We start from the raw sequence: 1,076,040 nt of genomic DNA, 5'->3' as shown, positions 1-1,076,040 counted from the left end.
TGCTCGTCGGTGTCAGCGACTGCGCTGGTCCTGCTGCTGTTTTCTGCTCTGCTCGTCGGCGTCAGCGACTGCGCTGGTCCTGCTGCTGTTTTCTGCTCTGCTCATCAGCGCCTGCGCTGGTCCTGCTGCTGCTTTCTGCTCTGCTCATCAGCGACTGCGCTGGTCCTGCTGTGTTTTTCTGCTCTGCTCGTCTGCGTCAGCGACTGCACTGGTCCTGCCTTTGTTTTCTGCTCTGCTCGTCGGCGTCAGCGACTGCGCTGGTCCTGCCTTTGTTATCTGCTCTGCTCGTCGGAGTCAGCGACTGCACTGGTCCTGCTGCTGATTTCTGCTCTGCTCGTCGGCGTCAGCGACTGCGCTGGTCCTGCTGCTGTTTTCTGCTCTGCTCTTCGGCGTCAGCGACTGCACTGGTCCTGCCTTTGTTTTCTGCTCTGCTCGTCGGCGTCAGCGACTGCGCTGGTCCTGCCTTTGTTATCTGCTCTGCTCGTCGGAGTCAGCGACTGCACTGGTCCTGCTGCTGATTTCTGCTCTGCTCGTCGGCGTCAGCGACTGCACTGGTCCTGCTGCTGATTTCTGCTCTGCTCGTCGGCGTCAGCGACTGCGCTGGTCCTGCTGCTGTTTTCTGCTCTGCTCGTCGGCGTCAGCGACTGCGCTGGTCCTGCTGCTGTTTTCTGCTCTGCTCGTCGGCGTCTGCGACTGCGCTGGTCCTGCTGCTGTTTTCTGCTCTGCTCGTCGGCGTCTGCGACTGCGCTGGTCCTGCTGCTGCTTTCAGCTCTGCTCGTCAGCGACTGCGCTGGTCCTGCTGCTGTTTTCTGCTCTGCTCGTCGGCGTCAACGACTGCGATGGTTCTGCTGCTGCTTTCTGCTCTGCTCGTCAGCGACTGCGCTGGTCCTGCTGCTGTTTTCTGCTCTGCTCGTCTGCGTCAGCGACTGCGCTGGTCCTGCCTTTGTTTTCTGCTCTGCTCGTAGGCGTCAGCGACTCCGCTGGTCCTGCCTTTGTTATCTGCTCTGCTCGTCGGCGTCAGCGACTACACTGGTCCTGCTGCTGTTTTCTGCTCTGCTCGTCGGCGTCAGCGACTGCGATGGTCCTGATGCTGCTTTCTGCTCTGCTCGTCAGCGACTGCGCTGGTCTTGCTGCTGTTTTCTGCTCTGCTCGTCGATATCAGCGCCTGCGATGGTCCTGGTGCTGCTTTCTGCTCTGCTCGTCAGCGACTGCGCTGGTCCTGCTGCTGTTTTCTGCTCTGCTTGTCGGCGTCAGCGACTGCGCTGGTCCTGCTGCTGTTTTCTGCTCTGCTCGTCTGCGTCAGCGACTGCGCTGGTCCTGCCTTTGTTTTCTGCTCTGCTCGTCGGCGTCAGCTACTACACTGGTCCTGCTGCTGTTTTCTGCTCTGCTCATCGGCGTCAGCGACTGCGCTGGTCCTGCTGCTGTTTTCTGCTCTGCTCGTCGGCGTCAGTGACTGCGCTGGTCCTGCTGCTGTTTTCTGCTCTGCTCGTCGGTGTCTGCGACTGCGCTGGTCCTGCCTTTGTTATCTGCTCTGGTCGTCGGCGTCAGCGACTGCACTGGTCCTGCTGCTGTTTTCTGCTCTGCTCGTCGGCGTCAGCGACTGCGCTGGTCCTGCTGCTGTTTTCTGCTCTGCTCGTTGGCGTCAGCAACTGCGCTGGTCCTGCTGCTGCTTTCTGCTCTGCTCGTCAGCGACTGCGCTGGTCTTTCTGCTGTTTTCAGCTCTTCTCGTCGGCGTCAGCGACTGCGATGGTCCTGCTGCTGTTCTCTGCTCTGCTCGTCGGCGTCATCGACTGCACTGGTCCTGCTGCTGTTTTCTGCTCTGCTCTTCGGAGTCAGCGATTGCGATGGTCCTGCTGCTGTTTTCTGCTCTGCTCGTCGGCGTCAGCGACTGCGATGCTCCTGCTGCTGTTCTCTGCTCTGCTCGTCGGCATCAGCGACTGCGCTGGTCCTGCTGCTGTTTTCTGCTCTGCTCGTCGGAGTCAGCGACTGCGTTGGTCCTGCTGCTGTTTTCTGCTCTGCTCGTCTGCGTCAGCGACTGTGCTGGTCATGCTTCTGTTTTCTGCTCTGCTCATCAGCGCCTGCGCTGGTCCTGCTGCTGCTTTCTGCTCTGCTCATCAGCGACTGCGCTGGTCCTGCTGCTGTTTTCTGCTCTGCTCGTCGGCGTCAGCGACTGCGCTGGTCCTGCTGCTGTTGTCTGCTCTGCTCGTCGAAATCAGCGCCTGCGCTGGTCCTGCTGCTGTTTTCTGCTCTGCTTGTCGGCGTCAGCGACTGCGCTGGTCGTGCTAATGTTTTCTGCTCTGCTCGTCGGTATCAGCGCCTGTGCTGGTCCTGCTGCTGCTTTCTGCTCTGCTCGTCAGCGACTGCGCTGGTCCTGCTGCTGTTTTCTGCTCTGCTCGTCGGCGTCAGCGACTGCGCTGGTCCTGCTGCTGCTTTCTGCTTTGCTCGTCAGCGACTGCGCTGGTCTTGCTGCTGTTTTCAGCTCTTCTCGTTGGCGTCAGCGACTGCGATGGTCCTGCTGCTGTTCTCTGCTCTGCTCGTCGGCGTCAGTGACTGCACTGGTCCTGCTGCTGTTTTCTTCTCTGCTCGTCGGCGTCAGCGCCTGCGATGCTCCTGCTGCTGTTTTCTGCTCTGCTCGTTGGCGTCAGCGACTGCGCTGGTCCTGCTGTTGTTTTCTGCTCTGCTCGTCGGAGTCAGCGACTGCGCTGGTCCTGCTGCTGTTTTCTGCTCTGCTCGTCGGCGTCAGCGACTGCGCTGGTCCTGCTGCTGTTTTCTGCTCTGCTCATCAGCGCCTGCGCTGGTCCTGCTGCTGCTTTCTGCTCTGCTCATCAGCGACTGCGCTGGTCCTGCTGTGTTTTTCTGCTCTGCTCGTCTGCGTCAGCGACTGCACTGGTCCTGCCTTTGTTTTCTGCTCTGCTCGTCGGCGTCAGCGACTGCGCTGGTCCTGCCTTTGTTATCTGCTCTGCTCGTCGGAGTCAGCGACTGCACTGGTCCTGCTGCTGATTTCTGCTCTGCTCTTCGGCGTCAGCGACTGCGCTGGTCCTGCTGCTGTTTTCTGCTCTGCTCGTCGGAGTCAGCGACTGCGCTGGTCCTGCTGCTGTTTTCTGCTCTGCTCGTCGGCGTCAGCGACTGCGCTGGTCCTGCTGCTGTTTTCTGCTCTGCTCATCAGCGCCTGCGCTGGTCCTGCTGCTGCTTTCTGCTCTGCTCATCAGCGATTGCGCTGGTCCTGCTGTGTTTTTCTGCTCTGCTCGTCTGCGTCAGCGACTGCACTGGTCCTGCCTTTGTTTTCTGCTCTGCTCGTCGGCGTCAGCGACTGCGCTGGTCCTGCCTTTGTTATCTGCTCTGCTCGTCGGAGTCAGCGACTGCACTGGTCCTGCTGCTGATTTCTGCTCTGCTCGTCGGCGTCAGCGACTGCGCTGGTCCTGCTGCTGTTTTCTGCTCTGCTCTTCGGCGTCAGCGACTGCACTGGTCCTGCCTTTGTTTTCTGCTCTGCTCGTCGGCGTCAGCGACTGCGCTGGTCCTGCCTTTGTTATCTGCTCTGCTCGTCGGAGTCAGCGACTGCACTGGTCCTGCTGCTGATTTCTGCTCTGCTCGTCGGCGTCAGCGACTGCACTGGTCCTGCTAATGATTTCTGCTCTGCTCGTCGGCGTCAGCGACTGCGCTGGTCCTGCTGCTGTTTTCTGCTCTGCTCGTCGGCGTCAGCGACTGCGCTGGTCCTGCTGCTGTTTTCTGCTCTGCTCGTCGGCGTCTGCGACTGCGCTGGTCCTGCTGCTGCTTTCAGCTCTGCTCGTCAGTGACTGCGCTGGTCCTGCTGCTGTTTTCTGCTCTGCTCATCGGCGTCAACGACTGCGATGGTTCTGCTGCTGCTTTCGGCTCTGCTCGTCAGCGACTGCGCTGGTCCTGCTGATGTTTTCTGCTCTGCTCGTCTGCGTCAGCGACTGCGCTGGTCCTGCCTTTGTTTTCTGCTCTGCTCGTCAGCGTCAGCGACTCCGCTGGTCCTGCCTTTGTTATCTGCTCTGCTCGTCGGCGTCAGCGACTACACTGGTCCTGCTGCTGTTTTCTGCTCTGCTCGTCGGCGTCAGCGACTGCGATGGTCCTGATGCTGCTTTCTGCTCTGTTCGTCAGCGACTGCGCTGGTCTTGCTGCTGTTTTCTGCTCTGCTCGTCGATATCAGCGCCTGCGATGGTCCTGGTGCTGCTTTCTGCTCTGCTCGTCAGCGACTGCGCTGGTCCTGCTGCTGTTTTCTGCTCTGCTCGTCTGCGTCAGCGACTGCGCTGGTCCTGCCTTTGTTTTCTGCTCTGCTCGTCGGCGTCAGCTACTACACTGGTCCTGCTGCTGTTTTCTGCTCTGCTCAACGGCGTCAGCGACTGCGCTAGTCCTGCTGCTGTTTTCTGCTCTGCTCGTCGGCGTCAGTGACTGCGCTGGTCCTGCTGCTGTTTTCTGCTCTGCTCGTCGGTGTCTGCGACTGCGCTGGTCCTGCCTTTGTTATCTGCTCTGGTCGTCGGCGTCAGCGACTGCACTGGTCCTGCTGCTGTTTTCTGCTCTGCTCGTCGGCGTCAGCGACTGCGCTGGTCCTGCTGCTGTTTTCTGCTCTGCTCGTCGGCGTCAGCGACTGCGCTGGTCCTGCTGCTGCTTTCTGCTCTGCTCGTCAGCGACTGCGCTGGTCTTTCTGCTGTTTTCAGCTCTTCTCGTCGGCGTCAGCGACTGCGATGGTCCTGCTGCTGTTCTCTGCTCTGCTCGTCGGCGTCATCGACTGCACTGGTCCTGCTGCTGTTTTCTGCTCTGCTCTTCGGAGTCAGCGATTGCGATGGTCCTGCTGCTGTTTTCTGCTCTGCTCGTCGGCGTCAGCGACTGCGATGCTCCTGCTGCTGTTCTCTGCTCTGCTCGTCGGCATCAGCGACTGCGCTGGTCCTGCTGCTGTTTTCTGCTCTGCTCGTCGGAGTCAGCGACTGCGTTGGTCCTGCTGCTGTTTTCTGCTCTGCTCGTCTGCGTCAGCGACTGCGCTGGTCATGCTTCTGTTTTCTGCTCTGCTCATCAGCGCCTGCGCTGGTCCTGCTGCTGCTTTCTGCTCTGCTCATCAGCGACTGCGCTGGTCCTGCTGCTGTTTTCTGCTCTGCTCGTCGGCGTCAGCGACTGCGCTGGTCCTGCTGCTGTTGTCTGCTCTGCTCGTCGAAATCAGCGCCTGCGCTGGTCCTGCTGCTGTTTTCTGCTCTGCTTGTCGGCGTCAGCGACTGCGCTGGTCCTGCTAATGTTTTCTGCTCTGCTCGTCGGTATCAGCGCCTGTGCTGGTCCTGCTGCTGCTTTCTGCTCTGCTCGTCAGCGACTGCGCTGGTCCTGCTGCTGTTTTCTGCTCTGCTCGTCGGCGTCAGCGACTGCGCTGGTCCTGCTGCTGCTTTCTGCTTTGCTCGTCTGCGACTGCACTGGTCTTGCTGCTGTTTTCAGCTCTTCTCGTTGGCGTCAGCGACTGCGATGGTCCTGCTGCTGTTCTCTGCTCTGCTCGTCGGCGTCAGTGACTGCACTGGTCCTGCTGCTGTTTTCTTCTCTGCTCGTCGGCGTCAGCGCCTGCGATGCTCTTGCTGCTGTTTTCTGCTCTGCTCGTTGGCGTCAGCGACTGCGCTGGTCCTGCTGCTGTTTTCTGCTCTGCTCGTCGGAGTCAGCGACTGCGCTGGTCCTGCTGCTGTTTTCTGCTCTGCTCGTCGGCGTCAGCGACTGCGCTGGTCCTGCTGCTGTTTTCTGCTCTGCTCATCAGCGCCTGCGCTGGTCCTGCTGCTGCTTTCTGCTCTGCTCATCAGCGACTGCGCTGGTCCTGCTGTGTTTTTCTGCTCTGCTCGTCTGCGTCAGCGACTGCACTGGTCCTGCCTTTGTTTTCTGCTCTGCTCGTCGGCGTCAGCGACTGCGCTGGTCCTGCCTTTGTTATCTGCTCTGCTCGTCGGAGTCAGCGACTGCACTGGTCCTGCTGCTGATTTCTGCTCTGCTCTTCGGCGTCAGCGACTGCGCTGGTCCTGCTGCTGTTTTCTGCTCTGCTCTTCAACGTCAGCGACTGCACTGGTTCTGCCTTTGTTTTCTGCTCTGCTCGTCGGCGTCAGCGACTGCGCTGGTCCTGCCTTTGTTATCTGCTCTGCTCGTCGGAGTCAGCGACTGCACTGGTCCTGCTGCTGATTTCTGCTCTGCTCGTCGGCGTCAGCGACTGCACTGGTCCTGCAGCTGATTTCTGCTCTGCTCGTCGGCGTCAGCGACTGCGCTGGTCCTGCTGCTGTTTTCTGCTCTGCTCGTCGGCGTCAGCGACTGCGCTGGTCCTGCTGCTGTTTTCTGCTCTGCTCGTCGGCGTCAACGACTGCGATGGCCCTGCTGCTGCTTTCGGCTCTGCTCGTCAGCGACTGCACTGGTCCTGCTGCTGTTTTCTGCTCTGCTCGTCGGCGTCAACGACTGCGATGGTCCTGCTGCTGCTTTCGGCTCTGCTCGTCAGCGACTGCGCTGGTCCTGCTGCTGTTTTCTGCTCTGCTCGTTGGCGTCAGCGACTGCTCTGGTCCTGCTGCTGTTTTCTGCTCTGCTCGTCGGCGTCAGCGACTGCGCTGGTCCTGCCTTTGTTATCTGCTCTGCTCGTCGGCGTCAGCAACTACACTGTTTCCTGCTGCTGTTTTCTGCTCTGCTCGTCGGCGTCAGCGACTGCGCTGGTCCTGCTGCTGTTTTCTGCTCTGCTCGTCGGCGTCAGGGACTGCGCTGGTCCTGCTGCTGTTTTCTGCTTTGCTCGTCGGCGTCTGCGACTGCGCTGGTCCTGCCTTTGTTATCTGCTCTGCTCGTCGGCGTCAGCGACTGCACTGGTCCTGCTGCTGTTTTCTGCTCTGCTCGTCGGCGTCAGCGACTGCGCTGGTCCTGCTGCTTTTTTCTGCTCTGCTCGTCGGCGTCAGTGACTGCGCTGGTCCTGCTGCTGTTTTCTGCTCTGCTCATCTGCGTCTGCGACTGCGATGGTCCTGCTGCTGTTCTCTGCTCTGCTCGTCGGCGTCAACGACTGCGCTGGTCCTGCTTCTGCTTTCTGCTCTGCTCGTCAGCGACTGCGCTGGTCTTGCTGCTGTTTTCTGCTCTGCTCGTCGATATCAGCGCCTGCGATGGTCCTGCTGCTGCTTTCTGCTCTGCTCTTCAGCGACTGCGCTGGTCCTGCTGCTGTTTTCTGCTCTGCTTGTCGGCGTCAGCGACTGCGCTGGTCCTGCTGCTGTTTTCTGCTCTGCTCGTCTGCGTCAGCGACTGCGCTGGTCCTGCCTTTGTTTTCTGCTCTGCTCGTCAGCGTCAGCGACTACGCTGGTCCTGCTGCTGTTTTCTGCTCTGCTCGTCGGCGTCAGCGACTGCGCTGGTCCTGCTGCTGTTTTCTGCTCTGCTCGTCGGCGTCAGCGACTGCGCTGGTCCTGCTGCTGTTTACTGCTCTGCTCGTCGGTGTCTGCGACTGCGCTGGTCCTGCCTTTGTTATCTGCTCTGCTCGTCGGCGTCAGCGACTGCACTGGTCCTGCTGCTGTTTTCTGCTCTGCTCGTCGGCATCAGCGACTGCGCTGGTCCTGCTGCTGTTTTCTGCTCTGCTCGTCGGCGTCAGCGACTAGGCTGGTCCTGCTGCTGCTTTCTGCTCTGCTCGTCAGCGCCTGCGCTGGTCCTGCTGCTGTTTTCTGCTCTGCTCGTCGACGTCAACGACTGTGATGGTCCTGCTGCTGCTTTCGGCTCTGCTCGTCAGCGACTGCGCTGGTCCTGCTGCTGTTTTCTGCTCTGCTCGTCTGCGTCAGCGACTGCGCTGGTCCTGCCTTTGTTTTCTGCTCTGCTCGTCGGCGTCAGCGACTGCGCTGGTCCTGCCTTTGTTATCTGCTCTGCTCGTCGGCGTCAGCGACTACACTGGTCCTGCTGCTGTTTTCTGCTCTGCTCGTCGGCGTCAGCGACTGCGCAGGTCCTGCTGCTGTTTTCTGCTCTGCTCGTCGGCGTCAGTGACTGCGCTGGTCCTGCTACTGTTTTCTGCTCTGCTCGTCGGCGTCTGCGACTGCGCTGGTCCTGCCTTTGTTATCTGCTCTGCTCGTCGGCGACAGCGACTGCATTGGTCCTGCTGCTGTTTTCTGCTCTGCTCGTCGGCTTCAGCGACTGCGCTGGTCCTGCTGCTGTTTTCTGCTCTGCTCGTCGGCGTCAGTGACTGCGCTGGTCCTGCTGCTGTTTTCTGATCTGCTCGTCGGCGTCTGCGACTGCACTGGTCCTGCCTTTGTTATCTGCTCTGCTCGTCGGCGTCAGCGACTGCACTGGTCCTGCTGCTGATTTCCGCTCTGCTCGTCGGCGTCAGCGACTGTGCTGGTCCTGCTGCTGTTTTCTGCTCTGCTCGTCGGCGTCAGCGACTGCGCTGGTCCTGCTGCTGTTTTCTGCTCTGCTTGTCGGCGTCAGCGACTGCGCTGGTCCTGCTGATGTTTTCTGCTCTGCTCGTCTGCGTCAGCGACTGCGCTGGTCCTGCCTTTGTTTTCTGCTCTGCTCGTCGGCGTCAGCGACTACACTGGTCCTGCTGCTGTTTTCTGCTCTGCTCGTCGGCGTCAGCGACTGCGCTGGTCCTGCTGCTGTTTTCTGCTCTGCTCGTCAGCGTCAGCGACTGCGCTGGTCCTGCTGCAGTTTTCTGCTCTGCTCGTCGGTGTCAGCGACTGCGCTGGTCCTGCTGCTGCTTTCTGCTCTGCTCGTCAGCGACTGCGCTGGTCTTTCTGCTGTTTTCTGCTCTGCTCGTCGGCGTCAGCGACAGAGATGCTCCTGCTGCTGTTCTCTGCTCTGCTCGTCGGCACCAGCGACTGCGCTGGTCCTGCTGCTGTTTTCTGCTCTGCTCGTCTGCGTCAGCGACTGCGCTGGTCCTGCCTTTGTTTTCTGCTCTGCTCGTCGGCGTCAGCGACTACGCTGGTCCTGCTGCTGTTTTCTGCTCTGCTCGTCGGCGTCAGCGACTGCGCTGGTCCTGCTGCTGTTTTCTGCTCTGCTCGTCGGCGTCAGTGACTGCGCTGGTCCTGCTGCTGTTTTCTGCTCTGCTCGTCGGCGTCTGCGACTGCGCTGGTCCTGCTGCTGTTTTCTGCTCTGCTCGTCGGCGTCAACGACTGCGATGGTCCTGCTGCTGCTTTCGGCTCTGCTCGTCAGCCACTGCGCTGGTCCTGCTGCTGTTTTCTGCTCTGCTCGTCGGCGTCAACGACTGCGATGGTCCTGCTGCTGCTTTCGGCTCTGCTCGTCAGCGACTGCGCTGGTCCTGCTGCTGTTTTCTGCTCTGCTCGTCTGCGTCAGCGACTGCGCTGGTCCTGCCTTTGTTTTCTGCTCTGCTCGTCGGCGTCAGCGACTGCGCTGGTCCTGCCTTTGTTATCTGCTCTGCTCGTCGGCGTCAGCGACTACACTGGTCCTGCTGCTGTTTTCTGCTCTGCTCGTCGGCGTCAGCGACTGCGCTGGTCCTGCTGCTGTTTTCTGCTCTGCTCGTCGGCGTCAGTGACTGCGCTGGTCCTGCTACTGTTTTCTGCTCTGCTCGTCGGCGTCTGCGACTGCGCTGGTCCTGCCTTTGTTATCTGCTCTGCTCGTCGGCGTCAGCGACTGCGCTGGTCCTGCTGCTGTTTTCTGCTCTGCTCGTCGGCGTCAGTGACTGCGCTGGTCCTGCTGCTGTTTTCTGCTCTGCTCGTCAGCGACTGCGCTGGTCTTTCTGCTGTTTTCTGCTCTGCTCGTCGGCGTCAGCGACAGAGATGCTCCTGCTGCTGTTCTCTGCTCTGCTCGTCGGCACCAGCGACTGCGCTGGTCCTGCTGCTGTTTTCTGCTCTGCTCGTCTGCGTCAGCGACTGCGCTGGTCCTGCCTTTGTTTTCTGCTCTGCTCGTCGGCGTCAGCGACTACACTGGTCCTGCTGCTGTTTTCTGCTCTGCTCGTCGGCGTCAGCGACTGCGCTGGTCCTGCTGCTGTTTTCTGCTCTGCTCGACGGCGTCAGTGACTGCGCTGGTCCTGCTGCTGTTTTCTGCTCTGCTCGTCGGCGTCTGCGACTGCGCTGGTCCTGCCTTTGTTATCTGTTCTGCTCGTCGGCGACAGCGACTGCACTGGTCCTGCTGCTGATTTCTGCTCTGCTCGTCGCGTCAGCGACTGCGCTGGTCCTGCTGCTTTTTTCTGCTCTGCTCGTCGGCGTCAGCGACTGCGCTGGTCCTGCTGCTGTTTTCTGCTCTGCTTGTCGGCGTCTGCGACTGCGCTGGTCCTGCTGCTGTTTTCTGCTCTGCTCGTCGGCGTCAACGACTGCGATGGTCCTGCTGCTGCTTTCGGCTCTGCTCGTCAGCGACTGCGCTGGTCCTTCTGCTGTTTTCTGCTCTGCTCGTCGGCGTCAACAACTGCGATGGTCCTGCTGCTGTTTTCGGCTCTGCTCGTCAGCGACTGCACTGGTCCTGCTGCTGTTTTCTGCTCTGCTCGTCTGCGTCAGCGACTGCGCTGGTCCTGCCTTTGTTTTCTGCTCTGCTCGTCGGCGTCAGCGACTGCGCTGGTCCTGCCTTTGTTATCTGCTCTGCTCGTCGGCGTCAGCGACTACACTGGTCCTGCTGCTGTTTTCTGCTCTGCTCGTCGGCGTCAGCGACTGCGCTGGTCCTACTGCTGTTTTCTGCTCTGCTCGTCGGCGTCAGTGACTGCGCTGGTCCTGCTACTGTTTTCTGCTCTGCTCGTCGGCGTCTGCGACTGCGCTGGTCCTGCCTTTGTTATCTGCTCTGCTCGTCGGCGACAGCGACTGCACTGGTCCTGCTGCTGTTTTCTGCTCTGCTCGTCGGCTTCAGCGACTGCGCTGGTCCTGCTGCTGTTTTCTGCTCTGCTCGTCGGCGTCAGTGACTGCGCTGGTCCTGCTGCTGTTTTCTGATCTGCTCGTCGGCGTCTGCGACTGCACTGGTCCTGCCTTTGTTATCTGCTCTGCTCGTCGGCGTCAGCGACTGCACTGGTCCTGCTGCTGATTTCCGCTCTGCTCGTCGGCGTCAGCGACTGTGCTGGTCCTGCTGCTGTTTTCTGCTCTGCTCGTCGGCGTCAGTGACTGCGCTGGTCCTGCTGCTGTTTTCTGCTCTGCTCTTCGACGTCTGCGACTGCGCTGGTCCTGCTGCTGTTTTCTGCTCTGCTCGTCGGCGTCTGCGACTGCGATGGTCCTGCTCCTGTTCTCTGCTCTGCTCGTCGGCGTCAACGACTGCGCTGGTCCTGCCTCTGCTTTCTGCTCTGCTCGTCAGCGACTGCGCTGGTCTTGCTGCTGTTTTCTGCTCTGCTCGTCGATATCAGCGCCTGCGATGGTCCTGCTGCTGCTTTCTGCTCTGCTCGTCAGCGACTGCGCTGGTCCTGCTGCTGTTTTCTGCTCTGCTTGTCGGCGTCAGCGACTGCGCTGGTCCTGCTGATGTTTTCTGCTCTGCTCGTCTGCGTCAGCGACTGCGCTGGTCCTGCCTTTGTTTTCTGCTCTGCTCGTCGGCGTCAGCGACTACACTGGTCCTGCTGCTGTTTTCTGCTCTGCTCGTCGGCGTCAGCGACTGCGCTGGTCCTGCTGCTGTTTTCTGCTCTGCTCGTCGGCGTCAGCGACTGCGCTGGTCCTGCTGCAGTTTTCTGCTCTGCTCGTCTGTGTCAGCGACTGCGCTGGTCCTGCTGCTGCTTTCTGCTCTGCTCGTCAGCGACTGCGCTGGTCTTTCTGCTGTTTTCTGCTCTGCTCGTCGGCGTCAGCGACAGAGATGCTCCTGCTGCTGTTCTCTGCTCTGCTCGTCGGCACCAGCGACTGCGCTGGTCCTGCTGCTGTTTTCTGCTCTGCTCGTCGGAGTCAGTGACTGTGCTGGTCCTGCTGCTCTTTTCTGCTCTGCTCGTCTGCGTCAGCGACTGCGCTGGTCCTGTTTCTGTTTTCTGCTCTGCTCATCAGCGCCTGCGCTGGTCCTGCTGCTGCTTTCTGCTCTGCTCATCAGCGACTGCGCTGGTCCTGCTGCTGTTTTCTGGTCTGCTCGTCGGCGTCAGCGACTGCGCTGGTCCTGCTGCTGTTTTCAGCTCTGCTCGTCAGCGACTGCGCTGGTCCTGCTGCTGTTGTCTGCTCTGCTCATCGAAATCAGCGCCTGCGCTGGTCCTGCTGCTGTTTTCTGCTCTGCTTGTCGGCATCAGCGACTGCGCTGCTCCTGCTAATGTTTTCTGCTCTGCTCGTTGGCGTCAGCGACTGCGCTGGTCCTGCTGCTGCTTTCTGCTCTGCTCTTCAGCGACTGCGCTGGTCTTGCTGCTGTTTTCAGCTCTTCTCGTCGGCGTCAGCGACTGCGATGGTCCTGCTGCTGTTCTCTGCTCTGCTCGTCGGCGTCAGCGACTGCACTGGTCCTGCTGCTGTTTTCTGCTCTGCTCGTCGGCGTCAGCGCCTGCGATGCTCCTGCTGCTGTTTTCTGCTCTGCTCGTTGGCGCCAGCGACTGCGCTGGTCCTGCTGCTGTTTTCTGCTCTGCTCGTCGGAGTCAGCGACTGCGCTTGTCCTGCTGCTGTTTTCTGCTCTGCTCGTCGGCATCAGTGACTGCGCTGGTCCTGCTGCTGTTTTCTGCTCTGCTCATCAGCGCCTGCGCTGGTCCTGCTGCTGCTTTCTGCTCTGCTCATCAGCGACTGCGCTGGTCCTGCTGTGTTTTTCTGCTCTGCTCGTCTGCGTCAGCGACTGCGCTGGTCCTGCTGCTGTTTTCTGCTCTGCTCGTCGGCGTCAGCGACTGCGCTGGTCCTGCTGCTGTTTTCTGCTCTGCTCCTCAGCGACTGCGCTGGTCCTGCTGCTGTTTTCTGCTCTGCTCGTCGATATCAGCGCCTGCGCTGGTCCTGCTGCTGCTTTCTGCTCTGCTCGTCAGCGACTGCGCTGGTCCTGCTGCTGTTTTCTGCTCTGCTCGTCGGCGTCAGCGACTGCGCTAGTCCTGCTGCTGTTTTCTGCTCTGCTCGTCTGCGTCTGCGTCAGCGACTGCACTGGTCCTGCCTTTGTTTTCTGCTCTGCTTGTCGGCGTCAGCGACTGCACTGGTCCTGCCTTTGTTTTCTGCTCTGCTTGTCGGCGTCAGCGACTGCGCTGGTCCTGCCTTTGTTATCTGCTCTGCTCGTCGGAGTCAGCGACTGCACTGGTCCTGCTGCTGTTTTCTGCTCTGCTCATCTGCGTCAGCGACTGCGCTGGTCCTGCCTTTGTTTTCTGCTCTGCTTGTCGGCGTCAGCGACTGCGCTGGTCCTGCTGCTGTTTTCTGCTCTGCTCGTCAGCGTCAGCGACTGCGCTGGTCCTGCTGCTGTTTTCTGCTCTGCCCGTCGGCGTCAGCGACTGCGCTGGTCCTGCTGCTGTTTTCTGCTCTGCCCGTCGGCTTCTGCGACTGCGCTGGTCCTAATGCTGTTCTCTGCTCTGCTCGTCGGCGTCAACGACTGCGCTGGTCCTGCTTCTGCTTTCTGCTCTGCTCGTCAGCGACTGCGCTGGTCTTGCTGCTGTTTTCTGCTCTGCTCGTCGATATCAGCGCCTGCGATGGTCCTGCTGCTGCTTTCTGCTCTGCTCGTCAGCGACTGTGCTGGTCCTGCTGCTGTTTTCTGCTCTGCTCGTCGGCGTCAGCGACTGCGCTGGTCCTGCTGCTGTTTTTTGCTCTGCCCGTCGGCTTCTGCGACTGCGCTGGTCCTAATGCTGTTCTCTGCTCTGCTCGTCGGCGTCAACGACTGCGCTGGTCCTGCTTCTGCTTTCTGCTCTGCTCGTCAGCGACTGCGCTGGTCTTGCTGCTGTTTTCTGCTCTGCTCGTCGATATCAGCGCCTGCGATGGTCCTGCTGCTGCTTTCTGCTCTGCTCATCAGCGACTGCGCTGGTCCTGCTGCTGTTTTCTGCTCTGCTCGTCGGCGTCAACGACTGCGCTGGTCCTGCTTCTGCTTTCTGCTCTGCTTGTAAGTGACTGCGCTGGTCCTACTGCTGCTTTCTGCTCTGCTCGTCAGCGACTGCGCTGGTCCTGCTGCTGTTTTCTGCTCTGCTCGTCGGCGTCAGCGACTGCGCTGGTCCTGCTGCTGTTTTCTGCTCTGCTCGTCTGCGTCAGCGACTGCACTGGTCCTGCCTTTGTTTTCTGCTCTGCTCGTTGGCGTCAGCGACTGCGCTGGTCCTGCCTTTGTTATCTGCTCTGCTCGTCGGAGTCAGCGACTGCACTGGTCCTGCTGCTGATTTCTGCTCTGCTCGTCGGCGTCAGCGACTGCGCTGGTCCTGCTGCTGTTTTCTGCTCTAGTCGTCGGCGTCAGCGACTGTGCTGGTCCTGCTGCTGTTTTCTGCTCTGCTCGTCGGCGTCAACGACTGCGATGGTCCTGCTGCTGCTTTCAGCTCTGCTCGTCAGCGACTGCGCTGGTCCTGCTGCTGTTTTCTGCTCTGCTCGTCGGCGTCAACGACTGCGATGGTTCTGCTGCTGCTTTCGGCTCTGCTCGTCAGCGACTGCGCTGGTCCTGCTGCTGTTTTCTGCTCTGCTCGTCTGCGTCAGCGACTGCGCTGGTCCTGCCTTTGTTTTCTGCTCTGCTCGTCGGCGTCAGCGACTCCGCTGGTCCTGCCTTTGTTATCTGCTCTGCTCGTCGGCATCAGCGACTACAGTGGTCCTGCTGCTGTTTTCTGCTCTGCTCGTCGGCGTCAGCGACTGCGATGGTCCTGATGCTGCTTTCTGCTCTGCTCGTCAGCGACTGCGCTGGTCTTGCTGCTGTTTTCTGCTCTGCTCGTCGATATCAGCGCCTGCGATGGTCCTGCTGCTGCTTTCTGCTCTGCTCGTCAGCGACTGCGCTGGTCCTGCTGCTGTTTTCTGCTCTGCTTGTCGGCGTCAGCGACTGCGCTGGTCCTGCTGCTGTTTTCTGCTCTGCTCGTCTGCGTCAGCGACTGCGCTGGTCCTGCCTTTGTTTTCTGCTCTGCTCGTCGGCGTCAGCGACTACACTGGTCCTGCTGCTGTTTTCTGCTCTGCTCATTGGCGTCAGCGACTGCGCTGGTCCTGCTGCTGTTTTCTGCTCTGCTCGTCGGCGTCAGTGACTGCGCTGGTCCTGCTGCTGTTTTCTGCTCTGCTCGTCGGCGTCAGCGACTGCGCTGGTCCTGCTGCTGCTTTCTGCTCTGCTCGTCAGCGACTGCGCTGGTCTTTCTGCTGTTTTCAGCTCTTCTCGTCGGCGTCAGCGACTGCGATGGTCCTGCTGCTGTTCTCTGCTCTGCTCGTCGGCGTCATCGACTGCACTGGTCCTGCTGCTGTTTTCTGCTCTGCTCGTCGGAGTCAGCGATTGCGATGGTCCTGCTGCTGTTTTCTGCTCTGCTTGTCGGCGTCAGCGACTGCGATGCTCCTGCTGCTGTTCTCTGCTCTGCTCGTCGGCATCAGCGACTGCGCTGGTCCTGCTGCTGTTTTCTGCTCTGCTCGTCGGAGTTAACGACTGCGTTGGTCCTGCTGCTGTTTTCTGCTCTGCTCGTCTGCGTCAGCGACTGCGCTGGTCATGCTTCTGTTTTCTGCTCTGCTCATCAGCGCCTGCGCTGGTCCTGCTGCTGCTTTCTGCTCTGCTCATCAGCGACTGCGCTGGTCCTGCTGCTGTTTTCTGCTCTGCTCATCGGCGTCAGCGACTGCGCTGGTCCTGCTGCTGTTGTCTGCTCTGCTCGTCGAAATCAGCGCCTGCGCTGGTCCTGCTGCTGTTTTCTGCTCTGCTTGTCGGCGTCAGCGACTGCGCTGGTCCTGCTAATGTTTTCTGCTCTGCTCGTCGGTATCAGCGCCTGTGCTGGTCCTGCTGCTGCTTTCTGCTCTGCTCGTCAGCGACTGCGCTGGTCCTGCTGCTGTTTTCTGCTCTGCTCGTCGGCGTCAGCGACTGCGCTGGTCCTGCTGCTGCTTTCTGCTTTGCTCGTCAGCGACTGCGCTGGTCTTGCTGCTGTTTTCAGCTCTTCTCGTTGGCGTCAGCGACTGCGATGGTCCTGCTGCTGTTCTCTGCTCTGCTCGTCGGCGTCAGTGACTGCACTGGTCCTGCTGCTGTTTTCTTCTCTGCTCGTCGGCTTCAGTGCCTGCGATGCTCCTGCTGCTGTTTTCTGCTCTGCTCATTGGCGTCAGCGACTGCGCTGGTCCTGCTGCTGTTTTCTGCTCTGTTCGTCGGAGTCAGCGACTGCGCTGGTCCTGCTGCTGTTTTCTGCTCTGCTCGTCGGCGTCAGCGACTGCGCTGGTCCTGCTGCTGTTTTCTGCTCTGCTCATCAGCGCCTGCGCTGGTCCTGCTGCTGCTTTCTGCTCTGCTCATCAGCGACTGCGCTGGTCCTGCTGTGTTTTTCTGCTCTGCTCGTCTGCGTCAGCGACTGCACTGGTCCTCCCTTTGTTTTCTGCTCTGCTCGTCGGCGTCAGCGACTGCGCTGGTCCTGCCTTTGTTATCTGCTCTGCTCGTCGGAGTCAGCGACTGCACTGGTCCTGCTGCTGATTTCTGCTCTGCTCGTCGGCGTCAGCGACTGCGCTGTTCCTGCTGCTGTTTTCTGCTCTGCTCTTCAGCGTCAGCGACTGCACTGGTCCTGCCTTTGTTTTCTGCTCTGCTCGTCGGCGTCAGCGACTGCGCTGTTCCTGCCTTTGTTATCTGCTCTGCTCGTCGGAGTCAGCGACTGCACTGGTCCTGCTGCTGATTTCTGCTCTGCTCGTCGGCGTCAGCGACTGCACTGGTCCTGCTGCTGATTTCTGCTCTGCTCGTCGGCGTCAGCGACTGCGCTGGTCCTGCTGCTGTTTTCTGCTCTGCTCGTCGGCGTCAGCGACTGCGCTGGTCCTGCTGCTGTTTTCTGCTCTGCTCGTCGGCGTCTGCGACTGCGCTGGTCCTGCTGCTGTTTTCTGCTCTGCTCGTCGGCGTCTGCGACTGCGCTGGTCCTGCTGCTGCTTTCAGCTCTGCTCGTCAGCGACTGCGCTGGTCCTGCTGCTGTTTTCTGCTCTGCTCGTCGGCGTCAACGACTGCGATGGTTCTGCTGCTGGTTTCGGCTCTGCTCGTCAGCGACTGCGCTGGTCCTGCTGCTGTTTTCTGCTCTGCTCGTCTGCGTCAGCGACTGCGCTGGTCCTGCCTTTGTTTTCTGCTCTGCTCGTCGGCGTCAGCGACTCCGCTGGTCCTGCCTTTGTTATCTGCTCTGCTCGTCGGCGTCAGCGACTACACTAGTCCTGCTGCTGTTTTCTGCTCTGCTCGTCGGCGTCAGCGACTGCGATGGTCCTGATGCTGCTTTCTGCTCTGCTCGTCAGCGACTGCGCTGGTCTTGCTGCTGTTTTCTGCTCTGCTCGTCGATATCAGCGCCTGTGATGGTCCTGGTGCTGCTTTCTGCTCTGCTCGTCAGCGACTGCGCTGGTCCTGCTGCTGTTTTCTGCTCTGCTTGTCGGCGTCAGCGACTGCGCTGGTCCTGCTGCTGTTTTCTGCTCTGCTCGTCTGCGTCAGCGACTGCGCTGGTCCTGCCTTTGTTTTCTGCTCTGCTCGTCGGCGTCAGCTACTACACTGGTCCTGCTGCTGTTTTCTGCTCTGCTCATCGGCGTCAGCGACTGCGCTGGTCCTGCTGCTGTTTTCTGCTCTGCTCGTCGGCGTCAGTGACTGCGCTGGTCCTGCTGCTGTTTTCTGCTCTGCTCGTCGGTGTCTGCGACTGCGCTGGTCCTGCCTTTGTTATCTGCTCTGGTCGTCGGCGTCAGCGACTGCACTGGTCCTGCTGCTGTTTTCTGCTCTGCTCGTCGGCGTCAGCGACTGCGCTGGTCCTGCTGCTGTTTTCTGCTCTGCTCGTCGGCGTCAGCGACTGCGCTGGTCCTGCTGCTGCTTTCTGCTCTGCTCGTCAGCGACTGCGCTGGTCTTTCTGCTGTTTTCAGCTCTTCTCGTCGGCGTCAGCGACTGCGATGGTCCTGCTGCTGTTCTCTGCTCTGCTCGTCGGCGTCATCGACTGCACTGGTCCTGCTGCTGTTTTCTGCTCTGCTCTTCGGAGTCAGCGATTGCGATGGTCCTGCTGCTGTTTTCTGCTCTGCTCGTCGGCGTCAGCGACTGCGATGCTCCTGCTGCTGTTCTCTGCTCTGCTCGTCGGCATCAGCGACTGCGCTGGTCCTGCTGCTGTTTTCTGCTCTGCTCGTCGGAGTCAGCGACTGCGTTGGTCCTGCTGCTGTTTTCTGCTCTGCTCGTCTGCGTCAGCGACTGCGCTGGTCATGCTTCTGTTTTCTGCTCTGCTCATCAGCGCCTGCGCTGGTCCTGCTGCTGCTTTCTGCTCTGCTCATCAGCGACTGCGCTGGTCCTGCTGCTGTTTTCTGCTCTGCTCGTCGGCGTCAGCGACTGCGCTGGTCCTGCTGCTGTTGTCTGCTCTGCTCATCGAAATCAGCGCCTGCGCTGGTCCTGCTGCTGTTTTCTGCTCTGCTTGTCGGCGTCAGCGACTGCGCTGGTCCTGCTAATGTTTTCTGCTCTGCTCGTCGGTATCAGCGCCTGTGCTGGTCCTGCTGCTGCTTTCTGCTCTGCTCGTCAGCGACTGCGCTGGTCCTGCTGCTGTTTTCTGCTCTGCTCGTCGGCGTCAGCGACTGCGCTGGTCCTGCTGCTGCTTTCTGCTTTGCTCGTCAGCGACTGCGCTGGTCCTGCTGCTGTTTTCAGCTCTTCTCGTTGGCGTCAGCGACTGCGATGGTCCTGCTGCTGTTCTCTGCTCTGCTCGTCGGCGTCAGTGACTGCACTGGTCCTGCTGCTGTTTTCTTCTCTGCTCGTCGGCGTCAGCGCCTGCGATGCTCCTGCTGCTGTTTTCTGCTCTGCTCGTTGGCGTCAGCGACTGCGCTGGTCCTGCTGCTGTTTTCTGCTCTGCTCGTCGGAGTCAGCGACTGCGCTGGTCCTGCTGCTGTTTTCTGCTCTGCTCGTCGGCGTCAGCGACTGCGCTGGTCCTGCTGCTGTTTTCTGCTCTGCTCATCAGCGCCTGCGCTGGTCCTGCTGCTGCTTTCTGCTCTGCTCATCAGCGACTGCGCTGGTCCTGCTGTGTTTTTCTGCTCTGCTCGTCTGCGTCAGCGACTGCACTGGTCCTGCCTTTGTTTTCTGCTCTGCTCGTCGGCGTCAGCGACTGCGCTGGTCCTGCCTTTGTTATCTGCTCTGCTCGTCGGAGTCAGCGACTCCACTGGTCCTGCTGCTGATTTCTGCTCTGCTCTTCGGCGTCAGCGACTGCGCTGGTCCTGCTGCTGTTTTCTGCTCTGCTCTTCGGCGTCAGCGACTGCACTGGTCCTGCCTTTGTTTTCTGCTCTGCTCGTCGGCGTCAGCGACTGCACTGGTCCTGCCTTTGTTATCTGCTCTGCTCGTCGGAGTCAGCGACTGCACTGGTCCTGCTGCTGATTTCTGCTCTGCTCGTCGGCGTCAGCGACTGCCCTGATCCTGCTGCTGATTTCTGCTCTGCTCGTTGGCGTCAGCGACTGCGCTGGTCCTGCTGCTGTTTTCTGCTCTGCTCGTCGGCGTCAGCGACTGCGCTGGTCCTGCTGCTGTTTTCTGCTCTGCTCGTCGGCGTCTGCGACTGCGCTGGTCCTGCTGCTGTTTTCTGCTCTGCTCGTCGGCGTCAACGACTGCGATGGCCCTGCTGCTGCTTTCGGCTCTGCTCGTCAGCGACTGCACTGGTCCTGCTGCTGTTTTCTGCTCTGCTCGTCGGCGTCAACGACTGCGATGGTCCTGCTGCTGCTTTCGGCTCTGCTCGTCAGCGACTGCGCTGGTCCTGCTGCTGTTTTCTGCTCTGCTCGTTGGCGTCAGCGACTGCTCTGGTCCTGCTGCTGTTTTCTGCTCTGCTCGTCGGCGTCAGCGACTGCGCTGGTCCTGCCTTTGTTATCTGCTCTGCTCGTCGGCGTCAGCAACTACACTGTTTCCTGCTGCTGTTTTCTGCTCTGCTCGTCGGCGTCAGCGACTGCGCTGGTCCTGCTGCTGTTTTCTGCTCTGCTCGTCGGCGTCAGGGACTGCGCTGGTCCTGCTGCTGTTTTCTGCTTTGCTCGTCGGCGTCTGCGACTGCGCTGGTCCTGCCTTTGTTATCTGCTCTGCTCGTCGGCGTCAGCGACTGCACTGGTCCTGCTGCTGTTTTCTGCTCTGCTCGTCGGCGTCAGCGACTGCGCTGGTCCTGCTGCTGTTTTCTGCTCTGCTCGTCGGCGTCAGTGACTGCGCTGGTCCTGCTGCTGTTTTCTGCTCTGCTCGTCTGCGTCTGCGACTGCGATGGTCCTGCTGCTGTTCTCTGCTCTGCTCGTCGGCGTCAACGACTGCGCTGGTCCTGCTTCTGCTTTCTGCTCTGCTCGTCAGCGACTGCGCTGGTCTTGCTGCTGTTTTCTGCTCTGCTCGTCGATATCAGCGCCTGCGATGGTCCTGCTGCTGCTTTCTGCTCTGCTCTTCAGCGACTGCGCTGGTCCTGCTGCTGTTTTCTGCTCTGCTTGTCGGCGTCAGCGACTGCGCTGGTCCTGCTGCTGTTTTCTGCTCTGCTCGTCTGCGTCAGCGACTGCGCTGGTCCTGCCTTTTTTTTCTGCTCTGCTCGTCAGCGTCAGCGACTACGTGGTCCTGCTGCTGTTTTCTGCTCTGCTCGTCGGCGTCAGCGACTGCGCTGGTCCTGCTGCTGTTTTCTGCTCTGCTCGTCGGCGTCAGCGACTGCGCTGGTCCTGCTGCTGTTTTCTGCTCTGCTCGTCGGCGTCAGCGACTGCGCTGGTCCTGCTGCTGTTTTCTGCTCTGCTCGTCGGTGTCTGCGACTGCGCTTGTCCTGCCTTTGTTATCTGCTCTGCTCGTCGGCGTCAGCGACTGCACTGGTCCTGCTGCTGTTTTCTGCTCTGCTCGTCGGCATCAGCGACTGCGCTGGTCCTGCTGCTGTTTTCTGCTCTGCTCGTCGGCGTCAGCGACTAGGCTGGTCCTGCTGCTGCTTTCTGCTCTGCTCGTCAGCGACTGCGCTGGTCTTTCTGCTGTTTTCAGCTCTTCTCGTCGGCGTCAGCGACTGCGATGGTCCTGCTGCTGTTCTCTGCTCTGCTCGTCGGCGGCAGCGACTGCACTGGTCCTGCTGCTGTTTTCTGCTCTGCTCGTCTGCGTCAGCGACTGCGCTGGTCCTGCTTCTGTTATCTGCTCTGCTAATCAGCGCCTGCGCTGGTCCTGCTGCTGCTTTCGGCTCTGCTCGTCAGCGACTGCACTGGTCCTGCTGCTGTTTTCTGCTCTGCTCGTCGGCGTCAACGACTGCGATGGTCCTGCTGCTGCTTTCGGCTCTGCTCGTCAGCGACTGCGCTGGTCCTGCTGCTGTTTTCTGCTCTGCTCGTTGGCGTCAGCGACTGCTCTGGTCCTGCTGCTGTTTTCTGCTCTGCTCGTCGGCGTCAGCGACTGCGCTGGTCCTGCCTTTGTTATCTGCTCTGCTCGTCGGCGTCAGCGACTACACTGTTTCCTGCTGCTGTTTTCTGCTCTGCTCGTCGGCGTCAGCGACTGCGCTGGTCCTGCTGCTGTTTTCTGCTCTGCTCGTCGGCGTCAGGGACTGCGCTGGTCCTGCTGCTGTTTTCTGCTTTGCTCGTCAGCGTCTGCGACTGCGCTGGTCCTGCCTTTGTTATCTGCTCTGCTCGTCGGCGTCAGCGACTGCACTGGTCCTGCTGCTGTTTTCTGCTCTGCTCGTCGGCGTCAGCGACTGCGCTGGTCCTGCTGCTGTTTTCTGCTCTGCTCGTCGGCGTCAGTGACTGCGCTGGTCCTGCTGCTGTTTTCTGCTCTGCTCGTCGGCGTCTGCGACTGCGATGGTCCTGCTGCTGTTCTCTGCTCTGCTCGTCGGCGTCAACGACTGCGCTGGTCCTGCTTCTGCTTTCTGCTCTGCTCGTCAGCGACTGCGCTGGTCTTGCTGCTGTTTTCTGCTCTGCTCGTCGATATCAGCGCCTGCGATGGTCCTGCTGCTGCTTTCTACTCTGCTCGTCAGCGACTGCGCTGGTCCTGCTGCTGTTTTCTGCTCTGCTTGTCGGCGTCAGCGACTGCGCTGGTCCTGCTGCTGTTTTCTGCTCTGCTCGTCTGCGTCAGCGACTGCGCTGGTCCTGCCTTTGTTTTCTGCTCTGCTCGTCAGCGTCAGCGACTACGCTGGTCCTGCTGCTGTTTTCTGCTCTGCTCGTCGGCGTCAGCGACTGCGCTGGTCCTGCTGCGGTTTTCTGCTCTGCTCGTCGGCGTCAGTGACTGCGCTGGTCCTGCTGCTGTTTTCTGCTCTGCTCGTCGGTGTCTGCGACTGCGCTGGTCCTGCCTTTGTTATCTGCTCTGCTCGTCGGCGTCAGCGACTGCACTGGTCCTGCTGCTGTTTTCTGCTCTGCTCGTCGGCATCAGCGACTGCGCTGGTCCTGCTGCTGTTTTCTGCTCTGCTCGTCGGCGTCAGTGACTAGGCTGGTCCTGCTGCTGCTTTCTGCTCTGCTCGTCAGCGACTGCGCTGGTCTTTCTGCTGTTTTCAGCTCTTCTCGTCGGCATCAGCGACTGCGATGGTCCTGCTGCTGTTCTCTGCTCTGCTCGTCGGCGTCAGCGACTGCACTGGTCCTGCTGCTGTTTTCTGCTCTGCTCTTCGGAGTCAGCGATTGCGCTGGTCCTGCTGCTGTTTTCTGCTCTGCTCGTCGGCGTCAGCGACTGCGATGCTCCTGCTGCTGTTTTCTGCTCTGCTCGTCGGAGTCAGCGACTGCGCTGGTCCTGCTGCTGTTTTCTGCTCTGCTCGTCTGCGTCAGCGACTGCGCTGGTCCTGCATCTGTTTTCTGCTCTGCTAATCAGCGCCTGCGCTGGTCCTGCTGCTGCTTTCTGCTCTGCTCATCAGCGACTGCGCTGGTCCTGCTGCTGTTTTCTGCTCTGCTCGTCGGCGTCAGCGACTGCCCTGGTCCTGCTGCTGTTGTCTGCTCTGCTCATCAAAATCAGCGCCTGCGCTGGTCCTGCTAATGTTTTCTGCTCTGCTCGTCGGTATCAGCGCCTGTGCTGGTCCTGCTGCTGCTTTCTGCTCTGCTCGTCAGCGACTGCGCTGGTCCTGCTGCTGTTTTCTGCTCTGCTCGTCGGCGTCAGCGACTGCGCTGGTCCTGCTGCTGCTTTCTGCTCTGCTCGTCAGCGACTGCGCTGGTCTTGCTGCTGTTTTCAGCTGTTCTCGTCGACGTCAGCGACTGCGATGGTCCTGCTGCTGTTCTCTGCTCTGCTCGTCGGCGTCAGCGACTGCACTGGTCCTGCTGCTCTTTTCTGCTCTGCTCGTCGGCGACAGCGCCTGCGATGCTCCTGCTGCTGTTCTCTGCTCTGCTCGTTGGCGTCAGCGACTGCGCTGGTCCTGCTGCTGTTTTCTGCTCTGCTCGTCAGAGTCAGCGACTGCGCTGGTCCTGCTGCTGTTTTCTGCTCTGCTCATCAGCGCCTGCGCTGGTCCTGCTGCTGCTTTCTGCTCTGCTCATCAGTGACTGCGCTGGTCCTGCTGTGTTTTTCTGCTCTGCTCGTCTGCGTCTGCGATGGTCCTGCTGCTGTTCTCTGCTCTGCTCGTCGGCGTTAACGACTGCGCTGGTCCTGCTTCTGCTTTCTGCTCTGCTCGTCAGCGACTGCGCTGGTCTTGCTGCTGTTTTCTGCTCTGCTCGTCGATATCAGCGCCTGCGATGGTCCTGCTGCTGCTTTCTGCTCTGCTCGTCAGCGACTGCGCTGGTCCTGCTGCTGTTTTCTGCTCTGCTTGTCGGCGTCAGCGACTGCGCTGGTCCTGCTGCTGTTTTCTGCTCTGCTCTTCTGCGTCAGCGACTACGCTGGTCCTGCCTTTGTTTTCTGCTCTGCTCGTCAGCGTCAGCGACTACACTGGTCCTGCTGCTGTTTTCTGCTCTGCTCGTCGGCGTCAGCGACTGCGCTGGTCCTGCTGCTGTTTTCTGCTCTGCTCGTCGGCGTCAGTGACTGCGCTGGTCCTGCTGCTGTTTTCTGCTCTGCTCGTCGGTGTCTGCGACTGCGCTGGTCCTGCCTTTGTTATCTGCTCTTCTCGTCGGCGTCAGCGACTGCACTGGTCCTGCTGCTGTTTTCTGCTCTGCTCGTCGGCATCAGCGACTGCGCTGGTCCTGCTGCTGTTTTCTGCTCTGCTCGTCGGCGTCAGCGACTAGGCTGGTCCTGCTGCTGCTTTCTGCTCTGCTCGTCAGCGACTGCGCTGGTCTTTCTGCTGTTTTCAGCTCTTCTCGTCGGCGTCAGCGACTGCGATGGTCCTGCTGCTGTTCTCTGCTCTGCTCGTCGGCGTCAGCGACTGCACTGGTCCTGCTGCTGTTTTCTGCTCTGCTCTTCGGAGTCAGCGATTGCGCTGGTCCTGCTGCCGTTTTCTGCTCTGCTCGTCGGCGTCAGCGACTGCGATGCTCCTGCTGCTGTTTTCTGCTCTGCTCGTCGGAGTCAGCGACTGCGCTGGTCCTGCTGCTGTTTTCTGCTCTGCTCGTCTGCGTCAGCGACTGCGCTGGTCCTGCTTCTGTTTTCTGCTCTGCTAATCAGCGCCTGCGCTGGTCCTGCTGCTGCTTTCTGCTCTGCTCATCAGCGACTGCGCTGGTCCTGCTGCTGTTTTCTGCTCTGCTCGTCGGCGTCAGCGACTGCCCTGGTCCTGCTGCTGTTGTCTGCTCTGCTCATCGAAATCAGCGCCTGCGCTGGTCCTGCTGCTGTTCTCTGCTCTGCTCGTCGGCGTCAGCGACTGCACTGGTCCTGCTTCTGTTTTCTGCTCTGCTCGTCGGCGACAGCGCCTGCGATGCTCCTGCTGCTGTTCTCTGCTCTGCTCGTTGGCGTCAGCGACTGCGCTGGTCCTGCTGCTGTTTTCTGCTCTGCTCGTCAGAGTCAGCGACTGCGCTGGTCCTGCTGCTGTTTTCTGCTCTGCTCATCAGCGCCTGCGCTGGTCCTGCTGCTGCTTTCTGCTCTGCTCATCAGTGACTGCGCTGGTTCTGCTGTGTTTTTCTGCTCTGCTCGTCTGCGTCAACGACTGCGCTGGTCCTTCTTCTGCTTTCTGCTCTGCTCGTAAGCGACTGAGCTGGTCTTGCTGCTGTTTTCTGCTCTATTCGTCGATATCGGCACCTGCCCTGGTCCTGCTGCTGCTTTCTGCTCTGCTCGTCAGCGACTGCGCTGGTCCTGCTGCTGTTTTCTGCTCTGCTTGTCGGCGTCTGCGACTGCGCTGGTCCTGCAGCTGTCTTCTGCTCTGCTCGTCGATATCAGCACATGCCATGGTCCTGCTGCTGCTTTCTGCTCTGCTCATCAGCGACTGCGCTGGTCCTGCTGCTGTTTTCTGCTCTGCTCGTCGGCGTCAGCGACTGCGCTGGTCCTGCTGCTGTTTTCTGCTCTGCTCGTCTGCGTCAGCGACTGCGCTGGTCCTGCATTTGTTTTCTGCTCTGCTCGTCGGCGTCAGTGACTGCGCTGGTCCTGCCTTTGTTATCTGCTCTGCTCGTCGGCGTCAGTGACTGCACTGGTCCTGCTGCTGTTTTCTGCTCTGCTCGTCGGCGTAAGCGACTGCGCTGGTCCTGCTGCTGTTTTCTGCTCTGCTCGTCGGCGTCAGCGACTGCGCTGGTCTTGCTGCTGTTTTCTGCTCTGCTCGTCGAAATCAGCGCCTGCGCTGGTCCTGCTGCTGTTTTCTGCTCTGCTTGTCAGCGTCACCGACTGCGCTGGACCTGCTAATGTTTTCTATTCTGCTCGTCGGTATCAGCGCCTGCACTGGTGCTGCTGCTGCTTTCTGCTCTGCTCGTCAGCGACTGCACTGGTCCTGCTGCTGTTTTCTGCTCTGCTCGTGGCGTCAGCGACTGCGCTGGTCCTGCTGCTGCTTTCTGCTCTGCTCGTCAGCGACTGCGCTGGTCTTTCTGCTGTTTTCAGCTCTTCTCGTCGGCGTCAGCGACTGCGATGGTCCTGCTGCTGTTCTCTGCTCTGCTCGTCGGAGTCAGCGATTGCGCTGGTCCTGCTGCTGTTTTCTGCTCTGCTCGTCGGCGTCAGCGACTGCGATGCTCCTGCTGCTGTTCTCTGTTCTGCTCGTCGGCATCAGCGACTGCGATGGTCCTGCTGCTGTTTTCTGCTCTGCTCGTTGGAGTCAGCGACTTCGCTGGTCCTGCTGCTGTTTTCTGCTCTGCTCGTCGGTGTCAGCAACTGCGCTGGTCCTGCTTCTGTTTTCTGCTCTGCTCATCAGCGCCTGTGCTGGTCCTGCTGCTGCTTTCTGCTCTGCTCATCAGCGACTGCGCTGGTCCTGCTGCTGTTTTCTGCTCTGCTCGTCGGCGTCAGCGACTGCGCTGGTCCTGCTGCTGTTTTCTGCTCTGCTCGTCGGCGTCAGCGACTGCGCTGGTCCTGCTGCTGTTGTCTGCTCTGCTCGTCGAAATCAGCGCCTGCGCAAATCCTGCTGCTGTTTTCTGCTCTGCTTGTCGGCGTCAGCGACTACGCTGGTCCTGCTAATGTTTTCTGCTCTGCTCGTCGGTATCAGTGCCTGTGCTGGTCCTGCTGCAGCTTTCTGCTCTGCTCGTCAGCGACTGCGCTGGTCCTGCTGCTGTTTTCTGCTCTGCTCGTCGGCGTCAGCGACTGCGATGGTCCTGCTGCTGCTTTCTGCTCTGCTCGTCAGCCACTGCGCTGGTCTTGCTGCTGTTTTCAGCTCTTCTCGTCGGCGTCAGCGACTGCGATGGTCCTGCTGCTGTTCTCTGCTCTGCTCGTCGGCGTCAGCGACTGCACTGGTCCTGCTGCTGTTTTCTGCTCTGCTCATCGGCGTCAGCGCCTGCGATGCTCCTGCTGCTGTTCTCTGCTCTGCTCGTTGGCGTCAGCGACTGCACTGGTCCTGCTGCTGTTTTCTGCTCTGCTCGTCGGAGTCAGCGACTGCGCTGGTCCTGCTGCTGTTTTCTGCTCTGCTCGTCGGCGTCAGCGACTGCGCTGGTCCTGCTGCTGTTTTCTGCTCTGCTCATCAGCGCCTGTGCTGGTCCTGCTGCTGTTTTCTGCTCTGCTCATCAGCGCCTGCGCTGGTCCTGCTGCTGCTTTCTGCTCTGCTCATCAGTGACTGCGCTGGTCCTGCTGTGTTTTTCTGCTCTGCTCGTCTGCGTCAGCGACTGCGCTGGTCCTGCTGATGTTTTCTGCTCTGCTCGTCAATATCAGCGCCTGTGCTGGTCCTGCCTTTGTTTTCTGCTCTGCTCGTCGGCGTCAGCGACTGCGCTGGTCCTGCTGCTGTTTTCTGCTCTGCTCGTCGGCGTGAGCGACTGCGCTGGTCCTGCTGCTGTTTTCTGCTCTGCTCGTCAATATCAGCGCCTGCGCTGGTCCTGCCTTTGTTTTCTGCTCTGCTCGTCGGCGTCAGCGACTGCGCTGGTCCTGCCTTTGTTATCTGCTCTGCTCGTCGGCGTCAGCGACTACACTGGTCCTGCTGCTGTTTTCTGCTCTGCTCGTCGGCGTCAGCGACTTTGCTGGTCCTGCTGCTGTTTTGTGCTCTGCTCGTCGGCGTCAGCGACTGCGCTGGTCCTGCTGCTGTTTTCTGCTCTGCTCTTCGGCTTCAGCGACTGCGCTGGTCCTGCCTTTGTTATCTGCTCTGCTCGTCGGCATCAGCGACTGCGCTGGTCCTGCTGCTGTTTTCTGCTGTGCTCGTCGGCGTCAGCGACTGCGCTGGTCCTGCTGCTGTTTTCTGCTGTGCTCGTCGGCGTCAGCGACTGCGCTGGTCCTGCTGCTGTTTTCTGCTGTGCTCGTCGGCGTCAGCGACTGCGCTGGTCCTGCTGCTGTTTTCTGCTCTGCTCGTCGGCGTCAGCGACTGCGCTGGTCCTGCTGCTGTTTTCTGCTCTGCTCGTCGGCGTCTGCGACTGCGATGGTCCTGCTGCTGTTTTCTGCTCTGCTCGTCGGCGTCAGCGACTGCGCTGGTCCTGCTGCGGTTTTCTGCTCTGCTCGTCTGCGTCAGCGACTGCACTGGTCCTGCTGCTGTTTTCTGCTCTGCTCGTCGGCGTCAGCGACTGCGCTGGTCCTGCCTTTGTTATCTGCTCTGCTCGTCGGCGTCAGCGACTGTGCTGGTCCTGCTGCTGCTTTCTGCTCTGCTCGTCAGCGACTGCGCTGGTCCTGCTGCTGTTTTCTGCTCTGCTCGTCTGCGTCAGCGACTGCGCTTTTCCTGCTGCTGCTTTCTGCTCTGCTCGTCAGCGACTGCGCTGGTCTTGCTGCTGTTTTCAGCTCTTCTCGTCGGCGTAAGCGACTGCGATGGTCCTGCTGCTGTTCTCTGCTCTGCTCGGCGGCGTCAGCGACTGCACTGGTCCTGCTGCTGTTTACTGCTCTGCTCGTCGGAGTCAGCGTCTGCGCTGGTCCTGCTGCTGTTTTCTGCTCTGCTCGTCGGCGTCAGCGACTGCGATGCTCCTGCTGCTGTTCTCTGCTCTGCTCGTCGGCGTCAGCGACTGCGCTGGTCCTGCTGCTGTTTTCTGCTCTGCTCGTCGGAGTCAGCGACTGCGCTTGTCCTGCTGCTGTTTTCTGCACTGCTCGTCGGCGTCAGCGACTGCGCTGGTCCTGCTGCTGTTTTCTGCTCTGCTCGTCGGCGTCTGCGATGGTCCTGCTGCTGTTCTCTGCTCTGCTCGTTGGCGTCAATGACTGCGATGGTCCTGCTGCTGTTCTCTGCTCTGCTCGTCAACGACTGCGCTGGTCCTGCTGCTGTTTTCTGCTCTGCTCGTCAGCGACTGCGCTGGTCTTGCTGCTGTTTTCTGCTCTGCTCGTCGGCGTCAGCGACTGCGCTGGTCCTGCTGCTGTTTTCTGCTCTGCTCGTCTGCGTCAGCGACTGCACTGGTCCTGCTGCTGTTTTCTGCTCTGCTCATCAGCGACTGCGCTGGTCTTGCTGCTGTTTTCTGCTCTGCTCGTCGGCGTCAGCGACTGCGCTGGTCCTGCCTTTGTTTTCTGCTTTGCTCGTCGGCGTCAGCGACTGCGCTGGTCCTGCCTTTGTTATCTGCTCTGCTCGTCGGCGTCAGCGACTGTGCTGGTCCTGCTGCTGCTTTCTGCTCTGCTCGTCAGCGACTGCGCTGGTCCTGCTGCTGTTTTCTGCTCTGCTCGTCGGCGTCAGCGACTGCGCTGGTCCTGCTGCTGCTTTCTGCTCTGCTCGTCAGCGACTGCGCTGGTCTTGCTGCTGTTTTCAGCTCTTCTCGTCGGCGTAAGCGACTGCGATGGTCCTGCTGCTGTTCTCTGCTCTGCTCGGCGGTGTCAGCGACTGCACTGGTCCTGCTGCTGTTTTCTGCTCTGCTCGTCGGAGTCAGCGTCTGCGTTGGTCCTGCTGCTGTTTTCTGCTCTGCTCGTCGGCGTCAGTGACTGCGATGCTCCTGCTGCTGTTCTCTGCTCTGCTTGTCAGCGTCAGCGACTGCGCTGGTCCTGCTGCTGTTTTCTGCTCTGCTCGTCGGAGTCAGCGACTGCGCTTGTCCTGCTGCTGTTTTCTGCTCTGCCCGTCGGTGTCAGCGACTGCGCTGGTCCTGCTGCTATTTTCTGCTCTGCTCGTCGGCGTCAGCGACTGCGCTGGTCCTGCTGCTGTTTTCTGCTCTGCTCGTCGGCGTCTGCGACTGCGATGGTCCTGCTGCTGTTCTCTGCTCTGCTCGTCTGCGTCAACGACTGCGCTGGTCCTTCTTCTGCTTTCTGCTCTGCTCGTAAGCGACTGAGCTGGTCTTACTGCTGTTTTCTGCTCTGCTCGTCGATATCGGCACCTGCCCTGGTCCTGCTGCTGCTTTCTGCTCTGCTCGTCAGCGACTGCGCTGGTCCTGCTGCTGTTTTCTGCTCTGCTTGTCGGCGTCTGCGACTGCGCTGGTCCTGCAGCTGTTTTCTGCTCTGCTCGTCGGCGTCTGCGACTGCGATGGTCCTGCTGCTGTTCTCTGCTCTGCTCGTTGGCGTCAACGACTTTGCTGGTCCTGCTTCTGCTTTCTGCTCTGCTCGTCAGCGGCTGCGCTGGTCCTGCTGCTGTCTTCTGCTCTGCTCGTCGATATCAGCACATGCCATGGTCCTGCTGCTGCTTTCTGCTCTGCTCATCAGCGACTGCGCTGGTCCTGCTGCTGTTTTCTGCTCTGCTCGTCGGCGTCAGCGACTGCGCTGGTCCTGCTGCTGTTTTCTGCTCTGCTCGTCTGCGTCAGCGACTGCGCTGGTCCTGCATTTGTTTTCTGCTCTGCTCGTCGGCGTCAGTGACTGCGCTGGTCCTGCCTTTGTTATCTGCTCTGCTCGTCGGCGTCAGTGACTGCACTGGTCCTGCTGCTGTTTTCTGCTCTGCTCGTCGGCGTAAGCGACTGCGCTGGTCCTGCTGCTGTTTTCTGCTCTGCTCGTCGGCGTCAGCGACTGCGCTGGTCTTGCTGCTGTTTTCTGCTCTGCTCGTCGAAATCAGCGCCTGCGCTGGTCCTGCTGCTGTTTTCTGCTCTGCTTGTCAGCGTCAGCGACTGCGCTGGACCTGCTAATGTTTTCTATTCTGCTCGTCGGTATCAGCGCCTGCACTGGTCCTGCTGCTGCTTTCTGCTCTGCTCGTCAGCGACTGCACTGGTCCTGCTGCTGTTTTCTGCTCTGCTCGTGGCGTCAGCGATTGCGCTGGTCCTGCTGCTGCTTTCTGCTCTGCTCGTCAGCGACTGCGCTGGTCTTTCTGCTGTTTTCAGCTCTTCTCGTCGGCGTCAGCGACTGCGATGGTCCTGCTGCTGTTCTCTGCTCTGCTCGTCGGAGTCAGCGATTGCGCTGGTCCTGCTGCTGTTTTCTGCTCTGCTCGTCGGCGTCAGCGACTGCGATGCTCCAGCTGCTGTTCTCTGTTCTGCTCGTCGGCATCAGCGACTGCGATGGTCCTGCTGCTGTTTTCTGCTCTGCTCATCAGCGCCTGTGCTGGTCCTGCTGCTGCTTTCTGCTCTGCTCATCAGCGACTGCGCTGGTCCTGCTGCTGTTTTCTGCTCTGCTCGTCGGCGTCAGCGACTGCGCTGGTCCTGCTGCTGTTTTCTGCTCTGCTCGTCGGCGTCAGCGACTGCGCTGGTCCTGCTGCTGTTGTCTGCTCTGCTCGTCGAAATCAGCACCTGCGCAAATCCTGCTGCTGTTTTCTGCTCTGCTCGTCGAAATCAGCGCCTGCGCAAATCCTGCTGCTGTTTTCTGCTCTGCTCGTCGGTGTCAGCAACTGCGCTGGTCCTGCTTCTGTTTTCTGCTCTGCTCATCAGCGCCTGTGCTGGTCCTGCTGCTGCTTTCTGCTCTGCTCATCAGCGACTGCGCTGGTCCTGCTGCTGTTTTCTGCTCTGCTCGTCGGCGTCAGCGACTGCGCTGGTCCTGCTGCTGTTTTCTGCTCTGCTCGTCGGCGTCAGCGACTGCGCTGGTCCTGCTGCTGTTGTCTGCTCTGCTCGTCGAAATCAGCGCCTGCGCAAATCCTGCTGCTGTTTTCTGCTCTGCTCGTCGGTGTCAGCAACTGCGCTGGTCCTGCTTCTGTTTTCTGCTCTGCTCATCAGCGCCTGTGCTGGTCCTGCTGCTGCTTTCTGCTCTGCTCATCAGCGACTGCGCTGGTCCTGCTGCTGTTTTCTGCTCTGCTCGTCGGCGTCAGCGACTGCGCTGGTCCTGCTGCTGTTTTCTGCTCTGCTCGTCGGCGTCAGCGACTGCGCTGGTCCTGCTGCTGTTGTCTGCTCTGCTCGTCGAAATCAGCGCCTGCGCAAATCCTGCTGCTGTTTTCTGCTCTGCTTGTCGGCGTCAGCGACTACGCTGGTCCTGCTAATGTTTTCTGCTCTGCTCGTCGGTATCAGTGCCTGTGCTGGTCCTGCTGCAGCTTTCTGCTCTGCTCGTCAGCGACTGCGCTGGTCCTGCTGCTGTTTTCTGCTCTGCTCGTCGGCGTCAGCGACTGCGATGGTCCTGCTGCTGCTTTCTGCTCTGCTCGTCAGCCACTGCGCTGGTCTTGCTGCTGTTTTCAGCTCTTCTCGTCGGCGTCAGCGACTGCGATGGTCCTGCTGCTGTCCTCTGCTCTGCTCGTCGGCGTCAGCGACTGCACTGGTCCTGCTGCTGTTTTCTGCTCTGCTCGTCGGCGTCAGCGCCTGCGATGCTCCTGCTGCTGTTCTCTGCTCTGCTCGTTGGCGTCAGCGACTGCACTGGTCCTGCTGCTGTTTTCTGCTCTGCTCGTCGGAGTCAGCGACTGCGCTGGTCCTGCTGCTGTTTTCTGCTCTGCTCGTCGGCGTCAGCGACTGCGCTGGTCCTGCTGCTGTTTTCTGCTCTGCTCATCAGCGCCTGCGCTGGTCCTGCTGCTGTTTTCTGCTCTGCTCATCAGCGCCTGCGCTGGTCCTGCTGCTGCTTTCTGCTCTGCTCATCAGTGACTGCGCTGGTCCTGCTGTGTTTTTCTGCTCTGCCCGTCTGCGTCAGCGACTGCGCTGGTCCTGCTGCTGTTTTCTGCTCTGCTCGTCAATATCAGCGCCTGCGCTGGTCCTGCCTTTGTTTTCTGCTCTGCTCATCGGCGTCAGCGACTGCGCTGGTCCTGCTGCTGTTTTCTGCTCTGCTCGTCGGCGTGAGCGACTGCGCTGGTCCTGCTGCTGTTTTCTGCTCTGCTCGTCAATATCAGCGCCTGCGCTGGTCCTGCCTTTGTTTTCTGCTCTGCTCGTCGGCGTCAGCGACTGCGCTGGTCCTGCCTTTGTTATCTGCTCTGCTCGTCGGCGTCAGCGACTACACTGGTCCTGCTGCTGTTTTCTGCTCTGCTCGTCGGCGTCAGTGACTTTGCTGGTCCTGCTGCTGTTTTCTGCTCTGGTCGTCGGCGTCAGCGACTGCGCTGGTCCTGCTGCTGTTTTCTGCTCTGCTCTTCGGCTTCAGCGACTGCGCTGGTCCTGCCTTTGTTATCTGCTCTGCTCGTCGGCATCAGCTACTGCGCTGGTCCTGCTGCTGTTTTCTGCTGTGCTCGTCGGCGTCAGCGACTGCGCTGGTCCTGCTGCTGTTTTCTGCTGTGCTCGTCGGCGTCAGCGACTGCGCTGGTCCTGCTGCTGTTTTCTGCTCTGCTCGTCTGCGTCAGCGACTGCGCTGGTCCTGCCTTTGTTTTCTGCTCTGCTCGTCGGCGTCAGCGACTGCGCTGGTCCTGCCTTTGTTATCTGCTCTGCTCGTCGGCGTCAGCGACTGTGCTGGTCCTGCTGCTGCTTTCTGCTCCGCTCGTCAGCGACTGCGCTGGTCCTGCTGCTGTTTTCTGCTCTGCTCGTCGGCGTCAGCGACTGCGCTGGTCCTGCTGCTGCTTTCTGCTCTGCTCGTCAGCGACTGCGCTGGTCTTGCTGCTGTTTTCAGCTCTTCTCGTCGGCGTAAGCGACTGCGATGGTCCTGCTGCTGTTCTCTGCTCTGCTCGGCGGCGTCAGCGACTGCACTGGTCCTGCTGCTGTTTACTGCTCTGCTCGTCGGAGTCAGCGTCTGCGCTGGTCCTGCTGCTGTTTTCTGCTCTGCTCGGCGGCGTCAGCGACTGCGATGCTCCTGCTGCTGTTCTCTGCTCTGCTCGTCGGCGTCAGCGACTGCGCTGGTCCTGCTGCTGTTTTCTGCACTGCTCGTCGGAGTCAGCGACTGCGCTTGTCCTGCTGCTGTTTTCTGCTCTGCCCGTCGGCGTCAGCGACTGCGCTGGTCCTGCTGCTATTTTCTGCTCTGCTCGTCGGCGTCAGCGACTGCGCTGGTCCTGCTGCTGTTTTCTGCTCTGCTCGTCGGCGTCTGCGACTGCGATGGTCCTGCTGCTGTTCTCTGCTCTGCTCGTCTGAGTCAACGACTGCGCTGGTCCTTCTTCTGCTTTCTGCTCTGCTCGTAAGCGACTGAGCTGGTCTTGCTGCTGTTTTCTGCTCTGCTCGTCGATATCGGCACCTGCCCTGGTCCTGCTGCTGCTTTCTGCTCTGCTCGTCGGCGTCAGCGACTGCACTGGTCCTGCTGCTGTTTTCTGCTCTGCTCATCAGCGCCTGCGCTGGTCCTGCTGCTGCTTTCTGCTCTGCTCATCAGTGACTGCGCTGGTCCTGCTGTGTTTTTCTGCTCTGCTCGTCTGCGTCAGCGACTGCGCTGGTCCTGCTGCTGTTTTCTGCTCTGCTCATCAATATCAGCGCCTGCGCTGGTCCTGCCTTTGTTTTCTGCTCTGCTCGTCGGCGTCAGCGACTGCGCTGGTCCTGCTGCTATTTTCTGCTCTGCTCGTCGGCGTCAGCGACTGCGCTTGTCCTGCTGCGGTTTTCTGCTCTGCTCATCAGCGCCTGCGCTGGTCCTGCTGCTGCTTTCTGCTCTGCTCATCAGCGACTGCGCTGGTCCTGCTGCTGTTTTCTGCTCTGCTCGTCGGCGTCAGCGACTGCGCTGGTCCTGCTGCTGTTTTCTGCTCTGCTCGTCGGCGTCAGCGACTGCGCTGGTCCTGCTGCTGTTGTCTGCTCTGCTCGTCGAAATCAGGGCCTGCGCAAATCCTGCTGCTGTTTTCTGCTCTGCTTGTCGGCGTCAGCGACTACGCTGGTCCTGCTAATGTTTTCTGCTCTGCTCGTCGGTATCAGTGCCTGTGCTGGTCCTGCTGCAGCTTTCTGCTCTGCTCGTCAGCGACTGCGCTGGTCCTGCTGCTGTTTTCTGCTCTGCTCGTCGGCGTCAGCGACTGCGATGGTCCTGCTGCTGCTTTCTGCTCTGCTCGTCAGCCACTGCGCTGGTCTTGCTGCTGTTTTCAGCTCTTCTCGTCGGCGTCAGCGACTGCGATGGTCCTGCTGCTGTTCTCTGCTCTGCTCGTCGGCGTCAGCGACTGCACTGGTCCTGCTGCTGTTTTCTGCTCTGCTCGTCGGCGTCAGCGCCTGCGATGCTCCTGCTGCTGTTCTCTGCTCTGCTCGTTGGCGTCAGCGACTGCACTGGTCCTGCTGCTGTTTTCTGCTCTGCTCGTCGGAGTCAGCGACTGCGCTGGTCCTGCTGCTGTTTTCTGCTCTGCTCGTCGGCGTCAGCGACTGCGCTGGTCCTGCTGCTGTTTTCTGCTCTGCTCATCAGCGCCTGCGCTGGTCCTGCTGCTGTTTTCTGCTCTGCTCATCAGCGCCTGCGCTGGTCCTGCTGCTGCTTTCTGCTCTGCTCATCAGTGACTGCGCTGGTCCTGCTGTGTTTTTCTGCTCTGCCCGTCTGCGTCAGCGACTGCGCTGGTCCTGCTGCTGTTTTCTGCTCTGCTCGTCAATATCAGCGCCTGCGCTGGTCCTGCCTTTGTTTTCTGCTCTGCTCATCGGCGTCAGCGACTGCGCTGGTCCTGCTGCTGTTTTCTGCTCTGCTCGTCGGCGTGAGCGACTGCGCTGGTCCTGCTGCTGTTTTCTGCTCTGCTCGTCAATATCAGCGCCTGCGCTGGTCCTGCCTTTGTTTTCTGCTCTGCTCGTCGGCGTCAGCGACTGCGCTGGTCCTGCCTTTGTTATCTGCTCTGCTCGTCGGCGTCAGCGACTACACTGGTCCTGCTGCTGTTTTCTGCTCTGCTCGTCGGCGTCAGTGACTTTGCTGGTCCTGCTGCTGTTTTCTGCTCTGGTCGTCGGCGTCAGCGACTGCGCTGGTCCTGCTGCTGTTTTCTGCTCTGCTCTTCGGCTTCAGCGACTGCGCTGGTCCTGCCTTTGTTATCTGCTCTGCTCGTCGGCATCAGCTACTGCGCTGGTCCTGCTGCTGTTTTCTGCTGTGCTCGTCGGCGTCAGCGACTGCGCTGGTCCTGCTGCTGTTTCCTGCTGTGCTCGTCGGCGTCAGCGACTGCGCTGGTCCTGCTGCTGTTTTCTGCTCTGCTCGTCGGCGTCAGCGACTGCGCTGGTCCTGCTGCTGTTTTCTGCTCTGCTCGTCGGCGTCAGCGACTGCGCTGGCCCTGCTGCTGTTTTCTGCTCTGCTCGTCGGCGTCTGCGACTGCGATGGTCCTGCTGCTGTTTTCTGCTCTGCTCGTCGGCGTCAGCGACTGCGCTGGTCCTGCTGCTGTTTTCTGCTCTGCTCGTCTGCGTCAGCGACTGCAATGGTCCTGCTGCTGTTTTCTGCTCTGCTCGTCTGCGTCAGCGACTGCGCTGGTCCTGCCTTTGTTTTCTGCTCTGCTCGTCGGCGTCAGCGACTGCGCTGGTCCTGCCTTTGTTATCTGCTCTGCTCGTCGGCGTCAGCGACTGTGCTGGTCCTGCTGCTGCTTTCTGCTCCGCTCGTCAGCGACTGCGCTGGTCCTGCTGCTGTTTTCTGCTCTGCTCGTCGGCGTCAGCGACTGCGCTGGTCCTGCTGCTGCTTTCTGCTCTGCTCGTCAGCGACTGCGCTGGTCTTGCTGCTGTTTTCAGCTCTTCTCGTCGGCGTAAGCGACTGCGATGGTCCTGCTGCTGTTCTCTGCTCTGCTCGGCGGCGTCAGCGACTGCACTGGTCCTGCTGCTGTTTACTGCTCTGCTCGTCGGAGTCAGCGTCTGCGCTGGTCCTGCTGCTGTTTTCTGCTCTGCTCGGTGGCGTCAGCGACTGCGATGCTCCTGCTGCTGTTCTCTGCTCTGCTCGTCGGCGTCAGCGACTGCGCTGGTCCTGCTGCTGTTTTCTGCACTGCTCGTCGGAGTCAGCGACTGCGCTTGTCCTGCTGCTGTTTTCTGCTCTGCCCGTCGGCGTCAGCGACTGCGCTGGTCCTGCTGCTATTTTCTGCTCTGCTCGTCGGCGTCAGCGACTGCGCTGGTCCTGCTGCTGTTTTCTGCTCTGCTCGTCGGCGTCTGCGACTGCGATGGTCCTGCTGCTGTTCTCTGCTCTGCTCGTCTGAGTCAACGACTGCGCTGGTCCTTCTTCTGCTTTCTGCTCTGCTCGTAAGCGACTGAGCTGGTCTTGCTGCTGTTTTCTGCTCTGCTCGTCGATATCGGCACCTGCCCTGGTCCTGCTGCTGCTTTCTGCTCTGCTCGTCGGCGTCAGCGACTGCACTGGTCCTGCTGCTGTTTTCTGCTCTGCTCATCAGCGCCTGCGCTGGTCCTGCTGCTGCTTTCTGCTCTGCTCATCAGTGACTGCGCTGGTCCTGCTGTGTTTTTCTGCTCTGCTCGTCTGCGTCAGCGACTGCGCTGGTCCTGCTGCTGTTTTCTGCTCTGCTCATCAATATCAGCGCCTGCGCTGGTCCTGCCTTTGTTTTCTGCTCTGCTCGTCGGCGTCAGCGACTGCACTGGTCCTGCTGCTATTTTCTGCTCTGCTCGTCGGCGTCAGCGACTGCGCTTGTCCTGCTGCTGTTTTCTGCTCTGCTCATCAGCGCCTGCGCTGGTCCTGCTGCTGCTTTCTGCTCTGCTCATCAGCGACTGCGCTGGTCCTGCTGTGTTTTTCTGCTCTGCTCGTCTGCGTCAGCGACTGCGCTGGTCCTGCTGCTGTTTTCTGCTCTGCTCGTCAATATCAGCGCCTGCGCTGGTCCTGCTTTTGTTTTCTGCTCTGCCCGTCTGCGTCAGCGACTGCGCTGGTCCTGCTGCTGTTTTCTGCTCTGCTCGTCAATATCAGCGCCTGCGCTGGTCCTGCCTTTGTTTTCTGCTCTGCTCGTCGGCGTCAGCGACTGCGCTGGTCCTGCTGCTGTTTTCTGCTCTGCTCGTCGGCGTGAGCGACTGCGCTGGTCCTGCTGCTGTTTTCTGCTCTGCTCGTCAATATCAGCGCCTGCGCTGGTCCTGCCTTTGTTTTCTGCTCTGCTCGTCGGCGTCAGCGACTGCGCTGGTCGTGCCTTTGTTATCTGCTCTGCTCGTCGGCGTCAGCGACTACACTGGTCCTGCTGCTGTTTTCTGCTCTGCTCGTCGGCGTCAGCGACTTCGCTGGTCCTGCTGCTGTTTTCTGCTCTGCTCGTCGGCGTCAGCGACTGCGCTGGTCCTGCTGCTGTTTTCTGCTCTGCTCTTCGGCTTCAGCGACTGCGCTGGTCCTGCCTTTGTTATCTGCTCTGCTCGTCGGCATCAGCGACTGCGCTGGTCCTGCTGCTGTTTTCTGCTGTGCTCGTCGGCGTCAGCGACTGCGCTGGTCCTGCTGCTGTTTTCTGCTGTGCTCGTCGGCGTCAGCGACTGCGCTGGTCCTGCTGCTGTTTTCTGCTCTGCTCGTCGGCGTCAGCGAATGCGCTGGTCCTGCTGCTGTTTTCTGCTCTGCTCGTCGGTGTCTGCGACTGCGATGGTCCTGCTGCTGTTTTCTGCTCTGCTCGTCAGCGACTGCGCTGGTCTTGCTGCTGTTTTCTGCTCTGCTCGTCGGTGTCAGCGACTGCGCTGGTCCTGCTGCTGTTTTCTGCTCTGCTCGTCTGCGTCAGCGACTGCACTGGTCCTGCCGCTGTTTTCTGCTCTGCTCGTCTGCCTCAGCGACTGCGCTGGTCCTGCCTTTGTTTTCTGCTCTGCTCGTCGGCGTCAGCGACTGCGCTGGTCCTGCCTTTGTTATCTGCTCTGCTCGTCAGCGTCAGCGACTGTGCTGGTCCTGCTGCTGCTTTCTGCTCTGCTCGTCAGCGACTGCGCTGGTCCTGCTGCTGTTTTCTGCTCTGCTCGTCGGCGTCAGCGACTGCGCTGGTCCTGCTGCTGCTTTCTGCTCTGCTCGTCAGCGACTGCGCTGGTCTTGCTGCTGTTTTCAGCTCTTCTCGTCGGCGTAAGCGACTGCGATGGTCCTGCTGCTGTTCTCTGCTCTGCTCGGCGGCGTCAGCGACTGCACTGGTCCTGCTGCTGTTTTCTGCTCTGCTCGTCGGAGTCAGCGTCTGCGCTGGTCCTGCTGCTGTTTTCTGCTCTGCTCGTCGGCGTCAGCGACTGCGATGCTCCTGCTGCTGTTCTCTGCTCTGCTCGTCGGCGTCAGCGACTGCGCTGGTCCTGCTGCTGTTTTATGCTCTGCTCGTCGGAGTCAGCGACTGCGCTTGTCCTGCTGCTGTTTTCTGCTCTGCCCGTCGGCGTCAGCGACTGCGCTGGTCCTGCTGCTATTTTCTGCTCTGCTCGTCGGCGTCAGCGACTGCGCTGGTCCTGCTGCTGTTTTCTGCTCTGCTCGTCGGCGTCTGCGACTGCGATGGTCCTGCTGCTGTTCTCTGCTCTGCTCGTCTGCGTCAACGACTGCGCTGGTCCTGCTTCTGTTTTCTGCTCTGCTCATCAGCGCCTGTGCTGGTCCTGCTGCTGCTTTCTGCTCTGCTCATCAGCGACTGCGCGGGTCCTGCTGCTGTTTTCTGCTCTGCTCGTCGGCGTCAGCGACTGCGCTGGTCCTGCTGCTGTTTTCTGCTCTGCTCGTCGGCGTCAGCGACTGCGCTGGTCCTGCTGCTGTTGTCTGCTCTGCTCGTCGAAATCAGCGCCTGCGCAAATCCTGCTGCTGTTTTCTGCTCTGCTTGTCGGCGTCAGCGACTACGCTGGTCCTGCTAATGTTTTCTGCTCTGCTCGTCGGTATCAGTGCCTGTGCTGGTCCTGCTGCAGCTTTCTGCTCTGCTCGTCAGCGACTGCGCTGGTCCTGCTGCTGTTTTCTGCTCTGCTCGTCGGCGTCAGCGACTGTGATGGTCCTGCTGCTGCTTTCTGCTCTGCTCATCAGCCACTGCGCTGGTCTTGCTGCTGTTTTCAGCTCTTCTCGTCGGCGTCAGCGACTGCGATGGTCCTGCTGCTGTTCTCTGCTCTGCTCGTCGGCGTCAGCGACTGCACTGGTCCTGCTGCTGTTTTCTGCTCTGCTCGTCGGTGTCAGCGCCTGCGATGCTCCTGCTGCTGTTCTCTGCTCTGCTCGTTGGCGTCAGCGACTGCACTGGTCCTGCTGCTGTTTTCTGCTCTGCTCGTCGGAGTCAGCGACTGCGCTGGTCCTGCTGCTGTTTTCTGCTCTGCTCGTCGGCGTCAGCGACTGCGCTGGTCCTGCTGCTGTTTTCTGCTCTGCTCATCAGCGCCTGCGCTGGTCCTGCTGCTGTTTTCTGCTCTTCTCATCAGCGCCTGCGCTGGTCCTGCTGCTGCTTTCTGCTCTGCTCATCAGTGACTGCGCTGGTCCTGCTGTGTTTTTCTGCTCTGCCCGTCTGCGTCAGCGACTGCGCTGGTCCTGCTGCTGTTTTCTGCTCTGCTCGTCAATATCAGCGCCTGCGCTGGTCCTGCCTTTGTTTTCTGCTCTGCTCGTCGGCGTCAGCGACTGCGCTGGTCCTGCTGCTGTTTTCTGCTCTGCTCGTCGGCGTGAGCGACTGCGCTGGTCCTGCTGCTGTTTTCTGCTCTGCTCGTCAATATCAGCGCCTGCGCTGGTCCTGCCTTTGTTTTCTGCTCTGCTCGTCGGCGTCAGCGACTGCGCTGGTCCTGCCTTTGTTATCTGCTCTGCTCGTCGGCGTCAGCGACTACACTGGTCCTGCTGCTGTTTTCTGCTCTGCTCGTCGGCGTCAGCGACTTTGCTGGTCCTGCTGCTGTTTTCTGCTCTGCTCGTCGGCGTCAGCGACTGCGCTGGTCCTGCTGCTGTTTTCTGCTCTGCTCTTCGGCTTCAGCGACTGCGCTGGTCCTGCCTTTGTTATCTGCTCTGCTCGTCGGCATCAGCTACTGCGCTGGTCCTGCTGCTGTTTTCTGCTGTGCTCGTCGGCGTCAGCGACTGCGCTGGTCCTGCTGCTGTTTTCTGCTGTGCTCGTCGGCGTCAGCGACTGCGCTGGTCCTGCTGCTGTTTTCTGCTCTGCTCGTCGGCGTCAGCGACTGCGCTGGTCCTGCTGCTGTTTTCTGCTCTGCTCGTCGGCGTCAGCGACTGCGCTGGTCCTGCTGCTGTTTTCTGCTCTGCTCGTCGGCGTCTGCGACTGCGATGGTCCTGCTGCTGTTTTCTGCTCTGCTCGTCGGCGTCAGCGACTGCGCTGGTCCTGCTGCTGTTTTCTGCTCTGCTCGTCTGCGTCAGCGACTGCACTGGTCCTGCTGCTGTTTTCTGCTCTGCTCGTCTGCGTCAGCGACTGCGCTGGTCCTGCCTTTGTTTTCTGCTCTGCTCGTCGGCGTCAGCGACTGCGCTGGTCCTGCCTTTGTTATCTGCTCTGCTCGTCGGCGTCAGCGACTGTGCTGGTCCTGCTGCTGCTTTCTGCTCTGCTCGTCAGCGACTGCGCTGGTCCTGCTGCTGTTTTCTGCTCTGCTCGTCGGCGTCAGCGACTGCGCTGGTCCTGCTGCTGCTTTCTGCTCTGCTCGTAAGCGACTGCGATGGTCCTGCTGCTGTTTTCAGCTCTTCTCGTCGGCGTAAGCGACTGCGATGGTCCTGCTGCTGTTCTCTGCTCTGCTCGGCGGCGTCAGCGACTGCACTGGTCCTGCTGCTGTTTACTGCTCTGCTCGTCGGAGTCAGCGTCTGCGCTGGTCCTGCTGCTGTTTTCTGCTCTGCTCGTCGGCGTCAGCGACTGCGATGCTCCTGCTGCTGTTCTCTGCTCTGCTCGTCGGCGTCAGCGACTGCGCTGGTCCTGCTGCTGTTTTCTGCTCTGCTCGTCGGAGTCAGCGACTGCGCTTGTCCTGCTGCTGTTTTCTGCTCTGCCCGTCGGCGTCAGCGACTGCGCTGGTCCTGCTGCTATTTTCTGCTCTGCTCGTCGGCGTCAGCGACTGCGCTGGTCCTGCTGCTGTTTTCTCCTCTGCTCGTCGGCGTCTGCGACTGCGATGGTCCTGCTGCTGTTCTCTGCTCTGCTCGTCTGAGTCAACGACTGCGCTGGTCCTTCTTCTGCTTTCTGCTCTGCTCGTAAGCGACTGAGCTGGTCTTGCTGCTGTTTTCTGCTCTGCTCGTCGATATCGGCACCTGCCCTGGTCCTGCTGCTGCTTTCTGCTCTGCTCGTCAGCGACTGCGCTGGTCCTGCTGCTGTTCTCTGCTCTGCTTGTCGGAGTATGCGACTGCGCTGGTCCTGCAGCTGTTTTCTGCTCTGCTCGTCGGCGTCTGCGACTGCGATGGTCCTGCTGCTGTTCTCTGCTCTGCTCGTTGGCGTCAACGACTGCGCTGGTCCTGCTTCTGCTTTCTGCTCTGCTCGTCAGCGACTGCGCTGGTCCTGCTGCTGTCTTCTGCTCTGCTCGTCGATATCAGCACATGCCATGGTCCTGCTGCTGCTTTCTGCTCTGCTCATCCGCGACTGCGCTGGTCCTGCTGCTGTTTTCTGCTCTGCTCGTCGGCGTCAGCGACTGCGCTGGTCCTGCTGCTGTTTTCTGCTCTGCTCGTCTGCGTCAGCGACTGCGCTGGTCCTGCATTTGTTTTCTGCTCTGCTCGTCGGCGTCAGTGACTGCGCTGGTCCTGCCTTTGTTATCTGCTCTGCTCGTCGGCGTCAGTGAGTGCACTGGTCCTGCTGTTGTTTTCTGCTCTGCTCGTCGGCGTAAGCGACTGCGCTGGTCCTGCTGCTGTTTTCTGCTCTGCTCGTCGGCGTCAGCGACTGCGCTGGTCTTGCTGCTGTTTTCTGCTCTGCTCGTCGAAATCAGCGCCTGCGCTGGTCCTGCTGCTGTTTTCTGCTCTGCTTGTCAGCGTCAGCGACTGCGCTGGACCTGCTAATGTTTTCTGCTCTGCTCGTCGGTATCAGCGCCTGCACTGGTCCTGCTGCTGCTTTCTGCTCTGCTCGTCAGCGACTGCACTGGTCCTGCTGCTGTTTTCTGCTCTGCTCGTGGCATCAGCGACTGCGCTGGTCCTGCTGCTGCTTTCTGCTCTGCTCGTCAGCGACTGCGCTGGTCTTTCTGCTGTTTTCAGCTCTTCTCGTCGGCGTCAGCGACTGCGATGGTCCTGCTGCTGTTCTCTGCTCTGCTCGTCGGAGTCAGCGATTGCGCTGGTTCTGCTGCTGTTTTCTGCTCTGCTCGTCGGCGTCAGCGACTGCGATGCTCCTGCTGCTGTTCTCTGCTCTGCTCGTCGGCATCAGCGACTGCGATGGTCCTGCTGCTGTTTTCTGCTCTGCTCGTCGGAGTCACCGACTTCGCTGGTCCTGCTGCTGTTCTCTGCTCTGCTTGTCGGAGTATGCAACTGCGCTGGTCCTGCAGCTGTTTTCTGCTCTGCTCGTCGGCGTCTGCGACTGCGATGGTCCTGCTGCTGTTCTCTGCTCTGCTCGTTGGCGTCAACGACTGCGCTGGTCCTGCTTCTGCTTTCTGCTCTGCTCGTCAGCGACTGCGCTGGTCCTGCTGCTGTCTTCTGCTCTGCTCGTCGATATCAGCACATGCCATGGTCCTGCTGCTGCTTTCTGCTCTGCTCATCAGCGACTGCGCTGGTCCTGCTGCTGTTTTCTGCTCTGCTCGTCGGCGTCAGCGACTGCGCTGGTCCTGCTGCTGTTTTCTGCTCTGCTCGTCTGCGTCAGCGACTGCGCTGGTCCTGCATTTGTTTTCTGCTCTGCTCGTCGGCGTCAGTGACTGCGCTGGTCCTGCCTTTGTTATCTGCTCTGCTCGTCGGCGTCAGTGACTGCACTGGTCCTGCTGCTGTTTTCTGCTCTGCTCGTCGGCGTAAGCGACTGTGCTGGTCCTGCTGCTGTTTTCTGCTCTGCTCGTCGGCGTCAGCGACTGCGCTGGTCTTGCTGCTGTTTTCTGCTCTGCTCGTCGAAATCAGCGCCTGCGCTGGTCCTGCTGCTGTTTTCTGCTCTGCTTGTCAGCGTCAGCGACTGCGCTGGACCTGCTAATGTTTTCTGCTCTGCTCGTCGGTATCAGCGCCTGCACTGGTCCTGCTGCTGCTTTCTGCTCTGCTCGTCAGCGACTGCACTGGTCCTGCTGCTGTTTTCTGCTCTGCTCGTGGCGTCAGCGACTGCGCTGGTCCTGCTGCTGCTTTCTGCTCTGCTCGTCAGCGACTGAGCTGGTCTTTCTGCTGTTTTCAGCTCTTCTCGTCGGCGTCAGCGACTGCGATGGTCCTGCTGCTGTTCTCTGCTCTGCTCGTCGGAGTCAGCGATTGCGCTGGTCCTGCTGCTGTTTTCTGCTCTGCTCGTCGGAGTCAGCGACTTCGCTGGTCCTGCTGCTGTTTTCTGCTCTGCTCGTCGGTGTCAGCAACTGCGCTGGTCCTGCTTCTGTTTTCTAGTCTGCTCATCAGCGCCTGTGCTGGTCCTGCTGCTGCTTTCTGCTCTGCTCATCAGCGACTGCGCTGGTCCTGCTGCTGTTTTCTGCTCTGCTCGTCGGCGTCAGAGACTGCGCTGGTCCTGCTGCTGTTTTCTGCTCTGCTCGTCGAAATCAGCGCCTGCGCAAATCCTGCTGCTGTTTTCTGCTCTGCTTGTCGGTGTCAGCGACTACGCTGGTCCTGCTAATGTTTTCTGCTCTGCTCGTCGGTATCAGTGCCTGTGCTGGTCCTGCTGCAGCTTTCTGCTCTGCTCGTCAGCGACTGCGCTGGTCCTGCTGCTGTTTTCTGGTCTGCTCGTCGGCGTCAGCGACTGCGATGGTCCTGCTGCTGCTTTCTGCTCTGCTCGTCAGCCACTGCGCTGGTCTTGCTGCTGTTTTCAGCTCTTCTCGTCGGCGTCAGCGACTGCGATGGTCCTGCTGCTGTTCTCTGCTCTGCTCGTTGGCGTCAGCGACTGCGCTGGTCCTGCTGCTGTTTTCTGCTCTGCTCGTCGGAGTCAGCGACTGCGCTGGTCCTGCTGCTGTTTTCTGCTCTGCTCGTCGGCGTCAGCGACTGCGCTGGTCCTGCTGCTGTTTTCTGCTCTGCTCATCAGCGCCTGCGCTGGTCCTGCTGCTGCTTTCTGCTCTGCTCCTCAGCGACTGCGCTGGTCCTGCTGCTGTTTTCTGCTCTGCTCGTTGGCGTCAGCGACTGCGCTGGTCCTGCAGCTGTTTTCTGATCTGCTCGTCGGCGTCAGCGACTGCGCTGGTCCTGCCTTTGTTATCTGCTCTGCTCGTCGGCGTCAGCGACTGCACTGGTCCTGCTGCTGTTTTCTGCTCTGCTCATCAGCGCCTGCGCTGGTCCTGCTGCTGCTTTCTGCTCTGCTCATCAGTGACTGCGCTGGTCCTGCTGTGTTTTTCTGCTCTGCTCGTCTGCGTCAGCGACTGCGCTGGTCCTGCTGCTGCTTTCTGCTCTGCTCGTCAATATCAGCGCCTGCACTGGTCCTGCCTTTGTTTTCTGCTCTGCTCGTCGGCGTCAGCGACTGCGCTGGTCCTGCTGCTATTTTCTGCTCTGCTCGTCGGCGTCAGCGACTGCGCTGGTCCTGCTGCTGTTTTCTGCTCTGCTCATCAGCGCCTGCGCTGGTCCTGCTGCTGCTTTCTGCTCTGCTCATCAGCGACTGCGCTGGTCCTGCTGTGTTTTTCTGCTCTGCTCGTCTGCGTCAGCGACTGCGCTGGTCCTGTTGCTGTTTTCTGCTCTGCTCGTCAATATCAGCGCCTGCGCTGGTCCTGCTTTTGTTTTCTGCTCTGCCCGTCTGCGTCAGCAAGTGCGCTGGTCCTGCTGCTGTTTTCTGCTCTGCTCGTCAATATCAGCGCCTGCGCTGGTCCTGCCTTTGTTTTCTGCTCTGCTCGTCGGCGTCAGCGACTGCGCTGGTCCTGCTGCTGTTTTCTGCTCTGCTCGTCAATATCAGCGACTGCACTGGTCCTGCTGCTGTTTTCTGCTCTGCTCATCAGTGCCTGCGCTGGTCCTGCTGCTGCTTTCTGCTCTGCTCATCAGTGACTGCGCTGGTCCTGCTGTGTTTTTCTGCTCTGCTCGTCTGCGTCAGCGACTGCGCTGGTCCTGCTGCTGCTTTCTGCTCTGCTCGTCAATATCAGCGCCTGCACTGGTCCTGCCTTTGTTTTCTGCTCTGCTCGTCGGCGTCAGCGACTGCGCTGGTCCTGCTGCTATTTTCTGCTCTGCTCGTCGGCGTCAGCGACTGCGCTGGTCCTGCTGCTGTTTTCTGCTCTGCTCATCAGCGCCTGCGCTGGTCCTGCTGCTGCTTTCTGCTCTGCTCATCAGTGACTGCGCTGGTCCTGCTGTGTTTTTCTGCTCTGCTCGTCTGCGTCAGCGACTGCGCTGGTCCTGTTGCTGTTTTCTGCTCTGCTCGTCAATATCAGCGCCTGCGCTGGTCCTGCTTTTGTTTTCTGCTCTGCCCGTCTGCGTCAGCAACTGCGCTGGTCCTGCTGCTGTTTTCTGCTCTGCTCGTCAATATCAGCGCCTGCGCTGGTCCTGCCTTTGTTTTCTGCTCTGCTCGTCGGCGTCAGCGACTGCGCTGGTCCTGCTGCTGTTTTCTGCTCTGCTCGTCAATATCAGCGCCTGCGCTGGTCCTGCCTTTGTTTTCTGCTCTGCTCGTCGGCGTCAGCGACTGCGCTGGTCCTGCCTTTGTTATCTGCTCTGCTCGTCGGCGTCAGCGACTACACTGGTCCTGCTGCTGTTTTCTGCTCTGCTCGTCGGCGTCAGCGACTTTGCTGGTCCTGCTGCTGTTTTCTGCTCTGCTCGTCGGAATCAGCGACTGCGCTGGTCCTGCTGCTGTTTTCTGCTGTGCTCGTCGGCGTCAGCGACTGCGCTGGTCCTGCTGCTGTTTTCTGCTGTGCTCGTCGGCGTCAGCGACTGCGCTGGTCCTGCTGCTGTTTTCTGCTCTGCTCGTCGGCGTCAGCGAATGCGCTGGTCCTGCTGCTGTTTTCTGCTCTGCTCGTCGGTGTCTGCGACTGCGATGGTCCTGCTGCTGTTTTCTGCTCTGCTCATCAGCGACTGCGCTGGTCTTGCTGCTCTTTTCTGCTCTGCTCGTCGGCGTCAGCGACTGCGCTGGTCCTGCTGCTGTTTTCTGCTCTGCTCGTCTGCGTCAGCGACTGCACTGGTCCTGCTGCTGTTTTCTGCTCTGCTCGTCTGCGTCAGCGACTGCGCTGGTCCTGCCTTTGTTTTCTGCTCTGCTCGTCGGCGTCAGCGACTGCGCTGGTCCTGCCTTTGTTATCTGCTCTGCTCGTCGGCGTCAGCGACTGTGCTGGTCCTGCTGCTGTTTTCTGCTCTGCTCGTCAGCGACCGCGCTGGTCCTGCTGCTGTTTTCTGCTCTGCTCGTCGGCGTCAGCGACTGCGCTGGTCCTGCTGCTGCTTTCTGCTCTGCTCGTCAGCGACTGCGCTGGTCTTGCTGCTGTTTTCAGCTCTTCTCGTCGGCGTAAGCGACTGCGATGGTCCTGCTGCTGTTCTCTGCTCTGCTCGTCGGAGTCAGCGTCTGCGCTGGTCCTGCTGCTGTTTTCTGCTCTGCTCGTCGGCGTCAGCGACTGCGATGCTCCTGCTGCTGTTCTCTGCTCTGCTCGTCGGCGTCAGCGACTGCGCTGGTCCTGCTGCTGTTTTATGCTCTGCTCGTCGAAGTCAGCGACTGCGCTTGTCGTGCTGCTGTTTTCTGCTCTGCCCGTCGGCGTCAGCGACTGCGCTGGTCCTGCTGCTATTTTCTGCTCTGCTCGTCGGCGTCAGCGACTGCGCTGGTCCTGCTGCTGTTTTCTGCTCTGCTCGTCGGCGTCTGCGACTGCGATGGTCCTGCTGCTGTTCTCTGCTCTGCTCGTCTGCGTCAACGACTGCGCTGGTCCTTCTTCTGCTTTCTGCTCTGCTCGTAAGCGACTGAGCTGGTCTTGCTGCTGTTTTCTGCTCTGCTCGTCGATATCGGCACCGGCCCTGGTCCTGCTGCTGCTTTCTGCTCTGCTCGTCAGCGACTGCGCTGGTCCTGCTGCTGTTCTCTGCTCTGCTTGTCGGAGTATGCGACTGCGCTGGTCCTGCAGCTGTTTTCTGCTCTGCTCGTCGGCGTCTGCGACTGCGATGGTCCTGCTGCTGTTCTCTGCTCTGCTCGTTGGCGTCAACGACTCCGCTGGTCCTGCTTCTGCTTTCTGCTCTGCTCGTCAGCGACTGCGCTGGTCCTGCTGCTGTCTTCTGCTCTGCTCGTCGATATCAGCACATGCCATGGTCCTGCTGCTGCTTTCTGCTCTGCTCATCAGCGACTGCGCTGGTCCTGCTGCTGTTTTCTGCTCTGCTCGTCGGCGTCAGCGACTGCGCTGGTCCTGCTGCTGTTTTCTGCTCTGCTCGTCTGTGTCAGCGACTGCGCTGGTCCTGCATTTGTTTTCTGCTCTGCTCGTCGGCGTCAGTGACTGCGCTGGTCCTGCCTTTGTTATCTGCTCTGCTCGTCGGCGTCAGTGACTGCACTGGTCCTGCTGCTGTTTTCTGCTCTGCTCGTCGGCGTAAGCGACTGCGCTGGTCCTGCTGCTGTTTTCTGCTCTGCTCGTCGGCGTCAGCGACTGCGCTGGTCTTGCTGCTGTTTTCTGCTCTGCTCGTCGAAATCAGCGCCTGCGCTGGTCCTGCTGCTGTTTTCTGCTCTGCTTGTCAGCGTCAGCGACTGCGCTGGACCTGCTAATGTTTTCTGCTCTGCTCGTCGGTATCAGCGCCTGCACTGGTCCTGCTGCTGCTTTCTGCTCTGCTCGTCAGCAACTGCACTGGTCCTGCTGCTGTTTTCTGCTCTGCTCGTGGCGTCAGCGACTGCGCTGGTCCTGCTGCTATTTTCTGCTCTGCTCGTCGGCGTCAGCGACTGCGCTGGTCCTGCTGCTGTTTTCTGCTCTGCTCATCAGCGCCTGCGCTGGTCCTGCTGCTGCTTTCTGCTCTGCTCATCAGCGACTGCGCTGGTCCTGCTTTTGTTTTCTGCTCTGCCCGTCTGCGTCAGCAACTGCGCTGGTCCTGCTGCTGTTTTCTGCTCTGCTCGTCAATATCAGCGCCTGCGCTGGTCCTGCCTTTGTTTTCTGCTCTGCTCGTCGGCGTCAGTGACTGCGCTGGTCCTGCTGCTGTTTTCTGCTCTGCTCGTCGGCATCAGCGACTGCGATGGTCCTGCTGCTGTTTTCTGCTCTGCTCATCAGCGCCTGCGCTGGTCCTGCTGCTGCTTTCTGCTCTGCTCATCAGTGACTGCGCTGGTCCTGCTGTGTTTTTCTGCTCTGCTCGTCTGCGTCAGCGATTGCGCATGTCCTGCTGCTGTTTTCTGCTCTGCTCGTCAATATCAGCGCCTGCACTGGTCCTGCCTTTGTTTTCTGCTCTGCTCGTCGGCGTGAGCGACTGCGCTGGTCCTGCTGCTGTTTTCTGCTCTGCTCGTCAATATCAGCGCCTGCGCTGGTCCTGCCTTTGTTTTCTGCTCTGCTCGTTGGCGTCAGCGACTGCGCTGGTCCTGCCTTTGTTATCTGCTCTGCTCGTCGGCGTCAGCGACTACACTGGTCCTGCTGCTGTTTTCTGCTCTGCTCGTCGGCGTCAGCGACTTTACTGGTCCTGCTGCTGTTTTCTGCTCTGCTCGTCGGCGTCAGCGACTGCGCTGGTCCTGCTGCTGTTTTCTGCTCTGCTCTTCGGCTTCAGCGACTGCGCTGGTCCTGCCTTTGTTATCTGCTCTGCTCGTCGGCATCAGCGACTGCGCTGGTCCTGCTGCTGTTTTCTGCTGTGCTCAACGGCGTGAGCGACTGCGCTGGTCCTGCTGCTGTTTTCTGCTGTGCTCGTCGGCGTCAGCGACTGCGCTGGTCCTGCTGCTGTTTTCTGCTCTGCTCGTCGGCGTCAGCGAATGCGCTGGTCCTGCTGCTGTTTTCTGCTCTGCTCGTCGGTGTCTGCGACTGCGATGGTCCTGCTGCTGTTTTCTGCTCTGCTCGTCAGCGACTGCGCTGGTCTTGCTGCTGTTTTCTGCTTTGCTCGTCGGCGTCAGCGACTGCGCTGGTCCTGCTGCTGTTTTCTGCTCTGCTCGTCTGCGTCAGCGACTGCACTGGTCCTGCTGCTGTTTTCTGCTCTGCTCGTCTGCGTCAGCGACTGCGCTGGTCCTGCCTTTGTTTTCTGCTCTGCTCGTCGGCGTCAGCGACTGCGCTGGTCCTGCCTTTGTTATCTGCTCTGCTCGTCGGCGTCAGCGACTGTGCTGGTCCTGCTGCTGCTTTCTGCTCTGCTCGTCAGCGACTGCGCTGGTCCTGCTGCAGTTTTCTGCTCTGCTCGTCGGCGTCAGCGACTGCGCTGGTCCTGCTGCTGCTTTCTACTCTGCTCGTCAGCGACTGCGCTGGTCTTGCTGCTGTTTTCAGCTCTTCTCGTCGGCGTAAGCGACTGCGATGGTCCTGCTGCTGTTCTCTGCTCTGCTCGGCGGCGTCAGCGACTGCACTGGTCCTGCTGCTGTTTTCTGCTCTGCTCGTCGGAGTCAGCGTCTGCGCTGGTCCTGCTGCTGTTTTCTGCTCTGCTCGTCGGCGTCAGCGACTGCGATGCTCCTGCTGCTGTTCTCTGCTCTGCTCGTCGGCGTCAGCGACTGCGCTGGTCCTGCTGCTGTTTTATGCTCTGCTCGTCGGTGTCTGCGACTGCGATGGTCCTGCTGCTGTTTTCTGCTCTGCTCGTCAGCGACTGCGCTGGTCTTGCTGCTGTTTTCTGCTCTGCTCGTCGGCGTCAGCGACTGCGCTGGTCCTGCTGCTGTTTTCTGCTCTGCTCGTCTGCGTCAGCGACTGCACTGGTCCTGCTGCTGTTTTCTGCTCTGCTCGTCTGCGTCAGCGACTGCGCTGGTCCTGCCTTTGTTTTCTGCTCTGCTCGTCGGCGTCAGCGACTGCGCTGGTCCTGCCTTTGTTATCTGCTCTGCTCGTTGGCGTCAGCGACTGTGTTGGTCCTGCTGCTGCTTTCTGCTCTGCTCGTCAGCGACTGCGCTGGTCCTGCTGCTGTTTTCTGCTCTGCTCGTCGGCGTCAGCGACTGCGCTGGTCCTGCTGCTGCTTTCTGCTCTGCTCGTCAGCGACTGCACTGGTCTTGCTGCTGTTTTCAGCTCTTCTCGTCGGCGTAAGCGACTGCGATGGTCCTGCTGCTGTTCTCTGCTCTGCTCGTCGGCGTCAGCGACTGCGATGCTCCTGCTGCTGTTCTCTGCTCTGCTCGTCGGCGTCAGCGACTGCGCTGGTCCTGCTGCTGTTTTATGCTCTGCTCGTCGGAGTCAGCGACTGCGCTTGTCCTGCTGCTGTTTTCTGCTCTGCCAGTCGGCGTCAGCGACTGCGCTGGTCCTGCTGCTATTTTCTGCTCTGCTCGTCGGCGTCAGCGACTGCGCTCGTCCTGCTGCTGTTTTCTGCTCTGCTCGTCGGCGTCTGCGACTGCGATGGTCCTGCTGCTGTTCTCTGCTCTGCTCGTCTGCGTCAACGACTGCGCTGGTCCTTCTTCTGCTTTCTGCTCTGCTCGTAAGCAACTGAGCTGGTCTTGCTGCTGTTTTCTGCTCTGCTCGTCGATATCGGCACCTGCCCTGGTCCTGCTGCTGCTTTCTGCTCTGCTCGTCAGCGACTGCGCTGGTCCTGCTGCTGTTCTCTGCTCTGCTTGTCGGAGTATGCGACTGCGCTGGTCCTGCAGCTGTTTTCTGCTCTGCTCGTCGGCGTCTGCGACTGCGATGGTCCTGCTGCTGTTCTCTGCTCTGCTCGTTGGCGTCAACGACTGCGCTGGTCCTGCTTCTGCTTTCTGCTCTGCTCGTCAGCGACTGCGCTGGTCCTGCTAATGTTTTCTGCTCTGCTCGTCGGTATCAGCGCCTGCACTGGTCCTGCTGCTGCTTTCTGCTCTGCTCGTCAGCGACTGCACTGGTCCTGCTGCTGTTTTCTGCTCTGCTCGTCGGCGTCAGCGACTGCGCTGGTCCTGCTGCTGTTTTCTGCTCTGCTCGTCTGCGTCAGCGACTGCGCTGGTCCTGCATTTGTTTTCTGCTCTGCTCGTCGGAGTCAGTGACTGCGCTGGTCCTGCCTTTGTTATCTGCTCTGCTCGTCGGCGTCAGTGACTGCACTGGTCCTGCTGCTGTTTTCTGCTCTGCTCGTCGGCGTAAGCGACTGCGCTGGTCCTGCTGCTGTTTTCTGCTCTGCTCGTCGGCGTCAGCGACTGCGCTGGTCTTGCTGCTGTTTTCTGCTCTGCTCGTCGAAATCAGCGCCTGCGCTGGTCCTGCTGCTGTTTTCTGCTCTGCTTGTCAGCGTCAGCGACTGCGCTGGACCTGCTAATGTTTTCTGCTCTGCTCGTCGGTATCAGCGCCTGCACTGGTCCTGCTGCTGCTTTCTGCTCTGCTCGTCAGCGACTGCACTGGTCCTGCTGCTGTTTTCTGCTCTGCTCGTGGCGTCAGCGACTGCGCTGGTCCTGCTGCTGCTTTCTGCTCTGCTCGTCAGCGACTGCGCTGGTCTTTCTGCTGTTTTCAGCTCTTCTCGTCGGCGTCAGCGACTGCGATGGTCCTGCTGCTGTTCTCTGCTCTGCTCGTCGGAGTCAGCGATTGCGCTGGTCCTGCTGCTGTTTTCTGCTCTGCTCGTCGGCGTCAGCGACTGCAATGCTCCTGCTGCTGTTCTCTGCTCTGCTCGTCGGCATCAGCGACTGCGATGGTCCTGCTGCTGTTTTCTGCTCTGCTCATCAGCGCCTGCGCTGGTCCTGCTGCTGCTTTCTGCTCTGCTCATCAGTGACTGCGCTGGTCCTGCTGTGTTTTTCTGCTCTGCTCGTCTGCGTCAGCGACTGCGCATGTCCTGCTGCTGTTTTCTGCTCTGCTCGTCAATATCAGCGCCTGCACTGGTCCTGCCTTTGTTTTCTGCTCTGCTCGTCAGCGTCAGCGACTGCGCTGGTCCTGCTGCTGTTTTCTGCTCTGCTCGTCGGCGTCAGCGACTGCGCTGGTCCTGCTGCTGTTTTCTGCTCTGCTCATCAGCGCCTGCGCTGGTCCTGCTGCTGCTTTCTGCTCTGCTCATCAGTGACTGCGCTGGTCCTGCTGTGTTTTTCTGCTCTGCCCGTCTGCGTCAGCGACTGCGCTGGTCCTGCTGCTGTTTTCTGCTCTGCTCGTCAATATCAGCGCCTGCGCTGGTCCTGCCTTTGTTTTCTGCTCTGCTCGTCGGCGTCAGCGACTGCGCTGGTCCTGCTGCTGTTTTCTGCTCTGCTCGTCGGCGTGAGCGACTGCGCTGGTCCTGCTGCTGTTTTCTGCTCTGCTCGTCAATATCAGCGCCTGCGCTGGTCCTGCCTTTGTTTTCTGCTCTGCTCGTCGGCGTCAGCGACTGCGCTGGTCCTGCCTTTGTTATCTGCTCTGCTCGTCGGCGTCAGCGACTACACTGGTCCTGCTGCTGTTTTCTGCTCTGCTCATGGGCGTCAGCGACTGCGCTGGTCCTGCTGCTGTTTTCTGCTCTGCTCTTCGGCTTCAGCGACTGCGCTGGTCCTGCCTTTGTTATCTGCTCTGCTCGTCGGCATCAGCGACTGCGCTGGTCCTGCTGCTGTTTTCTGCTGTGCTCGTCGGCGTCAGCGACTGCGCTGTTCCTGCTGCTGTTTTCTGCTGTGCTTGTCGGCGTCAGCGACTGCGCTGGTCCTGCTGCTGTTTTCTGCTCTGCTCGTCGGCGTCAGCGAATGCGCTGGTCCTGCTGCTGTTTTCTGCTCTGCTCGTCGGTGTCTGCGACTGCGATGGTCCTGCTGCTGTTTTCTGCTCTGCTCGTCAGCGACTGCGCTGGTCTTGCTGCTGTTTTCTGCTCTGCTCGTCGGCGTCAGCGACTGCGCTGGTCCTGCTGCTGTTTTCTGCTCTGCTCGTCTGCGTCAGCGACTGCACTGGTCCTGCTGCTGTTTTCTGCTCTGCTCGTCTGCGTCAGCGACTGCGCTGGTCCTGCCTTTGTTTTCTGCTCTGCTCGTCGGCGTCAGCGACTGCGCTGGTCCTGCCTTTGTTATCTGCTCTGCTCGTTGGCGTCAGCGACTGTGCTGGTCCTGCTGCTGCTTTCTGCTCTGCTCGTCAGCGACTGCGCTGGTCCTGCTGCTGTTTTCTGCTCTGCTCGTCGGCGTCAGCGACTGCGCTGGTCCTGCTGCTGCTTTCTGCTCTGCTCGTCAGCGACTGCGCTGGTCTTGCTGCTGTTTTCAGCTCTTCTCGTCGGCGTAAGCGACTGCGATGATCCTGCTGCTGTTCTCTGCTCTGCTCGTCGGCGTCAGCGACTGCGATGCTCCTGCTGCTGTTCTCTGCTCTGCTCGTCGGCGTCAGCGACTGCGCTGGTCCTGCTGCTGTTTTATGCTCTGCTCGTCGGAGTCAGCGACTGCGCTTGTCCTGCTGCTGTTTTCTGCTCTGCCAGTCGGCGTCAGCGACTGCGCTGGTCCTGCTGCTAATTTCTGCTCTGCTCGTCGGCGTCAGCGACTGCGCTGGTCCTCCTGCTGTTTTCTGCTCTGCTCGTCGGCGTCTGCGACTGCGATGGTCCTGCTGCTGTTCTCTGCTCTGCTCGTCTGCGTCAACGACTGCGCTGGTCCTTCTTCTGCTTTCTGCTCTGCTCGTAAGCAACTGAGCTGGTCTTGCTGCTGTTTTCTGCTCTGCTCGTCGATATCGGCACCTGCCCTGGTCCTGCTGCTGCTTTCTGCTCTGCTCGTCAGCGACTGCGCTGGTCCTGCTGCTGTTCTCTGCTCTGCTTGTCGGAGTATGCGACTGCGCTGGTCCTGCAGCTGTTTTCTGCTCTGCTCGTCGGCGTCTGCGACTGCGATGGTCCTGCTGCTGTTCTCTGCTCTGCTCGTTGGCGTCAACGACTGCGCTGGTCCTGCTTCTGCTTTCTGCTCTGCTCGTCAGCGACTGCGCTGATCCTGCTGCTGTCTTCTGCTCTGCTCGTCGATATCAGCACATGCCATGGTCCTGCTGCTGCTTTCTGCTCTGCTCATCAGCGACTGCGCTGGTCCTGCTGCTGTTTTCTGCTCTGCTCGTCGGCGTCAGCGACTGCGCTGGTCCTGCTGCTGTTTTCTGCTCTGCTCGTCTGCGTCAGCGACTGCGCTGGTCCTGCATTTGTTTTCTGCTCTGCTCGTCGGCGTCAGTGACTGCGCTGGTCCTGCCTTTGTTATCTGCTCTGCTCGTCGGCGTCAGTGACTGCACTGGTCCTGCTGCTGTTTTCTGCTCTGCTCGTCAGCGTAAGCGACTGCGCTGGTCCTGCTGCTGTTTTCTGCTCTGCTCGTCGGCGTCAGCGACTGCGCTGGTCTTGCTGCTGTTTTCTGCTCTGCTCGTCGAAATCAGCGCCTGCGCTGGTCCTGCTGCTGTTTTCTGCTCTGCTTGTCAGCGTCAGCGACTGCGCTGGACCTGCTAATGTATTCTGCTCTGCTCGTCGGTATCAGCGCCTGCACTGGTCCTGCTGCTGCTTTCTGCTCTGCTCGTCAGCGACTGCACTGGTCCTGCTGCTGTTTTCTGCTCTGCTCGTGGCGTCAGCGACTGCGCTGGTCCTGCTGCTGCTTTCTGCTCTGCTCGTCAGCGACTGCGCTGGTCTTTCTGCTGTTTTCAGCTCTTCTCGTCGGCGTCAGCGACTGCGATGGTCCTGCTGCTGTTCTCTTCTCTGCTCGTCGGAGTCAGCGATTGCGCTGGTCCTGCTGCTGTTTTCTGCTCTGCTCGTCGGCGTCAGCGACTGCAATGCTCCTGCTGCTGTTCTCTGCTCTGCTCGTCGGCATCAGCGACTGCGATGGTCCTGCTGCTGTTTTCTGCTCTGCTCGTCGGAGTCAGCGACTTCGCTGGTCCTGCTGCTGTTTTCTGCTCTGCTCGTCGGAGTCAGCGACTGCGCTGGTCCTGCCTTTGTTTTCTGCTCTGCTCGTCGGCGTCAGCGACTGCGCTGGTCCTGCCTTTGTTATCTGCTCTGCTCGTTGGCGTCAGCGACTGTGCTGGTCCTGCTGCTGCTTTCTGCTCTGCTCGTCAGCGACTGCGCTGGTCCTGCTGCTGTTTTCTGCTCTGCTCGTCGGCGTCAGCGACTGCGCTGGTCCTGCTGCTGCTTTCTGCTCTGCTCGTCAGCGACTGCGCTGGTCTTGCTGCTGTTTTCAGCTCTTCTCGTCGGCGTAAGCGACTGCGATGATCCTGCTGCTGTTCTCTGCTCTGCTCGTCGGCGTCAGCGACTGCGATGCTCCTGCTGCTGTTCTCTGCTCTGCTCGTCGGCGTCAGCGACTGCGCTGGTCCTGCTGCTGTTTTATGCTCTGCTCGTCGGAGTCAGCGACTGCGCTTGTCCTGCTGCTGTTTTCTGCTCTGCCAGTCGGCGTCAGCGACTGCGCTGGTCCTGCTGCTAATTTCTGCTCTGCTCGTCGGCGTCAGCGACTGCGCTGGTCCTCCTGCTGTTTTCTGCTCTGCTCGTCGGCGTCTGCGACTGCGATGGTCCTGCTGCTGTTCTCTGCTCTGCTCGTCTGCGTCAACGACTGCGCTGGTCCTTCTTCTGCTTTCTGCTCTGCTCGTAAGCAACTGAGCTGGTCTTGCTGCTGTTTTCTGCTCTGCTCGTCGATATCGGCACCTGCCCTGGTCCTGCTGCTGCTTTCTGCTCTGCTCGTCAGCGACTGCGCTGGTCCTGCTGCTGTTCTCTGCTCTGCTTGTCGGAGTATGCGACTGCGCTGGTCCTGCAGCTGTTTTCTGCTCTGCTCGTCGGCGTCTGCGACTGCGATGGTCCTGCTGCTGTTCTCTGCTCTGCTCGTTGGCGTCAACGACTGCGCTGGTCCTGCTTCTGCTTTCTGCTCTGCTCGTCAGCGACTGCGCTGATCCTGCTGCTGTCTTCTGCTCTGCTCGTCGATATCAGCACATGCCATGGTCCTGCTGCTGCTTTCTGCTCTGCTCATCAGCGACTGCGCTGGTCCTGCTGCTGTTTTCTGCTCTGCTCGTCGGCGTCAGCGACTGCGCTGGTCCTGCTGCTGTTTTCTGCTCTGCTCGTCTGCGTCAGCGACTGCGCTGGTCCTGCATTTGTTTTCTGCTCTGCTCGTCGGCGTCAGTGACTGCGCTGGTCCTGCCTTTGTTATCTGCTCTGCTCGTCGGCGTCAGTGACTGCACTGGTCCTGCTGCTGTTTTCTGCTCTGCTCGTCAGCGTAAGCGACTGCGCTGGTCCTGCTGCTGTTTTCTGCTCTGCTCGTCGGCGTCAGCGACTGCGCTGGTCTTGCTGCTGTTTTCTGCTCTGCTCGTCGAAATCAGCGCCTGCGCTGGTCCTGCTGCTGTTTTCTGCTCTGCTTGTCAGCGTCAGCGACTGCGCTGGACCTGCTAATGTATTCTGCTCTGCTCGTCGGTATCAGCGCCTGCACTGGTCCTGCTGCTGCTTTCTGCTCTGCTCGTCAGCGACTGCACTGGTCCTGCTGCTGTTTTCTGCTCTGCTCGTGGCGTCAGCGACTGCGCTGGTCCTGCTGCTGCTTTCTGCTCTGCTCGTCAGCGACTGCGCTGGTCTTTCTGCTGTTTTCAGCTCTTCTCGTCGGCGTCAGCGACTGCGATGGTCCTGCTGCTGTTCTCTTCTCTGCTCGTCGGAGTCAGCGATTGCGCTGGTCCTGCTGCTGTTTTCTGCTCTGCTCGTCGGCGTCAGCGACTGCAATGCTCCTGCTGCTGTTCTCTGCTCTGCTCGTCGGCATCAGCGACTGCGATGGTCCTGCTGCTGTTTTCTGCTCTGCTCGTCGGAGTCAGCGACTTCGCTGGTCCTGCTGCTGTTCTCTGCTCTGCTTGTCGGAGTATGCGACTGCGCTGGTCCTGCAGCTGTTTTCTGCTCTGCTCGTCGGCGTCTGCGACTGCGATGGTCCTGCTGCTGTTCTCTGCTCTGCTCGTTGGCGTCAACGACTGCGCTGGTCCTGCTTCTGCTTTCTGCTCTGCTCGTCAGCGACTGCGCTGGTCCTGCTGCTGTCTTCTGCTCTGCTCGTCGATATCAGCACATGCCATGGTCCTGCTGCTGCTTTCTGCTCTGCTCATCAGCGACTGCGCTGGTCCTGCTGCTGTTTTCTGCTCTGCTCGTCGGCGTCAGCGACTGCGCTGGTCCTGCTGCTGTTTTCTGCTCTGCTCGTCTGCGTCAGCAACTGCGCTGGTCCTGCATTTGTTTTCTGCTCTGCTCGTCGGCGTCAGTGACTGCGCTGGTCCTGCCTTTGTTATCTGCTCTGCTCGTCGGCGTCAGTGACTGCACTGGTCCTGCCTTTGTTATCTGCTCTGCTCGTCGGCGTCAGTGACTGCACTGGTCCTGCTGCTGTTTTCTGCTCTGCTCGTCGGCGTAAGCGACTGCGCTGGTCCTGCTGCTATTTTCTGCTCTGCTCGTCGGCGTCAGCGACTGCGCTGGTCTTGCTGCTGTTTTCTGCTCTGCTCGTCGAAATCAGCGCCTGCGCTGGTCCTGCTGCTGTTTTCTGCTCTGCTTGTCAGCGTCAGCGACTGCGCTGGACCTGCTAATGTTTTCTGCTCTGCTCGTCGATATCAGCGCCTGCACTGGTCCTGCTGCTGCTTTCTGCTCTGCTCGTCAGCGACTGCACTGGTCCTGCTGCTGTTTTCTGCTCTGCTCGTGGCGTCAGCGACTGCGCTGGTCCTGCTGCTGCTTTCTGCTCTGCTCGTCAGCGACTGCGCTGGTCTTTCTGCTGTTTTCAGCTCTTCTCGTCGGCGTCAGCGACTGCGATGGTCCTGCTGCTGTTCTCTGCTCTGCTCGTCGGAGTCAGCGATTGCGCTGGTCCTGCTGCTGTTTTCTGCTCTGCTCGTCGGCGTCAGCGACTGCGATGCTCCTGCTGCTGTTCTCTGCTCTGCTCGTCGGCATCAGCGACTGCGATGGTCCTGCTGCTGTTTTCTGCTCTGCTCGTCGGAGTCAGCGACTTCGCTGGTCCTGCTGCTGTTTTCTGCTCTGCTCGTCGGTGTCAGCAACTGCGCTGGTCCTGCTTCTGTTTTCTGCTCTGCTCATCAGCGCCTGTGCTGGTCCTGCTGCTGCTTTCTGCTCTGCTCATCAGCGACTGCGCTGGTCCTGCTGCTGTTTTCTGCTCTGCTCGTCGGCGTCAGAGACTGCGCTGGTCCTGCTGCTGTTTTCTGCTCTGCTCGTCGGCGTCAGCGACTACACTGGTCCTGCTGCTGTTTTCTGCTCTGCTCGTCGGCGTCAGCGACTGCGCTGGTCCTGCTGCTGTTTTCTGCTCTGCTCGTCGGCGTCAGCGACTGCGCTGGTCCTGCTGCAGTTTTCTGCTCTGCTCGTCGGTGTCAGCGACTGCGCTGGTCCTGCTGCTGCTTTCTGCTCTGCTCGTCAGCGACTGCGCTGGTCTTTCTGCTGTTTTCTGCTCTGCTCGTCGGCGTCAGCGACAGAGATGCTCCTGCTGCTGTTCTCTGCTCTGCTCGTCGGCACCAGCGACTGCGCTGGTCCTGCTGCTGTTTTCTGCTCTGCTCGTCTGCGTCAGCGACTGCGCTGGTCCTGCCTTTGTTTTCTGCTCTGCTCGTCGGCGTCAGTGACTACACTGGTCCTGCTGCTGTTTTCTGCTCTGCTCGTCGGCGTCAGCGACTGCGCTGGTCCTGCTGCTGTTTTCTGCTCTGCTCGTCGGCGTCAGTGACTGCGCTGGTCCTGCTGCTGTTTTCTGCTCTGCTCGTCGGCGTCTGCGACTGCGCTGGTCCTGCCTTTGTTATCTGCTCTGCTCGTCGGCGACAGCGACTGCACTGGTCCTGCTGCTGATTTCTGCTCTGCTCGTCGCGTCAGCGACTGCGCTGGTCCTGCTGCTTTTTTCTGCTCTGCTCGTCGGCGTCAGCGACTGCGCTGGTCCTGCTGCTGTTTTCTGCTCTGCTTGTCGGCGTCTGCGACTGCGCTGGTCCTGCTGCTGTTTTCTGCTATGCTCGTCGGCGTCAACGACTGCGATGGTCCTGCTGCTGCTTTCGGCTCTGCTCGTCAGCCACTGCGCTGGTCCTGCTGCTGTTTTCTGCTCTGCTCGTCGGCGTCAACGACTGCGATGGTCCTGCTGCTGCTTTCGGCTCAGCTCGTCAGCGACTGCGCTGGTCCTGCTGCTGTTTTCTGCTCTGCTCGTCTGCGTCAGCGACTGCGCTGGTCCTGCCTTTGTTTTCTGCTCTGCTCGTCGGCGTCAGCGACTGCGCTGGTCCTGCCTTTGTTATCTGCTCTGCTCGTCGGCGTCAGCGACTACACTGGTCCTGCTGCTGTTTTCTGCTCTGCTCGTCGGCGTCAGCGACTGCGCTGGTCCTGCTGCTGTTTTCTGCTCTGCTCGTCGGCGTCAGTGACTGCGCTGGTCCTGCTACTGTTTTCTGCTCTGCTCGTCGGCGTCTGCGACTGCACTGGTCCTGCCTTTGTTATCTGCTCTGCTCGTCGGCGTCAGCGACTGCGCTGGTCCTGCTGCTGTTTTCTGCTCTGCTCGTCGGCGTCAGTGACTGCGCTGGTCCTGCTGCTGTTTTCTGCTCTGCTCGTCAGCGACTGCGCTGGTCTTTCTGCTGTTTTCTGCTCTGCTCGTCGGCGTCAGCGACAGAGATGCTCCTGCTGCTGTTCTCTGCTCTGCTCATCGGCACCAGCGACTGCGCTGGTCCTGCTGCTGTTTTCTGCTCTGCTCGTCTGCGTCAGCGACTGCGCTGGTCCTGCCTTTGTTTTCTGCTCTGCTCGTCGGCGTCAGCGACTACACTGGTCCTGCTGCTGTTTTCTGCTCTGCTCGTCGGCGTCAGCGACTGCGCTGGTCCTGCTGCTGTTTTCTGCTCTGCTCGACGGCGTCAGTGACTGCGCTGGTCCTGCTGCTGTTTTCTGCTCTGCTTGTCGGCGTCTGCGACTGCGCTGGTCCTGCCTTTGTTATCTGCTCTGCTCGTCGGCGACAGCGACTGCACTGGTCCTGCTGCTGATTTCTGCTCTGCTCGTCGCGTCAGCGACTGCGCTGGTCCTGCTGCTTTTTTCTGCTCTGCTCGTCGGCGTCAGCGACTGCGCTGGTCCTGCTGCTGTTTTCTGCTCTGCTTGTCGGCGTCTGCGACAGCGCTGGTCCTGCTGCTGTTTTCTGCTCTGCTCGTCGGCGTCAACGACTGCGATGGTCCTGCTGCTGCTTTCGGCTCTGCTCGTCAGCGACTGCGCTGGTCCTGCTGCTGTTTTCTGCTCTGCTCGTCGGCGTCAACGACTGCGATGGTCCTGCTGCTGCTTTCGGCTCTGCTCGTCAGCGACTGCGCTGGTCCTGCTGCTGTTTTCTGCTCTGCTCGTCTGCGTCAGCGACTGCGCTGGTCCTGCCTTTGTTTTCTGCTCTGCTCGTCGGCGTCAGCGACTGCGCTGGTCCTGCCTTTGTTATCTGCTCTGCTCGTCGGCGTCAGCGACTACACTGGTCCTGCTTCTGTTTTCTGCTCTGCTCGTCGGCGTCAGCGACTGCGCTGGTCCTGCTGCTGTTTTCTGCTCTGCTCGTCGGCGTCAGTGACTGCGCTGGTCCTGCTACTGTTTTCTGCTCTGCTCGTCGGCGTCTGCGACTGCGCTGGTCCTGCCTTTGTTATCTGCTCTGCTCGTCGGCGACAGCGACTGCACTGGTCCTGCTGCTGTTTTCTGCTCTGCTCGTCGGCTTCAGCGACTGCGCTGGTCCTGCTGCTGTTTTCTGCTCTGCTCGTCGGCGTCAGTGACTGCGCTGGTCCTGCTGCTGTTTTCTGATCTGCTCGTCGGCGTCTGCGACTGCACTGGTCCTGCCTTTGTTATCTGCTCTGCTCGTCGTCGTCAGCGACTGCACTGGTCCTGCTGCTGATTTCCGCTCTGCTCGTCGGCGTTAGCGACTGTGCTGGTCCTGCTGCTGTTTTCTGCTCTGCTCGTCGGCGTCAGCGACTGCGCTGGTCCTGCTGCTGTTTTCTGCTCTGCTCTTCGACGTCTGCGACTGCACTGGTCCTGCTGCTGTTTTCTGCTCTGCTCGTCGGCGTCTGCGACTGCGATGCTCCTGCTCCTGTTCTCTGCTCTGCTCGTCGGCGTCAACGACTGCGCTGGTCCTGCCTCTGCTTTCTGCTCTGCTCGTCAGCGACTGCGCTGGTCTTGCTGCTGTTTTCTGCTCTGCTCGTCGATATCAGCGCCTGCGATGGTCCTGCTGCTGCTTTCTGCTCTGCTCGTCAGCGACTGCGCTGGTCCTGCTGCTGTTTTCTGCTCTGCTTGTCGGCGTCAGCGACTGCGCTGGTCCTGCTGATGTTTTCTGCTCTGCTCGTCTGCGTCAGCGACTGCGCTGGTCCTGCCTTTGTTTTCTGCTCTGCTCGTCGGCGTCAGCGACTACACTGGTCCTGCTGCTGTTTTCTGCTCTGCTCGTCGGCGTCAGCGACTGCGCTGGTCCTGCTGCTGTTTTCTGCTCTGCTCGTCGGCGTCAGCGACTGCGCTGGTCCTGCTGCAGTTTTCTGCTCTGCTTGTCTGTGTCAGCGACTGCGCTGGTCCTGCTGCTGCTTTCTGCTCTGCTCGTCAGCGACTGCGCTGGTCTTTCTGCTGTTTTCTGCTCTGCTCGTCGGCGTCAGCGACAGAGATGCTCCTGCTGCTGTTCTCTGCTCTGCTCGTCGGCACCAGCGACTGCGCTGGTCCTGCTGCTGTTTTCTGCTCTGCTCGTCGGAGTCAGTGACTGTGCTGGTCCTGCTGCTCTTTTCTGCTCTGCTCGTCTGCGTCAGCGACTGCGCTGGTCCTGTTTCTGTTTTCTGCTCTGCTCATCAGCGCCTGCGCTGGTCCTGCTGCTGCTTTCTGCTCTGCTCATCAGCGACTGCGCTGGTCCTGCTGCTGTTTTCTGGTCTGCTCATCGGCGTCAGCGACTGCGCTGGTCCTGCTGCTGTTTTCAGCTCTGCTCGTCAGCGACTGCGCTGGTCCTGCTGCTGTTGTCTGCTCTGCTCATCGAAATCAGCGCCTGCGCTGGTCCTGCTGCTGTTTTCTGCTCTGCTTGTCGGCATCAGCGACTGCGCTGCTCCTGCTAATGTTTTCTGCTCTGCTCGTCGGTATCAGCGCCTGTGCTGGTCCTGCTTCTGCTTTCTGCTCTGCTCGTCAGCGACTGCGCTGATCCTGCTGCTGTTTTCTGCTCTGCTCGTTGGCGTCAGCGACTGCGCTGGTCCTGCTGCTGCTTTCTGCTCTGCTCTTCAGCGACTGCGCTAGTCTTGCTGCTGTTTTCAGCTCTTCTCGTCGGCGTCAGCGACTGCGATGGTCCTGCTGCTGTTCTCTGCTCTGCTCGTCGGCGTCAGCGACTGCACTGGTCCTGCTGCTGTTTTCTGCTCTGCTCGTCGGCGTCAGCGCCTGCGATGCTCCTGCTGCTGTTTTCTGCTCTGCTCGTTGGCGCCAGCGACTGCGCTGGTTCTGCTGCTGTTTTCTGCTCTGCTCGTCGGAGTCAGCGACTGCGCTTGTCCTGCTGCTGTTTTCTGCTCTGCTCGTCGGCATCAGTGACTGCGCTGGTCCTGCTGCTGTTTTCTGCTCTGCTCATCAGCGCCTGCGCTGGTCCTGCTGCTGCTTTCTGCTCTGCTCATCAGCGACTGCGCTGGTCCTGCTGTGTTTTTCTGCTCTGCTCGTCTGCGTCAGCGACTGCGCTGGTCCTGCTGCTGTTTTCTGCTCTGCTCGTCGGCGTCAGCGACTGCGCTGGTCCTGCTGCTGTTTTCTGCTCTGCTCCTCAGCGACTGCGCTGGTCCTGCTGCTGTTTTCTGCTCTGCTCGTCGATATCAGCGCCTGCGCTGGTCCTGCTGCTGCTTTCTGCTCTGCTCGTCAGCGACTGCGCTGGTCCTGCTGCTGTTTTCTGCTCTGCTCGTCGGCGTCAGCGACTGCGCTAGTCCTGCTGCTGTTTTCTGCTCTGCTCGTCTGCGTCAGCGACTGCACTGGTCCTGCCTTTGTTTTCTGCTCTGCTTGTCAGCGTCAGCGACTGCACTGGTCCTGCCTTTGTTTTCTGCTCTGCTTGTCGGCGTCAGCGACTGCGCTGGTCCTGCCTTTGTTATCTGCTCTGCTCGTCGGAGTCAGCGACTGCACTGGTCCTGCTGCTGTTTTCTGCTCTGCTCATCTGCGTCAGCGACTGCGCTGGTCCTGCCTTTGTTTTCTGCTCTGCTTGTCGGCGTCAGCGACTGCGCTGGTCCTGCTGCTGTTTTCTGCTCTGCTCGTCGGCGTCAGCGACTGCGCTGGTCCTGCTGCTGTTTTCTGCTCTGCTCGTCGGCGTCAGCGACTGCGCTGGTCCTGCTGCTGTTTTCTGCTCTGCCCGTCGGCTTCTGCGACTGCGCTGGTCCTAATGCTGTTCTCTGCTCTGCTCGTCGGCGTCAACGACTGCGCTGGTCCTGCTTCTGCTTTCTGCTCTGCTCGTCAGCGACTGCGCTGGTCTTGCTGCTGTTTTCTGCTCTGCTCGTCGATATCAGCGCCTGCGATGGTCCTGCTGCTGCTTTCTGCTCTGCTCGTCAGCGACTGCGCTGGTCCTGCTGCTGTTTTCTGCTCTGCTCGTCGGCGTCAGCGACTTCGCTGGTCCTGCTGCTGTTTTTTGCTCTGCCCGTCGGCTTCTGCGACTGCGCTGGTCCTAATGCTGTTCTCTGCTCTGCCCGTCGGCTTCTGCGACTGCGCTGGTCCTGCTTCTGCTTTCTGCTCTGCTCGTCAGCGACTGCGCTGGTCTTGCTGCTGTTTTCTGCTCTGCTCGTCGATATCAGCGCCTGCGATGGTCCTGCTGCAGCTTTCTGCTCTGCTCATCAGCGACTGCGCTGGTCCTGCTGCTGTTTTCTGCTCTGCTCGTCGGCGTCAACGACTGCGCTGGTCCTGCTTCTGCTTTCTGCTCTGCTTGTAAGTGACTGCGCTGGTCCTGCTGCTGCTTTCTGCTCTGCTCGTCAGCGACTGCGCTGGTCCTGCTGCTGTTTTCTGCTCTGCTCGTCGGCGTCAGCGACTGCGCTGGTCCTGCTGCTGTTTTCTGCTCTGCTCGTCTGCGTCAGCGACTGCACTGGTCCTGCCTTTGTTTTCTGCTCTGCTCGTTGGCGTCAGCGACTGCGCTGGTCCTGCCTTTGTTATCTGCTCTGCTCGTCGGAGTCAGCGACTGCACTGATCCTGCTGCTGATTTCTGCTCTGCTCGTCGGCGTCAGCGACTGCGCTGGTCCTGCTGCTGTTTTCTGCTCTAGTCGTCGGCGTCAGCGACTGCGCTGGTCCTGCTGCTGTTTTCTGCTCTGCTCGTCGGCGTCAACGACTGCGATGGTCCTGCTGCTGCTTTCAGCTCTGCTCGTCAGCGACTGCGCTGGTCCTGCTGCTGTTTTCTGCTCTGCTCGTCGGCGTCAACGACTGCGATGGTTCTGCTGCTGCTTTCGGCTCTGCTCGTCAGCGACTGCGCTGGTCCTGCTGCTGTTTTCTGCTCTGCTCGTCTGCGTCAGCGACTGCGCTGGTCCTGCCTTTGTTTTCTGCTCTGCTCGTCGGCGTCAGCGACTCCGCTGGTCCTGCCTTTGTTATCTGCTCTGCTCGTCGGCGTCAGCGACTACAGTGGTCCTGCTGCTGTTTTCTGCTCTGCTCGTCGGCGTCAGCGACTGCGATGGTCCTGATGCTGCTTTCTGCTCTGCTCGTCAGCGACTGCGCTGGTCTTGCTGCTGTTTTCTGCTCTGCTCTTCGATATCAGCGCCTGCGATGGTCCTGCTGCTGCTTTCTGCTCTGCTCGTCAGCGACTGCGCTGGTCCTGCTGCTGTTTTCTGCTCTGCTTGTCGGCGTCAGCGACTGCGCTGGTCCTGCTGCTGTTTTCTGCTCTGCTCGTCTGCGTCAGCGACTGCGCTGGTCCTGCCTTTGTTTTCTGCTCTGCTCGTCGGCGTCAGCGACTACACTGGTCCTGCTGCTGTTTTCTGCTCTGCTCATTGGCGTCAGCGACAGCGCTGGTCCTGCTGCTGTTTTCTGCTCTGCTCGTCGGCGTCAGTGACTGCGCTGGTCCTGCTGCTGTTTTCTGCTCTGCTCGTCGGCGTCAGCGACTGCGCTGGTCCTGCTGCTGCTTTCTGCTCTGCTCGTCAGCGACTGCGCTGGTCTTTCTGCTGTTTTCAGCTCTTCTCGTCGGCGTCAGCGACTGCGATGGTCCTGCTGCTGTTCTCTGCTCTGCTCGTCGGCGTCATCGACTGCACTGGTCCTGCTGCTGTTTTCTGCTCTGCTCGTCGGAGTCAGCGATTGCGATGGTCCTGCTGCTGTTTTCTGCTCTGCTCGTCGGCGTCAGCGACTGCGATGCTCCTGCTGCTGTTCTCTGCTCTGCTCGTCGGCATCAGCGACTGCGCTGGTCCTGCTGCTGTTTTCTGCTCTGCTCGTCGGAGTTAGCGACTGCGTTGGTCCTGCTGCTGTTTTCTGCTCTGCTCGTCTGCGTCAGCGACTGCGCTGGTCATGCTTCTGTTTTCTGCTCTGCTCATCAGCGCCTGCGCTGGTCCTGCTGCTGCTTTCTGCTCTGCTCATCAGCGACTGCGCTGGTCCTGCTGCTGTTTTCTGCTCTGCTCATCGGCGTCAGCGACTGCGCTGGTCCTGCTGCTGTTGTCTGCTCTGCTCGTCGAAATCAGCGCCTGCGCTGGTCCTGCTGCTGTTTTCTGCTCTGCTTGTCGGCGTCAGCGACTGCGCTGGTCCTGCTAATGTTTTCTGCTCTGCTCGTCGGTATCAGCGCCTGTGCTGGTCCTGCTGCTGCTTTCTGCTCTGCTCGTCAGCGACTGCGCTGGTCCTGCTGCTGTTTTCTGCTCTGCTCGTCGGCGTCAGCGACTGCGCTGGTCCTGCTGCTGCTTTCTGCTTTGCTCGTCAGCGACTGCGCTGGTCTTGCTGCTGTTTTCAGCTCTTCTCGTTGGCGTCAGCGACTGCGATGGTCCTGCTGCTGTTCTCTGCTCTGCTTGTCGGCGTCAGTGACTGCACTGGTCCTGCTGCTGTTTTCTTCTCTGCTCGTCGGCTTCAGTGCCTGCGATGCTCCTGCTGCTGTTTTCTGCTCTGCTCGTTGGCGTCAGCGACTGCGCTGGTCCTGCTGCTGTTTTCTGCTCTGTTCGTCGGAGTCAGCGACTGCGCTGGTCCTGCTGCTGTTTTCTGCTCTGCTCGTCGGCGTCAGCGACTGCGCTGGTCCTGCTGCTGTTTTCTGCTCTGCTCATCAGCGCCTGCGCTGGTCCTGCTGCTGCTTTCTGCTCTGCTCATCAGCGACTGCGCTGGTCCTGCTGTGTTTTTCTGCTCTGCTCGTCTGCGTCAGCGACTGCACTGGTCCTCCCTTTGTTTTCTGCTCTGCTTGTTGGCGTCAGCGACTGCGCTGGTCCTGCCTTTGTTATCTGCTCTGCTCGTCGGAGTCAGCGACTGCACTGGTCCTGCTGCTGATTTCTGCTCTGCTCGTCGGCGTCAGCGACTGCGCTGGTCCTGCTGCTGTTTTCTGCTCTGCTCTTCGGCGTCAGCGACTGCACTGGTCCTGCATTTGTTTTCTGCTCTGCTCGTCGGCGTCAGCGACTGCGCTGTTCCTGCCTTTGTTATCTGCTCTGCTCGTCGGAGTCAGCGACTGCACTGGTCCTGCTGCTGATTTCTGCTCTGCTCGTCGGCGTCAGCGACTGCACTGGTCCTGCTGCTGATTTCTGCTCTGCTCGTCGGCGTCAGCGACTGCGCTGGTCCTGCTGCTGTTTTCTGCTCTGCTCGTCGGCGTCAGCGACTGCGCTGGTCCTGCTGCTGTTTTCTGCTCTGCTCGTCGGCGTCTGCGACTGCGCTGGTCCTGCTGCTGTTTTCTGCTCTGCTCGTCGGCGTCTGCGACTGCGCTGGTCCTGCTGCTGCTTTCAGCTCTGCTCGTCAGCGACTGCGCTGGTCCTGCTGCTGTTTTCTGCTCTGCTCGTCGGCGTCAACGACTGCGATGGTTCTGCTGCTGGTTTCGGCTCTGCTCGTCAGCGACTGCGCTGGTCCTGCTGCTGTTTTCTGCTCTGCTCGTCTGCGTCAGCGACTGCGCTGGTCCTGCCTTTGTTTTCTGCTCTGCTCGTCGGCGTCAGCGACTCCGCTGGTCCTGCCTTTGTTATCTGCTCTGCTCGTCGGCGTCAGCGACTACACTAGTCCTGCTGCTGTTTTCTGCTCTGCTCGTCGGCGTCAGCGACTGCGATGGTCCTGATGCTGCTTTCTGCTCTGCTCGTCAGCGACTGCGCTGGTCTTGCTGCTGTTTTCTGCTCTGCTTGTCGATATCAGCGCCTGTGATGGTCCTGGTGCTGCTTTCTGCTCTGCTCGTCAGCGACTGCGCTGGTCCTGCTGCTGTTTTCTGCTCTGCTTGTCGGCGTCAGCGACTGCGCTGGTCCTGCTGCTGTTTTCTGCTCTGCTCGTCTGCGTCAGCGACTGCGCTGGTCCTGCCTTTGTTTTCTGCTCTGCTCGTCGGCGTCAGCTACTACACTGGTCCTGCTGCTGTTTTCTGCTCTGCTCATCGGCGTCAGCGACTGCGCTGGTCCTGCTGCTGTTTTCTGCTCTGCTCGTCGGCGTCAGTGACTGCGCTGGTCCTGCTGCTGTTTTCTGCTCTGCTCGTCGGTGTCTGCGACTGTGCTGGTCCTGCCTTTGTTATCTGCTCTGGTCGTCGGCGTCAGCGACTGCACTGGTCCTGCTGCTGTTTTCTGCTCTGCTCGTCGGCGTCAGCGACTGCGCTGGTCCTGCTGCTGTTTTCTGCTCTGCTCGTCGGCGTCAGCGACTGCGCTGGTCCTGCTGCTGCTTTCTGCTCTGCTCGTCAGCGACTGCGCTGGTCTTTCTGCTGTTTTCAGCTCTTCTCGTCGGCGTCAGCGACTGCGATGGTCCTGCTGCTGTTCTCTGCTCTGCTCGTCGGCGTCATCGACTGCACTGGTCCTGCTGCTGTTTTCTGCTCTGCTCTTCGGAGTCAGCGATTGCGATGGTCCTGCTGCTGTTTTCTGCTCTGCTCGTCGGCGTCAGCGACTGCGATGCTCCTGCTGCTGTTCTCTGCTCTGCTCGTCGGCATCAGCGACTGCGCTGGTCCTGCTGCTGTTTTCTGCTCTGCTCGTCGGAGTCAGCGACTGCGTTGGTCCTGCTGCTGTTTTCTGCTCTGCTCGTCTGCGTCAGCGACTGCGCTGGTCATGCTTCTGTTTTCTGCTCTGCTCATCAGCGCCTGCGCTGGTCCTGCTGCTGCTTTCTGCTCTGCTCATCAGCGACTGCGCTGGTCCTGCTGCTGTTTTCTGCTCTGCTCGTCGGCGTCAGCGACTGCGCTGGTCCTGCTGCTGTTGTCTGCTCTGCTCGTCGAAATCAGCGCCTGCGCTGGTCCTGCTGCTGTTTTCTGCTCTGCTTGTCGGCGTCAGCGACTGCGCTGGTCCTGCTAATGTTTTCTGCTCTGCTCGTCGGTATCAGCGCCTGTGCTGGTCCTGCTGCTGCTTTCTGCTCTGCTCGTCAGCGACTGCGCTGGTCCTGCTGCTGTTTTCTGCTCTGCTCGTCGGCGTCAGCGACTGCGCTGGTCCTGCTGCTGTTTTCTGCTCTGCTCGTCGGCGTCAGTGACTGCGCTGGTCCTGCTGCTGTTTTCTGCTCTGCTCGTCGGTGTCTGCGACTGCGCTGGTCCTGCCTTTGTTATCTGCTCTGGTCGTCGGCGTCAGCGACTGCACTGGTCCTGCTGCTGTTTTCTGCTCTGCTCGTCGGCGTCAGCGACTGCGCTGGTCCTGCTGCTGTTTTCTGCTCTGCTCGTCGGCGTCAGCGACTGCGCTGGTCCTGCTGCTGCTTTCTGCTCTGCTCGTCAGCGACTGCGCTGGTCTTTCTGCTGTTTTCAGCTCTTCTCGTCGGCGTCAGCGACTGCGATGGTCCTGCTGCTGTTTTCAGCTCTTCTCGTCGGCATCAGCGACTGCGCTGGTCCTGCTGCTGTTTTCTGCTCTGCTCGTCGGAGTCAGCGACTGCGTTGGTCCTGCTGCTGTTTTCTGCTCTGCTCGTCTGCGTCAGCGACTGCGCTGGTCATGCTTCTGTTTTCTGCTCTGCTCATCAGCGCCTGCGCTGGTCCTGCTGCTGCTTTCTGCTCTGCTCATCAGCGACTGCGCTGGTCCTGCTGCTGTTTTCTGCTCTGCTCGTCGGCGTCAGCGACTGCGCTGGTCCTGCTGCTGTTGTCTGCTCTGCTCGTCGAAATCAGCGCCTGCGCTGGTCCTGCTGCTGTTTTCTGCTCTGCTTGTCGGCGTCAGCGACTGCGCTGGTCCTGCTAATGTTTTCTGCTCTGCTCGTCGGTATCAGCGCCTGTGCTGGTCCTGCTGCTGCTTTCTGCTCTGCTCGTCAGCGACTGCGCTGGTCCTGCTGCTGTTTTCTGCTCTGCTCGTCGGCGTCAGCGACTGCGCTGGTCCTGCTGCTGTTTTCTGCTCTGCTCGTCGGCGTCAGTGACTGCGCTGGTCCTGCTGCTGTTTTCTGCTCTGCTCGTCGGTGTCTGCGACTGCGCTGGTCCTGCATTTGTTATCTGCTCTGGTCGTCGGCGTCAGCGACTGCACTGGTCCTGCTGCTGTTTTCTGCTCTGCTCGTCGGCGTCAGCGACTGCGCTGGTCCTGCTGCTGTTTTCTGCTCAGCTCGTCGGCGTCAGCGACTGCGCTGGTCCTGCTGCTGCTTTCTGCTCTGCTCGTCAGCGACTGCGCTGGTCTTTCTGCTGTTTTCAGCTCTTCTCGTCGGCGTCAGCGACTGCGATGGTCCTGCTGCTGTTCTCTGCTCTGCTCGTCGGCGTCATCGACTGCACTGGTCCTGCTGCTGTTTTCTGCTCTGCTCTTCGGAGTCAGCGATTGCGATGGTCCTGCTGCTGTTTTCTGCTCTGCTCGTCGGCGTCAGCGACTGCGATGCTCCTGCTGCTGTTCTCTGCTCTGCTCGTCGGCATCAGCGACTGCGCTGGTCCTGCTGCTGTTTTCTGCTCTGCTCGTCGGAGTCAGCGACTGCGTTGGTCCTGCTGCTGTTTTCTGCTCTGCTCGTCTGCGTCAGCGACTGCGCTGGTCATGCTTCTGTTTTCTGCTCTGCTCATCAGCGCCTGCGCTGGTCCTGCTGCTGCTTTCTGCTCTGCTCATCAGCGACTGCGCTGGTCCTGCTGCTGTTTTCTGCTCTGCTCGTCGGCGTCAGCGACTGCGCTGGTCCTGCTGCTGTTGTCTGCTCTGCTCGTCGAAATCAGCGCCTGCGCTGGTCCTGCTGCTGTTTTCTGCTCTGCTTGTCGGCGTCAGCGACTGCGCTGGTCCTGCTAATGTTTTCTGCTCTGCTCGTCGGTATCAGCGCCTGTGCTGGTCCTGCTGCTGCTTTCTGCTCTGCTCGTCAGCGACTGCGCTGGTCCTGCTGCTGTTTTCTGCTCTGCTCGTCGGCGTCAGCGACTGCGCTGGTCCTGCTGCTGCTTTCTGCTTTGCTCGTCAGCGACTGCGCTGGTCCTGCTGCTGTTTTCAGCTCTTCTCGTTGGCGTCAGCGACTGCGATGGTCCTGCTGCTGTTCTCTGCTCTGCTCGTCGGCGTCAGTGACTGCACTGGTCCTGCTGCTGTTTTCTTCTCTGCTCGTCGGCGTCAGCGCCTGCGATGCTCCTGCTGCTGTTTTCTGCTCTGCTCGTTGGGGTCAGCGACTGCGCTGGTCCTGCTGCTGTTTTCTGCTCTGCTTGTCGGAGTCAGCGACTGCGCTGGTCCTGCTGCTGTTTTCTGCTCTGCTCGTCGGCGTCAGCGACTGCGCTGGTCCTGCTGCTGTTTTCTGCTCTGCTCATCAGCGCCTGCGCTGGTCCTGCTGCTGCTTTCTGCTCTGCTCATCAGCGACTGCGCTGGTCCTGCTGTGTTTTTCTGCTCTGCTCGTCTGCGTCAGCGACTGCACTGGTCCTGCCTTTGTTTTCTGCTCTGCTCGTCGGCGTCAGCGACTGCGCTGGTCCTGCCTTTGTTATCTGCTCTGCTCGTCGGAGTCAGCGACTCCTCTGGTCCTGCAGCTGATTTCTGCTCTGCTCTTCGGCGTCAGCGACTGCGCTGGTCCTGCTGCTGTTTTCTGCTCTGCTCTTCGGCGTCAGCGACTGCACTGGTCCGGCCTTTGTTTTCTGCTCTGCTCGTCGGCGTCAGCGACTGCACTGGTCCTGCCTTTGTTATCTGCTCTGCTCGTCGGAGTCAGCGACTGCGCTGGTCCTGCTGCTGATTTCTGCTCTGCTCGTCGGCGTCAGCGACTGCACTGGTCCTGCTGCTGATTTCTGCTCTGCTCGTCGGCGTCAGTGACTGCGCTGGTCCTGCTGCTGTTTTCTGCTCTGCTCGTCGGCGTCAGCGACTGCGCTGGTCCTGCTGCTGTTTTCTGCTCTGCTCGTTGGCGTCTGCGACTGCGCTGGTCCTGCTGCTGTTTTCTGCTCTGCTCGTCGGCGTCAACGACTGCGATGGCCCTGCTGCTGCTTTCGGCTCTGCTCGTCAGCGACTGCACTGGTCCTGCTGCTGTTTTCTGCTCTGCTCATCGGCGTCAACGACTGCGATGGTCCTGCTGCTGCTTTCGGCTCTGCTCGTCAGCGACTGCGCTGGTCCTGCTGCTGTTTTCTGCTCTGCTCGTTGGCGTCAGCGACTGCTCTGGTCCTGCTGCATTTTTTCTGCTCTGCTCGTCGGCGTCAGCGACTGCGCTGGTCCTGCCTTTGTTATCTGCTCTACTCGTCGGCGTCAGCAACTACACTGTTTCCTGCTGCTGTTTTCTGCTCTGCTCGTCGGCGTCAGCGACTGCGCTGGTCCTGCTGCTGTTTTCTGATCTGCTCGTCGGCGTCAGGGACTGCGCTGGTCCTGCTGCTGTTTTCTGCTTTGCTCGTCGGCGTCTGCGACTGCGCTGGTCCTGCCTTTGTTATCTGCTCTGCTCGTCGGCGTCAGCGACTGCACTGGTCCTGCTGCTGTTTTCTGCTCTGCTCGTCGGCGTCAGCGACTGCGCTGGTCCTGCTGCTGTTTTCTGCTCTGCTCGTCGGCGTCAGTGACTGCGCTGGTCCTGCTGCTGTTTTCTGCTCTGCTCGTCTGCGTCTGCGACTGCGATGGTCCTGCTGCTGTTCTCTGCTCTGCTCGTCGGCGTCAACGACTGCGCTGGTCCTGCTTCTGCTTTCTGCTCTGCTCGTCAGCGACTGCGCTGGTCTTGCTGCTGTTTTCTGCTCTGCTCGTCGATATCAGCGCCTGCGATGGTCCTGCTGCTGCTTTCTGCTCTGCTCTTCAGCGACTGCGCTGGTCCTGCTGCTGTTTTCTGCTCTGCTTGTCGGCGTCAGCGACTGCGCTGGTCCTGCTGCTGTTTTCTGCTCTGCTCGTCTGCGTCAGCGACTGCGCTGGTCCTGCCTTTTTTTTCTGCTCTGCTCGTCAGCGTCAGCGACTACGTGGTCCTGCTGCTGTTTTCTGCTCTGCTCGTCGGCGTCAGCGACTGCGCTGGTCCTGCTGCTGTTTTCTGCTCTGCTCGTCGGCGTCAGCGACTACGTGGTCCTGCTGCTGTTTTCTGCTCTGCTCGTCGGCGTCAGCGACTGCACTGGTCCTGCTGCTGTTTTCTGCTCTGCTCGTCGGCATCAGCGACTGCGCTGGTCCTGCTGCTGTTTTCTGCTCTGCTCGTCGGCGTCAGCGACTAGGCTGGTCCTGCTGCTGCTTTCTGCTCTGCTCGTCAGCGACTGCGCTGGTCTTTCTGCTGTTTTCAGCTCTTCTCGTCGGCGTCAGCGACTGCGATGGTCCTGCTGCTGTTCTCTGCTCTGCTCGTCGGCGTCAGCGACTGCACTGGTCCTGCTGCTGTTTTCTGCTCTGCTCTTCGGAGTCAGCGATTGCGCTGGTCCTGCTGCTGTTTTCTGCTCTGCTCGTCAGCGTCAGCGACTGCGATGCTCCTGCTGCTGTTTTCTGCTCTGCTCTTCGGAGTCAGCGACTGCGCTGGTCCTGCTGCTGTTTTCTGCTCTGCTCGTCTGCGTCAGCGACTGCGCTGGTCCTGCTTCTGTTATCTGCTCTGCTAATCAGCGCCTGCGCTGGTCCTGCTGCTGCTTTCGGCTCTGCTCGTCAGCGACTGCACTGGTCCTGCTGCTGTTTTCTGCTCTGCTCATCGGCGTCAACGACTGCGATGGTCCTGCTGCTGCTTTCGGCTCTGCTCGTCAGCGACTGCGCTGGTCCTGCTGCTGTTTTCTGCTCTGCTCGTTGGCGCCAGCGACTGCTCTGGTCCTGCTGCTGTTTTCTGCTCTGCTCGTCGGCGTCAGCGACTGCGCTGGTCCTGCCTTTGTTATCTGCTCTGCTCGTCGGCGTCAGCGACTACACTGTTTCCTGCTGCTGTTTTCTGCTCTGCTCGTCGGCGTCAGCGACTGCGCTGGTCCTGCTGCTGTTTTCTGCTCTGCTCGTCGGCGTCAGGGACTGCGCTGGTCCTGCTGCTGTTTTCTGCTTTGCTCGTCAGCGTCTGCGACTGCGCTGGTCCTGCCTTTGTTATCTGCTCTGCTCGTCGGCGTCAGCGACTGCACTGGTCCTGCTGCTGTTTTCTGCTCTGCTCGTCGGCGTCAGCGACTGCGCTGGTCCTGCTGCTGTTTTCTGCTCTGCTCGTCGGCGTCAGTGACTGCGCTGGTCCTGCTGCTGTTTTCTTCTCTGCTCGTCGGCGTCTGCGACTGCGATGGTCCTGCTGCTGTTCTCTGCTCTGCTCGTCGGCGTCAACGACTGCGCTGGTCCTGCTTCTGCTTTCTGCTCTGCTCGTCAGCGACTGCGCTGGTCTTGCTGCTGTTTTCTGCTCTGCTCGTCGATATCAGCGCCTGCGATGGTCCTGCTGCTGCTTTCTACTCTGCTCGTCAGCGACTGCGCTGGTCCTGCTGCTGTTTTCTGCTCTGCTTGTCGGCGTCAGCGACTGCGCTGGTCCTGCTGCTGTTTTCTGCTCTGCTCGTCTGCGTCAGCGACTGCGCTGGTCCTGCCTTTGTTTTCTGCTCTGCTCGTCAGCGTCAGCGACTACGCTGGTCCTGCTGCTGTTTTCTGCTCTGCTCGTCGGCGTCAGCGACTGCGCTGGTCCTGCTGCGGTTTTCTGCTCTGCTCGTCGGCGTCAGTGACTGCGCTGGTCCTGCTGCTGTTTTCTGCTCTGCTCGTCGGTGTCTGCGACTGCGCTGGTCCTGCCTTTGTTATCTGCTCTGCTCGTCGGCGTCAGCGACTGCACTGGTCCTGCTGCTGTTTTCTGCTCTGCTCGTCGGCATCAGCGACTGCGCTGGTCCTGCTGCTGTTTTCTGCTCTGCTCGTCGGCGTCAGCGACTAGGCTGGTCCTGCTGCTGCTTTCTGCTCTGCTCGTCAGCGACTGCGCTGGTCTTTCTGCTGTTTTCAGCTCTTCTCGTCGGCGTCAGCGTCTGCGATGGTCCTGCTGCTGTTCTCTGCTCTGCTCGTCGGCGTCAGCGACTGCACTGGTCCTGCTGCTGTTTTCTGCTCTGCTCTTCGGAGTCAGCGATTGCGCTGGTCCTGCTGCTGTTTTCTGCTCTGCTCGTCGGCGTCAGCGACTGCGATGCTCCTGCTGCTGTTTTCTTCTCTGCTCGTTGGAGTCAGCGACTGCGCTGGTCCTGCTGCTGTTTTCTGCTCTGCTTGTCTGCGTCAGCGACTGCGCTGGTCCTGCTTCTGTTTTCTGCTCTGCTAATCAGCGCCTGCGCTGGTCCTGCTGCTGCTTTCTGCTCTGCTCATCAGCGACTGCGCTGGTCCTGCTGCTGTTTTCTGCTCTGCTCGTCGGCGTCAGCGACTGCCCTGGTCCTGCTGCTGTTGTCTGCTCTGCTCATCAAAATCAGCGCCTGCGCTGGTCCTGCTAATGTTTTCTGCTCTGCTCGTCGGTATCAGCGCCTGTGCTGGTCCTGCTGCTGCTTTCTGCTCTGCTCGTCAGCGACTGCGCTGGTCCTGCTGCTGTTTTCTGCTCTGCTCGTCGGCGTCAGCGACTGCGCTGGTCCTGCTGCTGCTTTCTGCTCTGCTCGTCAGCGACTGCGCTGGTCTTGCTGCTGTTTTCAGCTGTTCTCGTCAACGTCAGCGACTGCGATGGTCCTGCTGCTGTTCTCTGCTCTGCTCGTCGGCGTCAGCGACTGCACTGGTCCTGCTGCTCTTTTCTGCTCTGCTCGTCGGCGACAGCGCCTGCGATGCTCCTGCTGCTGTTCTCTGCTCTGCTCGTTGGCGTCAGCGACTGCGCTGGTCCTGCTGCTGTTTTCTGCTCTGCTCGTCAGAGTCAGCGACTGCGCTGGTCCTGCTGCTGTTTTCTGCTCTGCTCATCAGCGCCTGCGCTGGTCCTGCTGCTGCTTTCTGCTCTGCTCATCAGTGACTGCGCTGGTCCTGCTGTGTTTTTCTGCTCTGCTCGTCTGCGTCTGCGACTGCGATGGTCCTGCTGCTGTTCTCTGCTCTGTTCGTCGGCGTCAACGACTGCGCTGGTCCTGCTTCTGCTTTCTGCTCTGCTCGTCAGCGACTGCGCTGGTCTTGCTGCTGTTTTCTGCTCTGCTCGTCGATATCAGCGCCTGCGATGGTCCTGCTGCTGCTTTCTGCTCTGCTCGTCAGCGACTGCGCTGGTCCTGCTGCTGTTTTCTGCTCTGCTTGTCGGCGTCAGCGACTGCGCTGGTCCTGCTGCTGTTTTCTGCTCTGCTCTTCTGCGTCAGCGACTACGCTGGTCCTGCCTTTGTTTTCTGCTCTGCTCGTCAGCGTCAGCGACTACACTGGTCCTGCTGCTGTTTTCTGCTCTGCTCGTCGGCGTCAGCGACTGCGCTGGTCCTGCTGCTGTTTTCTGCTCTGCTCGTCGGCGTCAGTGACTGCGCTGGTCCTGCTGCTGTTTTCTGCTCTGCTCGTTGGTGTCTGCGACTGCGCTGGTCCTGCCTTTGTTATCTGCTCTGCTCGTCGGCGTCAGCGACTGCACTGGTCCTGTTGCTGTTTTCTGCTCTGCTCGTCGGCATCAGCGACTGCGCTGGTCCTGCTGCTGTTTTCTGCTCTGCTCGTCGGCGTCAGCGACTAGGCTGGTCCTGCTGCTGCTTTCTGCTCTGCTCGTCAGCGACTGCGCTGGTCTTTCTGCTGTTTTCAGCTCTTCTCGTCGGCGTCAGCGACTGCGATGGTCCTGCTGCTGTTCTCTGCTCTGCTCGTCGGCGTCAGCGACTGCACTGGTCCTGCTGCTGTTTTCTGCTCTGCTCTTCGGAGTCAGCGATTGCGCTGGTCCTGCTGCCGTTTTCTGCTCTGCTCGTCGGCGTCAGCGACTGCGCTGGTCCTGCTGCTGTTTTCTGCTCTGCTCGTCTGCGTCAGCGACTGCGCTGGTCCTGCTTCTGTTTTCTGCTCTGCTAATCAGCGCCTGCGCTGGTCCTGCTGCTGCTTTCTGCTCTGCTCATCAGCGACTGCGCTGGTCCTGCTGCTGTTTTCTGCTCTGCTCGTCGGCGTCAGCGACTGCCCTGGTCCTGCTGCTGTTGTCTGCTCTGCTCATCGAAATCAGCGCCTGCGCTGGCCCTGCTAATGTTTTCTGCTCTGCTCGTCGGTATCAGCGCCTGTGCTGGTCCTGCTGCTGCTTTCTGCTCTGCTCGTCAGCGACTGCGCTGGTCCTGCTGCTGTTTTCTGCTCTGCTCTGCTCGTCAGCGACTGCGCTGGTCTTGCTGCTGTTTTCAGCTCTTCTCGTCGGCGTCAGCGACTGCGATGGTCCTGCTGCTGTTCTCTGCTCTGCTCGTCGGCGTCAGCGACTGCACTGGTCCTGCTGCTGTTTTCTGCTCTGCTCGTCGGCGACAGCGCCTGCGATGCTCCTGCTGCTGTTCTCTGCTCTGCTCGTTGGCGTCAGCGACTGCGCTGGTCCTGCTGCTGTTTTCTGCTCTGCTCGTCAGAGTCAGCGACTGCGCTGGTCCTGCTGCTGTTTTCTGCTCTGCTCATCAGCGCCGGCGCTGGTCCTGCTGCTGCTTTCTGCTCTGCTCATCAGTGACTGCGCTGGTCCTGCTGTGTTTTTCTGCTCTGCTCGTCTGCGTCAGCGACTGCGCTGGTCCTGCTGCTGTTTTCTGCTCTGCTCGTCAATATCAGCGCCTGCGCTGGTCCTGCCTTTGTTTTCTGCTCTGCTCGTCGGCGTCAGCGACTGCGCTGGTCCTGCTGCTATTTTCTGCTCTGCTCGTCGGCGTCAGCGACTGCGATGGTCCTGCTGCTGTTTTCTGCTCTGCTCATCAGCGCCTGCGCTGGTCCTGCTGCTGCTTTCTGCTCTGCTCATCAGCGACTGCGCTGGTCCTGCTGTGTTTTTCTGCTCTGCTCGTCTGCGTCAGCGACTGCGCTGGTCCTGCTGCTGTTTTCTGCTCTGCTCGTCAATATCAGCGCCTGCGCTGGTCCTGCTTTTGTTTTCTGCTCTGCTCGTCGGCGTCAGCGACTGCGCTGGTCCTGCTGCTGTTTTCTGCTCTGCTCGTTGGCGTCAGTGACTGCGCTGGTCCTGCTGCTGTTTTCTGCTCTGCTCGTCAATATCAGCGCCTGCGCTGGTCCTGCCTTTGTTTTCTGCTCTTCTCGTCGGCGTCAGCGACTGCGCTGGTCCTGCTGCTGGTTTCTCCTCTGCTCGTCAGAGTCAGCGACTGTGCTGGTCCTGCTGCTGTTTTCTGCTCTGCTCATCAGCGCCTGCGCTGGTCCTGCTGCTGCTTTCTGCTCTGCTCATCAGTGACTGCGCTGGTCCTGCTGTGTTTTTCTGCTCTGCTCGTCTGCGTCAGCGACTGCGCTGGTCCTGCTGCTGTTTTCTGCTCTGCTCGTCAATATCAGCGCCTGCAGTGGTCCTGCCTTTGTTTTCTGCTCTGCTCGTCGGCGTCAGCGACTGCGCTGGTCCTGCTGCTGTTTTCTGCTCTGCTCTTCGGCGTCAGCAACTGCGCTGGTCCTGCTGCTGTTTTCTGCTCTGCTCATCAGCGCCTGCGCTGGTCCTGCTGCTGCTTTCTGCTCTGCTCATCAGTGACTGCGCTGGTCCTGCTGTGTTTTTCTGCTCTGCCCGTCTGCGTCAGCGACTGCGCTGGTCCTGCTGCTGTTTTCTGCTCTGCTCGTCAATATCAGCGCCTGCGCTGGTCCTGCCTTTGTTTTCTGCTCTGCTCGTCGGCTTCAGCGACTGCGCTGGTCCTGCTGCTGTTTTCTGCTCTGCTCGTCGGCGTGAGCGACTGCGCTGGTCCTGCTGCTGTTTTCTGCTCTGCTCGTCAATATCAGCAACTGCGCTGGTCCTGCCTTTGTTTTCTGCTCTGCTCGTTGGCGTCAGCGACTGCGCTGGTCCTGCCTTTGTTATCTGCTCTGCTCGTCGGCGTCAGCGACTACACTGGTCCTGCTGCTGTTTTCTGCTCTGCTCGTCGGCGTCAGCGACTGAGCTGGTCCTGCTGCTGTTTTCTGCTCTGCTCGTCGGCGTTAGCGACTGCGCTGGTCCTGCTGCTGTTTTCTGCTCTGCTCTTCGGCTTCAGCGACTGCGCTGGTCCTGCCTTTGTTATCTGCTCTGCTCGTCGGCATCAGCGACTGCGCTGGTCCTGCTGCTGTTTTCTGCTGTGCTCGTCGGCGTCAGCGACTGCGCTGGTCCTCCTGCTGTTTTCTGCTGTGCTCGTCGGCGTCAGCGACTGCGCTGGTCCTGCTGCTGTTTTCTGCACTGCTCGTCGGCGTCAGCGACTGCGCTGGTCCTGCTGCTGTTTTCTGCTCTGCTCGTCGGCGTCTGCGACTGCGATGGTCCTGCTGCTGTTCTCTGCTCTGCTCGTTGGCGTCAATGACTGCGATGGTCCTGCTGCTGTTCTCTGCTCTGCTCGTCAACGACTGCGCTGGTCCTGCTGCTGTTTTCTGCTCTGCTCGTCAGCGACTGCGCTGGTCTTGCTGCTGTTTTCTGCTCTGCTCGTCGGCGTCAGCGACTGCGCTGGTCCTGCTGCTGTTTTCTGCTCTGCTCGTCGGCGTCAGCGACTGCGCTGGTCCTGCTGCTGTTTTCTGCTCTGCTCGTCGGCGTCAGCGACTGCGCTGGTCCTGCTGCTGTTTTCTGCTCTGCTCGTCGGCGTCTGCGACTGCGCTGGTCCTGCTGCTGTTTTCTGCTCTGCTCGTCGGCGTCTGCGACTGCGCTGGTCCTGCTGCTGCTTTCAGCTCTGCTCGTCAGCGACTGCGCTGGTCCTGCTGCTGTTTTCTGCTCTGCTCGTCGGCGTCAACGACTGCGATGGTTCTGCTGCTGGTTTCGGCTCTGCTCGTCAGCGACTGCGCTGGTCCTGCTGCTGTTTTCTGCTCTGCTCGTCTGCGTCAGCGACTGCGCTGGTCCTGCCTTTGTTTTCTGCTCTGCTCGTCGGCGTCAGCGACTCCGCTGGTCCTGCCTTTGTTATCTGCTCTGCTCGTCGGCGTCAGCGACTACACTAGTCCTGCTGCTGTTTTCTGCTCTGCTCGTCGGTGTCAGCGACTGCGATGGTCCTGATGCTGCTTTCTGCTCTGCTCGTCAGCGACTGCGCTGGTCTTGCTGCTGTTTTCTGCTCTGCTCGTCGATATCAGCGCCTGTGATGGTCCTGGTGCTGCTTTCTGCTCTGCTCGTCAGCGACTGCGCTGGTCCTGCTGCTGTTTTCTGCTCTGCTTGTCGGCGTCAGCGACTGCGCTGGTCCTGCTGCTGTTTTCTGCTCTGCTCGTCTGCGTCAGCGACTGCGCTGGTCCTGCCTTTGTTTTCTGCTCTGCTCGTCGGCGTCAGCTACTACACTGGTCCTGCTGCTGTTTTCTGCTCTGCTCATCGGCGTCAGCGACTGCGCTGGTCCTGCTGCTGTTTTCTGCTCTGCTCGTCGGCGTCAGTGACTGCGCTGGTCCTGCTGCTGTTTTCTGCTCTGCTCGTCGGTGTCTGCGACTGCGCTGGTCCTGCCTTTGTCATCTGCTCTGGTCGTCGGCGTCAGCGACTGCACTGGTCCTGCTGCTGTTTTCTGCTCTGCTCGTCGGCGTCAGCGACTGCGCTGGTCCTGCTGCTGTTTTCTGCTCTGCTCGTCGGCGTCAGCGACTGCGCTGGTCCTGCTGCTGCTTTCTGCTCTGCTCGTCAGCGACTGCGCTGGTCTTTCTGCTGTTTTCAGCTCTTCTCGTCGGCGTCAGCGACTGCGATGGTCCTGCTGCTGTTCTCTGCTCTGCTCGTCGGCGACATCGACTGCACTGGTCCTGCTGCTGTTTTCTGCTCTGCTCTTCGGAGTCAGCGATTGCGATGGTCCTGCTGCTGTTTTCTGCTCTGCTCGTCGGCGTCAGCGACTGCGATGCTCCTGCTGCTGTTCTCTGCTCTGCTCGTCGGCATCAGCGACTGCGCTGGTCCTGCTGCTGTTTTCTGCTCTGCTCGTAGGAGTCAGCGACTGCGTTGGTCCTGCTGCTGTTTTCTGCTCTGCTCGTCTGCGTCAGCGACTGCGCTGGTCATGCTTCTGTTTTCTGCTCTGCTCATCAGCGCCTGCGCTGGTCCTGCTGCTGCTTTCTGCTCTGCTCATCAGCGACTGCGCTGGTCCTGCTGCTGTTTTCTGCTCTGCTCGTCGGCGTCATCGACTGCACTGGTCCTGCTGCTGTTTTCTGCTCTGCTCTTCGGAGTCAGCGATTGCGATGGTCCTGCTGCTGTTTTCTGCTCTGCTTGTCGGCGTCAGCGACTGCGCTGGTCCTGCTAATGTTTTCTGCTCTGCTCGTCGGTATCAGCGCCTGTGCTGGTCCTGCTGCTGCTTTCTGCTCTGCTCGTCAGCGACTGCGCTGGTCCTGCTGCTGTTTTCTGCTCTGCTCGTCGGCGTCAGCGACTGCGCTGGTCCTGCTGCTGTTTTCTGCTCTGCTCGTCGGCGTCAGTGACTGCGCTGGTCCTGCTGCTGTTTTCTGCTCTGCTCGTCGGTGTCTGCGACTGCGCTGGTCCTGCCTTTGTTATCTGCTCTGGTCGTCGGCGTCAGCGACTGCACTGGTCCTGCTGCTGTTTTCTGCTCTGCTCGTCGGCGTCAGCGACTGCGCTGGTCCTGCTGCTGTTTTCTGCTCTGCTCGTCGGCGTCAGCGACTGCGCTGGTCCTGCTGCTGCTTTCTGCTCTGCTCGTCAGCGACTGCGCTGGTCTTTCTGCTGTTTTCAGCTCTTCTCGTCGGCGTCAGCGACTGCGATGGTCCTGCTGCTGTTTTCAGCTCTTCTCGTCGGCATCAGCGACTGCGCTGGTCCTGCTGCTGTTTTCTGCTCTGCTCGTCGGAGTCAGCGACTGCGTTGGTCCTGCTGCTGTTTTCTGCTCTGCTCGTCTGCGTCAGCGACTGCGCTGGTCATGCTTCTGTTTTCTGCTCTGCTCATCAGCGCCTGCGCTGGTCCTGCTGCTGCTTTCTGCTCTGCTCATCAGCGACTGCGCTGGTCCTGCTGCTGTTTTCTGCTCTGCTCGTCGGCGTCAGCGACTGCGCTGGTCCTGCTGCTGTTGTCTGCTCTGCTCGTCGAAATCAGCGCCTGCGCTGGTCCTGCTGCTGTTTTCTGCTCTGCTTGTCGGCGTCAGCGACTGCGCTGGTCCTGCTAATGTTTTCTGCTCTGCTCGTCGGTATCAGCGCCTGTGCTGGTCCTGCTGCTGCTTTCTGCTCTGCTCGTCAGCGACTGCGCTGGTCCTGCTGCTGTTTTCTGCTCTGCTCGTCGGCGTCAGCGACTGCGCTGGTCCTGCTGCTGTTTTCTGCTCTGCTCGTCGGCGTCAGTGACTGCGCTGGTCCTGCTGCTGTTTTCTGCTCTGCTCGTCGGTGTCTGCGACTGCGCTGGTCCTGCCTTTGTTATCTGCTCTGGTCGTCGGCGTCAGCGACTGCACTGGTCCTGCTGCTGTTTTCTGCTCTGCTCGTCGGCGTCAGCGACTGCGCTGGTCCTGCTGCTGTTTTCTGCTCTGCTCGTCGGCGTCAGCGACTGCGCTGGTCCTGCTGCTGCTTTCTGCTCTGCTCGTCAGCGACTGCGCTGGTCTTTCTGCTGTTTTCAGCTCTTCTCGTCGGCGTCAGCGACTGCGATGGTCCTGCTGCTGTTCTCTGCTCTGCTCGTCGGCGTCATCGACTGCACTGGTCCTGCTGCTGTTTTCTGCTCTGCTCTTCGGAGTCAGCGATTGCGATGGTCCTGCTGCTGTTTTCTGCTCTGCTCGTCGGCGTCAGCGACTGCGATGCTCCTGCTGCTGTTCTCTGCTCTGCTCGTCGGCATCAGCGACTGCGCTGGTCCTGCTGCTGTTTTCTGCTCTGCTCGTCGGAGTCAGCGACTGCGTTGGTCCTGCTGCTGTTTTCTGCTCTGCTCGTCTGCGTCAGCGACTGCGCTGGTCATGCTTCTGTTTTCTGCTCTGCTCATCAGCGCCTGCGCTGGTCCTGCTGCTGCTTTCTGCTCTGCTCATCAGCGACTGCGCTGGTCCTGCTGCTGTTTTCTGCTCTGCTCGTCGGCGTCAGCGACTGCGCTGGTCCTGCTGCTGTTGTCTGCTCTGCTCGTCGAAATCAGCGCGTGCGCTGGTCCTGCTGCTGTTTTCTGCTCTGCTTGTCGGCGTCAGCGACTGCGCTGGTCCTGCTAATGTTTTCTGCTCTGCTCGTCGGTATCAGCGCCTGTGCTGGTCCTGCTGCTGCTTTCTGCTCTGCTCGTCAGCGACTGCGCTGGTCCTGCTGCTGTTTTCTGCTCTGCTCGTCGGCGTCAGCGACTGCGCTGGTCCTGCTGCTGCTTTCTGCTTTGCTCGTCAGCGACTTCGCTGGTCCTGCTGCTGTTTTCTGCTCTTCTCGTTGGCGTCAGCGACTGCGATGGTCCTGCTGCTGTTCTCTGCTCTGCTCGTCGGCGTCAGTGACTGCACTGGTCCTGCTGCTGTTTTCTTCTCTGCTCGTCGGCGTCAGCGCCTGCGATGCTCCTGCTGCTGTTTTCTGCTCTGCTCGTTGGGGTCAGCGACTGCGCTGGTCCTGCTGCTGTTTTCTGCTCTGCTCGTCGGAGTCAGCGACTGCGCTGGTCCTGCTGCTGTTTTCTGCTCTGCTCGTCGGCGTCAGCGACTGCGCTGGTCCTGCTGCTGTTTTCTGCTCTGCTCATCAGCGCCTGCGCTGGTCCTGCTGCTGCTTTCTGCTCTGCTCATCAGCGACTGCGCTGGTCCTGCTGTGTTTTTCTGCTCTGCTCGTCTGCGTCAGCGACTGCACTGGTCCTGCCTTTGTTTTCTGCTCTGCTCGTCGGCGTCAGCGACTGCGCTGGTCCTGCCTTTGTTATCTGCTCTGCTCGTCGGAGTCAGCGACTCCTCTGGTCCTGCAGCTGATTTCTGCTCTGCTCTTCGGCGTCAGCGACTGCGCTGGTCCTGCTGCTGTTTTCTGCTCTGCTCGTCGGCGTCAGGGACTGCGCTGGTCCTGCTGCTGTTTTCTGCTTTGCTCGTCGGCGTCTGCGACTGCGCTGGTCCTGCCTTTGTTATCTGCTCTGCTCGTCGGCGTCAGCGACTGCACTGGTCCTGCTGCTGTTTTCTGCTCTGCTCGTCGGCGTCAGCGGCTGCGCTGGTCCTGCTGCTGTTTCTGCTCTGCTCGTCGGCGTCAGTGACTGCGCTGGTCCTGCTGCTGTTTTCTGCTCTGCTCGTCTGCGACTGCGATGGTCCTGCTGCTGTTCTCTGCTCTGCTCGTCGGCGTCAACGACTGCGCTGGTCCTGCTTCTGCTTTCTGCTCTGCTCGTCAGCGACTGCGCTGGTCTTGCTGCTGTTTTCTGCTCTGCTCGTCGATATCAGCGCCTGCGATGGTCCTGCTGCTGCTTTCTGCTCTGCTCTTCAGCGACTGCGCTGGTCCTGCTGCTGTTTTCTGCTCTGCTTGTCGGCGTCAGCGACTGCGCTGGTCCTGCTGCTGTTTTCTGCTCTGCTCGTCTGCGTCAGCGACTGCGCTGGTCCTGCCTTTTTTTTCTGCTCTGCTCGTCAGCGTCAGCGACTACGTGGTCCTGCTGCTGTTTTCTGCTCTGCTCGTCGGCGTCAGCGACTGCGCTGGTCCTGCTGCTGTTTTCTGCTCTGCTCGTCGGCGTCAGCGACTGCGCTGGTCCTGCTGCTGTTTTCTGCTCTGCTCGTCGGTGTCTGCGACTGCGCTTGTCCTGCCTTTGTTATCTGCTCTGCTCGTCGGCGTCAGCGACTGCACTGGTCCTGCTGCTGTTTTCTGCTCTGCTCGTCGGCATCAGCGACTGCGCTGGTCCTGCTGCTGTTTTCTGCTCTGCTCGTCGGCGTCAGCGACTAGGCTGGTCCTGCTGCTGCTTTCTGCTCTGATCGTTAGCGACTGCGCTGGTCTTTCTGCTGTTTTCAGCTCTTCTCGTCGGCGTCAGCGACTGCGATGGTCCTTCTGCTGTTCTCTGCTCTGCTCGTCGGCGTCAGCGACTGCACTGGTCCTGCTGCTGTTTTCTGCTCTGCTCTTCGGAGTCAGCGATTGCGCTGGTCCTGCTGCTGTTTTCTGCTCTGCTCGTCGGCGTCAGCGACTGCGATGCTCCTGCTGCTGTTTTCTGCTCTGCTCTTCGGAGTCAGCGACTGCGCTGGTCCTGCTGCTGTTTTCTGCTCTGCTCGTCTGCGTCAGCGACTGCGCTGGTCCTGCTTCTGTTATCTGCTCTGCTAATCAGCGCCTGCGCTGGTCCTGCTGCTGCTTTCGGCTCTGCTCGTCAGCGACTGCACTGGTCCTGCTGCTGTTTTCTGCTCTGCTCGTCGGCGTCAACGACTGCGATGGTCCTGCTGCTGCTTTCGGCTCTGCTCGTCAGCGACTGCGCTGGTCCTGCTGCTGTTTTCTGCTCTGCTCGTTGGCGTCAGCGACTGCTCTGGTCCTGCTGCTGTTTTCTGCTCTGCTCGTCGGCGTCAGCGACTGCGCTGGTCCTGCCTTTGTTATCTGCTCTGCTCGTCGGCGTCAGCGACTACACTGTTTCCTGCTGCTGTTTTCTGCTCTGCTCGTCGGCGTCAGCGACTGCGCTGGTCCTGCTGCTGTTTTCTGCTCTGCTCGTCGGCGTCAGGGACTGCGCTGGTCCTGCTGCTGTTTTCTGCTTTGCTCGTCAGCGTCTGCGACTGCGCTGGTCCTGCCTTTGTTATCTGCTCTGCTCGTCGGCGTCAGCGACTGCACTGGTCCTGCTGCTGTTTTCTGCTCTGCTCGTCGGCGTCAGCGACTGCGCTGGTCCTGCTGCTGTTTTCTGCTCTGCTCGTCGGCGTCAGTGACTGCGCTGGTCCTGCTGCTGTTTTCTTCTCTGCTCGTCGGCGTCTGCGACTGCGATGGTCCTGCTGCTATTCTCTGCTCTGCTCGTCGGCGTCAACGACTGCGCTGGTCCTGCTTCTGCTTTCTGCTCTGCTCGTCAGCGACTGCGCTGGTCTTGCTGCTGTTTTCTGCTCTGCTCGTCGATATCAGCGCCTGCGATGGTCCTGCTGCTGCTTTCTACTCTGCTCGTCAGCGACTGCGCTGGTCCTGCTGCTGTTTTCTGCTCTGCTTGTCGGCGTCAGCGACTGCGCTGGTCCTGCTGCTGTTTTCTGCTCTGCTCGTCTGCGTCAGCGACTGCGCTGGTCCTGCCTTTGTTTTCTGCTCTGCTCGTCAGCGTCAGCGACTACGCTGGTCCTGCTGCTGTTTTCTGCTCTGCTCGTCGGCGTCAGCGACTGCGCTGGTCCTGCTGCGGTTTTCTGCTCTGCTCGTCGGCGTCAGTGACTGCGCTGGTCCTGCTGCTGTTTTCTGCTCTGCTCGTCGGTGTCTGCGACTGCGCTGGTCCTGCCTTTGTTATCTGCTCTGCTCGTCGGCGTCAGCGACTGCACTGGTCCTGCTGCTGTTTTCTGCTCTGCTCGTCGGCATCAGCGACTGCGCTGGTCCTGCTGCTGTTTTCTGCTCTGCTCGTCGGCGTCAGCGACTAGGCTGGTCCTGCTGCTGCTTTCTGCTCTGCTCGTCAGCGACTGCGCTGGTCTTTCTGCTGTTTTCAGCTCTTCTCGTCGGCGTCAGCGTCTGCGATGGTCCTGCTGCTGTTCTCTGCTCTGCTCGTCGGCGTCAGCGACTGCACTGGTCCTGCTGCTGTTTTCTGCTCTGCTCTTCGGAGTCAGCGATTGCGCTGGTCCTGCTGCTGTTTTCTGCTCTGCTCGTCGGCGTCAGCGACTGCGATGCTCCTGCTGCTGTTTTCTGCTCTGCTCGTTGGAGTCAGCGACTGCGCTGGTCCTGCTGCTGTTTTCTGCTCTGCTCGTCTGCGTCAGCGACTGCGCTGGTCCTGCTTCTGTTTTCTGCTCTGCTAATCAGCGCCTGCGCTGGTCCTGCTGCTGCTTTCTGCTCTGCTCATCAGCGACTGCGCTGGTCCTGCTGCTGTTTTCTGCTCTGCTCGTCGGCGTCAGCGACTGCCCTGGTCCTGCTGCTGTTGTCTGCTCTGCTCATCAAAATCAGCGCCTGCGCTGGTCCTGCTAATGTTTTCTGCTCTGCTCGTCGGTATCAGCGCCTGTGCTGGTCCTGCTGCTGCTTTCTGCTCTGCTCGTCAGCGACTGCGCTGGTCCTGCTGCTGTTTTCTGCTCTGCTCGTCGGCGTCAGCGACTGCGCTGGTCCTGCTGCTGCTTTCTGCTCTGCTCGTCAGCGACTGCGCTGGTCTTGCTGCTGTTTTCAGCTGTTCTCGTCGACGTCAGCGACTGCGATGGTCCTGCTGCTGTTCTCTGCTCTGCTCGTCGGCGTCAGCGACTGCACTGGTCCTGCTGCTCTTTTCTGCTCTGCTCGTCGGCGACAGCGCCTGCGATGCTCCTGCTGCTGTTCTCTGCTCTGCTCGTTGGCGTCAGCGACTGCGCTGGTCCTGCTGCTGTTTTCTGCTCTGCTCGTCAGAGTCAGCGACTGCGCTGGTCCTGCTGCTGTTTTCTGCTCTGCTCATCAGCGCCTGCGCTGGTCCTGCTGCTGCTTTCTGCTCTGCTCATCAGTGACTGCGCTGGTCCTGCTGTGTTTTTCTGCTCTGCTCGTCTGCGTCTGCGACTGCGATGGTCCTGCTGCTGTTCTCTGCTCTGTTCGTCGGCGTCAACGACTGCGCTGGTCCTGCTTCTGCTTTCTGCTCTGCTCGTCAGCGACTGCGCTGGTCTTGCTGCTGTTTTCTGCTCTGCTCGTCGATATCAGCGCCTGCGATGGTCCTGCTGCTGCTTTCTGCTCTGCTCGTCAGCGACTGCGCTGGTCCTGCTGCTGTTTTCTGCTCTGTTTGTCGGCGTCAGCGACTGCGCTGGTCCTGCTGCTGTTTTCTGCTCTGCTCTTCTGCGTCAGCGACTACGCTGGTCCTGCCTTTGTTTTCTGCTCTGCTCGTCAGCGTCAGCGACTACACTGGTCCTGCTGCTGTTTTCTGCTCTGCTCGTCGGCGTCAGCGACTGCGCTGGTCCTGCTGCTGTTTTCTGCTCTGCTCGTCGGCGTCAGTGACTGCGCTGGTCCTGCTGCTGTTTTCTGCTCTGCTCGTTGGTGTCTGCGACTGCGCTGGTCCTGCCTTTGTTATCTGCTCTGCTCGTCGGCGTCAGCGACTGCACTGGTCCTGCTGCTGTTTTCTGCTCTGCTCGTCGGCATCAGCGACTGCGCTGGTCCTGCTGCTGTTTTCTGCTCTGCTCGTCGGCGTCAGCGACTAGGCTGGTCCTGCTGCTGCTTTCTGCTCTGCTCGTCAGCGACTGCGCTGGTCTTTCTGCTGTTTTCAGCTCTTCTCGTCGGCGTCAGCGACTGCGATGGTCCTGCTGCTGTTCTCTGCTCTGCTCGTCGGCGTCAGCGACTGCACTGGTCCTGCTGCTGTTTTCTGCTCTGCTCTTCGGAGTCAGCGATTGCGCTGGTCCTGCTGCCGTTTTCTGCTCTGCTCGTCGGCGTCAGCGACTGCGCTGGTCCTGCTGCTGTTTTCTGCTCTGCTCGTCTGCGTCAGCGACTGCGCTGGTCCTGCTTCTGTTTTCTGCTCTGCTAATCAGCGCCTGCGCTGGTCCTGCTGCTGCTTTCTGCTCTGCTCATCAGCGACTGCGCTGGTCCTGCTGCTGTTTTCTGCTCTGCTCGTCGGCGTCAGCGACTGCCCTGGTCCTGCTGCTGTTGTCTGCTCTGCTCATCGAAATCAGCGCCTGCGCTGGTCCTGCTAATGTTTTCTGCTCTGCTCGTCGGTATCAGCGCCTGTGCTGGTCCTGCTGCTGCTTTCTGCTCTGCTCGTCAGCGACTGCGCTGGTCCTGCTGCTGTTTTCTGCTCTGCTCTGCTCGTCAGCGACTGCGCTGGTCTTGCTGCTGTTTTCAGCTCTTCTCGTCGGCGTCAGCGACTGCGATGGTCCTGCTGCTGTTCTCTGCTCTGCTCGTCGGCGTCAGCGACTGCACTGGTCCTGCTGCTGTTTTCTGCTCTGCTCGTCGGCGACAGCGCCTGCGATGCTCCTGCTGCTGTTCTCTGCTCTGCTCGTTGGCGTCAGCGACTGCGCTGGTCCTGCTGCTGTTTTCTGCTCTGCTCGTCAGAGTCAGCGACTGCGCTGGTCCTGCTGCTGTTTTCTGCTCTGCTCATCAGCGCCTGCGCTGGTCCTGCTGCTGCTTTCTGCTCTGCTCATCAGTGACTGCGCTGGTCCTGCTGTGTTTTTCTGCTCTGCTCGTCTGCGTCAGCGACTGCGCTGGTCCTGCTGCTGTTTTCTGCTCTGCTCGTCAATATCAGCGCCTGCGCTGGTCCTGCCTTTGTTTTCTGCTCTGCTCGTCGGCGTCAGCGACTGCGCTGGTCCTGCTGCTATTTTCTGCTCTGCTCGTCGGCGTCAGCGACTGCGATGGTCCTGCTGCTGTTTTCTGCTCTGCTCATCAGCGCCTGCGCTGGTCCTGCTGCTGCTTTCTGCTCTGCTCATCAGCGACTGCGCTGGTCCTGCTGTGTTTTTCTGCTCTGCTCGTCTGCGTCAGCGACTGCGCTGGTCCTGCTGCTGTTTTCTGCTCTGCTCGTCAATATCAGCGCCTGCGCTGGTCCTGCTTTTGTTTTCTGCTCTGCTCGTCGGCGTCAGCGACTGCGCTGGTCCTGCTGCTGTTTTCTGCTCTGCTCGTTGGCGTCAGTGACTGCGCTGGTCCTGCTGCTGTTTTCTGCTCTGCTCGTCAATATCAGCGCCTGCGCTGGTCCTGCCTTTGTTTTCTGCTCTTCTCGTCGGCGTCAGCGACTGCGCTGGTCCTGCTGCTGGTTTCTCCTCTGCTCGTCAGAGTCAGCGACTGTGCTGGTCCTGCTGCTGTTTTCTGCTCTGCTCATCAGCGCCTGCGCTGGTCCTGCTGCTGCTTTCTGCTCTGCTCATCAGTGACTGCGCTGGTCCTGCTGTGTTTTTCTGCTCTGCTCGTCTGCGTCAGCGACTGCGCTGGTCCTGCTGCTGTTTTCTGCTCTGCTCGTCAATATCAGCGCCTGCAGTGGTCCTGCCTTTGTTTTCTGCTCTGCTCGTCGGCGTCAGCGACTGCGCTGGTCCTGCTGCTGTTTTCTGCTCTGCTCTTCGGCGTCAGCGACTGCGCTGGTCCTGCTGCTGTTTTCTGCTCTGCTCATCAGCGCCTGCGCTGGTCCTGCTGCTGCTTTCTGCTCTGCTCATCAGTGACTGCGCTGGTCCTGCTGTGTTTTTCTGCTCTGCCCGTCTGCGTCAGCGACTGCGCTGGTCCTGCTGCTGTTTTCTGCTCTGCTCGTCAATATCAGCGCCTGCGCTGGTCCTGCCTTTGTTTTCTGCTCTGCTCGTCGGCTTCAGCGACTGCGCTGGTCCTGCTGCTGTTTTCTGCTCTGCTCGTCGGCTTGAGCGACTGCGCTGGTCCTGCTGCTGTTTTCTGCTCTGCTCGTCAATATCAGCACCTGCGCTGGTCCTGCCTTTGTTTTCTGCTCTGCTCGTTGGCGTCAGCGACTGCGCTGGTCCTGCCTTTGTTATCTGCTCTGCTCGTCGGCGTCAGCGACTACACTGGTCCTGCTGCTGTTTTCTGCTCTGCTCGTCTTCGTCAGCGACTGAGCTGGTCCTGCTGCTGTTTTCTGCTCTGCTCGTCGGCGTCAGCGACTGCGCTGGTCCTGCTGCTGTTTTCTGCTCTGCTCTTCGGCTTCAGCGACTGCGCTGGTCCTGCCTTTGTTATCTGCTCTGCTCGTCGGCATCAGCGACTGCGCTGGTCCTGCTGCTGTTTTCTGCTGTGCTCGTCGGCGTCAGCGACTGCGCTGGTCCTCCTGCTGTTTTCTGCTGTGCTCGTCGGCGTCAGCGACTGCGCTGGTCCTGCTGCTGTTTTCTGCACTGCTCGTCGGCGTCAGCGACTGCGCTGGTCCTGCTGCTGTTTTCTGCTCTGCTCGTCGGCGTCTGCGACTGCGATGGTCCTGCTGCTGTTCTCTGCTCTGCTCGTTGGCGTCAATGACTGCGATGGTCCTGCTGCTGTTCTCTGCTCTGCTTGTCAACGACTGCGCTGGTCCTGCTGCTGTTTTCTGCTCTGCTCGTCAGCGACTGCGCTGGTCTTGCTGCTGTTTTCTGCTCTGCTCGTCGGCGTCAGCGACTGCGCTGGTCCTGCTGCTGTTTTCTGCTCTGCTCGTCTGCGTCAGCGACTGCACTGGTCCTGCTGCTGTTTTCTGCTCTGCTCGTCTGCGTCAGCGACTGCGCTGGTCCTGCCTTTGTTTTCTGCTCTGCTCGTCGGCGTCAGCGACTGCGCTGGTCCTGCCTTTGTTATCTGCTCTGCTCGTCGGCGTCAGCGACTGTGCTGGTCCTGCTGCTGCTTTCTGCTCTGCTCGTCAGCGACTGCGCTGGTCCTGCTGCTGTTTTCTGCTCTGCTCGTCGGCGTCAGCGACTGCGCTGGTCCTGCTGCTGCTTTCTGCTCTGCTCGTCAGCGACTGCGCTGGTCTTGCTGCTGTTTTCAGCTCTTCTCGTCGGCGTAAGCGACTGCGATGGTCCTGCTGCTGTTCTCTGCTCTGCTCGGCGGCGTCAGCGACTGCACTGGTCCTGCTGCTGTTTTCTGCTCTGCTCGTCGGAGTCAGCGTCTGCGCTGGTCCTGCTGCTGTTTTCTGCTCTGCTCGTCGGCGTCAGCGACTGCGATGCTCCTGCTGCTGTTCTCTGCTCTGCTCGTCGGCGTCAGCGACTGCGCTGGTCCTGCTGCTGTTTTCTGCTCTGCTCGTCGGAGTCAGCGACTGCGCTTGTCCTGCTGCTGTTTTCTGCTCTGCCCGTCGGCGTCAGCGACTGCGCTGGTCCTGCTGCTATTTTCTGCTCTGCTCGTCGGCGTCAGCGACTGCGCTGGTCCTGCTGCTGTTTTCTGCTCTGCTCGTCGGCGTCTGCGACTGCGATGGTCCTGCTGCTGTTCTCTGCTCTGCTCGTCTGCGTCAACGACTGCGCTGGTCCTTCTTCTGCTTTCTGCTCTGCTCGTAAGCGACTGAGCTGGTCTTGCTGCTGTTTTCTGCTCTATTCGTCGATATCGGCACCTGCCCTGGTCCTGCTGCTGCTTTCTGCTCTGCTCGTCAGCGACTGCGCTGGTCCTGCTGCTGTTTTCTGCTCTGCTTGTCGGCGTCTGCGACTGCGCTGGTCCTGCAGCTGTTTTCTTCTCTGCTCGTCGGCGTCTGCGACTGCGATGGTCCTGCTGCTGTTCTCTGCTCTGCTCGTTGGCGTCAACGACTGCGCTGGTCCTGCTTCTGCTTTCTGCTCTGCTCGTCAGCGGCTGCGCTGGTCCTGCTGCTGTATTCTGCTCTGCTCGTCGATATCAGTACATGCCATGGTCCTGCTGCTGCTTTCTGCTCTGCTCATCAGCGACTGCGCTGGTCCTGCTGCTGTTTTCTGCTCTGCTCGTCGGCGTCAGCGACTGCGCTGGTCCTGCTGCTGTTTTCTGCTCTGCTCGTCTGCGTCAGCGACTGCGCTGGTCCTGCATTTGTTTTCTGCTCTGCTCGTCGGCGTCAGTGACTGCGCTGGTCCTGCCTTTGTTATCTGCTCTGCTCGTCGGCGTCAGTGACTGCACTGGTCCTGCTGCTGTTTTCTGCTCTGCTCGTCGGCGTAAGCGACTGCGCTGGTCCTGCTGCTGTTTTATGCTCTGCTCGTCGGCGTCAGCGACTGCGCTGGTCTTGCTGCTGTTTTCTGCTCTGCTCGTCGAAATCAGCGCCTGCGCTGGTCCTGCTGCTGTTTTCTGCTCTGCTCGTCAATATCAGCCCCTGCACTGGTCCTGCCTTTGTTTTCTGCTCTGCTTGTCAGCGTCAGCGACTGCGCTGGACCTGCTGCTGTTTTCTGCTCTGCTCGTCAATATCAGCGCCTGCACTGGTCCTGCCTTTGTTTTCTGCTCTGCTCGTCGGCGTCAGCGACTGCGCTGGTCCTGCTGCTGTTTTCTGCTCTGCTCTTCGGCGTCAGCGACTGCGCTGGTCCTGCTGCTGTTTTCTGCTCTGCTCATCAGCGCCTGCGCTGGTCCTGCTGCTGCTTTCTGCTCTGCTCATCAGTGACTGCGCTGGTCCTGCTGTGTTTTTCTGCTCTGCCCGTCTGCGTCAGCGACTGCGCTGGTCCTGCTGCTGTTTTCTGCTCTGCTCGTCAATATCAGCGCCTGCGCTGGTCCTGCCTTTGTTTTCTGCTCTGCTCGTCGTCTTCAGCGACTGCGCTGGTCCTGCTGCTGTTTTCTGCTCTGCTCGTCGGCGTGAGCGACTGCGCTGGTCCTGCTGCTGTTTTCTGCTCTGCTCGTCAATATCAGCGCCTGCGCTGGTCCTGCCTTTGTTTTCTGCTCTGCTCGTTGGCGTCAGCGACTGCGCTGGTCCTGCCTTTGTTATCTGCTCTGCTCGTCGGCGTCAGCGACTACACTGGTCCTGCTGCTGTTTTCTGCTCTGCTCGTCGGCGTCAGCGACTGAGCTGGTCCTGCTGCTGTTTTCTGCTCTGCTCGTCGGCGTCAGCGACAGCGCTGGTCCTGCTGCTGTTTTCTGCTCTGCTCTTCGGCTTCAGCGACTGCGCTGGTCCTGCCTTTGTTATCTGCTCTGCTCGTCGGCATCAGCGACTGCGCTGGTCCTGCTGCTGTTTTCTGCTGTGCTCGTCGGCGTCAGCGACTGCACTGGTCCTCCTGCTGTTTTCTGCTGTGCTCGTCGGCGTCAGCGATTGCGCTGGTCCTGCTGCTGTTTTCTGCACTGCTCGTCGGCGTCAGCGACTGCGCTGGTCCTGCTGCTGTTTTCTGCTCTGCTCGTCGGCGTCTGCGACTGCGATGGTCCTGCTGCTGTTCTCTGCTCTGCTCGTTGGCGTCAATGACTGCGATGGTCCTGCTGCTGTTCTCTGCTCTGCTCGTCAACGACTGCGCTGGTCCTGCTGCTGTTTTCTGCTCTGCTCGTCAGCGACTGCGCTGGTCTTGCTGCTGTTTTCTGCTCTGCTCGTCGGCGTCAGCGACTGCGCTGGTCCTGCTGCTGTTTTCTGCTCTGCTCGTCTGCGTCAGCGACTGCACTGGTCCTGCTGCTGTTTTCTGCTCTGCTCGTCTGCGTCAGCGACTGCGCTGGTCCTGCCTTTGTTTTCTGCTCTGCTCGTCGGCGTCAGCGACTGCGCTGGTCCTGCCTTTGTTATCTGCTCTGCTCGTCGGCGTCAGCGACTGTGCTGGTCCTGCTGCTGCTTTCTGCTCTGCTCGTCAGCGACTGCGCTGGTCCTGCTGCTGTTTTCTGCTCTGCTCGTCGGCGTCAGCGACTGCGCTGGTCCTGCTGCTGCTTTCTGCTCTGCTCGTCAGCGACTGCGCTGGTCTTGCTGCTGTTTTCAGCTCTTCTCGTCGGCGTAAGCGACTGCGATGGTCCTGCTGCTGTTCTCTGCTCTGCTCGGCGGCGTCAGCGACTGCACTGGTCCTGCTGCTGTTTTCTGCTCTGCTCGTCGCAGTCAGCGTCTGCGCTGGTCCTGCTGCTGTTTTCTGCTCTGCTCGTCGGCGTCAGCGACTGCGATGCTCCTGCTGCTGTTCTCTGCTCTGCTCGTCGGCGTCAGCGACTGCGCTGGTCCTGCTGCTGTTTTCTGCTCTGCTCGTCGGAGTCAGCGACTGCGCTTGTCCTGCTGCTGTTTTCTGCTCTGCTCGTCGGCGTCTGCGACTGCGATGGTCCTGCTGCTGTTCTCTGCTCTGCTCGTCTGCGTCAACGACTGCGCTGGTCCTTCTTCTGCTTTCTGCTCTGCTCGTAAGCGACTGAGCTGGTCTTGCTGCTGTTTTCTGCTCTATTCGTCGATATCGGCACCTGCCCTGGTCCTGCTGCTGCTTTCTGCTCTGCTCGTCAGCGACTGCGCTGGTCCTGCTGCTGTTTTCTGCTCTGCTTGTCGGCGTCTGCGACTGCGCTGGTCCTGCAGCTGTCTTCTGCTCTGCTCGTCGATATCAGCACATGCCATGGTCCTGCTGCTGCTTTCTGCTCTGCTCATCAGCGACTGCGCTGGTCCTGCTGCTGTTTTCTGCTCTGCTCGTCGGCGTCAGCGACTGCGCTGGTCCTGCTGCTGTTTTCTGCTCTGCTCGTCTGCGTCAGCGACTGCGCTGGTCCTGCATTTGTTTTCTGCTCTGCTCGTCGGCGTCAGTGACTGCGCTGGTCCTGCCTTTGTTATCTGCTCTGCTCGTCGGCGTCAGTGACTGCACTGGTCCTGCTGCTGTTTTCTGCTCTGCTCGTCGGCGTAAGCGACTGCGCTGGTCCTGCTGCTGTTTTCTGCTCTGCTCGTCGGCGTCAGCGACTGCGCTGGTCTTGCTGCTGTTTTCTGCTCTGCTCGTCGAAATCAGCGCCTGCGCTGGTCCTGCTGCTGTTTTCTGCTCTGCTTGTCAGCGTCAGCGACTGCGCTGGACCTGCTAATGTTTTCTATTCTGCTCGTCGGTATCAGCGCCTGCACTGGTCCTGCTGCTGCTTTCTGCTCTGCTCGTCAGCGACTGCACTGGTCCTGCTGCTGTTTTCTGCTCTGCTCGTGGCGTCAGCGACTGCGCTGGTCCTGCTGCTGCTTTCTGCTCTGCTCGTCAGCGACTGCGCTGGTCTTTCTGCTGTTTTCAGCTCTTCTCGTCGGCGTCAGCGACTGCGATGGTCCTGCTGCTGTTCTCTGCTCTGCTCGTCGGAGTCAGCGATTGCGCTGGTCCTGCTGCTGTTTTCTGCTCTGCTCGTCGGCGTCAGCGACTGCGATGCTCCTGCTGCTGTTCTCTGTTCTGCTCGTCGGCATCAGCGACTGCGATGGTCCTGCTGCTGTTTTCTGCTCTGCTCGTCGGAGTCAGCGACTTCGCTGGTCCTGCTGCTGTTTTCTGCTCTGCTCGTCGGTGTCAGCAACTGCGCTGGTCCTGCTTCTGTTTTCTGCTCTGCTCATCAGCGCCTGTGCTGGTCCTGCTGCTGCTTTCTGCTCTGCTCATCAGCGACTGCGCTGGTCCTGCTGCTGTTTTCTGCTCTGCTCGTCGGCGTCAGCGACTGCGCTGGTCCTGCTGCTGTTTTCTGCTCTGCTCGTCGGCGTCAGCGACTGCGCTGGTCCTGCTGCTGTTGTCTGCTCTGCTCGTCGAAATCAGCGCCTGCGCAAATCCTGCTGCTGTTTTCTGCTCTGCTTGTCGGCGTCAGCGACTACGCTTGTCCTGCTAATGTTTTCTGCTCTGCTCGTCGGTATCAGTGCCTGTGCTGGTCCTGCTGCAGCTTTCTGCTCTGCTCGTCAGCGACTGCGCTGGTCCTGCTGCTGTTTTCTGCTCTGCTCGTCGGCGTCAGCGACTGCGATGGTCCTGCTGCTGCTTTCTGCTCTGCTCGTCAGCCACTGCGCTGGTCTTGCTGCTGTTTTCAGCTCTTCTCGTCGGCGTCAGCGACTGCGATGGTCCTGCTGCTGTTCTCTGCTCTGCTCGTCGGCGTCAGCGACTGCACTGGTCCTGCTGCTGTTTTCTGCTCTGCTCATCGGCGTCAGCGCCTGCGATGCTCCTGCTGCTGTTCTCTGCTCTGCTCGTTGGCGTCAGCGACTGCACTGGTCCTGCTGCTGTTCTCTGCTCTGCTCGTTGGCGTCAGCGACTGCGCTGGTCCTGCTGCTGTTTTCTGCTCTGCTCATCAGCGCCTGTGCTGGTCCTGCTGCTGTTTTCTGCTCTGCTCATCAGCGCCTGCGCTGGTCCTGCTGCTGCTTTCTGCTCTGCTCATCAGTGACTGCGCTGGTCCTGCTGTGTTTTTCTGCTCTGCCCGTCTGCGTCAGCGACTGCGCTGGTCCTGCTGCTGTTTTCTGCTCTGCTCGTCAATATCAGCGCCTGTGCTGGTCCTGCCTTTGTTTTCTGCTCTGCTCGTCGGCGTCAGCGACTGCGCTGGTCCTGCTGCTGTTTTCTGCTCTGCTCGTCGGCGTGAGCGACTGCGCTGGTCCTGCTGCTGTTTTCTGCTCTGCTCGTCAATATCAGCGCCTGCGCTGGTCCTGCCTTTGTTTTCTGCTCTGCTCGTCGGCGTCAGCGACTGCGCTGGTCCTGCCTTTGTTATCTGCTCTGCTCGTCGGCGTCAGCGACTACACTGGTCCTGCTGCTGTTTTCTGCTCTGCTCGTCGGCGTCAGCGACTTTGCTGGTCCTGCTGCTGTTTTGTGCTCTGCTCGTCGGCGTCAGCGACTGCGCTGGTCCTGCTGCTGTTTTCTGCTCTGCTCTTCGGCTTCAGCGACTGCGCTGGTCCTGCCTTTGTTATCTGCTCTGCTCGTCGGCATCAGCGACTGCGCTGGTCCTGCTGCTGTTTTCTGCTGTGCTCGTCGGCGTCAGCGACAGCGCTGGTCCTGCTGCTGTTTTCTGCTGTGCTCGTCGGCGTCAGCGACTGCGCTGGTCCTGCTGCTGTTTTCTGCTCTGCTCGTCGGCGTCAGCGACTGCGCTGGTCCTGCTGCTGTTTTCTGCTCTGCTCGTCGGCGTCTGCGACTGCGATGGTCCTGCTGCTGTTTTCTGCTCTGCTCGTCGGCGTCAGCGACTGCGCTGGTCCTGCTGCTGTTTTCTGCTCTGCTCGTCTGCGTCAGCGACTGCACTGGTCCTGCTGCTGTTTTCTGCTCTGCTCGTCGGCGTCAGCGACTGCGCTGGTCCTGCCTTTGTTATCTGCTCTGCTCGTCGGCGTCAGCGACTGTGCTGGTCCTGCTGCTGCTTTCTGCTCTGCTCGTCAGCGACTGCGCTGGTCCTGCTGCTGTTTTCTGCTCTGCTCGTCGGCGTCAGCGACTGCGCTTTTCCTGCTGCTGCTTTCTGCTCTGCTCGTCAGCGACTGCGCTGGTCTTGCTGCTGTTTTCAGCTCTTCTCGTCGGCGTAAGCGACTGCGATGGTCCTGCTGCTGTTCTCTGCTCTGCTCGGCGGCGTCAGCGACTGCACTGGTCCTGCTGCTGTTTACTGCTCTGCTCGTCGGAGTCAGCGTCTGCGCTGGTCCTGCTGCTGTTTTCTGCTCTGCTCGTCGGCGTCATCGACTGCGATGCTCCTGCTGCTGTTCTCTGCTCTGCTCGTCGGCGTCAGCGACTGCGCTGGTCCTGCTGCTGTTTTCTGCTCTGCTCGTCGGAGTCAGCGACTGCGCTTGTCCTGCTGCTGTTTTCTGCACTGCTCGTCGGCGTCAGCGACTGCGCTGGTCCTGCTGCTGTTTTCTGCTCTGCTCGTCGGCGTCTGCGATGGTCCTGCTGCTGTTCTCTGCTCTGCTCGTTGGCGTCAATGACTGCGATGGTCCTGCTGCTGTTCTCTGCTCTGCTCGTTAACGACTGCGCTGGTCCTGCTGCTGTTTTCTGCTCTGCTCGTCAGCGACTGCGCTGGTCTTGCTGCTGTTTTCTGCTCTGCTCGTCGGCGTCAGCGACTGCGCTGGTCCTGCTGCTGTTTTCTGCTCTGCTCGTCTGCGTCAGCGACTGCACTGGTCCTGCTGCTGTTTTCTGCTCTGCTCGTCTGCGTCAGCGACTGCGCTGGTCCTGCCTTTGTTTTCTGCTCTGCTCGTCGGCGTCAGCGACTGCGCTGGTCCTGCCTTTGTTATCTGCTCTGCTCGTCGGCGTCAGCGACTGTGCTGGTCCTGCTGCTGCTTTCTGCTCTGCTCGTCAGCGACTGCGCTGGTCCTGCTGCTGTTTTCTGCTCTGCTCGTCGGCGTCAGCGACTGCGCTGGTCCTGCTGCTGCTTTCTGCTCTGCTCGTCAGCGACTGCGCTGGTCTTGCTGCTGTTTTCAGCTCTTCTCGTCGGCGTAAGCGACTGCGATGGTCCTGCTGCTGTTCTCTGCTCTGCTCGGCGGTGTCAGCGACTGCACTGGTCCTGCTGCTGTTTTCTGCTCTGCTCGTCGGAGTCAGCGTCTGCGCTGGTCCTGCTGCTGTTTTCTGCTCTGCTCGTCGGCGTCAGCGACTGCGATGCTCCTGCTGCTGTTCTCTGCTCTGCTCGTCAGCGTCAGCGACTGCGCTGGTCCTGCTGCTGTTTTCTGCTCTGCTCGTCGGAGTCAGCGACTGCGCTTGTCCTGCTGCTGTTTTCTGCTCTGCCCGTCGGCGTCAGCGACTGCGCTGGTCCTGCTGCTATTTTCTGCTCTGCTCGTCGGCGTCAGCGACTGCGCTGGTCCTGCTGCTGTTTTCTGCTCTGCTCGTCGGCGTCTGCGACTGCGATGGTCCTGCTGCTGTTCTCTGCTCTGCTCATCTGCGTCAACGACTGCGCTGGTCCTTCTTCTGCTTTCTGCTCTGCTCGTAAGCGACTGAGCTGGTCTTGCTGCTGTTTTCTGCTCTGCTCGTCGATATCGGCACCTGCCCTGGTCCTGCTGCTGCTTTCTGCTCTGCTCGTCAGCGACTGCGCTGGTCCTGCTGCTGTTGTCTGCTCTGCTTGTCGGCGTCTGCGACTGCGCTGGTCCTGCAGCTGTTTTCTGCTCTGCTCGTCGGCGTCTGCGACTGCGATGGTCCTGCTGCTGTTCTCTGCTCTGCTCGTTGGCGTCAACGACTGCGCTGGTCCTGCTTCTGCTTTCTGCTCTGCTCGTCAGCGGCTGCGCTGGTCCTGCTGCTGTCTTCTGCTCTGCTCGTCGATATCAGCACATGCCATGGTCCTGCTGCTGCTTTCTGCTCTGCTCATCAGCGACTGCGCTGGTCCTGCTGCTGTTTTCTGCTCTGCTCGTCGGCGTCAGCGACTGCGCTGGTCCTGCTGCTGTTTTCTGCTCTGCTCGTCTGCGTCAGCGACTGCGCTGGTCCTGCATTTGTTTTCTGCTCTGCTCGTCGGCGTCAGTGACTGCGCTGGTCCTGCCTTTGTTATCTGCTCTGCTCGTCGGCGTCAGTGACTGCACTGGTCCTGCTGCTGTTTTCTGCTCTGCTCGTCGGCGTAAGCGACTGCGCTGGTCCTGCTGCTGTTTTCTGCTCTGCTCGTCGGCGTCAGCGACTGCGCTGGTCTTGCTGCTGTTTTCTGCTCTGCTCGTCGAAATCAGCGCCTGCGCTGGTCCTGCTGCTGTTTTCTGCTCTGCTTGTCAGCGTCAGCGACTGCGCTGGACCTGCTAATGTTTTCTATTCTGCTCGTCGGTATCAGCGCCTGCATTGGTCCTGCTGCTGCTTTCTGCTCTGCTCGTCAGCGACTGCACTGGTCCTGCTGCTGTTTTCTGCTCTGCTCGTGGCGTCAGCGACTGCGCTGGTCCTGCAGCTGTTTTCTGCTCTGCTCGTCGGCGTCTGCGACTGCGATGGTCCTGCTGCTGTTCTCTGCTCTGCTCGTTGGCGTCAACGACTGCGCTGGTCCTGCTTCTGCTTTCTGCTCTGCTCGTCAGCGGCTGCGCTGGTCCTGCTGCTGTCTTCTGCTCTGCTCGTCGATATCAGCACATGCCATGGTCCTGCTGCTGCTTTCTGCTCTGCTCATCAGCGACTGCGCTGGTCCTGCTGCTGTTTTCTGCTCTGCTCGTCGGCGTCAGCGACTGCGCTGGTCCTGCTGCTGTTTTCTGCTCTGCTCGTCTGCGTCAGCGACTGCGCTGGTCCTGCATTTGTTTTCTGCTCTGCTCGTCGGCGTCAGTGACTGCGCTGGTCCTGCCTTTGTTATCTGCTCTGCTCGTCGGCGTCAGTGACTGCACTGGTCCTGCTGCTGTTTTCTGCTCTGCTCGTCGGCGTAAGCGACTGCGCTGGTCCTGCTGCTGTTTTCTGCGCTGCTCGTCGGCGTCAGCGACTGCGCTGGTCTTGCTGCTGTTTTCTGCTCTGCTCGTCGAAATCAGCGCCTGCGCTGGTCCTGCTGCTGTTTTCTGCTCTGCTTGTCAGCGTCAGCGACTGCGCTGGACCTGCTAATGTTTTCTATTCTGCTCGTCGGTATCAGCGCCTGCACTGGTCCTGCTGCTGCTTTCTGCTCTGCTCGTCAGCGACTGCACTGGTCCTGCTGCTGTTTTCTGCTCTGCTCGTGGCGTCAGCGACTGCGCTGGTCCTGCTGCTGCTTTCTGCTCTGCTCGTCAGCGACTGCGCTGGTCTTTCTGCTGTTTTCAGCTCTTCTCGTCGGCGTCAGCGACTGCGATGGTCCTGCTGCTGTTCTCTGCTCTGCTCGTCGGAGTCAGCGATTGCGCTGGTCCTGCTGCTGTTTTCTGCTCTGCTCGTCGGCGTCAGCGACTGCAATGCTCCTGCTGCTGTTCTCTGCTCTGCTCGTCGGCATCAGCGACTGCGATGGTCCTGCTGCTGTTTTCTGCTCTGCTCGTCGGAGTCAGCGACTTCGCTGGTCCTGCTGCTGTTTTCTGCTCTGCTCGTCGGTGTCAGCAACTGCGCTGGTCCTGCTTCTGTTTTCTGCTCTGCTCATCAGCGCCTGTGCTGGTCCTGCTGCTGCTTTCTGCTCTGCTCATCAGCGACTGCGCTGGTCCTGCTGCTGTTTTCTGCTCTGCTCGTCGGCGTCAGAGACTGCGCTGGTCCTGCTGCTGTTTTCTGCTCTGCTCGTCGGCGTCAGCGACTGCGCTGGTCCTGCTGCTGTTGTCTGCTCTGCTCGTCGAAATCAGCGCCTGCGCAAATCCTGCTGCTGTTTTCTGCTCTGCTTGTCGGCGTCAGCGACAATGCTGGTCCTGCTAATGTTTTCTGCTCTGCTCGTCGGTATCAGTGCCTGTGCTGGTCCTGCTGCAGCTTTCTGCTCTGCTCGTCAGCGACTGCGCTGGTCCTGCTGCTGTTTTCTGCTCTGCTCGTCGGCGTCAGCGACTGCGATGGTCCTGCTGCTGCTTTCTGCTCTGCTCGTCAGCCACTGCGCTGGTCTTGCTGCTGTTTTCAGCTCTTCTCGTCGGGGTCAGCGACTGCGATGGTCCTGCTGCTGTTCTCTGCTCTGCTCGTCCGCGTCAGCGACTGCACTGGTCCTGCTGCTGTTTTCTGCTCTGCTCGTCGGCGTCAGCGCCTGCGATGCTCCTGCTGCTGTTTTCTGCTCTGCTCGTTGGCGTCAGCGACTGCGCTGGTCCTGCTGCTGTTTTCTGCTCTGCTCGTCGGAGTCAGCGACTGCGCTGGTCCTGCTGCTGTTTTCTGCTCTGCTCGTCGGCGTCAGCGACTGCGCTGGTCCTGCTGCTGTTTTCTGCTCTGCTCATCAGCGCCTGCGCTGGTCCTGCTGCTGCTTTCTGCTCTGCTCATCAGCGACTGCACTGGTCCTGCTGCTGTTTTCTGCTCTGCTCGTCTGCGTCAGCGACTGCGCTGGTCCTGCTGCTGTTTTCTGCTCTGCTCGTCGGCGTCAGCGACTGCGCTGGTCCTGCTGCTGTTTTCTGCTCTGCTCGTCAATATCAGCGCCTGTGCTGGTCCTGCTGCTGCTTTCTGCTCTGCTCCTCAGCGACTGCGCTGGTCCTGCTGCTTTTTTCTGCTCTGCTCGTTGGCGTCAGCGACTGAGCTGGTCCTGCTGCTGTTTTCTGATCTGCTCGTCGGCGTCAGCGACTGCGCTGGTCCTGCCTTTGTTATCTGCTCTGCTCGTCGGCGTCAGCGACTGCACTGGTCCTGCTGCTGTTTTCTGGTCTGCTCGTCGGCGTCAGCAACTGCGCTGGTCCTGCTGCTGTTTTCTGCTCTGCTCGTCGGCGCCAGCGACTGCGCTGGTCCTGCTGCTGTTTTCTGCTCTGCTCTTCGGCGTCAGCGACTGCGCTGGTCCTGCTGCTGTTTTCTGCTCTGCCCGTTGGCTTCTGCGACTGCGCTGGTCCTAATGCTGTTCTTTGCTCTGCTCGTCGGCGTCAACGACTGCGCTGGTCCTGCTTCTGCTTTCTGCTCTTCTCGTAAGCGACTGCGCTGGTCTTGCTGCTGTTTTCTGCTCTGCTCGTCGATATTGCGCCTGCGCTGGTCCTGCTTCTGCTTTCTGCTCTGCTCGTAAGCGACTGCGCTGGTCTTGCTTCTGCTTCCTGCTCTGCTCGTCAGCGACTGCGCTGGTCGTCCTGCTGTTTTCTACTCTGCTCGTCGGCGTCAGCGACTGCGCTGGTCCTGCTGCTGTTTTTTGCTCTGCTTGTCTGCGTCAGCAACTGCGCTGGTCCTGCCTTTGTTTTCTGCTCTGCTCGTCTGCGTCAGCGACTGCGCTGGTCCTGCCTTTGTTATCTGCTCTGCTCGTCGGAGTCAGCGACTAAACTGGTCCTGCTGCTGATTTCTGCTCTGCTCGTCGCGTCAGCGACTGCGCTGGTCCTGCTGCTGTTTTCTGCTCTGCTCGTCGGCGTCAGCGACTGCGCTGGTCCTGCTGCTGATTTCTGCTCTGCTCGTCGGCGTCAACGACTGCGATGGTCCTGCTGCTGCTTTCGGCTCTGCTCGTCAGCGACTGCGCTGGTCCTGCTGCTGTTTTCTGCTCTGCTCATCAGCGCCTGTGCTGGTCCTGCTGCTGCTTTCTGCTCTGCTCATCAGCGACTGCGCTGGTCCTTCTGCTGTTTTCTGCTCTGCTCGTCGGCGTCAGAGACTGCGCTGGTCCTGCTGCTGTTTTCTGCTCTGCTCGTCGGCGTCAGCGACTGCGCTGGTCCTGCTGCTGTTGTCTGCTCTGCTCGTCGAAATCAGAGCCTGCGCAAATCCTGCTGCTGTTTTCTGCTCTGCTTGTCGGTGTCAGCGACTACGCTGGTCCTGCTAATGTTTTCTGCTCTGCTCGTCGGTATCAGTGCCTGTGCTGGTCCTGCTGCAGCTTTCTGCTCTGCTCGTCAGCGACTGCGCTGGTCCTGCTGCTGTTTTCTGCTCTGCTCGTCGGCGTCAGCGACTGCGATGGTCCTGCTGCTGCTTTCTGCTCTGCTCGTCAGCCACTGCGCTGGTCTTGATGCTGTTTTCAGCTCTTCTCGTCGGCGTCAGCGACTGCGATGGTCCTGCTGCTGTTCTCTGCTCTGCTCGTCGGCGTCAGCGACTGCACTGGTCCTGCTGCTGTTTTCTGCTCTGCTCGTCGGCGTCAGCGCCTGCAATGCTCCTGCTGCTGTTCTCTGCTCTGCTCGTTGGCGTCAGCGACTGCGCTGGTCCTGCTGCTGTTTTCTGCTCTGCTCGTCGGAGTCAGCGACTGCGCTGGTCCTGCTGCTGTTTTCTGCTCTGCTCGTCGGCGTCAGCGACTGCGCTGGTCCTGCTGCTGTTTTCTGCTCTGCTCATCAGCGCCTGCGCTGGTCCTGCTGCTGCTTTCTGCTCTGCTCATCAGCGACTGCACTGGTCCTGCTGCTGTTTTCTGCTCTGCTCGTCTGCGTCAGCGACTGCGCTGGTCCTGCTGCTGTTTTCTGCTCTGCTCATCAGCGCCTGCGCTGGTCCTGCTGCTGCTTTCTGCTCTGCTCATCAGCGACTGCGCTGGTCCTGCTGTGTTTTTCTGCTCTGCTCGTCTGCGTCAGCGACTGCGCTGGTCCTGCTGCTGTTTTCTGCTCTGCTCGTCAATATCAGCGCCTGCGCTGGTCCTGCTTTTGTTTTCTGCTCTGCTTGTCGGCGTCAGCGACTGCGCTGGTCCTGCTGCTGTTTTCTGCTCTGCTCGTCGGCGTCAGCGACTGCGCTGGTCCTGCTGCTGTTTTCTGCTCTGCCCGTTGGCTTCTGTGACTGCGCTGGTCCTAATGCTGTTCTCTGCTCTGCTCGTCGGCGTCAACGACTGCGCTGGTCCTGCTTCTGCTTTCTGCTCTTCTCGTAAGCGACTGCGCTGGTCTTGCTGCTGTTTTCTGCTCTGCTCGTCGATATCAGCGCCTGCGCTGGTCCTGCTTCTGCTTTCTGTTCTGCTCGTAAGCGACTGCGCTGGTCTTGCTTCTGCTTTCTGCTCTGCTCGTCAGCGACTGCGCTGGTCGTCCTGCTGTTTTCTACTCTGCTCGTCGCGTCAGCGACTGCGCTGGTCCTGCTGCTGTTTTTTGCTCTGCTTGTCTGCGTCAGCAACTGCGCTGGTCCTGCCTTTGTTTTCTGCTCTGCTCGTCGGTGTCAGCGACTGCGCTGGTCCTGCCTTTGTTATCTGCTCTGCTCGTCGGAGTCAGCGACTGCACTGGTCCTGCTGCTGATTTCTGCTCTGCTCGTCGCGTCAGCGACTGCGCTGGTCCTGCTGCTGTTTTCTGCTCTGCTCGTCGGCGTCAGCGACTGCGCTGGTCCTGCTGCTGTTTTCTGCTCTGCTCGTCGGCGTCTGCGACTGCGCTGGTCCTGCTGCTGTTTTCTGCTCTGCTCGTCGGCGTCAGCGACTGCGCTGGTCCTGCTGCTGTTTTCTGATCTGCTCGTCGGCGTCAGCGACTGCGCTGGTCCTGCCTTTGTTATCTGCTCTGCTCGTCGGCGTCAGCGACTGCACTGGTCCTGCTGCTGTTTTCTGCTCTGCTCATCAGCGCCTGCGCTGGTCCTGCTGCTGCTTTCTGCTCTGCTCATCAGTGACTGCGCTGGTCCTGCTGTGTTTTTCTGCTCTGCTCGTCTGCGTCAGCGACTGCGCTGGTCCTGCTGCTGTTTTCTGCTCTGCTCGTCAATATCAGCGCCTGCGCTGGTCCTGCCTTTGTTTTCTGCTCTGCTCGTCGGCGTCAGCGACTGCGCTGGTCCTGCTGCTATTTTCTGCTCTGCTCGTCGGCGTCAGCGACTGCGCTGGTCCTGCTGCTGTTTTCTGCTCTGCTCATCAGCGCCTGCGCTGGTCCTGCTGCTGCTTTCTGCTCTGCTCATCAGCGACTGCGCTGGTCCTGCTGTGTTTTTCTGCTCTGCTCGTCTGCGTCAGCGACTGCGCTGGTCCTGCTGCTGTTTTCTGCTCTGCTCGTCAATATCAGCGCCTGCGCTGGTCCTGCTTTTGTTTTCTGCTCTGCTTGTCGGCGTCAGCGACTGCGCTGGTCCTGCTGCTGTTTTCTGCTCTGCTCGTCGGCGTCAGCGACTGCGCTGGTCCTGCTGCTGTTTTCTGCTCTGCCCGTTGGCTTCTGTGACTGCGCTGGTCCTAATGCTGTTCTTTGCTCTGCTCGTCGGCGTCAACGACTGCGCTGGTCCTGCTTCTGCTTTCTGCTCTTCTCGTAAGCGACTGCGCTGGTCTTGCTGCTGTTTTCTGCTCTGCTCGTCGATATCAGCGCCTGCGCTGGTCCTGCTTCTGCTTTCTGTTCTGCTCGTAAGCGACTGCGCTGGTCTTGCTTCTGCTTTCTGCTCTGCTCGTCAGCGACTGCGCTGGTCGTCCTGCTGTTTTCTACTCTGCTCGTCGGCGTCAGCGACTGCGCTGGTCCTGCTGCTGTTTTTTGCTCTGCTTGTCTGCGTCAGCAACTGCGCTGGTCCTGCCTTTGTTTTCTGCTCTGCTCGTCGGCGTCAGCGACTGCGCTGGTCCTGCCTTTGTTATCTGCTCTGCTCGTCGGAGTCAGCGACTGCACTGGTCCTGCTGCTGATTTCTGCTCTGCTCGTCGCGTCAGCGACTGCGCTGGTCCTGCTGCTGTTTTCTGCTCTGCTCGTCGGCGTCAGCGACTGCGCTGGTCCTGCTGCTGTTTTCTGCTCTGCTCGTCGGCGTCTGCGACTGCCCTGGTCCTGCTGCTGTTTTCTGCTCTGCTCGTCGGCGTCAACGACTGCGATGGTCCTGCTGCTGCTTTCGGCTCTGCTCGTCAGCGACTGCGCTGGTCCTGCTGCTGTTTTCTGCTCTGCTCATCAGCGCCTGTGCTGGTCCTGCTGCTGCTTTCTGCTCTGCTCATCAGCGACTGCGCTGGTCCTGCTGCTGTTTTCTGCTCTGCTCGTCGGCGTCAGAGACTGCGCTGGTCCTGCTGCTGTTTTCTGCTCTGCTCGTCGGCGTCAGCGACTGCGCTGGTCCTGCTGCTGTTGTCTGCTCTGCTCGTCGAAATCAGCGCCTGCGCAAATCCTGCTGCTGTTTTCTGCTCTGCTTGTCGGTGTCAGTGCCTGTGCTGGTCCTGCTGCAGCTTTCTGCTCTGCTCGTCAGCGACTGCGCTGGTCCTGCTGCTGTTTTCTGCTCTGCTCGTCGGCGTCAGCGACTGCGATGGTCCTGCTGCTGCTTTCTGCTCTGCTCGTCAGCCACTGCGCTGGTCTTGATGCTGTTTTCAGCTCTTCTCGTCGGCGTCAGCGACTGCGATGGTCCTGCTGCTGTTCTCTGCTCTGCTCGTCGGCGTCAGCGACTGCACTGGTCCTGCTGCTGTTTTCTGCTCTGCTCGTCGGCGTCAGCGCCTGTGATGCTCCTGCTGCTGTTCTCTGCTCTGCTCGTTGGCGTCAGCGACTGCGCTGGTCCTGCTGCTGTTTTCTGCTCTGCTCGTCGGAGTCAGCGACTGCGCTGGTCCTGCTGCTGTTTTCTGCTCTGCTCGTCGGCGTCAGCGACTGCGCTGGTCCTGCTGCTGTTTTCTGCTCTGCTCATCAGCGTCTGCACTGGTCCTGCTGCTGCTTTCTGCTCTGCTCATCAGCGACTGCACTGGTCCTGCTGCTGTTTTCTGCTCTGCTCGTCTGCGTCAGCGACTGCGCTGGTCCTGCTGCTGTTTTCTGCTCTGCTCGTCGGCGTCAGCGACCGCGCTGGTCCTGCTGCTGTTTTCTGCTCTGCTCGTCAATATCAGCGCCTGTGCTGGTCCTGCTGCTGCTTTCTGCTCTGCTCCTCAGCGACTACGCTGGTCCTGCTGCTGTTTTCTGCTCTGCTCGTTGGCGTCAGCGACTGCGCTGGTCCTGCTGCTGTTTTCTGATCTGCTCGTCGGCGTCAGCGACTGCGCTGGTCCTGCCTTTGTTATCTGCTCTGCTCGTCGGCGTCAGCGACTGCACTGGTCCTGCTGCTGTTTTCTGCTCTGCTCATCAGCGCCTGCGCTGGTCCTGCTGCTGCTTTCTGCTCTGCTCATCAGTGACTGCGCTGGTCCTGCTGTGTTTTTCTGCTCTGCTCGTCTGCGTCAGCGACTGCGCTGGTCCTGCTGCTGTTTTCTGCTCTGCTCGTCAATATCAGCGCCTGCGCTGGTCCTGCCTTTGTTTTCTGCTCTGCTCGTCGGCGTCAGCGACTGCGCTGGTCCTGCTGCTATTTTCTGCTCTGCTCGTCGGCGTCAGCGACTGCGCTGGTCCTGCTGCTGTTTTCTGCTCTGCTCATCAGCACCTGCGCTGGTCCTGCTGCTGCTTTCTGCTCTGCTCATCAGCGACTGCGCTGGTCCTGCTGTGTTTTTCTGCTCTGCTCGTCTGCGTCAGCGACTGCGCTGGTCCTGCTGCTGTTTTCTGCTCTGCTCGTCAATATCAGCGCCTGCGCTGGTCCTGCCTTTGTTTTCTGCTCTGCTCGTCGGCGTCAGCGACTGCGCTGGTCCTGCTGCTATTTTCTGCTCTGCTCGTCGGCGTCAGCGACTGCGCTGGTCCTGCTGCTGTTTTCTGCTCTGCTCATCAGCGCCTGCGCTGGTCCTGCTGCTGCTTTCTGCTCTGCTCATCAGCGACTGCGCTGGTCCTGCTGTGTTTTTCTGCTCTGCTCGTCTGCGTCAGCGACTGCGCTGGTCCTGCTGCTGTTTTCTGCTCTGCTCGTCAATATCAGCGCCTGCGCTGGTCCTGCTTTTGTTTTCTGCTCTGCTTGTCGGCGTCAGCGACTGCGCTGGTCCTGCTGCTGTTTTCTGCTCTGCTCGTCGGCGTCAGCGACTGCGCTGGTCCTGCTGCTGTTTTCTGCTCTGCCCGTTGGCTTCTGTGACTGCGCTGGTCCTAATGCTGTTCTTTGCTCTGCTCGTCGGCGTCAACGACTGCGCTGGTCCTGCTTCTGCTTTCTGCTCTTCTCGTAAGCGACTGCGCTGGTCTTGCTGCTGTTTTCTGCTCTGCTCGTCGATATCAGCGCCTGCGCTGGTCCTGCTTCTGCTTTCTGTTCTGCTCGTAAGCGACTGCGCTGGTCTTGCTTCTGCTTTCTGCTCTGCTCGTCAGCGACTGCGCTGGTCGTCCTGCTGTTTTCTACTCTGCTCGTCGGCGTCAGCGACTGCGCTGGTCCTGCTGCTGTTTTTTGCTCTGCTTGTCTGCGTCAGCAACTGCGCTGGTCCTGCCTTTGTTTTCTGCTCTGCTCGTCGGCGTCAGCGACTGCGCTGGTCCTGCCTTTGTTATCTGCTCTGCTCGTCGGAGTCAGCGACTGCACTGGTCCTGCTGCTGATTTCTGCTCTGCTCATCAGCGCCTGTGCTGGTCCTGCTGCTGCTTTCTGCTCTGCTCATCAGCGACTGCGCTGGTCCTGCTGCTGTTTTCTGCTCTGCTCGTCGGCGTCAGAGACTGCGCTGGTCCTGCTGCTGTTCTCTGCTCTGCTCGTCGGCGTCAGCGACTGCACTGGTCCTGCTGCTGTTTTCTGCTCTGCTCGTCGGCGTCAGCGCCTGTGATGCTCCTGCTGCTGTTCTCTGCTCTGCTCGTTGGCGTCAGCGACTGCGCTGGTCCTGCTGCTGTTTTCTGCTCTGCTCGTCGGAGTCAGCGACTGCGCTGGTCCTGCTGCTGTTTTCTGCTCTGCTCGTCAATATCAGCGCCTGCGCTGGTCCTGCCTTTGTTTTCTGCTCTGCTCGTCGGCGTCAGCGACTGCGCTGGTCCTGCTGCTGTTGTCTGCTCTGCTCGTCGAAATCAGCGCCTGCGCAAATCCTGCTGCTGTTTTCTGCTCTGCTTGTCGGTGTCAGTGCCTGTGCTGGTCCTGCTGCAGCTTTCTGCTCTGCTCGTCAGCGACTGCGCTGGTCCTGCTGCTGTTTTCTGCTCTGCTCGTCGGCGTCAGCGACTGCGATGGTCCTGCTGCTGCTTTCTGCTCTGCTCGTCAGCCACTGCGCTGGTCTTGATGCTGTTTTCAGCTCTTCTCGTCGGCGTCAGCGACTGCGATGGTCCTGCTGCTGTTCTCTGCTCTGCTCGTCGGCGTCAGCGACTGCACTGGTCCTGCTGCTGTTTTCTGCTCTGCTCGTCGGCGTCAGCGCCTGTGATGCTCCTGCTGCTGTTCTCTGCTCTGCTCGTTGGCGTCAGCGACTGCGCTGGTCCTGCTGCTGTTTTCTGCTCTGCTCGTCGGAGTCAGCGACTGCGCTGGTCCTGCTGCTGTTTTCTGCTCTGCTCGTCGGCGTCAGCGACTGCGCTGGTCCTGCTGCTGTTTTCTGCTCTGCTCATCAGCGTCTGCACTGGTCCTGCTGCTGCTTTCTGCTCTGCTCATCAGCGACTGCACTGGTCCTGCTGCTGTTTTCTGCTCTGCTCGTCTGCGTCAGCGACTGCGCTGGTCCTGCTGCTGTTTTCTGCTCTGCTCGTCGGCGTCAGCGACCGCGCTGGTCCTGCTGCTGTTTTCTGCTCTGCTCGTCAATATCAGCGCCTGTGCTGGTCCTGCTGCTGCTTTCTGCTCTGCTCCTCAGCGACTACGCTGGTCCTGCTGCTGTTTTCTGCTCTGCTCGTTGGCGTCAGCGACTGCGCTGGTCCTGCTGCTGTTTTCTGATCTGCTCGTTGGCGTCAGCGACTGCGCTGGTCCTGCCTTTGTTATCTGCTCTGCTCGTCGGCGTCAGCGACTGCACTGGTCCTGCTGCTGTTTTCTGCTCTGCTCATCAGCGCCTGCGCTGGTCCTGCTGCTGCTTTCTGCTCTGCTCATCAGTGACTGCGCTGGTCCTGCTGTGTTTTTCTGCTCTGCTCGTCTGCGTCAGCGACTGCGCTGGTCCTGCTGCTGTTTTCTGCTCTGCTCGTCAATATCAGCGCCTGCGCTGGTCCTGCCTTTGTTTTCTGCTCTGCTCGTCGGCGTCAGCGACTGCGCTGGTCCTGCTGCTATTTTCTGCTCTGCTCGTCGGCGTCAGCGACTGCGCTGGTCCTGCTGCTGTTTTCTGCTCTGCTCATCAGCACCTGCGCTGGTCCTGCTGCTGCTTTCTGCTCTGCTCATCAGCGACTGCGCTGGTCCTGCTGTGTTTTTCTGCTCTGCTCGTCTGCGTCAGCGACTGCGCTGGTCCTGCTGCTGTTTTCTGCTCTGCTCGTCAATATCAGCGCCTGCGCTGGTCCTGCTTTTGTTTTCTGCTCTGCTTGTCGGCGTCAGCGACTGCGCTGGTCCTGCTGCTGTTTTCTGCTCTGCTCGTCGGCGTCAGCGACTGCGCTGGTCCTGCTGATGTTTTCTGCTCTGCTCGTTAATATCAGCGCCTGCGCTGGTCCTGCCTTTGTTTTCTGCTCTTCTCATCGGCGTAAGCGACTGCGCTGGTCCTGCTGCTGTTTTCTGCTCTGCTCGTCAGAGTCAGCAACTGCGCTGGTCCTGCTGCTGTTTTCTGCTCTGCTCATCAGCGCCTGCGCTGGTCCTGCTGCTGCTTTCTGCTCTGCTCATCAGTGACTGCGCTGATCCTGCTGTGTTTTTCTGCTCTGCTCGTCTGCGTCAGCGACTGCGCATGTCCTGCTGCTGTTTTCTGCTCTGCTCGTCAATATCAGCACCTGCACTGGTCCTGCCTTTGTTTTCTGCTCTGCTCGTCGGCGTCAGCGACTGCGCTGGTCCTGCTGCTGTTTTCTGCTCTGCTCGTCGGCGTCAGCGACTGCGCTGGTCCTGCTGCTGTTTTCTGCTCTGCTCATCAGCGCCTGCGCTGGTCCTGCTGCTGCTTTCTGCTCTGCTCATCAGTGACTGCGCTGGTCCTGCTGTGTTTTTCTGCTCTGCCCGTCTGCGTCAGCGACTGCGCTGGTCCTGCTGCTGTTTTCTGCTCTGCTCGTCAATATCAGCGCCTGCGCTGGTCCTGCCTTTGTTTTCTGCTCTGCTCGTCGGCGTCAGCGACTGCGCTGGTCCTGCTGCTGTTTTCTGCTCTGCTCGTCGGCGTGAGCGACTGCGCTGGTCCTGCTGCTGTTTTCTGCTCTGCTCGTCAATATCAGCGCCTGCGCTGGTCCTGCCTTTGTTTTCTGCTCTGCTCGTCGGCGTCAGCGACTGCGCTGGTCCTGCCTTTGTTATCTGCTCTGCTCGTCGGCGTCAGCGACTACACTGGTCCTGCTGCTGTTTTCTGCTCTGCTCGTCGGCGTCAGCGACTGCGCTGGTCCTGCTGCTGTTTTCTGCTCTGCTCTTCGGCTTCAGCAAATGCGCTGGTCCTGCCTTTGTTATCTGCTCTGCTCGTCGGCGTCAGCGACTGCGCTGGTCCTGCTAATGTTTTCTGCTCTGCTCGTCGATATCAGCGCCTGCGCTGGTCCTGCTTCTGCTTTCTGTTCTGCTCGTAAGCGACTGCGCTGGTCTTGCTTCTGCTTTCTGCTCTGCTCGTCAGCGACTGCGCTGGTCGTCCTGCTGTTTTCTACTCTGCTCGTCGGCGTCAGCGACTGCGCTGGTCCTGCTGCTGTTTTTTGCTCTGCTTGTCTGCGTCAGCAACTGCGCTGGTCCTGCCTTTGTTTTCTGCTCTGCTCGTCGGCGTCAGCGACTGCGCTGGTCCTGCCTTTGTTATCTGCTCTGCTCGTCGGAGTCAGCGACTGCACTGGTCCTGCTGCTGATTTCTGCTCTGCTCATCAGCGCCTGTGCTGGTCCTGCTGCTGCTTTCTGCTCTGCTCATCAGCGACTGCGCTGGTCCTGCTGCTGTTTTCTGCTCTGCTCGTCGGCGTCAGAGACTGCGCTGGTCCTGCTGCTGTTCTCTGCTCTGCTCGTCGGCGTCAGCGACTGCACTGGTCCTGCTGCTGTTTTCTGCTCTGCTCGTCGGCGTCAGCGCCTGTGATGCTCCTGCTGCTGTTCTCTGCTCTGCTCGTTGGCGTCAGCGACTGCGCTGGTCCTGCTGCTGTTTTCTGCTCTGCTCGTCGGAGTCAGCGACTGCGCTGGTCCTGCTGCTGTTTTCTGCTCTGCTCGTCAATATCAGCGCCTGCGCTGGTCCTGCCTTTGTTTTCTGCTCTGCTCGTCGGCGTCAGCGACTGCGCTGGTCCTGCTGCTGTTGTCTGCTCTGCTCGTCGAAATCAGCGCCTGCGCAAATCCTGCTGCTGTTTTCTGCTCTGCTTGTCGGTGTCAGTGCCTGTGCTGGTCCTGCTGCAGCTTTCTGCTCTGCTCGTCAGCGACTGCGCTGGTCCTGCTGCTGTTTTCTGCTCTGCTCGTCGGCGTCAGCGACTGCGATGGTCCTGCTGCTGCTTTCTGCTCTGCTCGTCAGCCACTGCGCTGGTCTTGATGCTGTTTTCAGCTCTTCTCGTCGGCGTCAGCGACTGCGATGGTCCTGCTGCTGTTCTCTGCTCTGCTCGTCGGCGTCAGCGACTGCACTGGTCCTGCTGCTGTTTTCTGCTCTGCTCGTCGGCGTCAGCGCCTGTGATGCTCCTGCTGCTGTTCTCTGCTCTGCTCGTTGGCGTCAGCGACTGCGCTGGTCCTGCTGCTGTTTTCTGCTCTGCTCGTCGGAGTCAGCGACTGCGCTGGTCCTGCTGCTGTTTTCTGCTCTGCTCGTCGGCGTCAGCGACTGCGCTGGTCCTGCTGCTGTTTTCTGCTCTGCTCATCAGCGTCTGCACTGGTCCTGCTGCTGCTTTCTGCTCTGCTCATCAGCGACTGCACTGGTCCTGCTGCTGTTTTCTGCTCTGCTCGTCTGCGTCAGCGACTGCGCTGGTCCTGCTGCTGTTTTCTGCTCTGCTCGTCGGCGTCAGCGACCGCGCTGGTCCTGCTGCTGTTTTCTGCTCTGCTCGTCAATATCAGCGCCTGTGCTGGTCCTGCTGCTGCTTTCTGCTCTGCTCCTCAGCGACTACGCTGGTCCTGCTGCTGTTTTCTGCTCTGCTCGTTGGCGTCAGCGACTGCGCTGGTCCTGCTGCTGTTTTCTGATCTGCTCGTCGGCGTCAGCGACTGCGCTGGTCCTGCCTTTGTTATCTGCTCTGCTCGTCGGCGTCAGCGACTGCACTGGTCCTGCTGCTGTTTTCTGCTCTGCTCATCAGCGCCTGCGCTGGTCCTGCTGCTGCTTTCTGCTCTGCTCATCAGTGACTGCGCTGGTCCTGCTGTGTTTTTCTGCTCTGCTCGTCTGCGTCAGCGACTGCGCTGGTCCTGCTGCTGTTTTCTGCTCTGCTCGTCAATATCAGCGCCTGCGCTGGTCCTGCCTTTGTTTTCTGCTCTGCTCGTCGGCGTCAGCGACTGCGCTGGTCCTGCTGCTATTTTCTGCTCTGCTCGTCGGCGTCAGCGACTGCGCTGGTCCTGCTGCTGTTTTCTGCTCTGCTCATCAGCACCTGCGCTGGTCCTGCTGCTGCTTTCTGCTCTGCTCATCAGCGACTGCGCTGGTCCTGCTGTGTTTTTCTGCTCTGCTCGTCTGCGTCAGCGACTGCGCTGGTCCTGCTGCTGTTTTCTGCTCTGCTCGTCAATATCAGCGCCTGCGCTGGTCCTGCTTTTGTTTTCTGCTCTGCTTGTCGGCGTCAGCGACTGCGCTGGTCCTGCTGCTGTTTTCTGCTCTGCTCGTCGGCGTCAGCGACTGCGCTGGTCCTGCTGATGTTTTCTGCTCTGCTCGTTAATATCAGCGCCTGCGCTGGTCCTGCCTTTGTTTTCTGCTCTTCTCATCGGCGTAAGCGACTGCGCTGGTCCTGCTGCTGTTTTCTGCTCTGCTCGTCAGAGTCAGCAACTGCGCTGGTCCTGCTGCTGTTTTCTGCTCTGCTCATCAGCGCCTGCGCTGGTCCTGCTGCTGCTTTCTGCTCTGCTCATCAGTGACTGCGCTGATCCTGCTGTGTTTTTCTGCTCTGCTCGTCTGCGTCAGCGACTGCGCATGTCCTGCTGCTGTTTTCTGCTCTGCTCGTCAATATCAGCGCCTGCACTGGTCCTGCCTTTGTTTTCTGCTCTGCTCGTCGGCGTCAGCGACTGCGCTGGTCCTGCTGCTGTTTTCTGCTCTGCTCGTCGGCGTCAGCGACTGCGCTGGTCCTGCTGCTGTTTTCTGCTCTGCTCATCAGCGCCTGCGCTGGTCCTGCTGCTGCTTTCTGCTCTGCTCATCAGTGACTGCGCTGGTCCTGCTGTGTTTTTCTGCTCTGCCCGTCTGCGTCAGCGACTGCGCTGGTCCTGCTGCTGTTTTCTGCTCTGCTCGTCAATATCAGCGCCTGCGCTGGTCCTGCCTTTGTTTTCTGCTCTGCTCGTCGGCGTCAGCGACTGCGCTGGTCCTGCTGCTGTTTTCTGCTCTGCTCGTCGGCGTGAGCGACTGCGCTGGTCCTGCTGCTGTTTTCTGCTCTGCTCGTCAATATCAGCGCCTGCGCTGGTCCTGCCTTTGTTTTCTGCTCTGCTCGTCGGCGTCAGCGACTGCGCTGGTCCTGCCTTTGTTATCTGCTCTGCTCGTCGGCGTCAGCGACTACACTGGTCCTGCTGCTGTTTTCTGCTCTGCTCGTCGGCGTCAGCGACTGCGCTGGTCCTGCTGCTGTTTTCTGCTCTGCTCTTCGGCTTCAGCAAATGCGCTGGTCCTGCCTTTGTTATCTGCTCTGCTCGTCGGCATCAGCGACTGCGCTGGTCCTGCTGCTGTTTTCTGCTGTGCTCGTCGGCGTCAGCGACTGCGCTGGTCCTGCTGCTGTTTTCTGCTGTGCTCGTCGGCGTCAGCGACTGCGCTGGTCCTGCTGCTGTTTTCTGCTCTGCTCGTCGGCGTCAGCGACTGCGCTGGTCCTGCTGCTGTTTTCTTCTCTGCTCGTCGGCGTCTGCCACTGCGATGGTCCTGCTGCTGTTTTCTGCTCTGCTCGTCAGCGACTGCGCTGGTCTTGCTGCTGTTTTCTGCTCTGCTCGTCGGCGTCAGCGACTGCGCTGGTCCTGCTGCTGTTTTCTGCTCTGCTCGTCTGCGTCAGCGACTGCACTGGTCCTGCTGCTGTTTTCTGCTCTGCTCGTCTGCGTCAGCGACTGCGCTGGTCCTGCCTTTGTTTTCTGCTGTGCTCGTCGGCGTCAGCGACTGCGCTGGTCCTGCCTTTGTTATCTGCTCTGCTCGTCGGCGTCAGCGACTGTGCTGGTCCTGCTGCTGCTTTCTGCTCTGCTCGTCAGCGACTGCGCTGGTCCTGCTGCTGTTTTCTGCTCTGCTCGTCGGCGTCAGCGACTGCGCTGGTCCTGCTGCTGCTTTCTGCTCTGCTCGTCAGCGACTGCGCTGGTCTTGCTGCTGTTTTCAGCTCTTCTCGTCGGCGTAAGCGACTGCGATGGTCCTGCTTCTGTTCTCTGCTCTGCTCGGCGGCGTCAGCGACAGCACTGGTCCTGCTGCTGTTTTCTGCTCTGCTCGTCGGAGTCAGCGTCTGCGCTGGTCCTGCTGCTGTTTTCTGCTCTGCTCGTCGGCGTCAGCGACTGCGATGCTCCTGCTGCTGTTCTCTGCTCTGCTCGTCGGCGTCAGCGACTGCGCTGGTCCTGCTGCTGTTTTCTGCTCTGCTCGTCGGAGTCAGCGACTGCGCTTGTCCTGCTGCTGTTTTCTGCTCTGCCCGTCGGCGTCAGCGACTACGCTGGTCCTGCTGCTATTTTCTGCTCTGCTCGTCGGCGTCAGCGACTGCGCTGGTCCTGCTGCTGTTTTCTGCTCTGCTCCTCGGCGTCTGCGACTGCGATGGTCCTGCTGCTGTTCTCTGCTCTGCTCGTCTGCGTCAACGACTGCGCTGGTCCTTCTTCTGCTTTCTGCTCTGCTCGTAAGCGACTGAGCTGGTCTTGCTGCTGTTTTCTGCTCTGCTCATCGATATCGGCACCTGCCCTGGTCCTGCTGCTGCTTTCTGCTCTGCTTGTCAGCGACTGCGCTGGTCCTGCTGCTGTTCTCTGCTCTGCTTGTCGGAGTATGCGACTGCGCTGGTCCTGCAGCTGTTTTCTGCTCTGCTCGTCGGCGTCTGCGACTGCGATGGTCCTGCTGCTGTTCTCTGCTCTGCTCGTTGGCGTCAACGACTGCGCTGGTCCTGCTTCTGCTTTCTGCTCTGCTCGTCAGCGACTGCGCTGGTCCTGCTGCTGTCTTCTGCTCTGCTCGTCGATATCAGCACATGCCATGGTCCTGCTGCTGCTTTCTGCTCTGCTCATCAGCGACTGCGCTGGTCCTGCTGCTGTTTTCTGCTCTGCTCGTCGGCGTCAGCGACTGCGCTGGTCCTGCTGCTGTTTTCTGCTCTGCTCGTCTGCGTCAGCGACTGCGCTGGTCCTGCATTTGTTTTCTGCTCTGCTCGTCGGCGTCAGTGACTGCACTGGTCCTGCTGCTGTTTTCTGCTCTGCTCGTCGGCGTAAGCGACTGCGCTGGTCCTGCTGCTGTTTTCTGCTCTGCTCGTCGGCATCAGCGACTGCGCTGGTCTTGCTGCTGTTTTCTGCTCTGCTCGTCGAAATCAGCGCCTGCGCTGGTCCTGCTGCTGTTTTCTGCTCTGCTTGTCAGCGTCAGCGACTGCGCTGGACCTGCTAATGTTTTCTGCTCTGCTCGTCTTTATCAGCGCCTGCACTGGTCCTGCTGCTGCTTTCTGCTCTGCTCGTGGCGTCAGCGACTGCGCTGGTCCTGCTGCTGCTTTCTGCTCTGCTCGTCAGCGACTGCGCTGGTCTTTCTGCTGTTTTCAGCTCTTCTCGTCGGCGTCAGCGACTGCGATGGTCCTGCTGCTGTTCTCTGCTCTGCTCGTCGGAGTCAGCGATTGCGCTGGTCCTGCTGCTGTTTTCTGCTCTGCTCGTCGCCGTCAGCGACTGCGATGCTCCTGCTGCTGTTCTCTGCTCTGCTCGTCGGCATCAGCGACTGCGATGGTCCTGCTGCTGTTTTCTGCTCTGCTCGTCGGAGTCAGCGACTTCGCTGGTCCTGCTGCTGTTCTCTGCTCTGCTTGTCGGAGTATGCGACTGCGCTGGTCCTGCAGCTGTTTTCTGCTCTGCTCGTCGGCGTCTGCGACTGCGATGGTCCTGCTGCTGTTCTCTGCTCTGCTCGTTGGCGTCAACGACTGCGCTGGTCCTGCTTCTGCTTTCTGCTCTGCTCGTCAGCGACTGCGCTGGTCCTGCTGCTGTCTTCTGCTCTGCTCGTCGATATCAGCACATGCCATGGTCCTGTTGCTGCTTTCTGCTCTGCTCATCAGCGACTGCACTGGTCCTGCTGCTGTTTTCTGCTCTGCTCGTGGCATCAGCGACTGCGCTGGTCCTGCTGCTGCTTTCTGCTCTGCTCGTCAGCGACTGCGCTGGTCTTTCTGCTGTTTTCAGCTCTTCTCGTCGGCGTCAGCGACTGCGATGGTCCTGCTGCTGTTCTCTGCTCTGCTCGTTGGAGTCAGCGATTGCGCTGGTCCTGCTGCTGTTCTCTGCTCTGCTCGTCGGCATCAGCGACTTCGCTGGTCCTGCTGCTGTTTTCTGCTCTGCTCGTCGGTGTCAGCAACTGCGCTGGTCCTGCTTCTGTTTTCTGCTCTGCTCATCAGCGCCTGTGCTGGTCCTGCTGCTGCTTTCTGCTCTGCTCATCAGCGACTGCGCTGGTCCTGCTGCTGTTTTCTGCTCTGCTCGTCGGCGTCAGAGACTGCGCTGGTCCTGCTGCTGTTTTCTGCTCTGCTCGTCGGCGTCAGCGACTGCGCTGGTCCTGCTGCTGTTGTCTGCTCTGCTCGTCGAAATCAGCGCCTGCGCAAATCCTGCTGCTGTTTTCTGCTCTGCTTGTCGGCGTCAGCGACTACGCTGGTCCTGCTAATGTTTTCTGCTCTGCTCGTCGGTATCAGTGCCTGTGCTAGTCCTGCTGCAGCTTTCTGCTCTGCTCGTCAGCGACTGCGCTGGTCCTGCTGCTGTTTTCTGCTCTGCTCGTCGGCGTCAGCGACTGCGATGGTCCTGCTGCTGCTTTCTGCTCTGCTCGTCAGCCACTGCGCTGGTCTTGCTGCTGTTTTCAGCTCTTCTCGTCGGCGTCAGCGACTGCGATGGTCCTGCTGCTGTTCTCTGCTCTGCTCGTCGGCGTCAGCGACTGCACTGGTCCTGCTGCTGTTTTCTGCTCTGCTCGTCGACGTCAGCGCCTGCGATGCTCCTGCTGCTGTTCTCTGCTCTGCTCGTTGGCGTCAGCGACTGCGCTGGTCCTGCTGCTGTTTTCTGCTCTGCTCGTCGGAGTCAGCGACTGCGCTTGTCCTGCTGCTGTTTTCTGCTCTGCCCGTCGGCGTCAGCGACTACGCTGGTCCTGCTGCTATTTTCTGCTCTGCTCGTCGGCGTCAGCGACTGCGCTGGTCCTGCTGCTGTTTTCTGCTCTGCTCCTCGGCGTCTGCGACTGCGATGGTCCTGCTGCTGTTCTCTGCTCTGCTCGTCTGCGTCAACGACTGCGCTGGTCCTTCTTCTGCTTTCTGCTCTGCTCGTAAGCGACTGAGCTGGTCTTGCTGCTGTTTTCTGCTCTGCTCGTCGATATCGGCACCTGCCCTGGTCCTGCTGCTGCTTTCTGCTCTGCTTGTCAGCGACTGCGCTGGTCCTGCTGCTGTTCTCTGCTCTGCTTGTCGGAGTATGCGACTGCGCTGGTCCTGCAGCTGTTTTCTGCTCTGCTCGTCGGCGTCTGCGACTGCGATGGTCCTGCTGCTGTTCTCTGCTCTGCTCGTTGGCGTCAACGACTGCGCTGGTCCTGCTTCTGCTTTCTGCTCTGCTCGTCAGCGACTGCGCTGGTCCTGCTGCTGTCTTCTGCTCTGCTCGTCGATATCAGCACATGCCATGGTCCTGCTGCTGCTTTCTGCTCTGCTCATCAGCGACTGCGCTGGTCCTGCTGCTGTTTTCTGCTCTGCTCGTCGGCGTCAGCGACTGCGCTGGTCCTGCTGCTGTTTTCTGCTCTGCTCGTCTGCGTCAGCGACTGCGCTGGTCCTGCATTTGTTTTCTGCTCTGCTCGTCGGCGTCAGTGACTGCACTGGTCCTGCTGCTGTTTTCTGCTCTGCTCGTCGGCGTAAGCGACTGCGCTGGTCCTGCTGCTGTTTTCTGCTCTGCTCGTCGGCATCAGGGACTGCGCTGGTCTTGCTGCTGTTTTCTGCTCTGCTCGTCGAAATCAGCGCCTGCGCTGGTCCTGCTGCTGTTTTCTGCTCTGCTTGTCAGCGTCAGCGACTGCGCTGGACCTGCTAATGTTTTCTGCTCTGCTCGTCTTTATCAGCGCCTGCACTGGTCCTGCTGCTGCTTTCTGCTCTGCTCGTCAGCGACTGCAGAGGTCCTGCTGCTGTTTTCTGCTCTGCTCGTGGCGTCAGCGACTGCGCTGGTCCTGCTGCTGCTATCTGCTCTGCTCGTCAGCGACTGCGCTGGTCTTTCTGCTGTTTTCAGCTCTTCTCGTCGGCGTCAGCGACTGCGATGGTCCTGCTGCTGTTCTCTGCTCTGCTCGTCGGAGTCAGCGATTGCGCTGGTCCTGCTGCTGTTTTCTGCTCTGCTCGTCGCCGTCAGCGACTGCGATGCTCCTGCTGCTGTTCTCTGCTCTGCTCGTCGGCATCAGCGACTGCGATGGTCCTGCTGCTGTTTTCTGCTCTGCTCGTCGGAGTCAGCGACTTCGCTGGTCCTGCTGCTGTTCTCTGCTCTGCTTGTCGGAGTATGCGACTGCGCTGGTCCTGCAGCTGTTTTCTGCTCTGCTCGTCGGCGTCTGCGACTGCGATGGTCCTGCTGCTGTTCTCTGCTCTGCTCGTTGGCGTCAACGACTGCGCTGGTCCTGCTTCTGCTTTCTGCTCTGCTCGTCAGCGACTGCGCTGGTCCTGCTGCTGTCTTCTGCTCTGCTCGTCGATATCAGCACATGCCATGGTCCTGTTGCTGCTTTCTGCTCTGCTCATCAGCGACTGCACTGGTCCTGCTGCTGTTTTCTGCTCTGCTCGTGGCATCAGCGACTGCGCTGGTCCTGCTGCTGCTTTCTGCTCTGCTCGTCAGCGACTGCGCTGGTCTTTCTGCTGTTTTCAGCTCTTCTCGTCGGCGTCAGCGACTGCGATGGTCCTGCTGCTGTTCTCTGCTCTGCTCGTTGGAGTCAGCGATTGCGCTGGTCCTGCTGCTGTTCTCTGCTCTGCTCGTCGGCATCAGCGACTTCGCTGGTCCTGCTGCTGTTTTCTGCTCTGCTCGTCGGTGTCAGCAACTGCGCTGGTCCTGCTTCTGTTTTCTGCTCTGCTCATCAGCGCCTGTGCTGGTCCTGCTGCTGCTTTCTGCTCTGCTCATCAGCGACTGCGCTGGTCCTGCTGCTGTTTTCTGCTCTGCTCGTCGGCGTCAGAGACTGCGCTGGTCCTGCTGCTGTTTTCTGCTCTGCTCGTCGGCGTCAGCGACTGCGCTGGTCCTGCTGCTGTTGTCTGCTCTGCTCGTCGAAATCAGCGCCTGCGCAAATCCTGCTGCTGTTTTCTGCTCTGCTTGTCGGCGTCAGCGACTACGCTGGTCCTGCTAATGTTTTCTGCTCTGCTCGTCGGTATCAGTGCCTGTGCTAGTCCTGCTGCAGCTTTCTGCTCTGCTCGTCAGCGACTGCGCTGGTCCTGCTGCTGTTTTCTGCTCTGCTCGTCGGCATCAGCGACTGCGATGGTCCTGCTGCTGCTTTCTGCTCTGCTCGTCAGCCACTGCGCTGGTCTTGCTGCTGTTTTCAGCTCTTCTCGTCGGCGTCAGCGACTGCGATGGTCCTGCTGCTGTTCTCTGCTCTGCTCGTCGGCGTCAGCGACTGCACTGGTCCTGCTGCTGTTTTCTGCTCTGCTCGTCGACGTCAGCGCCTGCGATGCTCCTGCTGCTGTTCTCTGCTCTGCTCGTTGGCGTCAGCGACTGCGCTGGTCCTGCTGCTGTTTTCTGCTCTGCTCGTCGGAGTCAGCGACTGCGCTGGTCCTGCTGCTGTTTGCTGCTCTGCTCGTCGGCGTCAGCGACTGCGCTGGTCCTGCTGCTGTTTTCTGCTCTGCTCATCAGCGCCTGCGCTGGTCCTGCTGCTGCTTCCTGCTCTGCTCATCAGCGACTGCACTGGTCCTGCTGCTGTTTTCTGCTCTGCTCGTCTGCGTCAGCGACTGCGCTGGTCCTGCTGCTGTTTTCTGCTCTGCTCGTCGGCGTCAGCGACTGCGCTGGTCCTGCTGCTGTTTTCTGCTCTGCTCGTCAATATCAGCGCCTGTGCTGGTCCTGCTGCTGCTTTCTGCTCTGCTCCTCAGCGACTGCGCTGGTCCTGCTGCTGTTTTCTGCTCTGCTCGTTGGCGTCAGCGACTGCGCTGGTCCTGCTGCTGTTTTCTGATCTGCTCGTCGGCGTCAGCGACTGCGCTGGTCCTGCCTTTGTTATCTGCTCTGCTCGTCGGCGTCAGCGACTGCACTGGTCCTGCTGCTGTTTTCTGGTCTGCTCGTCGGCGTCAGCAACTGCGCTGGTCCTGCTGCTGTTTTCTGCTCTGCTCGTCGGCGTCAGCGACTGCGCTGGTCCTGCTGCTGTTTTCTGCTCTGCTCCTCGGCGTCAGCGACTGCGCTGGTCCTGCTGCTGTTTTCTGCTCTGCCCGTTGGCTTCTGCGACTGCGCTGGTCCTAATGCTGTTCTTTGCTCTGCTCGTCGGCGTCAACGACTGCGCTGGTCCTGCTTCTGCTTTCTGCTCTGCTCGTAAGCGACTGCGCTGGTCTTGCTGCTGTTTTCTGCTCTGCTCGTCGATATCAGCGCCTGCGCTGGTCCTGCTTCTGCTTTCTGCTCTGCTCGTAAGCGACTGCGCTGGTCTTGCTTCTGCTTTCTGCTCTGCTCGTCAGCGACTGCGCTGGTTGTCCTGCTGTTTTCTACTCTGCTCGTCGGCGTCAGCGACTGCGCTGGTCCTGCTGCTGTTTTCTGCTCTGCTTGTCTGCGTCAGCGACTGCGCTGGTCCTGCCTTTGTTTTCTGCTCTGCTCGTCGGCGTCAGCGACTGCGCTGGTCCTGCCTTTGTTATCTGCTCTGCTCGTCGGAGTCAGCGACTGCACTGGTCCTGCTGCTGATTTCTGCTCTGCTCATCGCGTCAGCGACTGCGCTGGTCCTGCTGCTGTTTTCTGCTCTGCTCGTCGGCGTCAGCGACTGCGCTGGTCCTGCTGCTGTTTTCTGCTCTGCTCGTCGGCGTCTGCGACTGCGCTGGTCCTGCTGCTGTTTTCTGCTCTGCTCGTCGGCGTCAACGACTGCGATGGTCCTGCTGCTGCTTTCGGCTCTGCTCGTCAGCGACTGCGCTGGTCCTGCTGCTGTTTTCTGCTCTGCTCGTCGGCGTCAGTGACTGCGCTGGTCCTGCTGCTGTTTTCTGCTCTGCTCGTCGGCGTCTGCGACTGCGCTGGTCCTGCCTTTGTTATCTGCTCTGCTCGTCGGCGTCAGCGACTGCACTGGTCCTGCTACTGATTTCCGCTCTGCTCGTCGGCGTCAGCGACTGCGCTGGTCCTGCTGCTGTTTTCTGCTCTGCTCGTCGGCGTCTGCGACTGCGCTGGACCTGCTGCTGTTTTCTGCTCTGCTCGTCGGCGTCTGCGACTGCGATGGTCCTGCTGCTGTTCTCTGCTCTGCTTGTCGGTGTCAGCAACTGCGCTGGTCCTGCTTCTGTTTTCTGCTCTGCTCATCAGCGCCTGCGCTGGTCCTGCTGCTGCTTTCTGCTCTGCTCATCAGCGACTGCGCTGGTCCTGCTGCTGTTTTCTGCTCTGCTCGTCGGCGTCAGCGACTGCGCTGGTCCTGCTGCTGTTTTCTGCTCTGCTCATCGGCGTCAGCGACTGCGCTGGTCCTGCTGCTGTTGTCTGCTCTGCTCGTCGAAATCAGCGCCTGCGCTGGTCCTGCTGCTGTTTTCTGCTCTGCTTGTCGGCGTCAGCGACTACGCTGGTCCTGCTAATGTTTTCTGCTCTGCTCGTCGGTATCAGCGCCTGTGCTGGTCCTGCTGCTGCTTTCTGCTCTGCTCGTCAGCGACTGCGCTGGTCCTGCTGCTGTTTTCTGCTCTGCTCGTCGGCGTCAGCGACTGCGCTGGTCCTGCTGCTGCTTTCTGCTCTGCTCGTCAGCGACTGCGCTGGTCTTGCTGCTGTTTTCAGCTCTTCTCGTCGGCGTCAGCGACTGCGATGGTCCTGCTGCTGTTCTCTGCTCTGCTCGTCGGCGTCAGCGACTGCACTGGTCCTGCTGCTGTTTTCTGCTCTGCTCGTCGAAATCAGCGCCTGCGATGCTCCTGCTGCTGTTCTCTGCTCTGCTCGTCGGAGTCAGCGACTGCGCTGGTCCTGCTGCTGTTTTCTGCTCTGCTCGTCGGCGTCAGCGACTGCGCTGGTCCTGCTGCTGTTTTCTGCTCTGCTTGTCACTATCAGCGCCTGTGCTGGTCCTGCTGCTGCTTTCTGCTCTGCTCCTCAGCGACTGCGCTGGTCCTGCTGCTGTTTTCTGCTCTGCTCGTTGGCGTCAGCGACTGCGCTGGTCCTGCTGCTGTTTTCTGATCTGCTCGTCGGCGTCAGCGACTGCGCTGGTCCTGCCTTTGTTATCTGCTCTGCTCGTCGGCGTCAGCGACTGCACTGGTCCTGCTGCTGTTTTCTGGTCTCCTCGTCGGCGTCAGCAACTGCGCTGGTCCTGCTGCTGTTTTCTGCTCTGCTCGTCGGCGTCAGCGACTGCGCTGGTCCTGCTGCTGTTTTCTGCTCTGCTCGTCGGCGTCAGCGACTGCGCTGGTCCTGCTGCTGTTTTCTGCTCTGCCCGTCGGCTTCTGCGACTGCGCTGGTCCTGCTTCTGCTTTCTGCTCTGCTCGTCAGCGATTGCGCTGGTCTTGCTGCAGTTTTCTGCTCTGCTCGTCTGCGTCAGCGACTGCGCTGGTCCTGCTGCTGTTTTCTGCTCTGCTCGTCGGCGTCAGCGACTGCGCTGGTCCTGCCTTTGTTATCTGCTCTGCTCGTCGGCGTCAGCGACTACACTGGTCCTGCTGCTGTTTTCTGCTCCACTCGTCGGCGTCAGCGACTGCGCTGGTCCTGCTGCTGTTTTCTGCTCTGCTCGTCGGCGTCAGTGACTGCGCTGGTCCTGCTGCTGTTTTCTGCTCTGCTCGTCGGCGTCAGCGACTGCGCTGGTCCTGCTGCTGTTTTCTGCTCTGCTCGTCGGCGTCAGCGACTGCGCTGGTCCTGCTGCTGTTTTCTGCTCTGCTCGTCAATATCAGCGCCTGTGCTGGTCCTGCTGCTGCTTTCTGCTCTGCTCCTCAGCGACTGCGCTGGTCCTGCTGCTGTTTTCTGCTCTGCTCGTTGGCGTCAGCGACTGCGCTGGTCCTGCTGCTGTTTTCTGATCTGCTCGTCGGCGTCAGCGACTGCGCTGGTCCTGCCTTTGTTATCTGCTCTGCTCGTCGGCGTCAGCGACTGCACTGGTCCTGCTGCTGTTTTCTGGTCTGCTCGTCGGCGTCAGCAACTGCGCTGGTCCTGCTGCTGTTTTCTGCTCTGCTCGTCGGCGTCAGCGACTGCGCTGGTCCTGCTGCTGTTTTCTGCTCTGCTCCTCGGCGTCAGCGACTGCGCTGGTCCTGCTGCTGTTTTCTGCTCTGCCCGTTGGCTTCTGCGACTGCGCTGGTCCTAATGCTGTTCTTTGCTCTGCTCGTCGGCGTCAACGACTGCGCTGGTCCTGCTTCTGCTTTCTGCTCTGCTCGTAAGCGACTGCGCTGGTCTTGCTGCTGTTTTCTGCTCTGCTCGTCGATATCAGCGCCTGCGCTGGTCCTGCTTCTGCTTTCTGCTCTGCTCGTAAGCGACTGCGCTGGTCTTGCTTCTGCTTTCTGCTCTGCTCGTCAGCGACTGCGCTGGTCGTCCTGCTGTTTTCTACTCTGCTCGTCGGCGTCAGCGACTGCGCTGGTCCTGCTGCTGTTTTCTGCTCTGCTTGTCTGCGTCAGCGACTGCGCTGGTCCTGCCTTTGTTTTCTGCTCTGCTCGTCGGCGTCAGCGACTGCGCTGGTCCTGCCTTTGTTATCTGCTCTGCTCGTCGGAGTCAGCGACTGCACTGGTCCTGCTGCTGATTTCTGCTCTGCTCGTCGCGTCAGCGACTGCGCTGGTCCTGCTGCTGTTTTCTGCTCTGCTCGTCGGCGTCAGCGACTGCGCTGGTCCTGCTGCTGTTTTCTGCTCTGCTCGTCGGCGTCTGCGACTGCGCTGGTCCTGCTGCTGTTTTCTGCTCTGCTCGTCGGCGTCAACGACTGCGATGGTCCTGCTGCTGCTTTCGGTTCTGCTCGTCAGCGACTGCGCTGGTCCTGCTGCTGTTTTCTGCTCTGCTCGTCGGCGTCAGTGACTGCGCTGGTCCTGCTGCTGTTTTCTGCTCTGCTCGTCGGCGTCTGCGACTGCGCTGGTCCTGCCTTTGTTATCTGCTCTGCTCGTCGGCGTCAGCGACTGCACTGGTCCTGCTACTGATTTCCGCTCTGCTCGTCGGCGTCAGCGACTGCGCTGGTCCTGCTGCTGTTTTCTGCTATGCTCGTCGGCGTCTGCGACTGCGCTGGACCTGCTGCTGTTTTCTGCTCTGCTCGTCGGCGTCTGCGACTGCGATGGTCCTGCTGCTGTTCTCTGCTCTGCTTGTCGGTGTCAGCAACTGCGCTGGTCCTGCTTCTGTTTTCTGCTCTGCTCATCAGCGCCTGCGCTGGTCCTGCTGCTGCTTTCTGCTCTGCTCATCAGCGACTGCGCTGGTCCTGCTGCTGTTTTCTGCTCTGCTCGTCGGCGTCAGCGACTGCGCTGGTCCTGCTGCTGTTTTCTGCTCTGCTCATCGGCGTCAGCGACTGCGCTGGTCCTGCTGCTGTTGTCTGCTCTGCTCGTCGAAATCAGCGCCTGCGCTGGTCCTGCTGCTGTTTTCTGCTCTGCTTGTCGGCGTCAGCGACTACGCTGGTCCTGCTAATGTTTTCTGCTCTGCTCGTCGGTATCAGCGCCTTTGCTGGTCCTGCTGCTGCTTTCTGCTCTGCTCGTCAGCGACTGCGCTGGTCCTGCTGCTGTTTTCTGCTCTGCTCGTCGGCGTCAGCGACTGCGCTGGTCCTGCTGCTGCTTTCTGCTCTGCTCGTCAGCGACTGCGCTGGTCTTGCTGCTGTTTTCAGCTCTTCTCGTCGGCGTCAGCGACTGCGATGGTCCTGCTGCTGTTCTCTGCTCTGCTCGTCGGCGTCAGCGACTGCACTGGTCCTGCTGCTGTTTTCTGCTCTGCTCGTCGAAATCAGCGCCTGCGATGCTCCTGCTGCTGTTCTCTGCTCTGCTCGTTGGCGTCAGCGACTGCGCTGGTCCTGCTGCTGTTTTCTGCTCTGCTCGTCGGAGTCAGCGACTGCGCTGGTCCTGCTGCTGTTTTCTGCTCTGCTCGTCGGCATCAGCGACTGCGCTGGTCCTGCTGCTGTTTTCTGCTCTGCTTGTCACTATCAGCGCCTGTGCTGGTCCTGCTGCTGCTTTCTGCTCTGCTCCTCAGCGACTGCGCTGGTCCTGCTGCTGTTTTCTGCTCTGCTCGTTGGCGTCAGCGACTGCGCTGGTCCTGCTGCTGTTTTCTGATCTGCTCGTCGGCGTCAGCGACTGCGCTGGTCCTGCCTTTGTTATCTGCTCTGCTCGTCGGCGTCAGCGACTGCACTGGTCCTGCTGCTGTTTTCTGGTCTCCTCGTCGGCGTCAGCAACTGCGCTGGTCCTGCTGCTGTTTTCTGCTCTGCTCGTCGGCGTCAGCGACTGCGCTGGTCCTGCTGCTGTTTTCTGCTCTGCCCGTCGGCTTCTGCGACTGCGCTGGTCCTGCTTCTGCTTTCTGCTCTGCTCGTCAGCGATTGCGCTGGTCTTGCTGCAGTTTTCTGCTCTGCTCGTCTCCGTCAGCGACTGCGCTGGTCCTGCTGCTGTTTTCTGCTCTGCTCGTCGGCGTCAGCGACTGCGCTGGGCGTGCCTTTGTTATCTGCTCTGCTCGTCGGCGTCAGCGACTACACTGGTCCTGCTGCTGTTTTCTGCTCTGCTCGTCGGCGTCAGCGACTGCGCTGGTCCTGCTGCTGTTTTCTGCTCTGCTCGTCGGCGTCAGTGACTGCGCTGGTCCTGCTGCTGTTTTCTGCTCTGCTCGTCGGCGTCTGCGACTGCGCTGGACCTGCTGCTGTTTTCTGCTCTGCTCGTCGGCGTCTGCGACTGCGATGGTCCTGCTGCTGTTCTCTGCTCTGCTTGTCGGTGTCAGCAACTGCGCTGGTCCTGCTTCTGTTTTCTGCTCTGCTCATCAGCGCCTGCGCTGGTCCTGCTGCTGCTTTCTGCTCTGCTCATCAGCGACTGCGCTGGTCCTGCTGCTGTTTTCTGCTCTGCTCGTCGGCGTCAGCGACTGCGCTGGTCCTGCTGCTGTTTTCTGCTCTGCTCGTCGGCGTCAGCGACTGCGCTGGTCCTGCTGCTGTTGTCTGCTCTGCTCGTCGAAATCAGCGCCTGCGCTGGTCCTGCTGCTGTTTTCTGCTCTGCTTGTCGGCGTCAGCGACTACGCTGGTCCTGCTAATGTTTTCTGCTCTGCTCGTCGGTATCAGCGCCTGTGCTGGTCCTGCTGCTGCTTTCTGCTCTGCTCGTCAGCGACTGCGCTGGTCCTGCTGCTGTTTTCTGCTCTGCTCGTCGGCGTCAGCGACTGCGCTGGTCCTGATGCTGCTTTCTGCTCTGCTCGTCAGCGACTGCGCTGGTCTTGCTGCTGCTTTCTGCTCTGCTCCTCAGCGACTGCGCTGGTCCTGCTGCTGTTTTCTGCTCTGCTCGTTGGCGTCAGCGACTGCGCTGGTCCTGCTGCTGTTTTCTGATCTGCTCGTCGGCGTCAGCGACTGCGCTGGTCCTGCCTTTGTTATCTGCTCCGCTCGTCGGCGTCAGCGACTACACTGGTCCTGCTGCTGTTTTCTGCTCTGCTCGTCGGCGTCAGCGACTGCGCTGGTCCTGCTGCTGTTTTCTGCTCTGCTCGTCGGCGTCAGTGACTGCGCTGGTCCTGCTGCTGTTTTCTGCTCTGCTCGTCGGCCTCTGCGACTGCGCTGGTCCTGCCTTTGTTATCTGCTCTGCTCGTCGGCGTCAGCGACTGCACTGGTCCTGCTACTGATTTCCGCTCTGCTCGTCGGCGTCAGCGACTGCGCTGGTCCTGCTGCTGTTTTCTGCTCTGCTCGTCGGCGTCAGCGACTGTGCTGGTCCTGCTGCTGTTTTCTGCTCTGCTCGTCGGCGTCTGCGACTGCGCTGGACCTGCTGCTGTTTTCTGCTCTGCTCGTCGGCGTCTGCGACTGCGATGGTCCTGCTGCTGTTCTCTGCTCTGCTTGTCGGTGTCAGCAACTGCGCTGGTCCTGCTTCTGTTTTCTGCTCTGCTCATCAGCGCCTGCGCTGGTCCTGCTGCTGCTTTCTGCTCTGCTCATCAGCGACTGCGCTGGTCCTGCTGCTGTTTTCTGCTCTGCTCGTCGGCGTCAGCGACTGCGCTGGTCCAAGTGCTGTTTTCTGCTCTGCTCGTCGGCGTCAGCGACTGCGCTGGTCCTGCTGCTGTTGTCTGCTCTGCTCGTCGAAATCAGCGCCTGCGCTGGTCCTGCTGCTGTTTTCTGCTCTGCTTGTCGGCGTCAGCGACTACGCTGGTCCTGCTAATGTTTTCTGCTCTGCTCGTCGGTATCAGCGCCTGTGCTGGTCCTGCTGCTGCTTTCTGCTCTGCTCGTCAGCGACTGCGCTGGTCCTGCTGCTGTTTTCTGCTCTGCTTGTCGTCGTCAGCGACTGCGCTGGTCCTGCTGCTGCTTTCTGCTCTGCTCGTCAGCGACTGCGCTGGTCTTGCTGCTGCTTTCTGCTCTGCTCCTCAGCGACTGCGCTGGTCCTGCTGCTGTTTTCTGCTCTGCTCGTTGGCGTCAGCGACTGCGCTGGTCCTGCTGCTGTTTTCTGATCTGCTCGTCGGCGTCAGCGACTGCGCTGGTCCTGCCTTTGTTATCTGCTCTGCTCGTCGGCGTCAGCGACTGCACTGGTCCTGCTGCTGTTTTCTGGTCTGCTCGTCGGCGTCAGCAACTGCGCTGGTCCTGCTGCTGTTTTCTGCTCTGCTCGTCGGCGTCAGCGACTGTGCTGGTCCTGCTGCTGTTTTCTGCTCTGCTCCTCGGCGTCAGCGACTGCGCTGGTCCTGCTGCTGTTTTCTGCTCTGCCCGTTGGCTTCTGCGACTGCGCTGGTCCTAATGCTGTTCTTTGCTCTGCTCGTCGGCGTCAACGACTGCACTGGTCCTGCTGCTGTTTTCTTGTCTGCTCGTCGGCGTCAGCAACTGCGCTGGTCCTGCTGCTGTTTTCTGCTCTGCTCGTCGGCGTCAGCGACTGCGCTGGTCTTGCTGCTGTTTTCTGCTCTGCTCGTCGATATCAGCGCCTGCGCTGGTCCTGCTTCTGCTTTCTGCTCTGCTCGTAAGCGACTGCGCTGGTCTTGCTTCTGCTTTCTGCTCTGCTCGTCAGCGACTGCGCTGGTCGTCCTGCTGTTTTCTACTCTGCTCGTCGGCGTCAGCGACTGCGCTGGTCCTGCTGCTGTTTTCTGCTCTGCTTGTCTGCGTCAGCGACTGCGCTGGTCCTGCCTTTGTTTTCTGCTCTGCTCGTCGGCGTCAGCGACTGCGCTGGTCCTGCCTTTGTTATCTGCTCTGCTCGTCGGAGTCAGCGACTGCACTGGTCCTGCTGCTGATTTCTGCTCTGCTCGTCGCGTCAGCGACTGCGCTGGTCCTGCTGCTGTTTTCTGCTCTGCTCGTCGGCGTCAGCGACTGCGCTGGTCCTGCTGCTGTTTTCTGCTCTGCTCGTCGGCGTCTGCGACTGCGCTGGTCCTGCTGCTGTTTTCTGCTCTGCTCGTCGGCGTCAACGACTGCGATGGTCCTGCTGCTGCTTTCGGCTCTGCTCGTCAGCGACTGCGCTGGTCCTGCTGCTGTTTTCTGCTCTGCTCGTCGGCGTCAACGACTGCGATGGTCCTGCTGCTGCTTTCGGCTCTGCTCGTCAGCGACTGCGCTGGTCCTGCTGCTGTTTTCGGCTATGCTCGTCTGCGTCAGCGACTGCGCTGGTCCTGCTGCTGTTTTCTGCTCTGCTCGTCGGCGTCAGCGACTGCGCTGGTCCTGCTGCTGTTTTCTGCTCTGCTCGTTGGCGTCAGTGACTGCGCTGGTCCTGCTGCTGTTTTCTGCTCTGCTCGTCGGCGTCTGCGACTGCGCTGGTCCTGCCTTTGTTATCTGCTCTGCTCGTCGGCGTCAGCGTCTGCACTGGTCCTGCTGCTGTTTTCTGCTCTGCTCGTCGGCGTCAGCGACTGTGCTGGTCCTGCTGCGGTTTTCTGCTCTGGTCATCGGCGTCTGCGACTGCGCTGGACCTGCTGCTGTTTTCTGCTCTGCTTGTCGGCGTCTGCGACTGCGATGGTCCTGCTGCTGTTCTCTGCTCTGCTTGTCGGTGTCAGCAACTGCGCTGGTCCTGCTTCTGTTTTCTGCTCTGCTCATCAGCGCCTGCGCTGGTCCTGCTGCTGCTTTCTGCTCTGCTCATCAGCGACTGCGCTGGTCCTGCTGCTGTTTTCTGCTCTGCTCGTCGGCGTCAGCGACTGCGCTGGTCCTGCTGCTGTTTTCTGCTCTGCTCGTCGGCGTCAGCGACTGCGCTGGTCCTGCTGCTGTTGTCTGCTCTGCTCGTCGAAATCAGCGCCTGCGCTGGTCCTGCTGCTGTTTTCTGCTCTGCTTGTCGGCGTCAGCGACTACGCTGGTCCTGCTAATGTTTTCTGCTCTGCTCGTCGGTATCAGCGCCTGTGCTGGTCCTGCTGCTGCTTTCTGCTCTGCTCGTCAGCGACTGCGCTGGTCCTTCTGCTGTTTTCTGCTCTGCTCGTCGGCGTCAGCGACTGCGCTGGTCCTGCTGCTGCTTTCTGCTCTGCTCGTCAGCGACTGCGCTGGTCTTGCTGCTGTTTTCAGCTCTTCTCGTCGGCGTCAGCGACTGCGATGGTCCTGCTGCTGTTCTCTGCTCTGCTCGTCGGCGTCAGCGACTGCACTGGTCCTGCTGCTTTTTTCTGCTCTGCTCGTCGGCGTCAGCGCCTGCGATGCTCCTGCTGCTGTTCTCTGCTCTGCTCGTTGGCGTCAGCGACTGCGCTGGTCCTGCTGCTGTTTTCTGCTCTGCTCGTCGGAGTCAGCGACTGCGCTGGTCCTGCTGCTGTTTTCTGCTCTGCTCGTCGGCGTCAGCGACTGCGCTGGTCCTGCTGCTGTTTTCTGCTCTGCTCATCAGCGCCTGCGCTGGTCCTGCTGCTGCTTTCTGCTCTGCTCATCAGCGACTGCGCTGGTCCTGCTGCTGTTTTCTGCTCTGCTCGTCGGAGTCAGCGACTGCGCTGGTCCTGCTGCTGTTTTCTGCTCTGCTCGTCGGCGTCAGCGACTGTGCTGGTCCTGCTGCTGTTTTCTGCTCTGCTCATCAGCGCCTGCGCTGGTCCTGCGGCTGCTTTCTGCTCTGCTCATCAGCGACTGCGCTGGTCCTGCTGTGTTTTTCTGCTCTGCTCGTCTGTGTCAGCGACTGTGCTGGTCCTGCTGCTGTTTTCTGCTCTGCTCGTCGGCGTCAGCGACTGCGCTGGTCCTGCTGCTGTTTTCTGCTCTGCTCGTCAATATCAGCGCCTGCGCTGGTCCTGCTGCTGCTTTCTGCTCTGCTCCTCAGCGACTGCGCTGGTCCTGCTGCTGTTTTCTGCTCTGCTCGTTGGCGTCAGCGACTGCGCTGGTCCTGCTGCTGTTTTCTGATCTGCTCGTCGGCGTCAGCGACTGCGCTGGTCCTGCCTTTGTTATCTGCTCTGCTCGTCGGCGTCAGCGACTGCACTGGTCCTGCTGCTGTTTTCTGGTCTCCTCGTCGGCGTCAGCAACTGCGCTGGTCCTGCTGCTGTTTTCTGCTCTGCTCGTCGGCGTCAGCGACTGCGCTGGTCCTGCTGCTGTTTTCTGCTCTGCTCGTCGGCGTCAGCGACTGCGCTGGTCCTGCTGCTGTTTTCTGCTCTGCCCGTCGGCTTCTGCGACTGCGCTGGTCTTGCTGCTGTTTTCTGCTCTGCTCGTCGATATCAGCGCCTGCGCTGGTCCTGCTTCTGCTTTCTGCTCTGCTCGTAAGCGACTGCGCTGGTCTTGCTTCTGCTTTCTGCTCTGCTCGTCAGCGACTGCGCTGGTCGTCCTGCTGTTTTCTACTCTGCTCGTCGGCGTCAGCGACTGCGCTGGTCCTGCTGCTGTTTTCTGCTCTGCTTGTCTGCGTCAGCGACTGCGCTGGTCCTGCCTTTGTTTTCTGCTCTGCTCGTCGGCGTCAGCGACTGCGCTGGTCCTGCCTTTGTTATCTGCTCTGCTCGTCGGAGTCAGCGACTGCACTGGTCCTGCTGCTGATTTCTGCTCTGCTCGTCGCGTCAGCGACTGCGCTGGTCCTGCTGCTGTTTTCTGCTCTGCTCGTCGGCGTCAGCGACTGCGCTGGTCCTGCTGCTGTTTTCTGCTCTGCTCGTCGGCGTCTGCGACTGCGCTGGTCCTGCTGCTGTTTTCTGCTCTGCTCGTCGGCGTCAACGACTGCGATGGTCCGGCTGCTGCTTTCGGCTCTGCTCGTCAGCGACTGCGCTGGTCCTGCTGCTGTTTTCTGCTCTGCTCGTCGGCGTCAACGACTGCGATGGTCCTGCTGCTGCTTTCGGCTCTGCTCGTCAGCGACTGCGCTGGTCCTGCTGCTGTTTTCGGCTCTGCTCGTCTGCGTCAGCGACTGTGCTGGTCCTGCTGCTGTTTTCTGCTCTGCTCGTCGGCGTCAGCGACTGCGCTGGTCCTGCCTTTGTTATCTGCTCTGCTCGTCGGCGTCAGCGACTACACTGGTCCTGCTGCTGTTTTCTGCTCTGCTCGTCGGCGTCAGCGACTGCGCTGGTCCTGCTGCTGTTTTCTGCTCTGCTCGTTGGCGTCAGTGACTGCGCTGGTCCTGCTGCTGTTTTCTGCTCTGCTCGTCGGCGTCTGCGACTGCGCTGGTCCTGCCTTTGTTATCTGCTCTGCTCGTCGGCGTCAGCGACTGCACTGGTCCTGCTACTGATTTCCGCTCTGCTCGTCGGCGTCAGCGACTGCGCTGGTCCTGCTGCTGTTTTCTGCTCTGCTCGTCGGCGTCAGCGACTGTGCTGGTCCTGCTGCGGTTTTCTGCTCTGCTCGTCGGCGTCTGCGACTGCGCTGGACCTGCTGCTGTTTTCTGCTCTGCTCGTCGGCGTCTGCGACTGCGATGGTCCTGCTGCTGTTCTCTGCTCTGCTTGTCGGTGTCAGCAACTGCGCTGGTCCTGCTTCTGTTTTCTGCTCTGCTCATCAGCGCCTGCACTGGTCCTGCTGCTGCTTTCTGCTCTGCTCATCAGCGACTGCGCTGGTCCTGCTGCTGTTTTCTGCTCTGCTCGTCGGCGTCAGCGACTGCGCTGGTCCTGCTGCTGTTTTCTGCTCTGCTCGTCGGCGTCAGCGACTGCGCTGGTCCTGCTGCTGTTGTCTGCTCTGCTCGTCGAAATCAGCGCCTGCGCTGGTCCTGCTGCTGTTTTCTGCTCTGCTTGTCGGCGTCAGCGACTACGCTGGTCCTGCTAATGTTTTCTGCTCTGCTCGTCGGTATCAGCGCCTGTGCTGGTCCTGCTGCTGCTTTCTGCTCTGCTCGTCAGCGACTGCGCTGGTCCTGCTGCTGTTTTCTGCTCTGCTCGTCGGCGTCAGCGACTGCGCTGGTCCTGCTGCTGCTTTCTGCTCTGCTCGTCAGCGACTGCGCTGGTCTTGCTGCTGTTTTCAGCTCTTCTCGTCGGCGTCAGCGACTGCGATGGTCCTGCTGCTGTTCTCTGCTCTGCTCGTCGGCGTCAGCGACTGCACTGGTCCTGCTGCTGTTTTCTGCTCTGCTCGTCGGCGTCAGCGCCTGCGATGCTCCTGCTGCTGTTCTCTGCTCTGCTCGTTGGCGTCAGCGACTGCGCTGGTCCTGCTGCTGTTTTCTGCTCTGCTCGTCGGAGTCAGCGACTGCGCTGGTCCTGCTGCTGTTTTCTGCTCTGCTCGTCGGCGTCAGCGACTGCGCTGGTCCTGCTGCTGTTTTCTGCTCTGCTCATCAGCGCCTGCGCTGGTCCTGCTGCTGCTTTCTGCTCTGCTCATCAGCGACTGCGCTGGTCCTGCTGCTGTTTTCTGCTCTGCTCATCGGAGTCAGCGACTGCGCTGGTCCTGCTGCTGTTTTCTGCTCTGCTCGTCGGCGTCAGCGACTGTGCTGGTCCTGCTGCTGTTTTCTGCTCTGCTCATCAGCGCCTGCGCTGGTCCTGCGGCTGCTTTCTGCTCTGCTCATCGGCGACTGCGCTGGTCCTGCTGTGTTTTTCTGCTCTGCTCGTCTGCGTCAGCGACTGCGCTTGTCCTGCTGCTGTTTTCTGCTCTGCTCGTCGGCGTCAGCGACTGCGCTGGTCCTGCTGCTGTTTTCTGCTCTGCTCGTCAATATCAGCGCCTGCGCTGGTCCTGCTGCTGCTTTCTGCTCTGCTCCTCAGCGACTGCGCTGGTCCTGCTGCTGTTTTCTGCTCCTCTCGTTGGCGTCAGCGACTGCGCTGGTCCTGCTGCTGTTTTCTGATCTGCTCGTCGGCGTCAGCGACTGCGCTGGTCCTGCCTTTGTTATCTGCTCTGCTCGTCGGCGTCAGCGACTGCACTGGTCCTGCTGCTGTTTTCTGGTCTCCTCGTCGGCGTCAGCAACTGCGCTGGTCCTGCTGCTGTTTTCTGCTCTGCTCGTCGGCGTCAGCGACTGCGCTGGTCCTGCTGCTGTTTTCTGCTCTGCTCGTCGGCGTCAGCGACTGCGCTGGTCCTGCTGCTGTTTTCTGCTCTGCCCGTCGGCTTCTGCGACTGCGCTGGTCCTGCTTCTGCTTTCTGCTCTGCTCGTCAGCGATTGCGCTGGTCTTGCTGCAGTTTTCTGCTCTGCTCGTCTGCGTCAGCGACTGCGCTGGTCCTGCTGCTGTTTTCTGCTCTGCTCGTCGGCGTCAGCGACTGCGCTGGTCCTGCCTTTGTTATCTGCTCTGCTCGTCGGCGTCAGCGACTACACTGGTCCTGCTGCTGTTTTCTGCTCTGCTCGTCGGCGTCAGTGACTGCGCTGGTCCTGCTGCTGTTTTCTGCTCTGCTCGTCGGCGTCTGCGACTGCGCTGGTCCTGCCTTTTTTATCTGCTCTGCTCGTCGGCGTCAGCGACTGCACTGGTCCTGCTACTGATTTCCGCTCTGCTTGTCGGCGTCAGCGACTGCGCTGGTCCTGCTGCTGTTTTCTGCTCTGCTCGTCGGCGTCAGCGACTGTGCCGGTCCTGCTGCTGTTTTCTGCTCTGCTCGTCGGCGTCTGCGACTGCGCTGGACCTGCTGCTGTTTTCTGCTCTGCTCGTCGGCGTCTGCGACTGCGATGGTCCTGCTGCTTTTCTCTGCTCTGCTTGTCGGTGTCAGCAACTGCGCTGGTCCTGCTTCTGTTTTCTGCTCTGCTCATCAGCGCCTGCGCTGGTCCTGCTGCTGCTTTCTGCTCTGCTCATCAGCGACTGCGCTGGTCCTGCTGCTGTTTTCTGCTCTGCTCGTCGGCGTCAGCGACTGCGCTGGTCCTGCTGCTGTTTTCTGCTCTGCTCGTCGGCGTCAGCGACTGCGCTGGTCCTGCTGCTGTTGTCTGCTCTGCTCGTCGAAATCAGCGCCTGCGCTGGTCCTGCTGCTGTTTTCTGCTCTGCTTGTCGGCGTCAGCGACTACGCTGGTCCTGCTGCTGCTTTCTGCTCTGCTCGTCAGCGACTGCGCTGGTCCTGCTGCTGTTTTCTGCTCTGCTCGTCGGCGTCAGCGACTGCGCTGGTCCCGCTGCTGCTTTCTGCTCTGCTCGTCAGCGACTGCGCTGGTCTTGCTGCTGTTTTCAGCTTTTCTCGTCGGCGTCAGCGACTGAGATGGTCCTGCTGCTGTTCTCTGCTCTGCTCGTCGGCGTCAGCGACTGCACTGGTCCTGCTGCTGTTTTCTGCTCTGCTCGTCGGCGTCAGCGCCTGCGATGCTCCTGCTGCTGTTCTCTGCTCTGCTCGTTGGCGTCAGCGACTGCGCTGGTCCTGCTGCTGTTTTCTGCTCTGCTCGTCGGAGTCAGCGACTGCGCTGGTCCTGCTGCTGTTTTCTGCTCTGCTCATCGGCGTCAGCGACTGCGCTGGTCCTGCTGCTGTTTTCTGCTCTGCTCATCAGCACCTGCGCTGGTCCTGCTGCTGCTTTCTGCTCTGCTCATCAGCGACTGCGCTGGTCCTGCTGCTGTTTTCTGCTCTGCTCGTCGGAGTCAGCGACTGCGCTGGTCCTGCTGCTGTTTTCTGCTCTGCTCGTCGGCGTCAGCGACTGTGCTGGTCCTGCTGCTGTTTTCTGCTCTGCTCATCAGCGCCTGCGCTGGTCCTGCGGCTGCTTTCTGCTCTGCTCATCAGCGACTGCGCTGGTCCTGCTGTGTTTTTCTGCTCTGCTCGTCTGCGTCAGCGACTGCGCTGGTCCTGCTGCTGTTTTCTGCTCTGCTCGTCGGCGTCAGCGACTGCGCTGGTCCTGCTGCTGTTTTCTGCTCTGCTCGTCAATATCAGCGCCTGCGCTGGTCCTGCTGCTGCTTTCTGCTCTGCTCCTCTGCGACTGCGCTGGTCCTGCTGCTGTTTTCTGCTCTGCTCGTTGGCGTCAGCGACTGCGCTGGTCCTGCTGCTGTTTTCTGATCTGCTCGTCGGCGTCAGCGACTGCGCTGGTCCTGCCTTTGTTATCTGCTCTGCTCGTCGGCGTCAGCGACTGCACTGGTCCTGCTGCTGTTTTCTGGTCTCCTCGTCGGCGTCAGCGACTGCGCTGGTCCTGCTGCTGTTTTCTGCTCTGCTCGTCGGCGTCAGCGACTGCGCTGGTCCTGCTGCTGTTTTCTGCTCTGCTCGTCGGCGTCAGCGACTGCGCTGGTCCTGCTGCTGTTTTCTGCTCTGCCCGTCGGCTTCTGCGACTGCGCTGGTCCTGCTTCTGCTTTCTGCTCTGCTCGTCAGCGATTGCGCTGGTCTTGCTGCAGTTTTCTGCTCTGCTCGTCGATATCAGCGCCTGCGATGGTCCTGCTGCTTCTTTCTGCTCTGCTCGTCAGCGACTGCGCTGGTCCTGCTGCTGTTTTCTGCTCTGCTCGTCAGCGTCAACGACTGCGCTGGTCCTGCTTCTGCTTTCTGCTCTGCTCGTAAGCGACTGCGCTGGTCTTGCAGCTGTTTTCTGCTCTGCTCGTCGATATCAGCGCCTGCGCTGGTCCTGCTGCTGCTTTCTGCTCTGCTCGTCAGCGACTGCGCTGGTCCTGCTGCTGTTTTCTGCTATGCTCGTCGGCGTCAGCGACTGCGCTGGTCCTGCTGCTGTTTTCTGCTCTGCTCGTCTGCGTCAGCGACTGCACTGGTCCTGCCTTTGTTTTCTGCTCTGCTCATCGGCGTCAGCGACTGCGCTGGTCCTGCCTTTGTTATCTGCTCTGCTCGTCGGAGTCAGCGACTGCACTGGTCCTGCTGCTGATTTCTGCTCTGCTCGTCGCGTCAGCGACTGCGCTGGTCCTGCTGCTGTTTTCTGCTCTGCTCGTCGGCGTCAGCGACTGCGCTGGTCCTGCTGCTGTTTTCTGCTCTGCTCGTCGGCGTCTGCGACTGCGCTGGTCCTGCTGCTGTTTTCTGCTCTGCTCGTCGGCGTCAACGACTGCGATGGTCCTGCTGCTGCTTTCGGCTCTGCTTGTCAGCGACTGCGTTGGTCCTGCTGCTGTTTTCTGCTCTGCTCGTCTGCGTCAGCGACTGCGCTGGTCCTGCCTTTGTTTTCTGATCTGCTCGTCCGCGTCAGTGACTGCGCTGGTCCTGCCTTTGTTATCTGCTCTGCTCGTCGGCGTCAGCGACTACACTGGTCCTGCTGCTGTTTTCTGCTCTGCTCGTCGGCGTCAGCGACTGCGCTGGTCCTGCTGCTGTTTTCTGCTCTGCTCGTCGGCGTCAGTGACTGCGCTGGTCCTGCTGCTGTTTTCTGCTCTGCTCGTCGGCGTCTGCGACTGCGCTGGTCCTGCCTTTGTTATCTGCTCTGCTCGTCGGCGACAGCGACTGCACTGGTCCTGCTGCTGTTTTCTGCTCTGCTCGTCGGCGTCAGCGACTGCGCTGGTCCTGCTGCTGTTTTCTGCTCTGCTCTTCGGCGTCTGCGACTGCGCTGGTCCTGCTGCTGTTTTCTGCTCTGCTCGTCGGCGTCTGCGACTGCGATGGTCCTGCTGCTGTTCTCTGCTCTGCTCGTCGGTGTCAACGACTGCGCTGGTCCTGCTTCTGCTTTCTGCTCTGCTCGTCAGCGACTGCGCTGGTCTTGCTGCTGTTTTCTGCTCTGCTCGTCGATATCAGCGCCTGCGATGGTCCTGCTGCTGCTTTCTGCTCTGCTCGTCAGAGGCTGCGCTGGTCCTGCTGCTGTTTTCTGCTCTGCTTGTCGGCGTCAGCGACTGCGCTGGTCCTCCTGCTGTTTTCTGCTCTGCTCGTCTGTGTCAGCGATTGCGCTGGTCCTGCCTTTGTTTTCTGCTCTGCTAGTCGGCGTCAGCGACTACACTGGTCCTGCTGCTGTTTTCTGCTCTGCTCGTCGGCGTCAGCGACTGCGCTGGTCCTGCTGCTGTTTTCTGCTCTGCTCGTCGGCGTCAGTGACTGCACTGGTCCTGCTGCGGTTTTCTGCTCTGCTCGTCGGTGTCTGCGACTGCGCTGGTCCTGCGCTGGTCCTGCCTTTGTTATCTGCTCTGCTCGTCGGTGTCAGCGACTCTAGTGGTCCTGCTGCTGTTTTCTGCTCTGCTCGTCGGCGTCAGCAACTGCGCTGGTCCTGCTGCTGTTTTCTGCTCTGCTCGTCGGTGTCAGCGACTGCGCTGGTCCTGCTGCTGCTTTCTGCTCTGCTCGTCAGCGACTGCGCTGGTCTTGCTGCTGATTTCAGCTCTTCTCGTCGGCGTCAGCGACTGCGGTGCTCCTGCTGCTGTTCTCTGCTCTGCTCGTCGGCGTCAGCGACTGCACTGGTCCTGCTGCTGTTTTCTGCTCTGCTCGTCAGCGTCAGCGCCTGCGATGCTCCTGCTGATGTTCTCTGCTCTGCTCGTTGGCGTCAGCGACTGCGCTGGTCCTGCTGCTGTTTTCTGCTCTGCTCGTCGGAGTCAGCGACTGCGCTGGTCCTGCTGCTGTTTTCTGCTCTGCTCGTCGGCGTCAGCGACTGCGCTGGTCCTGCTGCTGTTTTCTGCTCTGCTCATCAGCGCCTGCGCTGGTCCTGCTGCTGCTTTCTGCTCTGCTCATCAGCGACTGCGCTGGTCCTGCTGCTGTTTTCTGCTCTGCTCATCGGCGTCAGCGACTGCGCTGGTCCTGCTGCTGTTTTCTGCTCTGCTCGTCAATATCAGCGCCTGCGCTGGTCCTGCTGCTGCTTTCTGCTCTGCTCCTCAGCGACTGCGCTGGTCCTGCTGCTGTTTTCTGCTCTGCTCGTTGATGTCAGCGACTGCGCTGGTCCTGCTGCTGTTTTCTGATCTGCTCGTCGGCGTCAGCGACTGCGCTGGTCCTGCCTTTGTTATCTGCTCTGCTCGTCGGCTTCAGCGACTGCACTGGTCCTGCTGCTGTTTTCTGGTCTGCTCGTCGGCGTCAGCAACTGCGCTGGTCCTGCTGCTGTTTTCTGCTCTGCTCGTCGGCGTCAGCGACTGCGCTGGTCCTGCTGCTGTTTTCTGCTCTGCTCGTTGGCGTCAGCGACTGCGCTGGTCCTGCTGCTGTTTTCTGCTCTGCCCGTCGGCTTCTGCGACTGCGCTGGTCCTCCTTCTGCTTTCTGCTCTGCTCGTCATTGACTGCGCTGGTCTTGATGCAGTTTTCTGCTCTGCTCGTCGATATCAGCGCCTGCGATGGTCCTGCTGCTTCTTTCTGCTCTGCTCGTCAGCGACTGCGCTGGTCATGCTGCTGTTTTCTGCTCTGCTCGTCGGCGTCAACGACTGCGCTGGTCCTGCTTCTGCTTTCTGCTCTGCTCGTAAGCGACTGCGCTGGTCTTGCTGCTGTTTTCTGCTCTGCTCGTCGATATCAGCGCCTGCGCTGGTCCTGCTGCTGCTTTCTGCTCTGCTCGTCAGCGACTGCGCTGGTCCTGCTGCTGTTTTCTGCTCTGCTCGTCGGCGTCAGCGACTGCGCTGGTCCTGCTGCTGTTTTCTGCTCTGCTCGTCTGCGTCAGCGACTGCACTGGTCCTGCCTTTGTTTTCTGCTCTGCTCGTCGGCGTCAGCGACTGCGCTGGTCCTGCCTCTGTTATCTGCTCTGCTCGTCGCGTCAGCGACTGCGCTGGTCCTGCTGCTGTTTTCTCCTCTGCTCGTCGGCGTCAGCGACTGCGCTGGTCCTGCTGCTGTTTTCTGCTCTGCTCGTCGGCGTCTGCGACTGCGCTGGTCCTGCTGCTGTTTTCTGCTCTGCTCGTCGGCGTCAACGACTGCGATGGTCCTGCTGCTGCTTTCGGCTCTGCTCGTCAGCGACTGCGCTGGTCCTGCTGCTGTTTTCTGCTCTGCTCGTCTGCGTCAGCGACTGCGCTGGTCCTGCCTTTGTTTTCTGCTCTGCTCGTCAGCGTCAGTGACTGCGCTGGTCCTGCCTTTGTTATCTGCTCTGCTCGTCGGCGTCAGCGACTACACTGGTCCTGCTGCTGTTTTCTGCTCTGCTCGTCGGCGTCAGCGACTGCGCTGGTCCTGCTGCTGTTTTCTGCTCTGCTCGTCGGCATCAGTGACTGCGCTGGTCCTGCTGCTGTTTTCTGCTCTGCTCGTCGGCGTCTGCGACTGCGCTGGTCCTGCCTTTGTTATCTGCTCTGCTCGTCGGCGACAGCGACTGCACTGGTCCTGCTGCTGTTTTCTGCTCTGCTCTTCGGCGTCAGCGACTGCGCTGGTCCTGCTGCTGTTTTCTGCTCTGCTCGTCGGCGTCAGTGACTGCGCTGGTCCTGCTGCTGTTTTCTGCTCTGCTCGTCTTCGTCTGCGACTGCGCTGGTCCTGCCTTAGTTATCTGCTCTGCTCGTCGGCGTCAGCGACTGCACTGGTCCTACTGCTGATTTCCGCTCTGCTCGTCGGCGTCAGCGACTGCGCTGGTCCTGCTGCTGTTTTCTGCTCTGCTCGTCGGCGTCAGCGACTGCGCTGGTCCTGCTGCTGTTTTCTGCTCTGCTCTTCGGCGTCTGCGACTGCGCTGGTCCTGCTGCTGTTTTCTGCTCTGCTCGTCGGCGTCTGCGACTGCGATGGTCCTGCTGCTGTTCTCTGCTCTGCTCGTCGGCGTCAGCGACTGCGCTGGTCCTGATGCTGTTTTCTGCTCTGCTCGTCGGCGTCTGCGACTGCGATGGTCCTGCTGCTGTTCTCTGCTCTGCTCGTCAGCGACTGCGCTGGTCTTGCTGCTGTTTTCTGCTCTGCTCGTCGATATCAGCGCCTGCGATGGTCCTGCTGCTGCTTTCTGCTCTGCTCGTCAGCGAATGCGCTGGTCCTGCTGCTGTTTTCTTCTCTGCTTGTCTGCGTCAGCGACTGCGCTGGTCCTGCTGCTGTTTTCTGCTCTGCTCGTCTGCGTCAGCGACTGCGCTGGTCCTGCCTTTGTTTTCTGCTCTGCTAGTCGGCGTCAGCGACTACACTGGTCCTGCTGCTGTTTTCTGCTCTGCTCGTCGGCGTCAGCGACTGCGCTGGTCCTGCTGCTTTTTCCTGCTCTGCTCGTCGGCGTCAGTGACTGCGCTGGTCCTGCTGCTGTTTTCTGCTCTGCTCGTCGGTGTCTGCGACTGCGCTGGTCCTGCGCTGGTCCTGCCTTTGTTATCTGCTCTGCTCGTCGGCGTCAGCGACTGTAGTGGTCCTGCTGCTGTTTTCTGCTCTGCATGTCGGCGTCAGCAACTGCGCTGGTCCTGCTGCTGTTTTCTGCTCTGCTCGTCGGTGTCAGCGACTGCGCTGGTCCTGCTGCTGCTTTCTGCTCTGCTCGTCAGCGACTGCGCTGGTCTTGCTGCTGTTTTCAGCTCTTCTCGTCGGCGTCAGCGACTGCGGTGCTCCTGCTGCTGTTCTCTGCTCTGCTCGTCGGCGTCAGCGACTGCACTGGTCCTGCTGCTGTTTTCTGCTCTGCTCGTCAGCGTCAGCGCCTGCGATGCTCCTGCTGCTGTTCTCTGCTCTGCTTGTTGGCGTCAGCGACTGCGCTGGTCCTGCTGCTGTTTTCTGCTCTGCTCGTCGGAGTCAGCGACTGCGCTGGTCCTGCTGCTGTTTTCTGCTCTGCTCGTCGGCGTCAGCGACTGCGCTGGTCCTGCTGCTGTTTTCTGCTCTGCTCATCAGCGGCTGCGCTGGTCCTGCTGCTGCTTTCTGCTCTGCTCATCAGCGACTGCGCTGGTCCTGCTGCTGTTTTCTGCTCTGCTCGTCTGCGTCAGCGACTGCGCTGGTCCTGCTGCTGTTTTCTGCTCTGCTCGTCGGCGTCAGCGACTGCGCTGGTCCTGCTGCTGTTTTCTGCTCTGCTCGTCAATATCAGCGCCTGTGCTGGTCCTGCTGCTGCTTTCTGCTCTGCTCCTCAGCGACTGCGCTGGTCCTGCTGCTGTTTTCTGCTCTGCTCGTTGGCGTCAGCGACTGCGCTGGTCCTGCTGCTGTTTTCTGATCTGCTCGTCGGCGTCAGCGACTGCGCTGGTCCTGCCTTTGTTATCTGCTCTGCTCGTCGGCGTCAGCGACTGCACTGGTCCTGCTGCTGTTTTCTGGTCTGCTCGTCGGCGTCAGCAACTGCGCTGGTCCTGCTGCTGTTTTCTGCTCTGCTCATCGGCGTCAGCGACTGCGCTGGTCCTGATGCTGTTTTCTGCTCTGCTCGTTGGCGTCAGCGACTGCGCTTGTTCTGCTGCTGTTTTCTGCTCTGCCCGTCGGCTTCTGCGCCTGCGCTGGTCCTGCTTCTGCTTTCTGCTCTGCTCGTCAGCGACTGCGCTGGTCTTGCTGCAGTTTTCTGCTCTGCTCGTCGATATCAGCGCCTGCGATGGTCCTGCTGCTTCTTTCTGCTCTGCTCGTCAGCGACTGCGCTGGTCCTGCTGCTGTTTTCTGCTCTGCTCGTCGGCGTCAACGACTGCGCTGGTCCTGCTTCTGCTTTCTGCTCTGCTCGTAAGCGACTGCGCTGGTCTTGCTGCTGTTTTCTGCTCTGCTCGTCGATATCAGCGCCTGCGCTGGACCTGCTGCTGCTTTCTGCTCTGCTCGTCAGCGACTGCGCTGGTCCTGCTGCTGTTTTCTGCTCTGCTCGTCTGCGTCAGCGACTGCACTGGTCCTGCCTTTGTTTTCTGCTCTGCTCGTCGGCGTCAGCGACAGCACTGGTCCTGCTGCTGATTTCTGCTCTGCTCGTCGCGTCAGCGACTGCGCTGGTCCTGCTGCTGTTTTCCGCTCTGCTCGTCGGCGTCAGCGACTGCGCTGGTCCTGCTGCTGTTTTCTGCTCTGCTCGTCGGCGTCTGCGACTGCGCTGGTCCTGCTGCTGTTTTCTGCTCTGCTCGTCGGCAACAACGACTGCGATGGTCCTGCTGCTGCTTTCGGCTCTGCTCGTCAGCGACTGCGCTGGTCCTGCTGCTGTTTTCTGCTCTGCTCGTCTGCGTCAGCGACTGCGCTGGTCCTGCCTTTGTTTTCTGCTCTGCTCGTCAGCGCCAGTGACTGCGCTGGTCCTGCCTTTGTTATCTGCTTTGCTCGTCGGCGTCAGCGACTACACTGGTCCTGCTGCTGTTTTCTGCTCTGCTCGTCGGCGTCAGCGACTGCGCTGGTCCTGCTGCTGTTTTCTGCTCTGCTCGTCGGCATCAGTGACTGCGCTGGTCCTGCTGCTGTTTTCTGCTCTGCTCGTCGGCGTCTGCGACTGCGCTGGTCCTGCCTTTGTTATCTGCTCTGCTCGTCGGCGACAGCGACTGCACTGGTCCTGCTGCTGTTTTCTGCTCTGCTCTTCGGCGTCAGCGACTGCGCTGGTCCTGCTGCTGTTTTCCGCTCTGCTCGTCGGCGTCAGTGACTGCGCTGGTCCTGCTGCTGTTTTCTGCTCTGCTCGTCGGCGTCTGCGACTGCGCTGGTCCTGCCTTTGTTATCTGCTCTGCTCGTCGGCGTCAGCGACTGCACTGGTCCTACTGCTGATTTCCGCTCTGCTCGTCGGCGTCAGCGACTGCACTGGTCCTGCTGCTGTTTTCTGGTCTGCTCGTCGGCGTCAGTGACTGCGCTGGTCCTGCTGCTGTTTTCTGCTCTGCTCGTCGGTGTCTGCGACTGCGCTGGTCCTGCGCTGGTCCTGCCTTTGTTATCTGCTCTGCTCGTCGGCGTCAGCGACTGTAGTGGTCCTGCTGCTGTTTTCTGCTCTGCATGTCGGCGTCAGCAACTGCGCTGGTCCTGCTGCTGTTTTCTGCTCTGCTCGTCGGTGTCAGCGACTGCGCTGGTCCTGCTGCTGCTTTCTGCTCTGCTCGTCAGCGACTGCGCTGGTCTTGCTGCTGTTTTCAGCTCTTCTCGTCGGCGTCAGCGACTGCGGTGCTCCTGCTGCTGTTCTCTGCTCTGCTCGTCGGCGTCAGCGACTGCACTGGTCCTGCTGCTGTTTTCTGCTCTGCTCGTCAGCGTCAGCGCCTGCGATGCTCCTGCTGCTGTTCTCTGCTCTGCTTGTTGGCGTCAGCGACTGCGCTGGTCCTGCTGCTGTTTTCTGCTCTGCTCGTCGGAGTCAGCGACTGCGCTGGTCCTGCTGCTGTTTTCTGCTCTGCTCGTCGGCGTCAGCGACTGCGCTGGTCCTGCTGCTGTTTTCTGCTCTGCTCATCAGCGGCTGCGCTGGTCCTGCTGCTGCTTTCTGCTCTGCTCATCAGCGACTGCGCTGGTCCTGCTGCTGTTTTCTGCTCTGCTCGTCTGCGTCAGCGACTGCGCTGGTCCTGCTGCTGTTTTCTGCTCTGCTCGTCGGCGTCAGCCACTGCGCTGGTCCTGCTGCTGTTTTCTGCTCTGCTCGTCAATATCAGCGCCTGTGCTGGTCCTGCTGCTGCTTTCTGCTCTGCTCCTCAGCGACTGCGCTGGTCCTGCTGCTGTTTTCTGCTCTGCTCGTTGGCGTCAGCGACTGCGCTGGTCCTGCTGCTGTTTTCTGATCTGCTCGTCGGCGTCAGCGACTGCGCTGGTCCTGCCTTTGTTATCTGCTCTGCTCGTCGGCGTCAGCGACTGCACTGGTCCTGCTGCTGTTTTCTGGTCTGCTCGTCGGCGTCAGCAACTGCGCTGGTCCTGCTGCTGTTTTCTGCTCTGCTCATCGGCGTCAGCGACTGCGCTGGTCCTGATGCTGTTTTCTGCTCTGCTCGTTGGCGTCAGCGACTGCGCTTGTTCTGCTGCTGTTTTCTGCTCTGCCCGTCGGCTTCTGCGCCTGCGCTGGTCCTCCTTCTGCTTTCTGCTCTGCTCGTCAGCGACTGCGCTGGTCTTGCTGCAGTTTTCTGCTCTGCTCGTCGATATCAGCGCCTGCGATGGTCCTGCTGCTTCTTTCTGCTCTGCTCGTCAGCGACTGCGCTGGTCCTGCTGCTGTTTTCTGCTCTGCTCGTCGGCGTCAACGACTGCGCTGGTCCTGCTTCTGCTTTCTGCTCTGCTCGTAAGCGACTGCGCTGGTCTTGCTGCTGTTTTCTGCTCTGCTCGTCGATATCAGCGCCTGCGCTGGACCTGCTGCTGCTTTCTGCTCTGCTCGTCAGCGACTGCGCTGGTCCTGCTGCTGTTTTCTGCTCTGCTCGTCTGCGTCAGCGACTGCACTGGTCCTGCCTTTGTTTTCTGCTCTGCTCGTCGGCGTCAGCGACAGCACTGGTCCTGCTGCTGATTTCTGCTCTGCTCGTCGCGTCAGCGACTGCGCTGGTCCTGCTGCTGTTTTCCGCTCTGCTCGTCGGCGTCAGCGACTGCGCTGGTCCTGCTGCTGTTTTCTGCTCTGCTCGTCGGCGTCTGCGACTGCGCTGGTCCTGCTGCTGTTTTCTGCTCTGCTCGTCGGCAACAACGACTGCGATGGTCCTGCTGCTGCTTTCGGCTCTGCTCGTCAGCGACTGCGCTGGTCCTGCTGCTGTTTTCTGCTCTGCTCGTCTGCGTCAGCGACTGCGCTGGTCCTGCCTTTGTTTTCTGCTCTGCTCGTCAGCGCCAGTGACTGCGCTGGTCCTGCCTTTGTTATCTGCTTTGCTCGTCGGCGTCAGCGACTACACTGGTCCTGCTGCTGTTTTCTGCTCTGCTCGTCGGCGTCAGCGACTGCGCTGGTCCTGCTGCTGTTTTCTGCTCTGCTCGTCGGCATCAGTGACTGCGCTGGTCCTGCTGCTGTTTTCTGCTCTGCTCGTCGGCGTCTGCGACTGCGCTGGTCCTGCCTTTGTTATCTGCTCTGCTCGTCGGCGACAGCGACTGCACTGGTCCTGCTGCTGTTTTCTGCTCTGCTCTTCGGCGTCAGCGACTGCGCTGGTCCTGCTGCTGTTTTCCGCTCTGCTCGTCGGCGTCAGTGACTGCGCTGGTCCTGCTGCTGTTTTCTGCTCTGCTCGTCGGCGTCTGCGACTGCGCTGGTCCTGCCTTTGTTATCTGCTCTGCTCGTCGGCGTCAGCGACTGCACTGGTCCTACTGCTGATTTCCGCTCTGCTCGTCGGCGTCAGCGACTGCACTGGTCCTGCTGCTGTTTTCTGGTCTGCTCGTCGGCGTCAGCAACTTCGCTGGTCCTGCTGCTGTTTTCTGCTCTGCTCATCGGCGTCAGCGACTGCGCTGGTCCTGATGCTGTTTTCTGCTCTGCTCGTTGGCGTCAGCGACTGCGCTTGTTCTGCTGCTGTTTTCTGCTCTGCCCGTCGGCTTCTGCGACTGCGCTGGTCCTGCTTCTGCTTTCTGCTCTGCTCGTCAGCGACTGCGCTGGTCTTGCTGCAGTTTTCTGCTCTGCTCGTCGATATCAGCGCCTGCGATGGTCCTGCTGCTTCTTTCTGCTCTGCTCGTCAGCGACTGCGCTGGTCCTGCTGCTGTTTTCTGCTCTGCTCGTCGGCGTCAACGACTGCGCTGGTCCTGCTTCTGCTTTCTGCTCTGCTCGTAAGCGACTGCGCTGGTCTTGCTGCTGTTTTCTGCTCTGCTCGTCGATATCAGCGCCTGCGCTGGACCTGCTGCTGCTTTCTGCTCTGCTCGTCAGCGACTGCGCTGGTCCTGCTGCTGTTTTCTGCTCTGCTCGTCGGCGTCAGCGACTGCGCTGGTCCTGCTGCTGTTTTCTGCTCTGCTCGTCTGCGTCAGCGACTGCACTGGTCCTGCCTTTGTTTTCTGCTCTGCTCGTCGGCGTCAGCGACTGCACTGGTCCTGCTGCTGATTTCTGCTCTGCTCGTCGCGTCAGCGACTGCGCTGGTCCTGCTGCTGTTTTCCGCTCTGCTCGTCGGCGTCAGCGACTGCGCTGGTCCTGCTGCTGTTTTCTGCTCTGCTTGTCGGCGTCTGCGACTGCGCTGGTCCTGCTGCTGTTTTCTGCTCTGCTCGTCGGCAACAACGACTGCGATGGTCCTGCTGCTGCTTTCGGCTCTGCTCGTCAGCGACTGCGCTGGTCCTGCTGCTGTTTTCTGCTCTGCTCGTCTGCGTCAGCGACTGCGCTGGTCCTGCATTTGTTTTCTGCTCTGCTCGTCAGCGCCAGTGACTGCGCTGGTCCTGCCTTTGTTATCTGCTTTGCTCGTCGGCGTCAGCGACTACACTGGTCCTGCTGCTGTTTTCTGCTCTGCTCGTCGGCGTCAGCGACTGCGCTGGTCCTGCTGCTGTTTTCTGCTCTGCTCGTCGGCATCAGTGACTGCGCTGGTCCTGCTGCTGTTTTCTGCTCTGCTCGTCGGCGTCTGCGACTGCGCTGGTCCTGCCTTTGTTATCTGCTCTGCTCGTCGGCGACAGCGACTGCACTGGTCCTGCTGCTGTTTTCTGCTCTGCTCTTCGGCGTCAGCGACTGCGCTGGTCCTGCTGCTGTTTTCCGCTCTGCTCGTCGGCGTCAGTGACTGCGCTGGTCCTGCTGCTGTTTTCTGCTCTGCTCGTCAGCGCCAGTGACTGCGCTGGTCCTGCCTTTGTTATCTGCTTTGCTCGTCGGCGTCAGCGACTACACTGGTCCTGCTGCTGTTTTCTGCTCTGCTCGTCGGCGTCAGCGACTGCGCTGGTCCTGCTGCTGTTTTCTGCTCTGCTCGTCGGCATCAGTGACTGCGCTGGTCCTGCTGCTGTTTTCTGCTCTGCTCGTCGGCGTCTGCGACTGCGCTGGTCCTGCCTTTGTTATCTGCTCTGCTCGTCGGCGACAGCGACCGCACTGGTCCTGCTGCTGTTTTCTGCTCTGCTCTTCGGCGTCAGCGACTGCGCTGGTCCTGCTGCTGTTTTCCGCTCTGCTCGTCGGCGTCAGTGACTGCGCTGGTCCTGCTGCTGTTTTCTGCTCTGCTCGTCGGCGTCTGCGACTGCGCTGGTCCTGCCTTTGTTATCTGCTCTGCTCGTCGGCGTCAGCGACTGCACTGGTCCTACTGCTGATTTCCGCTCTGCTCGTCGGCGTCAGCGACTGCACTGGTCCTGCTGCTGTTTTCTGGTCTGCTCGTCGGCATCAGCAACTGCGCTGGTCCTGCTGCTGTTTTCTGCTCTGCTCATCGGCGTCAGCGACTGCGCTGGTCCTGATGCTGTTTTCTGCTCTGCTCGTTGGCGTCAGCGACTGCGCTTGTTCTGCTGCTGTTTTCTGCTCTGCTCGTCGGCGTCAACGACTGCGCTGGTCCTGCTTCTGCTTTCTGCTCTGCTCGTAAGCGACTGCGCTGGTCTTGCTGCTGTTTTCTGCTCTGCTCGTCGATATCAGCGCCTGCGCTGGACCTGCTGCTGCTTTCTGCTCTGCTCGTCAGCGACTGCGCTGGTCCTGCTGCTGTTTTCTGCTCTGCTCGTCGGCGTCAGCGACTGCGCTGGTCCTGCTGCTGTTTTCTGCTCTGCTCGTCTGCGTCAGCGACTGCACTGGTCCTGCCTTTGTTTTCTGCTCTGCTCGTCGGCGTCAGCGACTGCACTGGTCCTGCTGCTGATTTCTGCTCTGCTCGTCGCGTCAGCGACTGCGCTGGTCCTGCTGCTGTTTTCCGCTCTGCTCGTCGGCGTCAGCGACTGCGCTGGTCCTGCTGTTGTTTTCTGCTCTGCTTGTCGGCGTCTGCGACTGCGCTGGTCCTGCTGCTGTTTTCTGCTCTGCTCGTCGGCAACAACGACTGCGATGGTCCTGCTGCTGCTTTCGGCTCTGCTCGTCAGCGACTGCGCTGGTCCTGCTGCTGTTTTCTGCTCTGCTCGTCTGCGTCAGCGACTGCACTGGTCCTGCATTTGTTTTCTGCTCTGCTCGTCAGCGCCAGTGACTGCGCTGGTCCTGCCTTTGTTATATGCTTTGCTCGTCGGCGTCAGCGACTACACTGGTCCTGCTGCTGTTTTCTGCTCTGCTCGTCGGCGTCAGCGACTGTGCTGGTCCTGCTGCTGTTTTCTGCTCTGCTCGTCGGCATCAGTGACTGCGCTGGTCCTGCTGCTGTTTTCTGCTCTGCTCGTCGGCGTCTGCGACTGCGCTGGTCCTGCCTTTGTTATCTGCTCTGCTCGTCGGCGACAGCGACTGCACTGGTCCTGCTGCTGTTTTCTGCTCTGCTCTTCGGCGTCAGCGACTGCGCTGGTCCTGCTGCTGTTTTCCGCTCTGCTCGTCGGCATCAGTGACTGCGCTGGTCCTGCTGCTGTTTTCTGCTCTGCTCGTCGGCGTCTGCGACTGCGCTGGTCCTGCCTTTGTTATCTGCTCTGCTCGTCGGCGTCAGCGACTGCACTGGTCCTACTGCTGATTTCCGCTCTGCTCGTCGGCGTCAGCGACTGCGCTGGTCCTGCTGCTGTTTTCTGCTCTGCTCGTCGGCGTCAGCGACTGCGCTGGTCCTGCTGCTGTTTTCTGCTCTGCTCTTCGGCGTCTGCGACTGCGCTGGTCCTGCTGCTGTTTTCTGCTCTGCTCGTCGGCGTCTGCGACTGCGATGGTCCTGCTGCTGTTCTCTGCTCTGCTCGTCGGTGTCAACGACTGCGCTGGTCCTGCTTCTGCTTTCTGCTCTGCTCGTCAGCGACTGCGCTGGTCTTGCTGCTGTTTTCTGCTCTGCTCGTCGATATCAGCGCCTGCGATGGTCCTGCTGCTGCTTTCTGCTCTGCTCGTCAGCGACTGCGCTGGTCCTGCTGCTGTTTTCTGCTCTGCTTGTCGGCGTCAGCGACTGCGCTGGTCCTGCCTTTGTTTTCTGCTCTGCTAGTCGGCGTCAGCGACTACACTGGTCCTGCTGCTGTTTTCTGCTCTGCTCGTCGGCGTCAGCGACTGCGCTGGTCCTGCTGCTGTTTCCTGCTCTGCTCGTCGGCGTCAGTGACTGCGCTGGTCCTGCTGCTGTTTTCTGCTCTGCTCGTCGGTGTCTGCGACTGCGCTGGTCCTGCCTTTGTTATCTGCTCTGCTCGTCGGCGTCAGCGACTGCAGTGGTCCTGCTGCTGTTTTCTGCTCTGCTCGTTGGCGTCAGCAACTGCGCTGGTCCTGCTGCTGTTTTCTGCTCTGCTCGTCGGTGTCAGCGACTGCGCTGGTCCTGCTGCTGCTTTCTGCTCTGCTCGTCAGCGACTGCGCTGGTCTTTCTGCTGTTTTCAGCTCTTCTCGTCGGCGTCAGCGAATGCGATGGTCCTGCTGCTGTTCTCTGCTCTGCTCGTCGGCGTCAGCGACTGCACTGGTCCTGCTGCTGTTTTCTGCTCTACTCTTCGGAGTCAGCGATTGCGCTGGTCCTGCTGCTGTTTTCTGCTCTGCTCGTCGGCGTCAGCGACAGAGATGCTCCTGCTGCTGTTCTCTGCTCTGCTCGTCGGCATCAGCAACTGCGCTGGTCCTGCTGCTGTTTTCTGCTCTGCTCGTCGGAGTCAGCGACTGCGCTGGTCCTGCTGCTGTTTTCTGCTCTGCTCGTCTGCGTCAGCGACTGCGCTGGTCCTGTTTCTGTTTTCTGCTCTGCTCATCAGCGCCTGCGATGGTCCTGCTGCTGCTTTCTGCTCTGCTCATCAGCGACTGCGCTGGTCCTGCTGCTGTTTTCTGCTCTGCTCGTCGGCGTCAGCGACTGCGCTGGTCCTCCTGCTGTTTTCTGCTCTGCTCGTCGGCAACAGCGACTGCGCTGGTCCTGCTGCTGTTGTCTGCTCTGCTCGTCGAAATCAGCGCTTGCGCTGGTCCTGCTGCTGTTTTCTGCTCTACTTGTCGGCGTCAGTGACTGCGCTGGTCCTGCTAATGTTTTCTGCTCTGCTCGTCTGCGTCAGCGACTGCACTGGTCCTGCCTTTGTTTTCTGCTCTGCTCGTCGGCGTCAGCGACTGCACTGGTCCTGCTGCTGATTTCTGCTCTGCTCGTCGCGTCAGCGACTGCGCTGGTCCTGCTGCTGTTTTCCGCTCTGCTCGTCGGCGTCAGCGACTGCGCTGGTCCTGCTGTTGTTTTCTGCTCTGCTTGTCGGCGTCTGCGACTGCGCTGGTCCTGCTGCTGTTTTCTGCTCTGCTCGTCGGCAACAACGACTGCGATGGTCCTGCTGCTGCTTTCGGCTCTGCTCGTCAGCGACTGCGCTGGTCCTGCTGCTGTTTTCTGCTCTGCTCGTCTGCGTCAGCGACTGCACTGGTCCTGCATTTGTTTTCTGCTCTGCTCGTCAGCGCCAGTGACTGCGCTGGTCCTGCCTTTGTTATATGCTTTGCTCGTCGGCGTCAGCGACTACACTGGTCCTGCTGCTGTTTTCTGCTCTGCTCGTCGGCGTCAGCGACTGCGCTGGTCCTGCTGCTGTTTTCTGCTCTGCTCGTCGGCATCAGTGACTGCGCTGGTCCTGCTGCTGTTTTCTGCTCTGCTCGTCGGCGTCTGCGACTGCGCTGGTCCTGCCTTTGTTATCTGCTCTGCTCGTCGGCGACAGCGACTGCACTGGTCCTGCTGCTGTTTTCTGCTCTGCTCTTCGGCGTCAGCGACTGCGCTGGTCCTGCTGCTGTTTTCCGCTCTGCTCGTCGGCATCAGTGACTGCGCTGGTCCTGCTGCTGTTTTCTGCTCTGCTCGTCGGCGTCTGCGACTGCGCTGGTCCTGCCTTTGTTATCTGCTCTGCTCGTCGGCGTCAGCGACTGCACTGGTCCTACTGCTGATTTCCGCTCTGCTCGTCGGCGTCAGCGACTGCGCTGGTCCTGCTGCTGTTTTCTGCTCTGCTCGTCGGCGTCAGCGACTGCGCTGGTCCTGCTGCTGTTTTCTGCTCTGCTCTTCGGCGTCTGCGACTGCGCTGGTCCTGCTGCTGTTTTCTGCTCTGCTCGTCGGCGTCTGCGACTGCGATGGTCCTGCTGCTGTTCTCTGCTCTGCTCGTCGGTGTCAACGACTGCGCTGGTCCTGCTTCTGCTTTCTGCTCTGCTCGTCAGCGACTGCGCTGGTCTTGCTGCTGTTTTCTGCTCTGCTCGTCGATATCAGCGCCTGCGATGGTCCTGCTGCTGCTTTCTGCTCTGCTCGTCAGCGACTGCGCTGGTCCTGCTGCTGTTTTCTGCTCTGCTTGTCGGCGTCAGCGACTGCGCTGGTCCTGCTGCTGTTTCCTGCTCTGCTCGTCGGCGTCAGTGACTGCGCTGGTCCTGCTGCTGTTTTCTGCTCTGCTCGTCGGTGTCTGCGACTGCGCTGGTCCTGCCTTTGTTATCTGCTCTGCTCGTCGGCGTCAGCGACTGCAGTGGTCCTGCTGCTGTTTTCTGCTCTGCTCGTCGGCGTCAGCAACTGCGCTGGTCCTGCTGCTGTTTTCTGCTCTGCTCGTCGGTGTCAGCGACTGCGCTGGTCCTGCTGCTGCTTTCTGCTCTGCTCGTCAGCGACTGCGCTGGTCTTTCTGCTGTTTTCAGCTCTTCTCGTCGGCGTCAGCGAATGCGATGGTCCTGCTGCTGTTCTCTGCTCTGCTCGTCGGCGTCAGCGACTGCACTGGTCCTGCTGCTGTTTTCTGCTCTACTCTTCGGAGTCAGCGATTGCGCTGGTCCTGCTGCTGTTTTCTGCTCTGCTCGTCGGCGTCAGCGACAGAGATGCTCCTGCTGCTGTTCTCTGCTCTGCTCGTCGGCATCAGCAACTGCGCTGGTCCTGCTGCTGTTTTCTGCTCTGCTCGTCGGAGTCAGCGACTGCGCTGGTCCTGCTGCTGTTTTCTGCTCTGCTCGTCTGCGTCAGCGACTGCGCTGGTCCTGTTTCTGTTTTCTGCTCTGCTCATCAGCGCCTGCGATGGTCCTGCTGCTGCTTTCTGCTCTGCTCATCAGCGACTGCGCTGGTCCTGCTGCTGTTTTCTGCTCTGCTCGTCGGCGTCAGCGACTGCGCTGGTCCTCCTGCTGTTTTCTGCTCTGCTCGTCGGCAACAGCGACTGCGCTGGTCCTGCTGCTGTTGTCTGCTCTGCTCGTCGAAATCAGCGCTTGCGCTGGTCCTGCTGCTGTTTTCTGCTCTACTTGTCGGCGTCAGTGACTGCGCTGGTCCTGCTAATGTTTTCTGCTCTTCTCGTCGGTATCAGCGCCTGTGCTGGTCCTGCTGCTGCTTTCTGCTCTGCTCGTCAGCGACTGCGCTGGTCCTGCTGCTGTTTTCTGCTCTGCTCGTCGGCGTCAGCGACTGCGCTGGTCCTGCTGCTGCTTTTTGCTCTGCTCGTCAGCGACTGCGCTGGTCTTGCTGCTGTTTTCAGCTCTTCTCGTCGGCGTCAGCGACTGCGATGGTCCTGCTGCTGTTCTCTGCTCTGCTCGTCGGCGTCTGCGACTGCCCTGGTCCTGCTGCTGTTTTCTGCTCTGCTCGTCGGCGTCAGCGCCTGCGATGCTCCTGCTGCTGTTTTCTGCTCTGCTTGTTGGCGTCAGCGACTGCGCTGGTCCTGCTGCTGTTTTCTGCTCTCCTCGTCGGAGTCAGCGACTGCGCTGGTCCAGCTGCTGTTTTCTGCTCTGCTCGTCGGCGTCAGCGACTGCGCTGGTCCTGCTGCTGTTTTCTGCTCTGCTCATCAGCGCCTGCGCTTGTCCTGCTGCTGCTTTCTGCTCTGCTCATCAGCGACTGCGCTGGTCCTGCTGTGTTTTTCTGCTCTGCTCGTCTGCGTCAGCGACTGCGCTGGTCCTGCTGCTGTTTTCTGCTCTGCTCGTCGGCGTCAGCGACTGCGCTTTTCCTGCTGCTGTTTTCTGCTCTGCTCGTCAATATCAGCGACTGCGCTGGTCCTGCTGCTGCTTTCTGCTCTGCTCGTCAGCGACTGCGCTGGTCCTGCTTCTGTTTTCTGCTCTGCTCGTCGATATCAACGCCTGCGCTGGTCCTGCTGCTGCTTTCTGCTCTGCTCGTCAGCGACTGCACTGGTCCTGCCTTTGTTTTCTGCTCTGCTCGTCGGCGTCAGCGACTGCGCTGGTCCTGCCTTTGTTATCTGCTCTGCTCATCGGAGTCAGCCACTGCACTGGTCCTGCTGCTGATTTCTGCTCTGCTTGTCGGCGTCAGCGACTGCGCTGGTCCTGCTGCTGTTTTCTGCTCTGCTCGTCGGCGTCAGTGACTGCGCTGGTCCTGCTGCTGTTTTCTGCTCTGCTCGTCGGCGTCTGCGACTGCGCTGGTCCTGCTGCTGTTTTCTGCTCTGCTCGTCGGCGTCAACGACTGCGATGGTCCTGCTGCTGCTTTCGGCTCTGCTCGTCAGCGACTGCGCTGGTCCTGCTGCTGTTTTCTGCTCTGCTCGTCGGCGTCAACGACTGCGATGGTCCTGCTGCTGCTTTCGGCTCTGCTCGTCAGCTACTGCGCAGGTCCTGCTGCTGTTTTCTGCTCTGCTTGTCTGCGTCAGCGACTGCGCTGGTCCTGCCTTTGTTTTCTGCTCTGCTCGTCGGCGTCAGCGACTGCGCTGGTCCTCCTGCTGTTTTCTGCTCTGCTCGTCGGCGTCAGCGACTGCGCTGGTCCTGCTGCTGTTTTCTGCTCTGCTCGTCGGCGTCAGTGACTGCGCTGGTCCTACTGCTGTTTTCTGCTCTGCCCGTCGGCTTCTGCGACTGCGCTGGTCCTAATGCTGTTCTCTGCTCTGCTCGTCAGCGTCAACGACTGCGCTGGTCCTGCTTCTGCTTTCTGCTGTGCTCGTCAGCGACTGCGCTGGTCTTGCTGCTGTTTTCTGCTCTGCTCGTCGATATCAGCGCCTGCGATGGTCCTGCTGCTTCTTTCTGCTCTGCTCGTCAGCTACTCCGCTGGTCCTGCTGCTGTTTTCTGCTCTGCTCGTCGGCGTCAGCGACTGCGCTGGTCCTGCTGCTCTTTTTTGCTCTGCCCGTCGGCTTCTGCGACGGCGCTGGTCCTAATGCTGTTCTCTGCTCGTCGGCGTCAACAACTGCGCTGGTCCTGCTTCTGCTTTCTGCTCTGCTCGTCAGCGACTGCGCTAGTCTTGATGCTGTTTTCTGCTCTGCTCGTCGATATCAGCGCCTGCGATGGTCCTGCTGCTGCTTTCTGCTCTGCTCATCAGCGACTGCGCTGGTCCTGCTGCTGTTTTCTGCTCTGCTTGTCGGCGTCAACGACTGCGCTGGTCCTGCTTCTGCTTTCTGCTCTGCTCGTAAGCGACTGCGCTGGTCCTGCTGCTGCTTTCTGCTCTGCTCGTCAGCGACTGCGCTGGTCCTGCTGCTGTTTTCTGCTCTGCTCGTCTCCGTCAGCAACTGCACTGGTCCTGCCTTTGTTTTCTGCTCTGCTCGTCGGCGTCAGCGACTGCGCTGGTCCTGCCTTTGTTATCTGCTCTGCTCGTCGGAGTCAGCGACTGCACTGGTCCTGCTGCTGATTTCTGCTCTGCTCGTCGGCGTCAGCGACTGGGCTGGTCCTGCTGCTGTTTTCTGCTCTGCTCGTCGGCGTCAGCGACTGCGCTGGTCCTGCTGCTGTTTTCTGCTCTGCTTGTCGGCGTCTGTGACTGCGCTGGTCCTGCTGCTGTTTTCTGCTCTGCTCGTCGGCGTCAACGACTGCGATTGTTCTGCTGCTGCTTTCGGCTCTGCTCGTCAGCGACTGCGCTGGTCCTGCTGCTGTTTTCTGCTCTGCTCGTCGGCGTCAGCGACTGCGCTGGTCCTGCCTTTGTTATCTGCTCTGCTCGTCGGCGTCAGCGACTACACTGGTCCTGCTGCTGTTTCCTGCTCTGCTCGTCGGCGTCAGCGACTGCGATGGTCCTGCTGCTGCTTTCTGCTCTGCTCGTCAGCGACTGCGCTGGTCTTGCTGCTGTTTCCTGCTCTGCTCGTCGATATCAGCGCCTGCGATGGTCCTGCTGCTGCTTTCTGCTCTGCTCGTCAGCGACTGCTCTGGTCCTGCTGCTGTTTTCTGCTCTGCTTGTCGGCGTCAGCGACTGCGCTGGTCCTGCTGCTGTTTTCTGCTCTGCTCGTCGGCGTCAGTGACTGCGCTGGTCCTGCTGCTGTTTTCTGCTCTGCTCGTCTGTGTCTGCGACTGCGCTGGTCCTGCCTTTGTTATCTGCTCTGCTCGTCGGCGTCAGCGACTGCACTGGTCCTGCTGCTGTTTTCTGCTCTGCTCGTCGGCGTCAGCGACTGCGCTGGTCCTGCTGCTGTTTTCTGCTCTGCTCGTCGGCGTCAGCGACTGCGCTGGTCCTGCTGCTGCTTTCTGCTCTGCTCGTCAGCGACTGCGCTGGTCTTTCTGCTGTTTTCAGCTCTTCACGTCTGCGTCAGCGACTGCGATGGTCCTGCTGCTGTTCTCTGCTCTGCTCGTCGGCGTCAGCGACTGCACTGGTCCTGCTGCTGTTTTCTGCTCTGCTCTTCGGAGTCAGTGACTGCGGTGGTCCTGCTGCTGTTTTCTGCTCTGCTCATCTGCGTCAGCGACTGCGCTGGTCCTGCTTCTGTTTTCTGCTCTGCTCATCAGCGCCTGCGCTGGTCCTGCTGCTGCTTTCTGCTCTGCTCATCAGCGACTGCGCTGGTCCTGCTGCTGTTTTCTGCTCTGCTCGTCGGCGTAGGCGACTGCGCTGGTCCTGCTGCTGTTGTCTGCTCTGCTTGTCGAAATCAGCGCCTGCGCTGGTCCTGCTGCTGTTTTCTGCTCTGCTTGTCGGCGTCAGCGACTGCGCTGGTCCTGCTAATGTTTTCTGCTCTGCTCGTCGGTATCAGCGCCTGTGCTGGTCCTGCTGCTGCTTTCTGCTCTGCTCGTCAGCGACTGCGCTGGTCCTGCTGCTGTTTTCTGCTCTGCTCGTCGGCGTCAGCGACTGCGCTGGTCCTTCTGCTGCTTTCTGCTCTGCTCGTCAGCGACTGCGCTGGTCTTGCTGCTTTTTTCAGCTCTTCTCGTTGGCGTCAGCGACTGCGATGGTCCTGCTGCTGTTCTCTGCTCTGCTCGTTGGCGTCAGCGACTGCGCTGGTCCTGCTGCTGTTTTCTGCTCTGCTCGTCCGCGTCAGCGCCTGCGATGCTCCTGCTGCTGTTTTCTGCTCTGCTCGTCGGAGTCAGCGACTGCGCTGGTCCTGCTGCTGTTTTCTGCTCTGCTCGTCGGCGTCAGCGACTGTGCTGGTCCTGCTAATGTTTTCTGCTCTGCTCATCAGCGCCTGCGCTGGTCCTGCTGCTGCTTTCTGCTCTGCTCATCAGCGACTGCGCTGGTCCTGCTGTGTTTTTCTGCTCTGCTCGTCTGCGTAAGCGACTGCGCTGGTCCTGCTGCTGTTTTCTGCTCTGCTCGTCGGCGTCAGCGACTGCGCTGGTCCTGCTGCTGTTTTCTGCTCTGCTCGTCAATATCAGCGCCTGCGCTGGTCCTGCTGCTGCTTTCTGCTCTGCTCGTCAGCGACTGCGCTGGTCCTGCTGCTGTTTTCTGCTCTGCTCGTCGATATAAGCGCCTGCGCTGGTCCTGCTGCTGCTTTCTGCTCTGCTCGTCAGCGACTGCGCTGGTCCTGCTGCTGTTTTCTGCTCTGCTCGTCGGCGTCAGCAACTGTGCTGGTCCTGCTGCTGTTTTCTGCTCTGCTCGTCTGCGTCAGCGACTGCACTGGTCCTGCCTTTGTTTTCTGCTCTGCTCGTCGACGTCAGCGACTGCGCTGGTCCTGCCTTTGTTATCTGCTCTGCTCGTCGGAGTCAGCGACTGCACTGGTCCTGCTGCTGATTTCTGCTCTGCTCGTCGGCGTCAGCGACTGCGCTGGTCCTGCTGCTGTTTTCTGCTCTGCTCGTCGGCGTCAGCGACTGCGCTGGTCCTGCTGCTGTTTTCTGCTCTGCTCGTCGGCGTCTGCGACTGCGCTGGTCCTGCTGCTGTTTTCTGCTCTGCTCGTCGGCGTCAACGACTGCGATGGTCCTGCTGCTGCTTTCGGCTCTGCTCGTCAGCGTCAACGACTGCGATGGTCCTGCTGCTGTTCTCTGCTCTGCTCGTCGGCGTCAGCGACTGCGCTGGTCCTGCTGCTGCTTTCTGCTCTGCTCGTCAGCGACTGCGTTGGTCCTGCTTCTGTTTTCTGCTCTGCTCGTCGATATCAGTGCCTGCGCTGGTCCTGCTGCTGCTTTCTGCTCTGCTCGTCAGCGACTGCACTGGTCCTGCCTTTGTTTTCTGCTCTGCTCGTCGGCGTCAGCGACTGCGCTGGTCCTGCCTTTGTTATCTGCTCTGCTCATCGGAGTCAGCGACTGCACTGGTCCTGCTTCTGATTTCTGCTCTGCTTGTCGGCGTTAGCGACTGCGCTGGTCCTGCTGCTGTTTTCTGCTCTGCTCGTCGGCGTCAGTGACTGCGCTGGTCCTGCTGCTGTTTTCTGCTCTGCTCGTCGGCGTCTGCGACTGCGCTGGTCCTGCTGCTGTTTTCTGCTCTGCTCGTCGGCATCAACGACTGCGATGGTCCTGCTGCTGCTTTCGGCTCTGCTCGTCAGCGACTGCGCTGGTCCTGCTGCTGTTTTCTGCTCTGCTCGTCGGCGTCAACGACTGCGATGGTCCTGCTGCTGCTTTCGGCTCTGCTCGTCAGCGACTGCGCTGGTCCTGCTGCTGTTTTCTGCTCTGCTCCTCTGCGTCAGCGACTGCGCTTGTCCTGCCTTTGTTTTCTGCTCTGCTCGTCGGCGTCAGCGACTGCGCTGGTCCTGCTGCTGTTTTCTGCTCTGCTCGTCGGCGTCAGTGACTGCGCTGGTCCTGCTGCTGTTTTCTGCTCTGCCCGTCGGCTTCTGCGACTGCGCTGGTCCTAATGCTGTTCTGTGCTCTGCTCGTCAGCGTCAACGACTGCGCTGGTCCTGCTTCTGCTTTCTGCTCTGCTCGTCGGCATCAGCGACTGCGATGGTCCTGCTGCTGTTTTCTGCTCTGCTCGTCGGAGTCACCGACTTCGCTGGTCCTGCTGCTGTTCTCTGCTCTGCTTGTCGGAGTATGCGACTGCGCTGGTCCTGCAGCTGTTTTCTGCTCTGCTCGTCGGCGTCTGCGACTGCGATGGTCCTGCTGCTGTTCTCTGCTCTGCTCGTTGGCGTCAACGACTGCGCTGGTCCTGCTTCTGCTTTCTGCTCTGCTCGTCAGCGACTGCGCTGGTCCTGCTGCTGTCTTCTGCTCTGCTCGTCGATATCAGCACATGCCATGGTCCTGCTGCTGCTTTCTGCTCTGCTCATCAGCGACTGCGCTGGTCCTGCTGCTTTTTTCTGCTCTGCTCGTCGGCGTCAGCGACTGCGCTGGTCCTGCTGCTGTTTTCTGCTCTGCTCGTCTGCGTCAGCGACTGCGCTGGTCCTGCATTTGTTTTCTGCTCTGCTCGTCGGCGTCAGTGACTGCGCTGGTCCTGCCTTTGTTATCTGCTCTGCTCGTCGGCGTCAGTGACTGCACTGGTCCTGCTGCTGTTTTCTGCTCTGCTCGTCGGCGTAAGCGACTGCGCTGGTCCTGCTGCTGTTTTCTGCTCTGCTCGTCGGCGTCAGCGACTGCGCTGGTCTTGCTGCTGTTTTCTGCTCTGCTCGTCGAAATCAGCGCCTGCGCTGGTCCTGCTGCTGTTTTCTGCTCTGCTTGTCAGCGTCAGCGACTGCGCTGGACCTGCTAATGTTTTCTGCTCTGCTCGTCGGTATCAGCGCCTGCACTGGTCCTGCTGCTGCTTTCTGCTCTGCTCGTCAGCGACTGCACTGGTCCTGCTGCTGTTTTCTGCTCTGCTCGTGGCGTCAGCGACTGCGCTGGTCCTGCTGCTGCTTTCTGCTCTGCTCGTCAGCGACTGAGCTGGTCTTTCTGCTGTTTTCAGCTCTTCTCGTCAGCGTCAGCGACTGCGATGGTCCTGCTGCTGTTCTCTGCTCTGCTCGTCGGAGTCAGCGATTGCGCTGGTCCTGCTGCTGTTTTCTGCTCTGCTCGTCGACATCAGCGACTGCGATGGTCCTGCTGCTGTTTTCTGCTCTGCTCGTCGGAGTCAGCGACTTCGCTGGTCCTGCTGCTGTTTTCTGCTCTGCTCGTCGGTGTCAGCAACTGCGCTGGTCCTGCTTCTGTTTTCTGCTCTGCTCATCAGCGCCTGTGCTGGTCCTGCTGCTGCTTTCTGCTCTGCTCATCAGCGACTGCGCTGGTCCTGCTGCTGTTTTCTGCTCTGCTCGTCGGCGTCAGAGACTGCGCTGGTCCTGCTGCTGTTTTCTGCTCTGCTCGTCGAAATCAGCGCCTGCGCAAATCCTGCTGCTGTTTTCTGCTCTGCTTGTCGGTGTCAGCGACTACGCTGGTCCTGCTAATGTTTTCTGCTCTGCTCGTCGGTATTAGTGCCTGTGCTGGTCCTGCTGCAGCTTTCTGCTCTGCTCGTCAGCGACTGCGCTGGTCCTGCTGCTGTTTTCTGGTCTGCTCGTCGGCGTCAGTGACTGCGATGGTCCTGCTGCTGCTTTCTGCTCTGCTCGTCAGCCACTGCGCTGGTCTTGCTGCTGTTTTCAGCTCTTCTCGTCGGCGTCAGCGACTGCGATGGTCCTGCTGCTGTTCTCTGCTCTGCTCGTCGGCGTCAGCGACTGCACTGGTCCTGCTGCTGTTTTCTGCTCTGCTCGTCGGCGTCAGTGCCTGCGATGCTCCTGCTGCTGTTCTCTGCTCTGCTCGTTGGCGTCAGCGACTGCGCTGGTCCTGCTGCTGTTTTCTGCTCTGCTCGTCGGCGTCAGCGACTGCGCTGGTCCTGCTGCTGTTTTCTGCTCTGCTCATCAGCGCCTGCGCTGGTCCTGCTGCTGCTTTCTGCTCTGCTCATCAGCGACTGCACTGGTCCTGCTGCTGTTTTCTGCTCTGCTCGTCTGCGTCAGCGACTGCGCTGGTCCTGCTGCTGTTTTCTGCTCTGCTCGTCGGCGTCAGCGACTGCGCTGGTCCTGCTGCTGTTTTCTGCTCTGCTCGTCAATATCAGCGCCTGTGCTGGTCCTGCTGCTGCTTTCTGCTCTGCTCCTCAGCGACTGCGCTGGTCCTGCTGCTGTTTTCTGCTCTGCTCATTGGCGTCAGCGACTGCGCTGGTCCTGCAGCTGTTTTCTGATCTGCTCGTCGGCGTCAGCGACTGCGCTGGTCCTGCCTTTGTTATCTGCTCTGCTCGTCGGCGTCAGCGACTGCACTGGTCCTGCTGCTGTTTTCTGCTCTGCTCATCAGCGCCTGCGCTGGTCCTGCTGCTGCTTTCTGCTCTGCTCATCAGTGACTGCGCTGGTCCTGCTGTGTTTTTCTGCTCTGCTCGTCTGCGTCAGCGACTGCGCTGGTCCTGCTGCTGTTTTCTGCTCTGCTCGTCAATATCAGCGCCTGCGCTGGTCCTGCCTTTGTTTTCTGCTCTGCTCGTCGGCGTCAGCGACTGCGCTGGTCCTGCTGCTATTTTCTGCTCTGCTCGTCGGCGTCAGCGACTGCGCTGGTCCTGCTGCTGTTTTCTGCTCTGCTCATCAGCGCCTGCGCTGGTCCTGCTGCTGCTTTCTGCTCTGCTCATCAGTGACTGCGCTGGTCCTGCTGTGTTTTTCTGCTCTGCTCGTCTGCGTCAGCGACTGCGCTGGTCCTGTTGCTGTTTTCTGCTCTGCTCGTCAATATCAGCGCCTGCGCTGGTCCTGCTTTTGTTTTCTGCTCTGCCCGTCTGCGTCAGCGACTGCGCTGGTCCTGCTGGTGTTTTCTGCTCTGCTCGTCAATATCAGCGCCTGCGCTGGTCCTGCCTTTGTTTTCTGCTCTGCTCGTCGGCGTCAGCGACTGCGCTGGTCCTGCTGCTGTTTTCTGCTCTGCTCGTCGGCGTGAGCGACTGCGCTGGTCCTGCTGCTGTTTTCTGCTCTGCTTGTCAATATCAGCGCCTGCGCTGGTCCTGCCTTTGTTTTCTGCTCTGCTCGTCGGCGTCAGCGACTGCGCTGGTCCTGCCTTTGTTATCTGCTCTGCTCGTCGGCGTCAGCGACTACACTGGTCCTGCTGCTGTTTTCTGCTCTGCTCGTCGGCGTCAGCGACTTTGCTGGTCCTGCTGCTGTTTTCTGCTCTGCTCGACGGCGTCAGCGACTGCGCTGGTCCTGCTGCTGTTTTCTGCTCTGCTCTTCGGCTTCAGCGACTGCGCTGGTCCTGCCTTTGTTATCTGCTCTGCTCGTCGGCATCAGCGACTGCGCTGGTCCTGCTGCTGTTTTCTGCTGTGCTCGTCGGCGTCAGCGACTGCGCTGGTCCTGCTGCTGTTTTCTGCTGTGCTCGTCGGCGTCAGCGACTGCGCTGGTCCTGCTGCTGTTTTCTGCTCTGCTCGTCGGCGTCAGCGAATGCGCTGGTCCTGCTGCTGTTTTCTGCTCTGCTCGTCGGTGTCTGCGACTGCGATGGTCCTGCTGCTGTTTTCTGCTCTGCTCGTCAGCGACTGCGCTGGTCTTGCTGCTGTTTTCTGCTCTGCTCGTCGGCGTCAGCGACTGCGCTGGTCCTGCTGCTGTTTTCTGCTCTGCTCGTCTGCGTCAGCGACTGCACTGGTCCTGCTGCTGTTTTCTGCTCTGCTCGTCTGCGTCAGCGACTGCGCTGGTCCTGCCTTTGTTTTCTGCTCTGCTCGTCGGCGTCAGCGACTGCGCTGGTCCTGCCTTTGTTATCTGCTCTGCTCGTCGGCGTCAGCGACTGTGCTGGTCCTGCTGCTGCTTTCTGCTCTGCTCGTCAGCGACTGCGCTGGTCCTGCTGCTGTTTTCTGCTCTGCTCGTCGGCGTCAGCGACTGCGCTGGTCCTGCTGCTGCTTTCTGCTCTGCTCGTCAGCGACTGCGCTGGTCTTGCTGCTGTTTTCAGCTCTTCTCGTCGGCGTAAGCGACTGCGATGGTCCTGCTGCTGTTCTCTGCTCTGCTCGGCGGCGTCAGCGACTGCACTGGTCCTGCTGCTGTTTTCTGCTCTGCTCGTCGGAGTCAGCGTCTGCGCTGGTCCTGCTGCTGTTTTCTGCTCTGCTCGTCGGCGTCAGCGACTGCGATGCTCCTGCTGCTGTTCTCTGCTCTGCTCGTCGGCGTCAGCGACTGCGCTGGTCCTGCTGCTGTTTTATGCTCTGCTCGTCGAAGTCAGCGACTGCGCTTGTCCTGCTGCTGTTTTCTGCTCTGCCCGTCGGCGTCAGCGACTGCGCTGGTCCTGCTGCTATTTTCTGCTCTGCTCGTCGGCGTCAGCGACTGCGCTGGTCCTGCTGCTGTTTTCTGCTCTGCTCGTCGGCGTCTGCGACTGCGATGGTCCTGCTGCTGTTCTCTGCTCTGCTCGTCTGCGTCAACGACTGCGCTGGTCCTTCTTCTGCTTTCTGCTCTGCTCGTAAGCGACTGAGCTGGTCTTGCTGCTATTTTCTGCTCTGCTCGTCGATATCGGCACCTGCCCTGGTCCTGCTGCTGCTTTCTGCTCTGCTCGTCAGCGACTGCGCTGGTCCTGCTGCTGTTCTCTGCTCTGCTTGTCGGAGTATGCGACTGCGCTGGTCCTGCAGCTGTTTTCTGCTCTGCTCGTCGGCGTCTGCGACTGCGATGGTCCTGCTGCTGTTCACTGCTCTGCTCGTTGGCGTCAACGACTCCGCTGGTCCTGCTTCTGCTTTCTGCTCTGCTCGTCAGCGACTGCGCTGGTCCTGCTGCTGTCTTCTGCTCTGCTCGTCGATATCAGCACATGCCATGGTCCTGCTGCTGCTTTCTGCTCTGCTCATCAGCGACTGCGCTGGTCCTGCTGCTGTTTTCTGCTCTGCTCGTCGGCGTCAGCGACTGCGCTGGTCCTGCTGCTGTTTTCTGCTCTGCTCGTCTGCGTCAGCGACTGCGCTGGTCCTGCATTTGTTTTCTGCTCTGCTCGTCGGCGTCAGTGACTGCGCTGGTCCTGCCTTTGTTATCTGCTCTGCTCGTCGGCGTCAGTGACTGCACTGGTCCTGCTGCTGTTTTCTGCTCTGCTCGTCGGCGTAAGCGACTGCGCTGGTCCTGCTGCTGTTTTCTGCTCTGCTCGTCGGCGTCAGCGACTGCGCTGGTCTTGCTGCTGTTTTCTGCTCTGCTCGTCGAAATCAGCGCCTGCGCTGGTCCTGCTGCTGTTTTCTGCTCTGCTTGTCAGCGTCAGCGACTGCGCTGGACCTGCTAATGTTTTCTGCTCTGCTCGTCGGTATCAGCGCCTGCACTGATCCTGCTGCTGCTTTCTGCTCTGCTCGTCAGCAACTGCACTGGTCCTGCTGCTGTTTTCTGCTCTGCTCGTGGCGTCAGCGACTGCGCTGGTCCTGCTGCTGCTTTCTGCTCTGCTCGTCAGCGACTGCGCTGGTCTTTCTGCTGTTTTCAGCTCTTCTCGTCGGCGTCAGCGACTGCGATGGTCCTGCTGCTGTTCTCTGCTCTGCTCGTCGGAGTCAGCGATTGCGCTGGTCCTGCTGCTGTTTTCTGCTCTGCTCGTCGGCGTCAGCGACTGCAATGCTCCTGCTGCTGTTCTCTGCTCTGCTCGTCGGCATCAGCGACTGCGATGGTCCTGCTGCTGTTTTCTGCTCTGCTCATCAGCGCCTGCGCTGGTCCTGCTGCTGCTTTCTGCTCTGCTCATCAGTGACTGCGCTGGTCCTGCTGTGTTTTTCTGCTCTGCTCGTCTGCGTCAGCGACTGCGCATGTCCTGCTGCTGTTTTCTGCTCTGCTCGTCAATATCAGCGCCTGCACTGGTCCTGCCTTTGTTTTCTGCTCTGCTCGTCGGCGTGAGCGACTGCGCTGGTCCTGCTGCTGTTTTCTGCTCTGCTCGTCAATATCAGCGCCTGCGCTGGTCCTGCCTTTGTTTTCTGCTCTGCTCGTCGGCGTCAGCGACTGCGCTGGTCCTGCCTTTGTTATCTGCTCTGCTCGTCGGCGTCAGCGACTACACTGGTCCTGCTGCTGTTTTCTGCTCTGCTCGTCGGCGTCAGCGACTTTGCTGGTCCTGCTGCTGTTTTCTGCTCTGCTCGTCGGCGTCAGCGACTGCGCTGGTCCTGCTGCTGTTTTCTGCTCTGCTCTTCGGCTTCAGCGACTGCGCTGGTCCTGCCTTTGTTATCTGCTCTGCTCGTCGGCATCAGCGACTGCGCTGGTCCTGCTGCTGTTTTCTGCTGTGCTCGTCGGCGTGAGCGACTGCGCTGGTCCTGCTGCTGTTTTCTGCTGTGCTCGTCGGCGTCAGCGACTGCGCTGGTCCTGCTGCTGTTTTCTGCTCTGCTCGTCGGCGTCAGCGAATGCGCTGGTCCTGCTGCTGTTTTCTGCTCTGCTCGTCGGTGTCTGCGACTGCGATGGTCCTGCTGCTGTTTTCTGCTCTGCTCGTCAGCGACTGCGCTGGTCTTGCTGCTGTTTTCTGCTCTGCTCGTCGGCGTCAGCGACTGCGCTGGTCCTGCTGCTGTTTTCTGCTCTGCTCGTCTGCGTCAGCGACTGCACTGGTCCTGCTGCTGTTTTCTGCTCTGCTCGTCCGCGTCAGCGACTGCGCTGGTCCTGCCTTTGTTTTCTGCTCTGCTCGTCGGCGTCAGCGACTGCGCTGGTCCTGCCTTTGTTATCTGCTCTGCTCGTTGGCGTCAGCGACTGTGCTGGTCCTGCTGCTGCTTTCTGCTCTGCTCGTCAGCGACTGCGCTGGTCCTGCTGCTGTTTTCTGCTCTGCTCGTCGGCGTCAGCGACTGCGCTGGTCCTGCTGCTGCTTTCTGCTCTGCTCGTCAGCGACTGCGCTGGTCTTGCTGCTGTTTTCAGCTCTTCTCGTCGGCGTAAGCGACTGCGATGGTCCTGCTGCTGTTCTCTGCTCTGCTCGGCGGCGTCAGCGACTGCACTGGTCCTGCTGCTGTTTTCTGCTCTGCTCGTCGGAGTCAGCGTCTGCGATGGTCCTGCTGCTGTTTTCTGCTCAGCTCGTCGGCGTCAGCGACTGCGATGCTCCTGCTGCTGTTCTCTGCTCTGCTCGTCGGCGTCAGCGACTGCGCTGGTCCTGCTGCTGTTTTATGCTCTGCTCGTCGGAGTCAGCGACTGCGCTTGTCCTGCTGCTGTTTTCTGCTCTGCCCGTCGGCGTCAGCGACTGCGCTGGTCCTGCTGCTATTTTCTGCTCTGCTCGTCGGCGTCAGCGACTGCGCTGGTCCTGCTGCTGTTTTCTGCTCTGCTCGTCGGCGCCTGCGCTGGTCCTGCTGCTGCTTTCTGCTCTGCTCATCAGTGACTGCGCTGGTCCTGCTGTGTTTTTCTGCTCTGCTCGTCTGCGTCAGCGACTGCGCATGTCCTGCTGCTGTTTTCTGCTCTGCTCGTCAATATCAGCGCCTGCACTGGTCCTGCCTTTGTTTTCTGCTCTGCTCGTCGGCGTGAGCGTGTGCGCTGGTCCTGCTGCTGTTTTCTGCTCTGCTCGTCAATATCAGCGCCTGCGCTGGTCCTGCCTTTGTTTTCTGCTCTGCTCGTCGGCGTCAGCGACTGCGCTGGTCCTGCCTTTGTTATCTGCTCTGCTCGTCGGCGTCAGCGACTACACTGGTCCTGCTGCTGTTTTCTGCTCTGCTCGTCGGCGTCAGCGACTTTGCTGGTCCTGCTGCTGTTTTCTGCTCTGCTCGTCGGCGTCAGCGACTGCGCTGGTCCTGCTGCTGTTTTCTGCTCTGCTCTTCGGCTTCAGCGACTGCGCTGGTCCTGCCTTTGTTATCTGCTCTGCTCGTCGGCATCAGCGACTGCGCTGGTCCTGCTGCTGTTTTCTGCTGTGCTCGTCGGCGTGAGCGACTGCGCTGGTCCTGCTGCTGTTTTCTGCTGTGGTCGTCGGCGTCAGCGACTGCGCTGGTCCTGCTGCTGTTTTCTGCTCTGCTCGTCGGCGTCAGCGAATGCGCTGGTCCTGCTGCTGTTTTCTGCTCTGCTCGTCGGTGTCTGCGACTGCGATGGTCCTGCTGCTGTTTTCTGCTCTGCTCGTCAATATCAGCGCCTGCGCTGGTCCTGCCTTTGTTTTCTGCTCTGCTCGTCGGCGTCAGCGACTGCGCTGGTCCTGCCTTTGTTATCTGCTCTGCTCGTCGGCGTCAGCGACTACACTGGTCCTGCTGCTGTTTTCTGCTCTGCTCGTCGGCGTCAGCGACTTTGCTGGTCCTGCTGCTGTTTTCTGCTCTGCTCGTCGGCGTCAGCGACTGCGCTGGTCCTGCTGCTGTTTTCTGCTCTGCTCTTCGGCTTCAGCGACTGCGCTGGTCCTGCCTTTGTTATCTGCTCTGCTCGTCGGCATCAGCGACTGCGCTGGTCCTGCTGCTGTTTTCTGCTGTGCTCGTCGGCGTGAGCGACTGCGCTGGTCCTGCTGCTGTTTTCTGCTGTGCTCGTCGGCGTCAGCGACTGCGCTGGTCCTGCTGCTGTTTTCTGCTCTGCTCGTCGGCGTCAGCGAATGCGCTGGTCCTGCTGCTGTTTTCTGCTCTGCTCGTCGGTGTCTGCGACTGCGATGGTCCTGCTGCTGTTTTCTGCTCTGCTCGTCAGCGACTGCGCTGGTCTTGCTGCTGTTTTCTGCTCTGCTCGTCGGCGTCAGCGACTGCGCTGGTCCTGCTGCTGTTTTCTGCTCTGCTCGTCTGCTTCAGCGACTGCACTGGTCCTGCTGCTGTTTTCTGCTCTGCTCGTCCGCGTCAGCGACTGCGCTGGTCCTGCCTTTGTTTTCTGCTCTGCTCGTCGGCGTCAGCGACTGCGCTGGTCCTGCCTTTGTTATCTGCTCTGCTCGTTGGCGTCAGCGACTGTGCTGGTCCTGCTGCTGCTTTCTGCTCTGCTCGTCAGCGACTGCGCTGGTCCTGCTGCTGTTTTCTGCTCTGCTCGTCGGCGTCAGCGACTGCGCTGGTCCTGCTGCTGCTTTCTGCTCTGCTCGTCAGCGACTGCGCTGGTCTTGCTGCTGTTTTCAGCTCTTCTCGTCGGCGTAAGCGACTGCGATGGTCCTGCTGCTGTTCTCTGCTCTGCTCGGCGGCGTCAGCGACTGCACTGGTCCTGCTGCTGTTTTCTGCTCTGCTCGTCGGAGTCAGCGTCTGCGATGGTCCTGCTGCTGTTTTCTGCTCAGCTCGTCGGCGTCAGCGACTGCGATGCTCCTGCTGCTGTTCTCTGCTCTGCTCGTCGGCGTCAGCGACTGCGCTGGTCCTGCTGCTGTTTTATGCTCTGCTCGTCGGAGTCAGCGACTGCGCTTGTCCTGCTGCTGTTTTCTGCTCTGCCCGTCGGCGTCAGCGACTGCGCTGGTCCTGCTGCTATTTTCTGCTCTGCTCGTCGGCGTCAGCGACTGCGCTGGTCCTGCTGCTGTTTTCTGCTCTGCTCGTCGGCGTCTGCGACTGCGATGGTCCTGCTGCTGTTCTCTGCTCTGCTCGTCTGCGTCAACGACTGCGCTGGTCCTTCTTCTGCTTTCTGCTCTGCTCGTAAGCGACTGAGCTGGTCTTGCTGCTGTTTTCTGCTCTGCTCGTCGATATCGGCACCTGCCCTGGTCCTGCTGCTGCTTTCTGCTCTGCTCGTCAGCGACTGCGCTGGTCCTGCTGCTGTTCTCTGCTCTGCTTGTCAGAGTATGCGACTGCGCTGGTCCTGCAGCTGTTTTCTGCTCTGCTCGTCGGCGTCTGCGACTGCGATGGTCCTGCTGCTGTTCTCTGCTCTGCTCGTTGGCGTCAACGACTGCGCTGGTCCTGCTTCTGCTTTCTGCTCTGCTCGTCAGCGACTGCGCTGGTCCTGCTGCTGTCTTCTGCTCTGCTCGTCGATATCAGCACATGCCATGGTCCTGCTGCTGCTTTCTGCTCTGCTCATCAGCGACTGCGCTGGTCCTGCTGCTGTTTTCTGCTCTGCTCGTCGGCGTCAGCGACTGCGCTGGTCCTGCTGCTGTTTTCTGCTCTGCTCGTCTGCGTCAGCGACTGCGCTGGTCCTGCATTTGTTTTCTGCTCTGCTCGTCGGCGTGAGTGACCGCGCTGGTCCTGCCTTTGTTATCTGCTCTGCTCGTCGGCGTCAGTGACTGCACTGGTCCTGCTGCTGTTTTCTGCTCTGCTCGTCGGCGTAAGCGACTGCGCTGGTCCTGCTGCTGTTTTCTGCTCTGCTCGTCGGCGTCAGCGACTGCGCTGGTCTTGCTGCTGTTTTCTGCTCTGCTCGTCGAAATCAGCGCCTGCGCTGGTCCTGCTGCTGTTTTCTGCTCTGCTTGTCAGCGTCAGCGACTGCGCTGGACCTGCTAATGTTTTCTGCTCTGCTCGTCGGTATCAGCGCCTGCACTGGTCCTGCTGCTGCTTTCTGCTCTGCTCGTCAGCGACTGCACTGGTCCTGCTGCTGTTTTCTGCTCTGCTCGTGGCGTCAGCGACTGCGCTGGTCCTGCTGCTGCTTTCTGCTCTGCTCGTCAGCGACTGCGCTGGTCTTTCTGCTGTTTTCAGCTCTTCTCGTTGGCGTCAGCGACTGCGATGGTCCTGCTGCTGTTCTCTGCTCTGCTCGTCGGAGTCAGCGATTGCGCTGGTCCTGCTGCTGTTTTCTGCTCTGCTCGTCGGCGTCAGCGACTGCAATGCTCCTGCTGCTGTTCTCTGCTCTGCTCGTCGGCATCAGCGACTGCGATGGTCCTGCTGCTGTTTTCTGCTCTGCTCATCAGCGCCTGCGCTGGTCCTGCTGCTGCTTTCTGCTCTGCTCATCAGTGACTGCGTTGGTCCTGCTGTGTTTTTCTGCTCTGCTCGTCTGCGTCAGCGACTGCGCATGTCCTGCTGCTGTTTTCTGCTCTGCTCGTCAATATCAGCGCCTGCACTGGTCCTGCCTTTGTTTTCTGCTCTGCTCGTCAGCGTCAGCGACTGCGCTGGTCCTGCTGCTGTTTTCTGCTCTGCTCGTCGGCGTCAGCGACTGCGCTGGTCCTGCTGCTGTTTTCTGCTCTGCTCATCAGCGCCTGCGCTGGTCCTGCTGCTGCTTTCTGCTCTGCTCATCAGTGACTGCGCTGGTCCTGCTGTGTTTTTCTGCTCTGCCCGTCTGCGTCAGCGACTGCGCTGGTCCTGCTGCTGTTTTCTGCTCTGCTCGTCAATATCAGCGCCTGCGCTGGTCCTGCCTTTGTTTTCTGCTCTGCTCGTCGGCGTCAGCGACTGCGCTGGTCCTGCTGCTGTTTTCTGCTCTGCTCGTCGGCGTGAGCGACTGCGCTGGTCCTGCTGCTGTTTTCTGCTCTGCTCGTCAATATCAGCGCCTGCGCTGGTCCTGCCTTTGTTTTCTGCTCTGCTCGTCGGCGTCAGCGACTGCGCTGGTCCTGCCTTTGTTATCTGCTCTGCTCGTCGGCGTCAGCGACTACACTGGTCCTGCTGCTGTTTTCTGCTCTGCTCGTCGGCGTCAGCGACTTTGCTGGTCCTGCTGCTGTTTTCTGCTCTGCTCGTCGGCGTCAGCGACTGCGCTGGTCCTGCTGCTGTTTTCTGCTCTGCTCTTCGGCTTCAGCGACTGCGCTGGTCCTGCCTTTGTTATCTGCTCTGCTCGTCGGCATCAGCGACTGCGCTGGTCCTGCTGCTGTTTTCTGCTGTGCTCGTCGGCGTCAGCGACTGCGCTGTTCCTGCTGCTGTTTTCTGCTGTGCTCGTCGGCGTCAACGACTGCGCTGGTCCTGCTTCTGCTTTCTGCTCTGCTCGTCAGCGACTGCGCTGGTCCTGCTGCTGTCTTCTGCTCTGCTCGTCGATATCAGCACATGCCATGGTCCTGCTGCTGCTTTCTGCTCTGCTCATCAGCGACTGCGATGGTCCTGCTGCTGTTCTCTGCTCTGCTCGTCGGCGTCAGCGACTGCACTGGTCCTGCTGCTGTTTTCTGCTCTGCTCGTCTGCGTCAGCGACTGCGCTGGTCCTGCATTTGTTTTCTGCTCTGCTCGTCGGCGTCAGTGACTGCGCTGGTCCTGCCTTTGTTATCTGCTCTGCTCGTCGGCGTCAGTGACTGCACTGGTCCTGCTGCTGTTTTCTGCTCTGCTCGTCGGCGTAAGCGACTGCGCTGGTCCTGCTGCTGTTTTCTGCTCTGCTCGTCGGCGTCAGCGACTGTGCTGGTCTTGCTGCTGTTTTCTGCTCTGCTCGTCGAAATCAGCGCCTGCGCTGGTCCTGCTGCTGTTTTCTGCTCTGCTTGTCAGCGTCAGCGACTGCGCTGGACCTGCTAATGTTTTCTGCTCTGCTCGTCGGTATCAGCGCCTGCACTGGTCCTGCTGCTGCTTTCTGCTCTGCTCGTCAGCGACTGCACTGGTCCTGCTGCTGTTTTCTGCTCTGCTCGTGGTGTCAGCGACTGCGCTGGTCCTGCTGCTGCTTTCTGCTCTGCTCGTCAGCGACTGAGCTGGTCTTTCTGCTGTTTTCAGCTCTTCTTGTCGGCGTCAGCGACTGCGATGGTCCTGCTGCTGTTCTCTGCTCTGCTCGTCGGAGTCAGCGATTGCGCTGGTCCTGCTGCTGTTTTCTGCTCTGCTCGTCGACATCAGCGACTGCGATGGTCCTGCTGCTGTTTTCTGCTCTGCTCGTCGGAGTCAGCGACTTCGCTGGTCCTGCTGCTGTTTTCTGCTCTGCTCGTCGGTGTCAGCAACTGCGCTGGTCCTGCTTCTGTTTTCTGCTCTGCTCATCAGCGCCTGTGCTGGTCCTGCTGCTGCTTTCTGCTCTGCTCATCAGCGACTGCGCTGGTCCTGCTGCTGTTTTCTGCTCTGCTCGTCGGCGTCAGAGACTGCGCTGGTCCTGCTGCTGTTTTCTGCTCTGCTCGTCGAAATCAGCGCCTGCGCAAATCCTGCTGCTGTTTTCTGCTCTGCTTGTCGGTGTCAGCGACTACGCTGGTCCTGCTAATGTTTTCTGCTCTGCTCGTCGGTATCAGTGCCTGTGCTGGTCCTGCTGCAGCTTTCTGCTCTGCTCGTCAGCGACTGCGCTGGTCCTGCTGCTGTTTTCTGGTCTGCTCGTCGGCGTCAGCGACTGCGATGGTCCTGCTGCTGCTTTCTGCTCTGCTCGTCAGCCACTGCGCTGGTCTTGCTGCTGTTTTCAGCTCTTCTCGTCGGCGTCAGCGACTGCGATGGTCCTGCTGCTGTTCTCTGCTCTGCTCGTCGGCGTCAGCGACTGCACTGGTCCTGCTGCTGTTTTCTGCTCTGCTCGTCGGCGTCAGTGCCTGCGATGCTCCTGCTGCTGTTCTCTGCTCTGCTCGTTGGCGTCAGCGACTGCGCTGGTCCTGCTGCTGTTTTCTGCTCTGCTCGTCGGAGTCAGCGACTGCGCTGGTCCTGCTGCTGTTTTCTGCTCTGCTCGTCGGCGTCAGCGACTGCGCTGGTCCTGCTGCTGTTTTCTGCTCTGCTCATCAGCGCCTGCGCTGGTCCTGCTGCTGCTTTCTGCTCTGCTCATCAGCGACTGCACTGGTCCTGCTGCTGTTTTCTGCTCTGCTCGTCTGCGTCAGCGACTGCGCTGGTCCTGCTGCTGTTTTCTGCTCTGCTCGTCGGCGTCAGCGACTGCGCTGGTCCTGCTGCTGTTTTCTGCTCTGCTCGTCAATATCAGCGCCTGTGCTGGTCCTGCTGCTGCTTTCTGCTCTGCTCCTCAGCGACTGCGCTGGTCCTGCTGCTGTTTTCTGCTCTGCTCGTTGGCGTCAGCGACTGCGCTGGTCCTGCAGCTGTTTTCTGATCTGCTCGTCGGCGTCAGCGACTGCGCTGGTCCTGCCTTTGTTATCTGCTCTGCTCGTCGGCGTCAGCGACTGCACTGGTCCTGCTGCTGTTTTCTGCTCTGCTCATCAGCGCCTGCGCTGGTCCTGCTGCTGCTTTCTGCTCTGCTCATCAGTGACTGCGCTGGTCCTGCTGTGTTTTTCTGCTCTGCTCGTCTGCGTCAGCGACTGCGCTGGTCCTGCTGCTGTTTTCTGCTCTGCTCGTCAATATTAGCGCCTGCGCTGGTCCTGCCTTTGTTTTCTGCTCTGCTCGTCGGCGTCAGCGACTGCGCTGGTCCTGCTGCTATTTTCTGCTCTGCTCGTCGGCGTCAGCGACTGCGCTGGTCCTGCTGCTGTTTTCTGCTCTGCTCATCAGCGCCTGCGCTGGTCCTGCTGCTGCTTTCTGCTCTGCTCATCAGCGACTGCGCTGGTCCTGCTGTGTTTTTCTGCTCTGCTCGTCTGCGTCAGCGACTGCGCTGGTCCTGTTGCTGTTTTCTGCTCTGCTCGTCAATATCAGCGCCTGCGCTGGTCCTGCTTTTGTTTTCTGCTCTGCCCGTCTGCGTCAGCGACTGCGCTGGTCCTGCTGCTGTTTTCTGCTCTGCTCGTCAATATCAGCGCCTGCGCTGGTCCTGCCTTTGTTTTCTGCTCTGCTCGTCGGCGTCAGCGACTGCGCTGGTCCTGCTGCTGTTTTCTGCTCTGCTCGTCGGCGTGAGCGACTGCGCTGGTCCTGCTGCTGTTTTCTGCTCTGCTCGTCAATATCAGCGCCTGCGCTGGTCCTGCCTTTGTTTTCTGCTCTGCTCGTCGGCGTCAGCGACTGCGCTGGTCCTGCCTTTGTTATCTGCTCTGCTCGTCGGCGTCAGCGACTACACTGGTCCTGCTGCTGTTTTCTGCTCTGCTCGTCGGCGTCAGCGACTTTGCTGGTCCTGCTGCTGTTTTCTGCTCTGCTCGACGGCGTCAGCGACTGCGCTGGTCCTGCTGCTGTTTTCTGCTCTGCTCTTCGGCTTCAGCGACTGCGCTGGTCCTGCCTTTGTTATCTGCTCTGCTCGTCGGCATCAGCGACTGCGCTGGTCCTGCTGCTGTTTTCTGCTGTGCTCGTCGGCGTCAGCGACTGCGCTGGTCCTGCTGCTGTTTTCTGCTGTGCTCGTCGGCGTCAGCGACTGCGCTGGTCCTGCTGCTGTTTTCTGCTCTGCTCGTCGGCGTCAGCGAATGCGCTGGTCCTGCTGCTGTTTTCTGCTCTGCTCGTCGGTGTCTGCGACTGCGATGGTCCTGCTGCTGTTTTCTGCTCTGCTCGTCTGCGTCAGCGACTGCACTGGTCCTGCTGCTGTTTTCTGCTCTGCTCGTCTGCGTCAGCGACTGCGCTGGTCCTGCTGCTGTTTTCTGCTCTGCTCGTCGGCGTCAGCGACTGCGCTGGTCTTGCTGCTGTTTTCTGCTCTGCTCGTCGGCGTCAGCGACTGCGCTGGTCCTGCTGCTGTTTTCTGCTCTGCTCGTCTGCGTCAGCGACTGCACTGGTCCTGCTGCTGTTTTCTGCTCTGCTCGTCTGCGTCAGCGACTGCGCTGGTCCTGCCTTTGTTTTCTGCTCTGCTCGTCGGCGTCAGCGACTGCGCTGGTCCTGCCTTTGTTATCTGCTCTGCTCGTCGGCGTCAGCGACTGTGCTGGTCCTGCTGCTGCTTTCTGCTCTGCTCGTCAGCGACTGCGCTGGTCCTGCTGCTGTTTTCTGCTCTGCTCGTCGGCGTCAGCGACTGCGCTGGTCCTGCTGCTGCTTTCTGCTCTGCTCGTCAGCCACTGCGCTGGTCTTGCTGCTGTTTTCAGCTCTTCTCGTCGGCGTAAGCGACTGCGATGGTCCTGCTGCTGTTCTCTGCTCTGCTCGGCGGCGTCAGCGACTGCACTGGTCCTGCTGCTGTTTTCTGCTCTGCTCGTCTGCGTCAGCGACTGCGCTGGTCCTGCATTTGTTTTCTGCTCTGCTCGTCGGCGTCAGTGACTGCGCTGGTCCTGCCTTTGTTATCTGCTCTGCTCGTCGGCGTCAGTGACTGCACTGGTCCTGCTGCTGTTTTCTGCTCTGCTCGTCGGCGTAAGCGACTGCGCTGGTCCTGCTGCTGTTTTCTGCTCTGCTCGTCGGCGTCAGCGACTGCGCTGGTCTTGCTGCTGTTTTCTGCTCTGCTCGTCGAAATCAGCGCCTGCGCTGGTCCTGCTGCTGTTTTCTGCTCTGCTTGTCAGCGTCAGCGACTGCGCTGGACCTGCTAATGTTTTCTGCTCTGCTCGTCGGTATCAGCGCCTGCACTGGTCCTGCTGCTGCTTTCTGCTCTGCTCGTCAGCGACTGCACTGGTCCTGCTGCTGTTTTCTGCTCTGCTCGTGGCGTCAGCGACTGCGCTGGTCCTGCTGCTGCTTTCTGCTCTGCTCGTCAGCGACTGAGCTGGTCTTTCTGCTGTTTTCAGCTCTTCTTGTCGGCGTCAGCGACTGCGATGGTCCTGCTGCTGTTCTCTGCTCTGCTCGTCGGAGTCAGCGATTGCGCTGGTCCTGCTGCTGTTTTCTGCTCTGCTCGTCGACATCAGCGACTGCGATGGTCCTGCTGCTGTTTTCTGCTCTGCTCGTCGGAGTCAGCGACTTCGCTGGTCCTGCTGCTGTTTTCTGCTCTGCTCGTCGGTGTCAGCAACTGCGCTGGTCCTGCTTCTGTTTTCTGCTCTGCTCATCAGCGCCTGTGCTGGTCCTGCTGCTGCTTTCTGCTCTGCTCATCAGCGACTGCGCTGGTCCTGCTGCTGTTTTCTGCTCTGCTCGTCGGCGTCAGAGACTGCGCTGGTCCTGCTGCTGTTTTCTGCTCTGCTCGTCGAAATCAGCGCCTGCGTAAATCCTGCTGCTGTTTTCTGCTCTGCTTGTCGGTGTCAGCGACTGCGCTGGTCCTGCTGCTGTTTTCTGCTCTGCTCGTCGGAGTCAGCGACTGCGCTGGTCCTGCTGCTGTTTTCTGCTCTGCTCGTCGGCGTGAGCGACTGCGCTGGTCCTGCTGCTGTTTTCTGCTCTGCTCGTCAATATCAGCGCCTGCGCTGGTCCTGCCTTTGTTTTCTGCTCTGCTCGTCGGCGTCAGCGACTGCGCTGGTCCTGCCTTTGTTATCTGCTCTGCTCGTCGGCGTCAGCGACTACACTGGTCCTGCTGCTGTTTTCTGCTCTGCTCGTCGGAGTCAGCGACTTCGCTGGTCCTGCTGCTGTTTTCTGCTCTGCTCGTCGGTGTCAGCAACTGCGCTGGTCCTGCTTCTGTTTTCTGCTCTGCTCATCAGCGCCTGTGCTGGTCCTGCTGCTGCTTTCTGCTCTGCTCATCAGCGACTGCGCTGGTCCTGCTGCTGTTTTCTGCTCTGCTCGTCGGCGTCAGAGACTGCGCTGGTCCTGCTGCTGTTTTCTGCTCTGCTCGTCGAAATCAGCGCCTGCGCAAATCCTGCTGCTGTTTTCTGCTCTGCTTGTCGGTGTCAGCGACTGCGCTGGTCCTGCTGCTGTTTTCTGCTCTGCTCGTCGGAGTCAGCGACTGCGCTGGTCCTGCTGCTGTTTTCTGCTCTGCTCGTCGGCGTGAGCGACTGCGCTGGTCCTGCTGCTGTTTTCTGCTCTGCTCGTCAATATCAGCGCCTGCGCTGGTCCTGCCTTTGTTTTCTGCTCTGCTCGTCGGCGTCAGCGACTGCGCTGGTCCTGCCTTTGTTATCTGCTCTGCTCGTCGGCGTCAGCGACTACACTGGTCCTGCTGCTGTTTTCTGCTCTGCTCGTCGGCGTCAGCGACTTTGCTGGTCCTGCTGCTGTTTTCTGCTCTGCTCGACGGCGTCAGCGACTGCGCTGGTCCTGCTGCTGTTTTCTGCTCTGCTCTTCGGCTTCAGCGACTGCGCTGGTCCTGCCTTTGTTATCTGCTCTGCTCGTCGGCATCAGCGACTGCGCTGGTCCTGCTGCTGTTTTCTGCTGTGCTCGTCGGCGTCAGCGACTGCGCTGGTCCTGCTGCTGTTTTCTGCTGTGCTCGTCGGCGTCAGCGACTGCGCTGGTCCTGCTGCTGTTTTCTGCTCTGCTCGTCGGCGTCAGCGAATGCGCTGGTCCTGCTGCTGTTTTCTGCTCTGCTCGTCGGTGTCTGCGACTGCGATGGTCCTGCTGCTGTTTTCTGCTCTGCTCGTCTGCGTCAGCGACTGCACTGGTCCTGCTGCTGTTTTCTGCTCTGCTCGTCTGCGTCAGCGACTGCACTGGTCCTGCTGCTGTTTTCTGCTCTGCTCGTCTGCGTCAGCGACTGCGCTGGTCCTGCCTTTGTTTTCTGCTCTGCTCGTCGGCGTCAGCGACTGCGCTGGTCCTGCCTTTGTTATCTGCTCTGCTCGTCGGCGTCAGCGACTATCCTGGTCCTGCTGCTGCTTTCTGCTCTGCTCGTCAGCGACTGCGCTGGTCCTGCTGCTGTTTTCTGCTCTGCTCGTCGGCGTCAGCGACTGCGCTGGTCCTGCTGCAGCTTTCTGCTCTGCTCGTCAGCCACTGCGCTGGTCTTGCTGCTGTTTTCAGCTCTTCTCGTCGGCGTAAGCGACTGCGATGGTCCTGCTGCTGTTCTCTGCTCTGCTCGGCGGCGTCAGCGACTGCACTGGTCCTGCTGCTGTTTTCTGCTCTGCTCGTCTGCGTCAGCGACTGCGCTGGTCCTGCATTTGTTTTCTGCTCTGCTCGTCGGCGTCAGTGACTGCGCTGGTCCTGCCTTTGTTATCTGCTCTGCTCGTCGGCGTCAGTGACTGCACTGGTCCTGCTGCTGTTTTCTGCTCTGCTCGTCGGCGTAAGCGACTGCGCTGGTCCTGCTGCTGTTTTCTGCTCTGCTCGTCGGCGTCAGCGACTGCGCTGGTCTTGCTGCTGTTTTCTGCTCTGCTCGTCGAAATCAGCGCCTGCGCTGGTCCTGCTGCTGTTTTCTGCTCTGCTTGTCAGCGTCAGCGACTGCGCTGGACCTGCTAATGTTTTCTGCTCTGCTCGTCGGTATCAGCGCCTGCACTGGTCCTGCTGCTGCTTTCTGCTCTGCTCGTCAGCGACTGCGCTGGTCCTGCTGCTGCTTTCTGCTCTGCTCGTCAGCGACTGAGCTGGTCTTTCTGCTGTTTTCAGCTCTTCTTGTCGGCGTCAGCGACTGCGATGGTCCTGCTGCTGTTCTCTGCTCTGCTCGTCGGAGTCAGCGATTGCGCTGGTCCTGCTGCTGTTTTCTGCTCTGCTCGTCGACATCAGCGACTGCGATGGTCCTGCTGCTGTTTTCTGCTCTGCTCGTCGGAGTCAGCGACTTCGCTGGTCCTGCTGCTGTTTTCTGCTCTGCTCGTCGGTGTCAGCAACTGCGCTGGTCCTGCTTCTGTTTTCTGCTCTGCTCATCAGCGCCTGTGCTGGTCCTGCTGCTGCTTTCTGCTCTGCTCATCAGCGACTGCGCTGGTCCTGCTGCTGTTTTCTGCTCTGCTCGTCGGCGTCAGAGACTGCGCTGGTCCTGCTGCTGTTTTCTGCTCTGCTCGTCGAAATCAGCGCCTGCGCAAATCCTGCTGCTGTTTTCTGCTCTGCTTGTCGGTGTCAGCGACTACGCTGGTCCTGCTAATGTTTTCTGCTCTGCTCGTCGGTATCAGTGCCTGTGCTGGTCCTGCTGCAGCTTTCTGCTCTGCTCGTCAGCGACTGCGCTGGTCCTGCTGCTGTTTTCTGGTCTGCTCGTCGGCGTCAGCGACTGCGATGGTCCTGCTGCTGCTTTCTGCTCTGCTCGTCAGCCACTGCGCTGGTCTTGCTGCTGTTTTCAGCTCTTCTCGTCGGCGTCAGCGACTGCGATGGTCCTGCTGCTGTTCTCTGCTCTGCTCGTCGGCGTCAGCGACTGCACTGGTCCTGCTGCTGTTTTCTGCTCTGCTCGTCGGCGTCAGTGCCTGCGATGCTCCTGCTGCTGTTCTCTGCTCTGCTCGTTGGCGTCAGCGACTGCGCTGGTCCTGCTGCTGTTTTCTGCTCTGCTCGTCGGAGTCAGCGACTGCGCTGGTCCTGCTGCTGTTTTCTGCTCTGCTCGTCGGCGTCAGCGACTGCGCTGGTCCTGCTGCTGTTTTCTGCTCTGCTCATCAGCGCCTGCGCTGGTCCTGCTGCTGCTTTCTGCTCTGCTCATCAGCGACTGCACTGGTCCTGCTGCTGTTTTCTGCTCTGCTCGTCTGCGTCAGCGACTGCGCTGGTCCTGCTGCTGTTTTCTGCTCTGCTCGTCGGCGTCAGCGACTGCGCTGGTCCTGCTGCTGTTTTCTGCTCTGCTCGTCAATATCAGCGCCTGTGCTGGTCCTGCTGCTGCTTTCTGCTCTGCTCCTCAGCGACTGCGCTGGTCCTGCTGCTGTTTTCTGCTCTGCTCGTTGGCGTCAGCGACTGCGCTGGTCCTGCAGCTGTTTTCTGATCTGCTCGTCGGCGTCAGCGACTGCGCTGGTCCTGCCTTTGTTATCTGCTCTGCTCGTCGGCGTCAGCGACTGCACTGGTCCTGCTGCTGTTTTCTGCTCTGCTCATCAGCGCCTGCGCTGGTCCTGCTGCTGCTTTCTGCTCTTCTCATCAGTGACTGCGCTGGTCCTGCTGTGTTTTTCTGCTCTGCTCGTCTGCGTCAGCGACTGCGCTGGTCCTGCTGCTGTTTTCTGCTCTGCTCGTCAATATCAGCGCCTGCGCTGGTCCTGCCTTTGTTTTCTGCTCTGCTCGTCGGCGTCAGCGACTGCGCTGGTCCTGCTGCTATTTTCTGCTCTGCTCGTCGGCGTCAGCGACTGCGCTGGTCCTGCTGCTGTTTTCTGCTCTGCTCATCAGCGCCTGCGCTGGTCCTGCTGCTGCTTTCTGCTCTGCTCATCAGCGACTGCGCTGGTCCTGCTGTGTTTTTCTGCTCTGCTCGTCTGCGTCAGCGACTGCGCTGGTCCTGTTGCTGTTTTCTGCTCTGCTCGTCAATATCAGCGCCTGCGCTGGTCCTGCTTTTGTTTTCTGCTCTGCCCGTCTGCGTCAGCGACTGCGCTGGTCCTGCTGCTGTTTTCTGCTCTGCTCGTCAATATCAGCGCCTGCGCTGGTCCTGCCTTTGTTTTCTGCTCTGCTCGTCGGCGTCAGCGACTGCGCTGGTCCTGCTGCTGTTTTCTGCTCTGCATGTCGGCGTGAGCGACTGCGCTGGTCCTGCTGCTGTTTTCTGCTCTGCTCGTCAATATCAGCGCCTGCGCTGGTCCTGCCTTTGTTTTCTGCTCTGCTCGTCGGCGTCAGCGACTGCGCTGGTCCTGCCTTTGTTATCTGCTCTGCTCGTCGGCGTCAGCGACTACACTGGTCCTGCTGCTGTTTTCTGCTCTGCTCGTCGGCGTCAGCGACTTTGCTGGTCCTGCTGCTGTTTTCTGCTCTGCTCGACGGCGTCAGCGACTGCGCTGGTCCTGCTGCTGTTTTCTGCTCTGCTCTTCGGCTTCAGCGACTGCGCTGGTCCTGCCTTTGTTATCTGCTCTGCTCGTCGGCATCAGCGACTGCGCTGGTCCTGCTGCTGTTTTCTGCTGTGCTCGTCGGCGTCAGCGACTGCGCTGGTCCTGCTGCTGTTTTCTGCTGTGCTCGTCGGCGTCAGCGACTGCGCTGGTCCTGCTGCTGTTTTCTGCTCTGCTCGTCGGCGTCAGCGAATGCGCTGGTCCTGCTGCTGTTTTCTGCTCTGCTCGTCGGTGTCTGCGACTGCGATGGTCCTGCTGCTGTTTTCTGCTCTGCTCGTCAGCGACTGCGCTGGTCTTGCTGCTGTTTTCTGCTCTGCTCGTCGGCGTCAGCGACTGCGCTGGTCCTGCTGCTGTTTTCTGCTCTGCTCGTCTGCGTCAGCGACTGCACTGGTCCTGCTGCTGTTTTCTGCTCTGCTCGTCTGCGTCAGCGACTGCGCTGGTCCTGCCTTTGTTTTCTGCTCTGCTCGTCGGCGTCAGCGACTGCGCTGGTCCTGCCTTTGTTATCTGCTCTGCTCGTCGGCGTCAGCGACTGTGCTGGTCCTGCTGCTGCTTTCTGCTCTGCTCGTCAGCGACTGCGCTGGTCCTGCTGCTGTTTTCTGCTCTGCTCGTCGGCGTCAGCGACTGCGCTGGTCCTGCTGCTGCTTTCTGCTCTGCTCGTCAGCGACTGCGCTGGTCTTGCTGCTGTTTTCAGCTCTTCTCGTCGGCGTAAGCGACTGCGATGGTCCTGCTGCTGTTCTCTGCTCTGCTCGGCGGCGTCAGCGACTGCACTGGTCCTGCTGCTGTTTTCTGCTCTGCTCGTCGGAGTCAGCGTCTGCGCTGGTCCTGCTGCTGTTTTCTGCTCTGCTCGTCGGCGTCAGCGACTGCGATGCTCCTGCTGCTGTTCTCTGCTCTGCTCGTCGGCGTCAGCGACTGCGCTGGTCCTGCTGCTGTTTTATGCTCTGCTCGTCGAAGTCAGCGACTGCGCTTGTCCTGCTGCTGTTTTCTGCTCTGCCCGTCGGCGTCAGCGACTGCGCTGGTCCTGCTGCTATTTTCTGCTCTGCTCGTCGGCGTCAGCGACTGCGCTGGTCCTGCTGCTGTTTTCTGCTCTGCTCGTCGGCGTCTGCGACTGCGATGGTCCTGCTGCTGTTCTCTGCTCTGCTCGTCTGCGTCAACGACTGCGCTGGTCCTTCTTCTGCTTTCTGCTCTGCTCGTAAGCGACTGAGCTGGTCTTGCTGCTGTTTTCTGCTCTGCTCGTCGATATCGGCACCTGCCCTGGTCCTGCTGCTGCTTTCTGCTCTGCTCGTCAGCGACTGCGCTGGTCCTGCTGCTGTTCTCTGCTCTGCTTGTCGGAGTATGCGACTGCGCTGGTCCTGCAGCTGTTTTCTGCTCTGCTCGTCGGCGTCTAAGACTGCGATGGTCCTGCTGCTGTTCACTGCTCTGCTCGTTGGCGTCAACGACTCCGCTGGTCCTGCTTCTGCTTTCTGCTCTGCTCGTCAGCGACTGCGCTGGTCCTGCTGCTGTCTTCTGCTCTGCTCGTCGATATCAGCACATGCCATGGTCCTGCTGCTGCTTTCTGCTCTGCTCATCAGCGACTGCACTGGTCCTGCTGCTGTTTTCTGCTCTGCTCGTCGGCGTCAGCGACTGCGCTGGTCCTGCTGCTGTTTTCTGCTCTGCTCGTCTGCGTCAGCGACTGCGCTGGTCCTGCATTTGTTTTCTGCTCTGCTCGTCGGCGTCAGTGACTGCGCTGGTCCTGCCTTTGTTATCTGCTCTGCTCGTCGGCGTCAGTGACTGCACTGGTCCTGCTGCTGTTTTCTGCTCTGCTCGTCGGCGTAAGCGACTGCGCTGGTCCTGCTGCTGTTTTCTGCTCTGCTCGTCGGCGTCAGCGACTGCGCTGGTCTTGCTGCTGTTTTCTGCTCTGCTCGTCGAAATCAGCGCCTGCGCTGGTCCTGCTGCTGTTTTCTGCTCTGCTTGTCAGCGTCAGCGACTGCGCTGGACCTGCTAATGTTTTCTGCTCTGCTCGTCGGTATAAGCGCCTGCACTGATCCTGCTGCTGCTTTCTGCTCTGCTCGTCAGCAACTGCACTGGTCCTGCTGCTGTTTTCTGCTCTGCTCGTGGCGTCAGCGACTGCGCTGGTCCTGCTGCTGCTTTCTGCTCTGCTCGTCAGCGACTGCGCTGGTCTTTCTGCTGTTTTCAGCTCTTCTCGTCGGCGTCAGCGACTGCGATGGTCCTGCTGCTGTTCTCTGCTCTGCTCGTCGGAGTCAGCGATTGCGCTGGTCCTGCTGCTGTTTTCTGCTCTGCTCGTCGGCGTCAGCGACTGCAATGCTCCTGCTGCTGTTCTCTGCTCTGCTCGTCGGCATCAGCGACTGCGATGGTCCTGCTGCTGTTTTCTGCTCTGCTCATCAGCGCCTGCGCTGGTCCTGCTGCTGCTTTCTGCTCTGCTCATCAGTGACTGCGCTGGTCCTGCTGTGTTTTTCTGCTCTGCTCGTCTGCGTCAGCGACTGCGCATGTCCTGCTGCTGTTTTCTGCTCTGCTCGTCAATATCAGCGCCTGCACTGGTCCTGCCTTTGTTTTCTGCTCTGCTCGTCGGCGTGAGCGACTGCGCTGGTCCTGCTGCTGTTTTCTGCTCTGCTCGTCAATATCAGCGCCTGCGCTGGTCCTGCCTTTGTTTTCTGCTCTGCTCGTCGGCGTCAGCGACTGCGCTGGTCCTGCCTTTGTTATCTGCTCTGCTCGTCGGCGTCAGCGACTACACTGGTCCTGCTGCTGTTTTCTGCTCTGCTCGTCGGCGTCAGCGACTTTGCTGGTCCTGCTGCTGTTTTCTGCTTGTCGGCGTCAGCGACTGCGCTGGTCCTGCTGCTGTTTTCTGCTCTGCTCTTCGGCTTCAGCGACTGCGCTGGTCCTGCCTTTGTTATCTGCTCTGCTCGTCGGCATCAGCGACTGCGCTGGTCCTGCTGCTGTTTTCTGCTGTGCTCGTCGGCGTGAGCGACTGCGCTGGTCCTGCTGCTGTTTTCTGCTGTGCTCGTCGGCGTCAGCGACTGCGCTGGTCCTGCTGCTGTTTTCTGCTCTGCTCGTCGGCGTCAGCGAATGCGCTGGTCCTGCTGCTGTTTTCTGCTCTGCTCGTCGGTGTCTGCGACTGCGATGGTCCTGCTGCTGTTTTCTGCTCTGCTCGTCAGCGACTGCGCTGGTCTTGCTGCTGTTTTCTGCTCTGCTCGTCGGCGTCAGCGACTGCGCTGGTCCTGCTGCTGTTTTCTGCTCTGCTAGTCTGCGTCAGCGACTGCACTGGTCCTGCTGCTGTTTTCTGCTCTGCTCGTCTGCGTCAGCGACTGCGCTTGTCCTGCCTTTGTTTTCTGCTCTGCTCGTCGGCGTCAGCGACTGCGCTGGTCCTGCCTTTGTTATCTGCTCTGCTCGTCGGCGTCAGCGACTGTGCTGGTCCTGCTGCTGCTTTCTGCTCTGCTCGTCAGCGACTGCGCTGGTCCTGCTGCTGTTTTCTGCTCTGCTCGTCGGCGTCAGCGACTGCGCTGGTCCTGCTGCTGCTTTCTGCTCTGCTCGTCAGCGACTGCGCTGGTCTTGCTGCTGTTTTCAGCTCTTCTCATCGGCGTAAGCGACTGCGATGGTCCTGCTGCTGTTCTCTGCTCTGCTCGGCGGCGTCAGCGACTGCACTGGTCCTGCTGCTGTTTTCTGCTCTGCTCGTCGGAGTCAGCGTCTGCGATGGTCCTGCTGCTGTTTTCTGCTCAGCTCGTCGGCGTCAGCGACTGCGATGCTCCTGCTGCTGTTCTCTGCTCTGCTCGTCGGCGTCAGCGACTGCGCTGGTCCTGCTGCTGTTTTATGCTCTGCTCGTCGGAGTCAGCGACTGCGCTTGTCCTGCTGCTGTTTTCTGCTCTGCCCGTCGGCGTCAGCGACTGCGCTGGTCCTGCTGCTATTTTCTGCTCTGCTCGTCGGCGTCAGCGACTGCGCTGGTCCTGCTGCTGTTTTCTGCTCTGCTCGTCGGCGTCTGCGACTGCGATGGTCCTGCTGCTGTTCTCTGCTCTGCTCGTCTGCGTCAACGACTGCGCTGGTCCTTCTTCTGCTTTCTGCTCTGCTCGTAAGCGACTGAGCTGGTCTTGCTGCTGTTTTCTGCTCTGCTCGTCGATATCGGCACCTGCCCTGGTCCTGCTGCTGCTTTCTGCTCTGCTCGTCAGCGACTGCGCTGGTCCTGCTGCTGTTCTCTGCTCTGCTTGTCGGAGTATGCGACTGCGCTGGTCCTGCAGCTGTTTTCTGCTCTGCTCGTCGGCGTCTGCGACTGCGATGGTCCTGCTGCTGTTCTCTGCTCTGCTCGTTGGCGTCAACGACTGCGCTGGTCCTGCTTCTGCTTTCTGCTCTGCTCGTCAGCGACTGCGCTGGTCCTGCTGCTGTCTTCTGCTCTGCTCGTCGATATCAGCACATGCCATGGTCCTGCTGCTGCTTTCTGCTCTGCTCATCAGCGACTGCGCTGGTCCTGCTGCTGTTTTCTGCTCTGCTCGTCGGCGTCAGCGACTGCGCTGGTCCTGCTGCTGTTTTCTGCTCTGCTCGTCTGCGTCAGCGACTGCGCTGGTCCTGCATTTGTTTTCTGCTCTGCTCGTCGGCGTCAGTGACTGCGCTGGTCCTGCCTTTGTTATCTGCTCTGCTCGTCGGCGTCAGTGACTGCACTGGTCCTGCTGCTGTTTTCTGCTCTGCTCGTCGGCGTAAGCGACTGCGCTGGTCTTGCTGCTGTTTTCTGCTCTGCTCGTCGAAATCAGCGCCTGCGCTGGTCCTGCTGCTGTTTTCTGCTCTGCTTGTCAGCGTCAGCGACTGCGCTGGACCTGCTAATGTTTTCTGCTCTGCTCGTCGGTATCAGCGCCTGCACTGGTCCTGCTGCTGCTTTCTGCTCTGCTCGTCAGCGACTGCACTGGTCCTGCTGCTGTTTTCTGCTCTGCTCGTGGCGTCAGCGACTGCGCTGGTCCTGCTGCTGCTTTCTGCTCTGCTCGTCAGCGACTGCGCTGGTCTTTCTGCTGTTTTCAGCTCTTCTCGTCGGCGTCAGCGACTGCGATGGTCCTGCTGCTGTTCTCTGCTCTGCTCGTCGGAGTCAGCGATTGCGCTGGTCCTGCTGCTGTTTTCTGCTCTGCTCGTCGGCGTCAGCGACTGCAATGCTCCTGCTGCTGTTCTCTGCTCTGCTCGTCGGCATCAGCGACTGCGATGGTCCTGCTGCTGTTTTCTGCTCTGCTCATCAGCGCCTGCGCTGGTCCTGCTGCTGCTTTCTGCTCTGCTCATCAGTGACTGCGTTGGTCCTGCTGTGTTTTTCTGCTCTGCTCGTCTGCGTCAGCGACTGCGCATGTCCTGCTGCTGTTTTCTGCTCTGCTCGTCAATATCAGCGCCTGCACTGGTCCTGCCTTTGTTTTCTGCTCTGCTCGTCAGCGTCAGCGACTGCGCTGGTCCTGCTGCTGTTTTCTGCTCTGCTCGTTGGCGTCAGCGACTGCGCTGGTCCTGCAGCTGTTTTCTGATCTGCTCGTCGGCGTCAGCGACTGCGCTGGTCCTGCCTTTGTTATCTGCTCTGCTCGTCGGCGTCAGCGACTGCACTGGTCCTGCTGCTGTTTTCTGCTCTGCTCATCAGCGCCTGCGCTGGTCCTGCTGCTGCTTTCTGCTCTTCTCATCAGTGACTGCGCTGGTCCTGCTGTGTTTTTCTGCTCTGCTCGTCTGCGTCAGCGACTGCGCTGGTCCTGCTGCTGTTTTCTGCTCTGCTCGTCAATATCAGCGCCTGCGCTGGTCCTGCCTTTGTTTTCTGCTCTGCTCGTCGGCGTCAGCGACTGCGCTGGTCCTGCTGCTATTTTCTGCTCTGCTCGTCGGCGTCAGCGACTGCGCTGGTCCTGCTGCTGTTTTCTGCTCTGCTCATCAGCGCCTGCGCTGGTCCTGCTGCTGCTTTCTGCTCTGCTCATCAGCGACTGCGCTGGTCCTGCTGTGTTTTTCTGCTCTGCTCGTCTGCGTCAGCGACTGCGCTGGTCCTGTTGCTGTTTTCTGCTCTGCTCGTCAATATCAGCGCCTGCGCTGGTCCTGCTTTTGTTTTCTGCTCTGCCCGTCTGCGTCAGCGACTGCGCTGGTCCTGCTGCTGTTTTCTGCTCTGCTCGTCAATATCAGCGCCTGCGCTGGTCCTGCCTTTGTTTTCTGCTCTGCTCGTCGGCGTCAGCGACTGCGCTGGTCCTGCTGCTGTTTTCTGCTCTGCATGTCGGCGTGAGCGACTGCGCTGGTCCTGCTGCTGTTTTCTGCTCTGCTCGTCAATATCAGCGCCTGCGCTGGTCCTGCCTTTGTTTTCTGCTCTGCTCGTCGGCGTCAGCGACTGCGCTGGTCCTGCCTTTGTTATCTGCTCTGCTCGTCGGCGTCAGCGACTACACTGGTCCTGCTGCTGTTTTCTGCTCTGCTCGTCGGCGTCAGCGACTTTGCTGGTCCTGCTGCTGTTTTCTGCTCTGCTCGACGGCGTCAGCGACTGCGCTGGTCCTGCTGCTGTTTTCTGCTCTGCTCTTCGGCTTCAGCGACTGCGCTGGTCCTGCCTTTGTTATCTGCTCTGCTCGTCGGCATCAGCGACTGCGCTGGTCCTGCTGCTGTTTTCTGCTGTGCTCGTCGGCGTCAGCGACTGCGCTGGTCCTGCTGCTGTTTTCTGCTGTGCTCGTCGGCGTCAGCGACTGCGCTGGTCCTGCTGCTGTTTTCTGCTCTGCTCGTCGGCGTCAGCGAATGCGCTGGTCCTGCTGCTGTTTTCTGCTCTGCTCGTCGGTGTCTGCGACTGCGATGGTCCTGCTGCTGTTTTCTGCTCTGCTCGTCAGCGACTGCGCTGGTCTTGCTGCTGTTTTCTGCTCTGCTCGTCGGCGTCAGCGACTGCGCTGGTCCTGCTGCTGTTTTCTGCTCTGCTCGTCTGCGTCAGCGACTGCACTGGTCCTGCTGCTGTTTTCTGCTCTGCTCGTCTGCGTCAGCGACTGCGCTGGTCCTGCCTTTGTTTTCTGCTCTGCTCGTCGGCGTCAGCGACTGCGCTGGTCCTGCCTTTGTTATCTGCTCTGCTCGTCGGCGTCAGCGACTGTGCTGGTCCTGCTGCTGCTTTCTGCTCTGCTCGTCAGCGACTGCGCTGGTCCTGCTGCTGTTTTCTGCTCTGCTCGTCGGCGTCAGCGACTGCGCTGGTCCTGCTGCTGCTTTCTGCTCTGCTCGTCAGCGACTGCGCTGGTCTTGCTGCTGTTTTCAGCTCTTCTCGTCGGCGTAAGCGACTGCGATGGTCCTGCTGCTGTTCTCTGCTCTGCTCGGCGGCGTCAGCGACTGCACTGGTCCTGCTGCTGTTTTCTGCTCTGCTCGTCGGAGTCAGCGTCTGCGCTGGTCCTGCTGCTGTTTTCTGCTCTGCTCGTCGGCGTCAGCGACTGCGATGCTCCTGCTGCTGTTCTCTGCTCTGCTCGTCGGCGTCAGCGACTGCGCTGGTCCTGCTGCTGTTTTATGCTCTGCTCGTCGAAGTCAGCGACTGCGCTTGTCCTGCTGCTGTTTTCTGCTCTGCCCGTCGGCGTCAGCGACTGCGCTGGTCCTGCTGCTATTTTCTGCTCTGCTCGTCGGCGTCAGCGACTGCGCTGGTCCTGCTGCTGTTTTCTGCTCTGCTCGTCGGCGTCTGCGACTGCGATGGTCCTGCTGCTGTTCTCTGCTCTGCTCGTCTGCGTCAACGACTGCGCTGGTCCTTCTTCTGCTTTCTGCTCTGCTCGTAAGCGACTGAGCTGGTCTTGCTGCTGTTTTCTGCTCTGCTCGTCGATATCGGCACCTGCCCTGGTCCTGCTGCTGCTTTCTGCTCTGCTCGTCAGCGACTGCGCTGGTCCTGCTGCTGTTCTCTGCTCTGCTTGTCGGAGTATGCGACTGCGCTGGTCCTGCAGCTGTTTTCTGCTCTGCTCGTCGGCGTCTAAGACTGCGATGGTCCTGCTGCTGTTCACTGCTCTGCTCGTTGGCGTCAACGACTCCGCTGGTCCTGCTTCTGCTTTCTGCTCTGCTCGTCAGCGACTGCGCTGGTCCTGCTGCTGTCTTCTGCTCTGCTCGTCGATATCAGCACATGCCATGGTCCTGCTGCTGCTTTCTGCTCTGCTCATCAGCGACTGCACTGGTCCTGCTGCTGTTTTCTGCTCTGCTCGTCGGCGTCAGCGACTGCGCTGGTCCTGCTGCTGTTTTCTGCTCTGCTCGTCTGCGTCAGCGACTGCGCTGGTCCTGCATTTGTTTTCTGCTCTGCTCGTCGGCGTCAGTGACTGCGCTGGTCCTGCCTTTGTTATCTGCTCTGCTCGTCGGCGTCAGTGACTGCACTGGTCCTGCTGCTGTTTTCTGCTCTGCTCGTCGGCGTAAGCGACTGCGCTGGTCCTGCTGCTGTTTTCTGCTCTGCTCGTCGGCGTCAGCGACTGCGCTGGTCTTGCTGCTGTTTTCTGCTCTGCTCGTCGAAATCAGCGCCTGCGCTGGTCCTGCTGCTGTTTTCTGCTCTGCTTGTCAGCGTCAGCGACTGCGCTGGACCTGCTAATGTTTTCTGCTCTGCTCGTCGGTATAAGCGCCTGCACTGATCCTGCTGCTGCTTTCTGCTCTGCTCGTCAGCAACTGCACTGGTCCTGCTGCTGTTTTCTGCTCTGCTCGTGGCGTCAGCGACTGCGCTGGTCCTGCTGCTGCTTTCTGCTCTGCTCGTCAGCGACTGCGCTGGTCTTTCTGCTGTTTTCAGCTCTTCTCGTCGGCGTCAGCGACTGCGATGGTCCTGCTGCTGTTCTCTGCTCTGCTCGTCGGAGTCAGCGATTGCGCTGGTCCTGCTGCTGTTTTCTGCTCTGCTCGTCGGCGTCAGCGACTGCAATGCTCCTGCTGCTGTTCTCTGCTCTGCTCGTCGGCATCAGCGACTGCGATGGTCCTGCTGCTGTTTTCTGCTCTGCTCATCAGCGCCTGCGCTGGTCCTGCTGCTGCTTTCTGCTCTGCTCATCAGTGACTGCGCTGGTCCTGCTGTGTTTTTCTGCTCTGCTCGTCTGCGTCAGCGACTGCGCATGTCCTGCTGCTGTTTTCTGCTCTGCTCGTCAATATCAGCGCCTGCACTGGTCCTGCCTTTGTTTTCTGCTCTGCTCGTCGGCGTGAGCGACTGCGCTGGTCCTGCTGCTGTTTTCTGCTCTGCTCGTCAATATCAGCGCCTGCGCTGGTCCTGCCTTTGTTTTCTGCTCTGCTCGTCGGCGTCAGCGACTGCGCTGGTCCTGCCTTTGTTATCTGCTCTGCTCGTCGGCGTCAGCGACTACACTGGTCCTGCTGCTGTTTTCTGCTCTGCTCGTCGGCGTCAGCGACTTTGCTGGTCCTGCTGCTGTTTTCTGCTTGTCGGCGTCAGCGACTGCGCTGGTCCTGCTGCTGTTTTCTGCTCTGCTCTTCGGCTTCAGCGACTGCGCTGGTCCTGCCTTTGTTATCTGCTCTGCTCGTCGGCATCAGCGACTGCGCTGGTCCTGCTGCTGTTTTCTGCTGTGCTCGTCGGCGTGAGCGACTGCGCTGGTCCTGCTGCTGTTTTCTGCTGTGCTCGTCGGCGTCAGCGACTGCGCTGGTCCTGCTGCTGTTTTCTGCTCTGCTCGTCGGCGTCAGCGAATGCGCTGGTCCTGCTGCTGTTTTCTGCTCTGCTCGTCGGTGTCTGCGACTGCGATGGTCCTGCTGCTGTTTTCTGCTCTGCTCGTCAGCGACTGCGCTGGTCTTGCTGCTGTTTTCTGCTCTGCTCGTCGGCGTCAGCGACTGCGCTGGTCCTGCTGCTGTTTTCTGCTCTGCTAGTCTGCGTCAGCGACTGCACTGGTCCTGCTGCTGTTTTCTGCTCTGCTCGTCTGCGTCAGCGACTGCGCTTGTCCTGCCTTTGTTTTCTGCTCTGCTCGTCGGCGTCAGCGACTGCGCTGGTCCTGCCTTTGTTATCTGCTCTGCTCGTCGGCGTCAGCGACTGTGCTGGTCCTGCTGCTGCTTTCTGCTCTGCTCGTCAGCGACTGCGCTGGTCCTGCTGCTGTTTTCTGCTCTGCTCGTCGGCGTCAGCGACTGCGCTGGTCCTGCTGCTGCTTTCTGCTCTGCTCGTCAGCGACTGCGCTGGTCTTGCTGCTGTTTTCAGCTCTTCTCATCGGCGTAAGCGACTGCGATGGTCCTGCTGCTGTTCTCTGCTCTGCTCGGCGGCGTCAGCGACTGCACTGGTCCTGCTGCTGTTTTCTGCTCTGCTCGTCGGAGTCAGCGTCTGCGATGGTCCTGCTGCTGTTTTCTGCTCAGCTCGTCGGCGTCAGCGACTGCGATGCTCCTGCTGCTGTTCTCTGCTCTGCTCGTCGGCGTCAGCGACTGCGCTGGTCCTGCTGCTGTTTTATGCTCTGCTCGTCGGAGTCAGCGACTGCGCTTGTCCTGCTGCTGTTTTCTGCTCTGCCCGTCGGCGTCAGCGACTGCGCTGGTCCTGCTGCTATTTTCTGCTCTGCTCGTCGGCGTCAGCGACTGCGCTGGTCCTGCTGCTGTTTTCTGCTCTGCTCGTCGGCGTCTGCGACTGCGATGGTCCTGCTGCTGTTCTCTGCTCTGCTCGTCTGCGTCAACGACTGCGCTGGTCCTTCTTCTGCTTTCTGCTCTGCTCGTAAGCGACTGAGCTGGTCTTGCTGCTGTTTTCTGCTCTGCTCGTCGATATCGGCACCTGCCCTGGTCCTGCTGCTGCTTTCTGCTCTGCTCGTCAGCGACTGCGCTGGTCCTGCTGCTGTTCTCTGCTCTGCTTGTCGGAGTATGCGACTGCGCTGGTCCTGCAGCTGTTTTCTGCTCTGCTCGTCGGCGTCTGCGACTGCGATGGTCCTGCTGCTGTTCTCTGCTCTGCTCGTTGGCGTCAACGACTGCGCTGGTCCTGCTTCTGCTTTCTGCTCTGCTCGTCAGCGACTGCGCTGGTCCTGCTGCTGTCTTCTGCTCTGCTCGTCGATATCAGCACATGCCATGGTCCTGCTGCTGCTTTCTGCTCTGCTCATCAGCGACTGCGCTGGTCCTGCTGCTGTTTTCTGCTCTGCTCGTCGGCGTCAGCGACTGCGCTGGTCCTGCTGCTGTTTTCTGCTCTGCTCGTCTGCGTCAGCGACTGCGCTGGTCCTGCATTTGTTTTCTGCTCTGCTCGTCGGCGTCAGTGACTGCGCTGGTCCTGCCTTTGTTATCTGCTCTGCTCGTCGGCGTCAGTGACTGCACTGGTCCTGCTGCTGTTTTCTGCTCTGCTCGTCGGCGTAAGCGACTGCGCTGGTCTTGCTGCTGTTTTCTGCTCTGCTCGTCGAAATCAGCGCCTGCGCTGGTCCTGCTGCTGTTTTCTGCTCTGCTTGTCAGCGTCAGCGACTGCGCTGGACCTGCTAATGTTTTCTGCTCTGCTCGTCGGTATCAGCGCCTGCACTGGTCCTGCTGCTGCTTTCTGCTCTGCTCGTCAGCGACTGCACTGGTCCTGCTGCTGTTTTCTGCTCTGCTCGTGGCGTCAGCGACTGCGCTGGTCCTGCTGCTGCTTTCTGCTCTGCTCGTCAGCGACTGCGCTGGTCTTTCTGCTGTTTTCAGCTCTTCTCGTCGGCGTCAGCGACTGCGATGGTCCTGCTGCTGTTCTCTGCTCTGCTCGTCGGAGTCAGCGATTGCGCTGGTCCTGCTGCTGTTTTCTGCTCTGCTCGTCGGCGTCAGCGACTGCAATGCTCCTGCTGCTGTTCTCTGCTCTGCTCGTCGGCATCAGCGACTGCGATGGTCCTGCTGCTGTTTTCTGCTCTGCTCATCAGCGCCTGCGCTGGTCCTGCTGCTGCTTTCTGCTCTGCTCATCAGTGACTGCGTTGGTCCTGCTGTGTTTTTCTGCTCTGCTCGTCTGCGTCAGCGACTGCGCATGTCCTGCTGCTGTTTTCTGCTCTGCTCGTCAATATCAGCGCCTGCACTGGTCCTGCCTTTGTTTTCTGCTCTGCTCGTCAGCGTCAGCGACTGCGCTGGTCCTGCTGCTGTTTTCTGCTCTGCTCGTCGGCGTCAGCGACTGCGCTGGTCCTGCTGCTGTTTTCTGCTCTGCTCATCAGCGCCTGCGTTGGTCCTGCTGCTGCTTTCTGCTCTGCTCATCAGTGACTGCGCTGGTCCTGCTGTGTTTTTCTGCTCTGCCCGTCTGCGTCAGCGACTGCGCTGGTCCTGCTGCTGTTTTCTGCTCTGCTCGTCAATATCAGCGCCTGCGCTGGTCCTGCCTTTGTTTTCTGCTCTGCTCGTCGGCGTCAGCGACTGCGCTGGTCCTGCTGCTGTTTTCTGCTCTGCTCGTCGGCGTGAGCGACTGCGCTGGTCCTGCTGCTGTTTTCTGCTCTGCTCGTCGATATCAGCACATGCCATGGTCCTGCTGCTGCTTTCTGCTCTGCTCATCAGCGACTGCACTGGTCCTGCTGCTGTTTTCTGCTCTGCTCGTCGGCGTCAGCGACTGCGCTGGTCCTGCTGCTGTTTTCTGCTCTGCTCGTCTGCGTCAGCGACTGCGCTGGTCCTGCATTTGTTTTCTGCTCTGCTCGTCGGCGTCAGTGACTGCGCTGGTCCTGCCTTTGTTATCTGCTCTGCTCGTCGGCGTCAGTGACTGCACTGGTCCTGCTGCTGTTTTCTGCTCTGCTCGTCGGCGTAAGCGACTGCGCTGGTCCTGCTGCTGTTTTCTGCTCTGCTCGTCGGCGTCAGCGACTGCGCTGGTCTTGCTGCTGTTTTCTGCTCTGCTCGTCGAAATCAGCGCCTGCGCTGGTCCTGCTGCTGTTTTCTGCTCTGCTTGTCAGCGTCAGCGACTGCGCTGGACCTGCTAATGTTTTCTGCTCTGCTCGTCGGTATAAGCGCCTGCACTGATCCTGCTGCTGCTTTCTGCTCTGCTCGTCAGCAACTGCACTGGTCCTGCTGCTGTTTTCTGCTCTGCTCGTGGCGTCAGCGACTGCGCTGGTCCTGCTGCTGCTTTCTGCTCTGCTCGTCAGCGACTGCGCTGGTCTTTCTGCTGTTTTCAGCTCTTCTCGTCGGCGTCAGCGACTGCGATGGTCCTGCTGCTGTTCTCTGCTCTGCTCGTCGGAGTCAGCGATTGCGCTGGTCCTGCTGCTGTTTTCTGCTCTGCTCGTCGGCGTCAGCGACTGCAATGCTCCTGCTGCTGTTCTCTGCTCTGCTCGTCGGCATCAGCGACTGCGATGGTCCTGCTGCTGTTTTCTGCTCTGCTCATCAGCGCCTGCGCTGGTCCTGCTGCTGCTTTCTGCTCTGCTCATCAGTGACTGCGCTGGTCCTGCTGTGTTTTTCTGCTCTGCTCGTCTGCGTCAGCGACTGCGCATGTCCTGCTGCTGTTTTCTGCTCTGCTCGTCAATATCAGCGCCTGCACTGGTCCTGCCTTTGTTTTCTGCTCTGCTCGTCGGCGTGAGCGACTGCGCTGGTCCTGCTGCTGTTTTCTGCTCTGCTCGTCAATATCAGCGCCTGCGCTGGTCCTGCCTTTGTTTTCTGCTCTGCTCGTCGGCGTCAGCGACTGCGCTGGTCCTGCCTTTGTTATCTGCTCTGCTCGTCGGCGTCAGCGACTACACTGGTCCTGCTGCTGTTTTCTGCTCTGCTCGTCGGCGTCAGCGACTTTGCTGGTCCTGCTGCTGTTTTCTGCTTGTCGGCGTCAGCGACTGCGCTGGTCCTGCTGCTGTTTTCTGCTCTGCTCTTCGGCTTCAGCGACTGCGCTGGTCCTGCCTTTGTTATCTGCTCTGCTCGTCGGCATCAGCGACTGCGCTGGTCCTGCTGCTGTTTTCTGCTGTGCTCGTCGGCGTGAGCGACTGCGCTGGTCCTGCTGCTGTTTTCTGCTGTGCTCGTCGGCGTCAGCGACTGCGCTGGTCCTGCTGCTGTTTTCTGCTCTGCTCGTCGGCGTCAGCGAATGCGCTGGTCCTGCTGCTGTTTTCTGCTCTGCTCGTCGGTGTCTGCGACTGCGATGGTCCTGCTGCTGTTTTCTGCTCTGCTCGTCAGCGACTGCGCTGGTCTTGCTGCTGTTTTCTGCTCTGCTCGTCGGCGTCAGCGACTGCGCTGGTCCTGCTGCTGTTTTCTGCTCTGCTAGTCTGCGTCAGCGACTGCACTGGTCCTGCTGCTGTTTTCTGCTCTGCTCGTCTGCGTCAGCGACTGCGCTTGTCCTGCCTTTGTTTTCTGCTCTGCTCGTCGGCGTCAGCGACTGCGCTGGTCCTGCCTTTGTTATCTGCTCTGCTCGTCGGCGTCAGCGACTGTGCTGGTCCTGCTGCTGCTTTCTGCTCTGCTCGTCAGCGACTGCGCTGGTCCTGCTGCTGTTTTCTGCTCTGCTCGTCGGCGTCAGCGACTGCGCTGGTCCTGCTGCTGCTTTCTGCTCTGCTCGTCAGCGACTGCGCTGGTCTTGCTGCTGTTTTCAGCTCTTCTCATCGGCGTAAGCGACTGCGATGGTCCTGCTGCTGTTCTCTGCTCTGCTCGGCGGCGTCAGCGACTGCACTGGTCCTGCTGCTGTTTTCTGCTCTGCTCGTCGGAGTCAGCGTCTGCGATGGTCCTGCTGCTGTTTTCTGCTCAGCTCGTCGGCGTCAGCGACTGCGATGCTCCTGCTGCTGTTCTCTGCTCTGCTCGTCGGCGTCAGCGACTGCGCTGGTCCTGCTGCTGTTTTATGCTCTGCTCGTCGGAGTCAGCGACTGCGCTTGTCCTGCTGCTGTTTTCTGCTCTGCCCGTCGGCGTCAGCGACTGCGCTGGTCCTGCTGCTATTTTCTGCTCTGCTCGTCGGCGTCAGCGACTGCGCTGGTCCTGCTGCTGTTTTCTGCTCTGCTCGTCGGCGTCTGCGACTGCGATGGTCCTGCTGCTGTTCTCTGCTCTGCTCGTCTGCGTCAACGACTGCGCTGGTCCTTCTTCTGCTTTCTGCTCTGCTCGTAAGCGACTGAGCTGGTCTTGCTGCTGTTTTCTGCTCTGCTCGTCGATATCGGCACCTGCCCTGGTCCTGCTGCTGCTTTCTGCTCTGCTCGTCAGCGACTGCGCTGGTCCTGCTGCTGTTCTCTGCTCTGCTTGTCGGAGTATGCGACTGCGCTGGTCCTGCAGCTGTTTTCTGCTCTGCTCGTCGGCGTCTGCGACTGCGATGGTCCTGCTGCTGTTCTCTGCTCTGCTCGTTGGCGTCAACGACTGCGCTGGTCCTGCTTCTGCTTTCTGCTCTGCTCGTCAGCGACTGCGCTGGTCCTGCTGCTGTCTTCTGCTCTGCTCGTCGATATCAGCACATGCCATGGTCCTGCTGCTGCTTTCTGCTCTGCTCATCAGCGACTGCGCTGGTCCTGCTGCTGTTTTCTGCTCTGCTCGTCGGCGTCAGCGACTGCGCTGGTCCTGCTGCTGTTTTCTGCTCTGCTCGTCTGCGTCAGCGACTGCGCTGGTCCTGCATTTGTTTTCTGCTCTGCTCGTCGGCGTCAGTGACTGCGCTGGTCCTGCCTTTGTTATCTGCTCTGCTCGTCGGCGTCAGTGACTGCACTGGTCCTGCTGCTGTTTTCTGCTCTGCTCGTCGGCGTAAGCGACTGCGCTGGTCTTGCTGCTGTTTTCTGCTCTGCTCGTCGAAATCAGCGCCTGCGCTGGTCCTGCTGCTGTTTTCTGCTCTGCTTGTCAGCGTCAGCGACTGCGCTGGACCTGCTAATGTTTTCTGCTCTGCTCGTCGGTATCAGCGCCTGCACTGGTCCTGCTGCTGCTTTCTGCTCTGCTCGTCAGCGACTGCACTGGTCCTGCTGCTGTTTTCTGCTCTGCTCGTGGCGTCAGCGACTGCGCTGGTCCTGCTGCTGCTTTCTGCTCTGCTCGTCAGCGACTGCGCTGGTCTTTCTGCTGTTTTCAGCTCTTCTCGTCGGCGTCAGCGACTGCGATGGTCCTGCTGCTGTTCTCTGCTCTGCTCGTCGGAGTCAGCGATTGCGCTGGTCCTGCTGCTGTTTTCTGCTCTGCTCGTCGGCGTCAGCGACTGCAATGCTCCTGCTGCTGTTCTCTGCTCTGCTCGTCGGCATCAGCGACTGCGATGGTCCTGCTGCTGTTTTCTGCTCTGCTCATCAGCGCCTGCGCTGGTCCTGCTGCTGCTTTCTGCTCTGCTCATCAGTGACTGCGTTGGTCCTGCTGTGTTTTTCTGCTCTGCTCGTCTGCGTCAGCGACTGCGCATGTCCTGCTGCTGTTTTCTGCTCTGCTCGTCAATATCAGCGCCTGCACTGGTCCTGCCTTTGTTTTCTGCTCTGCTCGTCAGCGTCAGCGACTGCGCTGGTCCTGCTGCTGTTTTCTGCTCTGCTCGTCGGCGTCAGCGACTGCGCTGGTCCTGCTGCTGTTTTCTGCTCTGCTCATCAGCGCCTGCGTTGGTCCTGCTGCTGCTTTCTGCTCTGCTCATCAGTGACTGCGCTGGTCCTGCTGTGTTTTTCTGCTCTGCCCGTCTGCGTCAGCGACTGCGCTGGTCCTGCTGCTGTTTTCTGCTCTGCTCGTCAATATCAGCGCCTGCGCTGGTCCTGCCTTTGTTTTCTGCTCTGCTCGTCGGCGTCAGCGACTGCGCTGGTCCTGCTGCTGTTTTCTGCTCTGCTCGTCGGCGTGAGCGACTGCGCTGGTCCTGCTGCTGTTTTCTGCTCTGCTCGTCAATATCAGCGCCTGCGCTGGTCCTGCCTTTGTTTTCTGCTCTGCTCGTCGGCGTCAGCGACTGCGCTGGTCCTGCCTTTGTTATCTGCTCTGCTCGTCGGCGTCAGCGACTACACTGGTCCTGCTGCTGTTTTCTGCTCTGCTCGTCGGCGTCAGCGACTTTGCTGGTCCTGCTGCTGTTTTCTGCTCTGCTCGTCGGCGTCAGCGACTGCGCTGGTCCTGCTGCTGTTTTCTGCTCTGCTCTTCGGCTTCAGCGACTGCGCTGGTCCTGCCTTTGTTATCTGCTCTGCTCGTCGGCATCAGCGACTGCGCTGGTCCTGCTGCTGTTTTCTGCTGTGCTCGTCGGCGTCAGTGACTGCGCTGTTCCTGCTGCTGTTTTCTGCTGTGCTCGTCGGCGTCAGCGACTGCGCTGGTCCTGCTGCTGTTTTCTGCTCTGCTCGTCGGCGTCAGCGAATGCGCTGGTCCTGCTGCTGTTTTCTGCTCTGCTCGTCGGTGTCTGCGACTGCGATGGTCCTGCTGCTGTTTTCTGCTCTGCTCGTCAGCGACTGCGCTGGTCTTGCTGCTGTTTTCTGCTCTGCTCGTCGGCGTCAGCGACTGCGCTGGTCCTGCTGCTGTTTTCTGCTCTGCTCGTCTGCGTCAGCGACTGCACTGGTCCTGCTGCTGTTTTCTGCTCTGCTCGTCTGCGTCAGCGACTGCGCTGGTCCTGCCTTTGTTTTCTGCTCTGCTCGTCGGCGTCAGCGACTGCGCTGGTCCTGCCTTTGTTATCTGCTCTGCTCGTTGGCGTCAGCGACTGTGCTGGTCCTGCTGCTGCTTTCTGCTCTGCTCGTCAGCGACTGCGCTGGTCCTGCTGCTGTTTTCTGCTCTGCTCGTCGGCGTCAGCGACTGCGCTGGTCCTGCTGCTGCTTTCTGCTCTGCTCGTCAGCGACTGCGCTGGTCTTGCTGCTGTTTTCAGCTCTTCTCGTCGGCGTAAGCGACTGCGATGGTCCTGCTGCTGTTCTCTGCTCTGCTCGTCGGCGTCAGCGACTGCGATGCTCCTGCTGCTGTTCTCTGCTCTGCTCGTCGGCGTCAGCGACTGCGCTGGTCCTGCTGCTGTTTTATGCTCTGCTCGTCGGAGTCAGCGACTGCGCTTGTCCTGCTGCTGTTTTCTGCTCTGCCCGTCGGCGTCAGCGACTGCGCTGGTCCTGCTGCTATTTTCTGCTCTGCTCGTCGGCGTCAGCGACTGCGCTGGTCCTGCTGCTGTTTTCTGCTCTGCTCGTTGGCGTCTGCGACTGCGATGGTCCTGCTGCTGTTCTCTGCTCTGCTCGTCTGCGTCAACGACTGCGCTGGTCCTTCTTCTGCTTTCTGCTCTGCTCGTAAGCGACTGAGCTGGTCTTGCTGCTGTTTTCTGCTCTGCTCGTCGATATCGGCACCTGCCCTGGTCCTGCTGCTGCTTTCTGCTCTGCTCGTCAGCGACTGCGCTGGTCCTGCTGCTGTTCTCTGCTCTGCTTGTCGGAGTATGCGACTGCGCTGCTCCTGCAGCTGTTTTCTGCTCTGCTCGTCGGCGTCTGCGACTGCGATGGTCCTGCTGCTGTTCTCTGCTCTGCTCGTTGGCGTCAACGGCTGCGCTGGTCCTGCTTCTGCTTTCTGCTCTGCTCGTCAGCGACTGCGCTGATCCTGCTGCTGTCTTCTGCTCTGCTCGTCGATATCAGCACATGCCATGGTCCTGCTGCTGCTTTCTGCTCTGCTCATCAGCGACTGCGCTGGTCCTGCTGCTGTTTTCTGCTCTGCTCGTCGGCGTCAGCGACTGCGCTGGTCCTGCTGCTGTTTTCTGCTCTGCTCGTCTGCGTCAGCGACTGCGCTGGTCCTGCATTTGTTTTCTGCTCTGCTCGTCGGCGTCAGTGACTGCGCTGGTCCTGCCTTTGTTATCTGCTCTGCTCGTCGGCGTCAGTGACTGCACTGGTCCTGCTGCTGTTTTCTGCTCTGCTCGTCGGCGTAAGCGACTGCGCTGGTCCTGCTGCTGTTTTCTGCTCTGCTCGTCGGCGTCAGCGACTGCGCTGGTCTTGCTGCTGTATTCTGCTCTGCTCATCGAAATCAGCGCCTGCGCTGGTCCTGCTGCTGTTTTCTGCTCTGCTTGTCAGCGTCAGCGACTGCGCTGGACCTGCTAATGTATTCTGCTCTGCTCGTCGGTATCAGCGCCTGCACTGGTCCTGCTGCTGCTTTCTGCTCTGCTCGTCAGCGACTGCACTGGTCCTGCTGCTGTTTTCTGCTCTGCTCGTGGCGTCAGCGACTGCGCTGGTCCTGCTGCTGCTTTCTGCTCTGCTCGTCAGCGACTGTGCTGGTCTTTCTGCTGTTTTCAGCTCTTCTCGTCGGCGTCAGCGACTGCGATGGTCCTGCTGCTGTTCTCTGCTCTGCTCGTCGGAGTCAGCGATTGCGCTGGTCCTGCTGCTGTTTTCTGCTCTGCTCGTCGGCATCAGCGACTGCAATGCTCCTGCTGCTGTTCTCTGCTCTGCTCGTCGGCATCAGCGACTGCGATGGTCCTGCTGCTGTTTTCTGCTCTGCTCGTCGGAGTCAGCGACTTCGCTGGTCCTGCTGCTGTTCTCTGCTCTGCTTGTCGGAGTATGCGACTGCGCTGGTCCTGCAGCTGTTTTCTGCTCTGCTCGTCGGCGTCTGCGACTGCGATGGTCCTGCTGCTGTTCTCTGCTCTGCTCGTTGGCGTCAACGACTGCGCTGGTCCTGCTTCTGCTTTCTGCTCTGCTCGTCAGCGACTGCGCTGGTCCTGCTGCTGTCTTCTGCTCTGCTCGTCGATATCAGCACATGCCATGGTCCTGCTGCTGCTTTCTGCTCTCCTCATCAGCGACTGCGCTGGTCCTGCTGCTGTTTTCTGCTCTGCTCGTCGGCGTCAGCGACTGCGCTGGTCCTGCTGCTGTTTTCTGCTCTGCTCGTCTGCGTCAGCGACTGCGCTGGTCCTGCATTTGTTTTCTGCTCTGCTCGTCGGCGTCAGTGACTGCGCTGGTCCTGCCTTTGTTATCTGCTCTGCTCGTCGGCGTCAGTGACTGCACTGGTCCTGCCTTTGTTATCTGCTCTGCTCGTCGGCGTCAGTGACTGCACTGGTCCTGCTGCTGTTTTCTGCTCTGCTCGTCGGCGTAAGCGACTGCGCTGGTTTTGCTGCTGTTTTCTGCTCTGCTCGTCGAAATCAGCGCCTGCGCTGGTCCTGCTGCTGTTTTCTGCTCTGCTTGTCAGCGTCAGCGACTGCGCTGGACCTGCTAATGTTTTCTGCTCTGCTCGTCGATATCAGCGCCTGCACTGGTCCTGCTGCTGCTTTCTGCTCTGCTCGTCAGCGACTGCACTGGTCCTGCTGCTGTTTTCTGCTCTGCTCGTGGCGTCAGCGACTGCGCTGGTCCTGCTGCTGCTTTCTGCTCTGCTCGTCAGCGACTGCGCTGGTCTTTCTGCTGTTTTCAGCTCTTCTCGTCGGCGTCAGCGACTGAGATGGTCCTGCTGCTGTTCTCTGCTGTGCTCGTCGGAGTCAGCGATTGCGCTGGTCCTGCTGCTGTTTTCTGCTCTGCTCGTCGGCGTCAGCGACTGCGATGCTCCTGCTGCTGTTCTCTGCTCTGCTCGTCGGCATCAGCGACTGCGATGGTCCTGCTGCTGTTTTCTGCTCTGCTCGTCGGAGTCAGCGACTTCGCTGGTCCTGCTGCTGTTTTCTGCTCTGCTCGTCGGTGTCAGCAACTGCGCTGGTCCTGCTTCTGTTTTCTGCTCTGCTCATCAGCGCCTGTGCTGGTCCTGCTGCTGCTTTCTGCTCTGCTCATCAGCGACTGCGCTGGTCCTGCTGCTGTTTTCTGCTCTGCTCGTCGGCGTCAGCGACTGCGATGGTCCTGCTGCTGCTTTCTGCTCTGCTCGTCAGCCACTGCGCTGGTCTTGCTGCTGTTTTCAGCTCTTCTCGTCGGCGTCAGCGACTGCGATGGTCCTGCTGCTGTTCTCTGCTCTGCTCGTCCGCGTCAGCGACTGCACTGGTCCTGCTGCTGTTTTCTGCTCTGCTCGTCGGCGTCAGCGCCTGCGATGCTCCTGCTGCTGTTCTCTGCTCTGCTCGTTGGCGTCAGCGACTGCGCTGGTCCTGCTGCTGTTTTCTGCTCTGCTCGTCGGAGTCAGCGACTGCGCTGGTCCTGCTGCTGTTTTCTGCTCTGCTCGTCGGCGTCAGCGACTGCGCTGGTCCTGCTGCTGTTTTCTGCTCTGCTCATCAGCGCCTGCGCTGGTCCTGCTGCTGCTTTCTGCTCTGCTCATCAGCGACTGCACTGGTCCTGCTGCTGTTTTCTGCTCTGCTCGTCTGCGTCAGCGACTGCGCTGGTCCTGCTGCTGTTTTCTGCTCTGCTCGTCGGCGTCAGCGACTGCGCTGGTCCTGCTGCTGTTTTCTGCTCTGCTCGTCAATATCAGCGCCTGTGCTGGTCCTGCTGCTGCTTTCTGCTCTGCTCCTCAGCGACTGGGCTGGTCCTGCTGCTTTTTTCTGCTCTGCTCGTTGGCGTCAGCGACTGCGCTGGTCCTGCCTTTGTTATCTGCTCTGCTCGTCGGCGTCAGCGACTGCACTGGTCCTGCTGCTGTTTTCTGGTCTGCTCGTCGGCGTCAGCAACTGCGCTGGTCCTGCAGCTGTTTTCTGCTCTGCTCGTCGGCGCCAGCGACTGCGCTGGTCCTGCTGCTGTTTTCTGCTCTGCTCTTCGGCGTCAGCGACTGCGCTGGTCCTGCTGCTGTTTTCTGCTCTGCCCGTTGGCTTCTGCGACTGCGCTGGTCCTAATGCTGTTCTTTGCTCTGCTCGTCGGCGTCAACGACTGCGCTGGTCCTGCTTCTGCTTTCTGCTCTTCTCGTAAGCGACTGCGCTGGTCTTGCTGCTGTTTTCTGCTCTGCTCGTCGATATCAGCGCCTGCGCTGGTCCTGCTTCTGCTTTCTGCTCTGCTCGTAAGCGACTGCGCTGGTCTTGCTTCTGCTTTCTGCTCTGCTCGTCAGCGACTGCGCTGGTCGTCCTGCTGTTTTCTACTCTGCTCGTCGGCGTCAGCGACTGCGCTGGTCCTGCTGCTGTTTTTTGCTCTGCTTGTCTGCGTCAGCAACTGCGCTGGTCCTGCCTTTGTTTTCTTCTCTGCTCGTCGGCGTCAGCGACTGCGCTGGTCCTGCCTTTGTTATCTGCTCTGCTCGTCGGAGTCAGCGACTGCACTGGTCCTGCTGCTGATTTCTGCTCTGCTCGTCGCGTCAGCGACTGCGCTGGTCCTGCTGCTGTTTTCTGCTCTGCTCGTCGGCGTCAGCGACTGCGCTGGTCCTGCTGCTGTTTTCTGCTCTGCTCGTCGGCGTCTGCGACTGCGCTGGTCCTGCTGCTGTTTTCTGCTCTGCTCGTCGGCGTCAACGACTGCGATGGTCCTGCTGCTGCTTTCGGCTCTGCTCGTCAGCGACTGCGCTGGTCCTGCTGCTGTTTTCTGCTCTGCTCATCAGCGCCTGTGCTGGTCCTGCTGCTGCTTTCTGCTCTGCTCATCAGCGACTGCGCTGGTCCTGCTGCTGTTTTCTGCTCTGCTCGTCGGCGTCAGAGACTGCGCTGGTCCTGCTGCTGTTTTCTGCTCTGCTCGTCGGCGTCAGCGACTGCGCTGGTCCTGCTGCTGTTGTCTGCTCTGCTCGTCGAAATCAGCGCCTGCGCAAATCCTGCTGCTGTTTTCTGCTCTGCTTGTCGGTGTCAGCGACTACGCTGGTCCTGCTAATTTTTCTGCTCTGCTCGTCGGTATCAGTGCCTGTACTGGTCCTGCTGCAGCTTTCTGCTCTGCTCGTCAGCGACTGCGCTGGTCCTGCTGCTGTTTTCTGCTCTGCTCGTCGGCGTCAGCGACTGCGATGGTCCTGCTGCTGCTTTCTGCTCTGCTCGTCAGCCACTGCGCTGGTCTTGATGCTGTTTTCAGCTCTTCTCGTCGGCGTCAGCGACTGCGATGGTCCTGCTGCTGTTCTCTGCTCTGCTCGTCGGCGTCAGCGACTGCACTGGTCCTGCTGCTGTTTTCTGCTCTGCTCGTCGGCGTCAGCGCCTGCGATGCTCCTGCTGCTGTTCTCTGCTCTGCTCGTTGGCGTCAGCGACTGCGCTGGTCCTGCTGCTGTTTTCTGCTCTGCTCGTCGGAGTCAGCGACTGCGCTGGTCCTGCTGCTGTTTTCTGCTCTGCTCGTCGGCGTCAGCGACTGCGCTGGTCCTGCTGCTGTTTTCTGCTCTGCTCATCAGCGCCTGCGCTGGTCCTGCTGCTGCTTTCTGCTCTGCTCATCAGCGACTGCACTGGTCCTGCTGCTGTTTTCTGCTCTGCTCGTCTGCGTCAGCGACTGCGCTGGTCCTGCTGCTGATTTCTGCTCTGCTCGTCGGCGTCAGCGACTGCGCTGGTCCTGCTGCTGTTTTCTGCTCTGCTCGTCAATATCAGCGCCTGTGCTGGTCCTGCTGCTGCTTTCTGCTCTGCTCCTCAGCGACTGCGCTGGTCCTGCTGCTGTTTTCTGCTCTGCTCGTTGGCGTCAGCGACTGCGCTGGTCCTGCTGCTGTTTTATGATCTGCTCGTCGGCGTCAGCGACTGCGCTGGTCCTGCCTTTGTTATCTGCTCTGCTCGTCGGCGTCAGCGACTGCACTGGTCCTGCTGCTGTTTTCTGCTCTGCTCATCAGCGCCTGCGCTGGTCCTGCTGCTGCTTTCTGCTCTGCTCATCAGTGACTGCGCTGGTCCTGCTGTGTTTTTCTGCTCTGCTCGTCTGCGTCAGCGACTGCGCTGGTCCTGCTGCTGTTTTCTGCTCTGCTCGTCAATATCAGCGCCTGCGCTGGTCCTGCCTTTGTTTTCTGCTCTGCTCGTCGGCGTCAGCGACTGCGCTGGTCCTGCTGCTATTTTCTGCTCTGCTCGTCGGCGTCAGCGACTGCGCTGGTCCTGCTGCTGTTTTCTGCTCTGCTCATCAGCGCCTGCGCTGGTCCTGCTGCTGCTTTCTGCTCTGCTCATCAGCGACTGCGCTGGTCCTGCTGTGTTTTTCTGCTCTGCTCGTCTGCGTCAGCGACTGCGCTGGTCCTGCTGCTGTTTTCTGCTCTGCTCGTCAATATCAGCGCCTGCGCTGGTCCTGCTTTTGTTTTCTGCTCTGCTTGTCGGCGTCAGCGACTGCGCTGGTCCTGCTGCTGTTTTCTGCTCTGCTCGTCGTCGTCAGCGACTGCGCTGGTCCTGCTGCTGTTTTCTGCTCTGCCCGTTGGCTTCTGCGACTGCGCTGGTCCTAATGCTGTTCTTTGCTCTGCTCGTCGGCGTCAACGACTGCGCTGGTCCTGCTTCTGCTTTCTGCTCTTCTCGTAAGCGACTGCGCTGGTCTTGCTGCTGTTTTCTGCTCTGCTCGTCGATATCAGCGCCTGCGCTGGTCCTGCTTCTGCTTTCTGTTCTGCTCGTAAGCGACTGTGCTGGTCTTGCTTCTGCTTTCTGCTCTGCTCGTCAGCGACTGCGCTGGTCGTCCTGCTGTTTTCTACTCTGCTCGTCGGCGTCAGCGACTGCGCTGGTCCTGCTGCTGTTTTTTGCTCTGCTTGTCTGCGTCAGCAACTGCGCTGGTCCTGCCTTTGTTTTCTGCTCTGCTCGTCGGCGTCAGCGACTGCGCTGGTCCTGCCTTTGTTATCTGCTCTGCTCGTCGGAGTCAGCGACTGCACTGGTCCTGCTGCTGATTTCTGCTCTGCTCGTCGCGTCAGCGACTGCGCTGGTCCTGCTGCTGTTTTCTGCTCTGCTCGTCGGCGTCAGCGACTGCGCTGGTCCTGCTGCTGTTTTCTGCTCTGCTCGTCGGCGTCTGCGACTGCGCTGGTCCTGCTGCTGTTTTCTGCTCTGCTCGTCGGCGTCAACAACTGCGATGGTCCTGCTGCTGCTTTCGGCTCTGCTCGTCAGCGACTGCGCTGGTCCTGCTGCTGTTTTCTGCTCTGCTCATCAGCGCCTGTTCTGGTCCTGCTGCTGCTTTCTGCTCTGCTCATCAGCGACTGCGCTGGTCCTGCTGCTGTTTTCTGCTCTGCTCGTCGGCGTCAGAGACTGCGCTGGTCCTGCTGCTGTTTTCTGCTCTGCTCTTCGGCGTCAGCGACTGCGCTGGTCCTGCTGCTGTTGTCTGCTCTGCTCGTCGAAATCAGCGCCTGCGCAAATCCTGCTGCTGTTTTCTGCTCTGCTTGTCGGTGTCAGCGACTACGCTGGTCCTGCTAATGTTTTCTGCTCTGCTCGTCGGTATCAGTGCCTGTGCTGGTCCTGCTGCAGCTTTCTGCTCTGCTCGTCAGCGACTGCGCTGGTCCTGCTGCTGTTTTCTGCTCTGCTCGTCGGCGTCAGCGACTGCGATGGTCCTGCTGCTGCTTTCTGCTCTGCTCGTCAGCCACTGCGCTGGTCTTGATGCTGTTTTCAGCTCTTCTCGTCGGCGTCAGCGACTGCGATGGTCCTGCTGCTGTTCTCTGCTCTGCTCGTCGGCGTCAGCGACTGCACTGGTCCTGCTGCTGTTTTCTGCTCTGCTCGTCGGCGTCAGCGCCTGCGATGCTCCTGCTGCTGTTCTCTGCTCTGCTCGTTGGCGTCAGCGACTGCGCTGGTCCTGCTGCTGTTTTCTGCTCTGCTCGTCGGAGTCAGCGACTGCGCTGGTCCTGCTGCTGTTTTCTGCTCTGCTCGTCGGCGTCAGCGACTGCGCTGGTCCTGCTGCTGTTTTCTGCTCTGCTCATCAGCGCCTGCGCTGGTCCTGCTGCTGCTTTCTGCTCTGCTCATCAGCGACTGCACTGGTCCTGCTGCTGTTTTCTGCTCTGCTCGTCTGCGTCAGCGACTGCGCTGGTCCTGCTGCTGTTTTCTGCTCTGCTCGTCGGCGTCAGCGACTGCGCTGGTCCTGCTGCTGTTTTCTGCTCTGCTCGTCAATATCAGCGCCTGTGCTGGTCCTGCTGCTGCTTTCTGCTCTGCTCCTCAGCGACTGCGCTGGTCCTGCTGCTGTTTTCTGCTCTGCTCGTTGGCGTCAGCGACTGCGCTGGTCCTGCTGCTGTTTTCTGATCTGCTCGTCGGCGTCAGCGACTGCGCTGGTCCAGCCTTTGTTATCTGCTCTGCTCGTCGGCGTCAGCGACTGCACTGGTCCTGCTGCTGTTTTCTGCTCTGCTCATCAGCGCCTGCGCTGGTCCTGCTGCTGCTTTCTGCTCTGCTCATCAGTGACTGCGCTGGTCCTGCTGTGTTTTTCTGCTCGGCTCGTCTGCGTCAGCGACTGCGCTGGTCCTGCTGCTGTTTTCTGCTCTGCTCGTCAATATCAGCGCCTGCGCTGGTCCTGCCTTTGTTTTCTGCTCTGCTCGTCGGCGTCAGCGACTGCGCTGGTCCTGCTGCTATTTTCTGCTCTGCTCGTCGGCGTCAGCGACTGCGCTGGTCCTGCTGCTGTTTTCTGCTCTGCTCATCAGCGCCTGCGCTGGTCCTGCTGCTGCTTTCTGCTCTGCTCATCAGCGACTGCGCTGGTCCTGCTGTGTTTTTCTGCTCTGCTCGTCTGCGTCAGCGACTGCGCTGGTCCTGCTGCTGTTTTCTGCTCTGCTCGTCAATATCAGCGCCTGCGCTGGTCCTGCTTTTGTTTTCTGCTCTGCTTGTCGGCGTCAGCGACTGCGCTGGTCCTGCTGCTGTTTTCTGCTCTGCTCGTCGGCGTCAGCGACTGCGCTGGTCCTGCTGCTGTTTTCTGCTCTGCTCGTTAATATCAGCGCCTGCGCTGGTCCTGCCTTTGTTTTCTGCTCTTCTCATCGGCGTCAGCGACTGCGCTGGTCCTGCTGCTGTTTTCTGCTCTGCTCGTCAGAGTCAGCGACTGCGCTGGTCCTGCTGCTGTTTTCTGCTCTGCTCATCAGCGCCTGCGCTGGTCCTGCTGCTGCTTTCTGCTCTGCTCATCAGTGACTGCGCTGATCCTGCTGTGTTTTTCTGCTCTGCTCGTCTGCGTCAGCGACTGCGCATGTCCTGCTGCTGTTTTCTGCTCTGCTCGTCGGCGTCAGCGACTGCGCTGGTCCTGCTGCTGTTTTCTGCTCTGCTCATCAGCGCCTGCGCTGGTCCTGCTGCTGCTTTCTGCTCTGCTCATCAGCGACTGCACTGGTCCTGCTGCTGTTTTCTGCTCTGCTCGTCTGCGTCAGCGACTGCGCTGGTCCTGCTGCTGTTTTCTGCTCTGCTCGTCGGCGTCAGCGACTGCGCTGGTCCTGCTGCTGTTTTCTGCTCTGCTCGTCAATATCAGCGCCTGTGCTGGTCCTGCTGCTGCTTTCTGCTCTGCTCCTCAGCGACTGCGCTGGTCCTGCTGCTGTTTTCTGCTCTGCTCGTTGGCGTCAGCGACTGCGCTGGTCCTGCTGCTGTTTTCTGATCTGCTCGTCGGCGTCAGCGACTGCGCTGGTCCAGCCTTTGTTATCTGCTCTGCTCGTCGGCGTCAGCGACTGCACTGGTCCTGCTGCTGTTTTCTGCTCTGCTCATCAGCGCCTGCGCTGGTCCTGCTGCTGCTTTCTGCTCTGCTCATCAGTGACTGCGCTGGTCCTGCTGTGTTTTTCTGCTCGGCTCGTCTGCGTCAGCGACTGCGCTGGTCCTGCTGCTGTTTTCTGCTCTGCTCGTCAATATCAGCGCCTGCGCTGGTCCTGCCTTTGTTTTCTGCTCTGCTCGTCGGCGTCAGCGACTGCGCTGGTCCTGCTGCTATTTTCTGCTCTGCTCGTCGGCGTCAGCGACTGCGCTGGTCCTGCTGCTGTTTTCTGCTCTGCTCATCAGCGCCTGCGCTGGTCCTGCTGCTGCTTTCTGCTCTGCTCATCAGCGACTGCGCTGGTCCTGCTGTGTTTTTCTGCTCTGCTCGTCTGCGTCAGCGACTGCGCTGGTCCTGCTGCTGTTTTCTGCTCTGCTCGTCAATATCAGCGCCTGCGCTGGTCCTGCTTTTGTTTTCTGCTCTGCTTGTCGGCGTCAGCGACTGCGCTGGTCCTGCTGCTGTTTTCTGCTCTGCTCGTCGGCGTCAGCGACTGCGCTGGTCCTGCTGCTGTTTTCTGCTCTGCTCGTTAATATCAGCGCCTGCGCTGGTCCTGCCTTTGTTTTCTGCTCTTCTCATCGGCGTCAGCGACTGCGCTGGTCCTGCTGCTGTTTTCTGCTCTGCTCGTCAGAGTCAGCGACTGCGCTGGTCCTGCTGCTGTTTTCTGCTCTGCTCATCAGCGCCTGCGCTGGTCCTGCTGCTGCTTTCTGCTCTGCTCATCAGTGACTGCGCTGATCCTGCTGTGTTTTTCTGCTCTGCTCGTCTGCGTCAGCGACTGCGCATGTCCTGCTGCTGTTTTCTGCTCTGCTCGTCAATATCAGCGCCTGCACTGGTCCTGCCTTTGTTTTCTGCTCTGCTCGTCGGCGTCAGCGACTGCGCTGGTCCTGCTGCTGTTTTCTGCTCTGCTCGTCGGCGTCAGCGACTGCGCTGGTCCTGCTGCTGTTTTCTGCTCTGCTCATCAGCGCCTGCGCTGGTCCTGCTGCTGCTTTCTGCTCTGCTCATCAGTGACTGCGCTGGTCCTGCTGTGTTTTTCTGCTCTGCCCGTCTGCGTCAGCGACTGCGCTGGTCCTGCTGCTGTTTTCTGCTCTGCTCGTCAATATCAGCGCCTGCGCTGGTCCTGCCTTTGTTTTCTGCTCTGCTCGTCGGCGTCAGCGACTGCGCTGGTCCTGCTGCTGTTTTCTGCTCTGCTCGTCGGCGTGAGCGACTGCGCTGGTCCTGCTGCTGTTTTCTGCTCTGCTCGTCAATATCAGCGCCTGCGCTGGTCCTGCCTTTGTTTTCTGCTCTGCTCGTCGGCGTCAGCGACTGCGCTGGTCCTGCCTTTGTTATCTGCTCTGCTCGTCGGCGTCAGCGACTACACTGGTCCTGCTGCTGTTTTCTGCTCTGCTCGTCTGCGTCAGCGACTTTGCTGGTCCTGCTGCTGTTTTCTGCTCTGCTCGTCGGCGTCAGCGACTGCGCTGGTCCTGCTGCTGTTTTCTGCTCTGCTCTTCGGCTTCAGCAAATGCGCTGGTCCTGCCTTTGTTATCTGCTCTGCTCGTCGGCATCAGTGACTGTGCTGGTCCTGCTGCTGTTTTCTGCTGTGCTCGTCGGCGTCAGCGACTGCGCTGGTCCTGCTGCTGTTTTCTGCTGTGCTCGTCGGCGTCAGCGACTGCGCTGATCCTGCTGCTGTTTTCTGCTCTGCTCGTCGGCGTCAGCGACTGCGCTGGTCCTGCTGCTGTTTTCTGCTCTGCTCGTCGGCGTCTGCGACTGCGATGGTCCTGCTGCTGTTTTCTGCTCTGCTCGTCAGCGACTGCGCTGGTCTTGCTGCTGTTTTCTGCTCTGCTCGTCGGCGTCAGCGACTGCGCTGGTCCTGCTGCTGTTTTCTGCTCTGCTCGTCTGCGTCAGCGACTGCACTGGTCCTGCTGCTGTTTTCTGCTCTGCTCGTCTGCGTCAGCGACTGCGCTGGTCCTGCCTTTGTTTTCTGCTCTACTCGTCGGCGTCAGCGACTGCGCTGGTCCTGCCTTTGTTATCTGCTCTGCTCGTCGGCGTCAGCGACTGTGCTGGTCCTGCTGCTGCTTTCTGCTCTGCTCGTCAGCGACTGCGCTGGTCCTGCTGCTGTTTTCTGCTCTGCTCGTCGGCGTCAGCGACTGCGCTGGTCCTGCTGCTGCTTTCTGCTCTGCTCGTCAGCGACTGCGCTGGTCTTGCTGCTGTTTTCAGCTCTTCTCGTCGGCGTAAGCGACTGCGATGGTCCTGCTGCTGTTCTCTGCTCTGCTCGGCGGCGTCAGCGACTGCGATGCTCCTGCTGCTGTTCTCTGCTCTGCTCGTCGGCGTCAGCGACTGCGCTGGTCCTGCTGCTGTTTTCTGCTCTGCTCGTCGGAGTCAGCGACTGCGCTTGTCCTGCTGCTGTTTTCTGTTCTGCCCGTCGGCGTCAGCGACTACGCTGGTCCTGCTGCTATTTTCTGCTCTGCTCGTCGGGGTCAGCGACTGCGCTGGTCCTGCTGCTGTTTTCTGCTCTGCTCGTCGGCGTCTGCGACTGCGATGGTCCTGCTGCTGTTCTCTGCTCTGCTCGTCTGCGTCAACGACTGCGCTGGTCCTTCTTCTGCTTTCTGCTCTGCTCGTAAGCGACTGAGCTGGTCTTGCTGCTGTTTTCTGCTCTGCTCGTCGATATCGGCACCTGCCCTGGTCCTGCTGCTGCTTTCTGCTCTGCTTGTCAGCGACTGCGCTGGTCCTGCTGCTGTTCTCTGCTCTGCTTGTCGGAGTATGCGACTGCGCTGGTCCTGCAGCTGTTTTCTGCTCTGCTCGTCGGCGTCTGCGACTGCGATGGTCCTGCTGCTGTTCTCTGCTCTGCTCGTTGGCGTCAACGACTGCGCTGGTCCTGCTTCTGCTTTCTGCTCTGCTCGTCAGCGACTGCGCTGGTCCTGCTGCTGTCTTCTGCTCTGCTCGTCGATAACAGCACATGCCATGGTCCTGCTGCTGCTTTCTGCTCTGCTCATCAGCGACTGCGCTGGTCCTGCTGCTGTTTTCTGCTCTGCTCGTCGGCGTCAGCGACTGCGCTGGTCCTGCTGCTGTTTTCTGCTCTGCTCGTCTGCGTCAGCGACTGCGCTGGTCCTGCATTTGTTTTCTGCTCTGCTCGTCGGCGTCAGTGACTGCGATGGTCCTGCCTTTGTTATCTGCTCTGCTCGTCGGCGTCAGTGACTGCACTGGTCCTGCTGCTGTTTTCTGCTCTGCTCGTCGGCGTAAGCGACTGCGCTGGTCCTGCTGCTGTTTTCTGCTCTGCTCGTCGGCGTCAGCGACTGCGCTGGTCTTGCTGCTGTTTTCTGCTCTGCTCGTCGAAATCAGCGCCTGCGCTGGTCCTGCTGCTGTTTTCTGCTCTGCTTGTCAGCGTCAGCGACTGCGCTGGACCTGCTAATGTTTTCTGCTCTGCTCGTCGGTATCAGCGCCTGCACTGGTCCTGCTGCTGCTTTCTGCTCTGCTCGTCAGCGACTGCACTGGTCCTGCTGCTGTTTTCTGCTCTGCTCGTGGCGTCAGCGACTGCGCTGGTCCTGCTGCTGCTTTCTGCTCTGCTCGTCAGCGACTGCGCTGGTCTTTCTGCTGTTTTCAGCTCTTCTCGTCGGCGTCAGCGACTGCGATGGTCCTGCTGCTGTTCTCTGCTCTGCTCGTCGGAGTCAGCGATTGCGCTGGTCCTGCTGCTGTTTTCTGCTCTGCTCGTCGCCGTCAGCGACTGCGATGCTCCTGCTGCTGTTCTCTGCTCTGCTCGTCGGCATCAGCGACTGCGATGGTCCTGCTGCTGTTTTCTGCTCTGCTCGTCGGAGTCAGCGACTTCGCTGGTCCTGCTGCTGTTCTCTGCTCTGCTTGTCGGAGTATGCGACTGCGCTGGTCCTGCAGCTGTTTTCTGCTCTGCTCGTCGGCGTCTGCGACTGCGATGGTCCTGCTGCTGTTCTCTGCTCTGCTCGTTGGCGTCAACGACTGCGCTGGTCCTGCTTCTGCTTTCTGCTCTGCTCGTCAGCGACTGCGCTGGTCCTGCTGCTGTCTTCTGCTCTGCTCGTCGATATCAGCACATGCCATGGTCCTGCTGCTGCTTTCTGCTCTGCTCATCAGCGACTGCGCTGGTCCTGCTGCTGTTTTCTGCTCTGCTCGTCTGCGTCAGCGACTGCGCTGGTCCTGCTGCTGTTTTCTGCTCTGCTCGTCTGCGTCAGCGACTGCGCTGGTCCTGCATTTGTTTTCTGCTCTGCTCGTCGGCGTCAGTGACTGCGCTGGTCCTGCCTTTGTTATCTGCTCTGCTCGTCGGCGTCAGTGACTGCACTGGTCCTGCTGCTGTTTTCTGCTCTGCTCGTCGACGTAAGCGACTGCGCTGGTCCTGCTGCTGTTTTCTGCTCTGCTCGTCGGCGTCAGCGACTGCGCTGGTCTTGCTGCTGTTTTCTGCTCTGCTCGTCGAAATCAGCGCCTGCGCTGGTCCTGCTGCTTTTTTCTGCTCTGCTTGTCAGCGTCAGCGACTGCGCTGGACCTGCTAATGTTTTCTGCTCTGCTCGTCGATATCAGCGCCTGCACTGGTCCTGCTGCTGCTTTCTGCTCTGCTCGTCAGCGACTGCACTGGTCCTGCTGCTGTTTTCTGCTCTGCTCGTGGCATCAGCGACTGCGCTGGTCCTGCTGCTGCTTTCTGCTCTGCTCGTCAGCGACTGCGCTGGTCTTTCTGCTGTTTTCAGCTCTTCTCGTCGGCGTCAGCGACTGCGATGGTCCTGCTGCTGTTCTCTGCTCTGCTCGTTGGAGTCAGCGATTGCGCTGGTCCTGCTGCTGTTTTCTGCTCTGCTCGTCGGCGTCAGCGACTGCGATGCTCCTGCTGCTGTTCTCTGCTCTGCTCGTCGGCATCAGCAACTGCGATGGTCCTGCTGCTGTTTTCTGCTCTGCTCGTCGGAGTCAGCGACTTCGCTGGTCCTGCTGCTGTTTTCTGCTCTGCTCATCAGCGCCTGTGCTGGTCCTGCTGCTGCTTTCTGCTCTGCTCGTCGGCATCAGCGACTGCGATGGTCCTGCTGCTGTTTTCTGCTCTGCTCGTCGGTGTCAGCAACTGCGCTGGTCCTGCTTCTGTTTTCTGCTCTGCTCATCAGCGCCTGTGCTGGTCCTGCTGCTGCTTTCTGCTCTGCTCATCAGCGACTGCGCTGGTCCTGCTGCTGTTTTCTGCTCTGCTCGTCGGCGTCAGAGACTGCGCTGGTCCTGCTGCTGTTTTCTGCTCTGCTCGTCGGCGTCAGCGACTGCGCTGGTCCTGCTGCTGTTGTCTGCTCTGCTCGTCGAAATCAGCGCCTGCGCAAATCCTGCTGCTGTTTTCTGCTCTGCTTGTCGGCGTCAGCGACTACGCTGGTCCTGCTAATGTTTTCTGCTCTGCTCGTCGGTATCAGTGCCTGTGCTGGTCCTGCTGCAGCTTTCTGCTCTGCTCGTCAGCGACTGCGCTGGTCCTGCTGCTGTTTTCTGCTCTGCTCGTCGGCGTCAGCGACTGCGATGGTCCTGCTGCTGCTTTCTGCTCTGCTCGTCAGCCACTGCGCTGGTCTTGCTGCTGTTTTCAGCTCTTCTCGTCGGCGTCAGCGACTGCGATGGTCCTGCTGCTGTTCTCTGCTCTGCTCGTCGGCGTCAGCGACTGCACTGGTCCTGCTGCTGTTTTCTGCTCTGCTCGTCGACGTCAGCGCCTGCGATGCTCCTGCTGCTGTTCTCTGCTCTGCTCGTTGGCGTCAGCGACTGCGCTGGTCCTGCTGCTGTTTTCTGCTCTGCTCGTCGGAGTCAGCGACTGCGCTGGTCCTGCTGCTGTTTTCTGCTCTGCTCGTCGGCGTCAGCGACTGCGCTGGTCCTGCTGCTGTTTTCTGCTCTGCTCATCAGCGCCTGCGCTGGTCCTGCTGCTGCTTCCTGCTCTGCTCATCAGCGACTGCACTGGTCCTGCTGCTGTTTTCTGCTCTGCTCGTCTGCGTCAGCGACTGCGCTGGTCCTGCTGCTGTTTTCTGCTCTGCTCGTCGGCGTCAGCGACTGCGCTGGTCCTGCTGCTGTTTTCTGCTCTGCTCGTCAATATCAGCGCCTGTGCTGGTCCTGCTGCTGCTTTCTGCTCTGCTCCTCAGCGACTGCGCTGGTCCTGCTGCTGTTTTCTGCTCTGCTCGTTGGCGTCAGCGACTGCGCTGGTCCTGCTGCTGTTTTCTGATCTGCTAGTCGGCGTCAGCGACTGCGCTGGTCCTGCCTTTGTTATCTGCTCTGCTCGTCGGCGTCAGCGACTGCACTGGTCCTGCTGCTGTTTTCTGGTCTGCTCGTCGGCGTCAGCAACTGCGCTGGTCCTGCTGCTGTTTTCTGCTCTGCTCGTCGGCGTCAGCGACTGCGCTGGTCCTGCTGCTGTTTTCTGCTCTGCTCCTCGGCGTCAGCGACTGCGCTGGTCCTGCTGCTGTTTTCTGCTCTGCCCGTTGGCTTCTGCGACTGCGCTGGTCCTAATGCTGTTCTTTGCTCTGCTCGTCGGCGTCAACGACTGCGCTGGTCCTGCTTCTGCTTTCTGCTCTGCTCGTAAGCGACTGCGCTGGTCTTGCTGCTGTTTTCTGCTCTGCTCGTCGATATCAGCGCCTGCGCTGGTCCTGCTTCTGCTTTCTGCTCTGCTCGTAAGCGACTGCGCTGGTCTTGCTTCTGCTTTCTGCTCTGCTCGTCAGCGACTGCGCTGGTCGTCCTGCTGTTTTCTACTCTGCTCGTCGGCGTCAGCGACTGCGCTGGTCCTGCTGCTGTTTTCTGCTCTGCTTGTCTGCGTCAGCGACTGCGCTGGTCCTGCCTTTGTTTTCTGCTCTGCTCGTCGGCGTCAGCGACTGCGCTGGTCCTGCCTTTGTTATCTGCTCTGCTCGTCGGAGTCAGCGACTGCACTGGTCCTGCTGCTGATTTCTGCTCTGCTCGTCGCGTCAGCGACTGCGCTGGTCCTGCTGCTGTTTTCTGCTCTGCTCGTCGGCGTCAGCGACTGCGCTGGTCCTGCTGCTGTTTTCTGCTCTGCTCGTCGGCGTCTGCGACTGGGCTGGTCCTGCTGCTGTTTCTGCTCTGCTCGTCGGCGTCAAAGACTGCGATGGTCCTGCTGCTGCTTTCGGCTCTGCTCGTCAGCGACTGCGCTGGTCCTGCTGCTGTTTTCGGCTCTGCTCGTCTGCGTCAGCGACTGCGCTGGTCCTGCTGCTGTTTTCTGCTCTGCTCGTCGGCGTCAGCGACTGCGCTGGTCCTGCCTTTGTTATCTGCTCTGCTCGTCGGCGTCAGCGACTACACTGGTCCTGCTGCTGTTTTCTGCTCTGCTCGTCGGCGTCAGCGACTGCGCTGGTCCTGCTGCTGTTTTCTGCTCTGCTCGTCGGCGTCAGTGACTGCGCTGGTCCTGCTGCTGTTTTCTGCTCTGCTCGTCGGCGTCTGCGACTGCGCTGGTCCTGCCTTTGTTATCTGCTCTGCTCGTCGGCGTCAGCGACTGCACTGGTCCTGCTACTGATTTCCGCTCTGCTCGTCGGCGTCAGCGACTGCGCTGGTCCTGCTGCTGTTTTCTGCTCTGCTCGTCGGCGTCAGCGAATGTGCTGGTCCTGCTGCGGTTTTCTGCTCTGCTCGTCGGCGTCTGCGACTGCGCTGGACCTGCTGCTGTTTTCTGCTCTGCTCGTCGGCGTCTGCGACTGCGATGGTCCTGCTGCTGTTCTCTGCTCTGCTTGTCGGTGTCAGCAACTGCGCTGGTCCTGCTTCTGTTTTCTGCTCTGCTCATCAGTGCCTGCGCTGGTCCTGCTGCTGCTTTCTGCTCTGCTCATCAGCGACTGCGCTGGTCCTGCTGCTGTTTTCTGCTCTGCTCGTCGGCGTCAGCGACTGCGCTGGTCCTGCTGCTGTTTTCTGCTCTGCTCATCGGCGTCAGCGACTGCGCTGGTCCTGCTGCTGTTGTCTGCTCTGCTCGTCGAAATCAGCGCCTGCGCTGGTCCTGCTGCTGTTTTCTGCTCTGCTTGTCGGCGTCAGCGACTACGCTGGTCCTGCTAATGTTTTCTGCTCTGCTCGTCGGTATCAGCGCCTGTGCTGGTCCTGCTGCTGCTTTCTGCTCTGCTCGTCAGCGACTGCGCTGGTCCTGCTGCTGTTTTCTGCTCTGCTCGTCGGCGTCAGCGACTGCGCTGGTCCTGCTGCTGCTTTCTGCTCTGCTCGTCAGCGACTGCGCTGGTTTTGCTGCTGTTTTCAGCTCTTCTCGTCGGCGTCAGCGACTGCGATGGTCCTGCTGCTGTTCTCTGCTGTGCTCGTCGGCGTCAGCGACTGCACTGGTCCTGCTGCTGTTTTCTGCTCTGCTCGTCGAAATCAGCGCCTGCGATGCTCCTGCTGCTGTTCTCTGCTCTGCTCGTTGGCGTCAGCGACTGCGCTGGTCCTGCTGCTGTTTTCTGCTCTGCTCGTCGGAGTCAGCGACTGCGCTGGTCCTGCTGCTGTTTTCTGCTCTGCTCGTCGGCGTCAGCGACTGCGCTGGTCCTGCTGCTGTTTTCTGCTCTGCTCATCAGCGCCTGCGCTGGTCCTGCTGCTGCTTTCTGCTCTGCTCATCAGCGACTGCGCTGGTCCTGCTGCTGTTTTCTGCTCTGCTCGTCGGAGTCAGCGACTGCGCTGGTCCTGCTGCTGTTTTCTGCTCTGCTCGTCGGCGTCAGCGACTGTGCTGGTCCTGCTGCTGTTTTCTGCTCTGCTCATCAGCGCCTGCGCTGGTCCTGCGGCTGCTTTCTGCTCTGCTCATCAGCGACTGCGCTGGTCCTGCTGTGTTTTTCTGCTCTGCTCGTCTGCGTCAGCGACTGCGCTGGTCCTGCTGCTGTTTTCTGCTCTGCTCGTCGGCGTCAGCGACTGCGCTGGTCCTGCTGCTGTTTTCTGCTCTGCTTGTCAATATCATCGCCTGCGCTGGTCCTGCTGCTGCTTTCTGCTCTGCTCCTCAGCGACTGCGCTGGTCCTGCTGCTGTTTTCTGATCTGCTCGTCGGCGTCAGCGACTGCGCTGGTCCTGCCTTTGTTATCTGCTCTGCTCGTCGGCGTCAGCGACTGCACTGGTCCTGCTGCTGTTTTCTGGTCTCCTCGTCGGCGTCAGCAACTGCGCTGGTCCTGCTGCTGTTTTCTGCTCTGCTCGTCGGCGTCAGCGACTGCGCTGGTCCTGCTGCTGTTTTCTGCTCTGCTCGTCGGCGTCAGCGACTGCGCTGGTCCTGCTGCTGTTTTCTGCTCTGCCCGTCGACTTCTGCGACTGCGCTGGTCCTGCTTCTGCTTTCTGCTCTGCTCGTCAGCGATTGCGCTGGTCTTGCTGCAGTTTTCTGCTCTGCTCGTCTGCGTCAGCGACTGCGCTGGTCCTGATGCTGTTTTCTGCTCTGCTCGTCGGCGTCAGCGACTGCGCTGGTCCTGCCTTTGTTATCTGCTCTGCTCGTCGGCGTCAGCGACTACACTGGTCCTGCTGCTGTTTTCTGCTCTGCTCGTCGGTGTCAGCGACTGTGCTGGTCCTGCTGCTGTTTTCTGCTCTGCTCGTCGGCGTCAGTGACTGCGCTGGTCCTGCTGCTGTTTTCTGCTCTGCTCGTCGGCGTCTGCGACTGCGCTGGACCTGCTGCTGTTTTCTGCTCTGCTCGTCGGCGTCTGCGACTGCGATGGTCCTGCTGCTGTTCTCTGCTCTGCTTGTCGGTGTCAGCAACTGCGCTGGTCCTGCTTCTGTTTTCTGCTCTGCTCATCAGCGCCTGCGCTGGTCCTGCTGCTGCTTTCTGCTCTGCTCATCAGCGACTGCGCTGGTCCTGCTGCTGTTTTCTGCTCTGCTCGTCGGCGTCAGCGACTGCGCTGGTCCTGCTGCTGTTTTCTGCTCTGCTCGTCGGCGTCAGCGACTGCGCTGGTCCTGCTGCTGTTGTCTGCTCTGCTCGTCGAAATCAGCGCCTGCGCTGGTCCTGCTGCTGTTTTCTGCTCTGCTTGTCGGCGTCAGCGACTACGCTGGTCCTGCTAATGTTTTCTGCTCTGCTCGTCGGTATCAGCGCCTGTGCTGGTCCTGCTGCTGCTTTCTGCTCTGCTCGTCAGCGACTGCGCTGGTCCTTCTGCTGTTTTCTGCTCTGCTCGTCGGCGTCAGCGACTGCGCTGGTCCTGCTGCTGCTTTCTGCTCTGCTCGTCAGCGACTGCGCTGGTCTTGCTGCTGCTTTCTGCTCTGCTCCTCAGCGACTGCGCTGGTCCTGCTGCTGTTTTCTGCTCTGCTCGTTGGCGTCAGCGACTGCGCTGGTCCTGCTGCTGTTTTCTGATCTGCTCGTCGGCGTCAGCGACTGCGCTGGTCCTGCCTTTGTTATCTGCTCCGCTCGTCGGCGTCAGCGACTACACTGGTCCTGCTGCTGTTTTCTGCTCTGCTCGTCGGCGTCAGCGACTGCGCTGGTCCTGCTGCTGTTTTCTGCTCTGCTCGTCGGCGTCAGTGACTGCGCTGGTCCTGCTGCTGTTTTCTGCTCTGCTCGTCGGCGTCTGCGACTGCGCTGGTCCTGCCTTTGTTATCTGCTCTGCTCGTCGGCGTCAGCGACTGCACTGGTCCTGCTACTGATTTCCGCTCTGCTCGTCGGCGTCAGCGACTGCGCTGGTCCTGCTGCTGTTTTCTGCTCTGCTCGTCGGCGTCAGCGACTGTGCTGGTCCTGCTGCTGTTTTCTGCTCTGCTCGTCGGCGTCTGCGACTGCGCTGGACCTGCTGCTGTTTTCTGCTCTGCTCGTCGGCGTCTGCGACTGCGATGGTCCTGCTGCTGTTCTCTGCTCTGCTTGTCGGTGTCAGCAACTGCGCTGGTCCTGCTTCTGTTTTCTGCTCTGCTCATCAGCGCCTGCGCTGGTCCTGCTGCTGCTTTCTGCTCTGCTCATCAGCGACTGCGCTGGTCCTGCTGCTGTTTTCTGCTCTGCTCGTCGGCGTCAGCGACTGCGCTGGTCCTGCTGCTGTTGTCTGCTCTGCTCGTCGAAATCAGCGCCTGCGCTGGTCCTGCTGCTGTTTTCTGCTCTGCTTGTCGGCGTCAGCGACTACGCTGGTCCTGCTAATGTTTTCTGCTCTGCTCGTCGGTATCAGCGCCTGTGCTGGTCCTGCTGCTGCTTTCTGCTCAGCTCGTCAGCGACTGCGCTGGTCCTGCTGCTGTTTTCTGCTCTGCTTGTCGGCGTCAGCGACTGCGCTGGTCCTGCTGCTGCTTTCTGCTCTGCTCGTCAGCGACTGCGCTGGTCTTGCTGCTGCTTTCTGCTCTGCTCCTCAGCGACTGCGCTGGTCCTGCTGCTGTTTTCTGCTCTGCTCGTTGGCGTCAGCGACTGCGCTGGTCCTGCTGCTGTTTTCTGATCTGCTCGTCGGCGTCAGCGACTGCGCTGGTCCTGCCTTTGTTATCTGCTCTGCTCGTCGGCGTCAGCGACTGCACTGGTCCTGCTGCTGTTTTCTGGTCTGCTCGTCGGCGTCAGCAACTGCGCTGGTCCTGCTGCTGTTTTCTGCTCTGCTCGTCGGCGTCAGCGACTGCGCTGGTCCTGCTGCTGTTTTCTGCTCTGCTCCTCGGCGTCAGCGACTGCGCTGGTCCTGCTGCTGTTTTCTGCTCTGCCCGTTGGCTTCTGCGACTGCGCTGGTCCTAATGCTGTTCTTTGCTCTGCTCGTCGGCGTCAACGACTGCACTGGATCTGCTGCTGTTTTCTGGTCTGCTCGTCGGCTTCAGCAACTGCGCTGGTCCTGCTGCTGTTTTCTGCTCTGCTCGTCGGCGTCAGCGACTGCGCTGGTCTTGCTGCTGTTTTCTGCTCTGCTCGTCGATATCAGCGCCTGCGCTGGTCCTGCTTCTGCTTTCTGCTCTGCTCGTAAGCGACTGCGCTGGTCTTGCTTCTGCTTTCTGCTCTGCTCGTCAGCGACTGCGCTGGTCGTCCTGCTGTTTTCTACTCTGCTCGTCGGCGTCAGCGACTGCGCTGGTCCTGCTGCTGTTTTCTGCTCTGCTTGTCTGCGTCAGCGACTGCGCTGGTCCTGCCTTTGTTTTCTGCTCTGCTCGTCGGCGTCAGCGACTGCGCTGGTCCTGCCTTTGTTATCTGCTCTGCTCATCGGAGTCAGCGACTGCACTGGTCCTGCTGCTGATTTCTGCTCTGCTCGTCGCGTCAGCGACTGCGCTGGTCCTGCTGCTGTTTTCTGCTCTGCTCGTCGGCGTCAGCAACTGCGCTGGTCCTGCTGCTGTTTTCTGCTCTGCTCGTCGGCGTCTGCGACTGCGCTGGTCCTGCTGCTGTTTTCTGCTCTGCTCGTCGGCGTCAACGACTGCGATGGTCCTGCTGCTGCTTTCGGCTCTGCTCGTCAGCGACTGCGCTGGTCCTGCTGCTGTTTTCTGCTCTGCTCGTCGGCGTCAACGACTGCGATGGTCCTGCTGCTGCTTTCGGCTCTGCTCGTCAGCGACTGCGCTGGTCCTGCTGCTGTTTTCGGCTCTGCTCGTCTGCGTCAGCGACTGCGCTGGTCCTGCTGCTGTTTTCTGCTCTGCTCGTCGGCGTCAGCGACTGCGCTGGTCCTGCCTATGTTATCTGCTCTGCTCGTCGGCGTCAGCGACTACACTGGTCCTGCTGCTGTTTTCTGCTCTGCTCGTCGGCGTCAGCGACTGCGCTGGTCCTGCTGCTGTTTTCTGCTCTGCTCGTTGGCGTCAGTGACTGCGCTGGTCCTGCTGCTGTTTTCTGCTCTGCTCGTCGGCGTCAGCGACTGTGCTGGTCCTGCTGCGGTTTTCTGCTCTGCTCGTTGGCGTCTGCGACTGCGCTGGTCCTGCCTTTGTTATCTGCTCTGCTCGTCGGCGTCAGCGACTGCACTGGTCCTGCTACTGATTTCCGCTCTGCTCGTCGGCGTCAGCGACTGCGCTGGTCCTGCTGCTGTTTTCTGCTCTGCTCGTCGGCGTCAGCGACTGTGCTGGTCCTGCTGCGGTTTTCTGCTCTGCTCGTCGGCGTCTGCGACTGCGCTGGACCTGCTGCTGTTTTCTGCTCTGCTCGTCGGCGTCTGCGACTGCGATGGTCCTGCTGCTGTTCTCTGCTCTGCTTGTCGGTGTCAGCAACTGCGCTGGTCCTGCTTCTGTTTTCTGCTCTGCTCATCAGCGCCTGCGCTGGTCCTGCTGCTGCTTTCTGCTCTGCTCATCAGCGACTGCGCTGGTCCTGCTGCTGTTTTCTGCTCTGCTCGTCGGCGTCAGCGACTGCGCTGGTCCTGCTGCTGTTTTCTGCTCTGCTCGTCGGCGTCAGCGACTGCGCTGGTCCTGCTTCTGTTGTCTGCTCTGCTCGTCGAAATCAGCGCCTGCGCTGGTCCTGCTGCTGTTTTCTGCTCTGCTTGTCGGCGTCAGCGACTACGCTGGTCCTGCTAATGTTTTCTGCTCTGCTCGTCGGTATCAGCGCCTGTGCTGGTCCTGCTGCTGCTTTCTGCTCTGCTCGTCAGCGACTGCGCTGGTCCTGCTGCTGTTTTCTGCTCTGCTCGTCGGCGTCAGCGACTGCACTGGTCCTGCTGCTGTTTTCTGCTCTGCTCGTCGGCGTCAGCGCCTGCGATGCTCCTGCTGCTGTTCTCTGCTCTGCTCGTTGGCGTCAGCGACTGCGCTGGTCCTGCTGCTGTTTTCTGCTCTGCTCGTCGGAGTCAGCGACTGCGCTGGTCCTGCTGCTGTTTTCTGCTCTGCTCGTCGGCGTCAGCGACTGCGCTGGTCCTGCTGCTGTTTTCTGCTCTGCTCATCAGCGCCTGCGCTGGTCCTGCTGCTGCTTTCTGCTCTGCTCATCAGCGACTGCGCTGGTCCTGCTGCTGTTTTCTGCTCTGCTCGTCGGAGTCAGCGACTGCGCTGGTCCTGCTGCTGTTTTCTGCTCTGCTCGTCGGCGTCAGCGACTGTGCTGGTCCTGCTGCTGTTTTCTGCTCTGCTCATCAGCGCCTGCACTGGTCCTGCGGCTGCTTTCTGCTCTGCTCATCAGCGACTGCGCTGGTCCTGCTGTGTTTTTCTGCTCTGCTCGTCTGCGTCAGCGACTGCGCTGGTCCTGCTGCTGTTTTCTGCTCTGCTCGTCGGCGTCAGCGACTGCGCTGGTCCTGCTGCTGTTTTCTGCTCTGCTCGTCAATATCAGCGCCTGCGCTGGTCCTGCTGCTGCTTTCTGCTCTGCTCCTCAGCGACTGCGCTGGTCCTGCTGCTGTTTTCTGCTCTGCTCGTTGGCGTCAGCGACTGCGCTGGTCCTGCTGCTGTTTTCTGATCTGCTCGTCGGCGTCAGCGACTGCGCTGGTCCTGCCTTTGTTATCTGCTCTGCTCGTCGGCTTCAGCGACTGCACTGGTCCTGCTGCTGTTTTCTGGTCTCCTCGTCGGCGTCAGCAACTGCGCTGGTCCTGCTGCTGTTTTCTGCTCTGCTCGTCGGAGTCAGCGACTGCGCTGGTCCTGCTGCTGTTTTCTGCTCTGCTCGTCGGCGTCAGCGACTGTGCTGGTCCTGCTGCTGTTTTCTGCTCTGCTCATCAGCGCCTGCGCTGGTCCTGCGGCTGCTTTCTGCTCTGCTCATCAGCGACTGCGCTGGTCCTGCTGTGTTTTTCTGCTCTGCTCGTCTGCGTCAGCGACTGCGCTGGTCCTGCTGCTGTTTTCTGCTCTGCTCGTCGGCGTCAGCGACTGCGCTGGTCCTGCTGCTGTTTTCTGCTCTGCTCGTCAATATCAGCGCCTGCGCTGGTCCTGCTGCTGCTTTCTGCTCTGCTCCTCAGCGACTGCGCTGGTCCTGCTGCTGTTTTCTGCTCTGCTCGTTGGCGTCAGCGACTGCGCTGGTCCTGCTGCTGTTTTCTGATCTGCTCGTCGGCGTCAGCGACTGCGCTGGTCCTGCCTTTGTTATCTGCTCTGCTCGTCGGCTTCAGCGACTGCACTGGTCCTGCTGCTGTTTTCTGCTCTGCTCGTCGGCGTCAGCGACTGCGCTGGTCCTGCTGCTGTTTTCTGCTCTGCTCGTCGGCGTCAGCGACTGCGCTGGTCCTGCTGCTGTTTTCTGCTCTGCCCGTCGGCTTCTGCGACTGCGCTGGTCTTGCTTCTGTTTTCTGCTCTGCTCGTCGATATCAGCGCCTGCGCTGGTCCTGCTTCTGCTTTCTGCTCTGCTCGTAAGCGACTGCGCTGGTCTTGCTTCTGCTTTCTGCTCTGCTCGTCAGCGACTGCGCTGGTCGTCCTGCTGTTTTCTACTCTGCTCGTCGGCGTCAGCGACTGCGCTGGTCCTGCTGCTGTTTTCTGCTCTGCTTGTCTGCGTCAGCGACTGCGCTGGTCCTGCCTTTGTTTTCTGCTCTGCTCGTCGGCGTCAGCGACTGCGCTGGTCCTGCCTTTGTTATCTGCTCTGCTCGTCGGAGTCAGCGACTGCACTGGTCCTGCTGCTGATTTCTGCTCTGCTCGTCGCGTCAGCGACTGCGCTGGTCCTGCTGCTGTTTTCTGCTCTGCTCGTCGGCGTCAGCGACTGCGCTGGTCCTGCTGCTATTTTCTGCTCTGCTCGTCGGCGTCTGCGACTGCGCTGGTCCTGCTGCTGTTTTCTGCTCTGCTCGTCGGCGTCAACGACTGCGATGGTCCTGCTGCTGCTTTCGGCTCTGCTCGTCAGCGACTGCGCTGGTCCTGCTGCTGTTTTCTGCTCTGCTCGTCGGCGTCAACGACTGCGATGGTCCTGCTGCTGCTTTCGGCTCTGCTCGTCAGCGACTGCGCTGGTCCTGCTGCTGTTTTCGGCTCTGCTCGTCTGCGTCAGCGACTGCGCTGGTCCTGCTGCCGTTTTCTGCTCTGCTCGTCGGCGTCAGCGACTACACTGGTCCTGCTGCTGTTTTCTGCTCTGCTCGTCGGCGTCAGCGACTGCGCTGGTCCTGCTGCTGTTTTCTGCTCTGCTCGTTGGCGTCAGTGACTGCGCTGGTCCTGCTGCTGTTTTCTGCTCTGCTCGTCGGCGTCTGCGACTGCGCTGGTCCTGCCTTTGTTATCTGCTCTGCTCGTCGGCGTCAGCGACTGCACTGGTCCTGCTACTGATTTCCGCTCTGCTCGTCGGCGTCAGCGACTGCGCTGGTCCTGCTGCTGTTTTCTGCTCTGCTCGTCGGCGTCAGCGACTGTGCTGGTCCTGCTGCGGTTTTCTGCTCTGCTCGTCGGCGTCTGCGACTGCGCTGGACCTGCTGCTGTTTTCTGCTCTGCTCGTCGGCGTCTGCGACTGCGATGGTCCTGCTGCTGTTCTCTGCTCTGCTTGTCGGTGTCAGCAACTGCGCTGGTCCTGCTTCTGTTTTCTGCTCTGCTCATCAGCGCCTGCGCTGGTCCTGCTGCTGCTTTCTGCTCTGCTCATCAGCGACTGCGCTGGTCCTGCTGCTGTTTTCTGCTCTGCTCGTCGGCGTCAGCGACTGCGCTGGTCCTGCTGCTGTTTTCTGCTCTGCTCGTCGGCGTCAGCGACTGCGCTGGTCCTGCTGCTGTTGTCTGCTCTGCTCGTCGAAATCAGCGCCTGCGCTGGTCCTGCTGCTGTTTTCTGCTCTGCTTGTCGGCGTCAGCGACTACGCTGGTCCTGCTAATGTTTTCTGCTCTGCTCGTCGGTATCAGCGCCTGTGCTGGTCCTGCTGCTGCTTTCTGCTCTGCTCGTCAGCGACTGCGCTGGTCCCGCTGCTGTTTTCTGCTCTGCTCGTCGGCGTCAGCGACTGCGCTGGTCCTGCTGCTGCTTTCTGCTCTGCTCGTCAGCGACTGCGCTGGTCTTGCTGCTGTTTTCAGCTCTTCTCGTCGGCGTCAGCGACTGCGATGGTCCTGCTGCTGTTCTCTGCTCTGCTCGTCGGCGTCAGCGACTGCACTGGTCCTGCTGCTGTTTTCTGCTCTGCTCGTCGGCGTTAGCGCCTGCGATGCTCCTGCTGCTGTTCTCTGCTCTGCTCGTTGGCGTCAGCGACTGCGCTGGTCCTGCTGCTGTTTTCTGCTCTGCTCGTCGGAGTCAGCGACTGCGCTGGTCCTGCTGCTGTTTTCTGCTCTGCTCGTCGGCGTCAGCAACTGCGCTGGTCCTGCTGCTGTTTTCTGCTCTGCTCATCAGCGCCTGCGCTGGTCCTGCTGCTGCTTTCTGCTCTGCTCATCAGCGACTGCGCTGGTCCTGCTGCTGTTTTCTGCTCTGCTCGTCGGCGTCAGCGACTGTGCTGGTCCTGCTGCTGTTTTCTGCTCTGCTCATCAGCGCCTGCGCTGGTCCTGCGGCTGCTTTCTGCTCTGCTCATCAGCGACTGCGCTGGTCCTGCTGTGTTTTTCTGCTCTGCTCGTCTGCGTCAGCGACTGCGCTGGTCCTGCTGCTGTTTTCTGCTCTGCCCGTCGGCGTCAGCGACTGCGCTGGTCCTGCTGCTGTTTTCTGCTCTGCTCGTCAATATCAGCGCCTGCGCTGGTCCTGCTGCTGCTTTCTGCTCTGCTCCTCAGCGACTGCGCTGGTCCTGCTGCTGTTTTCTGCTCTGCTCGTTGGCGTCAGCGACTGCGCTGGTCCTGCTAATGTTTTCTGATCTGCTCGTCGGCGTCAGCGACTGCGCTGGTCCTGCCTTTGTTATCTGCTCTGCTCGTCGGCGTCAGCGACTGCACTGGTCCTGCTGCTGTTTTCTGGTCTCCTCGTCGGCGTCAGCAACTGCGCTGGTCCTGCTGCTGTTTTCTGCTCTGCTCGTCGGCGTCAGCGACTGCGCTGGTCCTGCTGCTGTTTTCTGCTCTGCTCGTCGGCGTCAGCGACTGCGCTGGTCCTGCTGCTGTTTTCTGCTCTGCCCGTCGGCTTCTGCGACAGCGCTGGTCCTGCTTCTGCTTTCTGCTCTGCTCGTCAGCGATTGCGCTGGTCTTGCTGTAGTTTTCTGCTCTGCTCGTCTGCGTCAGCGACTGCGCTGGTCCTGCTGCTGTTTTCTGCTCTGCTCGTCGGCGTCAGCGACTGCGCTGGTCCTGTCTTTGTTATCTGCTCTGCTCGTCGGCGTCAGCGACTACACTGGTCCTGCTGCTGTTTTCTGCTCTGCCCGTCGGCGTCAGCGACTGCGCTGGTCCTGCTGCTGTTTTCTGCTCTGCTCGTCGGCGTCAGTGACTGCGCTGGTCCTGCTGCTGTTTTCTGCTCTGCTCGTCGGCGTCTGCGACTGCGCTGGTCCTGCCTTTTTTATCTGCTCTGCTCGTCGGCGTCAGCGACTGCACTGGTCCTGCTACTGATTTCCGCTCTGCTCGTCGGCGTCAGCGACTGCGCTGGTCCTGCTGCTGTTTTCTGCTCTGCTCGTCGGCGTCAGCGACTGTGCTGGTCCTGCTGCTGTTTTCTGCTCTGCTCGTCGGCGTCTGCGACTGCGCTGGACCTGCTGCTGTTTTCTGCTCTGCTCGTCGGCGTCTGCGACTGCGATGGTCCTGCTGCTGTTCTCTGCTCTGCTTGTCGGTGTCAGCAACTGCGCTGGTCCTGCTTCTGTTTTCTGCTCTGCTCATCAGCGCCTGCGCTGGTCCTGCTGCTGCTTTCTGCTCTGCTCATCAGCGACTGCGCTGGTCCTGCTGCTGTTTTCTGCTCTGCTCGTCGGCGTCAGCGACTGCGCTGGTCCTGCTGCTGTTTTCTGCTCTGCTCGTCGGCGTCAGCGACTGCGCTGGTCCTGCTGCTGTTGTCTGCTCTGCTCGTCGAAATCAGCGCCTGCGCTGGTCCTGCTGCTGTTTTCTGCTCTGCTTGTCGGCGTCAGCGACTACGCTGGTCCTGCTAATGTTTTCTGCTCTGCTCGTCGGTATCAGCGCCTGTGCTGGTCCTGCTGCTGCTTTCTGCTCTGCTCGTCAGCGACTGCGCTGGTCCTGCTGCTGTTTTCTGCTCTGCTCGTCGGCGTCAGCGACTGCGCTGGTCCTGCTGCTGCTTTCTGCTCTGCTCGTCTGCGACTGCGCTGGTCTTGCTGCTGTTTTCAGCTTTTCTCATCGGCGTCAGCGACTGCGATGGTCCTGCTGCTGTTCTCTGCTCTGCTCGTCGGCGTCAGCGACTGCACTGGTCCTGCTGCTGTTTTCTGCTCCGCTCGTCGGCGTCAGCGCCTGCGATGCTCCTGCTGCTGTTCTCTGCTCTGCTCGTTGGCGTCAGCGACTGCGCTGGTCCTGCTGCTGTTTTCTGCTCTGCTCGTCGGAGTCAGCGACTGCGCTGGTCCTGCTGCTGTTTTCTGCTCTGCTCATCGGCGTCAGCGACTGCGCTGGTCCTGCTGCTGTTTTCTGCTCTGCTCATCAGCACCTGCGCTGGTCCTGCTGCTGCTTTCTGCTCTGCTCATCAGCGACTGCGCTGGTCCTGCTGCTGTTTTCTGCTCTGCTCGTCGGCGTCAGCGACTGTGCTGGTCCTGCTGCTGTTTTCTGCTCTGCTCATCAGCACCTGCGCTGGTCCTGCTGCTGCTTTCTGCTCTGCTCATCAGCGACTGCGCTGGTCCTGCTGCTGTTTTCTGCTCTGCTCGTCGGAGTCAGCGACTGCGCTGGTCCTGCTGCTGTTTTCTGCTCTGCTCGTCGGCGTCAGCGACTGTGCTGGTCCTGCTGCTGTTTTCTGCTCTGCTCATCAGCGCCTGCGCTGGTCCTGCGGCTGCTTTCTGCTCTGCTCATCAGCGACTGCGCTGGTCCTGCTGTGTTTTTCTGCTCTGCTCGTCTGCGTCAGCGACTGCGCTGGTCCTGCTGCTGTTTTCTGCTCTGCTCGTCGGCGTCAGCGACTGCGCTGGTCCTGCTGCTGTTTTCTGCTCTGCTCGTCAATATCAGCGCCTGCGCTGGTCCTGCTGCTGCTTTCTGCTCTGCTCCTCAGCGACTGCGCTGGTCCTGCTGCTGTTTTCTGCTCTGCTCGTTTGCGTCAGCGACTGCGCTGGTCCTGCTGCTGTTTTCTGATCTGCTCGTCGGCGTCAGCGACTGCGCTGGTCCTGCCTTTGTTATCTGCTCTGCTCGTCGGCGTCAGCGACTGCACTGGTCCTGCTGCTGTTTTCTGGTCTCCTCGTCGGCGTCAGCGACTGCGCTGGTCCTGCTGCTGTTTTCTGCTCTGCTCGTCGGCGTCAGCGACTGCGCTGGTCCTGCTGCTGTTTTCTGCTCTGCCCGTCGGCTTCTGCGACTGCGCTGGTCCTGCTTCTGCTTTCTGCTCTGCTCGTCAGCGATTGCGCTGGTCTTGCTGCAGTTTTCTGCTCTGCTCGTCGATATCAGCGCCTGCGATGGTCCTGCTGCTTCTTTCTGCTCTGCTCGTCAGCGACTGCGCTGGTCCTGCTGCTGTTTTCTGCTCTGCTCGTCAGCGTCAACGACTGTGCTGGTCCTGCTTCTGCTTTCTGCTCTGCTCGTAAGCGACTGCGCTGGTCTTGCAGCTGTTTTCTGCTCTGCTCGTCGATATCAGCGCCTGCGCTGGTCCTGCTGCTGCTTTCTGCTCTGCTCGTCAGCGACTGCGCTGGTCCTGCTGCTGTTTTCTGCTATGCTCATCGGCGTCAGCGACTGCGCTGGTCCTGCTGCTGTTTTCTGCTCTGCTCGTCTGCGTCAGCGACTGCACTGGTCCTGCCTTTGTTTTCTGCTCTGCTCATCGGCGTCAGCGACTGCGCTGGTCCTGCCTTTGTTATCTGCTCTGCTCGTCGGAGTCAGCGACTGCACTGGTCCTGCTGCTGATTTCTGCTCTGCTCGTCGCGTCAGCGACTGCGCTGGTCCTGCTGCTGTTTTCTGCTCTGCTCGTCGGCGTCAGCGACTGCGCTGGTCCTGCTGCTGTTTTCTGCTCTGCTCGTCGGCGTCTGCGACTGCGCTGGTCCTGCTGCTGTTTTCTGCTCTGCTCGTCGGCGTCAACGACTTAGATGGTCCTGCTGCTGCTTTCGGCTCTGCTTGTCAGCGACTGCGCTGGTCCTGCTGCTGTTTTCTGCTCTGCTCGTCTGCGTCAGCGACTGCGCTGGTCCTGCCTTTGTTTTCTGCTCTGCTCGTCCGCGTCAGTGACTGCGCTGGTCCTGCCTTTGTTATCTGCTCTGCTCGTCGGCGTCAGCGACTACACTGGTCCTGCTGCTGTTTTCTGCTCTGCTCGTCGGCGTCAGCGACTGCGCTGGTCCTGCTGCTGTTTTCTGCTCTGCTCGTCGGCGTCAGTGACTGCGCTGGTCCTGCTGCTGTTTTCTGCTCTGCTCGTCGGCGTCTGCGACTGCGCTGGTCCTGCCTTTGTTATCTGCTCTGCTCGTCGGCGACAGCGACTGCACTGGTCCTGCTGCTGTTTTCTGCTCTGCTCGTCGGCGTCAGCGACTGCGCTGGTCCTGCTGCTGTTTTCTGCTCTGCTCGTCGGCGTCAGTGACTGAGCTGGTCCTGCTGCTGTTTTCTGCTCTGCTCGTCGGCGTCTGCGACTGCGCTGGTCCTGCCTTTGTTATCTGCTCTGCTCGTCGGCGTCAGCGACTGCACTGGTCCTAATGCTGATTTCCGCTCTGCTCGTCGGCGTCAGCGACTGCGCTGGTCCTGCTGCTGTTTTCTGCTCTGCTCGTCGGCGTCAGCGACTGCGCTGGTCCTGCTGCTGTTTTCTGCTCTGCTCTTCGGCGTCTGCGACTGCGCTGGTCCTGCTGCTATTTTCTGCTCTGCTCGTCGGCGTCTGCGACTGCGATGGTCCTGCTGCTGTTCTCTGCTCTGCTCGTCGGTGTCAACGACTGCGCTGGTCCTGCTTCTGCTTTCTGCTCTGCTCGTCAGCGACTGCGCTGGTCTTGCTGCTGTTTTCTGCTCTGCTCGTCGATATCAGCGCCTGCGATGGTCCTGCTGCTGCTTTCTGCTCTGCTCGTCAGCGACTGCGCTGGTCCTGCTGCTGTTTTCTGCTCTGCTTGTCGGCGTCAGCGACTGCGCTGGTCCTGCTGCTGTTTTCTGCTCTGCTCGTCGGCGTCAGCGACTGCGCTGGTCCTGCTGCTGTTTTCTGCTCTGCTCGTCGGCGTCAGTGACTGCGCTGGTCCTGCTGCGGTTTTCTGCTCTGCTCGTCGGTGTCTGCGACTGCGCTGGTCCTGCGCTGGTCCTGCCTTTGTTATCTGCACTGCTCGTCGGTGTCAGCGACTCTAGTGGTCCTGCTGCTGTTTTCCGCTCTGCTCGTCGGCGTCAGCAACTGCGCTGGTCCTGCTGCTGTTTTCTGCTCTGCTCGTCGGTGTCAGCGACTGCGCTGGTCCTGCTGCTGCTTTCTGCTCTGCTCGTCAGCGACTGCGCTGGTCTTGCTGCTGATTTCAGCTCTTCTCGTCGGCGTCAGCGACTGCAGTGCTCCTGCTGCTGTTCTCTGCTCTGCTCGTCGGCGTCAGCGACTGCACTGGTCCTGCTGCTGTTTTCTGCTCTGCTCGTCAGCGTCAGCGCCTGCGATGCTCCTGCTGCTGTTCTCTGCTCTGCTCGTTGGCGTCAGCGACTGTGCTGGTCCTGCAGCTGTTTTCTGCTCTGCTTGTCGGAGTCAGCGACTGCGCTGGTCCTGCTGCTGTTTTCTGCTCTGCTCGTCGGCGTCAGCGACTGCGCTGGTCCTGCTGCTGTTTTCTGCTCTGCTCATCAGCGCCTGCGCTGGTCCTGCTGCTGCTTTCTGCTCTGCTCATCAGCGACTGCGCTGGTCCTGCTGCTGTTTTCTGCTCTGCTCGTCTGTGTCAGCGACTGCGCTGGTTCTGCTGCTGTTTTCTGCTCTGCTCGTCGGCGTCAGCGACTGCGCTGGTCCTGCTGCTGTTTTCTGCTCTGCTCGTCAATATCAGCGCCTGCGCTGGTCCTGCTGCTGCTTTCTGCTCTGCTCCTCAGCGACTGCGCTGGTCCTGCTGCTGTTTTCTGCTCTGCTCGTTGATGTCAGCGACTGCGCTGGTCCTGCTGCTGTTTTCTGATCTGCTCGTCGGCGTCAGCGACTGCGCTGGTCCTGCCTTTGTTATCTGCTCTGCTCGTCGGCGTCAGCGACTGCGCTGGTCCTGCTGCTGTTTTCTGGTCTGCTCGTCGGCGTCAGCAACTGCGCTGGTCCTGCTGCTGTTTTCTGCTCTGCTCGTCGGCGTCAGCGACTGCGCTGGTCCTGCTGCTGTTTTCTGCTCTGCTCGTTGGCGTCAGCGACTGCGCTGGTCCTGCTGCTGTTTTCTGCTCTGCCCGTCGGCTTCTGCGACTGCGCTGGTCCTGCTTCTGCTTTCTGCTCTGCTCGTCATTGACTGCGCTGGTCTTGCTGCAGTTTTCTGCTCTGCTCGTCGATATCAGCGCCTGCGATGGTCCTGCTGCTTCTTTCTGCTCTGCTCGTCAGCGACTGCGCTGGTCATGCTGCTGTTTTCTGCTCTGCTCGTCGGCGTCAACGACTGCGCTGGTCCTGCTTCTGCTTTCTGCTCTGCTCGTAAGCGACTGCGCTGGTCTTGCTGCTGTTTTCTGCTCTGCTCGTCGATATCAGCGCCTGCGCTGGTCCTGCTGCTGCTTTCTGCTCTGCTCGTCAGCGACTGCGCTGGTCCTGCTGCTGTTTTCTGCTCTGCTCGTCGGCGTCAGCGACTGCGCTGGTCCTGCTGCTGTTTTCTGCTCTGCTCGTCTGCGTCAGCGACTGCACTGGTCCTGCCTTTGTTTTCTGCTCTGCTCGTCGGCGTCAGCGACTGCGCTGGTCCTGCCTTTGTTATCTGCTCTGCTCGTCGCGTCAGCGACTGCGCTGGTCCTGCTGCTGTTTTCTCCTCTGCTCGTCGGCGTCAGCGACTGCGCTGGTCCTACTGCTGTTTTCTGCTCTGCTCGTCGGCGTCAACGACTGCGATGGTCCTGCTGCTGCTTTCGGCTCTGCTCGTCAGCGACTGCGCTGGTCCTGCTGCTGTTTTCTGCTCTGCTCGTCGGCGTCAGCGACTGCGCTGGTCCTGCCTTTGTTTTCTGCTCTGCTCGTCAGCGTCAGTGACTGCGCTGGTCCTGCCTTTGTTATCTGCTCTGCTCGTCGGCGTCAGCGACTACACTGGTCCTGCTGCTGTTTTCTGCTCTGCTCGTCGGCGTCAGCGACTGCGCTGGTCCTGCTGCTGTTTTCTGCTCTGCTCGTCGGCATCAGTGACTGCGCTGGTCCTGCTGCTGTTTTCTGCTCTGCTCGTCGGCGTCTGCGACTGCGCTGGTCCTGCCTTTGTTATCTGCTCTGCTCGTCGGCGACAGCGACTGCACTGGTCCTGCTGCTGTTTTCTGCTCTGCTCTTCGGCGTCAGCGACTGCGCTGGTCCTGCTGCTGTTTTCTGCTCTGCTCGTCGGCGTCAGTGACTGCGCTGGTCCTGCTGCTGTTTTCTGCTCTGCTCGTCTTCGTCTGCGACTGCGCTGGTCCTGCCTTTGTTATCTGCTCTGCTCGTCGGCGTCAGCGACTGCACTGGTCCTACTGCTGTTTTCCGCTCTGCTCGTCGGCGTCAGCGACTGCGCTGGTCCTGCTGCTGTTTTCTGCTCTGCTCGTCGGCGTCAGCGACTGCGCTGGTCCTGCTGCTGTTTTCTGCTCTGCTCTTCGGCGTCTGCGACTGCGCTGGTCCTGCTGCTGTTTTCTGCTCTGCTCGTCGGCGTCTGCGACTGCGATGGTCCTGCTGCTGTTCTCTGCTCTGCTCGTCGGCGTCAGCGACTGCGCTGGTCCTGCTGCTGTTTTCTGCTCTGCTCGTCGGCGTCTGCGACTGCGATGGTCCTGCTGCTGTTCTCTGCTCTGCTCGTCAGCGACTGCGCTGGTCTTGCTGCTGTTTTCTGCTCTGCTCGTCGATATCAGCGCCTGCGATGGTCCTGCTGCTGCTTTCTGCTCTGCTCGTCAGCGAATGCGCTGGTCCTGCTGCTGTTTTCTTCTCTGCTTGTCTGCGTCAGCGACTGCGCTGGTCCTGCTGCTGTTTTCTGCTCTGCTCGTCTGCGTCAGCGACTGCGCTGGTCCTGCCTTTTTTTTCTGCTCTGCTAGTCGGCATCAGCGACTACACTGGTCCTGCTGCTGTTTTCTGCTCTGCTCGTCGGCGTCAGCGACTGCGCTGGTCCTGCTGCTGTTTCCTGCTCTGCTCGTCGGCGTCAGTGACTGCGCTGGTCCTGCTGCTGTTTTCTGCTCTGCTCGTCGGTGTCTGCGACTGCGCTGGTCCTGCGCTGGTCCTGCCTTTGTTATCTGCTCTGCTCGTCGGCGTCAGCGACTGTAGTGGTCCTGCTGCTGTTTTCTGCTCTGCATGTCGGCGTCAGCAACTGCGCTGGTCCTGCTGCTGTTTTCTGCTCTGCTCGTCGGTGTCAGCGACTGCGCTGGTCCTGCTGCTGCTTTCTGCTCTGCTCGTCAGCGACTGCGCTGCTCTTGCTGCTGTTTTCAGCTCTTCTCGTCGGCGTCAGCGACTGCGGTGCTCCTGCTGCTGTTCTCTGCTCTGCTCGTCGGCGTCAGCGACTGCACTGGTCCTGCTGCTGTTTTCTGCTCTGCTCGTCAGCGTCAGCGCCTGCGATGCTCCTGCTGCTGTTCTCTGCTCTGCTTGTTGGCGTCAGCGACTGCGCTGGTCCTGCTGCTGTTTTCTGCTCTGCTCGTCGGAGTCAGCGACTGCGCTGGTCCTGCTGCTGTTTTCTGCTCTGCTCGTCGGCGTCAGCGACTGCGCTGGTCCTGCTGCTGTTTTCTGCTCTGCTCATCAGCGGCTGCGCTGGTCCTGCTGCTGCTTTCTGCTCTGCTCATCAGCGACTGCGCTGGTCCTGCTGCTGTTTTCTGCTCTGCTCGTCTGCGTCAGCGACTGCGCTGGTCCTGCTGCTGTTTTCTGCTCTGCTCGTCGGCTTCAGCGACTGCGCTGGTCCTGCTGCTGTTTTCTGCTCTGCTCGTCAATATCAGCGCCTGTGCTGGTCCTGCTGCTGCTTTCTGCTCTGCTCCTCAGCGACTGCGCTGGTCCTGCTGCTGTTTTCTGCTCTGCTCGTTGGCGTCAGCGACTGCGCTGGTCCTGCTGCTGTTTTCTGATCTGCTCGTCGGCGTCAGCGACTGCGCTGGTCCTGCCTTTGTTATCTGCTCTGCTCGTCGGCGTCAGCGACTGCACTGGTCCTGCTGCTGTTTTCTGGTCTGCTCGTCGGCGTCAGCAACTGCGCTGGTCCTGCTGCTGTTTTCTGCTCTGCTCATCGGCGTCAGCGACTGCGCTGGTCCTGATGCTGTTTTCTGCTCTGCTCGTTGGCGTCAGCGACTGCGCTTGTTCTGCTGCTGTTTTCTGCTCTGCCCGTCGGCTTCTGCGACTGCGCTGGTCCTGCTTCTGCTTTCTGCTCTGCTCGTCAGCGACTGCGCTGGTCTTGCTGCAGTTTTCTGCTCTGCTCGTCGATATCAGCGCCTGCGATGGTCCTGCTGCTTCTTTCTGCTCTGCTCGTCAGCGACTGCGCTGGTCCTGCTGCTGTTTTCTGCTCTGCTCGTCGGCGTCAACGACTGCGCTGGTCCTGCTTCTGCTTTCTGCTCTGCTCGTAAGCGACTGCGCTGGTCTTGCTGCTGTTTTCTGCTCTGCTCGTCGATATCAGCGCCTGCGCTGGACCTGCTGCTGCTTTCTGCTCTGCTCGTCAGCGACTGCGCTGGTCCTGCTGCTGTTTTCTGCTCTGCTCGTCGGCGTCAGCCACTGCGCTGGTCCTGCTGCTGTTTTCTGCTCTGCTCGTCTGCGTCAGCGACTGCACTGGTCCTGCCTTTGTTTTCTGCTCTGCTCGTCGGCGTCAGCGACTGCACTGGTCCTGCTGCTGATTTCTGCTCTGCTCGTCGCGTCAGCGACTGCGCTGGTCCTGCTGCTGTTTTCCGCTCTGCTCGTCGGCGTCAGCGACTGCGCTGGTCCTGCTGCTGTTTTCTGCTCTGCTCGTCGGCGTCTGCGACTGCGCTGGTCCTGCTGCTGTTTACTGCTCTGCTCGTCGGCAACAACGACTGCGATGGTCCTGCTGCTGCTTTCGGCTCTGCTCGTCAGCGACTGCGCTGGTCCTGCTGCTGTTTTCTGCTCTGCTCGTCTGCGTCAGCGACTGCGCTGGTCCTGCCTTTGTTTTCTGCTCTGCTCGTCAGCGCCAGTGACTGCGCTGGTCCTGCCTTTGTTATCTGCTTTGCTCGTCGGCGTCAGCGACTACACTGGTCCTGCTGCTGTTTTCTGCTCTGCTCGTCGGCGTCAGCGACTGCGCTGGTCCTGCTGCTGTTTTCTGCTTTGCTCGTCGGCATCAGTGACTGCGCTGGTCCTGCTGCTGTTTTCTGCTCTGCTCGTCGGCGTCTGCGACTGCGCTGGTCCTGCCTTTGTTATCTGCTCTGCTCGTCGGCGACAGCGACTGCACTGGTCCTGCTGCTGTTTTCTGCTCTGCTCTTCGGCGTCAGCGACTGCGCTGGTCCTGCTGCTGTTTTCCGCTCTGCTCGTCGGCGTCAGTGACTGCGCTGGTCCTGCTGCTGTTTTCTGCTCTGCTTGTCGGCGTCTGCGACTGCGCTGGTCCTGCCTTTGTTATCTGCTCTGCTCGTCGGTGTCAGCGACTGCACTGGTCCTACTGCTGATTTCCGCTCTGCTCGTCGGCGTCAGCGACTGCACTGGTCCTGCTGCTGTTTTCTGGTCTGCTCGTCGGCGTCAGCAACTGCGCTGGTCCTGCTGCTGTTTTCTGCTCTGCTCATCGGTGTCAGCGACTGCGCTGGTCCTGATGCTGTTTTCTGCTCTGCTCGTTGGCGTCAGCGACTGCGCTTGTTCTGCTGCTGTTTTCTGCTCTGCCCGTCGGCTTCTGCGACTGCGCTGGTCCTGCTTCTGCTTTCTGCTCTGCTCGTCAGCGACTGCGCTGGTCTTGCTGCAGTTTTCTGCTCTGCTCGTCGATATCAGCGCCTGCGATGGTCCTGCTGCTTCTTTCTGCTCTGCTCGTCAGCGACTGCGCTGGTCCTGCTGCTGTTTTCTGCTCTGCTCGTCGGCGTCAACGACTGCGCTGGTCCTGCTTCTGCTTTCTGCTCTGCTCGTAAGCGACTGCGCTGGTCTTGCTGCTGTTTTCTGCTCTGCTCGTCGATATCAGCGCCTGCGCTGGACCTGCTGCTGCTTTCTGCTCTGCTCGTCAGCGACTGCGCTGGTCCTGCTGCTGTTTTCTGCTCTGCTCGTCGGCGTCAGCGACTGCGCTGGTCCTGCTGCTGTTTTCTGTTCTGCTCGTCTGCGTCAGCGACTGCACTGGTCCTGCCTTTGTTTTCTGCTCTGCTCGTCGGCGTCAGCGACTGCACTGGTCCTGCTGCTGATTTCTGCTCTGCTCGTCGCGTCAGCGACTGCGCTGGTCCTGCTGCTGTTTTCCGCTCTGCTCGTCGGCGTCAGCGACTGCGCTGGTCCTGCTGCTGTTTTCTGCTCTGCTTGTCGGCGTCTGCGACTGCGCTGGTCCTGCTGCTGTTTTCTGCTCTGCTCGTCGGCAACAACGACTGCGATGGTCCTGCTGCTGCTTTCGGCTCTGCTCGTCAGCGACTGTGCTGGTCCTGCTGCTGTTTTCTGCTCTGCTCGTCTGCGTCAGCGACTGCGCTGGTCCTGCCTTTGTTTTCTGCTCTGCTCGTCAGCGCCAGTGACTGCGCTGGTCCTGCCTTTGTTATATGCTTTGCTTGTCGGCGTCAGCGACTACGATGGTCCTGCTGCTGTTTTCTGCTCTGCTCGTCGGCGTCAGCGACTGCGCTGGTCCTGCTGCTGTTTTCTGCTCTGCTCGTCGGCATCAGTGACTGCGCTGGTCCTGCTGCTGTTTTCTGCTCTGCTCGTCGGCGTCTGCGACTGCGCTGGTCCTGCCTTTGTTATCTGCTCTGCTCGTCGGCGACAGCGACTGCACTGGTCCTGCTGCTGTTTTCTGCTCTGCTCTTCGGCGTCAGCGACTGCGCTGGTCCTGCTGCTGTTTTCCGCTCTGCTCGTCGGCGTCAGTGACTGCGCTGGTCCTGCTGCTGTTTTCTGCTCTGCTCGTCGGCGTCTGCGACTGCGCTGGTCCTGCCTTTGTTATCTGCTCTGCTCGTCGGCGTCAGCGACTGCACTGGTCCTACTGCTGATTTCCGCTCTGCTCGTCGGCGTCAGCGACTGCGCTGGTCCTGCTGCTGTTTTCTGCTCTGCTCGTCGGCGTCAGCGACTGCGCTGGTCCTGCTGCTGTTTTCTGCTCTGCTCGTCGGCGTCTGCGACTGCGATGGTCCTGCTGCTGTTCTCTGCTCTGCTCGTCGGTGTCAACGACTGCGCTGGTCCTGCTTCTGCTTTCTGCTCTGCTCGTCAGCGACTGCGCTGGTCTTGCTGCTGTTTTCTGCTCTGCTCGTCGATATCAGCGCCTGCGATGGTCCTGCTGCTGCTTTCTGCTCTGCTCGTCAGCGACTGCGCTGGTCCTGCTGCTGTTTTCTGCTCTGCTTGTCGGAGTCAGCGACTGCGCTGGTCCTGCCTTTGTTTTCTGCTCTGCTAGTCGGCGTCAGCGACTACACTGGTCCTGCTGCTGTTTTCTGCTCTGCTCGTCGGCGTCAGCGACTGCGCTGGTCCTGCTGCTGTTTCCTGCTCTGCTCGTCGGCGTCAGTGACTGCGCTGGTCCTGCTGCTGTTTTCTGCTCTGCTCGTCGGTGTCTGCGACTGCGCTGGTCCTACCTTTGTTATCTGCTCTGCTCGTCAGCGTCAGCGACTGCAGTGGTCCTGCTGCTGTTTTCTGCTCTGCTCGTCGGCGTCAGCAACTGCGCTGGTCCTGCTGCTGTTTTCTGCTCTGCTCGTCGGCGTCTGCGACTGCGCTGGTCCTGCCTTTGTTATCTGCTCTGCTCGTCGGCGACAGCGACTGCACTGGTCCTGCTGCTGTTTTCTGCTCTGCTCTTCGGCGTCAGCGACTGCGCTGGTCCTGCTGCTGTTTTCCGCTCTGCTCGTCGGCGTCAGTGACTGCGCTGGTCCTGCTGCTGTTTTCTGCTCTGCTCGTCGGCGTCTGCGACTGCGCTGGTCCTGCCTTTGTTATCTGCTCTGCTCGTCGGTGTCAGCGACTGCACTGGTCCTACTGCTGATTTCCGCTCTGCTCGTCGGCGTCAGCGACTGCACTGGTCCTGCTGCTGTTTTCTGGTCTGCTCGTCGGCGTCAGCAACTGCGCTGGTCCTGCTGCTGTTTTCTGCTCTGCTCATCGGCGTCAGCGACTGCGCTGGTCCTGATGCTGTTTTCTGCTCTGCTCGTTGGCGTCAGCGACTGCGCTTGTTCTGCTGCTGTTTTCTGCTCTGCCCGTCGGCTTCTGCGACTGCGCTGGTCCTGCTTCTGCTTTCTGCTCTGCTCGTCAGCGACTGCGCTGGTCTTGCTGCAGTTTTCTGCTCTGCTCGTCGATATCAGCGCCTGCGATGGTCCTGCTGCTTCTTTCTGCTCTGCTCGTCAGCGACTGCGCTGGTCCTGCTGCTGTTTTCTGCTCTGCTCGTCGGCGTCAACGACTGCGCTGGTCCTGCTTCTGCTTTCTGCTCTGCTCGTAAGCGACTGCGCTGGTCTTGCTGCTGTTTTCTGCTCTGCTCGTCGATATCAGCGCCTGCGCTGGACCTGCTGCTGCTTTCTGCTCTGCTCGTCAGCGACTGCGCTGGTCCTGCTGCTGTTTTCTGCTCTGCTCGTCGGCGTCAGCGACTGCGCTGGTCCTGCTGCTGTTTTCTGTTCTGCTCGTCTGCGTCAGCGACTGCACTGGTCCTGCCTTTGTTTTCTGCTCTGCTCGTCGGCGTCAGCGACTGCACTGGTCCTGCTGCTGATTTCTGCTCTGCTCGTCGCGTCAGCGACTGCGCTGGTCCTGCTGCTGTTTTCCGCTATGCTCGTCGGCGTCAGCGACTGCGCTGGTCCTGCTGCTGTTTTCTGCTCTGCTTGTCGGCGTCTGCGACTGCGCTGGTCCTGCTGCTGTTTTCTGCTCTGCTCGTCGGCAACAACGACTGCGATGGTCCTGCTGCTGCTTTCGGCTCTGCTCGTCAGCGACTGTGCTGGTCCTGCTGCTGTTTTCTGCTCTGCTCGTCTGCGTTAGCGACTGCGCTGGTCCTGCCTTTGTTTTCTGCTTTGCTCGTCAGCGCCAGTGACTGCGCTGGTCCTGCCTTTGTTATCTGCTTTGCTCGTCGGCGTCAGCGACTACACTGGTCCTGCTGCTGTTTTCTGCTCTGCTCGTCGGCGTCAGCGACTGCGCTGGTCCTGCTGCTGTTTTCTGCTCTGCTCGTCGGCATCAGTGACTGCGCTGGTCCTGCTGCTGTTTTCTGCTCTGCTCGTCGGCGTCTGCGACTGCGCTGGTCCTGCCTTTGTTATCTGCTCTGCTCATCGGCGACAGCGACTGCACTGGTCCTGCTGCTGTTTTCTGCTCTGCTCTTCGGCGTCAGCGACTGCGCTGGTCCTGCTGCTGTTTTCCGCTCTGCTCGTCGGCGTCAGTGACTGCGCTGGTCCTGCTGCTGTTTTCTGCTCTGCTCGTCGGCGTCTGCGACTGCGCTGGTCCTGCCTTTGTTATCTGCTCTGCTCGTCGGCGTCAGCGACTGCACTGGTCCTACTGCTGATTTCCGCTCTGCTCGTCGGCGTCAGCGACTGCGCTGGTCCTGCTGCTGTTTTCTGCTCTGCTCGTCGGCGTCAGCGACTGCGCTGGTCCTGCTGCTGTTTTCTGCTCTGCTCGTCGGCGTCTGCGACTGCGATGGTCCTGCTGCTGTTCTCTGCTCTGCTCGTCGGTGTCAACGACTGCGCTGGTCCTGCTTCTGCTTTCTGCTCTGCTCGTCAGCGACTGCGCTGGTCTTGCTGCTGTTTTCTGCTCTGCTCGTCGATATCAGCGCCTGCGATGGTCCTGCTGCTGCTTTCTGCTCTGCTCGTCAGCGACTGCGCTGGTCCTGCTGCTGTTTTCTGCTCTGCTTGTCGGAGTCAGCGACTGCGCTGGTCCTGCCTTTGTTTTCTGCTCTGCTAGTCGGCGTCAGCGACTACACTGGTCCTGCTGCTGTTTTCTGCTCTGCTCGTCGGCGTCAGCGACTGCGCTGGTCCTGCTGCTGTTTCCTGCTCTGCTCGTCGGCGTCAGTGACTGCGCTGGTCCTGCTGCTGTTTTCTGCTCTGCTCGTCGGTGTCTGCGACTGCGCTGGTCCTGCCTTTGTTATCTGCTCTGCTCGTCAGCGTCAGCGACTGCAGTGGTCCTGCTGCTGTTTTCTGCTCTGCTCGTCGGCGTCAGCAACTGCGCTGGTCCTGCTGCTGTTTTCTGCTCTGCTCGTCGGTGTCAGCGACTGCGCTGGTCCTGCTGCTGCTTTCTGCTCTGCTCGTCAGCGACTGCGCTGGTCTTTCTGCTGTTTTCAGCTCTTCTCGTCGGCGTCAGCGAATGCGATGGTCCTGCTGCTGCTCTCTGCTCTGCTCGTCGGCGTCAGCAACTGCACTGGTCCTGCTGCTGTTTTCTGCTCTACTCTTCGGAGTCAGCGATTGCGCTGGTCCTGCTGCTGTTTTCTGCTCTGCTCGTCGGCGTCAGCGACAGAGATGCTCCTGCTGCTGTTCTCTGCTCTGCTCGTCGGCATCAGCAACTGCGCTGGTCCTGCTGCTGTTTTCTGCTCTGCTCGTCGGAGTCAGCGACTGCGCTGGTCCTGCTGCTGTTTTCTGCTCTGCTCGTCTGCGTCAGCGACTGCGCTGGTCCTGTTTCTGTTTTCTGCTCTGCTCATCAGCATCTGCGATGGTCCTGCTGCTGCTTTCTGCTCTGCTCATCAGCGACTGCGCTTGTCCTGCTGCTGTTTTCTGCTCTGCTCGTCGGCGTCAGCGACTGCGCTGGTCCTCCTGCTGTTTTCTGCTCTGCTCGTCGGCAACAGCGACTGCGCTGGTCCTGCTGCTGTTGTCTGCTCTGCTCGTCGAAATCAGCGCTTGCGCTGGTCCTGCTGCTGTTTTCTGCTCTACTTGTCGGCGTCAGCGACTGCGCTGGTCCTGCTAATGTTTTCTGCTCTGCTCGTCGGTATCAGCGCCTGTGCTGGTCCTGCTGCTGCTTTCTGCTCTGCTCGTCAGCGACTGCGCTGGTCCTGCTGCTGTTTTCTGCTCTGCTCGTCGGCGTCAGCGACTGCGCTGGTCCTGCTGCTGCTTTTTGCTCTGCTCGTCAGCGACTGCGCTGGTCTTGCTGCTGTTTTCAGCTCTTCTCGTCGGCGTCAGCGACTGCGATGGTCCTGCTGCTGTTCTCTGCTCTGCTCGTCGGCGTCAGCGACTGCCCTGGTCCTGCTGCTGTTTTCTGCTCTGCTCGTCGGCGTCAGCGCCTGCGATGCTCCTGCTGCTGTTTTCTGCTCTGCTTGTTGGCGTCAGCGACTGCGCTGGTCCTGCTGCTGTTTTCTGCTCTCCTCGTCGGAGTCAGCGACTGCGCTGGTCCAGCTGCTGTTTTCTGCTCTGCTCGTCGGCGTCAGCGACTGCGCTGGTCCTGCTGCTGTTTTCTGCTCTGCTCATCAGCGCCTGCGCTGGTCCTGCTGCTGCTTTCTGCTCTGCTCATCAGCGACTGCGCTGGTCCTGCTGTGTTTTTCTGCTCTGCTCGTCTGCGTCAGCGACTGTGCTGGTCCTGCTGCTGTTTTCTGCTCTGCTCGTCGGCGTCAGCGACTGCGCTGGTCCTGCTGCTGTTTTCTGCTCTGCTCGTCAATATCAGCGACTGCGCTGGTCCTGCTGCTGCTTTCTGCTCTGCTCGTCAGCGACTGCGCTGGTCCTGCTTCTGTTTTCTGCTCTGCTCGTCGATATCAGCGCCTGCGCTGGTCCTGCTGCTGCTTTAATGCTCTGCTCGTCAGCGACTGCACTGGTCCTGCCTTTGTTTTCTGCTCTGCTCGTCGGCGTCAGCGACTGCGCTGGTCCTGCCTTTGTTATCTGCTCTGCTCATCGGAGTCAGCCACTGCACTGGTCCTGCTGCTGATTTCTGCTCTGCTCGTCGGCGTCAGCGACTGCGCTGGTCCTGCTGCTGTTTTCTGCTCTGCTCGTCGGCGTCAGTGACTGCGCTGGTCCTGCTGCTGTTTTCTGCTCTGCTCGTCGGCGTCTGCGACTGCGCTGGTCCTGCTGCTGTTTTCTGCTCTGCTCGTCGGCGTCAACGACTGCGATGGTCCTGCTGCTGCTTTCGGCTCTGCTCGTCAGCGACTGCGCTGGTCCTGCTGCTGTTTTCTGCTCTGCTCGTCGGCGTCAACGACTGCGATGGTCCTGCTGCTGCTTTCGGCTCTGCTCGTCAGCGACTGCGCTGGTCCTGCTGCTGTTTTCTGCTCTGCTTGTCTGCGTCAGCGACTGCGCTGGTCCTGCCTTTGTTTTCTGCTCTGCTCGTCGGCGTCAGCGACTGCGCTGGTCCTCCTGCTGTTTTCTGCTCTGCTCGTCGGCGTCAGCGACTGCGCTGGTCCTGCTGCTGTTTTCTGCTCTGCTCGTCGGCGTCAGTGACTGCGCTGGTCCTACTGCTGTTTTCTGCTCTGCCCGTCGGCTTCTGCGACTGCGCTGGTCCTAATGCTGTTCTCTGCTCTGCTCGTCAGCGTCAACGACTGCGCTGGTCCTGCTTCTGCTTTCTGCTCTGCTCGTCAGCGACTGCGCTGGTCTTGCTGCTGTTTTCTGCTCTGCTCGTCGATATCAGCGCCTGCGATGGTCCTGCTGCTTCTTTCTGCTCTGCTCGTCAGCTACTTCGCTGGTCCTGCTGCTGTTTTCTGCTCTGCTCGTCGGCGTCAGCGACTGCGCTGGTCCTGCTGCTCTTTTTTGCTTCGCCCGTCGGCTTCTGCGACGGCGCTGGTCCTAATGCTGTTCTCTGCTCGTCGGCGTCAACAACTGCGCTGGTCCTGCTTCTGCTTTCTGCTCTGCTCGTCAGCGACCGCGCTAGTCTTGATGCTGTTTTCTGCTCTGCTCGTCGATATCAGCGCCTGCGATGGTCCTGCTGCTGCTTTCTGCTCTGCTCATCAGCGACTGCGCTGGTCCTGCTGCTGTTTTCTGCTCTGCTCGTCGGCGTCAACGACTGCGCTGGTCCTGCTTCTGCTTTCTGCTCTGCTCGTAAGCGACTGCGCTGGTCCTGCTGCTGCTTTCTGCTCTGCTCGTCAGCGACTGCGCTGGTCCTGCTGCTGTTTTCTGCTCTGCTCGTCTCCGTCAGCAACTGCACTGGTCCTGCCTTTGTTTTCTGCTCTGCTCGTCGGCGTCAGCGACTGCGCTGGTCCTGCCTTTGTTATCTGCTCTGCTCGTCGGAGTCAGCGACTGCACTGGTCCTGCTGCTGATTTCTGCTCTGCTCGTCGGCGTCAGCGACTGCGCTGTTCCTGCTGCTGTTTTCTGCTCTGCTCGTCGGCGTCAGCGACTGCGCTGGTCCTGCTGCTGTTTTCTGCTCTGCTTGTCGGCATCTGCGACTGCGCTGGTCCTGCTGCTGTTTTCTGCTCTGCTCGTCGGCGTCAACGACTGCGATTGTTCTGCTGCTGCTTTCGGCTCTGCTCGTCAGCGACTGCGCTGGTCCTGCTGCTGTTTTCTGCTCTGCTCGTCGGCGTCAGCGACTGCGCTGGTCCTGCCTTTGTTATCTGCTCTGCTCGTCGGCGTCAGCGACTACACTGGTCCTGCTGCTGTTTCCTGCTCTGCTCGTCGGCGTCAGCGACTGCGATGGTCCTGCTGCTGCTTTCTGCTCTGCTCGTCAGCGACTGCGCTGGTCTTGCTGCTGTTTCCTGCTCTGCTCGTCGATATCAGCGCCTGCGATGGTCCTGCTGCTGCTTTCTGCTCTGCTCGTCAGCGACTGCGCTGGTCCTGCTGCTGTTTTCTGCTCTGCTTGTCGGCGTCAGCGACTGCGCTGGTCCTGCTGCTGTTTTCTGCTCTGCTCGTCGGCGTCAGTGACTGCGCTGGTCCTGCTGCTGTTTTCTGCTCTGCTCGTCTGTGTCTGCGACTGCGCTGGTCCTGCCTTTGTTATCTGCTCTGCTCGTCGGCGTCAGCGACTGCACTGGTCCTGCTGCTGTTTTCTGCTCTGCTCGTCGGCGTCAGCGACTGCGCTGGTCCTGCTGCTGTTTTCTGCTCTGCTCGTCGGCGTCAGCGACTGCGCTGGTCCTGCTGCTGCTTTCTGCTCTGCTCGTCAGCGACTGCGCTGGTCTTTCTGCTGTTTTCAGCTCTTCTCATCTGCGTCAGCGACTGCGATGGTCCTGCTGCTGTTCTCTGCTCTGCTCGTCGGCGTCAGCGACTGCACTGGTCCTGCTGCTGTTTTCTGCTCTGCTCTTCGGAGTCAGCGATTGCGATGGTCCTGCTGCTGTTTTCTGCTCTGCTCGTCGGCGTCAGCGACTGCGATGCTCCTGCTGCTGTTCTCTGCTCTGCTCGTCGGCATCAGCGACTGCGCTGGTCCTGCTGCTGTTTTCTGCTCTGCTCGTCGGAGTCAGCGACTGCGGTGGTCCTGCTGCTGTTTTCTGCTCTGCTCATCTGCGTCAGCGACTGCGCTGGTCCTGCTTCTGTTTTCTGCTCTGCTCATCAGCGCCTGCGCTGGTCCTGCTGCTGCTTTCTGCTCTGCTCATCAGCGACTGCGCTGGTCCTGCTGCTGTTTTCTGCTCTGCTCGTCGGCGTAGGCGACTGCGCTGGTCCTGCTGCTGTTGTCTGCTCTGCTTGTCGAAATCAGCGCCTGCGCTGGTCCTGCTGCTGTTTTCTGCTCTGCTTGTCGGCGTCAGCGACTGCGCTGGTCCTGCTAATGTTTTCTGCTCTGCTCGTCGGTATCAGCGCCTGTGCTGGTCCTGCTGCTGCTTTCTGCTCTGCTCGTCAGCGACTGCGCTGGTCCTGCTGCTGTTTTCTGCTCTGCTCGTCGGCGTCAGCGACTGCGCTGGTCCTGCTGCTGCTTTCTGCTCTGCTCGTCAGCGACTGCGCTGGTCTTGCTGCTTTTTTCAGCTCTTCTTGTTGGCATCAGCGACTGCGATGGTCCTGCTGCTGTTCTCTGCTCTGCTCGTTGGCGTCAGCGACTGCACTGGTCCTGCTGCTGTTTTCTGCTCTGGTCGTCCGCGTCAGCGCCTGCGATGCTCCTGCTGCTGTTTTCTGCTCTGCTCGTTGGCGTCAGCGACTGCGCTGGTCCTGCTGCTGTTTTCTGCTCTGCTCGTCCGCGTCAGCGCCTGCGATGCTCCTGCTGCTGTTTTCTGCTCTGCTCGTCGGAGTCAGCGACTGCGCTGGTCCTGCTGCTGTTTTCTGCTCTGCTCGTCGGCGTCAGCGACTGTGCTGGTCCTGCTAATGTTTTCTGCTCTGCTCATCAGCGCCTGTGCTGGTCCTGCTGCTGCTTTCTGCTCTGCTCGTCGGCGTCAGCGACTGCGCTGGTCCTGCTGCTGTTTTCTGCTCTGCTCGTCAATATCAGCGCCTGTGCTGGTCCTGCTGCTGCTTTCTGCTCTGCTCGTCAGCGACTGCGCTGGTCCTGCTGCTGTTTTCTGCTCTGCTCGTCGATATAAGCGCCTGCGCTGGTCCTGCTGCTGCTTTCTGCTCTGCTCGTCAGCGACTGCGCTGGTCCTGCTGCTGTTTTCTGCTCTGCTCGTCGGCGTCAGCAACTGTGCTGGTCCTGCTGCTGTTTTCTGCTCTGCTCGTCGGAGTCAGCGACTGCGGTGGTCCTGCTGCTGTTTTCTGCTCTGCTCATCTGCGTCAGCGACTGCGCTGGTCCTGCTTCTGTTTTCTGCTCTGCTCATCAGCGCCTGCGCTGGTCCTGCTGCTGCTTTCTGCTCTGCTCATCAGCGACTGCGCTGGTCCTGCTGCTGTTTTCTGCTCTGCTCGTCGGCGTAGGCGACTGCGCTGGTCCTGCTGCTGTTGTCTGCTCTGCTTGTCGAAATCAGCGCCTGCGCTGGTCCTGCTGCTGTTTTCTGCTCTGCTTGTCGGCGTCAGCGACTGCGCTGGTCCTGCTAATGTTTTCTGCTCTGCTCGTCGGTATCAGCGCCTGTGCTGGTCCTGCTGCTGCTTTCTGCTCTGCTCGTCAGCGACTGCGCTGGTCCTGCTGCTGTTTTCTGCTCTGCTCGTCGGCGTCAGCGACTGCGCTGGTCCTGCTGCTGCTTTCTGCTCTGCTCGTCAGCGACTGCGCTGGTCTTGCTGCTTTTTTCAGCTCTTCTTGTTGGCATCAGCGACTGCGATGGTCCTGCTGCTGTTCTCTGCTCTGCTCGTTGGCGTCAGCGACTGCACTGGTCCTGCTGCTGTTTTCTGCTCTGCTCGTCCGCGTCAGCGCCTGCGATGCTCCTGCTGCTGTTTTCTGCTCTGCTCGTTGGCGTCAGCGACTGCGCTGGTCCTGCTGCTGTTTTCTGCTCTGCTCGTCCGCGTCAGCGCCTGCGATGCTCCTGCTGCTGTTTTCTGCTCTGCTCGTCGGAGTCAGCGACTGCGCTGGTCCTGCTGCTGTTTTCTGCTCTGCTCGTCGGCGTCAGCGACTGTGCTGGTCCTGCTAATGTTTTCTGCTCTGCTCATCAGCGCCTGCGCTGGTCCTGCTGCTGCTTTCTGCTCTGCTCGTCGGCGTCAGCGACTGCGCTGGTCCTGCTGCTGTTTTCTGCTCTGCTCGTCAATATCAGCGCCTGTGCTGGTCCTGCTGCTGCTTTCTGCTCTGCTCGTCAGCGACTGCGCTGGTCCTGCTGCTGTTTTCTGCTCTGCTCGTCGATATAAGCGCCTGCGCTGGTCCTGCTGCTGCTTTCTGCTCTGCTCGTCAGCGACTGCGCTGGTCCTGCTGCTGTTTTCTGCTCTGCTCGTCGGCGTCAGCAACTGTGCTGGTCCTGCTGCTGTTTTCTGCTCTGCTCGTCTGCGTCAGCGACTGCACTGGTCCTGCCTTTGTTTTCTGCTCTGCTCGTCGACGTCAGCGACTGCGCTGGTCCTGCCTTTGTTATCTGCTCTGCTCGTCGGAGTCAGCGACTGCACTGGTCCTGCTGCTGATTTCTGCTCTGCTCGTCGGCGTCAGCGACTGCGCTGGTCCTGCTGCTGTTTTCTGCTCTGCTCGTCGGCGTCAGCGACTGCGCTGGTCCTGCTGCTGTTTTCTGCTCTGCTCGTCGGCGTCTGCGACTGCGCTGGTCCTGCTGCTGTTTTCTGCTCTGCTCGTCGGCGTCAACGACTGCGATGGTCCTGCTGCTGCTTTCGGCTCTGCTCGTCAGCGTCAACGACTGCGATGGTCCTGCTGCTGTTCTCTGCTCTGCTCGTCGGCGTCAGCGACTGCGCTGGTCCTGCTGCTGCTTTCTGCTCTGCTCGTCAGCGACTGCGTTGGTCCTGCTTCTGTTTTCTGCTCTGCTCGTCGATATCAGTGCCTGCGCTGGTCCTGCTGCTGCTTTCTGCTCTGCTCGTCAGCGACTGCACTGGTCCTGCCTTTGTTTTCTGCTCTGCTCGTCGGCGTCAGCGACTGCGCTGGTCCTGCCTTTGTTATCTGCTCTGCTCATCGGAGTCAGCGACTGCACTGGTCCTGCTGCTGATTTCTGCTCTGCTTGTCGGCGTCAGCGACTGCGCTGGTCCTGCTGCTGTTTTCTGCTCTGCTCGTCGGCGTCAGTGACTGCGCTGGTCCTGCTGCTGTTTTCTGCTCTGCTCGTCGGCGTCTGCGACTGCGCTGGTCCTGCTGCTGTTTTCTGCTCTGCTCGTCGGCACCAACGACTGCGATGGTCCTGCTGCTGCTTTCGGCTCTGCTCGTCAGCGACTGCGCTGGTCCTGCTGCTGTTTTCTGCTCTGCTCGTCGGCGTCAACGACTGCGATGGTCCTGCTGCTGCTTTCGGCTCTGCTCGTCAGCGACTGCGCTGGTCCTGCTGCTGTTTTCTGCTCTGCTCGTCTGCGTCAGCGACTGCGCTTGTCCTGCCTTTGTTTTCTGCTCTGCTCGTCGGCGTCAGCGACTGCGCTGGTCCTGCTGCTGTTTTCTGCTCTGCTCGTCGGCGTCAGTGACTGCGCTGGTCCTGCTGCTGTTTTCTGCTCTGCCCGTCGGCTTCTGCGACTGCGCTGGTCCTAATGCTGTTCTCTGCTCTGCTCGTCAGCGTCAACGACTGCGCTGGTCCTGCTTCTGCTTTCTGCTCTGCTCGTCAGCGACTGCGCTGGTCTTGCTGCTGTTTTCTGCTCTGCTCGTCGATATCAGCGCCTGCGATGGTCCTGCTGCTGCTTTCTGCTCTGCTCGTCAGCGACTGTGCTGGTCCTGCTGCTGTTTTCTGCTCTGCTCGTCGGCGTCAGCGACTGCGCTGGTCCTGCTGCTGTTTTTTGCTCTGCCCGTCGGCTTCTGCGACTGCGCTGGTCCTAATGCTGTTCTCTGCTCTGCTCGTCGGCGTCAACGACTGCGCTGGTCCTGCTTCTGCTTTCTGCTCTGCTCGTCAGCGACTGCGCTAGTCTTGATGCTGTTTTCTGCTCTGCTCGTCGATTTCAGCGCCTGCGATGGTCCTGCTGCTGCTTTCTGCTCTGCTCATCAGCGACTGCGCTGGTCCTGCTGCTGTTTTATGCTCTGCTCGTCGGCGTCAACGACTGCGCTGGTCCTGCTTCTGCTTTCTGCTCTGCTCGTAAGCGACTGCGCTGGTCCTGCTGCTGCTTTCTGCTCTGCTCGTCAGCGACTGCGCTGGTCCTGCTGCTGTTTTCTGCTCTGCTCGTCGGTGTCAGCCACTGCGCTGGTCCTGCTGCGGTTTTCTGCTCTGCTCGTCTGCGTCAGCGACTGCACTGGTCCTGCCTTTGTTTTCTGCTCTGCTCGTCGGCGTCAGCGACTGCGCTGGTCCTGCCTTTGTTATCTGCTCTGCTCGTCGGAGTCAGCGACTGCACTGGTCCTGCTGCTGTTTTCTGCTCTGCTCGTCGGCGTCAGCGACTGCGCTGGTCCTGCTGCTGTTTTCTGCTCTGCTTGTCGGCGTCTGCGACTGCGCTGGTCCTGCTGCTGTTTTCTGCTCTGCTCGTCGGCGTCAACGACTGCGATGGGCCTGCTGCTGCTTTCGGCTCTGCTCGTCAGCGACTGCGCTGGTCCTGCTGCTGTTTTCTTCTCTGCTCGTCGGCGTCAACGACTGCGATGGTTCTGCTGCTGCTTTCGGCTCTGCTCGTCAGCGACTGCGCTGGTCCTGCTGCTGTTTTCTGCTCTGCTCGTCTGCGTCAGCGACTTCGCTGGTCCTGCCTTTGTTTTCTGCTCTGCTCGTCGGCGTCAGCGACTGCGCTGGTCCTGCCTTTGATATCTGCTCTGCTCGTCGGCGTCAGCGACTACACTGGTCCTGCTGCTGTTTCCTGCTCTGCTCGTTGGCGTCAGCGACTGCGATGGTCCTGCTGCTGCTTTCTGCTCTGCTCGTCAGCGACTGCGCTGGTCTTGCTGCTGTTTTCTGCTCTGCTCGTCGATATCAGCGCCTGCGATGGTCCTGCTGCTGCTTTCTGCTCTGTTTGTCGGCGTCAGCGACTGCGCTGGTGCTGCTGTTTTCTGCTCTGCTCGTTGGCGTCAGTGACTGCGCTGGTCCTGCTGCTGTTTTCTGCTCTGCTCGTCGGTGTCTGCGACTGCGCTGGTCCTGCCTTTGTTATCTGCTCTGCTCGTCGGCGTCTGCGACTGCGCTGGTCCTGCTGCTGTTTTCTGCTCTGCTCGTCGGCATCAACGACTGCGATGGTCCTGCTGCTGCTTTCGGCTCTGCTCGTCAGCGACTGCGCTGGTCCTGCTGCTGTTTTCTGCTCTGCTCGTCGGCGTCAATGACTGCGATGGTCCTGCTGCTGCTTTCGGCTCTGCTCGTCAGCGACTGCGCTGGTCCTGCTGCTGTTTTCTGCTCTGCTCGTCTGCGTCAGCGACTGCGCTTGTCCTTCCTTTGTTTTCTGTTCTGCTCGTCGGCGTCAGCGACTGCGCTGGTCCTGCTGCTGTTTTCTGCTCTGCTCGTCGGCGTCAGTGACTGCGCTGGTCCTGCTGCTGTTTTCTGCTCTGCCCGTCGGCTTCTGCGACTGCGCTGGTCCTAATGCTGTTCTCTGCTCTGCTCGTCAGCGTCAACGACTGCGCTGGTCCTGCTTCTGCTTTCTGCTCTGCTCGTCAGAGACTGCGCTGGTCTTGCTGCTGTTTTCTGCTCTGCTCGTCGATATCAGCGCCTGCGATGGTCCTGCTGCTGCTTTCTGCTCTGCTCGTCAGCGACTGCGCTGGTCCTGCTGCTGTTTTCTGCTCTGCTCGTCGGCATCAGCGACTGCGCTGGTCCTGCTGCTGTTTTTTGCTCTGCCCGTCGGCTTCTGCGACTGCGCTGGTCCTAATGCTGTTCTCTGCTCTGCTCGTCGGCGTCAACGACTGCGCTGGTCCTGCTTCTGCTTTCTGCTCTGCTCGTCAGCGACTGCGCTAGTCTTGATGCTGTTTTCTGCTCTGCTCGTCGATATCAGCGCCTGCGATGGTCCTGCTGCTGCTTTCTGCTCTGCTCATCAGCGACTGCGCTGGTCCTGCTGCTGTTTTCTGCTCTGCTCGTCGGCGTCAACGACTGCGCTGGTCCTGCTTCTGCTTTCTGCTCTGCTCGTAAGCGACTGCGCTGGTCCTGCTGCTGCTTTCTGCTCTGCTCGTCAGCGACTGCGCTGGTCCTGCTGCTGTTTTCTGCTCTGCTCGTCGGTGTCAGCGACTGCGCTGGTCCTGCTGCTGTTTTCTGCTCTGCTCGTCTGCGTCAGCGACTGCACTGGTCCTGCCTTTGTTTTCTGCTCTGCTCGTCGGCGTCAGCGACTGCGCTGGTCCTGCCTTTGTTATCTGCTCTGCTCGTCGGAGTCAGCGACTGCACTGGTCCTGCTGCTGATTTCTGCTCTGCTCGTCGGCGTCAGCGACTGCGCTGGTCCTGCTGCTGTTTTCTGCTCTGCTCGTCGGCGTCAGCGACTGCGCTGGTCCTGCTGCTGTTTTCTGCTCTGCTTGTCGGCGTCTGCGACTGCGCTGGTCCTGCTGCTGTTTTCTGCTCTGCTCGTCGGCGTCAACGACTGCGATGGGCCTGCTGCTGCTTTCGGCTCTGCTCGTCAGCGACTGCACTGGTCCTGCTGCTGTTTTCTTCTCTGCTCGTCGGCGTCAACGACTGCGATGGTTCTGCTGCTGCTTTCGGCTCTGCTCGTCAGCGTCCGCGCTGGTCCTGCTGCTGTTTTCTGCTCTGCTTGTCTGCGTCAGCGACTTCGCTGGTCCTGCCTTTGTTTTCTGCTCTGCTCGTCGGCGTCAGCGACTGCGCTGGTCCTGCCTTTGATATCTGCTCTGCTCGTCGGCGTCAGCGACTACACTGGTCCTGCTGCTGTTTCCTGCTCTGCTCGTTGGCGTCAGCGACTGCGATGGTCCTGCTGCTGCTGTCTGCTCTGCTCGTCAGCGACTGCGCTGGTCTTGCTGCTGTTTTCTGCTCTGCTCGTCGATATCAGCGCCTGCGATGGTCCTGCTGCTGCTTTCTGCTCTGCTTGTCGGCGTCAGCGACTGCGCTGGTGCTGCTGTTTTCTGCTCTGCTCGTTGGCGTCGGTGACTGCGCTGGTCCTGCTGCTGTTTTCTGCTCTGCTCGTCGGTGTCTGCGACTGCGCTGGTCCTGCCTTTGTTATCTGCTCTGCTCGTCGGCGTCAGTGACTGCACTGGTCCTGCTGCTGTTTTCTGCTCTGCTCGTCGGCGTCAGCGACTGCGCTGGTCCTGCTGCTGTTTTCTGCTCTGCTCGTCGGCGTCAGCGACTCCGCTGGTCCTGCTGCTGCTTTCTGCTCTGCTCGTCAGCGACTGCGCTGGTCTTTCTGCTGTTTTCAGCTCTTCTCGTCGGCGTCAGCGATTGCGATGGTCCTGCTGCTGTTTTCTGCTCTGCTCGTCGGCGTCAACGACTGCGATGGGCCTGCTGCTGCTTTCGGCTCTGCTCGTCAGCGACTGCGCTGGTCCTGCTGCTGTTTTCTTCTCTGCTCGTCGGCGTCAACGACTGCGATGGTTCTGCTGCTGCTTTCGGCTCTGCTCGTCAGCGACTGCGCTGGTCCTGCTGCTGTTTTCTGCTCTGCTCGTCTGCGTCAGCGACTTCGCTGGTCCTGCCTTTGTTTTCTGCTCTGCTCGTCGGCATCAGCGACTGCGCTGGTCCTGCCTTTGATATCTGCTCTGCTCGTCGGCGTCAGCGACTACACTGGTCCTGCTGCTGTTTCCTGCTCTGCTCGTTGGCGTCAGCGACTGCGATGGTCCTGCTGCTGCTTTCTGCTCTGCTCGTCAGCGACTGCGCTGGTCTTGCTGCTGTTTTCTGCTCTGCTCGTCGATATCAGCGCCTGCGATGGTCCTGCTGCTGCTTTCTGCTCTGCTTGTCGGCGTCAGCGACTGCGCTGGTGCTGCTGTTTTCTGCTCTGCTCGTTGGCGTCAGTGACTGCGCTGGTCCTGCTGCTGTTTTCTGCTCTGCTCGTCGGTGTCTGCGACTGCGCTGGTCCTGCCTTTGTTATCTGCTCTGCTCGTCGGCGTCTGCAACTGCGCTGGTCCTGCTGCTGTTTTCTGCTCTGCTCGTCGGCATCAACGACTGCGATGGTCCTGCTGCTGCTTTCGGCTCTGCTCGTTAGCGACTGCGCTGGTCCTGCTGCTGTTTTCTGCTCTGCTCGTCGGCGTCAACGACTGCGATGGTCCTGCTGCTGCTTTCGGCTCTGCTCGTCAGCGACTGCGCTGGTCCTGCTGCTGTTTTCTGCTCTGCTCGTCTGCGTCAGCGACTGCGCTTGTCCTTCCTTTGTTTTCTGCTCTGCTCGTCGGCGTCAGCGACTGCGCTGGTCCTGCTGCTGTTTTCTGCTCTGCTCGTCGGCGTCAGTGACTGCGCTGGTCCTGCTGCTGTTTTCTGCTCTGCCCGTCGGCTTCTGCGACTGCGCTGGTCCTAATGCTGTTCTCTGCTCTGCTCGTCAGCGTCAACGACTGCGCTGGTCCTGCTTCTGCTTTCTGCTCTGCTCGTCAGAGACTGCGCTGGTCTTGCTGCTGTTTTCTGCTCTGCTCGTCGATATCAGCGCCTGCGATGGTCCTGCTGCTGCTTTCTGCTCTGCTCGTCAGCGACTGCGCTGGTCCTGCTGCTGTTTTCTGCTCTGCTCGTCGGCGTCAACGACTGCGCTGGTCCTGCTTCTGCTTTCTGCTCTGCTCGTCAGCGACTGCGCTAGTCTTGATGCTGTTTTCTGCTCTGCTCGTCGATATCAGCGCCTGCGCTGGTCCTGCTGCTGCTTTCTGCTCTGCTCGTCAGCGACTGCGCTGGTCCTGCTGCTGTTTTCTGCTCTGCTTGTCGGCGTCAGCGACTGCGCTGGTCCTGCTGCTGTTTTCTGCTCTGCTCGTCTCCGTCAGTGACTGCGCTGGTCCTGCCTTTGTTTTCTGCTCTGCTCGTCGGCGTCAGCGACTACACTGGTCCTGCTGCTGTTTTCTGCTCTGCTCGTCGGCGTCAGCGACTGCGCTGGTCCTGCTGCTGTTTTCTGCTCTGCTCGTCGGCGTCAGTGACTGCGCTGGTCCTGCTGCTGTTTTCTGCTCTGCTCGTCAGAGTCAGTGACTGCGCTGGTCCTGCTGCTGTTTTCTGCTCTGCTCATCAGCGCCTGCGCTGGTCTTGCTGCTGCTTTCTGCTCTGCTCATCAGTGACTGCGCTGGTGCTGCTGTGTTTTTCTGCTCTGCTCGTCTGCGTCAGCGACTGCGCTGGTCCTGCTGCTGTTTTCTGCTCTGCTCGTCGGTGTCTGCGACTGCACTGGTCCTGCCTTTGTTATCTGCTCTGCTCGTCGGCGTCAGCGACTGCACTGGTCCTGCTGCTGTTCTCTGCTCTGCTCGTTGGCGTCAGCGACTGCGCTGGTCCTGCTGCTGTTTTCTGCTCTGCTCGTCAGAGTCAGCGACTGCGCTGGTCCTGCTGCTGTTTTATGCTCTGCTCATCAGTGACTGCGCTGGTCCTGCTGTGTTTTTCTGCTCTGCTCGTCTGCGTCAGCGACTGCGCTGGTCCTGCTGCTGTTTTCTGCTCTGCTTGTCGGCGTCAGCGACTTCGCTGGTCCTGCTGCTGTTTTCTGCTCTGCTCGTCAATATCAGCGCCTGCGCTGGTCCTGCTGCTGCTTTCTGCTCTGCTCGTCAGCGACTGCGCTGGTCCTGCTGCTGTTTTCTGCTCTGCTCGTTGGTGTCAGCGACTTCTCTGGTCCTGCTGCTGTTTTCTGCTCTGCTCGTCGGCGTCAGCGACTGCGCTGGTCCTGCCTTTGTTATCTGCTCTGCTCGTTGGCGTCAGCAACTGCACTGGTCCTGCTGCTGTTTTCTGCTCTGCTAGTCGATATCAGTGCCTGCGATGGTCCTGCTGATGATTTCTGCTCTGCTCGTCAGCGACTGCGCTGGTCCTGCTGCTGTTTTCTGCTCTGCTCGTCGGCGTCAACGACTGCGCTGGTCCTGCTTCTGCTTTCTGCTCTGCTCGTAAGCGACTGCGCTGGTCTTGCTGCTGTTTTCTGCTCTGCTCGTGTGCGTCAACGACTGCACTGGTCCTGCCTTTGTTTTCTGCTCTGCTCGTCGGCGTCAGCGACTGCGCTGGTCCTGCCTTTGTTATCTGCTGTGCTCGTCGGCGTCAGCGACTGCACTGGTCCTGCTGCTGATTTCTGCTCTGCTCGTCGGCGTCAGCGACTGCGCTGGTCCTGCTGCTGTTTTCTGCTCTGCTCGTCGGCGTCTGCGACTGCGCTGGTCCTGCTGCTGTTTTCTGCTCTGCTCGTCGGCGTCTGCGACTGCGATGGTCCTGCTGCTGTTCTCTGCTCTGCTCGTCGGCGTCAACGACTGCACTGGTCCTGCTTCTGCTTTCTGCTCTGCTCGTCAGCGACTGCACTGGTCTTGCTGCTGTTTTCTGCTCTGCTCGTCGATATCAGCGCCTGCGATGGTCCTGCTCCTGCTTTCTGCTCTGCTCGTCAGCGACTGCGCTGGTCTTGCTGCTGTTTTCTGCTCTGCTTGTCGGCGTCAGAGACTGCACTGGTCCTGCTGCTGTTTTATGCTCTGCTCGTCTGCGTCAGCGACTGCGCTGGTCCTGCCTTTGTTTTCTGCTCTGCTCGTCGGCGTCAGCGACTGCGCTGGTCCTGCCTTTGTTATCTGCTCTGCTCGTCGTCGTCAGCGACTACACTGGTCCTGCTGCTGTTTTCTGTTCTGCTCGTCGGCGTCAGCGACTGCGCTGGTCCTGCTGCTGTTTTCTGCTCTGCTCGTCGGCGTCAGCGACTGCGCTGGTCCTGGTGCTGTTTTCTGCTCTGCTCGCCAATATCAGCGCCTGCGCTGGTCCTGCTGCTGCTTTCTGCTCTGCTCGTCAGCGACTGCGCTGGTCCTGCTGCTGTTTTCTGCTCTGCTCGTTGGCGTCAGCGACTGCTCTGGTCCTGCTGCTGTTTTCTGCTCTGCTCGTCGACGTCAGCGACTGCGCTGGTCCTGCCTTTGTTATCTCCTCTGCTCGTCGGCGTCAGCGATTGCACTGGTCCTGCTGCTGTTTTCTGCTCTGCTCGTCGGCGTCAGCGACTGCACTGGTCCTGCTGCTGATTTCTGCTCTGCTCGTCGGCGTCAGCGACTGCGCTGGTCCTGCTGCTGTTTTCTGCTCTGCTCGTCGGCGTCAGCGACTGCACTGGTCCTGCTGCTGTTTTCTGCTCTGCTCGTCGATATCAGCGCCTGCGATGGTCCTGCTGCTGCTTTCTGCTCTGCTCGTCAGCGACTGCGCTGGTCCTGCTGCTGTTTTCTGCTCTGCTCGTCGGCGTCAACGACTGCGCTGGTCCTGCTTCTGCTTTCTGCTCTGCTCGTAAGAGACTGCGCTGGTCTTGCTGCTGTTTTCATAGAGAAGTTTAATGAGAAATTAATGAGAAATTAAAATCAATAGTGCAATATAATATAACAAAGAAACATTTGCAGGTTTACAAGCAAACACACAACTTACACAATGCTAAGAATGGGCGCGGGCAGAAGCATAAGCTTATAAGCCCAGCCCCCCAAACCCTTTGAACTTAAACAAAATTTTAGAATAGCGTACCGATTCCATAATTTTTACATCATGTTTGAAATGTATGGGAATATATTCAAATCCCCATTCTAGCTTCATAAAAAAAAAAAAAGACCTTTAATGTTTTATGCATTTTTTCATTGACTTGATTCATAATATTTAATCACATTTGATTTAAACATACCCTTAAACTTTACCATTGTTGAACAATCTTTTTGCTCCTGGTCTAATTTATTCCACACATCAACCCCAACACAAGAAATACAAAGTTGTTTCATTTTAGTTCTTACTTTAGGCTTTCTAAACATTTTATACCCTCTGAGATCATAAACACTCTCTCTGATCTGGAACAGATCCTGAATTTGTTTTGGCATCAAATTATACATCACTTTATACATAAACTGTGCAGTTCTTAATGTAACTAATTCTCTTAGCTTTAATACTTTTAAATGAATAAAAAGTAAATGTGTATGCTCTCTACAAGCTGCTTTATTTACAAGTCGGATTGCTCTCTTTTGAATTATAAACAAAGGCTTTAAGTGGGTTTCGTAGGTATTTCCCCACACTTCAACACAATACATGAAATAAGGCAGAAATAAGGAACAATACAAAAGATATAAAGCTTTTTCATCTAAAAATTCTTTAACTTTATAGAGAACTGCTAATGATTTCGATAACTTTGCTTTAATTGAGTCAATATGCGGTTTCCAACTTAACTTTTTTTCTATGGTTACGCCAAGAAATTTTATTTCATTCGCTCTTTCAATTTCTGTATTATTTATTTTGAGATTTGTATCCACTGTAATTGCTCTATTAGTAAATATGATAAATTTTGTTTTATTTAAATTTAAAGTTAATTTATTTAAGTTAAACCAACACTTTAATGCATTTAATTCTTTCTCAACCTTGTCCATTAATGTTATTAAATCTTTCCCAAAACTTAGAACATTAGTATCATCTGCAAATAGTATGAAATGCAATGTTTTAGAAACTAAACATATGTCATTAATATAAAGAATAAACAACAAGGGACCCAACACTGACCCCTGTGGGATACCGGTGGTCACTGTCAGTAGCTGTGAATCAGTGTTGTTAATGTGGACATATTGGAGTCTGTTCTCTAAATAACTCTTAATCCAGTCATAGGCCACACCCCTGATGCCATATCTACACAATTTTTTTATTAATAAGTCATGATTAACAGTATCAAAAGCTTTGGTCAGGTCTAAGAAGACCCCAACAGCATATTGTTTGTTGTCAATTGCATCAGATATTTTCTCCACTAGATCAACAATTGCCAGAGAAGTTGTCCGATCACGTCTAAAACCATATTGCTGTTCAGAAAGAATATCATGATGCTCAATAAAGTCATACAATCTTTTATGAAATATTGTTTCTAGTATTTTGGAGAACTGAGATAAAATTGAAATTGGTCTATAATTAGAAAAGTCATGTTTGTCTCCAGCCTTATAGATAGGAATGACTTTTGCAACCTTCATCCTTTCAGGAAATCTTCCTGATTGGAGAGACTGGTTACAAATATGTGTAAGTGGTTTGGCTATAATCTCAATGATTTCTTTTACAACCGACATATCAAATCCATGTAAATCTGCTGACTTTTTACTTTTAAATGTTTTAACAACTGTTATAACTTCATTTTCATTTGTGCCTTGAATAAATATGGTTTTGTCTAAATTTGTTATTTTACTCACAGCATCAGCATCTAATTTAGTATTTGATATATCCTTTGCCAAATCTGGCCCAATTTCGGTAAAATACTTATTGAATTCATTTGCTATTTCTTTAGACTGATAAATTTCTTGATTGTCTTTTGTTAGAAAAATATTTGGAAGACTATTGGTTCCAGTACCCTTTTTTATTACATCATTTAATATGCGCCACGTATTTTTAATGTTAGATTTATTTCCTTCCAATAATTTGCTATAATAATTTCTTTTACTAGATCTCATAATACTTATTAATTTATTCTTGTATATCTTGTAATTCTGTTCTGCTTCCTCCGTTCTTTTCTTTAAAAAGTCTTTATACAGCTTATTTTTTTTTCCTGCAAGCCTTCTGAATCCCCTTAGTTATCCACGGCTTTTTAGCATATTTATTCTTATCCACCTTATAAAGCAAAGGGCAGTTTTTTTCATAAAGAGAAGTTATAATATTTAAAAATTTTCCATAAGCCATATTTACATCTTCTACATAAACCTCCTCCCAATTTTGTTCCATTAAGTCAGTTTTAAATGAATTTACTGCTTCTTGATTTTTTAGCCTTGTAACAACCACAGATTCACTTTGAGTAGTTACAGTTGTCCTTTGTACGACTGTGAAAACCGGTAAATGATCAGACATATCGGTAATTACAAGACCACTTAACACATCATATTCAAGAATATTTGTAAAAATATTGTCGATCAGTGTCGCACTAGTTTTTGTAATTCGAGTTGGCCGAGTTATTAGTGGATACAGTCCCAAACTAAACATGGAATTAATAAACTCTGTATTTGCATTTTGCATTTGAGGATTCAACAGGTCAATGTTAAAATCCCCACAGACAAAACACATTTTTCTGTTGATTATATCATCATACATATCAACTATTTTTTCTTTAAACATTTCAACACAAGATCCTGGTTTCCTATACATACAACTGACTAACACATTCTTAGACTTTTCTATTTGTATTTCCACAGATACACACTCCATAATGTTATCCATAACTAATGTCATATCACCCACCAATCTACTTTGAAAGTTTTTATCAATATACAAAGCCACACCCCCACCTTTTTTGCAATCTCTACTTGTGGAAAACATATTATATCCTTCAATTTGAAACATAGATATCCTCCCTTCCTGGAGCCATGTCTCAGAGATTGCTATTACAGTAAATTCAGTTTTCTGATCTGCTCGTCGATATCAGTGCCTGCGCTGGTCCTGCTGCTGTTTTCTGCTCTGCTCGTCGGCGTCAGCGACTGCGCTGGTCCTGCTGCTGTTTTCTGCTCTGCTCGTCTGCGTCAGCGACTGCACTGGTCCTGCCTTTGTTTTCTGCTCTGCTCGTCGGCGTCAGCGACTGCGCTGGTCCTGCCTTTGTTATCTGCTCTGCTCGTCGGCGTCAGCGACTGCACTGGTCCTGCTGCTGATTTCTGCTCTGCTCGTCGGCGTCAGCGACTGCACTGGTCCTGCTGCTGATTTCTGCTCTGCTCGTCGGCGTCAGCGACTGCGCTGGTCCTGCTGCTGTTTTCTGCTCTGCTCGTCGGCGTCAGCGACTGCGCTGGTCCTGCTGCTGTTTTCTGCTCTGCTCGTCGGCGTCAGCGACTGCGCTGGTCCTGCCTTTGTTTTCTGCTCTGCTCGTCGGCGTCAGCGACTGCGCTGGTCCAGGCTTTGTTTTCTGCTCTGCTCGTCGGCGTCAGCGACTGCGCTGGTCCTGCCTTTGTTATCTGCTCTGCTCGTTGGCGTCAGCTACTGCAGTGGTCCTGCTGCTGTTTTCTGCTCTGCTCGTCGGCGTCGGCGACTGCGCTGGTCCTGCTGCTGTTCTCTGCTGTGCTCATTGGCGTCAGCGACTGCGCTGGTCCTGCTGCTGTTTTCTGCTCTGCTCGTCAGAGTCAGCGACTGCGCTGGTCCTGCTGCTGTTTTCTGCTCTGCTCATCAGCGCCTGCGCTGGACCTGCTGCTGCTTTCTGCTCTGCTCATCAGTGACTGCGCTGGTCCTGCTGTGTTTTTCTGCTCTGCTCGTCTGCGTCTGCGACTGCGCTGGTCCTGCCTTTGTTATCTGCTCTGCTCGTCGGCGTCAGCGACTGCACTGGTCCTGCTGCTGATTTCTGCTCTGCTCGTCGGCGTCAGCGACTGCGCTGGTCCTGCTGCTGTTTTCTGCTCTGCTCGTCGGCGTCTGCGACTGCGCTGGTCCTGCTGCTGTTTTCTGCTCTGCTCGTCAGCGTCTGCGACTGCGATGGTCCTGCTGCTGTTCTCTGCGCTGCTCGTCGGCGTCAACGACTGCGCTGGTCCTGCTTCTGCTTTCTGCTCTGCTCGTCGGCGTCAGCGACTGCACTGGTCCTGCTGCTGTTTTCTGCTCTGCTCGTCGGCGTCAGTGACTGCGCTGGTCCTGCTGCGGTTTTCTGCTCTGCTCGTTGGCGTCTGCGACTGCGCTGGTCCTGCTGCTGTTTTCTGCTCTGCTCGTCGGCGTCTGCGACTGCGATGGTCCTGCTGCTGTTCTCTGCTCTGCTCGTCGGCGTCAACGACTGCGCTGGTCCTGCTTCTGCTTTCTGCTCTGCTCGTCAGCGACTGCGCTGGTCTTGCTGCTGTTTTCTGCTCTGCTCGTCGATATCAGCGCCTGCGATGGTCCTGCTGCTGCTTTCTGCTCTGCTCGTCAGCGACTGCGCTGGTCCTGCTGCTGTTTTCTGCTCTGCTTGTCGGCGTCAGCGACTGCGCTGGTCCTGCTGCTGTTTTCTGCTCTGCTCGTCTCCGTCAGTGACTGCGCTGGTCCTGCCTTTGTTTTCTGCTCTGCACGTCGGCGTCAGCGACTACACTGGTCCTGCTGCTGTTTTCTGCTCTGCTCGTCGGCGTCAGCGACTGCGCTGGTCCTGCTGCTGTTTTCTGCTCTGCTCGTCGGCGTCAGTGACTGCGCTGGTCCTGCTGCTGTTTTCTGCTCTGCTCGTCAGAGTCAGTGACTGCGCTGGTCCTGCTGCTGTTTTCTATTCTGCTCATCAGCGCCTGCGCTGGTCCTGCTGCTGCTTTCTGCTCTGCTCATCAGTGACTGCGCTGGTGCTGCTGTGTTTTTCTGCTCTGCTCGTCTGCGTCAGCGACTGCGCTGGTCCTGCTGCTGTTTTCTGCTCTGCTCGTCGGTGTCTGCGACTGCACTGGTCCTGCCTTTGTTATCTGCTCTGCTCGTCGGCGTCAGCGACTGCACTGGTCCTGCTGCTGTTCTCTGCTCTGCTCGTTGGCGTCAGCGACTGCGCTGGTCCTGCTGCTGTTTTCTGCTCTGCTCGTCAGAGTCAGCGACTGCGCTGGTCCTGCTGCTGTTTTATGCTCTGCTCATCAGCGCCTGCGTTGGTCCTGCTGCTGCTTTCTGCTCTGCTCATCAGTGACTGCGCTGGTCCTGCTGTGTTTTTCTGCTCTGCTCGTCTGCGTCAGCGACTGCGCTGGTCCTGCTGCTGTTTTCTGCTCTGCTTGTCGGCGTCAGCGACTTCGCTGGTCCTGCTGCTGTTTTCTGCTCTGCTCGTCAATATCAGCGCCTGCGCTGGTCCTGCTGCTGCTTTCTGCTCTGCTCGTCAGCGACTGCGCTGGTCCTGCTGCTGTTTTCTGCTCTGCTCGTTGGTGTCAGCGACTGCTCTGGTCCTGCTGCTGTTTTCTGCTCTGCTCGTCGGCGTCAGCGACTGCGCTGGTCCTGCCTTTGTTATCTGCTCTGCTCGTTGGCGTCAGCAACTGCACTGGTCCTGCTGCTGTTTTCTGCTCTGCTAGTCGATATCAGCGCCTGCGATGGTCCTGCTGATGATTTCTGCTCTGCTCGTCAGCGACTGCGCTGGTCCTGCTGCTGTTTTCTGCTCTGCTCGTCGGCGTCAACGACTGCGCTGGTCCTGCTTCTGCTTTCTGCTCTGCTCGTAAGCGACTGCGCTGGTCTTGCTGCTGTTTTCTGCTCTGCTCGTGTGCGTCAACGACTGCACTGGTCCTGCCTTTGTTTTCTGCTCTGCTCGTCGGCGTCAGCGACTGCGCTGGTCCTGCCTTTGTTATCTGCTGTGCTCGTCGGCGTCAGCGACTGCACTAGTCCTGCTGCTGATTTCTGCTCTGCTCGTCGGCGTCAGCGACTGCGCTGGTCCTGCTGCTGTTTTCTGCTCTGCTCGTCGGCGTCTGCGACTGCGCTGGTCCTGCTGCTGTTTTCTGCTCTGCTCGTCGGCGTCTGCGACTGCGATGGTCCTGCTGCTGTTCTCTGCTCTGCTCGTCGGCGTCAACGACTGCGCTGGTCCTGCTTCTGCTTTCTGCTCTGCTCGTCAGCGACTGCACTGGTCTTGCTGCTGTTTTCTGCTCTGCTCGTCGATATCAGCGCCTGCGATGGTCCTGCTCCTGCTTTCTGCTCTGCTCGTCAGCGACTGCGCTGGTCCTGCTGCTGTTTTCTGCTCTGCTTGTCGGCGTCAGAGACTGCGCTGGTCCTGCTGCTATTTTATGCTCTGCTCGTCTGCGTCAGCGACTGCGCTGGTCCTGCCTTTGTTTTCTGCTCTGCTCGTCGGCGTCAGCGACTGCGCTGGTCCTGCTGCTGTTTTCTGCTCTGCTCGTCAGCGTCTGCGACTGCGATGGTCCTGCTGCTGTTCTCTGCGCTGCTCGTCGGCGTCAACGACTGCGCTGGTCCTGCTTCTGCTTTCTGCTCTGCTCGTCGGCGTCAGCGACTGCACTGGTCCTGCTGCTGTTTTCTGCTCTGCTCGTCGGCGTCAGTGACTGCGCTGGTCCTGCTGCGGTTTTCTGCTCTGCTCGTTGGCGTCTGCGACTGCGCTGGTCCTGCTGCTGTTTTCTGCTCTGCTCGTCGGCGTCTGCGACTGCACTGGTCCTGCTGCTGTTTTCTGCTCTGCTCGTCGGCGTCAGTGACTGCGCTGGTCCTGCTGCGGTTTTCTGCTCTGCTCGTTGGCGTCTGCGACTGCGCTGGTCCTGCTGCTGTTTTCTGCTCTGCTCGTCGGCGTCTGCGACTGCGATGGTCCTGCTGCTGTTCTCTGCTCTGCTCGTCGGCGTCAACGACTGCGCTGGTCCTGCTTCTGCTTTCTGCTCTGCTCGTCAGCGACTGCGCTGGTCTTGCTGCTGTTTTCTGCTCTGCTCGTCGATATCAGCGCCTGCGATGGTCCTGCTGCTGCTTTCTGCTCTGCTCGTCAGCGACTGCGCTGGTCCTGCTGCTGTTTTCTGCTCTGCTTGTCGGCGTCAGCGACTGCGCTGGTCCTGCTGCTGTTTTCTGCTCTGCTCGTCTCCGTCAGTGACTGCGCTGGTCCTGCCTTTGTTTTCTGCTCTGCTCGTCGGCGTCAGCGACTACACTGGTCCTGCTGCTGTTTTCTGCTCTGCTCGTCGGCGTCAGCGACTGCGCTGGTCCTGCTGCTGTTTTCTGCTCTGCTCGTCGGCGTCAGTGACTGCGCTGGTCCTGCTGCTGTTTTCTGCTCTGCTCGTCAGAGTCAGTGACTGCGCTGGTCCTGCTGCTGTTTTCTATTCTGCTCATCAGCGCCTGCGCTGGTCCTGCTGCTGCTTTCTGCTCTGCTCATCAGTGACTGCGCTGGTGCTGCTGTGTTTTTCTGCTCTGCTCGTCTGCGTCAGCGACTGCGCTGGTCCTGCTGCTGTTTTCTGCTCTGCTCGTCGGTGTCTGCGACTGCACTGGTCCTGCCTTTGTTATCTGCTCTGCTCGTCGGCGTCAGCGACTGCACTGGTCCTGCTGCTGTTCTCTGCTCTGCTCGTTGGCGTCAGCGACTGCGCTGGTCCTGCTGCTGTTTTCTGCTCTGCTCGTCAGAGTCAGCGACTGCGCTGGTCCTGCTGCTGTTTTATGCTCTGCTCATCAGCGCCTGCGTTGGTCCTGCTGCTGCTTTCTGCTCTGCTCATCAGTGACTGCGCTGGTCCTGCTGTGTTTTTCTGCTCTGCTCGTCTGCGTCAGCGACTGCGCTGGTCCTGCTGCTGTTTTCTGCTCTGCTTGTCGGCGTCAGCGACTTCGCTGGTCCTGCTGCTGTTTTCTGCTCTGCTCGTCAATATCAGCGCCTGCGCTGGTCCTGCTGCTGCTTTCTGTTCTGCTCGTCAGCGACTGCGCTGGTCCTGCTGCTGTTTTCTGCTCTGCTCGTTGGTGTCAGCGACTGCTCTGGTCCTGCTGCTGTTTTCTGCTCTGCTCGTCGGCGTCAGCGACTGCGCTGGTCCTGCCTTTGTTATCTGCTCTGCTCGTTGGCGTCAGCAACTGCACTGGTCCTGCTGCTGTTTTCTGCTCTGCTAGTCGATATCAGCGCCTGCGATGGTCCTGCTGATGATTTCTGCTCTGCTCGTCAGCGACTGCGCTGGTCCTGCTGCTGTTTTCTGCTCTGCTCGTCGGCGTCAACGACTGCGCTGGTCCTGCTTCTGCTTTCTGCTCTGCTCGTAAGCGACTGCGCTGGTCTTGCTGCTGTTTTCTGCTCTGCTCGTGTGCGTCAACGACTGCACTGGTCCTGCCTTTGTTTTCTGCTCTGCTCGTCGGCGTCAGCGACTGCGCTGGTCCTGCCTTTGTTATCTGCTGTGCTCGTCGGCGTCAGCGACTGCACTAGTCCTGCTGCTGATTTCTGCTCTGCTCGTCGGCGTCAGCGACTGCGCTGGTCCTGCTGCTGTTTTCTGCTCTGCTCGTCGGCGTCTGCGACTGCGCTGGTCCTGCTGCTGTTTTCTGCTCTGCTCGTCGGCGTCTGCGACTGCGATGGTCCTGCTGCTGTTCTCTGCTCTGCTCGTCGGCGTCAACGACTGCGCTGGTCCTGCTTCTGCTTTCTGCTCTGCTCGTCAGCGACTGCACTGGTCTTGCTGCCGTTTTCTGCTCTGCTCGTCGATATCAGCGCCTGTGATGGTCCTGCTCCTGCTTTCTGCTCTGCTCGTCAGCGACTGCGCTGGTCCTGCTGCTGTTTTCTGCTCTGCTTGTCGGCGTCAGAGACTGCGCTGGTCCTGCTGCTGTTTTATGCTCTGCTCGTCTGCGTCAGCGACTGCGCTGGTCCTGCCTTTGTTTTCTGCTCTGCTCGTCGGCGTCAGCGACTGCGCTGGTCCTGCCTTTGTTTTCTGCTCTGCTCGTCGTCGTCAGCGACTACACTGGTCCTGCTGCTGTTTTCTGTTCTGCTCGTCGGCGTCAGCGACTGCGCTGGTCCTGCTGCTGTTTTCTGCTCTGCTCGTCGGCGTCAGCGACTGCGCTGGTCCTGGTGCTGTTTTCTGCTCTGCTCGTCAATATCAGCGCCTGCGCTGGTCCTGCTGCTGCTTTCTGCTCTGCTCGTCAGTGACTGCGCTGGTCCTGCTGCTGTTTTCTGCTCTGCTCGTTGGCGTCAGCGACTGCTCTGGTCCTGCTGCTGTTTTCTGCTCTGCTCGTCGGCGTCAGCGACTGCGCTGGTCCTGCCTTTGTTATCTCCTCTGCTCGTCGGCATCAGCGATTGCACTGGTCCTGCTGCTGATTTCTGCTCTGCTCGTCGGCGTCAGCGACTGCACTGGTCCTGCTGCTGATTTCTGCTCTGCTCGTCGGCGTCAGCGACTGCGCTGGTCCTGCTGCTGTTTTCTGCTCTGCTCGTCGGCGTCAGCGACTGCACTGGTCCTGCTGCTGTTTTCTGCTCTGCTCGTCGATATCAGCCCCTTCGATGGTCCTGCTGCTGCTTTCTGCTCTGCTCGTCAGCGACTGCGCTGGTCCTGCTGCTGTTTTCTGCTCTGCTCGTCGGCGTCAACGACTGCGCTGGTCCTGCTTCTGCTTTCTGCTCTGCTCGTAAGCGACTGCGCTGGTCTTGCTGCTGTTTTCTGATCTGCTCGTCGATATCAGTGCCTGCGCTGGTCCTGCTGCTGCTTTCTGCTCTGCTCGTCAGCGACTGCGCTGGTCCTGCTGCTGTTTTCTGCTCTGCTCGTCGGCGTCAGCGACTGCGCTGGTCCTGCTGCTGTTTTCTGCTCTGCTCGTCTGCGTCAGCGACTGCACTGGTCCTGCCTTTGTTTTCTGCTCTGCACGTTGGCGTCAGCGACTGCGCTGGTCCTGCCTTTGTTATCTGCTCTGCTCGTCGGCGTCAGCGCTGGTCCTGCCTTTGTTATCTGCTCTGCTCGTCGGCGTCAGCGACTGCACTGGTCCTGCTGCTGATTTCTGCTCTGCTCGTCGGCGTCAGCGACTGCACTGGTCCTGCTGCTGATTTCTGCTCTGCTCGTCGGCGTCAGCGACTGCGCTGGTCCTGCTGCTGTTTTCTGCTCTGCTCGTCGGTGTCAGCGACTGCGCTGGTCCTGCCTTTGTTTTCTGCTCTGCTCGTCGGCGTCATCGACTGCGCTGGTCCTGCCTTTGTTATCTGCTCTGTTCGTTGGCGTCAGCTACTGCAGTGGTCCTGCTGCTGTTTTCTGCTCTGCTCGTCGGCGTCGGCGACTGCGCTGGTCCTGCTGCTGTTTTCTGCTCTGCTCGTCGGCGTCAGCGACTGCACTGGTCCTGCTGCTGTTCTCTGCTGTGCTCGTTGGTGTCAGCGACTGCGCTGGTCCTGCTGCTGTTTTCTGCTCTGCTCGTCAGAGTCAGCGACTGCGCTGGTCCTGCTGCTGTTTTCTGCTCTGCTCATCAGCGCCTGCGCTGGACCTGCTGCTGCTTTCTGCTCTGCTCATCAGTGACTGCGCTGGTCCTGCTGTGTTTTTCTGCTCTGCTCGTCTGCGTCAGCGACTGCGCTGGTCCTGCTGCTGTTTTCTGCTCTGCTCGTCGGCGTCAGCGACTTCGCTGGTCCTGCTGCTGTTTTCTGCTCTGCTCGTTGGTGTCAGCGACTGCTCTGGTCCTGCTGCTGTTTTCTGCTCTGCTCGTCGGCGTCAGCGACTGCGCTGGTCCTGCCTTTGTTATCTGCTCTGCTCGTCGGCGTCAGCAACTGCACTGGTCCTGCTGCTGTTTTCTGCTCTGCTAGTCGATATCAGCGCCTACGCTGGTCCTGCTGCTGCTTTCTGCTCTGCTCGTCAGCGACTGCGCTGGTCCTGCTGCTGTTTTCTGCTCTGCTCGTTGGTGTCAGCGACTGCTCTGGTCCTGCTGCTGTTTTCTGCTCTGCTCGTCGGCGTCAGCGACTGCGCTGGTCCTGCCTTTGTTATCTGCTCTGCTCGTCGGCGTCAGCAACTGCACTGGTCCTGCTGCTGTTTTCTGCTCTGCTAGTCGATATCAGTACCTGCGATGGTCCTGCTGCTGCTTTCTGCTCTGCTCGTCAGCGACTGCGCTGGTCCTGCTGCTGTTTTCTGCTCTGCTCGTCGGCGTCAATGACTGCGCTGGTCCTGCTTCTGCTTTCTGCTCTGCTCGTAAGCGACTGCGCTGGTCTTGCTGCTGTTTTCTGCTCTGCTCGTCTGCGTCAGCGACTTCACTGGTCCTGCCTTTGTTTTCTGCTCTGCTCGTTGGCGTCAGCGACTGCACTGGTCCTGCCTTTGTTATCTGCTGTGCTCGTCGGCGTCAGCGACTGCACTGGTCCTGCTGCTGATTTCTGCTCTGCTCGTCGGCGTCAGCGACTGCACTGGTCCTGCTGCTGATTTCTGCTCAGCTCGACGGCGTCAGCGACTGCGCTGGTCCTGCTGCTGTTTTCTGCTCTGCTCGTCGGCGTCAGCGACTGCGCTGGTCCTGCTGCTGTTTTCTGCTCTGCTCATCGGCGTCTGTGACTACGCTGGTCCTGCTGCTGTTTTCTGCTCTGCTCGTCGGCGTCTGCGACTGCGATGGTCCTGCTGCTGTTCTCTGCTCTGCTCGTCGGCGTCAACGACTGCGCTGGTCCTGCTTCTGCTTTCTGCTCTGCTCGTCAGCGACTGCACTGGTCTTGCTGCTGTTTTCTGCTCTGCTCGTCGATATCAGCGCCTGCGATGGTCCTGCTCCTGCTTTCTGCTCTGCTCGTCAGCGACTGCGCTGGTCCTGCTGCTGTTTTCTGCTCTGCTTGTCGGCGTCAGAGAATGCGCTGGTCCTGCTGCTGTTTTATGCTCTGCTCGTCTGCGTCAGCGACTGCGCTGGTCCTGCCTTTGTTTTCTGCTCTGCTCGTCGGCGTCAGCGACTGCGCTGGTCCTGCCTTTGTTATCTGCTCTGCTCGTCGTCGTCAGCGACTACACTGGTCCTGCTGCTGTTTTCTGTTCTGCTCGTCGGCGTCAGCGACTGCGCTGGTCCTGCTGCTGTTTTCTGCTCTGCTCGTCGGCGTCAGCGACTGCGCTGGTCCTGCTGCTGTTTTCTGCTCTGCTCGTCAATATCAGCGCCTGCGCTGGTCCTGCTGCTGCTTTCTGCTCTGCTCGTCAGCGACTGCGCTGGTCCTGCTGCTGTTTTCTGCTCTGCTCGTTGGCGTCAGCGACTGCTCTGGTCCTGCTGCTGTTTTCTGCTCTGCTCGTCGGCGTCAGCGACTGCGCTGGTCCTGCCTTTGTTATCTGCTCTGCTCGTCGGCGTCAGCGACTGCACTGGTCCTGCTGCTGATTTCTGCTCTGCTCGTCGGCGTCAGCGACTGCACTGGTCCTGCTGCTGATTTCTGCTCTGCTCGTCGGCGTCAGCGACTGCGCTGGTCCTGCTGCTGTTTTCTGCTCTGCTCGTCGGCGTCAGCGACTGCACTGGTCCTGCTGCTGTTTTCTGCTCTGCTCGTCGATATCAGCGCCTGCGATGGTCCTGCTGCTGCTTTCTGCTCTGCTCGTCAGTGACTGCGCTGGTCCTGCTGCTGTTTTCTGCTCTGCTCGTCGGCGTCAACGACTGCGCTGGTCCTGCTTCTGCTTTCTGCTCTGCTCGTAAGCGACTGCGCTGGTCTTGCTGCTGTTTTCTTATCTGCTCGTCGATATCAGTGCCTGCGCTGGTCCTACTGCTGCTTTCTGCTCTGCTCGTCAGCGACTGCGCTGGTCCTTTTGCTGTTTTCCGCTCTGCTCGTCGGCGTCAGCGACTGCGCTGGTCCAGCTGCTGTTTTCTGCTCTGCTCGTCTGCGTCAGCGACTGCACTGGTCCTGCCTTTGTTTTCTGCTCTGCTCGTCGGCGTCAGCGACTGCGCTGGTCCTGCCTTTGTTATCTGCTCTGCTCGTCGGCGTCAGCGACTGCACTGGTCCTGCTGCTGATTTCTGCTCTGCTCGTCGGCGTCAGCGAATGCACTGGTCCTGCTGCTGATTTCTGCTCTGCTCGTCGGCGTCAGCGACTGCACTGGTCCTGCTGCTGTTTTCTGCTCTGCTCGTCGGCATCTGCGACTGCGATGGTCCTGCTGCTGTTCTCTGCTCTGCTCGTCGATATCAGCGCCTGTGATGGTCCTGCTCCTGCTTTCTGCTCTGCTCGTCAGCGACTGCGCTGGTCCTGCTGCTGTTTTCTGCTTTGCTCGTTGGCGTCAGCGACTGCTCTGGTCCTGCTGCTGTTTTCTGCTCTGCTCGTCGGCGTCAGCGACTGCGCTGGTCCTGCCTTTGTTATCTGCTCTGCTCGTCGGCATCAGCGACTGCACTGGTCCTGCTGCTGTTTTCTGCTCTGCTCGTCGATGTCAGCGCCTGCGATGGTCCTGCTGCTGCTTTCTGCTCTGCTCGTCAGCGACTGCGCTGGTCCTGCTGCTGTTTTCTGCTCTGCTCGTCGGCATCAACGACTGCGCTGGTCCTGCTTCTGCTTTCTGCTCTGCTCGTAAGCGACATCGCTGGTCTTGCTGCTGTTTTCTGCTCTGCTCGTCGATATCAGTGCCTGCGCTGGTCCTGCTGCTGCTTTCTGCTCTGCTCGTCAGTGACTGCGCTGGTCCTGCTGCTGTTTTCTGCTCTGCTCGTCGGTGTCAGCGACTGCGCTGGTCCTGCTGCTGTTTTCTGCTCTGCTCGTCTGCGTCAGCAACTGCACTGGTCCTGCCTTTGTTTTCTGCTCTGCTCGTCGGCGTCAGCGACTGCGCTGGTCCTGCCTTTGTTATCTGCTCTGCTCGTCGGCGTCAGCGACTGCACTGGTCCTGCTGCTGATTTCTGCTCTGCTCGTCGGCGTCAGCGACTGCACTGGTCCTGCTGCTGATTTCTGCTCTGCTCGTCGGCATCAGCGACTGCGCTGGTCCTGCTGCTGTTTTCTGCTCTGCTCGTCGGCGTCAGCGACTGCGCTGGTCCTGCTGCTGTTTTCTGCTCTGCTCGTCGGCGTCAGCGACTGCGCTGGTCCTGCTGCTGTTTTCTGCTCTGCTCGTCGGCGTCAGCGACTGCGCTGGTCCTGCTGCTGTTTTCTGCTCTGCTCGTCGGCGTCAGCGACTGCGCTGGTCCTGCTGCTGTTTTCTGCTCTGCTCGTCAGTGTCTGCGACTGCGATGGTCCTGCTGCTATTCTCTGCTCTGCTCGTCGGCGTCAACGACTGCGCTGGTCCTGCTTCTGCTTTCTGCTCTGCTCGTCAGCGACTGCGCTGGTCTTGCTGCTGTTTTATGCTCTGCTCGTCGATATCAGCGCCTGCGATGGTCCTGCTGCTGCTTTCTGCTCTGTTCGTCAGCGACTGCGCTGGTCCTGCTGCTGTTTTCTGCTCTGCTTGTCGGCGTCAGCGACTGCGCTGGTCCTGCTGCTGTTTTCTGCTCTGCTCGTCTGCGTCAGCGACTGCGCTGGTCCTGCCTTTGTTTTCTGCTCTGCTCGTCGGCGTCAGCGACTGCGCTGGTCCTGCTGCTGTTTTCTGCTCTGCTCGTCGGCGTCTGCGACTGCGCTGGTCCTGCCTTTGTTATCTGCTCTGCTCGTCGGCGTCAGCGACTGCGCTGGTCCTGCTGCTGTTTTCTGCTCTGCTCGTCGGCGTCAGCGACTGCGCTGGTCCTGCTGCTGTTTTCTGCTCTGCTCGTCGGCGTCAGCGACTGCGCTGGTCCTGCTGCTGTTTTCTGCTCTGCTCGTCGGCGTCAGCGACTGCGCTGGTCCTGCTGCTGTTTTCTGCTCTGCTCGTCTGCGTCACCGACTGCGCTGGTCCTGCCTTTGTTTTCTGCTCTGCTCGTCGGCGTCAGCGACTGCGCTGGTCCTGCCTTTGTTATCTGCTCTGCTCATCAGCGTCAGCGACTGCACTGGTCCTGCTGCTGTTTTCTGCTCTGCTCGTCGGCGTCAGCGACTGCGCTGGTCCTGCTGCTGTTTTCTGCTCTGCTCGTTGGCGTCAGCGACTGCGCTGGTCCTGCTGCTGTTTTCTGCTCTGCTCTTCGTCGTCAGCGACTGCGCTGGTCCTGCCTTTGTTATCTGCTCTGCTCGTCGGCGTCAGCGGCTGCGCTGGTCCTGCTGCTGTTTTCTGCTCTGCTCGTCGGCGTCAGCGACTGCGCTGGTCCTGCTGCTTTTTTCTGCTGTGCTCGTCGGCGTCAGCGACTGCGCTGGTCTTGCTGCTGTTTTCTGCTCTGCTCGTCGGCGTCAGCGACTGCGCTGGTCCTGCTGCTGTTTTCTGCTCTGCTCGTCGGCGTCTGTGACTGCGATGGTCCTGCTGCTGTTCTCTGCTCTGCTCGTCGGCGTCAACGACTGCGATGGTCCTGCTGCTGTTCTCTGCTCTGCTCATCAACGACTGTGCTGGTCTTGCTGCTGTTTTCTGCTCTGCTCGTCAGCGACTGCGCTGGTCCTGCTGCTGTTTTCTGCTCTGCTCGTCTGCGTCAGCGACTGCACTGGTCCTGCCTTTGTTTTCTGCTCTGCTCGTCGGCGTCAGCGACTGCGCTGGTCCTGCCTTTGTTATCTGCTCTGCTCGTCGGCGTCAGCGACTGTGCTGGTCCTGCTGCTGCTTTCTGCTCTGCTCGTCAGCGACTGCGCTGGTCCTGCTGCTGTTCTCTGCTCTGCTCGGCGGCGTCAGCGACTGCACTGGTCCTGCTGCTGTTTTCTGCTCTGCTCGTCGGAGTCAGCGACTGCGCTGGTCCTGCTTCTGCTTTCTGCTCTGCTCGTAAGCGACTGAGCTGGTCTTGCTGCTGTTTTCTGCTCTGCTCGTCGATATCAGCGCCTGCGCTGGTCCTGCTGCTGCTTTCTGCTCTGCTCGTCTGCGACTGCGCTGGTCCTGCTGCTGTTTTCTGCTCTGCTCGTCGGCGATAGTGACTGCGCTGGTCCTGCTGCTGTTTTCTGCTCTGCTCGTCGGTGTCAGCGACTGCGCTGGTCCTGCTTCTGCTTTCTGCTCTGCTCGTAAGCGACTGAGCTGGTCTTGCTGCTGTTTTCTGCTCTGCTCGTCGATATCAGCGCCTGCGCTGGTCCTGCTGCTGCTTTCTGCTCTGCTCGTCAGCGACTGCGCTGGTCCTGCTGCTGTTTTCTGCTCTGCTCGTCGGCGATAACGACTGCGCTGGTCCTGCTTCTGTTTTCTGCTCTGCTCGTCGGCGTCTGCGACTGCGCTGGTCCTGCTGCTGTTTTCTGCTCTAATCGTCGGCGTCTGCGACTGCGATGGTCCTGCTGCTGTTCTCTGCTCTGCTCGTCGGGGTCAACGACTGCGCAGGTCCTGCTTCTGCTTTCTGCTCTGCTCGTCAGCGACTGCGCTGGTCTTGCTGCTGTTTTCTGCTCTGCTCGTCGATATCAGCGCATGCGATGGTCCTGCTGCTGCTTTCTGCTCGGCTCATCAGTGACTGCGCTGGTCCTGCTGCTGTTTTCTGCTCTGCTCGTCGGCGTCAGTGACTGCGCTGGTCCTGCCTTTGTTATCTGCTCTGCTCGTCGGCGTCAGCGACTGCACTGGTCCTGCTGCTGTTTTCTGCTCTGCTCGTCGGCGTCAACGACTGCGCTGGTTCTGCTGCTGTTTTCTGCTCTGCTCGTCGGCGTCAGCGACTGCGCTGGTCCTGCTGCTGTTTTCTGCTCTGCTCGTCGGCGTCAGCGACTGCGCTGGTCCTGCTGCTGTTGTCTGCTCTGCTCGTCGAAATCAGTGCCTGCGCTGGTCCTGCTGCTGTTTTCTGCTCTGCTCGTTGGTGTCAGCGACTGCTCTGGTCCTGCTGCTGTTTTCTGCTCTGCTCGTCGGCGTCAGTGACTGCGCTGGTCCTGCCTTTGTTATCTGCTCTGCTCGTCGGCGTCAGCAACTGCACTGGTCCTGCTGCTGTTTTCTGCTCTGCTAGTCGATATCAGCGCCTGCGATGGTCCTGCTGCTGCTTTCTGCTCTGCTCGTCAGCGACTGCGCTGGTCATGCTGCTGTTTTCTGCTCTGCTCGTCGGTGTCAACGACTGCGCTGGTCCTGCTTCTGCTTTCTGCTCTGCTCGTAAGCGACTGCGCTGGTCTTGCTGCTGTTTTCTGCTCTGCTCGTCTGCGTCAGCGACTTCACTGGTCCTGCCTTTGTTTTCTGCTCTGCTCGTTGGCGTCAGCGACTGCGCTGGTCCTGCCTTTGTTATCTGCTGTGCTCGTCGGCGTCAGCGACTGCACTGGTCCTGCTGCTGATTTCTGCTCTGCTCGTCGGCGTCAGCGACTGCACTGGTCCTGCTGCTGAATTCTGCTCAGCTCGTCGGCGTCAGCGACTGCGCTGGTCCTGCTGCTGTTTTCTGCTCTGCTCGTCGGCGTCAGCGACTGCGCTGGTCCTGCTGCTGTTTTCTGCTCTGCTCGTCGGCGTCTGCGACTACGCTGGTCCTGCTGCTGTTTTCTGCTCTGCTCGTCGCCGTCTGCGACTGCGATGGTCCTGCTGCTGTTCTCTGCTCTGCTCGTCGGCGTCAACGACTGCGCTGGTCCTGCTTCTGCTTTCTGCTCTGCTCGTCAGCGACTGCACTGGTCTTGCTGCTGTTTTCTGCTCTGCTCGTCGATATCAGCGCCTGCGATGGTCCTGCTCCTGCTTTCTGCTCTGCTCGTCAGCGACTGCGCTGGTCCTGCTGCTGTTTTCTGCTCTGCTTGTCGGCGTCAGAGACTGCGCTGGTCCTGCTGCTGTTTTATGCTCTGCTCGTCTGCGTCAGCGACTGCGCTGGCCCTGCCTTTGTTTTCTGCTCTGCTCGTCGGCGTCAGCGACTGCGCTGGTCCTGCCTTTGTTATCTGCTCTGCTCGTCGTCGTCAGCGACTACACTGGTCCTGCTGCTGTTTTCTGTTCTGCTCGTCGGCGTCAGCGACTGCGCTGGTCCTGCTGCTGTTTTCTGCTCTGCTCGTCGGCGTCAGCAACTGCGCTGGTCCTGCTGCTGTTTTCTGCTCTGCTCGTCAATATCAGCGCCTGCGCTGGTCCTGCTGCTGCTTTCTGCTCTGCTCGTCAGCGACTGCGCTGGTCCTGCTGCTGTTTTCTGCTCTGCTCGTTGGCGTCAGCGACTGCTCTGGTCCTGCTGCTGTTTTCTGCTCTGCTCGTCGGCGTCAGCGATTTCGCTGGTCCTGCCTTTGTTATCTGCTCTGCTCGTCGGCGTCAGCGACTGCACTGGTCCTGCTGCTGATTTCTGCTCTGCTCGTCGGCGTCAGCGACTGCACTGGTCCTGCTGCTGATTTCTGCTCTGCTCGTCGGCGTCAGCGACTGCGCTGGTCCTGCTGCTGTTTTCTGCTCTGCTCGTCGGCGTCAGCGACTGCACTGGTCCTGCTGCTGTTTTCTGCTCTGCTCGTCGATATCAGCGCATGCGATGGTCCTGCTGCTGCTTTCTGCTCTGCTCGTCAGTGACAGCGCTGGTCCTGCTGCTGTTTTCTACTCTGCTCGTCGGCGTCAACGACTGCGCTGGTCCTGCTTCTGCTTTCTGCTCTGCTCGTAAGCGACTGTGCTGGTCTTGCTGCTGTTTTCTGATCTGCTCGTCGATATCAGTGCCTGCGCTGGTCCTGCTGCTGCTTTCTGCTCTGCTCGTCAGCGACTGCGCTGGTCCTGCTGCTGTTTTCTGCTCTGCTCGTTGGTGTCAGCGACTGCTCTGGTCCTGCTGCTGTTTTCTGCTCTGCTCGTCGGCGTCAGCGACTGCGCTGGTCCTGCCTTTGTTATCTGCTCTGCTCGTCGGCGTCAGCAACTGCACTGGTCCTGCTGCTGTTTTCTGCTCTGCTAGTCGATATCAGCACCTGCGATGGTCCTGCTGCTGCTTTCTGCTCTGCTCGTCAGCGACTGCGCTGGTCCTGCTGCTGTTTTCTGCTCTGCTCGTCGGCGTCAACGACTGCGCTGGTCCTGCTTCTGCTTTCTGCTCTGCTCCTAAGCGACTGCGCTGGTCTTGCTGCTGTTTTCTGCTCTGCTCGTCTGCGTCAGCGACTTCACTGGTCCTGCCTTTGTTTTCTGCTCTGCTCGTTGGCGTCAGCGACTGCGCTGGTCCTGCCTTTGTTATCTGCTGTGCTCGTCGGCGTCAGCGACTGCACTGGTCCTGCTGCTGATTTGTGCTCTGCTCGTCGGCGTCAGCGACTGCACTGGTCCTGCTGCTGATTTCTGCTCAGCTCGTCGGCGTCAGCGACTGCGCTGGTCCTGCTGCTGTTTTCTGCTCTGCTCGTCGGCGTCAGCGACTGCGCTGGTCCTGCTGCTGTTTTCTGCTCTGCTCGTCGGCGTCAGCGACTGCGCTGATCCTGCTGCTGTTTTCTGCTCTGCTCGTCGGCGTCTGCGACTGCGATGGTCCTGCTGCTGTTCTCTGCTCTGCTCGTCGGCGTCAACGACTGCGCAGGTCCTGCTTCTGCTTTCTGCTCTGCTCGTCAGCGACTGCGCTGGTCTTGCTGCTGTTTTCTGCTCTGCTCGTCGATATCAGCGCATGCGATGGTCCTGCTGCTGCTTTCTGCTCGGCTCATCAGTGACTGCGCTGGTCCTGCTGCTGTTTTCTGCTCTGCTCGTCGGCGTCAGTGACTGCGCTGGTCCTGCCTTTGTTATCTGCTCTGCTCGTCGGCGTCAGCGACTGCACTGGTCCTGCTGCTGTTTTCTGCTCTGCTCGTCGGCGTCAACGACTGCGCTGGTTCTGCTGCTGTTTTCTGCTCTGCTCGTCGGCGTCAGCGACTGCGCTGGTCCTGCTGCTGTTTTCTGCTCTGCTCGTCGACGTCAGCGACTGCGCTGGTCCTGCTGCTGTTGTCTGCTCTGCTCGTCGAAATCAGTGCCTGCGCTGGTCCTGCTGCTGTTTTCTGCTCTGCTCGTTGGTGTCAGCGACTGCTCTGGTCCTGCTGCTGTTTTCTGCTCTGCTCGTCGGCGTCAGTGACTGCGCTGGTCCTGCCTTTGTTATCTGCTCTGCTCGTCGGCGTCAGCAACTGCACTGGTCCTGCTGCTGTTTTCTGCTCTGCTAGTCGATATCAGCGCCTGCGATGGTCCTGCTGCTGCTTTCTGCTCTGCTCGTCAGCGACTGCGCTGGTCATGCTGCTGTTTTCTGCTCTGCTCGTCGGTGTCAACGACTGCGCTGGTCCTGCTTCTGCTTTCTGCTCTGCTCGTAAGCGACTGCGCTGGTCTTGCTGCTGTTTTCTGCTCTGCTCATCTGCGTCAGCGACTTCACTGGTCCTGCCTTTGTTTTCTGCTCTGCTCGTTGGCGTCAGCGACTGCGCTGGTCCTGCCTTTGTTATCTGCTGTGCTCGTCGGCGTCAGCGACTGCACTGGTCCTGCTGCTGATTTCTGCTCTGCTCGTCGGCGTCAGCGACTGCACTGGTCCTGCTGCTGAATTCTGCTCAGCTCGTCGGCGTCAGCGACTGCGCTGGTCCTGCTGCTGTTTTCTGCTCTGCTCGTCGGCGTCAGCGACTGCGCTGGTCCTGCTGCTGTTTTCTGCTCTGCTCGTCGGCGTCTGCGACTACGCTGGTCCTGCTGCTGTTTTCTGCTCTGCTCGTCGCCGTCTGCGACTGCGATGGTCCTGCTGCTGTTCTCTGCTCTGCTCGTCGGCGTCAACGACTGCGCTGGTCCTGCTTCTGCTTTCTGCTCTGCTCGTCAGCGACTGCACTGGTCTTGCTGCTGTTTTCTGCTCTGCTCGTCGATATCAGCGCCTGCGATGGTCCTGCTCCTGCTTTCTGCTCTGCTCGTCAGCGACTGCGCTGGTCCTGCTGCTGTTTTCTGCTCTGCTTGTCGGCGTCAGAGACTGCGCTGGTCCTGCTGCTGTTTTATGCTCTGCTCGTCTGCGTCAGCGACTGCGCTGGCCCTGCCTTTGTTTTCTGCTCTGCTCGTCGGCGTCAGCGACTGCGCTGGTCCTGCCTTTGTTATCTGCTCTGCTCGTCGTCGTCAGCGACTACACTGGTCCTGCTGCTGTTTTCTGTTCTGCTCGTCGGCGTCAGCGACTGCGCTGGTCCTGCTGCTGTTTTCTGCTCTGCTCGTCGGCGTCAGCAACTGCGCTGGTCCTGCTGCTGTTTTCTGCTCTGCTCGTCAATATCAGCGCCTGCGCTGGTCCTGCTGCTGCTTTCTGCTCTGCTCGTCTTCGACTGCGCTGGTCCTGCTGCTGTTTTCTGCTCTGCTCGTTGGCGTCAGCGACTGCTCTGGTCCTGCTGCTGTTTTCTGCTCTGCTCGTCGGCGTCAGCGATTTCGCTGGTCCTGCCTTTGTTATCTGCTCTGCTCGTCGGCGTCAGCGACTGCACTGGTCCTGCTGCTGATTTCTGCTCTGCTCGTCGGCGTCAGCGACTGCACTGGTCCTGCTGCTGATTTCTGCTCTGCTCGTCGGCGTCAGCGACTGCGCTGGTCCTGCTGCTGTTTTCTGCTCTGCTCGTCGGCGTCAGCGACTGCACTGGTCCTGCTGCTGTTTTCTGCTCTGCTCGTCGATATCAGCGCATGCGATGGTCCTGCTGCTGCTTTCTGCTCTGCTCGTCAGTGACAGCGCTGGTCCTGCTGCTGTTTTCTACTCTGCTCGTCGGCGTCAACGACTGCGCTGGTCCTGCTTCTGCTTTCTGCTCTGCTCGTAAGCGACTGTGCTGGTCTTGCTGCTGTTTTCTGATCTGCTCGTCGATATCAGTGCCTGCGCTGGTCCTGCTGCTGCTTTCTGCTCTGCTCGTCAGCGACTGCGCTGGTCCTGCTGCTGTTTTCTGCTCTGCTCGTTGGTGTCAGCGACTGCTCTGGTCCTGCTGCTGTTTTCTGCTCTGCTCGTCGGCGTCAGCGACTGCGCTGGTCCTGCCTTTGTTATCTGCTCTGCTCGTCGGCGTCAGCAACTGCACTGGTCCTGCTGCTGTTTTCTGCTCTGCTAGTCGATATCAGCACCTGCGATGGTCCTGCTGCTGCTTTCTGCTCTGCTCGTCAGCGACTGCGCTGGTCCTGCTGCTGTTTTCTGCTCTGCTCGTCGGCGTCAACGACTGCGCTGGTCCTGCTTCTGCTTTCTGCTCTGCTCCTAAGCGACTGTGCTGGTCTTGCTGCTGTTTTCTGCTCTGCTCGTCTGCGTCAGCGACTTCACTGGTCCTGCCTTTGTTTTCTGCTCTGCTCGTTGGCGTCAGCGACTGCGCTGGTCCTGCCTTTGTTATCTGCTGTGCTCGTCGGCGTCAGCGACTGCACTGGTCCTGCTGCTGATTTGTGCTCTGCTCGTCGGCGTCAGCGACTGCACTGGTCCTGCTGCTGATTTCTGCTCAGCTCGTCGGCGTCAGCGACTGCGCTGGTCCTGCTGCTGTTTTCTGCTCTGCTCGTCGGCGTCAGCGACTGCGCTGGTCCTGCTGCTGTTTTCTGCTCTGCTCGTCGGCGTCAGCGACTGCGCTGATCCTGCTGCTGTTTTCTGCTCTGCTCGTCGGCGTCTGCGACTGCGATGGTCCTGCTGCTGTTCTCTGCTCTGCTCGTCGGCGTCAACGACTGCGCTTGTCCTGCTTCTGCTTTCTCCTCTGCTCGTCAGCGACTGCACTGGTCTTGCTGCTGTTTTCTGCTCTGCTCGTCGATATCAGCGCCTGCGATGGTCCTGCTCCTGCTTTCTGCTCTGCTCGTCAGCGACTGCGCTGGTCCTGCTGCTGTTTTCTGCTCTGCTTGTCGGCGTCAGAGACTGCGCTGGTCCTGCTGCTGTTTTATGCTCTGCTCGTCTGCGTCAGCGACTGCGCTGGTCCTGCCTTTGTTTTCTGCTCTGCTCGTCGGCGTCAGCGACTGCGCTGGTCCTGCCTTTGTTATCTGCTCTGCTCGTCGTCGTCAGCGACTACACTGGTCCTGCTGCTGTTTTCTGTTCTGCTCGTCGGCGTCAGCGACTGCGATGGTCCTGCTGCTGTTCTCTGCTCTGCTCGTCGGCGTCAACGACTGCGCTGGTCCTGCTTCTGCTTTCTGCTCTGCTCGTCAGCGACTGCGCTGGTCTTGCTGCTGTTTTATGCTCTGCTCGTCGATATCAGCGCCTGCGATGGTCCTGCTGCTGCTTTCTGCTCTGTTCGTCAGCGACTGCGCTGGTCCTGCTGCTGTTTTCTGCTCTGCTTGTCGGCGTCAGCGAATGCGCTGGTCCTGCTGCTGTTTTCTGCTCTGCTTGTCTGCGTCAGCGACTGCGCTGGTCCTGCCTTTGTTTTCTGCTCTGCACGTCGGCGTCAGCGACTGCGCTGGTCCTGCTGCTGTTTTCTGCTCTGCTCGTCGGCGTCAGCGACTGCGCTGGTCCTGCTGCTGTTTTCTGCTCTGCTCGTCTGCGTCAGCGACTGCGCTGGTCCTGCCTTTGTTTTCTGCTCTGCTCGTCGGCGTCAGCGACTGTGCTGGTCCTGCTGCTGTTTTCTGCTCTGCTCGTCGGCGTCTGCGACTGCGCTGGTCCTGCCTTTGTTATCTGCTCTGCTCGTCGGCGTCAGCGACTGCGCTGGTCCTGCTGCTGTTTTCTGCTCTGCTCGTCGGCGTCAGCGACTGCGCTGGTCCTGCTGCTGTTTTCTGCTCTGCTCGTCGGCGTCAGCGACTGCGCTGGTCCTGCTGCTGTTTTCTGCTCTGCTCGTCGGCGTCAGCGACTGCGCTGTTCCTGCTGCTGTTTTCTGCTCTGCTCGTCTGCGTCACCGACTGCGCTGGTCCTGCCTTTGTTTTCTGCTCTGCTCGTCGGCGTCAGCGACTGCGCTGGTCCTGCCTTTGTTATCTGCTCTGCTCATCAGCGTCAGCGACTGCACTGGTCCTGCTGCTGTTTTCTGCTCTGCTCGTCGGCGTCAGCGACTGCGCTGGTCCTGCTGCTGTTTTCTGCTCTGCTCGTTGGCGTCAGCGACTGCGCTGGTCCTGCTGCTGTTTTCTGCTCTGCTCTTCGTCGTCAGCGACTGCGCTGGTCCTGCCTTTGTTATCTGCTCTGCTCGTCGGCGTCAGCGGCTGCGCTGGTCCTGCTGCTGTTTTCTGCTCTGCTCGTCGGCGTCAGCGACTGCGCTGGTCCTGCTGCTTTTTTCTGCTGTGCTCGTCGGCGTCAGCGACTGCGCTGGTCTTGCTGCTGTTTTCTGCTCTGCTCTTCGTCGTCAGCGACTGCGCTGGTCCTGCCTTTGTTATCTGCTCTGCTCGTCGGCGTCAACGACTGCGATGGTCCTGCTGCTGTTCTCTGCTCTGCTCGTAAACGACTGTGCTGGTCTTGCTGCTGTTTTCTGCTCTGCTCGTCAGCGACTGCGCTGGTCCTGCTGCTGTTTTCTGCTCTGCTCGTCTGCGTCACCGACTGCGCTGGTCCTGCCTTTGTTTTCTGCTCTGCTCGTCGGCGTCAGCGACTGCGCTGGTCCTGCCTTTGTTATCTGCTCTGCTCATCAGCGTCAGCGACTGCACTGGTCCTGCTGCTGTTTTCTGCTCTGCTCGTCGGCGTCAGCGACTGCGCTGGTCCTGCCTTTGTTATCTGCTCTGCTCGTCGGCGTCAGCGACTGTGCTGGTCCTGCTGCTGCTTTCTGCTCTGCTCGTCAGCGACTGCGCTGGTCCTGCTGCTGTTCTCTGCTCTGCTCGGCGGCGTCAGCGACTGCACTGGTCCTGCAGCTGTTTTCTGCTCTGCTCGTCGGAGTCAGCGACTGCGCTGGTCCTGCTTCTGCTTTCTGCTCTGCTCGTAAGCGACTGAGCTGGTCTTGCTGCTGTTTTCTGCTCTGCTCGTCGATATCAGCGCCTGCGCTGGTCCTGCTGCTGCTTTCTGCTCTGCTCGTCTGCGACTGCGCTGGTCCTGCTGCTGTTTTCTGCTCTGCTCGTCGGCGATAGTGACTGCGCTGGTCCTGCTGCTGTTTTCTGCTCTGCTCGTCGGTGTCAGCGACTGCGCTGGTCCTGCTTCTGCTTTCTGCTCTGCTCGTAAGCGACTGAGCTGGTCTTGCTGCTGTTTTCTGCTCTGCTCGTCGATATCAGCGCCTGCGCTGGTCCTGCTGCTGCTTTCTGCTCTAATCGTCGGCGTCTGCGACTGCGATGGTCCTGCTGCTGTTCTCTGCTCTGCTCGTCGGCGTCAACGACTGCGCAGGTCCTGCTTCTGCTTTCTGCTCTGCTCGTCAGCGACTGCGCTGGTCTTGCTGCTGTTTTCTGCTCTGCTCGTCGATATCAGCGCATGCGATGGTCCTGCTGCTGCTTTCTGCTCGGCTCATCAGTGACTGCGCTGGTCCTGCTGCTGTTTTCTGCTCTGCTCGTCGGCGTCAGTGACTGCGCTGGTCCTGCCTTTGTTATCTGCTCTGCTCGTCGGCGTCAGCGACTGCACTGGTCCTGCTGCTGTTTTCTGCTCTGCTCGTCGGCGTCAGCGACTGCGCTGGTCCTGCTGCTGTTTTCTGCTCTGCTCGTCGGCGTCAGCGACTGCGCTGGTCCTGCTGCTGTTTTCTGCTCTGCTCGTCGGCGTCAGCGACTGCGCTGGTCCTGCTGCTGTTGTCTGCTCTGCTCGTCGAAATCAGTGCCTGCGCTGGTCCTGCTGCTGTTTTCTGCTCTGCTCGTTGGTGTCAGCGACTGCTCTGGTCCTGCTGCTGTTTTCTGCTCTGCTCGTCGGCGTCAGCGACTGCGCTGGTCCTGCCTTTGTTATCTGCTCTGCTCGTCGGCGTCAGCAACTGCACTGGTCCTGCTGCTGTTTTCTGCTCTGCTAGTCGATATCAGCGCCTGCGATGGTCCTGCTGCTGCTTTCTGCTCTGCTCGTCAGCGACTGCGCTGGTCATGCTGCTGTTTTCTGCTCTGCTCGTCGGCGTCAACGACTGCGCTGGTCCTGCTTCTGCTTTCTGCTCTGCTCGTAAGCGACTGCGCTGGTCTTGCTGCTGTTTTCTGCTCTGCTCGTCTGCGTCAGCGTCTTCACTGGTCCTGCCTTTGTTATCTGCTCTGCTCGTTGGCGTCAGCGACTGCGCTGGTCCTGCCTTTGTTATCTGCTGTGCTCGTCGGCGTCAGCGACTGCACAGGTCCTGCTGCTGATTTCTGCTCTGCTCGTCGGCGTCAGCGACTGCACTGGTCCTGCTGCTGATTTCTGCTCAGCTCGTCGGCGTCAGCGACTGCGCTGGTCCTGCTGCTGTTTTCTGCTCTGCTTGTCGGCGTCAGCGACTGCGCTGGTCCTGCTGCTGTTTTCTGCTCTGCTCGTCGGCGTCTGCGACTACGCTGGTCCTGCTGCTGTTTTCTGCTCTGCTCGTCGCCGTCTGCGACTGCGATGGTCCTGCTGCTGTTCTCTGCTCTGCTCGTCGGCGTCAACGACTGCGCTGGTCCTGCTTCTGCTTTCTGCTCTGCTCGTCAGCGACTGCACTGGTCTTGCTGCTGTTTTCTGCTCTGCTCGTCGATATCAGCGCCTGCGATGGTCCTGCTCCTGCTTTCTGCTCTGCTCGTCGGCGACTGCGCTGGTCCTGCTGCTGTTTTCTGCTCTGCTTGTCGGCGTCAGAGACTGCGCTGGTCCTGCTGCTGTTTTATGCTCTGCTCGTCTGCGTCAGCGACTGCGCTGGCCCTGCCTTTGTTTTCTGCTCTGCTCGTCGGCGTCAGCGACTGCGCTGGTCCTGCCTTTGTTATCTGCTCTGCTCGTCGTCGTCAGCGACTACACTGGTCCTGCTGCTGTTTTCTGTTCTGCTCGTCGGCGTCAGCGACTGCGCTGGTCCTGCTGCTGTTTTCTGCTCTGCTCGTCGGCGTCAGCGACTGCGCTGGTCCTGCTGCTGTTTTCTGCTCTGCTCGTCAATATCAGCGCCTGCGCTGGTCCTGCTGCTGCTTTCTGCTCTGCTCGTCAGCGACTGCGCTGGTCCTGCTGCTGTTTTCTGCTCTGCTCGTTGGCGTCAGCGACTGCTCTGGTCCTGCTGCTGTTTTCTGCTCTGCTCGTCGGCGTCAGCGACTGCGCTGGTCCTGCCTTTGTTATCTGCTCTGCTCGTCGGCGTCAGCGACTGCACTGGTCCTGCTGCTGATTTCTGCTCTGCTCGTCGGCGTCAGCGACTGCACTGGTCCTGCTGCTGATTTCTGCTCTGCTCGTCGGCGTCAGCGACTGCGCTGGTCCTGCTGCTGTTTTCTGCTCTGCTCGTCGGCGTCAGCGACTGCACTGGTCCTGCTGCTGTTTTCTGCTCTGCTCGTCGATATCAGCGCCTGCGATGGTCCTGCTGCTGCTTTCTGCTCTGCTCGTCAGTGACTGCGCTGGTCCTGCTGCTGTTTTCTGCTCTGCTCGTCGGCGTCAACGACTGCGCTGGTCCTGCTTCTGCTTTCTGCTCTGCTCGTAAGCGACTGCGCTGGTCTTGCTGCTGTTTTCTGATCTGCTCGTCGATATCAGTGCCTGCGCTGGTCCTGCTGCTGCTTTCTGCTCTGCTCGTCAGCGACTGCGCTGGTCCTGCTGCTGTTTTCTGCTCTGCTCGTTGGTGTCAGCGACTGCACTGGTCCTGCTGCTGCTTTCTGCTCTGCTCGTCAGCGACTGCGCTGGTCCTGCTGCTGTTTTCTGCTCTGCTCGTCGGCGTCAACGACTGCGCTGGTCCTGCTTCCTGCTCTGCTCCTAAGCGACTGCGCTGGTCTTGCTGCTGTTTTCTGCTCTGCTCGTCTGCGTCAGCGACTTCACTGGTCCTGCCTTTGTTTTCTGCTCTGCTCGTTGGCGTCAGCGACTGCGCTGGTCCTGCCTTTGTTATCTGCTGTGCTCGTCGGCGTCAGCGACTGCACTGGTCCTGCTGCTGATTTGTGCTCTGCTCGTCGGCGTCAGCGACTGCGCTGGTCCTGCTGCTGTTTTCTGCTCTGCTCGTCGGCGTCAGCGACTGCGCTGGTCCTGCTGCTGTTTTCTGCTCTGTTCATCGGCGTCTGTGACTACGCTGGTCCTGCTGCTGTTTTCTGCTCTGCTCGTCGGCGTCTGCGACTGCGATGGTCCTGCTGCTGTTCTCTGCTCTGCTCGTCGGCGTCAACGACTGCGCTTGTCCTGCTTCTGCTTTCTCCTCTGCTCGTCAGCGACTGCACTGGTCTTGCTGCTGTTTTCTGCTCTGCTCGTCGATATCAGCGCTTGCGATGGTCCTGCTCCTGCTTTCTGCTCTGCTCGTCAGCGACTGCGCTGGTCCTGCTGCTGTTTTCTGCTCTGCTTGTCGGCGTCAGAGACTGCGCTGGTCCTGCTGCTGTTTTATGCTCTGCTCGTCTGCGTCAGCGACTGCGCTGGTCCTGCCTTTGTTTTCTGCTCTGCTCGTCGGCGACAGCGACTGCGCTGGTCCTGCCTTTGTTATCTGCTCTGCTCGTCGTCGTCAGCGACTACACTGGTCCTGCTGCTGTTTTCTGTTCTGCTCGTCGGCGTCAGCGACTGCGCTGGTCCTGCTGCTGTTTTCTGCTCTGCTCGTCGGCGTCAGCGACTGCGCTGGTCCTGCTGCTGTTTTCTGCTCTGCTCGTCAATATCAGCGCCTGCACTGGTCCTGCTGCTGCTTTCTGCTCTGCTCGTCAGCGACTGCGCTGGTCCTGCTGCTGTTTTCTGCTCTGCTCGTCGGCGTCAGCGACTACACTGGTCCTGCTGCTGTTTTCTGTTCTGCTCGTCGGCGTCAGCGACTGCGCTGGTCCTGCTGCTGTTTTCTGCTCTGCTCGTCTGCGTCAGCGACTGCACTGGTCCTGCCTTTGTTTTCTGCTCTGCTCGTCGGCAGCAGCGACTGCGCTGGTCCTGCCTTTGTTATCTGCTCTGCTCGTCGGCGTCAGCGACTGCACTGGTCCTGCTGCTGATTTCTGCTCTGCTCGTCGGCGTCAGCGAATGCACTGGTCCTGCTGCTGATTTCTGCTCTGCTCGTCGGCGTCAGCGACTGCGCTGGTCCTGCTGCTGTTTTCTGCTCTGCTCGTCGGCGTCAGCGACTGCGCTGGTCCTGCTGCTGTTTTCTGCTCTGCTCGTCGGCGTCTGCGACTGCGCTGGTCCTGCTGCTGCTTTCTGCTCTGCTCGTCGTCATCTGCGACTGCGATGGTCCTGCTGCTGTTCTCTGCTCTGCTCGTCGATATCAGCGCCTGTGATGGTGCTGCTCCTGCTTTCTGCTCTGCTCGTCAGCGACTGCGCTGGTCCTGCTGCTGTTTTCTGCTTTGCTCGTTGGCGTCAGCGACTGCTCTGGTCCTGCTGCTGTTTTCTGCTCTGCTCGTCGGCGTCAGCGACTGCGCTGGTCCTGCCTTTGTTATCTGCTCTGCTCGTCGGCGTCAGCGACTGCACTGGTCCTGCTGCTGTTTTCTGCTCTGCTCGTCGATGTCAGCGCCTGCGATGGTCCTGCTGCTGCTTTCTGCTCTGCTCGTCAGCGACTGCGCTGGTCCTGCTGCTGTTTTCTGCTCTGCTCGTCGGCGTCAACGACTGCGCTGGTCCTGCTTCTGCTTTCTGCTCTGCTCGTAAGCGACATCGCTGGTCTTGCTGCTGTTTTCTGCTCTGCTCGTCGATATCAGTGCCTGCGCTGGTCCTGCTGCTGCTTTCTGCTCTGCTCGTCAGCGACTGCGCTGGTCCTGCTGCTGTTTTCTGCTCTGCTCGTCGGCGTCAGCGACTGCACTGGTCCTGCCTTTGTTTTCTGCTCTGCTCGTCGGCGTCAGCGACTGCGCTGGTCCTGCCTTTGTTATCTGCTCTGCTCGTCGGCGTCAGCGACTGCACTGGTCCTGCTGCTGATTTCTGCTCTGCTCGTCGGCGTCAGCGACTGCACTGGTCCTGCTGCTGATTTCTGCTCTGCTCGTCGGCATCAGCGACTGCGCTGGTCCTGCTGCTGTTTTCTGCTCTGCTCGTCGGCGTCAGCGACTGCGCTGGTCCTGCTGCTGTTTTCTGCTCTGCTCGTCGGCGTCAGCGACTGCGCTGGTCCTGCTGCTGTTTTCTGCTCTGCTCGTCGGCGTCAGCGACTGCGCTGGTCCTGCTGCTGTTTTCTGTTCTGCTCGTCGGCGTCAGCGACTGCGCTGGTCCTGCTGCTGTTTTCTGCTCTGCTCGTCAGCGTCTGCGACTGCGATGGTCCTGCTGCTGTTTTCTGCTCTGCTCGTCGGCGTCAATGACTGCGCTGGTCCTGCTTCTGCTTTCTGCTCTGCTCGTCAGCGACTGCGCTGGTCTTGCTGCTGTTTTATGCTCTGCTCGTCGATATCAGCGCCTGCGATGGTCCTGCTGCTGCTTTCTGCTCTGTTCGTCAGCGACTGCGCTGGTCCTGCTGCTGTTTTCTGCTCTGCTTGTCGGCGTCAGCGACTGCGCTGGTCCTGCTGCTGTTTTCTGCTCTGCTCGTCTGCGTCAGCGACTGCGCTGGTCCTGCCTTTGTTTTCTGCTCTGCTCGTCGGCGTCAGCGACTGCGCTGGTCCTGCTGCTGTTTTCTGCTCTGCTCGTCGGCGTCAGCGACTGCGCTGGTCCTGCTGCTGTTTTCTGCTCTGCTCGTCGGCGTCTGCGACTGCGCTGGTCCTGCCTTTGTTATCTGCTCTGCTCGTCGGCGTCAGCGACTGCGCTGGTCCTGCTGCTGTTTTCTGCTCTGCTCGTCGGCGTCAGCGACTGCGCTGGTCCTGCTGCTGTTTTCTGCTCTGCTCGTCGGCGTCAGCGACTGCGCTGGTCCTGCTGCTGTTTTCTGCTCTGCTCGTCTGCGTCACCGACTGCGCTGGTCCTGCCTTTGTTTTCTGCTCTGCTCGTCGGCGTCAGCGACTGCGCTGGTCCTGCCTTTGTTATCTGCTCTGCTCATCAGCGTCAGCGACTGCACTGGTCCTGCTGCTGTTTTCTGCTCTGCTCGTCGGCGTCAGCGACTGCGCTGGTCCTGCTGCTGTTTTCTGCTCTGCTCGTTGGCGTCAGCGACTGCGCTGGTCCTGCTGCTGTTTTCTGCTCTGCTCTTCGTCGTCAGCGACTGCGCTGGTCCTGCCTTTGTTATCTGCTCTGCTCGTCGTCGTCAGAGGCTGCGCTGGTCCTGCTGCTGTTTTCTGCTCTGCTCGTCGGCGTCAGCGACTGCGCTGGTCCTGCTGCTTTTTTCTGCTGTGCTCGTCGGCGTCAGCGACTGCGCTGGTCTTGCTGCTGTTTTCTGCTCTGCTCGTCGGCGTCAGCGACTGCGCTGGTCCTGCTGCTGTTTTCTGCTCTACTCGTCGGCGTCTGTGACTGCGATGGTCCTGCTGCTGTTCTCTGCTCTGCTCGTCGGCGTCAACGACTGCGATGGTCCTGCTGCTGTTCTCTGCTCTGCTCGTCAACGACTGTGCTGGTCTTGCTGCTGTTTTCTGCTCTGCTCGTCAGCGACTGCGCTGGTCCTGCTGCTGTTTTCTGCTCTGCTCGTCTGCGTCAGCGACTGCACTGGTCCTGCCTTTGTTTTCTGCTCTGCTCGTCGGCGTCAGCGACTGCGCTGGTCCTGCCTTTGTTATCTGCTCTGCTCGTCGGCGTCAGCGACTGTGCTGGTCCTGCTGCTGCTTTCTGCTCTGCTCGTCAGCGACTGCGCTGGTCCTGCTGCTGTTCTCTGCTCTGCTCGGCGGCGTCAGCGACTGCACTGGTCCTGCTGCTGTTTTCTGCTCTGCTCGTCGGAGTCAGCGACTGCGCTGGTCCTGCTTCTGCTTTCTGCTCTGCTCGTAAGCGACTGAGCTGGTCTTGCTGCTGTTTTCTGCTCTGCTCGTCGATATCAGCGCCTGCGCTGGTCCTGCTGCTGCTTTCTGCTCTGCTCGTCTGCGACTGCGCTGGTCCTGCTGCTCTTTTCTGCTCTGCTCGTCGGCGATAGTGACTGCGCTGGTCCTGCTGCTGTTTTCTGCTCTGCTCGTCGGTGTCAGCGACTGCGCTGGTCCTGCTTCTGCTTTCTGCTCTGCTCGTAAGCGACTGAGCTGGTCTTGCTGCTGTTTTCTGCTCTGCTCGTCGATATCAGCGCCTGCGCTGGTCCTGCTGCTGCTTTCTGCTCTGCTCGTCAGCGACTGCGCTGGTCCTGCTGCTGTTTTCTGCTCTGCTCGTCGGCGATAACGACTGCGCTGGTCCTGCTTCTGTTTTCTGCTCTGCTCGTCGGCGTCTGCGACTGCGCTGGTCCTGCTGCTGTTTTCTGCTCTAATCGTCGGCGTCTGCGACTGCGATGGTCCTGCTGCTGTTCTCTGCTCTGCTCGTCGGCGTCAACGACTGCGCAGGTCCTGCTTCTGCTTTCTGCTCTGCTCGTCAGCGACTGCGCTGGTCTTGCTGCTGTTTTCTGCTCTGCTCGTCGATATCAGCGCATGCGATGGTCCTGCTGCTGCTTTCTGCTCGGCTCATCAGTGACTGCGCTGGTCCTGCTGCTGTTTTCTGCTCTGCTCGTCGGCGTCAGTGACTGCGCTGGTCCTGCCTTTGTTATCTGCTCTGCTCGTTGGCGTCAGCGACTGCACTGGTCCTGCTGCTGTTTTCTGCTCTGCTCGTCGGCGTCAGCGACTGCGCTGGTCCTGCTGCTGTTTTCTGCTCTGCTCGTCGGCGTCAGCGACTGCGCTGGTCCTGCTGCTGTTTTCTGCTCTGCTCGTCGGCGTCAGCGACTGCGCTGGTCCTGCTGCTGTTGTCTGCTCTGCTCGTCGAAATCAGTGCCTGCGCTGGTCCTGCTGCTGTTTTCTGCTCTGCTCGTCGGCGTCAGCGACTGCGCTGGTCCTGCCATTGTTATTTGCTCTGCTCGTCGGCGTCAGCGACTGCGCTGGTCCTGCTGCTGCTTTCTGCTCTGCTCGTCGGCGTCAGCGACTGCGCTGGTCCTTCTGCTGCTTTCTGCTCTGCTCTTCAGCGACTGCGCTGGTCTTGCTGCTGTTTTCAGCTCTTCTCGTCGGCATCAGCGACTGCGATGTTCCTGCTGCTGTTCTCTGCTCTGCTCGGCGGCGTCAGCGTCTGCACTGGTCCTGCTGCTGTTATCTGCTCTGCTCGTTGGCGTCAGCGACTGCGCTGGTCCTGCTGCTGTTTTCTGCTCTGCTCGTCGGAGTCAGCGACTGCGCTGGTCCTGCTGCTGTTTTCTGCTCTGCTCGTCGGCCTCAGCGACTGCGCTGGTCCTGCTGCTGTTTTCTGCTCTGCTCGTCGGCGTCAGCGACTGCGCTGGTCCTGCTGCTGTTTTCTGCTCTGTTCGAAGGCGTCTGCGACTGCGATGGTCCTGCTGCTGTTCTCTGCTCTGCTCGTCTGCGTCAAGGACTGCGCTGGTCCTGCTTCTGCTTTCTGCTCTGCTCGTAAGCGACTGAGCTGGTCTTGCTGCTGTTTTCTGCTCTGCTCGTCGATATCAGCGCCTGCGCTGGTCCTGCTGCTGCTTTCTGCTCTGCTCGTCAGCGTCAGCAACTGCGCTGGTCCTGCTGCTGCTTTCTGCTCTGCTCTTCAGCGACTGCGCTGGTCTTGCTGCTGTTTTCAGCTCTTCTCGTCGGCGTCAGCGACTGCGATGTTCCTGCTGCTGTTCTCTGCTCTGCTCGGCGGCGTCAGCGACTGCACTGGTCCTGCTGCTGTTATCTGCTCTGCTCGGTGGCGTCAGCGACTGCGCTGGTCCTGCTGCTGTTTTCTGCTCTGCTCGTCGGAGTCAGCGACTGCGCTGGTCCTGCTGCTTTTTTCTGCTCTGCTCGTCGGCGTCAGCGACTGCGCTGGTCCTGCTGCTGTTTTCTGCTCTGCTCGTCGGCGTCAGCGACTGCGCTGGTCCTGCTGCTGTTTTCTGCTCTGCTCGTCGGCGTCTGCGACTGCACTGGTCCTGCTGCTGTTTTCTGCTCTGCTCATCTGCGTCAGCGACTGCGCTGGTCCTGCCTTTGTTTTCTGCTCTGCTCGTCGGCGTCAGCGACTGCGCTGGTCCTGCCATTGTTATTTGCTCTGCTCGTCGGCGTCAGCGACTGCGCTGGTCCTGCTGCTGCTTTCTGCTCTGCTCGTCGGCGTCAGCGACTGCGCTGGTCCTTCTGCTGCTTTCTGCTCTGCTCTTCAGCGACTGCGCTGGTCTTGCTGCTGTTTTCAGCTCTTCTCGTCGGCGTCAGCGACTGCGATGTTCCTGCTGCTGTTCTCTGCTCTGCTCGGCGGCGTCAGCGTCTGCACTGGTCCTGCTGCTGTTATCTGCTCTGCTCGTTGGCGTCAGCGACTGCGCTGGTCCTGCTGCTGTTTTCTGCTCTGCTCGTCGGAGTCAGCGACTGCGCTGGTCCTGCTGCTGTTTTCTGCTCTGCTCGTCGGCCTCAGCGACGGCGCTGGTCCTGCTGCTGTTTTCTGCTCTGCTCGTCGGCGTCAGCGACTGCGCTGGTCCTGCTGCTGTTTTCTGCTCTGTTCGAAGGCGTCTGCGACTGCGATGGTCCTGCTGCTGTTCTCTGCTCTGCTCGTCTGCGTCAAGGACTGCGCTGGTCCTGCTTCTGCTTTCTGCTCTGCTCGTAAGCGACTGAGCTGGTCTTGCTGCTGTTTTCTGCTCTGCTCGTCGATATCAGCGCCTGCGCTGGTCCTGCTGCTGCTTTCTGCTCTGCTCGTCGGCGATAGCGACTGCGCTGGTCCTGCTGCTGTTTTCTGCTCTGCTCGTCGGCGTCTGCGACTGCTCTGGTCCTGCTGCTGTTTTCTGCTCTGCTCATCGGCAATAGCGACTGAGCTGGTCCTGCTGCTGTTTTCTGCTCTGCTCGTCGGCGTCAGCGACTGCGCTGGTCCTGCTGCTGTTTTCTGCTCTGCTCGTCGGAGTCAGCGACTGCGCTGGTCCTGCTGCTGTTTTCTGCTCTGCTCGTCGGCCTCAGCGACGGCGCTGGTCCTGCTGCTGTTTTCTGCTCTGCTCGTCGGCGTCAGCGACTGCGCTGGTCCTGCTGCTGTTTTCTGCTCTGTTCGAAGGCGTCTGCGACTGCGATGGTCCTGCTGCTGTTCTCTGCTCTGCTCGTCTGCGTCAAGGACTGCGCTGGTCCTGCTTCTGCTTTCTGCTCTGCTCGTAAGCGACTGAGCTGGTCTTGCTGCTGTTTTCTGCTCTGCTCGTCGATATCAGCGCCTGCGCTGGTCCTGCTGCTGCTTTCTGCTCTGCTCGTCGGCGATAGCGACTGCGCTGGTCCTGCTGCTGTTTTCTGCTCTGCTCGTCGGCGTCTGCGACTGCTCTGGTCCTGCTGCTGTTTTCTGCTCTGCTCATCGGCAATAGCGACTGAGCTGGTCCTGCTGCTGTTTTCTGCTCTGCTCGTCGGCGTCTGCGACTGCGCTGGTCCGGCTGCTGTTTTCTGCTCTGCTCGTCGGCGTCTGCGACTGCGCTGGTCCTGCTGCTGTTTTCTGCTCTGCCCGTCGGTGTCTGCGACTGCGATGGTCCTGCTGCTGTTCTCTGCTCTGCTCGTCGGCGTCAACGACTGCGCTGGTCCTGCTTCTGCTTTCTGCTCTGCTCGTCAGCGACTGCGCTGGTCCTGCTGCTGTTTTCTGCTCTGCTCGTCGGCGTCAGCGACTGCACTGGTCCTGCTGCTGTTTTCTGCTCTGCTCGTCGGCGTCAGCGACTGCGCTGGTCCTGCTGCTGTTTTCTGCTCTGCTCTTCGGCGTCAGCGACTGCGCTGGTCCTGCCTTTGTTATCTGCTCTGCTTGTCGGCGTCAGCGACTGCGCTGGTCCTGCTGCTGTTTTCTGCTTTGCTCGTCGGCGTCAGCGACTGCTCTGGTCCTGCTGCTGTTTTCTGCTGTGCTCGTCGGCGTCAGCGACTGCGCTGGTCCTGCTGCTGTTTTCTGTTCTGCTCGTCGGCGTCAGCGACTGCGCTGGTCCTGCTGCAGTTTTCTGCTCTGCTCGTCGGCGTCTGCGACTGCGATGGTCCTGCTGCTGTTCTCTGCTCTGCTCGTCGGCGTCAACGACTGCGATGGTCCTGCTGCTGTTCTCTGCTCTGCTCGTCAACGACTGTGCTGGTCCTGCTGCTGTTTTCTGCTCTGCTCGTCAGCGACTGCGCTGGTCCGGCTAATGTTTTCTGCTCTGCTCGTCGGCGTCAGCGACTGCGACTGCGCTGGTCCTGCTGCTGCTTTCTGCTCTGCTCGTCAGCGACTGCGCTGGTCTTGCTGCTGTTTTCAGCTCTTCTCGTCGGCGTCAGCGACTGCGATGGTCCTGCTGCTGTTCTCTGCTCTGCTCGTCGGCGTCAGCGACTGCGCTGGTCCTGCTGCTGTTTTCTGCTCTGCTCGTCGGCGTCTGCGACTGCACTGGTCCTGCTGCTGTTTTCTGCTCTGCTCATCTGCGTCAGCGACTGCGCTGGTCCTGCCTTTGTTTTCTGCTCTGCTCGTCGGCGTCAGCGACTGCGCTGGTCCTGCCATTGTTATTTGCTCTGCTCGTCGGCGTCAGCGACTGCGCTGGTCCTGCTGCTGCTTTCTGCTCTGCTCGTCGGCGTCAGCGACTGCGCTGGTCCTTCTGCTGCTTTCTGCTCTGCTCTTCAGCGACTGCGCTGGTCTTGCTGCTGTTTTCAGCTCTTCTCGTCGGCGTCAGCGACTGCGATGTTCCTGCTGCTGTTCTCTGCTCTGCTCGGCGGCGTCAGCGTCTGCACTGGTCCTGCTGCTGTTATCTGCTCTGCTCGTTGGCGTCAGCGACTGCGCTGGTCCTGCTGCTGTTTTCTGCTCTGCTCGTCGGAGTCAGCGACTGCGCTGGTCCTGCTGCTGTTTTCTGCTCTGCTCGTCGGCCTCAGCGACGGCGCTGGTCCTGCTGCTGTTTTCTGCTCTGCTCGTCGGCGTCAGCGACTGCGCTGGTCCTGCTGCTGTTTTCTGCTCTGTTCGAAGGCGTCTGCGACTGCGATGGTCCTGCTGCTGTTCTCTGCTCTGCTCGTCTGCGTCAAGGACTGCGCTGGTCCTGCTTCTGCTTTCTGCTCTGCTCGTAAGCGACTGAGCTGGTCTTGCTGCTGTTTTCTGCTCTGCTCGTCGATATCAGCGCCTGCGCTGGTCCTGCTGCTGCTTTCTGCTCTGCTCGTCGGCGATAGCGACTGCGCTGGTCCTGCTGCTGTTTTCTGCTCTGCTCGTCGGCGTCTGCGACTGCTCTGGTCCTGCTGCTGTTTTCTGCTCTGCTCATCGGCAATAGCGACTGAGGTGGTCCTGCTGCTGTTTTCTGCTCTGCTCGTCGGCGTCTGCGACTGCGCTGGTCCGGCTGCTGTTTTCTGCTCTGCTCGTCGGCGTCTGCGACTGCGCTGGTCCTGCTGCTGTTTTCTGCTCTGCCCGTCGGTGTCTGCGACTGCGATGGTCCTGCTGCTGTTCTCTGCTCTGCTCGTCGGCGTCAACGACTGCGCTGGTCCTGCTTCTGCTTTCTGCTCTGCTCGTCAGCGACTGCGCTGGTCCTGCTGCTGTTTTCTGCTCTGCTCGTCGGCGTCAGCGACTGCACTGGTCCTGCTGATGTTTTCTGCTCTGCTCGTCGGCGTCAGCGACTGCGCTGGTCCTGCTGCTGTTTTCTGCTCTGCTCTTCGGCGTCAGCGACTGCGCTGGTCCTGCCTTTGTTATCTGCTCTGCTTGTCGGCGTCAGCGACTGCGCTGGTCCTGCTGCTGTTTTCTGCTTTGCTCGTCGGCGTCAGCGACTGCTCTGGTCCTGCTGCTGTTTTCTGCTGTGCTCGTCGGCGTCAGCGACTGCGCTGGTCCTGCTGCTGTTTTCTGTTCTGCTCGTCGGCGTCAGCGACTGCGCTGGTCCTGCTGCAGTTTTCTGCTCTGCTCGTCGGCGTCTGCGACTGCGATGGTCCTGCTGCTGTTCTCTGCTCTGCTCGTCGGCGTCAACGACTGCGATGGTCCTGCTGCTGTTCTCTGCTCTGCTCGTCAACGACTGTGCTGGTCCTGTTGCTGTTTTCTGCTCTGCTCGTCAGCGACTGCGCTGGTCCGGCTAATGTTTTCTGCTCTGCTCGTCGGCGTCAGCGACTGCGACTGCGCTGGTCCTGCTGCTGCTTTCTGCTCTGCTCGTCAGCGACTGCGCTGGTCTTGCTGCTGTTTTCAGCTCTTCTCGTCGGCGTCAGCGACTGCGATGGTCCTGCTGCTGTTCTCTGCTCTGCTCGGCGGCGTCAGCGACTGCACTGGTCCTGCTGCTGTTTTCTGCTCTGCTCGTCGGAGTCAGCGACTGCGCTGGTCCTGCTGCTGTTTTCTGCTCTGCTCGTCGGCGTCAGCGACTGCGCTGGTCCTGCTGCTTTTCTCTGCTCTGCTCGTTCGCGTCAGCGACTGCGCTGGTCCTGCTGCTGTTTTCTGCTCTGCTCGTCGGAGTCAGCGACTGCGCTGGTCCTGCTGCTGTTTTCTGCTCTGCTCGTCGGCGTCAGCGACTGCGCTGGTCCTGCTGCTGTTTTCTGCTCTGCTCGTCGGCGTCAGTGACTGCGCTGGTCCTGCTGCTGTTTTCTGCTCTGCTCGTCTGCGTCAGCGCCTGCGCTGGTCCTGCTGCTGTTTTCTGCTCTGCTCGTCTGCGTCAGCGACTGCGCTGGTCCTGCCTTTGTTTTCTGCTCTGCTCATTGGCGTCAGCGACTGCGCTGGTCCTGCCTTTGTTATCTGCTCTGCTCGTCGGCATCAGCAACTGCACTGGTCCTGCTGCTGTTTTCTGCTCTGCTCGTCGGCGTCAGCGACTGCGCTGGTCCTGCTGCTGTTTTCTGCTCTGCTTGTCGGCGTCAGCGACTGCGCTGGTCCTGCTGCTGTTTTCTGCTCTGCTCGTCGGCGTCAGCGACTGCGCTGGTCCTGCTGCTGTTGTCTGCTCTGCTCGTCGAAATCAGCGCCTGTGCTGGTCCTGCTGCTGTTTTCTGCTCTGCTTGTCGGCGTCAGCGACTGCGCTGGTCCTGCTAATGTTTTCTGCTCTGCTCGTCGGTATCAGCGCCTGCACCGGTCCTGTTGCTGTTTTCTGCTCTGCTCGTTGGCGTCAGCGACTGCGCTGGTCCTGCTGCTGCTTTCTGCTCTGCTCGTCAGCTACTGCGCTGGTCTTTCTGCTGTTTTCAGCTCTTCTCGTCGGCGTCAGCGACTGCGATGGTCCTGCTTCTGTTCTCTGCTCTGCTCGTCGGTGTCAGCGACTGCACTGGTCCTGCTGCTGTTTTCTGCTCTGCTCGTCTGCGTCAGCTACTGCGCTGGTCCTGCCTTTTTTTCTGCTCTGCTCGTCGGCGTCAGCGACTGCATTGGTCGTGCCTTTGTTATCTGCTCTGCTCGTCGGCGTCAGCGACTGTGCTGGTCCTGCTGCTGCTTTCTGCTCTGCTCGTCAGCGACTGCGCTGGTCCTGCTGCTGTTTTCTGCTCTGCTCGTCGGCGTCAGCGACTGCGCTGGTCCTGCTGCTGTTTTCTGCTCTGCTCGTCGGCGTCAGCGACTGCGCTGGTCCTGCTGCTGTTTTCTGCTCTGCTCGTCGGCGTCAGCGACTGCGCTGGTCCTGCTGCTGTTTTCTGCTCTGCTCGTCGGCGTCAGCGACTGCGCTGGTCCTGCTAATGTTTTCTGCTCTCCTCTTCGGCATTAGCGACTGCGCTGGTCCTGCCTTTGTTATCTGCTCTGCTCGTCGGCGTCAGCGACTGCGCTGGTCCTGCTGCTGTTTTCTGCTGTGCTCGTCTGCGTCAGCGACTGCGCTGGTCCTGCTGCTGTTTTCTGCTCTGCTTGTCGGCGTCAGCGACTGCGCTGGTCCTGCTGCTGTTTTCTGCTCTGCTCGTCAGCGACTGTGTTGGTCTTGCTGCTGTTTTCTGCTCTGCTCGTCGGCGTCAGCGACTGCGCTGGTCCTGCTGCTGTTTTCTGCTCTGCTCGTCGGCGTCAGCGACTGCGCTGGTCCTGCTAATGTTTTCTGCTCTCCTCTTCGGCATTAGCGACTGCGCTGGTCCTGCCTTTGTTATCTGCTCTGCTCGTCGGCGTCAGCGACTGCGCTGGTCCTGCTGCTGTTTTCTGCTGTGCTCGTCTGCGTCAGCGACTGCGCTGGTCCTGCTGCTGTTTTCTGCTCTGCTTGTCGGCGTCAGCGACTGCGCTGGTCCTGCTGCTGTTTTCTGCTCTGCTCGTCAGCGACTGTGCTGGTCTTGCTGCTGTTTTCTGCTCTGCTCGTCGGCGTCAGCGACTGCGCTGGTCCTGCTGCTGTTTTCTGCTCTGCTCGTCTGCGTCAGCGACTGCACTGGTCCTGCTGCTGTTTTCTGCTCTGCTCGTCTGCGTCAGCGACTGCGCTGGTCCTGCCTTTGTCTTCTGCTCTTCTCGTCGGCGTCAGCGACTGCGTTGGTCCTGCCTTTGTTATCTGCTCTGCTTGTCGGCGTCAGCGACTGTGCTGGTCCTGCTGCTGCTTTCTGCTCTGCTCGTCAGCAACTGCGCTGGTCCTGCTGCTGTTTTCTGCTCTGCTCGTCGGCGACAGCGACTGCGCTGGTCCTGCTGCTGCTTTCTGCTCTGCTCGTCGGAGTCAGCGACTGCGCTGGTCCTGCTGCTGTTTTCTGCTCTGCTCGTCGGCGTCAGTGACTGCGATGCTCCTGCTCTGTTCTCTGCTCTGCTCGTAGGCGTCAGCGACTGCGCTGGTCCTGCTGCTGTTTTCTGCTCTGCTCGTCGGCGTCAGCGATTGCGCTGGTCCTGCTGCTGTCTTCTGCTCTGCTCGTCTAAGTCAGCACCTGTGCTGGTCCTGCTGCTGTCTTCTGCTCTGCTCGTCGGCGTCAGCGACTGCGCTGGTCCTGCTGCTGTTTACTGCTCTGCTCGTCTGCGTCAGCGCCTGCGCTGGTCCTGCTGCTGTTTTCTGCTCTGCTCGTCCGCGTCAGCGACTGCGCTGGTCCTGCTGCTGTTGTCTGCTCTGCTCGTCGGCGTCAGCGACTGCACTGGTCCTGCCTTTGTTATCTGCTCTGCTCGTCGGCGTCAGCGACTGCACTGGTCCTGCTGCTGTTTTCTGCTCTGCTCGTCGGCGTCAGCGACTGCGCTGGTCCTGCTGCTGTTGTCTGCTCTGCTCTTCGGCGTCAGCGACTGTGCTGGTCTTGCCTTTGTTATCTGCTCTGCTCGTCGGCGTCAGCGACTGCGCTGGTCCTGCTGCTGTTTTCTGCTCTGCTCGTCGGCGTCAGCGACTACTCTGGTCCTGCTGCTGTTTTCTGCTCTGCTCGTCGGAGTCAGCGACTGCGCTTGTCCTGCTGCTGTTTTCTGCTCTGCTCGTCGGTGTCAGTGACTGCGCTGGTCCTGCTGTTGTTTTCTGCTCTGCTCGTCGGCGTCTGCGACTGCGCTGGTCCTGCCTTTGTTATCTGCTCTGCTCGTCGGCGTCAGCGACCGCGCTGATCCTGCTGCTGTTTTCTGCTCTGCTCGTCGGCGTCAGCGACTGCGCTGGTCCTGCTGCTGTTTTCTGCACTGCTCGTCGGCGTCTGCTCTGCTCGTTGGCGTCGGCGACTGCGCTGGTCCTGCTGCTGCTTTCTGCTCTGCTCGTCAGCGACTGCGCTGGTCTTTCTGCTGTTTTCAGCTCTTCTCGTCGGCGTCAGCGACTGCGATGGTCCTGCTGCTGTTCTCTGCTCTGCTTGTCGGCATCAGCGACTGCACTGGTCCTGCTGCTGTTTTCTGCTCTTCGGAGTCAGCGATTGCACTGGTCCTGCTGCTGTTTTCTGCTCTGCTCGTCGGCGTCAGCGACTGCGATGCTCCTGCTGCTGTTCTCTGCTCTGCTCGTCGGCATCAGCGACTGCGCTGGTCCTGCTGCTGTTTTCTGCTCTGCTCGTCGGAGTCAGCGACTGCGCTGGTCCTGCTGCTGTTTTCTGCTCTGCTCATCGGCGTCAGCGACTGCGCTGGTCCTGCTTCTGTTTTCTGCTCTGCTCATCGGCGCCTGCGCTGGTCCTGCTGCTGCTTTCTGCTCTGCTCGTCAGCGACTGCGCTGGTCTTTCTGCTGTTTTCAGCTCTTCTCGTCTGCGTCAGCGACTGCGATGGTCCTGCTGCTGTTCTCTGCTCTGCTCGTCGGCGTCAGCGACTGTACTGGTCCTGCTGCTGTTTTCTGCTCTGCTCTTCGGAGTCAGCGATTGCGCTGGTCCTGCTGCTGTTTTCTGCTCTGCTCGTCGGCGTCAGCGACTGCGATGCTCCTGCTGCTGTTCTCTGCTCTGCTCGCTGGCATCAGCGACTGCACTGGTCCTGCTGCTGTTTTCTGCTCTGCTCGTCGGTGTCAGCGACTGCGCTGGTCCTTCTGCTGTTTTCTGCTCTGCTCGTCGGCGTCAGCGACTGCGCTGGTCCTGCTTCTGTTTTCTGCTCTGCTCATCAGCGCCTGCGCTGGTCCTGCTGCTGCTTTCTGCTCTGCTCATCAGCGACTGCGTTGGTCCTGCTGCTGTTTTCTGCTCTGCTCGTCGGCGTCAGCGACTGGGCTGGTCCTGCTGCTGTTTTCTGCTCTGCTCGTCGGCGTCAGCGACTGCGCTGGTCCTGCTGCTGTTGTCTGCTCTGCTCGTCAATATCAGCGCCTGCGCTGGTCCTGCTGCTGTTTTCTGCTCTGCTTGTCAGCGTCAGCGACTGCGCTGGTCCTGCTAATGTTTTCTGCTCTGCTCGTCGGTATGAGCGCCTGTGCTGGTCCTGCTGCTGCTTTCTGCTCTGCTCGTCAGCGACTGCGCTGGTCCTGCTGCTGTTTTCTGCTCTGCTCGTCGGCGTCAGCGACTGCGCTGGTCCTTCTGCTGCTTTCTGCTCTGCTCGTCAGCGACTGCGCTGGTCTTGCTGCTGTTTTCAGCTCTTCTCGTCGGCGTCAGCGACTGCACTGGTCCTGCTGCTGTTTTCTGCTCTGCTCGTCGGCGTCAGCACCTGCAATGCTCCTGCTGCTGTTCTCTGCTCTGCTCGTTGGCGTCAGCGACTGCGCTGGTCCTGCTGCTGTTTTCTGCTCTGCTCGTCGGCGTCAGCGACTGCGCTGGTCCTGCTGCTGTTTTTTGCTCTGCTCATCAGCGCCTGCGCAGGTCCTGCTGCTGCTTTCTGCTCTGCTCATCAGCGACTGCGCTGGTCCTGCTGCTGTTTTCTGCTCTGCTCGTCTGCATCAGCGACTGCGCTGGTCCTGCTGCTGTTTTCTGCTCTGCTCGTCGGCGTCAGCGACTGCGCTGGTCCTGCTGCTGTTTTCTGCTCTGCTCGTCAATATCAGCGCCTGCGCTGGTCCTGCTGCTACTTTCTGCTCTGCTTGTCAGCGACTGCGCTGGTCCTGCTGCTGTTTTCTGCTCTGCTCGTTGGCGTCAGCGACTGCGCTGGTCTTGCTGCTGTTTTCTGCTCTGCTCGTGTGCGTCAGCGACTGCGCTGGTCCTGCCTTTGTTATCTGCTCTGCTCGTCGGCCTCAGCGACTGCACTGGTCCTGCTGCTGTTTTCTGCTCTGCTCGTCGGCGTCAGCGACTGCGCTGGTCCTGCTGCTGTTTTCTGTTCTGCTCGTCGGCGTCAGCGACTGCGCTGGTCCTGCTGCTGTTTTCTGCTCTGCTCGTCGAAATCAGCGCATGCGCTGGTCCTGCTGCTGTTTTCTGCTCTGCTTGTCGGCGTCAGCGACTGCGCTGGTCCTGCTAATGTTTTCTGCTCTGCTCGTCGGTATGAGCGCCTGTGCTGGTCCTGCTGCTGTTTTCTGCTCTGCTCGTCGGCGTCAGCGACTGCGCTGGTCCTGCTGCTGCTTTCTGCTCTGCTCGTCAGCGACTGCGCTGGTCCTGCTGCTGTTTTCTGCTCTGCTCGTCGGTATGAGCGCCTGTGCTGGTCCTGCTGCTGTTTTCTGCTCTGCTCGTCGGCGTCTGCGACTGCGCTGGTCCTGCTGCTGTTTTCTGCTCTGCTCGTCGGCAATAGCGACTGCGCTGGTCTTGCTGCTGTTTTCTGCTCTGCTCCTCGGCGTCAGCGACTGCGCTGGTCCTGCTGCTGTTTTCTGCTCTGCTCCTCTGCGTCAGCGACTGCACTGGTCCTGCTGCTGTTTTCTGCTCTGCTCATCTGCGTCAGCGACTGCGCTGGTCCTGCCTTTGTTTTCTGCTCTGCTCGTCGGCGTCAGCGTCTGCGCTGGTCCTGCCTTTTTTATCTGCTCTGCTCGTCGGCGTCAGCGACTGCGCTGGTCCTGCTGCTGCTTTCTGCTCTGCTCGTCAGCGAATACGCTGGTCCTGCTGCTGTTTTCTGCTCTGCTCGTCGGCGTCAGCGACTGCGCTGGTCCTGCTGCTGTTTTCTGCTCTGCTCGTCGGCGTCAGCGACTGCGCTGGTCCTGCTGCTGTTTTCTGCTCTGCTCATAAGCGCCTGCGCAGGTCCTGCTGCTGCTTTCTGCTCTGCTCATCAGCGACTGCGCTGGTCCTGCTGCTGTTTTCTGCTCTGCTCGTCTGCATCAGCGACTGCGCTGGTCCTGCTGCTGTTTTCTGCTCTGCTCGTCGGCGTCAGCGACTGTGCTGGTCCTGCTGCTGTTTTCTGCTCTGCTCGTCAATATCAGCGCCTGCGCTGGTCCTGCTGCTACTTTCTGCTCTGCTCGTCAGCGACTGCGCTGGTCCTGCTGCTGTTTTCTGCTCTGCTCGTTGGCGTCAGCGACTGCGCTGGTCCTGCTGCTGTTTTCTGCTCTGCTCGTCTGCGTCAGCGACTGCGCTGGTCCTGCCTTTGTTATCTGCTCTGCTCGTCGGCGTCAGCGACTGCACTGGTCCTGCTGCTGTTTTCTGCTCTGCTCGTCGGCGTCAGCGACTGCGCTGGTCCTGCTGCTGTTTTCTGTTCTGCTCGTCGGCGTCAGCGACTGCGCTGGTCCTGCTGCTGTTTTCTGCTCTGCTCGTCGAAATCAGCGCCTGCGCTGGTCCTGCTGCTGTTTTCTGCTCTGCTTGTCGGCGTCAGCGACTGCGCTGGTCCTGCTAATGTTTTCTGCTCTGCTCGTCGGTATAAGCGCCTGTGCTGGTCCTGCTGCTGTTTTCTGCTCTGCTCGTCGGCGTCAGCGACTGCGCTGGTCCTGCTGCTGCTTTCTGCTCTGCTCGTCAGCGACTGCGCTGGTCCTGCTGCTGTTTTCTGCTCTGCTCGTCGGTATGAGCGCCTGTGCTGGTCCTGCTGCTGTTTTCTGCTCTGCTCGTCGGCGTCAGCGACTGCGCTGGTCCTGCTGCTGTTTTCTGTTCTGCTCGTCGGCGTCAGCGACTGCGCTGGTCCTGCTGCTGTTTTCTGCTCTGCTCGTCGAAATCAGCGCATGCGCTGGTCCTGCTGCTGTTTTCTGCTCTGCTTGTCGGCGTCAGCGACTGCGCTGGTCCTGCTAATGTTTTCTGCTCTGCTCGTCGGTATGAGCGCCTGTGCTGGTCCTGCTGCTGTTTTCTGCTCTGCTCGTCGGCGTCAGCGACTGCGCTGGTCCTGCTGCTGCTTTCTGCTCTGCTCGTCAGCGACTGCGCTGGTCCTGCTGCTGTTTTCTGCTCTGCTCGTCGGTATGAGCGCCTGTGCTGGTCCTGCTGCTGTTTTCTGCTCTGCTCGTCGGCGTCTGCGACTGCGCTGGTCCTGCTGCTGTTTTCTGCTCTGCTCGTCGTCAATAGCGACTGCGCTGGTCTTGCTGCTGTTTTCTGCTCTGCTCCTCGGCGTCAGCGACTGCGCTGGTCCTGCTGCTGTTTTCTGCTCTGCTCCTCTGCGTCAGCGACTGCACTGGTCCTGCTGCTGTTTTCTGCTCTGCTCATCTGCGTCAGCGACTGCGCTGGTCCTGCCTTTGTTTTCTGCTCTGCTCGTCGGCGTCAGCGTCTGCGCTGGTCCTGCCTTTGTTATCTGCTCTGCTCGTCGGCGTCAGCGACTGCGCTGGTCCTGCTGCTGCTTTCTGCTCTGCTCGTCAGCGAATACGCTGGTCCTGCTGCTGTTTTCTGCTCTGCTCGTCGGCGTCAGCGACTGCGCTGGTCCTGCTGCTGTTTTCTGCTCTGCTCGTCGGCGTCAGCGACTGCGCTGGTCCTGCTGCTGTTTTCTGCTCTGCTCATAAGCGCCTGCGCAGGTCCTGCTGCTGCTTTCTGCTCTGCTCATCAGCGACTGCGCTGGTCCTGCTGCTGTTTTCTGCTCTGCTCGTCTGCATCAGCGACTGCGCTGGTCCTGCTGCTGTTTTCTGCTCTGCTCGTCGGCGTCAGCGACTGCGCTGGTCCTGCTGCTGTTTTCTGCTCTGCTCGTCAATATCAGCGCCTGCGCTGGTCCTGCTGCTACTTTCTGCTCTGCTCGTCAGCGACTGCGCTGGTCCTGCTGCTGTTTTCTGCTCTGCTCGTTGGCGTCAGCGACTGCGCTGGTCCTGCTGCTGTTTTCTGCTCTGCTCGTCTGCGTCAGCGACTGCGCTGGTCCTGCCTTTGTTATCTGCTCTGCTCGTCGGCGTCAGCGACTGCACTGGTCCTGCTGCTGTTTTCTGCTCTGCTCGTCGGCGTCAGCGACTGCGCTGGTCCTGCTGCTGTTTTCTGTTCTGCTCGTCGGCGTCAGCGACTGCGCTGGTCCTGCTGCTGTTTTCTGCTCTGCTCGTCGAAATCAGCGCCTGCGCTGGTCCTGCTGCTGTTTTCTGCTCTGCTTGTCGGCGTCAGCGACTGCGCTGGTCCTGCTAATGTTTTCTGCTCTGCTCGTCGGTATGAGCGCCTGTGCTGGTCCTGCTGCTGTTTTCTGCTCTGCTCGTCGGCGTCAGCGACTGCGCTGGTCCTGCTGCTGCTTTCTGCTCTGCTCGTCAGCGACTGCGCTGGTCCTGCTGCTGTTTTCTGCTCTGCTCGTCGGTATGAGCGCCTGTGCTGGTCCTGCTGCTGTTTTCTGCTCTGCTCGTCGGCGTCTGCGACTGCGCTGGTCCTGCTGCTGTTTTCTGCTCTGCTCGTCGGCAATAGCGACTGCGCTGGTCTTGCTGCTGTTTTCTGCTCTGCTCGTCGGCGTCTGCGACTGCGCTGGTCCTGCTGCTGTTTTCTGCTCTGCTCGTCTGTGTCAGCGACTGCACTGGTCCTGCTGCTGTTTTCTGCTCTGCTCATCTGCGTCAGCGACTGCGCTGGTCCTGCCGTTGTTTTCTGCTCTGCTCGTCGGCGTCAGCGACTGCGCTGGTCCTGCCTTTGTTATCTGCTCTGCTCGTCGGCGTCAGCGACTGCGCTGGTCCTGCTGCTGCTTTCTGCTCTGCTCGTCAGCGAATACGCTGGTCCTGCTGCTGTTTTCTGCTCTGCTCGTCAGCGTCAGCGACTGCGCTGGTCCTGCTGCTGCTTTCTGCTCTGCTCTTCAGCGACTGCGCTGGTCTTGCTGCTGTTTTCAGCTCTTCTCGTCGGCGTCAGCGACTGCGATGGTCCTGCTGCTGTTCTCTGCTCTGCTCGGCGGCGTCAGCGACTGCACTGGTCCTGCTGCTGTTCTCTGCTCTGCTCGTTGGCGTCAGCGACTGCGCTTGTCCTGCTGCTGTTTTCTGCTCTGCTCGTCGGAGTCAGCGACTGCGCTGGTCCTGCTGCTGTTTTCTGCTCTGCTCGTCGGCTTCTGCGACTGCGATGGTCCTGCTGCTGTTCTCTGCTCTGCTCGTCTGCGTCAAGGACTGCGCTGGTCCTGCTTCTGCTTTCTGCTCTGCTCGTAAGCGACTGAGCTGGACTTGCTGCTGTTTTCTGCTCTGCTCGTCGATATCAGCGCCTGCGCTGGTCCTGCTGCTGCTTTCTGCTCTGCTCGTCGGCGATAGCGACTGCGCTGGTCCTGCTGCTGTTTTCTGCTCTGCTCGTCGGCGTCTGCGACTGCGCTGGTCCTGCTGCTGTTTTCTGCTCTGCTCGTCGGCAATAGCGACTGCGCTGGTCCTGCTGCTGTTTTCTGCTCTGCTCGTCGGCGTCTGCGACTGCGCTGGTCCGGCTGCTGTTTTCTGCTCTGCTCGTCGGCGTCTGCGACTGCGCTGGTCCTGCTGCTGTTTTCTGCTCTGCTCGTCGGCGTCTGCGACTGCGATGGTCCTGCTGCTGTTCCCTGCTTCGCTCGTCGGCGTCAACGACTGCGCTGGTCCTGCTTCTGCTTTCTGCTCTGCTCGTCAGCGACTGCGCTGGTCCTGCTGCTGTTTTCTGCTCTGCTCGTCGGCGTCAGCGACTGCACTGGTCCTGCTGCTGTTTTCTGCTCTGCTCGTTGGCGTCAGCGACTGCGCTGGTCCTGCTGCTGTTTTCTGCTCTGCTCGTCGGCGTCAGCGACTGCGCTGGTCCTGCTGCTGATTTCTGCTCTGCTCTTCGGCGTCAGCGACTGCACTGGTCCTGTCTTTGTTATCTGCTCTGCTCGTCGGCGTCAGCGACTGCGCTGGTCCTGCTGCTGTTTTCTGCTCTTCTCGTCGGCGTCAGCGACTGCTCTGGTCCTGCTGCTGTTTTCTGCTGTGCTCGTCGGCGTCAGCGACTGCGCTGGTCCTGCTGCTTTTTTCTGTTCTGCTCGTCGGCGTCAGCGACTGCGCTGGTCCTGCTGCTGTTTTCTGCTCTGCTCGTCGGCGTCTGCGACTGCGATGGTCCTGCTGCTGTTCTCTGCTCTGCTCGTCGGCGTCAACGACTGCGATGGTCCTGCTGCTGTTCTCTGCTCTGCTCGTCAACGACTGCGCTGGTCCTGCTGCTGTTTTCTGCTCTGCTCGTCAGTGACTGCGCTGGTCTTGCTGCTGTTTTCTGTACTACTCCTCGGCGTCAGCGACTGCGCTGGTCCTGCTGCTGTTTTCTGCTCTGCTCGTCTGCGTCAGCGACTGCACTGGTCCTGCTGCTGTTTTCTGCTCTGCTCATCTGCGTCAGCGACTGCGCTGGTCCTGCCTTTGTTTTCTGCTCTGCTCGTCGGCGTCAGCGACTGCGCTGGTCCTGCCTTTGTTATCTGCTCTGCTCGTCGGCGTCAGCGACTGCGCTGGTCCTGCTGCTGCTTTCTGCTCTGCTCGTCAGCGAATACGCTGGTCCTGCTGCTGTTTTCTGCTCTGCTCGTCGGCGTCAGCGACTGCGCTGGTCCTGCTGCTGCTTTCTGCTCTGCTCTTCAGCGACTGCGCTGGTCTTGCTGCTGTTTTCAGCTCTTCTCGTCGGCGTCAGCGACTGCGATGGTCCTGCTGCTGTTCTCTGCTCTGCTCGTCGGCGTCAGCGACTGCGCTGGTCCTGCTGCTGCTTTCTGCTCTGCTCGTCAGCGACTGCGCTGGTCCTGCTGCTGTTTTCTGCTCTGCTCGTCGGTATGAGCGCCTGTGCTGGTCCTGCTGCTGTTTTCTGCTCTGCTCGTCGGCGTCTGCGACTGCGCTGGTCCTGCTGCTGTTTTCTGCTCTGCTCGTCGGCAATAGCGACTGCGCTGGTCTTGCTGCTGTTTTCTGCTCTGCTCGTCGGCGTCTGCGACTGCGCTGGTCCTGCTGCTGTTTTCTGCTCTGCTCGTTTGTGTCAGCGACTGCACTGGTCCTGCTGCTGTTTTCTGCTCTGCTCATCTGCGTCAGCGACTGCGCTGGTCCTGCCGTTGTTTTCTGCTCTGCTCGTCGGCGTCAGCGACTGCGCTGGTCCTGCCTTTGTTATCTGCTCTGCTCGTCGGCGTCAGCGACTGCGCTGGTCCTGCTGCTGCTTTCTGCTCTGCTCGTCAGCGAATACGCTGGTCCTGCTGCTGTTTTCTGCTCTGCTCGTCAGCGTCAGCGACTGCGCTGGTCCTGCTGCTGCTTTCTGCTCTGCTCTTCAGCGACTGCGCTGGTCTTGCTGCTGTTTTCAGCTCTTCTCGTCGGCGTCAGCGACTGCGATGGTCCTGCTGCTGTTCTCTGCTCTGCTCGGCGGCGTCAGCGACTGCACTGGTCCTGCTGCTGTTCTCTGCTCTGCTCGTTGGCGTCAGCGACTGCGCTTGTCCTGCTGCTGTTTTCTGCTCTGCTCGTCGGAGTCAGCGACTGCGCTGGTCCTGCTGCTGTTTTCTGCTCTGCTCGTCGGCTTCTGCGACTGCGATGGTCCTGCTGCTGTTCTCTGCTCTGCTCGTCTGCGTCAAGGACTGCGCTGGTCCTGCTTCTGCTTTCTGCTCTGCTCGTAAGCGACTGAGCTGGACTTGCTGCTGTTTTCTGCTCTGCTCGTCGATATCAGCGCCTGCGCTGGTCCTGCTGCTGCTTTCTGCTCTGCTCGTCGGCGATAGCGACTGCGCTGGTCCTGCTGCTGTTTTCTGCTCTGCTCGTCGGCGTCTGCGACTGCGCTGGTCCTGCTGCTGTTTTCTGCTCTGCTCGTCGGCAATAGCGACTGCGCTGGTCCTGCTGCTGTTTTCTGCTCTGCTCGTCGGCGTCTGCGACTGCGCTGGTCCGGCTGCTGTTTTCTGCTCTGCTCGTCGGCGTCTGCGACTGCGCTGGTCCTGCTGCTGTTTTCTGCTCTGCTCGTCGGCGTCTGCGACTGCGATGGTCCTGCTGCTGTTCCCTGCTTCGCTCGTCGGCGTCAACGACTGCGCTGGTCCTGCTTCTGCTTTCTGCTCTGCTCGTCAGCGACTGCGCTGGTCCTGCTGCTGTTTTCTGCTCTGCTCGTCGGCGTCAGCGACTGCACTGGTCCTGCTGCTGTTTTCTGCTCTGCTCGTTGGCGTCAGCGACTGCGCTGGTCCTGCTGCTGTTTTCTGCTCTGCTCGTCGGCGTCAGCGACTGCGCTGGTCCTGCTGCTGATTTCTGCTCTGCTCTTCGGCGTCAGCGACTGCACTGGTCCTGTCTTTGTTATCTGCTCTGCTCGTCGGCGTCAGCGACTGCGCTGGTCCTGCTGCTGTTTTCTGCTCTTCTCGTCGGCGTCAGCGACTGCTCTGGTCCTGCTGCTGTTTTCTGCTGTGCTCGTCGGCGTCAGCGACTGCGCTGGTCCTGCTGCTTTTTTCTGTTCTGCTCGTCGGCGTCAGCGACTGCGCTGGTCCTGCTGCTGTTTTCTGCTCTGCTCGTCGGCGTCTGCGACTGCGATGGTCCTGCTGCTGTTCTCTGCTCTGCTCGTCGGCGTCAACGACTGCGATGGTCCTGCTGCTGTTCTCTGCTCTGCTCGTCAACGACTGCGCTGGTCCTGCTGCTGTTTTCTGCTCTGCTCGTCAGTGACTGCGCTGGTCTTGCTGCTGTTTTCTGTACTACTCCTCGGCGTCAGCGACTGCGCTGGTCCTGCTGCTGTTTTCTGCTCTGCTCGTCTGCGTCAGCGACTGCACTGGTCCTGCTGCTGTTTTCTGCTCTGCTCATCTGCGTCAGCGACTGCGCTGGTCCTGCCTTTGTTTTCTGCTCTGCTCGTCGGCGTCAGCGACTGCGCTGGTCCTGCCTTTGTTATCTGCTCTGCTCGTCGGCGTCAGCGACTGCGCTGGTCCTGCTGCTGCTTTCTGCTCTGCTCGTCAGCGAATACGCTGGTCCTGCTGCTGTTTTCTGCTCTGCTCGTCGGCGTCAGCGACTGCGCTGGTCCTGCTGCTGCTTTCTGCTCTGCTCTTCAGCGACTGCGCTGGTCTTGCTGCTGTTTTCAGCTCTTCTCGTCGGCGTCAGCGACTGCGATGGTCCTGCTGCTGTTCTCTGCTCTGCTCGGCGGCGTCAGCGACTGCACTGGTCCTGCTGCTGTTCTCTGCTCTGCTCGTTGGCGTCAGTGACTGCGCTTGTCCTGCTGCTGTTTTCTTCTCTGCTCGTCTGAGTCAGCGACTGCGCTGGTCCTGCTGCTGTTTTCTGCTCTGCTCGTCAGCGTCAGCGACTGCGCTGGTCCTGCTGCTGATTTCTGCTCTGCTCGTCGGCGTCAGCGACTGCGCTGGTCCTGCTGCTGTTTTCTGCTCTGCTCGTCGGCTTCTGCGACTGCGATGGTCCTGCTGCTTTTCTCTGCTCTGCTCGTCTGCGTCAAGGACTGCGCTGGTCCTGCTTCTGCTTTCTGCTCTGCTCGTAAGCGACTGAGCTGGTCTTGCTGCTGTTTTCTGCTCTGCTCGTCGATATCAGCGCCTGCGCTGGTCCTGCTGCTGCTTTCTGCTCTGCTCGTCGGCGATAGCGACTGCGCTGGTCCTGCTGCTGTTTTCTGCTCTGCTCGTCGGCGTCTGCGACTGCGCTGGTCCTGCTGCTGTTTTCTGCTCTGCTCGTCGGCAATAGCGACTGCGCTGGTCCTGCTGCTGTTTTCTGCTCTGCTCGTCGGCGTCTGCGACTGCGCTGGTCCGGCTGCTGTTTTCTGCTCTGCTCGTCGGCATCTGCGACTGCGCTGGTCCTGCTGCTGTTTTCTGCTCTGCTCGTCGGCGTCTGCGACTGCGATGGTCCTGCTGCTGTTCTCTGCTCGTTGGCGTCAACGACTGCGCTGGTCCTGCTACTGCTTTCTGCTCTGCTCGTCAGCGACTGCGCTGGTCCTGCTGCTGTTTTCTGCTCTGCTCTTCGGCGTCAGCAACTGCACTGGTCCTGCTGCTGTTTTCTGCTCTGCTCGTCGGCGTCAGCGACTGCGCTGGTCCTGCTGCTGTTTTCTGCTCTGCTCGTCGGCGTCAGTGACTGCGCTGGTCCTGCTGCTGTTTTCTGCTCTGCCCGTCGGCGTCAGCGACTGCGCTGGTCCTGCTGCTGTTGTCTGCTCTGCTCGTCGAAATCAGCGCCTGCGCTGGTCCTGCTGCTGTTTTCTGCTCTGCTTGTCGGTGTCAGCGACTGCGCTGGTCCTGCTAATGTTTTCTGCTCTGCTCGTCGGTATCAGCGCCTGCACTGGTCCTGCTGCTGCTTTCTGCTCTGCTCCTCAGCGACTGCACTGGTCCTGCTGCTGTTTTCTGCTCTGCTCGTTGGCGTCAGCGTCTGCGCTGGTCCTGCTGCTGCTTTCTGCTCTGCTCGTCAGCGACTGCGCTGGTCTTTCTGCTGTTTTCAGCTCTTCTCGTCTGCGTCAGCGACTGTGATGGTCCTGCTGCTGTTCTCTGCTCTCCTCGTCGGCGTCAGCGACTGCACTGGTCCTGCTGCTGTTTTCTGCTCTGCTCTTCGGAGTCAGCGATTGCGCTGGTCCTGCTGCTGTTTTCTGCTCTGCTCGTCGGCGTCAGCGACTGCGATGCTCCTGCTGCTGTTCTCTGCTCTGCTCGTTGGCATCAGCGACTGCACTGGTCCTGCTGCTGTTTTCTGCTCTGCTCATCAGCGCCTGCGCTGGTCCTGCTGCTGCTTTCTGCTCTGCTCATCAGCGACTGCGTTGGTCCTGCTGCTGTTTTCTGCTCTGCTCGTCGGCGTCAGCGACTGCGCTGGTCCTGCTGCTGTTTTCTGCTCTGCTCGTCGGCGTCAGCGACTGCGCTGGTCCTGCTGCTGTTGTCTGCTCTGCTCGTCGAAATCAGCGCCTGCGCTGGTCCTGCTGCTGTTTTCTGCTCTGCTTGTCGGCGTCAGCGACTGCGCTGATCCTGCTAATGTTTTCTGCTCTGCTCGTCGGTATGAGCGCCTGTGCTGGTCCTGCTGCTGCTTTCTGCTCTGCTCGTCAGCGACTGCGCTAGTCCTGCTGCTGTTTTCTGCTCTGCTCGTTGGCGTCAGCGACTGCGCTGGTCCTGCTGCTGCTTTCTGCTCTGCTCGTCAGCGACTGCGCTGGTCTTGCTGCTGTTTTCAGCTCTTCTCGTCGGCGTCAGCGACTGCGCTGGTCCTGCCTTTGTTATCTGCTCTGCTCGTCGGCGTCAGCGACTGCGCTGGTCCTGCTGCTGCTTTCTGCTCTGCTCGTCAGCGAATACGCTGGTCCTGCTGCTGTTTTCTGCTCTGCTCGTCGGCGTCAGCGACTGCGCTGGTCCTGCTGCTGCTTTCTGCTCTGCTCTTCAGCGACTGCGCTGGTCTTGCTGCTGTTTTCAGCTCTTCTCGTCGGCGTCAGCGACTGCGATGGTCCTGCTGCTGTTCTCTGCTCTGCTCGGCGGCGTCAGCGACTGCACTGGTCCTGCTGCTGTTCTCTGCTCTGCTCGTTGGCGTCAGCGACTGCGCTTGTCCTGCTGCTGTTTTCTGCTCTGCTCGTCGGAGTCAGCGACTGCGCTGGTCCTGCTGCTGTTTTCTGCTCTGCTCGTCGGCTTCTGCGACTGCGATGGTCCTGCTGCTGTTCTCTGCTCTGCTCGTCTGCGTCAAGGACTGCGCTGGTCCTGCTTCTGCTTTCTGCTCTGCTCGTAAGCGACTGAGCTGGACTTGCTGCTGTTTTCTGCTCTGCTCGTCGATATCAGCGCCTGCGCTGGTCCTGCTGCTGCTTTCTGCTCTGCTCGTCGGCGATAGCGACTGCGCTGGTCCTGCTGCTGTTTTCTGCTCTGCTCGTCGGCGTCTGCGACTGCGCTGGTCCTGCTGCTGTTTTCTGCTCTGCTCGTCGGCAATAGCGACTGCGCTGGTCCTGCTGCTGTTTTCTGCTCTGCTCGTCGGCGTCTGCGACTGCGCTGGTCCGGCTGCTGTTTTCTGCTCTGCTCGTCGGCGTCTGCGACTGCGCTGGTCCTGCTGCTGTTTTCTGCTCTGCTCGTCGGCGTCTGCGACTGCGATGGTCCTGCTGCTGTTCCCTGCTCTGCTCGTCGGCGTCAACGACTGCGCTGGTCCTGCTTCTGCTTTCTGCTCTGCTCGTCAGCGACTGCGCTGGTCCTGCTGCTGTTTTCTGCTCTGCTCGTCGGCGTCAGCGACTGCACTGGTCCTGCTGCTGTTTTCTGCTCTGCTCGTTGGCGTCAGCGACTGTGCTGGTCCTGCTGCTGTTTTCTGCTCTGCTCGTCGGCGTCAGCGACTGCGCTGGTCCTGCTGCTGATTTCTGCTCTGCTCTTCGGCGTCAGCGACTGCACTGGTCCTGTCTTTGTTATCTGCTCTGCTCGTCGGCGTCAGCGACTGCGCTGGTCCTGCTGCTGTTTTCTGCTCTTCTCGTCGGCGTCAGCGACTGCTCTGGTCCTGCTGCTGTTTTCTGCTGTGCTCGTCGGCGTCAGCGACTGCGCTGGTCCTGCTGCTTTTTTCTGTTCTGCTCGTCGGCGTCAGCGACTGCGCTGGTCCTGCTGCTGTTTTCTGCTCTGCTCGTCGGCGTCTGCGACTGCGATGGTCCTGCTGCTGTTCTCTGCTCTGCTCGTCGGCGTCAACGACTGCGATGGTCCTGCTGCTGTTCTCTGCTCTGCTCGTCAACGACTGCGCTGGTCCTGCTGCTGTTTTCTGCTCTGCTCGTCAGTGACTGCGCTGGTCTTGCTGCTGTTTTCTGTACTGCTCCTCGGCGTCAGCGACTGCGCTGGTCCTGCTGCTGTTTTCTGCTCTGCTCGTCTGCGTCAGCGACTGCACTGGTCCTGCTGCTGTTTTCTGCTCTGCTCATCTGCGTCAGCGACTGCGCTGGTCCTGCCTTTGTTTTCTGCTCTGCTCGTCGGCGTCAGCGACTGCGCCGGTCCTGCCTTTGTTATCTGCTCTGCTCGTCGGCGTCAGCGACTGCGCTGGTCCTGCTGCTGCTTTCTGCTCTGCTCGTCAGCGAATACGCTGGTCCTGCTGCTGTTTTCTGCTCTGCTCGTCGGCGTCAGCGACTGCGCTGGTCCTGCTGCTGCTTTCTGCTCTGCTCTTCAGCGACTGCGCTGGTCTTGCTGCTGTTTTCAGCTCTTCTCGTCGGCGTCAGCGACTGCGATGGTCCTGCTGCTGTTCTCTGCTCTGCTCGGCGGCGTCAGCGACTGCACTGGTCCTGCTGCTGTTCTCTGCTCTGCTCGTTGGCGTCAGTGACTGCGCTTGTCCTGCTGCTGTTTTCTTCTCTGCTCGTCTGAGTCAGCGACTGCGCTGGTCCTGCTGCTGTTTTCTGCTCTGCTCGTCAGCGTCAGCGACTGCGCTGGTCCTGCTGCTGATTTCTGCTCTGCTCGTCGGCGTCAGCGACTGCGCTGGTCCTGCTGCTGTTTTCTGCTCTGCTCGTCGGCTTCTGCGACTGCGATGGTCCTGCTGCTTTTCTCTGCTCTGCTCGTCTGCGTCAAGGACTGCGCTGGTCCTGCTTCTGCTTTCTGCTCTGCTCGTAAGCGACTGAGCTGGTCTTGCTGCTGTTTTCTGCTCTGCTCGTCGATATCAGCGCCTGCGCTGGTCCTGCTGCTGCTTTCTGCTCTGCTCGTCGGCGATAGCGACTGCGCTGGTCCTGCTGCTGTTTTCTGCTCTGCTCGTCGGCGTCTGCGACTGCGCTGGTCCTGCTGCTGTTTTCTGCTCTGCTCGTCGGCAATAGCGACTGCGCTGGTCCTGCTGCTGTTTTCTGCTCTGCTCGTCGGCGTCTGCGACTGCGCTGGTCCGGCTGCTGTTTTCTGCTCTGCTCGTCGGCATCTGCGACTGCGCTGGTCCTGCTGCTGTTTTCTGCTCTGCTCGTCGGCGTCTGCGACTGCGATGGTCCTGCTGCTGTTCTCTGCTCGTTGGCGTCAACGACTGCGCTGGTCCTGCTTCTGCTTTCTGCTCTGCTCGTCAGCGACTGCGCTGGTCCTGCTGCTGTTTTCTGCTCTGCTCTTCAGCGTCAGCAACTGCACTGGTCCTGCTGCTGTTTTCTGCTCTGCTCGTCGGCGTCAGCGACTGCGCTGGTCCTGCTGCTGTTTTCTGCTCTGCTCGTCGGCGTCAGCGACTGCGCTGGTCCTGCTGCTGTTTTCTGCTCTGCCCGTCGGCGTCAGCGACTGCGCTGGTCCTGCTGCTGTTGTCTGCTCTGCTCGTCGAAATCAGCGCCTGCGCTGGTCCTGCTGCTGTTTTCTGCTCTGCTTGTCGGTGTCAGCGACTGCGCTGGTCCTGCTAATGTTTTCTGCTCTGCTCGTCGGTATCAGCGCCTGCACTGGTCCTGCTGCTGCTTTCTGCTCTGCTCCTCAGCGACTGCACTGGTCCTGCTGCTGTTTTCTGCTCTGCTCGTTGGCGTCAGCGTCTGCGCTGGTCCTGCTGCTGCTTTCTGCTCTGCTCGTCAGCGACTGCGCTGGTCTTTCTGCTGTTTTCAGCTCTTCTCGTCTGCGTCAGTGACTGTGATGGTCCTGCTGCTGTTCTCTGCTCTCCTCGTCGGCGTCAGCGACTGCACTGGTCCTGCTGCTGTTTTCTGCTCTGCTCTTCGGAGTCAGCGATTGCGCTGGTCCTGCTGCTGTTTTCTGCTCTGCTCGTCGGCGTCAGCGACTGCGATGCTCCTGCTGCTGTTCTCTGCTCTGCTCGTTGGCATCAGCGACTGCACTGGTCCTGCTGCTGTTTTCTGCTCTGCTCATCAGCGCCTGCGCTGGTCCTGCTGCTGCTTTCTGCTCTGCTCATCAGCGACTGCGTTGGTCCTGCTGCTGTTTTCTGCTCTGCTCGTCGGCGTCAGCGACTGCGCTGGTCCTGCTGCTGTTTTCTGCTCTGCTCGTCGGCGTCAGCGACTGCGCTGGTCCTGCTGCTGTTGTCTGCTCTGCTCGTCGAAATCAGCGCCTGCGCTGGTCCTGCTGCTGTTTTCTGCTCTGCTTGTCGGCGTCAGCGACTGCGCTGATCCTGCTAATGTTTTCTGCTCTGCTCGTCGGTATGAGCGCCTGTGCTGGTCCTGCTGCTGCTTTCTGCTCTGCTCGTCAGCGACTGCGCTGGTCCTGCTGCTGTTTTCTGCTCTGCTCGTTGGCGTCAGCGACTGCGCTGGTCCTGCTGCTGCTTTCTGCTCTGCTCGTCAGCGACTGCGCTGGTCTTGCTGCTGTTTTCAGCTCTTCTCGTCGGCGTCAGCGACTGCGATGGTCCTGCTGCTGTTCTCTGCTCTGCTCGTCGGCGTCAGAGACTGCACTGGTCCTGCTGCTGTTTTCTGCTCTGCTCGTCGGCGTCAGCGCCTGCGATGCTCCTGCTGCTGTTCTCTGCTCTGCTCGTTGGCGTCAGCGACTGCGCTGGTCCTGCTGCTGTTTTCTGCTCTGCTCGTCGGAGTCAGCGACTGCGCTGGTCCTGCTGCTGTTTTCTGCTCTGCTCTTCGGCGTCAGCGACTGCACTGGTCCTGCTGCTGTTTTCTGCTCTGCTCATCAGCGCCTGCGCTGGTCCTGCTGCTGCTTTCTGCTCTGCTCATCAGCGACTGCGCTGGTCCTGCTGCTGTTTTCTGCTCTGCTCGTCTGCGTCAGCGACTGCGCTGGTCCTGCTGCTGTTTTCTGCTCTGCTCGTCGGCGTCAGCGACTGCGCTGGTCCTGCTGCTGTTTTCTGCTCTGCTCGTCAATATCAGTGCCTGCGCTGGTCCTGCTGCTACTTTCTGCTCTGCTCGTCAGCGACTGCACTAGTCCTGCAGCTGTTTTCTGCCCTGCTCGTTGGCGTCAGCGACTGCGCTGGTCCTGCTGCTGTTTTCTGCTCTGCTCATCTGCGTCAGCGACTGCGCTGGTCCTGCCTTTGTTATCTGCTCTGCTCGTCGGCGTCAGCGACTGCACTGGTCCTGCTGCTGTTTTCTGCTCTGCTTGTCGGCGTCAGCGACTGCGCTGGTCCTGCTGCTGTTTTCTGTTCTGCTCGTCGGCGTCAGCGACTGCGCTGGTCCTGCTGCTGTTTTCTGCTCTGCCCGTCGGCTTCTGCGACTGCGCTGGTCCTGCTGCTGTTCTCTGCTCTGCTCGTCGGCGTCCACGACTGCGCTGGTCCTGCTTCTGCTTTCTGCTCTGCTCGTCAGCGACTGCACTGGTCTTGATGCTGTTTTCTGCTCTGCTCGTCGATATCAGCGCCTGCGATGGTCCTGCTGCTGCTTTCTGCTCTGCTCGTCAGCGACTGCGCTGGTCCTGCTGCTGTTTTCTGCTCTGCTCGTCGGCGTCAACGAATGCGCTGGTCCTGCTTCTGCTTTCTGCTCTGCTCGTAAGTGACTGTGCTGGTCTTGCTGCTGTTTTCTGCTCTGCTCGTCGATATCAGCGCCTGCGCTGGTCCTGCTGCTGCTTTCTTCTCTGCTTGTCGGCGTCAGCGACTGCGCTGGTCCTGCTGCTGTTTTCTGCTCTGCTCGTCGGCGTCAGCGACTGCGCTGGTCCTGCTGCTGTTCTCTGCTCTGCTCGTCGGCGTCTGCGACTGTGCTGGTCCTGCTGCTGCTTTCTGCTCTGCTCGTCAGCGACTGCGCTGGTCTTTCTGCTGTTTTCAGCTCTTCTCGTCGGCGTCAGGGACTGCGATGGTCCTGCTGCTGTTCTCTGCTCTGCTTGTCGGCGTCAGCGAGTGCGCTGGTCCTGCTGCTGATTTCTGCTCTGCTCGTCTGCGTCAGCGACTGCGCTGGTCCTGCCTTTGTTTTCTGCTCTGCTCGTCGGCGTCAGCGACTGCGCTGGTCCTGCCTTTGTTATCTGCTCTGCTCGTCGGCGTCAGTGACTAAACTGGTCCTGCTGCTGTTTTCTGCTCTGCTCGTCGGCGTCAGCGACTGCGCTGGTCCTCCTGCTGTTTTCTGCTCTGCTCTTTGGCGTCTGCGATTGCGCTGGTCCTGCTGCTGTTTTCTGCTCTGCTCGTCGGCGTCTGCGACTGCGATGGTCCTGCTGCTGTTCTCTGCTCTGCTCATCGGTGTCAACGACTGCGCTGGTCCTGCTTCTGCTTTCTGCTCTGCTCGTCAGTGACTGCGCTGGTCTTGCTGCTGTTTTCTGCTCTGCTCGTCGATATCAGCGCCTGCGATGGTCCTGCTGCTGCTTTCTGCCGTGCTCGTCAGCGACTGCGCTGGTCCTGCTGCTGTTTTCTGCTCTGCTTGTCGGCGTCAGCGACTGCGCTGGTCCTGCTGCTGTTTTCTGCTCTGCTCTTCTGCGTCAGCGACTGCGCTGGTCCTGCCTTTGTTTTCTGCACTGCTCGTCGGCGTCAGCGACTGCGCTGGTCCTGCCTTTGTTATCTGCTCTGCTCGTCGGCGTCAGCGACTACACTGGTCCTGCTGCAGTTTTCTGCTCTGCTCGTCGGCGTCAGCGACTGCGCTTGTCCTGCTGCTGTTTTCTGCTCTTCTCGTCGGCGTCAGTGACTGCGCTGGTCCTGATGCTGTTTTCTGCTCTGCTCGTCGGCGTCAGCGACCGCGCTGATCCTGCTGCTGTTTTCTGCTCTGCTCGTCGGCGTAAGCGACTGCGCTGGTCCTGCTGCTGTTTTCTGCTCTGCTCGTCGGCGTCTGCTCTGCTCGTTGGCATCGGCGACTGCGCTGGTCCTGCTGCTGATTTCTGCTCTGCTCGTCAGTGACTGCGCTGGTCTTTCTGCTGTTTTCAGCTCTTCTCGTCGGCGTCAGCGACTGCGATGGTCCTGCTGCTGTTCTCTGCTCTGCTTGTCGGCATCAGCGACTGCACTGGTCCTGCTGCTGTTTTCTGCTCTTCGGAGTCAGCGATTGCACTGGTCCTGCTGCTGTTTTCTGCTCTGCTCGTCGGCGTCAGCGACTGCGATGCTCCTGCTGCTGTTCTCTGCTCTGCTCGTCGGCATCAGCGACTGCGCTGGTCCTGCTGCTGTTTTCTGCTCTGCTCGTCGGAGTCAGCGGCTGCGCTGGTCCTGCTGCTGTTTTCTGCTCTGCTCATCGGCGTCAGCGACTGCGCTGGTCCTGCTTCTGTTTTCTGCTCTGCTCATCGGCGCCTGTGCTGGTCCTGCTGCTGCTTTCTGCTCTGCTCGTCAGCGACTGCGCTGGTCTTTCTGCTGTTTTCAGCTCTTCTCGTCTGCGTCAGCGACTGCGATGGTCCTGCTGCTGTTCTCTGCTCTGCTCGTCGGCGTCAGAGACTGTACTGGTCCTGCTGCTGTTTTCTGCTCTGCTCTTCGGAGTCAGCGATTGCGCTGGTCCTGCTGCTGTTTTCTGCTCTGCTCGTCGGCGTCAGCGACTGCGATGCTCCTGCTGCTGTTCTCTGCTCTGCTCGTTGGCATCAGCGACTGCACTGGTCCTGCTGCTGTTTTCTGCTCTGCTCGTCGGTGTCAGCGACTGCGCTGGTCCTGCTGCTGTTTTCTGCTCTGCTCGTCGGCGTCAGCGACTGCGCTGGTCCTGCTTCTGTTCTCTGCTCTGCTCATCAGCGCCTGCGCTGGTCCTGCTGCTGCTTTCTGCTCTGCTCATCAGCGACTGCGTTGGTCCTGCTGCTGTTTTCTGCTCTGCTCGTCGGCGTCAGCGACTGCGCTGGTCCTGCTGCTGTTTTCTGCTCTGCTCGTCGGCGTCAGCGACTGCGCTGGTCCTGCTGCTGTTGTCTGCTCTGCTCGTCGAAATCAGCGCCTGCGCTGGTCCTGCTGCTGTTTTCTGCTCTGCTTGTCGGCATCAGCGACTGCGCTGGTCCTGCTAATGTTTTCTGCTCTGCTCGTCGGTATGAGCGCCTGTGCTGGTCCTGCTGCTGCTTTCTGCTCTGCTTGTCAGCGACTGCGCTGGTCCTGCTGCTGTTTTCTGCTCTGCTCGTCGGCGTCAGCGACTGCGCTGGTCCTGCTGCTGCTTTCTGCTCTGCTAGTCAGCGACTGCGCTGGTCTTGCTGCTGTTTTCAGCTCTTCTCGTCGGCGTCAGCAACTGCACTGGTCCTGCTGCTGTTTTCTGCTCTGCTCGTCGGCGTCAGCGCCTGCGATGCTGCTGCTGCTGTTCTCTGCTCTGCTCGTTGGCGTCAGCGACTGCGCTGGTCCTGCTGCTGTTTTCTGCTCTGCTCGTCGGAGTCAGCGACTGCGCTGGTCCTGCTGCTGTTTTCTGCTCGGCTCGTCGGCGTCAGCGACTGCGCTGGTCCTGCTGCTGTTTTCTGCTCTGCTCATCAGCGCCTGCGCAGGTCCTGCTGCTGCTTTCTGCTCTGCTCATCAGCGACTGCGCTGGTCCTGCTGCTGTTTTCTGCTCTGCTCGTCTGCATCAGCGACTGCGCTGGTCCTGCTGCTGTTTTCTGCTCTGCTCATCGGCGTCAGCGACTGCGCTGGTCCTGCTGCTGTTTTCTGCTCTGCTCGTCAATATCAGCGCCTGCGCTGGTCCTGCTGCTACTTTCTGCTCTGCTCGTCAGCGACTGCGCTGGTCCTGCTGCTGTTTTCTGCTCTGCTCGTTGGCGTCAGCGACTGCGCTGGTCCTGCTGCTGTTTTCTGCTCTGCTCGTCTGCGTCAGCGACTGCGCTGGTCCTGCCTTTGTTATCTGCTCTGCTCGTCGGCGTCAGCGACTGCACTGGTCCTGCTGCTGTTTTCTGCTCTGCTCGTCGGCGTCAGCGACTGCGCTGGTCCTGCTGCTGTTTTCTGTTCTGCTCGTCGGCGTCAGCGACTGCGCTGGTCCTGCTGCTGTTTTCTGCTCTGCTCGTCGAAATCAGCGCCTGCGCTGGTCCTGCTGCTGTTTTCTGCTCTGCTTGTCGGCGTCAGCGACTGCGCTGGTCCTGCTAATGTTTTCTGCTCTGCTCGTCGGTATGAGCGCCTGTGCTGGTCCTGCTGCTGTTTTCTGCTCTGCTCGTCGGCGTCAGCGACTGCGCTGGTCCTGCTGCTGCTTTCTGCTCTGCTCGTCAGCGACTGCGCTGGTCCTGCTGCTGTTTTCTGATCTGCTCGTCGGTATGAGCGCCTGTGCTGGTCCTGCTGCTGTTTTCTGCTCTGCTCGTCGGCGTCAGCGACTGCGATGGCCCTGCTGCTGTTCTCTGCTCTGCTCGTCGGCGTCAGAGACTGCACTGGTCCTGCTGCTGTTTTCTGCTCTGCTCGTCGGCGTCAGCGCCTGCGATGCTCCTGCTGCTGTTCTCTGCTCTGCTCGTTGGCGTCAGCGACTGCGCTGGTCCTGCTGCTGTTTTCTGCTCTGCTCGTCGGAGTCAGCGACTGCGCTGGTCCTGCTGCTGTTTTCTGCTCTGGTCGTCGGCGTCAGCGACTGCGCTGGTCCTGCTGCTGTTGTCTGCTCTGCTCGTCGAAATCAGCACCTGCGCTGGTCCTGCTGCTGTTTTCTGCTCTGCTTGTCGGGGTCAGCGACTGCGCTGGTCCTGCTAATGTTTTCTGCTCTGCTCGTCGGCGTCAGCGACTGCGCTGGTCCTGCTGCTGTTTTCTGCTCTGCTCGTCGGCGTCAGCGACTGCGCTGGTCCTGCTGCTGTTTTCTGCTCTGCTCATCAGCGCCTGCGCAGGTCCTGCTGCTGCTTTCTGCTCTGCTCATCAGCGACTGCGCTGGTCCTGCTGCTGTTTTCTGCTCTGCTCGTCTGCGTCAGCGACTGCGCTGGTCCTGCCTTTGTTATCTGCTCTGCTCGTCGGCGTCAGCGACTGCACTGGACCTGCTGCTGTTTTCTGCTCTGCTCGTCGGCGTCAGCGACTGCGCTGGTCCTGCTGCTGTTTTCTGTTCTGCTCGTCGGCGTCAGCGACTGCGCTGGTCCTGCTGCTGTTTTCTGCTCTGCTCTTCGAAATCAGCGCCTGCGCTGGTCCTGCTGCTGTTTTCTGCTCTGCTTGTCGGCGTCAGCGACTGCGCTGGTCCTGCTAATGTTTTCTGCTCTGCTCGTCGGTATGAGCGCCTGTGCTGGTCCTGCTGCTGTTTTCTGCTCTGCTCGTCAGCGTCAGTGACTGCGCTGGTCCTGCTGCTGCTTTCTGCTCTGCTCGTCAGCGACTGCGCTGGTCCTGCTAATGTTTTCTGCTCTGCTCGTTGGTATGAGCGCCTGTGCTGGTCCTGCTGCTGTTTTCTGCTCTGCTCGTCGGCGTCAGCGACTGCGATGGCCCTGCTGCTGTTCTCTGCTCTGCTCGTCGGCGTCAGAGACTGCACTGGTCCTGCTGCTGTTTTCTGCTCTGCTCGTTGGCGTCAGCGCCTGCGATGCTCCTGCTGCTGTTCTCTGCTCTGCTCGTTGGCGTCAGGGACTGCGCTGGTCCTGCTGCTGTTTTCTGCTCTGCTCGTCGGAGTCAGTGACTGCGCTGGTCCTTCTGCTGTTTTCTGCTCTGCTCGTCGGCGTCAGCGACTGCGCTGGTCCTGCTGCTGTTTTCTGCTCTGCTCATCAGCGCCTGCGCTGGTTCTGCTGCTGCTTTCTGCTCTGCTCATCAGCGACTGCGCTGGTCCTGCTGCTGTTTTCTGCTCTGCTCGTCTGCGTCAGCGACTACGCTGGTCCTGCTGCTGTTTTCTGCTCTGCTCGTCGGCGTCAGCGACTGCGCTGGTCCTGCTGCTGTTTTCTGCTCTGCTCGTCAATATCAGCGCCTGCGCTGGTCCTGCTGCTACTTTCTGCTCTGCTCGTCAGCGACTGCGCTGGTCCTGCTGCTGTTTTCTAATCTGCTCGTTGGCGTCAGCGACTGCGCTGGTCCTGCTGCTGTTTTCTGCTCTGCTCGTCTGCGTCAGCGACTGCGCTGGTCCTGCCTTTGTTATCTGCTCTGCTCGTCGGCATCAGCGACTGCACTGGTCCTGCTGCTGTTCTCTGCTCTGCTCGTCAGCGTCAGCGACTGCGCTGGTCCTGCTGCTGTTTTCTGTTCTGCTCGTCGGCATCAGCGACTGCGCTGGTCCTGCTGCTGTTTTCTGCTCTGCCCGTCGGCTTCTGCGACTGCGCTGGTCCTGCTGCTGTTTTCTGCTCTGCTCGTCGGCGTCCACGACTGCGCTGGTCCTGCTTCTGCTTTCTGCTCTGCTCGTCAGCGACTGCACTGGTCTTGCTGCTGTTTTCTGCTCCGCTCGTCGATATCAGCGCCTGCGATGGTCCTGCTGCTGCTTTCTGCTCTGCTCGTCAGCGACTGCGCTGGTCCTGCTGCTGTTTTCTGCTCTGCTCGTCGGCGTCAACGAATGCGCTGGTCCTGCTTCTGCTTTCTGCTCTGCTCGTAAGCGACTGCGCTGGTCTTGCTGCTGTTTTCTGCTCTGCTCGTCGATATCAGCGCCTGCGCTGGTCCTGCTGCTGCTTACTGCTCTGCTCGTCAGCGACTCGCTGGTCCTGCTGCTGTTTTCTGATCTCCTTGTCCGCGTCAGCGACTGCGCTGGTCCTGCTGCTGTTTTCTGCTCTGCTCGTCTGCGTCAGCGACTGCGCTGGTCCTGCCTTTGTTTTCTGCTCTGCTCGTCGGCGTCAGCGACTGCGCTGGTCCTGCCTTTGTTATCTGCTCTGCTCGTCGTCGTCAGCGACTAAACTGGTCCTGCTGCTGTTTTCTTCTCTGCTCGTCGGCGTCAGCGACTGCGCTGGTCCTGCTGCTGTTTTCTGCTCTGCTCGTCGGCGTCAGCGACTGCGCTGGTCCTGCTGCTGTTCTCTGCTGCTGTTCTCTGCTCTGCTCGTCGGCGTCTGCGACTGCGCTGGTCCTGCTGCTGTTTTCTGCTCTGCTCGTCGGCGTCAGCGACTGCGCTGGTCCTGCTGCTGTTTTCTGCTCTGCTCGTCGGCGTCTGCGACTGCGATGGTCCTGCTGCTGTTCTCTGCTCTGCTCGTGGGTGTCAACGACTGGGCTGGTCCTGCTTCTGCTTTCTGCTCTGCTCGTCAGCGACTGCGCTGGTCTTGCCTCTGTTTTCTGCTCTGCTCGTCGATATCAGCGCCTGCGATGGTCCTGCCGCTGCTTTCTGCTCTGCTCGTCAGCGACTGCGCAGGTCCTGCTGCTGCTGTTTTTTGCTCTGCTTGTCAGCGTCAGCGACTGCGCTGGTCCTGCTGCTGTTTTCTGCTCTGCTCGTCTGCGTCAGCGACTGCGCTGGTCCTGCCTTTGTTTTCTGCTCTGCTCGTCGGCGTCAGCGACTGCGCTGGTCCTGCCTTTGTTATCTGCTCTGCTCGTCGGCGTCAGCGACTACACTGGTCCTGCTGCAGTTTTCTGCTCTGCTCGTCGGCGTCAGCGACTGCGCTTGTCCTGCTGCTGTTTTCTGCTCTGCTCGTCGGCGTCAGTGACTGCGCTGGTCCTGCTGCTGTTTTCTGCTCTGCTCGTCGGCATCTGCGACTGCGCTGGTTCTGCCTTTGTTATCTGCTCTGCTCGTCGGCGTCAGCGACTGCGCTGATCCTGCTGCTGTTTTCTGCTCTGCTCGTCTGCGTCAGCGACTGCGCTGGTCCTGCCTTTGTTTTCTGCTCTGCTCGTCGGCGTCAGCGACTGCGCTGGTCCTGCCTTTGTTATCTGCTCTGCTCGTCGGCGTCAGCGACTAAACTGGTCCTGCTGCTGTTTTCTTCTCTGCTCGTCGGCGTTAGCGACTGCGCTGGTCCTGCTGCTGTTTTCTGCTCTGCTCGTCGGCGTCAGCGACTGCGCTGGTCCTGCTGCTGTTCTCTGCTCTGCTCTTTGGCGTCTGCGACTGCGCTGGTCCTGCTGCTGTTTTCTGCTCTGCTCGTCGGCGTCTGCGACTGCGATGGTCCTGCTGCTGTTCTCTGCTCTGCTCGTAGGTGTCAACGACTGCGCTGTTCCTGCTTCTGCTTTCTGCTCTGCTCGTCAGCGACTGCGCTGGTCTTGCTGCTGTTTTCTGCTCTGCTCGTCGATATCAGCGCCTGCGATGGTCCTGCTGCTGCTTTCTGCTCTGCTCGTCAGCGACTGCGCTGGTCCTGCTGCTGTTTTCTGCTCTGCTCGTCGGCGTCAGCGACTGCGCTGGTCCTGCTGCTGTTGTCTGCTCTGCTCGTCGAAATCAGCGCCTGCGCTGGTCCTGCTGCTGTTTTCTGCTCTGCTTGTCGGCGTCAGCGACTGCGCTGGTCCTGCTAATGTTTTCTGCTCTGCTCGTCGGTATGAGCGCCTGTGCTGGTCCTGCTGCTGCTTTCTGCTCTGCTCGTCAGCGACTGCGCTGGTCCTGCTGCTGTTTTCTGCTCTGCTCGTCGGCGTCAGCGAATGCGCTGGTCCTGCTGCTGCTTTCTGCTCTGCTCGTCAGCGACTGCGCTGGTCTTGCTGCTGTTTTCAGCTCTTCTCGTCGGCGTCAGCGACTGCGATGGCCCTGCTGCTGTTCTCTGCTCTGCTCGTCGGCGTCAGAGACTGCACTGGTCCTGCTGCTTTTTTCTGCTCTGCTCGTCAGCGTCAGCGCCAGCGATGCTCCTGCTGCTGTTCTCTGCTCTGCTCGTGGGTGTCAACGACTGGGCTGGTCCTGCTTCTGCTTTCTGCTCTGCTCGTCAGCGACTGTGCTGGTCTTGCTGCTGTTTTCTGCTCTGCTCGTCGATATCAGCGCCTGCGATGGTCCTGCCGCTGCTTTCTGCTCTGCTCGTCAGCGACTGCGCAGGTCCTGCTGCTGCTGTTTTTTGCTCTGCTTGTCAGCGTCAGCGACTGCGCTGGTCCTGCTGCTGTTTTCTGCTCTGCTCGTCTGCGTCAGCGACTGCGCTGGTCCTGCCTTTGTTTTCTGCTCTGCTCGTCGGCGTCAGCGACTGCGCTGGTCCTGCCTTTGTTATCTGCTCTGCTCGTCGGCGTCAGCGACTACACTGGTCCTGCTGCAGTTTTCTGCTCTGCTCGTCGGCGTCAGCGACTGCGCTTGTCCTGCTGCTGTTTTCTGCTCTGCTCGTCGGCGTCAGTGACTGCGCTGGTCCTGCTGCTGTTTTCTGCTCTGCTCGTCGGCATCTGCGACTGCGCTGGTTCTGCCTTTGTTATCTGCTCTGCTCGTCGGCGTCAGCGACTGCGCTGATCCTGCTGCTGTTTTCTGCTCTGCTCGTCTGCGTCAGCGACTGCGCTGGTCCTGCCTTTGTTTTCTGCTCTGCTCGTCGGCGTCAGCGACTGCGCTGGTCCTGCCTTTGTTATCTGCTCTGCTCGTCGGCGTCAGCGACTAAACTGGTCCTGCTGCTGTTTTCTTCTCTGCTCGTCGGCGTTAGCGACTGCGCTGGTCCTGCTGCTGTTTTCTGCTCTGCTCGTCGGCGTCAGCGACTGCGCTGGTCCTGCTGCTGTTCTCTGCTCTGCTCTTTGGCGTCTGCGACTGCGCTGGTCCTGCTGCTGTTTTCTGCTCTGCTCGTCGGCGTCTGCGACTGCGATGGTCCTGCTGCTGTTCTCTGCTCTGCTCGTAGGTGTCAACGACTGCGCTGTTCCTGCTTCTGCTTTCTGCTCTGCTCGTCAGCGACTGCGCTGGTCTTGCTGCTGTTTTCTGCTCTGCTCGTCGATATCAGCGCCTGCGATGGTCCTGCTGCTGCTTTCTGCTCTGCTCGTCAGCGACTGCGCTGGTCCTGCTGCTGTTTTCTGCTCTGCTCGTCGGCGTCAGCGACTGCGCTGGTCCTGCTGCTGTTTTCTGCTCTGCTCGTCGGCGTCAGCGACTGCGCTGGTCCTGCTGCTGTTGTCTGCTCTGCTCGTCGAAATCAGCGCCTGCGCTGGTCCTGCTGCTGTTTTCTGCTCTGCTTGTCGGCGTCAGCGACTGCGCTGGTCCTGCTAATGTTTTCTGCTCTGCTCGTCGGTATGAGCGCCTGTGCTGGTCCTGCTGCTGCTTTCTGCTCTGCTCGTCAGCGACTGCGCTGGTCCTGCTGCTGTTTTCTGCTCTGCTCGTCGGCGTCAGCGAATGCGCTGGTCCTGCTGCTGCTTTCTGCTCTGCTCGTCAGCGACTGCGCTGGTCTTGCTGCTGTTTTCAGCTCTTCTCGTCGGCGTCAGCGACTGCGATGGCCCTGCTGCTGTTCTCTGCTCTGCTCGTCGGCGTCAGAGACTGCACTGGTCCTGCTGCTTTTTTCTGCTCTGCTCGTCAGCGTCAGCGCCAGCGATGCTCCTGCTGCTGTTCTCTGCTCTGCTCGTTGGCGTCAGCGACTGCGCTGGTCCTGCTGCTGTTTTCTGCTCTGCTCGTCGGAATCAGCGACTGCGCTGGTCCTGCTGCTGTTTTCTGCTCTGGTCGTCGGCGTCAGCGACTGCGCTGGTCCTGCTGCTGTTTTCTGCTCTGCTCATCAGCGCCTGTGCTGGTCCTGCTGCTGCTTTCTGCTCTGCTCATCAGCGACTGCGCTGGTCCTGCTGCTGTTTTCTGCTCTGCTCGTCGGCGTCAGCGACTGCGCTGGTCCTGCTGCTGTTTTCTGCTCTGCTCGTCAATGTCAGCGCCTGCGGTGGTCCTGCTGCTACTTTCTGCTCTGCTCGTCAGCGACTGCGCTGGTCCTGCTGCTGTTTTCTGCTCTGCTCGTTGGCGTCAGCGACTGCGCTGGTCCTGCTGCTGTATTCTGCTCTGCTCGTCTGCGTCAGCGACTGCGCTGGTCCTGCCTTTGTTATCTGCTCTGCTCGTCGGCGTCAGCGACTGCACTGGTCCTGCTTCTGTTTTCTGCTCTGCTCGTCGGCGTCAGCGACTGCGCTGGTCCTGCTGCTGTTTTCTGTTCTGGTCGTCGGCGTCAGCGACTGCGCTGGTCCTGCTGCTGTTTTCTGCTCTGCTCGTCGAAATCAGCGCCTGCGCTGGTCCTGCTGCTGTTTTCTGCTCTGCTTGTCGGCGTCAGCGACTGCGCTGGTCCTGCTAATGTTTTCTGCTCTGCTCGTCGGTATGAGCGCCTGTGCTGGTCCTGCTGCTGTTTTCTGCTCTGCTCGTCGGCGTCAGCGACTGCGCTGGTCCTGCTGCTGCTTTCTTTTCTGCTCGTCAGCGACTGTGCTGGTCTTGCTGCTGTTTTCAGCTCTTCTCGTCGGCGTCAGCGACTGCGATGACCCTGCTGCTGTTCTCTGCTCTGCTCGTCGGCGTCAGAGACTGCACTGGTCCTGCTGCTGTTTTCTGCTCTGCTCGTCGGCGTCAGCGCCTGTGATGCTCCTGCTGCTGTTCTCTGCTCTGCTCGTTGGCGTCAGCGACTGCGCTGGTCTTGCTGCTGTTTTCTGCTCTGCTCGTCGGAGTCAGCGACTGCGCTGGTCCTGCTGCTGTTTTCTGCTCTGCTCGTCGGCGTCAGCGACTGCGCTGGTCCTGCTGCTGTTTTCTGCTCTGCTCATCAGCGCCTGCGCTGGTCCTGCTGCTGCTTTCTGCTCTGCTCATCAGCGACTGCGCTGGTCCTGCTGCTGTTTTCTGCTCTGCTCGTCTGCGTCAGCGACTGCGCTGGTCCTGCTGCTGTTTTCTGCTCTGCTCGTCGGCGTCAGCGACTGCGCTGGTCCTGCTGCTGTTTTCTGCTCTGCTCGTCAATATCAGCGCCTGCGCTGGTCCTGCTGCTACTTTCTGCTCTGCTCGTCAGCGACTGCGCTGGTCCTACTGCTGTTTTCTGCTCTGCTCGTTGGCGTCAGCGACTGCGCTGGTCCTGCTGCTGTTTTCTGCTCTGCTCGTCTGCGTCAGCGACTGCGCTGGTCCTGCCTTTGTTATCTGCTCTGCTCGTCGGCGTCAGCGACTGCACTGTTCCTGCTCCTGTTTTCTGCTCTGCTCGTCGGCGTCAGCGACTGCGCTGGTCCTGCTGCTGTTTTCTGTTCTACTCGTCGGCGTCAGCGACTGCGCTGGTCCTGCTGCTGTTTTCTGCTCTGCCCGTCGGCTTCTGCGACTGCGCTGGTCCTGCTGCTGTTCTCTGCTCTGCTCGTCGGCGTCCACGACTGCGCTGGTCCTGCTTCTGCTTTCTGCTCTGCTCGTCAGCGACTGCACTGGTCTTGCTGCTGTTTTCTGCTCCGCTCGTCGAAATCAGCGCCTGCGATGGTCCTGCTGCTGCTTTCTGCTCTGCTCGTCAGCGACTGCGCTGGTCCTGCTGCTGTTTTCTGCTCTGCTCGTCGGCGTCAACGAATGCGCTGGTCCTGCTTCTGCTTTCTGCTCTGCTCGTCAGCGACTCGCTGGTCCTGCTGCTGTTTTCTGCTCTGCTTGTCGGCGTCAGCGACTGCGCTGGTCCTGCTGCTGTTTGCTGCTCTGCTCGTCTGCGTCAGCGACTGCGCTGGTCCTGCCTTTGTTTTCTGCTCTGCTCGTCGGCGTCAGCGACTGCGCTGGTCCTGCCTTTGTTATCTGCTCTGCTCGTATGCGTCAGCGACTAAACTGGTCCTGCTGCTGTTTTATTCTCTGCTCTTCGGCGTCAGCGACTGCGCTGGTCCTGCTGCTGTTTTCTGCTCTGCTCGTCGGCGTCAGCAACTGCGCTGGTCCTGCTGCTGTTTTCAGCTCTTCTCGTCGGCGTCAGCGACTGCGATGGCCCTGCTGCTGTTCTCTGCTCTGCTCGTCGGCGTCAGAGACTGCACTGGTCCTGCTGCTTTTTTCTGCTCTGCTCGTCAGCGTCAGCGCCAGCGATGCTCCTGCTGCTGTTCTCTGCTCTGCTCGTGGGTGTCAACGACTGGGCTGGTCCTGCTTCTGCTTTCTGCTCTGCTCGTCAGCGACTGCGCTGGTCTTGCTGCTGTTTTCTGCTCTGCTCGTCGATATCAGCGCCTGCGATGGTCCTGCCGCTGCTTTCTGCTCTGCTCGTCAGCGACTGCGCAGGTCCTGCTGCTGCTGTTTTTTGCTCTGCTTGTCAGCGTCAGCGACTGCGCTGGTCCTGCTGCTGTTTTCTGCTCTGCTCGTCTGCGTCAGCGACTGCGCTGGTCCTGCCTTTGTTTTCTGCTCTGCTCGTCGGCGTCAGCGACTGCGCTGGTCCTGCCTTTGTTATCTGCTCTGCTCGTCGGCGTCAGCGACTACACTGGTCCTGCTGCAGTTTTCTGCTCTGCTCGTCGGCGTCAGCGACTGCGCTTGTCCTGCTGCTGTTTTCTGCTCTGCTCGTCGGCGTCAGTGACTGCGCTGGTCCTGCTGCTGTTTTCTGCTCTGCTCGTCGGCATCTGCGACTGCGCTGGTTCTGCCTTTGTTATCTGCTCTGCTCGTCGGCGTCAGCGACTGCGCTGATCCTGCTGCTGTTTTCTGCTCTGCTCGTCTGCGTCAGCGACTGCGCTGGTCCTGCCTTTGTTTTCTGCTCTGCTCGTCGGCGTCAGCGACTGCGCTGGTCCTGCCTTTGTTATCTGCTCTGCTCGTCGGCGTCAGCGACTAAACTGGTCCTGCTGCTGTTTTCTTCTCTGCTCGTCGGCGTTAGCGACTGCGCTGGTCCTGCTGCTGTTTTCTGCTCTGCTCGTCGGCGTCAGCGACTGCGCTGGTCCTGCTGCTGTTCTCTGCTCTGCTCTTTGGCGTCTGCGACTGCGCTGGTCCTGCTGCTGTTTTCTGCTCTGCTCGTCGGCGTCTGCGACTGCGATGGTCCTGCTGCTGTTCTCTGCTCTGCTCGTAGGTGTCAACGACTGCGCTGTTCCTGCTTCTGCTTTCTGCTCTGCTCGTCAGCGACTGCGCTGGTCTTGCTGCTGTTTTCTGCTCTGCTCGTCGATATCAGCGCCTGCGATGGTCCTGCTGCTGCTTTCTGCTCTGCTCGTCAGCGACTGCGCTGGTCCTGCTGCTGTTTTCTGCTCTGCTCGTCGGCGTCAGCGCCTGCGCTGGTCCTGCTGCTGTTTTCTGCTCTGCTTGTCGGCGTCAGCGACTGCGCTGGTCCTGCTAATGTTTTCTGCTCTGCTCGTCGGTATGAGCGCCTGTGCTGGTCCTGCTGCTGCTTTCTGCTCTGCTCGTCAGCGACTGCGCTGGTCCTGCTGCTGTTTTCTGCTCTGCTCGTCGGCGTCAGCGAATGCGCTGGTCCTGCTGCTGCTTTCTGCTCTGCTCGTCAGCGACTGCGCTGGTCTTGCTGCTGTTTTCAGCTCTTCTCGTCGGCGTCAGCGACTGCGATGGCCCTGCTGCTGTTCTCTGCTCTGCTCGTCGGCGTCAGAGACTGCACTGGTCCTGCTGCTTTTTTCTGCTCTGCTCGTCAGCGTCAGCGCCAGCGATGCTCCTGCTGCTGTTCTCTGCTCTGCTCGTTGGCGTCAGCGACTGCGCTGGTCCTGCTGCTGTTTTCTGCTCTGCTCGTCGGAATCAGCGACTGCGCTGGTCCTGCTGCTGTTTTCTGCTCTGGTCGTCGGCGTCAGCGACTGCGCTGGTCCTGCTGCTGTTTTCTGCTCTGCTCATCAGCGCCTGTGCTGGTCCTGCTGCTGCTTTCTGCTCTGCTCATCAGCGACTGCGCTGGTCCTGCTGCTGTTTTCTGCTCTGCTCGTCGGCGTCAGCGACTGCGCTGGTCCTGCTGCTGTTTTCTGCTCTGCTCGTCAATGTCAGCGCCTGCGGTGGTCCTGCTGCTACTTTCTGCTCTGCTCGTCAGCGACTGCGCTGGTCCTGCTGCTGTTTTCTGCTCTGCTCGTTGGCGTCAGCGACTGCGCTGGTCCTGCTGCTGTATTCTGCTCTGCTCGTCTGCGTCAGCGACTGCGCTGGTCCTGCCTTTGTTATCTGCTCTGCTCGTCGGCGTCAGCGACTGCACTGGTCCTGCTTCTGTTTTCTGCTCTGCTCGTCGGCGTCAGCGACTGCGCTGGTCCTGCTGCTGTTTTCTGTTCTGGTCGTCGGCGTCAGCGACTGCGCTGGTCCTGCTGCTGTTTTCTGCTCTGCTCGTCGAAATCAGCGCCTGCGCTGGTCCTGCTGCTGTTTTCTGCTCTGCTTGTCGGCGTCAGCGACTGCGCTGGTCCTGCTAATGTTTTCTGCTCTGCTCGTCGGTATGAGCGCCTGTGCTGGTCCTGCTGCTGTTTTCTGCTCTGCTCGTCGGCGTCAGCGACTGCGCTGGTCCTGCTGCTGCTTTCTTTTCTGCTCGTCAGCGACTGTGCTGGTCTTGCTGCTGTTTTCAGCTCTTCTCGTCGGCGTCAGCGACTGCGATGACCCTGCTGCTGTTCTCTGCTCTGCTCGTCGGCGTCAGAGACTGCACTGGTCCTGCTGCTGTTTTCTGCTCTGCTCGTCGGCGTCAGCGCCTGTGATGCTCCTGCTGCTGTTCTCTGCTCTGCTCGTTGGCGTCAGCGACTGCGCTGGTCTTGCTGCTGTTTTCTGCTCTGCTCGTCGGAGTCCGCGACTGCGCTGGTCCTGCTGCTGTTTTCTGCTCTGCTCGTCGGCGTCAGCGACTGCGCTGGTCCTGCTGCTGTTTTCTGCTCTGCTCATCAGCGCCTGCGCTGGTCCTGCTGCTGCTTTCTGCTCTGCTCATCAGCGACTGCGCTGGTCCTGCTGCTGTTTTCTGCTCTGCTCGTCTGCGTCAGCGACTGCGCTGGTCCTGCTGCTGTTTTCTGCTCTGCTCGTCGGCGTCAGCGACTGCGCTGGTCCTGCTGCTGTTTTCTGCTCTGCTCGTCAATATCAGCGCCTGCGCTGGTCCTGCTGCTACTTTCTGCTCTGCTCGTCAGCGACTGCGCTGGTCCTACTGCTGTTTTCTGCTCTGCTCGTTGGCGTCAGCGACTGCGCTGGTCCTGCTGCTGTTTTCTGCTCTGCTCGTCTGCGTCAGCGACTGCGCTGGTCCTGCCTTTGTTATCTGCTCTGCTCGTCGGCGTCAGCGACTGCACTGTTCCTGCTCCTGTTTTCTGCTCTGCTCGTCGGCGTCAGCGACTGCGCTGGTCCTGCTGCTGTTTTCTGTTCTACTCGTCGGCGTCAGCGACTGCGCTGGTCCTGCTGCTGTTTTCTGCTCTGCCCGTCGGCTTCTGCGACTGCGCTGGTCCTGCTGCTGTTCTCTGCTCTGCTCGTCGGCGTCCACGACTGCGCTGGTCCTGCTTCTGCTTTCTGCTCTGCTCGTCAGCGACTGCACTGGTCTTGCTGCTGTTTTCTGCTCCGCTCGTCGAAATCAGCGCCTGCGATGGTCCTGCTGCTGCTTTCTGCTCTGCTCGTCAGCGACTGCGCTGGTCCTGCTGCTGTTTTCTGCTCTGCTCGTCGGCGTCAACGAATGCGCTGGTCCTGCTTCTGCTTTCTGCTCTGCTCGTCAGCGACTCGCTGGTCCTGCTGCTGTTTTCTGCTCTGCTTGTCGGCGTCAGCGACTGCGCTGGTCCTGCTGCTGTTTGCTGCTCTGCTCGTCTGCGTCAGCGACTGCGCTGGTCCTGCCTTTGTTTTCTGCTCTGCTCGTCGGCGTCAGCGACTGCGCTGGTCCTGCCTTTGTTATCTGCTCTGCTCGTATGCGTCAGCGACTAAACTGGTCCTGCTGCTGTTTTATTCTCTGCTCTTCGGCGTCAGCGACTGCGCTGGTCCTGCTGCTGTTTTCTGCTCTGCTCGTCGGCGTCAGCAACTGCGCTGGTCCTGCTGCTGTTCTCTGCTCTGCTCGTCGGCGTCTGCGACAGCGCTGGTCCTGCTGCTGTTTTCTGCTCTGCTCGTCGGCGTCTGCGACTGCGATGGTCCTGCTGCTGTTCTCTGCTCTGCTCGTCGGTGTCAACGACTGCGCTGGTCCTGCTTCTGCTTTCTGCTCTGCTCGTCAGCGACTGCGCTGGTCTTGCTGCTTTTTTCTGCTCTGCTCGTCAATATCAGCGCCTGCGATGGTCCTGCTGCTGCTTTCTGCTCTGCTCGTCAGCGACTGCGCAGGTCCTGCTGCTGTTTTCTGCTCTGCTTGTCAGCGTCAGCGACTGCACTGGTCCTGCTGCTGTTTTCTGCTCTGCTCGTCTGCGTCAGCGACTGCGCTGGTCCTACCTTTGTTTTCTGCTCTGCTCGTCGGCGTCAGCGACTGCGCTGGTCCTGCCTTTGTTTTCTGCTCTGTTCGTCGGCGTCAGCGACTGCGCTGGTCCTGCATTTGTTATCTGCTCTGCTCGTCGGCGTCAGCGACTACACTGGTCCTGCTGCAGTTTTCTGCTCTGCTCGTCGGCGTCAGCGACTGCGCTTGTCCTGCTGCTGTTTTCTGCTCTGCTCGTCGGCGTCAGCGACTGCGCTGGTCCTGCTGCTGTTTTCTGCTCTGCTCGTCAGCGTCTGCGACTGCGCTGGTCCTGCCTTTGTTAACTGCTCTGCTCGTCGGCGTCAGCGACCGCGCTGATCCTGCTGCTGTTTTATGCTCTGCTCGTCGGCGTCAGCGACTGCGCTGGTCCTGCTGCTGTTTTCTGCTCTGCTCGTCGGCGTCTGCTCTGCTCGTTGGCGTCGGCGACTGCGCTGGTCCTGCTGCTGCTTTCTGCTCTGCTCGTCAGCGACTGCGCTGGTCTTTCTGCTGTTTTCAGCTCTTCTCGTCTGCGTCAGCGACTGCGATGGTCCTGCTGCTGTTCTCTGCTCTGCTTGTCCGCATCAGCGACTGCACTGGTCCTGCTGCTGTTTTCTGCTCTGCTCTTCGGAGTCAGCGATTGCACTGGTCCTGCTGCTGTTTTCTGCTCTGCTCGTCGGCGTCAGCGACTGCGATGCTCCTGCTGCTGTCCTCTGCTCTGCTCGTCGGCATCAGCGACTGCGCTGGTCCTGCTGCTGTTTTCTGCTCTGCTCGTCGGAGTCAGCGACTGCGCTGGTCCTGCTGCTGTTTTCTGCTTTGCTCGTCGGCGTCAGCGACTGCGCTGGTCCTGCTTCTGTTTTCTGCTCTGCTCATCAGCGCCTGCGCTGGTCCTGCTGCTGCTTTCTGCTCTGCTCGTTAGCGACTGCGCTGGTCTTTCAGCTGTTTTCAGCTCTTCTCGTCTGCGTCAGCGACTGCGATGGTCCTGCTGCTGTTCTCTGCTCTGCTCGTCGGCGTCAGCGACTGCACTGGTCCTGCTGCTGTTTTCTTCTCTGCTCTTCGGAGTCAGCGATTGCGCTGGTCATGCTGCTGTTTTCTGCTCTGCTCGTCGGCGTCAGCGACTGCGATGCTCCTGCTGCTGTTCTCTGCTCTGCTCGTTGGCATCAGCGACTGCACTGGTCCAGCTGCTGTTTTCTGCTCTGCTCGTCGGTGTCAGCGACTGCGCTGGTCCTGCTGCTGTTTTCTGCTCTGCTCGTCGGCGTCAGCGACTGCGCTGGTCCTGCTTCTGTTTTCTGCTCTGCTCATCAGCGCCTGCGCTGGTCCTGCTGCTTCTTTCTGCTCTGCTCATCAGCGACTGCGTTGGTCCTGCTGCTGTTTTCTGCTCTGCTCGTCGGCGTCAGCGACTGCGCTGGTCCTGCTGCTGTTTTCTGCTCTGCTCGTCGGCGTCAGCGACTGCGCTGGTCCTGCTGCTGTTGTCTGCTCTGCTCGTCGAAATCAGCGCCTGCGCTGGTCCTGCTGCTGTTTTCTGCTCTGCTTGTCGGCGTCAGCGACTGCGCTAGTCCTGCTAATGTTTTCTGCTCTGCTCGTCGGTATGAGCGCCTGTGCTGGTCCTGCTGCTGCTTTCTGCTCTGCTCGTCAGCGACTGCGCTGGTCCTGCTGCTGTTTTCTGCTCTGCTCGTCGAAATCAGCGCCTGCGCTGGTCCTGCTGCTGTTTTCTGCTCTGCTTGTCGGCGTCAGCGACTGCGCTAGTCCTGCTAATGTTTTCTGCTCTGCTCGTCGGTATGAGCGCCTGTGCTGGTCCTGCTGCTGCTTTCTGCTCTGCTCGTCAGCGACTGCGCTGGTCCTGCTGCTGTTTTCTGCTCTGCTCGTCGGCGTCAGCGACTGCGCTGGTCCTGCTGCTGCTTTCTGCTCTGCTCGTCAGCGACTGCGCTGGTCTTGCTGCTGTTTTCAGCTCTTCTCGTCGGCGTCAGCGACTGCGATGGCCCTGCTGCTGTTCTCTGCTCTGCTCGTCGGCGTCAGAGACTGCACTGGTTCTGCTGCTTTTTTCTGCTCTGCTCGTCGGCGTCAGCGCCAGCGATGCTCCTGCTGCTGTTCTCTGCTCTGCTCGTTGGCGTCAGCGACTGCGCTGGTCCTGCTGCTGTTTTCTGCTCTGCTCGTCGGAGTCAGAGACTGCGCTGGTCCTGCTGCTGTTTTCTGCTCTGCTCATCGGCGTCAGCGACTGCGCTGGTCCTGCTGCTGTTTTCTGCTCTGCTCATCAGCGCCTGTGCTGGTCCTGCTGCTGCTTTCTGCTCTGCTCATCAGCGACTGCGCTGGTCCTGCTGCTGTTTTCTGCTCTGCTCGTCTGCGTCAGCGACTGCGCTGGTCCTGCTGCTGTTTTCTGCTCTGCTCGTCGGCGTCAGCGACTGCGCTGGTCCTGCTGCTGTTTTCTGCTCTGCTCGTCAATATCAGCGCCTGCGCTGGTCCTGCTGCTACTTTCTGCTCTGCTCGTCAGCGACTGCGCTGGTCCTGCTGCTGTTTTCTGCTCTGCTCGTTGGCGTCAGCGACTGCACTGGTCCTGCTGCTGTTTTCTGCTCTGCTCGTCTGCGTCAGCGACTGCGCTGGTCCTGCCTTTGTTATCTGCTCTGCTCGTCGGCGTCAGCGACTGCACTGGTCCTGCTGCTGTTTTCTGCTCTGCTCGTCGGCGTCAGCGACTGCGCTGGTCCTGCTGCTGTTTTCTGTTCTGCTCGTCGGCGTCAGCGACTGCGCTGGTCCTGCTGCTGTTTTCTGCTCTGCTCGTCGAAATCAGCGCCTGCGCTGGTCCTGCTGCTGTTTTCTGCTCTGCTTGTCGGCGTCAGCGACTGCGCTGGTCCTGCTAATGTTTTCTGCTCTGCTCGTCGGTATGAGCGCCTGTGCTGGTCCTGCTGCTGTTTTCTGCTCTGCTCGTCAGCGACTGTGCTGGTCTTGCTGCTGTTCTCTGCTCTGCTCGTCGGCGTCAGAGACTGCACTGGTCCTGCTGCTGTTTTCTGCTCTGCTCGTCGGCGTCAGCGCCTGCGATGCTCCTGCTGCTGTTCTCTGCTCTGCTCGTTGGCGTCAGCGACTGCGCTGGTCCTGCTGCTGTTTTCTGCTCTGCTCGTCGGAGTCAGCGACTGCGCTGGTCCTGCTGCTGTTTTCTGCTCTGCTCGTCGGCGTCAGCGACTGCGCTGGACCTGCTGCTGTTTTCTGCTCTGCTCATCAGAGCCTGCGCTGGTCCTGCTGCTGCTTTCTGCTCTGCTCATCAGCGACTGCGCTGGTCCTGCTGCTGTTTTCTGCTCTGCTCGTCTGCGTCAGCGACTGCGCTGGTCCTGCTGCTGTTTTCTGCTCTGCTCGTCGGCGTCAGCGACTGCGCTGGTCCTGCTGCTGTTTTCTGCTCTGCTCGTCAATATCAGTGCCTGCGCTGGTCCTGCTGCTACTTTCTGCTCTGCTCGTCAGCGACTGCGCTGGTCCTGCCTTTGTTATCTGCTCTGCTCGTCGGCGTCAGCGACTGCACTGGTCCTGCTCCTGTTTTCTGCTCTGCTCGTCGGCGTCAGCGACTGCGCTGGTCCTGCTGCTGTTTTCTGTTCTGCTCGTCGGCGTCAGCGACTGCGCTGGTCCTGCTGCTGTTTTCTGCTCTGCCCGTCGGCTTCTGCGACTGCGCTGGTCCTGCTGCTGTTCTCTGCTCTGCTCGTCGGCGTCCACGACTGCGCTGGTCCTGCTTCTGCTTTCTGCTCTGCTCGTCAGCGACTGCACTGGTCTTGCTGCTGTTTTCTGCTCCGCTCGTCGATATCAGCGCCTGCGATGGTCCTGCTGCTGCTTTCTGCTCTGCTCGTCAGCGACTGCGCTGGTCCTGCTGCTGTTTTCTGCTCTGCTCGTCGGCGTCAACGAATGCGCTGGTCCTGCTTCTGCTTTCTGCTCTGCTCGTAAGCGACTGCGCTGGTCTTGCTGCTGTTTTCTGCTCTGCTCGTCGATATCAGCGCCTGCGCTGGTCCTGCTGCTGCTTTCTGCTCTGCTCCTCAGCGACTCGCTGGTCCTGCTGCTGTTTTCTGCTCTGCTTGTCGGCGTCAGCGACTGCGCTGGTCTTGCCTTTGTTATCTGCTCTGCTCGTCGGCGTCAGCGACTAAACTGGTCCTGCTGCTGTTTTCTTCTCTGCTCATCGGCGTCAGCGACTGCGCTGGTCCTGCTGCTGTTTTCTGCTCTGCTCGTCGGCGTCAGCGACTGCGCTGGTCCTGCCTTTGTTATCTGCTCTGCTCGTCGGCGTCTGCGACTAAACTGGTCCTGCTGCTGTTTTCTTCTCTGCTCGTCGGCGTCAGCGACTGCGCTGGTCCTGCTGCTGTTTTCTGCTCTGCTCGTCGGCGTCAGTGACTGCGCTGGTCCTGCTGCTGTTCTCTGCTCTGCTCGTCGGCGTCTGCGACTGCGCTGGTCCTGCTGCTGTTTTCTGCTCTGCTCGTCGGCGTCTGCGACTGCGATGGTCCTGCTGCTGCTTTCTGCTCTGCTCGTCAGCGACTGCGCTGGTCTTGCTGCTGTTTTCAGCTCTTCTCGTCGGCGTCAGCGACTGCGATGGCCCTGCTGCTGTTCTCTGCTCTGCTCGTCGGCGTCAGAGACTGCACTGGTTCTGCTGCTTTTTTCTGCTCTGCTCGTCGGCGTCAGCGCCAGCGATGCTCCTGCTGCTGTTCTCTGCTCTGCTCGTTGGCGTCAGCGACTGCGCTGGTCCTGCTGCTGTTTTCTGCTCTGCTCGTCGGAGTCAGAGACTGCGCTGGTCCTGCTGCTGTTTTCTGCTCTGCTCATCGGCGTCAGCGACTGCGCTGGTCCTGCTGCTGTTTTCTGCTCTGCTCATCAGCGCCTGTGCTGGTCCTGCTGCTGCTTTCTGCTCTGCTCATCAGCGACTGCGCTGGTCCTGCTGCTGTTTTCTGCTCTGCTCGTCTGCGTCAGCGACTGCGCTGGTCCTGCTGCTGTTTTCTGCTCTGCTCGTCGGCGTCAGCGACTGCGCTGGTCCTGCTGCTGTTTTCTGCTCTGCTCGTCAATATCAGCGCCTGCGCTGGTCCTGCTGCTACTTTCTGCTCTGCTCGTCAGCGACTGCGCTGGTCCTGCTGCTGTTTTCTGCTCTGCTCGTTGGCGTCAGCGACTGCACTGGTCCTGCTGCTGTTTTCTGCTCTGCTCGTCTGCGTCAGCGACTGCGCTGGTCCTGCCTTTGTTATCTGCTCTGCTCGTCGGCGTCAGCGACTGCACTGGTCCTGCTGCTGTTTTCTGCTCTGCTCGTCGGCGTCAGCGACTGCGCTGGTCCTGCTGCTGTTTTCTGTTCTGCTCGTCGGCGTCAGCGACTGCGCTGGTCCTGCTGCTGTTTTCTGCTCTGCTCGTCGAAATCAGCGCCTGCGCTGGTCCTGCTGCTGTTTTCTGCTCTGCTTGTCGGCGTCAGCGACTGCGCTGGTCCTGCTAATGTTTTCTGCTCTGCTCGTCGGTATGAGCGCCTGTGCTGGTCCTGCTGCTGTTTTCTGCTCTGCTCGTCAGCGACTGTGCTGGTCTTTTTGCTGTTTTCAGCTCTTCTCGTCGGCGTCAGCGACTGCGATGACCCTGCTGCTGTTCTCTGCTCTGCTCGTCGGCGTCAGAGACTGCACTGGTCCTGCTGCTGTTTTCTGCTCTGCTCGTCGGCGTCAGCGCCTGCGATGCTCCTGCTGCTGTTCTCTGCTCTGCTCGTTGGCGTCAGCGACTGCGCTGGTCCTGCTGCTGTTTTCTGCTCTGCTCGTCGGAGTCAGCGACTGCGCTGGTCCTGCTGCTGTTTTCTGCTCTGCTCGTCGGCGTCAGCGACTGCGCTGGACCTGCTGCTGTTTTCTGCTCTGCTCATCAGCGCCTGCGCTGGTCCTGCTGCTGCTTTCTGCTCTGCTCATCAGCGACTGCGCTGGTCCTGCTGCTGTTTTCTGCTCTGCTCGTCTGCGTCAGCGACTGCGCTGGTCCTGCTGCTGTTTTCTGCTCTGCTCGTCGGCGTCAGCGACTGCGCTGGTCCTGCTGCTGTTTTCTGCTCTGCTCGTCAATATCAGTGCCTGCGCTGGTCCTGCTGCTACTTTCTGCTCTGCTCGTCAGCGACTGCGCTGGTCCTGCCTTTGTTATCTGCTCTGCTCGTCGGCGTCAGCGACTGCACTGGTCCTGCTCCTGTTTTCTGCTCTGCTCGTCGGCGTCAGCGACTGCGCTGGTCCTGCTGCTGTTTTCTGTTCTGCTCGTCGGCGTCAGCGACTGCGCTGGTCCTGCTGCTGTTTTCTGCTCTGCCCGTCGGCTTCTGCGACTGCGCTGGTCCTGCTGCTGTTCTCTGCTCTGCTCGTCGGCGTCCACGACTGCGCTGGTCCTGCTTCTGCTTTCTGCTCTGCTCGTCAGCGACTGCACTGGTCTTGCTGCTGTTTTCTGCTCCGCTCGTCGATATCAGCGCCTGCGATGGTCCTGCTGCTGCTTTCTGCTCTGCTCGTCAGCGACTGCGCTGGTCCTGCTGCTGTTTTCTGCTCTGCTCGTCGGCGTCAACGAATGCGCTGGTCCTGCTTCTGCTTTCTGCTCTGCTCGTAAGCGACTGCGCTGGTCTTGCTGCTGTTTTCTGCTCTGCTCGTCGATATCAGCGCCTGCGCTGGTCCTGCTGCTGCTTTCTGCTCTGCTCGTCAGCGACTCGCTGGTCCTGCTGCTGTTTTCTGCTCTGCTTGTCGGCGTCAGCGACTGCGCTGGTCTTGCCTTTGTTATCTGCTCTGCTCGTCGGCGTCAGCGACTAAACTGGTCCTGCTGCTGTTTTCTTCTCTGCTCATCGGCGTCAGCGACTGCGCTGGTCCTGCTGCTGTTTTCTGCTCTGCTCGTCGGCGTCAGCGACTGCGCTGGTCCTGCCTTTGTTATCTGCTCTGCTCGTCGGCGTCTGCGACTAAACTGGTCCTGCTGCTGTTTTCTTCTCTGCTCGTCGGCGTCAGCGACTGCGCTGGTCCTGCTGCTGTTTTCTGCTCTGCTCGTCGGCGTCAGCGACTGCGCTGGTCCTGCTGCTGTTCTCTGCTCTGCTCGTCGGCGTCTGCGACTGCGCTGGTCCTGCTGCTGTTTTCTGCTCTGCTCGTCGGCGTCTGCGACTGCGATGGTCCTGCTGCTGTTCTCTGCTCTGCTCGTCGGTGTCAACGACTGCGCTGGTCCTGCTTCTGCTTTCTGCTCTGCTCGTCAGCGACTGCGCTGGTCTTGCTGCTGTTTTCTGCTTTGCTCGTCAATATCAGCGCCTGCGATGGTCCTGCTGCTGCTTTCTGCTCTGCTCGTCAGCGACTGCGCAGGTCCTGCTGCTGTTTTCTGCTCTGCTTGTCAGCGTCAGCGACTGCGCTGGTCCTGCTGCTGTTTTCTGCTCTGCTCGTCGGCGTCAGTGACTGCGCTGGTCCTGCTGCTGTTTTCTGCTCTGCTCGTCGGCATCTGCGACTGCGCTGGTTCTGCCTTTGTTATCTGCTCTGCTCGTCGGCGTCAGCGACTGCGCTGATCCTGCTGCTGTTTTCTGCTCTGCTCGTCGGCGTCAGCGACTGCGCTGGTCCTGCTGCTGTTTTCTTCTCTGCTCGTCGGCGTCTGCTCTGCTCGTTGGCGTCGGCGACTGCGCTGGTCCTGCTGCTGCTTTCTGCTCTGCTCGTCAGCGACTGCGCTGGTCTTTCTGCTGTTTTCAGCTCTTCTCGTCGGCGTCAGGGACTGCGATGGTCCTGCTGCTGTTCTCTGCTCTGCTTGTCGGCATCAGCGACTGCACTGGTCCTGCTGCTGTTTTCTGCTCTGCTCTTCGGAGTCAGCGATTGCACTGGTCCTGCTGCTTTTTTCTGCTCTGCTCGTCGGCGTCTGCGACTGCGATGGTCCTGCTGCTGTTCTCTGCTCTGCTCGTCGGCGTCAACGATTGCGCTGGTCCTGCTTCTGCTTTCTGCTCTGCTCGTCGATATCAGCGCCTGCGCTGGTCCTGCTGCTGCTTTCTGCTCTGCTCGTCAGCGACTCGCTGGTCCTGCTGCTGTTTTCTGTTCTGCTTGTCGGCGTTAGCGACTGCGCTTGTCCTGCTGCTGTTTTCTGCTCTGCTCGTCTGCGTCAGCGACTGCGCTGGTCCTGCCTTTGTTTTCTGCTCTGCTCGTCGGCGTCAGCGACTGCGCTGGTCCTGCCTTTGTTATCTGCTCTGCTCGTCGGCGTCAGCGACTAAACTGGTCCTGCTGCTGTTTTCTTCTCTGCTCGTCCGCGTCAGCGACTGCGCTGGTCCTGCTGCTGTTCTCTGCTCTGCTCGTCGGCATCAGCGACTGCGCTGGTCCTGCTGCTGTTTTCTGCTCTGCTCGTCGGAGTCATCGACTGCGCTGGTCCTGCTGCTGTTTTCTGCTCTGCTCGTCGGCGTCAGCGACTGCGCTGGTCCTGCTTCTGTTTTCTGCTCTGCTCATCAGCGCCTGCGCTGGTCCTGCTGCTGCGTTCTGCTCTGCTCGTCAGCGACTGCGCTGGTCCTGCCTTTGTTATCTGCTCTGCTCGTCGGCGTCAGCGACTGCACTGGTCCTGCTCCTGTTTTCTGCTCTGCTCGTCGGCGTCAGCGACTGCGCTGGTCCTGCTGCTGTTTTCTGTTCTGCTCGTCGGCGTCAGCGACTGCGCTGGTCCTGCTGCTGTTTTCTGCTCTGCCCGTCGGCTTCTGCGACTGCGCTGGTCCTGCTGCTGTTCTCTGCTCTGCTCGTCGGCGTCCACGACTGCGCTGGTCCTGCTTCTGCTTTCTGCTCTGCTCGTCAGCGACTGCACTGGTCTTGCTGCTGTTTTCTGCTCCGCTCGTCGATATCAGCGCCTGCGATGGTCCTGCTGCTGCTTTCTGCTCTGCTCGTCAGCGACTGCGCTGGTCCTGCTGCTGTTTTCTGCTCTGCTCGTCGGCGTCAACGAATGCGCTGGTCCTGCTTCTGCTTTCTGCTCTGCTCGTAAGCGACTGCGCTGGTCTTGCTGCTGTTTTCTGCTCTGCTCGTCGATATCAGCGCCTGCGCTGGTCCTGCTGCTGCTTTCTGCTCTGCTCCTCAGCGACTCGCTGGTCCTGCTGCTGTTTTCTGCTCTGCTTGTCGGCGTCAGCGACTGCGCTGGTCTTGCCTTTGTTATCTGCTCTGCTCGTCGGCGTCAGCGACTAAACTGGTCCTGCTGCTGTTTTCTTCTCTGCTCATCGGCGTCAGCGACTGCGCTGGTCCTGCTGCTGTTTTCTGCTCTGCTCGTCGGCGTCAGCGACTGCGCTGGTCCTGCCTTTGTTATCTGCTCTGCTCGTCGGCGTCTGCGACTAAACTGGTCCTGCTGCTGTTTTCTTCTCTGCTCGTCGGCGTCAGCGACTGCGCTGGTCCTGCTGCTGTTTTCTGCTCTGCTCGTCGGCGTCAGTGACTGCGCTGGTCCTGCTGCTGTTCTCTGCTCTGCTCGTCGGCGTCTGCGACTGCGCTGGTCCTGCTGCTGTTTTCTGCTCTGCTCGTCGGCGTCTGCGACTGCGATGGTCCTGCTGCTGCTTTCTGCTCTGCTCGTCAGCGACTGCGCTGGTCTTGCTGCTGTTTTCTGCTTTGCTCGTCAATATCAGCGCCTGCGATGGTCCTGCTGCTGCTTTCTGCTCTGCTCGTCAGCGACTGCGCAGGTCCTGCTGCTGTTTTCTGCTCTGCTTGTCAGCGTCAGCGACTGCGCTGGTCCTGCTGCTGTTTTCTGCTCTGCTCGTCGGCGTCAGTGACTGCGCTGGTCCTGCTGCTGTTTTCTGCTCTGCTCGTCGGCATCTGCGACTGCGCTGGTTCTGCCTTTGTTATCTGCTCTGCTCGTCGGCGTCAGCGACTGCGCTGATCCTGCTGCTGTTTTCTGCTCTGCTCGTCGGCGTCAGCGACTGCGCTGGTCCTGCTGCTGTTTTCTTCTCTGCTCGTCGGCGTCTGCTCTGCTCGTTGGCGTCGGCGACTGCGCTGGTCCTGCTGCTGCTTTCTGCTCTGCTCGTCAGCGACTGCGCTGGTCTTTCTGCTGTTTTCAGCTCTTCTCGTCGGCGTCAGGGACTGCGATGGTCCTGCTGCTGTTCTCTGCTCTGCTTGTCGGCATCAGCGACTGCACTGGTCCTGCTGCTGTTTTCTGCTCTGCTCTTCGGAGTCAGCGATTGCACTGGTCCTGCTGCTTTTTTCTGCTCTGCTCGTCGGCGTCTGCGACTGCGATGGTCCTGCTGCTGTTCTCTGCTCTGCTCGTCGGCGTCAACGATTGCGCTGGTCCTGCTTCTGCTTTCTGCTCTGCTCGTCGATATCAGCGCCTGCGCTGGTCCTGCTGCTGCTTTCTGCTCTGCTCGTCAGCGACTCGCTGGTCCTGCTGCTGTTTTCTGTTCTGCTTGTCGGCGTTAGCGACTGCGCTTGTCCTGCTGCTGTTTTCTGCTCTGCTCGTCTGCGTCAGCGACTGCGCTGGTCCTGCCTTTGTTTTCTGCTCTGCTCGTCGGCGTCAGCGACTGCGCTGGTCCTGCCTTTGTTATCTGCTCTGCTCGTCGGCGTCAGCGACTAAACTGGTCCTGCTGCTGTTTTCTTCTCTGCTCGTCCGCGTCAGCGACTGCGCTGGTCCTGCTGCTGTTCTCTGCTCTGCTCGTCGGCATCAGCGACTGCGCTGGTCCTGCTGCTGTTTTCTGCTCTGCTCGTCGGAGTCATCGACTGCGCTGGTCCTGCTGCTGTTTTCTGCTCTGCTCGTCGGCGTCAGCGACTGCGCTGGTCCTGCTTCTGTTTTCTGCTCTGCTCATCAGCGCCTGCGCTGGTCCTGCTGCTGCGTTCTGCTCTGCTCATCAGCGACTGCGCTGGTCCTGCTGCTGTTTTCTGCTCTGCTCGTCGGCGTCAGCGACTGCGCTGGTCCTGCTGCTGTTTTCTGCTCTGCTCGTCGGCTTCAGCGACTGCGCTGGTCCTGCTGCTGTTGTCTGCTCTGCTCGTCGAAATCAGCGCCTGCGCTGGTCCTGCTGCTGTTTTCTTCTCTGCTTGTCGGCGTCAGCGACTGCGCTGGTCCTGCTAATGTTTTCTGCTCTGCTTGTCGGTATCAGCGCCTGTGCTGGTCCTGCTGCGTCTTTCTGCTCTGCTCGTTAGCGACTGCGCTGGTCCTGCTGCTATTTTCTGTTCTACTCGTCGGCGTCAGCGACTGCGATCGTCCTGCTACTGCTTTCTGCTCTGCTCGTCAAGACTGCGCTGGTCTTGCTGCAGTTTTCAGCTCTTCTCGTCGGCGTCAGCGACTGCGATGGTCCTGCTGCTGTTCTCTGCTCTGCTCGTCGGCGTCAGAGACTGCACAGGTCCTGCTGCTGTTTTCTGCTCTGCTTGTCGTCGTCAGCGCCAGCGCCTGCGATGCTCCTGCTGCTGTTTTCTGCTCTGCTCGTCGGAGTCAGCGACTGTGCTGGTCCTGCTGCTGTTTTCTGCTCTGCTCGTCGGCGTCAGCGACTGCGCTGGTCCTGCTGCTGTTTTCTGCTCTGCTCATCAGCGCCTGCGCTGGTCCTGCTGCTGTTTCTGCTCTGCTCATCAGCGACTGCGCTGGTCCTGCTGCTGTTTTCTGCTCTGCTCGTCGGCGTCAGCGACTGCGCTGGTCCTGCTGCTGTTTTCTGCTCTGCTCGTCAATATCAGCGCCTGCGCAGGTCCTGCTGCTGTTTTCTGCTCTGCTTGTCAGCGTCAGCGACTGCGCTGGTCCTGCTGCTGTTTTCTGCTCTGCTCGTCTGCGTCAGCGACTGCGCTGGTCCTGCTGCTGCTTTCTGCTCTGCTCGTAAGCGACTGTGCTGGTCTTGCTGCTGTTTTCAGCTTTTCTCGTCGGCGTCAGCGACTGCGATGGCCCTGCTGCTGTTCTCTGCTCTGCTCGTCGGCGTCAGAGACTGCACTGGTCCTGCTGCTGTTTTCAGCTCTTCTCGTCGGCGTCAGCGACTGCGATGGCCCTGCTGCTGTTCTCTGCTCTGCTCGTCGGCGTCAGAGACTGCACTGGTTCTGCTGCTTTTTTCTGCTCTGCTCGTCGGCGTCAGCGCCAGCGATGCTCCTGCTGCTGTTCTCTGCTCTGCTCGTTGGCGTCAGCGACTGCGCTGGTCCTGCTGCTGTTTTCTGCTCTGCTCGTCGGAGTCAGAGACTGCGCTGGTCCTGCTGCTGTTTTCTGCTCTGCTCATCGGCGTCAGCGACTGCGCTGGTCCTGCTGCTGTTTTCTGCTCTGCTCATCAGCGCCTGTGCTGGTCCTGCTGCTGCTTTCTGCTCTGCTCATCAGCGACTGCGCTGGTCCTGCTGCTGTTTTCTGCTCTGCTCGTCTGCGTCAGCGACTGCGCTGGTCCTGCTGCTGTTTTCTGCTCTGCTCGTCGGCGTCAGCGACTGCGCTGGTCCTGCTGCTGTTTTCTGCTCTGCTCGTCAATATCAGCGCCTGCGCTGGTCCTGCTGCTACTTTCTGCTCTGCTCGTCAGCGACTGCGCTGGTCCTGCTGCTGTTTTCTGCTCTGCTCGTTGGCGTCAGCGACTGCACTGGTCCTGCTGCTGTTTTCTGCTCTGCTCGTCTGCGTCAGCGACTGCGCTGGTCCTGCCTTTGTTATCTGCTCTGCTCGTCGGCGTCAGCGACTGCACTGGTCCTGCTGCTGTTTTCTGCTCTGCTCGTCGGCGTCAGCGACTGCGCTGGTCCTGCTGCTGTTTTCTGTTCTGCTCGTCGGCGTCAGCGACTGCGCTGGTCCTGCTGCTGTTTTCTGCTCTGCTCGTCGAAATCAGCGCCTGCGCTGGTCCTGCTGCTGTTTTCTGCTCTGCTTGTCGGCGTCAGCGACTGCGCTGGTCCTGCTAATGTTTTCTGCTCTGCTCGTCGGTATGAGCGCCTGTGCTGGTCCTGCTGCTGTTTTCTGCTCTGCTCGTCAGCGACTGTGCTGGTCTTGCTGCTGTTTTCAGCTCTTCTCGTCGGCGTCAGCGACTGCGATGACCCTGCTGCTGTTCTCTGCTCTGCTCGTCGGCGTCAGAGACTGCACTGGTCCTGCTGCTGTTTTCTGCTCTGCTCGTCGGCGTCAGCGCCTGCGATGCTCCTGCTGCTGTTCTCTGCTCTGCTCGTTGGCGTCAGCGACTGCGCTGGTCCTGCTGCTGTTTTCTGCTCTGCTCGTCGGAGTCAGCGACTGCGCTGGTCCTGCTGCTGTTTTCTGCTCTGCTCGTCGGCGTCAGCAACTGCGCTGGACCTGCTGCTGTTTTCTGCTCTGCTCATCAGCGCCTGCGCTGGTCCTGCTGCTGCTTTCTGCTCTGCTCATCAGCGACTGCGCTGGTCCTGCTGCTGTTTTCTGCTCTGCTCGTCTGCGTCAGCGACTGCGCTGGTCCTGCTGCTGTTTTCTGCTCTGCTCGTCGGCGTCAGCGACTGCGCTGGTCCTGCTGCTGTTTTCTGCTCTGCTCGTCAATATCAGTGCCTGCGCTGGTCCTGCTGCTACTTTCTGCTCTGCTCGTCAGCGACTGCGCTGGTCCTGCCTTTGTTATCTGCTCTGCTCGTCGGCGTCAGCGACTGCACTGGTCCTGCTCCTGTTTTCTGCTCTGCTCGTCGGCGTCAGCGACTGCGCTGGTCCTGCTGCTGTTTTCTGTTCTGCTCGTCGGCGTCAGCGACTGCGCTGGTCCTGCTGCTGTTTTCTGCTCTGCCCGTCGGCTTCTGCGACTGCGCTGGTCCTGCTGCTGTTCTCTGCTCTGCTCGTCGGCGTCCACGACTGCGCTGGTCCTGCTTCTGCTTTCTGCTCTGCTCGTCAGCGACTGCACTGGTCTTGCTGCTGTTTTCTGCTCCGCTCGTCGATATCAGCGCCTGCGATGGTCCTGCTGCTGCTTTCTGCTCTGCTCGTCAGCGACTGCGCTGGTCCTGCTGCTGTTTTCTGCTCTGCTCGTCGGCGTCAACGAATGCGCTGGTCCTGCTTCTGCTTTCTGCTCTGCTCGTAAGCGACTGCGCTGGTCTTGCTGCTGTTTTCTGCTCTGCTCGTCGATATCAGCGCCTGCGCTGGTCCTGCTGCTGCTTTCTGCTCTGCTCGTCAGCGACTCGCTGGTCCTGCTGCTGTTTTCTGCTCTGCTTGTCGGCGTCAGCGACTGCGCTGGTCTTGCCTTTGTTATCTGCTCTGCTCGTCGGCGTCAGCGACTAAACTGGTCCTGCTGCTGTTTTCTTCTCTGCTCATCGGCGTCAGCGACTGCGCTGGTCCTGCTAATGTTTTCTGCTCTGCTCGTCGGCGTCAGCGACTGCGCTGGTCCTGCCTTTGTTATCTGCTCTGCTCGTCGGCGTCTGCGACTAAACTGGTCCTGCTGCTGTTTTCTTCTCTGCTCGTCGGCGTCAGCGACTGCGCTGGTCCTGCTGCTGTTTTCTGCTCTGCTCGTCGGCGTCAGCGACTGCGCTGGTCCTGCTGCTGTTCTCTGCTCTGCTCGTCGGCGTCTGCGACTGCGCTGGTCCTGCTGCTGTTTTCTGCTCTGCTCGTCGGCGTCTGCGACTGCGATGGTCCTGCTGCTGTTCTCTGCTCTGCTCGTCGGTGTCAACGACTGCGCTGGTCCTGCTTCTGCTTTCTGCTCTGCTCGTCAGCGACTGCGCTGGTCTTGCTGCTGTTTTCTGCTTTGCTCGTCAATATCAGCGCCTGCGATGGTCCTGCTGCTGCTTTCTGCTCTGCTCGTCAGCGACTGCGCAGGTCCTGCTGCTGTTTTCTGCTCTGCTTGTCAGCGTCAGCGACTGCGCTGGTCCTGCTGCTGTTTTCTGCTCTGCTCGTCGGCGTCAGTGACTGCGCTGGTCCTGCTGCTGTTTTCTGCTCTGCTCGTCGGCATCTGCGACTGCGCTGGTTCTGCCTTTGTTATCTGCTCTGCTCGTCGGCGTCAGCGACTGCGCTGATCCTGCTGCTGTTTTCTGCTCTGCTCGTCGGCGTCAGCGCCTGCGCTGGTCCTGCTGCTGTTTTCTTCTCTGCTCGTCGGCGTCTGCTCTGCTCGTTGGCGTCGGCGACTGCGCTGGTCCTGCTGCTGCTTTCTGCTCTGCTCGTCAGCGACTGCGCTGGTCTTTCTGCTGTTTTCAGCTCTTCTCGTCGGCGTCAGGGACTGCGATGGTCCTGCTGCTGTTCTCTGCTCTGCTTGTCGGCATCAGCGACTGCACTGGTCCTGCTGCTGTTTTCTGCTCTGCTCTTCGGAGTCAGCGATTGCACTGGTCCTGCTGCTTTTTTCTGCTCTGCTCGTCGGCGTCTGCGACTGCGATGGTCCTGCTGCTGTTCTCTGCTCTGCTCGTCGGCGTCAACGATTGCGCTGGTCCTGCTTCTGCTTTCTGCTCTGCTCGTCGATATCAGCGCCTGCGCTGGTCCTGCTGCTGCTTTCTGCTCTGCTCGTCAGCGACTCGCTGGTCCTGCTGCTGTTTTCTGTTCTGCTTGTCGGCGTTAGCGACTGCGCTTGTCCTGCTGCTGTTTTCTGCTCTGCTCGTCTGCGTCAGCGACTGCGCTGGTCCTGCCTTTGTTTTCTGCTCTGCTCGTCGGCGTCAGCGACTGCGCTGGTCCTGCCTTTGTTATCTGCTCTGCTCGTCGGCGTCAGCGACTGCGCTGGTCCTGCTGCTGTTCTCTGCTCTGCTCGTCGGCATCAGCGACTGCGCTGGTCCTGCTGCTGTTTTCTGCTCTGCTCGTCGGAGTCATCGACTGCGCTGGTCCTGCTGCTGTTTTCTGCTCTGCTCGTCGGCGTCAGCGACTGCGCTGGTCCTGCTTCTGTTTTCTGCTCTGCTCATCAGCGCCTGCGCTGGTCCTGCTGCTGCGTTCTGCTCTGCTCATCAGCGACTGCGCTGGTCCTGCTGCTGTTTTCTGCTCTGCTCGTCGGCGTCAGCGACTGCGCTGGTCCTGCTGCTGTTTTCTGCTCTGCTCGTCGGCTTCAGCGACTGCGCTGGTCCTGCTGCTGTTGTCTGCTCTGCTCGTCGAAATCAGCGCCTGCGCTGGTCCTGCTGCTGTTTTCTTCTCTGCTTGTCGGCGTCAGCGACTGCGCTGGTCCTGCTAATGTTTTCTGCTCTGCTTGTCGGTATCAGCGCCTGTGCTGGTCCTGCTGCGTCTTTCTGCTCTGCTCGTTAGCGACTGCGCTGGTCCTGCTGCTATTTTCTGTTCTACTCGTCGGCGTCAGCGACTGCGATCGTCCTGCTACTGCTTTCTGCTCTGCTCGTCAAGACTGCGCTGGTCTTGCTGCAGTTTTCAGCTCTTCTCGTCGGCGTCAGCGACTGCGATGGTCCTGTTGCTGTTCTCTGCTCTGCTCGTCGGCGTCAGAGACTGCACAGGTCCTGCTGCTGTTTTCTGCTCTGCTTGTCGTCGTCAGCGCCAGCGCCTGCGATGCTCCTGCTGCTGTTTTCTGCTCTGCTCGTCGGAGTCAGCGACTGTGCTGGTCCTGCTGCTGTTTTCTGCTCTGCTCGTCGGCGTCAGCGACTGCGCTGGTCCTGCTGCTGTTTTCTGCTCTGCTCATCAGCGCCTGCGCTGGTCCTGCTGCTGTTTCTGCTCTGCTCATCAGCGACTGCGCTGGTCCTGCTGCTGTTTTCTGCTCTGCTCGTCGGCGTCAGCGACTGCGCTGGTCCTGCTGCTGTTTTCTGCTCTGCTCGTCAATATCAGCGCCTGCGCAGGTCCTGCTGCTGTTTTCTGCTCTGCTTGTCAGCGTCAGCGACTGCGCTGGTCCTGCTGCTGTTTTCTGCTCTGCTCGTCTGCGTCAGCGACTGCGCTGGTCCTGCTGCTGCTTTCTGCTCTGCTCGTAAGCGACTGTGCTGGTCTTGCTGCTGTTTTCAGCTTTTCTCGTCGGCGTCAGCGACTGCGATGGCCCTGCTGCTGTTCTCTGCTCTGCTCGTCGGCGTCAGCGACTGCGATGGCCCTGCTGCTGTTCTCTGCTCTGCTCGTCGGCGTCAGAGACTGCACTGGTCCTGCTGCTGTTTTCTGCTCTGCTCGTCGGCGTCAGTGCCTGCGATGCTCCTGCTGCTGTTCTCTGCTCTGCTCGTTGGCGTCAGCGACTGCGCTGGTCCTGCTGCTGTTTTCTGCTCTGCTCGTCGGAGTCAGCGACTGCGCTGGTCCTGCTGCTGTTTTCTGCTCTGCTCGTCGGCGTCAGCGACTGCGCTGGTCCTGCTGCTGTTTTCTGCTCTGCTCATCAGCGCCTGCGCTGGTCCTGCTGCTGCTTTCTGCTCTGCTCATCAGCGACTGCGCTGGTCCTGCTGCTGTTTTCAGCTCTGCTCGTCTGCGTCAGTGACTGCGCTGGTCCTGCTGCTGTTTTCTGCTCTGCTCGTCGGCGTCAGCGACTGCGCTGGTCCTGCTGCTGTTTTCTGCTCTGCTCGTCAATATCAGCGCCTGCGCTGGTCCTGCTGCTACTTTCTGCTCTGCTCGTCAGCGACTGCGCTGGTCCTGCTGCCGTTTTCTGCTCTGCTCGTTGGCGTCAGCGACTGCGCTGGTCCTGCTGCTGTTTTCTGCTGTGCTCGTCTGCGTCAGCGACTGCGCTTGTCCTGCCTTTGTTATCTGCTCTGCTCGTCGGCGTCAGCGACTGCACTGGTCCTGCTGCTGTTTTCTGCTCTGCTCGTTGGCGTCAGCGACTGCGCTGGTCCTGCTGCTGTTTTCTGTTCTGCTCGTCGGCGTCAGCAACTGCGCTGGTCCTGCTGCTGTTTTCTTCTCTGCTCGTCGGCGTCCACGACTGCGCTGGTCCTGCTTCTGCTTTCTGCTCTGCTCGTCAGCGACTGCACTGGTCTTGCTGCTGTTTTCTGCTCCGCTCGTCGATATCAGCGCCTGCGATGGTCCTGCTGCTGCTTTCTGCTCTGCTCATCAGCGGCTGCGCTGGTCCTGCTGCTGTTTTCTGCTCTGCTCGTCGGCATCAACGAATGCGCTGGTCCTGCTTCTGCTTTCTGCTCTGCTCGTAAGCGACTGCGCTGGTCTTGCTGCTGTTTTCTGCTCTGCTCGTCGATATCAGCGCCTGCGCTGGTCCTGCTGCTGCTTTCTGCTCTGCTCGTCAGCGACTCGCTGGTCCTGCTGCTGTTTTCTGCTCTGCTTGTCGGCGTCAGCGACTGCGCTGGTCCTGCTGCTGTTTTCTGCTCTGCTCGTCTGCGTCAGCGACTGCGCTGGTCCTGCCTTTGTTTTCTGCTCTGCTCGTCGGCGTCAGCGACTGCGCTGGTCCTGCCTTTGTTATCTGCTCTGCTCGTCGGCGTCAGCGACTGCGCTGGTCCTGCTGCTGTTTTCTTCTCTGCTCGTCGGCGTCAGCGACTGCGCTGGTCCTGCTGCTGTTTTCTGCTCTGCCCGTCGGCGTCAGCGACTGCGCTGGTCCTGCTGCTGTTCTCTGCTCTGCTCGTCGGCGTCTGCGACTGCGCTGGTCCTGCTGCTGTTTTCTGCTCTGCTCGTCGGCGTCTGCGACTGCGATGGTCCTGCTGCTGTTCTCTGCTCTGCTCGTCGGTGTCAACGACTGCGCTGGTCCTGCTTCTGCTTTCTGCTCTTCTCGTCAGCGACTGCGCTGGTCTTGCTGCTGTTTTCTGCTCTGCTCGTCGATATCAGCGCCTGCGATGGTCCTGCTGCTGCTTTCTGCTCTGCTCGTCAGCGACTGCGCAGGTCCTGCTGCTGCTGTTTTCTGCTCTGCTTGTCAGCGTCAGCGACAGCGCTGGTCCTGCTGCTGTTTTCTGCTCTGCTCGTCTGCGTCAGCGACTGCGCTGGTCCTGCCTTTGTTTTCTGCTCTGCTCGTCTGCGTCAGCGACTGCGCTGGTCCTGCCTTTGTTTTCTGCTCTGCTCGTCGGCATCAGCGACTGCGCTGGTCCTGCCTTTGTTATCTGCTCTGCTCGTCGGCGTCAGCGACTAAACTGGTCCTGCTGCTGTTTTCTTCTCTGCTCGTCGGCGTCAGCGACTGCGCTGGTCCTGCTGCTGTTTTCTGCTCTGCTCGTCGGCGTCAGCGACTGCGCTGTTCTCTGCTCTGCTCTTTGGCGTCTGCGACTGCGCTGGTCCTGCTGCTGTTTTCTGCTCTGCTCGTCGGCGTCTGCGACTGCGATGGTCCTGCTGCTGTTCTCTGCTCTGCTCGTCGGTGTGAACGACTGCGCTGGTCCTGCTTCTGCTTTCTGCTCTGCTCGTCAGCGACTGCGCTGGTCTTGCTGCTGTTTTCTGCTCTGCTCGTCGATATCAGCGCCTGCGATGGTCCTGCTGCTGCTTTCTGCTCTGCTCGTCAGCGACTGCGCTGGTCCTGCTGCTGTTTTCTGCTCTGCTTGTCGGAGTCAGCGACTGCGCTGGTCCTGCTGCTGTTTTCTGCTCTGCTCGTCGGCGTCAGCGACTGCGCTGGTCCTGCCTTTGTTATCTGCTCTGCTCGTCGGCGTCAGCGACTACACTGGTCCTGCTGCAGTTTTCTGCTCTGCTCGTCGGCGTTAGCGACTGCGCTTGTCCTGCTGCTGTTTTCTGCTCTGCTCGTCGGCGTCAGTGACTGCGCTGGTCCTGCTGCTGTTTTCTGCTCTGCTCGTCGGCATCTACGACTGCGTTGGTCCTGCCTTTGTTAACTGCTCTGCTCGTCGGCGTCAGCGACCGCGCTGATCCTGCTGCTGTTTTCTGCTCTGCTCGTCGGCGTCAGCGACTGCGCTGGTCCTGCTGCTGTTTTCTGCTCTGCTCGTCGGCGTCTGCTCTGCTCGTTGGCATCGGCGACTGCGCTGGTCCTGCTGCTGCTTTCTGCTCTGCTCGTCAGCGACTGCGCTGGTCTTTCTGCTGTTTTCAGCTCTTCTCGTCTGCGTCAGCGACTGCGATGGTCCTGCTGCTGTTCTCTGCTCTGCTTGTCCACATTAGCGACTGCACTGGTCCTGCTGCTGTTTTCTGCTCTGCTCGTCGGCATCAGCGACTGCGCTGGTCCTGCTGCTGTTTTCTGCTCTGCTCGTCGGAGTCAGCGACTGCGCTGGTCCTGCTGCTGTTTTCTGCTCTGCTCGTCGGCGTCAGTGACTGCGCTGGTCCTGCTTCTGTTTTCTGCTCTGCTCATCAGCGCCTGCGCTGGTCCTGCTGCTGCTTTCTGCTTTGCTCGTCAGCGACTGCGCTGGTCTTTCTGCTGTTTTCAGCTCTTCTCGTCTGCGTCAGCGACTGCGATGGTCCTGCTGCTGTTCTCTGCTCTGCTCGTCGGCGTCAGCGACTGCACTGGTCCTGCTGCTGTTTTCTGCTCTGCTCTTCGGAGTCAGCGATTGCGCTGGTCCTGCTGCTGTTTTCTGCTCTGCTCGTCGGCGTCAGCGACTGCGATGCTCCTGCTGCTGTTCTCTGCTCTGCTCGTTGGCATCAGCGACTGCACTGGTCCTGCTGCTGTTTTCTGCTCTGCTCGTCGGTGTGAGCGACTGCGCTGGTCCTGCTGCTGTTTTCTGCTCTGCTCGTCGGCGTCAGCGACTGCGCTGGTCCTGCTTCTGTTTTGTGCTCTGCTCATCAGCGCCTGCGCTGGTCCTGCTGCTGCTTTCTGCTCTATTAATCAGCGACTGCGTTGGTCCTGCTGCTGTTTTCTGCTCTGCTCGTCGGCGTCAGCGACTGCGCTGGTCCTGCTGCTGTTTTCTGCTCTGCTCGTCGGCGTCAGCGACTGCGCTGGTCCTGCTGCTGTTGTCTGCTCTGCTCGTCGAAATCAGCTCCTGCGCAGGTCCTGCTGCTGTTTTCTGCGCTGCTTGTCGGCGTCAGCGACTGCGCTGGTCCTGCTAATGTTTTCTGCTCTGCTCATCAGCACCTGTGCTGGTCCTGCTGCTGCTTTCTGCTCTGCTCATCAGCGACTGCGCTTGTCCTGCTGCTGTTTTCTGCTCTGCTTGTCTGCGTCAGCGACTGCGCTGGTCCTGCTGCTGTTTTCTGCTCTGCTCGTCGGCGTCAGCGACTGCGCTGGTCCTGCTGCTGTTTTCTGCTCTGCTCGTCAATATCAGCGCCTGCGCTGGTCCTGCTGCTACTTTCTGCTCTGCTCGTCAGCGACTGCGCTGGTCCTGCTGCTATTTTCTGCTCTGCTCGTTGGCGTCAGCGACTGCGCTGGTCCTGCTGCTGTTTTCTGCTCTGCTCATCAGCGCCTGTGCTGGTCCTGCTGCTGCTTTCTGCTCTGTTCATCAGCGCCTGTGCTGGTCCTGCTGCTGTTTTCTGCTCTGCTCATCAGCACCTGTGCTGGTCCTGCTGCTGCTTTCTGCTCTGCTCATCAGCGACTGCGCTTGTCCTGCTGCTGTTTTCTGCTCTGCTTGTCTGCGTCAGCGACTGCGCTGGTCCTGCTGCTGTTTTCTGCTCTGCTCGTCGGCGTCAGCGACTGCGCTGGTCCTGCTGCTGTTTTCTGCTCTGCTCGTCAATATCAGCGCCTGCGCTGGTCCTGCTGCTACTTTCTGCTCTGCTCGTCAGCGACTGCGCTGGTCCTGCTGCTATTTTCTGCTCTGCTCGTTGGCGTCAGCGACTGCGCTGGTCCTGCTGCTGTTTTCTGCTCTGCTCGTCTGCGTCAGCGACTGCGCTGGTCCTGCCTTTGTTATCTGCTCTGCTCGTCGGCGTCAGCGACTGCACTGGTACTGCTGCTGTTTTCTGCTCTGCTCGTCGGCGTCAGCGACTGCGCTGGTCCTGCTGCTGTTTTCTGTTCTGCTCGTCGGCGTCAGCGACTGCGCTGGTCCTGCTGCTGTTTTCTGCTCTGCTCGTCGAAATCAGCGCCTGCGCTGGTCCTGCTGCTGTTTTCTGCTCTGCTTGTCGGCGTCAGCGACTGCGCTGGTCCTGCTAATGTTTTCTGCTCTGCTCGTCGGTATGAGCACCTGTGCTGGTCCTGCTGCTGTTTTCTGCTCTGCTCGTCGGCGTCAGCAACTGCGCTGGTCCTGCTGCTGCTTTCTTCTCTGCTCGTCAGCGACTGTGCTGGTCTTGCTGCTGTTTTCAGCTCTTCTCGTCGGCGTCAGCGACTGCGATGCTCCTGCTGCTGTTCTCTGCTCTGCTCGTTGGCGTCAGCGACTGCGCTGGTCCTGCTGCTGTTTTCTGCTCTGCTCGTCGGAGTCAGCGACTGCGCTGGTCCTGCTGCTGTTTTCTGCTCTGCTCGTCGGCGTCAGCGACTGCGCTGGACCTGCTGCTGTTTTCTGCTCTGCTCATCAGCGCCTGCGCTGGTCCTGCTGCTGCTTTCTGCTCTGCTCATCAGCGACTGCGCTGGTCCTGCTGCTGTTTTCTGCTCTGCTCGTCTGCGTCAGCGACTGCGCTGGTCCTGCTGCTGTTTTCTGCTCTGCTCGTCGGCGTCAGCGACTGCGCTGGTCCTGCTGCTGTTTTCTGCTCTGCTCGTCTGCGTCAGCGACTGCGCTGGTCCTGCCTTTGTTTTCTGCTCTGCTCGTCAGCATCAGCGACTGCGCTGGTCCTGCCTTTGTTATCTGCTCTGCTCGTCGGCGTCAGCGACTACACTGGTCCTGCTGCAGTTTTCTGCTCTGCTCGTCGGCGTTAGCGACTGCACTTGTCCTGCTTCTGTTTTCTGCTCTGCTCGTCGGCGTCAGTGACTGCGCTGGTCCTGCTGCTGTTTTCTGCTCTGCTCGTCGGCGTCTGCGACTGCGCTGGTCCTGCCTTTGTTAACTGCTCTGCTCGTCGTCGTCAGCGACCGCGCTGATCCTGCTGCTGTTTTCTGCTCTGCTCGTCGGCGTCAGCGACTGCGCTGGTCCTGCTGCTGTTTTCTGCTCTGCTCGTCGGCGTCTGCTCTGCTCGTTGGCGTCGGCGACTGCGCTGGTCCTGCTGCTGCTTTCTGCTCTGCTCGTCAGCGACTGCGCTGGTCTTTCTGCTGTTTTCAGCTCTTCTCGTCTGCGTCAGCGACTGCGATGGTCCTGCTGCTGTTCTCTGCTCTGCTTGTCCACATCAGCGACTGCACTGGTCCTGCTGCTGTTTTCTGCTCTGCTCGTCGGCATCAGCGACTGCGCTGGTCCTGCTGCTGTTTTCTGCTCTGCTCGTCGGAGTCAGCGACTGCGCTGGTCCTGCTGCTGTTTTCTGCTCTGCTCGTCGGCGTCAGCGACTGCGCTGGTCCTGCTTCTGTTTTCTGCTCTGCTCATCAGCGCCTGCGCTGGTCCTGCTGCTGCTTTCTGCTTTGCTCGTCAGCGACTGCGCTGGTCTTTCTGCTGTTTTCAGCTCTTCTCGTCTGCGTCAGCGACTGCGATGGTCCTGCTGCTGTTCTCTGCTCTGCTCGTCGGCGTCAGCGACTGCACTGGTCCTGCTGCTGTTTTCTGCTCTGCTCTTCGGAGTCAGCGATTGCGCTGGTCCTGCTGCTGTTTTCTGCTCTGCTCGTCGGCGTCAGCGACTGCGATGCTCCTGCTGCTGTTCTCTGCTCTGCTCGTTGGCATCAGCGACTGCACTGGTCCTGCTGCTGTTTTCTGCTCTGCTCGTCGGTGTGAGCGACTGCGCTGGTCCTGCTGCTGTTTTCTGCTCTGCTCGTCGGCGTCAGCGACTGCACTGGTCCTGCTTCTGTTTTCTGCTCTGCTCATCAGCGCCTGCGCTGGTCCTGCTGCTGCTTTCTGCTCTATTAATCAGCGACTGCGTTGGTCCTGCTGCTGTTTTCTGCTCTGCTCGTCGGCGTCAGCGACTGCGCTGGTCCTGCTGCTGTTTTCTGCTCTGCTCGTCGGCGTCAGCGACTGCGCTGGTCCTGCTGCTGTTGTCTGCTCTGCTCGTCGAAATCAGCTCCTGCGCTGGTCCTGCTGCTGTTTTCTGCGCTGCTTGTCGGCGTCAGCGACTGCGCTGGTCCTGCTAATGTTTTCTGCTCTGCTCGTCGGTATGAGCGCCTGTGCTGGTCCTGCTGCTGCTTTCTGCTCTGCTCATCAGCGCCTGTGCTGGTCCTGCTGCTGCTTTCTGCTCTGTTCATCAGCGCCTGTGCTGGTCCTGCTGCTGTTTTCTGCTCTGCTCATCAGCACCTGTGCTGGTCCTGCTGCTGCTTTCTGCTCTGCTCATCAGCGACTGCGCTGGTCCTGCTGCTGTTTTCTGCTCTGCTCGTCTGCGTCAGCGACTGCGCTGGTCCTGCTGCTGTTTTCTGCTCTGCTCGTCGGCGTCAGCGACTGCGCTGGTCCTGCTGCTGTTTTCTGCTCTGCTCGTCAATATCAGCGCCTGCGCTGGTCCTGCTGCTACTTTCTGCTCTGCTCGTCAGCGACTGCGCTGGTCCTGCTGCTATTTTCTGCTCTGCTCGTTGGCGTCAGCGACTGCGCTGGTCCTGCCTTTGTTATCTGCTCTGCTCGTCGGCGTCAGCGACTGCACTGGTCCTGCTGCTGTTTTCTGCTCTGCTCGTCGGCGTCAGCGACTGCGCTGGTCCTGCTGCTGTTTTCTGTTCTGCTCGTCGGCGTCAGAGACTGCGCTGGTCCTGCTGCTGTTTTCTGCTCTGCTCGTCGAAATCAGCGCCTGCGCTGGTCCTGCTGCTGTTTTCTGCTCTGATTGTCGGCGTCAGCGACTGCGCTAGTCCTGCTAATGTTTTCTGCTCTGCTCGTCGGTATGAGCACCTGTGCTGGTCCTGCTGCTGTTTTCTGCTCTGCTCGTCGGCGTCAGCAACTGCGCTGGTCCTGCTGCTGCTTTCTTCTCTGCTCGTCAGCGACTGTGCTGGTCTTGCTGCTGTTTTCAGCTCTTCTCGTCGGCGCCAGCGACTGCGATGACCCTGCTGCTGTTCTCTGCTCTGCTGGTCGGCGTCAGAGACTGCACTGGTCCTGCTGCTGTTTTCTGCTCTGCTCGTCGGCGTCAGCGCCTGCGATGCGCCTGCTGCTGTTCTCTGCTCTGCTCGTTGGCGTCAGCGACTGCGCTGGTCCTGCTGCTGTTTTCTGCTCTGCTCGTCGGAGTCAGCGACTGCGCTGGTCCTGCTGCTGTTTTCTGCTCTGCTCGTCGGCGTCAGCGACTGCGCTGGACCTGCTGCTGTTTTCTGCTCTGCTCATCAGCGCCTGCGCTGGTCCTGCTGCTGCTTTCTGCTCTCCTCATCAGCGACTGCGCTGGTCCTGCTGCTGTTTTCTGCTCTGCTCGTCTGCGTCAGCGACTGCGCTGGTCCTGCTGCTGCTTTCTGCTCTGCTCGTCAATATCAGCGCCTGCGCTGGTCCTGCCTTTGTTATCTGCTCTGCTCGTCGGCGTCAGCGACTGCACTGGTCCTGCTCCTGTTCTCTGCTCTGCTCGTCGGCGTCAGCGACTGCGCTGGTCCTGCTGCTGTTTTCTGTTCTGCTCGTCGGCGTCAGTGACTGCGCTGGTCCTGCTGCTGTTTTCTGCTTTGCCCGTCGGCTTCTGCGACTGCGCTGGTCCTGCTGCTGTTTTCTGCTCTGCTCGTCGGCGTCAACGAATGCGCTGGTCCTGCTTCTGCTTTCTGCTCTGCTCGTAAGCGACTGCGCTGGTCTTGCTGCTGTTTTCTGCTCTGCTCGTCGATATCAGCGCCTGCGCTGGTCCTGCTGCTGCTTTCTGCTCTGCTCGTCAGCGACTCGCTGGTCCTGCTGCTGTTTTCTGCTCTGCTTGTCGGCTTCAGCGACTGCGCTGGTCCTGCCTTTGTTATCTGCTCTGCTCGTCGGCGTCAGCGACTAAACTGGTCCTGCTGCTGTTTTCTTCTCTGCTCGTCGGCGTCAGCGACTGCGCTGGTCCTGCTGCTGTTTTCTGCTCTGCTCGTCGGCGTCAGCGACTGCGCTGGTCCTGCCTTTGTTATCTGCTCTGCTCGTCGGCGTCTGCGACTAAACTGGTCCTGCTGCTGTTTTCTTCTCTGCTCGTCGGCGTCAGCGACTGCGCTGGTCCTGCTGCTGTTTTCTGCTCTGCTCGTCGACGTCAGCGACTGCGCTGGTCCTGCTGCTGTTCTCTGCTCTGCTCGTCGGCGTCTGCGACTGCGCTGGTCCTGCTGCTGTTTTCTGCTCTGCTCGTCGGCGTCTGCGACTGCGATGGTCCTGCTGCTGTTCTCTGCTCTGCTCGTCGGTGTCAACGACTGCGCTGGTCCTGCTTCTGCTTTCTACTCTGCTCGTCAGCGACTGCGCTGGTCTTGCTGCTGTTTTCTGCTCTGCTCGTCAATATCAGCGCCTGCGATGGTCCTGCTGCTGCTTTCTGCTCTGCTCGTCAGCGACTGCGCAGGTCCTGCTGCTGTTTTCTGCTCTGCTTGTCAGCGTCAGCGACTGCGCTGGCCCTGCTGCTGTTTTATGCTCTGCTCGTCTGCGTCAGCGACTGCGGTGGTCCTGCCTTTGTTTTCTGCTCTGCTCGTCGGCGTCAGCGACTGCGCTGGTCCTGCCTTTGTTATCTGCTCTGCTCGTCGGCGTCAGCGACTACACTGGACCTGCTGCAGTTTTCTGCTCTGCTCGTCGGCGTCAGCGACTGCGCTTGTCCTGCTGCTGTTTTCTGCTCTGCTCGTCGGCGTCAGTGACTGCGCTGGTCCTGCTGCTGTTTTCTGCTCTGCTCGTCGGCATCTGCGACTGCGCTGGTTCTGCCTTTGTTATCTGCTCTGCTCGTCGGCGTCAGCGACTGCGCTGATCCTGCTGCTGTTTTCTGCTCTGCTCGTCGGCGTCAGCGACTGCGCTGGTCCTGCTGCTGTTTTCTTCTCTGCTCGTCGGCGTCTGCTCTGCTCGTTGGCGTCGGCGACTGCGCTGGTCCTGCTGCTGCTTTCTGCTCTGCTCGTCAGCGACTGCGCTGGTCTTTCTGCTGTTTTCAGCTCTTCTCGTCGGCGTCAGGGACTGCGATGGTCCTGCTGCTGTTCTCTACTCTGCTTGTCGGCATCAGCGACTGCACTGGTCCTGCTGCTGTTTTCTGCTCTGCTCTTCGGAGTCAGCGATTGCACTGGTCCTGCTGCTGTTCTCTGCTCTGCTCGTCGGCGTCAACGATTGCGCTGGTCCTGCTTCTGCTTTCTTCTCTGCTCGTCGATATCAGCGCCTGCGCTGGTCCTGCTGCTGCTTTCTGCTCTGCTCGTCAGCGACTCGCTGGTCCTGCTGCTGTTTTCTGCTCTGCTTGTCGGCGACTGCGCTTGTCCTGCTGCTGTTTTCTGCTCTGCTCGTCTGCGTCAGCGGTTGAGCTGGTCCTGCCTTTGTTTTCTGCTCTGCTCGTCGGCGTCAGCGACTGCGCTGGTCCTGCCTTTGTTATCTGCTCTGCTCGTCGGCATCAGCGACTAAACTGGTCCTGCTGCTGTTTTCTTCTCTGCTCGTCGGCGTCAGCGACTGCGCTGGTCCTGCTGCTGTTCTCTGCTCTGCTCGTCGGCATCAGCGACTGCGCTGGTCCTGCTGCTGTTTTCTGCTCTGCTCGTCGGAGTCATCGACTGCGCTGGTCCTGCTGCTGTTTTCTGCTCTGCTCGTCGGCGTCAGCGACTGCGCTGGTCCTGCTTCTGTTTTCTGCTCTGCTCATCAGCGCCTGCGCTGGTCCTGCTGCTGCTTTCTGCTCTGGTCATCAGCGACTGCGCTGGTCCTGCTGCTGTTTTCTGCTCTGCTTGTCGGCGTCAGCGACTGCGCTGGTCCTGCTGCTGTTTTCTGCTCTGCTCATCGGCTTCAGCGACTGCGCTGGTCCTGCTGCTGTTGTCTGCTCTGCTCGTCGAAATCAGCGCCTGCGCTGGTCCTGCGGCTGTTTTCTTCTCTGCTTGTCGGCGTCAGCGACTGCGCTGGTCCTGCTAATGTTTTCTGCTCTGCTCATCGGTATCAGCGCCTGTGCTGGTCCTGCTGCGTCTTTCTGCTCTGCTCGTTAGCGACTGTGCTGGTCCTGCTGCTGTTTTCTGTTCTACTCGTCGGCGTCAGCGACTGCGATCGTCCTGCTGCTGCTTTCTGCTCTGCTCGTCAACGACTGCGCTGGTCTTGCTGCAGTTTTCAGCTCTTCTCGTCGGCGTCAGCGACTGCGATGGTCCTGCTGCTGTTCTCTGCTCTGCTCGTCGGCGTCAGAGAATGCACAGGTCCTGCTGCTGTTTTCTGCTCTGCTTGTCGTCGTCAGCGCCAGCGCCTGCGATGCTCCTGCTGCTGTTCTCTGCTCTGCTCGTTGGCGTCAGCGACTGCGCTGGTCCTGCTGCTGTTTTCTGCTCTGAGCGTCGGAGTCAGCGACTGTGCTGGTCCTGCTGCTGTTTTCTGCTCTGCTCGTCGGCGTCAGCGACTGCGCTGGTCCTGCTGCTGTTTTCTGCTCTGCTCATCAGCGCCTGCGCTGGTCCTGCTGCTGTTTCTGCTCTGCTCATCAGCGCCTGCGCTGGTCCTGCTGCTGTTTTCTGCTCTGCTCGTTGAAGTCAGCGACTGCGCTGGTCCTGCTGCTGTTTTCTGCTCTGCTCGTCAATATCAGCGCCTGCGCAGGTCCTGCTGCTGTTTTCTGCTCTGCTTGTCAGCGTCAGCGACTGCGCTGGTCCTGCTGCTGTTTTCTGCTCTGCTCGTCGGCGTCAGCGACTGCGCTTGTCCTGCTGCTGCTTTCTGCTCTGCTCGTAAGCGACTGTGCTGGTCTTGCTGCTGTTTTCAGCTCTTCTCGTCGGCGTCAGCGACTGCGATGGCCCTGCTGCTGTTCTCTGCTCTGCTCTTCGGCGTCAGAGACTGCACTGGTCCTGCTGCTGTTTTCTGCTCTGCTCGTCGGCGTCAGTGCCTGCGATGCTCCTGCTGCTGTTCTCTGCTCTGCTCGTTGGCGTCAGCGACTGCGCTGGTCCTGCTGCTGTTTTCTGCTCTGCTCGTCGGAGTCAGCGACTGCGCTGGTCCTGCTGCTGTTTTCTGCTCTGCTCGTCGGCGTCAGCGACTGCGCTGGTCCTGCTGCTGTTTTCTGCTCTGCTCGTCAATATCAGCGCCTGCGCTGGTCCTGCTGCTACTTTCTGCTCTGCTCGTCAGCGACTGCGCTGGTCCTGCTGCTGTTTTCTGCTCTGCTCGTTGGCGTCAGCGACTGCGCTGGTCCTGCTGCTGTTTTCTGCTCTGCTCGTCTGTGTCAGCGACTGCGCTTGTCCTGCCTTTGTTATCTGCTCTGCTCGTCGGCGTCAGCGACTGCACTGGTCCTGCTGCTGTTTTCTGCTCTGCTCGTCGGCGTCAGCGACTGCGCTGGTCCTGCTGCTGTTTTCTGTTCTGCTCGTCGGCGTCAGCAACTGCGCTGGTCCTGCTGCTGTTTTCTTCTCTGCTCGTCGGCGTCCACGACTGCGCTGGTCCTGCTTCTGCTTTCTGCTCTGCTCGTCAGCGACTGCACTGGTCTTGCTGCTGTTTTCTGCTCCGCTCGTCGATATCAGCGCCTGCGATGGTCCTGCTGCTGCTTTCTGCTCTGCTCATCAGCGGCTGCGCTGGTCCTGCTGCTGTTTTCTGCTCTGCTCGTCGGCATCAACGAATGCGCTGGTCCTGCTTCTGATTTCTGCTCTACTCGTAAGCGACTGTGCTGGTCTTGCTGCTGTTTTCTGCTCTGCTCGTCGATATCAGCGCCTGCGCTGGTCCTGCTGCTGCTTTCTGCTCTGCTCGTCAGCGACTCGCTGGTCCTGCTGCTGTTTTCTGCTCTGCTTGTCGGCGTCAGCGACTGCGCTGGTCCTGCTGCTGTTTTCTGCTCTGCTCGTCTGCGTCAGCGACTGCGCTGGTCCTGCCTTTGTTTTCTGCTCTGCTCGTCGGCGTCAGCGACTGCGCTGGTCCTGCCTTTGTTATCTGCTCTGCTCGTCGGCGTCAGCGACTGCGCTGGTCCTGCTGCTGTTTTCTTCTCTGCTCGTCGGCGTCAGCGACTGCGCTGGTCCTGCTGCTGTTTTCTTCTCTGCCCGTCGGCGTCAGCGACTGCACTGGTCCTGCTGCTGTTCTCTGCTCTGCTCGTCGGCGTCTGCGACTGCGATGGTCCTGCTGCTTTTCTCTACTCTGCTCGTCGGTGTCAACGACTGCGCTGGTCCTGCTTCTGCTTTCTGCTCTGCTCGTCAGCGACTGCGCTGGTCTTGCTGCTGTTTTCTGCTCTGCTCGTCGATATCAGCGCCTGCGATGGTCCTGCTGCTGCTTTCTGCTCTGCTCGTCAGCGACTGCGCAGGTCCTGCTGCTGCTGTTTTCTGCTCTGCTTGTCAGCGTCAGCGACAGCGCTGGTCCTGCTGCTGTTTTCTGCTTTGCTCGTCTGCGTCAGCGACTGCGCTGGTCCTGCCTTTGTTTTCTGCTCTGCTCGTCGGCGTCAGCGACTGCGCTGGTCCTCCCTTTGTTATCTGCTCTGCTCGTCGGCGTCAGCGACTACACTGGTCCTGCTGCAGTTTTCTGCTCTGCTCCTCGGCGTCAGCGACTGCGCTTGTCCTGCTGCTGTTTTCTGCTCTGCTCGTCGGCGTCAGTGACTGCGCTGGTCCTGCTGCTGTTTTCTGCTCTGCTCGTCGGCATCTGCGACTGCGCTGGTTCTGCCTTTGTTATCTGCTCTGCTCGTCGGCGTTAGCGACTGCGCTGATCCTGCTGCTGTTTTCTGCTCTGCTCGTCTGCGTCAGCGACTGCGCTGGTCCTGCCTTTGTTTTCTGCTCTGCTCGTCGGCGTCAGCGACTGCGCTGGTCCTGCCTTTGTTATCTGCTCTGCTCGTCGGCGTCAGCGACTAAACAGGTCCTGCTGCTGTTTTCTTCTCTGCTCGTCGGCGTCAGCGACTGCGCTGGTCCTGCTGCTGTTTTCTGCTCTGCTCGTCGGCGTCAGCGACTGCGCTGGTCCTGCTGCTGTTCTCTGCTCTGCTCTTTGGCGTCTGCGACTGCGCTGGTCCTGCTGCTGTTTTCTGCTCTGCTCGTCGGCGTCTGCGACTGCGATGGTCCTGCTGCTGTTCTCTGCTCTGCTCGTCGGTGTGAACGACTGCGCTGGTCCTGCTTCTGCTTTCTGCTCTGCTCGTCAGCGACTGCGCTGGTCTTGCTGCTGTTTTCTGCTCTGCTCGTCGATATCAGCGCCTGCGATGGTCCTGCTGCTGCTTTCTGCTCTGCTCATCAGCGACTGCGCTGGTCCTGCTGCTGTTTTCTGCTCTGCTTGTCGGAGTCAGCGACTGCGCTGGTCCTGCAGCTGTTTTCTGCTCTGCTCGTCTGCGTCAGCGACTGCGCTGGTCCTGCCTTTGTTTTCTGCTCTGCTCGTCGGCGTCAGCGACTGCGCTGGTCCTGCCTTTGTTATCTGCTCTGCTCGTCGGCGTCAGCGACTACACTGGTCCTGCTGCAGGTTTCTGCTCTGCTCGTCGGCGTCAGCGACTGCACTTGTCCTGCTGCTGTTTTCTGCTCTGCTCGTCGGCGTCAGTGACTGCGCTGGTCCTGCTGCTGTTTTCTGCTCTGCTCATCGGCGTCTGCGACTGCGCTGGTCCTGCCTTTGTTAACTGCTCTGCTCGTCGGCATCTGCGACTGCGCTGGTTCTGCCTTTGTTATCTGCTCTGCTCGTCGGCGTTAGCGACTGCGCTGATCCTGCTGCTGTTTTCTGCTCTGCTCGTCTGCGTCAGCGACTGCGCTTGTCCTGCCTTTGTTTTCTGCTCTGCTCGTCGGCGTCAGCGACTGCGCTGGTCCTGCCTTTGTTATCTGCTCTGCTCGTCGGCGTCAGCGACTAAACAGGTCCTGCTGCTGTTTTCTTCTCTGCTCGTCGGCGTCAGCGACTGCACTGGTCCTGCTGCTGTTTTCTGCTCTGCTCGTCGGCGTCAGCGACTGCGCTGGTCCTGCTGCTGTTCTCTGCTCTGCTCTTTGGCGTCAGCGACTGCGCTGGTCCTGCTGCTGTTTTCTGCTCTGCTCGTCGGAGTCAGCGACTGCGCTGGTCCTGCTGCTGTTTTCTGCTCTGCTCGTCGGCGTCAGCGACTGCGCTGGACCTGCTGCTGTTTTCTGCTCTGCTCATCAGCGCCTGCGCTGGTCCTGCTGCTGCTTTCTGCTCTGCTCATCAGCGACTGCGCTGGTCCTGCTGCTGTTTTCTGCTCTGCTCGTCTGCGTCAGCGACTGCGCTGGTCCTGCTGCTGTTTTCTGCTCTGCTCGTCGGCGTCAGCGACTGCGCTGGTCCTGCTGCTGTTTTCTGCTCTGCTCGTCTGCGTCAGCGACTGCGCTGGTCCTGCCTTTGTTTTCTGCTCTGCTCGTCGGCATCAGCGACTGCGCTGGTCCTGCCTTTGTTATCTGCTCTGCTCGTCGGCGTCAGCGACTACACTGGTCCTGCTGCAGTTTTCTGCTCTGCTCGTCGGCGTTAGCGACTGCACTTGTCCTGCTTCTGTTTTCTGCTCTGCTCGTCGGCGTCAGTGACTGCGCTGGTCCTGCTGCTGTTTTCTGCTCTGCTCGTCGGCGTCTGCGACTGCGCTGGTCCTGCCTTTGTTAACTGCTCTGCTCGTCGTCGTCAGCGACCGCGCTGATCCTGCTGCTGTTTTCTGCTCTGCTCGTCGGCGTCAGCGACTGCGCTGGTCCTGCTGCTGTTTTCTGCTCTGCTCGTCGGCGTCTGCTCTGCTCGTTGGCGTCGGCGACTGCGCTGGTCCTGCTGCTGCTTTCTGCTCTGCTCGTCAGCGACTGCGCTGGTCTTTCTGCTGTTTTCAGCTCTTCTCGTCTGCGTCAGCGACTGCGATGGTCCTGCTGCTGTTCTCTGCTCTGCTTGTCCACATCAGCGACTGCGCTGGTCCTGCTGCTGTTTTCTGCTCTGCTCGTCGGCATCAGCGACTGCGCTGGTCCTGCTGCTGTTTTCTGCTCTGCTCGTCGGAGTCAGCGACTGCGCTGGTCCTGCTGCTGTTTTCTGCTCTGCTCGTCGGCGTCAGCGACTGCGCTGGTCCTGCTTCTGTTTTCTGCTCTGCTCATCAGCGCCTGCGCTGGTCCTGCTGCTGCTTTCTGCTTTGCTCGTCAGCGACTGCGCTGGTCTTTCTGCTGTTTTCAGCTCTTCTCGTCTGCGTCAGCGACTGCGATGGTCCTGCTGCTGTTCTCTGCTCTGCTCGTCGGCGTCAGCGACTGCACTGGTCCTGCTGCTGTTTTCTGCTCTGCTCTTCGGAGTCAGCGATTGCGCTGGTCCTGCTGCTGTTTTCTGCTCTGCTCGTCGGCGTCAGCGACTGCGATGCTCCTGCTGCTGTTCTCTGCTCTGCTCGTTGGCATCAGCGACTGCACTGGTCCTGCTGCTGTTTTCTGCTCTGCTCGTCGGTGTGAGCGACTGCGCTGGTCCTGCTGCTGTTTTCTGCTCTGCTCGTCGGCGTCAGCGACTGCACTGGTCCTGCTTCTGTTTTCTGCTCTGCTCATCAGCGCCTGCGCTGGTCCTGCTGCTGCTTTCTGCTCTATTAATCAGCGACTGCGTTGGTCCTGCTGCTGTTTTCTGCTCTGCTCGTCGGCGTCAGCGACTGCGCTGGTCCTGCTGCTGTTTTCTGCTCTGCTCGTCGGTGTCAGCGACTGCGCTGGTCCTGCTGCTGTTGTCTGCTCTGCTCGTCGAAATCAGCTCCTGCGCTGGTCCTGCTGCTGTTTTCTGCTCTGCTCGTCTGCGTCAGTGACTGCGCTGGTCCTGCTGCTGTTTTCTGCTCTGCTCGTCGGCGTCAGCGACTGCGCTGGTCCTGCTGCTGTTTTCTGCTCTGCTCGTCAATATCAGCGCCTGCGCTGGTCCTGCTGCTACTTTCTGCTCTGCTCGTCAGCGACTGCGCTGGTCCTGCTGCTATTTTCTGCTCTGCTCGTTGGCGTCAGCGACTGCGCTGGTCCTTCTGCTGTTTTCTGCTCTGCTCGTCTGCGTCAGCGACTGCGCTGGTCCTGCCTTTGTTATCTGCTCTGCTCGTCGGCGTCAGCGACTGCACTGGTCCTGCTGCTGTTTTCTACTCTGCTCGTCGGCGTCAGCGACTGCGCTGGTCCTGCTGCTGTTTTCTGTTCTGCTCGTCGGCGTCAGAGACTGCGCTGGTCCTGCTGCTGTTTTCTGCTCTGCTCGTCGAAATCAGCGCCTGCGCTGGTCCTGCTGCTGTTTTCTGCTCTGATTGTCGGCGTCAGCGACTGCGCTGGTCCTGCTAATGTTTTCTGCTCTGCTCGTCGGTATGAGCACCTGTGCTGGTCCTGCTGCTGTTTTCTGCTCTGCTCGTCGGCGTCAGCAACTGCGCTGGTCCTGCTGCTGCTTTCTTCTCTGCTCGTCAGCGACTGTGCTGGTCTTGCTGCTGTTTTCAGCTCTTCTCGTCGGCGTCAGCGACTGCGATGACCCTGCTGCTGTTCTCTGCTCTGCTGGTCGGCGTCAGAGACTGCACTGGTCCTGCTGCTGTTTTCTGCTCTGCTCGTCGGCGTCAGCGCCTGCGATGCGCCTGCTGCTGTTCTCTGCTCTGCTCGTTGGCGTCAGCGACTGCGCTGGTCCTGCTGCTGTTTTCTGCTCTGCTCGTCGGAGTCAGCGACTGCGCTGGTCCTGCTGCTGTTTTCTGCTCTGCTCGTCGGCGTCAGCGACTGCGCTGGACCTGCTGCTGTTTTCTGCTCTGCTCATCAGCGCCTGCGCTGGTCCTGCTGCTGCTTTCTGCTCTCCTCATCAGCGACTGCGCTGGTCCTGCTGCTGTTTTCTGCTCTGCTCGTCTGCGTCAGTGACTGCGCTGGTCCTGCTGCTGTTTTCTGCTCTGCTCGTCAATATCAGCGCCTGCGCTGGTCCTGCTGCTACTTTCTGCTCTGCTCGTCAGCGACTGCGCTGGTCCTGCCTTTGTTATCTGCTCTGCTCGTCGGCGTCAGCGACTGCACTGGTCCTGCTCCTGTTCTCTGCTCTGCTCGTCGGCGTCAGCGACTGCGCTGGTCCTGCTGCTGTTTTCTGTTCTGCTCGTCGGCGTCAGTGACTGCGCTGGTCCTGCTGCTGTTTTCTGCTTTGCCCGTCGGCTTCTGCGACTGCGCTGGTCCTGCTGCTGTTTTCTGCTCTGCTCGTCGGCGTCAACGAATGCGCTGGTCCTGCTTCTGCTTTCTGCTCTGCTCGTAAGCGACTGCGCTGGTCTTGCTGCTGTTTTCTGCTCTGCTCGTCGATATCAGCGCCTGCGCTGGTCCTGCTGCTGCTTTCTGCTCTGCTCGTCAGCGACTCGCTGGTCCTGCTGCTGTTTTCTGCTCTGCTTGTCGGCTTCAGCGACTGCGCTGGTCCTGCCTTTGTTATCTGCTCTGCTCGTCGGCGTCAGCGACTAAACTGGTCCTGCTGCTGTTTTCTTCTCTGCTCGTCGGCGTCAGCGACTGCGCTGGTCCTGCTGCTGTTTTCTGCTCTGCTCGTCGGCGTCAGCGACTGCGCTGGTCCTGCCTTTGTTATCTGCTCTGCTCGTCGGCGTCTGCGACTAAACTGGTCCTGCTGCTGTTTTCTTCTCTGCTCGTCGGCGTCAGCGACTGCGCTGGTCCTGCTGCTGTTTTCTGCTCTGCTCGTCGACGTCAGCGACTGCGCTGGTCCTGCTGCTGTTCTCTGCTCTGCTCGTCGGCGTCTGCGACTGCGCTGGTCCTGCTGCTGTTTTCTGCTCTGCTCGTCGGCGTCTGCGACTGCGATGGTCCTGCTGCTGTTCTCTGCTCTGCTCGTCGGTGTCAACGACTGCGCTGGTCCTGCTTCTGCTTTCTGCTCTGCTCGTCAGCGACTGCGCTGGTCTTGCTGCTGTTTTCTGCTCTGCTCGTCAATATCAGCGCCTGCGATGGTCCTGCTGCTGCTTTCTGCTCTGCTCGTCAGCGACTGCGCAGGTCCTGCTGCTGTTTTCTGCTCTGCTTGTCAGCGTCAGCGACTGCGCTGGCCCTGCTGCTGTTTTCTGCTCTGCTCGTCTGCGTCAGCGACTGCGGTGGTCCTGCCTTTGTTTTCTGCTCTGCTCGTCGGCGTCAGCGACTGCGCTGGTCCTGCCTTTGTTATCTGCTCTGCTCGTCGGCGTCAGCGACTACACTGGACCTGCTGCAGTTTTCTGCTCTGCTCGTCGGCGTCAGCGACTGCGCTTGTCCTGCTGCTGTTTTCTGCTCTGCTCGTCGGCGTCAGTGACTGCGCTGGTCCTGCTGCTGTTTTCTGCTCTGCTCGTCGGCATCTGCGACTGCGCTGGTTCTGCCTTTGTTATCTGCTCTGCTCGTCGGCGTCAGCGACTGCGCTGATCCTGCTGCTGTTTTCTGCTCTGCTCGTCGGCGTCAGCGACTGCGCTGGTCCTGCTGCTGTTTTCTTCTCTGCTCGTCGGCGTCTGCTCTGCTCGTTGGCGTCGGCGACTGCGCTGGTCCTGCTGCTGCTTTCTGCTCTGCTCGTCAGCGACTGCGCTGGTCTTTCTGCTGTTTTCAGCTCTTCTCGTCGGCGTCAGGGACTGCGATGGTCCTGCTGCTGTTCTCTACTCTGCTTGTCGGCATCAGCGACTGCACTGGTCCTGCTGCTGTTTTCTGCTCTGCTCTTCGGAGTCAGCGATTGCACTGGTCCTGCTGCTGTTCTCTGCTCTGCTCGTCGGCGTCAACGATTGCGCTGGTCCTGCTTCTGCTTTCTTCTCTGCTCGTCGATATCAGCGCCTGCGCTGGTCCTGCTGCTGCTTTCTGCTCTGCTCGTCAGCGACTCGCTGGTCCTGCTGCTGTTTTCTGCTCTGCTTGTCGGCGACTGCGCTTGTCCTGCTGCTGTTTTCTGCTCTGCTCGTCTGCGTCAGCGGTTGAGCTGGTCCTGCCTTTGTTTTCTGCTCTGCTCGTCGGCGTCAGCGACTGCGCTGGTCCTGCCTTTGTTATCTGCTCTGCTCGTCGGCATCAGCGACTAAACTGGTCCTGCTGCTGTTTTCTTCTCTGCTCGTCGGCGTCAGCGACTGCGCTGGTCCTGCTGCTGTTCTCTGCTCTGCTCGTCGGCATCAGCGACTGCGCTGGTCCTGCGGCTGTTTTCTGCTCTGCTCGTCGGAGTCATCGACTGCGCTGGTCCTGCTGCTGTTTTCTGCTCTGCTCGTCGGCGTCAGCGACTGCGCTGGTCCTGCTTCTGTTTTCTGCTCTGCTCATCAGCGCCTGCGCTGGTCCTGCTGCTGCTTTCTGCTCTGGTCATCAGCGACTGCGCTGGTCCTGCTGCTGTTTTCTGCTCTGCTTGTCGGCGTCAGCGACTGCGCTGGTCCTGCTGCTGTTTTCTGCTCTGCTCATCGGCTTCAGCGACTGCGCTGGTCCTGCTGCTGTTGTCTGCTCTGCTCGTCGAAATCAGCGCCTGCGCTGGTCCTGCTGCTGTTTTCTTCTCTGCTTGTCGGCGTCAGCGACTGCGCTGGTCCTGCTAATGTTTTCTGCTCTGCTCATCGGTATCAGCGCCTGTGCTGGTCCTGCTGCGTCTTTCTGCTCTGCTCGTTAGCGACTGTGCTGGTCCTGCTGCTGTTTTCTGTTCTACTCGTCGGCGTCAGCGACTGCGATCGTCCTGCTGCTGCTTTCTGCTCTGCTCGTCAACGACTGCGCTGGTCTTGCTGCAGTTTTCAGCTCTTCTCGTCTGCGTCAGCGACTGCGATGGTCCTGCTGCTGTTCTCTGCTCTGCTCGTCGGCGTCAGAGAATGCACAGGTCCTGCTGCTGTTTTCTGCTCTGCTTGTCGTCGTCAGCGCCAGCGCCTGCGAAGCTCCTGCTGCTGTTCTCTGCTCTGCTCGTTGGCGTCAGCGACTGCGCTGGTCCTGCTGCTGTTTTCTGCTCTGAGCGTCGGAGTCAGCGACTGTGCTGGTCCTGCTGCTGTTTTCTGCTCTGCTCGTCGGCGTCAGCGACTGCGCTGGTCCTGCTGCTGTTTTCTGCTCTGCTCATCAGCGCCTGCGCTGGTCCTGCTGCTGTTTCTGCTCTGCTCATCAGCGCCTGCGCTGGTCCTGCTGCTGTTTTCTGCTCTGCTCGTTGAAGTCAGCGACTGCGCTGGTCCTGCTGCTGTTTTCTGCTCTGCTCGTCAATATCAGCGCCTGCGCAGGTCCTGCTGCTGTTTTCTGCTCTGCTTGTCAGCGTCAGCGACTGCGCTGGTCCTGCTGCTGTTTTCTGCTCTGCTCGTCGGCGTCAGCGACTGCGCTTGTCCTGCTGCTGCTTTCTGCTCTGCTCGTAAGCGACTGTGCTGGTCTTGCTGCTGTTTTCAGCTCTGCTCGTCGGCGTCAGCGACTGCGCTGGTCCTGCTGCTGTTCTCTGCTCTGCTCTTTGGCGTCTGCGACTGCGCTGGTCCTGCTGCTGTTTTCTGCTCTGCTCGTCGGCGTCTGCGACTGCGATGGTCCTGCTGCTGTTCTCTGCTCTGCTCGTCGGTGTGAACGACTGCGCTGGTCCTGCTTCTGCTTTCTGCTCTGCTCGTCAGCGACTGCGCTGGTCTTGCTGCTGTTTTCTGCTCTGCTCGTCGATATCAGCGCCTGCGATGGTCCTGCTGCTGCTTTCTGCTCTGCTCATCAGCGACTGCGCTGGTCCTGCTGCTGTTTTCTGCTCTGCTTGTCGGAGTCAGCGACTGCGCTGGTCCTGCAGCTGTTTTCTGCTCTGCTCGTCTGCGTCAGCGACTGCGCTGGTCCTGCCTTTGTTTTCTGCTCTGCTCGTCGGCGTCAGCGACTGCGCTGGTCCTGCCTTTGTTATCTGCTCTGCTCGTCGGCGTCAGCGACTACACTGGTCCTGCTGCAGGTTTCTGCTCTGCTCGTCGGCGTCAGCGACTGCACTTGTCCTGCTGCTGTTTTCTGCTCTGCTCGTCGGCGTCAGTGACTGCGCTGGTCCTGCTGCTGTTTTCTGCTCTGCTCATCGGCGTCTGCGACTGCGCTGGTCCTGCCTTTGTTAACTGCTCTGCTCGTCGGCATCTGCGACTGCGCTGGTTCTGCCTTTGTTATCTGCTCTGCTCGTCGGCGTTAGCGACTGCGCTGATCCTGCTGCTGTTTTCTGCTCTGCTCGTCTGCGTCAGCGACTGCGCTTGTCCTGCCTTTGTTTTCTGCTCTGCTCGTCGGCGTCAGCGACTGCGCTGGTCCTGCCTTTGTTATCTGCTCTGCTCGTCGGCGTCAGCGACTAAACAGGTCCTGCTGCTGTTTTCTTCTCTGCTCGTCGGCGTCAGCGACTGCACTGGTCCTGCTGCTGTTTTCTGCTCTGCTCGTCGGCGTCAGCGACTGCGCTGGTCCTGCTGCTGTTCTCTGCTCTGCTCTTTGGCGTCAGCGACTGCGCTGGTCCTGCTGCTGTTTTCTGCTCTGCTCGTCGGAGTCAGCGACTGCGCTGGTCCTGCTGCTGTTTTCTGCTCTGCTCGTCGGCGTCAGCGACTGCGCTGGACCTGCTGCTGTTTTCTGCTCTGCTCATCAGCGCCTGCGCTGGTCCTGCTGCTGCTTTCTGCTCTGCTCATCAGCGACTGCGCTGGTCCTGCTGCTGTTTTCTGCTCTGCTCGTCTGCGTCAGCGACTGCGCTGGTCCTGCTGCTGTTTTCTGCTCTGCTCGTCGGCGTCAGCGACTGCGCTGGTCCTGCTGCTGTTTTCTGCTCTGCTCGTCTGCGTCAGCGACTGCGCTGGTCCTGCCTTTGTTTTCTGCTCTGCTCGTCGGCATCAGCGACTGCGCTGGTCCTGCCTTTGTTATCTGCTCTGCTCGTCGGCGTCAGCGACTACACTGGTCCTGCTGCAGTTTTCTGCTCTGCTCGTCGGCGTTAGCGACTGCACTTGTCCTGCTTCTGTTTTCTGCTCTGCTCGTCGGCGTCAGTGACTGCGCTGGTCCTGCTGCTGTTTTCTGCTCTGCTCGTCGGCGTCTGCGACTGCGCTGGTCCTGCCTTTGTTAACTGCTCTGCTCGTCGTCGTCAGCGACCGCGCTGATCCTGCTGCTGTTTTCTGCTCTGCTCGTCGGCGTCAGCGACTGCGCTGGTCCTGCTGCTGTTTTCTGCTCTGCTCGTCGGCGTCTGCTCTGCTCGTTGGCGTCGGCGACTGCGCTGGTCCTGCTGCTGCTTTCTGCTCTGCTCGTCAGCGACTGCGCTGGTCTTTCTGCTGTTTTCAGCTCTTCTCGTCTGCGTCAGCGACTGCGATGGTCCTGCTGCTGTTCTCTGCTCTGCTTGTCCACATCAGCGACTGCGCTGGTCCTGCTGCTGTTTTCTGCTCTGCTCGTCGGCATCAGCGACTGCGCTGGTCCTGCTGCTGTTTTCTGCTCTGCTCGTCGGAGTCAGCGACTGCGCTGGTCCTGCTGCTGTTTTCTGCTCTGCTCGTCGGCGTCAGCGACTGCGCTGGTCCTGCTTCTGTTTTCTGCTCTGCTCATCAGCGCCTGCGCTGGTCCTGCTGCTGCTTTCTGCTTTGCTCGTCAGCGACTGCGCTGGTCTTTCTGCTGTTTTCAGCTCTTCTCGTCTGCGTCAGCGACTGCGATGGTCCTGCTGCTGTTCTCTGCTCTGCTCGTCGGCGTCAGCGACTGCACTGGTCCTGCTGCTGTTTTCTGCTCTGCTCTTCGGAGTCAGCGATTGCGCTGGTCCTGCTGCTGTTTTCTGCTCTGCTCGTCGGCGTCAGCGACTGCGATGCTCCTGCTGCTGTTCTCTGCTCTGCTCGTTGGCATCAGCGACTGCACTGGTCCTGCTGCTGTTTTCTGCTCTGCTCGTCGGTGTGAGCGACTGCGCTGGTCCTGCTGCTGTTTTCTGCTCTGCTCGTCGGCGTCAGCGACTGCACTGGTCCTGCTTCTGTTTTCTGCTCTGCTCATCAGCGCCTGCGCTGGTCCTGCTGCTGCTTTCTGCTCTATTAATCAGCGACTGCGTTGGTCCTGCTGCTGTTTTCTGCTCTGCTCGTCGGCGTCAGCGACTGCGCTGGTCCTGCTGCTGTTTTCTGCTCTGCTCGTCGGTGTCAGCGACTGCGCTGGTCCTGCTGCTGTTGTCTGCTCTGCTCGTCGAAATCAGCTCCTGCGCTGGTCCTGCTGCTGTTTTCTGCTCTGCTCGTCTGCGTCAGTGACTGCGCTGGTCCTGCTGCTGTTTTCTGCTCTGCTCGTCGGCGTCAGCGACTGCGCTGGTCCTGCTGCTGTTTTCTGCTCTGCTCGTCAATATCAGCGCCTGCGCTGGTCCTGCTGCTACTTTCTGCTCTGCTCGTCAGCGACTGCGCTGGTCCTGCTGCTATTTTCTGCTCTGCTCGTTGGCGTCAGCGACTGCGCTGGTCCTTCTGCTGTTTTCTGCTCTGCTCGTCTGCGTCAGCGACTGCGCTGGTCCTGCCTTTGTTATCTGCTCTGCTCGTCGGCGTCAGCGACTGCACTGGTCCTGCTGCTGTTTTCTACTCTGCTCGTCGGCGTCAGCGACTGCGCTGGTCCTGCTGCTGTTTTCTGTTCTGCTCGTCGGCGTCAGAGACTGCGCTGGTCCTGCTGCTGTTTTCTGCTCTGCTCGTCGAAATCAGCGCCTGCGCTGGTCCTGCTGCTGTTTTCTGCTCTGATTGTCGGCGTCAGCGACTGCGCTGGTCCTGCTAATGTTTTCTGCTCTGCTCGTCGGTATGAGCACCTGTGCTGGTCCTGCTGCTGTTTTCTGCTCTGCTCGTCGGCGTCAGCAACTGCGCTGGTCCTGCTGCTGCTTTCTTCTCTGCTCGTCAGCGACTGTGCTGGTCTTGCTGCTGTTTTCAGCTCTTCTCGTCGGCGTCAGCGACTGCGATGACCCTGCTGCTGTTCTCTGCTCTGCTGGTCGGCGTCAGAGACTGCACTGGTCCTGCTGCTGTTTTCTGCTCTGCTCGTCGGCGTCAGCGCCTGCGATGCGCCTGCTGCTGTTCTCTGCTCTGCTCGTTGGCGTCAGCGACTGCGCTGGTCCTGCTGCTGTTTTCTGCTCTGCTCGTCGGAGTCAGCGACTGCGCTGGTCCTGCTGCTGTTTTCTGCTCTGCTCGTCGGCGTCAGCGACTGCGCTGGACCTGCTGCTGTTTTCTGCTCTGCTCATCAGCGCCTGCGCTGGTCCTGCTGCTGCTTTCTGCTCTCCTCATCAGCGACTGCGCTGGTCCTGCTGCTGTTTTCTGCTCTGCTCGTCTGCGTCAGTGACTGCGCTGGTCCTGCTGCTGTTTTCTGCTCTGCTCGTCAATATCAGCGCCTGCGCTGGTCCTGCTGCTACTTTCTGCTCTGCTCGTCAGCGACTGCGCTGGTCCTGCCTTTGTTATCTGCTCTGCTCGTCGGCGTCAGCGACTGCACTGGTCCTGCTCCTGTTCTCTGCTCTGCTCGTCGGCGTCAGCGACTGCGCTGGTCCTGCTGCTGTTTTCTGTTCTGCTCGTCGGCGTCAGTGACTGCGCTGGTCCTGCTGCTGTTTTCTGCTTTGCCCGTCGGCTTCTGCGACTGCGCTGGTCCTGCTGCTGTTTTCTGCTCTGCTCGTCGGCGTCAACGAATGCGCTGGTCCTGCTTCTGCTTTCTGCTCTGCTCGTAAGCGACTGCGCTGGTCTTGCTGCTGTTTTCTGCTCTGCTCGTCGATATCAGCGCCTGCGCTGGTCCTGCTGCTGCTTTCTGCTCTGCTCGTCAGCGACTCGCTGGTCCTGCTGCTGTTTTCTGCTCTGCTTGTCGGCTTCAGCGACTGCGCTGGTCCTGCCTTTGTTATCTGCTCTGCTCGTCGGCGTCAGCGACTAAACTGGTCCTGCTGCTGTTTTCTTCTCTGCTCGTCGGCGTCAGCGACTGCGCTGGTCCTGCTGCTGTTTTCTGCTCTGCTCGTCGGCGTCAGCGACTGCGCTGGTCCTGCCTTTGTTATCTGCTCTGCTCGTCGGCGTCTGCGACTAAACTGGTCCTGCTGCTGTTTTCTTCTCTGCTCGTCGGCGTCAGCGACTGCGCTGGTCCTGCTGCTGTTTTCTGCTCTGCTCGTCGACGTCAGCGACTGCGCTGGTCCTGCTGCTGTTCTCTGCTCTGCTCGTCGGCGTCTGCGACTGCGCTGGTCCTGCTGCTGTTTTCTGCTCTGCTCGTCGGCGTCTGCGACTGCGATGGTCCTGCTGCTGTTCTCTGCTCTGCTCGTCGGTGTCAACGACTGCGCTGGTCCTGCTTCTGCTTTCTGCTCTGCTCGTCAGCGACTGCGCTGGTCTTGCTGCTGTTTTCTGCTCTGCTCGTCAATATCAGCGCCTGCGATGGTCCTGCTGCTGCTTTCTGCTCTGCTCGTCAGCGACTGCGCAGGTCCTGCTGCTGTTTTCTGCTCTGCTTGTCAGCGTCAGCGACTGCGCTGGCCCTGCTGCTGTTTTCTGCTCTGCTCGTCTGCGTCAGCGACTGCGGTGGTCCTGCCTTTGTTTTCTGCTCTGCTCGTCGGCGTCAGCGACTGCGCTGGTCCTGCCTTTGTTATCTGCTCTGCTCGTCGGCGTCAGCGACTACACTGGACCTGCTGCAGTTTTCTGCTCTGCTCGTCGGCGTCAGCGACTGCGCTTGTCCTGCTGCTGTTTTCTGCTCTGCTCGTCGGCGTCAGTGACTGCGCTGGTCCTGCTGCTGTTTTCTGCTCTGCTCGTCGGCATCTGCGACTGCGCTGGTTCTGCCTTTGTTATCTGCTCTGCTCGTCGGCGTCAGCGACTGCGCTGATCCTGCTGCTGTTTTCTGCTCTGCTCGTCGGCGTCAGCGACTGCGCTGGTCCTGCTGCTGTTTTCTTCTCTGCTCGTCGGCGTCTGCTCTGCTCGTTGGCGTCGGCGACTGCGCTGGTCCTGCTGCTGCTTTCTGCTCTGCTCGTCAGCGACTGCGCTGGTCTTTCTGCTGTTTTCAGCTCTTCTCGTCGGCGTCAGGGACTGCGATGGTCCTGCTGCTGTTCTCTACTCTGCTTGTCGGCATCAGCGACTGCACTGGTCCTGCTGCTGTTTTCTGCTCTGCTCTTCGGAGTCAGCGATTGCACTGGTCCTGCTGCTGTTCTCTGCTCTGCTCGTCGGCGTCAACGATTGCGCTGGTCCTGCTTCTGCTTTCTTCTCTGCTCGTCGATATCAGCGCCTGCGCTGGTCCTGCTGCTGCTTTCTGCTCTGCTCGTCAGCGACTCGCTGGTCCTGCTGCTGTTTTCTGCTCTGCTTGTCGGCGACTGCGCTTGTCCTGCTGCTGTTTTCTGCTCTGCTCGTCTGCGTCAGCGGTTGAGCTGGTCCTGCCTTTGTTTTCTGCTCTGCTCGTCGGCGTCAGCGACTGCGCTGGTCCTGCCTTTGTTATCTGCTCTGCTCGTCGGCATCAGCGACTAAACTGGTCCTGCTGCTGTTTTCTTCTCTGCTCGTCGGCGTCAGCGACTGCGCTGGTCCTGCTGCTGTTCTCTGCTCTGCTCGTCGGCATCAGCGACTGCGCTGGTCCTGCGGCTGTTTTCTGCTCTGCTCGTCGGAGTCATCGACTGCGCTGGTCCTGCTGCTGTTTTCTGCTCTGCTCGTCGGCGTCAGCGACTGCGCTGGTCCTGCTTCTGTTTTCTGCTCTGCTCATCAGCGCCTGCGCTGGTCCTGCTGCTGCTTTCTGCTCTGGTCATCAGCGACTGCGCTGGTCCTGCTGCTGTTTTCTGCTCTGCTTGTCGGCGTCAGCGACTGCGCTGGTCCTGCTGCTGTTTTCTGCTCTGCTCATCGGCTTCAGCGACTGCGCTGGTCCTGCTGCTGTTGTCTGCTCTGCTCGTCGAAATCAGCGCCTGCGCTGGTCCTGCTGCTGTTTTCTTCTCTGCTTGTCGGCGTCAGCGACTGCGCTGGTCCTGCTAATGTTTTCTGCTCTGCTCATCGGTATCAGCGCCTGTGCTGGTCCTGCTGCGTCTTTCTGCTCTGCTCGTTAGCGACTGTGCTGGTCCTGCTGCTGTTTTCTGTTCTACTCGTCGGCGTCAGCGACTGTGATCGTCCTGCTGCTGCTTTCTGCTCTGCTCGTCAACGACTGCGCTGGTCTTGCTGCAGTTTTCAGCTCTTCTCGTCTGCGTCAGCGACTGCGATGGTCCTGCTGCTGTTCTCTGCTCTGCTCGTCGGCGTCAGAGAATGCACAGGTCCTGCTGCTGTTTTCTGCTCTGCTTGTCGTCGTCAGCGCCAGCGCCTGCGAAGCTCCTGCTGCTGTTCTCTGCTCTGCTCGTTGGCGTCAGCGACTGCGCTGGTCCTGCTGCTGTTTTCTGCTCTGAGCGTCGGAGTCAGCGACTGTGCTGGTCCTGCTGCTGTTTTCTGCTCTGCTCGTCGGCGTCAGCGACTGCGCTGGTCCTGCTGCTGTTTTCTGCTCTGCTCATCAGCGCCTGCGCTGGTCCTGCTGCTGTTTCTGCTCTGCTCATCAGCGCCTGCGCTGGTCCTGCTGCTGTTTTCTGCTCTGCTCGTTGAAGTCAGCGACTGCGCTGGTCCTGCTGCTGTTTTCTGCTCTGCTTGTCAGCGTCAGCGACTGCGCTGGTCCTGCTGCTGTTTTCTGCTCTGCTCGTCGGCGTCAGCGACTGCGCTTGTCCTGCTGCTGCTTTCTGCTCTGCTCGTAAGCGACTGTGCTGGTCTTGCTGCTGTTTTCAGCTCTTCTCGTCGGCGTCAGCGACTGCGATGGCCCTGCTGCTGTTCTCTGCTCTGCTCTTCGGCGTCAGAGACTGCACTGGTCCTGCTGCTGTTTTCTGCTCTGCTCGTCGGCGTCAGTGCCTGCGATGCTCCTGCTGCTGTTCTCTGCTCTGCTCGTTGGCGTCAGCGACTGCGCTGGTCCTGCTGCTGTTTTCTGCTCTGCTCGTCGGAGTCAGCGACTGCGCTGGTCCTGCTGCTGTTTTCTGCTCTGCTCGTCGGCGTCAGCGACTGCGCTGGTCCTGCTGCTGTTTTCTGCTCTGCTCGTCAATATCAGCGCCTGCGCTGGTCCTGCTGCTACTTTCTGCTCTGCTCGTCAGCGACTGCGCTGGTCCTGCTGCTGTTTTCTGCTCTGCTCGTTGGCGTCAGCGACTGCGCTGGTCCTGCTGCTGTTTTCTGCTCTGCTCGTCTGTGTCAGCGACTGCGCTTGTCCTGCCTTTGTTATCTGCTCTGCTCGTCGGCGTCAGCGACTGCACTGGTCCTGCTGCTGTTTTCTGCTCTGCTCGTCGGCGTCAGCGACTGCGCTGGTCCTGCTGCTGTTTTCTGTTCTGCTCGTCGGCGTCAGCAACTGCGCTGGTTCTGCTGCTGTTTTCTTCTCTGCTCGTCGGCGTCCACGACTGCGCTGGTCCTGCTTCTGCTTTCTGCTCTGCTCGTCAGCGACTGCACTGGTCTTGCTGCTGTTTTCTGCTCCGCTCGTCGATATCAGCGCCTGCGATGGTCCTGCTGCTGCTTTCTGCTCTGCTCATCAGCGGCTGCGCTGGTCCTGCTGCTGTTTTCTGCTCTGCTCGTCGGCATCAACGAATGCGCTGGTCCTGCTTCTGCTTTCTGCTCTACTCGTAAGCGACTGTGCTGGTCTTGCTGCTGTTTTCTGCTCTGCTCGTCGATATCAGCGCCTGCGCTGGTCCTGCTGCTGCTTTCTGCTCTGCTCGTCAGCGACTCGCTGGTCCTGCTGCTGTTTTCTGCTCTGCTTGTCGGCGTCAGCGACTGCGCTGGTCCTGCTGCTGTTTTCTGCTCTGCTCGTCTGCGTCAGCGACTGCGCTGGTCCTGCCTTTGTTTTCTGCTCTGCTCGTCGGCGTCAGCGACTGCGCTGGTCCTGCCTTTGTTATCTGCTCTGCTCGTCGGCGTCAGCGACTGCGCTGGTCCTGCTGCTGTTTTCTTCTCTGCTCGTCGGCGTCAGCGACTGCGCTGGTCCTGCTGCTGTTTTCTGCTCTGCCCGTCGGCGTCAGCGACTGCACTGGTCCTGCTGCTGTTCTCTGCTCTGCTCGTCGGCGTCTGCGACTGCGCTGGTCCTGCTGCTGTTTTCTGCTCTGCTCGTCGGCGTCTGCGACTGCGATGGTCCTGCTGCTTTTCTCTGCTCTGCTCGTCGGTGTCAACGACTGCGCTGGTCCTGCTTCTGCTTTCTGCTCTGCTCGTCAGCGACTGCGCTGGTCTTGCTGCTGTTTTCTGCTCTGCTCGTCGATATCAGCGCCTGCGATGGTCCTGCTGCTGCTTTCTGCTCTGCTCGTCAGCGACTGCGCAGGTCCTGCTGCTGCTGTTTTCTGCTCTGCTTGTCAGCGTCAGCGACAGCGCTGGTCCTGCTGCTGTTTTCTGCTTTGCTCGTCTGCGTCAGCGACTGCGCTGGTCCTGCCTTTGTTTTCTGCTCTGCTCGTCGGCGTCAGCGACTGCGCTGGTCCTCCCTTTGTTATCTGCTCTGCTCGTCGGCGTCAGCGACTACACTGGTCCTGCTGCAGTTTTCTGCTCTGCTCCTCGGCGTCAGCGACTGCGCTTGTCCTGCTGCTGTTTTCTGCTCTGCTCGTCGGCGTCAGTGACTGCGCTGGTCCTGCTGCTGTTTTCTGCTCTGCTCGTCGGCATCTGCGACTGCGCTGGTTCTGCCTTTGTTATCTGCTCTGCTCGTCGGCGTTAGCGACTGCGCTGATCCTGCTGCTGTTTTCTGCTCTGCTCGTCTGCGTCAGCGACTGCGCTGGTCCTGCCTTTGTTTTCTGCTCTGCTCGTCGGCGTCAGCGACTGCGCTGGTCCTGCCTTTGTTATCTGCTCTGCTCGTCGGCGTCAGCGACTAAACAGGTCCTGCTGCTGTTTTCTTCTCTGCTCGTCGGCGTCAGCGACTGCGCTGGTCCTGCTGCTGTTTTCTGCTCTGCTCGTCGGCGTCAGCGACTGCGCTGGTCCTGCTGCTGTTCTCTGCTCTGCTCTTTGGCGTCTGCGACTGCGCTGGTCCTGCTGCTGTTTTCTGCTCTGCTCGTCGGCGTCTGCGACTGCGATGGTCCTGCTGCTGTTCTCTGCTCTGCTCGTCGGTGTGAACGACTGCGCTGGTCCTGCTTCTGCTTTCTGCTCTGCTCGTCAGCGACTGCGCTGGTCTTGCTGCTGTTTTCTGCTCTGCTCGTCGATATCAGCGCCTGCGATGGTCCTGCTGCTGCTTTCTGCTCTGCTCATCAGCGACTGCGCTGGTCCTGCTGCTGTTTTCTGCTCTGCTTGTCGGAGTCAGCGACTGCGCTGGTCCTGCAGCTGTTTTCTGCTCTGCTCGTCTGCGTCAGCGACTGCGCTGGTCCTGCCTTTGTTTTCTGCTCTGCTCGTCGGCGTCAGCGACTGCGCTGGTCCTGCCTTTGTTATCTGCTCTGCTCGTCGGCGTCAGCGACTACACTGGTCCTGCTGCAGGTTTCTGCTCTGCTCGTCGGCGTCAGCGACTGCACTTGTCCTGCTGCTGTTTTCTGCTCTGCTCGTCGGCGTCAGTGACTGCGCTGGTCCTGCTGCTGTTTTCTGCTCTGCTCGTCGGCGTCTGCGACTGCGCTGGTCCTGCCTTTGTTAACTGCTCTGCTCGTCGGCATCGACGACTGCGCTGGTTCTGCCTTTGTTATCTGCTCTGCTCGTCGGCGTTAGCGACTGCGCTGATCCTGCTGCTGTTTTCTGCTCTGCTCGTCTGCGTCAGCGACTGCGCTGGTCCTGCCTTTGTTTTCTGCTCTGCTCGTCGGCGTCAGCGACTGCGCTGGTCCTGCCTTTGTTATCTGCTCTGCTCGTCGGCGTCAGCGACTAAACAGGTCCTGCTGCTGTTTTCTTCTCTGCTCGTCGGCGTCAGCGACTGCGCTGGTCCTGCTGCTGTTTTCTGCTCTGCTCGTCGGCGTCAGCGACTGCGCTGGTCCTGCTGCTGTTCTCTGCTCTGCTCTTTGGCGTCTGCGACTGCGCTGGTCCTGCTGCTGTTTTCTGCTCTGCTCGTCGGCGTCTGCGACTGCGATGGTCCTGCTGCTGTTCTCTGCTCTGCTCGTCGGTGTGAACGACTGCGCTGGTCCTGCTTCTGCTTTCTGCTCTGCTCGTCAGCGACTGCGCTGGTCTTGCTGCTGTTTTCTGCTCTGCTCGTCGATATCAGCGCCTGCGATGGTCCTGCTGCTGCTTTCTGCTCTGCTCATCAGCGACTGCGCTGGTCCTGCTGCTGTTTTCTGCTCTGCTTGTCGGAGTCAGCGACTGCGCTGGTCCTGCAGCTGTTTTCTGCTCTGCTCGTCTGCGTCAGCGACTGCGCTGGTCCTGCCTTTGTTTTCTGCTCTGCTCGTCGGCGTCAGCGACTGCGCTGGTCCTGCCTTTGTTATCTGCTCTGCTCGTCGGCGTCAGCGACTACACTGGTCCTGCTGCAGTTTTCTGCTCTGCTCGTCGGCGTCAGCGACTGCGCTTGTCCTGCTGCTGTTTTCTGCTCTGCTCGTCGGCGTCAGTGACTGCGCTGGTCCTGCTGCTGTTTTCTGCTCTGCTCGTCGGCGTCTGCGACTGCGCTGGTCCTGCCTTTGTTAACTGCTCTGCTCGTCGGCGTCAGCGACCGCGCTGATCCTGATGCTGTTTTCTGCTCTGCTCGTCGGCGTCAGCGACTGCGCTGGTCCTGCTGCTGTTTTCTGCTCTGCTCGTCGGGGTCTGCTCTGCTCGTTGGCGTCGGCGACTGCGCTGGTCCTGCTGCTGCTTTCTGCTCTGCTCGTCAGCGACTGCGCTGGTCTTTCTGCTGTTTTCAGCTCTTCTCGTCTGCGTCAGCGACTGCGATGGTCCTGCTGCTGTTCTCTGCTCTGCTTGTCCGCATCAGCGACTGCACTGGTCCTGCTGCTGTTTTCTGCTCTGCTCTTCGGAGTCAGCGATTGCACTGGTCCTGCTGCTGTTTTCTGCTCTGCTGGTCGGCGTCAGCGACTGCGATGCTCCTGCTGCTGTTCTCTGCTCTGCTCGTCGGCATCAGCGACTGCGCTGGTCCTGCTGCTGTTTTCTGCTCTGCTCGTCGGAGTCAGCGACTGCGCTGGTTCTGCTGCTGTTTTCTGCTCTGCTCGTCGGCGTCAGCGACTGCGCTGGTCCTGCTTCTGTTTTCTGCTCTGCTCATCAGCGCCTGCGCTGGTCCTGCTGCTGCTTTCTGCTTTGCTCGTCAGCGACTGCGCTGGTCTTTCTGCTGTTTTCAGCTCTTCTCGTCTGCGTCAGCGACTGCGATGGTCCTGCTGCTGTTCTCTGCTCTGCTCGTCGGCGTCAGCGACTGCACTGGTCCTGCTGCTGTTTTCTGCTCTGCTCTTCGGAGTCAGTGATTGCGCTGGTCCTGCTGCTGTTTTCTGCTCTGCTCGTCGGCGTCAGCGACTGCGATGCTCCTGCTGCTGTTCTCTGCTCTGCTCGTTGGCATCAGCGACTGCACTGGTCCTGCTGCTGTTTTCTGCTCTGCTCTTCGGAGTCAGCGATTGCGCTGGTCCTGCTTCTGCTTTCTGCTCTGCTCGTCAGCGACTGCGCTGGTCTTGCTGCTGTTTTCTGCTCTGCTCGTCGATATCAGCGCCTGCGATGGTCCTGCTGCTGCTTTCTGCTCTGCTCATCAGCGACTGCGCTGGTCCTGCTGCTGTTTTCTGCTCTGCTTGTCGGAGTCAGCGACTGCGCTGGTCCTGCAGCTGTTTTCTGCTCTGCTCGTCTGCGTCAGCGACTGCGCTGGTCCTGCCTTTGTTTTCTGCTCTGCTCGTCGGCGTCAGCGACTGCGCTGGTCCTGCCTTTGTTATCTGCTCTGCTCGTCGGCGTCAGCGACTACACTGGTCCTGCTGCAGTTTTCTGCTCTGCTCGTCGGCGTCAGCGACTGCGCTTGTCCTGCTGCTGTTTTCTGCTCTGCTCGTCGGCGTCAGTGACTGCGCTGGTCCTGCTGCTGTTTTCTGCTCTGCTCGTCGGCGTCTGCGACTGCGCTGGTCCTGCCTTTGTTAACTGCTCTGCTCGTCGGCGTCAGCGACCGCGCTGATCCTGATGCTGTTTTCTGCTCTGCTCGTCGGCGTCAGCGACTGCGCTGGTCCTGCTGCTGTTTTCTGCTCTGCTCGTCGGGGTCTGCTCTGCTCGTTGGCGTCGGCGACTGCGCTGGTCCTGCTGCTGCTTTCTGCTCTGCTCGTCAGCGACTGCGCTGGTCTTTCTGCTGTTTTCAGCTCTTCTCGTCTGCGTCAGCGACTGCGATGGTCCTGCTGCTGTTCTCTGCTCTGCTTGTCCGCATCAGCGACTGCACTGGTCCTGCTGCTGTTTTCTGCTCTGCTCTTCGGAGTCAGCGATTGCACTGGTCCTGCTGCTGTTTTCTGCTCTGCTGGTCGGCGTCAGCGACTGCGATGCTCCTGCTGCTGTTCTCTGCTCTGCTCGTCGGCATCAGCGACTGCGCTGGTCCTGCTGCTGTTTTCTGCTCTGCTCGTCGGAGTCAGCGACTGCGCTGGTTCTGCTGCTGTTTTCTGCTCTGCTCGTCGGCGTCAGCGACTGCGCTGGTCCTGCTTCTGTTTTCTGCTCTGCTCATCAGCGCCTGCGCTGGTCCTGCTGCTGCTTTCTGATTTGCTCGTCAGCGACTGCGCTGGTCTTTCTGCTGTTTTCAGCTCTTCTCGTCTGCGTCAGCGACTGCGATGGTCCTGCTGCTGTTCTCTGCTCTGCTCGTCGGCGTCAGCGACTGCACTGGTCCTGCTGCTGTTTTCTGCTCTGCTCTTCGGAGTCAGCGATTGCGCTGGTCCTGCTGCTGTTTTCTGCTCTGCTCGTCGGCGTCAGCGACTGCGATGCTCCTGCTGCTGTTCTCTGCTCTGCTCGTTGGCATCAGCGACTGCACTGGTCCTGCTGCTGTTTTCTGCTCTGCTCGTCGGTGTGAGCGACTGCGCTGGTCCTGCTGCTGTTTTCTGCTCTGCTCGTCGGCGTCAGCGACTGCGCTGGTCCTGCTTCTGTTTTCTGCTCTGCTCATCAGCGCCTGCGCTGGTCCTGCTGCTGCTTTCTGCTCTATTAATCAGCGACTGCGTTGGTCCTGCTGCTGTTTTCTGCTCTGCTTGTCGACGTCAGCGACTGCGCTGGTCCTGCTGCTGTTTTCTGCTCTGCTCGTCGGCGTCAGCGACTGCGCTGGTCCTGCTGCTGTTGTCTGCTCTGCTCGTCGAAATCAGCGCCTGCGCTGGTCCTGCTGCTGTTTTCTGCGCTGCTTGTCGGCGTCAGCGACTGCGCTGGTCCTGCTAATGTTTTCTGCTCTGCTCGTCGGTATGAGCGCCTGTGCTGGTCCTGCTGCTGCTTTCTGCTCTGCTCGTCAGCGACTGCGCTGGTCCTGCTGCTGTTTTCTGCTCTGCTCGTCGGCGTCAGCGACTAAACTGGTCCTGCTGCTGTTTTCTTCTCTGCTCGTCGGCGTCAGCGACTGCGCTGGTCCTGCTGCTGTTTTCTGCTCTGCTCGTCGGCGTCAGCGACTGCGCTGGTCCTGCCTTTGTTATCTGCTCTGCCTGTCGGCGTCTGCGACTAAACTGGTCCTGCTGCTGTTTTCTTCTCTGCTCGTCGGCATCAGCGACTGCGCTGGTCCTGCTGCTGTTTTCTGCTCTGCTCGTCGGCGTCAGCGACTGCGCTGGTCCTGCTGCTGTTCTCTGCTCTGCTCGTCGGCGTCTGCGACTGCGCTTGTCCTGCTGCTGTTTTCTGCTCTGCTCGTCGGCGTCTGCGACTGCGATGGTCCTGCTGCTGTTCTCTGCTCTGCTCGTCGGTGTCAACGACTGCGCTGGTCCTGCTTTCTGCTCTGCTCGTCAGCGACTGCGCTGGTCTTGCTGCTGTTTTCTGCTCTGCTCGTCAATATCAGCGCCTGCGATGGTCCTGCTGCTGCTTTCTGCTCTGCTCGTCAGCGACTGCGCAGGTCCTGCTGCTGTTTTCTGCTCTGCTTGTCAGTGTCAGCGACTGCGCTGGTCCTGCTGCTGTTTTCTGCTCTGCTCGTCTGCGTCAGCGACTGCGCTGGTCCTGCCTTTGTTTTCTGGTCTGCTCGTCGGCGTCAGCGACTGCGCTGGTCCTGCCTTTGTTATCTGCTCTGCTCGTCGGCGTCAGCGACTACACTGGTCCTGCTGCAGTTTTCTGCTCTGCTCGTCGGCGTCAGCGACTGCGCTTGTCCTGCTGCTGTTTTCTGCTCTGCTCGTCGGCGTCAGTGACTGCGCTGGTCCTGCTGCTGTTTTCTGCTCTGCTCGTCGGCATCTGCGACTGCGCTGGTTCTGCCTTTGTTATCTGCTCTGCTCGTTGGCGTCAGCGACTACACTGGTCCTTCTGCAGTTTTCTGCTCTGCTCGTCGGCGTCAGCGACTGCGCTTGTCCTGCTGCTGTTTTCTGCTCTGCTCGTCGGCGTCAGCGACTGCGCTGGTCCTGCTGCTGTTCTCTGCTCTGCTCGTCGGCGTCTGCGACTGCGCTGGTCCTGCTGCTGTTTTCTGCTCTGCTCGTCGGCGTCTGCGACTGCGATGGTCCTGCTGCTGTTCTCTGCTCTGCTCGTCGGTGTCAACGACTGCGCTGGTCCTGCTTCTGCTTTCTGCTCTGCTCGTCAGCGACTGCGCTGGTCTTGCTGCTGTTTTCTGCTCTGCTCGTCAATATCAGCGCCTGCGATGGTCCTGCTGCTGCTTTCTGCTCTGCTCGTCAGCGACTGCGCAGGTCCTGCTGCTGTTTTCTGCTCTGCTTGTCAGTGTCAGCGACTGCGCTGGTCCTGCTGCTGTTTTCTGCTCTGCTCGTCTGCGTCAGCGACTGCGCTGGTCCTGCCTTTGTTTTCTGCTCTGCTCGTCGGCGTCAGCGACTGCGCTGGTCCTGCCTTTGTTATCTGCTCTGCTCGTCGGCGTCAGCGACTACACTGGTCCTGCTGCAGTTTTCTGCTCTGCTCGTCGGCGTCAGCGACTGCGCTTGTCCTGCTGCTGTTTTCTGCTCTGCTCGTCGGCGTCAGTGACTGCGCTGGTCCTGCTGCTGTTTTCTGCTCTGCTCGTCGGCATCTGCGACTGCGCTGGTTCTGCCTTTGTTATCTGCTCTGCTCGTCGGCGTCAGCGACTGCGCTGATCCTGCTGCTGTTTTCTTCTCTGCTCGTCGGCGTCTGCTCTGCTCGTTGGCGTCGGCGACTGCGCTGGTCCTGCTGCTGCTTTCTGCTCTGCTCGTCAGCGACTGTGCTGGTCTTTCTGCTGTTTTCAGCTCTTCTCGTCGGCGTCAGGGACTGCGATGGTCCTGCTGCTGTTCTCTGCTCTGCTTGTCGGCATCAGCGACTGCACTGGTCCTGCTGCTGTTTTCTGCTCTGCTCTTCGGAGTCAGCGATTGCACTGGTCCTGCTGCTGTTTTCTGCTCTGCTCGTCGGCGTCTCGACTGCGATGGTCCTGCTGCTGTTCTCTGCTCTGCTCGTCGGCGTCAACGATTGCGCTGGTCCTGCTTCTGCTTTCTGCTCTGCTCGTCGATATCAGCGCCTGCGCTGGTCCTGCTGCTGCTTTCTGCTCTGCTCGTCAGCGACTCGCTGGTCCTGCTGCTGTTTTCTGCTCTGCTTGTCGGCGTCAGCGACTGCGCTTGTCCTGCTGCTGTTTTCTGCTCTGCTCGTCTGCGTCAGCGACTGCGCTGGTCCTGCCTTTGTTTTCTGCTCTGCTCGTCGGCGTCAGCGACTGCGCTGGTCCTGCCTTTGTTATCTGCTCTGCTCGTCGGCGTCAGCGACTAAACTGGTCCTTCTGCTGTTTTCTTCTCTGCTCGTCGCCGTCAGCGACTGCGCTGGTCCTGCTGCTGTTCTCTGCTCTGCTCGTCGGCATCAGCGACTGCGCTGGTCCTGCTGCTGTTTTCTGCTCTGCTCGTCGGAGTCATCGACTGCGCTGGTCCTGCTGCTGTTTTCTGCTCTGCTCGTCGGCATCAGCGACTGCGCTGGTCCTGCTTCTGTTTTCTGCTCTGCTCATCAGCGCCTGCGCTGGTCCTGCTGCTGCTTTCTGCTCTGCTCATCAGCGACTGCGCTGGTCCTGCTGCTGTTTTCTGCTCTGCTCGTCGGCGTCAGCGACTGCGCTGGTCCTGCTCTGTTTTCTGCTCTGCTCGTCGGCTTCAGCGACTGCGCTGGTCCTGCTGCTGTTGTCAGCTCTGCTCGTCAATATCAGCGCCTGCGCTGGTCCTGCTGCTACTTTCTGCTATGCTCGTCAGCGACTGCGCTGGTCCTGCTGCTGTTTTATGCTCTGCTCGTTGGCGTCAGCGACTGCGCTGGTCCTGCTGCTGTTTTCTGCTCTGCTCGTCTGCGTCAGCGACTGCGCTTGTCCTGCCTTTGTTATCTGCTCTGCTCGTCGGCGTCAGCGACTGCACTGGTCCTGCTGCTGTTTTCTGCTCTGCTCGTCGGCGTCAGCGACTGCGCTGGTCCTGCTGCTGTTTTCTGTTCTGCTCGTCGGCGTCAGCAACTGCGCTGGTCCTGCTGCTGTTTTCTTCTCTGCTCGTCGGCGTCCACGACTGCGCTGGTCCTGCTTCTGCTTTCTGCTCTGCTCGTCAGCGACTGCACTGGTCTTGCTGCTGTTTTCTGCTCCGCTCGTCGATATCAGCGCCTGCGATGGTCCTGCTGCTGCTTTCTGCTCTGCTCATCAGCGGCTGCGCTGGTCCTGCTGCTGTTTTCTGCTCTGCTCGTCGGCATCAACGAATGCGCTGGTCCTGCTTCTGCTTTCTGCTCTGCTCGTAAGCGACTGCGCTGGTCTTGCTGCTGTTTTCTGCTCTGCTCGTCGATATCAGCGCCTGCGCTGGTCCTGCTGCTGCTTTCTGCTCTGCTCGTCAGCGACTCGCTGGTCCTGCTGTTGTTTTCTGCTCTGCTTGTCGGCGTCAGCGACTGCGCTGGTCCTGCTGCTGTTTTCTGCTCTGCTCGTCTGCGTCAGCGACTGCGCTGGTCCTGCCTTTGTTTTCTGCTCTGCTCGTCGGCGTCAGCGACTGCGCTGGTCCTGCCTTTGCTATCTGCTCTGCTCGTCGGCGTCAGCGACTGCGCTGGTCCTGCTGCTGTTTTCTTCTCTGCTCGTCGGCGTCAGCGACTGCGCTGGTCCTGCTGCTGTTTTCTGCTCTGCCCGTCGGCGTCAGCGACTGCGCTGGTCCTGCTGCTGTTCTCTGCTCTGCTCGTCGGCGTCTGCGACTGCGCTGGTCCTGCTGCTGTTTTCTGCTCTGCTCGTCGGCGTCTGCGACTGCGATGGTCCTGCTGCTGTTCTCTGCTCTGCTCGTCGGTGTCAACGACTGCGCTGGTCCTGCTTCTGCTTTCTGCTCTGCTCGTCAGCGACTGCGCTGGTCTTGCTGCTGTTTTCTGCTCTGCTCGTCGATATCAGCGCCTGCGATGGTCCTGCTGCTGCTTTCTGCTCTGCTCGTCAGCGACTGCGCAGGTCCTGCTGCTGCTGTTTTCTGCTCTGCTTGTCAGCGTCAGCGACAGCGCTGGTCCTGCTGCTGTTTTCTGCTCTGCTCGTCTGCGTCAGCGACTGCGCTGGTCCTGCCTTTGTTTTCTGCTCTGCTCGTCGGCGTCAGCGACTGCGCTGGTCCTGACTTTGTTATCTGCTCTGCTCGTCGGCGTCAGCGACTACACTGGTCCTGCTGCAGTTTTCTGCTCTGCTCGTCGGCGTCAGCGACTGCGCTTGTCCTGCTGCTGTTTTCTGCTCTGCTCGTCGGCATCAGTGACTGCGCTGGTCCTGCTGCTGTTTTCTGCTCTGCTCGTCGGCATCTGCGACTGCGCTGGTTCTGCCTTTGTTATCTGCTCTGCTCGTCGGCGTCAGCGACTGCGCTGATCCTGCTGCTGTTTTCTGCTCTGCTCGTCTGCGTCAGTGACTGCGCTGGTCCTGCCTTTGTTTTCTGCTCTGCTCGTCGGCGTCAGCGACTAAACTGGTCCTGCTGCTGTTTTCTTCTCTGCTCGTCGGCGTCAGCGACTGCGCTGGTCCTGCTGCTGTTTTCTGCTCTGCTCGTCGGCGTCAGCGACTGCGCTGGTCCTGCTGCTGTTCTCTGCTCTGCTCTTTGGCGTCTGCGACTGCGCTGGTCCTGCTGCTGTTTTCTGCTCTGCTCGTCGGCGTCTGCGACTGCGATGGTCCTGCTGCTGTTCTCTGCTCTGCTCGTCGGTGTGAACGACTGCGCTGGTCCTGCTTCTGCTTTCTGCTCTGCTCGTCAGCGACTGCGCTGGTCTTGCTGCTGTTTTCTGCTCTGCTCGTCGATATCAGCGCCTGCGATGGTCCTGCTGCTGCTTTCTGCTCTGCTCGTCGGCGTCAGCGACTGCGCTGGTCCTGCGGCTGTTTTCTTCTCTGCTCGTCGGCGTCTGCTCTGCTCGTTGGCGTCGGCGACTGCGCTGGTCCTGCTGCTGCTTTCTGCTCTGCTCGTCAGCGACTGCGCTGGTCTTTCTGCTGTTGTCAGCTCTTCTCGTCGGCGTCAGGGACTGCGATGGTCCTGCTGCTGTTCTCTGCTCTGCTTGTCGGCATCAGCGACTGCACTGGTCCTGCTGCTGTTTTCTGCTCTGCTCTTCGGAGTCAGCGATTGCACTGGTCCTGCTGCTGTTCTCTGCTCTGCTCGTCGGCGTCAACGATTGCGCTGGTCCTGCTTCTGCTTTCTTCTCTGCTCGTCGATATCAGCGCCTGCGCTGGTCCTGCTGCTGCTTTCTGCTCTGCTCGTCAGCGACTCGCTGGTCCTGCTGCTGTTTTCTGCTCTGCTTGTCGGCGTCAGCGACTGCGCTTGTCCTGCTGCTGCTTTCTGCTCTGCTCGTCGGCGTCAGCGACTGCGCTGGTCCTGCTGCTGTTTTCTTCTCTGCTCGTCGGCGTCTGCTCTGCTCGTTGGCGTCGGCGACTGCGCTGGTCCTGCTGCTGCTTTCTGCTCTGCTCGTCAGCGACTGCGCTGGTCTTTCTGCTGTTGTCAGCTCTTCTCGTCGGCGTCAGGGACTGCGATGGTCCTGCTGCTGTTCTCTGCTCTGCTTGTCGGCATCAGCGACTGCACTGGTCCTGCTGCTGTTTTCTGCTCTGCTCTTCGGAGTCAGCGATTGCACTGGTCCTGCTGCTGTTCTCTGCTCTGCTCGTCGGCGTCAACGATTGCGCTGGTCCTGCTTCTGCTTTCTTCTCTGCTCGTCGATATCAGCGCCTGCGCTGGTCCTGCTGCTGCTTTCTGCTCTGCTCGTCAGCGACTCGCTTGTCCTGCTGCTGTTTTCTGCTCTGCTCGTCTGCGTCAGCGGTTGCGCTGGTCCTGCCTTTGTTTTCTGCTCTGCTCGTCGGCGTCAGCGACTGCACTGGTCCTGCCTTTGTTATCTGCTCTGCTCGTCGGCGTCAGCGACTAAACTGGTCCTGCTGCTGTTTTCTTCTCTGCTCGTCGGCGTCAGCGAATGCGCTGGTCCTGCTGCTGTTCTCTGCTCTGCTATTCGGCATCAGCGACTGCGCTGGTCCAGCTGCTGTTTTCTGCTCTGCTCGTCGGAGTCATCGACTGCGCTGGTCCTGCTGCTGTTTTCTGCTCTGCTCGTCGGCATCAGCGACTGCGCTGGTCCTGCTTCTGTTTTCTGCTCTGCTCATCAGCGCCTGCGCTGGTCCTGCTGCTGCTTTCTGCTCTGCTCATCAGCGACTGCGCTGGTCCTGCTGCTGTTTTCTGCTCTGCTCGTCGGCGTCAGCGACTGCGCTGGTCCTGCTGCTGTTTTCTGCTCTGCTCGTCGGCTTCAGCGACTGCGCTGGTCCTGCTGCTGTTGTCTGCTCTGCTCGTCGAAATCAGCGACTGCGCTGGTCCTGCTAATGTTTTCTGCTCTGCTCGTCGGTATCAGCGCCTGTGCTGGTCCTGCTGCGTCTTTCTGCTCTGCTCGTTAGCGACTGTGCTGGTCCTGCTGCTGTTTTCTGTTCTACTCGTCGGCGTCAGCGACTGCGATGGTCCTGCTGCTGTTCTCTGCTCTGCTCGTCGGCGTCAGAGACTGCACAGATCCTGCTGCTGTTTTCTGCTCTGCTTGTCGTCGTCAGCGCCAGCGCCTGCGATGCTCCTGCTGCTGTTCTCTGCTCTGCTCGTTGGCGTCAGCGACTGCGCTGGTCCTGCTGCTGTTTTCTGCTCTGCTCGTCGGAGTCAGCGACTGTGCTGGTCCTGCTGCTGTTTTCTGCTCTGCTCGTCGGCGTCAGCGACTGCGCTGGTCCTGCTGCTGTTTTCTGCTCTGCTCATCAGCGCCTGCGCTGGTCCTGCTGCTGTTTCTGCTCTGCTCATCAGCGACTGCGCTGGTCCTGCTGCTGTTTTCTGCTCTGCTCTTCGGAGTCAGCGATTGCACTGGTCCTGCTGCTGTTTTCTGCTCTGCTCGTCGGCGTCTCGACTGCGATGGTCCTGCTGCTGTTCTCTGCTCTGCTCGTCGGCGTCAACGATTGCGCTGGTCCTGCTTCTGCTTTCTGCTCTGCTCGTCGATATCAGCGCCTGCGCTGGTCCTGCTGCTGCTTTCTGCTCTGCTCGTCAGCGACTCGCTGGTCCTGCTGCTGTTTTCTGCTCTGCTTGTCGGCGTCAGCGACTGCGCTTGTCCTGCTGCTGTTTTCTGCTCTGCTCGTCTGCGTCAGCGACTGCGCTGGTCCTGCCTTTGTTTTCTGCTCTGCTCGTCGGCGTCAGCGACTGCGCTGGTCCTGCCTTTGTTATCTGCTCTGCTCGTCGGCGTCAGCGACTAAACTGGTCCTTCTGCTGTTTTCTTCTCTGCTCGTCGCCGTCAGCGACTGCGCTGGTCCTGCTGCTGTTCTCTGCTCTGCTCGTCGGCATCAGCGACTGCGCTGGTCCTGCTGCTGTTTTCTGCTCTGCTCGTCGGAGTCATCGACTGCGCTGGTCCTGCTGCTGTTTTCTGCTCTGCTCGTCGGCATCAGCGACTGCGCTGGTCCTGCTTCTGTTTTCTGCTCTGCTCATCAGCGCCTGCGCTGGTCCTGCTGCTGCTTTCTGCTCTGCTCATCAGCGACTGCGCTGGTCCTGCTGCTGTTTTCTGCTCTGCTCGTCGGCGTCAGCGACTGCGCTGGTCCTGCTCTGTTTTCTGCTCTGCTCGTCGGCTTCAGCGACTGCGCTGGTCCTGCTGCTGTTGTCAGCTCTGCTCGTCAATATCAGCGCCTGCGCTGGTCCTGCTGCTACTTTCTGCTCTGCTCGTCAGCGACTGCGCTGGTCCTGCTGCTGTTTTATGCTCTGCTCGTTGGCGTCAGCGACTGCGCTGGTCCTGCTGCTGTTTTCTGCTCTGCTCGTCTGCGTCAGCGACTGCGCTTGTCCTGCCTTTGTTATCTGCTCTGCTCGTCGGCGTCAGCGACTGCACTGGTCCTGCTGCTGTTTTCTGCTCTGCTCGTCGGCGTCAGCGACTGCGCTGGTCCTGCTGCTGTTTTCTGTTCTGCTCGTCGGCGTCAGCAACTGCGCTGGTCCTGCTGCTGTTTTCTTCTCTGCTCGTCGGCGTCCACGACTGCGCTGGTCCTGCTTCTGCTTTCTGCTCTGCTCGTCAGCGACTGCACTGGTCTTGCTGCTGTTTTCTGCTCCGCTCGTCGATATCAGCGCCTGCGATGGTCCTGCTGCTGCTTTCTGCTCTGCTCATCAGCGGCTGCGCTGGTCCTGCTGCTGTTTTCTGCTCTGCTCGTCGGCATCAACGAATGCGCTGGTCCTGCTTCTGCTTTCTGCTCTGCTCGTAAGCGACTGCGCTGGTCTTGCTGCTGTTTTCTGCTCTGCTCGTCGATATCAGCGCCTGCGCTGGTCCTGCTGCTGCTTTCTGCTCTGCTCGTCAGCGACTCGCTGGTCCTGCTGTTGTTTTCTGCTCTGCTTGTCGGCGTCAGCGACTGCGCTGGTCCTGCTGCTGTTTTCTGCTCTGCTCGTCTGCGTCAGCGACTGCGCTGGTCCTGCCTTTGTTTTCTGCTCTGCTCGTCGGCGTCAGCGACTGCGCTGGTCCTGCCTTTGTTATCTGCTCTGCTCGTCGGCGTCAGCGACTGCGCTGGTCCTGCTGCTGTTTTCTTCTCTGCTCGTCGGCGTCAGCGACTGCGCTGGTCCTGCTGCTGTTTTCTGCTCTGCCCGTCGGCGTCAGCGACTGCGCTGGTCCTGCTGCTGTTCTCTGCTCTGCTCGTCGGCGTCTGCGACTGCGCTGGTCCTGCTGCTGTTTTCTGCTCTGCTCGTCGGCGTCTGCGACTGCGATGGTCCTGCTGCTGTTCTCTGCTCTGCTCGTCGGTGTCAACGACTGCGCTGGTCCTGCTTCTGCTTTCTGCTCTGCTCGTCAGCGACTGCGCTGGTCTTGCTGCTGTTTTCTGCTCTGCTCGTCGATATCAGCGCCTGCGATGGTCCTGCTGCTGCTTTCTGCTCTGCTCGTCAGCGACTGCGCAGGTCCTGCTGCTGCTGTTTTCTGCTCTGCTTGTCAGCGTCAGCGACAGCGCTGGTCCTGCTGCTGTTTTCTGCTCTGCTCGTCTGCGTCAGCGACTGCGCTGGTCCTGCCTTTGTTTTCTGCTCTGCTCGTCGGCGTCAGCGACTGCGCTGGTCCTGACTTTGTTATCTGCTCTGCTCGTCGGCGTCAGCGACTACACTGGTCCTGCTGCAGTTTTCTGCTCTGCTCGTCGGCGTCAGCGACTGCGCTTGTCCTGCTGCTGTTTTCTGCTCTGCTCGTCGGCATCAGTGACTGCGCTGGTCCTGCTGCTGTTTTCTGCTCTGCTCGTCGGCATCTGCGACTGCGCTGGTTCTGCCTTTGTTATCTGCTCTGCTCGTCGGCGTCAGCGACTGCGCTGATCCTGCTGCTGTTTTCTGCTCTGCTCGTCTGCGTCAGTGACTGCGCTGGTCCTGCCTTTGTTTTCTGCTCTGCTCGTCGGCGTCAGCGACTAAACTGGTCCTGCTGCTGTTTTCTTCTCTGCTCGTCGGCGTCAGCGACTGCGCTGGTCCTGCTGCTGTTTTCTGCTCTGCTCGTCGGCGTCAGCGACTGCGCTGGTCCTGCTGCTGTTCTCTGCTCTGCTCTTTGGCGTCTGCGACTGCGCTGGTCCTGCTGCTGTTTTCTGCTCTGCTCGTCGGCGTCTGCGACTGCGATGGTCCTGCTGCTGTTCTCTGCTCTGCTCGTCGGTGTGAACGACTGCGCTGGTCCTGCTTCTGCTTTCTGCTCTGCTCGTCAGCGACTGCGCTGGTCTTGCTGCTGTTTTCTGCTCTGCTCGTCGATATCAGCGCCTGCGATGGTCCTGCTGCTGCTTTCTGCTCTGCTCGTCGGCGTCAGCGACTGCGCTGGTCCTGCGGCTGTTTTCTTCTCTGCTCGTCGGCGTCTGCTCTGCTCGTTGGCGTCGGCGACTGCGCTGGTCCTGCTGCTGCTTTCTGCTCTGCTCGTCAGCGACTGCGCTGGTCTTTCTGCTGTTGTCAGCTCTTCTCGTCGGCGTCAGGGACTGCGATGGTCCTGCTGCTGTTCTCTGCTCTGCTTGTCGGCATCAGCGACTGCACTGGTCCTGCTGCTGTTTTCTGCTCTGCTCTTCGGAGTCAGCGATTGCACTGGTCCTGCTGCTGTTCTCTGCTCTGCTCGTCGGCGTCAACGATTGCGCTGGTCCTGCTTCTGCTTTCTTTTCTGCTCGTCGATATCAGCGCCTGCGCTGGTCCTGCTGCTGCTTTCTGCTCTGCTCGTCAGCGACTCGCTGGTCCTGCTGCTGTTTTCTGCTCTGCTTGTCGGCGTCAGCGACTGCGCTTGTCCTGCTGCTGCTTTCTGCTCTGCTCGTCGGCGTCAGCGACTGCGCTGGTCCTGCTGCTGTTTTCTTCTCTGCTCGTCGGCGTCTGCTCTGCTCGTTGGCGTCGGCGACTGCGCTGGTCCTGCTGCTGCTTTCTGCTCTGCTCGTCAGCGACTGCGCTGGTCTTTCTGCTGTTGTCAGCTCTTCTCGTCGGCGTCAGGGACTGCGATGGTCCTGCTGCTGTTCTCTGCTCTGCTTGTCGGCATCAGCGACTGCACTGGTCCTGCTGCTGTTTTCTGCTCTGCTCTTCGGAGTCAGCGATTGCACTGGTCCTGCTGCTGTTCTCTGCTCTGCTCGTCGGCGTCAACGATTGCGCTGGTCCTGCTTCTGCTTTCTTCTCTGCTCGTCGATATCAGCGCCTGCGCTGGTCCTGCTGCTGCTTTCTGCTCTGCTCGTCAGCGACTCGCTGGTCCTGCTGCTGTTTTCTGCTCTGCTTGTCGGCGTCAGCGACTGCGCTTGTCCTGCTGCTGTTTTCTGCTCTGCTCGTCTGCGTCAGCGGTTGCGCTGGTCCTGCCTTTGTTTTCTGCTCTGCTCGTCGGCGTCAGCGACTGCACTGGTCCTGCCTTTGTTATCTGCTCTGCTCGTCGGCGTCAGCGACTAAACTGGTCCTGCTGCTGTTTTCTTCTCTGCTCGTCGGCGTCAGCGAATGCGCTGGTCCTGCTGCTGTTCTCTGCTCTGCTATTCGGCATCAGCGACTGCGCTGGTCCAGCTGCTGTTTTCTGCTCTGCTCGTCGGAGTCATCGACTGCGCTGGTCCTGCTGCTGTTTTCTGCTCTGCTCGTCGGCATCAGCGACTGCGCTGGTCCTGCTTCTGTTTTCTGCTCTGCTCATCAGCGCCTGCGCTGGTCCTGCTGCTGCTTTCTGCTCTGCTCATCAGCGACTGCGCTGGTCCTGCTGCTGTTTTCTGCTCTGCTCGTCGGCGTCAGCGACTGCGCTGGTCCTGCTGCTGTTTTCTGCTCTGCTCGTCGGCTTCAGCGACTGCGCTGGTCCTGCTGCTGTTGTCTGCTCTGCTCGTCGAAATCAGCGACTGCGCTGGTCCTGCTAATGTTTTCTGCTCTGCTCGTCGGTATCAGCGCCTGTGCTGGTCCTGCTGCGTCTTTCTGCTCTGCTCGTTAGCGACTGTGCTGGTCCTGCTGCTGTTTTCTGTTCTACTCGTCGGCGTCAGCGACTGCGATGGTCCTGCTGCTGTTCTCTGCTCTGCTCGTCGGCGTCAGAGACTGCACAGATCCTGCTGCTGTTTTCTGCTCTGCTTGTCGTCGTCAGCGCCAGCGCCTGCGATGCTCCTGCTGCTGTTCTCTGCTCTGCTCGTTGGCGTCAGCGACTGCGCTGGTCCTGCTGCTGTTTTCTGCTCTGCTCGTCGGAGTCAGCGACTGTGCTGGTCCTGCTGCTGTTTTCTGCTCTGCTCGTCGGCGTCAGCGACTGCGCTGGTCCTGCTGCTGTTTTCTGCTCTGCTCATCAGCGCCTGCGCTGGTCCTGCTGCTGTTTCTGCTCTGCTCATCAGCGACTGCGCTGGTCCTGCTGCTGTTTTCTGCTCTGCTCGTTGGCGTCAGCGACTGCGCTGGTCCTGCTGCTGTTTTCTGCTCTGCTCGTCAATATCAGCGCCTGCGCAGGTCCTGCTGCTGTTTTCTGCTCTGCTTGTCAGCGTCAGCGACTGCGCTGGTCCTGCTGCTGTTTTCTGCTCTGCTCGTCGGCGTCAGCGACTGCGCTTGTCCTGCTGCTGCTTTCTGCTCTGCTCGTAAGCGACTGTGCTGGTCTTGCTGCTGTTTTCCGCTCTTCTCGTCGGCGTCAGCGACTGCGATGGCCCTGCTGCTGTTCTCTGCTCTGCTTGTCGGCGTCAGAGACTGCACTGGTCCTGCTGCTGTTTTCTGCTCTGCTCGTCGGCGTCAGTGCCTGCGATGCTCCTGCTGCTGTTCTCTGCTCTGCTCGTTGGCGTCAGCGACTGCGCTGGTCCTGCTGCTGTTTTCTGCTCTGCTCGTCGGAGTCAGCGGCTGCGCTGGTCCTGCTGCTGTTTTCTGCTCTGCTCGTCGGCGTCAGCGACTGCGCTGGTCCTGCTGCTGTTTTCTGCTCTGCTCATCAGCGCCTGCGCTGGTCCTGCTGCTGCTTTCTGCTCTGCTCATCAGCGACTGCGCTGGCCCTGCTGCTGTTTTCAGCTCTGCTCGTCTGCGTCAGCGACTGCGCTGGTCCTGCTGCTGTTTTCTGCTCTGCTCGTCGGCGTCAGCGACTGCGCTGGTCCTGCTGCTGTTTTCTGCTCTGCTCGTCAATATCAGCGCCTGCGCTGGTCCTGCTGCTACTTTCTGCTCTGCTCGTCAGCGACTGCGCTGATCCTGCTGCTGTTTTCTGCTCTGCTCGTTGGCGTCAGCGACTGCGCTGGTCCTGCTGCTGTTTTCTGCTCTGCTCGTCTGCGTCAGCGACTGCGCTTGTCCTGCCTTTGTTATCTGCTCTGCTCGTCGGCGTCAGCGACTGCACTGGTCCTGCTGCTGTTTTCTGCTCTGCTCGTCGGCGTCAGCGACTGCGCTGGTCCTGCTGCTGTTTTCTGTTCTGCTCGTCGGCGTCAGCAACTGCGCTGGTCCTGCTGCTGTTTTCTTCTCTGCTCGTCGGCGTCCACGACTGCGCTGGTCCTGCTTCTGCTTTCTGCTCTGCTCGTCAGCGACTGCACTGGTGTTGCTGCTGTTTTCTGCTCCGCTCGTCGATATCAGCGCCTGCGATGGTCCTGCTGCTGCTTTCTGCTCTGCTCATCAGCGGCTGCGCTGGTCCTGCTGCTGTTTTCTGCTCTGCTCGTCGGCATCAACGAATGCGCTGGTCCTGCTTCTGCTTTCTGCTCTGCTCGTAAGCGACTTCGCTGGTCTTGCTGCTGTTTTCTGCTCTGCTCGTCGATATCAGCGCCTGCGCTGGTCCTGCTGATGCTTTCTGCTCTGCTCGTCAGCGACTCGCTGGTCCTGCTGCTGTTTTCTGCTCTGCTTGTCGGCGTCAGCGACTGCGCTGGTCCTGCTGCTGTTTTCTGCTCTGCTCGTCTGCGTCAGCGACTGCGCTGGTCCTGCCTTTGTTTTCTGCTCTGCTCGTCGGCGTCAGCGACTGCGCTGGTCCTGCCTTTGTTATCTGCTCTGCTCGTCGGCGTCAGCGACTGCGCTGGTCCCACTGCTGTTTTCTTCTCTGCTCGTCAGCGTCAGCGACTGCGCTGGTCCTGCTGCTGTTTTCTGCTCTGCCCGTCGGCGTCAGCGACTGCGCTGGTCCTGCTGCTGTTCTCTGCTCTGCTCGTCGGCGTCTGCGACTGCGCTGGTCCTGCTGCTGTTTTCTGCTCTGCTTGTCGGCGTCTGCGACTGCGATGGTCCTGCTGCTGTTCTCTGCTCTGCTCGTGGGTGTCAACGACTGCGCTGGTCCTGCTTCTGCTTTCTGCTCTGCTCGTCAGCGACTGCGCTGGTCTTGCTGCTGTTTTCTGCTCTGCTCGTCGATATCAGCGCCTGCGATGGTCCTGCTGCTGCTTTCTGCTCTGCTCGTCAGCGACTGCGCAGGTCCTGCTGCTGCTGTTTTCTGCTCTGCTTGTCAGCGTCAGCGACAGCGCTGGTCCTGCTGCTGTTTTCTGCTGTGCTCGTCTGCGTCAGCGACTGCGCTGGTCCTGCCTTTGTTTTCTGCTCTGCTCGTCGGCGTCAGCGACTGCGCTGGTCCTGCCTTTGTTATCTGCTCTGCTCGTCGGCGTCAGCGACTACACTGGTCCTGCTGCAGTTTTCTGCTCTGCTCCTCGGCGTCAGCGACTGCGCTTGTCCTGCTGCTGTTTTCTGCTCTGCTCGTCGGCGTCAGTGACTGCGCTGGTCCTGCTGCTGTTTTCTGCTCTGCTCGTCGGCATCTGCGACTGCGCTGGTTCTACCTTTGTTATCTGCTCTGCTCGTCGGCGTCAGCGACTGCACTGGTCCTGCCTTTGTTATCTGCTCTGCTCGTCGGCGTCAGCGACTAAACTGGTCCTGCTGCTGTTTTCTTCTCTGCTCGTCGGCGTCAGCGAATGCGCTGGTCCTGCTGCTGTTCTCTGCTCTGCTATTCGGCATCAGCGACTGCGCTGGTCCAGCTGCTGTTTTCTGCTCTGCTCGTCGGAGTCATCGACTGCGCTGGTCCTGCTGCTGTTTTCTGCTCTGCTCGTCGGCATCAGCGACTGCGCTGGTCCTGCTTCTGTTTTCTGCTCTGCTCATCAGCGCCTGCGCTGGTCCTGCTGCTGCTTTCTGCTCTGCTCATCAGCGACTGCGCTGGTCCTGCTGCTGTTTTCTGCTCTGCTCGTCGGCGTCAGCGACTGCGCTGGTCCTGCTGCTGTTTTCTGCTCTGCTCGTCGGCTTCAGCGACCGCGCTGGTCCTGCTGCTGTTGTCTGCTCTGCTCGTCGAAATCAGCGACTGCGCTGGTCCTGCTAATGTTTTCTGCTCTGCTCGTCGGTATCAGCGCCTGTGCTGGTCCTGCTGCGTCTTTCTGCTCTGCTCGTTAGCGACTGTGCTGGTCCTGCTGCTGTTTTCTGTTCTACTCGTCGGCGTCAGCGACTGCGATGGTCCTGCTGCTGTTCTCTGCTCTGCTCGTCGGCGTCAGAGACTGCACAGATCCTGCTGCTGTTTTCTGCTCTGCTTGTCGTCGTCAGCGCCAGCGCCTGCGATGCTCCTGCTGCTGTTCTCTGCTCTGCTCGTTGGCGTCAGCGACTGTGCTGGTCCTGCTGCTGTTTTCTGCTCTGCTCGTCGGCGTCAGCGACTGCGCTGGTCCTGCTGCTGTTTTCTGCTCTGCTCATCAGCGCCTGCGCTGGTCCTGCTGCTGTTTCTGCTCTGCTCATCAGCGACTGCGCTGGTCCTGCTGCTGTTTTCTGCTCTGCTCGTTGGCGTCAGCGACTGCGCTGGTCCTGCTGCTGTTTTCTGCTCTGCTCGTCAATATCAGCGCCTGCGCAGGTCCTGCTGCTGTTTTCTGCTCTGCTTGTCAGCGTCAGCGACTGCGCTGGTCCTGCTGCTGTTTTCTGCTCTGCTCGTCGGCGTCAGCGACTGCGCTTGTCCTGCTGCTGCTTTCTGCTCTGCTCGTAAGCGACTGTGCTGGTCTTGCTGCTGTTTTCAGCTCTTCTCGTCGGCGTCAGCGACTGCGATGGCCCTGCTGCTGTTCTCTGCTCTGCTCGTCGGCGTCAGAGACTGCACTGGTCCTGCTGCTGTTTTCTGCTCTGCTCGTCGGCGTCAGTGCCTGCGATGCTCCTGCTGCTGTTCTCTGCTCTGCTCGTTGGCGTCAGCGACTGCGCTGGTCCTGCTGCTGTTTTCTGCTCTGCTCGTCGGAGTCAGCGGCTGCGCTGGTCCTGCTGCTGTTTTCTGCTCTGCTCGTCGGCGTCAGCGACTGCGCTGGTCCTGCTGCTGTTTTCTGCTCTGCTCATCAGCGCCTGCGCTGGTCCTGCTGCTGCTTTCTGCTCTGCTCATCAGCGACTGCGCTGGCCCTGCTGCTGTTTTCAGCTCTGCTCGTCTGCGTCAGCGACTGCGCTGGTCCTGCTTCTGCTTTCTGCTCTGCTCGTCAGCGACTGCACTGGTGTTGCTGCTGTTTTCTGCTCCGCTCGTCGATATCAGCGCCTGCGATGGTCCTGCTGCTGCTTTCTGCTCTGCTCATCAGCGGCTGCGCTGGTCCTGCTGCTGTTTTCTGCTCTACTCGTCGGCATCAACGAATGCGCTGGTCCTGCTTCTGCTTTCTGCTCTGCTCGTAAGCGACTTCGCTGGTCTTGCTGCTGTTTTCTGCTCTGCTCGTCGATATCAGCGCCTGCGCTGGTCCTGCTGATGCTTTCTGCTCTGCTCGTCAGCGACTCGCTGGTCCTGCTGCTGTTTTCTGCTCTGCTTGTCGGCGTCAGCGACTGCGCTGGTCCTGCTGCTGTTTTCTGCTCTGCTCGTCTGCGTCAGCGACTGCGCTGGTCCTGCCTTTGTTTTCTGCTCTGCTCGTCGGCGTCAGCGACTGCGCTGGTCCTGCCTTTGTTATCTGCTCTGCTCGTCGGCGTCAGCGACTGCGCTGGTCCCACTGCTGTTTTCTTCTCTGCTCGTCAGCGTCAGCGACTGCGCTGGTCCTGCTGCTGTTTTCTGCTCTGCCCGTCGGCGTCAGCGACTGCGCTGGTCCTGCTGCTGTTCTCTGCTCTGCTCGTCGGCGTCTGCGACTGCGCTGGTCCTGCTGCTGTTTTCTGCTCTGCTTGTCGGCGTCTGCGACTGCGATGGTCCTGCTGCTGTTCTCTGCTCTGCTCGTCGGTGTCAACGACTGCGCTGGTCCTGCTTCTGCTTTCTGCTCTGCTCGTCAGCGACTGCGCTGGTCTTGCTGCTGTTTTCTGCTCTGCTCGTCGATATCAGCGCCTGCGATGGTCCTGCTGCTGCTTTCTGCTCTGCTCGTCAGCGACTGCGCAGGTCCTGCTGCTGCTGTTTTCTGCTCTGCTTGTCAGCGTCAGCGACAGCGCTGGTCCTGCTGCTGTTTTCTGCTGTGCTCGTCTGCGTCAGCGACTGCGCTGGTCCTGCCTTTGTTTTCTGCTCTGCTCGTCGGCGTCAGCGACTGCGCTGGTCCTGCCTTTGTTATCTGCTCTGCTCGTCGGCGTCAGCGACTACACTGGTCCTGCTGCAGTTTTCTGCTCTGCTCCTCGGCGTCAGCGACTGCGCTTGTCCTGCTGCTGTTTTCTGCTCTGCTCGTCGGCGTCAGTGACTGCGCTGGTCCTGCTGCTGTTTTCTGCTCTGCTCGTCGGCATCTGCGACTGCGCTGGTTCTGCCTTTGTTATCTGCTCTGCTCGTCGGCGTTAGCGACTGCGCTGATCCTGCTGCTGTTTTCTGCTCTGCTCGTCTGCGTCAGCGACTGCGCTGGTCCTGCCTTTGTTTTCTGCTCTGCTCGTCGGCGTCAGCGACTGCGCTGGTCCTGCCTTTGTTATCTGCTCTGCTCGTCGGCGTCAGCGACTAAACAGGTCCTGCTGCTGTTTTCTTCTCTGCTCGTCGGCGTCAGCGACTGCGCTGGTCCTGCTGCTGTTTTCTGCTCTGCTCGTCGGCGTCAGCGACTGCGCTGGTCCTGCTGCTGTTCTCTGCTCTGCTCTTTGGCGTCTGCGACTGCGCTGGTCCTGCTGCTGTTTTCTGCTCTGCTCGTCGGCGTCTGCGACTGCGATGGTCCTGCTGCTGTTCTCTGCTCTGCTCGTCGGTGTGAACGACTGCGCTGGTCCTGCTTCTGCTTTCTGCTCTGCTCGTCAGCGACTGCGCTGGTCTTGCTGCTGTTTTCTGCTCTGCTCGTCGATATCAGCGCCTGCGATGGTCCTGCTGCTGCTTTCTGCTCTGCTCGTCAGCGACTGCGCTGGTCCTGCTGCTGTTTTCTGCTCTGCTTGTCGGAGTCAGCGACTGCGCTGGTCCTGCTGCTGTTTTCTGCTCTGCTCGTCTGCGTCAGCGACTGCGCTGGTCCTGCCTTTGTTTTCTGCTCTGCTCGTCGGCGTCAGCGACTGCGCTGGTCCTGCCTTTGTTATCTGCTCTGCTCGTCGGCGTCAGCGACTACACTGGTCCTGCTGCAGTTTTCTGCTCTGCTCGTCGGCGTCAGCGACTGCGCTTGTCCTGCTGCTGTTTTCTGGTCTGCTCGTCGGCGTCAGTGACTGCGCTGGTCCTGCTGCTGTTTTCTGCTCTGCTCGTCGGCGTCTGCGACTGCGCTGGTCCTGCCTTTGTTAACTGCTCTGCTCGTCGGCGTCAGCGACCGCGCTGGTCCTGCTGCTGTTTTCTGCTCTGCTCGTCGGCGTCAGCGACTGCGCTTGTCCTGCTGCTGCTTTCTGCTCTGCTCGTAAGCGACTGTGCTGGTCTTGCTGCTGTTTTCAGCTCTGCTCGTCGGCGTCAGCGACTGCGATGGCCCTGCTGCTGTTCTCTGCTCTGCTCGTCGGCGTCAGAGACTGCACTGGTCCTGCTGCTGTTTTCTGCTCTGCTCGTCGGCGTCAGTGCCTGCGATGCTCCTGCTGCTGTTCTCTGCTCTGCTCGTTGGCGTCAGCGACTGCGCTGGTCCTGCTGCTGTTTTCTGCTCTGCTCGTCGGAGTCAGCGGCTGCGCTGGTCCTGCTGCTGTTTTCTGCTCTGCTCGTCGGCGTCAGCGACTGCGCTGGTCCTGCTGCTGTTTTCTGCTCTGCTCATCAGCGCCTGCGCTGGTCCTGCTGCTGCTTTCTGCTCTGCTCATCAGCGACTGCGCTGGCCCTGCTGCTGTTTTCAGCTCTGCTCGTCTGCGTCAGCGACTGCGCTGGTCCTGCTGCTGTTTTCTGCTCTGCTCGTCGGCGTCAGCGACTGCGCTGGTCCTGCTGCTGTTTTCTGCTCTGCTCGTCAATATCAGCGCCTGCGCTGGTCCTGCTGCTACTTTCTGCTCTGCTCGTCAGCGACTGCGCTGATCCTGCTGCTGTTTTCTGCTCTGCTCGTTGGCGTCAGCGACTGCGCTGGTCCTGCTGCTGTTTTCTGCTCTGCTCGTCTGCGTCAGCGACTGCGCTTGTCCTGCCTTTGTTATCTGCTCTGCTCGTCGGCGTCAGCGACTGCACTGGTCCTGCTGCTGTTTTCTGCTCTGCTCGTCGGCGTCAGCGACTGCGCTGGTCCTGCTGCTGTTTTCTGTTCTGCTCGTCGGCGTCAGCAACTGCGCTGGTCCTGCTGCTGTTTTCTTCTCTGCTCGTCGGCGTCCACGACTGCGCTGGTCCTGCTTCTGCTTTCTGCTCTGCTCGTCAGCGACTGCACTGGTGTTGCTGCTGTTTTCTGCTCCGCTCGTCGATATCAGCGCCTGCGATGGTCCTGCTGCTGCTTTCTGCTCTGCTCATCAGCGGCTGCGCTGGTCCTGCTGCTGTTTTCTGCTCTGCTCGTCGGCATCAACGAATGCGCTGGTCCTGCTTCTGCTTTCTGCTCTGCTCGTAAGCGACTTCGCTGGTCTTGCTGCTGTTTTCTGCTCTGCTCGTCGATATCAGCGCCTGCGCTGGTCCTGCTGATGCTTTCTGCTCTGCTCGTCAGCGACTCGCTGGTCCTGCTGCTGTTTTCTGCTCTGCTTGTCGGCGTCAGCGACTGCGCTGGTCCTGCTGCTGTTTTCTGCTCTGCTCGTCTGCGTCAGCGACTGCGCTGGTCCTGCCTTTGTTTTCTGCTCTGCTCGTCGGCGTCAGCGACTGCGCTGGTCCTGCCTTTGTTATCTGCTCTGCTCGTCGGCGTCAGCGACTGCGCTGGTCCCACTGCTGTTTTCTTCTCTGCTCGTCAGCGTCAGCGACTGCGCTGGTCCTGCTGCTGTTTTCTGCTCTGCCCGTCGGCGTCAGCGACTGCGCTGGTCCTGCTGCTGTTCTCTGCTCTGCTCGTCGGCGTCTGCGACTGCGCTGGTCCTGCTGCTGTTTTCTGCTCTGCTTGTCGGCGTCTGCGACTGCGATGGTCCTGCTGCTGTTCTCTGCTCTGCTCGTGGGTGTCAACGACTGCGCTGGTCCTGCTTCTGCTTTCTGCTCTGCTCGTCAGCGACTGCGCTGGTCTTGCTGCTGTTTTCTGCTCTGCTCGTCGATATCAGCGCCTGCGATGGTCCTGCTGCTGCTTTCTGCTCTGCTCGTCAGCGACTGCGCAGGTCCTGCTGCTGCTGTTTTCTGCTCTGCTTGTCAGCGTCAGCGACAGCGCTGGTCCTGCTGCTGTTTTCTGCTGTGCTCGTCTGCGTCAGCGACTGCGCTGGTCCTGCCTTTGTTTTCTGCTCTGCTCGTCGGCGTCAGCGACTGCGCTGGTCCTGCCTTTGTTATCTGCTCTGCTCGTCGGCGTCAGCGACTACACTGGTCCTGCTGCAGTTTTCTGCTCTGCTCCTCGGCGTCAGCGACTGCGCTTGTCCTGCTGCTGTTTTCTGCTCTGCTCGTCGGCGTCAGTGACTGCGCTGGTCCTGCTGCTGTTTTCTGCTCTGCTCGTCGGCATCTGCGACTGCGCTGGTTCTACCTTTGTTATCTGCTCTGCTCGTCGGCGTCAGCGACTGCACTGGTCCTGCCTTTGTTATCTGCTCTGCTCGTCGGCGTCAGCGACTAAACTGGTCCTGCTGCTGTTTTCTTCTCTGCTCGTCGGCGTCAGCGAATGCGCTGGTCCTGCTGCTGTTCTCTGCTCTGCTATTCGGCATCAGCGACTGCGCTGGTCCAGCTGCTGCTTTCTGCTCTGCTCGTCGGAGTCATCGACTGCGCTGGTCCTGCTGCTGTTTTCTGCTCTGCTCGTCGGCATCAGCGACTGCGCTGGTCCTGCTTCTGTTTTCTGCTCTGCTCATCAGCGCCTGCGCTGGTCCTGCTGCTGCTTTCTGCTCTGCTCATCAGCGACTGCGCTGGTCCTGCTGCTGTTTTCTGCTCTGCTCGTCGGCGTCAGCGACTGCGCTGGTCCTGCTGCTGTTTTCTGCTCTGCTCGTCGGCTTCAGCGACTGCGCTGGTCCTGCTGCTGTTGTCTGCTCTGCTCGTCGAAATCAGCGACTGCGCTGGTCCTGCTAATGTTTTCTGCTCTGCTCGTCGGTATCAGCGCCTGTGCTGGTCCTGCTGCGTCTTTCTGCTCTGCTCGTTAGCGACTGTGCTGGTCCTGCTGCTGTTTTCTGTTCTACTCGTCGGCGTCAGCGACTGCGATGGTCCTGCTGCTGTTCTCTGCTCTGCTCGTCGGCGTCAGAGACTGCACAGATCCTGCTGCTGTTTTCTGCTCTGCTTGTCGTCGTCAGCGCCAGCACCTGCGATGCTCCTGCTGCTGTTCTCTGCTCTGCTCGTTGGCGTCAGCGACTGTGCTGGTCCTGCTGCTGTTTTCTGCTCTGCTCGTCGGCGTCAGCGACTGCGCTGGTCCTGCTGCTGTTTTCTGCTCTGCTCATCAGCGCATGCGCAGGTCCTGCTGCTGTTTCTGCTCTGCTCATCAGCGACTGCGCTGGTCCTGCTGCTGTTTTCTGCTCTGCTCGTTGGCGTCAGCGACTGCGCTGGTCCTGCTGCTGTTTTCTGCTCTGCTCGTCAATATCAGCGCCTGCGCAGGTCCTGCTGCTGTTTTCTGCTCTGCTTGTCAGCGTCAGCAACTGCGCTGGTCCTGCTGCTGTTTTCTGCTCTGCTCGTCGGCGTCAGCGACTGCGCTTGTCCTGCTGCTGCTTTCTGCTCTGCTCGTAAGCGACTGTGCTGGTCTTGCTGCTGTTTTCAGCTCTTCTCGTCGGCGTCAGCGACTGCGATGGCCCTGCTGCTGTTCTCTGCTCTGCTCGTCGGCGTCAGAGACTGCACTGGTCCTGCTGCTGTTTTCTGCTCTGCTCGTCGGCGTCAGTGCCTGCGATGCTCCTGCTGCTGTTCTCTGCTCTGCTCGTTGGCGTCAGCGACTGCGCTGGTCCTGCTGCTGTTTTCTGCTCTGCTCGTCGGAGTCAGCGGCTGCGCTGGTCCTGCTGCTGTTTTCTGCTCTGCTCGTCGGCGTCAGCGACTGCGCTGGTCCTGCTGCTGTTTTCTGCTCTGCTCATCAGCGCCTGCGCTGGTCCTGCTGCTGCTTTCTGCTCTGCTCATCAGCGACTGCGCTGGCCCTGCTGCTGTTTTCAGCTCTGCTCGTCTGCGTCAGCGACTGCGCTGGTCCTGCTTCTGCTTTCTGCTCTGCTCGTCAGCGACTGCACTGGTGTTGCTGCTGTTTTCTGCTCCGCTCGTCGATATCAGCGCCTGCGATGGTCCTGCTGCTGCTTTCTGCTCTGCTCATCAGCGGCTGCGCTGGTCCTGCTGCTGTTTTCTGCTCTACTCGTCGGCATCAACGAATGCGCTGGTCCTGCTTCTGCTTTCTGCTCTGCTCGTAAGCGACTTCGCTGGTCTTGCTGCTGTTTTCTGCTCTGCTCGTCGATATCAGCGCCTGCGCTGGTCCTGCTGATGCTTTCTGCTCTGCTCGTCAGCGACTCGCTGGTCCTGCTGCTGTTTTCTGCTCTGCTTGTCGGCGTCAGCGACTGCGCTGGTCCTGCTGCTGTTTTCTGCTCTGCTCGTCTGCGTCAGCGACTGCGCTGGTCCTGCCTTTGTTTTCTGCTCTGCTCGTCGGCGTCAGCGACTGCGCTGGTCCTGCCTTTGTTATCTGCTCTGCTCGTCGGCGTCAGCGACTGCGCTGGTCCCACTGCTGTTTTCTTCTCTGCTCGTCAGCGTCAGCGACTGCGCTGGTCCTGCTGCTGTTTTCTGCTCTGCCCGTCGGCGTCAGCGACTGCGCTGGTCCTGCTGCTGTTCTCTGCTCTGCTCGTCGGCGTCTGCGACTGCGCTGGTCCTGCTGCTGTTTTCTGCTCTGCTTGTCGGCGTCTGCGACTGCGATGGTCCTGCTGCTGTTCTCTGCTCTGCTCGTCGGTGTCAACGACTGCGCTGGTCCTGCTTCTGCTTTCTGCTCTGCTCGTCAGCGACTGCGCTGGTCTTGCTGCTGTTTTCTGCTCTGCTCGTCAATATCAGCGCCTGCGATGGTCCTGCTGCTGCTTTCTGCTCTGCTCGTCAGCGACTGCGCAGGTCCTGCTGCTGCTGTTTTCTGCTCTGCTTGTCAGCGTCAGCGACAGCGCTGGTCCTGCTGCTGTTTTCTGCTGTGCTCGTCTGCGTCAGCGACTGCGCTGGTCCTGCCTTTGTTTTCTGCTCTGCTCGTCGGCGTCAGCGACTGCGCTGGTCCTGCCTTTGTTATCTGCTCTGCTCGTCGGCGTCAGCGACTACACTGGTCCTGCTGCAGTTTTCTGCTCTGCTCCTCGGCGTCAGCGACTGCGCTTGTCCTGCTGCTGTTTTCTGCTCTGCTCGTCGGCGTCAGTGACTGCGCTGGTCCTGCTGCTGTTTTCTGCTCTGCTCGTCGGCATCTGCGACTGCGCTGGTTCTGCCTTTGTTATCTGCTCTGCTCGTCGGCGTTAGCGACTGCGCTGATCCTGCTGCTGTTTTCTGCTCTGCTCGTCTGCGTCAGCGACTGCGCTGGTCCTGCCTTTGTTTTCTGCTCTGCTCGTCGGCGTCAGCGACTGCGCTGGTCCTGCCTTTGTTATCTGCTCTGCTCGTCGGCGTCAGCGACTAAACAGGTCCTGCTGCTGTTTTCTTCTCTGCTCGTCGGCGTCAGCGACTGCGCTGGTCCTGCTGCTGTTTTCTGCTCTGCTCGTCGGCGTCAGCGACTGCGCTGGTCCTGCTGCTGTTTTCTGCTCTGCTCGTCGGCGTCTGCGACTGCGATGGTCCTGCTGCTGTTCTCTGCTCTGCTCGTCGGTGTGAACGACTGCGCTGGTCCTGCTTCTGCTTTCTGCTCTGCTCGTCAGCGACTGCGCTGGTCTTGCTGCTGTTTTCTGCTCTGCTCGTCGATATCAGCGCCTGCGATGGTCCTGCTGCTGCTTTCTGCTCTGCTCGTCAGCGACTGCGCTGGTCCTGCTGCTGTTTTCTGCTCTGCTTGTCGGAGTCAGCGACTGCGCTGGTCCTGCTGCTGTTTTCTGCTCTGCTCGTCTGCGTCAGCGACTGCGCTGGTCCTGCCTTTGTTTTCTGCTCTGCTCGTCGGCGTCAGCGACTGCGCTGGTCCTGCCTTTGTTATCTGCTCTGCTCGTCGGCGTCAGCGACTACACTGGTCCTGCTGCAGTTTTCTGCTCTGCTCGTCGGCGTCAGCGACTGCGCTTGTCCTGCTGCTGTTTTCTGGTCTGCTCGTCGGCGTCAGTGACTGCGCTGGTCCTGCTGCTGTTTTCTGCTCTGCTCGTCGGCGTCTGCGACTGCGCTGGTCCTGCCTTTGTTAACTGCTCTGCTCGTCGGCGTCAGCGACCGCGCTGATCCTGCTGCTGTTTTCTGCTCTGCTCGTCGGCGTCAGCGACTGCGCTGGTCCTGCTGCTGTTTTCTGCTCTGCTCGTCGGGGTCTGCTCTGCTCGTTGGCGTCGGCGACTGCGCTGGTCCTGCTGCTGCTTTCTGCTCTGCTCGTCAGCGACTGCGCTGGTCTTTCTGCTGTTTTCGGCTCTTCTCGTCTGCGTCAGCGACTGCGATGGTCCTGCTGCTGTTCTCTGCTCTGCTTGTCCGCATCAGCGACTGCACTGGTCCTGCTGCTGTTTTCTGCTCTGCTCTTCGGAGTCAGCGATTGCACTGGTCCTGCTGCTGTTTTCTGCTCTGCTGGTCGGCGTCAGCGACTGCGATGCTCCTGCTGCTGTTCTCTGCTCTGCTCGTCGGCATCAGCGACTGCGCTGGTCCTGCTGCTGTTTTCTGCTCTGCTCGTCGGAGTCAGCGACTGCGCTGGTCCTGCTGCTGTTTTCCGCTCTGCTCGTCGGCGTCAGCGACTGCGCTGGTCCTGCTTCTGTTTTCTGCTCTGCTCATCAGCGCCTGCGCTGGTCCTGCTGCTGCTTTCTGCTTTGCTCGTCAGCGACTGCGCTGGTCTTTCTGCTGTTTTCAGCTCTTCTCGTCTGCGTCAGAGACTGCGATGGTCCTGCTGCTGTTCTCTGCTCTGCTCGTCGGCGTCAGCGACTGCACTGGTCCTGCTGCTGTTTTCTGCTCTGCTCGTTGGTGTGAGCGACTGCGCTGGTCCTGCTGCTGTTTTCTGCTCTGCTCGTCGGCGTCAGCGACTGCGCTGGTCCTGCTTCTGTTTTCTGCTCTGCTCATCAGCGCCTGCGCTGGTCCTGCTGCTGCTTTCTGCTCTATTAATCAGCGACTGCGTTGGTCCTGCTGCTGTTTTCTGCTCTGCTCGTCGACGTCAGCGACTGCGCTGGTCCTGCTGCTGTTTTCTGCTCTGCTCGTCGGCGTCAGCGACTGCGCTGGTCCTGCTGCTGTTGTCTGCTCTGCTCGTCGAAATCAGCGCCTGCGCTGGTCCTGCTGCTGTTTTCTGCGCTGCTTGTCAGCGTCAGCGACTGCGCTGGTCCTGCTAATGTTTTCTGCTCTGCTCGTCGGTATGAGCGCCTGTGCTGGTCCTGCTGCTGCTTTCTGCTCTGCTCGTCAGCGACTGCGCTGGTCCTGCTGCTGTTTTCTGCTCGTCTCGTCGGCGTCAGCGACTAAACTGGTCCTGCTGCTGTTTTCTTCTCTGCTCGTCGGCGTCAGCGACTGCGCTGGTCCTGCTGCTGTTTTCTGCTCTGCTCGTCGGCGTCAGCGACTGCGCTGGTCCTGCCTTTGTTATCTGCTCTGCCTGTCGGCGTCTGCGACTAAACTGGTCCTGCTGCTGTTTTCTTCTCTGCTCGTCGGCGTCAGCGACTGCGCTGGTCCTGCTGCTGTTTTCTGCTCTGCTCGTCGGCGTCAGCGACTGCGCTGGTCCTGCTGCTGTTCTCTGCTCTGCTCGTCGGCGTCTGCGACTGCGCTGGTCCTGCTGCTGTTTTCTGCTCTGCTCGTCGGCGTCTGCGACTGCGATGGTCCTGCTGCTGTTCTCTGCTCTGCTCGTCGGTGTCAACGACTGCGCTGGTCCTGCTTCTGCTTTCTGCTCTGCTCGTCCGCGACTGCGCTGGTCTTGCTGCTGTTTTCTGCTCTGCTCGTCAATATCAGCGCCTGCGATGGTCCTGCTGCTGCTTTCTGCTCTGCTCGTCAGCGACTGTGCAGGTCCTGCTGCTGTTTTCTGCTCTGCTTGTCAGTGTCAGCGACTGCGCTGGTCCTGCTGCTGTTTTCTGCTCTGCTCGTCTGCGTCAGCGACTGCGCTGGTCCTGCCTTTGTTTTCTGCTCTGCTCGTCGGCGTCAGCGACTGCGCTGGTCCTGCCTTTGTTATCTGCTCTGCTCGTTGGCGTCAGCGACTACACTGGTCCTGCTGCAGTTTTCTGCTCTGCTCGTCGGCGTCAGCGACTGCGCTTGTCCTGCTGCTGTTTTCTGCTCTGCTCGTCGGCGTCAGTGACTGCGCTGGTCCTGCTGCTGTTTTCTGCTCTGCTCGTTGGCATCTGCGACTGCGCTGGTTCTGCCTTTGTTATCTGCTCTGCTTGTCGGCGTCAGCGACTGCGCTGATCCTGCTGCTGTTTTCTGCTCTGCTCGTCGGCGTCAGCGACTGCGCTGGTCCTGCTGCTGTTTTCTTCTCTGCTCGTCGGCGTCTGCTCTGCTCGTTGGCGTCGGCGACTGCGCTGGTCCTGCTGCTGCTTTCTGCTCTGCTCGTCAGCGACTGTGCTGGTCTTTCTGCTGTTTTCAGCTCTTCTCGTCGGCGTCAGGGACTGCGATGGTCCTGCTGCTGTTCTCTGCTCTTCTTGTCGGCATCAGCGACTGCACTGGTCCTGCTGCTGTTTTCTGCTCTGCTCTTCGGAGTCAGCGATTGCACTGGTCCTGCTGCTGTTTTCTGCTCTGCTCGTCGGCGTCTGCGATGGTCCTGCTGCTGTTCTCTGCTCAGCTCGTCGGCGTCAACGATTGCGCTGGTCCTGCTTCTGCTTTCTGCTCTGCTCGTCGATATCAGCGCCTGCGCTGGTCCTGCTGCTGCTTTCTGCTCTGCTCGTCAGCGACTCGCTGGTCCTGCTGCTGTTTTCTGCTCTGCTTGTCGGCGTCAGCGACTGCGCTTGTCCTGCTGCTGTTTTCTGCTCTGCTCGTCTGCGTCAGCGACTGCGCTGGTCCTGCCTTTGTTTTCTGCTCTGCTCGTCGGCGTCAGCGACTGCGCTGGTCCTGCCTTTGTTATCTGCTCTGCTCGTCGGCGTCAGCGACTAAACTGGTCCTGCTGCTGTTTTCTTCTCTGCTCGTCGGCGTCAGCGACTGCGCTGGTCCTGCTGCTGTTCTCTGCTCTGCTCGTCGGCATCAGCGACTGCGCTGGTCCTGCTGCTGTTTTCTGCTCTGCTCGTCGGAGTCATCGACTGCGCTGGTCCTGCTGCTGTTTTCTGCTCTGCTCGTCGGCGTCAGCGACTGCGCTGGTCCTGCTTCTGTTTTCTGCTCTGCTCATCAGCACCTGCGCTGGTCCTGCTGCTGCTTTCTGCTCTGCTCATCAGCGACTGCGCTGGTCCTGCTGCTGTTTTCTGCTCTGCTCGTTGGCGTCAGCGACTGCGCTGGTCCTGCTGCTGTTTTCTGCTCTGCTCGTCGGCTTCAGCAACTGCGCTGGTCCTGCTGCTGTTGTCAGCTCTGCTCGTCGAAATCAGCGCCTGCCCTGGTCCTGCTGCTGTTTTCTTCTCTGCTTGTCGGCGTCAGCGACTGCGCTGGTCCTGCTAATGTTTTCTGCTCTGCTCGTCGGTATCAGCGCCTGTGCTGGTCCTGCTGCGTCTTTCTGCTCTGCTCGTTAGCGACTGCGCTGGTCCTGCTGCTGTTTTCTGTTCTACTCGTCGGCGTCAGCGACTGCGATCGTCCTGCTGCTGCTTTCTGCTCTGCTCGTCAACGACTGCGCTGGTCTTGCTGCAGTTTTCAGCTCTTCTCGTCGGCGTCAGCGACTGCGATGGTCCTGCTGCTGTTCTCTGCTCTGCTCGTCGGCGTCAGAGACTGCACAGGTCCTGCTGCTGTTTTCTGCTCTGATTGTCGTCGTCAGCGCCAGCGCCTGCGATGCTCCTGCTGCTGTTCTCTGCTCTGCTCGTTGGCGTCAGCGACTGCGCTGGTCCTGCTGCTGTTTTCTGCTCTGCTCGTCGGAGTCAGCGACTGTGCTGGTCCTGCTGCTGTTTTCTACTCTGCTCGTCGGCGTCAGCGACTGCGCTGGTCCTGATGCTGTTTTCTGCTCTGCTCATCAGCGCCTGCGCTGGTCCTGCTGCTGTTTCTGCTCTGCTCATCAGCGACTGCGCTGGTCCTGCTGCTGTTTTCTGCTCTGCTCGTTGGCGTCAGCGACTGCGCTGGTCCTGCTGCTGTTTTCTGCTCTGCTCGTCAATATCAGCGCCTGCGCAGGTCCTGCTGCTGTTTTCTGCTCTGCTTGTCAGCGTCAGCGACTGCGCTGATCCTGCTGCTGTTTTCAGCTCTTCTCGTCGGCGTCAGCGACTGCGATGGCCCTGCTGCTGTTCTCTGCTCTGCTCGTCGGCGTCAGAGACTGCACTGGTCCTGCTGCTGTTTTCTGCTCTGCTCGTCGGCGTCAGTGCCTGCGATGCTCCTGCTGCTGTTCTCTGCTCTGCTCGTTGGCGTCAGCGACTGCGCTGGTCCTGCTGCTGTTTTCTGCTCTGCTCGTCGGAGTCAGCGACTGCGCTGGTCCTGCTGCTGTTTTCTGCTCTGCTCGTCGGCGTCAGCGACTGCGCTGGTCCTGCTGCTGTTTTCTGCTCTGCTCATCAGCGCCTGCGCTGGTCCTGCTGCTGCTTTCTGCTCTGCTCATCAGCGACTGCGCTGGTCCTGCTGCTGTTTTCAGCTCTGCTCGTCTGCGTCAGCGACTGCGCTGGTCCTGCTGCTGTTTTCTGCTCTGCTCCTCGGCGTCAGCGACTGCGCTGGTCCTGCTGCTGTTTTCTGCTCTGCTCGTCAATATCAGCGCCTGCGCTGGTCCTGCTGCTACTTTCTGCTCTGCTCGTCAGCGACTGCGCTGGTCCTGCCGCTGTTTTCTGCTCTGCTCGTTGGCGTCAGCGACTGCGCTGGTCCTGCTGCTGTTTTCTGCTCTGCTCGTCTGCGTCAGCGACTGCGCTTGTCCTGCCTTTGTTATCTGCTCTGCTCGTCGGCGTCAGCGACTGCACTGGTCCTGCTGCTGTTTTCTGCTCTGCTCGTCGGCGTCAGCGACTGCGCTGGTCCTGCTGCTGTTTTCTTCTCTGCTCGTCGGCGTCTGCTCTGCTCGTTGGCGTCGGCGACTGCGCTGGTCCTGCTGCTGCTTTCTGCTCTGCTCGTCAGCGACTGTGCTGGTCTTTCTGCTGTTTTCAGCTCTTCTCGTCGGCGTCAGGGACTGCGATGGTCCTGCTGCTGTTCTCTGCTCTTCTTGTCGGCATCAGCGACTGCACTGGTCCTGCTGCTGTTTTCTGCTCTGCTCTTCGGAGTCAGCGATTGCACTGGTCCTGCTGCTGTTTTCTGCTCTGCTCGTCGGCGTCTGCGATGGTCCTGCTGCTGTTCTCTGCTCAGCTCGTCGGCGTCAACGATTGCGCTGGTCCTGCTTCTGCTTTCTGCTCTGCTCGTCGATATCAGCGCCTGCGCTGGTCCTGCTGCTGCTTTCTGCTCTGCTCGTCAGCGACTCGCTGGTCCTGCTGCTGTTTTCTGCTCTGCTTGTCGGCGTCAGCGACTGCGCTTGTCCTGCTGCTGTTTTCTGCTCTGCTCGTCTGCGTCAGCGACTGCGCTGGTCCTGCCTTTGTTTTCTGCTCTGCTCGTCGGCGTCAGCGACTGCGCTGGTCCTGCCTTTGTTATCTGCTCTGCTCGTCGGCGTCAGCGACTAAACTGGTCCTGCTGCTGTTTTCTTCTCTGCTCGTCGGCGTCAGCGACTGCGCTGGTCCTGCTGCTGTTCTCTGCTCTGCTCGTCGGCATCAGCGACTGCGCTGGTCCTGCTGCTGTTTTCTGCTCTGCTCGTCGGAGTCATCGACTGCGCTGGTCCTGCTGCTGTTTTCTGCTCTGCTCGTCGGCGTCAGCGACTGCGCTGGTCCTGCTTCTGTTTTCTGCTCTGCTCATCAGCACCTGCGCTGGTCCTGCTGCTGCTTTCTGCTCTGCTCATCAGCGACTGCGCTGGTCCTGCTGCTGTTTTCTGCTCTGCTCGTTGGCGTCAGCGACTGCGCTGGTCCTGCTGCTGTTTTCTGCTCTGCTCGTCGGCTTCAGCAACTGCGCTGGTCCTGCTGCTGTTGTCAGCTCTGCTCGTCGAAATCAGCGCCTGCCCTGGTCCTGCTGCTGTTTTCTTCTCTGCTTGTCGGCGTCAGCGACTGCGCTGGTCCTGCTAATGTTTTCTGCTCTGCTCGTCGGTATCAGCGCCTGTGCTGGTCCTGCTGCGTCTTTCTGCTCTGCTCGTTAGCGACTGCGCTGGTCCTGCTGCTGTTTTCTGTTCTACTCGTCGGCGTCAGCGACTGCGATCGTCCTGCTGCTGCTTTCTGCTCTGCTCGTCAACGACTGCGCTGGTCTTGCTGCAGTTTTCAGCTCTTCTCGTCGGCGTCAGCGACTGCGATGGTCCTGCTGCTGTTCTCTGCTCTGCTCGTCGGCGTCAGAGACTGCACAGGTCCTGCTGCTGTTTTCTGCTCTGATTGTCGTCGTCAGCGCCAGCGCCTGCGATGCTCCTGCTGCTGTTCTCTGCTCTGCTCGTTGGCGTCAGCGACTGCGCTGGTCCTGCTGCTGTTTTCTGCTCTGCTCGTCGGAGTCAGCGACTGTGCTGGTCCTGCTGCTGTTTTCTACTCTGCTCGTCGGCGTCAGCGACTGCGCTGGTCCTGATGCTGTTTTCTGCTCTGCTCATCAGCGCCTGCGCTGGTCCTGCTGCTGTTTCTGCTCTGCTCATCAGCGACTGCGCTGGTCCTGCTGCTGTTTTCTGCTCTGCTCGTTGGCGTCAGCGACTGCGCTGGTCCTGCTGCTGTTTTCTGCTCTGCTCGTCAATATCAGCGCCTGCGCAGGTCCTGCTGCTGTTTTCTGCTCTGCTTGTCAGCGTCAGCGACTGCGCTGATCCTGCTGCTGTTTTCAGCTCTTCTCGTCGGCGTCAGCGACTGCGATGGCCCTGCTGCTGTTCTCTGCTCTGCTCGTCGGCGTCAGAGACTGCACTGGTCCTGCTGCTGTTTTCTGCTCTGCTCGTCGGCGTCAGTGCCTGCGATGCTCCTGCTGCTGTTCTCTGCTCTGCTCGTTGGCGTCAGCGACTGCGCTGGTCCTGCTGCTGTTTTCTGCTCTGCTCGTCGGAGTCAGCGACTGCGCTGGTCCTGCTGCTGTTTTCTGCTCTGCTCGTCGGCGTCAGCGACTGCGCTGGTCCTGCTGCTGTTTTCTGCTCTGCTCATCAGCGCCTGCGCTGGTCCTGCTGCTGCTTTCTGCTCTGCTCATCAGCGACTGCGCTGGTCCTGCTGCTGTTTTCAGCTCTGCTCGTCTGCGTCAGCGACTGCGCTGGTCCTGCTGCTGTTTTCTGCTCTGCTCCTCGGCGTCAGCGACTGCGCTGGTCCTGCTGCTGTTTTCTGCTCTGCTCGTCAATATCAGCGCCTGCGCTGGTCCTGCTGCTACTTTCTGCTCTGCTCGTCAGCGACTGCGCTGGTCCTGCCGCTGTTTTCTGCTCTGCTCGTTGGCGTCAGCGACTGCGCTGGTCCTGCTGCTGTTTTCTGCTCTGCTCGTCTGCGTCAGCGACTGCGCTTGTCCTGCCTTTGTTATCTGCTCTGCTCGTCGGCGTCAGCGACTGCACTGGTCCTGCTGCTGTTTTCTGCTCTGCTCGTCGGCGTCAGCGACTGCGCTGGTCCTGCTGCTGTTTTCTGTTCTGCTCGTCGGCGTCAGCAACTGCGCTGGTCCTGCTGCTGTTTTCTTCTCTGCTCGTCGGCGTCCACGACTGCGCTGGTCCTGCTTCTGCTTTCTGCTCTGCTCGTCAGCGACTGCACTGGTCTTGCTGCTGTTTTCTGCTCCGCTCGTCGATATCAGCGCCTGCGATGGTCCTGCTGCTGCTTTCTGCTCTGCTCATCAGCGGCTGCGCTGGTCCTGCTGCTGTTTTCTGCTCTGCTCGTCGGCATCAACGAATGCGCTGGTCCTGCTTCTGCTTTCTGCTCTGCTCGTAAGCGACTGCGCTGGTCTTGCTGCTGTTTTCTGCTCTGCTCGTCGTTATCAGCGCCTGCGCTGGTCCTGCTGCTGCTTTCTGCTCTGCTCGTCAGCGACTCGCTGGTCCTGCTGCTGTTTTCTGCTCTGCTTGTCGGCGTCAGCGACTGCGCTGGTCCTGCTGCTGTTTTCTGCTCTGCTCGTCTGCGTCAGCGACTGCGCTGGTCCTGCCTTTGTTTTCTGCTCTGCTCGTCGGCGTCAGCGACTGCGCTGGTCCTGCCTCTGTTATCTGCTCTGCTCGTCGGCGTCAGCGACTGCGCTGGTCCTGCTGCTGTTTTCTTCTCTGCTCGTCGGCGTCAGCGACTGCGCTGGTCCTGCTGCTGTTTTCTGCTCTGCCCGTCGGCGTCAGCGACTGCGCTGGTCCTGCTGCTGTTCTCTGCTCTGCTCTTCGGCGTCTGCGACTGCGCTGGTCCTGCTGCTGTTTTCTGCTCTGCTCGTCGGCGTCTGCGACTGCGATGGTCCTGCTGCTGTTCTCTGCTCTGCTCGTCGGTGTCAACGACTGCGCTGGTCCTGCTTCTGTTTTCTGCTCTGCTCGTCAATATCAGCGCCTGCGCTGGTCCTGCTGCTACTTTCTGCTCTGCTCGTCAGCGACTGCGCTGGTCCTGCCGCTGTTTTCTGCTCTGCTCGTTGGCGTCAGCGACTGCGCTGGTCCTGCTGCTGTTTTCTGCTCTGCTCGTCTGCGTCAGCGACTGCGCTTGTCCTGCCTTTGTTATCTGCTCTGCTCGTCGGCGTCAGCGACTGCACTGGTCCTGCTGCTGTTTTCTGCTCTGCTCGTCGGCGTCAGCGACTGCGCTGGTCCTGCTGCTGTTTTCTTCTCTGCTCGTCGGCGTCTGCTCTGCTCGTTGGCGTCGGCGACTGCGCTGGTCCTGCTGCTGCTTTCTGCTCTGCTCGTCAGCGACTGTGCTGGTCTTTCTGCTGTTTTCAGCTCTTCTCGTCGGCGTCAGGGACTGCGATGGTCCTGCTGCTGTTCTCTGCTCTTCTTGTCGGCATCAGCGACTGCACTGGTCCTGCTGCTGTTTTCTGCTCTGCTCTTCGGAGTCAGCGATTGCACTGGTCCTGCTGCTGTTTTCTGCTCTGCTCGTCGGCGTCTGCGATGGTCCTGCTGCTGTTCTCTGCTCAGCTCGTCGGCGTCAACGATTGCGCTGGTCCTGCTTCTGCTTTCTGCTCTGCTCGTCGATATCAGCGCCTGCGCTGGTCCTGCTGCTGCTTTCTGCTCTGCTCGTCAGCGACTCGCTGGTCCTGCTGCTGTTTTCTGCTCTGCTTGTCGGCGTCAGCGACTGCGCTTGTCCTGCTGCTGTTTTCTGCTCTGCTCGTCTGCGTCAGCGACTGCGCTGGTCCTGCCTTTGTTTTCTGCTCTGCTCGTCGGCGTCAGCGACTGCGCTGGTCCTGCCTTTGTTATCTGCTCTGCTCGTCGGCGTCAGCGACTAAACTGGTCCTGCTGCTGTTTTCTTCTCTGCTCGTCGGCGTCAGCGACTGCGCTGGTCCTGCTGCTGTTCTCTGCTCTGCTCGTCGGCATCAGCGACTGCGCTGGTCCTGCTGCTGTTTTCTGCTCTGCTCGTCGGAGTCATCGACTGCGCTGGTCCTGCTGCTGTTTTCTGCTCTGCTCGTCGGCGTCAGCGACTGCGCTGGTCCTGCTTCTGTTTTCTGCTCTGCTCATCAGCACCTGCGCTGGTCCTGCTGCTGCTTTCTGCTCTGCTCATCAGCGACTGCGCTGGTCCTGCTGCTGTTTTCTGCTCTGCTCGTTGGCGTCAGCGACTGCGCTGGTCCTGCTGCTGTTTTCTGCTCTGCTCGTCGGCTTCAGCAACTGCGCTGGTCCTGCTGCTGTTGTCAGCTCTGCTCGTCGAAATCAGCGCCTGCCCTGGTCCTGCTGCTGTTTTCTTCTCTGCTTGTCGGCGTCAGCGACTGCGCTGGTCCTGCTAATGTTTTCTGCTCTGCTCGTCGGTATCAGCGCCTGTGCTGGTCCTGCTGCGTCTTTCTGCTCTGCTCGTTAGCGACTGCGCTGGTCCTGCTGCTGTTTTCTGTTCTACTCGTCGGCGTCAGCGACTGCGATCGTCCTGCTGCTGCTTTCTGCTCTGCTCGTCAACGACTGCGCTGGTCTTGCTGCAGTTTTCAGCTCTTCTCGTCGGCGTCAGCGACTGCGATGGTCCTGCTGCTGTTCTCTGCTCTGCTCGTCGGCGTCAGAGACTGCACAGGTCCTGCTGCTGTTTTCTGCTCTGATTGTCGTCGTCAGCGCCAGCGCCTGCGATGCTCCTGCTGCTGTTCTCTGCTCTGCTCGTTGGCGTCAGCGACTGCGCTGGTCCTGCTGCTGTTTTCTGCTCTGCTCGTCGGAGTCAGCGACTGTGCTGGTCCTGCTGCTGTTTTCTACTCTGCTCGTCGGCGTCAGCGACTGCGCTGGTCCTGATGCTGTTTTCTGCTCTGCTCATCAGCGCCTGCGCTGGTCCTGCTGCTGTTTCTGCTCTGCTCATCAGCGACTGCGCTGGTCCTGCTGCTGTTTTCTGCTCTGCTCGTTGGCGTCAGCGACTGCGCTGGTCCTGCTGCTGTTTTCTGCTCTGCTCGTCAATATCAGCGCCTGCGCAGGTCCTGCTGCTGTTTTCTGCTCTGCTTGTCAGCGTCAGCGACTGCGCTGATCCTGCTGCTGTTTTCAGCTCTTCTCGTCGGCGTCAGCGACTGCGATGGCCCTGCTGCTGTTCTCTGCTCTGCTCGTCGGCGTCAGAGACTGCACTGGTCCTGCTGCTGTTTTCTGCTCTGCTCGTCGGCGTCAGTGCCTGCGATGCTCCTGCTGCTGTTCTCTGCTCTGCTCGTTGGCGTCAGCGACTGCGCTGGTCCTGCTGCTGTTTTCTGCTCTGCTCGTCGGAGTCAGCGACTGCGCTGGTCCTGCTGCTGTTTTCTGCTCTGCTCGTCGGCGTCAGCGACTGCGCTGGTCCTGCTGCTGTTTTCTGCTCTGCTCATCAGCGCCTGCGCTGGTCCTGCTGCTGCTTTCTGCTCTGCTCATCAGCGACTGCGCTGGTCCTGCTGCTGTTTTCAGCTCTGCTCGTCTGCGTCAGCGACTGCGCTGGTCCTGCTGCTGTTTTCTGCTCTGCTCCTCGGCGTCAGCGACTGCGCTGGTCCTGCTGCTGTTTTCTGCTCTGCTCGTCAATATCAGCGCCTGCGCTGGTCCTGCTGCTACTTTCTGCTCTGCTCGTCAGCGACTGCGCTGGTCCTGCCGCTGTTTTCTGCTCTGCTCGTTGGCGTCAGCGACTGCGCTGGTCCTGCTGCTGTTTTCTGCTCTGCTCGTCTGCGTCAGCGACTGCGCTTGTCCTGCCTTTGTTATCTGCTCTGCTCGTCGGCGTCAGCGACTGCACTGGTCCTGCTGCTGTTTTCTGCTCTGCTCGTCGGCGTCAGCGACTGCGCTGGTCCTGCTGCTGTTTTCTGTTCTGCTCGTCGGCGTCAGCAACTGCGCTGGTCCTGCTGCTGTTTTCTTCTCTGCTCGTCGGCGTCCACGACTGCGCTGGTCCTGCTTCTGCTTTCTGCTCTGCTCGTCAGCGACTGCACTGGTCTTGCTGCTGTTTTCTGCTCCGCTCGTCGATATCAGCGCCTGCGATGGTCCTGCTGCTGCTTTCTGCTCTGCTCATCAGCGGCTGCGCTGGTCCTGCTGCTGTTTTCTGCTCTGCTCGTCGGCATCAACGAATGCGCTGGTCCTGCTTCTGCTTTCTGCTCTGCTCGTAAGCGACTGCGCTGGTCTTGCTGCTGTTTTCTGCTCTGCTCGTCGTTATCAGCGCCTGCGCTGGTCCTGCTGCTGCTTTCTGCTCTGCTCGTCAGCGACTCGCTGGTCCTGCTGCTGTTTTCTGCTCTGCTTGTCGGCGTCAGCGACTGCGCTGGTCCTGCTGCTGTTTTCTGCTCTGCTCGTCTGCGTCAGCGACTGCGCTGGTCCTGCCTTTGTTTTCTGCTCTGCTCGTCGGCGTCAGCGACTGCGCTGGTCCTGCCTCTGTTATCTGCTCTGCTCGTCGGCGTCAGCGACTGCGCTGGTCCTGCTGCTGTTTTCTTCTCTGCTCGTCGGCGTCAGCGACTGCGCTGGTCCTGCTGCTGTTTTCTGCTCTGCCCGTCGGCGTCAGCGACTGCGCTGGTCCTGCTGCTGTTCTCTGCTCTGCTCTTCGGCGTCTGCGACTGCGCTGGTCCTGCTGCTGTTTTCTGCTCTGCTCGTCGGCGTCTGCGACTGCGATGGTCCTGCTGCTGTTCTCTGCTCTGCTCGTCGGTGTCAACGACTGCGCTGGTCCTGCTTCTGCTTTCTGCTCTGCTCGTCAGCGACTGCGCTGGTCTTGCTGCTGTTTTCTGCTCTGCTCGTTGATATCAGCGCCTGCGATGGTCCTGCTGCTGCTTTCTGCTCTGCTCGTCAGCGACTGCGCAGGTCCTGCTGCTGCTGTTTTCTGCTCTGCTTGTCAGCGTCAGCGACAGCGCTGTTCCTGCTGCTGTTTTCTGCTCTGCTCGTCTGCGTCAGCGACTGCGCTGGTCCTGCCTTTGTTTTCTGCTCTGCTCGTCGGCGTCAGCGACTGCGCTGGTCCTGCCTTTGTTATCTGCTCTGCTCGTCGGCGTCAGCGACTACACTGGTCCTGCTGCAGTTTTCTGCTCTGCTCGTCGGCGTCAGCGACTGCGCTTGTCCTGCTGCTGTTTTCTGCTCTGCTCGTCGGCATCAGTGACTGCGCTGGTCCTGCTGCTGTTTTCTGCTCTGCTCGTCGGCATCTGCGACTGCGCTGGTTCTGAATTTGTTATCTGCTCTGCTCGTCGGCGTCAGCGACTGCGCTGATCCTGCTGCTGTTTTCTGCTCTGCTCGTCTGCGTCAGCGACTGCGCTGGTCCTGCCTTTGTTTTCTGCTCTGCTCGTCGGCGTCAGCGACTAAACTGGTCCTGCTGCTGTTTTCTTCTCTGCTCGTCGGCGTCAGCGACTGCGCTGGTCCTGCTGCTGTTTTCTGCTCTGCTCTTCGGCGTCAGCGACTGCGCTGGTCCTGCTGCTGTTCTCTGCTCTGCTCTTTGGCATCTGCGACTGCGCTGGTCCTGCTGCTGTTTTCTGCTCTGCTCGTCGGCGTCTGCGACTGCGATGGTCCTGCTGCTGTTCTCTGCTCTGCTCGTCGGTGTGAACGACTGCGCTGGTCCTGCTTCTGCTTTCTGCTCTGCTCGTCAGAGACTGCGCTGGTCTTGCTGCTGTTTTCTGCTCTGCTCGTCGATATCAGCACCTGCGATGGTCCTGCTGCTGCTTTCTGCTCTGCTCGTCAGCGACTGCGCTGGTCCTGCTGCTGTTTTCTGCTCTGCTTGTCGGAGTCAGCGACTGCGCTGGTCCTGCCTTTGTTATCTGCTCTGCTCGTCGGCGTCAGCGACTACACTGGTCCTGCTGCAGTTTTCTGCTCTGCTCGTCGGCGTCAGCGACTGCGCTTGTCCTGCTGCTGTTTTCTGCTCTGCTCGTCGGCTTCAGTGACTGCGCTTGTCCTGCTGCTGTTTTCTGCTCTGCTCGTCGGCGTCTGCGACTGCGCTGGTCCTGCCTTTGTTAACTGCTCTGCTCGTCGGCGTCAGCGACCGCGCTGATCCTGCTGCTGTTTTCTGCTCTGCTCGTCGGCGTCAGCGACTGCGCTGGTCCTGCTGCTGTTTTCTGCTCTGCTCGTCGGCGTCTGCTCTGCTCGTTGGCGTCGGCGACTGCGCTGGTCCTGCTGCTGCTTTCTGCTCTGCTCGTCAGCGACTGCGCTGGTCTTTCTGCTGTTTTCAGCTCTTCTCGTCTGCGTCAGCGACTGCGATGGTCCTGCTGCTGTTCTCTGCTTTGCTTGTCCGCATCAGCGACTGCACTGGTCCTGCTGCTGTTTTCTGCTCTGCTCTTCGGAGTCAGCGATTGCACTGGTCCTGCTGCTGTTTTCTGCTCTGCTGGTCGGCGTCAGCGACTGCGATGCTCCTGCTGCTGTTCTCTGCTCTGCTCGTCGGCATCAGCGACTGCGCTGGTCCTGCTGCTGTTTTCTGCTCTGCTCGTCGGAGTCAGCGACTGCGCTGGTCCTGCTGCTGTTTTCGGCTCTGCTCGTCGGCGTCAGCGACTGCGCTGGTCCTGCTTCTGTTTTCTGCTCTGCTCATCAGCGCCTGCGCTGGTCCTGCTGCTGCTTTCTGCTTTGCTCGTCAGCGACTGCGCTGGTCTTTCTGCTGTTTTCAGCTCTTCTCGTCTGCGTCAGCGACTGCGATGGTCCTGCTGCTGTTCTCTGCTCTGCTCGTCGGCGTCAGCGACTGCACTGGTCCTGCTGCTGTTTTCTGCTCTGCTCTTCGGAGTCAGCGATTGCGCTGGTCCTGCTGCTGTTTTCTGCTCTGCTCGTCGGCGTCAGCGACTGCGATGCTCCTGCTGCTGTTCTCTGCTCTGCTCGTTGGCATCAGCGACTGCACTGGTCCTGCTGCTGTTTTCTGCTCTGCTCGTCGGTGTGAGCGACTGCGCTGGTCCTGCTGCTGTTTTCTGCTCTGCTCGTCGGCGTCAGCGACTGCGCTGGTCCTGCTTCTGTTTTCTGCTCTGCTCATCAGCGCCTGCGCTGGTCCTGCTGCTGCTTTCTGCTCTATTAATCAGCGACTGCGTTGGTCCTGCTGCTGTTTTCTGCTCTGCTCGTCGGCGTCAGCGACTGCGCTGGTCCTGCTGCTGTTTTCTGCTCTGCTCGTCGGCGTCAGCGACTGCGCTGGTCCTGCTGCTGTTGTCTGCTCTGCTCGTCGAAATCAGCGCCTGCGCTGGTCCTGCTGCTGTTTTCTGCGCTGCTTGTCGGCGTCAGCGACTGCGCTGGTCCTGCTAATGTTTTCTGCCCTGCTCGTCGGTATGAGCGCCTGTGCTGGTCCTGCTGCTGCTTTCTGCTCTGCTCGTCAGCGACTGCGCTGGTCCTGCTGCTGTTTTCTGCTCTGCTCGTCGGCGTCAGCGACTGCGCTGGTCCTGCTGCTTCTTTCTGCTCTGCTCGTCAGCGACTGCGCTGGTCTTGCTGCTGTTTTCAGCTCTTCTCGTCGGCGTCAGCGACTGCGATGGCCCTGCTGCTGTTCTCTGCTCTGCTCGTCGGTGTCAGCACCTGCGATGCTCCTGCTGCTGTTCTCTGCTCTACTCGTTGGCGTCAGCGACTGCGCTGGTCCTGCTGCTGTTTTCTGCTCTGCTCGTCGGAGTCAGCGACTGCGCTGGTCCTGCTGCTGTTTTCTGCTCTGCTCGTCGGCGTCAGCGACTGCGCTGGTCCTGCTGCTGTTTTCTGCTCTGCTCATCAGCGCCTGCGCTGGTCCTGCTGCTGCTTTCTGCTCTGCTCATCAGCGACTGCGCTGGTCCTGCTGCTGTTTTCTGCTCTGCTCGTCTGCGTCAGCGACTGCGCTGGTCCTGCTGCTGTTTTCTGCTCTGCTCGTCGGCGTCAGCGACTGCGCTGGTCCTGCTGCTGTTTTCTGCTCTGCTCGTCAATATCAGCGCCTGCGCTGGTCCTGCTGCTACTTTCTGCTCTGCTCGTCAGCAACTCCGCTGGTCCTGCTGCTGTTTTCTGCTCTGCTCGTTGGCGTCAGCGACTGCGCTGGTCCTGCTGCTGTTTTCTGCTCTGCTCGTCTGCGTCAGCGACTCCGCTGGTCCTGCCTTTGTTATCTGCTCTGCTCGTCGGCGTCAGCGACTGCACTGGTCCTGCTGCTGTTTTTTGCTCTGCTCGTCGGCGTCAGCGACTGCGCTGGTCCTGGTGCTGTTTTCTGTTCTGCTCGTCGGCGTCAGCGACTGCGCTGGTCCTGCTGCTGTTTTCTGCTCTGCTCGTCGAAATCAGCGCCTGCGCTGGTCCTGCTGCTGTTTTCTGCTCTGCTTGTCGGCGTCAGCGACTGCGCTGGTCCTGCTAATGTTTTCTGCTCTGCTCGTCGGTATGAGCGCCTGTGCTGGTCCTGCTGCTGTTTTCTGCTCTGCTCGTCGGCGTCAGCGACTGCGCTGGTCCTGCTGCTGCTTTCTGCTCTGCTCGTCAGCGACTGTGCTGGTCTTGCTGCTGTTCTCTGCTCTGCTCGTCGTCGTCAGAGACTGCACTGGTCCTGCTGCTGTTCTCTGCTCTGGTCGTCGGCGTCAGAGACTGCACTGGTCCTGCTGCTGTTTTCTGCTCTGCTCGTCGGCATCAGCGCCTGCGATGCTCCTGCTGCTGTTCTCTGCTCTGCTCGTTGGCGTCAGCGACTGCGCTGGTCCTGCTGCTGTTTTCTGCTCTGCTCGTCGGAGTCAGCGACTGCGCTGGTCCTGCTGCTTTTTTCTGCTCTGCTCGTCGGCGTCAGCGACTGCGCTGGTCCTGCTGCTGTTTTCTGCTCTGCTCATCAGCGCCTGCGCTGGTCCTGCTGCTGTTTTCTGCTCTGCTCGTCTGCGTCAGCGACTCCGCTGGTCCTGCCTTTGTTATCTGCTCTGCTCGTCGGCGTCAGCGACTGCACTGGTCCTGCTGCTGTTTTTTGCTCTGCTCGTCGGCGTCAGCGACTGCGCTGGTCCTTCTGCTGTTTTCTGTTCTGCTCGTTGGCGTCAGCGACTGCGCTGGTCCTGCTGCTGTTTTCTGCTCTGCTCGTCGAAATCAGCGCCTGCGCTGGTCCTGCTGCTGTTTTCTGCTCTGCTTGTCGGCGTCAGCGACTGCGCTGGTCCTGCTAATGTTTTCTGCTCTGCTCGTCGGTATGAGCGCCTGTGCTGGTCCTGCTGCTGTTTTCTGCTCTGCTCGTCGGCGTCAGCGACTGCGCTGGTCCTGCTGTTGCTTTCTGCTCTGCTCGTCAGCGACTGTGCTGGTCTTGCTGCTGTTCTCTGCTCTGCTCGTCGGCGTCAGAGACTGCACTGGTCCTGCTGCTGTTCTCTGCTCTGCTCGTCGGCGTCAGAGACTGCACTGGTCCTGCTGCTGTTTTCTATTCTGCTCGTCGGCATCAGCGCCTGCGATGCTCCTGCTGCTGTTCTCTGCTCTGCTCGTTGGCGTCAGCGACTGCGCTGGTCCTGCTGCTGTTTTCTGCTCTGCTCGTCGGAGTCAGCGACTGCGCTGGTCCTGCTGCTTTTTTCTGCTCTGCTCTTCGGCGTCAGCGACTGCGCTGGTCCTGCTGCTGTTTTCTGCTCTGCTCATCAGCGCCTGCGCTGGTCCTGCTCCTGCTTTCTGCTCTGCTCATCAGCGACTGCGCTGGACCTGCTGCTGTTTTCTGCTCTGCTCGTCTGCGTCAGCGACTGCGCTGGTCCTGCTGCTGTTTTCTGCTCTGCTCGTCGGCGTCAGCGACTGCGCTGGTCCTGCTGCTGTTTTCTGCTCTGCTCGTCAATATCAGCTCCTGCGCTGGTCCTGCTGCTACTTTCTGCTCTGCTCGTCAGCGACTGCGCTGGTCCTGCTGCTGTTTTCTGCTCTGCTCGTTGGCGTCAGCGACTGCGCTGGTCCTGCTGCTGTTTTCTGCTCTGCTCGTCTGCGTCAGCATCTGCGCTGGTCCTGCCTTTGTTATCTGCTCTGCTCGTCGGCGTCAGCGACTGCTCTGGTCCTGCTGTTGTTTTCTGCTCTGCTCGTCGGCGTCAGCGACTGCGCTGGTCCTGCTGCTGTTTTCTGTTCTGCTCGTCGGCGTCAGCGACTGCGCTGGTCCTGCTGCTGTTTTCTGCTCTGCTCGTCGGTGTCAACGAATGCGCTGGTCCTGCTTCTGCTTTCTGCTCTGCTCGTAAGCGACTGCGCTGGTCTTGCTGCAGTTTTCTGCTCTGCTCGTCGATATCAGCGCCTGCGCTGGTCCTGCTGCTGCTTTCTAATCTGCTCGTCAGCGACTCGCTGGTCCTGCTGCTGTTTTCTGCTCTGCTCGTCGGCGTCAGCGACTGCGCTGGTCCTGCTGCTGTTTTCTGCTCTGCTCGTCGGCGTCTGCTCTGCTCGTTGGCGTCGGCGACTGCGCTGGTCCTGCTGCTGCTTTCTGCTCTGCTCGTCAGCGACTGCGCTGGTCTTTCTGCTGTTTTCAGCTCTTCTCGTCTGCGTCAGCGACTGCGATGGTCCTGCTGCTGTTCTCTGCTCTGCTTGTCCGCATCAGCGACTGCACTGGTCCTGCTGCTGTTTTCTGCTCTGCTCTTCGGAGTCAGCGATTGCACTGGTCCTGCTGCTGTTTTCTGCTCTGCTGGTCGGCGTCAGCGACTGCGATGCTCCTGATGCTGTTCTCTGCTCTGCTCGTCGGCATCAGCGACTGCGCTGGTCCTGCTGCTGTTTTCTGCTCTGCTCGTCGGAGTCAGCGACTGCGCTGGTCCTGCTGCTGTTTTCTGCTCTGCTCGTCGGCGTCAGCGACTGCGCTGGTCCTGCTTCTGTTTTCTGCTCTGCTCATCAGCGCCTGCGCTGGTCCTGCTGCTGCTTTCTGCTTTGCTCGTCAGCGACTGCGCTGGTCTTTCTGCTGTTTTCAGCTCTTCTCGTCTGCGTCAGCGACTGCGATGGTCCTGCTGCTGTTCTCTGCTCTGCTCGTCGGCGTCAGCGACTGCACTGGTCCTGCTGCTGTTTTCTGCTCTGCTCTTCGGAGTCAGCGATTGCGCTGGTCCTGCTGCTGTTTTCTGCTCTGCTCGTCGGCGTCAGCGACTGCGATGCTCCTGCTGCTGTTCTCTGCTCTGCTCGTTGGCATCAGCGACTGCACTGGTCCTGCTGCTGTTTTCTGCTCAGCTCGTCGGTGTGAGCGACTGCGCTGGTCCTGCTGCTGTTTTCTGCTCTGCTCGTCGGCGTCAGTGACTGCGCTGGTCCTGCTTCTGTTTTCTGCTCTGCTCATCAGCGCCTGCGCTGGTCCTGCTGCTGCTTTCTGCTCTATTAATCAGCGACTGCGTTGGTCCTGCTGCTGTTTTCTGCTCTGCTCGTCGGCGTCAGCGACTGCGCTGGTCCTGCTGCTGTTTTCTGCTCTGCTCGTCGGCGTCAGCGACTGCGCTGGTCCTGCTGCTGTTGTCTGCTCTGCTCGTCGAAATCAGCGCCTGCGCTGGTCCTGCTGCTGTTTTCTGCGCTGCTTGTCGGCGTCAGCGACTGCGCTGGTCCTGCTAATGTTTTCTGCTCTGCTCGTCGGTATGAGCGCCTGTGCTGGTCCTGCTGCTGCTTTCTGCTCTGCTCGTCAGCGACTGCGCTGGTCCTGCTGCTGTTTTCTGCTCTGCTCGTCGGCGTCAGCGACTGCGCTGGTCCTGCTGCTGCTTTCTGCTCTGCTCGTCAGCGACTGCGCTGGTCTTGCTGCTGTTTTCAGCTCTTCTCGTCGGCGTCAGCGACTGCGATGGCCCTGCTGCTGTTCTCTGCTCTGCTCGTCGGTGTCAGCGCCTGCGATGCTCCTGCTGCTGTTCTCTGCTCTACTCGTTGGCGTCAGCGACTGCGCTGGTCCTGCTGCTGTTTTCTGCTCTGCTCGTCGGAGTCAGCGACTGCGCTGGTCCTGCTGCTGTTTTCTGCTCTGCTCGTCGGCGTCAGCGACTGCGCTGGTCCTGCTGCTGTTTTCTGCTCTGCTCATCAGCGCCTGCGCTGGTCCTGCTGCTGCTTTCTGCTCTGCTCATCAGCGACTGCGCTGGTCCTGCTGCTGTTTTCTGCTCTGCTCGTCTGCGTCAGCGACTGCGCTGGTCCTGCTGCTGTTTTCTGCTCTGCTCGTCGGCGTCAGCGACTGCGCTGGTCCTGCTGCTGTTTTCTGCTCTGCTCGTCAATATCAGCGCCTGCGCTGGTCCTGCTGCTACTTTCTGCTCTGCTCGTCAGCGACTCCGCTGGTCCTGCTGCTGTTTTCTGCTCTGCTCGTTGGCGTCAGCGACTGCGCTGGTCCTGCTGCTGTTTTCTGCTCTGCTCGTCTGCGTCAGCGACTCCGCTGGTCCTGCCTTTGTTATCTGCTCTGCTCGTCGGCGTCAGCGACTGCACTGGTCCTGCTGCTGTTTTTTGCTCTGCTCGTCGGCGTCAGTGACTGCGCTGGTCCTGCTGCTGTTTTCTGTTCTGCTCGTCGGCGTCAGCGACTGCGCTGGTCCTGCTGCTGTTTTCTGCTCTGCTCGTCGAAATCAGCGCCTGCGCTGGTCCTGCTGCTGTTTTCTGCTCTGCTTGTCGGCGTCAGCGACTGCGCTGGTCCTGCTAATGTTTTCTGCTCTGCTCGTCGGTATGAGCGCCTGTGCTGGTCCTGCTGCTGTTTTCTGCTCTGCTCGTCGGCGTCAGCGACTGCGCTGGTCCTGCTGCTGCTTTCTGCTCTGCTCGTCAGCGACTGTGCTGGTCTTGCTGCTGTTCTCTGCTCTGCTCGTCGGCGTCAGAGACTGCACTGTTCCTGCTGCTGTTCTCTGCTCTGCTCGTCGGCGTCAGAGACTGCACTGGTCCTGCTGCTGTTTTCTGCTCTGCTCGTCGGCATCAGCGCCTGCGATGCTCCTGCTGCTGTTCTCTGCTCTGCTCGTTGGCGTCAGCGACTGCGCTGGTCCTGCTGCTGTTTTCTGCTCTGCTCGTCGGAGTCAGCGACTGCGCTGGTCCTGCTGCTTTTTTCTGCTCTGCTCGTCGGCGTCAGCGACTGCGCTGGTCCTGCTGCTGTTTTCTGCTCTGCTCATCAGCGCCTGCGCTGGTCCTGCTGCTGTTTTCTGCTCTGCTCATCTGCGTCAGCGACTCCGCTGGTCCTGCCTTTATTATCTGCTCTGCTCGTCGGCGTCAGCGACTGCACTGGTCCTGCTGCTGTTTTTTGCTCTGCTCGTCGGCGTCAGCGACTGCGCTGGTCCTGCTGCTGTTTTCTGTTCTGCTCGTCGGCGTCAGCGACTGCGCTGGTCCTGCTGCTGTTTTCTGCTCTGCTCGTCGAAATCAGCGCCTGCGCTGGTCCTGCTGCTGTTTTCTGCTCTGCTTGTCGGCGTCTGCGACTGCGCTGGTCCTGCTAATGTTTTCTGCTCTGCTCGTCGGTATGAGCGCCTGTGCTGGTCCTGCTGCTGTTTTCTGCTCTGCTCGTCGGCGTCAGCGACTGCGCTGGTCCTGCTGCTGCTTTCTGCTCTGCTCGTCAGCGACTGTGCTGGTCTTGCTGCTGTTCTCTGCTCTGCTCGTCGGCGTCAGAGACTGCACTGGTCCTGCTGCTGTTCTCTGCTCTGCTCGTCGGCGTCAGAGACTGCACTGGTCCTGCTGCTGTTTTCTGCTCTGCTCGTCGGCATCAGCGCCTGCGATGCTCCTGCTGCTGTTCTCTGCTCTGCTCGTTGGCGTCAGCGACTGCGCTGGTCCTGCTGCTGTTTTCTGCTCTGCTCGTCGGAGTCAGCGACTGCGCTGGTCCTGCTGCTTTTTTCTGCTCTGCTCGTCGGCGTCAGCGACTGCGCTGGTCCTGCTGCTGTTTTCTGCTCTGCTCATCAGCGCCTGCGCTGGTCCTGCTGCTGCTTTCTGCTCTGCTCATCAGCGACTGCGCTGGTCCTGCTGCTGTTTTCTGCTCTGCTCGTCTGCGTCAGCGACTGCGCTGGTCCTGCTGCTGTTTTCTGCTCTGCTCGTCAATATCAGCGCCTGCGCTGGTCCTGCTGCTACTTTCTGCTCTGCTCGTCAGCGACTGCGCTGGTCCTGCTGCTGTTTTCTGCTCTGCTCGTTGGCGTCAGCGACTGCGCTGGTCCTGCTGCTGTTTTCTGCTCTGCTCGTCTGCGTCAGCATCTGCGCTTGTCCTGCCTTTGTTATCTGCTCTGCTCGTCGGCGTCAGCGACTGCTCTGGTCCTGCTGTTGTTTTCTGCTCTGCTCGTTGGCGTCAGCGACTGCGCTGGTCCTGCTGCTGTTTTCTGTTCTGCTCGTCGGCGTCAGCGACTGCGCTGGTCCTGCTGCTGTTTTCTGCTCTGCCCGTCGGCTTCTGCGACTGCGCTGGTCCTGCTGCTGTTCTCTGCTCTGCTCGTCGGCGTCCACGACTGCGCTGGTCCTGCTTCTGCTTTCTGCTCTGCTCGTCAGCGACTGCACTGGTCTTGCTGCTGTTTTCTGCTCCGCTCGTCGATATCAGCGCCTGCGATGGTCCTGCTGCTGCTTTCTGCTCTGCTCGTCAGCGACTGCGCTGGTCCTGCTGCTGTTTTCTGCTCTGCTCGTCGGTGTCAACGAATGCGCTGGTCCTGCTTCTGCTTTCTGCTCTGCTCGTAAGCGACTGCGCTGGTCTTGCTGCAGTTTTCTGCTCTGCTCGTCGATATCAACGCCTGCGCTGGTCCTGCTGCTGCTTTCTGCTCTGCTCGTCAGCGACTCGCTGGTCCTGCTGCTGTTTTCTGCTCTGCTTGTCGGCGTCAGCGACTGCGCTGGTTCTGCTGCTGTTTTCTGCTCTGCTCGTCTGCGTCAGCGACTGCGCTGGTCCTGCCTTTGTTTTCTGCTCTGCTCGTCGGCGTCAGCGACTGCGCTGGTCCTGCCTTTGTTATCTGCTCTGCTCGTCGGCGTCAGCGACTAAACTGGTCCTGCTGCTGTTTTCTTCTCTGCTAGTCGGCGTCAGCGACTGCGCTGGTCCTGCTGCTGTTCTCTGCTCTGCTCGTCGGCGTCTGCGACTGCGATGGTCCTGCTGCTGTTCTCTGCTCTGCTCGTCTGTGTCAACGACTGCGCTGGTCCTGCTTCTGCTTTCTGCTCTGCTCGTCAGCGACTGCGCTGGTCTTGCTGCTGTTTTCTGCTCTGCTCGTCAATATCAGCGCCTGCGATGGTCCTGCTGCTGCTTTCTGCTCTGCTCGTCAGCGACTGCGCAGGTCCTGCTGCTGTTTTCTGCTCTGCTTGTCAGCGTCAGCGACTGCGCTGGTCCTGCTGCTGTTTTGTGCTCTGCTCGTCTGCGTCAGCGACTGCGCTGGTCCTGCCTTTGTTTTCTGCTCTGCTCGTCGGCGTCAGCGACTGCTCTGGTCCTGCTGTTGTTTTCTGCTCTGCTCGTCGGCGTCAGCGACTGCGCTGGTCCTGCTGCTGTTTTCTGTTCTGCTCGTCGGCGTCAGCGACTGCGCTGGTCCTGCTGCTGTTTTCTGCTCTGCCCGTCGGCTTCTGTGACTGCGCTGGTCCTGCTGCTGTTCTCTGCTCTGCTCGTCGGCGTCCACGACTGCGCTGGTCCTGCTTCTGCTTTCTGCTCTGCTCGTCAGCGACTGCACTGGTCTTGCTGCTGTTTTCTGCTCCGCTCGTCGATATCAGCGCCTGCGATGGTCCTGCTGCTGCTTTCTGCTCTGCTCGTCAGCGACTGCGCTGGTCCTGCTGCTGTTTTCTGCTCTGCTCGTCGGCGTCCACGACTGCGCTGGTCCTGCTTCTGCTTTCTGCTCTGCTCGTCAGCGACTGCACTGGTCTTGCTGCTGTTTTCTGCTCCGCTCGTCGATATCAGCGCCTGCGATGGTCCTGCTGCTGCTTTCTGCTCTGCTCGTCAGCGACTGCGCTGGTCCTGCTGCTGTTTTCTGCTCTGCTCGTCGGTGTCAACGAATGTGCTGGTCCTGCTTCTGCTTTCTGCTCTGCTCGTAAGCGCCTGCGCTGGTCCTGCTGCTGCTTTCTGCTCTGCTCGTCAGCGACTCGCTGGTCCTGCTGCTGTTTTCTGCTCTGCTTGTCGGCGTCAGCGACTGCGCTGGTCCTGCTGCTGTTTTCTGCTCTGCTCATCTGCGTCAGCGACTGCGCTGGTCCTGCCTTTGTTTTCTGCTCTGCTCGTCGGTGTCAGCGACTGCGCTGGTCCTGCCTTTGTTATCTGCTCTGCTCGTCGGCGTCAGCGACTAAACTGGTCCTGCTGCTGTTTTCTTCTCTGCTCGTCGGCGTCAGCGACTGCGCTGGTCCTGCTGCTGTTCTCTGCTCTGCTCGTCGGCGTCTGCGACTGCGATGGTCCTGCTGCTGTTCTCTGCTCTGCTCGTCTGTGTCAACGACTGCGCTGGTCCTGCTTCTGCTTTCTGCTCTGCTCGTCAGCGACTGCGCTGGTCTTGCTGCTGTTTTCTGCTCTGCTCGTCAATATCAGCGCCTGCGATGGTCCTGCTGCTGCTTTCTGCTCTGCTCGTCAGCGACTGCGCAGGTCCTGCTGCTGTTTTCTGCTCTGCTTGTCAGCGTCAGCGACTGCGCTGGTCCTGCTGCTGTTTTGTGCTCTGCTCGTCTGCGTCAGCGACTGCGCTGGTCCTGCCTTTGTTTTCTGCTCTGCTCGTCGGCGTCAGCGACTGCGCTGGTCCTGCCTTTGTTATCTGCTCTGCTCGTCGGCGTCAGCGACTACACTGGTCCTGCTGCAGTTTTCTGCTCTGCTCGTCGGCGTCAGCGACTGCGCTTGTCCTGCTGCTGTTTTCTGCTCTGCTCGTCGGCGTCAGTGACTGCGCTGGTCCTGCTGCTGTTTTCTGCTCTGCTCATCGGCATCTGCGACTGCGCTGGTTCTGCCTTTGTTATCTGCTCTGCTCGTCGGCGTCAGCGACTGCGCTGATCCTGCTGCTGTTTTCTGCTCTGCTCGTCAGCGTCAGCGACTGCGCTGGTCCTGCTGCTGTTTTCTTCTCTGCTCGTCGGCGTCTGCTCTGCTCGTTGGCATCGGCGACTGCGCTGGTCCTGCTGCTGCTTTCTGCTCTGCTCGTCAGCGACTGCGCTGGTCTTTCTGCTGTTTTCAGCTCTTCTCGTCGGCATCAGGGACTGCGATGGTCCTGCTGCTGTTCTCTGCTCTGCTTGTCGGCATCAGCGACTGCACTGGTCCTGCTGCTGTTTTCTGCTCTGCTCTTCGGAGTCAGCGATTGCACTGGTCCTGCTGCTGTTTTCTGCTCTGCTCGTCGGCGTCTGCGACTGCGATGGTCCTGCTGCTGTTCTCTGCTCTGCTCGTCGGCGTCAACGACTGCGCTGGTCCTGCTTCTGCTTTCTGCTCTGCTCGTAAGCGACTACGCTGGTCTTGCTGCTGTTTTCTGCTCTGCTCGTCGATATCAGCGCTTGCGCTGGTCCTGCTGCTGCTTTCTGCTCTGCTCGTCAGCGACTCGCTGGTCCTGCTGCTGTTTTCTGCTCTGCTTGTCGGCGTCAGCGACTGCGCTGGTCCTGATGCTGTTTTCTGCTCTGCTCATCTGCGTCAGCGACTGCCCTGGTCCTGCCTTTGTTTTATGCTCTGCTCGTCGGCGTCAGCAACTGCGCTGGTCCTGCCTTTGTTATCTGCTCTGCTCGTCGGCGTCAGCGACTAAACTGGTCCTGCTGCTGTTTTCTTCTCTGCTCGTCGGCGTCAGCGACTGCGCTGGTCCTGCTGCTGTTATCTGCTCTGCTCGTCGGCATCAGCGACTGCGCTGGTCCTGCTGCTGTTTTCTGCTCTGCTCGTCGGAGTCATCGACTGAGCTGGTCCTGCTGCTGTTTTCTACTCTGCTCGTCGGCGTCAGCGACTGCGCTGGTCCTGCTTCTGTTTTCTGCTCTGCTCATCAGCGCCTGCGCTGGTCCTGCTTCTGCTTTCTGCTCTGCTCATCAGCGACTGCGCTGGTCCTGCTAGTGTTTTGTGCTCTGCTCGTCGGCGTCAGCGACTGCGCTGGTCCTGCTGCTGTTTTCTGCTCTGCTCGTCGGCGTCAGCGACTGCGCTGGTCCTGCTGCTGTTGTCTGCTCTGCTCGTCGAAATCAGCGCCTGCGCTGGTCCTGCTGCTGTTTTCTGCTCTGCTTGTCGGCGTCAGCGACTGCGCTGGTCCTGCTAATGTTTTCTGCTCTGCTCGTCGGTATCAGCGCCTGTGCTGGTCCTGCTGCGTCTTTCTGCTCTGCTCGTTAGCGACTGCGCTGGTCCTGCTGCTGTTTTCTGTTCTACTCGTCGGCATCAGCGACTGCGATGGTCCTGCTGCTGCTTTCTGCTCTGCTCGTCAACGACTGCGCTGGTCTTGCTGCAGTTTTCAGCTCTTCTCGTCGGCGTCAGCGACTGCAATGGTCCTGCTGCTGTTCTCTGCTCTGTTCGTCTGCGTCAGAGACTGCACTGGTCCTGCTGCTGTTTTCTGCTCTGCTTGTCGTCATCAGCGCCTGCGATGCTCCTGTTGCTGTTCTCTGCTCTGCTCGTTGGCGTCAGCGACTGCGCTGGTCCTGCTGCTGTTTTCTGCTCTGCTCGTCGGAGTCAGCGACTGCGCTGGTCCTGCTGCTGTTTTCTGCTCTGCTCATCAGCGCCTGCGCTGGTCCTGCTGCTGCTTTCTGCTCTGCTCATCAGCGACTGCGCTGGTCCTGCTGCTGTTTTCTGCTCTGCTCGTCTGCGTCAGCGACTGCGCTGGTCCTGCCTTTGTTTTCTGCTCTGCTCGTCGGCGTCAGCGACTGCGCTGGTCCAGCCTTTGTTATCTGCTCTGCTCGTCGGCGTCAGCGACTACACTGGTCCTGCTGCAGTTTTCTGCTCTGCTCGTAGGCGTCAGCGACTGCGCTTGTCCTGCTGCTGTTTTCTGCTCTGCTCGTCGGCGTCAGTGACTGCGCTGGTCCTGCTGCTGTTTTCTGCTCTGCTCGTCGGCATCTGCGACTGCGCTGGTTCTGCCTTTGTTATCTGCTCTGCTCGTCGGCGTCAGCGACTGCGCTGATCCTGCTGCTGTTTTCTGCTCTGCTCGTTGGCGTCAGCGACTGCGCTGGTCCTGCTGCTGTTTTCTGCTCTGCTCGTCGGCGTCTGCTCTGCTCGTTGGCGTCGGCGACTGCGCTGGTCCTGCTGCTGCTTTCTGCTCTGCTCGTCAGCAACTGCGCTGGTCTTTCTGCTGTTTTCAGCTCTTCTCGTCGGCGTCAGGGACTGCGATGGTCCTGCTGCTGTTTTCTGCTCTGCTCTTCGGAGTCAGCGATTGCACTGGTCCTGCTGCTGTTTTCTGCTCTGCTCGTCGGCGTCTGCGACTGTGATGGTCCTGCTGCTGTTCTCTTCTCTGCTCGTCGGCGTCAACGACTGCGCTGGTCCTGCTTCTGCTTTCTGCTCTGCTCGTAAGCGACTGCGCTGGTCTTGCTGCTGTTCTCTGCTCTGCTCGTCGATATCAGCGCCTGCGCTGGTCCTGCTGCTGCTTTCTGCTCTGCTCGTCAGCGACTCGCTGGTCCTGCTGCTGTTTTCTGCTCTGCTTGTCGGCGTCAGCGACTGCGCTGGTCCTGCTGCTGTTTTCTGCTCTGCTCGTCTGCATCAGCGACTGCGCTGGTCCTGCCTTTGTTTTCTGCTCTGCTCGTCGGCGTCAGCGACTGCACTGGTCCTGCCTTTGTTATCTGCTCTGCTCGTCGGCGTCAGCGACTAAACTGGTCCTGCTGCTGTTTTCTTCTCTGCTCCTCGGCGTCAGCGACTGCGCTGGCCCTGCTGCTGTTCTCTGCTCTGCTCGTCGGCATCAGCGACTGCGCTGGTCCTGCTGCTGTTTTCTGCTCTGCTCGTCGGAGTCAGCGACTGCGCTGGTCCTGCTGCTGTTTTCTGCTCTGCTCGTCGGCGTCAGCGACTGCGCTGGTCCTGCTTCTGTTTTCTGCTCTGCTCATCAGCGCCTGCGCTGGTCCTGCTGCTGCTTTCTTCTCTGCTCATCAGCGACTGCGCTGGACCTGCTGCTGTTTTCTGCTCTGCTCGTCGGCGTCAGCGACTGCGCTGGTCCTGCTGCTGTTTTCTGCTTTGCTCGTCGGCGTCAGCGACTGCGCTGGTCCTGCTGCTGTTGTCTGCTCTGCTCGTCGAAATCAGCGCCTGCGCTGGTCCTGATGCTGTTTTCTGCTCTGCTTGTCCGCGTCAGCGACTGCGCTGGTCCTGCTAATGTTTTCTGCTCTGCTCGTCGGTATCAGTGCCTGTGCTGGTCCTGCTGCGTCTTTCTGCTCTGCTCGTTAGCGGCTGCGCTGGTTCTGCTGCTGTTTTCTGTTCTACTCGTCGGTGTCAGCGACTGCGATGGTCCTGCTGCTGTTCTCTGCTCTGCTCGTCGGCGTCAGAGACTGCACTGGTCCTGCTGCTGTTTTCTGCTCTGCTCGTTGGCGTCAGCGCCTGCGATGCTCCTGCTGCTGTTCTCTGCTCTGCTCGTTGGCGTCAGCGACTGCGCTGGTCCTGCTGCTGTTTTATGCTCTGCTCGTCGGAGTCAGCGACTGTGCTGGTCCTGCTGCTGTTTTCTGCTCTGCTCGTCGGCGTCAGCGACTGCGCTGGTCCTGCTGCTGTTTTCTGCTCTGCTCATCAGCGCCTGCGCTGGTCCTGCTGCTGCTTTCTGCTCTGCTCATCAGCGACTGCGCTGGTCCTGCTGCTGTTTTCTGCTCTGCTCGTCTGCGTCAGCGACTGCGCTGGTCCTGCTGCTGTTTTCTGCTCTGCTCGTTGGCGTCAGCGACTGCGCTGTTCCTGCTGCTGTTTTCTGCTCTGCTCGTCAATATAAGCGCCTGCGCTGGTCCTGCTGCTGCTTTCTGCTCTGCTCGTCAGCGACTGCGCTGGTCCTGCTGCTGTTTTCTGCTCTGCTCGTCTGCGTCAGCGACTGCGCTGGTCCTGCCTTTGTTATCTGCTCTGCTCGTCGGCGTCAGCGACTGCACTGGTCCTGCTGCTGTTTTCTGCTCTGCTCGTCGGCGTCAGCGACTGCGCTGGTCCTGCCTTTGTTATCTGCTCTGCTCGTCGGCGTCAGCGACTGCGCTGATCCTGCTGCTGTTTTCTGCTCTGCCCGTCGGCGTCAGCGACTGCGCTGGTCCTGCTGCTGTTTTCTGCTCTGCTCGTCAGCGTCTGCTCTGCTCGTTGGCGTCGGCGACTGCGCTGGTCCTGCTGCTGCTTTCTGCTCTGCTCGTCAGCGACTGCGCTGGTCTTTCTGCTGTTTTCAGCTCTTCTCGTCGGCGTCAGCGACTGCGATGGTCCTGCTGCTGTTCTCTGCTCTGCTTGTCGGCATCAGCGACTGCACTGGTCCTGCTGCTGTTTTCTGCTCTGCTCTTCGGAGTCAGCGACTGCACTGGTCCTGCTGCTGTTTTCTGCTCTGCTCTTCGGAGTCAGCGATTGCACTGGTCCTGCTGCTGTTTTCTGCTCTGCTCGTCGGCATCAGCGACTGCACTGGTCCTGCTGCTGTTTTCTACTCTGCTCGTCGGAGTCAGCGACTGCGCTGGTCCTGCTGCTGTTTTCTGCTTTGCTCCTCGGCGTCAGCGACTGCACTGGTCCTGCTTCTGTTTTCTGCTCTGCTCATCAGCGCCTGCACTGGTCCTGCTGCTGCTTTCGGCTCTGCTCATCAGCGACTGCGCTGGTCCTGCTAAGGTTTTCTGCTCTGCTTGTCGGCGTCAGTGCCTGCGATGCTCCTGCTGCTGTTCTCTGCTCTGCTCATCGGCGTCAGCGACTGCGCTGGTCCTGCTGCTGTTGTCTGCTCTGCTCGTCGAAATCAGCGCCTGAACTGGTCCTGCTGCTGTTTTCTGCTCTTCTTTTCGGCGTCAGCGACTGCGCTGGTCCTGCTAATGTTTTCTGCTCTGCTCGTCGGTATCAGCGCCTGTTCTCGTCCTGCTGCGTCTTTCTGCTCTGCTCGTTAGCGACTGCGCTGGTCCTGCTGCTGTTTTCTGCTCTGCTCGTCGGCGTCAGCGACTGCGCTGGTCCTGCTGCTGCTTTCAGCTCTGCTCGTCAGTGACTGCGCTGGTCTTGCTGCTGTTTTCAGCTCTTCTCGTCGGCGTCAGCGACTGCGATGGTCCTGCTGCTGTTATCTGCTCTGCTCGTCGGCGTCAGAGACTGCACTGGTCCTGCTGCTGTTTTCTGCTCTGCTCGTCGGTGTCAGCGCCTGCGATGCTCCTGCTGCTGTTCTCTGCTCTGCTCATTGGCGTCAGCGACTGCGCTGGTCCTGCTGCTGTTTTCTGCTCTGCTCGTCGGAGTCAGCGACTGTGCTGGTCCTGCTGCTGTTTTCTGCTCTGCTCGTCGGCGTCAGCGACTGCGCTGGTCCTGCTGCTGTTTTCTGCTCTGCTCATCAGCGCCTGCGCTGGTCCTGCTGCTGCTTTCTGCTCTGCTCATCAGCGACTGCGCTGGTCCTGCTGCTGTTTTCTGCTCTGCTCGTCTGCGTCAGCGACTGCGCTGGTCCTGCTGCTGTTTTCAGCTCTTCTCGTCTGCGTCAGCGACTGCGATGGTCCTGCTGCTGTTCTCTGCTCTGCTCGTCGGCGTCAGCGAATGCACTGGTCCTTCTGCTGTTTTCTGCTCTGCTCTTCAGAGTCAGCGATTGCGCTGGTCCTGCTGCTGTTTTCTGCTCTGCTCGTCGGCGTCAGCGACTGCGATGCTCCTGCTGCTGTTCTCTGCTCTGCTCGTTGGCAGCAGCGACTGCACTGGTCCTGCTGCTGTTTTCTGCTCTGCTCGTCGGTGTCAGCAACTGCGCTGGTCCTGCTGCTGTTTTCTGCTCTGCTCGTTGGCGTCAGCGACTGCGCTGGTCCTGCTTCTGTTTTCTGCTCTGCTCATCAGCGCCTGCGCTGGTCCTGCTGCTGCTTTCTGCTCTGCTCATCAGCGACTGCGTTGGTCCTGCTGCTGTTTTCTGCTCTGATCGTCGGCGTCAGCGACTGCGCTGGTCCTGCTGCTGTTTTCTGCTCTGCTCGTCGGCGTCAGCGACTGCGCTGGTCCTGCTGCTGTTGTCTGCTCTGCTCGTCGAAATCAGCGCCTGCGCTGGTCCTGCTGCTGTTTTCTGCTCTGCTTGTCGGCGTCAGCGACTGCGCTGGTCCTGCTAATGTTTTCTGCTCTGCTCGTCGGTATGAGCGCCTGTGCTGGTCCTGCTGCTGCTTTCTGCTCTGCTCGTCAGCGACTGCGCTGGTCCTGCTGCTGTTTTCTGCTCTGCTCGTCGGCGTCAGCGACTGCGCTGGTCCTGCTGCTGTTTTCTGCTCTGCTCGTCAGCGACTGCGCTTGTGTTGCTGCTGTTTTCAGCTCTTCTCGTCGGCGTCAGCGACTGCGACGGCCCTGCTGCTGTTCTCTGCTCTGCTCGTCGGCGTCAGAGACTGCACTGGTCCTGCTGCTGTTTTCTGCTCTGCTCGTCGGCGTCAGCGCCTGCGATGCTCCTGCTGCTGTTCTCTGCTCTGCTCGTTTGCGTCAGCGACTGCGCTGGTCCTGCTGCTGTTTTCTGCTCTGCTCGTCGGAGTCAGCGACTGCGCTGGTCCTGCTGCTGTTTTCTGCTCTGCTCGTCGGCGTCAGCGACTGCGCTGGTCCTGCTGCTGTTTTCTGCTCTGCTCATCAGCGCCTGCGCTGGTCCTGCTGCTGCTTTCTGCTCTGCTCACCAGCGACTGCGCTGGTCCTGCTGCTGTTTTCTGCTCTGCTCGTCTGCGTCAGCGACTGCGCTGGTCCTGCTGCTGTTTTCTGCTTTGCTCCTCGGCGTCAGCGACTGCGCTGGTCCTGCTTCTGTTTTCTGCTCTGCTCATCAGCGCCTGCACTGGTCCTGCTGCTGCTTTCTGCTCTGCTCATCAGCGACTGCGCTGGTCCTGCTAAGGTTTTCAGCTCTGCTTGTCGGCGTCAGTGCCTGCGATGCTCCTGCTGCTGTTCTCTGCTCTGCTCATCGGCGTCAGCGACTGCGCTGGTCCTGCTGCTGTTGTCTGCTCTGCTCGTCGAAATCAGCGCCTGCGCTGGTCCTGCTGCTGTTTTCTGCTCTTCTTTTCGGCGTCAGCGACTGCGCTGGTCCTGCTAATGTTTTCTGCTCTGCTCGTCGGTATCAGCGCCTGTGCTCGTCCTGCTGCGTCTTTCTGCTCTGCTCGTTAGCGACTGCGCTGGTCCTGCTGCTGTTTTCTGCTCTGCTCGTCGGCGTCAGCGACTGCGCTGGTCCTGCTGCTGCTTTCAGCTCTGCTCGTCAGTGACTGCGCTGGTCTTGCTGCTGTTTTCAGCTCTTCTCGTCGGCGTCAGCGACTGCGATGGTCCTGCTGCTGTTCTCTGCTCTGCTCGTCGGCGTCAGAGACTGCACTGGTCCTGCTGCTGTTTTCTGCTCTGCTCGTCGGTGTCAGCGCCTGCGATGCTCCTGCTGCTGTTCTCTGCTCTGCTCATTGGCGTCAGCGACTGCGCTGGTCCTGCTGCTGTTTTCTGCTCTGCTCGTCGGAGTCAGCGACTGTGCTGGTCCTGCTGCTGTTTTCTGCTCTGCTCGTCGGCGTCAGCGACTGCGCTGGTCCTGCTGCTATTTTCTGCTCTGCTCATCAGCGCCTGCGCTGGTCCTGCTGCTGCTTTCTGCTCTGCTCATCAGCGACTGCGTTGGTCCTGCTGCTGTTTTCTGCTCTGATCGTCGGCGTCAGCGACTGCGCTGGTCCTGCTGCTGTTTTCTGCTCTGCTCGTCGGCGTCAGCGACTGCGCTGGTCCTGCTGCTGTTGTCTGCTCTGCTCGTCGAAATCAGCGCCTGCGCTGGTCCTGCTGCTGTTTTCTGCTCTGCTTGTCGGCGTCAGCGACTGCGCTGGTCCTGCTAATGTTTTCTGCTCTGCTCGTCGGTATGAGCGCCTGTGCTGGTCCTGCTGCTGCTTTCTGCTCTGCTCGTCAGCGACTGCGCTGGTCCTGCTGCTGTTTTCTGCTCTGCTCGTCGGCGTCAGCGACTGCGCTGGTCCTGCTGCTGTTTTCTGCTCTGCTCGTCAGCGACTGCGCTTGTGTTGCTGCTGTTTTCAGCTCTTCTCGTCGGCATCAGCGACTGCGACGGCCCTGCTGCTGTTCTCTGCTCTGCTCGTCGGCGTCAGAGACTGCACTGGTCCTGCTGCTGTTTTCTGCTCTGCTCGTCGGCGTCAGCGCCTGCGATGCTCCTGCTGCTGTTCTCTGCTCTGCTCGTTGGCGTCAGCGACTGCGCTGGTCCTGCTGCTGTTTTCTGCTCTGCTCGTCGGAGTCAGCGACTGCGCTGGTCCTGCTGCTGTTTTCTGCTCTGCTCGTCGGCGTCAGCGACTGCGCTGGTCCTGCTGCTGTTTTCTGCTCTGCTCATCAGCGCCTGCGCTGGTCCTGCTGCTGCTTTCTGCTCTGCTCACCAGCGACTGCGCTGGTCCTGCTGCTGTTTTCTGCTCTGCTCGTCTGCGTCAGCGACTGCGCTGGTCCTGCTGCTGTTTTCTGCTCTGCTCGTCGGCGTCAGCGACTGCGCTGGTCCTGCTGCTGTTTTCTGCTCTGCTCATCAATATCAGCGCCTGCGCTGTTCCTGCTGCTACTTTCTGCTCTGCTCGTCAGCGACTGCGCTGGTCCTGCTGCTGTTGTCTGCTCTGCTCGTTGGCGTCAGCGACTGCGCTGGTCCTGCTGCTGTTTTCTGCTCTGCTCGTCTGCGTCAGCGATTGCGCTGGTCCTGCCTTTGTTATCTGCTCTGCTCGTCGGCGTCAGCGACTGCACTGGTCCTGCTGCTGTTTTCTGCTCTGCTCGTTGGCATAAGCGACTGCGCTGGTCCTGCTGCTGTTTTCTGTTCTGCTCGTCGGCGTCAGCGACTGCGCTGGTCCTGCTGCTGTTTTCTGCTCTGCTCGTCGAATTCAGCGCCTGCGCTGGTCCTGCTGCTGTTTTCTGCTCTGCTTGTCGGCGTCAGCGACTGCGCTGGTCCTGCTGCTGTTTTCTGCTCTGCTCGTCGGAGTCAGCGACTGCGCTGGTCCTGCTTCTGTTTTCTGCTCTGCTCATCAGCGCCTGCGCTGGTCCTGCTGCTGCTTTCTTCTCTGCTCATCAGCGACTGCGCTGGACCTGCTGCTGTTTTCTGCTCTGCTCGTCGGCGTCAGCGACTGCGCTGGTCCTGCTGCTGTTTTCTGCTTTGCTCGTCGGCGTCAGCGACTGCGCTGGTCCTGCTGCTGTTGTCTGCTCTGCTCGTCGAAATCAGCGCCTGCGCTGGTCCTGATGCTGTTTTCTGCTCTGCTTGTCCGCGTCAGCGACTGCGCTGGTCCTGCTAATGTTTTCTGCTCTGCTCGTCGGTATCAGTGCCTGTGCTGGTCCTGCTGCGTCTTTCTGCTCTGCTCGTTAGCGGCTGCGCTGGTTCTGCTGCTGTTTTCTGTTCTACTCGTCGGCGTCAGCGACTGCGATGGTCCTGCTGCTGTTCTCTGCTCTGCTCGTCGGCGTCAGAGACTGCACTGGTCCTGCTGCTGTTTTCTGCTCTGCTCGTTGGCGTCAGCGCCTGCGATGCTCCTGCTGCTGTTCTCTGCTCTGCTCGTTGGCGTCAGCGACTGCGCTGGTCCTGCTGCTGTTTTCTGCTCTGCTCGTCGGAGTCAGCGACTGTGCTGGTCCTGCTGCTGTTTTCTGCTCTGCTCGTCGGCGTCAGCGACTGCGCTGGTCCTGCTGCTGTTTTCTGCTCTGCTCATCAGCGCCTGCGCTGGTCCTGCTGCTGCTTTCTGCTCTGCTCATCAGCGACTGCGCTGGTCCTGCTGCTGTTTTCTGCTCTGCTCGTCTGCGTCAGCGACTGCGCTGGTCCTGCTGCTGTTTTCTGCTCTGCTCGTTGGCGTCAGCGACTGCGCTGGTCCTGCTGCTGTTTTCTGCTCTGCTCGTCAATATAAGCGCCTGCGCTGGTCCTGCTGCTGCTTTCTGCTCTGCTCGTCAGCGACTGCGCTGGTCCTGCTGCTGTTTTCTGCTCTGCTCGTCTGCGTCAGCGACTGCGCTGGTCCTGCCTTTGTTATCTGCTCTGCTCGTCGGCGTCAGCGACTGCACTGGTCCTGCTGCTGTTTTCTGCTCTGCTCGTCGGCGTCAGCGACTGCGCTGGTCCTGCCTTTGTTATCTGCTCTGCTCGTCGGCGTCAGCGACTGCGCTGATCCTGCTGCTGTTTTCTGCTCTGCCCGTCGGCGTCAGCGACTGCGCTGGTCCTGCTGCTGTTTTCTGCTCTGCTCGTCAGCGTCTGCTCTGCTCGTTGGCGTCGGCGACTGCGCTGGTCCTGCTGCTGCTTTCTGCTCTGCTCGTCAGCGACTGCGCTGGTCTTTCTGCTGTTTTCAGCTCTTCTCGTCGGCGTCAGCGACTGCGATGGTCCTGCTGCTGTTCTCTGCTCTGCTTGTCGGCATCAGCGACTGCACTGGTCCTGCTGCTGTTTTCTGCTCTGCTCTTCGGAGTCAGCGACTGCACTGGTCCTGCTGCTGTTTTCTGCTCTGCTCTTCGGAGTCAGCGATTGCACTGGTCCTGCTGCTGTTTTCTGCTCTGCTCGTCGGCATCAGCGACTGCACTGGTCCTGCTGCTGTTTTCTACTCTGCTCGTCGGAGTCAGCGACTGCGCTGGTCCTGCTGCTGTTTTCTGCTTTGCTCCTCGGCGTCAGCGACTGCACTGGTCCTGCTTCTGTTTTCTGCTCTGCTCATCAGCGCCTGCACTGGTCCTGCTGCTGCTTTCGGCTCTGCTCATCAGCGACTGCGCTGGTCCTGCTAAGGTTTTCTGCTCTGCTTGTCGGCGTCAGTGCCTGCGATGCTCCTGCTGCTGTTCTCTGCTCTGCTCATCGGCGTCAGCGACTGCGCTGGTCCTGCTGCTGTTGTCTGCTCTGCTCGTCGAAATCAGCGCCTGAACTGGTCCTGCTGCTGTTTTCTGCTCTTCTTTTCGGCGTCAGCGACTGCGCTGGTCCTGCTAATGTTTTCTGCTCTGCTCGTCGGTATCAGCGCCTGTTCTCGTCCTGCTGCGTCTTTCTGCTCTGCTCGTTAGCGACTGCGCTGGTCCTGCTGCTGTTTTCTGCTCTGCTCGTCGGCGTCAGCGACTGCGCTGGTCCTGCTGCTGCTTTCAGCTCTGCTCGTCAGTGACTGCGCTGGTCTTGCTGCTGTTTTCAGCTCTTCTCGTCGGCGTCAGCGACTGCGATGGTCCTGCTGCTGTTATCTGCTCTGCTCGTCGGCGTCAGAGACTGCACTGGTCCTGCTGCTGTTTTCTGCTCTGCTCGTCGGTGTCAGCGCCTGTGATGCTCCTGCTGCTGTTCTCTGCTCTGCTCATTGGCGTCAGCGACTGCGCTGGTCCTGCTGCTGTTTTCTGCTCTGCTCGTCGGAGTCAGCGACTGTGCTGGTCCTGCTGCTGTTTTCTGCTCTGCTCGTCGGCGTCAGCGACTGCGCTGGTCCTGCTGCTGTTTTCTGCTCTGCTCATCAGCGCCTGCGCTGGTCCTGCTGCTGCTTTCTGCTCTGCTCATCAGCGACTGCGCTGGTCCTGCTGCTGTTTTCTGCTCTGCTCGTCTGCGTCAGCGACTGCGCTGGTCCTGCTGCTGTTTTCAGCTCTTCTCGTCTGCGTCAGCGACTGCGATGGTCCTGCTGCTGTTCTCTGCTCTGCTCGTCGGCGTCAGCGAATGCACTGGTCCTTCTGCTGTTTTCTGCTCTGCTCTTCAGAGTCAGCGATTGCGCTGGTCCTGCTGCTGTTTTCTGCTCTGCTCGTCGGCGTCAGCGACTGCGATGCTCCTGCTGCTGTTCTCTGCTCTGCTCGTTGGCAGCAGCGACTGCACTGGTCCTGCTGCTGTTTTCTGCTCTGCTCGTCGGTGTCAGCAACTGCGCTGGTCCTGCTGCTGTTTTCTGCTCTGCTCGTTGGCGTCAGCGACTGCGCTGGTCCTGCTTCTGTTTTCTGCTCTGCTCATCAGCGCCTGCGCTGGTCCTGCTGCTGCTTTCTGCTCTGCTCATCAGCGACTGCGTTGGTCCTGCTGCTGTTTTCTGCTCTGATCGTCGGCGTCAGCGACTGCGCTGGTCCTGCTGCTGTTTTCTGCTCTGCTCGTCGGCGTCAGCGACTGCGCTGGTCCTGCTGCTGTTGTCTGCTCTGCTCGTCGAAATCAGCGCCTGCGCTGGTCCTGCTGCTGTTTTCTGCTCTGCTTGTCGGCGTCAGCGACTGCGCTGGTCCTGCTAATGTTTTCTGCTCTGCTCGTCGGTATGAGCGCCTGTGCTGGTCCTGCTGCTGCTTTCTGCTCTGCTCGTCAGCGACTGCGCTGGTCCTGCTGCTGTTTTCTGCTCTGCTCGTCGGCGTCAGCGACTGCGCTGGTCCTGCTGCTGTTTTCTGCTCTGCTCGTCAGCGACTGCGCTTGTGTTGCTGCTGTTTTCAGCTCTTCTCGTCGGCGTCAGCGACTGCGACGGCCCTGCTGCTGTTCTCTGCTCTGCTCGTCGGCGTCAGAGACTGCACTGGTCCTGCTGCTGTTTTCTGCTCTGCTCGTCGGCGTCAGCGCCTGCGATGCTCCTGCTGCTGTTCTCTGCTCTGCTCGTTTGCGTCAGCGACTGCGCTGGTCCTGCTGCTGTTTTCTGCTCTGCTCGTCGGAGTCAGCGACTGCGCTGGTCCTGCTGCTGTTTTCTGCTCTGCTTGTCGGCGTCAGCGACTGCGCTGGTCCTGCTAATGTTTTCTGCTCTGCTCGTCGGTATGAGCGCCTGTGCTGGTCCTGCTGCTGCTTTCTGCTCTGCTCGTCAGCGACTGCGCTGGTCCTGCTGCTGTTTTCTGCTCTGCTCGTCGGCGTCAGCGACTGCGCTGGTCCTGCTGCTGCTTTCTGCTCTGCTCGTCAGCGACTGCGCTTGTCTTGCTGCTGTTTTCAGCTATTCTCGTCGGCGTCAGCGACTGCGATGGCCCTGCTGCTGTTCTCTGCTCTGCTCGTCGGCGTCAGAGACTGCACTGGTCCTGCTGCTGTTTTCTGCTCTGCTCGTCGGCGTCAGCGCCTGCGATGCTCCTGCTGCTGTTCTCTGCTCTGCTCGTTGGCGTCAGCGACTGCGCTGGTCCTGCTGCTGTTTTCTGCTCTGCTCGTCGGAGTCAGCGACTGCGCTGGTCCTGCTGCTGTTTTCTGCTCTGCTCGTCGGCGTCAGCGACTGCGCTGGTCCTGCTGCTGTTTTCTGCTCTGCTCATCAGCGCCTGCGCTGGTCCTGCTGCTGCTTTCTGCTCTGCTCATCAGCGACTGCGCTGGTCCTGCTGCTGTTTTCTGCTCTGCTAGTCTGCGTCAGCGACTGCGCTGGTCCTGCTGCTGTTTTCTGCTCTGCTCGTCGGCGTCAGTGACTGCGCTGGTCCTGCTGCTGTTTTCTGCTCTGCTCATCAATATCAGCGCCTGCGCTGGTCCTGCTGCTACTTTCTGCTCTGCTCGTCAGCGACTGCGCTGGTCCTGCTGCTGTTGTCTGCTCTGCTCGTTGGCGTCAGCGACTGCGCTGGTCCTGCTGCTGTTTTCTGCTCTGCTCGTCTGCGTCAGCGATTGCGCTGGTCCTGCCTTTGTTATCTGCTCTGCTCGTCGGCGTCAGCGACTGCACTGGTCCTGCTGCTGTTTTCTGCTCTGCTCGTCGGCATAAGCGACTGCGCTGGTCCTGCTGCTGTTTTCTGTTCTGCTCAGCGGCGTCAGCGACTGCGCTGGTCCTGCTGCTGTTTTCTGCTCTGCTCGTCGAAATCAGCGCCTGCGCTGGTCCTGCTGCTGTTTTCTGCTCTGCTTGTCGGCGTCAGCGACTGCGCTGGTCCTGCTAATGTTTTCTGCTCTGCTCGTCGGCGTCAGCAACTGCGCTGGTCCTGCTGCTGCTTTCTGCTCTGCTCGTCAGCGACTGCGCTGGTCTTGCTGCTGTTTTCAGCTCTTCTCGTCGGCGTCAGCGACTGCGATGGCCCTGCTGCTGTTCTCTGCTCTGCTCGTCGGCGTCAGAGACTGCACTGGTCATGCTGCTGTTTTCTGCTCTGTTCGTCTGCATCAGCGCCTGCAAAGCTCCTGCTGCTGTTCTCTGCTCTGCTCGTTGGCGTCAGCGACTGCGCTGGTCCTGCTGCTGTTTTCTGCTCTGCTCGTCGGAGTCAGCGACTGCGTTGGTCCTGCTGCTGTTTTCTGCTCTGCTCGTCGGCGTAAGCGACTGCGCTGGTCCTGCTGCTGTTTTCTGCTCTGCTCATCAGCACCTGCGCTGGTCCAGCTGCTGCTTTCTGCTCTGCTCCTCAGCGACTGCGCTGGTCCTGCTGCTGTTTTCTGCTCTGCTCGTCTGCGTCAGCGACTGCGCTGGTCCTGCTGCTGTTTTCTGCTCTGCTCGTCGGCGTCAGCGACTGCGCTGGTCCTGCTGCTGTTTTCTGCTCTGCTCATCAATATCAGCGCCTGCGCTGGTCCTGCTGCTACTTTCTGCTCTGCTCGTCAGCGACTGCGCTGGTCCTGCTGCTGTTTTCTGCTCTGCTCGTTGGCGTCAGCGACTGCGCTGGTCCTGCTGCTGTTTTCTGCTCTGCTCGTCTGCGTCAGCGACTGCGCTGGTCCTGCCTTTGTTATCTGCTCTGCTCGTTGGCGTCAGCGACTGCACTGGTCCTGCTGCTGTTTTCTGCTCTGCCCGTCGGCGTCAGCGACTGCGCTGGTCCTGCTGCTGTTTTCTGTTCTGCTCGTCGGCGTCAGCGACTGCGCTGGTCCTGCTGCTGTTTTCTGCTCTGCCCGTCGGCTTCTGCGACTGCGCTGGTCCTGCTGCTGTTCTCTGCTCTGCTCGTCGGCGTCCACGACTGCGCTGGTCCTGCTTCTGCTTTCTGCTCTGCTCGTCAGCGACTGCACTGGTCTTGCTGCTGTTTTCTGCTCTGCTCGTCGATATCGGCGCCTGCGATGGTCCTGCTGCTGCTTTCTGCTCTGCTCGTCAGCGACTGCGCTGGTCCTGCTGCTGTTTTCTGCTCTGCTCGTCGGCGTCAACGAATGCGCTGGTCCTGCTTCTGCTTTCTGCTCTGCTCGTAAGCGACTGCGCTGGTCTTGCTGCTGTTTTCTGCTCTGCTCGTCGATATCAGCGCCTGCGCTGGTCCTGCTGCTGCTTTCTGCTCTGCTCGTCAGCGACTCGCTGGTCCTGCTGCTGTTTTCTGCTCTGCTTGTCAGCGTCAGCGACTGCGCTGGTCCTGCTGCTGTTTTTCTGCTCTGCTCGTCTGCGTCAGCGACTGCGCTGGTCCTGCCTTTGTTTTCTGCTCTGCTCGTTGGAATCAGCGACTGCGCTGGTCCTGCCTTTGTTATCTGCTCTGCTCGTCGGCGTCAGCGACTAAACTGGTCCTGCTGCTGTTTTCTTCTCTGCTTGTCGGCGTCAGCGACTGCGCTGGTCCTGCTGCTGTTTTCTGCTCTGCTCGTCGGCGTCAGCGACTGCGCTGGTCCTGCTGCTGTTCTCTGCTCTGCTCGTCGGCGTCTGCGACTGCGCTGGTCCTGCTGCTGTTTTCTGCTCTGCCCGTCGGCTTCTGCGACTGCGCTGGTCCTGCTGCTGTTCTCTGCTCTGCTCGTCGGCGTCCACGACTGCGCTGGTCCTGCTTCTGCTTTCTGCTCTGCTCGTCGGTGTCAGCGCCTGCGATGCTCCTGCTGCTGTTCTCTGCTCTGCTCATTGGCGTCAGCGACTGCGCTGGTTCTGCTGCTGTTTTCTGCTCTGCTCGTCGGAGTCAGCGACTGTGCTGGTCCTGCTGCTGTTTTCTGCTCTGCTCGTCGGCGTCAGCGACTGCGCTGGTCCTGCTGCTGTTTTCTGCTCTGCTCATCAGCGCCTGCGCTGGTCCTGCTGCTGCTTTCTGCTCTGCTCATCAGCGACTGCGTTGGTCCTGCTGCTGTTTTCTGCTCTGATCGTCGGCGTCAGCGACTGCGCTGGTCCTGCTGCTGTTTTCTGCTCTGCTCGTCGGCGTCAGCGACTGCGCTGGTCCTGCTGCTGTTGTCTGCTCTGCTCGTCGAAATCAGCGCCTGCGCTGGTCCTGCTGCTGTTTTCTGCTCTGCTTGTCGGCGTCAGCGACTGCGCTGGTCCTGCTAATGTTTTCTGCTCTGCTCGTCGGTATGAGCGCCTGTGCTGGTCCTGCTGCTGCTTTCTGCTCTGCTCGTCAGCGACTGCGCTGGTCCTGCTGCTGTTTTAAGCTCTGCTCGTCGGCGTCAGCGACTGCGCTGGTCCTGCTGCTGTTTTCTGCTCTGCTCGTCAGCGACTGCGCTTGTGTTGCTGCTGTTTTCAGCTCTTCTCGTCGGCATCAGCGACTGCGACGGCCCTGCTGCTGTTCTCTGCTCTGCTCGTCGGCGTCAGAGACTGCACTGGTCCTGCTGCTGTTTTCTGCTCTGCTCGTTGGCGTCAGCGCCTGCGATGCTCCTGCTGCTGTTCTCTGCTCTGCTCGTTGGCGTCAGCGACTGCACTGGTCCTGCTGCTGTTTTCTGCTCTGCTCGTCGGAGTCAGCGACTGCGCTGGTCCTGCTGCTGTTTTCTGCTCTGCTCGTCGGCGTCAGCGACTGCGCTGGTCCTGCTGCTGTTTTCTGCTCTGCTCATCAGCGCCTGTGCTGGTCCTGCTGCTGCTTTCTGCTCTGCTCACCAGCGACTGCGCTGGTCCTGCTGCTGTTTTCTGCTCTGCTCGTCTGCGTCAGCGACTGCGCTGGTCCTGCTGCTGTTTTCTGCTCTGCTCGTCGGCGTCAGCGACTGCGCTGGTCCTGCTGCTGTTTTCTGCTCTGCTCATCAATATCAGCGCCTGCGCTGTTCCTGCTGCTACTTTCTGCTCTGCTCGTCAGCGACTGCGCTGGTCCTGCTGCTGTTGTCTGCTCTGCTCGTTGGCATCAGCGACTGCGCTGGTCCTGCTGCTGTTTTCTGCTCTGCTCGTCTGCGTCAGCGATTGCGCTGGTCCTGCCTTTGTTATCTGCTCTGCTCGTCGGCGTCAGCGACTGCACTGGTCCTGCTGCTGTTTTCTGCTCTGCTCGTTGGCATAAGCGACTGCGCTGGTCCTGCTGCTGTTTTCTGTTCTGCTCGTCGGCGTCAGCGACTGCGCTGGTCCTGCTGCTGTTTTCTGCTCTGCTCGTCGAATTCAGCGCCTGCGCTGGTCCTGCTGCTGTTTTCTGCTCTGCTTGTCGGCGTCAGCGACTGCGCTGGTCCTGCTGCTGTTTTCTGCTCTGCTCGTCGAAATCAGCGCCTGCGCTGGTCCTGCTGCTGTTTTCTGCTCTGCTTGTCGGCGTCAGCGACTGCGCTGGTCCTGCTAATGTTTTCTGCTCTGCTCGTCGTTATGAGCGCCTGTGCTGGTCCTGCTGCTGTTTTCTGCTCTGCTCGTCGGCATCAGCGACTGCGCTGGTCCTGCTGCTGCTTTCTGCTCTGCTCGTCAGCGACTGCGCTGGTCTTGCTGCTGTTTTCAGCTCTTCTCGTCGGCGTCAGCGACTGCGATGGCCCTGCTGCTGTTCTCTGCTCTGCTCGTCGGCGTCAGAGACTGCACTGGTCCTGCTGCTGTTTTCTGCTCTGCTCGTCGGCATCAGCGCCTGCAATGCTCCTGCTGCTGTTCTCTGCTCTGCTCGTTGGCGTCAGCGACTGCGCTGGTCCTGCTGCTGTTTTCTGCTCTGCTCGTCGGAGTCAGCGACTGCGCTGGTCCTGCTGCTGTTTTCTGCTCTGCTCGTCGGCGTCAGCGACTGCGCTGGTCCTGCTGCTGTTTTCTGCTCTGCTCATCAGCGCCTGCGCTGGTCCTGCTGCTGCTTTCTGCTCTGCTCATCAGCGACTGCGCTGGTCCTGCTGCTGTTTTCTGCTCTGCTCGTCGGAGTCAGCGACTGTGCTGGACCTGCTGCTGTTTTCTGCTCTGCTCGTCGGCGTCAGCGACTGCGCTGGTCCTGCTGCTGTTTTCTGCTCTGCTCATCAGCGCCTGCGCTGGTCCTGCTGCTGCTTTCTGCTCTGCTCATCAGCGACTGCGTTGGTCCTGCTGCTGTTTTCTGCTCTGATCGTCGGCGTCAGCGACTGCGCTGGTCCTGCTGCTGTTTTCTGCTCTGCTCGTCGGCGTCAGCGACTGCGCTGGTCCTGCTGCTGTTGTCTGCTCTGCTCGTCGAAATCAGCGCCTGCGCTGGTCCTGCTGCTGTTTTCTGCTCTGCTTGTCGGCGTCAGCGACTGCGCTGGTCCTGCTAATGTTTTCTGCTCTGCTCGTCGGTATGAGCGCCTGTGCTGGTCCTGCTGCTGCTTTCTGCTCTGCTCGTCAGCGACTGCGCTGGTCCTGCTGCTGTTTTCTGCTCTGCTCGTCGGCGTCAGCGACTGCGCTGGTCCTGCTGCTGTTTTCTGCTCTGCTCGTCAGCGACTGCGCTTGTGTTGCTGCTGTTTTCAGCTCTTCTCGTCGGCATCAGCGACTGCGACGGCCCTGCTGCTGTTCTCTGCTCTGCTCGTCGGCGTCAGAGACTGCACTGGTCCTGCTGCTGTTTTCTGCTCTGCTCGTCGGCGTCAGCGCCTGCGATGCTCCTGCTGCTGTTCTCTGCTCTGCTCGTTGGCGTCAGCGACTGCGCTGGTCCTGCTGCTGTTTTCTGCTATGCTCGTCGGAGTCAGCGACTGCGCTGGTCCTGCTGCTGTTTTCTGCTCTGCTCGTCGGCGTCAGCGACTGCGCTGGTCCTGCTGCTGTTTTCTGCTCTGCTCATCAGCGCCTGCGCTGGTTCTGCTGCTGCTTTCTGCTCTGCTCACCAGCGACTGCGCTGGTCCTGCTGCTGTTTTCTGCTCTGCTCGTCTGCGTCAGCGACTGCGCTGGTCCTGCTGCTGTTTTCTGCTCTGCTCGTCGGCGTCAGCGACTGCGCTGGTCCTGCTGCTGTTTTCTGCTCTGCTCATCAATATCAGCGCCTGCGCTGTTCCTGCTGCTACTTTCTGCTCTGCTCGTCAGCGACTGCGCTGGTCCTGCTGCTGTTGTCTGCTCTGCTCGTTGGCGTCAGCGACTGCGCTGGTCCTGCTGCTGTTTTCTGCTCTGCTCGTCTGCGTCAGCGATTGCGCTGGTCCTGCCTTTGTTATCTGCTCTGCTCGTCGGCGTCAGCGACTGCACTGGTCCTGCTGCTGTTTTCTGCTCTGCTCGTTGGCATAAGCGACTGCGCTGGTCCTGCTGCTGTTTTCTGTTCTGCTCGTCGGCGTCAGCGACTGCGCTGGTCCTGCTGCTGTTTTCTGCTCTGCTCGTCGAATTCAGCGCCTGCGCTGGTCCTGCTGCTGTTTTCTGCTCTGCTTGTCGGCGTCAGCGACTGCGCTGGTCCTGCTGCTGTTTTCTGCTCTGCTCGTCGAAATCAGCGCCTGCGCTGGTCCTGCTGCTGTTTTCTGCTCTGCTTGTCGGCGTCAGCGACTGCGCTGGTCCTTCTAATGTTTTCTGCTCTGCTCGTCGTTATGAGCGCCTGTGCTGGTCCTGCTGCTGTTTTCTGCTCTGCTCGTCGGCATCAGCGACTGCGCTGGTCCTGCTGCTGCTTTCTGCTCTGCTCGTCAGCGACTGCGCTGGTCTTGCTGCTGTTTTCAGCTCTTCTCGTCGGCGTCAGCGACTGCGATGGCCCTGCTGCTGTTCTCTGCTCTGCTCGTCGGCGTCAGAGACTGCACTGGTCCTGCTGCTGTTTTCTGCTCTGCTCGTCGGCATCAGCGCCTGCAATGCTCCTGCTGCTGTTCTCTGCTCTGCTCGTTGGCGTCAGCGACTGCGCTGGTCCTGCTGCTGTTTTCTGCTCTGCTCGTCGGAGTCAGCGACTGCGCTGGTCCTGCTGCTGTTTTCTGCTCTGCTCGTCGGCGTCAGCGACTGCGCTGGTCCTGCTGCTGTTTTCTGCTCTGCTCATCAGCGCCTGCGCTGGTCCTGCTGCTGCTTTCTGCTCTGCTCATCAGCGACTGCGCTGGTCCTGCTGCTGTTTTCTGCTCTGCTTGTCTGCGTCAGCGACTGCACTGGTCCTGCTGCTGTTTTCTGCTCTGCTCGTCGGCGTCAACGACTGCGCTGGTCCTGCTGCTGTTTTCTGCTCTGCTCGTCAATATCAGCGCCTGCGCTGGTACTGCTGCTACTTTCTGCTCTGCTCGTCAGCGACTGCGCTGGTCCTGCTGCTGTTTTCTGCTCTGCTCGTTGGCGTCAGCGACTGCGCTGGTCCTGCTGCTGTTTTCTGCTCTGCTCGTCTGCGTCAGCGACTGCGGTGGTCCTGCCTTTGTTATCTGCTCTGCTCGTCGGCGTCAGCGACTGCACTGGTCCTGCTGCTGTTTTCTGCTCTGCTCGTAGGCGTCAGCGACTGCGCTGGTCCTGCTGCTGTTTTCTGCTCTGCTTGTCGGCGTCAGCGACTGCGCTGGTCCTGCTAATGTTTTCTGCTCTGCTCGTCGGTATGAGCGCCTGTGCTGGTCCTGCTGCTGCTTTCTGCTCTGCTCGTCAGCGACTGCGCTGGTCCTGCTGCTGTTTTCTGCTCTGCTCGTCGGCGTCAGCGACTGCGCTGGTCCTGCTGCTGCTTTCTGCTCTGCTCGTCAGCGACTGCGCTTGTCTTGCTGCTGTTTTCAGCTATTCTCGTCGGCGTCAGCGACTGCGATGGCCCTGCTGCTGTTCTCTGCTCTGCTCGTCGGCGTCAGAGACTGCACTGGTCCTGCTGCTGTTTTCTGCTCTGCTCGTCGGCGTCAGCGCCTGCGATGCTCCTGCTGCTGTTCTCTGCTCTGCTCGTTGGCGTCAGCGACTGCGCTGGTCCTGCTGCTGTTTTCTGCTCTGCTCGTCGGAGTCAGCGACTGCGCTGGTCCTGCTGCTGTTTTCTGCTCTGCTCGTCGGCGTCAGCGACTGCGCTGGTCCTGCTGCTGTTTTCTGCTCTGCTCATCAGCGCCTGCGCTGGTCCTGCTGCTGCTTTCTGCTCTGCTCATCAGCGACTGCGCTGGTCCTGCTGCTGTTTTCTGCTCTGCTAGTCTGCGTCAGCGACTGCGCTGGTCCTGCTGCTGTTTTCTGCTCTGCTCGTCGGCGTCAGTGACTGCGCTGGTCCTGCTGCTGTTTTCTGCTCTGCTCATCAATATCAGCGCCTGCGCTGGTCCTGCTGCTACTTTCTGCTCTGCTCGTCAGCGACTGCGCTGGTCCTGCTGCTGTTGTCTGCTCTGCTCGTTGGCGTCAGCGACTGCGCTGGTCCTGCTGCTGTTTTCTGCTCTGCTCGTCTGCGTCAGCGATTGCGCTGGTCCTGCCTTTGTTATCTGCTCTGCTCGTCGGCGTCAGCGACTGCACTGGTCCTGCTGCTGTTTTCTGCTCTGCTCGTCGGCATAAGCGACTGCGCTGGTCCTGCTGCTGTTTTCAATTCTGCTCGTCGGCGTCAGCGACTGCGCTGGTCCTGCTGCTGTTTTCTGCTCTGCTCGTCGAAATCAGCGCCTGCGCTGGTCCTGCTGCTGTTTTCTGCTCTGCTTGTCGGCGTCAGCGACTGCGCTGGTCCTGCTAATGTTTTCTGCTCTGCTCGTCGGCGTCAGCAACTGCGCTGGTCCTGCTGCTGCTTTCTGCTCTGCTCGTCAGCGACTGCGCTGGTCTTGCTGCTGTTTTCAGCTCTTCTCGTCGGCGTCAGCGACTGCGATGGCCCTGCTGCTGTTCTCTGCTCTGCTCGTCGGCGTCAGAGACTGCACTGGTCATGCTGCTGTTTTCTGCTCTGTTCGTCGGCGTCAGCGACTGCGCTGGTCCTGCTGCTGTTTTCTGCTCTGCTCGTCGAAATCAGCGCCTGCGCTGGTCCTGCTGCTGTTCTCTGCTCTGCTCGTTGGCGTCAGCGACTGCGCTGGTCCTGCTGCTGTTTTCTGCTCTGCTCGTCGGAGTCAGCGACTGCGCTGGTCCTGCTGCTGTTTTCTGCTCTGCTCGTCGGCGTAAGCGACTGCGCTGGTCCTGCTGCTGTTTTCTGCTCTGCTCATCAGCGCCTGCGCTGGTCTAGCTGCTGCTTTCTGCTCTGCTCATCAGCGACTGCGCTGGTCCTGCTGCTGTTTTCTGCTCTGCTCGTCTGCGTCAGCGACTGCGCTGGTCCTGCTGCTGTTTTCTGCTCTGCTCGTCGGCGTCAGCGACTGCGCTGGTCCTGCTGCTGTTTTCTGCTCTGCTCATCAATATCAGCGCCTGCGCTGGTCCTGCTGCTACTTTCTGCTCTGCTCGTCAGCGACTGCGCTGGTCCTGCTGCTGTTTTCTGCTCTGCTCGTTGGCGTCAGCGACTGCGCTGGTCCTGCTGCTGTTTTCTGCTCTGCTCGTCTGCGTCAGCGACTGCGCTGGTCCTGCCTTTGTTATCTGCTCTGCTCGTTGGCGTCAGCGACTGCACTGGTCCTGCTGCTGTTTTCTGCTCTGCCCGTCGGCGTCAGCGACTGCGCTGGTCCTGCTGCTGTTTTCTGCTCTGCTTGTCGGCGTCAGCGACTGCGCTGGTCCTGCTAATGTTTTCTGCTCTGCTCGTCGGTATGAGCGCCTGTGCTGGTCCTGCTGCTGCTTTCTGCTCTGCTCGTCAGCGACTGCGCTGGTCCTGCTGCTGTTTTCTGCTCTGCTCGTCGGCGTCAGCGACTGCGCTGGTCCTGCTGCTGCTTTCTGCTCTGCTCGTCAGCGACTGCGCTTGTCTTGCTGCTGTTTTCAGCTATTCTCGTCGGCGTCAGCGACTGCGATGGCCCTGCTGCTGTTCTCTGCTCTGCTCGTCGGCGTCAGAGACTGCACTGGTCCTGCTGCTGTTTTCTGCTCTGCTCGTCGGCGTCAGCGCCTGCGATGCTCCTGCTGCTGTTCTCTGCTCTGCTCGTTGGCGTCAGCGACTGCGCTGGTCCTGCTGCTGTTTTCTGCTCTGCTCGTCGGAGTCAGCGACTGCGCTGGTCCTGCTGCTGTTTTCTGCTCTGCTCGTCGGCGTCAGCGACTGCGCTGGTCCTGCTGCTGTTTTCTGCTCTGCTCATCAGCGCCTGCGCTGGTCCTGCTGCTGCTTTCTGCTCTGCTCATCAGCGACTGCGCTGGTCCTGCTGCTGTTTTCTGCTCTGCTAGTCTGCGTCAGCGACTGCGCTGGTCCTGCTGCTGTTTTCTGCTCTGCTCGTCGGCGTCAGTGACTGCGCTGGTCCTGCTGCTGTTTTCTGCTCTGCTCATCAATATCAGCGCCTGCGCTGGTCCTGCTGCTACTTTCTGCTCTGCTCGTCAGCGACTGCGCTGGTCCTGCTGCTGTTGTCTGCTCTGCTCGTTGGTGTCAGCGACTGCGCTGGTCCTGCTGCTGTTTTCTGCTCTGCTCGTCTGCGTCAGCGATTGCGCTGGTCCTGCCTTTGTTATCTGCTCTGCTCGTCGGCGTCAGCGACTGCACTGGTCCTGCTGCTGTTTTCTGCTCTGCTCGTCGGCATAAGCGACTGCGCTGGTCCTGCTGCTGTTTTCTGTTCTGCTCGTCGGCGTCAGCGACTGCGCTGGTCCTGCTGCTGTTTTCTGCTCTGCTCGTCGAAATCAGCGCCTGCGCTGGTCCTGCTGCTGTTTTCTGCTCTGCTTGTCGGCGTCAGCGACTGCGCTGGTCCTGCTAATGTTTTCTGCTCTGCTCGTCAGCGTCAGCAACTGCGCTGGTCCTGCTGCTGCTTTCTGCTCTGCTCGTCAGCGACTGCGCTGGTCTTGCTGCTGTTTTCAGCTCTTCTCGTCGGCGTCAGCGACTGCGATGGCCCTGCTGCTGTTCTCTGCTCTGCTCGTCAGCGTCAGAGACTGCACTGGTCATGCTGCTGTTTTCTGCTCTGTTCGTCTGCGTCAGCGCCTGCAATGCTCCTGCTGCTGTTCTCTGCTCTGCTCGTTGGCGTCAGCGACTGCGCTGGTCCTGCTGCTGTTTTCTGCTCTGCTCGTCGGAGTCAGCGACTGCGCTGGTCCTGCTGCTGTTTTCTGCTCTGCTCGTCGGCGTAAGCGACTGCGCTGGTCCTGCTGCTGTTTTCTGCTCTGCTCATCAGCGCCTGCGCTGGTCCAGCTGCTGCTTTCTGCTCTGCTCATCAGCGACTGCGCTGGTCCTGCTGCTGTTTTCTGCTCTGCTCGTCTGCGTCAGCGACTGCGCTGGTCCTGCTGCTGTTTTCTGCTCTGCTCGTCGGCGTCAGCGACTGCGCTGGTCCTGCTGCTGTTTTCTGCTCTGCTCATCAATATCAGCGCCTGCGCTGGTCCTGCTGCTACTTTCTGCTCTGCTCGTCAGCGACTGCGCTGGTCCTGCTGCTGTTTTCTGCTCTGCTCGTTGGCGTCAGCGACTGCGCTGGTCCTGCTGCTGTTTTCTGCTCTGCTCGTCTGCGTCAGCGACTGCGCTGGTCCTGCCTTTGTTATCTGCTCTGCTCGTTGGCGTCAGCGACTGCACTGGTCCTGCTGCTGTTTTCTGCTCTGCCCGTCGGCGTCAGCGACTGCGCTGGTCCTGCTGCTGTTTTCTGTTCTGCTCGTCGGCGTCAGCGACTGCGCTGGTCCTGCTGCTGTTTTCTGCTCTGCCCGTCGGCTTCTGCGACTGCGCTGGTCCTGCTGCTGTTCTCTGCTCTGCTCGTCGGCGTCCACGACTGCGCTGGTCCTGCTTCTGCTTTCTGCTCTGCTCGTCAGCGACTGCACTGGTCTTGCTGCTGTTTTCTGCTCCGCTCGTCGATATCGGCGCCTGCGATGGTCCTGCTGCTGCTTTCTGCTCTGCTCGTCAGCGACTGCGCTGGTCCTGCTGCTGTTTTCTGCTCTGCTCGTCGGCGTCAACGAATGCGCTGGTCCTGCTTCTGCTTTCTGCTCTGCTCGTAAGCGACTGCGCTGGTCTTGCTGCTGTTTTCTGCTCTGCTCGTCGATATCAGCGCCTGCGCTGGTCCTGCTGCTGCTTTCTGCTCTGCTCGTCAGCGACTCGCTGGTCCTGCTGCTGTTTTCTGCTCTGCTTGTCAGCGTCAGCGACTGCGCTGGTCCTGCTGCTGTTTTTCTGCTCTTCTCGTCGGCGTCAGCGACTGCGATGGCCCTGCTGCTGTTCTCTGCTCTGCTCGTCGGCGTCAGAGACTGCACTGGTCATGCTGCTGTTTTCTGCTCTGTTCGTCTGCGTCAGCGCCTGCAATGCTCCTGCTGCTGTTCTCTGCTCTGCTCGTTGGCGTCAGCGACTGCGCTGGTCCTGCTGCTGTTTTCTGCTCTGCTCGTCGGAGTCAGCGACTGCGCTGGTCCTGCTGCTGTTTTCTGCTCTGCTCGTCGGCGTAAGCGACTGCGCTGGTCCTGCTGCTGTTTTCTGCTCTGCTCATCAGCGCCTGCGCTGGTCCAGCTGCTGCTTTCTGCTCTGCTCATCAGCGACTGCGCTGGTCCTGCTGCTGTTTTCTGCTCTGCTCGTCTGCGTCAGCGACTGCGCTGGTCCTGCTGCTGTTTTCTGCTCTGCTCGTCGGCGTCAGCGACTGCGCTGGTCCTGCTGCTGTTTTCTGCTCTGCTCATCAATATCAGCGCCTGCGCTGGTCCTGCTGCTACTTTCTGCTCTGCTCGTCAGCGACTGCGCTGGTCCTGCTGCTGTTTTCTGCTCTGCTCGTTGGCGTCAGCGACTGCGCTGGTCCTGCTGCTGTTTTCTGCTCTGCTCGTCTGCGTCAGCGACTGCGCTGGTCCTGCCTTTGTTATCTGCTCTGCTCGTTGGCGTCAGCGACTGCACTGGTCCTGCTGCTGTTTTCTGCTCTGCCCGTCGGCGTCAGCGACTGCGCTGGTCCTGCTGCTGTTTTCTGTTCTGCTCGTCGGCGTCAGCGACTGCGCTGGTCCTGCTGCTGTTTTCTGCTCTGCCCGTCGGCTTCTGCGACTGCGCTGGTCCTGCTGCTGTTCTCTGCTCTGCTCGTCGGCGTCCACGACTGCGCTGGTCCTGCTTCTGCTTTCTGCTCTGCTCGTCAGCGACTGCACTGGTCTTGCTGCTGTTTTCTGCTCCGCTCGTCGATATCGGCGCCTGCGATGGTCCTGCTGCTGCTTTCTGCTCTGCTCGTCAGCGACTGCGCTGGTCCTGCTGCTGTTTTCTGCTCTGCTCGTCGGCGTCAACGAATGCGCTGGTCCTGCTTCTGCTTTCTGCTCTGCTCGTAAGCGACTGCGCTGGTCTTGCTGCTGTTTTCTGCTCTGCTCGTCGATATCAGCGCCTGCGCTGGTCCTGCTGCTGCTTTCTGCTCTGCTCGTCAGCGACTCGCTGGTCCTGCTGCTGTTTTCTGCTCTGCTTGTCAGCGTCAGCGACTGCGCTGGTCCTGCTGCTGTTTTTCTGCTCTGCTCGTCTGCGTCAGCGACTGCGCTGGTCCTGCCTTTGTTTTCTGCTCTGCTCGTTGGAATCAGCGACTGCGCTGGTCCTGCCTTTGTTATCTGCTCTGCTCGTCGGCGTCAGCGACTAAACTGGTCCTGCTGCTGTTTTCTTCTCTGCTTGTCGGCGTCAGCGACTGCGCTGGTCCTGCTGCTGTTTTCTGCTCTGCTCGTCGGCGTCAGCGACTGCGCTGGTCCTGCTGCTGTTCTCTGCTCTGCTCGTCGGCGTCTGCGACTGCGCTGGTCCTGCTGCTGTTTTCTGCTCTGCTCGTCGGCGTCTGCGACTGCGATGGTCCTGCTGCTGTTCTCCGCTCTGCTCGTCAGCGACTGCGCTGGTCTTGCTGCTGTTTTCTGCTCTGCTCGTCGATATCAGCGTCTGCGATGGTCCTGCTGCTGCTTTCTGCTCTGCTCGTCAGCGACTGCGCAGGTCCTGCTGCTGTTTTCTGCTCTGCTTGTCAGCGTCAGTGACTGCGCTGGTCCTGCTGCTGTTTTCTGCTCTGCTCGTCTGCGTCAGCGACTGCGCTGGTCCTGCCTTTGTTTTCTGCTCTGCTCGTCGGCGTCAGCGACTGCGCTGGTCCTGCCTTTGTTATCTGCTCTGCTCGTCGGCGTCAGCGACTACACTGGTCCTGCTGCAGTTTTCTGCTCTGCTCGTCGGCGTCAGCGACTGCGCTTGTCCTGCTGCTGTTTTCTGCTCTGCTCGTCGGCATCTGCAACTGCGCTGGTCCTGTCTTTGTTATCTGCTCTGCTCGTCGGCGTCAGCGACTGCGCTGATCCTGCTGCTGTTTTCTGCTCTGCTCGTCGGCGTCAGCGACTGCGCTGGTCCTGCTGCTGTTTTCACCTCTGCTCGTCGGCGTCTGCTCTGCTTGTTGGCGTCGGCGACTGCGCTGGTCCTGCTGCTGCTGTCTGCTCTGCTCCTCAGCGACTGCGCTGGTCTTTCTGCTGTTTTCAGCTCTTCTCGTCGGCGTCAGGGACTGCGATGGTCCTGCTGCTGTTCTCTGCTCTGCTTGTCGGCATCAGCGACTGCACTGGTCCTGCTGCTGTTTTCTGCTCTGCTCTTCAGAGTCAGCGATTGCACTGGTCCTGCTGCTGTTTTCTGCTCTGCTCGTCGGCGTCTGTGACTGCGATGGTCCGGCTGCTGTTCTCTGCTCTGCTCGTCGGCGTCAACGACTGCGCTGGTCCTGCTTCTGCTTTCTGCTCTGCTCGTAAGCGACTGCGCTGGTCTTGCTGCTGTTTTCTGCTCTGCTCGTCGATATCAGCGCCTGCGCTGGTCCTGCTGCTGCTTTCTGCTCTGCTCGTCAGCGACTCGCTGGTCCTGCTGCTGTTTTCTGCTCTGCTTGTCGGCGTCAGCGACTGCGCTGGTCCTGCTGCTGTTTTCTGCTCTGTTCGTCTGCGTCAGCGACTGCGCTGGTCCTGCCTTTGTTTTCTGCTCTGCTCGTCGGCGTCAGCGACTGCGCTGGTCCTGCCTTTGTTATCTGCTCTGCTCGTCGGCGTCAGCGACTAAACTGGTCCTGCTGCTGTTTTCTTCTCTGCTCGTCGGCGTCAGCGACTGCGCTGGTCCTGCTGCTGTTTTCTGCTCTGCTCGTCGGCATCAGCGACTGCGCTGGTCCTGCTGCTGTTCTCTGCTCTGCTCTTTGGCGTCTGCGACTGCGCTGGTCCTGCTGCTGTTTTCTGCTCTGCTCGTCGGCGTCTGCGACTGCGATGGTCCTGCTGCTGTTCTCTGCTCTGCTCGTCGGTGTCAACGACTGCACTGGTCCTGCTTCAGCTTTCTGCTCTGCTCGTCAGCGACTGCGCTGGTCTTGCTGCTGTTTTCTGCTCTGCTCGTCGATATCAGCGCCTGCGATGGTCCTGCTGCTGCTTTCTGCTCTGCTCGTCAGCGACTGCGCTGGTCCTGCCTTTGTTTTCTGCTCTGCTCGTCGGCGTCAGCGACTGCGCTTGTCCTGCTGCTGTTTTCTGCTCTGCTCGACGGCGTCAGTGACTGCGCTGGTCCTGCTGCTGTTTTCTGCTCTGCTCGTCAGCGTCTGCGACTGCGCTGGTCCTGCCTTTGTTATCTGCTCTGCTCGTCGGCGTCAGCGACTGCGCTGATCCTGCTGCTGTTTTCTGCTCTGCTCGTCGGCGTCAGCGACTGCGCTGGTCCTGCTGCTGTTTTCTGCTCTGCTCGTCGGCGTCTGCTCTGCTCGTTGGCGTCGGCGACTGCGCTGGTCCTGCTGCTGCTTTCTGCTCTGCTCATCAGCGACTGCGCTGGTCTTTCTGCTGTTTTCAGCTCTACTCGTCGGTGTCAGCGACTGTGATGGTCCTGCTGCTGTTTTCTGCTCTGCTCTTCGGAGTCAGCGATTGCACTGGTCCTGCTGCTGTTTTCTGCTCTGCTCGTCGGCGTCAGCGACTGCGTTGCTCCTGCTGCTGTTCTCTGCTCTGCACGTCGGCATCAGCGACTGCGCTGGTCCTGCTGCTGTTTTCTGCTCTGCTCGTCGGAGTCAGCGACTGCGCTGGTCCTGCTGCTGTTTTCTGCTCTGCTCGTCGGCGTCAGCGACTGCGCTGGTCCTGCTTCTGTTTTCTGCTCTGCTCATCAGCGCCTGCGCTGGTCCTGCTGCTGCTTTCTGCTCTGCTCATCAGCGACTGCGCTGGTCCTGCTGCTGTTTTCTGCTCTGCTCGTCGGCGTCAGCGACTGCGCTGGTCCTGCTGCTGTTTTCTGCTCTGCTTGTCGGCGTCAGCGACTGCGCTGGTCCTGCTGCTGTTGTCTGCTCTGCTCGTCGAATTCAGCGCCTGCGCTGGTCCTGCTGCTGTTTTCTGCTCTGCTTGTCGGCGTCAGCGACTGCGCTGGTCCTGCTAATGTTTTCTGCTCTGCTCGTCGGTATCAGCGCCTGTGCTGGTCCTGCTGCGTCTTTCTGCTCTAATCGTTAGCGACTGCGCTGGTCCTGCTGCTGTTTTCTGCTCTACTCATCGGCGTCAGCGACTGCGATGGTCCTGCTGCTGCTTTCTGCTCTGCTCGTCAATGACTGCGCTGGTCTTGCTGCAGTTTTCAGCTATTCTCGTCGGCGTCAGCGACTGCGATGGTCCTGCTGCTGTTCTCTGCTCTGTTCGTCTGCGTCAGAGACTGCACTGGTCCTGCTGCTGTTTTCTGCTCTGCTTGTCGTCATCAACGCCTGCGATGCTCCTTCTGCTGTTCTCTGCTCTGCTCGTTGGCGTCAGCGACTGCGCTGGTCCTGCTGCTGTTTTCTGCTCTGCTCGTCGGAGTCAGCGACTGTGCTGGTCCTGCTGCTGTTTTCTGCTCTGCTCGTCGGCGTCAGCGACTGCGCTGGTCCTGCTGCTATTTTCTGCTCTGCTCATCAGCGCCTGCGCTGGTCCTGCTGCTGCTTTCTGCTCTGCTCATCAGCGACTGCGCTGGTCCTGCTGCTGTTTTCTGCTCTGCTCGTCTGCGTCAGCGACTGCGCTGGTCCTGCCTTTGTTTTCTGCTCTGCTCGTCGGCGTCAGCGACTGCGCTGGTCCAGCCTTTGTTATCTGCTCTGCTCGTCGGCGTCAGCGACTGCACTGGTCCTGCTGCAGTTTTCTGCTCTGCTCGTAGGCGTCAGCGACTGCGCTTGTCCTGCTGCTGTTTTCTGCTCTGCTCGTCGGCGTCAGTGACTGCGCTGGTCCTGCTGCTGTTTTCTGCTCTGCCCGTCGGCATCTGCGACTGCGCTGGTTCTGCCTTTGTTATCTGCTCTGCTCGTCGGCGTCAGCGACTGCGCTGATCCTGCTGCTGTTTTCTGCTCTGCTCGTTGGCGTCAGCGACTGCGCTGGTCCTGCTGCTGTTTTCTGCTCTGCTCGTCGGCGTCTGCTCTGCTCGTTGGCGTCGGCGACTGCGCTGGTCCTGCTGCTGCTTTCTGCTCTGCTCGTCAGCAACTGCGCTGGTCTTTCTGCTGTTTTCAGCTCTTCTCGTCGGCGTCAGGGACTGCGATGGTCCTGCTGCTGTTTTCTGCTCTGCTCTTCGGAGTCAGCGATTGCACTGGTCCTGCTGCTGTTTTCTGCTCTGCTCGTCGGCGTCTGCGACTGCGATGGTCCTGCTGCTGTTCTCTTCTCTGCTCGTCGGCGTCAACGACTGCGCTGGTCCTGCTTCTGCTTTCTGCTCTGCTCGTAAGCGACTGCGCTGGTCTTGCTGCTGTTCTCTGCTCTGCTCGTCGATATCAGCGCCTGCGCTGGTCCTGCTGCTGCTTTCTGCTCTGCTCGTCAGCGACTCGCTGGTCCTGCTGCTGTTTTCTGCTCTGCTTGTCGGCGTCAGCGACTGCGCTGGTCCTGCTGCTGTTTTCTGCTCTGCTCGTCTGCATCAGCGACTGCGCTGGTCCTGCCTTTGTTTTCTGCTCTGCTCGTCGGCGTCAGCGACTAAACTGGTCCTGCTGCTGTTTTCTTCTCTGCTCCTCGGCGTCAGCGACTGCGCTGTTCCTGCTGCTGTTCTCTGCTCTGCTCGTCGGCATCAGCGACTGCGCTGGTCCTGCTGCTGTTTTCTGCTCTGCTCGTCGGAGTCAGCGACTGCGCTGGTCCTGCTGCTGTTTTCTGCTCTGCTCGTCGGCGTCAGCGACTGCGCTGGTCCTGCTTCTGTTTTCTGCTCTGCTCATCAGCGCCTGCGCTGGTCCTGCTGCTGCTTTCTTCTCTGCTCATCAGCGACTGCGCTGGACCTGCTGCTGTTTTCTGCTCTGCTCGTCGGCGTCAGCGACTGCGCTGGTCCTGCTGCTGTTTTCTGCTTTGCTCGTCGGCGTCAGCGACTGCGCTGGACCTGCTGCTGTTTTCTGCTCTGCTCGTCGGCGTCAGCGACTGCGCTGGTCCTGCTGCTGTTTTCTGCTTTGCTCGTCGGCGTCAGCGCCTGCGCTGGTCCTGATGCTGTTTTCTGCTCTGCTTGTCCGCGTCAGCGACTGCGCTGGTCCTGCTAATGTTTTCTGCTCTGCTCGTCGGTATCAGCGCCTGTGCTGGTCCTGCTGCGTCTTTCTGCTCTGCTCGTTAGCGGCTGCGCTGGTTCTGCTGCTGTTTTCTGTTCTACTCGTCGGCGTCAGCGACTGCGATGGTCCTGCTGCTGTTCTCTGCTCTGCTCGTCGGCGTCAGAGACTGCACTGGTCCTGCTGCTGTTTTCTGCTCTGCTCGTCGGCGTCAGCGCCTGCGATGCTCCTGCTGCTGTTCTCTGCTCTGCTCGTTGGCGTCAGCGACTGCGCTGGTCCTGCTGCTGTTTTCTGCTCTGCTCGTCGGAGTCAGCGACTGTGCTGGTCCTGCTGCTGTTTTCTGCTCTGCTCGTCGGCGTCAGCGACTGCGCTGGTCCTGCTGCTGTTTTCTGCTCTGCTCATCAGCGCCTGCGCTGGTCCTGCTGCTGCTTTCTGCTCTGCTCATCAGCGACTGCGCTGGTCCTGCTGCTGTTTTCTGCTCTGCTCGTCTGCGTCAGCGACTGCGCTGGTCCTGCTGCTGTTTTCTGCTCTGCTCGTTGGCGTCAGCGACTGCGCTGGTCCTGCTGGTGTTTTCTGCTCTGCTCGTCAATATAAGCGCCTGCGCTGGTCCTGCTGCTGCTTTCTGCTCTGCTCGTCAGCGACTGCGCTGGTCCTGCTGCTGTTTTCTGCTCTGCTCGTCTGCGTCAGCGACTGCGCTGGTCCTGCCTTTGTTATCTGCTCTGCTCGTCGGCGTCAGCGACTGCACTGGTCCTGCTGCTGTTTTCTGCTCTGCTCGTCGGCGTCAGCGACTGCGCTGGTCCTGCCTTTGTTATCTGCTCTGCTCGTCGGCGTCAGCGACTGCGCTGATCCTGCTGCTGTTTTCTGCTCTGCCCGTCGGCGTCAGCGACTGCGCTGGTCCTGCTGCTGTTTTCTGCTCTGCTCGTCAGCGTCTGCTCTGCTCGTTGGCGTCGGCGACTGCGCTGGTCCTGCTGCTGCTTTCTGCTCTGCTCGTCAGCGACTGCGCTGGTCTTTCTGCTGTTTTCAGCTCTTCTCGTCGGCGTCAGCGACTGCGATGGTCCTGCTGCTGTTCTCTGCTCTGCTTGTCGGCATCAGCGACTGCACTGGTCCTGCTGCTGATTTCTGCTCTGCTCTTCGGAGTCAGCGACTGCACTGGTCCTGCTGCTGTTTTCTGCTCTGCTCTTCGGAGTCAGCGATTGCACTGGTCCTGCTGCTGTTTTCTGCTCTGCTCGTCGGCATCAGCGACTGCACTGGTCCTGCTGCTGTTTTCTACTCTGCTCGTCGGAGTCAGCGACTGCGCTGGTCCTGCTGCTGTTTTCTGCTTTGCTCCTCGGCGTCATCGACTGCGCTGGTCCTGCTTCTGTTTTCTGCTCTGCTCATCAGCGCCTGCACTGGTCCTGCTGCTGCTTTCTGCTCTGCTCATCAGCGACTGCGCTGGTCCTGCTAAGGTTTTCTGCTCTGCTTGTCGGCGTCAGTGCCTGCGATGCTCCTGCTGCTGTTCTCTGCTCTGCTCATCGGCGTCAGCGACTGCGCTGGTCCTGCTGCTGTTGTCTGCTCTGCTCGTCGAAATCAGCGCCTGCGCTGGTCCTGCTGCTGTTTTCTGCTCTTCTTTTCGGCGTCAGCGACTGCGCTGGTCCTGCTAATGTTTTCTGCTCTGCTCGTCGGTATCAGCGCCTGTGCTCGTCCTGCTGCGTCTTTCTGCTCTGCTCATTAGCGACTGCGCTGGTCCTGCTGCTGTTTTCTGCTCTGCTCGTCGGCGTCAGCGACTGCGCTGGTCCTGCTGCTGCTTTCAGCTCTGCTCGTCAGTGACTGCGCTGGTCTTGCTGCTGTTTTCAGCTCTTCTCGTCGGCGTCAGCGACTGCGATGGTCCTGCTGCTGTTCTCTGCTCTGCTCGTCGGCGTCAGAGACTGCACTGGTCCTGCTGCTGTTTTCTGCTCTGCTCGTCGGTGTCAGCGCCTGCGATGCTCCTGCTGCTGTTCTCTGCTCTGCTCATTGGCGTCAGCGACTGCGCTGGTCCTGCTGCTGTTTTCTGCTCTGCTCGTCGGAGTCAGCGACTGTGCTGGTCCTGCTGCTGTTTTCTGCTCTGCTCGTCGGCGTCAGCGACTGCGCTGGTCCTGCTGCTGTTTTCTGCTCTGCTCATCAGCGCCTGCGCTGGTCCTGCTGCTGCTTTCTGCTCTGCTCATCAGCGACTGCGCTGGTCCTGCTGCTGTTTTCTGCTCTGCTCGTCTGCGTCAGCGACTGCGCTGGTCCTGCTGCTGTTTTCAGCTCTTCTCGTCTGCGTCAGCGACTGCGATGGTCCTGCTGCTGTTCTCTGCTCTGCTCGTCGGCGTCAGCGAATGCACTGGTCCTTCTGCTGTTTTCTGCTCTGCTCTTCAGAGTCAGCGATTGCGCTGGTCCTGCTGCTGTTTTCTGCTCTGCTCGTTGGCGTCAGCGACTGCGCTGGTCCTGCTGCTGTTTTCTGCTCTGCTCGTCGGAGTCAGCGACTGTGCTGGTCCTGCTGCTGTTTTCTGCTCTGCTCGTCGGCGTCAGCGACTGCGCTGGTCCTGCTGCTGTTTTCTGCTCTGCTCATCAGCGCCTGCGCTGGTCCTGCTGCTGCTTTCTGCTCTGCTCATCAGCGACTGCGCTGGTCCTGCTGCTGTTTTCTGCTCTGCTCGTCTGCGTCAGCGACTGCGCTGGTCCTGCTGCTGTTTTCTGCTCTGCTCGTTGGCGTCAGCGACTGCGCTGGTCCTGCTGCTGTTTTCTGCTCTGCTCGTCAATATAAGCGCCTGCGCTGGTCCTGCTGCTGCCTTCTGCTCTGCTCGTCAGCGACTGCGCTGGTCCTGCTGCTGTTTTCTGCTCTGCTCGTCTGCGTCAGCGACTGCGCTGGTCCTGCCTTTGTTATCTGCTCTGCTCGTCGGCGTCAGCGACTGCACTGGTCCTGCTGCTGTTTTCTGCTCTGCTCGTCGGCGTCAGCGACTGCGCTGGTCCTGCCTTTGTTATCTGCTCTGCTCGTCGGCGTCAGCGACTGCGCTGATCCTGCTGCTGTTTTCTGCTCTGCCCGTCGGCGTCAGCGACTGCGCTGGTCCTGCTGCTGTTTTCTGCTCTGCTCGTCAGCGTCTGCTCTGCTCGTTGGCGTCGGCGACTGCGCTGGTCCTGCTGCTGCTTTCTGCTCTGCTCGTCAGCGACTGCGCTGGTCTTTCTGCTGTTTTCAGCTCTTCTCGTCGACGTCAGCGACTGCGATGGTCCTGATGCTGTTCTCTGCTCTGCTTGTCGGCATCAGCGACTGCACTGGTCCTGCTGCTGTTTTCTGCTCTGCTCTTCGGAGTCAGCGACTCCACTGGTCCTGCTGCTGTTTTCTGCTCTGCTCTTCGGAGTCAGCGATTGCACTGGTCCTGCTGCTGTTTTCTGCTCTGCTCGTCGGCATCAGCGACTGCACTGGTCCTGCTGCTGTTGTCTACTCTGCTCGTCGGAGTCAGCGACTGCGCTGGTCCTGCTGCTGTTTTCTGCTTTGCTCCTCGGCGTCAGCGACTGCGCTGGTCCTGCTTCTGTTTTCTGCTCTGCTCATCAGCGCCTGCACTGGTCCTGCTGCTGCTTTCTGCTCTGCTCATCAGCGACTGCGCTGGTCCTGCTAAGGTTTTCTGCTCTGCTTGTCGGCGTCAGTGCCTGCGATGCTCCTGCTGCTGTTCTCTGCTCTGCTCATCGGCGTCAGCGACTGCGCTGGTCCTGCTGCTGTTGTCTGCTCTGCTCGTCGAAATCAGCGCCTGCGCTGGTCCTGCTGCTGTTTTCTGCTCTTCTTTTCGGCGTCAGCGACTGCGCTGGTCCTGCTAATGTTTTCTGCTCTGCTCGTCGGTATCAGCGCCTGTGCTCGTCCTGCTGCTTCTTTCTGCTCTGCTCGTTAGCGACTGCGCTGGTCCTGCTGCTGTTTTCTGCTCTGCTCGTCGGCGTCAGCGACTGCGCTGGTCCTGCTGCTGCTTTCAGCTCTGCTCGTCAGTGACTGCGCTGGTCTTGCTGCTGTTTTCAGCTCTTCTCGTCGGCGTCAGCGACTGCGATGGTCCTGCTGCTGTTCTCTGCTCTGCTCGTCGGCGTCAGAGACTGCACTGGTCCTGCTGCTGTTTTCTGCTCTGCTCGTCGGTGTCAGCGCCTGCGATGCTCCTGCTGCTGTTCTCTGCTCTGCTAATTGGCGTCAGCGACTGCGCTGGTCCTGCTGCTGTTTTCTGCTCTGCTCGTCGGAGTCAGCGACTGTGCTGTTCCTGCTGCTGTTTTCTGCTCTGCTCGTCGGAGTCAGCGACTGCGCTGGTCCTGCTGCTGTTTTCTGCTCTGCTCATCAGCGCCTGCGCTGGTCCTGCTGCTGCTTTCTGCTCTGCTCATCAGCGACTGCGCTGGTCCTGCTGCTGTTTTCTGCTCTGCTCGTCTGCGTCAGCGACTGCGATGGTCCTGCTGCTGTTCTCTGCTCTGCTCGTCGGCATCAGCGAATGCACTGGTCCTTCTGCTGTTTTCTGCTCTGCTCTTCAGAGTCAGCGATTGCGCTGGTCCTGCTGCTGTTTTCTGCTCTGCTCGTCGGCGTCAGCGACTGCGATGCTCCTGCTGCTGTTCTCTGCTCTGCTCGTTGGCATCAGCGACTGCACTGGTCCTGCTGCTGTTTTCTGCTCTGCTCGTCGGTGTCAGCAACTGCGCTGGTCCTGCTGCTGTTTTCTGCTCTGCTCGTTGGCGTCAGCGACTGCGCTGGTCCTGCTTCTGTTTTCTGCTCTGCTCAACAGCGCCTGCGCTGGTCCTGCTGCTGCTTTCTGCTCTGCTCATCAGCGACTGCGTTGGTCCTGCTGCTGTTTTCTGCTCTGATCGTCGGCGTCAGCGACTGCGCTGGTCCTGCTGCTGTTTTCTGCTCTGCTCGTCGGCGTCAGCGACTGCGCTGGTCCTGCTGCTGTTGTCTGCTCTGCTCGTCGAAATCAGCGCCTGCGCTGGTCCTGCTGCTGTTTTCTGCTCTGCTTGTCGGCGTCAGCGACTGCGCTGGTCCTGCTAATGTTTTCTGCTCTGCTCGTCGGTATGAGCGCCTGTGCTGGTCCTGCTGCTGCTTTCTGCTCTGCTCGTCAGCGACTGCGCTGGTCCTGCTGCTGTTTTCTGCTCTGCTCGTCGGCGTCAGCGACTGCGCTGGTCCTGCTGCTGTTTTCTGCTCTGCTCGTCAGCGACTGCGCTTGTGTTGCTGCTGTTTTCAGCTCTTCTCGTCGGCGTCAGCGACTGCGACGGCCCTGCTGCTGTTCTCTGCTCTGCTCGTCGGCGTCAGAGACTGCACTGGTCCTGCTGCTGTTTTCTGCTCTGCTCGTCGGCGTCAGCGCCTGCGATGCTCCTGCTGCTGTTCTCTGCTCTGCTCGTTGGCGTCAGCGACTGCGCTGGTCCTGCTGCTGTTTTCTGCTCTGCTCGTCGGCGTCAGCGACTGCGCTGGTCCTGCTGCTGTTTTCTGCTCTGCTCATCAATATCAGCGCCTGCGCTGTTCCTGCTGCTACTTTCTGCTCTGCTCGTCAGCGACTGCGCTGGTCCTGCTGCTGTTGTCTGCTCTGCTCGTTGGCGTCAGCGACTGCGCTGGTCCTGCTGCTGTTTTCTGCTCTGCTCACCAGCGACTGCGCTGGTCCTGCTGCTGTTTTCTGCTCTGCTCGTCTGCGTCAGCGACTGCGCTGGTCCTGCTGCTGTTTTCTGCTCTGCTCGTCGGCGTCAGCGACTGCGCTGGTCCTGCTGCTGTTTTCTGCTCTGCTCATCAATATCAGCGCCTGCGCTGTTCCTGCTGCTACTTTCTGCTCTGCTCGTCAGCGACTGCGCTGGTCCTGCTGCTGTTGTCTGCTCTGCTCGTTGGCGTCAGCGACTGCGCTGGTCCTGCTGCTGTTTTCTGCTCTGCTCATCTGCGTCAGCGATTGCGCTGGTCCTGCCTTTGTTATCTGCTCTGCTCGTCGGCGTCAGCGACTGCACTGGTCCTGCTGCTGTTTTCTGCTCTGCTCGTTGGCATAAGCGACTGCACTGGTCCTGCTGCTGTTTTCTGTTCTGCTCGTCGGCGTCAGCGACTGCGTTGGTCCTGCTGCTGTTTTCTGCTCTGCTCGTCGAATTCAGCGCCTGCGCTGGTCCTGCTGCTGTTTTCTGCTCTGCTTGTCGGCGTCAGCGACTGCGCTGGTCCTGCTGCTGTTTTCTGCTCTGCTCGTCGAAATCAGCGCCTGCGCTGGTCCTGCTGCTGTTTTCTGCTCTGCTTGTCGGCGTCAGCGACTGCGCTGGTCCTGCTAATGTTTTCTGCTCTGCTCGTCGTTATGAGCGCCTGTGCTGGTCCTGCTGCTGTTTTCTGCTCTGCTCGTCGGCATCAGCGACTGCGCTGGTCCTGCTGCTGCTTTCTGCTCTGCTCGTCAGCGACTGCGCTGGTCTTGCTGCTGTTTTCAGCTCTTCTCGTCGGCGTCAGCGACTGCGATGGCCCTGCTGCTGTTCTCTGCTCTGCTCGTCGGCGTCAGAGACTGCACTGGTCCTGCTGCTGTTTTCTGCTCTGCTCGTCGGCATCAGCGCCTGCAATGCTCCTGCTGCTGTTCTCTGCTCTGCTCGTTGGCGTCAGCGACTGCGCTGGTCCTGCTGCTGTTTTCTGCTCTGCTCGTCGGAGTCAGCGACTGCCCTGGTACTGCTGCTGTTTTCTGCTCTGCTCGTCGGCGTCAGCGACTGCGCTGGTCCTGCTGCTGTTTTCTGCTCTTCTCATCAGCGACTGCGCTGGTCCTGCTGCTGTTTTCTGCTCTGCTCGTCTGCGTCAGCGACTGCACTGGTCCTGCTGCTGTTTTCTGCTCTGCTCGTCGGCGTCAGCGACTGCGCTGGTCCTGCTGCTGTTTTCTGCTCTGCTCGACAATATCAGCGCCTGCGCTGGTACTGCTGCTACTTTCTGCTCTGCTCGTCAGCGACTGCGCTGGTCCTGCTGCTGTTTTCTGCTCTGCTCGTTGGCGTCAGCGACTGCGCTGGTCCTGCTGCTGTTTTCTGCTCTGCTCGTCTGCGTCAGCGACTGCGCTGGTCCTGCCTTTGTTATCTGCTCTGCTCGTCGGCGTCAGCGACTGCACTGGTCCTGCTGCTGTTTTCTGCTCTGCTCGTAGGCGTCAGCGACTGCGCTGGTCCTGCTGCTGTTTTCTGCTCTGCTTGTCGGCGTCAGCAACTGCGCTGGTCCTGCTAATGTTTTCTGCTCTGCTCGTCGGTATGAGCGCCTGTGCTGGTCCTGCTGCTGCTTTCTGCTCTGCTCGTCAGCGACTGCGCTGGTCCTGCTGCTGTTTTCTGCTCTGCTCGTCGGCGTCAGCGACTGCGCTGGTCCTGCTGCTGCTTTCTGCTCTGCTCGTCAGCGACTGCGCTTGTCTTGCTGCTGTTTTCAGCTATTCTCGTCGGCGTCAGCGACTGCGATGGCCCTGCTGCTGTTCTCTGCTCTGCTCGTCGGCGTCAGAGACTGCACTGGTCCTGCTGCTGTTTTCTGCTCTGCTCGTCGGCGTCAGCGCCTGCGATGCTCCTGCTGCTGTTCTCTGCTCTTCTCATCAGCGACTGCGCTGGTCCTGCTGCTGTTTTCTGCTCTGCTCGTCTGCGTCAGCGACTGCACTGGTCCTGCTGCTGTTTTCTGCTCTGCTCGTCGGCGTCAGCGACTGCGCTGGTCCTGCTGCTGTTTTCTGCTCTGCTCGACAATATCAGCGCCTGCGCTGGTACTGCTGCTACTTTCTGCTCTGCTCGTCAGCGACTGCGCTGGTCCTGCTGCTGTTTTCTGCTCTGCTCGTTGGCGTCAGCGACTGCGCTGGTCCTGCTGCTGTTTTCTGCTCTGCTCGTCTGCGTCAGCGACTGCGCTGGTCCTGCCTTTGTTATCTGCTCTGCTCGTCGGCGTCAGCGACTGCACTGGTCCTGCTGCTGTTTTCTGCTCTGCTCGTAGGCGTCAGCGACTGCGCTGGTCCTGCTGCTGTTTTCTGCTCTGCTTGTCGGCGTCAGCAACTGCGCTGGTCCTGCTAATGTTTTCTGCTCTGCTCGTCGGTATGAGCGCCTGTGCTGGTCCTGCTGCTGCTTTCTGCTCTGCTCGTCAGCGACTGCGCTGGTCCTGCTGCTGTTTTCTGCTCTGCTCGTCGGCGTCAGCGACTGCGCTGGTCCTGCTGCTGCTTTCTGCTCTGCTCGTCAGCGACTGCGCTTGTCTTGCTGCTGTTTTCAGCTATTCTCGTCGGCGTCAGCGACTGCGATGGCCCTGCTGCTGTTCTCTGCTCTGCTCGTCGGCGTCAGAGACTGCACTGGTCCTGCTGCTGTTTTCTGCTCTGCTCGTCGGCGTCAGCGCCTGCGATGCTCCTGCTGCTGTTCTCTGCTCTGCTCGTTGGCGTCAGCGACTGCGCTGGTCCTGCTGCTGTTTTCTGCTCTGCTCGTCGGAGTCAGCGACTGCGCTGGTCCTGCTGCTGTTTTCTGCTCTGCTCGTCGGCGTCAGCGACTGCGCTGGTCCTGCTGCTGTTTTCTGCTCTGCTCATCAGCGCCTGCGCTGGTCCTGCTGCTGCTTTCTGCTCTGCTTATCAGCGACTGCGCTGGTCCTGCTGCTGTTTTCTGCTCTGCTAGTCTGCGTCAGCGACTGCGCTGGTCCTGCTGCTGTTTTCTGCTCTGCTCGTCGGCGTCAGTGACTGCGCTGGTCCTGCTGCTGTTTTCTGCTCTGCTCATCAATATCAGCGCCTGCGCTGGTCCTGCTGCTACTTTCTGCTCTGCTCGTCAGCGACTGCGCTGGTCCTGCTGCTGTTGTCTGCTCTGCTCGTTGGCGTCAGCGACTGCGCTGGTCCTGCTGCTGTTTTCTGCTCTGCTCGTCTGCGTCAGCGATTGCGCTGGTCCTGCCTTTGTTATCTGCTCTGCTCGTCGGCGTCAGCGACTGCACTGGTCCTGCTGCTGTTTTCTGCTCTGCTCGTCGGCATAAGCGACTGCGCTGGTCCTGCTGCTGTTTTCTGTTCTGCTCGTCGGCGTCAGCGACTGCGCTGGTCCTGCTGCTGTTTTCTGCTCTGCTCGTCGAAATCAGCGCCTGCGCTGGTCCTGCTGCTGTTTTCTGCTCTGCTTGTCGGCGTCAGCGACTGCGCTGGTCCTGCTAATGTTTTCTGCTCTGCTCGTCGTTATGAGCGCCTGTGCTGGTCCTGCTGCTGTTTTCTGCTCTGCTCGTCGGCGTCAGCAACTGCGCTGGTCCTGCTGCTGCTTTCTGCTCTGCTCGTCAGCGACTGCGCTGGTCCTGCTGCTGTTTTCTGCTCTGCTCGTCTGCGTCAGCGATTGCGCTGGTCCTGCCTTTGTTATCTGCTCTGCTCGTCGGCGTCAGCGACTGCACTGGTCCTGCTGCTGTTTTCTGCTCTGCTCGTCGGCATAAGCGACTGCGCTGGTCCTGCTGCTGTTTTCTGTTCTGCTCGTCGGCGTCAGCGACTGCGCTGGTCCTGCTGCTGTTTTCTGCTCTGCTCGTCGAAATCAGCGCCTGCGCTGGTCCTGCTGCTGTTTTCTGCTCTGCTTGTCGGCGTCAGCGACTGCGCTGGTCCTGCTAATGTTTTCTGCTCTGCTCGTCGTTATGAGCGCCTGTGCTGGTCCTGCTGCTGTTTTCTGCTCTGCTCGTCGGCGTCAGCAACTGCGCTGGTCCTGCTGCTGCTTTCTGCTCTGCTCGTCAGCGACTGCGCTGGTCTTGCTGCTGTTTTCTGCTCTGCTTGTCGGCGTCAGCAACTGCGCTGGTCCTGCTAATGTTTTCTGCTCTGCTCGTCGGTATGAGCGCCTGTGCTGGTCCTGCTGCTGCTTTCTGCTCTGCTCGTCAGCGACTGCGCTGGTCCTGCTGCTGTTTTCTGCTCTGCTCGTCGGCGTCAGCGACTGCGCTGGTCCTGCTGCTGCTTTCTGCTCTGCTCGTCAGCGACTGCGCTTGTCTTGCTGCTGTTTTCAGCTATTCTCGTCGGCGTCAGCGACTGCGATGGCCCTGCTGCTGTTCTCTGCTCTGCTCGTCGGCGTCAGAGACTGCACTGGTCCTGCTGCTGTTTTCTGCTCTGCTCGTCGGCGTCAGCGCCTGCGATGCTCCTGCTGCTGTTCTCTGCTCTGCTCGTTGGCGTCAGCGACTGCGCTGGTCCTGCTGCTGTTTTCTGCTCTGCTCGTCGGAGTCAGCGACTGTGCTGGTCCTGCTGCTGTTTTCTGCTCTGCTCGTCGGCGTCAGCGACTGCGCTGGTCCTGCTGCTGTTTTCTGCTCTGCTCATCAGCGCCTGCGCTGGTCCTGCTGCTGCTTTCTGCTCTGCTCATCAGCGACTGCGCTGGTCCTGCTGCTGTTTTCTGCTCTGCTAGTCTGCGTCAGCGACTGCGCTGGTCCTGCTGCTGTTTTCTGCTCTGCTCGTCGGCGTCAGTGACTGCGCTGGTCCTGCTGCTGTTTTCTGCTCTGCTCATCAATATCAGCGCCTGCGCTGGTCCTGCTGCTACTTTCTGCTCTGCTCGTCAGCGACTGCGCTGGTCCTGCTGCTGTTGTCTGCTCTGCTCGTTGGCGTCAGCGACTGCGCTGGTCCTGCTGCTGTTTTCTGCTCTGCTCGTCTGCGTCAGCGATTGCGCTGGTCCTGCCTTTGTTATCTGCTCTGCTCGTCGGCGTCAGCGACTGCACTGGTCCTGCTGCTGTTTTCTGCTCTGCTCGTCGGCATAAGCGACTGCGCTGGTCCTGCTGCTGTTTTCTGTTCTGCTCGTCGGCGTCAGCGACTGCGCTGGTCCTGCTGCTGTTTTCTGCTCTGCTCGTCGAAATCAGCGCCTGCGCTGGTCCTGCTGCTGTTTTCTGCTCTGCTTGTCGGCGTCAGCGACTGCGCTGGTCCTGCTAATGTTTTCTGCTCTGCTCGTCGTTATGAGCGCCTGTGCTGGTCCTGCTGCTGTTTTCTGCTCTGCTCGTCGGCGTCAGCAACTGCGCTGGTCCTGCTGCTGCTTTCTGCTCTGCTCGTCAGCGACTGCGCTGGTCTTGCTGCTGTTTTCAGCTCTTCTCGTCGGCGTCAACGACTGCGATGGCCCTGCTGCTGTTCTCTGCTCTGCTCGTCGGCGTCAGAGACTGCACTGGTCCTGCTGCTGTTTTCTGCTCTGTTCGTCTGCGTCAGCGCCTGCAATGCTCCTGCTGCTGTTCTCTGCTCTGCTCGTTGGCGTCAGCGACTGCGCTGGTCCTGCTGCTGTTTTCTGCTCTGCTCGTCGGAGTCAGCGACTGCGCTGGTCCTGCTGCTGTTTTCTGCTCTGCTCGTCGGCGTAAGCGACTGCGCTTGTCCTGCTGCTGTTTTCTGCTCTGCTCATCAGCGCCTGCGCTGGTCCAGCTGCTGCTTTCTGCTCTGCTCATCAGCGACTGCGCTGGTCCTGCTGCTGTTTTCTGCTCTGCTCGTCTGCGTCAGCGACTGCGCTGGTCCTGCTGCTGTTTTCTGCTCTGCTCGTCGGCGTCAGCGACTGCGCTGGTCCTGCTGCTGTTTTCTGCTCTGCTCATCAATATCAGCGCCTGCGCTGGTCCTGCTGCTACTTTCTGCTCTGCTCGTCAGCGACTGCGCTGGTCCTGCTGCTGTTTTCTGCTCTGCTCGTTGGCGTCAGCGACTGCGCTGGTCCTGCTGCTGTTTTCTGCTCTGCTCGTCTGTGTCAGCGACTGCGCTGGTCCTGCCTTTGTTATCTGCTCTGCTCGTCGGCGTCAGCGACTGCACTGGTCCTGCTGCTGTTTTCTGCTCTGCTCCTCGGCGTCAGCGACTGCGCTGGTCCTGCTGCTGTTTTCTGTTCTGCTCGTCGGCGTCAGCGACTGCGCTGGTCCTGCTGCTGTTTTCTGCTCTGCCCGTCGGCTTCTGCGACTGCGCTGGTCCTGCTGCAGTTCTCTGCTCTGCTCGTCGGCGTCCACAACTGCGCTGGTCCTGCTTCTGCTTTCTGCTCTGCTCGTCAGCGACTGCACTGGTCTTGCTGCTGTTTTCTGCTCCGCTCGTCGATATCGGCGCCTGCGATGGTCCTGCTGCTGCTTTCTGCTCTGCTCGTCAGCGACTGCGCTGGTCCTGCTGCTGTTTTCTGCTCTGCTCGTCGGCGTCAACGAATGCGCTGGTCCTGCTTCTGCTTTCTGCTCTGCTCGTAAGCGACTGCGCTGGTCTTGCTGCTGTTTTCTGCTCTGCTCGTCGATATCAGCGCCTGCGCTGGTCCTGCTGCTGCTTTCTGCTCTGCTCGTCAGCGACTCGCTGGTCCTGCTGCTGTTTTCTGCTCTGCTTGTCAGCGTCAGCGACTGCGCTGGTCCTGCTGCTGTTTTTCTGCTCTGCTCGTCTGCGTCAGCGACTGCGCTGGTCCTGCCTTTGTTTTCTGCTCTGCTCGTTGGAATCAGCGACTGCGCTGGTCCTGCCTTTGTTATCTGCTCTGCTCGTCGGCGTCAGCGACTAAACTGGTCCTGCTGCTGTTTTCTTCTCTGCTCGTCGGCGTCAGCGACTGCGCTGGTCCTGCTGCTGTTTTCTGCTCTGCTCGTCGGCGTCAGCGACTGCGCTGGTCCTGGTGCTGTTCTCTGCTCTGCTCGTCGGCGTCTGCGACTGCGCTGGTCCTGCTGCTGTTTTCTGCTCTGCTCGTCGGCGTCTGCGACTGCGATGGTCCTGCTGCTGTTTTCTGCTCTGCTCGTCTGCGTCAGCGACTGCGCTGGTCCTGCTGCTGTTTTCTGCTCTGCTCGTCTGCGTCAGCGACTGCGCTGGTCCTGCCTTTGTTATCTGCTCTGCTCGTCGGCGTCAGCGACTGCACTGGTCCTGCTGCTGTTTTCTGCTCTGCTCCTCGGCGTCAGCGACTGCGCTGGTCCTGCTGCTGTTTTCTGTTCTGCTCGTCGGCGTCAGCGACTGCGCTGGTCCTGCTGCTGTTTTCTGCTCTGCCCGTCGGCTTCTGCGACTGCGCTGGTCCTGCTGCAGTTCTCTGCTCTGCTCGTCGGCGTCCACGACTGCGCTGGTCCTGCTTCTGCTTTCTGCTCTGCTCGTCAGCGACTGCACTGGTCTTGCTGCTGTTTTCTGCTCCGCTCGTCGATATCGGCGCCTGCGATGGTCCTGCTGCTGCTTTCTGCTCTGCTCGTCAGCGACTGCGCTGGTCCTGCTGCTGTTTTCTGCTCTGCTCGTCGGCGTCAACGAATGCGCTGGTCCTGCTTCTGCTTTCTGCTCTGCTCGTAAGCGACTGCGCTGGTCTTGCTGCTGTTTTCTGCTCTGCTCGTCGATATCAGCGCCTGCGCTGGTCCTGCTGCTGCTTTCTGCTCTGCTCGTCAGCGACTCGCTGGTCCTGCTGCTGTTTTCTGCTCTGCTTGTCAGCGTCAGCGACTGCGCTGGTCCTGCTGCTGTTTTTCTGCTCTGCTCGTCTGCGTCAGCGACTGCGCTGGTCCTGCCTTTGTTTTCTGCTCTGCTCGTTGGAATCAGCGACTGCGCTGGTCCTGCCTTTGTTATCTGCTCTGCTCGTCGGCGTCAGCGACTAAACTGGTCCTGCTGCTGTTTTCTTCTCTGCTCGTCGGCGTCAGCGACTGCGCTGGTCCTGCTGCTGTTTTCTGCTCTGCTCGTCGGCGTCAGCGACTGCGCTGGTCCTGGTGCTGTTCTCTGCTCTGCTCGTCGGCGTCTGCGACTGCGCTGGTCCTGCTGCTGTTTTCTGCTCTGCTCGTCGGCGTCTGCGACTGCGATGGTCCTGCTGCTGTTTTCTGCTCTGCTCGTCTGCGTCAGCGACTGCGCTGGTCCTGCCTTTGTTTTCTGCTCTGCTCGTCGGCGTCAGCGACTGCGCTGGTCCTGCCTTTGTTATCTGCTCTGCTCGTCGGCGTCAGTGACTACACTGGTCCTGCTGCAGTTTTCTGCTCTGCTCGTCGGCGTCAGCGACTGCGCTTGTCCTGCTGCTTTTTTCTGCTCTGCTCGTCGGCATCTGCAACTGCGCTGGTCCTGCCTTTGTTATCTGCTCTGCTCGTCGGCGTCAGCGACTGCGCTGATCCTGCTGCTGTTTTCTGCTCTGCTCGTCGGCGTCAGCGACTGCGCTGGTCCTGCTGCTGTTTTCACCTCTGCTCGTCGGCGTCTGCTCTGCTTGTTGGCGTCGGCGACTGCGCTGGTCCTGCTGCTGCTCTCTGCTCTGCTCCTCAGCGACTGCGCTGGTCTTTCTGCTGTTTTCTGCTCTGCTCGTCTGCGTCAGCGACTGCGCTGGTCCTGCCTTTGTTATCTGCTCTGCTCGTCGGCGTCAGCGACTGCACTGGTCCTGCTGCTGTTTTCTGCTCTGCTCCTCGGCGTCAGCGACTGCGCTGGTCCTGCTGCTGTTTTCTGTTCTGCTCGTCGGCGTCAGCGACTGCGCTGGTCCTGCTGCTGTTTTCTGCTCTGCCCGTCGGCTTCTGCGACTGCGCTGGTCCTGCTGCAGTTCTCTGCTCTGCTCGTCGGCGTCCACGACTGCGCTGGTCCTGCTTCTGCTTTCTGCTCTGCTCGTCAGCGACTGCACTGGTCTTGCTGCTGTTTTCTGCTCCGCTCGTCGATATCGGCGCCTGCGATGGTCCTGCTGCTGCTTTCTGCTCTGCTCGTCAGCGACTGCGCTGGTCCTGCTGCTGTTTTCTGCTCTGCTCGTCGGCGTCAACGAATGCGCTGGTCCTGCTTCTGCTTTCTGCTCTGCTCGTAAGCGACTGCGCTGGTCTTGCTGCTGTTTTCTGCTCTGCTCGTCGATATCAGCGCCTGCGCTGGTCCTGCTGCTGCTTTCTGCTCTGCTCGTCAGCGACTCGCTGGTCCTGCTGCTGTTTTCTGCTCTGCTTGTCAGCGTCAGCGACTGCGCTGGTCCTGCTGCTGTTTTTCTGCTCTGCTCGTCTGCGTCAGCGACTGCGCTGGTCCTGCCTTTGTTTTCTGCTCTGCTCGTTGGAATCAGCGACTGCGCTGGTCCTGCCTTTGTTATCTGCTCTGCTCGTCGGCGTCAGCGACTAAACTGGTCCTGCTGCTGTTTTCTTCTCTGCTCGTCGGCGTCAGCGACTGCGCTGGTCCTGCTGCTGTTTTCTGCTCTGCTCGTCGGCGTCAGCGACTGCGCTGGTCCTGGTGCTGTTCTCTGCTCTGCTCGTCGGCGTCTGCGACTGCGCTGGTCCTGCTGCTGTTTTCTGCTCTGCTCGTCGGCGTCTGCGACTGCGATGGTCCTGCTGCTGTTTTCTGCTCTGCTCGTCGGCGTCAGCGACTGCGCTGGTCCTGCCTTTGTTATCTGCTCTGCTCGTCGGCGTCAGTGACTACACTGGTCCTGCTGCAGTTTTCTGCTCTGCTCGTCGGCGTCAGCGACTGCGCTTGTCCTGCTGCTTTTTTCTGCTCTGCTCGTCGGCATCTGCAACTGCGCTGGTCCTGCCTTTGTTATCTGCTCTGCTCGTCGGCGTCAGCGACTGCGCTGATCCTGCTGCTGTTTTCTGCTCTGCTCGTCGGCGTCAGCGACTGCGCTGGTCCTGCTGCTGTTTTCACCTCTGCTCGTCGGCGTCTGCTCTGCTTGTTGGCGTCGGCGACTGCGCTGGTCCTGCTGCTGCTCTCTGCTCTGCTCCTCAGCGACTGCGCTGGTCTTTCTGCTGTTTTCAGCTCTTCTCGTCGGCGTCAGGGACTGCGATGGTCCTGCTGCTGTTCTCTGCTCTGCTTGTCGGCATCAGCGACTGCACTGGTCCTGCTGCTGTTTTCTGCTCTGCTCTTCGGAGTCAGCGATTGCACTGGTCCTGCTGCTGTTTTCTGCTCTGCTCGTCGGCGTCTGCGACTGCGATGGTCCGGCTGCTGTTCTCTGCTCTGCTCGTCGGCGTCAACGACTGCGCTGGTCCTGCTTCTGCTTTCTGCTCTGCTCGTAAGCGACTGCGCTGGTCTTGCTGCTGTTTTCTGCTCTGCTCGTCGATATCAGCGCCTGCGCTGGTCCTGCTGCTGCTTTCTGCTCTGCTCGTCAGCGACTCGCTGGTCCTGCTGCTGTTTTCTGCTCTGCTTGTCGGCGTCAGCGACTGCGCTGGTCCTGCTGCTGTTTTCTGCTCTGCTCGTCTGCGTCAGCGACTGCGCTGGTCCTGCCTTTGTTTTCTGCTCTGCTCGTCGGCGTCAGCGACTGCGCTGGTCCTGCCTTTGTTATCTGCTCTGCTCGTCGGCGTCAGCGACTAAACTGGTCCTGCTGCTGTTTTCTTCTCTGCTCGTCGGCGTCAGCGACTGCGCTGGTCCTGCTGCTGTTTTCTGCTCTGCTCGTCGGCGTCAGCGACTGCGCTGGTCCTGCTGCTGTTCTCTGCTCTGCTCTTTGGCGTCTGCGACTGCGCTGGTCCTGCTGCTGTTTTCTGCTCTGCTCGTCGGCGTCTGCGACTGCAATGGTCCTGCTGCTGTTCTCTGCTCTGCTCGTCGGTGTCAACGACTGCACTGGTCCTGCTTCAGCTTTCTGCTCTGCTCGTCAGCGACTGCGCTGGTCTTGCTGCTGTTTTCTGCTCTGCTCGTCGATATCAGCGCCTGCGATGGTCCTGCTGCTGCTTTCTGCTCTGCTCGTCAGCGACTGCGCTGGTCCTGCCTTTGTTTTCTGCTCTGCTCGTCGGCGTCAGCGACTGCGCTTGTCCTGCTGCTGTTTTCTGCTCTGCTCGACGGCGTCAGTGACTGCGCTGGTCCTGCTGCTGTTTTCTGCTCTGCTCGTCAGCGTCTGCGACTGCGCTGGTCCTGCCTTTGTTATCTGCTCTGCTCGTCGGCGTCAGCGACTGCGCTGATCCTGCTGCTGTTTTCTGCTCTGCTCGTCGGCGTCAGCGACTGCGCTGGTCCTGCTGCTGTTTTCTGCTCTGCTCGTCGGCGTCTGCTCTGCTCGTTGGCGTCGGCGACTGCGCTGGTCCTGCTGCTGCTTTCTGCTCTGCTCATCAGCGACTGCGCTGGTCTTTCTGCTGTTTTCAGCTCTACTCGTCGGTGTCAGCGACTGTGATGGTCCTGCTGCTGTTTTCTGCTCTGCTCTTCGGACTCAGCGATTGCACTGGTCCTGCTGCTGTTTTCTGCTCTGCTCGTCGGCGTCAGCGACTGCGGTGCTCCTGCTGCTGTTCTCTGCTCTGCACGTCGGCATCAGCGACTGCGCTGGTCCTGCTGCTGTTTTCTGCTCTGCTCGTCGGAGTCAGCGACTGCGCTGGTCCTGCTGCTGTTTTCTGCTCTGCTCGTCGGCGTCAGCGACTGCGCTGGTCCTGCTTCTGTTTTCTGCTCTGCTCATCAGCGCCTGCGCTGGTCCTGCTGCTGCTTTCTGCTCTGCTCATCAGCGACTGCGCTGGTCCTGCTGCTGATTTCTGCTCTGCTCGTCGGCGTCAGCGACTGCGCTGGTCCTGCTGCTGTTTTCTGCTCTGCTTGTCGGCGTCAGCGACTGCGCTGGTCCTGCTGCTGTTGTCTGCTCTGCTCGTCGAATTCAGCGCCTGCGCTGGTCCTGCTGCTGTTTTCTGCTCTGCTTGTCGGCGTCAGCGACTGCGCTGGTCCTGCTAATGTTTTCTGCTCTGCTCGTCGGTATCAGCGCCTGTGCTGGTCCTGCTGCGTCTTTCTGCTCTAATCGTTAGCGACTGCGCTGGTCCTGCTGCTGTTTTCTGCTCTACTCGTCGGCGTCAGCGACTGCGATGGTCCTGCTGCTGCTTTCTGCTCTGCTCGTCAATGACTCCGCTGGTCTTGCTGCAGTTTTCAGCTATTCTCGTCGGCGTCAGCGACTGCGATGGTCCTGCTGCTGTTCTCTGCTCTGCTCGTTGGCGTCAGAGACTGCACTGGTCCTGCTGCTGTTTTCTGCTCTGCTCGTCGGCGTCAGCGCCTGCGATGCTCCTGCTGCTGTTCTCTGCTCTGCTCGTTGGCGTCAGCGACTGCGCTGGTCCTGCAGCTGTTTTCTGCTCTGCTCGTCGGAGTCAGCGACTGTGCTGGTCCTGCTGCTGTTTTCTGCTCTGCTCGTCGGCGTCAGCGACTGCGCTGGTCCTGCTGCTGTTTTCTGCTCTGCTCATCAGCGACTGCGCTGGTCCTGCTGCTGTTTTCTGCTCTGCTCGTCTGCGTCAGCGACTGCGCTGGTCCTGCTGCTGTTTTCTGCTCTGCTCGTTGGCGTCAGCGACTGCGCTGGTCCTGCTGCTGTTTTCTGCTCTGCTCGTCAATATCAGCGCCTGCGCTGGTCCTGCTGCTGCTTTCTGCTCTGCTCGTCAGCGACTGTGCTGGTCCTGCTGCTGTTTTCTGCTCTGCTCGTCGGCGTCAGTGCCTGCGATGCTCCTGCTGCTGTTCTCTGCTCTGCTCATCGGCGTCAGCGACTGCGCTGGTCCTGCTGCTGTTGTCTGCTCTGCTCGTCGAAATCAGCGCCTGCGCTGGTCCTACTGCTGTTTTCTGCTCTTCTTTTCGGCGTCAGCGACTGCGCTGGTCCTGCTAATGTTTTCTGCTCTGCTCGTCGGTATCAGCGCCTGTGCTGGTCCTGCTGCGTCTTTCTGCTCTGCTCGTTAGCGACTGCGCTGGTCCTGCTGCTGTTTTCTGCTCTGCTCGTCGGCGTCAGCGACTGCGCTGGTCCTGCTGCTGCTTTCTGCTCTGCTCGTCAGCGACTGCGCTGGTCTTGCTGCTGTTTTCAGCTCTTCTCGTCGGCGTCAGCGACTGCGATGGTCCTGCTGCTGTTCTCTGCTCTGCTCGTCGGCGTCAGAGACTGCACTGGTCCTGCTGCTGTTTTCTGCTCTGCTCGTCGGCGTCAGCGCCTGCGATGCTCCTGCTGCTGTTCTCTGCTCTGCTCATTGGCGTCAGCGACTGCGCTGGTCCTGCTGCTGTTCTCTGCTCTGCTCGTCGGAGTCAGCGACTGTGCTGGTCCTGCTGCTGTTTTCTGCTCTGCTCGTCGGCGTCAGCGACTGTGCTGGTCCTGCTGCTGTTTTCTGCTCTGCTCATCAGCGACTGCGCTGGTCCTGCTGCTGTTTTCTGCTCTGCTCGTCTGCGTCAGCGACTGCGCTGGTCCTGCTGCTGTTTTCAGCTCTTCTTGTCTGCGTCAGCGCCTGCGCTGGTCCTGCTGCTGTTTTCTGCTCTGCTTGTCGGCGTCAGCGACTGCGCTGGTCCTGCTAATGTTTTCTGCTCTGCTCGTCGGTATCAGCGCCTGTGCTGGTCCTGCTGCGTCTTTCTGCTCTAATCGTTAGCGACTGCGCTGGTCCTGCTGCTGTTTTCTGCTCTACTCGTCGGCGTCAGCGACTGCGATGGTCCTGCTGCTGCTTTCTGCTCTGCTCGTCAACGACTGCGCTGGTCTTGCTGCAGTTTTCAGCTATTCTCGTCGGCGTCAGCGACTGCGATGGTCCTGCTGCTGTTCTCTGCTCTGCTCGTCGGCGTCAGAGACTGCACTGGTCCTGCTGCTGTTTTCTGCTCTGCTCGTCGGCATCAGCGCCTGCGATGCTCCTGCTGCTGTTTTTTGCTCTGCTCATTGGCGTCAGCGACTGCGCTGGTCCTGCAGCTGTTTTCTGCTCTGCTCGTCGGAGTCAGCGACTGTGCTGGTCCTGCTGCTGTTTTCTGCTCTGCTCGTCGGCGTCAGCGACTGCGCTGGTCCTGCTGCTGTTTTCTGCTCTGCTAATCAGCGACTGCGCTGGTCCTGCTGCTGTTTTCTGCTCTGCTCGTCTGCGTCAGCGACTGCGCTGGTCCTGCTGCTGTTTTCTGCTCTGCTCGTTGGCGTCAGCGACTGCGCTGGTCCTGCTGCTGTTTTCTGCTCTGCTCGTCAATATCAGCGCCTGCGCTGGTCCTGCTGCTGCTTTCTGCTCTGCTCGTCAGCGACTGCGCTGGTCCTGCTGCTGTTTTCTGCTCTGCTCGTCGGCGTCAGTGCCTGCGATGCTCCTGCTGCTGTTCTCTGCTCTGCTCATCGGCGTCAGCGACTGCGCTGGTCCTGCTGCTGTTGTCTGCTCTGCTCGTCGAAATCAGCGCCTGCGCTGGTCCTGCTGCTGTTTTCTGCTCTTCTTTTCGGCGTCAGCGACTGCGCTGGTCCTGCTAATGTTTTCTGCTCTGCTCGTCGGTATCAGCGCCTGTGTTGGTCCTGCTGCGTCTTTCTGCTCTGCTCGTTAGCGACTGCGCTGGTCCTGCTGCTGTTTTCTGCTCTGCTCGTCGGCGTCAGCGACTGCGCTGGTCCTGCTGCTGCTTTCTGCTCTGCTCGTCAGCGACTGCGCTGGTCTTGCTGCTGTTTTCAGCTCTTCTCGTCGGCGTCAGCGACTGCGATGGTCCTGCTGCTGTTCTCTGCTCTCCCAATCGGCGTCAGAGACTGCACTGGTCCTGCTGCTGTTTTCTGCTCTGCTCGTCGGCGTCAGCGCCTGCGATGCTCCTGCTGCTGTTCTCTGCTCTGCTCATTGGCGTCAGCGACTGCGCTGGTCCTGCTGCTGTTTTCTGCTCTGCTCGTCGGAGTCAGCCACTGTGCTGGTCCTGCTGCTGTTTTCTGCTCTGCTCGTCGGCGTCAGCGACTGCGCTGGTCCTGCTGCTGTTTTCTGCTCTGCTCATCAGCGCCTGCGCTGGTCCTGCTGCTGCTTTCTGCTCTGCTCATCAGCGACTGCGCTGGTCCTGCTGCTGTTTTCTGCTCTGCTCGTCTGCGTCAGCGACTGCGCTGGTCCTGCTGCTGTTTTCAGCTCTTCTCGTCTGCGTCAGCGACTGCGATGGTCCTGCTGCTGTTCTCTGCTCTGCTCGTCGGCGTCAGCGAATGCACTGGTCCTGCTGCTGTTTTCTGCTCTGCTCTTCAGAGTCAGCGATTGCGCTGGTCCTGCTGCTGTTTTCTGCTCTGCTCGTCGGCGTCAGCGACTGCGATGCTCCTGCAGCTGTTCTCTGCTCTGCTCGTTGGCATCAGCGACTGCACTGGTCCTGCTGCTGTTTTCTGCTCTGCTCGTCGGTGTCAGCAACTGCGCTGGTCCTGCTGCTGTTTTCTGCTCTGCTCGTTGGCGTCAGCGACTGCGCTGGTCCTGCTTCTGTTTTCTGCTCTGCTCATCAGCGCCTGCGCTGGTCCTGCTGCTGCTTTCTGCTCTGCTCATCAGCGACTGCGTAGGTCCTGCTGCTGTTTTCTGCTCTGCTCGTCGGCATCAGCGACTGCGCTGGTCCTGCTGCTGTTTTCTGCTCTGCTCGTCGGCGTCAGCGACTGCGCTGGTCCTGCTGCTGTTGTCTGCTCTGCTCGTCGAAATCAGCGCCTGCGCTGGTCCTGCTGCTGTTTTCTGCTCTGCTTGTCGGCGTCAGCGACTGCGCTGGTCCTGCTAATGTTTTCTACTCTGCTCGTCGGTATGAGCGCCTGTGCTGGTCCTGCTGCTGCTTTCTGCTCTGCTCGTCAGCGACTGCGCTGGTCCTGCTGCTGTTTTCTGCTCTGCTCGTCGGCGTCAGCGACTGCGCTGGTCCTGCTGCTGCTTTCTGCTCTGCTCGTCAGCGACTGCGCTTGTCTTGCTGCTGTTTTCAGCTCTTCTCGTCGGCGTCAGCGACTGCGATGGCCATGCTGCTGTTCTCTGCTCTGCTCGTCGGCGTCAGAGACTGCACTGGTCCTGCTGCTGTTTTCTGCTCTGCTCGTCGGCGTCAGCGCCTGCGATGCTCCTGCTGCTGTTCTCTGCTCTGCTCGTTGGCGTCAGCGACTGCACTGGTCCTGCTGCTGTTTTCTGCTCTGCTCGTCGGAGTCAGCGACTGCGCTGGTCCTGCTGCTGTTTTCTGCTCTGCTCGTCGGCGTCAGCGACTGCGCTGGTCCTGCTGCTGTTTTCTGCTCTGCTCATCAGCGCCTGCGCTGGTCCTGCTGCTGCTTTCTTCTCTGCTCATAAGCGACTGCGCTGGTCCTGCTGCTGTTCTCTGCTCTGCTTGTCGGCATCAGCGACTGCACTGGTCCTGCTGCTGTTTTCTGCTCTGCTCTTCGGAGTCAGCGATTGCACTGGTCCTGCTGCTGTTTTCTGCTCTGCTCGTCGGCGTCTGCGACTGCGATGGTCCGGCTGCTGTTCTCTGCTCTGCTCGTCGGCGTCAACGACTGCGCTGGTCCTGCTTCTGCTTTCTGCTCTGCTCGTAAGCGACTGCGCTGGTCTTGCTGCTGTTTTCTGCTCTGCTCGTCGATATCAGCGCCTGCGCTGGTCCTGCTGCTTATTTCTGCTCTGCTCGTCAGCGACTCGCTGGTCCTGCTGCTGTTTTCTGCTCTGCTTGTCGGCGTCAGCGACTGCGCTGGTCCTGCTGCTGTTTTCTGCTCTGCTCGTCTGCGTCAGCGACTGCGCTGGTCCTGCCTTTGTTTTCTGCTCTGCTCATCGGCGTCAGCGACTGGCTGGTCCTGCCTTTGTTATCTGCTCTGCTCGTCGGCGTCAGCGACTAAACTGGTCCTGCTGCTGTTTTCTTCTCTGCTCGTCGGCGTCAGCGACTGCGCTGGTCCTGCTGCTGTTTTCTGCTCTGCTCGTCGGCGTCAGCGACTGCGCTGGTCCTGCTGCTGTTCTCTGCTCTGCTCTTTGGCGTCTGCGACTGCGCTGGTCCTGCTGCTGTTTTCTGCTCTGCTCGTCGGCGTCTGCGACTGCGATGGTCCTGCTGCTGTTCTCTGCTCTGCTCGTCGGTGTCAACGACTGCGCTGGTCCTGCTTCAGCTTTCTGCTCTGCTCGTCAGCGACTGCGCTGGTCTTGCTGCTGTTTTCTGCTCTGCTCGTCGATATCAGCGCCTGCGATGGTCCTGCTGCTGTTCTCTGCTCTGCTCGTCAGCGACTGCGCTGGTCCTGCTGCTGTTTTCTGCTCTGCTTGTCGGCGTCAGCGACTGCGCTGGTCCTGCTGCTGTTTTCTGCTCTGCTCGTCTGCGTCAGCGACTGCGCTGGTCCTGCCTTTGTTTTCTGCTCTGCTCGTCGGCGTCAGCGACTGCACTGGTCCTGCCTTTGTTATCTGCTCTGCTCGTCGGCGTCAGCGACTACACTGGTCCTGCTACAGTTTTCTGCTCTGCTCGTCGGCGTCAGCGACTGCGCTTGTCCTGCTGCTGTTTTCTGCTCTGCTCGACGGCGTCAGTGACTGCGCTGGTCCTGCTGCTGTTTTCTGCTCTGCTCGTCGGCGTCTGCGACTGCGCTGATCCTGCTGCTGTTTTCTGCTCTGCTCGTCGGCGTCAGCGACTGCGCTGGTCCTGCTGCTGTTTTCTGCTCTGCTCGTCGGCGTCTGCTCTGCTCGTTGGCGTCGGCGACTGCGCTGGTCCTGCTGCTGCTTTCTGCTCTGCTCATCAGCGACTGCGCTGGTCTTTCTGCTGTTTTCAGCTGTACTCGTCGGCGTCAGCGACTGCGATGGTCCTGCTGCTGTTTTCTGCTCTGCTCTTCGGAGTCAGCGATTGCACTGGTCCTGCTGCTGTTTTCTGCTCTGCTCGTCGGCGTCAGCGACTGTGGTGCTCCTGCTGCTGTTCTCTGCTCTGCTCGTTGGCATCAGCGACTGCGCTGGTCCTGCTGCTGTTTTCTGCTCTGCTCGTCAGAGTCAGCGACTGCGCTGGTCCTGCTGCTGTTTTCTGCTCTGCTCGTCGGCGTCAGCGACTGCGCTGGTCCTGCTTCTGTTTTCTGCTCTGCTCATCAGCGCCTGCGCTGGTCCTGCTGCTGCTTTCTGCTCTGCTCATCAGCGACTGCGCTGGTCCTGCTGCTGTTGTCTGCTCTGCTCGTCGAATTCAGCGCCTGCGCTGGTCCTGCTGCTGTTTTCTGCTCTGCTTGTCGGCGTCAGTGACTGCGCTGGTCCTGCTAATGGTTTCTGCTCTGCTCGTCGGTATCAGCGCCTGTGCTGGTCCTGCTGCATCTTTCTGCTCTAATCGTTAGCGACTGCGCTGGTCCTGCTGCTGTTTTCTGCTCTACTCGTCGGCGTCAGCGACTGCGATGGTCCTGCTGCTGCTTTCTGCTCTGCTCGTCAACGACTGCGCTGGTCTTGCTGCAGTTTTCAGCTATTCTCGTCGGCGTCAGCGACTGCGATGGTCCTGCTGCTGTTCTCTGCTCTGCTCGTCGGCGTCAGAGACTGCACTGGTCCTGCTGCTGTTTTCTGCTCTGCTCGTCGGCGTCAGCGCCTGCGATGCTCCTGCTGCTGTTCTCTGCTCTGCTCATTGGCGTCAGCGACTGCGCTGGTCCTGCAGCTGTTTTCTGCTCTGCTCGTCGGAGTCAGCGACTGTGCTGGTCCTGCTGCTGTTTTCTGCTCTGCTCGTCGGCGTCAGCGACTGCGCTGGTCCTGCTGCTGTTTTCTGCTCTGCTCATCAGCGACTGCGCTGGTCCTGCTGCTGTTTTCTGCTCTGCTCGTCTGCGTCAGCGACTGCGCTGGTACTGCTGCTGTTTTCTGCTCTGCTCGTTGGCGTCAGCGACTGCGCTGGTCCTGCTGCTGTTTTCTGCTCTGCTCGTCAATATCAGCGCCTGCGCTGGTCCTGCTGCTGCTTTCTGCTCTGCTCGTCAGCGACTGCGCTGGTCCTGCTGCTGTTTTCTGCTCTGCTCGTCGGCGTCAGTGCCTGCGATGCTCCTGCTGCTGTTCTCTGCTCTGCTCATCGGCGTCAGCGACTGCGCTGGTCCTGCTGCTGTTGTCTGCTCTGCTCATCGAAATCAGCGCCTGCGCTGGTCCTGCTGCTGTTTTCTGCTCTTCTTTTCGGCGTCAGCGACTGCGCTGGTCCTGCTAATGTCTTCTGCTCTGCTCGTCGGTATCAGCGCCTGTGCTGGTCCTGCTGCGTCTTTCTGCTCTGCTCGTTAGCGACTGCGCTGGTCCTGCTGCTGTTTTCTGCTCTGCTCGTCGGAGTCAGCGACTGTGCTGGTCCTGCTGCTGTTTTCTGCTCTGCTCGTCGGCGTCAGCGACTGCGCTGGTCCTGCTGCTGTTTTCTGCTCTGCTCATCAGCACCTGCGCTGGTCCTGCTGCTGCTTTCTGCTCTGCTCATCAGCGACTGCGCTGGTCCTGCTGCTGTTTTCTGCTCTGCTCGTCTGCGTCAGCGACTGCGCTGGTCCTGCTGCTGTTTTCAGCTCTTCTCGTCTGCGTCAGCGACTGCGATGGTCCTGCTGCTGTTCTCTGCTCTGCTCGTCGGCGTCAGTGAATGCACTGGTCCTGCTGCTGTTTTCTGCTCTGCTCTTCAGAGTCAGCGATTGCGCTGGTCCTGCTGCTGTTTTCTGCTCTGCTCGTCGGCGTCAGCGACTGCGATGCTCCTGCTGCTGTTCTCTGCTCTGCTCGTTGGCATCAGCGACTGCACTGGTCCTGCTGCTGTTTTCTGCTCTGCTCGTCGGTGTCAGCAACTGCGCTGGTCCTGCTGTTGTTTTCTGCTCTGCTCGTTGGCGTCAGCGACTGCGCTGGTCCTGCTTCTGTTTTCTGCTCTGCTCATCAGCGCCTGCGCTGGTCCTGCTGCTGCTTTCTGCTCTGCTCATCAGCGACTGCGTTGGTCCTGCTGCTGTTTTCTGCTCTGCTCGTCGGCGTCAGCGACTGAGCTGGTCCTGCTGCTGTTTTCTGCTCTGCTCATCGGCGTCAGCGACTGCGCTGGTCCTGCTGCTGTTGTCTGCTCTGCTCGTCGAAATCAGCGCCTGCGCTGGTCCTGCTGCTGTTTTCTGCTCTGCTTGTCGGTGTCAGCGACTGCGCTGGTCCTGCTAATGTTTTCTGCTCTGCTCGTCGGTATGAGCGCCTGTGCTGGTCCTGCTGCTGCTTTCTGCTCTGCTCGTCAGCGACTGCGCTGGTCCTGCTGCTGTTTTCTGCTCTGCTCGTCGGTGTCAGCGACTGCGCTGGTCCTGCTGCTGCTTTCTGCTCTGCTCGTCAGCGACTGCGCTTGTCTTGCTGCTGTTTTCAGCTCTTCTCGTCGGCGTCAGCGACTGCGATGGCCCTGCTGCTGTTCTCTGCTCTGCTCGTCGGCGTCAGAGACTGCACTGGTCCTGCTGCTGTTTTCTGCTCTGCTCGTCGGCGTCAGCGCCTGCGATGCTCCTGCTGCTGTTCTCTGCTCTGCTCGTTGGCGTCAGCGACTGCGCTGGTCCTGCTGCTGTTTTCTGCTATGCTCGTCGGAGTCAGCGACTGCGCTGGTCCTGCTGCTGTTTTCTGCTCTGCTCGTCGGCGTCAGCGACTGCGCTGGTCCTGCTGCTGTTTTCTGCTCTGCTCATCAGCGCCTGCGCTGGTCCTGCTGCTGCTTTCTTCTCTGCTCATCAGCGACTGCGCTGGTCCTGCTGCTGTTTTCTGCTCTGCTCGTCTCCGTCAGCGACTGCGCTGGTCCTGCTGCTGTTTTCTGCTCTGCTCGTCGGCGTCAGCGACTGCGCTGGTCCTGCTGCTGTTTTCTGCTCTGCTCATCAATATCAGTGCCTGCGGTGGTCCTGCTGCTACTTTCTGCTCTGCTCGTCAGCGACTGCGCTGGTCCTGCTGCTGTTGTCTGCTCTGCTCGTTGGCGTCAGCGACTGCGCTGGTCCTGCTGCTGTTTTCTGCTCTGCTCGTCTGCGTCAGCGATTGCGCTGGTCCTGCCTTTGTTATCTGCTCTGCTCGTCGGCTTCAGCGACTGCACTGGTCCTGCTGCTGTTTTCTGCTCTGCTCGTCGGCATAAGCGACTGCGCTGGTCCTGCTGCTGTTTTCTGTTCTGCTCGTCGGCGTCAGCGACTGCGCTGGTCCTGCTGCTGTTTTCTGCTCTGCTCGTCGAAATCAGCACCTGCGCTGGTCCTGCTGCTGTTTTCTGCTCTGCTTGTCGGCGTCAGCGACTGCGCTGTTCCTGCTAATGTTTTCTGCTCTGCTCGTCGTTATGAGCGCCTGTGCTGGTCCTGCTGCTGTTTTCTGCTCTGCTCGTCGGCGTCAGCGACGGCGCTGGTCCTGCTGCTGCTTTCTGCTCTGCTCGTCAGCGACTGCGCTGGTCTTGCTGCTGTTTTCAGCTCTTCTCGTCGGCGTCAGCGACTGCGATGGCCCTGCTGCTGTTCTCTGCTCTGCTCGTCGGCGTCAGAGACTGCACTGGTCCTGCTGCTGTTTCCTGCTCTCCTCGTCGGCGTCAGCGACTGCGCTGGTCCTGCTGCTGTTTTCTGCTCTGCTCATCAGCGCCTGCGCTGGTCCTGCTGCTGCTTTCTTCTCTGCTCATCAGCGACTGCGCTGGTCCTGCTGCTGTTTTCTGCTCTGCTCGTCTGCGTCAGCGACTGCGCTGGTCCTGCTGCTGTTTTCTGCTCTGCTCGTCGGCGTCAGCGACTGCGCTGGTCCTGCTGCTGTTTTCTGCTCTGCTCATCAATATCAGCGCCTGCGCTGGTCCTGCTGCTACTTTCTGCTCTGCTCGTCAGCGACTGCGCTGGTCCTGCTGCTGTTGTCTGCTCTGCTCGTTGGCGTCAGCGACTGCGCTGGTCCTGCTGCTGTTTTCTGCTCTGCTCGTCTGCGTCAGCGATTTCGCTGGTCCTGCCTTTGTTATCTGCTCTGCTCGTCGGCATCAGCGACTGCACTGGTCCTGCTGCTGTTTTCTGCTCTGCTCGTCGGCATAAGCGACTGCGCTGGTCCTGCTGCTGTTTTCTGTTCTGCTCGTCGGCGTCAGCGACTGCGCTGGTCCTGCTGCTGTTTTCTGCTCTGCTCGTCGAAATCAGCGCCTGCGCTGGTCCTGCTGCTGTTTTCTGCTCTGCTTGTCGGCATCAGCGACTGCGCTGTTCCTGCTAATGTTTTCTGCTCTGCTCGTCGTTATGAGCGCCTGTGCTGGTCCTGCTGCTGTTTTCTGCTCTGCTCGTCGGCGTCAGCGACGGCGCTGGTCCTGCTGCTGCTTTCTGCTCTGCTCGTCAGCGACTGCGCTGGTCTTGCTGCTGTTTTCAGCTCTTCTCGTCGGCGTCAGCGACTGCGATGGCCCTGCTGCTGTTCTCTGCTCTGCTCGTTGGCGTCAGAGACTGCAATGGTCCTGCTGCTGTTTTCTGCTCTGCTCGTCGGCGTCAGCGCCTGCAATGCTCCTGCTGCTGTTCTCTGCTCTGCTCGTTGGCGTCAGCGACTGCGCTGGTCCTGCTGCTGTTTCCTGCTCTGCTCGTCGGAGTCAGCGACTGCGCTGGTCCTGCTGCTGTTTTCTGCTCTGCTCGTCGGCGTCAGCGACTGCGCTGGTCCTGCTGCTGTTTTCTGCTCTGCTCATCAGCGCCTGCGCTGGTCCTGCTGCTGCTTTCTGCTCTGCTCATCAGCGACTGCGCTGGTCCTGCTGCTGTTTTCTGCTCTGCTCGTCTGCGTCAGCGACTGCGCTGGTCCTGCAGCTGTTTTCTGCTCTGCTCGTCGGCGTCAGCGACTGCGCTGGTCCTGCTGCTGTTTTCTGCTCTGCTCGTCAATATCAGCGCCTGCGCTGGTCCTGCTGCTACTTTCTGCTCTGCTCGTCAGCGACTGCGCTGGTCCTGCTGCTGTTTTCTGCTCTGCTCGTTGGCGTCAGCGACTGCGCTGGTCCTGCTGCTGTTTTCTGCTCTGCTCGTCAGCGACTGTGCTGGTCCTGCTGCTGTTTTCTGCTCTGCTCGTCGGCGTCAACGAATGCGCTGGTCCTGCTTCTGCTTTCTGCTCTGCTCGTAAGCGACTGCGCTGGTCTTGCTGCTGTTTTCTGCTCTGCTCGTCGATATCAGCGCCTGCGCTGGTCCTGCTGCTGCTTTCTGCTCTGCTCGTCAGCGACTCGCTGGTCCTGCTGCTGTTTTCTGCTCTGCTTGTCAGCGTCAGCGACTGCGCAGGTCCTGCTGCTGTTTTCTGCTCTGCTCGTCTGCGTCAGCGACTGCGCTGGTCCTGCCTTTGTTTTCTGCTCTGCTTGTCGGCATCAGCGACTGCGCTGGTCCTGCCTTTGTTATCTGCTCTGCTCGTCGGCGTCAGCGACTAAACTGGTCCTGCTGCTGTTTTCTTCTCTGCTCGTCGGCGTCAGCGACTGCGCTGGTCCTGCTGCTGTTTTCTGCTCTGCTCGTCGGCATCTGCAACTGCGCTGGTCCTGCCTTTGTTATCTGCTCTGCTCGTCGGCGTCAGCGACTGCGCTGATCCTGCTGCTGTTTTCTGCTCTGCTCGTCGGCGTCAGCGACTGCGCTGGTCCTGCTGCTGTTTTCACCTCTGCTCGTCGGCGTCTGCTCTGCTTGTTGGCGTCGGCGACTGCGCTGGTCCTGCTGCTGTTTTCTGCTCTGCTCGTCGGCGTCTGCGACTGCGATGGTCCGGCTGCTGTTCTCTGCTCTGCTCGTCGGCGTCAACGACTGCGCTGGTCCTGCTTCTGCTTTCTGCTCTATTCGTATCGACTGCGCTGGTCTTGCTGCTGTTTTCTGCTCTGCTCGTCGATATCAGCGCCTGCGCTGGTCCTGCTGCTGCTTTCTGCTCTGCTCGTCAGCGACTCGCTGGACCTGCTGCTGTTTTCACCTCTGCTCGTCGGCGTCTGCTCTGCTTGTTGGCGTCGGCGACTGCGCTGGTCCTGCTGCTGTTTTCTGCTCTGCTCGTCTGCGTCAGCGCATGCGCTGGTCCTGCCTTTGTTTTCTGCTCTGCTCGTCGGCGTCAGCGACTGCGCTGGTCCTGCCTTTGTTATCTGCTCTGCTCGTTTGCGTCAGCGACTAAACTGGTCCTGCTGCTGTTTTCTTCTCTGCTCGTCGGCGTCAGCGACTGCGCTGGTCCTGCTGCTGTTTTCTGCTCTGCTCGTCGGCGTCAGCGACTGTGCTGGTGCTGCTGCTGTTCTCTGCTCTGCTCTTTGGTGTCTACGACTGCGCTGGTCCTGCTGCTGTTTTCTGCTCTGCTCGTCGGCGTCTGCGACTGCGATTGTCCTGCTGCTGTTCTCTGCTCTGCTCGTCGGTGTCAACGACTGCGCTGGTCCTGCTTCAGCTTTCTGCTCTGCTCGTCAGCGACTGCGCTGGTCTTGCTGCTGTTTTCTGCTCTGCTCGTCGATATCAGCGCCTGCGATGGTCCTGCTGCTGCTTTCTGCTCTGCTCGTCAGCGACTGCGCTGGTCCTGTTGCTGCTTTCTGCTCTGCTTGTCGGCGTCAGCGACTGCGCTGGTCCTGCTGCTGTTTTCTGCTCTGCTCGTCTGCGTCAGCGACTGCGCTGGTCCTGCCTTTGTTTTCTGCTCTGCTCGTCGGCGTCAGCGACTGCGCTGGTCCTGCCTTTGTTATCTGCTCTGCTCGTCGTCGTCTGCGACTACACTGGTCCTGCTAAAGTTTTCTGCTCTGCTCGTCGGCGTCAGCGACTGCGCTTGTCCTGCTGCTGTTTTCTGCTCTGCTCGTCGGCGTCAGTGACTGCGCTGGTCCTGCTGCTGTTTTCTGCTCTGCTCGTCGGCGTCTGTGACTGCGCTGGTCCTGCCTTTGTTATCTGCTCTGCTCGTCGGCGTCAGCGACTGCGCTGATCCTGCTGCTGTTTTCTGCTCTGCTCGTCGGCGTCAGCGACTGCGCTGGTCCTGCTGCTGTTTTCACCTCTGCTCGTCGGCGTCTGCTCTGCTTGTTGGCGTCGGCGACTGCGCTGGTCCTGCTGCTGTTTTCTGCTCTGCTCGTCGGTGTCTGCGACTGCGATGGTCCGGCTGCTGTTCTCTGCTCTGCTCGTCGGCGTCAACGACTGCGCTGGTCCTGCTTCTGCTTTCTGCTCTGCTCGTATCGACTGCGCTGGTCTTGCTGCTGTTTTCTGCTCTGCTCGTCGATATAAGCGCCTGCGCTGGTCCTGCTGCTGCTTTCTGCTCTGCTCGTCAGCGACTCGCTGGACCTGCTGCTGTTTTCACCTCTGCTCGTCGGCGTCTGCTCTGCTTGTTGGCGTCGGCGACTGCGCTGGTCCTGCTGCTGTTTTCTGCTCTGCTCGTCTGCGTCAGCGACTGCGCTGGTCCTGCCTTTGTTTTCTGCTCTGCTCGTCGGCGTCAGCGACTGCGCTGGTCCTGCCTTTGTTATCTGCTCTGCTCGTTTGCGTCAGCGACTAAACTGGTCCTGCTGCTGTTTTCTTCTCTGCTCGTCGGCGTCAGCGACTGCGCTGGTCCTGCTGCTGTTTTCTGCTCTGCTCGTCGGCGTCAGCGACCGCGCTGGTGCTGCTGCTGTTCTCTGCTCTGCTCTTTGGCGTCTGCGACTGCGCTGGTCCTGCTGCTGTTTTCTGCTCTGCTCGTCGGCGTCTGCGACTGCGATGGTCCTGCTGCTGTTCTCTGCTCTGCTCGTCGGTGTCAACGACTGCGCTGGTCCTGCTTCAGCTTTCTGCTCTGCTCGTCAGCGACTGCGCTCGTCTTGCTGCTGTTTTCTGCTCTGCTCGTCGATATCAGCGCCTGCGATGGTCCTGCTGCTGCTTTCTGCTCTGCTCGTCAGCGACTGCGCTGGTCCTGCTGCTGCTTTCTGCTCTGCTTGTCGGCGTCAGCGACTGCGCTGGTCCTGCTGCTGTTTTCTGCTCTGCTCGTCTGCGTCAGCGACTGCGCTGGTCCTGCCTTTGTTTTCTGCTCTGCTCGTCGGCGTCAGCGACTGCGCTGGTCCTGCCTTTGTTATCTGCTCTGCTCGTCGGCGTCAGCGACTACACTGGTCCTGCTAAAGTTTTCTGCTCTGCTCGTCGGCGTCAGCGACTGCGCTTGTCCTGCTGCTGTTTTCTGCTCTGCTCGTCGGCGTCAGTGACTGCGCTGGTCCTGCTGCTGTTTTCTGCTCTGCTCGTCGGCGTCTGTGACTGCGATGGTCCTGCCTTTGTTATCTGCTCTGCTCGTCGGCGTCAGCGACTGCGCTGATCCTGCTGCTGTTTTCTGCTCTGCTCGTCGGCGTCAGCGACTGCGCTGGTCCTGCTGCTGTTTTCTGCTCTGCTCGTCGGCGTCTGCTCTGTTCGTTGGCGTCGGCGACTGCGCTGGTCCTGCTGCTGCTTTCTGCTCTGCTCATCAGCGACTGCTCTGGTCTTTCTGCTGTTTTCAGCTCTACTCGTCGGCGTCAGCGACTGCATTGGTCCTGCTGCTGTTTTCTGCTCTGCTCGTCGGCGTCATCGACTGCGGTGCTCCTGCTGCTGTTCTCTGCTCTGCTCGTCGGCATCAGCGACTGCGCTGGTCCTGCTGCTGTTTTCTGCTCTGCTCGTCGGCGTCATCGACTGCGGTGCTCCTGCTGCTGTTCTCTGCTCTGCTCGTCGGCATCAGCGACTGCGCTGGTCCTGCTGCTGTTTTCTGCTCTGCTCGTCGGAGTCAGCGACTGCGCTGGTCCTGCTGCTGTTTTCTGCTCTGCTCGCCGGCGTCAGCGACTGCGCTGGTCCTGCTGCTGCTTTCTGCTCTGCTCATCAGCGACTGCGCTTGTCCTGCTGCTGTTTTCTGCTCTGCTCGTCGGCGTCAGCGACTGCGCTGGTCCTGCTGCTGTTTTCTGCTCTGCTCGTCGGCGTCAGCGACTGCGCTGGTCCTGCTGCTGTTGTCTGCTCTGCTCGTCGAATTCACCGCCTGCGCTGGTCCTGCTGCTGTTTTCTGCTCTGCTTGTAGGCGTCAGCGACTGCACTGGTCCTGCTAATGTTTTCTGCTCTGCTCGTCGGTATCAGCGCCTGTGCTGGTCCTGCTTCGTCTTTCTGCTCTAATCGTTAGCGACTGCGCTGGTCCTGCTGCTGTTTTCTGCTCTACTCGTCGGCGTCAGCGACTGCGATGGTCCTGCTGCTGCTTTCTGCTCTGCTCGTCAACGACTGCGCTGGTCTTGCTGCAGTTTTCAGCTATTCTCGTCGGCGTCAGCGACTGCGATGGTCCTGCTGCTTTTCTCTGCTCTGCTCGTCGGCGTCAGAGACTGCACTGGTCCTGCTGCTGTTTTCTGCTCTGCTTGTCGGCGTCAGCGCCTGCGATGCTCCTGCTGCTGTTCTCTGCTCTGCTCGTTGGCGTCAGCGACTGCGCTGGTCCTGCTGCTGTTTTCTGCTCTGCTCGTCTGCGTCAGCGACTGCGCTGGTCCTGCTGCTGTTTTCTGCTCTGCTCGTCGGCGTCAGCGACTGCGCTGGTCCTGCTGCTGTTTTCTGCTCTGCTCGTCAATATCAGCGCCTGCGCTGGTCCTGCTGCTACTTTCTGCTCTGCTCGTCAGCGACTGCGCTGGTCCTGCTGCTGTTTTCTGCTCTGCTCGTTGGCGTCAGCGACTGCGCTGGTCCTGCTGCTGTTTTCTGCTCTGCTCGTCAACGACTGCGCTGGTCCTGCTGCTGTTTTCTGCTCTGCTCCTCGGCGTCAACGAATGCGCTGGTCCTGCTTCTGCTTTCTGCTCTGCTCGTCGGCGTCAGTGACTGCGCTGGTCCTGCTCCTGTTTTCTGCTCTGCTCGTCGGCATCTGCAACTGCGCTGGTCCTGCCTTTGTTATCTGCTCTGCTCGTCGGCGTCAGCGACTGCGCTGATCCTGCTGCTCTTTTCTGCTCTGCTCGTCGGCGTCAGCGACTGCGCTGGTCCTGCTGCTGTTTTCACCTCTGCTCGTCGGCGTCTGCTCTGCTTGTTGGCGTCGGCGACTGCGCTGGTCCTGCTGCTGTTTTCTGCTCTGCTCGTCGGCGTCTGCGACTGCGATGGTACGGCTGCTGTTCTCTGCTCTGCTCGTCGGCGTCAACGACTGCCCTGGTCCTGCTTCTGCTTTCTGCTCTGCTCGTTAGCGACTGCGCTGGTCTTGCTGCTGTTTTCTGCTCTGCTCGTCGATATCAGCGCCTGCGCTGGTCCTGCTGCTGCTTTCTGCTCTGCTCGTCAGCGACTCGCTGGACCTGCTGCTGTTTTCTGCTCTGCTTGTCGGCGTCAGCGACTGCGCTGGTCCTGCTGCTGTTTTCTGCTCTGCTCGTCTGCGTCAGCGACTGCGCTGGTCCTGCTGCTGCTTTCTGCTCTGCTCGTCAGCGACTCGCTGGACCTGCTGCTGTTTTCTGCTCTGCTTGTCGGCGTCAGCGACTGCGCTGGTCCTGCTGCTGTTTTCTGCTCTGCTCGTCGGCGTCAGCGACTGCGCTGGTCCTGCTGCTGTTTTCTGCTCTGCTCGTCGGCGTCAGCGACTGCGCTGGTGCTGCTGCTGTTCTCTGCTCTGCTCTTTGGCGTCTGCGACTGCGCTGGTCCTGCTGCTGTTCTCTGCTCTGCTCGTCGGCGTCTGCGACTGCGATGGTCCTGCTGCTGTTCTCTGCTCTGCTTGTCGGCGTCAGCGACTGCGCTGGTCCTGCTAATGTTTTCTGCTCTGCTCGTCGGTATCAGCGCCTGTGCTGGTCCTGCTGCGTCTTTCTGCTCTAATCGTTAGCGACTGCGCTGGTCCTGCTGCTGTTTTCTGCTCTACTCGTTGGCGTCAGCGACTGCAATGGTCCTGCTGCTGCTTTCTGCTCTGCTCGTCAACGACTGCGCTGGTCTTGCTGCAGTTTTCAGCTCTTCTCGTCGGCGTCAGCGACTGCGATGGTCCTGCTGCTGTTCTCTGCTCTGCTCGTCGGCGTCAGAGACTGCACTGGTCCTGCTGCTGTTTTCTGCTCTGCTCGTCTGCGTCAGCGCCTGCGATGCTCCTGCTGCTGTTCTCTGCTCTGCTCGTTGGCGTCAGCGACTGCGCTGGTCCTGCTGCTTTTTTCTGCTCTGCTCGTCGGAGATAGCGACTGTGCTGGTCCTGCTGCTGTTTTCTGCTCTGCTCGTCGGCGTCAGCGACTGCGCTGGTCCTGCTGCTGTTTTCTGCTCTGCTCATCAGCGCCTGCGCTGGTACTGCTGCTGTTTTCTGTTCTGCTCGTCTGCGTCAGCGACTGCGCTGGTCCTGCTGCTGTTTTCTACTCTGCCCGTTGGCGTCAGCCACTGCGCTGGTCCTGCTGCTGTTTTCTGCTCTGCTCGTCAATATCAGCGCCTGCGCTGGTCCTGCTGCTGCTTTCTGCTCTGCTCGTCAGCGACTGCGCTGGTCCTGCTGCTCTTTTCTGCTCTGCTCGTCGGCGTCAGCGACTGCGCTGGTCCTGCCTTTGTTATCTGCTCTGCTCGTCGGCGTCAGCGACTGCACTGGTCCTGCTGCTGTTTTCTGCTCTGCTCGTCGGCGTCAGCGACTGCGCTGATCCTGCTGCTGTTTTCTGCTCTGCTCGTCGGCGTCAGCGACTGCGCTGGTCCTGCTGCTGTTTTCTGCTCTGCTCATCGGCGTCTGCTCTGCTCGTTGGCGTCGGCGACTGCGCTGGTCCTGCTGCTGCTTTCTGCTCTGCTCGTCAGCGACTGCGCTGGTCCTTCTGCTGTTTTCAGCTCTTCTCGTCGGCGTCAGCGACTGCGATGGTCCTGCTGCTGTTCTCTGCTCTGCTTGTCGGCATCAGCGACTGCACTGGTCCTGCTGCTGTTTTCTGCTCTGCTCATCAGCGCCTGCACTGGTCCTGCTGCTGCTTTCTGCTCTGCTCATCAGCGACTACGCTGGTCCTGCTGCTGTTCTCTGCTCTGCTCATCGGCGTCAGCGACTGTGCTGGTCCTGCTGCTGTTGTCTGCTCTGCTCGTCGAAATCAGCACCTGCGCTGGTCCTGCTGCTGCTTTCTGCTCTGCTCGTCAGCGACTGCGCTGGTCCTTCTGCTGTTTTCAGCTCTTCTCGTCGGCATCAGCGACTGCACTGGTCCTGCTGCTGTTTTCTGCTCTGCTCATCAGCGCCTGCACTGGTCCTGCTGCTGCTTTCTGCTCTGCTCATCAGCGACTGCGCTGGTCCTGCTGCTGTTTTCTGCTCTGCTCGTCGGCGTCAGCGCCTGCGATGCTCCTGCTGCTGTTCTCTGCTCTGCTTGTCGGCGTCAGCGACTGCGCTGGTCCTGCTAATGTTTTCTGCTCTTCTCGTCGGTATCAGCGCCTGTGCTGGTCCTGCTGAGTCTTTCTGCTCTGCTCGTTAGCGACTGCGCTGGTCCTGCTGCTGTTTTCTGCTCTGCTCGTCGGCGTCAGCGACTGCGCTGGTCCTGCTGCTGCTTTCTGCTCTGCTCGTCAGCGACTGCGCTGGTCTTGCTGCTGTTTTCAGCTCTTCTCGTCGGCGTCAGCGACTGCGAAGGTCCTGCTGCTGTTCTCTGCTCTGCTCGTCGGCGCCAGAGACTGCGCTGGTCCTGCTGCTGCTTTCTGCTTTCCTCGTCCGCGACTGCGCTGGTCTTGCTGCTGTTTTCAGCTCCTCTCGTCGGCGTCAGCGACTGCGCTGGTCCTGCTGCTGTTTTCTGCTCTGCTCGTCAATATCAGCGCCTGCGCTGGTCCTGCTGCTGCTTTCTGCTCTGCTCGTCAGCGACTGCGCTGGTCCTGCTGCTCTTTTCTGCTCTGCTCGTCGGCGTCAGCGACTGCGCTGGTCCTGCCTTTGTTATCTGCTCTGCTCGTCGGCGTCAGCGACTGCACTGGTCCTGCTGCTGTTTTCTGCTCTGCTCGTCGGCGTCAGCGACTGCGCTGGTCCTGCCTTTGTTATCTGCTCTGCTCGTCGACGTCAGCGACTGCGCTGATCCTGCTGCTGTTTTTTGCTCTGCTCGTCGGCGTCAGCGACTGCGCTGTTCCTGCTGCTGTTTTCTGCTCTGTTCGTCGGCGTCTGCTCTGCTCGTTGGCGTCAGCGACTGCACTGGTCTTTCTGCTGTTTTCAGCTCTTCTCGTCGGCGTCAGCGACTGCGATGGTCCTGCTGCTGTTCTCTGCTCTGCTTGTCGGCATCAGCGACTGCACTGGTCCTGCTGCTGTTTTCTGCTCTGCTCTTCGGAGTCAGCGATTTAACTGGTCCTGCTGCTGTTTTCTGCTCTGCTCGTCGGCGTCAGCGACTGCGATGCTCCTGCTGCTGTTCTCTGCTCTGCTCGTCGGCATCAGCGACTGCGCTGGTCCTGCTGCTGTTTTCTACTCTGCTCGTCGGAGTCAGCGACTGCGCTGGTCCTGCTGCTGTTTTCTGCTCTGCTCGTCGGCGTCAGCGACTGCGCTGGTCCTGCTGCTGTTTTCTGCTCTGCTCGTCGGCGTCAGTGCCTGCGATGCTCCTGCTGCTGTTCTCTGCTCTGCTCATCGGCGTCAGCGACTGCGCTGGTCCTGCTGCTGTTGTCTGCTCTGCTCGTCGAAATCAGCGCCTGCGCTGGTCCTGCTGCTGTTCTCTGCTCTGCTTATCGGCGTCAGCGACTGCGCTGGTCCTGCTGCTGTTGTCTGCTCTGCTCGTCGTAATCAGCGTCTGCGCTTGTCCTGCTGCTGTTTTCTGCTCTGCTCTTCGGAGTCGGCGATTGCACTGGTCCTGCTGCTGTTTTCTGCTCTGCTCGTCGGTGTCAGCGACTGCGATGCTCCTGCTGCTGTTCTCTGCTCTGCTCGTCGGCATCAGCAACTGCGCTGGTCCTGCTGCTGTTTTCTACTCTGCTCGTCGGAGTCAGCGACTGCGCTGGTCCTGCTGCTGTTTTCTGCTCTGCTCGTCGGCGTCAGCGACTGCGCTGGTCCTGCTTCTGTTTTCTGCTCTGCTCATCAGCACCTGCACTGGTCCTGCTGCTGCTTTCTGCTCTGCTCATCAGCGACTGCGCTGGTCCTGCTGCTGTTTTCTGCTCTGCTCGTCGGCGTCAGCGACTAAACTGGTCCTGCTGCTGTTTTCTTCTCTGCTCGTCGGCGTCAGCGACTGCGCTGGTCCTGCTGCTGTTTTCTGCTCTGCTCGTCGGCGTCAGCGACTGCGCTGGTCCTGCTGCTGTTTTCTGCTCTGCTCGTCGGCGTCAGCGACTGCGCAGGTCCTGCTGCTGTTGTCTGCTCTGCTCGTCGAAATCAGCGCCTGCACTGGTCCTGCTGCTGTTTACTGCTCTGCTTGTCGGCGTCAGCGACTGCGCTGGTCCTGCTAATGTTTTCTGCTCTGCTCGTCGGTATCAGCGCCTGTGCTGGTCCTGCTGCGTCTTTCTGCTCTAATCGTTAGCGACTGCGCTGGTCCTGCTGCTGTTTTCTGCTCTACTCGTTGGCGTCAGCGACTGCAATGGTCCTGCTGCTGCTTTCTGCTCTGCTCGTCAACGACTGCGCTGGTCTTGCTGCAGTTTTCAGCTCTTCTCGTCGGCGTCAGCGACTGCGATGGTCCTGCTGCTGTTCTCTGCTCTGCTCGTCGGCGTCAGAGACTGCACTGGTCCTGCTGCTGTTTTCTGCTCTGCTCGTCTGCGTCAGCGCCTGCGATGCTCCTGCTGCTGTTCTCTGCTCTGCTCGTTGGCGTCAGCGACTGCGCTGGTCCTGCTGCTTTTTTCTGCTCTGCTCGTCGGAGATAGCGACTGTGCTGGTCCTGCTGCTGTTTTCTGCTCTGCTCGTCGGCGTCAGCGACTGCGCTGGTCCTGCTGCTGTTTTCTGCTCTGCTCATCAGCGCCTGCGCTGGTACTGCTGCTGTTTTCTGTTCTGCTCGTCTGCGTCAGCGACTGCGCTGGTCCTGCTGCTGTTTTCTACTCTGCCCGTTGGCGTCAGCCACTGCGCTGGTCCTGCTGCTGTTTTCTGCTCTGCTCGTCAATATCAGCGCCTGCGCTGGTCCTGCTGCTGCTTTCTGCTCTGCTCGTCAGCGACTGCGCTGGTCCTGCTGCTCTTTTCTGCTCTGCTCGTCGGCGTCAGCGACTGCGCTGGTCCTGCCTTTGTTATCTGCTCTGCTCGTCGGCGTCAGCGACTGCACTGGTCCTGCTGCTGTTTTCTGCTCTGCTCGTCGGCGTCAGCGACTGCGCTGATCCTGCTGCTGTTTTCTGCTCTGCTCGTCGGCGTCAGCGACTGCGCTGGTCCTGCTGCTGTTTTCTGCTCTGCTCATCGGCGTCTGCTCTGCTCGTTGGCGTCGGCGACTGCGCTGGTCCTGCTGCTGCTTTCTGCTCTGCTCGTCAGCGACTGCGCTGGTCCTTCTGCTGTTTTCAGCTCTTCTCGTCGGCGTCAGCGACTGCGATGGTCCTGCTGCTGTTCTCTGCTCTGCTTGTCGGCATCAGCGACTGCACTGGTCCTGCTGCTGTTTTCTGCTCTGCTCATCAGCGCCTGCACTGGTCCTGCTGCTGCTTTCTGCTCTGCTCATCAGCGACTACGCTGGTCCTGCTGCTGTTCTCTGCTCTGCTCATCGGCGTCAGCGACTGTGCTGGTCCTGCTGCTGTTGTCTGCTCTGCTCGTCGAAATCAGCACCTGCGCTGGTCCTGCTGCTGCTTTCTGCTCTGCTCGTCAGCGACTGCGCTGGTCCTTCTGCTGTTTTCAGCTCTTCTCGTCGGCATCAGCGACTGCACTGGTCCTGCTGCTGTTTTCTGCTCTGCTCATCAGCGCCTGCACTGGTCCTGCTGCTGCTTTCTGCTCTGCTCATCAGCGACTGCGCTGGTCCTGCTGCTGTTTTCTGCTCTGCTCGTCGGCGTCAGCGCCTGCGATGCTCCTGCTGCTGTTCTCTGCTCTGCTTGTCGGCGTCAGCGACTGCGCTGGTCCTGCTAATGTTTTCTGCTCTTCTCGTCGGTATCAGCGCCTGTGCTGGTCCTGCTGAGTCTTTCTGCTCTGCTCGTTAGCGACTGCGCTGGTCCTGCTGCTGTTTTCTGCTCTGCTCGTCGGCGTCAGCGACTGCGCTGGTCCTGCTGCTGCTTTCTGCTCTGCTCGTCAGCGACTGCGCTGGTCTTGCTGCTGTTTTCAGCTCTTCTCGTCGGCGTCAGCGACTGCGATGGTCCTGCTGCTGTTCTCTGCTCTGCTCGTCGGCGCCAGAGACTGCGCTGGTCCTGCTGCTGCTTTCTGCTTTCCTCGTCCGCGACTGCGCTGGTCTTGCTGCTGTTTTCAGCTCCTCTCGTCGGCGTCAGCGACTGCGCTGGTCCTGCTGCTGTTTTCTGCTCTGCTCGTCAATATCAGCGCCTGCGCTGGTCCTGCTGCTGCTTTCTGCTCTGCTCGTCAGCGACTGCGCTGGTCCTGCTGCTCTTTTCTGCTCTGCTCGTCGGCGTCAGCGACTGCGCTGGTCCTGCCTTTGTTATCTGCTCTGCTCGTCGGCGTCAGCGACTGCACTGGTCCTGCTGCTGTTTTCTGCTCTGCTCGTCGGCGTCAGCGACTGCGCTGGTCCTGCCTTTGTTATCTGCTCTGCTCGTCGACGTCAGCGACTGCGCTGATCCTGCTGCTGTTTTTTGCTCTGCTCGTCGGCGTCAGCGACTGCGCTGTTCCTGCTGCTGTTTTCTGCTCTGTTCGTCGGCGTCTGCTCTGCTCGTTGGCGTCAGCGACTGCACTGGTCTTTCTGCTGTTTTCAGCTCTTCTCGTCGGCGTCAGCGACTGCGATGGTCCTGCTGCTGTTCTCTGCTCTGCTTGTCGGCATCAGCGACTGCACTGGTCCTGCTGCTGTTTTCTGCTCTGCTCTTCGGAGTCAGCGATTTAACTGGTCCTGCTGCTGTTTTCTGCTCTGCTCGTCGGCGTCAGCGACTGCGATGCTCCTGCTGCTGTTCTCTGCTCTGCTCGTCGGCATCAGCGACTGCGCTGGTCCTGCTGCTGTTTTCTACTCTGCTCGTCGGAGTCAGCGACTGCGCTGGTCCTGCTGCTGTTTTCTGCTCTGCTCGTCGGCGTCAGCGACTGCGCTGGTCCTGCTGCTGTTTTCTGCTCTGCTCGTCGGCGTCAGTGCCTGCGATGCTCCTGCTGCTGTTCTCTGCTCTGCTCATCGGCGTCAGCGACTGCGCTGGTCCTGCTGCTGTTGTCTGCTCTGCTCGTCGAAATCAGCGCCTGCGCTGGTCCTGCTGCTGTTCTCTGCTCTGCTTATCGGCGTCAGCGACTGCGCTGGTCCTGCTGCTGTTGTCTGCTCTGCTCGTCGTAATCAGCGTCTGCGCTTGTCCTGCTGCTGTTTTCTGCTCTGCTCTTCGGAGTCGGCGATTGCACTGGTCCTGCTGCTGTTTTCTGCTCTGCTCGTCGGTGTCAGCGACTGCGATGCTCCTGCTGCTGTTCTCTGCTCTGCTCGTCGGCATCAGCAACTGCGCTGGTCCTGCTGCTGTTTTCTACTCTGCTCGTCGGAGTCAGCGACTGCGCTGGTCCTGCTGCTGTTTTCTGCTCTGCTCGTCGGCGTCAGCGACTGCGCTGGTCCTGCTTCTGTTTTCTGCTCTGCTCATCAGCACCTGCACTGGTCCTGCTGCTGCTTTCTGCTCTGCTCATCAGCGACTGCGCTGGTCCTGCTGCTGTTTTCTGCTCTGCTCGTCGGCGTCAGCGACTAAACTGGTCCTGCTGCTGTTTTCTTCTCTGCTCGTCGGCGTCAGCGACTGCGCTGGTCCTGCTGCTGTTTTCTGCTCTGCTCGTCGGCGTCAGCGACTGCGCTGGTCCTGCTGCTGTTCTCTGCTCTGCTCTTTGGCGTCTGCGACTGCGCTTGTCCTGCTGCTGTTCTCTGCTCTGCTCGTCGGTGTCAACGACTGCGCTGGTCCTGCTTCTGCTTTCTGCTCTGCTCGTCAGCGACTGCGCTGGTCTTGCTGCTGTTTTCTGCTCTGCTCGTCGATATCAGCGCCTGCGATGGTCCTGCTGCTGCTTTCTGCTCTGCTCGTCAGCGACTGCGCTGGTCCTGCTGCTGTTTTCTGCTCTGCTTGTCGGCGTCAGCGACTGCGCTGGTCCTGCTGCTGTTTTCTGCTCTGCTCGTCTGCGTCAGCGACTGCGCTGGTCCTGCCTTTGTTTTCTGCTCTGCTCGTCGGCGTCAGCGACTGCGCTGGTCCTGCCTTTGTTATCTGCTCTGCTCGTCGGCGTCAGCGACTACACTGGTCCTGCTGCAGTTTTCTGCTCTGCTCATCGGCTTCAGCGACTGCGCTTGTCCTGCTGCTGTTTTCTGCTCTGCTCGTCGGCGTCAGTGACTGCGCTGGTCCTGCTGCTGTTTTCTGGTCTGCTCGTCGGCGTCTGCGACTGTGCTGGTCCTGCCTTTGTTATCTGCTCTGCTCGTCGGCGTCAGCGACTGCGCTGATCCTGCTGCTGTTTTCTGGTCTGCTCGTCGGCGTCAGCGACTGCGCTGGTCCTGCTGCTGTTTTCTGCTCTGCTCGTCGGCGTCTGCTCTGCTCGTTGGCGTCGGGGACTGCGCTGGTCCTGCTGCTGCTTTCTGCTCTGCTCGTCAGCGACTGCGCTGGTCTTTCTGCTGTTTTAAGCTCTACTCGTCGGCGTCAGCGACTGCGATGGTCCTGCTGCTGTTCTCTGCTCTGCTAATCGGCATCAGCGACTGCACTGGTCCTGCTGCTGTTTTCTGCTCTGCTCTTCGGAGTCAGCGATTGCACTGGTCCTGCTGCTGTTTTCTGCTCTGCTCGTCGGCGTCAGCGACTGCGATGCTCCTTCTGCTATTCTCTGCTCTGCTCGTCGGCATCAGCGACTGCGCTGGTCCTGCTGCTGTTTTCTGCTATGCTCGTCGGCGTCAGCGACTGCGCTGGTCCTGCTTCTGTTTTCTGCTCTGCTCATCAGCGCCTGCGCTGGTCCTGCTGCTGCTTTCTGCTCTGCTCATCAGCGACTGCGCTGGTCCTGCTGCTGTTTTCTGCTCTGCTCGTCGGCGTCAGCGACTGCGCTGGTCCTGCTGCTGTTTTCTGCTCTGCTCGTCGGCGTCAGCGACTGCGCAGGTCCTGCTGCTGTTGTCTGCTCTGCTCGTCGAAATCAGCGCCTGCGCTGGTCCTGCTGCTGTTTTCTGCTCTGCATGTCGGCGTCAGCGACTGCGCTGGTCCTGCTAATGTTTTCTGCTCTGCTCGTCGGTATCAGCGCCTGTGCTGGTCCTGCTGCGTCTTTCTGCTCTAATCGTTAGCGACTGCGCTGGTCCTGCTGCTGTTTTCTGCTCTACTCGTTGGCGTCAGCGACTGCGATGGTCCTGCTGCTGCTTTCTGCTCTGCTCGTCAACGACTGCGCTGGTCTTGCTGCAGTTTTCAGCTCTTCTCGTCGGCGTCAGCGACTGCGATGGTCCTGCTGCTGTTCTCTGCTCTGCTCGTCGGCGTCAGAGACTGCACTGGTCCTGAGCTTTTTTCTGCTCTGCTCGTCGGAGTCAGCGACTGTGCTGGTCCTGCTGCTGTTCTCTGCTCTGCTCGTCGGCATCAGCGACTGCGCTGGTCCTGCTGCTGTTTTCTGCTCTGCTCGTCGGCGTCAGCGACTGCGCTGGTCCTGCTTCTGTTTTCTGCTCTGCTCATCAGCGCCTGCGCTGGTCCTGCTGCTGTTTTCTGCTCTGCTCGTCGGCGTCAGCGACTGCGCTGGTCCTGCTGCTGTTTTCTGCCCTGCTCGTCGGCGTCAGCGACTGCGCAGCTCCTGCTGCTGTTGTCTGCTCTGCTCGTCGAAATCAGCGCCTGCGCTGGTCCTGCTGCTGTTTTCTGCTCTGCTTGTCGGCGTCAGCGACTGCGCTGGTCCTGCTAATGTTTTCTGCTCTGCTCGTCGGTATCAGCGCCTGTGCTGGTCCTGCTGCGTCTTTCTGCTCTAATCGTTAGCGACTGCGCTGGTCCTGCTGCTGTTTTCTGCTCTACTCGTTGGCGTCAGCGACTGCGATGGTCCTGCTGCTGCTTTCTGCTCTGCTCGTCAACGACTGCGCTGGTCTTGCTGCAGTTTTCAGCTCTTCTCGTCGGCGTCAGCGACTGCGATGGTCCTGCTGCTGTTCTCTGCTCTGCTCGTCGGCGTCAGAGACTGCACTGGTCCTGCTGCTGTTTTCTGCTCTGCTCGTCTGCGTCAGCGCCTGCGATGCTCCTGCTGCTGTTCTCTGCTCTGCTCGTTGGCGTCAGCGACTGCGCTGGTCCTGCTGCTTTTTTCTGCTCTGCTCGTCGGAGTCAGCGACTGTGCTGGTCCCGCTGCTGTTTTCTGCTCTGCGGCGTCAGCGACTGCGCTGGTCCTGCTGCTGTTTTCTGCTCTGCTCATCAGCGCCTGCGCTGGTCCTGCTGCTGTTTTCTGCTCTGTTCGTCAATATCAGCGCCTGCGCTGGTCCTGCTGCTGCTTTCTGCTCTGCTCGTCAGCGACTGCGCTGGTCCTGCTGCTCTTTTATGCTCTGCTCGTCGGCGTCAGCGACTGCGCTGGTCCTGCCTTTGTTATCTGCTCTGCTCGTCGGTGTCAGCGACTGCACTGGTCCTGCTGCCGTTTTCTGCTCTGCTCGTCGGCGTCAGCGACTGCGCTGGTCCTGCCTTTGTTATCTGCTCTGCTCGTCGGAGTCAGCGACTGCGCTGATCCTGCTGCTGTTTTCTGCTCTGCTCGTCGGCGTCAGCGACTGCCCTGGTCCTGCTGCTGTTTTCTGCTCTGCTCGTCGGCGTCTGCTCTGCTCGTTGGCGTCGGCGACTGCGCTGGTCCTGCTGCTGCTTTCTGCTCTGCTTGTCAGCTACTGCGCTGGTCTTTCTGCTGTTTTCAGCTCTTCTCGTCGGCGTCAGCGACTGCGATGGTCCTGCTGCTGTTCTCTGCTCTGCTTGTCGGCATCAGCGACTGCACTGGTCCTGCTGCTGTTTTCTGCTCTGCTCGTCGGCGTCAGCGACTGCGATGCTCCTGCTGCTGTTCTCTGCTCTGCTCGTCGGCATCAGCGACTGCGCTGGTCCTGCTGCTGTTTTCTACTCTGCTCGTCGGAGTCAGCGACTGCGCTGGTCCTGCTGCTGTTTTCTGCTCTGCTCGTCGGCGTCAGCGACTGCGCTGGTCCTGCTTCTGTTTTCTGCTCTGCTCATCAGCGCCTGCACTGGTCCTGCTGCGGCTTTCTGCTCTGCTCATCAGCGACTGCGCTGGTCCTGCTGCTGTTTTCTGCTCTGCTCGTCGGCGTCAGCGCCTGCGATGCTCCTGCTGCTGTTCTCTGCTCTGCTCATCGGCGTCAGTGACTGCGCTGGTCCTGCTGCTGTTGTCTGCTCTGCTCGTCGAAATCAGCGACTGCGCTGGTCCTGCTAATGTTTTCTGCTCTGCTCGTCGGTATTAGCGCCTGTGCTGGTCCTGCTGCGTCTTTCTGCTCTGCTCGTTAGCGAATGCGCTGGTCCTGCTGCTGTTTTCTGCTCTGATCGTCGGCGTCAGCGACTGCGCTGGTCCTGCTGCTGCTTTCTGCTCTGCTCGTCAGCAACTGCGCTGGTCTTGCTGCTGTTTTCAGCTCTTCTCTTCGACGTCAGCGACTGCGATGGTCCTGCTGCTGTTCTCTGCTCTGCTCGTCGGCGTCAGAGACTGCACTGGTCCTGCTGCTCTTTTCTGCTCTGCTCGTCGGCGTCAGCGCCTGCGATGCTCCTGCTGCTGTTCTCTGCTCTGCTCGTTGGCGTCAGCGACTGCGCTGGTCCTGCTGCTGTTTTCTGCTCTGCTCGTCGGAGTCAGTGACTGTGCTGGTCCTGCTGCTGTTTTCTGCTCTGCTCGTCGGCGTCAGCGACTGCGCTAGTCCTGCTGCTGCTTTCTGCTCTGCTCATCAGCGACTGCGCTGGTCCTGCTGCTGTTTTCTGCTCTGCTCGTCTGCGTCAGCGACTGCGCTGGTCCTGCTGCTGTTTTCTGCTCTGCTCGTCGGCGTCAGCGACTGCGCTTGTCCTGCTGCTGTTTTCTGCTCTGCTCGTCAATATCAGCGCCTGCGCTGGTCCTGCTGCTGCTTTCTGTTCTGCTCGTCAGCGACTGCGCTGGTCCTGCTGCTGTTTTCTGCCTCACTCGTTGGCGTCAGCGACTGCGCTGGTCCTGCTGCTCTTTTCTGCTCTGCTCGTCGGCGTCAGCGACTGCGCTGGTCCTGCCTTTGTTATCTGCTCTGCTCGTCGGTGTCAGCGACTGCACTGGTCCTGCTGCTGTTTTCTGCTCTGCTCGTCGGCGTCAGCGACGGCGCTGGTCCTGCTGCTGTTTTCTGCTCTGCTCGTCGGCGTCAGCGACTGCGCTGGTCCTGCTGCTGTTTTCTGCTCTGCTCGCCGGCGTCAGCGACTGCGCAGGTCCTGCTGCTGTTTTCTGCTCTGCCCGTCGGCTTCTGCGACTGCGCTGGTCCTGCTGCTTTTCTCTGCTCTGCTCGTCGGCGTCGCTGGTCCTGCTTCTGCCTTCTGCTCTGCTCGTCAGCGACTGCGCTGGTCTTGCTGCTGTTTTCTGCTCTGCTCGTGGATATCAGCGCCTGCGATGGTCCTGCTGCTGCTGTCTGCTCTGCTCGTCAGCGACTGCGCTGGTCCTGCTGCTGTTTTCTGCTCTGCTCGTCGGCGTCAGCGACTGCGCTGGTCCTGCTGCTGTTTTCTGCTCTGCTCGTCTGCGTCAGCGACTGCACTGATCCTGCCTTTCTTTTCTGCTCTGCTCGTCAGCGTCAGCGACTGTGCAGGTCCTGCCTTTGTTATCTGCTCTGCTCGTTGGCGTCAGCGGCTGCACTGGTCCTACTGCTGATTTCTGCTCTGCTCGTCGGCGTCAGCGTCTGCGCTGGTCCTGCTGCTGTTTTCTGCTCTGCTCGTTGGCGTCAGCGACTGCGCTGGTCCTGCTGCTGTTTTCTGCTCTGCTCGTGGGCGTCTGCGTCTGCGCTGGTCCTGCTGCTGTTTTCTGCTCTGCTCGTCGGAGTCTGCGGCTGCGCTGGTCTTGCTGCTGTTTTCTGCTCTGCTCATCGATATCAGCGCCTGCACTGGTCCTGCTGCTGTTTTCTGCTCTGCTCGTCGGCGTCTGCTCTGCTCGCTGGCGTCGGCGACTGCGCTTTACCTGCTGCTGCTTTCTGCTCTGCTCGTCAGCGACTGCGCTGGTCTTTCTGTTGTTTTCAGCTCTTCTCGTCGGCGTCAGCGACTGCGATGGTCCTGCTGCTGTTTTCTGCTCTGGTCTTCGGAGTCAGCGATTGCACTGGTCCTGCTGCTGTTTTCTGCTCTGCTCGTCGGCGTCAGCGACTGCGATGCTCCTGCTGCTGTTCTCTGCTCTGCTCGTCGGCATCAGCGACTGCGCTGGTCCTGCTGCTGTTTTCTACTCTGCTGGTCGGCGTCAGCGACTGCGCTGGTCCTGCTTCTGTTTTCTGCTCTGCTCATCAGCGCCTCCACTGGTCCTGCTGCTGCTTTCTGCTCTGCTCATCAGCGACTGCGCTGGTCCTGCTGCTGTTTGCTGCTCTGCTCGTCGGCGTCAGCACCTGCGATGCTCCTGCTGCTGTTCTCTGCTCTGCTCATCGGCGTCAGCGACTGCGCTGGTCCTGCTGCTGTTGTCTGCTCTGCTCGTCGAAATCAGCGCCTGCGCTGGTCCTGCTGCTGTTTTCTGCTCTGCTTGTCGGCGTCAGCGACTGCGCTGGTCCTGCTAATGTTTTCTGCTCTGCTCGTCGGTATCAGTCCCTGTGCTGGTCCTGCTGCGTCTTTATGCTCTGCTCGTTAGCGACTGCGCTCGTCCTGCTGCTGTTTTCTGCTCTGCTCGTCGGCGTCAGCGACTGTGCTGGTCCTGCTGCTGCTTTCTGCTCTGCTCGTCAGCGATTGCGCTGGTCTTGCTGCTGTTTTCAGCTCTTCTCGTCGGCGTCAGCGACTGCGATGGTCCTGCTGCTGTTCTCTGCTCTGCTCGTCGGCATCAGAGACTGCACTGGTCCTGCTGCTGTTTTCTGCTCTGCTCGTCGGCGTCAGCGCCTGCGATGCTCCTGCTGCTGTTCTCTGCTCTGCTCGTTGGCGTCAGCGACTGCGCTGGTCCTGCTGCTGCTTTCTGCTCTGCTCATCAGCGACTGCGCTGGTCCTGCTGCTGTTTTCTGCTCTGCTCGTGGATATCAGTTCCTGCGATGGTCCTGCTGCTGCTGTCTGCTCTGCTCGTCAGCGACTGCGCTGGTCCTGCTGTTGTTTTCTGCTCTGCTCGTCGGCGTCAACGACTGCGCTGGTCCTGCTTCTGCTTTCTGCTCTGCTCGTAAGCGACTGCGCTGGTCTTGCTGCTGTTTTCTGCTCTGCTCGTCGATATCAGCGCCTGCGCTGGTCCTGCTGCTGCTTTCTGCTCTGCTCGTCAGCGACTGCGTTGGTCCTGCTGCTGTTTTCTACTCTGCTTGTCGGCGTCAGCGACTGCGCTGGTCCTGCTGCTGTTTTCTGCTCTGCTCGTCTGCGTCAGCGACTGCACTGGTCCTGCCTTTGTTTTCTGCTCTGCTCTTCTGCGTCAGCGACTGCGCTGGTCCTGCCTTTGTTATCTGCTCTGCTCGTCATCGTCAGCGACTACACTGGTCCTGCTGCTGTTTTCTGCTCTGCTCGTCGGCGTCAGCGACTGCGCTGGTCCTGCTGCTGTTTTCCGCTCTGTTCGTCGGCGTCAGCGACTGCGCTGGTCCTGCTGCTGTTTTCTGCTCTGCTCGTCGGCGTCTGCGACTGCGCTGGTCCTGCTGCTGTTTTCTGCTCTGCTCGTCGGCGTCAGTGACTGTGCTGGTCTTGCTGCTGTTTTCTGCTCTGCTCGTCGATATCAGCGCCTGCGATGGTCCTGCTGCTGCTTTCTGCTCTGCTCGTCAGCGACTGCGCTGGTCCTGCTGCTGTTTTCTGCTCTGCTTGTCGGCGTCAGCGACTGCGCTGGTCCTGCTGCTGTTTTCTGCTCTGCTCGTCTGCGTCAGCGACTGCGCTGGTCCTGCCTTTGTTTTCTGCTCTGCTCGTCGGCGTCAGCGACTGCGCTGGTCCTGCCTTTGTTATCTGCTCTGCTCGTCGGCGTCAGCGCCTACACTGGTCCTGCTGCAGTTTTCTGCTCTGCTCATCGGCGTCAGCGACTGCGCTTGTCCTGCTGCTGTTTTCTGCTCTGCTCGTCGGCGTCAGTGACTGCGCTGGTCCTGCTGCTGTTTTCTGCTCTGCTCGTCGGCGTCTGCGACTGTGCTGGTCCTGCCTTTGTTATCTGCTCTGCTCGTCGGCGTCAGCGACTGCGCTGATCCTGCTGCTGTTTTCTGGTCTGCTCGTCGGCGTCAGCGACTGCGCTGGTCCTGCTGCTGTTTTCTGCTCTGCTCGTCGGCGTCTGCTCTGCTCGTTGGCGTCGGCGACTGCGCTGGTCCTGCTGCTGCTTTCTGCTCTGCTCGTCAGCGACTGCGCTGGTCTTTCTGCTGTTTTAAGCTCTACTCGTCGGCGTCAGCGACTGCGATGGTCCTGCTGCTGTTCTCTGCTCTGCTAATCGGCATCAGCGACTGCACTGGTCCTGCTGCTGTTTTCTGCTCTGCTCTTCGGAGTCAGCGATTGCACTGGTCCTGCTGCTGTTTTCTGCTCTGCTCGTCGGCGTCAGCGACTGCGATGCTCCTGCTGCTATTCTCTGCTCTGCTCGTCGGCATCAGCGACTGCGCTGGTCCTGCTGCTGTTTTCTGCTCTGCTCGTCGGCGTCAGCGACTGCGCTGGTCCTGCTTCTGTTTTCTGCTCTGCTCATCAGCGCCTGCGCTGGTCCTGCTGCTGCTTTCTGCTCTGCTCATCAGCGACTGCGCTGGTCCTGCTGCTGTTTTCTGCTCTGCCTGTCGGCATCAGCGACTGCGCTGGTCCTGCTGCTGTTTTCTGCTCTGCTCGTCGGCGTCAGCGACTGCGCAGGTCCTGCTGCTGTTGTCTGCTCTGCTCGTCGAAATCAGCGCCTGCGCTGGTCCTGCTGCTGTTTTCTGCTCTGCTTGTCGGCTTCAGCGACTGCGCCGGTCCTGCTAATGTTTTCTGCTCTGCTCGTCGGTATCAGCGCCTGTGCTGGTCCTGCTGCGTCTTTCTGCTCTAATCGTTAGCGACTGCGCTGGTCCTGCTGCTGTTTTCTGCTCTACTCGTTGGCGTCAGCGACTGCGATGGTCCTGCTGCTGCTTTCTGCTCTGCTCGTCAACGACTGCGCTGGTCTTGCTGCAGTTTTCAGCTCTTCTCGTCGGCGTCAGCGACTGCGATGGTCCTGCTGCTGTTCTCTGCTCTGCTCGTCGGCGTCAGAGACTGCACTGGTCCTGAGCTTTTTTCTGCTCTGCTCGTCGGAGTCAGCGACTGCGCTGGTCCTGCTGCTGTTCTCTGCTCTGCTCGTCGGCATCAGCGACTGCGCTGGTCCTGCTGCTGTTTTCTGCTCTGCTCGTCGGCGTCAGCGACTGCGCTGGTCCTGCTTCTGTTTTCTGCTCTGCTCATCAGCGCCTAAGCTGGTCCTGCTGCTGCTTTCTGCTTTGCTCATCAGCGACTGCGCTGGTCCTGCTGCTGTTTTCTGCTCTGCTCGTCGGCGTCAGCGACTGCGCTGGTCCTGCCTTTGTTATCTGCTCTGCTCGTCGGCGTCAGCGCCTACACTGGTCCTGCTGCAGTTTTCTGCTCTGCTCATCGGCGTCAGCGACTGCGCTTGTCCTGCTGCTGTTTTCTGCTCTGCTCGTCGGCGTCAGTGACTGCGCTGGTCCTGCTGCTGTTTTCTGCTCTGCTCGTCGGCGTCTGCGACTGTGCTGGTCCTGCCTTTGTTATCTGCTCTGCTCGTCGGCGTCAGCGACTGCGCTGATCCTGCTGCTGTTTTCTGGTCTGCTCGTCGGCGTCAGCGACTGCGCTGGTCCTGCTGCTGTTTTCTGCTCTGCTCGTCGGCGTCTGCTCTGCTCGTTGGCGTCGGCGACTGCGCTGGTCCTGCTGCTGCTTTCTGCTCTGCTCGTCAGCGACTGCGCTGGTCTTTCTGCTGTTTTAAGCTCTACTCGTCGGCGTCAGCGACTGCGATGGTCCTGCTGCTGTTCTCTGCTCTGCTAATCGGCATCAGCGACTGCACTGGTCCTGCTGCTGTTTTCTGCTCTGCTCTTCGGAGTCAGCGATTGCACTGGTCCTGCTGCTGTTTTCTGCTCTGCTCGTCGGCGTCAGCGACTGCGATGCTCCTGCTGCTATTCTCTGCTCTGCTCGTCGGCATCAGCGACTGCGCTGGTCCTGCTGCTGTTTTCTGCTCTGCTCGTCGGCGTCAGCGACTGCGCTGGTCCTGCTTCTGTTTTCTGCTCTGCTCATCAGCGCCTGCGCTGGTCCTGCTGCTGCTTTCTGCTCTGCTCATCAGCGACTGCGCTGGTCCTGCTGCTGTTTTCTGCTCTGCCTGTCGGCATCAGCGACTGCGCTGGTCCTGCTGCTGTTTTCTGCTCTGCTCGTCGGCGTCAGCGACTGCGCAGGTCCTGCTGCTGTTGTCTGCTCTGCTCGTCGAAATCAGCGCCTGCGCTGGTCCTGCTGCTGTTTTCTGCTCTGCTTGTCGGCGTCAGCGACTGCGCCGGTCCTGCTAATGTTTTCTGCTCTGCTCGTCGGTATCAGCGCCTGTGCTGGTCCTGCTGCGTCTTTCTGCTCTAATCGTTAGCGACTGCGCTGGTCCTGCTGCTGTTTTCTGCTCTACTCGTTGGCGTCAGCGACTGCGATGGTCCTGCTGCTGCTTTCTGCTCTGCTCGTCAACGACTGCGCTGGTCTTGCTGCAGTTTTCAGCTCTTCTCGTCGGCGTCAGCGACTGCGATGGTCCTGCTGCTGTTCTCTGCTCTGCTCGTCGGCGTCAGAGACTGCACTGGTCCTGAGCTTTTTTCTGCTCTGCTCGTCGGAGTCAGCGACTGCGCTGGTCCTGCTGCTGTTCTCTGCTCTGCTCGTCGGCATCAGCGACTGCGCTGGTCCTGCTGCTGTTTTCTGCTCTGCTCGTCGGCGTCAGCGACTGCGCTGGTCCTGCTTCTGTTTTCTGCTCTGCTCATCAGCGCCTAAGCTGGTCCTGCTGCTGCTTTCTGCTTTGCTCATCAGCGACTGCGCTGGTCCTGCTGCTGTTTTCTGCTCTGCTCGTCGGCGTCAGCGACTGCGCTGGTCCTGCTGCTGTTTTCTGCTCTGCTCGTCGGCGTCAGCGACTGCGCAGGTCCTGCTGCTGTTGTCTGCTCTGCTCGTCGAAATCAGCGCCTGCGCTGGTCCTGCTGCTGTTTTCTGCTCTGCTTGTCGGCGTCAGCGACTGCGCTGGTCCTGCTAATGTTTTCTGCTCTGCTCGTCGGTATCAGCGCCTGTGCTGGTCCTGCTGCGTCTTTCTGCTCTAATCGTTAGCGACTGCGCTGGTCCTGCTGCTGTTTTCTGCTCTACTCGTTGGCGTCAGCGACTGCGATGGTCCTGCTGCTGCTTTCTGCTCTGCTCGTCAACGACTGCGCTGGTCTTGCTGCAGTTTTCAGCTCTTCTCGTCGGCGTCAGCGACTGCGATGGTCCTGCTGCTGTTCTCTGCTCTGCTCGTCGGCGTCAGAGACTGCACTGGTCCTGCTGCTGTTTTCTGCTCTGCTCGTCTGCGTCAGCCCCTGCGATGCTCCTGCTGCTGTTCTCTGCTCTGCTCGTTGGCGTCAGCGACTGCGCTGGTCCTGCTGCTTTTTTCTGCTCTGCTCATCGGAGTCAGCGACTGTGCTGGTCCCGCTGCTGTTTTCTGCTCTGCGGCGTCAGCGACTATGCTGGTCCTGCTGCTGTTTTCTGCTCTGCTCATCAGCGCCTGTGCTGGTCCTGCTGCTGTTTTCTGCTCTGTTCGTCAATATCAGCGCCTGCGCTGGTCCTGCTGCTGCTTTCTGCTCTGCTCGTCAGCGACTGCGCTGGTCCTGCTGCTCTTTTCTGCTCTGCTCGTCGGCGTCAGCGACTGCGCTGGTCCTGCCTTTGTTATCTGCTCTGCTCGTCGGCGTCAGCGACTGCACTGGTCCTGCTGCCGTTTTCTGCTCTGCTCGTCGGCGTCAGCGACTGCGCTGGTCCTGCTGCTGTTTTCTGCTCTGCTCGTCGGCGTCTGCTCTGCTCGTTGGCGTCGGCGACTGCGCTGGTCCTGCTGCTGCTTTCTGCTCTGCTTGTCAGCTACTGCGCTGGTCTTTCTGCTGTTTTCAGCTCTTCTCGTCGGCGTCGGCGACTGCGATGGTCCTGCTGCTGTTCTCTGCTCTGCTTGTCGGCATCAGCGACTGCACTGGTCCTGCTGCTGTTTTCTGCTCTGCTCGTCGGCGTCAGCGACTGCGATGCTCCTGCTGCTGTTCTCTGCTCTGCTCGTCGGCATCAGCGACTGCGCTGGTCCTGCTGCTGTTTTCTACTCTGCTCGTCGGAGTCAGCGACTGCGCTGGTCCTGCTGCTGTTTTCTGCTCTGCTCGTCGGCGTCAGCGACTGCGCTGGTCCTGCTTCTGTTTTCTGCTCTGCTCCTCAGCGCCTGCACTGGTCCTGCTGCTGCTTTCTGCTCTGCTCATCAGCGACTGCGCTGGTCCTGCTGCTGTTTTCTGCTCTGCTCGTCGGCGTCAGCGCCTGCGATGCTCCTGCTGCTGTTCTCTGCTCTGCTCATCGGCGTCAGCGACTGCGCTGGTCCTGCTGCTGTTGTCTGCTCTGCTCGTCAAAATCAGCGCCTGTGCTGGTCCTGCTGCGTCTTTCTGCTCTGCTCGTTAGCGACTGCGCTGGTCCTGCTGCTGTTTTCTGCTCTGCTCGTCGGCGTCAGCGACTGCGCTGGTCCTGCTGCTGCTTTCTGCTCTGCTCGTCAGCGACTGCGCTGGTCTTGCTGCTGTTTTCAGCTCTTCTCTTCGACGTCAGCGACTGCGATGGTCCTGCTGCTGTTCTCTGCTCTGCTCGTCGGCGTCAGAGACTGCACTGGTCCTGCTGCTCTTTTCTGCTCTGCTCGTCGGCGTCAGCGCCTGCGATGCTCCTGCTGCTGTTCTCTGCTCTGCTCGTTGGCGTCAGCGACTGCGCTGGTCCTGCTGCTGTTTTCTGCTCTGCTCGTCGGAGTCAGTGACTGTGCTGGTCCTGCTGCTGTTTTCTGCTCTGCTCGTCGGCGTCAGCGACTGCGCTAGTCCTGCTGCTGCTTTCTGCTCTGCTCATCAGCGACTGCGCTGGTCCTGCTGCTGTTTTCTGCTCTGCTCGTCTGCGTCAGCGACTGCGCTGGTCCTGCTGCTGTTTTCTGCTCTGCTCGTCGGCGTCAGCGACTGCGCTGGTCCTGCTGCTGTTTTATGCTCTGCTCGTCAATATCAGCGCCTGCGCTGGTCCTGCTGCTGCTTTCTGCTCTGCTCGTCAGCGACTGCGCTGGTCCTGCTGCTGTTTTCTGCTCTGCTCGTTGGCGTCAGCGACTGCGCTGGTCCTGCTGCTCTTTTCTGCTCTGCTCGTCGGCGTCAGCGACTGCGCTGGTCCTGCCTTTGTTATCTGCTCTGCTCGTCGGTGTCAGCGACTGCACTGGTCCTGCTGCTGTTTTCTGCTCTGCTCGTCGGCGTCAGCGACGGCGCTGGTCCTGCTGCTGTTTTCTGCTCTGCTCGTCGGCGTCAGCGACTGCGCTGGTCCTTCTGCTGTTTTCTGCTCTGCTCGCCGGCGTCAGCGACTGCGCTGGTCCTGCTGCTGTTTTCTGCTCTGCTCGTCGGCGTCGGCGACGGCGCTGATCCTGCTGCTGTTTTCTGCTCTGCTCGTCGGCGTCTGCTCTGCTCGTTGGCGTTTGCGACGGCGCTGATCCTGCTGCTGTTTTTTTCTCTGCTCGTCGGCGTCGGCAAATGCGCTGGTCCTGCTGCTGTTTTCTGTTCTGCTCGTCGATGACTGCACTGGTCCTGCTGCTGTTTTCTGCTCTGCTCGTCGGCGTCGGCGACTGCGCTGGTCCTGCTGCCGTTTTCTGCTCTGCTCGTCGGCATCAGCGACTGCGCTGATCCTGCTGCTGTTTTCTGCTCTGCTCGTCGGCGTCAGCAACTGCGCTGATCCTGCACCTGTTTTCTGCTCTGCTCGTCGGCGACGGCGCTGATCCTGCTGCTCTTTTCTGCTCTGCTCGTCGGCGTCTGCTCTGCTCGTTGGCGTTTGCGACGGCGCTGATCCTGCTGCTGTTTTTTTCTCTGCTCGTCGGCGTCTGCGTCTGCGCTGGTCCTGCTGCTGTTTTCTGCTCTGCTCGTCGGCGTCTGCGACTGCGATGGTCCTGCGGCTGTTCTCTGTTCTGCTCGTCGGTGTCAACGACTGCGCTGGTCCTGCTTCTGCTCTCTGCTCTGCTCGTAAGCGACTGCGCTGGTCTTGCTGCTGTTTTCTGCTCTGCTCGTCGATATCAGCGCCTGCGCTGGTCCTGCTGCTGCTTTCTGCTCTGCTCGTCAGCGACTGCGCTGATCCTGCTGCTGTTGTCTGCTCTGCTCGTCGGCGTCAGTGACTGCGCTGGTCCTGCTGCTTTTTTCTGCTCTGCTCGTCGGCGTCTGCTCTGCTCGTTGGCGTCGGCGTCTGCGCTGATCCTGCTGCTGTTTTCTGCTCTGCTCTTTGGGATCAGCGACTGCGCTGATCCTGCTGCTGTTTTCTGCTCTATTCGTCTGCGTCGGCGACTGCGCTGATCCTGCTGCTGTTTTCTGCTCTACTCGTCGGCGTCTGCTCTGCTCGTTGGCATCGGCGACTGCGCTGATCCTGCTGCTGTTTTCTCCTCTGCTCGTCGAAGTCGGCGACTGCGCTGGTCCTGCTGCTGTTTTCTGCTCGTCTAGTCGGCATCAGCGACTGCGCTGATCCTGCTGCTGTTTTCTGCTCTATTCGTCTGCGTCGGCGACCGCTCTGATCCTGCTGCTGTTTTCTGCTCTGCTCGTCGGCGTCGGCGACTGCGCTGGTCCTGCTGCTGTTTTCTAGTCTGCTCGTCGGCATCAGCGACTGCGCTGATCCTGCTGCTGTTTTCTGCTCTGCTCGTCGGCGTCAGCAACTGCGCTGATCCTGCACCTGTTTTCTGCTCTGCTCGTCGGCGTCGGGGACGGCGCTGATCCTGCTGCTGTTTTCTGCTCTGCTCGTCGGCGTCTGCTCTGCTCGTTGGCGTTTGCGACGGCGCTGATCCTGCTGCTGGTTTTTTCTCTGCTCGTTGGCGTCGGCAAATGCGCTGGTCCTGCTGCTGTTTTCTGTTCTGCTCGTCGATGACTGCACTGGTCCTGCTGATGTTTTCTGCTCTGCTCGTCGGCGTCAGCGACTGCGCTGGTCCTGCTGCTGCTTTCTGCTCTGCTCATCAGCAACTGCGCTGGTCCTGCTGCTGTTTTCTGCTCTGCTCGTCTGCGTCAGCGACTGCGCTGGTCCTGCTGCTGTTTTCTGCTCTGCTCGTTGGCGTCGGCGACTGCGCTGGTCCTGCTGCTGCTTTCTGCTCTGCTCGTTAGCGACTGCGCTGGTCTTTCTGCTGTTTTCAGCTCCTCTCGTCGGCGTCAGCGACTGCGATGGTCCTGCTGCTGTTCTCTGCTCTGCTTGTCGGCATCAGCGACTGCACTGGTCCTGCTGCTGTTTTCTTCTCTGCTCTTCGGCGTCAGTGACTGCGATGCTCCTGCTGCTGTTCTCTGCTCTGCTCGTCGGCATCAGCCACTGTGCTGGTCCTGCTGCTGTTTTCTGCTCTGCTCGTCGGAGTCAGCGACTGCGCTGGTCCTGCTGCTGTTTTCTGCTCTGCTCGTCGGCGTCAGTGACTGCGCTGGTCCTGCTTCTGTTTTCTGCTCTGCTCATCAGCGCCTGCGCTGGTCCTGCTGCTGCTTTCTGCTCTGCTCATCAGCAACTGCGCTGGTCCTGCTGCTGTTTTCTGCTCTGCTCGTCGGCGTCAGCGACTGCGCTGGTCCTGCTGCTGTTTTCTGCTCTGCTCATAGGCGTCAGCGACTGCGCTAGTCCTGCTGCTGTTGTCTGCTCTGCTCGTCGAAATCAGCGCCTGCGCTGGTCCTGCTGCTGTTTTCTGCTCTGCTTGTCGGCGTCAGCGACTGCGCTGGTCCTGCTAATGTTTTCTGCTCTGCTCGTCGGTATCAGCGCCTGTGCTGGTCCTGCTGCGTCTTTCTGCTCTGCTCGTTAGCGACTGCGCTGGTCCTGCTGCTGTTTTCTGCTCTGCTCGTCGGCGTCAGCGACTGCGCTGGTCCTGCTGCTGCTTTCTGCTCTGCTCGTCAGCGACTGCGCTGGTCTTGCTGCTGTTTTTAGCTCTTCTCGTCGGCGTCAGCGACTGCGATGGTCCTGCTGCTGTTCTCTGCTCTGCTCGTCGGCGTCAGAGACTGCACTGGTCCTGCTGCTGTTTTCTGCTCTGCTCGTCGGCGTCAGCGCCTGCGATGCTCCTGCTGCTGTTCTCTGCTCTGCTCGTTGGCGTCAGCAACTGCGCTGGTCCTGCTGCTGTTTTCTGCTCTGCTCGTCGGCGTCAGCGACTGCGCTGGTCCTGCCTTTGTTATCTGCTCTGCTCGTCGGCGTCAGCAACTACACTGGTCCTGCTGCTGTTTTCTGCTCGACTCGTCGGCGTCAGCGACTGCGCTGGTCCTGCTGCTGTTTTCTGCTCTGCTCGTCGGCGTCAGTGACTGCGCTGGTCCTGCTGCTGTTTTCTGCTCTGCTCATCGGCGTCTGCGACTGCGCTGGTCCTGCCTTTGTTATCTGCTCTGCTCGTCGGCGTCAGCGACTGCGCTGATCCTGCTGCTGTTGTCTGCTCTGCTCGTCGGCGTCAGCGACTGCGCTGGTCCTGCTGCTGTTTTCTGCTCTGCTCGTCGGCGTCTGCTCTGCTCGTTGGCGTCGGCGTCCGCGCTGATCCTGCTGCTGTTTTCTGCTCTATTCGTCTGCGTCGGCGACTGCGCTGATCCTGCTGCTGTTTTCTCCTCTGCTCGTTGGCGTCAACGACTGAGCTGGTCCTGCTTCTGCTTTCTGCTCTGCTCGTAAGCGACTGCGCTGGTCTTGCTGCTGTTTTCTGCTCTGCTCGTCGATATCAGCGCCTGCGCTGGTCCTGCTGCTGCTTTCTGCTCTGCTCGTCAGCGACTCGCTGGTCCTGCTGCTGTTTTCTGCTCTGCTTGTCGGCGTCAGCCACTGCGCTGGTCCTGCTGCTGTTTTCTGCTCTGCTCGTCTGCATCAGCGACTGCGCTGGTCCTGCCTTTGTTTTCTGCTCTGCTCGTCGGCGTCAGCGACTGCGCTGGTCCTGCCTTTGTTATCTGCTCTGCTCGTCATCGTCAGCAACTACACTGGTCCTGCTGATGTTTTCTGCTCTGCTCGTCGGCGTCAGCGACTGCGCTGGTCCTGCTGCTGTCTTCCGCTCTGCTCGTCGGCGTCAGCGACTGCGCTCGTCCTGCTGCTGTTTTCTGCTCTGCTCGTCGGCGTCAGCGACTGCGCTGGTCCTGCCTTTGTTATCTGCTCTGCTCGTCGGCGTCAGCGACTACACTGGTCCTGCTGCTGTTTTCTGCTCTACTCGTCGGCGTCAGCGACTGCGCTGGTCCTGCTGCTGTTTTCTGCTCTGCTCGTCGGCGTCAGTGACTGCGCTGGTCCTGCTGCTGTTTTCTGCTCTGCTCATCGGCGTCTGCGACTGCGCTGGTCCTGCCTTTGTTATCTGCTCTGCTCGTCGGCGTCAGTGACTGCGCTGATCCTGCTGCTGTTGTCTGCTCTGCTCGTCGGCGTCAGCGACTGCGCTGGTCCTGCTGCTGTTTTCTGCTCTGCTCGTTGGCGTCTGCTCTGCTCGTTGGCGTCGGCGTCTGCGCTGATCCTGCTGCTGTTTTCTGCTCTGCTCGTCGGCATCAGCGACTGCGCTGATCCTGCTGCTGTTTTCTGCTCTATTCGTCTGCGTCGGCGACTGCGCTGATCCTGCTGCTGTTTTCTGCTCTGCTCGTCGGCGTCTGCTCTGCTCATTGGCATCTGCGACTGCGCTGATCCTGCTGCTTTTTTCTCCTCTGCTCGTCGGCGTCGGTGACTGCGCTGGTCCTGCTGCTGTTTTCTGCTCGTCTCGTCGGCATCAGCGACTGCGCTGATCCTGCTGCTGTTTTCTGCTCTATTCGGCTGCGTCGGCGACCGCGCTGATCCTGCAGCTGTTTTCTGCTCTGCTCGTCGGCGTCGGCGACCGCGCTGGTCCTGCTGCTGTTTTCTGCTCTGCTCATCGGCATCAGCGACTGCGCTGATCCTGCTGCTGTTTTCTGCTCTGCTCGTCGGCGTCAGCAACTGCGCTGATCCTGCACCTGTTTTCTGCTCTGCTCGTCGGCGTCGGCGACGGCGCTGATCCTGCTGCTGTTTTCTGCTCTGCTCGTCGGCGTCTGCTCTGCTCGTTGGCGTTTGCGACGGCGCTGATCCTGCTGCTGTTTTTTTCTCTGCTCGTCGGCGTCGGCAAATGCGCTGGTCCTGCTGCTGTTTTCTGTTCTGCTCGTCGATGACTGCACTGGTCCTGCTGATGTTTTCTGCTCTGCTCGTCGGCGTCAGCGACTGCGCTGTTCCTGCTGCTGTTTTCTGCTCTGCTCATCAGCGCCTGCGCTGGTCCTGCTGCTGCTTTCTGCTCTGCTCATCAGCAACTGCGCTGGTCATGCTGCTGTTTTCTGCTCTGCTCGTCAATATCAGCGCCTGCGCTGGTCCTGCTGCTGTTTTCAGCTCTGCTCGTCAGCGACTGCGCTGTTCCTGCTGCTGTTTTATGCTCTGCTCGTTGGCGTCAGCGACTGCGCTGGTCCTGCTGCTCTTTTCTGCTCTGCTCGTCGGCGTCAGCGACTGCGCTGGTCCTGCCTTTGTTATCTGCTCTGCTCGTCGGCGTCAGCGACTGCACTGGTCCTGCTGCTGTTTTCTGCTCTGCTCGTCGGCGTCAGCGACTGCGCTGGTCCTGCCTTTGTTATCTGCTCTGCTCGTCGGCGTCAGCGACTGCGCTGGTCTTTCTGCTGTTTTCAGCTCTTCTCGTCAGCGTCAGCGACTGCGATGGTCCTGCTGCTGTTCTCTTCTCTGCTTGTCGGCATCAGCGACTGCACTGGTCCTGCTGCTGTTTTCTGCTCTGCTCTTCGGCGTCAGTGACTGCGATGCTCCTGCTGCTGTTCTCTGCTCTGCTCGTCGGCATCAGCGACTGCGCTGGTCCTGCTGCTGTTTTCTGCTCTGCTCGTCGGAGTCAGCGACTGCGCTGGTCCTGCTGCTGTTTTCTGCTCTGCTCTTCGGCGTCAGTGACTGCGATGCTCCTGCTGCTGTTCTCTGCTCTGCTCGTCGGCATCAGCCACTGTGCTGGTCCTGCTGCTGTTGTCTGCTCTGCTCGTCGGCGTCAGCGACTGCGCTGGTCCTGCTTCTGTTTTCTGCTCTGCTCGTCGGCGTCTGCTCTGCTCGTTGGCGTCGGCGTCTGCGCTGATCCTGCTGCTGTTTTCTGCTCTGCTCGTCGGCATCAGCGACTGAGCTGATCCTGCTGCTGTTTTCTGCTCTATTCGTCTGCGTCGGCGACTGCGCTGATCCTGCTGCTGTTTTCTCCTCTGCTCGTCGGCGTCAACGACTGAGCTGGTCCTGCTTCTGCTTTCTGCTCTGCTCGTAAGCGACTGCGCTGGTCTTGCTGCTGTTTTCTTCTTTGCTCGTCGATATCAGCGCCTGCGCTGGTCCTGCTGCTGCTTTCTGCTCTGCTCGTCAGCGAGTCGCTGGTCCTGCTGCTGTTTTCTGCTCTGCTTGTCGGCGTCAGCGACTGCGCTGGTCCTGCTGCTGTTTTCTGCTCTGCTCGTCTGCGTCAGCGACTGCGCTGGTCCTGCCTTTGTTTTCTGCTCTGCTCGTCGGCGTCAGCGACTGCGCTGGTCCTGCCTTTGTTATCTGCTCTGCTCATCATCGTCAGCGACTACACTGGTCCTGCTGCTGTTTTCTGCTCTGCTCGTCGGCGTCAGCGACTGCGCTGGTCCTGCTGCTGTTTTCCGCTCTGCTCGTCGGCGTCAGCGACTGCGCTGGTCCTGCTGCTGTTTTCTGCTCTGCTCGTCGGCGTCTGCGACTGCGCTGGTCCTGCTGCTGTTTTCTGCTCTGCTCGTCGGCGTCTGTGACTGCGATGGTCCTGCTGCTGTTCTCTGCTCTGCTCGTCGGCGTCAACGACTGCGCTGGTCCTGCTTATGCTTTCTGCTCTGCTCGTCAGCGACTGCGCTGGTCTTGCTGCTGTTTTCTGCGCTGCTCGTCGATATCAGCGCCTGCGATGGTCCTGCTGCTGCTTTCTGCTCTGCTCGTCAGCGACTGCGCTGGTCCTGCTGCTGTTTTCTGCTCTGCTTGTCGGCGTCAGCGACTGCGCTGGTCCTTTCTTTGTTTTCTGCTCTGCTCGTCGGCGTCAGCGACTGCGCTGGTCCTGCCTTTGTTATCTGCTCTGCTCGTCGGCGTCAGCGACTACACTGGTCCTGCTGCTGTTTTCTGCTCTACTCGTCGGCGTCAGCGACTGCGCTGGTCCTGCTGCAGTTTTCAACTCTGCTCGTCGGCGTCAGTGACTGCGCTGGTCCTGCTACTGTTTTCTGCTCTGCTCGTCGGCGTCTGCGACTGCGCTGGTCCTGCCTTTGTTATCTGCTCTGCTCGTCGGCGTCAGAGACTGCACTGGTCCTGCTGCTGTTTTCTGCTCTGCTCGTCGGCGTCAGCGACTGCGATGGTCCTTCTGCTGTTCTCTGCTCTGCTCGTCGGCGTCAGAGACTGCACTGGTCCTGCTGATGTTTTCTGCTCTGCTCGTCGGCGTCAGCGACTGCGCTGGTCCTGCTGCTGTTTTCTGCTCTGCTCATCAGCGCCTGCGCTGGTCCTGCTGCTGCTTTCTGCTCTGCTCATCAGCAACTGCGCTGGTCCTGCTGCTGTTTTCTGCTCTGCTCGTCTGCGTCAGCGACTGCGCTGGTCCTGCTGCTGTTTTCTGCTCTGCTTGTTGGCGTCAGCGACTGCGCTGGTCCTGCTGCTGTTTTCTGCTCTGCTCGTCAATATCAGCGCCTGCGCTGGTCCTGCTGCTGTTTTCAGCTCTGCTCGTCAGCGACTGCGCAGTTCCTGCTGCTGTTTTCTGCTCTGCTCGTTGGCGTCAGCGACTGCGCTGGTCCTGCTGCTCTTTTCTGCTCTGCTCGTTGGCGTCAGCGACTGCGCTGGTCCTGCCTTTGTTATCTGCTCTGCTCGTCGGCGTCAGCGACTGCACTGGTCCTGCTGCTGTTTTCTGCTCTGCTCGTCGGCGTCAGCGACTGCGCTGGTCCTGCCTTTGTTATCTGCTCTGCTCGTCGGCGTCAGCGACTGCGCTGGTCCTGCTGCTGTTTTCTGCTCTGCTCGTCGGCGTCTGCTCTGCTCGTTGGCGTCGGCGACTGCGCTGGTCCTGCTGCTGCTTTCTGCTCTGCTCGTTAGCGACTGCGCTGGTCTTTCTGCTGTTTTCAGCTCTTCTCGTCGGCGTCAGCGACTGCGATGGTCCTGCTGCTGTTCTCTTCTCTGCTTGTCGGCATCAGCAACTGCACTGGTCCTGCTGCTGTTTTCTGCTCTGCTCTTCGGCGTCAGTGACTGCGATGCTCCTGCTGCTGTTCTCTGCTCTGCTCGTCGGCATCAGCGACTTCGCTGGTCCTGCTGCTGTTTTCTGCTCTGCTCGTCAGAGTCAGCGACTGTGCTGGTCCTGCTGCTGTTTTCTGCTCTGCTCGTCGGCGTCAGCGACTGCGCTGGTCCTGCTTCTGTTTTCTGCTCTGCTCATCAGCGCCTGCGCTGGTCCTGCTGCTGCTTTCTGCTCTGCTCATCAGCGACTGCGCTGGTCCTGCTGCTGTTTTCTGCTCTGCTCGTCAGCGTCAGCGACTGCGCTGGTCCTGCTGCTTTTGTCTGCTCTGCTCGTCGAAATCAGCACCTGCGCTGGTCCTGCTGCTGTTTTCTGCTCTGCCTGTCGGCGTCAGCGACTGCGCTGGTCCTGCTAATGTTTTCTGCTCTGCTCGTCGGTATCAGCGCCTGTGCTGGTTCTGCTGCGTCTTTCTGCTCTGCTCGTTAGCGACTGCGCTGGTCCTGCTGCTGTTTTCTGCTCTGCTCGTCGGCGTCAGCGACTGCGCTGGTCCTGCTGCTGCTTTCTGCTCTGCTCGTCAGTGACTGCGCTGGTCTTGCTGCTGTTTTCAGCTCTTCTCGTCGGCGTCAGCGACTGCGATGGTCCTGCTGCTGTTCTCTGCTCTGCTCGTCGGCGTCAGAGACTGCACTGGTCCTGCTGCTGTTTTCTGCTCTGCTCGTCGGCGTCAGCGACTGCGATGGTCCTTCTGCTGTTCTCTGCTCTGCTCGTCGGCGTCAGAGACTGCACTGGTCCTGCTGCTGTTTTCTGCTCTGCTCGTCGGCGTCAGCGCCTGCGATGCTCCTGCTGCTGTTCTCTGCTCTGCTCGTTGGCGTCAGCGACTGCGCTGGTCCTGCTGCTGTTTTCTGCTCTGCTCGTCGCAGTCAGCGACTGTGCTGGTCCTGCTGCTGTTTTCTGCTCTGCTCGTCGGCGTCAGCGACTGCGCTGGTCCTGCTGCTGTTTTCTGCTCTGCTCATCAGCGGCTGCGCTGGTCCTGCTGCTGCTTTCTGCTCTGCTCATCAGCGACTGCGCTGGTCCTGCTGCTGTTTTCTGCTCTGCTCGTCGGCGTCAGCGACTGCGCTGGTCCTGCTTCTGTTTTCTGCTCTGCTCATCAGCGCCTGCGCTGGTCCTAGTGCTGCTTTCTGCTCTGCTCATCAGCGACTGCGCTGGTCCTGCTGCTGTTTTCTGCTCTGCTCGTCGGCGTCAGCGACTGCGCTGGTCCTGCTGCTTTTGTCTGCTCTACTCGTAGAAATCAGCGCCTGCGCTGGTCCTGCTGCTGTTTTCTGCTCTGCCTGTCGGCGTCAGCGACTGCGCTGGTCCTGCTAATGTTTTCTGCTCTGCTCGTCGGTATCAGCGCCTGTGCTGGTTCTGCTGCGTCTTTCTGCTCTGCTCGTTAGCGACTGCGCTGGTCCTGCTGCTGTTTTCTTCTCTGCTCGTCGGCGTCAGCGACTGCGCTGGTCCTGCTGCTGCTTTCTGCTCTGCTCGTCAGCGACTGCGCTGGTCTTGCTGCTGCTTTCTGCTCTGCTCATCAGCGACTGCGCTGGTCCTGCTGCTGTTTTCTGCTCTGCTTGTCGGCGTCAACGACTGCGCTGGTCCTGCTTCTGCTTTCTGCTCTGCTCGTCAGTGACTGCGCTGGTCTTGCTGCTGTTTTCTGCTCTGCTCGTCAATATCAGTGCCTGCGCTGGTCCTGCTGCTGCTTTCTGCTCTGCTCGTCAGCCACTGCGCTGGTCCTGCTGCTCTTTTCTGCTCTGCTCGTCTGCGTCAGCGACTGCGCTGGTCCTGCCTTTGTTATCTGCTCTGCTCGTCTGTGTCAGCGACTGCACTGGTCCTGCTGCTGTTTTCTGCTCTGCTCGTCGGCGTCAGCGACTGCGCTGGTCCTGCTGCTGTTTTCTGCTCTGCTCGTCGGCGTCAGCGACTGCGCTGGTCCTGCTGCTGTTTTCTGCTCTGCTCGTCTGCGTCAGCGACTGCGCTGGTCCTGCTGCTGTTTTCTTCTCTGCCCGTCGGCTTCTGCGACTGCGCTGGTCCTGCTGCTGTTCTCTGCTCTGCTTGTCTGCGTCAACGACTGCGCTGGTCCTGCTTCTGCTTTCTGCTCTGCTCGTCAGTGACTGCGCTGGTCTTGCTGCTGTTTTCTGCTCTGCTCGTGGATATCAGCGCCTGCGATGGTCCTGCTGCTGCTGTCTGCTCTGCTCGTCAGCGAATGCGCTGGTCCTGCTGCTGTTTTCTGCTCTAATCGTCTGCGTCAGCGACTGCGCTGGTCCTGCTGCTGTTTTCTTCTCTGCCCGTCGGCTTCTGCGACTGCGCTGGTCCTGCTGCTGTTCTCTGCTCTGCTTGTCTGCGTCAACGACTGCGCTGGTCCTGCTTCTGCTTTCTGCTCTGCTCGTCAGTGACTGCGCTGGTCTTGCTGCTGTTTTCTGCTCTGCTCGTGGATATCAGCGCCTGCGATGGTCCTGCTGCTGCTGTCTGCTCTGCTCGTCAGCGAATGCGCTGGTCCTGCTGCTGTTTTCTGCTCTGCTCGTCGGCGTCAGCGACTGCGCTGGTCCTGCTGCTGTTTTCTGCTCTGCTCGTCTGCGTCAGCGACTGCACTGGTCCTGCCTTTGTTTTCTGCTCTGCTCGTCAGCGTCAGCGACTGTGCTGGTCCTGCCATTGTTATCTGCTCTGCTCGTTGGCGTCAGCGGCTGCACTGGTCCTACTGCTGATTTCTGCTCTGCTCGTCGGCGTCAGCGACAGCGCTGGTCCTGCTGCTGTTTTCTGCTCTGCTCGTCGGCGTCAGCGACTGCGCTGGTCCTGCTGCTGTTTTCTGCTCTGCTCGTCGGCGTCTGCGTCTGCGCTGGTCCTGCTGCTGTTTTCTGCTCTGCTCGTCGGCGTCTGCGACTGCGCTGGTCCTGCTGCTGTTCTCTGTTCTGCTCGTCGGTGTCAACGACTGCGCTGGTCCTGCTTCTGCTCTCTGCTCTGCTCGTAAGCGACTGCACTGGTCCTGCTGCTGTTTTCTACTCTGCTTGTCGGCGTCAGCGACTGCGCTGGTCCTGCTGCTGTTTTCTGCTCTGCTCGTCTATGTGTCAGCGACTGCGCTGGTCCTGCCTTTGTTTTCTGCTCTGCTCGTCGGCGTCAGCGACTGCGCTGGTCCTGCTGCTGTTTTCTACTCTGCTCGTCGGCGTCAGCGACTGCGCTGGTCCTGCTGCTGTTTGCATCTCTGCTCGTCTGTGTCAGCGACTGCGCTGTTCCTGCCTTTGTTTTCTGCTCTGCTCGTCGGCATCAGCGACTGCGCTGGTCCTGCCTTTGTTATCTGCTCTGCTCGTCATCGTCAGCGACTACACTGGTCCTGCTGCTGTTTTCTGCTCTGCTCGTCGGCGTCAGCGACTGCGCTGGTCCTGCTGCTGTTTTCTGCTCTGCTCGTCTGCGTCAGCGACTGCACTGGTCCTGCCTTTGTTTTCTGCTCTGCTCTGCTCGTCAGCGACTGCGCTGGTCTTGCTGCCGTTTTCTGCGCTGCTCGTCGATATCAGCGCCTGCGATGGTCCTGCTTCTGCTTTCTGCTCTGCTCGTCAGCGACTGCGCTGGTCCTGCTGCTGTTTTCTGCTCTGCTCGTCGGCGTCAGCGACTGCGCTGGTCCTGCTGCTGTTTTCTGCTCTGCTCGTCGGCGTCTGCGTCTGCGCTGGTCCTGCTGCTGTTTTCTGCTCTGCTCGTTGGCGTCTGCGACTGCGATGGTCCTGCTGCTGTTCTCTGTTCTGCTCGTCGGTGTCAACGACTGCGCTGGTCCTGCTTCTGCTCTCTGCTCTGCTCGTAAGCGACTGCACTGGTCCTGCTGCTGTTTTCTACTCTGCTTGTCGGCGTCAGCGACTGCGCTGGTCCTGCTGCTGTTTTCTACTCTGCTTGTCGGCGTCAGCGACTGCGCTGGTCCTGCTGCTGTTTTCTGCTCTGCTCGTCTGTCTCAGCGACTGCGCTGGTCCTGCCTTTGTTTTCTGCTCTGCTCTGCTCGTCAGCGACTGCGCTGGTCTTGCTGCCGTTTTCTGCGCTGCTCGTCGATATCAGCGCCTGCGATGGTCCTGCTTCTGCTTTCTGCTCTGCTCGTCAGCGACTGCGCTGGTCCTGCTGCTGTTTTCTGCTCTGCTCGTCGGCGTCAGCGACTGCGCTGGTCCTGCTGCTGTTTTCTGCTCTGCTCGTCGGCGTCTGCGTCTGCGCTGGTCCTGCTGCTGTTTTCTGCTCTGCTCGTTGGCGTCTGCGACTGCGATGGTCCTGCTGCTGTTCTCTGTTCTGCTCGTCGGTGTCAACGACTGCGCTGGTCCTGCTTCTGCTCTCTGCTCTGCTCGTAAGCGACTGCACTGGTCCTGCTGCTGTTTTCTACTCTGCTTGTCGGCGTCAGCGACTGCGCTGGTCCTGCTGCTGTTTTCTACTCTGCTTGTCGGCGTCAGCGACTGCGCTGGTCCTGCTGCTGTTTTCTGCTCTGCTCGTCTGTCTCAGCGACTGCGCTGGTCCTGCCTTTGTTTTCTGCTCTGCTCGTCGGCGTCAGAGACTGCGCTGGTCCTGCTTATGCTTTCTGCTCTGCTCGTCAGCGACTGCGCTGGTCTTGCTGCTGTTTTCTGCTCTGCTCGTCGATATCAGCGCCTGCGATGGTCCTGCTGCTGCTTTCTGCTCTGCTCGTCAGCGACTGCGCTGGTCCTGCTGCTGTTTTGTACTCTGCTTGTCGGCGTCAGCGACTGCGCTGGTCCTGCTGCTGTTTTCTGCTCTGCTCGTCTGCGTCAGCAACTGCGCTGGTCCTGCCTTTGTTTTCTGCTCTGCTCGTCGGCGTCAGCGACTGCGCTGGTCCTGCCTTTGCTATCTGCTCTGCTCGTCGGCGTCAGCGACTACACTGGTGCTGCTGCTGTTTTCTGCTCTACTCGTCGGCGGCAGCGACTGCGCTGGTCCTGCTGCTGTTTTCTGCTCTGCTCGTCTGCGTCAGTGACTGCGCTGGTCCTGCTGCTGTTTTCTGCTCTGCTCGTCGGCGTCTGCAACTGCGCTGGTCCTGCCTTTGTTATCTGCTCTGCTCGTCGGCATCAGCGACTGCGCTGATCCTGCTGCTGTTGTCTGCTCTGCTCGTCGGCGTCAGCGACTGCGCTGGTCCTGCTGCTGTTTTCTGCTCTGCTCGTCGGCGTCTGCTCTGCTCGTTGGCGTCAGCGTCTGCGCTGAGCCTGCTGCTGTTTTCTGCTCTGCTCGTCGGCATCAGCGACTGTGCTGATCCTGCTGCTGTTTTCTGCTCTATTCGTCTGCGTCGGCGACTGCGCTGATCCTGCTGCTGTTTTCTGCTCTGCTCGTCGGCGTCTGCTCTGCTCGTTGGCATCGGCGACTGCGCTGATCCTGCTGCTGTTTTCTCCTCTGCTCGTCGGCGTCGGCGACTGCGCTGGTCCTGCTGCTGTTTTCTGCTCTGCTCGTTGGCATCAGCGACTGCGCTGATCCTGCTGCTGTTTTCTGCTCTATTCGTCTGCGTCGGCGACCGCGCTGATCCTGCTGCTGTTTTCTGCTCTGCTCGTCGGCGTCGGCGACTGCGCTGGTCCTGCTGCTGTTTTCTGCTCTGCTCGTCGGCATCAGCGACTGTGCTGATCCTGCTGCTGTTCTCTGCTCTGCTCGTCGGCGTCAGCAACTGCGCTGATCCTGCACCTGTTTTCTGCTCTGCTCGTCGGCGTCGGCGCCGGCGCTGATCCTGCTGCTGTTTTCTGCTCTGCTCGTTGGCGTTTGCGATGGTGCTGATCCTGCTGCTGTTTTCTGCTCTGCTCGTCGGCGTCGGCAAATGCGGTGTTCCTGCTAATGTTTTCTGCTCTGCTCGTCGGTGACTGCACTGGTCCTGCTGATGTTTTCTGCTCAGCTCGTCGGCGTCGGCGACTGCGCTGATCCTGCAGCTGTTTTCTGCTCTGCTCGTCGGCATCAGCGACTGCGCTGATCATGCTGTTGTTTTCTGCTGTGCTCGTCGGCGTCGGCGACTGTGCTGATCCTGCTTCTGTTTTCTGTTCTGCTCGTCGGCGTCGGCGACTGCGCTGATCCTCCTGCTGTTTTCTGCTCTACTTGTCGGCGTCGGCGACTGCTCTGGTCCTGCTGGTGTTTTCTGCTCCGCTCCTCGGCAACTGCGCTGGTCCTGCTGCTGTTTTCAGCTCTGCTCGTCGGCGTCTGCTCTGCTCGTCGGCGTCGGCGACTGCGCTGATCCTGCTGCAGTTTGCTGCTCTGCTCGTTGGCGTCAGCGACTGCGCTGGTCCTGCTGCTGTTTTCTGCTCTGCTCGTCGGCGTCTGCTCTGCTCGTTGGCGTCGGCGACTGCGCTGATCCTGCTGCTGTTTTCTGCTCTGCTCGTCGGCGTCGGCGACTGCGCTGATCCTGCTGCTGTTTTCTGCTCTGCTCGTCGGCATCAGCGACTGCGCTGATCATGCTGCTGTTTTCTGCTGTGCTCGTCGGCGTCGGCGACTGTGCTGATCCTGCTGCTGTTTTCTGTTCTGCTCATCGGCGTCGGCGACTGCGCTGATCCTCCTGCTGTTTTCTGCTCTGCTTGTCGGCGTCGGCGACTGCGCTGGTCCTGCTGCTGTTTTCTGCTCTGCTCGTCAGTGACTGCGCTGGTCCTGCTGCTTTTTTCTGCTCTGCTCGTCGGCGTCAGCGACTGCGCTGATCCTGCTGCTGTTGTCTGCTCTGCTCGTCGGCGTCAGCAAATGCGCTGGTCCTGCTGCTGTTTTCTGCCCTGCTCGTCGGCGTCTGCTCTGCTCGTTGGCGTCGGCGTCTGGGCTGGTCCTGCCTTTGCTACCTGCTCTGCTCGTCGGCGTCAGCGACTGCACTGGTCCTGCTGCTGTTTTCTGCTCTGCTCGTCGGCGTCAGCGACTGCGCTGGTCCTGCCTTTGTTATCTGCTCTGCTCGTCGGCGTCAGAGACTGCGCTGATCCTGCTGCTGTTTTCTGCTCTGCTCGTCGGCGTCAGCGACTGCGCTGGTACTGCTGCTGCTTTCTGCTCTGCTCGTCGGCGTCTGCTCTGCTCGTTGGCGTCGGCGACTGCGCTGGTCCTGCTGCTGCTTTCTGCTCTGCTCGTCAGCGACTGCGCTGGTTTTTCTGCTGTTTTCAGCTCTTCTCGTTGGCGTCAGCGACTGCGATGGTCCTGCTGCTGTCCTCTGCTCTGCTTGTCGGCATCAGCGACTGCACTTGTCCTGCTGCTGTTTTCTGCTCTGCTCTTCGGAGTCAGCGATTGCACTGGTCCTGCTGCTGTTTTCTGCTCTGCTCGTCGGCGTCAGCGACTGTGATGCTCCTGCTGCTGTTCTCTGCTCTGCTCGTCGGCGTCTGCTCTGCTCGTTGGCGTCGGCGACTGCGCTGATCCTGCTGCTGTTTTCTGCTCTGCTCGTCGGCGTCGGCAACTGCGCTGGTCCTGCTGCTGTTTTCTGCTCTGCTCGTCGGCATCAGCGACTGCGCTGATCCTGCTGCTGTTTTCTGCTCTGCTCGTTGGCATCAGCGACTGCGCTGATCATGCTGCTGTTTTCTGCTGTGCTCGTCGGCGTCGGCGACTGTGCTGATCCTGCTGCTGTTTTCTGTTCTGCTCATCGGCGTCGGCGACTGCGCTGATCCTCCTGCTGTTTTCTGCTCTGCTTGTCGGCGTCGGCGACTGCGCTGGTCCTGCTGCTGTTTTCTGCTCTGCTCGTCAGTGACTGCGCTGGTCCTGCTGCTTTTTTCTGCTCTGCTCGTCGGCGTCAGCGACTGCGCTGATCCTGCTGCTGTTGTCTGCTCTGCTCGTCGGCGTCAGCAAATGCGCTGGTCCTGCTGCTGTTTTCTGCTCTGCTCGTCGGCGTCTGCTCTGCTCGTTGGCGTCGGCGTCTGGGCTGGTCCTGCCTTTGCTACCTGCTCTGCTCGTCGGCGTCAGCGACTGCACTGGTCCTGCTGCTGTTTTCTGCTCTGCTCGTCGGCGTCAGCGACTGCGCTGGTCCTGCCTTTGTTATCTGCTCTGCTCGTCGGCGTCAGCGACTGCGCTGATCCTGCTGCTGTTTTCTGCTCTGCTCGTCGGCGTCAGCGACTGCGCTGGTACTGCTGCTGCTTTCTGCTCTGCTCGTCGGCGTCTGCTCTGCTCGTTGGCGTCGGCGACTGCGCTGGTCCTGCTGCTGCTTTCTGCTCTGCTCGTCAGCGACTGCGCTGGTTTTTCTGCTGTTTTCAGCTCTTCTCGTTGGCGTCAGCGACTGCGATGGTCCTGCTGCTGTCCTCTGCTCTGCTTGTCGGCATCAGCGACTGCACTGGTCCTGCTGCTGTTTTCTGCTCTGCTCTTCGGAGTCAGCGATTGCACTGGTCCTGCTGCTGTTTTCTGCTCTGCTCGTCGGCGTCAGCGACTGTGATGCTCCTGCTGCTGTTCTCTGCTCTGCTCGTCGGCATCAGCGACTGCGCTGGTCCTGCTGCTGTTTTCTGCTCTGCTCGTCGGAGTCAGCGACTGCGCTGGTCCTGCTGCTGTTTTCTGCTCTGCTCGTCGGCGTCAGCGACTGCGCTGGTCCTGCTTCTGTTTTCTGCTCTGCTCATCAGCGCCTGCGCTGGTCCTGCTGCTGCTTTCTGCTCTGCTCATCAGCGACTGCGCTGGTCCTGCTGCTGTTTTCTGCTCTGCTCGTCGGCGTCAGCGACTGCGCTGGTCCTGCTGCTGTTTTCTGCTCTGCTCATCGGCGTCAGCGACTGCGCTGGTCCTGCTGCTGTTGTCTGCTCTGCTCGTCGAAATCAGCACCTGCGCTGGTCCTGCTGCTGTTTTCTGCTCTGCTTGTTGGCGTCAGCGACTGCGCTGGTCCTGCTAATGTTTTCTGCTCTGCTCGTCGGTATCAGCGCCTGTGCTGGTCCTGCTGCGTCTTTCTGCTCTGCTCGTTAGCGACTGCGCTGGTCCTGCTGCTGTTTTCTGCTCTGCACGTCGGCGTCAGCGACTGCGCTGGTCCTGCTGCTGCTTTCTGCTCTGCTCATCAGCGACTGCGCTGATCCTGCTGCTGTTGTCTGCTCTGCTCGTCGGCGTCAGTGACTGCGCTGGTCCTGCTGCTGTTTTCTGCTCTGCTCGTCGGCGTCTGCTCTGCTCGTTGGCGTCGGCGTCTGCGCTGGTCCTGCCTTTGTTATCTGCTCTGCTCGTCGGCGTCAGCGACTGCACTGGTCCGGCTGCTGTTTTCTGCTCTGCTCGTCGGCGTCAGCGACTGCGCTGGTCCTGCCTTTGTTATCTGCTCTGCTCGTCGGCGTCAGCGACTGCGCTGATCCTGCTGCTGTTTTCTGCTCTGCTCGTCGGCGTCTGCTCTGCTCGTTGGCGTCGGCGACTGCGCTGGTCCTGCTGCTGCTTTCTGCTCTGCTCGTCAGCGACTGCGCTGGTCTTTCTGCTGTTTTCAGCTCTTCTCGTCGGGGTCAGCTACTGCGATGGTCCTGCTGCTGTTCTCTGCTCTGCTTGTCGGCATCAGCGACTGCACTGGTCCTGCTGCTGTTTTCTGCTCTGCTCTTCGGAGTCAGCGAATGCGCTGATCCTGCTGCTGTTTTCTGCTCTGATCGCCTGCAACTGCTTATCTCCTGCTGCTGTTTTTTGCTCTGCTCGTCGGCGTCAGCGACTGTGCTGATCTTGCTGCTGTTTTCTGCTCTGCTCGTCGGAGTCTGCGACTGCGCATCTCCTGCTGCTGTTTTTTGCTCTGCTCGTCGGCGACTGCGCTGGTCCTGCTGCTGTTTTCTGCTCTGCTCATCGGCGTCTGCTACTGCGCTGATCCTGCTGCTGTTTTCTGCTCTGCTTGTCTGCGTTAGCGAATGCGCTGATCCTGCTGCTGTTTCCAGCTCTGCTCGTCGCCGTCGGCGACTGCGCTGGTCCTGCTGTTGTTTTCAGCTCTGATCGTCGGCGTCGGCGACTGCGCTGGTCCTGCTGCTGTTTTCTTCTCTGCTCGTCGGCGTCTGCTCGTCGGCGTCTGCGACTGCGCTTGTCCTGCTGCTGTTTTCTGCTCTGCTCATCGGTGACTGCGCATCTCCTGCAGCTTTTTTCTGCTCTGCTCGTCGGCGTCAGCGACTGCGCTGATCCTGCAGCTGTTTTCTGCTTTGCTCGTCGCCGTCTGCGACTGTGCTGGTCCTGTTGCTGTTTTCTGCTCTGCTCGTCGGCGACTGCGCTGGTCCTGCTGCTGTTTTCTGCACTGCTCATTGGCGTCGGCGACTGCGTTGATCCTGCTGTTGTTTTCTGCTCTGCTCATTTGCGTCTGCGACTGCGCATCTCCTGCTGCTTTTTTCTGCTCTGCTCGTCAGCGTCAGCGACTGCGCTGACCCTGCTGCTGTTTTCTGCTCTGATCGTTTGCGACTGCGCATCTCCTGCTGCTGTTTTTTTCTCTGCTCGTCGGCGTCAGCGACTGCGCTGATCCTGCTGCTGTTTTCTGCGCTGCTCGTCGGAGTCTGCGACTGCGTATCTCCTGCTGCTGTTTTTTGCTCTGCTCGTCGGCGACTGCGCTGGTCCTGCTGCTGTTTTCTGCTCTGCTCATCGGCGTCGGCTACTGCGCTGATCCTGCTGCTGTTTTCTGCTCTGCTTGTCTGCGTTAGCGAATGCACTGATCCTGCTGCTGTTTCCTGCTCTGCTCGTCGGCGTCTGCGACTGCGCTGGTCCTGCTGCTGTATTTTGCTCTGCTCGTTGGCGACTGCGCTGGTTCTGCTGCTGATTTCTGCACTGCTCATTGGCGTCGGCGACTGTGCTGATCCTGCTGCTGTTTTCTGCTCTGCTCGTAGGCGTCGGCGACTGCGCTGATCCTGCTGCTGTTTTCTGCACTGCTCGTTGGCGTCAGCGACTGCGCTGACCCTGCTGCTGTTTTCTGCTCTGATCGTCTGCGACTGCGCATCTCCTGCTTCAGTTTTTTGCTCTGCTCGTCGGCGTCAGCGACTGCGCTGATCCTGCTGCTGTTTTCTGCTCTGCTCGTCGGCGACTGCGCTGGACCTGCTGCTGTTTTCTGCACTGCTCATCGGCGTCGGCGACTGCGTTGATCCTGCTGCTGTTTTCTGCTCTGCTGGTTGGCGTCTGCGACTGCGCATCTCCTGCCCCTTTTTTCTGCTCTGCTCGTTGGCGTCAGCGACTGCGCTGATCCTGCCGCTGTTTTCTGCTCTGCTCGTCGGCGTCTGCGCATCTCCTGCTGCTGTTTTTTGCTCTGCTCGTCGGCGTCGGCAACTGCGCTGATCCTGCTGCTGTTACTTGCTCTGCTCATCGGTGTCAGCGACTCTGCTGATCCTGCTGCTGTTTTCTGCTCTGCTCGTCAGCGTCAGCGAATGCGCTGATCCTGCTGCTGTTTCCTGCTCTGCTCGTCGCCGTCGGCGACTTCGCTGGTCCTGCTGTTGTTTTCTGCTCTGATCGCTGGCGTCGGCGACTGCGCTGGTCCTGCTGCTGTTTTCTTCTCTGCTCGTCGCCGTCTGCTCTGCTCGTCGGCGTCTGCGCTGGTCCTGCTGCTGTTTTCTGCTCTGCTCATCGGCGACTGCGCTGGTCCTGCTCTTGTTTTCGCCTCTGCTCGTCGGCGTCTGCTCTGCTCATTGGCGTCTGCGACTGCGCTGGTCCTGCGCTGTTTTCTGCTCTGCTCATTGGCATCTGCGACTGCGCATCTTCTGCTGCTTTTTTCTGATCTGCTCGTCGGCGTTAGCGACTCCGCTGACCCTGCTGCTGTTTTCTGCTCTGATCGTCTGCGACTGTGCATCTCCTGCTGCTGTTTTTTGCTCTGCTCGTCGGCGTCAGCGACTGCGCTGATCCTGCTGCTGTTTTCTGCTCTGCTCGTCGGCGTCTGTGACAGCTCATCTCCTGCTGCTGTTTTCTGCTCTGCTCATCGGCGTCTGCTACTGCGCTGATCTTGCTGCTGTTTTCTGCTCTGCTCGTTGGCGTCTGCGACTGCGCATCTCCTGCTGCTTTTTTCTGCTCTGCTCGTCACCGTCTGCGACTGCGCTGGTCCTGTTGCTGTTTTATGCTCTGCTCGTCGGCGACTTCGCTGGTCCTGCTGCTGTTTTCTGCAATGCTCATCAGCGTCGGCGACTGCGTTGATCCTGCTGCTTTTTTCTGCTCTGCTCGTCGGCGTCAGCGATTGCGCTGACCCTGCTGCTGTTTTCTGCTCTGATCGCCTGCGACTGCTCATCTCCTGCTGCTGTTTTTTGCTCTGCTCGTCGGCGTCAGCGACTGTGCTGATCCTGCTGCTGTTTTCTGCTCTTCTCGTCGGAGTCTGCGACTGCGCATCTCCTGCTGCTGTTTTTCGCTCTGCTCGTCGGCGACTGCGCTGGTCCTGCTGCTGTTTTCTGCTCTGCTCATCGGCGTCTGCTACTGCGCTGATCCTGCTGCTGTTTTCTGCTCTGCTTGTCTGCGTCAGCGAATGCGCTGATCCTGCTGCTGTTTCCTGCTCTGCTCGTCGCCGTCGGCGACTGCGCTGGTCCTGCTGCTGTTTTCTGCTCTGCTCGTCGGCGTCTGTGACTGCGCATCTCCTGCTGCTGGTTTTTGCTCTGCTCGTCGGCGACTGCGCTTGTCCTGCTGCTGTTTTCTGCTCTGCTCATCGGCGTCGGCTACTGCGCTGATCCTGCTGCTGTTTTCTGCTCTGCTCGTTGGCGTCTTCGACTGCGCATCTCCTGCTGCTTTTTTCTGCTCTGCTCGTCAGCGTCAGCGACTGCGCTGATCCTGCAGCTGTTTTCTGCTTTGCTCGTCGCCGTCTGCGACTGTGCTGGTCCTGTTGCTGTTTTCTGCTCTGCTCGTCGGCGTCTGTGACTGTGCATCTCCTGCTGCTGTTTTTTGCTCTGCTCGTCGGCGACTGCGCTTGTCCTGCTGCTGTTTTCTGCTCTGCTCATCGGCGTCGGCTACTGCGCTGATCCTGCTGCTGTTTTCTGCTCTGCTCGTTGGCGTCTGCGACTGCGCATCTCCTGCTGCTTTTTTCTGCTCTGCTCGTCGGCGTCAGCGACTGCACTGATCCTGCTGCTTTTTTCTGCTCTGCTCGTCGGCGTCAGCGACTGCGCTGACCCTGCTGCTGTTTTCTGCTCTGATCGCCTGCGACTGCTCATCTCCTGCTGCTGTTTTTTGCTCTGCTCGTCAGCGTCAGCGAATGCGCTGATCCTGCTGCTGTTTCCTGCTCTGCTCGTCGCCGTCGGCGACTTCGCTGGTCCTGCTGTTGTTTTCTGCTCTGATCGCTGGCGTCGGCGACTGCGCTGGTCCTGCTGCTGTTTTCTTCTCTGCTCGTCGCCGTCTGCTCTGTTCGTCGGCGTCTGCGCTGGTCCTGCTGCTGTTTTCTGCTCTGCTCGTCGGCGACTGCGCTGGTCCTGCTCTTGTTTTCGCCTCTGCTCGTCGGCGTCTGCTCTGCTCATTGGCGTCTGCGACTGCGCTGGCCCTGCGCTGTTTTCTGCTCTGCTCATTGGCATCTGCGACTGCGCATCTCCTGCTGCTTTTTTCTGATCTGCTCGTCGGCGTTAGCGACTGCGCTGATCCTGCTGCTTTCTGCTCTGATCGTCTGCGACTGTGCATCTCCTGCTGCTGTTTTTTGCTCTGCTCGTCGGCGTCAGCGACTGCGCTGATCCTGCTGCTGTTTTCTGCTCTGCTCGTCTGCGTCTGTGACAGCTCATCTCCTGCTGCTGTTATTTGCTCTGCTCGTCGGCGACTGCGCTTGTCCTGCTGCTGTTTTCTGCTCTGCTCATCGGCGTCGGCTACTGCGCTGATCTTGCTGCTGTTTTCTGCTCTGCTCGTTGGCGTCTGCGACTGCGCATCTCCTGCTGCTTTTTTCTGCTCTGCTCGTCGGCGTCAACGACTGCGCTGATCCTGCAGCTGTTTTCTGCTTTGCTCGTCGCCGTCTGCGACTGTGCTGGTCCTGTTGCTGTTTTCTGCTCTGCTCGTCGGCGTCTGTGACTGTGCATCTCCTGCTGCTGTTTTTTGCTCTGCTCGTCGGCGACTGCGCTTGTCCTCTTGCTGTTTTCTGCTCTGCTCATCGGCGTCGGCTACTGCGCTGATCCTGCTGCTGTTTTCTGCTCTGCTCGTTGGCGTCTGCGACTGCGAATCTCCTGCTGCTTTTTTCTGCTCTGCTCGTCGGCGTCAGCGACTGCACTGATCCTGCAGCTGTTTTCTGCTCTGCTCGTCACCGTCTGCGACTGCGCTGGTCCTGTTGCTGTTTTCTGCTCTGCTCGTCGGCGACTTCGCTGGTCCTGCTGCTGTTTTCTGCAATGCTCATCAGCGTCGGCGACTGCGTTGATCCTGCTGCTTTTTTCTGCTCTGCTCGTCGGCGTCAGCGATTGCGCTGACCCTGCTGCTGTTTTCTGCTCTGATCGCCTGCGACTGCTCATCTCCTGCTGCTGTTTTTTGCTCTGCTCGTCGGCGTCAGCGACTGTGCTGATCCTGCTGCTGTTTTCTGCTCTGCTCGTCGGAGTCTGCGACTGCGCATCTCCTGCTGCTGTTTTTTGCTCTGCTCGTCGGCGACTGCGCTGGTCCTGCTGCTGTTTTCTGCTCTGCTCATCGGCGTCTGCTACTGCGCTAATCCTGCTGCTGTTTTCTGCTCTGCTTGTCTGCGTCAGCGAATGCGCTGATCCTGCTGCTGTTTCCTGCTCTGCTCGTCGCCGTCGGCGACTGCGCTGGTCCTGCTGCTGTTTTCTTCTCTGATCGTCTGCGACTGTGCATCTCCTGCTGCTGTTTTTTGCTCTGCTCGTCGGCGTCAGCGACTGCGCTGATCCTGCTGCTGTTTTCTGCTCTGCTCGTCGGCGTCTGTGACTGCGCATCTCCTGCTGCTGGTTTTTATTCTGCTCGTCGGCAACTGCGCTTGTCCTGCTGCTGTTTTCTGCTCTGCTCATCGGCGTCGGCTACTGCGCTGATCCTGCTGCTGTTTTCTGCTCTGCTCGTTGGCGTCTGCGACTGCGCATCTCCTGCTGCTTTTTTCTGCTCTGCTCGTCGAGGTCAGCGACTGCGCTGATCCTGCAGCTGTTTTCTGCTTTGCTCGTCGCCGTCTGCGACTGTGCTGGTCCTGTTGCTGTTTTCTGCTCTGCTCGTCGGCGTCTGTGACTGTGCATCTCCTGCTGCTGTTTTTTGCTCTGCTCGTCGGCGATTGCGCTTGTCCTGCTGCTGTTTTCTGCTCTGCTCATCGGCGTCGGCTACTGCGCTGATCCTGCTGCTGTTTTCTGCTCTGCTCGTTGGCGTCTGCGACTGCGCATCTCCTGCTGCTTTTTTCTGCTCTGCTCGTCGGCGTCAGCGACTGCACTGATCCTGCAGCTGTTTTCTGCTCTGCTCGTCGCCGTCTGCGACTGCGCTGGTCCTGTTGCTGTTTTCTGCTCTGCTCGTCGGCGACTGCGCTGTTCCTGCTGCTGTTTTCTGCAATGCTCATCGGCGTCGGCGACTGCGTTGATCCTGCTGCTATTTTCTGCTCTGCTCGTCGGCGTCAGCGACTGCGCTGACCCTGCTGCTGTTTTCTGCTCTGATCGCCTGCGACTGCTCATCTCCTGCTGCTGTTTTTTGCTCTGCTCGTCGGCGTCAGCGACTGTGCTGATCCTGCTGCTGTTTTCTGCTCTGCTCGTCGGAGTCTGCGACTGTGCATCTCCTGCTGCTGTTTTTTGCTCTGCTCGTCGGCGACTGCGCTGGTCCTGCTGCTGTTTTCTGCTCTGCTCATCGGCGTCTGCTACTGCGCTGATCCTGCTGCTGTTTTCTGCTCTGCTTGTCTGCGTCAGCGAATGCGCTGATCCTGCTGCTGTTTCCTGCTCTGCTCGTCACCGTCGGAAACTGCGCTGGTCCTGCTGTTGTTTTCTGCTCTGATCGTCGGCGTCGGCGACTGCGCTGGTCCTGCTGCTGTTTTCTTCTCTGCTCGTCGGCGTCTGCTCTGCTCGTCGGCGTCTGCGACTGCGCTCGTCCTGCTGCTGTTTTCTGCTCTGCTCATCGGTGACTGCGCTGGTCCTGCTGGTGTTTTCTGCACTGCTCATCGGCGTCAGCGACTGCGCTGGTCCTGCTGTTGTTTTCGCCTCTGCTCGTCGGCGTCTGCAACTGCGCTGGTCCTGCTGCTGTTTTCTGCTCTGGTCGTCGGCGACTGCGCTGGTCCTGCTGCTGTTTTCTGCACTGCTCATTGGCGTCGGCGACTGTGCTGATCCTGCTGCTGTTTTCTGCTCTGCTCGTAGGCGTTGGTGACTGCGTTGGTCCTGCGGCTGTTTTCTGCACTGCTCATCGGCGTCTGCGACAGCGCTGGTCCTGCTGCTGTTTTCTGCTCTGCTCGTCGGCGACTGCGCAGGTCCTGCTGCTGTTTTCTGCACTGCTCATCGGCGTCGGCGACTGCGTTGATCCTGCTGCTGTTTTCTGCTCTGCTCATTGGCGTCTGCGACTGCGCATCTCCTGCTGCTTTTTTCTGCTCTGCTCGTCGGCGTCAGCGACTGAGCTGACCCTGCTGCTGTTTTCTGCTCTGATCGTCTGCGACTGCGCATCTCCTGCTTCTGTTTTTTGCTCTGCTCGTCGGCGTCGGCGACTGCGCTGGTCCTGCTGCTGTTTTCTGCTCTGCTCATCGGCGTCGGCTACTGCACTGATCCTGCTGTTGTTTCCTGCTCTGCTCGTCGCCGTCGGCGACTGCGCTCGTCCTGCTGTTGTTTTCTGCTCTGATCGTCGGCGCCGGCGACTGCGCTGGTCCTGCTGCTGTTTTCTTCTCTGCTCGTCGGCGTCTGCGACTGCGCAGATCCTGCTGCTGTTTTCTGCTCTGCTCGTCGGCGTCTGTGACTGCGCATCTCCTGCTGCTGTTTTCTACTCTGCTCGTTGGCGTCTGCAACTGCGCATCTCCTGCAGCTTTTTTCTGCTCTGCTCGTCGGCGTCAGCGACTGCGCTGATCCTGCTGCTGTTTTCTGCTCTGCTCGTCGGAGTCTGCGACTGCGCATCTCCTGCTGCTGTTTTTTGCTCTGCTCGTCGGCGACTGCGCTGGTCCTGCTGCTGTTTTCTGCTCTGCTCATCGGCGTCGGCTACTGCGCTGATCCTGCTGCTGTTTCCTGCTCTGCTCGTCGCCATCGGCGACTGCGCTGGTCCTGCTGTTGTTTTCTGCTCTGATCGTCAGCATCGGCGACTGCGCTGGTCCTGCTGCTGTTTTATTCTCTGCTCGTCGGCGTCTGCTCTGCTCGTCGGCGTCTGCGACTGCGCTGGTCCTGCTGCTGTTTTTTGCTCTGCTCGTCGGCGACTGTGCTGGTCCTGCTGCTGTTTTCTGCACTGCTCATTGGCGTCGGCGACTGTGCTGATCCTGCTGCTGTTTTCTGCTCTGCTCGTAGGCGTCGGCGACTGCGCTGATCCTGCTGCTGTTTTCTGCACTGCTCATCGGCGTCTGCGATTGCGCTGGTCCTGCTGATGTTTTCTGCTCTGCTCGTCGGCGACAGCGCATCTCCTGCTGCTTTTTTCTGCTCTGCTCGTTGGCGTCAGCGACTGCGCTGACCCTGCTGCTGTTTTCTGCTCTGATCGTCTGCAACTGCGCATCTCCTGCTTCTGTTTTTTGCTCTGGTCGTCGGCGTCAGCGACTGCGCTGATCCTGCTGCTGTTTTCTGCTCTGCTCGTCGGCGACTGCGCTGGTCCTGCTGCTGTTTTCTGCTCTGCTCATCGGTGTCGGCTACTGCGCTGGTCCTGCTGTTGTTTTCTGCTCTGATCGTCAGCGCCGGCGACTGCGATGGTCCTGCTGCTGTTCTCTGCTCTGCTCGTCGGCGTCAACGACCGCGCTGGTCCTGCTTATGCTTTCTGCTCTGCTCTTCAGCGACTGCGCTGGTCTTGCTGCTGTTTTCTGCTCTGCTCGTCGATATCAGCGCCTGCGATGGTCCTGCTGCTGCTTTCTGCTCTGCTCGTCAGCGACTGCGCTGGTCCTGCTGCTGTTTTCTGCTCTGCTTGTCGGCGTCAGCGACTGCGCTGGTCCTGCTGCTGTTTTCTGCTCTGCTCGTCTGTGTCAGCGACTGCGCTGGTCCTGCCTTTGTTTTCTGCTCTGCTCGTCATCGTCAGCGACTACACTGGTCCTGCTGCTGTTTTCTGCTCTGCTCGTCGGCGTCAGCGACTGCGCTGGTCCTGCTGCTGTTTTCCGCTCTGCTCGTCGGCGTCAGCGACTGCGCTGGTCCTGCTGCTGTTTTCTGCTCTACTCGTCGGCGTCTGCGACTGCGCTGGTCCTGCTGCTGTTTTCTGCTCTGCTCGTCGGCGTCAGCGACTGCGCTGGTCCTGCCTTTGTTATCTGCTCTGCTCGTCATCGTCAGCGACTACACTGGTCCCGCTGCTGTTTTCTGCTCTGCTCGTCGGCGTCAACGACCGAGCTGGTCCTGCTTATGCTTTCTGCTCTGCTCGTCAGCGACTGCGCTGGTCTTGCTGCTGTTTTCTGCTCTGCTCGTCGATATCAGCGCCTGCGATGGTCCTGCTGCTGTTTTCTGCTCTGCTCGTCGGCGTCAACGACCGCGCTGGTCCTGCTTATGCTTTCTGCTCTGCTCGTCAGCGACTGCGATGGTCCTGCTGCTGTTTTCTGCTCTGCTTGTCGGCGTCAGCGACTGCGCTGGTCCTGCTGCTGTTTTCTGCTCTGCCTGTCTGTGTCAGCGACTGCGCTGGTCCTGCCTTTGTTTTCTGCTCTGCTCGTCGGCGTCAGCGACTGCGCTGGTCCTGCTGCTGTTTCCTGCTCTGCTCGTCGCCATCGGCGACTGCGCTGGTCCTGCTGTTGTTTTCTGCTCTGATCGTCAGCGTCGGCGACTGCGCTGGTCCTGCTGCTGTTTTATTCTCTGCTCGTCGGCGTCTGCTCTGCTCGTCGGCGTCTGCGACTGCGCTGGTCCTGCTGCTGTTTTTTGCTCTGCTCGTCGGCGACTGCGCTGGTCCTGCTGCTGTTTTCTGCACTGCTCATTGGCGTCGGCGACTGTGCTGATCCTGCTGCTGTTTTCTGCTCTGCTCGTAGGCGTCGGCGACTGCGCTGATCCTGCTGCTGTTTTCTGCACTGCTCATCGGCGTCTGCGACTGCGCTGGTCCTGCTGCTGTTTTCTGCTCTGCTCGTCGGCGACAGCCCATCTCCTGCTGCTTTTTTCTGCTCTGCTCGTTGGCGTCAGCGACTGCGCTGACCCTGCTGCTGTTTTCTGCTCTGATCGTCTGCAACTGCGCATCTCCTGCTTCTGTTTTTTGCTCTGGTCGTCGGCGTCAGCGACTGCGCTGATCCTGCTGCTGTTTTCTGCTCTGCTCGTCGGCGACTGCGCTGGTCCTGCTGCTGTTTTCTGCTCTTCTCATCGGTGTCGGCTACTGCGCTGATCCTGCTGTTGTTTCCTGCTCTGCTCGTCGCCGTCGGCGACTGCGCTGGTCCTGCTGTTGTTTTCTGCTCTGATCGTCAGCGCCGGCGACTGCGCTGGTCCTGCTGCTGTTTTCTTCTCTGCTCGTCGGCGTCTGCTCTGCTCGTCGGCGTCTGTGACTGCGCTGGTCCTGCTGCTGTTTTCTGCTCTGCTCATCGGCGACTGCGCTGGTCCTGCTGGTGTTTTCTGCATTGCTCATCGACGTCGGCGACTGCGCTGGTCCTGCTGTTGTTTTCGCCTCTAATCGTCGGCGTCTGAGACTGCGCTGGTCCTGCTGCTGTTTTCTGGTCTGCTCGTCGGCGACTGCGCTTGTCTTGCTGTTGTTTTCTGCACTGCTCATCAGCGTCGGCGACTGTGCTGATCCTGCTGCTGTTTTCTGCTCTGCTAGTAGGCATCGGCGACTGCGCTGGTCCTGCTGCTGTTTTCTACACTGCTCATCGGTGTCGGCGACTGCGCTGGTCCTGCTGTTGTTTTCTGCTCTGATCGTCGGCGTCGGCGACTGCGCTGGTTCTGCTGCTGTTTTCTTCTCTGCTCGTCAGAGTCTGCTCTGCTCGTCGGCGTCTGCGACTGCGCTGGTCCTGCTGCTGTTTTCTGCTCTGCTCATCGGCGACTGCGCTGGTCCTGCTGGTGTTTTCTGCACTGCTCATCTGCTTCGGCGACTGCGCTGGTCCTGCTGTTGTTTTCACCTCTGCTCATCGGCGTCTGCGACTGCGCTGGTCCTGCTGCTGTTTTCTGCTCTTCTCGTCGGCGTCTGTGACTGGGCATCTCCTGCTGCTGTTTTTTGCTCTGCTCGTCGGCGACTGCACTTGTCCTGCTGCTGTTTTCTGCTCTGCTCATCGGCGTCGGGTACTGCGCTGATCCTGCTGCTGTTTTCTGCTCTGCTCGTTGGCGTCTGCGACTGCGCATCTCCTGCAGCTTTTTTCTGCTCTGCTCGTCGGCGTCAGCGACTGCGCTGATCCTGCAGCTTTTTTCTGCTCTGCTCGTTGCCGTCTGCGACTGGGCTGGTCCTGTTGCTGTTTTCTGCTCTGCTCGTCGGCGACTGCGCTGGTTCTGCTGTTGTTTTCTGCACTGCTCATTGGCGTAGGCGACTGCGTTGATCCTGCTGTTGTTTTCTGCTCTGCTCATTTGCGTCTGCGACTGCGCATCTCCTTTCTGCTTTTTTCTGCTCTGCTCCTCGGTGTCAGCGACTGCGCTGACCCTGCTGCTGTTTTCTGCTCTGATCGTCTGCGACTGCGCATCTCCTGCTGCTGTTTTTTGCTCTGCTCGTCGGCGTCAGCGACTGCGCTGATCCTGCTGCTGTTTTCTGCTCTGCTCGTCGGAGTCTGCGACTGCGCGTCTCCTGCTGCTGTTTTTTGCTCTGCTCGTCGGCGACTGCGCTGGTCCTGCTGCAGTTTTCTGCTCTGCTCATCGGCGTCGGCTACTGCGCTGATCCTGCTGCTGTTTTCTGCTCTGCTTGTCTGCATCAGCGAATGCACTGATCCTGCTGCTGTTTCCTGCTCTGCTCGTCGCCATCGGCGACTGCGCTGGTCCTGCTGTTGTTTTCTGCTCTGATCGTCAGCGTCGGTGACTGCGCTGGTCCTGCTGCTGTTTTATTCTCTGCTCGTCGGCGTCTGCTCTGCTCGTCGGCGTCTGCGACTGCGCTGGTCCTGCTGCTGTTTTTTGCTCTGCTCGTCGGCGACTGCGACTGAGCTGACCCTGCTGCTGTTTTCTGCTCTGATCGTCTGCGACTGCGCATCTCCTGCTTCTGTTTTTTGCTCTGCTCGTCGGCGTCGGCGACTGCGCTGGTCCTGCTGCTGTTTTCTGCTCTGCTCATCGGCGTCGGCTACTGCGCTGATCCTGCTGTTGTTTCCTGCTCTGCTCGTCGCCGTCGGCGACTGCGCTCGTCCTGCTGTTGTTTTCTGCTCTGATCGTCGGCGCCGGCGACTGCGCTGGTCCTGCTGCTGTTTTCTTCTCTGCTCGTCGGCGTCTGCGACTGCGCAGATCCTGCTGCTGTTTTCTGCTCTGCTCGTCGGCGTCTGTGACTGCGCATCTCCTGCTGCTGTTTTCTACTCTGCTCGTTGGCGTCTGCAACTGCGCATCTCCTGCAGCTTTTTTCTGCTCTGCTCGTCGGCGTCAGCGACTGCGCTGATCCTGCTGCTGTTTTCTGCTCTGCTCGTCGGAGTCTGCGACTGCGCATCTCCTGCTGCTGTTTTTTGCTCTGCTCGTCGGCGACTGCGCTGGTCCTGCTGCTGTTTTCTGCTCTGCTCATCGGCGTCGGCTACTGCGCTGATCCTGCTGCTGTTTCCTTCTCTGCTCGTCGCCATCGGCGACTGCGCTGGTCCTGCTGTTGTTTTCTGCTCTGATCGTCAGCGTCGGCGACTGCGCTGGTCCTGCTGCTGTTTTATTCTCTGCTCGTCGGCGTCTGCTCTGCTCGTCGGCGTCTGCGACTGCGCTGGTCCTGCTGCTGTTTTTTGCTCTGCTCGTCGGCGACTGCGCTGGTCCTGCTGCTGTTTTCTGCACTGCTCATTGGCATCGGCGACTGTGCTGATCCTGCTGCTGTTTTCTGCTCTGCTCGTAGGCATCGGCGACTGCGCTGATCCTGCTGCTGTTTTCTGCACTGCTCATCGGCGTCTGCGACTGCGCTGGTCCTGCTGCTGTTTTCTGCTCTGCTCGTCGGCGACAGCGCATCTCCTGCTGCTTTTTTCTGCTCTGCTCGTTGGCGTCAGCGACTGCGCTGACCCTGCTGCTGTTTTCTGCTCTGATCGTCTGCAACTGCGCATCTCCTGCTTCTGTTTTTTGCTCTGGTCGTCGGCGTCAGCGACTGCGCTGATCCTGCTGCTGTTTTCTGCTCTGCTCGTCGACGACTGCGCTGGTCCTGCTGCTGTTTTCTGCTCTGCTCATCGGTGTCGGCTACTGCGCTGATCCTGCTGTTGTTTCCTGCTCTGCTCGTCGCCGTCGGCGACTGCGCTGGTCCTGCTGTTGTTTTCTGCTCTGATCGTCAGCGCCGGCGACTGCGATGGTCCTGCTGCTGTTCTCTGCTCTGCTCGTCGGCGTCAACGACCGCGCTGGTCCTGCTTATGCTTTCTGCTCTGCTCTTCAGCGACTGCGCTGGTCTTGCTGCTGTTTTCTGCTCTGCTCGTCGATATCAGCGCCTGCGATGGTCCTGCTGCTGCTTTCTGCTCTGCTCGTCAGCGACTGCGCTGGTCCTGCTGCTGTTTTCTGCTCTGCTTGTCGGCGTCAGCGACTGCGCTGGTCCTGCTGCTGTTTTCTGCTCTGCTCGTCTGTGTCAGCGACTGCGCTGGTCCTGCCTTTGTTTTCTGCTCTGCTCGTCATCGTCAGCGACTACACTGGTCCTGCTGCTGTTTTCTGCTCTGCTCGTCGGCGTCAGCGACTGCGCTGGTCCTGCTGCTGTTTTCCGCTCTGCTCGTCGGCGTCAGCGACTGCGCTGGTCCTGCTGCTGTTTTCTGCTCTACTCGTCGGCGTCTGCGACTGCGCTGGTCCTGCTGCTGTTTTCTGCTCTGCTCGTCGGCGTCAGCGACTGCGCTGGTCCTGCCTTTGTTATCTGCTCTGCTCGTCATCGTCAGCGACTACACTGGTCCCGCTGCTGTTTTCTGCTCTGCTCGTCGGCGTCAACGACCACGCTGGTCCTGCTTATGCTTTCTGCTCTGCTCGTCAGCGACTGCGCTGGTCTTGCTGCTGTTTTCTGCTCTGCTCGTCGATATCAGCGCCTGCGATGGTCCTGCTGCTGTTTTCTGCTCTGCTCGTCGGCGTCAACGACCGCGCTGGTCCTGCTTATGCTTTCTGCTCTGCTCGTCAGCGACTGCGATGGTCCTGCTGCTGTTTTCTGCTCTGCTTGTCGGCGTCAGCGACTGCGCTGGTCCTGCTGCTGTTTTCTGCTCTGCCTGTCTGTGTCAGCGACTGCGCTGGTCCTGCCTTTGTTTTCTGCTCTGCTCGTCGGCGTCAGCGACTGCGCTGGTCCTGCCTTTGTTATCTGCTCTGCTCGTCGGCGTCAGCGACTACACTGGTCCTGCTGCTGTTTTCTGCTCTACTCGTCAGCGTCAGCGACTGCGCTGGTCCTGCTGCTGTTTTCTGCTCTGCTCGTCGGCGTCAGTGACTGCGCTGGTCCTGCTGCTGTTTTCTGCTCTGCTCGTCGGCGTCTGCGACTGCGCTGGTCCTGCCTTTGTTATCTGCTCTTCTCGTCGGCGTCAGCGACTGCGCTGATCCTGCTGCTGTTTCCTGCTCTGCTCGTCGCCATCGGCGACTGCGCTGGTCCTGCTGTTGTTTTCTGCTCTGATCGTCAGCGTCGGCGACTGCGCTGGTCCTGCTGCTGTTTTATTCTCTGCTCGTCGGCGTCTGCTCTGCTCGTCGGCGTCTGCGACTGCGCTGGTCCTGCTGCTGTTTTTTGCTCTGCTCGTCGGCGACTGCGCTGGTCCTGCTGCTGTTTTCTGCACTGCTCATTGGCGTCGGCGACTGTGCTGATCCTGCTGCTGTTTTCTGCTCTGCTCGTAGGCGTCGGCGACTGCGCTGATCCTGCTGCTGTTTTCTGCACTGCTCATCGGCGTCTGCGACTGCGCTGGTCCTGCTGCTGTTTTCTGCTCTGCTCGTCGGCGACAGCGCATCTCCTGCTGCTTTTTTCTGCTCTGCTCGTTGGCGTCAGCGACTGCGCTGACCCTGCTGCTGTTTTCTGCTCTGATCGTCTGCAACTGCGCATCTCCTGCTTCTGTTTTTTGCTCTGGTCGTCGGCGTCAGCGACTGCGCTGATCCTGCTGCTGTTTTCTGCTCTGCTCGTCGGCGACTGCGCTGGTCCTGCTGCTGTTTTCTGCTCTGCTCATCGGTGTCGGCTACTGCGCTGATCCTGCTGTTGTTTCCTGCTCTGCTCGTCGCCGTCGGCGACTGCGCTGGTCCTGCTGTTGTTTTCTGCTCTGATCGTCAGCGCCGGCGACTGCGCTGGTCCTGCTGCTGTTTTCTTCTCTGCTCGTCGGCGTCTGCTCTGCTCGTCGGCGTCTGTGACTGCGCTGGTCCTGCTGCTGTTTTCTGCTCTGCTCATCGGCGACTGCGCTGGTCCTGCTGGTGTTTTCTGCATTGCTCATCGACGTCGGCGACTGCGCTGGTCCTGCTGTTGTTTTCGCCTCTAATCGTCGGCGTCTGAGACTGCGCTGGTCCTGCTGCTGTTTTCTGGTCTGCTCGTCGGCGACTGCGCTTGTCTTGCTGCTGTTTTCTGCACTGCTCATCAGCGTCAGCGACTGTGCTGATCCTGCTGCTGTTTTCTGCTCTGCTAGTAGGCATCGGCGACTGCGCTGGTCCTGCTGCTGTTTTCTACACTGCTCATCGGTGTCGGCGACTGCGCTGGTCCTGCTGTTGTTTTCTGCTCTGATCGTTGGCGTCGGCGACTGCGCTGGTTCTGCTGCTGTTTTCTTCTCTGCTCGTCAGAGTCTGCTCTGCTCGTCGGCGTCTGCGACTGCGCTGGTCCTGCTGCTGTTTTCTGCTCTGCTCATCGGCGACTGCGCTGGTCCTGCTGGTGTTTTCTGCACTGCTCATCTGCTTCGGCGACTGCGCTGGTCCTGCTGTTGTTTTCACCTCTGCTCATCGGCGTCTGCGACTGCGCTGGTCCTGCTGCTGTTTTCTGCTCTTCTCGTCGGCGTCTGTGACTGCGCATCTCCTGCTGCTGTTTTTTGCTCTGCTCGTCGGCGACTGCACTTGTCCTGCTGCTGTTTTCTGCTCTGCTCATCGGCGTCGGCTACTGCGCTGATCCTGCTGCTGTTTTCTGCTCTGCTCGTTGGCGTCTGCGACTGCGCATCTCCTGCAGCTTTTTTCTGCTCTGCTCGTCGGCGTCAGCGACTGCGCTGATCCTGCAGCTTTTTTCTGCTCTGCTCGTTGCCGTCTGCGACTGGGCTGGTCCTGTTGCTGTTTTCTGCTCTGCTCGTCGGCGACTGCGCTGGTCCTGCTGTTGTTTTCTGCACTGCTCATTGGCGTCGGCGACTGCGTTGATCCTGCTGTTGTTTTCTGCTCTGCTCATTTGCGTCTGCGACTGCGCATCTCCTTTCTGCTTTTTTCTGCTCTGCTCCTCGGCGTCAGCGACTGCGCTGACCCTGCTGCTGTTTTCTGCTCTGATCGTCTGCGACTGCGCATCTCCTGCTGCTGTTTTTTGCTCTGCTCGTCGGCGTCAGCGACTGCGCTGATCCTGCTGCTGTTTTCTGCTCTGCTCGTCGGAGTCTGCGACTGCGCGTCTCCTGCTGCTGTTTTTTGCTCTGCTCGTCGGCGACTGCGCTGGTCCTGCTGCAGTTTTCTGCTCTGCTCATCGGCGTCGGCTACTGCGCTGATCCTGCTGCTGTTTTCTGCTCTGCTTGTCTGCATCAGCGAATGCACTGATCCTGCTGCTGTTTCCTGCTCTGCTCGTCGCCATCGGCGACTGCGCTGGTCCTGCTGTTGTTTTCTGCTCTGATCGTCAGCGTCGGTGACTGCGCTGGTCCTGCTGCTGTTTTATTCTCTGCTCGTCGGCGTCTGCTCTGCTCGTCGGCGTCTGCGACTGCGCTTGTCCTGCTGCTGTTTTTTGCTCTGCTCGTCGGCGACTGCGCTGGTCCTGCTGCTGTTTTCTGCACTGCTCATTGGCGTCGGCGACTGTGCTGATCCTGCTGCTGTTTTCTGCTCTGCTCGTAGGCGTCGGCGACTGCGCTGATCCTGCTGCTGTTTTCTACACTGCTCATCGGCGTCTGCGACTGCGCTGGTCCTGCTGCTGTTTTCTGCTCTGCTCGTCGGCGACTGCGCATCTCCTGCTGCTTTTTTCTGCTCTGCTCGTCGGCGTCAGCGACTGCGCTGACCCTGCTGCTGTTTTCTGCTCTGATCGTCTGAGACTGCGCATCTCCTGCTTCTGTTTTTAGCTCTGCTCGTCGGCGTCAGCGACTGCGCTGATCCTGCTGCTGTTTTCTGCTCTGCTCGTCGGCGTCTGCGACTGCGCATCTCCTGCTGCTGTTTTTTGCTCTGCTCTTCGGCGACTGCTCTGGTCCTGCTGCTGTTTTCTGCTCTGCTCATCGGTGTCGGCTACTGCGCTGATCCTGCTGTTGTTTCCTGCTCTGCTCGTCGCCGTCGGCGACTGCGCTGGTCCTGCTGTTGTTTTCTGCTCTGATCGTCGGCGCCGGCGACTGCGCTGGTCCTGCTGCTGTTTTCTTCTCTGCTCGTCGGCGTCTGCTCTGCTCGTCGGCGTCTGCGACTGCGCTGGTCCTGCTGCTGTTTTCTGCTCTGCTCATCGGTGACTGCGCTGGTCCTGCTTGTGTTTTCTGCACTGCTCATCTGCGTCGGCGACTGTGCTGGTCCTGCTGTTGTTTTCTGCTCTGATCGTCGGCGTCGGCGACTGCGCTGGTCCTGCTGCTGTTTTCTTCTCTGCTCGTCGGCGTCTGCTCTGCTCATCGACGTCGGCGACTGCGCTGGTCCTGCTTTTGTTTTCGCCTCTGCTCGTCGGCGTCTTAGACTGCGCTGGTCCTGCTGCTGTTTTCTGCTCTGCTCGTCGGCGACTGCGCTTGTCCTGCTGCTGTTTTCTGCACTGCTCATCATCGTCGGCGACTGTGCTGATCCTGCTGCTGTTTTCTGCTCTGCTCGTAGGCATCGGCGACTGCGCTGGTCCTGCTGCTGTTTTCTACACTGCTCATCGGCGTCGGCGACTGCGCTGGTCCTGCTGTTGTTTTCTGCTCTGATCGTCGGCTTCGGCGACTGCGCTGGTTCTGCTGCTGTTTTCTTCTCTGCTCGTCAGCGTCTGCTCTGCTCGTCGGCGTCTGCGACTGCGCTGGTCCTGCTGCTGTTTTCTGCTCCGCTCATTGGCGACTGCGCTGGTCCTGCTGGTGTTTTCTGAACTGCTCATCGGCTTCGTCGACTGCGCTGGTCCTGCTGTTGTTTTCACCTCTGCTCATCGGCGTCTGCGACTGCGCTGGTCCTGCTGCTGTTTTCTGCTCTGATCGTCGGCGTCGGCGACTGCGCTGGTTCTGCTGCTGTTTTCTTCTCTGCTCGTCAGCGTCTGCTCTGCTCGTCGGCGTCTGCGACTGCGCTGGTCCTGCTGCTGTTTTCTGCTCTACTCATCGGCGACTGCGCTGGTCCTGCTGGGGTTTTCTGCACTGCTCATCGGCTTCGGCGACTGCGCTGGTCCTGCTGTTGTTTTCACCTCTGCTCATCGGCGTCTGCGACTGCGCTTGTCCTGCTGCTGTTTTCTGCTCTGCTCGTAGGCGTCGGCGACTGCGCTGATCCTGCTGCTGTTTTCTGCACTGCTCATCGGCGTCTGCGACTGCGCTGGTCCTGCTGCTGTTTTCTGCTCTGCTCGTCGGCGACTGCGCATCTCCTGCTGCTTTTTTCTGCTCTGCTCGTCGGCGTCAGCGACTGCGCTGACCCTGCTGCTGTTTTCTGCTGTGATCGTCTGAGACTGCGCATCTCCTGCTTCTGTTTTTTGCTCTGCTCGTCGGCGTCAGCGACTGCGCTGATCCTGCTGCTGTTTTCTGCTCTGCTCGTCGGCGTCTGCGACTGCGCATCTCCTGCTGCTGTTTTTTGCTCTGCTCTTCGGCGACTGCTCTGGTCCTGCTGCTGTTTTCTGCTCTGCTCATCGGTGTCGGCTACTGCGCTGATCCTGCTGTTGTTTCCTGCTCTGCTCGTCGCCGTCGGCGACTGCGCTGGTCCTGCTGTTGTTTTCTGCTCTGATCGTCGGTGCCGGCGACTGCGCTGGTCCTGCTGCTGTTTTCTTCTCTGCTCGTCGGCGTCTGCTCTGCTCGTCGGCGTCTGCGACTGCGCTGGTCCTGCTGCTGTTTTCTGCTCTGCTCATCGGTGACTGCGCTGGTCCTGCTTGTGTTTTCTGCACTGCTCATCTGCGTCGGCGACTGCGCTGGTCCTGCTGTTGTTTTCTGCTCTGATCGTCGGCGTCGGCGACTGCGCTGGTCCTGCTGCTGTTTTCTTCTCTGCTCGTCGGCGTCTGCTCTGCTCTTCGACGTCGGCGACTGCGCTGGTCCTGCTTTTGTTTTCGCCTCTGCTCGTCGGCGTCTTAGACTGCGCTGGTCCTGCTGCTGGTTTCTGCTCTGCTCGTCGGCGACTGCGCTTGTCCTGCTGCTGTTTTCTGCTCTGCTCGTAGGCATCGGCGACTGCGCTGGTCCTGCTGCTGTTTTCTACACTGCTCATCGGCGTCGGCGACTGCGCTGGTCCTGCTGTTGTTTTCTGCTCTGATCGTCGGCTTCGGCGACTGCGCTGGTTCTGCTGCTGTTTTCTTCTCTGCTCGTCAGCGTCTGCTCTGCTCGTCGGCGTCTGCGACTGCGCTGGTCCTGCTGCTGTTTTCTGCTCCGCTCATTGGCGACTGCGCTGGTCCTGCTGGTGTTTTCTGAACTGCTCATCGGCTTCGTCGACTGCGCTGGTCCTGCTGTTGTTTTCACCTCTGCTCATCGGCGTCTGCGACTGCGCTGGTCCTGCTGCTGTTTTCTGCTCTGCTCGTCGGCGTCTGCGACTGCGCTGGTCCTGCTGCTGTTTTCTGCTCTGCTCATCGGCGACTGCGCTGGTCCTGCTGGTGTTTTCTGCACTGCTCATCGGCTTCGGCGACTGCGCTGGTCCTGCTGTTGTTTTCACCTCTGCTCATCGGCGTCTGCGACTGCGCTGGTCCTGCTGCTGTTTTCTGCTCTGCTCGTCGGCGTCTGTGACTGCGCATCTCCTGCTGCTGTCTTTTCCGCTGCTCGTCGGCGACTGCGCTTGTCCTGCTGCTGTTTTCTGCTCTGCTCATCGGCGTCGGCTACTGCGCTTACGTGCTGCTGTTTTCTGCTCTGCTCGTTGGCGTCTGCGACTGCGCATCTCCTGCAGCTTTTTTCTGCTCTGCTCGTCGGCGTCAGCGACTGCGCTGATCCTGCAGCTGTTTTCTGCTCTGCTCGTTGCCGTCTGCGACTGTGCTGGTCCTGTTGCTGTTTTCTGCTCTGCTCGTCGGCGACTGCGCTGGTCCTGCTGTTGTTTTCTGCACTGCTCATTGGCGTCGGCGACTGCGTTGATCCTGCTCTTGTTTTCTGCTCTGCTCATTTGCGTCTGCGACTGCGCATCTCCTTTCTGCTTTTTTCTGCTCTGCTCGTCGGCGTCAGCGACTGCGCTGACCCTGCTGCTGTTTTCTGCTCTGATCGTCTGCGACTGCGCATCTCCTGCTGCTGTTTTTTGCTCTGCTCGTCGGCGTCAGCGACTGTGCTGATCCTGCTGCTGTTTTCTGCTCTGCTCGTCGGAGTCTGCGACTGCGCATCTCCTGCTGCTGTTTTTTGCTCTGCTCGTCGGCGACTGCGCTGGTCCTGCTGCTGTTTTCTGCTCTGCTCATCGGCGTCGGCTACTGCGCTGATTCTGCTGCTGTTTTCTGCTCTGCTTGTCTGCATCAGCGAATGCACTGATCCTGCTTCTGTTTCCTGCTTCTGCTCGTCGCCATCGGCGACTGCGCTGGTCCTGCTGTTGTTTTCTGCTCTGATCGTCAGCGTCGGCGACTGCGCTGGTCCTGCTGCTGTTTTATTCTCTGCTCGTCGGCGTCTGCTCTGCTCGTCGGCGTCCGCGACTGCGCTGGTCCTGCTGCTGTTTTTTGCTCTGCTCGTCGGCGACTGCGCTGGTCCTGCTGCTGTTTTCTGCACTGCTCATTGGCGTCGGCTACTGTGCTGATCCTGCTGCTGTTTTCTGCTCTGCTCGTAGGCGTCGGCGACTGCGCTGATCCTGCTGCTGTTTTCTGCACTGCTCATCGGCGTCTGCGACTGCGCTGGTCCTGCTGCTGTTTTCTGCTCTGCTCGTCTGCGTCAGCGAATGCGCAGATCCTGCTGCTGTTTTCTGCTCTGCTCATCGGCGTCGGCTACTGCGCTTACGTGCTGCTGTTTTCTGCTCTGCTCGTTGGCGTCTGCGACTGCGCATCTCCTGCAGCTTTTTTCTGCTCTGCTCGTCGGCGTCAGCGACTGCGCTGATCCTGCAGCTGTTTTCTGCTCTGCTCGTTGCCGTCTGCGACTGTGCTGGTCCTGTTGCTGTTTTCTGCTCTGCTCGTCGGCGACTGCGCTGGTCCTGCTGTTGTTTTCTGCACTGCTCATTGGCGTCGGCGACTGCGTTGATCCTGCTGTTGTTTTCTGCTCTGCTCATTTGCGTCTGCGACTGCGCATCTCCTTTCTGCTTTTTTCTGCTCTGCTCGTCGGCGTCAGCGACTGCGCTGACCCTGCTGCTGTTTTCTGCTCTGATCGTCTGCGACTGCGCATCTCCTGCTGCTGTTTTTTGCTCTGCTCGTCGGCGTCAGCGACTGTGCTGATCCTGCTGCTGTTTTCTGCTCTGCTCGTCGGAGTCTGCGACTGCGCATCTCCTGCTGCTGTTTTTTGCTCTGCTCGTCGGCGACTGCGCTGGTCCTGCTGCTGTTTTCTGCTCTGCTCATCGGCGTCGGCTACTGCGCTGATTCTGCTGCTGTTTTCTGCTCTGCTTGTCTGCATCAGCGAATGCACTGATCCTGCTTCTGTTTCCTGCTTCTGCTCGTCGCCATCGGCGACTGCGCTGGTCCTGCTGTTGTTTTCTGCTCTGATCGTCAGCGTCGGTGACTGCGCTGGTCCTGCTGCTGTTTTATTCTCTGCTCGTCGGCGTCTGCTCTGCTCGTCGGCGTCCGCGACTGCGCTGGTCCTGCTGCTGTTTTTTGCTCTGCTCGTCGGCGACTGCGCTGGTCCTGCTGCTGTTTTCTGCACTGCTCATTGGCGTCGGCTACTGTGCTGATCCTGCTGCTGTTTTCTGCTCTGCTCGTAGGCGTCGGCGACTGCGCTGATCCTGCTGCTGTTTTCTGCACTGCTCATCGGCGTCTGCGACTGCGCTGGTCCTGCTGCTGTTTTCTGCTCTGCTCGTCGGCGACTGCGCATCTCCTGCTGCTTTTTTCTGCTCTGCTCGTCGGCGTCAGCGACTGCGCTGACCCTGCTGCTGTTTTCTGCTCTGATCGTCTGCGACTGCGCATCTCCTGCTTCTGTTTTTTGCTCTGCTCGTCGGCGTCAGCGACTGCGCTGATCCTGCTGCTGTTTTCTGCTCTGCTCGTCGGCGTCTGCGACTGCGCATCTCCTGCTGCTGTTTTTTGCTCTGCTCTTCGGCGACTGCGCTGGTCCTGCTGCTGTTTTCTGCTCTGCTCATCGGTGTCAGCTACTGCGCTGATCCTGCTGTTGTTTCCTGCTCTGCTCGTCGCCGTCGGCGACTGCGCTGGTCCTGCTGTTGTTTTCTGCTCTGATCGTCGGCGCCGGCGACTGCGCTGGTTCTGCTGCTGTTTTCTTCTCTGCTCGTCGGCGTCTGCTCTGCTCGTCGGCATCTGCGACTGCGCTGGTCCTGCTGCTGTTTTCTGCTCTGCTCATCGGTGACTGCGCTGGTCCTGCTTGTGTTTTCTGCACTGCTCATCTGCGTCGGCGACTGCGCTGGTCCTGCTGTTGTTTTCTGCTCTGATCGTCGGCGTCGGCAACTGCGCTGGTCCTGCTGCTGTTTTCTTCTCTGCTCGTCGGCGTCTGCTCTGCTCGTCGGCGTCTGTGACTGCGCTGGTCCTGCTGGTGTTTTCTGCTCTGCTCATCGGCGACTGCGCTGGTCCTGCTGGTGTTTTCTGCATTGCTCATCGACGTCGGCGACTGCGCTGGTCCTGCTGTTGTTTTCGCCTCTGCTCGTCGGCGTCTGAGACTGCGCTGGTCCTGCTGCTGTTTTCTGCTCTGCTCGTCGGCGACTGTGCTTGTCCTGCTGCTGTTTTCTGCACTGCTCATCAGCGTCGACGACTGTGCTGATCCTGCTGCTGTTTTCTGCTCTGCTCGTAGGCATCGGCGACTGCGCTGGTCCTGCTGCTGTTTTCTACACTGCTCATCGGCGTCGGCGACTGCGCTGGTCCTGCTGTTGTTTTCTGCTCTGATCGTCGGCGTCGGCGACTGCGCTGGTTCTGCTGCTGTTTTCTTCTCTGCTCGTCAGCGTCTGCTCTGCTCGTCGGCGTCTGCGACTGCGCTGGTCCTGCTGCTGTTTTCTGCTCTGCTCATCGGCGACTGCGCTGGTCCTGCTGGTGTTTTCTGCACTGCTCATCGGCTTCGGCGACTGCGCTGGTCCTGCTGTTGTTTTCACCTCTGCTCATCGGCGTCTGTGACTGCGCTGGTCCTGCTGCTGTTTTCTGCTCTGCTCGTCGGCGTCTGTGACTGCGCATCTCCTGCTGCTGTTTTTTGCTCTGCTCATCGGCGACTGCGCTTGTCCTGCTGCTGTTTTCTGCTCTGCTCATCGGCGTCGGCTACTGCGCTGATCCTGCTGCTGTTTTCTGCTCTGCTCGTTGGCGTCTGCGACTGCGCATCTCCTGCAGCTGTTTTCTGCTCTGATCATCGCCGTCTGCGACTGTGCTGGTCCTGTTGCTGTTTTCTGCTCTGCTCGTCGGCGACTGCGCTGGTCCTGCTGCTGTTTTCTGCACTGCTCATTGGCGTCGGCGACTGCGTTGATCCTGCTGTTGTTTTCTGCTCTGCTCATTTGCGTCTGCGACTGCGCATCTCCTATCTGCTTTTTTCTGCTCTGCTCGTCGGCGTCAGCGACTGCGCTGACCCTGCTGCTGTTTTCTGCTCTGATCGTCTGCAACTGCGCATCTCCTGCTGCTGTTTTTTGCTCTGCTCGTCGGCGTCAGCGACTGCGCTGTTCCTGCTGCTGTTTTCTGCTCTGCTCGTCGGAGTCTGCGACTGCGCACCTCCTGCTGCTGTTTTTTGCTCTGCTCGTCGGCGACTGTGCTGGTCCTGCTGCTGTTTTCTGCTCTGCTCATCGGCGTCGGCTACTGCGCTGATCCTGCTGCTGTTTTCTGCTCTGCTTGTCTGCATCAGCGAATGCACTGATCCTGCTGCTGTTTCCTGCTCTGCTCGTCGCCATCGGCGACTGCGCTGGTCCTGCTGTTGTTTTCTGATCTGATCGTCAGCGTCGGCGACTGCGCTGGTCCTGCTGCTGTTTTATTCTCTGCTCGTCGGTGTCTGCTCTGCTCGTCGGCGTCTGCGACTGCGCTGGTCCTGCTGCTGTTTTTTGCTCTGCTCGTCGGCGACTGCGCTGGTCCTGCTGCTGTTTTCTGCACTGCTCATTGGCGTCGGCGACTGTGCTGATCCTGCTGCTGTTATCTGCTCTGCTCGTAGGCGTCGGCGACTGCGCTGATCCTGCTGCTGTTTTCTGCACTGCTCATCGGCGTCTGCGACTGCGCTGGTCCTGCTGCTGTTTTCTGCTCTGCTCGTCGGCGACTGCGCATCTCCTGCTGCTTTTTTCTGCTCTGCTCGTCGGCGTCAGCGACTACGCTGACCCTGCTGCCGTTTTTTGCTCTGATCGTCTGCGACTGCGCATCTCCTGCTTCTGTTTTTTGCTCTGCTCGTCGGCGTCAGCGACTGCGCTGATCCTGCTGCTGTTTTCTGCTCTGCTCGTCGGCGTCTGCGACTGCGCATCTCCTGCTGCTGTTTTTTGCTCTGCTCTTCGGCGACTGCGCTGGTCCTGCTGCTGTTTTCTGCTCTGCTCATCGGTGTCGGCTACTGCGCTGATCCTGCTGTTGTTTCCTGCTCTGCTCGTCGCATTCGGCGACTGCGCTGGTCCTGTTGTTGTTTTCTGCTCTGATCGTCGGCGCCGGCGACTGCGCTGGTCCTGCTGCTGTTTTCTTCTCTGCTCGTCGGCGTCTGCTCTGCTCGTCGGCGTCTGCGACTGCGTTGGTACTGCTGCTGTTTTCTGCTCTGCTCATCGGTGACTGCGCTGGTCCTGCTTGTGTTTTCTGGACTGCTCATCTGCGTCGGCGACTGCGCTGGTCCTGCTGTTGTTTTCGCCTCTGCTCGTCGGCGTCTGAGACTGCGCTGGTCCTGCTGCTGTTTTCTGCTCTGCTCGTCGGCGACTGCGCTTGTCCTGCTGCTGTTTTCTGCACTGCTCATCAGCGTCGGCAACTGTGCTGATCCTGCTGCTGTTTTCTGCTCTGCTCGTAGGCATCGGCGACTGCGCTGGTCCTGCTGCTGTTTTCTACACTGCTCATCGGCGTCAGCGAATGCGCTGATCCTGCTGCTGTTTCCTGCTCTGCTCGTCGCCGTCGGCGACTGCGCTGGTCCTGCTGTTGTTTTCTGCTCTGATCGTCGACGACTGCGCTGGTTCTGCTGCTGTTTTCTTCTCTGCTCGTCGGCGTCTGCTCTGCTCGTCGGCGTCTGCGACTGCGCTGGTCCTGCTGCTGTTTTCTGCTCTGCTCATCGGCGACTGCGCTGGTCCTGCTGGTGTTTTCTGCACTGCTCATCAGCATCGGCGACTGCGCTGGTCCTGCTGTTGTTTTCGCCTCTGCTCATCGGCGTCTGCGACTGCGCTGGTCCTGCTGCTGTTTTCTGCTCTGCTCGTCGGCGACTGCGCTGGTCCTGCTGCTGTTTTCTGCACTGCTCATTGGAGTCGGCGACTGTGCTGATCCTGCTGCTGTTTTCTGCTCTGCTCGTAGGCGTTGGCGACTGCGCTGGTCCTGCTGCTGTTTTCTTCACTGCTCATCGGCGACTGCGCTGGTCCTGCTGCTGTTTTCTGCTCTGCTCGTCGGCGACTGCGCAGGTCCTGCTGCTGTTTTCTGCACTGCACATCGGCGTCGGCGACTGCGTTGATCCTGCTGCTGTTTTCTGCTCTGCTCATTGGCGTCTGCGACTGCACATCTCCTGCTGCTTTTTTCTGCTCTGCTCGTCGGCGTCAGCGACTGCACTGACCCTGCTGCTGTTTTCTGCTCTGATCGTCTGCGACTGCGCATCTCCTGCTTCTGTTTTTTGCTCTGCTCGTCGGCGTCAGCGACTGCGCTGATCCTGCTGTTGTTTTCTGCTCTGATCGTCGGCTTCGGCGACTGTGCTTGTCCTGCTGCTGTTTTCTGCTCTGCTCGTTGGCGTCTGCGACTGCGCATCTCCTGCTGCTTTTTTCTGCTCTGCTCGTCGGCGTCAGCGACTGCGCTGATCCTGCAGCTGTTTTCTGCTCTGCTCGTCGCCGTCTGTGACTGTGCTGGTCCTCTTGCTGTTTTCTGCTCTGCTCGTCGGCGACTGCGCTGGTCCTGCTGCTGTTTTCTGCACTGCTCATTGGAGTTGGCGACTGTGCTGATCCTGCTGCTGTTTTCTGCTCTGCTTGTAGGCGTCGGCGACTGCGCTGGTCCTGCTGCTGTTTTCTTCACTGCTCATCGGCGACTGCGCTGGTCCTGCTGCTGTTTTCTGCTCTGCTCGTCGGCGACTGCGCAGGTCCTGCTGCTGTTTTCTGCACTGCTCATCGGCGTCGGCGACTGCGTTGATCCTGCTGCTATTTTCTGCTCTGCTCATTGGCGTCTGCGACTGCACATCTCCTGCTGCTTTTTTCTGCTCTGCTCGTCGGCGTCAGCGACTGAACTGACACTGCTGCTGTTTTCTGCTCTGATCGTCTGCGACTGCGCATCTCCTGCTTCTGTTTTTTGCTCTGCTCGTCGGCGTCAGCGACTGCGCTGATCCTGCTGCTGTTTTCTGCTCTGCTCGTCGGCGTCTGCGACTGCGCATCTCCTCCTGCTGTTTTCTGCTCTGCTCATCGGAGTCGGCTACTGCGCGGATCCTGCTGCTGTTTTCTGCTCTGCTTGTCTGCGTCAGCGAATGCGCTGATCCTGCTGCTGTTTCCTGCTCTGCTCGTCGCCGTCGGCTACTGCGCTGGTCCTGCTGTTGTTTTCTGCTCTGATCGTCGGCTTCGGCGACTGTGCTTGTCCTGCTGCTGTTTTCTGCTCTGCTCGTTGGCGTCTGCGACTGCGCATCTCCTGCTGCTTTTTTCTGCTCTGCTCATCGGCGTCAGCGACTGCGCTGATCCTGCAGCTGTTTTCTGCTCTGCTCGTCGCCGTCTGTGACTGTGCTGGTCCTGTTGCTGTTTTCTGCTCTGCTCCTCGGGGACTGCGCTGGTCCTGCTGCTGTTTTCTGCACTGCTCATTGGAGTCGGCGACTGCGTTGATCCTGCTGCTGTTTTCTGCTCTGCTCATTTGCGTCTGCGACTGCGCATCTCCTGCTGCTTTTTTCTGCTCTGCTCGTCGGCGTCAGCGACTGCGCTGACCCTGCTGCTGTTTTCTGATCTGATCGTCTGCAACTGCGCATCTCCTGCTGCTGTTTTTTGCTCTGCTCGTCGGCGTCAGCGACTGCTCTGATCCTGCTGCTGTTTTCTGCTCTGCTCGTCGGCGTCGGCTACTGCGCTGATCCTGCTGCTGTTTTCTGCTCTGCTTGTCTGCATCAGCAAATGCGCTGATCCTGCTGCTGTTTCCTGCTCTGCTCGACGCCGTCGGCGCCTGCGCTGGTCCTGTTGTTGTTTTCTGCTCTGATCGTCGACCTTGGCGACTGCGCTGGTCGTGCTGCTGTTTTCTTCTCTGCTCGTCGGCGTCTGCTCTGCTCGTCGGCGTCTGCTCTGCTCGTCGGCGTCTGCGACTGCGATGGTCCTGCTGCTGTTTTCTGCTCTGCTCATCGGCGACTGCGCTGGTTCTGCTGGTGTTTTCTGCACTGCTCATCGGCGTCTGCGACTGCGCTGGTCCTGCTGCTGTTTTCTGCTCTGCTCATCGGCGACTGCGCTGGTCCTGCTGGTGTTTTCTGCACTGCTCATCGGCTTCGGTACCTGCGCTGGTCCTGCTGTTGTTTTCGCCTCTGCTCATCGGCGTCTGCGACTGCGCTGGTCCTGCTGCTGTTTTCTGCTCTGCTCGTCGGCGACTGCGCTGGTCCTGCTGCTGTTTTCTGCACTGCTCATTGGCGTCGGCGACTGTGCTGATCCTGCTGCTGTTTTCTGCTCTGCTCGTAGGCATCGGCGACTGCGCTGGTCCTGCTGCTGTTTTCTTCACTGCTCATCGGCGACTGCGACTGCGCATCTCCTGCTGCTTTTTTCTGCTCTGCTCGTCGGCGTCAGCGACTGCACTGACCCTGCTGCTGTTTTCTGCTCTGATCGTCTGCGACTGCGCATCTCCTGCTTCTGTTTTTTGCTCTGCTCGTCGGCGTCAGCGACTGCGCTGATCCTGCTGCTGTTTTCTGCTCTGCTCATCGGCGTCGGCTACTGCGCGGATCCTGCTGCTGTTTTCTGCTCTGCTTGTCTGCGTCAGCGAATGCGCTGATCCTGCTGCTGTTTCCTGCTCTGCTCGTCGCCGTCGGCTACTGCGCTAGTCCTGCTGTTGTTTTCTGCTCTGATCGTCGGCGTCGGCGACTGTGCTGGTCCTGCTGCTGTTTTCTGCTCTGCTCGTTGGCGTCTGCGACTGCGCATCTCCTGCTGCTTTTTTCTGCTCTGCTCGTCGGCGTCAGCGACTGCTCTGACCCTGCTGCTGTTTTCTGCTCTGATCGTCTGCGACTGCGCATCTCCTGCTGCTGTTTTTTGCTCTGCTCGTCGGCGTCAGCGACTGCTCTGATCCTGCTGCTGTTTTCTGCTCTGCTCGTCGGAGTCTGCGACTGCGCATCTCCTGCTGCTGTTTTTTGCTCTGCTCGTCGGCGACTGAGCTGGTCCTGCTGCTGTTTTCTGCTCTGCTCATCGGCGTCGGCTACTGCGCTGATCCTGCTGCTGTTTTCTGCTCTGCTTGTCTGCGTCAGCGAATGCGCTGATCCTGCTGCTGTTTCCTGCTCTGCTCGTCGCCGTCGGCGCCTGCGCTGGTCCTGCTGTTGTTTTCTGCTCTGATCGTCGGCGTTGGCGACTGCGCTGGTCCTGCTGCTGTTTAATTCTCTGCTCGTCGGCGTCTGCTCTGCTCGTCGGCGTCTGCGACTGCGCTGGTCCTGCTGGTGTTTTCTGCACTGCTCATCGGCGTCGGCGACTGCCCTGGTCCTGCTGTTGTTTTCGCCTCTGCTCGTCGGCGTCTGCGACTGCGCTGGTCCTGCTGCTGTTTTCTGCTCTGCTCGAAGGCTTCGGCGACTGCGCTGGTCCTGCTGCTGTTTTCTGCACTGCTCATCGGCGTCTGCGACTGCGCTGGTCCTGCTGCTGTTTTCTGCTCTGCTCGTCGGTGACTGCGCAGGTCCTGCTGCTGTTTTCTGCACTGATCATCGGCGTCGGCGACTGCGCTGATCCTGCTGCTGTTTTCTGCTCTGCTCATTGGCGTCTGCGACTGCGCATCTCCTGCTGCTTTTTTCTGCTTTGCTCGTCGGCGTCAGCGACTGCGCTGACCCTGCTGCTGTTTTCTGCTCTGATCGTCTGCGACTGCGCATCTCCTGCTTCAGTTTTTTGCTCTGCTCGTCGGCGTCAGCGACTGCGCTGATCCTGCCGCTGTTTTCTGCTCTGCTCGTCGGCGTCTGCGACTGCGCATCTCCTGCTGCTGTTTTTTGCTCTGCTCGTCGGCGTCGGCAACTGCGCTGATCCTGCTGCTGTTTCTTGCTCTGCTCATCGGCGTCAGCGACTCTGCTGATCCTGCTGCTGTTTTCTGCTCTGCTCGTCTGCGTCAGCGAATGCGCTGATCCTGCTGCTGTTTCCTGCTCTTCTCGTCGCCGTCGGCGACTTCGCTGGTCCTGCTGTTGTTTTCTGCTCTGATCGCTGGCGTCGGCGACTGCGCTGGTCCTGCTGCTGTTTTCTTCTCTGCTCGTCGGCGTCTGCGCTGGTCCTGTTGCTGTTTTCTGCTCTGCTCGTCGGCGACTGCGCTGGTCCTGCTCTTGTTTTCGCCTCTACTCGTCGGTGTCTGCTCTGTTCATTGGCGTCTGCGACTGCGCTGGTCCTGCGCTGTTTTCTGCTCTGCTCATTGGCATCTGCGACTGTGCATCTCCTGCTGCTTTTTTCTGCTCTGCTTGTCGGCGTCAGCGACTGCGCTGATCCTGCTGCTGTTTTCTGCTCTGATCGTCTGCGACTGTGCATCTCCTGCTGCTGTTTTTTGCTCTGCTCGTCGGCGTCAGCGACTGCGCTGATCCTGCTGCTGTTTTCTGCTCTGCTCGTCGGCGTCTGTGACTGCGCATCTCCTGCTGCTGTTTTTTGCTCTGCTCGTCGGCGACGATGCTTGTCCTGCTGCTGTTTTCTGCTCTGCTCATCGGCGTCGGCTACTGCGCTGATCCTGCTGCTGTTTTCTGCTCTGCTCGTTGGCGTCTGCGACTGCGCATCTCCTGCTGCTTTTTTCTGCTCTGCTCGTCGGCGTCAGCGACTGCGCTGATCCTGCAGCTGTTTTCCGCTTTGCTCGTCGCCGTCTGCGACTGTGCTGGTCCTGTTGCTGTTTTCTGCTCTGCTTGTCGGCGTCTGTGACTGTGCATCTCCTGCTGCTGTTTTTTGCTCTGCTCGTCGGCGACTGCGCTTGTCCTGCTGCTGTTTTCTGCTCTGCTCGTTGGCGTCTGCGACTGCGCATCTCCTGCTGCTTTTTTCTGCTCTGCTCGTCGGCGTCAGCGACTGCACTGATCCTGCAGCTGTTTTCTGCTCTGCTTGTCGCCGTCTGCGACTGCGCTGGTCCTGTTGCTGTTTTCTGCTCTGCTCGTCGGCGACTGCGCTGGTCCTGCTGCTGTTTTCTGCAATGCTCATCGGCGTCGGCGACTGCGTTGATCCTGCTGCTTTTTTCTGCTCTGCTCGTCGGCGTCAGCGACTGCGCTGATCCTGCTGCTGTTTTCTGCTCTGCTCATCGGCGTCTGCTACTGCGCTGATCCTGCTGCTGTTTTCTGCTCTGCTTGTCTGCGTCAGCGAATGCGCTGATCCTGCTGCTGTTTCCTGCTCTGCTCGTCGCCGTCGGCGACTGCGCTGGTCCTGCTGTTGTTTTATGCTCTGATCGTCGGCGTCGGCGAATGCGCTGATCCTGCTGCTGTTTCCTGCTCTGCTCGTTGCCGTCGGCGACTGCGCTGGTCCTGCTGTTGTTTTATGCTCTGATCGTCGGCGTCGGCGACTGCGCTGGTCCTGCTGCTGTTTTCTTCTCTGCTCGTCGGCGTCTGCTCTGCTCGTCGGCGTCTGCGACTGCGCTCGTCCTGCTGCTGTTTTCTGCTCTGCTCATCGGTGACTGCGCTGGTCCTGCTGGTGTTTTCTGCACTGCTCATCGGCGTCGGCGACTGCGCTGGTCCTGCTGTTGTTTTCGCCTCTGCTCGTCGGCGTCTGCAACTGCGCTGGTCCTGCTGCTGTTTTCTGCTCTGCTCGTCGGCGACTGCGCTGGTCCTGCTGGTGTTTTCTGCACTGCTCATTGGCGTCGGCGACTGTGCTGATCCTGCTGCTGTTTTCTGCTCTGCTCGTAGGCGTCGGTGACTGCGCTGGTCCTGCTGCTGTTTTCTGCACTGCTCATCGGCGTCTGCGACTGCGCTGGTCCTGCTGCTGTTTTCTGCTCTGCTCGTCGGCGACTGCGCAGGTCCTGCTGCTGTTTTCTGCACTGCTCATCGGCGTCGGCGACTGCGTTGATCCTGCTGCTGTTTTCTGCTCTGCTCATTGGCGTCTGCGCATCTCCTGCTGCTTTTTTCTGCTCTGCTCGTCGGCGTCAGCGACTGAGCTGACCCTGCTGCTGTTTTCTGCTCTGATCGTCTGCGACTGCGCATCTCCTGCTTCTGTTTTTTGCTCTGCTCGTCGGCGTCGGCGACTGCGCTGGTCCTGCTGCTGTTTTCTGCTCTGCTCATCGGCGTCGGCTACTGCGCTGATCCTGCTGTTGTTTCCTGCTCTGCTCGTCGCCGTCGGCGACTGCGCTCGTCCTGCTGTTGTTTTCTGCTCTGATCGTCGGCGCCGGCGACTGCGCTGGTCCTGCTGCTGTTTTAATCTCTGCTCGTCGGCGTCTGCGACTGCGCTGATCCTGCTGCTGTTTTCTGCTCTGCTCGTCGGCGTCTGCGACTGCACATCTCCTGCTGCTGTTTTTTGCTCTGCTCGTCGGCGTCGGCAACTGCGCTGATCCTGCTGCTGTTTCTTGCTCTGCTCATCGGCGTCAGCGACTCTGCTGATCCTGCTGCTGTTTTCTGCTCTGCTCGTCTGCGTCAGCGAATGCGCTGATCCTGCTGCTGTTTCCTGCTCTTCTCGTCGCCGTCGGCGACTTCGCTGGTCCTGCTGTTGTTTTCTGCTCTGATCGCTGGCGTCGGCGACTGCGCTGGTCCTGCTGCTGTTTTCTTCTCTGCTCGTCGGCGTCTGCGCTGGTCCTGTTGCTGTTTTCTGCTCTGCTCGTCGGCGACTGCGCTGGTCCTGCTCTTGTTTTCGCCTCTACTCGTCGGTGTCTGCTCTGTTCATTGGCGTCTGCGACTGCGCTGGTCCTGCGCTGTTTTCTGCTCTGCTCATTGGCATCTGCGACTGTGCATCTCCTGCTGCTTTTTTCTGCTCTGCTTGTCGGCGTCAGCGACTGCGCTGATCCTGCTGCTGTTTTCTGCTCTGATCGTCTGCGACTGTGCATCTCCTGCTGCTGTTTTTTGCTCTGCTCGTCGGCGTCAGCGACTGCGCTGATCCTGCTGCTGTTTTCTGCTCTGCTCGTCGGCGTCTGTGACTGCGCATCTCCTGCTGCTGTTTTTTGCTCTGCTCGTCGGCGACGATGCTTGTCCTGCTGCTGTTTTCTGCTCTGCTCATCGGCGTCGGCTACTGCGCTGATCCTGCTGCTGTTTTCTGCTCTGCTCGTTGGCGTCTGCGACTGCGCATCTCCTGCTGCTTTTTTCTGCTCTGCTCGTCGGCGTCAGCGACTGCGCTGATCCTGCAGCTGTTTTCCGCTTTGCTCGTCGCCGTCTGCGACTGTGCTGGTCCTGTTGCTGTTTTCTGCTCTGCTTGTCGGCGTCTGTGACTGTGCATCTCCTGCTGCTGTTTTTTGCTCTGCTCGTCGGCGACTGCGCTTGTCCTGCTGCTGTTTTCTGCTCTGCTCATCGGCGTCGGCTACTGCACTGATCCTGCTGCTGTTTTCTGCTCTGCTCGTTGGCGTCTGCGACTGCGCATCTCCTGCTGCTTTTTTCTGCTCTGCTCGTCGGCGTCAGCGACTGCACTGATCCTGCAGCTGTTTTCTGCTCTGCTTGTCGCCGTCTGCGACTGCGCTGGTCCTGTTGCTGTATTCTGCTCTGCTCGTCGGCGACTGCGCTGGTCCTGCTGCTGTTTTCTGCAATGCTCATCGGCGTCGGCGACTGCGTTGATCCTGCTGCTTTTTTCTGCTCTGCTCGTCGGCGTCAGCGACTGCGCTGATCCTGCTGCTGTTTTCTGCTCTGCTCATCGGCGTCTGCTACTGCGCTGATCCTGCTGCTGTTTTCTGCTCTGCTTGTCTGCGTCAGCGAATGCGCTGATCCTGCTGCTGTTTCCTGCTCTGCTCGTCGCCGTCGGCGACTGCGCTGGTCCTGCTGTTGTTTTATGCTCTGATCGTCGGCGTCGGCGAATGCGCTGATCCTGCTGCTGTTTCCTGCTCTGCTCGTTGCCGTCGGCGACTGCGCTGGTCCTGCTGTTGTTTTATGCTCTGATCGTCGGCGTCGGCGACTGCGCTGGTCCTGCTGCAGTTTTCTTCTCTGCTCGTCGGCGTCTGCTCTGCTCGTCGGCGTCTGCGACTGCGCTCGTCCTGCTGCTGTTTTCTGCTCTGCTCATCGGTGACTGCGCTGGTCCTGCTGGTGTTTTCTGCACTGCTCATCGGCGTCGGCGACTGCGCTGGTCCTGCTGTTGTTTTCGCCTCTGCTCGTCGGCGTCTGCAACTGCGCTGGTCCTGCTGCTGTTTTCTGCTCTGCTCGTCGGCGACTGCGCTGGTCCTGCTGGTGTTTTCTGCACTGCTCATTGGCGTCGGCGACTGTGCTGATCCTGCTGCTGTTTTCTGCTCTGCTCGTAGGCGTCGGTGACTGCGCTGGTCCTGCTGCTGTTTTCTGCACTGCTCATCGGCGTCTGCGACTGCGCTGGTCCTGCTGCTGTTTTCTGCTCTGCTCGTCGGCGACTGCGCAGGTCCTGCTGCTGTTTTCTGCACTGCTCATCGGCGTCGGCGACTGCGTTGATCCTGCTGCTGTTTTCTGCTCTGCTCATTGGCGTCTGCGCATCTCCTGCTGCTTTTTTCTGCTCTGCTCGTCGGCGTCAGCGACTGAGCTGACCCTGCTGCTGTTTTCTGCTCTGATCGTCTGCGACTGCGCATCTCCTGCTTCTGTTTTTTGCTCTGCTCGTCGGCGTCGGCGACTGCGCTGGTCCTGCTGCTGTTTTCTGCTCTGCTCATCGGCGTCGGCTACTGCGCTGATCCTGCTGTTGTTTCCTGCTCTGCTCGTCGCCGTCGGCGACTGCGCTCGTCCTGCTGTTGTTTTCTGCTCTGATCGTCGGCGCCGGCGACTGCGCTGGTCCTGCTGCTGTTTTAATCTCTGCTCGTCGGCGTCTGCGACTGCGCTGATCCTGCTGCTGTTTTCTGCTCTGCTCGTCGGCGTCTGTGACTGCACATCTCCTGCTGCTGTTTTTTGCTCTGCTCGTCGGCGACTGCGCTTGTCCTGCTGCTGTTTTCTGCTCTGCTCATCGGCGTCGGCTACTGCGCTGATCCTGCTGCTGTTTTCTGCTCTGCTCGTTGGCGTCTGCGACTGCGCATCTCCTGCTGCTGTTTTCTGCACTGCTCATTGGCGTCGGCGACTGCGTTGATCCTGCTGTTGTTTTCTGCTCTGCTCATTTGCGTCTGCGACTGCGCATCTCCTGCTGCTTTTTTCTGCTCTGCTCGTCGGCGTCAGTGACTGCGCTGACCCTGCTGCTGTTTTCTGCTCTGATCGTCTGCGACTGCGCATCTCCTGCTGCTGTTTTTTTGCTCTGCTCGTCGGCGTCAGCGACTGCGCTGATCCTGCTGCTGTTTTCTGCTCTACTCGTCGGAGTCTGCGACTGTGCATCTCCTGCTGCTGTTTTTTGCTCTGCTCGTCGGCGACTGCGCTGGTCCTGCTGCTGTTTTCTGCTCTGCACATCGGCATCGGCAACTGCGCTTATCCTGCTGCTGTTTCCTGCTCTGCTTGTCTGCGTCAGCGAATGCACTGATCCTGCTGCTGTCTCCTGCTCTGCTCGTCGCCATCGGCGACTGCGCTGGTCCTGCTGTTGTTTTCTGCTCTGATCGTCAGCGTTGGCGACTGCGCTGGTCCTGCTGCTGTTTTATTCTCTGCTCGTCGGCGTCTGCTCTGCTCGTCGGCGTCTGCGACTGCGCTGGTCCTGCTGCTGTTTTTTGCTCTGCTCGTCGGCGACTGCGCTGGTCCTGCTGCTGTTTTCTGCACTGCTCGTATGCGTCGGCGACTGCGCTGATCCTGCTGCTATTTTCTGCACTGCTCATCGGCGTCTGCGACTGCGCTGGTCCTGCTGCTGTTTTCTGCTCTGCTCGTCAGCGACTGCGCATCTCCTGCTGCTTTTTTCTGCTCTGCTCGTCGGCGTCTGCGACTGCGCATCTCCTGCTGCTGTTTTTTGCTCTGCTCTTCGGCGACTGCGCTGGTCCTGCTGCTGTTTTCTGCTCTGCTCATCGGTGTCGGCTACTGCGCTGATCCTGCTGTTGTTTCCTGCTCTGCTCGTCGCCGTCGGCGACTGCGCTGGTCCTGCTGTTGTTTTCTGCTCTGATCGTCGGCGCCGGCGACTGCGCTTGTCCTGCTGCTGTTTTCTTCTCTGCTCGTCGGCGTCTGCGACTGCGCTGGTCCTGCTGCTGTTTTCTGCTCTGCTCATCGGTGACTGCGCTGGTCCTGCTTGTGTTTTCTGCACTGCTCATCTGCGTCGGCGACTGCGCTAGTCCTGCTGTTGTTTTCTGCTCTGATCGTCGGCGTCGGCGACTGCGCTGGTCCTGCTGCTGTTTTCTGCTCTGCTCATCGGCGACTGCGCTGATCCTGCTGCTGTTTTCTGCTCTGCTCGTCGGCGTCTGCGACTGCGCATCTCCTTCTGCTGTTTTCTGCTCTGCTCATCGGAGTCGGCTACTGCGCGGATCCTGCTGCTGTTTTCTGCTCTGCTTGTCTGCGTCAGCGAATGCGCTGATCCTGCTGCTGTTTCCTGCTCTGCTCGTCGCCGTCGGCTACTGCTCTGGTCCTGCTGTTGTTTTCTGCTCTGATCGTCGGCTTCGGCGACTGTGTTTGTCCTGCTGCTGTTTTCTGCTCTGCTCGTTGGCGTCTGCGACTTCGCATCTCCTGCCTCTTTTTTCTTGTCTGCTCGTCGGCGTCAGCGACTGCGCTGATCCTGCAGCTGTTTTCTGCTCTGCTCGTCGCCGTCTGTGACTGTGCTGGTCCTGTTGCTGTTTTCTGCTCTGCTCGTCGGCGACTGCGCTGGTCCTGCTGCTGTTTTCTGCACTGCTCATTGGCGTCGGCGACTGCGTTGATCCTGCTGCTGTTTTCTGCTCTGCTCATTTGCGTCTGCGACTGCGCATCTCCTGCTGCTTTTTTCTGCTCTGCTCGTCGGCGTCAGCGACTTCGCTGAGCCTGCTGCTGTTTTCTGCTCTGATCGTCTGCGACTGCGCATCTCCTGCTGCTGTTTTTTGCTCTGCTCGTCGGGGTCAGCGACTGCTCTGATCCTGCTGCTGTTTTCTGCTCTGCTCGTCGGAGTCTGCGACTGCGCATCTCCTGCTTCTGTTTTTTACTCTGCTCGTCGGCGACTGCGCTGATCCTGCTGCTGTTTCCTGCTCTGCTCGTCGCCGTCGGCGCCTGCGCTGGTCCTGCTGTTGTTTTCTGCTCTGATCGTCGACCTTGGCGACTGCGCTGGTCCTGCTGCTGTTTTCTTCTCTGCTCGTCGGCGTCTGCTCTGCTTGTCGGCGTCTGCGACTGCGATGGTCCTCCTGCTGTTTTCCGCTCTGCTCATCGGTGACTGCGCTGGTCCTGCTGGTGTTTTCTGCACTGCTCATCGGCGTCTGCGACTGCGCTGGTCCTGCTGCTGTTTTCTGCTCTGCTCATCGGCGACTGCGCTGGTCCTGCTGGTGTTTTCTGCACTGCTCATCGGCATTGGCGACTGCGTTGATCCTGCTGCTGTTTTCTGCTCTGCTCATTGGCGTCTGCGACTGCGCATCTCCTGCTGCTGTTTCCTGCTCTGCTCGTCGCCGTCGGCTACTACGCTGGTCCTGCTGTTGTTTTCTGCTCTGATCGTCGGCTTCGGCGACTGTGCTTGTCCTGCTGCTGTTTTCTGCTCTGCTCGTTGGCGTCTGCGACTTCGCATCTCCTGCTGCTTTTTTCTGCTCTGCTCGTCGGCGTCAGCGACTGCGCTGATCCTGCAGCTGTTTTCTGCTCTGCTCGTCGCCGTCTGTGACTGTGCTGGTCCTGTTGCTGTTTTCTGCTCTGCTCGTCGGCGACTGCGCTGGTCCTGCTGCTGTTTTCTGCACTGCTCATTGGCGTCAGCGACTGCGTTGATCCTGCTGCTGTTTTCTGCTCTGCTCATTTGCGTCTGCGACTGCGCATCTACTGCTACTTTTTTCTGCTCTGCTCGTCGGCATCAGCGACTGCGCTGACCCTGCTGCTGTTTTCTGCTCTGATCGTCTGCTACTGCGCATCTCCTGCTGCTGTTTTTTGCTCTGCACATCGGCGTCGGCTACTGCGCTTATCCTGCTGCTGTTTCCTGCTCTGCTTGTCTGCGTCAGCGAATGCACTGATCCTGCTGCTGTCTCCTGCTCTGCTCGTCGCCATCGGCGACTGCGCTGGTCCTGCTGTTGTTTTCTGCTCTGATCGTCAGCGTCGGCGACTGCGCTGGTCCTGCTGCTGTTTTATTCTCTGCTCGTCGGCGTCTGCTCTGCTCGTCGGCGTCTGCGACTGCGCTGGTCCTGCTGCTGTTTTTTGCTCTGCTCGTCGGCGACTGCGCTGGTCCTGCTGCTGTTTTCTGCACTGCTCATTGGCGTCGGCGACTGTGCTGATCCTGCTGCTGTTTTCTGCTCTGCTCGTAGGCGTCGGCGACTGCGCTGATCCTGCTGCTGTTTTCTGCACTGCTCATCGGCGTCTGCGACTGCGCTGGTCCTGCTGCTGTTTTCTGCTCTGCTCGTCAGCGACTGCGCATCTCCTGCTGCTTTTTTCTGCTCTGCTCGTCGGCGTCAGCGACTGCACTGATCCTGCTGCTGTTTTCTGCTCTGCTCGTCGGCGTCTGCGACTGCGCATCTCCTGCTGCTGTTTTTTGCTCTGCTCTTCGGCGACTGCGCTGGTCCTGCTGCTTTTTTCTGCTCTGCTCATCGGTGTCGGCTACTGCGCTGATCCTGCTGTTGTTTCCTGCTCTGCTCGTCGCCGTCGGCGACTGCGCTGGTCCTGCTGTTGTTTTCTGCTCTGATCGTTGGCGCCGGCGACTGCGCTTGTCCTGCTGCTGTTTTCTTCTCTGCTCGTCGGCGTCTGCGACTGCGCTGGTCCTGCTTGTGTTTTCTGCACTGCTCATCTGCGTCGGCGACTGCGCTGGTCCTGCTGTTGTTTTCTGCTCTGATCGTCGGCGTCGGCGACTGCGCTGGTCCTGCTGCTGTTTTCTTCTCTGCTTGTCGGCTTCTGCTCTGCTCGTCGGCGTCTGCGACTGCGCTGGTCCTGCTGCTGTTTTCTGCTCTGCTCATTGGCGACTGCGCTGGTCCTGCTGTTGTTTTCGCCTCTGCTCGTCGGCGTCTGAGACTGCGCTGGTCCTGCTGCTGTTTTCTGCTCTGCTCGTCGGCGACTGCGCTTGTCCTGCTGCTGTTTTCTGCACTGCTCATCAGCGTCGGCGACTGTGCTGATCCTGCTGCTGTTTTCTGCTCTGCTCGTAGGCATCGGCGACTGCGCTGGTCCTGCTGCTGTTTTCTACACTGCTCATCGGCGTCAGCGAATGCGCTGATCCTGCTGCTGTTTCCTGCTCTGCTCGTCGCCGTAGGCGACTGCGCTGGTCCTGCTGTTGTTTTCTGCTCTGATCGTCGGCGTCGGCGACTGCGCTGGTTCTGCTGCTGTTTTCTTCTCTGCTCGTCGGCGTCTGCTCTGCTCGTCGGCGTCTGCGACTGCGCTGGTCCTGCTGCTGTTTTCTGCTCTGCTCATCGGCGACTGCGCTGGTCCTGCTGGTGTTTTCTGCACTGCTCATCGGCTTCGGCGACTGCGCTGGTCCTGCTGTTGTTTTCGCCTCTGCTCATCGGCGTCTGCGACTGCGCTGGTCCTGCTGCTGTTTTCTGCTCTGCTCGTCGGCGACTGCGCTGGTCCTGCTGCTGTTTTCTGCACTGCTCATTGGCGTCGGCGACTGTGCTGATCCTGCTGCTGTTTTCTGCTCTGCTCGTAGGCGTCGGCGACTGCGCTGGTCCTGCTGCTGTTTTCTTCACTGCTCATCGGCGACTGCGACTGCGCTGGTCCTGCTGCTGTTTTCTGCTCTGCTCGTCGGCGACTGCGCAGGTCCTGCTGCTGTTTTCTGCACTGCTCATCGGCGTCGGCGACTGCGTTGATCCTGCTGCTGTTTTCTGCTCTGCTCATTTGCGTCTGCAACTGCGCATCTCCTGCTTCTTTTTTCTGCTCTGCTCGTCGGCGTCAGCGACTGCACTGACCCTGCTGCTGTTTTCTGCTCTGATCGTCTGCGACTGCGCATCTCCTGCTTCTGTTTTTTGCTCTGCTCGTCGGCGTCAGCGACTGCGCTGATCCTGCTGCTGTTTTCTGCTCTGCTCGTCGGCGTCTGCGACTGCGCATCTCCTTCTGCTGTTTTCTGCTCTGCTCATCGGAGTCGGCTACTGCGCGGATCCTGCTGCTGTTTTCTGCTCTGCTTGTCTGCGTCAGCGAATGCGCTGATCCTGCTGCTGTTTCCTGCTCTGCTCGTCGCCGTCGGCTACTGCGCTGGTCCTGCTGTTGTTTTCTGCTCTGATCGTCGGCTTCGGCGACTGTGCTTGTCCTGCTGCTGTTTTCTGCTCTGCTCGTTGGCGTCTGCGACTTCGCATCTCCTGCTGCTTTTTTCTTGTCTGCTCGTCGGCGTCAGCGACTGCGCTGATCCTGCAGCTGTTTTCTGGTCTGCTCGTCGCCGTCTGTGACTGTGCTGGTCCTGTGGCTGTTTTCTGCTCTGCTCGTCGGCGACTGCGCTGGTCCTGCTGCTGTTTTCTGCACTGCTCATTGGCGTCGGCGACTGTGTTGATCCTGCTGCTGTTTTCTGAACTGCTCATTTGCGTCTGCGACTGCGCATCTCCTGCTGCTTTTTTCTGCTCTGCTCGTCGGCGTCAGCGACTTCGCTGACCCTGCTGCTGTTTTCTGCTTTGATCGTCTGCGACTGCGCATCTCTTGCTGCTGTTTTTTGCTCTGCTCGTCGGGGTCAGCGACTGCTCTGATCCTGCTGCTGTTTTCTGCTCTGCTCGTCGGAGTCTGCGACTGCGCATCTCCTGCTGCTGTTTTTTACTCTGCTCGTCGGCGACTGCGCTGATCCTGCTGCTGTTTCCTGCTCTGCTCGTCGCCGTCGGCGCCTGCGCTGGTCCTGCTGTTGTTTTCTGCTCTGATCGTCGACCTTGGCGACTGCGCTGGTCCTGCTGCTGTTTTCTTCTCTGCTCGTCGGCGTCTGCTCTGCTTGTCGGCGTCTGTGACTGCGATGTTCCTGCTGCTGTTTTCTGCTCTGCTCATCGGTGACTGCGCTGGTCCTGCTGGTGTTTTCTGCACTGCTCATCGGCGTCTGCGACTGCGCTGGTCCTGCTGCTGTTTTCTGCTCTGCTCATCGGCGACTGAGCTGGTCCTGCTGGTGTTTTCTGCACTGCTCATCGGCAGTGGCGACTGCGTTGATCCTGCTGCTGTTTCTGCTCTGCTCATTGGCGTCTGCGACTGCGTATCTCCTGCTGCTGTTTCCTGCTCTGCTCGTCGCCGTCGGCTACTGCGCTGGTCCTGCTGTTGTTTTCTGCTCTGATCGTCGGCTTCAGCGACTGTGCTTGTCCTGCTGCTGTTTTCTGCTCTGCTCGTTGGCGTCTGCGACTTCGCATCTCCTGCTGCTTTTTTCTGCTCTGCTCGTCGGCGTCAGCGACTGCGCTGATCCTGCAGCTGTTTTCTGCTCTGCTCGTCGCCGTCTGTGACTGTGCTGGTCCTGTTGCTGTTTTCTGCTCTGCTCGTCGGCGACTGCGCTGGTCCTGCTGCTGTTTTCTGCACTGCTCATTGGCGTCGGCGACTGCGTTGATCCTGCTGCTGTTTTCTGCTCTGCTCATTTGCGTCTGCGACTGCGCATCTCCTGCTGCTTTTTTCTGCTCTGCTCGTCGGCGTCAGCGACTGCGCTGACCCTGCTGCTGTTTTCTGCTCTGATCGTCTGCTACTGCGCATCTCCTGCTGCTGTTTTTTGCTCTGCTCGTCGGCGTCAGCGACTGCTCTGATCCTGCTGCTGTTTTCTGCTCTGCTCGTCGGAGTCTGCGACTGCACATCTCCTGCTGCTGTTTTTTACTCTGCTCGTCGGCGACTGCGCTGGTCCCGCTGCTGTTTTCTGCTCTGCTCATCGGCGTCGGCGACTGCGCTGATCCTGCTGCTGTTTTCTGCTCTGCTTGTCTGCGTCAGCAAATGCGCTGATCCTGCTGCTGTTTCCTGCTCTGCTCGTCGCCGTCGGCGCCTGCGCTGGCCCTGCTGTTGTTTTCTGCTCTGATCGTCGACCTTGGCGACTGCGCTGGTCCTGCTGCTGTTTTCTTCTCTGCTCGTCGGCGTCTGCTCTGCTTGTCGGCGTCTGCGACTGCGCTGGTCCTGCTGTTGTTTTCTGCTCTGATCGTCGGCGTCGGCGACTGCGCTGGTTCTGCTGCTGTTTTCTTCTCTGCTCGTCGGCGTCTGCTCTGCTCGTCGGCGTCTGCGACTGCGCTGGTCCTGCTGCTGTTTTCTGCTCTGCTCATCGGCGACTGCGCTGGTCCTGCTGGTGTTTTCTGCACTGCTCATTGGCTTCGGCGACTGCGCTGGTCCTGCTGTTGTTTTCGCCTCTGCTCATCGGCGTCTGCGACTGCGCTGGTCCTGCTGCTGTTTTCTGCTCTGCTCGTCGGCGACTGCGCTGGTCCTGCTGCTGTTTTCTGCACTGCTCATTGGTGTCGGCGACTGTGCTGATCCTGCTGCTGTTTTCTGCTCTGCTCGTAGGCGTCGGCGACTGCGCTGGTCCTGCTGCTGTTTTCTTCACTGCTCATCGGCGACTGCGACTGCGCTGGTCCTGCTGCTGTTTCTGCTCTGCTCGTCGGCGACTGCGCAGGTCCTGCTGCTGTTTTCTGCACTGCTCATCGGCGTCGGCGACTGCGTTGATCCTGCTGCTGTTTTCTGCTCCTCTCATTTGCGTCTGCAACTGCGCATCTCCTGCTTCTTTTTTCTGCTCTGCTCGTCGGCGTCAGCGACTGCACTGACCCTGCTGCTTTTTTCTGCTCTGATCGTCTGCGACTGCGCATCTCCTGCTTCTGTTTTTTGCTCTGCTCGTCGGCGTCAGCGACTGCGCTGATCCTGCTGCTGTTTTCTGCTCTGCTCGTCGGCGTCTGCGACTGCGCATCTCCTTCTGCTGTTTTCTGCTCTGCTCATCGGAGTCAGCTACTGCGCGGATCCTGCTGCTGTTTTCTGCTCTGCTTGTCTGCGTCAGCGAATGCGCTGATCCTGCTGCTGTTTCCTGCTCTGCTCGTCGCCGTCGGCTACTGCGCTGGTCCTGCTGTTGTTTTCTGCTCTGATCGTCGGCTTCGGCGACTGTGCTTGTCCTGCTGCTGTTTTCTGCTTTGCTCGTTGGCGTCTGCGACTTCGCATCTCCTGCTGCTTTTTTCTTGTCTGCTCGTCGGCGTCAGCGACTGCGTTGATCCTGCAGCTGTTTTCTGCTCTGCTCGTCGCCGTCTGTGACTGTGCTGGTCCTGTGGCTGTTTTCTGCTCTGCTCGTCGGCGACTGCGCTGGTCCTGCTGCTGTTTTCTGCACTGCTCATTGGCGTCGGCGACTGCGTTGATCCTGCTGCTGTTTTCTGCTCTGCTCATTTGCGTCTGCGACTGCGCATCTCCTGCTGCTTTTTTCTGCTCTGCTCGTCGGCGTCAGCGACTTCGCTGACCCTGCTGCTGTTTTCTGCTTTGATCGTCTGCGACTGCGCATCTCTTGCTGCTGTTTTTTGCTCTGCTCGTCGGGGTCAGCGACTGCTCTGATCCTGCTGCTGTTTTCTGCTCTGCTCGTCGGAGTCTGCGACTGCGCATCTCCTGCTGCTGTTTTTTACTCTGCTCGTCGGCGACTGCGCTGATCCTGCTGCTGTTTCCTGCTCTGCTCGTCGCCGTCGGCGCCTGCGCTGGTCCTGCTGTTGTTTTCTGCTCTGATCGTCGACCTTGGCGACTGCGCTGGTCCTGCTGCTGTTTTCTTCTCTGCTCGTCGGCGTCTGCTCTGCTTGTCGGCGTCTGTGACTGCGATGTTCCTGCTGCTGTTTTCTGCTCTGCTCATCGGTGACTGCGCTGGTCCTGCTGGTGTTTTCTGCACTGCTCATCTGCGTCTGCGACTGCGCTGGTCCTGCTGCTGTTTTCTGCTCTGCTCATCGGCGACTGCGCTGGTCCTGCTGGTGTTTTCTGCACTGCTCATCGGCATTGGCGACTGCGTTGATCCTGCTGCTGTTTTCTGCTCTGCTCATTGGCGTCTGCGACTGCGTATCTCCTGCTGCTGTTTCCTGCTCTGCTCGTCGCCGTCGGCTACTGCGCTGGTCCTGCTGTTGTTTTCTGCTCTGATCGTCGGCTTCGGCGACTGTGCTTGTCCTGCTGCTGTTTTCTGCTCTGCTCGTTGGCGTCTGCGACTTCGCATCTCCTGCTGCTTTTTTCTGCTCTGCTCGTCGGCGTCAGCGACTGCGCTGATCCTGCAGCTGTTTTCTGCTCTGCTCGTCGCCGTCTGTGACTGTGCTGGTCCTGTTGCTGTTTTCTGCTCTGCTCGTCGGCGACTGCGCTGGTCCTGCTGCTGTTTTCTGCACTGCTCATTGGCGTCGGCGACTGCGTTGATCCTGCTGCTGTTTTCTGCTCTGCTCATTTGCGTCTGCGACTGCGCATCTCCTGCTGCTTTTTTCTGCTCTGCTCGTCGGCGTCAGCGACTGCGCTGACCCTGCTGCTGTTTTCTGCTCTGATCGTCTGCTACTGCGCATCTCCTGCTGCTGTTTTTTGCTCTGCTCGTCGGCGTCAGCGACTGCTCTGATCCTGCTGCTGTTTTCTGCTCTGCTCATCGGAGTCTGCGACTGCACATCTCCTGCTGCTGTTTTTTACTCTGCTCATCGGCGACTGCGCTGGTCCTGCTGCTGTTTTCTGCTCTGCTCATCGGCGTCGGCGACTGCGCTGATCCTGCTGCTGTTTTCTGCTCTGCTTGTCTGCGTCAGCAAATGCGCTGATCCTGCTGCTGTTTCCTGCTCTGCTCGTCGCCGTCGGCGCCTGCGCTGGTCCTGCTGTTGTTTTCTGCTCTGATCGTCGACCTTGGCGACTGCGCTGGTCCTGCTGCTGTTTTCTTCTCTGCTCGTCGGCGTCTGCTCTGCTTGTCGGCGTCTGCGACTGCGATGGTCCTGCTGCTGTTTTCTGCTCTGCTCATCGGTGACTGCGCTGGTCCAGCTGGTGTTTTCTGCACTGCTCATCGGCGTCTGCGACTGCGCTGGTCCTGCTGCTGTTTTCTGCACTGCTCATTGGCGTCGGCGACTGCGTTGATCCTGCTGCTGTTTTCTGCTCTGCTCATTTGCGTCTGCGACTGCGCATCTCCTGCTGCTTTTTTCTGCTCTGCTCGTCGGCGTCAGCGACTTCGCTGACCCTGCTGCTGTTTTCTGCTTTGATCGTCTGCGACTGCGCATCTCTTGCTGCTGTTTTTTGCTCTGCTCGTCGGGGTCAGCGACTGCTCTGATCCTGCTGCTGTTTTCTGCTCTGCTCGTCGGAGTCTGCGACTGCGCATCTCCTGCTGCTGTTTTTTACTCTGCTCGTCGGCGACTGCGCTGATCCTGCTGCTGTTTCCTGCTCTGCTCGTCGCCGTCGGCGCCTGCGCTGGTCCTGCTGTTGTTTTCTGCTCTGATCGTCGACCTTGGCGACTGCGCTGGTCCTGCTGCTGTTTTCTTCTCTGCTCGTCGGCGTCTGCTCTGCTTGTCGGCGTCTGTGACTGCGATGTTCCTGCTGCTGTTTTCTGCTCTGCTCATCGGTGACTGCGCTGGTCCTGCTGGTGTTTTCTGCACTGCTCATCGGCGTCTGCGACTGCGCTGGTCCTGCTGCTGTTTTCTGCTCTGCTCATCGGCGACTGCGCTGGTCCTGCTGGTGTTTTCTGCACTGCTCATCGGCATTGGCGACTGCGTTGATCCTGCTGCTGTTTTCTGCTCTGCTCATTGGCGTCTGCGACTGCGTATCTCCTGCTGCTGTTTCCTGCTCTGCTCGTCGCCGTCGGCTACTGCGCTGGTCCTGCTGTTGTTTTCTGCTCTGATCGTCGGCTTCGGCGACTGTGCTTGTCCTGCTGCTGTTTTCTGCTCTGCTCGTTGGCGTCTGCGACTTCGCATCTCCTGCTGCTTTTTTCTGCTCTGCTCGTCGGCGTCAGCGACTGCGCTGATCCTGCAGCTGTTTTCTGCTCTGCTCGTCGCCGTCTGTGACTGTGCTGGTCCTGTTGATGTTTTCTGCTCTGCTCGTCGGCGACTGCGCTGGTCCTGCTGCTGTTTTCTGCACTGCTCATTGGCGTCGGCGACTGCGTTGATCCTGCTGCTGTTTTCTGCTCTGCTCATTTGCGTCTGCGACTGCGCATCTCCTGCTGCTTTTTTCTGCTCTGCTCGTCGGCGTCAGCGACTGCGCTGACCCTGCTGCTGTTTTCTGCTCTGATCGTCTGCTACTGCGCATCTCCTGCTGCTGTTTTTTGCTCTGCTCGTCGGCGTCAGCGACTGCTCTGATCCTGCTGCTGTTTTCTGCTCTGCTCGTCGGAGTCTGCGACTGCACATCTCCCGCTGCTGTTTTTTACTCTGCTCGTCGGCGACTGCGCTGGTCCTGCTGCTGTTTTCTGCTCTGCTCATCGGCGTCGGCGACTGCGCTGATCCTGCTGCTGTTTTCTGCTCTGCTTGTCTGCGTCAGCAAATGCGCTGATCCTGCTGCTGTTTCCTGCTCTGCTCGTCGCCGTCGGCGCCTGCGCTGGTCCTGCTGTTGTTTTCTGCTCTGATCGTCGACCTTGGCGACTGCGCTGGTCCTGCTGCTGTTTTCTTCTCTGCTCGTCGGCGTCTGCTCTGCTTGTCGGCGTCTGCGACTGCGCTGGTCCTGCTGTTGTTTTCTGCTCTGATCGTCGGCGTCGGCGACTGCGCTGGTTCTGCTGCTGTTTTCTTCTCTGCTCGTCGGCGTCTGCTCTGCTCGTCGGCGTCTGCGACTGCGCTGGTCCTGCTGCTGTTTTCTGCTCTGCTCATCGGCGACTGCGCTGGTCCTGCTGGTGTTTTCTGCACTGCTCATCGGCTTCGGCGACTGCGCTGGTCCTGCTGTTGTTTTCGCCTCTGCTCATCGGCGTCTGCGACTGCGCTGGTCCTGCTGCTGTTTTCTGCTCTGCTCGTCGGCGACTGCGCTGGTCCTGCTGCTGTTTTCTGCACTGCTCATTGGCGTCGGCGACTGTGCTGATCCTGCTGCTGTTTTCTGCTCTGCTCGTAGGCGTCGGCGACTGCGCTGGTCCTGCTGCTGTTTTCTTCACTGCTCATCGGCGACTGCGACTGCGCTGGTCCTGCTGCTGTTTTCTGCTCTGCTCGTCGGCGACTGCGCAGGTCCTGCTGCTGTTTTCTGCACTGCTCATCGGCGTCGGCGACTGCGTTGATCCTGCTGCTGTTTTCTACTCTGCTCATTTGCGTCTGCAACTGCGCATCTCCTGCTTCTTTTTTCTGCTCTGCTCGTCGGCGTCAGCGACTGCACTGACCCTGCTGCTTTTTTCTGCTCTGATCGTCTGCGACTGCGCATCTCCTGCTTCTGTTTTTTGCTCTGCTCGTCGGCGTCAGCGACTGCGCTGATCCTGCTGCTGTTTTCTGCTCTGCTCGTCGGCGTCTGCGACTGCGCATCTCCTTCTGCTGTTTTCTGCTCTGCTCATCGGAGTCAGCTACTGCGCGGATCCTGCTGCTGTTTTCTGCTCTGCTTGTCTGCGTCAGCGAATGCGCTGATCCTGCTGCTGTTTCCTGCTCTGCTCGTCGCCGTCGGCTACTGCGCTGGTCCTGCTGTTGTTTTCTGCTCTGATCGTCGGCTTCGGCGACTGTGCTTGTCCTGCTGCTGTTTTCTGCTCTACTCGTTGGCGTCTGCGACTTCGCATCTCCTGCTGCGTTTTTCTTGTCTGCTCGTCGGCGTCAGCGACTGCGCTGATCCTGCAGCTGTTTTCTGCTCTGCTCGTCGCCGTCTGTGACTGTGCTGGTCCTGTGGCTGTTTTCTGCTCTGCTCGTCGGCGACTGCGCTGGTCCTGCTGCTGTTTTCTGCACTGCTCATTGGCGTCGGCGACTGCGTTGATCCTGCTGCTGTTTTCTGCTCTGCTCATTTGCGTCTGCGACTGCGCATCTCCTGCTGCTTTTTTCTGCTCTGCTCGTCGGCGTCAGCGACTTCGCTGACCCTGCTGCTGTTTTCTGCTTTGATCGTCTGCGACTGCGCATCTCTTGCTGCTGTTTTTTGCTCTGCTCGTCGGGGTCAGCGACTGCTCTGATCCTGCTGCTGTTTTCTGCTCTGCTCGTCAGAGTCTGCGACTGCGCATCTCCTGCTGCTGTTTTTTACTCTGCTCGTCGGCGACTGCGCTGATCCTGCTGCTGTTTCCTGCTCTGCTCGTCGCCGTCGGCGCCTGCGCTGGTCCTGCTGTTGTTTTCTGCTCTGATCGTCGACCTTGGCGACTGCGCTGGTCCTGCTGCTGTTTTCTTCTCTGCTCGTCGGCGTCTGCTCTGCTTGTCGGCGTCTGTGACTGCGATGTTCCTGCTGCTGTTTTCTGCTCTGCTCATCGGTGACTGCGCTGGTCCTGCTGGTGTTTTCTGCACTGCTCATCGGCGTCTGCGACTGCGCTGGTCCTGCTACTGTTTTCTGCTCTGCTCATCGGCGACTGCGCTGGTCCTGCTGGTGTTTTCTGCACTGCTCATCGGCATTGGCGACTGCGTTGATCCTGCTGCTGTTTTCTGCTCTGCTCATTGGCGTCTGCGACTGCGTATCTCCTGCTGCTGTTTCCTGCTCTGCTCGTCGCCGTCTGCTACTGCGCTGGTCCTGCTGTTATTTTCTGCTCTGATCGTCGGCTTCGGCGACTGTGCTTGTCCTGCTGCTGTTTTCTGCTCTGCTCGTTGGCGTCTGCGACTTCGCATCTCCTGCTGCTTTTTTCTGCTCTGCTCGTCGGCGTCAGCGACTGCGCTGATCCTGCAGCTGTTTTCTGCTCTGCTCGTCGCCGTCTGTGAATGTGCTGGTCCTGTTGCTGTTTTCTGCTCTGCTCGTCGGCGACTGCGCTGGTCCTGCTGCTGTTTTCTGCACTGCTCATTGGCGTTGGCGACTGCGTTGATCCTGCTGCTGTTTTCTGCTCTGCTCATTTGCGTCTGCGACTGCATATCTCCTGCTGCTTTTTTCTGCTCTGCTCGTCGGCGTCAGCGACTGCGCTGACCCTGCTGCTGTTTTCTGCTCTGATCGTCTGCTACTGCGCATCTCCTGCTGCTGTTTTTTGCTCTGCTCGTCGGCGTCAGCGACTGCTCTGATCCTGCTGCTGTTTTCTGCTCTGCTCATCGGAGTCTGCGACTGCACATCTCCTGCTGCTGTTTTTTACTCTGCTCGTCGGCGACTGCGCTGGTCCTGCTGCTGTTTTCTGCTCTGCTCATCGGCGTCGGCGACTGCGCTGGTCCTGCTGTTGTTTTCTGCTCTGATCGTCGACCTTGGCGACTGCGCTGGTCCTGCTGCTGTTTTCTTCTCTGCTCGTCGGCGTCTGCTCTGCTTGTCGGCGTCTGCGACTGCGATGATCCTGCTGCTGTTTTCTGCTCTGCTCATCGGTGACTGCGCTGGTCCAGCTGGTGTTTTCTGCACTGCTCATCGGCGTCTACGACTGTGCTGGTCCTGCTGCTGTTTTCTGCACTGCTCATTGGCGTTGGCGACTGTGCTGATCCTGCTGCTTTTTTCTGCTCTGCTCGTAGGCGTCGGCGACTGCGCTGGTCCTGCTGCTGTTTTCTTCACTGCTCATCGGCGACTGCGACTGCGCTGGTCCTGCTGCTGTTTTCTGCTCTGCTCGTCGGCGACTGTGCAGGTCCTGCTGCTGTTTTCTGCACTGCTCATCGGCATCGGCGACTGCGTTGATCCTGCTGCTGTTTTCTGCTCTGCTCATTGGCGTCTGCGACTGCGCATCTCCTGCTGCTTTTTTCTTCTCTGCTCGTCGGCGTCAGCGACTGCACTGACCCTGCTGCTGTTTTCTGCTCTGATCGTCTGCGACTGCGCATCTCCTGCTGCTGTTTTCTGCTCTGCTCATCGGCGTTGGCTACTGCGCGGATCCTGCTGCTGTTTTCTGCTCTGCTTGTCTGCGTCAGCGAATGCGCTGATCCTGCTGCTGTTTCCTGCTCTGCTCGTCGCCGTCGGCTACTGCGCTGGTCCTGCTGTTGTTTTCTGCTCTGATCGTCGGCGTTGGCGACTGCGCTGGTCATGCTGCTGTTTAATTCTCTGCTCGTCGGCGTCTGCTCTGCTCGTCGGCGTCTGCGACTGCGCTGGTCCTGCTGCTGTTTTCTGCTCTGCTCATCGGTGACTGCGCTGGTCCTGCTGGTGTTTTCTGCACTGCTCATCGGCGTCGGCGACTGCGCTGGTCCTGCTGTTGTTTTCGCCTCTGCTCGTCGGCGTCTGCGACTGCGCTGGTCCTGCTGCTGTTTTCTGCTCTGCTCGTCGTCAACTGCGCATGTCCTGCTGCTGTTTTCTGCACTGCTCATTGGCATCGGCGACTGTGCTGATCCTGCTGCTGTTTTCTGCTCTGCTCGAAGGCGTCGGCGACTGCGCTGGTCCTGCTGCTGTTTTCTGCACTGCTCATCGGTGTCTGCGACTGCGCTGGTCCTGCTGCTGTTTTCTGCTCTGCTCGTCGGCGACTGCGCAGGTCCTGCTGCTGTTTTCTGCACTGCTCATCGGCGTCGGCGACTGCGCTGATCCTGCTGCTGTTTTCTGCTCTGCTCATTGGCGTCTGCTACTGCGCATCTCCTGCTGCTTTTTTCTGCTTTGCTCGTCGGCGTCAGCGACTGCGCTGGTCCTGCTGCTGTTTAATTCTCTGCTCGTTGGCGTCTGCTCTGCTCGTCGGCGTCTGCGACTGCGCTGGTCCTGCTGCTGTTTTCTGCTCTGCTCATCGGCGACTGCGCTGGTCCTGCTGGTGTTTTCTGCACTGCTCAACGGCGTCGGCGACTGCGCTGGTCCTGCTGTGGTTTTCGCCTCTGCTCGTCGGCGTCTGCGACTGCGCTGGTCCTGCTGCTGTTTTCTGCTCTGCTCGTCGTCAGCTGCGCTGGTCCTGCTGCTGTTTTCTGCACTGCTCATTGGCGTAGGCGACTGTGCTGATCCTGCTGCTGTTTTCTGCTCTGCTCGAAGGCGTCGGCGACTGCGCTGGTGCTGCTGCTGTTTTCTGCACTGCTCATCGGCGTCTGCGACTGCGCTGGTCCTGCTGCTGTTTTCTGCTCTGCTCGTCGGCGACTGCGCAGGTCCTGCTGCTGTTTTCTGCACTGCTCATCGGCGTCGGCGACTGCGCTGATCCTGCTGCTGTTTTCTGCTCTGCTCATTGGCGTCTGCGACTGCGCATCTCCTGCTGCTTTTTTCTGCTTTGCTCGTCGGCATCAGCGACTGCGCTGACCCTAATGCTGTTTTCTGCTCTGATCGTCTGCGACTGCGCATCTCCTGCTTCAGTTTTTTGCTCTGCTCGTCGGCGTCAGCTACTGCGCTGATCCTGCTGCTGTTTTCTGCTCTGCTCGTCGGCGTCTGCGACTGCACATCTCCTGCTGCTGTTTTTTGCTCTGCTCGTCGGCGACTGCGCTGGTCCTGCTGCTGTTTTCTGCTCTGCTCATCGGCGTCGGCTACTGCGCTGATCCTGCTGTTGTTTCCTGCTCTGCTCGTCGCCGTCGGCTACTGCGCTGGTCCTGCTGTTGTTTTCTGCTCTGATCGTCGGCGCCGGTGACTGCGCTGGTCCTGCTGCTGTTTTCTTCTCTGCTCGTCGGCGTCTGCTCTGCTCGTCGGCGTCTGCGACTGCGCTGGTCCTGCTGCTGTTTTCTGCTCTGCTCATCGGTGACTGCGCTTGTCCTGCTTGTGTTTCTGCACTGCTCATCTGCGTCGGCGACTGCGCTGGTCCTGCTGTTGTTTTCTGCTCTGATCGTCGGCGTCGGCGACTGCGCTGGTCCTGCTGCTGTTTTCTTCTCTGCTCGTCAGCGTCTGCTCTGCTCGTCGGCGTCTGCGCTGGTCCTGCTGGTGTTTTCTGCATTGCTCATCGGCGTCGGCGACTGCGCTGGTCCTGCTGTTGTTTTCGCCTCTGCTCGTCGGCGTCTGAGACTGCGCTGGTCCTGCTGCTGTTTTCTGCTCTGCTCGTCGGCGACTGCGCTGGTCCTGCTGCTGTTTTCTGCACTGCTCATCGGCGTCGGCGACTGTGCTGATCCTGCTGCTGTTTTCTGCTCTGCTCGTAGGCGTAGGCAACTGCGCTGGTCCTGCTGCTGTTTTCTGCACTGCTCATCGGCGTCGGCGACTGCGCTGCTCCTGCTGTTGTTTTCTGCTCTGATCGTCGGCGTCGGCGACTGCACTGGTTCTGCTGCTGTTTTCTTCTCTGCTCGTCGGCGTCTGCTCTGCTCGTCGGCGTCTGCGACTGCGCTGGTCCTGCTGCTGTTTTCTGCTCTGCTCATCGGCGACTGCACTGGTCCTGCTGTTGTTTTCTGCACTGCTCATCGGCGTCAGCGACTGCGCTGGTCCTGCTGGTGTTTTCTGCTCTGCTTGTAGGCGTCTGTGACTGCGCTGGTCCTGCTGCTTTTTTCTTCACTGCTCATCGGCGACTGCGACTGCGCTGGTCCTGCTGCTGTTTTCTGCTCTGCTCGTCCGCGACTGCGCAGGTCCTGCTGCTGTTTTCTGCACTGCTCATCGGCGACTGCGACTGCGCTGGTCCTGCTACTGTTTTCTGCTCTGCTCGTCGGCGACTGCGTTGATCCTGCTGCTGTTTTCTGCTCTGCTCATTGGCGTCTGTGACTGCGCATCTCCTGCTGCTGTTTTCTGCTCTGATCGTCTGCGACTGCGCATCTCCTGCTTATGTTTTTTGCTCAGCTCGTCGGCGTCAGCGACTGCGCTGATCCTGCTGCTGTTTTCTGCTCTGCTCGTCGGCGTCTGCGACTGCGCATCTCCTGCTGCTGTTTTTTGCTCTGCTCGTCGGCGACTGCGCTGGTCCTGCTGCTGTTTTCTGCTCTGCTCATCGGCGTCGACTACTACGCTGATCCTGCTGTTGTTTCCTGCTCTGCTCGTCGCCGTCGGCGACTGCGCTGGTCCTTCTGTTTTTTTCTGCTCTGATCGTCGGCGCCGGCGACTGCGCTGGTCCTGCAGCTGTTTCCTGCTCTGCTCATCGGCCACTGCGCTGGTCCTGCTGGTGTTTTCTGCACTGCTCATCGGCGTCGGCGACTGCGCTGGTCCTGCTGTTGTTTTCGCCTCTGCTCGTCGGCGTCTGCGACTGCGCTGGTCCTGCTGCTGTTTTCTGCACTGCTCATCGGCATTGGCGACTGCGTTGATCCTGCTGCTGTTTTCTGCTCTGCTCATTGGCGTCTGCGACTGCGTATCTCCTGCTGCTGTTTCCTGCTCTGCTCGTCGCCGTCGGCTACTGCGCTGGTCCTGCTGTTGTTTTCTGCTCTGATCGTCGGCTTCGGCAACTGTGCTTGTCCTGCTGCTGTTTTCTGCTCTGCTCGTTGGCGTCTGCGACTTCGCATCTCCTGCTGCTTTTTTCTGCTCTGCTCGTCGGCGTCAGCGACTGCGCTGATCCTGCAGCTGTTTTCTGCTCTGCTCTTCGCCGTCTGTGACTGTGCTGGTCCTGTTGCTGTTTTCTGCTCTGCTCGTCGGCGACTGCGCTGGTCCTGCTGCTGTTTTCTGCACTGCTCATTGGCGTCGGCGACTGCGTTGATCCTGCTGCTGTTTTCTGCTCTGCTCATTTGCGTCTGCGACTGCGCATCTCCTGCTGCTTTTTTCTGCTCTGCTCGTCGGCGTCAGCGACTGCGCTGACCCTGCTGCTGTTTTCTGCTCTGATCGTCTGCTACTGCGCATCTCCTGCTGCTGTTTTTTGCTCTGCTCGTCGGCGTCAGCGACTGCTCTGATCCTGCTGCTGTTTTCTGCTCTGCTCGTCGGAGTCTGCGACTGCACATCTCCTGCTGCTGTTTTTTACTCTGCTCGTCGGCGACTGCGCTGGTCCTGCTGCTGTTTTCTGCTCTGCTCATCGGCGTCGGCGACTGCGCTGATCCTGCTGCTGTTTTCTGCTCTGCTTGTCTGCGTCAGCAAATGCGCTGATCCTGCTGCTGTTTCCTGCTCTGCTCGTCGCCGTCGGCGCCTGCGCTGGTCCTGCTGTTGTTTTCTGCTCTGATCGTCGACCTTGGCGACTGCGCTGGTCCTGCTGCTGTTTTCTTCTCTGCTCGTCGGCGTCTGCTCTGCTTGTCGGCGTCTGCGACTGCGATGGTCCTGCTGCTGTTTTCTGCTCTGCTCATCGGTGACTGCGCTGGTCCAGCTGGTGTTTTCTGCACTGCTCATCGGCGTCTGCGACTGCGCTGGTCCTGCTGCTGTTTTCTGCACTGCTCATTGGCGTTGGCGACTGTGCTGATCCTGCTGCTTTTTTCTGCTCTGCTCGTAGGCGTCGGCGACTGCGCTGGTCCTGCTGCTGTTTTCTTCACTGCTCATCGGCGACTGCGACTGCGCTGGTCCTGCTGCTGTTTTCTGCTCTGCTCGTCGGCGACTGCGCAGGTCCTGCTGCTGTTTTCTGCACTGCTCATCGGCATCGGCGACTGCGTTGATCCTGCTGCTGTTTTCTGCTCTGCTCATTGGCGTCTGCGACTGCGCATCTCCTTCTGCTTTTTTCTTCTCTGCTCGTCGGCGTCAGCGACTGCACTGACCCTGCTGCTGTTTTCTGCTCTGATCGTCTGCGACTGCGCATCTCCTGCTGCTGTTTTCTGCTCTGCTCATCGGCGTCGGCTACTGCGCGGATCCTGCTGCTGTTTTCTGCTCTGCTTGTCTGCGTCAGCGAATGCGCTGATCCTGCTGCTGTTTCCTGCTCTGCTCGTCGCCGTCGGCTACTGCGCTGGTCCTGCTGTTGTTTTCTGCTCTGATCGTCGGCGTTGGCGACTGCGCTGGTCATCCTGCTGTTTAATTCTCTGCTCGTCGGCGTCTGCTCTGCTCGTCGGCGTCTGCGACTGCGCTGGTCCTGCTGCTGTTTTCTGCTCTGCTCATCGGTGACTGCGCTGGTCCTGCTGGTGTTTTCTGCACTGCTCATCGGCGTCGGCGACTGCGCTGGTCCTGCTGTTGTTTTCGCCTCTGCTCGTCGGCGTCTGCGACTGCGCTGGTCCTGCTGCTGTTTTCTGCTCTGCTCGTCGTCAACTGCGCATGTCCTGCTGCTGTTTTCTGCACTGCTCATTGGCATCGGCGACTGTGCTGATCCTGCTGCTGTTTTCTGCTCTGCTCGAAGGCGTCGGCGACTGCGCTGGTCCTGCTGCTGTTTTCTGCACTGCTCATCGGCATCGGCGACTGCGTTGATCCTGCTGCTGTTTTCTGCTCTGCTCATTGGCGTCTGCGACTGCGCATCTCCTTCTGCTTTTTTCTTCTCTGCTCGTCGGCGTCAGCGACTGCACTGACCCTGCTGCTGTTTTCTGCTCTGATCGTCTGCGACTGCGCATCTCCTGCTGCTGTTTTCTGCTCTGCTCATCGGCGTCGGCTACTGCGCGGATCCTGCTGCTGTTTTCTGCTCTGCTTGTCTGCGTCAGCGAATGCGCTGATCCTGCTGCTGTTTCCTGCTCTGCTCGTCGCCGTCGGCTACTGCGCTGGTCCTGCTGTTGTTTTCTGCTCTGATCGTCGGCGTTGGCGACTGCGCTGGTCATGCTGCTGTTTAATTCTCTGCTCGTCGGCGTCTGCTCTGCTCGTCGGCGTCTGCGACAGCGCTGGTCCTGCTGCTGTTTTCTGCTCTGCTCATCGGTGACTGCGCTGGTCCTGCTGGTGTTTTCTGCACTGCTCATCGGCGTCGGCGACTGCGCTGGTCCTGCTGTTGTTTTCGCCTCTGCTCGTCGTCAACTGCGCATGTCCTGCTGCTGTTTTCTGCACTGCTCATTGGCATCGGCGACTGTGCTGATCCTGCTGCTGTTTTCTGCTCTGCTCGAAGGCGTCGGCGACTGCGCTGGTCCTGCTGCTGTTTTCTGCACTGCTCATCGGCGTCTGCGACTGCGCTGGTCCTACTGCTGTTTTCTGCTCTGCTCGTCGTCAACTGCGCTGGTCCTGCTGCTGTTTTCTGCACTGCTCATTGGCATCGGCGACTGTGCTGATCCTGCTGCTGTTTTCTGCTCTGCTCGAAGGCGTCGGCGACTGCGCTGGTCCTGCTGCTGTTTTCTGCACTGCTCATCGGCGTCTGCGACTGCGCTGGTCCTGCTGCTGTTTTCTGCTCTGCTCGTCGGCGACTGCGCAGGTCCTGCTGCTGTTTTCTGCACTGCTCATCGGCGTCGGCGACTGCGCTTATCCTGCTGCTGTTTTCTGCTCTGCTCATTGGCGTCTGCGACTGCTCATCTCCTGCTGCTTTTTTCTGCTTTGCTCGTCGGCGTCAGCGACTGCGCTGGTCCTGCTGCTGTTTAATTCTCTGCTCGTCGGCGTCTGCTCTGCTCGTCGGCATCTGCGACTGCGCTGGTCCTGCTGCTGTTTTCTGCTCTGCTCATCGGCGACTGCGCTGGTCCTGCTGTTGTTTTCGCCTCTGCTCGTCGGCGTCTGCGACTGCGCTGGTCCTGCTGCTGTTTCCTGCTCTGCTCGTCGTCAGCTGCGCTGGTCCTGCTGCTGTTTTCTGCACTGCTCATCGGCGTCGGCGACTGCGCTGATCCTGCTGCTGTTTTCTGCTTTGCTCGTCGGCGTCAGCGACTGCGCTGACCCTGCTGCTGTTTTCTGCTCTGATCGTCTGCGACTGCGCATCTCCTGCTTCAGTTTTTTGCTCTGCTCGTCGGCGTCAGCGACTGCGCTGATCCTGCTGCTGTTTTCTGCTCTGCTCGTCGGCGTCTGCGACTGCACATCTCCTGCTGCTGTTTTTTGCTCTGCTCGTCGGCGACTGCGCTGGTCCTGCTGCTGTTTTCTGCTCTGCTCATCGGCGTCGGCTACTGCGCTGATCCTGCTGTTGTTTCCTGCTCTGCTCGTCGCCGTCGGTGACTGCGCTGGTCCTGCTGTTGTTTTCTGCTCTGATTGTCGGCGCCGGCGACTGCGCTGGTCCTGCTGCTGTTTTCTTCTCTGCTCGTCGGCGTCTGCTCTGCTCGTCGCTGTCGGCGACTGCGCTGGTCCTGCTGTTGTTTTCTGCTCTGATCGTCGGCGCCGGCGACTGCGCTGGTCCTGCTGCTGTTTTCTTCTCTGCTCGTCGGCGTCTGCTCAGCTCGTCGGCGTCTGCGACTGCGCTGGTCCTGCTGCTGTTTTCTGCTCTGCTCATCGGTGACTGCGCTGGTCCTGCTTGTGTTTCTGCACTGCTCATCTGCGTCGGCGACTGCACTGGTCCTGCTGTTGTTTTCTGCTCTGATCGTCGGCGTCGGCGACTGCGCTGGTCCTGCTGCTGTTTTCTTCTCTGCTCGTCGGCGTCTGCTCTGCTCGTCGGCGTCTGCGCTGGTCCTGCTGGTGTTTTCTGCATTGCTCATCGGCGTCGGCGACTGCGCTTGTCCTGCTGTTGTTTTCGCCTCTGCTCGTCGGCGTCTGAGACTGCGCTGGTCCTGCTGCTGTTTTCTGCTCTGCTCGTCGGCGACTGCGCTGGTCCTGCTGCTGTTTTCTGCACTGCTCATCGGCGTCGGCGACTGTGCTGATCCTGCTGCTGTTTTCTGCTCTGCTCGTAGGCGTAGGCGACTGCGCTGATCCTGCTGCTGTTTTCTGCACTGCTCATCGGCGTCGGCGACTGCGCTACTCCTGCTGTTGTTTTCTGCTCTGATCGTCGGCGTCGGCGTCTGCACTGGTTCTGCTGCTTTTTTCTTCTCTGCTCGTCGGCATCTGCTCTGCTAGTCGGCGTCTGCGACTGCGCTGGTCCTGCTGCTGTTTTCTGCTCTGCTCATCGGCGACTGCACTGGTCCTGCTGGTGTTTTCTGCACTGCTCATCGGCGTCGGCGACTGCGCTGGTCCTGCTGGTATTTTCTGCTCTGCTCGTAGGCGTCTGTGACTGCGCTGGTCCTGCTGCTTTTTTCTTCACTGCTCATCGGCGACTGCGACTGCGCTGGTCCTGCTGCTGTTTTCTGCTCTGCTCGTCGGCGACTGCGCAGGTCCTGCTGCTGTTTTCTGCACTGCTCATCGGCGTCGGCGACTGCGCTGGTCCTGCTGGTGTTTTCTGCTCTGCTCGTAGGCGTCTGTGACTGCGCTGGTCCTGCTGCTTTTTTCTTCACTGCTCATCGGCGACTGCGACTGCGACTGCGCTGGTCCTGCTGCTGTTTTCTGCTCTGCTCGTCGGCGACTGCGTTGATCCTGCTGCTGTTTTCTGCTCTGCTCATTGGCGTCTGCGACTGCGCATCTCCTGCTGCTGTTTTCTGCTCTGATCGTCTGCGACTGCGCATCTCCTGCTTATGTTTTTTGCTCAGCTCGTCGGCGTCAGCGACTGCGCTGATCCTGCTGCTGTTTTCTGCTCTGCTCGTCGGCATCTGCGACTGCGCATCTCCTGCTGCTGTTTTTTGCTCTGCTCGTCGGCGACTGCGCTGGTCATGCTGCTGTTTTCTGCTCTGCTCATCGGCGTCGGCTACTACGCTGATCCTGCTGTTGTTTCCTGCTCTGCTCGTCGCCGTCGGCGACTGCGCTGGTCCTTCTGTTTTTTTCTGCTCTGATCGTCGGCGCCGACGAATGCGCTGGTCCTGCTGCTGTTTCCTGCTCTGCTCGTCGGCTACTGCGCTGATCCTGCTGTTGTTTCCTGCTCTGCTCGTCGCCGTCGGCGACTGCGCTGGTCCTGCTGTTGTTTTCTGCTCTGCTCGTCGGCGTCTGCTCTGCTCGTCGGCGTCTGCGACTGCGCTGGTCCTGATGCTGTTTTCTGCTCTGCCCATTGGTGACTGCGCTGGTCCTGCTTGTGTTTTCTGCACTGCTCATCTGCGTCGGCAACTGCGCTGGTCCTGCTGTTGTTTTCTTCTCTGCTCGTCGGCGTCTGCTCTGCTCGTCGGCGTCTGCGACTGCGCTGGTCCTGCTGGTGTTTTCTGCATTGCTCATCGGCGTCGGCGACTGCGCTGGTCCTGCTGTTGTTTTAGCCTCTGCTCGTCGGCGTCTTAGACTGCGCTGGTCCTGCTGCTGTTTTCTGCTCTGCTCGTCGGCGACTGCGCTGGTCCTGCTGCTGTTTTCTGCACTGCTCATCGGCGTCGGCGACTGTGCTGATCCTGCTGCTGTTTTCTGCTCTGCTCGTCGGCGTCTGCGACTGCGCATCTCCTGCTGCTGTTTTCTGCTCTGCTCATCGGCGTCGGCTACTACGCTGATCCTGCTGTTGTTTCCTGCTCTGCTCGTCGCCGTCGGCGACTGCGCTGGTCCTTCTGTTTTTTTTCTGCTCTGATCGTCGGCGCCGACGAATGCGCTGGTCCTGCTGCTGTTTCCTGCTCTGCTCGTCGGCTACTGCGCTGATCCTGCTGTTGTTTCCTGCTCTGCTCGTCGCCGTCGGCGACTGCGCTGGTCCTGCTGTTGTTTTCTGCTCTGCTCGTCGGCGTCTGCTCTGCTCGTCGGCGTCTGCGACTGCGCTGGTCCTGATGCTGTTTTCTAATCTGCTCATCGGTGACTGCGCTGGTCCTGCTTGTGTTTTCTGCACTGCTCATCTGCGTCGGCAACTGCGCTGGTCCTGCTGTTGTTTTCTTCTCTGCTCGTCGGCGTCTGCTCTGCTCGTCGGCGTCTGCGACTGCGCTGGTCCTGCTGGTGTTTTCTGCATTGCTCATCGGCGTCGGCGACTGCGCTGGTCCTGCTGTTGTTTTAGCCTCTGCTCGTCGGCGTCTTAGACTGCGCTGGTCCTGCTGCTGTTTTCTGCTCTGCTCGTCAGCGACTGTGCTGGTCCTGCTGCTGTTTTCTGCACTGCTCATCGGCGTCGGCGACTGTGCTGACCCTGCTGCTGTTTTCTGCTCTGCTCGTAGGCGTCGGCGACTGCGCTGGTCCTGCTGCTGTTTTCTGCACTGCTCATCGGCGTCAGCGAATGCGCTGATCCTGCTGCTGTTTCCTGCTCTGCTCATCGCCGTCGGCGACTGCGCTGGTCCTGCTGTTGTTTTCTGCTCTGATCGTCGGCGTCTGCGACTTCGCTGGTTCTGCTGCTGTTTTCTTCTCTGCTCGTCGGCGTCTGCTCTGCTCGTCGGCGTCTGCGACTGCGCTGGTCCTGCTGCTGTTTTCTGCTCTGCTCGTAGGCGTCGGCGACTGCGCTGGTCCTGCTGTTGTTTTCGCCTCTGCTCATCGGCGTCGGCTACTACGCTGATCCTGCTGTTGTTTCCTGCTCTGCTCGTCGCCGTCGGCGACTGCGCTGGTCCTTCTGTTTTTTTCTGCTCTGATCGTCGGCGCCGACGAATGCGCTGGTCCTGCTGCTGTTTCCTGCTCTGCTCATCGGCCACTGCGCTGGTCCTGCTGCTGTTTTCTGCACTGCTCATCGGCGTCGGCGACTGCGCTGATCCTGCTGCTGTTTTCTGCTCTGCTCATTGGCGTCTGCGACTGCGCATCTCCTGCTGCTTTTTTCTGCTTTGCTCGTCGGCGTCAGCGAATGCGCTGAAACTGCTGCTGTTTTCTGCTCTGATCGTCTGCGACTGCGCATCTCCTGCTTCTGTTTTTTGCTCTGCTCGTCGGCGTCAGCGACTGCGCTGATCCTGCTGCTGTTTTCTGCTCTGCTCGTCGGCGTCTGCGACTGCACATCTCCTGCTGCTGTTTTTTGCTCTGCTCGTCGGCGACTGCGCTGGTCCTGCTGCTGTTTTCTGCTCTGCTCATTGGCGTCGGCTACTGCGCTGATCCTGCTGTTGTTTCCTGCTCTGCTCGTCGCCGTCGGCGACTGCGCTGGTCCTGCTGTTGTTTTCTGCTCTGCTCGTCGGCGTCTGCGACTGCGCTGGTCCTGCTGGTGTTTTCTGCATTGCTCATCGCCGTCGGCGCCTGCGCGGGTCCTGCTGTTGTTTTCTTCTCTGCTCGTCGTTGACTGCGCTGGTCCTGCTAGTGTTTTCTGCTCTGCTCGTTGTTGACTGCGCTGGTCCTGCTAGTGTTTTCTGCACTGCTCATCGGCGTCGGTGACTGTGCTGATCCTGCGGCTGTTTTCTGCCCTTCTCGTCGGCGACTGCGCAGGTCCTGCTGCTGTTTTCTGCTCTGCTCAATGGCGACTGCGCTGGTCCTGCTGCTGTTTTCTGCTCTGCTCGTCGGCGACTGCGCTGGTCCTGCTGCTGTTTTCTTCTCTGCTCGTCGGCGACTGCGCTGGTCCTGCTGCTGTTTTCTGCACTGCTCATCGGCGTCAGCGACTGCGCTGCTCCTGCTGTTGTTTTCGCCTCTGCTCGTCGGCGTCTGCTCTGCTCGTCGACGTCTGCGACTGCGCTGGTCCTGCTGCTGTTTTCTGCTCTGCTCGTTGGTGTCTGCGACTGCTCATCTCCTGCTGCTTTTTTCTGCTCTGCTCGTCGGCGTCAGCTACTGCGCTGATCCTGCTACTGTTTTCTGCTCTGCTCGTCGGTGTCAGCGACTACGCTGATCCTGCTGCTGTTTTTTGCTCTGCTCGTCGGCGACTGCGCTGGTCCTGTTGCTGTTTTCTGCACTGCTCATCGGCGTCGGCGACTGCGCTGATCGTGCTCCTGTTTTCTGCTCTGCTCGTAGGCGTCGGCGACTGCGCTGGTCCTGCTGCTGTTTTCTGCACTGCTCATCGGCGTCGGCGAGTGCGTTGGTCCTGCTGTTGTTTTCGCCTCTTCTCGTCAGCGTCTGCTCTGCTCGTCGGCGTCTGCGACTGCGCTGGTCCTGCTGTTGTTTTCGCCTCTGCTCGTCTGCGTCTGCTCTGCTCGTCGGCGTCTGCGACTGCGCTGGTCCTGCTGCTGTTTTCTGCTCTGCTCGTCGTGACTGCGCTGGTCCTGCTGCTGTTTTCTGCACTCCTCATTGGTTTCGGCGACTGCGTTGATCCTGCTGCTGTTTTCTGCTCTGCTCATTGGCGTCTGCGACTGCGCATCTCCTGCTGCTTTTTTCTGCTCTGCTCGTCTGCGTCAGCGACTGCGCTGACCCTGCTGCTGTTTTCTGCTCTGATCGTCTCCGACTGCGCATCTCCTGCTGCTGTTTTTTGCTCTGCTCGTCGTCGTCAGCGACGGCGCTTATCCTGCTGCTGTTTTCTGCTCTGCTCGTCGGTGTCTGCGACTGCGCATCTCCTGCTGCTGTTTTTTGCTCTGCTCGTCGGCGACTGCGCTGGTCCTGCTGCTGTTTTCTGCTATGCTCATCGGCGTCGGCTACTGCGCTTATCCTTCTGCTGTTTTCTGCTCTGCTTGTCTGCTTCAGCGAATGTGCTGATCCTGCTGCTGTTTCCTGCTCTGCTCGTCACCGTCGGTGACTGCGCTGGTCCTGCTGTTGTTTTCTGCTCTGATCGTCGGCGTCGGCGACTGCGCTGGTCCTGCTGCTGTTTTCTTCTCTGCTCGTCAGCGTCTGCTCTGCTCGTCGGCGTCTGCGACTGCGCTGGTCCTGCTGCTGTTTTCTGCTCTGCTCGTTGGCGTCTGTGACTGCACATCTCCTGCAGCTGTTTTTTGCTCTGCTCGTCGGCGACTGCGCTTGTCCTGCTGCTGTTTTCTGCTCTGCTCATCGGCATCGGCTACTGCGCTGATCCTGCTGCTGTTTTCTGCTCTGCTCGTTGGCGTCTGCGACTGCGCATCTCATGCTGCTTTTTTTCTGCTCTGCTCGTCGGCGTCAGCGACTGCGCTGATCCTGCAGCTGCTTTCTGCCTTGCTCGTCGCCGTCTGCGACTGTGCTGGTCCTGTTTCTGTTTTCTGCTCTGCTCGTCGGCGACTGCGCTGATCCTGCTGCTGTTTTCCTCTCTGCTCGTAGGCGTCGCCGACTGCGCTGGTCCTGCTGTTGTTTTCGCCTCTGCTCGTCTGCGTCTGCTCTGCTCGTCGGCGTCTGCGACTGCGCTGGTCCTGCTGTTGTTTTCGCCTCTGCTCGTCTGCGTCTGCTCTGCTCGTCGGCGTCTGCGACTGCGCTGGTCCTGCTGCTGTTTTCTGCTCTGCTCGTCGGCGACTGCGCTGGTCCTGCTGCTGTTTTCTGCTTTGCTCGTAGGCGTCACCGACGGTGCTGGTCCTGCTGCTGTTTTCTGCTCTGCTCGTCGGCGACTGCGCTGGTCCTGCTGCTGTTTTTTGCACTGCTCATCGGCGTCGGCGACTGCGTTGATCCTGCTGCTGTTTTCTGCTCTGCTCGTTGGCGTTTGCGACTGCGCATCTCCTGCTGCTTTTTTCTGCTCTGCTCATCGGCGTCAGCAACTGCGCTGATCCTGCTGCTGTTTTCTGCTCTGCTCGTCGGTGTCAGCAACTACGCTGATCCTGCTGCTGTTTTCTGCACTGCTAATTGGTGTCGGCGACTGCGTTGATCCTGCTGCTCTTTTCTGCTCTGCTCGTCGGCGTCTGCGCATCTCCTGCTGCTGTTTTTTGCTCTGCTCGTCGGCATCAGTGACTGCGCTGATCCTGCTGCTTTTTTCTGCTCTGCTCGTCGGTGTCTGCGACTGCGCATCTCCTGCTGCTCTGTTTTTGCTCTGCTCGTCGGCGACTGCGCTGGTCCTGCTGCTGTTTTCTGCTCTGCTCATCGGCGTCGGCTACTGCGCTAATCCTGCTGCTGTTTTCTGCTCTGCTTGTCTGCGTCAGCAAATGCGCTGATCCTGCTGCTGTTTCCTGCTCTGCTCGTCGCCGTCGGCGACTGCGCTGGTCCTGCTGTTGTTTTCTGCTCTGCTCGTCGGCGACTGCCATGGTCATGCTGCTGTTTTCTTCTCTGCTTGTCGGCGTCTGCTCTGCTCGTCGGAGTCTGCGACTGTGCTGGTCCTGCTGCTGTTTTATGCTTTGCTCATCGGCGACTGCGCTGGTCCTGCTGGTGTTTTCTGCACTGCTCATCGGCGTTGGCGACTGCGCTGGTCCTGCTGTTGTTTTCGCCTCTGCTCATCGGCGTCTGCGACTGCGCTGGTCCTGCTACTGTTTTCTGCTCGTCGCTGTCGGCGACTGCGCTGGTCCTGCTGCTGTTTTCTGCTCTGCTTGTCTGCGTCAGCGAATGCGCTGATCCTGCTGCTGTTTCCTGCTCTGCTCGTCGCCGTCCGCGACTGCGCTGGTCCTGCTGTTGTTTTCTGCTCTGATCATCGGCGACTGCGCTGGTCATGCTGCTGTTTTCTGCACTGCTCATCGGCGTATGCGACTGCCTTGATCCTGCTTCTGTTTTCTGCTCTGCTCGTTGGCGTCTGCGACTGCGCATATCCTGCCGCTTTTTTCTGCTCTGCTCGTCGGCGTCAGCGACTGCGCTGATCCTGCTGCTGTTTTCTGCTCTGCTAGTCGGCGTCAGCGAATGCGCTGATCCTGCTGCTGTTTCCTGCTCTGCTCGTCGCCGTCCACGACTGCGCTGATCCTGCTGCTGTTTTCTGCTCTGCTCGTCGGCGACTGCGCTGGACCTGCTGCTGTTTTCTGCACTGCTCATCGGCGTATGCGACTGCCTTGATCCTGCTTCTGTTTTCTGCTCTGCTCGTTGGCGTCTGCGACTGCGCATATCCTGCCGCTTTTTTCTGCTCTGCTCGTCGGCGTCAGCGACTGCGCTGATCCTGCTGCTGTTTTTTGCTCTGCTAGTCGGCGTCTGCGAATGTGCTGATCCTGCTGCTGTTTCCTGCTCTGCTCGTCGCTGTCAGCGACTGCGCTGGTCCTGCTGCTGTTTTCTGCTCTGCTTGTCTGCGTCAGCGAATGCGCTGATCCTGCTGCTGTTTCCTGCTCTGCTCGTCGCCGTCCGCGACTGCGCTGGTCCTGCTGTTGTTTTCTGCTCTGATCATCGGCGACTGCGCTGGTCATGCTGCTGTTTTCTTCTCTGCTTGTCGGCGTCTGCTCTGCTCGTCGGCCTCTGCGACTGCGCTTGTCCTGCTGCTGTTTTCTGCTCTGCTCGTCAGCGACTGCGCTGGTCCTGCTGCTTTTTTCTGCACTGCTCATCGGCGTCGGCGACTGTGCTGATCCTGCTGCTGTTTTCTGCTCTGCTTGTAGACGTCGGCGACTGCGCTGTTCCTGCTGCTGTTTTCTGCACTGCTCATCGCGTCGGCGACTGCGCTGATCCTGCTGCTGTTTTCTGCTCTGCTCGTCGGCGTCTGCGTTGATCCTGCTGCTGTTTTCTGCTCTGCTCGTTGTTATCTGCGACTGCGCATCTCATGCCGCTTTTTTCTGCTCTGCTCGTCGGCGTCAGCGACTGCGCTGATCCTGCTGCTGTTTTCTGCTCTGCTCGTCGACGTCTGCGACTGCACATCTCCTGCTGCTGTTTTTTGCTCTGCTCGTCGCGTCGGCGACTGCGCTGATCATGCTGCTGTTTTCTGCTCTGCTCATCGGCGTCAGCGACTGGGCTGATCCTGCTGCTGTTTTCTGCTCTGCTCGTCTGCATCAGCGAATGCGCTGATCCTGCTGCTGTTTCCTGCTCTGCTCGTCGCCGTCGGCGACTTCGCTTGTCCTGCTGTTGTTTTCTGCTTTGATCGCCGGCGTCGGCAACTGCGCTGGTCCTGCTGCTGTTTTCTTCTCTGCTCGTCGGCGTCTGCTCTGCTCATCGGCGTCCGCGCTGGTCCTGCTCCTGTTTTCTGCTCTGCTCGTCGGCGACTGCGCTGGTCCTCCTCTTGTTTTCGCCTCTGCTCGTCTGCGTCTGCTCTGCTCATTGGCGTCTGCGACTGCGCTGGTCCTGCTTCTGTTTTCTGCTCTGCTCATTGGCGTCTGCGACTGCGCATCTCCTGCTGCTTTTTTCTGCTCTGCTCGTCGGCGTCAGCGACTGCGCTGACCCTGCTGCTTTTTTCTGCTCTGATCGTCTGCGACTGTGCATCTCCTGCTGCTGTTTTTTGCTCTGCTCGTCGGCGTCAGCGACTGCGCTGATCCTGCTGCTGTTTTCTACTCTGCTCGTCGGCGTCTGTTACTGCGCATCTCCTGCTGCTGTTTTTTGCTCTGCTCGTCGGCGACTGCGCTGGTCCTGTAGCTGTTTTCTGCACTGCTCATTGGCGTCGGCGACTGCGCTGACCCTGCTGCTGTTTTCTGCTCTGCTTGTCGGCGACTGCGCTGGACCTGCTGTTGTTTTCTGCACTGCTCGTCGGCGTCAGCGACTGTGCTGATCCTGCTGCTGTTTTCTGCTCTGCTCGTCTGCATCAGCGAATGCGCTGATCCTGCTGCTGTTTCCTGCTCTGCTCGTCGCCGTCGGCGACTTCGCTTGTCCTGCTGTTGTTTTCTGCTTTTATCGCCGGCGTCGGCAACTGCGCTGGTCCTGCTGCTGTTTTCTTCTCTGCTCGTCGGCGTCTGCTCTGCTCATCGGCGTCCGCGCTGGTCCTGCTCCTGTTTTCTGCTCTGCTCGTCGGCGACTGCGCTGGTCCTGCTCTTGTTTTCGCCTCTGCTCGTCTGCGTCTGCTCTGCTCATTGGCGTCTGCGACTGCACTGGTCCTGCTTCTGTTTTCTGCTCTGCTCATTGGCGTCTGCGACTGCGCATCTCCTGCTGCTTTTTTCTGCTCTGCTCGTCGGCGTCAGCGACTGCGCTGACCCTGCTGCTTTTTTCTGCTCTGATCGTCTGCGACTGTGCATCTCCTGCTGCTGTTTTTTGCTCTGCTCGTCGGCGTCAGCGACTGCGCTGATCCTGCTGCTGTTTTCTACTCTGCTCGTCGGCGTCTGTGACTGCGCATCTCCTGCTGCTGTTTTTTGCTCTGCTCGTCGGCGACTGCGCTGGTCCTGTAGCTGTTTTCTTCACTGCTCATTGGCGTCGGCGACTGCGCTGATCCTGCTGCTGTTTTCTGCTCTGCTTGTCGGCGACTGCGCTGGACCTGCTGCTGTTTTCTGCACTGCTCGTCGGCGTCAGCGACTGTGCTGATCCTGCAGCTGTTTTCTGCTCTGCTCGTCGCCGTCTGCGACTGTGCTGGTCCTGTTGCTGTTTTCTGCTCTGCTCGTCAGCGTCTGTGACTGTGCATCTCCTGCTGCTGTTTTTTGCTCTGCTCGTCGGCGACTGCGCTTGTCCTGCTGCTGTTTTCTGCTCTGCTCATCGGTGTCGGCTACTGCGCTGATCCTGCTGCTGTTTTCTGCTCTGCTCGTTGGCATCTGCGACTGCGCATCTCCTGCTGCTTTTTTCTGCTCTGCTCATCGGCGTCAGCGACTGCGCAGATCCTGCAGCTGTTTTCTGCTCTGCTCGTCGCCGTCTGCTACTGTGCTGGTCCTGTTGCTGTTTTCTGCTCTACTCGTCGGCGACTGCGCTGGTCCTGCTGCTGTTTTCTGCACTGCTCATCGGCGTCGGCGACTGCGTTGATCCTGCTGCTTTTTTCTGCTCTGCTCGTCGGCGTCAGCGACTGTGCTGACCCTGCTGCTGTTTTCTGCTCTGATCGCCTGCGACTGCGACTGCGCTGATCCTGCTGCTGTTTTCTGCTCTGCTCGTCGGAGTCTGCGACTGCGCATCTCCTGCTGCTGTTTTTTGCTCTGCTCGTCGGCAACTGCGCTGATCCTGCTGCTGTTTTCTGCTCTGCTCGTTGGCATCTGCGACTGCGCATCTCCTGCTGCTTTTTTCTGCTCTGCTCATCGGCGTCAGCGACTGCGCAGATCCTGCAGCTGTTTTCTGCTCTGCTCGTCGCCGTCTGCTACTGTGCTGGTCCTGTTGCTGTTTTCTGCTCTACTCGTCGGCGACTGCGCTGGTCCTGCTGCTGTTTTCTGCACTGCTCATCGGCGTCGGCGACTGCGTTGATCCTGCTGCTTTTTTCTGCTCTGCTCGTCGGCGTCAGCGACTGTGCTGACCCTGCTGCTGTTTTCTGCTCTGATCGCCTGCAACTGCGCTGATCCTGCTGCTGTTTTCTGCTCTGCTCGTCGGAGTCTGCGACTGCGCATCTCCTGCTGCTGTTTTTTGCTCTGCTCGTCGGCAACTGCGCTGATCCTGCTGCTGTTTTCTGCTCTGCTTGTCTGCATCAGCGAATGCGCTGGTCCTGCTGCTGTTTTCTTCTCTGCTCGTCGGCGTCTGCTCTGCTCGTCGGCGTCTGCGACTGCGCTGGTCCTGCTGCTGTTTTCTGCTCTGCTCGTCGGCGTCTGCAACTGCGCTGGTCCTGCTGCTGTTTTCTGCTCTGCTCGTCGGCGACTGCGCTGGTTCTGCTGCTGTTTTCTGCACTGCTCATTGGCGTCGGCGACTGTGCTGATCCTGCTGCTGTTTTCTGCTCTGCTCGTAGGCATCGGTGACTGCGCTGGTCCTGCTGCTGTTTTCTGCAATGCTCATCGGCGTCTGCGACTGCGCTGGTCCTGCTGCTGTTTTCTGCTCTTCTCGTCGGCGACTGAGCAGGTCCTGCTGCTGTTTTCTGCACTGCTCATCGGCGTCGGCGACTGCGTTGATCCTGCTGCTTTTTTCTGCTCTGCTCATTGGCGTCTGCGACTGCGCATCTCCTGCTGTTTTTTTCTGCTCTGCTCGTCGGCGTCAGCTACTGCGCTGACCCTGCTGCTGTTTTCTGCTCTGATCGTCTGCGACTGCGCATCTCCTGCTTCTGTTTTTTGCTCTGCTCGTCGGCGTCGGCGACTGCGCTGGTCCTGCTGCTGTTTTCTGCTCTGCTCATGGGCGTCGGCTACTGCGCTGATCCTGCTGTTGTTTCCTGCTATGCCCGTCGCCGTCGGCGACTGCGCTGGTCCTGCTGTTGTTTTCTGCTCTGATCGTCGGCGCCGGCGACTGCGCTGATCCTGCTGCTGTTTTCTGCTCTGCTCGTCGGCGTCTGTGACTGCGCATCTCCTGCTGCTGTTTTCTGCTCTGCTCGTTGGCGTCTGCGACTGAACATCTCCTGCAGCTGTTTTCTGCTCTGCTCGTCGGCGTCTGTGACTGCGCATCTCCTGCTGCTGTTTTTTGCTCTGCTCGTCGGCGACTGCACTTGTCCTGCTGCTGTTTTCTGCTCTGCTCATCGGCGTCGGCTACTGCGCTGATCCTGCAGCTGTTTTCTGCTCTGCTCGTCGCCGTCTGCGACTGTGCTGGTCCTGTTGCTGTTTTCTGCTCTGCTCGTCGTCGACTGCTCTGGTCCTGCTGCTGTTTTCTGCACTGCTTATTGGCGTTGGCGACTGCGTTGATCCTGCAGCTGTTTACTGCTCTGCTCGTTGGCGTCTGCGACTGCGAATCTCCTGCTGCTTTTTTCTGCTCTGCTCGTCGGCGTCAGCAACTGCGCTGATCCTGCTGCTGTTTTCTGCTCTGCTCGTCGGTGTCAGCGACTACGCTGATCCTGCTGCTGTTTTCTGCACTGCTAATTGGTGTTGGCGACTGCGCATCACCTGCTGCTCTTTTTTGCTCTGCTCGTCGGCTACTGCGCTAATCCTGCTGCTGTTTTCTGCTCTGCTTGTCTGCATCAGCAAATGCGCTGATCCTGCTGCTGTTTCCTGCTCTGCTCGTCGCCGTCGGCGACTGCGCTGGTCCTGCTGTTGTTTTCTGCTCTGCTCATCAGCGTCGGCGACTGCGCATCACCTGCTGCTCTTTTTTGCTCTGCTCGTCGGCTACTGCGCTAATCCTGCTGCTGTTTTCTGCTCTGCTTGTCTGCGTCAGCAAATGCGCTGATCCTGCTGCTGTTTCCTGCTCTGCTCGTCGCCGTCGGCAACTGCGCTGGTCCTGCTGTTGTTTTCTGCTCTGCTCGTCGGCGACTGCCCTGGTCATGCTGCTGTTTTCTTCTCTGCTTGTCGGCGTCTGCTCTGCTCTTCGGAGTCTGCGACTGTGCTGGTCCTGCTGCTGTTTTATGCTCTGCTCATCGGCGACTGCGCTGGTCCTGCTGGTGTTTTCTGCACTGCTCATCGGCGTTGGCGACTGCGCTGGTCCTGCTGTTGTTTTCGCCTCTGCTCGTCGGCGTCTGCGACTGCGCTGGTCCTGCTACTGTTTTCTGCTCTGCTCGTCGGCGACTGCGCTGGTCCTACTGCTTTTTTCTGCACTGCTCATCGACGTCGGCGACTGTGCTAATCCTGCTGCTGTTTTCTGCTCTGCTCGTAGGCGTCGGCGACTGCGCTGGTCCTGCTGCTGTTTTCTGCACTGCTCATCGGCATCGGCGACTGCGCTGATCCTGCTGCTGTTTTCTGCTCTGCTCGTTGGCGTCTGCGACTGCGCATATCCTGCCGCTTTTTTCTGCTCTGCTCGTCGGCGTCAGCGACTGCGCTGATCCTGCTGCTGTTTTCTGCTCTGCTAGTCGGCGTCTGCGAATGTGCTGATCCTGCTGCTGTTTCCTACTCTGCTCGTCGCTGTCGGCGACTGCGCTGGTCCTGCTGCTGTTTTCTGCTCTGCTTGTCTGCGTCAGCGAATGCGCTGATCCTGCTGCTGTTTCCTGCTCTGCTCGTCCTCGTCGGCGACTGCGCTGGTCCTGCTGTTGTTTTCTGCTCTGATCATCGGCGACTGCGCTGGTCATGCTGCTTTTTTCTTCTCTGCTTGTCGGCGTCTGCTCTGCTCGTCGGCGTCTGCGACTGCGCTGGTCCTGCTGCTGTTTTCTGCTCTGCTCGTCGGCGACTGCGCTGGTCCTGCTGCTTTTTTCTGCACTGCTCATCGGCGTCGGCGACTGTGCTGATCCTGCTGCTGTTTTCTGCTCTGCTTGTAGGCGTTGGCGACTGCGCTGTTCCTGCTGCTGTTTTCTGCACTGCTCATCGCGTCGGCGACTGCGCTGATCCTGCTGCTGTTTTCTGCTCTGCTCGTCGGCGACTGCGCTGGACCTGCTGCTGTTTTCTGCACTGCTCATCGGCGTCGGCGACTGCGTTGATCCTGCTGCTGTTTTCTGCTCTGGTCGTTGGCATCTGCGACTGCGCATCTCCTGCCGCTTTTTTCTGCTCTGCTCGTCGGCGTCAGCGACTGCGCTGATCCTGCTGCTGTTTTCTGCTCTGCTCGTCGGAGTCTAAGACTGCGCATCTCATGCTGCTGTTTTTTGCTCTGCTCGTCGCGTCGGCGACTGCGCTGATCCTGCTGCTGTTTTCTGCTCTGCTCATCGGTGTCAGCGACTGGGCTGATCCTGCTGCTGTTTTCTGCTCTGCTCGTCTGCGTCAGCGAATGTGCTGATCCTGCTGCTGCTTCCTGCTCTGCTCGTCGTCGTCGGCGACTTCGCTTGTCCTGCTGTTGTTTTCTGATTTGATCGCCGGCGTCGGCAACTGCTCTGGTCCTGCTGCTGTTTTCTTCTCTGCTCGTCGGCGTCTGCTCTGCTCGTCGGCGTCTGCGCTGGTCCTGCTCCTGTTTTCTGCTCTGCTCGTCGGCGACTTCGCTGGTCCTGCTCTTGTTTTCGCCTCTGCTCGTCTGCGTCTGCTCTTCTCATTGGCGTCTGCGACTGCGCTGGTCCTGCTTCTGTTTTCTGCTCTGCTCATTGGCGTCTGCGACTGCGCATCTCCTGCTGCTTTTTTCTGCTCTGCTCGTCGGCGTCAGCGACTGCGCTGATCCTGCTGCTGTTTTCTGCTCTGCTCGTTGGCGTCTGTGACTGCGCATCTCCTGCTGCTGTTTTTTGCTCTGCTCGTCAGCGACTGCGCTGGTCCTGCTGCTGTTTTCTGCACTGCTCATTGGCATCGGGCGACTGCGCTGATCCTGCTGCTGTTTTCTGCTCTGCTTGTCGGCGACTGCGCTGGACCTGCTGCTGTTTTCTGCACTGCTCATCGGCGTCGGCGACTGCGTTGATCCTGCTGTTGTTTTCTGCTCTGCTCGTTGGCGTCTGCGATTCTCCTGCCGCTTTTGTCTGCTCTGCTCGTCGGCGTCAGCGACTGTGCTGATCCTGCAGCTGTTTTCTGCTCTGCTCGTCGCCGTCTGCGACTGTGCTGGTCCTGTTGCTGTTTTCTGCTCTGCTCGTCAGCGTCTGTGACTGCGCATCTCCTGCTGCTGTTTTTTGCTCTGCTCGTCAGCGACTGTGCTGATCCTGCAGCTGTTTTCTGCTCTGCTCGTCGCCGTCTGCGACTGTGCTGGTCCTGTTGCTGTTTTCTGCTCTGCTCGTCGGCGACTGCGCTGGTCCTGCTGCTGTTTTCTGCACTGCTCATCGGCGTCGGTGACTGCGTTGATCCTGCTGCTTTTTTCTGCTCTGCTCGTCGGCGTCAGCGACTGCGCATCTCCTGCTGCTGTTTTCTGCTCTGATCGCCTGCGACTGCTCATCTCCTGCTGCTGTTTTTTGCTCTGCTCGTCGGCGTCAGCGACTGCGCTGATCCTGCTGCTGTTTTCTGCTCTACTCGTCGGAGTCTGCGACTGCGCATCTCCTGCTGCTGTTTTTTGCTCTGCTCGTCGGCGACTGCGCTGGTCCTGCTGCTGTTTTCTGCTCTGCTCATCGGCGTCTGCTACTGCGCTGATCCTGCTGCTGTTTTCTGCTCTGCTTGTCTGCGTCTGCGACTGCGCTGGTCCTGCTGCTGTTTTCTGCACTGCGCATCGGTGACTGCGCTGGTCCTTCTGCTGTTTTCTGCACTGCTCATTGGCGTCGGCGACTGTGCTGATCCTGCTGCTGTTTTCTGCTCTGCTCGTAGGCATCGGTGACTGCGCTGGTCCTGCTGCTGTTTTCTGCAATGCTCATCGGCGTCTGCGACTGCGCTGGTCCTGCTGCTGTTTTCTGCTCTGCTCGTCTGCGACTGAGCAGGTCCTGCTGCTGTTTTCTGCACTGCTCATCGGCGTCGGCGACTGCGCATCTCCTGCTGTTTTTTTCTGCTCTGCTCGTCGGCGTCAGCGACTGCGCTGACCCTGCTGCTGTTTTCTGCTTTGATCGTCTGCGACTACGCATCTCCTGCTTCTGTTTTTTGCTCTGCTCGTCGGCATCGGCGACTGCGCTGGTCCTGCTGCTGTTTTCTGCTCTGCTCATGGGCGTCGGCTACTGCGCTGATCCTGCTGTTGTTTCCTGCTCTGCTCGTCGCCGTCGGCGACTGCACTGGTCCTGCAGTTGTTTTCTGCTCTGATCGTCGGCGCCGGCGACTGCGCTGGTCCTGCTGCTGTGTTCTTCTCTGCTCGTTGGCGTCTGCGACTGCGCTGATCCTGCTGCTGTTTTCTGCTCTGCTCGTCGGCGTCTGTGACTGCGCATCTCCTGCTGCTGTTTTTTGCTCTGCTCGTCGGCAACTGCACTTGTCCTGCTGCTGTTTTCTGCTCTGCTCATCGGCGTCGGCTACTGCGCTGATCCTGCTGCTGTTTTCTGCTCTGCTCGTCGGCGTCTGTGACTGCGCATCTCCTGCTGCTGTTTTTTGCTCTGCTCGTCTGCGACTGCACTTGTCCTGCTGCTGTTTTCTGCTCTGCTCGTCGCCGTCTGCGACTGTGCTGGTCCTGTTGCTGTTTTCTGCTCTGCTCGTCGTCGACTGCGCTGGTCCTGCTGCTGTTTTCTGCACTGCTCATTGGCGTCGGCGACTGCGTTGTTCCTGCTGTTGTTTTCTGCTCTGCTCATTTGCGTCTGCGACTGCGCATCTCCTGCTGCTTTTTTCTGCTCTGCTCGTCGGCGTCAGCGACTGCGCTGACCCTGCTGCTGTTTTCTGCTCTGATCTTCTGCGACTGCGCATCTCCTGCTGCTGTTTTTTGCTTTGCTCGTCGGCGACTGCGCTGTTCCTGCTGCTGTTTTCTGCTCTGCTCATCGGCGTCGGCTACTGCGCTGATCCTGCTGCTGTTTTCTGCTCTGCTTGTCTGCGTCAGCGAATGCACTGATCCTGCTGCTGTTTCCTGCTCTGCTCGTCGCCGTCGGCGACTGCGCTGGTCCTGCTGTTGTTTTCTGCTCTGATCGTCAGCGTTGGCGACTGCGCTGGTCCTGCTGCTGTTTTCTTCTCTGCTCGTCGGCTTCTGCTCTGCTCGTCGGCGTCTGCGACTGCGCTGGTCCTGCTGCTGTTTTTTGCTCTGCTCGTCGGCGACTGCGCTGGTCCTGCTGCTGTTTTCTGCACTGCTCATTGGCGTCAGCGACTGTGCTGATCCTGCTGCTGTTATTTGCTCTGCTCGTAGGCGTCGGCGACTGCGCTGGTGCTGCTGCTGTTTTCTGCACTGCTCATCGGCGTCTGCGACTGCGCTGGTCCTGCTGCTGTTTTCTGCTCGGCTCGTCGGCGACTGCGCATCTTCTGCTGCTTTTTTCTGCTCTGCTCGTCGGCGTCAGCGACTGCGCTGACCCTGCTGCTGTTTTCTGCTCTGATCGTCTGCGACTGCGCATCTCCTGCTTCTGTTTTTTGCTCTGCTCGTCGGCGTCAGCGACTGCGCTGATCCTGCTGCTGTTTTCTGCTCTGCTCGTCGGCGTCTGCGACTGCGCATCTCCTGCTGCTGTTTTTTGCTCTGCTCGTCGGCGACTGCGCGGGTCCTGCTGTTGTTTCCTGCTCTGCTCGTCGCCGTCGGCGACTGCGCTGGTCCTGCTGTTGTTTTCTGCTCTGATCGTCGGCGTCGGCGACTGCGCTGGTCCTGCTGCTGTTTTCTTCTCTGCTCGTCGGCGTCTCCTCTGCTCGTCGGCGTCTGCGACTGCGCTGGTCCTGCTGCAGTTTTCTGCTCTGCTCGTCGGCGACTGCGCTGGTCCTGCTGTTGTTTTCGCCTCTGCTCGTCTGCGTCTGCCCTGCTCGTCGGCGTTTGCGCCTGCGCTGGTCCTGCTGTTGTTTTCTTCTCTGCTCATCAGCGTCTGCTCTGCTCGTTGGCGTCTGCGACTGCGCTGGTCCTGCTGCTGTTTTCTGCACTGCTCGTCGGCGTCGGTGACTGCGCTGGTCCTGCTGTTGTTTTCGCCTCTGCTCGTCGGCGTCTGCTCTGCTCGTTGGCGTCTGCGACTGCTCATCTCCTGCTGCTTTTTTCTGCTCTGCTCGTCGGCGTCAGCGACTGCGCTGATCCTGCTGCTGTTTTCTGCTCTGCTCGTCGGTGTCAGCGACTACGATGATCCTGCTGCTGTTTTTTGCTCTGCTCGTCGGCGACTGCGCTGGTCCTGCTGCTGTTTTCTGCACTGCTCATTGGCGTCGGCGACTGCGCTGATCCTGCTGCTGTTTTCTGCTCTGCTCGTAGGCGTCGGCGACTGCGCTGGTCCTGCTGCTGTTTTCTGCACTGCTCATCGGCGTCGCCGACTGCGCTGATCCTGCTGCTGTTTTCTGCTCTGCTCGTAGGCGTCGCCGACTGCGCTGGTCCTGCTGTTGTTTTCGCCTCTGCCCGTCTGCATCTGCTCTGCTCGTCAGCGTATGCGACTGCGCTGGTCCTGCTGTTGTTTTCGCCTCTGCTTGTCTGCGTCTGCTCTGCTCGTCGGCGTCTGCGACTGCGCTGGTCCTGCTGCTGTTTTCTGCACTGCTCATCGGCGTCGCCGACTGCTCTGATCCTGCTGCTGTTTTCTGCTCTGCTCGTAGGCGTCGCCGACTGCGCTGGTCCTGCTGTTGTTTTCGCCTCTGCTCGTCTGCATCTGCTCTGCTCGTCAGCGTCTGCGACTGCGCTGGTCCTGCTGTTGTTTTCGCCTCTGCTTGTCTGCGTCTGCTCTGCTCGTCAGCGTCTGCGACTGCGCTGGTCCTGCTGCTGTTTTCTGCACTGCTCATCGGCGTCGGCGACTGCGTTGATCCTGCTGCTGTTTTCTGCTCTGCTCATTGGCGTCTGCGACTGCGCATCTCCTGCTGCTTTTTTCTGCTCTGCTCGTCGGCGTCAGCGACTGCGCTGACCCTGCTGCTGTTTTCCGCTCTGATCGTCTCCGACTGCGCATCTCCTGCTGCTGTTTTTTGCTCTGCTCGTCGGCGTCGGCGACTGCGCTGATCCTGCTGCTGTTTTCTTCTCTGCTCGTAGGCGTCGGCGACTGCGCTGGTCCTGCTGCTGTTTTCTGCACTGCTCATCTGCGTCGCCGACTGCGCTGATCCTGCTGCTGTTTTCTGCTCTGCTCGTAGGCGTCGCCGACTGCGCTGGTCCTGCTGTTGATTTCGCCTCTGCTCGTCTGCGTCTGCTCTGCTCGTCGGCGTCTGCGACTGCGCTGGTCCTGCTGTTGTTTTCGCCTCTGCTCGTCTGCGTCTGCTCGGCTCGTCGGCGTCTGCGACTGCGCTGGTCCTGCTGCTGTTTTCTGCTCTGCTCGTCGGCGACTGCGCTGGTCCTGCTGCTGTTTTCTGCACTGCTCATCGGCGTCGGCGACTGCGTTGATCCTGCTGCTGTTTTCTGCTCTGCTCATTGGCGTCTGCGACTGCACATCTCCTGCTGCTTTTTTCTGCTCTGCTCGTCGGCGTCAGCGACTGCGCTGACCCTGCTTCTGTTTTCTGCTCTGATCGTCTCCGACTGCGCATCTCCTGCTGCTGTTTTTTGCTCTGCTCGTGGGCGTCAGCGACTGCGCTTATCCTGCTGCTGTTTTCTGCTCTGCTCGTCGGCGTCTGCGACTGCGCATCTCCTGCTGCTGTTTTTTGCTCTGCTCGTCGGCGCTGCGCTGGTCCTTCTGCTGTTTTCTGCTCTGCTCATCGGCGTCGGCTACTGCGCTGATCCTTCTGCTGTTTTCTGCTCTGCTTGTCTGCGTCAGCGAATGCGCTGATCCTGCTGCTGTTTCCTGCTCTGCTCGTCGCCGTCGGCGACTGCGCTGGTCCTGCTGTTGTTTTCTGCTCTGATCGTCGGCGTCGGCGACTGTGCAGGTCCTGCTGCTGTTTTCTTGTCTGCTTGTCGGCGTCTGCTCTGCTCATCGGCGTCTGCGACTGCGCTGGTCCTGCTGCTGTTTTCTGCTCTGCTCATCGGCGTCGGCGACTGCGCTGATCCTGCTGTTTTTTCGCCTCTGCTGGTCGGCGTCTGCGACTGCGCTGGTCGCGCTGCTGTTTTCTGCTCTGCTCGTCGGCGACTGCGCTGGTCCTGCTGCTGTTTTCTGCACTGCTCATCGGCGTCGGCGACTGCGGTGATCCTGCTGCTGATTTCTGCTCTGCTCGTCTGCGTCAGCAAATGCGCTGATTCTGCTGTTGTTTTCTGCTCTGCTCATCGCCGTCGGCGCCTGCGCTGGTCCTGCTGTTGTTTTCTTCTCTGCTCGTCAGCGTCTGCTCTTCTCGTCGGCGTCTGCGACTGCGCTGGTCCTGCTGCTGTTTTCTGCTCTGCTCGTCGTTGACTGCGCTGGTCCTGCTAGTGTTTTCTGCACTGCTCATCGGCGTCGGTGACTGTGCTGATCCTGCGGCTGTTTTCTGCCCTTCTCGTCGGCGACTGCGCAGGTCCTGCTGCTGTTTTCTGCTCTGCTCAATGGCGACTGCGCTGGTCCTGCTGCTGTTTTCAGCTCTGCTCGTCGGCGACTGCGCTGGTCCTGCTGCTGTTTTCTTCTCTGCTCGTCGGCAACTGCGCTGGTCCTGCTGCTGTTTTCTGCACTGCTCATCGGCGTCAGCGACTGCGCTGGTCCTGCTGTTGTTTTCTTCTCTGCTCGTCGGCGTCTGCTCTGCTCGTCGACGTCTGCGACTGCGCTGGTCCTGCTGCTGTTTTCTGCTCTGCTCGTTGGTGTCTGCGACTGCTCATCTCCTGCTGCTTTTTTCTGCTCTGCTCGTCGGCGTCAGCTACTGCGCTGATCCTGCTGCTGTTTTCTGCTCTGCTCGTCGGTGTCAGCGACTACGCTGATCCTGCTGCTGTTTTTTGCTCTGCTCGTCGGCGACTGCGCTGGTCCTGTTGCTGTTTTCTGCACTGCTCATCGGCGTCGGCGACTGCGCTGATCGTGCTGCTGTTTTCTGCTCTGCTCGTAGGCGTCGGCGACTGGGCTGGTCCTGCTGCTGTTTTCTGCACTGCTCATCGGCGTCGGCGAGTGCGCTGGTCCTGCTGTTGTTTTCGCCTCTGCTCGTCAGCGTCTGCTCTGCTCGTCGGCGTCTGCGACTGCGCTGGTCCTGCTGTTGTTTTCGCCTCTGCTCGTCTGCGTCTGCTCTGCTCGTCGGCGTCTGCGACTGCGCTGGTCCTGCTGCTGTTTTCTGCTCTGCTCGTCGTGACTGCACTGGTCCTGCTGCTGTTTTCTGCACTCCTCATTGGTTTCGGCGACTGCGTTGATCCTGCTGCTGTTTTCTGCTCTGCTCATTGGCGTCTGCGACTGCGCATCTCCTGCTGCTTTTTTCTGCTCTGCTCGTCTGCGTCAGCGACTGCGCTGACCCTGCTGCTGTTTTCTGCTCTGATCGTCTCCGACTGCGCATCTCCTGCTGCTGTTTTTTGCTCTGCTCGTCGTCGTCAGCGACGGCGCTTATCCTGCTGCTGTTTTCTGCTCTGCTCGTCGGTGTCTGCGACTGCGCATCTCCTGCTGCTGTTTTCTGCTATGCTCATCGGCGTCGGCTACTGCGCTTATCCTTCTGCTGTTTTCTGCTCTGCTTGTCTGCTTCAGCGAATGTGCTGATCCTGCTGCTGTTTCCTGCTCTGCTCGTCACCGTCGGTGACTGCGCTGGTCCTGCTGTTGTTTTTCTGCTCTGATCGTCGGCGTCGGCGACTGCGCTGGTCCTGCTGCTGTTTTCTTCTCTGCTCGTCAGCGTCTGCTCTGCTCGTCGGTGTCAGCGACTACGCTGATCCTGCTGCTGTTTTTTGCTCTGCTCGTCGGCGACTGCGCTGGTCCTGTTGCTGTTTTCTGCACTGCTCATCGGCGTCGGCGACTGCGCTGATCGTGCTGCTGTTTTCTGCTCTGCTCGTAGGCGTCGGCGACTGGGCTGGTCCTGCTGCTGTTTTCTGCACTGCTCATCGGCGTCGGCGAGTGCGCTGGTCCTGCTGTTGTTTTCGCCTCTGCTCGTCAGCGTCTGCTCTGCTCGTCGGCGTCTGCGACTGCGCTGGTCCTGCTGTTGTTTTCGCCTCTGCTCGTCTGCGTCTGCTCTGCTCGTCGGCGTCTGCGACTGCGCTGGTCCTGCTGCTGTTTTCTGCTCTGCTCGTCGTGACTGCACTGGTCCTGCTGCTGTTTTCTGCACTCCTCATTGGTTTCGGCGACTGCGTTGATCCTGCTGCTGTTTTCTGCTCTGCTCATTGGCGTCTGCGACTGCGCATCTCCTGCTGCTTTTTTCTGCTCTGCTCGTCTGCGTCAGCGACTGCGCTGACCCTGCTGCTGTTTTCTGCTCTGATCGTCTCCGACTGCGCATCTCCTGCTGCTGTTTTTTGCTCTGCTCGTCGTCGTCAGCGACGGCGCTTATCCTGCTGCTGTTTTCTGCTCTGCTCGTCGGTGTCTGCGACTGCGCATCTCCTGCTGCTGTTTTCTGCTATGCTCATCGGCGTCGGCTACTGCGCTTATCCTTCTGCTGTTTTCTGCTCTGCTTGTCTGCTTCAGCGAATGTGCTGATCCTGCTGCTGTTTCCTGCTCTGCTCGTCACCGTCGGTGACTGCGCTGGTCCTGCTGTTGTTTTTCTGCTCTGATCGTCGGCGTCGGCGACTGCGCTGGTCCTGCTGCTGTTTTCTTCTCTGCTCGTCAGCGTCTGCTCTGCTCGTCGGCGTCAGCGACTGCGCATCTCATGCTGCTTTTTTTCTGCTCTGCTCGTCGGCGTCAGCGACTGCGCTGATTTTGCAGCTGCTTTCTGCCTTGCTCGTCGCCGTCTGCGACTGTGCTGGTCCTGTTTCTGTTTTCTGCTCTGCTCGTCGGCGACTGCGCTGATCCTGCTGCTGTTTTCCTCTCTGCTCGTAGGCGTCGCCGACTGCGCTGGTCCTGCTGTTATTTTCGCCTCTGCTCGTCTGCGTCTACTCTGCTCGTCGGCGTCTGCGACTGCGCTGGTCCTGCTGTTGTTTTCGCCTCTGCTCGTCTGCGTCTGCTCTGCTCGTCGGCGTCTGCGACTGCGCTGGTCCTGCTGCTGTTTTCTGCTCTGCTCGTCGGCGACTGCGCTGGTCCTGCTGCTGTTTTCTGCTTTGCTCGTAGGCGTCGCCGACTGCGCTGGTCCTGCTGCTGTTTTCTGCTCTGCTCGTCGGCGACTGCGCTGGTCCTGCTGCTGTTTTCTGCTCTGCTCATCGGCGACTGCGCTGGTCCTGCTGCTGTTTTCTGCTCTGCTCGTCGGCGACTGCGCTGGTCCTGCTGCTGTTTTCTGCACTGCTCATCGGCGTCGGCGACTGCGTTGATCCTGCTGCTGTTTTCTGCTCTGCTCGTTGACGTCTGCGACTGCGCATCTCCTGCTGCTTTTTTCTGCTCTGCTCGTCGGCGTCAGCAACTGCGCTGATCCTGCTGCTGTTTTCTGCTCTGCTCGTCGGTGTCAGCGACTACGCTGATCCTGCTGCTGTTTTCTGCACTGCTTATTGGTGTCGGCGACTGCGTTGATCCTGCTGCTGTTTTCTGCTCTGCTCGTCGGCGTCTGCGCATCTCCTGCTGCTGTTTTTTGCTCTGCTCGTCGGCATCAGTGACTGCGCTGATCCTGCTCCTGTTTTCTGCTCTGCTCGTCGGCGTCTGCGACTGCGCATCTCCTGCTGCTCTGTTTTTGCTCTGCTCGTCGGCGACTGCGCTGGTCCTGCTGCTGTTTTCTGCTCTGCTCATCGGTGTCGGCTACTGCGCTAATCCTGCTGCTGTTTTCTGCTCTGCTTGTCCGCGTCAGCAAATGCGCTGATCCTGCTGCTGTTTCCTGCTCTGCTCGTCGCCGTCGGCGACTGCGCATGTCCTGCTGTTGTTTTCTGCTCTGCTCGTCGGCGACTGCCCTGGTCATGCTGCTGTTTTCTTCTCTGCTTGTCGGCGTCTGCTCTGCTCGTCGGAGTCTGCGACTGTGCTGGTCCTGCTGCTGTTTTATGCTCTGCTCATCGGCGACTGCGCTGGTCCTGCTGGTGTTTTCTGCACTGCTCATCGGCGTTGGCGACTGCGCTGGTCCTGCTGTTGTTTTCGCCTCTGCTCATCGGCGTCTGCGACTGCGCTGGTCCTGCTACTGTTTTCTGCTCTGCTCGTCGGCGACTGCGCTGGTCCTGCTGCTTTTTTCTGCACTGCTCATCGGCGTCGGCGACTGTGCTAATCCTGCTGCTGTTTTCTGCTCTGCTCGTAGGCGTCGGCGACTGCGCTGGTCCTGCTGCTGTTTTCTGCACTGCTCATCGGCGTCGGCGACTGCGCTGATCCTGCTGCTGTTTTCTGCTCTGCTAGTCGGCGTCTGCGAATGTGCTGATCCTGCTGCTGTTTCCTACTCTGCTCGTCGCTGTCGGCGACTGCGCTGGTCCTGCTGCTGTTTTCTGCTCTGCTTGTCTGCGTCAGCGAATGCGCTGATCCTGCTGCTGTTTCCTGCTCTGCTCGTCCTCGTCGGCGACTGCGCTGGTCCTGCTGTTGTTTTCTGCTCTGATCATCGGCGACTGCGCTGGTCATGCTGCTTTTTTCTTCTCTGCTTGTCGGCGTCTGCTCTGCTCGTCGGCGTCTGCGACTGCGCTGGTCCTGCTGCTGTTTTCTGCTCTGCTCGTCGGCGACTGCGCTGGTCCTGCTGCTTTTTTCTGCACTGCTCATCGGCGTCGGCGACTGTGCTGATCCTGCTGCTGTTTTCTGCTCTGCTTGTAGGCGTTGGCGACTGCGCTGTTCCTGCTGCTGTTTTCTGCACTGCTCATCGCGTCGGCGACTGCGCTGATCCTGCTGCTGTTTTCTGCTCTGCTCGTCGGCGACTGCGCTGGACCTGCTGCTGTTTTCTGCACTGCTCATCGGCGTCGGCGACTGCGTTGATCCTGCTGCTGTTTTCTGCTCTGGTCGTTGGCATCTGCGACTGCGCATCTCCTGCCGCTTTTTTCTGCTCTGCTCGTCGGCGTCAGCGACTGCGCTGATCCTGCTGCTGTTTTCTGCTCTGCTCGTCGGAGTCTAAGACTGCGCATCTCATGCTGCTGTTTTTTGCTCTGCTCGTCGCGTCGGCGACTGCGCTGATCCTGCTGCTGTTTTCTGCTCTGCTCATCGGTGTCAGCGACTGGGCTGATCCTGCTGCTGTTTTCTGCTCTGCTCGTCTGCGTCAGCGAATGTGCTGATCCTGCTGCTGCTTCCTGCTCTGCTCGTCGTCGTCGGCGACTTCGCTTGTCCTGCTGTTGTTTTCTGATTTGATCGCCGGCGTCGGCAACTGCTCTGGTCCTGCTGCTGTTTTCTTCTCTGCTCGTCGGCGTCTGCTCTGCTCGTCGGCGTCTGCGCTGGTCCTGCTCCTGTTTTCTGCTCTGCTCGTCGGCGACTTCGCTGGTCCTGCTCTTGTTTTCGCCTCTGCTCGTCTGCGTCTGCTCTTCTCATTGGCGTCTGCGACTGCGCTGGTCCTGCTTCTGTTTTCTGCTCTGCTCATTGGCGTCTGCGACTGCGCATCTCCTGCTGCTTTTTTCTGCTCTGCTCGTCGGCGTCAGCGACTGCGCTGATCCTGCTGCTGTTTTCTGCTCTGCTCGTTGGCGTCTGTGACTGCGCATCTCCTGCTGCTGTTTTTTGCTCTGCTCGTCAGCGACTGCGCTGGTCCTGCTGCTGTTTTCTGCACTGCTCATTGGCGTCGGGCGACTGCGCTGATCCTGCTGCTGTTTTCTGCTCTGCTTGTCGGCGACTGCGCTGGACCTGCTGCTGTTTTCTGCACTGCTCATCGGCGTCGGCGACTGCGTTGATCCTGCTGTTGTTTTCTGCTCTGCTCGTTGGCGTCTGCGATTCTCCTGCCGCTTTTGTCTGCTCTGCTCGTCGGCGTCAGCGACTGTGCTGATCCTGCAGCTGTTTTCTGCTCTGCTCGTCGCCGTCTGCGACTGTGCTGGTCCTGTTGCTGTTTTCTGCTCTGCTCGTCAGCGTCTGTGACTGCGCATCTCCTGCTGCTGTTTTTTGCTCTGCTCGTCAGCGACTGTGCTGATCCTGCAGCTGTTTTCTGCTCTGCTCGTCGCCGTCTGCGACTGTGCTGGTCCTGTTGCTGTTTTCTGCTCTGCTCGTCGGCGACTGCGCTGGTCCTGCTGCTGTTTTCTGCACTGCTCATCGGCGTCGGTGACTGCGTTGATCCTGCTGCTTTTTTCTGCTCTGCTCGTCGGCGTCAGCGACTGCGCATCTCCTGCTGCTGTTTTCTGCTCTGATCGCCTGCGACTGCTCATCTCCTGCTGCTGTTTTTTGCTCTGCTCGTCGGCGTCAGCGACTGCGCTGATCCTGCTGCTGTTTTCTGCTCTACTCGTCGGAGTCTGCGACTGCGCATCTCCTGCTGCTGTTTTTTGCTCTGCTCGTCGGCGACTGCGCTGGTCCTGCTGCTGTTTTCTGCTCTGCTCATCGGCGTCTGCTACTGCGCTGATCCTGCTGCTGTTTTCTGCTCTGCTTGTCTGCGTCTGCGACTGCGCTGGTCCTGCTGCTGTTTTCTGCACTGCGCATCGGTGACTGCGCTGGTCCTTCTGCTGTTTTCTGCACTGCTCATTGGCGTCGGCGACTGTGCTGATCCTGCTGCTGTTTTCTGCTCTGCTCGTAGGCATCGGTGACTGCGCTGGTCCTGCTGCTGTTTTCTGCAATGCTCATCGGCGTCTGCGACTGCGCTGGTCCTGCTGCTGTTTTCTGCTCTGCTCGTCTGCGACTGAGCAGGTCCTGCTGCTGTTTTCTGCACTGCTCATCGGCGTCGGCGACTGCGCATCTCCTGCTGTTTTTTTCTGCTCTGCTCGTCGGCGTCAGCGACTGCGCTGACCCTGCTGCTGTTTTCTGCTTTGATCGTCTGCGACTACGCATCTCCTGCTTCTGTTTTTTGCTCTGCTCGTCGGCATCGGCGACTGCGCTGGTCCTGCTGCTGTTTTCTGCTCTGCTCATGGGCGTCGGCTACTGCGCTGATCCTGCTGTTGTTTCCTGCTCTGCTCGTCGCCGTCGGCGACTGCACTGGTCCTGCTGTTGTTTTCTGCTCTGATCGTCGGCGCCGGCGACTGCGCTGGTCCTGCTGCTGTGTTCTTCTCTGCTCGTTGGCGTCTGCGACTGCGCTGATCCTGCTGCTGTTTTCTGCTCTGCTCGTCGGCGTCTGTGACTGCGCATCTCCTGCTGCTGTTTTTTGCTCTGCTCGTCGGCAACTGCACTTGTCCTGCTGCTGTTTTCTGCTCTGCTCATCGACGTCGGCTACTGCGCTGATCCTGCTGCTGTTTTCTGCTCTGCTCGTCGGCGTCTGTGACTGCGCATCTCCTGCTGCTGTTTTTTGCTCTGCTCGTCTGCGACTGCACTTGTCCTGCTGCTGTTTTCTGCTCTGCTCGTCGCCGTCTGCGACTGTGCTGGTCCTGTTGCTGTTTTCTGCTCTGCTCGTCGTCGACTGCGCTGGTCCTGCTGCTGTTTTCTGCACTGCTCATTGGCGTCGGCGACTGCATTGTTCCTGCTGTTGTTTTCTGCTCTGCTCATTTGCGTCTGCGACTGCGCATCTCCTGCTGCTTTTTTCTGCTCTGCTCGTCGGCGTCAGCGACTGCGCTGACCCTGCTGCTGTTTTCTGCTCTGATCTTCTGCGACTGCGCATCTCCTGCTGCTGTTTTTTGCTTTGCTCGTCGGCGACTGCGCTGTTCCTGCTGCTGTTTTCTGCTCTGCTCATCGGCGTCGGCTACTGCGCTGATCCTGCTGCTGTTTTCTGCTCTGCTTGTCTGCGTCAGCGAATGCACTGATCCTGCTGCTGTTTCCTGCTCTGCTCGTCGCCGTCGGCGACTGCGCTGGTCCTGCTGTTGTTTTCTGCTCTGATCGTCAGCGTTGGCGACTGCGCTGGTCCTGCTGCTGTTTTCTTCTCTGCTCGTCGGCTTCTGCTCTGCTCGTCGGCGTCTGCGACTGCGCTGGTCCTGCTGCTGTTTTTTGCTCTGCTCGTCGGCGACTGCGCTGGTCCTGCTGCTGTTTTCTGCACTGCTCATTGGCGTCAGCGATTGTGCTGATCCTGCTGCTGTTATTTGCTCTGCTCGTAGGCGTCGGCGACTGCGCTGGTGCTGCTGCTGTTTTCTGCACTGCTCATCGGCGTCTGCGACTGCGCTGGTCCTGCTGCTGTTTTCTGCTCGGCTCGTCGGCGACTGCGCATCTTCTGCTGCTTTTTTCTGCTCTGCTCGTCGGCGTCAGCGACTGCGCTGACCCTGCTGCTGTTTTCTGCTCTGATCGTCTGCGACTGCGCATCTCCTGCTTCTGTTTTTTGCTCTGCTCGTCGGCGTCAGCGACTGCGCTGATCCTGCTGCTGTTTTCTGCTCTGCTCGTCGGCGTCTGCGACTGCGCATCTCCTGCTGCTGTTTTTTGCTCTGCTCGTCGGCGACTGCGCGGGTCCTGCTGTTGTTTCCTGCTCTGCTCGTCGCCGTCGGCGACTGCGCTGGTCCTGCTGTTGTTTTCTGCTCTAATCGTCGGCGCCGGCGACTGCGCTGGTCCTGCTGCTGTTTTCTTCTCTGCTCGTCGGCGTCTGCTCTGCTCGTCGGCGTCTGCGACTGCGCTGGTCCTGCGCTGGTCCTGCTGCTGTTTTCTGCTCTGCTCATCGGTGACTGCGCTGGTCCTGCTTGTGTTTTCTGCACTGCTCATCTGCGTCGGCGACTGCGCTGGTCCTGCTGTTGTTTTCTGCTCTGATCGTCGGCGTCGGCGACTGCGCTGGTCCTGCTGCTGTTTTCTTCTCTGCTCGTCGGCGTCTCCTCTGCTCGTCGGCGTCTGCGACTGCGCTGGTCCTGCTGCAGTTTTCTGCTCTGCTCGTCGGCGACTGCGCTGGTCCTGCTGTTGTTTTCGCCTCTGCTCGTCTGCGTCTGCCCTGCTCGTCGGCGTTTGCGCCTGCGCTGGTCCTGCTGTTGTTTTCTTCTCTGCTCATCAGCGTCTGCTCTGCTCGTTGGCGTCTGCGACTGCGCTGGTCCTGCTGCTGTTTTCTGCTCTGCTCGTCGGTGACAGCGCTGGTCCTGCTAGTGTTTTCTGCGCTGCTCATCGGCGTCCGTGACTGTGCTGATCCTGCGGCTGTTTTCTGCCCTTCTCTTCAGCGACTGCGCAGGTCCTGCTGCTGTTTTCTGCTCTGCTCGTTGGGGACTGTGCTGGTCCTGCTGCTGTTTTCTGCTCTGCTCGTCGGCGACTGCGCTGGTCCTGCTGCTGTTTTCTGCTCTGCTCGTCGGCGACTGCGCTGGTCCTGCTGCTGTTTTCTGCACTGCTCGTCGGCGTCGGTGACTGCGCTGGTCCTGCTGTTGTTTTCGCCTCTGCTCGTCGGCGTCTGCTCTGCTCGTTGGCGTCTGCGACTGCTCATCTCCTGCTGCTTTTTTCTGCTCTGCTCGTCGGCGTCAGCGACTGCGCTGATCCTGCTGCTGTTTTCTGCTCTGCTCGTCGGTGTCAGCGACTACGATGATCCTGCTGCTGTTTTTTGCTCTGCTCGTCGGCGACTGCGCTGGTCCTGCTGCTGTTTTCTGCACTGCTCATTGGCGTCGGCGACTGCGCTGATCCTGCTGCTGTTTTCTGCTCTGCTCGTAGGCGTCGGCGATTGCGCTGGTCCTGCTGCTGTTTTCTGCACTGCTCATCGGCGTCGCCGACTGCGCTGATCCTGCTGCTGTTTTCTGCTCTGCTCGTAGGCGTCGCCGACTGCGCTGGTCCTGCTGTTGTTTTCGCCTCTGCCCGTCTGCATCTGCTCTGCTCGTCAGCGTATGCGACTGCGCTGGTCCTGCTGTTGTTTTCGCCTCTGCTTGTCTGCGTCTGCTCTGCTCGTCGGCGTCTGCGACTGCGCTGGTCCTGCTGCTGTTTTCTGCACTGCTCATCGGCGTCGCCGACTGCTCTGATCCTGCTGCTGTTTTCTGCTCTGCTCGTAGGCGTCGCCGACTGCGCTGGTCCTGCTGTTGTTTTCGCCTCTGCTCGTCTGCATCTGCTCTGCTCATCAGCGTCTGCGACTGCGCTGGTCCTGCTGTTGTTTTCGCCTCTGCTTGTCTGCGTCTGCTCTGCTCGTCAGCGTCTGCGACTGCGCTGGTCCTGCTGCTGTTTTCTGCACTGCTCATCGGCGTCGGCGACTGCGTTGATCCTGCTGCTGTTTTCTGCTCTGCTCATTGGCGTCTGCGACTGCGCATCTCCTGCTGCTTTTTTCTGCTCTGCTCGTCGGCGTCAGCGACTGCGCTGACCCTGCTGCTGTTTTCCGCTCTGATCGTCTCCGACTGCGCATCTCCTGCTGCTGTTTTTTGCTCTGCTCGTCGGCGTCGGCGACTGCGCTGATCCTGCTGCTGTTTTCTTCTCTGCTCGTAGGCGTCGGCGACTGCGCTGGTCCTGCTGCTGTTTTCTGCACTGCTCATCTGCGTCGCCGACTGCGCTGATCCTGCTGCTGTTTTCTGCTCTGCTCGTAGGCGTCGCCGACTGCGCTGGTCCTGCTGTTGATTTCGCCTCTGCTCATCTGCGTCTGCTCTGCTCGTCGGCGTCTGCGACTGCGCTGGTCCTGCTGTTGTTTTCGCCTCTGCTCGTCTGCGTCTGCTCGGCTCGTCGGCGTCTGCGACTGCGCTGGTCCTGCTGCTGTTTTCTGCTCTGCTCGTCGGCGACTGCGCTGGTCCTGCTGCTGTTTTCTGCACTGCTCATCGGCGTCGGCGACTGCGTTGATCCTGCTGCTGTTTTCTGCTCTGCTCATTGGCGTCTGCGACTGCACATCTCCTGCTGCTTTTTTCTGCTCTGCTCGTCGGCGTCAGCGACTGCGCTGACCCTGCTTCTGTTTTCTGCTCTGATCGTCTCCGACTGCGCATCTCCTGCTGCTGTTTTTTGCTCTGCTCGTGGGCGTCAGCGACTGCGCTTATCCTGCTGCTGTTTTCTGCTCTGCTCGTCGGCGTCTGCGACTGCGCATCTCCTGCTGCTGTTTTTTGCTCTGCTCGTCGGCGACTGCGCTGGTCCTTCTGCTGTTTTCTGCTCTGCTCATCGGCGTCGGCTACTGCGCTGATCCTTCTGCTGTTTTCTGCTCTGCTTGTCTGCGTCAGCGAATGCGCTGATCCTGCTGCTGTTTCCTGCTCTGCTCGTCGCCGTCGGCGACTGCGCTGGTCCTGCTGTTGTTTTCTGCTCTGATCGTCGGCGTCGGCGACTGTGCAGGTCCTGCTGCTGTTTTCTTGTCTGCTTGTCGGCGTCTGCTCTGCTCATCGGCGTCTGCGACTGCGCTGGTCCTGCTGCTGTTTTCTGCTCTGCTCATCGGCGTCGGCGACTGCGCTGATCCTGCTGTTTTTTCGCCTCTGCTCGTCGGCGTCTGCGACTGCGCTGGTCTCGCTGCTGTTTTCTGCTCTGCTCGTCGGCGACTGCGCTGGTCCTGCTGCTGTTTTCTGCACTGCTCATCGGCGTCGGCGACTGCGGTGATCCTGCTGCTGATTTCTGCTCTGCTCGTCTGCGTCAGCAAATGCGCTGATTCTGCTGTTGTTTTCTGCTCTGCTCATCGCCGTCGGCGCCTGCGCTGGTCCTGCTGTTGTTTTCTTCTCTGCTCGTCAGCGTCTGCTCTTCTCGTCGGCGTCTGCGACTGCGCTGGTCCTGCTGCTGTTTTCTGCTCTGCTCGTCGTTGACTGCGCTGGTCCTGCTAGTGTTTTCTGCACTGCTCATCGGCGTCGGTGACTGTGCTGATCCTGCGGCTGTTTTCTGCCCTTCTCGTCGGCGACTGCGCAGGTCCTGCTGCTGTTTTCTGCTCTGCTCAATGGCGACTGCGCTGGTCCTGCTGCTGTTTTCAGCTCTGCTCGTCGGCGACTGCGCTGGTCCTGCTGCTGTTTTCTTCTCTGCTCGTCGGCAACTGCGCTGGTCCTGCTGCTGTTTTCTGCACTGCTCATCGGCGTCAGCGACTGCGCTGGTCCTGCTGTTGTTTTCTTCTCTGCTCGTCGGCGTCTGCTCTGCTCGTCGACGTCTGCGACTGCGCTGGTCCTGCTGCTGTTTTCTGCTCTGCTCGTTGGTGTCTGCGACTGCTCATCTCCTGCTGCTTTTTTCTGCTCTGCTCGTCGGCGTCAGCTACTGCGCTGATCCTGCTGCTGTTTTCTGCTCTGCTCGTCGGTGTCAGCGACTACGCTGATCCTGCTGCTGTTTTTTGCTCTGCTCGTCGGCGACTGCGCTGGTCCTGTTGCTGTTTTCTGCACTGCTCATCGGCGTCGGCGACTGCGCTGATCGTGCTGCTGTTTTCTGCTCTGCTCGTAGGCGTCGGCGACTGGGCTGGTCCTGCTGCTGTTTTCTGCACTGCTCATCGGCGTCGGCGAGTGCGCTGGTCCTGCTGTTGTTTTCGCCTCTGCTCGTCAGCGTCTGCTCTGCTCGTCGGCGTCTGCGACTGCGCTGGTCCTGCTGTTGTTTTCGCCTCTGCTCGTCTGCGTCTGCTCTGCTCGTCGGCGTCTGCGACTGCGCTGGTCCTGCTGCTGTTTTCTGCTCTGCTCGTCGTGACTGCACTGGTCCTGCTGCTGTTTTCTGCACTCCTCATTGGTTTCGGCGACTGCGTTGATCCTGCTGCTGTTTTCTGCTCTGCTCATTGGCGTCTGCGACTGCGCATCTCCTGCTGCTTTTTTCTGCTCTGCTCGTCTGCGTCAGCGACTGCGCTGACCCTGCTGCTGTTTTCTGCTCTGATCGTCTCCGACTGCGCATCTCCTGCTGCTGTTTTTTGCTCTGCTCGTCGTCGTCAGCGACGGCGCTTATCCTGCTGCTGTTTTCTGCTCTGCTCGTCGGTGTCTGCGACTGCGCATCTCCTGCTGCTGTTTTCTGCTATGCTCATCGGCGTCGGCTACTGCGCTTATCCTTCTGCTGTTTTCTGCTCTGCTTGTCTGCTTCAGCGAATGTGCTGATCCTGCTGCTGTTTCCTGCTCTGCTCGTCACCGTCGGTGACTGCGCTGGTCCTGCTGTTGTTTTTCTGCTCTGATCGTCGGCGTCGGCGACTGCGCTGGTCCTGCTGCTGTTTTCTTCTCTGCTCGTCAGCGTCTGCTCTGCTCGTCGGTGTCAGCGACTACGCTGATCCTGCTGCTGTTTTTTGCTCTGCTCGTCGGCGACTGCGCTGGTCCTGTTGCTGTTTTCTGCACTGCTCATCGGCGTCGGCGACTGCGCTGATCGTGCTGCTGTTTTCTGCTCTGCTCGTAGGCGTCGGCGACTGGGCTGGTCCTGCTGCTGTTTTCTGCACTGCTCATCGGCGTCGGCGAGTGCGCTGGTCCTGCTGTTGTTTTCGCCTCTGCTCGTCAGCGTCTGCTCTGCTCGTCGGCGTCTGCGACTGCGCTGGTCCTGCTGTTGTTTTCGCCTCTGCTCGTCTGCGTCTGCTCTGCTCGTCGGCGTCTGCGACTGCGCTGGTCCTGCTGCTGTTTTCTGCTCTGCTCGTCGTGACTGCACTGGTCCTGCTGCTGTTTTCTGCACTCCTCATTGGTTTCGGCGACTGCGTTGATCCTGCTGCTGTTTTCTGCTCTGCTCATTGGCGTCTGCGACTGCGCATCTCCTGCTGCTTTTTTCTGCTCTGCTCGTCTGCGTCAGCGACTGCGCTGACCCTGCTGCTGTTTTCTGCTCTGATCGTCTCCGACTGCGCATCTCCTGCTGCTGTTTTTTGCTCTGCTCGTCGTCGTCAGCGACGGCGCTTATCCTGCTGCTGTTTTCTGCTCTGCTCGTCGGTGTCTGCGACTGCGCATCTCCTGCTGCTGTTTTCTGCTATGCTCATCGGCGTCGGCTACTGCGCTTATCCTTCTGCTGTTTTCTGCTCTGCTTGTCTGCTTCAGCGAATGTGCTGATCCTGCTGCTGTTTCCTGCTCTGCTCGTCACCGTCGGTGACTGCGCTGGTCCTGCTGTTGTTTTTCTGCTCTGATCGTCGGCGTCGGCGACTGCGCTGGTCCTGCTGCTGTTTTCTTCTCTGCTCGTCAGCGTCTGCTCTGCTCGTCGGCGTCTGCGACTGCGCTGGTCCTGCTGCTGTTTTCTGCTCTGCTCGTTGGCGTCTGTGACTGCACATCTCCTGCTGCTGTTTTTTGCTCTGCTCATCGGCATCGGCTACTGCGCTGATCCTGCTGCTGTTTTCTGCTCTGCTCGTTGGCGTCTGCGACTGCGCATCTCATGCTGCTTTTTTTCTGCTCTGCTCGTCGGCGTCAGCGACTGCGCTGATCCTGCAGCTGCTTTCTGCCTTGCTCGTCGCCGTCTGCGACTGTGCTGGTCCTGTTTCTGTTTTCTGCTCTGCTCGTCGGCGACTGCGCTGATCCTGCTGCTGTTTTCCTCTCTGCTCGTAGGCGTCGCCGACTGCGCTGGTCCTGCTGTTATTTTCGCCTCTGCTCGTCTGCGTCTACTCTGCTCGTCGGCGTCTGCGACTGCGCTGGTCCTGCTGTTGTTTTCGCCTCTGCTCGTCTGCGTCTGCTCTGCTCGTCGGCGTCTGCGACTGCGCTGGTCCTGCTGCTGTTTTCTGCTCTGCTCGTCGGCGACTGCGCTGGTCCTGCTGCTGTTTTCTGCTTTGCTCGTAGGCGTCGCCGACTGCGCTGGTCCTGCTGCTGTTTTCTGCTCTGCTCGTCGGCGACTGCGCTGGTCCTGCTGCTGTTTTCTGCTCTGCTCATCGGCGACTGCGCTGGTCCTGCTGCTGTTTTCTGCTCTGCTCGTCGGCGACTGCGCTGGTCCTGCTGCTGTTTTCTGCACTGCTCATCGGCGTCGGCGACGGCGTTGATCCTGCTGCTGTTTTCTGCTCTGCTCGTTGACGTCTGCGACTGCGCATCTCCTGCTGCTTTTTTCTGCTCTGCTCGTCGGCGTCAGCAACTGCGCTGATCCTGCTGCTGTTTTCTGCTCTGCTCGTCGGTGTCAGCGACTACGCTGATCCTGCTGCTGTTTTCTGCACTGCTTATTGGTGTCGGCGACTGCGTTGATCCTGCTGCTGTTTTCTGCTCTGCTCGTCGGCGTCTGCGCATCTCCTGCTGCTGTTTTTTGCTCTGCTCGTCGGCATCAGTGACTGCGCTGATCCTGCTCCTGTTTTCTGCTCTGCTCGTCGGCGTCTGCGACTGCGCATCTCCTGCTGCTCTGTTTTTGCTCTGCTCGTCGGCGACTGCGCTGGTCCTGCTGCTGTTTTCTGCTCTGCTCATCGGTGTCGGCTACTGCGCTAATCCTGCTGCTGTTTTCTGCTCTGCTTGTCCGCGTCAGCAAATGCGCTGATCCTGCTGCTGTTTCCTGCTCTGCTCGTCGCCGTCGGCGACTGCGCATGTCCTGCTGTTGTTTTCTGCTCTGCTCGTCGGCGACTGCCCTGGTCATGCTGCTGTTTTCTTCTCTGCTTGTCGGCGTCTGCTCTGCTCGTCGGAGTCTGCGACTGTGCTGGTCCTGCTGCTGTTTTATGCTCTGCTCATCGGCGACTGCGCTGGTCCTGCTGGTGTTTTCTGCACTGCTCATCGGCGTTGGCGACTGCGCTGGTCCTGCTGTTGTTTTCGCCTCTGCTCATCGGCGTCTGCGACTGCGCTGGTCCTGCTACTGTTTTCTGCTCTGCTCGTCGGCGACTGCGCTGGTCCTGCTGCTTTTTTCTGCACTGCTCATCGGCGTCGGCGACTGTGCTAATCCTGCTGCTGTTTTCTGCTCTGCTCGTAGGCGTCGGCGACTGCGCTGGTCCTGCTGCTGTTTTCTGCACTGCTCATCGGCGTCGGCGACTGCGCTGATCCTGCTGCTGTTTTCTGCTCTGCTCGTCGGCGACTGCGCTGGACCTGCTGCTGTTTTCTGCTCTGCTCGTCGGCGTCAGCGACTGCGCTGATCCTGCTGCTGTTTTCTGCTCTGCTAGTCGGCGTCTGCGAATGTGCTGATCCTGCTGCTGTTTCCTGCTCTGCTCGTCGCTGTCGGCGACTGCGCTGGTCCTGCTGCTGTTTTCTGCTCTGCTTGTCTGCGTCAGCGAATGCGCTGATCCTGCTGCTGTTTCCTGCTCTGCTCGTCGCCGTCCGCGACTGCGCTTGTCCTGCTGTTGTTTTCTGCTCTGATCATCGGCGACTGCGCTGGTCATGCTGCTGTTTTCTTCTCTGCTTGTCGGCGTCTGCTCTGCTCGTCGGCGACTGCGCTGGTCCTGCTGCTTTTTTCTGCACTGCTCATCGGCGTCGGCGACTGTGCTGATCCTGCTGCTGTTTTCTGCTCTGCTTGTAGGCGTCGGCGACTGCGCTGATCCTGCTGCTGTTTTCTGCTCTGCTCGTCGGCGTCGGCGACTGCGTTGATCCTGCTGCTGTTTTCTGCTCTGCTCGTTGTTATCTGCGACTGCGCATCTCCTGCCGCTTTTTTCTGCTCTGCTCGTCGGCGTCAGCGACTGCGCTGATCCTGCTGCTGTTTTCTGCTCTGCTCGTCGACGTCTGTGACTGCGCATCTCCTGCTGCTGTTTTTTGCTCTGCTCGTCGCGTCGGCGACTGCGCTGATCCTGCTGCTGTTTTCTGCTCTGCTCATCGGCGTCAGCGACTGGGCTGATCCTGCTGCTGTTTTCTGCTCTGCTCGTCTGCATCAGCGAATGCGCTGATCCTGCTGCAGTTTCCTGCTCTGCTCGTCGCCATCGGCGACTTCGCTTGTCCTGCTGATGTTTTCTGCTTTGATCGCCGGCGTCGGCAACTGCGCTGGTCCTGCTGCTGTTTTCTTCTCTGCTCGTCGGCGTCTGCTCTGCTCCTCGGCGTCTGCGCTGGTCCTGCTCCTGTTTTCTGCTCTGCTCGTCGGCGACTGCGCTGGTCCTGCTCTTGTTTTCGCCTCTGCTCGTCTGCGTCTGCTCTGCTCATTGGCGTCTGCGACTGCACTGGTCCTGCTTATGTTTTCTGCTCTGCTCATTGGCGTCTGCGACTGCGCATCTCCTGCTGCTTTTTTCTGCTCTGCTCGTCGGCGTCAGCGACTGCGCTGACCCTGCTGCTTTTTTCTGCTCTGATCGTCTGCGACTGTGCATCTCCTGCTGCTGTTTTTTGCTCTGCTCGTCCGCGTCAGCGACTACGCTGATCCTGCTGCTGTTTTCTACTCTGCTCGTCGGCGTCTGTGACTGCGCATCTCCTGCTGCTGTTTTTTGCTCTGCTCGTCGGCGACTGCGCTGGTCCTGTAGCTGTTTTCTGCACTGCTCATTGGCGTCGGCGACTGCGCTGATCCTGCTGCTGTTTTCTGCTCTGCTTGTCGGCGACTGCGCTGGACCTGCTGCTGTTTTCTGCACTGCTCGTCGGCGTCAGCGACTGTGCTGATCCTGCAGCTGTTTTCTGCTCTGCTCGTCGCCGTCTGCGACTGTGCTGGTCCTGTTGCTGTTTTCTGCTCTGCTCGTCAGCGTCTGTGACTGCGCATCTCCTGCTGCTGTTTTTTGCTCTGCTCGTCGGTGACTGCGCTTGTCCTGCTGCTGTTTTCTGCTCTGCTCATCGGTGTCGGCTACTGCGCTGATCCTGCTGCTGTTTTCTGCTCTGCTCGTTGGCATCTGCGACTGCGCATCTCCTGCTGCTTTTTTCTGCTCTGCTCATCGGCGTCAGCGACTGCGCAGATCCTGCAGCTGTTTTCTGCTCTGCTCGTCGCCGTCTGCTACTGTGCTGGTCCTGTTGCTGTTTTCTGCTCTACTCGTCGGCGACTGCGCTGGTCCTGCTGCTGTTTTCTGCACTGCTCATCGGCGTCGGCGACTGCGTTGATCCTGCTGCTTTTTTCTGCTCTGCTCGTCGGCGTCAGCGACTGTGCTGACCCTGCTGCTGTTTTCTGCTCTGATCGCCTGCGACTGCGACTGCGCTGATCCTGCTGCTGTTTTCTGCTCTGCTCGTCGGAGTCTGCGACTGCGCATCTCCTGCTGCTGTTTTTTGCTCTGCTCGTCGGCGACTGCGCTGGTCCTGCTGCTGTTTTCTGCTCTGCTCATCGGCGTCTGCTACTGCGCTGATCCTGCTGCTGTTTTCTGCTCTGCTTGTCTGCGTCAGCGAATGCGCTGGTCCTGCTGCTGTTTTCTTCTCTGCTCGTCGGCGTCTGCGCTGCTCGTCGGCGTCTGCGACTGCGCTGGTCCTGCTGCTGTTTTCTGCTCTGCTCGTCGGCGTCTGCAACTGCGCTGGTCCTGCTGCTGTTTTCTGCTCTGCTCATCGGCGACTGCGCTGGTTCTGCTGCTGTTTTCTGCACTGCTCATTGGCGTCGGCGACTGTGCTGATCCTGCTGCTGTTTTCTGCTCTGCTCGTAGGCATCGGTGACTGCGCTGGTCCTGCTGCTGTTTTCTGCAATGCTCATCGGCGTCTGCGACTGCGCTGGTCCTGCTGCTGTTTTCTGCTCTGCTCGTCGGCGACTGAGCAGGTCCTGCTGCTGTTTTCTGCACTGCTCATCGGCGTGTGCAACTGCGCTGGTCCTGCTGCTGTTTTCTGCTCTGCTCATCGGCGACTGCGCTGGTTCTGCTGCTGTTTTCTGCACTGCTCATTGGCGTCGGCGACTGTGCTGATCCTGCTGCTGTTTTCTGCTCTGCTCGTAGGCATCGGTGACTGCGCTGGTCCTGCTGCTGTTTTCTGCAATGCTCATCGGCGTCGGCGACTGCGTTGATCCTGCTGCTGTTTTCTGCTCTGCTCATTGGCGTCTGCGACTGCGCATCTCCTGCTGTTTTTTTCTGCTCTGCTCGTCGGCGTCAGCTACTGCGCTGACCCTGCTGCTGTTTTCTGCTCTGATCGTCTGCAACTGCGCATCTCCTGCTTCTGTTTTTTGCTCTGCTCGTCTGCGTCGGCGACTGCGCTGGTCCTGCTGCTGTTTTCTGCTCTGCTCATGGGCGTCGGCTACTGCGCTGATCCTGCTGTTGTTTCCTGCTATGCTCGTCGCCGTCGGCGACTGCGCTGGTCCTGCTGTTGTTTTCTGCTCTGATCGTCGGCGCCGGCGACTGCGCTGGTCCTGCTCCTGTTTTCTTCTCAGCTCGTCGGCGTCTGCGACTGCGCTGATCCTGCTGCTGTTTTCTGCTCTGCTCGTCGGCGTCTGTGACTGCGCATCTCCTGCTGCTGTTTTTTGCTCTGCTCGTCGGCGACTGCACTTGTCCTGCTGCTGTTTTCTGCTCTGCTCATCGGCGTCGGCTACTGCGCTGATCCTGCTGCTGTTTTCTGCTCTGCTCGTTGGCGTCTGCGACTGAACATCTCCTGCAGCTGTTTTCTGCTCTGCTCGTCGGCGTCTGTGACTGCGCATCTCCTGCTGCTGTTTTTTGCTCTGCTCGTCGGCGACTGCACTTGTCCTGCTGCTTTTTTCTGCTCTGCTCGTCGGCGTCAGCAACTGCGCTGATCCTGCTGCTGTTTTCTGCTCTGCTCGTCGGTGTCAGCGACTACGCTGATCCTGCTGCTGTTTTCTGCACTGCTAATTGGTGTCGGCGACTGCGTTGATCCTGTTGCTGTTTTCTCCTCTGCTCGTCGGCGTCTGCGCATCTCCTGCTGCTGTTCTTTGCTCTGCTCGTCGGCGACTGCGCTGGTCCTGCTGCTGTTTTCTGCTCTGCTCATCAGCGTCGGCTACTGCGCTGATCCTGCTGTTGTTTCCTGCTCTGCTCGTCGCCGTCGGCGACTGCGCTGGTCCTGCTGCTGTTTTCTTCTCTGCTCGTCGGCGTCTGCGCTGCTCGTCGGCGTCTACGACTGCGCTGATCCTGCTGCTGTTTTCTGCTCTGCTCATCGGCGTCTGTGACTGCGCATCTCCTGCTGCTGTTTTTTGCTCTGATCGTCGGCGACTGCACTTGTCCTGCTGCTGTTTTCTGCTATGATCATCGGCGTCGGCTACTGCGCTGATCCTGCTGCTGTTTTCTGCTCTGCTCGTTGGCGTCTGCGACTGCGCATCTCCTGCTGTTTTTTTCTGCTCTGCTCGTCGGCGTCAGCGACTGCGCTGATCCTGGAGCTGTTTTCTGCTCTGCTCGTCGCCGTCTGCGACTGTGCTGGTCCTGTTGCTGTTTTCTGCTCTGCTCGTTGGCGACTGCGCTGATCCTGCTGCTGTTTTCTGCTCTGCTCCTAAGCGTCGCCGACTGTGCTGGTCCTGCTGTTGTTTTCGCCTCTGCTCGTCTGCGTCTGCTCTGCTCATTGGTGTCTGCGACTGCGCTGGTCCTGCTGTTGTGTTCGCCTCTGCTCGTCTGCTTCTACTCTGTTCGTCGGCGTCTGCGACTGCGCTGGTCCTGCTGCTGTTTTCTGCTCTGCCTCTCGGCGACTGAGCTGGTCCTGCTGCTGTTTTCTGCACTGCTCATCGGCGTTGGCGACTGTGCTGATCCTGCTGTTGTTTTCTGCTCTGCTCGTAGGCGTCGGCGACTGCGCTGGTCCTGCTGCTGTCTTCTGCACTGCTCATCGGCGTCTGCGACTGCGCTGGTCCTGCTGCTGTTTTCTGCACTGCTGATCGGCGTCGGCGACTGCGTTGATCCTGCTGCTGTTTTCTGCTCTGCTCATTGGCGTCTGCGACTGTGCATCTCCTGCTGCTTTTTTCTGCTCTGCTCGTCGGCGTCAGCGACTGCGCTGACCCTGCTGCTGTTTTCTACTCTGATCGTCTGCGACTGCGCATCTCCTGCTGCTGTTTTTTGCTCTGCTCGTCGGCGACTGCGCTGGTCCTGCTGCTGTTTTCTGCTTTGCTCATTGGCGTCGGCTACTGCGCTGATCCTGCAGCCTTTTTCTGCTCTGCTTGTCTGCGTCAGCGAATGCGCTGATCCTGCTGCTGTTTCCTGCTCTTCTCGTTGCCGTCGGCGACTGCACTGGTCCTGCTGTTGTTTTCTGCTCTGATCGTTGGCGACTGCGCTGGTCATGCTGCTGTTTTCTTCTTTGCTTGTCGGCGTCTGCTCTGCTCGTCGGAGTCTGCGACTGCGCTGGTCCTGCTGCTGTTTTCTGCTCTGCTCATTGGCGACTGCGCTGGTCCTGCTGGTGTTTTCTGCACTGCTCATCGGCGTAGGCGACTGCACTGGCCCTGCCGTTGTTTTCGCCTCTGCTCGTCGGCGTCTGCGACTGCGCTGGTCCTGCTGCTGTTTTCTGCTCTGCTCGTTGGCGACTGCACTGGTCCTGCTGCTTTTTTCTGCACTGCTCATCGGCGTCGGCGACTGTGCTGATCCTGCTGCTGTTTTCTGCTCTGCTCGTAGGCGTCGGCGACTGCGCTGGTCCTGCTGCTGTTTTCTGCACTGTTCATCGGCGTCGGCGACTGTGCTGATCCTGCTGCTGTTTTCTGCTCTGCTCGTTGGCGACTGCGCTGGACCTGCTGCTGTTTTCTGCACTGCTCATCGGCGTCGGCGACTGCGTTGATCCTGCTGCTGTTTTCTGCTCTGCTCGTTGTCGTCTGCGACTGCACATCTCCTGTCGCTTTTTTCTGCTCTGCTCGTCGGCGTCAGCGACTGCGCTGATCCTGCTGCTGTTTTCTGCTCTGCTCGTCGGCGTCTGCGAATGCGCTGATCCTGCTGCTGTTTCCTGCTTTGCTCGTCGCCGTCTGTGTCTGCGCTGGTCCTGCTGCTGTATTCTGCTCTGCTTGTCTGCGTCAGCGAATGCGCTGATCCTGCTGCTATTTCCTGCTCTGCTCTTCGCCGTCGGCGACTGCGCTGGTCCTGCTGCTGTTTTTTTCTCTGCTTGTCGGCGTCTGCTCTGCTCGTCGGCGTCTGCGACTATGCTGGTCCAGCTGCTGTTTTCTGCTCTGCTCATCGGCGACTGCGCTGGTCCTGCTGGTGTTTTCTGCACTGCTCATCGGCGTCGGCGACTGCGCTGGTCCTGCTGTTGTTTTCGCCTCTGCTCGTCTGCGTCTGCTCTGCTCGTCGGCGTCTGCAACTGCGCTGGTCCTGCTGTTGTTTTCGCCTCTGCTCGTCTGCGTCTGCTCTGCTCGTCGGCGTCTGCGACTGTGCTGGTCCTGCTGCTGTTTTCTGCTCTGCTCGTCGGCAAATGCGCTGGTCCTGCTGCTGTTTTCTGCACTGCTCATCGGCGTCAGCGACTGTGCTGATCCTGCTGCTGTTTTCTGCTCTGATCGCCTGCGACTGCGCATCTCCTGCTGCTGTTTTTTGCTCTGCTCGTCGGCATCAGTGACTGCGCTGATCCTGCTGCTGTTTTCTGCTCTGCTCGTCGCCGTCGGCGACTGCGCATCTCCTGCTGCTCTTTTTTGCTCTGCTCGTCGGCGACTGCGCTGGTCCTGCTGCTGTTTTCTGCTCTGCTCGTCGGCAAATGCGCTGGTCCTGCTGCTGTTTTCTGCACTGCTCATCGGCGTCAGCGACTGTGCTGATCCTGCTGCTGTTTTCTGCTCTGATCGCCTGCGACTGCGCATCTCCTGCTGCTGTTTTTTGCTCTGCTTGTCTGCGTCAGCAAATGCGCTGATCCTGCTGCTGTTTCCTGCTCTGCTCGTCGCCGTCGGCGACTGCGCTGGTCCTGCTGTTGTTTTCTGCTCTGCTCGTCGGCGACTGCCCTGGTCATGCTGCTGTTTTCTTCTCTGCTTGTCGGCGTCTGCTCTGTTCGTCGGAGTCTGCGACTGTGCTGGTCCTGCTGCTGTTTTATGCTCTGCTCATCGGCGACTGCGCTGGTCCTGCTGGTGTTTTCTGCACTGCTCATCGGCGTTGGCGACTGCGCTGGTCCTGCTGTTGTTTTCGCCTCTGCTCGTCGGCGTCTGCGACTGCGCTGGTCCTGCTACTGTTTTCTGCTCTGCTCGTCGGCGACTGCGCTGGTCCTACTGCTTTTTTCTGCACTGCTCATCGGCGTCGGCGACTGTGCTAATCCTGCTGCTGTTTTCTGCTCTGCTCGTAGGCGTCGGCGACTGCGCTGGTCCTGCTGCTGTTTTCTGCACTGCTCATCGGCATCGGCGACTGCGCTGATCCTGCTGCTGTTTTCTGCTCTGCTCGTTGGCGACTGCGCTGGACCTGCTGCTGTTTTCTGCACTGCTCATCGGCGTCGTCGACTGCGTTGATCCTGCTTCTGTTTTCTGCTCTGCTCGTTGGCGTCTGCGACTGCGCATATCCTGCCGCTTTTTTCTGCTCTGCTCGTCGGCGTCAGCGACTGCGCTGATCCTGCTGCTGTTTTCTGCTCTGCTAGTCGGCGTCTGCGAATGTGCTGATCCTGCTGCTGTTTCCTACTCTGCTCGTCGCTGTCGGCGACTGCGCTGGTCCTGCTGCTGTTTTCTGCTCTGCTTGTCTGCGTCAGCGAATGCGCTGATCCTGCTGCTGTTTCCTGCTCTGCTCGTCGCCGTCGGCGACTGCGCTGGTCCTGCTGTTGTTTTCTGCTCTGATCATCGGCGACTGCGCTGGTCATGCTGCTTTTTTCTTCTCTGCTTGTCGGCGTCTGCTCTTCTCGTCGGCGTCTGCGACTGCGCTGGTCCTGCTGCTGTTTTCTGCTCTGCTCATCGGCGACTGCGCTGGTCCTGCTGCTTTTTTCTGCACTGCTCATCGGCGTCGGCGACTGTGCTGATCCTGCTGCTGTTTTCTGCTCTGCTTGTAGGCGTTGGCGACTGCGCTGTTCCTGCTGCTGTTTTCTGCACTGCTCATCGCGTCGGCGACTGCGCTGATCCTGCTGCTATTTTCTGCTCTGCTCGTCGGCGACTGCGCTGGACCTGCTGCTGTTTTCTGCACTGCTCATCGGCGTCGGCGACTGCGTTGATCCTGCTGCTGTTTTCTGCTCTGGTCGTTGGCATCTGCGACTGCGCATCTCCTGCCGCTTTTTTCTGCTCTGCTCGTCGGCGTCAGCGACTGCGCTGATCCTGCTGCTGTTTTCTGCACTGCTCGTCGGAGTCTAAGACTGCGCATCTCATGCTGCTGTTTTTTGCTCTGCTCGTCGCGTCGGCGACTGCGCTGATCCTGCTGCTGTTTTCTGCTCTGCTCATCGGTGTCAGCGACTGGGCTGATCCTGCTGCTGTTTTCTGCTCTGCTCGTCTGCGTCAGCGAATGCGCTGATCCTGCTGCTGCTTCCTGCTCTGCTCGTCGGCGACTGCGCTGGTCCTGCTCTTGTTTTCACCTCTGCTCGTCTGCGTCTGCTCTTCTCATTGGCGTCTGCGACTGTGCTGGTCCTGCTTCTGTTTTCTGCTCTGCTCATTGGCGTCTGCGACTGCACATCTCCTGCTGCTTTTTTCTGCTCTGCTCGTCGGCGTCAGCGACTGCGCTGACCCTGCTGCTTTTTTCTGCTCTGCTCGTCGGTGTCAGCGACTACGCTGATCCTGCTGCTGTTTTCTGCACTGCTAATTGGTGTCGGCGACTGCGTTGATCCTGTTGCTGTTTTCTCCTCTGCTCGTCGGCGTCTGCGCATCTCCTGCTGCTGTTCTTTGCTCTGCTCGTCGGCGACTGCGCTGGTCCTGCTGCTGTTTTCTGCTCTGCTCATCAGCGTCGGCTACTGCGCTGATCCTGCTGTTGTTTCCTGCTCTGCTCGTCGCCGTCGGCGACTGCGCTGGTCCTGCTGCTGTTTTCTTCTCTGCTCGTCGGCGTCTGCGCTGCTCGTCGGCGTCTACGACTGCGCTGATCCTGCTGCTGTTTTCTGCTCTGCTCATCGGCGTCTGTGACTGCGCATCTCCTGCTGCTGTTTTTTGCTCTGATCGTCGGCGACTGCACTTGTCCTGCTGCTGTTTTCTGCTATGATCATCGGCGTCGGCTACTGCGCTGATCCTGCTGCTGTTTTCTGCTCTGCTCGTTGGCGTCTGCGACTGCGCATCTCCTGCTGTTTTTTTCTGCTCTGCTCGTCGGCGTCAGCGACTGCGCTGATCCTGCAGCTGTTTTCTGCTCTGCTCGTCGCCGTCTGCGACTGTGCTGGTCCTGTTGCTGTTTTCTGCTCTGCTCGTTGGCGACTGCGCTGATCCTGCTGCTGTTTTCTGCTCTGCTCCTAAGCGTCGCCGACTGTGCTGATCCTGCTGTTGTTTTCGCCTCTGCTCGTCTGCGTCTGCTCTGCTCATTGGTGTCTGCGACTGCGCTGGTCCTGCTGTTGTGTTCGCCTCTGCTCGTCTGCTTCTACTCTGTTCGTCGGCGTCTGCGACTGCGCTGGTCCTGCTGCTGTTTTCTGCTCTGCCTCTCGGCGACTGCGCTGGTCCTGCTGCTGTTTTCTGCACTGCTCATCGGCGTTGGCGACTGTGCTGATCCTGCTGTTGTCTTCTGCTCTGCTCGTAGGCGTCGGCGACTGCGCTGGTCCTGCTGCTGTCTTCTGCACTGCTCATCGGCGTCTGCGACTGCGCTGGTCCTGCTGCTGTTTTCTGCACTGCTCATCGGCGTCGGCGACTGCGTTGATCCTGCTGCTGTTTTCTGCTCTGCTCATTGGCGTCTGCGACTGTGCATCTCCTGCTGCTTTTTTCTGCTCTGCTCGTCGGCGTCAGCGACTGCGCTGACCCTGCTGCTGTTTTCTACTCTGATCGTCTGCGACTGCGCATCTCCTGCTGCTGTTTTTTGCTCTGCTCGTCGGCGACTGCGCTGGTCCTGCTGCTGTTTTCTGCTCTGCTCATTGGCGTCGGCTACTGCGCTGATCCTGCAGCCTTTTTCTGCTCTGCTTGTCTGCGTCAGCGAATGCGCTGATCCTGCTGCTGTTTCCTGCTCTTCTCGTTGCCGTCGGCGACTGCACTGGTCCTGCTGTTGTTTTCTGCTCTGATCGTTGGCGACTGCGCTGGTCATGCTGCTGTTTTCTTCTTTGCTTGTCGGCGTCTGCTCTGCTCGTCGGAGTCTGCGACTGCGCTGGTCCTGCTGCTGTTTTCTGCTCTGCTCATTGGCGACTGCGCTGGTCCTGCTGGTGTTTTCTGCACTGCTCATCGGCGTCGGCGACTGCACTGGCCCTGCCGTTGTTTTCGCCTCTGCTCGTCGGCGTCTGCGACTGCGCTGGTCCTGCTGCTGTTTTCTGCTCTGCTCGTTGGCGACTGCACTGGTCCTGCTGCTTTTTTCTGCACTGCTCATCGGCGTCGGCGACTGTGCTGATCCTGCTGCTGTTTTCTGCTCTGCTCGTAGGCGTCGGCGACTGCGCTGGTCCTGCTGCTGTTTTCTGCACTGTTCATCGGCGTCGGCGACTGTGCTGATCCTGCTGCTGTTTTCTGCTCTGCTCGTTGGCGACTGCGCTGGACCTGCTGCTGTTTTCTGCACTGCTCATCGGCGTCGGCGACTGCGTTGATCCTGCTGCTGTTTTCTGCTCTGCTCGTTGTCGTCTGCGACTGCACATCTCCTGTCGCTTTTTTCTGCTCTGCTCGTCGGCGTCAGCGACTGCGCTGATCCTGCTGCTGTTTTCTGCTCTGCTCGTCGGCGTCTGCGAATGCGCTGATCCTGCTGCTGTTTCCTGCTCTGCTCGTCGCCGTCTGTGTCTGCGCTGGTCCTGCTGCTGTATTCTGCTCTGCTTGTCTGCGTCAGCGAATGCGCTGATCCTGCTGCTATTTCCTGCTCTGCTCTTCGCCGTCGGCGACTGCGCTGGTCCTGCTGCTGTTTTTTTCTCTGCTTGTCGGCGTCTGCTCTGCTCGTCGGCGTCTGCGACTATGCTGGTCCAGCTGCTGTTTTCTGCTCTGCTCATCGGCGACTGCGCTGGTCCTGCTGGTGTTTTCTGCACTGCTCATCGGCGTCGGCGACTGCGCTGGTCCTGCTGTTGTTTTCGCCTCTGCTCGTCTGCGTCTGCTCTGCTCGTCGGCGTCTGCAACTGCGCTGGTCCTGCTGTTGTTTTCGCCTCTGCTCGTCTGCGTCTGCTCTGCTCGTCGGCGTCTGCGACTGTGCTGGTCCTGCTGCTGTTTTCTGCTCTGCTCGTCGGCAAATGCGCAGGTCCTGCTGCTGTTTTCTGCACTGCTCATCGGCGTCAGCGACTGTGCTGATCCTGCTGCTGTTTTCTGCTCTGATCGCCTGCGACTGCGCATCTCCTGCTGCTGTTTTTTGCTCTGCTCGTCGGCATCAGTGACTGCGCTGATCCTGCTGCTGTTTTCTGCTCTGCTCGTCGCCGTCGGCGACTGCGCATCTCCTGCTGCTCTTTTTTGCTCTGCTCGTCGGCGACTGCGCTGGTCCTGCTGCTGTTTTCTGCTCTGCTCGTCGGCAAATGCGCTGGTCCTGCTGCTGTTTTCTGCACTGCTCATCGGCGTCAGCGACTGTGCTGATCCTGCTGCTGTTTTCTGCTCTGATCGCCTGCGACTGCGCATCTCCTGCTGCTGTTTTTTGCTCTGCTTGTCTGCGTCAGCAAATGCGCTGATCCTGCTGCTGTTTCCTGCTCTGCTCGTCGCCGTCGGCGACTGCGCTGGTCCTGCTGTTGTTTTCTGCTCTGCTCGTCGGCGACTGCCCTGGTCATGCTGCTGTTTTCTTCTCTGCTTGTCGGCGTCTGCTCTGTTCGTCGGAGTCTGCGACTGTGCTGGTCCTGCTGCTGTTTTATGCTCTGCTCATCGGCGACTGCGCTGGTCCTGCTGGTGTTTTCTGCACTGCTCATCGGCGTTGGCGACTGCGCTGGTCCTGCTGTTGTTTTCGCCTCTGCTCGTCGGCGTCTGCGACTGCGCTGGTCCTGCTACTGTTTTCTGCTCTGCTCGTCGGCGACTGCGCTGGTCCTACTGCTTTTTTCTGCACTGCTCATCGGCGTCGGCGACTGTGCTAATCCTGCTGCTGTTTTCTGCTCTGCTCGTAGGCGTCGGCGACTGCGCTGGTCCTGCTGCTGTTTTCTGCACTGCTCATCGGCATCGGCGACTGCGCTGATCCTGCTGCTGTTTTCTGCTCTGCTCGTTGGCGACTGCGCTGGACCTGCTGCTGTTTTCTGCACTGCTCATCGGCGTCGTCGACTGCGTTGATCCTGCTTCTGTTTTCTGCTCTGCTCGTTGGCGTCTGCGACTGCGCATATCCTGCCGCTTTTTTCTGCTCTGCTCGTCTGCGTCAGCGACTGCGCTGATCCTGCTGCTGTTTTCTGCTCTGCTAGTCGGCGTCTGCGAATGTGCTGATCCTGCTGCTGTTTCCTACTCTGCTCGTCGCTGTCGGCGACTGCGCTGGTCCTGCTGCTGTTTTCTGCTCTGCTTGTCTGCGTCAGCGAATGCGCTGATCCTGCTGCTGTTTCCTGCTCTGCTCGTCGCCGTCGGCGACTGCGCTGGTCCTGCTGTTGTTTTCTGCTCTGATCATCGGCGACTGCGCTGGTCATGCTGCTTTTTTCTTCTCTGCTTGTCGGCGTCTGCTCTTCTCGTCGGCGTCTGCGACTGCGCTGGTCCTGCTGCTGTTTTCTGCTCTGCTCGTCGGCGACTGCGCTGGTCCTGCTGCTTTTTTCTGCACTGCTCATCGGCGTCGGCGACTGTGCTGATCCTGCTGCTGTTTTCTGCTCTGCTTGTAGGCGTTGGCGACTGCGCTGTTCCTGCTGCTGTTTTCTGCACTGCTCATCGCGTCGGCGACTGCGCTGATCCTGCTGCTATTTTCTGCTCTGCTCGTCGGCGACTGCGCTGGACCTGCTGCTGTTTTCTGCACTGCTCATCGGCGTCGGCGACTGCGTTGATCCTGCTGCTGTTTTCTGCTCTGGTCGTTGGCATCTGCGACTGCGCATCTCCTGCCGCTTTTTTCTGCTCTGCTCGTCGGCGTCAGCGACTGCGCTGATCCTGCTGCTGTTTTCTGCTCTGCTCGTCGGAGTCTAAGACTGCGCATCTCATGCTGCTGTTTTTTGCTCTGCTCGTCGCGTCGGCGACTGCGCTGATCCTGCTGCTGTTTTCTGCTCTGCTCATCGGTGTCAGCGACTGGGCTGATCCTGCTGCTGTTTTCTGCTCTGCTCGTCTGCGTCAGCGAATGCGCTGATCCTGCTGCTGCTTCCTGCTCTGCTCGTCGTCGTCGGCGACTTCGCTTGTCCTGCTGTTGTTTTCTGCTTTGATCGCCGGCGTCGGCAACTGCGCTGGTCCTGCTGCTGTTTTCTTCTCTGCTCGTCGGCGTCTGCTCTGCTCGTCGGCGTCTGCGCTGGTCCTGCTCCTGTTTTCTGCTCTGCTCGTCGGCGACTGCGCTGGTCCTGCTCTTGTTTTCACCTCTGCTCGTCTGCGTCTGCTCTTCTCATTGGCGTCTGCGACTGTGCTGGTCCTGCTTCTGTTTTCTGCTCTGCTCATTGGCGTCTGCGACTGCACATCTCCTGCTGCTTTTTTCTGCTCTGCTCGTCGGCGTCAGCGACTGCGCTGACCCTGCTGCTTTTTTCTGCTCTGATCGTCTGCGACTGTGCATCTCCTGCTGCTGTTTTTTGCTCTGCTCGTCGGCGTCAGCGACTGCGCTGATCCTGCTGCTGTTTTCTGCTCTGCTCGTTGGCGTCTGTGACTGCGCATCTCCTGCTGCTGTTTTTTGCTCTGCTCGTCAGCGACTGCGCTGGTCCTGCTGCTGTTTTCTGCACTGCTCATTGGCGTCGGCGACTGCGCTGATCCTGCTGCTGTTTTCTGCTCTGCTTGTCGGCGACTGCGCTGGACCTGCTGCTGTTTTCTGCACTGCTCATCGGCGTCGGCGACTGCGTTGATCCTGCTGCTGTTTTCTGCTCTGTTCGTTGGCGTCTGCGATTCTCCTGCCGCTTTTTTATGCTCTGCTCGTCGGCGTCAGCGACTGTGCTGATCCTGCAGCTGTTTTCTGCTCTGCTCGTCGCCGTCTGCGACTGTGCTGGTCCTGTTGCTGTTTTCTGCTCTGCTCGTCAGCGTCTGTGACTGCGCATCTCCTGCTGCTGTTTTTTGCTCTGCTCGTCAGCGACTGTGCTGATCCTGCTGCTGTTTTCTGCTCTGGTCGTTGGCATCTGCGACTGCGCATCTCCTGCCGCTTTTTTCTTTTTTTTTTTTTTTTTTTTTTTTTTTAACGTGTCCTGTCTGGCTGTGAAGCAAGCAGAATTGATGTCTGAATGCTGGTAACAAGCCTTACAGTTTTACTCTCAGGTGGAGCATCAGAGCATCTGCTTTTAATGTCTCAGGTGGAGCATCAAAGAGTCTGCTTTTAATGTTGCACCTGATATTTAAAACTTTATTGTTATTGTTTTTGAATGCTTTGTAATTTCGACCAGACACGGAGACAGAGGTGAAAGAGAAAGGAAAAGAGAAAAGGTGGGGAGAGAGGGGGTTAGGTGGGGGGGGGGGGGGGGGATTCAACAAAAATAAACAATAATGAACAAGAGTCTGCTTCTAGACCTGCAAAATGAGACGAGAAAAAAGCAAAACATAACAAAAAAATGGGACACAACACCAATATAACAAAATCAAGCTATCACTGCGTCAACTTGATGAAGAAATATATAATCAATCATTGTTTAACTAAACAGTCACACGATAATATACCACAGTGCATTGAGTGCCCACCATAGTCTTAAGACATGTGTTGAACGTGCCCAAGCCCATACTTATTAGAGCACCATGTGAGCACCTGTGTGTGTACACGCGCTTGTTTATGAAAGGTTTATCTATAGGAGCGTCCAATAGAGAGTGTGAGGGACCACAGATCTGCCCCCCAAAGACGCGTAGGAGACGGGGGGGAGCTCCAAGTCCCAGAGATCCAGGCGCTGCCCCAGAACACAGGAACCCCAAGGAGCCCGCAACCAGAAAGGCCCCCGCCCCCCTCGAGAGGCACAGAGGATCGCCCCGGGGGGCCACAACCAGCAGCCGGCAGAGCCCCGGGAGATATCAGCGGCAAGTCCTCAGGCCTGCCCGCAGCCTCCCACCCCCTAGCCGGCCGAGTCCGGGACCCAGCGACCCGGGACCCAGGGGCGACCACCCCCGCCGGGGACCCAGCAGAGCCCAGGGACCCAGACCCCCCCAGGCCGCCACCGGGATTGATCAGGCAGATGCCAAAAATCTTAAACTCCCTGACCCGGGAGCCACGAACACTCAGGCAGACCAAGGCATCACACCCCCACCAGGTGTGACAGGGGGGAGGGGAGACGAAGATCTATATCATCAAAGGAGGTCCCAGGAGAAGGGAGGAGTCAAAGGCCCCACCTGACATATACAGTCATACACAAACACAGTCACACACTCCCTCCCTCATGCTCACACATGCACATACAACCAAAGACTTACAAAAATACACGCCGGACACCCATTCATGCTCCCCATACACACCCTATTCACTCTGGTCCCGGTAATGCTGCACATGGGGTACAACCACCACCGGTTACCAGAGTTTGACCCTTTCTGCTGGGGTGCTGATGAGCAGGCTCCCCCGCCCACCGCCGAGCACAGCAACCCACCACCCCAGACCCCAACCAGACGGCCAGATCTCCCTCCTAGTCTCCAGCCCCAGGCAGCCAAGCAACAACAGAGGTGTGCTAAGACCCCCTGGTCTCCCTCCACCTGCTCCAACATAGTGTTGTGTGTTAATGAGGTGTATTCTATTGTGTGTGCCGCTTTTTTCTGCTCTGCTCGTCGGCGTCAGCGACTGCGCTGATCCTGCTGCTGTTTTCTGCTCTGCTCGTCGGAGTCTGAGACTGGGCTGATCCTGCTGCTGTTTTCTGCTCTGCTCGTCTGCGTCGGCAACTGCGCTGGTCCTGCTGCTGTTTTCTTCTCTGCTCGTCGGCGTCTGCTCTGCTCGTCGGCGTCTGCGCTGGTCCTGCTCCTGTTTTCTGCTCTGCTCGTCGGCGACTGCGCTGGTCCTGCTCTTGTTTTCACCTCTGCTCGTCTGCGTCTGCTCTTCTCATTGGCGTCTGCGACTGCGCTGGTCCTGCTTCTGTTTTCTGCTCTGCTCATTGGCGTCTGCGACTGCGCATCTCCTGCTGCTTTTTTCTGCTCTGCTCGTCGGCGTCAGCGACTGCGCTGACCCTGCTGCTTTTTTCTGCTCTGATCGTCTGCGACTGTGCATCTCCTGCTGCTGTTTTTTGCTCTGCTCGTCGGCATCAGCGACTGCGCTGATCCTGCTGCTGTTTTCTGCTCTGCTCGTTGGCGTCTGTGACTGCGCATCTCCTGCTGCTGTTTTTTGCTCTGCTCGTCAGCGACTGCGCTGGTCCTGCTGCTGTTTTCTGCACTGCTCATTGGCGTCGGCGACTGCGCTGATCCTGCTGCTGTTTTCTGCTCTGCTTGTCGGCGACTGCGCTGGACCTGCTGCTGTTTTCTGCACTGCTCATCGGCGTCGGCGACTGCGTTGATCCTGCTGCTGTTTTCTGCTCTGCTCGTTGGCGTCTGCGATTCTCCTGCCGCTTTTTTCTGCTCTGCTCGTCGGCGTCAGCGACTGTGCTGATCCTGCAGCTGTTTTCTGCTCTGCTCGTCGCCGTCTGCGACTGTGCTGGTCCTGTTGCTGTTTTCTGCTATGCTCGTCAGCGTCTGTGACTGCGCATCTCCTGCTGCTGTTTTTTGCTCTGCTCGTCAGCAACTGTGCTGATCCTGCAGCTGTTTTCTGCTCTGCTCGTCGCCGTCTGCGACTGTGCTGGTCCTGTTGCTGTTTTCTGCTATGCTCGTCAGCGTCTGTGACTGCGCATCTCCTGCTGCTGTTTTTTGCTCTGCTCGTCAGCAACTGTGCTGATCCTGCCGCTGTTTTCTGCTCTGCTCGTAGGCATCGGTGACTGCGCTGGTCCTGCTGCTGTTTTCTGCAATGCTCATCGGCGTCTGCGACTGCGCTGGTCCTACTGCTGTTTTCTGCTCTGCTCGTCGGCGACTGAGCAGGTCCTGCTGCTGTTTTCTGCACTGCTCATCGGCGTCGGCGACTGCGTTGATCCTTCTGCTGTTTTCTGCTCTGCTCATTGGCGTCTGTGACTGCGCACCTCCTGCTGTTTTTTTCTGCTCTGCTTGTCGGCGTCAGCGACTGCGCTGACCCTGCTGCTGTTTTCTGCTTTGATCGTCTGCGACTGCGCATCTCCTGCTTCTGTTTTTTGCTCTGCTCGTCGGCATCGGCGACTGCGCTGGTCCTGCTGCTGTTTTCTGCTCTGCTCATGGGCGTCGGCTACTGCGCTGATCCTGCTGTTGTTTCCTGCTCTGCTCGTCGCCGTCGGCGACTGCGCTGGTCCTGCTGTTGTTTTCTGCTCTGATCGTCGGCGCCGGCGACTGCGCTGGTCCTGCTGCTGTGTTCTTCTCTGCTCGTTGGCGTCTGCGACTGCGCTGATCCTGCTGCTGTTTTCTGCTCTGCTCGTTGGCGTCTGTGACTGCGCATCTCCTGCTGCTGTTTTTTGCTCTGCTCGTCGGCGACTGCACTTGTCCTGCTGCTGTTTTCTGCTCTGCTCATCGGCGTCGGCTACTGCGCTGATCCTGCTGCTGTTTTCTGCTCTGCTCGTCGGCGTCTGTGACTGCGCATCTCCTGCTGCTGTTTTTTGCTCTGCTCGTCGGCGACTGCACTTGTCCTGCTGCTGTTTTCTGCTCTGCTCGTCGCCTTCTGCGACTGTGCTGGTCCTGTTGCTGTTTTCTGCTCTGCTCGTCGTCGACTGCGCTGGTCCTGCTGCTGTTTTCTGCACTGCTCATTGGCGTCGGCGACTGCGTTGTTCCTGCTGTTGTTTTCTGCTCTGCTCATTTGCGTCTGCGACTGCGCATCTCCTGCTGCTTTTTTCTGCTCTGCTCGTCGGCGTCAGCGACTGCGCTGACCCTGCTGCTGTTTTCTGCTCTGATCTTCTGCGACTGCGCATCACCTGCTGCTGTTTTTTGCTCTGCTCGTCGGCGACTGTGCTGTTCCTTCTGCTGTTTTCTGCTCTGCTCATCGGCGTCGGCTACTGCGCTGATCCTGCTGCTGTTTTCTGCTCTGCTTTTCTGCGTCAGCGAATGCACTGATCCTGCTGCTGTTTCCTGCTCGGCTCGTCGCCGTCGGCGACTGCGCTGGTCCTGCTGTTGTTTTCTGCTCTGATCGTCAGCGTCGGCGACTGCGCTGGTCCTGCTGCTGTTTTCTTCTCTGCTCGTCGGCTTCTGCTCTGCTCGTCGGCGTCTGCGACTGCGCTGGTCCTGCTGCTGTTTTTTGCTCTGCTCGTCGGCGACTGCGCTGGTCCTGCTGCTGTTTTCTGCACTGCTCATTGGCGTCGGCGACTGTGCTGATCCTGCTGCTGTTATTTGCTCTGCTCGTAGGCGTCGGCGACTGCGCTGGTCCTGCTGCTGTTTTCTGCACTGCTCATCGGCGTCTGCGACTGCGCTGGTCCTGCTGCTGTTTTCTGCTCTGCTCGTCGGCGACTGCGCATCTCCTGCTGCTTTTTTCTGCTCTGCTCGTCGGCGTCAGCGACTGCGCTGACCCTGCTGCTGTTTTCTGCTCTGATCGTCTGCGACTGCGCATCTCCTGCTTCTGTTTTTTGCTCTGCTCGTCGGCGTCAGCGACTGCGCTGGTCCTGCTGCTGTTTTCTTCTCTGCTCGTCGGCGTCTGCTCTGCTCGTCGGCGTCTGCGACTGCGCTGGTCCTGCGCTGGTCCTGCTGCTGTTTTCTGCTCTGCTCATCGGTGACTGCGCTGGTCCTGCTTGTGTTTTCTGCACTGCTCATCTGCGTCGGCGACTGCGCTGGTCCTGCTGTTGTTTTCTGCTCTGATCGTCGGCGTCGGCGACTGCGCTGGTCCTGCTGCTGTTTTCTTCTCTGCTCGTCGGCGTCTCCTCTGCTCGTCGGCGTCTGCGACTGCGCTGGTCCTGCTGCAGTTTTCTGCTCTGCTCATCGGCGACAGCGCTGGTCCTGCTGGTGTTTTCTGCATTGCTCATCGACGTCGGCGACTGCGCTGGTCCTGCTGTTGTTTTCGCCTCTGCTTGTCGGCGTCTGAGACTGCGCTGGTCCTGCTGCTGTTTTCTGCTCTGCTCCTCGGCGACTGCGCTGGTCCTGCTGCTGTTTTCGAAACTGCTCATCGGCGTCGGCTACTGTGCTGATCCTGCTGCTGTTTTCTGCTCTGCTCGTAGGCGTCGGCAACTGCGCTGGTCCTGCTGCTGTTTTCTACACTGCTCATCGGCGTCAGCGAATGCATTGATCCTGCTGCTGTCTCCTGCTCTGCTCGTCGCCGTCGGCGACTGCGCTGGTCCTGCTGTTGCTTTCTGCTCTGATCGTCGGCGTCGGCGACTGCGCTGGTTCTGCTGCTGTTTTCTTCTCTGCTCGTCGGCGTCTGCTCTGCTCGTCGGCGTCTGCGACTGCGCTGGTCCTGCTGCTGTTTTCTGCTCTGCTCATCGGCGACTGCACTGGTCCTGCTGGTGTTTTCTGCACTGCTCATCGGCTTCGGCGACTGCGCTGGTCCTGCTGTTGTTTTCGCCTCTGCTCATCGGCGTCTGCGACTGCGCTGGTCCTGCTGCTGTTTTCTGCCCTGCTCGTCGGCGACTGCGCTGGTCCTGCTGCTGTTTTCTGCACTGCTCATTGGCGTCGCCGACTGTGCTGATCCTGCTGCTGTTTTCTGCTCTGCTCGTAGGCGTCGGCGACTGCGCTGGTCCTGCTGCTGTTTTCTTCACTGCTCATCGGCGACTGCGACTGCGCTGGTCCTGCTGCTGTTTTCTGCTCTGCTCGTTGGCGACTGCGCAGGTCCTGCTGCTGTTTTCTGCACTGCTCATCGGCGTCGGCGACTGCGTTGATCCTGCTGCTGTTTTCTGCTTTGCTCATTGGTGTCTGCGACTGCGCATCTACCTCTGCTTTTTTCTGCTCTGCTCGTCGGCGTCAGTGACTGCACTGACCCTGCTGCTGTTTTCTGCTCTGCTCGTCGGCGTCTGCGACTGCGCATCTCCTGCTGCTGTTTTCTGCTCTGCTCATCGGCGTCGGCTACTGCGCGGATCCTGTTGCTGTTTTCTGCTCTGCTTGTCTGCGTCAGCGAATGCGCTGATCCTGCTGCTGTTTCCTGCTCTGCTCGTCGCCGTCGGCTACTGCGCTGGTCCTGCTGTTGTTTTCTGCTCTGATCGTCGGCGACTTTGCTGGTCCTGCTGCTGTTTTCTGCACTGCTCATTGGCGTCGGCGACTGCGTTGATCCTGCTGCTGTTTTCTGCTCTGCTCATTTGCGTCTGCGACTGCGCATCTCCTGCTGCTTTTTTCTGCTCTGCTCGTCGGCGTCAGCGACTGCGCTGACCCTGCTGCTGTTTTCTGCTCTGCTCGTCGGCGTCAGCGACTGCGCTGATCCTGCTGCTGTTTTCTGCTCTGCTCGTCGGAGTCTGCGACTGCGCATCTCCTGCTGCTGTTTTTTGCTCTGCTCGTCGGCGACTGCGCTGGTCCTGCTGCTGTTTTCTGCTCTGCTCATCGGCGTCGGCTACTGCGCTGATCCTGCTGCTGTTTTCTGCTCTGTTTGTCTGCGTCAGCAAATGCGCTGATCCTGCTGCTGTTTCCTGCTCTGCTCGTCGCCGTCGGCGCCTGCGCTGGTCCTGCTGTTGTTTTCTGCTCTGATCGTCGGCGTTGGCGACTGCGCTGGTCCTGCTGCTGTTTTCTTCTCTGCTCGTCGGCGTCTGATCTTCTCTGCTCGTCGGCAACTGCGCTGGTCCTGCTGCTGTTTTCTGCACTGCTCATTGGCGTCGCAGACTGTGCTGTTCCTGCTGCTGTTTTCTGCTCTGCTCGAAGGCGTCGGCGACTGCGCTGGTCCTGCTGCTGTTTTCTGCACTGCTCATCGGCGTCTGCGACTGAGCTGGTCCTCCTGCTGTTTTCTGCTCTGCTCGTCGGCGACTGCGCAGGTCCTGCTGCTGTTTTCTGCACTGCTCATCGGCGTCGGCGACTGCGCTGATCCTGCTGCTATTTTCTGCTCTGCTCATTGGCGTCTGCGACTGCGCATCTCCTACAGCTTTTTTCTGCTTTGCTCGTCGGCGTCAGCGATTGCGCTGACCCTGCTGCTGTTTTCTGCTCTGATCGTCTGCGACTGCGCATCTCCTGCTTCTGTTTTTTGCTCTGCTCGTCGGCGTCAGCGACTGCGCTGATCCTGCTGCTGTTTTCTAATCTGCTCGTCGGCGTCTGCGACTGCACATCTCCTGCTGCTGTTTTTTGCTCTGCTCGTCGGCGACTGCGCTGGTCCTGCTGCTGTTTTCTGCTCTGCTCATCGGCGTCGGCTACTGCGCTGATCCAGCTGTTGTTTCCTGCTCTGCTTGTCGCCGTCGGCGACTGCGCTGGTCCTGCTGTTGTTTTCTGCTCTGATCGTCGGCGACTGCGCTGGTCCTGCTGCTGTTTTCTTCTCTGCTCGTCGGCGTCTGCTCTGCTCGTCGGCGTCTGCGACTGCGCTGGTCCTGCTGCTGTTTTCTGCTCTGCTCATCGGTGACTGCGCTGGTCCTGCTTGTGTTTTCTGCACTGCTCATCTGCGTCGGCGACTGCGCTGGTCCTGCTGTTGTTTTCTGCTCTGATCGTCGGCGTCTGCGACTGCGCTGGTCCTGCTGCTGTTTTCTTCTCTGCTCGTCGGCGTCTGCTCTGCTCGTCGGCGTCTGCGACTGCGCTGGTCCTGCTGGTGTTTTTTGCATTGCTCATCGGCGTCGGCGACTGCGCTGGTCCTGCTGTTGTTTTCGCCTCTGCTCGTCGGCGTCTGAGACTGCGCTGGTCCTGCTGCTGTTTTCTGCTCTGCTCGTCGGCGACTGCGCTGGTCCTGCTGCTGTTTTCTGCACTGCTCATCGGCGTCGGCGACTGTGCTGATCCTGCTGCTGTTTTCTGCTCTGCTCGTAGGCGTCGGCGACTGCGCTGGTCCTGCTGCTGTTTTCTGCACTGCTCATCGGCGTCAGCGAATGCGCTGATCCTGCTGCTGTTTCCTGTTCTGCTTATCGCCGTCGGCGACTGCGCCGGTCCTGCTGTTGTTTTCTGCTCTGATCGTCGGCGTCTGCGACTGCGCTGGTTCTGCTGCTGTTTTCTTATCTGCTCGTCGGCGTCTGATCTGCTCGTCGGCGTCTGCGACTGCGCTGGTCCTGCTGCTGTTTTCTGCTCTGCTAATTGGCGACTGCGCTGGTCCTGCTGGTGTTTTCTGCACTGCTCATCAGCGTCAGCGACTGCGCTGGTCCTGCTGTTGTTTTCGCCTCTACTCATCGGCGTCTGCGACTGCGCTGGTCCTGCTGCTGTTTTCTGCTCTGCTCGTCGGCAACTGCGCTGGTCCTGCTGCTGTTTTCTGCACTGCTCATTGGCGTCGGCGACTGTGCTGATCCTGCTGCTGTTTTCTGCTCTGCTCGTAGGCGTCTGTGACTGCGCTGGTCCTGCTGCTTTTTTCTTCACTGCTGATCGGCGACTGCGACTGCGCTGGTCCTGCTGCTGTTTTCTGCTCTGCTCGTCGGCGACTGCGCAGGTCCTGCTGCTGTTTTCTGCACTGCTCATCGGCGTCGGCGACTGCGTTGATCCTGCTGCTGTTTTCTGCTCTGCTCATTGGCGTCTGCGACTGCGCATCTCCTGCTGCTGTTTTCTGCTCTGATCGTCTGCGACTGCGCATATCCTGCTTATGTTTTTTGCTCTGCTCGTCGGCGTCAGCGACTGCGCTGATCCTGCTGCTGTTTTCTGCTCTGCTCGTCGGCGTCTGCGACTGCGCATCTCCTGCTGCTGTTTTTTGCTCTGCTCGTCGGCGACTGAGCTGGTCCGGCTGCTGTTTTCTGCTCTGCTCATCGGCGTCGGCTACTTCGCTGATCCTGCTGTTGTTTCCTGCTCTGCTCATCGCCGTCGGCGACTGCACTGGTCCTTCTGTTGTTTTCTGCTCTGATTGTCGGCGCCGGCGACTGCGCTGGTCCTGCTGCTGTTTTCTTCTCTGCTCGTCGGCGTCTGCTCTGCTCGACGGCGTCTGTGACTGCACTGGTCCTGCTGCTCTTTCCTGCTCTGCTCATCGGCCACTGCGCTGGTCCTGCTGGTGTTTTCTGCACTGCTCATCTGCGTCAGTTACTGTGCTGGTCCTGCTGTTGTTTTCTGCTCTCATCGTCGGCGTCGTCGACTGCGCTGGTCCTGCTGCTGTTTTCTTCTCTGCTCGTCGGCGTCTGCGACTGCGCTGGTCCTGCTGCTGTTTTCTGCTCTGCTCATCGACGTATGCGCTGGTCATGCTGGTGTTTTCTGCACTGTTCATCGGCGTCGGCGACTGCGCTGGTCCTGCTGCTGTTTTCTGCTCTGCTCGTCGGCGACTGCGCTGACCCTGCTGCTGTTTTCTGCTCTGATTGTCTGCAACTGCGCATCTCCTGCTGCTGTTTTTTGCTCTGCTCGTCGGTGTCAGCGACTGCTCTGATCCTGCTGCTGTTTTCTGCTCTGCTCGTAGGAGTCTGCGACTGCGCATCTCCTGCTGCTGTTTTTTGCTCTGCTCGTCGGCGACTGCGCTGGTCCTGCTGCTGTTTTCTGCTCTGCTCATCGGCGTCGGCTACTGCGCTGATCCTGCTGCTGTTTTCTGCTCTGCTTGTCTGCGTCAGCGAATGCGCTGATCCTGCTGCTGTTTCCTGCTCTGCTCGTCGCCGTCGGCGCCTGCGCTGGTCCTGCTGTTGTTTTCTGCTCTGATCGTCGGCGTCGGCAACTGCGCTGGTCCTGCTGCTGTTTTCTTCTCTGCTCGTCGGCGTCTGCTCTGCTTTTCAGCGTCTGCGACTGCACTGGTCCTGCTGCGATTTTCTGCTCTGCTCATCGGCGACTGCGCTGGTCCTGCTGGTGTTTTTTGCACTGCTCATCGGCGTCAGCGACTGCGCTGGTCCTGCTGTTGTTTTCTCCTCTGCTCATCGGCGTATGCGACTGCGCTGGTCCTGCTGCTGTTTTCTGCTCTGCTCGTCGGCAACTGTGCTGGTCCTGCTGCTGTTTTCTGCACTGCTCATTGGCGTCGGCGACTGTGCTGATCCTGCTGATGTTTTCTGCTCTGCTTGTAGGCGTCGGCGACTGCGCTGGTCCTGCTGCGGCTTTCTGCACTGCTCATCGGTGTCTGCGACTGCGCTGGTCCTGCTGCTGTTTTCTGCTCTGCTCGTCGGCGACTGCGCAGGTCCTGCTGCTGTTTTCTGCACTGCTCATCTGCGTCGGCGACTGCGCTGGTCCTGCTGTTGTTTTCGCCTCTGCTCGTCGGCGTCTGAGACTGCGCTGGTCCTGCTGGTGTTTTCTGCTCTGCTCGTCGGTGACTGCGCTGGTCCTGCTGCTGTTTTCTTCTCTGCTCATCGGCGTCTGCTCTGCTCGTCGGCGTCTGCGACTGCGCTGGTGCTGCTGGTGTTTTCTGCATTGCTCATCGGCGTCGGCGACTGCGCTGGTCCTGCTGTTGTTTTCGCCTCTGCTCGTCGGCGTCTGAGACTGCGCTGGTCCTGCTGGTGTTTTCTGCTCTGCTCGTCGGCGACTGCGCTGGTCCTGCTGCTGTTTTCTGCACTGCTCATCGGCGTCGGCGACTGTGCTGATCCTGCTATTGTTTTCTGCTCTGCTCGTCGGCGTCGGCGACTGCGCTGGTCCTGCTGCTGTTTTCTGCACTGCTCATCGGCGTCAGCGAATGCGCTGATCCTGCTGCTGTTTCTTGCTCTGCTCATCGCCGTCGGCGACTGCGCTGATCCTGCTGTTGTTTTCTGCTCTGATCGTCGGCGTCGGCGACTGCGCTGGTTCTGCTGCTGTTTTCTTCTCTGCTCGTCGGCGTCTGCTTTGCTCGTCGGCGTCTGCGACAGCGCTGGTCCTGCTGCTGTTTTCTGCTCTGCTCATCAGCGACTGCGCTGGTCCTGCTGGTGTTTTCTGCACTGCTCATCGGCGTCGTCGACTGCGCTGGTCCTACTGTTGTTTTCACCTCTGCTCATCGGCGTCTGCGACTGAGCTGGTCCTGCTGCTGTTTTCTGCACTGCTCATTGGCGTCGGCGACTGTGCTGATCCTGCTGCTGTTTTCTGCTCTGCTCGTAGGCGTCTGTGACTGTGCTGGTCCTGCTGCTTTTTTCTTCACTGCTCATCGGCGACTGCGACTGCGCTGGTCCTGCTGCTGTTTTCTGCTCTGCTCGTCGGCGACTGCGCAGGTCATGCTGCTGTTTTCTGCACTGCTCATCGGCGTCGGCGACTGTGTTGATCCTGCTGCTGTTTTCTGCTCTGCTCATTGTCGTCTGTGACTGCACTGGTCCTGCTGCTTTTTTCTTCACTGCTCATCGGCGACTGCGACTGTGCATCTCCTGCTGCTGTTTTCTGCTCTGATCGTCTGCGACTGCGCATCTCCTGCTTATGTTTTTTGCTCTGCTCGTCGGCGTCAGCGACTGCGCTGATCCTGCAGCTGTTTTCTGCTCTGTTCGTCGGCGTCTGCGACTGCGCATCTCCTGCTGCTGTTTTTTGCTCTGCTCGTCGGCGACTGCGCTGGTCCTGCTGCTGTTTTCTGCTCTGCTCATCGGCGTCGGCTACTACGCTGATCCTGCTGTTGTTTCCTGCTCTGCTCGTCGCCGTCGGCGACTGCGCTGGTCCTTCTGTTGTTTTCTGCTCTGATCGTCGGCGCCGGCGACTGCGCTGGTCCTGCTGCTGTTTTCTTCTCTGCTCGTCGGCGTCTGCTCTGCTCGACGGCGTCTGTGACTGCACTGGTCCTGCTGCTGTTTCCTTCTCTGCTCATCGGCCACTGCGCTGGTCCTGCTGGTGTTTTCTGCACTGCTCATCTGCGTCGGCGACTGTGCTGGTCCTGCTGTTGTTTTTTGCTCTGCTCGTCGACGTCTGCGACTGCGCTGGTCCTGCTGCTGTTTTCTGCTCTGCTCATCGACGTATGCGCTGGTCCTGCTGGTGTTTTCTGCACTGCTCATCGGCGTCGGCGACTGTGCTGATCCTGCTGCTGTTTTCTGCTCTGCTGGTAGGCGTCGGCGACTGCGCTGGTCCTGCTGCTGTTTTCTGCACTGCTCATCGGCGTCTGCGACTGCGCTGGTCCTGCTGCTGTTTTCTGCTCTGCTCGTCGGCGACTGCTCTGGTCCTGCTGCTGTTTTCTGCACTGCTCATCGGCGTCGGCGACTGCGTTGATCCTGCTGCTGTTTTCTGCTCTGCTCATTGGCGTCTGAGACTGCGCATCTCCTGCTGCTTTTTTCTGCTCTGCTCGTCGGCGTCAGCGACTGCGCTGACCCTGCTGCTGTTTTCTGCTCTGATCGTCTGCGACTGCACATTTCCTGCCGCTGTTTTCTGCTCTGCTCATCGGCGTAAGCGACTGCGCTGATCCTGCTGCTGTTTTCTGCTCTGCTCGTCGGCATCTGCGACTGCGCATCTCCTGCTAATGTTTTTTGCTCTGCTCGTCGGCGACTGCGCTGGTCCTGTTTCTGTTTTCTGCTCTGCTCATCGGCGTCGCCTACTGCGCGGATCCTGCTGCTGTTTTCTGCTCTGCTTGTCTGCGTCAGCGAATGCGCTGCTCCTGCTGCTGTTTCCTGCTCTGCTCGTCGCCGTCGGCTACTGCGCTGGTCCTGCTGTTGTTTTCTGCTCTGATCGTCGGCGTCGGCGACTGTGCTGGTCCTGCTGCTGTTTTCTTCTCTGCTCGTCGGCGTCTGCTCTGCTCGTCGGCGTCTGTGACTGCGCTGGTCCTGCTGCTGTTTTCTGCTCTGCTCATCGGCGACTGCGCTGGTCCTGCTGGTGTTTTCTGCACTGCTCATCGGCGTCGGCGACTGCGCTGGTCCTGCTGTTGTTTTCGCCTCTGCTCGTTGGCGTCTGCGACTCCGCTGGTCCTGCTGCATTTTTCTGTTCTGCTCGTCGGCGACTGCGCTGGTCCTGCTGCTGTTTTCTGCACTGCTCATCGGCGTCGGTGACTGTGCTGATCCTGCTGCTGTTTTCTGCTCTGCTCGTGGGCGTCGGCGACTGCGCTGGTCCTGCTGCTGTTTTCTGCAATGCTCATCAGCGTCGGCGACTACGTTGATCCTGCTGCTGTATTCTGCTCTGCTCATTGGCGTCTGCGACTGCGCATCTCCTGCTGCTTTTGTCTGCTCTGCTCGTCGGCGTCAGCAACTGCGCTGACCCTGCTGCTGTTTTCTGCTCTGATCGTAGGCGTAGACGACTGCGCTGGTCCTGCTGCTGTTTTCTGCACTGCTCATCGGCGTCGGCGACTGCGCTGATCCTGCTGCTGTTTTCTGCTCTGCTCGTCGGCGACTGCGCTGATCCTGCTGCTGTTTTCTGCTCTGCTCGTCGGCGACTGTGTTCATCCTGCTGCTGTTTTCTGCTCTGCTCGTTGGCTTCTGCGACTGCGCATCTCCTGCCGCTTTTTTCTGCTCTGCTCGTCGGCGTCAGCGACTGCGCTGATCCTGCTGCTGTTTTCTGCTCTGCTTGTCGGCGTCTGCGACTGCGCATCTCCTGCTGCTGTTTTTTGCTCTGCTCGTCGGCGTCAGCAACTGGGCTGATCCTGCTGCTGTTTTCTGCTCTGCTCGTCTGCGTCAGCGAATGCGCTGATCCTGCTGCTGTTTCCTGCTCTGCTCGTTGCCGTCGGCGACTTCGCTGGTCCTGCTGTTGTTTTCTGCTCTGATCGCCGGCGTCGGCGACTGCGCTGGTCCTGCTGCTGTTTTCTGCTCTGCTCGTCGGCGGCTGCGCTGGTCCTGCTGCTGTTTTCTGCTCTGCTCGTCGGCGACTGTGCTGGTCCTGCTGCTGTTTTCTGCTCTGCTCGTCGGCGACTGTGCTGGTCCTGCTGCTGTTTTCTGCTCTGCTCATTGGCGTCTGCGACTGCGCATCTCCTGCTGCTTTTGTCTGCTCTGCTCATCGGCGTCTGCGACTGCGCTGGTCCTGCTGCTGTTTTCTGCTCTGCTCATTGGCGTCTGCGACTGCACATCTCCTGCTGCTATTTCTGCTCTGCTCGTCGGCGTCAGCGACTGCGCTCACCCTGCTGCTGTTTTCTGCTCTGATCGTCTGCGACTGCGCATCTCCTGCTGCTGTTTTTTGCTCTGCTCGTCGGCGTCAGCGACTGCGCTGATCCTGCTGCTGTTTTCTGCTCCCCTCGTCGGCGTCTGTGACTGTGCATCTCCTGCTCTTGTTATTTGCTCTGCTCGTCGGCGATTGCGCTTGTCCTGCTGCTGTTTTCTGCTCTGCTCATCGGGGTCGGCTACTGCGCTGATCCTGCTGCTGTTTTCTGCTCTGCTCGTCTGCGTCAGCGAATGCGCTGATCCTGCTGCTATCTCCTGCTCTGCTAGTCGCCGTCGGCGACTTCGCTGGTCCTGCTGTTGTTTTCTGCTCTGATCGCCGGCATCGGCGAATGCGCTGGTCCTGCTGCTGTTTTCTGCTCTGCTCGTCTGCGACTGCGCTGATCCTGCTGCTGTTTTCTGCTCTGCTCTTCGGCGACTGCGCTGGTCCTGATGCAGTTTTCTGCTCTGCTCGTTGGCGACTGCACTGGTCCTGCTGTTGCTTTCGCCTCTTCTCGTCGGCGTCTGCTCTGCTCATCGGCGTCTGCGACTGCGCTGGTCCTACTGCTGTTTTCTGCTCTGCTCATTGGCATCTGCGACTGCGCATCTCCTGCTGCTTTTTTCTGCTCTGCTCGTCTGCGACTGCGCATCTCCTGCTGCTGTTTTTTGCTCTGCTCGTCGGCGTCAGCGACTGCGCTGATCCTGCTGCTGTTTTCTGCTCTCCTCGTCGGCGTCTGTGACTGCGCATCTCCTGCTGCTGTTTTTTGCTCTGCTCGTCGGCAATTGTGCTTGTCCTGCTGCTGTTTTCTGCTCTGCTCATCGGGGTCGGCTACTGCGCTGATCCTGCTGCTGTTTTCTGCTCTGCTCGTCTGCGTCAGCGAATGCGCTGATCCTGCTGCTGTTTCCTGCTCTGCTCGTCCCCGTCGGCGACTGCACTGTTCCTGCTGTTGTTTTCTGCTCTGATCGTCGGCGTCGGCGACTGCGCTGGTCCTGCTGCTGTTTTCTTCTCTGCTCGTCGGCGTCTGCTCTGCTCGTCGGCGTCTGCGACTGTGCTGGTCCTGCTGCTGTTTTCTACTCTGCTCATCGGCGACTGCGCTGGTCCTGCTGGTGTTTTCTGCACTGCACATCGGCCTCGGCGATTTCGCTGGTCCTGCTGTTGTTTTCGCCTCTGCTCGTCGGCGTCTGCGACTGCGCTGGTCCTGCTGCTGTTTTCTGCTCTGCTCGTCGGCGACTACGCTGGTCCTGCTGCTGTTTTCTTCACTGCTCATCGGCGTCGGCGACTGTGCTGATCCTGCTGCTTTTTTCTGCACTGCTCATCGGCGTCAGCGACTGTGCTGATCCTGCTGCTGTTTTCTGCCCTGCTCGTAGGCGTCGACGACTGCGCTGGTCCTTCTGCTGTTTTCTGCACTGCTCATCGGCGTCAGCGACTGCGCTGATCCTGCTGCTGTTTTCTGCTCTGCTCGTCGGCGACTGCGCTGATCCTGCTGCTGTTTTCTGCTCTGCTCGTCGGCGACTGCGTTGATCCTGCTGCTGTTTTCTGTTCTGCTCGTTGGCGTCTGCGACTGCGCATCTCCTGCAGCTTTTTTCTGCTCTGCTCGTCCGCGTCAGCGACTGCGCTGATCCTGCTGCTGTTTTCTGCTCTGCTCGTTGGCGTCTGCGACTGCACATCTCCTTCTGCAGTTTTTTGCTCTGCTTGTCGGCGTCGGCGACTGCGCTGATCCTGCTGCTGTTTTCTGCTCTCATCATCGGCGTCAGCGACTGGCCTTATCCTTCTGCTGTTTTCTGCTCTGCTCGTCTGCGTCAGCGAATGCGCTGATCCTGCTGCTGTTTCCTGCTCTGCTCGTCGCCGTCGGCGACTTCGCTGGTCCTGCTGTTGTTTTCTGCTCTGATCGCCGGCGTCGGCGACTGCGCTGATCCTGCTGCTGTTTTCTGCTCTGCTCGTCGGCGACTGCGCTGGTCCTGCTGCTGTTTTCTGCTCTGCTCGTCGGCGACTGCGCTGGTCCTGCTGTTGCTTTCGCCTCTGCTCGTCGGCGTCTGCTCTGCTCATCGGCGTCTGCGACTGCGCTGGTCCTGCTGCTGTTTTCTGCTCTGCTCATTGGCGTCTGCGACTGCGCATCTCCTGCTGCTTTTTTCTGCTCTGCTCGTCGGCGTCAGCGACTGCGCTGACCCTGCTGCTGTTTTCTGCTCTGATCGTCTGCGACTGCGCATCTCCTGCTGCTTTTTTCTGCTCTGCTCGTCTGCGACTGCGCATCTCCTGCTGCTGTTTTTTGCTCTGCTCGTCGGCGTCAGCGACTGCGCTGATCCTGCTGCTGTTTTCTGCTCTCCTCGTCGGCGTCTGTGACTGCGCATCTCCTGCTGCTGTTTTTTGCTCTGCTCGTCGGCAATTGTGCTTGTCCTGCTGCTGTTTTCTGCTCTGCTCATCGGGGTCGGCTACTGCGCTGATCCTGCTGCTGTTTTCTGCTCTGCTCGTCTGCGTCAGCGAATGCGCTGATCCTGCTGCTGTTTCCTGCTCTGCTCGTCCCCGTCGGCGACTGCACTGTTCCTGCTGTTGTTTTCTGCTCTGATCGTCGGCGTCGGCGACTGCGCTGGTCCTGCTGCTGTTTTCTTCTCTGCTCGTCGGCGTCTGCTCTGCTCGTCGGCGTCTGCGACTGTGCTGGTCCTGCTGCTGTTTTCTACTCTGCTCATCGGCGACTGCGCTGGTCCTGCTGGTGTTTTCTGCACTGCACATCGGCCTCGGCGATTTCGCTGGTCCTGCTGTTGTTTTCGCCTCTGCTCGTCGGCGTCTGCGACTGCGCTGGTCCTGCTGCTGTTTTCTGCTCTGCTCGTCGGCGACTACGCTGGTCCTGCTGCTGTTTTCTTCACTGCTCATCGGCGTCGGCGACTGTGCTGATCCTGCTGCTTTTTTCTGCACTGCTCATCGGCGTCAGCGACTGTGCTGATCCTGCTGCTGTTTTCTGCCCTGCTCGTAGGCGTCGACGACTGCGCTGGTCCTTCTGCTGTTTTCTGCACTGCTCATCGGCGTCAGCGACTGCGCTGATCCTGCTGCTGTTTTCTGCTCTGCTCGTCGGCGACTGCGCTGATCCTGCTGCTGTTTTCTGCTCTGCTCGTCGGCGACTGCGTTGATCCTGCTGCTGTTTTCTGTTCTGCTCGTTGGCGTCTGCGACTGCGCATCTCCTGCAGCTTTTTTCTGCTCTGCTCGTCCGCGTCAGCGACTGCGCTGATCCTGCTGCTGTTTTCTGCTCTGCTCGTTGGCGTCTGCGACTGCACATCTCCTTCTGCAGTTTTTTGCTCTGCTTGTCGGCGTCGGCGACTGCGCTGATCCTGCTGCTGTTTTCTGCTCTCATCATCGGCGTCAGCGACTGGCCTTATCCTTCTGCTGTTTTCTGCTCTGCTCGTCTGCGTCAGCGAATGCGCTGATCCTGCTGCTGTTTCCTGCTCTGCTCGTCGCCGTCGGCGACTTCGCTGGTCCTGCTGTTGTTTTCTGCTCTGATCGCCGGCGTCGGCGACTGCGCTGATCCTGCTGCTGTTTTCTGCTCTGCTCGTCGGCGACTGCGCTGGTCCTGCTGCTGTTTTCTGCTCTGCTCGTCGGCGACTGCGCTGGTCCTGCTGTTGCTTTCGCCTCTGCTCGTCGGCGTCTGCTCTGCTCATCGGCGTCTGCGACTGCGCTGGTCCTGCTGCTTTTTTCTGCTCTGCTCGTCGGCGTCAGCGACTGCGCTGACCCTGCTGCTGTTTTCTGCTCTGATCGTCTGCGACTGCGCAACTCCTGCTGCTGTTTTTTGCTCTGCTCGTCGGCGATTGCGCTTGTCCTGCTGCTGTTTTCTGCACTGCTCATCGGCGTCTGCGACTCCGCTGGTCCTGCTGCTGTTTTCTGTTCTGCTCGTCAGCGACTGCGCTGGTCCTGCTGCTGTTTTCTGCACTGCTCATCGGCGTCGGTGACTGTGCTGATCCTGCTGCTGTTTTCTGCTCTGCTCGTAGGCGTCGGCGACTGCGCTGGTCCTGCTGCTGTTTTCTGCAATGCTCATCGGTGTTGGCGACTACGTTGATCCTGCTGCTGTTTTCTGCTCTGCTCAATGGCGTCTGCGACTGCGCATCACCTGCTGCTTTTTTCTGCTCTGCTCGTCAGCATCAGCGACTGCGCTGACCCTGCTGCTGTTTTCTGCTCTGATCGTCTGCGACTGCGGATCTCCTGCTGCTGTTTTCTGCACTGCTCATCGGCGTCAGCGACTGTGCTGATCCTGCTGCTGTTTTCTGCCCTGCTCGTAGGCGTCGACGACTGCGCTGGTCCTGCTGCCATTTTCTGCACTGCTCATTGGCGTCGGCGACTGCGCTGATCCTGCTGCTGTTTTCTGCTCTGCTCGTCGGCGACTGCGCTGATCCTGCTGCTTTTTTCTGCTCTGCTCGTCGGCGTCAGCGACTGCGCTGATCCTGCTGCTGTTTTCTGCTCTGCTCGTAGGCGTCGGCGACTGCGCATCTCCTGCTGCTGTTTTTTGCTCTGCTCGTCGGCGTCTGCTCTGCTCGTCGGCATCTGCGACTGCGCTGGTCCTGCTGCTGTTTTCTGCTCTGCTCGTCGGCAACTGCGCTGGTCCTGCTGGTGTTTTCAGCACTGTACATCGGCGTCGGCGACTGCGCTGGTCCTGGTGTTGTTTTCGCCTCTGCTCGTCGGCGTCTGCGACTGCGCTGGTCCTGCTGCTGTTTTCTGCTCTGCTCGTCGGCGACTACGCTGGTCCTGCTGCTGTTTTCTGCACTGCTCATCGGCGTCGGCGACTGTGCTGATCCTGCTGCTGTTTTCTGCTCTGCTCGTAGGCGTCGGCGACTGCGCATCTCCTGCTGCTGTTTTTTGCTCTGCTCGTCGGCGTTGGCAACTGCGCTGATCCTGCTGCTGTTTTCTGCTCTGCTCATCGGCGTCAGCGACTGGGCTGATCCTGCTGCTGTTTTCTGGTCTGCTCGTCTGCGTCAGCGAATGCGCTGATCCTGCTGCTGTTTCCTGCTCTGCTCGTCGCCGTCGGCGACTTCGCTGGTCCTGCTGTTGTTTTCTGCTCCGATCGCCGGCGTCGGCGACTGCACTGGTCCTGCTGCTGTTTTCTGCTCTGCTCGTCGGCGACTGCGCTGGTCCTGCTGCTGTTTTCTGCTCTGCTCGTCGGCGACTGCGCTGGTCCTGCTGCTGTTTTCTGCTCTGCTCGTCGGCGACTGCGCTGGTCCTGCAGTTGCTTTCGCCTCTGCTCGTAGGCGTCTGCTTTGCTCATCGGCGTCTGCGACTGCGCTGGTCCTGCTGCTGTTTTCTGCTCTGCTCATTGGCGTCTGCGACTGCGCATCTCCTGCTGCTTTTTTCTGCTCTGCTCGTCGGCGTCAGCGACTGCGCTGACCCTGCTGCTGTTTTCTGCTCTGATCGTCTGCGACTGTGCATCTCCTGCTGCTGTTCTTTGCTCTGCTCGTCGGCGTCAGCGACTGCGCTGATCCTGCTGCTGTTTTCTGCTCTCCTCGTCGGCATCTGTGACTGCGCATCTCCTGCTGCTGTTTTTTTGCTCTGCTCGTAGGCGATTGCACTTGTCCTGCTGCTGTTTTCTGCTCTGCTCATCGGCGTCGGTTACTGCGCTGATCCTGCTGCTGTTTTCTGCTCTGCTCATCTGCGTCAGCGAATGCAATGATCCTGCTGCTGTTTCCTGCTCTGCTCGTCCCATTCGGCGACTGTGCTGGTCCTGCTGTTGTTTTCTGCTCTGATCATCGCCGTCGGCGACTGCGCTGGTCCTGCTGTTGTTTTCTGCTCTGATCGTCGGCAACTGCGCTGGTCATGCTGGTGTTTTTTTTCTCTGCTTGTCGGCGTCTGGGACTGTGCTGGTCCTACTGCTGTTTTCTGCTCTGCTCATCGGTAACTGCGCTGGTCCTGCTGGTGTTTTCTGCACTGCTCATCGGCGTCGGCGACTGCGCTGGTCCTGGTGTTGTTTTCGCCTCTGCTCGTCTGCGTCTGCTCTGCTAATCGGTGTCTGCGACTGCGCTGGTCCTGCTGTTGTTTTCGCCTCTGCTCGTCTGCGTCTGCTCTGCTCGTCGGCGTCTGCGACAGCGCTGGTTCTGCTTCTGTTTTCTGCTCTGCTCGTTGGCGAATGCGCTGGTCCTGCTGCTGTTTTCTGCACTGCTAATCGGCGTCAGCCACTGTGCTGATCCTGCTGCTGTTTTCTGCTCTGCTTGTAGGCGTCGGCGACTGAGCTGGTCCTGCTGCTGTTTTTTGGACTGCTCATCGGCGTCTGCGACTGCGCTGGTCCTGCTGCTGTTTTCTGCTCTGCTCGTCGGCGACTGCGCTGGTCCTGCTGCTGTTTTCTGCACTGCTCATCGGCGTCGGCGACTGTGTTGATTCTGCTGCTGTTTTCTGCTCTGCTCATCGGCGTCTGAGACTGCGCATCTCCTGCTGCTTTTTTTCTGCTCTGCTCGTCGGCGTCAGCGACTGCGCTGACCCTGCTGCTGTTTTCTACTCTGATCGTCTGCGACTGCGCATCTCCTGCTGCTGTTTTCTGCTCTGCTCGTCGGCGTCTGCGACTGCGCATCTCCTGCTGCTCTTTTTTGCTCTGCTCGTCGGCGACTGCGCTGGTCCTGCTGCTGTTTTCTGCTCTGCTCATCGGCGTCGGCTACTGCGCTAATCCTGCTGCTGTTTTCTGCTCTGCTTGTCTGCGTCAGCAAATGCGCTGATCCTGCTGCTGTTTCCTGCTCTGCTCTTCGCCGTCGGCGACTGCGCTGGTCCTTCTGTTGTTTTCTGCTCTGCTTGTCGGCGACTGCCCTGGTCATGCTGCTGTTTTCTTCTCTGCTTGTCGGCATCTGCTCTGCTCGTCGGAGTCTTCGACTGTGCTGGTCCTGCTGCTGTTTTATGCTCTGCTCATCGGCGACTGCGCTAGTCCTGCTGGTGTTTTCTGCACTGCTCATCGGCGTTGGCGACTGCGCTGGTCCTGCTGTTGTTTTCGCCTCTGCTCGTCGGCATCTGCGACTGCGCTGGTCCTGTTACTGTTTTCTGCTCTGCTCGTCGGCGACTGTGCTGGTCCTGCTGCTTTTTTCTGCACTGCTCATCGGCGTCAGCGACTGTGCTAATCCTACTGCTGTTTTCTGCTCTGCTCGTAGGCGTCGGCGACTGCGCTGGACCTGCTGCTGTTTTCTGCACTGCTCATCGGCGTCGGCAACTGCGTTGATCCTGCTTCTGTTTTCTGCTCTGCTCGTTGGCGTCTGCGACTGCGCATCTCCTGCCGCTTTTTTCTGCTCTGCTCGTCGGCGTCAGCGACTGCGCTGATCCTGCTGCTGTTTTCTGCTCTGCTAGACGGCGTCTGCGAATGTGCTGATCCTGCTGCTGTTTCCTGCTCTGCTCGTCGCTGTCGGCGACTGCCCTGGTCATGCTGCTGTTTTCTGCTCTGCTTGTCTGCGTCAGCGAATGCGCTGATCCTGCTGCTGTTTCCTGCTCTGCTCGTCGCCGTCGGCGACTGCGCTGGTCCTGCTATTGTTTTCTGCTCTGATCATCGGCGACTGCGCTGGTCATGCTGCTGTTTTCTTCTCTGCTTGTCGGCGTCTGCTCTGCTCGTCGGCGTCTGCGACTGCGCTGGTCCTGCTGCTGTTTTCTGCTCTGCTCGTAGGCGACTGCGCTGGTCCTGCTGCTTTTTTCTGCACTGCTCATCGGCGTCGGCGACTGTGCTGATCCTGCTGCTGTTTTCTGCTCTGCTTGTAGGCGTCGGCGACTGCGCTGTTCCTGCTGCTGTTTTCTGAACTGCTCATCGCGTCGGCGACTGCGCTGATCCTGCTGCTGTTTTCTGCTCTGCTCGTCGGCGACTGCGCTGGACCTGCTGCTGTTTTCTGCACTGCTCATCGGCGTCGGCGACTGCGTTGATCCTGCTGCTGTTTTCTGCTCTGCTCGTTGGCATCTGCGACTGCGCATCTCCTGCCGCTTTTTTCTGCTCTGCTCGTCGGCGTCAGCGACTGCGCTGATCCTGCTGCTGTTTTCTGCTCTGCTCGTCGGCGTCTGCGACTGCGCATCTCCTGCTGCTGTTTTCTGCTCTGCTCGTCGGCGTCAGAGACTGCGCTGACCCTGCTGCTGTTTTCTGCTCTGATCGTCTGCGACTGCGCATCTCCTGCTGCTGTTTTTTGCTCTGCTCGTCGGCGTCAGTGACTGCGCTGATCCTGCTGCTGTTTTCTGCTCTCCTCGTCGGCGTTTGTGACTGTGCATCTCCTGCTGCTGTTTTTTGCTCTGCTCGTCGGCAATTGTGCTTGTCCTGCTGCTGTTTTCTGCTCAGCTCATCGGGGTCGGCTACTGCGCTGATCCTGCTGCTGTTTTCTGCTCTGCTCGTCTGCGTCAGCGAATGCGCTGATCCTGCTGCTGTTTCCTGCTCTGCTCGTCCCGGTCCGCGACTGCACTGTTCCTGCTGTTGTTTTCTGCTCTGATCGTCGGCGTCGGCGACTGCGCTGGTCCTGCTGCTGTTTTCTTCTCTGCTCGTCGGCGTCTGCTCTGCTCGTCGGCGTCTGGGACTGTGCTGGTCCTGCTGCTGTTTTCTACTTTGCTCATCGGCGACTGCGCTGGTCCTGCTGGTGTTGTCTGCACTGCACATCGGCCTCGGTAACTGCGCTGGTCCTGCTGTTGTTTTCGCCTCTGCTCGTCGGCGTCTGCGACTGCGCTGGTCCTGCTGCTGTTTTCTGCTCTGCTCGTCGACGACTACGCTGGTCCTGCTGCTGTTTTCTGCACTGCTCATCGGCGTCTGCGACTCCACTGGTCCTGCTGCTGTTTTCTGTTCTGCTCGTCGGCGACTGCGCTGGTCCTGCTGCTGTTTTATGCACTGCTCATCGGCGTCGGTGACTGTGCTGATCCTGCTGCTGTTTTCTGCTCTGCTCGTAGGCGTCGGCGACTGCGCTGGTCCTGCTGCTGTTTTCTGCAATGCTCATCGGTGTTGGCGACTACGTTGATCCTGCTGCTGTTTTCTGCTCTGCTCATTGGCGTCTGCGACTGCGCATCACCTGCTGCTTTTTTCTGCTCTGCTCGTCAGCATCAGCGACTGCGCTGACCCTGCTGCTGTTTTCTGCTCTGATCGTCTGCGACTGCGGATCTCCTGCTGCTGTTTTCTGCACTGCTCATCGGCGTCAGCGACTGTGTTGATCCTGCTGCTGTTTTCTGCCCTGCTCGTAGACGTCGACGACTGCGCTGGTCCTGCTGCCATTTTCTGCACTGCTCATCGGCGTTGGCGACTGCGCTGATCCTGCTGCTGTTTTCTGCTCTGCTCGTCGGCGACTGCGCTGATCCTGCTGCTTTTTTCTGCTCTGCTCGTCGGCGTCAGCGACTGCGCTGATCCTGCTGCTGTTTTCTGCTCTGCTCGTAGGCGTCGGCGACTGCACATCTCCTGCTGCTGTTTTTTGCTCTGCTCGTCGGCGTCTGCTCTGCTCGTCGGCATCTGCGACTGCGCTGGTCCTGCTGCTGTTTTCTGCTCTGCTCGTCGGCAACTGCGCTGGTCCTGCTGGTGTTTTCAGCACTGTACATCGGCGTCGGCGACTGCGCTGGTCCTGGTGTTGTTTTCGCCTCTGTTCGTCGGCGTCTGCGACTGCGCTGGTCCTGCTGCTGTTTTCTGCTCTGCTCGTCGGCGACTACGCTGGTCCTGCTGCTGTTTTCTGCACTGCTCATCGGCGTCGGCGACTGTGCTGATCCTGCTGCTGTTTTCTGCTCTGCTCGTAGGCGTCGGCGACTGCGCATCTCCTGCTGCTGTTTTTTGCTCTGCTCGTCGGCGTTGGTGACTGCGCTGATCCTGCTGCTGTTTTCTGCTCTGCTCATCGGCGTCAGCGACTGGGCTGATCCTGCTGCTGTTTTCTGGTCTGCTCGTCTGCGTCAGCGAATGCGCTGATCCTGCTGCTGTTTCCTGCTCTGCTCGTCGCCGTCGGCGACTTCGCTGGTCCTGCTGTTGTTTTCTGCTCCGATCGCCGGCGTCGGCGACTGCGCTGGTCCTGCTGCTGTTGTCTGCTCTGCTCGTCGGCGACTGCGCTGGTCCTGCTGCTGTTTTCTGCTCTGCTCGTCAGCGACTGCGCTGGTCCTGCTGCTGTTTTCTGCTCTGCTCGTCGGCGACTGCGCTGGTCCTGCAGTTGCTTTCGCCTCTGCTCGTAGGCGTCTGCTTTGCTCATCGGCGTCTGCGACTGCGCTGGTCCTGCTGCTGTTTTCTGCTCTGCTCATTGGCGTCTGCGACTGTGCATCTCCTGCTGCTTTTTTCTGCTCTGCTCGTCGGCGTCAGCGACTGCGCTGACCCTGCTGCTGTTTTCTGCTCTGATCGTCTGCGACTGTGCATCTCCTGCTGCTGTTTTTTGCTCTGCTCGTCGGCGTCAGCGACTGCGCTGATCCTGCTGCTGTTTTCTGCTCTCCTCGTCGGCATCTGTGACTGCGCATCTCCTGCTGCTGTTTTTTTGCTCTGCTCGTAGGCGATTGCACTTGTCCTGCTGCTGTTTTCTGCTCTGCTCATCGGCGTCGGTTACTGCGCTGATCCTGCTGCTGTTTTCTGCTCTGCTCATCTGCATCAGCGAATGCAATGATCCTGCTGCTGTTTCCTGCTCTGCTCGTCCCAGTCGGCGACTGTGCTGGTCCTGCTGTTGTTTTCTGCTCTGATCATCGGCGTCGGCGACTGCGCTGGTCCTGCTGCTGTTTTCTTCTCTGCTCGTCGGCGTCTGCTCTGCTCGTCGGCGTCTGCGAATGTGCTGATCCTGCTGCTGTTTCCTGCTCTGCTCATCGCCGTCGGAGACTGCGCTGGTCCTGCTGCTGTATTCTGCTCTGCTTGTCTGCGTCAGCGAATGCGCTGATCCTGCTGCTGTTTCCTGCTCTGCTCTTCGCCGTCGGCGACTGCGCTGGTCCTGCTGTTGTTTTCTGCTCTGATCGTCGGCAACTGCGCTGGTCATGCTGCTGTTTTTCTCTCTGCTTGTCGGCGTCTGCTCTGCTCGTCGGCGTCTGCGACTATGCTGGTCCTGCTGCTGTTTTCTGCTCTGCTCATCGGTAACTGCGCTGGTCCTGCTGGTGTTTTCTGCACTGCTCATCGGCGTCGGCGACTGCGCTGGTCCTGGTGTTGTTTTCGCCTCTGCTCGTCTGCGTCTGCTCTGCTCATCGGTGTCTGCGACTGCGCTGGTCCTGCTGTTGTTTTCGCCTCTGCTCGTCTGCGTCTGCTCTGCTCGTCGGCGTCTGCGACTGCGCTGGTCCTGCTTCTGTTTTCTGCTCTGCTCGTCGGCGAATGCGCTGGTCCTGCTGCTGTTTTCTGCACTGCTCATCGGCGTCAGCGACTGTGCTGATCCTGCTGCTGTTTTCTGCTCTGCTTGTAGGCGTCGGCGACTGCGCTGGTCCTGCTGCTGTTTTCTGCACTGCTCATCGGCGTCTGCGACTGCGCTGGTCCTGCTGCTGTTTACTGCTCTGCTCGTCGGCGACTGCGCTGGTCCTGCTGCTGTTTTCTGCACTGCTCATCGGCGTCGGCGACTGTGTTGATTCTGCTGCTGTTTTCTGCTCTGCTCATCGGCGTCTGAGACTGCGCATCTCCTGCTGCTTTTTTTCTGCTCTGCTCGTCGGCGTCAGCGACTGCGCTGACCCTGCTGCTGTTTTCTACTCTGATCGTCTGCGACTGCGCATCTCCTGCTGCTGTTTTCTGCTCTGCTCGTCGGCGTCTGCGACTGCGCATCTCCTGCTGCTCTTTTTTGCTCTGCTCGTCGGCGACTGCGCTGGTCCTGCTGCTGTTTTCTGCTCTGCTCATCGGCGTCGGCTACTGTGCTAATCCTGCTGCTGTTTTCTGCTCTGCTTGTCTGCGTCAGCAAATGCGCTGATCCTGCTGCTGTTTCCTGCTCTGCTCTCCGCCGTCGGCGACTGCGCTGGTCCTTCTGTTGTTTTCTGCTCTGCTCGTCGGCGACTGCCCTGGTCATGCTGCTGTTTTCTTCTCTGCTTGTCGGCGTCTGCTCTGCTCGTCGGAGTCTTCGACTGTTCTGGTCCTGCTGCTGTTTTATGCTCTGCTCATCGGTGACTGCGCTGGTCCTGCTGGTGTTTTCTGCACTGCTCATCGGCGTTGGCGACTGCGCTGGTCCTGCTGTTGTTTTCGCCTCTGCTCGTCGGCATCTGCGACTGCGCTGGTCCTGTTACTGTTTTCTGCTCTGCTCGTCGGCGACTGTGCTGGTCCTGCTGCTTTTTTCTGCACTGCTCATCGGCGTCAGCGACTGTGCTAATCCTACTGCTGTTTTCTGCTCTGCTCGTAGGCGTCGGCGACTGCGCTGGACCTGCTGCTGTTTTCTGCACTGCTCATCGGCGTCGGCGACTGCGTTGATCCTGCTTCTGTTTTCTGCTCTGCTCGTTGGCGTCTGCGACTGCGCATCTCCTGCCGCTTTTTTCTGCTCTGCTCGTCGGCGTCAGCGACTGCGCTGATCCTGCTGCTGTTTTCTGCTCTGCTAGTCGGCGTCTGCGAATGTGCTGATCCTGCTGCTGTTTCCTGCTCTGCTCGTCGCTGTCGGCGACTGCCCTGGTCATGCTGCTGTTTTCTGCTCTGCTTGTCAGCGTCAGCGAATGCGCTGATCCTGCTGCTGTTTCCTGCTCTGCTCGTCGCCGTCGGCGACTGCGCTGGTCCTGCTGTTGTTTTCTGCTCTGATCATCGGCGACTGCGCTGGTCATGCTGCTGTTTTCTTGTCTGCTTGTCGGCGTCTGCTCTGCTCGTCGGCGTCTGCGACTGCGCTGGTCCTGCTGCTGTTTTCTGCTCTGCTCGTCGGCGACTGCGCTGGTCCTGCTGGTGTTTTCTGCATTGCTCATCGACGTCGGCGACTGCGCTGGTCCTGCTGCTGTTTTCTGCTCTGCTCGTCGGCGACTGCGCTGGTCATGCTGCTGTTTTCTGCACTGCTCATCGGCGTCGGCGACTGTGCTGATCCTGCTGCTGTTTTCTGCTCTGCTCGTAGGCGTCGGCGACTGCGCTGGTCCTGCTGCTGTTTCCTGCTCTGCTCGTCGCCGTCGGCGACTGCTCTGGTCCTGCTGTTGTTTTCTGCTCTGATCGTCGGCATCGGCGACTGCGCTGGTTCTGCTGCTGTTTTCTTCTCTGCTCGTCGGTGTCTGCTCTGCTCGTCGGCGTCTGCGACTGCGCTGGTCCTGCTGCTGTTTTCTGCTCTGCTCATCTTCGACTGCGCTGGTCCTGCTGGTGTTTTCTGCACTGCTCATCGGCTTCGGCGACTGCGCTGGTCCTGCTGCTGTTTTCTGCTCTGCTCGTCGGCGACTGCGCTGGTCCTGCTGCTGTTTTCTGCACTGCTCATTGGCGTCGGCGACTGTGCTGATCCTGCTGCTGTTTTCTGCTCTGCTCGTAGGCGTCGGCGACTGCGCTGGTCCTGCTGCTGTTTTCTTCACTGCTCATCGGCGACTGTGACTGCGCTGGTCCTGCTGCTGTTTTCTGCTCTGCTCGTCGGCGACTCTGCAAGTCCTGCTGCTGTTTTCTGCACTGCTCATCGGCGTCGGCGACTGCGTTGATCCTGCTGCTGTTTTCTGCTCTGCTCATTGGCGTCTGCAACTGCGCATCTCCTGCTGTTTTTTTCTGCTCTGCTCGTCGGCGTCAGCGACTGCGCTGACCCTGCTGCTGTTTTCTGATCTGATTGTCTGCGACTGCGCATCTCCTGCTGCTGTTTTTTGCTCTGCTCGTCGGCGTCAGCGACTGCTCTGATCCTGCTGCTGTTTTCTGCTCTGCTCGTCGGCGTTGGCTACTGCGCTGATCCTGCTGCTGTTTTCTGCTCTGCTTGTCTGCATCAGCAAATGCGCTGATCCTGCTGCTGTTTTCTGCTCTGATCGTCTGCGACTGCGCATCTCCTGCTGCTGTTTTCTGCTCTGCTCATCGGCGTCGGCTACTGCGCGGATCCTGCTGCTGTTTTCTGCTCTGCTTGTCTGCGTCAGCGAATGCGCTGATCCTGCTGCTGTTTCCTGCTCTGCTCGTCGCCGTCGGCTACTGCGCTGGTCCTGCTGTTGTTTTCTGCTCTGATCGTCGGTGTCGGCGACTGTGCTGGTCCTGCTGCTGTTTTCTGCTCTGCTCGTTGGTGTCTGCGACTGCGCATCTCCTGCTGCTTTTTTCTGCTCTGCTCATCGGCGTCAGCGACTGCGCTGATCCTGCAGCTGTTTTCTGCTCTGCTCGTCGGTGACTGCGCTGGTCCTGCTGGTGTTTTCTGCACTGCTCATTGGCGTCGGCGACTGCGCTGATCCTGCTGCTGTTTTCTGCTCTGCTCATTTGCGTCTGCGACTGCGCATCTCCTGCTGCTTTTTTCTGCTCTGCTCATTTGCGTCTGCGACTGCGCATCTCCTGCTGTTGTTTTTTGCTCTGCTCGTCGGCGACTGCGCTGGTCCTGCTGCTGTTTTCTGCTATGCTCATCGGCGTCGACTACTGCGCTGATCCTGCTGCTGTTTTCTGCTCTGCTTGTCTGCGTCAGCGAATGCGCTGATCCTGCTGCTGTTTCCTGCTCTGCTCGTCGCCGTCGGCGCCTGCGCTGGTCCTGCTGCTGTTTTCTGCTCTGCTCATCGGCGACTGCGCTGGTCCTGCTGGTGTTTTCTGCACTGCTCATCGGCGTCGGCGACTGCGCTGGTCCTGCTGTTGTTTTCGCCTCTGCTCGTCGGCGTCTGGGACTGCGCTGGTCCTGCTGCTGTTTTCTGCTCTGCTCGTCGGCAACTGCGCTGGTCCTGCTGCTGTTTTCTGCACTGCTCATTGGCGTCGGCGACTGTGCTGATCCTGCTGCTGTTTTCTGCTCTGATCGAAGGCGTCAGCGACTGCGCTGGTCCTGCTGCTGTTTTCTGCACTGCTCATCGTCGTCTGCGACTGCGCTGGTCCTGCTGCTGTTTTCTGCTCTGCTCGTCGGCGACTGCGCAGGTCTTGCTGCTGTTTTCTGCACTGCTCATCGGCGTCGGTGACTGCGCTGATCCTGCTGCTGTTTTCTGCTCTGCTCATTGGCGTCTGCGACTGCGCATCTCCTGCAGCTTTTTTCTGCTTTGCTCGTCGGCGTCAGCAACTGCGCTGACCCTGCTGCTGTTTTCTGCTCTGATCGTCTGCGACTGCGCATCTCCTGCTTCTGTTTTTTGCTCTGCTCGTCGGCGTCAGCGACTGCACTGATCCTGCTGCTGTTTTCTGCTCTGCTCGTCGGCGTCTGCGACTGCACATCTCCTGCTGCTGTTTTTTGCTCTGCTCGTCGGCGACTGCGCTGGTCCTGCTGCTGTTTTCTGCTCTGCTCATCGGCGTCGGCTACTGCGCTGATCCTGCTGTTGTTTCCTGCTCTGCTCGTCGCCGTCGGCGACTGCGCTGGTCCTGCTGTTGTTTTCTGCTCTGATCGTCGGCCCCGGCGACTGCGCTGGTCCTGCTGCTGTTTTCTGCTCTGCTCATCGGTGACTGCGCTGGTCCTGCTTGTGTTTTCTGCACTGCTCATCTGCGTCGGCGACTGCGCTGGTCCTGCTGTTGTTTTCTGCTCTGATTGTCGGCGTCGGCGACTGCGCTGGTCCTGCTGCTGTTTTCCTTTCTGCTCGTCGGCGTCTGCTCTGCTCGTCGGCGTCTGCGACTGCGCCATTCTTGCTGGTGTTTTCTGCATTGCTCCTTGGCTTCGGCGACTGCGCTGGTCCTGCTGTTGTTTTCGCCTCTGCTCGTCGGCGTCTGAGACTGCGCTGGTCCTGCTGCTGTTTTCTGCTCTGCTCGTCGGCGACTGCGCTGGTCCTGCTGCTGTTTTCTGCACTGCTCATCGGCGTCGGCGACTGTGCTGATCCTGCTTCTGTTTTCTGCTCTGCTCATAGGCGTCGGCGACTGCGCTGGTCCTGCTGCTGTTTTCTGCACTGCTCATCGGCGTCAGCGAATGCGCTGATCCTGCTGCTGTTTCCTGCTCTGCTCATCGCCGTCGGCAACTGCGCTGGTCCTGCTGTTGTTTTCTGCTCTGATCGTCGGCGTCTGCGACTGCGCTGGTCCTGCTGCTGTTTTCTTCTCTCCTCATCGGCGTCTGCTCTGCTCGTCGGCGTCTGCGACTGCGCTGGTCCTGCTGGTGTTTTCTGCTCTGCTCATCGGCGACTGCGCTGGTCCTGCTGGTGTTTTCTGCACTGCTCATCAGTGTCGGCGACTGCGCTGGTCCTGCTGTTGTTTTCGCCTCTGCTCATCGGCGTCTGCGACTGCGCTGGTCCTGCTGCTTTTTTCTGCTCTGCTCGTCGGCGACTGCGCTGGTCCTGCTGCTGTTTTCTGCACTGCTCATTGGCGTCGGCGACTGTGCTGATCCTGCTGCTGTTTTCTGCTCTGCTCGTAGGCGTCTGTGACTGCGCTGGTCCTGCTGCTTTTTTCTTCACTGCTCATCGGTGACTGCGACTGTGCTGGTCCTGCTGCTGTTTTCTGCTATGCTCGTCGGCGACTGCGCAGGTCCTGCTGCTGTTTTCTGCACTGCTCATCGGCGTCGGCGACTGCGTTGATCCTACTGCTGTTTTCTGCTCTGCTCATTGGCGTCTGCGACTGCGCATCTCCTGCTGCTGTTCTCTGCTCTGATCGTCTGCGACTGCGCATCTCCTGCTTATGTTTTTTGCTCTGCTCGTCGGCGTCAGAGACTGCGCTGATCCTGCTGCTGTTTTCTGCTCTGCTCATCGGCGTCTGCGACTGCGCATCTCCTGCTGCTGTTTTTTGCTCTGCTCGTCGGCGACTGCGCTGGTCCTGCTTCTGTTTTCTGCTCTGCTCATTGGCGTCGGCTACTACGCTGATCCTGCTGTTATTTCCTGCTCTGCTCGTCGCCGTCGGCGACTGCGCTGGTCCTTCTGTTGTTTTCTGCTCTGATCGTCGGCGCCGGCGACTGCGCTGGTCCTGCTGCTGTTTTCTTCTCTGCTCGTCGGCGTCTGCTCTGCTCGACGGCGTCTGTGACTGCACTGGTCCTGCTGCTGTTTCCTGCTCTGCTCATCGGCCACTGCGCTGGTCCTGCTGGTGTTTTCTGCACTGCTTATCTGCGTCAGCGACTGTGCTGGTCCTGCTGTTGTTTTCTGCTCTGATCGTCGGCGTCGGCGACTGCGCTGGTCCTCCTGCTGTTTTCTTCTCTGCTCGTCGGCGTCTGCTCTGCTCGTCGGCGTCTGCGACTGCGCTGGTCCTGCTGCTGTTTTCTGCTCTGCTCATCGACGTATGCGCTGGTCCTGCTGCTGTTTTCTGCACTGCTCATCGGCGTCGGCGACTGTGCTGATCCTGCTGCTGTTTTCTGCTCTGCTCGTAGGCGTCGGCGACTGCGCTGGTCCTGCTGCTGTTTTCTGCACTGCTCATCGGCGTCTGCGACTGCGCTGGTCCTGCTGCTGTTTTCTGCTCTGCTCGTCGGCGACTGCTCTGGTCCTGCTGCTGTTTTCTGCACTGCTCATCGGCTTTCGGCGACTGCGTTGATCCTGCTGCTGTTTTCTGCTCTGCTCATTGGCGTCTGAGACTGCGCTGACCCTGCTGCTGTTTTCTGCTCTGATCGTCTGTGACTGCACATTTCCTGCCGCTGTTTTTTGCTCTGCTCGTCGGCGTCAGCGACTGCGCTGATCCTGCTGCTGTTTTCTGCTCTGCTCGTCGGCGTCTGCGTCTGCGCATCTCCTGCTGCTGTTTTTTGCTCTGCTCGTCGGCGACTGCGCTGGTCCTGCTGCTGTTTTCTGCTCTGCTTGTCTGCGTCAGCGAATGCGCTGATCCTGCTGCTGTTTCCTGCTCTGCTCGTCGCCGTCGGCTACTGCGCTGGTCCTGCTGTTGTTTTCTGCTCTGATCGTCGGACTCGGCGACTGTGCTTGTCCTGCTGCTGTTTTCTTCTCTGCTCGTCGGCGTCTGCTCTGCTCGTCGGCGTCTGCGACTGTGCTGGTCCTGCTGCTGTTTTCTGCTCTGCTCATCGGCGACTGCGCTGGTCCTGCTGGTGTTTTCTGCACTGCTCATCGGCGTCGGCGACTGCGCTGGTCCTGCTGTTGTTTTCGCCTCTGCTCGTCGGCGTCTGCGACTCTGCTGGTCCTGCTGCTGTTTTCTGTTCTGCTCGTCGGCGACTGCGCTGGTCCTGCTGCTGTTTTCTGCACTGCTCATCGGCGTCGGTGACTGTGCTGATCCTGCTGCTGTTTTCTGCTCTGCTCGTAGGCGTCGGCGACTGCGCTGGTCCTGCTGCTGTGTTCTGCAATGCTCATCGGTGTCGGCGACTACGTTGATCCTGCTGCTGTTTTCTGCTCTGCTCATTGGCGTCTGCGACTGCGCATCTCCTGCTGCTTTTTTCTGCTCTGCTCGTCGGCGTCAGCGACTGCGCTGACCCTGCTGCTGTTTTCTGCTCTGATCGTAGGCGTCGACGACTGCGCTGGTCCTGCTGCTGTTTTCTGCACTGCTCATCGGCGTCGGCGACTGCGCTAATCCTGCTGCTGTTTTCTGCTCTGCTCCTCGGCGACTGCGCTGATCCTGCTGCTGTTTTCTGCTCTGCTCGTCGGCGACTGTGTTGATCCTGCTGCTGTTTTCTGCTCTGCTCGCTGGCTTCTGCGACTGCGCATCTCCTGCCGCTTTTTTCTGCTCTGCTCGTCGGCGTCAGCGACTGCGCTGATCCTGCTGCTGTTTTCTGCTCCCCTCGTCGGCGTCTGTGACTGCGCATCTCCTGCTCTTGTTATTTGCTCTGCTCGTCGGCGATTGCGTTTGTCCTGCTGCTGTTTTCTGCTCTGCTCATCGGGGTCGGCTACTGCGCTGATCCTGCTGCTGTTTTCTGCTCTGCTCATCTGCGTCAGCGAATGCGCTGATCCTGCTGCTGTTTTCTGCTCTGCTCGTCTGCGTCAGCGAATGCGCTGGTCCTGCTGCTGTTTTCTGCTCTGCTCGTCGGCGACTACGCTGGTCCTGCTGCTGTTTTCTGCACTGCTCATCGGCGTCGGCGACTGCGTTGATCCTGCTGCTGTTTTCTGCTCTGCTTGGAGGCGTCGGCGACTGCGCTGGTCCTGCTGCTGTTTTCTGCACTGCTCATCGGCGTCGGCGACTGCGCTGATCCTGCTGCTGTTTTCTGCTCTGCTCGTCGCCGACTGCGCTGGACCTCCTGCTGTTTTCTGCACTGCTCATCGGCGTCGGCGACTGCGTTGATCCTGCTGCTGTTTTCTGCTCTGCTCGTTGGCGTCTGCGACTGTGCATCTCCTGCTGCTTTTTTCTGCTCTGCTCGTCGGCGTCAGCGACTGCGCTGACCCTGCTGCTGTTTTCTGCTCTGATCGTCTGCGACTGCGCATCTCCTGCTGCTGTTTTCTGCACTGCTCATCGGCGTCAGCGACTGTGCTGATCCTGCAGCTGTTTTCTGCCCTGCTCGTAGGCGTCGACGACTGCGCTGGTCCTGCTGCTGTTATCTGCACTGCTCATCGGCGTCAGCGACTGCGCTGATCCTGCTGCTGTTTTCTGCTCTGCTCGTCGGCGACAGCGCTGATCCTGCTGCTGTTTTCTGTTCTGCTCGTCGGCGACTGCGTTGATCCTGCTGCTGTTTTCTGTTCTGCTCGTTGGCGTCTGCGACTGCGCATCTCCTGCCGCTTTTTTCTGCTCTGCTCGTCCGCGTCAGTGACTGCGCTGATCCTGCTGCTGTTTTCTGCTCTGCTCGTCGGCGTCTGCGACTGCACATCTCCTGCTGCAGTTTTTTGCTCTGCTCGTCGGCGTTGGCGCCTGCGCTGATCCTGCTGCTGTTTTCCGCTCTCATCATCGGCATCAGCGACTGGGCTTATCCTGCTGCTGTTTTCTGCTGTGCTCGTCTGCGTCAGCGAATGCGCTGATCCTGCTGCTGTTTCCTGCTCTGCTCGTCGCCGTCGGGGACTTCGCTGGTCCTGCTGTTGTTTTCTGCTCTGATCGCCGGCGTCGGCGACTCCGCTGGTCCTGCTGCTGTTTTCTGCTCTGCTCGTCGGCGACTGCGCTGGTCCTGCTGCTGTTTTCTGCTCTGCTCGTCGGCGCCTGTGCTGGTCCTGCTGCTGTTTTCTGCTCTGCTCGTCGGCGACTGCGCTGGTCCTGCTGTTGCTTTCGCCTCTGCTCGTCGGCGTCTGCTCTGCTCATCGGCGTCTGCGACTGCGCTGGTCCTGCTGCTGTTTTCTGCTCTGCTCATTGGCGTCTGCGACTGCGCATCTCCTGCTACTTTTTTCTGCTCTGCTCGTCGGCGTCAGCGACTGCGCTGACCCTGCTGCTGTTTTCTGCTCTGATCGTCTGCGACTGCGCATCTCCTGCTGCTGTTTTTTGCTCTGCTCGTCGGCGACTGCACTGGTCCTGCTGTTGTTTTCGCCTCTGCTCGTCGGCGTCTGCGACTCCGCTGGTCCTGCTGCTGTTTTCTGCACTGCTCATTGGCGTCGGTGACTGTGCTGATCCTGCTGCTTTTTTCTGCTCTGCTCGTAGGCGTCGGCGACTGCGCATCTCCTGCTGCTGTTTTTTGCTCTGCTCGTCGGCATCTGCTCTGCTCGTCGGCATCTGCGACTGCGCTGGTCCTGCTGCTGTTTTCTGCTCTGCTCGTCGGCAACTGCGCTGGTCCTGCTGGTGTTTTCTGCACTGCACATCGGCGTCGGCGACTGCGCTGGTCCTGGTGTTGTTTTCGCCTCTGCTCGTCGGCGTCTGCGACTGCGCTGGTCCTGCTGCTGTTTTCTGCTCTGCTCGTCGGCGACTACGCTGGTCCTGCTGCTGTTTTCTGCACTGCTCATCGGCGTCGGCGACTGTGCTGATCCTGCTGCTGTTTTCTGCTCTGCTCGTAGGCGTCGGCGACTGCGCATCTCCTGCTGCTGTTTTTTGCTCTGCTCGTCGGCGTTGGCGACTGCGCTGATCCTGCTGCTGTTTTCTGCTCTGCTCATCGGTGTCAGCGACTGGGCTGATCCTGCTGCTGTTTTCTGCTCTGCTCGTCTGCGTCAGCGAATGCGCTGATCCTGCTGCTGTTTCCTGCTCTGCTCGTCGCCGTCGGCGACTTCGCTGGTCCTGCTGTTGTTTTCTGCTCCGATCGCCGGCATCGGCGACTGCGCTAGTCCTGCTGCTGTTTTCTGCTCTGCACGTCGGCGACTGCGCTGAACCTGCTGCTGTTTTCTGCTCTGCACGTCGGCGACTGCGCTGAACCTGCTGCTGTTTTTTGCTCTGCTCGTCGGCGACAGCGACTGCGCTGATCCTGCTGCTGTTTTCTGCTCTGCTCGTCGGCGACTGCGCTGAACCTGCTGCTGTTTTCTGCTCTGATCGTCTGCGACTGTGCATCTACTGCTGCTGTTTTTTGCTCTGCTCGTCGGCGACAGCGACTGCGCTGATCCTGCTGCTGTTTTCTGCTCTCCTCGTCGGCATCTGTGACTGCGCATCTCCTGCTGCTGTTTTTTGCTCTGCTCGTCGGCGATTGCGCTTGTCCTGCTGCTGTTTTCTGCTCTGCTCATCGGCGTCGGCTACTGCGCTGATCCTGCTGCTGTTTTCTGCTCTGCTCAACTGCGTCAGCGAATGCAATGATCCTGCTGCTGTTTCCTGCTCTGCTCGTCCCCGTCGGCGACTGTGCTGGTCCTGCTGTTGTTTTCTGCTCTGATCATCGGCGTCGGCGACTGCGCTGGTCCTGCTCCTGTTTTCTTCTCTGCTCGTCGGCGTCTGCTCTGCTCGTCGGCGTCTGCTCTGCTCGTCGGCGTCTGCGACTGCGCTAGTCCTGCTGCTGTTTTCTGCTCTGCTCGTCGGCGACTGCGCTGGTCCTGCTGGTGTTTTCTGCACTGCACATAGGCGTCGGCAACTGCGCTGGTCCTGCTGTTGTTTTCGCCTCTGCTCGTCGGCGTCTGCGACTGCGCTGGTCCTGCTGCTGTTTTCTGCTCTGCTCGTCGGTGACTACGCTGGTCCTGCTGCTGTTTTCTGCACTGCTCATCGGCGTCGGCGACTGCGTTGATCCTGCTGCTGTTTTCTGCTCTGCTCGTTGGCGTCTACGACTGCGCATCTCCTGCTGTTTTTTTCTGCTCTGCTCGTCGGCGTCAACGAGGGCGCTGATCCTGCAGCTGTTTTCTGCTCTGCTCGTTGGCGTCTGCGACTGCGAATCTCCTGCTGCTGTTTTTTGCTCTGCTCGTTGGCGTCGGTGACTGCGCTGATGCTGCTGCTGTTTTCTGCTCTGCTCATCGGCGTCAGCGACTGGGCTGATCCTGCTGCTGTTTTCTGCTCTGCTCGTCTGTGTCAGCGAATGCGCTGATCCTGCTGCTGTTTCCTGCTCTGCTCGTCGCCGTCGGCGACTGCGCTGGTCCTGCTGCTGTTTTCTTCTCTGCTCGTCGGCGTCTGCTCTGCTCGTCGGCGTCTGCGCTGGTCCTGCTGCTGTTTTCTACTCTGCTCGTCGGCGACTGCGCTGGTCCTGCTGTTGTTTTCGCCTCTGCTTGTCGGCGTCTGCGACCGCGCTGGTCCTGCTAATGTTTTCTGCTCTGCTCGTCGGCGACTACGCTGGTCCTGCTGCTGTTTTCTGCTCTGCTCGTCGGCGACTGCGTTGATCCTGCTGCTGTTTTCTGCTCTGCTCGTCAGCGACTGCGCTGGTCCTGCTGCTGTTTTCTGTTCTGCTCGTCGGCGACTGCGCTGGTCCTGCTGCTGTTTTCTGCTCTGCTCGTCGGCGACTGCGCTGGTCCTGCTGCTGTTTTCTGCACTGCTCATAGGCGTTGGCGACTGCGTTGATCCTGCTGCTGTTTTCTGCTCTGCTCGTTGGCGTCTGCGACTGCGCATCTCCTGCTGCTTTTTTCTGCTCTGCTCGTCGGCGTCAGCGACGGCGCTGATCCTGCAGCTGTTTTCTGCTCTGCTCGTCTGCGTCTGTGACTGCGCATCTCCTGCTGCTGTTTTTTGCTCTGCTCGTTGGCGTCGGCGACTGCGCTGATGCTGCTGCTGTTTTCTGCTCTGTTCATCGGCGTCAGCGACTGGGCTGATCCTGCTGCTGTTTTCTGCTCTGCTCGTCTGTGTCAGCGAATGCGCTGATCCTGCTGCTGTTTCCTGCTCTGCTCGTCGCCGTCGGCGACTTCGCTGGTCCTGCTGTTGTTTTCTACTCTGATTGCCGGCGTCGGCGACTGCACTGGTCCTGCTGCTGTTTTCTTCTCTGCTCGTCGGCGTCTGCTCTGCTCGTCGGCGTCTGCGCTGGTCCTGCTGCTGTTTTCTGCTCTGCTCGTCGGCGACTGCGCTGGTCCTGCTGTTGTATTCGCATCTGCTCATCGGCGTCTGCTCTGCTCGTCGGCGTCTGCGCTGGTCCTGCTGCTGTTTTCTGCTCTGCTCTTTGGCGACTGCGCTGGTCCTGCTGCTGTTTTCTGCACTGCTCATCGGCGTCGGCGACTGCGCTGATCCTGCTGCTGTTTTCTGCGCTGCTCGTAGGCGTCGGCGACTGCGCTGGTCCTGCTGCTGTTTTCTGCTCTGCTCATTGGCGTCTGCGACTGCGCATCTCCTGCTGCTTTTTTCTGCTCTGCTCGTCGGCGTCAGCGACTGCGCTGACCCTGCTGCTGTTTTCTGCTCTGATCGTCTGCGACTGCGCATCTCCTGCTGCTGTTTTCTGCACTGCTCATCGGCGTCAGCGACTGTGCTGATCCTGCTGCTGTTTTCTGCTCTGCTCGTCTGCGTCAGCGAATGCGCAGATCCTGCTGCTGTTTTCTGCTCTGCTCGTCGCCGTCGGCGCCTGCGCTGTTCCTGTTGTTGTTTTCTTCTCTGCTCGTCAGCGTCTACTCTGCTCGTCGGCGTCTGCATTTGCAATGATCCTGCGGCTGTTTTCGGCACTGCTCAACTGTGTCAGCGAATGCAATGATCCTGCTGCTGTTTCCTGCTCTGCTTGTCCCCGTCGGCGACTGTGCTGGTCCTGCTGTTGTTTTCTGCTCTGATCATCGGCGTCGGCGACTGCGCTGGTCCTGCTCCTTTTTTCTTCTCTGCTCGTTGGCGTCTGCTCTGCTCGTCGGCGTCTGCGACTGCGCTGGTCCTGCTGCTGTTTTCTGCTCTGCTCGTCGGCAACTGCGCTGGTCCTGCTGGTGTTTTCTGCACTGCACATCGGCGTCGGCGACTACGCTGGTCCTGCTGCTGTTTTCTGCACTGCTCATCGGCGTCGGCGACTGCGTTGATCCTGCTGCTGTTTTCTGCTCTGCTCGTTGGCGTCTGCGACTGCGCATCTCCTGCTGTTTTTTTCTGCTCTGCTCGTCGGCATCAACGAGGGCGCTGATCCTGCAGCTGTTTTCTAATCTGCTCGTCGGCGTCTGCGACTGCGAATCTCCTGCTGCTGTTTTTTGCTCTGCTCGTTGGCGTCAGCGACTGCGCTGATGCTGCTGCTGTTTTCTGCTCTGCTCATCGGCGTCAGCGACTGGGCTGATCCTGCTGCTGTTTTCTGCTCTGCTCGTCTGTGTCAGCGAATGCGCTGATCCTGCTGTTGTTTCCTGCTCTGCTCGTCGCCGTCGGCGACTGCGCTCGTCCTGCTGCTGTTTTCTTCTCTGCTCGTCGGCGTCTGCTCTGCTCGTCGGCGTCTGCGCTGGTCCTGCTGCTGTTTTCTACTCTGCTTGTCGGCGACTGCGCTGGTCCTGCTGTTGTTTTCGCCTCTGCTCGTCGGTGTCTGCTCTGCTCATCGGCGTCTGCGACTGCGCTGGTCCTGCTGCTGTTTTCTGCTCTGCTCGTTGGCGACTGCGCTGGTCCTGCTGCTGTTTTCTGCACTGCTCATCGGCGTCGGCTTCTGCGCTGATCCTGCTGCTGTTTTCTGCTCTGCTCGTCTGCGTCAGCGAATGAGCTGATCCTGCTGCTGTTTCCTGCTCTGCTCGTCCCCGTCGGCGACTGCACTGGTCCTGCTGTTGTTTTCTGCTCTGATCGTCGGCGTCGGCGACTGCGCTGGTCCTGTTGCTGTTTTCTTCTCTGCTCGTTGGCGTCTGCTCTGCTCGTCGGCATCTGCGACTGCGCTGGTTCTGCTGCTGTTTTCTGCTCTGCTCGTCGGCGACTGCGCTGGTCCTGCTGGTGTTCTCTGCACTGCACATCGGCGTCGGCGACTGCGCTGGTCCTGCTGTTGTTTTCGCCTCTGCTCGTCGGTGTTTGCGACTGTGCTGGTCCTGCTGCTGTTTTCTGCTCTGCTCGTCGGCGACTACGCTGGTCCTGCTGCTGTTTTCTGCACTGCTCATCGGCGTCGGCGACTGTGCTGATCCTGCTGCTGTTTTCTGCTCTGCTCGTAGGCGTCGGCGACTGCGCTGGTCCTGCTGCTGTTTTCTTCACTGCTCATCGGCGTCGGCGACTGCGCTGATCCTGTTGCTGTTTTCTGCTCTGCTTGTCGGCGACTGCGCTGGACCTCCTGCTGTTTTCTGCACTGCTCATCGGCGTCGGCGACTGCGTTGACCCTGCTGCTGTTTTCTGCTCTGCTCGTCGGCGACTGCGCTGGTCCTGCTGCTGTTTTCTGTTCTGCTCGTCGGCGACTGCGCTGGTCCTGCTGCTGTTTTCTGCTCTGCTCGTCGGCGACTGCGCTGGTCCTGCTGCTGTTTTCTGCACTGCTCATCGGCGTCGGCGACTGCGTTGATCCTGCTGTTGTTTTCTGCTCTGCTCGTCGGCGACTGCGCTGGTCCTGCTGCTGTTTTCTGTTCTGCTCGTCGGCGACTGCGCTGGTCCTGCTGCTGTTTTCTGCACTGCTCATCGGCGTCGGCGACTGCGTTGATCCTGCTGCTGTTTTCTGCTCTGCTCGTTGGCGTCTGCGACTGCGCATCTCCTGCTGCTTTTTTCTGCTCTGCTCGTCGGCGTCAGCGACGGCGCTGATCCTGCAGCTGTTTTCTGCTCTGCTCGTCGGCGTCTGTGACTGCGCATCTCCTGCTGCTGTTTTTTGCTCTGCTCGTTGGCGTCGGCGACTGCGCTGATGCTGCTGCTGTTTTCTGCTCTGCTCATCGGCGTCAGCGACTGGGCTGATCCTGCTGCTGTTTTCTGCTCTGCTCGTCTGTGTCAGCGAATGCGCTGATCCTGCTGCTGTTTCCTGCTCTGCTCGTCGCCGTCGGCGACTTCGCTGGTCCTGCTGTTGTTTTTTGCTCTGATTGCCGGCGTCGGCGACTGCGCTGGTCCTGCTGCTGTTTTCTTCTCTGCTCGTCGGTGTCTGCTCTGCTCGTCGGCGTCTGCGCTGGTCCTGCTGCTGTTTTCTGCTCTGCTCGTCGGCGACTGCGCTGGTCCTGCTGTTGTTTTCGCATCTGCTCATCGGCGTCTGCTCTGCTCGTCGGCGTCTGCGCTGGTCCTGCTGCTGTTTTCTGCACTGCTCATCGGCGTCGGCGACTGCGCTGATCCTGCTGCTGTTTTCTGCTCTGCTCGTAGGCGTCGGCGACTGCGCTGGTCCTGCTGCTGTTTTCTGCTCTGCTCGTCGGCGTCAGCGACTGCGCTGACCCTGCTGCTGTTTTCTGCTCTGATCGTCTGCGACTTCGCATCTCCTGCTGCTTTTTTATGCTCTGCTCGTCGGCGTCAGCGACTGCGCTGACCCTGCTGCTGTTTTCTGCTCTGATCGTCTGCGACTGCGCATCTCCTGCTGCTGTTTTCTGCACTGCTCATCGGCGTCAGCGACTGTGCTGATCCTGCTGCTGTTTTCTGCTCTGCTCGTCTGCGTCAGCGAATGCGCTGATCCTGCTGCTGTTTTCTGCTCTGCTCGTCGCCGTCGGCGCCTGCGCTGTTCCTGCTGTTGTTTTCTTCTCTGCTCGTCAGCGTCTACTCTACTCGTCGGCGTCTGCATTTGCAATGGTCCTGCGGCTGTTTTCGGCACTGCTCGTCGGCGACTGCGCAGGTCCTGCTGCTGTTTTCTGCTCTGCTCGTCTGCGACTGCGCTGGTCCTGCTGCTGTTTTCTGCTCTGCTGGTCGGCGGCTGCGCTGGTCCTGCTGTTGTTTTCGCCTCTGCTCGTTGGCGTCTGCGACTGCGCTGGTCCTTTTGCTGTTTTCTGCTCTGCTCGTCGGCGTCGGCGACTGCGTTGATCCTGCTGCTGTTTTCTGCTCTGCTCGTTGGCGTCTGCGACTGCTCATCTCCTGCTGCTTTTTTCTGCTCTGCTCGTCGGCGTCAGCGATTGCGCTGATCCTGCTGCTGCTTACTGCTCTGCTCGTCAGTGTCAGCGACTACACTGATCCTGCTGCTGTTTTCTGCTCTGCTCGTCGGTGTCAACGACTGCGCTGGTCCTGCTGCTGTTTTCTGCACTGCTCATCGGCGTCGGCGACTGCGCTGATCCTGCTGTTGTTGTCTGCTCTGCTCGTAGGTGTCGCCGACTGCGCTGGTCCTGCTGTTGTTTTTGCCTCTGCTCGTCTGCGTCTGCTCTGCTCGTCGGCATCTGCGACTGCGCTGGTCCTGCTGTTGTTTTCGCCTCTGCTCGTCTGCGTCTGCTCTGCCCGTCGGCGTCTGCGACTGCGCTTGTCCTGCTGCGCTTTTCTGCTCTGCTCGTCGGTGACTGCGCTGGTCCTGCTGCTGTTTTCTGCACTGCTCATCGGCGTCGGCGACTGCGTTGATCCTGCTGCTGTTTTCTGCTCTTCTCATTGGTGCAGCAACTGCGCATATCCTGCTGCTTTTTTCTGCTCTGCTATTCGGCGTCAGCGACTGCGCTGACCCTGCTGCTGTTTTCTGCTCTGATCGTCTGCGACTGCGCATCTCCTGCTGCTATTTTTTGCTCTGCTCGTCGGCGTCGGCGACTGCGTTGATCCTGCTGATGTTTTCTGCTCTGCTCGTCGGCTTCAGCGACTGCGCTGACCCTGCTTCTGTTTTCTGCTCTGATCGTCTGAGACTGCGCATCACCTGCTGCTGTTTTTTGCTCTGCTCGTCGGCGTCAGCGACTGCGCTGATCCTGCTGCTGTTTTTTGCTCTGCTCGTCTGCGACTGCGCTGGTCCTGCTGCTGTTTTCTGCTCTGCTCATCGGCGTCGGCTACTGCGCTGATCCTGCTGCTGTTTTCTGCTCTGCTTGTCTGTGTCAGCTAATGCACTGATCCTGCTGCTGTTTCCTGCTCTGCTCGTCGCCGTCGGCGACTGCACTGGTCCTGCTGTTGTTTTCTGCTCTGATCGTCGGCGTTGGCGACTGCACTGCTCCTGCTGCTGTTTTCTTCTCTGCTCGTCGGCGTCTGCTCTGCTCGTCGGCGTCTGTGACTGCGCTGGTCCTGCTGCTCTTTTCTGCTCTGCTCATCGGCGACTGCGCTGGTCCCGCTGGTGTTTTCTGCAATGCTCATCGGCGTCGGCGACTGCGCTGGTCCTGCTGTTGTTTTCGCCTCTGCTCGTCGGCGTCTGCGACTTCGCTGGTCCTGCTGATGTTTTCTGCTCTGCTTGTCGGCGACTGCGCTGGTCCTGCTGCTTTTTTCTGCACTGCTCATCGGCGTCGGCGACTGTGCTGATCCTGCTGCTGTTTTCTGCTCTGCTCGTAGGTGTCGGCGACTGCGCTGGTCCTGCTGCGGTTTTCTGCACTGCTCATCGGCGTCTGCGACAGCGCTAGTCCTGCTGCTGTTTTCTGCTCTGCTCGTCGGCGACTGCGCTGGTCCTGCTGCTGTTTTCTGCACTGCTCATCGGCGTCGGCGACTGCGTTGATCTTGCTGCTGTTTTCTGCTCTGCTCATTGGCGTCTGCGACTGCGCATCTCCTGCTGCTTTTTTCTGCTCTGCTCGTCGGCGTCAGCGACTGCGCTGATCCTGCTGCTGTTTTCTGCTCTTATCGTCTTCGACTGCGCATCTACTGCTGCTGTTTTTTGCTCTGCTCGTCGGCGTCAGCGACTGCGATGATCCTGCTGCTGTTTTCTGCTCTGCTCGTCGGCGTCTGCGACTGCGCATCTCCTGCTGCTGTTTTTTGCTCTGCTCGTCGGCCACTGCGCTGGTCCTGCTGCTGTTTTCTGCTCTGCTCATCGGCGTCGGCTACTGCGCTGATCCTGCTGCTGTTTTGTGCTCTGCTCGTCGCTGTCGGCTACAGCGCTGGTCCTGCTGTTGTTTTCTGCTCTGATCGTCGGCGTCGGCGACTGGGCTGATCCTGCTGCTGTTTTCTGCTCTGCTCGTCTGTGTCAGCGAATGCGCTGATCCTGCTGCTGTTTCCTGCTCTGCTCGTCGCCGTCGGCGACTTCGCTGGTCCTGCTGTTGTTTTTTGCTCTGATTGCCGGCGTCGGCGACTGCGCTGGTCCTGCTGCTGTTTTCTTCTCTGCTCGTCGGTGTCTGCTCTGCTCGTCGGCGTCTGCGCTGGTCCTGCTGCTGTTTTCTGCTCTGCTCGTCGGCGACTGCGCTGGTCCTGCTGTTGTTTTCGCATCTGCTCATCGGCGTCTGCTCTGCTCGTCGGCGTCTGCGCTGGTCCTGCTGCTGTTTTCTGCACTGCTCATCGGCGTCGGCGACTGCGCTGATCCTGCTGCTGTTTTCTGCTCTGCTCGTAGGCGTCGGCGACTGCGCTGGTCCTGCTGCTGTTTTCTGCTCTGCTCGTCGGCGTCAGCGACTGCGCTGACCCTGCTGCTGTTTTCTGCTCTGATCGTCTGCGACTTCGCATCTCCTGCTGCTTTTTTATGCTCTGCTCGTCGGCGTCAGCGACTGCGCTGACCCTGCTGCTGTTTTCTGCTCTGATCGTCTGCGACTGCGCATCTCCTGCTGCTGTTTTCTGCACTGCTCATCGGCGTCAGCGACTGTGCTGATCCTGCTGCTGTTTTCTGCTCTGCTCGTCTGCGTCAGCGAATGCGCTGATCCTGCTGCTGTTTTCTGCTCTGCTCGTCGCCGTCGGCGCCTGCGCTGTTCCTGCTGTTGTTTTCTTCTCTGCTCGTCAGCGTCTACTCTACTCGTCGGCGTCTGCATTTGCAATGGTCCTGCGGCTGTTTTCGGCACTGCTCGTCGGCGACTGCGCAGGTCCTGCTGCTGTTTTCTGCTCTGCTCGTCTGCGACTGCGCTGGTCCTGCTGCTGTTTTCTGCTCTGCTGGTCGGCGGCTGCGCTGGTCCTGCTGTTGTTTTCGCCTCTGCTCGTTGGCGTCTGCGACTGCGCTGGTCCTTTTGCTGTTTTCTGCTCTGCTCGTCGGCGTCGGCGACTGCGTTGATCCTGCTGCTGTTTTCTGCTCTGCTCGTTGGCGTCTGCGACTGCTCATCTCCTGCTGCTTTTTTCTGCTCTGCTCGTCGGCGTCAGCGATTGCGCTGATCCTGCTGCTGCTTACTGCTCTGCTCGTCAGTGTCAGCGACTACACTGATCCTGCTGCTGTTTTCTGCTCTGCTCGTCGGTGTCAACGACTGCGCTGGTCCTGCTGCTGTTTTCTGCACTGCTCATCGGCGTCGGCGACTGCGCTGATCCTGCTGTTGTTGTCTGCTCTGCTCGTAGGTGTCGCCGACTGCGCTGGTCCTGCTGTTGTTTTTGCCTCTGCTCGTCTGCGTCTGCTCTGCTCGTCGGCATCTGCGACTGCGCTGGTCCTGCTGTTGTTTTCGCCTCTGCTCGTCTGCGTCTGCTCTGCCCGTCGGCGTCTGCGACTGCGCTTGTCCTGCTGCGCTTTTCTGCTCTGCTCGTCGGTGACTGCGCTGGTCCTGCTGCTGTTTTCTGCACTGCTCATCGGCGTCGGCGACTGCGTTGATCCTGCTGCTGTTTTCTGCTCTTCTCATTGGTGCAGCAACTGCGCATATCCTGCTGCTTTTTTCTGCTCTGCTATTCGGCGTCAGCGACTGCGCTGACCCTGCTGCTGTTTTCTGCTCTGATCGTCTGCGACTGCGCATCTCCTGCTGCTATTTTTTGCTCTGCTCGTCGGCGTCGGCGACTGCGTTGATCCTGCTGATGTTTTCTGCTCTGCTCGTCGGCTTCAGCGACTGCGCTGACCCTGCTTCTGTTTTCTGCTCTGATCGTCTGAGACTGCGCATCACCTGCTGCTGTTTTTTGCTCTGCTCGTCGGCGTCAGCGACTGCGCTGATCCTGCTGCTGTTTTTTGCTCTGCTCGTCTGCGACTGCGCTGGTCCTGCTGCTGTTTTCTGCTCTGCTCATCGGCGTCGGCTACTGCGCTGATCCTGCTGCTGTTTTCTGCTCTGCTTGTCTGTGTCAGCTAATGCACTGATCCTGCTGCTGTTTCCTGCTCTGCTCGTCGCCGTCGGCGACTGCACTGGTCCTGCTGTTGTTTTCTGCTCTGATCGTCGGCGTTGGCGACTGCACTGCTCCTGCTGCTGTTTTCTTCTCTGCTCGTCGGCGTCTGCTCTGCTCGTCGGCGTCTGTGACTGCGCTGGTCCTGCTGCTCTTTTCTGCTCTGCTCATCGGCGACTGCGCTGGTCCCGCTGGTGTTTTCTGCAATGCTCATCGGCGTCGGCGACTGCGCTGGTCCTGCTGTTGTTTTCGCCTCTGCTCGTCGGCGTCTGCGACTTCGCTGGTCCTGCTGATGTTTTCTGCTCTGCTTGTCGGCGACTGCGCTGGTCCTGCTGCTTTTTTCTGCACTGCTCATCGGCGTCGGCGACTGTGCTGATCCTGCTGCTGTTTTCTGCTCTGCTCGTAGGTGTCGGCGACTGCGCTGGTCCTGCTGCGGTTTTCTGCACTGCTCATCGGCGTCTGCGACAGCGCTAGTCCTGCTGCTGTTTTCTGCTCTGCTCGTCGGCGACTGCGCTGGTCCTGCTGCTGTTTTCTGCACTGCTCATCGGCGTCGGCGACTGCGTTGATCTTGCTGCTGTTTTCTGCTCTGCTCATTGGCGTCTGCGACTGCGCATCTCCTGCTGCTTTTTTCTGCTCTGCTCGTCGGCGTCAGCGACTGCGCTGATCCTGCTGCTGTTTTCTGCTCTTATCGTCTTCGACTGCGCATCTACTGCTGCTGTTTTTTGCTCTGCTCGTCGGCGTCAGCGACTGCGATGATCCTGCTGCTGTTTTCTGCTCTGCTCGTCGGCGTCTGCGACTGCGCATCTCCTGCTGCTGTTTTTTGCTCTGCTCGTCGGCCACTGCGCTGGTCCTGCTGCTGTTTTCTGCTCTGCTCATCGGCGTCGGCTACTGCGCTGATCCTGCTGCTGTTTTGTGCTCTGCTCGTCGCTGTCGGCTACAGCGCTGGTCCTGCTGTTGTTTTCTGCTCTGATCGTCGGCGTCGGCGACTGCGCTGGTCCTGCTGCTGTTTTCTTCTCTGCTCGTCGGCGTCTGCTCTGCTCGTCAGCGTCTGCGACTGCGCTGGTCCTGCTGCTGTTTTCTGCTCTGATCGTCGGCGTCGGCGACTGCGCTGTTCCTGCTGTTGTTTTCTTCTCTGCTCGTCAGCGTCTACTCTGCTCGTCGGCGTCTGCATTTGCAATGATCCTGCGGCTGTTTTCGGCACTGCTCTTCGGCGACTGCGCAGGTCCTGCTGCTGTTTTCTGCTCTGCTCGTCTGCAACTGCGCTGGTCCTGCAGCTGTTTTCTGCTCTGCTGGTCGGCGACTGCGCTGGTCCTGCTGCTGTTTTCTGCACTGCTCATCGGCAACGGCGCCTGCGCTGGTCCTGCTGTTGTTTTCGCCTCTGCTCGTTGGCGTCTGCGACTGCGCTGGTCCTGCTGCTGTTTTCTGCTCTGCTCGTCGGCGTCGGCGACTGCGTTGATCCTGCTGCTGTTTTCTGCTCTGCTCATTGGCGTCTGCGACTGCTCATGTCCTGCAGCTTTTTTCTGCTCTGCTCATCGGCGTCAGCGATTGCGCTGATCCTGCTGCTGCTTTCTGCTCTGCTCGTCGGTGTCAACGACTGCGCTGGTCCTGCTGCTGTTTTCTGCACTGCTCATCGGCGTCGGCGACTGCGCTGATCCTGCTGCTGTTTTCTGCTCTGCTCGTAGGTGTCGGCGACTGCGCTGGTCCTGCTGCGGTTTTCTGCACTGCTCATCGGCGTCTGCGACTGCGCTGGTCCTGCTGCTGTTTTCTGCTCTGCTCGTCGGCGACTGCACTGGTCCTGCTGCTGTTTTCTGCACTGCTCATCGGCGTCGGCGACTGCGTTGATCTTGCTGCTGTTTTCTGCTCTGCTCATTGGCGTCTGTGACTGCGCATCTCCTGCTGCTTTTTTCTGCTCTGCTCGTCGGCGTCAGCGACTGCGCTGATCCTGCTGCTGTTTTCTGCTCTTATCGTCTTCGACTGCGCATCTACTGCTGCTGTTTTTTGCTCTGCTCGTCGGCGTCAGCGACTGCGATGATCCTGCTGCTGTTTTCTGCTCTGCTCGTCGGCGTCTGCGACTGCGCATCTCCTGCTGCTGTTTTTTGCTCTGCTCGTCGGCGACTGCGCTGGTCCTGCTGCTGTTTTCTGCTCTGCTCATCGGCGTCGGCTACTGCGCTGATCCTGCTGCTGTTTTGTGCTCTGCTCGTCGCTGTCGGCTACAGCGCTGGTCCTGCTGTTGTTTTCTGCTCTGATCGTCGGCGTCGGCGACTGCGCTGGTCCTGCTGCTGTTTTCTTCTCTGCTCGTCGGCGTCTGCTCTGCTCGTCAGCGTCTGTGACTGCGCTGGTCCTGCTGTTGTTGTCTGCTCTGCTCGTAGGTGTCGCCGACTGCGCTGGTCCTGCTGTTGTTTTTGCCTCTGCTCGTCTGCGTCTGCTCTGCTCGTCGGCATCTGCGACTGCGCTGGTCCTGCTGTTGTTTTCGCCTCTGCTCGTCTGCGTCTGCTCTGCCCGTCGGCGTCTGCGACTGCGCTTGTCCTGCTGCGCTTTTCTGCTCTGCTCGTCGGCGACTGCGCTGGTCCTGCTGCTGTTTTCTGCACTGCTCGTCGGCGTCAGCGACTGCGTTGATCCTGCTTCTGTTTTCTGCTCTGATCGTCTGCGACTGCGCATCACCTGCTGCTGTTTTTTGCTCTGCTCGTCGGCGTCAGCGACTGCGCTGATCCTGCTGCTGTTTTTTGCTCTGCTCGTCGGCGACTGCGCTGGTCCTGCTGCTGTTTTCTGCTCTGCTCATCGGCGTCGGCTACTGCGCTGATCCTGCTGCTGTTTCTGCTCTGCTTGTCTGCGTCAGCTAATGCGCTGATCCTGCTGCTGTTTCCTGCTCTGCTCGTCGCCGTTGGCGACTGCACTGGTCCTGCTGTTGTTTTCTGCTCTGATCGTCGGCATTGGCGACTGCGCTGCTCCTGCTGCTGTTTTCTTCTCTGCTCGTCGGCGTCTGTGACTGCGCTGGTCCTGCTGCTGTTTTCTGCTCTGCTCATCGGCGACTGCGCTGGTCCTGCTGGTGTTTTCTGCACTGCTCATCGGCGTCGGCGACTGAGCTGGTCCTGCTGTTGTTTTCGCCTCTGCTCGTCGGTGTCTGCGACTTCACTGGTCCTGCTGATGTTTTCTGCTCTGCTCGTCGGCGACTGCGCTGGTCCTGCTGCTGTTTTCTGCTCTGCTCGTAGGTGTCGGCGACTGCGCTGGTCCTGCTGCGGTTTTCTGCACTGCTCATCGGCGTCTGCGACTGCGCTGGTCCTGCTGCTGTTTTCTGCTCTGCTCATCGGCGACTGCGCTGGTCCTGCTGCTGTTTTCTGCACTGCTCATCGGCGTCGGCGACTGCGTTGATCCTGCTGCTGTTTTCTGCTCTGCTCATTGGCGTCTGCGACTGCGCATCTCCTGCTGCTTTTTTCTGCTCTGCTCATCGGCGTCATTGACTGCACTGATCCTGCTGCTGTTTTCTGCTCTTATCGTCTGCGACTGCGCATCTACTGCTGCTGTTTTTTGCTCTGCTCGTCGGCGTCAGCGACTGCGATGATCCTGCTGCTGTTTTCTGCTCTGCTCGTCGGCGTCTGCGACTGCGCATCTCCTGCTGCTGTTTGTTGCTCTGCTCGTCGGCGACTGCGCTGGTCCTGCTGCTGTTTTCTGCTCTGCTCATCGGCCTCGGCTACTGCGCTGATCCTGCTGCTGTTTTCTGCTCTGCTTGTCTGCGTCAGTGAATGCGCTGATCCTGCTGCTGTTTCCTGCTCTGCTCGTCGCCGTCGGCTACTGCGCTGGTCCTGCTGTTGTTTTCTGCTCTGATCGTCGGCGTCGGCGACTGCGCTGGTCCTGCTGCTGTTTTCTTCTCTGCTCGTCGGCTTCTGCTCTGCTCGTCAGCGTCTGCGACTGCGCTGGTCCTGCTGCTGTTTTCTGCTCCGCTCATCGGCGACTGCGCTGGTCCTGCTGGTGTTTTCTGCACTGCTCATCGGCGTCGGCGACTGTGCTGGTCCTGCTGTTGTTTTCGCCTCTGCTCGTCGGCGTCTGCTACTGCGCTTGTCCTGCTGCTGTTTTCTGCTCTGCTTGTCGGCGACTGCGCTGGTCCTGCTGCTGTTTTCTGCACTGCTCATCGGCGTCGGCGACTGTGCTGATCCTGCTGCTGTTTTCTGCTCTGCTCGTAGACGTCGGCGACTGCGCTGGTCCTGCTGCTGTTTTCTGCACTGCTCATCGGCGTCGGCGACTGCGTTGATCCTGCTGCTGTTGTCTGCTCTGCTCATTGGCGTCTGCGACTGCGCTGGTCCTGCTGCTGTTTTCTTCTCTGCTCGTCGGCATCTGCTCTGCTCGTCGGCGTCTGTGACTGCACTGGTCCTGCTGCTGTTTTCTGCTCTGCTCATCGGCGACTGTGCCGGTCCTGCTGGTGTTTTCTGCTCTGCTCATTGGCATCTGCGACTGCGCATCTCCTGCTGCTTTTTTCTGCTCTGCTCGTCGGCGTCAGCGACTGCGCTGACCCTGCTGCTGTTTTCTGCTCTGATCGTCTGCGACTGCGCATCTCCTGCTGCTGTTTTTTGCTCTGCTCGTCGGTGTCAGCGACTGCGCTGATCCTGCTGCTGTTTTCTGCTCTGCTCGTCAGTGTCTGCGACTGCGCATCTCCTGCTGCTGTTTTTTGCTCTGCTCGTCGGCGACTGCGCTGGTCCTGCTGCTGTTTCCTGCTCTGCTCGTCGCCGTCTGTGACTGCGCTGGTCCTGCTGTTGTTTTCTGCTCTGATTGTCGGCATCGGCGACTGCTCTGGTCCTGCTGCTGTTTTCTGGTCTACTCGTCGGCGTCGGCAACTGCACTGACCCTGCTGCTGTTTTCTGCTCTGCTTGTCGGCGTCCGCTACTGCGCTGATCCTGCTGCTATTTTCTGCTCTGCTCATCGGCGTCAGCGACTGGGATGATCCTGCTGCTGTTTTCTGCTCTGCTCATCTGCGTCAGCGAGTGCGCTGATCCTGCTGCTGTTTTCTGCTCTGTTCATCGCCATCGGCGCCTGAGCTGGTCCTGCTGTTGTTTTCTTCTCTGCTCGTCAGCGTCTGCTCAGCTCGTCGGCGTCTGCAACTGCGCTGGTCCTGCTGCTGTTTTTTGCTATGCTCGTCGGTGACTGCGCTGGTCCTGCTAGTGTTTTCTGCACTGCTCATCGGCGTCGGTGACTGCACTGATCTTGCAGCTGTTTTCTGCACTGCTCGTCGGCGACTGCGCAGGTCCTGCTGCTGTTTTCTGCTCTGTTCGTCGGCGACTGCGCTGGTCCTGCTGCTGTTTTCTGCTCTGCTCGTCGGCGACTGCGCTGGTCCTGCCGCTGTTTTCTGCTCTGCTCGTCGGCGACTGCGCTGGTCCTGCTGCTGTTTTCTGCACTGCTCATCGGCGTCGGCGACTGCGCTGGTCCTGCTGTTGTTTTCGCCTCTGCTTGTCGGCGTCTGTGACTGCGCTGGTCCTGCTGCTGTTTTTTGCTCTGCTCGTCGGCGTCAGCGACTGCGATGATCCTGCTGCTGTTTTCTGCTCTGCTCGTCGGTGACTGCGCTGGTCCTGCTAGTGTTTTCTGCACTGCTCATCGGCGTCGGTGACTGCACTGATCTTGCAGCTGTTTTCTGCACTGCTCGTCGGCGACTGCGCAGGTCCTGCTGCTGTTTTCTGCTCTGTTCGTCGGCGACTGCGCTGGTCCTGCTGCTGTTTTCTGCTCTGCTCGTCGGCGACTGCGCTGGTCCTGCCGCTGTTTTCTGCTCTGCTCGTCGGCGACTGCGCTGGTCCTGCTGCTGTTTTCTGCACTGCTCATCGGCGTCGGCGACTGCGCTGGTCCTGCTGTTGTTTTCGCCTCTGCTTGTCGGCGTCTGTGACTGCGCTGGTCCTGCTGCTGTTTTTTGCTCTGCTCGTCGGCGTCAGCGACTGCGATGATCCTGCTGCTGTTTTCTGCTCTGCTCGTCGGCGTCTGCGACTGCGCATCTCCTGCTGCTGTTTTTTGCTCTGCTCGTCGGCGACTGCGCTGGTCCTGCTGCTGTTTTCTGCTCTGCTCATCGGCGTCGGCTACTGCGCTGATCCTGCTGCTGTTTTGTGCTCTGCTCGTCGCTGTCGGCTACAGCGCTGGTCCTGCTGTTGTTTTCTGCTCTGATCGTCGGCGTCGGCGACTGCGCTGGTCCTGCTGCTGTTTTCTTCTCTGCTCGTCGGCGTCTGCTCTGCTCGTCAGCGTCTGCGACTGCGCTGGTCCTGCTGTTGTTGTCTGCTCTGCTCGTAGGTGTCGCCGACTGCGCTGGTCCTGCTGTTGTTTTTGCCTCTGCTCGTCTGCGTCTGCTCTGCTCGTCGGCATCTGCGACTGCGCTGGTCCTGCTGTTGTTTTCGCCTCTGCTCGTCTGCGTCTGCTCTGCCCGTCGGCGTCTGCGACTGCGCTTGTCCTGCTGCGCTTTTCTGCTCTGCTCGTCGGCGACTGCGCTGGTCCTGCTGCTGTTTTCTGCACTGCTCGTCGGCGTCAGCGACTGCGTTGATCCTGCTTCTGTTTTCTGCTCTGATCGTCTGCGACTGCGCATCACCTGCTGCTGTTTTTTGCTCTGCTCGTCGGCGTCAGCGACTGCGCTGATCCTGCTGCTGTTTTTTGCTCTGCTCGTCGGCGAATGCGCTGGTCCTGCTGCTGTTTTCTGCTCTGCTCATCGGCGTCGGCTACTGCGCTGATCCTGCTGCTGTTTCTGCTCTGCTTGTCTGCGTCAGCTAATGCGCTGATCCTGCTGCTGTTTCCTGCTCTGCTCGTCGCCGTTGGCGACTGCACTGGTCCTGCTGTTGTTTTCTGCTCTGATCGTCGGCATTGGCGACTGCGCTGCTCCTGCTGCTGTTTTCTTCTCTGCTCGTCGGCGTCTGTGACTGCGCTGGTCCTGCTGCTGTTTTCTGCTCTGCTCATCGGCGACTGCGCTGGTCCTGCTGGTGTTTTCTGCACTGCTCATCGGCGTCGGCGACTGAGCTGGTCCTGCTGTTGTTTTCGCCTCTGCTCGTCGGCGTCTGCGACTTCGCTGGTCCTGCTGATGTTTTCTGCTCTGCTCGTCGGCGACTGCGCTGGTCCTGCTGCTGTTTTCTGCTCTGCTCGTAGGTGTCGGCGACTGCGCTGGTCCTGCTGCGGTTTTCTGCACTGCTCATCGGCGTCTGCGACTGCGCTGGTCCTGCTGCTATTTTCTGCTCTGCTCATCGGCGACTGCGCTGGTCCTGCTGCTGTTTTCTGCACTGCTCATCGGCGTCGGCGACTGCGTTGATCCTGCTGCTGTTTTCTGCTCTGCTCATTGGCGTCTGCGACTGCGCATCTCCTGCTGCTTTTTTCTGCTCTGCTCATCGGCGTCATTGACTGCACTGATCCTGCTGCTGTTTTCTGCTCTTATCGTCTGCAACTGCGCATCTACTGCTGCTGTTTTTTGCTCTGCTCGTCGGCGTCAGCGACTGCGATGATCCTGCTGCTGTTTTCTGCTCTGCTCGTCGGCGTCTGCGACTGCGCATCTCCTGCTGCTGTTTTTTGCTCTGCTCGTCGGCGACTGCGCTGGTCCTGCTGCTGTTTTCTGCTCTGCTCATCGGCCTCGGCTACTGCGCTGATCCTGCTGCTGTTTTCTGCTCTGCTTGTCTGCGTCAGCGAATGCGCTGATCCTGCTGCTGTTTCCTGCTCTGCTCGTCGCCGTCGGCTACTGCGCTGGTCCTGCTGTTGTTTTCTGCTCTGATCGTCGGCGTCGGCGACTGCGCTGGTCCTGCTGCTGTTTTCTTCTCTGCTCGTCGGCTTCTGCTCTGCTCGTCAGCGTCTGCGACTGCGCTGGTCCTGCTGCTGTTTTCTGCTCCGCTCATCGGCGACTGCGCTGGTCCTGCTGGTGTTTTCTGCACTGCTCATCGGCGTCGGCGACTGTGCTGGTCCTGCTGTTGTTTTCGCCTCTGCTCGTCGGCGTCTGCTACTGCGCTTGTCCTGCTGCTGTTTTCTGCTCTGCTTGTCGGCGACTGCGCTGGTCCTGCTGCTGTTTTCTGCACTGCTCATCGGCGTCGGCGACTGTGCTGATCCTGCTGCTGTTTTCTGCTCTGCTCGTAGGCGTCGGCGACTGCGCTGGTCCTGCTGCTGTTTTCTGCACTGCTCATCGGCGTCGGCGACTGCGTTGATCCTGCTGCTGTTGTCTGCTCTGCTCATTGGCGTCTGCGACTGCGCTGGTCCTGCTGCTGTTTTCTTCTCTGCTCGTCGGCATCTGCTCTGCTCGTCGGCGTCTGTGACTGCACTGGTCCTGCTGCTGTTTTCTGCTCTGCTCATCGGCGACTGTGCCGGTCCTGCTGGTGTTTTCTGCTCTGCTCATTGGCATCTGCGACTGCGCATCTCCTGCTGCTTTTTTCTGCTCTGCTCGTCGGCGTCAGCGACTGCGCTGACCCTGCTGCTGTTTTCTGCTCTGATCGTCTGCGACTGCGCATCTCCTGCTGCTGTTTTTTGCTCTGCTCGTCGGTGTCAGCGACTGCGCTGATCCTGCTGCTGTTTTCTGCTCTGCTCGTCAGTGTCTGCGACTGCGCATCTCCTGCTGCTGTTTTTTGCTCTGCTCGTCGGCGACTGCGCTGGTCCTGCTGCTGTTTCCTGCTCTGCTCGTCGCCGTCGGTGACTGCGCTGGTCCTGCTGTTGTTTTCTGCTCTGATTGTCGGCATCGGCGACTGCTCTGGTCCTGCTGCTGTTTTCTGGTCTACTCGTCGGCGTCGGCAACTGCACTGACCCTGCTGCTGTTTTCTGCTCTGCTTGTCGGCGTCCGCTACTGCGCTGATCCTGCTGCTATTTTCTGCTCTGCTCATCGGCGTCAGCGACTGGGATGATCCTGCTGCTGTTTTCTGCTCTGCTCATCTGCGTCAGCGAGTGCGCTGATCCTGCTGCTGTTTTCTGCTCTGTTCATCGCCGTCGGCGCCTGAGCTGGTCCTGCTGTTGTTTTCTTCTCTGCTCGTCAGCGTCTGCTCAGCTCGTCGGCGTCTGCAACTGCGCTGGTCCTGCTGCTGTTTTTTGCTATGCTCGTCGGTGACTGCGCTGGTCCTGCTAGTGTTTTCTGCACTGCTCATCGGCGTCGGTGACTGCACTGATCTTGCAGCTGTTTTCTGCACTGCTCGTCGGCGACTGCGCAGGTCCTGCTGCTGTTTTCTGCTCTGTTCGTCGGCGACTGCGCTGGTCCTGCTGCTGTTTTCTGCTCCACTCGTCGGCGACTGCGCTGGTCCTGCTGCTGTTTTCTGCTCTGCTCGTCGGCGACTGCGCTGGTCCTGCTGCTGTTTTCTGCACTGCTCATCGGCGTCGGCGACTGCGCTGGTCCTGCTGTTGTTTTCGCCTCTGCTTGTCGGCGTCTGTGACTGCGCTGGTCCTGCTGCTGTTTTCTGCTCTGCTCGTCGGCGTCGGTGACTGCGTTGATCCTGCTGCTGTTTTCTGCTCTGCTCGTTGGCGTCTTCGACTGCTCATCTCCTGCTGCTTTTTTCTGCTCTGCTCGTCGGCGTCAGCGACTGTGCTGATCCTGCTGCTGTTTTCTGCTGTGCTCGTCGGTGTCAGCGACTACGCTGATCCTGCTGCTGTTTTTTGCTCTGCTCGTTGACGACTGCGCTGGTCCTGCTGCTGTTTTCTGCACTGCTCATCGGCGTCGGCGACTGCGCTGATCCTTCTGCTTTTTTCTGCTCTGCTCGTAGGCGTCGGCGACTGTGCTGGTCCTGCTGCTGTTTTCTGCACTGCTAATCGGCGTCTGCGACTGCGCTGGTCCTACTGCTGTTTTCTGCCCTGCTCGTTGGCGACTGCGCTGGTCCTGCTGCTGTTTTCTGCACTGCTCATCGGCGTCGGCGACTGCGTTGATCCTGCTGCTGTTTTCTGCTCTGCTCATTGGCGTCTGCGACTGAGCATCTCCTGCTGCTTTTTTCTGCTCTGCTCGTCGGCGTCAGCGACTGCGCTGACCCTGCTGCTATTTTCTGCTCTGATCGTCTGCAACTGCGCATCTCCTGCTGCTGTTTTTTGCTCTGCTCGTCGGCATCAGCGACTGCGCTTATCCTGCTGCTGTTTTCTGCTCTGCTCGTCGGCGTCTGCGACTGCTCATCTCCTGCTGCTGTTTTTTGCTCTGCTCGTCGGCGACTGCGCTGGTCCTGCTGCTGTTTTCTGCTCTGCTCATCGGCGTCGGCTACTGCGCTGATCCTTCTGCTGTTTTCTGCTCTGCTTGTCTGCGTCAGCGAATGCGCTGATCCTGCTGCTGTTTCCTGCTCTGCTCGTCGCCGTCGGCGACTGCGCTGGTCCTGCTGTTGTTTTCTGCTCTGATCGTCGGCGTCGGCGACTGCGCTGGTCCTGCTGCTGCTTTCTTCTCTGCTCGTTCGGCGTCTGCTCTGATCGTCGGCGTCTGCGACTGCGCTGGTCCTGCTGCTGTTTTCTGCTCTGCTCATCGGCGACTGTGCTGGTCCTGCTGGTGTTTTCTGCACTGCTCATCGGCGTCGGCGACTGCGCTGGTCCTGCTGTTGTATTCGCCTCTGCTCGTCGGCGTCTGCGACTGCGCTTGTCCTGCTGCTGTTTTCTGCTCTGCTCGTCGGCGACTGCGCTGGTCCTGCTGCTGTTTTCTGCACTGCTCATCGGCGTCGGCGAATGTGCTGATCCTGCTGCTGTTTTCATCTCTGCTCGTAGACGTCGGCGACTGCGCTGGTCCTGCTGCTGTTTTCTGCACTGCTCATCGGCGTCTGCGACTGCACTGTGTCCTGCTGCTGTTTTCTGCTCTGCTCGTCGGCGACTGCGCTGGTCCTGCTGCTGTTTTCTGCACTGCTCATAGGCGACGGCAACTGCGTTGATCCTGCTGCTGTTTTCTGCTCTGCTCATTGGCGTCTGCGACCGCGCATCTCCTGCTGCTTTTTTCTGCTCTGCTCGTCGGCATCAGCGACTGCGCTGACCCTGCTGCTCTTTTCTGCTCTGATCGTCTGCGACTGCGCATCTCCTGCTGCTGTTTTTTGCTCTGCTCGTCGGCGTCAGCGACTGCGCTGATCCTGCTGCTGTTTTCTGCTCTGATCGTCGGCGTCGGCGACTGCGCTGGTCCTTCTGCTGTTTTCTTCTCTGCTCGTTCGGCGTCTGCTCTGCTCGTCGGCGTCTGCAACTGCGCTGGTCCTGCTGCTGTTTTCTGCTCTGCTCATCGGCGACTGTGCTGGTCCTGCTGCTGTTTTCTGCTCTGCTCGTCGGCGTCTGCGACTGCGCATCTCCTGCTGCTGTTTTTTGCTCTGCTCTTCGGCGACTGCCCTGGTCCTGCTGCTGTTTCCTGCTCTGCTCGTCGCCGTTGGTGACTGCACTGGTCCTGCTGTTGTTTTCTGCTCTGATTGTCGGCGTCGGCGACTGCGCTGGTCCTGCTGCTGTTTTCTGCTCTGCTCGTCGGCGTCGGCAACTAAACTGACCCTGCTGCTGTTTTCTGCTCTGCCTGTCCGCGTCGGCTACTGCGCTGATTCTGCTGCTATTTCCTGCTCTGCTCATCGGCGTCAGCGACTGGGATGATCCTGCTGCTGTTTTCTGCTCTGCTCATCTGCGTCAGCGAATGCGCTGATCCTGCTGCTGTTTTCCGCTCTGCTCATCGCCGTCGGCGCATGCACTGGTCCTGCTGTTGTTTTCTTCTCTGCTCGTCAGCGTCTGCTCTGCTCGTCGGCGTCTGCGACTGCGCTGGTCCTGCTGCTGTTTTCTGCTCTACTCGTCGGTGACTGCGCTGGTCCTGCTAGTGTTTTCTGCACTGCTCATCGGCATCGGTGACTGCGCTGATCCTGCGGCTGTTTTCTGCACTGCTCGTCGGCGACTGCGCAGGTCCTGCTGCTGTTTTCTGCTCTGCTCGTCAGCGACTGCGCTGGTCCTGCTGCTGTTTTCTGCTCTGCTCGTCGGCGACTGCGCTGGTCCTGCTGCTGTTTTCTGCTCTGCTCGTCGGCGACTGCGCTGGTCCTGTTGCTGTTTTCTGCACTGCTCATCGGCGTCGGCCGACTGCGCTGGTCCTGCTGTTGTTTTCGCCTCTGCTCGTCGGCAACTGCTCTGCTCGTCGGCGTCTGTGACTGCGCTGTTCCTGCTGCTGTTTTCTGATCTGCTCGTCGGCGTCGGAGACTGCGTTGATCCTGCTGCTGTTTTCTGCTCTGCTCGTTGGCGTCTGCGACTGCTCATCTCCTGCTGCTTTTTTCTGCTCTGCTCGTAGGCGTCAGCGACTGCGCTGATCCTGCTGCTGTTTTCTGCTCTGCTCGTCGGTGTCAGTGACTACGCTGATCCTGCTGCTGTTTTTTGCTCTGCTCGTCGGCGACTGCGCTGGTCCTGCTGCTGTTTTCTGCACTGCTCATTGGCGTCAGCGACTGCAATAATCCTGCAGCTGTTTTCTGCTCTGCTCGTAGGCGTCGGCGACTGCGCTGGTCCTGCTGCTGTTTCCTGCTCTGCTCGTCGCCGTTGATGACTGCGCTGGTCCTGCTGCTGTTTTCTGCTCTGCTCGTCGGCGACTGCGCTGGTCCTGCTGCTGTTTTCTGCTCTGCTCGTCGGCGACTGCGCTGGTCCTGCTGCTGTTTTCTGCACTGCTCATCGGCGTCGGCGACTGCGCTGGTCCTGCTGTTGTTTTCGCCTCTGCTCATCGGCAACTGCTCTGCTCGTCGGCGTCTGCGACTGCGCTGGTCCTGCTGCTGTTTTCTGATCTGCTCATCGGCGTCTGCGACTGCGCTGTGTCCTGCTGATGTTTTCTGTTCTGCTCGTCGGCGACTGCGCTGGTCCTGCTGCTGTTTTCTGCACTGCTCATAGGCGACGGCAACTGCGTTGATCCTGCTGCTGTTTTCTGCTCTGCTCATTGTCGTCTGCGACCGCGCATCTCCTGCTGCTTTTTTCTGCTCTGCTCGTCGGCGTCAGCGACTGCGCTGACCCTGCTGCTCTTTTCTGCTCTGATCGTCCACGACTGCGCATCTCCTGCTGCTGTTTTTTGCTCTGCTCGTCGGCGTCAGCGACTGCGCTGATCCTGCTGCTGTTTTCTGCTGTGATCGTCGGCGTCGGCGACTGCGCTGGTCCTTCTGCTGTTTTCTTCTCTGCTCGTTCGGCGTCTGCTCTGCTCGTCGGCGTCTGCAACTGCGCTGGTCCTGCTGCTGTTTTCTGCTCTGCTCATCGGCGACTGTGCTGGTCCTGCTGCTGTTTTCTGCTCTGCTCGTCGGCGTCTGCGACTGAGCATCTCCTGCTGCTGTTTTTTGCTCTGCTCGTCGGCGACTGCGCTGGTCCTGCTGCTGTTTCCTGCTCTGCTCGTCGCCGTTGGTGACTGCACTGGTCCTGCTGTTGTTTTCTGCTCTGATTGTCGGCGTCGGTGACTGTGCTGGTCCTGCTGCTGTTTTCTGCTCTGCTCGTCGGCGTCGGCAACTAAACTGACCCTGCTGCTGTTTTCTGCTCTGCCTGTCCGCGTCGGCTGCTGCGCTGATCCTGCTGCTATTTCCTGCTCTGCTCATCGGCGTCAGCGACTGGGATGATCCTGCTGCTGTTTTCTGCTCTGCTCATCTGCGTCAGCGAATGCGCTGATCCTGCTGCTGTTTTCCGCTCTGCTCATCGCCGTCGGCGCCTGCACTGGTCCTGCTGTTGTTTTCTTCTCTGCTCGTCAGCGTCTGCTCTGCTCGTCGGCGTCTGCGACTGCGCTGGTCCTGCTGCTGTTTTCTGCTCTGCTCGTCGGTGACTGCGCTGGTCCTGCTAGTGTTTTCTGCACTGCTCATCGGCATAGGTGACTGCGCTGATCCTGCGGCTGTTTTCTGCACTGCTAGTCGGCGACTGCGCAGGTTCTGCTGCTGTTTTCTGCTCTGCTCGTCGGCGACTGCGCTGGTCCTGCTGCTGTTTTCTGCTCTGCTCGTCGGCGACTGCGCTGGTCCTGCTGCTGTTTTCTGCTCTGCTCGTCGGCGACTGCGCTGGTCCTGCTGCTGTTTTCTACACTGCTCATCGGCGTCGGCCGACTGCGCTGGTCCTGCTGTTGTTTTCGCCTCTGCTCGTCGGCAACTGCTCTGCTCGTCGGCGTCTGCGACTGCGCTGGTCCTGCTGCTGTTTTCTGATCTGCTCGTCGGCGTCGGAGACTGCGTTGATCCTGCTGCTGTTTTCTGCTCTGCTCGTTGGCGTCTGCGACTGCTCATCTCCTGCTACTTTTTTCTGCTCTGCTCGTAGGCGTCAGCAACTGCGCTGATCCTGCTGCTGTTTTCTGCTCTGCTCGTCGGTGTCAGTGACTACGCTGATCCTGCTGCTGTTTTTTGCTCTGCTCGTCGGCGACTGCGCTGGTCCTGCTGCTGTTTTCTGCACTGCTCATCGGCGTCGGCGACTGCAATAATCCTGCAGCTGTTTTCTGCTCTGCTCGTAGGCGTCCACGACTGCGCTGGTCCTGCTGCTGTTTTCTGCACTGCTCATCGGCGTCGGTGACTGCGCTGATCCTGCTGCTGTTTTCTGCTCTGCTCGTCGGCGTCTGCGACTGCACATCTCTTGCTGCTGTTTTTTGCTCTGCTCGTCGGCGACTGCGCTGGTCCTGCTGCTGTTTCCTGCTCTGCTCGTCACCGTTGATGACTGCGCTGGTCCTGCTGCTGTTTTCTGCTCTGCTCGTGTTGCGACTGCGCTGGTCCTGCTGCTGTTTTTTGCTCTGCTCTTCGGCGACTGCCCTGGTCCTGCTGCTGTTTCCTGCTCTGCTCGTCGCCGTTGGTGACTGCACTGGTCCTGCTGTTGTTTTCTGCTCTGATTGTCGGCGTCGGCGACTGCGCTGGTCCTGCTGCTGTTTTCTGCTCTGCTCGTCGGCGTCGGCAACTAAACTGACCCTGCTGCTGTTTTCTGCTCTGCCTGTCCGCGTCGGCTACTGCGCTGATTCTGCTGCTATTTCCTGCTCTGCTCATCGGCGTCAGCGACTGGGATGATCCTGCTGCTGTTTTCTGCTCTGCTCATCTGCGTCAGCGAATGCGCTGATCCTGCTGCTGTTTTCCGCTCTGCTCATCGCCGTCGGCGCATGCACTGGTCCTGCTGTTTTTTTCTTCTCTGCTCGTCAGCGTCTGCTCTGCTCGTCGGCGTCTGCGACTGCGCTGGTCCTGCTGCTGTTTTCTGCTCTGCTCGTCGGTGACTGCGCTGGTCCTGCTAGTGTTTTCTGCACTGCTCATCGGCATCGGTGACTGCGCTGATCCTGCGGCTGTTTTCTGCACTGCTCGTCGGCGACTGCGCAGGTCCTGCTGCTGTTTTCTGCTCTGCTCGTCAGCGACTGCGCTGGTCCTGCTGCTGTTTTCTGCTCTGCTCGTCGGCGACTGCGCTGGTCCTGCTGCTGTTTTCTGCTCTGCTCGTCGGCGACTGCGCTGGTCCTGTTGCTGTTTTCTGCACTGCTCATCGGCGTCGGCCGACTGCGCTGGTCCTGCTGTTGTTTTCGCCTCTGCTCGTCGGCAACTGCTCTGCTCGTCGGCGTCTGTGACTGCGCTGTTCCTGCTGCTGTTTTCTGATCTGCTCGTCGGCGTCGGAGACTGCGTTGATCCTGCTGCTGTTTTCTGCTCTGCTCGTTGGCGTCTGCGACTGCTCATCTCCTGCTGCTTTTTTCTGCTCTGCTCGTAGGCGTCAGCGACTGCGCTGATCCTGCTGCTGTTTTCTGCTCTGCTCGTCGGTGTCAGTGACTACGCTGATCCTGCTGCTGTTTTTTGCTCTGCTCGTCGGCGACTGCGCTGGTCCTGCTGCTGTTTTCTGCACTGCTCATTGGCGTCAGCGACTGCAATAATCCTGCAGCTGTTTTCTGCTCTGCTCGTAGGCGTCGGCGACTGCGCTGGTCCTGCTGCTGTTTCCTGCTCTGCTCGTCGCCGTTGATGACTGCGCTGGTCCTGCTGCTGTTTTCTGCTCTGCTCGTCGGCGACTGCGCTGGTCCTGCTGCTGTTTTCTGCTCTGCTCGTCGGCGACTGCGCTGGTCCTGCTGCTGTTTTCTGCACTGCTCATCGGCGTCGGCGACTGCGCTGGTCCTGCTGTTGTTTTCGCCTCTGCTCATCGGCAACTGCTCTGCTCGTCGGCGTCTGCGACTGCGCTGGTCCTGCTGCTGTTTTCTGATCTGCTCATCGGCGTCTGCGACTGCGCTGTGTCCTGCTGATGTTTTCTGTTCTGCTCGTCGGCGACTGCGCTGGTCCTGCTGCTGTTTTCTGCACTGCTCATAGGCGACGGCAACTGCGTTGATCCTGCTGCTGTTTTCTGCTCTGCTAATTGTCGTCTGCGACCGCGCATCTCCTGCTGCTTTTTTCTGCTCTGCTCGTCGGCGTCAGCGACTGCGCTGACCCTGCTGCTCTTTTCTGCTCTGATCGTCCACGACTGCGCATCTCCTGCTGCTGTTTTTTGCTCTGCTCGTCGGCGTCAGCGACTGCGCTGATCCTGCTGCTGTTTTCTGCTGTGATCGTCGGCGTCGGCGACTGCGCTGGTCCTTCTGCTGTTTTCTTCTCTGCTCGTTCGGCGTCTGCTCTGCTCGTCGGCGTCTGCAACTGCGCTGGTCCTGCTGCTGTTTTCTGCTCTGCTCATCGGCGACTGTGCTGGTCCTGCTGCTGTTTTCTGCTCTGCTCGTCGGCGTCTGCGACTGAGCATCTCCTGCTGCTGTTTTTTGCTCTGCTCGTCGGCGACTGCGCTGGTCCTGCTGCTGTTTCCTGCATTGCTCGTCGCCGTTGGTGACTGCACTGGTCCTGCTGTTGTTTTCTGCTCTGATTGTCGGCGTCGGTGACTGTGCTGGTCCTGCTGCTGTTTTCTGCTCTGCTCGTCGGCGTCGGCAACTAAACTGACCCTGCTGCTGTTTTCTGCTCTGCCTGTCCGCGTCGGCTGCTGCGCTGATCCTGCTGCTATTTCCTGCTCTGCTCATCGGCGTCAGCGACTGGGATGATCCTGCTGCTGTTTTCTGCTCTGCTCATCTGCGTCAGCGAATGCGCTGATCCTGCTGCTGTTTTCCGCTCTGCTCATCGCCGTCGGCGCCTGCACTGGTCCTGCTGTTGTTTTCTTCTCTGCTCGTCAGCGTCTGCTCTGCTCGTCGGCGTCTGCGACTGCGCTGGTCCTGCTGCTGTTTTCTGCTCTGCTCGTCGGTGACTGCGCTGGTCCTGCTAGTGTTTTCTGCACTGCTCATCGGCATAGGTGACTGCGCTGATCCTGCGGCTGTTTTCTGCACTGCTAGTCGGCGACTGCGCAGGTTCTGCTGCTGTTTTCTGCTCTGCTCGTCGGCGACTGCGCTGGTCCTGCTGCTGTTTTCTGCTCTGCTCGTCGGCGACTGCGCTGGTCCTGCTGCTGTTTTCTGCTCTGCTCGTCGGCGACTGCGCTGGTCCTGCTGCTGTTTTCTACACTGCTCATCGGCGTCGGCCGACTGCGCTGGTCCTGCTGTTGTTTTCGCCTCTGCTCGTCGGCAACTGCTCTGCTCGTCGGCGTCTGCGACTGCGCTGGTCCTGCTGCTGTTTTCTGATCTGCTCGTCGGCGTCGGAGACTGCGTTGATCCTGCTGCTGTTTTCTGCTCTGCTCGTTGGCGTCTGCGACTGCTCATCTCCTGCTACTTTTTTCTGCTCTGCTCGTAGGCGTCAGCAACTGCGCTGATCCTGCTGCTGTTTTCTGCTCTGCTCGTCGGTGTCAGTGACTACGCTGATCCTGCTGCTGTTTTTTGCTCTGCTCGTCGGCGACTGCGCTGGTCCTGCTGCTGTTTTCTGCACTGCTCATCGGCGTCGGCGACTGCAATAATCCTGCAGCTGTTTTCTGCTCTGCTCGTAGGCGTCCACGACTGCGCTGGTCCTGCTGCTGTTTTCTGCACTGCTCATCGGCGTCGGTGACTGCGCTGATCCTGCTGCTGTTTTCTGCTCTGCTCGTCGGCGTCTGCGACTGCACATCTCTTGCTGCTGTTTTTTGCTCTGCTCGTCGGCGACTGCGCTGGTCCTGCTGCTGTTTCCTGCTCTGCTCGTCACCGTTGATGACTGCGCTGGTCCTGCTGCTGTTTTCTGCTCTGCTCTTGTTGCGACTGCGCTGGTCCTGCTGCTGTTTTCTGCTCTGCTCGTCGGCGACTGCGCTGGTCCTGCTGCTGTTTTCTGCACTGCTCATCGGCGTTGGCGACTGCGCTGGTCCTGCTGTTGTTTTCGCCTCTGCTCATCGGCAACTGCTCTGCTCGTCGGCGTCTGCGACTGCGCTGGTCCTGCTGCTGTTTTCTGCTCTGCTCGTTGGCGTCTGCGACTGCTCATCTCCTGCTGCTTTTTTCTGCTCTGCTCGTAGGCGTCAGCAACTGCGCTGATCCTGCTGCTGTTTTCTGCTCTGCTCGTCGGTGTCAGTGACTACGCTGATCCTGCTGCTGTTTTTTGCTCTGCTCGTCGGCGACTGCGCTGGTCCTGCTGCTGTTTTCTGCACTGCTCATCGGCGTCGGCGACTGCAATAATCCTGCAGCTGTTTTCTGCTCTGCTCGTAGGCGTCCACGACTGCGCTGGTCCTGCTGCTGTTTTCTGCACTGCTCATCGGCGTCGGTGACTGCGCTGATCCTGCTGCTGTTTTTTGCTCTGCTCGTCGGCGACTGCGCTGGTCCTGCTGCTGTTTCCTGCTCTGCTCGTCGCCGTTGGTGACTGCGCTGGTCCTGCTTTTGTTTTCTGCTCTGATTGTCGGCGTCGGCGACTGCGCGGGTCCTGCTGCTGTTTTCTGCTCTGCTTGTCGGCGTCGGCAACTGCACTGACCCTGCTGCTGTTTTCTGCTCTGCTCGTCGGTGACTGCACTGGTCCTGCTAGTGTTTTCTGCACTGCTCATCGGCATCGGTGACTGCGCTGATCCTGCGGCTGTTTTCTGCACTGCTCGTCGGCGACTGCACAGGTCCTGCTGCTGTTTTCTGCTCTGCTCGTCGGCAACTGCACTGGTCCTGCTGCTGTTTTCTGCTCTGCTCGTCGGCGACTGCGCTGGTCCTGCTGCTGTTTTCTGCTCTGCTCGTCGGCGACTGCGCTGGTCCTGCTGCTGTTTTCTGCACTGCTCATCGGCGTCGGCGACTGCGCTGGTCCTGCTGTTGTTTTCGCCTCTGCTTGTCGGCGTCTGCGACTGCGCTGGTCCTGCTGCTGTTTTCTGATCTGCTCGTCGGCATCGGTGACTGCGTTGATCCTGCTGCTGTTTTCTGCTCTTCTCGTTGGCGTCTGCGACTGCTCATCTCCTGCTGCTTTTTTCTGCTCTGCTCGTAGGCGTCAGCGACTGCGCTGATCCTGCTGCTGTTTTTTGCTCTGCTCGTCTGCGACTGCGCTGGTCCTGCTGCTGTTTTCTGCTCTGCTCATCGGCGTCGGCTACTGCGCTGATCCTGCTGCTGTTTTCTGCTCTGCTTGTCTGCATCAGCGAATGCGCTGATCCTGCTGCTGTTTCCTGCACTGCTCGTCGCCGTCGGCGACTGCGCTTGTCCTGCTGTTGTTTTCTGCTCTGATCGTCGGCGTCGGCGACTGCGCTGGTCCTGCTGCTGTTTTCTTCTCTGCTCGTCGTCGTCTGCTCTGCTCGTCGGCGTCTGCGACTGCGCTGGTCCTGCTGCTGTTTTCTGCTCTGCTCATCGGCGACTGTGCTGGTCCTGCTGGTGTTTTCTACACTGCTCATCGGCGTCGGCGACTGCGCTGGTCCTGCTGTTGTTTTCGCCTCTGCTCGTCGGCGTCTGCTACTGCCCTTGTCCTGCTGCTGTTTTCTGCTCTGCTCGTCGGTGACTGCGCTGGTCCTGCTGCTGTTTTCTGCACTGCTCATCGGCATCGGCGACTGTGCTGATCCTGCTGCTGTTTTCTGCTCTGCTCGTGGGCGTCGGCGACTGCGCTGGTCCTGCTGCTGTTTTCTGCACTGCTCATCGGCGTCTGCGACTACGCTGGTCCTACTTCTGTTTTCTGCTCTGCTCGTTGGCGACTGCGCTGGTCCTGCTGCTGTTTTCTTTACTGCTCATCGGCGTCTGCGTTGATCCTGCTGCTGTTTTCTGCTCTGCTCATTGGTGTCTGCGACGTCGCATCTCCTGCTGCTTTTTTCTGCTCTGCTCGTCGGCGTCAGCGAATGTGCTGACCCTGCTGCTGTTTTCTGCTCTGATCGTCTGCGACTGCGCATCTCCTGCTGCTGTTTTCTGCTCTGCTTGTCTGCATCAGCGAATGCGCTGATCCTGCTGCTTTTTCCTGCTCTGCTCGTCGCCGTCGGCAACTGCGCTGGTCCTGCTGTTGTTTTCTGCTCTGATCGTCGGCATCGGCGACTGCGCTGGTCCTGCTGCTGTTTTCTTCTCTGCTCGTCGGCGTCTGCTCTGCTCGTCGGCGTCTGCGACTGCGCTGGTCCTGCTGCTGTTTTCTGCTCTGCTCATCGGCGACTGCGCTGGTCCTGCTGGTGTTTTCTACACTGCTCATCGGCGTCGGCGACTGCGCTGGTCCTGCTGTTGTTTTCGCCTCTGCTCGTCGGCGCCTGCGACTGCGCTGGTCCTGCTGCTGTTTTCTGCTCTGCTCGTCGGCGACTGCGCTGGTCCTGCTGCTGTTTTCTGCACTGCTCATTGGCGTCGGCGACTGTGCTGATCCTGCTGCTGTTTTCTGCTCTGCTCAAAGGCGTCGGCGACTGCGCTCGAACTGCTGCTGTTTTCTGCACTGCTCATCGGCTTCGGCGACTGCGTTGATCCTGCTGCTGTTTTCTGCTCTGCTTGTTTGCGTATGCGACTGCGCATCTCCTGCCGATTTTTTCTGCTCTGCTCGTTGACGTCAGGGACTGCGCTGATCCTGCTGCTGTTTTCTGCTCTCTTCGTCGGCGTCTGCGACTGCGCATCTCCTGCTGCTGTTATTTGCTCTGCTCGTCGGTGTCGGCGACTGCGCTGATCCTGCTGCTGTTTTCTGCTCTGCTCATTGGCGTCAGCGACTGGGCTGATCCTGCTGCTGTTTTCTGCTCTGCTCATCTGCGTCAGCGAATGCGCTGATCCTGCTGCTGTTTCCTGCTCTGCTCATCGCCGTCGGCGACTTCGCTGGTCCTGCTGTGCTTTTCTGCTCTGATCGCTGGCGTCGGCAACTGCGCTGGTCCTGCTGCTGATTTCTTCTCTGCTCGTCGGCGTCTGCTCTGCTCGTCGGCGTCTGCGACTGCGCTGGTCCTGCTGCTGTTTTCTGCTCTGCTCATCGGCGACTGCGCTGGTCCTGCTGGTGTTTTCGCCTCTGCTCGTCGGCGCCTACGACTGCGCTGGTCCTGCTGCTGTTTTCTGCTCTGCTCAAAGGCGTCGGCGACTGCGCTGGACCTGCTGCTGTTTTCTTCACTGCTCATCGGCTTCGGCGACTGCGCTGATCCTGCTGCTGTTTTCTGCTCTGCTCATTGGCGTCAGCGACTGGGCTGATCCTGCTACTGTTTTCTGCTCTGCTCGTCTGCGTCAGCGAATGCGCTGATCCTGCTGCTGTTTCCTGCTTTGCTCATCGCCGTCGGCGACTTCGCTGGTCCTCCTGTTCTTTTCTGCTCTGATCGCCGGCGTCGGCAACTGCGCTGGTCCTGCTGCTGTTTTCTTCTCTGCTCGTCGGCGTCTGCTCTTCTCGTCGGCGTCTGCGACTGCGCTGGTCCTGCTGCTGTTTTCTGCTCTGCTCATCGGCGACTGCGCTGGTCCTGCTGGTGTTTTCGCCTCTGCTCGTCGGCGCCTACGACTGCGCTGGTCCTGCTGCTGTTTTCTGCTCTGCTCGTCGGCGACTGCGCTGGTCCTGCTGCTGTTTTCTGCACTGCTCATTGGCGTCGGCGACTGTGCTGATCCTGCTGCTGTTTTCTGCTCTGCTCAAAGGCGTCGGCGACTGCGCTGGACCTGCTGCTGTTTTCTGCACTGCTCATCGGCTTCGGCGACTGCGTTGATCCTGCTGCTGTTTTCTGCTCTGCTCGTTTGCGTCTGCGACTGCGCATCTCCTGCCGATTTATTCTGCTCTGCTCGTTGGCGTCAGGGACTGCGCTGATCCTGCCGCTGTTTTCTGCTCTCTTCGTCGGCGTCTGCGACTGCGCATCTCCTGCTGCTGTTATTTGCTCTGCTCGTCGGCGTCGGCGACTGCGCTGATCCTGCTGCTGTTTTCTGCTCTGCTCATTGGCGTCAGCGACTGGGCTGATCCTGCTGCTGTTTTCTGCTCTGCTCGTCTGCGTCAGCGAATGCGCTGATCCTGCTGCTGTTTCCTGCTCTGCTCATCGCCGTCGGCGACTTCGCTGGTCCTGCTGTTGTTTTCTGCTCTGATGGCCGGCGTCGGCGACTGCGCTGGTCCTGCTGCTGTTTTCTGCTCTGCTCGTCAGCGACTGCGCTGGTCCTGCAGTTGTTTTCGCCTCTGCTCGTCGACATCTGCTCTGCTCATCGGCGTCTGCGACTGCGCTGGTCATGCTGCTGTTTTCTTCTCTGCTCATTGGCGTCTGCGACTGCGCATCTCCTGCTGCTGTTTTTTGCTCTGCTCGTCGGCGACTGCGCTGGACCTGCTGCTGTTTTCTGCTCTGCTCATCAGCGTCGGCTACTGCGCTGATCCTGCTGCTGTTTTCTGCTCTGCTTGTCTGCGTCAGCGAATGCGCTGATCCTGCTGCTGTTTCCTGCTCTACTCGTCGCCGTCGGCGACTGTGCTGGTCCTGCTGTTGTTTTCTGCTCTGATCGTCGGCGTTGGCGACTGCGCTGGTCCTGCTGCTGTTTTCTTCTCTGCTCGTCGGCGTCTGCTCTGCTCGTCGGCGTCTGCGACTGCGCTGGTCCTGCTGCTATTTTGTGCTCTGCTTATCGGCGACTGCGCTGGTCCTGCTGGGGTTTTCTACACTGCTCATCGGCGTCGGCGACTGGGCTGGTCCTGCTGTTGTTTTCGCCTCTGCTCGTCGGCGTCTGCGACTGCGCTTGTCCTGCTGCTGTTTTCTGCTCTGCTCGTCGGCGACTGCGCTGGTCCTGCTGGTGTTTTCTGCACTGCTCATCGGCGTCGGCGACTGGGCTGGTCCTGCTGTTGTTTTCGCCTCTGCTCGTCGGCGTCTGCGACTGCGCTTGTCCTGCTGCTGTTTTCTGCTCTGCTCGTCGGCGACTTCGCTGGTCCTGCTGTTGTTTTCTGCTCTGATCGCCGGCGTTGGCGACTGCGCTGGTCCTGCTGCTGTTTTCTTCTCTGCTCGTCGGCGTCTGCTCTGCTCGTCGCCGTCTGCGCTGGTCCTGCTGCTGTTTTCTGCTCTGCTCGTCGGCGACTGCGCTGGTCCTGCAGTTGTTTTCGCCTCTGCTCGTCGACGTCTGCTCTGCTCATCGGCGTCAGCGACTGCGCTGGTCATGCTGCTGTTTTCTGCTCTGCTAATTGGCATCTGCGACTGCGCATCTCCTGCTGCCTTTTTCTGCTCTGCTTGTTGGCATCAGCGACTGCGCTGACCCTGCTGCTGTTTTCTGCTCTGATCGTCTACGACTGCGCATCTCCTGCTGCTGTTTTTCGCTCTGCTCGTCGGCGTCAGCGACTGCGCTGATCCTGCTGCTGTTTTCTGCTCTGCTCGTCGGCGTCTGCCACTGCGCATCTCCTGCTGCTGTTTTTTGCTCTGCTCGTCGGCGACTGCGCTGGTCCTGCTGCTGTTTTCTGCTCTGCTCATCGGCGTCGGCTACTGCGCTGATCCTGCTGCTGTTTTCTGCTCTGCTTGTCTGCGTCAGCGAATGCGCTGATCCTGCTGCTGTTTCCTGCTCTGCTCGTCGCGGTCGGCGACTGCGCTGGTCCTGCTGCTGTTTTCTTCTCTGCTCGTCGGCGTCTGCTCTGCTCGTCGGCGTCTTCGACTGCGCTGGTCCTGCTGCTGTTTTATGCTCTGCTCATCGGCGACTGGGCTGGTCCTGCTGTTGTTTTCGCCTCTGCTCGTCGGCGTCTGCGACTGCGCTTGTCCTGCTGCTGTTTTCTGCTCTGCTCGTCGGCGACTGCGCTGGTCCTGCTGCTGTTTTCTGCACTGCTCATCGGCGTCTGCAACTGCGCTGGTCCTGCTGCTGTTTTCTGCTCTGCTCGTCGGCGACTGCGCTGGTCCTGCTGCTGTTTTCTGCACTGCTCATCGGCGTCGGCGACTGTGTTGATCCTGCTACTGTTTTCTGCTCTACTCATTGGCGTCTGCAACTGCGCATCTCCTGCTGCTTTTTTCTGCTCTGCTCGTCGGCGTCAGCGACTGCGCTGACCCTGCTGCTGTTTTCTGCTCTGATCATCTGCGACTGCGCATCTCCTGCTGCTGTTTTTTGCTCTGCTCGTCGGCGTCAGCGACTGCGCTTATCCTGCTGCTGTTTTCTGCTCTGCTCGTCGGCGTCTGCGAATGCGCATCTCCTGCTGCTATTTTTTGCTCTGCTCGTCGGCGACTGCGCTGGTCCTGCTGGTGTTTTCTGCACTGCTCATCAGCGTCGGCGACTGCGCTGGTCCTGCTGTTGTTTTCGCCTCTGCTCGTCGGCGTCTGCTCTGCTCGACGGCGTCTGCGACTGCGCTGGTCCTGCTGCTTTTTTCTGCTCTGCTCGTCGGCGACTGCGTTGATCCTGCTGCTGTTTTCTGCTCTGCTCGTCGGCGTCGGCGACTGCGCTGGTCCTGCTGTTGTTTTCTGCTCTGATCATCGGCGTCGGCGACTGCGCTGGTCCTGCTGCTGTTTTCTTCTCTGCTCGTCGGCGTCTGCTCTGCTCGTCAGCGTCTGCGACTGCGCTGGTCCTGCTGCTGTTTTCTGCTCTGCTCTTTGGCGACTGCGCTGGTCCTGCTGGTGTTTTCTGCACTGCTCATCAGCGTCGGCGACTGCGCTGGTCCTGCTGTTGTTTTCGCCTCTGCTCGTCGGCGTCTGCGACTGCGCTGGTCCTGCTGCTGTTTTCTGCTCTGCTCGTAGGCGAAGGCGACTGCGCTGGTCCTGCTGCTGTTTTCTGCACTGCTCATCGGCGTCGGCTACTGCGCTGATCCTGCTGCTGTTTTCTGCTCTGCTCGTCGGCGACTGCGACTGCGCATCTGCTGCTGCTTTTTTCTGCTCTGCTCTTCGGCGTCAGCGACTGCGCTGATCCTGCGGCTGTTTTCTGCTCTTCTCGTCGGTGTCTGAGACTGCGCATCTCCTGCCGCTGTTTTTTGCTCTGTGCGTCGGCGACTGCACTTATCTTGATGCTGTTTTCTGCTCTGCTCGTCAGCGTCGGCGACTGCGCTGGTCCTGCTGCTGTTTTTTGCTATGCTCGTCGGCGTCGGCGCTGATCCTGTTGCTGTTTCCTACTCTGCTCGTCGCCGTCGGCGACTGCGCTGGTCCTGCTGTTGTTTTCTGCTCTATTGACGGCGTCGGCGACTGCGCTGGTCCTGCTGCTGTTTTCTGCTCTGCTCGTCGGCGTCGGCGACTGCACTGACCCTGCTGCTGTTTTCTGCTCTGCTTGTCGGCGTCGGCTACTGTGCTGTTCCTGCTTCTATTTTCTGCTCTGCTCATCGCCGTCAGCGACTGGGATGATCCTGCTGCTGTTTTCTGCTCTGCTCGTCTGCGTCAGCGCTTGCGCTGATCCTGCTGCTGATTTCTGCTCTGCTCGTCGCCGTCGGCGCCTGCGCTGGTCCTGCTGTTGTTTTCTTCTCTGCTCGTCAGTGTCTGCTCTGCTCGTTGGCGTTTGCGACTTCGCTGGTCCTCCTGCTGTTTTATGCTCTGCTCGTCGGTGACTGCACTGGTCCTGCTAGTGTTTTCTGCTCTGTTCGTCGCCGTCGGCGCCTGCGCTGGTCCTGCTGTTGTTTTCTTCTCTGCTCGTCAGCGTCTGCTCTGCTCGTTGGCGTTTGCGACTGCGCAGGTCCTGCTGCTGTTTTCTGCTCTGCTCATCGGCGACTGCGCAGGTCCTGCTGCTGTTTTCTGCTCTGCTCGTCGGCGACTGCGGTGGTCCTGCTGCTGTTTTCTGCTCTGCTTGTCGGCGACTGTGCTGGTCCTGCTGCTGTTTTCTGCAGTGCTCATCAGCGTCGGCGACTGCACTGGTCCTACTGTTGTTTTCGCCTCTGCTCGTCGGCGTCTGCTCTGCTCGTCGGCGTCTGCGACTGCGCTGGTCCTGCTGCTTTTTTCTGCTCTGCTCGTCGGCGTCGGTGACTGCGTTGATCCTGCTGCTGTTTTCTGCTCTGCTCGTCGGCGTCGGCGACTGCGCTGGTCCTGCTGTTGTTTTCTGCTCTGATCGTCGGCGTCGGCAACTGCGCTGGTCCTGCTGCTGTTTTCTTCTCTGCTCGTCGGCGTCTGCTCTGCTCGTCAGCGTCTGTGACTGCGCTGGTCCTGCTGCTGTTTTCTGCTCTGCTCATCGGCGACTGCGCTGGTCCTGCTGGTGTTTTCTGCACTGCTCATCAGCGTCGGCGACTGCGCTGGTCCTGCTGTTGTTTTCGCCTCTGCTCGTTGGCGTCTGCGACTGCGCTGGTCCTGCTGCTGTTTTCTGCTCTGCCCGTAGGCGTCGGTGACTGTGCTGGTCCTGCTGCTGTTTTCTGCACTGCTCATCGGCGTCGGCGACTGCGCTGATCCTGCTGCTGTTTTCTGCTCTGCTCGTTGGCGTCTGCGAGTGCGCATCTGCTGCTGCTTTTTTCTGCTCTGCTCTTCGGCGTCAGCGACTGCGCTGATCCTGCTGCTGTTTTCTGCTCTGCTCCTTGGCGTCTGCGACTGCGCATCTCCCGCCGATTTTTTCTGCTCTGCTCGTCGGCGTCTGCGACTGCGCTGATGCTGCTGCTGTTTTCTGCTCTGCTCGTCGGCGTCTGCGACTGAGCATCTCCTGCTGCTGTTTTTTGATCTGCTCGTCGGCGTCGGCGACTGCGCTGATCCTGCTGCTGTTTTCTGCTCTGCTCATTGGCGTCAGCGACTGGGCTGATCCTGCTGCTGTTTTCTGCTCTGCTCGTCTGCGTCAGCGAATGCGCTGATCCTGCTGCTGTTTCCTGCTCTGCTAGTCGCCGTCGGCGACTTCGCTGGTCCTGCTGTTGTTTTCTGCTCTGATCGCCGGCGTCAGCGAATGCGCTGGTCCTGCTACTGTTTTCTTCTCTGCTCGTCGGCGTCTGCTCTGGTCCTGCAGTTGTTTTCGCCTCTGCTCGTCGGCGTCTTCTCTGCTCATCGGCGTCTGCGACTGCGCTAGTCATGCTGCTGTTTTCTGCTCTGCTCATTGGCGTCTGGGACTGCGCATCTCCTGCTGCTTTTTTCTGCTCTGCTCGTCGTCGTCAGCGACTGCGCTGACCCTGCTGCTGTTTTCTGCTCTGATTGTCTGTGACTGCGCATCTCCTGCTGCTGTTTTTTGCTCTGCTCGTCGGCGTCAGCTACTGTGCTGATCCTGCTGCTGTTTTCTTCTCTGCTTGTCGGCGTCTGCGACTGCGCTGGTCCTGCTGCATTTTTCTGCTCTGCTCGTCGGCGACTGCGCTGATCCTGCTGCTGTTTTCTGCTCTGCTCGTAGGCGTCGGCGAGTGCGCTGGTCCTGCTGCTGTTTTCTGCACTGCTCATCGGCGTCGGCGACTGCACTGGTCCTGCTGTTGTTTTCTGCTCTGATCGTCGGCACCTGCGCTGGTCAGGCTGATGTTTTTTTCTCTGCTTGTCAGCGTCTGCTCTGCTCGTCGGCGTCTGCGACTGCGCTGGTCCTGCTGGTGTTTTCTGCACTGCTCATCGGAGTCGGCGACTGCGCTGGTCCTGCTGTTGTTTTCGCCTCTGCTCGTCTGCGTCTGCTCTGCTCGTCGGCGTCTGCTACTGCGCTGGTCCTGCTGTTGTTTTCACCTCTGCTCGTTTGCGTCTGCTCTGCTCGTCGGCGTCTGCGACTGCGCTGGTCCTTCTGCTGTTTTCTGCTCTGCTCGTCGGCGAATGCGCTGGTCCTGCTGCTTTTTTCTGCACTGCTCATCGGCGTCAGCGACTGTGCTGATCCTGCTGCTGTTTTCTGCTCTGCTCGTTGGCGTCGGCGACTGCGCTGGTCCTGCTGCAGTTTTCTGCACTGCTCATCGGCGTCTGCGACTGCGCTGGTCCTGCTGCTGTTTTCTGCTCTGCTCATTGGCGTCTTCGACTACGCATCTCCTGCTGCTTTTTTCTGCTCTGCTCGTCGGCGTCAGCGACTGCGCTGACCCTGCTGCTGTTTTCTGCTCTGATCGTCTGCGACTGTGCATCTCCTGCTGCTGTTTTTGGCTCTGCTCGTCGGCGTAAGCGACTGCGCTGATCCTGCTGCTGTTTTTTGCTCTGCTCGTCGGCATCTGTGACTGCGCATCTCCTGCTGCTGTTTTTTGCTCTGCTCGTCGGCGACTGCGCTTGTCCTGCTGCTGTTTTCTGCTCTGCTCATCGGCGTCGGCTACTGCGCTGATCCTGCTGCTGTTTTCTGCTCTGCTCGTCGGGGTCTGTGACTGCGCATCTCCTGCTGCTGTTTTTTGCTCTGCTCGTCGGCGACTGCGCTTGTCCTGCTGCTGTTTTCTGCTCTGCTCAGCGGCGTCGGCTACTGCGCTGGTCCTGCTGCTGTTTTCTGCTCTGCTCGTCGGCGACTGCGCTGGTCCTGCTGCTGTTTTCTGCACTGCTCATTGGCGTCGGCGACTGTGCTGATCCTGCTGCTGTTTTCTGCTCTGCTCAAAGGCGTCTGTGACTGCGCTGGACCTGCTGCTGTTTTCTGCACTGCTCATCGGCTTCGGCGACTGCGCTGATCCTGCTGCTGTTTTCTGCTCTGCTCATTGGCGTCAGCGACTGGGCTGATCCTGCTACTGTTTTCTGCTCTGCTCGTCTGCGTCAGCGAATGCGCTGATCCTGCTGCTGTTTCCTGCTCTGCTCATCGCCGTCGGCGACTTCGCTGGTCCTGCTGTTCTTTTCTGCTCTGATCGCCGGCGTCGGCAACTGCGCTGGTCCTGCTGCTGTTTTCTTCTCTGCTCGTCGGCGTCTGCTCTTCTCGTCGGCGTCTGCGACTGCGCTGGTCCTGCTGCTGTTTTCTGCTCTGCTCATCGGCGACTGCGCTGGTCCTGCTGGTGTTTTCGCCTCTGCTCGTCGGCGCCTACGACTGCGCTGGTCCTGCTGCTGTTTTCTGCTCTGCTCGTCGGCGACTGCGCTGGTCCTGCTGCTGTTTTCTGCACTGCTCATTGGCGTCGGCGACTGTGCTGATCCTGCTGCTGTTTTCTGCTCTGCTCAAAGGCGTCGGCGACTGCGCTGGACCTGCTGCTGTTTTCTGCACTGCTCATCGGCTTCGGCGACTGCGTTGATCCTGCTGCTGTTTTCTGCTCTGCTCGTTTGCGTCTGCGACTGCGCATCTCCTGCCGATTTATTCTGCTCTGCTCGTTGGCGTCAGGGACTGCGCTGATCCTGCCGCTGTTTTCTGCTCTCTTCGTCGGCGTCTGCGACTGCGCATCTCCTGCTGCTGTTATTTGCTCTGCTCGTCGGCGTCGGCGACTGCGCTGATCCTGCTGCTGTTTTCTGCTCTGCTCATTGGCGTCAGCGACTGGGCTGATCCTGCTGCTGTTTTCTGCTCTGCTCGTCTGCGTCAGCGAATGCGCTGATCCTGCTGCTGTTTCCTGCTCTGCTCATCGCCGTCGGCGACTTCGCTGGTCCTGCTGTTGTTTTCTGCTCTGATGGCCGGCGTCGGCGACTGCGCTGGTCCTGCTGCTGTTTTCTGCTCTGCTCGTCAGCGACTGCGCTGGTCCTGCAGTTGTTTTCGCCTCTGCTCGTCGACATCTGCTCTGCTCATCGGCGTCTGCGACTGCGCTGGTCATGCTGCTGTTTTCTGCTCTGCTCATTGGCGTCTGCGACTGCGCATCTCCTGCTGCTTTTTTCTGCTCTGCTCATCGGCGTCAGTGACTGCGCTGACCCTGCTGCTGTTTTCTGCTCTGATCGTCTGCGACTGCGCATCTCCTGCTGCTGTTTTTTGCTCTGCTCGTCGGCGTCAGCGACTGCGCTGATCCTGCTGCTGTTTTCTGCTCTGCTCGTCGGCGTCTGCGACTGCGCATCTCCTGCTGCTGTTTTTTGCTCTGCTCGTCGGCGACTGCGCTGGACCTGCTGCTGTTTTCTGCTCTGCTCATCAGCGTCGGCTACTGCGCTGATCCTGCTGCTGTTTTCTGCTCTGCTTGTCTGCGTCAGCAAATGCGCTGATCCTGCTGCTGTTTCCTGCTCTACTCGTCGCCGTCGGCGACTGTGCTGGTCCTGCTGTTGTTTTCTGCTCTGATCGTCGGCGTTGGCGACTGCGCTGGTCCTGCTGCTGTTTTCGCCTCTGCTCGTCGGCGTCTGCTCTGCTCGTCGGCGTCTGCGACTGCGCTGGTCCTGCTGCTTTTTTCTGCTCTGCTCGTCGGCGTCGGCGACTGCGTTGATCCTGCTGCTGTTTTCTGCTCTGCTCGTCGGCGTCGGCGACTGCGCTGGTCCTGCTGTTGTTTTCTGCTCTGATCGTCGGCGTCGGCAACTGCGCTGGTCCTGCTGCTGTTTTCTTCTCTGCTCGTCGGCGTCTGCTCTGCTCGTCAGCGTCTGTGACTGCGCTGGTCCTGCTGCTGTTTTCTGCTCTGCTCATCGGCGACTGCGCTGGTCCTGCTGGTGTTTTCTGCACTGCTCATCAGCGTCGGCGACTGCGCTGGTCCTGCTGTTGTTTTCGCCTCTGCTCGTTGGCGTCTGCGACTGCGCTGGTCCTGCTGCTGTTTTCTGCTCTGCCCGTAGGCGTCGGTGACTGTGCTGGTCCTGCTGCTGTTTTCTGCACTGCTCATCGGCGTCGGCGACTGCGCTGATCCTGCTGCTGTTTTCTGCTCTGCTCGTTGGCGTCTGCGAGTGCGCATCTGCTGCTGCTTTTTTCTGCTCTGCTCTTCGGCGTCAGCGACTGCGCTGATCCTGCTGCTGTTTTCTGCTCTGCTCCTTGGCTTCTGCGACTGCGCATCTCCCGCCGATTTTTTCTGCTCTGCTCGTCGGCGTCTGCGACTGCGCTGATGCTGCTGCTGTTTTCTGCTCTGCTCGTCGGCGTCTGCGACTGAGCATCTCCTGCTGCTGTTTTTTGATCTGCTCGTCGGCGTCGGCGACTGCGCTGATCCTGCTGCTGTTTTCTGCTCTGCTCGTCTGCGTCAGCGAATGCGCTGATCCTGCTGCTGTTTCCTGCTCTGCTAGTCGCCGTCGGCGACTTCGCTGGTCCTGCTGTTGTTTTCTGCTCTGATCGCCGGCGTCAGCGAATGCGCTGGTCCTGCTACTGTTTTCTTCTCTGCTCGTCGGCGTCTGCTATGGTCCTGCAGTTGTTTTCGCCTCTGCTCGTCGGCGTCTTCTCTGCTCATCGGCGTCTGCGACTGCGCTAGTCATGCTGCTGTTTTCTGCTCTGCTCATTGGCGTCTGGGACTGCGCATCTCCTGCTGCTTTTTTCTGCTCTGCTCGTCGTCGTCAGCGACTGCGCTGACCCTGCTGCTGTTTTCTGCTCTGATTGTCTGTGACTGCGCATCTCTTGCAGCTGTTTTTTGCTCTGCTCGTCGGCGTCAGCTACTGTGCTGATCCTGCTGCTGTTTTCTTCTCTGCTTGTCGGCGTCTGCGACTGCGCTGGTCCTGCTGCATTTTTCTGCTCTGCTCGTCGGCGACTGCGCTGATCCTGCTGCTGTTTTATGCTCTGCTCGTAGGCGTCGGCGAGTGCGCTGGTCCTGCTGCTGTTTTCTGCACTGCTCATCGGCGTCGGCGACTGCGCTGGTCCTGCTGTTGTTTTCTGCTCTGATCGTCGGCACCTGCGCTGGTCAGGCTGATGTTTTTTTCTCTGCTTGTCGGCGTCTGCTCTGCTCGTCGGCGTCTGCGACTGCGCTGGTCCTGCTGGTGTTTTCTGCACTGCTCATCGGAGTCGGCGACTGCGCTGGTCCTGCTGTTGTTTTCGCCTCTGCTCGTCTGCGTCTGCTCTGCTCGTCGGCGTCTGCTACTGCGCTGGTCCTGCTGTTGTTTTCACCTCTGCTCGTTTGCGTCTGCTCTGCTCGTCGGCGTCTGCGACTGCGCTGGTCCTTCTGCTGTTTTCTGCTCTGCTCGTCGGCGAATGCGCTGGTCCTGTACTTTTTTCTGCACTGCTCATCGGCGTCAGCGACTGTGCTGATCCTGCTGCTGTTTTCTGCTCTGCTCGTTGGCGTCGGCGACTGCGCTGGTCCTGCTGCAGTTTTCTGCACTGCTCATCGGCGTCTGCGACTGCGCAGGTCCTGCTGCTGTTTTCTGCTCTGCTCATTGGCGTCTGCGACTACGCATCTCCTGCTGCTTTTTTCTGCTCTGCTCGTCGGCGTCAGCGACTGCGCTGACCCTGCTGCTGTTTTCTGCTCTGATCGTCTGCGACTGTGCATCTCCTGCTGCTGTTTTTGGCTCTGCTCGTCGGCGTAAGCGACTGCGCTGATCCTGCTGCTGTTTTTTGCTCTGCTCGTCGGCATCTGTGACTGCGCATCTCCTGCTGCTGTTTTTTGCTCTGCTCGTCGGCGACTGCGCTTGTCCTGCTGCTGTTTTCTGCTCTGCTCATCGGCGTCGGCTACTGCGCTGATCCTGCTGCTGTTTTCTGCTCTGCTCGTCGGGGTCTGTGACTGCGCATCTCCTGCTGCTGTTTTTTGCTCTGCTCGTCGGCGACTGCGCTTGTCCTGCTGCTGTTTTCTGCTCTGCTCAGCGGCGTCGGCTACTGCGCTGGTCCTGCTGCTGTTTTCTGCTCTGCTCGTCGGCGACTGCGCTGGTCCTGCTGCTGTTTTCTGCACTGCTCATTGGCGTCGGCGACTGTGCTGATCCTGCTGCTGTTTTCTGCTCTGCTCAAAGGCGTCTGTGACTGCGCTGGACCTGCTGCTGTTTTCTGCACTGCTCATCGGCTTCGGCGACTGCGCTGATCCTGCTGCTGTTTTCTGCTCTGCTCATTGGCGTCAGCGACTGGGCTGATCCTGCTACTGTTTTCTGCTCTGCTCGTCTGCGTCAGCGAATGCGCTGATCCTGCTGCTGTTTCCTGCTCTGCTCATCGCCGTCGGCGACTTCGCTGGTCCTGCTGTTCTTTTCTGCTCTGATCGCCGGCGTCGGCAACTGCGCTGGTCCTGCTGCTGTTTTCTTCTCTGCTCGTCGGCGTCTGCTCTTCTCGTCGGCGTCTGCGACTGCGCTGGTCCTGCTGCTGTTTTCTGCTCTACTCATCGGCGACTGCGCTGGTCCTGCTGGTGTTTTCGCCTCTGCTCGTCGGCGCCTACGACTGCGCTGGTCCTGCTGCTGTTTTCTGCTCTGCTCGTCGGCGACTGCGCTGGTCCTGCTGCTGTTTTCTGCACTGCTCATTGGCGTCGGCGACTGTGCTGATCCTGCTGCTGTTTTCTGCTCTGCTCAAAGGCGTCGGCGACTGCGCTGGACCTGCTGCTGTTTTCTGCACTGCTCATCGGCTTCGGCGACTGCGTTGATCCTGCTGCTGTTTTCTGCTCTGCTCGTTTGCGTCTGCGACTGCGCATCTCCTGCCGATTTATTCTGCTCTGCTCGTTGGCGTCAGGGACTGCGCTGATCCTGCCGCTGTTTTCTGCTCTCTTCGTCGGCGTCTGCGACTGCGCATCTCCTGCTGCTGTTATTTGCTCTGCTCGTCGGCGTCGGCGACTGCGCTGATCCTGCTGCTGTTTTCTGCTCTGCTCATTGGCGTCAGCGACTGGGCTGATCCTGCTGCTGTTTTCTGCTCTGCTCGTCTGCGTCAGCGAATGCGCTGATCCTGCTGCTGTTTCCTGCTCTGCTCATCGCCGTCGGCGACTTCGCTGGTCCTGCTGTTGTTTTCTGCTCTGATGGCCGGCGTCGGCGACTGCGCTGGTCCTGCTGCTGTTTTCTGCTCTGCTCGTCAGCGACTGCGCTGGTCCTGCAGTTGTTTTCGCCTCTGCTCGTCGACATCTGCTCTGCTCATCGGCGTCTGCGACTGCGCTGGTCATGCTGCTGTTTTCTGCTCTGCTCATTGGCGTCTGCGACTGCGCATCTCCTGCTGCTTTTTTCTGCTCTGCTCATCGGCGTCAGTGACTGCGCTGACCCTGCTGCTGTTTTCTGCTCTGATCGTCTGCGACTGCGCATCTCCTGCTGCTGTTTTTTGCTCTGCTCGTCGGCGTCAGCGACTGCGCTGATCCTGCTGCTGTTTTCTGCTCTGCTCGTCGGCGTCTGCGACTGCGCATCTCCTGCTGCTGTTTTTTGCTCTGCTCGTCGGCGACTGCGCTGGACCTGCTGCTGTTTTCTGCTCTGCTCATCAGCGTCGGCTACTGCGCTGATCCTGCTGCTGTTTTCTGCTCTGCTTGTCTGCGTCAGCAAATGCGCTGATCCTGCTGCTGTTTCCTGCTCTACTCGTCGCCGTCGGCGACTGTGCTGGTCCTGCTGTTGTTTTCTGCTCTGATCGTCGGCGTTGGCGACTGCGCTGGTCCTGCTGCTGTTTTCTTCTCTGCTCGTCGGCGTCTGCTCTGCTCGTCGGCGTCTGCGACTGCGCTGGTCCTGCTGCTATTTTGTGCTCTGCTTATCGGCGACTGCGCTGGTCCTGCTGGGGTTTTCTGCACTGCTCATCGGCGTCGGCGACTGGGCTGGTCCTGCTGTTGTTTTCGCCTCTGCTCGTCGGCGTCTGCGACTGCGCTTGTCCTGCTGCTGTTTTCTGCTCTGCTCGTCGGCGACTGCGCTGGTCCTGCTGGTGTTTTCTGCACTGCTCATCGGCGTCGGCGACTGGGCTGGTCCTGCTGTTGTTTTCGCCTCTGCTCGTCGGCGTCTGCGACTGCGCTTGTCCTGCTGCTGTTTTCTGCTCTGCTCGTCGGCCACTTCGCTGGTCCTGCTGTTGTTTTCTGCTCTGATCGCCGGCGTTGGCGACTGCGCTGGTCCTGCTGCTGTTTTCTTCTCTGCTCGTCGGCGTCTGCTCTGCTCGTCGCCGTCTGCGCTGGTCCTGCTGCTGTTTTCTGCTCTGCTCGTCGGCGACTGCGCTGGTCCTGCAGTTGTTTTCGCCTCTGCTCGTCGACGTCTGCTCTGCTCATCGGCGTCAGCGACTGCGCTGGTCATGCTGCTGTTTTCTGCTCTGCTAATTGGCATCTGCGACTGCGCATCTCCTGCTGCCTTTTTCTGCTCTGCTTGTTGGCATCAGCGACTGCGCTGACCCTGCTGCTGTTTTCTGCTCTGATCGTCTGCGACTGCGCATCTCCTGCTGCTGTTTTTCGCTCTGCTCGTCGGCGTCAGCGACTGCGCTGATCCTGCTGCTGTTTTCTGCTCTGCTCGTCGGCGTCTGCCACTGCGCATCTCCTGCTGCTGTTTTTTGCTCTGCTCGTCGGCGACTGCGCTGGTCCTGCTGCTGTTTTCTGCTCTGCTCATCGGCGTCGGCTACTGCGCTGATCCTGCTGCTGTTTTCTGCTCTGCTTGTCTGCGTCAGCGAATGCGCTGATCCTGCTGCTGTTTCCTGCTCTGCTCGTCGCGGTCGGCGACTGCGCTGGTCCTGCTGCTGTTTTCTTCTCTGCTCGTCGGCGTCTGCTCTGCTCGTCGGCGTCTTCGACTGCGCTGGTCCTGCTGCTGTTTTATGCTCTGCTCATCGGCGACTGCGCTGGTCCTGCTGTTGTTTTCGCCTCTGCTCGTCGGCGTCTGCGACTGCGCTTGTCCTGCTGCTGTTTTCTGCTCTGCTCGTCGGCGACTGCGCTGGTCCTGCTGCTGTTTTCTGCACTGCTCATCGGCGTCTGCAACTGCGCTGGTCCTGCTGCTGTTTTCTGCTCTGCTCGTCGGCGACTGCGCTGGTCCTGCTGCTGTTTTCTGCACTGCTCATCGGCGTCGGCGACTGTGTTGATCCTGCTACTGTTTCTGCTCTACTCATTGGCGTCTGCAACTGCGCATCTCCTGCTGCTTTTTTCTGCTCTGCTCGTCGGCGTCAGCGACTGCACTGACCCTGCTGCTGTTTTCTGCTCTGATCATCTGCGACTGCGCATCTCCTGCTGCTGTTTTTTGCTCTGCTCGTCGGCGTCAGCGACTGCGCTTATCCTGCTGCTGTTTTCTGCTCTGCTCGTCGGCGTCTGCGAATGCGCATCTCCTGCTGCTATTTTTTGCTCTGCTCGTCGGCGACTGCGCTGGTCCTGCTGGTGTTTTCTGCACTGCTCATCAGCGTCGGCGACTGCGCTGGTCCTGCTGTTGTTTTCGCCTCTGCTCGTCGGCGTCTGCTCTGCTCGACGGCGTCTGCGACTGCGCTGGTCCTGCTGCTTTTTTCTGCTCTGCTCGTCGGCGACTGCGTTGATCCTGCTGCTGTTTTCTGCTCTGCTCGTCGGCGTCGGCGACTGCGCTGGTCCTGCTGTTGTTTTCTGCTCTGATCATCGGCGTCGGCGACTGCGCTGGTCCTGCTGCTGTTTTCTTCTCTGCTCGTCGGCGTCTGCTCTGCTCGTCAGCGTCTGCGACTGCGCTGGTCCTGCTGCTGTTTTCTGCTCTGCTCTTTGGCGACTGCGCTGGTCCTGCTGGTGTTTTCTGCACTGCTCATCAGCGTCGGCGACTGCGCTGGTCCTGCTGTTGTTTTCGCCTCTGCTCGTCGGTGTCTGCGACTGCACTGGTCCTGCTGCTGTTTTCTGCTCTGCTCGTCGGCGACTGCGACTGCGCATCTGCTGCTGCTTTTTTCTGCTCTGCTCTTCGGCGTCAGCGACTGCGCTGATCATGCGGCTGTTTTCTGCTCTTCTCGTCGGTGTCTGAGACTGCGCATCTCCTGCCGCTGTTTTTTGCTCTGTGCGTCGGCGACTGCGCTTATCTTGATGCTGTTTTCTGCTCTGCTCGTCAGCGTCGGCGACTGCGCTGGTCCTGCTGCTGTTTTTTGCTATGCTCGTCGGCGTCGGCGCTGATCCTAATGCTGTTTCCTACTCTGCTCGTCGCCGTCGGCGACTGCGCTGGTCCTGCTGTTGTTTTCTGCTCTGATCATCGGCGTCGGCGACTGCGCTGGTCCTGCTGCTGTTTTCTTCTCTGCTCGTCGGCGTCTGCTCTGCTCGTCAGCGTCTGCGACTGCGCTGGTCCTGCTGCTGTTTTCTGCTCTGCTCTTTGGCGACTGCGCTGGTCCTGCTGGTGTTTTCTGCACTGCTCATCAGCGTCGGCGACTGCGCTGGTCCTGCTGTTGTTTTCGCCTCTGCTCGTCGGCGTCTGCGACTGCGCTGGTCTCCGCTGCTGTTTTCTGCTCTGCTCGTCGGCGACTGCGACTGCGCATCTGCTGCTGCTTTTTTCTGCTCTGCTCTTCGGCGACAGCGACTGCGCTGATCATGCGGCTGTTTTCTGCTCTTCTCGTCGGTGTCTGAGACTGCGCATCTCCTGCCGCTGTTTTTTGCTCTGTGCGTCGGCGACTGCGCTTATCTTGATGCTGTTTTCTGCTCTGCTCGTCAGCGTCGGCGACTGCGCTGGTCCTGCTGCTGTTTTTTGCTATGCTCGTCGGCGTCGGCGCTGATCCTAATGCTGTTTCCTACTCTGCTCGTCGCCGTCGGCGACTGCGCTGGTCCTGCTGTTGTTTTCTGCTCTGATTGACGGCGTCGGCGACTGCGCTGGTCCTGCTGCTGTTTTCTGCTCTGCTCGTCGGCGTCGGCGACTGCACTGACCCTGCTGCTGTTTTCTGCTCTGCTTGTTGGCGTCGGCTACTGTGCTGTTCCTGCTTCTATTTTCTGCTCTGCTCATCGCCGTCAGCGACTGGGATGATCCTGCTGCTGTTTTCTGCTCTGCTCGTCTGCGTCAGCACTTGCGCTGATCCTGCTGCTTATTTCTGCTCTGCTCGTCGCCGTCGGCGCCTGCGCTGGTCCTGCTGTTGTTTTCTTCTCTGCTCGTCAGTGTCTGCTCTGCTCGTTGGCGTTTGCGACTTCGCTGGTCCTCCTGCTGTTTTATGCTCTGCTCGTCGGTGACTGCACTGGTCCTGCTAGTGTTTTCTGCTCTGCTCGTCGCCGTCGGTGCCTGCGCTGGTCCTGCTGTTGTTTTCTTCTCTGCTCGTCAGCGTCTGCTCTGCTCGTTGGCGTTTGCGACTGCGCAGGACCTGCTGCTGTTTTCTGCTCTGCTCATCGGCGACTGCGCTGGTCCTGCTGCTGTTTTCTGCTCTGCTCGTCGGCGACTGCGGTGGTCCTGCTGCTGTTTTCTGCTCTGCTTGTCGGCGACTGTGCTGGTCCTGATGCTGTTTTCTGCACTGCTCATCAGCGTCGGCGACTGCACTGGTCCTACTGTTGTTTTCGCCTCTGCTCGTCGGCGTCTGCTCTGCTCGTCGGCGTCTGCGACTGCGCTGGTCCTGCTGCTTTTTTCTGCTCTGCTCGTCGGCGTCGGCGACTGCGTTGATCCTGCTGCTGTTTTCTGCTCTGCTCGTCGGCGTCGGCGACTGCGCTGGTCCTGCTGTTGTTTTCTGCTCTGATCGTCGGCGTCGGCAACTGCGCTGGTCCTGCTGCTGTTTTCTTCTCTGCTCGTCGGCGTCTGCTCTGCTCGTCAGCGTCTGTGACTGCGCTGGTCCTGCTGCTGTTTTCTGCTCTGCTCATCGGCGACTGCGCTGGTCCTGCTGGTGTTTTCTGCACTGCTCATCAGCGTCGGCGACTGCGCTGGTCCTGCTGTTGTTTTCGCCTCTGCTCGTTGGCGTCTGCGACTGCGCTGGTCCTGCTGCTGTTTTCTGCTCTGCCCGTAGGCGTCGGTGACTGTGCTGGTCCTGCTGCTGTTTTCTGCACTGCTCATCGGCGTCGGCGACTGCGCTGATCCTGCTGCTGTTTTCTGCTCTGCTCGTTGGCGTCTGCGAGTGCGCATCTGCTGCTGCTTTTTTCTGCTCTGCTCTTCGGCGTCAGCGACTGCGCTGATCCTGCTGCTGTTTTCTGCTCTGCTCCTTGGCGTCTGCGACTGCGCATCTCCCGCCGATTTTTTCTGCTCTGCTCGTCGGCGTCTGCGACTGCGCTGATTCTGCTGCTGTTTTCTGCTCTGCTCGTCGGCGTCTGCGACTGAGCATCTCCTGCTGCTGTTTTTTGATCTGCTCGTCGGCGTCGGCGACTGCGCTGATCCTGCTGCTGTTTTCTGCTCTGCTCATTGGCGTCAGCGACTGGGCTGATCCTGCTGCTGTTTTCTGCTCTGCTCGTCTGCGTCAGCGAATGCGCTGATCCTGCTGCTGTTTCCTGCTCTGCTAGTCGCCGTCGGCGACTTCGCTGGTCCTGCTGTTGTTTTCTGCTCTGATCGCCGGCGTCAGCGAATGCGCTGGTCCTGCTACTGTTTTCTTCTCTGCTCGTCGGCGTCTGCTCTGGTCCTGCAGTTGTTTTCGCCTCTGCTCGTCGGCGTCTTCTCTGCTCATCGGCGTCTGCGACTGCGCTAGTCATGCTGCTGTTTTCTGCTCTGCTCATTGGCGTCTGGGACTGCGCATCTCCTGCTGCTTTTTTCTGCTCTGCTCGTCGTCGTCAGCGACTGCGCTGACCCTGCTGCTGTTTTCTGCTCTGATTGTCTGTGACTGCACATCTCCTGCTGCTGTTTTTTGCTCTGCTCGTCGGCGTCAGCTACTGTGCTGATCCTGCTGCTGTTTTCTTCTCTGCTTGTCGGCGTCTTCGACTGCGCTGGTCCTGCTGCATTTTTCTGCTCTGCTCGTCGGCGACTGCGCTGATCCTGCTGCTGTTTTCTGCTCTGCTCGTAGGCGTCGGCGAGTGCGCTGGTCCTGCTGCTGTTTTCTGCACTGCTCATCGGCGTCGGCGACTGCGCTGGTCCTGCTGTTGTTTTCTGCTCTGATCGTCGGCACCTGCGCTGGTCATGCTGATGTTTTTTTCTCTGCTTTTCGGCGTCTGCTCTGCTCGTCGGCGTCTGCGACTGCGCTGGTCCTGCTGGTGTTTTCTGCACTGCTCATCGGAGTCGGCGACTGCGCTGGTCCTGCTGTTGTTTTCGCCTCTGCTCGTCTGCGTCTGCTCTGCTCGTCGGCGTCTGCTACTGCGCTGGTCCTGCTGTTGTTTTCACCTCTGCTCGTTTGCGTCTGCTCTGCTCGTCGGCGTCTGCGACTGCGCTGGTCCTTCTGCTGTTTTCTGCTCTGCTCGTCGGCGAATGCGCTGGTCCTGCTGCTTTTTTCTGCACTGCTCATCGGCGTCAGCGACTGTGCTGATCCTGCTGCTGTTTTCTGCTCTGCTCGTTGGCGTCGGCGACTGCGCTGGTCCTGCTGCAGTTTTCTGCACTGCTCATCGGCGTCTGCGACTGCGCTGGTCCTGCTGCTGTTTTCTGCTCTGCTCATTGGCGTCTGCGACTACGCATCTCCTGCTGCTTTTTTCTGCTCTGCTCGTCGGCGTCAGCGACTGCGCTGACCCTGCTGCTGTTTTCTGCTCTGATCGTCTGCGACTGTGCATCTCCTGCTGCTGTTTTTGGCTCTGCTCGTCGGCGTAAGCGACTGCGCTGATCCTGCTGCTGTTTTTTGCTCTGCTCGTCGGCATCTGTGACTGCGCATCTCCTGCTGCTGTTTTTTGCTCTGCTCGTCGGCGACTGCGCTTGTCCTGCTGCTGTTTTCTGCTCTGCTCATCGGCGTCGGCTACTGCGCTGATCCTGCTGCTGTTTTCTGCTCTGCTCGTCGGGGTCTGTGACTGCGCATCTCCTGCTGCTGTTTTTTGCTCTGCTCGTCGGCGACTGCGCTTGTCCTGCTGCTGTTTTCTGCTCTGCTCAGCGGCGTCGGCTACTGCGCTGGTCCTGCTGCTGTTTTCTGCTCTGCTCGTCGGCGACTGCGCTGGTCCTGCTGCTGTTTTCTGCACTGCTCATTGGCGTCGGCGACTGTGCTGATCCTGCTGCTGTTTTCTGCTCATCTCAAAGGCGTCTGTGACTGCGCTGGACCTGCTGCTGTTTTCTGCACTGCTCATCGGCTTCGGCGACTGCGCTGATCCTGCTGCTGTTTTCTGCTCTGCTCATTGGCGTCAGCGACTGGGCTGATCCTGCTACTGTTTTCTGCTCTGCTCGTCTGCGTCAGCGAATGCGCTGATCCTGCTGCTGTTTCCTGCTCTGCTCATCGCCGTCGGCGACTTCGCTGGTCCTGCTGTTCTTTTCTGCTCTGATCGCCGGCGTCGGCAACTGCGCTGGTCCTGCTGCTGTTTTCTTCTCTGCTCGTCGGCGTCTGCTCTTCTCGTCGGCGTCTGCGACTGCGCTGGTCCTGCTGCTGTTTTCTGCTCTGCTCATCGGCGACTGCGCTGGTCCTGCTGGTGTTTTCGCCTCTGCTCGTCGGCGCCTACGACTGCGCTGGTCCTGCTGCTGTTTTCTGCTCTGCTCGTCGGCGACTGCGCTGGTCCTGCTGCTGTTTTCTGCACTGCTCATTGGCGTCGGCGACTGTGCTGATCCTGCTGCTGTTTTCTGCTCTGCTCAAAGGCGTCGGCGACTGCGCTGGACCTGCTGCTGTTTTCTGCACTGCTCATCGGCTTCGGCGACTGCGTTGATCCTGCTGCTGTTTTCTGCTCTGCTCGTTTGCGTCTGCGACTGCGCATCTCCTGCCGATTTATTCTGCTCTGCTCGTTGGCGTCAGGGACTGCGCTGATCCTGCCGCTGTTTTCTGCTCTCTTCGTCGGCGTCTGCGACTGCGCATCTCCTGCTGCTGTTATTTGCTCTGCTCGTCGGCGTCGGCGACTGCGCTGATCCTGCTGCTGTTTTCTGCTCTGCTCATTGGCGTCAGCGACTGGGCTGATCCTGCTGCTGTTTTCTGCTCTGCTCGTCTGCGTCAGCGAATGCGCTGATCCTGCTGCTGTTTCCTGCTCTGCTAGTCGCCGTCGGCGACTTCGCTGGTCCTGCTGTTGTTTTCTGCTCTGATCGCCGGCGTCAGCGAATGCGCTGGTCCTGCTACTGTTTTCTTCTCTGCTCGTCGGCGTCTGCTCTGGTCCTGCAGTTGTTTTCGCCTCTGCTCGTCGGCGTCTTCTCTGCTCATCGGCGTCTGCGACTGCGCTAGTCATGCTGCTGTTTTCTGCTCTGCTCATTGGCGTCTGGGACTGCGCATCTCCTGCTGCTTTTTTCTGCTCTGCTCGTCGTCGTCAGCGACTGCGCTGACCCTGCTGCTGTTTTCTGCTCTGATTGTCTGTGACTGCACATCTCCTGCTGCTGTTTTTTGCTCTGCTCGTCGGCGTCAGCTACTGTGCTGATCCTGCTGCTGTTTTCTTCTCTGCTTGTCGGCGTCTTCGACTGCGCTGGTCCTGCTGCATTTTTCTGCTCTGCTCGTCGGCGACTGCGCTGATCCTGCTGCTGTTTTCTGCTCTGCTCGTAGGCGTCGGCGAGTGCGCTGGTCCTGCTGCTGTTTTCTGCACTGCTCATCGGCGTCGGCGACTGCGCTGGTCCTGCTGTTGTTTTCTGCTCTGATCGTCGGCACCTGCGCTGGTCATGCTGATGTTTTTTTCTCTGCTTGTCGGCGTCTGCTCTGCTCGTCGGCGTCTGCGACTGCGCTGGTCCTGCTGGTGTTTTCTGCACTGCTCATCGGAGTCGGCGACTGCGCTGGTCCTGCTGTTGTTTTCGCCTCTGCTCGTCTGCGTCTGCTCTGCTCGTCGGCGTCTGCTACTGCGCTGGTCCTGCTGTTGTTTTCACCTCTGCTCGTTTGCGTCTGCTCTGCTCGTCGGCGTCTGCGACTGCGCTGGTCCTTCTGCTGTTTTCTGCTCTGCTCGTCGGCGAATGCGCTGGTCCTGCTGCTTTTTTCTGCACTGCTCATCGGCGTCAGCGACTGTGCTGATCCTGCTGCTGTTTTCTGCTCTGCTCGTTGGCGTCGGCGACTGCGCTGGTCCTGCTGCAGTTTTCTGCACTGCTCATCGGCGTCTGCGACTGCGCTGGTCCTGCTGCTGTTTTCTGCTCTGCTCATTGGCGTCTGCGACTACGCATCTCCTGCTGCTTTTTTCTGCTCTGCTCGTCGGCGTCAGCGACTGCGCTGACCCTGCTGCTGTTTTCTGCTCTGATCGTCTGCGACTGTGCATCTCCTGCTGCTGTTTTTGGCTCTGCTCGTCGGCGTAAGCGACTGCGCTGATCCTGCTGCTGTTTTTTGCTCTGCTCGTCGGCATCTGTGACTGCGCATCTCCTGCTGCTGTTTTTTGCTCTGCTCGTCGGCGACTGCGCTTGTCCTGCTGCTGTTTTCTGCTCTGCTCATCGGCGTCGGCTACTGCGCTGATCCTGCTGCTGTTTTCTGCTCTGCTCGTCGGGGTCTGTGACTGCGCATCTCCTGCTGCTGTTTTTTGCTCTGCTCGTCGGCGACTGCGCTTGTCCTGCTGCTGTTTTCTGCTCTGCTCAGCGGCGTCGGCTACTGCGCTGGTCCTGCTGCTGTTTTCTGCTCTGCTCGTCGGCGACTGCGCTGGTCCTGCTGCTGTTTTCTGCACTGCTCATTGGCGTCGGCGACTGTGCTGATCCTGCTGCTGTTTTCTGCTCATCTCAAAGGCGTCTGTGACTGCGCTGGACCTGCTGCTGTTTTCTGCACTGCTCATCGGCTTCGGCGACTGCGCTGATCCTGCTGCTGTTTTCTGCTCTGCTCATTGGCGTCAGCGACTGGGCTGATCCTGCTACTGTTTTCTGCTCTGCTCGTCTGCGTCAGCGAATGCGCTGATCCTGCTGCTGTTTCCTGCTCTGCTCATCGCCGTCGGCGACTTCGCTGGTCCTGCTGTTCTTTTCTGCTCTGATCGCCGGCGTCGGCAACTGCGCTGGTCCTGCTGCTGTTTTCTTCTCTGCTCGTCGGCGTCTGCTCTTCTCGTCGGCGTCTGCGACTGCGCTGGTCCTGCTGCTGTTTTCTGCTCTGCTCATCGGCGACTGCGCTGGTCCTGCTGGTGTTTTCGCCTCTGCTCGTCGGCGCCTACGACTGCGCTGGTCCTGCTGCTGTTTTCTGCTCTGCTCGTCGGCGACTGCGCTGGTCCTGCTGCTGTTTTCTGCACTGCTCATTGGCGTCGGCGACTGTGCTGATCCTGCTGCTGTTTTCTGCTCTGCTCAAAGGCGTCGGCGACTGCGCTGGACCTGCTGCTGTTTTCTGCACTGCTCATCGGCTTCGGCGACTGCGTTGATCCTGCTGCTGTTTTCTGCTCTGCTCGTTTGCGTCTGCGACTGCGCATCTCCTGCCGATTTATTCTGCTCTGCTCGTTGGCGTCAGGGACTGCGCTGATCCTGCCGCTGTTTTCTGCTCTCTTCGTCGGCGTCTGCGACTGCGCATCTCCTGCTGCTGTTATTTGCTCTGCTCGTCGGCGTCGGCGACTGCGCTGATCCTGCTGCTGTTTTCTGCTCTGCTCATTGGCGTCAGCGACTGGGCTGATCCTGCTGCTGTTTCCTGCTCTGCTCATCGCCGTCGGCGACTTCGCTGGTCCTGCTGTTGTTTTCTGCTCTGATGGCCGGCGTCGGCGACTGCGCTGGTCCTGCTGCTGTTTTCTGCTCTGCTCGTCAGCGACTGCGCTGGTCCTGCAGTTGTTTTCGCCTCTGCTCGTCGACATCTGCTCTGCTCATCGGCGTCTGCGACTGCGCTGGTCATGCTGCTGTTTTCTGCTCTGCTCATTGGCGTCTGCGACTGCGCATCTCCTGCTGCTTTTTTCTGCTCTGCTCATCGGCGTCAGTGACTGCGCTGACCCTGCTGCTGTTTTCTGCTCTGATCGTCTGCGACTGCGCATCTCCTGCTGCTGTTTTTTGCTCTGCTCGTCGGCGTCAGCGACTGCGCTGATCCTGCTGCTGTTTTCTGCTCTGCTCGTCGGCGTCTGCGACTGCGCATCTCCTGCTGCTGTTTTTTGCTCTGCTCGTCGGCGACTGCGCTGGACCTGCTGCTGTTTTCTGCTCTGCTCATCAGCGTCGGCTACTGCGCTGATCCTGCTGCTGTTTTCTGCTCTGCTTGTCTGCGTCAGCAAATGCGCTGATCCTGCTGCTGTTTCCTGCTCTACTCGTCGCTGTCGGCGACTGTGCTGGTCCTGCTGTTGTTTTCTGCTCTGATCGTCGGCGTTGGCGACTGCGCTGGTCCTGCTGCTGTTTTCTTCTCTGCTCGTCGGCGTCTGCTCTGCTCGTCGGCGTCTGCGACTGCGCTGGTCCTGCTGCTATTTTGTGCTCTGCTTATCGGCGACTGCGCTGGTCCTGCTGGGGTTTTCTGCACTGCTCATCGGCGTCGGCGACTGGGCTGGTCCTGCTGTTGTTTTCGCCTCTGCTCGTCGGCGTCTGCGACTGCGCTTGTCCTGCTGCTGTTTTCTGCTCTGCTCATCGGCGACTGCGCTGGTCCTGCTGGTGTTTTCTGCACTGCTCATCGGCGTCGGCGACTGGGCTGGTCCTGCTGTTGTTTTCGCCTCTGCTCGTCGGCGTCTGCGACTGCGCTTGTCCTGCTGCTGTTTTCTGCTCTGCTCGTCGGCGACTTCGCTGGTCCTGCTGTTGTTTTCTGCTCTGATCGCCGGCGTTGGCGACTGCGCTGGTCCTGCTGCTGTTTTCTTCTCTGCTCGTCGGCGTCTGCTCTGCTCGTCGCCGTCTGCGCTGGTCCTGCTGCTGTTTTCTGCTCTGCTCGTCGGCGACTGCGCTGGTCCTGCAGTTGTTTTCGCCTCTGCTCGTCGACGTCTGCTCTGCTCATCGGCGTCAGCGACTGCGCTGGTCATGCTGCTGTTTTCTGCTCTGCTAATTGGCATCTGCGACTGCGCATCTCCTGCTGCCTTTTTCTGCTCTGCTTGTTGGCATCAGCGACTGCGCTGACCCTGCTGCTGTTTTCTGCTCTGATCGTCTGCGACTGCGCATCTCCTGCTGCTGTTTTTCGCTCTGCTCGTCGGCGTCAGCGACTGCGCTGATCCTGCTGCTGTTTTCTGCTCTGCTCGTCGGCGTCTGCCACTGCGCATCTCCTGCTGCTGTTTTTTGCTCTGCTCGTCGGCGACTGCGCTGGTCCTGCTGCTGTTTTCTGCTCTGCTCATCGGCGTCGGCTACTGCGCTGATCCTGCTGCTGTTTTCTGCTCTGCTTGTCTGCGTCAGCGAATGCGCTGATCCTGCTGCTGTTTCCTGCTCTGCTCGTCGCGGTCGGCGACTGCGCTGGTCCTGCTGCTGTTTTCTTCTCTGCTCGTCGGCGTCTGCTCTGCTCGTCGGCGTCTTCGACTGCGCTGGTCCTGCTGCTGTTTTATGCTCTGCTCATCGGCGACTGCGCTGGTCCTGCTGTTGTTTTCGCCTCTGCTCGTCGGCGTCTGCGACTGCGCTTGTCCTGCTGCTGTTTTCTGCTCTGCTCGTCGGCGACTGCGCTGGTCCTGCTGCTGTTTTCTGCACTGCTCATCGGCGTCTGCAACTGCGCTGGTCCTGCTGTTGTTTTCTGCTCTGCTCGTCGGCGACTGCGCTGGTCCTGCTGCTGTTTTCTGCACTGCTCATCGGCGTCGGCGACTGTGTTGATCCTGCTACTGTTTTCTGCTCTACTCATTGGCGTCTGCAACTGCGCATCTCCTGCTGCTTTTTTCTGCTCTGCTCGTCGGCGTCAGCGACTGCGCTGACCCTGCTGCTGTTTTCTGCTCTGATCATCTGCGACTGCGCATCTCCTGCTGCTGTTTTTTGCTCTGCTCGTCGGCGTCAGCGACTGCGCTTATCCTGCTGCTGTTTTCTGCTCTGCTCGTCGGCGTCTGCGAATGCGCATCTCCTGCTGCTAATTTTTTGCTCTGCTCGTCGGCGACTGCGCTGGTCCTGCTGGTGTTTTCTGCACTGCTCATCAGCGTCGGCGACTGCGCTGGTCCTGCTGTTGTTTTCGCCTCTGCTCGTCGGCGTCTGCTCTGCTCGACGGCGTCTGCGACTGCGCTGGTCCTGCTGCTTTTTTCTGCTCTGCTCGTCGGCGACTGCGTTGATCCTGCTGCTGTTTTCTGCTCTGCTCGTCGGCGTCGGCGACTGCGCTGGTCCTGCTGTTGTTTTCTGCTCTGATCATCGGCGTCGGCGACTGCGCTGGTCCTGCTGCTGTTTTCTTCTCTGCTCGTCGGCGTCTGCTCTGCTCGTCAGCGTCTGCGACTGCGCTGGTCCTGCTGCTGTTTTCTGCTCTGCTCTTTGGCGACTGCGCTGGTCCTGCTGGTGTTTTCTGCACTGCTCATCAGCGTCGGCGACTGCGCTGGTCCTGCTGTTGTTTTCGCCTCTGCTCGTCGGCGTCTGCGACTGCGCTGGTCCTGCTGCTGTTTTCTGCTCTGCTCGTATGCGAAGGCGACTGCGCTGGTCCTGCTGCTGTTTTCTGCACTGCTCATCGGCGTCGGCTTCTGCGCTGATCCTGCTGCTTTTTTCTGCTCTGCTCGTCGGCGACTGCGACTGCGCATCTGCTGCTGCTTTTTTCTGCTCTGCTCTTCGGCGTCAGCGACTGCGCTGATCCTGCGGCTGTTTTCTGCTCTTCTCGTTGGTGTCTGAGACTGCGCATCTCCTGCCGCTGTTTTTTGCTCTGTGCCTCGGCGACTGCGCTTATCTTGATGCTGTTTTCTGCTCTGCTCGTCAGCGTCGGCGACTGCGCTGGTCCTGCTGCTGTTTTTTGCTATGCTCGTCGGCGTCGGCGCTGATCCTGTTGCTGTTTCCTACTCTGCTCGTCGCCGTCGGCGACTGCGCTGGTCCTGCTGTTGTTTTCTGCTCTGATTGACGGTGTCGGCGACTGCGCTGGTCCTGCTGCTGTTTTCTGCTCTGCTCGTCGGCGTCGGCGACTGCACTGACCCTGCTGCTGTTTTCTGCTCTGCTTGTCGGCGTCGGCTACTGTGCTGTTCCTGCTTCTATTTTCTGCTCTGCTCATCGCCGTCAGCGACTGGGATGATCCTGCTGCTGTCTTCTGCTCTGCTCGTCTGCGTCAGCGCTTGCGCTGATCCTGCTGCTGATTTCTGCTCTGCTCGTCGCCGTCGGCGCCTGCGCTGGTCCTGCTGTTGTTTTCTTCTCTGCTCGTCAGTGTCTGCTCTGCTCGTTGGCGTTTGCGACTTCGCTGGTCCTCCTGCTGTTTTATGCTCTGCTCGTCGGTGACTGCACTGGTCCTGCTAGTGTTTTCTGCTCTGCTCGTCGCCGTCGGCGCCTGCGCTGGTCCTGCTGCTGTTTTCTTCTCTGCTCGTCGGCGTCTGCTCTGCTCGTCAGCGTCTGCGACTGCGCTGGTCCTGCTGCTGTTTTCTGCTCTGCTCTTTGGCGACTGCGCTGGTCCTGCTGGTGTTTTCTGCACTGCTCATCAGCGTCGGCGACTGCGCTGGTCCTGCTGTTGTTTTCGCCTCTGCTCGTCGGCGTCTGCGACTGCGCTGGTCCTGCTGCTGTTTTCTGCTCTGCTCGTAGGCGAAGGCGACTGCGCTGGTCCTGCTGCTGTTTTCTGCACTGCTCATCGGCGTCGGCTACTGCGCTGATCCTGCTGCTGTTTTCTGCTCTGCTCGTCGGCGACTGCGACTGCGCATCTGCTGCTGCTTTTTTCTGCTCTGCTCTTCGGCGTCAGCGACTGCGCTGATCCTGCGGCTGTTTTCTGCTCTTCTCGTTGGTGTCTGAGACTGCGCATCTCCTGCCGCTGTTTTTTGCTCTGTGCCTCGGCGACTGCGCTTATCTTGATGCTGTTTTCTGCTCTGCTCGTCAGCGTCGGCGACTGCGCTGGTCCTGCTGCTGTTTTTTGCTATGCTCGTCGGCGTCGGCGCTGATCCTGTTGCTGTTTCCTACTCTGCTCGTCGCCGTCGGCGACTGCGCTGGTCCTGCTGTTGTTTTCTGCTCTGATTGACGGCGTCGGCGACTGCGCTGGTCCTGCTGCTGTTTTCTGCTCTGCTCGTCGGCGTCGGCGACTGCACTGACCCTGCTGCTGTTTTCTGCTCTGCTTGTCGGCGTCGGCTACTGTGCTGTTCCTGCTTCTATTTTCTGCTCTGCTCATCGCCGTCAGCGACTGGGATGATCCTGCTGCTGTCTTCTGCTCTGCTCGTCTGCGTCAGCGCTTGCGCTGATCCTGCTGCTGATTTCTGCTCTGCTCGTCGCCGTCGGCGCCTGCGCTGGTCCTGCTGTTGTTTTCTTCTCTGCTCGTCAGTGTCTGCTCTGCTCGTTGGCGTTTGCGACTTCGCTGGTCCTCCTGCTGTTTTATGCTCTGCTCGTCGGTGACTGCACTGGTCCTGCTAGTGTTTTCTGCTCTGCTCGTCGCCGTCGGCGCCTGCGCTGGTCCTGCTGTTGTTTTCTTCTCTGCTCGTCAGCGTCTGCTCTGCTCGTTGGCGTTTGCGACTGCGCAGGTCCTGCTGCTGTTTTCTGCTCTGCTCATCGGCGACTGCGCTGGTCCTGCTGCTGTTTTCTGCTCTGCTCGTCGGCGACTGCGGTGGTCCTGCTGCTGTTTTCTGCTCTGCTTGTCGGCGACTGTGCTGGTCCTGATGCTGTTTTCTGCACTGCTCATCAGCGTCGGCGACTGCACTGGTCCTACTGTTGTTTTCGCCTCTGCTCGTCGGCGTCTGCGACTGCGCTGGTCCTGCTGCTTTTTTCTGCTCTGCTCGTCGGCGTCGGCGACTGCGTTGATCCTGCTGCTGTTTTCTGCTCTGCTCGTCGGCGTCGGCGACTGCGCTGGTCCTGCTGTTGTTTTCTGCTCTGATCGTCGGCGTCGGCAACTGCGCTGGTCCTGCTGCTGTTTTCTTCTCTGCTCGTCGGCGTCTGCTCTGCTCGTCAGCGTCTGTGACTGCGCTGGTCCTGCTGCTGTTTTCTGCTCTGCTCATCGGCGACTGCGCTGGTCCTGCTGGTGTTTTCTGCACTGCTCATCAGCGTCGGCGACTGCGCTGGTCCTGCTGTTGTTTTCGCCTCTGCTCGTTGGCGTCTGCGACTGCGCTGGTCCTGCTGCTGTTTTCTGCTCTGCCCGTAGGCGTCGGTGACTGTGCTGGTCCTGCTGCTGTTTTCTGCACTGCTCATCGGCGTCGGCGACTGCGCTGATCCTGCTGCTGTTTTCTGCTCTGCTCGTTGGCGTCTGCGAGTGCGCATCTGCTGCTGCTTTTTTCTGCTCTGCTCTTCGCTTCAGCGACTGCGCTGATCATGCTGCTGTTTTCTGCTCTGCTCTTTGGCGTCTGCGACTGCGCATCTCCCGCCGATTTTTTCTGCTCTGCTCGTCGGCGTCTGCGACTGCGCTGATGCTGCTGCTGTTTTCTGCTCTGCTCGTCGGCGTCTGCGACTGAGCATCTCCTGCTGCTGTTTTTTGATCTGCTCGTCGGCGTCGGCGACTGCGCTGATCCTGCTGCTGTTTTCTGCTCTGCTCATTGGCGTCAGCGACTGGGCTGATCCTGCTGCTGTTTTCTGCTCTGCTCGTCTGCGTCAGCGAATGCGCTGATCCTGCTGCTGTTTCCTGCTCTGCTAGTCGCCGTCGGCGACTTCGCTGGTCCTGCTGTTGTTTTCTGCTCTGATCGCCGGCGTCAGCGAATGCGCTGGTCCTGCTACTGTTTTCTTCTCTGCTCGTCGGCGTCTGCTCTGGTCCTGCAGTTGTTTTCGCCTCTGCTCGTCGGCGTCTTCTCTGCTCATCGGCGTCTGCGACTGCGCTAGTCATGCTGCTGTTTTCTGCTCTGCTCATTGGCGTCTGGGACTGCGCATCTCCTGCTGCTGTTTTTTGCTCTGCTCGTCGGCGTCAGCTACTGCGCTGATCCTGCTGCTGTTTTCTTCTCTGCTTGTCGGCGTCTGCGACTGCGCTGGTCCTGCTGCATTTTTCTGCTCTGCTCGTCGGCGACTGCGCTGATCCTGCTGCTGTTTTCTGCTCTGCTCGTAGGCGTCGGCGAGTGCGCTGGTCCTGCTGCTGTTTTCTGCACTGCTCATCGGCGTCGGCGACTGCGCTGGTCCTGCTGTTGTTTTCTGCTCTGATCGTCGGCACCTGCGCTGGTCATGCTGATGTTTTTTTCTCTGCTTGTCGGCGTCTGCTCTGCTCGTCGGCGTCTGCGACTGCGCTGGTCCTGCTGGTGTTTTCTGCACTGCTCATCGGAGTCGGCGACTGCGCTGGTCCTGCTGTTGTTTTCGCCTCTGCTCGTCTGCGTCTGCTCTGCTCGTCGGCGTCTGCTACTGCGCTGGTCCTGCTGTTGTTTTCACCTCTGCTCGTTTGCGTCTGCTCTGCTCGTCGGTGTCTGCGACTGCGCTGGTCCTTCTGCTGTTTTCTGCTCTGCTCGTCGGCGAATGCGCTGGTCCTGCTGCTTTTTTCTGCACTGCTCATCGGCGTCAGCGACTGTGCTGATCCTGCTGCTGTTTTCTGCTCTGCTCGTTGGCGTCGGCGACTGCGCTGGTCCTGCTGCAGTTTTCTGCACTGCTCATCGGCGTCTGCGACTGCGCTGGTCCTGCTGCTGTTTTCTGCTCTGCTCATTGGCGTCTGCAACTACGCATCTCCTGCTGCTTTTTTCTGCTCTGCTCGTCGGCGTCAGCGACTGCGCTGACCCTGCTGCTGTTTTCTGCTCTGATCGTCTGCGACTGTGCATCTCCTGCTGCTGTTTTTGGCTCTGCTCGTCGGCGTAAGCGACTGCGCTGATCCTGCTGCTGTTTTTTGCTCTGCTCGTCGGCATCTGTGACTGCGCATCTCCTGCTGCTGTTTTTTGCTCTGCTCGTCGGCGACTGCGCTTGTCCTGCTGCTGTTTTCTGCTCTGCTCATCGGCGTCGGCTACTGCGCTGATCCTGCTGCAGTTTTCTGCTCTGCTCGTCGGGGTCTGTGACTGCGCATCTCCTGCTGCTGTTTTTTGCTCTGCTCGTCGGCGACTGCGCTTGTCCTGCTGCTGTTTTCTGCTCTGCTCAGCGGCGTCGGCTACTGCGCTGGTCCTGCTGCTGTTTTCTGCTCTGCTCGTTGGCGTCTGCGACTGCGCATCTCCTGCTGCTTTTTTCTGCTCTGCTCGTCGGCGTCAGCGACTGCATTGATCCTGCTGCTTTTTTCTTCTCTGCTCGTCGGCGTCAGCGACTGCTCTGACCCTGCTGCTGTTTTCTGCTCTGATCACCTGCGACTGCTCATCTCCTGCTGCTGTTTTTTGCTCTGCTCGTCGGCGTCAGCGACTGCGCTGATCCTGCTGCTGTTTTCTGCTCTGCTCGTCGGAGTCTGCGACTGCGCATCTCCTGCTGCTGTTTTTTGCTCTGCTCGTCGGCGACTGCGCTGGTCCTGCTGCTGTTTTCTGCTCTGCTCATCGGCGTCTGCTACTGCGCTGATCCTGCTGCTGTTTTCTGCTCTGCTTGTCTGCGTCAGCGAATGCGCTGATCCTGCTGCTGTTTCCTGCTCTGCTCGTCGCCGTCGGCGACTGCGCTGGTCCTGCTGTTGTTTTCTGCTCTGATGGTCGGCGTCGGCGACTGCGCTGGTCCTGCTGCTGTTTTCTTCTCTGCTCGTCGGCGTCTGCTCTGCTCGTCGGCGTCTGCGACTGCGCTCGTCCTGCTGCTGTTTTCTGCTCTGCTCATCGGTGACTGTGCTGGTCCTGCTGGTGTTTTCTGCACTGCTCATCGGCGTCGGCGACTGCGCTGGTCCTGCTGTTGTTTTCGCCTCTGCTCGTCGGCGTCTGCAACTGCGCTGGTTTTGCTGCTGTTTTCTGCTCTGCTCGTCAGCGACTGCTCTGGTCCTGCTGCTGTTTTCTGCACTGCTCATTGGCGTCAGCGACTGTGCTGATCCTGCTACTGTTTTCTGCTCTGCTCGTCGGCGACTGTGCTGGTCCTGCTGCTTTTTTCTGCACTGCTCATCGGCGTCAGCGACTGTGCTGATCCTGCTACTGTTTTCTGCTCTGCTCGTCGGCGACAGCGCTGGTCCTACTGCTGTTTTCTGCACTGCTCATCAGCGTCGGCGACTGCTCTGATCCTGCTGCTGTTTTCTGCTCTGCTCCTCGGCGACTGCGCTAGACCTGCTGCTGTTTTCTGCACTGCTCATCGGCATCGGCGACTGCGTTGATCCTGCTTCTGTTTTCTGCTCTGCTCGTTGGCGTCTGCGACTGCGCATCTCCTGCCGCTTTTTTCTGCTCTGCTCGTCGGCGTCAGCGACTGCGCTGATCCTGCTGCTGCTTTCAGCTCTGCTAGTCGGCGTCTGCGAATGTGCTGATCCTGCTGCTGTTTCCTGCTCCGCTCGTCGCTGTCGGCGACTGCGCTGATCCTGCTGCTGTTTCCTGCTCTGCTCGTCGCCGTCGGCGACTGCACTGGTCCTGCTGTTGTTTTCTGCTCTGGTCGTCGGCGATTGCGCTGGTCATGCTGCTGTTTTCTTCTCTGCTTGTCGGCGTCTGCTCTGCTCGTCGGCGTCTGCGACTGCGCTGATCCTGCTGCTGTTTTCTGCTCTGCTCGTCGGCGACTGCGCTGGACCTGCTGCTGTTTTCTACACTGCTCATCGGCGTCGGCGACTGCGTTGATCCTGCTGCAGTTTTCTGCTCTGCTCGTTGGCATCTGCGACTGCGCATCTCCTGCCGCTTTTTTCTGCTCTGCTCGTCGGCGTCAGCGACTGCGCTGATCATGCTGCTGTTTTCTGCTCTGCTCGTCGGCGTCTGCGACTGCGCATCTCTTGCTGCTGTTTTTTGCTCTGCTCGTCGCGTCAGCGACTGCGCTGATCCTGCTGCTGTTTTCTGCTCTGCTCATCGGCGTCAGCGACTGGGCTGATCCTGCTGCTGTTTTCTGCTCTGCTCGTCTGCGTCAGCGAATGCGCTGATCCTGCTGCTGTTTCCTGCTCAGCTCGTCGCCGTCGGCGACTTCGCTTGTCCTGCTGTTGTTTTCTGCTCTGATCGCCGGCGTCGGCGACTGCGCTGGTCCTTCTCCTGTTTTCTGCTCTGCTCGTCGGCGACTGCGCTGGTCCTGCTTCTGTTTTCTGCTCTGCTCATTGGCGTCTGCGACTGCGCATCTCCTGCTGCTTTTTTCTGCTCTGCTCGTCGGCGTCAGCGACTGCGCTGACCCTGCTGCTGTTTTCTGCTCTGATCGTCTGCGACTGTGCATCTCCTGCTTCTGTTTTTTGCTCTGCTCGTCGGCGACTGCGCTGGTCCTGCTGCTGTTTTCTGCACTGCTCATTGGCGTCTGCGACTGCGCTGATCCTGCTGCTGTTTTCTGCTCTGCTCGTCGGCGACTGCGCTGGACCTGCTGCTGTTTTCTGCACTGCTCATCGGCGTCGGCGACTGCGTTGATCCTGCTGCTGTTTTCTGCTCTGCTCGTTGGCGTCTGCGACTGCGCATCTCCTGCCGCTTTTTTCTGCTCTGCTCGTCGGCGTCAGCGACTGCGCTGATCCTGCTGCTGTTTTCTGCTCTGCTCGTCGGCGTCTGCGACTGCGCATCTCCTGCTGCTGTTTTTTGCTCTGCTCGTCGTCGTCAGCGACTGGGCTGATCCTGCTGCTGTTTTCTGCTCTGCTCGTCTGCGTCAGCGAATGCGCTGATCCTTCTGCTGTTTCCTGCTCTGCTCATCGGCGTCAGCGACTGGGCTGATCCTGCTGCTGTTTTCTGCTCTGCTCGTCTGCGTCAGCGAATGCGCTGATCCTGCTGCTGTTTCCTGCTCTGCTATTCGCCGTCGGCGACTTCGCTGGTCCTGCTGTTGTTTTCTGCTCTGATCGCCGGCGTCGGCGACTGCGCTGGTCCTGCTGCTGTTTTCTTCTCTGCTCGTCGGCGTCTGCGCTGGTCCTGCTGCTGTTTTCTGCTCTGCTCGTCGGCGACTGCGCTGGTCCTGCTCTTGTTTCCGCCTCTGCTCGTCGGCGTCTGCTCTGCTCATTGGCGTCTGCGACTGCGCTGGTCCTGCTGCTGTTTTCTGCTCTGCTCATTGGCGTCTGCGACTGCACATCTCCTGCTGCTTTTTTCTGCTCTGCTCGTCGGCGTCAGCGACTGCGCTGACCCTGCTGCTGTTTTCTGCTCTGATCGTCTGCGACTGTGCATCTCCTGCTGCTGTTTTTTGCTCTGCTCGTCGGCGTCAGCGACTGCGCATCTCCTGCTGCTGTTTTTTGCTCTGCTCGTCGGCGACTGTGCTTGTCCTGCTGCTGTTTTCTGCTCTGCTCATCGGCGTCGGCTACTGTGCTGATCCTGCTGCTGTTTTCTGCTCTGCTCGTCGGCGACTGCGACTGCGCATCTGCTGCTGCTTTTTTCTGCTCTGCTCTTCGGCGTCAGCGACTGCGCTGATCCTGCGGCTGTTTTCTGCTCTGCTCGTCGGCGACTGCGCTGGACCTGCTGCTGTTTTCTGCACTGCTCATCGGCGTCGGCGACTGCGTTGATCCTGCTGCTGTTTTCTGCTCTGCTCGTTGGCGTCTGCGACTGCGCATCTCCTGCCGCTTTTTTCTGCTCTGCTCGTCGGCGTCAGCGACTGCGCTGATCCTGCTGCTGTTTTCTGCTCTGCTCGTCGGCGTCTGCGACTGCGCATCTCCTGCTGCTGTTTTTTGCTCTGCTCGTCGTCGTCAGCGACTGGGCTGATCCTGCTGCTGTTTTCTGCTCTGCTCGTCTGCGTCAGCGAATGCGCTGATCCTTCTGCTGTTTCCTGCTCTGCTCATCGGCGTCAGCGACTGGGCTGATCCTGCTGCTGTTTTCTGCTCTGCTCGTCTGCGTCAGCGAATGCGCTGATCCTGCTGCTGTTTCCTGCTCTGCTATTCGCCGTCGGCGACTTCGCTGGTCCTGCTGTTGTTTTCTGCTCTGATCGCCGGCGTCGGCGACTGCGCTGGTCCTGCTGCTGTTTTCTTCTCTGCTCGTCGGCGTCTGCGCTGGTCCTGCTGCTGTTTTCTGCTCTGCTCGTCGGCGACTGCGCTGGTCCTGCTCTTGTTTCCGCCTCTGCTCGTCGGCGTCTGCTCTGCTCATTGGCGTCTGCGACTGCGCTGGTCCTGCTGCTGTTTTCTGCTCTGCTCATTGGCGTCTGCGACTGCACATCTCCTGCTGCTTTTTTCTGCTCTGCTCGTCGGCGTCAGCGACTGCGCTGACCCTGCTGCTGTTTTCTGCTCTGATCGTCTGCGACTGTGCATCTCCTGCTGCTGTTTTTTGCTCTGCTCGTCGGCGTCAGCGACTGCGCATCTCCTGCTGCTGTTTTTTGCTCTGCTCGTCGGCGACTGTGCTTGTCCTGCTGCTGTTTTCTGCTCTGCTCATCGGCGTCGGCTACTGTGCTGATCCTGCTGCTGTTTTCTGCTCTGCTCGTCGGCGACTGCGACTGCGCATCTGCTGCTGCTTTTTTCTGCTCTGCTCTTCGGCGTCAGCGACTGCGCTGATCCTGCGGCTGTTTTCTGCTCTTCTCGTTGGTGTCTGAGACTGCGCATCTCCTGCCGCTGTTTTTTGCTCTGTGCCTCGGCGACTGCGCTTATCTTGATGCTGTTTTCTGCTCTGCTCGTCAGCGTCGGCGACTGCGCTGGTCCTGCTGCTGTTTTTTGCTATGCTCGTCGGCGTCGGCGCTGATCCTGTTGCTGTTTCCTACTCTGCTCGTCGCCGTCGGCGACTGCGCTGGTCCTGCTGTTGTTTTCTGCTCTGATTGACGGCGTCGGCGACTGCGCTGGTCCTGCTGCTGTTTTCTGCTCTGCTCGTCGGCGTCGGCGACTGCACTGACCCTGCTGCTGTTTTCTGCTCTGCTTGTCGGCGTCGGCTACTGTGCTGTTCCTGCTTCTATTTTCTGCTCTGCTCATCGCCGTCAGCGACTGGGATGATCCTGCTGCTGTCTTCTGCTCTGCTCGTCTGCGTCAGCGCTTGCGCTGATCCTGCTGCTGATTTCTGCTCTGCTCGTCGCCGTCGGCGCCTGCGCTGGTCCTGCTGTTGTTTTCTTCTCTGCTCGTCAGTGTCTGCTCTGCTCGTTGGCGTTTGCGACTTCGCTGGTCCTCCTGCTGTTTTATGCTCTGCTCGTCGGTGACTGCACTGGTCCTGCTAGTGTTTTCTGCTCTGCTCGTCGCCGTCGGCGCCTGCGCTGGTCCTGCTGTTGTTTTCTTCTCTGCTCGTCAGCGTCTGCTCTGCTCGTTGGCGTTTGCGACTGCGCAGGTCCTGCTGCTGTTTTCTGCTCTGCTCATCGGCGACTGCGCTGGTCCTGCTGCTGTTTTCTGCTCTGCTCGTCGGCGACTGCGGTGGTCCTGCTGCTGTTTTCTGCTCTGCTTGTCGGCGACTGTGCTGGTCCTGATGCTGTTTTCTGCACTGCTCATCAGCGTCGGCGACTGCACTGGTCCTACTGTTGTTTTCGCCTCTGCTCGTCGGCGTCTGCTCTGCTCGTCGGCGTCTGCGACTGCGCTGGTCCTGCTGCTTTTTTCTGCTCTGCTCGTCGGCGTCGGCGACTGCGTTGATCCTGCTGCTGTTTTCTGCTCTGCTCGTCGGCGTCGGCGACCGCGCTGGTCCTGCTGTTGTTTTCTGCTCTGATCGTCGGCGTCGGCAACTGCGCTGGTCCTGCTGCTGTTTTCTTCTCTGCTCGTCGGCGTCTGCTCTGCTCGTCAGCGTCTGTGACTGCGCTGGTCCTGCTGCTGTTTTCTGCTCTGCTCATCGGCGACTGCGCTGGTCCTGCTGGTGTTTTCTGCACTGCTCATCAGCGTCGGCGACTGCGCTGGTCCTGCTGTTGTTTTCGCCTCTGCTCGTTGGCGTCTGCGACTGCGCTGGTCCTGCTGCTGTTTTCTGCTCTGCCCGTAGGCGTCGGTGACTGTGCTGGTCCTGCTGCTGTTTTCTGCACTGCTCATCGGCGTCGGCGACTGCGCTGATCCTGCTGCTGTTTTCTGCTCTGCTCGTTGGCGTCTGCGAGTGCGCATCTGCTGCTGCTTTTTTCTGCTCTGCTCTTCGGCGTCAGCGACTGCGCTGATCATGCTGCTGTTTTCTGCTCTGCTCCTTGGCGTCTGCGACTGCGCATCTCCCGCCGATTTTTTCTGCTCTGCTCGTCGGCGTCTGCGACTGCGCTGATGCTGCTGCTGTTTTCTGCTCTGCTCGTCGGCGTCTGCGACTGAGCATCTCCTGCTGCTGTTTTTTGATCTGCTCGTCGGCGTCGGCGACTGCGCTGATCCTGCTGCTGTTTTCTGCTCTGCTCATTGGCGTCAGCGACTGGGCTGATCCTGCTGCTGTTTTCTGCTCTGCTCGTCTGCGTCAGCGAATGCGCTGATCCTGCTGCTGTTTCCTGCTCTGCTAGTCGCCGTCGGCGACTTCGCTGGTCCTGCTGTTGTTTTCTGCTCTGATCGCCGGCGTCAGCGAATGCGCTGGTCCTGCTACTGTTTTCTTCTCTGCTCGTCGGCGTCTGCTCTGGTCCTGCAGTTGTTTTCGCCTCTGCTCGTCGGCGTCTTCTCTGCTCATCGGCGTCTGCGACTGCGCTAGTCATGCTGCTGTTTTCTGCTCTGCTCATTGGCGTCTGGGACTGCGCATCTCCTGCTGCTGTTTTTTGCTCTGCTCGTCGGCGTCAGCTACTGCGCTGATCCTGCTGCTGTTTTCTTCTCTGCTCGTCGGCGTCAGCTACTGCGCTGATCCTGCTGCTGTTTTCTTCTCTGCTTGTCGGCGTCTGCGACTGCGCTGATCCTGCTGCTGTTTTCTGCTCTGCTCGTAGGCGTCGGCGAGTGCGCTGGTCCTGCTGCTGTTTTCTGCACTGCTCATCGGCGTCGGCGACTGCGCTGGTCCTGCTGTTGTTTTCTGCTCTGATCGTCGGCACCTGCGCTGGTCATGCTGATGTTTTTTTCTCTGCTTGTCGGCGTCTGCTCTGCTCGTCGGCGTCTGCGACTGCGCTGGTCCTGCTGGTGTTTTCTGCACTGCTCATCGGAGTCGGCGACTGCGCTGGTCCTGCTGTTGTTTTCGCCTCTGCTCGTCTGCGTCTGCTCTGCTCGTCGGCGTCTGCTACTGCGCTGGTCCTGCTGTTGTTTTCACCTCTGCTCGTTTGCGTCTGCTCTGCTCGTCGGTGTCTGCGACTGCGCTGGTCCTTCTGCTGTTTTCTGCTCTGCTCGTCGGCGAATGCGCTGGTCCTGCTGCTTTTTTCTGCACTGCTCATCGGCGTCAGCGACTGTGCTGATCCTGCTGCTGTTTTCTGCTCTGCTCGTTGGCGTCGGCGACTGCGCTGGTCCTGCTGCAGTTTTCTGCACTGCTCATCGACGTCTGCGACTGCGCTGGTCCTGCTGCTGTTTTCTGCTCTGCTCATTGGCGTCTGCAACTACGCATCTCCTGCTGCTTTTTTCTGCTCTGCTCGTCGGCGTCAGCGACTGCGCTGACCCTGCTGCTGTTTTCTGCTCTGATCGTCTGCGACTGTGCATCTCCTGCTGCTGTTTTTGGCTCTGCTCGTCGGCGTAAGCGACTGCGCTGATCCTGCTGCTGTTTTTTGCTCTGCTTGTCGGCATCTGTGACTGCGCATCTCCTGCTGCTGTTTTTTGCTCTGCTCGTCGGCGACTGCGCTTGTCCTGCTGCTGTTTTCTGCTCTGCTCATCGGCGTCGGCTACTGCGCTGATCCTGCTGCTGTTTTCTGCTCTGCTCGTCGGGGTCTGTGACTGCGCATCTCCTGCTGCTGTTTTTTGCTCTGCTCGTCGGCGACTGCGCTTGTCCTGCTGCTGTTTTCTGCTCTGCTCATCGGCGTCGGCTACTGCGCTGGTCCTGCTGCTGTTTTCTGCTCTGCTCGTTGGCGTCTGCGACTGCGCATCTCCTGCTGCTTTTTTCTGCTCTGCTCGTCGGCGTCAGCGACTGCATTGATCCTGCTGCTTTTTTCTTCTCTGCTCGTCGGCGTCAGCGACTGCGCTGACCCTGCTGCTGTTTTCTGCTCTGATCACCTGCGACTGCTCATCTCCTGCTGCTGTTTTTTGCTCTGCTCGTCGGCGTCAGCGACTGCGCTGATCCTGCTGCTGTTTTCTGCTCTGCTCGTCGGAGTCTGCGACTGCGCATCTCCTGCTGCTGTTTTTTGCTCTGCTCGTCGGCGACTGCGCTGGTCCTGCTGCTGTTTTCTGCTCTGCTCATCGGCGTCTGCTACTGCGCTGATCCTGCTGCTGTTTTCTGCTCTGCTTGTCTGCGTCAGCGAATGCGCTGATCCTGCTGCTGTTTCCTGCTCTGCTCGTCGCCGTCGGCGACTGCGCTGGTCCTGCTGTTGTTTTCTGCTCTGATGGTCGGCGTCGGCGACTGCGCTGGTCCTGCTGCTGTTTTCTTCTCTGCTCGTCGGCGTCTGCTCTGCTCGTCGGCGTCTGCGACTGCGCTCGTCCTGCTGCTGTTTTCTGCTCTGATGGTCGGCGTCGGCGACTGCGCTGGTCCTGCTGCTGTTTTCTTCTCTGCTCGTCGGCGTCTGCTCTGCTCGTCAGCGTCTGTGACTGCGCTGGTCCTGCTGCTGTTTTCTGCTCTGCTCATCGGCGACTGCGCTGGTCCTGCTGGTGTTTTCTGCACTGCTCATCAGCGTCGGCGACTGCGCTGGTCCTGCTGTTGTTTTCGCCTCTGCTCGTTGGCGTCTGCGACTGCGCTGGTCCTGCTGCTGTTTTCTGCTCTGCCCGTAGGCGTCGGTGACTGTGCTGGTCCTGCTGCTGTTTTCTGCACTGCTCATCGGCGTCGGCGACTGCGCTGATCCTGCTGCTGTTTTCTGCTCTGCTCGTTGGCGTCTGCGAGTGCGCATCTGCTGCTGCTTTTTTCTGCTCTGCTCTTCGGCGTCAGCGACTGCGCTGATCATGCTGCTGTTTTCTGCTCTGCTCCTTGGCGTCTGCGACTGCGCATCTCCCGCCGATTTTTTCTGCTCTGCTCGTCGGCGTCTGCGACTGCGCTGATGCTGCTGCTGTTTTCTGCTCTGCTCGTCGGCGTCTGCGACTGAGCATCTCCTGCTGCTGTTTTTTGATCTGCTCGTCGGCGTCGGCGACTGCGCTGATCCTGCTGCTGTTTTCTGCTCTGCTCATTGGCGTCAGCGACTGGGCTGATCCTGCTGCTGTTTTCTGCTCTGCTCGTCTGCGTCAGCGAATGCGCTGATCCTGCTGCTGTTTCCTGCTCTGCTAGTCGCCGTCGGCGACTTCGCTGGTCCTGCTGTTGTTTTCTGCTCTGATCGCCGGCGTCAGCGAATGCGCTGGTCCTGCTACTGTTTTCTTCTCTGCTCGTCGGCGTCTGCTCTGGTCCTGCAGTTGTTTTCGCCTCTGCTCGTCGGCGTCTTCTCTGCTCATCGGCGTCTGCGACTGCGCTAGTCATGCTGCTGTTTTCTGCTCTGCTCATTGGCGTCTGGGACTGCGCATCTCCTGCTGCTGTTTTTTGCTCTGCTCGTCGGCGTCAGCTACTGCGCTGATCCTGCTGCTGTTTTCTTCTCTGCTTGTCGGCGTCTGCGACTGCGCTGGTCCTGCTGCATTTTTCTGCTCTGCTCGTCGGCGACTGCGCTGATCCTGCTGCTGTTTTCTGCTCTGCTCGTAGGCGTCGGCGAGTGCGCTGGTCCTGCTGCTGTTTTCTGCACTGCTCATCGGCGTCGGCGACTGCGCTGGTCCTGCTGTTGTTTTCTGCTCTGATCGTCGGCACCTGCGCTGGTCATGCTGATGTTTTTTTCTCTGCTTGTCGGCGTCTGCTCTGCTCGTCGGCGTCTGCGACTGCGCTGGTCCTGCTGGTGTTTTCTGCACTGCTCATCGGAGTCGGCGACTGCGCTGGTCCTGCTGTTGTTTTCGCCTCTGCTCGTCTGCGTCTGCTCTGCTCGTCGGCGTCTGCTACTGCGCTGGTCCTGCTGTTGTTTTCACCTCTGCTCGTTTGCGTCTGCTCTGCTCGTCGGTGTCTGCGACTGCGCTGGTCCTTCTGCTGTTTTCTGCTCTGCTCGTCGGCGAATGCGCTGGTCCTGCTGCTTTTTTCTGCACTGCTCATCGACGTCTGCGACTGCGCTGGTCCTGCTGCTGTTTTCTGCTCTGCTCATTGGCGTCTGCAACTACGCATCTCCTGCTGCTTTTTTCTGCTCTGCTCGTCGGCGTCAGCGACTGCGCTGACCCTGCTGCTGTTTTCTGCTCTGATCGTCTGCGACTGTGCATCTCCTGCTGCTGTTTTTGGCTCTGCTCGTCGGCGTAAGCGACTGCGCTGATCCTGCTGCTGTTTTTTGCTCTGCTTGTCGGCATCTGTGACTGCGCATCTCCTGCTGCTGTTTTTTGCTCTGCTCGTCGGCGACTGCGCTTGTCCTGCTGCTGTTTTCTGCTCTGCTCATCGGCGTCGGCTACTGCGCTGATCCTGCTGCTGTTTTCTGCTCTGCTCGTCGGGGTCTGTGACTGCGCATCTCCTGCTGCTGTTTTTTGCTCTGCTCGTCGGCGACTGCGCTTGTCCTGCTGCTGTTTTCTGCTCTGCTCATCGGCGTCGGCTACTGCGCTGGTCCTGCTGCTGTTTTCTGCTCTGCTCGTTGGCGTCTGCGACTGCGCATCTCCTGCTGCTTTTTTCTGCTCTGCTCGTCGGCGTCAGCGACTGCATTGATCCTGCTGCTTTTTTCTTCTCTGCTCGTCGGCGTCAGCGACTGCGCTGACCCTGCTGCTGTTTTCTGCTCTGATCACCTGCGACTGCTCATCTCCTGCTGCTGTTTTTTGCTCTGCTCGTCGGCGTCAGCGACTGCGCTGATCCTGCTGCTGTTTTCTGCTCTGCTCGTCGGAGTCTGCGACTGCGCATCTCCTGCTGCTGTTTTTTGCTCTGCTCGTCGGCGACTGCGCTGGTCCTGCTGCTGTTTTCTGCTCTGCTCATCGGCGTCTGCTACTGCGCTGATCCTGCTGCTGTTTTCTGCTCTGCTTGTCTGCGTCAGCGAATGCGCTGATCCTGCTGCTGTTTCCTGCTCTGCTCGTCGCCGTCGGCGACTGCGCTGGTCCTGCTGTTGTTTTCTGCTCTGATGGTCGGCGTCGGCGACTGCGCTGGTCCTGCTGCTGTTTTCTTCTCTGCTCGTCGGCGTCTGCTCTGCTCGTCGGCGTCTGCGACTGCGCTCGTCCTGCTGCTGTTTTCTGCTCTGCTCATCGGTGACTGTGCTGGTCCTGCTGGTGTTTTCTGCACTGCTCATCGGCGTCGGCGACTGCGCTGGTCCTGCTGTTGTTTTCGCCTCTGCTCGTCGGCGTCTGCAACTGCGCTGGTTTTGCTGCTGTTTTCTGCTCTGCTCGTCAGCGACTGCTCTGGTCCTGCTGCTGTTTTCTGCACTGCTCATTGGCGTCAGCGACTGTGCTGATCCTGCTACTGTTTTCTGCTCTGCTCGTCGGCGACTGTGCTGGTCCTGCTGCTTTTTTCTGCACTGCTCATCGGCGTCAGCGACTGTGCTGATCCTGCTACTGTTTTCTGCTCTGCTCGTCGGCGACAGCGCTGGTCCTACTGCTGTTTTCTGCACTGCTCATCAGCGTCGGCGACTGCTCTGATCCTGCTGCTGTTTTCTGCTCTGCTCCTCGGCGACTGCGCTAGACCTGCTGCTGTTTTCTGCACTGCTCATCGGCATCGGCGACTGCGTTGATCCTGCTTCTGTTTTCTGCTCTGCTCGTTGGCGTCTGCGACTGCGCATCTCCTGCCGCTTTTTTCTGCTCTGCTCGTCGGCGTCTGCGACTGCGCTCGTCCTGCTGCTGATTTCTGCTCTGCTCATCGGTGACTGTGCTGGTCCTGCTGGTGTTTTCTGCACTGCTCATCGGCGTCGGCGACTGCGCTGGTCCTGCTGTTGTTTTCGCCTCTGCTCGTCGGCGTCTGCAACTGCGCTGGTTTTGCTGCTGTTTTCTGCTCTGCTCGTCAGCGACTGCTCTGGTCCTGCTGCTGTTTTCTGCACTGCTCATTGGCGTCAGCGACTGTGCTGATCCTGCTACTGTTTTCTGCTCTGCTCGTCGGCGACTGTGCTGGTCCTGCTGCTTTTTTCTGCACTGCTCATCGGCGTCAGCGACTGTGCTGATCCTGCTACTGTTTTCTGCTCTGCTCGTCGGCGACAGCGCTGGTCCTACTGCTGTTTTCTGCACTGCTCATCAGCGTCGGCGACTGCTCTGATCCTGCTGCTGTTTTCTGCTCTGCTCCTCGGCGACTGCGCTAGACCTGCTGCTGTTTTCTGCACTGCTCATCGGCATCGGCGACTGCGTTGATCCTGCTTCTGTTTTCTGCTCTGCTCGTTGGCGTCTGCGACTGCGCATCTCCTGCCGCTTTTTTCTGCTCTGCTCGTCGGCGTCAGCGACTGCGCTGATCCTGCTGCTGTTTTCAGCTCTGCTAGTCGGCGTCTGCGAATGTGCTGATCCTGCTGCTGTTTCCTGCTCCGCTCGTCGCTGTCGGCGACTGCGCTGATCCTGCTGCTGTTTCCTGCTCTGCTCGTCGCCGTCGGCGACTGCACTGGTCCTGCTGTTGTTTTCTGCTCTGGTCGTCGGCGATTGCGCTGGTCATGCTGCTGTTTTCTTCTCTGCTTGTCGGCGTCTGCTCTGCTCGTCGGCGTCTGCGACTGCGCTGATCCTGCTGCTGTTTTCTGCTCTGCTCGTCGGCGACTGCGCTGGACCTGCTGCTGTTTTCTACACTGCTCATCGGCGTCGGCGACTGCGTTGATCCTGCTGCAGTTTTCTGCTCTGCTCGTTGGCATCTGCGACTGCGCATCTCCTGCCGCTTTTTTCTGCTCTGCTCGTCGGCGTCAGCGACTGCGCTGATCATGCTGCTGTTTTCTGCTCTGCTCGTCGGCGTCTGCGACTGCGCATCTCTTGCTGCTGTTTTTTGCTCTGCTCGTCGCGTCAGCGACTGCGCTGATCCTGCTGCTGTTTTCTGCTCTGCTCATCGGCGTCAGCGACTGGGCTGATCCTGCTGCTGTTTTCTGCTCTGCTCGTCTGCGTCAGCGAATGCGCTGATCCTGCTGCTGTTTCCTGCTCAGCTCGTCGCCGTCGGCGACTTCGCTTGTCCTGCTGTTGTTTTCTGCTCTGATCGCCGGCGTCGGCGACTGCGCTGGTCCTTCTCCTGTTTTCTGCTCTGCTCGTCGGCGACTGCGCTGGTCCTCTTCTGTTTTCTGCTCTGCTCATTGGCGTCTGCGACTGCGCATCTCCTGCTGCTTTTTTCTGCTCTGCTCGTCGGCGTCAGCGACTGCGCTGACCCTGCTGCTGTTTTCTGCTCTGATCGTCTGCGACTGTGCATCTCCTGCTTCTGTTTTTTGCTCTGCTCGTCGGCGACTGCGCTGGTCCTGCTGCTGTTTTCTGCACTGCTCATTGGCGTCTGCGACTGCGCTGATCCTGCTGCTGTTTTCTGCTCTGCTCGTCGGCGACTGCGCTGGACCTGCTGCTGTTTTCTGCACTGCTCATCGGCGTCGGCGACTGCGTTGATCCTGCTGCTGTTTTCTGCTCTGCTCGTTGGCGTCTGCGACTGCGCATCTCCTGCCGCTTTTTTCTGCTCTGCTCGTCGGCGTCAGCGACTGCGCTGATCCTGCTGCTGTTTTCTGCTCTGCTCGTCGGCGTCTGCGACTGCGCATCTCCTGCTGCTGTTTTTTGCTCTGCTCGTCGTCGTCAGCGACTGGGCTGATCCTGCTGCTGTTTTCTGCTCTGCTCGTCTGCGTCAGCGAATGCGCTGATCCTTCTGCTGTTTCCTGCTCTGCTCATCGGCGTCAGCGACTGGGCTGATCCTGCTGCTGTTTTCTGCTCTGCTCGTCTGCGTCAGCGAATGCGCTGATCCTGCTGCTGTTTCCTGCTCTGCTATTCGCCGTCGGCGACTTCGCTGGTCCTGCTGTTGTTTTCTGCTCTGATCGCCGGCGTCGGCGACTGCGCTGGTCCTGCTGCTGTTTTCTTCTCTGCTCGTCGGCGTCTGCGCTGGTCCTGCTGCTGTTTTCTGCTCTGCTCGTCGGCGACTGCGCTGGTCCTGCTCTTGTTTCCGCCTCTGCTCGTCGGCGTCTGCTCTGCTCATTGGCGTCTGCGACTGCGCTGGTCCTGCTGCTGTTTTCTGCTCTGCTCATTGGCGTCTGCGACTGCACATCTCCTGCTGCTTTTTTCTGCTCTGCTCGTCGGCGTCAGCGACTGCGCTGACCCTGCTGCTGTTTTCTGCTCTGATCGTCTGCGACTGTGCATCTCCTGCTGCTGTTTTTTGCTCTGCTCGTCGGCGTCAGCGACTGCGCATCTCCTGCTGCTGTTTTTTGCTCTGCTCGTCGGCGACTGTGCTTGTCCTGCTGCTGTTTTCTGCTCTGCTCATCGGCGTCGGCTACTGTGCTGATCCTGCTGCTGTTTTCTGCTCTGCTCGTCGGCGACTGCGACTGCGCATCTGCTGCTGCTTTTTTCTGCTCTGCTCTTCGGCGTCAGCGACTGCGCTGATCCTGCGGCTGTTTTCTGCTCTTCTCGTTGGTGTCTGAGACTGCGCATCTCCTGCCGCTGTTTTTTGCTCTGTGCCTCGGCGACTGCGCTTATCTTGATGCTGTTTTCTGCTCTGCTCGTCAGCGTCGGCGACTGCGCTGGTCCTGCTGCTGTTTTTTGCTATGCTCGTCGGCGTCGGCGCTGATCCTGTTGCTGTTTCCTACTCTGCTCGTCGCCGTCGGCGACTGCGCTGGTCCTGCTGTTGTTTTCTGCTCTGATTGACGGCGTCGGCGACTGCGCTGGTCCTGCTGCTGTTTTCTGCTCTGCTCGTCGGCGTCGGCGACTGCACTGACCCTGCTGCTGTTTTCTGCTCTGCTTGTCGGCGTCGGCTACTGTGCTGTTCCTGCTTCTATTTTCTGCTCTGCTCATCGCCGTCAGCGACTGGGATGATCCTGCTGCTGTCTTCTGCTCTGCTCGTCTGCGTCAGCGCTTGCGCTGATCCTGCTGCTGATTTCTGCTCTGCTCGTCGCCGTCGGCGCCTGCGCTGGTCCTGCTGTTGTTTTCTTCTCTGCTCGTCAGTGTCTGCTCTGCTCGTTGGCGTTTGCGACTTCGCTGGTCCTCCTGCTGTTTTATGCTCTGCTCGTCGGTGACTGCACTGGTCCTGCTAGTGTTTTCTGCTCTGCTCGTCGCCGTCGGCGCCTGCGCTGGTCCTGCTGTTGTTTTCTTCTCTGCTCGTCAGCGTCTGCTCTGCTCGTTGGCGTTTGCGACTGCGCAGGTCCTGCTGCTGTTTTCTGCTCTGCTCATCGGCGACTGCGCTGGTCCTGCTGCTGTTTTCTGCTCTGCTCGTCGGCGACTGCGGTGGTCCTGCTGCTGTTTTCTGCTCTGCTTGTCGGCGACTGTGCTGGTCCTGATGCTGTTTTCTGCACTGCTCATCAGCGTCGGCGACTGCACTGGTCCTACTGTTGTTTTCGCCTCTGCTCGTCGGCGTCTGCTCTGCTCGTCGGCGTCTGCGACTGCGCTGGTCCTGCTGCTTTTTTCTGCTCTGCTCGTCGGCGTCGGCGACTGCGTTGATCCTGCTGCTGTTTTCTGCTCTGCTCGTCGGCGTCGGCGACTGCGCTGGTCCTGCTGTTGTTTTCTGCTCTGATCGTCGGCGTCGGCAACTGCGCTGGTCCTGCTGCTGTTTTCTTCTCTGCTCGTCGGCGTCTGCTCTGCTCGTCAGCGTCTGTGACTGCGCTGGTCCTGCTGCTGTTTTCTGCTCTGCTCATCGGCGACTGCGCTGGTCCTGCTGGTGTTTTCTGCACTGCTCATCAGCGTCGGCGACTGCGCTGGTCCTGCTGTTGTTTTCGCCTCTGCTCGTTGGCGTCTGCGACTGCGCTGGTCCTGCTGCTGTTTTCTGCTCTGCCCGTAGGCGTCGGTGACTGTGCTGGTCCTGCTGCTGTTTTCTGCACTGCTCATCGGCGTCGGCGACTGCGCTGATCCTGCTGCTGTTTTCTGCTCTGCTCGTTGGCGTCTGCGAGTGCGCATCTGCTGCTGCTTTTTTCTGCTCTGCTCTTCGGCGTCAGCGACTGCGCTGATCATGCTGCTGTTTTCTGCTCTGCTCCTTGGCGTCTGCGACTGCGCATCTCCCGCCGATTTTTTCTGCTCTGCTCGTCGGCGTCTGCGACTGCGCTGATGCTGCTGCTGTTTTCTGCTCTGCTCGTCGGCGTCTGCGACTGAGCATCTCCTGCTGCTGTTTTTTGATCTGCTCGTCGGCGTCGGCGACTGCGCTGATCCTGCTGCTGTTTTCTGCTCTGCTCATTGGCGTCAGCGACTGGGCTGATCCTGCTGCTGTTTTCTGCTCTGCTCGTCTGCGTCAGCGAATGCGCTGATCCTGCTGCTGTTTCCTGCTCTGCTAGTCGCCGTCGGCGACTTCGCTGGTCCTGCTGTTGTTTTCTGCTCTGATCGCCGGCGTCAGCGAATGCGCTGGTCCTGCTACTGTTTTCTTCTCTGCTCGTCGGCGTCTTCTCTGCTCATCGGCGTCTGCGACTGCGCTAGTCATGCTGCTGTTTTCTGCTCTGCTCATTGGCGTCTGGGACTGCGCATCTCCTGCTGCTGTTTTTTGCTCTGCTCGTCGGCGTCAGCTACTGCGCTGATCCTGCTGCTGTTTTCTTCTCTGCTTGTCGGCGTCTGCGACTGCGCTGGTCCTGCTGCATTTTTCTGCTCTGCTCGTCGGCGACTGCGCTGATCCTGCTGCTGTTTTCTGCTCTGCTCGTAGGCGTCGGCGAGTGCGCTGGTCCTGCTGCTGTTTTCTGCACTGCTCATCGGCGTCGGCGACTGCGCTGGTCCTGCTGTTGTTTTCTGCTCTGATCGTCGGCACCTGCGCTGGTCATGCTGATGTTTTTTTCTCTGCTTGTCGGCGTCTGCTCTGCTCGTCGGCGTCTGCGACTGCGCTGGTCCTGCTGGTGTTTTCTGCACTGCTCATCGGAGTCGGCGACTGCGCTGGTCCTGCTGTTGTTTTCGCCTCTGCTCGTCTGCGTCTGCTCTGCTCGTCGGCGTCTGCTACTGCGCTGGTCCTGCTGTTGTTTTCACCTCTGCTCGTTTGCGTCTGCTCTGCTCGTCGGTGTCTGCGACTGCGCTGGTCCTTCTGCTGTTTTCTGCTCTGCTCGTCGGCGAATGCGCTGGTCCTGCTGCTTTTTTCTGCACTGCTCATCGGCGTCAGCGACTGTGCTGATCCTGCTGCTGTTTTCTGCTCTGCTCGTTGGCGTCGGCGACTGCGCTGGTCCTGCTGCAGTTTTCTGCACTGCTCATCGACGTCTGCGACTGCGCTGGTCCTGCTGCTGTTTTCTGCTCTGCTCATTGGCGTCTGCAACTACGCATCTCCTGCTGCTTTTTTCTGCTCTGCTCGTCGGCGTCAGCGACTGCGCTGACCCTGCTGCTGTTTTCTGCTCTGATCGTCTGCGACTGTGCATCTCCTGCTGCTGTTTTTGGCTCTGCTCGTCGGCGTAAGCGACTGCGCTGATCCTGCTGCTGTTTTTTGCTCTGCTTGTCGGCATCTGTGACTGCGCATCTCCTGCTGCTGTTTTTTGCTCTGCTCGTCGGCGACTGCGCTTGTCCTGCTGCTGTTTTCTGCTCTGCTCATCGGCGTCGGCTACTGCGCTGATCCTGCTGCTGTTTTCTGCTCTGCTCGTCGGGGTCTGTGACTGCGCATCTCCTGCTGCTGTTTTTTGCTCTGCTCGTCGGCGACTGCGCTTGTCCTGCTGCTGTTTTCTGCTCTGCTCATCGGCGTCGGCTACTGCGCTGGTCCTGCTGCTGTTTTCTGCTCTGCTCGTTGGCGTCTGCGACTGCGCATCTCCTGCTGCTTTTTTCTGCTCTGCTCGTCGGCGTCAGCGACTGCATTGATCCTGCTGCTTTTTTCTTCTCTGCTCGTCGGCGTCAGCGACTGCGCTGACCCTGCTGCTGTTTTCTGCTCTGATCACCTGCGACTGCTCATCTCCTGCTGCTGTTTTTTGCTCTGCTCGTCGGCGTCAGCGACTGCGCTGATCCTGCTGCTGTTTTCTGCTCTGCTCGTCGGAGTCTGCGACTGCGCATCTCCTGCTGCTGTTTTTTGCTCTGCTCGTCGGCGACTGCGCTGGTCCTGCTGCTGTTTTCTGCTCTGCTCATCGGCGTCTGCTACTGCGCTGATCCTGCTGCTGTTTTCTGCTCTGCTTGTCTGCGTCAGCGAATGCGCTGATCCTGCTGCTGTTTCCTGCTCTGCTCGTCGCCGTCGGCGACTGCGCTGGTCCTGCTGTTGTTTTCTGCTCTGATGGTCGGCGTCGGCGACTGCGCTGGTCCTGCTGCTGTTTTCTTCTCTGCTCGTCGGCGTCTGCTCTGCTCGTCGGCGTCTGCGACTGCGCTCGTCCTGCTGCTGTTTTCTGCTCTGCTCATCGGTGACTGTGCTGGTCCTGCTGGTGTTTTCTGCACTGCTCATCGGCGTCGGCGACTGCGCTGGTCCTGCTGTTGTTTTCGCCTCTGCTCGTCGGCGTCTGCAACTGCGCTGGTTTTGCTGCTGTTTTCTGCTCTGCTCGTCAGCGACTGCTCTGGTCCTGCTGCTGTTTTCTGCACTGCTCATTGGCGTCAGCGACTGTGCTGATCCTGCTACTGTTTTCTGCTCTGCTCGTCGGCGACTGTGCTGGTCCTGCTGCTTTTTTCTGCACTGCTCATCGGCGTCAGCGACTGTGCTGATCCTGCTACTGTTTTCTGCTCTGCTCGTCGGCGACAGCGCTGGTCCTACTGCTGTTTTCTGCACTGCTCATCAGCGTCGGCGACTGCTCTGATCCTGCTGCTGTTTTCTGCTCTGCTCCTCGGCGACTGCGCTAGACCTGCTGCTGTTTTCTGCACTGCTCATCGGCATCGGCGACTGCGTTGATCCTGCTTCTGTTTTCTGCTCTGCTCGTTGGCGTCTGCGACTGCGCATCTCCTGCCGCTTTTTTCTGCTCTGCTCGTCGGCGTCAGCGACTGCGCTGATCCTGCTGCTGTTTTCAGCTCTGCTAGTCGGCGTCTGCGAATGTGCTGATCCTGCTGCTGTTTCCTGCTCCGCTCGTCGCTGTCGGCGACTGCGCTGGTCCTGCTGCTGTTTTCTGCTCTGCTTGTCTGCGTCAGCGAATGCGCTGATCCTGCTGCTGTTTCCTGCTCTGCTCGTCGCCGTCGGCGACTGCGCTGGTCCTGCTGTTGTTTTCTGCTCTGGTCGTCGGCGATTGCGCTGGTCATGCTGCTGTTTTCTTCTCTGCTTGTCGGCGTCTGCTCTGCTCGTCGGCGTCTGCGACTGCGCTGATCCTGCTGCTGTTTTCTGCTCTGCTCGTCGGCGACTGCGCTGGACCTGCTGCTGTTTTCTACACTGCTCATCGGCGTCGGCGACTGCGTTGATCCTGCTGCAGTTTTCTGCTCTGCTCGTTGGCATCTGCGACTGCGCATCTCCTGCCGCTTTTTTCTGCTCTGCTCGTCGGCGTCAGCGACTGCGCTGATCATGCTGCTGTTTTCTGCTCTGCTCGTCGGCGTCTGCGACTGCGCATCTCTTGCTGCTGTTTTTTGCTCTGCTCGTCGCGTCAGCGACTGCGCTGATCCTGCTGCTGTTTTCTGCTCTGCTCATCGGCGTCAGCGACTGGGCTGATCCTGCTGCTGTTTTCTGCTCTGCTCGTCTGCATCAGCGAATGCGCTGATCCTGCTGCTGTTTCCTGCTCAGCTCGTCGCCGTCGGCGACTTCGCTTGTCCTGCTGTTGTTTTCTGCTCTGATCGCCGGCGTCGGCGACTGCGCTGGTCCTTCTCCTGTTTTCTGCTCTGCTCGTCGGTGACTGCGCTGGTCCTGCTTCTGTTTTCTGCTCTGCTCGTCGGCGTCAGCTACTGCGCTGATCCTGCTGCTGTTTTCTTCTCTGCTTGTCGGCGTCTGCGACTGCGCTGGTCCTGCTGCATTTTTCTGCTCTGCTCGTCGGCGACTGCGCTGATCCTGCTGCTGTTTTCTGCTCTGCTCGTAGGCGTCGGCGAGTGCGCTGGTCCTGCTGCTGTTTTCTGCACTGCTCATCGGCGTCGGCGACTGCGCTGGTCCTGCTGTTGTTTTCTGCTCTGATCGTCGGCACCTGCGCTGGTCATGCTGATGTTTTTTTCTCTGCTTGTCGGCGTCTGCTCTGCTCGTCGGCGTCTGCGACTGCGCTGGTCCTGCTGGTGTTTTCTGCACTGCTCGTCGGCGACTGCGCTGGACCTGCTGCTGTTTTCTACACTGCTCATCGGCGTCGGCGACTGCGTTGATCCTGCTGCAGTTTTCTGCTCTGCTCGTTGGCATCTGCGACTGCGCATCTCCTGCCGCTTTTTTCTGCTCTGCTCGTCGGCGTCAGCGACTGCGCTGATCATGCTGCTGTTTTCTGCTCTGCTCGTCGGCGTCTGCGACTGCGCATCTCTTGCTGCTGTTTTTTGCTCTGCTCGTCGCGTCAGCGACTGCGCTGATCCTGCTGCTGTTTTCTGCTCTGCTCATCGGCGTCAGCGACTGGGCTGATCCTGCTGCTGTTTTCTGCTCTGCTCGTCTGCATCAGCGAATGCGCTGATCCTGCTGCTGTTTCCTGCTCAGCTCGTCGCCGTCGGCGACTTCGCTTGTCCTGCTGTTGTTTTCTGCTCTGATCGCCGGCGTCGGCGACTGCGCTGGTCCTTCTCCTGTTTTCTGCTCTGCTCGTCGGTGACTGCGCTGGTCCTGCTTCTGTTTTCTGCTCTGCTCATTGGCGTCTGCGACTGCGCATCTCCTGCTGCTTTTTTCTGCTCTGCTCGTCGGCGTCAGCGACTGCGCTGACCCTGCTGCTGTTTTCTGCTCTGATCGTCTGCGACTGTGCATCTCCTGCTTCTGTTTTTTGCTCTGCTCGTCGGCGACTGCGCTGGTCCTGCTGCTGTTTTCTGCACTGCTCATTGGCGTCTGCGACTGCGCTGATCCTGCTGCTGTTTTCTGCTCTGCTCGTCGGCGACTGCGCTGGACCTGCTGCTGTTTTCTGCACTGCTCATCGGCGTCGGCGACTGCGTTGATCCTGCTGCTGTTTTCTGCTCTGCTCGTTGGCGTCTGCGACTGCGCATCTCCTGCCGCTTTTTTCTGCTCTGCTCGTCGGCGTCAGCGACTGCGCTGATCCTGCTGCTGTTTTCTGCTCTGCTCGTCGGCGTCTGCGACTGCGCATCTCCTGCTGCTGTTTTTTGCTCTGCTCGTCGTCGTCAGCGACTGGGCTGATCCTGCTGCTGTTTTCTGCTCTGCTCGTCTGCGTCAGCGAATGCGCTGATCCTTCTGCTGTTTCCTGCTCTGCTCATCGGCGTCAGCGACTGGGCTGATCCTGCTGCTGTTTTCTGCTCTGCTCGTCTGCGTCAGCGAATGCGCTGATCCTGCTGCTGTTTCCTGCTCTGCTATTCGCCGTCGGCGACTTCGCTGGTCCTGCTGTTGTTTTCTGCTCTGATCGCCGGCGTCGGCGACTGCGCTGGTCCTGCTGCTGTTTTCTTCTCTGCTCGTCGGCGTCTGCGCTGGTCCTGCTGCTGTTTTCTGCTCTGCTCGTCGGCGACTGCGCTGGTCCTGCTCTTGTTTCCGCCTCTGCTCGTCGGCGTCTGCTCTGCTCATTGGCGTCTGCGACTGCGCTGGTCCTGCTGCTGTTTTCTGCTCTGCTCATTGGCGTCTGCGACTGCACATCTCCTGCTGCTTTTTTCTGCTCTGCTCGTCGGCGTCAGCGACTGCGCTGACCCTGCTGCTGTTTTCTGCTCTGATCGTCTGCGACTGTGCATCTCCTGCTGCTGTTTTTTGCTCTGCTCGTCGGCGTCAGCGACTGCGCATCTCCTGCTGCTGTTTTTTGCTCTGCTCGTCGGCGACTGTGCTTGTCCTGCTGCTGTTTTCTGCTCTGCTCATCGGCGTCGGCTACTGTGCTGATCCTGCTGCTGTTTTCTGCTCTGCTCGTTGGCGTCTGCGACTGCACATCTTCTGCTGCTTTTTTCTGCTCTGCTCGTCGCCGTCAGCGACTGCACTGATCCTGCAGCTGTTTTCTGCTCTGCTCGTCGCCGTCTGTGACTGTGCTGGTCCTGTTGCTGTTTTCTGCTCTGCTCGTCGGCGACTGCGCTGGTCCTGCTGCTGTTTTCTGCACTGCTCATCGGCGTTGGCGACTGCGTTGATCCTGCTGCTTTTTTCTGCTCTGCTCGTCGGCGTCAGCGACTGCGCTGACCCTGCTGCTGTTTTCTGCTCTGATCGCCTGCGACTGCTCATCTCCTGCTGCTGTTTTTTGCTCTGCTCGTCGGCGTCAGCGACTGCGCTGATCCTGCTGCTGTTTTCTGCTCTGCTCGTCGGAGTCTGGAACTGCGCATCTCCTGCTGCTGTTTTTTGCTCTGCTCGTCGGCGTCTGCTACTGCGCTGATCCTGCTGCTGTTTTCTGCTCTGCTTGTCTGCGTCAGCGAATGCGCTGATCCTGCTGCTGTTTCCTGCTCTGCTCGTCGCCGTCGGCGACTGCGCTGGTCCTGCTGTTGTTTTCTGCTCTGATCGTCGGCGTCGGCGACTGCGCTGGTCCTGCTGCTGTTTTCTTCTCTGCTCGTCGGCGTCTGCTCTGCTCGTCGGCGTCTGCGACTGCGCTCGTCCTGCTGCTGTTTTCTGCTCTGCTCATCGGTGACTGTGCTGGTCCTGCTGGTGTTTTCTGCACTGCTCATCGGCGTCGGCGACTGCGCTGGTCCTGCTGTTGTTTTCGCCTCTGCTCGTCGGCGTCTGCAACTGCGCTTGTTTTGCTGCTGTTTTCTGCTCTGCTCATCGGCGACTGCGCTGGTCCTGCTGCTGTTTTCTGCACTGCTCATTGGCGTCGGCGACTGTGCTGATCCTGCTGCTGTTTTCTGCTCTGCTCGTAGGCGTCGGTGACTGCGCTGGTCCTGCTGCTGTTTTCTGCACTGCTCGTCTGCGACTGTGCTGGTCCTGCTGCTTTTTTCTGCACTGCTCATCGGCGTCTGCGACTGCGCTGGTCCTGCTACTGTTTTCTGCTCTGCTCGTCTGCGACTGTGCTGGTCCTGCTGCTTTTTTCTGCACTGCTCATCGGCGTCGGCGACTGTGCTGATCCTGCTGCTGTTTTCTGCTCTGCTCGTAGGCGTCGGCGACAGCGCTGGTCCTGCTGCTGTTTTCTGCACTGCTCATCGGCGTCGGCGACTGCGCTGATCCTGCTGCTGTTTTCTGCTCTGCTCCTCGGCGACTGCGCTGGACCTGCTGCTGTTTTCTGCACTGCTCATCGGCGTCGGCGACTGCGTTGATCCTGCTTCTGTTTTCTGCTCTGCTAGTTGGCGTCTGCGACTGCGCATCTCCTGCCGCTTTTTTCTGCTCTGCTCGTCGGCGTTAGCGACTGCGCTGATCCTGCTGCTGTTTCCTGCTCTGCTCGTCGCTGTCGGCGACTGCGCTGGTCCTGCTGCTGTTTTCTACTCTGCTTGTCTGTGTCAGCGAATGCGCTGATCCTGCTGCTGTTTCCTGCTCTGCTCGTCGCCGTCGGCGACTGCGCTGGTCCTGCTGTTGTTTTCTGCTCTGATCGTCGGCGACTGCGCTGGTCAGGCTGCTGTTTTCTTCTCTGCTTGTCGGCGTCTGCTCTGCTCGTCGGCGTCTGCGACTGCGCTAATCCTGCTGCTGTTTTCTGCTCTGCTCGTCGGCGACTGTGCTGGACCTGCTGCTGTTTTCTACACTGCTCATCGGCGTCGGCGACTGCGTTGATACTGCTGCTGTTTTCTGCTCTGCTCGTTGGCATCTGCGACTGCGCATCTCCTGCCGCTTTTTTCTGCTCTGCTCATCGGCGTCAGCGACTGGGCTGATCCTGCTGCTGTTTTCTGCTCTGCTCGTCTGCGTCAGCGAATGCGCTGATCCTGCTGCTGTTTCCTGCTCTGCTCGTCGCCGTCGGCGACTTCGCTTGTCCTGCTGTTGTTTTCTGCTCTGATCGCCGGTGTCGGCGACTGCGCTGGTCCTGCTCTTGATTTCGCCTCTGCTCGTCGGCGTCTGCTCTGCTTATTGGCGTCTGCGAAAGCGCTGGTCCTGCTTCTGTTTTCTGCTCTGCTCATTGGCGTCTGCGACTGCGCATCTCCTGCTGCTTATTTCTGCTCTGCTCGTCGGCGTCAGCGACTGCGCTGACCCTGCTGCTGTTTTCTGCTCTGATCGTCTGCGACTGTGCATCTCCTGCTGCTGTTTTTTGCTCTGCTCGTCGGCATCAGTGACTGCGCTGATCCTGCTGCTGTTTTCTGCTCTGCTCGTCGGCGTCTGTGACTGCGCATCTCCTGCTGCTGTTTTTTGCTCTTCTCGTCGGCGACTGCGCTCGTCCTGCTGCTGTTTTCTCCACTGCTCATTGGCGTCGGCGACTGCGCTGATCCTGCTGCTGTTTTCTGCTCTGCTCGTCGGCGACTGCGCTGGACCTGCTGCTGTTTTCTGCACTGCTCATCGGCGTCGGCGACTGCGTTGATCCTGCTGCTGTTTTCTGCTCTGCTCGTTGGCGTCTGCGACTGCGCATCTCCTGCCGCTTTTTTCTGCTCTGCTCGTCGGCGTCAGCGACTGCGCTGATCCTGCCGCTGTTTTCTGCTCTGCTCGTCGGCGTCTGCGACTGCGCATCTCCTGCTGCTGTTTTTTGCTCTGCTCGTCGGCGTCGGCAACTGCGCTGATCCTGCTGCTGTTTCTTGCTCTGCTCATCGGCGTCAGCGACTGGGCTGATCCTGCTGCTGTTTTCTGCTCTGCTCGTCTGCGTCAGCGAATGCGCTGATCCTGCTGCTGTTTCCTGCTCTGTTCGTCACCGTCGGCAACTTCGCTGGTCCTGCTGTTGTTTTCTTCTCTGATACGCTGGCGTTGGCGACTGCGCTGGTCCTGCTGCTGTTTTCTTCTCTGCTCGTCGGCGTCTGCTCTGCTCGTCGGCGTCTGCGCTGGTCCTGCTGCTGTTTTCTGCTCTGCTCGTCGGCGACTGCGCTGGTCCTGCTCTTGTTTTCACCTCTGCTCGTCGGCGTCTGCTCTGCTCATTGGCGTCTGCGACTGCGCTGGTCCTGCGCTGTTTTCTGCTCTGCTCATTGGCATCTGCGACTGCGCATCGCCTGCTGCTTTTTTCTGCTCTGCTCGTCGGCGTCAGCGACTGCGCTGACCCTGCTGCTGTTTTCTGTTCTGATCGTCTGCGACTGTGCATCTCCTGCTGCTGTTTTTTGCTCTGCTCGTCGGCGTCAGCGACTGTTCTGATCCTGCTGCTGTTTTCTGCTCTGCTCGTCGGCGTCTGTGACTGCGCATCTCCTGCTGCTGTTTTTTGCTCTGCTCGTCGGCAACTGCGCTTGTCCTGCTGCTGTTTTCTGCTCTGCTCATCGGCGTCGGCTACTGCGCTGATACTGCTGCTGTTTTCTGCTCTGCTCATAGGCGTCTGCGACTGCGCATCTTCTGCTGCTTTTTTCTGCTCTGCTCGTCGGCGTCAGCGACTGCGCTGATCCTGCAGCTGTTTTTTGCTTTGCCTGTCGCCGTCTGCGACTGCGCTGGTCCTGCTGCTGTTTTCTTCTCTGCTCGTCGGCGTCTGCGCTGGTCCTGCTGCTGTTTTCTGCTCTGCTCGTCGGCGACTGCGCTGGTCCTGCTCTTGTTTCCGCCTCTGCTCGTCGGCGTCTGCTCTGCTCATTGGCGTCTGCGACTGCGCTGGTCCTGCTGCTGTTTTCTGCTCTGCTCATTGGCGTCTGCGACTGCACATCTCCTGCTGCTTTTTTCTGCTCTGCTCGTCGGCGTCAGCGACTGCGCTGACCCTGCTGCTGTTTTCTGCTCTGATCGTCTGCGACTGTGCATCTCCTGCTGCTGTTTTTTGCTCTGCTCGTCGGCGTCAGCGACTGCGCATCTCCTGCTGCTGTTTTTTGCTCTGCTCGTCGGCGACTGTGCTTGTCCTGCTGCTGTTTTCTGCTCTGCTCATCGGCGTCGGCTACTGTGCTGATCCTGCTGCTGTTTTCTGCTCTGCTCGTTGGCGTCTGCGACTGCACATCTTCTGCTGCTTTTTTCTGCTCTGCTCGTCGCCGTCAGCGACTGCACTGATCCTGCAGCTGTTTTCTGCTCTGCTCGTCGCCGTCTGTGACTGTGCTGGTCCTGTTGCTGTTTTCTGCTCTGCTCGTCGGCGACTGCGCTGGTCCTGCTGCTGTTTTCTGCACTGCTCATCGGCGTTGGCGACTGCGTTGATCCTGCTGCTTTTTTCTGCTCTGCTCGTCGGCGTCAGCGACTGCGCTGACCCTGCTGCTGTTTTCTGCTCTGATCGCCTGCGACTGCTCATCTCCTGCTGCTGTTTTTTGCTCTGCTCGTCGGCGTCAGCGACTGCGCTGATCCTGCTGCTGTTTTCTGCTCTCCTCGTCGGAGTCTGCGACTGCGCATCTCCTGCTGCTGTTTTTTGCTCTGCTCGTCGGCGTCTGCTACTGCGCTGATCCTGCTGCTGTTTTCTGCTCTGCTTGTCTGCGTCAGCGAATGCGCTGATCCTGCTGCTGTTTCCTGCTCTGCTCGTCGCCGTCGGCGACTGCGCTGGTCCTGCTGTTGTTTTCTGCTCTGATCGTCGGCGTCGGCGACTGCGCTGGTCCTGCTGCTGTTTTCTTCTCTGCTCGTCGGCGTCTGCTCTGCTCGTCGGCGTCTGCGACTGCGCTCGTCCTGCTGCTGTTTTCTGCTCTGCTCATCGGTGACTGTGCTGGTCCTGCTGGTGTTTTCTGCACTGCTCATCGGCGTCGGCGACTGCGCTGGTCCTGCTGTTGTTTTCGCCTCTGCTCGTCGGCGTCTGCAACTGCGCTTGTTTTGCTGCTGTTTTCTGCTCTGCTCATCGGCGACTGCGCTGGTCCTGCTGCTGTTTTCTGCACTGCTCATTGGCGTCGGCGACTGTGCTGATCCTGCTGCTGTTTTCTGCTCTGCTCGTAGGCGTCGGTGACTGCGCTGGTCCTGCTGCTGTTTTCTGCACTGCTCGTCTGCGACTGTGCTGGTCCTGCTGCTTTTTTCTGCACTGCTCATCGGCGTCTGCGACTGCGCTGGTCCTGCTACTGTTTTCTGCTCTGCTCGTCTGCGACTGTGCTGGTCCTGCTGCTTTTTTCTGCACTGCTCATCGGCGTCGGCGACTGTGCTGATCCTGCTGCTGTTTTCTGCTCTGCTCGTAGGCGTCGGCGACAGCGCTGGTCCTGCTGCTGTTTTCTGCACTGCTCATCGGCGTCGGCGACTGCGCTGATCCTGCTGCTGTTTTCTGCTCTGCTCCTCGGCGACTGCGCTGGACCTGCTGCTGTTTTCTGCACTGCTCATCGGCGTCGGCGACTGCGTTGATCCTGCTTCTGTTTTCTGCTCTGCTCGTTGGCGTCTGCGACTGCGCATCTCCTGCCGCTTTTTTCTGCTCTGCTCGTCGGCGTTAGCGACTGCGCTGATCCTGCTGCTGTTTCCTGCTCTGCTCGTCGCTGTCGGCGACTGCGCTGGTCCTGCTGCTGTTTTCTACTCTGCTTGTCTGTGTCAGCGAATGCGCTGATCCTGCTGCTGTTTCCTGCTCTGCTCGTCGCCGTCGGCGACTGCGCTGGTCCTGCTGTTGTTTTCTGCTCTGATCGTCGGCGACTGCGCTGGTCAGGCTGCTGTTTTCTTCTCTGCTTGTCGGCGTCTGCTCTGCTCGTCGGCGTCTGCGACTGCGCTAATCCTGCTGCTGTTTTCTGCTCTGCTCGTCGGCGACTGTGCTGGACCTGCTGCTGTTTTCTACACTGCTCATCGGCGTCGGCGACTGCGTTGATACTGCTGCTGTTTTCTGCTCTGCTCGTTGGCATCTGCGACTGCGCATCTCCTGCCGCTTTTTTCTGCTCTGCTCATCGGCGTCAGCGACTGGGCTGATCCTGCTGCTGTTTTCTGCTCTGCTCGTCTGCGTCAGCGAATGCGCTGATCCTGCTGCTGTTTCCTGCTCTGCTCGTCGCCGTCGGCGACTTCGCTTGTCCTGCTGTTGTTTTCTGCTCTGATCGCCGGTGTCGGCGACTGCGCTGGTCCTGCTCTTGATTTCGCCTCTGCTCGTCGGCGTCTGCTCTGCTTATTGGCGTCTGCGAAAGCGCTGGTCCTGCTTCTGTTTTCTGCTCTGCTCATTGGCGTCTGCGGCTGCGCATCTCCTGCTGCTTATTTCTGCTCTGCTCGTCGGCGTCAGCGACTGCGCTGACCCTGCTGCTGTTTTCTGCTCTGATCGTCTGCGACTGTGCATCTCCTGCTGCTGTTTTTTGCTCTGCTCGTCGGCATCAGTGACTGCGCTGATCCTGCTGCTGTTTTCTGCTCTGCTCGTCGGCGTCTGTGACTGCGCATCTCCTGCTGCTGTTTTTTGCTCTTCTCGTCGGCGACTGCGCTCGTCCTGCTGCTGTTTTCTCCACTGCTCATTGGCGTCGGCGACTGCGCTGATCCTGCTGCTGTTTTCTGCTCTGCTCGTCGGCGACTGCGCTGGACCTGCTGCTGTTTTCTGCACTGCTCATCGGCGTCGGCGACTGCGTTGATCCTGCTGCTGTTTTCTGCTCTGCTCGTTGGCGTCTGCGACTGCGCATCTCCTGCCGCTTTTTTCTGCTCTGCTCGTCGGCGTCAGCGACTGCGCTGATCCTGCCGCTGTTTTCTGCTCTGCTCGTCGGCGTCTGCGACTGCGCATCTCCTGCTGCTGTTTTTTGCTCTGCTCGTCGGCGTCGGCAACTGCGCTGATCCTGCTGCTGTTTCTTGCTCTGCTCATCGGCGTCAGCGACTGGGCTGATCCTGCTGCTGTTTTCTGCTCTGCTCGTCTGCGTCAGCGAATGCGCTGATCCTGCTGCTGTTTCCTGCTCTGTTCGTCACCGTCGGCAACTTCGCTGGTCCTGCTGTTGTTTTCTTCTCTGATACGCTGGCGTTGGCGACTGCGCTGGTCCTGCTGCTGTTTTCTTCTCTGCTCGTCGGCGTCTGCTCTGCTCGTCGGCGTCTGCGCTGGTCCTGCTGCTGTTTTCTGCTCTGCTCGTCGGCGACTGCGCTGGTCCTGCTCTTGTTTTCACCTCTGCTCGTCGGCGTCTGCTCTGCTCATTGGCGTCTGCGACTGCGCTGGTCCTGCGCTGTTTTCTGCTCTGCTCATTGGCATCTGCGACTGCGCATCGCCTGCTGCTTTTTTCTGCTCTGCTCGTCGGCGTCAGCGACTGCGCTGACCCTGCTGCTGTTTTCTGTTCTGATCGTCTGCGACTGTGCATCTCCTGCTGCTGTTTTTTGCTCTGCTCGTCGGCGTCAGCGACTGTTCTGATCCTGCTGCTGTTTTCTGCTCTGCTCGTCGGCGTCTGTGACTGCGCATCTCCTGCTGCTGTTTTTTGCTCTGCTCGTCGGCAACTGCGCTTGTCCTGCTGCTGTTTTCTGCTCTGCTCATCGGCGTCGGCTACTGCGCTGATACTGCTGCTGTTTTCTGCTCTGCTCATAGGCGTCTGCGACTGCGCATCTTCTGCTGCTTTTTTCTGCTCTGCTCGTCGGCGTCAGCGACTGCGCTGATCCTGCAGCTGTTTTTTGCTTTGCCTGTCGCCGTCTGCGACTGTGCTGGTCCTGTTGCTGTTTTCTGCTCTGCTCGTCTGCGTCTGTGACTGTGCATCTCCTGCTGCTGTTTTTTGCTCTGCTCGTCGGCGACTGCGCTTGTCCTGCTGCTGTTTTCTGCTCTGCTCATCGGCGTCGGCTACTGCGCTGATCCTGCTGCTGTTTTCTGCTCTGCTCGTTGGCGTCTGCGACTGCGCATCTCCTGCTGCTTTTTTCTGCTCTGCTCATCGGCGTCGGCTACTGCACTGATCCTGCAGCTGTTTTCTGCTCTGCTCGTCGCCGTCTGCGACTGTGCTGGTCCTGGTACTGTTTTCTGCTCTGCTCGTCGGCGACTGCGCTGGTCCTGCTGCTGTTTTCTGCACTGCTCATCGGCGTTGGCGACTGCGTTGATCCTGCTGCTTTTTTCTGCTCTGCTCGTCGGCGTCAGCGACTGCGCTGATCCTGCTGCTGTTTTCTGCTCTGCTTGTCTGCGTCAGCGAATGCGCTGATCCTGCTGCTGTTTTCTGCTCTGATCGCCTGCGACTGCTTATCTCCTGCTGCTGTTTTTTACTCTGCTCGTCGGCGTCAGCGACTGTGCTGATCCTGCTGCTGTTTTCTGCTCTGCTCGTCGGAGTCTGCGACTGCGCATCTCCTGCTGCTGTTTGTTGCTCTGCTCGTCGGCGACTGCGCTGGTCCTGCTGCTGTTTTCTGCTCTGCTCATCGGCGTCTGCTACTGCGCTGATCCTGCTGCTGTTTTCTGCTCTGCTTGTCTGCGTCAGCGAATGCGCTGATCCTGCTGCTGTTTCCTGCTCTGCTCGTTGGCGTCTGCGAATGCACATCTTCTGCTGCTTTTTTCTGCTCTGCTCGTCGGCGTCAGCGACTGCACTGATCCTGCAGCTGTTTTCTGCTCTGCTCGTCGCCGTCTGCGACTGTGCTGGTCCTGTTGCTGTTTTCTGCTCTGCTCGTCGGCGACTGCGCTGGTCCTGCTGCTGTTTTCTGCACTGCTCATCGGCGTCGGCGACTGCGTTGATCCTGCTGCTTTTTTCTGCTCTGCTCGTCGGCGTCAGCGACTGCGCTGACCCTGCTGCTGTTTTCTGCTCTGATCGCCTGCGACTGCTCATCTCCTGCTGCTGTTTTTTGCTCTGCTCGTCGGCGTCAGCGACTGCGCTGATCCTGCTGCTGTTTTCTGCTCTGCTCGTCGGAGTCTGCGACTGCGCATCTCCTGCTGCTGTTTTTTGCTCTGCTCGTCGGCGTCTGCTACTGCGCTGATCCTGCTGCTGTTTTCTGCTCTGCTTGTCTGCGTCAGCGAATGCGCTGATCCTGCTGCTGTTTCCTGCTCTGCTCGTCGCCGTCGGCGACTGCGCTGGTCCTGCTGTTGTTTTCTGCTCTGATCGTTGGCGTCGGCGACTGCGCTGGTCCTGCTGCTGTTTTCTTCTCTGCTCGTCGGCGTCTGCTCTGCTCGTCGGCGTCTGCGACTGCGCTCGTCCTGCTGCTGTTTTCTGCTCTTCTCATCGGTGACTGCGCTGGTCCTGCTGGTGTTTTCTACACTGCTCATCGGCGTCGGCGACTGCGCTGGTCCTGCTGTTGTTTTCGCCTCTGCTCGTCGGTGTCTGCAACTGCGCTGGTTTTGCTGCTGTTTTCTGCTCTGCTCGTCGGCGACTGCGCTGGTCCTGCTGCTGTTTTCTGCACTGCTCATTGGCGTCGGCGACTGTGCTGATCCTGCTGCTGTTTTCTGCTCTGCTCGTAGGCGTCGGTGACTGCGCTGGTCCTGCTGCTGTTTTCTCCACTGCTCATCGGCGTCTGCGACTGCGCTGGTCCTGCTACTATTTTCTGCTCTGCTCGTCTGCGACTGCGCTGGTCCTGCTGCTGTTTTCTCCACTGCTCATCGGCGTCTGCGACTGCGCTGGTCCTGCTACTATTTTCTGCTCTGCTCGTCTGCGACTGTGCTGATCCTGCTGCTGTTTTCTGCTCTGCTCCTCGGCGACTGCGCTGGACCTGCTGCTGTTTTCTGCACTGCTCATCGGCGTCGGCGACTGCGTTGATCCTGCTTCTGTTTTCTGCTCTGCTCGTTGGCGTCTGCGACTGCGCATCACCTGCCGCTTTTTTCTGCTCTGCTCGTCGGCGTTAGCGACTGCGCTGATCCTGCTGCTGTTTCCTGCTCTGCTCGTCGCTGTCGGCGACTGCGCTGGTCCTGCTGCTGTTTTCTGCTCTGCTTGTCTGTGTCAGCGAATGCGCTGATCCTGCTGCTGTTTCCTGCTCTGCTCGTCGCCGTCGGCGACTGCGCTGGTCCTGCTGTTGTTTTCTGCTCTGATCGTCGGCGACTGCGCTGGTCATGCTGCTGTTTTCTTCTCTGCTTGTCGGCGTCTGCTCTGCTCGTCGGCGTCTGCGACTGCGCTAATCCTGCTGCTGTTTTCTGCTCTGCTTGTCGGCGACTGTGCTGGACCTGCTGCTGTTTTCTACACTGCTCATCGGTGTCGGCGACTGCGTTGATCCTGCTGCTGTTTTCTGCTCTGCTCGTTGGCATCTGCGACTGCGCATCTCCTGCCGCTTTTTTCTGCTCTGCTCATCGGCGTCAGCGACTGGGCTGATCCTGCTGCTGTTTTCTGCTCTGCTCGTCTGCGTCAGCGAATGCGCTGATCCTGCTGCTGATTCCTGCTCTGCTCGTCGCCGTCGGCGACTTCGCTTGTCCTGCTGTTGTTTTCTGCTCTGATCGCCGGTGTCGGCGACTGCGCTGGTCCTGCTGCTGTTTTCTGCTCTGCTCATTGGCGTCTGCGGCTGCGCATCTCCTGCTGCTTATTTCTGCTCTGCTCGTCGGCGTCAGCGACTGCGCTGACCCTGCTGCTGTTTTCTGCTCTGATCGTCTGCGACTGTGCATCGCCTGCTGCTGTTTTTTGCTCTGCTCGTCGGCGTCAGCGACTGCGCTGTTCCTGCTGCTGTTTTCTGCTCTGCTCTTCGGCGTCTGTGACTGAGCATCTCCTGCTGCTGTTTTTTGCTCTTCTCGTCGGCGACTGCGCTGGTCCTGCTGCTGTTTTCTCCACTGCTCATTGGCGTCGGCGACTGCGCTGATCCTGCTGCTGTTTTCTGCTCTGCTCGTCGGCGACTGCGCTGGACCTGCTGCTGTTTTCTGCACTGCTCATCGGCGTCGGCGACTGCGTTGATCCTGCTGCTGTTTTCTGCTCTGCTCGTTGGCGTCTGCGACTGCGCATCTCCTGCCGCTTTTTTCTGCTCTGCTCGTCGGCGTCAGCGACTGCGCTGATCCTGCCGCTGTTTTCTGCTCTGCTCGTCGGCGTCTGCGACTGCGCATCTCCTGCTGCTGTTTTTTGCTCTGCTCGTCGGCGTCGGCAACTGCGCTGATCCTGCTGCTGTTTCTTGCTCTGCTCATCGGCGTCAGCGACTGGGCTGATCCTGCTGCTGTTTTCTGCTCTGCTCCTCTGCGTCAGCGAATGCGCTGATCCTGCTGCTGTTTCCTGCTCTGCTCGTCGCCGTCGGCGACTTCGCTGGTCCTGCTGTTGTTTTCTTCTCTGATCGCTGGTGTTGGCGACTGCGCTGGTCCTGCTGCTGTTTTCTTCTCTGCTCGTTGGCGTCTGCTCTGCTCGTCGGCATCTGCGCTGGTCCTGCTGCTGTTTTCTGCTCTGCTCGTCGGCGACTGCGCTGGTCCTGCTCTTGTTTTCGCCTCTGCTCGTCGGCGCCTGCTCACTCATTGGCGTTTGCGACTGCGCTGGTCCTGCGCTGTTTTCTGCTCTGCTCATTGGCATCTGCGACTGCGCATCGCCTGCTGCTTTTTTCTGCTCTGCTCGTCGGCGTCAGCGACTGCGCTGACCCTGCTGCTGTTTTCTGCTCTGATCGTCTGCGACTGTGCATCTCCTGCTGCTGTTTTTTGCTCTGCTCGTCGGCATCAGCGACTGTTCTGATCCTGCTGCTGTTTTCTGCTCTGCTCGTCGGCGTCTGTGACTGCGCATCTCCTGCTGCTGTTTTTTGCTCTGCTCGTCGGCGACTGCGCTTGTCCTGCTGCTGTTTTCTGCTCTGCTCATCGGCGTCGGCTACTGCGCTGATCCTGCTGCTGTTTTCTGCTCTGCTCGTTGGCGTCTGCGACTGCGCATCTTCTGCTGCTTTTTTCTGCTCTGATCGTCGGCGTCAGCGACTGCGCTGATCCTGCAGCTGTTTTCTGCTTTGCTTGTCGCCGTCTGCGACTGTGCTGGTCCTGTTGCTGTTTTCTGCTCTGCTCGTCTGCGTCTGTGACTGTGCATCTCCTGCTGCTGTTCTTTGCTCTGCTCGTCGGCGACTGCGCTTGTCCTGCTGCTGTTTTCTGCTCTGCTCATCGGCGTCGGCTACTGCGCTGATCCTGCTGCTGTTTTCTGCTCTGCTCGTTGGCGTCTGCGACTGCGCATCTCCTGCTGCTTTTTTTCTGCTCTGCTCATCGGCGTCGGCTACTGCACTGATCCTGCAGCTGTTTTCTGCTCTGCTCGTCGCCGTCTGCGACTGTGCTGGTCCTGGTACTGTTTTCTGCTCTGCTCGTCGGCGACTGCGCTGGTCCTGCTGCTGTTTTCTGCACTGCTCATCGGCGTCGGCGACTGCGTTGATCCTGCTGCTTTTTTCTGCTCTGCTCGTCGGCGTCAGCGACTGCGCTGATCCTGCTGCTGTTTTCAGCTCTGCTTGTCTGCGTCAGCGAATGCGCTGATCCTGCTGCTGTTTTCTGCTCTGATCGCCTGCGACTGCTTATCTCCTGCTGCTGTTTTTTGCTCTGCTCGTCGGCGTCAGCGACTGTGCTGATCCTGCTGCTGTTTTCTGCTCTGCTCGTCGGAGTCTGCGACTGCGCATCTCCTGCTGCTGTTTTTTGTTCTGCTCGTCGGCGACTGCGCTGGTCCTGCTGCTGTTTTCTGCTCTGCTCATCGGCGTCTGCTACTGCGCTGATCCTGCTGCTGTTTTCTGCTCTGCTTGTCTGCGTCAGCGAATGCGCTGATCCTGCTGCTGTTTCCTGCTCTGCTCGTCGCCGTCGGCGACTGCGCTGGTCCTGCTGTTGTTTTCAGCTCTGATCGTTGGCGTCGGCGACTGCGCTGGTCCTGCTGCTGTTTTCTTCTCTGCTCGTCGGCGTCTGCTCTGCTCGTCGGCGTCTGCGACTGCGCTTGTCCTGCTGCTGTTTTCTGCTCTGCTCATCGGTGACTGCGCTGGTCCTGCTGGTTTTTTCTGCACTGCTCATCGGCGTCGGCGACCGCGCTGATCCTGCTGTTGTTTCCTGCTCTGCTCGTCGCCGTCGGCGACTGCGCTGGTCCTGCTGTTGTTTTCTGCTCTGATCGTCGGCGCCGGCGACTGCGCTGGTCCTGCTGCTGTTTTCTTCTCTGCTCGTCGGCGTCTGCGACTGCGCTGATCCTGCTGCTGTTTTCTGCTCTGCTCGTCGGCGTCTGTGACTGCGCATCTCCTGCTGCTGTTTTTTGCTCTGCTCGTCGGCGACTGCGCTTGTCCTGCTGCTGTTTTCTGCTCTGCTCATCGGCGTCGGCTACTGCGCTGATCCTGCTGCTGTTTTTTGCTCTGCTCGTTGGCGTCTGCGACTGCGCATCTCCTGCAGCTTTTTTCTGCTCTGCTCGTCGGCGTCAGCGACTGCGCTGATCCTGCAGCTGTTTTCTGCTCTGCTCGTCGCCGTCTGCGACTGTGCTGGTCCTGTTGCTGTTTTCTGCTCTGCTCGTCGGCGACTGCGCTGGTCCTGCTGCTGTTTTCTGCACTGCTCATTGGCGTCGGCGACTGCGTTGATCCTGCTGTTGTTTTCTGCTCTGCTCATTTGCGTCTGCGACTGCGCATCTCCTGCTGCTTTTTTCTGCTCTGCTCGTCAGCGTCAGCGACTGCGCTGACCCTGCTGCTGTTTTCTGCTCTGATCGTCTGCGACTGCGCATCTCCTGCTGCTGTTTTTTGCTCTGCTCGTCGGCGTCAGCGACTGCGCTGATCCTGCTGCTGTTTTCTGCACTGCTCGTCGGAGTCTGCGACTGCGCATCTCCTGCAGCTGTTTTTTGCTCTGCTCGTCGGCGACTGCGCTGGTCCTGCTGCTGTTTTCTGCTCTGCTCATCGGCGTCGGCTACTGCGCTGATCCGGCTGCTGTTTTTTGCTCTGCTTGTCTGCGTTAGCGAATGCACTGATCCTGCTGCTGTTTCCTGCTCTGCTCGTCGGCGTCTGCGCCTGCGCTGGTCCTGCTGCTGTATTTTGCTCTGCTCGTTGGCGACTGCGCTGGTCCTGCTGCTGTTTTCTGCACTGCTCATTGGCGTTGGCGACTGTGCTGATCCTGCTGCTGTTTTCTGCTCTGCTCGTAGGCGTCGGCGACTGCGCTGATCCTGCTGCTGTTTTCTGCACTGCTCGTTGGCGTCAGCGACTGCGCTGACACTGCTGCTGTTTTCTGCTCTGATCGTCTGCGACTGCGCATCTCCTGCTTCTGTTTTTTGCTCTGCTCGTCGGCGTCAGCGACTGCGCTGATCCTGCTGCTGTTTTCTGCTCTGCTCGTCGGCGACTGCGCTGGACCTGCTGCTGTTTTCTGCACTGCTCATCGGCGTCGGCGACTGCGTTGATCCTGCTGCTGTTTTCTGCTCTGCTGGTTGGCGTCTGCGACTGCGCATCTCCTGCCGCTTTTTTCTGCTCTGCTCGTCGGCGTCAGCGACTGCGCTGATCCTGCCGCTGTTTTCTGCTCTGCTCGTCGGCGTCTGCGCATCTCCTGCTGCTGTTTTTTGCTCTGCTCGTCGGCGTCGGCAACTGCGCTGATCCTGCTGCTGTTTCTTGCTCTGCTCATCGGTGTCAGCGACTCTGCTGATCCTGCTGCTGTTTTCTGCTCTGCTCGTCAGCGTCAGCGAATGCGCTGATCCTGCTGCTGTTTTCTGCTCTGCTCGTCGGCGTCTGTGACTGCGCATCTCCTGCTGCTGTTTTTTGCTCTGCTCGTCGGCGACTGCGCTTGTCCTGCTGCTGTTTTCTGCTCTGCTCATCGGCGTCGGCTACTGCGCTGATCCTGCTGCTGTTTTCTGCTCTGCTCGTTGGCGTCTGCGACTGCGCATCTTCTGCTGCTTTTTTCTGCTCTGATCGTCGGCGTCAGCGACTGCGCTGATCCTGCAGCTGTTTTCTGCTTTGCTTGTCGCCGTCTGCGACTGTGCTGGTCCTGTTGCTGTTTTCTGCTCTGCTCGTCTGCGTCTGTGACTGTGCATCTCCTGCTGCTGTTCTTTGCTCTGCTCGTCGGCGACTGCGCTTGTCCTGCTGCTGTTTTCTGCTCTGCTCATCGGCGTCGGCTACTGCGCTGATCCTGCTGCTGTTTTCTGCTCTGCTCGTTGGCGTCTGCGACTGCGCATCTCCTGCTGCTTTTTTTCTGCTCTGCTCATCGGCGTCGGCTACTGCACTTATCCTGCAGCTGTTTTCTGCTCTGCTCGTCGCCGTCTGCGACTGTGCTGGTCCTGGTACTGTTTTCTGCTCTGCTCGTCGGCGACTGCGCTGGTCCTGCTGCTGTTTTCTGCACTGCTCATCGGCGTCGGCGACTGCGTTGATCCTGCTGCTTTTTTCTGCTCTGCTCGTCGGCGTCAGCGACTGCGCTGATCCTGCTGCTGTTTTCAGCTCTGCTTGTCTGCGTCAGCGAATGCGCTGATCCTGCTGCTGTTTTCTGCTCTGATCGCCTGCGACTGCTTATCTCCTGCTGCTGTTTTTTGCTCTGCTCGTCGGCGTCAGCGACTGTGCTGATCCTGCTGCTGTTTTCTGCTCTGCTCGTCGGAGTCTGCGACTGCGCATCTCCTGCTGCTGTTTTTTGTTCTGCTCGTCGGCGACTGCGCTGGTCCTGCTGCTGTTTTCTGCTCTGCTCATCGGCGTCTGCTACTGCGCTGATCCTGCTGCTGTTTTCTGCTCTGCTTGTCTGCGTCAGCGAATGCGCTGATCCTGCTGCTGTTTCCTGCTCTGCTCGTCGCCGTCGGCGACTGCGCTGGTCCTGCTGTTGTTTTCAGCTCTGATCGTTGGCGTCGGCGACTGCGCTGGTCCTGCTGCTGTTTTCTTCTCTGCTCGTCGGCGTCTGCTCTGCTCGTCGGCGTCTGCGACTGCGCTTGTCCTGCTGCTGTTTTCTGCTCTGCTCATCGGTGACTGCGCTGGTCCTGCTGGTTTTTTCTGCACTGCTCATCGGCGTCGGCGACCGCGCTGATCCTGCTGTTGTTTCCTGCTCTGCTCGTCGCCGTCGGCGACTGCGCTGGTCCTGCTGTTGTTTTCTGCTCTGATCGTCGGCGCCGGCGACTGCGCTGGTCCTGCTGCTGTTTTCTTCTCTGCTCGTCGGAGTCTGCGACTGCGCTGATCCTGCTGCTGTTTTCTGCTCTGCTCGTCGGCGTCTGTGACTGCGCATCTCCTGCTGCTGTTTTTTGCTCTGCTCATCGGCGTCGGCTACTGCGCTGATCCTGCTGCTGTTTTTTGCTCTGCTCGTTGGCGTCTGCGACTGCGCATCTCCTGCAGCTTTTTTCTGCTCTGCTCGTCGGCGTCAGCGACTGCGCTGATCCTGCAGCTGTTTTCTGCTCTGCTCGTCGCCGTCTGCGACTGTGCTGGTCCTGTTGCTGTTTTCTGCTCTGCTCGTCGGCGACTGCGCTGGTCCTGCTGCTGTTTTCTGCACTGCTCATTGGCGTCGGCGACTGCGTTGATCCTGCTGTTGTTTTCTGCTCTGCTCATTTGCGTCTGCGACTGCGCATCTCCTGCTGCTTTTTTCTGCTCTGCTCGTCAGCGTCAGCGACTGCGCTGACCCTGCTGCTGTTTTCTGCTCTGATCGTCTGCGACTGCGCATCTCCTGCTGCTGTTTTTTGCTCTGCTCGTCGGCGTCAGCGACTGCGCTGATCCTGCTGCTGTTTTCTGCTCTGCTCGTCGGAGTCTGCGACTGCGCATCTCCTGCAGCTGTTTTTTGCTCTGCTCGTCGGCGACTGCGCTGGTCCTGCTGCTGTTTTCTGCTCTGCTCATCGGCGTCGGCTACTGCGCTGATCCGGCTGCTGTTTTTTGCTCTGCTTGTCTGCGTTAGCGAATGCACTGATCCTGCTGCTGTTTCCTGCTCTGCTCGTCGGCGTCTGCGCCTGCGCTGGTCCTGCTGCTGTATTTTGCTCTGCTCGTTGGCGACTGCGCTGGTCCTGCTGCTGTTTTCTGCACTGCTCATTGGCGTTGGCGACTGTGCTGATCCTGCTGCTGTTTTCTGCTCTGCTCGTAGGCGTCGGCGACTGCGCTGATCCTGCTGCTGTTTTCTGCACTGCTCGTTGGCGTCAGCGACTGCGCTGACACTGCTGCTGTTTTCTGCTCTGATCGTCTGCGACTGCGCATCTCCTGCTTCTGTTTTTTGCTCTGCTCGTCGGAGTCAGCGACTGCGCTGATCCTGCTGCTGTTTTCTGCTCTGCTCGTCGGCGACTGCGCTGGACCTGCTGCTGTTTTCTGCACTGCTCATCGGCGTCGGCGACTGCGTTGATCCTGCTGCTGTTTTCTGCTCTGCTGGTTGGCGTCTGCGACTGCGCATCTCCTGCCGCTTTTTTCTGCTCTGCTCGTCGGCGTCAGCGACTGCGCTGATCCTGCCGCTGTTTTCTGCTCTGCTCGTCGGCGTCTGCGCATCTCCTGCTGCTGTTTTTTGCTCTGCTCGTCGGCGTCGGCAACTGCGCTGATCCTGCTGCTGTTTCTTGCTCTGCTCATCGGTGTCAGCGACTCTGCTGATCCTGCTGCTGTTTTCTGCTCTGCTCGTCAGCGTCAGCGAATGCGCTGATCCTGCTGCTGTTTCCTGCTCTGCTCGTCGCCGTCGGCGACTTCGCTGGTCCTGCTGTTGTTTTCTGCTCTGATCGCTGGCGTCGGCGACTGCGCTGGTCCTGCTGCTGTTTTCTTCTCTGCTCGTCGCCGTCTGCTCTGCTCGTCGGCGTCTGCGCTGGTCCTGCTGCTGTTTTCTGCTCTGCTCGTCGGCGACTGCGCTGGTCCTGCTCTTGTTTTCGCCTCTGCTCGTCGGCGTCTGCTCTGCTCATTGGCATCTGCGACTGCGCTGGTCCTGCGCTGTTTTCTGCTCTGCTCATTGGCATCTGCGACTGCGCATCTCCTGCTGCTTTTTTCTGATCTGCTCGTCGGCGTTAGCGACTGCGCTGACCCTGCTGCTGTTTTCTGCTCTGATCGTCTGCGACTGTGCATCTCCTGCTGCTGTTTTTTGCTCTGCTCGTCGGCGTCAGCGACTGCGCTGATCCTGCTGCTGTTTTCTGCTCTGCTCGTCGGCGTCTGTGACAGCTCATCTCCTGCTGCTGTTTTTTGCTCTGCTCGTCGGCGACTGCGCTTGTCCTGCTGCTGTTTTCTGCTCTGCTCATCGGCGTCGGCTACTGCGCTGATCTTGCTGCTGTTTTCTGCTCTGCTCGTTGGCGTCTGCGACTGCGCATCTCCTGCTGCTTTTTTCTGCTCTGCTCGTCGGCGTCAGCGACTGCGCTGATCCTGCAGCTGTTTTCTGCTTTGCTCGTCGCCGTCTGCAACTGTGCTGGTCCTGTTGCTGTTTTCTGCTCTGCTCGTCGGCGTCTGTGACTGTGCATCTCCTGCTGCTGTTTTTTGCTCTGCTCGTCGGCGACTGCGCTTGTCCTGCTGCTGTTTTCTGCTCTGCTCATCGGCGTCGGCTACTGCGCTGATCCTGCTGCTGTTTTCTGCTCTGCTCGTTGGCGTCTGCGACTGCGAATCTCCTGCTGCTTTTTTCTGCTCTGCTCGTCGGCGTCAGCGACTGCACTGATCCTGCAGCTGTTTTCTGCTCTGCTCGTCACCGTCTGCGACTGCGCTGGTCCTGTTGCTGTTTTCTGCTCTGCTCGTCGGCGACTTCGCTGGTCCTGCTGCTGTTTTCTGCAATGCTCATCAGCGTCGGCGACTGCGTTGATCCTGCTGCTTTTTTCTGCTCTGCTCGTCGGCGTCAGCGATTGCGCTGACCCTGCTGCTGTTTTCTGCTCTGATCGCCTGCGACTGCTCATCTCCTGCTGCAGTTTTGTGCTCTGCTCGTCTGCGTCAGCGACTGTGCTGATCCTGCTGCTGTTTTCTGCTCTGCTCGTCGGAGTCTGCGACTGCGCATCTCCTGCTGCTGTTTTTTGCTCTGCTCGTCGGCGACTGCGCTTGTCCTGCTGCTGTTTTCTGCTCTGCTCATCGGCGTCTGCTACTGCGCTAATCCTGCTGCTGTTTTCTGCTCTGCTTGTCTGCGTCAGCGAATGCGCTGATCCTGCTGCTGTTTCCTGCTCTGCTCGTCGCCGTCGGCGACTGCGCTGGTCCTGCTGCTGTTTTCTTCTCTGATCGTCTGCGACTGTGCATCTCCTGCTGCTGTTTTTTGCTCTGCTCGTCGGCGTCAGCGACTGCGCTGATCCTGCTGCTGTTTTCTGCTCTGCTCGTCGGCGTCTGTGACTGCGCATCTCCTGCTGCTGGTTTTTGCTCTGCTCGTCGGCGACTGCGCTTGTCCTGCTGCTGTTTTCTGCTCTGCTCATCGGCGTCGGCTACTGCGCTGATCCTGCTGCTGTTTTCTGCTCTGCTCGTTGGCGTCTGCGACTGCGCATCTCCTGCTGCTTTTTTCTGCTCTGCTCGTCGGCGTCAGCGACTGCGCTGATCCTGCAGCTGTTTTCTGCTTTGCTCGTCGCCGTCTGCGACTGTGCTGGTCCTGTTGCTGTTTTCTGCTCTGCTCGTCGGCGTCTGTGACTGTGCATCTCCTGCTGCTGTTTTTTGCTCTGCTCGTCGGCGACTGCGCTTGTCCTGCTGCTGTTTTCTGCTCTGCTCATCGGCGTCGGCTGCTGCGCTGATCCTGCTGCTGTTTTCTGCTCTGCTCGGTGGCGTCTGCGACTGCGCATCTCCTGCTGCTTTTTTCTGCTCTGCTCGTCGGCGTCAGCGACTGCACTGATCCTGCAGCTGTTTTCTGCTCTGCTCGTCGCCGTCTGCGACTGCGCTGGTCCTGTTGCTGTTTTCTGCTCTGCTGGTCGGCGACTGCGCTGTTCCTGCTGCTGTTTTCTGCAATGCTCATCGGCGTCGGCGACTGCGTTGATCCTGCTGCTATTTTCTGCTCTGCTCGTCGGCGTCAGCGACTGCGCTGACCCTGCTGCTGTTTTCTGCTCTGATCGCCTGCGACTGCTCATCTCCTGCTGCTGTTTTTTGCTCTGCTCGTCGGCGTCAGCGACTGTGCTGATCCTGCTGCTGTTTTCTGCTCTGCTCGTCGGAGTCTGCGACTGCGCATCTCCTGCTGCTGTTTTTTGCTCTGCTCGTCGGCGACTGCGCTGGTCCTGCTGCTGTTTTCTGCTCTGCTCATCGGCGTCTGCTACTGCGCTGATCCTGCTGCTGTTTTCTGCTCTGCTTGTCTGCGTCAGCGAATGCGCTGATCCTGCTGCTGTTTCCTGCTCTGCTCGTCGCCGTCGGAAACTGCGCTGGTCCTGCTGTTGTTTTCTGCTCTGATCGTCGGCGTCGGCGACTGCGCTGGTCCTGCTGCTGTTTTCTTCTCTGCTAGTCGGCGTCTGCTCTGCTCGTCGGCGTCTGCGACTGCGCTCGTCCTGCTGCTGTTTTCTGCTCTGCTCATCGGTGACTGCGCTGGTCCTGCTGGTGTTTTCTGCACTGCTCATCGGCGTCAGCGACTGCGCTGGTCCTGCTGTTGTTTTCGCCTCTGCTCGTCGGCGTCTGCAACAGCGCTGGTCCTGCTGCTGTTTTCTGCTCTGGTCGTCGGCGACTGCGCTGGTCCTGCTGCTGTTTTCTGCACTGCTCATTGGCGTCGGCGACTGTGCTGATCCTGCTGCTGTTTTCTGCTCTGCTCGTAGGCGTCGGTGACTGCGCTGGTCCTGCTGCTGTTTTCTGCACTGCTCATCGGCGTCTGCGACAGCGCTGGTCCTGCTGCTGTTTTCTGCTCTGCTCGTCGGCGACTGTGCAGGTCCTGCTGCTGTTTTCTGCACTGCTCATCGGCGTCGGCGACTGCGTTGATCCTGCTGCTGTTTTCTGCTCTGCTCATTGGCGTCTGCGACTGCGCATCTCCTGCTGCTTTTTTCTGCTCTGCTCGTCGGCGTCAGCGACTGAGCTGACCCTGCTGCTGTTTTCTGCTCTGATCGTCTGCGACTGCGCATCTCCTGCTTCTGTTTTTTGCTCTGCTCGTCGGCGTCGGCGACTGCGCTGGTCCTGCTGCTGTTTTCTGCTCTGCTCATCGGCGTCGGCTACTGCGCTGATCCTGCTGTTGTTTCCTGCTCTGCTCGTCGCCGTCGGCGACTGCGCTGGTCCTGCTGTTGTTTTCTGCTCTGATCGTCGGCGACGGCGACTGCGCTGATCCTGCTGCTGTTTTCTTCTCTGCTCGTCGGCCTCTGTGACTGCGCATCTCCTGCTGCTGTTTTCTGCTCTGCACGTTGGCGTCTGTGACTGCGCATCTCCTGCAGCTTTTTTCTGCTCTGCTCGTCGGCGTCAGCGACTGCGCTGATCCTGCAGCTGTTTTCTGCTCTGCTCGTCGCCGTCTGCGACTGTGCTGGTCCTGTTGCTGTTTTCTGCTCTGCTCGTCGGCGACTGCGCTGGTCCTGCTGCTGTTTTTTGCTCTGCTCGTCGGCGTCAGCGACTGCGCTGATCCTGCTGCTGTTTTCTGCTCTGCTCGTCGGAGTCTGCGACTGCGCATCTCCTGCTGCTGTTTTTTGCTCTGCTCGTCGGCGACTGCGCTGGTCCTGCTGCTGTTTTCTGCTCTGCTCATCGGCGTCTGCTACTGCGCTGATCCTGCTGCTGTTTTCTGCTCTGCTTGTCTGCGTCAGCGAATGCACTGATCCTGCTGCTGTTTCCTGCTCTGCTCGTCGCCATCGGCGACTGCGCTGGTCCTGCTGTTGTTTTCTGCTCTGATCGTCAGCGTCGGCGACTGCGCTGGTCCTGCTGCTGTTTTATTCTCTGCTCGTCGGCGTCTGCTCTGCTCGTCGGCGTCTGCGACTGCGCTGGTCCTGCTGCTGTTTTTTGCTCTGCTCGTCGGCGACTGCGCTGGTCCTGCTGCTGTTTTCTGCACTGCTCATTGGCGTCGGCGACTGTGCTGATCCTGCTGCTGTTTTCTGCTCTGCTCGTAGGCGTCGGCGACTGCGCTGATCCTGCTGCTGTTTTCTGCACTGCTCATCGGCGTCTGCGACTGCGCTGGTCCTGCTGCTGTTTTCTGCTCTGCTCGTCGGCGACTGCGCATCTCCTGCTGCTTTTTTCTGCTCTGCTCGTTGGCGTCAGCCTCTGCGCTGACCCTGCTGCTGTTTTCTGCTCTGATCGTCTGCAACTGCGCATCTCCTGCTTCTGTTTTTTGCTCTGGTCGTCGGCGTCAGCGACTGCGCTGATCCTGCTGCTGTTTTCTGCTCTGCTCGTCGGCGACTGCGCTGTTCCTGCTGCTGTTTTCTGCTCTGCTCATCGGTGTCGGCTACTGCGCTGATCCTGCTGTTGTTTCCTGCTCTGCTCGTCGCCGTCGGCGACTGCGCTGGTCCTGCTGTTGTTTTCTGCTCTGATCGTCAGCGCCGGCGACTGCGCTGGTCCTGCTGCTGTTTTCTTCTCTGCTCGTCGGCGTCTGCTCTGCTCGTCGGCGTCTGCGCTGGTCCTGCTGCTGTTTTGTGCTCTGCTCATCGGTGACTGCGCTGGTCCTGCTTGTGTTTTCTGCACTGCTCATCTGCGTCGGCGACTACGCTGGTCCTGCTGTTGTTTTCTGCTCTGATCGTCGGCGCCGGCGACTGCGCTGGTCCTGCTGCTGTTTTCTTCTCTGCTCGTCGGCGTCTGCTCTGCTCGTCGGCGTCTGCGACTGCGCTGGTCCTGCTGCTGTTTTCTGCTCTGCTCATCGGCGACTGCGCTGGTCCTGCTGGTGTTTTCTGCATTGCTCATCGACGTCGGCGACTGCGCTGGTCCTGCTGTTGTTTTCGCCTCTGATCGTCGGCGTCTGAGACTGCGCTGGTCCTGCTGCTGTTTTCTGGTCTGCTCGTCGGCGACTGCGCTTGTCTTGCTGCTGTTTTCTGCACTGCTCATCAGCGTCGGCGACTGTGCTGATCCTGCTGCTGTTTTCTGCTCTGCTAGTAGGCATCGGCGACTGCGCTGGTCCTGCTGCTGTTTTCTACACTGCTCATCGGTGTCGGCGACTGCACTGGTCCTGCTGTTGTTTTCTGCTCTGATCGTCGGCGTCGGCGACTGCGCTGGTTCTGCTGCTGTTTTCTTCTCTGCTCGTCAGAGTCTGCTCTGCTCGTCGGCGTCTGCGACTGCGCTGGTCCTGCTGCTGTTTTCTGCTCTGCTCATCGGCGACTGCGCTGGTCCTGCTGGTGTTTTCTGCACTGCTCATCGGCTTCGGTGACTGCGCTGGTCCTGCTGTTGTTTTCACCTCTGCTCATCGGCGTCTGCGACTGCGCTGGTCCTGCTGCTGTTTTCTGCTCTTCTCGTCGGCGTCTGTGACTGCGCATCTCCTGCTGCTGTTTTTTGCTCTGCTCGTCGGCGACTGCACTTGTCCTGCTGCTGTTTTCTGCTCTGCTCATCGGCGTCGGCTACTGCGCTGATCCTGCTGCTGTTTTCTGCTCTGCTCGTCGCCATCGGCGACTGCGCTGGTCCTGCTGTTGTTTTCTGCTCTGATCGTCAGCGTCGGTGACTGCGCTGGTCCTGCTGCTGTTTTATTCTCTGCTCATCGGCGTCTGCTCTGCTCGTCGGCGTCTGCGACTGCGCTGGTCGTGCTGCTGTTTTTTGCTCTGCTCGTCGGCGACTGCGCTGGTCCTGCTGCTGTTTTCTGCACTGCTCATTGGCGTCGGCGACTGTGCTGATCCTGCTGCTGTTTTCTGCTCTGCTCGTAGGCGTCGGCGACTGCGCTGATCCTGCTGCTGTTTTCTGCACTGCTCATCGGCGTCTGCGACTGCGCTGGTCCTGCTGCTGTTTTCTGCTCTGCTCGTCGGCGACTGCGCATCTCCTGCTGCTTTTTTCTGCTCTGCTCGTCGGCGTCAGCGACTGCGCTGACCCTGCTGCTGTTTTCTGCTCTGATCGTCTGAGACTGCGCATCTCCTGCTTCTGTTTTTTGCTCTGCTCGTCGGCATCAGCGACTGCGCTGATCCTGCTGCTGTTTTCTGCTCTGCTCGTCGGCGTCTGCGACTGCGCATCTCCTGCTGCTGTTTTTTGCTCTGCTCTTCGGCGACTGCGCTGGTCCTGCTGCTGTTTTCTGCTCTGCTCATCGGTGTCGGCTACTGCGCTGATCCTGCTGTTGTTTCCTGCTCTGCTCGTCGCCGTCGGCGACTGCGCTGGTCCTGCTGTTGTTTTCTGCTCTGATCGTCGGCGCCGGCGACTGCGCTGGTCCTGCTGCTGTTTTCTTCTCTGCTCGTCGGCGTCTGCTCTGCTCGTCGGCGTCTGCGACTGCGCTGGTCCTGCTGCTATTTTCTGCTCTGCTCATCGGTGACTGCGCTGGTCCTGCTTGTGTTTTCTGCACTGCTCATCTGCGTCGGCGACTGCGCTGGTCCTGCTGTTGTTTTCTGCTCTGATCGTCGGCGTCGGCGACTGCGCTGGTCCTGCTGCTGTTTTCTTCTCTGCTCGTCGGCGTCTGCTCTGCTCATCGACGTCGGCGACTGCGCTGGTCCTGCTGTTGTTTTCGCCTCTGCTCGTCGGCGTCTGAGACTGCGCTGGTCCTGCTGCTGTTTTCTGCTCTGCTCGTCGGCGACTGCGCTTGTCCTGCTGCTGTTTTCTGCACTGCTCATCAGCGTCGGCGACTGTGCTGATCCTGCTGCTGTTTTCTGCTCTGCTCGTAGGCATCGGCGACTGCGCTGGTCCTGCTGCTGTTTTCTACACTGCTCATCGGCGTCGGCGACTGCGCTGGTCCTGCTGTTGTTTTCTGCTCTGATCGTCGGCGTCGGCGACTGCGCTGGTTCTGCTGCTGTTTTCTTCTCTGCTCGTCAGCGTCTGCTCTGCTCGTCGGCGTCTGCGACTGCGCTGGTCCTGCTGCTGTTTTCTGCTTTGCTCATCGGCGACTGCGCTGGTCCTGCTGGTGTTTTCTGCACTGCTCATCGGCTTCGGCGACTGCGCTGGTCCTGCTGTTGTTTTCTGCTCTGCTCATCGGCGTCGGCTACTGCGCTGATCTTGCTGCTGTTTTCTGCTCTGCTCGTTGGCGTCTGCGACTGCGCATCTCCTGCTGCTTTTTTCTGCTCTGCTCGTCGGCGTCAGCGACTGCGCTGATCCTGCAGCTGTTTTCTGCTTTGCTCGTCGCCGTCTGCAACTGTGCTGGTCCTGTTGCTGTTTTCTGCTCTGCTCGTCGGCGTCTGTGACTGTGCATCTCCTGCTGCTGTTTTTTGCTCTGCTCGTCGGCGACTGCGCTTGTCCTGCTGCTGTTTTCTGCTCTGCTCATCGGCGTCGGCTACTGCGCTGATCCTGCTGCTGTTTTCTGCTCTGCTCATTGGCGTCTGCGACTGCGAATCTCCTGCTGCTTTTTTCTGCTCTGCTCGTCGGCGTCAGCGACTGCACTGATCCTGCAGCTGTTTTCTGCTCTGCTCGTCACCGTCTGCGACTGCGCTGGTCCTGTTGCTGTTTTCTGCTCTGCTCGTCGGCGACTTCGCTGGTCCTGCTGCTGTTTTCTGCAATGCTCATCAGCGTCGGCGACTGCGTTGATCCTGCTGCTTTTTTCTGCTCTGCTCGTCGGCATCAGCGATTGCGCTGACCCTGCTGCTGTTTTCTGCTCTGATCGCCTGCGACTGCTCATCTCCTGCTGCAGTTTTTTGCTCTGCTCGTCTGCGTCAGCGACTGTGCTGATCCTGCTGCTGTTTTCTGCTCTGCTCGTCGGAGTCTGCGACTGCGCATCTCCTGCTGCTGTTTTTTGCTCTGCTCGTCGGCGACTGCGCTTGTCCTGCTGCTGTTTTCTGCTCTGCTCATCGGCGTCTGCTACTGCGCTAATCCTGCTGCTGTTTTCTCCTCTTTTTGTCTGCGTCAGCGAATGCGCTGATCCTGCTGCTGTTTCCTGCTCTGCTCGTCGCCGTCGGCGACTGCGCTGGTCCTGCTGCTGTTTTCTTCTCTGATCGTCTGCGACTGTGCATCTCCTGCTGCTGTTTTTTGCTCTGCTCGTCGGCGTCAGCGACTGCGCTGATCCTGCTGCTGTTTTCTGCTCTGCTCGTCGGCGTCTGTGACTGCGCATCTCCTGCTGCTGGTTTTTGCTCTGCTCGTCGGCGACTGCGCTTGTCCTGCTGCTGTTTTCTGCTCTGCTCATCGGCGTCGGCTACTGCGCTGATCCTGCTGCTGTTTTCTGCTCTGCTCGTTGGCGTCTGCGACTGCGCATCTCCTGCTGCTTTTTTCTGCTCTGCTCGTCGGCGTCAGCGACTGCGCTGATCCTGCAGCTGTTTTCTGCTTTGCTCGTCGCCGTCTGCGACTGTGCTGGTCCTGTTGCTGTTTTCTGCTCTGCTCGTCGGCGTCTGTGACTGTGCATCTCCTGCTGCTGTTTTTTGCTCTGCTCGTCGGCGACTGCGCTTGTCCTGCTGCTGTTTTCTGCTCTGCTCATCGGCGTCGGCTGCTGCGCTGATCCTGCTGCTGTTTTCTGCTCTGCTCGGTGGCGTCTGCGACTGCGCATCTCCTGCTGCTTTTTTCTGCTCTGCTCGTCGGCGTCAGCGACTGCACTGATCCTGCAGCTGTTTTCTGCTCTGCTCGTCGCCGTCTGCGACTGCGCTGGTCCTGTTGCTGTTTTCTGCTCTGCTGGTCGGCGACTGCGCTGTTCCTGCTGCTGTTTTCTGCAATGCTCATCGGCGTCGGCGACTGCGTTGATCCTGCTGCTATTTTCTGCTCTGCTCGTCGGCGTCAGCGACTGCGCTGACCCTGCTGCTGTTTTCTGCTCTGATCGCCTGCGACTGCTCATCTCCTGCTGCTGTTTTTTGCTCTGCTCGTCGGCGTCAGCGACTGTGCTGATCCTGCTGCTGTTTTCTGCTCTGCTCGTCGGAGTCTGCGACTGCGCATCTCCTGCTGCTGTTTTTTGCTCTGCTCGTCGGCGACTGCGCTGGTCCTGCTGCTGTTTTCTGCTCTGCTCATCGGCGTCTGCTACTGCGCTGATCCTGCTGCTGTTTTCTGCTCTGCTTGTCTGCGTCAGCGAATGCGCTGATCCTGCTGCTGTTTCCTGCTCTGCTCGTCGCCGTCGGAAACTGCGCTGGTCCTGCTGTTGTTTTCTGCTCTGATCGTCGGCGTCGGCGACTGCGCTGGTCCTGCTGCTGTTTTCTTCTCTGCTAGTCGGCGTCTGCTCTGCTCGTCGGCGTCTGCGACTGCGCTCGTCCTGCTGCTGTTTTCTGCTCTGCTCATCGGTGACTGCGCTGGTCCTGCTGGTGTTTTCTGCACTGCTCATCGGCGTCAGCGACTGCGCTGGTCCTGCTGTTGTTTTCGCCTCTGCTCGTCGGCGTCTGCAACAGCGCTGGTCCTGCTGCTGTTTTCTGCTCTGGTCGTCGGCGACTGCGCTGGTCCTGCTGCTGTTTTCTGCACTGCTCATTGGCGTCGGCGACTGTGCTGATCCTGCTGCTGTTTTCTGCTCTGCTCGTAGGCGTCGGTGACTGCGCTGGTCCTGCTGCTGTTTTCTGCACTGCTCATCGGCGTCTGCGACAGCGCTGGTCCTGCTGCTGTTTTCTGCTCTGCTCGTCGGCGACTGTGCAGGTCCTGCTGCTGTTTTCTGCACTGCTCATCGGCGTCGGCGACTGCGTTGATCCTGCTGCTGTTTTCTGCTCTGCTCATTGGCGTCTGCGACTGCGCATCTCCTGCTGCTTTTTTCTGCTCTGCTCGTCGGCGTCAGCGACTGAGCTGACCCTGCTGCTGTTTTCTGCTCTGATCGTCTGCGACTGCGCATCTCCTGCTTCTGTTTTTTGCTCTGCTCGTCGGCGTCGGCGACTGCGCTGGTCCTGCTGCTGTTTTCTGCTCTGCTCATCGGCGTCGGCTACTGCGCTGATCCTGCTGTTGTTTCCTGCTCTGCTCGTCGCCGTCGGCGACTGCGCTGGTCCTGCTGTTGTTTTCTGCTCTGATCGTCGGCGACGGCGACTGCGCTGATCCTGCTGCTGTTTTCTTCTCTGCTCGTCGGCCTCTGTGACTGCGCATCTCCTGCTGCTGTTTTCTGCTCTGCACGTTGGCGTCTGCGACTGCGCATCTCCTGCAGCTTTTTTCTGCTCTGCTCGTCGGCGTCAGCGACTGTGCTGGTCCTGTTGCTGTTTTCTGCTCTGCTCGTCGGCGACTGCGCTGGTCCTGCTGCTGTTTTTTGCTCTGCTCGTCGGCGTCAGCGACTGCGCTGATCCTGCTGCTGTTTTCAGCTCTGCTCGTCGGAGTCTGCGACTGCGCATCTCCTGCTGCTGTTTTTTGCTCTGCTCGTCGGCGACTGAGCTGGTCCTGCTGCTGTTTTCTGCTCTGCTCATCGGCGTCTGCTACTGCGCTGATCCTGCTGCTGTTTTCTGCTCTGCTTGTCTGCGTCAGCGAATGCACTGATCCTGCTGCTGTTTCCTGCTCTGCTCGTCGCCATCGGCGACTGCGCTGGTCCTGCTGTTGTTTTCTGCTCTGATCGTCAGCGTCGGCGACTGCGCTGGTCCTGCTGCTGTTTTATTCTCTGCTCGTCGGCGTCTGCTCTGCTCGTCGGCGTCTGCGACTGCGCTGGTCCTGCTGCTGTTTTTTGCTCTGCTCGTCGGCGACTGCGCTGGTCCTGCTGCTGTTTTCTGCACTGCTCATTGGCGTCGGCGACTGTGCTGATCCTGCTGCTGTTTTCTGCTCTGCTCGTAGGCGTCGGCGACTGCGCTGATCCTGCTGCTGTTTTCTGCACTGCTCATCGGCGTCTGCGACTGCGCTGGTCCTGCTGCTGTTTTCTGCTCTGCTCGTCGGCGACTGCGCATCTCCTGCTGCTTTTTTCTGCTCTGCTCGTTGGCGTCAGCCTCTGCGCTGACCCTGCTGCTGTTTTCTGCTCTGATCGTCTGCAACTGCGCATCTCCTGCTTCTGTTTTTTGCTCTGGTCGTCGGCGTCAGCGACTGCGCTGATCCTGCTGCTGTTTTCTGCTCTGCTCGTCGGCGACTGCGCTGTTCCTGCTGCTGTTTTCTGCTCTGCTCATCGGTGTCGGCTACTGCGCTGATCCTGCTGTTGTTTCCTGCTCTGCTCGTCGCCGTCGGCGACTGCGCTGGTCCTGCTGTTGTTTTCTGCTCTGATCGTCAGCGCCGGCGACTGCGCTGGTCCTGCTGCTGTTTTCTTCTCTGCTCGTCGGCGTCTGCTCTGCTCGTCGGCGTCTGCGACTGCGCTGGTCCTGCTGCTGTTTTGTGCTCTGCTCATCGGTGACTGCGCTGGTCCTGCTTGTGTTTTCTGCACTGCTCATCTGCGTCGGCGACTACGCTGGTCCTGCTGTTGTTTTCTGCTCTGATCGTCGGCGCCGGCGACTGCGCTGGTCCTGCTGCTGTTTTCTTCTCTGCTCGTCGGCGTCTGCTCTGCTCGTCGGCGTCTGCGACTGCGCTGGTCCTGCTGCTGTTTTCTGCTCTGCTCATCGGCGACTGCGCTGGTCCTGCTGGTGTTTTCTGCATTGCTCATCGACGTCGGCGACTGCGCTGGTCCTGCTGTTGTTTTCGCCTCTGATCGTCGGCGTCTGAGACTGCGCTGGTCCTGCTGCTGTTTTCTGGTCTGCTCGTCGGCGACTGCGCTTGTCTTGCTGCTGTTTTCTGCACTGCTCATCAGCGTCGGCGACTGTGCTGATCCTGCTGCTGTTTTCTGCTCTGCTAGTAGGCATCGGCGACTGCGCTGGTCCTGCTGCTGTTTTCTACACTGCTCATCGGTGTCGGCGACTGCGCTGGTCCTGCTGTTGTTTTCTGCTCTGATCGTCGGCGTCGGCGACTGCGCTGGTTCTGCTGCTGTTTTCTTCTCTGCTCGTCAGAGTCTGCTCTGCTCGTCGGCGTCTGCGACTGCGCTGGTCCTGCTGCTGTTTTCTGCTCTGCTCATCGGCGACTGCGCTGGTCCTGCTGGTGTTTTCTGCACTGCTCATCGGCTTCGGTGACTGCGCTGGTCCTGCTGTTGTTTTCACCTCTGCTCATCGGCGTCTGCGACTGCGCTGGTCCTGCTGCTGTTTTCTGCTCTTCTCGTCGGCGTCTGTGACTGCGCATCTCCTGCTGCTGTTTTTTGCTCTGCTCGTCGGCGACTGCACTTGTCCTGCTGCTGTTTTCTGCTCTGCTCATCGGCGTCGGCTACTGCGCTGATCCTGCTGCTGTTTTCTGCTCTGCTCGTCGCCATCGGCGACTGCGCTGGTCCTGCTGTTGTTTTCTGCTCTGATCGTCAGCGTCGGTGACTGCGCTGGTCCTGCTGCTGTTTTATTCTCTGCTCATCGGCGTCTGCTCTGCTCGTCGGCGTCTGCGACTGCGCTGGTCGTGCTGCTGTTTTTTGCTCTGCTCGTCGGCGACTGCGCTGGTCCTGCTGCTGTTTTCTGCACTGCTCATTGGCGTCGGCGACTGTGCTGATCCTGCTGCTGTTTTCTGCTCTGCTCGTAGGCGTCGGCGACTGCGCTGATCCTGCTGCTGTTTTCTGCACTGCTCATCGGCGTCTGCGACTGCGCTGGTCCTGCTGCTGTTTTCTGCTCTGCTCGTCGGCGACTGCGCATCTCCTGCTGCTTTTTTCTGCTCTGCTCGTCGGCGTCAGCGACTGCGCTGACCCTGCTGCTGTTTTCTGCTCTGATCGTCTGAGACTGCGCATCTCCTGCTTCTGTTTTTTGCTCTGCTCGTCGGCGTCAGCGACTGCGCTGATCCTGCTGCTGTTTTCTGCTCTGCTCGTCGGCGTCTGCGATTGCGCATCTCCTGCTGCTGTTTTTTGCTCTGCTCTTCGGCGACTGCACTGGTCCTGCTGCTGTTTTCTGCTCTGCTCATCGGTGTCGGCTACTGCGCTGATCCTGCTGTTGTTTCCTGCTCTGCTCGTCGCCGTCGGCGACTGCGCTGGTCCTGCTGTTGTTTTCTGCTCTGATCGTCGGCGCCGGCGACTGCGCTGGTCCTGCTGCTGTTTTCTTCTCTGCTCGTCGGCGTCTGCTCTGCTCGTCGGCGTCTGCGACTGCGCTGGTCCTGCTGCTGTTTTCTGCTCTGCTCATCGGTGACTGCGCTGGTCCTGCTTGTGTTTTCTGCACTGCTCATCTGCGTCGGCGACTGCGCTGGTCCTGCTGTTGTTTTCTGCTCTGATCGTCGGCGTCGGCGACTGCGCTGGTCCTGCTGCTGTTTTCTTCTCTGCTCGTCGGCGTCTGCTCTGCTCATCGACGTCGGCGACTGCGCTGGTCCTGCTGTTGTTTTCGCCTCTGCTCGTCGGCGTCTGAGACTGCGCTGGTCCTGCTGCTGTTTTCTGCTCTGCTCGTCGGCGACTGCGCTTGTCCTGCTGCTGTTTTCTGCACTGCTCATCAGCGTCGGCGACTGTGCTGATCCTGCTGCTGTTTTCTGCTCTGCTCGTAGGCATCGGCGACTGCGCTGGTCCTGCTGCTGTTTTCTACACTGCTCATCGGCGTCGGCGACTGCGCTGGTCCTGCTGTTGTTTTCTGCTCTGATCGTCGGCGTCGGCGACTGCGCTGGTTCTGCTGCTGTTTTCTTCTCTGCTCGTCAGCGTCTGCTCTGCTCGTCGGCGTCTGCGACTGCGCTGGTCCTGCTGCTGTTTTCTGCTTTGCTCATCGGCGACTGCGCTGGTCCTGCTGGTGTTTTCTGCACTGCTCATCGGCTTCGGCGACTGCGCTGGTCCTGCTGTTGTTTTCACCTCTGCTCATCGGCGTCTGCGACTGCGCTGGTCCTGCTGCTGTTTTCTGCTCTGATCGTCGGCGTCGGCGACTGCGCTGGTTCTGCTGCTGTTTTCTTCTCTGCTCGTCAGCGTCTGCTCTGCTCGTCGGCGTCTGCAACTGCACTGGTCCTGCTGCTGTTTTCTGCTCTGCTCATCGGCGACTGCGCTGGTCCTGCTGGGGTTTTCTGCACTGCTCATCGGCTTCGGCGACTGCGCTGGTCCTGCTGTTGTTTTCACCTCTGCTCATCGGCGTCTGCGACTGCGCTGGTCCTGCTGCTGTTTTCTGCTCTGCTCGTCGGCGTCTGCGACTGCGCTGGTCCTGCTGCTGTTTTCTGCTCTGCTCATCGGCGACTGCGCTGGTCCTGCTGGTGTTTTCTGCACTGCTCATCGGCTTCGGCGACTGCGCTGGTCTTGCTGTTGTTTTCACCTCTGCTCATCGGCGTCTGCGACTGCGCTGGTCCTGCTGCTGTTTTCTGCTCTGCTCGTCGGCGTCTGTGACTGCGCATCTCCTGCTGCTGTCTTTTGCTCTTCTCGTCGGCGACTGCGCTTGTCCTGCTGCTGTTTTCTGCTCTGGTCATCGGCGTCGGCTACTGCGCTGATCCTGCTGCTGTTTTCTGCTCTGCTCGTTGGCGTCTGCGACTGCGCATCTCCTGCAGCTTTTTTCTGCTCTGCTCGTCGGCGTCAGCGGCTGCGCTGATCCTGCAGCTGTTTTCTGCTCTGCTCGTTGCCGTCTGCGACTGTGCTGGTCCTGTTGCTGTTTTCTGCTCTGCTCGTCGGCGACTGCGCTGGTCCTGCTGTTGTTTTCTGCACTGCTCATTGGCGTCGGCGACTGTGTTGATCCTGCTGTTGTTTTCTGCTCTGCTCATTTGCGTCTGCGACTGCGCATCTCCTTTCTGCTTTTTTCTGCTCTGCTCGTCGGCGTCAGCGACTGCGCTGACCCTGCTGCTGTTTTCTGCTCTGATCGTCTGCGACTGCGCATCTCCTGCTGCTGTTTTTTGCTCTGCTCGTCGGCGTCAGCGACTGTGCTGATCCTGCTGCTGTTTTCTGCTCTGCTCGTCAGAGTTTGCGACTGCGCATCTCCTGCTGCTGTTTTTTGCTCTGCTCGTCGGCGACTGCTCTGGTCCTGCTGCTGTTTTCTGCTCTGCTCATCGGCGTCGGCTACTGCGCTGATTCTGCTGCTGTTTTCTGCTCTGCTTGTCTGCATCAGCGAATGCACTGATCCTGCTGCTGTTTCCTGCTCTGCTCGTCGCCATCGGCGACTGCGCTGGTCCTGCTGTTGTTTTCTGCTCTGATCGTCGGCGTTGGCGACTGCGCTGGTCCTGCTGCTGTTTAATTCTCTGCTCGTCGGCGTCTGCTCTGCTCGTCGGCGTCTGCGACTGCGCTGGTCCTGCTGGTGTTTTCTGCACTGCTCATCGGCGTCGGCGACTGCGCTGGTCCTGCTGTTGTTTTCGCCACTGCTCGTCGGCGTCTGCGACTGCGCTGGTCCTGCTGCTGTTTTCTGCTCTGCTCGAAGGCTTTGGCGACTGCGCTGGTCCTGCTGCTGTTTTCTGCACTGCTCATCGGCGTCTGCGACTGCGCTGGTCCTGCTGCTGTTTTCTGCTCTGCTCGTCGGTGACTGCGCAGGTCCTGCTGCTGTTTTCTGCACTGATCATCGGCGTCGGCGACTGCGCTGATCCTGCTGCTGTTTTCTGCTCTGCTCATTGGCGTCTGCGACTGCGCATCTCCTGCTGCTTTTTTCTGCTTTGCTCGTCGGCGTCAGCGACTGCGCTGACCCTGCTGCTGTTTTCTGCTCTGATCGTCTGCGACTGCGCATCTCCTGCTTCAGTTTTTTGCTCTGCTCGTCGGCGTCAGCGACTGCGCTGATCCTGCCGCTGTTTTCTGCTCTGCTCGTCGGCGTCTGCGACTGCGCATCTCCTGCTGCTGTTTTTTGCTCTGCTCGTCGGCGTCGGCAACTGCGCTGATCCTGCTGCTGTTTCTTGCTCTGCTCATCGGCGTCAGCGACCCTGCTGATCCTGCTGCTGTTTTCTGCTCTGCTCGTCTGCGTCAGCGAATGCGCTGATCCTGCTGCTGTTTCCTGCTCTGCTCGTCGCCGTCGGCGACTTCGCTGGTCCTGCTGTTGTTTTCTGCTCTGATCTCTGGCGTCGGCGACTGCGCTGGTCCTGCTGCTGTTTTCTTCTCTGCTCGTCGGCGTCTGCGCTGGTCCTGATGCTGTTTTCTGCTCTGCTCGTCGGCGACTGCGCTGGTCCTGCTCTTGTTTTCGCCTCTGCTCGTCGGTGTCTGCTCTGCTCATTGGCGTCTGCGACTGTGCTGGTCCTGCGCTGTTTTCTGCTCTGCTCATTGGCATCTGCGACTGTGCATCTCCTGCTGCTTTTTTCTGCTCTGCTTGTCGGCGTCAGCGACTGCGCTGACCCTGCTGCTGTTTTCTGCTCTGATCGTCTGCGACTGTGCATCTCCTGCTGCTGTTTTTTGCTCTGCTCGTCGGCGTCAGCGACTGCGCTGATCCTGCAGCTGTTTTCTGCTCTGCTCGTTGGCGTCTGCGACTGCGCATCTCCTGCTGCTTTTTTCTGCTCTGCTCGTCGGTGTCAGCGACTGCGCTGATCCTGCAGCTGTTTTCCGCTTTGCTCGTCGCCGTCTGCGACTGTGCTGGTCCTGTTGCTGTTTTCTGCTCTGCTCGTCGGCGTCTGTGACTGTGCATCTCCTGCTGCTGTTTTTTGCTCTGCTCGTCGGCGACTGCGCTTGTCCTGCTGCTGTTTTCTGCTCTGCTCATCGGCGTCGGCTACTTCACTGATCCTGCTGCTGTTTTCTGCTCTGCTCGTTGGCGTCTGCGACTGCGCATCTCCTGCTGCTTTTTTCTGCTCTGCTCGTCGGCGTCAGCGACTGCACTGATCCTGCAGCTGTTTTCTGCTCTGCTCGTCGCCGTCTGCGACTGCGCTGGTCCTGTTGCTGTTTTCTGCTCTGCTCGTCGGCGACTGCGCTGGTCCTGCTGCTGTTTTCTGCAATGCTCGTCGGCGTCAGCGACTGTGCTGATCCTGCTGCTGTTTTCTGCTCTGCTCATCGGCGTCTGCTACTGCGCTGATCCTGCTGCTGTTTTCTGCTCTGCTTGTCTGCGTCAGCGAATGCGCTGATCCTGCTGCTGTTTCCTGCTCTGCTCGTCGCCGTCGGCGACTGCGCTGGTCCTGCTGCTGTTTTCTTCTCTGCTCGTCGGCGTCTGCTCTGCTCGTCGGCGTCTGCGACTGCGCTCGTCCTGCTGCTGTTTTCTGCTCTGCTCATCGGTGACTGCGCTGGTCCTGCTGGTGTTTTCTGCACTGCTCATCGGCGTCGGCGACTGCGCTGGTCCTGCTGTTGTTTTCGCCTCTGCTCGTCGGCGTCTGCAACTGCGCTGGTCCTGCTGCTGTTTTCTGCTCTGCTCGTCGGCGACTGCGCTGGTCCTGCTGCTGTTTTCTGCACTGCTCATTGGCGTCGGCGACTGTGCTGATCCTGCTGCTGTTTTCTGCTCTGCTCGTAGGCGTCGGTGACTGCGCTGGTCCTGCTGCTGTTTTCTGCACTGCTCATCGGCGTCTGCGACTGCGCTGGTCCTGCTGCTGTTTTCTGCTCTGCTCGTCGGCGACTGCGCAGGTCCTGCTGCTGTTTTCTGCACTGCTCATCTGCGTCGGCGACTGCGTTGATCCTGCTGCTGTTTTCTGCTCTGCTCATTGGCGTCTGCGACTGCGCATCTCCTGCTGCTTTTTTCTGCTCTGCTCGTCGGCGTCAGCGACTGAGCTGACCCTGCAGCTGTTTTCTGCTCTGATCGTCTGCGACTGCGCATCTCCTGCTTCTGTTTTTTGCTCTGCTCGTCGGCGTCGGCGACTGCGCTGGTCCTGCTGTTGTTTTCGCCTCTGCTCGTCGGCGTCTGCAACTGCGCTGGTCCTGCTGCTGTTTTCTGCTCTGCCCGTCGGCGACTGCGCTCGTCCTGCTGTTGTTTTCTGCTCTGATCGTCGGCACCGGCGACTGCGCTGGTCCTGCTGCTGTTTTAATCTCTGCTCGTCGGCGTCTGCAACTGCGCTGATCCTGCTGCTGTTTTCTGCTCTGCTCGTCGGCGTCTGTGACTGCACATCTCCTGCTGCTGTTTTTTGCTCTGCTCGTCGGCGACTGCGCTTGTCCTGCTGCTGTTTTCTGCTCTGCTCATCGGCGTCGGCTACTGCGCTGATCCTGCTGCTGTTTTCTGCTCTGCTCGTTGGCGTCTGCGACTGCGCATCTCCTGCTGCTGTTTTCTGCACTGCTCATTGGCGTCGGCGACTGCGTTGATCCTGCTGTTGTTTTCTGCTCTGCTCATTTGCGTCTGCGACTGCGCATCTCCTGCTGCTTTTTTCTGCTCTGCTCGTCGGCGTCAGTGACTGCGCTGACCCTGCTGCTGTTTTCTGCTCTGATCGTCTGCGACTGCGCATCTCCTGCTGCTGTTTTTTTGCTCTGCTCGTCGGCGTCAGCGACTGCGCTGATCCTGCTGCTGTTTTCTGCTCTACTCGTCGGAGTCTGCGACTGTGCATCTCCTGCTGCTGTTTTTTGCTCTGCTCGTCGGCGACTGCGCTGGTCCTGCTGCTGTTTTCTGCTCTGCACATCGGCATCGGCAACTGCGCTTATCCTGCTGCTGTTTCCTGCTCTGCTTGTCTGCGTCAGCGAATGCACTGCTCCTGCTGCTGTCTCCTGCTCTGCTCGTCGCCATCGGCGACTGCGCTGGTCCTGCTGATGTTTTCTGCTCTGATCGTCAGCGTCGGCGACTGCGCTGGTCCTGCTGCTGTTTTATTCTCTGCTCGTCGGCGTCTGCTCTGCTCGTCGGCGTCTGCGACTGCGCTGGTCCTGCTGCTGTTTTTTGCTCTGCTCGTCGGCGACTGCGCTGGTCCTGCTGCTGTTTTCTGCACTGCTCATTGGCGTCGGCGACTGTGCTGATCCTGCTGCTGTTTTCTGCTCTGCTCGTAGGCGTCGGCGACTGCGCTGATCCTGCTGCTGTTTTCTGCACTGCTCATCGGCGTCTGCGACTGCGCTGGTCCTGCTGCTGTTTTCTGCTCTGCTCGTCAGCGACTGCGCATCTCCTGCTGCTTTTTTCTGCTCTGATCGTCGGCGTCAGCGACTGCACTGATCCTGCTGCTGTTTTCTGCTCTGCTCGTCGGCGTCTGCGACTGCGCATCTCCTGCTGCTGTTTTTTGCTCTGCTCTTCGGCGACTGCGCTGGTCCTGCTGCTGTTTCCTGCTCTGCTCGTCGCCGTCGGCGACTGCGCTGGTCCTGCTGTTGTTTTCTGCTCTGATCGTCGGCGCCGGCGACTGCGCTTGTCCTGCTGCTGTTTTCTTCTCTGCTCGTCGGCGTCTGCGACTGCGCTGGTCCTGCTGCTGTTTTCTGCTCTGCTCATCGGTGACTGCGCTGGTCCTGCTTGTGTTTTCTGCACTGCTCATCTGCGTCGGCGACTGCGCTGGTCCTGCTGTTGTTTTCTGCTCTGATCGTCGGCGTCGGCGACTGCGCTGGTCCTGCTGCTGTTTTCTTCTCTGCTTGTCGGCGTCTGCTCTGCTCGTCGGCGTCTGCGACTGCGCTGGTCCTGCTGCTGTTTTCTGCTCTGCTCATCGGCAACTGCGCTGGTCCTGCTGTTGTTTTCGCCTCTGCTCGTCGGCGTCTGAGACTGCGCTGGTCCTGCTGCTGTTTTCTGCTCTGCTCGTCGGCCACTGCGCTTGTCCTGCTGCTGTTTTCTGCACTGCTCATCAGCGTCGGCGACTGTGCTGATCCTGCTGCTGTTTTCTGCTCTGCTCGTAGGCATCGGCGACTGCGCTGGTCCTGCTGCTGTTTTCTACACTGCTCATCGGCGTCAGCGAATGCGCTGATCCTGCTGCTGTTTCCTGCTCTGCTCGTCGCCGTCGGCGACTGCGCTGGTCCTGCTGTTGTTTTCTGCTCTGATCGTCGGCATCGGCGACTGCGCTGGTTCTGCTGCTGTTTTCTTCTCTACTCGTCGGCGTCTGCTCTGCTCGTCGGCGTCTGCGACTGCGCTGGTCCTGCTGCTGTTTTCTGCTCTGCTCATCGGCGACTGCGCTGGTCCTGCTGGTGTTTTCTGCACTGCTCATCGGCTTCGGCGACTGCGCTGGTCCTGCTGTTGTTTTCGCCTCTGCTCATCGGCGTCTGCGACTGCGCAGGTCCTGCTGCTGTTTTCTGCACTGCTCATCGGCGTCGGCGACTGCGTTGATCCTGCTGCTGTTTTCTGCTCTGCTCATTTGCGTCTGCAACTGCGCATCTCCTGCTTCTTTTTTCTGCTCTGCTCGTCGGCGTCAGCGACTGCACTGACCCTGCTGCTGTTTTCTGCTCTGATCGTCTGCGACTGCGCATCTCCTGCTTCTGTTTTTTGCTCTGCTCGTCGGCGTCAGCAACTGCGCTGATCCTGCTGTTGTTTTCTGCTCTGCTCGTCGGCGTCTGCGACTGCGCATCTCCTTCTGCTGTTTTCTGCTCTGCTCATCGGAGTCGGCTACTGCGCGGATCCTGCTGCTGTTTTCTGCTCTGCTTGTCTGCGTCAGCGAATGCGCTGATCCTGCTGCTGTTTCCTGCTCTGCTCGTCGCCGTCGGCTACTGCTCTGGTCCTGCTGTTGTTTTCTGCTCTGATCGTCGGCTTCGGCGACTGTGCTTGTCCTGCTGCTGTTTTCTGCTCTGCTCGTTGGCGTCTGCGACTTCGCATCTCCTGCTGCTTTTTTCTTGTCTGCTCGTCGGCGTCAGCGACTGCGCTGATCCTGCAGCTGTTTTCTGCTCTGCTCGTCGCCGTCTGTGACTGTGCTGGTCCTGTTGCTGTTTTCTGCTCTGCTCGTCTGCGACTGCGCTGGTCCTGCTGCTGTTTTCTGCACTGCTCATTGGCGTCGGCGACTGCGTTGATCCTGCTGCTGTTTTCTGCTCTGCTCATTTGCGTCTGCGACTGCGCATCTCCTGCTGCTTTTTTCTGCTCTGCTCGTCGGCGTCAGCGTCTTCGCTGACCCTGCTGCTGTTTTCTGCTCTGATCGTCTGCGACTAGGCATCTCCTGCTGCTGTTTTTTGCTCTGCTCGTCGGGGTCAGCGACTGCTCTGATCCTGCTGCTGATTTCTGCTCTGCTCGTCGGAGTCTGCGACTGCGCATCTCCTGCTGCTGTTTTTTACTCTGCTCGTCGGCGACTGCGCTGATCCTGCTGCTGTTTCCCGCTCTGCTCGTCGCCGTCGGCGCCTGCGCTGGTCCTGCTGTTGTTTTCTGCTCTGATCGTCGACCTTGGCGACTGCGCTGGTCCTGCTGCTGTTTGCTTCTCTGCTCGTCGGCGTCTGCTCTGCTTGTCGGCGTCTGCGACTGCGATGGTCCTCCTGCTGTTTTCTGCTCTGCTCATCGGTGACTGCGCTGGTCCTGCTGGTGTTTTCTGCACTGCTCATCGGCGTCTGCGACTGCGCTGGTCCTGCTGCTGTTTTCTGCTCTGCTCATCGGCGACTGCGCTGGTCCTGCTGGTGTTTTCTGCACTGCTCATCGGCATTGGCGACTGCCTTGATCCTGCTGCTGTTTTCTGCTCTGCTCATTGGCGTCTGCGACTGCGCATCTCCTGCTGCTGTTTCCTGCTCTGCTCGTCGCCGTCGGCTACTGCGCTGGTCCTGCTGTTGTTTTCTGCTCTGATCGTCGGCTTCGGCGACTGTGCTTGTCCTGCTGCTGTTTTCTGCTCTGCTCGTTGGCGTCTGCGACTTCGCATCTCCTGCTGCTTTTCTCTGATCTGCTCGTCGGCGTCAGCGACTGCGCTGATCCTGCAGCTGTTTTCTGCTCTGCTCGTCGCCGTCTGTGACTGTGCTGGTCCTGTTGCTGTTTTCTGCTCTGCTAGTCGGCGACTGCGCTGGTCCTGCTGCTGTTTTCTGCACTGCTCATTGGCGTCGGCGACTGCGTTGATCCTGCTGCTGTTTTCTGCTCTGCTCATTTGCTTCTGCGACTGCGCATCTCCTGCTGCTTTTTTCTGCTCTGCTCGTCGGCGTCAGCGACTGCGCTGACCCTGCTGCTGTTTTCTGCTCTGATCGTCTGCTACTGCGCATCTCCTGCTGCTGTTTTTTGCTCTGCACATCGGCGTCGGCTACTGCGCTTATCCTGCTGCTGTTTCCTGCTCTGCTTGTCTGCGTCAGCGAATGCACTGATCCTGCTGCTGTCTCCTGCTCTGCTCGTCGCCATCGGCGACTGCGCTGGTCCTGCTGTTGTTTTCTGCTCTGATCGTCAGCGTCGGCGACTGCGCTGGTCCTGCTGCTGTTTTATTCTCTGCTCGTCGGCGTCTGCTCTGCTCGTCGGCGTCTGCGACTGCGCTGGTCCTGCTGCTGTTTTTTGCTCTGCTCGTCGGCGACTGCGCTGGTCCTGCTGCTGTTTTCTGCACTGCTCATTGGCGTCGGCGACTGTGCTGATCCTGCTGCTGTTTTCTGCTCTGCTCGTAGGCGTCGGCGACTGCGCTGATCCTGCTGCTGTTTTCTGCACTGCTCATCGGCGTCTGCGACTGCGCTGGTCCTGCTGCTGTTTTCTGCTCTGCTCGTCAGCGACTGCGCATCTCCTGCTGCTTTTTTCTGCTCTGCTCGTCGGCGTCAGCGACTGCACTGATCCTGCTGCTGTTTTCTGCTCTGCTCGTCGGCGTCTGCGACTGCGCATCTCCTGCTGCTGTTTTTTGCTCTGCTCTTCGGCGACTGCGCTGGTCCTGCTGCTGTTTTCTGCTCTGCTCATCGGTGTCGGCTACTGCGCTGATCCTACTGTTGTTTCCTGCTCTGCTCGTCGGCGCCGGCGACTGCGCTTGTCCTGCTGCTGTTTTCTTCTCTGCTCGTCGGCGTCTGCGACTGCGCTGGTCCTGCTGCTGTTTTCTGCTCTGCTCATCGGTGACTGCGCTGGTCCTGCTTGTGTTTTCTGCACTGCTCATCTGCGTCGGCGACTGCGCTGGTCCTGCTGTTGTTTTCTGCTCTGATCGTCGGCGTCGTCGACTGCGCTGGTCCTGCTGCTGTTTTCTTCTCTGCTTGTCGGCGTCTGCTCTGCTCGTCGGCGTCTGCGACTGCGCTGGTCCTGCTGCTGTTTTCTGCTCTGCTCATCGGCGACTGCGCTGGTCCTGCTGTTGTTTTCGCCTCTGCTCGTCGGCGTCTGAGACTGCGCTGGTCCTGCTGCTGTTTTCTGCTCTGCTCGTCGGCGACTGCGCTTGTCCTGCTGCTGTTTTCTGCACTGCTCATCAGCGTCGGCGACTGTGCTGATCCTGCTGCTGTTTTCTGCTCTGCTCGTAGGCATCGGCGACTGCGCTGGTCCTGCTGCTGTTTTCTACACTGCTCATCGGCGTCAGCGAATGCGCTGATCCTGCTGCTGTTTCCTGCTCTGCTCGTCGACGTCGGCAACTGCGCTGGTCCTGCTGTTGTTTTCTGCTCTGATCGTCGGCGTCGGCGACTGCGCTGGTTCTGCTGCTGTTTTCTTCTCTGCTCGTCGGCGTCTGCTCTGCTCGTCGGCGTCTGCGACTGCGCTGGTCCTGCTGCTGTTTTCTGCTCTGCTCATCGGAGACTGCGCTGGTCCTGCTGGTGTTTTCTGCACTGCTCATCGGCTTCGGCGACTGCGCTGGTCCTGCTGTTGTTTTCGCCTCTGCTCATCGGCGTCTGCGACTGCGCTGGTCCTGCTGCTGTTTTCTGCTCTGCTCGTCGGCGACTGCGCTGGTCCTGCTGCTGTTTTCTGCACTGCTCATTGGCGTCGGCGACTGTGCTGATCCTGCTGCTGTTTTCTGCTCTGCTCGTAGGCGTCGGGGACTGCGCTGGTCCTGCTGCTGTTTTCTTCACTGCTCATCGGCGACTGCGACTGCGCTGGTCCTGCTGCTGTTTTCTGCTCTGCTCGTCGGCGACTGCGCAGGTCCTGCTGCTGTTTTCTGCACTGCTCATCGGCGTCGGCGACTGCGTTGATCCTGCTGCTGTTTTCTGCTCTGCTCATTTGCGTCTGCAACTGCGCATCTCCTGCTTCTTTTTTCTGCTCTGCTCGTCGGCGTCAGCGACTGCACTGACCCTGCTGCTGTTTTCTGCTCTGATCGTCTGCGACTGTGCATCTCCTGCTTCTGTTTTTTGCTCTGCTCGTCGGCGTCAGCGACTCCGCTGATCCTGCTGCTGTTTTCTGCTCTGCTCGTCGGCGTCTGCGACTGCGCATCTCCTTCTGCTGTTTTCTGCTCTGCTCATCGGAGTCGGCTACTGCGCGGATCCTGCTGCTGTTTTCTGCTCTGCTTGTCTGCGTCAGCGAATGCGCTGATCCTGCTGCTGTTTCCTGCTCTGCTCGTCGCCGTCGGCTACTGCGCTGGTCCTGCTGTTGTTTTCTGCTCTGATCGTCGGCTTCGGCGACTGTGCTTGTCCTGCTGCTGTTTTCTGCTCTGCTCGTTGGCGTCTGCGACTTCGCATCTCCTGCTGCTTTTTTCTTGTCTGCTCGTCGGCGTCAGCGACTGCGCTGATCCTGCAGCTGTTTTCTGCTCTGCTCGTCGCCGTCTGTCACTGTGCTGGTCCTGTTGCTGTTTTCTGCTCTGCTCGTCGGCGACTGCGCTGGTCCTGCTGCTGTTTTCTGCACTGCTCATTGGCGTCGGCGACTGCGTTGATCCTGCTGCTGTTTTCTGCTCTGCTCATTTGCGTCTGCGACTGCGCATCTCCTGCTGCTTTTTTCTGCTCTGCTCGTCGGCGTCAGCGACTTCGCTGACCCTGCTGCTGTTTTCTGCTCTGATCGTCTGCGACTGCGCATCTCCTGCTGCTGTTTTTTGCTCTGCTCGTCGGGGTCAGCGACTGCTCTGATCCTGCTGCTGTTTTCTGCTCTGCTCGTCGGAGTCTGCGACTGCGCATCTCCTGCTGCTGTTTTTTACTCTGCTCGTCGGCGACTGCGCTGATCCTGCTGCTGTTTCCTGCTCTGCTCGTCGCCGTCGGCGCCTGCGCTGGTCCTGCTGTTGTTTTCTGCTCTGATCGTCGACCTTGGCGACTGCGCTGGTCCTGCTGCTGTTTTCTTCTCTGCTCGTCGGCGTCTGCTCTGCTTGTCGGCGTCTGTGACTGCGATGGTCCTGCTGCTGTTTTCTGCTCTGCTCATCGGTGACTGCGCTGGTCCTGCTGGTGTTTTCTGCACTGCTCATCGGCGTCTGCGACTGCGCTGGTCCTGCTGCTGTTTTCTGCTCTGCTCATCGGCGACTGCGCTGGTCCTGCTGGTGTTTTCTGCACTGCTCATCGGCATTGGCGACTGCGTTGATCCTGCTGCTGTTTTCTGCTCTGCTCATTGGCGTCTGCGACTGCGCATCTCCTGCTGCTGTTTCCTGCTCTGCTCGTCGCCGTCGGCTACTGCGCTGGTCCTGCTGTTGTTTTCTGCTCTGATCGTCGGCTTCGGCGACTGTGCTTGTCCTGCTGCTGTTTTCTGCTCTGCTCGTTGGCGTCTGCGACTTCGCATCTCCTGCTGCTTTTTTCTGCTCTGCTCGTCGGCGTCAGCGACTGCGCTGATCCTGCAGCTGTTTTCTGCTCTGCTCGTCGCCGTCTGTGACTGTGCTGGTCCTATTGCTGTTTTCTGCTCTGCTCGTCGGCGACTGCGCTGGTCCTGCTGCTGTTTTCTGCACTGCTCATTGGCGTCTGCGACTGCGTTGATCCTGCTGCTGTTTTCTGCTCTGCTCATTTGCGTCTGCGACTGCGCATCTCCTTCTGCTTTTTTCTGCTCTGCTCGTCGGCGTCAGCGACTGCGCTGACCCTGCTGCTGTTTTCTGCTCTGATCGTCTGCTACTGCGCATCTCCTGCTGCTGTTTTTTGCTCTGCTCGTCGGCGTCAGCGACTGCTCTGATCCTGCTGCTGTTTTCTGCTCTGCTCGTCGGAGTCTGCGACTGCACATCTCCTGCTGCTGTTTTTTACTCTGCTCGTCGGCGACTGCGCTGGTCCTGCTGCTGTTTTCTTCTCTGCTCATCGGCGTCGGCTACTGCGCTGATCCTGCTGCTGTTTTCTGCTCTGCTTGTCTGCGTCAGCAAATGCGCTGATCCTGCTGCTGTTTCCTGCTCTGCTCGTTGCCGTCGGCGCCTGCGCTGGTCCTGCTGTTGTTTTCTGCTCTGATCGTCGACCTTGGCGACTGCGCTGGTCCTGCTGCTGTTTTCTTCTCTGCTCGTCGGCGTTTGCTCTGCTTGTCGGCGTCTGCGTCTGCGATGGTCCTGCTGCTGTTTTCTGCTCTGCTCATCGGTGACTGCGCTGGTCCAGCTGGTGTTTTCTGCACTGCTCATCGGCGTCTGCGACTGCGCTGGTCCTGCTGCTGTTTTCTGCACTGCTCATTGGCGTTGGCGACTGTGCTGATCCTGCTGCTTTTTTCTGCTCTGCTCGTAGGCGTCGGCGACTGCGCTGGTCCTGCTGCTGTTTTCTTCACTGCTCATCGGCGACTGCGACTGCGCTGGTCCTGCTGCTGTTTTCTGCTCTGCTCATTGGCGTCTGCGACTGCGCATCTCCTGCTGCTTTTTTCTTCTCTGCTCGTCGGCGTCAGCGACTGCACTGACCCTGCTGCTGTTTTCTGCTCTGATCGTCTGCGACTGCGCATCTCCTGCTGCTGTTTTCTGCTCTGCTCATCGGCGTCGGCTACTGCGCGGATCCTGCTGCTGTTTCCTGCTCTGCTCGTCGACGTCGGCTACTGCGCTGGTCCTGCTGTTGTTTTCTGCTCTGATCGTCGGCGTTGGCGACTGCGCTGGTCATGCTGCTGTTTAATTCTCTGCTCGTCGGCGTCTGCTCTGCTCGTCGGCGTCTGCGACTGCGCTGGTCCTGCTGCTGTTTTCTGCTCTGCTCATCGGTGACTGCGCTGGTCCTGCTGGTGTTTTCTGCACTGCTCATCGGCGTCGGCGACTGCGCTGGTCCTGCTGTTGTTTTCGCCTCTGCTCGTCGGCGTCTGCGACTGCGCTGGTCCTACTGCTGTTTTCTGCTCTGCTCGTCGTCAACTGCGCATGTCCTGCTGCTGTTTTCTGCACTGCTCATTGGCATCGGCGACTGTGCTGATCCTGCTGCTGTTTTCTGCTCTGCTCGAAGGCGTCGGCGACTGCGCTGGTCCTGCTGCTGTTTTCTGCACTGCTCATCGGTGTCTGCGACTGCGCTGGTCCTGCTGCTGTTTTCTGCTCTGCTCGTCGGCGACTGCGCAGGTCCTGCTGCTGTTTTCTGCACTGCTCATCGGCGTCGGCGACTGCGCTGATCCTGCTGCTGTTTTCTGCTCTGCTCATTGGCGTCTGCTACTGCGCATCTCCTGCTGCTTTATTCTGCTTTGCTCGTCGGCGTCAGCGACTGCGCTGGTCCTGCTGCTGTTTAATTCTCTGCTCGTCGGCGTCTGCTCTGCTCGTCGGCGTCTGCGTCTGCGCTGGTCCTGCTGCTGTTTTCTGCTCTGCTCATCGGCGACTGCGCTGGTCCTGCTGGTGTTTTCTGCACTGCTCAACGGCGTCGGCGACTGCGCTGGTCCTGCTGTGGTTTTCGCCTCTGCTCGTCGGCGTCTGCGACTGCGCTGGTCCTGCTGCTGTTTTCTGCTCTGCTCGTCGTCAGCTGCGCTGGTCCTGCTGCTGTTTTCTGCACTGCTCATTGGCGTAGGCGACTGTGCTGATCCTGCTGCTGTTTTCTGCTCTGCTCGAAGGCGTCGGCGACTGCGCTGGTGCTGCTGCTGTTTTCTGCACTGCTCATCGGCGTCTGCGACTGCGCTGGTCCTGCTGCTGTTTTCTGCTCTGCTCGTCAGCGACTGCGCAGGTCCTGCTGCTGTTTTCTGCACTGCTCATCGGCGTCGGCGACTGCGCTGATCCTGCTGCTGTTTTCTGCTCTGCTCATTGGCGTCTGCGACTGCGCATCTCCTGCTGCTTTTTTCTGCTTTTCTCGTCGGCATCAGCGACTGTGCTGACCCTGCTGCTGTTTTCTGCTCTGATCGTCTGCGACTGCGCATCTCCTGCTTCAGTTTTTTGCTCTGCTCGTCGGCGTCAGCGACTGCGCTGATCCTGCTGCTGTTTTCTGCTCTGCTCGTCGGCGTCTGCGACTGCACATCTCCTGCTGCTGTTTTTTGCTCTGCTTGTCGGCGACTGCGCTGGTCCTGCTGCTGTTTTCTGCTCTGCTCATCGGCGTCGGCTACTGCGCTGATCCTGCTGTTGTTTCCTGCTCTGCTCGTCGCCGTCGGCGACTGCGCTGGTCCTGCTGTTGTTTTCTGCTCTGATCGTCGGCGCCGGTGACTGCGCTGGTCCTGCTGCTGTTTTCTTCTCTGCTCGTCGGCGTCTGCTCTGCTCGTCGGTGTCTGCGACTGCGCTGGTCCTGCTGCTGTTTTCTGCTCTGCTCATCGGTGACTGCGCTGGTCCTGCTTGTGTTTCTGCACTGCTCATCTGCGTCGGCGACTGCGCTGGTCCTGCTGTTGTTTTCTGCTCTGATCGTCGGCGTCGGCGACTGCGCTGGTCCTGCTGCTGTTTTCTTCTCTGCTCGTCGGCGTCTGCTCTGCTTGTCGGCGTCTGCGCTGGTCCTGCTGGTGTTTTCTGCATTGCTCATCGGCGTCGGCGACTGCGCTGGTCCTGCTGTTGTTTTCGCCTCTGCTCGTCGGCGTCTGAGACTGTGCTGGTCCTGCTGCTGTTTTCTGCTCTGCTCGTCGGCGACTGCGCTGGTCCTGCTGCTGTTTTCTGCACTGCTCATCGGCGTCGGCGACTGTGCTGATCCTGCTGCTGTTTTCTGCTCTGCTCGTAGGCGTAGGCGACTGCGCTGGTCCTGCTGCTGTTTTCTGCACTGCTCATCAGCGTCGGCGACTGCGCTGCTCCTGCTGTTGTTTTCTGCTCTGATCGTCGGCGTCGGCGACTGCACTGGTTCTGCTGCTGTTTTCTTCTCTGCTCGTCAGCGTCTGCTCTGCTCGTCGGCGTCTGCGACTGCGCTGGTCCTGCTGCTGTTTTTTGCTCTGCTCATCGGCGACTGCACTGGTCCTGCTGGTGTTTTCTGCACTGCTCATCGGCGTCGGCGACTGCGCTGGTCCTGCTGGTATTTTCTGCTCTGCTCGTAGATGTCTGTGACTGCGCTGGTCCTGCTGCTTTTTTCTTCACTGCTCATCGGCGACTGCGACTGCGCTGGTCCTGCTGCTGTTTTCTGCTCCGCTCGTCGGCGACTGCGCAGGTCCTGCTGCTGTTTTCTGCACTGCTCATCGGCGTCGGCGACTGCGCTTGTCCTGCTGGTGTTTTCTGCTCTGCTCGTAGGCGTCTGTGACTGCGCTGGTCCTGCTGCTTTTTTCTTCACTGCTCATCGGCGACTGCGACTGCGCTGGTCCTGCTGCTGTTTTCTGCTCTGCTCGTCGGCGACTGCGTTGATCCTGCTGCTGTTTTCTGCTCTGCTCATTGGCGTCTGCGACTGCGCATCTCCTGCTGCTGTTTTCTGCTCTGATCGTCTGCGACTGCGCATCTCCTGCTTATGTTTTTTGCTCAGCTCGTCGGCGTCAGCGACTGCGCTGATCCTGCTGCTGTTTTCTGCTCTGCTCGTCGGCGTCTGCGACTGCGCATCTCCTGCTGCTGTTTTTTGCTCTGCTCGTCGGCGACTGCGCTGGTCATGCTGCTGTTTTCTGCTCTGCTCATCGGCGTCGGCTACTACGCTGATCCTGCTGTTGTTTCCTCCTCTGCTCGTCGCCGTCGGCGACTGCGCTGGTCCTTCTGTTTTTTTCTGCTCTGATCGTCGGCGCCGACGAATGCGCTGGTCCTGCTGCTGTTTTCTGCTCTGCTCATCGGTGACTGCGCTGGTCCTGCTGGTGTTTTCTGCACTGCTCATCGGCGTCGGCGACTGCGCTGGTCCTGCTGTTGTTTTCGCCTCTGCTCGTCGGCGTCTGCGACTGCGCTGGTCCTACTGCTGTTTTCTGCTCTGCTCGTCGTCAACTGCGCATGTCCTGCTGCTGTTTTCTGCACTGCTCATTGGCATCGGCGACTGTGCTGATCCTGCTGCTGTTTTCTGCTCTGCTCGAAGGCGTCGGCGACTGCGCTGGTCCTGCTGCTGTTTTCTGCACTGCACATCGGTGTCTGCGACTGCGCTGGTCCTGCTGCTGTTTTCTGCTCTGCTCGTCGGCGACTGCGCAGGTCCTGCTGCTGTTTTCTGCACTGCTCATCGGCGTCGGCGACTGCGCTGATCCTGCTGCTGTTTTCTGCTCTGCTCATTGGCGTCTGCTACTGCGCATCTCCTGCTGCTTATTTCTGCTTTGCTCGTCGGCGTCAGCAACTGCGCTGGTCCTGCTGCTGTTTAATTCTCTGCTCGTCGGCGTCTGCTCTGCTCGTCGGCGTCTGCGACTGCGCTGGTCCTGCTGCTGTTTTCTGCTCTGCTCATCGGCGACTGCGCTGGTCCTGCTGGTGTTTTCTGCACTGCTCAACGGCGTCGGCGACTGCGCTGGTCCTGCTGTGGTTTTCGCCTCTGCTCGTCGGCGTCTGCGACTGCGCTGGTCCTGCTGCTGTTTTCTGCTCTGCTCGTCGTCAGCTGCGCTGGTCCTGCTGCTTTTTTCTGCACTGCTCATTGGCGTAGGCGACTGTGCTGATCCTGCTGCTGTTTTCTGCTCTGCTCGAAGGCGTCGGCGACTGCGCTGGTGCTGCTGCTGTTTTCTGCACTGCTCATCGGCGTCTGCGACTGCGCTGGTCCTGCTGCTGTTTTCTGCTCTGCTCGTCGGCGACTGCGCAGGTCCTGCTGCTGTTTTCTGCACTGCTCATCGGCGTCGGCGACTGCGCTGATCCTGCTGCTGTTTTCTGCTCTGCTCATTGGCGTCTGCGACTGCGCATCTCCTGCTGCTTTTTTCTGCTTTGCTCGTCGGCATCAGCGACTGTGCTGACCCTGCTGCTGTTTTCTGCTCTGATCGTCTGCGACTGCGCATCTCCTGCTTCAGTTTTTTGCTCTGCTCGTCGGCGTCAGCGACTGCGCTGATCCTGCTGCTGTTTTCTGCTCTGCTCGTCGGCGTCTGCGACTGCACATCTCCTGCTGCTGTTTTTTGCTCTGCTTGTCGGCGACTGCGCTGGTCCTGCTGCTGTTTTCTGCTCTGCTCGTCGGCGACTGCGCAGGTCCTGCTGCTGTTTTCTGCACTGCTCATCGGCGTCGGCGACTGCGCTGATCCTGCTGCTGTTTTCTGCTCTGCTCATTGGCGTCTGCGACTGCGCATCTCCTGCTGCTTTTTTCTGCTTTGCTCGTCGGCATCAGCGACTGTGCTGACCCTGCTGCTGTTTTCTGCTCTGATCGTCTGCGACTGCGCATCTCCTGCTTCAGTTTTTTGCTCTGCTCGTCGGCGTCAGCGACTGCGCTGATCCTGCTGCTGTTTTCTGCTCTGCTCATCGGTGTCTGCGACTGCGCTGGTCCTGCTGCTGTTTTCTGCTCTGCTCGTCGGCGACTGCGCAGGTCCTGCTGCTGTTTTCTGCACTGCTCATCGGCGTCGGCGACTGCGCTGATCCTGCTGCTGTTTTCTGCTCTGCTCATCGGCGACTGCGCTGATCCTGCTGCTGTTTTCTGCTCTGCTCATTGGCGTCTGCTACTGCGCATCTCCTGCTGCTTTTTTCTGCTTTGCTCGTCGGCGTCAGCAACTGCGCTGGTCCTGCTGCTGTTTAATTCTCTGCTCGTCGGCGTCTGCTCTGCTCGTCGGCGTCTGCGACTGCGCTGGTCCTGCTGCTGTTTTCTGCTCTGCTCATCGGCGACTGCGCTGGTCCTGCTGGTGTTTTCTGCACTGCTCAACGGCGTCGGCGACTGCGCTGGTCCTGCTGTGGTTTTCGCCTCTGCTCGTCGGCGTCTGCGACTGCGCTGGTCCTGCTGCTGTTTTCTGCTCTGCTCGTCGTCAGCTAAGCTGGTCCTGCTGCTTTTTTCTGCACTGCTCATTGGCGTAGGCGACTGTGCTGATCCTGCTGCTGTTTTCTGCTCTGCTCGAAGGCGTCGGCGACTGCGCTGGTGCTGCTGCTGTTTTCTGCACTGCTCATCGGCGTCTGCGACTGCGCTGGTCCTGCTGCTGTTTTCTGCTCTGCTCGTCGGCGACTGCGCAGGTCCTGCTGCTGTTTTCTGCACTGCTCATCGGCGTCGGCGACTGCGCTGATCCTGCTGCTATTTTCTGCTCTGCTCATTGGCGTCTGCGACTGCGCATCTCCTGCTGCTTTTTTCTGCTTTGCTCGTCGGCATCAGCGACTGTGCTGACCCTGCTGCTGTTTTCTGCTCTGATCGTCTGCGACTGCGCATCCCCTGCTTCAGTTTTTTGCTCTGCTCGTCGGCGTCAGCGACTGCGCTGATCCTGCTGCTGTTTTCTGCTCTGCTCGTCGGCGTCTGCGACTGCACATCTCCTGCTGCTGTTTTTTGCTCTGCTTGTCGGCGACTGCGCTGGTCCTGCTGCTGTTTTCTGCTCTGCTCGTCGGCGACTGCGCAGGTCCTGCTGCTGTTTTCTGCACTGCTCATCGGCGTCGGCGACTGCGCTGATCCTGCTGCTGTTTTCTGCTCTGCTCATTGGCGTCTGCGACTGCACATCTCCTGCTGCTTTTTTCTGCTTTGCTCGTCGGCATCAGCGACTGTGCTGACCCTGCTGCTGTTTTCTGCTCTGATCGTCTGCGACTGCGCATCTCCTGCTTCAGTTTTTTGCTCTGCTCGTCGGCGTCAGCGACTGCGCTGATCCTGCTGCTGTTTTCTGCTCTGCTCGTCGGCGTCTGCGACTGCACATCTCCTGCTGCTGTTTTTTGCTCTGCTTGTCGGCGACTGCGCTGGTCCTGCTGCTGTTTTCTGCTCTGCTCATCGGCGTCGGCTACTGCGCTGATCCTGCTGTTGTTTCCTGCTCTGCTCATCGCCGTCGGCGACTGCGCTGGTCCTGCTGTTGTTTTCTGCTCTGATCGTCGGCGCCGGTGACTGCGCTGGTCCTGCTGCTGTTTTCTTCTCTGCTCGTCGGCGTCTGCTCTGCTCGTCGGCGTTTGCGACTGCGCTGGTCCTGCTGCTGTTTTCTGCTCTGCTCATCGGTGACTGCGCTGGTCCTGCTTGTGTTTCTGCACTGCTCATCTGCGTCGGCGACTGCGCTGGTCCTGCTGTTGTTTTCTGCTCTGATCGTCGGCGTCGGCGACTGCGCTGGTCCTGCTGCTGTTTTCTTCTCTGCTCGTCGGCGTCTGCTCTGCTTGTCGGCGTCTGCGCTGGTCCTGCTGGTGTTTTCTGCATTGCTCATCGGCGTCGGCGACTGCGCTGGTCCTGCTGTTGTTTTCGCCTCTGCTCGTCGGCGTCTGAGACTGCGCTGGTCCTGCTGCTGTTTTCTGCTCTGCTCGTCGGCGACTGAGCGTGTCCTGCTGCTGTTTTCTGCACTGCTCATCGGCGTCGGCGACTGTGCTGATCCTGCTGCTGTTTTCTGCTCTGCTCGTAGGCGTAGGCGACTGCGCTGGTCCTGCTGCTGTTTTCTGCACTGCTCATCAGCGTCGGCGACTGCGCTGCTCCTGCTGTTGTTTTCTGCTCTGATCGTCGGCGTCGGCGACTGCACTGGTTCTGCTGCTGTTGTCTTCTCTGCTCGTCAGCGTCTGCTCTGCTCGTCGGCGTCTGCGACTGCGCTGGTCCTGCTGCTGTTTTCTGCTCTGCTCATCGGCGACTGCACTGGTCCTGCTGGTGTTTTCTGCACTGCTCATCGGCGTCGGCGACTGCGCTGGTCCTGCTGGTATTTTCTGCTCTGCTCGTAGGCGTCTGTGACTGCGCTGGTCCTGCTGCTTTTTTCTTCACTGCTCATCGGCGACTGCGACTGCGCTGGTCCTGCTGCTGTTTTCTGCTCCGCTCGTCGGCGACTGCGAAGGTCCTGCTGCTGTTTTCTGCACTGCTCATCGGCGTCGGCGACTGCGCTTGTCCTGCTGGTGTTTTCTGCTCTGCTCGTAGGCGTCTGTGACTGCGCTGGTCCTGCTGATTTTTTCTTCACTGCTCATCGGCGACTGCGACTGCGCTGGTCCTGCTGCTGTTTTCTGCTCTGCTCATCGGCGACTGCGTTGATCCTGCTGCTGTTTTCTGCTCTGCTCATTGGCGTCTGCGACTGCGCATCTCCTGCTGCTGTTTTCTGCTCTGATCGTCTGCGACTGCGCATCTCCTGCTTATGTTTTTTGCTCAGCTCGTCGGCGTCAGCGACTGCGCTGATCCTGCTGCTGTTTTCTGCTCTGCTCGTCGGCGTCTGCGACTGCGCATCTCCTGCTGCTGTTTTTTGCTCTGCTCGTCGGCGACTGCGCTGGTCATGCTGCTGTTTTCTGCTCTGCTCATCGGCGTCGGCTACTACGCTGATCCTGCTGTTGTTTCCTGCTCTGCTCGTCGCCGTCGGCGACTGCGCTTGTCCTTCTGTTTTTTTCTGCTCTGATCGTCGGCGCCGACGAATGCGCTGGTCCTGCTGCTGTTTCCTGCTCTGCTCGTCGGCTACTGCGCTGATCCTGCTGTTGTTTCCTGCTCTGCTCGTCGCCGTCGGCGACTGCGCTGGTCCTGCTGTTGTTTTCTGCTCTGCTCGTCGGCGTCTGCTCTGCTCGTCGGCGTCTGCGACTGCGCTGGTCCTGATGCTGTTTTCTGCTCTGCTCATCGGTGACTGCGCTGGTCCTTCTTGTGTTTTCTGCACTGCTCATCTGCGTCGGCAACTGCGCTGGTCCTGCTGTTGTTTTCTTCTCTGCTCGTCGGCGTCTGCTCTGCTCGTCGGCGTCTGCGACTGCGCTGGTCCTGCTGGTGTTTTCTGCATTGCTCATCGGCGTTGGCGACTGCGCTGGTCCTGCTGTTGTTTTAGCCTCTGCTCGTCGGCGTCTTAGACTGCGCTGGTCCTGCTGCTGTTTTCTGCTCTGCTCGTCGGCGACTGCGCTGGTCCTGCTGCTGTTTTCTGCACTGCTCATCGGCGTCGGCGACTGCGCTGATCCTGCTGCTGTTTTCTGCTCTGCTCATTGGCGTCTGCGACTGCGCATCTCCTGCTGCTTTTTTCTGCTTTGCTCGTCGGCATCAGCGACTGTGCTGACCCTGCTGCTGTTTTCTGCTCTGATCGTCTGCGACTGCGCATCTCCTGCTTCAGTTTTTTGCTCTGCTCGTCGGCGTCAGCGACTGCGCTGATCCTGCTGCTGTTTTCTGCTCTGCTCGTCGGCGTCTGCGACTGCACATCTCCTGCTGCTGTTTTTTGCTCTGCTTGTCGGCGACTGCGCTGGTCCTGCTGCTGTTTTCTGCTCTGCTCGTCGGCGACTGCGCAGGTCCTGCTGCTGTTTTCTGCACTGCTCATCGGCGTCGGCGACTGCGCTGATCCTGCTGCTGTTTTCTGCTCTGCTCATTGGCGTCTGCGACTGCGCATCTCCTGCTGCTTTTTTCTGCTTTGCTCGTCGGCATCAGCGACTGTGCTGACCCTGCTGCTGTTTTCTGCTCTGATCGTCTGCGACTGCGCATCTCCTGCTTCAGTTTTTTGCTCTGCTCGTCGGCGTCAGCGACTGCGCTGATCCTGCTGCTGTTTTCTGCTCTGCTCATCGGTGTCTGCGACTGCGCTGGTCCTGCTGCTGTTTTCTGCTCTGCTCGTCGGCGACTGCGCAGGTCCTGCTGCTGTTTTCTGCACTGCTCATCGGCGTCGGCGACTGCGCTGATCCTGCTGCTGTTTTCTGCTCTGCTCATCGGCGACTGCGCTGATCCTGCTGCTGTTTTCTGCTCTGCTCATTGGCGTCTGCTACTGCGCATCTCCTGCTGCTTTTTTCTGCTTTGCTCGTCGGCGTCAGCAACTGCGCTGGTCCTGCTGCTGTTTAATTCTCTGCTCGTCGGCGTCTGCTCTGCTCGTCGGCGTCTGCGACTGCGCTGGTCCTGCTGCTGTTTTCTGCTCTGCTCATCGGCGACTGCGCTGGTCCTGCTGGTGTTTTCTGCACTGCTCAACGGCGTCGGCGACTGCGCTGGTCCTGCTGTGGTTTTCGCCTCTGCTCGTCGGCGTCTGCGACTGCGCTGGTCCTGCTGCTGTTTTCTGCTCTGCTCGTCGTCAGCTAAGCTGGTCCTGCTGCTTTTTTCTGCACTGCTCATTGGCGTAGGCGACTGTGCTGATCCTGCTGCTGTTTTCTGCTCTGCTCGAAGGCGTCGGCGACTGCGCTGGTGCTGCTGCTGTTTTCTGCACTGCTCATCGGCGTCTGCGACTGCGCTGGTCCTGCTGCTGTTTTCTGCTCTGCTCGTCGGCGACTGCGCAGGTCCTGCTGCTGTTTTCTGCACTGCTCATCGGCGTCGGCGACTGCGCTGATCCTGCTGCTATTTTCTGCTCTGCTCATTGGCGTCTGCGACTGCGCATCTCCTGCTGCTTTTTTCTGCTTTGCTCGTCGGCATCAGCGACTGTGCTGACCCTGCTGCTGTTTTCTGCTCTGATCGTCTGCGACTGCGCATCCCCTGCTTCAGTTTTTTGCTCTGCTCGTCGGCGTCAGCGACTGCGCTGATCCTGCTGCTGTTTTCTGCTCTGCTCGTCGGCGTCTGCGACTGCACATCTCCTGCTGCTGTTTTTTGCTCTGCTTGTCGGCGACTGCGCTGGTCCTGCTGCTGTTTTCTGCTCTGCTCGTCGGCGACTGCGCAGGTCCTGCTGCTGTTTTCTGCACTGCTCATCGGCGTCGGCAACTGCGCTGATCCTGCTGCTGTTTTCTGCTCTGCTCATTGGCGTCTGCGACTGCACATCTCCTGCTGCTTTTTTCTGCTTTGCTCGTCGGCATCAGCGACTGTGCTGACCCTGCTGCTGTTTTCTGCTCTGATCGTCTGCGACTGCGCATCTCCTGCTTCAGTTTTTTGCTCTGCTCGTCGGCGTCAGCGACTGCGCTGATCCTGCTGCTGTTTTCTGCTCTGCTCGTCGGCGTCTGCGACTGCACATCTCCTGCTGCTGTTTTTTGCTCTGCTTGTCGGCGACTGCGCTGGTCCTGCTGCTGTTTTCTGCTCTGCTCATCGGCGTCGGCTACTGCGCTGATCCTGCTGTTGTTTCCTGCTCTGCTCATCGCCGTCGGCGACTGCGCTGGTCCTGCTGTTGTTTTCTGCTCTGATCGTCGGCGCCGGTGACTGCGCTGGTCCTGCTGCTGTTTTCTTCTCTGCTCGTCGGCGTCTGCTCTGCTCGTCGGCGTTTGCGACTGCGCTGGTCCTGCTGCTGTTTTCTGCTCTGCTCATCGGTGACTGCGCTGGTCCTGCTTGTGTTTCTGCACTGCTCATCTGCGTCGGCGACTGCGCTGGTCCTGCTGTTGTTTTCTGCTCTGATCGTCGGCGTCGGCGACTGCGCTGGTCCTGCTGCTGTTTTCTTCTCTGCTCGTCGGCGTCTGCTCTGCTTGTCGGCGTCTGCGCTGGTCCTGCTGGTGTTTTCTGCATTGCTCATCGGCGTCGGCGACTGCGCTGGTCCTGCTGTTGTTTTCGCCTCTGCTCGTCGGCGTCTGAGACTGCGCTGGTCCTGCTGCTGTTTTCTGCTCTGCTCGTCGGCGACTGAGCGTGTCCTGCTGCTGTTTTCTGCACTGCTCATCGGCGTCGGCGACTGTGCTGATCCTGCTGCTGTTTTCTGCTCTGCTCGTAGGCGTAGGCGACTGCGCTGGTCCTGCTGCTGTTTTCTGCACTGCTCATCAGCGTCGGCGACTGCGCTGCTCCTGCTGTTGTTTTCTGCTCTGATCGTCGGCGTCGGCGACTGCACTGGTTCTGCTGCTGTTGTCTTCTCTGCTCGTCAGCGTCTGCTCTGCTCGTCGGCGTCTGCGACTGCGCTGGTCCTGCTGCTGTTTTCTGCTCTGCTCATCGGCGACTGCACTGGTCCTGCTGGTGTTTTCTGCACTGCTCATCGGCGTCGGCGACTGCGCTGGTCCTGCTGGTATTTTCTGCTCTGCTCGTAGGCGTCTGTGACTGCGCTGGTCCTGCTGCTTTTTTCTTCACTGCTCATCGGCGACTGCGACTGCGCTGGTCCTGCTGCTGTTTTCTGCTCCGCTCGTCGGCGACTGCGAAGGTCCTGCTGCTGTTTTCTGCACTGCTCATCGGCGTCGGCGACTGCGCTTGTCCTGCTGGTGTTTTCTGCTCTGCTCGTAGGCGTCTGTGACTGCGCTGGTCCTGCTGATTTTTTCTTCACTGCTCATCGGCGACTGCGACTGCGCTGGTCCTGCTGCTGTTTTCTGCTCTGCTCATCGGCGACTGCGTTGATCCTGCTGCTGTTTTCTGCTCTGCTCATTGGCGTCTGCGACTGCGCATCTCCTGCTGCTGTTTTCTGCTCTGATCGTCTGCGACTGCGCATCTCCTGCTTATGTTTTTTGCTCAGCTCGTCGGCGTCAGCGACTGCGCTGATCCTGCTGCTGTTTTCTGCTCTGCTCGTCGGCGTCTGCGACTGCGCATCTCCTGCTGCTGTTTTTTGCTCTGCTCGTCGGCGACTGCGCTGGTCATGCTGCTGTTTTCTGCTCTGCTCATCGGCGTCGGCTACTACGCTGATCCTGCTGTTGTTTCCTGCTCTGCTCGTCGCCGTCGGCGACTGCGCTTGTCCTTCTGTTTTTTTCTGCTCTGATCGTCGGCGCCGACGAATGCGCTGGTCCTGCTGCTGTTTCCTGCTCTGCTCGTCGGCTACTGCGCTGATCCTGCTGTTGTTTCCTGCTCTGCTCGTCGCCGTCGGCGACTGCGCTGGTCCTGCTGTTGTTTTCTGCTCTGCTCGTCGGCGTCTGCTCTGCTCGTCGGCGTCTGCGACTGCGCTGGTCCTGATGCTGTTTTCTGCTCTGCTCATCGGTGACTGCGCTGGTCCTTCTTGTGTTTTCTGCACTGCTCATCTGCGTCGGCAACTGCGCTGGTCCTGCTGTTGTTTTCTTCTCTGCTCGTCGGCGTCTGCTCTGCTCGTCGGCGTCTGCGACTGCGCTGGTCCTGCTGGTGTTTTCTGCATTGCTCATCGGCGTTGGCGACTGCGCTGGTCCTGCTGTTGTTTTAGCCTCTGCTCGTCGGCGTCTTAGACTGCGCTGGTCCTGCTGCTGTTTTCTGCTCTGCTCGTCGGCGACTGCGCTGGTCCTGCTGCTGTTTTCTGCACTGCTCATCGGCGTCGGCGACTGTGCTGATCCTGCTGCTGTTTTCTGCTCTGCTCGTAGGCGTCGGCGACTGCGCTGGTCCTGCTGCTGTTTTCTGCACTGCTCATCGGCGTCAGCGAATGCGCTGATCCTGCTGCTGTTTCCTGCTCTGCTCATCGCCGTCGGCGACTGCGCTGGTCCTGCTGTTGTTTTCTGCTCTGATCGTCGCCGTCGGCGACTGCGCTGGTCCTGCTGTTGTTTTCTGCTCTGCTCGTCGGCGTCTGCTCTGCTCGTCGGCGTCTGCGACTGCGCTGGTCCTGCTGCTGTTTTCTGCTCTGCTCATCGGCGACTGCGCTGGTCCTGCTGGTGTTTTCTGCACTGCTCATCGGCGTCGGCGACTGCGCTGGTCCTGCTGTTGTTTTCGCCTCTGCTCATCGGCGTCGGCTACTACGCTGATCCTGCTGTTGTTTCCTGCTCTGCTCATCGCCGTCGGCGACTGCGCTGGTCCTTCTGTTTTTTTCTGCTCTGATCGTCGGCGCCGACGAATGCGCTGGTCCTGCTGCTGTTTCCTGCTCTGCTCATTGGCCACTGCGCTGGTCCTGCTGCTGTTTTCTGCACTGCTCATCGGCGTCGGCGACTGCGCTGATCCTGCTGCTGTTTTCTGCTCTGCTCATTGGCGTCTGCGACTGCGCATCTCCTGCTGCTTTTTTCTGCTTTGCTCGTCGGCGTCAGCGAATGCGCTGACACTGCTGCTGTTTTCTGCTCTGATCGTCTGCGACTGCGCATCTCCTGCTTCTGTTTTTTGCTCTGCTCGTCGGCGTCAGCGACTGCGCTGATCCTGCTGCTGTTTTCTGCTCTGCTCGTCGGCGTCTGCGACTGCACATCTCCTGCTGCTGTTTTTTGCTCTGCTCGTCGGCGACTGCGCTGGTCCTGCTGCTGTTTTCTGCTCTGCTCATTGGCGTCGGCTACTGCGCTGATCCTGCTGTTGTTTCCTGCTCTGCTCGTCGCCGTCGGCAACTGCGCTGGTCCTGCTGTTGTTTTCTGCTCTGCTCGTCGGCATCTGCTCTGCTCGTCGGCGTCTGCGACTGCGCTGGTCCTGATGCTGTTTTCTGCTCTGCTCATCGGTGACTGCGCTGGTCCTGCTTGTGTTTTCTGCACTGCTCATCTGCGTCGGCAACTGCGCTGGTCCTGCTGTTGTTTTCTTCTCTGCTCGTCGGCGTCTGCTCTGCTCGTCGGCGTCTGCGACTGCGCTGGTCCTGCTGGTGTTTTCTGCATTGCTCATCGGCGTCTTAGACTGCGCTGGTCCTGCTGTTGTTTTAGCGTCTGCTCGTCGGCGTCTTAGACTGCGCTGGTCCTGCTGCTGTTTTCTGCTCTGTTCGTCGGCGACTGCGCTGGTCCTGCTGCTGTTTTCTGCACTGCTCATCGGCGTCGGCGACTGTGCTGATCCTGCTGCTGTTTTCTGCTCTGCTCGTAGGCGTCGGCGACTGCGCTGGTCCTGCTGCTGTTTTCTGCACTGCTCATCGGCGTCAGCGAATGCGCTGATCCTGCTGCTGTTTTCTGCTCTGCTCATCGCCGTCGGCGACTGCGCTGGTCCTGCTGTTGTTTTCTGCTCTGATCGTCGGCGTCGGCGACTTCGCTGGTTCTGCTGCTGTTTTCTTCTCTGTTCGTCGGCGTCTGCTCTGCTCGTCGGCGTCTGCGACTGCGCTGGTCCTGCTGCTGTTTTCTGCTCTGCTCATCGGCGACTGCGCTGGTCCTGCTGGTGTTTTCTGCACTGCTCATCGGCGTCGGCGACTGCGCTGGTCCTGCTGTTGTTTTCGCCTCTGCTCATCAGCGTCTGCGACTGCGCTGGTCCTGCTGCTGTTTTCTGCTCTGCTCTTCGGCGACTGCGCTGGTCCTGCTGCTGTTTTCTGCACTTCTCATTGGCGTCGGTGACTGTGCTGATCCTGCTGCTGTTTTCTGCTCTGCTCGTAGGCGTCTGTGACTGCGCTGGTCCTGCTGCTTTTTTCTTCACTGCTCATCGGCGACTGCGACTGCGCTGGTCCTGCTGCTGTTTTCTGCTCTGCTCTTCGGCGACTGCGCAGGTCCTGCTGCTGTTTTCTGCACTGCTCATCGGCGTCGGCGACTGCGTTGTTCCTGCTGCTGTTTTCTGCTCTGCTCATTGGCGTCTGCGACTGCGCATCTCCTTCTGCTGTTTTCTGCTCTGATCGTCTGCGACTGCGCATCTCCTGCTTATGTTTTTTGCTCTGCTCGTCGGTGTCAGTGACTGCGCTGAACCTGCTGCTGTTTTCTGCTCTGCTCGTCGGCGGCTGCGACTGCGCATCTCCTGCTGCTGTTTTTTGCTCTGCTCCTCGGCGACTGCGCTGGTCCTGCTGCTGTTTTCTGCTCTGCTCATCGGCGTCGGCTACTACGCTGATCCTGCTGTTGTTTCCTGCTCTGCTCGTCGCCGTCGGCGACTGCGCTGGTCCTTCTGTTGTTTTCTGCTCTGATCGTCGGCGCCGGCGACTGCGCTGGTCCGGCTGCTGTTTTCTTCTCTGCTCGTCGGCGTCTGCTCTGCTCGACGGCGTCTGTGACTGCACTGGTCCTGCTGCTGTTTCCTGCTCTGTTCATCGGCCACTGCGCTGGACCTGCTGGTGTTTTCTGCACTGCTCATCTGCGTCGGCGACTGTGCTGGTCCTGCTGTTGTTTTCTGCTCTGATCGTCGGCGTCGGCGACTGCGCTGGTCCTGCTGCTGTTTTCTTCTCTGCTCATCGGCGTCTGCTCTGCTCGTCGGCGTCTGCGACTGCGCTGGTCCTGCTGCTGTTTTCTGCTCTGCTCATCGACGTATGCGCTGGTCCTGCTGGTGTTTTCTGCACTGTTCATCAGCGTCGGCGACTGCGCTGGTCCTGCTGCTGTTTTCTGCTCTGCTCGTCGTCGACTGCGCTGGTCCTGCTGCTGTTTTCTGCACTGCTCATCGGCGTCTGCGACTGCGCTGGTCCTGCTGCTGTTTTCTGCTCTGCTCGTCGGCGACTGCTCTGGTCCTGCTGCTGTTTTCTGCACTGCTCATCGGCGTCGGCGACTGCGTTGATCCTGCTGCTGTTTTCTGCTCTGCTCATTGGCGTCAGCGACTGCGCTGGTCCTGCTGCTGTTTTCTGCTCTGCTCGTCGGCGACTGCTCTGGTCCTGCTGCTGTTTTCTGCACTGCTCATCGGCGTCGGCGACTGCGTTGATCCTGCTGCTGTTCTTTGCTCTGCTCGTCGGCGTCAGCGACTGCGCTGATCCTGCTGCTGTTTTCTGCTCTGCTCGTCGGCGTCTGCGACTGCTCATCTCCTGCTGATGTTTTTTGCTCTGCTCGTCGGCGACTGCGCTGGTCCTGCTGCTGTTTTCTGCTCTGCTCATCGGCGTCGGCTACTGCGCGGATCCTGCTGCTGTTTTCTGCTCTGCTTGTCTGCGTCAGCGAATGCGCTGATCCTACTGCTGTTTCCTGCTCTGCTCGTCGCCGTCGGCTACTGCGCTGGTCCTGCTGTTGTTTTCTGCTCTGATCGTCGGCGTTGGCGACTGTGCTGGTCCTGCTGCTGTTTCTTCTCTGCTCATCGGCGTCTGCTCTGCTCGTCGGCGTCTGCGACTGCGCTGGTCCTGCTGCTGTTTTCTGCTCTGCTAATCGGCGACTGCGCTGGTCCTGCTGGTGTTTTCTGCACAGCTCATCGGCGTCGGCGAATGCGCTGGTCCTGCTGTTGTTTTCGCCTCTGCTCGTCGGCGTCTGCGACTCCACTGGTCCTGCTGCTGTTTTCTGTTCTGCTCGGCGGCGACTGCGCTGGTCCTGCTGCTTTTTTCTGCTCTGCTCGTCGGCGTCAGCGACTGCGCTGACCCTGCTGCTGTTTTCTGCTCTGATTGTAGGCGTCGATGACTGCGCTGGCCCTGCTGCTGTTTTCTGCACTGCTCATCGGCGTCGGCGACTGCGCTGATCCTGCTGCTGTTTTCTGCTCTGCTCGTCGGCGACTGCGCTGATCCTGCTGCTGTTTTCTGCTCTTCTCGTCGGCGACTGAGTTGATCTTGCTGCTGTTTTCTTCTCTGCTCGTCGGCGACTGCTCTGCTCGTCGGCGTCTGCGACTCCGCTGGTCCTGCTGGTGTTTTCTGCACTGTTCATCAGCGTCAGCGACTGCGCTGGTCCTGCTGCTGTTTTCTGCTCTGCACATCGACGTATGCGCTGGTCCTGCTGGTGTTTTCTGCACTGTTCATCAGCGTCGGCGACTGCGCTGGTCCTGCTGCTGTTTTCTGCTCTGCTCGTCGTCGACTGCGCTGGTCCTGCTGCTGTTTTCTGCACTGCTCATCGGCGTCGGCGACTGTGCTGATCCTGCTGCTGTTTTCTGCTCTGCTCGTAGGCGTCGGCGACTGCGCTGGTCCTGCTGCTGTTTTCTGCACTGCTCATCGGCGTCGGCGACTGCGTTGATCCTGCTGCTGTTTTCTGCTCTGCTCATTGGCGTCTGAGACTGCGCATCTCCTGCTGCTTTTTTCTGCTCTGCTCGTCGGCGTCAGCGACTGCGCTGACCCTGCTGCTGTTTTCTGCTCTGATCGTCTGCAACTACACATTTCCTGCCGCTCTTTTTTGCTCTGCTCGTCGGCGTCAGCGACTGCGCTGATCCTGCTGCTGTTTTCTGCTCTGCTCGTCGGCGTCTACGACTGCGCATCTCCTGCTGCTGTTTTTTTGCTCTGCTCGTCGGCGACTGCGCTGGTCCTGCTGCTGTTTTCTGCTCTGCTCATCGGCGTCGGCTACTGCCCGGATCCTGCTGCTGTTTTCTGCTCTGCTTGTCTGCGTCAGCGAATGCGCTGATCCTGCTGCTGTTTCCTGCTCTGCTCGTCGCCGTCGGCTACTGCGCTGGTCCTGCTGTTGTTTTCTGCTCTGATCGTCGGCGTCGTCGACTGTGCTGGTCCTGCTGCTGTTTTCTTCTCTGCTCGTCAGCGTCTGCTCTGCTCGTCGGCGTCTGCGACTGCGCTGGTCCTGCTGCTGTTTTCTGCTCTGCTCATCGGCGACTGCGCTGGTCCTGCTGGTGCTTTCTGCACTGCTCATCGGCGTCGGTGACTGCGCTGGTCCTGCTGTTGTTTTCGCCTCTGCTCGTCGGCGTCTGCGACTCCGCTGGTCCTGCTGCTGTTTTCTGTTCTGCTCGTCGGCGACTGCGCTGGTCCTGCTGCTGTTTTCTGCACTGCTCATCGGCGTCGGTGACAGTGCTGATCCTGCTGCTGTTTTCTGCTCTGCTTGTAGGCGTCGGCGACTGCACTGGTCCTGCTGCTGTTTTCTGCAATGCTCATCGGCGTCGGCGACTACGTTGATCCTGCTGCTGTTTTCTGCTCTGCTCATTGGCGTCTGCGACTGCGCATCTCCTGCTGCTTTTTTCTGCTCTGCTCGTCGGCGTCAGCGACTACGCTGACCCTGCTGCTGTTTTCTGCTCTGATCGTAGGCGTCGATGACTGCACTGGTCCTGCTGCTGTTTTCTGCACTGCTCATCGGCGTCGGCGACTGCGCTGATCCTGCTGCTGTTTTCTGCTCTGCTCGTCGGCGACTGCGCTGATCCTGCTGCTGTTTTCTGCTCTGCTCGTCGGCAACTGTGTTGATCCTGCTGCTGTTTTCTGCTCTCCTCGTTGGCGTCTGCGACTGCGCATCTCCTGCCGCTTTTTTCTGCTCTGCTCGTCGGCGTCAGTGACTGCGCTGATCCTGCTGCTGTTTTCTGCTCTGCTCGTCGGCGTCTGCGACTGCGCATCTCCTGCAGCTGTTTTTTGCTCTGCTCGTCGGCGTCGGCGACTGCGCTGATCCTGCTGCTGTTTTCTGCTCTGCTCATCGGCGTCAGCGACTGGGCTGATCCTGCTGCTGTTTTCTGCTCTGCTCATCTGCGTCAGCGAATGCGCTGATCCTGCTGCTGTTTCCTGCTCTGCTCGTCGCCGTCGGCGACTGCGCTGGTCCTGCTGCTGTTTTCTTCTCTGCTCGTCGGCGACTGCGCTGGTCCTGCTGCTGTTTTCTGCTCTGCTCGTTGGCGACTGCACTGGTCCTGCTGTTGCTTTCGCCTCTGCTCGTCGGCGTCTGCTCTGCTCATCGGCGTCTGCGTCTGCGCTGGTCCTGCTGCTGTTTTCTGTTATGCTCATTGGCGTCTGCGACTGCGCATCTCCTGCTGCTTTTTTCTGCTCTGCTCATCGGCGTCAGCGACTGCGCTGACACTGCTGCTGTTTTCTGCTCTGATCGTCTGCGACTGCGCATCTCCTGCTGCTGTTTTTTGCTCTGCTCGTCGGCGGAAGCGACTGCGCTGATCCTGCTGCTGTTTTCTGCTCCCCTCGTCGGCGTCTGTGACTGCGCATCTCCTGCTGCTGTTTTTTGCTCTGCTCGTCGGCGATTGCGCTTGTCCTGCTGCTGTTTTCTGCTCTGCTCATCGGGGTCGGCTACTGCGCTGATCCTGCTGCTGTTTTCTGCTCTGCTCGTCTGCGTCAGGGAATGCGCTGATCCTGCTGCTGTTTTCTGCTCTGCTCGTCTGCGTCAGCGAATGCGCTGATCCTGCTGCGGTTTCCTGCTCTGCTAGTCGCCGTCGGCGACTTGGCTGGTCCTGCTGTTGTTTTCTGCTCTGATCGCCGGCGTCGGCGACTGCGTTGGTCCTGCTGCTGTTTTCTGCTCTGCTCGTCGGCGACTGCGCTGGTCCTGCTGCTGTTTTCTGCTCTGCTCGTCGGCGACTGCGCTGGTCCTGCTGCTGTTTTCTGCTCTGCTCGTTGGCGACTGCGCTGGTCCTGCTGTTGCTTTCGCCTCTTCTCGTCGGCGTCTGCTCTGCTCATCGGCGTCTGCGACTGCGCTGGTCCTGCTGCTGTTTTCTGCTCTGATCGTCTGCGACTGCGCATCTGCTGCTGTTTTTTGCTCTGCTCGTCGGCGTCAGCGACTGCGCTGATCCTGCTGCTGTTTTCTGCTCTCCTCGTCGGCGTCTGTGACGGCGCATCTCCTGCTGCTGTTTTTTGCTCTGCTCGTCGGCGATTGCGCTTGTCCTGCTGCTGTTTTCTGCTCTGCTCATCGGGGTCGGCTACTGCGCTGATCCTGCTGCTGTTTTCTGCTCTGCTCATCTGCGTCAGCGAATGCGCTGATCCTGCTGCTGTTTCCTGCTCAGCTCAACCCCGTCGGCGACTGCACTGGTCCTGCTGTTGTTTTCTGCTCTGATCGTCGGCGTCGGCGACTGAGCTGGTCCTGCTGCTGTTTTCTTCTCTGCTCGTCGGCGTCTGCTCTGTTCGTCGGCGTCTGCGACTGCGCTGGTCCTGCTGCTGTTTTCTGCTCTGCTCATCGGCGTCGGCGACTGCGCTGATCCTGCTGCTGTTTCTTGCTCTGCTCGTCGCTGTCCGTGATTTCGCTGGTCCTGCTGTTGTTTTCTGCTCTGATCGCCGGCGTCGGCGACTGCGCTGGTCCTGCTGCTGTTTTCTGCTCTGCTCGTCGGCGACTGCGCTGGTCCTGCTGCTGTTTTCTGCTCTGCTCGTCGGCGACTGCGCTGGTCCTGCTGCTGTCTTCTGCACTGCTCGTCGGCGACTGCGCTGGTCCTGCTGTTGCTTTCGCCTCTGCTCGTCGGCGTCTGCTCTGCTCATCGGCGTCTGCGACTGCGCTGGTCCTGCTGCTGTTTTCTGCTCTGCTCATTGGCGTCTGCGACTGTGCATCTCCTGCTGCTTTTTTCTGCTCTGCTCGTCGGCGTCAGCGACTGTGCTGACCCTGCTGCTGTTTTCTGCTCTGATCGTTATCGTCTGCGACTGTGCATCTCCTGCTGCTTTTTTCTGCAATGCTCATCGGCGTCGGCGACTACGTTGATCCTGCTGCTGTTTTCTGCTCTGCTCATTGGCGTCTGCGACTGTGCATCTCCTGCTGCTTTTTTCTGCTCTGCTCGTCGGCGTCAGCGACTGCGCTGACCCTGCTGCTGTTTTCTGCACTGATCGTCTGCGACTGCGCTGGTCCTGCTGCTGTTTTATGCACTGCTCATCGGCGTCAGCGACTGTGCTGATCCTGCTGCTGTTTTCTGCCCTGCTCGTAGGCGTCGACGAGTGCGCTGGTCCTGCTGCTGTTTTCTGCACTGCTCATCGGCGTCAGCGACTGCGCTCATCCTGCTGCTGTTTTCTGCCCAGCTCGTCGGCGACTGCGCTGATCCTGCTGCTGTTTTCTGCTCTGCTCGTCGGCGACTGCGTTGATCCTGCTGCTGTTTTCTGTTCTGCTCATTGGCGTCTGCGACTGCGCATCTCCTGCCACTTTTTTCTGCTCTGCTCCTCCGCGTCAGCGACTGCGCTGATCCTGCTTCTGTTTTCTGCTCTGCTCGTCGGCGTCTGCGACTGCACATCTCCTGCTGCAGTTTTTTGCTCTGCTCGTCGGCGTCGGCGACTGCTCTGATCCTGCTGCTGTTTCCTGCTCTGCTCGTCGCCGTCCGCGAATTTGCTGGTCCTGCTGTTGTTTTCTGCTCTGATCGCCGGCGTCGGCGACTGCGCTGGTCCTGCTGCTGTTTTCTGCTCTGCTCGTCGGCGACTGTGCTGGTCCTGCTGCTGTTTTCTGCTCTGCTTGTCTGCGACTGCGCTGGTCCTGCTGCTGTTTTCTGCACTGCTCATCGGCGTCAGCGACTGTGCTGATCCTGCTGCTGTTTTCTGCCCTGCTCATAGGCGTCGACGACTGCGCTGGTCCTGCTGTTTTCTTAACTGCTCATCGGCGTTGGCGACTGCGCTGATCCTGCTGCTGTTTTCTGCTCTGCTCGTCGGCGACTAAGCTGATCCTGCTGCTGTTTTCTGCTCTGCTCGTCGGCGACTGCGTTGATCATGCTGCTGTTTTCTGCTTTGCTCGTTGGCGTCTGCGACTGCGCATCTCCTGCCGCTTTTTTCTGCACTGCACATCGGCGTCGGCGACTGCGCTGGTCCTGGTGTTGTTTTCGCCTCTGCTCGTCGGCGTCTGCGACTGCGCTGGTCCTGCTGCTGTTTTCTGCTCTGCTCGTCGGCGACTACGCTGGTCCTGCTGCTGTTTTCTGCACTGCTCATCGGCGTCGACAACTGTGCTGATCCTGCTGCTGTTTTCTGCTCTGCTCGTAGGCGTCGGCGACTGCGCATCTCCTGCTGCTGTTTTTTGCTCTGCTCGTCGGCGTTGGCGACTGCGCTGATCCTGCTGCTGTTTTCTGCTCTGCTCATCGGCGTCAGCGACTGGGCTGATCCTGCTGCTGTTTTCTGCTCTGCTCGTCTGCGTCAGCGAATGCGCTGATCCTGCTGCTTTTTCCTGCTCTGCTCGTCGCCGTCCGCGAATTTGCTGGTCCTGCTGTTGTTTTCTGCTCTGATCGCCGGCGTCGGCGACTGCGCTGGTCCTGCTGCTGTTTTCTGCTCTGCTCGTCGGCGACTGCGCTGGTCCTGCTGCTGGTTTCTGCTCTGCTTGTCGGTGACTGCGCTGGTCCTGCTGCTGTTTTCTGCACTGCTCGTCGGCGACTGCGCTGGTCCTGCTGTTGCTTTCGCCTCTGCTCGTCGGCGTCTGCTCTGCTCATCGGCGTCTGCGACTGCGCTGGTCCTGCTGCTGTTTTCTGCTCTGCTCATTGGCGTCTGCGACTGCGCATCTCCTGCTGCTTTTTTCTGCTCTGCTCGTCGGCGTCAGCGACTGCGCTGACCCTGCTGCTGTTTTCTGCTCTGATCGTCTGCGACTGCGCATCTCCTGCTGCTGTTTTTTGCTCTGCTCGTCGGCGATTGCGCTTGTCCTGCTGCTGTTTTCTGCACTGCTCATCGGCGTCGGCGACTGCGCTGGTCCTGCTGTTGTTTTCGCCTCTGCTCGTCTGCGTCTGCGACTCCGCTGGTCCTGCTGCTGTTTTCTGTTCTGCTCGTCGGCGACTGCGCTGGTCCTGCTGCTGTTTTCTGCACTTCTCATCGGCGTCGGTGACTGTGCTGATCCTGCTGCTGTTTTCTGCTCTGCTCGTAGGCGTCGGCGACTGCGCTGGTCCTGCTGCTGTTTTCTGCAATGCTCATCGGCGTCGGCGACTATGTTGATCCTGCTGCTTTTTTCTGCTCTGCTAATTGGCGTCTGCGACTGCGCATCTCCTGCTGCTTTTTTCTGCTCTGCTCGTCGGCGTCAGCGACTGCGCTGACCCTGCTGCTGTTTTCTGCTCTGATCGTCTGCGACTGCGGATCTCCTGCCGCTGTTTTCTGCACTGCTCATCGGCGTCAGCGACTGTGCTGATCCTGCTGCTGTTTTCTGCCCTGCTCATAGGCGTCGACGACTGCGCTGGTAATGCTGCTGTTTTCTTAACTGCTCATCGGCGTCGGCGACTGCGCTGATCCTGCTGCTGTTTTCTGCTCTGCTCGTCGGCGACTGCGCTGATCCTGCTGCTGTTTTCTGCTCTGCTCGTCGGCGACTGCGTTGATCCTGCTGCTGTTTTCTGCTCTGCTCGTTGGCGTCTGCGCATCTCCTGCCGCTTTTTTCTGCTCTGCTCGTCGGCGTCAGCGACTGCGCTGATCCTGCTGCTGTTTTCTGCTCTGCTCGTCGGCGTCTGCTCTGCTCGTCGGCATCTGCGACTGCGCTGGTCCTGCTGCTGTTTTCTGCTCTGCTCGTCGGCGACTACGCTGGTCCTGCTGGTGTTTTCTGCACTGCACATCGGCGTCGGAGACTGCGCTGGTCCTGGTGTTGTTTTCGCCTCTGCTCGTCGGCGTCTGCGACTGCGCTGGTCCTGCTGCTGTTTTCTGCTCTGCTCGTCGGCGACTACGCTGGTCCTGCTGCTGTTTTCTGCACTGCTCATCGGCGTCGACAACTGTGCTGATCCTGCTGCTGTTTTCTGCTCTGCTCGTAGGCGTCGGCGACTGCGCATCTCCTGCTGCTGTTTTTTGCTCTGCTCGTCGGCGTTGGCGACTGCGCTGATCCTGCTGCTGTTTTCTGCTCTGCTCGTCGGCGACTACGCTGGTCCTGCTGCTGTTTTCTGCACTGCTCATCAGCGTCGGCGACTGCGTTGATCCTGCTGCTGTTTTCTGCTCTGCTCATTGGTGTCTGCGACTGCGCATCTCTTGCTGCTTTTTTCTGCTCTGCTCGTCGGCGTCAACGAGGGCGCTGATCCTGCTGCTGTTTTCTGCTCTGCTCGTCGGCGACTGCGTTGATCCTGCTGCTGTTTTCTGCTTTGCTCGTTGGCGTCTGCGACTGCGCATCTCCTGCCGCTTTTTTTCTGCACTGCACATCGGCGTCGGCGACTGCGCTGGTCCTGGTGTTGTTTTCGCCTCTGCTCGTCGGCGTCTGCGACTGCGCATCTCCTGCAGCTGTTTTTTGCTCTGCTCGTCGGCGTCGGCGACTGCGCTGATCCTGCTGCTGTTTTCTGCTCTGCTCATCGGCGTCAGCGACTGGGCTGATCCTGCTGCTGTTTTCTGCTCTGCTCATCTGCGTCAGCGAATGCGCTGATCCTGCTGCTGTTTCCTGCTCTGCTCGTCGCCGTCGGCGACTGCGCTGGTCCTGCTGCTGTTTTCTTCTCTGCTCGTCGGCGACTGCGCTGGTCCTGCTGCTGTTTTCTGCTCTGCTCGTTGGCGACTGCACTGGTCCTGCTGTTGCTTTCGCCTCTGCTCGTCGGCGTCTGCTCTGCTCATCGGCGTCTGCGTCTGCGCTGGTCCTGCTGCTGTTTTCTGTTATGCTCATTGGCGTCTGCGACTGCGCATCTCCTGCTGCTTTTTTCTGCTCTGCTCATCGGCGTCAGCGACTGCGCTGACACTGCTGCTGTTTTCTGCTCTGATCGTCTGCGACTGCGCATCTCCTGCTGCTGTTTTTTGCTCTGCTCGTCGGCGGCAGCGACTGCGCTGATCCTGCTGCTGTTTTCTGCTCCCCTCGTCGGCGTCTGTGACTGCGCATCTCCTGCTGCTGTTTTTTGCTCTGCTCGTCGGCGATTGCGCTTGTCCTGCTGCTGTTTTCTGCTCTGCTCATCGGGGTCGGCTACTGCGCTGATCCTGCTGCTGTTTTCTGCTCTGCTCGTCTGCGTCAGGGAATGCGCTGATCCTGCTGCTGTTTTCTGCTCTGCTCGTCTCCGTCAGCGAATGCGCTGATCCTGCTGCGGTTTCCTGCTCTGCTAGTCGCCGTCGGCGACTTGGCTGGTCCTGCTGTTGTTTTCTGCTCTGATCGCCGGCGTCGGCGACTGCGTTGGTCCTGCTGCTGTTTTCTGCTCTGCTCGTCGGCGACTGCGCTGGTCCTGCTGCTGTTTTCTGCTCTGCTCGTCGGCGACTGCGCTGGTCCTGCTGCTGTTTTCTGCTCTGCTCGTTGGCGACTGCGCTGGTCCTGCTGTTGCTTTCGCCTCTTCTCGTCGGCGTCTGCTCTGCTCATCGGCGTCTGCGACTGCGCTGGTCCTGCTGCTGTTTTCTGCTCTGATCGTCTGCGACTGCGCATCTGCTGCTGTTTTTTGCTCTGCTCGTCGGCGTCAGCGACTGCGCTGATCCTGCTGCTGTTTTCTGCTCTCCTCGTCGGCGTCTGTGACGGCGCATCTCCTGCTGCTGTTTTTTGCTCTGCTCGTCGGCGATTGCGCTTGTCCTGCTGCTGTTTTCTGCTCTGCTCATCGGGGTCGGCTACTGCGCTGATCCTGCTGCTGTTTTCTGCTCTGCTCATCTGCGTCAGCGAATGCGCTGATCCTGCTGCTGTTTCCTGCTCAGCTCAACCCCGTCGGCGACTGCACTGGTCCTGCTGTTGTTTTCTGCTCTGATCGTCGGCGTCGGCGACTGAGCTGGTCCTGCTGCTGTTTTCTTCTCTGCTCGTCGGCGTCTGCTCTGTTCGTCGGCGTCTGCGACTGCGCTGGTCCTGCTGCTGTTTTCTGCTCTGCTCATCGGCGTCGGCGACTGCGCTGATCCTGCTGCTGTTTCTTGCTCTGCTCGTCGCTGTCCGTGATTTCGCTGGTCCTGCTGTTGTTTTCTGCTCTGATCGCCGGCGTCGGCGACTGCGCTGGTCCTGCTGCTGTTTTCTGCTCTGCTCGTCGGCGACTGCGCTGGTCCTGCTGCTGTTTTCTGCTCTGCTCGTCGGCGACTGCGCTGGTCCTGCTGCTGTCTTCTGCACTGCTCGTCGGCGACTGCGCTGGTCCTGCTGTTGCTTTCGCCTCTGCTCGTCGGCGTCTGCTCTGCTCATCGGCGTCTGCGACTGCGCTGGTCCTGCTGCTGTTTTCTGCTCTGCTCATTGGCGTCTGCGACTGTGCATCTCCTGCTGCTTTTTTCTGCTCTGCTCGTCGGCGTCAGCGACTGTGCTGACCCTGCTGCTGTTTTCTGCTCTGATCGTTATCGTCTGCGACTGTGCATCTCCTGCTGCTTTTTTCTGCAATGCTCATCGGCGTCGGCGACTACGTTGATCCTGCTGCTGTTTTCTGCTCTGCTCATTGGCGTCTGCGACTGTGCATCTCCTGCTGCTTTTTTCTGCTCTGCTCGTCGGCGTCAGCGACTGCGCTGACCCTGCTGCTGTTTTCTGCACTGATCGTCTGCGACTGCGCTGGTCCTGCTGCTGTTTTATGCACTGCTCATCGGCGTCAGCGACTGTGCTGATCCTGCTGCTGTTTTCTGCCCTGCTCGTAGGCGTCGACGAGTGCGCTGGTCCTGCTGCTGTTTTCTGCACTGCTCATCGGCGTCAGCGACTGCGCTCATCCTGCTGCTGTTTTCTGCCCAGCTCGTCGGCGACTGCGCTGATCCTGCTGCTGTTTTCTGCTCTGCTCGTCGGCGACTGCGTTGATCCTGCTGCTGTTTTCTGTTCTGCTCATTGGCGTCTGCGACTGCGCATCTCCTGCCACTTTTTTCTGCTCTGCTCCTCCGCGTCAGCGACTGCGCTGATCCTGCTTCTGTTTTCTGCTCTGCTCGTCGGCGTCTGCGACTGCACATCTCCTGCTGCAGTTTTTTGCTCTGCTCGTCGGCGTCGGCGACTGCTCTGATCCTGCTGCTGTTTCCTGCTCTGCTCGTCGCCGTCCGCGAATTTGCTGGTCCTGCTGTTGTTTTCTGCTCTGATCGCCGGCGTCGGCGACTGCGCTGGTCCTGCTGCTGTTTTCTGCTCTGCTCGTCGGCGACTGTGCTGGTCCTGCTGCTGTTTTCTGCTCTGCTTGTCTGCGACTGCGCTGGTCCTGCTGCTGTTTTCTGCACTGCTCATCGGCGTCAGCGACTGTGCTGATCCTGCTGCTGTTTTCTGCCCTGCTCATAGGCGTCGACGACTGCGCTGGTCCTGCTGTTTTCTTAACTGCTCATCGGCGTTGGCGACTGCGCTGATCCTGCTGCTGTTTTCTGCTCTGCTCGTCGGCGACTAAGCTGATCCTGCTGCTGTTTTCTGCTCTGCTCGTCGGCGACTGCGTTGATCATGCTGCTGTTTTCTGCTTTGCTCGTTGGCGTCTGCGACTGCGCATCTCCTGCCGCTTTTTTCTGCACTGCACATCGGCGTCGGCGACTGCGCTGGTCCTGGTGTTGTTTTCGCCTCTGCTCGTCGGCGTCTGCGACTGCGCTGGTCCTGCTGCTGTTTTCTGCTCTGCTCGTCGGCGACTACGCTGGTCCTGCTGCTGTTTTCTGCACTGCTCATCGGCGTCGACAACTGTGCTGATCCTGCTGCTGTTTTCTGCTCTGCTCGTAGGCGTCGGCGACTGCGCATCTCCTGCTGCTGTTTTTTGCTCTGCTCGTCGGCGTTGGCGACTGCGCTGATCCTGCTGCTGTTTTCTGCTCTGCTCATCGGCGTCAGCGACTGGGCTGATCCTGCTGCTGTTTTCTGCTCTGCTCGTCTGCGTCAGCGAATGCGCTGATCCTGCTGCTTTTTCCTGCTCTGCTCGTCGCCGTCCGCGAATTTGCTGGTCCTGCTGTTGTTTTCTGCTCTGATCGCCGGCGTCGGCGACTGCGCTGGTCCTGCTGCTGTTTTCTGCTCTGCTCGTCGGCGACTGCGCTGGTCCTGCTGCTGGTTTCTGCTCTGCTTGTCGGTGACTGCGCTGGTCCTGCTGCTGTTTTCTGCACTGCTCGTCGGCGACTGCGCTGGTCCTGCTGTTGCTTTCGCCTCTGCTCGTCGGCGTCTGCTCTGCTCATCGGCGTCTGCGACTGCGCTGGTCCTGCTGCTGTTTTCTGCTCTGCTCATTGGCGTCTGCGACTGCGCATCTCCTGCTGCTTTTTTCTGCTCTGCTCGTCGGCGTCAGCGACTGCGCTGACCCTGCTGCTGTTTTCTGCTCTGATCGTCTGCGACTGCGCATCTCCTGCTGCTGTTTTTTGCTCTGCTCGTCGGCGATTGCGCTTGTCCTGCTGCTGTTTTCTGCACTGCTCATCGGCGTCGGCGACTGCGCTGGTCCTGCTGTTGTTTTCGCCTCTGCTCGTCTGCGTCTGCGACTCCGCTGGTCCTGCTGCTGTTTTCTGTTCTGCTCGTCGGCGACTGCGCTGGTCCTGCTGCTGTTTTCTGCACTGCTCATCGGCGTCGGTGACTGTGCTGATCCTGCTGCTGTTTTCTGCTCTGCTCGTAGGCGTCGGCGACTGCGCTGGTCCTGCTGCTGTTTTCTGCAATGCTCATCGGCGTCGGCGACTATGTTGATCCTGCTGCTTTTTTCTGCTCTGCTAATTGGCGTCTGCGACTGCGCATCTCCTGCTGCTTTTTTCTGCTCTGCTCGTCGGCGTCAGCGACTGCGCTGACCCTGCTGCTGTTTTCTGCTCTGATCGTCTGCGACTGCGGATCTCCTGCCGCTGTTTTCTGCACTGCTCATCGGCGTCAGCGACTGTGCTGATCCTGCTGCTGTTTTCTGCCCTGCTCATAGGCGTCGACGACTGCGCTGGTAATGCTGCTGTTTTCTTAACTGCTCATCGGCGTCGGCGACTGCGCTGATCCTGCTGCTGTTTTCTGCTCTGCTCGTCGGCGACTGCGCTGATCCTGCTGCTGTTTTCTGCTCTGCTCGTCGGCGACTGCGTTGATCCTGCTGCTGTTTTCTGCTCTGCTCGTTGGCGTCTGCGCATCTCCTGCCGCTTTTTTCTGCTCTGCTCGTCGGCGTCAGCGACTGCGCTGATCCTGCTGCTGTTTTCTGCTCTGCTCGTCGGCGTCTGCTCTGCTCGTCGGCATCTGCGACTGCGCTGGTCCTGCTGCTGTTTTCTGCTCTGCTCGTCGGCGACTACGCTGGTCCTGCTGGTGTTTTCTGCACTGCACATCGGCGTCGGAGACTGCGCTGGTCCTGGTGTTGTTTTCGCCTCTGCTCGTCGGCGTCTGCGACTGCGCTGGTCCTGCTGCTGTTTTCTGCTCTGCTCGTCGGCGACTACGCTGGTCCTGCTGCTGTTTTCTGCACTGCTCATCGGCGTCGACAACTGTGCTGATCCTGCTGCTGTTTTCTGCTCTGCTCGTAGGCGTCGGCGACTGCGCATCTCCTGCTGCTGTTTTTTGCTCTGCTCGTCGGCGTTGGCGACTGCGCTGATCCTGCTGCTGTTTTCTGCTCTGCTCGTCGGCGACTACGCTGGTCCTGCTGCTGTTTTCTGCACTGCTCATCAGCGTCGGCGACTGCGTTGATCCTGCTGCTGTTTTCTGCTCTGCTCATTGGTGTCTGCGACTGCGCATCTCTTGCTGCTTTTTTCTGCTCTGCTCGTCGGCGTCAACGAGGGCGCTGATCCTGCTGCTGTTTTCTGCTCTGCTCGTCGGCGACTGCGTTGATCCTGCTGCTGTTTTCTGCTTTGCTCGTTGGCGTCTGCGACTGCGCATCTCCTGCCGCTTTTTTTCTGCACTGCACATCGGCGTCGGCGACTGCGCTGGTCCTGGTGTTGTTTTCGCCTCTGCTCGTCGGCGTCTGCGACTGCGCTGGTCCTGCTGCTGTTTTCTGCTCTGCTCGTCGGCGACTACGCTGGTCCTGCTGCTGTTTTCTGCACTGCTCATCGGCGTCGACAACTGTGCTGATCCTGCTGCTGTTTTCTGCTCTGCTCGTAGGCGTCGGCGACTGCGCATCTCCTGCTGCTGTTTTTTGCTCTGCTCGTCGGCGTTGGCGACTGCGCTGATCCTGCTGCTGTTTTCTGCTCTGCTCATCGGCGTCAGCGACTGGGCTGATCCTGCTGCTGTTTTCTGCTCTGCTCGTCTGCGTCAGCGAATGCGCTGATCCTGCTGCTGTTTTCTGCTCTGCTCATCGCCGTCGGCGCCTGCGCTGGTCCTGCTGTTGTTTTCTTCTCTGCTCGTCAGCGTCTGCTCTGCTCGTCGACGTCTGCGACTGCGCTGGTCCTGCTGCTGTTTTCTACTCTGCTCGTCGGTGACTGCGCTGGTCCTGCTAGTGTTTTCTGCACTGCTCATCGGCGTCGGTGACTGCGCTGATCCTGCGGCTGTTTTCTGCACTGCTCGTTGGTGACTGCGCAGGTCCTGCTGCTGTTTTCTGCTCTGCTCGTCGGCGACTGCGCTGGTCCTGCTGCTGTTTTCTGCTCTGCTCGTCGGTGACTGCGCTGGTCCTGCTGCTGTTTTCTGCTCTGCTCGTTGGCGTCTGCGACTGCTCATCTCCTGCTGCTTTTTTCTGCTCTGCTCGTCGGCGTCAGCGACTGCACTGATCCTGCTGCTGTTTTCTGCTCTGCTCGTCGGTGTCAGCGACTACGCTGATCCTGCTGCTGTTTTTTGCTCTGCTCGACGACGACTGCGCTGGTCCTGCTGCTGTTTTCTGCACTGCTCATCGGCGTCGGCGACTGCGCTGATCCTGCTGCTGTTTTCTGCTCTGCTCGTAGGCGTCGGCGACTGCGCTGGTCCTGCTGCTGTTTTCTGCTCTGCTCGTCTGCATCTGCGACTGCACATCTCCTGCTGCTGTTTTTTGCTCTGCTCGTCGGCGACTGCGCTGGACCTGCTGCTGTTTTCTGCTCTGCTCATCGGCGTCGGCTACTGCGCTCATCCTGCTGCTGTTTTCTGCTCTGCTTGTCTGCGTCAGCGAATGCGCTGATCCTGCTGCTGTTTCCTGCTCTGCTCGTCGCCGTCGGCGACTGCGCTGGTCCTGCTGTTGTTTTCTGCTCTGATCGTCGGCGTCGGCGACTGCGCTGGTCCTGCTGCTGTTTTCTTCTCTGCTCGTCGGCGTCTGCTCTGCTCGTCGGCATCTGTGACTGCGCTGGTCCTGCTGCTGTTTTCTGCTCTGCTCATCGGCGACTGCGCTGATCCTGCTGCTGTTTCCTGCTCTGCTCGTCGCCGTCGGCGACTGCGCTGGTCCTGCTGTTGTTTTCTGCTCTGATCGTCGGCGTTGGCGACTGCGCTGGTCCTGCTGCTGTTTTCTGCTCTGCTCATCGGCGACTGCGCTGGTCCTGCTGGTGTTTTCTGCTCTGCTCGTAGGCGTCAGCGACTGTGCTGGTCCTGCTGCTGTTTTCTGCACTGCTCACCGGCGTCTGCGACTGCGCTGGTCCTACTGCTGTTTTCTGCTCTGCTCGTTGGCGACTGCGCTGGCCCTGCTGCTGTTTTCTGCACTGCTCATCGGCGTCGGCGACTGCGTTGATCCTGCTGCTGTTTTCTGCTCTGCTCGTAGGCGTCGGCGACTGCGCTTGTCCTTCTGCTGTTTTCTGCACTGCTCATCGGCGTCGGCGACTGCGCTGATGCTGCTGCTGTTTTTTGCTCTGCTCGTCGGCGTCTGCGACTGCACATCTCCTGCTGCTGTTTTTTGCTCTGCTCATCGGCGACTGCGCTGGTCCTGTGTCTGTATTCTGCTCTGCTCATCGGTGTCGGCTATTGCGCTGATCCTGCTGCTGTTTTCTGCTCTGCTTGTCTGCGTCAGCGAATACGCTGATCCTGCTGCTGTTTCCTGCTCTGCTCGTCGCCGTCGGCGACTGCTCTGGTCCTGCTGTGTTTTTCTGCTCTGATCGTCGGCGTCGGCGACTGCGCTGGTCCTGCTACTGTTTTCTTCTCTGCTCGTCGGCGTCTGCGACTGCGCTGGTCCTGCTGGTGTTTTCTGCACTGCTCATCGGCGTCGGAGACTGCGCTGGTCCTGCTGTTGTTTTCGCCTCTGCTCGTCGGCGTCAGCTACTGCGCTTGTCCTGCTGCTGTTTTCTGCTCTGCTCGTCGGCAAGTGCGCTGGTCCTGCTGCTGTTTTCTGCACTGCTCATCGGCGTCGGCGACTGTGCTGATCCTGCTGCTGTTTTCTGCTCTGCTCGTAGGCGTCGGCGACTGCGCTGGACCTGCTGCTGTTTTCTGCACTGCTCATCGCCGTCGGCGACTGCGTTGATCCTGCTGCTGTTGTCTGCTCTGCTCATTGGCGTCTGCGACTGCGCATCTCCTGCTGTTTTTTTCTGTTCTGCTCGTCGGCGTCAGCGACTGCGCTGACCCTGCTGCTGTTTTCTGCTCTGATTGTCTGCGACTGCGCATCTCCTGCTGCTGTTTTTTGCTCTGCTCGTCGGCATCAGCGACTGCGCTTATCCTGCTGCTGTTTTCTGCTCTGCTCGTCGGCGTCTGCGACTGCGCATCTCCTGCTGCTGTTTTTTTCTCTGCTCGTCGGCGACTGCGCTGGTCCTGCTGCTGTTTTCTGCTCTGCTCATCGGCGTCGGCTACTGCGCTGATCCTTCTGCTGTTTTCTGCTCTGCTTGTCTCCGTCAGTGAATGCGCTGATCCTGCTGCTGTGTCCTGCTCTGCTCGTCGCCGTCGGCGACTGCGCTGGTCCTGCTGTTGTTTTCTGCTCTGATCGTCGGCGTCGGCGACTTTGCTGGTCCTGCTGGTGTTTTCTGCTCTGCTCATTGGCATCTGCGACTGCGCATCTCCTGCTGTTTTTTTCTGCTCTGCTCGTAGGCGTCGGCGACTGCGCTGGTCCTGCTGCTGTTTTCTGCACTGCTCATCGGTGTCGGCGACTGCGCTGATCCTGCTGCTGTTTTCTGCTCTGCTCGTCGGCGTCTGCAACTGCACATCTCCTGCTGCTGTTTTCTGCTCTGCTCATCGGCGTCGGCTACTGCGCTCATCCTGCTGCTGTTTTCTGCTCTGCTTGTCTGCGTCAGCGAATGCGCTGATCCTGCTGCTGTTTCCTGCTCTGCTCGTCGCCGTCGGCGACTGCGCTGGTCCTGCTGTTGTTTTCTGCTCTGATCGTCGGCGTCGGCGACTGCACTGGTCCTGCTGCTGTTTTCTTCTCTACTCGTCGCCGTCTGCTCTGCTCGTCGGCGTCTGTGACTGCGCTGGTCCTGCTGCTGTTTTCTGCTCTGCTCATCGGCGACTGCGCTGATCCTGCTGCTGTTTCCTGCTCTGCTCGTCGCCGTCGGCGACTGCGCTGGTCCTGCTGTTGTTTTTTGCTCTGATCGTCGGCGTTGGCGACTGCGCTGGTCCTGCTGCTGTTTTCTTTTCTGCTCGTCGGCGTCTGCTCTGCTCGTCGGCGTCTGCGACTGCGCTGGTCCTGCTGCAGTTTTCTGCTCTGCTCATCGGCGACTGCGCTGGTCCTGCTGGTGTTTTCTGCTCTGCTCGTAGGCGTCGGTGACTGTGCTGGTCCTGCTGCTGTTTTCTGCACTGCTCACCGGCGTCTGCGACTGCGCTGGTCCTACTGCTGTTTTCTGCTCTGCTCGTTGGCGACTGCGCTGGTCCTGCTGCTGTTTTCTGCACTGCTCATCGGCGTCGGCGACTGCGCTGATCCTGCTGCTGTTTTTTGCTCTGCTCGTCGGCGTCTGCGACTGCACATCTCCTGCTGCTGTTTTCTGTTCTGCTCGTCGGCGACTGCGCTGGTCCTGCTGCTGTTTTCTGCTCTGCTCATCGGCGTCGGCTACTGCGCTGATCCTGCTGCTGTTTTCTGCTCTGCTTGTCTGCGTCAGCGAATGCGGTGATCCTGCTGCTGTTTCCTGCTCTGATCGTCGGCGTCGGCGACTGCGCTGGTCCTGCTTCTGTTTTCTTCTCTGCTCGTCGGCGTCTGCTCTGCTCATCGGCGTCTGCGACTGCGCTGGTCCTGCTGCTGTTTTCTGCTCTGTTCATCGGCGACTGCGCTGATCCTGCTGCTGTTTCCTGCTCTGCTCGTCGCCGTCGGCGACTGCGCTGGTCCTGCTGTTGTTTTCTGCTCTGATCGTCGGCATCGGCGACTGCGCTAGTCCTGCTGCTGTTTTCTTCTCTGCTCGTCGGCGTCTGCTCTGCTCGTCGGCGTCTGCTACTGCGCTGGTCCTGCTGCTGTTTTCTGCTCTGCTCATCGGCTACTGCGCTGGTCCTGCTGGTGTTTTCTGCACTGCTCATCGGCGTCGGCAACTGTGCTGATCCTGCTGCTGTTTTCTGCTCTGCTCGTAGGCGTCGGCGACTGTGCTGGTCCTGCTGCTGTTTTCTGCACTGCTTACTGGCGTCCGCGACTGCGCTGGTCCTACTGCTGTTTTCTGCTCTGCTCGTTGGCGACTGCGCTGGTCCTGCTGCTGTTTTCTGCACTGCTCATCGGCGTCGGCGACTGCGTTGATCCTGCTGCTGTTTTCTGCTCTGCTCATTGGCGTCTGCGACTTAGCATCTCCTGCTGCTTTTTTCTGCTCTGCTCGTCGGCGTCAGCGACTGCGCTGACCCTGCTGCTGTTTTCTGCTCTGATCGTCTGCGACTGCGCATCTCCTGCTGCTGTTTTTTGCTCTGCTCATCGGCATCAGCGACTGCGCTTATCCTGCTGCTGTTTTCTGCTCTGCTTGCGGGCGTCGGCGACTGCGCTGGTCCTGCTGCTGTTTTCTGCACTGCTCATCGGCGTCGGCGACTGCGCTGATCCTGCTGCTGTTTTTTGCTCTGCTCGTCGGCGTCTGCGACTGCACATCTCCTGCTGCTTTTTTCTGCTCTGCTCGTCGGCGACTGCGCTGGTCCTGCTGCTGTTTTCTGCTCTGCTCATCGGCGTCGGCTACTGCGCTGATCCTGCTGCTGTTTTCTGCTCTGCTTGTCTGCGTCAGCGAATGCGGTGATCCTGCTGCTGTTTCCTGCTCTGATCGTCGGCGTCGGCGACTGCGCTGGTCCTGCTTCTGTTTTCTTCTCTGCTCGTCGGCGTCTGCTCTGCTCATCGGCGTCTGCAACTGCGCTGGTCCTGCTGCTGTGTTCTGCTCTGCTCATCGGCGACTGTGCTGGTGCTGCTGGTGTTTTCTGCACTGCTCATCGGCGTCTGCGACTGCGCATCTCCTGCTGCTGTTCTTTGCTCTGCTCGTCGGCGACTGCGCTGGTCCTGCTGCTGTTTTCTGCTCTGCTCGTCGCCGTCGGTGACTGCGCTGGTCCTGCTGTTGTTTTCTGCTCTGATTGTCGGCGTCGGCGACTGCGCTGGTCCTGCTGCTGTTTTTTGCTCGGCTCGTCGGCGTCTGCAACTGCACTGACCCTGCTGCTGTTTTCTGCACTGCTTGTCGGCGTCGGCTACTGCGCTGATCCTGCTGCTATTTTCTGCTCTGCTCATTGGCGTCAGCGACTGGGATGATCCTGCTGCTGTTTTCTGCTCTGCTCATCTGCGTCAGCGAATGCGCTGATCCTGCTGCTGTTTTCTGCTCTGCTCATCGCCGTCGGCGCCTGCGCTGGTCCTGCTGTTGTTTTCTTCTCTGCTCGTCAGCGTCTGCTCTGCTCGTCGGCGTCTGCGACTGCGCTGGTCCTGCTGCTGTTTTCTACTCTGCTCGTCGGTGACTGCGCTGGTCCTGCTAGTGTTTTCTGCACTGCTCATTGGCGTCGGTGACTGCGCTGATCCTGCGGCTGTTTTCTGCACTGCTCGTTGGCGACTGCGCAGGTCCTGCTGCTGTTTTCTGCTCTGCTCGTCGGCGACTGCGCTGGTCCTGCTGCTGTTTTCTGCTCTGCTCGTCGGTGACTGCGCTGGTCCTGCTGCTGTTTTCTGCTCTGCTCGTTGGCGTCTGCGACTGCTCATCTCCTGCTGCTTTTTTCTGCTCTGCTCGTCGGCTTCAGCGACTGCGCTGATCCTGCTGCTGTTTTCTGCTCTGCTCGTCGGTGTCAGCGACTACGCTGATCCTGCTGCTGTTTTTTGCTCTGCTCGTCGACGACTGCGCTGGTCCTGCTGCTGTTTTCTGCACTGCTCATCGGCGTCGGCGACTGCGCTGATCCTGCTGCTGTTTTCTGCTCTGCTCGTAGGCGTCGGCGACTGCGCTGGTCCTGCTGCTGTTTTCTGCTCTGCTCGTCTGCGTCTGCGACTGCACATCTCCTGCTGCTGTTTTTTGCTCTGCTCGTCGGCGACTGCGCTGGACCTGCTGCTGTTTTCTGCTCTGCTAATCGGCGTCGGCTACTGCGCTCATCCTGCTGCTGTTTTCTGCTCTGCTTGTCTGCGTCAGCGAATGCGCTGATCCTGCTGCTGTTTCCTGCTCTGCTCGTCGCCGTCGGCGACTGCGCTGGTCCTGTTGTTGTTTTCTGCTCGTCGGCGTCTGCTCTGCTCGTCGGCGTCTGTGACTGCGCTGGTCCTGCTGCTGTTTTCTGCTCTGCTCATCGGCGACTGCGCTGATCCTGCTGCTGTTTCCTGCTCTGCTCGTCGCCGTCGGCGACTGCGCTGGTCCTGCTGTTGTTTTCTGCTCTGATCGTCGGCGTTGGCGACTGCGCTGGTCCTGCTGCTGTTTTCTGCTCTGCTCATCGGCGACTGCGCTGGTCCTGCTGGTGTTTTCTGCTCTGCTCGTAGGCGTCAGCGACTGTGCTGGTCCTGCTGCTGTTTTCTGCACTGCTCACCGGCGTCTGCGTCTGCGCTGGTCCTACTGCTGTTTCCTGCTCTGCTCGTTGGCGACTGCGCTGGCCCTGCTGCTGTTTTCTGCACTGCTCATCAGCGTCGGCGACTGCGTTGATCCTGCTGCTGTTTTCTGCTCTGCTCATAGGCGTCGGCGACTGCGCTTGTCCTTCTGCTGTTTTCTGCACTGCTCATCGGCGTCGGCGACTGCGCTGATCCTGCTGCTGTTTTCTGCTCTGCTTGGGGGCGTCGGCGACTGCGCTGGTCCTGCTGCTGTTTTCTGCACTGCTCATCGGCGTCGGCGACTGCGCTGATCCTGCTGCTGTTTTTTGCTCTGCTCGTCGGCGTCTGCGACTGCACATCTCCTGCTGCTTTTTTCTGCTCTGCTCGTCGGCGACTGCGCTGGTCCTGCTGCTGTTTTCTGCTCTGCTCATCGGCGTCGGCTACTGCGCTGATCCTGCTGCTGTTTTCTACTCTGCTTGTCTGCGTCAGCGAATGCGGTGATCCTGCTGCTGTTTCCTGCTCTGATCGTCGGCGTCGGCGACTGCGCTGGTCCTGCTTCTGTTTTCTTCTCTGCTCGTCGGCGTCTGCTCTGCTCATCGGCGTCTGCAACTGCGCTGGTCCTGCTGCTGTGTTCTGCTCTGCTCATCGGCGACTGTGCTGGTGCTGCTGGTGTTTTCTGCACTGCTCATCGGTGTCTGCGACTGCGCATCTCCTGCTGCTGTTCTTTGCTCTGCTCGTCGGCGACTGCGCTGGTCCTGCTGCTGTTTTCTGCTCTGCTCGTCGCCGTCGGTGACTGCGCTGGTCCTGCTGTTGTTTTCTGCTCTGATTGTCGGCGTCGGCGACTGCGCTGGTCCTGCTGCTGTTTTTTGCTCGGCTCGTCGGCGTCTGCAACTGCACTGACCCTGCTGCTGTTTTCTGCACTGCTTGTCGGCGTCGGCTACTGCGCTGATCCTGCTGCTATTTTCTGCTCTGCTCATTGGCGTCAGCGACTGGGATGATCCTGCTGCTGTTTTCTGCTCTGCTCATCTGCGTCAGCGAATGCGCTGATCCTGCTGCTGTTTTCTGCTCTGCTCGTCAGCGTCTGCTCTGCTCGTCGGCGTCTGCGACTGCGCTGGTCCTGCTGCTGTTTTCTACTCTGCTCGTCGGTGACTGCGCTGGTCCTGCTAGTGTTTTCTGCACTGCTCATCGGCGTCGGTGACTGCGCTGATCCTGCGGCTGTTTTCTGCACTGCTCGTTGGCGACTGCGCAGGTCCTGCTGCTGTTTTCTGCTCTGCTCGTCGGCGACTGCGCTGGTCCTGCTGCTGTTTTCTGCTCTGCTCGTCGGTGACTGCGCTGGTCCTGCTGCTGTTTTCTTCTCTGCTCGTTGGCGTCTGCGACTGCTCATCTCCTGCTGCTTTTTTCTGCTCTGCTCGTCGGCGTCAGCGACTGCGCTGATCCTGCTGCTGTTTTCTGCTCTGCTCGTCGGTGTCAGCGACTACGCTGATCCTGCTGCTGTTTTTTGCTCTGCTCGTCGACGACTGCGCTGGTCCTGCTGCTGTTTTCTGCACTGCTCATCGGCGTCGGCGACTGCGCTGATCCTGCTGCTGTTTTCTGCTCTGCTCGTAGGCGTCGGCGACTGCGCTGGTCCTGCTGCTGTTTTCTGCTCTGCTCGTCTGCGTCTGCGACTGCACATCTCCTGCTGCTGTTTTTTGCTCTGCTCGTCGGCGACTGCGCTGGACCTGCTGCTGTTTTCTGCTCTGCTCATCGGCGTCGGCTACTGCGCTCATCCTGCTGCTGTTTTCTGCTCTGCTTGTCTGCGTCAGCGAATGCGCTGATCCTGCTGCTGTTTCCTGCTCTGCTCGTCGCCGTCGGCGACTGCGCTGGTCCTGTTGTTGTTTTCTGCTCGTCGGCGTCTGCTCTGCTCGTCGGCGTCTGTGACTGCGCTGGTCCTGCTGCTGTTTTCTGCTCTGCTCATCGGCGACTGCGCTGATCCTGCTGCTGTTTCCTGCTCTGCTCGTCGCCGTCGGCGACTGCGCTGGTCCTGCTGTTGTTTTCTGCTCTGATCGTCGGCGTTGGCGACTGCGCTGGTCCTGCTGCTGTTTTCTGCTCTGCTCATCGGCGACTGCGCTGGTCCTGCTGGTGTTTTCTGCTCTGCTCGTAGGCGTCAGCGACTGTGCTGGTCCTGCTGCTGTTTTCTGCACTGCTCACCGGCGTCTGCGTCTGCGCTGGTCCTACTGCTGTTTCCTGCTCTGCTCGTTGGCGACTGCGCTGGCCCTGCTGCTGTTTTCTGCACTGCTCATCAGCGTCGGCGACTGCGTTGATCCTGCTGCTGTTTTCTGCTCTGCTCATAGGCGTCGGCGACTGCGCTTGTCCTTCTGCTGTTTTCTGCACTGCTCATCGGCGTCGGCGACTGCGCTGATCCTGCTGCTGTTTTTTGCTCTGCTCGTCGGCGTCTGCGACTGCACATCTCCTGCTGCTGTTTTTTGCTCTGCTCGTCGGCGACTGCGCTGGTCCTGTGTCTGTATTCTGCTCTGCTCATCGGTGTCGGCTATTGCGCTGATCCTGCTGCTGTTTTCTGCTCTGCTTGTCTGCGTCAGCGAATACGCTGATCCTGCTGCTGTTTCCTGCTCTGCTCGTCGCCGTCGGCGACTGCTCTGGTCCTGCTGTTGTTTTCTGCTCTGATCGTCGGCTTCGGCGACTGCGCTGGTCCTGCTGCTGTTTTCTTCTCTGCTCGTCGGCGTCTGCGACTGCGCTGGTCCTGCTGGTGTTTTCTGCACTGCTCATCGGCGTCGGAGACTGCGCTGGTCCTGCTGTTGTTTTCGCCTCTGCTCGTCGTCGTCAGCTACTGCGCTTGTCCTGCTGCTGTTTTCTGCTCTGCTCGTCGGCGAGTGCGCTGGTCCTGCTGCTGTTTTCTGCACTGCTCATCGGCGTCGGCGACTGTGCTGATCCTGCTGCTGTTTTCTGCTCTGCTCGTAGGCGTCGGCGACTGCGCTGGACCTGCTGCTGTTTTCTGCACTGCTCATCGCCGTCGGCGACTGCGTTGATCCTGCTGCTGTTGTCTGCTCTGCTCATTGGCGTCTGCGACTGCGCATCTCCTGCTGTTTTTTTCTGTTCTGCTCGTCGGCGTCACCGACTGCGCTGACCCTGCTGCTGTTTTCTGCTCTGATTGTCTGCGACTGCGCATCTCCTGCTGCTGTTTTTTGCTCTGCTCGTCGGCATCAGCGACTGCGCTTATCCTGCTGCTGTTTTCTGCTCTGCTCGTCGGCGTCTGCGACTGCGCATCTCCTGCTGCTGTTTTTTTCTCTGCTCGTCGGCGACTGCGCTGGTCCTGCTGCTGTTTTCTGCTCTGCTCATCGGCGTCGGCTACTGCGCTGATCCTTCTGCTGTTTTCTGCTCTGCTTGTCTCCGTCAGTGAATGCGCTGATCCTGCTGCTGTGTCCTGCTCTGCTCGTCGCCGTCGGCGACTGCGCTGGTCCTGCTGTTGTTTTCTGCTCTGATCGTCGGCGTCGGCGACTTTGCTGGTCCTGCTGGTGTTTTCTGCTCTGCTCATTGGCATCTGCGACTGCGCATCTCCTGCTGTTTTTTTCTGCTCTGCTCGTAGGCGTCGGCGACTGCGCTGGTCCTGCTGCTGTTTTCTGCACTGCTCATCGGTGTCGGCGACTGCGCTGATCCTGCTGCTGTTTTCTGCTCTGCTCGTCGGCGTCTGCGACTGCACATCTCCTGCTGCTGTCTTCTGCTCTGCTCATCGGTGTCGGCTACTGCGCTCATCCTGCTGCTGTTTTCTGCTCTGCTTGTCTGCGTCAGCGAATGCGCTGATCCTGCTGCTGTTTCCTGCTCTGCTCGTCGCCGTCGGCGACTGCGCTGGTCCTGCTGTTGTTTTCTGCTCTGATCGTCGGCGTCGGCGACTGCACTGGTCCTGCTGCTGTTTTCTTCTCTGCTCGTCGCCGTCTGCTCTGCTCGTCGGCGTCTGTGACTGCGCTGGTCCTGCTGCTGTTTTCTGCTCTGCTCATCGGCGACTGCGCTGATCCTGCTGCTGTTTCCTGCTCTGCTCGTCGCCGTCGGCGACTGCGCTGGTCCTGCTGTTGTTTTTTGCTCTGATCGTCGGCGTTGGCGACTGCGCTGGTCCTGCTGCTGTTTTCTTCTCTGCTCGTCGGCGTCTGCTCTGCTCGTCGGCGTCTGCGACTGCGCTGGTCCTGCTGCTGTTTTCTGCTCTGCTCATCGGCGACTGCGCTGGTCCTGCTGGTGTTTTCTGCTCTGCTCGTAGGCGTCGGCGACTGTGCTGGTCCTGCTGCTGTTTTCTGCACTGCTCACCGGCGTCTGCGACTGCGCTGGTCCTACTGCTGTTTTCTGCTCTGCTCGTTGGCGACTGCGCTGGTCCTGCTGCTGTTTTCTGCACTGCTCATCGGCGTCGGCGACTGCGCTGATCCTGCTGCTGTTTTTTGCTCTGCTCGTCGGCGTCTGCGACTGCACATCTCCTGCTGCTGTTTTCTGCTCTGCTCGTCGGCGACTGCGCTGGTCCTGCTGCTGTTTTCTGCTCTGCTCATCGGCGTCGGCTACTGCTCTGATCCTGCTGCTGTTTTCTGCTCTGCTTGTCTGCGTCAGCGAATGCGGTGATCCTGCTGCTGTTTCCTGCTCTGATCGTCGGCGTCGGCGACTGCGCTGGTCCTGCTTCTGTTTTCTTCTCTGCTCGTCGGCGTCTGCTCTGCTCATCGGCGTCTGCGACTGCGCTGGTCCTGCTGCTGTTTTCTGCTCTGCTCATCGGCGACTGTGCTGGTGCTGCTGGTGTTTTCTGCACTGCTCATCGGCGTCTGCGACTGCGCATCTCCTGCTGCTGTTCTTTGCTCTGCTCGTCGGCGACTGCGCTGGTCCTGCTGCTGTTTTCTGCTCTGCTCGTCGCCGTCGGTGACTGCGCTGGTCCTGCTGGTGTTTTCTGCTCTGATTGTCGGCGTCGGCGACTGCGCTGGTCCTGCTGCTGTTTTTTGCTCGGCTCGTCGGCGTCGACAACTGCACTGACACTGCTGCTGTTTTCTGCACTGCTTGTCGGCGTCGGCTACTGCGCTGATCCTGCTGCTATTTTCTGCTCTGCTCATTGGCGTCAGCGACTAGGATGATCCTGCTGCTGTTTTCTGCTCTGCTCATCTGCGTCAGCGAATGCGCTGATCCTGCTGCTGTTTTCTGCTCTGCTCATCGCCGTCGGCGCCTGCGCTGGTCCTGCTGTTGTTTTCTTCTCTGCTCGTCAGCGTCTGCTCTGCTCGTCGGCGTCTGCGACTGCGCTGGTCCTGCTGCTGTTTTCTACTCTGCTCGTCGGTGACTGCGCTGGTCCTGCTAGTGTTTTCTGCACTGCTCATCGGCGTCGGTGACTGCGCTGATCCTAGGGCTGTTTTCTGCACTGCTCGTTGGTGACTGCGCAGGTCCTGCTGCTGTGTTCTGCTCTGCTCGTCGGCGACTGCGCTGGTCCTGCTGCTGTTTTCTGCTCTGCTCGTCGGTGACTGCGCTGGTCCTGCTGCTGTTTTCTGCTCTGCTCGTTGGCGTCTGCGACTGCTCATCTCCTGCTGCTTTTTTCTGCTCTGCTCGTCGGCGTCAGCGACTGCGCTGATCCTGCTGCTGTTTTCTGCTCTGCTCGTCGGTGTCAGCGACTACGCTGATCCTGCTGCTGTTTTTTGCTCTGCTCGTCGACGACTGCGCTGGTCCTGCTGCTGTTTTCTGCACTGCTCATCGGCGTCGGCGACTGCGCTGATCCTGCTGCTGTTTTCTGCTCTGCTCGTAGGCGTCGGCGACTGCGCTGGTCCTGCTGCTGTTTTCTGCACTGCTCATCGGTGTCGGCGACTGCGCTGATCCTGCTGCTGTTTTCTGCTCTGCTCGTCGGCGTCTGCGACTGCACATCTCCTGCTGCTGTTTTCTGCTCTGCTCGTAGGCGTCGGCGACTGCGCTGGTCCTGCTGCTGTTTTCTGCACTGCTCATCGGCGTCGGCGACTGCGCTGATCCTGCTGCTGTTTTTTGCTCTTCTCGTTGGCGTCTGCGACTGCACATCTCCTGCTGCTGTTTTTTGCTCTGCTCGTCGGCGACTGCGCTTGGCCTGCTGCTGTATTCTGCTCTGCTCATCGGCGTCGGCTACTGCGCTGATCCTGCTGCTGTTTTCTGCTCTGCTCGTAGGCGTCGGCGACTGCGCTGGTCCTGCTGCTGTTTTCTGCACTGATCATCGGAGTCGGCGACTGCATTGATCCTGCTGCTGTTGTCTGCTCTGCTCATTGGCGTCTGCGACTGCGCATCTCCTGCTGTTTTTTTCTGTTCTGCTCGTCGGCGTCAGCGACTGCGCTGAGCCTGCTGCTGTTTTCTGCTCTGATCGTCTGCGACTGCGCATCTCCTGCTGCTGTTTTTTTCTCTGCTCGTCGGCATCAGCGACTGCGCTTATCCTGCTGCTGTTTTCTGCTCTGCTCGTCGGCGTCTGCGACTGCACATCTCCTGCTGCTGTTTTTTGCTCTGCTCGTCGGCGACTGCGCTGGTCCTGCTGCTGTTTTCTGCTCTGCTCATCGGCGTCGGCTACTGCGCTGATCCTTCTGCTGTTTTCTGCTCTGCTTGTCTCCGTCAGTGAATGCGCTGATCCTGCTGCTGTGTCCTGCGCCGCTCGTCGCCATCGGCGACTGCGCTGGTCCTGCTGTTGTTTTCTGCTCTGATCGTCGGCGTCGGCGACTGTGCCTGTTCTGCTGGTGTTTTCTGCTCTGCTCATTGGCATCTGCGACTGCGCATCTCCTGCTGCTTTTTTCTGCTCTGCTCGTCGGCGTCAGCGACTGCGCTGACCCTGCTGCTGTTTTCTGCTCTGATCGTCTGCGACTGCGCATCTCCTGCTGCTGTTTTTTGCTCTGCTCGTCGGCGTCAGCGACTGCGCTGATCCTGCTGCTGTTTTCTGCTCTGCTCATCGCCTTCGGGGCCTGCACTGGTCCTGCTGTTGTTTTCTTCTCTGCTCGTCAGCATCTGCTCTGCTCGTCGACGTCTGCGACTGCCCTGGTCCTGCTGCTGTTTTTTGCTCTGCTCGTCGGCGACTGTGCTGGTCCTGCTGTTGTTTTCTGCTCTGATTTTCGGCGTCGGCGATTGCGCTGGTCCTGCTGCTGTTTTCTGCTCTGCTCGTCGGCGTCGGCAACTGCACTGACCCTGCTGCTGTTTTCTGCTCTGCTTGTCGGCGTCGGCTACTGCTCTGATCCTGCTGCTATTTTCTGCTCTGCTCATCGGCGTCAGCGACTGGGATGATCCTGCTGCTATTTTCTGCTCTGCTCATCTGCGTCAGCGAGTGCGCTGATCCTGCTGCTGTTTTCTGCTCTGGTCATCGCCGTCGGCGCCTGCGCTGGTCCTGCTGTTGTTTTCTTCTCTGCTCGTCAGTGTCTGCTCTGCTCGTCGGCGTCTGCAACTGCGCTGGTCCTGCTGCTGTATTCTGCTCTGCTCGTCGGTGACTGCCCTGGTCCTGCTAGTGTTTTCTGCAATGCTCATCGGCGTCGGTGACTGTGCTTATCTTGCGGCTGTTTTCTGCACTGCTCATCGGCGACTGCGCAGGTCCTGCTGCTGTTTTCTGCTCTGCTCGTCGGCGACTGCACTGGTCCTGCTGCTGTTTTCTGCTCTGCTCGTCGGCAACTGCGCTGGCCCTGCCGCTGTTTTCTGCTCTGCTCGTCGGCGACTGCGCTGGTCCTGCTGCTGTTTTCTGCACTGCTCATCGGTGTCGGCGACTGCGCTGGTCCTGCTGTTGTTTTCGCCTCTGCTTGACGGCGTCTGCGACTGCGCTGGTCCTGCTGCTGTTTTCTGCTCTGCTCGTCGGCGTCGGTGACTGAGTTGATCCTGCTGCTGTTTTCTGCTCTGCACGTTGGCGTCTGCGACTGCTCATCTCCTGCTGCTGTTTTCTGCTGTGCTCGTCGGTGTCAGCGACTACGCTGATCCTGCTGCTGTTTTTTGCTCTGCTCGTTGACGACTGCGCTGGTCCTGCTGCTGTTTTCTGCACTGCTCATCGGCGTCGGCGACTGCGCTGATCCTTCTTCTGTTTTCTGCTCTGCTCGTAGGCGTCGGCGACTGCGCTGGTCCTGCTGCTGTTTTCTGCACTGCTCATCGGCGTCGGCGACTGCGCAGATCCTGCTGCAGTTTTCTGCTCTGCTCGTCAGCGTCTGCGACTGCACATGTCCTGTTGCTGTTTTTTGCTCTGCTCGTCGGCGACTGCGCTGGTCCTGCTGCTGTTTTCTGCTCTGCTCATCGGCGTCGGCTACTGCGCTGATCCTGCTGCTGTTTTCTGCTCTGCTTGTCTGCGTCAGCGAATGCGCTGATCCTGCTGCTGTTTCCTGCTCTGCTCGTCGCCGTCGGCGACTGCGCTGGTCCTGCTGTTGTTTTCTGCTCTGATCGTCGGCGTCGGTGACTGCGCTGGTCCTGCTGCTGTTTTCTGCTCTGCTCATCGGCGTCGGCTCTGCTCGTCGGCGTCTGTGACTGCGCTGGTCCTGCTGCTGTTTTCTGCTCTGCTCATCGGCGACTGCGCTGATCCTGCTGCTGTTTCCTGCTCTGCTCGTCGCCGTCGGCGACTGCGCTGGTCCTGCTGTTGTTTTCTTCTCTGATCATCGGCGTCGGCGACTGCGCTGGTCCTGCTGCTGTTTTCTTCTCTGCTCGTCGGCGTCTGCTCTGCTCGTCGGCGTCTGTGACTGCGCTGGTCCTGCTGCTGTTTTCTGCACTGCTAATCGGCGTCGGCGACTGTGCTGATCCTGCTGCTGTTTTCTGTTCTGCTCGTAGTCGTCGGCGACTGTGCTGGTCCTGCTGCTGTTTTCTGCACTGCTCATCGGCGTCTGCGACTGCGCTGGTCCTACTGCTGTTTTCTGCCCTGCTCGTTGGCGACTGGGCTGGTCCTGCTGCTGTTTTCTGCACTGCTCATCGGCGTCGGCGACTGCGTTGATCCTGCTGCTGTTTTCCGCTCTGCTCATTGGCGTCTGCGACAGAGCATCTCCTGCTGCTTTTTTCTGCTCTGCTCATCGGCGTCAGTGACTGCGCTGACCCTGCTGCTGTTTTCTGCCCTGATCGTCTGCAACTGCGCATCTCCTGCTGCTGTTTTTTGCTCTGCTCGTCGGCATCTGCGACTGCGATTATCCTGCTGCTGTTTTCTGCTCTGCTCGTCGGCGCCTGCGACTGCGCATCTCCTGCTGCTGTTTTTTGCTCTGCTCGTCGGCGACTGCGCTGGTCCTGCTGCTGTTTTCTGCTCTGCTCATCGGCGTCGGCTACTGCGCTGATCCTTCTGCTGTTTTCTGCTCTGCTTGTCTGCGTCAGCGAATGCGCTGATCCTGCTGCTGTTTCCTGCTCTGCTCGTTGCCGTCGGCGACTGCGCTGGTCCTGCTGTTGTTTTCCGCTCTGATCGTCGGCGTCGGCGACTGCGCTGGTCCTGCTGCTGTTTTCTTCTCTGCTCGTCGGCGTCTGCTCTGCTCGTCGGCGTCTGCGACTGCGCTGGTCCTGCTGCTGTTTTCTGCTCTGCTCATCGGCGACTGTGCTGGTCCTGCCTGTGTTTTCTGCACTGCTCATCGGCGTCGGCGACTGCGCTGGTCGTGCTGTTGTTTTCGCCTCTGCTCGTCGGCGTCTGCGATTGCGCTGGTCCTGCTGCTGTTTTCTGATCTGCTCGTCGGCGTCGGTGACTGCGTTGATCCTGCTGCTGTTTTCTTCTCTGCTCGTTGGCGTCTGCGACTGCTCATCTCCTGCTGCTGTTTTCTGATTTGCTCGTCGGCGTCAGCGACTGCGCTGATCCTGCTGCTTTTTTCTGCTCTGCTCGTCGGCGACAGCGACTGCGCTGACCCTGCTGCTGTTTTCTGCTCTGATCGTCTGCGACTGCGCATCTCCTGCTGCTGTTTTTTGCTCTGCTCGTCGGCGTCAGCGACTGCGCTGATCCTGCTGCTGTTTTCTGCTCTGCTCGTCGGCGTCTGTGACTGCGCATCTCCTGCTGCTGTTTTTTGCTCTGCTCGTCGGCGACTGCGCTGGTCCTGCTTCTGTTTAATGCTCTGCTCCTCGCCGTTGGTGACTGCGCTGGTCCTGATGGTGTTTTCTGCTCTGATTGTCGGCGTCGGCGACTGCGCTGGTCCTGCTGCTGTTTTCTGCTCTGCTCGTCGGCGTCGGCAACTGCACTGACCCTGCTGCTGTTTTCTGCTCTGCTTGTCGGCGTCGGCTACTGCGCTGATCCTGCTGCTATTTTCTGCTCTGCTCATCGGCGTCAGCGACTGGGATGATCCTGCAGCTGTTTTCTGCTCTGCTCATCTGCGTCAGTGAATGCGCTGATCCTGCTGCTGTTTTCTGCTCTGCTCATCGCCTTCGGGGCCTGCACTGGTCCTGCTGTTGTTTTCTTCTCTGCTCGTCAGCGTCTGCTCTGCTCGTCGACGTCTGCGACTGCGCTGGTCCTGCTGCTGTTTTCTGCTCTGCTCGTCGGTGACTGCGCTGGTGTGGCTAGTGTTTTCTGCACTGCTCATCGGCATCGGTGACTGCGCTGATCCTGCGGCTGTTTTCTGCACTGCTCGTAAGCGACTGCGCAGGTCCTGCTGCTGTTTTCTGCTCTGCTCGTCGGCGACTGCGCTGGTCCTGCTGCTGTTTTCTGCTCTGCTCGTCGGCAACTGCGCTGGTCCTGCTGCTGTTTTCTGCTCTGCTCGTCGGCGAAAGCGCTGGTCCTGCTGCTGTTTTCTGCACTGCTCATCGGCGTCGGCGACTGCGCTGGTCCTGCTGTTGTTTTCGCCTCTGCTCGTCGGCAACTGCTCTGCTCGTCGGCGTCTGCGACTGCGTTGATCCTGCTGCTGTTTTCTGCTCTGCTCGTTGGCGTCTGCGACTGCTCATCTCCTGCTTCTGTTTTCTGATTTGCTTGTCGGCGTCAGCGACTGCGCTGATCCTGCTGCTGTTTTCTGCTCTGCTCGTCGGTGTCAGTGACTACGCTGATCCTGCTGCTGTTTTTTTGCTCTGCTCGTCGGCGACTGCGCTGGTCCTGCTGCTGTTTTCTGCACTGCTCATCGGCGTCGGCGACTGCGCTGGTCCTGCTGTTGTTTTCGCCTCTGCTCGTCGGCAACTGCTCTGCTCGTCGGCGTCTGCGACTGCGTTGATCCTGCTGCTGTTTTCTGCTCTGCTCGTCGGCGACTGCGCTGGTCCTGCTGCTGTTTTCTGCAATGCTCATCGGCGTCGGCGACTGCGCTGATCCTGCTGCTGTTTTCTGCTCTGCTCTTCGGCGTCTGCGACTGCACATCTCCTGCTGCTGTTTTCTGCTCTGCTCGTCGGCGACTGCGCTGGTCCTGCTGCTGATTTCTGCACTGCTCATCGGCGTCGGCGACTGCGCTGGTCCTGCTGTTGTTTTCGCCTCTGCTCGTCGGCAACTGCTCTGCTCGTCGGCGTCTGCGACTGCGTTGATCCTGCTGCTGTTTTCTGCTCTGCTCGTTGGCGTCTGCGACTGCTCATCTCCTGCTGCTGTTTTCTGATTTGCTCGTCGGCGTCAGCCACTGCGCTGATCCTGCTGCTGTTTTCTGCTCTGCTCGTCGGTGTCAGTGACTACGCTGATCCTGCTGCTGTTTTTTGCTCTGCTCGTCGGCGACTGCGCTGGTCCTGCTGCTGTTTTCTGCACTGCTCATCGTCGTCGGCGACTGCACTAATCCTGCAATTGTTTTCTGCTCTGCTCGTAGGCGTCGGCGACTGCGCTGGTCCTGCTGCTGTTTTCTGCAATGCTCATCGGCGTCGGCGACTGCGCTGATCCTGCTGCTGTTTTCTGCTCTGCTCTTCGGCGTCTGCGACTGCACATCTCCTGCTGCTGTTTTTTGCTATGCTCGTCGGCGACTGCGCTGGTCCTGCTGCTGTTTCCTGCTCTGCTCGTCTCTGTTGGTGACTGCGCTGGTCCTGCTGTTGCTTTCTGCTCTGATTTGTCGGCGTCGGCGACTGCGCAGGTCCTGCTGCTGTTTTCTGCTCTGCTCGTCGGCGACTGTGCTGGTCCTGCTGCTGTTTTCTGCTCTGCTCGTCGGCAACTGCGCTGGTTCTGCTGCTGTTTTCTGCTCTGCTCGTCGGCGACTGCGCTGGTCCTGCTGCTGTTTTCTGCACTGCTCATCGGCGTCGGCGACTGCGCTGGTCCTGCTGTTGTTTTCGCATCTGCTCGTCGGCGTCTGCGACTTCGCTGGTCCTGCTGCTGTTTTCTGCTCTGCTCGTAGGCGTCGGCGACTGCGCTGGTCCTGCTGCTGTTTTCTGCACTGCTCATCGGCGACGGCGACTGCGCTGATCCTGCTGCTGTTTTCTGCTCTGCTCGTCGGCGACTGCGCTGGACCTGCTGCTGTTTTCTGCACTGCTCATCGGCGTCGGCGACTGTGTTGATCCTGCTGCTGTTTTCTGCTCTGCTCGTTGGCGTCTGCGACTGCACATCTCCTGCCGATTTTTTCTGCTCTGCTCGTAGGCGTCGGTGACTACGCATCTCCTGCTGATTTTTTCTGCTCTGCTCGTCGGCGTCAGCGACTGCGCTGACCCTGCTGCTGTTTTCTGCTCTGATCGTCTGCGACTGCGCATCTCCTGCTGCTGTTTTTTGCTCTGCTCATCGGCGTCAGCGACTGTGCTGATCCTGCTGCTGTTTTCTGCTCTGCTCGTCGGCGTCTGCGACTGCACATCTCCTGCTGCTGTTTTTTGCTCTGCTCATCGGCGTCGGCGACTGCGCTGGTCCTGCTGCTGTTTTCTGCTCTGCTCATCGGCGTCTGCGACTGCGCTGGTCCTGCTGCTGTTTTCTGCTCTGCTCGTCGGCGACTGCGCTGATCCTGCTGCTGTTTTCTGCTCTGCTCGTAGGCGTCGGCGACTGCGCTGGTCCTGCTGCTGTTTTCTGCACTGCTCATCGGCGTCGGCGACTGCGCTGATTCTGCTGCTGTTTTCTGCTTTGCTCGTAGGCGTCGCCGACTGCGCTGGTCCTGCTGCTGTTTTCTGCTCTGCTCGTCGGCGACTGCTCTGGTCCTGCTGCTGTTTTCTGCACTGCTCATCGGCGTCGGCGACTGTGTTGATCCTGCTGCTGTTTTCTGCTCTGCTCGTTGGCGTCTGCGCATCTCCTGGTGCTTTTTTCTGCTCTGCTCGTCGGCGTCAGCGACTGCGCTGATCCTGCTGCTGTTTTCTGCTCTGCTCGTCGGTGTCAGCGACTACGCTGATCCTGCTGCTGTTTGCTGCTCTGCTCGTCGGCGTCTGCGACTGCGCTGATCATGCTGCTGTTTTTTGCTCTGCTCGTCGGCGTCGGCGACTGCGCTGATCCTGCTGCTGTTTTCTGCTCTGCTCGTCGGCGTCTGCGACTGCGCTGATCCTGCTGCGGTTTTCTGCTCTGCTCGTCGGCGTCGGCGACTGCGCTGGTCCTGCTGCTGTTTTCTTCTCTGCTCGTCTGCGTCGGCAACTGCGCTGGTCCTGCTGCTGTTTGCTGCTCTGCCCGTCGGCATCAGCGACTGCGCTGATGCTGTTTTCTGCTCTGCTCGTCAAGGTCAGCAACTGCGCGTATCCTGCTGCTGTTTTCTGCTCTGCTTGTCGCCGTCGGCGACTGCGCTCGTCCTGCTGTTGTTTTCTGCTCTGATTGTCGGCGTCGGCAACTGCGATGATCCTGCTGCTGTTTTCTGCACTGCTCGTCGGCGACTGCGCTGGTCCTGCAGTTGTTTTCGCCTCTGCTCGTCGGCGTCTGCTCTGCTCGTCGGAGTCTGCAACTTCGCTGGTCATGCTGCTGTTTTCTGCTCTACTCATTGGCGTCTGTGGCTGCGCATCTCCTGCTGCTTTTTTCTGCTCTGCTCTTCGGCGTCAGCGACTGCGCTGACCCTGCTGCTGTTTTCTGCTCTTGATCGTCTGCGACTGCGCATCTCCTGCTGCTGTTTTTTGCTCTGCTCGTCGGCGTCAGCGACTGCGCTGATCCTGCTGCTGTTTTCTGCTCTGCTCGTCGGCGTCCGCGACTGCGCATCTCCTGCTGCTTTTTTTTGCTCTGCTCGTCGGCGACTGCGCTGGTCCTGCTGCTGTTTTCTGATCTGCTCATCGGAGTCGGCTATTGCGCTGGTCCTGCTGCTGTTTTCTGCTCTGCTTGTCTGCGTCAGCGAATGCGCTGATCCTGCTGCTGTTTCCTGCTCTGCTCGTCGCTGTCGGCGACTGCGCTGGTCCTGCTGTTGTTTTCTGCTCTGATCGTTGGCGTCGGCGACTGCGCTGGTCCTGCTGCTGTTTTCTTCTCTGCTCGTCGGCGTCTGCTCTGCTCGTCGGCGTCTGCGACTGCGCTTGTCCTGCTGCTGTTTTCTGCTCTGCTCATCGGCAACTGCGCTGGTCCTGCTGCTGTTTTCTGCACTGCTCATCGTCGTCGGCGACTGTGCTGATCCTGCTGCTGTTTTCTGCTCTGCTCGTAGGCGTCGGCGACTGCGCTGGTCCTGCTGCTGTTTTCTGCACTGCTCATCGGCGTCTGCGACTGCGCTGGTCCTGCTGCTGTTTTCTGCTCTGCTTGGCGGCGAACGCGCTGGTCCTGCTGCTTTTTTCTGCACTGCTCATCTCCTGCTTCTGTTTTCTGATTTGCTTGTCGGCGTCAGCGACTGCGCTGATCCTGCTGCTGTTTTCTGCTCTGCTCGTCGGTGTCAGTGACTACGCTGATCCTGCTGCTGTTTTTTTGCTCTGCTCGTCGGCGACTGCGCTGGTCCTGCTGCTGTTTTCTGCACTGCTCATCGGCGTCGGCGACTGCGCTGGTCCTGCTGTTGTTTTCGCCTCTGCTCGTCGGCAACTGCTCTGCTCGTCGGCGTCTGCGACTGCGTTGATCCTGCTGCTGTTTTCTGCTCTGCTCGTCGGCGACTGCGCTGGTCCTGCTGCTGTTTTCTGCAATGCTCATCGGCGTCGGCGACTGCGCTGATCCTGCTGCTGTTTTCTGCTCTGCTCTTCGGCGTCTGCGACTGCACATCTCCTGCTGCTGTTTTCTGCTCTGCTCGTCGGCGACTGCGCTGGTCCTGCTGCTGATTTCTGCACTGCTCATCGGCGTCGGCGACTGCGCTGGTCCTGCTGTTGTTTTCGCCTCTGCTCGTCGGCAACTGCTCTGCTCGTCGGCGTCTGCGACTGCGTTGATCCTGCTGCTGTTTTCTGCTCTGCTCGTTGGCGTCTGCGACTGCTCATCTCCTGCTGCTGTTTTCTGATTTGCTCGTCGGCGTCAGCCACTGCGCTGATCCTGCTGCTGTTTTCTGCTCTGCTCGTCGGTGTCAGTGACTACGCTGATCCTGCTGCTGTTTTTTGCTCTGCTCGTCGGCGACTGCGCTGGTCCTGCTGCTGTTTTCTGCACTGCTCATCGTCGTCGGCGACTGCACTAATCCTGCAATTGTTTTCTGCTCTGCTCGTAGGCGTCGGCGACTGCGCTGGTCCTGCTGCTGTTTTCTGCAATGCTCATCGGCGTCGGCGACTGCGCTGATCCTGCTGCTGTTTTCTGCTCTGCTCTTCGGCGTCTGCGACTGCACATCTCCTGCTGCTGTTTTTTGCTATGCTCGTCGGCGACTGCGCTGGTCCTGCTGCTGTTTCCTGCTCTGCTCGTCTCTGTTGGTGACTGCGCTGGTCCTGCTGTTGCTTTCTGCTCTGATTTGTCGGCGTCGGCGACTGCGCAGGTCCTGCTGCTGTTTTCTGCTCTGCTCGTCGGCGACTGTGCTGGTCCTGCTGCTGTTTTCTGCTCTGCTTGTCGGCAACTGCGCTGGTTCTGCTGCTGTTTTCTGCTCTGCTCGTCGGCGACTGCGCTGGTCCTGCTGCTGTTTTCTGCACTGCTCATCGGCGTCGGCGACTGCGCTGGTCCTGCTGTTGTTTTCGCATCTGCTCGTCGGCGTCTGCGACTTCGCTGGTCCTGCTGCTGTTTTCTGCTCTGCTCGTAGGCGTCGGCGACTGCGCTGGTCCTGCTGCTGTTTTCTGCACTGCTCATCGGCGACGGCGACTGCGCTGATCCTGCTGCTGTTTTCTGCTCTGCTCGTCGGCGACTGCGCTGGACCTGCTGCTGTTTTCTGCACTGCTCATCGGCGTCGGCGACTGTGTTGATCCTGCTGCTGTTTTCTGCTCTGCTCGTTGGCGTCTGCGACTGCACATCTCCTGCCGATTTTTTCTGCTCTGCTCGTAGGCGTCGGTGACTACGCATCTCCTGCTGATTTTTTCTGCTCTGCTCGTCGGCGTCAGCGACTGCGCTGACCCTGCTGCTGTTTTCTGCTCTGATCGTCTGCGACTGCGCATCTCCTGCTGCTGTTTTTTGCTCTGCTCATCGGCGTCAGCGACTGTGCTGATCCTGCTGCTGTTTTCTGCTCTGCTCGTCGGCGTCTGCGACTGCACATCTCCTGCTGCTGTTTTTTGCTCTGCTCATCGGCGTCGGCGACTGCGCTGGTCCTGCTGCTGTTTTCTGCTCTGCTCATCGGCGTCTGCGACTGCGCTGGTCCTGCTGCTGTTTTCTGCTCTGCTCGTCGGCGACTGCGCTGATCCTGCTGCTGTTTTCTGCTCTGCTCGTAGGCGTCGGCGACTGCGCTGGTCCTGCTGCTGTTTTCTGCACTGCTCATCGGCGTCGGCGACTGCGCTGATTCTGCTGCTGTTTTCTGCTTTGCTCGTAGGCGTCGCCGACTGCGCTGGTCCTGCTGCTGTTTTCTGCTCTGCTCGTCGGCGACTGCTCTGGTCCTGCTGCTGTTTTCTGCACTGCTCATCGGCGTCGGCGACTGTGTTGATCCTGCTGCTGTTTTCTGCTCTGCTCGTTGGCGTCTGCGCATCTCCTGGTGCTTTTTTCTGCTCTGCTCGTCGGCGTCAGCGACTGCGCTGATCCTGCTGCTGTTTTCTGCTCTGCTCGTCGGTGTCAGCGACTACGCTGATCCTGCTGCTGTTTGCTGCTCTGCTCGTCGGCGTCTGCGACTGCGCTGATCATGCTGCTGTTTTTTGCTCTGCTCGTCGGCGTCGGCGACTGCGCTGATCCTGCTGCTGTTTTCTGCTCTGCTCGTCGGCGTCTGCGACTGCGCTGATCCTGCTGCGGTTTTCTGCTCTGCTCGTCGGCGTCGGCGACTGCGCTGGTCCTGCTGCTGTTTTCTTCTCTGCTCGTCTGCGTCGGCAACTGCGCTGGTCCTGCTGCTGTTTGCTGCTCTGCCCGTCGGCATCAGCGACTGCGCTGATGCTGTTTTCTGCTCTGCTCGTCAAGGTCAGCAACTGCGCGTATCCTGCTGCTGTTTTCTGCTCTGCTTGTCGCCGTCGGCGACTGCGCTCGTCCTGCTGTTGTTTTCTGCTCTGATTGTCGGCGTCGGCAACTGCGATGATCCTGCTGCTGTTTTCTGCACTGCTCGTCGGCGACTGCGCTGGTCCTGCAGTTGTTTTCGCCTCTGCTCGTCGGCGTCTGCTCTGCTCGTCGGAGTCTGCAACTTCGCTGGTCATGCTGCTGTTTTCTGCTCTACTCATTGGCGTCTGTGGCTGCGCATCTCCTGCTGCTTTTTTCTGCTCTGCTCTTCGGCGTCAGCGACTGCGCTGACCCTGCTGCTGTTTTCTGCTCTTGATCGTCTGCGACTGCGCATCTCCTGCTGCTGTTTTTTGCTCTGCTCGTCGGCGTCAGCGACTGCGCTGATCCTGCTGCTGTTTTCTGCTCTGCTCGTCGGCGTCCGCGACTGCGCATCTCCTGCTGCTTTTTTTTGCTCTGCTCGTCGGCGACTGCGCTGGTCCTGCTGCTGTTTTCTGATCTGCTCATCGGAGTCGGCTATTGCGCTGGTCCTGCTGCTGTTTTCTGCTCTGCTTGTCTGCGTCAGCGAATGCGCTGATCCTGCTGCTGTTTCCTGCTCTGCTCGTCGCTGTCGGCGACTGCGCTGGTCCTGCTGTTGTTTTCTGCTCTGATCGTTGGCGTCGGCGACTGCGCTGGTCCTGCTGCTGTTTTCTTCTCTGCTCGTCGGCGTCTGCTCTGCTCGTCGGCGTCTGCGACTGCGCTTGTCCTGCTGCTGTTTTCTGCTCTGCTCATCGGCAACTGCGCTGGTCCTGCTGCTGTTTTCTGCACTGCTCATCGTCGTCGGCGACTGTGCTGATCCTGCTGCTGTTTTCTGCTCTGCTCGTAGGCGTCGGCGACTGCGCTGGTCCTGCTGCTGTTTTCTGCACTGCTCATCGGCGTCTGCGACTGCGCTGGTCCTGCTGCTGTTTTCTGCTCTGCTTGGCGGCGAACGCGCTGGTCCTGCTGCTTTTTTCTGCACTGCTCATCGGCGTCGGCGACTATGTTGATCCTGCTGCTGTTTTCTGCTCTGCTCATTGGCGTCTGCGACTGCGCATCTCCTGCTGCTTTTTTCTGCTCTGCTCGTCGGCGTCAGCGACTGCGCTGACCCTGCTGCTGTTTTCTGCTCTGATCGTCTGCGACTGCGCATCTCCTTCTGCTTTTTTCTGCTCTGCTCTTCGGCGTCAGCGACTGCACTGACCCTGCTGCTGTTTTCTGCTCTGATCGTCTGCGACTGCGCATCTCCTGCTGCTGTTTTTTGCTCTGCTCGTCGGCGTCAGCGACTGCGCTGATCCTGCTGCTGTTTTCTGCTCTGCTCGTCGGCGTCCGCGACTGCGCTGGTCCTGCAGCTGTTTTCTGCTCTGCTCATCGGTGACTGCGCTGGTCCTGATGGTTTTTTTTTGCACTGCTCATCGGCGTCGGCGACTGCGCTGGTCCTGCTGTTGTTTTCGCCTCTGCTCGTCGGCGTCTGCGACTGCGCTTGTCCTGCTGCTGTTTTCTGCTCTGCTCGTCGGCAACTGCGCTGGTCCTGCTGCTGTTTTCTGCACTGCTCATCGGCGTCGGCGACTGTGCTGATCCTGCTGCTGTTTTCTGCTCTTCTCGTAGTCGTCGGCGACTGCGCTGGTCCTGCTGCTGTTTTCTGCACTGCTCATCGGCGTCTGCGACTGCGCTGGTCCTGCTGCTGTTTTCTGCTCTGCTCGGCGGCGACTGATCTGGTCCTGCTGCTGTTTTCTGCACTGCTCATCGGTGTCGGCGACTATGTTGATCCTGCTGCTGTTTTCTGCTCTGCTCATTGGCGTCTGCGACTGCGCATCTCCTGCTGCTTTTTTCTGCTCTGCTCGTCGGCGTCAGCGACTGCGCTGACCCTGCTGCTGTTTTCTGCTCTGATCGTCTGCGACTGCGCATCTCCTTCTGCTGTTTTTTGCTCTGCTCATCGGCGACTGCGCTGGTCCTGCTGCTTTTTCCTGCTCTGCTCGTCGCCGTCGGCAACTGCGCTGGTCCTGCTGTTGTTTTCTGCTCTGATCGTCGGCATCGGCGACTGCGCTGGTCCTGCTGCTGTTTTCTTCTCTGCTCGTCAGCGTCTGCTCTGCTGGTCGGCGTCTGCGACTGCGCTGGTCCTGCTGCTGTTTTCTGCTCTGCTCATCGGCGACTGCGCTGGTCCTGCTGGTGTATTCTACACTGCTCATCGGCATCGGCGACTGCGCTGGTCCTGCTGTTGTTTTCGCCTCTGCTCATCGGCGCCTGCGACTGCGATGGTCCTGCTGCTGTTTTCTGCTCAGCTCGTCGGCGACTGCGCTGGTCCTGCTGCTGTTTTCTGCACTGCTCATCGGCGTCGGCGACTGTGCTGATCCTGGTTCTGTTTTCTGCTCTGCTCGTCGGCGTCAGCGACTGCGCTGATCCTGCTGCTGTTTTCTGCTCTGCTCGTCGGCGTCCGCGACTGCGCATCTCCTGCTGCTTTTTTTTGCTCTGCTAGTCGGCGACTGCGCTGGTCCTGCTGCTGTTTTCTGATCTGCTCATCGGAGTCGGCTATTGCGCTGGTCCTGCTGCTGTTTTCTGCTCTGCTTGTCTGCGTCAGCGAATGCGCTGATCCTGCTGCTTTTTCCTGCTCTGCTCGTCGCCGTCGGCAACTGCGCTGGTCCTGCTGTTGTTTTCTGCTCTGATCGTCGGCATCGGCGACTGCGCTGGTCCTGCTGCTGTTTTCTTCTCTGCTCGTCAGCGTCTGCTCTGCTGGTCGGCGTCTGCGACTGCGCTGGTCCTGCTGCTGTTTTCTGCTCTGCTCATCGGCGACTGCGCTGGTCCTGCTGGTGTATTCTACACTGCTCATCGGCATCGGCGACTGCGCTGGTCCTGCTGTTGTTTTCGCCTCTGCTCATCGGCGCCTGCGACTGCGATGGTCCTGCTGCTGTTTTCTGCTCAGCTCGTCGGCGACTGCGCTGGTCCTGCTGCTGTTTTCTGCACTGCTCATCGGCGTCGGCGACTGTGCTGATCCTGGTTCTGTTTTCTGCTCTGCTCGTCGGCGTCAGCGACTGCGCTGATCCTGCTGCTGTTTTCTGCTCTGCTCGTCGGCGTCCGCGACTGCGCATCTCCTGCTGCTTTTTTTTGCTCTGCTAGTCGGCGACTGCGCTGGTCCTGCTGCTGTTTTCTGATCTGCTCATCGGAGTCGGCTATTGCGCTGGTCCTGCTGCTGTTTTCTGCTCTGCTTGTCTGCGTCAGCGAATGCGCTGATCCTGCTGCTGTTTCCTGCTCTGCTCTTCGCTGTCGGCGACTGCGCTGGTCCTGCTGTTGTTTTCTGCTCTGATCGTTGGCGTCGGCGACTGCGCTGGTCCTGCTGCTGTTTTCTTCTCTGCTCGTCGGCATCTGCTCTGCTCGTCGGCGTCTGCGACTGCGCTTGTCCTGCTGCTGTTTTCTGCTCTGCTCATCGGCAACTGCGCTGGTCCTGCTGCTGTTTTCTGCACTGCTCATCGTCGTCGGCGACTGTGCTGATCCTGCTGCTGTTTTCTGCTCTGCTCGTAGGCGTCGGCGACTGCGCTGGTCCTGCTGCTGTTTTCTGCACTGCTCATCGGCGTCTGCGACTGCGCTGGTCCTGCTGCTGTTTTCTGCTCTGCTTGGCGGCGAACGCGCTGGTCCTGCTGCTTTTTTCTGCACTGCTCATCGGCGTCGGCGACTATGTTGATCCTGCTGCTGTTTTCTGCTCTGCTCATTGGCGTCTGCGACTGCGCATCTCCTGCTGCTTTTTTCTGCTCTGCTCGTTGGCGTCAGCGACTGCGCTGACCCTGCTGCTGTTTTCTGCTCTGATCGTCTGCGACTGCGCATCTCCTTCTGCTTTTTTCTGCTCTGCTCTTCGGCGTCAGCGACTGCGCTGACCCTGCTGCTGTTTTCTGCTCTGATCGTCTGCGACTGCGCATCTCCTGCTGCTGTTTTTTGCTCTGCTCGTCGGCGTCAGCGACTGCGCTGATCCTGCTGCTGTTTTCTGCTCTGCTCGTCGGCGTCCGCGACTGCGCTGGTCCTGCAGCTGTTTTCTGCTCTGCTCATCGGTGACTGCGCTGGTCCTGATGGGTTTTTTTGCACTGCTCATCGGCGTCGGCGACTGCGCTGGTCCTGCTGTTGTTTTCGCCTCTGCTCGTCGGCGTCTGCGACTGCGCTTGTCCTGCTGCTGTTTTCTGCTCTGCTCGTCGGCAACTGCGCTGGTCCTGCTGCTGTTTTCTGCACTGCTCATCGGCGTCGGCGACTGTGCTGATCCTGCTGCTGTTTTCTGCTCTGCTCGTAGTCGTCGGCGACTGCGCTGGTCCTGCTGCTGTTTTCTGCACTGCTCATCGGCGACTGCGCTGGTCCTGCTGCTGTTTTCTGCTCTGCTCGGCGGCGACTGCGCTGGTCCTGCTGCTGTTTTCTGCACTGCTCATCGGTGTCGGCGACTATGTTGATCCTGCTGCTGTTTTCTGCTCTGCTCATTGGCGTCTGCGACTGCGCATCTCCTGCTGCTTTTTTCTGCTCTGCTCGTCGGCGTCAGCGACTGCGCTGACCCTGCTGCTGTTTTCTGCTCTGATCGTCTGCGACTGCGCATCTCCTTCTGCTGTTTTTTGCTCTGCTCGTCAGCGTCAGCGACTGTGCTTATCCTGCTGCTGTTTTTTGCTCTGCTCATCGGCGACTGCGCTGGTCCTGCTGCTTTTTCCTGCTCTGCTCGTCGCCGTCGGCAACTGCGCTGGTCCTGCTGTTGTTTTCTGCTCTGATCGTCGGCATCGGTGACTGCGCTGGTCCTGCTGCTGTTTTCTTCTCTGCTCGTCAGCGTCTGCTCTGCTGGTCGGCGTCTGCGACTGCGCTGGTCCTGCTGCTGTTTTCTGCTCTGCTCATCGGCGACTGCGCAGGTCCTGCTGGTGTATTCTACACTGCTCATCGGCATCGGCGACTGCGCTGGTCCTGCTGTTGTTTTCGCCTCTGCTCATCGGCGCCTGCGACTGCGCTGGTCCTGCTGCTGTTTTCTGCACTGCTCATCGGCGTCGGCGACTGTGCTGATCCTGGTTCTGTTTTCTGCTCTGCTCAAAGGCGTCGGCGACTGCGCTGGAACTGCTGCTGTTTTCTGCACTGCTCATCGGCTTCGGCGACTGCGTTGATCCTGCTGCTGTTTTCTGCTCTGCTCGTTTGCGTCTGCGACTGCGCATCTCCTGCCGATTTTTTCTGCTCTGCTCGTTGGCGTCAGGGACTGCGCTGATCCTGCTGCTGTTTTCTGCTCTCTTCGTCGGCGTCTGCGACTGCGCATCTCCTGCTGCTGTTATTTGCTCTGCTCGTCGGCGTCGGCGACTGCGCTGATCCTGCTGCTGTTTTCTGCTCTGCTCATTAGCGTCAGCGACTGGGCTGATCCTGCTGCTGTTTTCTGCTCTGCTCGTCTGCGTCAGCGAATGCGCTGATCCTGCTGCTGTTTCCTGCTCTGCTCATCGCCGTTGGCGACTTCGCTAGTCCTGCTGATGTTTTCTGCTCTGATCGCCGGCGTCGGCGACTGCGCTGGTCCTGCTGCTGTTTTCTTCTCTGCTCGTCGGCGTCTGCTCTGCTCGTCGGCGTCTGCGACGGCGCTGGTCCTGCTGCTGTTTTCTGCTCTGCTCATCGGCGACTGCGCTGGTCCTGCTGGTGTTTTCTACACTGCTCGTAGGCGTCGGCGACTGCGCTGGTCCTGCTGCTGTTTTCTGCACTGCTCATCGGCGTCGGCGACTGCGCTGATCCTGCTGCTGTTTTCTGCTCTGCTCGTCGGCGTCTGCGACTGCACATCTCCTGCTGCAGTTTTTTGCTCTGCTCGTCTGCGACTGCGCTGGTCCTGCTTCTGTTTTCTGCTCTGATCATCGGCGTCGGCGACTGCTTTGATCCTGCTGCTGTTTTCTGCTCTGCTCGTTGGCGTCTGCGACTGCGCATCTCCTGCTGCTTTTTTCTGCTCTGCTCATCGGCGTCAGCGACTGCGCTGATCCTGCTGCTGTATTCTGCTCTGCTTGTCGGCGTCTGCGCATCTCCTGCTGCTGTTTTTTGCTCTGCTCGTCAGGCGTCAGCGACTGCGCTTATCCTGCTGCTGTTTTCTGCTCTGCTCGTCGGCGTCTGTGACTGCGCATCTCCTGCTGCTGTTTTTTGCTCTGCTCGTCGGTGACTGCGCTGGTCCTGCTGGTGTTTTCTGCACTGCTCATCAGCGTCGGCGACTGCGCTGGTCCTGCTGTTGTTTTCGCCTATGCTCGTCGGCGTCTGCTCTGCTCGTCGGCGTCTGCGACTGCGCTGGTCCTGCTGCTTTTTTCTGCTCTGCTCGTCGGCGTCGGCGACTGCGTTGATCCTGCTGCTGTTTTCTGCTTTGCTCGTCGGCGTCGACGACTGCGCTGGTCCTGCTGTTGTTTTCTGCTCTGATCGTCGGCGTCGGCGACTGCGCTGGTCCTGCTGCTGTTTTCTTCTCTGCTCGTCGGCGTCTGCTCTGCTCGTCAGTGTCTGCAACTGCGCTGGTCCTGCTGCTGTTTTCTGCTCTGCTCATCGGCGACTGCGCTGGTCCTGCTGGTGTTTTCTGCACTGCTCATCAGCGTCTGCAACTGCGCTGGTCCTGCTGTTGTTTTCGCCTCTGCTCGTCGGCGTCTGCGACTGCGCTGGTCCTGCTGCTGTTTTCTGCTCTGCTCGTAGGCGTCGGCGACTGCGCTGGTCCTGCTGCTCTTTTCTGCACTGCTCATCGGCGTCGGCGACTGCGCTGATCCTGCTGCTGTTTTCTGCTCTGCTCGTCGGCGAATGCGACTGCGCATCTGCTGCTGCTTTTTTCTGCTCTGCTCTTCGGCGTCAGCGACTGCGCTGATCCTGCTGCTGTTTTCTGCTCTTCTCGTCGGCGTCTGAGACTGCGCATCTCCTGCCGCTGTTTTTTGCTCTGTGCATCGGCGACTGCGCTTATCTTGATGCTGTTTTCTGCTCTGCTCGTCAGCGTCGGCGACTGCGTTGGTCCTGCTGCTGTTTTCTGCTCTGCTCGTCGGCGTCGGCGACTGCACTGACCCTGCTGCTGTTTTCTGCTCTGCTTGTCGGTGTCGGCTACTGTGCTGTTCCTGCTGCTTTTTTCTGCTCTGCTCATCGGCGTCAGCGACTGGGATGATCCTGCTGCTGTTTTCTGCTCTGCTCGTCTGCGTCAGCGATTGCGCTGATCCTGCTGCTGTTTTCTGCTCTGCTCGTCGCCGTCGGTGCCTGCGCTGGTCCTGCTGTTGTTTTCTTCTCTGCTCGTCAGCGTCTGCTCTGCTCGTCGGCGTTTGCGACTGCGCTGGTCCTCCTGCTGTTTTATGCTCTGCTCGTCGGTGACTGCACTGGTCCTGCTAGTGTTTTCTGCACTGCTCATCGGCGTCGGCGACTGTGCTGATCCTGGTTCTGTTTTCTGCTCTGCTCAAAGGCGTCGGCGACTGCGCTGGAACTGCTGCTGTTTTCTGCACTGCTCATCGGCTTCGGCGACTGCGTTGATCCTGCTGCTGTTTTCTGCTCTGCTCGTTTGCGTCTGCGACTGCGCATCTCCTGCCGATTTTTTCTGCTCTGCTCGTTGGCGTCAGGGACTGCGCTGATCCTGCTGCTGTTTTCTGCTCTCTTCGTCGGCGTCTGCGACTGCGCATCTCCTGCTGCTGTTATTTGCTCTGCTCGTCGGCGTCGGCGACTGCGCTGATCCTGCTGCTGTTTTCTGCTCTGCTCATTAGCGTCAGCGACTGGGCTGATCCTGCTGCTGTTTTCTGCTCTGCTCGTCTGCGTCAGCGAATGCGCTGATCCTGCTGCTGTTTCCTGCTCTGCTCATCGCCGTTGGCGACTTCGCTAGTCCTGCTGATGTTTTCTGCTCTGATCGCCGGCGTCTGCGACGGCGCTGGTCCTGCTGCTGTTTTCTGCTCTGCTCATCGGCGACTGCGCTGGTCCTGCTGGTGTTTTCTACACTGCTCGTAGGCGTCGGCGACTGCGCTGGTCCTGCTGCTGTTTTCTGCACTTCTCATCGGCGTCGGCGACTGCGCTGATCCTGCTGCTGTTTTCTGCTCTGCTCGTCGGCGTCTGCGACTGCACATCTCCTGCTGCAGTTTTTTGCTCTGCTCGTCTGCGACTGCGCTGGTCCTGCTGCTGTTTTCTGCTCTGATCATCGGCGTCGGCGACTGCTTTGATCCTGCTGCTGTTTTCTGCTCTGCTCGTTGGCGTCTGCGACTGCGCATCTCCTGCTGCTTTTTTCTGCTCTGCTCATCGGCGTCAGCGACTGCGCTGATCCTGCTGCTGTATTCTGCTCTGCTTGTCGGCGTCTGCGCATCTCCTGCTGCTGTTTTTTGCTCTGCTCGTCGGCGTCAGCGACTGCGCTTATCCTGCTGCTGTTTTCTGCTCTGCTCGTCGGCGTCTGTGACTGCGCATCTCCTGCTGCTGTTTTTTGCTCTGCTCGTCGGTGACTGCGCTGGTCCTGCTGGTGTTTTCTGCACTGCTCATCAGCGTCGGCGACTGCGCTGGTCCTGCTGTTGTTTTCGCCTATGCTCGTCGGCGTCTGCTCTGCTCGTCGGCGTCTGCGACTGCGCTGGTCCTGCTGCTTTTTTCTGCTCTGCTCGTCGGCGTCGGCGACTGCGTTGATCCTGCTGCTGTTTTCTGCTCTGCTCGTCGGCGTCGACGACTGCGCTGGTCCTGCTGTTGTTTTCTGCTCTGATCGTCGGCGTCGGCGACTGCGCTGGTCCTGCTGCTGTTTTCTTCTCTGCTCGTCGGCGTCTGCTCTGCTCGTCAGTGTCTGCAACTGCGCTGGTCCTGCTGCTGTTTTCTGCTCTGCTCATCGGCGACTGCGCTGGTCCTGCTGGTGTTTTCTGCACTGCTCATCAGCGTCTGCAACTGCGCTGGTCCTGCTGTTGTTTTCGCCTCTGCTCGTCGGCGTCTGCGACTGCGCTGGTCCTGCTGCTGTTTTCTGCTCTGCTCGTAGGCGTCGGCGACTGCGCTGGTCCTGCTGCTCTTTTCTGCACTGCTCATCGGCGTCGGCGACTGCGCTGATCCTGCTGCTGTTTTCTGCTCTGCTCGTCGGCGAATGCGACTGCGCATCTGGTGCTGCTTTTTTCTGCTCTGCTCTTCGGCGTCAGCGACTGCGCTGATCCTGCTGCTGTTTTCTGCTCTTCTCGTCGGCGTCTGAGACTGCGCATCTCCTGCCGCTGTTTTTTGCTCTGTGCGTCGGCGACTGCGCTTATCTTGATGCTGTTTTCTGCTCTGCTCGTCAGCGTCGGCGACTGCGTTGGTCCTGCTGCTGTTTTCTGCTCTGCTCGTCGTCGTCGGCGACTGCACTGACCCTGCTGCTGTTTTCTGCTCTGCTTGTCGGTGTCGGCTACTGTGCTGTTCCTGCTGCTTTTTTCTGCTCTGCTCATCGGCGTCAGCGACTGGGATGATCCTGCTGCTGTTTTCTGCTCTGCTCGTCTGCGTCAGCGATTGCGCTGATCCTGCTGCTGTTTTCTGCTCTGCTCGTCGCCGTCGGTGCCTGCGCTGGTCCTGCTGTTGTTTTCATCTCTGCTCGTCAGCGTCTGCTCTGCTCGTCGGCGTTTGCGACTGCGCTGGTCCTCCTGCTGTTTTATGCTCTGCTCGTCGGTGACTGCACTGGTCCTGCTAGTGTTTTCTGCACTGCTCATCGGCGTCGGCGACTGCGCTGATCCTGCGGCTGTTTTCTGCACTGCTCGTCGGCGACTGCGCAGGTCCTGCTGCTTTTTTCTGCTCTGCTCGTCGGCGACTGCGCTGGTCCTGCTGCTGTTTTCTGCTCTGCTCGTCGGCGACTGCGCTGGTCCTGCTGCTGTTTTCTGCTCTGCTCGTCGGCGACTGTGCTGGTCCTGCTGCTGTTTTCTGCACTGCTCATCAGCGTCGGCGACTGCGCTGGTCCTGCTGTTGTTTTCGCCTCTGCTCGTCGGCGTCTGCTCTGCTCGTCGGCGTCTGCGACTGCGCTGGTCCTGCTTTTGTTTTCTGCTCTGATCGTCGGCGTCGGCGACTGTGCTGGTCCTGCTGCTGTTTTCTGCTCTGCTCGTTGGCGTCTGCGACTGCGCATCTGCTGCTGCTTTTTTCTGCTCTGCTCTTCGGCGTCAGTGACTGCGCTGATCTTGCTGCTGTTTTCTGCTCTGATCGTTGGCGTCTGCGACTGCGCATCTCCTGCCGATTTTTTCTGCTCTGCTCGTCGGCGTCTGCGACTGCGCTGATCCTACTGCTGTTTTCTGCTCTGCTCATTGGCGTCAGCGACTGGGCTGATCCTGCTGCTGTTTTCTGCTCTGCTCGTCTGCGTCAGCGAATGCGCTGATCCTGCTGCTGTTTCCTGCTCTGCTCGTCGCCGTCGGGGACTTCGCTGGTCCTGCTGTGGTTTTCTGCTCTGATCGTCGGCGTCTGCTCTGCTCGCCGGCGTCTGCGCTGGTCCTGCTGCTGTTTTCTGCTCTGCTCGTCGGCGACTGCGCTGGTCCTGCAGTTGTTTTCGCCTCTGCTCGTCGGCGTCTGCTCTGCTCATCGGCGTCTGCGACTGCACTGGTCATGCTGCTGTTTTCTGCTCTGCTCATTGGCGTCTGCAACTGCGCATCTCCTGCTGCTGTTTTCTTCTCTGCTCGTCGGCGTCTGCTCTGCTCATCGGCGACTGCGCTGATCCTGCTGCTGTTTCCTGCTCTGCTCGTCGCCGTCGGCGACTGCGCTGGTCCTGCTGTTGTTTTCTGCTCTGATCGTCGGCGTCGGCGATTGCGCTGGTCCTGCTGCTGTTTTCTTCTGTGCTCGTCGGCGTCTGCGTCTGCGCTGGTCCTGCTGCTGTTTTCTGCTCTGCTCATCAGCGACTGCGCTGGTCCTGCTGGTGTTTTCTGCACTGCTAATCGGCGTCGGCGACTTTGCTGATCTTGCTGCTGTTTTCTGCTCTGCTCGTAGGCGTCGGTGACTGTGCTGGTCCTGCTGCTGTTTTCTGCACTGCTCACCGGCGTCTGCGACTGCGCTGGTCCTACTGCTGTGTTCTGCTCTGCTCGTTGGCGACTGCGCTGGTCCTGCTGCTGTTTTCTGCACTGCTCATCGGCGTCGGCGACTGCGTTGATCCTGCTGCTGTTTTCTGCTCTGCTCATTGGCGTCTGCAACTGAGCATCTCCTGCTGCTTTTTTCTGCTCTGCTCGTTGGCGTCAGCGACTGCGCTGACCCTGCTGCTGTTTTCTGCTCTGATCGTCTGCGACTGCGCATCTCCTGCTGCTTTTTTTTGCTCTGCTCGTCTGCATCAGCGACTGCACTTATCCTGCTGCTGTTTTCTGCTCTGCTCATAGGCGTCGGCGACACCGCTGGTCCTGCTGCTGTTTTCTGCACTGCTCATTGGCGTCGGCGACTGCGCTGATCCTGCTGCTGTTTTTTGCTCTGCTCGTAGGCGTCTGCGATTGCACATCTCCTGCTGCTGTTTTTTGCTCTGCTCGTCGGCGACTGCGCTGGTCCTGCTGCTGTTTTCTGCTCTGCTCATCGGCGTCGGCTACTGCGCTGATCCTGCTGCTGTTTTCTGCTCTGCTTGTCTGCGTCAGCGAATGCGCTGATCCTGCTGCTGTTTCCTGCTCTGCTCGTCGCCGTCGGCGACTGCGCTGGTCCTGCTGTTGTTTTCTGCTCTGATCGTCGGCGTCGGCGACTGCGCTGGTCCTGCTGCTGTTTTCTTCTCTGCTCGTCGGCGTCTGCTCTGCTCACCGGCGTCTGCGACTGCGCTGGTCCTGCTGCTGTTTTCTGCTCTGCTCATCGGCGACTGCGCTGGTGCTGCTGGTGTTTTCTGCACTGCTCATCGGCGTCTGCGACTGCGCATCTCCTGCTGCTGTTTTTTGCTCTGCTCGTCGGTGACTGCGCTGGTCCTGCTGTTGTTTTCTGCTCTGATTGTTGCCGTCGGCGACTGCGCTGGTCCTGCTGCTGTTTTTTGCTCTGCTCGTCGGCGTCGGCAACTGCACTGACCCTGCTGCTGTTTTCTGCTCTGCTTGTCGGTGTCGGCTACTGCGCTGATCCTGCTGCTGTTTTCTGCTCTGCTCATTGCCGTCGGCGCCTGCGCTGGTCCTGCTGTTTTTTTCTTCTCTGCTCGTCAGCGTCTGCTCTGCTCGTCAGCGTCTGCGACTGCGCTGGTCCTGCTGCTGTTTTCTACTCTGCTCGTCGGTGACTGCGCTGGTCCTGCTAGTGTTTTCTGCACTACTCATCGGCGTCGGTGACTGCGCTGATCCTGCGGCTGTTTTCTGCACTGCTCGTCGGCGACTGCGCAGGTCCTGCTGCTGTTTTATGCTCTGCTCGTCGGCGACTGCGCTGGTCCTGCTGCTGTTTTCTGCTCTGCTCGTCGGCGACTGCGCTGGTCCTGCTGCTGTTTTCTGCTCTGCTCGTCGGCGACTGCCCTGGTCCTGCTGCTGTTTTCTGCACTGCTCATAGGCGTCGGCGACTGCGCTGGTCCTGCTGTTGTTTTCGCCTCTGCTTGTCGGCGTCTGCGACTGCTCTGGTCCTGCTGCTGTTTAATGCTCTGCTCATCGGCGACTGCGCTGATCCTGCTGCTGTTTCCTGCTCTGCTCGTCGCCGTCGGAGACTGCGCTGGTCCTGCTGTTGTTTTCTGCTCTGATCGTCGGCGTCGGCGACTGCGCTAGTCCTGCTGCTGTTTTCTTCTCTGCTCGTCGGCGTCTGCTCTGCTCGTCGGCGTATGCGACTGCGCTGGTCCTGCTGCTGTTTTCTGCTCTGCTCATCGGCGACTGCGCTGGTCCTGCTGGTGTTTTCTGCACTGCTCATCGGCGTTGGCGACTGTGCTGATCCTGCTGCTGTTTTCTGCTCTGCTCGTAGGCGTCGGCGACTGTGCTGGTCCTGCTGCTGTTTTCTGCACTGCTCACCGGCGTCTGCGACTGTGCTGGTCCTACTGCTGTTTTCTGCTCTGCTCGTTGGCGACTGCGCTGGTCCTGCTGCTGTTTTCTGCACTGCTCATCGGCGTCGGCGAATGCGTTGATCCTGCTGCTGTTTTCTGCTCTTCTCATTGGCGTCTGCGACTGCGCATCTCCTGCTGCTGTTTTTTGCTCTGCTCGTCTGCATCAGCGACTGCGCTTATCCTGCTGCTGTTTTCTGCTCTGCTCGTAGGCGTCGGCGACTGCGCTGGTCCTGCTGCTGTTTTCTGCACTGCTCATCGGCGTCGGCGAGTGCGCTGATCCTGCTGCTGTTTTCTGCTCTGCTCGTCGGCGACTGCGCTGGTCCTGCTGCTGTTTTCTGCTCTGCTCATCGGCGTCGGCTTCTGCGCTGATCCTGCTGCTGTTTTGTGCTCTGCTTGTCTGCGTCAGCGAATGCGCTGATCCTGCTGCTGTTTCCTGCTCTGCTCGTCGCCATTCGGCGACTGCGCTGCTCCTGCTGTTGTTTTCTGCTCTGATCGTCGGCGACTGCGCTGGTCCTGCTGCTGTTTTCTTCTCTGCTCGTCGGCGTCTGCTCTGCTCATCGGCGTCTGCGACTGCGCTGGTCCTGCTGCTGTTTTCTGCTCTGCTCATCGGCGACTGCGCTGGTGCTGCTGGTGTTTTCTGCCCTGCTCATCGGCGTCTGCGACTCCGCATCTCCTGCTGCTGTTTTTTGCTCTGCTCGTCGGCGACTGCGCTGGTCCTGCTGCTGTTTTCTGCTCTGCTCGTCGCCGTCGGCGTCTGCGCTGGTCCTGCTGCTGTTTTCTGCTCTGCTCGTCGGCGACTGCGCTGGTCCTGCAGTTGTTTTCGCCTCTGCTCGTCGGCGTCTGCTCTGCTCATCGGCGTCTGCGACTGCGCTGGTCATGCTGCTGTTTTCTGCTCTGCTCATTGGCGTCTGCAACTGCGCATCTCCTGCTGCTGTTTTCTTCTCTGCTCGCCGGCGTCTGCTCTGCTCATCGGCGACTGCGCTGATCCTGCTGCTGTTTCCTGCTCTGCTCGTCGCCGTCGGCGACTGCGCTGGTCCTGCTGTTGTTTTCTGCTCTGATCGTCGGCGTCGGCGATTGCGCTGGTCCTGCTGCTGTTTTCTTCTCTGCTCGTCGGCGTCTGCGACTGCGCTGGTCCTGCTGCTGTTTTCTGCTCTGCTCATCAGCGACTGCGCTGGTCCTGCTGGTGTTTTCTGCACTGCTAATCGGCGTCGGCGACTTTGCTGATCTTGCTGCTGTTTTCTGCTCTGCTCGTAGGCGTCGGTGACTGTGCTGGTCCTGCTGCTGTTTTCTGCACTGCTCACCGGCGTCTGCGACTGCGCTGGTCCTACTGCTGTGTTCTGCTCTGCTCGTTGGCGACTGCGCTGGTCCTGCTGCTGTTTTCTGCACTGCTCATCGGCGTCGGCGACTGCGTTGATCCTGCTGCTGTTTTCTGCTCTGCTCATTGGCGTCTGCAACTGAGCATCTCCTGCTGCTTTTTTCTGCTCTGCTCGTTGGCGTCAGCGACTGCGCTGACCCTGCTGCTGTTTTCTGCTCTGATCGTCTGCGACTGCGCATCTCCTGCTGCTTTTTTTTGCTCTGCTCGTCTGCATCAGCGACTGCACTTATCCTGCTGCTGTTTTCTGCTCTGCTCATAGGCGTCGGCGACACCGCTGGTCCTGCTGCTGTTTTCTGCACTGCTCATTGGCGTCGGCGACTGCGCTGATCCTGCTGCTGTTTTTTGCTCTGCTCGTAGGCGTCTGCGATTGCACATCTCCTGCTGCTGTTTTTTGCTCTGCTCGTCGGCGACTGCGCTGGTCCTGCTGCTGTTTTCTGCTCTGCTCATCGGCGTCGGCTACTGCGCTGATCCTGCTGCTGTTTTCTGCTCTGCTTGTCTGCGTCAGCGAATGCGCTGATCCTGCTGCTGTTTCCTGCTCTGCTCATCGCCGTCGGCGACTGCGCTGGTCCTGCTGTTGTTTTCTGCTCTGATCGTCGGCGTCGGCGACTGCGCTGGTCCTGCTGCTGTTTTCTTCTCTGCTCGTCGGCGTCTGCTCTGCTCACCGGCGTCTGCGACTGCGCTGGTCCTGCTGCTGTTTTCTGCTCTGCTCATCGGCGTCTGCGACTGCGCATCTCCTGCTGCTGTTTTTTGCTCTGCTCGTCGGTGACTGCGCTGGTCCTGCTGTTGTTTTCTGCTCTGATTGTTGCCGTCGGCGACTTCGCTGGTCCTGCTGCTGTTTTTTGCTCTGCTCGTCGGCGTCGGCAACTGCACTGACCCTGCTGCTGTTTTCTGCTCTGCTCATTGCCGTCGGCGCCTGCGCTGGTCCTGCTGTTTTTTTCTTCTCTGCTCGTCAGCGTCTGCTCTGCTCGTCGGCGTCTGCGACTGCGCTGGTCCTGCTGCTGTTTTCTACTCTGCTCGTCGGTGACTGCGCTGGTCCTGCTAGTGTTTTCTGCACTACTCATCGGCGTCGGTGACTGCGCTGATCCTGCGGCTGTTTTCTGCACTGCTCGTCGGCGACTGCGCAGGTCCTGCTGCTGTTTTCTGCTCTGCTCGTCGGCGACTGCGCTGGTCCTGCTGCTGTTTTCTGCTCTGCTCGTCGGCGACTGCGCTGGTCCTGCTGCTGTTTTCTGCTCTGCTCGTCGGCGACTGCCCTGGTCCTGCTGCTGTTTTCTGCACTGCTCATAGGCGTCGGCGACTGCGCTGGTCCTGCTGTTGTTTTCGCCTCTGCTTGTCGGCGTCTGCGACTGCGCTGGTCCTGCTGCTGTTTTCTGCTCTGCTCATCGGCGACTGCGCTGATCCTGCTGCTGTTTCCTGCTCTGCTCGTCGCCGTCGGAGACTGCGCTGGTCCTGCTGTTGTTTTCTGCTCTGATCGTCGGCGTCGGCGACTGCGCTAGTCCTGCTGCTGTTTTCTTCTCTGCTCGTCGGCGTCTGCTCTGCTCGTTGGCGTATGCGACTGCGCTGGTCCTGCTGCTGTTTTCTGCTCTGCTCATCGGCGACTGCGCTGGTCCTGCTGGTGTTTTCTGCACTGCTCATCGGCGTTGGCGACTGTGCTGATCCTGCTGCTGTTTTCTGCTCTGCTCGTAGGCGTCGGCGACTGTGCTGGTCCTGCTGCTGTTTTCTGCACTGCTCACCGGCGTCTGCGACTGTGCTGGTCCTACTGCTGTTTTCTGCTCTGCTCGTTGGCGACTGCGCTGGTCCTGCTGCTGTTTTCTGCACTGCTCATCGGCGTCGGCGAATGCGTTGATCCTGCTGCTGTTTTCTGCTCTGCTCATTGGCGTCTGCGACTGCGCATCTCCTGCTGCTGTTTTTTGCTCTGCTCGTCGGCATCAGCGACTGCGCTTATCCTGCTGCTGTTTTCTGCTCTGCTCGTAGGCGTCGGCGACTGCGCTGGTCCTGCTGCTGTTTTCTGCACTGCTCATCGGCGTCGGCGAGTGCGCTGATCCTGCTGCTGTTTTCTGCTCTGCTCGTCGGCGACTGCGCTGGTCCTGCTGCTGTTTTCTGCTCTGCTAATCGGCGTCGGCTTCTGCGCTGATCCTGCTGCTGTTTTGTGCTCTGCTTGTCTGCGTCAGCGAATGCGCTGATCCTGCTGCTGTTTCCTGCTCTGCTCGTCGCCATTCGGCGACTGCGCTGCTCCTGCTGTTGTTTTCTGCTCTGATCGTCGGCGACTGCGCTGGTCCTGCTGCTGTTTTCTTCTCTGCTCGTCGGCGTCTGCTCTGCTCATCGGCGTCTGCGACTGCGCTGGTCCTGCTGCTGTTTTCTGCTCTGCTCATCGGCGACTGCGCTGGTGCTGCTGGTGTTTTCTGCCCTGCTCATCGACGTCTGCGACTCCGCATCTCCTGCTGCTGTTTTTTGCTCTGCTCGTCGGCGACTGCGCTGGTCCTGCTGCTGTTTTCTGCTCTGCTCGTCGCCGTCGGTGACTGCGCTGGTCCTGCTGTTGTTTTCTGCTCTGATTGTCGGCGTCGGCGACTGCGCTGGTCCTGCTGCTGTTTTTTGCTCGGCTCGTCGGCGTCGGCAACTGCACTGACCCTGCTGCTGTTTTCTGCACTGCTTGTCGTTGTCGGCTACTGCGCTGATCCTGCTGCTATTTTCTGCTCTGCTCATTGGCGTCAGCGACTGGGATGATCCTGCTGCTGTTTTCAGCTCTGCTCATCGCCGTCGGCGCCTGCGCTGGTCCTGCTGTTGTTTTCTTCTCTGCTCGTCAGCGTCTGCTCTGCTCGTCGGCGTCTGCGACTGCGCTGGTCCTGCTGCTGTTTTCTACTCTGCTCGTCGGTGACTGCGCTGGTCCTGCTAGTGTTTTCTGCACTGCTCATCGGCGTCGGTGACTGCGCTGATCCTGCGGCTGTTTTCTGCACTGCTCGTTGGCGACTGCGCAGGTCCTGCTGCTGTTTTCTGCTCTGCTCGTCGGCGACTGCGCTGGTCCTGCTGCTGTTTTCTGCTCTGCTCGTGGGTGAATGCGCTGGTCCTGCTGTTGTTTTCTGCTCTGCTCGTTGGCGTCTGCGACTGCTCATCTCCTGCTGCTTTTTTCTGCTCTGCTTGTCGGCGTCAGCGACTGCGCTGATCCTGCTGCTGTTTTCTGCTCTGCTCGTCTGTGTCAGCGACTACGCTGATCCTGCTGCTGTTTTTTGCTCTGCTCGTCGACGACCGCGCTGGTCCTGCTGCTGATTTCTGCACTGCTCATCGGCGTCGGCGACTGCGCTGATCCTGCTGCTGTTTTCTGCTCTGCTCGTAGGCGTCGGCGACTGCGCTGGTCCTGCTGCTGTTTTCTGCACTGCTCATCGGTGTCGGCGACTGCGCTGATCCTGCTGCTGTTTTCTGCTCTACTCGTCGGCGTCTGCGACTGCACATCTCCTGCTGCTGTTTTTTGCTCTCCTCGTCGGCGACTGCGCTGGACCTGCTGCTGTTTTCTGCTCTGCTCATCGGCGTCGGCTACTGCGCTCATCCTGCTGCTGTTTTCTGCTCTGCTTGTCTGCGTCAGCGAATGCGCTCATCCTGCTTCTGTTTCCTGCTCTGCTTGTCGCCGTCGGCGACTGCGCTGGTCCTGCTGTTGTTTTCTGCTCTGATCGTCGGTGTCGGCGACTGCGCTGGTCCTGCTGCTGTTTTCTTCTCTGCTCGTCGGCGTCTGCTCTGCTCGTCGGTGTCTGTGACTGCGCTGGTCCTGCTGCTGTTTTCTGCTCTGCTCATCGGTGACTGTGCTGATCCTGCTGCTGTTTCCTGCTCTGCTCGTCGCCGTCGGCGACTGCGCTGGTCCTGCTGTTGTTTTCTGCTCTGATCGTCGGCGTTGGCGACTGCGCTGGTCCTGCTGCTGTTTTCTTCTCTGTTCGTCGGCGTCTGCTCTGCTCGTCGGCGTCTGCGACTGCGCTGGTCCTGCTGCTGTTTTCTGCTCTGCTCATCGGCGACTGCGCTGGTCCTGCTGGTGTTTTCTGCTCTGCTCGTATGCGTCGGCGACTGTGCTGGTCCTGCTGCTGTTTTCTGCACTGCTCACCGGCGTCTGCGACTGCGCTGGTCCTACTGCTGTTTTCTGCTCTGCTCGTTGGCGACTGCGGTGGTCCTGCTGCAGTTTTCTGCACTGCTCATCGGCGTTGGCGACTGCGTTGATCCTGCTGCTGTTTACTGCTCTGCTCATTGGCGTCTGCGACTGAGCATCTCCTGCTGCTTTTTTCTGCTCTGCTCGTCGGCGTCTGCTCATCTCCTGCTGCTGTTTTTTGCTCTGCTCGTCGGCATCAGCGACTGCGCTTATCCTGCTGCTGTTTTCTGCTCTGCTCGTAGGCGTCGGCGACTGCGCTGGTCCTGCTGCTGTTTTCTGCACTGCTCATCGGCGTCGGCGACTGCGCTGATCCTGCTGCTGTTATTAGCTCTGCTCGTCGGCGTCTGCGACTGCACATCTCCTGCTGCTGTTTTTTGCTCTGCTCGTTGGCGACTGCACTGGTCCTGCTGCTGTTTTCTGCTCTGCTCGTCGGCGACTGCGCTGGCCCTGCCGCTGTTTTCTGCCCTGCTCGTCGGCGACTGCGCTGGTCCTGCTGCTGTTTTCTGCACTGCTCATCGGCGTCGGCGACTGCGCTGGTCCTGCTGTTGTTTTCGCCTCTGCTTGTCGGCGCCTGCGACTGCGATGGTCCTGCTGCTGTTTTCTGCTCTGCTTGTTGGCGTCGGTGACTGCGTTGATCCTGCTGCTGTTTTCTGCTCTGCTCGTTGGCGTCTGCGACTGCTCATCTCCTGCTGCTTTTTTCTGCTCTGCTCGTCGGCGTCAGCGACTGCGCTGATCCTGCTGCTGTTTTCTGCTGTGCTCCTCGGTGTCAGCGACTATGCTGATCCTGCTGCTATTTTTTGCTCTGCTCGTTGACGACTGCGCTGGTCCTGCTGCTGTTTTCTGCACTGCTCGTAGGCGTCGGCGACTGCGCTGGTCCTGCTGCTGTTTTCTGCACTGCTCATCGGCGTCGGCCACTGCGCTGATCCTTCTTCTGTTTTCTGCTCTGCTCGTAGGCGTCGGCGACTGCGCTGGTCCTGCTGCTGTTTTCTGCACTGCTCATCGGCGTCGGCGACTGCGCTGATCCTGCTGCAGTTTTCTGCTCTGCTCGTCAGCGTCTGCGACTGCACATCTCCTGCTGCTGTTTTTTGCTCTGCTCGTCGGCGACTGCGCTGGTCCTGCTGCAGTTTTCTGCTCTGCTCATCGGCGTCGGCTATTGCGCTGATCCTGCTGCTGTTTTCTGCTCTGCTTGTCTGCGTCAGCGAATGCGCTGATCCTGCTGCTGTTTCCTGCTCTGCTCGTCGCCGTCGGCGACTGCGCTGGTCCTGCTGTTGTTTTCTGCTCTGATCGTCGGCGTCGGCGACTGCGCTGGTCCTGCTGCTGTTTTCTGCTCTGCTCGTCGGCGTCTGCTCTGCTCGTCGGCGTCTGTGACTGCGCTGGTCCTGCTGCTGTTTTCTGCTCTGCTCATCGGCGACTGCGCTGATCCTGCTGCTGTTTCCTGCTCTGCTCGTCGCCGTCGGCGACTGCGCTGGTCCTGCTGTTGTTTTCTGCTCTGATCGTCGGCGTCGGTGACTGCGCTGGTCCTGCTGCTGTTTTCTTCTCTGCTCGTCGGTGTCTGCTCTGCTCGTCGGCGTCTGCGACTGCGCTGGTCCTGCTGCTGTTTTCTGCTCTGCTCATCGGCGACTGCGCTGGTCCTGCTGGTGTTTTCTGCACTGCTAATCGGCGTCGGCGACTGTGCTGATCCTGCTGCTGTTTTCTGCTCTGCTCGTCTGCGTCGGCGACTGTGCTGGTCCTGCTGCTGTTTTCTGCACTGCTCATCGGCGTCTGCGACTGCGCTGGTCCTACTGCTGTTTTCTGCCCTTCTCGTTGGCGACTGCGCTGGTCCTGCTGCTGTTTTCTGCACTGCTCATCGGCGTCGGCGACTGCGTTGATCCTGCTGCTGTTTTCTGCTCTGCTCATTGGCGTCTGCGAATGAGCATCTCCTGCTGCTTTTTTCTGCTCTGCTCGTCGGCGTCAGCGACTACGCTGACCCTGCTGCTGTTTTCTGCTCTGATCGTCTGCAACTGCGCATCTCCTGCTGCTGTTTTTTGCTCTGCTCGTCGGCATCAGCGACTGCGCTTATCCTGCTGCTGTTTTCTGCTCTGCTCGTCAGCGTCTGCGACTGCGCATCTCCTGCTGCTGTTTTTTGCTCTGCTCGTCGGCGACTGCGCCGGTCCTGCTGCTGTTTTCTGCTCTGCTCATCGGCGTCGGCTACTGCGCTGATCCTGCTGCTGTTTTCTGCTCTGCTTGTCTGCGTCAGCGAATGCGCTGATCCTGCTGCTGTTTCCTGCTCTGCTCGTCGCCGTTGGCGACTGCGCTGGTCCTGCTGTTGTTTTCTGCTCTGATCGTCGGCGTCGGCGACTGCGCTGGTCCTGCTGCTGTTTTCTTCTCTGCTCGTCGGCGTCTGCTCTGCTCATCGGCGTCTGCGACTGCGCTGGTCCTGCTGGTGTTTTCTGCACTGCTCATTGGCGTCGGAGACTGCGCTGGTCCTGCTGTTGTTTTTGCCTCTGCTCGTCGGCGTCTGCTACTGCGCTTGTCCTGCTGCTGTTTTCTGCTCTGCTCGTCGGCGAGTGCACTGGTCCTGCTGCTGTTTTCTGCACTGCTCATCGGCGTCGGCGACTGTGTTGATCCTGCTGCTGTTTTCTGCTCTGCTCGTAGGCGTCGGCGACTGCGCTGGTCCTGCTGCTGTTTTCTACACTGCTCATCGGCGTCGGCGACTGCGTTGATCCTGCTGCTTTTGTCTGCTCTGCTCATTGGCGTCTGCGACTGTGCATCTCCTGCTGTTTTTTCTGTTCTGCTCATCCGCGTCAGCGACTGCGCTGACCCTGCTGCTGTTTTCTGCTCTGATCGTCTGCGACTGCGCATCTCCTGCTGCTGTTTTTTTCTCTGCTCGTCGGCATCAGCGACTGCGCTTATCCTGCTGCTGTTTTCTGCTCTGCTCGTCGGCGTCTGCGACTGCGCATCTCCTGCTGCTGTTTTTTGCTCTGCTCGTCGGCGACTGCGCTGGTCCTGCTGCTGTTTTCTGCTCTGCTCATCGGCGTCGGCTACTGCGCTGATCCTTCTGCTGTTTTCTGCTCTGCTTGTCTCCGTCAGTGAATGCGCTGATCCTGCTGCTGTGTCCTGCTCTGCTCATCGCCGTCGGCGACTGCGTTGGTCCTGCTGTTGTTTTCTGCTCTGATCGTCGGCGTCGGCGACTGTGCCGGTCCTGCTGGTGTTTTCTGCTCTGCTCATTGGCATCTGCGACTGTGCATCTCCTGCTGCTTTTTTCTGCTCTGCTCGTCGGCGTCAGCGACTGCGCTGACCCTGCTGCTGTTTTCTGCTCTGATCGTCTGCGACTGCGCATCTCCTGCTGCTGTTTTTTGCTCTGTTCGTCGGCGTCAGCGACTGCGCTGATCCTGCTGCTGTTTTCTGCTCTGCTCGTCGGCGTCTGCGACTGCGCATCTCCTGCTGCTGTTTTTTGCTCTGCTCGTCGGCGACTGCGCTGGTCCTGCTGCTGTTTCCTGCTCTGCTCGTCGCCGTCGGTGACTGCGCTGGTCCTGCTGTTGTTTTCTGCTCTGATTGTCGGCGTCGGCGACTGCGCTGGTCCTGCTGCTGTTTTCTGCTCTGCTCGTCGGCGTCGGCAACTGCACTGACCCTGCTGCTGTTTTCTGCTCTGCTTGTCGGCATCGGCTACTGCTCTGATACTGCTGCTATTTTCTGCTCTGCTCATCGGCGTCAGCGACTGGGATGATCCTGCTGCTGTTTTCTGCTCTGCTCATCTGCGTCAGCGAGTGTGCTGATCCTGCTGCTGTTTTCTGCTCTGCTCATCGCCGTCGGCGCCTGCGCTGGTCCTGCTGTTGTTTTCTGCTCTGCTCGTCGGTGACTGCCCTGGTCCTGCTAGTTTTTTCTGCACTGCTCATCGGCGTCGGTGACTGTGCTGATCTTGCAGCTTTTTTCTGCACTGCTCGTCGGCGACTGCGCAGGTCCTGCTGCTGTTTTCTGCTCTGCTCGTCGGCGACTGCACTGGTCCTGCTGCTGTTTTCTGCTCTGCTCGTCGGCGACTGCGCTGGTCCTGCTGCTGTTTTCTGCACTGCTCATCGGCGTCGGCGACTGCGCTGGTCCTGCTGTTGTTTTGGCCTCTGCTTGTCGGCGTCTGCGACTGCGCTGGTCCTGCTGCTGTTTTCTGCTCTGCTTGTCTGCGTCGGTGACTGCGTTGATCCTGCTGCTGTTTTCTGCTCTGCTCGTTGGCGTCTGCGACTGCTCATCTCCTGCTGCTTTTTTCTGCTCTGCTCGTCGGCGTCAGCGACTGCGCTGATCCTGCTGCTGTTTTCTGCTGTGCTCGTCGGTGTCAGCGACTACGCTGATCCTGCTGCTGTTTTTTGCTCTGCTCGTTGACGACTGCGCTGGTCCTGCTGCTGTTTTCTGCTCTGCTCGTAGGCGTCGGCGACTGCGCTGGTCCTGCTGCTGTTTTCTGCACTGCTCATCGGCGTCGGCGACTGCGCTGATCCTGCTGCAGTTTTCTGCTCTGCTCGTCAGCGTCTGCGACTGCACATCTCCTGCTGCTGTTTTTTGCTCTGCTCGTCGGCGACTGCGCTGGTCCTGCTGCAGTTTTCTGCTCTGCTCATCGGCGTCGGCTATTGCGCTGATCCTGCTGCTGTTTTCTGCTCTGCTTGTCTGCGTCAGCGAATGCGCTGATCCTGCTGCTGTTTTCTGCTCTGATCGTCGGCGTCGGCGACTGCGCTGGTCCTGCTGCTGTTTTCTGCTCTGCTCGTCGGCGTCTGCTCTGCTCGTCGGCGTCTGTGACTGCGCTGGTGCTGCTGCTGTTTTCTGCTCTGCTCATCGGCGACTGCGCTGATCCTGCTGCTGTTTCCTGCTCTGCTCATCGCCGTCGGCGACTGCGCTGGTCCTGCTGTTGTTTTCTGCTCTGATCGTCGGCGTCGGTGACTGCGCTGGTCCTGCTGCTGTTTTCTTCTCTGCTCGTCGGTGTCTGCTCTGCTCGTCGGCGTCTGCGACTGCGCTGGTCCTGCTGCTGTTTTCTGCTCTGCTCATCGGCGACTGCGCTGGTCCTGCTGGTGTTTTCTGCACTGCTAATCGGCGTCGGCGACTGTGCTGATCCTGCTGCTGTTTTCTGCTCTGCTCGTCTGCGTCGGCGACTGTGCTGGTCCTGCTGCTGTTTTCTGCACTGCTCATCGGCGTCTGCGACTGCGCTGGTCCTACTGCTGTTTTCTGCCCTGCTCGTTGGCGACTGCGCTGGTCCTGCTGCTGTTTTCTGCACTGCTCATAGGCGTCGGCGACTGCGTTGATCCTGCTGCTGTTTTCTGCTCTGCTCATTGGCGTCCGCGTCTGCGCATCTCCTGCTGCTTTTTTCTGCTCTGCTCGTCGGTGACAGCGACTGCGCTGACCCTGCTGCTGTTTTCTGCTCTGATCGTCTGCGACTGCGCATCTCCTGCTGCTGTTTTTTGCTCTGCTCGTCGGCGTCAGCGACTGCGCTGATCCTGCTGCTGTTTTCTGCTCTGCTCGTCGGCGTCTGCGACTGCGCATCTCCTGCTGCTGTTTTCTGCTCTACTCGTCGGAGTCGGCAACTGCACTGACCCTGCTGCTGTTTTCTGCTCTGCTTGTCGGCGTCGGCTACTGCGCTGATCCTGCTGCTATTTTCTGCTCTGCTCATTGGCGTCAGCGACTGGGATGATCCTGCTGCTGTTTTCTGCTCTGCTCATCTGCGTCAGTGAATGCGCTGATCCTGCTGCTGTTTTCTGCTCTGCTCATCGCCGTCGGCGCCTGCACTGGTCCTGCTGTTGTTTTCTTCTCTGCTCGTCAGCGTCTGCTCTGCTCGTCGACGTCTGCGACTGCGCTGGTCCTGCTGCTGTTTTCTGCTCTGCTCGTCGGTGACTGCGCTGGTCCTGCTAGTGTTTTCTGCACTGCTCATCGGCGTCGGTGACTGCGCTGATCCTGCGGCTGTTTTCTGCACTGCTCGTCGGAGCCTGCGTAGGTCCTGCTGCTGTTTTCTGCTCTGCTCGTCGGCGACTGCGCTGGTCCTGCTGCTGTTTTCTGCTCTGCTCGTCGGCGACTGCGCTGGTCCTGCTGCTGTTTTCTGCACTGCTCATCGGCGTCGGCGACTGCGCTGGTCCTGCTGTGGTTTTCTGCTCTGCTCATCTGCGTCAGTGAATGCGCTGATCCTGCTGCTGTTTTCTGCTCTGCTCATCGCCGTCGGCGCCTGCACTGGTCCTGCTGTTGTTTTCTTCTCTGCTCGTCAGCGTCTGCTCTGCTCCTCGGCGTCTGCGACTGCGCTGGTCCTGCTGCTGTTTTCTGCTCTACTCGTCGGCGACTGCGCTGGTCCTGCTGCTGTTTTCTGCTCTGCTCGTCGGCGACTGCGCTGGTCCTGCTGCTGTTTTCTGCACTGCTCATCGGCGTCGGCGACTGCGCTGGTCCTGCTGTTGTTTTCGCCTCTGCTCGTCGGCGTCTGCTCTGCTTGTGGGCATCTGCGACTGCGCTGGTCCTGCTGCTGTTTTCTGCACTGCTCATCGGCGTCGGCGAATGTGCTGATCCTGCTGCTGTTTTCATCTCTGCTCGTAGGCGTCTGCGACTGCGCTGGTCCTGCTGCTGTTTTCTGCACTGCTCATTGGCGTCTGCGACTGCGCTGTGTCCTGCTGCTGATTTCTGCTCTGCTCGTCGGCGACTGCGCTGGTCCTGCTGCTGTTTTCTGCACTGCTCATAGGCGTCGGCAACTGCGTTGATCCTGCTGCTGTTTTCTGCTCTGCTCATTGGTGTCTGCGACCGCGCATCTCCTGCTGCTTTTTTCTGCTCTGCTCGTCGGCGTCAGAGACTGCGCTGATCCTGCTGCTGTTTTCTGCTCTGATCGTCGGCGACTGCGCATCTCCTGCTGCTGTTTTTTGCTCTGCTCGTCGGCGTCAGCGACTGTGCTGATCCTGCTGCTGTTTTCTGCTCTGCTCGTCGGCGTCTGCGACTGCGCATCTCCTGCTGCTGTTTTTTGCTCTGCTTGTCGGCGACTGCGCTGGTCCTGCTGCTGTTTCCTGCTCTGCTCGTCGCTGTTGGTGACTGCGCTGGTCCTGCTGTTGTTTTCTGCTCTGATTGTCGGCGTCGGCGACTGCGCTGGTCCTGCTGCTGTTTTCTGCTCTGCTCGTCGGCGTTGGCAACTGCACTGACCGTGCTGCTGTTTTCTGCTCTGCTTGTCCGCGTCGGCTACTGCGCTGATCCTGCTGCTATTTTCTGCTCTGCTCATCGGCATCAGCGACTGGGATGATCCTGCTGCTGTTTTCTGCTCTGCTCATCTGCGTCAGCGAATGCGCTGATCCTGCTGCTGTTTTCCGCTCTGCTCATCGCCGTCGGCGCCTGCACTGGTCCTGCTGTTGTTTTCTTCTCTGCTCGTCAGCGTCTGCTCTGCTCGTCGGCGTCTGCGACTGCGCTGATCCTGCTGCTGTTTTTTGCTCTGCTCGTCGGCTACTGCGCTGGTCCTGCTGCTGTTTCCTGCTCTGCTCGTCGGCGTCAGCGACTGCGCTGATCCTGCTGCTGTTTTCTGCTCTGCTCGTCGGCGTCTGCGACTGCGCATCTCCTGCTGCTGTTTTCTGCTCTACTCGTCGGCGTCGGCAACTGCACTGACCCTGCTGCTGTTTTCTGCTCTGCTTGTCGGCGTCGGCTACTGCGCTGATCCTGCTGCTGTTTTCTGCTCTGCTCATCTGCGTCAGTGAATGCACTGATCCTGCTGCTGTTTTCTGCTCTGCTCATCGCCGTCGGCGCCTGCACTGGTCCTGCTGTTGTTTTCTTCTCTGCTCGTCAGCGTCTGCTCTGCTCCTCGGCGTCTGCGACTGCGCTGGTCCTGCTGCTGTTTTCTCCTCTACTCGTCGGCGACTGCGCTGGTCCTGCTGCTGTTTTCTGCTCTGCTCGTCGGCGACTGCGCTGGTCCTGCTGCTGTTTTCTGCACTGCTCATCGGCGTCGGCGACTGCGCTGGTCCTGCTGTTGTTTTCGCCTCTGCTCGTCGGCGTCTGCTCTGCTCGTGGGCATCTGCGACTGCGCTGGTCCTGCTGCTGTTTTCTGCACTGCTCATCGGCGTCGGCGAATGTGCTGATCCTGCTGCTGTTTTCATCTCTGCTCGTAGGCGTCTGCGACTGCGCTGGTCCTGCTGCTGTTTTCTGCACTGCTCATCGGCGTCTGCGACTGCGCTGTGTCCTGCTGCTGATTTCTGCTCTGCTCGTCGGCGACTGCACTGGTCCTGCTGCTGTTTTCTGCACTGCTCATAGGTGTCGGCAACTGCGTTGATCCTGCTGCTGTTTTCTGCTCTGCTCATTGGCGTCTGCGACCGCGCATCTCCTGCTGCTTTTTTCTGCTCTGCTCGTCGGCGTCAGAGACTGCGCTGACCCTGCTGCTGTTTTCTGCTCTGATCGTCGGCGACTGCGCATCTCCTGCTGCTGTTTTTTGCTCTGCTCGTCGGCGTCAGCGACTGCGCTGATCCTGCTGCTGTTTTCTGCTCTGCTCGTCGGCGTCTGCGACTGCGCATCTCCTGCTGCTGTTTTTTGCTCTGCTCGTCGGCGACTGCGCTGGTCCTGCTGCTGTTTCCTGCTCTGCTCGTCGCTGTTGGTGACTGCGCTGGTCCTGCTGTTGTTTTCTGCTCTGATTGTCGGCGTCGGCGACTGCGCTGGTCCTGCTGCTGTTTTCTGCTCTGCTCGTCGGCGTTGGCAACTGCACTGACCGTGCTGCTGTTTTCTGCTCTGCTTGTCCGCGTCGGCTACTGCGCTGATCCTGCTGCTATTTTCTGCTCTGCTCATCGGCATCAGCGACTGGGATGATCCTGCTGCTGTTTTCTGCTCTGCTCATCTGCGTCAGCGAATGCGCTGATCCTGCTGCTGTTTTCCGCTCTGCTCATCGCCGTCGGCGCCTGCACTGGTCCTGCTGTTGTTTTCTTCTCTGCTCGTCAGCGTCTGCTCTGCTCGTCGGCGTCTGCGACTGCGCTGGTCCTGCTGCTGTTTTCTGCTCTGCTCGTCGGTGACTGCGCTGGTCCTGCTAGTGTTTTCTGCACTGCTCATCGGCATCGGTGACTGCGCTGATCCTGCGGCTGTTTTCTGCACTGCTCGTCGGCGACTGCGCAGGTCCTGCTGCTGTTTTCTGCTCTGCTCGTCGGCGACTGCGCTGGTCCTGCTGCTGTTTTCTGCTCTGCTCGTCGGCGACTGCGCTGGTCCTGCTGCTGTTTTCTGCTCTGCTCGTCGGCGACTGCGCTGGTCCTGCTGCTGTTTTCTGCTCTGCTCGTCGGCGTCAGCGACTGCGCTGACCCTGCTGCTGTTTTCTGTTCTGATCGTCTGCGACTGCGCATCTCCTGCTGCTGTTTTTTTCTCTGCTCGTCGGCATCAGCGACTGCGCTTATCCTGCTGCTGTTTTCTGCTCTGCTCGTCGGCGTCTGCAACTGCGCATCTCCTGCTGCTGTTTTTTGCTCTGCTCGTCGGCGACTGCTCTGGTCCTGCTGCTGTTTTCTGCTCTGCTCATCGGCGTCGGCTACTGCGCTGATTCTTCTGCTGTTTTCTGCTCTGCTTGTCTCCGTCAGTGAATGCGCTGATCCTGCTGCTGTGTCCTGCTCTGCTCGTCGCCGTCGGCGACTGCGCTGGTCCTGCTGTTGTTTTCTGCTCTGATCGTCGGCGTCGGCGACTGTGCATCTCCTGCTGCTTTTTTCTGCTCTGCTCGTCGGCGTCAGCGACTGCGCTGACCCTGATGCTGTTTTCTGCTCTGATCGTCTGCGACCGCGCATCTCCTGCTGCTGTTTTCTGCACTGCTCATCGGCGTCGGCGACTGCGCTGGTCCTGCTGTGGTTTTCTGCTCTGCTCATCTGCGTCAGTGAATGCGCTGATCCTGCTGCTGTTTTCTGCTCTGCTCATCGCCGGCAGCGCCTGCACTGGTCCTGCTGTTGTTTTCTTCTCTGCTCGTCAGCGTCTGCTCTGCTCCTCGGCGTCTGCGACTGCGCTGGTCCTGCTGCTGTTTTCTCCTCTACTCGTCGGCGACTGCGCTGGTCCTGCTGCTGTTTTCTGCTCTGCTCGTCGGCGACTGCGCTGGTCCTGCTGCTGTTTTCTGCACTGCTCATCGGCGTCGGCGACTGCGCTGGTCCTGCTGTTGTTTTCGCCTCTGCTCGTCGGCGTCTGCTCTGCTCGTGGGCATCTGCGACTGCGCTGGTCCTGCTGCTGTTTTCTGCACTGCTCATCGGCGTCGGCGAATGTGCTGATCCTGCTGCTGTTTTCATCTCTGCTCGTAGGCGTCTGCGACTGCGCTGGTCCTGCTGCTGTTTTCTGCACTGCTCATCGGCGTCTGCGACTGCGCTGTGTCCTGCTGCTGATTTCTGCTCTGCTCGTCGGCGACTGCGCTGGTCCTGCTGCTGTTTTCTGCACTGCTCATAGGTGTCGGCAACTGCGTTGATCCTGCTGCTGTTTTCTGCTCTGCTCATTGGCGTCTGCGACCGCGCATCTCCTGCTGCTTTTTTCTGCTCTGCTCGTCGGCGTCAGAGACTGCGCTGACCCTGCTGCTGTTTTCTGCTCTGATCGTCGGCGACTGCGCATCTCCTGCTGCTGTTTTTTGCTCTGCTCGTCGGCGTCAGCGACTGCGCTGATCCTGCTGCTGTTTTCTGCTCTGCTCGTCGGCGGCTGCGACTGCGCATCTCCTGCTGCTGTTTTTTGCTCTGCTCGTCGGCGACTGCGCTGGTCCTGCTGCTGTTTCCTGCTCTGCTCGTCGCTGTTGGTGACTGCGCTGGTCCTGCTGTTGTTTTCTGCTCTGATTGTCGGCGTCGGCGACTGCGCTGGTCCTGCTGCTGTTTTCTGCTCTGCTCGTCGGCGTTGGCAACTGCGCTGATCCTGCTGCTATTTTCTGCTCTGCTCATCGGCATCAGCGACTGGGATGATCCTGCTGCTGTTTTCTGCTCTGCTCATCTGCGTCAGCGAATGCGCTGATCCTGCTGCTGTTTTCCGCTCTGCTCATCGCCGTCGGCGCCTGCACTGGTCCTGCTGTTGTTTTCTTCTCTGCTCGTCAGCGTCTGCTCTGCTCGTCGGCGTCTGCGACTGCGCTGGTCCTGCTGCTGTTTTCTGCTCTGCTCGTCGGTGACTGCGCTGGTCCTGCTAGTGTTTTCTGCACTGCTCATCGGCATCGGTGACTGCGCTGATCCTGCGGCTGCTTTCTGCACTGTTCGTCGGCGACTGCGCAGGTCCTGCTGCTGTTTTCTGCTCTGCTCGTCGGCGACTGCGCTGGTCCTGCTGCTGTTTTCTGCTCTGCTCGTCGGCGACTGCGCTGGTCCTGCTGCTGTTTTCTGCTCTGCTCGTCGGCGACTGCGCTGGTCCTGCTGCTGTTTTCTGCTCTGCTCGTCGGCGTCAGCGACTGCGCTGACCCTGCTGCTGTTTTCTGTTCTGATCGTCTGCGACTGCGCATCTCCTGCTGCTGTTTTTTTCTCTGCTCGTCGGCATCAGCGACTGCGCTTATCCTGCTGCTGTTTTCTGCTCTGCTCGTCGGCGTCTGCAACTGCGCATCTCCTGCTGCTGTTTTTTGCTCTGCTCGTCGGCGACTGCTCTGGTCCTGCTGCTGTTTTCTGCTCTGCTCATCGGCGTCGGCTACTGCGCTGATTCTTCTGCTGTTTTCTGCTCTGCTTGTTTCCGTCAGTGAATGCGCTGATCCTGCTGCTGTGTCCTGCTCTGCTCGTCGCCGTCGGCGACTGCGCTGGTCCTGCTGTTGTTTTCTGCTCTGATGGTCGGCGTCGGCGACTGTGCCGGTCCTGCTGGTGTTTTCTGCTCTGCTCATTGGCATCTGCGACTGTGCATCTCCTGCTGCTTTTTTCTGCTCTGCTCGTCGGCGTCAGCGACTGCGCTGACCCTGATGCTGTTTTCTGCTCTGATCGTCTGCGACCGCGCATCTCCTGCTGCTGTTTTTTGCTCTGTTCGTCGGCGTCAGCGACTGCGCTGATCCTGCTGCTGTTTTCTGCTCTGCTCATCGGCGTCTGCGACTGCGCATCTCCTGCTGCTGTTTTTTGCTCTGCTCGTCGGCGACTGCGCTGGTCCTGCTGCTGTTTCCTGCTCTGCTCGTCGCCGTCGGTGACTGCGCTGGTCCTGCTGTTGTTTTCTGCTCTGATTGTCGGCGTCGGCGACTGCGCTGGTCCTGCTGCTGTTTTCTGCTCTGCTTGTCGGCGTCGGCAACTGCACTGACCCTGCTGCTGTTTTCTGCTCTGCTTGTCGGCGTCGGCTACTGCTCTGATCCTGCTGCTATTTTCTGCTCTGCTCATCGGCGTCAGCGACTGGGATGATCCTGCTGCTGTTTTCTGCTCTGCTCATCTGCGTCAGCGAGTGTGCTGATCCTGCTGCTGTTTTCTGCTCTGCTCATCGCCGTCGGCGCCTGCGCTGGTCCTGCTGTTGTTTTCTTCTCTGCTCGTCAGCGTCTGCTCTGCTCGTCGGCGTCTGCAACTGCGCTGGTCCTGCTGCTGTTTTCTGCTCTGCTCGTCGGTGACTGCCTTGGTCCTGCTAGTGTTTTCTGCACTGCTCATCGGCGTCGGTGACTGTGCTGATCTTGCGGCTGTTTTCTGCACTGCTCGTCGGCGACTGCGCAGGTCCTGCTGCTGTTTTCTGCTCTGCTCGTCGGCGACTGCACTGGTCCTGCTGCTGTTTTCTGCTCTGCTCGTCGGCGACTGCGCTGGCCCTGCCGCAGTTTTCTGCTCTGCTCGTCGGCGACTGCGCTGGTCCTGCATTGTTTTCTGCACTGCTCATCGGCGTCGGCGACTGCGCTTGTCCTGCTGTTGTTTTCGCCTCTGCTTGTCGGCGTCTGCGACTGCGCTGGTCCTGCTGCTGTTTTCTGCTCTGCTCGTCGGCGTCGGTGACTGCGTTGATCCTGCTGCTGTTTTCTGCTCTGCTCGTTGGCGTCTGCGACTGCTCATCTCCTGCTGCTTTTTTCTGCTCTGCTCGTCGGCGTCAGCGACTGCGCTGATCCTGCTGCTGTTTTCTGCTGTGCTCGTCGGTGTCAGCGACTACGCTGATCCTGCTGCTGTTTTTTGCTCTGCTCGTTGACGACTCCGCTGATCCTTCTTCTGTTTTCTGCTCTGCTCGTAGGCGTCGGCGACTGCGCTGGTCCTGCTGCTGTTTTCTGCACTGCTCATCGGCGTCGGCGACTGCGCTGATCCTGCTGCAGTTTTCTGCTCTGCTCGTCAGCGTCTGCGACTGCACATCTCCTGCTGCTGTTTTCTGCTCTGCTCATCGGCGTCGGCTATTGCGCTGATCCTGCTGCTGTTTTCTGCTCTGCTTGTCTGCGTCAGCGAATGCGCTGATCCTGCTGCTGTTTCCTGCTCTGCTCGTCGCCGTCGGCGACTGCGCTGGTCCTGCTGTTGTTTTCTGCTCTGATCGTCGGCGTCGGCGACTGCGCTGGTCCTGCTGCTGTTTTCTGCTCTGCTCGTCGGCGTCTGCTCTGCTCGTCGGCGTCTGTGACTGCACTGGTCCTGCTGCTGTTTTCTGCTCTGCTCATCGGCGACTGCGCTGATCCTGCTGCTGTTTCCTGCTCTGCTCGTCGCCGTCGGCGACTGCGCTGGTCATGCTGTTGTTTTCTGCTCTGATCGTCGGCGTCGGTGACTGCGCTGGTCCTGCTGCTGTTTTCTTCTCTGCTCATCGGCGTCTGCTCTACTCGTCGGCGTCTGCGACTGCGCTGGTCCTGCTGCTGTTTTCTGCTCTGCTCATCGGCGTCGGCTACTGCGCTGATCCTTCTGCTGTTTTCTGCTCTGCTTGTCTGCGTCAGCGAATGCGCTGATCCTGCTGCTGTTTCCTGCTCTGCTCGTTGCCGTCGGCGACTGCGCTGGTCCTGCTGTTGTTTTCTGCTCTGATCGTCAGCGTCGGCGACTGCGCTGGTCCTGCTGCTGTTTTCTTCTCTGCTCGTCGGCGTCTGCTCTGCTCGTCGGCGTCTGCGACTGCGCTGGTCCTGCTGCTGTTTTCTGCTCTGCTCATCGGCGAGTGTGCTGGTCCTGCTGGTGTTTTCTGCACTGCTCATCGGCGTCGGCGACTGCGCTGGTCCTGCTGTTGTTTTCGCCTCTGCTCGTCGGCGTCGGTGACTGCGTTTATCCTGCTGTTGTTTTCGCCTCTGCTCGTCGGCGTCGGTGACTGCGTTTATCCTGCTGCTTTTTTCTGCTCTGCTCGTAGGCGTCAGCGACTGCGCTGATCCTGCTGCTGTTTTCTGTTCTGCTCGTCGGTGTCAGTGAATACGCTGATCCTGCTGCTGTTTTTTGCTCTGCTCGTCGGCGACTGCGCTGGTCCTGCTGCTGTTTTCTGCACTGCTCATCGGCGTCGGCGACTGCACTAATCCTGCAGCTGTTTTCTGCTCTGCTCGTAGGCGTCGGCGACTGCGCTGGTCCTGCTGCTGTTTTCTGCACTGCTCATCGGCGTCGGCGAATGCGCTGATCCTGCTGCTGTTTTCTGCTCTGCTCGTCGGCGTCTGCGACTGCACATCTCCTGCTGCTGTTTTTTGCTATGCTCGTCGGCGACTGCGCTGGTCCTGCTGCTGTTTCCTGCTTTGCTCGTCGCCGTTGGTGACTGCGCTGGTCCTGCTGTTGTTTTCTGCTCTGATTGTCAGCGTCAGCGACTGCGCTGGTCCTGCTGCTGTTTTCTGCTCTGCTCGTCGGCGTCGGCAACTGCACTGACCCTGCTGCTGTTTTCTGCTCTGCTTGTCCGCGTCGGCTACTGCCCTGATCCTGCTGCTATTTTCTGCTCTGCTCATCGGCGTCAGCGACTGGGATGATCCTGCTGCTGTTTTCTGCTCTGGTCATTTGCGTCAGCGAATGCGCTGATCCTGCTGCTGTTTTCCGCTCTGCTCATCACCGTCGGCGCCTGCACTGGTCCTGCTGTTGTTTTCTTCTCTGCTCGTCAGCGTCTGCTCTGCTCGTTGGCGTCTGCGACTGCGCAGGTCCTGCTGCTGTTTTCTGCTCTGCTCGTCGGTGACTGCGCTGGTCCTGCTAGTGTTTTCTGCACTGCTCATCGGCATCGGTGACTGCGCTGATCCTGCGGCTGTTTTCTGCACTGCTCGTCGGGGACTGCGCAGGTCCTAATCTGTTTTCTGCTCTGCTCGTCGGCAACTGCGCTGGTCCTGCTGCTGTTTTCTGCTCTGCTCGTCGGCGACTGCGCTAGTCCTGCTGCTGTTTTCTGCTCTGCTCGTCGGCGACTGCGCTGGTCCTGCTGCTGTTTTCTGCACTGCTCATCGGCGTCGGCGACTGCGCTGGTCCTGCTGTTGTTTTTGCATCTGCTCGTCAGCGTCTGCGACTGCGCTGGTCCTGCTGCTGTTTTCTGCTCTGCTCATAGGCGTCGGCGACTGCGCTGGTCCTGCTGCTGTTTTCTGCACTGCTCATCGGCGACAGCGACTGCGCTGATCCTGCTGCTGTTTTCTGCTCTGCTCGTCGGCGACTGCGCTGGACCTGCTGCTGTTTTCTGCACTGCTCATCGGCGTCGGCGACTGCGTTGATCCTGCTGCTGTTTTCTGCTCTGCTCGTTGGCGTCTGCGACTGCACATCTCCTGCCGATTTTTTCTGCTCTGCTCGTAGGCGTCGGTGACTGCACATCTCCTGCTGCTTTTTTCTGCTCTGCTCGTTGGCGTCAGCGACTGCGCTGACCCTGCTGCTGTTTTCTGCTCTGATCGCCTGCGACTGCTCATCTCCTGCTGCTGTTTTTTGCTCTGCTCGTCGGCGACTGCCCTGGTCCTGCTGCTGTTTTCTGCTCTGCTCATCGGCGTCTGCGACTGCGCTGGTCCTGCTGCTGTTTTCTGCTCTGCTCGTTGGCGTCAGCGAATGTGCTGATCCTGCTGCTGTTTTCTGCTCTGCTCGTCGCCGTCTGCGACTGCACATCTCCTGCTGCTGTTTTTTGCTCTGCTCGTCGGCGACTGCCCTGGTCCTGCTGCTGTTTTCTGCTCTGCTCATTGGCGTCTGCAACTGCGCTGGTCCTGCTGCTGTTTTCTGCTCTGCTCGTCGGCAACTGCGCTGATCCTGCTGCTGTTTTCTGCTCTGCTCATAGGCGTCGGCGACTGCGCTTGTCCTACTATTGTTTTCTGCACTGCTCATCGGCGTCGGCGACTGCGCTGATCCTGCTGCTTTTTTCTGCTTTGCTCGTAGGCGTCGCCGACTGCGCTGGTCCTGCTGCTGTTTTCTGCTCTGCTCGTCGGCGACTGCTCTGGTCCTGCTGCTGTTTTCTTCACTGCTCATCGGCGTCGGCGACTGCGTTGATCCTGCTGCTGTTTTCTGCTCTGCTCGTTGGCGTCTGCGCATCTCCTGGTGCTTTTTTCTGCTCTGCTCGTTGGCGTCAGCGACTGCGCTGATCCTGCTGCTGTTTTCTGCTCTGCTCGTCGGTGTCAGCGACTACGCTGATCCTGCTGCTGTTTTCTGCTCTGCTCGTCGGCGTCTGCGACTGCGCTGATCATGCTGCTGTTTTTTGCTCTGCTCATCGGCGTCGGCGACTGCGCTGATCCTGCTGCTGTTTTCTGCTCTGCTCGTCGGCGTCTGCGACTGCGCTGATCCTGCTGCTGTTTTCTGCTCTGCTCGTCGGCGTCGGCGACTGCGCTGGTCCTGCTGCTGTTTTCTTCTCTGCTCGTCGGCGACTGCTCTGGTCCTGCTGCTGTTTTCTGCTCTGCCCGTCGGCATCAGCAACTGCGCTGATGGTGTTTTCTGCTCTGCTCGTCGTGGTCAGCAACTGAGCTGATCCTGCTGCTGTTTTCTGCTCTGCTTGTCGCCGTCGGCGACTGCGCTCGTCCTGCTGTTGTTTTCTGCTCTGATCGTCGGCGACTGCGCTGGTCCTGCAGTTGTTTTCGCCTCTGCTCGTCGGCGTCTGCTCTGCTCGTCGGAGTCTGCAACTGCGCTGGTCATGCTGCTGTTTTCTGCTCTGCTCATTGGCGTCTGCGTCTGCGCATCTCCTGCTGCTTTTTTCTGCTCTGCTCGTCGGCGTCAGCGACTGCGCTGACCCTGCTGCTGTTTTCTGTTCTGATCGTCTGCGACTGCGCATCTCCTACTGCTGTTTTTTGCTCTGCTCGTCCGCGTCAGCCACTGCGCTGATCCTGCTGCTGTTTTCTGCTCTGCTCGTCGGCGTCCGCGACTGCGCATCTCCTGCTGCTTTTTTTTTTGCTCTGCTCGTCGGCGACTGCGCTGGTCCTGCTGCTGTTTTCTGATCTGCTCATCGGAGTCGGCTACTGCGCTGGTCCTGCAGTTGTTTTTGCCTCTGCTCGTCGGCGTCTGCTCTGCTCGTCGGAGTCTGCAACTGCGCTGGTCATGCTGCTGTTTTCTGCTCTGCTCATTGGCGTCTGCGGCTGCGCATCTCCTGCTGCTTTTTTCTGCTCTGCTCGTCGGCGTCAGCGACTGCGCTGAACATGCTGCTGTTTTCTGCTCTGATCGTCTGCGACTGCGCATCTCCTGCTGCTGTTTTTTGCTCTGCTCGTCGGCGTCAGCCACTGCGCTGATCCTGCTGCTGTTTTCTGCTCTGCTTGTCGGCGTCCGCGACTGCGCATCTCCTGCTGCTTTTTTTTTGCTCTGCTCGTCGGCGACTGCGCTGGTCCTGCTGTTGTTTTCTGCTCTGATCGTCGGCGTCGGCGACTGCGCTGGTCCTGCTGCTGTTTTCTTCTCTGCTCGTCGGCGTCTGCTCTGCTCGTCGGCGTCTGCGACTGCGCTGGTCCTGCAGCTGTTTTCTGCTCTGCTCATCGGTGACTGCGCTGGTCCTGATGGGTTTTTTTGCACTGCTCATCGGCGTCGGCGACTGCGCTGGTCCTGCTGTTGTTTTCGCCTCTGCTCGTCGCCGTCTGCGACTGCGCTTGTCCTGGAGCTGTTTTCTGCTCTGCTCGTCTGCTACTGCGCTGGTCCTGCGGCTGTTTTCTGCACTGCTCATCGGCGTCGGTGACTGTGCTGATCCTGCTGCTGTTTTCTGCTCTGCTCGTAGGCGTCGGCGACTGCGCTGGTCCTGCTGCTGTTTTCTGCACTGCTCATCGGCGTCTGCGACTGCGCTCGTCCTGCTGCTGTTTTCTGCTCTGCTCATCGGCGACTGCGCTGGTCCTTCTGCTGTTTTCTGCTCTGCTCATCGGCGTCGGCGACTATGTTGATCCTTCTGCTGTTTTCTGCTCTGCTTGTCTGCATCAGCGAATGCGCTGACCCTGCTGCTTTTTCCTGCTCTGCTCATCGCCGTCGGCGACTTCGCTGTTCCTGCTGTTGTTTTCTGCTCTGATCGCCGGCGTCGGCGACTGCGCTGGTCCTGCTGCTGTTTTCTTCTCTGCTCGTCGGCGTCTGCTCTGCTCATCGGCGTCTGCGACTGCGCTGGTCCTGCTGCTGTTTTCTGCTCTGCTCATCGGCGACTGCGCTGGTCCTGCTGGTGTTTTCTACACTGCTCATCGGCGTAGTCGACTGCGCTGGTCCTGCTGTTGTTTTCGCCTCTGCTCGTCGGCGCCTGCGACTGCGCTGGTCCTGCTGCTGTTTTCTGCTCTGCTCGTCGGCGACTGCGCTGGTCCTGCTGCTGTTTTCTGCACTGCTCATCGGCGTCGGTGACTGTGCTGATCCTGCTGCTGTTTTCTTCTCTGCTCGTAGGCGTCGGCGACTGCGCTGGTCCTGCTGCTGTTTTCTGCACTGCTCATCGGCGTCTGCGACTGCGCTGGTCCTGCTGCTGTTTCCTGCTCTGCTCATCGCCGTTGGCGACTTCGCTGGTCCTGCTGTTGTTTTCTGCTCTGCTTGTCTGCATCAGCGAATGCGCTGACCCTGCTGCTTTTTCCTGCTCTGCTCGTCGCCGTCGGCAACTGCGCTGGTCCTGCTGTTGTTTTCTGCTCTGATCGTCGGCATCGGCGACTGCGCTGGTCCTGCTGCTGTTTTCTTCTCTGCTCGTCGGCGTCTGCTCTGCTCGTCGGCGTCTGCGACTGCGCTGGTCCTGCTGCTGTTTTCTGCTCTGTTCATCGGCGACTGCACTGGTCCTGCTGGTGTTTTCTACACTGCTCATCGGCATCGGCGACTGCACTGGTCCTGCTGTTGTTTTCGCCTCTGCTCGTCGGCGCCTGCGACTGCGCTGGTCCTGCTGCTGTTTTCTGCTCTGCTCGTCGGCGACTGCGCTTGTCCTGCTGCTGTTTTCTGCACTGCTCATCGGCGTCGGCGACTGCGCTGGAACTACTGCTGTTTTCTGCACTGCTCAATGGCTTCGGCGACTGCGTTGATCCTGCTGCTGTTTTCTGCTCTGCTCGTTTGCGTCTGCGACTGCGCATCTCCTGCCGATTTTTTCTGCTCTGCTCGTTGGCGTCAGGGACTGCGCTGATCCTGCTGCTGTTTTCTGCTCTCTTCGTCGGCGTCTGCGACTGCGCTGGTCCTGCTGCTGTTTTCTGCTCTGTTCATCGGCGACTGCACTGGTCCTGCTGGTGTTTTCTACACTGCTCATCGGCATCGGCGACTGCACTGGTCCTGCTGTTGTTTTCGCCTCTGCTCGTCGGTGCCTGCGACTGCGCTGGTCCTGCTGCTGTTTTCTGCTCTGCTCGTCGGCGACTGCGCTTGTCCTGCTGCTGTTTTCTGCACTGCTCATCGGCGTCGGCGACTGCGCTGGAACTACTGCTGTTTTCTGCACTGCTCAATGGCTTCGGCGACTGCGTTGATCCTGCTGCTGTTTTCTGCTCTGCTCGTTTGCGTCTGCGACTGCGCATCTCCTGCCGATTTTTTCTGCTCTGCTCGTTGGCGTCAGGGACTGCGCTGATCCTGCTGCTGTTTTCTGCTCTCTTCGTCGGCGTCTGTGACTGCGCATCTCCTGCTGCTGTTATTTGCTCTGCTCGTCGGCGTCGGCGACTGCGCTGATCCGGCTGCTGTTTTCTGCTCTGCTCATTGGCGTCAGCGACTGGGCTGATCCTGCTGCTGTTTTCTGCTCTGCTCGTCTGCGTCAACGAATGCGCTGATCCTGCTGCTGTTTCCTGCTCTGCTCATCGCCGTCGGCGACTTCGCTGGTCCTGCTGTTGTTTTCTGCTCTGATTGCCGGCGTCGGCGACTGCTCTGGTCCTGCTGCTGTTTTCTTCTCTGCTCGTCGGCGTCTGCGACTGCGCTCGTCTTGCTGCTGTTTTCTGCTCTGCTCGTCGGCGCCTGGCGACTGCGCTGGTCTTGCTGCTGTTTTCTGCACTGCTCATCGGCGTCGGCGACTGTGCTGATCCTGCTGCTGTTTTCTGCTCTGCTCAAAGGCGTCGGCGACTGCGCTGGACCTGCTGCTGTTTTCTGCTCTGCTCGTTTGCGTCTGCGACTGCGCATCTCCTGCCAATTTTTTCTGCTCTGCTTGTTGGCGTCAGGGACTGCGCTGATCCTGCTGCTGTTTTCTGCTCTCTTCGTCGGCGTCTGGGCCTGCGCATCTCCTGCTGCTGTTATCTGCTCTGCTCGTCGGCGTCGGCGACTGCGCTGATCCTGCTGCTGTTTTCTGCTCTGCTCATTGGCGTCAGCGACTGGGCTGATCCTGCTGCTATTTTCTGCTCTGCTCGTCTGCGTCAGCGAATGCGCTGATCCTGCTGCTGTTTCCTGCTCTGCTCATCGCCGTCGGCGACTTTGCTGGTCCTGCTGTTGTTTTCTGCTCTGATCGCCGGCGTCGGCGACTGCGCTGGTCCTGCTGCTGTTTTCTTATCTGCTCGTCGGCGTCTGCTCTGCTCGTCGGCGTCTGCACTGGTCCTGCTGCTGTTTTCTGCTCTGCTCGTCAGCGACTACGCTGGTCCTGCAGTTTTTTTCGCCTCTGCTCGTCGGCTTCTGCTCTGCTCATCAGCGTCTGCGACTGCGCTGGTCATGCTGCTGTTTTCTGCTCTGTTCATTGGCGTCTGCGACTGCACATCTCCTGCTGCTCTTTTCTGCTCTGCTCGTCGGCGTCAGTGACTGCGCTGACCCTGCTGCTGTTTTCTGCTCTGATCGTCTGCGACTGCGCATCTCCTGCTGCTGTTTTTTGCTCTGCTCGTCGGCGTCAGCGACTGCGCTGATCCTGCTGCTGTTTTCTGCTCTGCTCGTCGGCGTCTGCGACTGCGCATCTCCTGCTGCTGTTTTTTGCTCTGCTCGTCGGCGACTGCTCTGGTCCTGCTGCTGTTTTCTGCTCTGCTCATCGGCGTCGGCTACTGTGCTGATCCTGCTGCTGTTTTCTGCTCTGCTTGTCTGCGTCAGCGAATGCGCTGATCCTGCTGCTGTTTCCTGCTCTGCTCGTCGCCGTCGGCGACTGTGCTGGTCCTGCTGTTGTTTTCTGCTCTGCTCATAGGCGTCTGCAACTGCGCATCTCCTGCTGCTTTTTTCTGCTCTGCTCGTCGCGTCAACGACTGCGCTGACCCTGCTGCTGTTTTCTGCTCTGATCGTCTGCGACTGCACATCTCCTGCTGCTGTTTTTTGCTCTGCTCGTCGGCGTCAGCGACTGCGCTTATCCTGCTGCTGTTTTCTGCTCTGCTCGTCGGCGTCTGCGACTGCGCATCTCCTGCTGCTGTTTTTTGCTCTGCTCATCGGCGTCTGCGACTGCGCTGGTCCTCCTGCTGTTTTATGCTCTGCTCGTCGCTGACTGCACTGGTCTTGCTAGTGTTTTCTGCACTGCTCATCGGCGTCGGCGACTGAGCTGATCCTGCGGCTGTTTTCTGTACTGCTCGTTGGCGACTGCGCAGGTCCTGGTGCTGTTTTCTGCTCTGCTCGTCGGCGACTGCGCTGGTCCTGCTGCTGTTTTCTGCTCTGCTCGTCGGCGACTGCGCAGGTCCTGCTACTGTTTTCTGCTCTGCTCGTCGGCGACTGCGCTGGTCCTGCTGCTGTTTTCTTGTCTGCTCGTCGGCGTCTGCGCTGGTCCTGCTTCTGTTTTCTGCTCTGCTCGTCGGCGACTGCGCTGGTCCTGCAGTTGTTTTCGCCTCTGCTCATCGGCATCTGCTCTGCTCATCGGCATCAGCGACTGCGCTGGTCATGCTGCTGTTTTCTGCTCTGCTCATTGGCGTCTGCGACTGCGCATCTCCTGCCGCTTTTTTCTGCTCTGCTCGTCGGCGTCAGCGACTGCGCTGACCCTGCTGCTGTTTTCTGCTCTGATTGTCTGTGACTGCGCATCTCCTGCTGCTGTTTTTTGCTCTGCTCGTCGGCGTCAGCGACTGCGCTGATCCTGCTGCTGTTTTCTGCTCTGCTCGTCGGCGTCTGCGACTGCGCTGGTCCTGCTGCATTTTTATGCTCTGCTCGTAGGCGTCGGCGAGTGCGCTGGTACTGCTGCTGTTTTCTGCACTGCTCATCGGCGTCGGCGACTGCGCTGATCCTGCTGCTGTTTTCTGCTTTGCTCGTAGGCGTCGCCGACTGCGCTGGTCCTGCTGCTGTTTTCTGCACTGCTCATCGGCGTCTGCGACTGCCCTGGTCCTGATGCTGTTTTCTGCTCTGCTCGTCGGCGACTGCGCTGGTCCTGCTGCTGTTTTCTGCACTGCTCATCGGCGTCGGCGACTGCGTTGATCCTGCTGCTGTTTTCAGCTCTGCTCATTGGCGTCTGCGACTGCACATCTCCTGCTGCTTTTTTCTGCTCTGCTCGTCGGCGTCAGCGACTGCGCTGACCCTGCTGCTGTTTTCTGCTCTGATCGTCTGCGACTGCGCATCTCCTGCTGCTGTTTTTTGCTCTGCTCGTCGGCGTCAGTGACTGCACTGATCCTGCTGCTGTTTTCTGCTCTGCTCGTCGGCGTCTGCGACTGCGCATCTCCTGCTGCTGCTTTTTGCTCTGCTCGTCGGCGACTGCGCTGGTCCTGCTGCTGTTTTCTGCTCTGCTCATCGGCGTCGGCTACTGCGCTGATCCTGCTGCTGTTTTCTGCTCTGCTTGTCTGCGTCAGCGAATGCGCTGATCCTGCTGCTGTTTTCTTCTCTGCTCGTAGGCGTCTGCTCTGCTCGTCGGCGTCTGCGACTGCGCTGGTCCTGCTGCTGTTTTCTGCTCTGCTCATCGGCGTCTGCGACTGCGCTGGTCCTGCTGCTGTATTCTGCTCTGCTCGTAGGCGTCGGCGACTGCGCTGGTCCTGCTGCTGTTTTCTGCACTGCTCATCGGCGTCGGCGACTGCGCTGATCCTGCTGCTGTTTTCTGCTCTGCTCGTCGGCGACTGCGCTGGACCTGCTGCTGTTTACTGCACTGCTCATCGGCGTCGGCGACTGCGTTGATCCTGCTGCTTTTTTCTGCTCTGCTCGTTGGCGTGTGCGACTGCGCATCTCCTGCCGATTTTTTCTGCTCTGCTCGTCGGCGTCTGCGACCGCGCTGATGCTGCTGCTGTTTTCTACTCTGCTCGTCTGCGTCAGCGAATGCGCTCATCTTGCTGCTGTTTCCTGCTCTGCTCGTCGCCGTCGGCGCCTGCGCTGGTCCTGCTGTTGTTTTCTGCTCTGATCGTCGGCGTCAGCGACTGCGCTGGTCCTGCTGCTGTTTTCTTCTCTGCTCTTCGGCGTCTGCTCTGCTCGTCGGTGTCTGCGCTGGTCCTGCTGGTGTTTTCTGCACTGCTCATCGGCGTCGGCGACTGTGCTGATCCTGCTGCTGTTTTCTGCTCTGCTCGACGGCGTCTGCGACTGCGCTGGTCCTGCTGCTGTTTTCTGCTCTGCTCGTCGGCGACTGCGCTGGTCCTGCTGCTGTTTTCTGCACTGCTCATCGGCATCGGCGACTGTGCTGATCCTGCTGCTGTTTTCTGCTCTGCTCGTAGGCGTCGGCGACTGCGCTGGTCCTGCTGCTGTTTTCTGCACTGCTCATCGGCGTCGGCGACTGCGCTGATCCTGCTGCTGTTTTCTGCTCTCCTCGTCGACGACTGTGCTGGACCTGCTGCTGTTTTCTGCACTGCTCGTTGGCGTCTGCGACTGCACATCTCCTGCTGCTTTTTTCTGCTCTGCTCGTCGGCGTCAGCGACTGCGCTGATCCTGCAGCTGTTTTCTGCTCTGCTCGTCGGCGTCTCTGACTGCGCATCTCCTGCTGCTGTTTTTTGCTCTGCTCGTCGGCGTCGGCGACTGTGCTGATCCTGCTGCTGTTTTCTGCTCTGCTCGTCTGCGTCAGCGAATGCGCTGATCCTGCTGCTGTTTTCTTCTCTGCTCGTCGGCGTCTGATCTGGTCCTGCTGTTGTTTTCACCTCTGCTCGTCGGCGTCTGCTCTGCTCATCGGCGTCTGCGACTGCGCTGGTCCTGCTGCTGTTTTCTGCTCTGCTCGTTGGCGACTGCGCTGGTCCTGCTGCTGTTTTCTGCACTGCTCATCGGCGTCGGCGACTGCGCTGATCCTGCTGCTGTTTTCTGCTCTGCTCGTAGGCGTCGGCGACTGCGCTGGTCCTATTGTTGTTTTCTGCACTGCTCATCGACGTCGGCGACTGCGTTGATCCTGCTGCTGTTTTCTGCTCTGCTCGTAGGCGTCGGCGACTGCGCTGGTCCTGCTGCTGATTTCTGCACTGCTCATCGGCGTCGGCGACTGCGTTGATCCTACTGCTGTTTTCTGCTCTGCTCGTTGGCGTCCGCGACTGCGCAACTTCTACTGCTTTTTTTTGCTCTACTCGTCGGCGTCAGCGACTGCGCTGATCCTGCTCCTGTTTTCTGCTCTGCTCGTTGGCGTCTGAGACTGCGCATCTCCTGCTGCTGTTTTCTGCACTGCTCATCGGCGTCGGCGACTGTGCTGATCCTGCTGCTATTTTCTGCTCTGCTCGTAGGCGTCGGCGACTGCGCTGGTCCTTCTGCTGTTTTCTGCACTGCTAATCGGCGTCGGCGACTGCGCTGATCCTGCTGCTGTTTTCTGCTCTCTCGCCGGCGACTGCACTGGTCCTGCTGCTGTTTTCTGCACTGCTCATTGGCGTCGGCGACTGCGTTGATCCTGCTGCTGTTTTCTGCTCTGCTCGTTGGCGTCTGGGACTGTGCATCTCCTGCTGCTTTTTTCTGCTCTGCTCATCGGCGTCAGCAACTGCGCCAATCCTGCTGCTGTTTTCTGCTCTGCTCGTCGGCGTCTGCGACTGCGCATCTCCTGCTGCTGTTTTTTGCTCTGCTCGTCGGCGTCGGCGACTGCGCTGATCCTGCTTTTTTTTCTGCTCTGCTCATCGGCGTCAGCGACTGGGCTGATCCTGCTGCTGTTTTCTGCTCTGCTCATCTGCGTCAGCAAATGCGCCGGTCCTGCTGTTGTTTTCTGCTCTGATCGCCGGCGTCGGCGACTACGCTGGTCCTGCTGCTGTTTTCTTCTCTGCTCGTCGGCGTCTGCTCTGCTCATCGGCGTCTGCGCTGGTCCTGCTGGTGTTTTCTGCACTGTTTATCGGCGTCTGCGACTGCGCTGGTCCTGCTGCTGTTTTCTGCTCTGCTCGTCGGCGACTGCGCTGGTCCTGCTGCTGTTTTCTGCACTGCTCATCGGCGTCGGCGACTGCGCTGGTCCTGCTGTTGTTTTCGCCTCTGCTCGTCGGCGTCTGCTCTGCTCATCGGCGTCTGCGACTGCGCTGGTCCTGCTGCTGTTTTCTGCTCTGCTCGTCGGCGACTGCGCTGGTCCTGTTGCTGTTTTCTGCACTGCTCATCAGCGTCGGCGACTGCGCTGATCCTGCTGCTGTTTTCTGCTCTGCTCTTCGGCGTCGGCGACTGCGCTGGTCCTGCTGCTGTTTTCTGCACTGCTCATCAGCGTCGGCGACTGCGCTGGTCCTGCTGCTGTTTTCTGCACTGCTCATCAGCGTCAGCGACTGCGCTGATCCTGCTGCTGTTTTCTGCTCTGCTCGTAGGCGTTGCCGACTGCGCTGGTCCTGCTGCTGTTTTCTGCACTGCTCATCGGCGTCTGCGACTGCGTTGATCCTGCTGCTGTTTTCTGCTCTGCTCGTAGGCGTCGGCGACTGCGCTGTTTCTGCTGCTGTTTTCTGCTCTGCTCATCGGCGTCGGCGGCTGCGCTGGTCCTGCTGCTTTTTTCTGCTCTGCTCGTCGGCGACTGTGCTGGTCCTGCTGCTTTTTTCTGCACTGCTCGAAGGCGTCGGCGACTGCGCTGGTCCTGCTGCTGTTTTCTGCACTGCTCATCGGCGTCGGCGACTGTGCTGATCCTGCTGCTGTTTTCTGCTCTGCTCGTAGGCGTCGGCGACTGCGCTGTTTCTGCTGCTGTTTTCTGCTCTGCTCATCGGCGTCGGCGGCTGCGCTGGTCCTGCTGCTTTTTTCTGCTCTGCTCGTCGGCGACTGTGCTGGTCCTGCTGCTGTTTTCTGCACTGATCATCGGCGTCGGCGACTGCGCTGATCCTGCTTCTGTTTTCTGCTCTGCTCGTCGGCGACTGCGCTGGACCTGCTGCTGTTTTCTGCACTGCTCATCGGCGTTGGCGACAGCGTTGATCCTGCTGCTGTTTTCTGCTCTGCTCGTTGGCGTCTTCGACTGCGCATCTCCTGCCGCTTTTTTCTGCTCTGCTCGTCGGCGTCAGCGACAACGCTGATCCTGCTGCTGTTTTCTGGTCTGCTCGTCGGCGTCTGCTCTGCTCATCGGCGTCTGCGACTGCGCTGGTCCTGCTGCTGTTTTCTGCTCTGCGCCTTGGCAACTGCGCTGGCCCTGATTCTGTTTTCTGCACTGCTCATTGGCGTCGGCGACTGCGCTGATCCTGCTGCTGTTTTCTGCTCTGCTCGTAGGCGTCGGCGACTGCGCTGGTCCTGCTGTTGTTTTCTGCACTGCTCATCGGCGTCGGCGACTGCGTTGATCCTGCTGCTGTTTTCTGCTCTGCTCGTAGGCGTCAGCGACTGCGCTGGTCCTGCTGCTGATTTCTGCACTGCTCAGAGGCGTCGGCGACTGCACTGTTCCTGCTGCTGTTATCTGCTCTGCTTGTCGGCGTCGCCAACTGCGCTGGTCTTGCTGCTGTTTTCTGCTCTGCTCGTCGGTGACTGCGCTGGTCCTGCTGCTGTTTTCTGCACTGCTCATCGGCATCGGTGACTGCGTTGATCCTGCTGCTGTTTTCTGCTCTGCTCGTTGGCGTCTGCGACTGCGCAACTCCTACTGCTTTTTTTTTGCTCTACTCGTCGGCGTCAGCAACTGCGCTTATCCTGCTTCTGTTTTCTGCTCTGCTCGTCGGCGTCTGCGACTGCGCATCTCCTGCTGCTGTTTTTTGCTCTGCTCGTCGGAGTCGGCGACTGCGCTGATCCTGCTTTTTTTTCTGCTCTGCTCATCGGCGTCAGCGACTGGGCTGATCCTGCTGCTGTTTTCTGCTCTGCTCATCTGCGTCAGCAAATGCGCTGATCCTGCTGCTGTTTCATGCTCTGCTCGTCGCGGTCGGCGGCTGCGCTGGTCCTGCTGTTGTTTTCTGCTCTGATCGCCGGCGTCTGCGACTGCGCATCTCCTGCTGCTGTTTTTTGCTCTGCTCGTCGGCGTCGGCGACTGCGCTGATCCTGCTTTTTTTCTGCTCTGCTCATCGGCGTCAGCGACTGGGCTGATCCTGCTGCTGTTTTCTGCTCTGCTCATCTGCGTCAGCAAATGCGCCGGTCCTGCTGTTGTTTTCTGCTCTGATCGCCGGCGTCGGCGACTACGCTGGTCCTGCTGCTGTTTTCTTCTCTGCTCGTCGGCGTCTGCTCTGCTCATCGGCGTCTGCGCTGGTCCTGCTGGTGTTTTCTGCACTGTTTATCGGCGTCTGCGACTGCGCTGGTCCTGCTGCTGTTTTCTGCTCTGCTCGTCGGCGACTGCGCTGGTCCTGCTGCTGTTTTCTGCACTGCTCATCGGCGTCGGCGACTGCGCTGGTCCTGCTGTTGTTTTCGCCTCTGCTCGTCGGCGTCTGCTCTGCTCATCGGCGTCTGCGACTGCGCTGGTCCTGCTGCTGTTTTCTGCTCTGCTCGTCGGCGACTGCGCTGGTCCTGTTGCTGTTTTCTGCACTGCTCATCAGCGTCGGCGACTGCGCTGATCCTGCTGCTGTTTTCTGCTCTGCTCTTCGGCGTCGGCGACTGCGCTGGTCCTGCTGCTGTTTTCTGCTCTGCTCGTCGGCGACTGCGCTGGTCCTGCTGCTGTTTTCTGCACTGCTCATCAGCGTCGGCGACTGCGCTGGTCCTGCTGCTGTTTTCTGCTCTGCTCGTAGGCGTTGCCGACTGCGCTGGTCCTGCTGCTGTTTTCTGCACTGCTCATCGGCGTCTGCGACTGCGTTGATCCTGCTGCTGTTTTCTGCTCTGCTCGTAGGCGTCGGCGACTGCGCTGTTTCTGCTGCTGTTTTCTGCTCTGCTCATCGGCGTCGGCGGCTGCGCTGGTCCTGCTGCTTTTTTCTGCTCTGCTCGTCGGCGACTGTGCTGGTCCTGCTGCTTTTTTCTGCACTGCTCGAAGGCGTCGGCGACTGCGCTGGTCCTGCTGCTGTTTTCTGCACTGCTCATCGGCGTCGGCGACTGTGCTGATCCTGCTGCTGTTTTCTGCTCTGCTCGTAGGCGTCGGCGACTGCGCTGGTCCTGCTGCTGTTTTCTGCACTGATCATCGGCGTCGGCGACTGCGCTGATCCTGCTTCTGTTTTCTGCTCTGCTCGTCGGCGACTGCGCTGGACCTGCTGCTGTTTTCTGCACTGCTCATCGGCGTTGGCGACAGCGTTGATCCTGCTGCTGTTTTCTGCTCTGCTCGTTGGCGTCTTCGACTGCGCATCTCCTGCCGCTTTTTTCTGCTCTGCTCGTCGGCGTCAGCGACAACGCTGATCCTGCTGCTGTTTTCTGGTCTGCTCGTCGGCGTCTGCTCTGCTCATCGGCGTCTGCGACTGTGCTGGTCCTGCTGCTGTTTTCTGCTCTGCGCCTTGGCAACTGCGCTGGCCCTGATTCTGTTTTCTGCACTGCTCATTGGCGTCGGCGACTGCGCTGATCCTGCTGCTGTTTTCTGCTCTGCTCGTAGGCGTCGGCGACTGCGCTGGTCCTGCTGTTGTTTTCTGCACTGCTCATCGGCGTCGGCGACTGCGTTGATCCTGCTGCTGTTTTCTGCTCTGCTCGTAGGCGTCAGCGACTGCGCTGGTCCTGCTGCTGATTTCTGCACTGCTCAGAGGCGTCGGCGACTGCACTGTTCCTGCTGCTGTTATCTGCTCTGCTTGTCGGCGTCGCCAACTGCGCTGGTCTTGCTGCTGTTTTCTGCTCTGCTCGTCGGTGACTGCGCTGGTCCTGCTGCTGTTTTCTGCACTGCTCATCGGCATCGGTGACTGCGTTGATCCTGCTGCTGTTTTCTGCTCTGCTCGTTGGCGTCTGCGACTGCGCAACTCCTACTGCTTTTTTTTGCTCTACTCGTCGGCGTCAGCAACTGCGCTTATCCTGCTTCTGTTTTCTGCTCTGCTCGTCGGCGTCTGCGACTGCGCATCTCCTGCTGCTGTTTTTTGCTCTGCTCGTCGGAGTCGGCGACTGCGCTGATCCTGCTTTTTTTTCTGCTCTGCTCATCGGCGTCAGCGACTGGGCTGATCCTGCTGCTGTTTTCTGCTCTGCTCATCTGCGTCAGCAAATGCGCTGATCCTGCTGCTGTTTCATGCTCTGCTCGTCGCGGTCGGCGGCTGCGCTGGTCCTGCTGTTGTTTTCTGCTCTGATCGCCGGCGTCTGCGACTGCGCATCTCCTGCTGCTGTTTTTTGCTCTGCTCGTCGGCGTCGGCGACTGCGCTGATCCTGCTTTTTTTTCTGCTCTGCTCATCGGCGTCAGCGACTGGGCTGATCCTGCTGCTGTTTTCTGCTCTGCTCATCTGCGTCAGCAAATGCGCCGGTCCTGCTGTTGTTTTCTGCTCTGATCGCCGGCGTCGGCGACTACGCTGGTCCTGCTGCTGTTTTCTTCTCTGCTCGTCGGCGTCTGCTCTGCTCATCGGCGTCTGCGCTGGTCCTGCTGGTGTTTTCTGCACTGTTTATCGGCGTCTGCGACTGCGCTGGTCCTGCTGCTGTTTTCTGCTCTGCTCGTCGGCGACTGCGCTGGTCCTGCTGCTGTTTTCTGCACTGCTCATCGGCGTCGGCGACTGCGCTGGTCCTGCTGTTGTTTTCGCCTCTGCTCGTCGGCGTCTGCTCTGCTCATCGGCGTCTGCGACTGCGCTGGTCCTGCTGCTGTTTTCTGCTCTGCTCGTCGGCGACTGCGCTGGTCCTGTTGCTGTTTTCTGCACTGCTCATCAGCGTCGGCGACTGCGCTGATCCTGCTGCTGTTTTCTGCTCTGCTCTTCGGCGTCGGCGACTGCGCTGGTCCTGCTGCTGTTTTCTGCTCTGCTCGTCGGCGACTGCGCTGGTCCTGCTGCTGTTTTCTGCACTGCTCATCAGCGTCGGCGACTGCGCTGGTCCTGCTGCTGTTTTCTGCACTGCTCATCAGCGTCAGCGACTGCGCTGATCCTGCTGCTGTTTTCTGCTCTGCTCGTAGGCGTTGCCGACTGCGCTGGTCCTGCTGCTGTTTTCTGCACTGCTCATCGGCGTCTGCGACTGCGTTGATCCTGCTGCTGTTTTCTGCTCTGCTCGTAGGCGTCGGCGACTGCGCTGTTTCTGCTGCTGTTTTCTGCTCTGCTCATCGGCGTCGGCGGCTGCGCTGGTCCTGCTGCTTTTTTCTGCTCTGCTCGTCGGCGACTGTGCTGGTCCTGCTGCTTTTTTCTGCACTGCTCGAAGGCGTCGGCGACTGCGCTGGTCCTGCTGCTGTTTTCTGCACTGCTCATCGGCGTCGGCGACTGTGCTGATCCTGCTGCTGTTTTCTGCTCTGCTCGTAGGCGTCGGCGACTGCGCTGGTCCTGCTGCTGTTTTCTGCACTGATCATCGGCGTCGGCGACTGCGCTGATCCTGCTTCTGTTTTCTGCTCTGCTCGTCGGCGACTGCGCTGGACCTGCTGCTGTTTTCTGCACTGCTCATCGGCGTTGGCGACAGCGTTGATCCTGCTGCTGTTTTCTGCTCTGCTCGTTGGCGTCTTCGACTGCGCATCTCCTGCCGCTTTTTTCTGCTCTGCTCGTCGGCGTCAGCGACAACGCTGATCCTGCTGCTGTTTTCTGGTCTGCTCGTCGGCGTCTGCTCTGCTCATCGGCGTCTGCGACTGCGCTGGTCCTGCTGCTGTTTTCTGCTCTGCGCCTTGGCAACTGCGCTGGCCCTGATTCTGTTTTCTGCACTGCTCATTGGCGTCGGCGACTGCGCTGATCCTGCTGCTGTTTTCTGCTCTGCTCGTAGGCGTCGGCGACTGCGCTGGTCCTGCTGTTGTTTTCTGCACTGCTCATCGGCGTCGGCGACTGCGTTGATCCTGCTGCTGTTTTCTGCTCTGCTCGTAGGCGTCAGCGACTGCGCTGGTCCTGCTGCTGATTTCTGCACTGCTCAGAGGCGTCGGCGACTGCACTGTTCCTGCTGCTGTTATCTGCTCTGCTTGTCGGCGTCGCCAACTGCGCTGGTCTTGCTGCTGTTTTCTGCTCTGCTCGTCGGTGACTGCGCTGGTCCTGCTGCTGTTTTCTGCACTGCTCATCGGCATCGGTGACTGCGTTGATCCTGCTGCTGTTTTCTGCTCTGCTCGTTGGCGTCTGCGACTGCGCAACTCCTACTGCTTTTTTTTGCTCTACTCGTCGGCGTCAGCAACTGCGCTTATCCTGCTTCTGTTTTCTGCTCTGCTCGTCGGCGTCTGCGACTGCGCATCTCCTGCTGCTGTTTTTTGCTCTGCTCGTCGGAGTCGGCGACTGCGCTGATCCTGCTTTTTTTTCTGCTCTGATCGCCGGCGTTGGCGACTGCGCTGGTCCTGCTGCTGTTTTCTTCTCTGCTCGTCGGCGTCTGCTCTGCTCGTCGGCGTCTGCGCTGGTCCTGCTGTTTTTTTCTGCACTGTTTATCGGCGTCTGCGACTGCGCTGGTCCTGCTGCTGTTTTCTGCTCTGCTCGTCGGCGACTGCGCTGGTCCTGCTGGTGTTTTCTGCACTGCTCATCGGCGTCGGCGACTGCGCTGGTCCTGCTGTTGTTTTCGCCTCTGCTCGTCGGCGTCTGCTCTGCTCATCGTCGTCTGCGACTGCGCTGGTCCTGCTGCTGTTTTCTGCTCTGCTTGTCGGCGACTGCGCTGGTCCTGCTGCTGTTTTCTGCACTGCTCATCAGCGTCAGCGACTGCGCTGATCCTGCTGCTGTTTTCTTCTCTGCTCGTAGGCGTCGCCGACTGCGCTGGTCCTGCTGCTGTTTGCTGCACTGCTCATCGGCGTCTGCGACTGCGTTGATCCTGCTGCTGTTTTCTGCTCTGCTCGTAGGCGTAGGCGTCGGCGACTGCACTGGTCCTGCTGCTGTTTTCGGCACTGCTCATCGGCGTCGGCGACTGCGCTGATCCTGCTGCTGTTTTTTGCTCTGCTCGTATTCGTCGCCGACTGCGCTGGTCCTGCTGCTGTTTTCTGCTCTGCTCGTCGGCGACTGCGTTGATCCTGCTGCTGTTTTCTGCTCTGCTCGTCGGCGACTGCGCTGGTCCTGCTGCTGTTTTCTGCACTGCTCATCGGCGTCGGTGACTGCGATGATCCTGCTGCTGTTTTCTGCTCTGCTCGTAGGCGTCTTCGACTGCGCTGGTCCAGCTGCTGTTTTCTGCTCTGCTCGTAGGCGTCGGCGACTGCGCTGGTCCTGCTGCTGTTTTCTGCACTGCTCATCGGCGTCGGCGACTGCGCTGATCCTGCTGCTTTTTTCTGCTCTGCTCGTTGGCGTGTGCGACTGCGCATCTCCTGCCGATTTTTTCTGCTCTGCTCGTCGGCGTCTGCGACCGCACTGATGCTGCTGCTGTTTTCTGCTCTGCTCGTCGGCGTCTGCGACTGCGCTTGTCCTGCTGCTGTTTTCTGCTCTGCTCATCGGCGTCGGCTACTGCGCTGATCCTGCTGCTGTTTTCTGCTCTGCTCGTCTGCGTCAGCGAATGCGCTGATCTTGCTGCTGTTTCCTGCTCTGCTCGTCGCCGTCGGCGACTGCGCTGGTCCTGCTGTTGTTTTCTGCTCTGATCGTCGGCGTCAGCGACTGCGCTGGTCCTGCTGCTGTTTTCTTCTCTGCTCTTCGGCGTCTGCTCTGCTCGTCGGTGTCTGCGCTGGTCCTGCTGTTGTTTTCTGCACTGCTCATCGGAGTCGGCGACTGTGCACATCCTGCTGCTGTTTTCTGCTCTGCTCGTCGGCGTCTGCGACTGCGCTGGTCCTGCTGCTGTTTTCTGCTCTGCTCGTCGGCGACTGCGCTGGTCCTGCTGCTGTTTTCTGCACTGCTCATCGGCATCGGCGACTGTGCTGATCCTGCTGCTGTTTTCTGCTCTGCTCGTAGGCGTCGGCGACTGCGCTGGTCCTGCTGCTGTTTTCTGCACTGCTCATCGGCGTTGGCGACTGCGCTGATCCTGCTGCTGTTTTCTGCTCTGCTCGTCGACGACTGCGCTGGACCTGCTGCTGTTTTCTGCACTGCTCGTTGGCGTCTGCGACTGCACATCTCCTGCTGCTTTTTTCTGCTCTGCTCGTCGGCGTCAGCGACTGCGCTGATCCTGCAGCTGTTTTCTGCTCTGCTCGTCGGCGTCTCTGACTGCGCATCTCCTGCTGCTGTTTTTTGCTCTGCTCGTCGGCGTCGGCGACTGTGCTGATCCTGCTGCTGTTTTCTGCTCTGCTCGTCTGCGTCAGCGAATGCGCTGATCCTGCTGCTGTTTTCTTCTCTGCTCGTCGGCGTCTGATCTGGTCCTGCTGTTGTTTTCGCCTCTGCTCGTCGGCGTCTGCTCTGCTCATCGGCGTCTGCGACTGCGCTGGTCCTGCTGCTGTTTTCTGCTCTGCTCGTTGGCAACTGCGCTGGTCCTGCTGCTGTTTTCTGCACTGCTCGTAGGCGTCGGCGACTGCGCTGGTCCTATTGTTGTTTTCTGCACTGCTCATCGGCGTCGGCGACTGCGGTGATCCTGCTGCTGTTTTCTGCTCTGCTCGTAGGCGTCGGCGACTGCGCTGGTCCTGCTGCTGATTTCTGCACTGCTCATCGGCGTCGGCGACTGCGTTGATCCTGCTGCTGTTTTCTGCTCTGCTCGTTGGCGTCCGCGACTGCGCAACTTCTACTGCTTTTTTTTTGCTCTACTCGTCGGCGTCAGCGACTGCGCTGATCCTGCTGCTGTTTTCTGCTCTGCTCGTCGGCGTCTGAGACTGCGCATCTCCTGCTGCTGTTTTCTGCACTGCTCATCGGCGTCGGCGACTGTGCTGATCCTGCTGCTATTTTCTGCTCTGCTCGTAGGCGTCGGCGACTCCGCTGGTCCTTCTGCTGTTTTCTGCACTGCTAATCGGCGTCGGCGACTGCGCTGATCCTGCTGCTGTTTTCTGCTCTGCTCGTCGGCGACTGCACTGGTCCTGCTGCTGTTTTCTGAACTGCTCATTGGCGTCGGCGACTGCGTTGATCCTGCTGCTGTTTTCTGCTCTGCTCGTTGGCGTCTCTGACTGCGCATCTCCTGCTGCTGTTTTTTGCTCTGCTCGTCGGCGTCGGCGACTGTGCTGATCCTGCTGCTGTTTTCTGCTCTGCTCATCTGCGTCAGCAAATGCGCTGATCCTGCTGCTGTTTCCTGCTCTGCTCGTCGCGGTTGGCGGCTGCGCCGGTCCTGCTGTTGTTTTCTGCTCTGATCGCCGGCGTCGGCGACTACGCTGGTCCTGCTGCTGTTTTCTTCTCTGCTCGTCGGCGTCTGCTCTGCTCATCGGCGTCTGCGCTGGTCCTGCTGGTGTTTTCTGCACTGTTTATCGGCGTCTGCGACTGCGCTGGTCCTGCTGCTGTTTTCTGCTCTGCTCGTCGGCGAATGCGCTGGTCCTGCTGCTGATTTCTGCACTGCTCATCGGCGTCGGCGACTGCGCTGGTCCTGCTGTTGTTTTCGCCTCTGCTCGTCGGCGTCTGCTCTGCTCATCGGCGTCTGCGACTGCGCTGGTCCTGCTGTTGTTTTCTGCTCTGCTCGTCGGCGACTGCGCTGGTCCTGCTGCTGTTTTCTGCACTGCTCATCAGCGTCGGCGACTGCGCTGATCCTGCTGCTGTTTTCTGCTCTGCTCGTCGGCGACTGCGCTGGTCCTACTGGTGTTTTCTGCTCTGATCGCCGGCGTCGGCGACAACGCTGGTCCTGCTGCTGTTTTCTTCTCTGCTCGTCGGCGTCTGCTCTGCTCGTTGGAATCTGCGCTGGTCCTGCTGGTGTTTTCTGCATTGTTTATCGGCATGTGCGACTGCGCTGGTCCTGCTGCTGTTTTCTGCTCTGCTCGTCGGCGACTGCGCTGGTCCTACTGGTGTTTTCTGCACTGCTCATCGGCGTCGGCGACTGCGCTGGTCCTGCTTTTGTTTTAGCATCTGATCGTCGGCGTCTGCTCTGCTCATCGTCGTCTGCGACTGCGCTGGTCCTGCTGCTGTTTTCTGCTCTGCTCGTCGGCGACTGCGCTGGTCCTGTTGCTGTTTTCTGCACTGCTCATCAGCGTCGGCGACTGCGCTGGTCCTACTGCTGTTTTCTGCACTGCTCATCAGCGTCGGCTTCTGCGCTGGTCCTGCTGCTGTTTTCTGCACTGCTCATCAGCGTCAGCGACTGCGCTGATCCTGCTGCTGTTTTCTGCTCTGCTCGTAGGCGTTGCCGACTGCGCTGGTCCTGCTGCTGATTTCTGCACTGCTCATCGGCGTCTGCGACTGCGTTGATCCTGCAGCTGTTTTCTGCTCTGCTCGTAGGCGTAGGCGTCGGCGACTGCGCTGGTTCTGCTGCTGTTTTCTGCACTGCTCATCGGCGTCTGCGACTGCGCTGATCCTGCTGCTGTTTTCTGCTCTGCTCGTAGGCGTCGCCAACTGCGCTGGTCCTGCTGCTGTTTTCTGCTCTGCTCGTCGGCGACTGCGTTGATCCTGCTGCTGTTTTCTGCTCTGCTCGTCGGCGACTGCGCTGGTCCTGCTGCTGTTTTCTGCACTGCTCATCGGCGTCTGTGACTGCGTTGATCCTGCTGCTGTTTTCTGCTCTGCTCGTAGGCGTCAGCGACTGCGCTGGTCCTGCTGCTGTTTTCTGCCCTGCTCATCGGCGTCGGCGGCTGCGCTGGTCCTGCTGCTTTTTTCTGCTCTGCTCGTCGGCGACTGTGCTGGTCCTGCTGCTGTTTTCTGCACTGCTCGAAGGCGTCGGCGACTGCGCTGGTCCTGCTGCTGTTTTCTGCACTGCTCATCGGCGTCGGCGACTGTGCTGATCCTGCTGCTGTTTTCTGCTCTGCTCGTAGGCGTCGGCGACTGCGCTGATCCTGCTGCTGTTTTCTGCTCTGCTCGTCGACGACTGTGCTGGACCTGCTGCTGTTTTCTGCACTGCTCGGTAGCGTCTGCGACTGCACATCTCCTGCTGCTTTTTTCTGCTCTGCTCGTCGGCGTCAGCGACTGCGCTGATCCTGCAGCTGTTTTCTGCTCTGCTCGTCGGCGTCTCTGACTGCGCATCTCCTGCTGCTGTTTTTTGCTCTGCTCGTCAGCGTCGGCGACTGTGCTGATCCTGCTGCTGTTTTCTTCTCTGCTCGTCGGCGTCTGATCTGGTCCTGCTGTTTTTTTCGCCTCTGCTCGTCGGCGTCTGCTCTGCTCATCGTCGTCTGCGACTGCGCTGGTCCTGCTGCTGTTTTCTGCTCTGCTTGTCGGCGACTGTGCTGTTCCTGCTGCTGTTTTCTGCACTGCTCATCAGCGTCTGCGACTGCGCTGATCCTGCTGCTGTTTTCTGCTCTGCTCGTAGGCGTAGGCGTCGGCGACTGTGCTGGTCCTGCTGCTGTTTTCTGCACTGCTCATCGGCGTCGGCGACTGTGCTGATCCTGCTGCTGTTTTCTGCTCTGCTCGTAGGCGTCGCCGACTGCGCTGGTCCTGCTGCTGTTTTCTGCTCTGCTCGTCGGCGACTGCGTTGATCCTGCTGCTGTTTTCTGCTCTGCTCTTCGGCGACTGCGCTGGTCCTGCTGCTGTTTTCTGCACTGCTCATCGGCGTCGGTGACTGCATTGATCCTGCTGCTGTTTTCTGCTCTGCTCGTAGGCGTCGGCGACTGCGCTGGTCCTGCTGCTGTTTTCTGCACAATCATCGGCGTCGGCGGCTGCGCTGGTCCTGCTGCTGTTTTCTGCACTGCTCATCGGCGTCAGCGACTGCGCTGGTCCTGCTGCTGTTTTCTGCTCTGCTCGTAGGCGTCGGCGACTGCGCTGGTCCTGCTGCTGTTTTCTGCACTGCTCATCGGCGTCGGCGACTGCGCTGATCCTGCTTCTGTTTTCTGCTCTGCTCGTTGGCGACTGAGCTGGACCTGCTGCTGTTTTCTGCACTGCTCATCGGCGTTGGCGACAGCGATGATCCTGCTGCTGTTTTCTGCTCTGCTCGTTGGCGTCTTCGACTGCGCATCTCCTGCCGCTTTTTTCTGCTCTGCACGTCGGCGTCAGCGACTGCGCTGATTCTGCTGCTGTTTTCTGCTCTGCTCGTCGGCGTCTGCGACTGCGCATCTCTTGCTGCTGTTTTTTGCTCTGCTCGTCGGCGCCGGCAACTGCGCTGATCCTGCTGCTGTTTTCTGCTCTGCTCGTCTGCGTCAGCGAATGCGCTGATCCTGCTGCTGTTTCCTGCTCTGCTCGTCGCCGTCGGCGACTTCACGGGTCCTGCTGTTGTTTTCTGCTCTGATCGCCGGCGTCAGCGACTGCGCTGGTCCTGCTGCTGTTTTCTTCTCTGCTCGTCGGCGTCTGCGCTGGTCCTGCTGCTGTTTTCTGCTCTGCTCGTCGGCGACTGCGCTGGTCCTGCTGTTGTTTTCGCCTCTTCTCGTCGGCGTCTGCTCTGCTCATCGGCGTCTGTGACTGCGCTGGTCCTGCTGCTGTTTTCTGCTCTGCTCATTGGCGTCTGCGACTGCGCATCTCCTGCTGCTTTTTTCTGCTCTGCTCGTCGGCGTCAGCGACTAAGCTGACCCTGCTGCTGTTTTCTGCTCTGATCGTCTGCGACTGCGCATCTCCTGCTGCTATTTTTTGCTCTGCTCGTCGGCATCAGCGACTGCGCTTATCCTGCTGCTGTTTTCTGCTCTGCTCGTCGGCGTCTGCGACTGCACATCTCCTGCTGCTGTTTTTTGCTCTGCTCGTCAGGGACTGCGCTTGTCCTACTGCTGTTTTCTGCTCTGCTCATCGGCGTCGGCTACTGCGCTGATCCTGCTGCTGTTTTCTGCTCTGCTCGTCTGCGTCAGCGAATGCGCTGATCCTGCTGCTGTTTCCTGCTCTGATCGTCGGCGTCGGCGACTGCGCTGGTCCTGCTGCTGTTTTCTTCTCTGCTCGTCGGCGTCTGCTCTGCTCGTCGGCGTGTGCGACTGCGCTCGTCCTGCTGCTGTTTTCTGCTCTGCTCGTCTGCGACTGCGCTGGTCCTGCTGCTGTTTTCTGCTCTGCTCGTTGGCGACTGCGCTGGTCCTGCTGCTGTTTTCTGCGCTGCTCATCGGCGTCAGCGACTGTGCTGATCCTGCTGCTGTTTTCTGCTCTGCTCGTAGGCGTCGGCGACTGCGCTGGTCCTGCTGCTGTTTTCTGCTCTGCTCATCGGCGTCGGCGACTGCGCTGATCCTGCTGCTGTTTTCTGCTCTGCTGGTCGTGACTGCGACTGCACATCTCCTGCTACTTTTTTCTGCTCTGCTCGTCGGCGTCAGCGACTGCGCTGCTCCTGCAAATGTTTTCTGCTCTGCTCGTCGGCGTCTGCAACTGCGCATCTCCTGCCGCTGTTTTTTGCTCTGCTCGTCGGCGTCGGCGACTGCGCTGATCCTGCTGCTGTTTTCTGCTCTGCTTGTCAGCGTCAGCGAATGTGCTGATCCTGCTGCTGTTTCCTGCTCTGCTCGTCGCCGTCAGCGACTTCGCTGGTCCTGCTGTTGTTTTCTGCTGTGATCGCCGGCGTCGGCGACAGCGCTGGTCCTGCTGTTGTTTTCTTCTCTGCTCGTCGGCGTCTGCTCTGTTCCTGCTGCTGTTTTCTGCACTGCTCATCGGCGTCGGTGACTGCGTTGATCCTGCTGCTGTTTTCTGCTCTGCTCGTAGGTGTCGGCGACTGTGCTGGTCCTGCTGCTTTTTTCTGCACTGCTCATCAGCGTCGGCGGCTGCACTGGTTCTGCTGCTTTTTTCTGCTCTGCTCGTCGGCGACTGTGCTGGTCCTGCTGCTGTTTTCCGCACTGCTCGTAGGCGTCGGCGACTGCGCTGGTCCTGCTGCTGTTTTCTGCAATGCTCGTCGCGGTCGGCGGCTGCGCTGGTCCTGCTGTTGTTTTCTGCTCTGATCGCCGGCGTCGGCGACTGCGCTGGTCCTGCTGCTGTTTTCTTCTCTGCTCGTCAGCGTCTGCTCTGCTCGTCGGCGTATGCGCTGGTCATGCTGGTGTTTTCTGCACTGTTTATCGGCGTCTGCGACTGCGCTGGTCCTGCTGCTGTTTTCTGCTCTGCTCGTCGGCGACTGCGCTGGTCCTGCTGGTGTTTTCTGCACTGCTCATCGGCGTCGGCGACTGCGCTGGTCCTGCTGTTGTTTTCGCCTCTGCTCGTCGGCGTCTGCTCTGCTCATCGTCGTCTGCGACTGCGCTGGTCCTGCTGCTGTTTTCTGCTCTGCTTGTCGGCGACTGCGCTGTTCCTGCTGCTGTTTTCTGCACTGCTCATCAGCGTCTGCGCTGATCCTGCTGCTGTTTTCTGCTCTGCTCGCAGGCGTCGCCGACTGCGCTGGTGCTGCTGCTGTTTTCTTCACTGCTCATCGGCGTCTGCGACTGCGTTGATCCTGCTGCTGTTTTCTGCTCTGCTCGTAGGCATAGGCGTCGGCGACTGCGCTGGTCCTGCTGCTGTTTTCTGCACTGCTCATCAGTGTCGGCGACTGCGCTGATCCTGCTGCTGTTTTCTGCTCTGCTCGTAGGCGTCGCCGACTGCGCTGGTCCTGCTGCTGTTTTCTGCTCTGCTCGTCGGCAACTGCGTTGATCCTGCTGCTGTTTTCTGCTCTGCTCGTCGGCGACTGCGCTGGTCCTGCTGCTGTTTTCTGCACTGCTCATCGGCGTCGGCGGCTGCGCTGGTCCTGCTGCTTTTCTCTGCTCTGCTCGTCGGCGTCTGCTCTGCTCGTCGGCGTCTGCACTGGTCCTGCTGGTGTTTTCTGCACTGTTTATCGGCGTCTGCGACTGCGCTGGTCCTGCTGCTGTTTTCTGCACTGCTCATCGGCGTCGGCGACTGCGCTGGTCCTGCTGTTGTTTTCGCCTCTGCTCATCGGCGTCTGCTCTACTCATCGTCGTCTGCGACTGCGCTGGTCCTGCTGCTGTTTTCTGCTTTGCTCGTCGGCGACTGCACTGTTCCTGCTGCTGTTTTCTGCACTGCTCATCAGCGTCTGCGACTGCGCTGATCCTGCTGCTGTTTACTGCTCTGCTCGTAGGCGTCGCCGACTGCGCTGGTCCTGCTGCTATTTTCTTCACTGCTCATCGGCGTCTGCGACTGCGTTGATCCTGCTGCTGTTTTCTGCTCTGCTCGTAGGCGTAGGCGTCGGTGACTGCGCTGGTCCTGCTGCTGTTTTCTGCACTGCTCATCGGCGTCGGCGACTGCGCTGATCCTGCTGCTGTTTTCTGCTCTGCTCGTCGGCGACTGCGTTGATCCTGCTGCTGTTTTCTGCTCTGCTCGTCGAAGTCTGCGTTGATCCTGCTGCTGTTTTCTGCTCTGCTCGTCGGCGTCGGTGACTGCGTTGATCCTGCTGCTGTTTTCTGCTCTGCTTGTAGGAGTCGGCGACTGCGCTGGTCCTGCTGCTATTTTCTGCACTGCTCATCGGCGTCGGCGGCTGCGCTGGTCCTGCTGCTGTTTTCTGCACTGCTCGTAGGCGTCGGCGACTGCGCTAGTCCTGCTGCTGTTTTCTGCACTGCTCATTGGCGTCGGTGACTGTGCTGATCCTGCTGCTGTTTTCTGCTCTGCTCGTAGGCGTCGGCGACTGCGCTGGTCCTGCTGCTGTTTTCTGCACTGCTCATCGGCGTCTGCGACTGCGTTGATCCTGCTGCTGTTTTCTGCTCTGCTCGTAGGCGTAGGCGTCGGTGACTGCGCTGGTCCTGCTGCTGTTTTCTGCACTGCTCATCGGCGTCGGCGACTGCGCTGATCCTGCTGCTGTTTTCTGCTCTGCTCGTCGGCGACTGCGTTGATCCTGCTGCTGTTTTCTGCTCTGCTCGTCGGCGACTGCGTTGATCCTGCTGCTGTTTTCTGCTCTGCTCGTCGAAGTCTGCGTTGATCCTGCTGCTGTTTTCTGCTCTGCTCGTCGGCGTCGGTGACTGCGTTGATCCTGCTGCTGTTTTCTGCTCTGCTTGTAGGAGTCGGCGACTGCGCTGGTCCTGCTGCTATTTTCTGCACTGCTCATCGGCGTCGGCGGCTGCGCTGGTCCTGCTGCTGTTTTCTGCACTGCTCGTAGGCGTCGGCGACTGCGCTAGTCCTGCTGCTGTTTTCTGCACTGCTCATTGGCGTCGGTGACTGTGCTGATCCTGCTGCTGTTTTCTGCTCTGCTCGTAGGCGTCGGCGACTGCGCTGGTCCTGCTGCTGTTTTCTGCACTGCTCATCGGCGTCGGCGACTGCGCTGATCCTGCTTCTGTTTTCTGCTCTGCTCGTCGGCGACTGCGCTGGACCTGCTGCTGTTTTCTGCACTGCTCATCGGCGTCTTCGACTGCGCATCTCCTGCCGCTTTTTTCAGCTCTGCACGTCGGCGTCAGCGACTGCGCTGATTCTGCTGCTGTTTTCTGCTCTGCTCGTCGGCGTCTGCGACTGCGCATCTCTTGCTGCTGTTTTTTGCTCTGCTCATCGGCGCCGGCAACTGCGCTGATCCTGCTGCTGTTTTCTGCTCTGCTCATCGGCGTCAGCGACTGGGCTGATCCTGCTGCTGTTTTCTGCTCTGCTCATCGGCGTCGGCGGCTGCACTGGTTCTGCTGCTTTTTTCTGCTCTGCTCGTCGGCGACTGTGCTGGTCCTGCTGCTGTTTTCCGCACTGCTCTTAGGCGTCGGCGACTGCGCTGGTCCTGCTGCTGTTTTCTGCACTGCTCGTCGCGGTCGGCGGCTGCGCTGGTCCTGCTGTTGTTTTCTGCTCTGATCGCCGGCGTTGGCGACTGCGCTGGTCCTGCTGCTGTTTTCTTCTCTGCTCGTCGGCGTCTGCTCTGCTCGTCGGCGTATGCGCTGGTCATGCTGGTGTTTTCTGCACTGTTTATCGGCGTCTGCGACTGCCCTGGTCCTGCTGCTGTTTTCTGCTCTGCTCGTCGGCGACTGCGCTGGTCCTGCTGGTGTTTTCTGCACTGCTCATCGGCGTCGGCGACTGCGCTGATCCTGCTGCTGTTTTCTGCTCTGCTCGTAGGCGTCGCCGACTGCGCTGGTCCTGCTGCTGTTTTCTGCTCTGCTCGTCGGCAACTGCGTTTATCCTACTGCTGTTTTCTGCTCTGCTCGTCGGCGACTGCGCTGGTCCTGCTGCTGTTTTCTGCACTGCTCATCGGCGTCGGCGGCTGCGCTGGTCCTGCTGCTTTTCTCTGCTCTGCTCGTCGGCGTCTGCTCTGCTCGTCGGCGTCTGCACTGGTCCTGCTGGTGTTTTCTGCACTGTTTATCGGCGTCTGCGACTGCGCTGGTCCTGCTGCTGTTTTCTGCACTGCTCATCGGCGTCGGCGACTGCGCTGGTCCTGCTGTTGTTTTCGCCTCTGCTCGTCGGCGTCTGCTCTGCTCATCGTCGTCTGCGACTGCGCTGGTCCTGCTGCTGTTTTCTGCTTTGCTCGTCGGGGACTGCACTGTTCCTGCTGCTGTTTTCTGCACTGCACATCAGCGTCTGCGACTGCGCTGGTCCTGCTGCTGTTTTCTTCACAGCTCATCGGCGTCTGCGACTGCGTTGATCCTGCTGCTGTTTTCTGCTCTGCTCGTAGGCGTGGGCGTCGGTGACTGCGCTGGTCCTGCTGCTGTTTTCTGCACTGCTCATTGGCGTCGGCGACTGCGCTGATCCTGCTGCTGTTTTCTGCTCTGCTCGTCGGCGACTGCGTTGATCCTGCTGCTGTTTTCTGCTCTGCTCGTCGGCGTCTGCGTTGATCCTGCTGCTGTTTTCTGCTCTGCTCGTCGGCGTCGGTGACTGCATTGATCCTGCTGCTGTTTTCTGCTCTGCTTGTAGGCGTCGGCGTTTGCGCTGGTCCTGCTGCTGTTTTCTGCACTGCTCATCGGCGTCGGCGGCTGCGCTGGTCCTGCTGCTGTTTTCTGCACTGCTCGTAGGCGTCGGCGACTGCGCTGGTCCTGCTGCTGTTTTCTGCACTGCTCATTGGCGTCGGTGACTGAGCTGATCCTGCTGCTGTTTTCTGCTCTGCTCGTAGGCGTCGGCGATTGCGCTGGTCCTGCTGCTGTTTTCTGCACTGCTCATCGGCGTCGGCGAATGCGCTGATCCTGCTTCTGTTTTCTGCTCTGCTCGTCGGCGACTGCGCTGGACCTGCTGCTGTTTTCTGCACTGCTCATCGGCGTCTTCGACTGTGCATCTCCTGCCGCTTTTTTCAGCTCTGCACGTCGGCGTCAGCGACTGCGCTGATTCTGCTGCTGTTTTCTGCTCTGCTCGTCGGCGTCTGCGACTGCGCATCTCTTGCTGCTGTTTTTTGCTCTGCTCATCGGCGCCGGCAACTGCGCTGATCCTGCTGCTGTTTTCTGCTCTGCTCATCGGCGTCAGCGACTGGGCTGATCCTGCTGCTGTTTTCTGCTGTGCTCGTCATCGTCAGCGAATGCACTGATCCTGCTGCTGTTTCCTGCTCTGCTCGTCGCCGTCGGCGACTTCACGGGTCCTGCTGTTGTTTTCTCCTCTGATCGCCGGCGTCAGCGACTGCGCTGGTCCTGCTGCTGTTTTCTTCTCTGCTCGTCGGCGTCTGCGCTGGTCCTGCTGCTGTTTTCGCCTCTGCTCGTCAGCGACTGCGCTGGTCCTGCTGTTTTTTTCGCCTCTGCTCGTCGGCGTCTGCTCTGCTCATCGGCGTCTGCGACTGCGCTGGTCCTGCTTCTGTTTTCTGCTCTGCTCAAGGGCGTCTGCGACTGCGCATCTCCTGCTGCTTTTTTCTGCTCTGCTCATCGGCGTCTGCGACTGCGCTGATCCTGCTGCTGTTTTCTGCTCTGCTCGTAGGCTTCGCCAACTGCGCTGGTCCTGCTGCTGTTTTCTGCTCTGCTCGTCGGCGACTGCGTTGATCCTGCTGCTGTTTTCTGCTCTGCTCGTCGGCGACTGCGCTGGTCCTGCTGCTGTTTTCTGCACTGCTCATCGGCGTCTGTGACTGCGTTGATCCTGCTGCTGTTTTCTGCTCTGCTCGTAGGCGTCAGCGACTGCGCTGGTCCTGCTGCTGTTTTCTGCCCTGCTCATCGGCGTCGGCGGCTGCGCTGGTCCTGCTGCTTTTTTCTGCTCTGCTCGTCGGCGACTGTGCTGGTCCTGCTGCTGTTTTCTGCACTGCTCGAAGGCGTCGGCGACTGCGCTGGTCCTGCTGCTGTTTTCTGCACTGCTCATCGGCGTCGGCGACTGTGCTGATCCTGCTGCTGTTTTCTGCTCTGCTCGTAGGCGTCGGCGACTGCGCTGATCCTGCTGCTGTTTTCTGCTCTGCTCGTCGACGACTGTGCTGGACCTGCTGCTGTTTTCTGCACTGCTCGGTAGCGTCTGCGACTGCACATCTCCTGCTGCTTTTTTCTGCTCTGCTCGTCGGCGTCAGCGACTGCGCTGATCCTGCAGCTGTTTTCTGCTCTGCTCGTCGGCGTCTCTGACTGCGCATCTCCTGCTGCTGTTTTTTGCTCTGCTCGTCGGCGTCGGCGACTGTGCTGATCCTGCTGCTGTTTTCTGCTCTGCTCGTCTGCGTCAGCAAATGCGCTGATCCTGCTGCTGTTTTCTTCTCTGCTCGTCGGCGTCTGATCTGGTCCTGCTGTTTTTTTCGCCTCTGCTCGTCGGCGTCTGCTCTGCTCATCGTCGTCTGCGACTGCGCTGGTCCTGCTGCTGTTTTCTGCTCTGCTCGTCGGCGACTGTGCTGTTCCTGCTGCTGTTTTCTGCACTGCTCATCAGCGTCTGCGACTGCGCTGATCCTGCTGCTGTTTTCTGCTCTGCTCGTAGGCGTAGGCGTCGGCGACTGTGCTGGTCCTGCTGCTGTTTTCTGCACTGCTCATCGGCGTCGGCGACTGTGCTGATCCTGCTGCTGTTTTCTGCTCTGCTCGTAGGCGTCGCCGACTGAGCTGGTCCTGCTGCTGTTTTCTGCTCTGCTCGTCGGCGACTGCGTTGATCCTGCTGCTGTTTTCTGCTCTGCTCTTCGGCGACTGCGCTGGTCCTGCTGCTGTTTTCTGCACTGCTCATCGGCGTCGGTGACTGCGTTGATCCTGCTGCTGTTTTCTGCTCTGCTCGTAGGCGTCGGCGACTGCGCTGGTCCTGCTGCTGTTTTCTGCACAATCATCGGCGTCGGCGGCTGCGCTGGTCCTGCTGCTGTTTTCTGCACTGCTCATCGGCGTCAGCGACTGCGCTGGTCCTGCTGCTGTTTTCTGCACTGCTCTTTGGCGTCGGCGACTGTGCTGATCCTGCTGCTGTTTTCTGCTCTGCTCGTAGGCGTCGGCGACTGCGCTGGTCCTGCTGCTGTTTTCTGCACTGCTCATCGGCGTCGGCGACTGCGCTGATCCTGCTTCTGTTTTCTGCTCTGCTCGTTGGCGACTGCGCTGGACCTGCTGCTGTTTTCTGCACTGCTCATCGGCGTTGGCGACAGCGTTGATCCTGCTGCTGTTTTCTGCTCTGCTCGTTGGCGTCTTCGACTGCGCATCTCCTGCCGCTTTTTTCTGCTCTGCACGTCGGCGTCAGCGACTGCGCTGATTCTGCTGCTGTTTTCTGCTCTGCTCGTCGGCGTCTGCGACTGCGCATCTCTTGCTGCTGTTTTTTGCTCTGCTCGTCGGCGCCGGCAACTGCGCTGATCCTGCTGCTGTTTTCTGCTCTGCTCGTCTGCGTCAGCGAATGCGCTGATCCTGCTGCTGTTTCCTGCTCTACTCGTCGCCGTCGGCGACTTCACGGGTCCTGCTGTTGTTTTCTGCTCTGATCGCCGGCGTCAGCGACTGCGCTGGTCCTGCTGCTGTTTTCTTCTCTGCTCGTCGGCGTCTGCGCTGGTCCTGCTGCTGTTTTCTGCTCTGCTCGTCGGCGACTGCGCTGGTCCTGCTGTTGTTTTCGCCTCTTCTCGTCGGCGTCTGCTCTGCTCATCGGCGTCTGTGACTGCGCTGGTCCTGCTGCTGTTTTCTGCTCTGCTCATTGGCGTCTGCGACTGCGCATCTCCTGCTGCTTTTTTCTGCTCTGCTCGTCGGCGTCAGCGACTAAGCTGACCCTGCTGCTGTTTTCTGCTCTGATCGTCTGCGACTGCGCATCTCCTGCTGCTATTTTTTGCTCTGCTCGTCGGCGTCAGCGACTGCGCTTATCCTGCTGCTGTTTTCTGCTCTGCTCATCGGCGTCTGCGACTGCACATCTCCTGCTGCTGTTTTTTGCTCTGCTCGTCAGGGACTGCGCTTGTCCTACTGCTGTTTTCTGCTCTGCTCATCGGCGTCGGCTACTGTGCTGATCCTGCTGCTGTTTTCTGCTCTGCTCGTCTGCGTCAGCGAATGCGCTGATCCTGCTGCTGTTTCCTGCTCTGATCGTCGGCGTCGGCGACTGCGCTGGTCCTGCTGCTGTTTTCTTCTCTGCTCGTCGGCGTCTGCTCTGCTCGTCGGCGTGTGCGACTGCGCTCGTCCTGCTGCTGTTTTCTGCTCTGCTCGTCTGCGACTGCGCTGGTCCTGCTGCTGTTTTCTGCTCTGCTCGTTGGCGACTGCGCTGGTCCTGCTGCTGTTTTCTGCGCTGCTCATCGGCGTCAGCGACTGTGCTGATCCTGCTGCTGTTTTCTGCTCTGCTCGTAGGCGTCGGCGACTGCGCTGGTCCTGCTGCTGTTTTCTGCTCTGCTCATCGGCGTCGGCGACTGCGCTGATCCTGCTGCTGTTTTCTGCTCTGCTGGTCGTGACTGCGACTGCGCATCTCCTGCTACTTTTTTCTGCTCTGCTCGTCGGCGTCAGCGACTGCGCTGCTCCTGCAAATGTTTTCTGCTCTGCTCGTCGGCGTCTGCAACTGCGCATCTCCTGCCGCTGTTTTTTGCTCTGCTCGTCGGCGTCGGCGACTGCGCTGATCCTGCTGCTGTTTTCTGCTCTGCTTGTCAGCGTCAGCGAATGTGCTGATCCTGCTGCTGTTTCCTGCTCTGCTCGTCGCCGTCAGCGACTTCGCTGGTCCTGCTGTTGTTTTCTGCTGTGATCGCCGGCGTCGGCGACAGCGCTGGTCCTGCTGTTGTTTTCTTCTCTGCTCGTCGGCGTCTGCTCTGTTCCTGCTGCTGTTTTCTGCACTGCTCATCGGCGTCGGTGACTGCGTTGATCCTGCTGCTGTTTTCTGCTCTGCTCGTAGGTGTCGGCGACTGTGCTGGTCCTGCTGCTGTTTTCTGCACTGCTCATCGGCGTCGGCGGCTGCACTGGTTCTGCTGCTTTTTTCTGCTCTGCTCGTCGGCGACTGTGCTGGTCCTGCTGCTGTTTTCCGCACTGCTCGTAGGCGTCGGCGACTGCGCTGGTCCTGCTGCTGTTTTCTGCAATGCTCGTCGCGGTCGGCGGCTGCGCTGGTCCTGCTGTTGTTTTCTGCTCTGATCGCCGGCGTCGGCGACTGCGCTGGTCCTGCTGCTGTTTTCTTCTCTGCTCGTCGGCGTCTGCTCTGCTCGTCGGCGTATGCGCTGGTCATGCTGGTGTTTTCTGCACTGTTTATCGGCGTCTGCGACTGCGCTGGTCCTGCTGCTGTTTTCTGCTCTGCTCGTCGGCGACTGCGCTGGTCCTGCTGGTGTTTTCTGCACTGCTCATCGGCGTCGGCGACTGCGCTGGTCCTGCTGTTGTTTTCGCCTCTGCTCGTCGGCGTATGCTCTGCTCATCGTCGTCTGCGACTGCGCTGGTCCTGCTGCTGTTTTCTGCTCTGCTTGTCGGCGACTGCGCTGTTCCTGCTGCTGTTTTCTGCACTGCTCATCAGCGTCTGCGCTGATCCTGCTGCTGTTTTCTGCTCTGCTCGCAGGCGTCGCCGACTGCGCTGGTCCTGCTGCTGTTTTCTTCACTGCTCATCGGCGTCTGCGACTGCGTTGATCCTGCTGCTGTTTTCTGCTCTGCTCGTAGGCATAGGCGTCGGCGACTGCGCTGGTCCTGCTGCTGTTTTCTGCACTGCTCATCGGTGTCGGCGACTGCGCTGATCCTGCTGCTGTTTTCTGCTCTGCTCGTAGGCGTCGCCGACTGCGCTGGTCCTGCTGCTGTTTTCTGCTCTGCTCGTCGGCAACTGCGTTGATCCTGCTGCTGTTTTCTGCTCTGCTCGTCGGCGACTGCGCTGGTCCTGCTGCTGTTTTCTGCACTGCTCATCGGCGTCGGCGGCAGCGCTGGTCCTGCTGCTTTTCTCTGCTCTGCTCGTCGGCGTCTGCTCTGCTCGTCGGCGTCTGCACTGGTCCTGCTGGTGTTTTCTGCACTGTTTATCGGCGTCTGCGACTGCGCTGGTCCTGCTGCTGTTTTCTGCACTGCTCATCGGCGTCGGCGACTGCGCTGGTCCTGCTGTTGTTTTCGCCTCTGCTCATCGGCGTCTGCTCTACTCATCGTCGTCTGCGACTGCGCTGGTCCTGCTGCTGTTTTCTGCTTTGCTCGTCGGCGACTGCACTGTTCCTGCTGCTGTTTTCTGCACTGCTCATCAGCGTCTGCGACTGCGCTGATCCTGCTGCTGTTTACTGCTCTGCTCGTAGGCGTCGCCGACTGCGCTGGTCCTGCTGCTGTTTTCTTCACTGCTCATCGGCGTCTGCGACTGCGTTGATCCTGCTGCTGTTTTCTGCTCTGCTCGTAGGCGTCGCCGACTGCGCTGGTCCTGCTGCTGTTTTCTTCACTGCTCATCGGCGTCTGCGACTGCGTTGATCCTGCTGCTGTTTTCTGCTCTGCTCGTAGGCGTAGGCGTCGGTGACTGCGCTGATCCTGCTGCTGTTTTCTGCTCTGCTCGTCGGCGACTGCGTTGATCCTGCTGCTGTTTTCTGCTCTGCTCGTCGAAGTCTGCGTTGATCCTGCTGCTGTTTTCTGCTCTGCTCGTCGGCGTCGGTGACTGCGTTGATCCTGCTGCTGTTTTCTGCTCTGCTTGTAGGAGTCGGCGACTGCGCTGGTCCTGCTGCTATTTTCTGCACTGCTCATCGGCGTCGGCGGCTGCGCTGGTCCTGCTGCTGTTTTCTGCACTGCTCGTAGGCGTCGGCGACTGCGCTGGTCCTGCTGCTGTTTTCTGCACTGCTCATTGGCGTCGGTGACTGTGCTGATCCTGCTGCTGTTTTCTGCTCTGCTCGTAGGCGTCAGCGACTGCGCTTGTCCTGCTGCTGTTTTCTGCACTGCTCATCGGCGTCGGCGACTGCGCTGATCCTGCTTCTGTTTTCTGCTCTGCTCGTCGGCGACTGCGCTGGACCTGCTGCTGTTTTCTGCACTGCTCATCGGCGTCTTCGACTGCGCATCTCCTGCCGCTTTTTTCAGCTCTGCACGTCGGCGTCAGCGACTGCGCTGATTCTGCTGCTGTTTTCTGCTCTGCTCGTCGGCGTCTGCGACTGCGCATCTCTTGCTGCTGTTTTTTGCTCTGCTCATCGGCGCCGGCAACTGCGCTGATCCTGCTGCTGTTTTCTGCTCTGCTCATCGGCGTCAGCGACTGGGCTGATCCTGCTGCTGTTTTCTGCTCTGCTCATCGGCGTCGGCGGCTGCACTGGTTCTGCTGCTTTTTTCTGCTCTGCTCGTCGGCGACTGTGCTGGTCCTGCTGCTGTTTTCCGCACTGCTCTTAGGCGTCGGCGACTGCGCTGGTCCTGCTGCTGTTTTCTGCACTGCTCGTCGCGGTCGGCGGCTGCGCTGGTCCTGCTGTTGTTTTCTGCTCTGATCGCCGGCGTTGGCGACTGCGCTGGTCCTGCTGCTGTTTTCTTCTCTGCTCGTCGGCGTCTGCTCTGCTCGTCGGCGTATGCGCTGGTCATGCTGGTGTTTTCTGCACTGTTTATCGGCGTCTGCGACTGCGCTGGTCCTGCTGCTGTTTTCTGCTCTGCTCGTCGGCGACTGCGCTGGTCCTGCTGGTGTTTTCTGCACTGCTCATCGGCGTCGGTGACTGCGCTGATCCTGCTGCTGTTTTCTGCTCTGCTCGTAGGCGTCGCCGACTGCGCTGGTCCTGCTGCTGTTTTCTGCTCTGCTCGTCGGCAACTGCGTTTATCCTACTGCTGTTTTCTGCTCTGCTCGTCGGCGACTGCGCTGGTCCTGCTGCTGTTTTCTGCACTGCTCATCGGCGTCGGCGGCTGCGCTGGTCCTGCTGCTTTTCTCTGCTCTGCTCGTCGGCGTCTGCTCTGCTCGTCGGCGTCTGCACTGGTCCTGCTGGTGTTTTCTGCACTGTTTATCGGCGTCTGCGACTGCGCTGGTCCTGCTGCTGTTTTCTGCTCTGCTCGTCGGCAACTGCGTTGATCCTGCTGCTGTTTTCTGCTCTGCTCGTCGGCGACTGCGCTGGTCCTGCTGCTGTTTTCTGCACTGCTCATCGGCGTCGGCGGCTGCGCTGGTCCTGCTGCTTTTCTCTGCTCTGCTCGTCGGCGTCTGCTCTGCTCGTCGGCGTCTGCACTGGTCCTGCTGGTGTTTTCTGCACTGTTTATCGGCGTCTGAGACTGCGCTGGTCCTGCTGCTGTTTTCTGCACTGCTCATCGGCGTCGGCGACTGCGCTGGTCCTGCTGTTGTTTTCGCCTCTGCTCATCGGCGTCTGCTCTACTCATCGTCGTCTGCGACTGCGCTGGTCCTGCTGCTGTTTTCTGCTTTGCTCGTCGGCGACTGCACTGTTCCTGCTGCTGTTTTCTGCACTGCTCATCAGCGTCTGCGACTGCGCTGATCCTGCTGCTGTTTACTGCTCTGCTCGTAGGCGTCGCCGACTGCACTGGTCCTGCTGCTGTTTTCTTCACTGCTCATCGGCGTCTGCGACTGCGTTGATCCTGCTGCTGTTTTCTGCTCTGCTCGTAGGCGTCGCCGACTGCGCTGGTCCTGCTGCTGTTTTCTTCACTGCTCATCGGCGTCTGCGACTGCGTTGATCCTGCTGCTGTTTTCTGCTCTGCTCGTAGGCGTAGGCGTCGGTGACTGCGCTGATCCTTCTGCTGTTTTCTGCTCTGCTCGTCGGCGACTGCGTTGATCCTGCTGCTGTTTTCTGCTCTGCTCGTCGAAGTCTGCGTTGATCCTGCTGCTGTTTTCTGCTCTGCTCGTCGGCGTCGGTGACTGCGTTGATCCTGCTGCTGTTTTCTGCTCTGCTTGTAGGAGTCGGCGACTGCGCTGGTCCTGCTGCTATTTTCTGCACTGCTCATCGGCGTCGGCGGCTGCGCTGGTCCTGCTGCTGTTTTCTGCACTGCTCGTAGGCGTCGGCGACTGCGCTGGTCCTGCTGCTGTTTTCTGCACTGCTCATTGGCGTCGGTGACTGTGCTGATCCTGCTGCTGTTTTCTGCTCTGCTCGTAGGCGTCGGCGACTGCGCTTGTCCTGCTGCTGTTTTCTGCACTGCTCATCGGCGTCGGCGACTGCGCTGATCCTGCTTCTGTTTTCTGCTCTGCTCGTCGGCGACTGCGCTGGACCTGCTGCTGTTTTCTGCACTGCTCATCGGCGTCTTCGACTGCGCATCTCCTGCCGCTTTTTTCAGCTCTGCACGTCGGCGTCAGCGACTGCGCTGATTCTGCTGCTGTTTTCTGCTCTGCTCGTCGGCGTCTGCGACTGCGCATCTCTTGCTGCTGTTTTTTGCTCTGCTCATCGGCGCCGGCAACTGCGCTGATCCTGCTGCTGTTTTCTGCTCTGCTCATCGGCGTCAGCGACTGGGCTGATCCTGCTGCTGTTTTCTGCTCTGCTCATCGGCGTCGGCGGCTGCACTGGTTCTGCTGCTTTTTTCTGCTCTGCTCGTCGGCGACTGTGCTGGTCCTGCTGCTGTTTTCCGCACTGCTCTTAGGCGTCGGCGACTGCGCTGGTCCTGCTGCTGTTTTCTGCACTGCTCGTCGCGGTCGGCGGCTGCGCTGGTCCTGCTGTTGTTTTCTGCTCTGATCGCCGGCGTTGGCGACTGCGCTGGTCCTGCTGCTGTTTTCTTCTCTGCTCGTCGGCGTCTGCTCTGCTCGTCGGCGTATGCGCTGGTCATGCTGGTGTTTTCTGCACTGTTTATCGGCGTCTGCGACTGCGCTGGTCCTGCTGCTGTTTTCTGCTCTGCTCGTCGGCGACTGCGCTGGTCCTGCTGGTGTTTTCTGCACTGCTCATCGGCGTCGGTGACTGCGCTGATCCTGCTGCTGTTTTCTGCTCTGCTCGTAGGCGTCGCCGACTGCGCTGGTCCTGCTGCTGTTTTCTGCTCTGCTCGTCGGCAACTGCGTTTATCCTACTGCTGTTTTCTGCTCTGCTCGTCGGCGACTGCGCTGGTCCTGCTGCTGTTTTCTGCACTGCTCATCGGCGTCGGCGGCTGCGCTGGTCCTGCTGCTTTTCTCTGCTCTGCTCGTCGGCGTCTGCTCTGCTCGTCGGCGTCTGCACTGGTCCTGCTGGTGTTTTCTGCACTGTTTATCGGCGTCTGCGACTGCGCTGGTCCTGCTGCTGTTTTCTGCACTGCTCATCGGCGTCGGCGACTGCGCTGGTCCTGCTGTTGTTTTCGCCTCTGCTCGTCGGCGTCTGCTCTGCTCATCGTCGTCTGCGACTGCGCTGGTCCTGCTGCTGTTTTCTGCTTTGCTCGTCGGCGACTGCACTGTTCCTGCTGCTGTTTTCTGCACTGCACATCAGCGTCTGCGACTGCGCTGGTCCTGCTGCTGTTTTCTTCACTGCTCATCGGCGTCTGCGACTGCGTTGATCCTGCTGCTGTTTTCTGCTCTGCTCGTAGGCGTAGGCGTCGGTGACTGCGCTGGTCCTGCTGCTGTTTTCTGCACTGCTCATCGGCGTCGGCGACTGCGCTGATCCTGCTGCTGTTTTCTGCTCTGCTCGTCGGCGACTGCGTTGATCCTGCTGCTGTTTTCTGCTCTGCTCGTCGGCGTCTGCGTTGATCCTGCTGCTGTTTTCTGCTCTGCTCGTCGGCGTCGGTGACTGCATTGATCCTGCTGCTGTTTTCTGCTCTGCTTGTAGGCGTCGGCGACTGCGCTGGTCCTGCTGCTGTTTTCTGCACTGCTCATCGGCGTCGGCGGCTGCGCTGGTCCTGCTGCTGTTTTCTGCACTGCTCGTAGGCGTCGGCGACTGCGCTGGTCCTGCTGCTGTTTTCTGCACTGCTCATTGGCGTCGGTGACTGAGCTGATCCTGCTGCTGTTTTCTGCTCTGCTCGTAGGCGTCGGCGATTGCGCTGGTCCTGCTGCTGTTTTCTGCACTGCTCATCGGCGTCGGCGACTGCGCTGATCCTGCTTCTGTTTTCTGCTCTGCTCGTCGGCGACTGCGCTGGACCTGCTTCTGTTTTCTGCACTGCTCATCGGCGTCTTCGACTGCGCATCTCCTGCCGCTTTTTTCAGCTCTGCACGTCGGCGTCAGCGACTGCGCTGATCCTGCTGCTGTTTTCTGCTCTGCTCATAGGCGTCGCCGACTGCGCTGGTCCTGCTGCTGTTTTCTGCTCTGCTCGTTGGCGACTGCGTTGATCCTGCTGCTGTTTTCTCCTCAGCTCGTCGGCGTCGGTGACTGCGTTGATCCTGCTGCTTTTTTCTGCTCTGCTTGTAGGCGTCGGCGACTGCGCTGGTCCTGCTGCTGTTTTCTGCACTGCTCATCGGCGTCGGCGGCTGGGCTGGTCCTGCTGCTGTTTTCTGCACTGCTCGTAGAGGTCGGCGACTGCGCTGGTCCTGCTGCTGTTTTCTGCACTGCTCATTGGCGTCGGCGACTGTGCTGATCCTGCTGCTGTTTTCTGCTCTGCTTGTAGGCGTCGGCGACTGCGCTGGTCCTGCTGCTGTTTTCTGCACTGCTCATCGGCGTCGGCGACTGCGCTGATCCTGCTTCTGTTTTCTGCTCTGCTCGTCGGCGACTGCGCTGGACCTGCTGCTGTTTTCTGCACTGCTCATCGGCGTTGGCGACAGCGTTGATCCTGCTGCTGTTTTCTGCTCTGCTCGTTGGTGTCTTCGACTGCGCATCTCCTGCCGCTTTTTTCAGCTCTGCACGTCGGCGTCAGCGACTGCGCTGATTCTGCTGCTGTTTTCTGCTCTGCTCGTCGGCGTCTGCGACTGCGCATCTCTTGCTGCTGTTTTTTGCTCTGCTCATCGGCGCCGGCATCTGCGCTGATCCTGCTGCTGTTTTCTGCTCTGCTCATCGGCGTCAGCGACTGGGCTGATCCTGCTGCTGTTTTCTGCTGTGCTCGTCTGCGTCAGCGAATGCGCTGATCCTGCTCCTGTTTCCTGCTCTGCTCGTCGCCGTCGGCGACTTCACGGGTCCTGCTGTTGTTTTCTGCTCTGATCGCCGGCGTCAGCGACTGCACTGGTCCTGCTGCTGTTTTCTTCTCTGCTCGTCGGCGTCTGCGCTGGTCCTGCTGCTGTTTTCGCCTCTGCTCGTCGGCGACTGCGCTGGTCCTGCTGTTTTTTTTGCCTCTGCTCGTCGGCGTCTGCTCTGCTCATCAGCGTCTGCGACTGCGCTGGTCCTGCTTCTGTTTTCTGCTCTGCTCGTCGGCGTCAGCGACTGCGCTGACCCTGCTGCTGTTTTCTGCTCTGATCGTCTGCAACTGCGCATCTCCTGCTGCTGTTTTTTGCTCTGCTCGTCGGCGTCAGCGACTGCGCTTATCCTGCTGCTGTGTTTTGCTCTGCTCGTCGGCGACTGCGCTTGTATACTGCTGTTTTCTGCTCTGCTCATCGGCGTCGGCTACTGTTCTGATCCTGCTTCTGTTTTCTGCTCTGCTCGTCTGCGTCAGCGAATGCGCTTATCCTGCTGCTGTTTCCTGCTCTGATCGTCGGCGTCGGCGACTGCGCTGGTCCTGCTGCTGTTTTCTTCTGTGCTCGTCGGCGTCTGCTCTGCTCGTCGGCGTCTGCGACTGCGCTCGTCCTGCTAATGTTTTCTGCTCTGCTCGTCTGCGACTGCGCTGGTCCTGCTGCTGTTTTCTGCTCTGCTTGTCGGCGACTGCGCTGGTCCTGCTGCTGTTTTCTGCGCTGCTCATCGGCGTCGGCGACTGTGCTGATCCTGCTGCTGTTTTCTGCTCTGCTCGTAGGCGTCGGCGACTGCGCTGGTCCTGCTGCTGTTTTCTGCACTGCTCATCGGCGTCGGCGACTGCGCTGATCCTGCTGCTGTTTTCTGCTCTGCTCGTCGTGACTGCGACTGCGCACCTCCTGCTACCTTTTTCTGCTCTGCTTGTCGGCGTCAGCGACTGCGCTGCTCCTGCAAATGTTTTCTGCTCTGCTCGTCGGCGTCGGCGACTGCGCTGATCCTGCTGCTGTTTTCTGCTCTGCTTGTCAGCGTCAGCGAATGTGCTGATCCTGCTGCTGTTTCCTGCTCTGCTCGTCGCCGTCGGCGACTTCGCTGGTCCTGCTGTTGTTTTCTGCTGTGATCGCCGGCGTCGGCGACAGCGCTGGTCCTGCTGCTGTTTTCTTCTCTGCTCGTCGGCATCTGCTCTGCTCGTCGGCGTCTGCGCTGGTCCTGCTGCTGTTTTCTGCTCTGCTCGTCGGCGACTGCGCTGGTCCTGCTGTTGTTTTTGCCTCTGCTCGTCGGCGTCTGCTCTGCTCATCGGCATCTGCGACTGCTCTGGTCCTGCTGCTGTTTTCTGCTCTGCTCGTTGGTAACTGCGCTGGTCCTGCTGCTGTTTTCTGCACTGCTCATCGGCGTCGGCGACTGCGCTGAACCTGCTGCTGTTTTCTGCTCTGCTCGTAGGCGTTGGCGACTGCGCTGGTCCTGCTGCTGTTTTCTGCACTGCTCATCGGCGTCGGCGACTGCGCTGATCCTGCTGCTGTTTTCTGCTCTGCTCGTAGGCGTCGGCGACTGCGCTGGTCCTGCTGTTGTTTTCTGCACTGCTCATCGGCGTCGGCGACTGCGCTGATCCTGCTGCTGTTTTCTGCTCTGCTTGTAGGCGTCGCTGACTGCGCTGGTCCTGCTGCTGTTTTCTTCTCTGCTCGTCAGCGACTGCGCTGGTCCTGCTGCTGTTTTCTGCTCTGCTCGTCGGCGTCGGCGACTGCGCTGATCCTGCTGCTGTTTTCTGCTCTGCTTGTCAGCGTCAGCGAATGTGCTGATCCTGCTGCTGTTTCCTGCTCTGCTCGTCGCCGTCGGCGACTTCGCTGGTCCTGCTGTTGTTTTCTGCTGTGATCGCCGGCGTCGGCGACAGCGCTGGTCCTGCTGCTGTTTTCTTCTCTGCTCGTCGGCATCGGCTCTGCTCGTCAGCGTCTGCGCTGCTCCTGCTGCTGTTTTCTGCTCTGCTCGTCGGCGACTGCGCTGGTCCTGCTGTTGTTTTTGCCTCTGCTCGTCGGCGTCTGCTCTGCTCATCGGCATCTGCGACTGCTCTGGTCCTGCTGCTGTTTTCTGCTCTGCTCATTGGTAACTGCGCTGGTCCTGCTGCTGTTTTCTGCTCTGCTCATCGGCGTCGGCGACTGCGCTGATCCTGCTGCTGTTTTCTGCTCTGCTGGTCGTGACTGCGACTGCGCATCTCCTGCTACTTTTTTCTGCTCTGCTCGTCGGCGTCAGCGACTGCGCTGCTCCTGCAAATGTTTTCTGCTCTGCTCGTCGGCGTCTGCAACTGCGCATCTCCTGCCGCTGTTTTTTGCTCTGCTCGTCGGCGTCGGCGACTGCGCTGATCCTGCTGCTGTTTTCTGCTCTGCTTGTCAGCGTCAGCGAATGTGCTGATCCTGCTGCTGTTTCCTGCTCTGCTCGTCGCCGTCAGCGACTTCGCTGGTCCTGCTGTTGTTTTCTGCTGTGATCGCCGGCGTCGGCGACAGCGCTGGTCCTGCTGTTGTTTTCTTCTCTGCTCGTCGGCGTCTGCTCTGTTCCTGCTGCTGTTTTCTGCACTGCTCATCGGCGTCGGTGACTGCGTTGATCCTGCTGCTGTTTTCTGCTCTGCTCGTAGGTGTCGGCGACTGTGCTGGTCCTGCTGCTGTTTTCTGCACTGCTCGTCGGCGTCGGCGGCTGCACTGGTTCTGCTGCTTTTTTCTGCTCTGCTCGTCGGCGACTGTGCTGGTCCTGCTGCTGTTTTCCGCACTGCTCGTAGGCGTCGGCGACTGCGCTGGTCCTGCTGCTGTTTTCTGCAATGCTCGTCGCGGTCGGCGGCTGCGCTGGTCCTGCTGTTGTTTTCTGCTCTGATCGCCGGCGTCGGCGACTGCGCTGGTCCTGCTGCTGTTTTCTTCTCTGCTCGTCGGCGTCTGCTCTGCTCGTCGGCGTATGCGCTGGTCATGCTGGTGTTTTCTGCACTGTTTATCGGCGTCTGCGACTGCGCTGGTCCTGCTGCTGTTTTCTGCTCTGCTCGTCGGCGACTGCGCTGGTCCTGCTGGTGTTTTCTGCACTGCTCATCGGCGTCGGCGACTGCGCTGGTCCTGCTGTTGTTTTCGCCTCTGCTCGTCGGCGTATGCTCTGCTCATCGTCGTCTGCGACTGCGCTGGTCCTGCTGCTGTTTTCTGCTCTGCTTGTCGGCAACTGCGCTGTTCCTGCTGCTGTTTTCTGCACTGCTCATCAGCGTCTGCGCTGATCCTGCTGCTGTTTTCTGCTCTGCTCGCAGGCGTCGCCGACTGCGCTGGTCCTGCTGCTGTTTTCTTCACTGCTCATCGGCGTCTGCGACTGCGTTGATCCTGCTGCTGTTTTCTGCTCTGCTCGTAGGCATAGGCGTCGGCGACTGCGCTGGTCCTGCTGCTGTTTTCTGCACTGCTCATCGGTGTCGGCGACTGCGCTGATCCTGCTGCTGTTTTCTGCTCTGCTCGTAGGCGTCGCCGACTGCGCTGGTCCTGCTGCTGTTTTCTGCTCTGCTCGTCGGCAACTGCGTTGATCCTGCTGCTGTTTTCTGCTCTGCTCGTCGGCAACTGCGTTGATCCTGCTGCTGTTTTCTGCTCTGCTCGTCTGCGACTGCGTTGATCCTGCTGCTGTTTTCTGCTCTGCTCGTAGGCGTAGGCGTCGGTGACTGCGCTGATCCTGCTGCTGTTTTCTGCTCTGCTCGTCGGCGACTGCGTTGATCCTGCTGCTGTTTTCTGCTCTGCTCGTCGAAGTCTGCGTTGATCCTGCTGCTGTTTTCTGCTCTGCTCGTCGGCGTCGGTGACTGCGTTGATCCTGCTGCTGTTTTCTGCTCTGCTTGTAGGAGTCGGCGACTGCGCTGGTCCTGCTGCTATTTTCTGCACTGCTCATCGGCGTCGGCGGCTGCGCTGGTCCTGCTGCTGTTTTCTGCACTGCTCGTAGGCGTCGGCGACTGCGCTGGTCCTGCTGCTGTTTTCTGCACTGCTCATTGGCGTCGGTGACTGTGCTGATCCTGCTGCTGTTTTCTGCTCTGCTCGTAGGCGTCGGCGACTGCGCTTGTCCTGCTGCTGTTTTCTGCACTGCTCATCGGCGTCGGCGACTGCGCTGATCCTGCTTCTGTTTTCTGCTCTGCTCGTCGGCGACTGCGCTGGACCTGCTGCTGTTTTCTGCACTGCTCATCGGCGTCTTCGACTGCGCATCTCCTGCCGCTTTTTTCAGCTCTGCACGTCGGCGTCAGCGACTGCGCTGATTCTGCTGCTGTTTTCTGCTCTGCTCGTCGGCGTCTGCGACTGCGCATCTCTTGCTGCTGTTTTTTGCTCTGCTCATCGGCGCCGGCAACTGCGCTGATCCTGCTGCTGTTTTCTGCTCTGCTCATCGGCGTCAGCGACTGGGCTGATCCTGCTGCTGTTTTCTGCTCTGCTCATCGGCGTCGGCGGCTGCACTGGTTCTGCTGCTTTTTTCTGCTCTGCTCGTCGGCGACTGTGCTGGTCCTGCTGCTGTTTTCCGCACTGCTCTTAGGCGTCGGCGACTGCGCTGGTCCTGCTGCTGTTTTCTGCACTGCTCGTCGCGGTCGGCGGCTGCGCTGGTCCTGCTGTTGTTTTCTGCTCTGATCGCCGGCGTTGGCGACTGCGCTGGTCCTGCTGCTGTTTTCTTCTCTGCTCGTCGGCGTCTGCTCTGCTCGTCGGCGTATGCGCTGGTCATGCTGGTGTTTTATGCACTGTTTATCGGCGTCTGCGACTGCGCTGGTCCTGCTGCTGTTTTCTGCTCTGCTCGTCGGCGACTGCGCTGGTCCTGCTGGTGTTTTCTGCACTGCTCATCGGCGTCGGTGACTGCGCTGATCCTGCTGCTGTTTTCTGCTCTGCTCGTAGGCGTCGCCGACTGCGCTGGTCCTGCTGCTGTTTTCTGCTCTGCTCGTCGGCAACTGCGTTTATCCTACTGCTGTTTTCTGCTCTGCTCGTCGGCGACTGCGCTGGTCCTGCTGCTGTTTTCTGCACTGCTCATCGGCGTCGGCGGCTGCGCTGGTCCTGCTGCTTTTCTCTGCTCTGCTCGTCGGCGTCTGCTCTGCTCGTCGGCGTCTGCACTGGTCCTGCTGGTGTTTTCTGCACTGTTTATCGGCGTCTGCGACTGCGCTGGTCCTGCTGCTGTTTTCTGCACTGCTCATCGGCGTCGGCGACTGCGCTGGTCCTGCTGTTGTTTTCGCCTCTGCTCGTCGGCGTCTGCTCTGCTCATCGTCGTCTGCGACTGCGCTGGTCCTGCTGCTGTTTTCTGCTTTGCTCGTCGGCGACTGCACTGTTCCTGCTGCTGTTTTCTGCACTGCACATCAGCGTCTGCGACTGCGCTGGTCCTGCTGCTGTTTTCTTCACTGCTCATCGGCGTCTGCGACTGCGTTGATCCTGCTGCTGTTTTCTGCTCTGCTCGTAGGCGTAGGCGTCGGTGACTGCGCTGGTCCTGCTGCTGTTTTCTGCACTGCTCATCGGCGTCGGCGACTGCGCTGATCCTGCTGCTGTTTTCTGCTCTGCTCGTCGGCGACTGCGTTGATCCTGCTGCTGTTTTCTGCTCTGCTCGTCGGCGTCTGCGTTGATCCTGCTGCTGTTTTCTGCTCTGCTCGTCGGCGTCGGTGACTGCATTGATCCTGCTGCTGTTTTCTGCTCTGCTTGTAGGCGTCGGCGACTGCGCTGGTCCTGCTGCTGTTTTCTGCACTGCTCATCGGCGTCGGCGGCTGCGCTGGTCCTGCTGCTGTTTTCTGCACTGCTCGTAGGCGTCGGCGACTGCGCTGGTCCTGCTGCTGTTTTCTGCACTGCTCATTGGCGTCGGTGACTGAGCTGATCCTGCTGCTGTTTTCTGCTCTGCTCGTAGGCGTCGGCGATTGCGCTGGTCCTGCTGCTGTTTTCTGCACTGCTCATCGGCGTCGGCGACTGCGCTGATCCTGCTTCTGTTTTCTGCTCTGCTCGTCGGCGACTGCGCTGGACCTGCTGCTGTTTTCTGCACTGCTCATCGGCGTCTTCGACTGCGCATCTCCTGCCGCTTTTTTCAGCTCTGCACGTCGGCGTCAGCGACTGCGCTGATTCTGCTGCTGTTTTCTGCTCTGCTCGTCGGCGTCTGCGACTGCGCATCTCTTGCTGCTGTTTTTTGCTCTGCTCATCGGCGCCGGCAACTGCGCTGATCCTGCTGCTGTTTTCTGCTCTGCTCATCGGCGTCAGCGACTGGGCTGATCCTGCTGCTGTTTTCTGCTGTGCTCGTCATCGTCAGCGAATGCACTGATCCTGCTGCTGTTTCCTGCTCTGCTCGTCGCCGTCGGCGACTTCACGGGTCCTGCTGTTGTTTTCTCCTCTGATCGCCGGCGTCAGCGACTGCGCTGGTCCTGCTGCTGTTTTCTTCTCTGCTCGTCGGCGTCTGCGCTGGTCCTGCTGCTGTTTTCGCCTCTGCTCGTCAGCGACTGCGCTGGTCCTGCTGTTTTTTTCGCCTCTGCTCGTCGGCGTCTGCTCTGCTCATCGGCGTCTGCGACTGCGCTGGTCCTGCTTCTGTTTTCTGCTCTGCTCAAGGGCGTCTGCGACTGCGCATCTCCTGCTGCTTTTTTCTGCTCTGCTCGTCGGCGTCAGCGACTGCGCTGACCGTGCTGCTGTTTTCTGCTCTGATCGTCTGCGACTGCGCATCTCCTGCTGCTGTTTTTTGCTCTGCTCGTCGGCGTCAGCGACTGCGCTTATCCTGCTGCTGTTTTTTGCTCTGCTCGTCGGCTACTGCGCTTGTATACTGCTGTTTTCTGCTCTGCTCATCGGCGTCGGCTACTGCGCTGATCCTGCTGCTGATTTCTGCTCTGCTCGTAGGCGTAGGCGTCGGCGACTGCGCTGGTCCTGCTGCTGTTTTCTGCACTGCTCATCGGCGTCGGCGACTGCGCTGATCCTGCTGCTGTTTTCTGCTCTGCTCATAGGCGTCGCCGACTGCGCTGGTCCTGCTGCTGTTTTCTGCTCTGCTCGTTGGCGACTGCGTTGATCCTGCTGCTGTTTTCTCCTCAGCTCGTCGGCGTCGGTGACTGCGTTGATCCTGCTGCTTTTTTCTGCTCTGCTTGTAGGCGTCAGCGACTGCGCTGGTCCTGCTGCTGTTTTCTGCACTGCTCATCGGCGTCGGCGGCTGGGCTGGTCCTGCTGCTGTTTTCTGCACTGCTCGTAGAGGTCGGCGACTGCGCTGGTCCTGCTGCTGTTTTCTGCACTGCTCATTGGCGTCGGCGACTGTGCTGATCCTGCTGCTGTTTTCTGCTCTGCTTGTAGGCGTCGGCGACTGCGCTGGTCCTGCTGCTGTTTTCTGCACTGCTCATCGGCGTCGGCGACTGCGCTGATCCTGCTTCTGTTTTCTGCTCTGCTCGTCGGCGACTGCGCTGGACCTGCTGCTGTTTTCTGCACTGCTCATCGGCGTTGGCGACAGCGTTGATCCTGCTGCTGTTTTCTGCTCTGCTCGTCGGCGTCTGCGACTGCGCATCTCTTGCTGCTGTTTTTTGCTCTGCTCATCGGCGCCGGCATCTGCGCTGATCCTGCTGCTGTTTTCTGCTCTGCTCATCGGCGTCAGCGACTGGGCTGATCCTGCTGCTGTTTTCTGCTGTGCTCGTCCGCGTCAGCGAATGCGCTGATCCTGCTCCCGTTTCCTGCTCTGCTCGTCGCCGTCGGCGACTTCACGGGTCCTGCTGTTGTTTTCTGCTCTGATCGCCGGCGTCAGCGACTGCACTGGTCCTGCTGCTGTTTTCTTCTCTGCTCGTCGGCGTCTGCGCTGGTCCTGCTGCTGTTTTCGCCTCTGCTCATCGGCGACTGCGCTGGTCCTGCTGTTTTTTTTGCCTCTGCTCGTCGGCGTCTGCTCTGCTCATCAGCGTCTGCGACTGCGCTGGTCCTGCTTCTGTTTTCTGCTCTGCTCGTCGGCGTCAGCGACTGCGCTGACCCTGCTGCTGTTTTCTGCTCTGATCGTCTGCAACTGCGCATCTCCTGCTGCTGTTTTTTGCTCTGCTCGTCGGCGTCAGCGACTGCGCTTATCCTGCTGCTGTGTTTTGCTCTGCTCGTCGGCGACTGCGCTTGTATACTGCTGTTTTCTGCTCTGCTCATCGGCGTCGGCTACTGTTCTGATCCTGCTTCTGTTTTCTGCTCTGCTCGTCTGCGTCAGCGAATGCGCTTATCCTGCTGCTGTTTCCTGCTCTGATCGTCGGCGTCGGCGACTGCGCTGGTCCTGCTGCTGTTTTCTTCTGTGCTCGTCGGCGTCTGCTCTGCTCGTCGGCGTCTGCGACTGCGCTCGTCCTGCTAATGTTTTCTGCTCTGCTCGTCTGCGACTGCGCTGGTCCTGCTGCTGTTTTCTGCTCTGCTTGTCGGCGACTGCGCTGGTCCTGCTGCTGTTTTCTGCGCTGCTCATCGGCGTCGGCGACTGTGCTGATCCTGCTGCTGTTTTCTGCTCTGCTCGTAGGCGTCGGCGACTGCGCTGGTCCTGCTGCTGTTTTCTGCACTGCTCATCGGCGTCGGCGACTGCGCTGATCCTGCTGCTGTTTTCTGCTCTGCTCGTCGTGACTGCGACTGCGCATCTCCTGCTACTTTTTTCTGCTCTGCTTGTCGGCGTCAGCGACTGCGCTGCTCCTGCAAATGTTTTCTGCTCTGCTCGTCGGCGTCGGCGACTGCGCTGATCCTGCTGCTGTTTTCTGCTCTGCTTGTCAGCGTCAGCGAATGTGCTGATCCTGCTGCTGTTTCCTGCTCTGCTCGTCGCCGTCGGCGACTTCGCTGGTCCTGCTGTTGTTTTCTGCTGTGATCGCCGGCGTCGGCGACAGCGCTGGTCCTGCTGCTGTTTTCTTCTCTGCTCGTCGGCATCTGCTCTGCTCGTCGGCGTCTGCGCTGGTCCTGCTGCTGTTTTCTGCTCTGCTCGTCGGCGACTGCGCTGGTCCTGCTGTTGTTTTTGCCTCTGCTCGTCGGCGTCTGCTCTGCTCATCGGCATCTGCGACTGCTCTGGTCCTGCTGCTGTTTTCTGCTCTGCTCGTTGGTAACTGCGCTGGTCCTGCTGCTGTTTTCTGCACTGCTCATCGGCGTCGGCGACTGCGCTGAACCTGCTGCTGTTTTCTGCTCTGCTCGTAGGCGTTGGCGACTGCGCTGGTCCTGCTGCTGTTTTCTGCACTGCTCATCGGCGTCGGCGACTGCGCTGATCCTGCTGCTGTTTTCTAGTCTGCTCGTAGGCGTCGGCGACTGCGCTGGTCCTGCTGTTGTTTTCTGCACTGCTCATCGGCGTCGGCGACTGCGCTGATCCTGCTGCTGTTTTCTGCTCTGCTTGTAGGCGTCGCTGACTGTGCTGGTCCTGCTGCTGTTTTCTTCTCTGCTCGTCGGCGACTGCGCTGGTCCTGCTGCTGTTTTCTGCTCTGCTCGTCGGCGTCGGCGACTGCGCTGATCCTGCTGCTGTTTTCTGCTCTGCTTGTCAGCGTCAGCGAATGTGCTGATCCTGCTGCTGTTTCCTGCTCTGCTCGTCGCCGTCGGCGACTTCGCTGGTCCTGATGTTGTTTTCTGCTGTGATCGCCGGCGTCGGCGACAGCGCTGGTCCTGCTGCTGTTTTCTTCTCTGCTCGTCGGCATCGGCTCTGCTCGTCAGCGTCTGCGCTGGTCCTGCTGCTGTTTTCTGCTCTGCTCGTCGGCGACTGCGCTGGTCCTGCTGTTGTTTTTGCCTCTGCTCGTCGGCGTCTGCTCTGCTCATCGGCATCTGCGACTGCTCTGGTCCTGCTGCTGTTTTCTGCTCTGCTCATTGGTAACTGCGCTGGTCCTGCTGCTGTTTTCTGCACTGCTCATCGGCGTCGGCGACTGCGCTGATCCTGCTGCTGTTTTCTGCTCTGCTCGTACGCGTTGGCGACTGCGCTGGTCCTGCTGCTGTTTTCTGCACTGCTCATCGGCGTCGGCGACTGCGCTGATCCTGCTGCTGTTTTCTGCTCTGCTCGTAGGCGTCGGCGACTGCGCTGGTCCTGCTGTTGTTTTCTGCACTGCTCATCGGCGTCGGCGACTGCGCTGATCCTGCTGCTGTTTTCTTCTCTGCTTGTCAGCGTCAGCGAATGTGCTGATCCTGCTGCTGTTTCCTGCTCTGCTCGTCGCCGTCGGCGACTTCGCTGGTCCTGCTGTTGTTTTCTGCTGTGATCGCCGGCGTCGGCGACAGCGCTGGTCCTGCTGCTGTTTTCTTCTCTGCTCGTCGGCATTGGCTCTGCTCGTCGGCGTCTGCGCTGGTCCTGCTGCTGTTTTCTGCTCTGCTCGTCGGCGACTGCGCTGGTCCTGCTGTTGTTTTTGCCTCTGCTCGTCGGCGTCTGCTCTGCTCATCGGCATCTGCGACTGCTCTGGTCCTGCTGCTGTTTTCTGCTCTGCTCATTGGTAACTGCGCTGGTCCTGCTGCTGTTTTCTGCACTGCTCATCGGCGTCGGCGACTGCGCTGATCCTGCTGCTGTTTTCTGCTCTGCTCGTACGCGTTGGCGACTGCGCTGGTCCTGCTGCTTTTTTCTGCACTGCTCATCGGCGTCGGCGACTGCACTGATCCTGCTGCTGTTTTCTGCTCTGCTCGTAGGCGTCGGCGACTGCGCTGGTCCTGCTGTTGTTTTCTGCACTGCTCATCGGCGTCGGCGACTGCGCTGATCCTGCTGCTGTTTTCTGCTCTGCTTGTAGGCGTCGCTGACTGCGCTGGTCCTGCTGCTGTTTTCTTCTCTGCTCGTTGGCGACTGCGCTGGTCCTGCTGCTGTTTTCTGCTCTGCTCGTAGGCGTCGGCGACTGCGCTGGTCCTGCTGCTGTTTTCTGCTCTGCTCGTAGGCGTCGGCGACTGCGCTGGTCCTGCTGTTGTTTTCTGCAATGCTCGTCGCCGTCTGAGACTGCGCTGGTCCTGCTGCTGTTTTCTGCGCTGCTCATCGGCGTCAGCGACTGTGCTGATCCTGCTGCTGTTTTCTGCTCTGCTCGTCTGCGTCAGCGAATGTGCTGATCCTGCTGCTGTTTCCTGCTCTGCTCGTCGCCGTCGGCGACTTCGCTGGTCCTGCTGTTGATTTCTGCTCTGATCGCCGGCGTCAGCAACAGCGCTGGTCCTGCTGCTGTTTTCTTCTCTGCTCGTCGGCATCTGCGCTGGTCCTGCTGCTGTTTTCTGCTCTGCTTGTCGGCGACTGCGCTGGTCCTGCTGTTGTTTTCACCTCTGCTCGTCGGCGTCTGCTTTGCTCATCGGCGTCTGCGACTGCGCTGGTCCTGCTGCTGTTTTCTGCTCTGCTCGTTGGAGACTGCGCTGGTCCTGCTGCTGTTTTCTGCCTGCTCATCGGCGTTGGCGACTGAGCTGATCCTGTTTCTGTTTTCTGCTCTGCTCGTCGGCGACTGCGCTGGACCTGCTGCTGTTTTCTGCACTGCTCATCGGCGTTGGTGACAGCGTTGATCCTGCTGCTGTTTTCTGCTCTGCTCGTTGGCGTCTTCGACTGCGCATCTCCTGCCGCTTTTTTCTTCTCTGCTCGTCGGCGTCAGCGACTGCGCTGATCCTGCTGCTGTTTTCTGCTCTACTCGTCGGAGTCTGCGACTGCTCATCTCCTGCTGCTGTTTTTTGCTCTGCTCGTCGGCGTCGGCACCTGCGCTGATCCTGCTGCTGTGTTCTGCTCTGCTCATCGGCGTCAGCGACTGGGCTGATCCTGCTGCTGTTTTCTGCTGTGCTCGTCTGCGTCAGCGAATGCGCTGATCCTGTTGCTGTTTCCTGCTCTGCTCGTCGCCGTCTGCGACTTCACTGGTCCTGCTGTTGTTTTCTGCTCTGATCGCCGGCGTCAGCGACTGCGCTGGTCCTGCTGCTGTTTTCTTCTCTGCTCGTCGGCGTCTGCGCTGTTCCTGCTGCTGTTTTCTGCGCTGCTCGTCGGCGACTGCGCTGGTCCTGCTGTTGTTTTCGCCTCTGCTCGTCGGCGTCTGCTCTGATCATCGGCGTCTGCGACTGCGCTGGTCCTGCTGCTGTTTTCTGCTCTGCTCATTGGCGTCTGTGACTGCGCATCTCCTGCTGCTTTTTTTCTGCTCTGCTCGTCGGCGTCAGCGACTGCGCTGACCCTGCTGCTGTTTTCTGCTCTTATCGTCTGCGACCTCGCATCTCCTGCTGCTGTTTTTTGCTCTGCTCGTCGGCATCAGCGACTGCGCTTATCCTGCTGCAGTTTTCTGCTCTGCTCGTCAGCGTCTGCGACTGCGCATCTCCTGCTGCTGTTTTTTGCTCTGCTCGTCGGCGACTGCGCTTGTCCTACTGCTGTTTTATGCTCTGCTCATCGGCGTTGGCTACTGCGCTGATCCTGCTGCTGTTTTCTGCTCTGCTCGTCTGCGTCAGCGAATGCGCTGATCCTGCTGCTGTTTCCTGCTCTGCTCGTCGCCGTCGGCGACTGCGCTGGTCCTGCTGTTGTTTTCTGCTCTGATCGTCGGCGTCAGCGACTGCGCTGCTCCTGCAGCTGTTTTCTGCTCTGCTCGTCGGCGTCTGCAACTGCGCATCTCCTGCTGCTGTTTTTTGCTCTGCTCGTCGGCGACTGCGCTGGTCCTGCTGTTGTTTTTGCCTCTGCTCGTCGGCGTCTGCTCTGCTCATCGGCGTCTGCGACTGCGCTGGTCCTGCTGCTGTTTTCTGCACTGCTCATCGGCGTCGGAGACTGCGCTGATCCTGCTGCTGTTTTCTGCTCTGCTCGTAGGCGTTGGCGACTGCGCTGGTCCTGCTGCTGTTTTCTGCTCTGCTCGTAGGGGTCGGCGACTGCTCTGGTCCTGCTGCTGTTTTCTGCACTGCTCATTGGCGTCGGCGACTGCGCTGATCCTGCTTCTGTTTTCTGCTCTGCTCGTCGGCGACTGCACTGGACCTGCTGCTGTTTTCTGCACTGCTCATCGGCGTTGGCGACAGCGTTGATCCTGCTGCTGTTTTCTGCTCTGCTCGTTGGCGTCTTCGACTGCGCATCTCCTGCCACTTTTTTCTGCTCTGCACGTCGGCGTCAGCGACTGCGCTGATTCTGCTGCTGTTTTCTGCTCTGCTCGTCGGCGTCTGCGACTGCGCTGATCCTGCTGCTGTTTTCTGCTCTGCTCGTCGGCGTCTGCGACTGCGCTGGTCCTGCTTCTGTTTTCTGCTCTGCTCAAGGGCGTCTGCGACTGCGCATCTCCTGCTGCTTTTTTCTGCTCTGCTCGTCGGCGTCAGCGACTGCGCTGACCGTGCTGCTGTTTTCTGCTCTGATCGTCTGCGACTGCGCATCTCCTGCTGCAGTTTTTTGCTCTGCTCGTCGGCGTCAGCGACTGCGCTTATCCTGCTGCTGTTTTTTGCTCTGCTCGTCGGCGACTGCGCTTGTATACTGCTGTTTTCTGCTCTGCTCATCGGCGTCGGCTACTGCGCTGATCCTGCTGCTGTTTTCTGCTCTGCTCGTAGGCGTAGGCGTCGGCGACTGCGCTGGTCCTGCTGCTGTTTTCTGCACTGCTCATCGGCGTCGGCGACTGCGCTGATCCTGCTGCTGTTTTCTGCTCTGCTCATAGGCGTCGCCGACTGCGCTGGTCCTGCTGCTGTTTTCTGCTCTGCTCGTTGGCGACTGCGTTGATCCTGCTGCTGTTTTCTCCTCTGCTCGTCGGCGTCGGTGACTGCGTTGATCCTGCTGCTTTTTTCTGCTCTGCTTGTAGGCGTCGGCGACTGCGCTGGTCCTGCTGCTGTTTTCTGCACTGCTCATCGGCGTCGGCGGCTGGGCTGGTCCTGCTGCTGTTTTCTGCACTGCTCGTAGGCGTCGGCAACTGTGCTGGTCCTGCTGCTGTTTTCTGCACTGCTCATTGGCGTCGGCGACTGTGCTGATCCTGCTGCTGTTTTCTGCTCTGCTTGTAGGCGTCGGCGACTGCGCTGGTCCTGCTGCTGTTTTCTGCACTGCTCATCGGCGTCGGCGACTGCGCTGATCCTGCTTCTGTTTTCTGCTCTGCTCGTCGGCGACTGCGCTGGACCTGCTGCTGTTTTCTGCACTGCTCATCGGCGTTGGCGACAGCGTTGATCCTGCTGCTGTTTTCTGCTCTGCTCGTTGGCGTCTTCGACTGCGCATCTCCTGCCGCTTTTTTCAGCTCTGCACGTCGGCGTCAGCGACTGCGCTGATTCTGCTGCTGTTTTCTGCTCTGCTCGTCGGCGTCTGCGACTGCGCATCTCTTGCTGCTGTTTTTTGCTCTGCTCATCGGCGCCGGCATCTGCGCTGATCCTGCTGCTGTTTTCTGCTCTGCTCATCGGCGTCAGCGACTGGGCTGATCCTGCTGCTGTTTTCTGCTGTGCTCGTCTGCGTCAGCGAATGCGCTGATCCTGCTCCTGTTTCCTGCTCTGCTCGTCGCCGTCGGCGACTTCACGGGTCCTGCTGTTGTTTTCTGCTCTGATCGCCGGCGTCAGCGACTGCACTGGTCCTGCTGCTGTTTTCTTCTCTGCTCGTCGGCGTCTGCGCTGGTCCTGCTGCTGTTTTCGCCTCTGCTCGTCGGCGACTGCGCTGGTCCTGCTGTTTTTTTTGCCTCTGCTCGTCGGCGTCTGCTCTGCTCATCGGGGTCTGCGACTGCGCTGGTCCTGCTTCTGTTTTCTGCTCTGCTCGTCGGCGTCAGCGACTGCGCTGACCCTGCTGCTGTTTTCTGCTCTGATCGTCTGCAACTGCGCATCTCCTGCTGCTGTTTTTTGCTCTGCTCGTCGGCGTCAGCGACTGCGCTTATCCTGCTGCTGTGTTTTGCTCTGCTCGTCGGCGACTGCGCTTGTATACTGCTGTTTTCTGCTCTGCTCATCGGCGTCGGCTACTGCGCTGATCCTGCTGCTGTTTTCTGCTCTGCTCGTCTGCGTCAGCGAATGCGCTTATCCTGCTGCTGTTTCCTGCTCTGATCGTCGGCGTCGGCGACTGCGCTGGTCGTGCTGCTGTTTTCTTCTGTGCTCGTCGGCGTCTGCTCTGCTCGTCGGCGTCTGCGACTGCGCTCGTCCTGCTGCTGTTTTCTGCTCTGCTCGTCTGCGACTGCGCTGGTCCTGCTGCTGTTTTCTGCTCTGCTTGTCGGCGACTGCGCTGGTCCTGCTGCTGTTTTCTGCGCTGCTCATCGGCGTCGGCGACTGTGCTGATCCTGCTGCTGTTTTCTGCTCTGCTCGTAGGCGTCGGCGACTGCGCTGGTCCTGCTGCTGTTTTCTGCACTGCTCATCGGCGTCGGCGACTGCGCTGATCCTGCTGCTGTTTTCTGCTCTGCTCGTCGTGACTGCGACTGCGCATCTCCTGCTACTTTTTTCTGCTCTGCTTGTCGGCGTCAGCGACTGCGCTGCTCCTGCAAATGTTTTCTGCTCTGCTCGTCGGCGTCGGCGACTGCGCTGATCCTGCTGCTGTTTTCTGCTCTGCTTGTCAGCGTCAGCGAATGTGCTGATCCTGCTGCTGTTTCCTGCTCTGCTCGTCGCCGTCGGCGACTTCGCTGGTCCTCCTGTTGTTTTCTGCTGTGATCGCCGGCGTCGGCGACAGCGCTGGTCCTGCTGCTGTTTTCTTCTCTGCTCGTCGGCATCTGCTCTGCTCGTCGGCGTCTGCGCTGGTCCTGCTGCTGTTTTCTGCTCTGCTCGTCGGCGACTGCGCTGGTCCTGCTGTTGTTTTTGCCTCTGCTCGTCGGCGTCTGCTCTGCTCATCGGCATCTGCGACTGCTCTGGTCCTGCTGCTGTTTTCTGCTCTGCTCGTTGGTAAATGCGCTGGTCCTGCTGCTGTTTTCTGCACTGCTCATCGGCGTCGGCGACAGCGCTGATCCTGCTGCTGTTTTCTGCTCTGCTCGTAGGCGTTGGCGACTGCGCTGGTCCTGCTGCTGTTTTCTGCACTGCTCATCGGCGTCGGCGACTGCGCTGATCCTGCTGCTGTTTTCTGCTCTGCTCGTAGGCGTCGGCGACTGCGCTGGTCCTGCTGTTGTTTTCTGCACTGCTCATCGGCGTCGGCGACTGTGCTGATCCTGCTGCTGTTTTCTGCTCTGCTTGTAGGCGTCGCTGACTGCGCTGGTCCTGCTGCTGTTTTCTTCTCTGCTCGTCGGCGACTGCGCTGGTCCTGCTGCTGTTTTCTGCTCTGCTCGTCGGCGTCGGCGACTGCGCTGATCCTGCTGCTGTTTTCTGCTCTGCTTGTCAGCGTCAGCGAATGTGCTGATCCTGCTGCTGTTTCCTGCTCTGCTCATCGCCGTCGGCGACTTCGCTGGTCCTGCTGTTGTTTTCTGCTGTGATCGCCGGCGTCGGCGACAGCGCTGGTCCTGCTGCTGTTTTCTTCTCTGCTCGTCGGCATCTGCTCTGCTCGTCGGCGTCTGCGCTGGTCCTGCTGCTGTTTTCTGCTCTGCTCGTCGGCGACTGCGCTGGTCCTGCTGTTGTTTTTGCCTCTGCTCGTCGGCGTCTGCTCTGCTCATCGGCATCTGCGACTGCTCTGGTCCTACTGCTGTTTTCTGCTCTGCTCATTGGTAACTGCGCTGGTCCTGCTGCTGTTTTCTGCACTGCTCATCGGCGTCGGCGACTGCGCTGATCCTGCTGCTGTTTTCTGCTCTGCTCGTAGGCGTTGGCGACTGCGCTGGTCCTGCTGCTGTTTTCTGCACTGCTCATCGGCGTCGGCGACTGCGCTGATCCTGCTGCTGTTTTCTGCTCTGCTCGTAGGCGTCGGCGACTGCGCTGGTCCTGCTGTTGTTTTCTGCACTGCTCATCGGCGTCGGCGACTGCGCTGATCCTGCTGCTGTTTTCTGCTCTGCTTGTAGGCGTCGCTGACTGCGCTGGTCCTGCTGCTGTTTTCTTCTCTGCTCGTCGGCGACTGCGCTGGTCCTGCTGCTGTTTTCTGCTCTGCTCGTAGGCGTCGGCGACTGTGCTGGTCCTGCTGTTGTTTTCTTCTCTGCTCGTCGGCATCTGCTCTGCTCGTCGGCGTCTGCGCTGGTCCTGCTGCTGTTTTCTGCTCTGCTCGTCGGCGACTGCGCTGGTCCTGCTGTTGTTTTTGCCTCTGCTCGTCGGCGTCTGCTCTGCTCATCGGCATCTGCGACTGCTCTGGTCCTGCTGCTGTTTTCTGCTCTGCTCATTGGTAACTGCGCTGGTCCTGCTGCTGTTTTCTGCACTGCTCATCGGCGTCGGCGACTGCGCTGATCCTGCTGCTGTTTTCTGCTCTGCTCGTAGGCGTTGGCGACTGCGCTGGTCCTGCTGCTGTTTTCTGCACTGCTCATCGGCGTCGGCGACTGCGCTGATCCTGCTGCTGTTTTCTGCTCTGCTCGTAGGCGTCGGCGACTGCGCTGGTCCTGCTGTTGTTTTCTGCACTGCTCATCGGCATCGGCGACTGCGCTGATCCTGCTGCTGTTTTCTGCTCTGCTTGTAGGCGTCGCTGACTGCGCTGGTCCTGCTGCTGTTTTCTTCTCTGCTCGTCGGCGACTGCGCTGGTCCTGCTGCTGTTTTCTGCTCTGCTCGTAGGCGTCGGCGACTGTGCTGGTCCTGCTGTTGTTTTCTGCAATGCTCGTCGCCGTCGGCGACTGCGCTGGTTCTGCTGCTGTTTTCTTCTCTGCTCGTCGGCGTTTGCTCTGCTCGTCGGCGTCTGAGACTGCGCTGGTCCTGCTGCTGTTTTCTGCTCTGCTCGTCTGCGACTGCGATGGTCCTGCTGCTGTTTTCTGCGCTGCTCATCGGCGTCGGCGACTGTGCTGATCCTGCTGCTGTTTTCTGCTCTGCTCGTCTGCGTCAGCGAATGTGCTGATCCTGCTGCTGTTTCCTGCTCTGCTCGTCGCCGTCGGCGACTTCGCTGGTCCTGCTGTTGATTTCTGCTCTGATCGCCGGCGTCAGCGACAGCGCTGGTCCTGCTGCTGTTTTCTTCTCTGCTCGTCGGCATCTGCACTGGTCCTGCTGCTGTTTTCTGCTCTGCTTGTCGGCGACTGCGCTGGTCCTGCTGTTGTTTTCACCTCTGCTCGTCGGCGTCTGCTCTGCTCATCGGCGTCTGCGACTGCGCTGGTCCTGCTGCTGTTTTCTGCTCTGCTCGTTGGAGACTGCGCTGGTCCTGCTGCTGTTTTCTGCCTGCTCATCGGCGTTGGCGACTGAGCTGATCCTGTTTCTGTTTTCTGCTCTGCTCGTCGGCGACTGCGCTGGACCTGCTGCTGTTTTCTGCACTGCTCATCGGCGTTGGTGACAGCGTTGATCCTGCTGCTGTTTTCTGCTCTGCTCGTTGGCGTCTTCGACTGCGCATCTCCTGCCGCTTTTTTCTTCTCTGCTCGTCGGCGTCAGCGACTGCGCTGATCCTGCTGCTGTTTTCTGCTCTACTCGTCGGAGTCTGCGACTGCTCATCTCCTGCTGCTGTTTTTTGCTCTGCTCGTCGGCGTCGGCACCTGCGCTGATCCTGCTGCTGTGTTCTGCTCTGCTCATCGGCGTCAGCGACTGGGCTGATCCTGCTGCTGTTTTCTGCTGTGCTCGTCTGCGTCAGCGAATGCGCTGATCCTGTTGCTGTTTCCTGCTCTGCTCGTCGCCGTCTGCGACTTCACTGGTCCTGCTGTTGTTTTCTGCTCTGATCGCCGGCGTCAGCGACTGCGCTGGTCCTGCTGCTGTTTTCTTCTCTGCTCGTCGGCGTCTGCGCTGTTCCTGCTGCTGTTTTCTGCTCTGCTCGTCGGCGACTGCGCTGGTCCTGCTGTTGTTTTCGCCTCTGCTCGTCGGCGTCTGCTCTGATCATCGGCGTCTGCGACTGCGCTGGTCCTGCTGCTGTTTTCTGCTCTACTCATTGGCGTCTGTGACTGCGCATCTCCTGCTGCTTTTTTTCTGCTCTGCTCGTCGGCGTCAGCGACTGCGCTGACCCTGCTGCTGTTTTCTGCTCTTATCGTCTGCGACCTCGCATCTCCTGCTGCTGTTTTTTGCTCTGCTCGTCGGCATCAGCGACTGCGCTTATCCTGCTGCAGTTTTCTGCTCTGCTCGTCAGCGTCTGCGACTGCGCATCTCCTGCTGCTGTTTTTTGCTCTGCTCGTCGGCGACTGCGCTTGTCCTACTGCTGTTTTATGCTCTGCTCATCGGCGTTGGCTACTGCGCTGATCCTGCTGCTGTTTTCTGCTCTGCTCGTCTGCGTCAGCGAATGCGCTGATCCTGCTGCTGTTTCCTGCTCTGCTCGTCGCCGTCGGCGACTGCGCTGGTCCTGCTGTTGTTTTCTGCTCTGATCGTCGGCGTCAGCGACTGCGCTGCTCCTGCAGCTGTTTTCTGCTCTGCTCGTCGGCGTCTGCAACTGCGCATCTCCTGCTGCTGTTTTTTGCTCTGCTCGTCGGCGACTGCGCTGGTCCTGCTGTTGTTTTTGCCTCTGCTCGTCGGCGTCTGCTCTGCTCATCGGCGTCTGCGACTGCGCTGGTCCTGCTGCTGTTTTCTGCACTGCTCATCGGCGTCGGCGACTGCGCTGATCCTGCTGCTGTTTTCTGCTCTGCTCGTAGGCGTTGGCGACTGCGCTGGTCCTGCTGCTGTTTTCTGCTCTGCTCGTAGGCGTCGGCGACTGCGCTGGTCCTGCTGCTGTTTTCTGCACTGCTCATTGGCGTCGGCGACTGCGCTGATCCTGCTTCTGTTTTCTGCTCTGCTCGTCGGCGACTGCGCTGGACCTGCTGCTGTTTTCTGCACTGCTCATCGGCGTTGGCGACAGCGTTGATCCTGCTGCTGTTTTCTGCTCTGCTCGTTGGCGTCTTCGACTGCGCATCTCCTGCCGCTTTTTTCTGCTCTGCACGTCGGCGTCAGCGACTGCGCTGATTCTGCTGCTGTTTTCTGCTCTGCTCGTCGGCGTCTGCTACTGCGCATCTCTTGCTGCTGTTTTTTGCTCTGCTCGTCGGCGCCGGCAACTGCGCTGATCCTGCTGCTGTTTTCTGCTCTGCTCATCGGCGTCAGCGACTGGGCTGATCCTGCTGCTGTTTTCTGCTGTGCTCGTCTGCGTCAGCAAATGCGCTGATCCTGCTGCTGTTTCCTGCTCTGCTCGTCGCCGTCGGCGACTTCACGGGTCCTGCTGTTGTTTTCTGCTCTGATCCCCGGCGTCAGCGACTGCGCTGGTCCTGCTGCTGTTTTCTTCTCTGCTCGTCGGCGTCTGCGCTGGTCCTGCTGCTGTTTTCTGCTCTGCTCGTCGGCGACTGCGCTGGTCCTGCTGTTGTTTTCGCCTCTGCTCGTCGGCGTCTGCTCTGCTCATCGGCGTATGCGACTGCGCTGGTCCTGCTGCTGTTTTCTGCTCTGCTCATTGGCGTCTGCGACTGCGCATCTCCTGCTGCTTTTTTCTGCTCTGCTCGTCGGCGTCAGCGACTGCGCTGACCCTGCTGCTGTTTTCTGCTCTGATCGTCTGCGACTGCGCATCTCCTGCTACTGTTTTTTGCTCTGCTCGTCGGCGTCAGCGACTTCGCTTATCCTGCTGCTGTTTTCTGCTCTGCTCGTCGGCGTCTGCGACTGCGCATCTCCTGCTGCTGTTTTTTGCTCTGCTCGTCGGCGACTGCGCTTGTCCTACTGCTGTTTTCTGCTCTGCTCATCGGCGTCGGCTACTGCGCTGATCCTGCTGCTGTTTTCTGCTCTGATCGTCTGCGTCAGCGAATGCGCTGATCCTGCTGCTGTTTCCTGCTCTGATCGTCGGCGTCGGCGACTGCGCTGGTCCTGCTGCTGTTTTCTTCTCTGCTCGTCGGCGTCTGCTCTGCTCGTCGGCGTCTGCGACTGCGCTCGTCCTGCTGCTGTTTTCTGCTCTGCTCGTCGGCGACTGCGCTGGTCCTGCTGCTGTTTTCTGCGCTGCTCATCGGCGTCGGCAACTGTGCTGATCCTGCTGCTGTTTTCTGCTCTGCTCGTAGGCGTCGGCGACTGCGCTGGTCCTGCTGCTGATTTCTGCACTGCTCATCGGCGTCGGCGACTGCGCTGATCCTGCTGCTGTTTTCTGCTCTGCTCGTCGTGACTGCGACTGCGCATCTCCTGCTTCTTTTTTCTGCTCTGCTCGTCGGCGTCAGTGACTGCGCTGCTCCTGCAAATGTTTTCTGCTCTGCTCGTCGGCGTCTGCAACTGCGCATCTCCTGCCGCTGTTTTTTGCTCTGCTCGTCGGCGTCGGCGACTGCGCTGATCCTGCTGCTGTTTTCTGCTCTGCTTGTCAGCGTCAGCGAATGTGCTGATCCTGCTGCTGTTTCCTGCTCTGCTCGTCGCCGTCGGCGACTTCGCTGGTCCTGCTGTTCTTTTCTGCTGTGATCGCCGGCGTCGGCGACAGCGCTGGTCCTGCTGCTGTTTTCTTCTCTGCTCGTCGGCGTCTGCTCTGCTCGTCGGCGTCTGCCCTGGTCCTGCTGCTGTTTTCTGCTCTGCTCGTCGGCGACTGCGCTGGTCCTGCTGTTGTTTTTGCCTCTGCTCGTCGGCGTCTGCTCTGCTCATCGGCATCTGCGACTGTGCTGGTCCTGCTGCTGTTTTCTGCACTGCTCATCGGCGTCGGCGACTGCGCTGATCCTGCTGCTGTTTTCTGCTCTGCTTGTAGGCGTCGCTGACTGCGCTGGTCCTGCTGCTGTTTTCTTCACTGCTCGTCGGCGACTGCGCTGGTCCTGCTGTTGTTTTCTGCAATGCTCGTCGCCGTCGGCGACTGCGCTGGTTCTGCTGCTGTTTTCTTCTCTGCTCGTTGGCGTTTGCTCTGCTCGTCGGCGTCTGAGACTGAGCTGGTCCTGCTGCTGTTTTCTGCTCTGCTCGTCTGCGACTGCGATGGTCCTGCTGCTGTTTTCTGCTCTGCTCGTCGGCGACTGCGCTGGTCTTGCTGCTGTTTTCTGCGCTGCTCATCGGCGTCGGCGACTGTGCTGATCCTGCTGCTGTTTTCTGCTCTGCTCGTAGGCGTCGGCGACTGCGCTGGTCCTGCTGCTGTTTTCTGCACTGCTCATCGGCGTCGGCGACTGCGCTGATCCTGCTGCTGTTTTCTGCTCTGCTCATCGGCGTCAGCGACTAGGCTGATTCTGCTGCTGTTTTCTGCTCTGCTCGTCTGCGTCAGCGAATGTGCTGATCCTGCTGCTTGTTTCCTGCTCTGCTCGTCGCCGTCGGCGACTTCGCTGGTCCTGCTGTTGATTTCTGCTCTGATCGCCGGCGTCAGCGACAGCGCTGGTCCTGCTGCTGTTTTCTTCTCTGCTCGTCGGCGTCTGCGCTGGTCCTGTTGCTGTTTTCTGCTCTGCTTGTCGGCGACTGCGCTGGTCCTGCTGTTGTTTTCGCCTCTGCTCGTCGGCGTCTGCTCTGCTCATCGGCGTCTGCGACTGTGCTGGTCCTGCTGCTGTTTTCTGCTCTGCTCGTTGGAGACTGGGCTGGTCCTGCTGCTGTTTTCTGCCTGCTCATCGGCGTTGGCGACTGAGCTGATCCTGTTTCTGTTTTCTGCTCTGCTCGTCGGCGACTGCGCTGGACCTGCTGCTGTTTTCTGCACTGCTCATCGGCGTTGGCGACAGCGTTGATCCTGCTGCTGTTTTCTGCTCTGCTCGTTGGCGTCTTCGACTGTGCATCTCCTGCCGCTTTTTTCTTCTCTGCTCGTCGGCGTCAGCGACTGCGCTGATCCTGCTGCTGTTTTCTGCTCTACTGGTCGGAGTCTGCGACTGCGCATCTCCTGCTGCTGTTTTTTGCTCTGCTCGTCGGCGTCGGCAACTGCGCTGATCCTGCTGCTGTGTTCTGCTCTGCTCATCGGCGTCAGCGACTGGGCTGATCCTGCTGCTGTTTTTTGCTGTGCTCGTCTGCGTCAGCGAATGCGCTGATCCTGTTGCTGTTTCCTGCTCTGCTCGTCGCCGTCGGCGACTTCACTTGTCCTGCTGTTGTTTTCTGCTCTGATCACCGGCGTCAGCGACTGCGCTGGTCCTGCTGCTGTTTTCTTCTCTGCTCGTCGGCGTCTGCGCTGTTCCTGCTGCTGTTTTCTGCTCTGCTCGTCGGCGACTGCGCTGGTCCTGCTGTTGTTTTTGCCTCTGCTCGTCGGCGTCTGCTCTGCTCATCGGCGTATGCGACTGCGCTGGTCCTGCTGCTGTTTTCTGCTCTGCTCATTGGCGTCTGCGACTGCGCATCTCCTGCTGCTTTTTTTCTGCTCTGCTCGTCGGCGTCAGCGACTGCGCTGACCCTGCTGCTGTTTTCTGCTCTTATCGTCTGCGACTGCGCATCTCCTGCTGCTGTTTTTTGCTCTGCTCGTCGGCGTCAGCGACTGCGCTTATCCTGCTGCTGTTTTCTGCTCTGCTCGTCGGCGTCTGCGTATGCGCATCTCCTGCTGCTGTTATTTGCTCTTCACGTCGGCGACTGCGCTTGTCCTACTGCTGTTTTCTGCTCTGCTCATCGGCGTCGGCTACTGCGCTGATCCTGCTGCTGTTTTCTGCTCTGCTCGTCTGCGTCAGCGAATGCGCTGATCCTGCTGCTGTTTCCTGCTCTGCTCGTCGCCGTCGGCGACTGCGCTGGTCCTGCTGTTGTTGTCTGCTCTGATCGTCGGCGTCGGCGACTGCGCTGGCCCTCTTGCTGTTTTCTTCTCTGCTCGTCGGCGTCTGCTCTGCTCGTCGGCGTCTGCGCTGGTCCTGCTGCTGTTTTCTGCTCTGCTCGTCTGCGACTGCGCTGTTCCTGCTGCTGTTTTCTGCTCTGCTCATCGGCGTCGGCGACTGTGCTGATCCTGCTGGTGTTTTCTGCTCTGCTCGTAGGCGTCGGCGACTGCGCTGGTCCTGCTGCTGTTTTCTGCACTGCTCATCGACGTCGGCGACTGCGCTGGTTCTGCTGCTGTTTTCTTCTCTGCTCGTCGGCGTTTGCTCTGCTCGTCGGCGTCTGAGACTGCGCTGGTCCTGCTGCTGTTTTCTGCTCTGCTCGTCTGCGACTGTGATGGTCCTGCTGCTGTTTTCTGCGCTGCTCATCGGCGTCGGCGACTGTGCTGTTCCTGCTGCTGTTTTCTGCTCTGCTCGTCTGCGTCAGCGAATGTGCTGATCCTGCTGCTGTTTCCTGCTCTGCTCGTCGCCGTCGGCGACTTCGCTGGTCCTGCTGTTGATTTCTGCTCTGATCGCCGGCGTCAGCGACAGCGCTGGTCCTGCTGCTGTTTTCTTCTCTGCTCGTCGGCATCTGCACTGGTCCTGCTGCTGTTTTCTGCTCTGCTTGTCGGCGACTGCGCTGGTCCTGCTGTTGTTTTCACCTCTGCTCGTCGGCGTCTGCTCTGCTCATCGGCGTCTGCGACTGCGCTGGTCCTGCTGCTGTTTTCTGCTCTGCTCGTTGGAGACTGCGCTGGTCCTGCTGCTGTTTTCTGCCTGCTCATCGGCGTTGGCGACTGAGCTGATCCTGTTTCTGTTTTCTGCTCTGCTCGTCGGCGACTGCGCTGGACCTGCTGCTGTTTTCTGCACTGCTCATCGGCGTTGGTGACAGCGTTGATCCTGCTGCTGTTTTCTGCTCTGCTCGTTGGCGTCTTCGACTGCGCATCTCCTGCCGCTTTTTTCTTCTCTGCTCGTCGGCGTCAGCGACTGCGCTGACCCTGCTGCTGTTTTCTGCTCTTATCGTCTGCGACCTTGCATCTCCTGCTGCTGTTTTCTGCTCTGCTCGTCGGCGACTGCGCTGGACCTGCTGCTGTTTTTTGCTCTGCTCGTCGGCGTCGGCACCTGCGCTGATCCTGCTGCTGTGTTCTGCTCTGCTCATTGGCGTCTGTGACTGCGCATCTCCTGCTGCTTTTTTTCTGCTCTGCTCGTCGGCGTCAGCGACTTCGCTGACCCTGCTGCTGTTTTCTGCTCTTATCGTCTGCGACCTCGCATCTCCTGCTGCTGTTTTTTGCTCTGCTCGTCGGCATCAGCGACTGCGCTTATCCTGCTGCAGTTTTCTGCTCTGCTCGTCAGCGTCTGCGACTGCGCATCTCCTGCTGCTGTTTTTTGCTCTGCTCGTCGGCGACTGCGCTTGTCCTACTGCTGTTTTATGCTCTGCTCATCGGCGTTGGCTACTGCGCTGATCCTGCTGCTGTTTTCTGCTCTGCTCGTCTGCGTCAGCGAATGCGCTGATCCTGCTGCTGTTTCCTGCTCTGCTCGTCGCCGTCGGCGACTGCGCTGGTCCTGCTGTTGTTTTCTGCTCTGATCGTCGGCGTCAGCGACTGCGCTGCTCCTGCAGCTGTTTTCTGCTCTGCTCGTCGGCGTCTGCAACTGCGCATCTCCTGCTGCTGTTTTTTGCTCTGCTCGTCGGCGACTGCGCTGGTCCTGCTGTTGTTTTTGCCTCTGCTCGTCGGCGTCTGCTCTGCTCATCGGCGTCTGCGACTGCGCTGGTCCTGCTGCTGTTTTCTGCACTGCTCATCGGCGTCGGCGACTGCGCTGATCCTGCTGCTGTTTTCTGCTCTGCTCGTAGGCGTTGGCGACTGTGCTGGTCCTGCTGCTGTTTTCTGCTCTGCTCGTAGGCGTCGGCGACTGCGCTGGTCCTGCTGCTGTTTTCTGCACTGCTCATTGGCGTCGGCGACTGCGCTGATCCTGCTTCTGTTTTCTGCTCTGCTCGTCGGCGACTGCGCTGGACCTGCTGCTGTTTTCTGCACTGCTCATCGGCGTTGGCGACAGCGTTGATCCTGCTGCTGTTTTCTGCTCTGCTCGTTGGCGTCTTCGACTGCGCATCTCCTGCCGCTTTTTTCTGCTCTGCACGTCGGCGTCAGCCACTGCGCTGATTCTGCTGCTGTTTTCTGCTCTGCTCGTCGGCGTCTGCGACTGCGCATCTCTTGCTGCTGTTTTTTGCTCTGCTCGTCGGCGCCGGCAACTGCGCTGATCCTGCTGCTGTTTTCTGCTCTGCTCATCGGCGTCAGCGACTGGGCTGATCCTGCTGCTGTTTTCTGCTGTGCTCGTCTGCGTCAGCAAATGCGCTGATCCTGCTGCTGTTTCCTGCTCTGCTCGTCGCCGTCGGCGACTTCACGGGTCCTGCTGTTGTTTTCTGCTCTGATCCCCGGCGTCAGCGACTGCGCTGGTCCTGCTGCTGTTTTCTTCTCTGCTCGTCGGCGTCTGCGCTGGTCCTGCTGCTGTTTTCTGCTCTGCTCGTCGGCGACTGCGCTGGTCCTGCTGTTGTTTTCGCCTCTGCTCGTCGGCGTCTGCTCTGCTCATCGGCGTATGCGACTGCGCTGGTCCTGCTGCTGTTTTTTGCTCTGCTCATTGGCGTCTGCGACTGCGCATCTCCTGCTGCTTTTTTCTGCTCTGCTCGTCGGCGTCAGCGACTGCGCTGACCCTGCTGCTGTTTTCTGCTCTGATCGTCTGCGACTGCGCATCTCCTGCTACTGTTTTTTGCTCTGCTCGTCGGCGTCAGCGACTTCGCTTATCCTGCTGCTGTTTTCTGCTCTGCTCGTCGGCGTCTGCGACTGCGCATCTCCTGCTGCTGTTTTTTGCTCTGCTCGTCGGCGACTGCGCTTGTCCTACTGCTGTTTTCTGCTCTGCTCATCGGCTTCGGCTACTGCGCTGATCCTGCTGCTGTTTTCTGCTCTGATCGTCTGCGTCAGCGAATGCGCTGATCCTGCTGCTGTTTCCTGCTCTGATCGTCGGCGTCGGCGACTGCGCTGGTCCTGCTGCTGTTTTCTTCTCTGCTCGTCGGCGTCTGCTCTGCTCGTCGGCGTCTGCGACTGCGCTCGTCCTGCTGCTGTTTTCTGCTCTGCTCGTCTGCGACTGCGCTGGTCCTGCTGCTGTTTTCTGCTCTGCTCGTCGGCGACTGCGCTGGTCCTGCTGCTGTTTTCTGCGCTGCTCATCGGCGTCGGCAACTGTGCTGATCCTGCTGCTGTTTTCTGCTCTGCTCGTAGGCGTCGGCGACTGCGCTGGTCCTGCTGCTGATTTCTGCACTGCTCATCGGCGTCGGCGACTGCGCTGATCCTGCTGCTGTTTTCTGCTCTGCTCGTTGTGACTGCGACTGCGCATCTCCTGCTTCTTTTTTCTGCTCTGCTCGTCGGCGTCAGTGACTGCGCTGCTCCTGCAAATGTTTTCTGCTCTGCTCGTTGGCGTCTGCAACTGCGCATCTCCTGCCGCTGTTTTTTGCTCTGCTCGTCGGCGTCGGCGACTGCGCTGATCCTGCTGCTGTTTTCTGCTCTGCTTGTCAGCGTCAGCGAATGTGCTGATCCTGCTGCTGTTTCCTGCTCTGCTCGTCGCCGTCGGCGACTTCGCTGGTCCTGCTGTTCTTTTCTGCTGTGATCGCCGGCGTCGGCGACAGCGCTGGTCCTGCTGCTGTTTTTTCTCTGCTCGTCGGCGTCTGCTCTGCTCGTCGGCGTCTGCCCTGGTCCTGCTGCTGTTTTCTGCTCTGCTCGTCGGCGACTGCGCTGGTCCTGCTGTTGTTTTTGCCTCTGCTCGTCGGCGTCTGCTCTGCTCATCGGCATCTGCGACTGTGCTGGTCCTGCTGCTGTTTTCTGCACTGCTCATCGGCGTCGGCGACTGCGCTGATCCTGCTGCTGTTTTCTGCTCTGCTTGTAGGCGTCGCTGACTGCGCTGGTCCTGCTGCTGTTTTCTTCACTGCTCGTCGGCGACTGCGCTGGTCCTGCTGTTGTTTTCTGCAATGCTCGTCGCCGTCGGCGACTGCGCTGGTTCTGCTGCTGTTTTCTTCTCTGCTCGTTGGCGTTTGCTCTGCTCGTCGGCGTCTGAGACTGAGCTGGTCCTGCTGCTGTTTTCTGCTCTGCTCGTCTGCGACTGCGATGGTCCTGCTGCTGTTTTCTTCTCTGCTCGTCGGCGACTGCGCTGGTCTTGCTGCTGTTTTCTGCGCTGCTCATCGGCGTCGGCGACTGTGCTGATCCTGCTGCTGTTTTCTGCTCTGCTCGTAGGCGTCGGCGACTGCGCTGGTCCTGCTGCTGTTTTCTGCACTGCTCATCGGCGTCGGCGACTGCGCTGATCCTGCTGCTGTTTTCTGCTCTGCTCATCGGCGTCAGCGACTAGGCTGATTCTGCTGCCGTTTTCTGCTCTGCTCGTCTGCGTCAGCGAATGTGCTGATCCTGCTGCTGTTTCCTGCTCTGCTCGTCGCCGTCGGCGACTTCGCTGGTCCTGCTGTTGATTTCTGCTCTGATCGCCGGCGTCAGCGACAGCGCTGGTCCTGCTGCTGTTTTCTTCTCTGCTCGTCGGCGTCTGCGCTGGTCCTGTTGCTGTTTTCTGCTCTGCTTGTCGGCGACTGCGCTGGTCCTGCTGTTGTTTTCGCCTCTGCTCGTCGGCGTCTGCTCTGCTCATCGGCGTCTGCGACTGCGCTGGTCCTGCTGCAGTTTTCTGCTCTGCTCGTTTGAGACTGCGCTGGTCCTGCTGCTGTTTTCTGCCTGCTCATCGGCGTTGGCGACTGAGCTGATCCTGTTTCTGTTTTCTGCTCTGCTCGTCGGCGACTGCGCTGGACCTGCTGCTTTTTTCTGCACTGCTCATCGGCGTTGGCGACAGCGTTGATCCTGCTGCTGTTTTCTGCTCTGCTCGTTGGCGTCTTCGACTGTGCATCTCCTGCCGCTTTTTTCTTCTCTGCTCGTCGGCGTCAGCGACTGCGCTGATCCTACTGCTGTTTTCTGCTCTACTGGTCGGAGTCTGCGACTGCGCATCTCCTGCTGCTGTTTTTTGCTCTGCTCGTCGGCGTCGGCAACTGCGCTGATCCTGCTGCTGTGTTCTGCTCTGCTCATCGGCGTCAGCGACTGGGCTGATCCTGCTGCTGTTTTTTGCTGTGCTCGTCTGCGTCAGCGAATGCGCTGATCCTGTTGCTGTTTCCTGCTCTGCTCGTCGCCGTCGGCGACTTCACTTGTCCTGCTGTTGTTTTCTGCTCTGATCACCGGCGTCAGCGACTGCGCTGGTCCTGCTGCTGTTTTCTTCTCTGCTCGTCGGCGTCTGCGCTGTTCCTGCTGCTGTTTTCTGCTCTGCTCGTCGGCGACTGCGCTGGTCCTGCTGTTGTTTTCGCCTCTGCTCGTCGGCGTCTGCTCTGCTCATCGGCGTATGCGACTGCGCTGGTCCTGCTGCTGTTTTCTGCTCTGCTCATTGGCGTCTGCGACTGCGCATCTCCTGCTGCTTTTTTTCTGCTCTGCTCGTCGGCGTCAGCGACTGCGCTGACCCTGCTGCTGTTTTCTGCTCTTATCGTCTGCGACTGCGCATCTCCTGCTGCTGTTTTTTGCTCTGCTCGTCGGCGTCAGCGACTGCGCTTATCCTGCTGCTGTTTTCTGCTCTGCTCGTCGGCGTCTGCGTATGCGCATCTCCTGCTGCTGTTATTTGCTCTTCACGTCGGCGACTGCGCTTGTCCTACTGCTGTTTTCTGCTCTGCTCATCGGCGTCGGCTACTGCGCTGATCCTGCTGCTGTTTTCTGCTCTGCTCGTCTGCGTCAGCGAATGCGCTGATCCTGCTGCTGTTTCCTGCTCTGCTCGTCGCCGTCGGCGACTGCGCTGGTCCTGCTGTTGTTGTCTGCTCTGATCGTCGGCGTCGGCGACTGCGCTGGCCCTCTTGCTGTTTTCTTCTCTGCTCGTCGGCGTCTGCTCTGCTCGTCGGCGTCTGCGCTGGTCCTGCTGCTGTTTTCTGCTCTGCTCGTCTGCGACTGCGCTGTTCCTGCTGCTGTTTTCTGCTCTGCTCGTCGGCAACTGCGCTGGTCCTGCTGCTGTTTTCTGCTCTGCTCATCGGCGTCGGCGACTGTGCTGATCCTGCTGCTGTTTTCTGCTCTGCTCGTAGGCGTCGGCGACTGCGCTGGTCCTGCTGCTGTTTTCTGCACTGCTCATCGGCGTCGGCGACTGCGCTGATCCTGCTGCTGTTTTCTGCTCTGCTCGTCAGCGACTGCGATTGCGCATCTCCGGCTGCTTTTTTCTGCTCTGCTCGTCGGCGTCAGCGACTGCGCTGCTCCTGCAGCTATTTTCTGGTCTGCTCGTCGGCGTCTGCAACTGCACATCTCCTGCTGCTGTTTTTTGCTCTGCTCGTCGGCGACTGCGCTGGTCCTGCTGTTGTTTTTGCCTCTGCTCGTCGGCGTCTGCTCTGCTCATCGGCGTCTGCGACTGCGCTGGTCCTGCTGCTGTTTTCTGCTCTACTTGTTGGCGACTGCGCTGGTCCTGCTGCTGTTTTCTGCACTGCTCATCGGCGTCGACGACTGCGCTGATCCTGCTGCTGTTTCCTGCTGTGATCGCCGGCGTCGGCGACAGCGCTGGTCCTGCTGCTGTTTTCTTCTCTGCTCATCGGCGTCTAGTCTGCTCGTCGGCGTCTGCGCTGGTCCTGCTGCTGTTTTCTGCTCTGCTCGTCGGCGACTGCGCTGGTCCTGCTGTTGTTTTTGCCTCTGCTCGTCGGCGTCTGCTCTGCTCATCGGCATCTGCGACTGCGCTGGTCCTGCTGCTGTTTTCTGCTCTGCTCGTTGGTGACTGCGCTGGTCCTGCTTCTGTTTTCTGCACTGCTCATCGGCGTCGGCGACTGCGCTGATCCTGCTGCTGTTTTCTGCTCTGCTCGTAGGCGTTGGCGACTGCGCTGGTCCTGCTGTTGTTTTCTGCACTGCTCATCGGCGTTTGCTCTGCTCGTCGGCGTCTGAGACTGCGCTGGTCCTGCTGCTGTTTTCTGCTCTGCTCGTCTGCGACTGCGATGGTCCTGCTGCTGTTTTCTGCTCTGCTCGTCGGTGACTGCGCTGGTCCTGCTGCTGTTTTCTGCGCTGCTCGTAGGCGTCGGCGACTGCGCTGGTCCTGCTGTTGTTTTCTGCACTGCTCATCGGCGTCTGCGACTGCGCTGATCCTGCTGCTGTTTTCTGCTCTGCTTGTAGGCGTCGCCGACTGCGCTGATCCTGCTGCTGTTTTCTTCTCTGCTTGTCGGCGACTGCGCTGGTCCTGCTGCTGTTTTCTGCTCTGCTCATCGGCGTCGGCGACTGCGCTGATCCTGCTGCTGTTTTCTGCTCTGCTTGTAGGCGTCGCCGACTGCGCTGATCCTGCTGCTGTTTTCTTCTCTGCTCGTCAGCGACTGCGCTGGTCCTGCTGCTGTTTTCTGCTCTGCTCGTAGGCGTCTGCGACTGCGCTGGTCCTGCTGTTGTTTTCTGCAATGCTCGTCGCCGTCGGCGACTGCGCTGGTCCTGCTGTTGTTTTCTTCTCTGATCGTCGGCGTCGGCGACTGTGCTGGTCCTGCTGCTGTTTTCTTCTCTGCTCGTCGGCGTCTGCTCTGCTCGTCGGCGTCTGCGACTGCGCTGGTCCTGCTGCTGTTTTCTGCTCTGATCGTCTGCGACTGCGCTGGTCCTGCTGGTGTTTTCTGGTCTGCTCGTCGGCGACTGCGCTGGTCCTGCTGCTGTTTTCTGCGCTGCTCATCGGTGTCGGCGACTGTGCTGATCCTGCTGCTGTTTTCTGCTCTGCTCGTAGGCGTAGGCGACTGCGCTGGTCCTGCTGCTGTTTTCTGCACTGCTCATCGGCGTCGGCGACTGCGCTGATCCTGCTGCTGTTTCCTGCTCTGCTCGTCGGCGTCAGCGACTGCGCTGATCCTGCAGCTGTTTTCTGCTCTGCTCGTCGGCGTCTGCGACTGCGCATCTCCTGCTGCTGTTTTTTGCTCTGCTCGTCGGCGTCGGCGACTGCGCTGATCCTGCTGCTGTTTTCTGCTCTGCTCATCGGCATCAGCGACTTCACTGGTCCTGCTGTTGTTTTCTGTTCTGATCGCCGGCGTCAGCCACAGCGCTGGTCCTGCTGCTGTTTTCTTCTCTGCTCGTCGGCGTCTGCGCTGGTCCTGCTGCTGTTTTCTGCTCTGCTCATCGGCGACTGCGCTGGTCCTGCTGTTGTTTTTGCCTCTGCTCGTCGGCATCTGCTCTGCTCATCGGCGACTGCGACTGCGCTGGTCCTGCTGCTGTTTTCTGCTCTGCTCGTTGGCGACTGCGCTGGTCCTGCTGCTGTTTTCTGCACTGCTCATCGGCGTCGGCGACTGCGCTGATCCTGCTGCTGTTTTCTGCTCTGCTCGTAGGCGTCGGTGACTGCGCTGGTCCTGCTGTTGTTTTCTGCACTGCTCATCGGCGTCGGCGACTGCGCTGATCCTGCTGCTGTTTTCTGCTCTGCTTGTAGGCGTCTGCGACTGCGCATCTCCTGCTGCTTTTTTTTGCTCTACTCGTCGGCGTCAGCGACTGCGCTGATTATGCTGCTGTTTTCTGCACTGCTCATCGTCGTCGGCGACTGCGCTGATCCTGCTGCTTTTTTTTACTCTGCTCGTCGGCGTGGGCGACTGCGCTGGTCCTGCTGCTGTTTTCTGCACTGCTCATCGGCGTCGGCGACTGCGTTGATCCTGCTGCTGTTTTCTTCTCTGCTCGTTGGCGTCTGCGACAGCGCATCTCCTGCTGCTGTTTTCTGCTCTGCTCGTCGGTGTCTGCGACTGCGCATCTCCTGCTGCTGTTTTTTGCTCTGCTCATTGGCGTCAGCGACTGGGCTGATCCTGCTGCTGTTTTCTGCTCTGCTCGTCTGCGTCAGCAAATGCGCTGATCCTGCTGCTGTTTCCTGCTATGCTTGTCGCGGTCGGCGACTGCAGTGGTCCTGCTGTTACTTTCTGCTCTGATCGCCGGCGTCGGCGACTGCGCTGGTCCTGCTGCTGTTTTCTTCTCTGCTGGTCGGCGTCTGCGACTGCGCTGGTCCTGCTGCTGTTTTCTGCTCTGCTCGTCGGCGACTGCGCTGGTCCTTCTGGTGTTTTCTGCACTGCTCATCGGCGTCGGCGACTGCGCTGGTCCTGCTGTTGTTTTCGCCTCTGCTCGTCGGCGTCTGCTCTGCTCATCATCGTCTGCGACTGCGCTGGTCCTGCTGCTGTTTTCTGCTCTGCTCGTCGGCGACTGCGCTGGTCCTGCTGTTTTTTTCGCCTCTGCTCGTCGGCGTCTGCTCTGCTCATCGGCCTCTGCGACTGCGCTGGTCCTGCTGCTATTTTCTGCTCTGCTCATTGGCGTCTGCGACTGCACATCTCCTGCTGCTTTTTTCTGCTCTGCTTGTCGGCGTCAGCGACTGCGCTGACCCTGCTGCTGTTTTCTGCTCTGATCGTCTGCGACTGCGCATCTCCTGCTGCTGTTTTTGCTCTGCTCGTCAGCGTCAGCGACTGCGCTTATCCTGCTTCTGTTTTCTGCTCTGCTCGTCGGCGTCTGCACATCTCCTGCTGCTGTTTTTTGCTCTGCTCGTCGGCGACTGCGCTTGTCCTACTGCTGTTTTCTGCTCTGCTCATCGGCGTCGGCTACTGCGCTGATCCTGCTGCTGTTTTCTGCTCTGCTCGTCTGCGTCAGCGAATGCGCTGATCCTGCTGCTGTTTCCTGTTCTGCTCGTCGCCGTCGGCGACTGCACTGACCCTGCTGCTGTTTTCTGCTCTGCTTGTCGGTGTCGGCTACTGCGCTGTTCCTGCTGCTATTTTCTGCTCTGCTCATCGGCGTCAGCGACTGGGATGATCCTGCTGCTGTTTTCTGCTCTGCTCGTCTGCTTCAGCGAATGCGCTGAACCTGCTGCTGTTTTCTGCTCTGCTCATCGCCGTCGGCGCCTGCGCTGGTCCTGCTGTTGTTTGCTTGTCTGCTCGTCAGCGTCTGCTCTGCTCGTCGGCGACTGCGCTGGTCCTGCTGCTGTTTTCTGCTCTGCTCGTCGGCGACTGCGCTGGTCCTGCTGCTGTTTTCTGCTCTGCTCGTGGGTGACTGCGCTGGTCCTGCTAGTGTTTTCTGCACCGCTCATCGGCGTCAGCGACTGCGCTGATCCTGCGGCTGTTTTCTGCACTGCACGTCGGTGACTGCGCAGGTCCTGCTGCAGTTTTCTGCTCTGCTCGTCGGCGACTTCGCTGGTCCTGCTGCTGTTTTCTGCTCTGTTCGTCGGCGACTGCTTTGGTCCTGCTGCTGTTTTCTGCTCTGCTCGTCGGCGACTGCGCTGGTCCTGCTGCTGTTTTCTGCACTGCTCATCGGCGTCGGCGACTGCGCTGGTCCTGCTGTTGTTTTCGCCTCTGCTGGTCGGCGTCTGCTCTGCTCGTCGGCGTCTGCGACTGCGCTGGTCCTGCTGCTGTTTTCTGCTCCGCTCGTCGGCGTCGGTGGCTGCGAGATCCTGCTGCTGTTTTCTGCTCTGCTCGTTGGCTTCTGCGACTGTTCATCTCCTGCTGCTTTTTTCTGCTCTGCTCGTCGGCGTCAGCTACTACGCTGATCCTGCTGCTGTTTTCTGCTCTGCTCATCAGTGTCAGCGACTACGCTGATCCTGCTGCTGTTTTTTGCTCTGCTCATTGGCGACTGCGCTGGTCCTTCTGCTGTTTTCTGCACTGCACATCGGCGTCGGCGACTGTGCTGATCCTGCTGCTGTTTTCTGCTCTGCTCGTAGGCGTCGCCGACTGCGCTGGTCCTACTGTTGTTTTCGCCTCTGCTCGTCTGCATCTACTCTGCTCATCGGCGTCTGCGACTGCGCTGGTCCTGCTGTTGTTTTCGCCTCTTCTCGTCTGCGTCTGCTCTGCACGTCGGCGTCTGCGACTGCGCTGGTCCTGCTGCTGTTTTCTGCTCTGCTCGTCGGCGTCGGCGACTGCGCTGGTCCTTCTGCTGTTTTCTAAAATGCTCATCGGCGTCGGCGACTGCGCTGAACCTGCTGCTGTTTTCTGCTTTGCTCGTAGGCGTCGCCGACTGCGCTGGTCCTGCTGCTGTTTTCTGCTCTGATCGTTGGCGACTGCGCTGGTCCTGCTGCTGTTTTCTGCTCTGCTCGTCGGCGTCTGCGACTGCGCTGATCCTGCTGCTGTTTTTTGCTCTGCTCGTCGGCGTCGGCGACTGCGCTGATCCTGCTGCTGTTTTCTGCTCTGCTCGTTGGCGACTGCGCTGGTCCTGCTGCTGTTTTCTGCTCTGCTCGTCGGCGTCTGCGACTGCGCTGATCCTGCTGCTGTTTTCTGCTCTGCTCGTCGGCGTCTGCGACTGCGCTGATCCTGCTGCTGTTTTTTGCTCAGCTCGTCGGCGTCGGCGACTGCGCTGATCCTGCTGCTGTTTTCTGCTCTGCTCGTCGGCGTCGGAGACTGCGCGGGTCCTGCTGCTGTTTTCTTCTCTGCTCGTCGGCGTCGGCGACTGTGCTGATCCTGCTGCTGTTTTCTGCTCTGCTCGTCGGCGTCTGCGACTGCGCTGGTCCTGCTGTTGTTTTTGCCTCTGCTCGTCTACGTCTGCGACTGCGCTGATCCTGCTGCTGTTTTCTGCTCTGCTCGTCGGCGTCGGCGACTGTGCTGGTCCTGCTGCAGTTTTCTTCTCTGCTCGTCGGCCTTTGCGACTGCGCTAATCCTGCTGCTGTTTTCTGCTTTGCTCGTCGGCGACTGCGCTGTTCCTGCTGCTGTTTTCTGCACTGCTCATCAGCATCTGCAACTGCGCTGATCCTGCTGCTGTTTTCTGCTCTGCTCGTAGGCGTCGCCGACTGCGCTGGTCCTGCTGCTGTTTTCTTCACTGCTCATCGGCGTCTGCGACTGCGTTGATCCTGCTGCTGTTTTCTGCTCTGCTCATCGGCATCGGTGACTGCGCTGATCCTGCTGCTGTTTTCTGCTCTGCTCGTAGGCGTCGGCGACTGCGCTGGTCCTGCAGCTGTTTTCTGCTCTGCTCGTCGGCGACTGCGTTGATCCTGCTGCTGTTTTCTGCTCTGCTCGTCGGCGACTGCGCTGGTCCTGCTGCTGTTTTCTGCACTGCTCATCGGCGTCTGCGGCTGCGCTGGTCCTGCTGCTGTTTTCTGCACTGCTGGTAGGCGTCGGCGACTGCGCTGGTCCTGCTGCTGTTTTCTGCACTGCTCATTGGCGTCGGCGACTGTGCTGATCCTGCTGCTGTTTTCTGCTCTGCTCGTAGGCGTCGGCTACTGCGCTGGTCCTGCTGCTGTTTTCTGCACTGCTCGTCGGCGACTGCGCTGATCCTGCTTCTGTTTTCTGCTCTGCTCGTCGGCGACTGCGCTGGACCTGCTGCTGTTTTCTGCACTGCTCATCGGCGTTGGCGACAGCGTTGATCCTGCTGCTGTTCTCTGCTCTGCTCGTTGGCGTCTTCGACTGCGCATCTCCTGCCGCTTTTTTCTGCTTTGCACGTCGGCGTCAGCGACTACGCTGATTCTGCTGCTGTTCTCTGCTCTGCTCGTCGGCGTCTGCGACTGCGCATCTCTTGCTGCTGTTTTTTGCTCTGCTCGTCGGCGCCGGCAACTGCGCTGATCCTGCTGCTGTTTTCTGCTCTGCTCATCGGCGTCAGCGACTGGGCTGATCCTGCTTCTGTTTTCTGCTGTGCTCGTCTGCGTCAGCGAATGCGCTGATCCTGCTGCTGTTTCCTGCTCTGCTCGTCGCCGTCGGCGACTTCACGGGTCCTGCTGTTGTTTTCTGCTCTGATCGCCGTCGTCAGCGACTGCGCTGGTCCTGCTGTTGTTTTCGCCTCTGCTCGTCGGCGTCTGCTCTGCTCATTGGCGTCTGCGACTGCGCTGGTCCTGCTGCTGTTTTCTGCTCTGCTCATTGGCGTCTGCGACTGCGCATCTCCTGCTGCTTTTTTCTGCTCTGCTCGTCGGCGTCAGCGACTGCGCTGACCCTGCTGCTGTTTTCTGCTCTGATCGTCTGCGACTGCGCATCTCCTGCTGTTGTTTTTTGCTCTGCTCGTCGGCGTCAGCGACTGCGCTTATCCTGCTGCTGTTTTCTGCTCTGCTCGTCGGCGTCTGCGACTGCGCATCTCCTGCTGCTGTTTTTTGCTCTGCTCATCGGCGTCGGCTACTGCGCTGGTCCTGCTGCTGTTTTCTGCACTGCTCGTCGCGGTTGGCGGCTGCGCTGGTCCTGCTGTTGTTTCCTGCTCTGCTCGTCAGTGTCGGCGACTGCGCTGGTGCTGCTGCTGTTTTCTGCTCTGCTCGTCAACGTTGGCGCTGATCCTGCTGCTGTTTACTGCTCTGCTCGTCGCTGTCGGCGACTGCGCTGGTCCTGCTGTTGTTTTCTGCTCTGATTGTCGGCGTTGGCGACTGCGCTGGTCCTGCTGCTTTTTTCTGCTCTGCTCGATGGCGTCAGCGACTGCGCTGATCCTGCTGCTGTTTTCTGCTCTTCTCTTCGGCGTCTGAGACTGCGCATCTCCTGCCTCTGTTTTTTGCTCTGTGCGTCGACGACTGCGCTTATCCTGCTGCTGTTTCCTGCTCTGCTCGTCAGCGTCGGCGACTGCGCTGGTGCTACTGCTGTTTTCTGCTCTGCTCGTCAGCGTTGGCGCTGATCCTGCTGCTGTTTTCTGCTCTGCTCGTCGCCGTCGGTGACTGCGCTGGTCCTGCTGTTGTTTTCTGCTCTGATTGTCGGCGTTGGCGACTGCGCTGGGCCTGCTGCTGTTGTCTGCTCTGCTCATCGGCGACTGCGCTGTTCCTGCTGCTGTTTTCTGCTTTGCTCGTAGGCGTCGCCGACTGCGCTGGTCCTGCTGCTGTTTTCTGCTCTGCTCGTCGGCGACTGCGCTGGTCCTGCTGCTGTTTTCTGCGCTGGTCCTGCTGTTGTTTTCTGCTCTGCTCATCGGCGTCAGCGACTGGGCTGATCCTGCTGCTGTTTTCTGCTCTGCTTGTCTGCGTCAGCGAATGCGCTGATCCTGCTGCTGTTTTCTGCTCTGCTCGTCGCCGTCAGCGCTGATCCTGCTGCTGTGTCCTGCTCTGCTCGTCGCCGTCGGCGACTGCGCTGGTCCTGCTGTTGTTTTCTTCTCTGCTCGTCGGCGTCTGCTCTGATCGTCGGCCTCGGCGACTGCGCTGGTCCTGCTGCTGTTTTCTGCTCTGCTCGTTGGCTACTGCGCTGATCCTGCTGCTGTTTTCTGCTCTGCTCGTCGGCGACTGCGCTGATCATGCTGCTGTTTTCTGCTCTGCTCGTAGGCGTCGGCGACTGCGCTGGTCCTGCTGCTGTTGTCTGCTCTGCTCATCGGCGACTGCGCTGTTCCTGCTGCTATTTTCTGCTTTGCTCGTAGGCGTCGCCGACTGCGCTGGTCCTGCTGCTGTTTTCTGCTCTGCTCGTCGGCGACTGCGCTGGTCCTGCTGCTATTTTCTGCTCTGCTCATCAGCTTCTGCGACTGCGCTGGTCCTGCTGCTGTTTTTTGCTCTGCTCGTCGGCGTCGGTGACTGCGCTGATCCTGCTGTTGTTATCTGCTCTGATCGTCGGCGTCGGCGACTGCGCTGGTCCTGCTGTTGTTTTCTGCTCTGCTCATCGGCGTCTGCTACTGCGCTGATCCTGCTGCTATTTTCTGCTCTGCTCATCGGCGTCAGCGACTGGGCTGATCCTGCTGCTGTTTTCTGCTCTGCTTGTCTGCGTCAGCGAATGCGCTGATCCTGCTGCTGTTTTCTGCTCTGCTCGTCGCTGTCAGTGCTGATCCTGCTGCTGTGTCCTGCTCTGCTCGTCGCCGTCGCCGACTGCGCTGGTCCTGCTGTTGTTTTCTTCTCTGCTCGTCGGCGTCTGCTCTGCTCATCGGCGTCAGCGACTGCGCTGGTCCTGCTGCTGTTTTCTGCTCTGCTCGTCGGTGACTGCGCTGGTCCTGCTGCTGTTTTTTGCTCTGCTCGTCGGCGTCGGCGACTGCGCTGATCCTGCTGCTGCTTTCTGCTCTGCTCGTCGGAGTCTGCGACTGCACTGGTCCTGCTGCTGTTTTCTGCTCTGCTCGTCGGCATCAGTGACTGCGCTGATGCTGTTTTCTGCTCTGCTCGTTGAGGTCAGCAACTGCGCTGATCATTCTGCTGTTTTCTGCTCTTCTCATCGCCGTCGGCGACTGCGCTCGTCCTGCTGTTGTTTTATGCTCTGATCGTCGGCGTCGGCGACTGCGCTGGTCCTGCTGCTGTTTTCTGCTCTGCTCGTTGGCTACTGCGCTGATCCTGCTGCTGTTTTCTGCTCTGCTCGTCTGCGTCAGCGAATGCGCTGATCCTGCTGCTGTTTCCTGCTCTGCTCGTCGACGTCGGCGACTGCGCTGGTACTGCTGGTGTTTTCTGCACTGCTCATCGGCGTCGGCGACTGCGCTGGTCCTTCTGTTGTTTTCGCCTCTGCTCGTCGGCGTCTGCGACTGCGCTGGTCCTGCTGCTGTTTTCTGCTCTGCTCGTCGGCGACTGTGCTGATCCTGCTGCTGTTTTCTGCCCTGCTCGTAGGCGTCGGCGACTGTGCTGGTCCTGCTGCTGTTTTCTGCACTGCTCATTGGCGTCGGCGACTGCGCTGATCCTGCTGCTGTTTTCTGCTCTGCTCGTCGGCGACTGCGCTGGACCTGCTGCTGTTTTCTGCACTGCTCATCGGCGTCGGCTACTGCGTTGATCCTGCTGCTGTTTTCTGCTCTGCTCGTTCGCGTCTGCGACTGCGCATCTCCTGACGCTTTTTTCTGCTCTGCTCGTCGGCGTCAGCGACTGCGCTGATTCTGCTGCTGTTTTCTGCTCTGCTCGTCGGTGTCTGCGACTGCGCATCTCCCTCTGCTGTTTTTTGCTCTGCTCGTCGGCGTCGGCGACTGCGCTGATCCTGCTGCTGTTTTCTGCTCTGCTCATCGGCGACTGCGCTGGTCCTTCTGCTGTTTTCTGCACTGCTCATCGGCGTTGGCGACTGCATTGATCCTGCTGCTGTTTTCTGCTCTGCTCATTGAGGTCTGCGACTGCGCATCTCCTGCCGCTTTTTTCTGCTCTGCTCGTCGGCGTCAGCGACTGCGCTGATCCTGCTGCTGTTTTCTGCTCTGCTCGTCGGCGTCTGCTGACAGCGCATCTCCCTCTGCTGTTTTTTGCTCTGCTCGTCGGCGTCGGCGACTGCGCTGATCCTGCTGCTGTTTTCTGCTCTGCTCATCGGCGACTGCGCTGGTCCTTCTGCTGTTTTCTGCACTGCTCATCGGCGTTGGCGACTGCGTTGATCCTGCTGCTGTTTTCTGCTCTGCTCATTGAGGTCTGCGACTGCGCATCTCCTGCTGCTTTTTTCTGCTCTGCTCGTCAGCGTCAGCGACTGCGCTGACCCTGCTGCTGTTTTCTGCTCTGATCATCTGCGACTGTGCATCTCCTGCTGCTGTTTTTTTCTCTGCTCGTCGGCGTCAGCGACTGCGCTGATCCTGCTGCTGTTTTCTGCTCTGCACGTCGGCGTCTGCGACTGCACATCTCCTGCTGCTGTTTTTTGCTCTGCTCGTCGGCGACTGCACTGGTCCTGCTGCTGTTTTCTGCTCTGCTCATCAGCGTCGGCTACTGCTCTGATCCTGCTGCTGTTTTCTGCTCTGCTTGTCTGCGTCAGCGAATGCGCTGATCCTGATGCTGTTTCCTGCTCTGCTCGTCGCTGTCGGCGACTGCGCTGGTCCTGCTGCTGTTTTCTTCTCTGCTCGTCGGCGTCTGCTCTGCTCGTCGGCGTCTGCGACTGCGCTGGTCCTGCTGCTGTATTCTGCTCTGCTCATCAGCGACTGCGCTGGTCCTGCTGGTGTTTTCTGCATTGCTCATCGGCGTCGGCGACTGCACTGGTCCTGCTGTTGTTTTCGCCTCTGCTCGTCGGCGTCTGCGACTGCGATTGTCCTGCTGCTGTTTTCTGCTCTGCTCGACGGCGACTGCGCTGGTCTTGCTGCTGTTTTCCGCACTGCTCATCGGCGTCGGCGACTGTGCTGATCCTGCTGCTGTTTTCTGCTCTGTTCGTAGGCGTCGGCGACTGCGCTGGTCATGCTGCTGTTTTCTGCACTGCTCATCGGCGTCTGTGACTGCGCTGGTCCTGCTGCTGTTTTCTGCTCTGCTCGTCCGCGACTGCACTGGTCCTGCTGCTGTTTTCTTCACTGCTCATGTGCGTCGGCGACTGTGTTGATCCTGCTGCTGTTTTCTGCTCTGCTCATTGGCGTCTGCGACTGCACATCTCCTGATGCTGTTTTTTGCTCTGCTCGTCGGCGTCAGCGACTGCGCTTATCCTGCTGCTGTTTTATGCTCTGCTCGTCGGCGTCTGCGACTGCGCATCTCCTGCTGCTGTTTTTTGCTCTGCTCGTCGGCGACTGCGCTGGTCCTGCTGCTGTTTTCTGCTCTGCTCATCGGCGTCGGCTACTGCGCTGATCCTTCTGCTGTTTTCTGCTCTGCTTGTCTGCATCAGTGAATGCGCTGATCCTGCTGCTGTTTCCTGCTCTGCTCGTCGCCGTCGGTGACTGTGCTGGTCCTGCTGTTGTTTTCTGCTCTGATCGTCGGCGTCGGCGACTGCGCTGGTCCTGCTGCTGTTTTCTTCTCTGCTCGTCGGCGTCTGCTCTGCTCGTCGGCGTCTGCGACTGCGCTGGTCCTGCTGGTGTTTTCTGCACTGCTCATCGTGTCGGCGACTGCGCTGGTCCTGCTGTTGTTTTCGCCTCTGCTCGTCGGCGTCTGTGACTGCGCATCTGCGCTGGTCCTGCTGCTGTTTTCTGCTCTGCTTGTCGGCGACTGCGCTGGTCCTGCTGTTGTTTTCACCTCTGCTCGTCGGCGTCTGCTCTGCTCATCGGCGTCTGCGACTGCGCTGGTCCTGCTGCTGTTTTCTGCTCTGCTTGTCGGTGACTGCGCTGGTCCTGCTGCTGTTTTTTGCTCTGCTCGTCGGCGTCGGCGACTGCGCTGATCCTGCTGCTGCTTTCTGCTCTGCTCGTCGGAGTCTGCGACTGCACTGGTCCTGCTGCTGTTTTCTGCTCTGCTCGTCGGCATCAGTGACTGCGCTGATGCTGTTTTCTGCTCTGCTCGTCGAGGTCAGCAACTGCGCTGATCATTCTGCTGTTTTCTGCTCTTCTCATCGCCGTCGGCGACTGCGCTCGTCCTGCTGTTGTTTTATGCTCTGATCGTCGGCGTCGGCGACTGCGCTGGTCCTGCTGCTGTTTTCTGCTCTGCTCGTTGGCTACTGCGCTGATCCTGCTGCTGTTTTCTGCTCTGCTCGTCTGCGTCAGCGAATGCGCTGATCCTGCTGCTGTTTCCTGCTCTGCTCGTCGACGTCGGCGACTGCGCTGGTACTGCTGGTGTTTTCTGCACTGCTCATCGGCGTCGGCGACTGCGCTGGTCCTGCTGTTGTTTTCTTCTCTGCTCGTCGGCGTCTGCTCTGCTCATCGGCGTCAGCGACTGCACTGGTCCTGCTGCTGTTTTCTGCTCTGCTCGTCGGTGACTGCGCTGGTCCTGCTGCTGTTTTTTGCTCTGCTCGTCGGCGTCGGCGACTGCGCTGATCCTGCTGCTGCTTTCTGCTCTGCTCGTCGGAGTCTGCGACTGCACTGGTCCTGCTGCTGTTTTCTGCTCTGCTCGTCGGCATCAGTGACTGCGCTGATGCTGTTTTCTGCTCTGCTCGTCGAGGTCAGCAACTGCGCTGATCATTCTGCTGTTTTCTGCTCTTCTCATCGCCGTCGGCGACTGCGCTCGTCCTGCTGTTGTTTTATGCTCTGATCGTCGGCGTCGGCGACTGCGCTGGTCCTGCTGCTGTTTTCTGCTCTGCTCGTTGGCTACTGCGCTGATCCTGCTGCTGTTTTCTGCTCTGCTCGTCTGCGTCAGCGAATGCGCTGATCCTGCTGCTGTTTCCTGCTCTGCTCGTCGACGTCGGCGACTGCGCTGGTACTGCTGGTGTTTTCTGCACTGCTCATCGGCGTCGGCGACTGCGCTGGTCCTTCTGTTGTTTTCGCCTCTGCTCGTCGGCATCTGCGCTGGTCCTGCTGCTGTTTTCTGCTCTGCTCGTCGGCGACTGTGCTGATCCTGCTGCTGTTTTCTGCCCTGCTCGTAGGCGTCGGCGACTGTGCTGGTCCTGCTGCTGTTTTCTGCACTGCTCATTGGCGTCGGCGACTGCGCTGATCCTGCTGCTGTTTTCTGCTCTGCTCGTCGGCGACTGCGCTGGACCTGCTGCTGTTTTCTGCACTGCTCATCGGCGTCGGCTACTGCGTTGATCCTGCTGCTGTTTTCTGCTCTGCTCGTTCGCGTCTGCGACTGCGCATCTCCTGACGCTTTTTTCTGCTCTGCTCGTCGGCGTCAGCGACTGCGCTGATTCTGCTGCTGTTTTCTGCTCTGCTCGTCGGTGTCTGCGACTGCGCATCTCCCTCTGCTGTTTTTTGCTCTGCTCGTCGGCGTCGGCGACTGCTCTGATCCTGCTGCTGTTTTCTGCTCTGCTCATCGGCGACTGCGCTGGTCCTTCTGCTGTTTTCTGCACTGCTCATCGGCGTTGGCGACTGCATTGATCCTGCTGCTGTTTTCTGCTCTGCTCATTGAGGTCTGCGACTGCGCATCTCCTGCCGCTTTTTTCTGCTCTGCTCGTCGGCGTCAGCGACTGCGCTGATCCTGCTGCTGTTTTCTGCTCTGCTCGTCGGCGTCTGCTGACAGCGCATCTCCCTCTGCTGTTTTTTGCTCTGCTCGTCGGCGTCGGCGACTGCGCTGATCCTGCTGCTGTTTTCTGCTCTGCTCATCGGCGACTGCGCTGGTCCTTCTGCTGTTTTCTGCACTGCTCATCGGCGTTGGCGACTGCGTTGATCCTGCTGCTGTTTTCTGCTCTGCTCATTGAGGTCTGCGACTGCGCATCTCCTGCTGCTTTTTTCTGCTCTGCTCGTCAGCGTCAGCGACTGCGCTGACCCTGCTGCTGTTTTCTGCTCTGATCATCTGCGACTGTGCATCTCCTGCTGCTGTTTTTTTCCCTGCTCGTCGGCGTCAGCGACTGCGCTGATCCTGCTGCTGTTTTCTGCTCTGCACGTCGGCGTCTGCGACTGCACATCTCCTGCTGCTGTTTTTTGCTCTGCTCGTCGGCGACTGCACTGGTCCTGCTGCTGTTTTCTGCTCTGCTCATCAGCGTCGGCTACTGCTCTGATCCTGCTGCTGTTTTCTGCTCTGCTTGTCTGCGTCAGCGAATGCGCTGATCCTGATGCTGTTTCCTGCTCTGCTCGTCGCTGTCGGCGACTGCGCTGGTCCTGCTGCTGTTTTCTTCTCTGCTCGTCGGCGTCTGCTCTGCTCGTCGGCTTCTGCGACTGCGCTGGTCCTGCTGCTGTATTCTGCTCTGCTCATCAGCGACTGCGCTGGTCCTGCTGGTGTTTTCTGCATTGCTCATCGGCGTCGGCGACTGCACTGGTCCTGCTGTTGTTTTCGCCTCTGCTCGTCGGCGTCTGCGACTGCGATTGTCCTGCTGCTGTTTTCTGCTCTGCTCGACGGCGACTGCGCTGGTCTTGCTGCTGTTTTCCGCACTGCTCATCGGCGTCGGCGACTGTGCTGATCCTGCTGCTGTTTTCTGCTCTGCTCGTAGGCGTCGGCGACTGCGCTGGTCATGCTGCTGTTTTCTGCACTGCTCATCGGCGTCTGTGACTGCGCTGGTCCTGCTGCTGTTTTCTGCTCTGCTCGTCCGCGACTGCACTGGTCCTGCTGCTGTTTTCTTCACTGCTCATGTGCGTCGGCGACTGTGTTGATCCTGCTGCTGTTTTCTGCTCTGCTCATTGGCGTCTGCGACTGCACATCTCCTGATGCTGTTTTTGCTCTGCTCGTCGGCGTCAGCGACTGCGCTTATCCTGCTGCTGTTTTATGCTCTGCTCGTCGGCGTCTGCGACTGCGCATCTCCTGCTGCTGTTTTTTGCTCTGCTCGTCGGCGACTGCGCTGGTCCTGCTGCTGTTTTCTGCTCTGCTCATCGGCGTCGGCTACTGCGCTGATCCTTCTGCTGTTTTCTGCTCTGCTTGTCTGCATCAGTGAATGCGCTGATCCTGCTGCTGTTTCCTGCTCTGCTCGTCGCCGTCGGCGACTGTGCTGGTCCTGCTGTTGTTTTCTGCTCTGATCGTCGGCGACTGCGCTGGTCCTGCTGCTGTTTTCTTCTCTGCTCGTCGGCGTCTGCTCTGCTCGTCGGCGTCTGCGACTGCGCTGGTCCTGCTGGTGTTTTCTGCACTGCTCATCGTGTCGGCGACTGCGCTGGTCCTGCTGTTGTTTTCGCCTCTGCTCGTCGGCGTCTGTGACTGCGCATCTGCGCTGGTCCTGCTGCTGTTTTCTGCTCTGCTTGTCGGCGACTGCGCTGGTCCTGCTGTTGTTTTCACCTCTGCTCGTCGGCGTCTGCTCTGCTCATCGGCGTCTGCGACTGCGCTGGTCCTGCTGCTGTTTTCTGCTCTGCTCGTCGGTGACTGCGCTGGTCCTGCTGCTGTTTTTTGCTCTGCTCGTCGGCGTCGGCGACTGCGCTGATCCTGCTGCTGCTTTCTGCTCTGCTCGTCGGAGTCTGTGACTGCACTGGTCCTGCTGCTGTTTTCTGCTCTGCTCGTCGGCATCAGTGACTGCGCTGATGCTGTTTTCTGCTCTGCTCGTCGAGGTCAGCAACTGCGCTGATCATTCTGCTGTTTTCTGCTCTTCTCATCGCCGTCGGCGACTGCGCTGATCCTGCTGCTGTTTTCTGCTCTGCTCATCGGCGACTGCGCTGGTCCTTCTGCTGTTTTCTGCACTGCTCATCGGCGTTGGCGACTGCATTGATCCTGCTGCTGTTTTCTGCTCTGCTCATTGAGGTCTGCAACTGCGCATCTCCTGCCGCTTTTTTCTGCTCTGCTCGTCGGCGTCAGCGACTGCGCTGATCCTGCTGCTGTTTTCTGCTCTGCTCGTCGGCGTCTGCTGACAGCGCATCTCCCTCTGCTGTTTTTTGCTCTGCTCGTCGGCGTCGGCGACTGCGCTGATCCTGCTGCTGTTTTCTGCTCTGCTCATCGGCGACTGCGCTGGTCCTTCTGCTGTTTTCTGCACTGCTCATCGGCGTTGGCGACTGCGTTGATCCTGCTGCTGTTTTCTGCTCTGCTCATTGAGGTCTGCGACTGCGCATCTCCTGCTGCTTTTTTCTGCTCTGCTCGTCAGCGTCAGCGACTGCGCTGACCCTGCTGCTGTTTTCTGCTCTGATCATCTGCGACTGTGCATCTCCTGCTGCTGTTTTTTTCTCTGCTCGTCGGCGTCAGCGACTGCGCTGATCCTGCTGCTGTTTTCTGCTCTGCACGTCGCCGTCTGCGACTGCACATCTCCTGCTGCTGTTTTTTGCTCTGCTCGTCGGCGACTGCACTGGTCCTGCTGCTGTTTTCTGCTCTGCTCATCAGCGTCGGCTACTGCTCTGATCCTGCTGCTGTTTTCTGCTCTGCTTGTCTGCGTCAGCGAATGCGCTGATCCTGATGCTGTTTCCTGCTCTGCTCGTCGGCGTCGGCGACTGCGCTGATCCTGCTGCTGTTTTCTGCTCTGCTCATCGGCGACTGCGCTGGTCCTTCTGCTGTTTTCTGCACTGCTCATCGGCGTTGGCGACTGCATTGATCCTGCTGCTGTTTTCTGCTCTGCTCATTGAGGTCTGCGACTGCGCATCTCCTGCCGCTTTTTTCTGCTCTGCTCGTCGGCGTCAGCGACTGCGCTGATCCTGCTGCTGTTTTCTGCTCTGCTCGTCGGCGTCTGCTGACAGCGCATCTCCCTCTGCTGTTTTTTGCTCTGCTCGTCGGCGTCGGCGACTGCGCTGATCCTGCTGCTGTTTTCTGCTCTGCTCATCGGCGACTGCGCTGGTCCTTCTGCTGTTTTCTGCACTGCTCATCGGCGTTGGCGACTGCGTTGATCCTGCTGCTGTTTTCTGCTCTGCTCATTGAGGTCTGCGACTGCGCATCTCCTGCTGCTTTTTTCTGCTCTGCTCGTCAGCGTCAGCGACTGCGCTGACCCTGCTGCTGTTTTCTGCTCTGATCATCTGCGACTGTGCATCTCCTGCTGCTGTTTTTTTCTCTGCTCGTCGGCGTCAGCGACTGCGCTGATCCTGCTGCTGTTTTCTGCTCTGCACGTCGCCGTCTGCGACTGCACATCTCCTGCTGCTGTTTTTTGCTCTGCTCGTCGGCGACTGCACTGGTCCTGCTGCTGTTTTCTGCTCTGCTCATCAGCGTCGGCTACTGCTCTGATCCTGCTGCTGTTTTCTGCTCTGCTTGTCTGCGTCAGCGAATGCGCTGATCCTGATGCTGTTTCCTGCTCTGCTCGTCGCTGTCGGCGACTGCGCTGGTCCTGCTGCTGTTTTCTTCTCTGCTCGTCGGCGTCTGCTCTGCTCGTCGGCGTCTGCGACTGCGCTGGTCCTGCTGCTGTATTCTGATCTGCTCATCAGCGACTGCGCTGGTCCTGCTGGTGTTTTCTGCATTGCTCATCGGCGTCGGCGACTGCACTGGTCCTGCTGTTGTTTTCGCCTCTGCTCGTCGGCGTCTGCGACTGCGATTGTCCTGCTGCTGTTTTCTGCTCTGCTCGACGGCGACTGCGCTGGTCTTGCTGCTGTTTTCCGCACTGCTCATCGGCGTCGGCGACTGTGCTGATCCTGCTGCTGTTTTCTGCTCTGCTCGTAGGCGTCGGCGACTGCGCTGGTCATGCTGCTGTTTTCTGCACTGCTCATCGGCGTCTGTGACTGCGCTGGTCCTGCTGCTGTTTTCTGCTCTGCTCGTCCGCGACTGCACTGGTCCTGCTGCTGTTTTCTTCACTGCTCATGTGCGTCGGCGACTGTGTTGATCCTGCTGCTGTTTTCTGCTCTGCTCATTGGCGTCTGCGACTGCACATCTCCTGATGCTGTTTTTTGCTCTGCTCGTCGGCGTCAGCGACTGCGCTTATCCTGCTGCTGTTTTATGCTCTGCTCGTCGGCGTCTGCGACTGCGCATCTCCTGCTGCTGTTTTTTGCTCTGCTCGTCGGCGACTGCGCTGGTCCTGCTGCTGTTTTCTGCTCTGCTCATCGGCGTCGGCTACTGCGCTGATCCTTCTGCTGTTTTCTGCTCTGCTTGTCTGCATCAGTGAATGCGCTGATCCTGCTGCTGTTTCCTGCTCTGCTCGTCGCCGTCGGCGACTGTGCTGGTCCTGCTGTTGTTTTCTGCTCTGATCGTCGGCGTCGGCGACTGCGCTGGTCCTGCTGCTGTTTTCTTCTCTGCTCGTCGGCGTCTGCTCTGCTCGTCGGCGTCTGCGACTGCGCTGGTCCTGCTGGTGTTTTCTGCACTGCTCATCGTGTCGGCGACTGCGCTGGTCCTGCTGTTGTTTTCGCCTCTGCTCGTCGGCGTCTGTGACTGCGCATCTGCGCTGGTCCTGCTGCTGTTTTCTGCTCTGCTTGTCGGCGACTGCGCTGGTCCTGCTGTTGTTTTCACCTCTGCTCGTCGGCGTCTGCTCTGCTCATCGGCGTCTGCGACTGCGCTGGTCCTGCTGCTGTTTTCTGCTCTGCTCGTTGGAGACTGCGCTGGTCCTGCTGCTGTTTTCTGCCTGCTCATCGGCGTTGGCGACTGAGCTGATCCTGTTTCTGTTTTCTGCTCTGCTCGTCGGCGACTGCGCTGGACCTGCTGCTGTTTTCTGCACTGCTCATCGGCGTTGGTGACAGCGTTGATCCTGCTGTTGTTTTCTGATCTGCTCGTTGGCGTCTTCGACTGCGCATCTCCTGCCACTTTTTTCTTCTCTGCTCGTCGGCGTCAGCGACTGCGCTGATCCTGCTGCTGTTTTCTGCTCTACTCGTCGGAGTCTGCGACTGCTCATCTCCTGCTGCTGTTTTTTGCTCTGCTCGTCGGCGTCGGCACCTGCGCTGATCCTGCTGCTGTGTTCTGCTCTGCTCATCGGCGTCAGCGACTGGGCTGATCCTGCTGCTGTTTTCTGCTGTGCTCGTCTGTGTCAGCGAATGCGCTGATCCTGTTGTTGTTTCCTGCTCTGCTCGTCGCCGTCTGCGACTTCACTGGTCCTGCTGTTGTTTTCTGCTCTGATCGCCGGCGTCAGCGACTGCGCTGGTCCTGCTGCTGTTTTCTTCTCTGCTCGTCGGCATCTGCGCTGTTCCTGCTGCTGTTTTCTGCTCTGCTCGTCGGCGACTGCGCTGGTCCTGCTGTTGTTTTCGCCTCTGCTCGTCGGCGTCTGCTCTGATCATCGGCGTCTGCGACTGCGCTGGTCCTGCTGCTGTTTTCTGCTCTGCTCATTGGCGTCTGTGAATGCGCATCTCCTGCTGCTTTTTTTCTGCTCTGCTCGTCGGCGTCAGCGACTGCGCTGACCCTGCTGCTGTTTTCTGCTCTGCTCGTCGGCGTCTGCGACTGCGCATTTCCTGCTGCTGTTTTTTGCTCTGCTCGTCGGCGACTGCGCTTGTCCTACTGCTGTTTTATGCTCTGCTCATCGGCGTTGGCTACTGCGCTGATCCTGCTGCTGTTTTCTGCTCTGCTCGTCTGCGTCGGCGAATGCGCTGATACTGCTGCTGTTTCCTGCTCTGCTCGTCGCCGTCGGCGACTGCGCTGGTCCTGCTGTTGTTTTCTGCTCTGATCGTCGGCGTCTGCAACTGCGCATCTCCTGCTGCTGTTTTTTGCTCTGCTCGTCGGCGACTGCGCTGGTCCTGCTGTTGTTTTTGCCTCTGCTCGTCGGCGTCTGCTCTGCTCATCGGCGTCTGCGACTGCGCTGATTCTGCTGCTGTTTTCTGCTCTGCTCGTCGGCGTCTGCGACTGCGCATCTCCTGCTGCTGTTTTTTGCTCTGCTCGTCGGCGACTGCACTGGTCCTGCTGCTGTTTTCTGCTCTGCTCATCGGCGTCGGCTACTGCGCTGATCCTGCTGCTGTTTTCTGCTCTGCTTGTCTGCGTCAGCGAATGCGCTGATCCTGATGCTGTTTCCTGCTCTGCTCGTCGCTGTCGGCGACTGCGCTGGTCCTGCTGCTGTTTTCTTCTCTGCTCGTCGGCGTCTGCTCTGCTCGTCGGCGTCTGCGACTGCGCTGGTCCTGCTGCTGTATTCTGCTCTGCTCATCGGCGACTGCGCTGGTCCTGCTGGTGTTTTCTGCATTGCTCATCGGCGTCGGCGACTGCACTGGTCCTGCTGTTGTTTTCGCCTCTGCTCGTCGGCGTCTGCGACTGCGATTGTCCTGCTGCTGTTTTCTGCTCTGCTCGACGGCGACTGCGCTGGTCTTGCTGCTGTTTTCTGCACTGCTCATCGGCGTCGGCGACTGTGCTGATCCTGCTGCTGTTTTCTGCTCTGCTCGTAGGCGTCGGCGACTGCGCTGGTCATGCTGCTGTTTTCTGCACTGCTCATCGGCGTCTGTGACTGCGCTGGTCCTGCTGCTGTTTTCTGCTCTGCTCGTCCGCGACTGCACTGGTCCTGCTGCTGTTTTCTGCACTGCTCATGTGCGTCGGCGACTGCGTTGATCCTGCTGCTGTTTTCTGCTCTGCTCATTGGCGTCTGCGACTGCACATCTCCTGATGCTGTTTTTTGCTCTGCTCGTCGGCGTCAGCGACTGCGCTTGTCCTGCTGCTTTTTTATGCTCTGCTCGTCGGCGTCTGCGACTGCGCATCTCCTGCTGCTGTTTTTTGCTCTGCTCGTCGGCGACTGCGCTGGTCCTGCTACTGTTTTCTGCTCTGCTCATCGGCGTCGGCTACTGCGCTGATCCTTCTGCTGTTTTCTGCTCTGCTTGTCTGCATCAGTGAATGCGCTGATCCTGCTGCTGTTTCCTGCTCTGCTCGTCGCCGTTGGCGACTGTGCTGGTCCTGCTGTTGTTTTCTGCTCTGATCGTCGGCGTCGGCGACTGCGCTGGTCCTGCTGCTGTTTTCTTCTCTGCTCGTCGGCGTCTGCTCTGCTCGTCGGCGTCTGCGACTGCGCTGGTCCTGCTGGTGTTTTCTGCACTGCTCATCGTGTCGGCGACTGCGCTGGTCCTGCTGTTGTTTTCGCCTCTGCTCGTCGGCGTCTGTGACTGCGCATCTGCGCTGGTCCTGCTGCTGTTTTCTGCTCTGCTTGTCGGCGACTGCGCTGGTCCTGCTGTTGTTTTCACCTCTGCTCGTCGGCGTCTGCTCTGCTCATCGGCGTCTGCGACTGCGCTGGTCCTGCTGCTGTTTTCTGCTCTGCTCGTTGGAGACTGCGCTGGTCCTGCTGCTGTTTTCTGCCTGCTCATCGGCGTTGGCGACTGAGCTGATCCTGTTTCTGTTTTCTGCTCTGCTCGTCGGCGACTGCGCTGGACCTGCTGCTGTTTTCTGCACTGCTCATCGGCGTTGGTGACAGCGTTGATCCTGCTGTTGTTTTCTGCTCTGCTCGTTGGCGTCTTCGACTGCGCATCTCCTGCCACTTTTTTCTTCTCTGCTCGTCGGCGTCAGCGACTGCGCTGATCCTGCTGCTGTTTTCTGCTCTACTCATCGGCGTCTGTGACTGCGCTGGTCCTGCTGCTGTTTTCTGCTCTGCTCGTCCGCGACTGCACTGGTCCTGCTGCTGTTTTCTGCACTGCTCATGTGCGTCGGCGACTGCGTTGATCCTGCTGCTGTTTTCTGCTCTGCTCATTGGCGTCTGCGACTGCACATCTCCTGATGCTGTTTTTTGCTCTGCTCGTCGGCGTCAGCGACTGCGCTTGTCCTGCTGCTTTTTTATGCTCTGCTCGTCGGCGTCTGCGACTGCGCATCTCCTGCTGCTGTTTTTTGCTCTGCTCGTCGGCGACTGCGCTGGTCCTGCTACTGTTTTCTGCTCTGCTCATCGGCGTCGGCTACTGCGCTGATCCTTCTGCTGTTTTCTGCTCTGCTTGTCTGCATCAGTGAATGCGCTGATCCTGCTGCTGTTTCCTGCTCTGCTCGTCGCCGTTGGCGACTGTGCTGGTCCTGCTGTTGTTTTCTGCTCTGATCGTCGGCGTCGGCGACTGCGCTGGTCCTGCTGCTGTTTTCTTCTCTGCTCGTCGGCGTCTGCTCTGCTCGTCGGCGTCTGCGACTGCGCTGGTCCTGCTGGTGTTTTCTGCACTGCTCATCGTGTCGGCGACTGCGCTGGTCCTGCTGTTGTTTTCGCCTCTGCTCGTCGGCGTCTGTGACTGCGCATCTGCGCTGGTCCTGCTGCTGTTTTCTGCTCTGCTTGTCGGCGACTGCGCTGGTCCTGCTGTTGTTTTCACCTCTGCTCGTCGGCGTCTGCTCTGCTCATCGGCGTCTGCGACTGCGCTGGTCCTGCTGCTGTTTTCTGCTCTGCTCGTTGGAGACTGCGCTGGTCCTGCTGCTGTTTTCTGCCTGCTCATCGGCGTTGGCGACTGAGCTGATCCTGTTTCTGTTTTCTGCTCTGCTCGTCGGCGACTGCGCTGGACCTGCTGCTGTTTTCTGCACTGCTCATCGGCGTTGGTGACAGCGTTGATCCTGCTGTTGTTTTCTGCTCTGCTCGTTGGCGTCTTCGACTGCGCATCTCCTGCCACTTTTTTCTTCTCTGCTCGTCGGCGTCAGCGACTGCGCTGATCCTGCTGCTGTTTTCTGCTCTACTCGTCGGAGTCTGCGACTGCTCATCTCCTGCTGCTGTTTTTTGCTCTGCTCGTCGGCGTCGGCACCTGCGCTGATCCTGCTGCTGTGTTCTGCTCTGCTCATCGGCGTCAGCGACTGGGCTGATCCTGCTGCTGTTTTCTGCTGTGCTCGTCTGCGTCAGCGAATGCGCTGATCCTGTTGCTGTTTCCTGCTCTGCTCGTCGCCGTCTGCGACTTCACTGGTCCTGCTGTTGTTTTCTGCTCTGATCGCCGGCGTCAGCGACTGCGCTGGTCCTGCTGCTGTTTTCTTCTCTGCTCGTCAGCGTCCGCGCTGTTCCTGCTGCTGTTTTCTGCTCTGCTCGTCGGCGACTGCGCTGGTCCTGCTGTTGTTTTCGCCTCTGCTCGTCGGCGTCTGCTCTGATCATCGGCGTCTGCGACTGCGCTGGTCCTGCTGCTGTTTTCTGCTCTGCTCATTGGCGTCTGTGACTGCGCATCTCCTGCTGCTTTTTTTCTGCTCTGCTCGTCGGCGTCAGCGACTGCGCTGACCCTGCTGCTGTTTTCTGCTTTTATCGTCTGCGACCTCGCATCTCCTGCTGCTGTTTTTTGCTCTGCTCGTCGGCATCAGCGACTGCGCTTGTCCTACTACTGTTTTATGCTCTGCTCATCGGCATTGGCTACTGCGCTGATCCTGCTGCTGTTTTCTGCTCTGCTCGTCTGCGTCAGCGAATGCGCTGATCCTGCTGCTGTTTCCTGCTCTGCTCGTCGCCGTCGGCGACTGCGCTGGTCCTGCTGTTGTTTTCTGCTCTGATCGTCGGCGTCAGCGACTGCGCTGCTCCTGCAGCTGTTTTCTGCTCTGCTCGTCGGCGTCTGCAACTGCGCATCTCCTGCTGCTGTTTTTTGCTCTGCTCGTCGGCGACTGCGCTGGTCCTGCTGTAGTTTTTGCCTCTGCTCGTCGGCGTCTGCTCTGCTCATCGGCGTCTGCGACTGCGCTGGTCCTGCTGCTGTTTTCTCCACTGCTCATCGGCGTCGGCGACTGCGCTGATCCTGCTGCTGTTTTCTGCTCTGCTCGTAGGCGTTGGCGACTGCGCTGGTCCTGCTGCTGTTTTCTGCTCTGCTCGTAGGCGTCGGCGACTGCGCTGGTCCTGCTGCTGTTTTCTGCACTGCTCATTGGCGTCGGCGACTGCGCTGATCCTGCTTCTGTTTTCTGCTCTGCTCGTCGGCGACTGCGCTGGACCTGCTGCTGTTTTCTGCACTGCTCATCGGCGTTGGCGACAGCGTTGATCCTGCTGCTGTTTTCTGCTCTGCTCGTTGGCGTCTTCAACTGCGCATCTCCTGCCGCTTTTTTCTGCTCTGCACGTCGGCGTCAGCGACTGCGCTGATTCTGCTGCTGTTTTCTGCTCTGCTCGTCGGCGTCTGCGACTGCGCATCTCTTGCTGCTGTTTTTTGCTCTGCTCGTCGGCGTCAGCGACTGGGCTGATCCTGCTGCTGTTTTCTGCTGTGCTCGTCTGCGTCAGCAAATGCACTGATCCTGCTGCTGTTTCCTGCTCTGCTCGTTGCCGTCGGCGACTTCACGGGTCCTGCTGTTGTTTTCTGCTCTGATCCCCGGCGTCAGCGACTGCGCTGGTCCTGCTGCTGTTTTCTTCTCTGCTCGTCGGCGTCTGCGCTGGTCCTGCTGTTGTTTTCGCCTCTGCTCGTCGGCGTCTGCTCTGCTCATCGGCGTATGCGACTGCGCTGGTCCTGCTGCTGTTTTCTGCTCTGCTCATTGGCGTCTGCGACTGCGCATCTCCTGCTGCTTTTTTCTGCTCTGCTCGTCGGCGCCAGCGACTGCGCTGACCCTGCTGCTGTTTTCTGCTCTGATCGTCTGCGACTGCGCATCTCCTGCTGCTGTTTTTTGCTCTGCTCGTCGGCGTCAGCGACTTCGCTTATCCTGCTGCTGTTTTCTGCTCTGCTCGTCGGCGTCTGCGACTGCGCATCTCCTGCTGCTGTTTTTTGCTCTGCTCGTCGGCGACTGCACTTGTCCTACTGCTGTTTTCTGCTCTGCTCATCGGCGTCGGCTACTGCGCTGATCCTGCTGCTGTTTTCTGCTCTGCTCGTCTGCGTCAGCGAATGCGCTGATCCTGCTGCTGTTTCCTGCTCTGATCGTCGGCGTCGGCGACTGCGCTGGTCCTGCTGCTGTTTTCTTCTCTGCTCGTCGGCGTCTGCTCTGCTCGTCGGCGTCTGCGACTGCGCTCGTCCTGCTGCTGTTTTCTGCTCTGCTCGTCTGCGACTGCGCTGGTCCTGCTGCTGTTTTCTGCTCTGCTCGTCGGCGACTGCGCTGGTCCTGCTGCTGTTTTCTGCGCTGCTCATCGGCGTCGGCGACTGTGCTGATCCTGCTGCTGTTTTCTGCTCTGCTCGTAGGCGTCGGCGACTGCGCTGGTCCTGCTGCTGTTTTCTGCACTGCTCATCGGCGTCGGCGACTGCGCTGATCCTGCTGCTGTTTTCTGCTCTGCTCGTCGTGACTGCGACTGCGCATCTCCTGCTTCTTTTTTCTGCTCTGCTCGTCGGCGTCAGTGACTGCGCTGCTCCTGCAAATGTTTACTGCTCTGCTCGTCGGCGTCTGCAACTGCGCATCTCCTGCCGCTGTTTTTTGCTCTGCTCGTCGGCGTCGGCGACTGCGCTGATCCTGCTGCTGTTTTCTGCTCTGCTTGTCAGCGTCAGCGAATGTGCTGATCCTGCTGCTGTTTCATGCTCTGCTCGTCGCCGTCGGCGACTTCGCTGGTCCTGCTGTTCTTTTCTGCTGTGATCGCCGGCGTCGGCGACAGCGCTGGTCCTGCTGCTGTTTTCTTCTCTGCTCGTCGGCCTCTGCTCTGCTCGTCGGCGTCTGCCCTGGTCCTGCTGCTGTTTTCTGCTCTGCTCGTCGGCGACTGCGCTGGTCCTGCTGTTGTTTTTGCCTCTGCTCGTCGGCGTCTGCTCTGCTCATCGGCATCTGCGACTGCGCTGGTCCTGCTGCTGTTTTCTGCTCTGCTCGTTGGTGACTGCGCTTGTCCTGCTGCTGTTTTCTGCACTGCTCATCGGCGTCGGCGACTGCGCTGATCCTGCTGCTGTTTTCTGCTCTGCTTGTAGGCGTCGCTGACTGCACTGGTCCTGCTGCTGTTTTCTTCACTGCTCGTCGGCGACTGCGCTGGTCCTGCTGTTGTTTTCTGCAATGCTCGTCGCCGTCGGCGACAGCGCTGGTTCTGCTGCTGTTTTCTTCTCTGCTCGTTGGCGTTTGCTCTGCTCGTCGGCGTCTGAGACTGAGCTGGTCCTGCTGCTGTTTTCTGCTCTGCTCGTCGGCGACTGCGCTGGTCTTGCTGCTGTTTTCTGCGCTGCTCATCGGCGTCGGCGACTGTGCTGATCCTGCTGCTGTTTTCTGCTCTGCTCGTAGGCGTCGGCGACTGCGCTGGTCCTGCTGCTGTTTTCTGCACTGCTCATCGGCGTCGGCGACTGCGCTGATCCTGCTGCTGTTTTCTGCTCTGCTCGTCAGCGACTGCGCTGATCCTGCAGCTGTTTTCTGCTCTGCTCGTTGGCGTCTGCGACTGCGCATCTCCTGCTGCTGTTTTTTGCTCTGCTCGTCGGCCTCGGCGACTGCGCCAATCCTGCTGCTGTTTTCTGCTCTGCTCATCGGCGTCAGCGACTAGGCTGATCCTGCTGCTGTTTTCTGCTCTGCTCGTCTGCGTCAGCGAATGTGCTGATCCTGCTGCTGTTTCCTGCTCTGCTCATCGGCCTCGGCGACTGCGCTGATCCTGCTGCTGTTTTCTGCTCTGCTCATCGGCGTCAGCGACTAGGCTGATCCTGCTGCTGTTTTCTGCTCTGCTCGTCTGCGTCAGCGAATGTGCTGATCCTGCTGCTGTTTTCTTCTCTGCTCGTCGGCGTCTGCGCTGGTCTTGCTGCTGTTTTCTGCTCTGCTTGTCGGCGACTGCGCTGGTCCTGCTGTTGTTTTCGCCTCTGCTCGTCGGTGTCTGCTCTGCTCATCGGCGTCTGCGACAGCACTGGTCCTGCTGCTGTTTTCTGCTCTGCTCGTTGGAGACTGCGCTGGTCCTGCTGCTGTTTTCTGCCTGCTCATCGGCGTTGGCGACTGAGCTGATCCTGTTTCTGTTTTCTGCTCTGCTCGTCGGCGACTGCGCTGGACCTGCTGCTGTTTTCTGCACTGCTCATCGGCGTTGGCGACAGCGTTGATCCTGCTGCTGTTTTCTGCTCTGCTCGTTGGCGTCTTCGACTGTGCATCTCCTGCCGCTTTTTTCTTCTCTGCTCGTCGGCGTCAGCGACTGCGCTGATCCTGCTGTTGTTTTCTGCTCTACTGGTCGGAGTCTGCGACTGCGCATCTCCTGCTGATGTTTTTTGCTCTGCTCGTCGGCGTCGGCAACTGCGCTGATCCTGCTGCTGTGTTCTGCTCTGCTCATCGGCGTCAGCGACTGGGCTGATCCTGCTGCTGTTTTTTGCTGTGCTCGTCTGCGTCAGCGAATGCGCTGATCCTGTTGCTGTTTCCTGCTCTGCTCGTCGCCGTCGGCGACTTCACTGGTCCTGCTGTTGTTTTCTGCTCTGATCACCGGCGTCAGCGACTGCGCTGGTCCTGCTGCTGTTTTCTTCTCTGCTCATCGGCGTCTGCGCTGTTCCTGCTGCTGTTTTCTGCTCTGCTCGTCGGCGACTGCGCTGGTCCTGCTGTTGTTTTCGCCTCTGCTCGTCGGCGTCTGCTCTGCTCATCGGCGTCTGCGACTGCGCTGGTCCTGCTGCTGTTTTCTGCTCTGCTCATTGGCGTCTGCGACTGCGCATCTCCTGCTGCTTTTTTTCTGCTCTGCTCGTCGGCGTCAGCGACTGCGCTTATCCTGCTGCTGTTTTCTGCTCTGCTCGTCGGCGTCTGCGTATGCGCATTTCCTGCTGCTGTTATTTGCTCTTCACGTCGGCGACTGCGCTTGTCCTACTGCTGTTTTCTTCTCTGCTCATCGGCGTCGGCTACTACGCTGATCCTGCTGCTGTTTTCTGCTCTGCTCGTCTGCGTCAGCGAATGCGCTGATCCTGCTGCTGTTTCCTGCTCTGCTCGTCGCCGTCGGCGACTGCTTGGTCCTGCTGTTGTTGTCTGCTCTGATCGTCGGCGTCGGCGACTGCGCTGGCCCTCTTGCTGTTTTCTTCTCTGCTCGTCGGCGTCTGCTCTGCTCGTCGGCGTCTGCGCTGGTCCTGCTGCTGTTTTCTGCTCTGCTCGTCTGCGACTGCGCTGTTCCTGCTGCTGTTTTCTGCTCTGCTCGTCGGCAACTGCGCTGGTCCTGCTGCTGTTTTCTGCTCTGCTCATCGGCGTCGGCGACTGTGCTGATCCTGCTGCTGTTTTCTGCTCTGCTCGTAGGCGTCGGCGACTGCGCTGGTCCTGCTGCTGTTTTCTGCACTGCTCATCGGCGTCGGCGACTGCGCTGATCCTGCTGCTGTTGTCTGCTCTGCTCGTCAGCGACTGCAATTGCGCATCTCCGGCTGCTTTTTTCTGCTCTGCTCGTCGGTGTCAGCGACTGCGCTGCTCCTGCAGCTGTTTTCTGCTCTGCTCTTTCGGCGTCTGCAACTGCGCATCTCCTGCTGCTGTTTTTTGCTCTGCTCGTCGGCGACTGCGCTGGTCCTGCTGTTGTTTTTGCCTCTGCTCGTCGGCGTCTGCTCTGCTCATCGGCGTCTGCGACTGCGCTGGTCCTGCTGCTGTTTTCTGCTCTACTTGTTGGCGACTGCGCTGGTCCTGCTGCTGTTTTCTGCACTGCTCATCGGCGTCGACGACTGCGCTGATCCTGCTGCTGTTTCCTGCTGTGATCGCCGGCGTCGGCGACAGCGCTGGTCCTGCTGCTGTTTTCTTCTCTGCTCGTCGGCGTCTAGTCTGCTCGTCGGCGTCATCGCTGGTCCTGCTGCTGTTTTCTGCTCTGCTCGTCTGCGACTGCGATGGTCCTGCTGCTGTTTTCTGCTCTGCTCGTCGGCGACTGCGCTGGTCCTGCTGTTGTTTTCTGCAATGCTCGTCGCCGTCGGCGACAGCGCTGGTTCTGCTGCTGTTTTCTTCTCTGCTCGTTGGCGTTTGCTCTGCTCGTCGGCGTCTGAGACTGAGCTGGTCCTGCTGCTGTTTTCTGCTCTGCTCGTCGGCGACTGCGCTGGTCTTGCTGCTGTTTTCTGCGCTGCTCATCGGCGTCGGCGACTGTGCTGATCCTGCTGCTGTTTTCTGCTCTGCTCGTAGGCGTCGGCGACTGCGCTGGTCCTGCTGCTGTTTTCTGCACTGCTCATCGGCGTCGGCGACTGCGCTGATCCTGCTGCTGTTTTCTGCTCTGCTCGTCAGCGACTGCGCTGATCCTGCAGCTGTTTTCTGCTCTGCTCGTTGGCGTCTGCAACTGCGCATCTCCTGCTGCTGTTTTTTGCTCTGCTCGTCGGCCTCGGCGACTGCGCCAATCCTGCTGCTGTTTTCTGCTCTGCTCATCGGCGTCAGCGACTAGGCTGATCCTGCTGCTGTTTTCTGCTCTGCTCGTCTGCGTCAGCGAATGTGCTGATCCTGCTGCTGTTTCCTGCTCTGCTCGTCGGCCTCGGCGACTGCGCTGATCCTGCTGCTGTTTTCTGCTCTGCTCATCGGCGTCAGCGACTAGGCTGATCCTGCTGCTGTTTTCTGCTCTGCTCGTCTGCGTCAGCGAATGTGCTGATCCTGCTGCTGTTTTCTTCTCTGCTCGTCGGCGTCTGCGCTGGTCCTGCTGCTGTTTTCTGCTCTGCTTGTCGGCGACTGCGCTGGTCCTGCTGTTGTTTTCGCCTCTGCTCGTCGGTGTCTGCTCTGCTCATCGGCGTCTGCGACTGCACTGGTCCTGCTGCTGTTTTCTGCTCTGCTCGTTGGAGACTGCGCTGGTCCTGCTGCTGTTTTCTGCCTGCTCATCGGCGTTGGCGACTGAGCTGATCCTGTTTCTGTTTTCTGCTCTGCTCGTCGGCGACTGCGCTGGACCTGCTGCTGTTTTCTGCACTGCTCATCGGCGTTGGCGACAGCGTTGATCCTGCTGCTGTTTTCTGCTCTGCTCGTTGGCGTCTTCGACTGTGCATCTCCTGCCGCTTTTTTCTTCTCTGCTCGTCGGCGTCAGCGACTGCGCTGATCCTGCTGCTGTTTTCTGCTCTACTGGTCGGAGTCTGCGACTGCACAACTCCTGCTGATGTTTTTTGCTCTGCTCGTCGGCGTCGGCAACTGCGCTGATCCTGCTGCTGTGTTCTGCTCTGCTCATCGGCGTCAGCGACTGGGCTGATCCTGCTGCTGTTTTTTGCTGTGCTCGTCTGCGTCAGCGAATGCGCTGATCCTGTTGCTGTTTCCTGCTCTGCTCGTCGCCGTCGGCGACTTCACTGGTCCTGCTGTTGTTTTCTGCTCTGATCACCGGCGTCAGCGACTGCGCTGGTCCTGCTGCTGTTTTCTTCTCTGCTCATCGGCGTCTGCGCTGTTCCTGCTGCTGTTTTCTGCTCTGCTCGTCGGCGACTGCGCTGGTCCTGCTGTTGTTTTCGCCTCTGCTCGTCGGCGTCTGCTCTGCTCATCGGAGTCTGCGACTGCGCTGGTCCTGCTGCTGTTTTCTGCTCTGCTCATTGGCGTCTGCGACTGCGCATCTCCTGCTGCTTTTTTTCTGCTCTGCTCGTCGGCGTCAGCGACTGCGCTGACCCTGCTGCTGTTTTCTGCTCTTATCGTCTGCGACTGTGCATCTCCTGCTGCTGTTTTTTGCTCTGCTCGTCGGCGTCAGCGACTGCGCTTATCCTGCTGCTGTTTTCTGCTCTGCTCGCCGGCGTCTGCGTATGCGCATTTCCTGCTGCTGTTATTTGCTCTTCACGTCGGCGACTGCGCTTGTCCTACTGCTGTTTTCTTCTCTGCTCATCGGCGTCGGCTACTGCGCTGATCCTGCTGCTGTTTTCTGCTCTGCTTGTCTGCGTCAGCGAATGCGCTGATCCTGCTGCTGTTTCCTGCTCTGCTCGTCGCCGTCGGCGACTGCTTGGTCCTGCTGTTGTTGTCTGCTCTGATCGTCGGCGTCGGCGACTGCGCTGGCCCTCTTGCTGTTTTCTTCTCTGCTCGTCGGCGTCTGCTCTGCTCGTCGGCGTCTGCGCTGGTCCTGCTGCTGTTTTCTGCTCTGCTCGTCTGCGACTGCGCTGTTCCTGCTGCTGTTTTCTGCTCTGCTCGTCGGCAACTGCGCTGGTCCTGCTGCTGTTTTCTGCTCTGCTCATCGGCGTCGGCGACTGTGCTGATCCTGCTGCTGTTTTCTGCTCTGCTCGTAGGCGTCGGCGACTGCGCTGGTCCTGCTGCTGTTTTCTGCACTGCTCATCGGCGTCGGCGACTGCGCTGATCCTGCTGCTGTTGTCTGCTCTGCTCGTCAGCGACTGCGATTGCGCATCTCCGGCTGCTTTTTTCTGCTCTGCTCGTCGGCGTCAGCGACTGCGCTGCTCCTGCAGCTGTTTTCTGCTCTGCTCTTTCGGCGTCTGCAACTGCGCATCTCCTGCTGCTGTTTTTTGCTCTGCTCGTCGGCGACTGCGCTTGTCCTGCTGTTGTTTTTGCCTCTGCTCGTCGGCGTCTGCTCTGCTCATCGGCGTCTGCGACTGCGCTGGTCCTGCTGCTGTTTTCTGCTCTACTTGTTGGCGACTGCGCTGGTCCTGCTGCTGTTTTCTGCACTGCTCATCGGCGTCGACGACTGCGCTGATCCTGCTGCTGTTTCCTGCTGTGATCGCCGGCGTCGGCGACAGCGCTGGTCCTGCTGCTGTTTTCTTCTCTGCTCGTCGGCGTCTAGTCTGCTCGTCGGCGTCTGCGCTGGTCCTGCTGCTGTTTTCTGCTCTGCTCGTCTGCGACTGCGATGGTCCTGCTGCTGTTTTCTGCTCTGCTCGTCGGCGACTGCGCTGGTCCTGCTGTTGTTTTCTGCACTGCTCATCGGCGTCTGCGACTGCGCTGATCCTGCTGCTGTTTTCTGCTCTGCTTGTAGGCGTCGCGGACTGCGCTGATCCTGCTGCTGTTTTCTTCTCTGCTTGTCGGCGACTGCGCTGGTCCTGCTGCTGTTTTCTGCTCTGCTCATCGGCGTCGGCGACTGCGCTGATCCTGCTGCTGTTTTCTGCTCTGCTTGTAGGCGTCGCCGACTGCGCTGATCCTGCTGCTGTTTTCTTCTCTGCTCGTCGGCGACTGCGCTGGTCCTGCTGCTGTTTTCTGCTCTGCTCGTAGGCGTCTGCGACTGCGCTGGTCCTGCTGTTGTTTTCTGCAATGCTCGTCGCCGTCGGCGACTGCGCTGGTCCTGCTGCTGTTTTCTTCTCTGCTCGTCGGCGTCTGCTCTGCTCGTCGGCGTCTGCGACTGCGCTGGTCCTGCTGCTGTTTTCTGCTCTGATCGTCTGCGACAGCGCTGGTCCTGCTGCTGTTTTCTGCGCTGCTCATCGGTGTCGGCGACTGTGCTGATCCTGCTGCTGTTTTCTGCTCTGCTCGTAGGCGTCGGCGACTGCGCTGGTCCTGCTGCTGTTTTCTGCACTGATCGTCGGCGTCGGCGACTGTGCTGGTCCTGCTGCTGTTTTCTTCTCTGCTCGTCGGCGTCTGCTCTGCTCGTCGGCGTCTGCGACTGCGCTGGTCCTGCTGCTGTTTTCTGCTCTGATCGTCTGCGACTGCGCTGGTCCTGCTGGTGTTTTCTGGTCTGCTCGTCGGCGACTGCGCTGGTCCTGCTGCTGTTTTCTGCGCTGCTCATCGGTGTCGGCGACTGTGCTGATCCTGCTGCTGTTTTCTGCTCTGCTCGTAGGCGTCGGTGACTGCGCTGGTCCTGCTGCTGTTTTCTGCACTGCTCATCGGCGTCGGCGACTGCGCTGATCCTGCTGCTGTTTCCTGCTCTGCTCGTCGGCGTCAGCGACTGCGCTGATCCTGCAGCTGTTTTTTGCTCTGCTCGTCGGCGTCGGCGACTGCGCTGATCCTGCTGCTGTTTTCTGCTCTGCTCATCGGCGTCAGCGACTTCGCTGGTCCTGCTGTTGTTTTCTGTTCTGATCGCCGGCGTCAGCCACAGCGCTGGTCCTGCTGCTGTTTTCTTCTCTGCTCGTCGGCGTCTGCGCTGGTCCTGCTGCTGTTTTCTGCTCTGCTCGTCGGCGACTGCGCTGTCCTGCTGTTGTTTTTGCCTCTGCTCGTCGGCATCTGCTCTGCTCATCGGCGTCTGCGACTGCGCTGGTCCTGCTGCTGTTTTCTGCTCTGCTCGTTGGCGACTGCGCTGGTCCTGCTGCTGTTTTCTGCACAGCTCATCGGCGTCGGCGACTGCGCTGATCCTGCTGCTGTTTTCTGCTCTGCTCGTAGGCTTCGGTGACTGCGCTGGTCCTGCTGTTGTTTTCTGCACTGCTCATCGGCGTCGGCGACTGCGCTGATCCTGCTGCTGTTTTCTGCTCTGCTTGTAGAAGTCGCCGACTGCGCTGGTCCTGCTGCTGTTTTCTTCTCTGCTCGTCGGCGACTGCGCTGGGCATGCTGCTGTTTTCTGCACTGCTCATTGGCGTCGGCGACTGCGTTGATCCTGCTGCTGTTTTCTGCTCTGCTCGTTGGCGTCTGCGACTGCGCATCTCCTGCTGCTTTTTTTTGCTCTACTCGTCGGCGTCAGCGACTGCGCTGATTATGCTGCTGTTTTCTGCTCTGCTCGTCGGCGTCTGAGACTGCGCATCTCCTGCTGCTGTTTTCTGCACTGCTCATCGGCGTCGGCGACTGTGCTGGTCCTGCTGCTGTTTTCTGCACTGCTCATCGTTGTTGGCGACTGCGCTGATCCTGCTGCTTTTTTTTACTCTGCTCGTCGGCGTCGGCGACTGCGCTGGTCCTGCTGCTGTTTTCTGCACTGCTCATCGGCGTCGGCGACTGCGTTGATCCTGCTTCTGTTTTCTTCTCTGCTCTTTGGCGTCTGCGACAGCGCATCTCCTGCTGCTGTTTCCTGCTCTGCTTGTCGCGGTCGGCGACTGCAGTGGTCCTGCTGTTACTTTCTGCTCTGATCGCCGGCGACTGCGCTGGTCCTGCTGCTGTTTTCTTCTCTGCTTGTCGGCGTCTGCTCTGCTCGTCGGCGTCTGCGACTGCGCTGGTCCTGCTGCTGTTTTCTGCTCTGCTCGTCGGCGACTGCGCTGGTCCTTCTGGTGTTTTCTGCACTGCTCATCGGCGTCGGCGACTGCGCTGGTCCTGCTGTTGTTTTCGCCTCTGCTCGTCGGCGTCTGCTCTGCTCATCGGCGTCTGCGACTGCGCTGGTCCTGCTGCTGTTTTCTGCTCTGCCCATTGGCGTCTGCGACTGCGCATCTCCTGCTGCTTTTTTCTGACTCTGCTTGTCGGCGTCAGCGACTGCGCTGACCCTGCTGCTGTTTTCTGCTCTGATCGTCTGCGACTGCGCATATCCTGCTGCTGTTTTTGCTCTGCTCGTCAGCGTCAGCGACTGCGCTTATCCTGCTTCTGTTTTCTGCTCTGCTCGTCGGTGTCTGCACATCTCCTGCTGCTGTTTTTTGCTCTGCTCGTCGGCGACTGCGCTTGTCCTACTGCTGTTTTCTGCTCTGCTCATCGGCGTCGGCTACTGCGCTGATCCTGCTGCTGTTTTCTGCTCTGCTCGTCTGCGTCAGCGAATGCGCTGATCCTGCTGCTGTTTCCTGCTCTGCTCGTCGCCGTCGGCGACTGCACTGACCCTGCTGCTGTTTTCTGCTCTGCTTGTCGGTGTCGGCTACTGCGCTGATCCTGCTGCTATTTTCTGCTCTGCTCATCGGCGTCAGCGACTGGGATGATCCTGCTGCTGTTTTCTGCTCTGCTCGTCTGCTTCAGCGAATGCGCTGATCCTGCTGCTGTTTTCTGCTCTGCTCATCGCCGTCGGCGCCTGCGCTGGTCCTGCTGTTGTTTGCTTGTCTGCTCGTCAGCGTCTGCTCTGCTCGTCGGCGTCTGCGACCGCGCAGGTCCTGCTGCTGTTTTCTGCTCTGCTCGTCGGCGACTGCGCTGGTCCTGCTGCTGTTTTCTGCTCTGCTCGTGGGTGACTGCGCTGGTCCTGCTAGTGTTTTCTGCACCGCTCATCGGCGTCAGCGACTGCGCTGATCCTGCGGCTGTTTTCTGCACTGCACGTCGGTGACTGCGCAGGTCCTGCTGCTGTTTTCTGCTCTGCTCGTCGGCGACTGCGCTTGTCCTAATGCTGTTTTCTGCTCTGTTCGTCGGCGACTGCTTTGGTCCTGCTGCTGTTTTCTGCTCTGCTCGTCGGCGACTGCGCTGGTCCTGCTGCTGTTTTCTGCACTGCTCATCGGCGTCGGCAACTGCGCTGGTCCTGCTGTTGTTTTCGCCTCTGCTGGTCGGCGTCTGCTCTGCTCGTCGGCGTCTGCGACTGCGCTGGTCCTGCTGCTGTTTTCTGCTCCGCTCGTCGGCGTCGGTGGCTGCGAGAACCTGCTGCTGTTTTCTGCTCTGCTCGTTGGCTTCTGCGACTGTTCATCTCCTGCTGCTTTTTTCTGCTCTGCTCGTCGGCGTCAGCTACTGCGCTGATCCTGCTGCTGTTTTCTGCTCTGCTCGTCAGTGTCAGCGACTACGCTGATCCTGCTGCTGTTTTTTGCTCTGCTCATTGGCGACTGCGCTGGTCCTGCTGCTGTTTTCTGCACTGCTCATCGGCGTCGGCGACTGTGCTGATCCTGCTGCTGTTTTCTGCTCTGCTCGTAGGCGTCGCCGACTGCGCTGGTCCTACTGTTGTTTTCGCCTCTGCTCGTCTGCATCTACTCTGCTCGTCGGCGTCTGCGACTGCGCTGGTCCTGCTGTTGTTTTCGCCTCTTCTCGTCTACGTCTGCTCTGCTCGTCGACATCTGCGACTGCGCTGGTCCTGCTGCTGTTTTCTGCTATGCTCGTCGGCGTCGGCGACTGCGCTGGTCCTTCTGCTGTTTTCTGCACTGCTCATCGGCGTCGGCGACTGCGCTGAACCTGCTGCTGTTTTCTGCTTTGCTCGTTGGCGTCGCCGACTTCGCTGGTCCTGCTGCTGTTTTCTGCTCTGCTCGTTGGCGACTGCGCTGGTCCTGCTGCTGTTTTCTGCTCTGCTCGTCGGCGTCTGCGACTGCGCTGATCCTTCTGCTGTTTTTTGCTCTGCTCGTCGGCGTCGGCGACTGCGCTGATCCTGCTGCTGTTTTCTGCTCTGCTCGTTGGCGACTGCGCTGGTCCTGCTGCTGTTTTCTGCTCTGCTCGTCGGCGTCTGCGACTGCGCTGATCCTGCTGCTGTTTTTTGCTCAGCTCGTCGGCGTCGGCGACTGCGCTGATCCTGCTGCTGTTTTCTGCTCTGCTCGTCGGCGTCGGCGACTGCGCGGGTCCTGCTGCTGTTTTCTTCTCTGCTCGTCGGCGTCGGCGACTGCGCTGATCCTGCTGCTGTTTTCTGCTCTGCTGGTCGGCGTCTGCGACTGCGCTGGTCCTACTGTTGTTTTCGCCTCTGCTCGTCTACGTCTGCGACTGCGCTGATCCTGCTGCTGTTTTCTGCTCTGCTCGTCGGCGTCGGCGACTGTGCTGGTCCTGCTGCTGTTTTCTTCTCTGCTCGTCGGCGTTGGCAACTGCGCTAATCCTGCTGCTGTTTTCTGCTCTGCTCGTCGGCGTCGGCGACTGCGCGGGTCCTGCTGCTGTTTTCTTCTCTGCTCGTCGGCGTCGGCGACTGCGCTGATCCTGCTGCTGTTTTCTGCTCTGCTCGTCGGCGTCGGCGACTGCGCGGGTCCTGCTGCTGTTTTCTTCTCTGCTCGTCGGCGTCGGCGACTGCGCTGATCCTGCTGCTGTTTTCTGCTCTGCTCGTCGGCGTCTGCGACTGCGCTGGTCCTACTGTTGTTTTCGCCTCTGCTCGTCTACGTTTGCGACTGCGCTGATCCTGCTGCTGTTTTCTGCTCTGCTCGTCGGCGTCGGCGACTGTGCTGGTCCTGCTGCTGTTTTCTTCTCTGCTCGTCGGCGTTGGCGACTGCGCTAATCCTGCTGCTGTTTTCTGCTCTGCTCGTCGGCGACTGCGCTGTTCCTGCTGCTGTTTTCTGCACTGCTCATCAGCGTCTGCGACTGCGCTGATCCTGCTGCTGTTTTCTGCTCTGCTCGTAGGCGTCGCCGACTGTGCTGGTCCTGCTGCTGTTTTCTTCACTGCTCATCGGCTCTGCGACTGCGTTGATCCTGCTGCTGTTTTCTGCTCTGCTCATCGGCGTCGGTGACTGCGCTGATCCTGCTGCTGTTTTCTGCTCTGCTCGTAGGCGTCGCCGACTGCGCTGGTCCTGCTGCTGTTTTCTGCTCTGCTCGTTGGCGACTGTGTTGATCCTGCTGCTGTTTTCTGCTCTGCTCGTCGGCGACTGCGCTGGTCCTGCTGCTGTTTTCTGCACTGCTCATCGGCGTCTGCGGCTGCGCTGGTCCTGCTGCTGTTTTCTGCACTGCTCGTAGGCGTCGGCGACTGCGCTGGTCCTGCTGCTGTTTTCTGCACTGCTCATTGGCGTCGGCGACTGTGCTGATCCTGCTGCTGTTTTCTGCTCTGCTCGTAGGCGTCGGCTACTGCGCTGGTCCTGCTGCTGTTTTCTGCACTGCTCATCGGCGTCGGCGACTGCGCTGATCCTGCTTCTGTTTTCTGCTCTGCTCTTCGTCGACTGCGCTGGACCTGCTGCTGTTTTCTGCACTGCTCATCGGCGTTGGCGACAGCGTTGATCCTGCTGCTGTTCTCTGCTCTGCTCGTTGGCGTCTTCGACTGCGCATCTCCTGCCGCTTTTTTCTGCTTTGCACGTCGGCGTCAGCGACTACGCTGATTCTGCTGCTGTTCTCTGCTCTGCTCGTCGGCGTCTGCGACTGCGCATCTCTTGCTGCTGTTTTTTGCTCTGCTCGTCGGCGCCGGCAACTGCGCTGATCCTGCTGCTGTTTTCTGCTCTGCTCATCGGCGTCAGCGACTGGGCTGATCCTGCTTCTGTTTTCTGCTGTGCTCGTCTGCGTCAGCGAATGCGCTGATCCTGCTGCTGTTTCCTGCTCTGCTCGTCGCCGTCGGCGACTTCACGGGTCCTGCTGTTGTTTTCTGCTCTGATCCCCGTCGTCAGCGACTGCGCTGGTCCTGCTGCTGTTTTCTTCTCTGCTCGTCGGCGACTGCGCTGGTCCTGCTGTTGTTTTCGCCTCTGCTCGTCGGCGTCTGCTCTGCTCATTGGCGTCTGCGACTGCGCTGGTCCTGCTGCTGTTTTCTGCTCTGCTCATTGGCGTCTGCGACTGCGCATCTCCTGCTGCTTTTTTCTGCTCTGCTCGTCGGCGTCAGCGACTGCGCTGACCCTGCTGCTGTTTTCTGCTCTGATCGTCTGCGACTGCGCATCTCCTGCTGTTGTTTTTTGCTCTGCTCGTCGGCGTCAGCGACTGCGCTTATCCTGCTGCTGTTTTCTGCTCTGCTCGTCGGCGTCTGCGACTGCGCATCTCCTGCTGCTGTTTTTTGCTCTGCTCATCGGCGTCGGCTACTGCGCTGGTCCTGCTGCTGTTTTCTGCACTGCTCGGCGCGGTCGGCGGCTGCGCTGGTCCTGCTGTTGTTTCCTGCTCTGCTCGTCAGTGTCGGCGACTGCGCTGGTGCTGCTGCTGTTTTCTGCTCTGCTCGTCAGCGTTGGCGCTGATCCTGCTGCTGTTTACTGCTCTGCTCGTCGCTGTCGGCGACTGCGCTGGTTCTGCTGTTGTTTTCTGCTCTGATTGTCGGCGTTGGCGACTGCGCTGGTCCTGCTGCTTTTTCTGCTCTGCTCGATGGCGTCAGCGACTGCGCTGATCCTGCTGCTGTTTTCTGCTCTTCTCTTCGGCGTCTGAGACTGCGCATCTCCTGCTGCTGTTTTTTGCTCTGTGCGTCGACGACTGCGCTTATCCTGCTGCTGTTTCCTGCTCTGCTCGTCAGCGTCGGCGACTGCGCTGGTGCTACTGCTGTTTTCTGCTCTGCTCGTCAGCGTTGGCGCTGATCCTGCTGCTGTTTCCTGCTCTGCTCGTCGCCGTCGGCGACTGCGCTGGTCCTGCTGTTGTTTTCTGCTCTGATTGTCGGCGTTGGCGACTGCGCTGGGCCTGCTGCTGTTTTCTGCTCTGCTCGTCGGCGTTGGCTACTGCGCTGATCCTGCTGCTGTTTTCTGCTCTGCTCGTCGGCGTCTGAGACTGCGCATCTCCTGCTGCTGTTTTCTGCACTGCTCATCGGCGTCGGCAACTGTGCTGGTCCTGCTGCTGTTTTCTGCACTGCTCATCGCCGTCGGCGACTGCGCTGATCCTGCTGCTTTTTTTTACTCTGCTCGTCGGCGTCGGCGACTGCGCTGGTCCTGCTGCTGTTTTCTGCACTGCTCATCGGCGTCAGCGACTGCGTTGATCCTGCTGCTGTTTTCTTCTCTGCTCGTTGGCGTCTGCGACAGCGCATCTCCTGCTGCTGTTTTCTGCTCTGCTCGTCGGCGTCTGCGACTGCGCATCTCCTGCTGCTGTTTTTTGCTCTGATCGTCGGCGTCGGTGACTGCGCTGATCCTGCTGCTTTTTTCTGCTCTGCTCATTGGCGTCTCCGACTGGGCTGATCCTGCTGCTGTTTTCTGCTCTGCTCGTCTGCGTCAGCAAATGCGCTGATCCTGCTGCTGTTTCCTGCTCTGCTTGTCGCGGTCGGCGACTGCAGTGGTCCTGCTGTTACTTTCTGCTCTGATCGCCGGCGTCGGCGACTGCGCTGGTCCTGCTGCTGTTTTCTTCTCTGCTGGTCGGCGTCTGCTCTGCTCGTCGGCGTCTGCGAATGCGCTGGTCCTGCTGCTGTTTTCTGCTCTGCTCGTCGGCGACTGCGCTGGTCCTTCTGGTGTTTTCTGCACTGCTCATCGGCGTCGGTGACTGCACTGGTCCTGCTGTTGTTTTCGCCTCTGCTCGTCGGCGTCTGCTCTGCTCATCATCGTCTGCGACTGCGCTGGTCCTGCTGCTGTTTTCTGCTCTGCTCGTCGGCGACTGCGCTGGTCCTGCTGTTTTTTTCGCCTCTGCTCGTCGGCGTCTGCTCTGCTCATCGGCGTCTGCGACTGCGCTGGTCCTGCTGCTGTTTTCTGCTCTGCTCATTGGCGTCTGCGACTGCGCATCTCCTGCTGCTTTTTTCTGCTCTGCTTGTCGGCGTCAGCGACTGCGCTGACCCTGCTGCTGTTTTCTGCTCTGATCGTCTGCGACTGCGCATCTCCTGCTGCTGTTTTTGCTCTGCTCGTCAGCGTCAGCGACTGCGCTTATCCTGCTTCTGTTTTCTGCTCTGCTCGTCGGCGTCTGCACATCTCCTGCTGCTGTTTTTTGCTCTGCTCGTCGGCGACTGCGCTTGTCCTACTGCTGTTTTCTGCTCTGCTCATTGGCGTCGGCTACTGCGCTGATCCTGCTGCTGTTTTCTGCTCTGCTCGTCTGCGTCAGCGAATGCGCTGATCCTGCTGCTGTTTCCTGCTCTGCTCGTCGCCGTCGGCGACTGCACTGACCCTGCTGCTGTTTTCTGCTCTGCTTGTCGGTGTCGGCTACTGCGCTGATCCTGCTGCTATTTTCTGCTCTGCTCATCGGCGTCAGCGACTGGGATGATCCTGCTGCTGTTTTCTGCTCTGCTCGTCTGCTTCAGCGAATGCGCTGATCCTGCTGCTGTTTTCTGCTCTGCTCATCGCCGTCGGCGCCTGCGCTGGTCCTGCTGTTGTTTGCTTGTCTGCTCATCAGCGTCTGCTCTGCTCGTCGGCGTCTGAGACCGCGCAGGTCCTGCTGCTGTTTTCTGCTCTGCTCGTCGGCGACTGCGCTGGTCCTGCTGCTGTTTTCTGCTCTGCTCGTGGGTGACTGCGCTGGTCCTGCTAGTGTTTTCTGCACCGCTCATCGGCGTCAGCGACTGCGCTGATCCTGCGGCTGTTTTCTGCACTGCACGTCGGTGACTGCGCAGGTCCTGCTGCTGTTTTCTGCTCTGCTCGTCGGCGACTGCGCTGGTCCTGCTGCTGTTTTCTGCTCTGTTCGTCGGCGACTGCTTTGGTCCTGCTGCTGTTTTCTGCTCTGCTCGTCGGCGACTGCGCTGGTCCTGCTGCTGTTTTCTGCACTGCTCATCGGCGTCGGCGACTGCGCTGGTCCTGCTGTTGTTTTCGCCTCTGCTGGTCGGCGTCTGCTCTGCTCGTCGGCGTCTGCGACTGCGCTGGTCCTGCTGCTGTTTTCTGCTCCGCTCGTCGGCGTCGGTGGCTGCGAGATCCTGCTGTTGTTTTCTGCTCTGCTCGTTGGCTTCTGCGACTTTTCATCTCCTGCTGCTTTTTTCTGCTCTGCTCGTCGGCGTCAGCTACTGCGCTGATCCTGCTGCTGTTTTCTGCTCTGCTCGTCAGTGTCAGCGACTACGCTGATCCTGCTGCTGTTTTTTGCTCTGCTCATTGGCGACTGCAATGGTCCTGCTGCTGTTTTCTGCACTGCTCATCGGCGTCGGCGACTGTGCTGATCCTGCTGCTGTTTTCTGCTCTGCTCGTAGGCGTCGCCTACTGCGCTGGTCCTACTGTTGTTTTCGCCTCTGCTCGTCTGCATCTACTCTGCTCGTCGGCGTCTGCGACTGCGCTGGTCCTGCTGTTGTTTTCGCCTCTTCTCGTCTGCGTCTGCTCTGCTCGTCGGCGTCTGCGACTGCGCTGGTCCTGCTGCTGTTTTCTGCTCTGCTCGTTGGCGTCGGCGACTGCGCTGGTCCTTCTGCTGTTTTCTGCACTGCTCATCGGCGTCGGCGACTGCGCTGAACCTGCTGCTGTTTTCTGCTTTGCTCGTTGGCGTCGCCGACTGCGCTGGTCCTGCTGCTGTTTTCTGCTCTGCTCGTTGGCGACTGCGCTGGTCCTGCTGCTGTTTTCTGCTCTGCTCGTCGGCGTCTGCGACTGCGCTGATCCTGCTGCTGTTTTTTGCTCTGCTCGTCGGCGTCGGCGACTGCGCTGATCCTGCTGCTGTTTTCTGCTCTGCTCGTTGGCGACTGCGCTGGTCCTGCTGCTGTTTTCTGCTCTGCTCGTCGGCGTCTGCGACTGCGCTGATCCTGCTGCTGTTTTCTGCTCTGCTCGTCGGCGTCTGCGACTGCGCTGATCCTGCTGCTGTTTTTTGCTCAGCTCGTCGGCGTCGGCGACTGCGCTGATCCTGCTGCTGTTTTCTGCTCTGCTCGTCGGCGTCTGCGACTGCGCTGGTCCTGCTGTTGTTTTCGCCTCTGCTCGTCTACGTCTGCGACTGCGCTGATCCTGCTGCTGTTTTCTGCTCTGCTCGTCGGCGTCGGCGACTGTGCTGGTCCTGCTGCTGTTTTCTTCTCTGCTCGTCGGCGTCGCCGACTGCGCTGGTCCTGCTGCTGTTTTCTTCACTGCTCATCGGCGTCTGCGACTGCGTTGATCCTGCTGCTGTTTTCTGCTCTGCTCATCGGCGTCGGTGACTGCTCTGATCCTGCTGCTGTTTTCTGCTCTGCTCGTAGGCGTCGCCGACTGCGCTGGTCCTGCTGCTGTTTTCTGCTCTGCTCGTCGGCGACTGCGTTGATCCTGCTGCTGTTTTCTGCTCTGCTCGTCGGCGACTGCGCTGGTCCTGCTGCTGTTTTCTGCACTGCTCATCGGCGTCTGCGGCTGCGCTGGTCCTGCTGCTGTTTTCTGCACTGCTCGTAGGCGTCGGCGACTGCGCTGGTCCTGCTGCTGTTTTCTGCACTGCTCATTGGCGTCGGCGACTGTGCTGATCCTGCTGCTGTTTTCTGCTCTGCTCGTAGGCGTCGGCTACTGCGCTGGTCCTGCTGCTGTTTTCTGCACTGCTCATCGGCGTCGGCGACTGCGCTGATCCTGCTTCTGTTTTCTGCTCTGCTCGTCGGCGACTGCGCTGGACCTGCTGCTGTTTTCTGCACTGCTCATCTGCGTTGGCGACAGCGTTGATCCTGCTGCTGTTCTCTGCTCTGCTCGTTGGCGTCTTCGACTGCGCATCTCCTGCCGCTTTTTTCTGCTTTGCACGTCGGCGTCAGCGACTACACTGATTCTGCTGCTGTTCTCTGCTCTGCTCGTCGGCGTCTGCGACTGCGCATCTCTTGCTGCTGTTTTTTGCTCTGCTCGTCGGCGCCGGCAACTGCGCTGATCCTGCTGCTGTTTTCTGCTCTGCTCGTCTGCGTCAGCGAATGCGCTGATCCTGCTGCTGTTTCCTGCTCTGCTCGTCGCCATCGGCGACTTCACGGGTCCTGCTGTTGTTTTCTGCTCTGATCGCCGTCGTCAGCGACTGCGCTGGTCCTGCTGCTGTTTTCTTCTCTGCTCGTCGGCGACTGCGCTGGTCCTGCTGTTGTTTTCGCCTCTGCTCGTCGGCGTCTGCTCTGCTCATTGGCGTCTGCGACTGCGCTGGTCCTGCTGCTGTTTTCTGCTCTGCTCATTGGCGTCTGCGACTGCGCATCTCCTGCTGCTTTTTTATGCTCTGCTCGTCGGCGTCAGCGACTGCGCTCACCCTGCTGCTGTTTTCTGCTCTGATCGTCTGCGACTGCGCATCTCCTGCTGTTGTTTTTTGCTCTGCTCGTCGGCGTCAGCGACTGCGCTTATCCTGCTGCTGTTTTCTGCTCTGCTCGTCGGCGTCTGCGACTGCGCATCTCCTGCTGCTGTTTTTTGCTCTGCTCATCGGCGTCGGCTACTGCGCTGGTCCTGCTGCTGTTTTCTGCACTGCTCGTCGCGGGTGGCGGCTGCGCTGGTCCTGCTGTTGTTTCCTGCTCTGCTCGTCAGTGTCGGCGACTGCGCTGGTGCTGCTGCTGTTTTCTGCTCTGCTCGTCAGCGTTGGCGCTGATCCTGCTGCTGTTTACTGCTCTGCTCGTCGCTGTCGGCGACTGCGCTGGTCCTGCTGTTGTTTTCTGCTCTGATTGTCGGCGTTGGCGACTGCGCTGGTCCTGCTGCTTTTTTCTGCTCTGCTCGATGGCGTCAGCGACTGCGCTGATCCTGCTGCTGTTTTCTGCTCTTCTCTTCGGCGTCTGAGACTGCGCATCTCCTGCCGCTGTTTTTTGCTCTGTGCGTCGACGACTGCGCTTATCCTGCTGCTGTTTCCTGCTCTGCTCGTCAGCGTCGGCAACTGCGCTGGTGCTACTGCTGTTTTCTGCTCTGCTCGTCAGCGTTGGCGCTGATCCTGCTGCTGTTTCCTGCTCTGCTCGTCGCCGTCGGCGACTGCGCTGGTCCTGCTGTTGTTTTCTGCTCTGATTGTCGGCGTTGGCGACTGCGCTGGGCCTGCTGCTGTTTTCTGCTCTGCTCGTCGGCGTTGGCTACTGCGCTGATCCTGCTGCTATTTTCTGCTCTGCTCATCGGCGTCAAAGACTGGGATGATCCTGCTGCTGTTTTCTGCTCTGCTCATCTGCGACAGCGAATGCGCTGATCCTGCTGCTGTTTTCTGCTCTGTTCGTCGCCGACGGCGCCTGCGCTGGTCCTGCTATTGTTTTCTTCTCTGCTCGTCAGCGTCTGCTCTGCTCGTCGGCGTCTGCGACTGCGCTGGTCCTGCTGCTGTTTTCTGCTCTGCTCGTCGGCGACTGCGCTGATCCTGCGGCTGTTTTCTGCACTGCTCGTCGGCGACTGCGCAGGTCCTGCTGCTATTTTCTGCTCTGCTCGTCGGCGACTGCGCTGGTCCTGCTGCTGTTTTCTGCTCTGCTCGTCGGCGACTGCGCTGGTCCTGCTGCTGTTTTCTGCTCTGCTCGTAGGCGACTGCGCTGGTCCTGCTGCTGTTTTCTGCACTGCTCATCGGCGTCGGCGACTGCGCTGGTCCTGCTGTTGTTTTCGCCTCTGCTCGTCGGCGTCAGCGACTGCGTTGATCCTGCTGCTGTTTTCTAATCTGCTCGTTGGCGTCTGCGACTGCTCATCTCCTGCTGATTTTTTCTGCTCTGCTCGTCGGCGTCAGCGACTGCGCTGATCCTGCTGCTGTTTTCTGCTCTGCTCGTCGGTGTCAGCGACTGCGCTGGTCCTGCTGCTGTTTTCTGCACTGCTCATCGGCGTCGGTGACTGCGCTGTTCCTGCTGCTGTTTTCTGCTCTGCTCGTAGGCGTCAGCGACTGCGCTGGTCCTGCTGCTGTTTTCTGCACTGCTCATCGGCGTCGGCGACTGCGCTGATTCTGCTGCTGTTTTCTGCTCTGCTCGTAGGCGGCGCCGACTGCGCTGGTCCTGCTGTTGTTTTCGCCTCTGCTCGTATGTGTCTGCTCTGCTCTTCTGCGTCTGCGACTGCGCTGGTCCTGCTGCTGTTTTCTGCTCTGCTCGTCGGCGACTGCGCTGGTCCTGCTGCTGTTTTCTGCACTGCTCATCGGCGTCGGCGACTGCGTTGATCCTGCTGCTGTTTTCTGCTCTGCTCATTGGCGCAGCGACTGCGCATCTCCTGCTGCTTTTTTCTGCTTTGCACGTCGGCGTCAGCGACTACGCTGATTCTGCTGCTGTTCTCTGCTCTGCTCGTCGGCGTCTGCAACTGCGCATCTCTTGCTGCTGTTTTTTGCTCTGCTCGTCGGCGCCGGCAACTGCGCTGATCCTGCTGCTGTTTTCTGCTCTGCTCATCGGCGTCAGCGACTGGGCTGATCCTGCTTTTGTTTTCTGCTGTGCTCGTCTGCGTCAGCGAATGCGCTGATCCTGCTGCTGTTTCCTGCTCTGCTCGTCGCCGTCGGCGACTTCACGGGTCCTGCTGTTGTTTTCTGCTCTGATCGCCGTCGTCAGCGACTGCGCTGGTCCTGCTGCTGATTTCTTCTCTGCTCGTCGGCGACTGCGCTGGTCCTGCTGTTGTTTTCGCCTCTGCTCGTCGGCGTCTGCTCTGCTCATTGGCGTCTGCGACTGCGCTGGTCCTGCTGCTGTTTTCTGCTCTGCTCATTGGCGTCTGCGACTGCGCATCTCCTGCTGCTTTTTTCTGCTCTGCTCGTCGGCGTCAGCGACTGCGCTGACCCTGCTGCTGTTTTCTGCTCTGATCGTCTGCGACTGCGCATCTCCTGCTGTTGTTTTTTGCTCTGCTCGTCGGCGTCAGCGACTGCGCTTATCCTGCTGCTGTTTTTTGCTCTGCTCGTCGGCGCCGGCAACTGCGCTGATCCTGCTGCTGTTTTCTGCTCTGCTCATCGGCGTCAGCGACTGGGCTGATCCTGCTTCTGTTTTCTGCTGTGCTCGTCTGCGTCAGCGAATGCGCTGATCCTGCTGCTGTTTCCTGCTCTGCTCGTCGCCGTCGGCGACTTCACGGGTCCTGCTGTTGTTTTCTGCTCTGATCGCCGTCGTCAGCGACTGCGCTGGTCCTGCTGCTGTTTTCTTCTCTGCTCGTCGGCGACTGCGCTGGTCCTGCTGTTGTTTTCGCCTCTGCTCGTCGGCGTCTGCTCTGCTCATTGGCGTCTGCGACTGCGCTGGTCCTGCTGCTGTTTTCTGCTCTGCTCATTGGCGTCTGCGTCTGCTCATCTCCTGCTGCTTTTTTCTGCTCTGCTCGTCGGCGTCAGCGACTGCGCTGACCCTGCTGCTGTTTTCTGCTCTGATCGTCTGCGACTGCGCATCTCCTGCTGTTGTTTTTTGCTCTGCTCGTCGGCGTCAGCGACTGCGCTTATCCTGCTGCTGTTTTCTGCTCTGCTCGTCGGCGTCTGCGACTGCGCATCTCCTGCTGCTGTTTTTTGCTCTGCTCATCGGCGTCGGCTACTGCGCTGGTCCTGCTGCTGTTTTCTGCACTGCTCGTCGCGGGTGGCGGCTGCGCTGGTCCTGCTGTTGTTTCCTGCTCTGCTCGTCAGTGTCGGCGACTGCGCTGGTGCTGCTGCTGTTTTCTGCTCTGCTCGTCAGCGTTGGCGCTGATCCTGCTGCTGTTTAGTGCTCTGCTCGTCGCTGTCGGCGACTGCGCTGGTCCTGCTGTTGTTTTCTGCTCTGATTGTCGGCGTTGGCGACTGCGCTGGTCCTGCTGCTTTTTTCTGCTCTGCTCGATGGCGTCAGCGACTGCGCTGATCCTGCTGCTGTTTTCTGCTCTTCTCTTCGGCGTCTGAGACTGCGCATCTCCTGCCGCTGTTTTTTGCTCTGTGCGTCGACGACTGCGCTTATCCTGCTGCTGTTTCCTGCTCTGCTCGTCAGCGTCGGCAACTGCGCTGGTGCTACTGCTGTTTTCTGCTCTGCTCGTCAGCGTTGGCGCTGATCCTGCTGCTGTTTCCTGCTCTGCTCGTCGCGGTCGGCGACTGCGCTGGTCCTGCTGTTGTTTTCTGCTCTGATTGTCGGCGTTGGCGACTGCGCTGGGCCTGCTGCTGTTTTCTGCTCTGCTCGTCGGCGTTGGCTACTGCGCTGATCCTGCTGCTATTTTCTGCTCTGCTCATCGGCGTCAAAGACTGGGATGATCCTGCTGCTGTTTTCTGCTCTGCTCATCTGCGACAGCGAATGCGCTGATCCTGCTGCTGTTTTCTGCTCTGTTCGTCGCCGACGGCGCCTGCGCTGGTCCTGCTATTGTTTTCTTCTCTGCTCGTCAGCGTCTGCTCTGCTTGTCGGCGTCTGCGACTGCGCTGGTCCTGCTGCTGTTTTCTGCTCTGCTCGTCGGCGACTGCGCTGATCCTGCGGCTGTTTTCTGCACTGCTCGTCGGCGACTGCGCAGGTCCTGCTGCTATTTTCTGCTCTGCTCGTCGGCGACTGCGCTGGTCCTGCTGCTGTTTTCTGCTCTGCTCGTCGGCGACTGCGCTGGTCCTGCTGCTGTTTTCTGCTCTGCTCGTAGGCGACTGCGCTGGTCCTGCTGCTGTTTTCTGCACTGCTCATCGGCGTCGGCGACTGCGCTGGTCCTGCTGTTGTTTTCGCCTCTGCTCGTCGGCGTCAGCGACTGCGTTGATCCTGCTGCTGTTTTCTAATCTGCTCGTTGGCGTCTGCGACTGCTCATCTCCTGCTGCTTTTTTCTGCTCTGCTCGTCGGCGTCAGCGACTGCGCTGATCCTGCTGCTGTTTTCTGCTCTGCTCGTCGGTGTCAGCGACTGCGCTGGTCCTGCTGCTGTTTTCTGCACTGCTCATCGGCGTCGGCGACTGCGCTGATCCTGCTGCTGTTTTCTGCTCTGCTCGTAGGCGTCGGCGACTGCGCTGGTCCTGCTGCTGTTTTCTGCACTGCTCATCGGCGTCGGCGACTGCGCTGATTCTGCTGCTGTTTTCTGCTCTGCTCGTAGGCGGCGCCAACTGCGCTGGTCCTGCTGTTGTTTTCGCCTCTGCTCGTATGTGTCTGCTCTGCTCTTCTGCGTCTGCGACTGCGCTGGTCCTGCTGCTGTTTTCTGCTCTGCTCGTCGGCGACTGCGCTGGTCCTGCTGCTGTTTTCTGCTCTGCTCATTGGCGCAGCGACTGCGCATCTCCTGCTGCTTTTTCTGCTTTGCACGTCGGCGTCAGCGACTACGCTGATTCTGCTGCTGTTCTCTGCTCTGCTCGTGGGCGTCTGCGACTGCGCATCTCTTGCTGCTGTTTTTTGCTCTGCTCGTCGGCGCTGGCAACTGCGCTGATCCTGCTGCTGTTTTCTGCTCTGCTCATCGGGGTCAGCGACTGGGCTGATCCTGCTTCTGTTTTCTGCTGTGCTCGTCTGCGTCAGCAAATGCGCTGATCCTGCTGCTGTTTCCTGCTCTGCTCGTCGCCGTCGGCGACTTCACGGGTCCTGCTGTTGTTTTCTGCTCTGATCCCCGGCGTCAGCGACTGCGCTGGTCCTGCTGCTGTTTTCTTCTCTGCTCGTCGGCGTCTGCGCTGGTCCTGCTGCTGTTTTCTGCTCTGCTCGTCGGCGACTGCGCTGGTCCTGCTGTTGTTTTCGCCTCTGCTCGTCGGCGTCTGCTCTGCTCATCGGCGTATGCGACTGCGCTGGTCCTGCTGCTGTTTTCTGCTCTGCTCATTGGCGTCTGCGACTGCGCATCTCCTGCTGCTTTTTTCTGCTCTGCTCGTCGGCGTCAGCGACTGCGCTGACCCTGCTGCTGTTTTCTGCTCTGATCGTCTGCGACTGCGCATCTCCTGCTACTGTTTTTTGCTCTGCTCGTCGGCGTCAGCGACTTCGCTTATCCTGCTGCTGTTTTCTGCTCTGCTCGTCGGCGTCTGCGACTGCGCATCTCCTGCTGCTGTTTTTTGCTCTGCTCGTCGGCGACTGCGCTTGTCCTACTGCTGTTTTCTGCTCTGCTCATCGGCTTCGGCTACTGCGCTGATCCTGCTGCTGTTTTCTGCTCTGATCGTCTGCGTCAGCGAATGCGCTGATCCTGCTGCTGTTTCCTGCTCTGATCGTCGGCGTCGGCGACTGCGCTGGTCCTGCTGCTGTTTTCTTCTCTGCTCGTCGGCGTCTGCTCTGCTCGTCGGCGTCTGCGACTGCGCTCGTCCTGCTGCTGTTTTCTGCTCTGCTCGTCTGCGACTGCGCTGGTCCTGCTGCTGTTTTCTGCTCTGCTCGTCGGCGACTGCGCTGGTCCTGCTGCTGTTTTCTGCGCTGCTCATCGGCGTCGGCAACTGTGCTGATCCTGCTGCTGTTTTCTGCTCTGCTCGTAGGCGTCGGCGACTGCGCTGGTCCTGCTGCTGATTTCTGCACTGCTCATCGGCGTCGGCGACTGCGCTGTTCCTGCTGCTGTTTTCTGCTCTGCTCGTTGTGACTGCGACTGCGCATCTCCTGCTTCTTTTTTCTGCTCTGCTCGTCGGCGTCAGTGACTGCGCTGCTCCTGCAAATGTTTTCTGCTCTGCTCGTCGGCGTCTGCAACTGCACATCTCCTGCCGCTGTTTTTTGCTCTGCTCGTCGGCGTCGGCGACTGCGCTGATCCTGCTGCTGCTTTCTGCTCTGCTCGTCGGAGTCTGCGAATGTGCTGATCCTGCTGCTGTTTCCTGCTCTGCTCGTCGCCGTCGGCGACTTCGCTGGTCCTGCTGTTCTTTTCTGCTGTGATCGCCGGCGTCGGCGACAGCGCTGGTCCTGCTGCTGTTTTTTCTCTGCTCATCGGCGTCTGCTCTGCTCGTCGGCGTCTGCCCTGGTCCTGCTGCTGTTTTCTGCTCTGCTCGTCGGCGACTGCGCTGGTCCTGCTGTTGTTTTTGCCTCTGCTCGTCGGCGTCTGCTCTGCTCATCGGCATCTGCGACTGTGCTGGTCCTGCTGCTGTTTTCTGCACTGCTCATCGGCGTCGGCGACTGCGCTGATCCTGCTGCTGTTTTCTGCTCTGCTTGTAGGCGTCGCTGACTGCGCTGGTCCTGCTGCTGTTTTCTTCACTGCTCGTCGGCGACTGCGCTGGTCCTGCTGTTGTTTTCTGCAATGCTCGTCGCCGTCGGCGACTGCGCTGGTTCTGCTGCTGTTTTCTTCTCTGCTCGTTGGCGTTTGCTCTGCTCGTCGGCGTCTGAGACTGAGCTGGTCCTGCTGCTGTTTTCTGCTCTGCTCGTCGGCGACTGCGCTGGTCTTGCTGCTGTTTTCTGCGCTGCTCATCGGCGTCGGCGACTGTGCTGATCCTGCTGCTGTTTTCTGCTCTGCTCGTAGGCGTCGGCGACTGCGCTGGTCCTGCTGCTGTTTTCTGCACTGCTCATCGGCGTCGGCGACTGCGCTGATCCTGCTGCTGTTTTCTGCTCTGCTCATCGGCGTCAGCGACTAGGCTGATTCTGCTGCCGTTTTCTGCTCTGCTCGTCTGCGTCAGCGAATGTGCTGATCCTGCTGCTGTTTCCTGCTCTGCTCGTCGCCGTCGGCGACTTCGCTGGTCCTGCTGTTGATTTCTGCTCTGATCGCCGGCGTCAGCGACAGCGCTGGTCCTGCTGCTGTTTTCTTCTCTGCTCGTCGGCGTCTGCGCTGGTCCTGTTGCTGTTTTCTGCTCTGCTTGTCGGCGACTGCGCTGGTCCTGCTGTTGTTTTCGCCTCTGCTCCTCGGCGTCTGCTCTGCTCATCGGCGTCTGCGACTGCGCTGGTCCTGCTGCTGTTTTCTGCTCTGCTCGTTGGAGACTGCGCTGGTCCTGCTGCTGTTTTCTGCCTGCTCATCGGCGTTGGCGACTGAGCTGATCCTGTTTCTGTTTTCTGCTCTGCTCGTCGGCGACTGCGCTGGACCTGCTGCTGTTTTCTGCACTGCTCATCGGCGTTGGCGACAGCGTTGATCCTGCTGCTGTTTTCTGCTCTGCTCGTTGGCGTCTTCGACTGTGCATCTCCTGCCGCTTTTTTCTTCTCTGCTCGTCGGCGTCAGCGACTGCGCTGATCCTGCTGCTGTTTTCTGCTCTACTGGTCGGAGTCTGCGACTGCGCATCTCCTGCTGCTGTTTTTTGCTCTGCTCGTCGGCGTCGGCAACTGCGCTGATCCTGCTGCTGTGTTCTGCTCTGCTCATCGGCGTCAGCGACTGGGCTGATCCTGCTGCTGTTTTTTGCTGTGCTCGTCTGCGTCAGCGAATGCGCTGATCCTGTTGCTGTTTCCTGCTCTGCTCGTCGCCGTCGGCGACTTCACTTGTCCTGCTGTTGTTTTCTGCTCTGATCACCGGCGTCAGCGACTGCGCTGGTCCTGCTGCTGTTTTCTTCTCTGCTCGTCGGCGTCTGCGCTGTTCCTGCTGCTGTTTTCTGCTCTGCTCGTCGGCGACTGCGCTGGTCCTGCTGTTGTTTTCGCCTCTGCTCGTCGGCGTCTGCTCTGCTCATCGGCGTATGCGACTGCGCTGGTCCTGCTGCTGTTTTCTGCTCTGCTCATTGGCGTCTGCGACTGCGCATCTCCTGCTGCTTTTTTTCTGCTCTGCTCGTCGGCGTCAGCGACTGCGCTGACCCTGCTGCTGTTTTCTGCTCTTATCGTCTGCGACTGCGCATCTCCTGCTGCTGTTTTTTGCTCTGCTCGTCGGCGTCAGCGACTGCGCTTATCCTGCTGCTGTTTTCTGCTCTGCTCGTCGGCGTCTGCGTATGCGCATCTCCTGCTGCTGTTATTTGCTCTTCACGTCGGCGACTGCGCTTGTCCTACTGCTGTTTTCTGCTCTGCTCATCGGCGTCGGCTACTGCGCTGATCCTGCTGCTGTTTTCTGCTCTGCTCGTCTGCGTCAGCGAATGCGCTGATCCTGCTGCTGTTTCCTGCTCTGCTCGTCGCCGTCGGCGACTGCGCTGGTCCTGCTGTTGTTGTCTGCTCTGATCGTCGGCGTCGGCGACTGCGCTGGCCCTCTTGCTGTTTTCTTCTCTGCTCGTCGGCGTCTGCTCTGCTCGTCGGCGTCTGCGCTGGTCCTGCTGCTGTTTTCTGCTCTGCTCGTCTGCGACTGCGCTGTTCCTGCTGCTGTTTTCTGCTCTGCTCGTCGGCAACTGCGCTGGTCCTGCTGCTGTTTTCTGCTCTGCTCATCGGCGTCGGCGACTGTGCTGATCCTGCTGCTGTTTTCTGCTCTGCTCGTAGGCGTCGGCGACTGCGCTGGTCCTGCTGCTGTTTTCTGCACTGCTCATCGGCGTCGGCGACTGCGCTGATCCTGCTGCTGTTTTCTGCTCTGCTCGTCAGCGACTGCGATTGCGCATCTCCGGCTGCTTTTTTCTGCTCTGCTCGTCGGCGTCAGCGACTGCGCTGCTCCTGCAGCTATTTTCTGGTCTGCTCGTCGGCGTCTGCAACTGCACATCTCCTGCTGCTGTTTTTTGCTCTGCTCGTCGGCGACTGCGCTGGTCCTGCTGTTGTATTTGCCTCTGCTCGTCGGCGTCTGCTCTGCTCATCGGCGTCTGCGACTGCGCTGGTCCTGCTGCTGTTTTCTGCTCTACTTGTTGGCGACTGCGCTGGTCCTGCTGCTGTTTTCTGCACTGCTCATCGGCGTCGACGACTGCGCTGATCCTGCTGCTGTTTCCTGCTGTGATCGCCGGCGTCGGCGACAGCGCTGGACCTGCTGCTGTTTTCTGCACTGCTCATCGGCGTTGGCGACAGCGTTGATCCTGCTGCTGTTTTCTGCTCTGCTCGTTGGCGTCTTCGACTGTGCATCTCCTGCCGCTTTTTTCTTCTCTGCTCGTCGGCGTCAGCGACTGCGCTGATCCTGCTGCTGTTTTCTGCTCTACTGGTCGGAGTCTGCGACTGCGCATCTCCTGCTGCTGTTTTTTGCTCTGCTCGTCGGCGTCGGCAACTGCGCTGATCCTGCTGCTGTGTTCTGCTCTGCTCATCGGCGTCAGCGACTGGGCTGATCCTGCTGCTGTTTTTTGCTGTGCTCGTCTGCGTCAGCGAATGCGCTGATCCTGTTGCTGTTTCCTGCTCTGCTCGTCGCCGTCGGCGACTTCACTTGTCCTGCTGTTGTTTTCTGCTCTGATCACCGGCGTCAGCGACTGCGCTGGTCCTGCTGCTGTTTTCTTCTCTGCTCGTCGGCGTCTGCGCTGTTCCTGCTGCTGTTTTCTGCTCTGCTCGTCGGCGACTGCGCTGGTCCTGCTGTTGTTTTCGCCTCTGCTCGTCGGCGTCTGCTCTGCTCATCGGCGTATGCGACTGCGCTGGTCCTGCTGCTGTTTTCTGCTCTGCTCATTGGCGTCTGCGACTGCGCATCTCCTGCTGCTTTTTTTCTGCTCTGCTCGTCGGCGTCTGCAACTGCACATCTCCTGCTGCTGTTTTTTGCTCTGCTCGTCGGCGACTGCGCTGGTCCTGCTGTTGTATTTGCCTCTGCTCGTCGGCGTCTGCTCTGCTCATCGGCGTCTGCGACTGCGCTGGTCCTGCTGCTGTTTTCTGCTCTACTTGTTGGCGACTGCGCTGGTCCTGCTGCTGTTTTCTGCACTGCTCATCGGCGTCGACGACTGCGCTGATCCTGCTGCTGTTTCCTGCTGTGATCGCCGGCGTCGGCGACAGCGCTGGTCCTGCTGCTGTTTTCTTCTCTGCTCATCGGCGTCTAGTCTGCTCGTCGGCGTCTGCGCTGGTCCTGCTGCTGTTTTCTGCTCTGCTCGTCGGCGACTGCGCTGGTCCTGCTGTTGTTTTTGCCTCTGCTCGTCGGCGTCTGCTCTGCTCATCGGCATCTGCGACTGCGCTGGTCCTGCTGCTGTTTTCTGCTCTGCTCGTTGGTGACTGCGCTGGTCCTGCTGCTGTTTTCTGCACTGCTCATCGGCGTCGGCGACTGCGCTGATCCTGCTGCTGTTTTCTGCTCTGCTCGTAGGCGTTGGCGACTGCGCTGGTCCTGCTGCTGTTTTCTGCACTGCTCATCGGCGTCGGCGACTGCGCTGGTCCTGCTGTTGTTTTCTGCACTGCTCATCGGCGTTTGCTCTGCTCGTCGGCGTCTGAGACTGCGCTGGTCCTGCTGCTGTTTTCTGCTCTGCTCGTCTGCGACTGCGATGGTCCTGCTGCTGTTTTCTGCTCTGCTCGTCGGTGACTGCGCTGGTCCTGCTGCTGTTTTCTGCGCTGCTCGTAGGCGTCGGCGACTGCGCTGGTCCTGCTGTTGTTTTCTGCACTGCTCATCGGCGTCTGCGACTGCGCTGATCCTGCTGCTGTTTTCTGCTCTGCTTGTAGGCGTCGCCGACTGCGCTGATCCTGCTGCTGTTTTCTTCTCTGCTTGTCGGCGACTGCGCTGGTCCTGCTGCTGTTTTCTGCTCTGCTCATCGGCGTCGGCGACTGCGCTGATCCTGCTGCTGTTTTCTGCTCTGCTTGTAGGCGTCGCCGACTGCGCTGATCCTGCTGCTGTTTTCTTCTCTGCTCGTCAGCGACTGCGCTGGTCCTGCTGCTGTTTTCTGCTCTGCTCGTAGGCGTCTGCGACTGCGCTGGTCCTGCTGTTGTTTTCTGCAATGCTCGTCGCCGTCGGCGACTGCGCTGGTCCTGCTGTTGTTTTCTTCTCTGATCGTCGGCGTCGGCGACTGTGCTGGTCCTGCTGCTGTTTTCTTCTCTGCTCGTCGGCGTCTGCTCTGCTCGTCGGCGTCTGCGACTGCGCTGGTCCTGCTGCTGTTTTCTGCTCTGATCGTCTGCGACTGCGCTGGTCCTGCTGGTGTTTTCTGGTCTGCTCGTCGGCGACTGCGCTGGTCCTGCTGCTGTTTTCTGCGCTGCTCATCGGTGTCGGCGACTGTGCTGATCCTGCTGCTGTTTTCTGCTCTGCTCGTAGGCGTCGGCGACTGCGCTGGTCCTGCTGCTGTTTTCTGCACTGCTCATCGGCGTCGGCGACTGCGCTGATCCTGCTGCTGTTTCCTGCTCTGCTCGTCGGCGTCAGCGACTGCGCTGATCCTGCAGCTGTTTTCTGCTCTGCTCGTCGGCGTCTGCGACTGCGCATCTCCTGCTGCTGTTTTTTGCTCTGCTCGTCGGCGTCGGCGACTGCGCTGATCCTGCTGCTGTTTTCTGCTCTGCTCATTGGCGTCAGCGACTTCACTGGTCCTGCTGTTGTTTTCTGTTCTGATCGCCGGCGTCAGCCACAGCGCTGGTCCTGCTGCTGTTTTCTTCTCTGCTCGTCGGCGTCTGCGCTGGTCCTGCTGCTGTTTTCTGCTCTGCTCGTCGGCGACTGCGCTGGTCCTGCTGTTGTTTTTGCCTCTGCTCGTCGGCATCTGCTCTGCTCATCGGCGACTGCGACTGCGCTGGTCCTGCTGCTGTTTTCTGCTCTGCTCGTTGGCGACTGCGCTGGTCCTGCTGCTGTTTTCTGCACTGCTCATCGGCGTCGGCGACTGCGCTGATCCTGCTGCTGTTTTCTGCTCTCTTCGTAGGCGTTGGCGACTGCGCTGGTCCTGCTGCTGTTTTCTGCACTGCTCATCGGCGTCGGCGACTGCGCTGATCCTGCTGCTGTTTTCTGCTCTGCTCGTAGGCGTCGGTGACTGCGCTGGTCCTGCTGTTGTTTTCTGCACTGCTCATCGGCGTCGGCGACTGCGCTGATCCTGCTGCTGTTTTCTGCTCTGCTTGTAGGCGTCGCCGACTGCGCTGGTCCTGCTGCTGTTTTCTTCTCTGCTCGTCGGCGACTGCGCTGGGCATGCTGCTGTTTTCTGCACTGCTCATTGGCGTCGGCGACTGCGTTGATCCTGCTGCTGTTTTCTGCTCTGCTCGTTGGTGTCTGCGACTGCGCATCTCCTGCTGCTTTTTTTTGCTCTACTCGTCGGCGTCAGCGACTGCGCTGATTATGCTGCTGTTTTCTGCACTGCTCATCGGCGTCGGCGACTGTGCTGGTCCTGCTGCTGTTTTCTGCACTGCTCATCGTCGTCGGCGACTGCGCTGATCCTGCTGCTTTTTTTTACTCTGCTCGTCGGCGTGGGCGACTGCGCTGGTCCTGCTGCTGTTTTCTGCACTGCTCATCGGCGTCGGCGACTGCGTTGATCCTGCTGCTGTTTTCTTCTCTGCTCGTTGGCGTCTGCGACAGCGCATCTCCTGCTGCTGTTTTCTGCTCTGCTCGTCGGCGTCTGCGACTGCGCATCTCCTGCTGCTGTTTTTTGCTCTGCTCATTGGCGTCAGCGACTGGGCTGATCCTGCTGCTGTTTTCTGCTCTGCTCGTCTGCGTCAGCAAATGCGCTGATCCTGCTGCTGTTTCCTGCTATGCTTGTCGCGGTCGGCGACTGCAGTGGTCCTGCTGTTACTTTCTGCTCTGATCGCCGGCGTCGGCGACTGCGCTGGTCCTGCTGCTGTTTTCTTCTCTGCTGGTCGGCGTCTGCGACTGCGCTGGTCCTGCTGCTGTTTTCTGCTCTGCTCGTCGGCGACTGCGCTGGTCCTTCTGGTGTTTTCTGCACTGCTCATCGGCGTCGGCGACTGCGCTGGTCCTGCTGTTGTTTTCGCCTCTGCTCGTCGGCGTCTGCTCTGCTCATCATCGTCTGCGACTGCGCTGGTCCTGCTGCTGTTTTCTGCTCTGCTCGTCGGCGACTGCGCTGGTCCTGCTGTTTTTTTCGCCTCTGCTCGTCGGCGTCTGCTCTGCTCATCATCGTCTGCGACTGCGCTGGTCCTGCTGCTGTTTTCTGCTCTGCTCGTCGGCGACTGCGCTGGTCCTGCTGTTTTTTTCGCCTCTGCTCGTCGGCGTCTGCTCTGCTCATCAGCCTCTGCGACTGCGCTGGTCCTGCTGCTGTTTTCTGCTCTGCTCATTGGCGTCTGCGACTGCACATCTCCTGCTGCTTTTTTCTGCTCTGCTTGTCGGCGTCAGCCACTGCGCTGACCCTGCTTCTGTTTTCTGCTCTGATCGTCTGCGACTGCGCATCTCCTGCTGCTGTTTTTGCTCTGCTCGTCAGCGTCAGCGACTGCGCTTATCCTGCTTCTGTTTTCTGCTCTGCTCGTCGGCGTCTGCACATCTCCTGCTGCTGTTTTTTGCTCTGCTCGTCGGCGACTGCGCTTGTCCTACTGCTGTTTTCTGATCTGCTCATCGGCGTCGGCTACTGCGCTGATCCTGCTGCTGTTTTCTGCTCTGCTCGTCTGCGTCAGCGAATGCGCTGATCCTGCTGCTGTTTCCTGCTCTGCTCGTCGCCGTCGGTGACTGCACTGACCCTGCTGCTGTTTTCTGCTCTGCTTGTCGGTGTCGGCTACTGCGCTGTTCCTGCTGCTATTTTCTGCTCTGCTCATCGGCGTCAGCGACTGGGATGATCCTGCTGCTGTTTTCTGCTCTGCTCGTCTGCTTCAGCGAATGCGCTGATCCTGCTGCTGTTTTCTGCTCTGCTCATCGCCGTCGGCGCCTGCGCTGGTCCTGCTGTTGTTTGCTTGTCTGCTCGTCAGCGTCTGCTCTGCTCGTCGGCGACTGCGCTGGTCCTGCTGCTGTTTTCTGCTCTGCTCGTCGGCGACTGCGCTGGTCCTGCTGCTGTTTTCTGCTCTGCTCGTGGGTGACTGCGCTGGTCCTGCTAGTGTTTTCTGCACCGCTCATCGGCGTCAGCGACTGCGCTGATCCTGCGGCTGTTTTCTGCACTGCACGTCGGTGACTGCGCAGGTCCTGCTGCTGTTTTCTGCTCTGCTCGTCGGCGACTGCGCTGGTCCTGCTGCTGTTTTCTGCTCTGTTCGTCGGTGACTGCTTTGGTCCTGCTGCTGTTTTCTGCTCTGCTCGTCGGCGACTGCGCTGGTCCTGCTGCTGTTTTCTGCACTGCTCATCGGCGTCGGCGACTGCGCTGGTCCTGCTGTTGTTTTCGCCTCTGCTGGTCGGCGTCTGCTCTGCTCGTCGGCGTCTGCGACTGCGCTGGTCCTGCTGCTGTTTTCTGCTCCGCTCGTCGGCGTCGGTGGCTGCGAGATCCTGCAGCTGTTTTCTGCTCTGCTCGTTGGCTTCTGCGACTGTTCATCTCCTGCTGCTTTTTTCTGCTCTGCTCGTCGGCGTCAGCTACTACGCTGATCCTGCTGCTGTTTTCTGCTCTGCTCATCAGTGTCAGCGACTACGCTGATCCTGCTGCTGTTTTTTGCTCTGCTCATTGGCGACTGCGCTGGTCCTGCTGCTGTTTTCTGCACTGCTCATCGGCGTCGGCGACTGTGCTGATCCTGCTGCTGTTTTCTGCTCTGCTCGTAGGCGTCGCCGACTGCGCTGGTCCTACTGTTGTTTTCGCCTCTGCTCGTCTGCATCTACTCTGCTCAATGGCGTCTGCGACTGGGCTGGTCCTGCTGTTGTTTTCGCCTCTTCTCGTCTGCGTCTGCTCTGCTCGTCGGCGTCTGCGACTGCGCTGGTCCTGCTGCTGTTTTCTGCTCTGCTCGTCGGCGTCGGCGACTGCGCTGGTCCTTCTGCTGTTTTCTGCACTGCTCATCGGCGTCGGCGACTGCGCTGAACCTGCTGCTGTTTTCTGCTTTGCTCGTAGGCGTCGCCGACTGCGCTGGTCCTGCTGCTGTTTTCTGCTCTGATCGTTGGCGACTGCGCTGGTCCTGCTGCTGTTTTCTGCTCTGCTCGTCGGCGTCTGCGACTGCGCTGATCCTGCTGCTGTTTTTTGCTCTGCTCGTCGGCGTCGGCGACTGCGCTGATCCTGCTGCTGTTTTCTGCTCTGCTCGTTGGCGACTGCGCTGGTCCTGCTGCTGTTTTCTGCTCTGCTCGTCGGCGTCTGCGACTGCGCTGATCCTGCTGCTGTTTTCTGCTCTGCTCGTCGGCGTCTGCGACTGCGCTGATCCTGCTGCTGTTTTTTGCTCAGCTCGTCGGCGTCGGCGACTGCGCTGATCCTGCTGCTGTTTTCTGCTCTGCTCGTCGGCGTCGGAGACTGCGCGGGTCCTGCTGCTGTTTTCTTCTCTGCTCGTCGGCGTCGGCGACTGTGCTGATCCTGCTGCTGTTTTCTGCTCTGCTCGTCGGCGTCTGCGACTGCGCTGGTCCTGCTGTTGTTTTTGCCTCTGCTCGTCTACGTCTGCGACTGCGCTGATCCTGCTGCTGTTTTCTGCTCTGCTCGTCGGCGTCGGCGACTGTGCTGGTCCTGCTGCAGTTTTCTTCTCTGCTCGTCGGCCTTTGCGACTGCGCTAATCCTGCTGCTGTTTTCTGCTTTGCTCGTCGGCGACTGCGCTGTTCCTGCTGCTGTTTTCTGCACTGCTCATCAGCGTCTGCAACTGCGCTGATCCTGCTGCTGTTTTCTGCTCTGCTCGTAGGCGTCGCCGACTGCGCTGGTCCTGCTGCTGTTTTCTTCACTGCTCATCGGCGTCTGCGACTGCGTTGATCCTGATGCTGTTTTCTGCTCTGCTCATCGGCATCGGTGACTGCGCTGATCCTGCTGCTGTTTTCTGCTCTGCTCGTAGGCGTCGGCGACTGCGCTGGTCCTGCTGCTGTTTTCTGCTCTGCTCGTCGGCGACTGCGTTGATCCTGCTGCTGTTTTCTGCTCTGCTCGTCGGCGACTGCGCTGGTCCTGCTGCTGTTTTCTGCACTGCTCATCGGCGTCTGCGGCTGCGCTGGTCCTGCTGCTGTTTTCTGCACTGCTGGTAGGCGTCGGCGACTGCGCTGGTCCTGCTGCTGTTTTCTGCACTGCTCATTGGCGTCGGCGACTGTGCTGATCCTGCTGCTGTTTTCTGCTCTGCTCGTAGGCGTCGGCTACTGCGCTGGTCCTGCTGCTGTTTTCTGCACTGCTCGTCGGCGACTGCGCTGATCCTGCTTCTGTTTTCTGCTCTGCTCGTCGGCGACTGCGCTGGACCTGCTGCTGTTTTCTGCACTGCTCATCGGCGTTGGCGACAGCGTTGATCCTGCTGCTGTTCTCTGCTCTGCTCGTTGGCGTCTTCGACTGCGCATCTCCTGCCGCTTTTTTCTGCTTTGCACGTCGGCGTCAGCGACTACGCTGATTCTGCTGCTGTTCTCTGCTCTGCTCGTCGGCGTCTGCGACTGCGCATCTCTTGCTGCTGTTTTTTGCTCTGCTCGTCGGCGCCGGCAACTGCGCTGATCCTGCTGCTGTTTTCTGCTCTGCTCATCGGCGTCAGCGACTGGGCTGATCCTGCTTCTGTTTTCTGCTGTGCTCGTCTGCGTCAGCGAATGCGCTGATCCTGCTGCTGTTTCCTGCTCTGCTCGTCGCCGTCGGCGACTTCACGGGTCCTGCTGTTGTTTTCTGCTCTGATCGCCGTCGTCAGCGACTGCGCTGGTCCTGCTGTTGTTTTCGCCTCTGCTCGTCGGCGTCTGCTCTGCTCATTGGCGTCTGCGACTGCGCTGGTCCTGCTGCTCTTTTCTGCTCTGCTCATTGGCGTCTGCGACTGCGCATCTCCAGCTGTTTTTTTCTGCTCTGCTCGTCGGCGTCAGCGACTGCGCTGACCCTGCTGCTGTTTTCTGCTCTGATCGTCTGCGACTGCGCATCTCCTGCTGTTGTTTTTTGCTCTGCTCGTCGGCGTCAGCGACTGCGCTTATCCTGCTGCTGTTTTCTGCTCTGCTCGTCGGCGTCTGCGACTGCGCATCTCCTGCTGCTGTTTTTTGCTCTGCTCATCGGCGTCGGCTACTGCGCTGGTCCTGCTGTTGTTTTCTGCTCTGATTGTCGGCGTTGGCGACTGCGCTGGTCCTGCTGCTTTTTTCTGCTCTGCTCGATGGCGTCAGCGACTGCGCTGATCCTGCTGCTGTTTTCTGCTCTTCTCTTCGGCGTCTGAGACTGCGCATCTCCTGCCTCTGTTTTTTGCTCTGTGCGTCGACGACTGCGCTTATCCTGCTGCTGTTTCCTGCTCTGCTCGTCAGCGTCGGCGACTGCGCTGGTGCTACTGCTGTTTTCTGCTCTGCTCGTCAGCGTTGGCGCTGATCCTGCTGCTGTTTTCTGCTCTGCTCGTCGCCGTCGGTGACTGCGCTGGTCCTGCTGTTGTTTTCTGCTCTGATTGTCGGCGTTGGCGACTGCGCTGGGCCTGCTGCTGTTGTCTGCTCTGCTCATCGGCGACTGCGCTGTTCCTGCTGCTGTTTTCTGCTTTGCTCGTAGGCGTCGCCGACTGCGCTGGTCCTGCTGCTGTTTTCTGCTCTGCTCGTCGGCGACTGCGCTGGTCCTGCTGCTGTTTTCTGCGCTGGTCCTGCTGTTGTTTTCTGCTCTGCTCATCGGCGTCTGCTACTGCGCTGATCCTGCTGCTATTTTCTGCTCTGCTCATCGGCGTCAGCGACTGGGCTGATCCTGCTGCTGTTTTCTGCTCTGCTTGTCTGCGTCAGCGAATGCGCTGATCCTGCTGCTGTTTTCTGCTCTGCTCGTCGCCGTCAGCGCTGATCCTGCTGCTGTGTCCTGCTCTGCTCGTCGCCGTCGGCGACTGCGCTGGTCCTGCTGCTGTTTTCTGCTCTGCTCGTTGGCTACTGCGCTGATCCTGCTGCTGTTTTCTGCTCTGCTCGTCGGCGACTGCGCTGATCCTGCTGCTGTTTTCTGCTCTGCTCGTAGGCGTCGGCGACTGCGCTGGTCCTGCTGCTGTTGTCTGCTCTGCTCATCGGCGACTGCGCTGTTCCTGCTGCTATTTTCTGCTTTGCTCGTAGGCGTCGCCGACTGCGCTGGTCCTGCTGCTGTTTTCTGCTCTGCTCGTCGGCGACTGCGCTGGTCCTGCTGCTGTTTTCTGCTCTGCTCATCAGCTTCTGCGACTGCGCTGGTCCTGCTGCTGTTTTTTGCTCTGCTCGTCGGCGTCGGTGACTGCGCTGATCCTGCTGTTGTTATCTGCTCTGATCGTCGGCGACTGCGCTGGTCCTGCTGTTGTTTTCTGCTCTGCTCATCGGCGTCTGCTACTGCGCTGATCCTGCTGCTATTTTCTGCTCTGCTCATCGGCGTCAGCGACTGGGCTGATCCTGCTGCTGTTTTCTGCTCTGCTTGTCTGCGTCAGCGAATGCGCTGATCCTGCTGCTGTTTTCTGCTCTGCTCGTCGCTGTCAGTGCTGATCCTGCTGCTGTGTCCTGCTCTGCTCGTCGCCGTCGCCGACTGCGCTGGTCCTGCTGTTGTTTTCTTCTCAGCTCGTCGGCGTCTGCTCTGCTCATCGGCGTCAGCGACTGCGCTGGTCCTGCTGCTGTTTTCTGCTCTGCTCGTCGGTGACTGCGCTGGTCCTGCTGCTGTTTTTTGCTCTGCTCGTCGGCGTCGGCGACTGCGCTGATCCTGCTGCTGCTTTCTGCTCTGCTCGTCGGAGTCTGCGACTGCACTGGTCCTGCTGCTGTTTTCTGCTCTGCTCGTCGGCATCAGTGACTGCGCTGATGCTGTTTTCTGCTCTGCTCGTCGAGGTCAGCAACTGCGCTGATCATTCTGCTGTTTTCTGCTCTTCTCATCGCCGTCGGCGACTGCGCTCGTCCTGCTGTTGTTTTATGCTCTGATCGTCGGCGTCGGCGACTGCGCTGGTCCTGCTGCTGTTTTCTGCTCTGCTCGTTGGCTACTGCGCTGATCCTGCTGCTGTTTTCTGCTCTGCTCGTCTGCGTCAGCGAATGCGCTGATCCTGCTGCTGTTTCCTGCTCTGCTCGTCGACGTCGGCGACTGCGCTGGTACTGCTGGTGTTTTCTGCACTGCTCATCGGCGTCGGCGACTGCGCTGGTCCTTCTGTTGTTTTCGCCTCTGCTCGTCGGCGTCTGCGACTGCGCTGGTCCTGCTGCTGTTTTCTGCTCTGCTCGTCGGCGACTGTGCTGATCCTGCTGCTGTTTTCTGCCCTGCTCGTAGGCGTCGGCGACTGTGCTGGTCCTGCTGCTGTTTTCTGCACTGCTCATTGGCGTCGGCGACTGCGGTGATCCTGCTGCTGTTTTCTGCTCTGCTCGTCGGCGACTGCGCTGGACCTGCTGCTGTTTTCTGCACTGCTCATCGGCGTCGGCTACTGCGTTGATCCTGCTGCTGTTTTCTGCTCTGCTCGTTCGCGTCTGCGACTGCGCATCTCCTGACGCTTTTTTCTGCTCTGCTCGTCGGCGTCAGCGACTGCGCTGATTCTGCTGCTGTTTTCTGCTCTGCTCGTCGGTGTCTGCGACTGCGCATCTCCCTCTGCTGTTTTTTGCTCTGCTCGTCGGCGTCGGCGACTGCGCTGATCCTGCTGCTGTTTTCTGCTCTGCTCATCGGCGACTGCGCTGGTCCTTCTGCTGTTTTCTGCACTGCTCATCGGCGTTGGCGACTGCATTGATCCTGCTGCTGTTTTCTGCTCTGCTCATTGAGGTCTGCGACTGCGCATCTCCTGCCGCTTTTTTCTGCTCTGCTCGTCGGCGTCAGCGACTGCGCTGATCCTGCTGCTGTTTTCTGCTCTGCTCGTCGGCGTCTGCGACTGCGCATCTCCTGCTGCTGTTTTTTGCTCTGCTCGTCGGCGACTGCGCTGGTCCTGCTGCTGTTTTCTGCTCTGCTCATCGGCGTCGGCTACTGCGCTGATCCTTCTGCTGTTTTCTGCTCTGCTTGTCTGCATCAGTGAATGCGCTGATCCTGCTGCTGTTTCCTGCTCTGCTCGTCGCCGTCGGCGACTGTGCTGGTCCTGCTGTTGTTTTCTGCTCTGATCGTCGGCGTCGGCGACTGCGCTGGTCCTGCTGCTGTTTTCTTCTCTGCTCGTCGGCGTCTGCTCTGCTCGTCGGCGTCTGCGACTGCGCTGGTCCTGCTGGTGTTTTCTGCACTGCTCATCGTGTCGGCGACTGCGCTGGTCCTGCTGTTGTTTTCGCCTCTGCTCGTCGGCGTCTGTGACTGCGCATCTGCGCTGGTCCTGCTGCTGTTTTCTGCTCTGCTTGTCGGCGACTGCGCTGGTCCTGCTGTTGTTTTCACCTCTGCTCGTCGGCGTCTGCTCTGCTCATCGGCGTCTGCGACTGCGCTGGTCCTGCTGCTGTTTTCTGCTCTGCTCGTTGGAGACTGCGCTGGTCCTGCTGCTGTTTTCTGCCTGCTCATCGGCGTTGGCGACTGAGCTGATCCTGTTTCTGTTTTCTGCTCTGCTCGTCGGCGACTGCGCTGGACCTGCTGCTGTTTTCTGCACTGCTCATCGGCGTTGGTGACAGCGTTGATCCTGCTGTTGTTTTCTGCTCTGCTCGTTGGCGTCTTCGACTGCGCATCTCCTGCCACTTTTTTCTTCTCTGCTCGTCGGCGTCAGCGACTGCGCTGATCCTGCTGCTGTTTTCTGCTCTACTCGTCGGAGTCTGCGACTGCTCATCTCCTGCTGCTGTTTTTTGCTCTGCTCGTCGGCGTCGGCACCTGCGCTGATCCTGCTGCTGTGTTCTGCTCTGCTCATCGGCGTCAGCGACTGGGCTGATCCTGCTGCTGTTTTCTGCTGTGCTCGTCTGCGTCAGCGAATGCGCTGATCCTGTTGCTGTTTCCTGCTCTGCTCGTCGCCGTCTGCGACTTCACTGGTCCTGCTGTTGTTTTCTGCTCTGATCGCCGGCGTCAGCGACTGCGCTGGTCCTGCTGCTGTTTTCTTCTCTGCTCGTCGGCATCTGCGCTGTTCCTGCTGCTGTTTTCTGCTCTGCTCGTCGGCGACTGCGCTGGTCCTGCTGTTGTTTTCGCCTCTGCTCGTCGGCGTCTGCTCTGATCATCGGCGTCTGCGACTGCGCTGGTCCTGCTGCTGTTTTCTGCTCTGCTCGTCGGTGACTGTGCTGGTCCTGCTGCTGTTTTTTGCTCTGCTCGTCGGCGTCGGCGACTGCGCTGATCCTGCTGCTGCTTTCTGCTCTGCTCGTCGGAGTCTGCGACTGCACTGGTCCTGCTGCTGTTTTCTGCTCTGCTCGTCGGCATCAGTGACTGCGCTGATGCTGTTTTCTGCTCTGCTAGTCGAGGTCAGCAACTGCGCTGATCATTCTGCTGTTTTCTGCTCTTCCCATCGCCGTCGGCGACTGCGCTCGTCCTGCTGTTGTTTTATGCTCTGATCGTCGGCGTCGGCGACTGCGCTGGTCCTGCTGCTGTTTTCTGCTCTGCTCGTTGGCTACTGCGCTGATCCTGCTGCTGTTTTCTGCTCTGCTCGTCTGCGTCAGCGAATGCGCTGATCCTGCTGCTGTTTCCTGCTCTGCTCGTCGACGTCGGCGACTGCGCTGGTACTGCTGGTGTTTTCTTCACTGCTCATCGGCGTTGGCGACTGCGCTGGTCCTTCTGTTGTTTTCGCCTCTGCTCGTCGGCGTCTGCGACTGCGCTGGTCCTGCTGCTGTTTTCTGCTCTGCTCGTCGGCGACTGTGCTGATCCTGCTGCTGTTTTCTGCCCTGCTCGTAGGCGTCGGCGACTGTGCTGGTCCTGCTGCTGTTTTCTGCACTGCTCATTGGCGTCGGCGACTGCGCTGATCCTGCTGCTGTTTTCTGCTCTGCTCGTCGGCGACTGCGCTGGACCTGCTGCTGTTTTCTGCACTGCTCATCGGCGTCGGCTACTGCGTTGATCCTGCTGCTGTTTTCTGCTCTGCTCGTTCGCGTCTGCGACTGCGCATCTCCTGACGCTTTTTTCTGCTCTGCTCGTCGGCGTCAGCGACTGCGCTGATTCTGCTGCTGTTTTCTGCTCTGCTCGTCGGTGTCTGCGACTGCGCATCTCCCTCTGCTGTTTTTTGCTCTGCTCGTCGGCGTCGGCGACTGCGCTGATCCTGCTGCTGTTTTCTGCTCTGCTCATCGGCGACTGCGCTGGTCCTTCTGCTGTTTTCTGCACTGCTCATCGGCGTTGGCGACTGCATTGATCCTGCTGCTGTTTTCTGCTCTGCTCATTGAGGTCTGCGACTGCGCATCTCCTGCCGATTTTTTCTGCTCTGCTCGTCGGCGTCAGCGACTGCGCTGATCCTGCTGCTGTTTTCTGCTCTGCTCGTCGGCGTCTGCTGACAGCGCATCTCCCTCTGCTGTTTTTTGCTCTGCTCGTCGGCGTCGGCGACTGCGCTGATCCTGCTGCTGTTTTCTGCTCTGCTCATCGGCGACTGCGCTGGTCCTTCTGCTGTTTTCTGCACTGCTCATCGGCGTTGGCGACTGCGTTGATCCTGCTGCTGTTTTCTGCTCTGCTCATTGAGGTCTGCGACTGCGCATCTCCTGCTGCTTTTTTCTGCTCTGCTCGTCAGCGTCAGCGACTGCGCTGACCCTGCTGCTGTTTTCTGCTCTGATCATCTGCAACTGTGCATCTCCTGCTGCTGTTTTTTTCTCTGCTCGTCGGCGTCAGCGACTGCGCTGGTCCTGCTGCTGTTTTCTGCTCTGCTCATCGGCGTCGGCTACTGCGCTGATCCTGCTGCTGTTTTCTGCTCTGCTTGTCTGCGTCAGCGAATGCGCTGATCCTGATGCTGTTTCCTGCTCTGCTCGTCGCTGTCGGCGACTGCGCTGGTCCTGCTGCTGTTTTCTTCTCTGCTCGTCGGCGTCTGCTCTGCTCGTCGGCGTCTGCGACTGCGCTGGTCCTGCTGCTGTATTCTGCTCTGCTCATCAGCGACTGCGCTGGTCCTGCTGGTGTTTTCTGCATTGCTCATCGGCGTCGGCGACTGCACTGGTCCTGCTGTTGTTTTCGCCTCTGCTCGTCGGCGTCTGCGACTGCGATTGTCCTGCTGCTGTTTTCTGCTCTGCTCGACGGCGACTGCGCTGGTCTTGCTGCTGTTTTCCGCACTGCTCATCGGCGTCGGCGACTATGCTGATCCTGCTGCTGTTTTCTGCTCTGCTCGTAGGCGTCGGCGACTGCGCTGGTCATGCTGCTGTTTTCTGCACTGCTCGTCGGCGTCTGCGACTGCGATTGTCCTGCTGCTGTTTTCTGCTCTGCTCGTCCGCGACTGCACTGGTCCTGCTGCTGTTTTCTTCACTGCTCATGTGCGTCGGCGACTGTGTTGATCCTGCTGCTGTTTTCTGCTCTGCTCATTGGCGTCTGCGACTGCACATCTCCTGATGCTGTTTTTTGCTCTGCTCGTCGGCGTCAGCGACTGCGCTTATCCTGCTGCTGTTTTATGCTCTGCTCGTCGGCGTCTGCGACTGCGCATCTCCTGCTGCTGTTTTTTGCTCTGCTCGTCGGCGACTGCGCTGGTCCTGCTGCTGTTTTCTGCTCTGCTCATCGGCGTCGGTAACTGCGCTGATCCTTCTGCTGTTTTCTGCTCTGCTTGTCTGCATCAGTGAATGCACTGATCCTGCTGCTGTTTCCTGCTCTGCTCGTCGCCGTCGGCGACTGTGCTGGTCCTGCTGTTGTTTTCTGCTCTGATCGTCGGCGTCGGCGACTGCGCTGGTCCTGCTGCTGTTTTCTTCTCTGCTCGTCGGCGTCTGCTCTGCTCGTCGGCGTCTGCGACTGCGCTGGTCCTGCTGGTGTTTTCTGCACTGCTCATCGTGTCGGCGACTGCGCTGGTCCTGCTGTTGTTTTCGCCTCTGCTCGTCGGCGTCTGTGACTCCGCATCGGCGCTGGTCCTGCTGCTGTTTTCTGCTCTGCTTGTCGGCGACTGCGCTGGTCCTGCTGTTGTTTTCACCTCTGCTCGTCGGCGTCTGCTCTGCTCATCGGCGTCTGCGACTGCGCTGGTCCTGCTGCTGTTTTCTGCTCTGCTCGTTGGAGACTGCGCTGGTCCTGCTGCTGTTTTCTGCCTGCTCATCGGCGTTGGCGACTGAGCTGATCCTGTTTCTGTTTTCTGCTCTGCTCGTCGGCGACTGCGCTGGACCTGCTGCTGTTGTCTGCACTGCTCATCGGCGTTGGTGACAGCGTGGATCCTGCTGTTGTTTTCTGCTCTGCTCGTTGGCGTCTTCGACTGCGCATCTCCTGCCACTTTTTTCTTCTCTGCTCGTCGGCGTCAGCGACTGCGCTGATCCTGCTGCTGTTTTCTGCTCTACTCGTCGGAGTCTGCGACTGCTCATCTCCTGCTGCTGTTTTTTGCTCTGCTCGTCGGCGTCGGCACCTGCGCTGATCCTGCTGCTGTGTTCTGCTCTGCTCATCGGCGTCAGCGACTGGGCTGATCCTGCTGCTGTTTTCTGCTGTGCTCGTCTGCGTCAGCGAATGCGCTGATCCTGTTGCTGTTTCCTGCTCTGCTCGTCGCCGTCTGCGACTTCACTGGTCCTGCTGTTGTTTTCTGCTCTGATCGCTGGCGTCAGCGACTGCGCTGGTCCTGCTGCTGTTTTCTTCTCTGCTCGTCGGCATCTGCGCTGTTCCTGCTGCTGTTTTCTGCTCTGCTCGTCGGCGACTGCGCTGGTCCTGCTGTTGTTTTCGCCTCTGCTCGTCGGCGTCTGCTCTGATCATCGGCGTCTGCGACTGCGCTGGTCCTGCTGCTGTTTTCTGCTCTGCTCATTGGCGTCTGTGACTGCGCATCTCCTGCTGCTTTTTTTCTGCTCTGCTCGTCGGCGTCAGCGACTGCGCTGACCCTGCTGCTGTTTTCTGCTCTGCTCGTCGGCGTCTGCGACTGCGCATCTCCTGCTGCTGTTTTTTGCTCTGCTCGTCGGCGACTGCGCTTGTCCTACTGCTGTTTTATGCTCTGCTCATCGGCGTTGGCTACTGCGCTGATCCTGCTGCTGTTTTCTGCTCTGCTCGTCTGCGTCAGCGAATGCGCTGATCCTGCTGCTGTTTCCTGCTCTGCTCGTCGCCGTCGGCGACTGCGCTGGTCCTGCTGTTGTTTTCTGCTCTGATCGTCGGCGTCAGCGACTGCGCTGCTCCTGCAGCTGTTTTCTGCTCTGCTCGTCGGCGTCTGCAACTGCGCATCTCCTGCTGCTGTTTTTTGCTCTGCTCGTCGGCGACTGCGCTGGTCCTGCTGTTGTTTTTGCCTCTGCTCGTCGGCGTCTGCTCTGCTCATCGGCGTCTGCGACTGCGCTGGTCCTGCTGCTGTTTTCTGCACTGCTCATCGGCGTCGGCGACTGCGCTGATCCTGCTGATGTTTTCTGCTCTGCTCGTAGGCGTTGGCGACTGCGCTGGTCCTGCTGCTGTTTTCTGCTCTGCTCGTAGGCGTCGGCGACTGCGCTGGTCCTGCTGCTGTTTTCTGCACTGCTCATTGGCGTCGGCGACTGCGCTGATCCTGCTTCTGTTTTCTGCTCTGCTCGTCGGCGACTGCGCTGGACCTGCTGCTGTTTTCTGCACTGCTCATCGGCGTTGGCGACAGCGTTGATCCTGCTGCTGTTTTCTGCTCTGCTCGTTGGCGTCTTCAACTGCGCATCTCCTGCCGCTTTTTTTTGCTCTGCACGTCGGCGTCAGCGACTGCGCTGATTCTGCTGCTGTTTTCTGCTCTGCTCGTCGGCGTCTGCGACTGCGCATCTCTTGCTGCTGTTTTTTGCTCTGCTCGTCGGCGCCGGCAACTGCGCTGATCCTGCTTCTGTTTTCTGCTCTGCTCGTCGGCGACTGCGCTGGACCTGCTGCTGTTTTCTGCACTGCTCATCGGCGTTGGCGACAGCGTTGATCCTGCTGCTGTTTTCTGCTCTGCTCGTTGGCGTCTTCAACTGCGCATCTCCTGCCGCTTTTTTCTGCTCTGCACGTCGGCGTCAGCGACTGCGCTGATTCTGCTGCTGTTTTCTGCTCTGCTCGTCGGCGTCTGCGACTGCGCATCTCCTGCTGCTGTTTTTTGCTCTGCTCGTCGGCGACTGCACTAGTCCTGCTGCTGTTTTCTGCTCTGCTCATCGGCGTCGGCTACTGCGCTGATCCTGCTGCTGTTTTCTGCTCTGCTTGTCTGCGTCAGCGAATGCGCTGATCCTGATGCTGTTTCCTGCTCTGCTCGTCGCTGTCGGCGACTGCGCTGGTCCTGCTGCTGTTTTCTTCTCTGCTCGTCGGCGTCTGCTCTGCTCGTCGGCGTCTGCGACTGCGCTGGTCCTGCTGCTGTATTCTGCTCTGCTCATCGGCGACTGCGCTGGTCCTGCTGGTGTTTTCTGCATTGCTCATCGGCGTCGGCGACTGCACTGGTCCTGCTGTTGTTTTCGCCTCTGCTCGTCGGCGTCTGCGACTGCGATTGTCCTGCTGCTGTTTTCTGCTCTGCTCGACGGCGACTGCGCTGGTCTTGCTGCTGTTTTCTGCACTGCTCATCGGCGTCGGCGACTGTGCTGATCCTGCTGCTGTTTTCTGCTCTGCTCGTAGGCGTCGGCGACTGCGCTGGTCATGCTGCTGTTTTCTGCACTGCTCATCGGCGTCTGTGACTGCGCTGGTCCTGCTGCTGTTTTCTGCTCTGCTCGTCCGCGACTGCACTGGTCCTGCTGCTGTTTTCTGCACTGCTCATGTGCGTCGGCGACTGCGTTGATCCTGCTGCTGTTTTCTGCTCTGCTCATTGGCGTCTGCGACTGCACATCTCCTGATGCTGTTTTTTGCTCTGCTCGTCGGCGTCAGCGACTGCGCTTGTCCTGCTGCTGTTTTATGCTCTGCTCGTCGGCGTCTGCGACTGCGCATCTCCTGCTGCTGTTTTTTGCTCTGCTCGTCGGCGACTGCGCTGGTCCTGCTACTGTTTTCTGCTCTGCTCATCGGCGTCGGCTACTGCGCTGATCCTTCTGCTGTTTTCTGCTCTGCTTGTCTGCATCAGTGAATGCGCTGATCCTGCTGCTGTTTCCTGCTCTGCTCGTCGCCGTTGGCGACTGTGCTGGTCCTGCTGTTGTTTTCTGCTCTGATCGTCGGCGTCGGCGACTGCGCTGGTCCTGCTGCTGTTTTCTTCTCTGCTCGTCGGCGTCTGCTCTGCTCGTCGGCGTCTGCGACTGCGCTGGTCCTGCTGGTGTTTTCTGCACTGCTCATCGTGTCGGCGACTGCGCTGGTCCTGCTGTTGTTTTCGCCTCTGCTCGTCGGCGTCTGTGACTGCGCATCTGCGCTGGTCCTGCTGCTGTTTTCTGCTCTGCTTGTCGGCGACTGCGCTGGTCCTGCTGTTGTTTTCACCTCTGCTCGTCGGCGTCTGCTCTGCTCATCGGCGTCTGCGACTGCGCTGGTCCTGCTGCTGTTTTCTGCTCTGCTCGTTGGAGACTGCGCTGGTCCTGCTGCTGTTTTCTGCCTGCTCATCGGCGTTGGCGACTGAGCTGATCCTGTTTCTGTTTTCTGCTCTGCTCGTCGGCGACTGCGCTGGACCTGCTGCTGTTTTCTGCACTGCTCATCGGCGTTGGTGACAGCGTTGATCCTGCTGTTGTTTTCTGCTCTGCTCGTTGGCGTCTTCGACTGCGCATCTCCTGCCACTTTTTTCTTCTCTGCTCGTCGGCGTCAGCGACTGCGCTGATCCTGCTGCTGTTTTCTGCTCTACTCGTCGGAGTCTGCGACTGCTCATCTCCTGCTGCTGTTTTTTGCTCTGCTCGTCGGCGTCGGCACCTGCGCTGATCCTGCTGCTGTGTTCTGCTCTGCTCATCGGCGTCAGCGACTGGGCTGATCCTGCTGCTGTTTTCTGCTGTGCTCGTCAGCGTCAGCGAATGCGCTGATCCTGTTGCTGTTTCCTGCTCTGCTCGTCGCCGTCTGCGACTTCACTGGTCCTGCTGTTGTTTTCTGCTCTGATTGCCGGCGTCAGCGACTGCGCTGGTCCTGCTGCTGTTTTCTTCTCTGCTCGTCAGCGTCCGCGCTGTTCCTGCTGCTGTTTTCTGCTCTGCTCGTCGGCGACTGCGCTGGTCCTGCTGTTGTTTTCGCCTCTGCTCGTCGGCGTCTGCTCTGATCATCGGCGTCTGCGACTGCGCTGGTCCTGCTGCTGTTTTCTGTTCTGCTCATTGGCGTCTGTGACTGCGCATCTCCTGCTGCTTTTTTTCTGCTCTGCTCGTCGGCGTCAGCGACTGCGCTGACCCTGCTGCTGTTTTCTGCTTTTATCGTCTGCGACCTCGCATCTCCTGCTGCTGTTTTTTGCTCTGCTCATCGGCATCAGCGACTGCGCTTATCCTGCTGCTGTTTTCTGCTCTGCTCGTCGGCGTCTGCGACTGCGGATCTCCTGCTGCTGTTTTTTGCTCTGCTCGTCGGCGACTGCGCTTGTCCTACTGCTGTTTTATGCTCTGCTCATCGGCATTGGCTACTGCGCTGATCCTGCTGCTGTTTTCTGCTCTGCTCGTCTGCGTCAGCGAATGCGCTGATCCTGCTGCTGTTTCCTGCTCTGCTCGTCGCCGTCGGCGACTGCGCTGGTCCTGCTGTTGTTTTCTGCTCTGATCGTCGGTGTCAGCGACTGCGCTGCTCCTGCAGCTGTTTTCTGCTCTGCTCGTCGGCGTCTGCAACTGCGCATCTCCTGCTGCTGTTTTTTGCTCTGCTCGTCGGCGACTGCGCTGGTCCTGCTGTTGTTTTTGCCTCTGCTCGTCGGCGTCTGCTCTGCTCATCGGCGTCTGCGACTGCGCTGGTCCTGCTGCTGTTTTCTCCACTGCTCATCGGCGTCGGCGACTGCGCTGATCCTGCTGCTGTTTTCTGCTCTGCTCGTAGGCGTTGGCGACTGCGCTGGTCCTGCTGCTGTTTTCTGCTCTGCTCGTAGGCGTCGGCGACTGCGCTGGTCCTGCTGCTGTTTTCTGCACTGCTCATTGGCGTCGGCGACTGCGCTGATCCTGCTTCTGTTTTCTGCTCTGCTCGTCGGCGACTGCGCTGGACCTGCTGCTGTTTTCTGCACTGCTCATCGGCGTTGGCGACAGCGTTGATCCTGCTGCTGTTTTCTGCTCTGCTCGTTGGCGTCTTCAACTGCGCATCTCCTGCCGCTTTTTTCTGCTCTGCACGTCGGCGTCAGCGACTGCGCTGATTCTGCTGCTGTTTTCTGCTCTGCTCGTCGGCGTCTGCGACTGCGCATCTCTTGCTGCTGTTTTTTGCTCTGCTCGTCGGCGCCGGCAACTGCGCTGATCCTGCTGTTGTTTTCTTCTCTGCTCATCGGCGTCAGCGACTGGGCTGATCCTGCTGCTGTTTTCTGCTGTGCTCGTCTGCGTCAGCAAATGCACTGATCCTGCTGCTGTTTCCTGCTCTGCTCGTCGCCGTCGGCGACTTCACGGGTCCTGCTGTTGTTTTCTGCTCTGATCCCCGGCGTCAGCGACTGCGCTGGTCCTGCTGCTGTTTTCTTCTCTGCTCGTCGGCGTCTGCGCTGGTCCTGCTGCTGTTTTCTGCTCTACTCGTCGGCGACTGCGCTGGTCCTGCTGCTGTTTTCTGCTCTGCTCGTCCGCGACTGCACTGGTCCTGCTGCTGTTTTCTGCACTGCTCATGTGCGTCGGCGACTGCGTTGATCCTGCTGCTGTTTTCTGCTCTGCTCATTGGCGTCTGCGACTGCACATCTCCTGATGCTGTTTTTTGCTCTGCTCGTCGGCGTCAGCGACTGCGCTTGTCCTGCTGCTGTTTTATGCTCTGCTCGTCGGCGTCTGCGACTGCGCATCTCCTGCTGCTGTTTTTTGCTCTGCTCGTCGGCGACTGCGCTGGTCCTGCTACTGTTTTCTGCTCTGCTCATCGGCGTCGGCTACTGCGCTGATCCTTCTGCTGTTTTCTGCTCTGCTTGTCTGCATCAGTGAATGCGCTGATCCTGCTGCTGTTTCCTGCTCTGCTCGTCGCCGTTGGCGACTGTGCTGGTCCTGCTGTTGTTTTCTGCTCTGATCGTCGGCGTCGGCGACTGCGCTGGTCCTGCTGCTGTTTTCTTCTCTGCTCGTCGGCGTCTGCTCTGCTCGTCGGCGTCTGCGACTGCGCTGGTCCTGCTGGTGTTTTCTGCACTGCTCATCGTGTCGGCGACTGCGCTGGTCCTGCTGTTGTTTTCGCCTCTGCTCGTCGGCGTCTGTGACTGCGCATCTGCGCTGGTCCTGCTGCTGTTTTCTGCTCTGCTTGTCGGCGACTGCGCTGGTCCTGCTGTTGTTTTCACCTCTGCTCGTCGGCGTCTGCTCTGCTCATCGGCGTCTGCGACTGCGCTGGTCCTGCTGCTGTTTTCTGCTCTGCTCGTTGGAGACTGCGCTGGTCCTGCTGCTGTTTTCTGCCTGCTCATCGGCGTTGGCGACTGAGCTGATCCTGTTTCTGTTTTCTGCTCTGCTCGTCGGCGACTGCGCTGGACCTGCTGCTGTTTTCTGCACTGCTCATCGGCGTTGGTGACAGCGTTGATCCTGCTGTTGTTTTCTGCTCTGCTCGTTGGCGTCTTCGACTGCGCATCTCCTGCCACTTTTTTCTTCTCTGCTCGTCGGCGTCAGCGACTGCGCTGATCCTGCTGCTGTTTTCTGCTCTACTCGTCGGAGTCTGCGACTGCTCATCTCCTGCTGCTGTTTTTTGCTCTGCTCGTCGGCGTCGGCACCTGCGCTGATCCTGCTGCTGTGTTCTGCTCTGCTCATCGGCGTCAGCGACTGGGCTGATCCTGCTGCTGTTTTCTGCTGTGCTCGTCTGCGTCAGCGAATGCGCTGATCCTGTTGCTGTTTCCTGCTCTGCTCGTCGCCGTCTGCGACTTCACTGGTCCTGCTGTTGTTTTCTGCTCTGATCGCCGGCGTCAGCGACTGCGCTGGTCCTGCTGCTGTTTTCTTCTCTGCTCGTCAGCGTCCGCGCTGTTCCTGCTGCTGTTTTCTGCTCTGCTCGTCGGCGACTGCGCTGGTCCTGCTGTTGTTTTCGCCTCTGCTCGTCGGCGTCTGCTCTGATCATCGGCGTCTGCGACTGCGCTGGTCCTGCTGCTGTTTTCTGCTCTGCTCATTGGCGTCTGTGACTGCGCATCTCCTGCTGCTTTTTTTCTGCTCTGCTCATCGGCGTCAGCGACTGCGCTGACCCTGCTGCTGTTTTCTGCTTTTATCGTCTGCGACCTCGCATCTCCTGCTGCTGTTTTTTGCTCTGCTCGTCGGCATCAGCGACTGCGCTTATCCTGCTGCTGTTTTCTGCTCTGCTCGTCGGCGTCTGCGACTGCGCATCTCCTGCTGCTGTTTTTTGCTCTGCTCGTCGGCGACTGCGCTTGTCCTACTGCTGTTTTATGCTCTGCTCATCGGCATTGGCTACTGCGCTGATCCTGCTGCTGTTTTCTGCTCTGCTCGTCTGCGTCAGCGAATGCGCTGATCCTGCTGCTGTTTCCTGCTCTGCTCGTCGCCGTCGGCGACTGCGCTGGTCCTGCTGTTGTTTTCTGCTCTGATCGTCGGCGTCAGCGACTGCGCTGCTCCTGCAGCTGTTTTCTGCTCTGCTCGTCGGCGTCTGCAACTGCGCATCTCCTGCTGCTGTTTTTTGCTCTGCTCGTCGGCGACTGCGCTGGTCCTGCTGTTGTTTTTGCCTCTGCTCGTCGGCGTCTGCTCTGCTCATCGGCGTCTGCGACTGCGCTGGTCCTGCTGCTGTTTTCTCCACTGCTCATCGGCGTCGGCGACTGCGCTGATCCTGCTGCTGTTTTCTGCTCTGCTCGTAGGCGTTGGCGACTGCGCTGGTCCTGCTGCTGTTTTCTGCTCTGCTCGTAGGCGTCGGCGACTGCGCTGGTCCTGCTGCTGTTTTCTGCACTGCTCATTGGCGTCGGCGACTGCGCTGATCCTGCTTCTGTTTTCTGCTCTGCTCGTCGGCGACTGCGCTGGACCTGCTGCTGTTTTCTGCACTGCTCATCGGCGTTGGCGACAGCGTTGATCCTGCTGCTGTTTTCTGCTCTGCTCGTTGGCGTCTTCAACTGCGCATCTCCTGCCGCTTTTTTCTGCTCTGCACGTCGGCGTCAGCGACTGCGCTGATTCTGCTGCTGTTTTCTGCTCTGCTCGTCGGCGTCTGCGACTGCGCATCTCTTGCTGCTGTTTTTTGCTCTGCTCGTCGGCGCCGGCAACTGCGCTGATCCTGCTGTTGTTTTCTGCTCTGCTCATCGGCGTCAGCGACTGGGCTGATCCTGCTGCTGTTTTCTGCTGTGCTCGTCTGCGTCAGCAAATGCGCTGATCCTGCTGCTGTTTCCTGCTCTGATCGTCGGCGTCGGCGACTGCGCTGGTCCTGCTGCTGTTTTCTTCTCTGCTCGTCGGCGTCTGCTCTGCTCGTCGGCGTCTGCGACTGCGCTCGTCCTGCTGCTGTTTTCTGCTCTGCTCGTCTGCGACTGCGCTGGTCCTGCTGCTGTTTTCTGCTCTGCTCGTCGGCGACTGCGCTGGTCCTGCTGCTGTTTTCTGCGCTGCTCATCGGCGTCGGCGACTGTGCTGATCCTGCTGCTGTTTTCTGCTCTGCTCGTAGGCGTCGGCGACTGCGCTGGTCCTGCTGCTGTTTTCTGCACTGCTCATCGGCGTCGGCGACTGCGCTGATCCTGCTGCTGTTTTCTGCTCTGCTCGTCGTGACTGCGACTGCGCATCTCCTGCTTCTTTTTTCTGCTCTGCTCGTCGGCGTCAGTGACTGCGCTGCTCCTGCAAATGTTTACTGCTCTGCTCGTCGGCGTCTGCAACTGCGCATCTCCTGCCGCTGTTTTTTGCTCTGCTCGTCGGCGTCGGCGACTGCGCTGATCCTGCTGCTGTTTTCTGCTCTGCTTGTCAGCGTCAGCGAATGTGCTGATCCTGCTGCTGTTTCCTGCTCTGCTCGTCGCCGTCGGCGACTTCGCTGGTCCTGCTGTTCTTTTCTGCTGTGATCGCCGGCGTCGGCGACAGCGCTGGTCCTGCTGCTGTTTTCTTCTCTGCTCGTCGGCCTCTGCTCTGCTCGTCGGCGTCTGCCCTGGTCCTGCTGCTGTTTTCTGCTCTGCTCGTCGGCGACTGCGCTGGTCCTGCTGTTGTTTTTGCCTCTGCTCGTCGGCGTCTGCTCTGCTCATCGGCATCTGCGACTGCGCTGGTCCTGCTGCTGTTTTCTGCTCTGCTCGTTGGTGACTGCGCTGGTCCTGCTGCTGTTTTCTGCACTGCTCATCGGCGTCGGCGACTGCGCTGATCCTGCTGCTGTTTTCTGCTCTGCTTGTAGGCGTCGCTGACTGCGCTGGTCCTGCTGCTGTTTTCTTCACTGCTCGTCGGCGACTGCGCTGGTCCTGCTGTTGTTTTCTGCAATGCTCGTCGCCGTCGGCGACAGCGCTGGTTCTGCTGCTGTTTTCTTCTCTGCTCATTGGCGTTTGCTCTGCTCGTCGGCGTCTGAGACTGAGCTGGTCCTGCTGCTGTTTTCTGCTCTGCTCGTCGGCGACTGCGCTGGTCTTGCTGCTGTTTTCTGCGCTGCTCATCGGCGTCGGCGACTGTGCTGATCCTGCTGCTGTTTTCTGCTCTGCTCGTAGGCGTCGGCGACTGCGCTGGTCCTGCTGCTGTTTTCTGCACTGCTCATCGGCGTCGGCGACTGCGCTGATCCTGCTGCTGTTTTCTGCTCTGCTCGTCAGCGACTGCGCTGATCCTGCAGCTGTTTTTTGCTCTGCTCGTCGGCCTCGGCGACTGCGCCAATCCTGCTGCTGTTTTCTGCTCTGGTCATCGGCGTCAGCGACTAGGCTGATCCTGCTGCTGTTTTCTGCTCTGCTCGTCTGCGTCAGCGAATGTGCTGATCCTGCTGCTGTTTCCTGCTCTGCTCGTCGGCCTCGGCGACTGCGCTGATCCTGCTGCTGTTTTCTGCTCTGCTCATCGGCGTCAGCGACTAGGCTGATCCTGCTGCTGTTTTCTGCTCTGCTCGTCTGCGTCAGCGAATGTGCTGATCCTGCTGCTGTTTTCTTCTCTGCTCGTCGGCGTCTGCGCTGGTCCTGCTGCTGTTTTCTGCTCTGCTTGTCGGCGACTGCGCTGGTCCTGCTTTTTTTTTCGCCTCTGCTCGTCGGTGTCTGCTCTGCTCATCGGCGTCTGCGACTGCACTGGTCCTGCTGCTGTTTTCTGCTCTGCTCGTTGGAGACTGCGCTGGTCCTGCTGCTGTTTTCTGCCTAATCATCGGCGTTGGCGACTGAGCTGATCCTGTTTCTGTTTTCTGCTCTGCTCGTCGGCGACTGCGCTGGACCTGCTGCTGTTTTCTGCACTGCTCATCGGCGTTGGCGACAGCGTTGATCCTGCTGCTGTTTTCTGCTCTGCTCATTGGCGTCTTCGACTGTGCATCTCCTGCCGCTTTTTTCTTCTCTGCTCGTCGGCGTCAGCGACTGCGCTGATCCTGCTGCTGTTTTCTGCTCTACTGGTCGGAGTCTGCGACTGCGCATCTCCTGCTGATGTTTTTTGCTCTGCTCGTCGGCGTCGGCAACTGCGCTGATCCTGCTGCTGTGTTCTGCTCTGCTCATCGGCGTCAGCGACTGGGCTGATCCTGCTGCTGTTTTTTGCTGTGCTCGTCTGCGTCAGCGAATGCGCTGATCCTGTTGCTGTTTCCTGCTCTGCTCTTCGCCGTCGGCGACTTCACTGGTCCTGCTGTTGTTTTCTGCTCTGATCACCGGCGTCAGCGACTGCGCTGGTCCTGCTGCTGTTTTCTTCTCTGCTCATCGGCGTCTGCTCTGCTCATCGGCGTCTGCGACTGCGCTGGTCCTGCTGCTGTTTTCTGCTCTGCTCATTGGCGTCTGCGACTGCGCATCTCCTGCTGCTTTTTTTCTGCTCTGCTCGTCGGCGTCAGCGACTGCGCTGACCCTGCTGCTGTTTTCTGCTCTTATCGTCTGCGACTGCGCATCTCCTGCTGCTGTTTTTTGCTCTGCTCGTCGGCGTCAGCGACTGCGCTTATCCTGCTGCTGTTTTCTGCTCTGCTCGTCGGCGTCTGCGTATGCGCATTTCCTGCTGCTGTTATTTGCTCTTCACGTCGGCGACTGCGCTTGTCCTACTGCTGTTTTCTTCTCTGCTCATCGGCGTCGGCTACTGCGCTGATCCTGCTGCTGTTTTCTGCTCTGCTCGTCTGCGTCAGCGAATGCGCTGATCCTGCTGCTGTTTCCTGCTCTGCTCGTCGCCGTCGGCGACTGCTTGGTCCTGCTGTTGTTGTCTGCTCTGATCGTCGGCGTCGGCGACTGCGCTGGCCCTCTTGCTGTTTTCTTCTCTGCTCGTCGGCGTCTGCTCTGCTCGTCGGCGTCTGCGCTGGTCCTGCTGCTGTTTTCTGCTCTGCTCGTCTGCGACTGCGCTGTTCCTGCTGCTGTTTTCTGCTCTGCTCGTCGGCAACTGCGCTGGTCCTGCTGCTGTTTTCTGCTCTGCTCATCGGCGTCGGCGACTGTGCTGATCCTGCTGCTGTTTTCTGCTCTGCTCGTAGGCGTCGGCGACTGCGCTGGTCCTGCTGCTGTTTTCTGCACTGCTCATCGGCGTCGGCTACTGCGCTGATCCTGCTGCTGTTGTCTGCTCTGCTCATCAGCGACTGCGATTGCGCATCTCCGGCTGCTTTTTTCTGCTCTGCTCGTCGGCGTCAGCGACTGCGCTGCTCCTGCAGCTGTTTTCTGCTCTGCTCTTTCGGCGTCTGCAACTGCGCATCTCCTGCTGCTGTTTTTTGCTCTGCTCGTCGGTGACTGCGCTGGTCCTGCTGTTGTTTTTGCCTCTGCTCGTCGGCGTCTGCTCTGCTCATCGGCGTCTGCGACTGCGCTGGTCCTGCTGCTGTTTTCTGCTCTACTTGTTGGCGACTGCGCTGGTCCTGCTGCTGTTTTCTGCATTGCTCATCGGCGTCGACCACTGCGCTGATCCTGCTGCTGTTTCCTGCTGTGATCGCCGGCGTCGGCGACAGCGCTGGTCCTGCTGCTGTTTTCTTCTCTGCTCGTCGGCGTCTAGTCTGCTCGTCGGCGTCTGCGCTGGTCCTGCTGCTGTTTTCTGCTCTGCTCGTCTGCGACTGCTATGGTCCTGCTGCTGTTTTCTGCTCTGCTCGTCGGCGACTGCGCTGGTCCTGCTGTTGTTTTCTGCACTGCTCATCGGCGTCTGCGACTGCGCTGATCCTGCTGCTGTTTTCTGCTCTGCTTGTAGGCGTCGCCGACTGCGCTGATCCTGCTGCTGTTTTCTTCTCTGCTTGTCGGCGACTGCGCTGGTCCTGCTGCTGTTTTCTGCTCTGCTCATCGGCGTCGGCGACTGCGCTGATCCTGCTGCTGTTTTCTGCTCTGCTTGTAGGCGTCGCCGACTGCGCTGATCCTGCTGCTGTTTTCTTCTCTGCTCGTCGGCGACTGCGCTGGTCCTGCTGCTGTTTTCTGCTCTGCTCGTAGGCGTCTGCGACTGCGCTGGTCCTGCTGTTGTTTTCTGCAATGCTCGTCGCCGTCGGCGACTGCGCTGGTCCTGCTGCTGTTTTCTTCTCTGCTCGTCGGCGTCTGCTCTGCTCGTCGGCGTCTGCGACTGCGCTGGTCCTGCTGCTGTTTTCTGCTCTGATCGTCTGCGACTGCGCTGGTCCTGCTGGTGTTTTCTGGTCTGCTCGTCGGCGACTGCGCTGGTCCTGCTGCTGTTTTCTGCGCTGCTCATCGGTGTCGGCGACTGTGCTGATCCTGCTGCTGTTTTCTGCTCTGCTCGTAGGCGTCGGCGACTGCGCTGGTCCTGCTGCTGTTTTCTGCACTGATCGTCGGCGTCGGCGACTGTGCTGGTCCTGCTGCTGTTTTCTTCTCTGCTCGTCGGCGTCTGCGACTGCGCTGGTCCTGCTGCTGTTTTCTGCTCTGATCGTCTGCGACTGCGCTGGTCCTGCTGGTGTTTTCTGGTCTGCTCGTCGGCGACTGCGCTGGTCCTGCTGCTGTTTTCTGCGCTGCTCATCGGTGTCGGCGACTGTGCTGATCCTGCTGCTGTTTTCTGCTCTGCTCGTAGGCGTCGGTGACTGCGCTGGTCCTGCTGCTGTTTTCTGCACTGCTCATCGGCGTCGGCGACTGCGCTGATCCTGCTGCTGTTTCCTGCTCTGCTCGTCGGCGTCAGCGACTGCGCTGATCCTGCAGCTGTTTTCTGCTCTGCTCGTCGGCGTCTGCGACTGCGCATCTCCTGCTGCTGTTTTTTGCTCTGCTCGTCGGCGTCGGCGACTGCGCTGATCCTGCTGCTGTTTTCTGCTCTGCTCATCGGCGTCAGCGACTTCGCTGGTCCTGCTGTTGTTTTCTGTTCTGATCGCCGGCGTCAGCCACAGCGCTGGTCCTGCTGCTGTTTTCTTCTCTGCTCGTCGGCGTCTGCGCTGGTCCTGCTGCTGTTTTCTGCTCTGCTCGTCGGCGACTGCGCTGTCCTGCTGTTGTTTTTGCCTCTGCTCGTCGGCATCTGCTCTGCTCATCGGCGTCTGCGACTGCGCTGGTCCTGCTGCTGTTTTCTGCTCTGCTCGTTGGCGACTGTGCTGGTCCTGCTGCTGTTTTCTGCACTGCTCATCGGCGTTGGCGACTGCGCTGATCCTGCTGCTGTTTTCTGCTCTCTTCGTAGGCGTTGGCGACTGCGCTGGTCCTGCTGCTGTTTTCTGCACAGCTCATCGGCGTCGGCGACTGCGCTGATCCTGCTGCTGTTTTCTGCTCTGCTCGTAGGCTTCGGTGACTGCGCTGGTCCTGCTGTTGTTTTCTGCACTGCTCATCGGCGTCGGCGACTGCGTTGATCCTGCTGCTGTTTTCTGCTCTGCTTGTAGGCGTCGCCGACTGCGCTGGTCCTGCTGCTGTTTTCTTCTCTGCTCGTCGGCGACTGCGCTGGGCATGCTGCTGTTTTCTGCACTGCTCATTGGCGTCGGCGACTGCGTTGATCCTGCTGCTGTTTTCTGCTCTGCTCGTTGGCGTCTGCGACTGCGCATCTCCTGCTGCTTTTTTTTGCTCTACTCGTCGGCGTCAGCGACTGCGCTGATTATGCTGCTGTTTTCTGCTCTGCTCGTCGGCGTCTGAGACTGCGCATCTCCTGCTGCTGTTTTCTGCACTGCTCATCGGCGTCGGCGACTGTGCTGGTCCTGCTGCTGTTTTCTGCACTGCTCTTCGTCGTCGGCGACTGCGCTGATCCTGCTGCTTTTTTTTACTCTGCTCGTCGGCGTCGGCGACTGCGCTGGTCCTGCTGCTGTTTTCTGCACTGCTCATCGGCGTCGGCGACTGCGTTGATCCTGCTGCTGTTTTCTTCTCTGCTCTTTGGCGTCTGCGACAGCGCATCTCCTGCTGCTGTTTCCTGCTCTGCTTGTCGCGGTCGGCGACTGCAGTGGTCCTGCTGTTACTTTCTGCTCTGATCGCCGGCGTCGGCGACTGCGCTGGTCCTGCTGCTGTTTTCTTCTCTGCTGGTCGGCGTCTGCTCTGCTCGTCGGCGTCTGCGACTGCGCTGGTCCTGCTGCTGTTTTCTGCTCTGCTCGTCGGCGACTGCGCTGGTCCTTCTGGTGTTTTCTGCACTGCTCATCGGCGTCGGCGACTGCGCTGGTCCTGCTGTTGTTTTCGCCTCTGCTCGTCGGCGTCTGCTCTGCTCATCATCGTCTGCGACTGCGCTGGTCCTGCTGCTGTTTTCTGCTCTGCTCGTCGGCGACTGCGCTGGTCCTGCTGTTTTTTTCGCCTCTGCTCGTCGGCGTCTGCTCTGCTCATCGGCGTCTGCGACTGCGCTGGTCCTGCTGCTGTTTTCTGCTCTGCCCATTGGCGTCTGCGACTGCGCATCTCCTGCTGCTTTTTTCTGACTCTGCTTGTCGGCGTCAGCGACTGCGCTGACCCTGCTGCTGTTTTCTGCTCTGATCGTCTGCGACTGCGCATATCCTGCTGCTGTTTTTGCTCTGCTCGTCAGCGTCAGCGACTGCGCTTATCCTGCTTCTGTTTTCTGCTCTGCTCGTCGGTGTCTGCACATCTCCTGCTGCTGTTTTTTGCTCTGCTCGTCGGCGACTGCGCTTGTCCTACTGCTGTTTTCTGCTCTGCTCATCGGCGTCGGCTACTGCGCTGATCCTGCTGCTGTTTTCTGCTCTGCTCGTCTGCGTCAGCGAATGCGCTGATCCTGCTGCTGTTTCCTGCTCTGCTCGTCGCCGTCGGCGACTGCACTGACCCTGCTGCTGTTTTCTGCTCTGCTTGTCGGTGTCGGCTACTGCGCTGATCCTGCTGCTATTTTCTGCTCTGCTCATCGGCGTCAGCGACTGGGATGATCCTGCTGCTGTTTTCTGCTCTGCTCGTCTGCTTCAGCGAATGCGCTGATCCTGCTGCTGTTTTCTGCTCTGCTCATCGCCGTCGGCGCCTGCGCTGGTCCTGCTGTTGTTTGCTTGTCTGCTCGTCAGCGTCTGCTCTGCTCGTCGGCGTCTGCGACCGCGCAGGTCCTGCTGCTGTTTTCTGCTCTGCTCGTCGGCGACTGCGCTGGTCCTGCTGCTGTTTTCTGCTCTGCTCGTGGGTGACTGCGCTGGTCCTGCTAGTGTTTTCTGCACCGCTCATCGGCGTCAGCGACTGCGCTGATCCTGCGGCTGTTTTCTGCACTGCACGTCGGTGACTGCGCAGGTCCTGCTGCTGTTTTCTGCTCTGCTCGTCGGCGACTGCGCTTGTCCTGCTGCTGTTTTCTGCTCTGTTCGTCGGCGACTGCTTTGGTCCTGCTGCTGTTTTCTGCTCTGCTCGTCGGCGACTGCGCTGGTCCTGCTGCTGTTTTCTGCACTGCTCATCGGCGTCGGCAACTGCGCTGGTCCTGCTGTTGTTTTCGCCTCTGCTGGTCGGCGTCTGCTCTGCTCGTCGGCGTCTGCGACTGCGCTGGTCCTGCTGCTGTTTTCTGCTCCGCTCGTCGGCGTCGGTGGCTGCGAGAACCTGCTGCTGTTTTCTGCTCTGCTCGTTGGCTTCTGCGACTGTTCATCTCCTGCTGCTTTTTTCTGCTCTGCTCGTCGGCGTCAGCTACTGCGCTGATCCTGCTGCTGTTTTCTGCTCTGCTCGTCAGTGTCAGCGACTACGCTGATCCTGCTGCTGTTTTTTGCTCTGCTCATTGGCGACTGCGCTGGTCCTGCTGCTGTTTTCTGCACTGCTCATCGGCGTCGGCGACTGTGCTGATCCTGCTGCTGTTTTCTGCTCTGCTCGTAGGCGTCGCCGACTGCGCTGGTCCTACTGTTGTTTTCGCCTCTGCTCGTCTGCATCTACTCTGCTCGTCGGCGTCTGCGACTGCGCTGGTCCTGCTGTTGTTTTCGCCTCTTCTCGTCTACGTCTGCTCTGCTCGTCGGCATCTGCGACTGCGCTGGTCCTGCTGCTGTTTTCTGCTATGCTCGTCGGCGTCGGCGACTGCGCTGGTCCTTCTGCTGTTTTCTGCACTGCTCATCGGCGTCGGCGACTGCGCTGAACCTGCTGCTGTTTTCTGCTTTGCTCGTTGGCGTCGCCGACTGCGCTGGTCCTGCTGCTGTTTTCTGCTCTGCTCGTTGGCGACTGCGCTGGTCCTGCTGCTGTTTTCTGCTCTGCTCGTCGGCGTCTGCGACTGCGCTGATCCTTCTGCTGTTTTTTGCTCTGCTCGTCGGCGTCGGCGACTGCGCTGATCCTGCTGCTGTTTTCTGCTCTGCTCGTTGGCGACTGCGCTGGTCCTGCTGCTGTTTTCTGCTCTGCTCGTCGGCGTCGGCGACTGCGCGGGTCCTGCTGCTGTTTTCTTCTCTGCTCGTCGGCGTCGGCGACTGCGCTGATCCTGCTGCTGTTTTCTGCTCTGCTCGTCGGCGTCTGCGACTGCGCTGGTCCTACTGTTGTTTTCGCCTCTGCTCGTCTACGTCTGCGACTGCGCTGATCCTGCTGCTGTTTTCTGCTCTGCTCGTCGGCGTCGGCGACTGTGCTGGTCCTGCTGCTGTTTTCTTCTCTGCTCGTCGGCGTTGGCGACTGCGCTAATCCTGCTGCTGTTTTCTGCTCTGCTCGTCGGCGTCGGCGACTGCGCGGGTCCTGCTGCTGTTTTCTTCTCTGCTCGTCGGCGTCGGCGACTGCGCTGATCCTGCTGCTGTTTTCTGCTCTGCTCGTCGGCGTCGGCGACTGCGCGGGTCCTGCTGCTGTTTTCTTCTCTGCTCGTCGGCGTCGGCGACTGCGCTGATCCTGCTGCTGTTTTCTGCTCTGCTCGTCGGCGTCTGCGACTGCGCTGGTCCTACTGTTGTTTTCGCCTCTGCTCGTCTACGTTTGCGACTGCGCTGATCCTGCTGCTGTTTTCTGCTCTGCTCGTCGGCGTCGGCGACTGTGCTGGTCCTGCTGCTGTTTTCTTCTCTGCTCGTCGGCGTTGGCGACTGCGCTAATCCTGCTGCTGTTTTCTGCTCTGCTCGTCGGCGACTGCGCTGTTCCTGCTGCTGTTTTCTGCACTGCTCATCAGCGTCTGCGACTGCGCTCATCCTGCTGCTGTTTTCTGCTCTGCTCGTAGGCGTCGCCGACTGTGCTGGTCCTGCTGCTGTTTTCTTCACTGCTCATCGGCTCTGCGACTGCGTTGATCCTGCTGCTGTTTTCTGCTCTGCTCATCGGCGTCGGTGACTGCGCTGATCCTGCTGCTGTTTTCTGCTCTGCTCGTAGGCGTCGCCGACTGCGCTGGTCCTGCTGCTGTTTTCTGCTCTGCTCGTTGGCGACTGCGTTGATCCTGCTGCTGTTTTCTGCTCTGCTCGTCGGCGACTGCGCTGGTCCTGCTGCTGTTTTCTGCACTGCTCATCGGCGTCTGCGGCTGCGCTGGTCCTGCTGCTGTTTTCTGCACTGCTCGTAGGCGTCGGCGACTGCGCTGGTCCTGCTGCTGTTTTCTGCACTGCTCATTGGCGTCGGCGACTGTGCTGATCCTGCTGCTGTTTTCTGCTCTGCTCGTAGGCGTCGGCTACTGCGCTGGTCCTGCTGCTGTTTTCTGCACTGCTCATCGGCGTCGGCGACTGCGCTGATCCTGCTTCTGTTTTCTGCTCTGCTCTTCGTCGACTGCGCTGGACCTGCTGCTGTTTTCTGCACTGCTCATCGGCGTTGGCGACAGCGTTGATCCTGCTGCTGTTCTCTGCTCTGCTCGTTGGCGTCTTCGACTGCGCATCTCCTGCCGCTTTTTTCTGCTTTGCACGTCGGCGTCAGCGACTACGCTGATTCTGCTGCTGTTCTCTGCTCTGCTCGTCGGCGTCTGCGACTGCGCATCTCTTGCTGCTGTTTTTTGCTCTGCTCGTCGGCGCCGGCAACTGCGCTGATCCTGCTGCTGTTTTCTGCTCTGCTCATCGGCGTCAGCGACTGGGCTGATCCTGCTTCTGTTTTCTGCTGTGCTCGTCTGCGTCAGAGAATGCGCTGATCCTGCTGCTGTTTCCTGCTCTGCTCGTCGCCGTCGGCGACTTCACGGGTCCTGCTGTTGTTTTCTGCTCTGATCGCCGTCGTCAGCGACTGCGCTGGTCCTGCTGCTGTTTTCTTCTCTGCTCGTCGGCGACTGCGCTGGTCCTGCTGTTGTTTTCGCCTCTGCTCGTCGGCGTCTGCTCTGCTCATTGGCGTCTGCGACTGCGCTGGTCCTGCTGCTGTTTTCTGCTCTGCTCATTGGCGTCTGCGACTGCGCATCTCCTGCTGCTTTTTTCTGCTCTGCTCGTCGGCGTCAGCGACTGCGCTGACCCTGCTGCTGTTTTCTGCTCTGATCGTCTGCGACTGCGCATCTCCTGCTGTTGTTTTTTGCTCTGCTCGTCGGCGTCAGCGACTGCGCTTATCCTGCTGCTGTTTTCTGCTCTGCTCGTCGGCGTCTGCGACTGCGCATCTCCTGCTGCTGTTTTTTGCTCTGCTCATCGGCGTCGGCTACTGCGCTGGTCCTGCTGCTGTTTTCTGCACTGCTCGTCGCGGTCGGCGGCTGCGCTGGTCCTGCTGTTGTTTCCTGCTCTGCTCGTCAGTGTCGGCGACTGCGCTGGTGCTGCTGCTGTTTTCTGCTCTGCTCGTCAGCGTTGGCGCTGATCCTGCTGCTGTTTACTGCTCTGCTCGTCGCTGTCGGCGACTGCGCTGGTCCTGCTGCTTTTTCTGCTCTGCTCGATGGCGTCAGCGACTGCGCTGATCCTGCTGCTGTTTTCTGCTCTTCTCTTCGGCGTCTGAGACTGCGCATCTCCTGCCGCTGTTTTTTGCTCTGTGCGTCGACGACTGCGCTTATCCTGCTGCTGTTTCCTGCTCTGCTCGTCAGCGTCGGCGACTGCGCTGGTGCTACTGCTGTTTTCTGCTCTGCTCGTCAGCGTTGGCGCTGATCCTGCTGCTGTTTCCTGCTCTGCTCGTCGCCGTCGGCGACTGCGCTGGTCCTGCTGTTGTTTTCTGCTCTGATTGTCGGCGTTGGCGACTGCGCTGGGCCTGCTGCTGTTTTCTGCTCTGCTCGTCGGCGTTGGCTACTGCGCTGATCCTGCTGCTGTTTTCTGCTCTGCTCGTCGGCGTCTGAGACTGCGCATCTCCTGCTGCTGTTTTCTGCACTGCTCATCGGCGTCGGCGACTGTGCTGGTCCTGCTGCTGTTTTCTGCACTGCTCATCGCCGTCGGCGACTGCGCTGATCGTGCTGCTTTTTTTTACTCTGCTCGTCGGCGTCGGCGACTGCGCTGGTCCTGCTGCTGTTTTCTGCACTGCTCATCGGCGTCAGCGACTGCGTTGATCCTGCTGCTGTTTTCTTCTCTGCTCATTGGCGTCTGCGACAGCGCATCTCCTGCTGCTGTTTTCTGCTCTGCTCGTCGGCGTCTGCGACTGCGCATCTCCTGCTGCTGTTTTTTGCTCTGATCGTCGGCGTCGGTGACTGCGCTGATCCTGCTGCTTTTTTCTGCTCTGCTCATTGGCGTCAGCGACTGGGCTGATCCTGCTGCTGTTTTCTGCTCTGCTCGTCTGCGTCAGCAAATGCACTGATCCTGCTGCTGTTTCCTGCTCTGCTTGTCGCGGTCGGCGACTGCAGTGGTCCTGCTGTTACTTTCTGCTCTGATCGCCGGCGTCGGCGACTGCGCTGGTCCTGCTGCTGTTTTCTTCTCTGCTGGTCGGCGTCTGCTCTGCTCGTCGGCGTCTGCGAATGCGCTGGTCCTGCTGCTGTTTTCTGCTCTGCTCGTCGGCGACTGCGCTGGTCCTTCTGGTGTTTTCTGCACTGCTCATCGGCGTCGGCGACTGCACTGGTCCTGCTGTTGTTTTCGCCTCTGCTCGTCGGCGTCTGCTCTGCTCATCATCGTCTGCGACTGAGCTGGTCCTGCTGCTGTTTTCTGCTCTGCTCGTCGGCGACTGCGCTGGTCCTGCTGTTTTTTTCGCCTCTGCTCGTCGGCGTCTGCTCTGCTCATCGGCGTCTGCGACTGCGCTGGTCCTGCTGCTGTTTTCTGCTCTGCTCATTGGCGTCTGCGACTGCGCATCTCCTGCTGCTTTTTTCTGCTCTGCTTGTCGGCGTCAGCGACTGCGCTGACCCTGCTGCTGTTTTCTGCTCTGATCGTCTGCGACTGCGCATCTCCTGCTGCTGTTTTTGCTCTGCTCGTCAGCGTCAGCGACTGCGCTTATCCTGCTTCTGTTTTCTGCTCTGCTCGTCGGCGTCTGCACATCTCCTGCTGCTGTTTTTTGCTCTGCTCGTCGGCGACTGCGCTTGTCCTACTGCTGTTTTCTGCTCTGCTCATCGGCGTCGGCTACTGCGCTGATCCTGCTGCTGTTTTCTGCTCTGCTCGTCTGCGTCAGCGAATGCGCTGATCCTGCTGCTGTTTCCTGCTCTGCTCGTCGCCGTCGGCGACTGCACTGACCCTGCTGCTGTTTTCTGCTCTGCTTGTCGGTGTCGGCTACTGCGCTGATCCTGCTGCTATTTTCTGCTCTGCTCATCGGCGTCAGCGACTGGGATGATCCTGCTGCTGTTTTCTGCTCTGCTCGTCTGCTTCAGCGAATGCGCTGATCCTGCTGCTGTTTTCTGCTCTGCTCATCGCCGTCGGCGCCTGCGCTGGTCCTGCTGTTGTTTTCGCCTCTGCTCGTCGGCGTCTGCTCTGCTCATTGGCGTCTGCGACTGCGCTGGTCCTGCTGCTGTTTTCTGCTCTGCTCATTGGCGTCTGCGACTGCGCATCTCCTGCTGCTTTTTTCTGCTCTGCTCGTCGGCGTCAGCGACTGCGCTGACCCTGCTGCTGTTTTCTGCTCTGATCGTCTGCGACTGCGCATCTCCTGCTGTTGTTTTTTGCTCTGCTCGTCGGCGTCAGCGACTGCGCTTATCCTGCTGCTGTTTTCTGCTCTGCTCGTCGGCGTCTGCGTCTGCGCATCTCCTGCTGCTGTTTTTTGCTCTGCTCATCGGCGTCGGCTACTGCGCTGGTCCTGCTGCTGTTTTCTGCACTGCTCGTCGCGGTCGGCGGCTGCGCTGGTCCTGCTGTTGTTTCCTGCTCTGCTCGTCAGTGTCGGCGACTGCGCTGGTGCTGCTGCTGTTTTCTGCTCTGCTCGTCAGCGTTGGCGCTGATCCTGCTGCTGTTTACTGCTCTGCTCGTCGCTGTCGGCGACTGCGCTGGTCCTGCTGCTTTTTCTGCTCTGCTCGATGGCGTCAGCGACTGCGCTGATCCTGCTGCTGTTTTCTGCTCTTCTCTTCGGCGTCTGAGACTGCGCATCTCCTGCCGCTGTTTTTTGCTCTGTGCGTCGACGACTGCGCTTATCCTGCTGCTGTTTCCTGCTCTGCTCGTCAGCGTCGGCGACTGCGCTGGTGCTACTGCTGTTTTCTGCTCTGCTCGTCAGCGTTGGCGCTGATCCTGCTGCTGTTTCCTGCTCTGCTCGTCGCCGTCGGCGACTGCGCTGGTCCTGCTGTTGTTTTCTGCTCTGATTGTCGGCGTTGGCGACTGCGCTGGGCCTGCTGCTGTTTTCTGCTCTGCTCGTCGGCGTTGGCTACTGCGCTGATCCTGCTGCTGTTTTCTGCTCTGCTCGTCGGCGTCTGAGACTGCGCATCTCCTGCTGCTGTTTTCTGCACTGCTCATCGGCGTCGGCGACTGTGCTGGTCCTGCTGCTGTTTTCTGCACTGCTCATCGCCGTCGGCGACTGCGCTGATCCTGCTGCTTTTTTTTACTCTGCTCGTCGGCGTCGGCGACTGCGCTGGTCCTGCTGCTGTTTTCTGCACTGCTCATCGGCGTCAGCGACTGCGTTGATCCTGCTGCTGTTTTCTTCTCTGCTCGTTGGCGTCTGCGACAGCGCATCTCCTGCTGCTGTTTTCTGCTCTGCTCGTCGGCGTCTGCGACTGCGCATCTCCTGCTGCTGTTTTTTGCTCTGATCGTCGGCGTCGGTGACTGCGCTGATCCTGCTGCTTTTTTCTGCTCTGCTCATTGGCGTCAGCGACTGGGCTGATCCTGCTGCTGTTTTCTGCTCTGCTGGTCTGCGTCAGCAAATGCGCTGATCCTGCTGCTGTTTCCTGCTCTGCTTGTCGCGGTCGGCGACTGCAGTGGTCCTGCTGTTACTTTCTGCTCTGATCGCCGGCGTCGGCGACTGCGCTGGTCCTGCTGCTGTTTTCTTCTCTGCTGGTCGGCGTCTGCTCTGCTCGTCGGCGTCTGCGAATGCGCTGGTCCTGCTGCTGTTTTCTGCTCTGCTCGTCGGCGACTGCGCTGGTCCTTCTGGTGTTTTCTGCACTGCTCATCGGCGTCGGCGACTGCACTGGTCCTGCTGTTGTTTTCGCCTCTGCTCGTCGGCGTCTGCTCTGCTCATCATCGTCTGCGACTGCGCTGGTCCTGCTGCTGTTTTCTGCTCTGCTCGTCGGCGACTGCGCTGGTCCTGCTGTTTTTTTCGCCTCTGCTCGTCGGCGTCTGCTCTGCTCATCGGCGTCTGCGACTGCGCTGGTCCTGCTGCTGTTTTCTGCTCTGCTCATTGGCGTCTGCGACTGCGCATCTCCTGCTGCTTTTTTCTGCTCTGCTTGTCGGCGTCAGCGACTGCGCTGACCCTGCTGCTGTTTTCTGCTCTGATCGTCTGCGACTGCGCATCTCCTGCTGCTGTTTTTGCTCTGCTCGTCAGCGTCAGCGACTGCGCTTATCCTGCTTCTGTTTTCTGCTCTGCTCGTCGGCGTCTGCACATCTCCTGCTGCTGTTTTTTGCTCTGCTCGTCGGCGACTGCGCTTGTCCTACTGCTGTTTTCTGCTCTGCTCATCGGCGTCGGCTACTGCGCTGATCCTGCTGCTGTTTTCTGCTCTGCTCGTCTGCGTCAGCGAATGCGCTGATCCTGCTGCTGTTTCCTGCTCTGCTCGTCGCCGTCGGCGACTGCACTGACCCTGCTGCTGTTTTCTGCTCTGCTTGTCGGTGTCGGCTACTGCGCTGATCCTGCTGCTATTTTCTGCTCTGCTCATCGGCGTCAGCGACTGGGATGATCCTGCTGCTGTTTTCTGCTCTGCTCGTCTGCTTCAGCGAATGCGCTGATCCTGCTGCTGTTTTCTGCTCTGCTCGTGGGTGACTGCGCTGGTCCTGCTAGTGTTTTCTGCACCGCTCATCGGCGTCAGCGACTGCGCTGATCCTGCGGCTGTTTTCTGCACTGCACGTCGGTGACTGCGCTGGTCCTGCTGCTGTTTTCTGCTCTGCTCGTCGGCGACTCCGCTGGTCCTGCTGCTGTTTTCTGCTCTGTTCGTCGGCGACTGCTTTGGTCCTGCTGCTGTTTTCTGCTCTGCTCGTCGGCGACTGCGCTGGTCCTGCTGCTGTTTTCTGCACTGCTCATCGGCGTCGGCGACTGCGCTGGTCCTGCTGTTGTTTTCGCCTCTGCTGGTCGGCGTCTGCTCTGCTCGTCGGCGTCTGCGACTGCGCTGGTCCTGCTGCTGTTTTCTGCTCCGCTCGTCGGCGTCGGTGGCTGCGAGATCCTGCTGCTGTTTTCTGCTCTGCTCGTTGGCTTCTGCGACTTTTCATCTCCTGCTGCTTTTTTCTGCTCTGCTCGTCGGCGTCAGCTACTGCGCTGATCCTGCTGCTGTTTTCTGCTCTGCTCGTCAGTGTCAGCGACTACGCTGATCCTGCTGCTGTTTTTTGCTCTGCTCATTGGCGACTGCAATGGTCCTGCTGCTGTTTTCTGCACTGCTCATCGGCGTCGGCGACTGTGCTGATCCTGCTGCTGTTTTCTGCTCTGCTCGTAGGCGTCGCCTACTGCGCTGGTCCTACTGTTTTTTTCGCCTCTGCTCGTCTGCATCTACTCTGCTCGTCGGCGTCTGCGACTGCGCTGGTCCTGCTGTTGTTTTCGCCTCTTCTCGTCTGCGTCTGCTCTGCTCGTCGGCGTCTGCGACTGCGCTGGTCCTGCTGCTGTTTTCTGCTCTGCTCGTTGGCGTCGGCGACTGCGCTGGTCCTTCTGCTGTTTTCTGCACTGCTCATCGGCGTCGGCGACTGCGCTGAACCTGCTGCTGTTTTCTGCTTTGCTCGTTGGCGTCGCCGACTGCGCTGGTCCTGCTGCTGTTTTCTGCTCTGCTCGTTGGCGACTGCGCTGGTCCTGCTGCTGTTTTCTGCTCTGCTCGTCGGCGTCTGCGACTGCGCTGATCCTGCTGCTGTTTTTTGCTCTGCTCGTCGGCGTCGGCGACTGCGCTGATCCTGCTGCTGTTTTCTGCTCTGCTCGTTGGCGACTGCGCTGGTCCTGCTGCTGTTTTCTGCTCTGCTCGTCGGCGTCTGCGACTGCGGTGATCCTGCTGCTGTTTTCTGCTCTGCTCGTCGGCGTCTGCGACTGCGCTGATCCTGCTGCTGTTTTTTGCTCAGCTCGTCGGCGTCGGCGACTGCGCTGATCCTGCTGCTGTTTTCTGCTCTGCTCGTCGGCGTCTGCGACTGCGCTGGTCCTGCTGTTGTTTTCGCCTCTGCTCGTCTACGTCTGCGACTGCGCTGATCCTGCTGCTGTTTTCTGCTCTGCTCGTCGGCGTCGGCGACTGTGCTGGTCCTGCTGCTGTTTTCTTCTCTGCTCGTCGGCGTCGCCGACTGCGCTGGTCCTGCTGCTGTTTTCTTCACTGCTCATCGGCGTCTGCGACTGCGTTGATCCTGCTGCTGTTTTCTGCTCTGCTCATCGGCGTCGGTGACTGCTCTGATCCTGCTGCTGTTTTCTGCTCTGCTCGTAGGCGTCGCCGACTGCGCTGGTCCTGCTGCTGTTTTCTGCTCTGCTCGTCGGCGACTGCGTTGATCCTGCTGCTGTTTTCTGCTCTGCTCGTCGGCGACTGCGCTGGTCCTGCTGCTGTTTTCTGCACTGCTCATCGGCGTCTGCGGCTGCGCTGGTCCTGCTGCTGTTTTCTGCACTGCTCGTAGGCGTCGGCGACTGCGCTGGTCCTGCTGCTGTTTTCTGCACTGCTCATTGGCGTCGGCGACTGTGCTGATCCTGCTGCTCTTTTCGGCTCTGCTCGTAGGCGTCGGCTACTGCGCTGGTCCTGCTGCTGTTTTCTGCACTGCTCATCGGCGTCGGCGACTGCGCTGATCCTGCTTCTTTTTTCTGCTCTGCTCGTCGGCGACTGCGCTGGACCTGCTGCTGTTTTCTGCACTGCTCATCGGCGTTGGCGACAGCGTTGATCCTGCTGCTGTTCTCTGCTCTGCTCGTTGGCGTCTTCGACTGCGCATCTCCTGCCGCTTTTTTCTGCTTTGCACGTCGGCGTCAGCGACTACGCTGATTCTGCTGCTGTTCTCTGCTCTGCTCGTCGGCGTCTGCGACTGCGCATCTCTTGCTGCTGTTTTTTGCTCTGCTCGTCGGCGCCGGCAACTGCGCTGATCCTGCTGCTGTTTTCTGCTCTGCTCGTCTGCGTCAGCGAATGCGCTGATCCTGCTGCTGTTTCCTGCTCTGCTCGTCGCCGTCGGCGACTTCACGGGTCCTGCTGTTGTTTTCTGCTCTGATCGCCGTCGTCAGCGACTGCGCTGGTCCTGCTGCTGTTTTCTTCTCTGCTCGTCGGCGACTGCGCTGGTCCTGCTGTTGTTTTCGCCTCTGCTCGTCGGCGTCTGCTCTGCTCATTGGCGTCTGCGACTGCGCTTGTCCTGCTGCTGTTTTCTGCTCTGCTCATTGGCGTCTGCGACTGCGCATCTCCTGCTGCTTTTTTCTGCTCTGCTCGTCGGCGTCAGCGACTGCGCTGACCCTGCTGCTGTTTTCTGCTCTGATCGTCTGCGACTGCGCATCTCCTGCTGTTGTTTTTTGCTCTGCTCGTCGGCGTCAGCGACTGCGCTTATCCTGCTGCTGTTTTCTGCTCTGCTCTTCGGCGTCTGCGACTGCGCATCTCCTGCTGCTGTTTTTTGCTCTGCTCATCGGCGTCGGCTACTGCGCTGGTCCTGCTGCTGTTTTCTGCACTGCTCGTCGCGGGTGGCGGCTGCGCTGGTCCTGCTGTTGTTTCCTGCTCTGCTCGTCAGTGTCGGCGACTGCGCTGGTGCTTCTGCTGCTGCTGTTTTCTGCTCTGCTCGTCAGCGTTGGCGTTGATCCTGCTGCTGTTTCCTGCTCTGCTCGTCAGCGTCGGCAACTGCGCTGGTGCTACTGCTGTTTTCTGCTCTGCTCGTCAGCGTTGGCGCTGATCCTGCAGCTGTTTCCTGCTCTGCTCGTCGCCGTCGGCGACTGCGCTGGTCCTGCTGTTGTTTTCTGCTCTGATTGTCGGCGTTGGCGACTGCGCTGGGCCTGCTGCTGTTTTCTGCTCTGCTCGTCGGCGTTGGCTACTGCGCTGATCCTGCTGCTATTTTCTGCTCTGCTCATCGGCGTCAAAGACTGGGATGATCCTGCTGCTGTTTTCTGCTCTGCTCATCTGCGACAGCGAATGCGCTGATCCTGCTGCTGTTTTCTGCTCTGTTCGTCGCCGACGGCGCCTGCGCTGGTCCTGCTATTGTTTTCTTCTCTGCTCGTCAGCGTCTGCTCTGCTCGTCGGCGTCTGCGACTGCGCTGGTCCTGCTGCTGTTTTCTGCTCTGCTCGTCGGCGACTGCGCTGATCCTGCGGCTGTTTTCTGCACTGCTCGTTGGCGACTGCGCAGGTCCTGCTGCTATTTTCTGCTCTGCTCGTCGGCGACTGCGCTGGTCCTGCTGCTGTTTTCTGCTCTATTCGTCGGCGACTGCGCTGGTCCTGCTGCTGTTTTCTGCTCTGCTCGTAGGCGACTGCGCTGGTCCTGCTGCTGTTTTCTGCACTGCTCATCGGCGTCGGCGACTGCGCTGGTCCTGCTGTTGTTTTCGCCTCTGCTCGTCGGCGTCAGCGACTGCGTTGATCCTGCTGCTGTTTTCTAATCTGCTCGTTGGCGTCTGCGACTGCTCATCTCCTGCTGATTTTTTCTGCTCTGCTCGTCGGCGTCAGCGACTGCGCTGATCCTGCTGCTGTTTTCTGCTCTGCTCGTCGGTGTCAGCGACTGCGCTGGTCCTGCTGCTGTTTTCTGCACTGCTCATCGGCGTCGGTGACTGCGCTGATCCTGCTGCTGTTTTCTGCTCTGCTCGTAGGCGTCAGCGACTGCGCTGGTCCTGCTGCTGTTTTCTGCACTGCTCATCGGCGTCGGCGACTGCGCTGATTCTGCTGCTGTTTTCTGCTCTGCTCGTAGGCGGCGCCGACTGCGCTGGTCCTGCTGTTGTTTCCGCCTCTGCTCGTATGTGTCTGCTCTGCTCTTCTGCGTCTGCGACTGCGCTGGTCCTGCTGCTGTTTTCTGCTCTGCTCGTCGGCGACTGCGCTGGTCCTGCTGCTGTTTTCTGCACTGCTCATCGGCGTCGGCGACTGCGTTGATCCTGCTGCTGTTTTCTGCTCTGCTCATTGGCGCAGCGACTGCGCATCTCCTGCTGCTTTTTTCTGCTTTGCACGTCGGCGTCAGCGACTACGCTGATTCTGCTGCTGTTCTCTGCTCTGCTCGTCGGCGTCTGCGACTGCGCATCTCTTGCTGCTGTTTTTTGCTCTGCTCGTCGGCGCCGGCAACTGCGCTGATCCTGCTGCTGTTTTCTGCTCTGCTCATCGGCGTCAGCGACTGGGCTGATCCTGCTTCTGTTTTCTGCTGTGCTCGTCTGCGTCAGCGAATGCGCTGATCCTGCTGCTGTTTCCTGCTCTGCTCGTCGCCGTCGGCGACTTCACGGGTCCTGCTGTTGTTTTCTGCTCTGATCGCCGTCGTCAGCGACTGCGCTGGTCCTGCTGCTGATTTCTTCTCTGCTCGTCGGCGACTGCGCTGGTCCTGCTGTTGTTTTCGCCTCTGCTCGTCGGCGTCTGCTCTGCTCATTGGCGTCTGCGACTGCGCTGGTCCTGCTGCTGTTTTCTGCTCTGCTCATTGGTGTCTGCGACTGCGCATCTCCTGCTGCTTTTTTCTGCTCTGCTCGTCGGCGTCAGCGACTGCGCTGACCCTGCTCCTGTTTTCTGCTCTGATCGTCTGCGACTGCGCATCTCCTGCTGTTGTTTTTTGCTCTGCTCGTCGGCGTCAGCGACTGCGCTTATCCTGCTGCTGTTTTTTGCTCTGCTCGTCGGCGCCGGCAACTGCGCTGATCCTGCTGCTGTTTTCTGCTCTGCTCATCGGCGTCAGCGACTGGGCTGATCCTGCTTCTGTTTTCTGCTGTGCTCGTCTGCGTCAGCGAATGCGCTGATCCTGCTGCTGTTTCCTGCTCTGCTCGTCGCCGTCGGCGACTTCACGGGTCCTGCTGTTGTTTTCTGCTCTGATCGCCGTCGTCAGCGACTGCGCTGGTCCTGCTGCTGTTTTCTTCTCTGCTCGTCGGCGACTGCGCTGGTCCTGCTGTTGTTTTCGCCTCTGCTCGTCGGCGTCTGCTCTGCTCATTGGCGTCTGCGACTGCGCTGGTCCTGCTGCTGTTTTCTGCTCTGCTCATTGGCGTCTGCGACTGCGCATCTCCTGCTGCTTTTTTCTGCTCTGCTCGTTGGCGTCAGCGACTGCGCTGACCCTGCTGCTGTTTTCTGCTCTGATCGTCTGCGACTGCGCATCTCCTGCTGTTGTTTTTTGCTCTGCTCGTCGGCGTCAGCGACTGCGCTTATCCTGCTGCTGTTTTCTGCTCTGCTCGTCGGCGTCTGCGACTGCGCATCTCCTGCTGCTGTTTTTTGCTCTGCTCATCGGCGTCGGCTACTGCGCTGGTCCTGCTGCTGTTTTCTGCACTGCTCGTCGCGGGTGGCGGCTGCGCTGGTCCTGCTGTTGTTTCCTGCTCTGCTCGTCAGTGTCGGCGACTGCGCTGGTGCTGCTGCTGTTTTCTGCTCTGCTCGTCAGCGTTGGCGCTGATCCTGCTGCTGTTTAGTGCTCTGCTCGTCGCTGTCGGCGACTGCGCTGGTCCTGCTGTTGTTTTCTGCTCTGATTGTCGGCGTTGGCGACTGCGCTGGTCCTGCTGCTTTTTTCTGCTCTGCTCGATGGCGTCAGCGACTGCGCTGATCCTGCTGCTGTTTTCTGCTCTTCTCTTCGGCGTCTGAGACTGCGCATCTCCTGCCGCTGTTTTTTGCTCTGTGCGTCGACGACTGCGCTTATCCTGCTGCTGTTTCCTGCTCTGCTCGTCAGCGTCGGCAACTGCGCTGGTGCTACTGCTGTTTTCTGCTCTGCTCGTCAGCGTTGGCGCTGATCGTGCTGCTGTTTCCTGCTCTGCTCGTCGCCGTCGGCGACTGCGCTGGTCCTGCTGTTGTTTTCTGCTCTGATTGTCGGCGTTGGCGACTGCGCTGGGCCTGCTGCTGTTTTCCGCTCTGCTCGTCGGCGTTGGCTACTGCGCTGATCCTGCTGCTATTTTCTGCTCTGCTCATCGGCGTCAAAGACTGGGATGATCCTGCTGCTGTTTTCTGCTCTGCTCATCTGCGACAGCGAATGCGCTGGTCCTGCTGCTGTTTTCTGCTCTGTTCGTCGCCGACGGCGCCTGCGCTGGTCCTGCTATTGTTTTCTTCTCTGCTCGTCAGCGTCTGCTCTGCTTGTCGGCGTCTGCGACTGCGCTGGTCCTGCTGCTGTTTTCTGCTCTGCTCGTCGGCGACTGCGCTGATCCTGCGGCTGTTTTCTGCACTGCTCGTCGGCGACTGCGCAGGTCCTGCTGCTATTTTCTGCTCTGCTCGTCGGCGACTGCGCTGGTCCTGCTGCTGTTTTCTGCTCTGCTCGTCGGCGACTGCGCTGGTCCTGCTGCTGTTTTATGCTCTGCTCGTAGGCGACTGCGCTGGTCCTGCTGCTGTTTTCTGCACTGCTCATCGGCGTCGGCGACTGCGCTGGTCCTGCTGTTGTTTTCGCCTCTGCTCGTCGGCGTCAGCGACTGCGTTGATCCTGCTGCTGTTTTCTAATCTGCTCGTTGGCGTCTGCGACTGCTCATCTCCTGCTGCTTTTTTCTGCTCTGCTCGTCGGCGTCAGCGACTGCGCTGATCCTGCTGCTGTTTTCTGCTCTGCTCGTCGGTGTCAGCGACTGCGCTGGTCCTGCTGCTGTTTTCTGCACTGCTCATCGGCGTCGGCGACTGCGCTGATCCTGCTGCTGTTTTCTGCTCTGCTCGTAGGCGTCGGCGACTGCGCTGGTCCTGCTGCTGTTTTCTGCACTGCTCATCGGCGTCGGCGACTGCGCTGATTCTGCTGCTGTTTTCTGCTCTGCTCGTAGGCGGCGCCGACTGCGCTGGTCCTGCTGTTGTTTTCGCCTCTGCTCGTATGTGTCTGCTCTGCTCTTCTGCGTCTGCGACTGCGCTGGTCCTGCTGCTGTTTTCTGCTCTGCTCGTCGGCGACTGCGCTGGTCCTGCTGCTGTTTTCTGCACTGCTCATCGGCGTCGGCGACTGCGTTGATCCTGCTGCTGTTTTCTGCTCTGCTCATTGGCGCAGCGACTGCGCATCTCCTGCTGCTTTTTCTGCTTTGCACGTCGGCGTCAGCGACTACGCTGATTCTGCTGCTGTTCTCTGCTCTGCTCGTCGGCGTCTGCGACTGCGCATCTCTTGCTGCTGTTTTTTGCTCTGCTCGTCGGCGCCGGCAACTGCGCTGATCCTGCTGCTGTTTTCTGCTCTGCTCATCGGCGTCAGCGACTGGGCTGATCCTGCTTCTGTTTTCTGCTGTGCTCGTCTGCGTCAGCGAATGCGCTGATCCTGCTGCTGTTTCCTGCTCTGCTCGTCGCCGTCGGCGACTTCACGGGTCCTGCTGTTGTTTTCTGCTCTGATCGCCGTCGTCAGCGACTGCGCTGGTCCTGCTGCTGTTTTCTTCTCTGCTCGTCGGCGACTGCGCTGGTCCTGCTGTTGTTTTCGCCTCTGCTCGTCGGCGTCTGCTCTGCTCATTGGCGTCTGCGACTGCGCTGGTCCTGCTGCTGTTTTCTGCTCTGCTCATTGGCGTCTGCGACTGCGCATCTCCTGCTGCTTTTTTCTGCTCTGCTCGTCGGCGTCAGCGACTGCGCTGACCCTGCTGCTGTTTTCTGCTCTGATCGTCTGCGACTGCGCATCTCCTGCTGTTGTTTTTTGTTCTGCTCGTCGGCGTCAGCGACTGCGCTTATCCTGCTGCTGTTTTCTGCTCTGCTCGTCGGCGTCTGCGACTGCGCATCTCCTGCTGCTGTTTTTTGCTCTGCTCATCGGCGTCGGCTACTGCGCTGGTCCTGCTGCTGTTTTCTGCACTGCTCGTCGCGGGTGGCTGCTGCGCTGGTCCTGCTGTAGTTTCCTGCTCTGCTCGTCAGTGTCGGCGACTGCGCTGGTGCTGCTGCTTTTTTCTGCTCTGCTCGTCAGCGTTGGCGCTGATCCTGCTGCTGTTTACTGCTCTGCTCATCGCTGTCGGCGACTGCGCTGGTCCTGCTGTTGTTTTCTGCTCTGATTGTCGGCGTTGGCGACTGCGCTGGTCCTGCTGCTTTTTTCTGCTCTGCTCGATGGCGTCAGCGACTGCGCTGATCCTGCTGCTGTTTTCTGCTCTTCTCTTCGGCGTCTGAGACTGCGCATCTCCTGCCGCTGTTTTTTGCTCTGTGCGTCGACGACTGCGCTTATCCTGCTGCTGTTTCCTGCTCTGCTCGTCAGCGTCGGCAACTGCGCTGGTGCTACTGCTGTTTTCTGCTCTGCTCGTCAGCGTTGGCGCTGATCCTGCTGCTGTTTCCTGCTCTGCTCGTCGCCGTCGGCGACTGCGCTGGTCCTGCTGTTGTTTTCTGCTCTGATTGTCGGCGTTGGCGACTGCGCTGGGCCTGCTGCTGTTTTCTGCTCTGCTCGTCGGCGTTGGCTACTGCGCTGATCCTGCTGCTATTTTCTGCTCTGCTCATCGGCGTCAAAGACTGGGATGATCCTGCTGCTGTTTTCTGCTCTGCTCATCTGCGACAGCGAATGCGCTGATCCTGCTGCTGTTTTCTGCTCTGTTCGTCGCCGACGGCGCCTGCACTGCTCCTGCTATTGTTTTCTTCTCTGCTCGTCAGCGTCTGCTCTGCTCGTCGGCGTCTGCGACTGCGCTGGTCCTGCTGCTGTTTTCTGCTCTGCTCGTCGGCGACTGCGCTGATCCTGCGGCTGTTTTCTGCACTGCTCGTCGGCGACTGCGCAGGTCCTGCTGCTATTTTCTGCTCTGCTCGTCGGCGACTGCGCTGGTCCTGCTGCTGTTTTCTGCTCTGCTCGTCGGCGACTGCGCTTGTCCTGCTGCTGTTTTCTGCTCTGCTCGTAGGCGACTGCGCTGGTCCTGCTGCTGTTTTCTGCACTGCTCATCGGTGTCGGCGACTGCGCTGGTCCTGCTGTTGTTTTCGCCTCTGCTCGTCGGCGTCAGCGACTGCGTTGATCCTGCTGCTGTTTTCTAATCTGCTCGTTGGCGTCTGCGACTGCTCATCTCCTGCTGCTTTTTTCTGCTCTGCTCGTCGGCGTCAGCGACTGCGCTGATCCTGCTGCTGTTTTCTGCTCTGCTCGTCGGTGTCAGCGACTGCGCTGGTCCTGCTGCTGTTTTCTGCACTGCTCATCGGCGTCGGCGACTGCGCTGATCCTGCTGCTGTTTTCTGCTCTGCTCGTAGGCGTCGGCGACTGCGCTGGTCCTGCTGCTGTTTTCTGCTCTGCTCGTCGGCGACTGCGCTGGTCCTGCTGCTGTTTTCTGCACTGCTCATCGGCGTCGGCGACTGCGTTGATCCTGCTGCTGTTTTCTGCTCTGCTCATTGGCGCAGCGACTGCGCATCTCCTGCTGCTTTTTTCTGCTCTGATCGTCTGCGACTGCGCATCTCCTGCTGCTGTTTTTTGCTCTGCTCGTCGGCGTCAGCGACTGCACTGATCCTGCTGCTGTTTTTTGCTCTGCTCGTCGGTGACTGCGCTGGTCCTGCTATTGTTTTCTGCTCTGCTCATCGGCGTCGGCTACTGCGCTGATCCTGCTGCTGTTTTCTGCTCTGCTTGTCTGCGTCAGCGAATGCGCTGATCCTGCTGCTGTTTCCTGCTATGCTCGTCGCCGTCGGCGACTGCGCTGGTCCTGCTGTTGTTTTCTGCTCTGATCGTCGGCGTCGGCGACTGCGCTGGTCCTGCTGCTGTTTTCTTCTCTGCTCGTCGGTGTCTTCTCTGCTCGTCGGCGTCTGCGACTGCGCTGGTCCTGCTGCTGTTTTCTGCTCTGCTCGTCGGCGACTGCGCTGGTGCTGCTGCTGTTTTCTGCACTGCTCATCGGCGTAGGCGACTGTGCTGATCCTGCTGCTGTTTTCTGCTCTGCTCGTAGGCATCGGCGACTGCGCTGGTCCTGCTGCGGTTTTCTGCACTGCTCATCGGTGTTGGCGACTGCGTTGATCCTGCTGCTGTTTTCTGCTCTGCTCATTGGCGTCTGCGCATCTCCTGCTGCTTTTTTCTGCTCTGCTCGTCAGCATCAGCGACTGCGCTGACCCTGCTGCTGTTTACTGCTCTGATCGTCTGCGACTGCGCATCTCCTGCTGCTGTTTTTTGCTCTGCTCGTCGGCGTCAGCGACTGCGCTGATCCTGCTGCTGTTTTCTGCTCTGCTCATCGGCGTCTGCGACTGCACATCTCTGCTGCTGTTTTCTGCTCTGCTTGTCTGCGTCAGCGAATGCGCTGATCCTGCTGCTGTTTCCTGCTCTGGTCGTCGCTGTCGGCGACTGCGCTGGTCCTGCTGTTGTTTTCTGCTCTGATCGTCAGCGTCGGCGACTGCGCTGGTTCTGCTGCTGTTTTCTTCTCTGTTCGTCGGCGTCTGCTCTGCTCGTCGGCGTCTGCGACTGCGCTGGTCCTGCTGCTGTTTTCTGCTCTGCTCATCGGCGACTGCGCTGGTCCTGCTGGTGTTTTCTGCACTGCTCATCGGCGTTGGCGACTGCACTGGTCCTGCTGTTGTTTTCGCCTCTGCTCGTCGGCGTCTGCGACTGTGCTTGTCCTGCTGCTGTTTTCTGCTCCTCTCGACGGCGACTGCACTGGTCCTGCTGTTGTTTTCGCCTCTGCTCATCGGCGTCTGCGACTGTGCTGATTCTGCTGCTGTTTTCTGATCTGCTCGTAGGCGTCGGCGACTGCGCTAGTCATGCTGCTGTTTTCTGCACTGTTCATCGGCGTCTGTGACTGCACTGGTCCTGCTGCTGTTTTCTGCTCTGATTGTCGGCGACTGCGCTGGTCCTGCTGCTGTTTTCTGCACTGCTCATTTGTGTCAGCGACTGCAATGATCCTGCTGCTGTTTTCTGCTCTGCTCATTGGCGTCTGCGACTGCGCATCTCCTGCTGCTTTTTTCTGCTCTGCTCGTCGGCGTCAGTGACTGCGTTGACCCTGCTGCTGTTTTCTGCTCTGATCGTCTGCGACTGCGCATCTCCTGCTGCTGTTTTTTGCTCTGCTCGTCGGCGTCAGCGACTGCGCTTATCCTGCTGCTGTTTTTTGCTCTGCTCGTCGGCGACTGCGCTGGTCCTGCTGCTATTTTCTGCTCTGCTCATCGGCGTCGACTACTGCGCTGATCCTTCTGCTGTTTTCTGCTCTGCTTGTCTGCGTCAGCGAATGCGCTGATCCTGCTGCTGTTTCCTTCTCTGCTCGTTGCTGTCGGCGACTGCCCTGGTCCTGCTGTTGTTTTCTGCTCTGATCGTCGGCGTCGGCGACTGCGCTGGTACTGCTGCTGTTTTCTTCTCTGCTCGTCGGCGTCTGCTCTGCTTGTCAGCGTCTGCGACTGCGCTGGTCCTGCTGCTGTTTTCTGCTCTGCTCATCGGCGACTGCGCTGGTCCTGCTGGTGTTTTCTGCACTGCTCATCGGCGTCGGCGACTGCGCTGGTATTGCTGTTGTTTTCGCCTCTGCTCGTCGGCGTCTGCGACTGCGCTGGTCCTGCTGCTGTTTTCTGCACTGCTCATCGGCGTCGGCGACTGTGCTGATCCTGCTGCTGTTTTCTGCTCTGCTCGTAGGCGTCGGCGAATGCGCTGGTCCTGCTACTGTTTTCTGCACTGCTCATCGGCGTCTGCGACTGCGCTGGTCCTGCTGCTGTTTTCTGCTCTGCTCGTCGGCGACTGCGCTGGTCCTTTTGCTGTTTTCTGCACTGCTCATCGGCGTCGGCGACTGCGTTGATCCTGCTGCTGTTTTCTGCTCTGCTCGTAGGCGTCGGCGACTGCGCTGGTCCTGCTACTGTTTTCTGCACTGCTCATCGGCGTCTGCGACTGCGCTGGTCCTGCTGCTGTTTTCTGCTCTGCTCGTCGGTGACTGCGCTGGTCCTTTTGCTGTTTTCTGCACTGCTCATCGGCGTCGGCGACTGCGTTGATCCTGCTGCTGTTTTCTGCTCTGCTCATTGGCGTCTGCAACTGCGCATCTCCTGCTGCTTTTTTCTGCTCTGCTCGTCGGCGTCAGCGACTGCGCTGACCCTGCTGCTGTTTTCTGCTCTGATCGTCTGCGACTGCGCATCTCCTGCTGCTGTTTTTTTGCTCTGCTCGTCGGCGTCAGCGACTGCACTGATCCTGCTGCTGTTTTTTGCTCTGCTCGTCGGCGACTGCGCTGGTCCTGCTGCTGTTTTCTGCTCTGCTCATCGGCGTCGGCTACTGCGCTGATCCTGCTGCTGTTTTCTGCTCTGCTTGTCTGCGTCAGCGAATGCGCTGATCCTGCTGCTGTTTCCTGCTCTGCTCGTCGCCGCCGGCGACTGCGCTGGTCCTGCTGTTGATTTCTGCTCTGATCGTCGGCGTCGGCGACTGAAATGGTCCTACTGCTGTTTTCTTCTCTGCTCGTCGGCGTCTGCTCTGCTCGTCGGCGTCTGCGACTGCGCTGAACCTGCTGCTGTTTTCTGCTCTGCTCATCGGCGACTGCGCTGGTCCTGCTGTTGTTTTCGCCTCTGCTCGTAGGCGTCGACGACTGCGCTGGTCCTGCTGCTGTTTTCTGCTCTGCTCGTAGGCGTCGGCGACTGCGTTGGTCCTGCTGCTGTTTTCTGCACTGTTCATCGGCGTCGGCGACTGCCCTGATCCTGCTGCTGTTTTCTGCTCTGCTTGTCGGCGACTGCGCTGGACCTGCTGCTGTTTTCTACACTGCTCATCGGCGTCGGCGACTGCGATGATCCTGCTGCTGTTTTCTGCTCTGCTCGTTGGCGTATGCGACTGCGCATCTCCTGCCAATTTTTTCTGCTCTGCTCGTCGGCGTCAGCGACTGTGCTGATCCTGCTGCTGTTTTCTGCTCTGCTCGTCGGCGTCTGCGACTGCGCATCTCCTGCTGCTATTTTTTGCTCTGCGCGTCGTCGACTGCACTGATCCTGCTGCTGTTTTCTGCTCTGCTCATTGGCGTCAGCGACTGGGCTGATCCTGCTGCTGTTTTCTGCTCTGCTCATCTGCGTCAGCGAATGCGCTGATCCTGCTGCTGTTTTCTGCACTGCTCGTTGGCGTCTGCGACTGTGCATCTCCTGCCGATTTTTTCTGCTCTGCTCGTCGGCGTCAGCGACTGGGCTGGTCCTGCTGTTGTTTTCTGCTCTGATCGCCGGCGTCGGCGACTGCGCTGGTCCTGCTGCTGTTTTCATCTCTGCTCGTCGGCGTCTGCTCTGCTCGTCGGCGTCTGCGCTGGTCCTGCTGCTGTTTTCTGCTCTGCTCGTCGGTGACTGCGCTGGTCCTTTTGCTGTTTTCTGCACTGCTCATCGGCGTCGGCGACTGCGTTGATCCTGCTGCTGTTTTCTGCTCTGCTCATTGGCGTCTGCGACTGCGCATCTCCTGCTGCTTTTTTCTGCTCTGCTCGTCGGTGTCAGCGACTGCGCTGACCCTGCTGCTGTTTTCTGCTCTGATCGTCTGCGACTGCGCATCTCCTGCTGCTGTTTTTTGCTCTGCTCGTCGGCGTCAGCGACTGCACTGATCCTGCTGCTGTTTTTTGCTCTGCTCGTCGGCGACTGCGCTGGTCCTGCTGCTGTTTTCTGCTCTGCTCATCGGCGTCGGCTACTGCGCTGATCCTGCTGCTGTTTTCTGCTCTGCTTGTCTGCGTCAGCGAATGCGCTGATCCTGCTGCTGTTTCCTGCTCTGCTCGTCGCCGCCGGCGACTGCGCTGGTCCTGCTGTTGTTTACTGCTCTGATCGTCGGCATCGGCGACTGCAATGGTCCTACTGCTGTTTTCTTCTCTGCTCGTCGGCGTCTGCTCTGCTCGTCGGCGTCTGCGACTGCGCTGAACCTGCTGCTGTTTTCTGCTCTGCTCATCGGCGACTGCGCTGGTCCTGCTGTTGTTTTCGCCTCTGCTCGTAGGCGTCGACGACTGCGCTGGTCCTGCTGCTGTTTTCTGCTCTGCTCGTAGGCGTCGGCGACTGCGCTGGTCCTGCTGCTGTTTTCTGCACTGTTCATCGGCGTCGGCGACTGCCCTGATCCTGCTGCTGTTTTCTGCTCTGCTCGTCGGCGACTGCGCTGGACCTGCTGCTGTTTTCTACACTGCTCATCGGCGTCGGCGACTGCGTTGATCCTGCTGCTGTTTTCTGCTCTGCTCGTTGGCGTATGCGACTGCGCATCTCCTGCCAATTTTTTCTGCTCTGCTCGTCGGCGTCAGCGACTGTGCTGATCCTGCTGCTGTTTTCTGCTCTGCTCGTCGGCGTCTGCGACTGCGCATCTCCTGCTGCTATTTTTTGCTCTGCGCGTCGGCGACTGCACTGATCCTGCTGCTGTTTTCTGCTCTGCTCATTGGCGTCAGCGACTGGGCTGATCCTGCTGCTGTTTTCTGCTCTGCTCATCTGCGTCAGCGAATGCGCTGATCCTGCTGCTGTTTTCTGCACTGCTCGTTGGCGTCTGCGACTGTGCATCTCCTGCCGATTTTTTCTGCTCTGCTCGTCGGCATCAGCGACTGGGCTGGTCCTGCTGTTGTTTTCTGCTCTGATCGCCGGCGTCGGCGACTGCGCTGGTCCTGCTGCTGTTTTCATCTCTGCTCGTCGGCGTCTGCTCTGCTCGTCGGCGTCTGCGCTGGTCCTGCTGCTGTTTTCTGCTCTGCTCGTCGGCGACTGCTCTGGTCCTGCAGTTTTTTTCGCCTCTGCTCGTCGGTGTCTGCTCTGCTCATCGGCGTCTGCGACTGCGCTGGTCATGCTGCTGTTTTCTGCTCTGCTCATTGGCGTCTGCGACTGCGCATCTCCTGCTGCTTTTTTCTGCTCTGCTCGTTGGCGTCAGCGACTGCGCTGACCCTGCTGCTGATTTCTGCTCTGATCGTCTGCGACTGCGCATCTCCTGCTGCTGTTTTTTGCTCTGCTCGTCGGTGTCAAAAACTGCGCTGATCCTGCTGCTGTTTTCTGCTCTGCTCGTCGGTGTCTGCGACTGCGCTGGTCCTGCTGCTGTTTTCTGCTCTGCTCGTCAGCGACTCCGCTGATCCTGCTGCTGTTTTCTGCTCTACTCGTAGGCGTCGGCGACTGCGCTGGTCCTCCTGCTGTTTTCTGCACTGCTCATCGGCGTCGGCGACTGCGTTGATCCTGCTGCTGTTTTCTGCTCTGCTCGTTGGCGTATGCGACTGCGCATCTCCTGCCAATTTTTTCTGCTCTGCTCGTCGGCGTCAGCGACTGTGCTGATCCTGCTGCTGTTTTCTGCTCTGCTCATCGGCGTCTGCGACTGCGCATCTCCTGCTGCTATTTTTTGCTCTGCGCGTCGGCGACTGCACTGATCCTGCTGCTGTTTTCTGCTCTGCTCACTGGCGTCAGCGACTGGGCTGATCCTGCTGCTGTTTTCTGCTCTGCTCATCTGCGTCAGCGAATGCGCTGATCCTGCTGCTGTTTTCTGCACTGCTCGTTGGCGTCTGCGACTGTGCATCTCCTGCCGATTTTTTCTGCTCTGCTCGTCGGCGTCAGCGACTGGGCTGGTCCTGCTGTTGTTTTCTGCTCTGATCGCCGGCGTCGGCGACTGCGCTGGTCCTGCTGCTGTTTTCATCTCTGCTCGTCGGCGTCTGCTCTGCTCGTCGGCGTCTGCACTGGTCCTGCTGCTGTTTTCTGCTCTGCTCGTCGGCGACTGCTCTGGTCCTGCAGTTTTTTCGCCTCTGCTCGTCGGTGTCTGCTCTGCTCATCGGCGTCTGCGACTGCGCTGGTCATGCTGCTGTTTTCTGCTCTGCTCATTGGCGTCTGCGACTGCGCATCTCCTGCTGCTTTTTTCTGCTCTGCTCGTTGGCGTCAGCGACTGCGCTGACCCTGCTGCTGATTTCTGCTCTGATCGTCTGCGACTGCGCATCTCCTGCTGCTGTTTTTTGCTCTGCTCGTCGGTGTCAAAAACTGCGCTGATCCTGCTGCTGTTTTCTTCTCTGCTCGTTGGTGTCTGCGACTGCGCTGGTCCTGCTGCTGTTTTCTGCTCTGCTCGTCAGCGACTCCGCTGATCCTGCTGCTGTTTTCTGCTCTGCTCGTAGGCGTCGGCGACTGCGCTGGTCCTCCTGCTGTTTTCTGCACTGCTCATCGGCGTCGGCGACTGCGCTGATCCTGCTGCTGTTTTCTGCTTTGCTCGTAGGCGTCGCCGACTGCGCTGGTCCTGCTGCTGTTTTCTGCTCTGCTCGTCGGCGACTGCGCTGGTCCTGCTGCTGTTTTCTGCACTGCTCATCGGCGTCGGCGACTGCGTTGATCCTGCTGCTGTTTTCTGCTCTGCTCGTTGGCGTCTGCGACTGCGGATCTCCTGATGCTTTTTTCTGCTCTGCTCGTCGGCGTCAGCAACTGCGCTGATCCTGCTGCTGTTTTCTGCTCTGCTCGGTGGTGTCAGCGACTACGCTGATCCTGCTGCTGTTTTCTGCTCTGCTCGTTCGCGTCTGCGACTGCTCTGGTCCTGCTGCTGTTTTTTGCTCTGCTCGTCGGCGTCAGCGACTGCGCTGATCCTGCTGCTGCTTTCTGCTCTGCTCGTCGGCGTCTGCGACTGCGCTGGTCCTGCTGCTGTTTTCTGCTCTGCTCGTCGGCATCAGCGACTGCGCTGATGCTGTTTTCTGCTCTGCACGTGGAGGTCAGCAACTGCGCTGATCCTGCTGCTGTTTTCTGCTCTGCTCGTCGCCGTCAGCGACTGCGCTCGTCCTGCTGTTGTTTTCTGCGCTGATCGTCGGCGTCGGCGACTGCGCTGGTCCTGCTGCTGTTTTCTGCTCTGCTAATCGGCGTCTGCGACTGCGCTGACCCTGCTGCTGATTTCTGCTCTGATCGTCTGCGACTGCGCATCTCCTGCTGCTGTTTTTTGCTCTGCTCGTCAGTGTCAGCGACTGCGCTGATCCTGCTGCTGTTTTCTGCTCTGCTCGTCGGCGTCTGCGACTGCGCTGGTCCTGCTGCTGTTTTCTCCTCTGCTCGTCGGCGACTGCGCTGATCCTGCTGCTGTTTTCTGCTCTGCTCGTCGGCGACTGCGCTGATCCTGCTGCTGTTTTCTGCTCTGCTCGTAGGCGTCGGCGACTGCGCTGGTCCTGCTGCTGTTGTCTGCTCTGCTCATCGGCGACTGCGCTGTTCCTGCTGCTGTTTTCTGCTTTGCTCGTAGGCGTCGCCGACTGCGCTGGTCCTGCTGCTGTTTTCTGCTCTGCTCGTCGGCGACTGCGCTGGTCCTGCTGCTGTTTTCTGCTCTGCTCATCAGCTTCTGCGACTGCGCTGGTCCTGCTGCTGTTTTGTTCTCTGCTCGTCGGCGTCGGTGACTGCGCTGATCCTGCTGTTGTTATCTGCTCTGATCGTCTTGTGTCTGCGACTGCGTTGGTCCTGCTGTTGTTTTCTGCTCTGCTCATCGGTGTCTGCAACTGCGCTGATCCTGCTGCTATTTTCTGCTCTGCTCATCGGCGTCAGCGACTGGGCTGATCCTGCTGCTGTTTTCTGCTCTGCTTGTCTGCGTCAGCGAATGCGCTGATCCTGCTGCTGTTTTCTGCTCTGCTCGTCGCCGTCAGCGCTGATCCTGCTGCTGTGTCCTGCTCTGCTCGTCGCCGTCGGCGACTGCGCTGGTCCTGCTGTTGTTTTCTTCTCTGCTCGTCGGCGTCTGCTCTGCTCGTCGGCGTCAGCGACTGCGCTGGTCCTGCTGCTGTTTTCTGCTCTGCTCGTCGGTGACTGCGCTGGTCCTGCTGCTGTTTTTTGCTCTGCTCGTCGGCGTCGGCGACTGCGCTGATCCTGCTGCTGCTTTCTGCTCTGCTCGTCGGAGTCTGCGACTGCACTGGTCCTGCTGCTGTTTTCTGCTCTGCTCGTCGGCATCAGTGACTGCGCTGATGCTGTTTTCTGCTCTGCTCGTCGAGGTCAGCAACTGCGCTGATCATTCTGCTGTTTTCTGCTCTTCTCATCGCCGTCGGCGACTGCGCTCGTCCTGCTGTTGTTTTCTGCTCTGATCGTCGGCCTCGGCGACTGCGCTGGTCCTGCTGCTGTTTTCTGCTCTGCTCGTTGGCTACTGCGCTGATCCTGCTGCTGTTTTCTGCTCTGCTCGTCGGCGACTGCGCTGATCCTGCTGCTGTTTTCTGCTCTGCTCGTAGGCGTCGGCGACTGCGCTGGTACTGCTGCTGTTGTCTGCTCTGCTCATCGGCGACTGCGCTGTTCCTGCTGCTGTTTTCTGCTTTGCTCGTAGGCGTCGCCGACTGCGCTGGTCCTGCTGCTGTTTTCTGCTCTGCTCGTCGGCGACTGCGCTGGTCCTGCTGCTGTTTTCTGCTCTGCTCATCAGCTTCTGCGACTGCGCTGGTCCTGCTGCTGTTTTTTGCTCTGCTCGTCGGCGTCGGTGACTGCGCTGATCCTGCTGTTGTTATCTGCTCTGATCGTCGGCGTTGGCGACTGCGCTGGTCCTGCTGTTGTTTTCTGCTCTGCTCATCGGCGTCTGCTACTGCGCTGATCCTGCTGCTATTTTCTGCTCTGCTCATCGGCGTCAGCGACTGGGCTGATCCTGCTGCTGTTTTCTGCTCTGCTTGTCTGCGTCAGCGAATGCGCTGATCCTGCTGCTGTTTTCTGCTCTGCTCGTCGCCGTCAGTGCTGATCCTGCTGCTGTGTCCTGCTCTGCTCGTCGCCGTCGGCTACTGCGCTGGTCCTGCTGTTGTTTTCTTCTCTGCTTGTCGGCGTCTGCTCTGCTCATCGGCGTCAGCGACTGCGCTGGTCCTGCTGCTGTTTTCTGCTCTGCTCGTCGGTGACTGCGATGGTCCTGCTGCTGTTTTTTGCTCTGCTCGTCGGCGTCGGCGACTGCGCTGATCCTGCTGCTGCTTTCTGCTCTGCTCGTCGGAGTCTGCGACTGCACTGGTCCTGCTGCTGGTTTCTGCTCTGCTCGTCGGCATCAGTGACTGCGCTGATGCTGTTTTCTGCTCTGCTCGTCGAGGTCAGCAACTGCGCTGATCATTCTGCTGTTTTCTGCTCTTCTCATCGCCGTCGGCGACTGCGCTCGTCCTGCTGTTGTTTTATGCTCTGATCGTCGGCGTCGGCGACTGCGCTGGTCCTGCTGCTGTTTTCTGCTCTGCTCGTTGGCTACTGCGCTGATCCTGCTGCTGTTTTCTGCTCTGCTCGTCTGCGTCAGCGAATGCGCTGATCCTGCTGCTGTTTCCTGCTCTGCTCGTCGCCGTCGGCGACTGCGCTGGTACTGCTGGTGTTTTCTGCACTGCTCATCGGCGTCGGCGACTGCGCTGGTCCTTCTGTTGTTTTCGCCTCTGCTCGTCGGCGTCTGCGACAACGCTGAACCTGCTGCTGTTTTCTGCCCTGCTCGTAGGCGTCGGCGACTGTGCTGGTCCTGCTGCTGTTTTCTGCACTGCTCATTGGCGTCGGCGACTGCGCTGATCCTGCTGCTGTTTTCTGCTCTGCTCGTCGGCGACTGCGCTGGACCTGCTGCTGTTTTCTGCACTGCTCATCGGCATCGGCTACTGCGTTGATCCTGCTGCTGTTTTCTGCTCTGCTCGTTCGCGTCTGCGACTGCGCATCTCCTGCCGCTTTTTTCTGCTCTGCTCGTCGGCGTCAGCGACTGCGCTGATTCTGCTGCTGTTTTCTGCTCTGCTCGTCGGTGTCTGCGACTGCGCATCTCCCTCTGCTGTTTTCTGCTCTGCTCGTCGGTGTCTGCGACTGCGCATCTCCCTCTGCTGTTTTTTGCTCTGCTCGTCGGCGTCGGCGACTGCGCTGATCCTGCTGCTGATTTCTGCACTGCTCATCGGCGTTGGCGACTGCGTTGATCCTGCTGCTGTTTTCTGCTCTGCTCATTGAGGTCTGCGACTGCGCATCTCCTGCTGCTTTTTTCTGCTCTGCTCGTCAGCGTCAGCGACTGCGCTGATCCTGCTGCTGTTTTCTGCTCTGGTCGTAGGCGTCTGCGACTGCGCTGGTCCTGCTGCTGTTGTCTGCCTTGCTCATCGGCGACTGCGCTGTTCCTGCTGCTGTTTTCTGCTTTGCTCGTAGGCGTCGCCGACTGCGCTGGTCCTGCTGCTGTTTTCTGCTCTGCTCGTCGGCGACTGCGCTGGTCCTGCTGCTGTTTTCTGCTCTGCTCATCAGCGTCTGCGACTGCGCTGGTCCTGCTGCTGTTTTTTGCTCTGCTCGTCGGCGTCGGTGACTGCGCCGATCCTGCTGTTGTTATCTGCTCTGATCGTCGGCGTCGGCGACTGCGCTGGTCCTGCTGCTATTTTCTGCTCTGCTCATCGGCGTCAGCGACTGGGCTGATCCTGCTGCTGTTTTCTGCTCTGCTCGTCTGCGTCAGCGAATGCGCTGATCCTGCTGCTGTTTTCTGCTCTGCTCGTCGCCGTCAGCGCTGATCCTGCTGCTGTTTCCTGCTCTGCTCGTCGCCGTCGGCGACTGCGCTGGTCCTGCTGTTGTTTTCTTCTCTGCTCGTCGGCGTCTGCTCTGCTCGTCGGCGTCAGCGACTGCGCTGGTCCTGCTGCTGTTTTCTGCTCTGCTCGTCGGTGACTGCGCTGGTCCTGCTGCTGTTTTTTGCTCTGCTCGTCGGCGTCGGCGACTGCGCTGATCCTGCTGCTGCTTTCTGCTCTGCTCGTCGGAGTCTGCGACTGCACTGGTCCTGCTGCTGTTTTCTGCTCTGCTCCTCGGCATCAGTGACTGCGCTGATGCTGTTTTCTGCTCTGCTCGTCGAGGTCAGCAACTGCGCTGATCCTGCTGCTGTTTTCTGCTCTTTTCATCGCCGTCGGCGACTGCGCTGGTCCTGCTGTTGTTTTCTGCTCTGATCGTCGGCGTCGGCGACTGAGCTGGTCCTGCTGCTGTTTTCTGCTCTGCTCGTTGGCTACTGCGCTGATACTGCTGCTGTTTCCTGCTCTGCTCGTCGCCGTTGGCGACTGCGCTGGTCCTGCTGCTGTTTTCTTCTCTGCTCGTCGGCGTCTGCTCTGCTCGTCGGCGTCTGCGACTGCGCTGGGCCTGCTGCTGTTTTCTGCTCTGCTCGTCGGCGACTGCGCTGGTACTGCTGGTGTTTTCTGCACTGCTCATCGGCGTCGGCGACTGCGCTGGTCCTGCTGTTGCTTTTGCCTCTGCTCGTCGGCGTCTGCGACTGCGCTGGTCCTGCTGCTGTTTTCTGCTCTGCTCGTCGGCGACTGTGCTGATCCTGCTGCTGTTTTCTGCCCTGCTCGTAGGCGTCGGCGACTGTGCTGGTCCTGCTGCTGTTTTCTGCACTGCTCACTGGCGTCGGCGACTGCGCTGATCCTGCTGCTGTTTTCTGCTCTGCTCGTCGGCGACTGCGCTGGACCTGCTGCTGTTTTCTGCACTGCTCAACGGCGTCGGCTACTGCGTTGATCCTGCTGCTGTTTTCTGCTCTGCTCGTTCGCGTCTGCGACTGCGCATCTCCTGCCGCTTTCTTCTGCTCTGCTCGTCGACGTCAGCGACTGCGCTGATCCTGCTGCTGTTTTCTGCTCTGCTCGTCGGCGTCTGCGACAGAGCATCTCCATCTGCTGTTTTTTGCTCTGCTCGTCGGCGTCGGCGACTGCGCTGATCCTGCTGCTGTTTTCTGCTCTGCTCATCGGCGACTGCGCTGGTCCTTCTGCTGTTTTCTGCACTGCTCATCGGCGTTGGCGACTGCGTTGATCCTGCTGCTGTTTTCTGCTCTGCTCATTGAGGTCTGCGACTGCGCATCTCCTGCTGCTGTTTTCTGCTCTGATCATCTGCGACTGCGCATCTCCTGCTGCTGTTTTTTTCTCTGCTCGTCGGCGTCAGCGACTGCGCTGATCCTGCTGCTGTTTTCTGCTCTGCACGTCGGCGTCTGCGACTGCACATCTCCTGCTGCTGTTTTTTGCTCTGCTCGTCGGCGACTGCACTGGTCCTGCTGCTGTTTTCTGCTCTGCTCATCGGCGTCGGCTACTGCGCTGATCCTGCTGCTGTTTTCTGCTCTGCTTGTCTGCGTCAGCGAATGCGCTGATCTTGATGCTGTTTCCTGCTCTGCTCATCGCTGTCGGCGACTGCGCTGGTCCTGCTGCTGTTTTCTTCTCTGCTCGTCGGCGTCTGCTCTGCTCGTCGGCGTCTGCGACTGCGCTGGTCCTGCTGCTGTATTCTGCTCTGCTCATCGGCGACTGCGCTGGTCCTGCTGGTGTTTTCTGCACTGCTCATCGGCGTCGGCGACTGCACTGGTCCTGCTGTTGTTTTCGCCTCTGCTCGTCGGCGTCTGCGACTGCGATTGTCCTGCTGCTGTTTTCTGCTCTGCTCGACGGCGACTGCGCTGGTCTTGCTGCTGTTTTCTGCACTGCTCATCGGCGTCGGCGACTGTGCTGATCCTGCTGCTGTTTTCTGCTCTGCTCGTAGGCGTCGCCGACTGCGCTGGTCATGCTGCTGTTTTCTGCACTGCTCATCGGCGTCTGTGACTGCGCTGGTCCTGCTGCTGTTTTCTGCTCTGCTCGTCCGCGACTGCACTGGTCCTGCTGCTGTTTTCTGCACTGCTCATGTGCGTCGGCGACTGCGTTGATCCTGCTGCTGTTTTCTGCTCTGCTCATTGGCGTCTGTGACTGCACATCTCCTGATGCTGTTTTTTGCTCTGCTCGTCGGCGTCAGCGACTGCGCTTATCCTGCTGCTGTTTTATGCTCTGCTCGTCGGCGTCTGCGACTGCGCATCTCCTGCTGCTGTTTTTTGCTCTGCTCGTCGGCGACTGCGCTGGTCCTGCTGCTGTTTTCTGCTCTGCTCATCGGCGTCGGCTACTGCGCTGATCCTTCTGCTGTTTTCTGCTCTGCTTGTCTGCATCAGTGAATGCGCTGATCCTGCTGCTGTTTCCTGCTCTGCTCGTCGCCGTCGGCGACTGTGCTGGTCCTGCTGTTGTTTTCTGCTCTGATCGTCGGCGTCGGCGACTGCGCTGGTCCTGCTGCTGTTTTCTTCTCTGCTCGTCGGCGTCTGCTCTGCTCGTCGGCGTCTGCGACTGCGCTGGTCCTGCTGGTGTTTTCTGCACTGCTCATCGTGTCGGCGACTGCGCTGGTCCTGCTGTTGTTTTTGCCTCTGCTCGTCGGCGTCTGTGACTGCGCATCTCCTGCTGCTGTTTTTTGCTCTGCTAGTCGGCGTTGGCGACTGCGCTGATCCTGCTGCTGTTTTCTGCTCTGCTCGTCTGCGACTGCACTGGACCTGCTGCTGTTTTCTGCACTGCTCATCGGCGTCGGCGACTGCGTTGATCCTGCTGCTGTTTTCTGCTCTGCTCATTGGCGTCTGCGACTGCGCATCTCCTGCCGCTTTTTTCTGCTCTGCTCGTCGTCGTCAGCGACTACGCTTATCCTGCTGCTGTTTTCTGCTCTGCTCGTCGGGGTCTGCGACTGCGCATCTCCTGCTGCTGTTTTTTGCTCTGCTCGTCGGCGACTGCGCTGGTCCTGCTGCTGTTTTCTTCTCTGCTCGTCGGCGTCTGCTCTGCTCGTCGGCGTCTGCGACTGCGCTGGTCCTGCTGCTGTATTCTGCTCTGCTCATCGGCGACTGCTTTGGTCCTGCTAGTGTTTTCTGCACTGCTCATCGGCGTCGGCGACTGCACTGGTCCTGCTGTTGTTTTCTGCTCTGCTTGTCTTTGTCAGCGAATGCGCTGATCTTGATGCTGTTTCCTGCTCTGCTCGTCGCTGTCGGCGACTGCGCTGGTCCTGCTGCTGTTTTCTTCTCTGCTCGTCGGCGTCTGCTCTGCTCGTCGGCGTCTGCGACTGCGCTGGTCCTGCTGCTGTATTCTGCTCTGCTCATCGGCGACTGCGCTGGTCCTGCTGGTGTTATCTGCACTGCTCATCGGCGTCGGCGACTGCGCTGGTCCTGCTGCTGTTTTCTGCTCTGCTCATCGGCGTCGGCGACTGCACTGGTCCTGCTGCTGTTTTCTGCTCTGCTTGTCTGCGTCAGCGAATGCGCTGATCTTGATGCTGTTTCCTGCTCTGCTCGTCGCTGTCGGCGACTGCGCTGGTCCTGCTGCTGTTTTCTTCTCTGCTCGTCGGCGTCTGCTCTGCTCGTCGGCGTCTGCGACTGCGCTGGTCCTGCTGCTGTATTCTGCTCTGCTCATCGGCGACTGCGCTGGTCCTGCTGGTGTTTTCTGCACTGCTCATCGGCGTCGGCGACTGCACTGGTCCTGCTGTTGTTTTCGCCTCTGCTCGTCGGCGTCTGCGACTGTCCTGCTGCTGTTTTCTGCTCTGCTCGACGGCGACTGCGCTGGTCTTGCTGCTGTTTTCTGCACTGCTCATCGGCGTCGGCGACTGTGCTGATCCTGCTGCTGTTTTCTGCTCTGCTCGTAGGCGTCGCCGACTGCGCTGGTCATGCTGCTGTTTTCTGCACTGCTCATCGGCGTCTGTGACTGCGCTGGTCCTGCTGCTGTTTTCTGCTCTGCTCGTGCGCGACTGCACTGGTCCTGCTGCTGTTTTCTGCACTGCTCATGTGCGTCGGCGACTGCGTTGATCCTGCTGCTGTTTTCTGCTCTGCTCATTCGCGTCTGCGACTGCACATCTCCTGATGCTGTTTTTTGCTCTGCTCGTCGGCGTCAGCGACTGCGCTTATCCTGCTGCTGTTTTATGCTCTGCTCGTCGGCGTCTGCGACTGCGCATCTCCTGCTGCTGTTTTTTGCTCTGCTCGTCGGCGACTGCGCTGGTCCTGCTGCTGTTTTCTGCTCTGCTCATCGGCGTCGGCTACTGCGCTGATCCTTCTGCTGTTTTCTGCTCTGCTTGTCTGCATCAGTGAATGCGCTGATCCTGCTGCTGTTTCCTGCTCTGCTCGTCGCCGTCGGCGACTGTGCTGGTCCTGCTGTTGTTTTCTGCTCTGATCGTCGGCGTCGGCGACTGCGCTGGTCCTGCTGCTGTTTTCTTCTCTGCTCGTCGGCGTCTGCTCTGCTCGTCGGCGTCTGCGACTGCGCTGGTCCTGCTGTTGTTTTTGCCTCTGCTCGTCGGCGTCTGTGACTGCGCATCTCCTGCTGCTGTTTTTTGCTCTGCTCGTCGGCGTTGGCGACTGCGCTGATCCTGCTGCTGTTTTCTGCTCTGCTCGTCGGCGACTGCACTGGACCTGCTGCTGTTTTCTGCACTGCTCATCGGTGTCGGCGACTGCGTTGATCCTGCTGCTGTTTTCTGCTCTGCTCATTGGCGTCTGCGACTGCGCATCTCCTGCCGCTTTTTTCTGCTCTGCTCGTCGTCGTCAGCGACTACGCTTATCCTGCTGCTGTTTTCTGCTCTGCTCGTCGGGGTCTGCGACTGCGCATCTCCTGCTGCTGTTTTTTGCTCTGCTCGTCGGCGACTGCGCTGGTCCTGCTGCTGTTTTGTTCTCTGCTCGTCGGCGTCTGCTCTGCTCGTCGGCGTCTGCGACTGCGCTGAGCCTGCTGCTGTTTTCTGCTCTGCTCGTCGGCGACTGCGCTGGTCCTGCTGGTGTTTTCTGCACTGCTCATCGGCGTCAGCGACTGTGCTGGTCCTGCTGTTGTTTTCGCCTCTGCTCGTCGGCTTCTGCGAATGCGCATCTCCTGCTGCTGTATTTTGCTCTTCTCCTCGGCGTTGGCGACTGCGCTGATCCTGCTGCTGTTTTCTGCTCTGCTTATTGGCGTCAGCGACTGGGCTGATCCTGCTGCTGTTTTCTGCTCTGCTCGTCTGCGTCAGCGAATGCGCTGATCCTGCTGCTGTTTTCTGCACTGCTCATCGGCGTCAGCTACTGCGTTGATCCTGCTGCTGTTTTCTGCTCTGCTCGTTGGCGTCTGCGACTGCGCATCTCCTGCCGATTTTTTCGGCTCTGCTCGTCGGCATCAGCGACTGGGCTGGTCCTGCTGTTGTTTTATGCTCTAATCGCCGGCGTCGGCGACTGCGCTGGTCCTGCTGCTGTTTTCTTCTCTGCTCGTCGGCGTCTGCTCTGCTCGTCGGCGTCTGCGCTGGTCCTGCTGCTGTTTTCTGCTCTGCTCGTCGGCGACTGCTCTGGTCCTGCAGTTGTTATCGAGCTCGTCGGCGTCTGCTCTGCTCATCGGCGTCTGCGATTGCGCTGGTCTTGCTGCTGTTTTCTGCTCTGCTCATTGGCGTCTGCGACTGTGAATCTCTTGCTGCTTTTTTCTGCTCTGCTCGTTGGCGTCAGCGACTGCGCTGAACCTAATGCTGTTTTCTGCTCTGATCGTCTGCAACTGCGCATCTCCTGCTGCTGTTTTTTGCTCTGCTTGTCTGCGTCAGCGACTGCGCTGATCCTGCTGCTGTTTTCTCCTCAGCTTGTCGGCGTCTGCGACTGCACTGGTGCTGCTGCTGTTTTCTGCTCTGCTCGTCGGTGACTGCACTGATCCTGCTGTTGTTTTCTGCTCTGCTCGTAGGCGTCGGCGACTGCGCTGGTCCTGCTGCTGTTTTCTGCACTGCTCATCGGCGTCGGCGACTGCGCTGATCCTGCTGCTGTTTTCTGCTTTGCTAGTAGGCGTCACCGACTGCGCTGGTCCTGCTGCTGTTTTCTGCTCTGCTCGTCGGCGTCGGCGACTGTGTTGATCCTGCTGCTGTTTTCTGCTCTGCTCGTCGGCGTCGGCGACTGCGCTGATGCTGTTTTCTGCTCTTCTCGTCGAGGTCAGCAACTGCGCTGATCCTGCTGCTGTTTTCTGCTCTGCTCGTCGCCGCCGGCGACTGCGCTCGTCCTGCTGTTGTTTTCTGCTCTGATCGTCGGCGTCGGCGACTGCGCTGGTCTTGCTGCTGTTTTCTGCTCTGCTCATCGGCGTCTGCTACTGCGCTGATCCTGCTGCTATTTTCTGCTCTGCTCATCGGCGTCAGCGACTGGGCTGATCCTGCTGCTGTTTTCTGCCCTGCTCGTCTGCGTCAGCGAATGCGCTGATCCTGCTGCTGTTTTCGGCTCTGCTCGTCGCCATCAGCGCTGATCCTGCTGCTGTTCCCTGCTCTGCTCGTCGCCGTCGGCGACTGCGCTGGTCCTGCTGTTGTTTTCTTCTCTGCTCGTCGGCGTCTGCTCTGCTCATCGGTGTCTGCGACTGCGCTGGTCCTGCTGCTGTTTTCTGCTCTGCTCGTCGGTGACTGCGCTGATCCTGCTGCTGTTTTCTGCACTGCTAATTGGCGTCGGCGACTGCGCTGATCCTGCTGCTGTTTTCTGCTCTGCTCGTCGGCGTCGGTGACTGCACTGACCCTGCAGCTGTTTTCTGCTCTGCTTGTCGGCGTCGGCTACTGCGCTGTTCCTGCTGCTATTTTCTGCTCTGCTCATCGGCGTCAGCGACTGGGATGATCCTGCTGCTGTTTTCTGCTCTGCTCGTCTGCGTCAGCGAATGCGCTGATCCTGCTGCTGTTTTCTGCTCTGCTCGTCGCCGTCGGCGCCTGCGCTGGTCCTAATGTTGTTTTCTTCTCTGCTCGTCAGCGTCTGCTCTGCTCGTCGGCGTCTGCGACTGCGCTGGTCCTGCTGCTGTTTTCTGCTCTGCTCGTCGGCGACTGCGCAGGTCCTGCTGATGTTTTCTGCTCTGCTCGTCGGCGACTGCGCTGGTCCTGCTGCTGTTTTCTTCTCTGCTCGTCGGCGTCTGCTCTGCTCGTCGGCGTCTGCGACTGCGCTGGGCCTGCTGCTGTTTTCTGCTCTGCTCGTCGGCGACTGCGCTGGTCCTGCTGGTGTTTTCTGCACTGCTCATCGGCGTCGGCGACTGCGCTGGTCCTGCTGTTGTTTTCGCCTCTGCTCGTCGGCTTCTGCGACTGCGCATCTCCTGCTGCTGTATTTTGCTCTTCTCGTCGGCGTTGGCGACTGCGCTGATCCTGCTGCTGTTTTCTGCTCTGCTTATTGGCGTCAGCGACTGGGCTGATCCTGCTGCTGTTTTCTGCTCTGCTCGTCTGCGTCAGCGAATGCGCTGATCCTGCTGCTGTTTTCTGCACTGCTCATCGGCGTCAGCGACTGCGTTGATCCTGCTGCTGTTTTCTGCTCTGCTCGTTGGCGTCTGCGACTGTGCATCTCCTGCCGATTTTTTCAGCTCTGCTCGTCGGCATCAGCGACTGGGCTGGTCCTGCTGTTGTTTTATGCTCTAATCGCCGGCGTCGGCGACTGCGCTGGTCCTGCTGCTGTTTTCTTCTCTGCTCGTCGGCGTCTGCTCTGCTCGTCGGCGTCTGCGCTGGTCCTGCTGCTGTTTTCTGCTCTGCTCGTCGGCGACTGCTCTGGTCCTGCAGTTGTTTTCGCCTCTGCTCATCGGCGTCTGCGACTGCGCTGGTCTTGCTGCTGTTTTCTGCTCTGCTCGTTGGCGTCAGCGACTGCGCTGAACCTAATGCTGTTTTCTGCTCTGATCGTCTGCGACTGCGCATCTCCTGCTGCAGTTTTTTGCTCTGCTCGTCTGCGTCAGCGACTGCGCTGATCCTGCTGCTGTTTTCTCCTCAGCTTGTCGGCGTCTGCGACTGCACTGGTGCTGCTGCTGTTTTCTGCTCTGCTCGTCGGTGACTGCGCTGATCCTGCTGTTGTTTTCTGCTCTGCTCGTAAGCGTCGGCGACTGCGCTGGTCCTGCTGCTGTTTTCTGCACTGCTCATCGGCGTCGGCGACTGCGCTGATCCTGCTGCTGTTTTCTGCTTTGCTAGTAGGCGTCGCCGACTGCGCTGGTCCTGCTGCTGTTTTCTGCTCTGCTCGTCGGCGACTGCGCTGGTCCTGCTGCTGTTTTCTGCACTGCTCATCAGCGTCGGCGACTGTGTTGATCCTGCTGCTGTTTTCTGCTCTGCTCGTTGGCGTCTGCGACTGCGCATCTCCTGCTGCTTTTTTCTGCTCTGCTCGTCGGCGTCAGCGACTGCGCTGATCCTGCTGCTGTTTTCTGCTCTGCTCGTTGGTGTCAGCGACTACGCTGATCCTGCTGCTGTTTTCTGCTCTGCTCGTCTGCGTCTGCGACTGCGATGTTCCTGCTGCTTTTTTTGCTCTGCTCGTCGGCGTCGGCGACTGCGCTGATCCTGCTGCTTTCTGCTCTGTTCGTGGGCATCTGCGACTGCGCTGATCCTGCTGCTGTTTTCTGCTCAGCTCGTCGGCGTCGGCGACTGCTCTGGTCCTGCTGCTGTTTTCTTCTCTGCTCGTCGGCGTCGGCGACTGCGCTGGTCCTGCTGCTGTTTTCTGCTCTGCTCGTCGGCATCAGCGACTGCACTGATGCTGTTTTCTGCTCTTCTCGTCGAGGTCAGCAACTGCGCTGATCCTGCTGCTGTTTTCTGCTCTGCTCGTCGCCGCCGGCGACTGCGCTCGTCCTGCTGTTGTTTTCTGCTCTGATCGTCGGCGTCGGCGACTGCGCTGGTCTTGCTGCTGTTTTCTGCTCTGCTCATCGGCGTCTGCTACTGCGCTGATCCTGCTGCTATTTTCTGCTCAGCTCATCGGCGTCAGCGACTGGGCTGATCCTGCTGCTGTTTTCTGCCCTGCTTGTCTGCGTCAGCGAATGCGCTGATCCTGCTGCTGTTTTCGGCTCTGCTCGTCGCCGTCAGCGCTGATCCTGCTGCTGTTCCCTGCTCTGCTCGTCGCCGTCGGCGACTGCGCTGGTCCTGCTGTTGTTTTCTTCTCTGCTCGTCGGCGTCTGCTCTGCTCATCGGTGTCTGCGACTGCGCTGGTCCTGCTGCTGTTTTCTGCTCTGCTCGTCGGTGACTGCGCTGATCCTGCTGCTGTTTTCTGCACTGCTAATTGGCGTCGGCGACTGCGCTTGGCGTCGGCGACTGCGCTGACCCTGCTGCTGTTTTCTGCTCTGCTCGTCGGCGTCGGTGACTGCACTGACCCTGCAGCTGTTTTCTGCTCTGCTTGTCGGCGTCGGCTACTGCGGTGTTCCTGCTGCTATTTTCTGCTCTGCTCATCGGCGTCAGCGACTGGGATGATCCTGCTGCTGTTTTCTGCTCTGCTCGTCTGCGTCAGCGAATGCGCTGATCCTGCTGCTGTTTTCTGCTCTGCTCGTCGCCGTCGGCGCCTGCGCTGGTCCTAATGTTGTTTTCTTCTCTGCTCGTCAGCGTCTGCTCTGCTCGTCGGCGTCTGCGACTGCGCTGGTCCTGCTGCTGTTTTCTGCTCTGCTCGTCGGCGACTGCGCAGGTCCTGCTGATGTTTTCTGCTCTGCTCGTCGGCGACTGCGCTGGTCCTGCTGCTGTTTTCTTCTCTGCTCGTCGGCGTCTGCTCTGCTCGTCGGCGTCTGCGACTGTGCTGGGCCTGCTGCTGTTTTCTGCTCTGCTCGTCGGCGACTGCGCTGGTCCTGCTGGTGTTTTCTGCACTGCTCATCGGCGTCGGCGACTGCGCTGGTCCTGCTGTTGTTTTCTGCTCTGCTCGTAGGCGTCGGCGACTGCGCTGGTCCTTCTGCTGTTTTCTGCAGTAATCATCGGCGTCGGCGACTGCGCTGATCCTGCTGATGTTTTCTGCTCTGCTCGTCGGCGACTGCGCTGGACCTGCTGCTGTTTTCTGCACTGCTCATCGGCGTCGGCGACTGCGTTGATCCTGCTGCTGTTTTCTGCTCTGCTCGTTGGCGTCTGCGACTGCGCATCTCCTGCCGCTTTTTTCTGCTCTGCTCGTCGGCGTCAGCGACTGCGCTGATCCTGCTGCTGTTTCCTGCTTTGCTTGTCTGCGTCGGCGAATGCGCTGATCCTGCTGCTGTTTTCTGCTCTGCTCGTCGGCGTCGGCAGCTGCACTGACCCTGCTGCTGTTTTCTGCTCTGCTTGTCGGCGTCGGCTACTGCGCTGTTCCTGCTGCTATTTTCTGCTCTGCTCATCGGCGTCGGCGACTGCGCTGATCCTGCTGCTGTTTTCTGCTCTGCTCGTAGGCGTCGGCGACTGCGCTGGTCATGCTGCTGTTTTCTGCACTGCTCATCGGTGTCGGCGACTGCGATGATCCTGCTGCTGTTTTCTGCTCTGCTCGTAGGCGTCGCCGACTGCTCTGGTCCTGCTGTTGTTTTCGCCTCTGCTCGTCTGCGTCTGCTCTGCTCGTCGGCGTCTGCGACTGCGCTGTTCCTGCTGTTGTTTTCGCCTCTGCTCGTCTGCGTCTGCTCTGCTCGTCGGCGTCTGCGACTGCGCTGGTCCTGCTGCTGTTTTCTGCTCTGCTCGTCGGCGACTGCGCTGGTCCTGCTGCTGTTTTCTGCACTGCTCACTGGCGTCTGCAACTGTGCTGATCCTGCTGCTGTTTTCTGCTCTGCTCGTAGGCGTCGGCGACTGCGCTGGTCCTGCTGCTGTTTTCTGCACTGCTCATTGGCGTCTGCGACTGCGCATCTCCTGCTGCTTTTTTCTGCTAGGCTCGTCGGCGTCAGCGACTGCGCTGAACCTGCTGCTGTTTTCTACTCTGATCGTCTGCGACTGCGCATCTCCTGCTGCTGTTTGTTGCTCTGCTCGTCGGCATCAGCGACTGCGCTGATCCTGCTGCTGTTTTCTGCTCTGCTCGTCGGCGTCTGCGCATCTCCTGCTGCTGTTTTTTGCTTTGCTCGTCGGCGTCGGCTACTGCGCTGATCCTGCTGCTGATATCTGCTCTGCTTGTCTGCGTCAGCGAATGCGCTGATCCTGCTGCTGTTTCCTGCTCTGCTCGTCGCCGTCGGCGACTGCGCTGTTCTTGCTGTTGTTTTCTGCTCTGATCGTCGGCGACTGCGCTGGTCATGCTGCTGTTTTCTTCTCTGCTTGTCGGCGTCTGTTCTGCTCGTCGGAGTCTGCGACTGCGCTGGTCCTGCTGCTGTTTTTTGCTCTGCTCGTCGGCATCAGCGACTGCGCTGATCCTGCTGCTGTTTTCTGCTCTGCTCGTCGGCGTCTGCGCATCTCCTGCTGCTGTTTTTTGCTCTGCTCGTCGGCGTCGGCTACTGCGCTGATCCTGCTGCTGTTTTCTGCTCTGCTTGTCTGCGTCAGCGAATGCACTGATCCTGCTGCTGTTTCCTGCTCTGCTCGTCGCCGTCGGCGACTGCGCTGGTCTTGCTGTTGTTTTCTGCTCTGATCGTCGGCGAATGCGCTGGTCATGCTGCTGTTTTCTTCTCTGCTTGTCGGCGTCTGTTCTGCTCGTCGGAGTCTGCGACTGCGCTGGTCCTGCTGCTGTTTTCTGCTCTGCTCATCGGCGACTGCGCTGGTCCTGCTGGTGTTTTCTGCACTGCTCATCGGCGTCGGCGACTGCGCTGGTCCTGCTGCTGTTTTCTGCTCTGCTCGTCAGCGACTGCGCTGGTCCTACTGCTTTTTTCTGCACAGCTCATCGGCTTCGGCGACTGTGCTGATCCTGCTGCTGTTTTCTGCTCTGCTCGTAGGCGTCGGCGACTGCGCTGGTCCTTCTGCTGTTTTCTGCAGTAATCATCGGCGTCGGCGACTGCGCTGATCCTGCTGATGTTTTCTGCTCTGCTCGTCGGCGACTGCGCTGGACCTGCTGCTGTTTTCTGCACTGCTCATCGGCGTCGGCGACTGCGTTGATCCTGCTGCTGTTTTCTGCTCTGCTCGTTGGCGTCTGCGACTGCGCATCTCCTGCCGCTTTTTTCTGCTCTGCTCGTCGGCGTCAGCGACTGCGCTGATCCTGCTGCTGTTTCCTGCTTTGCTTGTCTGCGTCGGCGAATGCGCTGATCCTGCTGCTGTTTTCTGCTCTGCTCGTCGGCGTCGGCAGCTGCACTGACCCTGCTGCTGTTTTCTGCTCTGCTTGTCGGCGTCGGCTACTGCGCTGTTCCTGCTGCTATTTTCTGCTCTGCTCATCGGCGTCGGCGACTGCGCTGATCCTGCTGCTGTTTTCTGCTCTGCTCGTAGGCGTCGGCGACTGCGCTGGTCATGCTGCTGTTTTCTGCACTGCTCATCGGTGTCGGCGACTGCGATGATCCTGCTGCTGTTTTCTGCTCTGCTCGTAGGCGTCGCCGACTGCTCTGGTCCTGCTGTTGTTTTCGCCTCTGCTCGTCTGCGTCTGCTCTGCTCGTCGGCGTCTGCGACTGCGCTGTTCCTGCTGTTGTTTTCGCCTCTGCTCGTCTGCGTCTGCTCTGCTCGTCGGCGTCTGCGACTGCGCTGGTCCTGCTGCTGTTTTCTGCTCTGCTCGTCGGCGACTGCGCTGGTCCTGCTGCTGTTTTCTGCACTGCTCACTGGCGTCTGCAACTGTGCTGATCCTGCTGCTGTTTTCTGCTCTGCTCGTAGGCGTCGGCGACTGCGCTGGTCCTGCTGCTGTTTTCTGCACTGCTCATTGGCGTCTGCGACTGCGCATCTCCTGCTGCTTTTTTCTGCTAGGCTCGTCGGCGTCAGCGACTGCGCTGAACCTGCTGCTGTTTTCTACTCTGATCGTCTGCGACTGCGCATCTCCTGCTGCTGTTTTTTGCTCTGCTCGTCGGCATCAGCGACTGCGCTGATCCTGCTGCTGTTTTCTGCTCTGCTCGTCGGCGTCTGCGCATCTCCTGCTGCTGTTTTTTGCTCTGCTCGTCGGCGTCGGCTACTGCGCTGATCCTGCTGCTGATATCTGCTCTGCTTGTCTGCGTCAGCGAATGCGCTGATCCTGCTGCTGTTTCCTGCTCTGCTCGTCGCCGTCGGCGACTGCGCTGGTCTTGCTGTTGTTTTCTGCTCTGATCGTCGGCGACTGCGCTGGTCATGCTGCTGTTTTCTTCTCTGCTTGTCGGCGTCTGTTCTGCTCGTCGGAGTCTGCGACTGCGCTGGTCCTGCTGCTGTTTTCTGCTCTGCTCATCGGCGACTGCGCTGGTCCTGCTGGTGTTTTCTGCACTGCTCATCGGCGTCGGCGACTGCGCTGGTCCTGCTGCTGTTTTCTGCTCTGCTCGTCAGCGACTGCGCTGGTCCTACTGCTTTTTTCAGCACAGCTCATCGGCGTCGGCAACTGTGCTGATCCTGCTGCTGTTTTCTGCTCTGCTCGTAGGCGTCGGCGACTGCGCTGGTCCTTCTGCTGTTTTCTGCAGTAATCATCGGCGTCGGCGACTGCGCTGATCCTGCTGATGTTTTCTGCTCTGCTCGTCGGCGACTGCGCTGGACCTGCTGCTGTTTTCTGCACTGCTCATCGGCGTCGGTGACTGCGTTGATCCTGCTGCTGTTTTCTGCTCTGCTCGTTGGCGTCTGCGACTGCGCATCTCCTGCGGGCTTTTTTCTGCTCTGCTCGTCGGCGTCAGCGACTGCGCTGATCCTGCTGCTGTTTCCTGCTCTGCTTGTCTGCGTCGGCGAATGCGCTGATCCTGCTGCTGTTTCCTGCTCTGCTCGTCGCCGTCGGCGACTGCGCTGGTCCTGCTATTGTTTTCTGCTCTGATCGTTGGTGACTGCGCTGGTATTGCTGCTGTTTTCTTCTCTGCTTGTCGGCGTCTGCTCTGCTCGTTGGCGTCTGCGACTGCGCTGGTCCTGCTGCTGTTTTCTGCTCTGCTCATCGTCGACTGCGCTGGTCCTGCTGTTGTTTTCGCCTCTGATGGTCGGCGTCTGCGACTGCGCTGGTCCTGCTGCTTTTTTCTGCACTGCTCATCGGCGTCAGCGACTGTGCTGATCCTGCTGCTGTTTTCTGCTCTGCTTGTAGGCGTCGGCGACTGCGCTGGTCCTGCTGCTGTTTTCTGCACTGCTCATCGGCATCGGCAACTGCGCTGATCCTGCTGCTGTTTTCTGCTCTGCTCGTTGGCGTCTGCGACTGTGCATCTCCTGCCACTTTTTTCTGCTCTGCTTGTCGGCGTCAGCGACTGCGCTGATCCTGCTGCTGTTTTCTGCTCTGCTCGTCGGCGTCTGCGACTGCGCATCTCCTGCTGCTGTTTTTTGCTCTGCTCGTCGGCGTCGGCGTCTGCGCTGATCCTGCTGCTGTTTTCTGCTCTGCTCGTCTGCGTCAGCGAATCCGCTGATCCTGCTGCTGTTTCCTGCTCTGCTCGTCGCCGTCGGCGACTTCGCTGGTCCTGCTGTTGTTTTCTGCTCTGATCGCCGGCGTCGGCGACTGCGCTGGTCCTGCTGCTGTTTTCTTCTCTGCTCGTCGGCGTCTGCTCTGCTCGTCGGCGACTGCGCTGGTCCTGCTCTTGTTTTCACTTCTGCTCGTCGGCGTCTGCTCTGCTCATGTGTGTCTGCGACTGCGCTGGTCCTGCTGCTGTTTTATGCTCTGCTCATTCGCGTCTGCGACTGCGCATCTCCTGCTGCTTTTTTCTGCACTGCTCGTCGGCGTCAGCGACTGCGCTGACTCTGCTGCTGTTTTCTGCTCTGATCGTATGCGACTGTGCATCTCCTGCTGCTATTTTTTGCTCTGCTCGTCGGCGTCAGCGACTGCGCTGACCCTGCTGCTGTTTTCTGCTCTGATCGTCTGCGACTGCATATCTCCTGCTGCTTTTTTCTGCTCTGCTCGTCGGCGTCAGCGACTGCGCATCTCCTGCTGCTGTTTTTTGCTCCGCTCATCGGCGACTGTGCTTGTCCTGCTGCTGTTTTCTGCTCTGATCGTCTGCGACTGTGCATCTCCTGCTGCTGTTTTATGCTCTGCTCGTCGGCGTCAGCGACTGCGCATCTCCTGCTGCTGTTTTTTGCTCCGCTCATCGGCGACTGTGCTTGTCCTGCTGCTGTTTTCTGCTCTGCTCATCGGCGTCGGCGACTGCACTGGTCCTGCTGTTGTTTTCTGCTCTGCTCGTCTGCGTCAGCGAATGCGCTGATCCTGCTGCTGTTTCCTGCTCTGCTCGTCGCCGTCGGCGACTGCGCTGGTCCTGCTGTTGTTTTCTGCTCTGATCGTCGGCGTCGGCGACTGCGCTGGTCCTGCTGCTGTTTTCTTCTCTGCTCGTCGGCGTCTGCTCTGCTCGTCGGCGTCAGCGACTGCGCTGGGCCTGCTGCTGTTTCCTGCTCTGCTCGTCGGCGACTGCGCTGGTCCTGCTGCTGTTTTCTGCACTGCTCATCGGCGTCGGCGACTGCGCTGGTCCTGCTGTTGTTTTCGCCTCTGCTCGTCGGCGTCTGCGACTGCGCTGGTCCTGCTGCTGTTTTCTGCTCTGCTCGTCTGCGACTGCGCTGGTCCTGCTGCTGTTTTCTGCACTGCTCATCGGCGTTGGCGACTGCGTTGATCCTGCTGCTGTTTTCTTCTCTGCTCGTCGGCGTCTGCTCTGCTCGTCGGCGTCAGCGACTGCGCTGGGCCTGCTGCTGTTTTCTGCTCTGCTCGTCGGCGACTGCGCTGGTCCTGCTGCTGTTTTCTGCACTGCTCATCGGCGTCGGCGACTGCGCTGGTCCTGCTGTTGTTTTCGCCTCTGCTCGTCGGCGTCTGCGACTGCGCTGGTCCTGCTGCTGTTTTCTGCTCCGCTCGTCTGCGACTGCGCTGGTCCTGCTGCTGTTTTCTGCACTGCTCATCGGCGTTGGCGACTGTGCTGATCCTGCTGCTGTTTTCTGCCCTAATCGTAGGCGTTGGCGACTGCGCTGGTCCTGCTGCTGTTGTCTTCACTGCTCATCGGCGTCGGCGACTGTGCTGATCCTGCTGCTGTTTTCTGCTCTGCTCGTCGGCGACTGCGCTGGTCCTGTTGCTGTTTTCTGCTCTGCTCGTCTGCGACTGCGCTGGTCCTGCTGCTGTTTTCTGCACTGCTCATCGGCGTCGGCGACTGTGCTGATCCTGCTGCTGTTTTCTGCCCTAATCGTAGGCGTTGGCGACTGCGCTGGTCCTGCTGCTGTTGTCTTCACTGCTCATCGGCGTCGGCGACTGTGCTGATCCTGCTGCTGTTTTCTGCTCTGCTCGTCGGCGACTGCGCTGGACCTGCTGCTGTTTTCTGCACTGCTCATCGGCGTTGGCGACTGCGTTGATCCTGCCACTTTTTTCTGCTCTGCTCGTCGGCGTCAGCGACTGCTCTGATCCTGCTGCTGTTTTCTGCTCGGCTCGTCGCCGTCGGCGACTTCGCTGGTCCTGCAATTGTTTTCAGCTCTGATCGCCGGCGTCGGCGACTGCGCTGGTCCTGCTGCTGTTTTCTTCTCTGCTCGTCGGCGTCTGCTCTGCTCGTCGGCGTCTGCGCTGGTCCTGCTGTTGTTTTCTGCTCTGCTCGTCGGCGACTGCGCTGGTGCTGCTCTTGTTTTCGCTTCTGCTTGTCGGCGTCTGCTCTGCTCATTGGCGTCTGCGACTGCGCTGGTCCTGCTGCTGTTTTCTGCTCTGCTCATTGGCGTCTGCGACTGCGCATCTCCTGCTGCTTTTTTTTGCTCTGCTCGTCGGCGTCAGCGACTGCGCTGACCCTGCTGCTGTTTTCTGCTCTGATCGCCGGCGTCGGTGACTGCGCTGGTCCTGCTGCTGTTTTCATCTCTGCTCGTCAGCGTCTGCACTGCTCGTCGGC

This window comes from Nothobranchius furzeri, chromosome 8, assembly GCF_043380555.1.
Source record: "Nothobranchius furzeri strain GRZ-AD chromosome 8, NfurGRZ-RIMD1, whole genome shotgun sequence".
In the NCBI taxonomy this organism is placed as follows: Eukaryota; Metazoa; Chordata; class Actinopteri; order Cyprinodontiformes; family Nothobranchiidae; genus Nothobranchius; species Nothobranchius furzeri.
The sequence above is the reverse complement of the archived record's forward strand: the minus strand, read 5'-3'. Positions refer to the sequence as shown.